This window comes from Bos grunniens, chromosome 10 (genome assembly GCF_055505025.1).
Source record: "Bos grunniens cultivar Pamir isolate PY7600 chromosome 10, Bosgru_T2T1.0, whole genome shotgun sequence".
NCBI lineage: Eukaryota > Metazoa > Chordata > Mammalia > Artiodactyla > Bovidae > Bos > Bos grunniens.
This window is the reverse complement of record NC_141174.1, coordinates 55,437,270-56,558,761: the sequence shown is the minus strand read 5'-3', so window position 1 is coordinate 56,558,761 and position 1,121,492 is coordinate 55,437,270. Positions and strand designations below refer to the sequence as shown.

The 1,121,492-nt window shown below is 43.6% G+C and overlaps 5 protein-coding genes, 8 long non-coding RNA genes, 2 other non-coding genes and 1 pseudogene across 92 annotated transcripts; 7 read left to right on the top strand and 9 right to left on the bottom strand.

The window, feature by feature from the left end:
- Positions 1-1,409: 1,409 nt before the first annotated feature.
- Positions 1,410-49,098, bottom strand: LOC147364571 (uncharacterized). Of its 28 annotated transcripts, none has more exons than XR_015134718.1 (6): positions 48,130-48,929; positions 42,728-42,824; positions 35,113-35,286; positions 26,477-26,548; positions 21,444-21,573; positions 16,360-16,961 (listed from the first exon to the last, which is right to left on the bottom strand). It is a non-coding gene; the product is annotated as an uncharacterized LOC147364571 (long non-coding RNA). The 28 variants fall into 28 exon arrangements; XR_015134713.1 differs by lacking the exon at positions 16,360-16,961 and adding an exon at positions 19,061-19,449; XR_015134692.1 differs by lacking the exons at positions 16,360-16,961; positions 26,477-26,548 and adding exons at positions 19,277-19,497; positions 29,236-29,287.
- LOC147364573 (uncharacterized) lies at positions 14,510-34,608 on the top strand. Its single transcript, XR_015134720.1, has 3 exons — positions 14,510-15,114; positions 27,100-27,281; positions 34,336-34,608. It is a non-coding gene; the product is annotated as an uncharacterized LOC147364573 (long non-coding RNA).
- RPS27L (ribosomal protein S27 like) lies at positions 37,720-41,304 on the top strand. 4 transcript variants are annotated; one of them, XM_086321369.1, is made up of 4 exons: positions 37,842-37,945; positions 38,865-38,969; positions 39,897-40,007; positions 41,104-41,304. In XM_086321369.1, the coding sequence occupies exons 2-4, from the start codon at positions 38,951-38,953 to the stop codon at positions 41,130-41,132; spliced, it is 159 nt and encodes a 52-aa protein (XP_086177495.1). In that variant the 5' UTR covers positions 37,842-37,945; positions 38,865-38,950; the 3' UTR covers positions 41,133-41,304. The 4 variants fall into 4 exon arrangements, with proteins under 4 accessions (XP_086177496.1, XP_086177495.1, XP_086177497.1 ...); XM_086321371.1 differs by having other exon boundaries at positions 38,861-38,969; XM_086321368.1 differs by having other exon boundaries at positions 37,842-38,253; positions 38,861-38,969.
- A 4,902-nt stretch (positions 49,099-54,000) lies between the features above and the next one.
- On the bottom strand, positions 54,001-71,850 carry LACTB (lactamase beta). Of its 2 annotated transcripts, none has more exons than XR_015134688.1 (6): positions 71,427-71,850; positions 70,916-70,982; positions 67,510-67,700; positions 66,880-67,231; positions 65,825-65,986; positions 54,001-54,806 (listed from the first exon to the last, which is right to left on the bottom strand). XR_015134688.1 is itself a non-coding variant. In XM_086321367.1 (6 exons), exons 1-6 carry the CDS (start codon positions 71,787-71,789, stop codon positions 54,275-54,277), a joined length of 1,671 nt encoding a protein of 556 aa, XP_086177493.1. In that variant the 5' UTR covers positions 71,790-71,850; the 3' UTR covers positions 54,001-54,274. The 2 variants fall into 2 exon arrangements, 1 of the variants encoding a protein (XP_086177493.1); XM_086321367.1 differs by having other exon boundaries at positions 65,825-65,990.
- A 60,187-nt stretch (positions 71,851-132,037) lies between these two features.
- Positions 132,038-134,751, top strand: LOC147364569 (uncharacterized). The gene is made up of 2 exons (XR_015134686.1): positions 132,038-132,426; positions 132,803-134,751. It is a non-coding gene; the product is annotated as an uncharacterized LOC147364569 (long non-coding RNA).
- Positions 134,752-149,779: 15,028 nt separating this feature from the next.
- On the bottom strand, positions 149,780-171,635 carry TPM1 (tropomyosin 1). The gene is given in 10 exon segments (XM_086321366.1): positions 149,780-149,926; positions 151,365-151,434; positions 151,722-151,784; positions 152,251-152,326; positions 153,107-153,177; positions 154,343-154,460; positions 156,413-156,546; positions 170,236-170,550; positions 170,553-170,687; positions 171,439-171,635. Coding segments are annotated over 10 exon segments (1,179 nt in total). The 5' UTR covers positions 171,553-171,635; the 3' UTR covers positions 149,780-149,843.
- On the bottom strand, positions 158,402-158,820 carry LOC147364568 (cytochrome b-c1 complex subunit 7 pseudogene; annotated as a pseudogene).
- A 7,072-nt stretch (positions 171,636-178,707) lies between the features above and the next one.
- Positions 178,708-182,294, bottom strand: LOC147364566 (uncharacterized). Its single transcript, XR_015134687.1, has 2 exons — positions 182,078-182,294; positions 178,708-181,149 (listed from the first exon to the last, which is right to left on the bottom strand). It is a non-coding gene; the product is annotated as an uncharacterized LOC147364566 (long non-coding RNA).
- Positions 182,295-197,892: 15,598 nt separating this feature from the next.
- LOC147364565 (uncharacterized) lies at positions 197,893-223,746 on the bottom strand. 4 transcript variants are annotated; one of them, XR_015134682.1, is made up of 5 exons: positions 223,405-223,746; positions 212,272-212,383; positions 209,054-209,208; positions 207,104-207,445; positions 197,893-202,782 (listed from the first exon to the last, which is right to left on the bottom strand). It is a non-coding gene; the product is annotated as an uncharacterized LOC147364565 (long non-coding RNA). The 4 variants fall into 4 exon arrangements; XR_015134683.1 differs by having other exon boundaries at positions 197,893-202,778; XR_015134681.1 differs by lacking the exon at positions 197,893-202,782 and adding an exon at positions 205,883-206,036 and having other exon boundaries at positions 223,405-223,745.
- Positions 223,747-246,460: 22,714 nt separating this feature from the next.
- On the bottom strand, positions 246,461-342,939 carry LOC147364564 (uncharacterized). 5 transcript variants are annotated; one of them, XR_015134680.1, is made up of 3 exons: positions 342,610-342,939; positions 340,294-340,474; positions 246,461-247,318 (listed from the first exon to the last, which is right to left on the bottom strand). It is a non-coding gene; the product is annotated as an uncharacterized LOC147364564 (long non-coding RNA). The 5 variants fall into 5 exon arrangements; XR_015134677.1 differs by lacking the exon at positions 246,461-247,318 and adding an exon at positions 281,916-282,260; XR_015134678.1 differs by lacking the exon at positions 246,461-247,318 and adding an exon at positions 336,052-336,225.
- A 64,856-nt stretch (positions 342,940-407,795) lies between these two features.
- Positions 407,796-904,677, bottom strand: TLN2 (talin 2). 40 transcript variants are annotated; one of them, XM_086321351.1, is made up of 61 exons: positions 904,474-904,650; positions 814,118-814,203; positions 791,922-792,089; positions 691,958-692,022; positions 647,949-648,032; positions 618,699-618,870; positions 616,094-616,191; positions 614,485-614,614; positions 613,449-613,601; positions 611,526-611,668; positions 609,816-609,943; positions 590,817-590,880; positions 589,709-589,813; positions 575,250-575,405; positions 572,126-572,227; positions 571,040-571,116; positions 568,117-568,297; positions 567,102-567,215; positions 564,023-564,131; positions 563,065-563,273; positions 560,911-561,009; positions 556,945-557,112; positions 555,201-555,495; positions 552,177-552,343; positions 548,609-548,737; positions 547,284-547,397; positions 545,140-545,253; positions 542,317-542,451; positions 539,768-539,896; positions 537,531-537,666; positions 523,185-523,393; positions 522,183-522,302; positions 520,979-521,176; positions 519,770-519,909; positions 512,075-512,168; positions 511,063-511,152; positions 506,912-507,034; positions 505,445-505,588; positions 503,574-503,735; positions 497,093-497,233; positions 496,483-496,664; positions 494,894-495,026; positions 492,367-492,468; positions 485,797-485,967; positions 476,013-476,159; positions 471,203-471,304; positions 468,643-468,762; positions 460,632-460,778; positions 454,929-455,095; positions 453,595-453,778; positions 449,834-449,959; positions 449,521-449,637; positions 446,226-446,411; positions 442,358-442,465; positions 430,392-430,497; positions 429,394-429,518; positions 416,243-416,368; positions 413,858-413,920; positions 413,584-413,766; positions 410,487-410,612; positions 407,796-408,677 (listed from the first exon to the last, which is right to left on the bottom strand). In XM_086321351.1, the coding sequence occupies exons 6-61, from the start codon at positions 618,832-618,834 to the stop codon at positions 408,549-408,551; spliced, it is 7,662 nt and encodes a 2,553-aa protein (XP_086177477.1). In that variant the 5' UTR covers positions 618,835-618,870; positions 647,949-648,032; positions 691,958-692,022; positions 791,922-792,089; positions 814,118-814,203; positions 904,474-904,650; the 3' UTR covers positions 407,796-408,548. The 40 variants fall into 40 exon arrangements, with proteins under 40 accessions (XP_086177477.1, XP_086177458.1, XP_086177476.1 ...); XM_086321332.1 differs by lacking the exons at positions 647,949-648,032; positions 791,922-792,089 and adding exons at positions 743,359-743,549; positions 762,705-762,817; XM_086321350.1 differs by lacking the exon at positions 904,474-904,650 and adding an exon at positions 869,500-869,633.
- Positions 541,142-541,214, bottom strand: TRNAG-CCC (transfer RNA glycine (anticodon CCC)). Its single transcript has one exon. It is a non-coding gene; the product is annotated as a tRNA-Gly (tRNA).
- A 135,557-nt stretch (positions 904,678-1,040,234) lies between the features above and the next one.
- On the top strand, positions 1,040,235-1,052,094 carry LOC147364561 (uncharacterized). Its single transcript, XR_015134674.1, has 3 exons — positions 1,040,235-1,046,749; positions 1,050,009-1,050,079; positions 1,051,769-1,052,094. It is a non-coding gene; the product is annotated as an uncharacterized LOC147364561 (long non-coding RNA).
- A 12,028-nt stretch (positions 1,052,095-1,064,122) lies between these two features.
- LOC147364560 (C2 calcium-dependent domain-containing protein 4A) lies at positions 1,064,123-1,066,797 on the top strand. The gene is made up of 2 exons (XM_086321321.1): positions 1,064,123-1,065,388; positions 1,065,580-1,066,797. The coding sequence occupies exons 1-2, from the start codon at positions 1,065,117-1,065,119 to the stop codon at positions 1,066,712-1,066,714; spliced, it is 1,407 nt and encodes a 468-aa protein (XP_086177447.1). The 5' UTR covers positions 1,064,123-1,065,116; the 3' UTR covers positions 1,066,715-1,066,797.
- Positions 1,066,798-1,074,384: 7,587 nt separating this feature from the next.
- LOC147364559 (uncharacterized) lies at positions 1,074,385-1,078,946 on the top strand. The gene is made up of 3 exons (XR_015134673.1): positions 1,074,385-1,074,997; positions 1,075,086-1,075,273; positions 1,076,847-1,078,946. It is a non-coding gene; the product is annotated as an uncharacterized LOC147364559 (long non-coding RNA).
- A 36,719-nt stretch (positions 1,078,947-1,115,665) lies between these two features.
- On the top strand, positions 1,115,666-1,115,797 carry LOC147364558 (small nucleolar RNA SNORA2/SNORA34 family). The gene has a single exon (XR_015135632.1). It is a non-coding gene; the product is annotated as a small nucleolar RNA SNORA2/SNORA34 family (small nucleolar RNA).
- The last annotated feature ends 5,695 nt before the right edge of the window (positions 1,115,798-1,121,492 follow it).

Here is a 1,121,492-nt window from a genome sequence, read left to right as displayed (position 1 = left end):
ATTGTTTCATGGATGTATTGTTAAGGCCTCTTTCGGTAGCTAGGGGCAGAGCCCCAGCCAGTGAAGGGGATTTAACGACTCAGGTAAATCACAAGGGCAAGTGAATAGCTAAGGAGGTCTGGGACCAAAAGCTGTATCCACTAGGGGTGTCTCTGTCTCTCATCTCTTTTATCTTCTAATTTCTAATATGTCAAATATGAACAAAAGCTCTTTAGAGGCCTCAATAATTTTTAAGAGGATAAAAGGATCCTGAGGCCAAAATATTTGAGAACGACTGTCTATGGTTCTTCGCTCTAAAGAAACACCTTTCTGGGAGGTTGAAGGTTATTAAGGGAACTAATGCACTCAGCCTTTAGTAGACTAAGGGGAAAACTTGGACAGTTGGTTGAAGACGACAGCAGGTTTTTCTAAAACACGTCTTGAGTGCCTTGTGACTTCATATTCAATGCCAACGATATTACATTCTTAATCTTGTGAGTTAAGAAAGAGTAGCAAATTCAATTGGCCCTAGTAACTACTTTCACCTTCTATGTGGAAAAAACAATGAAATGTGTCATTGACACACTTATTAATCATACAATAGCCAGAGGCTTGTTGCTAATCTAATGTCTAATTTCTAGAGTCCACTTGATGGGAACAGATCTAAGAAGGTCAAAGTCACAGTTTATATCCCCTAATGAGGACAGATTATGCCCTCTGGCACAGGCTGAGCCTCCCTGCCCCAGTCAGAGCGCTTGGGCAAGTCCTGTGAACTGGGCCTCAGCCAGGGCTGAACAGGACTTCCCAGGTGGCACTAGTGGTAAAGAACCCACCTGCTAACACAGGCGACATAAGAGACACAGGTTTGACCAATGGGTTGCGAAGATGCCCTGGAGGAGGGCATGGCAACCCACTCCAGTATTCTTACCTGGAGAATCCCATGGACAGAGGAGCCTGGCGGGCTATAGTCCATGGGTTCACAAAGGGTTGGACATGACTGAAGCCACAGGACAGCGTAGCACAGCACCGTGCTGAACAAATATGGACAGTTTAGTTCTATACCTTCCTATTCATTCTGGAAAAGAACAGGGAAATCTTTAAGACCACTGGAATCCTCTTTCTTTTATAAAATGTGTACTGATTAAAATAACTTTTAGTTCCACTACCTGCATGCAACTGTTGGCATTCTCTCTGTGTATGAATAAGAACACAATGATGTGGCAAAGAACTTAAATTCATAAGAGAAGCTAGAGTTAGGAATTCTAAAGTCCCTAAGTTTCCTTAGGGGAATTTTGTTAATTTTTTTGTCTTGTTTTCACTTCCTTGGTTTTTCTCTATCAGCAAGTGTGTATAACGTTGGGACTTTCTAGCTGGTAAGTTTATGCACCACTGTTGAACCATGCAAGCATTCTGATATATGACACTACTTCAACAAGTATTCAATTTTTTTCATTTTGTGAATTATGCATTTTCATATTTTGTATAATACCATGTTACTTAGAGATCAGATTTGGATGGTAGCAACTACTACTGAATCAAGGCACTTTGCTTAAAAGACTGGACAAGAAGTGTATTCGTAGAGCTGAAGGTTCCACAGGTGACAGGTTGCTGGCTGCCACTTTTTCTTTAAGTGGCATGTTGCTATGTTCTAAGAAAACCACATCAATACATTTTTTTTTTTGCCAGTTGCCTGGTAATGTAAAATGCTACGTCACTGCAGAACACCAGGCAGACCAGCACTTTCAAATTGATTCTGTACATGTCTACTGAAGCTTTTGATAAGGTTGATATTACATGGCAGCTTGACTTACAGAAATCTAGCTGTCCAAGGAGTTTACCCTCTGTGGTTTTTGTCAGGCCAGCACTCTTTTTCTTCTTGCTTTTGGGAAGCTGCTCCTCCCCCACTGGTGGCTGTGAATCATGGTACTTTACTCCTTCAGCCACAGAGATGGGCATATGGCCAGGCTGGGTTAAACTGAGTTCTTCCTCGTGAATTTTCTAATGAGGTGGGGTGATGATGCTGGAAGGAGGTCTCTCCGATAGGAGGTCTGTGTGAGTTTCAGGCTAGTTGATCAGAGCAATAGTCCATCTTCCTCTGTTCTCTTGTTGCTGCTCTCCTCTGTTTACTTTGTCCTCAGTCTGGCTTTCCTTATGGTAGCAAGCAGGACTGCCACGTTGCACAATTCCAAGAGCCATTCTTCACTTCTTACACTAGTTTATTCATCTTGGGGGTCTTTAACCCTCAAGAATCCATGAACAGGGGCTTCCCTGATGTCCAGTGGTTAGGAATATGCCTGCCAATGCAAGGGACATGGGTTCAGTCCCTGGTCGGGAACATTCCACATGCCACAGGGCAACTAAGCCTAGTGCCACAACTGTGGAGCCCAAGTGTAGCAACTACTGAAGCCCACGCTCCACAAGAGAAGCCACCACAGTCAGAAGCCCCCACACGGCAGCTAGAGAGTAGCCCCCGCTCTCTGCAACTAGAGAAAGCCCACGCAGCAACGAAGACCCAGCACAACCAATAATAATAATAATTAATAAACAAATATTTTTAAAAAGAATCTACAAACACATTCTTGAGGATCTGTGTGTTCTCTAGGCAAATTTCCAAATTAATTCAAGCATCCTTTAACTAGTTTAAAATTGTTCCATGACACCTAAATGCAAGAAGTGTCACCTTTCGTAACTGCTTAAGTGAAATTAAACTTGGCTGAGATCCCTACTTCTCAAGGACTGACAAGACTGGTACCAAATATTACTGGGATTCTTCCTCCTCTTAATTTTATCCTACAAAAATCCAAGTGCTTATATGGTCCTAAAAAATTCGGGACAAAGAAACCTCTGCTCCTCTGCCTGCACTTAGCCTGCTGATGCTTCTATCCAGCCCCCCATGGATTCTGGTCCTCTGCCAGTTGAGCACAGCTGTCCCGGTGGGCTACAAAGATGTCCTTCATGGTGATTATTTTCACTGACTGATGACTCAGCCATCGAATAAGTTCTCTCTCTGTTATCTAACAGTTTGTGAACTTCTTTGTCTTCTCCCTTAAAAGTTGAGCCTTTTGAGGAAAGGGACATTGCTTATTTTTCACTGTGTCCCCAGCATGCCTAGTAGGTACTCAGTTGTTGAATGAATGAATGAACATCTGACTATCATGCCAGCCGTCTACATTTTTGTTGGGGGGGGCCATGCTACGTGGCATATGGGATCTTAGTTCCCTGACCAGAGATAGAAACTGCACCCCCTGAAGTGGAAGCGTGGAGTCTTAATTACTGGACCACCGGGAAAGAAAGTCCCCAGTCTAGGTATTTTTTAAAAACATTTGGGACACCTTCAGTTTATACTAAGCCCTAGGTATTTTTAGCTTCACCAATACCTTTCTGGTTGTCCTCTACCTTGTATTTGTATGTTATTCATTCTGTAAGAATAATATTTATTGTTGTATTTAAAAATAGTTGTGATTATGTATTATTTCTCTAGGTTGTCAAGATCATATTGAATGATAACTCCTCAAAAATATCAATTTCTCTTATCCACTGTGTGTCATCTCAAAACATTCTGTTTATTTAGTGATAATCCAGTGGGATAATTCTATAATTATCTTCATCAGAGAGGGACACACTGTACTCTTTCCACCCACTGATGTTTCCTGAGCAATCACTGGTTGAATCATGTCCACTTAAAGAAATAGTCATTAAGCTCACACTATGAAACCAGCTCAGCAAGGCCTACCTGGAGGAGTCAGAGGTATCTATCATGTGGCCCCTGCCCTTAGTTTGCTTCCCAGGTAATTGAAGGGAGATCCCACAAGTTCAGTGATGAATGGGAGGCAGATATCTGGTTGACACACACTTCATTTATTCTGATGGATCAGGTTGGCTTTAATTCTGATTGTTTAGACATTCAATCTGATTGGTCAAGTGCTCATGCCAAACATTGTTAAGTATTTTACATATCACCACTGAATGTAAAAGTTAAATAAAAATGACATGATAATGCTGAAAAATGACTACATGAAATTTACTCCACTATAAGGTGGATTGGAAGAAATCTATTCTGATACAGCTTATATTGTTTCTTTTCTAATAGAAAAGTTTTCATTAGCCTAGGCATTGCTATGTAGTATTTTTTGTCAAGTAAGGTACATACACAGTAAGTACTCTGCGTTTTGGGTAGAGTTTCTTGTTTAAATGAATGATTCAATAATGCCTTTTGGAACCAACTCTAAACTGGACTTTGATCTAATGGTGAAGTCAAGATGTGCTGAAACTCATAATCAGCATCATAACAGATACTGAGATACATATGGCAGTAAATAATAGAACACTGAATGACTTAAATAATAAAGATATTTACTTGGACTTCCCCCAGCAGTCCAGTGGTTAAGACTCCATACTTCCACTGCTGGAGGCCCAGGTTTAATCCCTGGTAGAGGAAGTTTGGTGTGCTATGTGGTGCAGCCAAAAACAACCCCTAAAAAGCAAAACAAAACCAAAAAATTTACTTAACACATACTAAAATAATCAGATCTACAAGGAGTGACAGGTGAGTAATCCAGTAGATCAGATGACATGCCTGGGACCTGGTTTCTCTCTCTTGGTTTCTTAGCAATGCTTCCTCAACTGCTAAGTCACGTCAGTCATGTCCGACTCTGTGCGACCCCATAGATGGCAGCCCATCAGGCTCCTCCATCCCTGGGATTCTCCAGGCAAGAATACTGGAGTGGGCTGCCATTTCCTTCTCCAATGCATGAAAGTGGAAAGTGAAAGGGAAATCCCTCAGTCGTGTCCGACTCTCAGCGACCCCATGGACTGCAGCCTACCAGGCTCCTCTGTCCATGGGATTTTCCAGGCAAGAGTACTGGAGTGGGGTGCGGTTGCCTTCTCTGCAAAGTAACACTTAATTCAACAGGCCAACCCCATGTTTTTGTAAAATGTTTTCCTGAAACTCCTGGGACTCTTTGATTCAAAGAGAGCAGAAGGTAAAGAATCTTCTTTCTCAGGAATTCAAATAACCTGGAATTCAGCTCCATAGGCCCTGACTACTCTTTTGTGAACTGATCCTAGGGTCCAAGAGAATGGCGTATGCCAACTGGCTTAAGTGATTCAAGCTGAGTATGGGGTCAGACTTACCCTAGATCACAAGGTTCTGTTAGAAATAGAGAAGACAGGAGGCAACAAGGCTGTAGAAACAACCAATGAAAACTAATACTTGTTTCAGTGTCCAATGCATATAGGTATTTATATCATGTTTGGTTATATTGGAATTTCTGGAGGTCAGAGGGCTGAATCCAGGAAAATTCTGACTTGTCATTCTCTTAAACAGATGGATTGATGTTGAACTGGAAAAAAGAGGCAAGAAAGAAACAGTGTTTCCGTGAGGAGGGGATGGGTGCCTAAAGTCAGAATTAACATAGGCATTTAGACACCTGCTACCTATTCTATCCCACTTAAGCAACCAGCTAAGGCTAAGCACTTTGGGAGCCTTGAACTTTCTAAATTCTCTGTCAGACCCTGACAAGCCTGTCCTGAGTTTGTAATGGAGGGAGAATTGGACAAAGCATCAGGTGACTGGGGTTCTCTTCCTAGTTCCGCCACTAACAAGTTCTATGACCTTAAGGACAACGACTCTTCTGTGCCTCAGTTTACTCTTTGTAAAATGAAAAAGGCTGGACTAGAGAATCCCTCTCTGTCCATAAAATCCTTTGACTCATGAACCCAAGCTCCTAACACATGTCCTAAGATCTGCCCTAGGGGTTCTGGTTTACAGACTTTGGTCTCCAAGGCCAACCAAACACCGTAGTGAATTTGAGATTTATCGACAGGCCTAGCAGTCTCTTGGAGGCCAGGCAGAGTGTGGTGTTGGGAAAGGAGCCCAAGACACCTAGTTCCTTATTCTAAAGAGCTCTCAGTCCACCCTATGACTCAGTCATCGGTACTTCTCTCTTTCCAAGGAGCGCAGAGTATCAGTCCTTTCTGTGATGGCAACAAGTTACTGGGTTGCCAACAATTTATTTAGTTGTCAACCTGCAGGATGAAGAGAATGAAATTCTGTTTTGTATTTTGAGCCATATTCAATAAGATTACTGCCTCAAATTCCTACTTAATATTGATAATCATTTCCTGAATAACCTTACACAGACTTTTCCCTGCCACCCTAATTTAACAGCAGCAAGGGCTTATAAGTGGAATTAGTTAGGGAGCTATGAATACTCCCAAACCTATGATAAAACACCCTGTCTCTCTTGAAATTCATTGTTCTTTGTGTTAAGGAAGAACTGAAGAATTAATATGGAATCAAGCAGATCTCTTTGATGGCTCATTTTTAAGATTTACAATTATAAATTATGGTGACAAGCTAATAGAATGCTGAGAAATAAGGCTAGGTAGGTGATTCTTTTGGACCAGGATGAATATTCAGATTAAGAAGAACTGCTAATGAAATCCCAATCACATAGTAATTTCCCCCCTATTACTTTCTGGAACTCAAGTAGCTATATGGCCTAATTAGGCCTGTTTGGGGGATTATCACATTTTATTTCTGCAATGAATGGCATCACTCGGCGTTTAATATTCATTGAGGGTTTTACAGAACAGAGAGGTTTCCATATGTCTCTAGAGCAAAACATTTGTGTTTGCCATCTGCTACTCAAGAGTAGTTCTGTAGAAAAAAGAATGCAAATCACTTGGTTCTTTAATTACTTTGGAGTTAGGCTATACTATAGCTGGGACTGTGGGACAGCCAAGTCATTGCTTCAAGAATACTGTTGTTTACTTAGCCACCAACTCAAAGGACTCTTTTTCAAGCAAATGGCATGAAAAGAAATTGAAGCCTAAAATTATCTTTGTCCTTTTAAGTAGAGTCAAAGACCATTGTGAAGTGATGTGTGAGGCTTTTTAAAGTTGGCATTAAGGAGACACTATCCAGAGCACTGGACACTGAGGTCAGTATAGAAACATCAGTTCTCTTAGTCCTGACACCAAAGGAATATATGACTCAATACTTAAAAAAAAAAAAATTCAAGGATCTTGAACTCAATATCAAAAAAGGTAATTTACTCTTAGTCACCCAGGAGCTAATGACCTTGACTTTGGACTCAGTGCCACTTGCTTCTCCCTCTCCCGTTCTCATTAGCTTCTTGAATTGTGATAATTGTCTGCTCAGTAGTATCTCCACTGGCCTATGGATGTACACCATTAGTTTTGTTTAATCAAGAGTAACTTCAAACAACAGAGTTTAACCAAACTGGAAACCCTGGAGCTTCCAGGTTACTTGTAGATTTCAATGACTGATCCTTTTTCTAATCCTTCTCACAGTAAAATTTCATTCACTGTGGTTTTTAGCATATAGAATGTGAAAAACTGGCAAATGAAAGGGACCTTATTTGGCCACTGACTTGCTATGAGATCCTAAACTCATAGGACCTCTGATTTCTAAGGCTATTTTCTGCTTTAAATTGCTATAAAATCAGTGCGTTTAAGAGATCATTTATTCTAATGTTTCCAAAGTTCATACCTCAGAATACTAAGTGAATCAGCAGATGTTAGTAGGTGAAACTGGAAGAGAGAGTTTCATGGTCAAACTCGTTTGAGAAATGCTATCAAGTGTTTGGAAGGTACAGCCTGTCGGAACCTTTCTAGGCTGATGCGGCCTCTGACTGCACCACTGGGTGTGGCGGGCAGCTTGCCCTGCTGTGCTGCTCCAGGCCACTTTTTGAAGAAGTGTCTTATGGGACCCATGGGCTTCCCTGGTGGCTCAGCAGTAAAGAATCTGCCTGTAATGCAGGAGATATGGGTTTGATTCCTGGGTCAGAAAGGTCCTCTGGAGAAGGAAATGGCTACCCTTTCCAGTATTCTTGCCTGGGCAATCCCACGGACAGAGGAGCCTGGGAGGCTACAGTCCATAGGGTTGCAAAGAGTTGGACACAACTGAGCAACTAAACAACAACTTACGAGATCTGTATGTTTTGCAGAATATAATTTGGGAAACTCTGATGTAATCAAAACCCTTAGTTTTAGTGATGAAAATCAGCATGTTTACAGGAAGCTGTAGAGAAAGGAGGCAGTGTCCATTACCAGAGTGTCCATTACACACTGGACTGAGAACACTGCCCTGCCTCCTGGGTTTCTCCTGACTCCAGGGCAGGGCTCTCTCATGCCTCCTCTGTCACCATCACACCCACAGAGAGGTCAGCCAAGGGTGGGGGTACTGCAATGGCTGTTCCCTCCCTGCTTTGGGCTGTTGCTTTACCCTCAAGTCCTGGGGGGACTGGCAGATACTGTAGTAACTGAAATAAAAATCATCTTAGGTGCAGGAGCAAATTCACCCAGGATTCTGAAAGTGCAAAAAGCTAGATCCTTAAAGGAACATTCTGGATGCTGTTTTTTAGTGGGGGGAAAAAGGCAAATATCAAGTAATTAAGCTAACATTCTCACATTATTTCTTTTCTGTTATTCTATATTTTGAATGAGTTATAGGATGTGTTAGACTGTCACATCACTCCCAGGCTAATTTATTACAGTGACATCTAAAGTTCTGTAAAATGATCTGCACAATAAAATGGTTTTAAATGAATTATTTACACTTCTCTAGGGCATGAATTATATTCACATTTTATCCCTAATGACTAACACAGGGCTTGGCATATATTAGGCACATAATATGATAAATATGTCTGTGTTAATTAGTAAATTATAATCTGATGATTAGGCTTTAATAATGGTAATAATATATTAATGGTACTAATGATGCCCTACTTTTCAAACATTTCCTTGTCCTGGTTAAGGTTGATGAACAGAAGCTAGTTAACACTCCTTATTTGTAACCTATTTTCATAAACAGTTGCATTGTGATGTGATGCTTCTTTTAGGCAGTAATAAATGTGATCTCTTCTGTATTTGACTTTGAGACACATACACACAGACTTAGTTCTGGAATGAGTCAGTAGACATCAAGTTCTGTCTTCCCGTTATTACTGAATTCTGCTTTCGGTTACTTGGCCCATATTAAACATCTCCAGAGAAAATACACATAATAACAAGCCTGAAGAAATGTGTGATCCCAGAGGGCCTTTTGAGTCATCAAAGAAGGATTAAGTCATGTTGGTAAATTATAGTCTGTGTTCTATACAGTTGACCCTTGAACAACATGGGCTTGAACTGTATGGGTTCACTTACATGTGGATTTTTTTTCAATAAGTATCCAAAAATATATGTGTAGAACATCCTGTGCAAGACTTGAAGAGAACAACCTATACTTACATAAACCTGAGGTGAATGATATTTAATTGAGGCCTGCAGGATCTTTAGTAGCAGCAGGTGGGATCTAGGTCCCTGACCAGGGGGTCAAACCCAGATTCCCTGCATTGGTAGCATGGAGTCCTAGCCACTGGACCACCAGGGAAGTCCCCTCTTACTATTTTATAATTTTGCTTTCCAAGAATTACAGGACCGTAGAGTATGCCTCTCTTTCCCTCCCTCTTTCTCTGTCTCCCTCTTGTTACTGGAGAAATTGCACATCAGCCTATCACCACAGGTAAGTGTTTTTTGTTTTGTTTATTTGTTTTGTTTTAATATTGGGACTTCCCTGGTAGATAGGTGGCTAGGACTACACATTGCCAGTGCAGGGGGGCCTGGGTTTGATCCCTGGTCACAAAATTAGATCCCACATGCTGTAGTTAAGAGTCTGCATGCCGCAACTGAAAAAGATCCCACATGCAAAGGGGAAGGACATCAGAAGGAATGCCCCATCTCAGGAAAAGGAAGGCCCAAGCTTAACCCTCTTCTTCTCAGCTCTTGGTAACCAAAAAAGAAATTGATGGGGCCTGAGGGCTCCTCACCTGGTTCCACAGAACACCACCCTGATCTCCTCTGAGAAATCCAGGGTTACTTTAGAAGTAGCAGGAGAGCAAATTGAATTTTTGTTAGATACTGGAGCCAGATTCTCAAAGTTGACAACCTCAATAGGGGATGCAACATCAAAGAGGAAGGATACCAAGAAATATTGTCCTAAAAATGTCCAACATATGGCTCTTTTGACATCCTAAAACTGGGCTATACATACGCAGTTAGTAAAAAACCAACTTTCCTATAAGGAACTTGTTTCTTTGAGATGTAAATGTTCTATCCAGGCTCTCAGGAACTTTTATCTAGACCATTTTTAATTCCTGGGACTGAAAGAGAGAAAAAAAAGGAAGCTTTTTAAACTTAAGAAGAAAACTATGACATCTTTGTGTCTATATGAATGTATATATATGTTCATTATAGATGTGATATGTCTACCTTTAGACAATATTATCAAAGTAATTTGTGGATGAGCTCTATGTGATTGGCTTAAGGAAATTAAGCACTTAGAAAAACTCTCACAGATGTTAAGGGAACTGGCCAGAATGAATTTCAGGTTCACATGATCTAGGAAATAGTTTCTATAATATCAATATCTGGTATTAAAGCCAATTTAAGTTTGGCTTAACTTAAAAACTAAATTAAGTTAAATGAACCTTAGTTTCATTTGAAACTAAAATAAGTTAAATGATGAGAATTCATTGACTACCTAGGTCATTTCAAATAGGATAAATACTGGAACAGTAATTGCTGGCAGGTCTAAGCTTACCTATTTCTGCCTTCTTATCAGAGAGAAACCGAAGATGCTTGGGTTTATTAAACACATACTCTGTACCACATTGGTGAAAGAAATTTTGTTATGAGAAAATGTGTCTCTAGAGATTATGGATTGTGTTCAGAAGTTTTCCAAGTGGGAAATACTAGTATGATAGACAATTTATAATTGCTTGCTTCTTGGTTTTCACTGGAGATTAAGGTTTTTAAGGGTTAATATTATAATATATGTAATTAAAGCTACTAAGATAGTAAAACAGTTCAGTATGCTAGGACAGTAGGATGTGTGTTTTCAGTCAAAGAAGTGTGAGGAATGGAAATGCATTTCGTTAAAAGAAAAAAAAAGGGAGGGGGTTTCCCTGGTGGTCCAGTGGCTAAGATTCTGTGGTCCCAATGCAGAGGGCTCAGGTTTGATTCCTGGTGAGGGAACTACATCCTGCGTGACACAACTAAGAGCCCAAATGCCACAAATAAAAAGAAACCAGATGCAGCAACAAAGGGCCTGTGTGCCACAACTCAGACATGGTACAGCCAAATAAATAAGTAAATATATTTTTTTAAAAGGTAGTTTTGCCCTAAAGCTTTTTCTTTTTTAATGGAAACTAAAATAAAGGACAAAATATGAATACAGAAAATTGTAGGTTTATGGAAAAGGAACACTGAGAAAAGAACTTTGTACATGGTCAAGACTGGCTTAGACTGGATTAAATTTAATTAGGTAAACAGATTCTATAGACTGGTATAGGACTGGAGTATTGTGCCCTCTATTGAAAGAACAAAGTTTTCCTGAAGTTCCGCTTTTGATAACAGATTATGTGAGGTTCTTTGCCTTTCAGTTCAGTTGCTTAGTCGTGTCTGACTCTTTGTGACCCCATGGACCAGCACACTGTGTCCACTGTTTCCCCATCTATTTCCCATGAAGTGATGGGACCAGATGCCATGATCTTCGTTTTCTGAATGTTGAGCTTTAAGCCAACTTTTTCACTCTCCTCTTTCACTTTCATCAGAGGCTTTTTATTTCCTTTTTACTTTCTGCCCTAAGGGTGGTGTCATCTGCATATCTGAGGTTATTGATATTTCTCCCGGCAATCTTGATTCCAGCTTGTGCTTCCTCCAGCCCAGCATTTCTCATGATGTACTCTGCATATAAGTTAAATAAGCAGGGTGACAATATACAGCCTTCATGTACTCTTTTTCCTATTTGGAACCAGTCCATTGTTCCATGTCCAGTTCTAACTGTTGCTTCCTGTTCTGCATACAGGTTTCTCAAGAGGCAGGTCAGGTGGTCTGGTATTCCCATCTCTTTCAGCATTTTCCACAGTTTATTGTGATCCACACAGTCAGAGGCTTTGGCATAGTCAATAAGGCAGAAATTGATGTTTTTCTGGAACTCTCTTGCTTTTTCGATGATCTAGTGGATGTTGGCAATTTGATCTCTGGTTCCTCTGCTTTTTCTAAATCCAGCTTGAACATCTGGAAGTTCATGGTTCACGTATTGCTGAAGCCTGGCTTGGAGAATTTGGAGCATTACTTTACTAGTGTGTGAGATGAGTGCAGTTGTGCAGTAGTTTGAGCATTCTTTGGCATTGCCCTTTCTTTGGGATTGGAATTAAAACTGACCTTTTCCAGTCCTGTGGCCACTGCTGAGTTTTCCAAATTTGCTGGCATATTGAGTGCAGCACTTTCACAGCATCATCTTTCAGGATTTGAAATAGCTCAACTGGAATTCCATCACCTCCACTAGCTTTGTTTGTAGTGATGCTTCCTATGGCCTTTAAGTGGTCTGTATTTGCTTTTGAAGTCTTTAGTCATTTTAGTTAAGTGAATACTGCTTCACAGTGACCTGTGATCCTATTTGACCAAGTATCTTGAAACCTTTTTGATATTTTTATAAAATCACCAAATATCAAATTTTTTTGTCCATGCTGCAGGGCTTTCAGGATCTTAGTTCCCCAACCAGGGGTCAAACCTGTGTCCCCTGAGGTGGAAATGCAGAGCCTTAACCACTGGACTTCCAGGGAAAGTCCTCCAAATATTAAATTCTAACTGAAGTTCTTTTGACCTACGGCTAACTGTGATGTTTCAGAGGAATCCTGAAGCATCTTAAAGAGAGATATTAAATTAAATAGGATAATCTGATATGTTAAATTACATGGGAAGCGCTGTCAAATAAGTGATAAGCCATCTGAGGTTATACTATAGGAATGTGCTCAGTTGCTCAGTCATTTCTGACTCTTTGTGATCCTATGGACTGTGGCCCGCTAGGCTTCTCTGTCCATGGGATGCTCCAGGGAAGAATACTGGAGACGATTGCCATTTCCTCCTCCAGGGGATCTTCTCAACCCAGGGATCGAGCTTGAGTCTCCTGTGTCTCCTGCATTGGCAGGTGGATTCTTTACCATATCATAGGAATAAATATCATAAATATATTATTAACACAGACATTCTAGAAATTATACATTTCTGAACTTTGGATATGTCCTGGTATGATTATGTTATAATTTTAGTTGCTATCTTAAAATGCTGTATGTCAAAACAGTAACCAAGATCCTTTGTCAATTACATTGTAATCAGGTGTGAATCATGTCTTTTTAAGTCCTTTGCCATTTGTAGACAGTTATTGTTATACTTTGATATTTTGCAAAAGTGCTTCATCTTCGAGAAGATTCTTAGGAAGAAATTTTTGAAAAGTATAGGTCTCTGATAAATTTCAGATCATACCATTGAACTAGGTAAGAAATTAAAGAATCCTAATGAAAACCTGTCTAGGTTTAGGTTGACAGGTTTTCATTAGGATTCTTTAATTTCTTACCTAGTTTTAGACAGCATATTAAAAAGCAGAGACATTACTTTGCCAACAAAGGTCCATCTGGTCAAGGCTATGGTTTTTCCAGTAGTTATGTATGGATGTGAGAGTTGGACTATAAAGAAAGCTGAGCACCGAAGAATTAATGCTTTTGAACTGTGGTGTTGGAGAAGACTCTTGAGAATCCCTTGGACTGCAAGGAGATCCAAGCAGTCCATCCTAAAGGAGATCAGTTCTGGGTGTTCATTGGAAGGACTGATGTTGAAGCTGAAACTCCAATACTTTGGCCACCTGATGGGAAGAACTGACTCATTTGAAAAGAGGAAAGATTGTAGGTGGGAGAAGAAGGACAAGGTGGTTGGATGGCATCACAGACTCAATGGACATGAGTTGGAGTAAACTCCAGGAGTTGGTGACGGACATGGAGGCTTGGCATTCTGCAGTCCATGGGATTGCAGAGTCAGACACGACTGAGTGACTGAACTGAACTAAACTGAATGAAAACCTGATGGCTTCATAAAACTATTAACAAAAAGGATCAGTTACTGAGTGAACTGATGAATATGGTTATAATTTTTAGGGTTTTTGTCTAAAATATTACTGGCTTTAATCTGTGTTTTCCAGACATAATGATACACTCCCTCTCAAGCTAATTATGACTAACAGCAATTTGGTAAATTAAACCTTTGGAAGTAAAATGGAAATGTTTATCTTTTCTCTCCACCTGATTCCTCCTCCAAAAATTAGAAATCCTTAAGTTTTCAACAGCTTTATCAGGTAAATAAGGAAGGTCACCTCCTAACGGATGCAGGAAACTCAATGTTTGGAGACCTTGAAAATGGTGGAATTCACTCAAATCTGTAGATGTTGCAGGTGATATCTGTGACAGGCCCACAGAATGGCTTTTCTGGCTTTGAGAAATATTTCAACATTTCAATCTGAGATCCCTTATGAAAAGCTCCAACCCAACCAATTTAAAAGAGGCTAAGTGATCAATCAATCAGACTTATTCTGAAAACAAATTGGTCTTAATTTGGCTACATTTGGTAAAAGTGAGGTTAACTTTAGAGGAAAAGAATGTTTCAGTGGATATTAAAATCTAGTTTTGTTAATTGAAGTCTGTATTTACTGTCTGAGACTCAACTGCCAGATAGCTACTTATTGTTAAGTTACATAATTACAAAGTTTAAATGAACTGTTAAAGGGACACTCTTAAGTTTGTTTCTGAAGCTTACCATGACAATATATTTTTAGATGAAGATCCAATACCCCATGTTCAGGCCCTATCAAAATCGAAAGTTATTGTGTTAGCCATACATTTGCCCTGATGTTCAGGAGGAAAAGAAAATTATCTAGTGAAGTTGCCACAGAGTATAACTACTCATGACAGGTATCTCTGCTTGCTTTAAGTCTAGGGCTAAAAGCACTTATACAATGTTTGTGTTATAATTTGATACAATTGATAAATGTGTAACCTACAAAATGTTTCCCCACTAACATACCTCTGAGCCTCTTCACAGATACCTGATAAATTCTCCCCCAGTGTGGATACCTAGGCAAATATTTCTATATTAACAAAAAGGAGGCCTAGCACCAAGGGACATGATGGACCCAGGACAGGCTGCAACCACCCTGGCATCAAGGGACAAGTATTTTTGTGCGTTAGAAGACTTGCGATCAAGAGGGGAACTGACAAAAATCTTCTCACTGAGGTATGGGGTAAGTCATGCTGGCTTATACATGGTTTAACTTAAACTTTACTGACCAGAGTGGCCTGTTTTGTGGCCTATAGAACATCCATTGTACATCTACTTTGGCCATTAAGGAGAGGACTATTTTTAGAAAATCAAACATTAAAGGAAACTCCCTGGTAGTCGTGTTTAGGACTCAGCACTTTCAACTTTCACTGCACTGGGTCTGGTCAGGGAACTAAGGTCTCACAAAATGCATGGCACGGCCAAAAGAAAGAAAGAGAGAAAGAAAGAAAGAAGTCAAACATAGAGGACATCATCACTCTCATAGAGGCTTTAGCAAAATTTACCCAGCAAGCCTTAACAACAGTAATCAGGCTGTCAGTCTAATCAACTCAGAAGTTTCTATGATGAAAAAATGGCCCTTGATATTTTAAAAGCCTCCCAAGGAGGAACTTATGCTATAATATATACCAAACGCTGTTTTTAATTCCTGATGAGTTTTCTAATGTGATCCACATGTGATCATTTTTCTAAATGATCCACATGAAAAAATCAAACCTCCTCTCTGAAGGTTCCCTTCCCAGTTTAGTGAAAATATTAGAAAAATGGTTTGGTTTGGGGGCTCTTCGCTGAAGTCTCTGCTAATGATGTTGCTATGTTGCTGTTAATTGTCTCTCCCACTGTGCCTCTTCTACACTTGCTAGAATAATGCTACTGAAGCAAGGTTCAGACACTACTTTGGTGGACCCCAAAACAGACCTAGCTCTAGCAACAAGGGAATTTCACTCCTCTAATTCAGGAAACTGAAACATCCATTCTCAGCAGGAAGCAATTACAGAGGTCTTAACTTTAGTCCCATACCCCTCAAGACTGAAGACTGAAATTTCTTAAAGGGGGATTTTGTAAGCAGCTTGGGTAGAAGGTCCCCACAGAAAGAAAACTAGGCATGACTTTTGACAAAGAGAAGCCGCTTTTGGCCTAAGTCATTTTGTAATCTAAGCCTGACCACAGTGCTTGTCCTTGGACAGATCTCAGTAATTAATAATCTTAAGCTGGAATCAAGATTGCCGGGAGAAATATCAATAACCTCAGATACGCAGATGACACAACCCTTATGGCAGAAAGTGAAGAGGAACTAAAAAGCCTCTTGATGAAAGAGAAAGTGGAGAGTGGAAAAACTGGCTTAAAGCTCAACATTCAGAAAACTAAGATCATGGCACCTGGTCCCATCACTTCATGGGAAATAGATGGGGAAACAGTGGAAACAGTGTCAGACTTTATTTTGGGGGGCTCCAAAATCACTGAAGATGGTGACTGCAGCCATGAAATTAAAAGACGTTTACTCCTTGGAAGAAAAGTTATGACCAACCTAGATAGCATATTGAAAAGCAGAGACATTACTTTGCCAACAAAGGTCCGTCTAGTCAAGTCTATGGTTTTTCCAGTCATCAAGTATGGATTTGAGAGTTGGACTGTGAAGAAAGCTGAGTGCTGAAGAATTGATGCTTTTGAACTGTGGTGTTGGAGAAGACTCTTGAGAGTCCCTTGACTGCAAGGAGATCCAACCAGTCTATTCTAAAGGAGATTGGTCCTGGGTGTTCTTTGGAAGGAATAATGCTAAAGCTGAAACTCCAGTACTTTGGCCACCTCATGTGAAGAGTTGACTCATTGGAAAAGACTCTGATGCTGGGAGGGATTGGGGGCAGGAGGAGAAGGGGACGAGAGAGGATGAGATGGCTGGATGGCATCAGTGACTCGATGGCCGTTGAGTCTGAGTGAACTCCGGGAGTTGGTGATGGATAGGGAGGCCTGGCGTGCTGTGATTCATGGGGTCACAAAGAGTTGGACACGACTGAGCGACTGAACTGAAGGGAACAAAAGAATGCAGGAACAAATGAGTGTCATCAGGCAAGGGAAGTAACAATAGCAAAGATAAAAAATCATCTGTAAAGACTCCCAGTTGTATTTCAATGGTAAAGAAGAGCCTGAAGCACTTAAATTACCAGATCAACCTGAATCTAAGGAATGATGATGTTGACCTTTTCTGACCCATGTGACTTCAATCAACTAAAGTTTGAACTCTGTTGACATCTGCCTCAGTTCTGCACTAAATTCTTCTCTGCTCAAGCTCCTTCATAAACATGCATGTACCTTTGGCTTAAAACACCTCTAGTTTTGCTGTTTGGAGAGACACTTCTTTGGGAAAGATCTCCAGCATTGTCATTACTTGCTGCAAGTAATACATACTTCCTCTTTCTGATTTTTGGCTTGGTTGTGTCTTTTGGCTCAACACCCACCATGAGGTAAACCAAGTTTTTGGGTAAAAGTGTGACATCTACAGTGTTTTGTATCATGTAAGATAACATGGATGCAAGTACTTACAGAAGATTCATCTTGTAAACAAATAACTTAAACAGTATCAATAAATATAGTATAGTACTGTAAATGTTTTTTCTTATGATTTTCCTAATAAAAATTTCTGTAGCTTATTTCATTATAAGAATATACTATATACACTACATATAACATACAAAATATATGTTAATAGACTGTTATGTCATTGGTAAGGCTTCCATTCACTAGTAGGCTATTAGCAGTTAAGTTTTGAGAAATGAAAAGTTTTATGCAGATTTTTGACTGTGTGGGGTAGGCACCCTTTCCCCACATTGTTCAAAGATCAACTATATTTTCATTCATCTAATAAAAACATTTTTTAGCACCTACAATATATAAAGCAACTCTCTAAGTACAGTAAGGGGAATAAAGATGAAACTGATACAAATCATCCTTTAAGAACTCAATGGCCTTGCAGGGGAGGTGGAGCACACACATAAATAATTGCAATGCCAGGTAAAATTATGATCTGCCAGTAATGTGCTGCTGTGTTATTTATAGTTCCTTCCAAATTAGTTTACTTTTCTTTCAAAACTGGTAGTCTATAGTTAAGCAGATTGCAGTTTATTAGAACTACCTGTTCCCTAACTATTCTGGATAAATGAAAAGTTACTTTCCTTGTATCAGTGACATCAGATATTATCAGCAGCTATCAACATCATCTGAGAGGCATGCTTGTCATTCAATGACAGAACTGTAGCATTCCAGCAAAGTCTTATTGACAACACCAAGTCACCTTCTTTGGACCTATAATTCACCTGAACTGGAAGGGCAAGGAGGATGAATCAGATAGCATGGGAATTTAAACTGCAGTGGGGAGGCAGAGGGCATGCTTTCAGGAAGTAGGGCAGTTGTGTGGGTAGCAACACAAAAGTAGATGGGTCATGTTGTCAAGTGGCAACCAGAAATGGGGTCAGTACAGGCACACAGACTGTCCCTGGCTCTGCAGAAAGAGTCTGTGTGAACAGATAGAGGATCTTTGGCGGAGAAGTCTATGGGGGCAGGAAGAGAACCTATCTGTCCACACTGCAGATGTGACCACTATCTGATGGTGTGAATTGATTTATTCTGATTTATTCTGTTTTATTCTGATTTGGACTGTATTTTTATCTCCATTTTGAAAGCAAAATAATAATAATAATGAATTTATATAAACACTATCTAAAGATCATTAAGGAAATACATCCTTCATACATTAGGAACAAAACTGTAGGAGAAGGCTTCACTAAAGCCTTTGAATCAAGACATTAGAATTCAGGGACTTCCCTGGTGGTCCAGTGGCTAACACTCCATGCTCCCAATTTAGGGAGCCTGGGTTCGATCCCTGGTCAGGGAACCAGATCCCAGATGCCACAACTAAGATTTCAAATATCAGATTAAAGATCCCACATGCTGCAACTAAGACCCAATGCAACCAAATATATATATATATATATATTTTAAATCTCATTATTTAAAAAACAAAAGAATCCAGAATTCAATGCTGTTGGCACTGACATACATAGCAGCCACAAGTTAGCATCAAAATATACATCTTATACATTTCCTTATTTATATCTTTAGCCTTAAGAATTTTTTAATAATTTTATTTAATCATTTCGTTTTGGCTGACTGGGTCTTTATTGCTTTGCACAGGTTTTCTCTAGTTGCCGTGAGCAGGGGCTCTTCATTGTGGTGCTGCGCAATGCTTCTCAGTGCAGTGGCTTCTCTTGCTGTAGAGCATGGGCTCTAGGCACGTGAGCTTCAGAGCTGCAACACACAGGCTCAGCAGCTGCAGCCAGCAGGCCCGAGAGCACACAGGCTCAGCAGCTGCAGCATATGAGCTCAGTAGTTTCGACTCACAGGCTCAGTACTGTGGTGCACGGACTTAGTTGTGGAATCTTCCTGGACCAGGGATCAAACCTGTGTCCCTTGCACTGGTAGGTTGACTCATCCACTGTGCCACCTGGGAAGTCCTGCCTTCAGAATTTGGTGATAAAAATACTGTTTATATGTGGATATAGTTCCCTTAAAAGTAAATGTTGTACATCATTAATTGAAACAAAATAGAGATATGAGTTAATAAGAAAGCTTGTGATGTAAACCTCTTTTCATCTCAAGCCCCAGGACTGGGGTTATGACTCTGATGCTATGGAAAATGATGTGGACAGAGGGATCTGTTTTGTCCCCAGGGTCCTAGCAACCTTGACTGACCTAAGGACCCCTCCACAAAGAGCACGGCAGCACATTTCCAGGGGACCAGGGAGTCATGCTTCTCTTTTTCTTCCTAGTTCGTCCATTTTGGGGTGGCAATAGCAGGGGTACCCTACTTAGTGTCACCATCTAGAGTTCAGACATCTGGTTATTTTTATGGGAGCTCAGCCTCTCTAGTAAAATATTTAATTACAGAGCTGATTCATTTGGTTTCTGGCCCTTATACCTACTGAAGACCATGCCTATTGCCCAGAGTAAGTAAGTTATTTGTGGAAGGCGGCAGACATAACATTTGAAACAGCTCATGCCTCTGGGTCTTATAACTGAAATGAAATTATTTTATGGTAACCAGATTTGTATAGACTCCAATATTAACTCACACTTCTGGATGACTTATTCTTTGGCCAGATATCATTTGTTCTTAGATCTTGGCAAGAGGCCCCTCCCTGGGGCCCACTCTTTAGAGAGCCCCCTCTTGTTCTCTTCTGGTCACTCCTCTTCACTAGTCAAGGAATCCACAGGCCAAGTGATTTATTCACTCAGAGCCCTGCCCTGCTTTTAGGCCCAGAATTCCCTACCCAAGTCCCTGCTTCTTCAACTGGCATGAACCTCTTTTCCTGATCTATCCTTTCAAGGGTAGATTGTGCTATTGATTGTGGTACCACAGGCCCAAGGTGGTGGTCATGAGGGGGTGCTGATGTGGCAGGAACTTGCACGGATGTGGGGTGGGATCATCACTGAATGTATACGAGGCCCTTTCTGATATGGGCCAGGCCTGTCCGTGGGGAAGGACATCAGGTCAGAACTGTTCTCCTGGAACCAGACCATTCTGATGTGGACCTCTGAGAAGTTCTGCATCAGTCAAACTAATATTACAGGTCATTATAAAGACAAGTCTGTCAAGATAGGGAAAGTTAACCAGCCTATCAAGGCTAACTAGCTTGTTAGCTCCAGCTACAATTTTTACATGGACATATGGTATGTGGGCCTCCGGTTTTCCTCTTCCCCACATCCCACCAATATGGGACTAGGCCTGCTCTTGGAATAGGTTTGCTTCTGAATTCATTTGAAATTTTAATGTAAAGAATCTGGTAAGAGAGGGGTGAAGAGTGGGTAACGAGCAGGCTGCTTTCCACCAAGTCAAATGTCAAAGGCAGCATTGCTACAACTGCCCACATGTCCTGGCCTGCTCTCTGGCCTGACGGGAGAAACTTTATGTGCATATGTGTTTCACATCCACTGAGAGCCAGAAAAATAAGAGTTGGCTGTTTTCAAATAATTCAAGCCACATACTGTGCTCCAATCATAACGGCTATCATTCCGCTGCCAAGCAGCTCTTGCCAGCTGATGTCCTTAAGGTGCTTGGAGTTAAGAACTGGGTACTTTGAAGGCCTCTTCCAGGCCAAAAAAAGAAAAAAAAAAAGAATGAACTCGAAAGGGAAATGGGGCAAGGTTCCTTGGCTGAGCACTAATTCACCTCAGCAAATCCCTAAGCCTTACTATCTGTTTTGTCAGCTGTAAAATGAGCAGACTACTTCAGACCTGGCTCAGAAGGCGCGGAGTGGTAGGTTTAATTAATGGTGATTGTGATGGCCTTTGTCATGTAAAGTTGTATACAAATGAAAAGGAGCATTAGAGCTACTTTATCCAGAGTCTGGAGTTCATCCTGCTTTCTACTGCCACAGTTAAGCCTCTAAGTCCTGTTCACAGACCACTGCCGACTTCAGGGGTGAAGAAAAGTCCAGCTGGGCTCGCCTTACCTGAACAAAAAGCGGGTTTAGTCTTGGCAGTGGAGCACAGAGCAAGCGATCATTGCACAGTTCAGATTTCTGATGGCAGGCGGCACCGAGATCCACTGGATCCAGCTGGCTGCAGATGGTGGACTGGTTTCTGCAATCAAAGGACAAAGAACAGGTGTACTCATTTATTCCTGGGGCTGTTTTGGAAAGATCTTAAGACTGAAAGTTTCATGTTGAGGGGAGAGTTTTTGTTTTTTTGGGTTTTTTTTTTTGCACTTCTCCCTGTTGTCCCAGGTTTGCTGGCTGACAGCTCACGGTAGAGGTGCTTTCTTTAGGGACAGTGTTTGTTTACTGAGAACAGGCAACAAGGATCAAACCTAAGATCCATTCCTGCTTTTAGTCTTATAGCTTATTACAAAGGGTCACAACTCACAGTTCACTTAAAGACACAGGTACATGATTAACCAGAAGTCATAGTGGGCCTGCTGAGAATCACACCTGAGAATAGTTGATTACTTTGGCTAACAAGGGATTTCTATCCCTCACATGATTCAGCTAACAACATTCATATGCAGCAAATCGTAACTTTTATATACTTAGTAGACATGATTGTTCCTTCCCTTCATCTCCTGGAGCTAAGATGTTACTGGGATGGCACCTCATATTCAGTGTTCTATTATAACTATTTGTATATCCTCTTGCTCAATATTAGATGACCTTGAGCTCCTTGAAAACCCTAAGAGGGTCTTAAACATTTTTACATTCCCCTCGACGTCAGTGCCTGTCTTCAGTTCAGTTCAGTCGCTCAGTCGTGTCCGACTCTTTGCAACCCCATGGACTGCAGCATACTAGGCCTCCCTTCCATCACCAACTCCCAGAGTTTACTCAAACTCATGTCCATTGAGTCAGTGATGCCATCCAACCATCTCATCCTGTCATCCCCTTCTCCTCCCACCTATAATCTTTTCTAGCATCAGGGTCTTTGCAAATGAGTCAGTTCTTCCCATCAGGTGGCCAAAGTATTGGAGTTTCAGCTTCAACATCAGTCCTTCCAATGAAGAGTCAGGGCTGATTTCCTTTAGGATGGACTTCTTGGATCTCCTTACAGTCCAAGGGACTCTCAAGAGTCTTCTCCAACACTACAGTTCAAAACCATCAATTCTTCGGCACTCAGCTTTCTTTATAGTCCAACTCTCATGTCCATACATGACTACTGAAAAAACCATAGGTTTGACTAGACAGACTTTGTTGGCAAAGTAATGTCTCTGTTTTTTAATATGCTGTCTAGGTTGGTTATAACTTTTCTTCCAAGGAGTAAGCGTCTTTTAAGTTCATGGCTGCAGTCACCATCTGCAGTGATTTTGGAGCCCAGAAAAATAAAGTCTGACACTGTTTCCACTGTTTCCCCATCTATTTCCCATGAAGTGATGGGACCAGATGCCATGATCTTCGTTTTCTGAATGTTGAGCTTTAAGCCAACTTTTTCACTCTCCTCTTTCTCTTTCATCAAGAGGCTCTTTAGTTCCTCTTCACTTTCTGCCATAAGGGTGGTGTCATCTGCATATCTGAGGTTATTGATATTTCTCCCTGCAATCTTGATTCCAGCTTGTGCTTCATCCAACCCAGTGTTTCTCATGATGTACTCTGATCAAAAGCAAAAGAAACAAACTTGCTTAGATGCATTGAAAATGAAAACTCCTCATGAGATAAAAAAATGATAGGAATGCCTTCTGTTCATTAGGGAACTTCATTTTCAATAAAAAATATTTCTTGCTGGAAGATCTAAACATTTTATATTGGTTAAGTTCTTCAGCTTCAGCCAGACTTAGGCTTCTATCTTGGTTCTTGCAAATTACCATTCGTGGGAACTTGACTAGCATGGTGCCTTAGTTTCTTCATCTGTAAAATGTGGGAAATAATACTATCCATCTCATAAAGATGTTATAAACATTAAATGAGATAATCTATGTAAAATGCTTAGCACAGTGCCTGGCAAAAAATTAGTGCTCAGATAATACCATCATCATCATCATCATCATAATCATTGGAGATTGCTAGGAAGGAGTCTTGGTTGCTTTCTGAGACTAAAAGTATAGCCTTCGGGGACCTCCCTGGATGTTCAGTGGCTAAGACTCCATGCTCCCAAGACTCCATGTTCAATTCCTGGTTGGGAAACTATATCCCACATGCCACAACTAAAAGTTGACATGCCTCAACAAAAAATACCAAAGATTCTGCGTGCCGCAACTAAAATCCTCCCTATGCAGCCAAATAAAGTTTCTTTTAAAGCCTTCAGATTTAATAACCTGCTCCAGAGTTCCCTTAATGCCACCTTATTAATCTGAGGCACAAATTCATTTATGTTAGAACCTCCATGTTTTCTGCTTCTAATCTCTGATTTCAGGTTTTATTCTTTGGATACCTAGAGAAGTATAAATATGACACTTTTCATTCAGATATAATATGAGGGCTGTTTTAAAAGGCACTTTGCAAATTAATTGCCTGTACATATAACTAAGTAATTCTGTTGCCTATAAAAAATATACTGTTAGGCAATGTAGATCCTTGTAAAACAGGCTCAGTTCCACTGTACTTGGTAGGTCTTTAGTTTAAATTGGTTTTTCCCCTTAATGTATAGTTCCTAGATTATTCTACGTGAAAAACAATGTTTTACTTGCAAACCTTCATCATCAGTTTGGTGACGTTCGTGATGAAGGTCTTTTCAGTTAAACTATGTTTAGGTATTGTTCAGCATTTCAGGGAGAAGGCAGAGTTACAGCGAGGCAGCTGGAACAGGGTGGAGGGGGGTCTTAGAGCCACTGGCTGTCTTAACGACAGTTTGGAGGGAGTAGGCACCTTAGGGGGTCTTCGTTCAGTCTGGGTCTCCTGTTTTAAGAGCTTCTGTGCCATCTGCTCCCTCAGGGGTGGGCCCCAGGAGTCACTACCACCCCAAGGGCCCACAGCTGATTGGAGGAGACACTCCCAACCCAAATTGAGACAGCCAGATTCTCTCTGCGGGACATCTGGAATGGGGACACAGGCCTTCTGGTCAGTCACTATTGGCCCCAGATCTAGGACACCATACAATTAGGGGCTGGCATGGTCATTTTCACTATGTGCTCTGGGAGGCAGGAAAAACTGGAATGTAGAGAAAGATGACTAAAACAGCGTCAGGGAGAAAAAAGTAGAGATGAGAAACCAGGTTGCCACTGGACAAAAAGGGGAGGGGGTGAGAGAATAGCTGTGTACATTCCCAGGGGCCTCTCAGGGCTTTGTTCTGACCCCCATGAGGCCCAGCTGCCCTTCCGGCCCTGGCCCATGTCCAGCCCACTCTCCATTTTAGCTCAGGCAAGCTTGAGCTGTATCTGTTATGTGAAACCCAAGGAGCCTTGGCTAAGCAAGTGGGCTGGCACGGAAAGAGAGGCCAAGCCAGGCATTCTGGTTGCACAGGCATGGTCCACATGGGGATGCCCCTGTGGGGGTGGGGTGGTGCCATCACACTGGTCTGCCAAAATCAGACATGCATACAAGTGATTTTTGCTGATGATAAAACTGAATAGAACAGATTCATAGTTATTCCAAAACAATGTTCTCTCTTAGTCACTTCCTGAAATGCTTTCTTGTGTAGTAGGAAGCAGCTGGCATTGTAGATGGCACACCCAGAATTGTGTCTAACCCTGAATATTTTTAAAGGGGTACATGTACCTACAGCTGTCATTGGTCATGCATGTTGCAGGAGACAAAACAAGGCACAGCTGCATAGGCACTGGTCTCTTCTAAGGAGCTGTAAGTCCCCATGGCTGGGCCACTGGACACTCATCTGTAGCTTTGGCCCTTCCCCAGATTCAGGGTCAAACCCTGTCTCTAGCTGAAGGCCTTAAACAGCCCTGTTTTGGTAGTTCAGGATATAATTAGGATATCCTGTAACTTGTCCTGATCAGATGCCCTGGTTCTGGCCTCTCAGCTTTTGCCTTCAACCTGGTATTGAGTCCTTGTTCTAATTCCCTGCTGTAGAGTCTGAGTCCTTGGCTCCCCAGGTTTTAGCTCCTCTTCCATAAACTGACCAGGACCCTGGCCTTTTCAAAATCAGGACTCTTAACTTGTTTACGTCTATTTTCTCCAGGTATCACACCTGAAATGTGGACCAAGCTGGCAGCTCACTAAACTGCCGCTTGTCCTGCCTGACTGAGGCTGCCAGTCTGGGTCTCTCACACTGTTCCTCCCCCATGCCACAGTCCCTACTTTCACCACTGCCAATAATCACATTTGTTCCGTGTATAGGACACCTACATTTTGCTACCTTCTGGATCTTTCTAATTTCAGTTGATTCTAATTGAGTCTCTCTCAAGTATTATGTCACTTGTTACTACTCTCAGGAGCCATGTGGTCCTGCAGGCCTGCCTGCCTGGTAGACTCCTCCACTGATTTCAACTGGGCACCAGTCACAAAGCCTCACACATAGCAGGGGATAGGGAGATGGTGTGGCATGCAAAGACCACAACATGAATATGGGCATCCTGGACAGACCTGAGTTTATATCCTAGCTCCTCCACTTGCCCCAGTTCCTTAATGCCTGTAGGACTCAAAGGTGTTGAAAGAATTATATGAGGTAATATATCTGTTAAAATTTATTAGTTATTTAATAAAATACCACATTTTTTTCTTTTTGGATGCACAGCACAACGTGTGGGATCTTAGTTTCCCGAGCAGGGACTGAATCCATTTCCCCTGCTGTGGAAGCATGGAGTCTGAACCACTGTACCGCCAGGGAAGTCCCTATCAAATTCAGTACTTAATAAAACACACGTCTTTCTTTCTTGAACTTGTATTTCTAACAGTTTATTGAGATTAAATCTACAAATCATTCAACCTACTGATTTAAAGGGTACAATTCAATGGCTTTTAGTATATTCACTGAACTTATATTTCTTAAAATGGAATTAGAGCATAAAGGCTATGAAGATTAATAACAGGTAAAAAGGCTTAGATTTTAATCAGCTATGATTTTTTGTAAATCAAGAGTGTGATGCCATTGTGTTGCCAAAAAATCTTACGTGACATTGAGCTATGCTGATACACATGTCCATTCTTCCTCCTACTTCTCATTCCGACTCTCTGTTTTTTAACTAGAGGAAAGAGAAAAGGAAGCCCCAAATCATCAATATGGATTTTTTTTAGCACTTCTGATGATAATGGAAATATTTATAAAATAAGACTCTGGCATTACCTAATTAGGATATTGTGCTCATCTCTCCCCCACTCTGTGTTAAGGGACTTCATCTTAGTACTTGAAACTGGCCATGGTGGAAACAGCTACAGAAATTAGCAAACATAGCAAATCATCTTCCCCTACTCCTCCAGCTCATCGACCAGTGCCCACTGCTTTAGCAGCCACACTACCCAATGATGACAGAGCTGGCACTGTTAATAACGACAATAGACCCTCTACTAGATTTCTTGACCATGTGTCTCTATAAGAAATATATTTAGATAATGGTAGTTAACTTCCATATAAGGGCAATCTGGAATTTAAGTAATTTATTGTAATTAGTTTCAGATGAGTAGAATATTTAGGGGGAAATATCTGGGGAAGACTGGGCTCATTCTTAACGGCCTTCTAGGCCACATCTCTTTTTAAGGAAAACCCATAATCACCATGGTCTGTATATTTGAACAGCCTATTCTGCACAGCTACTTATGGAGTGGCCATGTAACAGACTAGGAAGACACATGCAAGATGAAGGCCCCCTGAAAGTGGAACGATACAGCACTCTGTTGGCCAGTGCCTGTCCTGCACAAGTGGCTCCTTGTGCCCCCTATCGGATTTTGAAAGAACAATCTCTCAGCCTCGATTCAAAGGTGAGACTCCAGCAAGTATTTTCTGCAGGTGGAACATATTTGTAATCTCCTTCAAAGTAGAACTATTGTAAAAACTTTGCCCTGTACACATTGTCATGAGGGAAATCGCCATCAGTTGAAGATTCCCATAGTCAACTGATTTTTATTTTTTGGCCATGCCATGAGGGTTGTGGAATCTTAGCTCCCTGAACAGGGACCAAACCTGTTCCCCTTCAGTGGAAGCCAAGTCTTAACCACTAGACTACCAGGGAAGTCCTCCAGCTGATTTCTTTATCATCAACAAGCTCTAGGAATTACAGCTGGCATTTATTGAGCATGTGTCGTATACTATGTACTTTAGAAGCACTGTCTCATTTTATCTTCAATTAACCTTATCTAATAGGTATAAATCATCAGGCAGTCTATCAGATCTAGTCCCTGAAAACTATTTCTCACTTCCACTGTATAATCATAAGGGATTTGATTTAGGTCATACCTGAATGGTCTAGTGGATTTCCCTACTTTCTTCAACTTAAGTCTGAATTTGGCAAGAAGGAGTTCATGATCTGAGCCACAGTCAGCTCCCGGTCTTGTTTTTGCTGACTTGTTTTGCTTGTTTTCTCCATCTTTAGCTGCAAAGAATACAATCTGATTTCTGTGTTGACCATCTGGTGATGTCCATGTATAGAGTCTTCTCTGTTATTGGAAGAGGGTGTTTACTATGACCAGTGCGTTCTCTTGGCAAAACTCTATTAGCCTTTGCCCTGCTTCATTCCGTATTCCAAGGCCAAATTTGCCTGTTACTCCAGGTGTTTCTTGACTTCCTACTTTTGCATTCCAGTCCCCTATAATGAAAAGGACATCTTTTTTGGCTGTTAGTTCTAAAAGGTCTTGTAGGTCTTTATAGAACCATTCAACTTCAGCTTCTTCAGTGTTACTGGCTGGGGCATAGACTTGGATTACTGTGATACTGAATGGTTTGCCTTGGAAATGAACAGAGATCATTCTGTTATTTTTGAGATTGCATCCAAGTACTGCATTTCAGACTCTTTTGTTGACCATGATGGCTACTCCATTTCTTCTAAGGGATTCCTGCCCACAGTAGTAGATATAATGGTCATCTGAGTTAAATTCACCCATTCCAGTCCATTTTAGTTTGCTGATTCCTAGAATGTCGACGTTCACTCTTGCCGTCTCCTGTTTGACCACTTCCAATTTGCCTTGATTCATGGACCTAACATTCCAGGTTTCTATGCAAAATTGCTCTTTACAGCATCGGACCTTGCTTCTATCACCAGTCACATCCAAAACTGGGTACTGTTTTTGCTTTGGCTTCATCCTTTCATTTCTTTCGGAGTTATTTCTCCACTGATCTCCAGTAGCATATTGGGCACCTACTGACCTGGGGAGTTACTCTTTCAGTATCCTATCATTTTGCCTTTTCAGACTGTTCATGGGGTTCTCAAAGCAAGAATACTGAAGTGGTTTGCCATTCCCTTCTCCAATGGACCACATTCTGTCTGATGAACTATGGATGGAGGTTTGTGACATTGTACAGGAGACAGGGATCAAGACCATCCCCATGGAAAAGAAATGCAAAAAAGCAAAATGGCTGCCTGGGGAGGCCTTACAAATAGCTGTGAAAAGAAGAGAAGCAAAAAGCAAAGGAGAAAAGGAAAGATATAAGCATCTGAATGCAGAGTTCCAAAGAATAGCAAGAAGAGATAAAGCCTTCCTCAGCGATCAATGCAAAGAAACAGAGGAAAACAACAGAATGGGAAAGACTAGAGATCTCTTCAAGAAAATTAGAGACACCAAGGGAACATTTCATGCAAAGATGAGCTCGATAAAGGACAGAAATGGTATGGACTTAACAGAAGCAGACGATATTAAGAAGAGATGGCAAGAATACACAGAAGAACTGTACAAAAAAGATCCTCACGACCAAGATAATCACGATGGTGTGATCACTCACCTAGAGCCAGACACCATGGAATGTGAAGTCAAGTGGGCCTTAGAAAGCATCACTACCAAAAAAAAAAAAAAAAGAAAGCATCACTACCAACAAAGCTAGTGGAAGCGATGGAATTCCAGTTGAATTATTTCAAATCCTGAAAGATGATGCTGTGGAAGTGTAGCACTCACTATGCCAGCAAATTTGGAAAACTCAGCAGTGGCCACAGGACTGGAAAAGGTCAGTTTTCATTGCTATCTCAAAGAAAGGCAATGCCAAAGAATGCTCAAACTACCACACAATTACACTCATCTCACACACTAGTAAAGTAATGCTCAAAATTCTCGAAGCAAGGCTTCAACAATACGTGAACCGTGAACTTCCAGATGTTCAAGCTGGTTTTAGAAAAGGCAGAGGAACCAGAGATCAAATTGCCAACATGCGCTGGATCATTGAAAAAGCAAGAGAATTCCAGAAAAACATCTATTTCTGTTTTATTGAATATGCCAAAGCCTTTGACTGTGTGGATCACAATAAACTGTGGAAAATTCTGAAAGACATGGGAATACCAGACCACCTGACCTGCCTCTTAAGAAACCTGTATGCAGGTCAGGAAGCAACAGTTAGAACTGGACATGGAACAACAGACTGGTTCCAAATAGGAAAAGGAGTATGTCAAGGCTGTATATTGTCACCCTGCTTATTTAACTTATATGCAGAGGACATCATGAGAAACGCTGGGCTGGAAGAAGCACAGGCTGGAATCAAGATTGCCGGGAGAAATATCAATAACCTCAGATATGCAGACGACACCACCCTTATGGCAGAAAGTGAAGAGGAACTAAAAAGCCTCTTGATGAAAGTGAAAGTGGAGAGTGAAAAAGTTGGCTTAAAGCTCAACATTCAGAAAACGAAGATCATGGCATCTGGTCCCATCACTTCATGGGAAATAGATGGGGAAACAGTGGAAACAGTGTCAGACTTTATTTTTTGGGGCTCCAAAATTACTGCAGATGGTGATTGCAGCCATGAAATTAAAGGATGCTTACTCCTTGGAAGAAAAGTTATGACCAACCTAGATAGCATATTCAAAAGCAGAGATATTACTTTGCCAACGAAGATCCATCTAGTCAAGTCTATGGTTTTTCCAGTGGTCATGTATGGATGTGAGAGTTGGACTGTGAAGAAGGCTGAGTGCCAAAGAATTGATGCTTTTGAACTGTGGTGTTGGAGAAGACTCTTGAGAGTCCCTTGGACTGCAAGGAGATCCAACCAGTCCATTCTAAAGGAGATTGGTCCTGGGTGTTCTTTGGAAGGAATGATGCTAAAGCTGAAACTCCAGTACTTTGGCCACCTGATGTGAAGAGTTGACTCACTGGAAAAGACTCTGATGCTGGGAGGGATTGGGGGCAGGAGGAGAAGGGAACGACAGAGGATGAGATGGCTGGATGGCATCACCGACTCGATGGATGTGAGTCTGAGTGAACTCCGGGAGTTGGTGATGGACAGGGAGGCCTGGCGTGCTGCGATTCATGGGGTTGCAAAGAGTCAAACATGACTGAGCAACTGAACTGAATAGGTATAAATATTTTCATTTTACAGATGAGGAAACAACTTTAAGTGTTTAGGCAGCTATTAGAGTTAAAATGTTTCTGTGCTCCTAGGAAACAGGGTTTACATTGCCTACTGCTTTGTATATAGCAGACATTCCATAAATAATTCAATCAGTTTTTTAATGTGAATAAATAGAGCACCATTCTTCCTAATACTTTGAGCCCTTTGACCTATTAGTATTTCAAGCAGCTTTTATCTAATGGAAAATCAGAATGATTTCCATTTATTTCGCTTCTACACATATTCCAGGGGCAGATCTCACTCTAATATCTCATTAACCCTACATTGACACAAATATTTTCTCAATTTTAGAAACAAGTTAATGAAGGCTTAGCTGGAATTAATATTTGACATTTTTATCACATAAAGTCAAGGCAGAGGAAAGACCAAAGGCATGCTTTAAGAAGAACCTAGTTCTGGGATTTCCCACATGGTCCAGTGGCTAGCACTCTGAGCTCCCAATGCAGGGGGCATAGGTTCAATCCCTGGTCAGGGAACTAGATCCTACATGCAGCAACCAAGAGTTCACATGCTGCAACTAAAGATTCTGCATGTTGCAACTAAGACCAGGTGCAGCCAAATAAATAAAATACTTTTTCAAAAAAGAAGAAGAATCTAGCTCCTACTGTATAGCCACAGGGAGCTATGTTTAATATTCTGTGATAAACCATAATAGAAAAAATATAAAAAATAATGGATATATATGTATAATTGAATCACTATGCCATAGAGTAAAAATTAACAACATAAATCAAGTGTACTTCAATAAAATAAACTTTTTTAAGATGAGCTTGAACTTAAAAGAAATTTTAATAAGAAGAACCTAGTAAAGTTATGACTAGAAAAAAAGGGCTCAAGATAAACTAGGAGGGAAACTGTCCTCAAAGAACGACCACAGGTCAGTTCTGTTGAGTATGTCACTCAGTGGATAGAGTTCTGTGCTTACTAAGCACTATACTAGGCGTCAGGGAGATGACACCAAATACTCATTTTGAGACACCTATGAGCTTTTAGGGAACAGAAGACAAAGACACATAGACATAAGGAAAATGAATTCACAGTATGAGAGTGTAAAAAGAAAAAGCACGCGGGATAGCAGTGGTTATTGAGAAATGGCTAATGTAGGCAATAAGTTCAGAAAAGGGAAAGATTATATTTGTATACATTTATGCTGACCTCAGTACCTTCACAAAACCTCTTTACTATGAGTTGTAGGAAGACAATGAAGTTTGAGAGAGCATCTGGCTTCCAAGGAGCTCCCTTTCTTCCCTGAGAAGATCAAAGACCTAATCATCAAGATAAGATAAGACCCATAAGATAGTGCTGAGACCCATAAGATAAGACCCAAGATAAGATAAGACCCATAAGATAGTGCTGAGACAACTCCTCTTGCTACTGAGCCTGGGTATTATGAATTATTAGCTAATGATGTTTCTCTCTCTGTATTTTTCCCTCTTTCTGCCTTTAAGAGTAGCCTGGAGTCCTTTTGGGGCTTTGCTTTTGACATTTTGAAGCCCTTCAGAGAACTTAAAGCTGCTGCTGCTGCTAAGTCACTTCAGTTGTGTCCGACTCTGTGCGACCCCATAGATGGTAGTGGTTCTCAACCCTGGCTCCTCTTGGAATCACCTGGGGAATTTTTAAGACTGCCACCTGGGTCCCACACCCAATACTCTAATTGAATTGACCTAGGATGCTCCTTTGGTGATTCTAATGTGCAATCAAGTTTGAGTATTTAAAGGGTTCCTAGACATGATAAGCAGAGAAGGCAATGGCACCCACTCCAGTACTCTTGCCTGGAAAATCCTATGGGCAGAGGAGCCTGGTAGGCTGCAGTCCATGGGGTCGCTAAGAGTCGGACATGACTGAGCGACTTCACTTTCACTTTTCACTTTCATGCATTGGAGAAGGAAATGGCAACCCACTCCAGTGTTCTTGCCTGGAGAATCCTGGGGACGGGGGAGCCTGGTGGGTTGCCATCTATGGGGTCGCACAGAGTCGGACACGACTGAAGTGACTTAGCAGTAGCAGTAGACATGATAAGAGAGAGTGAGACTTGCTAGAATGAACAGAAGTATCTTGGAGAAACAGAGGAGGTGGGGAGCTTCCCTGCTCCAATCTAGAGAAATAAGCTTGATTCGCTATCCTGGAGTAGTAGGAATCTGGCTTCCCCACAGCCCTACAGGAAAGGTAGAAAGACTCCCCTCACCCTGGGATACACACACAAATCACCATGGGATCTTGTTAAAAGGTAGATTCTGACTCAGTAGGTCTGAATGGGACCTGAGAGTCTGCATTTCCAAAAAGTTCCTAGGTGACCCCAATGCTGCTGGTCCACAAAGTGGCAGAGATCTGCATGGCCATGACTCTAGGCCATCTCCCTTAAGATTCCCACATCCATCTCAAACATGGAACAGGAGGAGTCACAATCTGTCAGACCTAAAGGGTTCCACAGACAGGGACAGTGGACAGCTGTGCAGTGACCTGTTTAGACTTATGACTGAGAACCAGATGGTCCCCATCTGCAAAGCTTTCTACACTAAAAGGGGAGCATATCCCGGCAGGGGATCCTGGCAGATCACAGATGACTCACTCAAAAGGGGTCTAGAAATCAGAGGGCAAGAGAAGTCAACTGATACAGCCCAAAGTCAGCCTCCTGGGCACAGAGCAGGGTGAGGGATGGAGAGCAGACCCAGATAACAACATATCTGTATGTTACAGATAACCTGGCACAATCCCCAAGAATGAGGTGAAATGTTCTGCCAGGCCAGCTATCTCAGTCTGTGTGACTGCTGTAACAAAATACTGGGACTTCCCTGGTGGCCCAGTGGTTAAGACTCCATGCTTCCACTGCAGGGGGCACAGGTTTGATCCCTAGTCAGGAAACTAAGATCCTACATGACACAGGGTGCCAAAAAAAAGAAAGAAACAAAGAAAAGAATGAGGTGAAATGTTCTGCTAGGCCTGCTATCTTAGTCTGTTTGGGTGGCTATAACAAAATATTAATCCTCTAGACTGGCTAGCTTAAACACATTTATTTCTTCTAGTTCTGGAGGCTGGAAAGTCCAAGATCAAGGCATCAACAGATTTAGTGTCTAGCAAGAGCCTGCTTCTCAGTTTACAGATGGCATTCTTCTCACTGCGTCCTTGCTCGGTAGAAGTGGTGAGGGAGCTCTCTGGGGCGTCTTTTTTAGTGGTACTAATTCTGTAATGGACCAGGGCCCTTTGGGGCCTTCCTGGAACAGACATCTCCCTCCGTATCCTCGGCCTGCTTGCCTCTTGTTTGTAGAAAACCTGTAGTCTCCAGGCCTCCCCTGAGTCACAAAAGCCTGGCTCAAGAATTAACTATTGAAAGGATGTGAATATGTAGTGACAAAAATAGCAGTTGGGCCAGGAGAATTGCTAAGAATTTAAATAGTAAATCAGCCATACAGCAGTCACAGAATTTTTAGTCCCTCCCTGAAGTACCTGGATAACTGTCTGATACACATTTCCTTCATTGTTTTACAGAAACTAAAACCCCCCACAAAATGGAAGAAGTTAACTACCTGCTGACCATGAGGACTTAGCCCCCAAAGCCTGAGGATTGATAATGTTGACCTCTGTTGACAACAGCCTGTTACCTCACCAGCAACCACAATCCTTTGATTCACATACCCTGTCACCCCCCGCCCTCACCTTTAAAAATACTTCCCTGAAACCCATCGGGGAGTTCAGGTCTTTTGAGCAGGAGCCGCCTGTTCTCCTTCCTAGGCTGCACAGTAAACCTTTCTCTGTTCCCAACTCCAGCTTTTCAGTTTGTTTGGCCTCGCTGTGTTGGGCACACGATCTTAGGTTTGACAATTCCAACATGAGGGCTCCATCCTAATGACTTAATCACTTCCCAAAGGCCCCACCCTCCAATACCATCACATTAGGGATTAGGATTCAACATATGAATTTTATGGGGACATAAACATGATGGCTCCGACGATAAAGAATCCGCCTGCAATGCAGGAGAGCCAGGTTTGATCCCTGGGTTGGGAAGATCCCCTGGAGAGGGAAATGGCCCCCTACTTCAGTATTCTTGCCTGGAGAATTCCATGGACAGAGGAACCTGGCAGGCTATTTATTGTCCCTGGGGTAGCAGAGTCGGACACAACTGAGCAACTAATACTCACTTTCACACTATAGTGCTAGCCCTATGGGGGTGCCGCCTCAGTCAGAAATTAAATTGGTAGGAAAATTAAAGAAAATGATGTCAGAGCTTACATCTGAGACTCTTACCCCTTAGAGCTGGGAGCTTACCTGAAGTGTCAAACATCCTCATGAGTGGCAGATGGACTGCAACCCCAACAGCAGAGCTTTAGGGACAGTGCTTATGTCTCTGTTGGAGAACTGATGTGCAGAAAAGAGGTGGGTTTCAGAAGTCACTGCTGCTTTCAAGAATGTGTTGAGAATGAGCCACACGTGCTTTGCAACCTGCCCACAGGTGGACAAAAGAAAGAAAAATAACGCTGTCTTGGTTAAAGTTTGATGACAATATGGATTTCCCTAAGCTTCTCCGAAAAATACTTAGAGGCAGTGGTAACAAAAGTTTACATTAGGGCCCCACCTCACACCCTGAATTTCTTAAAGCTGAGACTAAACTAAACCTCTTATTGTCTTTGTGGGAAAAGAAGAGTATAAGCCTGAGGAACTCCAGCCCAGGTGAAAGTGGGGAACCAATCTGTTTAGAACCGATTTTGGCCAGCTTGAAATTTAGCCTCAGTGGGTTGATTTGGTTTAAGGTGAACACCTGTGGGTTCTCCCAGCCTTTGAAGTTTGGAAAGAAGGAAGGGGCTGGAAGTAGCCTCACACTTCTAAGGTGAAGGGGGCTGGATGCTGAATGGAGGGTTCAGCAGCACCTTCTCAGACCTCACTAGAGAGAACAGCTGGAAAGTTCTCAGGCAGCATGCAGAATTTCAGCTGGCACTTCAGAGTCCTTTGGGAAGCCAGGCAGGAGTTCCTTGAGCAGGATCCTTGAGTAGGCTGCCAAGGCCAAGGGATCCTGCACCTTGCACCTGCCTATATGTCTCTTTATCTGTCATCAGTGCAAGGGCCTGGGGACATGTTAGGAGAAACTGAGCTTTGGACAAGCAGGCAGAGTCCAGATCTCCTTGACCTTGAGTTTTATTTCTCACACTGTTACAGTGTCTCAGAAGTGAAAGGGTTTTGACACTGTACTGGGCATTGGTTAAGAAGCTGAAACAATATAACTAGGCCTGCTCATTAGACATTGTTCTGAGACCCACTACACACCAAGTGCCAAAAGGAATTCCAGGTTAGGGAGTTCCCCAGTGGTCTAGTGGTGAGGATTCCAGGCTTTCACTGCTGTGCTCCATGTTCAACTCCTGACCAGGGGTTAACTGCAATTCTGCAAGCTGTGTGATGCAGCCACACACACCACCCCCCCCCTTGCAAATTCCCAGGTTAATTAAAAACTTATAGATAAATGCTACAACAAAAGAATTAAAACTTAGGCAAATATTTAGCTGATTCTAAGGAAGGCTTAGGGGAGAGTCCTTTTCCAGCTCCTAGAGGTACCTACAATCCTCCACTCACCACCCTCTTACTCCATCTTCAAAGCCAACAACATGGCATCTCCCAGACTCTTCTTTCAGCACCACACCTCTCTCTGTCTTTCTCCTCCACGTTTAAGGGCCCTTGTTATGACACTAGGTCTACCCAGATAACCCAGGATAATTTTCCTAGCTTAAAGCCAGATAATTAGCAAACTTAATTCCACTTGCCATATAAACACAGGTCCTGGGGATTAAGAAGTCTTTGGGGCCATGATTCTTGCATACACAATTGTATTATTCCATACACGAATCTGTCTGAAACTATTTAACATTAATATTTTAAATATTAAGCATTTAAAAACCAGCCCTAATGTCTACCTTAGTCTATGGATGACATAAGATATATATTCACAGGATGAATGCTCTGCGCCTATTGAAAGTCATAATGTAGGAGAATATATAGTAACATGGAGTGACGTTCACTACACAGTAAGTTGTGTGTATGGGGATTCGTCTATAAAAGAACATGCACAAGATGATACCAATTATGTAAAACCAAATCCCAAAACAAACCTATATGCAAGTGAAAAATAAATGGGAGGATATAGGTCAAAATATTAACAATATTTATCTCTGGATGGTGATTTTAAATTTCTTTTGCTTTTCTCCATTTTCCAAAATAGACATTACATATGCATCATGTTTTCGAAGAGAAATAAAAGCTGATCGAGAACGTCTACCTAGGACAATTTTCTGATCAAGTATTTTTTAGCTTTTGACAACACTCGCTCAATCTACAGGATGGTGCTCTTCATCAAAAATATTTCAAGTCTGGCCATCGGTGACACTCACTGTTTTTTCAAGTCCGAGCTGTCCACTCTGGAAAATGTGACCCACGGAGGATAGGAAGGAGCCACACAATGAACTAAGCAGCAAATAGGTGCTTCTTAAAAACCTTTTCAAGGCCAAGCAAACCCAAAGCACAGCCACACCCCGCGAAGAATTTAATAACCAGTAATTTGGAGCCGGATGCACAAGTAAAGGAGCCTCTTTCATAACCTCGCTGGCACGTGTTAATAGTGTTAATTAGTAATACTGTTTTTAATACATAAAAGAACATAGGCATCGCCCGTGTGCCTGCCAGCTGAGTGGCGGAGAGTGTCTTGCCGGCGGGACCGCTGACAGGACCCAGCGTGCCCACCCTGGTCCGCTCCCGAAGCCTGAGGCGGCTTCCCAGACGAGAGTGAGCCGTCTGAGCTCGACCCTAAGCACCACTGGGCCCAGAGCAGAGACCTGAGGCCGGGGGCCCTAGCCCGGGAGCGCGTTAGAATCCTGGGCTTTGCGGTGTCGGATGGGCGCGCGCCTCAGCACCTCCCCTCTCCCGGCACTCGCGGATCCCGGCCGGAGCCAGCCCCTACCACCGAGAGGTGCGCCTAGAGGGACGAGCCCGCCGCTTCGCTCCTCCCAGCCTCCAGTATCCCGGAAGTTGACGCCGCGCGCTTCGTCGCGTGCTGCTCGCTGGGGTTGTCGCCTTAGAGATCTGCACGGGCTGGGCTTGCGAAAGGATCAACATGCCTGTGAGTTGTTTACTTTCGGGCTTCGCGTTTGTGTCGGCCTTCTCTGTCGCCCGAGGGGCCCCGAGGACAGGCTAGATTCATGGCTCCGCTGGGCCCCGGGGCTACCTGCAGAACGCCGCTCGGCGCCTCGGATGGCGCGGCTCTTTCGCGCGTGGCGGACTTGTTGGGACTTGCCCGAGCGGCGCGGCGAGCCGGGCCCTGCCAGGGCGTGGAACTGGAAGCCCGGCGCCGCCCTGGGCTGCGGTCTGGAGTTGCTGGTTGGCAGGGAACTGCTCCCTGCGTACCTTACTCAGCCCTCCTGGGTTTCGGTGGGCATCCGCGAGGCTATGATCGTTTACGTCTTCTTGCTTTCCTTTCTTTTTGTGGTTCTTGCCCCCCTCTGCTTCCTCTCGGAAGCGATTTTCTGCTTGTTTCCTTTTTGAAAACTGTCTTCGAAGTTGCCATACAAATTAACTCTATCAGGGACAGTCAAGCGTCAGCCACTTAAGAGTTCTTGTCAGATCAGATGTTGAACCCAGGGGGCAGAAATCACCTCGCTGTTGACATTCTCCGGGTCTACCTCAGCAATTTCTTGTCTCAGCGGGTCCACCAGGGTCAGGATCATTAGCACCACAGTTTTATTTTCTCTGGCGACTGTTATTAGTTACGAACAACGGAGTTAACCTTACCATCTGTTTCCGGATCGTTGTAAAGCCCCTTAACTGGGACTTAGAGAACTCAAGCATTATAAACAGTGTTGATGAAAGTTAACAGGCTTAGAAAACAAAAACTAAAGTGTTGTCTGTGCTGAGTATGACTGTTATTCCTATTTTTGCATGTATATTTTACATATGTTAAATCTGTCAGAGTTGTGGTATCATTGTAGTACTCATACTGTTGTTTGTTTTTTTTGTTTGTTTGTTTGTTTTAATTCAGTTAGCTAGAGATTTACTGCATCCTTCCTTGGACGAGGAAAAGAAAAAACATAAAAAGAAACGGCTGGTTCAAAGTCCAAATTCTTACTTCATGGATGTAAAATGTCCAGGTGAAATTTCAAACTTTAATTCCTTTCCTAAGGAAAATTTCTCTAAAGGACTACTTACAGAATTTCTGTAAGGACTGCTAATAATCTGTTGTGTACATTTAGATATTAGGACCCTCTGTTGGAGTAGAAGTGGGATTAAAGAATTGGAATGTCCTAGGGTTATTTGCATAATAAACCACTTCAGAAACATTTGGGTAGGGGGTTGTGAAGATGGGATTTCCACAAGGGACATGGCATTGAACTTATTAAGTCTTTAAGATGCTCAGATGGTAAGTTTTCTTTTTCATGGTTCAATGAAAATTTGATTCTTCATTGTAAAGCTGTGGGATCCAGTATGGTGGCCATTAGGCACATGTAGCTAGTGAGCACTTGACATGTGGCTAGTCAGAATGGAAAAATTCTTTTTCATTCTTTTTTTTCTTGAGGTATAACTGACATAAAAGTAGTTTATGATGTCATGATTCCATATTTGTATATACTGGGAAATGATCACAATAAGTCTAATTAATACCCATCACCATACATAGTTACAGTTTTTTTTCTTGTGATAACTTTTCAGATATATTCTCTTAGTAGTAACTTTCAAATATTCAGTATGGTATTATTAACTGTAGTCACTACAGTAATTTGCTGTATCTTTAAAGTGTGAAATACACACCAGATTTTGAAGATATAGGGAAAAAAAGGCTTTGATTACACGTTGCAATGATATAATTTTGGAAATACAGACTTCCATAGATTATATTATTAATTTCATCTTAAAAAAAAAAAAACACTTATTTTTAATGTGGCTACTAGAAAAGTTTGTTACGGATGTGGTTGAACAGCACTGAAGTTCCTAATCTTTTACAAGGTCTCTACTAGAAGTACACTGAACAGGTGCTGTGTTTTCTTCTGCTTTTCACTTCTAACACTGCCCTTTTTTAGGTTGCTACAAGATTACCACGGTCTTCAGCCATGCTCAGACAGTAGTGCTTTGCGTAGGCTGTTCAACAGTGCTGTGCCAGCCAACAGGAGGAAAGGCCAGACTCACAGAAGGTAAATCATTTGGCATTTTCTAACCCAGGGATGAGATTTTATGATTTTAGAGTCTTTTTACAAAAATCAGTTTAAAAGAAATCATAGATTCGTAATTACCAAAATAATTTTTATCTTTCATTGTGTGCTCTTTTTAGTAAAGAGTACCCTTTTAAATTAGATAAGTTTGTACTCTTGACCTTGCAAAGAATTCCATAATCTGTTATTGGTCTTAGTTTAGAACATCTAATTTTGTTGTATTATATTTAGTCAATTTGCTTAACTTGGAATATTAGACATAATCAGAATGCAGTAAACGAATAAATACATGTAAATATTTTGTTTCCTATGTATTTGGTACATATAATTTAAGATAGTTTTTATCAATGCTAGCTAAGCAACAGATAACTATATTTAACATGTTAGAGGTTTGATTTCTATGAGCAACTCATGATTAAGACAGTCTCATTTTTAATTCTTTCACTTTTGTGCAGTGAGAAGAAATAATACATATGTATATAATTTTCCATAGTAGTACTTAGGGATTTACAATTCAATAATGATATTTAAAATTGGCTTGTGATATTTTTGGTAACATGGTAAATTCCATGTTATTCTCACTGGAAGAGTTATAAGTGAATTGGTAACAAATCCAAGATCTAGTTAGTATGACCTGGTGAGATCTAACTTTGAAGTCAGCACAATATTTAAGTGCAGTATTCTGCTTAAAAATGTACTTGCAAGATTGCCAAAACCTGCATATCATGCCATGATCTTAGAATTTGTGTCCACATGCTGACAGATGATTAAAAGGGTGCATATGTACTAGAGTTTTCCTAAAAGATCTGAGATGAACTCTAACGAAAATTATTTTATGGAGAAAAGAATTTAGAATAGTTCTTAAAAATTAAGTTTGCATCTTCTGACAGCTTGCATTAAAGTTTTAACTCATGGTCTTAAATGAATTTCATTATAACATTTGAGAGGACTTAATGATTATTTAATCTAAAATTTCTAAAAGCTAAGTTTTTATGTAAAAAGTACTTTTTATCCTTACAACTCTATACCAGAGATAGAACAGACTTGTGTTTAATATGCTCTTGTGATTCTTTTGCAGGCTGTTCATTTAGAAGGAAGCAACACTAATGATCCACACAACTTCTTGAATTTGTGTTCTATCGCAGAAAGCCTTATCAGTTCAGTAATTCCAGTTAATCTACCAAGATAATGTAATTACATTTAATTTTGTAAGGTATACAGCAACACTCTCCTATTTTGGTGTCAGTTTTTCAATAAAGTTTTGATTATGGGCAAATTACTTCTTTGCTTTTTTTAAAAGTATGTGTGAATATGCTCTACATTTATATATACTGTGTATGTGAGTTTGGTTTAAACATTTTTAAAAGCATATTCTGATTAGTTTGTGTCTCACTTCAGGAATAGAAACTCAATATTTATTTTATGTCATTTTTCAAATTACTCTGAAGGGGTTGTGCTGTGCTGTGCTTAGTTGCTCAGTCTTGTCCAACTCTTTTTCACCCCATGGACTGTAGCCCACCAGGCTCCTCTGTCCATGGCAATTCTCCAGGCAAGAATACTAGAGTGGTTTGCCATGCCCTCCTCCAGGGGATTTTCCCAATCCAGGGATGAAACCCAGGTCTCTGGCATTGCAGGCAGATTCTTTACCATCTGAGCCACCAGGGAAGCTTACAAATGGAAAGTTCATTATTTATTAATTCTAAATGTAGTTTGGTTTTGTAACTATGGAAACGTATAGAAGTACATATTTAATGCAGTAACAATCACAGTGTAATGCCTTGGATTTATGTGCCCATAACATACTGCATAATTTAGTACAGTAACTGTACCTGGCATCTGAGTTATACTTAATAGAAAGCTCTTCAGGGGCAGAAAATTTGAGAGGAGGAATCAAGAGTATTGTGATTTTTCCAGGATGTCCTGGCAGGGAGCAGTAGATGGTACTACGTTCTCTGGTCCAGACAAGTGAGCACTGGTGACTGCAAAACATGTTAAGTGGCTCTGTAATCTCATTGTCATTCTTATGGTTTATAAAGTGACCCTTGGGACTTAGGAAGTAGAGTATATCTCTCCCTTTGTAGCCCTTATATGACTGCCCGTTAGACTGGGAAGATAACTGTTTCTGTTTACCCGTTATCTTTAAGCCAGGCACTTAAGACAGGCATTTTCTACCAAGAGGTGTTCCTATATATACACCCCTAATCCGAGAGACTGATCCATTAACAATACTGATTGTTATATCAGAGGAATGTTGCATGAGAACTGAAGAACTGTGGAAAGTTTGGGGTGTATTGTATGAGAAACAGATAACTCAGGGCTTCTCAAACTTTCTTGGTATATAGCCTTTTTAGTTTCAGTAATTTTTTTCATGGAGTTCCCTGGCCAAAAGAAATAGCTAATGGTTAAATTTATTAAGTAGTTAAATTATAGCAGCTTTAGTACTAAAGTAAAAAAAACTACATGTAAATTAGAACCAAAGTGATACTTTTTGCTTCATTCTTAAATGACCTGCTAATGAAACGAGTGTGCCTTCTGGGTACTGAATATCTGTCAAAATTTGGATCACATTGGACACTGCCATTTTCATTTTTTCCACATTGATTTTTGCATAGTATTAGATTCTTATCACAGCAATGACCCAAAACCCAGCTTCACAAAGATGTATCACCAAAGGAAATGTGCTATCTAAATGTAACAATTACCTGGAACTCGAAGTTTGTGTGGTCTCCAAAAGATGTCAGGTGTCAGTGTTTGCTCCAAGGCACCTCAGCGTGCACAGTTTAGGAACTTTGGCAAAACCTGTGATAAACAGGGAGCAAATTCTTGCAAATTTTCTTGGAAATAGCATCAAAAGAAAGTATGGTACTTTAAAGAACCTAAGAGTTAATTTAAAGAGATATTTGGCTCTGGGAATTGAATGGTATATTAAGTTTTATTCCATTATTAAACAGTATGACTTGATTTGAAAAATGCTCAGAAGAGAACATTCAGACTTTTCCAAACTTAAATAATATGTTTTCCAAACATTATTATTTACTGAGTGTTTTTCTTTAATATTATCATTTATATTGTCCTCATTTTTTTTTGGGCCTTGCCACAGGGCACGTGGAACCTTAGTTTCCCTGACCAGGGATGGAATGCCATGCCACCTGCAGTGGAAGTGCAGAGTCTTAACCACTGTCTTCATTTTTTAATGTAAGGAAAGTCTAACCTATCCATAAATTAGAAAAAAAATTACATAAAAATAACTAAAAATTAAATTCTTGGCTTCTGATCTGATCAGATAACAAATGGTTTCTTATCTGGTTGCCTCTGTAAATCATCTGATACAGTTTAATTTTTCAGATATAATGTATACCATAAAACTCAACACTTTACAATATAAATTTCAGTGGTTTTTATTATATTCACAATGTTGTTCAACCACTGCCAATATCTAATAATTTCAGGCAATTTTCATTATGAGAAAAAGAAACTCCATACTCACTAGCATTCACTCCCCATTGCTTCCTCCTCCCAGATCCTGGCAACCACTAATACATTTTCTATCTCCTTGGATTTGCCTGTCTGGACATTTTATATAAATGGAATTATATAATACATGGCCTATTATGTCAGGCTTTCATTAACGTAAATACATATCATGGCCATTCATGCATGTACTTCATTCCCTTTTTAACTGAATAATAATATGTAGAATATACATTTTGTTTACCCATTAATCAGTAATGGACATTTATGTTTTTTTCACTTTTTGGCTATGAATAATGCTGCTATGAATTTATGTGTACAAATTTTTGTGTAGAGATATTTTAAATTCTCTCAGACGTATATACCTAGAAGTAGAATTGCTAGATCGGATGGTAATTGTTTAGCTTTTTGAGGAATTGCCTGTTTTCCAAAGTGCCTGCACCATTTTATTCCTACTAGCAACAACGCACAAAGGTTCCAGTTTCTCTACATCCTTGTCTGTTTTTGTTTGTTTTTTAATTATAGCCATCTCAGTGTTTGTGAAGAGTTACCTCATTAGGGTTTTAATGTGCATTTCCTTTATGACTAATGATGTTGACTATATTTAAATGTCCTTATTGGCTATTTGTATATCTTCTTTGGAGAAATGTCTATTCAGATCCTTTGTCCATTGTTAACTGGGCTGCCTTTTTATTTTTGAGTTGTAAGAGTTCTTACATATTTTAGATACAAATCCCTTATATATGTGGTTTGCAAATATTTTCTCCCATTCTGTAGCTTGTCTCTTCATCTTTTGTCCTTAGAAACACAAACATTTTTAATTTATATGAAGTCTAATTTATCTAAATTTTTTTGTTCTTGTGCTTTTGGTGCTATATCTAAGAAATTATTCCCTATTCCTAGGTCACAGAGATTCATGCCTGTTTTCTTCTAAGAGATTTATAGTCTTCATTCTTACATTTAGGTTTGATCTGCTTTGAATGAATTCTGCATATGGGAAAGGGAAGCAGGGATCCAACTTCATTCTCTAATTCTTTTTAATGACTGCACAACAGTCCATGGTGTGGAAGTACCATAATTTATTCATCATTATCCTATTGGTGGGCAATTTGTTTCTAGTTTTTTCCCACTATAATCAATGCCATAAATATATTTAAGTATTCCTTAATAATAGAGCTTTTATTTCTGTGGGTTAGATTTACAGGAGTAAGACTGCTGGTTAGAAAGATAAATATATTTTTAATCAAGTGATGCCAGACTTCTTTCTATCAGCGATATATGAGAGTATTTTCCCCCTTCCCCATCTTCCATAAATAAATGGAACCCTTTTTTTTTTTTTTGCCACTTTGGTGATTGTAAGGTTATTTATCATTGTTACTCTAATTTGTGGGCTTCCCTGGTAGCTCAGAGATGGTAGAGAATATGCTTGCAATGCAGGAGAGCTGGGTTCAATCCCTGGGTTGAGAAGATTGCCTGGAGAAGGGAATGGCAACCCACTCCAGTATTCTTGCTTGGAGAATTCCATGGACAAAGGAGCCTGGAAGTCTACAGTCTATGGGTTGCAAAAAGTCAGACACGACTGAGTGACTAACATACTCTATAATTTGGATATCTAGATTACTGATGAGTTTAGAAGTGGAAAGAAGCCAGAATAAGCTACTATCTTCCTAGGGTTCATTTTCTCTCTCTCTCTCTTTTTTTTTTAACAACAATAACAAATTCTTCATATTAGAATTTTGGTTTAAAATAGTAGGAATATAGTTTCCTACTGATGCTATAACAAACTACAACAAACTTGGTGGCTTAAAAAAAAAAAAACACATGAATTTATTATCCTACAGTTTTGGAGATGAGAAGTCCACAGTGGATCTCTTGAACCTAAGATCAAGGTGTATGTTTCTTCTGGAGGCTCTAAAGGGAGAATGTTTCCTGGTCTTTTCCAGTTTCTAGAGGCTACCTGTATTTCTTGGTTCCTGGCCCCAGATTACTCCATCCTTTACTTCTATCATCACATCTCTGACTCTAACCTCCCACCTTCCTCTTATAAAGACCTTTGTGATTACACTGCATTCACTTGGATAATCCAGGATAATCTATTTCAAGATCCTTGATGTAATTACACCTGCAAAATTTCTTTTGCTATGTAAGGTAACATTCACATATTCTGGAGATAAGGATGTGGACATTTTAGGGGGCCATTATTCTACCTGTCATAGAATACAAAGTTGAAGAATTCTATCCAGATTTGAAAATTGAGATTCTGTCTATAGTAATAATAATAAAAACTCCCTGCAAAAAAAAAGTCCAGCACCAGATGACTTCACTGAGGAATTCTACCAAACATAAAAAGAACTTAAACCAATCCTTCTCAAACTCTTCCAAAGGATTTAAGAGGAGGGAACATTCCTAAAATCATTCTGTGAAGCCACTACCATGCTGATACCAAAATCAGAATAAAGACAATACCAAAAAAGAAGAACATAGGTCAATAATGTTGATTAATATAGATACAAAAATTCTCAACAAAATATTAGTAAATCGAATCTAACAACACATAAAAAAGATCATAAACCATGACCAAGTTGGATTCATCCTAGGGTCACAAAGATGGTTCAACATACACAACCAATATGATAAACAACAAACAAACACATCAACAAAGAAAAGACAAAAACTATATCTCAATAGATGCAGAAAAAGCATCTGATAAGATTCAAAATCCACTTATGATTAAAAACTTACTAAAGTAGGTAAAGAGGGAACATATCTCAACATAATAAAAGCTATTTATGATGAACCCACAGCCAACATAATACTCAATGGTGAAACACTGAAAGTCCTCCCACTAAAGTCTGGAATAAGATAAGGATGCCCACTCTTACCACTTCTATTAACATAATATTGGAAGTCCCAGCCATAGCAATCAGACAAAAAAAGAAATAAAATGTATCAAGTTGGAAGAGATATAATATGCAGATGACATAATACTATATATAGAAAACCCTAGAGATGCCACACAAAAACTATTAGAACTGATAAATGAGGCCATCAAAGTATACCAAGATACAAGATTAATATACAGAAGTCTATTGCATTTCTTTACATGAACAGTGAAATATTAGGGAAAGTTTAAAAAAATCACCTTTAAAAATGTAGGAATAATCGTGACCAAGGAGATGAAAGACGTATATGCTGAGAACTATATAACAAATTGATAAATAAAACTGAAAATGATTTAAAGAAATGGAAAGAAACCCTACACTTTTGAATTGGAAGAACTAGTATTGTTAAAATGGCAGACTTAATGCAATCCCTATAAAATAACCAATGACATTTTACACAGAACTAGAAGAAAAAATCCTAAAATTTATATGGAACCATAAAAGACAGAGAATTGCCAAAGCAATCCCTGAGGGAAAAGAACAAAGTTGAAGGTATACTGCTCCCATCCTTTAGATAATACTACAAAACTACAATAATCAAAGCAGCATGGTATTGGGACCAAAATAGACATGCATCAATGTAACAGAATAAGGCACTCCGAAATAAACCCACACCAATGGCCAATTAATCTTTGACAAAAGGGGCAAAAATATATGATGGAGAAACGACAGTTTCTTCAGCAAGTGGTGTTGTGAAAGCTGGACAACTGCATGTGAATCAATGAAGCTGGAACACACAAAAATAAACTCAAAATAGCCTAAAGACTAGGAATTCCCCTGTGGCCCAGTGGTTAAGACTCTCTTTAGAGTCTCTCTCTTGATAAGAGAACAACATAGGAAAAATTCTCGACTTGAATTTTTCTTAGGGAAGCAGGTTGGTTTTGATTATTCTACAGGAACATAATATTGGAGCTGCCACTGCCATCTGCACCCAGAGCTCAGGAGATACCAGTTTTAGCCCTGCTCACTGTTTTGTGGTTGTGTTCTTCAGTCCATGAGTATCTTTCTCATTTTCTCATTTCACATTTTATATATAATGCTATGTATATAAGAGAGGTGGTGTTTAAAAGTATGACTCTACTGTGCCATTTTTGTCTTTAATTTGCATAATAACAGAAGTTGTGAATATTCTTTATTTGAAGCCAGATTTACTATTTAAAATCCCAATATATTTTTATTCAATTTATATGACAATTTTTTTTTTTTACTAAATATTTCACCTGTAAAGTTGGATGCTACCGAATGTCCTTTTATTGGGCCTGTAAATTTTTAGAGTTTTCTTTTTTAACGGGAAGACAAGATAATTTTAGAACAGCCTTTTGAGTTAGATAAGCCTGGATTTGATATGAGTTCTAATGGTTAATGGTTATGTGACTTTGGGCAAAATGACTATAATACTTTCTACTTAATGGGGTTGTTTTGAAGATAAAATGAGTTAATAAAGTTCTTAGCACAATGCCTGACACATAGTGAGCGCTCTGCTAATAGTATTCTTTTAAATAAAAAAGGATCCTGCCGATTCAAAATCAAGAACTTTCAAGTTCTATTTTTTCTTTCAAATTATTTACCCACCTCATTACCACACTTGAGCACAGTTGTGCTAACTACTGCTGCAAATCAAGCCACCCCAAAATTTAGTGGCTTAAAATGATGATGACATTCTTTTTCATGATTCTGTGGGTTGATCTTACCTGGGCTCATCATGTGGCTGCCTTCATCTGGAGGCTCAACCGGACTGGAAGGTCCAAGATGACTTCAGTCACATGTCTGGTGCTGGCTGTCAGCTGAGTATGTAGTAAGCTAGTCTGGTTTTCTTACATGGCAGTCTTGGAGGCGGTGTTCTCAGAGGGTAAAGATGGAAGGTTTGAAGACCTCTTGAAGCCTGAACTCTGGAACTTACGCAACATCATTTCCACAATATTCCACAGGTCAAAGAGAGTCACAAGGCCAGCCCAGGTTCAAGGGAGTGGAGAAACAGACACCACTTTTGGCTGAGAAGAGAGGCAAAATCACATTGCAAAGGAGCATGCAAAATGGAATGGGAGGAATTTGTGGCTATTAAAAATTTTACTACATTTTGGGAGACTTCCAATATTTATCAAGACTATTCATTCTCCAACTCCATGAACATGTACGTCCACAATCAATTTTTAAAGAAATGCTTTATTCATTTCCCCTATTCTGGATGGGCACAAATATAGGTAGGAAATTTAGAGGAAATCCAGGTGGCCAATGAATGCGTGAAAATAGGTTTAACTTCACTAACAATAGGTAAATGCAAGTAAAAATAATCAGATATCATTTTCTATCCATTGCTCAGTCAAAAATTAAAAGTCAGTGGTGGTATACAAACAACAGAATTAGGTTCAGCTACATAAAATTATCTATGTTCAAGCATCTTTTGATTTGGAAAAATAACAATTTCATATGGTTCAACTCAAAGAAAAGGATGTTCCTTACAGCTCTGTACATAATAGTAAAAAAAAAAAAAAAAAAAAAATCAGCTAAAAAATGGAGAGTATAATGTGATTATGTTGTTGTTACTTAGTCGCTAAATTGTGTCCAACTCTGCGACCCTAATGGATTGTAGCCCACCAGGCTCCTCTGTCCATGGGATTTCCCAGGCAAGAATACTAGAGTGGGTTGCCATTTCCTTCTCCAAGGGATCTTCCTGAACCATGGATTAAACCTGTGTCTCTTACATCTCTGGCATTGGCAGGCAGATTCTTTACTGCTGAGCCACCAGAGAAGCCCATATAATGTGATATAGTCATACAATATCATATTTTATAGCAGTAAACTGGATTTATATTTATCAACTTGAGCAGATCACAAAAATCAATGTTAAAAAGGGAATGTAGAACATGTTTTATTTACATTTATACAAATAGCACCATAGTATACATAGTATACACACAGTGTATATGTATATACTTGGCTGTGAAAGCATTAAACAAGGGAGTGGATGAATATACACCAACTCCTGACAGCTGGTCCCTGTAGGGCAAAAGTAGTGGGGCTTTGGGTGATGGTTCTAGGGGTCTTCAGTTTTATCTATTAAGTTTTACTCATTATTATTTTAAAATGAAGAAAATTTGACTAAATATTAGCATTTTAAATTCTGGGTACTGGGATTACATGGGTATTTGCAATGTGAAGCTTTTATGCTTTCTAGTATTTTTTTAAAAATAAAAGATCAAGGGAACTCCCTGGTGGTCCAGTGGTTAGGACTCTGCTCTCACTGCCAAGGGCCCAGGTTCAATCTCTGGTTGGGGAACTGAGATCCAAAAGCCTCATGGCACAGCCAAAGCAAAACAAAATATCAAGTAGCTATTCCAGTATCTCCTAAGAATAGAACTTAGACTATTTGAACCTGAATCAATAGCAAATAACAATATAATTCTTTATGCCTATGATTGTGATAATGTATCTGTAAAACCCTAAAGGTTACAAGTAACTTCTTTCTTAATAAAATACAATAATAAACTCTAACCCATCTAAATGAAGATTTACATTTTTTCTATAAAAACTACAAAGACATATTTCCAGAACCTCAACTATCAAATCTGGAGCAGAATTTTGAAATTTTTTATTCTACCACAGGAAGGTAAAGCAAATCGTTTGTAGCCAATAACCACCTTGACAAGTTGTACATTTCAGAAAAACAAAAACAAAAATGCAAGCAACTTGTGTCAAATTCTCCTGAGTTCTTTTCCCTAAAGGATCAGCCACACCGCAATTACCATTTTGGGAAATGCGGAAATTTATCAAAGCATTTCTAACACTTCTATTTAGCACTTATCAAAGCATTAAGTAAGAAAATAAGTTATTATGGTCAATACGAATTCTTAATGTGGGGTCAGTGAACCCCTGACGTTTGTATATTGATTCACTTTGAGAAAATCCCCAGCTTTCTCATGGCTTCAATAAGAATCCTAAAAAGTGAAAAAAACTAGTCTAAAGCAAGTACCCTGTTCATAGTACACATTAACCAACTTCACAGATCTCTTCACACTTTGTGGTTGTAACCCCTTGGACAGTTCAGTCACATCGCACTTCTCCCCAACACTCAGACAATGCGCTTTTCTCCTCTGCTAGTGTAAATGTCACCTCCTGGTAGGTCCAAGCGTTTTGCTCTATGGTATGTGTTAAGGTTCAAAGCTCACATTGGTATCACATGATCAAACTGAAAACATGATTAAAAAAATTTTGTTTTTGTCTATAGTGCACAGCATGTGTGATCTTAGTTCCCAGACAAGGGATTGAAACCACACCCCCTGCATTGAAAAGTGGATTCTTAACTACTGGACCACCAAGGAAGTCCAAAAACATGATATTTTTATCAGAAATATTTTTTTAATTGCTGTTAATTTTATTTCCCTTTTGTCACAATAATTAATGTTTAAAATTTAAAGAATAACATTAAAGGAAGGCATTTTCTATTTATCAAAGAAGTATGGGTTGAAAAATTTGACAAATATGAATAGAAGACCTAGAAGTCAGAAGCCAGAAAGAAACAAGGAGATAAAATGGATCTGTTGTAGGGAGTTGCTGTCTGTATTCTGACCTCTCAGAAATATCCATCTACTTACCTCTATGGATCAAAGTGGAGTGAAGAAACAGGCTGAGAGCTCAGAACTATAGAACAGGCCTCTTTTATTTGAGAATAAAAAAACTTCCATTGCTTTTTGAATTTCCCCAAATTCAGTGTAGTCTCCAATACTGATCATCTATGACTATTACAACAAAATTTCCCAGTATGTCAACACTATAATAAGCCATCCATGGAGCCAGTCTCCCAAGATGGCTCCCAATGAGCCTTACCTTCTGGTATTTATTCAGCTTTTGTGTAGCTCTCTCCTACACTGAATCAGGGTTGGTCTGTGTGATCGGGAGAAATTGGCATAAGTAGTACTGTTACTGTATGGCCTTCAAGGCTAGATTATAAAAAACACTGTGGCTTTTACCTTCTCTCTTTAATCATTCAATCTGCGGGAAGCCATAGGACAGTCAAGCAGACCTATGGAGAAGTCCACGTAGTGAGACGCTGAGACCTCTTCCCAAAAGCCAGCAAGTGACAGAAGCTTCTTGCTGATAGCCACATGGCTGAACTATCTTGGAATTAGATCCTCTAGCCTCATTCTCAGAGAAGGCAATGGCACCCCACTCTAGTACTCTTGCCTGTAAAATCCCATGGACAGAGGAGCCTGGTAGGCTGCAGTCCATGGGGTCGGTAAGAGTCGGACACGACTGAGCGACTTCCTTTTCTCTTTTCACTTTTATGCATTGGAGAAGGAAATGGCAACTCACTCCAGTGTTCTTGCCTGGAGAATCCCAGGGACAGAGGAGCCTGGTAGGAGGCCATCTATGGGGTCGCACAGAGTCAGACACAACTGAAGCGACTGAGCAGCAGCCTCATTTTAGCCTTCAGGTGACTGAAAGTCCTGCTAACATCTTGTCTGCAGCCACAGGAGAGACCCCGAGCCAGAACTGCTCAGCTAAAATGCTCCCAAACTTATAAAACAGAGAATTTTTGAGATATACTAGTTTGTTATGCAGCAATAGATAATTAATGCACATTATAGTTAAAGAAGCCAGACACAGAAGGCCACATATTATAATTCCACTTATATGAAATACCCGTAATAGGCAAATCCAAAGAGACAGAGACTAGATCGGTGGTTGTCAGGGCCTGGGAGTAGAGAGGAAGGCACAGCAAACGTTAATGGGTTTAAGATTCCTTTTTGGGGTGAAGATATTCTGGAATTGAATGGGCACACAATCTTGTGAATATACTAAAAACACTAAATTGTACACTTTAAAGGTTGACTTTTAAGGTATATGAATTGTGAATTATATCTGAAATACTAATTTTTTACATTGTAGATTTTTTACCTGGAAGCAGAGTGCAGCTATAACAAAAGCCCAAAATGGGGGAGTAAATTTAGAACAGTGAATAGAAGCTGAAAGGATTTTGAAAAGAGTGTCAGTGAATGCCTGAGGAGCCTTGAAGAAACTGTTTAGAAGTATGATGGCCTTTGAGGAGGCTGCAGGTGTGGACTTAAAGGAGAGTAAGAAAATGTTACTGTTAATTGGAAGAAAGAGGACTACTGCTGTGAAGCGGCAGGAAGTTTAGCAACATTATTGCCTGCAAGACCACAGAAAGTAGAAAATGTGCCTAATGAACTAGGTAATCTAGCTGAGATTTCCAGACCCAGTACTGACTCTTGGCTTCTTCTTGTTGCTCACACTACAAAGCTGGAGAGAGACAAGCTAAAGGAAGGGCTACTAAACAAAAAAATGCATCAATAACTGACGGTTTAGAAATTTCCCAGACTCTCCAAATGACAAAAGATGCTAAAATTAAGAAAGGGCTTCAAGGCAAAGATAAAATTTAGGGCACTTCCAGAAAACAAAACAAAAAACAGTCTAAAGATGAAATTGAGGGTATGATATATAAAATCCTTTATGACCGTGGAAAGAAACAAGATGGTATCTTGAGAGCTGTTTTAACAACAGGTCTTAATAAAAGCTGAACAGTGTTTTCTCCAATTGTCTTAGCAGAATCCCAAGTTTGAGAGGGGTCTAGTTTGAAGAGATTTGGGGGCACAGCTTCTGTTTATTAGCATGATCCCCAGTGAGATTTTTAAGGGACTCACAGAGTTTTAAAAAATTACATTAACAGGAAAAGTGTTAAGTTAGACTGAAAGGAGAATATAAAAGAGGCCTTTGGACCCTCAAACTTGTACAAGTAGGAAAGCAGGTTGTAGGACTTCCCTGGTGGTCCAGTAGTTAAGAATCTCTGCTTCCTCTGAGGGAGCATGGGTTGGATCCCTGGTCAGGAGCTAAGATTCCACATGTGACTTGGTGTGGCCAAAAATGAAAGCAGGCTGAGAAAGCCACTTGGATGCAAACACATGTTGCCTTTCATGAAAAGAGTAATTCAGAGGGCAGAGCCAAGAGTTTAGAGAACACAGCCAAGAGCCAAGAACTATTCTTAGGCCTTGAGCACTAATCAAGCAGCTACCAACCTGTGTCTGGCTGGGGAGCAAATAATATCTTTAGTTCACAAACCTTAAAATCTGTGAGTGAATGAGCATTTGCGAAACATTTCCTCTAGGACCAGAAAAGCCTTTAGATAACTACAACATATTGTCTGCACCCTCATTAGAGACTCTGGTGCCAGATCCATCCAGTCAAGCTACTCCTGAATTCTTGAGCTTCAGAAACCATGGGATAATAAATGTATGTTGTTTTAAGCTGCAATAGAGAACTAATACACCATTTCTCACAATCTTGTTTCTGCCGTCATTTTTTTTTCTTTTTAAAACATATTTATTTATTTGGTTGTGGCAGGTCTTGGTTGTGGCATGCAGGATCTTAAGTTGCAGCATGTGGGATCTATTTCCCTGACCAGGGAGTGAACCTGGATCTCCTGCATTGGGAGCAAGGAATCTTAGCCACTGGACCACAAGGGAAGTACCATCTGCTGTCATATTAAAAGAACAATATTTTGAGTCTGCTGTTGAATGAAATTTCCTCTATATTACACATTCAGAAAGTACACTTTTATCAGAATATTTTATTTCAAGAGTTAACACTTTTTTCAAAAAGTAAAAATATAGTTACTTCCCTGAGTATAAAGAACTCATCCTCCAATAAAAGACAATTACAAAAGTAAGCAATTAGAGGTACATAATTCTCTGCATTCAGTTATACTCTATTACAAATTTATTCTTTAAAATTGCATGTATTTTGGGACTTCAATGTTTCAAAACAAAACAAAAACCAACAAACAAAAACAAAACCATAACAGCTTGTTTTGCACCTGTGATGTTAAGGTACGTCTGATCTGTCTTTATCAAATTCCAGAGCAATCTTTAAAGCAGTGCTGTTGAGGCCAACAGACTGCATGTTACATATGATAGAAACAACTATTCCTCTTGGGGGGACCTTGTTATTTAGCGCTTCTGCATCCAGTTCTTCAGGAAGGACCAGCAGGACACTACTGGCACCCACTGCGCCTCCAGTGTGAGAGGCATAATGCCGCTGCTTCCTGCAAGAACCGTATGTCTGCTTCTTTTCCACCACGCCCCAGGCCATTGCATATTTACCCTCTTTATCCCAAGACATCTCTGTGTTAGGGACTGGTGTCCAAATCATCAGCATTGTTTCCGGTTTAAGATATCCAGGTAAAAGATTTTCATTTGCATTCTTAAACAGCCCGACTTGGTAACCATACAGCATCGCATTCCCAAATTTCAGAAGGTCACCCACTGTAGACAGAAATCCACCACCAGCCCATTTATAGGAGTTATCCACGTAAGGTGTGTTGACAAGGCGTTTCTTTTTATTGTAAACATAAAATCTAAAATGAAATAAGAATAGTCATTAAAAATGTGATAGTCTAGTATTGACTTCATACATGAAGATGAATAGAAAAATGTATACATGAGACAGATTGTATTTCATTGTAGTGAATATATTTTCTCAGAAAGTAACCACTAGTTTTCAGTATGATTCAAATAAAATGAAACACAAGCTACTGAGTAAAGTATAGAAAGCTGATTGTTTTTTCTATTGCAAGCCTTGCCCATGCTGAGTGTATGAAACTTCTAATACTGTTAAAAGATGTACTTATTAGTACACATGATATATATTTGCCCTGTGCATATGCAGAAACACCTAATGTTTGGTGTTTTCAGTTCCTGGGTTCAGTGAACCATGTGCTACATGTAAATTTTATAACTAAAAACATATCATTGGGATGTTCAGGAGTAAGGTTAATATTTATAAGAAGACTACATCTCCTGATTAAAAATAACATAGAAATACTATGTATAATGATGGGATGGGGTACTTTCTTGGTGTAGTGGAACAGCTGCTGCTAAGTCACTTCAGTAGTATCCGACTCTGTGCGACCCCATAGACGTCCGGCAGCCCACCAGGCTCCCCCGTCCCTGGGATTCTCCAGGCAAGAATACTGGAGTGGGTTGCCATTTCCTTCTCCAGTGCATGAAAGTGAAAAGTGAAAGTGAAGTCGCTCAGTCGTGTTCGACTCTCAGCGACCCCATGGACTGCAGCCTTCCAGGTTCCTCCATCCATGGGATTTTCCAGGCAAGAGTACTGGAGTCGGGTGCCATTGCCTCAGCAGGAGTTAGCAAATCTCAGCCTGAATCCCAACTCTCACCCTTAATAACTATGTTTATTTTATTTGATTAATAAACATGTATATACTTCTTACTATGTTCCAGGTATTGTTCTAAGAACTATATACATATGAACTAATTTATTCCTGTAACAATGTTAGGAGATAGATACTACTACAATTCCTAAGGCACAGAGAACATATATAACTTGTCCAAAGCCACACAGTTTATAAGTGGCAGAATTGGATTAAAATCTAGGCAATCTGTTGCCTCTCTGCTTCCATCTTAATTTGTAAAATGGGGACAAAAACATCTACTTTGCAGAGTTAGAAATAAATGTATAAAGCACTCTGCATATTTCTAATAGGTACTTAATAAAGGTTTACTCGCTTAAGTATTCAACAATTATTGATGGAACATGTACTACATGCCAGGCACTGTTTGGATGCTGGGATAAAGTGTAAAACAAAAGAGACTGACCTCATGAAGTTTCCATTCTAATATGAGGAGACTGTACCATACATTAGGTACATAAAATGAAATCACAAAATAAATAATAAAGGACACAACTCTTGAGGCTTCTGCCTTTCAAGATTCATAATAAAATGGTACTCTTGGGTTTTCAGTTTGCTGACAGTCTCACCTGTAATGACTCTCATCTTCATCTATCCTTGGCTATTCATAAGCACAGTTAGACCTGAATCTTACCATCACTTTTTTATCTGTTTTAACACTAGGGTCTCAAACTCAGAAATTTCTTCCTATGACTATGACTTCCAATCCTTCCAGCTCTCCAAATGAACCTGCTCTCTGTCCTTAATGGAACCTTCATCCATGCCCGTTGAGTCTTCTCAATTTTCCCAAGTCTTTTAGTTTCTAGTGGTTTCCTCTGATTTTCTCTTCTGCTGTTGCTGCTGGTATTCTAGGCTGAACTATATCATCAGTCGTTTCACCTATTTTGGTTGTGGTCTTTAGTGAGACCACATCTTTTGGTTCCTTACTGTTCTGAACTTACACTATACCAATCCATTAATTCTGAATAAACCTAGGTATCCCGTATATACCAAGAAAGGCTGCAGGAATTCATATAACAAAGCTGACTGCTATAAATTCATACTCTTGCTAAGGGTCTTTGCTGTTGTTCTCAAATCCTTTTATTCTTCTCCTGGGTACTCCCTGATATGTTGTTGCTGTTGTAGTCACTAAGTTGTGTCCGACTCTTTGCAACCCCATGGGCTATAGGCTACCAGGCTCCTCTGTCCATGAAATTTCCCAGGCAAGAATATTGGAGTGGGTTGCCATTTCCTTCTCCAAGGCATCTTCCCAACCCAGGGATGGAACTTATGTCTCTTGCATTGGCAGGCAGATTCTTTACCACTGAGCCAGCAGGGACGCCCCACTCCCTGGTGTACTCTTCACAGTTGTGATTCCTGATCTCACCCTCAGCCCCCTATCCTACTTTAGGCTTAGTCAGCAGATAACTATATTCTTTGTTTTACTGAGAAGATTGAGACCATCCAAAGTGAGCTAGAAACTCCCATCTTCATCTTAAAATGCATTTACATCATCATGCAATCTATACAAAAAATTTCCTATTGTTTTCAAGAGTAATTCTACTACCTGCATCTTCGACCACCTCCTATCACCTCTACAACCTTGTTTCACCAGTTATACTTCCTAGACTGTAGTACCTCCTTGCAGTTTGCCCTGCAAGCAGAAGCCACAGATTGTGCCTCCTCCTTTTCCCAGCCATAAAAAACCCTCCAATGGTTATGAATGTAATGAGAATAAAACCCAAATTTCTCACAATGGTCTATGATACAGTCAATGGCCTTCAGTACAGGCAGGACTAACTCCCCAAGGGAAATTGTGAGAGGCATTTTTTTTTAGCTGTCACAATTATTGGAGGGCTATTACTGAGACTTAAGGGGTAGGGGCCTAAGGGTCCTAAATGTCCTGTAGTGTATAGGAAAGCCCCACACCATGGTGCATTCTCCTATATCTATATCCTGTGAGGTCAACCATCCTACCAGATGTTCATGTAAGCAAAAATAAAATCTGTTTGTAACTAGTTGAGCCTAGAACCTCCTCCATTTTATATGTAAATACAAACTACTTTTGGCACATTTTTACTCTAAGATGAATTCTTGAGTGCAGCCTTAGTGAAAATTGAAGACCACACTGTATTTTGCTTAAAACTTTAGCCAGAGTTTTAAGGACATGGGTTGAAGCACCAAATGCAATAAACCTGTACTGGTCTGCATTTACTTGTCACATTGAAAATAATTTTACATATTAAGTTGCAGTTAACTTTGTTACATCTTCACATGTTGTGGTAAGTAAATTTTATCATATTGAGACATCTATTATATACCATATTTTTCTATTATATAATATTCCTTTTATTTCTTTTTTTTTACATTTTAGTTAAGAGTATTGAATATAGGTTATATGATTTCCTATTTTCATTTCACATAATAAGGGAAGTGTTAAAACATATTGTTAAAGTAAGGAGCAGTGCGTCTAATGGCACTGATCCTCACTGTCCAATATAATTTAGCCCTTGCTTACCTCTGGGACCTCATCAATTACAACCTCTGTCTTCCTTCATAGCTTTCCTTATTATTCATATTTCAATTCAACTGACATGGCCTAAAACCAATATATTTTAAATAGACCTTCCCTTAACAACCTCTTCCTGTATATCCCACTGCTCTGTTCTATTTTCTTCATGTCAATATAGGAGATTCTTCGTTTACACTCCCATAGAATGTAAGTTTCATAAGGGCAGAAATCTTATCTACCTGGTTCATTGGTATTTCCCCCATCTAGAACAGTACTGGACACCCACTGAGTACTGTGAAATATGTTGAACATGTGAAAGCATCATTTGTTGGCCAAGCATGTAATGGAGACTCCTTGCAAGGCATGGACAGAAAAGAAAAACCATACACTGTGGCTGCTCTCAAGGGCAAACAGTCTTGTTGGACAGTTCTTAAATTTTAGAGCACCATATGAATTGCCTGGAGATTTTGTTAAAATGCAGATTCTGCTTCAGCAGGTCTGGGGGGGGCCTCAAATCTTGCACTTCTAACAAGCTCCCAAGTGATGCCAACATTGCTTTGAGTAACAGGTTATGGGATGACTAGAAAGATGGATGTGAGGAATCCTGAGCACTAGTGAGAGCAAGACTTGTTGAAATGGTTCCTCACTCTGCTGGGGAGCAAAAGAGTTCAGTCTGACTGAAGCAGAGAGTGCTTCACAAGGTGATGCCAGAGGAGTAGACATGGGACAGGGTACACGTCATAAAGGCTTTCCTTGCCATGATAGGAATTTTGACGCCTTCACCTTTAGTTCACAAAATGCTCTAGTTTTCTATATGCTAAGGGAAAACACACACACACACACTTTTTTTTTTTTTCTTATCCTCGTTACAGCTTCCAGTTTCCAGTCTTTTCACTCTCATTTCAGTTCAGTCACTCAGTCGTGCCCGATTCTTTGCGACCCCATGAATCGCAGCATGCCAGGCCTCCCTGTCCATCACCAACTCCTGGAGTTTACCATGTCCATCGAGTTGGTGATGCCATCCAGCCATCTCATCCTCTGTTGTCCCCTTCTCCTCCTGCCCCAATCCCTCCCAGCATCAGGGTCTTTTCCAATGAGTCAACTCTTCACATGAGGTGGCCTAAGTATTGGAGTTTCAGCTTCAACATCAGTCCTTCCAATGAGTATTCAGGACTGATCTTTAGGATGGACTGGTTGGATCTCCTTGCAGTCCAAGGGACTCTCAAGAGTCTTCTCCAACACCACAGTTCAAAAGCATCAATTCTTCAGCGCTCAGCTTTCTTTATAGTCCAACTCTCACATCCATACATGACTACTGGAAAAATCATAGCCTTGACTAGATGGACCTTTGTTGGAAAAGTAATGTCTCTGCTTTTGAATATGCTGTCTAGGTTGGTTATGACTTTCCTTCCAAGGAGTAAGCGTCTTTTAATTTCATGGCTGCAATCAACATCTGCAGTAATTTTGGAGCCCAGAAAAATAAAGTCTGACACTGTTTCCCCATCTATTTCCCATGAAGTGATGGGACCGGAGGCCATGATCTTAGTTTTCTGAATGTTGAGCTTTAAAGCCAACTTTTTCACTCTCTGCTTTCACTTTCATCAAGAGGCTTTTTAGTTCCTCTTCACTTTCTGCCATAAGGGTGGTGTCATCTGCATATCTGAGGTTATTGATATTTCTCCTGGTAATCTTGATTCCAGCTTGTGCTTCTTCCAGCCCAGCATTTCTCATGCATAGAAGTTAAATAAACAGGGTGACAATATACAGCCTTGACGTACTCCTTTTCCTATTTGGAACCAGTCTGTTGTTTCCTGTCCAGTTCTAACTGTTGCTTTCTGACCTGCATATAGGTTTCTCAAGAGGCAGGTCAGGTGGTCTGGTATTCCCATCTCTTTCAGAATTTTCCACAGTTTATTGTGATCCACACAGTCAAAGGCTTTGGCATAGTCAATAAAGCAGAAATTGATGTTTTTCTGGAACTCTATTGCTTTTTCGATGATCCAGCAGATCTTGGCAATTTGATCTCTGGCTCCTCTGCCTTTTCAAAACCAGCTTGAATATCTGGAAGTTCATGGTTCATGTATTGCTGAAGCCTGGCTTGGAGAATTTTGAGCATTACTTTCCTAACGTGTGAGATGAGTGCAATTGTGCGGTAGTTTGAGCATTCTTTGGCATTGCCTTTCTTTGGGATTGGAATGAAAACTGACCTTTTCCAGTCCTATGGCCACTGCTGACTTTTCCAAATTTGCTGGCATATTGAGTGCAGCACTTTCACAGCATCATCTTTCAGTATTTGCAATAGCTCAACTGGAATTCCATCACCTCCACTAGCTTTGTTGGTAGTGATGCTTTCCTAAGCCCACTTGACTTCACATTCCAGGATGTCTGGCACTCTCATATATTGCCAAACTACACAAAACAGTCCACACCTGCTGTTTTCATGCACTCACCCTCTCCATTCATTCAGTTCCTTAGAAGGCTTCTGTTCCTTCATCTCTACTAAACAGCTCTCTTGCGTGTTATCAAGGATCTTCTAATTCCCCTCATTCTAGCTTCCCCTGTAGCTCTGTGACCCAACACATCACTGACACTCCCCACAGGCCACTTTGCTCTGTGCTCTCTCTTCTAGCTCTCAGTCCCGTGATTCCCCAGATCCCTCCCATCACCAGGGGTTCCAGGGTCCCAGGTCTTCTTTTCTATAGGAATTAACTACAAAACTGCAGCTGTACCACAATCCCTGTTCCAAATTTACCACCGGTTTTTCTATTAGCATTAATGAGTCTCAAATTTGTTTCTCAATGTTGTTTACCAGATTGAGTAGTGGGCCTCACCCTTTCCTTCAAAATTCATAACACTGAAGGATAGTGGGCACATAATTTGCAAAATGACTCCTCTTTCTTCTGTCATGATTCTTATATGTCTCCCAAAAGTCCAAGTCATAATATTGAGTGAAGCAAGAGTGACCACAGGTATATGCTCTGAAGATTAAAAAAGTCTACAGAGGATCTAAATATGCTCCCCTATGAGCCAATGATTTGATACATCGTCTTCTCATTTTGCAAAATGAACGTGTCCAGAAGTGATCTCGTCTGAACTTTCTCATATTTCTCCTCTCCATTAAGACCTTTCTTGCCTCTCTTGCCCTCAACTCTCTCACATTCAGTAATGACAAATCTCATCATCCAACCTTAGCTTTCTGTCTAATCTTTCTCCCTTCCTTTCATTTCTATAGCCACTCTTGTATTTAAGGTCCTCGTTACTTTTTGCCTGAATGCTGATTACACTTGTATTTCCAGTCAATCAAATTTCAAAAAAATCTCACATGATAGAAAATTAAAAATAGGTTTCTCAATGAAAAATATATTTGTTAGAGTGATCGCCAAGTTTGTAAACTAGGAGAGACCTACAAACCTATTTTGGTTAATAATCAGCTTTGCATTATACAACTTTTAATGAAGTGTTTCAAGCACTTACATCAAGGCTGGAAATTAGGATGACTCCTCTTTTAAAATAAATTCTAAGCTTTAATCTTTTGATTCCTTTTTACAGAGGACAAATTAATGACTTCTCATGAAAATATTCTTGATCAGCTGAATAACTTCACTATTTCAAATTCTTAAAGGATTTCTGCACTAAAAGAATGGAATTATGGACACAAGTTCTTAAATTACTGGAATATCTTTGTAACTGAATAATTGATGGAATGATGCCAGATGACAAAACAGTCACCCTGAAGAATCTCTATAGTTTCTGCACAACATTATAGTACTATAGAAATCTACATCTAGAAGCTTATAAATGCAAAATAATTTTAAATCCTTTTTAAATGCCTTTACAAATAATTATGCATCACTTTGTATTTTATTGCTTTAAGAAGTTAAAAAACCTATAGAATTTAACATGCATATTATACAAACCAATCTCACTCTAACATTTAGCATTAACATGGGCTGAACCTACTACCAGATAGGCTAAAGGCATAAAAGAAAGCTTCACAAGGAACAATGCTTAATCTTAGAAGATACTTGAAAAAATAAAAATAATTAATAATAAAGACAATAAGAGAAGGAAAAGACCATACTTATACTGTCAAACTACAGAAAACATTTTATTTGATTTTGGTCTTATCCAATTATGAAAGAGATCTTTGTTGCAAGTATTACGCCAAACACAGAGAAAATATGAATGGTATCTAATAATAAGCTAATGCATTGACTAAGGATTCCCCCATCAACAGTGTCCTTCAGTGGCAAGAACATTCACTCCATTCCCCTGTGGGTTTTTGCTTAAAGGGTTATTTAGTTTACTTGCTTATACAGAGTACACTTGAAATACAGAATAAATGTATCTATTTGCATATACAGAATCAATGTTCCTATTCTTCAAGAAACCCCAGTTTTATTCAGGACAACAATGCACCCAGCTAAAAACGGATTTCTCTGCATTCCTTACAGCTGAATGTGGCCTGACACTAAAATTCTGGCCAAAGAAAAGTAGGTAGTATTTCGGGGTGGGATTCTGGGAAAATATCTCAAACAGGTGACAGATACTGTGAGACACTATTTTAAAGACACACACACATTCACACAGAGAAGTGATAGAGATGATAAATACTTACTTCTGGGACACAGTAACTCTAAAAAGCCTAGGTCAAGATAATACAAACATATGTATGATTATACCAAGGGGTCAGTAGACTAGATAACAAAGCTGCAAATTTTTGCTCAAAATTTTATTTCTTGTAAAATTGTACCATAAAACAAATAGAAACATATGCAATTACTAAGTTTTACTTTAAGGTTTTTTGTTGTTTTTTTTTAAACATACATCTTTGAGAAGATTTCTTTTACTCCCTGCACTTCCACTCGAACCTGATGCCTCTAAGCCCTTTTGAAATAACTGTTACAAAAATAAGAATCAGAGTTGAGCTTTTAGAGGCCCCAGTAGAAATTCTATCAAGTAAAATAAAAACAAAGAAAATGGACAGAACATTTTCCTCTGTAACAACATTTCCTTCTTCTTTTAGTGTCCTACTTTATTTCTGTAGCCCATTTAATCTACCTAAACAGAATCACTTACTCCTTTAGCACCACTGGGCACAAGCAAAATCTAAAGAAAAACCCAGAGCTGATGGAAACCTTTAATGGTAGAAACAGAAACCCACTGCCTTTTCTCAAAGAATGGGCGATAAGATGAAACTAACTCACTGTCACATGCCATGTTTTGGTATTTGTGCATTACTTACTAAGAAAACAACAAAAAACAGCTGACTTGCAGTCTGCACATTCATGGAGACTTAATTTTCAGTTGAGAAAAGAGGCTCAGTGATTCCCCCTTTTATAGAAGAGCAGGTATTTGTTATCAAATGCCTAGATTTAACTCAAAATAAGGTTATGCATCTATTCCAACACTACTAGAGAATCTTTTCTAGATTCAACTGACAACTTCAGGTGTTATTTTTTCCTATGTTTCCAGTAGAATATAATGTGGACCTAGACATAATAAGCATTGTCTGAAAACTAAGGTCATTTCCATCATTAAACTGTCTACAAATAACAAATGCTGGAGAGGGTATGGAGAAAAGGGAACCCTCCTACACTGTTGGTGGGAATGTAAGTTAGTGTAGCCGCTATGGAGAAGAGTAAGGAGGTTCCTCAAAAGATTAAAAATAGAATTGCCATATGATCCAGTAATACCACTCTTTGGCATATACTTGGACTAAACCGTAATTCAAAAAGATACATGCACCTCTATGTTCACAGAAGCACTGTTTGCAATAGCCAAGACATGGAAACAATCTATATGTCCAGTGACGAATAAATAAAGATGTGGTGTGTATACACACACACACACATACACACACACATGATGTATACTCAGCCACAAAAAAAGAAATAATGTCATTTGTAGCAACATGGATGTAACTAGAGATTATCATACTAAGTAAGTCAGGAAGAGAAAGACAAATACCATATGATATCACTCATATATGGAATCTAAAATACTGCACACATGAACCTACCTACAAATCAGAAACAGACTCACAGACATAGAGAATGGGCCGTGGTTGCCAAAGGGGAGGTGAGGAGGCAGAGGGATGAACTGGGAGCCTGGGGTTAGCTGATGCAAACTGTTACATTTAGAACGGATAAACAACAAGGTCCTACTAATACAGCACAGAGAAATATATCCAACCTCCTGGGATACACCATAATAGAAAATAATATTAAATAAAGAATGTGTATATGTGTATAACTGAGCCTCTTTGCTATACAGCAGAAATTAGCACAACATTGTAAATCAACTACACTTCAATTAAAAAAAAAAAAGAACAAAACAACAACAAAAAAAACCCTACAGGTCACTTAAACTTATAATTCACTGCTTGCTGCTAACCTAATTTCTTTTAGGTTCAAAAAATCTCTTTCAGGCTGATTTGCAATGCATATTTGATCCTTTTAAATAAGCTGATAATTTTAAAATGGTAATTTAACTAAATACAACAGAAAACTGAACAAAGCTAGTATGGGGAGATAAACCTACAAACCTCTATCATTTCATCCAGTCAAGTATCATTAAGTCATTTGTAAAGTGTGTCCTCTAATGGAAACTTAAAAGGTAAAAGTAACAGTTGATTTGTTAAATGTGTTGTTACCTTTCTAACCAACCAAATAATAAGAGTAAAATGGAAAACACTATAACTGTAAAACTCGAATTAGTCTTTAGTCACAAGATTTTCTTTCACTGCCTTTTTTATACATTACTACTAAAAATTATGACAAAATTTTAGCTTGATTATTTCAATAAAATGACTTTCAAAGTTTTACAGGGGAGAAAACTGGTATATACCACTTCAAATTATCATCACCAGTAAAGGAATACAATGAATTCATGTGACTTCTGAGAGACCTGACGATTAAATGTAACGTGCGATCCTAGATTAGATCCTGCACCAGAAAGAAAAATGTTTTTTCTTGTGTTATAAAGGACATTATTGGGGCAACTGATAAAATCTGAATACTGTGTGTAGATTTGATACAGGCATTATGTTGATGTTAATTTCCTGAATGCCCTTAGTTTTAGAAAATACATATTTAAGTATTTATGGGTACCACTTAAGTATAAGGGGTAGCATATTACCAACTGATTTCCAAATGGCTGAGAAAAAAATAACAGAGACAGACAGATAAAGCAAATGTAGTAAAATAACTAACGTGGGGAATCTGGTTGAAGAGTATATGAAAATTCTTTGTACCAGTTTGTGTAACTTTTCTATAAGTGTAAGATAATTTCTAAATTTAAAAAATAATTAAAAATAATAAAAGGTAAATAAAAGATTAACTAAAATATAAGGGATGATGGAAGATCAAATTATAGATAGCCATGATGGGTAAAATTTTAGTTTAATTATTCATGTGCTTAAATTATTATTGCTAACTTTTATCTAAGGAACTTGGACTACTTCATATATATATATATACACACAAATATATATGAAAAATAAAATACATTTTATTTTACTTACATTTTAGGTGGAAAAAGAGACATGAAGAAAAGCTCCCAAAATGTGGCAGGTTGATTATGGAATGGAGACAAGCAAAGCGTGACTTTAAATTGATAACATAGTATGAAGATGCAATATAGCTAGACATACCAGAAGGTAATCATTTACCTTGCTCTATTGTAAATCACTGGCTCATTTTCCTCCTGCACAGTTGTCAGCATATCCAAGTCATGGAATATTTTCTGCATATAGTCCAAATATTTATATCCTGAAGCTCTTTCTACTATGGCTGCCAGTAGGGTATAGCCAAAAGTTGAATACAAAAACTGACTACCTTGAGACATCATTGCAAAGGGGGAAAAAAAAAAAAAGTGCTTCATTATTATTCAAAAACACGCAAAATATTTTTCTACTGAAAACTGGCATATTTTTAAAACTAGAATATTTTACTAACCATTTAGGTGAAGATCATGAATGATATATTAACAAATTTAGTCAACTTTGCAATGGCCCTGCTTATTTCATGTCTCAAACACAAGCATGTTAATAAAATGATCGATATATTTATTAGTTTTTTTGTTTGTTTTTTGTTTTCTTCGCCATGCCCCAGTTGGGATTTGAACCCCTTGCCCCTTGCCATGGAAGGGTGGAGTCCTAACCATTGGATGTCTAGGGAATTTCCACAAACCACTTTTAAAATGAAAATGGAATACAAGGACATAAACCTACAATAAATTTAAAGATAAAGTGGTTTTGGCAGGCATCATACCAAAAAATACACAAAAAATTATTTTTATAGAGCAGCTTTTTGGGAAATAAAATCAAGCTGGGGTATGCTAATTTCTTTAAGAAACGAATGCATAAAACAAATTGAACAATTTAATTAAATACTAACAAAATAAAAAAATTAGCAATGCTTCATCATGCAAACTTTGGTCCAAATTTTATTTGGAGGGCTATTCCAACACCTTATTTTTTCCATGAATATCCTGATACTGAGAATCCATTAAATGTCTAGGTAGCCTCCAGTGAAGTTAAAGCAAACAACTAACGGCCTGAATGCTAGGCTTTGTTAAGAACTATAGACAACAAAGGCAAGCACGTAACAAAACCATACCATCATCAACCACATTGAATGCACTCAGGATGGTATCATTTTGGAGTTTCTGAAAATTAATCATTCAATAATGATGATTTTGTAAAAAGAAGAAATTAACACTCACCAGGTTTGAAGAACAAAGGGTCATTTTTAAATAATCTTAGAGATTCAATTGAATTTTCAAATTTTTCTTTCAAATATAATTCACCTTGTTCAAAATCATTCTTTTTCTTGCAAGGTTTTGAATTTCGGCCTTTGGTTTCATTATCTTGCTCTACCTTAGCTTTCGCAAAGTCATTCTTTTCGTTACTTTTGCCGCCTTTTTCTTTTAACTCTTTTTCTTGGTCAGATTCCATCATCCCTTTCATCATCTTTAAGGCTTTATAAGCTTTCTCTTCTTTCACCTTTTTCATGTCCTTTTCATAATGACGAATTCCACTTAAATGGGAAATCAATAATCTTGTTGTGACAGACACCTAACAGTAAAAACATGAAAATTCAACTACGGTATTAAACTGCATAATAAAAAGTCAGTAGCCTTGGAATAATGTTCCAGCAATATTTTCCATTTTAAACTGCTGCTATCATGTACGCATCTTTAGCCTCAAATTTTAGAAAAATATCCAATCAGTTATTACCAGGAGAAAATAAAACTTTAATCCATTAACAAAATTTAAAAACAAATCAAAGAATCTTATGAAAGCTTTTAAACCACTTAGACGTCATTAGAAAAAGGAACTATGAGCTTCATTACCTTTTCACCTTCATATTCTTTTTCTGGGAATTCAGGAACATAATGTTGTACTGGAATATCAAGATCCAGTTTCCCTGCTTCCCACAGTTTGGCAATAGCAACCATAGTGAGGCTTTTGCTGATACTGGCAATTCTCATAACTGTCTCTGGCTTGCATGGTACACGGTTCTCAACGTCAGCATAACCTAAACCTTTGGGAGAAAAAAGCAAAAAGTCATAATAGGTCTCATGGTCAAAGGAGTCTTCAAAAACTGAAATAATACTATCTTAAAACATTCCATGTGCTTATCAAAAGAAAAAGCTATTCCGCTTGCATAACTAATCAAAACTGAACATATAAGGGATGAGTCTTAGCAATACTGACAACTGTAGGCCTAACAATTTAACCTTATAACAAGACTGAAATTGTACCTTGTGCAAAACAGTAATGTTATGATTCAGTTACTAATGCTTAGCTTATCTAAACAATTTGTTTATTCCATATTTTAAATAAATTACATTCTTTAAGGAAAACATCATTGTTCTTCAGATTATATTTATTCTTGATTTTTTAGTGAGTTTATACAAAATCCCTAAAAATGATTAATAAAACAAATGTGAAAAGATGCCCCAGAAAACCAATCAAGCTAATCATCAATTAAATTCAGCTGCAGGTCAGAAGAAAACTAATGTACTCATGGGGTCACAAAGAGTCAGACACGACTGAACAACAACTAGTTTAAATAAAGCTCCTTCTAACCTCTGAGCCACCAGGGAAGCCCAGAAAATATTTTACGTTTGGTTTCATCTTCTGTAGGATAAAAGTGTGGCAATCTAAGATATATAAAGAACTTAGATCTGAAAAGAATGAAAAGGTATAATTATTTTCACCTGTAAATGTAGATTATGCAGAAAAATACCTGCATAAAAACAAGCCCTCACCTACAGAGCTGACATTTATATAATTTTTATTATAATATCTTTCATAAATGTTGATTGGGCTATGCTTAAACTTGGATAAAGAATCACTTTTTCTTTAAATTCAAAACCTTACTGCTCCTATCAACTTCTAAAAGTACTCCTTCCTTTAAATGATGTCTGAAACAACACTTCCTAAAAGCTGGGTTTCTAAAAACCTGCTGTGATGAGTTGGACCAATTTGTGCACAGTGGAAAAGTAAATCAAATTACAAAATTCTTTGATAAAAGTATCACAGAATGACTAGGAATCTATCTTCCCAAGTCGCTAGCTTTTTTCTGAAAATATAGCTGACACCCCTGTATAGTCAAAAACAAAAACAAATAAAGTAGATTGTAAACTCATTGAAGAAAAAGAATCATGTATATCCCCAGTTCTTAGTACTGTGCATTTTACACAACAGAGGACTCAATAAATCGACTGAATAAAAAAAGAAAACCACTACAGTCTGATGTTTTATTTAATCATAAGGGTTATCTACAAACGTGCAGTTAACAGACTGTTTTATACACAACTTTGAAAGCAATATCACTGATGAACATAGATGCAAAAATCCTTAACAAAATTCTAGCAATCAGAATCCAACAACACATTAAAAAGATCATACACCATGACCAAGTGGGCTTTATCCCAGGGATGCAAGGATTCTTCAATATCCGCAAATCTATCAATGTTATACACCACATTAACAAATTGAAAAACAAAAACCATATGATTATCTCAATAGACGCAGAGAAAGCCTTTGACAAAATTCAACATCCATTTATGATAAAAACTCTCCAGAAAGCAGGAATAGAAGGAACATACCTCAACATAATAAAAGCTATATATGACAAACCCACAGCAAACATTATCCTCAATGTTGAAAAATTGAAAGCATTTCCTCTAAAGTCAGGAACAAGACAAGGGTGCCCACTTTCACCATTACTATTCAACATAGTTTTGGAAGTTTTGCCCACAGCAATCAGAGTAGAAAAAGAAATAAAAGGAATCCAAATTGGAAAAGAAGTAAAACTCTCACTGTTTACAGATGACATGATCCTTTACATAGAAAACCCTAAAGACTCCACCAGAAAATTACTAGGACTAATCAATGATTATAGTAAAGTTGCAGGATATAAAATCAACACACAGAAATCCCTTGCATTCCTATACACTAATAATGAGAAAACTGAAAGAGAAATTAAGGAAACAATTCCATTCACCATTGCAACGGAAAGAATAAAATACTTAGGAATATATCTACCTAAAGAAACTAAAGACCTATATATAGAAAACTATAAAACACTGATGAAAGAAATCAAAGAGGACACTAATAGATGGAGAAATATACCATGTTCATGGATTGGAAGAATCAATATAGTGAAAATGAGTATACTACCCAAAGCAATTTATAGATTCAATGCAATCCCTATCAAGCTACCAACGGTATTCTTCACAGAGCTAGAACAAATAATTTCACAATTTGTATGGAAATACAAAAAAACCTCGAATAGCCAAAGCTATCTTGAGAAAGAAGAATGGAACTGGAGGAATCAACCTGCCTGACTTCAGGCTTTATTACAAAGCCACAGTTATCAAGACAGTACTGGCACAAAGACAGAAATATTGATCAATGGAACAAAATAGAAAGCCCAGAGATAAATCCACACACATATGGACACCTTATCTTTGACAAAGGAAGCAAGAATATACAATGGATTAAAGACAATCTCTTTAACAAGTGGTGCTGGGAAAAGTGGTCAACCACTTGTAAAAGAATGAAACTAGAACACTTTCTAACACCATACACAAAAATAAACTCAAAATGGATTAAAGATCTCAACGTAAGACCAGAAACTATAAAACTCCTAGAGGAGAACATAGGCAAAACACTCTCCGACGTACATCACAGCAGAATCCTCTATGACCCACCTCCCAGAATATTGGAAATAAAAGCAAAAATAAACAAATGGGACCTAATTAAACTTAAAAGCTTCTGCACAACTAAGGAAACTATTAGCAAGGTGAAAAGGCAGCCTTCAGAATGGGAGAAAATAATAGCAAATGAAGCAACTGACAAACAACTAATCTCAAAAATATACAAGCAACTCCTACAGCTCAACTCCAGAAAAATAAATGACCCAATCAAAAAATGGGCCAAAGAACTAAATAGACATTTCTCCAAAGAAGACATACAGATGGCTAACAAACACACACACACACACAAAGAAAGCAATAAATTCAGTCTTTTAAGAAAGTGGGGGTAGAAACAAGCCATCTTTAAGACTCCAATTTATTCATCAGAGTCATATTTTAAACCTTGCTATTCTATTCCAACACAGAATAAAGTCCAATTCTTTATTCTGTTAGACACTTTTCTGTAAAGTATGTATTCCACTTCATGGGCAAGATTTTATTCACCGACTGGCAGAAAACAAGCCAATAAATAAAGCTATTCTGAGCCTACCTTCTGACCAGACTTCTTTTCCATCTACAGAGACTCCAACTACGATGCCCGGTGCGCCCACCTCATCCTAAAAGCCAAGGGGAAAACACAGTTCAAGAGCACAGCTCAAAGACAGGCCGAAATCCGCCGCAGGTCCGCCAGCGCCTTACTCGAGGGCTTCTCTCGGCCCCGCCCCACCACGCCCCCTCAGCCCGGGCCCCGCCCACCTCGGCTCCGGCCGGCCGGGCGCTAACGGTGAGGGGGTGTGCCTGCTGGGCACCCTGAGGGGGAAGGGGCGGTCCCCGAGGCGGACCTTGACCTCCGCCCCGACTGGGGCAACCTCCCAACAGCTTCTGACCACGGCCGGGAGAACGGGAAACGGGAAGTCTTTCTCGCCACCAGCCGGCATCCCGCCGCCCGGGATGGGGTCCGCTCGCCCCGAAGGATAACCACCAAGGGGCCTCATTATTCCAGGGTTACGCCGGGGGTGGGGCGCCGCGTTCCCGGCTGTCTACGCCCCCGATCGCTCCACCTTGATCCTGTGCAGGAGGTCGCGGCTGCTGTCGATGGCTCTGGCGAAGTGCCTGGCGTGCGGCGGCGCCGGGGTCTGCGGAGACCACGGGGCGAGGGTCTGTTCCTGTGCCTGCAGCGGCTCGGCCTGAGGCAGCGCCTCAGGGTCGGGGGCCGCGGCAGGTGGCGCGGGGGATGCGCCCCTCAGCCCGCCGGCCAGCTTAACCCCAAGTGCCAGCCCCAGCCCCAGTCCGAGGCCCCCGACCCACCCGGGGCCGAGTGGCGGCAGCCCGGCGCGCTGATGAGCCGCACGCCGCCCACAGCCCCAGGCGCAGCCCCCGGTGGTCGCGGCTCTGGCCATCACAGCTGACAGAAGCCGGTACATGGTGTCTCTGGTGAGCCGGCGGCTTCAGAGATCCCACAGGCCGGGCTGGCGGCTGAGGCTCAAGGAAGGGATGGGAGGGAGGGGAAGGGAGGGGGGCGGTGACAGCGCTCAGACCCTAGCAGTCAAGGCACGATGGGCAGAGCGCCGATAGCATCGAGTCCTTCCTCTTTTCCTTTTTTAACTTTGTCCTGTGTCTTTCTCGATGTTTCTTCATCTTTCTCCGTCCCCTCCAGTTTCCCCACGTCTGCCTCCTCTTAGATCCGGTGTCGCCTCCTTAGAGAAGCGTTCGTAGGCCCCGTCCCTAGGAGCTCTCTCCACACCTGGAGCCCCAATGCGCACATCTCTTCAGTTCTGTTCAGTCGCTCAGTCACCGCCAGGCCTCCCTGTCCATCACCAACTCCCGGAGTTCACCCAAATTCATGTCCATCTAATCGGTGATCCCATCCAGCCATCTCATCCTCTGTCATCTCCTTCTCCTCCTGCCCCCAATCCCTCCCAGCATCAAAGTCTTTTCCAATGAGTCAACTCTTTGCATGAGGTGGCAAAGTACTGGAGTTTCAGCTTTAGCATCATTCCTTCCAAAGAACACCCAGGACTGATCTCCTTTAGAATGGACTGGTTGGATCTCCTTGCAGTCCAAGGGACTCTCAAGAGTCTTCTCCAACACCACAGTTCAAAAGCATCAATTCTTCGGCACTCAGCTTTCTTCACAGTCCAACTCTCACATCCATACAGGACTACTGGAAAAACCATAGCCTTGACTAGATGGACCTTTGTTGGCAAAGTAATGTCTCTGCTTTTGAATATGCTATCTAGGTTGGTCATAACTTTCAGTAACACTTAACACTTTGTTTTACTCAACTAATCTGATTTCTTACCAGGCCAACTTACTTTAGATCTTCAGCTCCTGCAACAGCACTGGGCACACAGCAGCAGCTCAGTAGGCAGCTCCTTTCCCCAGGACCCTTTTCCTCTCTTGTCATGTCTATTCTTTATGTCTCATTTCAGCTTCTTCCATTTCTCTGAGGCTCTTTAAAATCTCTTACTTCTGAAAGTCTAGCTTCACACCACATCAAGCATATAACAATATTGTTGTATCTAGGCCTCCACTCCAGTACTCTTGCCTGGAAAATCCCATGGATGGAGGAGCCTGGTGGGCTGCAGTCCATGGGGTCGCTAGGAGTTGGACACGACTGAGCGACTTCACTTTCACTCATTGGAGAAGGAAATGGCAACCCACTCCAGTGTTCTTGCCTGGAGAATCCCAGGGACGGGGGAGCCTGGTGGGCTGCTGTCTACAGGGTCACACAGAGTCGGACACGACTGAAGTGACTTAGCAGCAGCAGCAGGCCTAATATTAAAAAATATATATGCTGTTAAAAATTCTGTGAATAAAATTTGCACTTAAAACTTTTAATCCAAAAGTATCATGTAATTTGTAGTTAGCTATGATCTCTGACAGCTGTAGATGATCAGAGGTTCTTGTGAAATAAGAAACCTAACCTCAGGTTACCATAATATGTAAAAGGTGTATAATCCTAACTGAACAGTTAATGAGATGTTAATTTTGAAGATAATTAAGCATTCATTACTTCGGGATATATAATTATCTTTCATATATTACATATTATATATAGTATATTTAAAATATTGTATTTTTAAGATAAAAATATTTAATATTATGTATTAAATCAAATTATTTAAATAATAAATATATTTATATATTTCCCAAGGATTTCTGAACGGTTGTAAACCTTAGCACTGGGGCAGCCTACACAATGTATAAAATGAGCCCGTCTTTCCTTACACGTGGAATTTGTAGAGAGAATTCACAGACTTGACAAGCTATTGTTAAGAGAAAAAGTTGTGAACATCTTGAAAAAGTGAAAGTGTTAGTCGCTCAGACATGTCTGACTCTGTGACCCCATGAACTGCAGCCTGGTAGGCTCCTTTGTCCATGGAATTCTCCAGTTAAGAATACTGGAGTGGGTTGCCATTTCCTTCTCCATGGAGCTTCCTGACCCAGGGATCAAACCTGGGTCTCCTGCATTGCAGGCAGATTCTTCACCATCTGAGCCACCAGGGAAGCCCAAACATCTAGAGCCATTATTTAATTTTAAGGAAAAGGTAATAATGGTAACCACATCTAGTCAGAAGATCCTGGAGCTAAATAATTATACAGTGATGGGCTGTTTATAAAGCCTACAACCCTGAAGAGACCAGGTTATCCTAGGACCCAAAGGTTTTTGCAGTGAAATTCACTGAGGACCCTGGAGCACCACCTGCTGTTAGAGTGGACAGGGTGTACTCTGGCACCATGGTATTGGAGGTTCCTGTTATAGGGGACTCCACTACTCCAAGCACATCTCAGTGAGAGAGAAAAGTATAAAGAATGTAAAAGACAGACAATAGTGGTTACAATAAATTCTCATTTTATCATTCTTTTAAAAACTATACTATATATGTTATGCACTCTTCACCTCTCCTTGAATCAGAAGCACAGAGCCATATAGAGAGCAAAAGCCAAGATCCTCATGGACTTCTACCGTTTTAGAAGTAGGGAGAGGCCACTCAAAGTGTGGCTTCTGTGAAGGTAATGAAGAATAGATGTTCTCCATGGAAATCAAGGGCATGGGGTCCTTAAGAGTCGGACACGACTGAGTGACTTCACTTTCACTTTTTACTTTTATGCATTGGAGAAGGAAATGGCAACCCACTCCAGTGTTCTTCCCTGGAGAATCCCAGGGACAGAGGAGCCTGTTGGGCTGCCGTCTATGGGGTCGCACAGAGTTGGACACAACTGACGTGACTTAGCAGCAGCAGCAGTAGAAGGCAACTTAATCAAGCAGCTGGCAGACATGGTGGCAGGGTTTTTACTATCACTGTGAGCCAGGAGCCTAGAGCTCCAATAGTTCAGCTATCTCTGGATTGGGAGCAGAAAAAACCAAATAGAAGAAAAGTAAACCAGGAGACGGAAAAGGAGTGGGATGACAGGAAAAGGAGAGGACGGCAAAAGAAGAAGGAAAATTTTCCACTAAAAGTAAACCTGCAAACCAAATTTCTGAAACACATAAGGAAAATATTTTTAAGAAAGACTGGCACCAAAATCAGTGATTAAGGAGTGAAATCAGCTCAGGCAAATGAAAGCATTAAAATAATCTACAGGAAAAGAGAAAAAAGGGGAGACCTCTTTGGTGGTCCAGTGGATAAGAATTTGCCTTCCAATGCAGGAGACACAGGTTTGATCCCTAGTCAGGGAACTAAGGAGAAGGCAATGGCAACCCACTCCAGTACTCTTGCTTGGGAAATCCCATGGATGAAGGAGCCTGGTAGGCTGCAGTGCAGGGGGTTGTGAAGAGTCGGACACGACTGAGCGACTTCATTTTCACTTTTCACTTCCATGCACTGGAGAAGGAAATGGCAACCCACTCCAGTGTTCTTGCCTGGAGAATCCCAGGGACAGGAGCCTGGTGGGCTACCGTCTATGGGGTTGCACAGAGTTGGACACGACTGACGTGACTTAGCAGCAGCAGCAGCAGGGAACTAAGATCCCACATGCTGTGGGGCAACTAACCCACTGACCGCAACTACTGAGCCCACACGCCGAAACTAGAGGGAAGCCCAATGCTACAAGGGAAGCTCCTGCATGCTGCAACTAAGACCTGACACAGCCAAGTAAAGATACTTAAATTGAAAGAAAGAAAAGAAGCCATTCACTGGTTAAACATGGATTAATAGAAAACAAAAGTTCTTTTCAAAGAATTCTCAGAGAAATGAATTATAATATTCACAAACAAACAAGGAATTATGAAATAAGAAGTGAAACAAGAACATAAGATGAAAAAGAACTTATCAGAAATCATAAAAATAAAAAATCATGAGAGCTTCAGAAAGAGTATCTCTTCCTGAGCTGGAGGTACACATTTGGTGAGCTGTCTCTATCCGAGGTCAATTTTTGTGTTTCCTCTAGTTTTTATTTTTGCAGGCTAATTGTCTCCAGATGCTATTCTTCCTATCTCAAGGTTTCCAGGCCTCAAACTGGCTCTAAGAAATGGATATAGTACTCAAGAATCTACCAGTAAAGTGAGACCATCAGTTCCCATTCTCTGGACATTCTTACCAGTTGTCTCACAGCATTTGTTCATTATGAATTTGTTGTCAGCAATCAAGTCTTTATATAATCCAGGTAGTCAAACCCAGCTTCTCTTCCATAATCAGGTACTTGCAAGATTGACTTAATATGTATCTTTATTGACCTTTATTTTATTGGTTTTGACTTTGTAGTTCTGGGTATTATTTTTCATCTAAATTATGGCAAAATAAACCTTTTGGCTCTCATGTTATCTGCAAACATGGTATAGGCAAACTTTCTAATTCAAAAATACTGAAAAAGGCTCGACCTTAGAATCCACTAGTACACCAATGGAAACTTCTCTCCAGGGGATCAGAGGTCCACTAGCCAGTACTCTTTTGATGTGGCTGTTCAAACAAATGGGAGCTCATCATTGCTATTCTGTGACCCACTATTGTGTGGTATCCTGAAGATAATGCTTCTGTTTCCTCCTCTTTTTTCCCCTCTTCTGAATGTTTTCATTGTACTCTTGACCTCAGTTTCACTAAAAGCTTTTTGCAAGCCCTATTTTACTCATGCAACACATATTTATGGGTATCTGCTCTTTGCCAAAGTTGATACTGAGATTACAATGGTGATGAGAAGAGACACAGTCTCAGCCCTCCTGAAACTCACAGGCTGGAGGGTAAGGCAGTCATCAGTCATATAAACACAAAAATAAAGGTAAAATCCCAGCTACATTAAGTGCTGTGTAGGAGAAATGCAGTGTGTTGAAAGTTTATAAGGGTGAAATTTCATCTAGTCTGGGAGATGTGGCTTTCCCGATTAAGTGAAATTAGATCTAAAACGTTAAAGTTAAATAGAAATTAACTTGGTTGAATACGGGCAGAAAGAAAGAGGAAGTGTTCCATGCACAGGAATCAGTAAGTGCGAAGGCCCTGTGGTGGGAGAGAGGACGTTTCATGAAAGGAAGTAAAAGACAACCATGGAAACTGGCATGGAGAACTAAGGAAAGTGAGGTGAGGGATGAGGCTGCAGAATGACCACTCAGGATCTTCTCTCTCTCCCCCTGTCACTTTCTTCGAAAAAGGAATACTCTTCTAGAGCAGCTTCTAGTCCTGCTCTAGCACATACTCTAATAAGTAGTATTATGAGATACTATTTATTTTCTTGGTTTAACATTTCATCATTCATATTCTGTGCTTTGGTCATAAGTTTTGTTATTAATCAGCTTCCTGTTCCATCTTCCAGTCCCAAGAATTACTGAGTTACTTCCTCCTTCACACTGATACTTTGTTTTTCACATTTGTTCCTGATACTATCTGGTTTAAAAGTTTTGTTTCAGTGGCTTTTTCTTTTACCCCTTAAATTTTCTATAAGGATACACTTTGTTTTTTTTTAAGTGTTTTAAAAAAAATTATTTATTTATCTATGGCTGTGCTGGGTCTTCGTTGCTGTACGTGGGCCCCCTTCAGTTGCGGCGAGCAGGGCTACTCTCCAGTTGCAGTGTGCAGGCTTCTCATTGCAGTGGTTTCTCTGGTTGCGGAGCATGGGCTCTAAGTGTGTGGGCTCAGTAGTTGTGTCACATGGGCTCAGTAGTTGTGGTGCACAGACTTAGTTGTCCCTCGGTATGTGGGAATCTTCCCAGACCAGGGATCGAACCCGAGTCCCCTGCATTGGCAGGCAGATTGTTTACCAGTAAGCCACCAGGGACGCCCTGAGCATATATCCACTTTGGATGGATATATGCTCCATCTTGGGAGTAGCTATTAGCTATTAATCATGCTTATAATTCATGACCCAGCAACACCATTTTTAGGTTATATATTCTAGAGCAGTGACTTCCCAAGTATGGCCCTATAATTATTAGCATTGCCTGAGAACTTGTTAGAAATGCAAACGCTCAAGTCCCACTCAGATCAGTTTAAAATCCCACCAGCTGATACTGATACAAGCTAAAGTTTGAAAAAAAAACCTACTCTAAAGAAATATCTGCACACATTGTATCAGATAACTTTCACTGTTAGAGCAAGTATTTATTTAGCTCACAGGTCTCCAGGTTGGCAACGGGCACTGGACTCAGCTAGGCAGGTTCTGATTTCCTCTGGCTCAGTCCGGTGCTGAGATAGCTGGGGGCTGGCTGGTGTAGGATGCTCTAGGCTGACACAGCTCAACTCTGTTCATGTGGTCTCTCTTTCACCAACATGCTGGTCTGGGTTTGTGCATTCACCTGGTGCTTGGACAAAGCTCCAAGAGATAGAAAGCAGAAGCATTCAAGACCTCTTGAGGTCTAGGCTTACAATTGGCACACTGACATGCCTTCCACTGGCTGAATTAAGTCCAAGGTCATCCTAGTTTCAAGTGGAGGAGAAAAGGACTTTATCTTTTAGGAAGAGCTGCAAAATCACATTGCAAAGTGTGTGGATACAAGGAAGGTGGAGATTGTGACTTTTTTTTTTTTTTGCCATTTTCTACATGTGTGCATATAGAAACAACATAAGGCTGTTTATTACAGCATTTTTTATGATAACAAAATAATGAAAACAATCTAAGTATCCTTCAGTAAGGAGGTGGGCAAATTGTGGCACATACATACCAAAGCATCCTATGTATTCACTGAAAGGAATGAGCTAGGTCCCTTTCTAGGTCAACAAGAAAAAATAAAAAAACTTTTTTCTTTTTTAATGAAAAAAGGAAACTGAAGAGCAATTTGTAAGACTAATATCATTCATATATTTTTTTTAAACCTATACAATATTACATATTTCTGGTGGGGTACACATGTTTGTGGAAATATTAGCAAGGTATATACATCTAACTTATACCAGTAACTATTCTTGGAGAGTGAAAAAGGAGGCAGTAATTCAAAGTGGTAGTCAGAGAGGATATTAGTTTTATCTGTTAGGTTCTCATGTAAAAAATACATTTATATGTATTCTGTGAAATTAAAAAACTTAAATTTCACTAGAAGCTCATTTCTGGATGAGTCTCTTCTTGACAATGTTCTTTCAGGTCGTTATGAAGATTCTGTTATTCACTCAATCACATTTAGTGAAGCCTGGAAGGCAATGGCACCCCACTCCAGTACTCTTGTCTGGAAAATCCCATGGACGGAGGAGCCTGGAAGGCTGCAGTCCATGGGGTCGCTAAGGATCAGACATGACTGAGCGACTTCACTTTCACTTTTCACTTTCATGCATTGGAGAAGGAAATGGCAACCCACTCCAGTGTTCTTGCCTGGAGAATCCCAGGGACAGGGGAGCCTGGTGGGCTGCCATCTATGGGGTGGCACAGAGTCGGACACGACTGAAGCGACTTAGCAGCAGCAGCTGTGTTCTATGCACTGTACTAGTTGCTAAGAGTGCTCAATCCTTTACCAAGTTCCCATCATTTTAGTCTCTAAGTCCTACAGTTTCTGACCCATATCTTCAAAGTCTCTAGCAAGAAATTCCAGGCTGTTTTTTCTTACTGCATCATGGAGTTCCTTGTTTACCAGAGAAAAGGGCAGTGGTTGGTGGGACTTAACCAATTTGGATCCCAGAATATGCACACCTCCCAGTGGACCTCCTCATGATCCAACAGGTGGATGCAGGGCCCACATACTGTGTCAGCATTGTCATTCATGTTCATCCCATCCCTATACTCTCTCACAAAACCTGTTCTCAGAGAGCTTGCTTCAGAAACTTTTACTGAGCAGAAGACAGAAGTCCATGTGCCTGTGTACTTGTTACAAGTGATGGGATGACAGGTAAATCCTTACCCAAGGTAGGCCAGATCAGATTTTTTGTACCAGAACTGTGTAACTGTGGTACAGAAATTCTGGTCAGTCTTTCTTGAGTAGTTGGGCTGGCAGATTCAGGAGGACCAGATAGCTACCTTTTCCCTCATGCACTGAGAAATAGAGAAAACTTGTCTGCAAAGAGGAGTTTCTTTGTTAGTTAGACAATTGAGAATAGGAGCTGCTTTAATTTGATGGCTTAGCTTCCAGCTTACCATGACTCTCAGTGTTTGGGGGGATGTCTACAGGAATTCCTTTAAAATTTCCAATAATCTCCCCAATTCTTTCTTTGATTTTCCTTTTCCCCCAAAATTAGTCTGATGGGTTTCTGTTAACTTTTAATCAAAGAGTCCTTTACTACAGCACCAACCATCACAAAGCATGTCTCCTACATGAGGTGGCAACCTATTCCTTCATGCCAGGACCTGCAAATCTATCTTTGGAATCAAGATACATACCATTCTTCTGAATGTCTGGAACAACACCCTGTATGGAGAAAGTCTTATACAAGGGAATTGCTTTGACGGTTTAGAATTTCATATTAGCTTCCTCTGTTTTGATATTTTTCTACTTCTAAATAATATATTGGCCAAAGATGAGCCTCAAAAAAAATTAAAAAAAATACATTCAAGTGAACAAAAGTGAAATACAATATATCAAAATTTTTGGAACAGAGATAAAGTTGTGCTGACTGGGAAATTTACAGAACTACTCCCTATAAATCAGGAGCTGCTATACTTAAAGAAAGAGTCAATGTATCAAATCAATAACGTAAGCGCCTACCTAGAAAAAGAAGAGCAAAAGAAGCCCAAATCATCAGAAGAAAGGGAATAATAAAGAATATATATCAATGAGATTGAAAATTAAAAATGAGAGAGAGAAAATAAATTAAAAAAGGCCTGGCTCTTTGAAAACATCAACAAAGTTGACACAATTTACCCAAAGCATAATTTGAATAAAGATCCCTGGAGAAGGGAATGGCTACCCACTCCAGTATTCTTGCCTGGGAAATCCCATGGAAGAGCAGCCTGATGGGCTACAAAGAGTCAGACGCACCTGAATGACTAACGAACTACTGTTAGGATAATAGTTATAGTGTAGTATTTTATAATTTTATAAGGTAGTATTTAACTTATAATTTAAATACTCTCCCAAGCAAAATCTCCAAGCCCAGATAGTTTCACTGGAGAGTTCTACTGAGTGTTTAAATAAGAATTAGCCCTAATTCTATAGAATCCTTTTCAGAAAATAGAAGAGAAGGGAATTCATTTTATATAGTAGTACAACCTTGACCAACCTAGACAGCATATTAAAAAGCAGAGACATTACATTGCCAACAAAGGTCCATCTAGTCAAAGCTCTGGTTTTTCCAGTAGTCCTGTATGGATGTGAGAGTTGGACTATAAAGAAAGCTGAGCACAGAAGAATTTATGTTTCTGAACTGTGGCATTGGAGAAGACTCTTGAGAGTCCCTTGGACTGCAAGGAGATCCAACCAGTCCATCCTAAAGGAAATCAGTCCTGAATATTCACTGGAAGGACTGATGTTGAAGCTGAAACTCCAATACTTCGGCCACCTGATGCGAAGAGCTGACTCATTGGAAAAGACCCTGATGCTGCGGAAGATTGAAGGTGGGAGGAGAAGGGGACGACAAAGGACGAGATGGTTGGATGGCATCACCGACTCAATGGACATGAGTTTGAGTAAGCTCTGGGAGTTGGTGATGGATACAGAAGCTTGGCATGCTGCAGTTCATGGGGTCTCAAAGAGTCAGACACAACTGAGTGAACTGAACAACCTTGATATCAAAACTAGACAAAAGTACTACGGAAATTATAGCACAATATCCCTTAGGAAAATGGATACAAAAACTTCTAAAACATATCAAATAAAATTCAGCAATATGTAAAAGGAAATATACTCCATGACCAAATGAGATTTATTCCAAGGATACAAGGTTATTAAAAAAAACTAAACATGCAACTATCATATGACCTAGTATTTGCAATTTTGAGCATTTAGCTCAGAGAAATAGGACTTATATTCAGACAAAAGCCTGTACATGAATATTTATACCACCTATATTCATAATAGTCCAAATGTCCTTCAAACGGGTGACTAGTTAAAAATATATATACAAACAAAAAAACCTTGGGTACATCCATACCATGGATTACTACTCAGCCAAAAAAGGAACAAACTATTGATACACACAACAATCTGGATGACTCTCCAGAGAATTTTGCAGAGTGATAACAGCAATTCCCTAAGGCACAGGTCTGTATGATTCCATTTATATAACATCCTTGAAATGACGAAAGTAGAGAAATGGAGAACGGATTAGAGTTTGCCAAAGGTTAAGGAGGGGGTAGAAGTGAGAGGGAAGTAGATGTTGCTTTAAAAAGGCAACATGAGAGATCCTTGCAGTGAAGGAGCTTTTCTATTTTTTCAATGCATCAATTGTCAGTAATCTGGTTGTGATTAATGTAGTACAGTTTTGCAAGACTGTTACCAAGCGGAAATTGAGAAAGAAGTACATAAGACCTTTCTGTCTTATTTTTCAGAATTGCATGTGAATCTACAGTTATCTCAAAAGAAAAAAATACAAAATTTTTTCTAAAACAGTAAAAGGTGTGTTAGGAACCAGGATGAATATTTTGAAACTCAATCATATCTATCCCCCATGTGAAATGCTTTAAACCTCCCTTTACCAACAGGAGAAAGTCCAGACTCCTGTGGTTAGGCATGTGGATAACTATGGAGAAAAACTTTTTTTTTCCTTGGGGGGAAAAATTCCACAAGAGTATCACATTTTCTCCCCAGCCAAGATGGTAGCCAGACCTCTGGGTCCTGAAGGTCTGGGCTTTCCTTACACCACCAGGAGGTAGTTAACAACTATAACTGGTCCTTTGAGAGGTCTCAAACCAACGCAGTATAAACAGAGAAGGGTTTGTCTTTACTAGCTATCTAATTTGCTCAGCCAAATCCTTTCCTACTGGGTATCAGGGAACTTTAATGACATCTTTTCTTGGTCCAAAACCTTCTAAGCCTTACCTAGCTATAAAAGTAGTGTGTTTCCTAGGGAATATTCAGTTGCATTAGATACTTTTTCCTCTGCCAAGTCCATTTTAATGCCCTCTCTCCTGGAGTTGGACAGGGTACCTCTTGCACGGAGGCCCTGGCAGGGCGTGAATAGCAGTTGTGCAGTTTGTTGTTTTTTAACCAAGTTGTCTGCTTGCTTTCTTTCATCTCCGGGTTCCTTTCCTTCTAGTCCTTCAGACCCACACCCAGTGTCAGGAGCAGGTGTGGGGAAAGGGAGTAGACTGGAGAATGCTGGTTGGTACAGGTTCCCAGTTGCTGGGCCATGCAGCTGGCAGAGCCTTGGAGAACCGGCTCTAGAGGGTATGGCTGCCTGTGTACCTTGAGCAGGAACCACCGAAGACTGGCTTTGCAAAGCTCAGCAAGGCCAGGAGAAGCTAAGTGGCTCATGGAAATAAAGTTAAATGGCATAATCAAAATTTTAATTAGGGTTAACTCCATAGCCGGCCCACTTCCTTGCCTAGTCTTCCTGGGAATCTGTGCAAAGTAATTCAGGCAAGGGAGTGTGCATTCATATGAAAATTTGCACAGGAAGGTCATAACCTCCTACAGCTTCCAACCCCCGGTCCAGCACTCTGTGTACTGTCTTTTCAGCCTGTTTCTTTATCTCTATCTTCAAATGGAGACAAAATAGCCAGTGACATTACTGTAGGATTTCAAAGCTGGTAGGCACAGTAGATGTTACCTAGTGTGGTTTTTGTGGGATAGGGCATTTGGAAACGCACCTAATTACTTTTGCATAATGTGGTGGTGGGGGTGATTTTTAAAGTCCTCAATCTGTGGGAGAGTTGTACTGACAAAGATTCTCTCTTTGACCAAACTCTAGCCAGCCTCCTCTGAGCCCTCTTCTTTATTTATTTACTATTTTTAAAAGCAGCTGTGTGCCTTTTTTATTTATTTGACTACCCTGGGTCTCAGTTGCAACACGTGGGATCTTTGAATTTTGTTTTGGCATATGGGATCTTTAGTGGATCTTTAGCTGGCTTAAAACTCCACATTCAAAAAATGAAGATCATGGCATCTGGTCCCATCACCTCATGGCAATAAATGGGGAAACAATGAAAATAGTGACAGACTTTATTTTTTTAGGCTCCAAAATCACTGCAGATGGTGACTGCAGTCAAGAAATTAAAAGACACTTGCTCCTTGAAAGAAAAGCTATGACAAACCTAGACTGCCTATTACAAAGCAGAGACATTACTTTGCCAACAAAAGTCCATCTAGTCAAAGCTATAGTTTTTCCAGTAGTTATGTATGGATGTGAGAGTTGGACCATAAAGAAAGCTGAGCGCCGAAGAACTGATGCTTTTGAACTGCAGTGTTGGAGAAGACTCTTGAAGAGTCCCTTGAACTGCAAAGAGATCCAACCAGTCCATCTTAAAGGAAATCAATCCTGAATATTCATTGGAAGGACTGATGCTGAAGCTGAAGCTCCTTTGGCCACCTGATGTGAACTGACTCATTAGAAAAGACCCTGATGCTGGGAAAGATTGAAGGCAGAAGAAGGGGAAGACAGGATGAGACGGTTGAATGGTATTACTGACTTGATGGACATCAGTTTGAGTAAGCTCCGGGAGTTGGTGATGGACAGGGAAGCCTGGAGTGCTGCAGTTCGTGGGCATTCAAAGAGTCAGATATGACTGAGCAACTGAACTATCTTTAGCTGTGGCACATGAACTCTTTCTTAGCTTCGGCATGTGGGATCTGGTTCCAACACCAGGGATTGAACCCAGCCTCCTGCATAGGGAATGTGGAGTCTTAGCTACTGGACCACCAGAGAAATCCCTGAGTCCTTTTCTTGATGCAAGGCCTCAATTTTGACTATGAAGTCTTGAACTAATACTAACAGTTTCCAACAGTTCAAGGGCAACTTAAAGTGTCTGCCTGATAAAAACCCAAGGCTGCCAGAATCATTTACTGTTTGCTTCAGCAACACCCGATGATAGGGCCCCTGTCTCTTTGTGGGAGGGTAGGGGCCTAACTTTCAATTAATAATTAATAAGCTTCAGTCAATAAGCCAGTTAGCAAATCTAGATGGCTTTCAAGTGGACTAACGCCTTTGTCCAGTTTTTCGTAGTTTTTCCTTGCTCACTGCCTCCTTCCTTCTCCTCCATTCCCTCTGCACAAACAGAACTGGTGCTCAGCTTTCCTTCTACTGTCAGTTTCTGAATAAATCTGTTTTCACAAATTTAACTAATGTCCAGCTGTGTTTATCTATGACAGTTCACAAAAAAATTGTTCTGCCCAAAATACCACCCTTGAGAAACAGGAATCTTTTTTCTAAAACAAGGTCTCATAAGTGTTTTCACTTTGTGAAAATTTGTACACTTATGAACTGTGTACTTTTCTGTCTATATCTTATACTTCTTATATTATAGATCAATGGAACAGAATAGAAAGCCCAGAAATAAACCCATGTGCCTATGGTCAATTAATCTACGATGAAGGAGGAAAGAATACACAACAGAGACATAGTGCTGGGTAAACCGGACAGCTAATGTAAAAGAATGAAACTAGAACATTCTCTAACACCATAGAGAAAAATAAACTTAAAATGGATTAAAGACCTAAATGTATAACTGGACACTATAAAACTCTTAGAGGAGGGAAGAAGACTTCCCCAGTGGCTAAGATTCGGTGCTTCCAATGAAAGGGCCCCAGGTTTGATCCTGGTCAGGGAACTAGATTCCACATGCTGCAACTAAGTCTGCATGCTGTAGTGAAGACTGAAGATTCCAGGTGCACCTGGCACAGAGCTGTGGCACGTATATATAATGGAATATTACTCAGCCATAAGGAGGAACGCATCTGACTCAGTTCTGATGAGGTAGATGAACTTAGAGCCTATCATACAGAGTCAGGTAAGTCAGAAAGAGAAAAACAAATATCATATATTAATGTATACATGTAGAATCTAGAAAGATGGTACTGATGAACCGATTTGCAGGGCAGCAATGGAGATGCAGACATACAGAACAGACTTGTGAACATGGGTTACCAGGAGGAAGCAGATGGTGGGACGAATGGAGAGAGCAGCATGGAAACATACACACTGCCATATGTGAAACAGATAGCCAAGGGGAAGCCGCTGTGTGACTCCGGGAACTCAAACCGGGGCTCTGTGACAACCTAGAAGGGTGGGATAGCGTGGGAGGTGAGAGGGAGGTTCAAGAGGGAGGGGACATATGTGTACCTATGGCTGAATCATGTTGCTATATGTCAGAAACCAACACAATATTGTAAAGCAATTATCCTTCAATTAAAAATAAATAAATAAATAAAAAGACCTGGAGTAGCCAAATAAATATTAGAAAAAAAAAAAAAAAAACAACCTCAGAGAAAGAACATGGGCGGAAGACTCTGACATAAATTGCAGCAATATCTTTTTGGATCCATCTCCTATAGTAATGAAAATAAAAACAAAAATAAGCAAATGGAATCTAGTTAAACTTAACAACTTATGCACAGCAAAGGAAACTATACACAAAACAAAAAACACAATCCACAGAATGGGAGAAAATATTTACAAGTGATGTGACCAACAAGGAATGAATCTCCAAAATATACAAATAGCTCATCAAGTTCAGTATCAAAAACAAAGCAAAAAGACATACAGATGGCCAAAAAGCACATGCAAAGATGCTCAATATCTCTAATTATTAGAGAAATACAAACCAAAACTATAATGATGTATTACCTCACACTAGTCAGAATGGCCATCATCAAAAAGTCTACAAGCAATAAATGCTAGAGAGGGGTGTGGGGAAAAAGGAACCCTCCTACACTGTTGGTGGGAATATAAACTGGTACACCCACTATGGAGAACAGGATGGAGGTTCTTTAAAAAACTAAAAATAGAGCTGTCATATGATCCAACAATGCCACTCCACTCCTGGGAATGTATCTGGAGAAAACCATAATTTGAAAAGATACCTGCACCTCAGTGTTCACTGCAGCAATATTTACAATAGCCAAGACATAGAAAGCAACCTAAATGTCCATCAACAGATAAATGAATAAAGAAAATGTATATGTGTACAATAGAATTGTACTCAGACATGACAAAGAATGAAACAATGCCATTTTCAATGACAGGGATGGACCTAGAAATTATACTAAGTAAAGTACAATAAGCCAGAAACAGAAAGTGCCATATCATATCACTTATATGTGGAATTTAAAAAAATGATTGAAATTAACTTCAATTAACTTTTTAAAAAAATGGACTTACTTACAAAACAGAAACAGACTCACAGACTTAAAAATAAACTTATGGTTACCAAAGAGGAAAGGTGGGGAGGGGAGAAATAAATTAGGAGATTGGGATTAACATATACACACTATTATATAAAAATGGATAACCAATAAGGACCTACTGTTTAGCACAGAGAACTCTATATTCTGTAATAACCTATATGGGAAAAGAACTTGAAAAAGGATACTGAGTATATGTATATGTCTAACTGAATCACTTTTCTGTACACCTGAAACTAACACAGCATTGTAAATCAATTATATTCCAATATAAAATAAAAATGTTTAAACGAATAAAGACTGCAGAAATACACCCACATAATTATAGTCAACTGCACTTTGACAAGGAAAAGGCAGCACAATGGAGTAGAAATAGTCTTTTCAATAAATGGTGCTGTAACAACTGAACATTTACATATATATGTACATACTTAGGCCTTACACTCTTTACAAATATTAACTCAAAATTATCTAAATGCAAAACTATAAACCTATAGAAGAAAACATAGGAGAAAACCTAGATGACCTTGGGTATGGCAATGCCTTTTTAGGAACAACACCAATGATATGATTAAATATGAAAGAGTTTATTGATATGCTGGACTTCCTAAAAATTAAAAGCTGTTCGGTGAAAGACAGCATCAAGATAATGAGGAGACCAACCACAGACTGGGAGAAAATACTTGTATAAGAAATATCTGATAAAGGACTACTATTCAAAATATAATAGAATCGAATCTGCCTGCAATGTGGGAGACCTGGGTTCAATCCCTAGGTTGGGAAGATCCCCTGGAGAAGGCAACAGCTGCCCACCCCAGTATTCTGGCCTGGAGAATTCCATGGACTGTATAGTCCATGGGGTTGCAAAGAGTCAGACACAAATGAGCAACTTTCACTTCCACTTTTCATTCAAAATATATATGGGTGTTTGTTTTTTTTTTCAGGTCCACAAAATAAAGAATGAGCTAACAGACTGCTTTAGGCATCTGTTTTAGTCTCACAGCTCTAAACAATTTCCAGTTGTAGATGTTCAAATATCCAGAATCCACGGAGAACAGAACAGACGACATAACTCATCCAGCCTCTGCTGCTCCGAGGGCCTTCTGTAATTCACAGCATTTGATGACATGTGGGCAGTCAGTTTGGCTGTGTTCATGGGCTGCCTTCAATTCACTGCAGTTCATAAAACCTTTCACAGAGAGTCATTACAGGGCCAGACATCTACGCTGGGGACGTACAAGCATGAACAAGTGCCAGGGCCTTCAGGAGCTCTTTGTTAGCAGAGAGGACAGGTGGAGAGTCTCTGCACACAGTCGACAGGCTCTGTCCTGCACAAGGGAGTCTGTGGAGGGGTGAGGGAGTAGATGCAGCCTGTGCGCCTGCGTCTGGCTCTGAAGGAAGGGTGACTCTTTCTAATATGCACAAATGAGCAAGGTGTGCTCCCTGCAGCTCTGGACTGAGGTGCAGCCTTAGAGCTCATTAATATAAAAAGAAAAGTGGGACTTCCCTGGTGGTCCACTGCTTAGGAATCTGCCTTGCAATGCAGGAGATGTGGGTCTGATCCCTGGTCGAGGAACATGCGAGAAGCAGCTAAGCCTGCACACAGCGACTACTAAGCCCCTGTGCTCCGGGGCTCATGTGCTGCTACAACTAGATAATCCATGCACCACAACAAAAGATACCCAACTAAGACCCGACACAGCCAAATAAATACATAAATATTCAAAATATATGTAAAATAAGAAAAGTGCTGTCCTAGAGGCAGATATCAATAGCTGTGAGGCGGGAGGAGGGAGCAGGAGAGTCTTCTGGGGGAAGAAGTTAAAGGGAGTGACAGAGATTGAGGGACATTTCACGAGGGCTTTGGAAGAGGAACAGGAATTTGCTCCTTTAGTGAAAGAACAGCAAACAAGGCAGGGGAAATAGAGTGAGCAAAGATTCAGAGGTTTGACTTTACAAAATCTGTTTCTAGAACAGGGAGCAGTTCAACCTGGCTGATGGAGGTAAGGTCAGAGGGTAGCCACAGCCAGATGGTGCCGGCCTTCTAAGCCACACTGAGCGCACTGGGCTGCTGCCCCCAGGCGAGTGGTTCTCAGATTCTGGTGTGGTCTGAAACACATGGAAAGCCTGTTTACAAGTGTGGTTTCTTTGGCTGGAGCCCCAAGGACGAGTTCTGATTCAGGGGGTTTGGGAAAGGGCTCAAGAATGAACATTTAAAATGATTTTCCTATAGGATCTGGGTATAGTGGTCAGCTGGTAAAGAATCTGCCTGCAATGTAGGAGACCTGGGTTCAATCCCTGGGTTAGGAAGACCCCCTGGAGAAGAGAAAGGCTACCCACTCCAGTATTCTGGCCTGGAGAATTCCATGGACTGCATAGTCCACAGGGTCGCAAAGACTCGGACAGGACTGAGCGGCTTTCACTTTCACATGGTGGTCAGAGAAGAAGCAGCGCTGAGACAGAAGGGTGTTCAGAGGAGTTAGGCAGCACAGGGCCTGCGGGCTCACTGGGGCAGAGCTTGCCAGCTACCAAGTGGAAAGAGGTACAGCTGCGGGAATCCACTTTGCCTGTACGTGCTCTTAGAAGCTATCTCAGAGGCCAACTCTCAATTAATTCCCCCTACCCCCAAATGCAAAGGTCTGGCAACAGCTTAAAATGTGAAGGAAGCAGACACTGGGGACAAAGATTTCAGGACTAGCTGTACCACCTGTGGGTTGGGTCACTCCCAGCTAATAATTACTTCCCTTCTGAGTCTCTGTCTGTACACCAGCAGGACCTCAGGGCCCCTCTCAGCCACATGATATACGACGTTTCAGTCCCTCCTAGAGAGAGGTTCTTTGTATAAGGGGATGTTGAATAAGGCCAGGAAAAAAAAAAGACTCTAACAGTGGAAGCTGGAACAGACTCAGAGTTGTTTTAGGGAAGGAAAGTTCTTTTTTTGCCCAAAACCTTCTCAAGCCGCCCTGAGTGCCTCCCAGCACCCAGCCCAGTGCCTTACACCCTGCAGGCATCTGATACATATCACGTAATGATGCACGGCATCAGGGTGTCAGTGTTGGCTTTCAGGGCTGAGCACATCTGAAATGCCTCCTCTGTACTTTATTCAGGCAATGATCAGCCTACATTTCATATGGTGACCCTACTAGTATCCAGACTTATTAAATTAGGGTTCTCAATTATCTGGGTATTTGAAAATATTCTCAGGTAACGATAACAGTAACCGTGGGAGGCTGTAACCTTTAGGTGATGGAATGGGGGAAAGAAGTAAAGGTTTTAGAGGTGATGAAAAGTTTTTCTTGGGCTTAAAAAACCTTTAATATATGCAGATTTGGGCTTTGAAACTTGCCAAATGGAGGTAGTTTTGTAGGATATTTGAAAGTATAATAGAAAGCCTATGCCAGACAAAGCAGCCTTTGGTTTGCTGGGGAAATGGTATTTCTTCCCAGCACAAATCAAAAGACAAGTATACATTTCCTCCACTGGTATTTTCTGGGACCGTCTCCCAGACAAACCACCACTGCTGGAATCCTTGTCTCAGGTAGCATTTCTGGGGAAACTCCAACTAGACATCAAGTCACAGGGAGGGTGACACTGAGGGCATTGATCTGTAGTTGGGGTGCTAGCAAAAGACAGGGCTATCACTGGGTTTGCAAAGCTGCAGAGAAAGTAGCTGGAGGGACCCACATTAAAAACGCTGAGGACAGCAAAGACTCATGGTAGAGTTGGCACATGTGGGAAGAGAGGGGTAACGTTGAATGGGTGCCTACTCTGGTGCTGACCCTGTGTTTGGTGTTGGACACACATCACCTCTCTCAATCCATACAACCTCAGTATAAATCAGGAAGATGTCATCTCAGGCCTGGAGGAGGGATTTAAACTCGGGCCTCTCTGGTGCCATAGGCTGTGCTTTGTTCCCAGAGCTCACCTAACAGCCCACACAAATGAGTAATTATCCGTGGCCAGCATGGTCTTTACAAAGAAGAGACAGGGGTGCCTTAGGCCAGGTGAGGTAAGGCATCCCAGGGTGGAAGGAAGGACCTTTAGGGAAGTTGAGGTCAGCCATACCGGTTCTCAGCAGATTCAGAAATTTGGTCTATGTTTCTAGCAGGGGTCTGGCCCAGGAGAACTGAAGGAAAACAGTTAAACTCTCCAGAGACTTATGCATGATCGAGGAACTAATCTGTTGGCCAGATACTCATATCACCGTGTATTAGTTTCCTACTCCTGCTGTAACAAATTGCCACAAGCTTAGTGGCTTCAAGCAACACACACTGGGACCTAGAGATTATCAGACTAAGTGAAGTAAGCCAGAAAAAGAAAGAAGACTATAATATGACATAGCTTATATATGGAATCTAAAAAAGAATAAGATACAAATGAACTTACATACAAAACAGAAATAGAGCCACAGACACAGAAAACAAACTTATGGCAACCAAAGGGGAAAAGAGGCTGGGAGGAGGGATAAATTAGAAGGCTGAGATTAACAAATACATACCACACTATTACATACCAAATAGATAACCAAGGGGACTTTCCTGGTGGTTCAGTGGTTAAGAAACCACCATGCAATGCCGGGCACTGAGTTTGATCCCCTGGTTGGGGAACTAAGATCCCACATGCCTCAGAGCAACTAAGCCCACATTCCAAAACTAGAGAGTCCGTGTGTCACAACAAAAGAGCCCACAACTTAATGATGCAACGAAGACCCGAGTGCCACAGTTAAGACCCAATACAGACAAATAAATACTTAAAAAAATTTTTAAAAATAGGTAACCAACAAGGACCTACTGTATAGCATCTGTCAGTCAGTTGAGTTCAGTCGCTCAGTCATGTCCGACTCTTTGCGACCCCATGAATCGCAGTGCGCCAGGCCTCCCTGTCCATCACCATCTCCGCATAGGGAACTATAATCATTATTTTGTAATAACCTATAAGAGGAAAGAATATGAAAAGATGTATATGTAGAGCTAACTCACTTTGTTGTATACCTGAAACTAACAACATTGTAAATCAACTATGTTTCAATACAATAATAACAACAACAAAACCCCCTACAGATGTATTATCTTGCAGTTCTGGAATTAAAAACCTGAAATTTGTTTCACTGGTCTAAAATCAAGGTGTGGGCATGCCTGCGTTTCTTCTGGAAGCTCTAGAAGAGAATATTTCTTTGAGTTCTCCAGCTTCTAGAGACGCCCTTCGTTCATTCTTTGGCCCTTTCATCTATCTTCGAAGCCATCAGCACTGCCATCTCCCCATCTCTCTCTGATCCTGCTCCTGCCTCCCCCTTGGGATTATGTTTGGTTTATCTAGATAATGCAGCACAATGTCCCCACCTCAAAATCCTTACTAATCACATCTGCAAAATCCCTTTTACCACATAAGGTAACACAGAGACAGGTTCCAGGGATTAAGATGTGAATATCTTTGGGGGTCAACCAATGATATTCAATCAATCCACCAATCCTTTGGTCATTACTCAACTAACCGCAGTGGGTCTGTTTTTGTTTCCACTGTAGCAGGAAGGCTCCGTATAGTCTATGATCAGGGACTGCTTGGGGAACCTGAGACTAGAGCCTTGTGGTGTGGATGATCTGCATGGTCAGAGTTATCAGTCAAGCATGAGCCAGCTGAGCAACAATCCTCCATCCAACAAACAGGGAGTGGGAACCTCTGCTACTCAGGCCTTTCTCCTTGTTGATGCCGTGCATTTTCATCACGCAGACCACATGCCACTGGTCAGTTGCTACTCTCTAGTTATAGATCTGGGTGGATCTCAACTCCCCAACATGGCACGTTAACAAATCATTTCTTCTGGTGGTTTGATGGGACCTGACCTGTCTCATCCTCGGTCCCCATTAATTGTGCCTATTAACGTGGTCTGACAGACCATGTTACAAACCGGTCTCCAGAGACTGTGTTTAACCCAGGTCAGCCCAGGACCTCAGTGCTCCCTGCTCTCTCTCTCCCTCTCTCTTATGCATGCTTGCTAAGTTGCTTCATTTGTGTCCTACTCTTTTTGACGCCATGGACTGTAGCTCATCAGGTTCCTCTGTCCATGGGATTCTCCAGGCAAGACTACTGGAGTAGGTTGCCATGCCCTCCTCCAGGGGATCTTACCAACCCAGAGACTGAACCCACGTCTCTTATGTCTCCTGCATTGGCAGGCGGGTTCTTTACCACTAGCACCACCTGACTTTTGATCATATACTCCAGGCAGTCCTCTGTGGTTTTGACAAGCTGTTAGGAATTTTCTCTCTCCTGGATTCTGTGCACAGATAATCTCATCTATTATGTGTTTCAGGTTTAAAAAAAAAAAAAATTTTATTTATTTATTTATTTGGCTACGCCAGGTCTTAGTTGCTGCAACACAGGATCTTCGAACTTCACTGTAGCATATGAACTCTTAGTTGTGGCCTCTGGGATCTAGGTCCTTGACCAGGGACTGAACCTGGGCCCCCTGCATTGGCAGTGTGGAGTCTTAGCCATTGGAAGTCCCTCATTCACTATGTGTCCATTTTTATGAGTAACCTTGTCTCGAAGTTTTGAGAATAATTTACCTTACCTTCAAAAGTACTGACCTTTTAAAACAACAACTCTGACTCATAGCTGTCTGTTTCCCACTCAGTGTCTACCTCTGAAATGCACCCAAAGAATGTTCCATGGGAATCTATTTGCCAGGCACTGGGGTAAGGGCCCAGGGATATGACAGTGAGCAGTTGTGCTCCTGGTCTCACAAAGCCTAGAGACCAATAGGGAGATGAATCTTTATCAACTAATCACACTCATGAATGTGTAATTAAAAATGGAGGTAATTACTCCTTTAAAAAATGGAGGTAATTACTCTTAAGAAAAGAAACATGGTTAGTGAAAATTTAAAGAGACTGGCCCTAAATACGGGGTGTCATGGGAAACTTCCCTATGAAGTGCCATTTGAACTGTGATCATTGGGTGAGTGGAGGAGAAAGGTGGGGGAAGCTGTGAGGTTAATGTGGCTGCAGGCAGAGAGGGCTGGATAGAAAAAGGGTCAAGATGAGGTGGCAGAGGCAGGGAGAGACCAGGGAAGGGTTCTGGGTTTTAGCCTAAGAACAAAAGGTTTTTAGCAAGGGGAGGGTGTTGACACACTCAGATTTGGGTTAGAGCATGGCCAACAGATTTTGTTGGGGAGGGGAGTGCAGAACTGGAGCAGAGAGGGTAGTAAGGAGGCTCTCACAGTAACAGAGGAGACATGAAGGTGACTTGGTCAGCGTGATGGCAATGGAGAACAGAAGTGGCTGGTTCATAGGATTCCCTGGTGGTCCAGTGGCTAAGACTCTGCGCTCCCAATGCAGGGGGTCTGGGTTCAATCCCTGGTCAGGGAACTAGATCCCACAGGCTGCAGTTAAGAGTTCACATGCCAAAACTAAAAAGAAAAGATCCCACATGCCATAACTGAGATCTCATGCAGTCAAATAAATAATAAAATTAAATTAAATTAAAAAAAAGAAGAAATGGCTGGTTCCTTGTGGTAATTTGGAGGCAAAACCCATTCAGTTCAGTTCAGTTCAGTTCAGTCGCTCAGTTGTGTCCGACTCTTTGTGACCCCATGAATTGCAGCACGCCAGGCCTCGCTGTCCATCACCAACTCCCGGAGTTCACCCAGACTCACGTCCATCGAGTCAGTGATGCCATCCAGCCATCTCATCCTCTGTCGTCCCCTTCTCCTCCTGCCCTCAATCCCTCCCAGCATCAGAGTCTTTCCCAGTGAGTCAACTCTTCGCATGAGGTGGCCAAAGTACTGGAGTTTCAGCTTCAGCATCATTCCCTCCAAAGAAATCCCAGGGCTGATCTCCTCAGAATGGATTGGTTGGATCTCCTTGCTGTCCAAGGAACTCTCAAGAGTCTTCTCCAACACCACAGTTCAAAAGCATCAATTCTTCGGTGCTCAGCCTTCTTCACAGTCCAACTCTCACATCCATACATGACCACAGGAAAAACCATAGCCTTGACTAGATGGACTTTTGTTGGCAAAGTAATGTCTCTGCTTTTGAGTATGCTATCTAGGTTGCTCGTAACTTTCCTTGCAAGGAGTAAGCTTCTTTTAATGTCATGGCTGCAGTCACCATCTGCAGTGATTTTGGAGCCCAAAAAACCCATTAGGGCATGTTTAACATGCAGGGCAAAAGAATGAAAGGCTTCAAAGACAAAACAAGTTTAATGGCTAACATAAATTCCTATTAACTGAATGTGTGTTTACATTCAACTGCAATCAAACACTTGAATGAAATGCTCGCTCTTGTGTATATTCTGACAGGCCTAATGAGAACAGACGCATTCAGTGTAAGACAGCTGCCCATCCTTATGAACCTGAGACATGACCATGGTGGTGGCATGACCATGGTGGTGGCTTCTGGAAGAAAATGACATACCCAAGATCAGGTCCTTGCATGGACAATATGGTTGCTGATTTTACCATCAGAATCTCTCTCACAGTCTTCATAGTAGAGGGAAGGGCTGTCTCTAAAACCAAACCACTAGCAGAGTGGGCTGACCTTAGAAGGAGAGGCTTACAATTAATGGGAGAATTCTGGGAATCCAACCCCAAGAATGCTGGCCTCTTTCCCCATTTGTGACTGCCTTTTGAACTTGAGGATTTGGCAGTCATTCAAACCAAATAACTCTGGGGTGCAAAAGCAACAGAGTCCAGAGCAATCTCTGGCTCATTGTTTCAGATTAGATGTCTTTATTGGGCAGGTCTCTGAATCCTTGCCCTTTTCACTTACAACAGATTCTCTGGTCTAATGAGAATCTGCACGGATATATTTTTCTTGATATGCTTTTCTATAACACGGAATTTGGTTGCTTCACTGGGAGAGAAATTCTAAGACTTTAAACTTGAGTCTCTGGTCCTAAGTATCTTGCTGGCATCACCTGGATGTTTCTCATTAAAATCACTTGTTAAAGTGAGTTGGCCCTTATGGAACATCCTGGAAGATTCTGTTCACTCAAGGGTCAGAGATCTGAGACCTCCGAGCTCAGCAAAGGAGCAGTGGGGAGAGAAGTGGGTATCCTGGAATGAACACTGAAGGCCCCCAAATGGGAAGTAGGGTCAGTGAGCTCCAAACTTGGCCATTACATTCAATTATACATTACGAAAGGGGAAGGGATAATGAGAACAAATTTGCACTTAATAATTATTGCATCCAGGACTTCCCTGGTGGTCCAGTGGTTAAGAATCTGCCTGCCAACACATGGGACGTGGGTTCAATTCCTGGTCCAGGATGATTCCATATGCCTCGGGGAACTAAACCGTTGTACCACTACTGAGCCCACACTCTGGAGCCCATGATCCACAACAAAAGAAACCACTGTGATAAGCCCAGCACCGCAACTAGATAAAGTCCACATGCGGGAAGAAAAACCCAGCACAGCCAAAAATAAATTAAAAAACCCAACCAAAACAAACCAAAACTATCGCATCCAGTCCAATGCACATGTAAGGCTCTGAAATCTCACAGTTGAGATCCATGCACATCTGAACCCTGACCTTCATCAAACCGCTACTTCATTATTAATATCTGTGATTCTCAACCTGCACTCTGAATCATGGGGGTGGAGGTATGGGAGTTGGGGGTTTTAGTAAACAAACATATGCCTTTGTTATGCTGTCAATCATTTCCACATGATAGGTGAGTCACCCAACTCACTCCATTTGTACCTTACCTGATCCTATAAGGCAAGCTATGGCCACTGCAGTTCTGTTCTGTTATCTGTCTACCTGTCTAGCACATTTGCCCCTGAAACAAGGCATTCACCTGTGTTTCCTGTTTGAGTCCAGCTCGTATTCCCTATCTTAGCATTTGAACCTTGTGTGGTTTAAGAACATGGATACTCACCTCTCTGACACTCTCCTTTCTGGTCTCTGCTAATTCCTGCCTTCAGGAAAATGACTTGCCTCTGACCTGCTTAGTTAGTGCCTACACCCCCCATTAGGGACTGTGGGCAGCTGCTAAGATCTTCATAAGCAATTTGTGAAGCAGGAGAAATTGGAGAAATTAATGCTCAGATATGGTAAGTGCTCCGTATAAGACCACCCAGCTGTGGACTTTACTGCTTTTTGATTCTATAATACAAAGAATTCATTGTTCTAATTTTAGTTGTTAAAACATAAAAAATTATTACCCACTTACTTAGAGAGTGAGGATTAAATTGATACAGATAAAGAGGAGCTATCCCATGTTGAGGTCAGGAAGGGCAGCGGTGAGGAGATACCCCTCATCCAAGGTAAGGAGTGGCAGTGGTTGCACCTTGCTGGAGCAGCTGTGAAGAGATACCTCACGCCCAAGGTAAGAGAAACCCAAGTAAGATGGATGATAGGTGTTGCAAGAGGGCATCAGAGGGCAGACACACTGAAACCAAACTCACAGAAAACTAGTCAATCCAATCACACTAGGACCACAGCCTTGTCTAACTCAATGAAACTAAGCCATGCCCGTGGGGCAACCCAAGACAGGCGGGTAATGGTGGAGAGGTCTGACAGAATATGGTCCACTGGAGAAGGGAATGGCAAACCACTTCAGTATTCTTGCCTTGAGAACCCCATGAACAGTATGAAAAGCAAAATGATAGGATACTGAAAGAGGAACTCCCCAGGACAGTAGGTGCCCAATATGCTACTGGAGATCAGTGGAGAAATAACTCCAGAAAGAATGAAGGGATGGAGCCAAAGCAAAAAAATACCCAGCTGTGGATGTGACTGGTGACAGCAGCAAGGTCTGATGCTGTAAAGAGCAACATTGCATAGGAACCTGGAATGTCAGGTCCATCAGTTCAGTTCAGTTCAGTCGCTCAGTCGTGTCCGACTCTTTGCGACCCCATGAACTGCAGCACGCCAGGCCTCCCTGTCCATCACCAACTTCCGGAGTTCACCCAGACTCACATCCATCGAGTCAGTGACCATTCCAGCCATCTCATCCTCTATCATCCCCTTATTCTCCTGCTCCCAATCCCTCCCAGCATCAGAGTCTTTCCCAATGAGTCAACTCTTTGCATGAGGTGGCCAAAGTACTGGAGTTTCAGCTTTAGCATCATTCCTTCCAAAGAAATCCCAGGGCTGATCTCCTTCAGAATGGACTGGTTGGATCTCCTTGCAGTCCAAGGGACTCTCAAGAGTCTTCTCCAACACCACAGTTCAAAAGCATCAATTCTTCGGTGCTCAGCCTTCTTCACAGTCCAACTCTCACATCCATACATGACCACAGGAAAAACCATAGCCTTGACTAGATGGACTTTTGTTGGCAAAGTAATGTCTCTGCTTTTGAATATGCTATCTAGGTTGGTCATAACTTTCCTTGCAAGGAGTAAGCGTCTTTTAATTTCATGGCTGCAGGTCCATGAATCAAGGCAAATTGGAAGTGGTCAAACAAGAGATGGCAAGAGTGAATGTCGATATTCTAGGAATCAGCGAACTAAAATGGACTGGAATGGGTGAATTTAACTCAGATGACCATTATATTTACTACTGCAGGCAGGAATCCCTTGGAAGAAATGGAGTAGCCATCATGGTCAACAAAAGAGTCCAAAATGCAGTACTTGGATGCAATCTCAAAAATAACAGAATGATCTCTGTTCATTTCCAAGGCAAACCATTCAATATCACAGTAATCCAAGTCTATGCCCCAATCAGTAACGCTGAAGAAGCTGAAGTTGAATGGTTCTATGAAGACCTACAAGACCTTTTAGAACTAACACCCAAAAAAGATGTCCTTTTCATTATAGGGGACTGGAATGCAAAAGTAGGAAGTCAAGAAACACCTGGAGTAACAGGCAAATTTGGCCTTGGAATACGGAATGAAGCACGGCAAAGACTAATAGAGTTTTGCCAGGAAAATGCACTGGTCATAGAAAACACCCTCTTCCAACAACACAAGAGAAGACTCTACACATGGACATCACCAGATGGTCAACACCGAAATTAGATTGATTATATTCTTTGCAGCCAAAGACGGAGAAGCTCTGTACAGTCAGCAAAAACAAGACCAGGAGCTGATTGTGGCTCAGACCATGAACTCCTTATTACCAAATTCAGACTGAAATTGAAGAAAGTAGGGAAAACCACTAGACCATTCAGGTATGACCTAAATCAAATCCCTTATGATTATACAGTGGAAGTGAGAAATAGATTTAAGGGCCTAGATCTGATAGATAGAGTGCCTGATGAACTATGGAATGAGGTTCGTGACATTGTACAGGAGATAGGGATCAAGACCATCCCCATGGAAAAGAAATGCAGAAAAGCAAAATGGCTGTCTGGGGAGGCCTTACAAATAGCTGTGAAAAGAAAAGAAGCAAAAAGCAAAGGAGAAAAGGAAAGATGTAAGTATCTGAATGCAGAGTTCCAAAGAATAGCAAGAAGAGATAAGAAAGCCTTCCTCAGCGATCAATGCAAAGAAATAGAGGAAAATAACAGAATGGGAAAGACTAGAGATCTCTCCGAGAAAATTAGAGATACCAAAGGAACACTTCATGCAAAGATGGGCTCGATAAAGGACAGAAATGGTATGGACCTAACAGAAGCAGAAGATATTAAGAAGAAGTGGCAAGAATACACAGAAGAACTATACAAAAAAGATCTTCATGACCCAGATAATCACGATGGTGTGATCACTGACCTAGAGCCAGACATCCTGGAATGTGAAGTCAAGTGGGCCTTAGAAAGCATCATTACGAACAAAGCTAGTGGAGGTGACAGAATTCCAGTTGAGCTATTTCAAATCCTGAAAGATGATGCTGTGAAAGTGCTGCACTCAATATGCCAGCAAATTTGGAAAACTCAGCAGTGGCCACAGGACTGGAAAAGGTCAGTTTTCATTCCAATGCCAAAGAAAGGCAATGCCAAAGAATGCTCAAACTACTGCACAATTGCACTCATCTCACACGCTAGTAAAGTCATGCTCAAAATTCTCCAGGCCAGGCTTCAGCAATACATGAACCGTGAACTTCCATATGTTCAAGCTGGTTTTAGAAAAGGCAGAGGAACCAGAGATCAAATTGCCAACATCCGCTGGATCATGGAAAAAGCAAGAGAGTTCCTGAAAAACATCTATTTCTGCTTTATTGACTATGCCAAAGCCTTTGACTGTGTGGATCACAATATACTGTGGAAAATTCTGAAAGAGATGGGAATACCAGGCTACCTGACCTGCCTCTTGAGAAACCTGTATGCAAGTCAGGAAGCAACAGTTAGAACTGGACATGGAACAACAGACTTGTTCCAAATAGGAAAAGGAGTACATCAAGGCTGTATATTGTCACCCTGCTTATTTAACTTATATGCAGAGTACATCATGAGAAACGCTGGGCTGGAAGAAACACAAGCTGGAATCAAGATTGCCGGGAGAAATATCAATAACCTCAGATATGCAGACGACACAACCCTTATGGCAAAAAGTGAAGAGGAACTAAAAAGCCTCTTGATGAAAGTGAAAGAGGAGAGTGAAAAAGTTGGCTTAAAGCTCAACATTCAGAAAATGAAGATCATGGCCTCCGGTCCCATCACTTCATGGGAAATAGATGGGAAACAGTGGAAACAGTGTCAGACTTTATTTTGGGGGCTCCAAAATCACTGCAGATGGTTGACTGCAGCCATGAAATTAAAAGACGCTTACTCCTTGCAAGAAAAGTTATGACCAACCTAGATAGCATAGTGAAAAGCAGAGACATTACTTTGCCGACAAAGGTCCGTCTAGTCAAGGCTATGGTTTTTCCAGTGGTCACGTATGGATGTGAGAGTTGGACTGTGAAGAAAGCCAAGTGCCAAAGAATTGATGCCTTTGAACTGTGGTGTTGGAGAAGACTCTTGAGAGTCCCTTGGACTGCAAGGAGATCCAACCAGTCCATTCTGAAGGAGATCAGCCCTGGCATTTCTTTGGAGGGAATGATGCTAAAGCTGAAACTCCAGTACTTTGGCCACCTCATGCAAAGAGTTGACTCATTGGGAAAGACTCTGATGCTGGGAGGGATTGCGGGCAGGAGGAGAAGGGGACGACAGAGGATGAGATGGTTGGATGGCATCACTGACTCAATGGACGTGTGTCTGAGTGAACTCCGGGAGTTGGTGATGGACAGGGAGGCCTGGCGTGCTGCAATTCATGGGGTCACAAAGAGTCGGACACGACTGAGCGACTGAACTGAACTGAACATAAACAAGGCTTGGGTCACTGGGAGATACTGACTAAATTGTGTGCATATTACTCCCAAGTGTTGCTTTTTGTATCTAGTCAACTCTGGTTGTCATGACAAAATATTGTAGATTGAGTGACTTAAACAATAGATATTTATTTACTCACAGTTTTGGAGGTTGCAAGTCTGAGTTCATGGTGCCAGCAAGGTCAGGTTCAGGTGAGACTTTCTTTTTGGTTAGAGCACACAGCGGACCTCATATGTCTCTTAAAAGGATACTAATCTTATGGTATCAGGGCCCTGGACCCTTATGATCTGAGGTAACCTTAATTATCTCCTAATGGGTTCTACCTCCAAGTATTAGCGATTAGAGCTTCACTTTAGGAATCTGGGACTTCCCTCGTGGCTCAGAAGGTAAAGAATCTGCCTGCAATGCAGGGTTCGATTCCTGGGTTGGGAAGATCCTTTGTAGAAGGGAATGGCTACCCACTCCAGTATTCTTGCCCCGGAAATCCCATGGACAGAGGAGCCTGGCCTGCTACAGTCATGAGGTTGCAAAGAGTCAGACATGACTGAGCAACTAACACACTTTTAGGAATTTAGGGGGACACAAGTTAGTCTTGAGAGTCCCTTGGACAGCAAGGAGACCAAACCAGTCAATCCTAAAGGAAATCAGTCCTGAATATTCATTGGAAAGACTGATGCTGAAGCTCCAATACTTTAGCCACCTGATAGGAAGAGCTGACTCACTGGAAAAGACCCTGATGCTGTGAAAGATTGAAGGCAGGAGGAAAAGGGGAAGACAGAGGATGAGACTGTTGGATGGCATCACAGACTCGATGGACATGAGTTTGAGCAAGCTCCAGGAGTTGATGATGGACAGGGAAGCCTGGCATGATGCAGTCCATGGGGTCGCAAAGAGTCGGACACAGCTGAGCCACTGAAGTAAGCGTATAACATGTGTCTAGAGAAATCACTAAATCTTGAACCAAAGGTCATCTTTGTTTGCGCACTCCTTCCCAACAGCTTTCTCTGCAGTTTCCTTTCCAGAGGCACAGAGGAGGGAGGGGAACCTCACTCCCCTCAGGCTCCAGGGAAGTTTATCCAAACAGACTTTAATTGTTCCAGGGTTTCTCCTGCCCTTGGATTGGTTATTCACACAAAAGCCTCAAGGATTCCCAGGGAAAGTGCCTCAAATTCTAAGACTCAGGCTTCTACCCTGGATTCAACACTGTGTTCACTGGGCCAATCTTCCCATCTTAAGGGAAACACTAAAGTACAGGGCTGCTTTTCATCCCCTGGGGAAGGAAATGACAACCCACTCCAGTATTCTTGCCTGGAAATCCCATGGACAGATTGGGCTAAAGTACACGGAGTCTCAAAGTCAGACATAACTTGAGACTAGACCAGAGAGCCATTTTACACAGGAAGTAAAGAGGATATTGGAAAACAACCCCAAGTGTAGGCCTGAAGAACTCATCTCAGTGACAGCCATGGCCTCCAGCAGCATCCTCCACGGTGAGAGGTCAGAGGGTTAGCTTCCCTCAGGAGAGGTCAGAACGTCTAGTTTTGTCCTAAGAGGCTTCTCTTATTAAGTTGTTAGAAGTTGTTAGAAGCTGGGCTCACTGAGAAAAATCTTAAGAGGCCCTTACTAAAATACTTTCAAGAAGCTTAAAGTGTAGCCATGTCAGCAGGGCTCTCCTGTGAAAGGAGAGTTAGGACATTTTAGATGGTCAGGGACCCGAAGCACTTTCTACAATGAGCTGGGCAGTTTTTCAGAGCTCTGTACCAGCAGAATGGGGTGAAGGGGTGAGAACTCATGATAAGGAAGCCCTGTAGTTCGTCCTCTTCAAGGTGTCCACTTTGGCTTCAGCCAGCAGTGTGCGCTCACTCACTTCAGTCGTGTCTGACTCTTTGCAACCCTATGGACTGTAGCCCACCAGGCTCCTCTGTCCATGGGATGCCATGCCCTCCTCCAGGGGATCTTCTTGGCACAGGGATTGAACCCTAATCTCTGAAGTCTCCTGCACTGGCAGGCGGATTCTTTAACACTAGTGCCACCTGGTCAGCCGGCAGACCAGAGGTTAATTCCCGCCTCTCTTGCTTATCTCTCTGTTACCAAGCTATCTCATTTGAGCTCATTTTCCTCAGCACAACCCTGAGAGGGAGTGTGGGGTCCAGCTGCTGACCCCGCAAAAGCCAATTACATGGCAAGGTTGGTGGAAAGGAAAATTTGCTTTATTTTGGAAAAGTGAGAGATTAAATAATTTAAGATCTATCGCTAGAGAAGGGTAGAACTTTGGAACCAGAGCCAGGCCCAAGAACAAACTTAAAAAGATAGTTCTTGAAAGTGGAGAGAGGAGAATGAAAGAGCAAAATGCTTTCTTAACCTAATTTGGCAAAAACAGTTGCATACTTTTACCTCCCAAGTGAATCTCTGTATTATCCTGTGGAACTGCTGGACGTACTCTTTTATTTATTATTATTTTTTCCACTCAGCTTGAGAGTTCCCTGACCAGGGATTGAACCCAGGCCCCCGGCAGTGAAAGCGTGGAGTTCTAACCACTAGACTGCCAGGGAATTCCCAATTTCTTTTGTTTTTAATAATTAATTAATTAGGCTGGGCTTCCCTGGTATCTCACATGGTAAATAATCTGCCTACAATGCAGGAGACCTGGGTTCAATTCCTGGGTGGGGAAGATTCCCTGGAGAAGGTAATGGCAACCCACTCCAATATTCTTGTCTGGAAAATCCCATAGACTCCTCCCATAGAGGAGTCTGGCTAGCTGTAGTCTGTGGGATCGCAAAGAGTCAGACACGACTGACTGACTAACACATTCAGGTTTTAGCTGTGGCATGACAGATCTTTAGTTGCAGCATGTGAACTCTTAGTTGTGGCATGGGATCTAGTTCCCTGACTAGGGATTGAACCCGGGCCCGCTGATGTGGAAATGTGGAGTCCTAAGCGCTGGGCAGTGGCTGCATGGCGCTGGAATGGCATGCAGCTGAGAGAAGATACCCCATGTCCAAGGTCAGGAGCAAAGGCTGTGAGAAGATACCCCACGTCCAAAGTAAGGAGCAGCCGTGAAGAGATACCCCATGTCCAAGGTAAGAGAAACCCCAATAAGACAGCAGGTGCTGAGAGAGGGCATCAGAGGGCAGACAGACTGAAACCACAATCACAGAAAACTAGCCAATCTGATCACACAGACCACAGCCTTGTCTAACTCAGTGAAACTAAGCCATGCTGTGTAGGGCCACCCAAGACAAACGGGTCATGGTGGAGAGGTCTGACAAAATGTGGTCCACTGGAGAAGGGAATGGCAAACCACTTCAGTATTCTTGCCTTGAGAACCCCATGAACAGTATGAAAAGGCAAAAAGATAGGACACTAAAAGGGGAACTCCCCAGGTTGGTAGGTGCCCAATATGCTACTGGAGATCAGTGGAGAAATAACTCCAGAAAGAATGAAGAGATGGAGCCAAAGCAAAAACAACAGCCAGCTGTGGATGGGACTGGTGATAGAAGCAAGGTCCGATGTGGTAAAGACCAATTCTGCAGAGGAACCTGGAATGTTAGGTTCATGAATCAAGCCAAATTGGAAGTGGTCAAATAGGAGATGGCAATAGTGAACATCAACATTCTAAGATGTTGCAACTAAAATGGACTGGAATGGGTGAATTTAACTCAGATGACCATTATATCTACTACTGCAGGCAGGAATCCCTTAGAAGAAATGGAGTAGCCATCATGGTCAACAAAAGAGTCTGAAATGCAGTACTTGGGTGCAATCTCAAAAACGACAGAATGATCTCTGTTCATTTCCAAGGCAAACCATTCAATATCACAGTAATCCAAGTCTATGCCCCAATCAGTAACGCTGAAGAAGCTGAATTTGAATGGTTCTATGAAGACCTACAAGACCTTTTAGAACTAACACCCAAAAAAGATTTCCTTTTCATTATAGGGGACTGGAATGCAGAAGTAGGAAGTCAAGAAACACCTGGAGTAACAGGCAAATTTGGCCTTGGAATATGGAATGAAGCAGGGCAAAGGCTAATAGAGTTTTGCCAAGAGAAGGCACTGGTCATAGCAAACACCCTCTTCCAACAACACAAGAGAAGACTCTACACGTGGACATCACCAGATGGCCGACATCGAAATCAGATTGATTATATTCTTTGTAGCCAAAGATGGAGAAGCTCTATACAGTCAGCAAAAACAAGACCGGGAACTGACTGTGGCTCAGATCATGAACTCCTTCTTGCCAAATTCAGACTGAAATTGAAGAAAGTAGGAAAAACCACTAGACCATTCAGGTGTGACCTAAATCAAATCCCTTATGACTACACAGTGGAAGTGAGAAATAGATTTAAGGGCCTAGATCTGATAGAGTCCCTGATGAACAACTATGGATGGAGGTTCGTGACATTGTACAGGAGACAGGAATCAAGACCATCCCCCAAAAAAGAAAATGCAAAAAGGCAAAATGGTTGTCTGAGGAGGCCTTACAAATAGCTTAGAGAAGAAGAGAAGCGAAAAGCAAAGGAGGAAAGGAAAGATATACCCATTTGAATGCAGAGTTCCAAAGAATAGCAAGGAGAGATAAGAAAGCCTTCCTCAGAGATCAGTGCAAAGAAATAGAGGAAAACAACAGAATGGGATAGACTAGAAATCTCTTCAAGAAAGTAGAGATACCAAGGGAACATTTCATGCAAAGATGGGCTTGATAAAGGACAGAAATGGTATGGGCCTAACAGAAACAGATGATATTAAGAAGAGGTGGCAAGAATACACAGAAGAACTGTACAAAAAAGATCTTCACAACCAAGATAATCATGAAGGTGTGATCACTCACCTAGAGCCAGACATCCTGGAATGCAAAGTCAAGTGGGCCTTAGGAAGCATCACTACAAACAAAGCTAGTGGAGGTGATGGAATTCCAGTTGAGCCATTTCAAATCCTAAAAGATGATACTGTGAAAGTGCTGCACACAATATGGCAGCAAATTTGGAAAACTCATCAGTGGCCACAGGACTGGAAAAGGTCAGTTTTCATTCCAGTCCCAAAGAGAGGCAATGCCAAAGAATGCTCAGGTTCAGTTCAGTTCAGTCGCTCAGTCGTGTCCGACTCTTTGTGACCCCATGAATCGCAGCACGCCAGGCCTCCCTGTCCACCAATTCCCAGAGTTCACCCAGACTCACGTCCATCAAGTCAGTGATGCCATCCAGCCATCTCATCCTCTGTCGTCCCCTTCTCCTCCTGCCCTCAATCCCTCCCAGCATCAGTCGTTTCCAATGAGTCAACTCCACATGAGGTGGCCAAAGTATTGGAGTTTCAGCTTTAGCATCAGTCCTTACAAAGAACACCCAGGACTGATCTCCTATAAAATGGATTGGTTGGATCTCCTTGCAGTCCAAGGGACTCTCAAGAGTCTTCTCCAATACCACAATTCAAAAGCATCAATTCTTCGGCGCTCAGCCTTCTTCACAGTCCAACTCTCACATCCATACATGACCACAGGAAAAATCATAGCCTTGACTAGACGGACCTTTGTTGGCAAAGTAATGTCTCTGCTTTTCAATATGCTTTCTAGGTTGGTCATAACTTTTCTTGCAAGGAGTAAGCGTCTTTTAATTTCATGGCTACAATCACCATCTGCAGTGATTTTGGAGCCCCAAAAAATAAAGTCTGACACTGTTTCCACTGTTTCCCCATCTATCTCCCATGAAGTGATGGGACCAGGTGCCATGATCTTAGTTTTCTTTTTTTTTTTACCTTAGTTTTCTGAATGTTGAGCTTTAAGCCAACTTTTTCACTCTCCTCTTTCACTTTCATCAAGAGGCTTTTTAGTTCCTCTTCACTTTCTGCCATAAGGGTGGTGTCATCTGCATATCTGAGGTTATTGATATTTCTCCCAGCAATCTTGAATCCAGCTTGTGCTTCTTCCAGCCCAGCGTTTCTCATGATGTACTCTGCATATAAGTTAAATAAGCAGGGTGACGATATACAGCCTTGATGTACTCCTTTTCCTATTTGGAACAAGTCTGTTGTTCAAACTACCGCACAATTGCGCTCATCTCACATGCTAGTAAAGTAATGCTCAAAATTCTCCAAGCCAGGCTTCAGCAATACATGAACCATGAACTTCCAGATGTTCAAGCTGGATTTAGAAAAGGCAGAGGAACCAGAGATCAAATTGCCAACATTCGCTGGATCATCGAAAAAGCAAGAGAGTTCCAGAAAAACAGCTATTTCTGTTTTATTGACTATGCCAAAGCCTTTGACTGTGTGGATCACAATAAACTGTGGAAAATTCTGAAAGAGATGGGAATACCAGACCACCTGACCTGCCTCTTGAGAAACCTATATGCAGGTCAGGCAGCAACAGTTAGAACTGGACATGGAACAACAGACTGGTTCCAAATAGGAAAAGGAGTATGTCAAGGCTGTATGTTGTCACCCTGCTTATTCAACTTATATGCAGAGTACATCACAGGAAATTCTGGGCTGGAGGAAGCACAAGCTGGAATCAAGATTGCTGGGAGAAATATCAATAACCTCAGATATGCAGATGACACCACCCTTATGGCAGAAAGTGAAGAGGAACTAAAAAGCCTCTTGAGGAACGTAAAAGAGGAGAGTGAAAAAGTTGGCTTAAAGCTCAACATTCAGAAAACTAGGATCATGGCATCTGGTCCCATTGCTTCATGGCAAATAGATGGGGAAACAGTGTCAGACTTTATTTTGGGGGGCTCCAAAATCACTGCAGATGGTGACTGCAGACATGGAATTAAAAGACGCTTACTCCTTGGAAGGAAAGTTTTGACTAACCTAGATAGCATATTCAAAAGCAGAGACATTACTTTGCCAACAAAGGTCCGTCTAGTCAAGGATATGGTTTTTCCAGTAGTCATGTGTGGATGTAAGAGTTGGACTATAAAGAAAGCTGAGCGCAGAAGAATTGATGCTTTTGAACTGTGGTGTTGGAGAAGACTCTTGAGAGTCCTTTGGACTGCAAGGAGATCCAACCAGTCCATCCTAAAGGAGATCAGTCCTGGGTATTCACTGGAAGGACTGATGTTGAAGCTGAAACTCCAATACTTTGACCACCTGATGTGAAGAGCTGACTCATTTGAAAAGACCCTGATCCTGGGAAAGATTGAGGGCAGGAGGAGAAGGGGACGACAGAGGATGAGATAGTTGGATGACATCACCAACTCAGTGGACATGAGTTTGGGTAAACTCCGTGAGTTGGTGATGGTCAGGGAGGCCTGGCGTGCTGCAGTCCAGGGGGTCGCAAAGTCGGACATGACTGAGCTACTGAACTGAACTGAACCACTGGATTGCTAGGGAATTCCCTATCTCCATTCTTTGTTCCTCTAGTCCTGACAATTCAAATAGCATTACTTGGTCCCAGTCCTATTCAAACACAGTGCCCACGCAGACACTGAAAATGTGTTAGGGTATTCAGAGGCTGGACATATGACCCAGAATGTGCAACCATTAATCTTATCTCACACAGGCATCAAGTGAAAAGACAGAAGGTGGAAGTCCTCATTCAGGGACCAGAGGGTGGGTCAGCAGGGCCAGAGCTCCATGCGAATGAACCACAGAGCCACTGGGAAACCTGTTGTTTTTACCACCTATTGTATGGGTTACTGAGCAGCTTCTTAAGAGCTGTATTTAAATACCATCTTAAGAGTTATTCTTCTTATTTCTATGTTGCGGGTCTCAGTTGGAAGTGTTTTCTTTTCAGTCTCCTTCATCACTGAGGGTCAAAGATCAAAGTCCAGGTCCACCCTTTGTTCTTCCCAGAGTCTCCACCAGGCTGTCTTCATAACCCTCGTCTCCCTCCCAAAGACGCCTCCTTGCTCTGGGTGCACAGGTCCTAGGTCATCTCCCTTCAGCTGTCCCACGCTCTGCCTTAACCACCTTGCCATCAGGCTCTCCAACAGGGCATTACATGCTTTTCCCAGGTACTCAAAACACTTGTGTCTCACAGGAGAAATCCAGGCAGCAGAGAGTATTAATATCTTCATCTAGTACTCTGTCCACACCAAGAAGGTGAGAGAAATAATTGGTACCCAAACTTCCTTTTAGAAGAGGAGAGTAGCCAGCCCTGCCCCTGGAATGCACATCACAGCCAGGCCTGTAGTGTGTAGTGGAGTGGACAGACCTGAAATCGTTGACAGATATTGGCTGGAAATCACCCATCAAGAATTTCAGTTTTGCTATTAAACCAGCTATACAAATTCCAGATATTCTGAGAAGAAATATTAGATTGGCAACATGAAAATTAATTGGTATCCAACTGCGAGCATCTAGACCCAGTTGGAAGAAATGTTCAGGCAAACAGAATCTGGTGTGATGTTTTTAGCTGCTGAGAGGGAGCCAGGCCTCTTAGCTTTGCTGTTTGTGTCGGTTCCCAGGGGAATGTGAGTGGAAAAAGCCCCCTCCAGTTTTCTCAGTTTTTCATTGCCCGTTTGCTAGATGCCTTGCCTGAAAGAAATGGTGTGAATCTTGTGAACCAGAACCTTGGAAATGACTCTGACAGTCTCAGATGGGAGAGACAGTTTCAACGATGAAAACTTTTTCTCTTAAAAAAAAAAAAGAATCTCATACCCTTTTCAGTATTTCGTATTCTGGTGCAGATACACAATAAAATGCACGTGAAATGACTTGAGGCATAATTTCGATAAATTCAAAATCAGTCGTAAAATAATAAAGGGAAGTGCTTTATTAAGTAAAAAAATAATTGATTGTTAAAAATATTAACATAAGCAGAGGTTGATTTTAGGCATCCGGGGATGTTTACTTGTTCCACATCCTGGCTTGTCCTTTACATATATAACTTTTTTTTTTCTGATAAGAAGGTAGATTTTAGAGGGAAAAAACTTATTTCATTTTAAAAACAGTCGCATGAAGCTCATCTTTGTTTTGCAGGTGAAGACATAGACTCAAAGGAACAAGGTCTTGTCCCGAGGTTGCACGCCTCACAAAAATCTCTGCATCCTCTTACTGGAGCCCTTCTACTTCTGCTAAGGGCATACACTTCCTGCATTTGAAACTGAGCAAAGGTGGAAATTCTCTTACCCAGGCTGTAGAAGGGGTCTGGGGAAGACAGGGTGAAGATCTTGAGACATGGGTGCAGGAAGGCAGAGGACAAGCCCCTGGATGAAGAACGTGTGAACAGCAGGTGGCAGCAGTGCCCTTGGAGTCTGGGTTTGTCCCCGGCAGTTCTTAGAAAGCAAGGTCAATAAGCACCACTTAAGGTGCAGATCCTAATACCTGCCCCGAGACATCTGACCTGCCTCGCACCCCTCATCTGCCTCCAGCTGAGCCAAGGGGACTGTCTTGATGTCTAGTAGAGAAAGGGTGCTGCCCTTTCTCTGCGGTGTCTCCCTGAGGAACTCACAGGGGAGACTGGGAAAGATGACCTGCAAGTCATTTACAGAGGAGAGGCTCTCACTGAGATCATTAATGTCACGTACAATGCTGTGAGCTTCGTTACCCTCTCTGTTCCTTGATCTGCTTTTCTGTACAACGGGCTAACAAAGGCCACCTGCCTTGCAGAATCACTGAGATGACTGAAGGAACTGAGATGATACATACGTAGTCTTAGAACAGCATAGTGAAAGCAACACACACTCCTCGTTAGTACTGTTCTTTGTAGAGAGCTGTATCACTGTAGTGGGCTCTTTCATACGTCAGCATGTCACTCCATCCTTCCTCCATATTTTAAGATGTAGATACCACAGACTGAACAGAGAAGGACTCTGAGGTTAAGCCAGAGGAAGTAACACTAGTATGAACTTTGAAGTCAGATGAGGAAGTCAGATTCCTCTGGGGTGTGAGACCACATGCAAGTTGCTTAATAATGCTTTGGAGCCTCCATTTCCTTGTCTGTAGAATGGTGACAATATTGCCTATCTTGTGTGTTTGTTGTGAGCACTAAATAAAACCACACATATGAAGCCCTCTAGTATAGTTCCTCTTCGGAGAAGGCAATGGCACCCTACTCCAGTACTCTTGCCTGGAAAATGCCATGGACAGAGGAGCCTGGTAGGCTGCAGTCCATAGGATCGCTACGAGTTGGATACGACTGAGCAACTTCACCTTCACTTTTCACTTTCATGCATTGGAGGATGAAATGGCAACCCACTCCAGTATTCTTGCCTGGAGAATCCCAGGGACGGGGAGCCTGGTGGGCTGCCGTTTATGGGGTCGCACAGAGTTGGACACAACTGAAGTGACTTAGCAGCAGCAGCAGCAGTATAGTTCCTCTTATGTTCAGTTAAGTTCAGTAGCTCAGTCGTGTCCGACTCTTTTCGATCCCATGAATTGCAGCGCGCCAGGCCTCCCTGTCCATCACCAACTCCCGGAGTTCACCCAGACACACGTCCATCGAGTCAGTGATGCCATCCAGCCATCTCATCCTCTGTCGTCCCCTTCTCCTCCTGCCCTCAATCCCTCCCAGCATCAGAGTCTTTCCCAATGAGTCAACTCTTTGCATGAGGTGGCCAAAGTACTGGAGTTTCAGTTTTAGCATGATTCCCTCCAAAGAAACCCCAGGGCTGATCTCCTTCAGAATGGACTGGTTGGATCTCCTTGCAGTCTAAGGGACTTTCAAGAGTCTTCTCCAACACCACAGTTCAAAAGCATCAATTCTTCGGTGCTCAGCCTTCTTCACAGTCCAACTCTCATATCCATACATGACCACTGGAAAAACCATATCCTTGACTAGACGGACCTTTGTTGGCAAAGTAATGTCTCTGCTTTTGAATATGCTGTCTAGGTTGGTCATAACTTTCCTTCCAAGGAGTAAGCGTCTTTTAATTTCATGGCTACAAGCACCATCTGCAGTGATTTTGGAGCCCAAAAAAATAAAGTCTGACACTGTTTCCCATCTATTTCCCATGAAGTGATGGGACCGGAGGCCATGATGTTCATTTTCTGAATGTTGAGCTTTAAGCCAACTTTTTCACTCTCCACTTTCACTTTCATCATGAGGCTTTTTAGTTCCTCTTCACTTTCTGCCATAAGGGTGGTGTCATCTGCATATCTGAGGTTATTGATATTTCTCCCGGCAATCTTGATTCCAGCTTGTGCTTCCTCCAGCCCAGCGTTTCTCATGATGTCCTCTGCATATAAGTTAAATAAGCAGGGTGACAATATACAGCCTTGACATACTCCTTTTCCTATTTGGAACCAGTCTGTTGTTCCATGTCCAGTTCTAACTGTTGCTTCCTGACTTGCATACAGGTTTCTCAAGAGGCAGGTCAGGTGGTCTGGTATTCCCATCTCTTTCAGAATTTTCCACAGTTTATTGTGATCCACACAGTCAAAGGCTTTGGCATAGTCAATAAAGCAGAAATAGCTGTTTTTCTGGAACTCTCTTGCTTTTTCCATGATCCAGCGGATGTTGGCAATTTGATCTCTGGTTCCTCTGCCTATTCTAAAACCAGCTTGAACATCAGGAAGTTCACGGTTCATGTATTGCTGAAGCCTGGCTTGGAGAATTTTGAGCATGACTTTACTAGCGTGTGAGATGAGTGCAATTGTGCAGTAGTTTGAGCATTCTTTGGCATTGCCTTTCTTTGGCATTGGAATGAAAACTGACCTTTTCCAGTCCTGTGGCCACTGATAAGTTTTCCAAATTTGCTGGCATATTGAGTGCAGCACTTTCACAGCATCATCTTTCAGGATTTGAAACAGCTCAACTGGAATTCCATCACCACCACTAGCTTTGTTCGTAGTGATGCTTTCTAAGGCCCACTTGACTTCACATTCCAGGATGTCTGGCTCTAGGTCAGTGATCACACCATCGTGATTATCTGGGTCGTGAAGATGTTTTTTGTATAGTTCTTCTGTGTATTCTTGCCACTTCTTCTTAATATCTTCTGCTTCTGTTAGGTCCATACCATTTCTGTCCTTTATCAAGCCCATCTTTGCATGAAATGTTCCCTTGGTATCTTTAATTTTCTCGGAGAGATCTCTAGTCTTTCCCATTCTGTTATTTTCCTCTATTTCTTTGCATTGATTGCTGAGGAAGGCTTTCTTATCTCTTCTTGCTATTCTTTGGAACTCTGCATTCAGATGCTTATATCTTTCCTTTTCTCCTTTGCTTTTTGCTTCTCTTCTTTTCACAGCTATTTGTAAGGCCTCCCCAGACAGCCATTTTGCTTTTTTGCATTTCTTTTCCATGGGGATGGTCTTGATCCCTGTCTCCTGTACAATGTCACGAACTTCAGTCCATAGTTCATCAGGCACTCTATCTATCAGATCTAGGCCCTTAAATCTATTTCTCACTTCCACTGTATAATCATAAGGGATTTGATTTAGGTCATACCTGAATGGTCTAGTGGTTTTCCCTACTTTCTTCAATTTCAGTCTGAATTTGGCAATAAGGAGTTCATGGTCTGAGCCACAGTCAGCTCCTGGTCTTGTTTTTGCTGACTGTATAGAGCTTCTCCATCTTTGGCTGCAAAGAATATAATCAATCTGATTTTGGTGTTGACCATCGTCTTATGTAGTAACACTTAAAATCATTAACAAGGTATCTTAAAACATACAGAAAAGTGTTGAAATAAAATTCACATTTTAAGGCGAGAGAAATTGAAAGATAAACTTTTTCTCTGCCCATTGGCCTCGTGCTTCCCCTCTAGGGTACATTGTGCCTCTGCACTATGTGTTAACCAGATCTTCCCAAGGGCAGAAATACCTGTTCAACCATGAAAATCAATTTTTCTCCTTCTGGTGCCAGTCCTGTAACTGCATAGAAGATAACATTCCCTTCTCAATCCTGTAAGGGGTCACAGTACTTCCCACTCCCCTTGTACGTGCAGGCGTCTTTGGTGAACTTAATGTACAATGTCAACACATCATCCCTTAAAGCAGAACAGACTGGTCAGACAACCTGGGGGGATACTGGGCCCCAGCTAAAGGAAGTTCTCAGTTTAAATACTTACCTATGATCTTATCAATGTTACTTGTATTTTGCCTATTTTACAAGATTATTATTTCTTGTATTATCAAATATGTGATTGAGCCTCAGGTAAAATGAATGATTAGGTGACTTGAAATGATTGGCCAAAGATATAGTTCAATAAGATCAAGGATTGGGCTTCCCTGCGGGTTCAGTAGTAAAGAACCCGCCTGCCAATGCAGGAGACACAAATTTGATCCCTGATCTGGCAAGATCCCACGTGCCACAGAGCAACTATGCCTGTGGGCCACAACTACTGAGCCTGTGCTAGAGCCCAGGAACCACAACTACTGAGTCCAGGTGGTGCAGCTACTAAAGCCTGCACTCCCCGAAGCCTGTCTACAGCAAGAGAAGCCACCTCAGTGAGAAGTCCATGCACCGCAACTGGAGTAGCCCCTGCTCACCACAACTAGAGAAAAGCCCCACACAGCAACAAAACCCCAGCACAGCCATAAATAAAGTTTTATATATCTATATATATAGATATGTGTGTGTATGTATATGTATACACACACATATATAGATCAAAGATTGTAATGGTGTATCTCTAGGTATGGGAAGAAGCAACAAGAGGGAACCATGTACTGAACAATAACAGACAGATGGTGCAGAGGCTTTGGGCTGCTGTTCACAGGGCCTCGTCCAGTAATAGCACAATAATGAAATACTCGCCTGTCCTGGGATGTCTAGCACTGTGAGACAAATTGGTCACTACATGCCTCCCAAACTTCAGTTGAAATTAAGACTGAAAGGGAAGGGATTGCAAAGAATGTTGCCCACCATCTAGTTCTCCAAGAATCAAATCATCAGTTGCTGCAGTTTGGTATATCTGAGAAGGGAATTCAGGGTGAAGATCTGGAATGACGCACTATGTGCTCTGGGAAATCTGGCAGAAGGCCTTCAGATAGTTAGATATTTTAAGGAAAATTTTCTTATAGCCTGGATTCTTACACCTTTGCATACTTAGAAAAGCACTGCAAACATCATCTAAGGTATCTGTTCCTCGTGACTAGCAACAATCTCCTACTGAGATGTGTGCTTGGTTGCATGTACCTCTTTATCAAAAGCACATTACTGACCTCTCCCCTTACCTCTTCAGAGCAGTTCCCCAGAGTATCCACTGTCTCCTGGGCTATGGTTCTCAGGTCGACTCAAACAAAACTTTCTGTTTCTTTCTTTGATGATTGATTAATTTTTTTCCTTGACAAATTTATAAGGAAAACAAGTAAAGTTACTCATGATTACCCTGTTATTATCATAATGTGTTTTTTCCCCATAGTGTTTGTACATAACATGGCTGAGATCACATCACATATGTACAAGTGAGATGACCCTAAAAAAGAGGCAGAGCTGGGCTGACACCCTGGGGCGGCTGGCTCTGGGTCCAGACCTTCCTATGCAGCCATTTCCCTGTACTGCCTCTAAAAAGTTAAGGCTTATATTCATTTTGAGAAGCTGATGAAAAAATATTTAAATGTTTTAAGTTTGGAAATATACACTTACATTCAAAAGCACGTAAAGAAACCAGAAGTAGCCAAAATAATTCTATCATATAGTTAAAAGTTGGAATTTTGCCTGGAAAAGTATTAGTGTTTCATGTGGAAAAAATGTTAATTTCTACTATTTCTGTGTAGCCAACATTTTAATTATTAAAACATCACTCTTGAAGCTCTTAAAATGAGTAAGTTTGGTAAAATGAGTAAATGAGTCAGTTAACAAAGTGATTAAATTGACAAGTCAAGTGAACTGATTATGTCGTAGATTGGGTTTTGGGGGGCACTGATTTTTGGCAAATTGCCCTGCTTTTATTGGAGATGGAGCATTGCTTTATTAGAATTGGAGATACACACACACACACACACACACATACACACACACTTATTGAGTGAATAAATAACATGAATGAATGAATAAACTGAATTTTGCTTTAACAGAAATGATCTTTCCAAAATTTTTTACATGGTGTAATGGCTTTACATGCTGTCAGCATTTTAAGAAACTTGAGAGTTGCCTGAGATAGAAATTCTGGTTCTGGATCACAAGTATTCACCGTGTGCATATTCCTAGTTCAAATACATACTCATGGCTGATTGGCTGCTTAGTGAGAGCCAGTACTTGCTGCGGGTTCTTGGTCCAAGCCCCACACACTGTGAGTGAGCTTGGAGTCAGAAGAGCGAGGTTCCAACCTTGATAGGCTTATGCATTACTAGTCCCAGAACACTGGGTAGTCAGTGCACCCCCGAAATGTTTCCTCACCTGTAAAATGGGCATTGTTCTGACACCTGCCCCACCTTGTTCCCAGCATCACAAGGTGCAGGGAAGTACTAGAGAAGACCAGTTCATTATTGTGAAAATGATTAGACCTCAGGGTCTGAAGTGACCCTGGTGTGGTGGAGGGAGCCCTGGGAAGAGGGCCACTGCTCCGCTTTGCTCGGGTTGCTGCTTTTCTGGTCACTGGTGCCCATGACAGAGAGACACACAGACCCAGTAAACTGCCTTCCTCAGGTCACCTGCCATGAAGAGCAAACAGCATGGCTTTACAGCCAGCGTGTCCTCACAGCTACTTCCAGCCTGACTCTGCGCAGAGCCCCTGGTGCTGGGGTGACAGGGAGGGCCCGGGTTCTCCCACAGTTACCCCTGGGGCCCCTCAAACTGGCCTCTCCCCTCTCTACACTCCCAGCTCTGTACCCAGCCTGCAAGGCTTCTGAGGGGTATCTAATGACCACTTTTGTGAACTCAATGAAGGAAATTTGTAGGTAAAGACACCTGGCTTGAGAGGGTGGGGATAGGGAAAGAACACAGGGCCTGGCATAACATGAGCCCGGGAGAGCATCAAAGACAAAAAATGGGGGAGAAAGAAGTCTGGGAAGCACTGTTTTTTTCCCTCCTCTTTTTCCTCAAGTGTTACAATGAAATCATTAAGGGGCAAAAAGGGGGGAAATGGCATTGAGTGCTGTATTAGAGTGCTGGGGAAGGTGACAGTCCATTCCAGCTACCATCAGGATACCTACCACTGCTAAGTCCAGCCAGTCCAGGCCACCGGCCCCCAGCAACTCCTTGCAAACACACCTGGACCTCCTGACCTGGGCAGGATCCCTGCCACCAACCAAGTAGTAATTTATCACCCGCTCATTCTGGCTCACTTTCTCCTTCATGAGTTACATTAGCCCTAGTGGAGACCTAACATAACAGTTCAGTTCACTTGTAAGGTGCTTATTTCTTCCAGAGAGCTTTATATATGCAATATAAGAGTTTATACATCTGCATAAAGAAGTGGTGGTATATACACACACACACACGCGTGCACATATACACACACGTAGAAAAGAATGACATGTTGCCGTTTGCGGCAACATGGATAGATTTGGAGGATTATGCTAAGGGTGAGACAGTGAAAGACAAGTACTGTGTGCTATCACGTACATGTGGAATCTAAGAACTGTAACAAGCTAATGAACAGGACAGAAAAGCAGCACACTCACAGATACAAGGGAGCCAGAGATCACCAGTGAGGCAGGAGGGGCACTACAGGGACTGGGGAGTGAGAGGTACAAACGACAGGGTGTGAGGCTACAAGGAGACATGTTTTGTACAACACGGTGAATATAACCAACATTTTGTAAATGGAGGGTAATCTTTCAAAATTGTAAACAATATACAAATTTTTTAAATGATTAAAAATGTATAACACATTGTATATAAAAGATAAAAATAGAAGCTTACACATCTGACTAGCTCTTCAGGGTTGAAAGCACTTGTGTGCAGATGGACTGTGAATTTGAAGGTTCTAGTTCACCCAATGTAATTATTATCTGACATCAGATAAGGCCCCCATCTCACTCCTCAGAGATCTGGTTCAACTTAGCCTATACCCCAGTTCCAGGGCCTGTGAACAGGGCTGGTTTCAGACCATAACAGGCCCTGAGCCTTTTAATTACAGAGTCTACATTCCACATTAGACCAAACACATCAGTATATACCCACATTTCACATTAAATATAACATTTTTTGCTGTGAAAAAAAATAAAAGGGTTTTCCTAATTTTGCTTTTGAAATTATTTAGGTACCCGTCATTCACTGACTATATGATTGGCTATGACTTTTGAGCTATTATCATACATACACAGGAAATTCTATACAGTGAGAAAATCAAACCGTAGGTTTCTTTTCAAATGTAAAGAACTTACAAATACTAAACTGAAAAATGAATGAAGTCAACATAATTACATCTTACAGATGTTTCATTAAAATGTATTACTTTCAATTTTATACTTTTATTCTTGTGTTTTAGGTCCATTAACTTGTTTCTCATCTCACATGTTTTCACAAGCTTTTGAAATAGCTGGTCTGCCAGGGGCCCTGTTTTCCCAAGGCCTGCTGGCCAGAAGATCCTGTTACTAAAAGACCTTCTCAAGACTGGCCTGGCCTGCACTTCACTTCTGGCATCTTCTGATTCCTGGTCACAAACTTAGCTCCTTCGTTGTCTCCTACAACATATCCAACCACACTGAATCTTCAACAAAGGGGAGACACAATAAGTTCTGAGGGCTGTGGACAGAGGTCACTTACATACCTCGCAGCTTTCTGCCCTCTGGTCAGCACTACCCTTTCACCCCCTGTCCACCATCCCTCATCCCACATCCTCCAATCTGCCTGTGGCCACCCTGCCCAGGGCAGCTCTCCAGGGTCATACCCTCCCCTTCCCTTGTCGGGCTGCTTCTCTCTGAAAGAGCAGACCTGCCAGGAAGGCTGCACTCCCCAGGCTCATTGAATTTCCTGTCTCCTTTCATAAGCATTTATCTGGTGCATTCATTTCTGGAGAGCCCCTGGGCAGGAGCCCCTGCTGGCCACTGTCTGGATGAGGACTTCTCATCTCTCAGGTCAGAGCTTCTGCTTGCCTTTTCCACCATTAGAAACTAACAAGATCATGGGACTTCCCTGGTGGTCCAGTGGCTTAGACTTCACGCTCCCAGCACAGGGAACCCCGGTTCTATCCTTGCTCGGGGAACTAGACCCCACATGCTGCAACTAAAAAGATTCCATGTGCAGCAATGAAGACTGAAAACCCTGCCTGTTGCAACTAAGACCTAGTGCAGCCAAATAAATAAATTAATTAAAAAAAAAAGAAACTAATTAGATCAGTCCAAGTTCTGGTTTCATTGAAACTTCGTTTCCCCCTCGTGGTCTCCTCTGACCTTTAACGTTCCCCTGAAACAACATACCCCTGTCTTCACAGGATAATGGGAGGAATCAAGTGACAAAGTCCCAACTGAGACCCTGTCTTCCCCACTCCCGGTCCTGGGCTTTTTCAGGGTTTCTTTCCTTTTGACTGTCTTTTATTACTTGGCTTTCTTCATGAAAGAAATGCACTGCACTGTGAATTTCCTTCAGTAAACACAGACGCTTGGCTTGTTTGAGCAAACAGGGCCACAGAGATGGGACGGAGCAGAGGGGGCAGGGTGGGCAACAGGTCCATCTTCTCTGTTAACCACAGGAGGTGCAGTGTCCAGGGCCCACGAGGCTTAGGAGGCCCATGAAAATGTTTAATTTCTTTAAAAAAAAAAAAGTTATTTATTTGGCTGTGCTGAGTCTCAGTTGTTGGGATCATGTTTAGCAGCATGTAGGATCAGGAACAGAACCTGAACCTGAATTGGGAGTGCAGAGTCTTAGCCACTGGATCACCAGGGAGGTCCTTTAATCTCTTTTAAAATCAGAAGGAAAAAAACAAACAATTTTTAGGTTGAAGGAAATGTTTCAGTATATAATAATATTTGTCTTCATACCAATACAGACATAAAATAAAATTTAATCATTTTTTTAAGAAGGAAGGAGCCCACAAAAGCAAGAGTATCCAGGGTCCATGGCAATTGTAATGTGGCCCTAGTGGGCAGGTGTCTGCTCACTGAACTTTACATGTGAAAGTCCATTTAAAGTTGTGCTGCTGGTTGGGGAATGGAAAGTTGGCACCTCCTGAACTATGAATAACCATCACTTATGTCAGGTAAACCAGAGGAACTAATTACAAGGCTGGTTCTGTCTTCTGGGTCAGCATGGACTGGAGCCAGCAGCCCAATCCTCTTGTAAAGCCATGGACCACGCTCTGGGGGCAGGGGCTCAGCTTTCCCCATCTGGGGGGAAGTTCGCCTCCTCTCTTAGACTATCATTCCAGTTACAGCTCAACCCAGGGTTCCCTGAAGCTCAGGCAGGCCATCCATTAGAAGGCCTTGGAACCTTGCCTGGCCCATCCTCAAACCAGCCACTCCCACTGGGCCCCTCCTTTCCTCCCTGAAGCTTATTAGCATTCTCAGCAGAGAAGTGGCAGAAAAGGGTAAAAAACAACTTGAACTTTGCTCCATATACAGTCATATATTTGACTCCAATACAGTCAGCCCCGTATTCCAACCCTAGCTCTAGTACTTGCCAACTTTGTGTGCTTTCTGAGCCTCGATTTTTTCAATTAAAATGGGGATAACATTACCTGTTTATACAGTTATTGCAAGCATTGAATAAGAGAACCTGTGCAAAGTCTGAGGACCCAGTGGTAGCCTAGGGTTGGCAGCATGATAGTAGAGTCTAGGGCATATGTCTTAAAGTTGTGTTTTTGTACTTTCTGCAATATAAATAAATATTGATAGCTGCAGCAAAGATGGTTCTTCCTCTGGCATAGAGTAGTTCCTCTCACTCTTTTTTAATGTCCTAATCCTATCCATTAATAATCTGCCTTCATGGTTCTGTCTGCCACCCACCTCCACTAGCCAAGGGAAGGCAGTGTGGTGTGCTGGGAAGTCATCTGGGTAAGAGCTCAGGGACCCTCAATTATAATGTGAACCCTGCTGCCCCTGAGCTGCAGAATCTTGGGCAATTTGCTCCAACAATTTGGTCTTCAGTTCCATATCTGTAATATTAGGTTTCCCTCTGTGAAATAATAAATACATATATATGTCTATACCTGATTCCTGACAAAGAATTCCTAAAACTCTTGAAAAATAGAGGTCCTAGGGAAATTTTCTAATACTTAAGTCTTTGACTCTAGTTCCTAACATATAGCTTCCAAGACCTTTTAATTTCCTAAGTGATAGGAGTGTCATTTGTTCTAATGAGGTGCCCTGTGGTCAAATTCTCAATAAGGATTTGTCACCAGAAGGACCAAGCCATGATCAGAATCTTAGAACTTTCAGCCCCAACCCCCCATTCTCTGGGGCTGAAAATGGAGTTAATAATTGACCTGGCTTCCCAGGTAGCCCAGTGGTAAAGAATCTGCCTGCCAATGCAGGAGACACAAGAGATGCAGGTTTGATCCCGGGGTAGAGCAGATCACTTGGAGGAGGAAATGACAATCCACTCCAGTATTCTTGCCTGGAAAATCCCATGGACAGAGGAGCCTGGCAGGCTACAGTCCATGAGATGGCAAAGAGCAGGCACGACCGAGCACACACATACCTATATGGTGCTGCTGCTGCTGCTACTAAGTCGCTTCAGTTGTGTCCGACTCTGTGCGACCCCATAGACGGCAGCCCACCAGGCTCCCCCGTCCCTGGGATTCTCCAGGCAAGAACACTGGAGTGGGTTGCCATTGGTGAAGCCTCCATAAAAACCCCAGTAGGACCAGGTTCGGGAAGCTCTGAGATGAGCATTGACATGCTGGGATAGTGGCATGTTGCCACTCCACAGGCACAGAACTCCTGTACTCGGGACTCTTCTGGACCTCACCCTCTGTATCTCTTCATCTGGCTTTAATCATTTAATTAATCATTTTAATCATTTAATCTTTATTGTGTCCTTTACAATAATCCTGAGTTCTGTGAGCCATCCTAGCAAATATTTTAACCCAAAGAGGGGTCAAAGGAAATCTGATGTGTAGCCAGTGGGGGTCAGAAGTACAGGTGACAGCCTGGGACTTGGGACTACCACCTGAAGTGGGAGCAGTCTTGTGGAGCTGAGTCTTTAAAAAAATTATTTTTGCATTTTAATTTTTTTACTAATTAATTTTTGTTACAGAATAGTTGCTTTACAATGTTGTATTAGCGTCTACTGCATAACATAATGAATCTGCTCTATGTATACATAAACCCTCTCCCTTTGGGGGGACTGAGCCCTTAACCTTCGAGATCTGATGCTAACTCCAAGTGGACTGTGTCAGAACTGAACTGAATTGTAGGCCACTTGGCTGGTGCCAAACAGCTTGTTGTAGTGAAGAATCCACACGTGTGGTGTCAGAAGTGTTGTGAGTGTGGTCACTGCTTGGTTTTATGATTCTGGGCAATGGCAAAATTTCTTTACACAAAGAAAAGATTGGGGATTCTTTGTTTAAAGGTGTGTGCATGCTCAGTCATTCAGTTGTGTCCAACCCTTTGCGACTCCATGGACTGTAGCCTGCCAGGCTCCTCTGTCCATGGGATTTCCCAGGCAAGAATACTGCAGTGAGTTGCCATTTTCTTCTCCAGGGGATCTTCCTGACCCAAGGATTGAAACTGCGTCTCCTGCATCTCCAGCATTGCAGGCAGATTCTTCACCCTCTGAACCGTCGGGGAAGCATGACACTACAAAAATGGGAGATGGAAAAATTCACCAGAAAAGGCAGAGTGAAAGCCTTCTATTAACTTCCCTCAGTTCAAACCCTGAAGGTGGAGTTGGGTTTCAAGTTGCTTACCAACAATCCAGAGCCTGGCTAGAAGGCTCCTGTGCTGCTAGTGGCCTGCGAATTCTCATAGGGCACTGAGATGAGAAGGGAAAATGGAGCTTTAAGACTCAACACTGCTGAGAGCAACAAAATCCCCAAGGCAAATCCAGGAACACACAGGATTCCCGAGAGCCTGGGGGAATCACAGGTTTCAGGCTGGGATCAGGCTTCATCAACTTTCCCGACTGGGAGGTAAGGTCACACTTGAAAATCCCATTGCAACCAACTCAGCCCAAGTTCACATTCCTTCAGGCAACCAGCTGCAAAACCGTAAGTTTGTGGAGAGAGTCCGTGTGAGGATGTGGGGCCAGACGACAACCTCATTCCGACAACCTCATTCCGACAACCTCATTCCGACTGCTAACCTGGAGGGGGGGTGGGAGGCAGGGGACAAGGGACACCAATTCTGGAATTCCTATCCTTGCCTGTTCCTGCCCACCCCGCTCTTTGCAGTTACAGAAACAATTTCATTGCAGACAGGTGATTTCTCAGGCATGTTGTTGGCAGTACATGGAATAAATCACTTTCTCCTCCACCCTGAGAAAAATTGTCCCTCTCCTGTAGGAGCATAATTCAAGCAGTCTGCCTCCAGGGAGCTGAGAGGAGTGCAACCAGCGCCGGTGGCCTAAGCTCCAAGAATTATGAGCAGCGAAAAGACACGATGAAGAGGAGGTGCCTCAGCGGTAAGGCAGTGCCTGCCTCAGATCAACCTGACACCGAAACTCAGACACAGGACGTTTTCTTCTCTCTACACCTAAATAACCATTTAAAGTAGAAGTATGCTGCTGCTGCTGCTGCTAAGTCGCTTCAGTCGTGTCCAACTCTTCGTGACCCCATGGACTGCAGCCTACCAGGCTCCTCCATCCATGGGATTTTCCAAGCAAGAGTACTGGAGTGGGGTGCCATTGCCTTCTCCAAAGTAGAAGTATAAAACCCACTTAAACCAGGCTTCCTCAGTGGTTCAGTGGTAAAGAATCTACCTGCCAATGCAGGAGATAAGGGTACCATCCCTAGCCCTGGAAGATCCCACATGTGGTGGACCAACTAAGCCTGTGCGCCACAACTATTGAGCCTGTGCTCTAGAGCTCACGAGCTGCAACTCCTGAGCCCATGTGCTGCAACTGCTGAAGCCTACGCTCCCCAGAGCCCGTGTTCTGCAACAAGAGCAGCCACAACAATGAGAAGCCGCAAGTGTAGAGTAGCCCTTGCTCACCGCAACTAGAGAAAAGTCCACACAGCCAAAAGGACCCAGCACAGCCAAAAACAAATAAATAAAAATTATTATTATTAAAAAATTTTTTTAATTAAAAAAATAAATTTAAACCATGAGTCTATTTATAAGATTTCTACTTACACATAACTTTCTGGTAATCTATGTAGCTTCTAAAATGAGTGTTGGTTCCTCACTAAAATTAGATTATATCTAGTGATACAGATATATTTGTACATTTACATATTTTGTAAAAACAAAATACTGGAACAAGCTGATAGGATTAAGTGTAGGAGTAGAAACAGCCTCCTTTGAGAGCATGGAGTCAACAAACTTCTTCTAAATAGTAAATAGTTTAGACTTTGTGGACCTGTAAGTCTCTGTCACAGCCACTCAGCTCCATCATTGTAGCACAAAACAGTCACAGACGTCGTCGTGTCCCAGTAAGCCTTTACTTAAAACTGCTGACATTTGAATTTTACATAATTTTCATATGTCATGAACTTTTATTCTTCTTTCAAGCTTTTTTCAATCATTTAAAAATTTAAAAGCCATTCTTAGCTCTCAGGCTGTATAAAAACAGGCTGTGATTTGAAGAGTGCCCACAGGAGACAGTTTGCCCGATTCATCAGAATTCCCAAGGCAAAAATATAATGAAGGCAAAGTTTTGTTTTTGGTTGATTTAATCCTTTCCCTTCCCTATGGCGTACTATTTTAAAGTAAGATGGAAAAAAAAAAAAAAAAATAAGACCATGGTGAGGGTGGGGGTGGGGTGCAGTTTAGGAGTTTGGGATTAGCATATACAAACTACCATATATATAAAATAAGCTAAACAACAAGGCCCTACTGCATAGCACAAGGAACTACATTCAATAGCCTATAATAAACCACAATGGATAAGAATATGAAAAAAAATACATATGTATGTCTAATGAATCACTTTGCTGTACAGCAGAACCGAATACAACATTGTCAATAAACTATGCTGGTGCTACCTCAATTAAAAACAAATCCCATTCAGGGAAAACAGAACCACTCAGGGCTGCTGTGGTGGTAAAGGCACCCTGTAACCCTGCCCTTCATGCGTGCACGCGTGCTCGGTTGTGTCCTACTCTTTGCAGCCCCCTGGACTACCCAGCTCACCAGGCTTTTCTGTCCATGGAATTTTCCAGGCAAAAATACTGCAGTGGGTTGCCACTTCCTACTCCAGGGGATCTTCCCGACCCAGGGATCAAAACCACGTCTCTTTTGTCTCTTGCATTGGCAGGTGGGTTCTTTACCACTGTGCCACCTGGAAAGCCCATCCCCACCCTAAACAAAACCAAGCCTTCCTGAGACTTCCTTGATGGTCCAGTGGCTAAGACTCCCATGCTCCCAATGCATGGGGCTTGGGTTCAGTCCCTGGTGGGGAAACTAAAGACACTGCAACTAAGACCCGGCACAGCCAAATAAATAAAAATAAATAAATATTAAAACAAAACAAAAAGCCTGCAAACCTTCCTGCCTCGACAGCTGAAATGCCTTTAACAGAGGATAAGTTCTGGAATTTGACATATTAAATTAATAGCCACAATAAGGATAAAAATAAAGTAAGATAGGTGGGTAAGGAAAAAGGTAAGTCAAAGGAACACATTATCAACACAGGAATTTCAGAAAGAGCAAGGGAAATATTTTGAAGAAGGTCCCTCTTTTGCTACCTTGTAACCAACTACCGACTTTACCTTCAAGGCGAATGAATTTTGCTTCTGGCAAAATCAACAGACTTCTGTCGACTCCCACTATATTCCAGGAACACAGAGAGTGCAAAGATGAGGCAAAACAGCCCCTGCTCTCAGGTAGAAGAGAACTGCTATTAGATAATAAAAGGTCCTTTCCATTGAGTGCCAAGAGTCAATGATTCATTGAACAAAACATTTACTGAGCACAAAAAGGTAAAATGGTTGTCTGAGGAGGCCTTACAAATAGCTGAGAAAAGAAGAGAAGCTAAAGGCAAAGGAGAAAAGGAAAGATATCCATCTGAATGCAGAGTTTCAAAGAAAAGCAAGTAGAGATTAAAAAAAAAAAAAAGTCTTCCTAAGTAATAAGTGCAAAGAAATAGAGGAAAACAATAGAATGGGAAAGACTAGCGATCTCTTCAAGAAAATTAGAGATACCAAGGGAACATTTCATTCAAAGATGAGCACAATATAGGACAGAAACAGTAGGGACCAAACAGAAACAGAAGATATTAAGAGTTGGCAAGAATACACAGAAGAACTATACAAAAAAGATCTTAATGACCCAGATAACCATGATGGTGTGATCACTCACCTAGAGCCAGACATCCTGGCCGCGAAGTCAAGTGGGCCTTAGGAAACATCACTTATGAACAAAGCTAGTGGAGGTGGAATTCCAGCTGAGCTATTTCAAACCCTAAAATATACTGCTGTGAAAGTGCTGCACACTATATGCCAGCAAATTTGGCAAACTCAGCAGTGGCCACAGGACTAGAAAAGGTTAGTTCCAATCCCAAAGAAAGGCAATGCCAAAAATGTTCAAACTACTGCACAATTACACTCATTTCACATGCTAGCAAAGTAATGCTCAAAATCCTCCAAGCTAGGCTTCAACAGAACGTGAACTGAGAAATTCCATATGTTCAAGCTGGATTTAGAAAAGGCAGAGGAATCAGAGATCAAATTGCCAACATCCACTGGATCATAGAAAAAGCAAGAGAATTCCAGAAAAACATCTATTTCTCCTTCATTGACTACGCTAAAGCCCTTGACTGTGTGGATCACAACAAACTGTGGAAAATTCTTAAAGAGATGGGAATACCAGACCACCTTACCTGCCTCCTGAGAAATCTGTATGCAGGTCAAGAAGCAACAGTTAGAACCAGACATGGAACAACAGACTGGTTCCAAATTGGGAAAGGGGTACGTCAAGGCTGTATATTGTCACCCTGCTTATTTAACTTATATGCAGAGTACATCATGAGAAACGCTGGGCTAGATGAACCACAAACTGGAATCAAGATTGCAGGGAGAAATATCAATAATCTCAGATATGCAGATGACACCACCCTTATGGAGAAAGTGAAGAGCAACTAAAGAGCCTCTTGATGGAGGTGAAAGAAGAGAGTGAAAAAGCTGGCTTAAAACTCAATATTAAAAAAAACTAAGATCATGGCATCTGGTCCCATCACTTCATGGCAAATAGATGGGGAAACAATGGAAACAGTGACAGAATTTATTTTTTTGGACTCCAAAATCACTGCAGATGGTGACTTCAGCCAAAAATTAAAAGATGCTTGCTCCTTGAAGAAAAGCTGTGACAAACCTAGACAGAGTATTAAAAAGCAGAGACATTACGTTGCCAACAAAGGTCCATCTAGTCAAACCTATGGCTTTTCCAGTAGTCATATATGGATGTGAGAGTTGGACCATAAAGTTGAGCACCAAAGAATTGATGCTTTTGAAGAGTGGTGTTGAAGAAGACTCTTGAGAGTCCCTTGGACAGCAAGAAGGTCCAATCCATCAATCCTAAAGGTAATCAGTCCTGAATATTCACTGGAAGGACTGATGCTGAAGCTGAAGCTCCGATACTTTGGCCACCTGATGTGAAGAACTGACTCATTAGAAAAGACCCTGATGCAGGGGAAAGACTGAAGGCAGGAAAAGGGTACAACAGAGGATGAGATGGTTGAATGGCATCACTGACTTCATGAGTTTGAACAAGCTCCAGGAATTGGTGATGGATAGGGAAGCCTCCAGTGCTGCAGTCCATGGGGTCACAAAGAGTCAGACACTCTCTTTCAGCAAGCGAACTGAAGAAGAATTACTACATTCCAGGTCCTGGGTTGGGTCTTCCTCCTTTTCATTTGGTTATCTGCTTTTCTTAATGCATAAAAGTGTCAAGCTGGCAGTCCCAGATGGAACATCAAAGAGGGAAACCACAGAGTGACTGGTCTCTGCCCTAGCAGGGCTGGACTAGGGAGAGGTAAGTGAGAACTCCAGGATGCAAAACCAAGGAAGTCTTAATGTGTATGTGCTTGCATGACCTGGAGAGTGGGCACCTCCTTGAATTTTGCACTGTAGCGCCCCACCTGGCTGTACTGGCAGAGCCTGCTATGAGCCTGGGAGGGCTGGAATTGGCATTTTTGGGTTTGGGTTACCTAAGACCCCCCAACTCCCTGGTGAGGAATTACATCTTTCTCACTGTATCCATCCTGCGGAACTCTCCCATGGCCTTGATTCCCCAGAGACTAGGCTGGTGTGGGCGTCACAGGCTCCCTTCCGGACTGTGACTCCTGGGCTGAATGAGCTAGTTTCTGTTTCTTCCCACCATCTACAGTCTCCCTGAGTAATGCTGACATTCCAGTCCAGGTCCATGGACCAGCATCGCCTGGTGCTGGTGAGAAATGTAGACCCTCAGGCCTGTCCCAGACCACAGTCAGAATCTGCATTTTGACAAGGTCCCCCACTCCTTCCACCATGGCATGGCCCTTGCTACAGCCCTTGAGGTTCACAACAGAAGGCCTGGCAAAGCAGCTTTGCTGAAAATGCACCACTTGTTCCACTGCAGAGGCTGGGTTTGATCCCTGGTCAGGGAACTATGATACCACGTGCTGTAGGGTCAAAAAAAGAAAAAAAGAAGTGGGGGCCAGGGGGCCAAGGGGCTCTTAATGTTGTTCAGGGATACTTGCCTCTTACAGATCCAGTCTCAATGTTTTTCTGACATCCTAGTGATAGCAGACCCTGATATCACAGTTAATACTGTGAGGAGACAAAATAATGAGAATAGTTTTACCAAAGACAATGAAACATTGTATAATGTCTGTATTTCACCATTGATTTGAGTGCACCCTTAGAAAACTAAGTGTAACAAAAACCCAGGACATTTTTGGAAACTGTATGCTCTAGCAACTCTTTGTAGAGTTTTATACAAGTACTCTTTTATGAGTTATATAAAATGTTATAAATGTAGGGAAAAAATGCACCACTTGCTGAAACTCAAGGAGGCTCAGGGCTGGCCCTGCCCTTCCCAGTTGGGCCTCCCTCCCTGAGGAGTCCTCAGACACACTCATCTGGTACTTTGTTAATGGTTGACTCTAAAATAAAACAAATAGGTATTAATTTGATAAAATGATGCCAGCACCACCATTTGAACAAGCCTCTTTCCAGAGATGCCCCTCCTTTTTAAAGTGGAGGTGGGTGACTCAAGAGGCTACTTCAAAGTGTAAAGGTACTCCCCTCAGTCTTGAGCTAATATGAGACAGTGGTGGTTCTTTTTTAGAGACAGACCTCTGGTCTTTCTTCCTTTTAGAATGGGCCAGGAGAGTAGAGAAGAGGTGTCAACAACTCTAATACTTACTGATAGCCTACTACACACCAGACCCTGGACATATATTTTTTATTCTTTAATGCTATCATAAAGGACAGGCTTAGACAGAGGATGAAACAAATTCAGAGAGGCCAAAAGAACTTGCCTCAAATCATCCAGTGTCTACCTGGGAAGAACCAGACACTGAACCCAGGTTCTATGTGTTTCTGACTCACAAGAACATATGAAACCTAACACATTACTGCAGCCAGCCTTTGCCCCATGTGAGAGTAGTGGTGGGGGTGATGATGGCTCTGGGTGTGCATGTATGTGAACATGTGTTTGGGGATGGTGGGTTGGGGTGCTCAGGAGAGGCAAAGGCAAGTGAGAAGCTTGCAGGCAGGCCCAACTCCTTGTGGTGGCCGGCCATGGCATCAGTGAGATATGCAGTCAGCTTAAGATTTCACATGTTTGTAAATTAAAATGAGAGGACTAACAAGGACCTACTGTATACCACAGGGAACTATATTCAATACTTTTTAAAATTAAACATTTTGCGGGGGGGGGGGGGCACGTGGCATGTAGCATCTTAGTTCCCCAGTCAGGTATTGAACCAAGGCACCCTGTATTGGAAGTGCAAAGTCTTAACCACTAGACTGCCAGGGAAGTCCTATACTCAGTATCAGTTCAGTTCAGTTTAGTTCAGTCACTCAGTCGTGTCTGACTCTTCGTGACCCCATGAACCACAGCACGCCAGGCCTCCCTGTCCATCACCAACTCCCGGAGTTCACTCAGACTCACGTGCATCGAGTCAGTGATGCCATCCAGCCATCTCATCCTCTGTCGTCCCCTTCTGCTCCTGCCCTCAATCCCTCCCAGCATCAGAGTCTTTTCCAATGAGTCAACTCTTCGCATGAGGTGGCCAAAGTACTGGAGTTTCAGCTTCAGCATCATTCCTTCCAAAGAAATCCCAGGGCTGATCTCCTTCAGAATGGACTGGTTGGATCTCCTTGAAGTCCAAGGGACTCTCAAGAGTCTTCTCCAACACCACAGTTCAGAAGCATCAATTCTTTGGCGCTCAGCCTTCTTCACAGTCCAACCCTCACATCCATACACGACCACAGGAAAAACCATAGCCTTGACTAGACGGACCTCTGTTGGCAAAGTAATGTCTCTGCTTTTCAATATGCTATCTAGGTTGCTCGTAACTTTCCTTGCAAGGAGTAAGCATCTTTTAATTTCATGGCTGCAATCACCATCTGCAGTGATTTTGGAGCCCAGAAAAATAAAGTCTGACACTGTTTCCACTGTTTCCCCATCTATGATGGGACCAGATGCCATGATCTTCGTTTTCTGAATGTTGAGCTTTAAGCCAACTTTTTCACTCTCCACTTTCACTTTCATCAAGAGGCTTTTTTAGTTCCTCTTCACTTTCTACCATAAGGGTGGTGTCATCTGCATATCTGAGGTTATTGATATTTCTCCCAGCAATCTTGATTCCAGCTTGTGTTTCTTCCAGTCCAGGATTTCTCATGATGTACTCTACATACAAGTTAAATAAGCAGAGTGATAATATACAACCTTGACGTACTCCTTTTCCTATTTGGAACCAGTCTGTTGTTCCATGACCAGTTCTAACTGTTGCTTTCTGACTTGCATACTGGTTTCTCAAGAGGCAGGTCAGGTGGTCTGGTATTCCCATCTCTTTAAGAATTTTCCACAGTTTATTGTGATCCACACAGTCAAAGGCTTTGGCATAGTCAATAAAGCAGAAATAGATGTTTTTCTGGAACTCTCTTGCTTTTTCCATGATCCAGTGGATGTTGGCAATTTGATCTCTGGTTCCTCTGCCTTTTCTAAAACCAGCTTGAACATCAGGAAGTTCACGGTTCACATATTGCTGAAGCCTGGCTTGGAGAATTTTGAGCATTACTTTACTAGCGTGTGAGATGAGTGCAATTGTGCAGTAGTTTGAGCATTTTGGGCATTACCTTTCTTTGGGATTGGAATGAAAACTGACCTTTTCCAGTCCTGTGGCCACTGCTGAGTTTTCCAAGTTTGCTGGCATGTTGAGTGCAGCACTTTCACAGCTTCATCTTTCAGGATTTGAAATAGCTCAACTGGAATTCCATCACCTCCACTAGCTTTGTTCATAGTGATGCTTTCTAAGGCCCACTTGACTTCACATTCCAGGATGTCTCAGTGTACTCAGTATAATAACCTATAAAGGAAAAGAATTTGAAACAAAAAACGTATGTCTAACTGAATCACTTTGCTGTACACCTGAAACTATCACAGCATTGTAAATCAACTATACTTCAAGTAAAAATAAAAAATACAAGTGGAAATAAGCATATTTAGATTTTTTTTCAATGGTGATTTCATCAATGCTTTTTTGGGGAAATATTAAAACCTAAATTCTATCATGTTTTCTAATTCTTTTGGATCCCCTGCTTTTGCTGACACACTCAGTACACAACCCTGTAAGACCCACCTTAATGCCAGTTCTGAGGTTGAGGGTACCCGGCCCAGCTATGTGGAAGTGGTGGTGACAGCTTCTACCTGGGAGACCAGCAGTGCAAGGTGTGGTTAGGGAGGCGGGGAGGCTGCAAACTTTAGAATGAGCTACTGCTCCAAGAATTTCTGGAGTGCCTGTTTTCCCCATTCCTGGGCTCTGAGTCAAGAATGTAATTGAAGCCAGGGGACAATAGAGTGTGAAAGGAAAGATGTCCCCCGGTGTCAGATACCCTAGCCAACCAGACCCAGACACACAGAGCAGGTGCTTGGCTTTTGCTCCTGGTGCTGGCTGGGTCCCTGCACCCTGCCCCACACTCTGTGATAAAAGCCACAGCTCCTGCCTCTGTACCTCCAGAACGAGCTCTGACTGAGAAGAGCCTGCTTCCTCCTCCCAACCCCTTGTTTCCAGGCTAGAGATACAGAGGCAGGAGCCATATCTCAACAGAGGAAACCATGAAGCAGGACCTCAGATGCTAAGGACTTCCCAGAGGAGGGAGAGGATTTTGTTATTGTCTGAAGAAAAAGTTACCCTAGATAACCTTCTGGTGTGTGGGAAGAGGATCAATAGCCGGGTGAGCTGGGTTTGCATAGTGTCACTGAGAAGCCCCCATTGTGCCCTGGTGGAGACACAGGACCTGCATGCTGTCTTCTGGATGGCATGGGGGAGGTGGCTCCCACAGGGCTGGTGATGGTTGGCCTTTCCGTCTTGCAGGGTCTACTTAAGCCCTGCCTCCCCCACTGGAGAGGGGCTGTTCTTATTGTTCATCAGTTTTGGATTTTAGGGGTTTTTTGGCCACAATGTGCAGTTTGCAGGATCTTAGTTCCCCAACCAGGGATTGAACTGCCATCGTTAGTAGTGAAAGCGCAGTGTTAACCACTGGACCACTGGGGAATTCCCTGGATTTTAGTTCTGTAGGGCAATGAAACCTTATTTCCTTGTGATTTCAGGGGGAAAATCCAAGTGGGCTATCTGGCTCTGAACCATCCTGATGAACACCAGAGGCAGGCTTGAAAGAGCAAGGGCAGCACCATATGGCAGCCTCCCAGGTGAGTATGGAAGAGACAAGAGGCAGCCTTTTCCTTGAAGCCAGGGAGGGTGGCTGTAATGGCTGATGGCAGACACAAGACTCAGGTGTGTTTAAATAACAACACAAAAAAATGAAGCTATCTCTCTCTGAAAGCTTGCTGTGTCAGACACTGTACTAAAAACTTTACACGTAGCATCTTAATCATGCCCTGGATGCAGGTACTATTATTATCACCCCCATCATGCAGACAGAGACATTAAATAGCTTTCTCAAAGTGATACAACCAGTAAGTGGCAGAGTGACTTCAAAAATCTGGTCTTACTTCAAAGTCTGGCTTTTTGATTTTTGTTTTTGTAGTTGTATGTTTTTATTTTTGTCACACAAAGAAGGAGAGAGGAGGCGAAGGGGCGGAGCCCAGCAACATCCCTGGAACAGACTCTGAGGCATAGGTTCTGAGGCATACATTCATTCGGGTTTGTTCTGAAATGGCAATTTCAGTCCATGTTTCAGGAAACTCTCCAGGCTGTCAATCTCAGGGCAAAAAACTTACAGTAAAAACCTCCCACCTGTTCACCACATGGGGACACAACACAAAATGCAAAACAAACTTGTTTGGAAAATGTCCTTAAACAAGAATGGGCAAAGCCTGGGATTTTGACCTCTATCCTAGACCGCATCCGTCATAGTGCAGTTTAAGTTTCTCCTATTGCTGCTTCATCCATCTATCACCATTCACTACCAGTAGTTAAGGCTCTTACCAAAAACGGAGGTCAGAGTGACCCTGAGCAGTGCCTCGGAGACCACACAACAGTTCAGTTCAGTTACTCAGTCGTATCCGACTCTTTGTGGCCCCATGGACTGCGGCATGCCAGGCTTCCCTGTCTATTACCAACTCCCAGAGCTTACTCGAACTCATGTCCATTGAGTCGGTAATGCCATCCAACCATCTCATCCTCTGTCATCCCCTTCTCCTCCCACCTTCAATCTGTCCTAACATCAAGGTCTTTTCCAGTGAGTCAGTTCTTCGCATCAGGTGGCCAAAGTATTGGAGTTTCAGCTTCAGCATCAGTCCTTCCAATGAATATTCAGGACTGATTTCCTTTAGGATGGACTGGCTGGATCTCCTTACAGTCCAAGGGACTCTTGAGAGTCTTCTCCAACACTACAGTTCAAAAGCATCAATTCTTTGGCGCTCAGCTTTCTTTATAGTCCAACTCTCACATCCATACATGACTACTGGAAAACCCATAACTTTGACTAGACGGACATCTTTGTTGGCAAACACCCATATTCACTTTTATCAACTTCGGGTCTAAACATGGGTTACAGGAAAGAGTGGCCGCCATGAAAGCATCTGTTAAAGTTCAAGTTTGTGAGTTTACGTTGGTGGGAGGAGGTGGGGGAGAAACAGAGATAACATGGAACTGGATTTCTTAAAGCCCTCTATTTCAACCAGCTTGGAGAAACTGTCTTGTTTGTTTGTTTGTTTGTTTTTTAAGAACCCAAAGGCTGGAAATCAAATGGATTGTCCAGTCCACGCTGGAGCAGGAATCACTGCATATTGATAAACAGTTTAACACTATATTTAGGAAATCCTACACTTAAAATAAATAGTTTTTCCCCCCCAAAGTGTATGTTTTCATTTCCTATGAGTCAGAAAATATACAAAGAATTTCCTATCAGTTCTAGTTATAAGAACAAAAAAAATCAGAAAGAATCCAGATGTTTCAAAAACAGGAGAATAACAAACTATGGCATATTAACCATTTCATATAATGATACCGTGAAGACTAGATTAGCAAATAGGCAGGTATGCAAAGTTTTAAATAGAAAGTCCTCTGCATACACACAGGCAAAACACATGGAAAATAATTTTTTAAAGTGATAGTGAGACTTCTAGTGACCTTTTTCTTTATAGACTTTCTATTTTTACAATCTTTTGTGACAAATAAACTGAGAAATGTTTACAGTTATATGGTGCCTTGTACTTTAAATGTACATTTGGCTTATTTACCTTGCAGTCCTATATCCAAATATGGCAAATAGGTTTTCATTTGAATTTCTAAATCGCTACATGAAATTTACATATTCCTTTAAATATGTAACACCTATTTATTGCTGTTATGCAAGCTGGAGTTAATTCTCCCGGTTAGTGTTTTTCATTCAAATTTCATTATTCCATGTTAATCACTAATATTTTATTTTTCTTGGGTCGGAATCCAAACTAGTAAAGTGAAAGGGAGCTGCCATCACCAAGCAATTCCTATGGATACAGCAGTATAGGGACTTCCCTGGTGGCCTAAGGGTTAAGACTGTGCTTCTAATGGATGGGATGAGGATATGATCCCTGGTCAGGAAATAAGATCCCACATGCTGTGCCCAAAAAGTAAAAATTAAAAAACAAAACAAAAAAAAAACACAGTAGTGAAAGCCCATGTACATTACCTTGCTTTCTGTCTTTCATGGAAGGCTGGAAGAAAGATTACCTAGAGACCCCCAGGGCTCCTATCCCATTAAGAAAGTTGAAGTCTGGCAACCCCAGCAGGTCAGGTGACTCTTCTCTAAGGGCCTCAGGAAAAGCACGGAGGAGTCTTCCCACGGACTAAATGAGTTCGTGGTGATGCTCATCCATCTGCTTTCCTGGGAAGCAAAGGCTGGCTCCCTGCAGACCTCCCTCATGGAGTAGAAAGCTGATTTTGTAATCTCGAAGAGCCTATGTTTATTTAGGTATACACTACTCTTTGCTCTGAAGATTAGGAGATGCTCTAAGAGAAAAGCAAAAGTATAGTAAGATCCCAATTTTTTTGTTTTTTGGAAAGTCAATGGCATAAAACAAGAAATGAGGGGAGGGTAAGAGGGGAAAAGTTGTAAATTAAGTTCGACGAAATAAACCTACAATAATGAGCAAAAACTTGGTGGTGAGAGTAAATAGTAAGATCAAAGCAGATCTAAACTAACAGAGCTCTAGTTTCTAAGGTTTGAGAGGTAAGGGTGAGTTGTGCATGACTGTGGCTGGAATACTCAAGAAAATTATACAGCATGCCCAGAAAAGCCTTTCCCATTGGTTTTAGGTGCTTAAAAATCTTCCAGGAAGGGGGAACAATGCCTGTTTTCCATGCACTTCTGTATAATTTACTCTCATTTTGCCAATCATATCCTATTATTATTATTTAACATGTCTGCATTGCCTCCTGTAGATTATAGACTCTTTGCAGCCAAAAATTCTATACTTTTTCCTCCAACCTCCAACATATAGTCCCTAAAATAATAGGAGTGCTTTTTAAGTGGAAATGGAAATTCTTAGTCCTGTAAGCCAAATTACTGATGTATTTTTGGGTAAGTTTCTTTTTGATTTGGACCATTTTAAAAAAGTTTTTAATGAATTTGTTACAACATTGCTTCTGTTTTATGTTTTGGTTTTTTGGCCACGAGGCATGTGGGATCTTGGCTCCCTGACTAGAGATCCAACCCACACACCCTGCACTGGTAGGCAAAGTCTTAACCACTGGACTACCAGGAAAATCCCTACTTACAATTTTAATCTCCATGTACTCTCTAGTCACTACAAGACGATATACAGAGTCCCTGGTGGCTCAGAGGTTAAAGCATCTGCCTGCAATGTGGGAGATGCGGGAGATGCGGGTTCGATCCCTGAGATGGGAAGATCCCCTGGAGAAGGAAATGGCAACCCACTCCAGTATTCTTGCCTGGAGAATCCCATGGAGGGAAGAGCCTAGTAGTCTACAATCCACGGGGTCACAAAGAGTCGGATATGACTGAGCTACTTCACTTCACTTTCTATGTTTGAGAGTGAGCAGAATAAGAGATTATAATGAAAAACTACAGCTGGAGGGGAAAGAGAGAAGACAAACCAGAAACAGGAGAAGGTCCAGATAGGAGTTTTCAAGCAGAGGATCAGGGATGGAAGAGATGTGAACAGTTCTGCCAGGATTTGAGACCAGATACACTTCACTGAGTCACATTTTCTTTACATTGATTACATCTCTATTTCTAGGCAAATTACCCACCACATTCTTTTTAATTTCTTGGGAAGGTGCTAAGGCAGACAGTCCTGGAGTATCCTGGAAAAAGAGAGTACTTTGTGAGAACAGAGCAGGAAGACACATGATGGAAATGGTGGTCATTAAGCTCAAGTAAGCCACTGATGAATCACTTTCCAGCTGGTTCCTAAGATACAGATAAGCCAGCCATCTCCATGAAGCTAGCACTTACTTTAAAAACGAAAATGAAAAACCCTATTGCCTGGGTGCTTGGTCACACTTCTAATATGCCGATTGCTGGACTTTCAGCAACAATGCCAAACCCTTTTGGGATAGCAATGGTGCTCACTTTGGATAATGGTGTCTGTAACCACAGCATGACTCAAGGGCTTAACTGGCAAACTGTTTTACTGTGAAACGTACTTTTCAGAGGAAGTGGGCTTGGGACAGGGTGGGTGGGTGGAGGTCCTAAAGCAGGAGGTGGCCAGCACATCAAAACCTGGTTCATCAGAAGGCCACAGGGCTATAGGATCCCACTGCATCTACTGGAGAATTTAATTTTCCATTTATGAGTTCAAGCAATGAGTTCCACTGGAAAGGCAGCATTTCAAACCCTGAGTTGATAGGAGGTTAGGACTCACTATCATCAACTGTACTCCCCTCTTACCTCCATCCCTATGCAGCATCCATTCAGGGGAGCCCACTCCTTTGTGCTTCTGGCCCAGCCATGTCCAGCTGGCCCCTTGGGAGTAGAACAGTGTTCTGTGTGTTCCTGGGCCACATACAGAAGGGCTTTTCACCTTTCTCGTCACTAGGTTTCCTCTGGAGATGGGGATCTACTGCAGTCTCTTAAGAACGAACGAGGGCTGATCTGTCTTCACTTGTATTTGCTGCAAGGTCAACCATCAGGATCTGATGTTCTGTTCCCTTTCACTCAGCAACACATCCAAATGCAGTTCAAGAAATGGAGTAACAGAAATTTTCAAGAGCCAGTATTTTACTTAAAAATGAGATATGGCTCTTGCTACTCTGAAACATTCTTCACCTTCTATGCACAGGTGATTACGCTGAAATTGTTACCTGAGCATTTGTGTCTGGGTCAATCAACAACCATACTGTGAATGCCTTTTATGTGGAAGTACCACTGCAAAGCCATGAACAGTCTACTGGAGATTGGTGCTCAGGATTTTCATTTCAAAAGGAAAAAGTTATTTCAGTTTCCCCAAGGACCAAACACAAGGGGAAGAAAAGGCTTGGGTCAAGGGCCAGAAGAACTGGAAGCAGAGGCAGGGCGGGGGTGGGGCGTCCACACACATCACCTCATTTAGTTCTCGGTCTTGTGAAGAAGTGCACAGGCAAACCATCTTTAAGGTTGGAGAAATTGCTGCACAAATGGTTAAGATTAACCAGGGGTCACTCAGGAAGTGGTGGAGGACCTGAAGCAGGTCTCTCTGGTTTCCAAGCCCCACCCTGTGCTGCCTAGCCTGGAGGGGAACTGGGGTTGCACACAAGCAGATGGTGACCTTGAGCAAGCCACCGAGCTCTCTAGCGTTGAGGACGATAAGCCTCTTTCCGGCTCCGCATCAGCATTTCAGTTATGGCATTAGCCTTGGCAGGCCCTGATAAGGCCTTGACTCCCCTCTTTGTTCTCCATGGCTTTGGTAACAGACAGAAAGCAAGCTCACAGGCAGCAGGAACCAGTCTTATCTTTTAGGTTGATGCCTATTCCTCAAGAATTTGGCAAAAGTTGCAATCACATTAGTGAGCCCTCAACATATCTTCATTCATCGTTTGACACAAAATTTATGACATCTGTCAGAGGAATGTAGGCCTAAAAACCCTCAATCAAAACGTGTATACAATGGAAGGAATACTTCTTGCATCGCCTGCCATTCCTAGCAATTTCTTTCCAAATCTGTCTCCAATTTTCGAAATGATGGCTCCCTGAACACCTCAGCATTTTGTTTTGATTGGAGAATTCAGAGGATTTTCTTGGTATGTACATCTGAGGGCATTTTCTTTTTTAATCACATTTATGAATAGTGTTGAAAAGGTAAAAAAATGGTTAAGATAGATTCAAGCACTTTTTTGAAGTGAAAAATAATTTTTCTTGGAGAAAAAAAATAATCAGGCCCAAGGTTTTAAACTCTGGAGGATACATAACAACATACACAAAAGTTAGATTTTGTTTCTGCTAATGATATCTCTAAGAGCAGTAAGTACTGTTCTCTTCAATGCCAGCCAGCCTCAAAAGGTTCAGAATGTACCCACAAAGTGGTTTTCTTTTTTCCTTAATAAGACATCATAGAATTCCCATCACAAAATTAAGTATTTTTGGAAGATGCTTATATGCTTACCTTGTAACCTTTCTCTGTGGAGTTCCACATTGTTTTACCCTGAACAAGGCAACATGTCTGGCAGTGCATTCTGAAATCTGGGCCTGCTAAGTCTTGACAATGGAATTCAGAGTACGAACCTTTAATTCTTTGTCTGCACTACATGGTTTTCTAAATGGTGACTTTATCAGCGTCCGGCCTTGGTGTTGGCACTCTGAAGACCTGTCACTGTTCTCCCCTGACCTCACTGAGCAGCACGTTCAGAGACGATCACGCTGGGTGTAAGACATATGCCCCGTGGGGACAGGGCGTTCTTCCTTTTCTATGTATCAGAATCATCAGTTAATAACAATTCTATGAACTAGCATGAGGCCACAGTAATCCACTGATTTCATCTGGTCCCTGGAACCCGGGAGGAAGTTGGGCCCTATACCACCCATGGGGGTCAGGGCAGCTGCAGGCTGACTCAGCCTCTGGCCCCATCCTCCCACAACCGTATCTGCCTCCTCATCTGGTTCTATCTATGTCCAGGAGCTGCTTTTCTTCTGCTGCAAAATGTCTGAAACACGTGGAAGAAGAGCCCAAACAGGGCTTTGGAGTTGCACAGGCCTGAATTTGACATCTGACCACACTACTTGCAAGCTCTGGACCCGAGAGCAGGTTCGCTCAGCCTCCCTGAGCCTGTTCTGTAAGTGAAATGGGGCTGAGGTGAAGCTGAAAGAACAGCTCTAAGGCGCTCACGACGGGTTGTTGCCCAGGGTATCTAAGAGAGTCCTCATCGCCATCGGGCAGTTAGTGTTGTACCAGCATCCACCAGTCCCCTGTGGTGGTCTCTGGGCACAAGGGGCAGCAGCAGGAGTGGTCATTGAGTCCGCTTGAGGTACTGTGATGCATACTCGTCACCCGGCTCACACATTCCAGTCCCATGCTAGTAACCTGTGTGCTAGGTACCCATTCCATAGATGAAGAATCTGATTTAGGGACCTGACAGGCTAGGCAGCTAGGAAACGTGAAGTCAGATCTGGCTCCCCAGGTGAAAACACGCTGGCATAGGAAAGCTTTTGAGTGGAGGCAGGGGTATCTCTGTCTACCTGGGAGTGGGCAGGGGAGTGCCCAGGGCTGGTGAAGATGCGAGAAGGCTGAGACACAGAGAGTTCATATTTGCTTTGAGCAAAAGGACAGCTTTTTATTTAAATACCAAAAACATTTTGTACTGAGGTATAGCTGATTAACAATGTTGTGACAGTTTCAGGTGAACAGTGAATGGACTCAGCCATACATATACATGTATCCATTCTCCCCAAACCCCCTCCCCCCACGCCCATCCAGGCTGGCACATAACATTTGAGCAGAGTTCCATGTGCTATACAATAGTTTTTGTTGGTTATCATTTTAAATATAACAGTGTGTACATGACCTTCCCAAAGTCCTATCTATCCCTTTCCCTGGCAATCACGAGTTCAGTTTTCTGAGAGTCTGTTTTATAAGTAAGTTCATTTGCATCATTTCTTTTTAGATTCCACATATAAGGGATGTCATATGATATTTCTCCTTCTCTGACTGACTTCACTCTGTTTGACACTCTCTAGGTCCGTCCATGTTGCTGCAAATGGCCTTATTTCGTTCTTTTTAATGGCTGAGTAATTTTCCATTGTATATACACACCACATCTTTTTTATCCACTAAAAGGACAACTTTTTAGAGGTGGGAACTGTAACTCAGATGCCAGGCTTCTCTCTGGGTCTCTGCAGAGAATACCTGAGAAGAGTGTGGAAGAACAGCTAGAGATACTGGATCCTTTTCAATGAAAACATCTGTGCATCCAAATGAATGTTTCCGTTTTACTGTGTTTGCTTTATATGAGAATGTCCTCCTTTTCCCCTGTAGTACAAGTTTAGCCAATTAACAGTGTAATCTGTTTTTCTTTGCTTAACGTCTTCAAGACTGGCCAGTGATGTTTTCAGTTTCCAAGTCCAATAAAAGGATGTACTGGCATTCAGAACTCAAGCACGAGTTAGAAAGCAGAAAATCACCAAGATCCTTTACTTCTACTTAAAAAAAAAAAAAGTTAATATTCATTTATTTGGCTGTGCCAAGTCTTAGTTATGGCATGTGAGATCTTAGTTCTCCAACCAGGGATCAAACCCAGGGCCCCTGCATTGGAAGCACAGAGTCTTAGCCACTGAACCACCAGGGGAGTTTTTTTAAATAGAATCACTTCTACTTTTAAATCGAATCACACTGCTGGGGGACAAAACATTTGGTGCATTAACTCGCAATTTTTTGATGTGTATGATCGCCACTGCTAAAGACTTAGTTAAGAGTTGAGGAAAACTCCCCAAACTGGTAGAACCACAGCAAAAGGCCTACATGTATGTATGTGCAGATATAACCCATAACCTGGAGGAAGGCTGGGACTTGGGAAGGGTCCCCTGCTAGTTGTTTTACCTTAGTCGTTCAGTTGTGTCTGACTCTCTGTGAGCCCATGGACTGTAGCCTGCCAGGCTCCTCTGTCAGTGGAATTTCCCAGGCTGCCATTTCCTCCTCCAGGGAATCTTTCTGACCCAGGGATCAAAACCATGTCTCCTGCAGTGGCAGGTAGATTCTTTACTACTGAGCCACTGGGGAAGCCCCTTTGCTGCTTGCTGCAACTTTAACAGACTAAAGGGATCCTGCTTTGAGTGCTTCTGGGAGGATCACACAAGAAACCCACTCCCTGCCAGACACTGAGATATTCGTAAGCTTTAAGAAACATGTGTCAGGGAAGGTAGGTCAGTCACGCGATCTGAAGTTCACAAAGTAAAAACGGACAAACGACAGGACCACCCTGTTTAGAAAACGTCCTACAATGTGCATTTATTCCATATCATTGTACAAGGCTTCCATACAGTTGTAACTCTTAAGACAATGTGTTTTCTTCACCATTGTATGTGGTGCCCACATCTTTCACTTGAACATGCTGGAAATCCACATCGCATGCTATCCCACAAGTTGTAACGAGCTGCAAATACGCCAATTAGAAGAGCACAGTGGCTTACAAAGCTTCAGCTTTAGTGAATTCTGGCAGACAGGATCCACAGTCTCACCTCATTGTAAAACTCACGACAAAATAAATTAGTGTTGGACAGACTTCTAAATCGTACAATATTTAAGGAGAGACCATAGTGGGACCTTTTGTTTAAAGTAGCACCAATCCACACCCGATTGTTTCCAACATTACCCTTCCTGGTCATTGGCAGTTTGAGTGGAAATCTTTCTGCTTCCTCAAGGATTCCTGGACTGACTAAGCATACTGTGTCGCTAAACTCTCTACGGTGTGGCAATGTCAACTTGGGAAATGGCACATTTAAATCATTGTCACCTTGAACACGGGCTTGCCTGTGTGTGTGTCTTCCCCACCCCCGATCTAGCTGGTATCCTGTGGATGTTTTTGTGACAGTGGTGAAAGTAAATAAAAAATGCATTAAGGGGTTTCATGGTAAGCATGGTGTTTAAAAACAAAACAAAACAAAAAGATAAAACAACATGAAAGAATGTGGTCGCAGCTAAGGAGGTTTTCACATGTTGTTTAACTCCAGTAAAGTCTGATCCAGCATCTGGTGCATACTAAGGTTTTCTTCTTTGGCATGAGCCACTTTCTCTGTGGTGGGATTAGAAAATTAAGTCATGAATAGCTGAGCTTTGGACACAGCGGTGGTTTGTACACTTAGGCAGGCAAACATCAATCACAAACACAGGATGAGATGATTAGGACCGGGCATGCTCGTACGACATGACTCATTTCCAGACAGGGACCTACAAAGGGGACGCTGTCCTGGACCTGAAGAAACTGCAGGCACAGCAGGCTCTCACAGAGCGGCCAGGTGAATCTCCACCAGTAATCCCCGGGGAACAAAATGCAGGTGGGGCTGGTGGATGTTCACTGCTCATGCGCTGTGGGAACCGGGAGAGGTGCGCGCAGCACTCAAGTTATAACAGCAGCAGACATTTCTGAGTTACAGGCAGCTAAGGTCCGAGAGTTGTGTTGTAACACAATCTCAGAGAAAACAAAGATGACATAACTAGGCCTTCTGACAACGTTTCAAGGATTTATTTCTGTTGCTCGTTTAAAAAAAAAATAACCAACATGTTTCATGCACACTCCAGTAGGACATTCTCTTATTATTCTCACAGTGTTCTATTTATTATTAGCATGACATTCTCACCAGATTCCAACAACACTGTTAAGACTAAATAAAAGCATACCTTTCAGACAATCGGGGACTTCTGACATGAACTCCTGTTTTCAAAAGCTATTTTGCCCAAGCATAGGTACATTTAATCATATTTCAAACACTATACCAGATACTTAGAAGTGAGAAATATGAATATGTAATAGGAATATATTATTATATATATCATATCCTATATATTATATATATATACATATATATATATATATGCTGATACACATCCCTCTGCTTTGACTTTCTAATTTTAAGCAAGACTCAGTTCTCTGTAGGAAATAGAAAACATGTTTTTGGTTCTCATTATGCATCAGTCCAAACAAGAGGACCTGCTATTGCAAAGACGAGTGCTGAACTGATTATAAACATTGATCCATATACACAGATGTAATTTTACCATAAAAGCAGTTTGGGGATTAAAGAGAACTTAATTATTCCAGATATAAGAGGAAAATTGCAGGCAAGGCCAACCTTTCAACTGATTCATGTTCAATTCTGCAGAATTCTGCAGAAAGCAATCATTTCCAACCCTACTATCTGAAGGTATGACAGTCTTATATTTCCTGACACGGGCTGCATTCCTAGAATTCAGCCCAGGTTCTTCCCCACTTAAGTTTAATCCTCATTCAGGGCCAGCTTTAGTTGGTTAGTTAGGCGGCGGTTTTGCTCAAGTTGCTGGTAGAGTTGATCTGTACAGGTCAGCAAGCAGGTTAGCAGAAGAGAAGAGGCAGAAGGAAGAGAGGTTAGCTGGAGTTGGTGAGAAGGAGTAAACAGAACACAGAGATACCTCAGGTACTGGTCACTTGCTGAGCAGGTTCCCCTCACCCCATGAGAAGCTGTCCTGTGCTCAGGGAAGGCCTGGCTGACAAAGGAAGAGCCAGGACTCCTCTCTTGGCAGGAGGAAAGGGAAACAAGAGGGGGGAAAAGGATCCTCCTCCTTGGCAGGATCCGAGGAGGAGAGAGGGGGCATGTTCCTCATGCATCTCACTAAAACCACCATATGAACTGAGCCAAATGAAGCTTCTGGCAACAGCCTTAGGAACTGGGGCAGGGCTGGAGGTGAGCCTAGTAGGCCATCCATTCCTTGCAGGACTCAGTGACTGAGAGACTTGCCTGCAAAACCTTGACCTACTGTTTCTGCTCATCCCTCCCTAGAACCCTTTCATCTCCACTGCTAGGGCTGGCTTTCCTTTCAGGTGGCCCTGAGAGGGGCCACTCCCACTGTATTAACAGTTTTGGAAATGCAGAACTAATAAGCTCCACGTCTCTGCCCCAGTCACTGTGTTACACAGTATAAACTCTCATCCAGCTTAGACGTAGGGTGTGTTACTCTACACAAACAGCAAAAGAATAAGCACTTACCCCACTCAAAACTGATTTAACTGTTGACTTCCTAGAAGGATGGCATTCTCTGGTGCTAAATGGGCATGTATAAAATCCCAAACGTCCACATGGAGACTGGTGTGAAGTACATTTTGCCCAAGGGCATGTAATCTTCTCATTTGGCAAGGAAGGCAGCTGCTAGTCAGCCTTTTATCTGATGGGGATACCAGGGGATGCCCAAACAAGGACAAGAACCTGGCCCTTATCACGGAAAGCTGGAGGTTACAGAACTGTCTTGCATGCCAGGGACAACCTAAACCACAAACTCTAACTTAACGATCCTGAAGGCTGACAATCCTACACCTGGGGAGAATAAAAATGTTCAGTTTCTAGTTCCCAGGTTTGTTGGGAAATCAATCAGTCCTCATTTTAATGTTCTCTCATGTATGAAGAATCTGCCTGCAATGCACAACTGGGTTTGATCCCTGGGTAAGGAAGATCCCCTGGAGTAGGAAATGGCAACCCACTGCAGTGTTCATGCCTGGAGAATTCCATGGACAGAGGAGCCGGGAAGGCTACAGTCCATGGTCACAAAGAGTCGGACACAACTAGCCGGCTAACACTTTCACTTTCACATATGGTAGGAGATGAGGAATACCTTATATTCATTGTGTTTTTTAGCTTGGAATATCTCTGCCTTGTCTTCTTTGCTGATCCAAATGTTCTGAATATGCAAAACCCCAGTCAAATGTCATCTTCTCCAGGTAGCTCCCAATCAGAATTACTGTCTCTATTCCTCACGGATTCTAAATGTACACCATCTGTTAGGTCAGACCTGCTTCACTCATCTATCTTCCTACAAGATGGCCAGCTCACTGAAAACAAAGAACATTTCCAGTTCATCTCCTGACCACACCCTCCCTCCCTTTCATGATGTCCTGCATGTTTGGGGGCTGCAAAATTTAAACCCCACTAGCACATTCACACTCTCACGTGGGAGACATCATCATGGGCATGTAGATGTCTTAGCTTCTGAACCAACGTACAGTCAAGCTGGGATGAAAGAACTCTGCAGGAACCCTAGAGAACCTAGAGGGTTGATGTGAATGCAGTTTAAATGACAGTATCCTTACGGCCTCATTTGGACCTGCTCTACTCTGGCTACCATAGAACTGGTATGCTTGGGGGGCCTGGGAGGATTATGTTTGAAAATATTTTTCTTTCCTGTTCTACCTCCCCAATATCTGGGATGTCAACTGCCAAGCAATGCTTTTGTGGTTTGGTCCAACCAAGGCTATTGCAGCAGCTGCCTCTAAGTTGGCATGATCCACTGAGCTAGAAGCCTGGGCCCCGACAATTTCTTGATAAAATCAACTAGCTAGTCATCCTCTTGTGTGCCCATACCTTCTTGGGCTGTTTCAGATTTTTTTTTTTTTTAATTTGGCTAAACCCTGTGGCATGTGTGATATTAGTTTCCCGACCAGGGACTGAACCTGGGCTCCCCGCACTGGAAGGCAGAGTCTTAATCACTGGACTGCCAGGGAAGTCCTTGGGCTACTCCAGATTTGCCTTTGCAGTCCATCGGTTTCCCATTTCCCCCTGTAGAATATACCTAGAGAAAGTGTAAGAGCCTATGGAATGGTTCCCAAAAAATTGATGTGCCTCCAGAACTAACTAAACATCTGTTCAGCACAACTTTCAGACTTGTCATTTCTTTCTGTGGCAGAAAGCAGGGTTACTCAGAGAAGGGACCACTTTTATTACTCTGAATTTTAAAAGAACAAAGCAGGAATCAGTCAAAAGCAGGCCCAAGAAGCCTTAGGAAAAGAAAAGAAATTACAGGAGTCCTGACACTCTCAAGGGAGAGAGACTGTCTAGATTATAAATTTTTAAAAGTCTATTATACCACTACTAAATTCACAGCCCTCTTAAAAAGAGTACTTTTACTCTGTTCTGAAGTCTTTGTAGAGTGACTGACATTTTCAGTTTGCTCAAATTTATTTGAACATAGGGATATATAAGTACTTAGGCTCAGAAAAACTATACATAGATAACAATCACCCAAATTTAAAACACAGGAGAAATATAGTCAGATTGTTGAGGATGAGAAGTGTTGGGCATTAAGAGAGAAAACTCCACATCATTTTAAAGTTCTAATTTTGTGATATGTTTAAAAAAAAAATCACTTAAATGCTGTTCTTTAATTTATAAATATAACTGATAAACCATAACTGAACAATTTCTACTATTTTTAGGGGGTAAAAAAAAAAGAACCAACTTTAATAGCTATGCTTTAAAAATATTCACAAATAAAAAAAAGTTATCACAAAGATTATATAAGTATAACCCCTCCTAAGAATATATGATGTGCTTAAGAGCAAAAAAATAAATCTTGACTTGAACATACTCATATATTCCTAAAACCTAAGAGTGTCATTTCATGATCAAAATGAAGGTGGCTGAGGAATGAATATACTTTTCTTTGTGCTGTAAAAGGATGATCAACAATGATCTCAACTTACACTGTTTTTGTATCCATATCCTTTTCATCTTTCCGGATATTCTAGCAGTGTGGGTTGGCAGCCTTTCCTTAGTTAGCTACCCACTCTCAAGCAGGACCATCTAAATACCAACACAGCAGGCTCTGCTGCTGCTAAGTCACTTCAGTAGTGTCCAACTCTGTGCAACCCCATAGACGGCAGCCCACCAGGCTCCCCCGTCCCTGGGATTCTCCAGGCAAGAACACTGGAGTGGGTTGCCATTTCCTTCTCCAATGCATGAAAGTGAAAAGTGAAAGTGAAGTCGCTCAGTCATGTCCAACTCTTTGCAACCCTATGGACTGTAGCCTACCGGGCTTCTCCGTCCATGGGATTTTCCAGGCAAGAGTACTAGAGTAGGTTGCCATTTCCTTCTCCAACACAGCAGGCTCATCACACCCCAAACTCAACATCTGCACACAAAGGCCCTGCTCAAGGCAGACCTTCTGGCTTAAACAAGCAACATCCTCTGTGTGGAAGTTCTCAACCCATTTCATACACCAGTACCATCCCAATCCCTAAAAAACATCCCTGGACCTAACTCTAACCTTTGCAAACCAAAACCCAGAGATGGGCCCAGGCATGTGTATTTTGAAAAAGTTCCACAAGGAACTACCGCTTTAGAGACTGTTGATTTTAATGAATGATGTTCAGAATTGGAAAAAAAAAAAAAAAAGCAAAGCAGCAGCCAAAAATTAACCCTCCTGTGTGTGAAGCAGATTTGTGGTTTTATTCAGCGTTTAAACTAAAATATCAATAAATAAGAAGTAAAAAGAATAGCAAACAGAAACAGCTTACATAGTGTTTATTTTACACTGAAGTGAAGAGCTTCTGTACAACAGGAAGCACAGTGTGTACCTGGCCCTAAGGCAGGATGTGAAAAGAAAGAATCAGGGTCAGCTGGAGAACAGACAAACTGCAGAGCTCAGAGAGGTGGGACATCCAGCTCGATGAAGGGGTCTTGGGAGAAGTGAAGCAAAGAAACTTATCTGCATGAAGAGAAAAGGTGGGAGAAACAGAAAAAAAAAAGTGGTACAACAGAAAAAACAGGGAAGCTAAGTGAACAGATGAGAGCAGCACTCCAAACAGGTGAGAAGCAGACATGCAAAACCTGCTGCCAGTCACAGCTGTGGGAGGATGTAAATCCTTGCCCACCAGGGCCTGGGCCCGAGGCCAGCACAAGCCTCTTCTCCGGGAGGGATCATTGTAAGAAGACCAGTGAACAGAACTCAGATTTTAAGCTAAGCCCACCTTTCAGAGTACATAACCAAACGTGATGCTGCAAGTTTTCCTCATAGAATCACCACATTTTAGCAATCAGAGACAGATGATCTGATCTACCCCCTCATTTATAAATGAGTGGAGAGAGGATGCAAGTTTCTCCAGTTTCCATGGTAACAGTCATGTCTCCGGGGGTAGCATGATGATTCTATAATGTGTAAGGCAGCAGGCACATGCCAACACTCTTCAGACTACCATTTTTCTGCATGGGTAAAGGAATGACAGGTGGGCCTGGAAAGTGAAATTTCCAGCTTATGTGGAATTCAGTGCCATCTTGTGAGATTAAAAGGAAGCCTCTGTGAAACACTCCAAGTTAGAATTTAGTGGGGCAGAACCGGTTCAACGTTCAGGCTTGGTTAGTAATACGAAAGTTAGTTGTGTATGCTCCAGGTTCTCGTGAGATTAAGACTATTTACTCCACCCTTACTGCCCAGAAGTAGTAAAAGCTGGGCCATTAACCCTCAAACTCATATCACACAATCTGTGCTTTATGTCCCATTTCTTTGACACAGGTTGTGCTGTTTGCATATTACTTTTTATATAAACAGAAACTTAAACCCCTCCTAAAGAACACATGATGTGCTTAAGAGCACACAATCTATGCTTTATGTCCCATTTCTTTGACACAGGTTGTGGTGCTTATATGTTAATTCTTTTTATATAAACAGAAAATTAAAGGCTTGGCTACTCAGCAAAAGGTTCATTTTTGTCTAAAATTCTTAAAAGAAAGATGTGATGTTTTACAGCAACATCCTTTATGCTGTTCTGGATCAATTTCCCTCCTCTCAGAGCCTCAGTCATCTGAGGATGTAGAGTTCCTTAAATTTGTATTTTTTTTTTAATAAAAAATGTTCACATTATATTTAACTGAATCACAGGAAACTGGCTTTTGCTATTTCTTGGGCAATTCTTGCACAACTGCACGGCCTACTGATTTTACTTGAGCCTAGTGTACGTTCCTACAAGTACAGTGCCCAAGTCACTTCTATGCCAGTTCACTGCATGGTGGGAACGATCTAGCTGAGACAATGTGGAATGAATGGATTCTGAAAGGAAGACGGTTTGTATAGACAATCTACTTGGCCTGTATACTAGTAGAATGTGAAAAAAACCCAAACAATGACTCTCCTAGATTGTGCAGAGAGAGTGAGCAGAAAGGTGTAAAGGCAGAGATTCTGGAGATACAAGAGGGAGTGGTGGCGAACTGATCATATTAGCATGAGGGCACGGATGTGAGCAGGCAGGGTGGATGAACATTTACATGGAAGTCATGTCGTTGAGAGCGTGGTCCAGCTCCTCGCTGATGGCTTTGTACTTCAGTTTCTGAGCGTACAGCTCGTCTATGACCAGGAAGTGGAAGGCAGAGGTGCAAGGACATGGAGAGTGATCAAGAGATGGAAGGTGAATGAGGGTGGCAGGGACACCATCCCGACACAGCAGCAAGAAAAGGGCAATGCATGAAGGAAGTGATGCCGCAGCAGGTGGCCAATGCAGGAGACGTGCGTTTTGTTTTTGTTTTTTTTTTAATAAAATTGAAACAAAAACAGAAAAAACAAAACCCATTAGAAAATAAAACAAGAAACTCAATATGAAAATCGTAACAAATATGGTAGGTATACCAGTAAACCATGTTAAAACCCTAAACAAAACCACAGAAGGCTATCTCCCGCTTGGGGAGGAGCAATAGGACAGCTTTGCTTTTATAGAGCTATAATTTAACTGCACTGGAGTAGTCAGCCACCTGCAACTATAAACAGTGGAAAAAATAGCCACGGGCATTGTTTTGGAGGAACAATTTGTGACTACAGTCTGTAATCCTTATCTGGCTCCACCTTCAAACCACTGACTTCCTGACCGAGCTAGACCACTGGGAAATGGATTTCTCGGTGCTATCCAGACTACTCCCTGTGGCCTTCCCACTCAAGCTTCCTTCAGTGGTCCAGGAGGCTTGAAAACGGAGGAGAGCCACGCTTCTTACAGTGTCACTGTGCCAAGTTTGCACTTCAGTTTTTCTAACAATGAAGGTGTCATACCTTGCTGCGCTTTGGAGACTGTTTTGCACCATGTGTCACCTTCTCTTTTCCACCAGCTTGGGTATCATCTGAACCAACCCCCAATTCCTTCTCTAGCCCCCTCCACCTTTGGTACATATATTTTACATATTTTTTCCTTTCTTTTTTCACAGCCTTGGAGCTCAACATTTGGAATTTCTGAGAGACAGAGAGGGTGTTATCAAAATAAAACCTCAATATCTTAGCAAAGAAATGCTTACGTATAATGTCCAAGTGCAATAATGCCCTGTTACCCTCCACCCTCCTTTCAGGGCACAGAGCATATGCCAAGATGATTAGTAACTTAGAAAAATAAACCCAAGCCCTTACATTGAATTCATACCTGGGGAAAGATTAAGTTGTGCCTAAAAACCAAATCCTTACCATTCTGACAATAAGAAGGTATCACTAAAGACAGAAAACACACCAGTCATTCTCACCTACAACCGCCTCACTCACAGTGAAAAATAAACCAGCCACACTTCTAAGAGTGTGCAGTAGAGCCACTTGGCATCTGCTGTTACAAAAAGAAGACGGGCCCCGTCTGGTGGCTAGAGGTCATCTGGTGATCAGAGAGCTTAAGAGCCATAGAACTCCACAGAGCAGACCGGAAAAATGTGCAAGAGCAAAGGAGTGTGTCAAGGAGGATGCCATGACTGGAAAGTCACTTTGCCACATCAGTATTCAGCCATAAGGACTAAGTTAGAAACAAGACTTAAGATCTTACCTTCCAAGTCATCAATGCTTTTCTCCAATTTAGTTACTGACCTCTCCGCAAACTCAGCTCGAGTCTCAGCCTGCAATAATTCAATTTATTTCAATCAAAATTGGGAAGTTTTAGGTGGCTGGTAGCTATAAAGATAGGGAAACCAGAAAATGAAAGTCAAGCCTGGCACCCACAAAGTGGTCTGAAACCACCCACCAGTGAATCACCACGGTGAGAGGTGGCTGGCTACCACTGCTGGCTCTCCAAGCCCACCCCGGAATATTCCTGGATCATTGTAACATTAAAATGAAAAATGTCTCGGCTCCATAGAGACAAACTCAATCCAGTTGGCTTTGTTCAAAACACCCCTAATATTACCTCCTTCAGCTTGTCAGAAAGGACCTTGATCTCTTCCTCGTATTTGTCTTCCTTCTGTGAGTACTGTAATCAGAAAGAACGTTCCAGATGTCAGGCCACAGCTCACCCTATACTTGTGTCTTCTAATACAAAGAAAGTGCCAGCCCAGCCAACAGATGTTGAGCATCTCTCAGGAGGTAATGGAGCCTCTGGGATCAGATGGCATGCCACAATGCGGTCTCTGCTTTCCTGCCTATTGTTTTACATGGGATAAGAACAAGATCACTTATCCATTTGGCACTTCGTTTAAATTAATTGTTATGGATGACTCACATACTCAACACAAAATGGATTTTCCATTGAATGAAAAAATAAAAAAGAAAGAATCTGGTATCAATAACCATCAGGAAATCGCCTCAAAATGAGGCCTCTGGCTAAAGTCTCTAATGGACTATTCATCTGACTGGCAGGGCCTTAGAAGGGAAAAAGCGGGTGTCTCTTGAGTAGCTCTTAAATGATGCCTCTCCCCGACATGGTGCTCCTGGCCTACCTTCTCAGCCTGAGCCTCCAGTGATTTCAAGTTGTTCGTCACAGTTTTCAACTCTTCTTCAAGCTCGGCACATTTGCTAATGTTTTCGATCAGAGGTAGAAAGGGTGGGAGACAGGCCAGAGGAAGGAGGAGAGAAAAAGGAGAGGGATGGGAAAAAAATGAAAACCGAGTCCTAGAGAACAAAGGGCTGCCTTAAAGAAGCCAAACCATCAGGGGCTGAGATGTCCAATTTCACTATGGACACTGCCCTGGACCTTCCTTCCAATGCAGAGAGGTGGGGAGACAAAATCCAACAACTTCAAAGTGTGATGATTTGGCTTCTTTTTTGGCTGCACCAAAGAGCATTTATGAAGGAAAAACAAAAGAGTATAAAGGACCCAAAGAAAGCACTTAAAGCAAGATATAAGATAGCAGAGGGTGTAGTGAAGGTGCAGTCGTTATAAAAACGGACCAGTAGGCATTGGAAGCTGAAAGACGCCTGGGTTGCAGTTAAACCTAAACCCATACATGAGCCATCAGTACCTTATCCTCTGCAGCCATTAATGCTTTCAAGGTCTGATCCATTATTCTTAATTGTTCTTCCAGCTGTCGAACTTGGCTGTTAGTGGACACAGGAAATGCACAAGGCCATTCTAAAAATCAGTGTGCAGGTAAGGCATGCAGTGATACACGCATTCATACACAGACACCCCACACAAGTCCTCCATGTTCCAGACTCGTGGCTCATCCATGTCGAATGAGCACATGAGGAGCCCGGAGCTGAAACAGGTAAATGTGCAGCTGCCAGAAGGTCATGCTGTTTAGTCACTGCTCCGCAGCACCCCACACAGGGCCTCCTGGCGCCGGGCCCGCTTACCCTTCTGAAAGCTCAGCCCGCTCCTCTGCACGCTCCAGGTCACTCTCAATGATGACCAGCTTACGGGCCACCTGCAGCAGGACACACATAAAACACAGACACCATGGGGCTTCCAAGCTCTGAGGACGGTGTGTGTGTGTGTGGGAGGAGAGCAGGGGCTAGACTCAGCCCCTGGGAGTTCTTGCCTACAAACAAGATGATCCTCTCTCCCGTGGACTGGAAGGGAAGCAACTCTCTACCAGGAATGCCCATGGAGAGGAGGCCATCTGCTCACAAAGATCCAGAATGGTCAGTTATGAGTAGGCAGGCACATTTGAAGTCTGACCCAACTGAAGCCTGTATAATTACACAGCAGCCAGACCAACTGTGGAAGGAGGGGAAGAGATGAAATTCACCATCTCTGAAATAGCAGGATGATGAGACATGATGCCTTTTATGCTGAAAAGGTGGGAGCTGCAAGGCAAGACTGAAAATAACCCTAAAAGAACTTCATCAATTTAGAGCTCTGTACCTCCACTTCCTTTTGTGGAGGAGGTTAAAAATGCCAACAGAAATAGCAAGAAATGCTAACATGAGAAGTTGGTAAGAGAACTAATGAGGTCGAAGGAAGAAAGGACCAGGAAGAAGGGATCCTATGAAGCATTTCAAAATTAGCGAGCATAGCGTAACCTGGAGAGGATGATGATGATGAAGAGTCAGTGGTGTTTCAGGAGAGCTAAAGGGAAAACTAAAACCTTAAAGAGTCATGTGGGCTCTTAACACAGGAGGGTGCTTTCATGGGGACATGACCAGGAGGTGATTCACCTGGGAATCGTGAGGAGAGAGGACAGACTGAGAGGTGCCTCCATGAATCCAGGAAGCGAATGTGTGGTCTGTGTCTCCACCCTGCCTAAACTGGGACGCACCAGGTGGATCTCACTAGGGATAACTGTTTGCATGGTGACAGCATGAGAGACTCCTTTCACAAAACATAAGAGACCCAACCTTCCCTGCTGTCTGGCCAAAGATCTTTTGTCCTAGTCTTTGAGGGTGGAGGGACAACAAATCCCTGGTCTTTCCCAGTGCGAATGACTCCCTAGCAGGATCAAAATTAAGAACCATCTTCTGGAGACAAAGGAAATCTCCTTCTCAAAAACACTCATTTCTGCTAAGGAAGCAGATGGTTTCATTGCTCCCCCAGTCCCTGCTTCTGGGCCATGGCTGAGACCCATGAGGCCTTGAGCTCTAGGATCTGACCTCTTCATACTTGCGGTCGGCATCCTCAGCGATGTGCTTGGCCTCTTTCAGCTGGATCTCCTGAATCTCCATCTTCTCCTCATCCTTTTGGGCTCGGCTCTCAATGACTTTCATGCCTCTGAAAAGGAAGATCGGCAGGAAAAGCCAAGATTTAGAGGTGCCTTCCATGAACTCCCATTGCACAGCCATGGTTTGTGAGGTTCAGTGTGACTGACCGACTGAAACATAGCTACTTTCATCTTCCAAGCCATAATGTGAGACTTTCCAGAGCCGAAGGCAGGAAAAGACATCCACTTCCCTCTCTCTGTTTATTGTGAAGGAAAGCTTATTCTTTTGGTACGGCTGACACTGTCCAGGCAGCTCATGTTTAATGAAAGGCACCATGGCATGGTCCTTTTTTTTTTGAATCTGGAAGGGGTGGAATCAGAAAAGCCAACATGCTTTACTTGCTGTATAAATAATGGGACTTCTTCCCTTTTCCAGTGGTAAGCCTTAGCCTGGAAATGGATCAAGGTTAGAACAAAAGCAAATTTACCTTTGTGTACTTTTTTCCCACAAAGAAAGTAATTTTTCTTACCCCTTTAGCCACAAATGTAACTATTAGATTGAATCAAATGAAACTGCTAGTATTTGACCATGCTGCTGCTGCTAAGTCGCTTCAGTTGTGTCCAACTCTGTGCAACCCCATAGATGGCAGCCCACCAGGCTCCCCGTCCCTGGGATTCTCCAGGCAAGAACACTGGAGTGGGCTGCCATTTCCTTCTCCAATGCGTGAAAGTGAAAAGTGAAAGGGAAGTCTCTTAGTCGTGTCCGACTCTTTGCAACCCCATGGACTGCAGCCCACCAGGCTCCTCTGTCCCTGGGATTCTCCAGGCAAGAATACTGGAGTGGGTTGCCATTTCCTTCTCCAATGCATGAAAGTGAAAAGTAAAAGTGAAGTCGCTCAGTCTGTCCGACCCTTAGCGATCCCATGGACTACAGCCTTCCAGGCTCCTCCGTCCATGGGATTTTCCAGGCAGGAATACTGGAGTGGGGTGCCATTGCCTTCTCCGAAGAGATGGTGAGTCATCTTTAAAAATTCCAAAACTCTTAGTTAGAAGAGACAACACACAATGGTGAATAATGAACTGAAAAACTTCAGCTAACGAGCTTTTTTAATCCTAAAGTCTGAAATCACCCTTTTCCCATGGTGGCAGGGAGCAGAAATGCACCTCAAAAATGGAGAAAGGGACAAAAGGATTGACTGCATATACCTGCCAGGTCATAGCACAGATACCGACTGCCAGTGTCTGAGACACTACACTGCTTCCTCATCTCTCTAAGGACAGAACTCTCTCCAGTATTATGGAGTCTTTCTTGGAGTGCTTCCAAGCAACAGGAGTACATTAACTTGAACAGCTAAGCATGAGAGAAAATGCCTGCTGGAATAACATGATGGCTGATATGGCCCTGGTCTTCCTTTACTACCACAAGGCTGGATCTTGGGGTCATAAGTCAGGGAGAGCCAGGTCACGGGGTGAGTGGGCTCAGAGGACATGCAGATCTGACTGTATTTACTTGTGCACGCATGACTTACCAGCTTTACTAAGTCCAACACAACTTACTTTTGTGGATTATATTTCTGGTTTATCTGTGCTTTCTCTTTCACTCATTTGTTGGGCTATTTGACAACTGACAGCCCATACTTTATTTACCTCAGCCTAAGCCTTCTTGGTGTATTTTAACATAAAGTTATCTTTTAAACAAAATGCAGAATTGCTCCATGGTCAGCAGGAATGAAAGAACCAAATCACATCCCTAGAACCTCCCGTTTATACATCCATCTCCCTCGCTGGGTGGTGAGCTCTAGGAGGGCAGGAACAGAGTCTTTTTCTTCTTTGCAACCTTGAGATTTAAAACAAAAGTGTTCCACTAGTGTTAAACAAATAAAACCAGTAGTTACCCCTGGATCAAGTGAGGAAATGGCACCAAGGTGCTGTGAAATCCTCAGACACCCAAGATCAGAGAGCCCTCTGGTTCCATCAGGGGGAAAGGTTGTGCTAACAGGTGGGCTGGACGAGGGGGCCTCACCTCTCACTCTCATCTGCTGCCTTCTCGGCCTCCTCCAGCTTCTGCAGAGCTGTTGCCAGACGCTCCTGGGCACGATCCAACTCTTCCTCAACCAGCTGGATGCGTCTGTTCAGAGAAGCTACGTCGGCTTCAGCCTGGGCAGAGAATGAGAGGTGTTTTAGTGTTGGAGAGGATGTGAGGGTAGTGCCTTCAAGAGGGGCTGGACTGAAACGTTGGTTCAACAAGGAAGCCTGGCTTTGTGGTGAGCTACCCTAAAGTGTGCTACAAGCCGTGGTCAACTCTGGAGTTGCTGGATATGTTCATCCATTGATTTATCCAGTGGTTGTCCACATATATCCACATATATCATCCCCGCGAGACAGAGAGACCGTCAGCAACACTTTCTCATTTGGTTCCTTTCTACCACAGATTTCAACAGGCTGGCTTTATCTGACTGTCAGAGGGGAGCTTCATCACAGCCACCTCACACGGTGGGGGATGAGGTGTGGATAGAGGCGACAGGACTGACCCAGGCTCCATCACACAAGATGAGAGGAGCTCGGCGAGAACTCTGACTCAGGAGTCTCAATTCTCCTTTCTTCTGATCACATTCTCAAAGGGGCTTTATTAAATATTTTAGGAACTAAAAGATTTTTAAGTTCAGTGGTTCTAAAATATAAAACCATACAGAGACACAACAAAACCCAGTAAGCCCCCGTGCCCTTCAGCACCTCTTGAGGATAACAGGTCACACTGGAATAGTGCCAAGACAAATTTCCCAAGCGCCTGTGACCTAAGCCTACAGGCATTTCTCACAAGTCAGGGTTGCTACAAGAAGAGTTTCAAGCTCCTTAGATACTGTTTTCACTTGGTATCTATCTCTGAAATATGCTCCTTTTTTTGGGATGTGATGTTTACCTACAGTTACAAGCATTTATTACTATGAGCCTCAGGACACTTGCAAGACTGGCTGAGTCCATTACATACACTTGCATTGGTGGCTGTTTAAATATTATGCACGGAAGTGAAAGATGGAATTTGCTAATCTGGTAGTGTTTCCTCATCTACTTTCAGTTCAGTTCAGTTCAGTTCAGTCGCGTCTGACTCTTTGCGACCCCATGAATCGCAGCACGCCAGGCCTCCCTGTCCATCACCAACTCCCGGAGTTCACTCAGACTCACATCATCTACTTTGAATGTGTGCTTATCCTGCAATGATGGGGTTTTCAGGACATTTGGGAGTTTTCTAAAAATTACGGCCTGCACTTAGGGATGATGCTAGCTCTCTACCTACAGTGCTATCTTCCTTACTCACGTTCCTTCTTATGTGCAAGGAATCATGATTCTCTACATGGAGTATGGGCTCAGTAAATGTCTACCGAATAAAATAAGCAAAAACAACTTAAACAAAAGCAACTTTCTGAGTTCTGGACCCATGGTACACGGGCTTGAAATGTACAAGTAGTGAGAGTCTACGATCACAGCCTTGAACTAAAGGAACATGAGAACACTCTGCTCTCTGCTCATCTAGATTTGTAAAATTTTAAAAGCCAAGTTCTCTCTGGGAAAGAGAGGTGATTAGGGCATCTCCAACCTCGGTGAAGGACTCTATAAAAACATTCAAATACACTTTTATCTCGTCAAAAATTAACTATGTAGTAACAACTGGCTGATGGAGGCAGGGAGTAGGGGGAAATGTGAAACGAATCCAAGGTCAGTTTACAACTGTACCCACCCACAAAGTCAATCATTATAGATGCACAGTGAGAATTGGGCCCCACCAGGTCTCAATGGCCAGTGAACATGGTTTTTTGGGGGCTGGCGGTGGCGGGAGGGATGAGGGTAATATGGATAACACATTTCTTAAGTACGAGAACTTTTAAAAGTTTTTAGCCCTGTATTAAAAAAAAAAAAAAAACTGGAAGAAGGTATACATTAACGGCATATCTTTGGGTCAGGTCAGATTTCTGTATTTTCCAGTTCCAGAAAAATTCTATTCCTTTTTTCACTCCCCTCAACAAGAATTATAATATTTATTTAAAGCAATACATTTACAGCCCAAAGAGTTCTACATTATACACTTCAGGTTTAACCAATTTCATAAAAATACTTGAGAACAGCTGTATCCACAGATTTAGACTACTAAATTATTTCCTTGCCCATTTTTCTCTTTTCTTTCCTGAATAACCTCTTTTAGATATGGTTCAAGGTAGAATTTATCTGCCTCGTATTTTGTCCACTGCTCTTTAGGCAGGATCTGCTGCCTCATGCTCAGGTCCAGCGCTCTCTTAATGCGAAACCCTCTGTCGTTATAAAGGTTCTCAGGAAGCCTTCTTATGGCTTCTTTTACATCGTCATTCTCATACATTGTATCATCTGGCATTAAGCCCAGTTTATTGAACCCAGTAGCCTTGCATACCATTTTCGAATACCCTCCAGCTCCACCTGCTTGATGCCGAAACGGCTAGCCTGTTTGCCATGTTGACCTGAGATAGAAGGAAAATTCTATTCCTTTTATGAACTGGGGTGGGAGGACAAGCAAGCAACTCTGAAAGCTGAAAACTAAAATGAAGAGCAAAACAAACCCACCCCCTAAAATACCACCAAGAAAAAAAATCAGTAGAGTGTCTAGGTCATGTACTCAAAAGTATTTTCTCCCTCTTTCTTAAATATGCTTGTTATAGGTGCTGTGGCCAGAGAAATGTCAACAAGATTTTCAAAACAATTTCTGTAGCCACCACACTAGAAGTTTCCAGCTCTGTTTTCAATCTGGGCCCTGACCTCAAGGACTTTGTACTCACAGAAAGGAGACTGTTTATGCTCTAGGGAAAGGACCTTTCAGGTGACAGGCCACTCTGGGTCCCCAGGCTCCCATGTACCTGGGGCGTTGGAGACAGCACTCCATGTTCATTCCTGCCTCTGCACAAAAGATCTCCCTCCCTGAGAGGAACCCCCATTGATCCAAATCTTTGCTCTTCTGGCCTCCACTCTGCTTTTTCTTTAGCTCTGGATGCAGTTTTATAAATGGAACTTCTTTCCCCCTTAGAGCATTTTGTAGAATCTACATTAGGGGTTGTGTCCTATAGGAATACCAGTCGACAGGCCCCATAGAGGGCACCCAAACAACAGCCAGGAATGGATACCAGTTCCAGGAGCCCCACTGGGTCAGTGCAGAAAACAGACCTGTGAGTGGTCCACAAAAATGGGGTCTCAGATGTTTAGCTCAAAGGGTCCCTAATTCCCACAAATGGCTGTCTGAGTTCACCTGAAGACACATATTAAAAGTACACATTTCCAGGCCCCATCCCTAGAGATTCTGATCCAAGAGGTCAAGAGAGGAAGGTGGGAATCTGCACTATAAAAAAGCACCCACCCACCACCCCACCCAAAGACGCCAGCAAAGCCTACAGGAAGCACTTATGCAGCTCTTTGTTGAGCAAATAGGAAGAGGGAGGGACCTCTGACCCTGAGGGTTGAAGCATGCTTGGGTCACATAGCCATCAGCGGGAGACAGGACAAGTACCCAGTCCCTGCTCCTCCTGTACAGGCTCGCCTGTTTCACTTTTCAAGGCTTCCTGGAGCCTCAGAGAAGCCCTGGAATTGTTGGTTCTCACCTATGGGGTCTTTCCACCTTCTGACATCAGCACGGCAGGTTCTCTACAGTCACCCCCAATTCAAGCCCCTGACTCAAAGAAAGGCCTTCGGGACAAGGCCTAACCAGGACTAGGAGAACTGTACTCATTATCATCTGCTGAGCAAGTCCTCTCAATGCTTTTTGAAAAAAGGCGTGGTATAAAATCAAAAACATCATCAAGTAATACCAAGGGGGAACAGCTCACACAAGGACACAGAGCATTTGTTCTCAACCCAAGAAGCCAACGGCTGCTGCCCTGGGAGGTTTCACAGCAAGATGGGCAAAGGTGCTTGTAGGTTACAGCCTGGATTTGAATGCAGTATCTGGGGAGTAAGTATCCTTACAAAAGGTTCCCCAGGGAAAAACCTGGACTCTTCCAGGCTTCTCAGAAGAGAAGTACAGCCTTACAGTACTGGTCTGATCACAATTAAGTTTGGCTCCCTAGAACTGAAGATACATTCAATTTCATCAATTAAGGGCACTCTTTTCACTTTTTTTTTTTGGATTATGCTGTGTTCAAAAGGCTCACATCTCTCACCTTCACTAGCTTTTATTTCTGGTGTGTATTCTCTGAGTTCTGAGGCTTATTCAGGTATTTTCTAAGGTTGTTTTCATCACAATACCTGGGCAGTCTACTTAAGACTTCACTGGCTGTTGCCTCAGTACAAACCTCACAGCCACAGGACCTTTTGTTATTTAAAAAGCAGATATAAATAACAAGGCGTTTGGGAAGGGTCACGACCCCAGACGCAAATTATTTCCAGGCATGAAAATCCCCCTCAGTGTCCTAGGTTATCTTCTAACAAGGTAACCCATGTGTTGACACTGCTGGCAAAGTCTTTGTTTAGGATGTTAGTTTCTTTTATTTCAAAAATGCTATTGTGTCTCAACATGCTATGAGCTACTCAGAAAAGAGACTGCTATATTAGTAAAGGTTACCAACTGTCTTCCTGGAGAATTGTTGTTAAGCAACCACCAGGTGCCCTGCACTTGTGAGGTGCCTTAGAGCTGTATGTGCCTTGCCCCATCCCCTTCCACAAGGGGTGTGCTCAGCTGTTCACTCATGTCTGATCCTTTGCGACCCCATGGGTTATAGCATGCCAGGCTCCTCTGTCCATGGGATTCTCCAAGCAAGAATACTGGAGTGGGCTGCCATTTCCTGCTCCAGGGGATCTTCTTGACCCAGAGATCAAATCCAAGCCTCTTTTGTCTCCTGTGTTGGCAGGTGCATTCTTCACCACTGAGCCACCTGGGAAGCCCTCTTCCACAGGGCAGGTGTACACCATTCCTGTGCTCTTCTACAAGACGCTACAAAGCTACAAAGCCATCAGAGGCATGCCCACACAATACAGCAAAAATATTTCTCCAAGTCAGATCTGAAAGAAAACTTTTACAGGGCCTAGATTTTCACAAAATCCAGATGTTACAGTCAATATACCTAGAGACAATTTAAAAATAGCAATGACTTTTACTTTAAAAACAAGTAGTCCTGTTAACACTTAAGAAGAAATAATGGTAGGAGAATAGTATTATATTCTAAGAACAAATCCTCTGAATATATTTTCCAAGTCCTCCTGAACTGGAGTGCAGCATGGGATGATCACAGGTCAGGTCTTTTTATTTCATTCAAAGTGTAGTTGTCCAGAGACGGTTTCACCCTTTACTGTGTAAGACCAAGCCACTACTGCCAAGTTAAACTTCTGCCCTTATATGGTAAGGAAAGGGGGAAAAAAAACACGCATGACATTAAGGGGCACTCCCATGGATAAGAGATAAAAACAACCTCTCTATCCGCACCAAAGCCTATAATTCATGAGGCATATTTGTACAATGAGCAAGAAGGGATATGAACAGGGCATTGTAGTGCCTTAGCCTCATCTATATATGAAAGCAGAAAGGCAGAGAGTACACTCCTGTTATTGCCACCCTGGGGGTGCCAATGTGAACACAAAATACACTTTTAGAATCCTGGTCTCAGAAATATTTACCAATTCTAAAGCGGGAAAGGGCTGGGATTTTTGTAAGTTGGTTTTTCCTATGATTTAATAAAGTTACCAATTAAGAACCTACAGGTTGCAACTGTAAGTCCCTTTGTTTGCTGGGTACCATCCAGAAAGGAGAAAGGAGGACTGGCTTCTTCTTGCTCCCTCTTTTCCTTTGATAAGGACAAAAGACAAACAAAACCCCAGTGGGTCACAAGACCTAGAGTCAACCATTACATCGAGCAAAGTAGTTGCATTCCAACATTCTGAACGGCCCACACACCTTGGAAAAAATAAACCAGTAGAAAAAGAGAGATGACTGCTTTTTCCAAGGTAAGTGCTGGTGTAACAGGGCCAATTAACTACAGCCTGTCTGAACCTTTGAGACTCTGAATGTAGAGGTAACTCTCCAAATATTTTTTTGCAGTGGTTCACGACTTTGTCACTAAACTTTTATCTCTGCTACCAAGAAAAACTGTGACTGCTAGCTTAACTCATAGCTATGTCTGACAACTACCAAGAAACCACCTTAAATTAGCTATCTTCAAGTTTCAGTTTTGTAAGTTAGGAACACCTCTCAATCTGAAATTCCCTCTTCTGTGGGCTGACCCAGTCCTTAAGTTGTTTTCATAAAAAGTTCTGTGTCCGTCTGTCCCATCTTCTGGATAGACTATTTTCAAAAATTGCTTTAAAAATTGAAGTTATTTAAACTTTTTAACACAAAGCTTTGAAAAGAATGAAAGCACTACCTTTACCCAACTGGCCCAGGAAGAGTACTGTTATAAAAACTAAGCCCAAAAGAGAAGGTGAGTGTAATAGTCACAACGTGCCCTTCATAAAATTTATCTTCTGTGTCTAACATCAATCACCAGGACAGGAGTCCATAAGAGGCGCTCCTGTACAAGACCACATATACCCTTTCTTAGCAGGGGGAGGGAAGCTCTACCAACTTCCACCACTAACACTGCTTTGACCCATCAAACATTCCTTCCAGCCTGCCTGTGTCCTCTCTCTGTTCAAGTTGAAATAAGAATTACTGATTAGAAGCATTGAAATGGAGTGTTTTAAGATATAGTGAAATGAGCATCCCATTTTTAAAGCCCTTTGATAGCTGGAGAACTGAAAGCAAGGGAATAATGAGCGATGCAGAGTGCAAAGCCATTCTAATACTAACTGACACAAGGCACTAGTGTGCTAAGCGCCATGGCAACTTCTTTACACATACTCTTTTCATCCTCACAACAGGCAGGTACTACCATTACAAACATTGTGCAGTCCGCGAACTGAGGGGCTGACACGTTCAATGATTCGCAGCCAGGGTCAAAAGTTCTTATCCATCATCCTGTTCTGTTGGTTCTAATGGTTCAAGGACAACAGCGAGTCAGAGAAGGAGTTGGAATTCATTCATTGCCTGGCGAAATGCAGAAACAGCCACGGGACCTTTGCTGTCTTGTCCTTTACAGAAAATGATTTCTTGCCTATCGATTTCCTGGTTCCTCTCCATTTTATCTGAAACTGCATCTAGTTAGGCTTTCTTCTTAAGAGGATCCATTTGCTTCTAGGTATTTTATGCAACACAGGTCCCATAGCTTCTACAGCCCACCATAACACCATTACACACACTTCTCATTACATACACTTTTTCTCTAAAGGCTTCTATTAGTACTGCACGCTACAGTCCATGGGGTCGCAAAGAGTTGGACACGACTGAGCGCGCACAGGCCCCGCGCACGCGCGTGCCCACACCCTCCCACCCACCCAACAAGCACGACAGTGTATGAGCGCTTGTCCTAAAATTTCCAAGGTGTTTGAGTATCCTGATATAAAACACACATACTCAAACAGCGAACAAACAGCGAACGCCTAAACTACCTCTGAGATCCTGTTCCTGTTTGCTGGATACGTTTGCCTAGGAAAAACGAAGGAAGCCAGATATTACACTCAAAGTGGGGGAGGGGGAAGCCGGCGGGAGAAAACACCCAATAATCATAGCCATTTAGCCAACTTTTTCAAGACTCGGTAACAAAGGAACATCTATCTGTACAGGAGAACTTGGGAGGAGGGCTGGTTAAGAAAGGGAAAGGCAAAGGGCCGCATACTAAGTCAAAACACGCGCTGTCAGTGTCTCACCCACCCCACAGAAACAGGCTTTCAAGAAACCAAGGCTAGACAGAGATGGGCGAGTTCAGCATCCCCGGGCCTCAAAACCTGGCAATGCCTCAGACGTGATCTGTTAGCGTCCTTCCCAAAAGAACAGATTTCCACAAGGAGGGACCTCTTTTGTCCCCACCTTCCGAGTAAATAATGCCAGGAGGGCAAAGGGCACATCCCTTTGCCTCGGGGGACCCGAGGCGCCGTGTCGAACGCAAACACCCCACACAGAGCCCCTTCTGGGAAAGTGCTGCTTCCAGAACCTTCTCAACACCACTCCTGCTTTCCCCTCGGTTCTTTGACTGTAGACCAGAGAGATGAAAACGGCCGAGGTGAAGGGGCAAGACCCCTCCCCAGACGACACCTGCGGGCCCAGGTGCGCCAGGTGCCCCCCGAGGCAGGGGGAGGGGTAGAGAAGGTGGGCTCCGGGAGGACTTGCGGGGCGCCGGGGCGGGGGCGGGGGGGCGATCGGGGAGAAGGCGCCTCTGGTGGTGGGTGATGGGTGGGTCCCTTACGGTCTCCCTCAGCTTCCTCTCGTAGTCCAGTTCGCGCTGCAGGCTGCCCGCGCGCTCCTCCGCGGCGTCCGCCTGCTCCTGCAGGCTCCGAATCTTCCTCCGCACCGCCTCCAGCGAGCTGCTCCCCGCCATCGCGCCGGGCGGCGGCGGGCCGGCAAGCGGGCGGGCTGCGGTGGGAGAGGCGGGCTGCTGCGCTCCTGCTGCTGCTGCGGCTGCGGCACTCCGACCGACCGCCCGCCCCGCCCAGGCCGCAGCGCGCGACGGCGGCGCCCCCTGCGGCCCAGGCTCAGCCCGGAAGTCTCGGCCTCCCGGGAAGCTCAGGCGAACCGCAAGCGGGTGCGCGAGCGCCGGGGGCGGACCCAGCGGGCGGGGCGGGTCGCGCGCCGCGGACCCCGGGAATTCTCCAGTCGCGGGAGGCACGGCGCATGCTCGCGGCTGCCCGGCTGAAGGGCGCGGCGCGCGCTGCGGGGGCACCAGGTGGGCAGGAGACGGGGCCCCATGGCGCCTAGGATGTTACTTGGACTCCCAGCGCCCCGCCCTGGCGCCGCGGAGAACCCGGAGTAACGGATTTGGCTGCAAGGGGCGACGGTGCCGCCTACTGGCGGCGGGAGCGCTCCGCTCCGGATTGCCAGATCCCTGCCCAAGAGGGAGAGAAGCCGAGCGAGGGTTTTGGGGCTTAAATGTGTCCCCAAAGGGACTGTAAAGAACCCCAGAACACCAGATCCTAACCCAGCAACTCTCCTCCCCTCCAAACTCATGACGTGAAAACCACTAACATACTGCAGAGGTTAAACCTCCTAAATGCTGTCTTGCTGGGTTTTGGTTCTCGCCTGGCTGTGTGACTTGGAAAACAACGTGACTTCATCTGTAAAAGCGCGGTTAATAGTAATACATGCTGCTGCTGCTGCTAAGTCGCTTCAGTCGTGTCTGACTCTGTGCGACCCCATAGACGGCAGCCCACAGGCTCCCCCGTCCCTGGGATTCTCCAGGCAAGAACACTGGAGCGGGTTGTCATTTCCTTCTCCAGTGCATGAAAGTGAAAAGTGAAAGTGAAGTCGCTCGGTCGTGTCCGACTCTTCGCGACCCCATGGACTGCAGCCCACCAGGCTCCTCCGCCTATGGGATTCTCCAGGCAGTAGTACTGGAGTGGGTTGCCATTGCCTTCTCCAAGTAGTACATGAGGATTATGAAATAATAGAAAGCGCGAAGCACAATACAAGGTAAGTAGGGAACTCAATGATAGCTTTAGTTAATAACAGGCATTGTCTTAGAGGAGAAATACGGTATGCTGCTGCTAAGTCACTTCAGTCGTGTCCGACTCTGTGTGACCCCATAGACAGCAGCCCACCAGGCTCCCCTGTCCCTGGGATTCTCCAGGCAAGAACACTGGAGTGGGTTGCCATTTCCTTCTCCAATGCATGAAAGTGAAAAGTGAAAGTGAAGTCGCTCAGTCGTGTCCGACCCTCAGCGACCCCATGGACTGCAGCCTTCCAGGCTCCTCCGTTCATGGGATTTTCCAGGCAAGAGTACTGGAGTGGGATGCCATTGCCTTCTCCGAAATAAGGTATGAAACTCCTTAAATGAACTTACAAGACAGAAACAGACTCACAGACTTAGAGAATCAACTTACGGTTGAGGGGAAGGGATGGTTATGGAGATTGGGATGGACATGTACACTCTGCTATATTTAAAATGGATAACCAACAAGGACCTACTATACAGCACAGGAAGCTCCACTCAATCTTATGTGGCAGCCTGGAGGGGAGGAGAGTTTGGGGGAGAATGGATACATATATATTTGGCTGAGTCCCTTCCCTGTTCACCTGAAACTATCACACAATATTGTCAATCAGCTATATTCCAATATAAAAAAGTTAAAAAACAAAACAAAACACACACAAGCACTGTCTTAAGAGTCAGGCTATGGCCCATAACCATCTGTGGGACCTCAGACCTGCCAGCCTCTCTGGAACTTACTTTCTTTTCCATAAAAACAATTGTCTCAAGGGTCCCTTCTAGTTACAGCCTTCTCTGATTGTAGGAAGGTTGTAATCTGGAATCTGACCAATTCTGGGCTGGACTGAGAAGCCTTTTAAAAGCACACCAAGGTAAAGAATGTGACTGCCAATGCAGGTGGGTTCAACCCCTGGATCAGGAAGATCCTCTGGAGAAGGAAATGGCAACCTCTCCCAATATTTTTGCCTGAGAAATCCCATGGACAGAGGAGCCTGGCAGGCTACAGTCCATGAGGCTGCCAAGAGTCAGACACTTAGTGACTACACAACAACAATAAATACAGACAAGATACTGAACATTTCCTTTACCCCAAGGATCCCTCAAATTGCCTTTTGGAAGTCATGTTCACTTATCCCCTGCCTCATCCCTTATATAAGCCCTGGCACCTACTATTTTTCTTCTCTATAATGTTATAATTGTTTGAATGTTATATAAATGCAACAATACAGTATGTAACCTTCAAGAAGTTAAAAAAAAAAAAAAGCACACCAAGGAAGCCAACAGAACCCTATGAGAGCATCCGGCTGCAGCTGGATGAAAACCAAAGTGGACACAATCTCTGGGAACAAGTCTCGGTCCATACTCCCCTTGGGCTATGTTTTTAAATGTCTTCTAAATCTCATGGCTTTCTTTCCTCACCTTTCTCACAGAAGGCCCTTCAAGTCAGTTCCAATGTGTTTAAGTGTGGGAATAATGAAGAGAAAGAAAACACAGTTGACAACCCCCTCCTCCTCGAAAGCCCTAACAACTGAACTTGCTTTTCTGACTCATTTGCTAAGGACATTATCACAGTCTCTGCTGAGACTCACAAGTCCCAGCATGGGCTCTCACATCCTGTAGGTGGAGCCTCTCGCTTTGTTTCCACAGTTTGTCTAGTCAGGAGGGTGGTCACAACTGCTTCCCTAAGGGTACAGACAGTAGGTCTCCAACTTTGAGGGTGGGAGAGGGAGCATCTGGGAACCTTCAGGAGCCCTGGAAAATGCTGGACACGTGCACATGCTCCAAGCAGCCAACTAGTGACTTAATGTCTTGCTTTTCAAACACCTGGGAAAGTCAGTTTCAGGTGAGTTCACTTTCATGCTGATGTCATTATACAAAAGAGTTTAGGACAGTTGTTCACAGCCTTGGCTGCACATTGGAATCACCTCAATCCCAGCGATTCTAATTGGCCTAGGGTGCAGCTTGGATTTTAAGTTTTTAAACCATCAATGTTTAGTTAAGGTTGAGAATCACTGATTTAGGAAGAAAAGACCTACCTACATATTGGGAATAAAGACTCACATATTGCAGATGTCATAGACATCACAGTTATTAGGGAAGGGGTTTAAAGCCAAAGAAAATGGAGCCCTTGATCCCCTCCAGCCTCACTTAGGTGGAGAGACCATAAGAAATTCAAAACAAAGCCATCAGAGATTTGACCATGTGAATTACAACCTTTCAAGCTAGGACGAGCCCATTTCTGGAATAGGATTTGTAAATCGTTTGGTAGAAAATTAGTAGAAAAATGTTTTTAGCAGTAGAAAAATGTAAAAATATTTTACACTGGTGAGTAATGACAATCCAATGCCCTAGTCCCAAATGTAATATGATTCGACCTCAGGAAGTTGACCTCTCTCCTACCTCCTCCTTCCCTTTGTGACATCTGTCTCTTCCTCCTCAGGTCTTGACTATTTTTACTAGTTAGGAATCACTCTAAATAAAGCATTTCTTCACGAATGTCTTCTACATCCCTACAGGTTGCAAACAACCTAAAAGAGGAAGATAATCAATATACTACCCCCCCAAAAAAGTGTACCATATTAGGGACAGTTTTCCAGTGGGGGGGAGGGAACAGTTTCAGAAACCTCCCCCTCCTCCTGGCTCCGCCCACTCCCCCCCTCCCATTAGCTTTAAATATCCTCTTTGCTACTTCTGCCTCATCTCATTCCAAAGCTCCCTTAAACAAGATTTTTCAATAAAGACATGATAGCACCACATAGTTACACAATAATTATGATTTTTTTTCCCCCTTAAGAATTGTAGTAGCTTTTTTCTCCTCTTGCTTTCAGTCTTACTGGGCTATTTTCAAATTCTCTGCATTCTTTTCCTTATAAGGAATATCTCTCCTTGATCTATCAGCGGCCCTTTTGAAAAAGCTAAATAAACGTCCTGCTGGAGAATCTGGGGGAGACAGGCCTCCTCCATTTAACCATATACGGAGCAGACATCTGATCTACATTATACAAAACTGGTGCAGAGTTATACATGTTTTTTGGCTCTTTTTCTAAAGCCAGGTAGTTTGTGACTTAAATATTTTAGCTAAATCAGTGCTTCCTTGAACCCCCTCTCCAGGGACCTTGCTCTTCACTGAAACTTTTTCTTTTTGTCAGATTCTAAATGTCCTGTGTCTGGATCTCTCATTTACAAAGCACGCTTGGAGATTACATTTCACACCTTTCACATCACAGAAAGCCTTTACTGATTTCAAAACCCAGACCCTCCATCAATGTATACTTTACTCCCATACAAAAAATTCTGCCGTTGCCCTTAGTCGTTCAACTTTCTGGGCATAGCTTTCCCTGGTGCTCATACATTCTTGAAATTGTTGCTCACTTCCCTAGGAATTCTTGCCTAATTGGGCCTCTAGGCTTAATTAGCTTCCAGAATGGTCTGAAAAAGAAGTCATTTCTTTGGAAATCTAATGCCTGTCTTGACTTATGCAGCAGAAGAGGCAAGCTCTTCAGCTAGAAGAGATTTCAGAGGGCAGAAGACAAAATACTGGCAGAGCTTTTGTGGTGTGTGCATCATCCTCGAGACTATGTGGTGGCTGTCAGAGGCTGGCAGGTTGGGGCGGGGCAAGCAGGGGAACCAGGGGCAGCTAGCACACTATACCATATAAAGCACTGAGCTATATATAACTCCCAGCTTACTTTCTGTATCTAGTGCCCTCAGAGTGCAGACCCAAGCAAGTATCATCTTCCCAGGCAGATCTGAAGGGCTGGATTAAGACTTCCCTGGTAAGGAGGCCTCAAGGGTTTCTGAGGCCCACCATCAAGCTTAACCTTCTCAGAATAAGTAGCACACACTATGTCATTCTTTCAATATAGAGGCCAGGTCTTCTGAATCCTGACTAGATTGGTCACTGAAAACCAGGCCTTCCCACCCACCAGAGATAGCAAAAAGAAAGAAAGTGGAGAAAACTAGGCATTCTGCTTGCACAAACCTTGGTGATGACACCTCAGAGGTTTTCTGCCACCACGGGGAAGGGTTCACCTCCAGAGTCCAATTTCAGTTGCTGTGTTCTCCCAGATTCTCACCACCCCCACCCGCCTCCAACCCCAGGGGTGAGGGAAAGAAGGAGAAAAAAGAGAGGAATGGATGAAATAAAAATGAACGTGTGCAGTAGCAGTTGAGGGCAGCATCCAGTGCTCTGGGCCATGGCAGGCTGTGCGCACGTGTCCAGCTAAGAGGAGGTGACCCTCCTCCATGGTTCTCTGGCCTCTGTGGTGACCCCCAGAGCAGGCCCCAAGGGCAGCAGGTGAGGGGGGCAGCGTGTGCGTGCACTTACGTCGGTGGCCTTTTTCTCCGCCAGCTCCAGCTTCTCCTGGGCATCTTTGAGAGCCTCGGAGTATTTGTCCAGTTCATCTTCGGTGGCCTTGAGTTTCTTTTGCAGCGACACCAGCTCATCTTCCAGCTGGGAGTGGCCGTGGGGGACGGGGACGGGACGGGGTGGGGGGTGCGGCAGGCAGCGTGATCCCGCAAGGGAGGGTTGTGGGTGCACAGAGCCAGAAGGACAGGGACAGCGGGAGAGAGAAAGGGAAAGACAGGGAGGGAGAGAGAGAGAGAGAGACAGAGTTAGCCATTCGTGCGCCGCGCCGCGCGCGCCCGGGGTACCTTGGCGGCGGCCTCGTCGGCGGCCAGGAGGCTGTCCTCTGCCTTGTGCAACTCCTCCAGCACCCGGTCCCGCTCGTCCTCCGACACCCGCAGCAGCTTCTCCTTGGCCGCTATGTCCTCCTCGAGCTGGGGGGCGGCGGCGGGCGGGCGCGGGCGGCCGGCACGGACCGGGTGTTAGACACACACACACAACACGGGCACCGGGTTGGCTGGGGCCCTTCAGCTTTGGGGCGCCACCGAGTTGGGGTTCAAGGGTCCTTAGGTAACCTCCTCTTGTCCCGAGGCTACTTCATACCCCCCCACCGCTCCCGGGGACGAGACTCCTACCGAGGTCTCAGTGGGCTCAAGGCCACAACTTAGCATTGCAGAAGAAATGGATGGGCCCGATTCCGCGCCCGCCATACCCTCTCTTCTGTCCCATCTTTGTTTTAACCAAAAAAACTCCGTGACTGTCGTTCCCCACTCCCGGACTTCCCCCCTCCCCCAGTTGAATGTTTTATATTCCCCGGTCAAAAGTCCAGAAGAACTTCTAAAACTTTCTGGACTTGATTCCCTTCAACCCTCCTCCTCTCCCCCACCCCCAGATCCAAAACTGTTTTCTGATCCTCAGAACGAAGTGCCTCTAGCACTTGATGGGACTTGGCGGGCTCCGGCAACCGGAGAAGGGAAATAAGCGTCCCCAGGTAAGAGAAAAAGTTAGAATAAGCCAGTTCTGCTCTTCCCCTCCCGCTTCTCAGGCGCCCTGGAGTGGGGATGGCTCCCGGAGTCCTCGGGGTGAGGGGCCAGGAAGGGGTGCTAGGCCGGGTCCCGGGGCTCCCGGCCCCAGGGCGGGCGGAGCGCGGGCGACCCGCGGGCGCACGGTTGGGGAGGCGCAGACCTGCTTGCTCCTGTCCTCCGCTGCCTTCTTATCGGCCTCCGCCTGCTCCGCTCGATCCAAGGCGTTCTCCTTGTCGAGCTTGAGCATCTGCATCTTCTTCTTGATGGCGTCCATGGTGGCGGCGGCGAGGGGCCCTGGGGCTGCGGCGGGAGCAGGGAGGCGAGCGCGCGGTGAAGCGGCGGAGCCGGAGTGCGAGCGCAGAGCCGCCTGCTGCTCCCAGATATGTACTTTCCCAAGGGGGCGACCGCATTCCTCAAGACAGCCAATACTTTTTTGGAAGAGCTTTTTTCTCCTGCCCCCTTTCCCCCTTCTCCTCCCTCCGCCCCCCGCGCCCTCCCCGCTGCTCCCGCGGGGGCTGCTCGCCCATTCGCTGCCGCCTGCCGGCCTCCCAGTTGACGGTGGATATGACTATATATGGGGACCCGAGCAGCCAGCCGAGGCAGCAGCCGGGCGAGGCCTCCCGTTTTCCAAACCTGAACGCCAGGAAGAGGGCACTTGGGCCTCTCCGGACCGGGGGCCTCGGTGCTATCCTCCGCCCTCTGCGCCCCCTCCTCCCAGGGTTCACGCTCCGGCCCTAGGGTCCCCAGCCGAGCCGTCCTAAGTCACAGGAGGCCTGAGGAGCCAGCCGGGCAGGTAGAGGATGCGCGTCGCTTCCTGGGCCGCCAGACCCAGCGGCTCGCCAAGCATCTGACCTGGGGTCCCCGCAGCCACCGCGACGGCGCCCAGGCCCATGCGCTCCCGGCGCCCGCCCTGCCTACAGGGTGTCAGCCCGGGATGGCTCTCATGTTCTGGAAACTCAACTGGAGCAGAGAAAGGACAAGTTGGGAGGGAGGCCTGGGGTGCTGTATATGTCTGCTGGTGAGGGCCAGAACGTCTGCAAATCTGTCTTATGTGGTTCCCTGTCCCCCAGGGGAGAGACAGTTGTATACCTTAGGGACATAGGACCCGGTTCTGTGTGTGCCTGTGTGTGTGGTACTTCCCCAAAGGGTGGGGTGTGTTTGTTGGTGTGTGGGTGGGAGCTTGTGACTTTAACGGAAAAGGCTATTGAGTTTAGAGTCAGGCAACTTAGTTTTTTGGTCTCTATCACCAGCAGCTCTGTAACCTTGACAAGTGAGTTGGCCTCTGTGCTACATCTTTAAACCTGGGGATGAGGGGTAGATGATCCCTATGGTGCCGCCAGATCTAACTTTTAATCATTTTCCTTGCACTGAGTTTAGGGAGTTGGCCTCTTTCCATGTTAGGCACTCAGGTACTAGGTTACCAGAACACAGGGATAAATGTTATCCCAGCCAAGTCATTGTATCCACAGCTATAACTCTGAGGAGGGAACAGGCCCTGCTCTGTACAGTAAGCTCTGCTCAGAGGCAGGAGGATTTCCTCCTATAACTCTTACTCCTCCCAGTCCCCATGGGGAAAAGCCTGCTCTTTTCAGACTTTCGATGGGAAGGGAAGAAAGGGCTGTTCCCAAACCCTGCTTGAGACTGGCTGAGGCAGAGCTGGTGAGGGTCTTGTTGGGTCTTATTAACAGTCCCTGCAGAATAATTCACAACCTGTCCTACATGGATACTGAATATTCCCTGGACGGTATCTGAGCAGATCAGGCAGATCAAACAACTTGTAAGTCCTTCAGAGAATGATCAAGTTCCTCCCAGGATTTTATCAGGTTTCTTCCACTAACCCAACTTCCCAGGAGGGGGAAAAAAAATACCCTGACCTAATGGTCAGAACACTAGATTTGTGTGCACAGGCACTGCATGGTACAGAAATTCACCAGGACCCTTTAATCACCGCACGTGAACCCAGCCACTGGAACACTGACAGAGTTCAAGGCCTCTGGGTGATATACAGATGTGTGGACCCCAGGGAGCTGACTTCCCAACTTGGAGCTCAGCATAAGGTTTATGAGTAGGGACCCCAGAGTTAGACCCTGGAATCCAAACTTGGCCTGGCTACCTCCTTGCAAGATGGCCTTAACCACGTTATAATCTCTTTAAGCTTCAGTTTTCTCTTCTGTAAGGTAGGTATACAAACTCTTCCCTCTTAGGGTTGTTACAAGGATGAAAATGAGATAAAGAATGAAAAGCATTTTGTCTAGCGCATAGCAAAGTACTCAGTAAATTGTGGCTGCTCGGGTGGCAGAGGGCAAGTCATCTCTTGTCTCTGGGCCTCAGTTTTCTCATTTATAAAATGAGGCAACTGAACTAGAGTAACTCCTGGAGGGACCATGTATTGTGAATTTTCTCTACTGTGCCAAACATAGAGAAGCACGCTAAAGTTCCCTTAAATGAACTAGTGTTATAGACCATCTATTCAAACACACCACTGGTGAGCACCTTTTATATACCAGGTAGGCACTAGGCTCCAGGATCCCCAATTAAGTAAGATACATCCATGTCTTCCAGGTGTTCAGCATGAACAGTGGAGAAAGAAGTAGAAATGACCAGGTCAGAGACAGACAGATAAAACTATTCTGACAGACAGATAAAAACTATTCTGAAAAGTGGTGGTTTTTAAACTGATTTTAGAGGAAGGATAGCAATTAGATAGAGAGGAGGGTATTGTATGAGCCAAGGGTAGAAAAGAGAATATTTGATGGTGGTTGGACAGTAGGTTCACTTGGGGATGAACTGGGACGTGAGACTGGAAAGGTAGATAAGAGGGGTGTATGGCAAAGGGGCTTGAATTTAGGGATTCATACATTCAGGCCTTATTGTTTAAGTTTAAAACATCCATTTTTTCTTCCCCTCCCTGCCTCTCTTACCTGCTTAGAAGTCAAAGACTATGGTGTCCAGTATGCAAATGGAGCTGCACAAAGCCAATTTAAAAAATTCCTTGGTACCATATCAGTAATCCCCAGACTGATGGGTTAACATAACAGGTCCCTGGCCTCAGTCATTTCCATTTCACCACCGGTGAGATTCTGCTCCATGAATAGCCTGGCAATCAACCAGGTTCAGCCCAACTTCATGGTCTGCACCATCCACTACCCTTCAAGGGTTAGGACCAGGCAAAATATCTTCACTTAAACAAGAATTTCTTCTATATTGGTCAGATCTCCTGGTCTTTGGATAACATCAAGGGTGTGGGCTGGGGACTTCCCTGGTGGTCCAGTGGTTAAGACTCCATGCTCCCAATGTAGGAGGGATGGGTTCGATCCCCAGCCAAAAAAAAGAAAAAGAGGGGCAAGCTAGACAGCCACGGGATATACAGTATATTTCTGTTCCCCACCTGAGTGGCTATGACTTAAGGACAGATCCATAGACTAGCCAGGGACTTAGGGTTGTGGCCTGTTAGGCAGAGATGGACTGTGCCTCTGGGCTTCTCTTTGACTGTAGTTTGAACTGAGGAGCATGGAAAATATGAATCCATAGCTGAAGCAGCTGAAACAAAAAGGGGTTATGATCTTGGGCTGGAGATCACTTGTAAGAGGGTGATTAAGGTTGTTTACAGATATTTGGGCTTTCTTCCCAATCAGGTCTTGGTAGGATTGATTGCACATCCCCACCCAATTAAGTGTGCTCATTTGACGTGCTTTGGCCAAAGAAATGTGAACAGAACTAACTTATGGTAGATACTATGAGTTAGTATGACTCACTGTGTTCTCTTTCAAAGTTGTTGCTGTTTTGTAGTCTGAATTTCCAAGTGGCTGTGGTAAGTAGAGTTCCCCTCTCTCCAGAACTAACCCTTGGTGGACATGTAGCACAAGCAAGATATAAACCTCTGCTGTTTCAGGCCATTGAGAACTGGGGGCTGTTTGTTACTGAAGCATTACTAGCTTCTCCTGACTAATATATCATGACAGGCCATGTATCATTTAAGGTATGAGGAAGCAGAGAAGTTGGTTGTAGAGAAAAAGAATGGGATAGACATATCATGGTAAACAGAAACACCATTAGGAAAAAAGACTGGGAAACAATGACCAAATCTCAGTTCTGGGGGTCCTTATAATTATACCCTTTCCTTCCTGAGGTTACATGAGAGAGTCAATGTTCCTTGGAAGTTGAAAAACTGACCAGATCATGGTGATGTGGAACCCCGCACAGGATCCTTGGTCCAGAGGTTCTGTGTGAACACCAAGAGCATCCTTGGAATTTCCAGAAGATTTCTCCAGTGCTTGGTATTCAGTCATCTCTCCATAAATGTTTGTTGAATGACTGTTTTCTTGGCTGTTAACCATACAAGTAGGAGAAACAGTTCCTGGGAAGGAACCACAAGAAAACTAGGCTCAAAAGACTTAATTCCATTCAAAATAGAGATTCTATGTTATGTTGCCTGAAGAATGGGTATGTGTTGTGATAGGGTAGGACAAATGTCCCACAAATATTTACTGAGCCCCTTTTGTGTGCATGGCACTTAACTAGAGTTTATAAGATCAAGGGAGGTGGGTAAGAGATGGATCTTTTCCTCCAGGAGAAGCATCTATGTATGTTACAGGGTAAAACCCTCTTGGTGGGGGGATGGGGTGAGGCGCAGGGGAGGTCACTTATTATGTTTTTCAACTATATTACTGTTGTCCCAAATGCTGTCTGGGCTCTCCCCCCCATAGCTGTGAGGAACATATTGCAGATTTTTAAAATACTTTTTTTGCAGGGGAGGCACTCCCCAAAGGCAGCATGTGGAATCTTAGTTTCCTGGCCAGGGATTGAACCCATGCCCCCTTCAGTGGACATGTGGATTCCAATGGACCACTGGGAAAGTCCCCATATCACAGGTTTTCTAGGAGATCTTTCATTTTAAATACACTGTCCCTTCCCTCTATAAGAGCCCCCATACCTACCAGACTATGTTTCCCAATATTTGATTAGAAAAGTGAGTCAAAAAAAGAAAAAAAAGAAAAGTGAGTCAACATTAGTGTAGCTTACTAATGTGACACCTTTAAAAGGAACACTTACTTGAATATGTACATCAAGGTCTGTTTGTTTACAAAACAAAACAAAAACCTTATTACCTAATAGTCCCACCCTACTTAACAGCAATGCCTCTCTACCTGTGTTATTGTGACTCCCCCAGAGTCCACAGTGCTGACTCACACAATTAAGGGAAAGTGAAGAATCTGTAATTAAGCTGATAGACAATGGCTTCATGCACTGGGTTTTGGAATGCAGCATGTCATGTCCCACGGAACAAGATACGGCATGTTCTTCTCATACACAAGAACATTTTCTTTCTTGAGGGTTTGTGATACTACCCTCAAGAACCCAAGGAAAATATGCTCTGTTTCTAGGGAGGGTTTGGAGCTCTGAGAAAGGTCTTTAGGACATCGCGGACATCTTCCTTAATTGTTTAGTGACACACTGCTGGTCCTGATTCTGTGGCGAGCTCCCTGAATACTCTTGCTATCTGGAGGGTTTGTATGGGCAAAATGGTTCTCCCAGTACAAAAAAAGACCACGAGTTTTCCTGTCTTATATCTTAATTCTCTTTCAATAGCAGCAACGAGGTATAGATTTAATCATGCTGACTCGTGAAATTGAGCTGTCTCAAGAATGTCAATATTGGAACATCCCTGGTGGTCCAGTGGTTAAGAATTTGCTTTCCAATGCAGGGGATGCAGGTTCGATCCCTGGATGGGGAACTAAGATCCCACGTGCCTTGGGGAAACTGAGCCCAGCTAGAGAAGCTCATGTGCTGCAACTGCTGACCTATGCTGAGCAACAAGAGAAGCCTGAGCATGAAAAGCCCTTGTGCTGCAACTTAGAGAAGCCCCTGCACACTGCAGTAAAGACCCAGTCAAAGGAAAAAAAGAAAGAACAAACAGCAATATTCTCTATGGCTGTAAAATTTAGAAGGCACCTAAAAAGCTTATTTTCTCTTTCTCACAACTTCTTATGTCAGCATCAGGATGAGTGCTATTCTCCTCTCTATAGATTAGAAAACCAAAGGCAGTGATGACTCAACATCACCCACCTGGGAGGTAGTTGTGTGGGAATAAGGATGTGAATGCCCCAGTTCCCAGAAATGGCGCTTTTTTCATTAACCATTCCCAACTGTTTTTATATTAATACTTGATTTTGTATTTAAAAGCAACACATTATAAGGTGAAGAGGAGAGGAGAAGGGGCCACCAGAGGTCTTGTCTACATATCATGGTGGTGCTCAGACACTCAGTTATGACCGACTCTCTTGTGACCCCATGGACTGTAGCCCGCCAGGCTCCTCTGTCCATGGGATTTTCCAGGCAAGAATACTGGAGTGGGTTGCCATCTCCAGGGGATCTTCCTGACCCAGGGATCAAACCCACATCTCTTACATCTCCTGTATTGGTAGGCAGATTCTTCACAATTAGTACCACCATATGAACATGGTTAAAAGATAATAGTAACAAGGCTGGGACTGAAGGCTCACCCTGCATGGCCCAGCCCAGGACTGCAGCCTAGGCTTCTAAAGGCACCCTCATTCCCCAGTGATAGGAGAACTTGGTGAGAAAGTATGGTTGGGCCAAGGCAACCAACCTTCTTGCCTACTCTTGTGTTTATGGCCCAAGATGGGACAAAAAGAACATCTTTATGAAGACAGAAGGATAAGTACAATCATTTTGTTCCCAGTAGCTTTAAAGGAGAGTTTGAGGTAACTGTTAGAAACCTACACCTCCTTTTTTAAAACCTTTGGATCAGCAAAAGGTTTAAGCTACCAGTCCATCCAGGCAGTGTGTTTGAGGAAAAATGAAGACAAAATATGTGATCAGGACAGCACTGGGTGCTTCCCCAAGCCAGAGCCTGGGCAGAAATGAAAGCATCTACAGACTTCACCAACTAGAGACCTGAGCCAGCTTCAGGGGCCACATCGAGGCTTTGGCATGGTTTTAATCATTGCTTCCCAGCAATTCCTGCATTCCTTCATATTGGATGCCACCTATTCATTTTTATATTTTTATACTTGGTTCTCGAGTTTCTACTGAGAACATATGTGAAAGTGACCTTTGCAGCCTCCCAAGTGGTGAGCAGAGCTCCACGCTTACTCTGCAGACTGTGAAACCTGATGCAAAAATGCCATGGATGTGGACAACCCTGGTGCCTCCTGCTCGAGCTGAGGTCTGGCTCCCAACCATCTGGGCTCTAGGAGAGCCGCTGCATTAGGTTAGTTCAAAATTGGGGTTTCTAAAATTTTATTTCTGGGCCTATGCCCACTACTGCCAACAGCTTCATCTTCAGTTGAGATGATTTGGTTTGGTGGCCTATGGTTCTGAAAATAGGCAATAGACTTCCTTGTTTTTATAAATACCCTTTCTTGCCTGACTAACAAAATCCTTCTTTCCAAGTGCATTCTACCGGGACCCTGGCTTCTCCTTAAGAGAGACTGTTGTCATGATTTAGTAGAAATCGCTATTTCTCAGTAGAAGTGCTTCTTTCAGTATGTTTTCTCCAGAGGACCATTTCCACCTCAGTAACTTCAGCGGAGGAAGGAGCCAGACCTTTCTCACTGCTTGAGGCGAAGGAAACTCTCTGTTCTTTTTCTGAAGTCCTGGCACTGGAGGACGGAGCTCCGGCTGCCGGCTGAGTTCCAGAAGAAGCTGGGTATTTTTAGTGTGGCCTTCTTTACTTCCCAGCACCTGCCATGATCTGTAACCCAAGGGTCTACTTAAATGCCAGCGAGATGACTGAGGACAAGGCAGCCTGAGCTAATGTCCTAAAATACCACCCAAGGGAGGCTTTTCTTGTGGGAGACATTGCATTACCCGCTCTGTTCCTCTTCTTATTCCTCCCCAAACTGTGGAGCTTCTATGGATCCTGGTTGGTATGTGTGACATCTGCCTTGGGAAGAGGTTGGAGAAAACCACTAGATCCGTGTACCTCGATGCCAGCCAATGTCGTTTTGATGATTTTATTCTTGGCTCCCAACTTCAATCTTTCTCTCTACTGCTCATGCCAGATGGAAGCAACAGGAGAATGTCTGTACACATTTCCCTGAAGCAAAATCCTCTTTTGATATCTATGAAAATATGTGGAGATTAGAGACAAACCCTAGCTAATGTTCTAGATCAGCCTGACAGGGTTGATAACAGGGATACCATTTTTTTTCTCATAGCACATATAACTCACTGGATTCATTATCTCCTAAAGATGAGGCAAACTGGAAATAGAAATAGGTTCTTAAGACGCCTGGTACATATATGGAGGATAGTGTAGCATGGGTCATAAAAGATAATGGGAATGGTTTGGATGTCTCTAATCCTGGAGTTTGATCTCAGCCCATGCTATGCACTGTGTGCCTTTGTGCCACTGTCAGACATACAGTAATGAGTTGGTCAATTCCAGGGCAGCAAGGAAATGGAAACAGCCATTCCTAAAGGAAATGAACCCTGAATATTCATTGGAAGGACTGATGCTTAAGCTCCAATACTTTGGCCACCAGATGCAAAGAGCCAACTCATTGGAAAAGGCCCTGATGGTAGGAAAGATTGAGGGTAGGAGGAGAAGGGGATGGCAGAGGATGAACTGGTTGGATGGCATCACCGACTCAATGGACATGGATCTGAGCAAACTCAGGGAGATAGTGAAGGACAGGGAGTCCTAGAGTGCTGCAGTCCTTGGGGTCTCAGAGAGTCAGACACGACTGAGTGACTGAATAACGATTCTAGGGCTAGCCCAGAGTGGAAGTTCTTCTGTGCCTCTGCTGATTTCTCTGGCTATTCTTAATTCTCCCAAATGCCTGGTCATAAATTTAAGAACTTATTTCAAAAAGAAGTGAACCAGAATTTAAATATTTAAATGAGTTTGCCTCTTTAAAGTGGTCACTTTTCATTTAGTTGAGTGAAAAATGCAAGCAGTGAATCACACATACCATGTACATTTTAGTAAACAATATGTTTGATATATACAGTATATATGTATAATACATATGTATCAGATCAGATCAGATCAGATCAGTCGCTCAGTCGTGTCCGACTCTTTGAGACCCCATGAATCATAGCATGCCAGGCCTCCCTGTCCATCACCAACTCCCGGAGTTCACTGAGACTCAAGTCCATCGGGTCAGTGATGCCATCCAGCCATCTCATCCTCTGTCGTTCCCTTCTCCTCTCGCCCCCAATCCCTCCCAGCATCAGAGTCTTTTCCAATGAGTCAACTCTTCGCGTGCGGTGGCCAAAGTACTGGAGTTTCAGCTTTAGCATCATTCCTTCCAAAGAAATCCCAGGGCTGATCTCCTTCAGAATGGACTGGTTGGATCTCCTTGCAGTCCAAGGGACTCTCAAGAGTCTTCTCCAACACCACACTTCAAAAGCATCAATTCTTCAGCACTCAGCCTTCTTCACAGTCCAACTCTCACATCCATACATGACCACAGGAAAAACCATAGCCTTGACTAGATGGACCTTTGTTGGCAAAGTAATGTCTCTGCTTTTGAATATGCTATCTAGGTTGGTCATAACTTTCCTTCCAAGGAGTAAGCATCTTTTAATTTCATGGCTGCAGTCACCATCTGTAGTGATTTTGGAGCCCAGAAAAATAAAGTCTGACACTTTTCCACTGTTTCCCCATCTGTTTCCCATGAAGTGGTGGGACCGGAGGCCATGATCTTAGTTTTCTGAATGTTGAGCTTTAAGCCAACTTTTTCACTCTCCTCTTTCACTTTCATCTAGAGGCTTTTTAGTTCCTCTTCACTTTCTGCCATAAGGGTGGTGTCATCTACATATCTGAGGTTATTGATATTTCTCCCGGCAATCTTGATTCCAGCTTGTGTTTCTTCTAGTCCAGCGTTTCTCATGACGTACTCTGCATATAAGTTAAATAAACAGGGTGACAATATACAGCCTTGGTGTACTCCTTTTCCTATTTGGAACCAGTCTGTTGTTCCATGTCCAGTTCTAACTGTTGCTTCCTGACCTGCATACACATTTCTCAAGAGGCAGATCAGGTGGTCTGGTATTCCCATCTCTTTCAGAATTTTCCACAGTTTATTGTGATCCACACAGTCAAAGGCTTTGGCATAGTCAATAAAGCAGAAATAGATGTTTTGTATACACACAAATATAAGCAATTTTGGAAATTTGCACATCTATCTGATAATTGAATTCACTTCCTCTGGGGAGGGAGTGTAGGATTGGATATGGTGATCAAAAAGGAGTGCAGCCATATCTTTAAGATTTAATTTGCATAAATGAATATTTTTATGAATTATACAATTAAATTATTAACAATTTCTCATTTTTCTTACTGTTGCTTTAAAATATATTCCTGAATGTATCACAAAAATTTCTAGAAGTCTTATCATAGCCCAAGTCTCTTAGAGGATGGAAAATCCACTTTGGCATGTATACAGGCTAAAGCCATACAGCAATTAAAAATCAGTTAAGGTGCTTCTCTGGTGGTTCAGTGGTAAAGACTCTACCTGCCAATGCAGTAGACACAGGTTTGATCCCTGGTCCGGGAAGAACTTACATGCTGCAGAACAACTAAGCCTGTGTACCACAACTACTGAGTCCGCCTCTAGGGCCGGAATACTGAAACTGCTGAAGCCTGCTGTACCCTAAAGCCCATGCTCCACAGCAGGAGAAGCCACTGCGATGAGAAGTCAGAGTAACTAGAGAGTATCTCTACAGGCTACAACTGCAGAAAAAAGCCCAGGCAGCAACAAAAACCAAGAATAGCCAAAAAACAAATACAAATTTTAGAAAATCAATTTAAAAAAATGGAGAATTACCTGGAGGTCCAGTGGATAGGACTCTGAGCTTTCACTGCTGGGAACATGGTTTTGATCCCTGGTCAGGGAACTAAGATCCTGCAGGCTGTACAGCATGGCCAAAAAAAAAAAAAAACAATTAAAAAATAAAGTGGTCCAGCCCAGCATTCTGGCCTTCCATGAGATCCTTTATTGCTAAGCCACTGTTGTGGCAAACTCAAATCTCAAGCTACTGACTGGAACAATCGTTAGTGCTGTTTTACAAGCCACGTCATAAAATTAGTTTCGTAACTTTACCATCTGTGTTTGGACCGAAAGCCACGTGGCTTCAGCTCAATCACTAACCAAATTTCTGGTTCCTGGCAACTTAAGGCTGTTCCAGAATGCCAACCTACCTTCAAAGGATAAAGATTTGCCTCATGAGGTAAATTCCAAAGAATGTGCTACCAAGTCTAAGGAGCCAGGCTCCTAGTGTGGAGCTCAAAACTATTTCTGGAAAAATTACAAATAAAAGGGTATATGGCAAGATACATTTACTGTATATTTCTTAGATAATGGAATTATGAGACATTTCTGAAATACTTTCTGTACTTTTCAAAGTTTCAAAAATGAACATGTTTTAATTTTATAATAATAATTAAAAATCAATAAATGTTCAGAGACTCCTTTCAGTTCAGTTGGCAACAATGCTTTATATGTAAATATGAGACCTCCCAAAGGAACGATTTTGAAAGGGACAGGGCTTATAACTCTGAATAATCTGTTAGGTTCCTTGCCATATTCTGCATGTTTCTTATTTCACAATCACAGGCTATTTGTGTACTTGTCTTAATGCCTCTCCCAGCAGGAACACTCCTTGAGTACTACTCTCCTTTTTCCCCAGGACCCAGCTTAGGACTTGCACTGAGTCCTAGGTAATAGCAGCAGCAGACTCTCACTAGACTAGGTTGAACAAGGCTAGGACTTGAACCCAATTCTGACAGACACCAGAGTTCACCTTCTTAACCTCTAGACTGTATCACCTCTCCCAATACTTAAGGACAGTGGACCCACAACACACATTTATTGAGTGAACAAATGTTACACGGATATATTAAAAAAAGTACAGTTGCTGGGCTTCCCTGGTGGTCCATGGCTGGGAATCCGCTTGCTAATGCAGGGGACATGGATTCGCTCTCTGGTGTGGGAAAAGTCCACATGCCACGGGGTAGCTAAGCCCGTGTGCCACAACTGCTGAGCCCATGTGCCTTAGAGCCCGTGCTTCACAACAAGAGAGGGCACTGCAATGAGAAGGCCTTGAACTTCAACTAGAGAGTAGCCCCCACTCACCACAACCAGAGAAAAGCCACATGCAGCAGTGGCACCAAAGACCCAGTGAACCAAAATAAATAATAAAAAATAAATGAAATTAAAGAAAAAGTACAGTTACAATAACTTGTACTGATAGGTTATTAACAGCAATAGGAAAGTCAGCTAGTATCGTCCTGGCTAAGAGAAAAAGAGAAGACAAAGATCACTGTTGCCTGTTTTCATCTCTGCTCACTCTCCATCCACTTCACTGTCTAAGCAGCCATCTGGCTGCAAAGGCTGTGTTTCTCCCAGGTGTATGTTCAGTGGGGGAGCCATTACTCACGTCCTTCTGTCGTCTGGGGAGGCCAACTTCCCAGACATCAGTCAGTTCCTCCAGGGCACAAATGCTGGTGCTTGCTCTCCAGGCTCCTCCATTACAGGGAACCCACAGTGGGTTCAACGTGACTCTTTTTTGGTACTTGCTGAGTTAGTGGGCCCGGGAACCCTGGAATTGTCGGAGATAAACAGAAGCCCCAAGTATCACAACCCACTCCCTGAGCACACCTGATCCAGGGCAAAGCCAGGCCACATATGAGCCTTCTTGTTCAACCCAAGAGCTGAATGGGTCCCATCTTAGAAGTCAATGCCAGGAGACAGACTGCCTTGTTTGGGGATAAAAATGCCTTTCTGGTCTTTGGCATCAACCAGGGTAACAATTTGAATAGGGATGATGGCCCTTTAATCTCTCTTAGCCTCAGTTTCTCCTTCTGCAAACTATAGACTATCCACCTCATAATATTTTTAGGAGGATTAAGTGTCATAACAGAACCATAATGTCTGTTGCTCCCCCTAAAACAGTTACACATAGGAAGATGATCAGGGAATCCTATTTACTCCTCAAAACAAACAAGCTTGCTTGTCTTGCTACCAGGTATGTCATTAGTATAAACCGTGGATGAATGAAAGAGGACATGTCTTGTCTTATGTTTCACACATGAGAATCGAGGGTATACACTTCTACTTGCATATTTTTTAGGGAGTTGGAAAGTACTATTTGAAAAACATTAGACTTTGGAATTAACCCAACCTGATTTTGCCATTTATTAGCTCTGTGACATTAGGCAAGTCACTGAACCTCTCTGGCCTCAGTTTCTTCAGCTGAAAAATGAGAGTAAATAATAGTACCCATTTCATCAGGTTGTTGTGATAATCGAGTTAATTGATAAGTGTAAACCAGTGCTCCCCAAACTGCCATTTGAGGGGCATTTCTGACTCTAGCACAGCATCCAGCTACAGTCCTTTCATCTGGCTCTGAGAATCAACTCTGGTTTTATAGACACGTGCTCTGCAGTTTCTCCCCCTGAGGAGGGTGTCCCATCACAGCACAGACCTGGCCCCCAAAACTAATTTCCTGGAGGCAGGGACCACCAACTGTTTATGATGATAATTATTATTGCAGATCATTGAAATTCCTGCCCAGATTTCAGAAGTCACCCACATGCAGGAGAGTTCACAGCAGCACCCTGAGTCCTGCATAATTCATGGTCAGAGTAAAGAACATAAAGCTGGACGTATGGTCCCAACTCTGCTCATGTCACGTGTGTGGGGCAGAGCCAGAGGCAGGGAACTGTGCTAAGTGTCCTTTACATACATGAAGTCATTTAATCCTTGCTGCAAATCCAAGAGAGAAGCCATTACTCCTCATTTTTTTGGATGTGCAAACTGAGGCAGAGAGTGTAAGTGTAACACAATTAAAGACCATTATCATTTGTAAGTGCTTTCCTCCTTATTATCTCACTTCATCCTCAAGAAACCTCATTTTGTAGATGAGCTGCTTATGGCTCAGTTTCCCAATTTTGCACAAGTCATAAGTGGTGGAGGCTGGACACAGACTCAGAACACTCCTATCCCCCAAGGCAAATTCTCAAATAACTGTAATAAGAAGCATATGGAGAAGAATGCCTTTCGATGATCCAGGTGAAATTCTGTGGCATTACAGAGACTGGTGAGCTCATATACAGATGGAAGAAATTGAGGAAGGATTGAAAGAGATTTTTAGACCTAGTGCTCAAGAGTAGGCGGGCAGTGCTGGACAAGCATAACTGGAGGAAGAACACTCCAGGAGGACTCTGCATGAGCCAAAGCCTGGAGAAAAGGAGTATCCAGGGAACAGTGGGAAGTCTTTTGACGGCATCACTGACTCAATGGCTACGAGTCTGAGCAAACTCTGGGAGATGGTGAAGGACAGGGAAGCCTGGCATGCTGCAGTTCACAGGGTTGCAAAGAGCTGGAGTGAACAGTAGCGACTGGACAACAACGAACAACTTTTGATGTACCGGGGAGACTGGTGGGCAGAGTGTGGAATGAGATCGGAAAGCCAGGATGCCTCTCACCTGGGCCATGGTACCTGCCACCTTGGCAAGTTGGGACAGACGGGGTGGTGGGTCGAGAACCCGTAGGTAGAGCTTGTGTCCTCAGAATCCCCTGACTGAACTTCCTTGGCTTCCCTGGGGGCCTATGGTTAGGGACAGGGTGGGGGCAGCAGTTGGGGCGCCACGTTATTTACAAAGTGCTGGGGAGATTCAGCAACTTTCTAAAAGCAGAAACAATAAAACTTTTATAGACTGTTACGGAGTCAGTTGCCCTTTAAGACATAGAAAGATTGTGGGTATGGGTTGGGAAATTTGCAGATCAGGGAGGGTAGGGACCAAGCTAGGGAGGGGTTAGAGCTTAGCATGGTCTCCTCTGGTTCCATGTAGGTTTCCACTTCCAGATGCATAGCTTATGGGAGGACACCAGCTCTTCTCTGAGTCTCAGTTTCCTTATCTACAAAATGGGAGATCAGAATACATATCACTCAGGATTGCTGCAGGAATCCAGTGAGATGTACAAATGTGTCTTGGGATATTACTTTCACTGTTATTGTGTACTATTATTGACCTTTTCTCATGGGTGAATACCTTTTCACCTAGAGAATAAAAGTCTTCAGGAGTCAGGGCCACATCATCTATTTCTTTTTATCAATTTAAATTTATTTTGAGGATAATTGCTTTACAATATTTTGTTGGTTTCTACCTTATATAAACATGAATCCACCATAGGTATACATATGTCCCCTCCCCGATGAAACTCCCTCCCACCTCCCAGCCCTCTAGGTTGTCACAGAGGACTGAGTTTGAGCTCCCTGCATCACGCAGCAAATATCCAATGGCTATCTAATTTTACATATGGTAACATATATATTTCAATGCTATATGTTTTGATGCTTTCAAACTGTGGTGCTGGAGAAGACTCTCGAGAGTCCCTTGGACAGCAAGGAGATCGAACCAGTCAATCCTAAAGAAAATTAACCCTGAATATTCATTGGAAGGACTGATGCTGAAGCTGAAGCTCCAATACTTTGGCCATTGGATGTGAAGAGCCAACTCATTGGAAAAGACCCTGATGCTGGAAAAGACTGAGGGCATGAGGAAAAGGGGATGACAGAGGATGAGATGGTTGGATAGCATGACTGACTCAGTGGACATGAGTTTGCACAAACTCTGGGAGATGGTGAAGGACAGGGAAGCCTGGCATGCTGCAGTCCATGGGGTTACAAAGAATGAGACTCAACTGAAGAATGGTAACAATGTTTCAGTGCTACTCTCTCAATTCTTCACACCCTCTCCTTCCCCCATCCCATGTCCATCTTTGACTGCTGCTACTGCTGCTGCTGCTAAGTCGCTTTAGTCGTGTCCGACTCTGTGCGACCCCATAGACGGCAGCCCCCTGGCTCCCCTGTCCCTGGGATTCTCCAGGCAAGAACACTGGAGTGGGTTGCCATTTCCTTCTCCAATGCATGAAAGTGGAAAATGAAAGTGAAGCCGCTCAGTCATGTCTGACTCTTAGCGACCCCATGGACTGCAGCCCACCAGGCTCCTCCATCCATGGGATTTTCCAGGCAAGAGTACTGGAGTGGGCTGCCATTGCCTTCTCCGACAGTGCCAAACAAACATGCAACAAATTGTTTCAACAAACCAAACAGACAAATGTTTAGTATAGTTTTGGAAGTCTTAGCTTATTCCCTCAAACTGTACTGTGCCCGAGCTGCAAGAAGCAAAGGCAAGTTTCACATCATTCTTCAATACTCACCAACCAAGCTTCATTGAGCCCTTGACCTGTGAGTTCTATTCCGTGGACCTTCTGCTCTAAAGGTGTAGATTATTTTAGAATCAAGAACATGGAAAGGTGATTGCAAATGAACGATCAAGTTATGACAAATGAGAGTCATCTTTGTGATGCTGTGGGCTCCTCAGCAGAAGAGAGAGTTACTTCTCTCTTGAGCCTCACTGGATAGGGCAGCCAGTGGGCTGCCTTTTGTTGAGCCCTGCACATCTTCCCCTGGAGGATGAGAATGGGGTAGAGGGTTGATAACAAACTGCTTCATTGTGTGTGCATGTGTGTGTGATTCCAGGAGCCAGCATCTGGGATGTTTTACAAGATCTGGTTAAGAGGAAGTCTTGGTTGTCCTAGGGGAGAAGGGGTCAGGGGCTTGGGGTTTGGATTGGAGAGATGATGGGAGACCTTCATTCCTGAGGGTGGCAGGACCCAGGGTGGGATGCCTGCTTCGACGCTTAAGGACCTAGGTGCAAACACCGTACTTACACAACTTTGGTTTCTGTCCCATGCCTGAGTGTGGCATGGTGGTCGTGGATATGTTTGTGGAGCAGCTCACCTTTAGAAGGACTCCACAATCTTTGACCAGGGACCTCAACTGTGACCATGAGGAACCACAACTAAAGGACTTGCTTATGGGTCATGAAAGCCCCAAAGAGAAAACAGAGAAACTACCAAAAAATGACCCAAATCGGACTTTACACTGAATTTGGATTGTGAGGAACCAGAGCCCAATTTGATTTAGTTCAGAAACATTTCCAGTAATAACAATTCTTACAGCTCAAGGAAGGCACAATGACGTGTGTTAGTTCAGTTCACACTGGTGAATGTTGTTAGAGAAACTGCTGTAGAAAAACTCCCATAAAGAGTACAAAGGGCAGAGGTTTACATGGAGAACTCAGGACAAATCTACATAGCATCTGGGTGATTTGGGTAGGGGGAGGAATTTAGTTTTGGAAAGAATACCAGGAAAATTTTATAAATTTGAAAAAGTAAGAGATGTTACAAAACCACAAGCAGTCTCTAGAGTGGGAAAAAGGAATTTGGGTGGGAATGTGTCATTTCACATTGTATTATCCTTTTTGTGGTTAGAGGATCAAGCTATAGAAGGCAAAGATATTTTGGGAAATGAGGACTTTATTTTGGTTACTCTGTATTTTGTTTCCATTTGATTATCCCCAGAGCTCTTGGGCTAAGTCCTCTTGCCAGTGAAGTTTCTTGACTTGACTCCTCATTGGAGACTCACAATATGGTGTCATCACTAGAGTTTCATTGTTATCTGTTTCAGAGACATTGTCCATTGTCGACAGGCTACAAGATGGGGAACAAAAACTGTGATAGTATGATTAAGCAGAGACAGCTTCCCTTGAGATTTTGGCATGGAAAGATGTGTAAAAGGCCCCCCTCATGGCAAATCTAGGTAAACTCAGACTCAGGAACTAGAAAACATTGAGGTGAGAATAGTGAACACTCTAACTGTGGGATGGGTGCCCGGCTGAGAAGGTCCAACTGCTGGATGAGCAAGCAGGGAAGGGCATTACTTATGGCAGCAGCTCAAGGATGCTTTGCTAGATTGAGGATGAAGAATCATAGTTGGGGGGAAGATTAAAAAACAAAACAAAACGAGGGGCTGTGGGACGAATTGGGAGACTGGGATTAATGTACGTGCACTGCCACGTGTAAAATAGATAGTTAGTGGGAACCTACATCATAGCATGGGGAGCTCAGCTCAGTGCTCTGTGAGGACCTAGATGGATGGGATGCAGGGAGGGAGGTCCAAGAGGGAGGGAATATATGTATACATACAGCTGATTTACCTCATTGTACAGCAGAAACTAACACAACATTGTAAAGCAACTATACCCCAATTAAAACAAACAAACCAAGGGGACCGTTCAGTTCAGTTCAGTTCAGTCACTCAGTTGTGTCTGACTCTTTGTGACCCCATGAATCACAGCACGCCAGGCCTCCCTGTCCATCACCAACTCCCGGAATTTACTCAAACTCATGTCCATCAGGTCAGTGATGCCATCTAACCATCTCATCCTCTGTCGTCCCCTTCTCCTGCCCCCAATCCCTCCCAGCATCAGGGTCTTTTCCAATGAGTCAACTCTTCGCATGTGGTGGCCAAAGTATTGGAGTTTCAGCTTCAACATCAATCCTTCCAATGAACACCCAGGACTGATCTCCTTTAGGATGGACTGGTTTGACCTCCTTCCAGTCCAAAGTACTCTCAAGAGTCTTCTCCAACACCACAGTTCAAAAGCATCAATTCTTCTGTGCTCAGCTTTCTTCACAGTCCATCTCTCACATCCACACATGACCACTGGAAAAACAATAGCCTTAACTAGGCGGACCTTTGTTGGCAAAGTAATGTCTCTGCTTTTTAATATGCTGTCTAGGTTGGTCATAACTTTCCAAGGAGTAACTGTCTTTTAATTTCATGGCTGCAGTCACCATCTGCAGTGATTTTGGAGCCCAAAAAATCAAAGTCTGTCACTGTTTCCACTGTTTCCCCATCTATTTCCCATGAAGTGATGAGACCAGATGCCATGATCTTCATTTTCTGAATGGTGAGCTTTAAGTCAACTTTTTCACTCTCCTCTTTAACTTTCATCAAGAGGCTTTTTAGTTCCTTTTCACTTTCTGCCGTAAGGGTGGTGTCATCTGCATATCTGAGGTTATTGATATTTCTCCTGGCAATCTTGATTTCAGCTTGTGCTTCTTCCAGCCCAGCATTTCTCATGATGTACTCTGCATATAAGTTAAATAAGCAGGGTGACAATATACAGCCTTGATGTACTCCTTTTCCTATTTGGAACCAGTCTGTTGTTCCATGTCCAGTTCTAACTGTTGCTTCTTGAAGGGGGCCGTAATGGGTGCCAAATCCAAAAGGTAGCTGAGGTGGCAGAGGAGAGAGGTGAGGGTGTGATTGGGAGGAGAGATTGGGCTGAAGAGTCAGGACATTCTGTGAAGGCAGTCATGTGCTAGAGTGCCCTTGACACCTGGTGGCTGGTTCACTCTCCAGAGGAGAGTGTTGATCTTAAACACTCACCCCTGAGTCCCTTGAGAATCTGTGGAAGTCATCTGCATGCTTGTCTGCTTTTCTTAACCATCCTGCTGCCTAGACTCGATTCTCTAGACTGCTTGAATCCATCTATCTAGTTGACCCTCGATCCCAAGTGGCCAGGGAGAAGAAGCACAAAGAAACCACAAGAGTCTACTTGGCCACAGACCAGCAACAATAATGAAAAAGCAGTTCCAATGGAGGCTCAGAAGTTGAAATCAGTAAACATTTTAGCTCATGGTTTGGTTTATGTCTCTCTACTTTGAGGAAAGAGATTTAACACCTTATACCAGCTGGATCCCTCTCCCAACTCACAGATGGATCTAATTTCTGCCCATTCTGCTCTCTACTTCACCAGACAGGGAGCCTCTTTAACTGTCTCTGCTGCACGCTGTACTCTGTTTTGGGCTCCTGGATCAAGCAAGGTCTCAGATGGGGTAATGGCAGGACCTAGAGCTGCAGTCCTGTAGACATGTGCTGAATCAGTCTGCCAGCTGGTCTATAGCTTTGGTTAAGCTGGCTTGAGCTCCAGGTCTGGGCTTCTGACTCATTCACCACTGATTCCCTAAGCTTCTGAGACTGGGTTTCTTTATTTTGTCCCTCATACTTCACGTTACAGCCTTCTCTTAGTCTGGAGTCTTGTCTTTGAGTCCCAGTACCTACCTTCTCTCCAAATTATACCCAATACTTTCCTCCCTCCAATATGGACCTAGCCTGGATCTGTCTGGCTAGCCAGGAGAATATTCACTGGTTATCTCCAAAACTCCTGTAGGCCAGCCCATCCCTCTGGACTTCTAGATCATCTGTGGCTGAGACCATTCTCCACAACCTGACTTGCTTTGGTGGGTCTCTCGTGTCTTGGCCAAACTTGTGTGACCTGTTCCCTGCCCTCTAAGCCACTGTTGTGCTCAGTGGTTTTAAAATCATTAACCCAACAGCCAGCAAACACTTATTTATGAAGCACCATCTACATGGTAAGACCATGATGCCGGGAAAGACTGAAGGCAGGAGGAGGGGGACGACAGAGGATGAGATGGTTGGATGACATCACCAACTCAATGGACATGAGTTTGAGTCAACTCCGGGAGTTGGCAATGGACAGGGAGGCCTGGCTTGCTGCGTGGGGTTGCAAAGAGTTGGAATGACTGAGCGACTTAACTGACTGAACTGATCTACATGGTTGGTGCTATGGGAGCAATGTTGCCCAGCCAAATGACAAATGAGAGGCAGTAAACATCAGTTTGTAGTGATATGAAGCCAAATGTGGCCTTGTTCATTTATCCTTAGGGGACAATTATTTGACCAAGACTGTTGATTATCTGTTGCTATATAACAAATTACCTCAACATCTGGTGGCTTAAAATAAGAAAAAAATAATGTCTCTCATTATTAGTATAAATGGTACATTAGTATAAAAATGTACCAAGGAAACATTTCATGCAAAGATGGGCTCAATAAAGGACAGAAATGGTATGGCCCTAAAAGAAGCAGAAGATATTAAGAAGAGGTGGCAAGAATACACAGAAGAACTATACAAAAAAGATCTTCACGACCCAGATAATCACGATGGTGTGATCACTGACCTAGAGCCAGACATCCTGGAATGTGAAGTCAAGTGGGCCTTAGGAAGTATCACTACGAACAAAACTAGTGGAGGTGATGGAATTCTAGTTGAGCTATTTCAAATTGTAAAAGATGATGCTGTGAAAGTGCTGCACTCAATATGTCAGCAAATTTGGAAAATGCAGCAGTGGCCACAGGACTGGAAAAGGTCAGTTTTCATTCCAATCCCAAAGAAAGGTAATGCCAAAGAATGCTCAAACTACTGCACAATTGCACTCATCTCACATGCTAGTAAAGTAATGCTCAAAATTCTCCAAGCCAGGCTTCAGCAATACGTGAACCCTGAATTTCCAGATGTTCAAGCTGGTTTTAGAAAAGGCAGAGGAACCAGAGATCAAATTCCCAACATTCACTGGATCATCAAAAGAGCAAGAGAGTTCCAGAAAAATGTCTATTTCTCCTTTATTGACTATGCCAAAGCCTTTGACTGTGTGGATCACAATAAACTGTGGAGAATTCTGAAAGAGATGGGAATACCAGACCACCTGAACTGCCTCTTAAGAAAACTATATGCAGGTCAGGAAGCAACAGTTAAAACTAGACATGGAACAACTGACCAGTTCCAAATAGGAAAAAGAGTACATCAAGGCTGTAAATTGTCACCCTGCTTATTTAACTTATATGCAGAGGACACCATGAGAAATGCTAGGCTGGAAGAAGCACAAGCTGGAATCAAGATTGCAGGGAGAAATATCAATAACCTCAGATATGCAGATGACACCACCCTTATGGCAGAAAGTGAAGAGGAACTAAAGAGCCTCTTGATGAAAGTGAAAGAGGACAGTGAAAAAGTTGGCTTAAAGCTCAACATTCAGAAAACGAAGATCATGGCATGTGGTCCCTTCGCTTCATGGCAAATAGATGGGGAAACAGTGGAAACAGTGGCTGACTTTATTTTTTGGGCTCCAAAATCACTGCAGATGGTGACTGCAGCCATGAAATTAAAAGACAGTTACTCCTTGGAAGGAAAGTTATGACCAACCTAGACAGCATATTAAAAATCAGAGACATTACTTTGCCAACAAAGGTCCGTCTAGTCAAGGCTATGGTTTTTCCAATAGTCATGTATGGCTTTGAGAGTTGGACTGTGAAGTAAGTTGAGTGCCGAAGAATTGATGCTTTTGAAGTGTGGTGTTGGAGAAGACTATTGAGAGTCCCTTGGACTGCAAGGAGATCCCAATCAGTCTATCCTAAAGGAAATCAGTCCTGGGTGTTCATTGGAAGGACTGATGTTGAAGCTGAAACTCCAATACTTGGGCCACCTGATGTGAAGAGCTGACTCATTTGAAAAGACCCTGACGTTGGGAAAGATTGAAGGCAAGAGGAGAAGGGGACGACAGAGGATGAGATGGTTAGATGGTATCACTGACTCAATGAACATGAGTTTGGGTCAACTCCGGGAGTTGGTGATGGACAGGGAGGCCTGGCGTGCTGCAGTTCATGGGGTTGCAAAGAGTCAGACATGACTGAACAACTGAACTGAACTGATAAGTCTCTCACAGATTCTGTGGGTCAAGTATTAAGAAGTGGTTTAGTTGGGCAACTATGACTCAGGACTTCTCATGAGATTGTAGTTAAGATGTCAGATGGATTGCAATTATCTAAAGGTTCGTCTGGTGCTGAAGGGTTTACTTCCAATATAATGCATACAACTTGGTGCTGAGTGCTGAGAACACTGTGTTTCTCCCCACAGGCCTCTATGTAGCTTCGTAAGTGTTCCCATGACATGGTGGCTGGCTTTCTCCAGAGCAAGTAATCCAAGAGACCAAGGATGGAGCAGCAATGTCTTTTATGACTTAACCTTGGGAGCTGCAGATGTCACTTCTACCATATTCAATTGGTCACATAGGTCAGATTCAATGTGGTGGGGGCAACATAAGGGCACAGATAATAGAGTTGAGGGTCACTGGGGACCATCTTGGAGACTGACCACCATGCCAAAGAACACTTCAGCTTAGAGGTCAGGAAGAAAATCAGTTTTATCTATTATCAAGATAATATTTATTTAATGCTTTATCTCTAATATTGGAACAGTGCCTAGCACACAGAAGGTACTCAATAAACATTGAAGGAATGCATGATTGAGTGAACTATATATATATGCATATGTTACTTTCACAAAGTACTTTGTAGTTTATAAAGTACTTTTCTAGATCTTTTAGAATCTGATTATCACCTCTGTGCAGTGGATCAGACTAGCATTATTAACCATTTTATAGAAGTATCGATATTAATATGCAGTGTTACTAATACCATTTTATTTCTGGTATGTAAAACATCACCCAAAGTCACACAGTTTGAATCTGATGCTCTTTCTTCCCCTGGTCTAGTCATACCCCAGGATCATGCTGTAATCCCAGTTCACCAGGCTATTTCCATCTCATTGTCTCTAAGGTAGGTTTTTTTGAAGTATAGGTGAAATGACCCTTGGGAATCTGAGCCAACTGCCTTTTATGGTTTACAGGACAGATTCATTGTGAAGCTAGTGACACTTAAGGCTCGTTACTTGTACTGGCCTTTGCAGGGCAATTCTAAACTCTTTGGCAAGTAAGAACCCTTGGTCTGTGACTTCATGTAACAAACGGAAACCATTCCAGAAGATGGTAACCTGCTGTTAGGCAATATTTACAGTCAGTCATGACAATGCAGCTGTAAGCACTTGTGAAAACATCAGTGGGTTCTCAGAATAGATGGTATGGCCAGCTGATTTCCTTAATCTCACAGGAGAAATCTCTCTTCCGTGACACCTGAATTTGCCGACAGTTTCAGTGTTTCCAACAGTTACATTTCTTTTTTTTCAGGTTTGTCTCCTGGGTGGAATATTTTAAACAGATATTGACTTAGGTTTTTTTCCTTAAAGAAACTCATTTTTCTTTAGCTAAATAATTGAGAATATTCAGATAAAAATGAGTTGACTATGGACTTCCCTGATGGTACAGTGGATACGAATGTGCCTGCCAATGCAGGAGTCACATGTTCAATCCCTGGTCTGGGAAGATTCCACATGCCACGGGACAGCAAAGCCCACGTGCTACAACTGGTACGGACAACTGCAGTACTTCACGACTACTGAAGTCTGTGCGCCTAGAGCCTGTGCTCTGCAACAAGACAAGCCCCTATGGCCGTAACTAGAAAAAGCCCACATGTAGTAACAAAGACCCAGTGCAACCAAAAAAAAAAAAGAAACCATTCTGAAATCAACGAAATGCACATAAATTAATCTGATATCAAGAAATGAATTGTAACAAGAGAAATTTCAGTGCCCAAAGCATTAATTCATTAGGAAGAAGTACATTTTTGAAGATAAGTAATAAAAACAGGGCCTCAGACTTTTGATAATTCCATCTCTAGGGAGGGGCTCATCTGGGTGGGTGGCTGTTCCCCCACGAAGAAATATTCCATTCTCCATCCAGGGTCTGCGGGCTGCAGTTCCTAACAACCATAGCCAGACAGGGGACCCCAGTGACCTTGGCCTTCTTCTGTAGGCTCATGACTGCCCAGCTCCTCCTATGACCCACGCGACCCAGCTTCTCTCTAACAAGCCAGTTAGGAGTTCTTAGACATCACCAGATAAAAAAAAAAAACCCAGAAGAAACATTCAGTATTTTGTATAAAGTAAATATTTGCGTCCCCTGGCTACTCTATCCTCCTTCAGTTTCAGAAGAACTTTTGTCTCTGGACTAGTCCAGCTGAAGTTATTTTTCTCACCATCTGTAAGGGGGATTTTCAAATTTTTTCCAACAAGAAAATAACCCTTGGGCCAAAGGAACTGTGAAAATGTTTAGTCTCCAGAAAGGCATGCAGACTCTCAGGGCGGCAGAAGCCCTGCAACTCAATTTTGAAGAGTGCCATTTTGTCATTGATGAAATAGCCTCTTTTGCTTTGCCTTGGCACACTCAGTGTCAAATTTCTGGCCCACAGTTCACAATAACTGTTCTTTAGGATGTCATGGAGAGATGACAGGGTGGGGTGCTGCAGGAATGCACAATTACTTAACTAGGTGGTGTGGAGCAAGAGAAGGGATGCTGGGCTGGGAGTCTGGAGAGCTGGCTCTAGTTCCAGTGTTGTTGTGTGATCACAAGCAAGTCATTTCCTCCCCACGTGCCTTAGTTTCCCCAATTGTAAAAAGTGTGATGAACTGGTCAATCTCCTTTGTAGTCTTAATGATTTATGAGTTACTCTGAGAGGGGGCCTAGAGAGGCCAGGGTCAGGCTGGTCTATACAAATGGTTTATATATGAAATGAGTGATGAAGGAGACCATTCTCTATGTATTCTTGAGGGGACAAGAGCAGTTTTACAGCATATACTGAGTTGACCAAAAAGTTCGTTTAGCTTTTTGCATAAAATCTTACTTTTTGGCCAACCCAATATTTGTACTAGTGAACTGTATCACACTAGTCCAATGGATGTGAGGGATACTTGTTGGGAAGGAGGGGGCGATGGTGATGATCAAAGCCAAGTTGACAAAGACTTGGTTCAGGAGGGCAGTGCTCACACTGACGAGCAAGGCAATCTGCAAGCTGGGTGAATAGTTAGGTTCCAAGGGACAGTCAGAAGGCGAAGGTTAAAGCAAGACCAAGTGAGGAAGTGAACAGCATACACAGTAGCCACTGGAACAGTTTGTAAGAGAGGCCCCTCCTGCCCATTCAGAGAGCCTTTTACGTGCTTCCTGCTGAATCAGGTGCTGATGGTAAGGGCTCCACACTTGGACAACCCACTGTTTTCCAGCTCAAGTTGTGGGGAGAAAAGTGAGTGTGACTGGAGTGGGATGTGAACCCATCCAATGTTTTTATGTGACTGAATATTTATGCAAATAAATATGCAAAATAATCTGTTGAAATGAAATATAAAATATAAATGATAATCAATTCATATCAACTTTGCAAATCAACATTAAGGCAAAATTTTACCTTAAAACTAAAGTGGAGTTGCTACGTAATCTCTTGAAAATGCAATTGAATGTTTAAAAATGTTTTTATGAATATAAAAATAAAACTATGATACCTAAAATAAAATGTGCAGGTGGAAACATAAGTAGATAACATGATTCTAGCTTTCAATATCTGTCTGTGGTCAATACAAAGAACTAGTCTGATGCCTCTGGTATGTTATGGCTGGGCCTGCCAATAAACAAAAGTATTATGATTTGTTTATTATCACAAAATAGCCCCTGTGTAATTGTTGTGAATACAGCCTTGATTTTTAAAACTGAGGTACAATTGACATATTACATTATATAGTTTCACCTTCTATGGTTGTCCTGAGGCTTACTTATGGTGGTATGTATGAAATATTTAGCACAGTGTTCAGTGTTGTGGTTATTCTATTATTTACCTATGCAGAACCGTCTCCTCGTCTTGCCTCAGCGTTGCCATGTAGACACACCAGGCTGTGTACACCAGGGCACTTGCAAGGCTATTGCCAGGAAGTATAACTGTTAGGTCACTTTCTAAACTTAAACAGGACGCAGTGTGTGGAAGGCCCGCAGGTGTCTGAGCTGACTGGGAGAGAGGAAGGATTAAGGAACCCATCAAAGCTAAAAGAGTCCTGGGACACACGAAGCATAGATCTTCAGTTGTCATTCTCCTCCTGGAGGGTGACGCTGTCTGGCAAATATTTCCTGCACTAATGGGGTGGTGGTGACGGCCCTGTCCTGAAGCAGCTCCCGTCAAAGGCTGGGGAGCTGGGGAGGAAGGAGTAACTTGAGACCTTGCTCCAGAAGGCCTGGAATCTCAGGGGAAACAGCCCCAGCCTGCAGACCAGCAGATTGCCAGGCTTGCCTCATCTCTGGGGTGGCCTCCAGGACAGGTCCTGCTTACAGCCTGGAGAAACACATGGGGCTGTAGTGGGCTGGGGTGTTCCTACCTGTCAGCTGACTCTCAATTACCTGCATGGGTCCTGAGAGGCACCCTGCTTTCCACTGCCCCACTGACCACAATATCTGCTATTTTAGGCCTTGGGAGGCAGGGTCTGCAGCCCATGTGTTATGCCGTCAGTGGAGCAGTCACTCGACAAACATTTGTAACCTCTGATTCATCTCTGGGCGTGGGGCCGGGCGTGCAGAGGACAGGAAGAGGGTCAGAAGGCTCTTCATTCCACAGCTTACACTCTGGTTGGGAAATGATATGGCTGTTCTCCAGCTGTTAATGTAATAAATGTAGGTCCTAAGTGTCACATTGCTGTTTTGGAGGGCAAGGGAGAGGCCCGGACAGTTGACTGGGGTGATTGAGGAGGGAGCCTCAGAGTAAGGGGGGCTTGCTTTCCATGTAGGATGACTCTGGACTTGCAGTTGCCCATCTCTCTGCAGGCCTTGCACAGCCAGCTTAGGTGCCACCCTCGCCCAGCTGTCAGGATTTGGGGGAGGAGGGGCTTCAGCCTTTTGCCCAGACTAGTATGAGAGTGTAATTCTTCCAGCAACCTGAGATGAGGTTTGCAGATCACTTCTCATGAATACCCCAGGCTCTGGGGCAGCTTTTAGAAAAGGCAAAACACCATGGAACAACTTGCCCAGCTTAAAGAAGAGAGGGAAGGAAAAAGAGTTCCTGCTGGGGTGGGAGAGAAGCCACCTGTCAACTCCCAACAAAGACTTGGCAGCCAGGTGATGGAGCCACCTTGGTATCAGATCTTCAGCCCCCGTCAAGCCTTTAGGTGACCGCAGCCCCAGCCAACATCTCCCCCACCCCATTTCTCATTTAAAAATTTATTACTGAATGAAGAATACAAAGAGATAAGGTAAAATATGTTTTGACATGAGGAAATGTCCATGATCTGACTACAAAACTGAATATAAAGAGTGATCGTATAGATCAGGGGTTCCCAGCCTCAGCCACGTTAACATTTTGGGCCAGGTAATTCTTTGTAGGGGGCTGTCCTGTGCATTGTAGGATGTTTAACACATCTCTGGCCCCAATACATCAAAGGTCATTAGTATTCCCAATGGTACTTCTCTCCTGACCCAGCAGTGACAACCAACAAGTCTGCAGACAATGTCAGACGTCCCCTGGAGGTCACAGTGACCCTGGATTGAGAACCACTAATATAGGTGTGGGGCTTCCCAGGTGGCACAGTGGTAAAGAATTCACCTGCCCAGCCAACATCTTGACGTCATCAAAGACCCAAACCTGAACCACCAACCTAAGCAACTCCTTAGATTCTCAACCCACAGAAACCATGAGAAATAAGAACTGTTCATTGTTTTAAGGCACCAAGTTTTGGGGTAGTCTGCTACATAGGAAGAGATAATGAATGCAGGAGGGAGATCTCTCTTGGGCTCATGTGTCAGGATTGGTGGGATTCCACTTGACATTTCTATTGTTCATCCTATTGGAAAGTCCTTCATAAGAGAGAGATAAAGAGAGAGAGAGAGAAGAGCCATGGTGCCCCTTTGTCCTCTGCAGAGCTGGGAACAGGGATCAGACAACTCAGGCTGCCTCTTTGGCTCTCAGCTAAGCTAGCCAGCAATGCTTTGACCATTTTACCAGGAGTCAGCAAACTCTCCCTTAGAAGGCCTGATAGTATTTTAGGCCTTGCAGGGCACACACAATATCTCTTGTTGTTTAGTTGCTCAGTAGAGTCTGACTCTTTGTGACCCCATGGACTATAGCCTGCCAGACTCCTCTGTCCATAAGATTTCCCAGGCAAGAATAGTGGAGCGAATTGCCATTTCCTTTTCCAGGGGATCTTCCCAACCCAGGAAACAAAACCTGTGTCTCCCACGTCTCCTGCATTGGTGGGCAGATTCTTAATCACTGAGCCGCCGCGGAAGCCCTGATATCTCTGTAGTTCTGCTCTTGCAGCACATAAACAGCATTAGACAATACACAAATGAGCGAACATGGCTGAGTTCTAATACAGCTTAACTTACAAAAGGAGGGGAGTTATTCATGGGCTGTAGTGTTCTAATCCTAGGTTTTTATAAAGGAAAAACACATTATGGGAAGGTCTGTGGCCAGACAGGCTCAGAGGGCCAGAAGGACACTTCCCATAAAGGGGAGGCTGCTCACGAACTGCCTTACATGGGGCTCCACCATCGTCTTACCCTTGCTTCAGGAGGCCAAGATATTTAGCCTCTCTTGCAAACAAAACTACATGTGAAGTATATGTAAGGGACCTCCAGGTTTACTGACAGTCTGAGCATCTGTTAGGTATGTTACTGAGGAAATGGCCACACCTGCCGGAAAGTCCCTTTCAGCCCCGGGAAGAACTGCGTGTCAGGTACTGCTCCAGTGGTTAGCTTTCACACATATTACCTCCCCTTATCTCCTTATCTCCAGTTATTGTTGTACAGCAAATTAACCCCAGACTCAGTGGCTCACTCACATGGCTGGAAAGATGGTTCCCCTCCACATCACTGTCTCCAGGAGGCTGCTTGAGCATCCTCACAATATGGCAACTGGCTTTCTCCACAGCTACATATCAAGAAGACCAAGGAAGGAGCTGTAATGCTTCTATGACCCAGCTCTGGAAGCCACGTATCGGCATATCCGTTGCATTCTATTGTTAACCTAGGTCAGCCCTGATTCAATGTGAAAGGGACCATACAAAGAGCAAGAATACCAGGAGATAAGGATCACTGGGGCAATCCTGAAGGCTGGGTAGAATGGGTGAGTCCTGAGATTAGTGTCACACTAACAGTGTGTTTGTGTGTGTGCGTGCTCAGTTGTGTCCGACTCTTTGTGACCCTTTTGGACTGTAGCTCACCAGGCTCCTCTGTCCATGGGAATTTTCAGGCAAGAATACTGGATGGGTTGTCCTTTCCTCCTCCAGGGGATCTTTCCAACCTGGGGATTCACCCTGGGTCTCCTGCATTGCAGGCAAATTCTTTACTGCTGAGCCATCGGGAAACTACAAAATCTTAAGTTTGGGGGTTGTGATGAGGAGGAGTAAATGGAACAGACTCTTATCACCTCAAGTCTGTATGGGTGACTTGTTTTTCCAGGCCCTCAATATTGAGGGCAATAAGGCTAGGTACCGACGGCTATGGTTTTTAGCTACATTTGACCAAGTTTTCATCACTGGGATTCTATCCTTGAGGCTCTGCCATTCCTGAGACTCTGCAGTGAATGTTTCTCATTCTGTTCTGGCTTCCCAGCATCTGAATACCTTCCTAGGTGAATTTCCCATTGTGTGAGTCTTGGTAGGGGTGGGTTCTTGCCTGCTTCTTCAGTTTGTCAGTCTTTGATTTACCCTATGTCTCTCCCAAACCCCTTTGATATTTAAGTTAGCTATTCAGTTTCTGGTTTACAACCAGGAATCCTGGCTGGCCCTACAACTCCAGGAGCTGCACTCAGAGGAAGCTCATTTGGTGTCAAGGCCACTGCATCTCTAATGCTGTTATAGTAACAGTTGACAGAGTAGAACACAGACCTCAGAGTCAGACAAATCTAGATGTGAATCCCAACTGTGCCACTTTAATGCAAAAAGTTAACTTTCAACAAGTTATTTAACTTCTCTGAACTTGCATTCCTTCACCCATAAAATTAAGACAGCAACATTTAGCTTGCAAGATTGATCTGAGGGTTAGCATATAGCATTGTGCCTGACACTTGGTAGATGCTTAATAACTGCCCTTATATAGTAAATGATAATGGTTCCCAGGGGGTGCAATGGTAAAGAATCCATCTGCTGATGCAAGAGATGTGGGTTCGATACCAGTATTCTCGCCTGGAAAATCCAATGGACAGAGGAGCCTGGCAGACTACAGTCCATGGGGTCATAAAGAGTCGGACACGACTGACACACACATACTACGACAGCCACCATGCAGACGTGAAGGTAGTAACACAGCAGGCAGCAAGGAAAGCATTTCTCTCACTCTGGCCTCAGGGCACTCCCCAGCCTCCTCGCTGTGTGGACGCATCTAAAACACACCATAGGCCATCGAGACTCATCTCTGGCTTTCATGCTCTATATGGACTCTGCTGGAACAAGTGAAGCTGCTCTTATATAATAATGGCGGCAACGATGGACACGTGCTGTGCTTCCTCCTTATGTAAATCCCTTTCAGGGTTTCTTGAAGATTCAAATTTACTCCTATCTGATGAGAGGTCTTTGGAACTTGAACTTCCCAATCTCTCAATAATAACTGCTCTTTAGATTTCTCAAAGCTGATCCTACCTGTGGAGTTGAATAGACTCTTCCAATAAAGAACTTGCTACAAGTCCTCTAGGAACCAGTCCACAGCATGACTGAAAGATTCCCCCAGTTTCATCAGCGGTGCTTTGCAAATGGAACTCTTTGTGGGCTGCCCTGAGAGCCTAGAGCATCCAAGGTGGGCCTGTTACTTCAGGCCTTGCTGTGGTCCTTGCACTGAGGTCTCAGGTCATTCAGGACTTTGGCCTGGGTCCCCATCCTGATGTAGCCTCGAGGCTACTAGAGACTCACTTGATGGAAAGGCACATTCTGAGATGCTCAGCTCCAGTAGGAACTCTGATTTCTCCAGTGCCTTCTTTGAGTGGGAAAGCTGGTCTGTGGTGTTTCTCCTTGTCGATCCTGGCTGCTGAGTCAGTGCCGGTTGTTCACAGGTGGTTTCAGTCCCACCCCATGTGGGTCTCTCCGAAGTTTGCTTGAGTTGCTACATCGTGGCACTGCCTTGCCCAAGAGAAAGCACACCATCATTTCTGTAACATCCTCTTAGCTACCTATCCTCTTGTGTAGGCAAGGAGGGACCACACTGGGTGAATACCTAGAGGCAAGAGTCACGTGGGCCCTTTTGGAGGCTGGATACCACACATCTCACTCCAAATAAGAGTGCTCACGGGTGGTAGAAAGTGTCCTGTATCTAAAGAAAGAGATGGAGGCTCTTATTGGTCTCCTTATGGTGGGCTGGAGAGGACTGGGGGTTGGCAGTTAGGACCTGGGCATCAGTGTTGGCTCTGCCCTGGCCTCCTGTGTGTCCTTGAATAAGTCACATCCCCTGGTGGATCTCTAGTTTTCTTAACCACGAATAAGAAAGGGTTTTGAGCTTGGGTCAGTGTGGCATAGGGGCCCAATCCCTGCCAGTTAGCCAGTTCCTTCATTTCTGTGGACTTCCATTTCCTCATCTGTAAATGTGAGGATAAGAACACTATCTCCCTCCTAAGATTGATGTGGGGAATAAAAGCTGTGCCATGTACTAATCCCACCACACAGAAGGTGCTCAGTAAATGTCTGCTTACATAATTAGCAGTAGAGATAGCAACATCACCTCTGGCTTTAAGATCTTTGATTCCACAATCTGCTCTGAGCCCTGAGAAAAAGGGGCTTCTGTACCCTCCTCCTCCCCCACTGGTTCAGACTCTTGATTCCCTCTGGGGCTGGCTTTGGACAGTTGCACTCAGGTCTCTGGAGTAGACTGGGGATGTGTGTCTGTTTCCTGTCTCAGCATCTGGTTCCAGGCACTTGCAAACCTGTGACAGCTGAAACCAGGAACTAAGCACCCAGAACAGTCTCACGCTGAGAGTTGGGGCCAGTCCTTGGGACAACTGTGAAATATATGATCACAGGGTGCAGAGATGGTGTGGGCCTCAGACGTCATCTGGTCCCTGATCTGACCACCCTTCCAACCTGTGGAGCTACCCTTCCTCTTCACCAGCTCTGTGTGAACAGCTGTCTGAAGACCCACCATCTACAGCTTGAGGTCCATGGAAGCAGCCCTCAGATGACTGTGGGCTTGAGCCCTGCCTGTCCAGACCCAATCTGTGACCAAGCCATTGTAAAAAGGCTTCAGCTGCAAACCTCACCCCTCTACTAGAGACCATGGGGAAGACATCCATTCTAGCAAACTCATTCTCCTCATGCTCAGCCAGGAACCACAGTCTCTTCAGGTGTCCTTGGGCCCCCAGGCTCCATCCCCACACTGCTCTGTTCATTTGCTTAGTTGGCCTGCCCTGCTTCCCCTATCCATTTATCTCCACCTCTCCCTGACAGTAAGCGCCTCTGTAACTTTGGCCTTTTCATTGGACACTCCTTTCTCTCTGCCTGCCTTCTTCTTGGGGCGGGGGTGGAGTGGGGGGGGTGCTGCTCTTCTCACATACCATTCTCAGGGTCAGAGGATTAGTCTGCAGTCCTCCTGGCTCCCTTAAGCCACACTTACACTCCCTTTCATCTGATAAAAGCCTTGGCTCCTTCACACTCACATCATTCACTCCACTTCCCATCCCTGATGCTTCCTTGGGCTTCTGGTCAACCATTTGCTCACTGACCATCTTGGCTCCTGTAGTTCTTTCCACCTCAGCTTCTTCCTGATTCCTAGGCCCTTCATCCTCCGTGAGGGTAACTTTTCCAAGATCCCAATCTCAACCTCATTGCCATGAACACTTTCTTACCTCAGCTACCCATTCCTTTCCCATAACAAAAAGGGCTGCTGCTGCCAAGTCACTTCAGTCATGTCCAACTGTGTGTGACCCCATAGACGGCAGCCCACCAGGCTCCCCCGTCCCTGGGATTCTCCAGGCAAGAACACTGGAGTGGCTTGCCATTTCCTCCTCCAATGCATGAAAGTGAAAAGTGAAAGTGAAGTCACTCAGTCGTGTCCGACTCTTAGTGACCCCATGGACTGCAGCCCACCAGGCTCCTCCATCCATGGGATTTTCCAGGCAAGAGTACTAGAGTGGGGTGCCATTGCCTTCTCCAACCAAAAGGGCATAACCCCCCAAATTCCAAATTCTAGTATCTCACTCCCTGGTCGTAATTGTTTCTCCTTCCAGCTTACTTTCTTAAGGTCTCCTGCAACAATTCTTTGACCTCATCGTGCACCCAGGCCTACAGGGACCAGTTCTTCCCCACTACCTGTCAGTGGCTTCACTTCCCTTTCTGTCTCAGGTTCCTTCACTGGACTCACTCCCTTGAACACACCTCCAACTCCCTTGCTCCTGTTGGCCTCCTTTGCCCTATACCCTCCTTGCAATAACATTTGGCCTCAGTGCAGGGCTCTTGTGTTTCTAGAGCTTCTGAAAACATATAATTTCCTTTGGACATCTCGGTGGTCACTACGCTGTAGGGCAGGTAGGAGAGCAGGAATTTCTATTCTGTCTTATGTATAAGGTACTAAGGCTGAAAGAGGTGAAGTGCCTCTTCCAGATTCGTCTAAAGCTGAGCCTCAAACCCAAGTTTCCTGGCCCCAAGGCCACCTCACCTCTCAAAGGCAGCTCTTCTAGAGTAGGTTGGGATTTGGATACTTGGTGACGAGTGTGTGAGTGGGGGAAGAGCACCCCAACAGAGGGGAGAATGTTCCCTAGTGATGGTGGGGGCAGGAAAGGTGGAAGTCTAGAGAGAGCAGGCCCATGGTGTTCCTTACAGGCCTCACAGTGGCTGAGAATTCTCTCACAGGCTGTCTTGCAGAGGTGCACCGGCCATGAAATGCAAAACCCGATGCCAATTGGTAAGGCACACTGTCTGAAATAGAATTCCTCCAGCTTCCTGGCCTTCTGCAAATCCCATTTCTTTCCTTGTCAGAGCTACGGGGCTGAGGGCCCTGCCCCGCTCTGCACATCAAAGACACCGCCCATTTTCCCCACACATCTCTCAGAGGCTTTTAACCAGCCTCTGACAATAAAATCGCTTTTAAATAAAAACCAAGACTCAATATTCGGCAGGAAAGGGATTAACAGGACCAGTCAGGGGATGACATCATGCTATTTTTGTTGGCACTTACCCAGCTCAACTGTGAGGAGTCTGGGTGTGGAGGGAGGAGATACATATATACATACATATATTTTTTTTCTTTATTTTTCTTTTCAACTGACTTGGCTGCTCTGAGTCTCGGTCTGGAAAATCTGGGGAGCTAGAGGGAGCTGGCAGGGCTTGGGATGATCCTCTGTCAGGTCAGGGCATCTGCCAGCTGGAGGGAGGTGAGCACACCAGGTCTGCGGGGACAGAGCAGAGACGGGTGGGCTTTCTGATGTGTCATTTTCCTGGGGCCTCAGGCAATGGGCAAGGAAAGGCCCCATTTGGTGATCAGGCCCTCAGCTTAGAGAAAGGTGCCCTCCAAAGTGGGCAAATGTACAACCAGTGGTAGAGACAGATTGATCTAGAGAACTAGGGCCTGGCCTATCACCCACAGCCCTCTGGGTGATGCCAACAGGCCATGCCAGAATGACAGAGACCTGAGGGCCTTGGAGGACACCTGCTCCACTGGTTCCCAAACTTAATTTTTTTTGTTGTTAAGGAACTTCAGCTTTAGGTGGCCCACTGCATGCTGAAGACTGAAAGAAGACAAGCTACAAGGCTTGGAGCCTTCTGGCTGTACTCCCCTGGTTCCTGGGACTCCCTTGGAATCTAACACCAAACATACAAACCCAACATTTCTGATCATTCATTTGTGAACACTTACTTAGTGCTTTCTCCATGCCTGACATTTCTCCAGGTATAAGGGGCACTCTGGTGAGCAAAACCAGGCACAGTCTCCCCAAACCCACCCCATGAGGCTTACCTTTTGGTGTTGATTCATACTCGTTAAATAAATAATGACAGAAATAAATGTTAACTATCTCCACCCCAACATGCATGAAGAAATTCACTTGTTTCTTTTGTGCCAGATTCTTAGTACTCCAGGCTCTGGACCACCTAGCCTTTCCAATTTGGTCCCACACTTCCCTCCCACCTAACCCCCAGCACCATCCAGTCCTCGATGCATTTTTCCAGGCTTAACTTGTGTTTCCTACCTCCGGGCTGCCCCCGCTCCTCTTTTCTCCTTTCTCTCTCACCAGACATCTCCAGTGCGCCTGGAAAACCCCGGACAGCCCCACATGTCTGAAGTCTCTTCCACTGGAAGTGACCTTCCAGCCCTCCTCATCACCACTGCCTGGCCCTGGGAGAAGGGGTGCTGCCAGCATTGGCTGAGGAGCAAGAAACCTGGATGGGATCCCCATCCTGCTGCCAAGATCTCAGATGAGTCACCCAAGCTCACAGAGGAACTCGCCCATGAACTCACCTCAAGTCCAGACGTGTCTGATCATCTCAGGTGTGCCCAGCTCCTCACCGGGGGAAACTCCTTGAAGGCCAGGGTCCATTCTCTCTTTCATCTTCTCCCAGTGCTTTGAGCTCATTTGAAGCCAAACATGACACTTATCCATTGGCTATGCATCTTATTGGGTGCTCCTGGGCCTGCGTCTCTCACTTGCTCATTTGCTGCTCAGAGCTTTCTTCTCCTGGGAAGACTGAAGAAGCTCCTGCTGGGGTCTCATTCAGACCCCCAAACATCTGTTGATCACCTTTTGCTCTCCAGATCCTGTGCTCGGATGGCATCTTCTCTTCCCTTCAAAGAGTATAGGACCTAGGCGAGGAAGCAGGCAAGTAAAACCACTGTGCTGTTGTTGTGGACTACGTGGATCAGGGATTCCAGCCAGCTGTAGGCCCCCTCCCTCCTCCTTTCAGAAGGTGGCATTGTTGAAACTATAGGGGTGATCAGAAGGTTGGGTTATCCCCCTGTCCTCTCAGGCCCTCCCCTAGTATTGGCATGTCTGCTTCCTGGAACCCTGAGTTACTGGGTATTTGAGAGACTATGAGTCCCTCTCCTCTGAGGCCAGCAAGTAGATGAGCACTCTTTTGTGACCCCATTTTATTGGGCTTCCTGAAATAGCCATGTCAGACTGAACAAGGCATAAGTTGAGTTCTCTACTGAAGAAAAGACCCTGATGCTGGGAAAGATTGAAGGCAGGAGGAGAAGGAGACGGCAGAGGATGAGATGGTTGGATGGCATCACTGGCTCAATGAACATGAGTTTGAGTAGGCTCCTGTAGTTGGTGATGGACAGGGAAGTCTGGTGTGCTGCAATCCATGGGGTAGCAAAGAGTCGGACACGACTGAGTGACCGAACTGAACTATTGAAGAAGTTGTGGCCACTTTGGAATTATAAAGTAGAAGAAGAAAAGTCCTGTTTCTTATTTGTAAATTTATTTTACAATGTTGTACAGTACATTACACACCCATACATACACAACTGGAACAAAAGTGTCATAAAATCACACTTGTCTCTTTCCCCTGGCTATTCTTGTACATGCAATGGACTCTGTACGTTCTTTCTTTCTTTTAAAATTTCATTGAAGTGTAGGTGATTTACCATGTGTGTTAATTTCTTCTGTGCAGCAAGGTGACTCAGTTATATATTGTTGTTGTTCAGTCACCAAGTCATGTCTGGCTCTTTGCAACCCCTGGACTGCAGCACGCCAGGCTTCCCTATCCTTCACTATCTCCTGAAGTTGGCTCAGATTCATGTTCATTGAATCGGTGATGCCATCCAACCATTTTATCCTCTGTTGCTCCCTTCTACTCCTGCCCTTAATCTTTCTTTTTAAAATAACATGATTTTTATTCTGTTGTTCAAGTCCCTCCAATTTTTAAACATTTCATTATTTAGCATGTATTACTTGTACTTTTTTTAAAAATAGATTTTAAGGATAAAGAAAAAGAGTGCTTATTTGATTTGGACATTTTATGTTTAATGGATATATTACCATTAACAGGCAGATGAGAGTGAGTGAGCCTCAGGAGAGGTGAAATGATTTCAGGGCCCTTACTATAAATGAAGATATTTGACAATGGAATTCTGAGAAGGTGGAGGGAAATACATGTGTGTGTGTGTGTGTTTTAGAATCCATTGATAAAGGACTTGTCCCAAAGTATGACAATGGGAACAGAATTGGCTTGATCTTCTCAATTCAAAGTCACAAATAAACCATAATGGAAAAGAATATAAAGAAGAATGTATGCATATGCATAATGGAGTCCCTTTGCTGTACAGCTGAAATTAATATTGTAAATCAACTAGGCATCGATAAAAGTAAAAGCTAAAGTCACCATGGTGCTTGTGGGAAGTGTCCTGAAGGACTTCAAGGTCATGATTTGGAACATCCTGTTGGGGGGATGTTTAAATTACACTCACCTGGAGAAGCATCTGACATGTTGGAGACTCTAGTGCCATTCTGTACACAACGATGAAGGCTCATCAGCTTTGAAAGTAAGTTCGGTGACCTTCATCTTCTTGACCACTCAGGTTCTGAGGATTTAGGTCTATTTCTTATTCATTTGGATTTGCTCCTGAGTTTTAAAGGAAAGGCACTTAAAACAAAGTCCAAAGCAGAGGTCCCAATGACCTTCTCTTACACTCAACCTGGTTCGCCGAACCCTGAGCTTCCCCCACACTTTAGCAAGGGTCCAGGTCATCCCATCTCCACCTGGCTCCTTGGGAAACTTCTTCCCCTTGCCACTAGAAGTTTCCAACTCTCTGGCTCATCCTTTCTAGCCCCTCCTGATACTCTGGCCTTGGGACATTCATTATAAAGGATTACCCTTTCAGCTATTTGCTCAGCTTTCTCTATCCTTTCCTCTCCAGGCTCTCTTGTGGCCCCTCAAATCCTGGGGCCCAGCAGGGACCAAGGAGGGAAAAGTTCCATATACTGTAGTCCATGGTCACCAGAGGACATGGATTCTTCTCTTTGGATTTCTTCTTAACATTTCCATCAATGTGAGCTGCATGCATGTGGGTACTGTGATCTAATAGCACCATGAAATCACGAATATACTCTTCTCCCCTAAACAGTAATTAATGTTGGAGAGATAGTACTGTTTAAGCCACAGAAGAGAAATTTAGCTGTTCAGTGGGTGCTTGAGACAGCCCATACCAGCTTGCAAAAGGTGACTGATAAGTTTTCTGGCATTTGCAAGTCAGTAAGCAATGGCACCCCACTCCAGTACTCTTGCTTGGAAAATCCCATGGATGGAGGAGCCTGGTAGGCTGCAGTCCATGGGGTCACTAAGAGTCGGACAAGACTGAGCGACTTCACTTTCACTTTTCACTTTCATGCATTGGAGAAGGAAATGGCAACCCACTCCAGTGTTCTTGCCTGGAGAATCCCAGGGACGGGGAGCCTGGTGGGCTGCCATCTCTGGGGTCTCACAGAGTTGGACACGACTGAAGCAACTTAGCAGCAGCATAATAAACACATTTTATTGAAAACAAAATTTAATAAACACTAAAAATATTTTACTTCCTTATTGTTTTATGACACTTAACATCTGTGTTCTTGCAGTTACTCACATCTACTGCATTTATCTGGTGTTAACTTCATGGCAAATTATGTCCTAATGCATGAGAACAGAAGAACTCTTGTAGTCTGTGGAATCAGAGAGATTTGGGCTCAAATCCTGGCCCATTAATGACCAGAAATGGTTTCTTTTCTTCCACTTTATTTTCCAGTCTCTGAAACAGGTTAGTGAGCAATAGCACCTCCATCACAGGGTTATTGTGAAAATTAACTGATATAATTACAAGCCAGCTGACTCCGAGAGGACAGGTATGCTTCCCTTTACCCACCTCTGCTCCTCCCCGCCCCTGGGATTCTGTAAAGGATGAGGAGGCTGCGCCATCCGCAGGCAGGGCCCTCAACCCTATGTCACAGCTCCTGTCCTCACAGCTCCCTGCTCCCACCTCTTAGCCCTTCAGTCTCCACTAGCAATGCTTCACATCACCCATCCTGGGGTGCTGCATTCTCCACCATACTCTGCCCACACTTCAAAAAAATATTTTTTTGGTTATACACCATAGCATGCAGGACCTTAGTTCCCCTACCAGGGATTGAACCTGTGCCCTCTGTATTGGAAGGCAAAGTTTTAACCACGAGACCACAAGGGAAGTCCTTCTGTCCATAAACAGTCCTGCTTTGTAAACAGCTGCTTTCTTTAACTCTCCTCAAATTAACCTGACATGAGGGTCTAACCTACTTCTTGCGGGGCCTTATGGAGAAACTGAGCACAGCACCTGGCACCTAGTAGGTGCCTCATGAATGGAGCAGAAAACTCTGTTCCTTGTTAAAGGGATACCTGGCATATTAATCCAGCAACACTCCCTGATGTAACGTGCACTTATCTGCATTGACAGAGGAGTCACTGGACCTCCAGGGAAGTTCTGCTACTTATCACATGTTATTACTATTTTTTTTTTTTATGAAGCACCTGTTGCGTGGCAGTCCCTGAGGTCTCTGGGGATTAACCTCTTGCCTATTGGTTTCAGCAGGGGAGGGGCTTGCTGGTGTTTCCTCTCTCATGACACCTACAGGCAAACTCACCAGTCTCAAGATGATGTACCAGTCAGAGCTCTCACCCAGGACTGAGCAGTAAGTCATTATCGGGAAAAGTGGGTTCCACTCACTGTGTGTTCTCTGGGGAGGACACACGCACAGGGGTAGGTGGCCCTGTCAAAATGGGCCTTTTTCTGGCCCAAACCTAGGTGTGAAGCTGTATGCCAAAGGCTCTCTCCCTAAGGGAGAGCCTTGGATGGGGGTGGAAGGCTGGGTTCTAGTGCTGTTTAGCTGCTGCCTTTCTGCGGGTGGACAGTGAATGGTCTTGGTTTCTTTCTCTGTAAACAGATGCTTGGTGGATTAGTTTTCTGAGGCTGCAGCAACAAAGGACCACATACTGAGTGGCTTAAAACAACAGGAATTTATTCTCTCACAGTTTGAGAGGCCAGAAGTCCCAAGTCAAGTTGGCAGCCAAACATCTGAGCTGGTTCCTTATCAGTCAGATTTGCCATGCCTTGTAGGTGTGTGTATTTGAGTATAATATCTTGTTAAAACTAGACTCTTACCCATCAATTTTGGATAGTTAATCAGTTATACTTCTGGACTCCTGCTGACACAGCTAAAGTCAATTGTGAAATACTTAAAGATCTAAATAAAACAAGATAGACTTTCAGTTAATCAGCATGCTGATTAAAAAGAGAAAAGTTGTCAGCAGGGTCATGCTCCCTCTGGAGTTTCTATGGCGCATCCTTCCTTGTTCTTCTGACTCCTGGTGACCCCTGGAGCATGGTACCTCATGGTAGCATGGTAGCTACCTCATGGTAGCATCCCTCCAATCTCTGCATCTGTCTGCACTTAGCCTTCTTGCCTCTGTGTGTCCTCTCTCCTTCTTCTAAGGACACCAGCTATTGGATTTGGGGCCCATCCAGATTCAGTATGATCTCATCTTGAGTTTTAATCACTTACATTGCAAAGACCTCATTTCCAAATAAGGTGATATTCTGAGGTTCATGGTGGGCATGAGTTTTGGGGGGATACTATTTAACCTGCTAGAGTTGTGTTATAGGCTTTTAGTAGTTCTTACCAGTTTCAGCTCTTTGGAAGTTGGTGGGTATGTGGGATTCCCTAGTCAGGCACCTCTCCTTGGTTGGGACGCCCCTGCAAAAGACTGGGCGAAGCAGGATGTCCTCTGAGCTCTGTGGAGAAGAACCAAGAATTATTGGTGGGACGAATTACCAACAAGCAGCATGACTACCACTCAACAGCAGATCACATTCCCCTCTTCTTTTCTCTACTGTCACGACTTGGCCCTTCTACCCTCCTCTCCCTCCCCATTCCCTTCCGCATTCTTCCTACTGGCCCCTATTGGAGTCTGTCTGTGTGCAGGGCACCGAGCTAGGCACATCCATCATTTCTCTTCCTCCCAGTGGTGCAATGAAACTCGTAGCACTACCATCCCCACATAAGTTATAAACCTGAGCATGTGTACAGCTATGAAGTGGCAGACCCAGAATCTGCCCATAAGTCTGACTGATCCAAAGATCTCATGCTCTTGCCACATACCTGGATGCTTAAGCAACAGGGAAATAGGACTCAGCTCTGGCTTTACTTGAATGACACTTGTGTTCAAGGTGACATTATGAAACTGGCAAATTAATTTATAGAACTTCCCTCTGAGTTGTCATCCTCATCTTTTCTTTTCTCCCTGTGCCCCCAACCCCCATGGTGGTGTCTAGGACCCCAGAGTCTGCTCTGGCCCCTTCACTTTCTTAGGTCCCTCCCTCCTACCCAGGTAGCAATGTCTGATGGCAGCATATGGTGCTGCCCACACCTCACCCACAACCCTCCAAAGGTCTCTGCGTTTTCATTAGCATGTGGGCCTATGTGTGTGGAAACCCATTTTCTCTGCTCACTTTTCCTACCTTGTCCCTAATTCCTTCTAAGGGCACGCGGGCTCTGCCTATTTGACCAGGATAGACATTCCTGCTGCGCTTTTAGAGCTTTTACCATAATAGTGTGCGGTCTAAACTTTTATTACACAGTAGTTCTTTCTGGAGGTTTCCCTGGTGGCTCAGTGGTAAAGAATCCACCTGCCAGTGCAGAAGACGGGGGTTCCATCCCTGGGTTGGGAAGATCCTCTGGAGAAGGAAATGGCAACCCATGTTCTGGAAAATCCCATGGACAGAGGGGGAGGAAAGGTAGGCTATGGTCCATGGGGTTGCAGAGAGTTGGACATGTCTGAGCACAGCACAGTTCTTCTTTGAGCTTAAATATAAACTTTTTATAGTTTTTTTTTATAAAATGTAAATACATACTATTGGAGAAGGCAATGGCACCCCACTCCAGTACTCTTGCCTGGAAAATCCCATGGATGGAGGAGCCTGGTAGGCTGCAGTCCATGGGGTTGCTGAGTCGGACACGACTGAGCGACTTCACTTTCACTTTTCACTTTCATGCATTGGAGAAGGAAATGGCAACCCACTCCAGTGTTCTTGCCTGGAGAATCCCAAGGACAGAGGAGCCTAGTGCGCTGCTGTCTATGGGGTCGCACAGAGTTGGACACGACTGAAGTGACTTAGCAGCAGCAGCAGCAACAAATACATACTATAGCCAACTCCTAAACAACAGTACTTATGGAAACAGGGATTTTGTGTGCTTCATAGTTTTTCTAATACTTTAAACAGTTTCTTTTTTTTCAGCCTATTGTCTTCTGTATTCAGTGGTGTGGGGGTCACCGTTTGGTGAGTGATGATGAACTTAGTGGTGCTACCATGTCCTGCTGCCCAACTGAGGCACCCTCCAAGGATGCTGGGTTTTTTCTTGGAGGGTCATATCAGTAAAGATCAAGAGCAAAAGTTTGGGGGTTCATACACTGATGTAACTCTTTTGGAAATCAGTCTGGAGATGTGTATTAAGAGCCTTATAACATTTAAATTTATATTTCTAAAAAATAATTCCTGAGATATAACAATTCTCAAAGAAGGAAAAATCTGATTTCATAACTCCATTTATAATAGCAACCATTTAGACATTGATCTAAGGTTCCAATGATTGGGACAAATCATTTGTGGTGTATCCTTAATCGAACACTATGCAACTATCAAAATGATGCTTATTCTATAAATTAAGTGAAAGAAGCAAGACATACACAATCAGGATAAATACACAGGATAATCATTACTATGTAAAATAAAATTTGCATAAAAGACTTGCAAGAGATGTTGCTGAATGTTAGCAAAGGTGTTTGGAGAGTGGGACTACAGATATTTTCCCCTTGATTTTCTGCCTTTTTTTTTTTTTTTTTTAATAATTTCCAAGTTTTAAAAAGTAAGCTTAAGAAGAGGGGATTAAACCACTGGTAAAATATTTATGTATCTTTTATTTCCACTCTGTGAACAGAGATAGTGCCATTCAGTCCAAACTGAAGTCTCCAAAGAGAAAATGAGGCATAACATGGGATGTAAGTGTGTGAATGTGAATGTGTGTGTGTGAGTGTGGATGTGTGTGAATGTATGTATGAATGTGTGTGTGTGAGGGTGCAGGGGTAAGTCGTATGAATGCCTCCCACTACAGATCAACAGGGAGTCCCCAGGGAAGGGAGACCCCAAACCCAATCCCCAAATGTCCCATTGCAACCTGCACACCATGGCCCTGGCAGTACTTGTAAACACATTGTCCTCTAAGAGCAGTGCCCAGCTGACATCTCAAGTTACTTCCCAGGGCCAGGGGAGAGAGTGGAGAGATTCTCCAGGGGTGGGGTGCCTCCTCCTGGATGTCTTCAGACAGTCCCTTTGGCCATCAAGTTTCTGAAAGGCCAACAAGTACCAGGGGGGCCCCAAGGTAGGCTCTGAGTTAGGCACGTGGGAGCAGAAAACAGGTGTTGAGATGAGAACAGGTGTGAACTAATGAGAATAGAATAACCATAACAACCAAGGAGCTACTCTTTACTGAGTGCCTATAATGCATACAGTAAATGTGATACCAATTTTATCTCTTTTAACCTTCATAACCACCCTAAGGGACAGGATTATAGCCCCTATTTTGTGATGAGAAGACAGATTCAGAGAGGTTAAGTAACCTGCGCAAGGTCACACAGTTGGAACTCATACGCAGGTCTGACTCACTACAATTTTTTCAAAGCTGCTGCCCTGACTCCATGGAAGGGATCTAAAGCTATTCACCCTCTCCCCTGCTTTACAGGTCTGTTGAAGTGTTGGGTAATTGGGGGTGGTAATGAGTCAAGCAGTGGCTTTTGGGGGATATAAACCGCAAGTGCTGCTTTCACTTGCTTAATTAAGTCAAGTTCATCTTAGCCTACTACAGGCTGCCAACATGCTCAGCCTGGAGAGAGCCAGCATCCATGGGAGGTGCTGAGATGCTGATATGTATGTACGTGATCTCTTATGGCCTCAAAGACCAGCTTGCATGTACTTTATTAAGAAGGTAGTCATGTTGATTACCTTAATAAGAACTATGGTTAGGAGCCCCTCTTTCTCCCTGGCTCCCTCTCATGCATCAGGTTTCAGCCTGCAGCGCATAGTTGTGGTTAAATTTTCAACCCCTAAAACAGAATAGAAAAGACGATGACAGCTATAACCACCGGCCTCACACACACACACACACACACACTCTCTCTCTCTCTCTCTCTCTCTCCCCCCTTCATGCCATAACCATTTGCTGAAAATGCTGACTTAATCATGTCAACCTAATTGCTAGGTTGAAATAATGATGATGATGATGATGATAATAATAACAGAATTGCTTTCAAATTGTTTTGAGCAATGTTGCAACATCAAGCTGCCATCCTCATGCCCCAGGAAAGAATTTGCATTTTAGGATTCAGTTCATATCAGGCAAATGACTCCAGGAAGGTAAATGCAGTCTTTAATGAGGTTTTTCTTGCCTAGAGTGAAATCTTACTTCTTTCTGTAAAAGCAGGTAAACGCCAATTTTCTAGGCAGGATTTGGGCCCAAAGTCCAAATTTGCAATTACCAGAGGGTAGATTGTGCAATGAAATCCTGGGCTCTGATTTAAAGTGGCCTCCTTGCATTGTAGCTGTGGTTTCAGTGGGGGCCATGACCTGGTGGGTATGTGGCTCCCTGGCTCTCTCTGACACGGAAATGGTTTGAGCTTCTGTGGCACACCTCTGGAAACCAGAGTTGGGGGGCTTCCTTCCAGTGATGGCAGGTAGGCCACAGTCTGAAATGTTCCAGGTAATTGAAGACATAAGGGTGGAGATGAAAACCCCAGTGGTCCTTCAACAAAAACTTTCTGAGTGCTGACTGTGTGTAGCTCTAGGTAGTGAAGAAGGCTAGGATGTAGCCTCTACTCTGCAGAGTTTATAGCTGTTGTAAAGGAGAAACATGTATACAAATAATTACTTGTGATCAAAAAGTGCTCTAGAAAAGAGATGCTGAAGGAGCCAAAGGTAAGCTGAATCAGTAACATTTGAACTGGTTCTTAATGTATGAAAAGAAGTTAACCAGATGCAGGTCAGGGTGGGGAGGCAGACGTAGGGTATGCAGGGGAAGAAGGCATTTCAGACAGAGGCAACAGAGTAAAATAAAAGCAGGAAGAAATCAAAGGTATGTGAGATTAACATGTATACACAGCTGTATATAAAATAGATAATCAGGAGAGGGTGGGAGGTATGGAGAGAGTGACATGGAAACATACATTCAGTTCAGTTCAGTCGCTCAGTCGTGTCTGACTCTTTGCGACCCCATGAACCGCAGCATGCCAGGCCTCCCTGTCTATCACCAACTGTCAGAGTGCACCCAAACCCATGTCCATTGAGTTGGTAATGCCATCCAACCATCTCATCCTCTGTGGTCCCCTTCTCCTCCTGCCCTCAATCTTTCCCAGCATCAGGGTCTTTTCAAATGAGTCAGCTCTTTACATCAGGTGGCCAAAGTATTGGAGTTTCAGCTTCAACATCAGTCCTTCCAATGAACACCCAGGACTGATCTCCTTTAGGATGGACTGGTTGGATCTCCTTGCAGTCCAAGGGACTTTCAAGAGTCTTCTCCAACACCACAGTTCAAAAGCATCAATTCTTTAGCGCTCAGCTTTCTTTATAGTCCAACTCTCACATCCATACAGGACTACTGGAAAAACCACAGCCTTGACTAGACAGACCTTTGTTGACAAAGTAATGTCTCTGCTTTTTAATATGCCATCTAGGTTGGTCATAACTTTCCTTCCAAGGGGTAAGCATCTTTTAATTTCATGGCTACAATCACCATCTCCAGTGATTTTGGAACCCAAAAATATAAAGTCAGCCATTGTTTTCACTGTTTCTCCATCTATTTGCCATGAAGTGATGGGACCAGATGCCATGATCTTAGTTTTCTGAATGTTGAGCTTTAAGCCAACTTTTTCACTCTCCTCTTTCACTTTCATCAAGAGGCTTTTTAGTTCCTTTTCACTTTATGCCATAAGGGTGGTATCATCTGCATATCTGAGGTTATTGATATTTCTCCCGACAGTCTTGATCCCAGCTTGTGCTTCCTCCAGCCCAGCATTTCTCATGATGTACTCTGCATATAAGTTAAATAAGCAGGGTGACAATATACAGCCTTGACGTACTCCTTTTCCTATTTGGAACCAGTCTGTTGTTCCATGTCCAGTTCTAACTGTTGCTTCCTGACCTGCATTAGGTTTCTCAAGAGGCAGGTCAGGTAGTCTGGTATTCCCATCTCCTTCAGAATTTTCCACAGTTTATTGTGATCCACACAGTCAAAGGCTTTGGCATAGTCAATAAAGCAGAAATAGATGTTTTTCTGAAACTCTCTTGCTTTTTCGATGATCCAGCAGATGTTGGCAATTTGATCTCTGGTTCCTCTGCCTTTTCTAAAACCAGCTTGAACATCTGGAAGTTCACAGTTCACATATTGCTGAAGCCTGGCTTGGAGAATTTTAAGTATTATTTTGCTAGCGTGTGAGATGAGTACAATTGTGTGGTAGTTTGAGCGTTCTTTGGCATTGCCTTTCTTTGGAATTGGAATGAAAACTGACCTTTTTCAATACATTACCATTTGTAAAACAGGTAGCCAATGAGAATTTGCTGTATGACTCAGGGAACTCAACCTGGGGCTTGGAAACAACCTAGAGGGGTTGGATGGGGAGAGAGGTGGGAAGGATATTCAAATGAGATGGGACATGGGTAAACGTATGGCTGATTCAGGTTTATGTTTGGTAGAAACCAACACAATACTGTAAAGCAATTATTGTTCAATCAAAAATAAATAAAAAGAAAAAAATAGATAATCAGCAGGTACCTACTGTACAGCACAGGGAAGTATACTCAGTATTTTGTAATAACCTATAAGGGAAAAGAATCTGAAAAAGAAGGAGATACATACGTATGTATAACTGAATCCCTGTGCTGTACACCTAAAACTAACATGATATGGTAAATCAATTGTAGTTCAATTTTTTAAAAAAAGGTATTTGAGGAATAATCTCATCCAGCCCTACTGTAACTCTATCTGCTCTAACTTTCAAGGCTTCCAACTGCATCAGAGCCCCATTTTCTCGGTATATCCCTGTGCTACGGAGATGTTCATGGGGTGGTAATTGTATTTATGTGGCTCTTTGCTATATAATACCTTTTTGTCATTCGGTTACAAAATATTTAAAAATTTCCATGATTATTGTTTATTTGACTCATTAATCATTTAGAAATCTATTTAGAAATTTTCTTACCACCTGGGTTTTGTGTAGAAATGTTTTGGTTTCTGACATAACTTTATTCCACCGCACAGAGTATGTGGCCCATACACTATCAATTCTTCAGTGCCGTTTGATATTTCTTTCATGGCCTAGGGTACATGATTAATTTTCCAAAAGTTTTATTTAAAAAGCTATTTATTCTTTACTTATGAGATTCAAGGGTCATAAATTTGACCCACAGTTCAAATCTTCTACAGCCTTTCTAATATTTTTGTTTGGACCCTTTCTGAGATAAGTGATTAAAATCCATCACTATGATATGGATTGTCAATATTTCCTTATAATGTCAGTTTTTGCTTTATGTATTTTGAGTCTATGTTGCAAGATGAGTATAGGTTCAGGATAGTTATATTTTTGGGGTGAACTGTTCCCTTTATCAAGACCTTCTTTATTGCCAAGTTTCTGTCTTCAGGTCTATTTTGTTTCAAATTAATACTGCTAAATCAACTTTCTTTTAGTTAATATTTACTTGGTATATTTTTCCTAATCTTTTGCTTTCAACTTTCTTCACATGTATATTTTGTGAATAACTTTAGCTAGATTCCAGTGCCTAAAACTGGTAATTATTTCTTGAACGAGTGAATGAAAAAAAAAGTAAATCCAAGCTGAAAATTTGTCCTTTAGCAGATAAGTTTAATATGTTTGTATTTGTTGTTGTTACTGATATATTTAACTAACCTCTATCGCTTTTTGTTTTCTAGTTACTTGTGTCTTTTTCGCTTTGTTGCCGTCTACTGGATAGATTAAATATCTTTTCCTTTTTTTCTAGCTTCAAAGTGATTCTTTTACTCCTTAACTGAACAATGGCACAATCACTTTTCATCTTTGTGTTACCAAGAAGAAAACAGAGAACAACTATCTATCAACTGTCTTTCGATGGGCACCGTGTTAGACATTTACTATGTACTTTGATCAGCACAGAACTCCTCTAAGCTCAATATGAGTATCCCCATTTTGCAGACAGGAAAATGGAGACTCAGAGAATTAAGTCACTTGTCCAAGGCCCCACAGCCAGAGACCAGCAGATCTGGGACTGAAACCCATTCTGGGTGACCCTGAAGGCTATGCACGTCCCCCTGCAGGCAACACTGCTGGCAAAGACTAACCTCAGACACTGAAGGGCGATTATCAAGGTCTTTCTTAGTCCTCACAGTTGTATTCTGATCAGCAGACCTCGTTATCGGTGTCTCAGTGATAATTCAGAAATGGAAATAAATAAACACAGGCCCGGGTACAAGTTCTCAGCAAGAGAAAGTTAAAAGCTGAGACGTGAGCAGAGCTCTTAAAACCCTCCAAAATGAAATCTTTCAAAAGCTGGATTACTCCTGTCAATATTTTTTTTAAAACAATATCTCAGAGTTGACCACTTCCTCGGTTTGGGAATGTTCTTTCTTTTCCAGGGCTTCCCTGGTGGCTCAGATGGTAAAGAATCTGCCTGCAATGTGGGAGACTTGGGTTCAATACCTGGGTTGGGAAGATCCCCTGGAGAAGGGAATGGCAACTCACTTCAGTATTCTCGCCTGGGGAAACCTATGGACAGAGGAGCCCAGTAGGCTATAGTCCATAGGGTTGCAAAGAGTCAGACATGACTGAGTGTCTAACACTTTCTCTTTTTGTAGTGGATAGCTGTCCACAGCCAGAGCCCCTTAATAAACACACACAAAGAACTGTCCTTCTTCCCACTATCTCTAAACACTGGTCTTTGGGTATTTGTTCTTTCTTCAAGTATTTGATTTCCTCCCTCTAGGAAGAAGGGCCATGAAGTCAGTGTTGTAGGAAAGTTGGGACAGAAGCTTCTGAGGCAGTACTGCATGCAGTAAGCTTTCAATGAGGTCACCCATGGAGGAGGTAGGGGCCATGAATCAGATTACCCACAATCCCCTTGGCTCCCAGCCTTCCCATTGCAGTATACAATGCCCAGTGGAATGATAATCTTGAATGTCCCACTGATTTTGCAGGGGTACAGGTGCATCTTTGTCTGAAGGACTGGCAGTTCCTTTTCAAGATGAGAGTGTGAAAGAATGTGACCAAATTCCTGAAATACCACTGAGGGACAACAGGCATGCCCAGCAACAGCACTGGAGCAGGTGGTTCCCAAGAGTGCAGCCCAGGGCTGGCCACAGGGCCTTACTGGGCTCTGCCTGGGATTTCATCTCCAGTGGAGGCACGTGACAAAGATTGGCTTTTGAGAGGCATTTTTCAAAGTGCAAACCACCTGAATCAGTATTGCCTAGGTGGGGGAAGGAGAGCAAGTGTGCTTTTTAAAATGCTAATTTGGGGCCCCAGCCAAGACTTACTGGGTCAGAATCCTATTGGATTCTGCATCCTGGGGGACCCCAGGAATCTGTACTTTCAATAAATGGTCCAGGTGATTTGGTACTGAGTCTAGATTGTTCTTCAAGGGCTCTCTGCAGGTGTCCGAAGCTTCTGGTGGGGTTGCCAAGCTGGTGGGAGCAGGCTTGTGGGAAGTGGACAGGAGTCCTGAGCCCCACTTTGCTTTCGGTTTGCTGTGTGTCCTTGACCAACTCACTTCATCGCACTGGGCTTCAATTCCTTGCCTGTTAAATAAGAGCCTACAGAGCTTTTAAATTGAGGGACCAGGTGAAAACTAAGAACTCGGGTCTCCATTTTGACATATGAATTTGAAGTGAGAGCAGGACTTCTGTCGTTTACTTGCTGAGTCATGTCCAACTCTTTCTGAACCCATGGACTGTAGCCCACCAGGCTCCTCTGTCCATAGCATTCTCCAGGCAACAATCGCCAGTCCCTTCTCCAGGGGATCTTCCTGACCCAGGGATCAAACTCAAGTCTCCTGCACTGGCAGGCAGATTCCTTACCACTGAGCCACCTGGGAAGACCTGAGAGCAGGACTTCTGAAAGGAGATAATACTTATGGCTAATTTTTATTGTGGGCTCACTGTGTTCCAGGCACTGTTGGACAGATTGATGTATATGAGCTCATTTTCTTTTCCCCACAGCCCAAAGAGGTAGGTATGTTCCTATTCCCATTTTACAGATAAAGAAATTGAGGCAAAGAAACATTAAAGTCATGGAGGAGGCAGAACTGAGTTCCAAACTCAGACAGTGAGACTCCAGAACCCTTGTCCTTAACAACAGAGTTATACCATTCTCAGCCACGACTGTCCTGCTGGCAATCAGAAATACCGGACACAGTTAAGAGGCCTGATCATCAGGCAAATGTGGCAGTTGTCTAAACAGAGGCGACAGGTGCAAAACCAGAGAAGCATGGAAAGAGCATCAATAAACATCTGTGACTAATCAACCAAAGGGGACACAGCCTTACCACTTCTACAGGATTGTAAATGTGACTCAGATGGTGGGAATTTATAGCATCATGACAGGTGAGAGGGGGATCTGAAGGGGGAAGCAAGGCCCATTCTAGAGCCCCCTCTCCCCACCACCACCTGCCCAGAACACTGTGGGGTAATAGCTTCAACTACACCCTTTTCTTCATAGAGGTCCAAGGGCACAGATGGGTCCCAGCTTGTTCCAAAGACACATTCAGGAAGTTACAAAATGAGCATGAAGCCACGCCTCCTTCATCAGAAGAGACTTGGCTGGCAGGTAACACCAGGGCCTGATGTAGCAGCAGGCAGAGACTGAGCCAGAATTTGATCGTTGGTAAAGCAAGTCCCTGAGGAAGGTTTGGCTACAGGGAGTACTGTTTCCTGCTGCTGAGTGAGTGAGGGGCTGCATTTTCCATGAGAGTGAAGGACCTCACCAGGGACAGATGCCATTCCCGGACTTTCTCATCCTTGCAGCTCTCCCTGGGGAGGGAGGGACGCCTTGCATGGAACCCAGGGATCTTTGGGAGTCAGACCCACCTACTTTCCCAACCCCATGCTCAGCCTCTGCATTCCAGCCACATCTATGCCCTTTTACACTTTGGTATCTTTCCTCTGACTAATTAAAAAAAAATTAGAATACTTTTTCTTACTCTGGCAGTCTGAATGCACTTTATCCTTCAAGACCTGTCTCAACTCCTCTGAGAAGCCTTCCAAAACTGCAACACTCCCCCTCCTCGGATTTCCTCTCTCCTCAGAGCTCCCATCACAGCGGTGGCTGACCACTAGCACACACTTGTCCTTTGGCATTGCTAAGAGTTTTTCATGTGTCCTTCCTGTGAACACCAAGCTTCTCCACAGAGAAAGGTCTGTATCACACTCAGAGAGAAGCGCTCGGTCAGAGACACATAATTTTGTCATCCCAATGCCTGGTGAACGCTCAGGAGACTTGGTTCAATCAGTGAACACCTGATTCAAGAAGGGGGTCCGAATTTCTGTAAAAATGGGCCTGTAGTTTATGGGGACCTTTAGACTTTATTCTGGGAATAGGGAAGGACAGACACCTGAAGAGCCTGGCCAGATGCCACGTGTGCAGTTCTCAAAGAAGTGCCAGATGTGGGTGCCTCTAGGCTGCCCATGGCCACTTCCCCTCTTGGGTCCCCAGTCCTCAACTCACCATCTTCCTGTCTGTCTGTGAGCCCAGGTCTCTCCCTTTGTTCCAGTTCTGGAAATTACTCCATCTCTTCTAGGAAGGCTCTCTTGCTGAAATGGGATGGGGGAGACAATGTGAGCTTTCCCAAAGCTTCAAACAGCCTTCCCCTCTCTGACATTTCAGATTAACTGGCAGAGTGAATTTGGGAAAGCCCAGAAGAGGCCAAGTTTTGCCTCTTAGCCCCATTAGAGCAGCTGACACCCTAAACCCTTCATTAGAATCTCCTGGGCCATTCTGGACCTATTGGATTGGAATCCTCAGGGCACTGGCCAGGAACCTCTGTTTTTCTATTTTTCACAAGTACCTTGGGCACTTTTTTTTCTTAAAATAACCATCAGACAAGTTAGAAAAACCTCTGTGTTAGAATTTAGCTGCCAAACAGATAAATAAACTTCTGTGAGCTCATTATGTGAAAGTGGTATGTATTCATCATCTACATAGTGAACATTTGTTGAGCACTTAGGGGCTTGGCACACTTTTAAGCCATTTACATGTATTAACTCATTTGTTCTCTTTAACAACCCTGTGAGGCAGGCACTGTTATTACCTTCACTTAACAGATGAGGAAATTGAGGCACAGAGAAGTGAAGTAACTTACCCAGGGTCCCTCAGCTGGAAAGCAGAGAGCTAGGATTAAAATCTAAGCAGTCTGTGCCCGGAGTTTATACTCTTAACCTATGACACACAGAAGATTAGCATTATTAGAGCAGGGGCATGCTGCTACATGCTGTAGACAGTGAGTAAACATTCATGGAAAAGAGGAATTGGAAGCAGACCTAATGGAATGTTTGATTTATTAGCCTTTTCACTCAGAGACTGCCAGGTCCCCAACATCAATAACTTGTTCACTTTTACAGCATCCGCAGGGAGAAACTCTGGAGCCAGCAGTGCTCTTTTGGTTCTGCAGTTGAAGAAACCAAGCCAAGCTGGAGAGGGTGTGGAGAAAAGGGAACCCTCTTACACTGTTGGTGGGAATGCAAACTAGTACAGCCACTATGGAGAACAGTGTGGAGATTCCTTAAAAAACTGGAAATAGAACTGCCTTATGATCCAGCAATCCCACTGCTGGGCATACACACTGAGGAAACCAGAAGGGAAAGAGACACATGTACCCCAATGTTCATCGCAGCACTGTTTATAATAGCCAGGACATGGAAGCAACCTAGATGTCCATCAGCAGATGAATGGATAAGAAAGCTGTGGTACATATACACAATGGAGTATTACTCAGCCATTAAAAAGAATACATTTGAATCAGTTCTAATGAGGTGGATGAAACTGGAGCCTATTATACAGAGTGAAGTAAGCCAGAAGGAAAAACATAAATACAGTATACTAACGCATATATATGGAATTTAGAAAGATGGTAACGATAACCCTGTATACGAGACAGCAAAAGAGACACTGATGTATAGAACAGTCTTATGGACTCTGTGGGAGAGGGTGGGAAGATTTGGGAGAATGGCATTGAAACATGTGAAATGTCATGTATGAAACGAGATGCCAGTCCAGGTTCAGTGCACGATGCTGGATGCTTGGGGCTGGTGCGCTGGGAAGGCCCAGGGGGATGGTATGGGGAGTGGGGAGGGAGGAGGGTTCAGGATGGGGAGCATGTGTATATCTGAAATTAAAAAAAAGAAAAAAAAATCACTAATTGTAAGTGAAAAATCAAAAAAAAAAAAAAATAAAGAGATTGTCTTTTCTCAAAAAAAAAAAAAAAAAAAAAAGAAACCAAGCCAAGGAGGCCCAATAGGCAGACTTCAGCATGGAAACCAACCTCCATCCAACTGATGAATGGGAGTCTACCATCTAATGCTCTGCAGCCACAGACCCAGCTATGGGTCCCTTTCTTATTACACAATTGACTTAAGGCCACAGGAATTTAGTGCAATAAATTATTCATGAAAATATGTAAATCAGATAACCAATAGGATGTCAGGCTAAAGCTGGCTTCTATTGCCATGACACCTCACTCTCACAGGCTTGGTCAGTGGTTGGACTTCACTGCTCTGGACCTTAGGACAGTATTCCTGCCCACCTCCTCTCATGTCCCCTGGTGAATCCAGATGAATTCTAGAATGTGTTCCAGCTGCTGCTAGCTGGAGGGAATCACATCCGACTTAGGAAAGTATTGAGATTGGGACAGGGTAATCTCAGCTCCACGAAAGCCCACAACTCCATTGTCTGGGCAGAGACTGTGGGCCCTCTCTTCCTTCTCTGGGTTGTGGAGAGAATGCCTGAGTGGAGGTGAGAGACAGAGAGGATGTGGAGGGCGAATGAGCTCCCCAGCAGGGCTGGCTCCCTCTGTTGGGCCATGTACCTGGGGCTACTCCGGTCATAGGCAAGAAGCAGGAGATAAGTCTCTCCTAACTCCCCTGAGATCTCTGGGGCTGGGGTGGGGAGAGGGAAGGTGGTCTCACCAGTGAGAGCTGGCCTACGGCTGTACACCAGGCCCCATCCTATAATTCAATGCAGCAGACAGCTGCCTCTGGGATGTGACTAAACAGAATAAATTGACTAGACTCCTCATGGCACCTCAGCTGTCTCTGTGCCTTATTTGTCACCACTATGACCATTCAGCCCTCCCTGAGGAGGCCCCTTCAAAATGTATCTTTAGATCTGAGAGGGAAGCCCTTGGTGGTGATGAAGCCAGGTGTACACCTCAGCCCCTGTGTTAGGCATCTGGGATGGAGCAGATGTGGGCGCTCAGAAGGGGACCTGGAGAAGAGAGTTGCAGGGATATAGGAAGGAAGCAGGGGAAGAAGAAGTGAAGAAGCAGAGTTAGAACTTCACAGCTGTGTCCCTATACTGCCCCAATCTTTCCAGCAGAACACTGGTTTACAACTTTGGCTGCACATCAGAATGAAGTGGGACATGTACCCAAGACAGCCTCTTCCCATCAAAACCCAGATTCTGACTTCAGTGGTCATCAGTATTCTTTATGGCTCCCTAGGGGGTTCAAATGTAAGCCAGGGTTGGCCCTGCCCTCACCACCACCCTGAGGGTGTTTGTAGGCCTCACAGGCAGGCTGCTGCATCATTTATTCCTAGGCTAAATGTGGGCCCAGCTTCAGTCTGTGGGAAAAAGCAGTTTGTTTTTTAAAAATCCCTCCACATGGGGAGAATTTACATCCCTAAAGTTCTGTGACTCTAGCCTGTGAGCTCTGTGAGGTAGAGACCACTCCTGCCTTGTTTTCTTGGGACCTCAGCATCTCTTACGGATAGCTTTTTAGGGGGTTTCCCTGGTGGTCCAGTCGTTAAGACTCTGACCTCTAATGCAGAGGACTCAGGTTTGATCCCTGGTTGGGGAACTAAGATCCTGCATACTGTGAGGCAACTAAGCCCAAGTGCCACAACTGCTGAGCCCTCACGCTCCAGAGCCCACACTCCACAACTAGAGAAGCCCGGGCAATGCAAGGAAAGATCCCACACGTCACAACAAAAAGATCACGCACGCTGTGTCAATATCTGACACAGCCAAATAAATGTTGGAAAAAAAAAAGAATGGCTGTTTGGTATCAGAGTTTGCTTCAAACCCTGTTTTCCTGAAATCTTTTGAGTTGGGGAAGCTCATTGCTGCAAATGATCCTTAACTTCTTCAACAGAAAAATGGGTTTAGCAACAACGAAGTTTACCTCACTGTGTTGTGAATATTGAGTGGGGTTGGTATAGGAAAGAGCTTGGGAAAGCCTGATTCAAATGCAAATTGTTTCACTGCCCCCTGGCTCTAACAAATGAGCTATTCATCCTTTATAAACCTTTTCAAATATCACTGTTCTGTGAATTCTTCAGAATATTAACCACACACTGTACACAGAATTCTATAAGGCACATATCACTCTATATTCAGCATTGATGTTAGTCAGTGGCTCTTGAGCTCTTCCTCTGCCAGGCTCTGGGCAAAAGGTTCACTGCAATGATGTATTTTTCATTCCAGGCAAGAGAATTCGAGCTCCTGAAGGGCAGAGGCCATACGGTGAATTAATCAATCTTGCACAGTTCCTAGAAGGGTTTTGCTTCTGGGAAATTTTTAGCAACTAAGACTATGTGTTTTTCAGTCTTGAGTAACTCTTGGGGATTTATAGAAAAAGTGGGATTTTGGAGTTGGGAGAAGAGAGAGCAAAGGGAGTTGGGAGAAGAGCGAGCAAAGGGAATGGTGAGTGGGGGCAGATGGCTTTAGGATGCAGGCAAGGGATGGAGAAGCAGGTGACTTCTCCTCCACATAAGGTCTCTTGAACAGTCTGGCTGCTTTGGAAGGAAGACATCATTGGTGGAGGGCCAAGGCGATGAAGCCCCAAGAACTTATGAGAAGATTAAAGAAGAGCCAGTTAAGCATGGTGGAAAAGTTAACAGAAGACAACCCTGAACTGGATCCATCTGAAGGTTCACAGTTTTCTGCACTCTTGAGATCCCAAAGGGACCCAGTGGAATGAGACAATATCTCAGAATCATGAAACTGAAAGGCATCAGCTTTAACTGGAAGAAACAGTAAGTGTCTTATTGTGTAGGGTAACAGCAACAGAGTTTAACTGATTATAAGCCTTTGATGAGAACTTTTGATGAAATAGGCTTTCCAGCAAAACCAGTGTCAACACTGACAAAGACAGTTCCAAAGTGCATTCCTCAGACATGAGCTCTATAAGATGCTAATAGGAATTGTGGGGACCTCCCTGGTGGTCCAGTGTCTAAGGCTCTGTGCTCCCAATGCAGAGGACCCAGGTTCAATTCCTGGTCAGGGAACTAGATCCCACGTGCTGCAACTAAGACTTTGCATGCCACAACTGAAGATACTGCATAACTAAGACCCAGCACAGCCGAATAAATAAATAAAAATAAATAAATAAATATTAAAAAAAAAACGAATTATGTCAAATAGGGACTCCTATGGTCAATCAGTTTGGGAAATACTGGGTTATACATGTTTAAACCCTAGTTTCCCTCTTTTTTCTTTTTTTAATTGCAGCTTGTCTCAGAATCTCTAAAATGGGACTATACCTTGTGAATCTCCAAGAGGCATATGTAATATTTTCCAAATTAGTTCTAGCACAGAACTTCTGGTCTCTTCCCTTTCCTGTAGCACAATTCATAGCAATAGTGTTCCACAGAACAGATTTTGGGACATGCTGCTATAAGCTAAGCTCACTTGTACAAAAGGCAGCTATAAAAAATTCTAGACAGAACATCAATGAATTAAATTAAATTCAAAAATTTCTCCAGGAAAAACTAGTGATATGATTCTAGAGATATAAAGATATTTAATATTAGGAAATTAAAGGTAATTCCTAATATTAAGAGGTAAAATTTTAAAATATGATAATCTCAACAGATAATGAACATATATCTGAGAAGTTTCTATATCCCATCTTTATTTAAAAGACTAAAGACCCAGATTAGAAAAATAGTTTCTTAATGGGATAGAAATAATCCATAGTAAATTAAGAAATATTATTGATTTTCCTGATATTATTAAACATGGTTTTTTAAGCTATACAATGATTCACAAAACAAAATTATACATATGGAGGAGAAGATAAAATTATCATTATTTGCAGATGGTATAGTTGTCTTCCTAGGAAAAAAAGGGAATCAACTGATAAAGCATTAGAATCATTGAGAGAGTAAGAGATGCAGGATAAATTTTCCAAATCAATTCAAATTAGGAGAAGGCAATGGCACCACACTCCAGTACTCTTGCCTGGAAAATCCCACTCCAGTACTCTTGCCTGGAAAATCCCATGGATATAGGAACCTGGTAGGCTCCAGTCCATGGGGTTGCTAAGAGTCGGGCACGACTGAGCAACTTCACTTTGACTTTTCACTTTCATGCATTGGAGAAGGAAATGGCAACCCACTCCAGTGTTCTTGCCTGGAGAATCCCAGGGACAGGGAATCCTGGTGGGCTGCCGTCTATGGTGTCACAAAGAGTCGGACACGACTGAAGCGACTTAACAGCAGAGAAAATAGATGCTTCCAACAAAAACTTTAAAATATTAAAAAAATAAACCTCAAAAAGAATATGTAGGACCCATCTGAAGGAAACCTTTTCACTTTATTGAAAGATATTTAAAAGATCTGACTAAATAGATAGCCATACAATATTTACGGAAAATCTGAATATTGTAAAAATGCCGATTTTACCCAATCAATTTATAAGTGCAATAAACTTGCAGTCCAAGAAACTATGGCTTATTTGTTTATCACAATGAATCTGAAACTTATAAAGAAAAAGGGTTGAGAATAAATTTTTAAATCTATTTAAAAAAACATCTTTTGGCTACACTGCGTGGCATATGGATTCATTTCCTGTCCAAGGATTGAAGTTGCACCCTTTGCATTGGAAGCATGGAGTCTTAATCACTGGACTGCCAGGGAAGTCCTGAGAATAATTTTTTAAAGGTTGAAATAAAAGTGATGATGGAGAATTCAAGCCATCAAGGATTAAAGTCTCTTATAGAATAACGATAATTTAGTGAGTGAAACTTGCTCAGTCATGTCCGACTCTTTGTGACCCCATGGGATAGTCCATGGAACTCTCCAGGACAGAATTCTGGAGTGGGTAGCCTTTTCCTTCTCCAGGAGATCTTCCCAATCCAGGGACTGGACCCAGGTCTCCTGAACTACAGGTGGATTCTTTACCAGCTGAGCTACCAGAGAAGCCCAAGAATACTGGCTGCTGTTAAGTTGCTTCAGTCGTGTCCGACTCTGTGCGACCCCATAGACGGCAGCCCACCAGGATTCCCTGTCCCTGGGATTCTCCAGGCAAGAACACTGGAGTGGCTTGCCATTTCCTTCTCCAATGCATGAAAGTGAAAAGTCAAAATGAAGTCGCTCAGTCGTGTCCGACTCTTAGCGACCCCATGGACTTCAGCCTACCAGGCTCCTATATCCATGGGATTTTCCAGGCAAGAGTACTGGAGTGGGGTGCCATTGCTTTCTCCACAAGAATACTGGAGTGGGTAGCCTATCCCTTCTCCAGTGGATCTTCCTGATCCAGAAATTGAACTGGGGTCTCCTGCATTGAAGGTGGATTCTTTCCCAACTGAGCTATCAGGGAAGAACCTTATAATAATGTAAGCACTGTGGTATTAGGGAAGAATTGGCAGGCACAGTAATGAAACACGATAACCTTGAACCAGACCCTAGAATGTATGTGTATCATACACATGTATGATACATCCATGCATGCATATACACATACATATTAAGACAAAGAACTGGAAGGAAATATATTGAAGAGTTAATGGAGGTTTGTCTGGGTGGTTGGATTATGGGTTTTGACTTTCTTCTTCATATTTTTTATACCTTTCAAATTTTCTGTGATGGACATGTGTTCATGATCTAATCATAAAACAACAAACCTGTGTGTGTGTGTGTGTGTGTGTGTGTGCACGTATGGTTAAAGACTGCACACACCTCAATATGGAAATCCCCTGGGGAAAAGTCCCGTTTTTGTTGCCATTCCAGTCTCTGCCTCTCCGGTGTGAGCTGCTTTGAATGAGGAGGGGGTGGGAAGGAGGGATGGGGTGAGGGGGACCAGGGCCTCTGGAGAGAGGGAAGGGTGCAGAGCAGAGCAGGGGTGGTTGGGATGAAATCTGCGAGTTCACAGTTTTGCCCTAAACTAGGAATTACAAAGTCAAGAAACAACAGAAAGGAGACAGCTGTTTTCCTTGGCAGAGGAGCTTTGCTCTGAGGTTATAACACTGCCCTGAGAGTTGTAATAAATGATGGTGAGTGGAGAAAGTGATCCTGACTTGATCTGCAAAAATTGCACCTTGGGATTTCAATAAGGGTTCCAACTGGCAATATTTAGTAGGGTGTTTGTGGAAAAGTTGTCCTTAAACCTGGGGTGGGGGCTCTGGAGTTGCTGTAAGTACCCATGGGCATCTGGGCTCTCTGACTGAAGAACTGCTCCAAAAGCCATGCATGGGGATGGAGAGATATTATAGAGACCTTTGTTACTATGGCAACTGCTCAGTGGACCACCCTCCATCTGCCTAGGGAGTGGTATGTGGTCCTGATAGTAGGGCTATCAGTATTCTTGTGGAGAAGCAGATGGGTCTGCATTCAAGTCCTGCCTTGGATAAGGGAGGGTGGCTGATCACGTTCCTTAACTTCTGCTGGCTGTGATGTCTCCCTCTGTGGCGCAGAGACAGTCACCCTTATTTCTCCTTACCCCCGCCCCCTACCCCCAACTGGAGCTTTCTGAAACACTAATTAGGAATTCAGATTTGGCTGAGAGGGAAAGGAAGAAGGAAAATGAAAAGCATAGGTAGCATTTGAGCAATAATCCCCTCTGTGACCCCAAACAAACTTTGTCAAAGGCTGTAATTTCTGAAACAGCAGCCCTGGAGGCGGTGGCTGGGCAGTCATTTGAGGGTGGGGGTAGGTAAGAAGGGGACACTCGGGACGCTGCTTCAGGGTCATGGGACGCTGGTCATGGGACTGTCCTTTGGTTAGAGAATCACAGTTTTTACAACTGGAGGAGGGGGCACTCAGTCAAACAGGGAGAGATGAGGAGCTCAATAATTCACACTGAGTTAACATGGATTCTAAAATGAGGTCCCAGCACAGGGTTCTTTGCAGTGTGACTTTGGTCTGGGAAAAGCCAGATAAAGGCGCTATCATCACTATGAGGCTTCCCCTTTCTTTCTCACAGTTGTTCAGGGCTAGTAAATGCCAGAGGAAACATGATTTGAATCTTCCTTGGTTTTAATTTTATTTAATTTTGAAATACAATTTCAGGAAAATGTCTAAGTCAAGATGGCTTTGTAGGACAACCCTTTCAGAATTCTGTTTTCAAATGCTGAGGAAAGAAAGCCTAGATATAAGTTCAGTTTAGTTCAGTCGCTCAGTCGTGTCCAACTCTTTGTAACCCCATGAACCGCAGCACGCCAGGCCTCCCTGTCCATCACCAACTCCCGGAGTCTACCCAAACCCATGTCCATTAAGTCAGTGATGCCATCCAACCATCTCATCCTCTGTCGTCCCCTTCTCCTCCTGCCCTCAATCTTTCCCAGAATCAGGGTCTTTTCAAATGAGTAAGCTCTTCGCATCAGGTGGCCAAAGTATTGGAGTTTCAGCTTCAACATCAGTCCTTCCAATGAACACCCAGGACTGATCTTTAGGATGGACTGGTTGGATCTCCTTGCAGTCCAAGGGACTCTAGATATAAGGGAAACCCCCAAAATTCACAGGAACATTTAACATCCCATTGTTCAGTGAACAGCACAGGACACATATATATGCACTGCTATGTATAAAATAGGTAAACAACAAGGGCCTACTGTATGGCCACAGGGAACTGCATTCCATATTCTTGTAATAACCTTTAAGAATATGAAAAAGAATATGTGAGGCTTCCCTGGTGGCTCAGATGGTAAAGAATCTGCCTACAATGCCGGAGTCCAGGGTTCCATCTCTGGGTCGGGAAGATCCCCTGGAGAAGGGAATGGCAACCCACTCCAGTATTCTTGCCTGGGAAATCCCATGTACAGAGGAGCCTGGTGGGCCATGGGGCCACAAAGAGTCAGACGTGACTGAGTGACCAACACTTTACATATAACTGAATCACTTTGCTGTACACCTAAAAGCAACACAATGTTGTAAATCAACTATGTTTCAATAAGAAAAAAACGCAGAGGACACAAACCTGCGAGGCGGGATAAATGAGCTGGGGCACGGAGCTCTGCGGCTGGGAGCAGGAGGGGGAAAGAGGCCATTCCCGCTCCTTTTGAGAAATGGGGAGTAAAAGTACTCTGCGTCAGGGAGGGACAAAGCCAGGCCCCCTGTGCGTGACCAGGGAGGGCCCCCAGACCTGTGAAAGGAGGCTGAAGGGAAGTAGCACACTGTGCCGGTACTGCCTCCCTGAAGCTGCGGGCCAAGGGAGGCAGAGGAAGCAGGCCTGGCCGGGTAACCAGGACCTGGGCAATGCCAGCACCTTGCCAGAGTCAGCCCCAGAGAAAACCCAGAAACACCAATATTAGACTCGGCTGTGAACTGGGAGCCCTGGGTCAGGGCAGAGGCAACAGGACAGTGAGAGGGAGAGGGGGTGACCAGAGAGGGAGGAAAAATGCACAGTGAAACAGAGCAAACTCCAGCTCCAGAGCCATTTGCAAACCTCAGTTCCAAACTAGGAGGCAAAGGGATGTTAGAAAAGAGGGTCACCAAGCAGGAGAAGTGTTTCAAAAGGGATACAAAGGGAAAGAAACTTGAAAACCCAAGACTTTTGTAAAACAAAAAGCAGGCAGATAGGAGGCAAGAGAAAGATGGGTATAAAGAAAAAACAGCTATAAATTCTATCATTGAAAATATAGTTACTGATAAACTCAATAATCAATGTCAAGTTTAGTTGGGTGTAGATTCACTTTGCTGTACGGCAGAAAATAACACAACACTATAAAGGAACTATACATCAAAAAAATGTTTTTTAAAGAAATTATATGAAAAAAAAAGAAAAGAGAGCACTGAGGACCTCCCCCAGAGGGAAAAGGAATGATTGAGACATATAGGCTTAACTAAGAGACACTAATATATATTGGATAATATTATATCCTAATATTATATTAGGATAATAACAATTGGATAGGAATTTCAGAAGATGAGAACAGAGAAATGGAGAATTATTTGAGGAGATGATGCAGGGAACCCAAAGTCGGTGCTCTCTGATGACCTAGAGGGATGGGTAGGGGAGGGAAGTGGGAGAAGGGTACAGGAGGGAGGGGACATGTGTATATCTATGACCAATTCATGTTGCTGTATGGCAAAAACAATCACAATACTGTAAAGTAATTAAAGGCAGAGGAACCAGAGATCAAATTGCCAACATCCGCTGGATCATTGAAAAAGCAAGAGAGTTCTAGAAAAACATCTATTTCTGCTTTATTGAGTAGGCCAGGGCCTTTGACTCTGTGGTTCACAACTAACTGTAGAAAATTCTGAAAGTGATGGGAATACCAGACCACCTCACCTGCCTCCTGAGAAATCTGTATGCAGGTCAAGAAACAGCAGTTAGAACTAGACATGGAACAACAGACTGGTTTCAAATTGAGAAAGGACTATGTCAATGCTGTATATTGTCACCCTGCTTATTTAACTTATATGCAGAGTATATCATGTGAAATGCCAGGCTGGAGGAAGCACAGCTGGAATCAAGATTGCTGGGAGAAATATCAATAACCTCAGATATGCAGATGACACCACCCTTATGGCAGAAAGTGAAGAGGAACTAAAGAGCCTCTTGATGAAAGTGAAAGAGGAGAGTGAAAAAGCTAGCTTAAGACACAACATTCAAAAAACTAAGATAACGGCATCTGGTCCTATCACTTCATGGCAAACAGATGGGGAAACAATGGAAACAGTGACAGACTTTATTTTCTTGGGCTCCAAAATCACTGCAGATGGTGACTGCAGCCACAAAATTAAAAGATGCTTGCTTCTTAGAAGAAAAGCTATGACCAACCTAGACAGCATATTAAGAAACAGAGACATTACTTTGCCAACAAAGGTCTACCTAGTCAAAGCTATAGTTTTTCCAGTAGTCAGGTATGTATGTGAGAGTTGGACTATAAAGAAAGCTAAACTCTGAAGAATTGATGCTTTTGAACTGTCGTGTTGGAGAAGACTCTTGGACTGCAAGAAAATTCAACCAGTCAATCCTAAAGGAAATCAGTCCTGAATATTCATTGGAAGGACTGATGCTGAAGCTGAAACTCCAGTACTTTGGCCACATGATGCGAAGAACCAACTGATTAGAAAAGACCCTGATGCTAGAAAAGATTGAGGGCAGGAGAAGAAGGGGACAACAGAGGATGAGATAGTTGGATGGCATCACTGACTCGTTCGACATGAGTTTGAGCGAGCTCCGGGAGTTGGTGATGGACAGGGAGGCCTGGCATGCTGCAGTCCACAGTGTTGCAGAGTCAGACACGACTGAGTGACTGAACTGAACTGAAAATAAGATATATTAAAAAAAAAAGGAAAGAAAACAAACACAAAGCAGGACTCCACCAGGTAGGCCTGTGGGGAAGCTCACCTTTTCCTTCAGCGGATGTTGTTACTGGCACTATCTCATACAGTGCTCACAGCCACCTTCTGGGACTGATGTGAGATTTCCTGTTTTCAGATGAGGAAACTGGGAGACTGGCAGGTGGGCAGGCTTCCTTAATATCATACAGTCGCAAGTGGTGGAACTGAACGTCCATGTCAGGCAGAAATCTCCAAGTGGAGACAGGGTGACCACCTTGTCTCAAGGTGCCCAGGATCCTCCTGGTTTTAGCATAGAACATGCATTATGTTCTAGGTGTTATGGAGACATTCAGTCTCGGGCAAACAAACTGGGATAGTCGGTCACCCAAGGTCAAACGCACAGACTTTAGAATTTGACAGACCTCGTTTTGAATTCCACTTCTACACTGCCTGTGTGTTCCTGGGCAAATTATTTAACCCTTCTAAATCTCAATTTATTATCTGTAAAACAGTAAGAACACAGGCAATGTGCGATTAAATGGTGATTCATTTAAACCTCTTAGTTCCGACACTTGGCACCTGGCAGGCAACCAGTAAACGATAGCTGCTGTTAGACAAAAATGTTGCTTGCCATTCCAGTAAACAAGGAAGGTTGTCCACCATCAACCACTGCCACCATCCCCGATGGTGCACCCTGAGGGGAATTCAGGACAAAGAAAAATAAGATCCTGGTCCGAGATTGTTTATGTGTATCAAAGGAATAATTTCAGGGAGTCCAGACTCTTGCATCTTCCCATAAATAGAAAAGCACTAAAATCATTAACCTGAGATATCTGTTTTTGTCATAAGCGATCTTTTGATGCTTGACTATTTTTTTTTTTTTTTCAGCAAAAACTCCTGTACATCTTGACTCCTCCCTTATCTCTTGGAACAGTTCTTCAGCACTATTCAAGAGGCTGATTCCCAGGTTATAGTCCCCTGAATAAAATAAAACTCTCAGCTTTTAGGTTGTGTGTGTGTTTTTTTTTTTAATTGACAATTACTGCACAATTTGTGTGTGTCTCACTATGATGCTCCACCTGTATAGAGTCGATCCAGCTCCCAGAGGCTTTGGATGCCAGGATTAAGGGTACAGATGACATCCCTTAGGCCAGCAGTCCTAAAACCTAACGGTACATTGGAATCAGCTGGGAGCTTTCTTTAAAACCAGGACACAGCCTCAACAATTCCGAATCAGATTAAAAAAAAAAAATTCTGATTCAGCATGTCTTGAGGGAGGGCCTGCTGGCTCACAGTAAGAAATCTCTGAAAACTGTTTATATACCCTGAAACTTTAGAAGACTGTAGTCAGTGTCTTGGCCGGTTTTGCTGTCTATGAATGTTTTGAATTGTGGCAGGACTTAGCTGTGGTCAGATTGGCAAAGTTAACTCAAGGTTAAGTCCTCTGTTAGCCAGGACAGGAGAAAAGCCCATTGTTTTTTGTTTGTTTGCTTGTTTTCTTCCTGAGGCGTGAGCTTGCAGGAGGGTGAAACTAAGAAGCATCTTGTTGATGCCCCCAAAGATCTCTGATGTGCATGATTCCTGCTTCTGTGTCCCCGGGCTGTGCTTCCCAGACCACACTCCTGGCAGTCAATCTAGGCTCCCACCTCTGCTTTTAGAAGGCATTCCTTCCCCACAACCTCATCAGAGTCCATTCCTCCTTAGGCCAGGACTTTCTGCCACCCATTCTTCATCAACACAGGCCCCTCTGGCAAACAGAGTGCGCACCATACAGTCAGTGTTCTCCAACTCTGAATCAAGATGGGGACCTGCTCTGGGGCATGAATCACCTTCAGAGATGGTCTGGTTTAGAGCAGATTTCTGAACTGTTTAGAGATTGCAAAACAGCAAACAATATCCTTTTATCGAAAATATCTGTGAACCTTTTCTCAAAGCAAGTCATCAAACTGAAAAACCAAATAATTCCTATTGCCACCTCTTGCCCTTCAAACTGACATAAACAAAAACAAAACCATTATATCAGACTTCATTGCAATGAAGAGGTAGTGCCTCATCTGGTTTTACTAAGAAGATTCATATAACTTTCAATAATTCCTTCTCTCATGGCACACCTGGGCATTGTTAAGGGAACAAGCATTCTGTTAAATGACAGTTTAGAAATGCTGCATAAGTGAGGAAACTCCAAACTGAGAGGTAGAGGATCTCTGGGTTTGTCACCAATGGATCCAATGACCTTTGGCAAAGACCTCACTTTCTGGGCCCAGGTTCTCCTCCATGAGAGGGGGCAGGGTGTGGTGGGAGGTGACTGGAGTAGGTTTAAGTGGGATTAGTTCAGAGCTGTGTTGTCCAGTGCACTAGCCACTTTAAATGTAAGTTAATTTAAAATTAAATAGAATTAAAAATTCACAATTTCAGTTACACTAGCCACATTTCACGTGTTCAAAAGCCATGAGAGGCTAGTGGCCACCATATTGGACAGCGCAGATAGAACATTTCCATCATTGCAGAAAGTTGTATTCACACCACTGGTCTAGATTAGAAAGTATACAATTCCATTCTACCACTTTTTTCATAGCGTGCCCCTGGCAGACATTCCTAATCAATCACAGTAGTCTTTCCCCTGGATCTTGATATGTCTTCACTATCTTTCTCAGAGATCCCTGAATATGGTGTGAGAGAGATTCTGTGCTTCCAGGGACTAGATCTGAGTTCTTAACCTCTTCCATGCTATAGCCCCTTTGGAAGTCTAATGAAACCTATGGATTCCCCTCTCAGAAGAATGTTTTTAAATGCATAAGACAAAATACCAAAAATTACAAAAGAAAGCAGTTATGTTGATATAGCTTTCAATATAATTGAAAAAAGAATAAATACTTGATATAATAATAGATATGCTTCTTTACTAATGTATCAAATAAGATCCAGTGGCAGGTAAGTTTTACTTATAATGTTATCATTGTACTGTAATTTTGAACCAATGTTGAAAGAAAATGATTATTGTGAGATTTTTGCAATATTTATATTGAGATATAAACAATGAGTACAACTTCTTTGGTGAAAAATTAACAGATGGCAGCACTATTGTGGGGTGTTATCTTTATTCATAATTTAAGAAAATGCTAAATTTCAGTGAGTAATGAAAATAAAGATTGAAACTTTCCATCCAAATTCATGGACTCACTGAATTCTATCCACAAATCCCTTAGAATTTCCATGGACCCTGGTGAGAAGTCTCTGAAGGAGAGGACCTATGATGTCTCTCAGATTTGCCATTTCGTTGCCACATAAAATGCCCTTCTCCAATTTGTTCATGCCTTTATGGAAGGTCAGTGTTCCAAGACTACAGTCCCTGATGGTGATGTCCCTTCTTCAAGAACATTTCGTACAGTTGGGATGACACAGAGTAGGGTGATAGTGAGGTCTGTTAGAAATGGAAAGGAGAGGTGAATGAGGAAAGAAAAAGGGGATCAGGGGAAACTGGAGAGATCCTTCTCACCTCTGTCACTCCCTTGGTGAAGATAGGAAGACAGGGATTAATTGCCACTGAGGACTGCAGCTGACCACATTCCCTCCACAAAGAACACGAAATGAATACCATGCACTCAATGCATGAAGCTAAAAACCAGATGGTTGGCATCTGGAGATGACACCCCATCCTCTTAGTGTCCCCCTCCCCAAAGGCCTCTTACATCTTGACCTTCAGTACATTTTGGACAGTTTTATGTCTTTTTCAAAACAAATGGAATGACCATTAGTGAAAAAGGAGTTTCTACAAACACCAGTGACAGTGAGGGGATAAATATTTGTAGCCTGGGCTCTGAAACCAACATATTCTCATTTCTTACAGTGCCCGGAGCCAGATCTATGCCAGTGAAAATTAATTTACACAAGAATTTCTTTTCAGTTTATAAGAAACATGTGCCTACTACTTTCTTCTGGGAATTCTGACAGATCACAAATTCAGTCAAACTTACAAGAATTAGCTGGCTGCAGCAAAAATCAAACTTGATTTCCCATTAATCAACATTTCATGATCTTGGAGCCAAGCAGGAAATCTATCTACAGTTTCCCCTCTGGCAGAATGAGTTCCCATGGCAGCCAAGAAAAGTCCGTCTCTTTCTCTAACAGGGCCACTCTGGTGTGTTTAGAATGCATTGTTTCATTCCTTCAGCCTTTTGTCATTCATTTACTCATTCACTAACTTGTTTTAAAAATAAGTACTTTGAGTTACTGTGTTTTCAGACCAGGATTAGACATTAGAGGGATGAGAATTACCATTTTTTGGGCACTTTTATGTACCAGGTACAATATGATACCCTTTTCCATCTGTTTCCACATTTAATTCTCACAACTGCCCTATAATGTTGGAATTATTATCTAGTCCTAGATATGAGGAGGAGAAGGCAATGGCACCCCACTCCAGTACTCTTGCCTGGAAAATCCCATGGACGGAGGGGCCTGGTGGACTGCAGTCCATGGGGTCGCTAGGAGTCGGACATGACTGAGCAACTTCACTTTATTTTTTCACTTTCATGCATTGGAGAAGGAAATGGCAACCCACTCCATTGTTCTTGCCTGGAGAATCCCAGGGACAGGGGAGCCTGGTGGGCTGCCGTCTATGGGGTTGCAGAGAGTCGGACACGACTGAAACAACTTAGCAGCAGCAGATATGAGGACCTCGAGGCCCAGAGCAGTGAAATAATTAACGAGTTAATTGACCAGACATTAATAAGTAATTCCCTAGAATGGAAAAACAAAAATGTATATGATCCTGAATCTCCAGGGGTTTGAGTCCAGATGGGGAGACAGTATCGATAGAGCTACAGTTAGAACTATAGGCATGAGAAATAAGAAAATAGAATATAAGATAGGCTGATTACATTTTGAAATAGAAGAGATAAGAAAGATACAGGGGACTTCCTTGGTAGTCCAGTGGTTAAGAATCTGCCTGCCAATGATGGGGGACAAGGGTTTGATCCCTGGTCCAGGAAGATCCCACATGCCATGGAGCAACTAGGCCTGTGAAATGCAACTTCTGCACCTCTTTGCTGCAGCTACTGAAGCTCACAAACCTAGAGCCCATGCTCTGCCACTAGAGAAGCCCAGGCAGTACAACCAGAGAGTAGTCCCTACTCCCCACAATTAGACAAAGGCTGTACAGCAACGAAGACCCAGCACAGCCAGATAAATAAATACTTCAAAATGCTTTAAGATGGAAAGATATGGGGATCATTGTGAACTAGGAAGGTCAGTAAAGGTAGGCTTACATCAAAGGATGGAAAGACTTGGCAATTGGGAAAGGGTTGAAGGATGACATTTCAGGCAGTGGGGTGGTCGTGAGCAAAGGTCCAGAATCAAGAAATCAGATGCAGTTTGGAGATGGAGTAGAGCATGCCTTGAGGGTATAGACCTGTTACAGTGAAGATATTAATTAGCATAGTGCCTTATATGTGTGTCCTGCCTGCTAAGTCATTTCACTTGTGTCCGACTCTTTGCGACCCTATGGACTGTAGCCTGCCAGGCTCCTCATCCATGGGATTCTCCAAGCAAGAATACTGGAGTGGGTTGCCATGCCCTTCTCCAGGGGATCTTCCTGACCCAGGGATCGAACCTGAGTCTTCTGCAGCTCCTGCTCTGCAGGCAGATTCTTTACCACTGAGCCACTGAGTGAGTGAAGTCGCGCAGTCATGTCTGACTCTTTGCAACCCCATGGACTGTAGCAACCTACCATGCTCCTCTGTCCATGGGATTTTCCAGGCAAGAGTACTGGAGTGGGTTGCCATTTCCTTCTCTAGAGGATCTTCCCGACCCAGGGGTTGAACCCAGGTCTTCCACGTTGTAGGCAGACGCTTTACCATCTGAGCCACCAGGGAAGTCCACTGAGCCACTGGGGAAGCCCAAATACTTGATGGGGGAACAATCAGAAGCATAAGAGAATGAAAGAATGTGTGGCTGGGAATACAGCTGGCTGGATGCAGTCAGCCTGAGTTACAGAGGGCTTTGTCAGGAGGAATGGTGTGTCCACTCATGGGAACACATTGAAATCCATTCCCCTGGAATCTAAACCACACAGGACTTTAGAGATAGATTTTGGTCTGGATAGAAGGGGATCATATGCTTATTCCTGATTCTTTATTTGTAAAGCATACATTAGAGTCAAGTATATTAACATCATGAAATCAAAACCCAATCTATAATGAAGAGCTCTGGTAACCAAAAAAAAATTTTTTTTAAAGTATAATCATGTACAAGAAACCCAAACATTCCATGATAGAAGAGTGGTAAAGTCAATGATGGGGCAAGACTGGAGACAGGGAGACTAGTTAAGAGCTGCTGAGAGCTTGACAGTAAGGACTGGAGAAAACAGAATGGATTTCAGAGATATATTGGAGGTAGAATCCCCAGGACATGGTGACTGATGAATTTGAGAGATAGAGAGGGTGGTGTCAGGAATAAGTAAGGACTGCATTTTTGACTTGGGTAACTGAGTGGATAAAGGTGCTATTTACTGATGGGGGACATGGGAGGAGCTGGTGGAAATGATAAATCTGCTTTCTTCCAGCTGAGCTTGAGACCTCACCAAAGATATTCATCACACAGTTGGATATATGGGTCTGAAGCTGAGGAGAGACATCTGAGCTAGAAACAGATTTAAAAAGCACTGGCTATGCCTGGTAAATGAAGGTGTGGAAATGGGTAGGGTTGCCCTGGCAATACGTGTAGAGTGAGAAGTGGTCTAAGAGGCTTGAGGAACCCCAGCGTTTAATAGATGGATACAAGAATAGGAGCCCAGAATGGAGACTGATAAGCAGCTGCCAGAGAAGTAAAAGTAAAACCCAGGAAGGGAGATTTTTGGTTAACAGCATCACGTGGTGCTAAGAGGTCAGAAAAGAAAGGTCAATTGGATTTAGCAAAAAGATGGTCATGGGTAACTGTGGAAGGGACAATTTCCATGGAGTAGTGGGGACTGATCAAGTACTGTGAAGAGCAATCAGGAAGTGAGAAGTTTAGCCAAGCTGTTTAAGAAGCCGGGCTGTGAAGGTGATAAAAGAGATAAGGTTAACAGCTGAAGGGGAACAGAGGATAAGAAAAGGTTTTGTTAAGATGGGACAGACATAAGCAACTTTAAATACTCCAGTGGAGTTAGTAGTAAAGAACCCACTTGCCAATGCAGGAGATGTAAGAGATGTGGATTTGATCCCTGGGTCAGTAAGATCCTCTGGAGGAGGACATGGCAACCCACTCCACTATTCTTGCCTGGAGAATCCCATGAACTGAGGAGCCTGGTGGGCTACAGTCCATAGGGTCGCAAAGAGTTGAACACGACTGAAGCGACTTAGAACACACGCACACAGGAGAAGAAGCAGTGGAAAGGACATGGAAAAGATTTGGAAGGACAAATGCTGAAATGGTAACAGTGATTATCTGTAGATAGTGGCATCAAGAGACTCTGAATGTCCAAAAACAGATGGAGTTTTGGTACTGTCTATCTTGTTCATATAGAATTCTCTAAAACATGTCAATTTACACATAGCTTCACTCAAATATGCAGAGATTTGATGGGAATATCCTGGCCCTGACTGTGTCAGAGAGCAGAGGAAGCATTTGCAATGATGGGAGCCAGCTTCCATCATGGCCCCCAATGATCTACACCTCCTGATATTCAAGCCTTTGTATGAGCCCTCCCCGCACTGAGTCAGGGATGGCTGTGTGACTAATATATATTGTAAAATGACAATTAGGGCCAAGAACAGGTCCTAAAAAGCACTGGCACTTCAGCCCTGGTCTCTTCTACTTGTTCTGGATGAAGCCAGCTGCTGTATCTCAAGGACACTCAGGATATCCCACAGAAAGGCCCACGTGGAGGGAAAAAGGCTGCTGGGCCAACATCAACTCACCAGTCACAGGAGTGAGCCACTTTGGATGAGGGTTCTCTAGCCCCAGTTAACCTCTGGGTGCAGCCCCGAAGTCCAGCTGACACTGGGCTGCAACTTCAGGAAGGACTCTGAACTCGAGCTTCCAGCTGAGCCGTTCCAAAATTCCTGACCCACAGAAACTGTGAGAAATGTGGAATGATTATTGCTGTTTTAAGCTGCTGCATTTTGGGGGTGATTTGTCTTGCAACAATAAATGACTAAAGCAGGCACCTTGCACATTTTATGGGGCCCACGGGAGGTTTCACCTACCAGACAACAGTGTGGAGGCAACGGCATTTCACAACGGATGTACTGATCGTGTTAGATTTGAATAATGGGCCAGATGCTCAGACATTCTTTTGTGTGTGGAGCACCACCTCTCCTATGCTGCTGCACCACAAAAGTGAGCAACATGGGCTGTTTTGCAGATATTTAATGCCTAAGTGTTGTACATGACTCAGATATGACTCAAAGGTGTGTGGAGGCTTTCTGATACCATAATTTCAGGATGTAATTTTGGTGGAAGTGGACTTGAACAGTTTCAAATTGTATAATTAATGGCATTCCATTTCCATGACAACTACTAATTAATCCTGTCTGTTAGTGTGAACTTTTAGCCTGTGGGAGTTTAGGTCCTCCTCACTGACATGGGGGAGCAAATTACATTAGACTTTCATTTTTTAATAAAATGATTGGTGGTGGAAGGAAGGAAGGGGCGGGGTGGGGGTGGGGGTGCTGCTCCTGGGAGCCCACAGACCACGAATTCAGCACCTGAGCTTATCAAACCTCCTGAAGTCAGAGGACGGCTCTCTCCCACCTGTTTCCCCATTGTCGACCCACCACCTGGCACATAATGCTGGCTCGTGAAATATTCGTTGAACAACTAGCAGCTGAATAAACCATAGTTCCATTCCTCCTCCCCCGCTCACCGTACCCTTGGAATTTAACAGACACTCTTTAGAAGGTTTCAACCTGTCCTGCTTCTGCAAAGGGTCACTGAGGGAAAGCATTTCACATGGGAGCTGAAGTATTCTTCTGGAGCCACTATGGCCCTCCCTTTCCCCTCTCCCACCTCCTCATGGCCCAGGAGGGTTTGAAAGTGGGTTCCTCCCATAGAGTCCTCTCCTCTCTGGGAGCACAGCGCCTGGCACACGATGGGTCAGGTGGACATCACCACCTGGTTGAGTAAATGGAACACTGGCTGGAAAGTCAGTCACCAGCAGCCATGGTGGCAGCGTAACCAAGCAGGACCCTACGTAACCTTCCCAGAACAGCCTCCCCACCCAAGTCCTCTGCCTGCCTCTTGTCTGTAGAAAAACCGCAGCCTCCTAGGCTTCCCCAGGTTCCTAAGAGTGCATTTAATTGGAGAAGTTAAAAAATGCAAAAAGAAAGGAAAACAGTCAAGCGAGACAGAAATAAAAATAGTTTAGCCATTAAACAAAGTCAAGGACCTTTAGTTCTTCTTCAAAGACTAGAGATAATATTCTGAGCTGTGTCCTTTGAGCTGTTTTGTAGAGGCTGAAACCCCCTACCTAGTAGAAGAAATCATCTAGAGGCTTACCACAAGCACGTAGACCCCAGACGGGTTGGAACCAGAAGATTGATGATGCTGATGCCTGATTACCTCACCACCAACCAATCAGAAGAATGTCCATGAGCTGATCACACACTCCACAACCCCTCTCTCTCACCCTGTCTTTATAAAGCTTTCCCTGAAAACCTTCAGGGAGCTCCAGCCCTTTAAGCACTAGCCATTCTGGACTCCCTGCTTGGTGCCTGCAATAAACACTGTACTTTCCTTCACCACAAACTGCTCAGTAGGCAGGTGAACCCAAGTTTGGTCTGGTAACAGTAGAAGCTGGAAGGTGTCTGAAAGCCAAGTGAAGAAACTCAAGTGAGATACATTCTTATCCAATAGACCCTCCTGGTTTCATTCTGTGGCCCAGGGGTAGAATGTAGCAGCTGGGAGACACTGCGGCTTTCCAAATTAGCTTGACCAAATCTGCTACCGTCCTTTGAAGGGAGGCAAATCTCCCTCAGGGCAGTTAAAGGATTTGTGCCTGGCCCTGGTCACTGTGGTCATTTCCAGAAGGAAACAAAAATAATTTTCTACCCCCACATCTGGCCAGTGTAGGGCAGGGAAATCACTTGCCAAGCCAGACAAAGACATTCCTGGCTTGCTCTGGGGCATTCTTTGAGCTCATCACCTGGGTCTGATGACAAGAGGAAGAGTTGCTGCTGGGGGACACAGGGAGCCAAGGAGCTTTCACGGGCAACAGGGAGGATCTAGTTCATACCACTGAGGCCACCAGCAGCTCTTTAACTTCCGTGATGATTTGTGGGTCTACCGGAGAGATGGATGGCTGGAGATTGGCAGAACACTTGTCCTGGATTTGGGTAGATTGGGGACACAAGGCAGCCTGTTGCTGCAATATCTGTACAAGAACACTTGTTTCTGAAACGAGATACTTTATTATAACCAGCTCTTCTTGCCTCTCCATTTAGAAATGATGGAGGCAGCTGGTCCTGAGAGAGGACAACATAACACAGGAATTAGAACAACTGTGTGTCCAGACCAGCCCAAAGGCTGTGGGTGAGTCTGGCAAAGCGTGTTTCCGGTGGTCTCAGGTACCCCTCTGTGGAGCATATTTCGACCCCACAGAGGCTCCTGTGTTCACTCCCTCCTTCTGCTCTATCAAAAATCTTCTCCCCATAAAGGCTCTGATATCAGTCATGGACACTGTAGTGAGAATTAAAGCCACACAAGGCTTTTCTCTGAATGTGCCTCTGATAAGTTAGTCTCATCTGTGAGAGGTGGTCTACTTTGGTTTCCCAAAGGCCACAGTGCAAATCAGACTTAATTCAAATAAATTCTGGTCTTGATGCTTTATCTATTTTGTTTTGGCTGTGTTGGGTTGTCGCTGTGGTGTGTGGACTTTCTCTAGTTGCAGCTCCAGGGCTCTAGAGTACACAGACTCAGTAGTTACAGTACCTGGCTTAGTTGCTCCTCTGCATGTGGGAACCTTAGTTTCCTGACCAGGGATCAAACCCATGTCCCCTGCATTCGAAAGCAGAGTCTCAACCACTGGACCGCCATGGAAGTCCCTGGTTTTGACACTTCAGAAAAAAGAAGCTAAATAGTTTTTACTTTTTTTGAGAACTTGCAAAGTATGCAAGCTTTATTTTTTACCTTCTTGTAAATTTGGGAAGTAAGCTGGAAAGTTATTTTTTCTTCATGCTAGCAGAGAAGAAACTGAGGCAGAGAACTTAAATGATGTGCACAAACTCAAGGATGCATTCATGGGCTGGGATCAGCATGAAAGGACTCCTAACTGAGGATAAGGGTCTTTCCAGGGACCATATATGCCTATGTAGCCAAAGACAGCTCCACATACTGGTTCTCTCTTCCATGTGCTAAACGCTTTATGACCAACTACCACTTAATCCACACAACAGTCTTAGGAGGCGGGCAAGAAGGCAAGAAGAGCTGGTTCCCCCTTAAACAGATGTAGGCATGAGTGCTCAGAGAATTTAAGCAATTTCTTACTGCCAGAATTTTTTCACTCCAAGTCTCTAACTCCTAACTGTTTCTTCCACTCTTAGAAGGCCATTTAGAGCCTCCTCCAGCCCCTCTTAATACCTAAGTAGAGGGGGATGGGAATTACACAGGGGGCTGGAATTCTGAGGCCTCCAGCTTTGATGGGGGGAGGATTCCTGGGGACCTTTTCAAGTCTCCAGGGGACGGCAAGTTCCTATGGATGTGAAGATCTGCTGCATGTGCGCTCCGTTGCTCAGCCATGTCCAACTCTTTGTGACCCCACGGACTATAATCCACCAGGCTCCTCTGCTCATGGGATTCTCCAGGCAAGAATAGTAAAGTGGGTGGCCATGTCCTCCTCCAGGAGATCTTCTCGACCCAGGTATGGAAACTGTGTCTCATGTTTCCTGCATTAGCAGGCAGGTTCTTTACCATCTGAGCCGCCAGGGAAGCCCAAAGATCTGAGTTGGATGGGGAAAAAATGCAACTTTAGCTTTTTGAAACCACATACCATTTTAGTGATTTATTATCCTATAAAGGCTAAGAGGGCAAAAACAAAATAGAGGAACAAGTGGCTCCCTATAGAGAAAAGGGACTGGTCCCTGCCGCGTTGCTTGTTTATACAGAACGGGACAGCAGATGGAATTCCTCTCCTAAATGCCTCAGGCGAGGGTCTCGGAGCCTCTGAATTCCAATCCTGTGCTGTCACAAGACAGGGAGTCTTGTAAAATCAAGAAAGGACTTCAGTGTCTTCTGCTTCACAACCCTCTCCCCACCTCCAAAAGCCTGTTGACTAGGAAAGAAAGGTCACAGAACTTCTAGCAAAACTGCCCAGCAATTCACTGAAATAGAGCTTCTCCCAGCCATCTGCTTTCAACCCTATAACACCCAGTATCCATTTGTACGAGGTGCTGTTTATTTATTTCACACATTCAAATATATACATATTGTATACAAATCATCATAACAGCTAATATTTGGTGACACTTACTCTGTCCCCAAGCACTGTTTCAAGAAACTTGCATGTAAGAACTCATCTCATCCTCATACTACCTCTATGAGGTAGGTAATTTACAATGCTCTATAGATTTCCCAGGTGGAGCTAGCAGTAAAGAATCCACCTGCCAATTCAGGAGACACAAGAGACGTGGGTTTGATCCTTGGGTTGGGAAGATCCCCTGGCGAAGGGAATGGCAACCCACTCTAGTATTCTTGCCTGGAAAATCCCATGGACAGAGAAGCCTGGTGGGCTACAATCCATCGGGTTGTAAAGAGTGTGTGCGTGCGCGCGCGCACACACACACACACACACACACACACATTTACAGATTTGGAAAATGAGGCATAGAGAAGTAAAACATCTTAGCCAGAGATAACACAGAGGTTTGAACCCAGGCAACCCAAATGCAATGGATTGCTCTTACCTTTTGTTAGAAACCATATCCAAGAAGACAGGAAAGCCTGCCTAATAGACATGTGAACAGTGCCTGGGGAGCACAGAGCAGGGCGAGTCCATCTGCTTGAGAGAGGCCAGTGGTGAGAAAGTGGTCTTTCATTGAAGAAGTGGTCTGTGAACTGAGACCTTGAAGATAAATGCTTTTCTGCCCATATGATCGATCAGTTCAGTTCAGTTCAGTCGCTCAGTCGTGTCTGACTCTGTGACCCCACGAGCTATAGCAGGCCAGGCCTCCCTGTCCATCACCAACTCCCGGAGCCTACTCAAACTCATGTCCATCGAGTTGGTGATGCCATCCAGCCATCTCATCCTCTGTCGTTCCCTTTTCCTCCTGCCCCCAATCCTTCCCAGAATCAGGGTCTTTTCCAATGAGTCAACTCTTCACATGAGGTGGCCAAAGTATTGGAGTTTCAGCTTCAACATCAGTCCTTCCAAAGAACACCCAGGACTGATCTCCTTTAGAATGGACTGGTTGGATCTCCTTGCAGTCCAAGGGACTCTCAAGAGTCTTCTCCAACACCACAGTTCAAAAGCATCAATTCTTCAGTGCTCAGCTTTCTTCATAGTCCAACTCTCACATCCATACATGACCACTGGAAAAACCATAGCCTTGACTAGACGGACCTTTGTTGACAAAGTAATGTCTCTGCTTTTGAATATGCTGTCTAGGTTGGTCATAACTTTCCTTCCAAGGAGTAAGTGTCTTTTAATTTCCTGGCTGCAATCACCATCTGCAGTGATTTTGGAGCCCCCCAAAATAAAGTCTGACACTGTTTCCACTGTTTCCCCATCTATCTCCCATGAAGTGATGGGACCAGATGCCATGATCTTCGTTTTCTGAATGTTGAGCTTTAAGCCAACTTTTCACTCTCCTCTTTCACTTTCATCAAGAGGCTTTTGAGTTCCTCTTCACCTTCTGCCATAAGGGTGGTGTCATCTGCATATCTGAGGCTATTGATATTTCTCCCGGCAATCTTGATTCCAGCTTGTGTTTCTTCCAGCCCAGCATTTCTCATGATGTACTCTGCATATAAGTTAAATAAGCAGGGTGACAATATACAGCCTTGACGTACTCCTTTTCCTAATTGGAACCAGTCTGTTGTTCTGTGTCCAGTTCTAAACTGTTGCTTCCTGACCTGCATACAGGTTTCTCAAGAGGCAGGTCAGGCGGTCTGGTATTCCCATCTCTTTAAGAATTTTCCACATTTTATAGTGAGCCACACAGTCAAAGACTTTGGAATAGTCTATAAAGCAGAAATAGATGTTTTTATGGAACTCTCTTGTTTTTTTGATGATCCAGCGAATGTCTCATATGATCGATAGCTGCTCCTTAGAGTCTTCATGGGAATGGAGTAACAATGAGCTTATTACTTGCAGTAGTAAGAGCAAGAGCAGCAACACTACTAACAATACTGATGCAATGCTTAATTTACCCAGTCTTTTGGCAGGGGTCCAAGCTTTGGATCCATAAATCTCCTTGATCATTGAAACCTACCTTTTAAGGGTAACTTGTGTGCTGGCTGCAATTTGTTATGTCATTTAGGGCCCTCAACAATTCTGTGAGAAGGCTCTTAGTATTCCCATTGTGCCTATAAGGAAACTGAGGCTCAGAGGTGTTACTTGTTCACATCAGTAGCCTGGTTAGGATGGAGCTGGGGATTTTGTTGCTCTTTATATAGCTACGTTAAAAAGTTATTTATTATTTATTCATTTACTTTATGGCCACGCTGGGTCCTTGCTGCTGTGCATGGGCTTTCTCTAGTTGTGTCAAGTTGAAGGCTCAGACTTCTCATTGTGGTGGCTTTTCTTACTGCAGAGCATGGGCTCTAGGGTGTATGGGCTTCAGTAGTTGCAGCAAATGGGCTCAGTAATCGTGGTACATGGGCTTAGTTGTCCTGTGGCATGTGGAATCTTCCTGTACCAGGGATTGAACCCGTGTCCTCTGCATTGGCAAGAGGATTCTTAACCACAGGGAAGTTCTGGAGCTCAGTTTGAATCTATGTCTACATGACTTTCCCCCTTCCCCTTGGTCCCATTTTAATGAAAATCTTTCTAAAATACGCTTCAATGGCACCTTCCTTAGTAAACATGGAGCAACACAGTCCAGCCTGTTTTTCTTGCTGTGAGGCCAGCCCTCTGAGCACAAGCCATTGTCTGGTGTGTGCTTGAGCACCAGGGCGGGGCCTAGTCACTGCCTTGAGCCATCACTACTTGGCCAGAATTACCCTGTTGCTTTCCACCTCCCCATAGATACTTTGAGGGGATTATTAAGTTTTACAGGGTGACGAAGCTTTATAGCCCTATAAGTAGCTCAGTGTGTTCTGTTCTCAGAGTTGTTGTTTTTTCAGATTTTCACCTTGTGACCTTCTTTGTTCTCTGTCATCACTTCTAGAAGCCAGTTGCCTGGATATCCATTTCTACAACCTCCGCACATTTCCCTACTCTGTCTGGAACTGAGGGTAGAACTGAATCAAGACTGCCCAAGGAAACTAAAGGACTATGTTTAAAATGAAGTAAAATATGATTTGTGCCCATAGTAGAAACAGCCCTTCGGGCTTCCCAGAGACCTTCCTAGTTCGTACCTCAACAACACTGTGTTTTTGGCAGATACAGTGACATTTCCACTGTTTGACAGGTCTGAAAACAGAAACTCAAAGATATTAAATGGTTTGCTTGGATTCACATTAACTCATGAACTGGAATTTGAAACAAGGTCATTTGAATGCTAGTGGAGGTGATGGAATTCCAGCTGAGCTATTTCAAATCCTAAAACATGATGCTGTGAAAGTGCTGCACTCAATATGCCAGCAAATTTGGAAAACTCAGCAGTGGCCACAGGACTGGAAAATGTCAGTTTTCATTCCAATCCCAAAGAAGGGCAATGTCAAAGAATGTTCAAACTACTGGATAATTGCACTCATTTGGCACGCTAGTAAGAGGTTATACTCAAAATCTTTCAAGCCAGGCTTCAACAGTATGTGAACCAAGGATTTCCAGATGTAAAAACTGGATTTAGAAAAGGCAGAGGAACCAGAGATCAAACTGGCAATATCCATTGGAACATAGAAAAAGAGGGAACATAGAAAAAGATAGAGAATTCCAGAAAAAACATCTACTGTCTCATTAACTACACTAAAACATTTGACTGCAGATCACAATGAACTGTGGAAAATTTTTAAAGAGATGGGAATACCAGACCATCTTACCTGCCTCTGGTGAAACCTGTATGTAGGTCAAGAAGCAACAATTAGAACCAGACATGGAACAACAGACTAGTTCCAAACTGGGAAAGGAGTACGTCAAGGCTGTATATTGTCACCCTGCTATTTAACTTATATGCAGAGTACATCATGCAAAATACCAGGCTGGATGAAGCACCAGCTGGAATCAAGATTGCCAGGAGAAATGTCAATAACCTCAGATATGCAGATAACGCCACTCTAATGGCAGAAAGTGAAGAACTAAACAGCCTCTTGATGGAGGTGAAAGAGGAGAGTGAAAAAGCTGGCTTAAAACTCAACATTCAAAAAAATGAATATCATGACATCTGGTCCCATCACTTCATGGCAAATAGATGGGGAAACAATGGAAACAGTAACAGACTCTATTTTCTTGGGCTCCAAAAGCACTGCAGATGATGACTGCAGCCATGAAATTAAAAGACGCTTGTTCCTTGGAAGAAAAGCAATGACAAACCTAGAGAGCGTATTAAGAAACAGAGACATTACTTTGCCAACAAAGGTCTGTAGAGTCAAAGCTATGATTTTTCCAGAAGTCATGTACAGATGTGAAAGCTGGACAATAAAAAAGGCTGAGCGCTGAAGAATTGATGCTTTTGAACTGTGGTGTTGGAGAAGGCTCTTGAGAGTGCCTTGGACTGTAAGGAGATCAAACCAGTCAATCCTAAAGGAAATCAACCTTGAATATTCATTAGAAGGACTGATGCTGAAGCTACAATACTCTGGCCATCTATTGCGAAGAGCCGACTTATTGGAAAAGACCCTGATGCTGGGAAAGATTGAAGGCAGGAGAAGGGGACAACAGAGGATGAGACAGATGGATGGCATCACTGACTCAATGGACATGAGTCTGAGCAAACTCCGGGAGTTGGTGAAGGATAGGGAAGCCTGGTGTGCTGCAGTCCATGGGGTGGCAAGGAGTTGGACACAACTGAGTGACTGAACAACAACATTTCAATGCCTAGCTTCCTTCTGTGCCTACCGGGTCAGCTGGCAGCATATAACAATAGTCAGACATTTCTAGCCACTCACCTTTGATTTCACTGGGACAGCGACTTATCTGGGAAGATAGGGTTAAAAGGGTCCTTGGAATCAGGGTTCATGAACTTAAAGAACTCCCAGATAATTGTCTCAGCTCAAAAGCATCTCTCACATGGACCCTGAAAGCCACTCCACGAGACAATGATGGCCATAGGAAGTGATTTTTTTTTTTGGATTGGGGGGAGAGGAACATGCACTAAGCCACTATATATAGCCCATTAACATTCTAGCCATAATTAATTTTTCATTCATGCATTCATATGCCAGGTATCAAGTATCCTGGATTTTAAGATTCAAATGAAATAACCTTAACCTCAATCCATGTGTGATGGAACCCTCCCTCTCCCGCCTAATTTTTCTGTGGACTCTGGTGGGGAAAGGGGCTTGGGCTTTTCACCATTACCTTGGGCTCTGAGTGTCAGCTTCTACTGAATTAGTTCTGTGGATTTCTCACATCTATCCTCTCTGCCTTCTCAGGTCACGCTAGTGGTAAAGAACCTGCCTGCCAATGCAGGAGACACAAGAGACACGAGTTCGATCCCTGGGTCAGGAAGATCCTCTGGAGAAGTAAATGGATGGCAACCCACTCCAGTATTCTTGCCTGGAGAATCCCATGAACAAAGGAGCCTGGCAGGCTACAGTCCATGGAGTCGCAAAGAGTCAGATACGACTGAAGCGACTTACCTCACACACACACACACACACACACACACACACACACACGCCCCCTCTGCCTTCACTCCAGATGTGCAACACTGCTCCACTTCTTTGATTTCCCATAAACTCATACAAGGTTTCTATCAGTGCAGCATGTGTCACTGAAGATTGAGGATATGGTGAGAGATGGCTCCATCATACCCTATAAATCCCAGAGTCAAATATCAAGTTCTTCTGCTCTTAAAAAGTCCTGTGGCCATTTCTATTTAGTTGGGTTCCTGCCATGTACATAAACTTTCCTCCCTTCCTCTTTTCTCTCCTCTGTCCCCCCAAATTCTAATTCATTACTTACAGTAAGTAATCCTGTTTTCTCTAACCTCTCTCTCATCATATAACATTTTCTCCTTCCATTACACATTCATCCACTTATTTATTCAACAAAGCAATATTCACCGTAAGGCATCACGCCAGGTATAGCTGAAGATGCAAAGATAAATTTGACATGGATCCTGAGCCCAAGGAACTGATAATCTAGTAGAGGAGATAAGATACACACTGGATAATCCAGAACATGAGGTAGAAAGTGCTAAAAAGTTGAAGCATGTGAGGAGAGAGGCTTCACGTGCCGTGGGTGACCAGTGACCAATGACCAGGCTGCAGATGGACTTAGATCCTTCCTGAGAGGGGGAAGAAGAGGTCTACAGCCTGAGGCATGGCATTGTGGGTAAAGAGCAATAGTTGGGGACCAGGGGGAGCTGAGGGTGTGGCTGGAAGGACTTGGGAACCTGAGATGCTGCACCCAAAGAAGGGATCAGGGCACAATATTTCTCCCTCCTATCTCCACCTCCCAATCCTGACTCTCCTTCAGGCTGGGCTAGAGCAGGGTGTAAAGGGGAGTAGGTCCCTCCTCTGGATAGCATGGGTTGGACCACTTAGACTCTTCAATAACAGCAATGGCCAAGGTCATCACTCATACTTCTGTGTGTGTAATTATTAGAGGAAGAACCTGGCACACAGTAGGTGCCCAATGACTATTTGCTAAATGAATGAATGGAGGATGAATAGGACTGAAGATGGCTGTTTGGGTTTGATGTAAGATATAAATTATCCTGGTGAAAAGATAGAAAGGTGTAAGACTTGGGATCAGAGGTTGTGAGATCTGGATTTTAGTTCTGGATTTAGTTCTCTTCTATTTCCTAGCTTGGGCAGGAGTTCACTTAACCCATTCATTCATTCATTCAATGAGCACTGAAAGTATCCACTCAATGTCTAACTCTAGGTAACGAAAACTGAATGCAGAGCTGAAGTGTTATTGTACAGACAGAAATGTACCAAATGTTGAAATAACTGTGTACATTTAGAAAAGAGAATTTTACAAATATTAGGATAGAGAGGCACTCTGAGATCCTTCCCAGACAGTTTCAGGATTAAATAGGATGAGATGACTCTCGCTCAACCTCCCTTTGTCCAGCCTATCTGGGCAGTCTAGTTTAAAACAATATCTTTGGAGTGCATTTAAATTATTTATATCCTGTGATTTGCAAGTAGTGAATGCTGTTTCATTCTGACAAGTATCACTGCACTAAAGAGTAAGATGTAGAACACATGGGGCACATTGAATGAAAAAACATAGACTAGGCTTCCTTTGATCCTGTCCACTAATAGAGCCCAGGTGGGCTTAGGAGGAGCTCACACCTTGAAGGGGGAGGCAGGCTCCAGTCTGACTGCCAAGGAGAAGCATGTGTGCTGTGCATGGACTGAGGAGGCAGAAAAGAGACCCAACTCTGCTTCCGTGTGCTGGGGTGAAACAAGAGCATTCATTCCTTATTCTAGAAACATCCTGGGGCCCAGCTTCCATTTTTACTATATATGTGTATGTGTCTATATAATGTCATAGATTTGCATAGAGGAAAAGACTGAACGGACATATAAAGAATGTTATTAATAGTATCTGTCCCTTGAGTTCTTACTATGTGTCAAGTGCTTTGTAAATATTATTTCAGTTGATCCTATAACGAACCTACGTGGTGCAGTGTTCTCTCTGGTTTAGATGAGGAAAACAAGGATCAAGAGGTAGGCTCACTTGCCTGAGATCCCACCAGAATGGGCAATGGAGCTTCTCTACTGATGCTGGGCCTGTGCTGCCATGAACCACCTCCTCAGTAGTAGTATTAGTGACATGTAATCTCTGGGTCAGGGGATGTTGGGTGGTTTTTTGGTTTGTTTTTAATTTTTTTTGTGATGCCATGAGGCATGTGGGATCTTAATTCCCTGACCAGGAATCAAACCCACACCCCCTGCATTGGAAGTGTGGAGTCTTAACTACTGGACTGCCAGGGAAGTCCCTGTTGGGTGAATTAAATGTTCCTTTTGACTTCCATATTTTTAATTCTTTTCAGTGAGTAAATATTGCCTTTGTCATAAGGAAAAAGCAAAAGTGTAATTGAAACCTCTCTTTTCCCATTCTCTAGAACCATTCTAGGGAGTCATTCAACTTTTCCTGCATCCTTCTTCTCAGCATTCCTGAAGAGCCAGCAGCACCCAGGCCTCTGCCAGGAATCGGGAACCAGAGTTGTCCTCTAGAAAGAGCTCAGAGTTTCATAAGGCCTCTTCTGTCACAGTGTGGGTGTCACCGCTTCAGGTGAAAGAGTCAGGACCCCCAAGGAATTGTGTCAATCAAGGCGGGTCAAGATGGGATGGCGGCCACATTACTTCAGTTAGTAAAAACACATGTGCAAGATTTTAAATGGCCAGATTCTAGTGTTAAACATTACTTCCATTTTCAAAAAGCCCAATGAAAACAGAAAAAAAAAAAAATGTGACCAAGGGGGAAAGAAAATGAGAGCAGAATTACAGAAGACCAGCCCAGAGGAAGGTAAGTGTGAGCATACGTGTAGGAGGAATCAGAACAATTGTAGGCAAACGCAGGTGTAACTACAGTAACAGATTTGAAAAACTAGAAGAAATGGTAGCGTATAAATAGATGCGATGAGATGAAAAACTTGAATAGGTCAACACCGTCAACTTATATGTGAAACCTGAAAAAGTACAGAACCAAAATCTAAGTAATCTAATTTGTGAATAGAGATACCAATATACCCTTACATATTGGGGATAAATCCTTGGGTCAAAATGTATTATTCTTTTGATTTAATGCTAATATTTTATTTAGACTTCTATATTCATCAACAAATTAAAGGAAGAAAATGTGATCAGATCAATGGAGGTTGACAAGGCATTCAGTAAAATTCAGCAGCCTTTCCCAATAGAAATCCTAAGAAAAACAGAAGGAACTATTAATATATTAACTATAGTTAATATAATTAAATATCAAAAGACAACGAATACTACAAATAGTGATTTGTTAAGACACTTCCATTTAAATCAGGAACACTGTCCCCATTATTGTTAAATATTGTTTTGGAAGTTTTAATGGGTACAGAAAGAAAGGAGAGTGAAATAATTTGTAGAAAATTTTGGGGGAAAAAGAGATAAAATTGCCCATTTTGTTGATGGTATAGTTATATCTAGAAAACCTCAGTATTCTAGAGTTAGTAAAAGCAAACAAACAAACCCCAAAGTAACTCCTCCCTAATAAGGAAATTTGGCACTTGGTACCATCACTTCATGGGAAATAGATGGGGAAACAGTGGAAACAGTGTCAGACTTTATTTTTTTGAGCTCCAAAATCACTGCAGATGGTGACTGCAGCCATGAAATTAAAAGATGCTTACTCCTTGGAAGGAAAGTTATGACCAACCTAGATAGCATATTCAAAAGCAGAGACATTACTTTGCCAACAAAGGTCCGTCTAGTCAAGGCTATGGTTTTTCCTGTGGTCATGTATGGATGTGAGAGTTGGACTGTGAAGAAGGCTGAGCACTGAAGAATTGATGCTTTTGAACTGTGGTATTGGAGAAGACTCTTGAGAGTCCCTTGGACTGCAAGGAGATCCAACCAGTCCATTCTGAAGGAGATCAGCCCTGGGATTTCTTTGGAAGGAATGATGCTAAAGCTGAAACTGCAGTACTTTGGCCACCGCATGCGAAGAGTTGACTCATTGGAAAAGACTCTGATGCTGGGAGGGATTGGGGGCAGGAGGAGAAGGGGACGACGGAGGATGAGATGGCTGGATGGCATCACTGACTTGATGGACATGAGTCTGAGTGAACTCTGGGAGTTGATGATGGACAGGGAAGCTTGGTGTGCTGTGATTCATGGGGTTGCAAAGAGTCGGACATGACTGAGCAACTGAACTGAACTGAACTGAGATAAATATGTTAAAGTGTAGGGTTTTTATTTCTAAACTAATAGTAGACTAGCCATAGGAAGAAATGGAAAATAACTCATTCATAACAGCATCATAGTTATAATAAGTTTAGGAATCAATTTGAGAAAACAGGTACAGGAATTATAGGAAGAAAACTTAAAGTCTTAAAGAGCTGAACAAATGGAAGCACATCCATATTCTTGGACAGAAAATATAATAAGAAGGTAGTATAGTTTTAATTGGCATCTCGATGGCTTGCATGTCTTCTGGATAATAAGGCTAGAGGGCTTTACAAGATATTAAAACATACCACAAAGCCTCTGCAATCAGAGTCGGAATAGTCCTGGCACAAAAATAGATGGATAGAACACTGAAACAGAAGAGAAAGCCCCAGAATAGTCACAATGCATGTGACTGTAATATTGGGTTGGCCAAAAAGTTTGTTCAGATTTTCTGCAGGATATTATGAGAAAACCCAAATGAACTTTTTGGCCAACCCAATATGTGACAAAGGTGAGATTTTATTTCAGTTGCAAGTGAATATTTCTTTTTTTTTTTTAAAGAAAATTATTTATTTACATTATTATTTTTTTACGGCTGCACTGGTTTTTCGTTGCTGCCTCAGGCTTCTCTAGCTGACTGCAGCCAGCGGGGGCTATTCTTTGTTGTGGTGCATGGATTTCTCACTGTGGTGACTTCTGTTTTTGCAGAGCACAGGTGCTTGGCACATGGGCTTCAGTAGTTGTGACGATAGGCTCAGTAGCTATAGCGCATGGGCTTAGTTGCTCCATGGCATGTGGCATCTTCCTGGACCAGGGATTGAACCTGTGTCCCCTACATTGGCAGGCGGATTCTTAACCACTGGACCACCAAGGAAGTCCCTGAATATTTCTTTAATAAATGATAATCGCATCATTGGCCATCCATATGAAAGAAAATAAAGTTGGATTCTATTCTTATCTTACACTGTATTTACAAATAAATTCTAGATTAAAAGCTTAAATGTAAAAAATAAAACAAAAATATTGAAATCTAGGAAAATATATGTATAGTCTAGGGAATAGCAATACCTTTTAATCTAAGGCAATAAACCTGAAAGCTATAAATGAAAAAAAATAGCTTAATTACTACATGAAATTACAATATTAAATTTGAAATAAATGTATGATACCATAAACAAGATGAAAAAGCAAATGTTAAAGTTGGGGTGAGGAAACAGATACACAGCTCATATGACAGATAAAGGATGAAAATTTATAATAGAAAATTCTTATTAAATAAAAAGGATGAGTAGCTCAATAGAAAAATTACAGGGCAAATCCAAATTGATTGATAAACAAATGAAAAGATGCTCAGCCTCACTGCCTCATTACCAATGTAGAAAATGCAAAATAAAGTAACAATGAGAAGGACTACCCTGGTGGTCCAGCGGTTAAGAATCCCCATTCCAATGCAGGCGACATGGGTTCGATCCCTGGTGGGGGAACTAAGATCCCACATACCATGGGACTCCTGAGCTCATGCTCTCTAGAGTCTGTGCACCAAAATGAAGACCCCACACAGCAATCCCCCCCACCAGAAAACAGTAACAATCAGATATTGCTGATGACTGGAATTGGGAGATAGTGGGAATTGCTCATATACTGCCAATGCCAATGGAAATGTAAGTTATTAACTTTTTTTGAGAGGAGAGAGAAGCAATATGGCAGGACCTATTACAAGTAAAAACACACAGATCTTCCGACCCAGAAGTCTCACTGCTGGGTGTGCTTTCCACAGGAACAAAAGTATCAGAATGGAAGACTAGGCACGACATAATAATAACTGCAGCCTGCATTGCAGGGTGACACAGTTATGTGAATACAGTCCTTGGAGGTGGGTGTAACACGATGGCATTGAGAGAAACACATGTGTAGTGGCCAAACATGGGAGATCGGGCTACAGTCTCTTGGTGGACAAACAACTGAGTACCCAGGGTCCACACATACCATGGAATATTGGGCAGTCATGAAAGGGAATGAGCTGGATCTATACTAACTGGCTCAGAGGGATTTCCAGGATATATCAGGGAAAAGAAAGGCAAGGTGTGGAGAGATATATACAGCAAAGTCTCAGTTTTTGTGAAATATACTATGCTTCCAACCCCCTCACGTTTGAATGAACATGAAGAAAGATACTTGAGGATACATGTCAAGGAGGGAGGCTGGGGAGGTAAGTTCAACCAAACCAAACCAAATCGAACCAGATGAGATCAGATCAGATGTGATCAGAAGAGAGTAGACCAAACCAGGCCAAATCAAGACAGATCAGATCAGACCAAATCAAACTAAATCCAGCTAAAATCGATCAAACAGAACACATCAAACCAAACCAAACAAAATCCAACTAAACCAAATCAAATGAGTGAAACCAAAGCAAGCCACACCATACCAAACGACACAGACCAGACTAAACTCAACTAAACCCAACCAAGTCAGTCAAGTCCAGAACAGACCAAACTAAACTAAACCTAAACAAAAACACATCGTTGAAATGTCTGTGATTAAGCATCATGTGTGACATCCCTTTCATGTTAAGGTATGTGCATGTCTGTATATGATGATGAATGAAATGATGGTTACTAAATGATCAGTGGTAACAGCTCAGTGTGGCGAGAACTCAGGTGATTTTTATTTTCTTTGTACTTTTTTGTGGTATTCAATTAAAAAAAATTATAGTATAGAATATATGTTATTTACCTAATTAGGAAAAAATTAGAAATCTTTTCCACTGTGGTAAAGGTTTCCTTTGAAAAAAGGAAAAGGGTTGCAGGGAGAAAAGAAACCTCTTGATTCAAGTTAGCAAAAGCTTGCCTCCGGGTCCTTCTGACTTAAGTTAGGAGGGGACTCCATCCCAGAGCTTCTGGAACACAAGCAGGACCGCTGACTGCTAAGCCCCCAAGGAGCCTTGTGCCCACAACAGTGAGTTTCTGGGCTCCAACCACATTGCGGTGCCTCTTCTGCATCAATTTGGCTTCTGCTCTGGGCCTCTTCCCAGGAATTTCGAAGGAGAGAGAGCAGAGCAAGCTGGTGGACGGTCCCTCTCCAGGACAGGAAACCCAGCCCTGCTGCAGAGTTCATGGAAACAAAAAGGGAAGTTCACCATGGCACAGGGCTAAGTCATACTGCTGGATAAGAAGGATCTCTCATTACAAGGCGTCATTACTCAGACTTCTCTCTCTCCAGACCCCAGACTGCTCTGAAACATGTGGCCTTCCACGGAGGCCCACGGGATTGAGAAGAGAGTGGGCTCATGACTCTACTTTCAGTTGTCTACTATCTAAAGCACAGTTCAGACTCTCATCTGGATCCCTGTTGGCTGGGCCTCTGGTGGAGCTTTCTATAATCCCCAGCAGCTCTAACTTGGGTGGGGGACATCCTTTACCCTCCTCCTCTGCACAGTGACTGATGTTGGAAGGGAGAGTCCCAAGGCCACAGCTCAGCACTGCCTGTCTTGTTTCATACACAGCTTGGGTTTCTGTGGGCTCTCTTTGTTCTTGGCTTTGCCATCCTTTTTTTTTGTATGCTCCTGACTCTCCCTGATTATGGGAAAGAGTTCTGTCTCAGGGTTAAAACGTGAAAACATGAGCAAATTGCAAGGACAGACAGATAGACAGACATGAGAACTAAGTTCAGGAAATGCCTTTCCAGTACTTTTTGAAGTAACCCTCTTGGCTTTGGGAGATATTGACAAAGTTCACCATGGTGCCTTGCACTAAATAGTTGCTCAATAAACACGGATTAGCATAAGGTCTGTGTCTTCCTATACTGTGTGTGAGAGGCCATGTGTGGAACCACCCACCTCACTCACATGTCAGCATGGGCTCATTTAGTGGATTAACACACACACCAAGACCACCTGTTACAGAAGATCCCTTTTGACTCCCAGGGATTCCCTAGGCACTGATGGAATGAGACAAGGGAGTGTATATTTTTAAAGTCTGGGACAGTGAGGAAGCCAGGAGGGAGAGGTAGATGCTACAGAGAAAGATGGACAGGAATGGAGTCAAGGAAAGGGGAAGAAGGCCATTCAAGAAAGGTTGGAAGACTGTTGAAGATAGACAACAGTAATGACAATAATAGTAATGGGATAGTGGCCATTGGTGAGGTGCTTCCCAAGGACTTGGGAGCTAAAACACTTCCGACTTGTCCTGCAGGGGATGTTGGTGGGGTTCCTTTTTACTTTACTTCTCAGTCCCCAGGCTCGGGAATGGATCACTGGGCCAGGGCCACATGTCCTCAACCCAGGTTCTCAGCAGCCATGGCAGAAGGGCATGCTCTTCAGCAGGAGATTAGGGTGATGGGAGAGCTGGAGGAAGCCTCTGGGGAGGGCTGGAAAAGCAGGGCAATGAATCAGCTATTGCAAAACCAGACAAGGGGGCTGAGCCTGAATCCCAAGCCCTGGGCCAGGTCCTGTCCCCGCAGCTCCGAGTTGGCCCGGGGAAATGAGCTCACTACTGGCTCCTGTCCAGGTCTGGTCAGCCTAAAATCAGGGCAGGTTCAGGATGCTGCGTGGTTTCCTGCTCTGGGCATTCTTGCCAGCCCCCATTCCCCAAACTGACCCCAGCAAGGCCCACTGGCCTGCAGAGGGTCAGGTTTATCTCCTCCAAGAAATCTTCCAGGCTCCCTAGAGACAAGACTTCCTCAAACTCTGGGTTTCTGTACATCTTGTTTTCTGACCCTGGAGATGGTTGGATGGCATCATCAACACAAAGGACATGAATTGAGCAAACTCCAGGAAATAGTTAAGGATAAGGAAGCCTGGCATGCTGCAGTCCACAGGGTTGCAAAGAGTCAGACATGACTTAGCAACTAAACAACAACAGCAAGCTGTTTCTGGGCAGGGCTTGACACCAGTCCCTTTCCTGGTCTCCACAGCACTTGACAAGCTGTCTGGTACACAGGGGGGTCCTTAGGGAACATCTGAGAACCAGCTTTGAAGTCAGAGAGATTTGGGTGCAAATCCTGCCTCTGCCTCTACTCAGCTGTATGACATGGGCCAGAGGCGTTTTCTGAGCCTCAGTTTCCTCATCTGTAAACTGTTGACAAATATTTTTTAGGACAGTATGAGTATTAAATAATTTGGCAATCAAGGTAGGGAAAACCACTAGACCATTCAGGTGTGACCTAAATCAAATCCCTTAAGATTGTACAGTGGAAGTGACAAATCAATTCAAGGGATTAGATCTGATAGACAGAGTGCCTGAAGAACTACAGATGGAGGTACATGACATTGTACAGGAGGCAGTGATCAAGACTATCCCCAAGAAAAAGAAATGCAAATAGGCAAAATGGTTGTTTGAGGAGGTCTTACAAATAACTATGAAAAAAAGAGAAGCGAAAGGCAAAAGAGAAAAGGAAAGATATCCCCATTTGAATGCAGAGTTCCAAAGAATAGCAAGGAGAGAAAAGAAAGCCTTCCTCAGTGATCAATACAAAGAAATAGAGGAAAACAATAGAATGGGAAAGACTAGAGATCTCTTCAAGAAAATAAGAGATACCAAGGAAACATTTCATGCAAAGATGGGCACAATAAAGGACAGAAATGGTATGGACCTAACAGAAGCAGAAGATATTAAGAAGAGGTGGCAAGAATACACAGAAAAACTATACAGAAAAGATCCCAGATAATCATGATGGTGTGATCACTTACTTACAGCCAGACATCCTGGAATGAGAAGTCAAGTGGGCCTTAGGAAGCATCACTACAAACAAAGCTAATGGAGGTGATGGAATTCTAGTTGAGCTATTTCAAATCCTAAAATATGATGCTGTGAAAGTGCTGCACTCAACATATCAGCAAATTTGGAAAACTTAGCAGTGGCCACAGGACTGGGAAAGGTCAGTTTTCATTCCAATCCCAAAGAAAGGCAAGGCCAAAAATGTTCAAACTACTGCATGATTGCACTCATCTCACACACTACCAAAGTAATGCTCAAAATTCTCCAAGCCAGGACTCAACAGCACATGAACCGTGAACATCCAGATGTTCAAGCTGGATTTAGAAAAAGCAGAGGAACCAGAGATCAAATTGCCAACGTCTACTGGATCATCGAAAAAGCAAGAGAATTCCAGAAAAACATCTACTTCTGCTTTATTGACTATGTCAAAGTCTTTGACTGTGTGGATCACAACACACTAGAAAATTCTGAAAGAGATGGGAATACCAGACCACCTGACCTGCCTCCTGAGAAATCTCTATTTAGGTCAAGAAGCAACAGTTAGAACTGGACATGGAAAAGACTGGTTCCAAATCAGGAAAGGAATAGGTCGAGGCTGTATATTGTCACCCTGCTTATTTAACTTATATGCAGAGTACATCATGAGAAATGCTGGGCTGGATGAAGCACAAGCTGGAATCAAGATTCCTGGGAGAAATATCAATAACCTCAAATATGCAGATAACACCACTCTTATGGTAGATAGTGAAGAAGAACTAAAGAGCCTCTTGATGAAAGTGAAAGAGGAGAGTGAAAAAGTTGGCTTAAAACAGAAAATTAAGATCACGGCACCTGCTCCCATCACTTCATGGCAAATAGATGGGGAAACAGTGGAAACAGTGACCGACTTTATTTTTGGGGGCTCCAAAATCACTGGAGATGGTGACTGCAGCCATAAAACTAAAAGACACTTGCTCCTTGGAGAAAAGTTATGAACAATCTAGACAGCTTATTAAAAAGCAGAGACATTACTTTGCCAAAAAAGGTCCATCTAGTCAAGGGTATGGTTTTTCCAGTAGTCATGTATGGATGTGAGAGTTGGACTAAAAAGAAAGCTGAGCACCGAAGAATTGATGCTTTTGAACTGTGGTGTTGGAGAAGACTCTTGAGAGTCCCTTGGACAGCAAGGAGATCCAACTAGTCCATCCTAAAGGAAATCAGTCCTAAATATTCATTGGAAGGACTGATGCTGAAGCTGAAACTCCAATACTTTGGCCACCAGATGTGAAGAACTGACCGACTGAAAAAGACCCTGATGCTGGGAAAGATTGAAGGCAGGAGGAGAAGGGGACAACAGAGGATGAGATGGTTGGATGGCATCATTGACTCGATGGACCTGAGTTTAAGTAAGCTCCAGGAGTTGGTGATGGACAGGGAGGCCTGGTGTGCTGCAGTCCACGGGGTCACAAAGAGTTGGACATGACTGAGCAGCTGAATTGAACTGAACTGATACACATGGCTCCATTCCAGCAAAGGTCTGATTCATGTAAAAGGTAGCATATGATTATTCTTTCCTCAAAAAGAGTGGGGCATATAGCTACGAGCTCTGAGAACACACTTAACAAATTTTTATTTTATTATTTTCCTTGCTATCGAACAAATTCAGAGAGGAAATTAAAATGCAGAGAAGAAAATAAATGCATTTGCTACTTTTTAGAATGAATTAATTTGTAATTAAAAAAAAAAAAAACCACTCTCACACATCTGTCAAGCACAGCATGAAAGAAAGGAGTGATTTATGGGTTGTTTTCCCAGGAATGGAACCAGCCTCAGTAGAGAGTGACGGGCTCAGCCTGCAACTGGTCAAGAAAACTCCAAAATGTGTGAAGTAATGTCTGCAATTTCTTAGCACAGAATAAGGAATCTAGAAGGGTTGATAGGGGTTTCCCTGGTGGCTCAGTGGTAAAGAATCCCCCTGCCAATTCAGGTGACACTGGTTCTGTCCCTGGCCCAGGAAGATCTCACATGCTTTGGAGCAACTAAACTCATGTGTCACAACTACTGAGCCCATGCAGCGCAACCACTGAAGCCTGCGTGCCCTACGGCCTGTGCTCTGCAATAAGAGAAGCCCCTGCAATGAGAAGCATGAGCACCGCAGCAGAGTAGTCCCCACTGTCCGCAACTGGAGAAAGCCCATGTGCAGCAATGACCACCACCGCAGTCAAAAACAAAGCATATAAGTAAATAAATCTTAGGGAAAAGAAGAAGTGTCAGTGACATCGGTATCCCAACAACCTACTCAGCGGGCATGAGCTGAGACCGTGAACAGTTGCTGGGGTCTTTCTGCTCCGCAGTGGTGACAGCTGACTTGGGGCCCCGAGTCCTGGCTCCAGAGGCAGAAAAGAGAGCAGGAAGGACAGAAATGCCCCCAAGCTCACCCCGGGGGGAGGTTCATTTTTGAAAATGAGAAACAGATTAGGAAAGCTGTAATGCATCCATAGCAAGGTGGTGTCTCTGGGGAGTCCCAGGCCCACAAGTCCACGGTCTGGAGGGGTGCTTGGGATCCCTGACTCAGGAGTTCTCACAGAATGTCCCACAGACCCTCGAGGGTCCCTGAGACTCCTTCACAGGGTTTGAGCGGCCCAGACAATTCTCATGTCCATACCACGGCTGCATGACACTTGCACTGCTGGTGCAAAAGCAGAGGTGGGTGTGAAGGTGGGCACTGGGCGTGAACCAGCCATCATCTTCGCCAGAATGAAAAGGAAAAACAGAAAGAAAATGCCATACAGATGTAGAAATCAATCTTATTGGTTACCAAAGGGAAAGGAGCAGTGATAAATTTGGAGTTTGGGATTAATGAGAAAGGAACAAAGGAAGGAAGAAAATGCCAGTTACAGTTAGAAACATCTTTGATGAAGCAGTAAAACTATTAATTACATCTCAGCTCTTGAGCAGTTTTTTTAATTTTTAATATCCCAAGTGATGAAATGGGATATATGCTGCCGTGTACCCAAGTCCACTGGTCATTGTCTCCAGGACAAACAGTTGTGCCACTATTTGAGTTGCGAGATGAACTAGTCACTTTTTTGGTGGAACATTGCTTTGACTGCCCAGAATGACTGACATACAAACTCCAGTTCTTTACGCTTGTTGTATTCGGCACACAGATTCCTGAAGCTGGATGAAGTGGATTTTCATCACTGGCCAAAAGAGCAATAGGAGCTAAATTTATTCTCTCACTCTAAACAAACAAATGAAAACAGCCAGGCAAAAATATAGAAAACAATGGTCTTCAGATACTAGACAACAGACAGTGTAAGTGAGCAGGACCCTATAATAATGCCTTCCCAGAATAGACCCCCAGCCATGTCCTCTACTTGCCTTGTGTCTGTAGGAAAACTTTAGTCAAAGAATAAATTTAATCAGAGAAGTGAGAAAATGAGGAAAATGAGGAAAACAGTCAAGCAAGACAAAATAATGATACTTTAGCCATTAAACAAAGTCATGAGTTCTTCCTCAAGGACTATAGATAATATCCCGAGATATTTTGCAGAGTGAAACCCTCACCAGATGGAAGAAGTTAACTAGAGGCTGACCACAAGCACGGAGACTCCACACTGGTTGGAATTAGAAGGTTGATGATGTTGACCCCTGATTACCTCAACACCAACCAGTCAGAAGGCTGTCCACAAGCTGATCATGTACCCCACAACCTCCCTCCCCGACCCTGTCTCTATAAACCTTTCTCTGAAAGCCTTTGGGGAGTCTGGGTCTTTTAAGCACTAGCTGCCCTGGACTCCTTGCTTGGGGCCTGTAATAAACACTGCACTCTCCTTCACCACAACAGATTGACTTTACCAAGTCTGGTTTGGTAACAACAGCTTGGGACAGTGATTCCCAGAGAGAAGTGAGTCCCAGCTCACTGTCAGAAGAGCTTCCAGGCCACATAGTGGGGAGGACATGCACAGAGCAGCCATCTCTCCAGATTGAGAAAACAGAGCTGCAGGTTCAGAGGGGCCCAGGTACCTAGGATGTGGAGTGCAAAGCACAGAGAGGAGAGAGAACTCCACAGGTTTGTTATTCAGTCTTTGATTAACAGAGATACCCACAAGGGCCTGGGCAGAAGATCACTGCTCCTATTAAAAGGATTCAAGACAGCAGCAACTTCACATAGATGAGGTTGTGAGGAGCATGGAGGGCCCCCTAAAATGACTCTCTTGGTGTCTTTGTCCTTCACCCCAGCATCTCTAACCTTTCAGGACCCAAATTAACCAACAGGGCTGAGGCTCAGGAGTGAAAGAGGCAAGGGGAGGGGAGAGGGTTTGCTGAGGAGGGAGGCCTGCGTTTTGCACCCCAAAGTGTTCTGGAACTCACTCTGGCCATTCCCACTTAGAAGGGGGTGGGGGTGGATTTACGAGGAAGTTAGTGAGACTGAAGCTGTAGGGTTCCTAACAGACAAGTCCTGGGCATGGCCTCTGTACATGTTTTTGTGAGCCTGCCCATGTTATATTTTTGTCAACTTTATTTTTCTTCAAAGGGGCTCTCAAATTATATAAGCTTTGGGGTTCCCCTGTCTGTGGACTGTGTGGCACACCCTTTATGCAACACAAAATGTCCCATTAACAAACCAGCTCATTTTTATTCATTCATCTATTTAACAAAGGTGCCCAGGACCATCTCTCGAACACAAGGCTGAGCAGGACAGCTGTGGTCTCTGTCTTTATGGAACATTCAGTCTAACATGGAGAAGGCAATGGCAACCCACTCCAGTATGCTTGCCTGGAAAATCCCATGGACGGAGGAGACTGGTAGGCTGAAGTCCATGGGTTCACGAAGAGTCAGACACAACTGAGCGACTTCACTTTATTTTTCACTTTCATGCATTGGAGAAGGAAATGGCAACCCACTCCAGTGTTCTTGCCTGGAGAATCCCAGGGGCGGGGGAGCCTGGTGGGCTGCCATCTATGGGGGTCACACGGAGTCGGACACGACTGAAGCGACTTAGCAGCAGCAGCAGTCTAACATGGGAGAAGGGAGTTAGTAATCAACCATGGTGATGTCACTAAACAGGTGCCGAGTGTAATGAAGGCGTGGAAGGCTGTGAGCAAGGCCCGCAGACTCTTCTGGAGGGTGGAGGTCAGGGGGTCTTCCCTGGAGAAGTACCAGGCCAGGTAATTGTGACTGATGGGAGGGGTGATGGCAGGCAGAACAGGCATCTGTGACAAAGCTAGGAGGGCGAGGAGCCTAGCCAGTGGGAAGAGCTGAGGATGGCTAATATGCGTGCTAGGGCCTGGGTGGGGTGGGGGTGAAGGATGAGGCTGGCGTGCTCAGTGGGGTCAGTCCCACTGGCTGCTGCCAGTTGGTATTAAGGATTTTGACTTCTCAAGTATTTCTTTTCAGAAAGACTCAAAGCTAGGACCAGACTGTGTTGGCAGGGTTTCAGCCCAAATCACAGGCTCTCTTTATGATTCCTTGTAATTCTGCTCACATCAAAGTCAAAATTGCCTGCATCTGGACGGCCACTCTCTCCAGGCCAAATTACAGACCCTGATCGTGAAGTGTCCAATGGCAACTCACCACTTCCTCCCACAGCCCCAGCCCTGCAGGCCCAGCCAGAGCCCAGCCTGAAAGAAGAGCCAGAGTGAACTGGGGCCAGGCCAGGGTATGGACTGACGGACGGCTGCCACAGAGGTCACCTGGGTGACCACACCTCAGAAGAAGCCATCTGGGACTGACCTTGCCAGGGAGTATTGGTACCCAGAGTAAACTGCTTGTAAGCCTCACCCTGCAATTTGCCTGTTGTGTTACCACCCCTCCCCAACACACAGACACAACCAGGTCACAACGGTCCTTAAGCCATTTCCTGGGAGCCCACAAAACCTCCAGTCACCCCTTAAAGAGACAGCCTCTGTCATGCAGTTAGGCTAACATATGGTCCTTTGAGATCAGCTTAGGGAAGGATTGAGGTGGGAAGACGTAGTGGGATCCAGCATTCAGCGAGGACCTGCCTGTTTTCTGTCAGACATTGTACTACTGGGAACTGGCTGCGTTGTGAATTCAATCCTCACCTGCACCTGGTAGACACCTGTGTCCCACAATAAACTCAGGACTCTTGGTTTAAGCTTTGGCTTTCATTCATGAGGTGTTGCGCTCAGAAGGAACACTGGTCCTACATCCAAATATAAAGAAAAACAATTTAAATTGTTTCTGTTTTCTCTTGAAAAACATCTAAATGAAAGTGTTAGTTGCTCAGTAGTGTCCAACTCTTTGCCACCCCACAGACAGTAGCCTGCCAGGCTCCTCTCTCCATAGAATTTTCTAGGCAAGAATACTGGAGTGGGTAGCCATTTCCTTCTCCAGGGGACCTCCAGTCTCCTGCAGGGCAGGCAGGTTCTTTACCATCTGAGCCACCAGGGAAGCGTTGAAAAGCATCTAAAGAGACTGTATATCCAAAAAGCATAACCAAATGTTTAGAACTACGGGCACACACACATCACACATCCCCTCATGAGAACAGAGTGGATGCTCCAAGACCTCTCATCATCCCATCTCAAAACACCCCAACCTCTCAGGGAACATGTCTCTCTTTCCTCTCTTTTGACTTCTCTTTTCTCCTCAGGATGGATGGTTCTTGGCGCCTCCCACCAACAATCAATCTAGCTTTCTCAGTCCACTCAGTGTCCACTCAACTGGACAGGCACAGCCTCCCACCTCTTTCCAAAGGTCTCTGCCCCAGAGCCACACTATTAATTCTCGTGAAGCCTTTGATGTTTGGAAGGAGGGAGGGGTGTGGCTGGTCTTGTAACTCTAGATTTATCTGCTGGCCGGCAGGCCCAGGTACCCCCTGGAGTCTGGCTCCTGTGTCCTGCTGACCTGCAGGCTGAGACAGTGGGAAGGGAGGGGGCAGAGCTGGTCCATCTCGGGAGGGGAGGCAGGTGGTGGCTGGAGCAGCCTTCCCTTCATCAAAGCATGCGGGCTGGCTGCAGTTTACAGGAGACAAAGGCCCCACCTCTGTGAGGCCTCTGCTGAGTGAGCCAAGGGGATCAGTACAGACAGAAACAGACAGAAACATCCATGCCATTGATTCTTTTTCTGCTGAAGATGAGAAGAAACAACCAGAGTTCTCCACAGCTGCCAAAGCGGGAGGGGCAACTGCCTCGGGTGTGCTTCCTGTCCTGCTCTGATTACCCTGTTTCCCCTCGATCTGATAAACCCCTCGGCGTCAGTGGTTTATCAGTGGCTGTGGTTCAGTTTCTTTCTTTCATGCCACTCTGCTTACAAATACTCCTTGATCTCCCTGGCAGACTCACTTGGGGAATTTTTACCAAAATGGCCCCCCAGTTGCCAGACCAATTAAATCCAAACCCCTGGGGTATGACTGGGGCATCCGCATTTTGAAAAAACTCTCCCCAAAGCTGGTCTGATGCATGTACATCAGTGAAGTTAGAACATTCCCTCACACCATCCACAAAAATAAACTCAAAGTGGCTTAGAGACTGAAATATGCAACACGGCACCTTAAAACTTCTAGATGAAAACATAGGTAAAATATTCTCTGACATAAACCATAGCAATCTTTTTTTGGGTCAGTCTCCCAAGGCAAAAGAAATAAAAGCAAAAATAAACAAAGGGGAGCAAATTAAACTTACAAGGCTTTTCATAGCAAATGAAACCAGAAATAAAACAAAAAGACTAACTTTTTGTTTTGTGGAATGGGAGAAAATTTTTGTAAATGATGTGGTTGACAAAGGATTGATTTCCAAAATCTACAAACAGTTCATACATCTCAATATCAAATAACAAACAACCCAATCAAAAAGATGGGCAGAAGACCTCAATAGACATTCCTCCAAAGAAGACATACAGATGGCCCAATAGGCACATGAAAAGATATTCAACATTGCTAATTATTAGAGAAATGCAAATCAAAACTATTGGTTGACCAAAAAGTTCCTTCAAATTTTTCCATAACATCTTACAGAAACCCAAATGAACTTTTTGGCCAACCCAACGCAATGAGATATCACCTCACGCCAGTCAGAATGGCCATCATCAAGTCTATAAATAACAAAAGCTGGAGAGGGTGTGAAGAAAAGAGAACCTACTTACGCTGTTGGTGGGAACGTAAAGTGGTGTAGCCACTATGAAGAACGGTATGGAGGCTTCTCAAAAAACTAAAAAGAGAGTTGCCATATGATCTAGCAATCCCACTTCTGAGCATATATATGGAGAAAACTATAATTTGAAAAGACATATGCACCTCAGTGTTCATAGCAGCAGTACTTACAATAGCCAAGACATGGAAGCACTTAAGTGTCTATCAACAGATGAATGTATAAAGATTATGTGGTATATATATATTTACACGCACACACAGAATATTCAGTTCATTTCAGTCTCTCATTCGTATTCAACTCTTTGCAAGCCCATGAGCTACAGCACGCCAGGCCTCCCTGTCCAACACTAACTCCTGGAGCCCACTCAAACTTATGTCCATTGAGTCACTGATGCCATCCAACCATCTCATCCTCTGTTGTCCCCTTCTCCTCCTGCCTTCAATCTTTCCCAGCATCAGGGTCTTTTCAAATGAGTCAGCTCTTTGCATCAGGTGGCCAAAGTATTGGAGTTTCAGCTTCAGCATCAGTCCTTCCAATGAACACCCAGGACTGATCTGCTTTAGGATGGACTGGTTGGATCTCCTTGTGGTCCAAGGGACTCTCAAGAGTCTTCTCCAACACCACAGTTCAAAAGCATCAATTCTTTAGCGCTCAGCTTTCTTTATAGTCCAACTCTCACATCCATACATGACTACTGGAAAAACCATAGCCTTGACTAGATGGAAATTTTTTGGCAAAGTAATGTCTCTGCTTTTTAATATGCTATCTAGGTTGGTCATAACTTTCCTTCCAAGGAGTAAGCATCTTTTAATTTCATGGCTGCAGTCACCATCTGCAGTGATTTTGGAGCCCCAAAAAATAGTCTCTCACTGTTTTCACTGTTTCCCCATCTATTTCCCATGAAGTGATGGGACCAGATGCCATGATCTTAGTTTTCTGAATGTTGAGCTTTAAGCCAACTTTTTCACACTCCTCTTTCACTTTCATCAAGAGGTTCTTTAGTTCCTCTTCACTTTCTGCCATAAGGGTGGTGTCATCTGCATAACTGAGGTTATTGATATTTCTCCCAGCAATCTTGATTCCAGCTTGTGTTTCATCCAGCCCAGTGTTTCTCATAATGTACTCTGCATATAAGTTAAATAAGCAGGGTGACAATATACAGCCTTGACATACTCCTTTTCCTATTTGGAACCAGTCTGTTGTTCCATGTCCAGTTCTAACTGTTGCTTCCTGACCTGCATACAGGTTTCTCAAGAGGCAGGTGGTCTGGTATTCCCATCTCTTTCAAAATTTTCCAGTTTATTGTGATCCACACAATAAAGGCTTTGGCAGTCAAAGGCTTTGGCATAGTCAATAAAGCAGAAAGAGATGTTTTTCTGGAACTCTCTTGCTTTTTTGATGATCCAGCAGATGTTGGCAGTTTGATCTCTGGTTCCTCTGCCTCTTCTAAAACCAGCTTGAACATCTGGAAGTTCACGGTTCACATATTGCTGAAGCCTGGCTTGGAGAATTTTGAGCATCACTTTACTAGCGTGTGCTGCTGCTGCTGCTGCTGCTAAGTCGCTTCAGTCGTGTCTGACTGTGTGACCCCATGGATGGCAGCCCACCAGGCTCCCCCGTCCATGGGATTCTCCAGGCAAGAACACTGGAGTGGGTTGCCATTTCCTTCTCCAATGCATGAAAGTGAAAAGTGAAAGGGAAGTCGCTCAGTCATGTCTGACTCTAGAGACCCCATGGACTGCAGCCTACCAGGCTCCTCCGTCCATGGGATTTTCCAGGCAAAAGTACTGGAGTGGGGTGCCATATTAGCGTGTGAGATGAATCCAATTGTGCGGTAGTTTGAGTATTCTTTGGCATTACCTTTCTTTGGGATTGGAATGAAAACTGACCTTTTCCAGTCCTGTGGCCACTGCTGAGTTTTCCAAATTTGCTGACATATCGAGTGCAGGACTGTCACAGCATCATCTTTCAGGATTTGAAATAGCTCAACTGGAATTCCATAACCTCCACTAGCTTTTTTCGTAGTGATGCTTTCTAAGGCCCACTTGACTTCACATTCCAGGATGTCTGGCTCTAGGTGAGTGATCACACCATCGTGATTAACTGGGTTGTGAATCTTTTTTGTGTTCTTCTGTGTATTCTTGTCACCTCTTCTTAATATCGTCTGCGTCTGTTAGGTCCATACCATTTCTGTCCTTTATTGAGCCCATCTTTGCATGAAATATTCCCTTCATATCTCTAATTTTCTTGAAGAGATCTCTAATGTTTCCTATTGTTTTTCTCTATTTCTTTCCATTGATCTCTGAGAAAGGCTTTGTTATCTCTCCTTGTTATTCTTTGGAAATCTGCATTCAAATGGGTATATCTTTCCTTTTCTCCTTTGCTTTTAGCTTCTCTTCTTTTCACAGCTATTTGTAAGGCCTCCTTAGACAGCCATTTTGCTTTGTTGCATTTCTTTTTCCTGGGGGATGGTCTTGATCCCTGTGTCCTGTACAATGTCATGAACTTCTGCCCATAGTTCATCAGGCACTGTGTCTATCAGATCTAGTCCCTTAAATCTATTTGTCACTTCTACTGTATAATCATAAAGGATTTGATTTAGGTCATACCTGAATGGTTTAGTGGTTTTCCCCACTTTCTTCAATTTAAGTCTGAATTTGGCAATAAGGAGTTCATGATCTGAGCCACAATCAGCTCCTGGTCTTGTTTTTGCTGACTGTATAGAGCTTCTCCATCTTTGGCTGCAAAGAATATAATCAATCTGATTTCGGTGCTGGCCATCTAGGAATGTCCATGAACAGTATGAAAAGGCAAAAAGATAGGACACTGAAAGATGAACTCCCCAGGTTGGTAGGTGCCCAATATGCTACTGGAAATCAGTGGAGAAATAAGAAAGAATGAAGGGATGGGGCCAAAGCAAAAACAATACCCAGCTGTGGATGTGACTGGTGATAGAAGCAAGGTTCGATGCTGTAAACAGCAATATTGTATAGGAACCTGGAATGTCAGGTCCATGAATCAAGGCAAATTGGAAGTGGTCAAACAAGAGATGGCAAGAGTGAATGTCGACATTCTAGGAATCAGCAAACTGAAATGGACTGGAATGGGTGAATTTAACTCAGATGACCATTTTATCCACTACTGTGGGCAGGAATCCCTTAGAAGAAATGGAGTAGCCATCATGGTCAACAAAAGAGTCCGAAATGCAGTACTTGGATGCAACCTCAAAAACGACAGAATGATCTCTGTTCGTTTCCAAGGCAAACCATTCAATATCACAGTAATCCAAGTCTATGCCCCAACCAGTAATGCTGAAGAAGCTGAGGTTGAACGGTTCTATGAAGACCTACAAGACCTTTTAGAATTAATACCCAAAAAAGATGTCCTTTTCATTATAGGGGACTGGAATACAAAAGTAGGAAGTCAGGAAACACCTGGAATAACAGGGAAATTTGGCCTTGGAGTACGGAATGAAGCAGGGCAAAGGCTAAGAGAGTTTTGCCAATAGAATGCCCTGGTCATAGCAAACACCCACCCTCTTCCAACATGAAATCTTACTCAGTCATAAAAAAGAATAAAATCATGCCGTTTGCAGCAACATGGATGGACATAGACATTAACATGCTAAGTGAAGTAACAGACAAATGTTGTGATATCACTTATATGTGGTCTAAAAAATGATACCGATGAACTTGTTTACAAAACAGAAACAAACTCACAGACACGGAAAACAAAACTACCAAAGGGGAAAGGGACAGTGGAGAGATAAATTAGGAGTTTGGGATTAGCAGATATATGCTGCTGCTGCTGCTAAGTCGCTTCAGTCGTGTCCGACTCTGTGCGACCCCATAGATGGCAGCCCACCAGGCTCCCCTGTCCCTGGGATTCTCCAGGCAAGAACACTGGAGTGGGTTGCCATTTCCTTCTCCAATGCATGAAAGTGAAAAGTGAAAGTGAAGTCGCTGAGTCTTGTCTGACTCTTAGCGACCCCATGGACTGCAGCCTACCAGGCTCCTCCGTCCATGGGATTTTCCAGGCAAGAGTACTGGAGTGGGGTGCCATTGCCTTCTCCACAGATATATGCTACCGTATATAAAATAGATAAACAGCAAGGTCCTACTTATGCACAGGAAGCTATAGTCAATATCCTGTAATAAACTATAACGGGAAAAAATCTGGAAAAGAATGTATATATAGATACCTCTGTCTATCTATCTATGGCTTCCCAGGTGGCGCAGTGGTAAAGAATCTGCCTGCCCATGTAGGAGACACAAGAGATGCGGGTTCGATCCCTGGGTTGGATTGATCCCCTGGAGGAGGGCATGGCAACCCACTTCAATACTCTTGCCTGGAAAATTTCATGGACAGAGGAACATGGCAGGCTATAGTCCAAGGTGTCTAACAAAGAGTTGGACATGGCTGAGCAGACAGGTATATATGTGTATATTATATATAGACCAGAATCACTTTGCTCTACACCAGAAACTAACACAACACTGTAAATCAACTATAAATAAAATAAAAACAAACAATAAAAACAAACAAAACTCCCCCTGGGGTTTCTAAGAGAGAGCCAGGATTGAGATTGTGAGACCCAGAAACAGTCAGAACTGGGAGGCTCCTTAGCGCTCATTAGGAGCCCAGGCCCCTGGGGCACACTCCTGAGCTGGGGACCGAGCTGCTGGATCTGGGGGCAGGGTTGCATCTTGTTCAGCAGAAGGTGCTGGCAGGAGCCGGTGTGGGCAGGAGCTGTAGGGCTTCGTCGCTCAGAGAGCAGCACTGAAGTTCAGGCTAATCGGCAGCTTTTCCTTCCCCACCTCCCCCTCAGCATCCCACTGCCTCCAGAAGGCCTGAGCAGGGAGGAGGGAGAAGGGAGGCCTGAGGGCTGAGACTCGGCTTGGCTACCACGTCTCCAGGTTGCCCGAGGGCCACTTCTGCTTCTCTGAGTTAGTCAGTTCAGTCGCTTGGTCATGTCCAACTCTTTGCTACCTCATGGACTGCAGCATGCCAGGCTTCCCTGTCCATCACCAACTCCCGGAGCTTGCTCAAACTCATGTCCACAGAGTTGGTGGTGCCATCCAACCATCTCTGCTGCTCTGAGCTGGGTTCCAAACCCAAGGGAGTTTGGGCAAGTTATTAACCCTTATTAAATAGCCAGCCATTAATCTCAATTAACTTGATTGTTAATTGAGGAAAAAAAAGCAGCAAAAACAGCACACAAAAAAGTTCAAAAAACAGCTCAAAAATAGGGAGGAAGACTGTCAAAATAAAAATCACTCATGGCAGGCAGACAGGCTGCGGTCTTTGAGAACCAGTGGGAGTCAGGAGGTCCTATCTGTCCACCCTTTTGTGAAGACCTGAGGGGAGCAGGAGTTTGCAATGCTAAACCAGGAGCTGATGGACAGTTATAGGGCATCTGTTATGTAGATGAGCAATTTTCAGAGAATTGGAAAAACAAATAAATTCAAACTAAAAACCATACTGAATAGTCTATAATTTCTCTTTGCTACAAACTACATTTCAGACTTGTGCCCTGTCATTATATCATATAAACATTGATTAGAATCACACAGCAGTGTAAGTAGGAATAACAGGCGCTCAATAAATAGTTATTGACTAAAAATGCTTTCTAAGACCCTGAGATGGGGTATCAGTGGTTTACTTTGATTGTTACTTTATATTAGTGCATGTTTATTGTGGCAAGCTTGAGCGATGGAGAAAAACATAAGAAAGTTGCCTTGAGATCACTGTAGCGAACAGTTTTGTGTATATATTTCTAGTTCTCTTTTTCTATGTACATATACACAGCTTTCAAAGATAAAATCTTTGATGCGAAAGTAAGTGGGGCAGGGGGAGGATATATTAGAAGTCTGGGATTAACCTTTACATACTGCTATTCTTGCCTGAAAAGTCCCATGGACAGGAGAGCTACAGTCCATCGGGTTGCAAAGAGTCAGATGAGACTGAGTGACTGAACAACAAATCCTAGGCAGGAAGGATGAGAGGTCCCTAGTTAAGGAGGCTCTGGGTATGTTATGTACAGTTTCTAATCCCCCCTCTTCCCCAATTCATGGGAAGGACTGGAATGAATCTCTCCACTCTCTGAGCATCTGTCCTTTCATATACAACAAGGGATCTGGACACACTGATGTCTAAGATGCTCTGCAGATAACACCCTGAATGGGGCTAAGAAGAAAACAGAAAGTGGCCTCTAGAGTTGCAATCGTAAGCCTCAGGCAAAGGTGACAGATATATTAATTGAGAGAGGCAGTTGCCACGATAAGAGAACCCACAGGGCAAAACTTAGGGCCTGTGAATAAATTCCATTTTGTGACCTCAAAGCTCTTTTACAGAAGGAAGGGAAAGGAAAAGTGAAGTCACTCTGTCATGTCCAACTCTTTTCAACTCCGTGGACTGTAGCCTAACCTGGCTCCTCCGTCCATGGGATTTTCCAGGCAAGAGTACTGGAGTGCGTTGCCGTTTTCTTCTCCAGGGGATCTTCCTGACCCAGGGATCAAACCCAGGTCTCCCGCATTGCAGCCAGAGGCTTTACCCTCTAAGCCACCAGGGAAGCCAGGGAAAAAAGAAAGGTTGAGATCACAGAGTGGGTACCTTCCAGGAAGTACATACAGGGGTCAAGGGGAATAATGGCTGGAGCAGCAACTCTCCTGGCTTATGGGATCCATAGCCTGGACAGAATGGGCCTGATATCAAAGAAGAGTCAGTGTGAAGTCACATAGCCTCCTGCACTGCACTGTGCCTCCCAGAGCTTGTGTAAAGCTTGGAGGTCAGTCGCACACCCTAGAGCCACAACCACCTGGTCACAATCCAGATGCTGAATGAGCAGGGCTGTTTCTGGACAAATTTGAACTGGTGAGTCTACCTTCATACCCTCCTCAGCCATCCCCCTTCCTTTAGAATTTTCCTTTGGTGCTTCAGATGCTCAGAGTTTCTTAGCAGCCTCCAAAAATGGTGCCTAATCAAGGTTGATGCCCTGTAAACACGGCCTGTGTTCCAGAATTTTCCGAACTTCTAGGTTTCCTCTCTTGTACCATTCAATTTGGGAGCCACTAGTCACATGCAGCTATTTGCATTTCAAATTTCTTTTCTTTTTCTTTTTTTTTGGCTGTGCTGGGTCTTCATTGTGGCACACGGTTTCTTTGCTGTGATGTGTGGGCTCCTTTAGTTGTGGCACTTGGGTTCTTTAGTTGTGGGCAAGCTTAGTTGCCCTGTGGCATGTGGGATCTTAGTTCCCTCACCAAAGATCAAACTCATGTCTTCTGCATTGCAAAGCAGGTTCTCAACCACTGGATCACCAGGAAATTCCTTTCAAAATTCAATTCATTAAAATTAAATAAAAATGTGGTTCCTCAGTCACACTAGCAACAATTTTCAATGCTCAATAGCTACGTGTGGCTAGTAGCCATCATGCTGGAGAGTGCAGATAAAGGACCTTTTCAGTGTCACAGCAAGTTCTAGCTGACAATGTTGCTGACCCCTCATGGCCTGAGCACTCAACTCCAAGGCTTCCAGGCTTCCTTACAAAAATCTGGATGTAGGAAGGGCAAGCAGAAAATGGTTTGGGAGACCTTGTGCCCAGAGTGTTTTAAACCCTTACTTTCAATTCCACTGGTTTGAAAAATTACAAGTATAGTTAATACTAGCAATGATCATTACAATGAACTGAATGTTTGCATCCCTCCAAAATTCCTCTTATGAAGTTCTATTCTCTCTCTCTCATTTTTGCTCGGTTGTGTCTGACTCTTTACAACTCCATGGCCTATGTCCACTGGGCTTCTCTGTCCATGAAATTCGCCAGGCAAGAATACTGGAGTGGGTTGCCATTTCCTTCTCCAGGAGATCTTTCCAACCCAGGGATTGAACCCAAGGATCAAACCCAGGTCTCTTGCATTGCAGGCAGATTTTTTACTGTCTGAGCCACCAGGGAAACCCCTTGGAAATCCTAACCCTCAGTATAAGTAGGACGTGAGACCTTTGGGAAGTGATTAGGTGATGAGGGTGGAGCCCTTATGAATAGGATTAGTGCCCTTATACAAGACCCACAGGACTTCCCTGGTGGTGCAGTGGATGAGAATCCACCTGCCAATGCAGGGGATGTGGGTTTAACCCATGGTCTGGGAAGATTTCTCATGCTGTGGACCAAGGAAGCCCCTGGGCCACAACTATTAAGCCTGCATTCTACAGCCTGTGAGCTGCAACTCCTGAGCCTTTGCCACAACCACTGAAGCCCACACGCCTAGAACCTGTGGGCTTCAATAAGATAAGCCACTGCAGTGAGAAGCCCGTGCTCCACAAGTAGAGAGCAGGCCCCGTTCACCAGAACCAGAGAAAGCCCATGCCAAAAGCATCGAGACCCAGTGCAGCCAAAAGTAAATAAACAAATAAAGAGACCCAGAGAACTCTCTTGCCCTCTTTCTGCCATGTGAGGATACTATAAAAAGAGGGTCCTCACCAAAATCCAACCATGCCTGTACTCTAATCTTATGATTCAGCCTCCAGAACTGTGAGAAATAAACTTCCGTTGTTCCTAAACTACCCAATCTGTGATGCTTTGTTACAGCAGCCCAAGCAGACTAGCAGACATACAGCTGCTCTGAAAGCAATTCTGAGGCCACACTGGGCATTTTATGCAACATAGTGGCGGAAGGCAGGCAACTTAGTTGGTGAGGGGCCAGGAGGGGAGGGGTACAGAATTCCCAGAGCCAACACATTCAGAGAACAGCAGATGGTACCTGAAGGCTAAGAGTGATATCTGGACTTGCCAAAGGAGGAGACATATGGATGAACAAGGAAGGCATTCTGAATACTCCTGCATGCTTCATGTACTGGCCAGATCTGTCACCAAGTGAATAAAGCTCAGGAGTATTTTCAGGCATCATCGTGGCATGTCTCCTAGAGCCTGCCCATTTCCCCTCAAGAGCAAAGGCTGTCGTGGGAGTGTGTGTGTGAGTTAGTTGCTCAGTTTTGTTAGACTCTTTGTGACTCAATGGACTGTAGCCCACCAGGCTTCTCTGTCCATGTAATTCTCCAGGCAAAAATACTGGAGTGGGTTTCCATTTCCTTCTCCAGGGGATCTTCCCGATTCAGGGATCAAATCCGGGTCTCCTGCATTGCAGGCAGATTTTTACTGCTGAACCACTAGGGAAGCCCACTGTAGGAGTGTTCAATAACAGTAACTGTTGTACTTCAGGGAAATGTGTTTATTCAACACAATGTGTATTTAGGCACAGTTACTGTTCTTGGAAGGAAAGTTATGACCAATCTTGATAGCATATTGAAAAGCAGAGATATTACCTTGCCAACAAAGGTCCATCTAGTCAAGGCTATGGTTTTTCCAGTGGTCATGTATGGATGTGAGAGTTGGACTGTGAAGAAAGCTGAGCGCCAAAGAATTGATGTTTTTGAATTGTGGTGTTGGAGAAGACTCTTGAGAGTCCCTTGGACTGCAAGGAGATCCAACCAGTCCATCCTAAAGGAGATCAGTCCTGGGTGTTCATTGGAAGGACTGATGCTGAAGCTGAAATTCCAATATTTTGGTCACCTCATGCGAAGAGCTGACTCATTGGAAAAGACTCTGATGCTGGGAAGGATTGGGGGCAGGAGGAGAAGGGGACAACAGAGGATGAGATGGCTGGATGGCATCACTGACTCGATGGACATGAGTTTGAGTGAACTCCAGGAGTCGGTGATGGACAGGGAGGCCTGGCATGCTGAGATTCATGGGGTCACAAAGAGTCGGACATGACTGAGTGACTGAACTGACTGACTGACTGACTGTTGGAGAAGACTCTGGAGAGTCCCTTGGACAGCAAGATCAGACCAGTCAATCCTAAAGGAAATCAATCCTGAATTTTCATTGGAAGGACTAATGCTGAAGCTGAAGCTCCAATACTTTGGCCACCTGATGCGAAGAGCCAACTCACTGGAAAAGACCCTGATGCTGGGAAAGATAGAAGGCAGCAGGAGAAGGGGACGACAGAGGACGAGATGGTTGGATGGCTTCACAGACTCAATGGACGTGAGTTTGAGCAAGCTCCGGGAGATGGTGAAGGAAAGGGAAGCTTGGTGTGTTGCAGTTCAAAGGGCTGAAAAGAGTTGGACATGACTGATCGACTGAACGACAACAACTGTTCCCTCTGGATGGGTGCCTCATGGGACCCTTAACTAAGTGTAGATTATTCAAACTAATTTTATTTGGTGGCACTTGCTCTCAAGTTTCTTATTTTGATCTTGCTTTGATATGAGTTAAGACTGTTTTGGTTTCCTACTTTCCTGGAACATGCTGGGGAGAACACGTGGTCCAGCAGAGAGAGGGTGAACTTCAGCACCAGGCAGCTTGGCTTGAATCACCACCTTGCCCTGTGAGCTGTGAGATGGTAGGCACGCGATGTCACCTCTCTGCCTCAGAGTGCTGTGGCAGAGACACAGTGAGATAAGTCCACGAAATCACCCACACAACATCTGACCCAGAGGTGCCAGGAATCAACAAATAGTCTCCTCCCTCTTCTCCCACCTCCTGCGGAACTTATGGCTACAGCACTCTGCACTGCAATCTCAAATCAAACTCCTGCTTTATTTTTTCCCTCCTCCTTTGGCTTTGAATGCAGCGGCTGGCCGCTTCTTTACCCACCAGTATTTGGAAAGAGGAGGCATTCATCATTGGCAGCTCTCTTCTCTCTCCTGGTTGTGCAAATTTCTCTGCAAACTACCAATCCTTTATTTTGTGGCTGGGTTCTATAATTCACAAGTTGGTGTGGGTACTTCTTGGAAATGGCAGAGGGATGATCTTCTCTGGGGTTTATCGAAACTGCTGAATTTGAACTCTTTTTGCCAAAGCCCCTTCTGTAGGATGTGAAGCAGATGGTGGGTTGGCAGATGCTGTCCTAGCAGGAGAGAGGCGCCTGCAAAACAAGGACTCTGATGAAAATGTCAGTGAGAGGTGCCCAGGCCTGCAGGAGGGGATACTCAGCACAGACAGATGGCCTGGCTACAACACTGCCCTCTGCCTCCCACCAAGTACGGTTGTGGCTGCTCCATCCAGGATGGAACCCTCATAATCAATCAAGGTGTCAGTCCAGATGGCCTGTGACGAAGGCATGGGGGCCACAGGTGGGCAGGCAGGTAACAGAGCTCTGGCAGCCCCCTCCCGTGCATGGTTAATGCATGAGGTGACATTCAATCACCTCCCCGTGGAGCAGTTGGGAGCAAGAGAGCGGCTAACTACACAGCAAATGACCAGCCTAGACACCACTGGAGTCAGGCTGTAGCTCAACAACCAAGTTCTGTGCTGGTTCCCAGTACATTGTTTCCAAAGCTGGCCAGGGAGGATTTCCTACAGCCTGGATTAAATCAGCTTACTTCTTTCCCTCAAGCTGAAAGAGAGGGCCTGGGGGCTTCTGTCTTGTGACCTGAGTGATGGCATGGTGATGGGGTGTTGCGGGGATCATTTTCAATCCTGGACAACTTTGGAAAAGACTGGCATGTGGGAGGGAAGTCAGCAAGCACAAGGTACTGGCAAGCCCAAAAACATGACTGACAGGGGAACTGTGGCCAAGACTGGGGATCAGGGCCCAGGGAGTGGGGAGAGGCTGCTGCCAGGGCAGGGCATGTCACCAAGAAGTCCCCATGCAAATGAGAGCTGGCGGCCCTGCCTGCCTTTAACTACATGGTGGCCCCACCTGGAGGCTGTTGACCCACCCATCCTGATCCACTAGGGGCCAGCTGACAGCTCCCCTTTGCCCCGAGACCTTGACACCCAACTGGGGGCATGGGAGCGGGTCTGTGTCCTCAGGGCAGGAGTGAGCTCTCAGCCAGATGCGAGAGAGGGGCCCATATTCTCAGTTCTCTTTCTGACTTCTTCTGTGAGGTCAGAGCTAGGAGTGGTTGACAGAGAGTGAGGGGACATTCTTTCTCTGTCAACCACAGGAAACTGTGGGCAAAATTTCAGTGGTGAGGAAATACATCTTCTAAGCGTCGAGTCGCCTGTCATTTAACAAGGCCCGGGTGTGTGGACTGGGTCAAAGTTCTCGTGTCTCAACCAAATTCCTTGTTACCACCTCCCCCTAGGTCTGTTCCACCCCTCAATCCTCCTGGTTAAGCATGACAAAGGGACTCTACTTCTGGTAACTCCAGCCAAACCCTTTAAAGCCATCCTCTTCCCCTCTCAAACCCCACATTCTTTCTCTCATCAAGCCTTGTTTCTCCTCCTTCAGGAAGCCCACCGTCTAAACCACCACCCCTTGTCTCCCAGCTGGTCTCCCTGCCTCCTATGTGACCCCATCCCAAGCCATCCTCCAACCTGCGTCCCCAGTGATCTTCCAGAACATCCCTCCCCTTGTAAGACCCCTGCCTGTGGTTCTCTACACTCCATGGGATAAAGCAAAAGCTCCTTTACCTGTCTTATTATGCCCTTTGTGGTATTACCGCTTCTTACTTTTCACAGGCCTCTCACACCACTCCCCTCCCCCACTGCTGGCCCTTCCACCACCATCCAGGCCTTTATTTATTCATTTTTATTAGTGACTCATTCACCAAATATGTATCAAGTTCTTACTGCCTGCCAGCCTCTGTTCTAGGTACAGTGAATACAGCAATGAACAATACAGCAAGGGCAGCAAATGATCTGCCACCAGAGAGCTTACAGTCTTTAGTGGCAGGGGTGGGGGTGGGGGAGCAGGACAAAAATATGTACTGAGCAAATACGCAGTATGTCAGACGATGATAAGGGCCAAGGGGAAGATGGAGCAGAGGAAGAAATGGTTGGTAGGGATTTCTAGCACTCACCTACATCCAATTGCTCTCTCCTTCTAGCCCATGGCCTAGCAGGGTCACCCTCCCTTGCTGTCCTCTGAAGTTAGATGGGGCTAATAGATATGTGGTTGCCAAGGGGGAGGGAGTTAGGGAAGAGATAGAGTGGAAGGTTGGAATAGCAGATGTAGGCTATTACATATGGAATGGACAATCAACAAGGTCCTACTGTGTAGCACAGAGAACTATAGTCACTACCCTGTGATAAACCATAATGAAAAAGAAAATAAAAAAAGAATGTATGCATACAGATAACTGATCATTTTGCTATATATCAGAAATTAACACAACATTAACTATAAATTAACTATACTCCAATTTTTAGAAAAGGAAAAAAGTCAGATGAAGCTATCCGACTAGTTCTTAGCAATGGGACGTGAGCCTTAGTGAGGCGAGAGTCAGTTTGGGGCTAAAGCGTTTACTGGGGCGAGGTCTTCCAGTGCTCGCTTCCCCAGCCTTCTCTGGCTCTCTCCAAGTGCACATTCCTCAGTAAGTCACTCAGTACTCTTCACAATTTTGACCTTCATTCTTACCTCCTTCAATATCTTCCCCAGCATCTCCCTCCATCCCCCTGGCTCCCCTTTCCTCCAGCCATAACAATCTACTCCTCCCAAGAAGACACCTTGACATCTTGTGCCTCCTTTCTCCACTCCCCTATCTGCCAACATTTCAAGGTTTGCCTCAGATTCTATCTTCTCAAGAAGTCTTCTTGGATTTCCTCATCAGGGTGAACTTTTCCCATCTGTAGGACCCCACCACCATTAGCATTTCTGTTTTAGCATTTCTCAGAGGCTGCGTTTGTTAGTTGCCTGGTTATATGTGTGTGCTCGCTAACCAGTTTTGGGGCTTCTGGGGATTGAAGACTCTGCCATATTCATCTCTGTCTCCAGGGCTGCTGTATAGGGTTGCGCAGGTGGGACTCTGCACAAGAACATCCAGCTTGGAAGTGAGGGGAAGGGTGAAGGGAGAGGGTTGTGGGAGATGATGTAGGCTGAGCATTGCTCACCAAGCTGTGCTGCCTGGCAACAGCCTGCGTCAGCCCAGAGGAAGAGATGACTTTTTACTTCACACAAAGATTCTGTACAGGTGAGAAGGGGCCTAGCCTGTGCCCCTCTTAATACCTGAGCATTTTGCTTTGCAGGTGATAAGGGCTTCAAGAACATTTGCAGGTGAAGCAGCCCAGTTCTTACCATAAATGCTAAATAGTGATTGAAGGCCGTTGATGAACAGAACAGATCATGCCCTCATGTTCTTTTCCATGGCTGCCTCTGTGGGCCACTTGAGTGGTTCACTTTGTTATGAAGACCCTGCATACGCCTGTGAAAGGATTTAGGAAATCTGTCCTGTATCACGACCCTCAGCCTGCAAAGCTGTCAGCCCCTCCCCCTTGGACAGCAGCCTACTTGTCCTTGTTCTCAAGTGGGTCTCAGCCTCGGCCACATCCTTGGGTGGCTGGTGGAAGATTCTACTACCAGAGTCACAGAAGGCCTGGAGCCAGCTGGAAAAATAACTGCATTTCTGACCCCAAAGTGAAAATTGTCCATTTTCGTGTTTCTACCTGGGCCAGCCCTCGGTGGCGTCATCACGTCCACCAACTCTTTGCCAAGCCCAGGGGGAAGGGAAATTGTTAACAGGAAATTCCTTTCAGGGGCGTCCAGAGGCCACCTGGACCTCCACATAGGAAAGTCATTAAAAGGAACAAGGGCTGTGCTTGGGGGCAGGAGAGAATGAGGGAAGGTGGGGGAAGACTATGAGGCAGGTTGGCCTGTCATGGCCTGAGGCCCAGTAGGTTCCCAGGCTGGGAATCACTTGGGGGAGCTGTTCCTGAAAACAGCTGAGACTGGTTGGGGTGGGGTGCGCCTTGACCTTCCAGGCTCTTGCCCTTCTGCCTGTGTCTTCGCTTGCTCTTCACTTTCCAGGCCCTGCATCTCTGCACATCTTGGCTGGTCAGCTTCCTTCTAAAAGTCTTCACTCTTCTGGCTTCTACAGCACGGCACCCCAGTCTCTCTGGATCCCTTCCCTCCCAGGGCTCCTCTGTGCCTCCCCTCTTCCCACCTCTGCCACCCACTCTTGGATGCTGGTGGACGTCTGATCTCATACTGCAAGCCTCCCTGGCTAGCCAACACAATGGAGGGTAGCCTCATAGCTCTTCTCCCCTTTGACGGGGTATGAGTGCACACACATAAGCTACTTTTTTAAAAAATCAAGAGTTTCCTACTATGTGTACTGTGTTCCTGATTTTACCTGATAGCACCATCATCCTCTGGTAGCAGAGGCAGAAGTCTGGAATCAACCTTGACTCCTATTTCTCATGCTTTCCAATTTAATCTTCTAAATCATTCTGAATTGCCCTTCTTGTCTATTTGGACTATGCCCACTCATCACCTCTTACCTAGATGATTATAATAATTTTCTAATTGGTCTTTCCATCTCCAGATTGGTCTCTTTTAGATTAAGCCTTTACATCATTAAAAAATAGGGTTTTTGAAATTGAGATGAAAGTCACATAATGTAGAATTCACCATTTAAACTATTTTAAAGTGTGCAGTTCAGTGGGTTTTTTGGTATATTTATAATACTGTACCATCATCATCACTATCAAATTCCAGAATATTATTATACCAGTGTTTTTGAACTCCAAGCCTTGGCCTATTACTGGGGGGTTATGAAATCAACTTAGTAGTTTGAAACCATTATGTAATTAAAAAAAAATAAAATCACCATAGATCAGGGATCATTGCAAAGGTGAAAAGGTAACTACTGTTTCATGAAAATTTTGTTTCACCTAGATGCTTTATATGTTTCTTGTGTATACAAAAAATTGAAATGAATTTCCAACTGTGAATCATGATTTTAAAAAGGGGAGCAAGAAGACCATTATGAGTCCACAGTGTCTAGCTAGAGAGATTTTAAATTATAAATCTAAGTATGTCACACACATCCCCCCCCCCCCACCCAAATCTAATGCTTGCCAGTGGCTGCCTAGCTAAATCATTCATTAAGAAACATTTGTTAAGAGCCTAATATGTACAAGTCACTGTTCTAGGGGCTGGGATATAGCAGTAAACAGAGTGGACAAAAACACCCGCCCTGATTCAGTTCATATTCCATATGGGGGAACATAGTAAATAAGAAAACTGTACAGTATATTGGGGTTTCCCTGGTGGCTCAGTGGTAAAGAAGCCACCTGTCAATGCTGGAGATGCAAGAGACATGGGTTGGATCCCTGGGTCAGGAAGATCCCATAGAATAGGAAGTGACAACCCACTCCAATATTCTTGGCTGGAAAATTCCATGAGCAGAGGAGCCTGGCGGGCTACAGAGTCCATGGGGTCACAAAAGAGTTGGACACAACCCAGCAACTAAACAACAACACAGTGTTAAAAGGTGGTAAGTGCTCTGAAGGAAAAAAATTCAACGGGGTGCAGGGGTTTGGAGTGTAGATGGGGGAAGGAAGCTGATGCAATTTGGGAAAGGATGTCAGGGCAGGATTCATCAAGAAGTAACATTTAAGCAAGACTTAAAGGAGGTGAAGGGGTGAGCCATGTAGATGCCTGGGAAAAGAGCACTTGCACTGGAGGGAAGAGGCCAGGCAAAGATCCTGGGGCAGAAGCTGCCTGGCTGATCTGAGGGCTAGGGAGGAGGCTGGGAGAATGTGTGGGGGCCACTGGAAGGAGATATGGTCAAAGAGGGAGCTAGAAGCTAGGCCTTGTTGGGCCTGTGGGCCATTGTGAGGGTTTTTACATGGGGGGAGTGGAGCCATTGCAGAGTTTTGAATAGAGGAGTGACATGCTCTGGGCTACATTTTTAAAAGACCATCCAAGGACTTCCCTGGTGGTCCAGTGGCTAAGACTCCACGCTCCCAATGCAGAGGTCCTGGGTTCAATCCCTGGTCAGGGAACTAGATCCCATATGTTGTAACTAAGAGTTCGCATGCCACAACTAAGATTGCATATCCCATGTGCCTCAACTAAGACTGCTGCTGCTGCTGCTACTGCTAAGTCGCTTCAGTCGTGTCCAACTCTGTGCGACCCCATAGACGGCAGCCCACCAGGCCTAGGTACAGCCAAATAAGTAAGTGAATATTAAAAAAAAAAATAAATAGACCATTTATTGGATTAGTTTGAGGTTCACAGTCCTTTATGTTTTGGTCCTGACTACAGATCTAGATTCACTTCTGGCCACTTCTATCAGCAATACCAAAATGCTCTCATTTCCCTCCAGGTACTGTGATGTTTCCCACCCTGGGACTTTGCTGTTCATTTAGCTTGAAAGACCCCTCCCCTGTGGCTGGGCTCATTCTCCTCATATGCTCTCAGCTCAACTGCTCCCTCCTGTCTCAGTCCTCCCTTGGACTGGTTGATGTGCTCCGCTACTCAGCCCCCACCCTTCCCTGAATGTCTAGCAGTTTCCTGGATTGTACTGTGACTCGTGTTACAGTGTTCAGCTTGCTTGCACATCTCTGATTCCTGGGAGTCACAGGACCTTGCCTCTTGCATCTTCTCATCCCATTACCTACAGCAGTGGTGCCCGTAGATCAAGGAAGTAGTACAGGGATGGGTATTGAATCAGCTGTTGCTGCTGAGAACTCAGAGAGGCCTAAACCAATTGCCCAAGCCACGCAGCTTAGTGCTACCTGCTCCTCGCTGATGTCCCTTCCACTACACCTTGAGGTTTCTTTCCTGGGGTTCTCTGAGGTTTTCCTGGGGTAGGAGGAGTTGCAATTCTGCAATGTCCCTGGAGGAATTTAATGGATGGGATGGGACAAGCTGAGTGGTGGGAGGGCTGGGGTAGGGAAGAGACTTAGAGGTGGCAGCCTGCCTAAGGTTATGCCATGCTCACTGGACTTGGGGGGGTCCCCTTGCAGCATCTGGCTCTGGACCATGATCAGTCTACATGATATGCCCCAGGCCTGGCTGTATCTCTTCTGAGCAGCAGATCTCCTTACACCCAAAGTGCTTCATCACATTAGAACCAGATCAGAGGGGACAAGCCGGTGTCCCTGTGGCCCCTGGCATAGACAGAGCTTTGGCATAATTTGGGAGCAAACTCAGGGACTCCCCTGAGACACCAGAGTGTTCTGCCCTGGGCTGCCCGGCCAGTGCTCAGAGATTAGGAAAGAAGGGGTGCAGACTTCCCCTGTGAGCTCCTCTCTCCTGTGGTGAAAAAGACACACATGGAGGGGAGGGATAAGTGAGGAGCTTGGGATTAACAGATACACACTGCTATATATAAAATAGGTAAGCAACAAGCGCCTCCTGTACAGCACAGGCAACTCAGTATTTTGTAATAACCTATAGTTGAAAATAATCTGAAAATAATATATATTTTATTATATATTATATATATACACATTATATATTATTATATATTTTTATATACATATTTTATATAGTGCTCAGCCTCTTGGAGGTGTCCAACTCTGTATGACCCCGTGAACTGTAACCTGCCAAGGCTCCTCTGTCCATAGGATTTTTCAGGCAAGAATACTGGAATTGGCTGCCATTTCCTACTCCAGGGGGTCTTCCCAACCCAGGGATTAAACCCGTATGTCTTGCATCTCCTGCATTAGCAGGTGGACCCTACCCTGTGCCACCTGGGAAGCCCTATATATTTTACATACAAATATATATATTCATTTCAGGTTATTTCTTATATATATATATTTATATATAATTATATATAATGCATATAACTGAATCACTTTGCTATATACCTGGTATCTAACACAGCATTGTAAATCAACTATATACTTCCACTTTTAAAAAAGCCAGGCACACAAGAACAGGGGCACGATTGAAAGTGAAATAAAAGGTCACACACTGTTCCCTTCCCACACGTTTTTTTCCTTCTTTTCTCCCCTGTCTCCCCATAGGCAACCAAGAATCACACTTTCTGGACACACTATGAGCTTCCTCTTCCAAGCATCTCTGCAGCCTAGACTTAGAGTTTTTCCTTCCCAGGTCTATTTCCTTATAAATATTCCAAGGTGAGGCTGCCAGCCGGTGATTTATTTACGAGGGAGTATCATTTCAAGCAGCTGTGGCTACTACACCTCTCACCAAACTTAGCCTCGTTATCTATTTTAGATGAGACCAGGATGATTCACTGTATCTTGAGTTTTCATTCCAGCCAAGCTAAAATGATTTCTGCTTTAAAAGATCTAGAACGTAAAAAATTGACAAGTCGAACGAGTGGCTGGTCTGATGGCGGCCACTACTTCTAGTGCTCGAACCTTCTCACAGGGAAGGCACCCATGTGTGCACACACTGGTGTGCCATCACCCTGGGGCCTCTGTCGTGGTTCTCCACCCCCAAAGGGAACCTTACAAAAGAGACAGAGGAGCGCACACGGCCAGGCCAGTCTTGCTATATGGCTGCTTATCCCAAATCTTTCTAAGCCTCCTTATTCCACCCCTGTAACTTCTGGGGGAATGAGGGCTCTCTTGGGATTTCCCAGAAGATGATGCCTGTGCCCACGTGCAGACCACTTCTGCCTGTGATTCCAGGAGATGCCGGAGAGTGAAGGGCAGCAGATATAAGGCAGCAGGTGCTGGAGGAGGCTCGAGGGGGCAGCAGTCCAAGGGGGTCAGGACGAACGGGTAGGGATAGGGAGGGGTAGTTGCAGTCTGGACCCTGGTTTAGACTTGGTGACAGAGAGGAAATGAGAAGACCTTCAAAGAAGAGATGATTCAAGGTAGAGGAGCAGACACTCAGATGTCGTGCTGTGGAGGAACAATAAAGGGAAGGCAGCGAGCGCTTACTGAACACTGCTATGTCCCAGTCACTGGGGTATGTACCAGAGGGTATAAACAGGTGTGGTCCCTCACCTGAGAGAGCACAGAGTCTAGTGGGGCGGGCAGGTGAGTCCTGGGTGCCATTAACTATAATACAAGTCAGGGGGCATCAGGGAGCAGTAGTGCCATTGTCAAGTCCAGAGGCTGCAGAGGGGCTGTGATGGACGGGCACCCCTGGTTCCAGGGTCCTCACCCCCAGGGCAGAGGGATGGCTTCCCATTAGGGGCTGGGCCCTAGGGGCAAATGCATGATGCCTCAGTTAAGGCTTTCAGTTTTCTGGAGGTCCCTGCCAGCTCCAGCTTCTCACATCAGACACAGGCAGGGTCATATCTTGTTTTCTGGTGTGGTGACTCAGCTGACCAAAATAACTCATGCTAGCAGCAGCTCTTTCTGCACCTTGTGGGCTGGGGACAGGCAAGCTGGGAAGGCCCACACTGCCAACCACGGAGATGAGAGGACTGCTCCATCTGACTCAGCCACAGATACGGAAGGGGAGAAGAGAAGCAGAGACTCAGAGAGAGACGGAGAGATGCAGAGTGGGGCTTCTTCTAGCAGTAAGGTCGGGTGCTCCTCAGCTCTTGGTTCGGCAGCTGGGGAAGTCACAGGGTGATGACTACCAGGGAAAACAGCTTATGAGTCTCAGAACTCAGGATGCTACCCCCCACCCCGAGACACTGCTGGCCACACCTGCAAGGTGGTGTGACTGTCCCCCCTAAAATGGACTCCTCCCAGTCAGTCTGTCTGCTCCCAACTTGCCCAGGCTCTCACACTTCCCTTGCTCTTGGCTCCAGGATGGTCCCGCACATTCTGTCCCCAGGATCCCCTTGTCTTGGCCCTTGGTTGCAGGGTATGAATGTGCACTTCACAGAATCACTTCACAGGTGCCCTTCTCCTAAGGCCGCCTCATTCTGTAAGTTGGGATTTGCCAGTGAAGAGGGTTGCCAATCCATCTTTCTGCTCATCCATATCCAGTTCACACACCAAGGCTCATTCATCCCCACTTCTTCCATCTAGAGTCAGCACAAGAAGCTCACATTTAAAAGTGGGTCTCTTACACTGTTGGTGGGAATGCCAACTAGTACAGCCACTATGGAGAACAGTGTGGAGATTCCTTAAAAAAACTGGAAATAGAACTGTCATCAGATCAGATCAGATCAGATCAGTCCCTCAGTCATGTCTGACTCTTTGCAACCCCATGAATCGCAGCACGCCAGGCCTCCCTGTCCATCACTGGGCATACACACTAAGGAAACCAGAATTGAAAGAGACATGTGTACCCCAACGTTCATCGCAGCACTGTTTATAATAGCCAGGACATGGAAGCAATCTAGATGTCCATCAGCAGATGAATGGATAAGAAAGCTGTGGTACATATACACAATGGAGTATTACTCAGCCATTAAAATGAACACATTTGAATCAGTTCTAATGAGGTGGATGAAACTGGAGCCTATTATACAGAGTGAAGTAAGCCAGAAAGAAAAACACCAATACAGTATACTAACGCATATATATGGAATTTAGAAAGATGGTAACAACAACCCTGTATGTGAGACAGCAAAAGAGACACAGATGTATAGAACAGTCTTTTGGACTCTGTGGGAGAGGGAGGAGGGGGATGATTTGGGAGAATGGCATTAAAACATGCATAATATCATATAAGAAATGAATCGCCAGTCCAGGTTCGATGCAGGATACAGGAAGCTTGGGGCTGGTGCATTGGGATGACCCAGAGGGATGGTATGGGGAGGGAGGTGGGAGGGGGGTTCAGGATGGGGAACACGTGTACACCTGTGGCAGATGCATGTTGATGTATGGAAAAACCAATACAATATTGTAAAGTAAAAAAATAAAATAAAATAAAAGTGGGTCTGGCACCTTGCTGGGGCTTCTCTGATGGTTCAGCAGGTACAGAGTCCACCTGCCAATGCAGGAGACATGGGCTCAATCCCATGGAAACACAGGCTGAGAAGATCCCCTGGAGAAGGGAAATGGCAACCCACTCCAGTATTCTTTCCTGAAAAGTCCCATGGACAGAGGAGCCTGGTGGGCTACAATCCAAAGGGTTGCAAAGAGTCGGACACGACTGATCAACTAGGCATGCATCGCCACGGCACTAGGCTGAGTGCTGACCAACATCCTTTCATCTAGATAATAAGCCCAAGACACAGATACTGTTAAGTAGGGGAGAAAACTGAGTCCAAAGAGCGTCAGTGATTTGCCCAAGGACTGATCCTGAGGCTGAAGCTCCAATACTTTGGCCACCCAATGTGAAGAACCAACTCATTGGAAAAGACCCTGATGTTGGGAGAGATGGAAGACAGAAGGAGAAAGGGGCGGCAGAGGATGAGATGGTTAGATAGCACCACCAACTCAATGGATATGACTTGAGCAAACTCTGGGAAATAGTGAAGGCAGAGAAGCCTGGCATGCTGCAGTCCATGGGGTGGCAAAGAGTCAGACGTGACCGAACGACTGAACAACACAAACACCGGTGGTTAGGGTGCAGCTGGGTCTGGGCCCAGTGCCTTCTGAGGCGTTGCACCCAGGGTCACATCCACATGCCTCTCTCTCAGAATCCGACTGTGGTGCTCAGAGCCCAGATAACTCAGAAATACAGGTGATTTTATATTAATAATAGCAAGTGGAAGTCCTCTTTTCCTTGTGATTAGGACTTGTAGTTGGTTGATTAATCAAGCTGTAAAGTCAAAATAGGACATGCATAATCTTATTTTGATGTGAATCCAGGGCCTTTTCTTTAAAAATAAAAAAGCCCCCTAATGATAATCTTCTTTGTCTTGCACAAGCCACACTCATAATTTCTGTTTTTATAGAGAGAAATTAAGCCATGAAACAATTTAAATGCAGAATCCTAGATTTAACAAGTAGCAGTAGTGTTAGTTGCTCAGTCATTTATGACTCTCTGTGACTCCATGGACTGTAGCCAACCAGGCTCCCCTGTCTGTGGGATTCTCCAGGCAAGAATACTGGAGTGGGTTGCCATTCCCTTCTCCAGAGGACCTTCCTGACTCAGGGATTGAACCCAGGTCTCCTGCATTGCAGGTGGATTCCTTACTGTCTGAGCTACAGGGAAAGCTCCCTCTGATTTTTACTTATCTCATCTTTGAAAGATTTTTTAGTGGTTCACCTTTGCCAAGTTTTTCTTAAGTATTGTGTTTGTCATAAAATAGCAATAGTTATCTTTTGTTCCACTCCTCTCTTTTGGTTTATATTCCTTTTGATTAAATCGAATCATTACAGTGTTAAGTATAAGTATCATAAATAGATTGGGGAAAAAAATAATTGATTCTTGGTAAACATTTGGTGGGAGCCAAATGGTGACTGCCATTGTAGATTTGGGCAAAAGGCATTATATGTCTTCACCTGTTTTCTTCTCTGTAAGCTGAAGTGATTATGTGAAATTGTCTGGGAAGGCTCTCCTGGCCCTGTTAGTTTTGAGCATCTCAGGATCAGGTTTCCTGTTCACTCTCGTCCTTGGGGATCTCAGTCACCCTCAAGGTGACAGCACGCTTCCCTAAGACTGTAGTGACCATTTTGCCCCCACATGTTCTGCATTGAGCAGACCCATGATTCCTGCTGTTCATCCAGCTGCCCTGCAAGTGGGATGACCTGACCTCTCTTGGATGAACAGGTGAGACATTTTAGACGAACTAAATGCAAAAGCATATTGTCAAATGACAATTACTAAGATAGTACCTCTCTGGAGCACAAAGGGCTCTCTTATAAGAACATAATACATGATAAAGGAACTAATGTTTGGTATTAGAAAAGCTAAGTAATGGTTTGGGAAAAAATCATTTAGGCTCACATCTCAAACTATACTCAAAAATAAATAAAGTTTTTCTTAAATGTAAAACAATTTTTTCTACAGAAAAATCAAGACAAAATGTAACAGAATATTATCAAAGCCCTGGAGAGAAATGTCTCTGAAAGTCTAAAAGCCATGGATAAACTCACAAAGGGAAAGAATAATTGGTTTCACTGGTAGCTCAGAAGGTAAAGAACCTACCTGCAATGCAAGAGACCTGGGTTCAATCCCTGGGTCAGGAGGATCCCATGGAGAAGGGAATGGCTACCCACTCCAGTATTCTTGCCTGGAGAATCCCACTGGCTATAGTCCATAGGGTCGCAAAGAGTTGGACATGACTGAGGGACTAAGCACATGTAAAAATAGGTAAAAGCAGTTTGTGAAATAAAGAAAGGGGCGGCAGGAAATATTTCCAGCTAAGATAAAACATGAAGGGTTAACAGATAAGAAAACCAGCAAGACACCTATCAACAAATGTTTCCTTGTAAAAGAAGACATTCAACTGGTATGGTAAAAATTCCAAACTTTCCAGTAGTTACATACATGCATGAAAATTAAAATAAGAACAAATAAACCATTAAATTAAGCAGAACATAAAAACTTAGACTATTAGTGCTGATAAGGCTAGGAGAAAGTTGCCAGGTGGAACTATTAATTCCAACCATTTGGAAATTGATTTCACTTCAACACATTTAAAAATGGCCTTGTTCCCTTTGATTCTGCTTCTAGAAAAGCATCCTAAGAAGATGATGTTAAATATAGATAAGGCTATTTCTAATGAAGCTGTTCATCAGAACATTTTTAAAGGAAACACTATATATGTTACAGAAGAGGGATGAGTTAAACATCATGCATTAATGCCAACCCAATGAATGATTTTGCAGACATTGAAAGAATCAACACTACGGCAAGGTGGAAAATGACATTTACGTTGCAGCTCAGTGACCCTCTCTGAGCTTCAGTTTTCTTATTAACAAAATGTGGGTAGTAATAGTAATTTCCTTGAGAAACTATAATTTGAAAAGATATGTTCAATAGCAGCACTGTTATCAATACAAGAGCCAAGACTGAAATCAATCTAATTGACAGATGAATGGATAAAGATGGGGTACATATATACAATGGAGTATTACCCAGCCATTAAGAAAGAATGAAATAATGCCATATGCAAAAACATGGATGAACCAAGAGATTATCATACTAAGAGAAGTAAGCCAGACAGAAGAAGACAGACATATGATATCACTGACAAGTAGAATATAAAAAAATGATACTAATGAACTTACTTACAAAACAGAAGTAAAGCCACAGACATAGAAAACAAACTTATAGTAACAAAGGGGAAAGTAGGGGGAGGGATAAATTAGGAGTTTGAGGTTAACATATACTACTACTATATATAACATAGACAACCAGCAATGACCTATTGCATAGAACAGGGAACAACATTCTTTATTTTGTAATAACTTGTAGGAGAAAATAATCTAAAAAAGATACATATACACATACATACAAATATATACACACACATATATGAATCACTTTGCTATACTTTTGAAACTAACACAACATTGTAAATCAACTATTCTGAAAAGAATAGTAACTTCCTTAGAATGTGTTATAAGAATTGAATGAAATCATGTGTGCTGTGTGCTTAACCTAGAACCCGGGCTATGGGAAGCATGCAATAAAGGTCAGTTAATGCCATTATTTCCATAATTGTCAAATACAGATAATATAGAATTGGAGTGGAATATAAAAAACATAATAGTTATGTTAGGGTGGTGGGCTTATAGGTGTTTTTTCCCTTCTATTTTCCAAACTTCACATACTATTGATATATTTGGTTTATAATCATAACAGCTTTATTGAAGATCAATTTATATAGCATAAAATCTATCCATTTTATGTATACAGTTCAGTGCTTTTTAATATAGTACAGAATTGTATGACATCACCAAAACCTATCACCCTAAAAAGACTGCTTGTGCAAGTTTGTAGTCCCTTCTTGTTCATACCTCAGCCCCAGGCGACAGCTAATCTGTTTTTTTGCCTCTACAAAGTCACCTCTTTTGGACATTTCATACAGATGGATATAGGCAAAAATGGTCTTTGATGGGCTTCCCCAATGGCTCCCCAGCAATAAAGAATCTTCCTGCAACGCAGGAGACACAGGAGACCCACATTCGGTCCCTAGGCAGGGAAGATCCCCTGGAGGAGCATACGGCAACCCATTCTAGTATTCTTGCCTAGGAAATCCCATGAACAGAAGGCCACAGTCCAAGGGGTCGCAGAGTCTGAAGCGACTGAGCACAGCACAGCACAAGCACATGACCTTTTGGGTCTGGTTTATTTCAGTATATAATTTATGGGAGTTCAAAAGAAGAGTATGCCACTGTCATTGCAAAACAAAAAACAAAACAAAAAGCAGTGGTTGTTCCTTGGCATGGTTGTCCTTTACATTTTCATCCAAACTTCCAATAACAGCCAGGGTCCTGGCAGAAACAGATGCCCACTTGGAGAGGTCAACTCAAGAGAGTTTAATGGAAGCACTGTTTAGAGAGGGGCTGGTTAAGTGAAGGGACCCGATGGTGCATCATCCAAGGCCTCCCATCAGACAGCATCTGGTCCCACCTTGAAGCCTAAAGGACAGAGGGGAAGTGCAGTGGTGCTGGAACCTGCAGAGTAGGGCCAGACGAGCTGGCACAGAGGAAGTTGGTGGACGGTGGGTACCAACATCCCGACCTTGCTCCCTGTCCTCCATCTTCATCTGCTGCCTCCTATTGGCTAAACCCAGCGGGAAGGCAGCAGATTGGGAGCTCCTAGAGGTCAGCCTTCAGGGCAAGAGGAGAACAGAGAAAGGTCATGTATGGGCGTAGAGGGGCCACAGAGACCCCAGAGCACAGTTTTCCATTCATGTCTCCCTCTGTCTCCACACCCTCCAGCACTGTGCACTTAATCCCACTACAGCACTTGGAAACCTTCCCCATGCTGTGAACTTTAACATCCTCTTGCGTGTGTGTGTGTGTGTGTGTGTGTGTATTCGGTTATGTCCAACCCATGGACTATAGCCCACCAGGCTCCTCTGTCCATGGGATTTCCCAGGCAAGAACACTGGAGTGGGTTGCCATTTCCCTCTCCAGGGGATCTTCCTGACCCAGGGATCTCACCTGAGTCTCCCACATCTCCTTCACTGGCAGGCGGATTCTTTATCAGTGGGCCGCCTGGGAAGCCACCACAGGAGGTTTAGTCTCTTAGAAGAGCATTAGTGCATTTTGCTGTAATTCTGTGTTGGCATGACTCTCCATTTCCCTGGAGGGAAGTAGCTGTTTTAGTCATGATGCCTGGACTAGCGCCTGTCACATGGTAGGTGCCCAAAAAATATTTGTCCAAAGGAACAGTGCCCTCTAACTTTTCTGTGTTCCTGCCACTCCGTCCCATTAGCATCATCCCCAGTGTTGTCTTCTAGCTCAGAGGATGGATTTTAGTGTGCTGGTAAATGATGAATAACCTTACATTTTAGAGATGCTCTAAGATAAGGCAACTGCATCATGACCTCTGACTTCGGGATAAGCCCACAACCTAATGAAGGTGGGAAGTAAGAGTATGAATGCTCCTTTTGTACAGATGCAGAGTGACTTCCTCACCATTTTATTTATTGAAAAAATATTTTATTTGTTTACTTAGCTGCACCAGGTCTTAGTCACAGCACATGGTATCCTTGATCCTCACTGTGGCATGTGAACCCTTGGTTGCAGCATGTGGGATCTAGTTCCCTGACCAGGGATTGAATCTGGGCCCTCTGCATTGGGAGTGTGGAGTCCTAGCCACTGGACCACCAAGTCCCTGGGAAGGTTTTTAAATTTAATTAATTTACTTATTTTTGTACTGCACAGCATATGGGATCTTAGCTCTTAAACCAGGGATCGAATCTGTGCCCCCTGCATTCACAGTGCCGAGTCTTAATCACTGTACTGCCGGCCAAGTCCCTTCCTCATTTTAAGCAGCTCCAAGCATTTCACTTTCTCCAGGTCCTCTATCCCAAAGGAAGGGAACCTCTCTAACTTTTTGCTCAGCACTCAGCTTGCCCTCTCTGATTAGGGAGACAGTAATCATCCCTTGGACTGCAAGGAGATCAAAGCAATCAATCCTAAAGGAAATCAGTGCTGAATATTCATTGGAAGGACAGATACTGAAGCTTCAATATTTTGGCCACCTGATGTGAAGAATTGACTCAGTGGAAAAGACTGATGCTGGGAAAGGTTGAAGGCAGGAGGAGAAGGGGAGACAGAGGATGAAATGGTTGGATGGCATCACCGATTCAACGGATGTGAGTTTGAGCAAGCTCCAGGAAGGAGTTGGTGATGGACAGGGAAGCCTGGCAAGGTGCCATCCATGGGGTCGCAAAGAGTCAGACATGACTGAGAGACTGGACTAAACTGAACTGAACCATCCCTAAAGCAGAATCAACAGAGTGAAGCTAAGACAGTGAGTGAAGTGGCATGAACCAGGCATTCACAGATGCCCAATAAGAGCTCAGCCCATTGGAGAAATCTGCTTTTGAGACTATCACCCATTTCTCTCATTTCGTTGGTTCTCAAGCTCCTATAAAAGTCCTCAAAGGAAAGAAAAAGAAAACAATTTTCACATTCAGGTGCCCTCCCAGCTGAAGTAGATGCCTCTGTGTGCAGCCTCAAATCCAGTGGCATTTCCTGACTGGCCACTGCAGTGGGCATTCCATCGGGAGCTTTGTCCTCCAAGTATCATCCCTGGCAGGGAGACTCCAGGCCACAGAACAGACTTAAAAAACTCCGAATCCTGGGCCACAGAGCAAAGTTAGTTATCTGGCAAGAGAAGGAGGAACGGCATTTGGGAGGGTAGCTACTGGATCCCAAGAAAAATACAGAATGAGTACAATGCCATGCAGATGACCATGAAAATGCCCCTTTCAGAAATGGTCCAGAGGGTAGAGTGGTGGAGCAAGAAGATGATCCTTTGAGCAGATCCTTGTCCAAACCCTGCCTTTGACACTCATTGGCTGGGGTAGGGGGTAGGGGCAGCATGAGGGTTCTCAGGACACTATTAAAACAAGATTTTCTGTTGGCTTCTTCCCAGGAAGGCAGCATAGCATAATTGCAAGGGCATGGCTTTGGAATGACACAGACCTGAGTTTGAATGTGAGTTCTGTTATTTACTAGAGCATGCACTGCCATTTTGCATAGGATTTTTAGCTGGGCACATTAGCCACTGAGCTAAAAGCTGCATTTCCCAGCTTACCTCATGGCTGGATATGATCGTATGACCCCAAGTGGGAGTGAATATGCAACTCACTCACCTGCCCTGAAAGTGAAGGAGCATGTACCACCCTTCCCCGTCCTGACTTTCCTATTGTCTGAAAAGTAAACAGGGGGTCAGGGGAGTCTGCTTGGATCATGCAAATCCCTCAGGTGACTGGCAGAAGCAAACCCAATTCATCTCTCTGTGTGTTAGTTGCTCAGTCTTGTCTGACTGTTTGCAACCCATGGACCATAGCCCACCAGGCTCCTCTGTACATGGAATTTTCCAGGCAAGAATACTGGAGTGGATTGCCATGCCCTTCTCCAGGAAATCTTCCCAACCCAGGGGTCGAACCCAGGTGTCCCGCCTTGCAGGCAGATTCGTTACTGTTTGAGCTACCTGGGAAGCCCAATTCATCTCTGGAGCAATGCAACTTCTATTTAGGCCTCAAAGAACTCCATAAAGAACCAAGGCATAAATGTTCACAAGACAGAGACTGAGAAAAAAAATATATGCAAATAACATATCTGAGAAAAGACTTTGTCTTAGTTCATTCAAGCTGCTATAACAAAGTACCACAGACTGGGTGACTGAAAAACAAGTGAGAGGTATTTCTTACAGTTCTGGAGACTGAAGTCCAAGATTTGGATGACAGCATGGTTAGGTGCTAGTGACAGCTACTTTCTTGTATCCTCACAAGGCAGAGGGAGAGTTAAGGAGCTCCCTGGGGTTGTTTAGCCATTTAGTTGTGTCTGATTCTTTGCGACCCCATGGACTGTAGCCTACCTTGCTCCTCTGTCCATGGGATTTCCCAGGAATACTGGAGTGGGTTACCATTTTCTTCTCCAGGGGATCTTCCCGACACAGGGATCAAACCTGCGTCCCCTGCTTGGAAGGTGGATTCTTTATCACTGAGCCACCTGGGAAGCACCTGGGGTCTCCTTACAAGGCCACCGATCCCATACATGAGGACCCCACCCTCATGACCTCCCAAAGGCCCACCTCCTAATACTATCACACTGGGGGTTAAGATTTCAATATATGAATTCTGGGGGGACAGAAACACTCATTTTATAACAGACCTGTGTGCAGAATAAAGAAAGAACTCTTAACAACTCAATAATAAGAAGATAAACATTCAATTAAAATGGGCAAAAGATTTGATTAGACAGTTCACTGAAGAAGATAAGCAAATGGTTAATATGTGATGAGAAGATGCTTAGTATTAATACCATTAGTCATTAGGGAAAAGCAAGTTAAAACTACAATGAAGTACAGTTTGACACCCATTACAATGGCTACAATCAGAAACAGACAACAACAAATATTGACAGGAATGTGGAGAAATCAAAATCCTCAAGTATTAGTATTGGTAGGAACCTGCTTTGGAAAAATGTTTCAGTTTCTTAAAACTTAAACATAAAGTTGCCGTGCTGCTGCTGCTGCTAAGTCGCTTCAGTCACGTCCAACTCTGCGACCCCATAGACAGCAGCCCGCCAGGCTTCGCCGTCCCTCTTAGAGATAATAATCAAGAGGAATGAAAACATATGTCCACATAAAGACTTGCATACTGTTCATAGCATCATTAATCACAAAATGGAAACAAGCAATTAGTGAATGGATAAACCAAATGTGCTGTGTTCATACAGTGAAAGACTAAGTAGAATGCTGAATGAAAGAAGCCAGACACAAAAGGCACATGTTGCATAATTCCATGTATATGGAAAGCCCAGAAAAGGCAAATTTTTAGAGACAGAAAGTAGACTAATGGTTGCCTAGGAGTAAGAGAAGGAATTAACTATGAATGAGTATAAGAGATCTTACTGGGATGATATAAAAGTTCTAAAATTGTATTATGATAATGGTTATATTACATTATACAACTCAATAAAGTCACAAAACTATTGAATTGCACGCTTAAAATGGATAAATTTTATGAGATATAAATTATACTTCAATAAAGTTGAGACATAGAATTGTATACCATTAAATTTTTCTTTTAAGAACAAGAACAAAAAAATTTTCAGATAAGCACAAATCAAGAGAGATTTTAAAAAGACAGTTTTTTAAAAAGACATTTTAAAAAGGAATCTTTAAAGGAGATAATTTAAGAAAAAATAATATGGGAAGGAAGATTGAGGAAGGAGAAATGATGAGCAAATAAACTAGGAAGGGAAGAAAATAAATTAACCTGATCCAAGGCAACTATAGGAGATTGCATAATTACCTTCTCAGAAAAAAGAATTTATAAATAAATTATTAGAATTAATGAGATTTTAACAAAGCTGATGTATTGAAGGTCAATATGCAAAATTCTGTTATACTTCAACACACCACCAACAATGTTTGAACATATAATTGAAATGATAAGATTTATATATAAACAAAATATGCAAAGTATGAAATTAACCAGACATATGCAAGCTCTTTATGGAGAAAATTGCAACACTTTCTTGAAAGTCGTTAAAAAAAATAAGCTGAATTAAGAACTAAATCATGTTCTTGGATAAGAAGATTCATCATTGTAAAGATATTGATTATTCACAACATAGTTTAATGTAGTTCCAAGAAAAGCCCTAACAAAATCATTTGTGAAACTTGAAAAGACTTCTAAAATTCATATTGAAAAAAAAAAACAACCCAAGATTATCTAAGACACTCTTGAAGAACAAAGACTTGGGAATTAATCAGCTTGCTGCTGCTGCTGCTGCTAAGTCACTTCAGTCGTGTCCGACTCTGTGCGATCCCATAGACGGCAGCCCACCAGGCTCCCCGGTCCCTGGGATTCTCCAGGCAAGAACACTGGAGTGGGTTGCCATTTCCTTCTCCAATGCATGAAAGTGAAAAGTGAAAGTGAAGTCGCCTCAGTCGTGTCCGACTCTTAGCGACCCCATGGACTGCAGCCTACCAGGCTCCTCCGTGCATGGGATTTTCCAGGCAAGAGTACTGGAGTGGGGTGCCACTGCCTTCTCCTTAATCAGCTTAATATAAAATAATTAAGATAGTGTGGTGCTAGAGCAGGAATGGATAAGTAGATCACTGGAGTAGAACAGAGAGATCAGAAACAGACATAAACATATACAGAAACCTGAATTATTACAAAACAGTATTGCATATAAGCGGGGAAAGGATGGACTATCAATAAGTGATGCTACAACATTCTTGATAAATGCTCCCTGAGGACTGGAGGGACATTGACTATCTATCTCACACCACACATAAAAGCAATTCCAAGTGGGTTAAGCACTAAACAACGAAATGCAAATCTATACATGGGACCAAATTATGTAAAAACCATATACACACACACACACACACACACATACACACAGAGTATATGTGAAAACTGGTGAAGACAGAATAAGGTCTGTCATCTAGCCAAAGTTTCTGGGTTTTTACATTGTACTATAGGTATACAAGATGTCACATCTATTCATTGGTTTTGCAACTCTCTGTGAGTTTATAATTATTTCAAAATTAAAAGTTAAAAAAAGGAAAAGCTATTAAATGTTTAGAAGACAATATGGAATGTGTCAAAGACCTCAAGGTGGAAAAGACTTTCTTAGCCAAGACAGACGATGTAGAAGCCATAAAGGAAAAGATGAATAAATATGATTACACTAAAGTTAGAAACTTCTTCATAAAATGACATCTTTTATAAAGAAGATAAGAATACAAGAAAATACATGTGCAACATATATAGTCACCAAAGAATTAGCCTCTAGAATATAAACTAACTATGCATCATCAAGAAACAGAAAAACAAGACTTCCCTGGTGGTCCAGTGGTTAAGATTCCACCTGCCAATGTGGGGGACGTGGGTTTAATCCCTGGCCTGAGAGGATTCCACATGCTGCAAGGCAACTAAGCCCACGCACTGCAAATATTGAGATCTGAGCAGCAACTACTGAGCCCATGTGTCTTGGAACCCATGTTCTGCAGTAAGAAAAGCCACTGCAATGAGAAGCCTTTGCACTGCAACTATAGAAAGCCTGCACACGGCAACCAAGACCCAGCGCAGCCAAAATCAAAAACAGATAGATAAATAAAAACAAAGCCAAAAACAACCCAATAGAAAGATGGGCAAAATGTACCATAGACATGTTCAGAGAAAAAATAAAAATAGTCTAGATATATGTGAAAAAAAAATCCCCAATCTACTTAGTAGTCAGGGATGTGTGAAATGGAATCTCAATGAAATACCATTTTATACCCAACAGATGAGCAAAAATTAAAAAATCAGACAGTATTAAGTATAGAAAGGGATGTAGAGAAATAGGAACTCACAAATACTGAGGATGGAATTACCCACTGTGGACATCTGGCAATAGCTACTAAAACTGAACATATACATATCACATGACCCAGTAGTGCTGGTGATAGGCAAACACTGGAAGTAACACAAATGTCCGTCCATAGTTGAACAGATACATTGTAGACTATTTACATGATGGAATACTACACAGCAATTAAAATGAACAGAACATAACTCTACAAAACAAAATGAATGAATCTCACAAGCACAAGTTTGAATGAAAGAAGCCAGACACTAAGGAATATATAGAAGATGATTCCATTCCCAAAACAGGCCAGATTAAAATATGTTTCTTAGTGATACACTCACAGAGGGTAAAACAAAATGAAAGGCAAAAAAAAAAAAAAAAGATTACTTCAAAAGTCAGGAAAGTGGTTATTCTGGGGCATTAGGGGAGTGGGATTTGCTTTTGATCAGTGAGGAGCAGACAAATGGCTTCTGAGGTATTGGCAGATATTCTCAATCTAGATCTGAGTCATGGTCTTTTTGGTATCCATTTGTAATTATTTCTTAATTTGTATATATGGTATAGATGGCGCTAGTGGTAAAAAACCCATTTGCCAATGCAGGAGATGTAAGAGATGCAGGTTTGATCCCTGGGTCTGGAATATCCCCTGGAGGAGGACATGGCAACCCACTCCAATATTCTTGTCCGGAGAATCCCATGGACAGAGGAGCCTGGAGGGGTGGGGCTTATGGTCCACGGGGTCGAAAAGAGTCGGACACAACTGAAGCACTTGGTCGGACACAACTTAGCACACACACGCACACAAACTTTTCTATATGTGTGTCTCCCAATGAAAGAGGAGGGAAAAGCAGAGCATGTTCTACTCTACATTTCTTCTATTACAGCCTTTATCACCAGATTACAGTTGCTCATGGCACCGTTGACCCATTACCATATAAGACACACGAGAGCAGGAATCACGTCCAGTTGTCCTTTTAGCCTTGCTGGGCACTGAGGAAGTGCTCAATGATTGTTCAGGGAATGAACAGTAACCTGCCACTCTTTGAAGCAAAGCCTGAGCTCCGGAAATGGCATCTGATTTTACAGCCTAACTTACCCTTCTGCCCAGGAATGACAGAAAAAGACTCAACCAGCAACTCTCACCTCCACAAGGGCGCTGTGACCACAGTGAACCAGAGAGAGGGGACACATCCAGTTGGCTGCCAGCTCTCAACACATCACAGAATGTTAGACAACTTGTGGAGAGAAATTACATCTCAGCTGGGTGGCTCATGATTTAAGGCCTTCAACATCCTCAGTGGATGGTCTGTGGTGAGAACTGTCAGGAAAATGTGCCTGCCTGGAGCCAGCCCCTGTCTAGTGAGGTCCCTGGAGAAACTTAAGACAATGACAACAGCCCTGGGTTTGTTTACAATGTATGGTTCTCTGCTTATGACCTGACATCAAGCCGCTGAACCCAGCTGCCTGGTAGATGATAGCAGTTTGCCTCCCCAACATGGGTCCCAGCAGACAGAGGAATAAGGAGGAAAGAGGTCAGGGAATCAGACAGTCTTTTGTTCCACGGGAAAACTGTGGTCTAGTGATTCAAGCAGAAAACCTGTATTTCTGCCTTCCTGCTCCCATAGGCTTGGAATGTGATTGCTAGCAAAGCCTGAGTCAAGTTAACCCACAGCGGTTGAGTCACAAAGGTCAGGGATGCTGGGGCTCACATATGGAATGGTCTGGGGGTACACACTTGGTGTTCACACATTCACTCAACAAGCATGCGTTGAGTGCCCACCACGGGCAGCTGTTGTGCGGGCCCCAGGGAGAGTGTCCAGAGAAGAAAGTCAGATCACCTTTCCAGACTAGACTGGTGCAGGTTGCTGTTCAGGAAGGCACAGATATGGTGGAATTGACCAGCAGTCTCAAGATGCTGGTCCTGAAGGAGTTTCCTTGAGGATGGAACTCAGGAGTTTTAGGACCAAGGAAAGGAGGCATCACCTTGCCAGATTTCTCATGGGAAGCCCTGGAACAGGCTGGGGAATGTCAATGCTTACAATACAAATCTGGGTTGACTGAACTATAAAGGGAGACACAGATGTTTGGGGAAAGACTCCCAACTTTTGAAGTTATATCAGGAAGAGTAACTATTCTTTTTAAAGAGCTGTGCCTTGCTATCATGGTTAGAGACAGCATGCTTGGCTAACAAAAGCATGAGCACCGAACCTCCCCATGGCCCCAGTAGCATTTATGGAGCCCAGGCTAAGGCCCAAACAGTCCTTGTGTGGTGGGATACATGCTGAGCCCCTCACCACGATAACACAATGGGCTTATGCTGTAATGGGGCTACATGAAACACTTTGTCCTTTTTCTTAAGAGTTCATCTCAGCACATTTTTTTTTTAATTGGAGCACTCCTGCCAAAATATGGAAAATATTCAGTGATCCTGTAAGAAGCAGGTTTATTAACTTATATAAATATTGATACTGAGAGGTGACAGGCAAGTATGCAGCTGTTTATAAGAATCATATACATTTCTGATCATTTATGTCATTAACCTTCTCAAATCTAAACTTAGAATTCCCACTCCATGAAATGTTTTTTGAACAGTACATAAAAGTGTGTGAAATCTGGATATTCTCAACTGTATATTTAGTTAATCAAAGAATTTTATGCATTCTGAACTCTTATGTGTTTAATTATGGATTTGAAAATTTAAAGAAGCATAAAAATAAACTATGATAGAAACTTTGAGAAACCATGGAAGAAAAATTAATTAAACATCAAAGGCGAGAGCAGACAGACTGCAAGACTGATTTGAAAGTCTACTGGTGTCTCAGTCAGTAAAGAATCTGCCCACAATATAGGAGACCACGGTTCAATCCCCAGGTTGGGAAGATCCCATAGAGAACGAACTAGCATTCTCAGTCGTATCCAGTTCTTTGCAATGCCATGGACTGGGGCTTGCCAGGCTCCTCTGTCCATGGAATTCTCCAGGCAAGAATACTGGAGTGGGTTGCCATTCCCTTCTCCAGGGGAGCTTCCGAACCCAGGAATCGAACTTGGGTCTCCCGCATTGCAGGCAGATTCTTTACCATCTGACCCACCAGGGAAGCCCAATTGTGGTCTAACTTATAATTAATGCCCTGTGTACTTTTTTCTTTTTATGTGAAAATTTAATAAAAGATGTCCTGTCCTGTAAACTCTAATATATACATAAATATATATATATACATATATGTATATATATATTTACAAAAACAGCTCATACAACTCCATATAAAAAAAAAAATCAACAAAAGGGCAGAAGACCTAAATAGACATTTGTCTAAAGAAAATATACAGATGGCCCAACAGGCACATGAAAAGATGCTCAACATTGCTAATTATTAGAGAAATGCAAATCAAAACTACAATGATGTATCACCTCACATCAGTCAGAATGGCCATCATCAAAAAAACCTGTAAATAATAAATGCTAGAGACGATGGAGAAAAGAGAACCTTCCTACACTGTTGGTGGGAATATAAATTGGTGCAGCCACTATAGAGAACAGTATGGAGGTTCCTTAAAAAACTAAGTTACCATAATATCCAGCGATCTGGTTCCTGGGCAATATATATATATAATAAAAGGTGAAAACTTGAATTCAAAAAGATACATGTACCCCAGTGTTCACAGTAGCACTATTTACAATAGCCTAGACAATCAACAAACTAAATGTTTATTGACGGATGGATAAGGAAGATGTGATATAAATATTATGCAGTCATAAAAATTAATGACATTTGCAGTAACATGGATGAACCTAGAAATTGCCATAATAAGTAATTCAGACAAAGAAGGATAAATATCGTATGAATCATTCATAGCAGAATCTTAAAAAATGATACAAATAAACTTATTTACAAAACATAAATAGACTCACTGATATAGGAAACAAACTTATGGTTAGCAAAGCAGAAAGGGGTGGGGGAGGGATGAATTAGGAGTTTGGGATTAAAAGATACATACTACTAAATATAAAACAGATAAACAATGAGCATCTACTGCATAGCACAGAGAATGATATTCGGTACATTGTAATAACATATAATAGAAAAGACTCTAAAAAAATCTTTATATGTGAATATATAAAGATGTGGGCCTTGGCCACAGCAGATTTGGAAGCCATGGAGGGTATAATCAGACCTGGGATTTTATGAGTAATCATGATGACACTGTGATGTCCAGTTCAGTGAAGAATGATACTAAATTCAGGCTAGGCTGGAGAAGACCACAACAGCCTAGGGAGGCAGGATGAGGCTGCAACAAGGGAGGGAGGGACAATGGGGTGAGGAGAGGAGCTGGTCTGAGAAGCATGTTGGTGATAGATGGACAGATCTTGGAGTCACTTGGCTGATGGACAAGGAGAGCTGGACCAGAACATGACTCTGGGGAGGATAAGTCCAGGGCATGGAGGTAACAGGCTGAGGGACAGACCTGAGACAGATTCAATATGGGGGACATTGGAGTCTTTGTAGAAATGTCAAAGGGATCACCCAGGGAAGAAACTTAGAGAGAGCAAGAACACTTAAGGGAGGGCAGAGGAAGAGAAGACAACAACAAAGAGGAGGAGGTGGAGAGAGGTTAGTTGGCTCCGAAAGGTTGTTCTTTCTTATCATCTTACAAAGAAAACAGCTTCTTTTCTTGAGTGCCTCCAGCATCCTAGGCCCTTAGCCTCTATGACCTCTTTTTATCTTGTCTCTGCATTACTGACCTTTCTGTGTCCTTTCCTATGTCACCGTGGTGTGATTGTGGACCTCCAGCCTTTGTGGCGAGGTTAGCTCTATGGCTACTTCCCTTGCACAGGCCAGACCAGCAGTGACCCTTGGCTCAGGCATGGACAGAATGGAAGGACCCCCTGAATGACCTTTTGGACCCTACCCAGTTTCTTTAAACAATTCAGCTCTAAAGAAATAGCCCCCGTCATGGAAATCTATGGTTTCAAGTGAATCAAAATGGGCTTCCTTGGTGGCTCAGACGGTAAAGAATTCTGCAATACAGCAGACCTGGGTTCAGTCCCTGGGTCAGAAAGATCTCCTGGAGGAGGGCATAGCAACCCACTCCAGTATTCTTGCCTGGAGAATCCCATGGACAGAGGAGCCTGGTGGACTACAGTCCATGGGTCACAGAGAGTCAGACACAACTGAGCGACTAAGCACACACCGCCTCAAAATAGTCAGCTTGGGAGTTTGTTTCCCATAACAGCCCTCCCCTGAAATAGTGCTCTGAGGCTCTCTCTTAGTCAAACAAAAATGACACTGTGCTCACACTGTGCCTGTAGAGCGGCCTTAGAACTCAAGACCATGCTTTTTATGGGAACAAAGCCAGATGATGCTCAGGATCTAGTTAATGGAGTACAGTCTTTGCTGGGAGAGCACAATCTCCAGGTGTTAGCCCACGGCTGGGAGCAGTGTTCACTGTAAGAACATGGATAATCATTTACAAGAGCCTGCTCGGTGTCAGGCTCAGTGCCAGGCCCGGTGGGGAGGGGCAGGGGTAGGGGGATGGGATATGGCCTCACTATTGACTGCTTCAAGGAGAGGAAAGACAGAGGCCTGGAGCCTGTAAAGATAAGTACAACCCATCTTAGACAAGTCCTGCTGCTGCTGCTGCTAAGTCGCTTCAGTCGTGTCCGACTCTGTGTGACCCCATAGACGGCAGCCCACCAGGCTCCCCCGTCCCTGGGATTCTCCAGGCAAGAACACTGGAGTGGGTTGCCACTTCCTTCTCCAATGCATGAAAGTGAACAGTGTCGGACTGAAGCTGAGTCGCTTCAGTCGTGTCCGACTCTTCGCGACCCAATGGATTGCAGCCTACCAGTCTCCTCCGTCCATGGAATCTTCCAGGCAAGAATACTGGAGTGGGTTGCCATTGCCTTCCTAGGGAGACAGATACAGAGGCAAATCCATTTCAGAGAAATGAAATAGGTTGGCAACCTTCCCCAACATCCTCAATTTTCACACATTAAAAATAAGATTATCTTGGGGACTTCCCTGATGGTCCAGTGGTTAAGACTCTGTGTTTCCGGCAGATGAATAGATAAGAAAGTTGTGGTACATATACACAATGGAATATTACTCAGCTATTAAAAAGAACACGTTTGAATCAGTACTAATGAGGTGGATGAAACTGGAGTATGTTATACAGAGTGAAGTAAATCAGAAAGAAAAACACTTAGGATACAGTGTATTAACGCATATATATGGAATTTAGAATGATAGTAATGATGACCCTATAAACGAGATAGCAAAAGAGACACAGATATAAATAACACACTTTTGGACTCTGTGGGAGAAGGCAAGGGTGGGATGATTTGAGAGAACAGCATTGAAACATGTATATTATCATATGTGAAATAGAGCAGCAGTCCAAGTTTGATGTATGAAACAGGGCACTCAAAGCCGGTGCATTGGGACAATCCAGAGGGGAGGGAGGTGGGAGGAGGGTTTGGGATGGGGGACACATGTACACCCATGGCTGATTCATGTCAATGTATGGCAAAAACCACCACAATATTGTAAAGTAATTAGCCTCCAATTAAAATAAATAAATAAATTAATAATAATAAAAAAAAGAGAATTTGCCTGCCAAGCAGGAAATGTAGGTTTGATCCCTGGGTTGGGAAGATCCCTTGGAGAAGGTAATGGCAACCCACTCCAGTATTCTTGCCTGGGAGATCCCATGGACAGAGGAGCCTGGTGGGCTACTGTCTATGGAGTTGCAAAATGTCAGACACAACTTAGTGACAAATAATAACAACAACAATATATATAATCTACAAATTTTTTTCAGGATAGTGAAGTGAAGCTACAAAATATATTAAAAAGGAGTTACTGGTTTTGAATGGCTGAAATGTTCTAAACTTTTAAGATGAACTAAATTCTGAGAAAACTTAAGATATGATGTTTATTACACAAATCAACAACAGAAGCTTGAAAACTGCTCTAGTTTTGTAGGTCAGGCTGGCTAGAAGCTGCCAGGTATTTTTATACACATCTAGAACATGGGCATGGTAGGAATAATTCAGATTTATTCCGTTAGTAAATTTGATGGTTATATTTATTTTTTACTTTATTTTAGAATACAGCAGTTAACAATGTTTTGATACTTTGAGATACATAGTCAAGTGACTCAGCCATACATATACATGTATCCATTATTGTTGTCTATAATCATTACACTGCATTAGACCTCTAGGACTTTTTTACCTTTTGGTTGTAATACTCTTAAAAAACATCTGTTCCTGCACCCTTTAGCCCCTGGTAACCACAATGTTATTTTCTGTTTTCATGCATTTGGCAATAGGGGTGCCAACTGATGCTACAGTAGCAATCATATTGCAATATGTGAATATATTAAATCATCAGGTTGTATGTACACTTTAAACTTACACAATGTTATATGTCAAATATATTTCAATAAAAAATAATAAAATTTTACAGCACTGTTTACAATAGCTAGAACATGGAAGCAGCCTAGATGACCATCAACAAATGAATGGATAAAGAAGTTGTGGTACATATACACAATGGAATTACTCAGCCATAAAAAGGAATGTATTTGAGTCAGTTCTAATGAGGTGGATCGACCTAGAGCCTATTATACAGAGTGAAGTGAGTCAGAAAGAGAAAGATAAATACCATATTCTAACGCATATATATGGAATCTAGAAAAATGGTACTGAAGAATTTATTTGCAGGGCAACAGTGGAGAAACAGACATAGAGAATAGACTTATGGACACGGGGAGAGGGGAGGAGAGGGTGAGATATACAGAAAGAGTAACATGGAAACTTATATTACCATACATAAAATAGAGAGCCAATGGGAATTCGCTGTATGGCTCAGGAAACTCAAATGGGGCGGGGGAGAGGGGGGTGTTTCTGTATCAACCTAGAAGGGTAGGACAGGAAGGGAGATGGGAGGGAGTTTCAAAAGGGAGGGGATATATGTATACCTATGCTGATTCATGCTGAGGTTTGACAGAAAACAGCAAAATTCTGTAAAGCAATTATCCTTCAATAAAAAATAAATTAATAAAAAGAAAACAAAAAATAAAAATTTTTAAATGGGGCATGTATAAGCCTACATCAAGTTAAAAAAAAAAAAAGACTCTGTGCTTCTTTTGAAGAAGGCACGGGCTTGATACCTGGTCAGGGAACTAAGATCCCACATGTCAGCGAGGCAAAGAAAAAATTAGAGTATCTTGAGGAAAGTTTTCTTTATACTAATAAAAGGTAAATTAGAAGCTTCATCTCTGCTTAGACTTGAGGGAAAACATATATTAAATATTGTGGTAAAGGATAAGAATCAACGGTTAACATAAAACATCACACTGAGCTAAAGAGTTTGTATTTCTTTCTGTTGTTGTTTAGTCACTAAGTCATGTCCCACTCTTTGCAACCCCAAAGACTATAGCCTGTCAGGCTCCTCTGTCCATTGGGTTTCCCAGGCAAGAATACTAGAGTGTGTTGCCATTTCCTTCTCCAGGGGATCTTCCCCATCCAGGAATCAAACTTGAGTCCTACTTGGCAGGCAGATTCTTTACCACTGAGCCGCCTGGGATAGCTGTATTTCTTTTTATTTGCCATCAATTCTATATGTTTAAGTCTTATTTAAAATGGTATATTTTTATATAATAGAATAAAATCCATTTAAATTGCTTATTCTCTGCTTTTTTGACATCTAAAATGATCTTTTTACAAAAACAGAATTTAGTAGAATCTTTGGATTATTTATCCAGGATTAAGGAGAATCTATCTGTAAGATTTCAAGATTAGATGTACGCACTATTATTCAGGTGGCAGGAGCTTATCCACATGAAAAGAATAAATAAAAAAATTGATGCCTATGAAAACATCAGTATATAAAATTATTATAATCACAACATTGTTTATAATAGCGAGAAATTAAAAACAAGCAAAATGCACAACAGTAGGGAACTGAACGAATTCATTGTGGATAAGTTCTACATTATTGCTGTTAAAAATGATGCTGTAGAGTAAATTTCTGGGGGTTTGGGTGTGAGGTTGGGTATACAGATTTTCCCACGTCCCCCTCTTTCCTTAAGATTCTGGCCAAAAGGAAATCGTTGGACAAAACGGTATCAAGATAATAGCATTATTACTAACAAGGGAAACACCAATAACCAGTACCAGCCTACAGGAGAACAGGACTTGGAGTTGATGCCAAACTAGAGCCTCCTTCTTCCCCTGGATACAGACTTAAGGACTTGTCTGTAGGAATGAGTAGGCCCACCCAATTATCTCTGAGTCCAGTTCCCCTACTGGCATCATGGACTTGGCTTGTCTCACTTGCATGGTTACTGCAGGAAAAAAAAGAGAGAGAGAATAAAAGAGGGAGGCACTGGGCCTTGCCCTGGATGAGTTTACCACACGGAGAAAGGAAGCTAAGGAGAGGTCAAGCGAGTCCACCCTCAGGAGCTGGCCTTTAACGTTTTAACTCTGCCCACTAGCCAAACAGAGCCTGATGCTGGGCCTCACTAGAAGAGCTACTTCTGCCCACTTGAGAAGAGTAACTGAATGTAGAGAGAGAAAACAGAAGAATGAGTTCCTTCCAACTCTCTCCAAGGGAAAGGAGATATGGGTTCCCTCCTCCATTTGTTGTGGTAGAAATACAAAAAGAACAGTGTTCTCCTCCCCCCAGTACATAGAAACATGAAAAGAATACTCTGATATATGGTTATTGTATTATTTATATTCTCATATATAAAATATAACATGTTTTAAATATTTTTTTCTTTACAGACAGATTTTTTTTTACCATTAGCATTCATTACCTTTTAAAAGTAATTCATTTTAAAAATACCAATAAAAACAGTAACATTAGGGTAAGCTGGGTAAAGTATGTATCAGAACTCTGTATTTGCAACATTTTCATAACCCACTCCAGTGTTCTTGCCTTGAGAATCCCAGGGATGGGGGAGCCTGGTGGGCTGCCGTCTATGGGGTTGCACAGAATCAGACATGACTGAAGCAACTTAGCAGCAGCAGCATAACTTTTAAATTATTTCAAAATAAAAATCTTAGGAGATACTAGCCTTGTAAATACTACAGCATGATGGAAAAGTGTTTGATGTCATAAACATCATCCGGTAAATGGGGTTTGCCTATGCCTTCTGTCCTAGCTGAGATAGAGCAGTAGGAACTGAATATACCCACCTACTTGAAATAACTAAAAACTGGATAAATGGTTTTCAAGACATTGGACAACAAGCAATGACGGTCAGGGGTCTTGGAGAGCTGGGAAACAACTAAGGGAAGCCTGCAATTACTCTCAGTAGAATTTACAGGCTATAGCATGGAGAGAGGGGGCCCAGGCGGATCCTTGGTGCTCCCCCCGAGTTGAGGGGATGGAACTGGGAGTTTGGTGAAGCCAAAGTGAGTAGCTTTCACAGGGCCAAGCACCAGAGAGGTGAAAGCTACACAGAGAGAAAATTCCAGAGATCCTCAGAGCAGCCACCTGAGTACTGGAGAGTACATTCGCATGAAGAAGTTGCCCAAAGCCGGAAAGAGAACCACCCTAAAGGATTAAAAGGAACAATCCTCAGAGGCCACACAGAACTGAAAATAGTGCTTGTTCCCACAAGCCAGATGGAAAAACTCATAATTCCAGAGGGCAGTGGTAGAATACACAGGAAGCTTTTGCCTCCGTAGTGGGAATAATTAACCTCAGGTGGAGTCCTCTAGATCCACCTAACAAGTCATAAAAGCAAAACCCAAAAGCATCAAGATGTTTCCAAGTAACTGAACTACGTCTCAGAACAAAGCTCAAGAATATTTATAAGAATTCAAAAATATCCAGTGCCCCCAAGTGCATGGCATCAAATAAAAAATTGTCAGGCATGCAAAGAAGTGGGAAAACAAGAGCCACACTGAGGCAATAAATCAATCAACCCAAACTGACCCATCCTTTAAAAATTGTGAGTCACTGTATTGTATACTTGTAACTTAAATAATACCATCCAGCAACTATACTTCAATAGAAAAATAAAGGGAGGACAAAAACACTTAAAAAAAAAAATGACCCAGAACTGACACAGATGATAAAGTTAGTTTAAAAGGACATTAAAACAGTTATTATAATTCTATTCTATATATTCAAGAAACAAATGAAAAGACTGAACATGTTCGAAGGTAACATGGAAGATATAAAACATATTCAAATCAAACTTCTAGAGATGAAAACCATGTCTGAGATTAGATTAATGGGAGATTGCATGGAATTGCGAACCTGAAGACTAGTGAAAGATTCAGTGCAATAAAAATGATCCAAAACTATCCAATAGAAAGAAAAAAGAGTGGGAAATAAAGGAACAGAGCACCACCGAACCATGAGAGAACTTCAAATATACGTGTAAAAGAAGTCTCTGAGGGAGAATGGGAGAAAGTTGGGAAACAAAAAGTTACTTGAAGAAATAATGGCCAAAAATGTTCCAAATCTGATGAAAACAATAAACTCACATGTCCAAGACTGGGACAAACTCCAAGAAACATGAATAAAGCTACACCAGGGCATTGCACAGTTAAATTGCTCAAAACCAACAATAAAGAAAAACTCTTAAAAGCAACCAGGAAAATAAGACAGATTATGTACAGAGGAACAAAGATACGAAGGTCAGCAGTTATTTTTCTTTGTAAATAATGTGAGAAAAGAGTGGAGCAATATCTTTTAAGGAATGAAGTTTTAAAAAATACAACTTGTCAATCTATAATTCTATATCTAGCAAAAATATTTTCCAAGACCAAATGTGAAATAAAAACCTTTTAAGACATACGAAGCTGAAAGAATCCATCAACAGCAGAACTGCAATATAAGCAATGTTAAAGGAACTTCTCTGGTCTGAAGGAAAATGACACAAGATGGAAACAGGGATCTCAGTAAAGGAATGAATAGCACCAGAGATGTTAACTTCATGGCTAAATAGTAAGATTTTAAAAATTATTTGGTGTGTTAGTCACTCAGTCATGTCCAACTCTTTGCAACCCCATGGACTGTAGCCTGCCAGGCTCCTCCAACCATGGGATTTTCCAGGCAAGAATACTGGACTGGGTTGTCATTTCCTTCTCTAGGACATCTTGCTGACCCAGGGGCTGAACCCCAGTCTCCTGCATTGCAGGCAGATTCTTTACAATCTGAGACAACTTAAATGACTTTTGACTGTTTGGGGCAAAAACAGTAACAATATATGATTACATTCATATGTGGAATCTAAAAAAAATTTAATACAAACAGACAAAACAAAAACTAACTCATAGATACAGAGAACAGACTGGTGGTTCCCAGAAGAGAAGGGGATTGAGGTGGGTGAAACGGGTGAAGAGCGTCAGTTGCATGGTGATGGATGAGAACTAGACCTTTGGTGGTGATCACCTAATAGAACATACAGACATCAAAGTATAACGTTGCACGTCTGAGGCTTACATAATGCCATGTACTAATTGTACCTCAGTAAAAAGTAAAACAAGGTAGTGTGGAGTTTGTAAAATATGTAGAAGTAAAACATGTGACAATGGCAGAAAGGCCAGGAATGAACAAATGGAGCCATTCTGTTATAAAGTTCTCATACATATGAGAAGCCCACTTGAAAGTGGACGTGGTAAGTTAAAGACGTTACCATGTGCTTTCCATTGGGCCTGTTAGGGAAGAACTGATAGGCTTGGAAAGACGCGGGTCAGGAACATCAGGATCAGGGCTGCTGATCCTGGGGATGGACTTGGGACAGGAGCTGGACACCCCCTCCCTGGTCAGACAATGCTGCAAGACCAGGGTAAGTGGGAGGAGGCCAGAGCCAGCCTCGAATAAACCATAATTTCTTAGACTCAGAACTGAACTTGAGTGGCAAGAGGGTTCTTTTCAGTATTTCTTCTCACTGGCTCTGCATTTAGAAGTCATGTGGATTGTTCCAGACTATAACCAAATAAGATTCCATATTCCCAGTGGGTGCTATAGTTCATTTGACATTTTTTGAGGCCAAATACAATAGTGTCACAGGTTAAGACATTGAGATTAGGAGGAGCAAAGATGGCGGAGGAGTAGGACGGGGAGAACACTTTCTCCCCCACAAATTCATCAAAAGAGCATTTAAACGTCGAGTAAATTCCACAAAACAACTTCTGAATGCCGGCAGAGGACATCAGGCATCCAGAAAAGCAATCCAACTCTTCGAAAGGAGGTAGGAAAAAATATAAAAGACAAAAAAAGAGACAAAAGAGGGAGGGACGGAGTTCTATCCCGGGAAGGGAGTCTTAAAAAGAGAGAAGTTTCCAAACACCAGGAAACCTTCTCACTGCCGAATCTGTGCTGAGCTTTGGAAGCACAGAGGGCAACATAACGGGGAGAAAAAATAAATAAACAATTAAAACTCGAAGACTGCGAGTCCTACGGTAACTCCCCCAGCGGAGAAGCAGCGCAGACGCCTGCACGCGCCATTAGCAAGCGGGGGCTGGGCAGGGAGGCGCAGCGCGGGCTGCATCGCTTAGAGTAAGAATCTGGCCTGAATACCCTGAGCACTATCTGAGCGAAATAATTTGGGCTAGCAAACCAGACTGTGGGATATCTACCACGCGAAAAGCCAGCCCCAACCTAAGACACCGCCAGGCCCGCGCACGGAACAAAGAACTGAACAGAGATAGCTGGCTGCAGACCTTCCCCCTCCGGTGACAGGCAGCCAGAGCCGGAAGGAGGCAATCGCAGCCCCAGAGAGACATTATCTATAAAACTATAAGCAGGCTTCTTTGCTAACTAAAACTTCTTGGGGGTCTGGACGGTTAACATCTGCCTGAGAAGGTGTGCTGGTTTTACATCCAGATAACCGAGTGGCGGGGAGGCGATAAGTCGCAGCATTGGCGCTCGCCAAACACCTCATCACTTGAGCTGCTCGGACCTGGAAAGAGCACAAAACTCAGGCCCAACTGAGTCTGCGCCTCTGAGGACTGCCCGAGTGCCTGAACCTGAGCGGCTTGGACCTGGGAGGTACATGCAGCCCAGGGCCAGCCTCGGATTGTTCCCGGCGGAACAACCTAGAGCCCGAGCAGTGTGGGCAGGGAGGCTACATGCGCCGTGAGCGGGGGCAGACCCAGTGTGGCTGAGGCACTGCGAGCACACGCTAGTGTTATTTGTTTGCAGCATCCCTCCCTCCCTCCCCACAGCGCGACTGAACAAAGAGAAGAAATACAGCTCCATCCATCAGAACACCGACACAAGCTTCCCTAACCAGGAAACCTTGACAAGCCACCTGTACAAACCCACACACAGCGAGGAAAAGCCACAATAAAGAGAACTCCACAAACTGCCAGAATACAGAAAGGACACCCCAAACTCAGCAATTTAAACAAGATGAAGAGACAGAGGAATAGCCAGCAGATAAAGGAACAGGATAAATGCCCACCAAACCAAACAAAAGAGGAAGAGATAGGGAATCTACCTGATAAAGAATTCCGAATAATGATAGTGAAATTGATCCAAAATCTTGAAATTAAAATGGAATCACAGATAAATAGCGTGGAGACAAGGATTGAGAAGATGCAAGAAAGGTTTAACAAGGACCTAGAAGAAATAAAAAAGAGTCAATATATAATGAATAATGCAATAAATGAAATTAAAAACACTCTGGAGGCAACAAATAGTAGAATAACAGAGGCAGAAGATAGGATTAGTGAATTAGAAGATAGAATGGTAGAAATAAATGAATCAGAGAGAATAAAAGAAAAACGAATTAAAAGAAATGAGGACAATCTCAGAGACCTCCAGGACAATATTAAACGCTACAACATTCGAATCATAGGGGTTCCAGAAGAAGAAGACAAAAAGAAAGACCATGAGAAAATACTTGAGGAGATAATAGTTGAAAACTTCCCTAAACTGGGGAAGGAAATAATCACCCAAGTCCAAGAAACCCAGAGAATCCCAAACAGGATAAACCCAAGGCGAAACACCCCAAGACACATATTAATCAAATTAACAAAGATCAAACACAAAGAACAAATATTAAAAGCAGCAAGGGAAAAACAACAAATAACACACAAGGGAATTCCCATAAGGATAACAGCTGATCTTTCAATAGAAACTCTTCAAGCCAGGAGGGAATGGCAAGACATGCTTAAAATGATGAAAGAAAATAACCTACAGCCCAGATTATTGTACCCAGCAAGGATTTCATTCAAGTATGAAGGAGAAATCAAAAGCTTCTCAGACAAGCAAAAGCTGAGAGAATTCTGCACCACCAAACCAGCTCTCCAACAAATACTAAAGGATATTCTCTAGACAGGAAACACAAAAATGGTGTATAAATTCGAACCCCAAACAATAAAGTAAATGGCAACAGGATCATACTTATCAGTAATTACCTTAAACGTAAATGGGTTGAATGCCCCAACCAAAAGACAAAGACTGGCTGAATGGATACAAAAACAAGACCCCTACATATGTTGTCTACAGGAGACCCACCTCAAAACAGGGGACACATACAGACTGAAAGTGAAGGGCTGGAAAAAGATTTTCCATGCAAATAGGGACCAAAAAAAAGCAGGAGTAGCAATACTCATATCAGATAAAATAGACTTTAAAACAAAGGCTGTGAAAAGAGACAAAGAAGGTCACTACATAATGATCAAAGGATCAATCCAAGAAGAAGATATAACAATTATAAATATATATGCACCCAACACAGGAGCACCGCAGTATGTAAGACAAATGCTAACAAGTATGAAAGGAGAAATTAACAATAACACAATAATAGTGGGAGACTTTAACACCCCACTCACACCTATGGATAGATCAACTAAACAGAAAACTAACAAGGAAACACAAACTTTAAATGATACAATAGACCAGTTAGACCTAATTGATATCTATAGGACATTTCATCCCAAAACAATGAATTTCACCTTTTTCTCAAGCGCACATGGAACCTTCTCCAGGATAGATCACATCCTGGGCCATAAAGCTAGCCTTGGTAAATTCAAAAAAATAGAAATCATTCCAAGCATCTTTTCTGACCACAATGCAGTAAGATTAGATCTCAATTACAGGAGAAAAACTATTAAAAATTCCAACATATGGAGGCTGAACAACACGCTGCTGAATAACCAACAAATCACAGAAGAAATCAAAAAAGAAATCAAAATTTGCATAGAAACGAATGAAAATGAAAACACAACAACCCAAAACCTGTGGGACACAGTAAAAGCAGTCCTAAGGGGAAAGTTCATAGCAATACAGGCACACCTCAAGAAACAAGAAAAAAGTCAAATAAATAACCTAACTCTACACCTAAAGCAACTAGAAAAGGAAGAAATGAAGAACCCCAGGGTTAGTAGAAGGAAAGAAATCTTAAAAATTAGAGCAGAAATAAATGCAAAAGAAACAAAAGAGACCATAGCAAAAATCAACAAAACCAAAAGCTGGTTCTTTGAAAGGATAAATAAAATTGACAAACCATTAGCCAGACTCATCAAGAAACAAAGGGAGAAAAATCAAATCAATAAAATTAGAAACGAAAATGGAGAGATCACAACAGACAACACAGAAATACAAAGGATCATAAGAGACTATTATCAACAATTATATGCCAATAAAATGGACAACGTGGAAGAAATGGACAAATTCTTAGAAAAGTACAACTTTCCAAAACTGGACCAGGAAGAAATAGAAAATCTTAACAGACCCATCACAAGCACGGAAATTGAAACTGTAATCAAAAATCTTCCAGCAAACAAAAGCCCCGGTCCAGACGGCTTCACAGCTGAATTCTACCAAAAATTTAGAGAAGAGCTAACACCTATCCTGCTCAAACTCTTCCAGAAAATTGCAGAGGAAGGTAAACTTTCAAACTCATTCTATGAGGCCACCATCACCCTAATACCAAAACCTGACAAAGATCCCACAAAAAAAGAAAACTACAGGCCAATATCACTGATGAACATAGATGCAAAAATCCTTAACAAAATTCTAGCAATCAGAATCCAACAACACATTAAAAAGATCATACACCATGATCAAGTGGGCTTTATCCCAGGGATGCAAGGATTCTTCAATATCCGCAAATCAATCAATGTAATACACCACATTAACAAATTGAAAAATAAAAACCATATGATTATCTCAATAGATGCAGAGAAAGCCTTTGACAAAATTCAACATCCATTTATGATAAAAACTCTCCAGAAAGCAGGAATAGAAGGAACATACCTCAACATAATAAAAGCTATATATGACAAACCCACAGCAAACATTATCCTCAATGGTGAAAAATTGAAAGCATTTCCTCTAAAGTCAGGAACAAGACAAGGGTGCCCACTTTCACCATTACTATTCAACATAGTTTTGGAAGTTTTGGCCACAGCAATCAGAGCAGAAAAAGAAATAAAAGGAATCCAAATTGGAAAAGAAGAAGTAAAACTCTCACTATTTGCAGATGACATGATCCTCTACATAGAAAACCCTAAAGACTCCACCAGAAAATTACTAGAAATAATCAATGACTACAGTAAAGTTGCAGGATATAAAATCAACACACAGAAATCCCTTGCATTCCTATACACTAATAATGAGAAAACAGAAAGAGAAATTAAGGAAACAATTCCATTCACCATTGCAACGGAAAGAATAAAATACTTAGGAATATATCTACCTAAAGAAACTAAAGACCTATATATAGAAAACTATAAAACACTGGTGAAAGAAATCAAAGAGGACACTAATAGATGGAGAAATATACCATGTTCATGGATTGGAAGAATCAATATAGTGAAAATGAGTATACTACCCAAAGCAATTTATAGATTCAACGCAATCCCTATCAAGCTACCAACAGTATTCTTCACAGAGCTAGAACAAATAATTTCACAATTTGTATGGAAATACAAAAAACCTCGAATAGCCAAAGCGATCTTGAGAAAGAAGAATGGAACTGGAGGAATCAACCTACCTGACTTCAGGCTCTACTACAAAGCCACAGTTATCAAGACAGTATGGTACTGGCACAAAGACAGAAATATTGATCAATGGAATAAAATAGAAAGCCCAGAGATAAATCCACGCACATATGGACACCTTATCTTCGACAAAGGAGGCAAGAATATACAATGGATTAAAGACAATCTCTTTAACAAGTGGTGCTGGGAAATCTGGTCAACCACTTGTAAAAGAATGAAACTGGACCACTTTCTAACACCATACACAAAAATAAACTCAAAATGGATTAAAGATCTAAACGTAAGACCAGAAACTATAAAACTCCTAGAGGAGAACATAGGCAAAACACTCTCCGACATACATCACAGCAGGATCCTCTATGACCCACCTCCCAGAATATTGGAAATAAAAGCAAAAATAAACAAATGGGACCTAATTAACCTTAAAAGCTTCTGCACATCAAAGGAAACTATTAGCAAGGTGAAAAGACAGCCTTCAGAATGGGAGAAAATAATAGCAAATGAAGCAACCGACAAACAACTAATCTCAAAAATATACAAGCAACTCCTACAGCTCAACTCCAGAAAAATAAACGACCCAATCAAAAAATGGGCCAAAGAACTAAATAGACATTTCTCCAAAAAAGACATACAGATGGCTAACAAACACATGAAAAGATGCTCAACATCACTCATTATCAGAGAAATGCAAATCAAAACCACTATGAGGTACCATTTCACACCAGTCAGAATGGCTGCGATCCAAAAGTCTACAAATAATAAATGCTGGAGAGGGTGTGGAGAAAAGGGAACCCTTTTACACTGTTGGTGGGAATGCAAACTAGTACAGCCACTATGGAGAACAGTGTGGAGATTCCTTAAAAAACTGGAAATAGAACTGCCTTATGATTCAGCAACCCCACTGCTGGGCATACACACTGAGGAAACCAGAAGGGAAAGAGACACGTGTACCCCAATGTTCATCGCAGCACTGTTTATAATAGCCAGGACATGGAAGCAACCTAGATGTCCATCAGCAGATGAATGGATAAGAAAGCTGTGGTACATATACACAATGGAGTATTACTCAGCCATTAAAAAGAATACATTTGAATCAGTTCTAATGAGGTGGATGAAACTGGAGCCTATTATACAGAGTGAAGTAAGCCAGAAGGAAAAACATAAATACAGTATACTAACGCATATATATGGAATTTAGAAAGATGGTAACAATAACCCGGTGTACGAGACAGCAAAAGAGAAACTGATGTATAGAACAGTCTTATGGACTCTGTGGGAGAGGGAGAGGGTGGGAAGATTTGGGAGAATGGCAATGAAACATGTAAAATATCATGTAGGAAACGAGTTGCCAGTCCAGGTTCGATGCATGATGCTGGATGCTTGGGGCTGGTGCACTGGGACGGCCCAGAGGGATGGTATGGGGAGGGAGGAGGGAGGAGGGTTCGGGATGGGGAACACATGTATACCTGTGGCGGATTCATTTTGATATTTGGCAAAACTAATACAATTATGTAAAGTTTAAAAATAAAATAAAATTAGAGAAAAAAATAAAATAAAATAAAATTAAATTAAAAAAAAAATAAAAAAATAAACTAAAAAAAAAAAAAATAGTGGGAGACTTTAACACCCCACTCACACCTATGGATAGATCAACTAAACAGAAAACTAACAAGGAAACACAAACTTTAAATGATACAATAGACCAGTTAGACCTAATTGATATCTATAGGACATTTCATCCCAAAACAATGAATTTCACCTTTTTCTCAAGCGCACATGGAACCTTCTCCAGGATAGATCACATCCTGGGCCATAAAGCTAGCCTTGGTAAATTCAAAAAAATAGAAATCATTCCAAGCATCTTTTCTGACCACAATGCAGTAAGATTAGATCTCAATTACAGGAGAAAAACTATTAAAAATTCCAACATATGGAGGCTGAACAACACACTGCTGAATAACCAACAAATCACAGAAGAAATCAAAAAAGAAATCAAAATTTGCATAGAAACGAATGAAAATGAAAACACAACAACCCAAAACCTGTGGGACACAGTAAAAGCAGTCCTAAGGGGAAAGTTCATAGCAATACAGGCACACCTCAAGAAACAAGAAAAAAGTCAAATAAATAACCTAACTCTACACCTAAAGCAACTAGAAAAGGAAGAAATGAAGAACCCCAGGGTTAGTAGAAGGAAAGAAATCTTAAAAATTAGAGCAGAAATAAATGCAAAAGAAACAAAAGAGACCATAGCAAAAATCAACAAAGCCAAAAGCTGGTTCTTTGAAAGGATAAATAAAATTGATAAACCATTAGCCAGACTCATCAAGAAACAAAGGGAGAAAAATCAAATCAATAAAATTAGAAACGAAAATGGAGAGATCACAACAGACAACACAGAAATACAAAGGATCATAAGAGACTATTATCAACAATTATATGCCAATAAAATGGACAATGAGGAAGAAATGGACAAATTCTTAGAAAAGTACAACTTTCCAAAACTGGACCAGGAAGAAATAGAAAACCTTAACAGACCCATCACAAGCACGGAAATTGAAACTGTAATCAAAAATCTTCCAGCAAACAAAAGCCCCGGTCCAGACGGCTTCACAGCTGAATTCTACCAAAAATTTAGAGAAGAGCTAACACCTATCCTACTCAAACTCTTCCAGAAAATTGCAGAGGAAGGTAAACTTCCAAACTCATTCTATGAGGCCACCATCACCCTAATACCAAAACCTGACAAAGATCCCACAAAAAAAGAAAACTACAGGCCAATATCACTGATGAACATAGATGCAAAAATCCTTAACAAAATTCTAGCAATCAGAATCCAACAACACATTAAAAAGATCATACACCATGACCAAGTGGGCTTTATCCCAGGGATGCAAGGATTCTTCAATATCCGCAAATCAATCAATGTAATACACCACATTAACAAATTGAAAAATAAAAACCATATGATTATCTCAATAGATGCAGAGAAAGCCTTTGACAAAATTCAACATCCATTTATGATAAAAACTCTCCAGAAAGCAGGAATAGAAGGAACATACCTCAACATAATAAAAGCTATATATGACAAACCCACAGCAAACATTATCCTCAATGGTGAAAAATTGAAAGCATTTCCTCTAAAGTCAGGAACAAGACAAGGGTGCCCACTTTCACCATTACTATTCAACATAGTTTTGGAAGTTTTGGCCACAGCAATCAGAGCAGAAAAAGAAATAAAAGGAATCCAAATTGGAAAAGAAGTAAAACTCTCACTGTTTACAGATGACATGATCCTCTACATAGAAAACCCTAAAGACTCCACCAGAAAATTACTAGAACTAATCAATGATTATAGTAAAGTTGCAGGATATAAAATCAACACACAGAAATCCCTTGCATTCCTACACACTAATAATGAGAAAACAGAAAGAGAAATTAAGGAAACAATTCCATTCACCATTGCAACGGAAAGAATAAAATACTTAGGAATATATCTACCTAAAGAAACTAAAGACCTATATATAGAAAACTATAAAACACTGGTGAAAGAAATCAAAGAGGACACTAATAGATGGAGAAATATACCATGTTCATGGATTGGAAGAATCAATATAGTGAAAATGAGTATACTACCCAAAGCAATTTATAGATTCAATGCAATCCCTATCAAGCTACCAACAGTATTCTTCGCAGAGCTAGAACAAATAATTTCACAATTTGTATGGAAATACAAAAGACCTCGAATAGCCAAAGCGATCTTGAGAAAGAAAAATGGAACTGGAGGAATCAACCTACCTGACTTCAGGCTCTACTACAAAGCCACAGTTATCAAGACAGTATGGTACTGGCACAAAGACAGAAATATTGATCAATGGAACAAAATAGAAAGCCCAGAGATAAATCCACGCATATATGGACACCTTATCTTTGACAAAGGAGGCAAGAATATACAACGGATTAAAGACAATCTCTTTAACAAGTGGTGCTGGGAAATCTGGTCAACCACTTGTAAAAGAATGAAACTAGAACACTTTCTAACACCATATACAAAAATAAACTCAAAATGGATTAAAGATCTCAACGTAAGACCAGAAACTATAAAACTCCTAGAGGAGAACATAGGCAAAACACTCTCCGACATACATCACAGCAGGATCCTCTATGACCCACCTCCCAGAATATTGGAAATAAAAGCAAAAATAAACAAATGGGACCTAATTAAACTTAAAAGCTTCTGCACATCAAAGGAAACTATTAGCAAGGTGAAAAGACAGCCTTCAGAATGGGAGAAAATAATAGCAAATGAAGCAACTGACAAACAACTAACCTCAAAAATATACAAGCAATTCCTACAGCTCAACTCCAGAAAAATAAATGACCCAATCAAAAAATGGGCCAAAGATCTAAATAGACATTTCTCCAAAGAAGACATACAGATGGCTAACAAACACATGAAAAGATGCTCAACATCACTCATTATCAGAGAAATGCAAATCAAAACCACTATGAGGTACCATTTCACACCAGTCAGAATGGCTGCAATCCAAAAGTCTACAAATAATAAATGCTGGAGAGGGTGTGGAGAAAAGGGAACCCTCTTACACTGTTGGTGGGAATGCAAACTAGTACAGCCACTATGGAGAACAGTGTGGAGATTCCTTAAAAAACTGGAAATAGAACTGCCTTATGATCCAGCAATCCCACTGCTGGGCATACACACTGAGGAAACCAGAAGGGAAAGAGACACGTGTACCCCAATGTTCATCGCAGCACTGTTTATAATAGCCAGGACATGGAAGCAACCTAGATGTCCATCAGCAGATGAATGGATAAGAAAGCTGTGGTACATATACACAATGGAGTATTACTCAGCCATTAAAAAGAATACATTTGAATCAGTTCTAATGAGGTGGATGAAACTGGAGCCTATTATACAGAGTGAAGTAAGCCAGAAGGAAAAACACCAATACAGTATACTAACGCATATATATGGAATTTAGAAAGATGGTAACGATAACCCTGTATACGAGACAGCAAAAGAGACACTGACGTATAGAACAGTCTTATGGACTCTGTGGGAGAGGGAGAGGGTGGGAAGATTTGGGAGAATGGCATTGAAACATGTAAAATATCATGCATGAAACGAGATGCCAGTCCAGGTTCAATGCACGATACTGGATGCTTGGGGCTGGTGCACTGGGACGACCCAGAGGGATGGTGTGGGGAGGGAGGAGGGAGGGGGGTTCAGGATGGGGAACACATGTATACCCGTGGTGGATTCATTTTGAAGTTTGGCAGAACTAATACAATTATGTAAAGTTTGAGAATAGAATAAAATTAATTAAAAAAAAAAAAAAGACATTGAGATTAAGGAACTGATCTGTGAGATGGAGGAGATGAAAAGAATAAACACAGTGAAAAGAAGGCATGATTCAAAGACAACTCAGGGTCTACAATGAAAAAGCCAGACTTCATGAGATGAATTTTAACCAAGAGCAGGCTCCTAAACATACAGTGAAGTAACACACAGAAGTCAGGTTTCTCCACATAGAATAAAACATCCAGGGACGGCCCCGGTGGTCCAGTGGTTAAGAATCTGCCTTGCAATGCAGGAGATGCAGGTCTGAAATCTGGCTGGGGAACTAAGATCCCACATACCATGGAGCAACTAAGCCCACATGCTGTAACTACTGAGCCTGCCCACCAGAAGTAGAGAGCCTGTGCACAGCAACTACTGAGCCTGGGTGCTTCAAGCAGAGTCCATGTGCCTCAACAAAAGATCCCACAAGATGCCATGAAGATCCCATGTGCCAGAATTAAGACTCAATGCAGCCAAATAAATTAATATTTTTAAAAAATAAAAAAGAGAACAAATCATTTTAAGAAAAAGCAAGAATAAAACATCCAGGTGGGGGAACACATGAAGAAAGTCTTACCTCCATTTCACTGATGAGGAGTGCAAAGCTCGCACAGAAAGATTTGCCCAAGGATATGCTCAAATATCAGAAACAGGTCTTAAGACTCAGGCTTCTTGCCTTGTGATTTAGACTTCTAACTAATTTTAAACTGGTGCATCTTTGAAACATTTTAATGAAGTATAATATGTAGGCAGAAAAGTGAACAAATAAAGGATCAGAAACCGAACACACCAGCATAACTAGCACGCACATCAAGAAACAGCACTCCCAGCCCCAGAAGTCACTGCCCCCGCCCCTTTCCACTCGCTTTCCCTATGAATTGATTACTAGCCTGATATTCAAGCACATAGAATACTTTTGTCTGCTGTTTTACTTTCTAGAAATGGAAAGATAAATATTTTTTTGCTTCTGTTTGCTTTAGCTAAGCATTTTTTAGTGAGGTTCACCCATATTTTTGCATATTCATATGCAAAAATGAATTTCATATTGCATTTCATTGCATTTCATATTCATATGCAAAAATATGGATGAACCTCACTAAACAGTCTATATTCATATAGACTGTTCAGTCTCATTGCTGTACAGTATCCCATTAAGGGCTTCCCTGGTGGTTCGGGTGGTAAGGAATCTGCCTGCAATGCGGGAGACCCAGGTTATATCCCTGGGTTGGAAAGATTCCCTGGAAAAGGAAATGGCAACCCACTCCAGTATTCTTTCCCGGAGAATTTCACGGACAGAGGCGCCTGGCAGGCTACATAGTCCATGGGATCACAAAGAGTCAGACACGACTGAGAAACTAACATACACATCCCACTATGTGATTATGCCACAATTTATTCTTTCTATCAAATACTACAAGCACTTAAGTAGTTCTCAGTACAAAGCTATTACAAAGAATGCAGAAATTAAAGTCCTTTTAGGTGGCTCTGATGACTATATGTACACATTGCTGGTGGATACATATTTAAGACTGGAATTGCTGAGTCTTCAGGTATGTATATGCTAAGCTTTAGTAAACACTATAATTGTCAAATTTAAATTTTGGTTATCATAGTTTGAAAATCACCTAACTATAAAATTCAGAATTTGTTTACATCTGGGCATCAGTCTCATATTACTGAATAACTGTCTTCTCTGCTTATTTGGATCACTGGGGAGCAGCTCATGACTTGAACTTTTCTTTTCCTCCTTGGTGCTGGATACTTGGGGTAGGTATACAGTATCTGTTATATAAATACTTTCTTATCCAAATGTAGAAAGAACTGCATAGGCATGAGTCTGCTCCCAGACAGAATCACTGACTCAGACACACATTCAAAAGACACAAAACACCTCAATAGAAAGAATAACGAAACGAAAATTGGTTTAAAAACTTGGGAGCAGAGCTCATGGTTCATGAATCTTTGCCTCCCTCACAGTATCTAATACTGTCTCAAACAGAATAGGTGCTTAATGTCTATTTGCCAAATGAATGAAATCAAGATAGGGATGGCTGTGAATTGCATTTACCACCTACAGCTCAAAGGCAAGTGCCTTTTGAGATGGGAAAACAAGATGAATATAGAATCAGGTAAAAATTGGAGGAAAACATGCTTTAATCCAACTCACAGAAAATATTTCATACAGGAAAGAAACCTAAGTGTTTTATTAATGTTCTGGCCCCTCCCTCCAGAGACAGAGAAACCCTGGATCTCTTGCCCTGATCCTAAACAATGTAAAACTGAAGAACAGACAAGTTTGAGGTGCTGGACGTTAAACTTTATTCCTCAGTACCTGGAGGCAGTGCAGTGGGAGAAGCAACATTTGAAAAGTTCCAGTAACACCAAAGACAACTGCAGCTCTCTGAGAGACCCTCACCTTGAAGACTCAAGGTGAGCCCTGGGGTGGTGGCTGACAGAGGGTCTGAACACTGGCACAGACTCTGGTTACTAGGAATTAAGGTTCAGCTTCCCCGTTTATGCAGCAACAACGTTCATAAAGACAGGCTTAAGCCCTAAGAAACTGAGACAAGAGGGTAAGCTGTTTCTTGAAAGGGTTTTTTAGAGAAAAGCAGAGCTTTGAAAAGAGATCTGAACTTGACAGTGTCTTGAATCCCTCGACAGACCGTAGGCCCTGGCAGACAGACAGCATGTTACCCAGACGTGCATTTCTGCTGAGGGCAACACAAAGGAAGTGTCTTTTGTGCATTTCAAAGCCAGAGAGAATGAAAAATAGACCTCTGTGAGTTATGCTCATGGCCTGTTTTGACATCTCACAAGAAATCACAGTTCTGCCAAGGAAAAGCCAAGGGTTTTTGGTCAGGACCCAAAGGAGCCTTTCAAACTTCTCATTAGCAAGCCAGAGGACAGTGTGAGCGTTCTCACCCACCCTGTAAACCGTGGTGAATCCCCTTCATTCCAATCAGAAAAACCCACGAATATTTTTTTAAATGGGGAAAGAACTCGAAAAGGAGAATCACAGCTGTCCTACAGCCAGGATGGGAGGAGTGACGCCTTCTCAGGGCCACTGTCGGCAGGTGAGCCCAGCCCAGTCCCACCTGGGCTTGAGAGAGACAGGAAAGGAGATGTGGGATGGGATGGGGAGTGGAGAGAAAGGAAGGGAAGACGAGGGAAAAACTAGGAGCATTAGAGGTGGAGAAGAAAATGAAAGTTTATTGAGCACCTATTTATAAACTAAATAGTTTATTTTTATGTAAACTATTTCATTTGATCCCCAAAGCACCTCTGACAATGAAGGTGTATTATTCCTACTTTTGCAGTCAAGGAAATTAATGCTTGCCTAAAATCACACAGCCAGTCCCCTTCCCCTTGAGCAAGTGGGCTCTAGAGGGCTGTACTATGGCCAAATTGCTCTCCATGCGGTCAAGAGACCCAGGGGCAGGGGATTTCCCAGAGCCTGTGCATCCCTCATCTAGATGCTGCTCCAAGTACCTGCAACCCAGGAATCCCCTATCAGAGGACCCCCAAGCCTTCTTTCAAGGTCCACAGAGGTTTCTTCCCTGAGTCCATAACCCTGAAGGGGTGCTGAGACATTAATGTGTATTCCCAGGCCTCAGGGGGGTACCAAGGGGTTACTGTTGGCAGGGGTGAGCTGGTGTCTGCACCCATCCATGTGAGATTTCTTGTGATGTAGGATAGTCAGGGTTGGGGAAAAAGTGGGGAGAGAAGGATGGGACAGACACGGATTGGGGAAGAGGCTGGAGCCTGGGTCTTCTCACAGTATCAGAGCTGAAGTTCAAGGAGGCTGGGAATTCTGAATCAAAGCTGGACTTCCAGATTCTTACAAAGGTATGTTTATCAAGGTATAGGATAGAACTCACATTTAACCATTTGTTATATATATACATATACATGTAAAACATACATTTGTTATATATATGTTTATGTTTGTTTTATGTATAAATATAAATAAATAAATAAATATATATATAAAACACACATATATATTTAACTCTTCAATATTGAGCCATACAGCATGGCAGTCTTCATTTCTGCTCTTGCATGGCTCCTGCAAGTGTTAGTGGTGGGGCTGCGTACAGCCTATAAGAGATACAGCTGGTGGGAACTGAATCTAGCTCTGTCCAACATCAAGGGTGAATGCTTTCAACCAACTGCCCCGTGACTCCTGACCCCACAGAGAAGTGGGACACAGGAACAGAGCTGCTATGTAATTTATGGACATGTTCTCATTTTACAGAAATTATCCCAGATGATTTCCCATGGCAGGTCCTGAACTGTTATGAACATGCTGCCCTTGGAAAGCCACCTGCTCCTCTGGACTCAGTTCCCTCTGCTAGGAACGAAGGGCCGATGACCTCTAAGGAGTCATTCAACTTGAAGACGCTGGGCATCTGAAGAGTACTAAAACCTGTTTTCTGACTGTACTGGGTCTTAGCAATGACAGTAAATAACACTATAAAGACCATGATGGTGAAGATAACAAAAGGAACAAGTCACCTCGGACAACTGAAGGGCCAGGCTTTGGCCATCAATGTCTGGAAAGGGCAGGGGCAGTAGTAGGGAAAGAGGGTGGAAAGCTGAAGATCTCTTCTGTGATGGGAAACCAGAGGATCTAGGGAGCTTCTGGGGGTTGGGTCACTGGGGTCTGGCCCTGGGATCCCATCATGGCCCCTCCTGCTCCATGTCTTTTGGAGGAGAGGGGGCAGGAGGCTGGGGATAGACCCTGGAGAGCGAAAGAGTGCATTTGGGCCCCTGGGCAGCCAGAGCCAGGCTGAGGGAAAGGAGGGGCCTGGTTCCGGGTAAGGTGGGACCCTGACAAACTCCCCAGAGGACTCCCAGGTATGGGTCTTCTCATCTTGGGTCTGGAGATGTGTTTCTGCCTCTCAAGCTCCATCACCCTGTTCTCTGTGTGAAGAATTCTGCCTCCCTCTCCCTTCAGTTCAATAGGCTATTTCCTATCCATTAGCCTAAAGGGTCAGTGGGTACTGAGATTCTCTGCAAGAGGGGTGGGGTGGGGGGTGGCTATCTCTTTAGAAAGATGCATTGGTCTCTTGCCCCCTACTCTGAGCCTTGGATCATCAACCCTGCTCCCCACAGACCCAGTGCTGAGGCAGCTGGCAGTCCTCCATGGGCCCTGGTCCTCCTCAGGTGTGCTGAGAGAGGGTACAGGTGGGGAACTACAGGATGGGAGGAGCTTTGGATTCTTGAATAAGCAGATCTGGGGTTAATCTCTTGCTTCCTTCCCTAGTGGCTCTATGCTCTTGGGCAAGACTCTGCATTGTTCTGAGACTCAGTTCTTCTCATTCGTAAACTGGGGATGATAGTTTCCTATCTTTGAACCATGAATTTAACACCAAATTATACATGCATGTATTTCAGTACTTCATATTAAGGTCAATGTTGCCTTTAAAAAATAAGCAACATCATGCGTATGGATTTCCTCTTTCCATGCTGTCTCAACCCTCTTCACTTATTCTGTGGGTCTTTCCCAGGGCAATCAGATAAAAGGCATGTGCACTGGAATCTGGAATAAGACCTGGCAGCCTCTAGATTATGCCATTGGTCTCCCAAAGGGTTCTTACATCTCCCCAGACATTTCCCTCCACTGGACTTAAGCATCTAAGCATTATTTATGGAGAAGACCAGACAAATAGACAATGGAGGAGACAGGAAATCAGGACTTGTGTGTTGAGGAGAAACACATCTGGCTCAAGTTCTGGCTTAAAAGAAGGACCCGGCTTCTTTCAAGCAGCAGACAGCCTTCTGTTGCAAACTCTGCCAGGTCAGTCCCTGGATTATCAGAGTAAAACCCAGAGGACATGCAGGCAAAAGCCTTGGCTGTAGAAGACAGAGAAGCAGACGTGGGGAGCATCTACTGCATAGAAGTGGACCTCCAAAATGAGTAAGACATACTGTACAGCCTATGTGCTCAGTGGCCCAGGCCTGGGCAAGGTAGGGGTTTGAGGGGCTGGGTCAGAGCAGAGTAACAGGTGACAGGACAAAGAAGGTGAGCCAGGCTGTAGTTACGGCTGTGTAGGAGGTTGAATGCACAATCCCATTTCCAGTTCCTAGACTGCCAGACCTGGGGATGGTGTGTGCCCAGGCTGGACCAGACAGTAGCCCTCGGATAAGTGCTGAGACTAAAATACGCACAAAGGGATCTAGAAACATAAGTGAGAGGGCCATGGTTTCTGGCTCTGTGTGTGTGTGTGTGTGTGTGTGTGTGTGTGCGCATGTACAGCATGGGGAGATAAACGTCAATACTGATTCCACCAATACCTCCTCTAGACCTTCTTTCTGCACCCTCCTCCTCTTTTTCTTTGGCAAAAATCCCTACTTTTTGACAGTGTATCATAATGACTGGAATGATTCTTGGCTCCATAATTCTTTGACATGCACAAGACTTGGCAGACTCACAGGAAAATGAGGTCATTTAATAGAAACCTTATAATGATTGGAACCTGTGCTCTTTATGGTAGGCAGTGAGGCAAGGGACGAGGGGGAGGGAGAAGTAACCTGGGACAAAATCTTGTCAGTCGGAAATGTTCAAGCTGGGAATTTCTCTTCTTCGGGGAGGTGTGATGGATGGGGGGCTTTTATGTCTGGGAATGGGTTTCATACCATTGAGCAGAAGCCTTTGTGCTGAGAACATGGCTGGGTTGGCCTGCCCATTCCAGCTGCTTTGCACATAAAATCTGAGCAAGCTTATTTTAGAAAGATATTTAACGCCAAATGCCGAGTGCATGGCTCACACATACCTGAAAGTGGTGGGGGCCAGTCCATCACAGGACGGAGAGCAAATCAAAGTTGTCCTGTAACATTAGCCGCCGGGGGCAGGGGGTAAACTGATAGCTGACCGTGCTTACCCCATCCTCCAGAGTCACCAGTTCACATTCTCACAGGATAGCGGATTAACAGCTACAGGTGTTCCTACCTTGCCACATGCCCTGAAGTCTATGAGCCACTTTCTGCTATAAACACTTTTGAGAAGAAGCAGGGGTTCTTAGCACCACAGAACAGCCTGTGCACGTGCAACAAACTGCTCTTTTTTTTAAAAAAAGTATTTTTTGTATGGATCATTTTAAAAGTCTTTATTGAATTTGTTGCAATATTGCTTCTGTTTTTCATGTTTTGGTTTTTCAGCAGGGAGGCATGTGGGATCCTAACTTTCCGACCAGGGATTGAACCTGCATCCCCTGCAAAGAAAGATGAAATCTTAACTACTGGATCACCAGGGAAGTTCCCAATCTACTTCTTGATTAAAAAAAGAAAGAAAGAAATGTCCCTAGGGTCTAATGCTTCTCTAGTGAAGTCTATCTTTCTGGGAGACTGTGGCAGGGTTGGGGGGGTAGTGCTGAAAGGAGTGACGAGGCCAGGGTCTAGTTTTGGATCCTTTTCTTACTATTAAAAGCGCTGAGTTTCTTTGCCAGATCATCTGTCTGCTTTAGCTTTATTATATATATATATATATATATATTTTTTTTTTTTTTTTTTGTCTGTTAACACACATTGATATCTGCCTATCCCTTGAGGTCAAAATAAATCAGATACAACACCCCAAGGTACTGTGAAAGCTAAAAGTGCAATAGGACTATTGTTATTTTGCTGTATAGTCAATGTTGGACTACTCTTTCTTATGAGCCCTAATTCTAATCAACGTGAGACATGTGAAAAGCCTAATCAATTCATCCACTTCATGTATATTAAGAAACTACCATGTGCTAGGAATTCTGAGATTCATGCGCTAGCCACTGAGAATATAAAGATGAATATTACATGATTTCTATTTTCAAATTGATTGAATTTTAAGTCCTCTGTATGCACTTGTGGGCTGTATATTTATGAGTTAATGAACTAACAGACATTTCACTTCCATCTGCCTTGGGACTCCAGGAGATATATAAACACACACACACTTATCCTCACTTCTTTCCAAAACTGCGACCCTCTGGTTTCTGCTCCTCTGCTTGTAGCTGGGGTGTGGCACAGTTAGCTCCACATGCAATCTTGCAGTAAAAGAGGGTCTAGTGCTCTCAACACATGAAGCTTTCAGGGCCTCACACAGTCAGTCCTTGGTGTTTCAGTGGGAGAAAGAGAACTCAGTTGAGTTCACTGAGACCTGGGTTTGAGTTCCAGCTTTGTTTATTAGCAGCTCTGTTACTTGTATTCCCTTTAGCAAGGCTGAGCCCAGCTTCTCAGCCTATAAGGCACCCCAGCTCAGCGTGCTCTCCTAGAAGGACCAGAGGAGCCCCCAGTTCAGATCCCTTCTCTACAGCTTGGACGGCTTCTTAACCATGCTGAGAACTAGTGGCAGTCATTCACTCACCCTGTAAATACTCACTGGGCACCTCCTCCGTGCCAGGCACTGCTCTCACCATGGAAGAAAGCAACAGCCAGGGGCCTGCTCTCCCGGAGCCCATCCTCCAGCTTCTTCATCACAGGGCTCTTCCCAAGGACACCCAGGCCTTGAAATCCCAAACAAGCATCTGGACTCAGCCCCTGTATTCTGATCTGGAATAATTGGTTGGGCTTTTTTTTTTAAACAAATGCTGCATTATTTCCACGCCCCCCCTCACCCCCGAGCCCTTTTTTCTTTTTGACCACACCATGTGGCATGGGGAATCTTAGTTCCTTGACCAGGGATTGAACCTGCTCCCTCTTCATTGGAAGCATGGAATCTTAACCACTGGACCACTAGGGAAGTCTCAGTTGTTGTTGTTGATTAGTTGTTAAGTCGTGTCTGACTCTTATGTGACCCCACAGACTATAGCCCACCAGGCTCCTCTGTCCATGGGATTTCCCAGGCAAGAATACTGGAGTGGGTTGCCATTTCCTTCTCCAGGGGCTCGTCCCAGATCAGGGATCAAACCCATGTCTTCTGCTTGGCCAGCAGATTCTTTACCATTGAGGCACCTGGGAAGCCCATAGGAAGTCTCAATACAGCCTTATTTCAATTGTGGTCTGATAACTGGGAAAACCAAGATCTAAACAATGATTTAGATCTTAATTTGTTCCCATGGTTTGCTTCCCAAGTGCTATGGCTGCTTTCAGGTTGGCCCAAAAACAGTGCCTGTGAGGGTCCTATAAACAGAAGGGTCTCATTCACAGCCATCAGCACACACAAATTATGGAAGTCGTGGCCCACGGGTTCTTTTTGAGTCGTGTGGGAGGGGCCTGGTGCCAAGCTGCAGACCCTGATGCAGGACCCAGGAGGTGCAGCAAAAAGCTGGGGTTTCCTTAAATCTTGCTGGGTTCCAAATTCCCCTGTCTCTGCATCTCAGTGGCCTCGTCTCCCACTGAGACTATCACTGGCCATGGGATCTGTATTAGGACCAAATAAAGCAATGAAAAGCTTCCTTGAATAAGCACACACACATGACATTTAACAATAAGAAAAATAATATCATTTCAGGATGATCTCACTGTCTATACGTTGATATCACGTGGCCCTCTTTGGGTTCACTTTTCCCAAGCCATTAGTTTTCCTTGGTAGAGAAAATGGAACTCACAAAGCTGTGTCTCTGGACAGAATGTAGCCCTGCTTTTGCAAACAGAGTGGAGGCAGTCAAAGAAAACGTGTGGGCCAGCGGAGAGGGCAGATGCGCAGGTTTGCTCCATGTTATAGACAAACCATCAGGCTTCCTCTGCAGGAATGTGTGAGGCCAGTCAGCCCAGAAGTCAGTCTAATCTGGCTGGGATGGAAAGGGATATTTGCATTCACCCAGGCAAGCCTGGAGAACAGGTGACAGGATCTACCATCCATGGTAGGCACAGGACTGACTCTCCTGAGACACACAGGGTCTGACTGCCTATTGGAGCCCTAAGAGCCACAGGATCAGCCTGGGGTGGGCGAGGGTAGGGGCCTCTGACTCCTTCCAGGGTGCCTGGTGTCCTACAGAGAGGCCTGACCCTCCAACATTTAACTTAGAAACGGTTCAGCCAAGGCCTTCTGGGCTGTAGGCTGGGTCAGCTTCCCATGCTGAGTGCAGGCCTGGAGTTTCCTGGCTCACTCACTTTCTGCCTCTTCTGTGACACAGGGTGAGGCTCTGTGATATGAGGGTGCCAGAGGTGGAACCTGCTGAGCATAGCCAGCCCCGAACAGCAGTGAGGATGCTGTGGGTGGGCAGAAATCCAAAAGAAGGGGGCTAACATTTATTGAGTTGTACTATACCAGATGGCTTTGGCTTCCTAGGTAGCTCAGTGATAAAGAATCCACCTGCCAATGCTGGAGACGTGGGTTTGATCCCTGGGTCGGGAAGATCCCCTGGAGAAGGAAATGGCAACCCACTCCAGTATTCTTGCCTGGAGAATCCCATGGACAGAGGAGCCTGGCAGGCTACAGTCCATAGGGTCTCAAAGAGTTGCACGTGATCGAGTGTCTGAGCACACACGCAGTATACGAGGTAACTTATGCTAGGGGCAAAAGAGGGCAAGGGTCATGCCTCCTGAGATTACCTGGGTTCAAATGCTGGCTCTGCTACTCACTTGCTGTGGGGCATTGAGCAAACTGCTTTACCTCTCTGGGCCTGGTTTCCTCACCTGAAAACAGGAGGGGTAGTGGGCACTTCCATCGTGGGCATCAGAAACAGATTCTGGTTCACTTAAACAAAGGGGGACTGAAGGTGTAGGTAACTCACAGAGGAGGGGGACAGCTGCAGACAGGGGGGCTCGGACACATCGAGCCCCACAGTTACTCCGGGGATCCTGGAAGCCAGACACCAGCCCAGGTTGTGTTCTCCGTTGGGGATGAATCAGGCCCTCTCAAGCATCCCAATCCTGATGGAGACTTCCCTCATGGTCCAGTGGTTAGGAATTCGCCTTGCAATGCAGGGGACATGGATTTGATCCCTGGTCAGGGAACTAGGATACCATGGGACATGGGACAGCTAAGCCTGAGCACTGCAGCTACTGGGCCCACATGCTGCAGCAAAGTTCCCAAGTGCTGCAACTAAGACCGGACACAGAGAAATAAATAAATATTTTTTAAAAAGAAAAAGGGCCAATCCTGGGGGACAGAACTCAAATGACCTTTCAGGGTCACCTGGCCAACCTATGGCTAAGAGAGGAGGTGAGACAACCTGGCCAAACCGCCCTGTGCGTGTGAAATAAATCCAAGTGGCTGATACATATTGCTGGGGTCTCCTGTGCCCCCACATCTCTGTCTACGTGCGTTTTCCGCTATCCTTCAGACTTCATTTGCAAAACAGGAATTGAAAGATAAAATTACTAAGGATTTCAGGACAGTGATGGCAAAGCATTAAAACCAAAGGACAGAGAAGGACAGAGATTGCTCTCAGGACAGAGCTGGTTGCAGGACCAGGAGATGGCATGAATGGCTGCTGGAGCCAAAATATCAGAGGAATCCAATGTATGGGCAGTATCACCCACTGATGGCATTGTTGTGAGGAACAAATGAGATCAAACGGTAAAGTGCTTTAAAAAGAATACATTTGAATCAGTTCCAATGACGTGGATGAAACTGGAGCCTATTATCTAGAATGAAGTCAGAAAGAAAAACACCAATACAGTATACTAACGCATACATATGGAATTTAGAAAGATGGTAACGATAACCCTGTATGCGAGACAGCAAAAGAGACACAGATGTATAGAACAGTCTTTTGGATTCTGTGGGAGAAGGCGAGGGTGGGATGATTTGAGAGAATAGCATTGAAACATGTAAATTATCACATGTGAAACAGATCACCAGTCCAGGTTTGATGCATGAGACAGAGTGCTCAGGGCTGGTGCACTGGGATGACCCTGAAGGATGGGATGGGGAGGGAGGTGGGAGGGGTTTCAGGATGGGGAACACATGTACACCCATGGCTGATTCATGTCAATGTATGGCAAAAACCACTACAATATTGTAATTAGCTTCCAATTAAAACAAATAAATTAAAAACAAACACCTCAGACAAACAGTAAAGTGCTTAGCACAGTGAGTCCTAAGCGGTCCCCAAGGTTTAGCTGCCCAATGACTTATCTTAATTCTCAACAACTGTGAAATATTGCCCCCATTTTCCAGATGGGAAACTGTGACTCCCAACTGGTAAAGAGAATTACCCAAGGCTGCCCGAATGCCAAGCAGGATCCTGACCCCAACACTGGCTTCAGAGGCAGCTACTCAAACTGCAAAGCCCTGTGCAAGGCAAAAATCGAGGGACCCTTTATTCAAAAAGCAGGGGGAAAAGATACCATTCGAGGAACTTAAACAAAGCTTTTTCCTTCCTCCAGTGTCTCTCTCTAGAGTATTGGTGTTTTTTTATTTCTACTTAATGTCATTAAATTAAAATTTTTAATTATTACTGTCAATTTTACTGGCCATTAAATTGGGCAATGCCAGTTTTAAATGCACATAAGAGCATTTAACTTGTATGTGGAGTCATCAAGTCATCTGCACGAGTGGTTGGCGAATCCAGAGAAGTAACATGAGTAAGAAAGGATAGAGTTGACTTCCTTAGATGTTCCTGCTTCTTGCAATAGCACTGCCTTCTTTTTGCCTGGAAAGAAAGTTTTGATTTGATTGGAAAGCGTAGCCTCTTGTGGTTTTCAGTGTCATAGGTCTAACACTCTTACCTTGTGCTGATGCTGGGTCTCACTGGATTCCCATGCATCATGGGTCCCCTGGAATTCTGCATTCACGGGGCACCTTGAGAGCCTTGAGCATGTGAGACAGCTCCAACTGGCTGAGACGTATTGCTGGGGTCTCCTGTGCTCACACATCTCTGCTTACGTGCATTTCCCGCTATCCTTCAGGCTTCATTTGCAAAACATAAATTGAAAGATAAAGTTACTAAGGATTTCAGGACAGTGATGACAAAGCATTAAACCAAAGGTGAGGCCCTTCTGAACTGGTCCTGCTTGCCGCTGACCTCAGAGCCTTGGCTTGTGGAACACACGTACCCCTGGCCCCAGGAGTCCACAAGCCTCTTCCTCCTCTGGGTTTACTTTTTGTTCTATGACAGAAACTGAGTTCTGCCATTAGGGCTCCAAGAGCTGAGGAGGAGGAGGAATGTGTGCCCAGGAGCCTCTTTGCACAGAGTATAGGGCCACAGGGACTGTGAGCTCCAGCAAGGGCTGTATTGTTCATACCCAGCACACTGTGGTGAGGGAGAGACACAGGTCTGCAACTGGAACCCTGATTCTCTGAGGGTAATGCTCCAATGGATCTGCCCAGCTTCAGCCAGCATGAAGCTGAGGGGTTGGAAGCATAGTACCCCTCAGGCAACTGTGTCCTGGGCCTCTTGGTTGCAGGTGGCCCCCAGGGTGAGCTCCCCAGGGAACATGAAGCACCCACAAGACTTGCTCTTGGGTCCAGAGCAGAGCGGGTACCCTGCCTGCTGACTTCTCCTCCTCAGGAGTACCCCTCCAGCTCTGAGGGCTGAGCCGCCACCTCTCTTAAGCATCAGACCCATGCTGGCTCTGTCAGCTCCAAGGGGCTCAGCCAGGATGCCTCCCAGGGTCTTGGAGGCCAGTTCTGGAAACTTCTCCCTCCCCTGCCCCCCACCTCTTGGGGATTCCAAGTGGTTAGAGGAGAACCACCCCACACCCACAAAGCTCAGCTACACACACATAGGTGCTTCCTGGGGATTTTATTGGCAATCCAGCCACTGGAGTGACCAGTAGGCCCCCTTGGTGTGGGTGGGAGGCTGAGGCAGTCTGAGCAAAGAGCCATTTCTCCTTTGTTCTTAAAGAAAAGAGAACAAAAAAGACTCAGATTTATCTTCTGTTCCCAAGAAGCCAATAGGGGCTTCCCAGATGGCGTTAATGGTAAAACAACAGCAACAGCAAAGAACCCCTCCTGCCAAGACAGGAGGCATAAGAGATGCAGGCTCAATCCTTGGGTCCTGAAGATCCCCTGGAGGAGGGCATGGCAACCCTCTCCAGTATTCTTGCCTGGAGAATCCCCTGGACAGAGGAGCCTGACAGTCTATGGTCCATGGGGTCGCAAAGAGTCGGACATGACTGAGCAACTAATACACACACAAGAAGCCAATAAGAATATTGACACTGTGACTCGTTTCTTACCTGTTAAACAGGAAATTTTTCAGAGGAGGGAAAGCGAGAAATAAAATGTGGAGACTGAGCTGTAATGGTTGTAAAGCCTCTCGACATCCCGGGCTCGGCCACCCACCACCTCCTCCACAACCTGTGCTAGCCTGCACCAGCCCCTGTGCCTGCATCTGGAAGGGAGACGGGGTGCCCCCAGCCTCTGTGAGGATTACGGCCATACAGGCTGGGACGTGCCCAGGCAGTGCTGCGTGGAGGTGCTGTCCTGTTGCTACTGTCCGATTTTCAGAAACTCTCCCAAAGCAGATTTGCTTCCTTTTAAGCAGACAGTAACCTTTGTCTCCACCAGTTTCAGGATTTTATATTTGAAAGAAAGAGCCACTGTATCAGAGAACAGGAAATAAGATTTGACCCACAAATGTTTCATTTTACCAACTGCCTTGGGGAAACTTTGTGGTCAACACCCTCCCTTAAAAGCTTGCTGTGGGAGCTCTGAAATCGTCTCCCTCATCCCTGGAGAACCTTTGTCTTCTTGGCAGGAGGATGCCTTTCTAGACCCACAGTAAATCGTTGTGGGTCAAGGGGCCCAGTGAGAGAGGGGTTGCAGCCCTGCAGTTAGGGCAGGCTGAGGAGGAACCAGGCAGATCTTAGGACTGGAGCCTCTTCAGAAAACCCTCCCTCTGCCCACACAGAAATACCATCTACCTTGTGAGGAAGGCCATCCTCCCACGCTCCTCTCCTTTGTTCTAAAATGTGCGCTCAGGGCCCAGAGTATCTCCATGGGCTGGGCCTGTCTGACCAAAGCTCCCGGGCAGGTCTGTGCCGCCCAACTGCTGCAGGATGCTGAGCCCTCCAGTGTGGAGCCATCTGCCGTGAACTCACCTCTCTGTCTTGGGTCAGAAAGGAGAAGAAAAATCCACTCTCAGGAGCTCAGGTCGGCGTTTCTTGCTCAGGCCCTGGAAGTGGGAAATGGCGCTCCTGGGCTGGACAGGTGCGGGTTACTGTCTGCTAATGAAGTCTTTAAGCCCTGCACGTGAACCCTGCCCACAGGGGCCCAGCAGCCTACGGGGCACTCTCATTAAAGGGCTGTGGAGGAGCTGGAAGAGATGGCTACATTTTAGGCACAGGAACAGCCACCAAAATTCCCTTTCCTTATAGACGCTGGCCATTCCATATTGGTGAGGTTGGCTCCTTACCCTGAAAACAGAGGCAAGGGGAGGAGCAGCAGGCTATGCCTGCATCCTGGCCCCTGCTGACGCCACCCTCCCCCACTCCCACCCCACACCCTCCTCCCCATGCCCTCCTCCCCACCCCCACTCCAACAGCACAAACATTTCTTTTGCTAGGCTCAAGGATGGGGGGTGGGCATCAGCGAGTTGGCGTCTGAAATGTGTCAAGTATAGAAACCACACCAGAGGGACTGGGTGTCTATTTAACATTCCAACTCTTCCAAGAAGCCCTCCTTGACTTCTCCAGAGCAGGTAGATTATTCCTTCTTGGAAACTCACACAGTATGGACAACCTGTACTATAAATGCACCCTTAGATAGGAACACAGTCTGCCTGGCCCCAAATCTCACCTCTGTCATTGACTAGATAGATGTGTGACTCTGGGTGAGTTACCTTCTCTCTACTTCATTCCATTACTTTCACTTTCACTTCCTCTTACTTTTCTGAGAACACTGAAAATGCCCACTGCATAAAGTCATGGCAAGTACAGTACTTAAGATACACAAAGTGCTTAGAACAAGCTTTAGACAAGAGGCTGCTATTGTAGTCATATCATTTTTTTTTTTTTGTGGTAAAGTATGCATAACACACGGAGAAGGCAATGGCACCCCACTCCAGTACTCTTGCCTCGAAAATTCCACGGATGGAGGAGCCTGGTGGGTTGCAGTCCATAGGGTCGCTAAGAATCGGACACTTACTGAGCGACTTCATTTTCACTTTTCACTTTCATGCATTGGAGAAGGAAATGGCAACCCACTCCAGTGTTCTTGCCTGGAGAATCCCAGGGATGGTGAAGCCTGGTGGGCTGCCGTCTATGGGGTTGAACAGAGTCAGACACGACTGAAGTGACTTAGCAGTAGCAGCATGCATAACACACGGAGAAGGCAATGGCAGCCCACTCCAGTACTCTTGCCTGGAAAATCCCACGGCTGGAGGAGCCTGGTGGGCTGCAGTCCATGGGGTCACGAAGAGTCGGACATATGACTGAAGCGACTTAGCAGCAGCAGCATGCATAACACAGGGCTTCCCTGGTGGTTCAGCAATAAAGAATCTGCCTGCACTGCAGGAGACCAGGGTTCAATCCCTGGGTCAGGAAGATGCCCTGGAGGAGGGCAAGGCAGCCCACTCTGTTACCCCTGCCTAGAAAATCCCATGGACAGAGGAGCCTGGCAGGCTGAGGTCCGTAGGATCACACAGAGTCGGACATGGTTGAAGCAACTAAGCAGCAACAGCTGCAGCATACATAAAAATTATGATTTTAACCATTTTTAAGTGTTTAGTTCAGTGCCATTAAGTGCATTCACATTGTTGTGCAACCACTGCCACTGTCCATCTCTAAACCTTTTCATCATCTCAAATTGAAATTGTTTCATTAAAGAATAACCCAGCACTTCCCCTTCTCCCCAGCCCCTCATAACCTCTTCTACTTTCTGTCTCCAATCATAACTTTTTATATAAATGTCTTATTTTCTTTATTTGACAAGTAGTTATTAAATACTTACTTGGCACCTGGAACCGAAATAGAATTTGGGGACACAGTGGTCAAAAAGATTGATAAGAGTCTATGCCCACATGGAGCTTTTACTCTAGTAGGTTGAGGCTCAGTTCAGTTCAGTTCACTCAGTTGTGTCTGACTCTGAGACCCCAGGGACTGCAGCACACCAGGCTTCCCTGTCTGTCACCAACTCCCAGAGCTTTAAACTCATGTCCATTGAGTCGGTGGTGCCATCCAACTATCTCATCCTCTGTCGTCTCCTTCTCATCCCGCCTTCAATCTTTTCCAGCATCAGAGTCTTTTCAAATGAGTCAGTTCTTCACACCAGGTGGCCAAAGTACTGGAATTTCAGCTTCAGCATCAGTCCTTCCAATGAATATTCAGGACTGATTTTCTTTAGGATGGACTGGTAGCATCTCCTTGCAGTCCAAGGGACTCTCAAGAGTCTTCTCCAATATCACAGTTCAAAAGCAGCAATTCTTCGGTGCTCAGCTTTCTTTATAGTCCAACTCTCACATCCATACATGACTACTGGAAAAACCTTAGCTTTGATTAGACGGACCTTTGTTGGCAAGGTAATGTCTCTACTTTTTAATATGCTGTCTAGGTTGGTCATAGCTTTTCTTCAAAGGAGCAAGCATCTTTTAATTTCAAGGCTGCAATCACTATCTTCATTCTTGAAGAACTATACAAAAAGTTGAGGCTGGAAATGAGCAAATAAATACAAAAGACAATCTCAGATAGAGATGCATGCTACTGTTGAAAAAATAATTTGAACTTGGAAATAGGCAAATGAGAGTACAGTACATCCTTTCAAAGCCACACATGGGTTTTCTTTAACAGTACTGCCCAAAGATCATTCAGTACTCCAGAGGACACACCCATGTTTGATTTAACTATTTACCATTTGATCAGATTGCAGACACTGGGAGTTGCATGTTAACTTGCAGATTTCTTGCCAGTGGAATAGATTATCCCAAAGATTATGGGTTTATTATCCTGTAGGACAGTAGCCAAGTTTGTAGCTAACTAGACTGATGAACTATGGACGGAGGTTCGTGGCATTGTACAAGAGACAGGGATCAAGACCATCCCCATGGAAAAGAAATGCAAAAAAGCAAAATGGCTGTCTGGGGAGGCCTTACAAATAGCTGTGAAAAGAGAAGTGAAAAGCAAAGGAGAAAAGGAAAGATATAAGCATCTGAATGCAGAGTTCCAAAGAATAGCAAGTAGAGATAAGAAAACCTTCCTCAGTGATCAATGCAAAGAAATAGAGGAAAACAACAGAATGGGAAAGACTAGCGATCTCTTCAAGAAAATCAGAGATACCAAGGGAACATTTCATGCAAAGATGGGCTCAATAAAGGACAGAAATGGTATGGACCTAACAGAAGTAGAAGATATTAAGAAGAGGTGGCAAGAATACACAGAAGAACTGTACAAAAAAGATCCTCATGACCAAGATAATCACGATGGTATGATCACTCACATAGAGCCAGATATCCTGGAATGTGAAGTCAAGTGGGCCCTAGAAAGCATCACTACGAACAAAGCTAGTGGAGGTGATGGAATTCCAGTTGAGCTATTTCAAATCCTGAAAGATGATGCTGTGAAAGTGCTGCACTCACTATGCCAGCAAATTTGGAAAACTCATCAGTGGCCACAGGACTGGAAAGGGTCAGTTTTCATTCCAATCCCAAAGAAAGGTAATGCCAAAGAATGCTCAAACTACCGCACAAGTGCACTCATCTTACACGCTAGTAAAGTAATGCTCAAAATTCTCCAAGCCAGGCTTCAGCAATACATGAACCGTGACCTTCCAGATGTTCAAGCTGGTTTTAGAAAAGGCAGAGGAACCAGAGATCAAATTGCCAACATCTGCTGGCTCATTGAGAAAAGCAAGAGAGTTCCAGAAAAACACCTATTTCTGCTTTCTTGACTATGCCAAAGCCTTTGACTGTGTGGATCACAATAAACTGTGGAAAATTCTGAAAGAGATGGGAATACCAGACCACCTGACCTGTCCCTTGAGAAACCTATATGCAGGTCAGGAAGTTGGAACTGGACATGGAACAGACTGGTTCCAAGTAGGAAAAGGAGTACGTCAAGGCTGTATATTGTCACTCTGCTTATTTAACTTATATGCAAAGTACATCATGAGAAACACTAGACTGAAAGAAACACAAGCTGGAATCAAGATTGCCAGGAGAAATATCAATAACCTCAGATATGCAGATGACACCACCCTTATGGCAGAAAGTGAAGAGGAACTCAAAAGCCTCTTGATGAAAGTGAAAGAGGAGAGTGAAAAAGTTGGCTTAAAGTTCAACATTCAGAAAACGAAGATCATGGCATCTGGTCCCATCACTTCATGGGAAATAGATGGGGAAACAGTGGAAACAGTGTCAGACTTTATTTTGGGGGGCTCCAAAATCACTGCAGATGGTGACTGCAGCCATGAAATTAAAAGACGCTTACTGCTTGGAAGGAAAGTTATGACCAACCTAGACAGCATATTGAAAAGCAGAGACATTACTTTGCCAACTAAGGTCCGTCTAGTCAGGGCTATGGTTTTTCCAGTGGTCAAGTATGGATGTGAGAGTTGGACTGTGAAGAAAACTGAGCACCAAAGAATTGATGCTTTTCAACTGTGGTGTTGGAGAAGACTCTTGAGAGTCCCTTGGACTGCAAGGAGATCCAACCAGTCCATTCTGAAGGAGATCAGCCCTTGGATTTCTTTGGAAGGAATGGTGCTAAAGCTGAAACTCCAGTACTTTGGCCACCTCATGCGAAGAGTGGACTCATTGGAAAAGACTCTAATGCTGGGAGGGATTGGGGGCAGGAGGAGAAGGGGACGACAGAGGATGAGATGGCTGGATGGCATCACTGACTCTATGGCGTGAGTCTGAATGAACTCCGGGAGTTGGTGATGGACAGGGAGGCCTGGCGTGCTGCGATTCATGGGGTCGCAAAGAGTCAGACATGACCGAGCGACTGAACTGAACTGAGAAAACTAATAGGATGAGAGAGCTCAGAAATGAACCCATGTTTATATGTGCAATTAATCTATGACAAAGGAGGCAAGAATATACAATGGGGGAAAGACAGTCTCTTCAATAAGTGATGGCTTCTCTTATGACTCAGATGGTAAAAAGTCTGCCTGAAATGCAGGAGATCTGGGTTTGGTCCCTGGGTCGGGAAGATCCCCTGGAGACAGGAATGGCAACCCACTCCAGTACTCTTGCCTGGAGAATTTCATGAAGAAGGAGCTTGGTGGGCTACAGTCCATGGAATTACAAAGAGTTGGACACAACTGAGTGACTAATACAGCCTCAATAAGTGGTGCTGGGAAAACTGGACAGTTGCATATAAAAGAATCAGACTGGTCTACTTTCTCACTCCATATACAAAATTAAATTTTAAATGGATTAAAGACTTAAAAGGTAAGACCTGAAACCACAAAACTTCTAGAAGAAAATATAGGTAGTACATTCTTTGACCTTGGTCTCAGCAATATATATATATATATATATATTTGGTTCTGTCTCCCTAGGCAAGGGAAACAAAAGCGAAAACAAACAAATGAGACTACATCAAGCTAAATAGCTTTTGCATAGCAAAGGAAACTATTAACAAAATGGAAAGACTGCCTATTGAATGAGAGAAGAAATTTGCAAACAATATGTAGGATAAGGGGCTAATATATAAAATATACCAAGAACTTCTACAATTCCATATCAACTCCCCCTCCCCCCCCAAAAAAAAACCCAATTAAAAATTGTAAAGAAGATCTGAAAGGATATATTTTCAAAGAAGGCAGAATGGCCAACAGGCACATGAAAAGATACTCAATAACATCTCAAACTACTCCAAGCCTGGGCCAGCTGTTTCTTCCACCAGACTTTGTCTCATCCCTGGCTGTGAGAGTTTGGGTTCGGGAAGTGGATGCCCTGCAGAAAGGCATGGAGAGAGAGGGGCCAGACCTGGGCTGGCTGGTAGGAACCCAAGAGAGGAACGTCCAGTGAACCCCAAGAAGTTGCCCTAGGGCTCAGCAGTTGGCCGTGGTCACCAGTGTGTTGGATTCAGGGACTTGGTCGCACTCCTGCTGTAGGACCTGTCCAGTCAAATATGAGTGATACTTTCACCTCTAAAGCCCTCCAGAATTCCCTGAACACCACCCCCAAAACTACTCTTCAAATCCCCTTTCTTGCAGCGAAGAGTCCTCATGATAGCGCTACTGAGCAGTGCCCTCTAGGGAACCCTGTGTTCTGGCTGGAACCCCTCTGGGGGAAGGGATGACAGGCTTTTCACAGAGGCCCAGCCCACTCCAGTCCTCGGAGCGCCTGCTGTGCGCTCTTTAAGGTGCCATCAGCTGTTGTTAGGTCTGGGAGCAGCACAAGAGCTCGCCGGTCTTGTTCACCTTTGGGCCTCAGCACATCATATTGCCAGCACATACTGAATATTCCTTAAGTGCTTTTTAAATGAAAAAACAAGATGCAGTGTTTGGACCTTAATGAAATCAATGTGGGGACTGTCTTGTGTTACTTCAGAGCTCTAGCATGAGCAGAAGTTGTGTCTTAAATTAAGCTCAGCCTAACAGGCAGCTGTGTATACTGTTAAGCAGAGTTCTGGAGTCAGACGGCCTGGCTGTGCCACTTATCAACCCTGTGATCTCTGATAAATTACTTAATCCCTCCAGATCTAAATTTCTCTTCTGTTAAAACAGGGCTACCTCATTGTATTGCCATGAGGGTTAAAATAATTAAAAATTGTAAAGTATTTAAGAGTACCTTTGCACTGTGTTAGTATATGTTTAAAAAAAAAAGGGAAAACTTGCTAAAAAATGGAGTACACAATAAACAGTCTAAGTAATATGGTACTGAATTGTCCATAACAGAGGATGTGTTAGCTCTTTAAGATAATCAATCATAACTATTATCTATTAGGCACGTAATGTCCTCCAGCACTAATGCTAAGTACTATGCACTTTTTATCCTATCTGTCATTGTCTGATGCAGGAAACAGAGGCTTTGTGACAAGTTGAGATCCCTTAGCAGGGAGCTGTTGATTCTGAGGTGAGTCATGTTCAGGGAACACCTGGGTGCCCGAGGTCAAGTGGGGCATGGGAAACACGAGGAAAAGGCAGGTGAGTGATCTGTGGGCTGGAGGGAACACTCTAGGATTGGCCAAAGCCCAGGGCTTGGTGATAAGAAACCCTTTGTGTTGGCGCCCAAACGCAGAGGAAAGGCAGTTGGGGGCAGGGATGCGGAGGCAGCTTTGGTAGCAATCAATCAGATAGTCAACCCACCCACCAAGCCAGAAACATGCTGTGTTTGGCAATGGAGGGAAGGGAGGGGCTGACAGGTGCTTCCAAATGCCCCAGGTGCAAGGCAGTGTCTCAGCCGGTCCATGAAGCTCTTCAAAGCAGGTGTCCCTGCAGAGACAGAGCTGGAAAATACTGGAGGAGGGAACAGCAGGTAGATGGGATGAGAGATGGGGGGGAGGGGGGACTTCCTCGGCAAAGTGGGGACAAGCCTTTCACAGCAGGAACAGGACGGAGGACAGGAAGGGAGAGACATACCTAGAGGCAAAGAGGAAGGCTTTGCCGTTACAAAAAAAAAAAAGTGGAGATTCAGTTTTGTCTTTTATAATAAAAAAGGAGCTGAGATCCTCAAGTTAAGGGCATGAAGTCCTGAGTTTGGAGGCTTGAGAAAGGCATAGTTTGTAATAAGCCTGAGTGAGGTATCCTAGCAGAGCAAGAGAAGCAAAGAAATCTTGACCCAGCAGGCAGATCTGGGGAAGGAGGGTGGGAAATCAGGGGTGCTCAGCAAGACAGATATTTATATGTAGGGGAGGCGACTGCTAGCTTAGTCTCTCTGCTACTCAGCCCCCTGGTTCTTGTGTGAGAACTCCAAGTTCTGGGCACTCTGGGAACTGTCCTATTCACCTATAAGTTATTCTTTCTCCTTGTCCAGCCACTCAAGAGCACATGGAGCCCTTTCAGTGGCCCCATAAGACTCCGTGGGCTTACACATCTGGTATACTCTCTACCCACTTCCTTTACCCTGTGCCTTCTCCACACTGACTCTCAGGAAGACATCAGTGACCAAAGAGGGGCGTGGCTGCAGCCTCCAGACTGTGTTCCTGGATAAAGCCTTTCCCAGTTATCTCACCGGCGGCTAAGTGGGCATCTAATGAACACCGTGACTTTGTTTTCCAGGTTGGGAGAGTTGACTGTATCAGGTTCTCCATCAATAGAAGCTGCATCAGGCTGCCAGCAGTTGTCTTGATATTAAGGCAAGAAGTGTCTGGTGCTGTGGTCTGTACCTCTCTCCGTCCATGCAGGACCACTCCCATCATTGTCCTAACTGTGGGGTTCCAGGGGGTGTTGGGGCAGGGATGGCAAACACTTGAAACACACATCTCACCGTGCTTTAATCTGGCGTCTGTGGCAGACACCCATAATCTGTCATGCACTGTTTCTCAACACGGTACTCCAGGCAGCAGCACAAAACGAGTGCAGTGGGAAATTATTCCATTTGTCGGGTGGGTTGCTCCAACACCCTTCCTCCTGTGAAGCGGGATGGCTGAAGGTCAAGTTGTGAAGGCATGAGGTGTGGCTTTGCCCCTCAGCCCCGCTTCCCCTTTACTTCCAGAGCTGGGTTCTCTCCTGAAGGTCAATCTCCTCAGGGTGCTGAGGAGCTAAACAGATTATCAGGGTCATTGGTTGGCCACGATGGGAGGAGCAATGGGTTCCCATCACAGCCACGCCCCCTTCACTGCCTTCCTCTTGCTAAGGCTTTTCTTTTCTGTAAAGGAGACAAATGGCACCCACCTGTGAATCCTTGGCCCTAGGACTGGGCTCAGGATAGAAATGAGTCCCTGTATGTGTAAGATTCTAAATTGAAATGATCTTTATCAACCTAAGAAAATCTTACATTTAATCCCCAGCAACAACACTTCGCATATTTTAACAGGTGCTTTGAGGGCATGGGGCTTCCCTGGTGGCTCAGACACTAAAGAATCTGCCTGCAATGCAGGAGACCTGTGTTTGATCCCTGGGTCAGGAAGATCCCCTGGAGAAGGAAATGGCAACCCACTCCAGTATTCTTGCCTGGAGAATCCCATAGATGGAGGAGCCTGGTGGGTTACAGACCATGGGGTCACAAACAGACACAACTGAGCGACTTTCACTTGGGAGCACAGCTTTTTAGTTTGAAAGGAACAATTTAAAAAGGAATTTTAAAAAATGTACTTATTTATTTATTGGGTCTTTGTTGTGGAATGCAAGATCTTTGGTTTTAGTTGCAGCATGAGGGCTTTAGTTCCCTAACCAGGGATTGAACCCAGGCCTCCTGCACTGGGAGCTCAGTGTCTTAGCCACTGGACCACTGGAGAAGTCCTTTATGGTAGAATCTTTAACTGGCGTAGATATTTGGAGGCCTTGTGGCACCCTCAAATCTACCTCATGCTGCCACAGAACTCACATGTATATGGTGCTTAACCGGTGATAAATAAACAGCTGATAAAGGGTTTGGCACTTTCTCTTATGAGCACTCTGTTGCTATTTTAGTGGCATCAGCATGGCTTTGTAAATTTCCTACCTGGTAGATGCTGCAAATTCCTTACTTCCCCCTCCACCCATTTTTAATCAAGGGCTCATGATGGAAGGTAACTTGCTGGGCAGGGACCATGGTGGACAGAAGTTCTGTCTAGGCTGAAAATGTTTAATCTGGGATCATTCACCCATCTCTGCCCCCAAGGGCAGGGAGAGCATAGCCAAGCCAAGCCAAGGGGAGGGTTATTTTTAATCCCAAAGATGCAGCGTTTGAGAACAAACAGCCTTGGCCCTGGAGTACCTGCCAAATGAATGTGGGCCTGGAGGTGTCAGAACATGGCCACTTCCAAGAGCTCCAGGGCCCCTCCAGAAACTAGAGCTGCGCGGCCGTGCATATTTTTACACTCGCTGACTTGCTGTGGCCTCTGAGGGCCAGCAGGTCCTATGAGGACGGGGTGGGAATCCCATGAGCCATGACCTTTAAATCCAGTCAGGCCCTAACCTGAGATGGTGCCTGGCATCCCCACCCCTCCCCCAATTTCTCATTGCCTGATGCTCCCAACCCCTCCACCTGCTGCCCCGTCCCTATTCCAGCCTCACAGAGCTGAAGGCCACTGGTGAGTATGCTTTCTTTCTTTTATATTTTCCTCTTCTCTTCCTTTATTCTCTGTAATGCAGATAATTCATATTCATTGTAGAAAAAATAGAATATTGAGATGAACAAAAAGAAAAGAAGGGACCTCCCTGGCAGTCCAGTGGTTAAGACTCCAACTTTCCAATGCAGAGGGCATGGGTTCAATTCCTGGTCAGGGAACTAAGTCACAGGCTGTTCAGTGTGGCAAAAAAAAATTTTTTTTTTTTTAAATTTAAAAAAGAAAAGAAAAATCCCTATCACCCCCTGATCCTATCCCACTGTGGGTGAGGACCAGCACTTGGTAATACTTGGTGGATATTTTCCCTGACTTTTTGCTATAAATATTTTTTACACACATTTATTTTTTTCAAAACAGGAACTCCACCCAAGGCCTGGTACTGAGGAAATCATGACGGCTCCTCATTTAGGAGGAATGCTGACCTTCTTTCCCACTGAGGGCCACAGGCTTTATGGCCAGAGCTTTGAGAATGTTACAGGAAAATGCAGCCCAGTGCCTATTTCATACACGCAGTTCTCCTCTCCATCCTCATCTTTCCCAGCAGGAATCATTTTGCCAGTGTCAGGTTTTGTCTGTCCAGTTAAGAAGGCAGGCTCTGGGGACTCCCCTAGTAGTCCAACGGCAAAGACTCCAAGCTCCCAATGCAGGGGAGTCTGCGTTCAATCCCTGGTCAAGGAGCTAGACGCTGCATGCCACAACTAAAAGTTCAAGTGTATGCTCAGTCCTACTCTTGCAACCCCATGGACTGTAGCCCACAAGGCTCCTCTGTCCATGGAATTTTGCAGGCAAGAATACTGGAGTGGGTGTCATTTCCTACTCCAGGGGATCTTCCTGACTCAAGAATAGATCCCACATCTTTTGTGTCTCCTGCATTGGCAGGTACTTCGCTACCTGGGAAGCCCAAGAGTTTGAGAGCTGTAACTAAAGATCTTATGTGCTGTAATTAAGATGCAGCCAAATAAATAAATAAACATTTGAAAAGAAGAAGAAGAAAGCAGGCTCTGGAGTCAGGAAGCTTCAATCTAAACCCTTGCTCTGCTTCTAAATAACTGTAAAGTTGGGCAAGTGGCTTAAATCCTTCGTGTTGAATTTCCTCATTTGTAAAACAGAGATGAAGATAAGATACCTGTTACAGGCCTGGCATGAGAATTCAGTGAACTAATACAGGTAGAGCAGCTGGAAGAGAGGCTGGTACATAGTAAGTGCTCAATAAACATTAGCTCTTGTTCTGCTATAATGAGTATCTTCTTCACTTGTATGGAGCACCTTCTGTTTCTGGCACTAGTCAAGCTTCCTGTATGACTTGGGGCAAATTAATTATCTGATCTCTTTCTTACTTCATTCGATAGGTGTTCAAGGCAGTCGTGGAATGGGGAGTAATTCTGGGTACTTGGATATCAGGAGATGTAACACATTTGCATCATGGGGTCACTTTTAAGTGTTAAAAGCCATGTGGCTTTCGTTGGAATTCTCACCCACATACTACTCCAGTTGTATACTACTTTTGTGTCTGTTTGAAAACTTCCATAATAAAAATTTTATACATATATATGTATATAATATGTCCAGGGCTTCCCTGGTGGCTCAGATGGTAAAGAATCTGCCTGCAGTGTGGGAGACCCAGGTTCAATCCCTGGGTCAGGAAGATCCTCTGGGGAAGGGAATGGCAACCCATTCCAGTACTTCAGTATTCTTGCCTGAAGAATTCCATGGACAGGGGAGAATGATGGGTTACAGTCTATGGGGTTGCAAAGAATTGGACAAGACTGAACCACTAACACACACACACGTGTATATAATATATATATCCTAAAAAATCCACATCACTCTACTTTCACATTTTTTCTTCATTGTTTTAACATACTTCTTTACAATGTTAATCTTTTTTTCATTAATCAAGACAATGCAACCATTAGAAAGGGCTTCCTCTGGGACACAGTGGTGTTGACAGAAGCCATGGCTGGTCTGTAACAGGTTCTGACTCTGGGCTGGTCATACTCAGCTGTACTGATGACGTGCAGAATTCCCAGCTGACAGGTGATGGGGACAAAGAGCAGACACGCTCTGCACCTGGTGCCAGGCTGCCCAACTTCCTTTCTTTGCTTCCCAGTACTGGCTTCCGGCCCTTAGTTTGGGTCACCCTCATCTTATCTTTGTCAATGTCCAGCACTTAGTGTCCACCACTAAAACTCTGAGAACAGAAGAGGCGGAGGTTAGAGACACGCATCGGGATCAATCAGAACTTTCCACCTCAAGGTTAAGCGGCCCTGACGTCTGTCCCCTCCCTCTTCCGGGAAGCAGAACAATCAGCAGATTGCTCACATCTTTCTCCCTGGTTTTGGCACCCCTCCAGACTCTTGACAACACAATGTCATGTCCTCTGTTGAGAGGGCCAAGCTTACCTTGCTTTTTGTGATCATCCAGATGCATTGGCTGTTTTTGTTGCTACGAACGTTATTATTGTGAATAATTACAGCTTCCAATTACTGATTGATTACTGGGCATCAAGTGTTGTTCATCCATGGGTATGGTCTGATTTAATCCACACAACAGCCAATAAGGTAAATACTGTCATCCCATTTTTCAGAGGAAGATGTTGACGCTTACAAAGGCTGAGTGACTCATCGAGGGTCCCAGAGCTAATAAATGGAAATTGAAATCACAGGCTGATTCCAAAGCTCATTTCTTGTTGTTGTTATTTAGTCACTCCGTTGTGTTGGACTCTTTGCAACCCCATGGACTGTAGCTGCCAGGCTCCTCTGTCCACGGGATTCTCTAGGCAAGAATACTGGAGTCAGTTCCTTCCTTCTCCAGGGGATGTTCTGACCCAGGGATCCAACCTGCATCTCTGCGTTGGCAGGCGGATTCTTTACCACTGAGCCACCAGGGAAGCCTTCCAAAACTCACGCTCTTGACGCTATGCTAATTAAGACTCTTTTCCATCCTCAGAAAGAGGAGAGGGATGTAAAAGAATGGCTGGCTTTTACTAGGCCTACAGTTTTGTTGCTGTTTTGTCTATATCATAAACAGAGATTACCATGAAGAAGAACTCCTTGTTTCCTGGGCTATGGCCTTTCATAAAGGGACCCTAGGAGGTGGGTATGTTCATGTGTGTGTACCTCTAAATGTATGAGGGCTGTCCACAGGTAGAGGACTGTCAGGTAAGACTCAGCACACACGGTTCCTGCCTCGGTTCTGACACTCACCAGCCTGTTCTCTTGACCCAACCCATTCCCCCTCTCTGGGAATCAGTTGCTTCATCTGTAAAACAGGGATAACAAAACCTAGGTTACTGTCAGCAAGCACATTCAAGGAGATCCCAAGTGGGATGTGCCCAGCTGAGTGTCTAACTAAAGTAGAGCTTGAAAACAAAGGTATGCCTGAGACAGTGGTCCCACAGCAGGATCTGGAACAGGAGAGAAAGGGGCAGTGGGGGTGTGTGTGTGAGTGGAACGAAAGAGGGTGGAAACCATCCTGTTCTGAGCGCTAAGTCTGCCCTCTCTGCCTCAGGTTCCCTATCATCTTGCCCAGGGTGCTGGCCGGCTCTCCACACACCCTCCATCCTGCTCCCAGCCAAAAAGAAGATCCTGTTCCTTGTCCACAACACAGGTCACAGCCATGTGTTCTGGGCAGCAGGTGGTTGGCGAGATCCTAGTGGGCTTCTGGTCCAAGAAGTTTGGCCACCTGGGCTATGAGCCACCTTCTCTTAGGAAACCTAGAATCAAGTGCATTCCTGACCACCTCTCTCTGCCAAGAACACATGCACACACATACACACACACACACACGGACAGACACAAAGATGCACAGACACACTGGCTCTCTCCCAACCCACAGGGCCAGCGGTACCCCCTCTCCAGCTCTGACTCTGTCGTCTAATAAGGATGAGTGAGAAAGGGTCATGCGATTCCAGAGAGATTCCCAGTGCTCTCCTCCAAAAGCCTTTCAGTTGAATGTTCAGCTCTGGGCTAGCGTCCAGAGCCCAGGGCCCCAAGGCTGAGTCATGGGTTCCTCAAGCCCCAAGTCTCAGTTTTAGCCCAGTCCAGACCTTGGGCCTTTTAAAAAAAACTCACAGGTCATCCCTCTGAGTCAGCAAAGGTTCCCACAGAAACTCCATTTGGTGTGCATTTAATCACAGGGTATTTTTAAAGCCTCATCTGGAGGTAATTTGGAATTTAAATTACCAGGAGAGAGGATATTTTTACCAGAAGAAGGGCTTGAAATAGTTATATCCTGTCAGTTATTGATCAACCATTTCCAAAGGATTAAAAAAAAATAGACCTGTTTTTACCAAATATGTTATAAAAATTCCCTTCAGGATTTGCTCATTATTAGCGTAACTGATATAAATTGTTCCACGACACTTAGGAATGTGTTCCATGACACATTTCATGAATTTTCTAAATCAAATTGAATCATACTTAGACCTCCATCTACTGGGACCGCAGAAAATTCCCAGCCACTTGCCAGGGCCCCTCACTCTCCCTCCACACAGAACTCTGAGGCCTTCAGGATTCCAGAAACATGGAGAAGGGCACCGGGTCTGTGATGGTCACTACTGAGTGGCCTCTTGTCCAAGCTCTAGCAGACCACTTGGAGGCTGCTGCTGCTGCTGCCCACAGCATCCTCTCCAAATCCAAGGCCGTGGCGCACGTGTTAGGTCCCGGGCATCCCTTCCCCTCTTAGTCACTCCCCCAAGGCCCTGCCAAGTCCAGCGTGCCTGGTGGAGGCCCAGCACTCAAGGGTCCTCCCAGCCCTTAATGACTTCTGGGCTCCAGGCCCCCTCCCAACCCTCTCCATCTCTAACAACTAGTGTTAAGACTCCAAACCCTTAGAAAATCGAAGAAAGGCCTCTAACTTTTCCCTGGGGCAAGAGAAACCCAACCCTCCAAAACGCAGAGGCCTCTGGAGAGGAAAAGGGGAAAATAGCTCACATTCTTTTCCAGTGAGCCTGTAGAAGAAAAACAGACATGGTTAATTTCTCAATCACAGTAGTCCCTGACTTAGACAATAATTACTCGATTTACTTCGTATTGCACACTCTTTGGGGAGTAAGTAGAGAAACTTTTGGGACCAAAACAAAAAACAAAAACAAAACCCCTTCCTTAATAAAGGTTATGAAATCTTTTGGCTTCTGTGATTTTCAGGGTCTCTCTAGGATACTCCTGTTTGGACATGACATCAAGCCACACAGATGCCATCTAGTAGCTTGGTGTCCAGTAGCTTGGTCTCATGGTTGTTCTTCTTTGTGGAAGAACTACACTCCATTTGAGGACAGATGAGGTTGAGATGCTTCCTAGGTGGTACTAGCAGTAAAGAACCTACCTGCCAGTGCAGGAGACACAAGAGACATGGGTTCAATCCCTGGGTCAGGAAGATTTCCTGGAGGAGGGCATGGCAACACACTCTAGTATTCTTGCCTGGAGGATCCCTGGACAGAGGAGCCTGATGGGCTACAGTCCATAGGGCTGCACAGAGTCAGATACAACTGAAACGACTTAGCGTGTATGCATGAGGTTGAGATAAGGGATGACACTGAAATTCAAGTAAACATGGGTTAGCTTCAACTCACACCCAATACCACAGAAGGCAGGGGAGCTTATGGTTAAAGAGGAATGGCTGTGGAATCAAATCAATCAGTTTAAGTTCTGGCTCCATAACTTTTTGGCTGTGTGAATTTAGACAAGTTACTTGGCCTCTCTGAGCCTCAATTTTTCCATTTCTAGTATATCAACAACCTTGCAATTAAAAGAGCTTTTCTTTACAGGATTAAGTAAAAATTTCATAAGCAACTTGTGATTTATAATAAGTATTCAGTTCAGTTCAGTCACTCAGTCATGTCTGACTCTTTGTAACCCCATGGACTGCAGCCCGCCAGGCTTCCCTGTTCATCACCAATACCAACTCAAACTCATGTCCATCGAGTCAGTGATGCCATCCAACCATCACATCCTCTGTCATCCCCTTCTCCTCCTGCCTTCAAACTTTCCCAGCATCAGGGTCTTTTCAAATGAGTCAGTTCTTCATTGCATCTGGTGACCAGAGTATTGGAGTTTCAGCTTCAACATCAGTTCTTCCAATGAATATTCAGGACTGATTTCCTTTAGGATGGACTGGTTGGATCTCCTTGCAGTCCAAGGGACTCTCAAGAGTCTTCTCCAACACCACAGTTCAAAAGCAGCAATTCTTCGGCACTCAGCTTTCTTTACAGCCCAACTCTCACAGCCATACATGACCACTGGAAAAACCACAGCCTTGACTAGATGGACCTTTGTTGGCAAAGTAATGTCTCTGCTTTTTAATATGCTGTCTACGTTGTTCATAACTTTTCTTCCAAGGAGCAAGTGTCTTTTAATTTCATGGCTGCAATCACCATCTGCAGTGATTTTGGAGCCCCCAAAAATAAAGCCTGTCACTATTTCCATTGTCTCCCCATTTATTTGCCGTGAAGTGATGGGACCAGATGCCATGATCTTAGTTTTTTGAATGTTGAGTCTTAAGCCAGCTTTTTCACTCTCCTCTTTCACTTTCATCAAGAGGCTCTTTAGTTCTTCTTTAATAAGTATATATTTGATCAACATCCCTCTTCCTGGCATGGAGCTCCTAGGACCCTTGGAATTTCCTGTAACAAGTGTCTTTTGTTGTATGAATGAGGTGACTTTGGGGAAGCACATAGGTCGCCTCAGAATGGGGACTGGTCACCAGAGGAATCAACAGGTGATTAGAGACAACTTTCAGGCCTCTCTGGGGAGGGGAGAGCAGCTGAAGACTGAGTTCAGTCACTAAGGGCCAGTGATTCAATCTATTGTGCCCATGTAATAAGGCTTCTGTAAAACCCGAAAGTGGAAGAGTGGCAAGCTTGGGGGGGCATGGACACTCTGAGCCCCTCCCCACATACCCTAGCCATGCTCCTCTTTCACCTGGTTGTTCCTGAAGCATATTCTCTTATATATACTGGTAACCTGTTCCCAGGTGGCTCAGTGGTAAGGATTCTGCCTGCCAGTGCAGGAGATGCGGGTTCAATCTTTGGGTCAGGAAGATCTCCTGGAGGAGGAAATGGCAACTCACTGCAGCATTCTTGCCTGGATAATCCCATGGACAGAGGAGCCTGGTGGACTACAGTCCATAGGGTTGCAAAGAGTTGAAGAGGTGTTGGAGAAGACTCTTGAGAGTCCCTTGGACTGCAAGGAGATCCAACCAGTCCATCCTGAAGGAAATCAGTCCCGAATATTCATTGGAAGGACTGATACTGAAGCTGAAACTCCAATACTTTGGGTATCTGATGTGAACTGACTCATTTGAAAAGACCCTGATGCTTGCAAAGATGGAAGGTAGAAGGAGAAGGGGACAACACAGGATGAGATGGTTGGATGGCATCACCAATTCAATGGATATGAGTTTGAGTAAACTCAAGGAGTTGGTGATGGACAGGGAAACCTGGCGTGCTGCAGTCCATGGGGTAGCAGAGTCGGACATGACTGAGCAACTGAACTGAATTGAGTGACTAAGCACACACACATAATCTAGTCTAAATGTTTCTCTTGAGTTCTTGAGTTCTGTGAGCTGCTCTAGCAAATTAATTGAACCAAGGATGGGGTCACTGGAATTCGTAGTGTTTAATATGTTGGTCAGAAGCACAGGAGAGAACCTAGGCTTGCAACTGTCACATGTGATGGTGGCGGGTGGGAATAGTCTTGTAGGACTAAGACCTTAACAAGGGGAATCTGATGTTGTCTCCAAGCAGACAGTGTGAGATTTGAGTTGCAGGACACCCAGCTGGTGTTGGAGAATAGCTTGGTGTGGGGGGAAAACCACATTGAAATTGGTGACAGAATCTTACAACTATGACACATGAAGACAGAGATATCTCTGTGCCCAGAGCTTCAGAAATTAAATTTTGTACAGTTTTTCATAGTCCATAATATTTCAGAAAGGGAAATTCTCTGGCCTGGGTTGGTCTTCTCTGCCTTTATTGAATATAAACACATTCTTCAGCCACTGAGTGGACCACAGCCTGAATTCAACAGTGACAGGATGTGTGTCACTCAAGAAGCCAGACTGCCTGATGGAGCTGCCCTCTGAAGGACCTTAACAGCACCCAGGGAGCTCCAGCATCAGTCCTCCTCTCGGAAAGAAGCAAGGACTTAAATAATTAGAGAGTACCATGTTTCCTAAAAGTCTTGTTGATGTATCTATTCCCTAAAATTATCCTTCAGAAAAGAAGGAGTGGTCTTAGACAAGCTCTTAATTACAGGGTGTTCTCATAATAATTATATTTTTGAATAAGAGAACACTATTTGGAGAATGTGCAAAATCCTCAAAGAAACTCTATCGATGTTATTTTTAGGTTGGTAAGGAGATCACTCGACAGATTTTGGAGGAAGCAAAGAAATGAATATAAATGTACTCATTGCTGGGGCAAGATGTTCACAAATGTGAGTGCTGGTGGTGGTGGTTTAGTCACTAGGTCGTGTCCGACTGTTGCAACCCCATGGACTGTGCCCCGCCAGGCTCCTCCGTCCATGGGATTCTCCAGGCAAGAATACTGGAGTGGGCTGCCATTTCCTTCTCCAGGGGATCTTCCCAACCCAGGGATCGAATCCATGTCTCCTGTGTCCCCTGAACTGCAGGCAGATTCTTTTGCCTCTGAGCCACCAGGGAAGCACTGGATATCACTACAAACAACTGTTTAAAGATCACTGATCAAAACGATACTAAAACTAGTTGTTACAGAAATCATACATATACTCCCAAAAGAAACTTAGAAAATTTGTCTTACAAATATGCCAGTGGGTACTTGTGGCTTGGTATACATTTCCAGTAACAACAAGAAACACAGATTCACAAAGTGCTGGATTTCAAACAGTTTTAGGAATTAAAGATGACTGTGGGAGAGGACTCAAGAAGCAGCTCCAGTGAGAGAGACAGTGATGGTAAAGAGAAGTTGGAACAAATCTGTTCCATGAAATGCAAAAGAGGGGAAAAAAACGTAATCTTTCTCTGTGATTTTTAATCATGTGATTTGTAAGTTTGTTGTAAATAATATTAAATATCATTAGCTGTACTTGACTTTTCTGCCAACATTCCTAAAACTTAATACATTCGAGTTGTGTCCCTTTCCCAAAGTTTTTTGTTGTTGTTTGTTTAATCTCTCATTTGGAAAAAAAACAAAAGATGGTCAATATTCAGGGTTGACTTTTGCTTGGGTATATAATTTAAGCTGTAACAGGAAAGAAGGTGATGAAGGTCCCTGACCTTCCTTGCCAAGCAAGCCCAGCTGTACTGGAGGTAACAGACTCCACTTAGACTTGCTTTTATTTGTGCCTCTTTGGCAGGTCCAGGTTTGAATCCCTGGGAACCTGAGCACACTGAGGACATGTCGTTGTTCAGTTGCTAGCTGTGTCCTACTCTGTGGGACCCCATGGCAGCATGGCAGGCTTCTCTGTCCTTCACTATCTCCCAGAGTTTGCTCAAATTCATGTCCATCAAGTCGGTGATGCCATCCAACCACCTCGTCCTCTGTTGTCCCCTTCTCCTCCTGCCTTCAGTCTTTTCCTTTTGCAATGAGTCAGCTCTTGGCATCAGGTGGTCAAAGTATTGGAGCTTCAGCTTCAGTATCAGTCCTTCCAATGAATATTCAGGGTTGATTTCCTTTAGGGAACTTGGAACTACTGCCTTCACTTACCCAAGAGCAGATAATTGCCTGGTTCTTCCCAAGAAGAACTCCTAAATGCTCTGGACTGAAGGTGTCCCCCACTCCCCAAATTCACATATTGAAGTCCTAACCCCCAGTGAGATGGTGTTTGGAGATGAGACTTTGGGAAGGTAATTAGGTCTTAATGAGAAGATGAGGGTGGGGTCACTGTGGTGAGATTAGTGCCCTTATAAGAAGAGGAGGGGACCAGAGCTTCCTCTCTCTGCTGCATGAGGATCCAGGCAGAAGGCAGCCATCTGCAGGCCAGGAACAGGCAGCAAAGAGGTAATGAACTTCTGTCCGGCTTCCCTGTGGAACAGCAGAAGAACTGACTTCCTCTGTTCATGGCTTTCAAAGTCCAAGCCCAACACAGTGGAGAACCATCACTAAAACCATGGGTTGGAAAGGCTCATGATCCCACTGGGAGCGTATGGTTTCCCTCTCCCTACTGGGTGTCCCCCAGGCATCAAGGAAGGCAGGGAGGGAGGGTTACCAAATTCCACCCTCCTTTGCAGCCCAGGAGATAGTCGGGGGATAATTGACTGTCTGAAAAGGACCCTGTCAGGGCCTCCAGGAGCTGACTTCCCACCCCTTCATCCCCTCCCAGCTGCCAACTCTGTCTGAACCGTAGACAAAGCAGCCAGTTGTAACCGAAATGACAGAGTATAGAATATCTGAGGTTGTTTCCAATTAGTTTTTCAAGCAGTCCTACAGAAGGGGTTGGGTTTTTTTAAGTGCTATTTTGCACATTAGGTAATCATCACTTTCGGCCTCTCTGAGCAGAGCATCCAGAGTACCTTCTCTTGGGTCTCCTGGGCAGGAATCCAGAAGTTTCCATTTCATGGAAATCCAGAGCCTTTATCCTTCCTGTCAACATTGCTGATAAAAGTTGTAGATCATTAGATCCTGGGTAACTCAATGTGGCAGCAGCCTTTCATGATGTTTACTTTTTAAAAAAGTTATAAAGTCGAGAAGGTAAGAGCAAACTGTTCCTGGTGAGATGCCTTCCCTGTATCAGCTCTGTCTCCAGTAACGCTGCCCCATGTGGAGGTTTGTGCAGAAGCTTGACAAGGTGCTAAATGACCTCAGTTTATTTCAATGGGAGGAAGGTTGTTTTAGTTGAATTCATAAGCAGATCATAAGAAAATCAGTGAGGCCCAGTGGAAAACGGCCATGATGAGCAGGATTGAACCATGATGATTTAAACCCGTTGGTATTAAGGCAGAAAATGTATCACAAACTCCCCTTCCCTGAGTAGTTCATGAAACTTGGATGCACATAGATGGAAGACCCTAGAGTTATGGCAAACCTTAGGCACACCTTTGGAAAGCTTCAATAAAGAAGCCTCCACCAGAAGCTCATAAAACCCAAGTGGGATGGAGTTTGGGGGTCAGAACAGAGCCTTCAGCTCCGGGACATCTTGGAGCTTCACCTCATGCTGTTCCCTTCTTCGTGGAGGCCATCCTTCCCCTCTTCCCACCTTGGCAACACCTAGCCATTCTCAAGGACCATCTCAGGGACTTTCCTGTGGTCCAGTGGTTAACACTCCACACTGTTAATGCAGGAGGCCCTGGTTTGATCCATGGTCAGGGACTAGACTCCACATGCCATAACTAAGACTTGGTGTAGCCAGATAAAGAAATATTTTTTTTTTTTAAAGGACAAGCTCAAGTCCTGAAAATTAATTTGACATCAGTCTTGGAAAGTCCAAAATTATCACCTAGTTCTATAATCTACCCCCCTTTATACTTTTGAGCAAGAGTTTGAACACCATTGTTGACTGGAGACTCATTACCCCCAGAGATAATTCCTTCTAGCTCCAAATAGCTTCATTTTTATTAATAACAATATATATTATTTGGGCTTCACTCGTGGCTTAGCTGGTAAATATTCCACTTGCAATGCAGGAGACCTGGGTTCGATCCCTGGCTTGGGAAGATCCCTTGGAGAAGGGAAAGGCTATCTACTCCAGTATTCCTTCCTGGAGAATTCCATGGACTTTGGGTCCCAAAGAGTCGGACACAACTGAGCAACTTTCACTTTCATATACTATTTACTGTGTATTAACTTATGCCTGACAACTGTCACGTGATATAATTCTCATAAGAACCTTATGAGGGAAGGTTTTGTTTCTCTTTGGGAACCCAGGATGGACTGCACAGTGCTGAGCACACCTCTGATGGACTGAGTGGCAGTGGAGAGAGTATCAGACCAAGAGTCTGGCATCCTGGATTCTGGTTCCAGCTCTGCCACCTCCAGACCAGTCTGGCCCATTCTCTAGCCTCTGTTTCCCCACATGAAGCAGATGATGTGTTGATGTGTGCCCCCACCTCTCTTTGATGCTGGCCAGCTAAGCGCTGGAGCTCTTTCAGGCCACAAGACTTGAAGTTAAGGCCAGGGAGATGGAATCCATTATTTAGACTGAATCACGTCTGCAGGCACCCACCTGGAGAAGCGGGAACGGTCCCTTAGAGCACACAGCTGGCACAGGGAGCCAGGTAGAACCCATGGGCAAGCGCTAACTTCTGTAGGCACCTTGATCTATTTGTCCTCTACACTCTCCAGGCTGATAAAAAACAGAACTAACCCTTGCATAATTCAGAGTCTTTCAGCCTCTAACCTTTTCAGAATTTTCTCAATATTTAGCAAAATATAATTGCAAGAGATAATAAAGATACTCCACTCATAAGGTTATTATGAGAATAAAATCATGTGACAAATGTCAGGCAAAAGTTAATAAACAGTAAATAGTATATATGATATTATTAATTAATATTATAGTGACTGAGTGACTTCACTTTCACTTTCATGCATTGGAAAAGGAGATGGCAGCCCGCTCCAGTGTTCTTGCCTGGAGAATCCCAGGGACGGGGGAGCCTGGTGGGCTGCCGTCTATGGGGTCACACAGAGTCGGACATGACTGAAGCGACTTAGCAGCAGCAGCAGCATAGTATAGTATTATATTATATTATTAATAAAAATGAAGCTATTTGGAGCTAGAAGGGGTTATCTCCCTTCTTTCCCAAATCTCAATATTTCACACAGTGTCACTGATAATCTCCAGAAATTTCTTTGGAAAATTCCTTGCTGGAGGTGAGGAGGGTGGACTGGGTCCAGCCTCCAGCGTGGTGTTGGGGAGTTTTTCATTCATTCGCTCATGCACTTCACAACCTGTGTGTGGCAGGTGGCAGGGGTGGCTGTTATATCCCAGGCACTGTGCTGAGTGGTGTCTTGATCATCTACAATGATGAATAAGACTGGACATAATTCCTGTCCACAAGGGGTTTATAGTCTCACTGGTGCTAAAAATATTAAGCAAATAATCACACATTATGATTAAAATTTGTGGTGTCATAAAAAAAAAAACCACACACACAGGGGGCTACCAGGGAGACCTATCTTAACCTGAGGGTGAGGTGGGATCAGAGAGGGCTTCCTGGAGGAAGTGGCATTTGCGCTTAGACCTGAAACATTCAGGAAAGAAGCGTGGTGAGGGTTGGGGAGAGGTGGCTCCAAGGAGGGATAACGTGTGATCCGACCCACAACATACTGTGGTGGGTTGGCATGGGACTCATACTCCCAGCTCTAGCTTTCACTGACTGTGAAACTTTGTGTGAATCACCTAACCTTTCTGGGCCTCAGGGGCTTTTCATTTTGTTTGGGTTTTGTTGGTTTGTTTTTTATCCCTTCTGTAAAATGAAGATCTGCTACCTCAAGCAAATGTTGTGATGCTCAGATGAAAGCATTGGCTAAGATACCACCCAGAAAAAGAATTCTACGTGAATAAATATGAGAGATTCTTATTATTGACATTTACCTTTGAAATTCACTGCATCTGTGAAAGTGAAGTTGTCTGTGGGAGAACTTCAATTGACATTCAGAAAAAATGTGAGTGGAACGGGTTTTCCTTATTTGGATTCTCCACTTTAAATGCAATATTCCCAGATAATGTACAGACACATGAAGGGGATGCAGAGGGATTGGGAAACCTGGTCCCAGCTGACCTTGAGAGGGAAAAGCCAGCAGACGAGTGATGGGAGAAAGGGGCTTATTAAACAAACCTCACCGACAGTCACTCACCCTTCTTTTCCAGATGCGCCTCAGAACGTTTGCCAAGAACTCTAATGAGAAACAGACCCTCGCTCCATCCTTCACCTGCAGATTTCTAAGCAGAGATATTGCTGCCACTTCTGCTCAGAGTCCAAGAGTGGTTTGTTTTCAATTCTCCCTTGTAGTAATCGGGACTTTGAGAGCTGGAGAAAACAGTTCAGATTTTTCCTTCTTCTATACTCCAGCCAAAATGCACAGGGTCAAAAAACGAAAGGGAGAAAACCCAGGACATTTGGTGGAGGCCTGGGGCTAATCACCCACCGGAAGCCCTGGTAGTTAATTACCCAAACCCGTATGTTGAGAGGAAGCAGAGGAACCCTAGTTTGCACACAGAAATGTTTACTCAGTCGTGGGACTGTCCAAGTTTATGGTCCCCACCCACCCACCCACCGGCTTCAGTGTGGGTCAATGAATCTATTGTGGAAAAAAGAAAGCCAAGGCAAGACCTTAGCCAGCAAAATGTAGAAGTGGGATTTGTCTCCTTAGCCTGAAACAGAGGTTATAAACAGAGATTTGCCAACTTCTACCATCTTGGATTGGGGGTTTCCTTCCTAACTGCATAACATTCTAAGACAAATGTGTTCTCCTCTTTTGTCTTTTGGGCCAGAAATCCAGGCCTGCCTCTCTTCTCCACCACCTGTCCTCGTTTCTCTGAGGCCTGTTTCAATCTGTCTTGCTTGTTTCCTCTGCTTTCCACAGACTTTGCTTGCCTGCTCGACCTGCAGAGCCAGGATGGAGATTCTTTCTGCAAGGCACTCTCTCCAAGAAGCCAGCACAGACCCTCGCTCTCTCTTTCTGTGTTTACATACAACTGTGGGAAGACCATACTTTTCTATTTCTCATGTCATGCTGTCTCTTAAAAAAATCCTTATTTCTAAAAACTTTTCCTTCCTGGGACTCCCCTGGTGGTCTTCACTCCTTAGTTCTGATGGCTAAGACTCTTTACTCCTAAAGCAGAGTGCCTTCAATCCCTGGTCAGGGAACTAGATCCCACATACTTCAACGAAGATCCAGAGCAGCCAAATACATAAATATTAAAGTAGCGTGGGGGACAAAAACCTTTCCCTTCTTACAGGCAATCAGGATAATGGTTTGCTAAAAAAGAGTTGAGCTATAATCGGCATAAGTGGTGGGAAAACCCAATTCTTGACGTCCTTTTGGATCTGTTCACCCCACAGCACCCAATTCCTCTCCATGAGAGCGCTATGCTCTTTAAACCAAGCTTCACCCACATGAAAGTTTGCCAAGACAAACTCTCTATGCGGGAGGAGCTCCCGTCAAAGCCTCTTGTTGGAATAGTATGCCATGTGCCAAATGAATGCGCAGAGGCTAAAAAACAAGCTGGGAAACCATTTTTATGATAAAGTTACGTGAAAAAGAAAAGCTAGAAGCAAAACTGGAATTTCATGTGTTCAAATGTATGGAACCCAAACATTAAAAATAAAAATGCTTGCTTAAAAATAAGAAAGGTTGAAAGAGAAGATTCCAAGATGCACTATAGCTGTGAGGATAGTTGAGTGGGATGAGAATGTGCTATGGGGCCAGGCTACTTGCCTCCAGGTAACAGCTCTGAGTGAATTCTAGGAGCCTCAGTATTCTCATCTGAAAATGCTCCTCCTCTCTGAGGGTTCTGGTGAGGATTAAATAAAGTGATGTATGTGAGAGTTCTGGGGGCCTCCCAGGCAGTACAGTGATAAAGAAAGTCCCCATGGACTGTAATCCACCAGGCTCCTCTGTTCATGGGATTCTCCAGGCAAGAATACTACAGTGGGTTGCCATTCCTTTCTCTAGGAGATCTTCCTGACCCAGGAATCAAACCTGGGTCTCCTGTATTTCAGGCAGATTCTTTACCATCTGAGCCACTAGGGAAGGCCCAGTGGTAAAGAATCCCCCTGCCAATGCAGGAGCTGCAGGAAACATGGATTCGATTGGGTCAGGAAGATTCCCTGGAGTAGGAAATGGCAATCCACTCCAGTACTCTTGCCTGAGACAGTTGGACACGACTGAGCAACTGAGCACACAGCACGCATATGAGAGTTCGAGCAACACCTCTTCAGCTTTAAGTTGTCTACTATTCTGCACTTTCTAAACTTTCCATGATGTTTGTATCCTCATTGTGGGGAAAAGTAAACTTATAATAACAACAATCTGGTCCAAGTCATTTCAAACAAGGTACATTTCAAACAAGGTAATGTTACCCAGATTGGATATCATATCTAGTGTGGCAAAACTTCTAAAGTGTTTCCGAAAGCTTTAGTAATAACTGGTCTAAAAGTGCAATTATTTTATCCTGCCAATAACGCAACCATAGACTCAATCTGCCATGGTAGAGAGAAGGTTTCATTTCTTTGTAATGATGGCTACTCCAGGGAGCACATTTTAGAATACTGATGCCTCCCACAGAGATGCAAGGAACTTGGCTTTCTGCTTTGAAAGATACCCAGCAGGCTGAATGTCTCTGAGGAATGAGAGTTCCCCTCCCCCAACCCTTTATATCCTCTGAAATGGCAACATTCTTCTCATCAAACATTTTCATTAGCATCCTATTGTAACCCATTAAGTCCTTAACAGCAGCTTTGACGGGTCCCACCTGTTTTCCATCAAGATTTCAACTGTAAGCCAGCACAAACACGTGTGATAAGTTGATGCTAAAATACCATGACACACTCCTTGGATTTACTAGCGTTTAATAAATGAAGGAGAAAGCTTTGCCTTTTATAGCTCTGAGCCTCCCAGGCCCAAAGCAGACATAGCTGTTGCTTCCTGCTAAGCATTCATCACCCACTGCTTCCAGATCCGAGGGCCAGTCACCTCCAGTCCCTATAAGGGCAGGAGGACCCCTCTCTTTAGGAGTAGCAGGTCCAGCGTTCTCAGTCCTGACTGTAGCTCAGTGTCAACCAAGTCATTTTCTAAGAAGCCCCCAGGCCCAGGCCCCAGTCCCAGAGATTCTGATTTAATTGGTCTTTGGTGTGTGTGTGGTGGGGGTGGGGGGTGCGGGGAATGGGAGCTGGGGACTCAGGGAGTCATAGTTTTTAACAACTCCGCAAAGGCCTCTTGTGCATAGACAGGACTGGGATCTGCTGAAAGTGATTTAGATCATAAGCAGTATGAAGTGAAGTGAAGTGAAAGTTGCTCAGTCGTGTCTGACTCTTTGCAACCCCATGGACTATACAGTCCATGGAATTCTCCAGGCCACAATACTGGTTCCTTAGGAGAATATAGTATATTCTACCATCATCTTGGATGATAAAACCTCTCTTCAAAGCAAAGTGCCTATCATATAAAGGTCAATACAACACCGTAGTAGAGATTCTAGTCAACATAATAAAGCAAAAAGAAGAAATAAGACACATAGACTGCAAAAGGAAATATCAGTTCAGTTCAGTTGCTCAGTTGTGTCTGACTCCTTGCGACCCCATGGACCACAGCATGCCAGGCCTCCCTTTCCATCACCAACTCCTGGAGTTTACCCAAACTCATGTCCATTTGAGTAGCTAATGCCATCCAACCATCTCATCCTCTGTTGTCCCCTTCTCCTCCTGCCCTCAATTTTTCCCAGCATCAGGGTCTTTTCAAATGAGTCAGCTCTTTGCATCAGGTGGCCAAAGTATTGGAATTTCAGCTTCAACATCAGTCCTTCCAATGAACCCCCAGGACTGATCTTCTTTAGGATGGACTGGTTGAATCTCCTTGCAGTCCAAGGGGACTCTCAAGAGTCTTCTTCAACACCACAGTTGAAAAGCATCAATTCTTCGGCACTCAGCCTTCTTCACAGTCCAACTCTCACATTCATACATGACCACTGGAAAAACCATAGCCTTGACTAGATAGACCTTTGTTGGCAAAGTAATGTCTCTGCTTTTTAATATGCTGTCTAGGTTTGTCATAACTTTCCTTCCAAGCAGTAAGCGTCTTTTAATTTCCTGGCTGCAATCACCATCTGCAGTGATTTTGGAGCCCAAAAAGATAAAGTCAGCCACTGTTTCCATTACTTCCCCATCTATTTGCCATGAAGTGATGGGACCAGATGCCATGATCTTAGTTTTCTGAATGTTGAGCTTTAAGCCAACTTTTTCACTCTCCTCTTTCACTTTCACCAAGAGGCTCTTTAGTTCTTCTTCGCTTTCTGCCATAAGGGTGGTGTCATCTGCATATCTGAGGTTATTGGTATTTCTCCTGGCAATCTTGATTCCAGCTTGTGCTTCATCCAGCCCAGTGTTTCTCATGATGTACTCTGCATATAAGTTAAATATAAAATTGTCCTGATGTGCAGATGGTGTGTCTACATAGAAAATCCAAGGACTATTAACAAATGCTATTGAAACTAATAAATTTAGCAAGATTGGAGAACCCAAGGTCAATGACAAAAACCAATTATATCTCTAAATCCTAGCAATGAGCAACTGAAATTTTTGGTTTAAAAAGCAATACCAGGGCTTGCCTGGTGGCTCGGTGGTAAAGAATCACCTGCCAATGCAGGAGAAATGGGTTCAATCCCTGGTCCAGGAGAATTCCACATACCACGGAGCAATTAAGCCTGTGCACCACAATTACTAAGCCTGTGCTCTAGAGCCCAGGAACCACAACTACTGAGCCCATGTGCTGCTTCTACTGAAGCCTGCACACCTTAGAGTCCGTGCTCTGCACCAAAGAGAAGCCACCACAATGAGAAACCCAAGCGCTGCAACTAGAGAGTAGCCCCTGCTCGCCACAACTGTGGAGAAGTCTGTGCAGCAAAGAAGACCCAACACAGCCAAGAATAAATAAATAAATTAAAAAAAATTTTTTTAAAGCAATACTATTTACAACATAAAAAAAACATGAAATACTTAGGTTTAAATTTTACAAAATATGTGTAGGACCTATATGTTGAAATCTAAAAGTCACCATTAAAGAAATCAAAGGAATCTAAACAAGTTACATAGATTAGAGGGCTACGTATTAAGATATCAATTATCCCCAGATTGATTGAGTATAGTCCAAATCAATATCTCAGTAGACTTTTTGTAGAAATCAACAAATTGATGCTAAGATTTATACAGAAAAACAAGGGACTTAGAACAGTCAAAACAACTCTGAAAAAAAAAAAAGGAGCTGGAGGGTTTATATTATCTTATTTCAATACGTACTATGGAACTAGAGTAATCAGGACCTAGTGGTATTGGTGAATGAAGAAACGGGCCCAGAAATAGATCCACATATTTATACGGTCAGCTGATTTTTGACAAAGGTACAAACACAATTCAGTGGAAAAAGAACGGGATTTTTCAACAAATTGTGTTGGAACAACTGGATATTCATAGTAAAAAAAAAAAAAAAAAAAAAAAGAACCTTGACCCTTGATCCACATTCCATAACTTGTACAAAAACTAACTCAAAATGCACCATAGACATAAATGCAAAACCTAAAACTACAAAACTCTTAGAAGAAAACATAGGAGAAAAATCTTTCTGACACTGGGTTAGACAAAAATGTCTTAGATATGACACTCAAAGCACCATCTATAAAAGAAATGAATAAATCAGACTTTGTCACAATAAAAAAAAATCTGCTCTGTAAAACCACTAAGAAAATGAAAAAAAACAAGCCACAGACTAGGAAAATATTATTGCAAAATGCATCTGACAATGGGCTTATTATGTTCATAGTGCATAAAGAACTCTCAAAATTGAACAAGAAAACAAACAACCCAACTTAAAAAAATGGACAAAATATTTAAATAGGCAACTTAACAAAGACCATATAGATGGCAAATGAGCATATGTAAATATAACCAGCATTACTACTAGAGAACTTCAAATAAAAACCGCTATATACATTAGAGCAGCTAAAATTTAAAAAAAAAAAAAATTGATAATATCATGTCCTGTTTAGGTGGGGAGCAACTACAATTCTCATATATTGTAATGGTGTAAATGCAAAATGGTATAGCCACTTTGAAAAGCAATCTGTTAGCTTATAAAGTTAATAAGCACTTATCAAATGACCTAGCAATTCTATGTCTAGGTATTTATCCAAGAGAAATAGAAACATTTTCACATGACAGTCTGTATACAAATATTTACAGTGATTTTATTTAAAATTACCAAATGTGGAACTCAAATGTCCATCAATGGGTAAATGAATAAGCAAACTGTAGTATATCCATGCAATGAAATACTACTTAGCAATAAAAAAGGAAAACCAACCACAGATATATCTAATACACAGATAAATCTCAGATGCATTTTACCAAGTGAAAGAAAAGTGAAAGTGTTAGACACTAAGTTGGATCTGAGTCTCTGCGACCCCGTGGACTGTAGCCCACCTGGCTCTGTCCATGGTATTCTCCAGGCAAGGATACTGGAGTGGCTTGCCATTCCCTTCTCCAGGGGATCTTCCTGACCCAGGGATCAAACCCAGGTCTCCCGCATCACAGGCATATTCTTTACCGTCTGAGCCACCAGGGAAGCTAGACGCAAAAGTCAGCAATTTATGTGATTCTATTTATACGACATTCAGCGAAAGGGAGACATTTAGGGACAAAGAATAGATTAATGATTGACAGAGGCTAGAAGTAGAAAGAAAGGATGACTACACACAGTGATATGAGGGAAGTTTGGGGGGTTATTTAATTGCCCAATGTCTTGATTGTGATGGTGGTTATATCAATATATGCATTTGTCAAAACTCATAGAACTGTACAACAAAAAGTGTAAATTTCATTGTATGTAAATTATACCTCAATTTTTAAAATGTTGGGGCATCTCTGAAATAAAGAAATATAGAATCTCATTGATATGTGGATTGGTTTGACTCAAAGGTCAAGCATTGGGTGCAAGTGATTCTTCTGCAAAGTCAATCACAAAATTAAAAGAACTGTATCAAGTTAACTAGACCAGTGATTTTAAATCTGGGTCATTGGAGCCCTGGGGATTTATCTAAAAAAGGTAATGATTAGGAATATGGAGTTATTTCCATATTTCAAAAAAAAGTCCTAAGAAAAGTTATGTTTTATATGAGTAAAATCTCACATTCTTTTGCTTTTGGCTGGAATTTTCTTTTTCTGCTGGTCATATGTAATTCATAGAGAGTTAAAAAGCCCAACCTGTAGCTTGTGGATAAAAGTCCTTCTGAAGACGAGGCTCATGGGGAGAAAATTGTAAAAGGGGTTTTTGGCAGTGAAAAGGTTGTGAATGGCCAGATAAAACCAGACATATGAGGGAGGTGAAGGCATACACTCCTCTGGGAAGGTCTGAAAAAATCCAAACATGGTTTTATTTGCCCGAGATAAATTAGGCTCATCCTGAGAAATGGTGGGGAATAGCCCCCCTCCCACCCCCCACCTCAGATCCTTTCAGGCCTGTAGGAGCTCCAAACCAGGCTGTGTGTAAATCAGAGACTGAACAAACCCTCGAGGTCCGATACCACATGTCAACCCCATCTAGAGCTCCTCTCTCAGTACTAGGACATCCCAAATGAAAAGAAGTGCGTTTCTAGGGACTTCCCCGGTGGCCCAAGGGCTAAGACTCCCACTCCCAACGTTGACGGCCTGGGATCAATCCCTGATCAGGGAACTAAATCCCACGTGCTGCAACTAAGTGTTCACATGCTGCAACTAAAAAGATCCCGCATGTTGCAACTAAGACCTGGCTCAGTCAAATAAATAGATATCTAAAAAAAAAAAAAAGTGCATTTCTAGGGCCCAGCCTGAGCCTCTTTGTTGACAACTAGTTCATTGGTTTTATGATTGTTCATCGTAGCAAGAAAAGTTGGGGTTTTGCATCAAGCAACACTGAAACAAGTGACACTGAGCCCAGGCTGAGGTGGGAAAATGCAAGAGATTATGACAGCAACCTTAGACCCACCTGTACAGCGGCCAGTTAACATGCCCTCCTCTGATCAGCTTGCACACAGCTCAAGGGAGCTTAACGGGATTAGGGATAAATACCTTGTTGTTATTTTTAACATAGCTCAACTCTCTAGTAAATCTCTCATTGTCCCTGCCAGTAACCTCTTGGTAAGCAGAGGCATTCACCCTTAGAGACACAGCAGGCAAGACTAGACAATTATTTGTCTGAGACCTTACCCAGCAGTACCTAAAAAAGAGACTCATAATCTTTGACATCTGTGCCCTTTACGGCATGATAGGAAGTTTAAGTGCTTTGAAGCCAGGTAGAGCCAGATTTGAATACCGATTCTGCCACTTATGAGTCATGGTCAAGTTATCTTGCCTCTTTGAAGCTCAGTTTTCTTTAGAACAAGGAAAATATTACCTACCTCATAAAATTATTTACTTCACATAATGAATGCAGAGTCCCTGAAATGGAATTTATTCCCTAGGAGATGCTCAGTAAAGGTTGGCTACACACACACACACACACGTATGTACTAAAACCTATATTCACATGTAGCGTGCATGTGTGCTAAGTCTCTTCAATCACGTCTGACTCTTTGTGACCCTATGGATGTAGCCCGCCAGGCTCCTCTGTTCATGGGATTCTCCAGGCAAGAATACTGGAGTGGGTTGCCATACCTTCCTCCAGGGCATCTTCCTGACCCAGGAATCAAACTTGCATCTCTTACATCTCCTGCATTGGCAGGTGGGTTCTTTACCACTAATGTCACCCAGGAAGCCCATACACATATAAGTGTATATTTAAATTTTAATTAATAAATAATTAGAAGAAAAATAAGATGCACACTTTTTCACCTTTGAACGTTTCTGAGAGTGGCTTGTGTCTTTTAATTGATGTCAACCAAAATTTGCTAGCAGCAAATAGAGAAGTGACTCATGACATGGTTGTCATCACAGAGCTGTGCAAACTTAGCGGGTCTCTCCAAGTAGATCATGGACGTGAGAGCTGTGAGAAGCTGCTGGGGCTAATTCGTGCCTTGTGGAAGATTATCACTAGACACGACACATCCATTTGTCAAAAGTGCCTGGCTGACTTTCGGATTTCCAGTGATATGCAATTCAGTAATGGAGAAAATGAAACCATGAGTTTAACCAAACAGGAAATACATGCAAAACCTGACATTAACTGTCTTTACTAAGTACACTCAGGAGGTCAAGTCCACGGGTGCAGGCTCTGTAACTCTACATATCTTTGGCAGTATTTGCCTCAAATGGGAAGTATCCCTAGACTTTAAATGCAGAGAAAACTTAGAGTAGATTGTAAATGGTTACATTAAAATAGAAAATGACATGTAATTGTATAGATAAATAAATGTACACCATTATTCATTACAAATTTTAGACGAATTTTAAATTACAATATGATGTGTCATTTCTTTTTTTAATCTACATCAAATTGATGATGCATCTTATAATTGAAGGCATCTTATAATACACTGAACATGCTAATAACTAAGTCTGATAACCTCACATGGTCGTGTTTTCTGTGACATTGGCTGACTGGGCTGATTCAAAGGGAGCGGTGGCAGGCAAAATATATGGCCAACTAACACATCCAATCTCATTAATAATTAGGAAAACACAAATAGAGATTACAATGAGATGCCATTTTATAACCATTTTTGGGGGTAAAATGTGTAAAAGTCTGAAAATATTCAGGTGCTGGAGAGAAAGTGAATTCACAAGATCTTCTAGGCATTCTTGTAATTTAGTATAACTACTTTGAAAGACAGTTTGGTGTTCTCAATAGCCAACTCATTGGGAATGACCTTGATGCTGGGAAAGATTGAAGGCAGGTGGAGAATAGGACAACCGAGGATGAGATGGTTGGATGGCATCGCCGACTCAGCAGACATGAGTGAAAGTTGCTCTGTCATTTCTGACTCTTTGCGACTCCATGGACAGCGGCCTGCAAGGCTCCTTTGTCCATGGAGTTCTCCAGGCAAGAATACTGGAGTGGGTTGCTCTTCCCTTTCCAGAGGATCCTCCCTACCCAGGGATCAAACCTGGGTCACCTGCATCGCAGGCAGGTTCTGTACCATCTGAGCCTCCAGGGAATGGACATGAGTTTGAGGAAATTCTGGGAGATGGCAAAGACAGGGAAGCCTGGGGAGCTGCAGTCCATGGGGTCACAAAGAGTCCAACGTGACTTAGTGCCTGAACAACAACAACAGGAAGTTGAACACACATATACTCTATGGCCCAGCAATTCCATTCCTAGTCCAGGAGTCTTTTTGTTCATGTGGGCCAAGAATCAACATGAGGAAGAGGCTAGTTCAGCCCAGGACTCAGTCACACAAATGCTGCTATCACGACGTCCACTGTGCCTCTCTGTGTGTGCTTCCTATTTTTTTTTTTTTTCTTTTTTGGCATAATAATTTTTTTTCTTTTTTTTTTTTAGTTTTTATTTTATTTTTAAACTTTACATAATTGTATTAGCTTTGCCAAATATCAAAATGAATCCATCACAGGTATACATGTGCTCCCCATCCAGAACCCTCCTCCCTCCTTCCTCCCCATACCATCCCTCTGGGTCGTCCCAGTGCACTAGCCCCAAGCATCCAGTATCGTGCATTGAACCTGGACTGGCATCTCGTTTCATACACGATATTTTACATGTTTCAATGCCATTCTCCCAAATCTTCCCACCCTCTCCCTCTCCCACAGATTCCATAAGACTGTTCCATACATCAGCATCACTTTTGCATGCAAGATATTATAGACATGCTCAAGAGTTGAGGTTTAATAAAATTAATAAGTTTTACTGTTTTATTAAGACATCATCTTAATGAAACTGCCAATTCTTTTCTTGTGGTATGACAATGAAGAATGAAAGGTGGTATAGTGGTTAAGACTCCCTGCTTTTGACGAAGGGAGCCTGGGTTCAATCCCTGGTCAGGGAACTAGAACCTACATCCTACAGTGAAGATTGAAGATCCCATGTGCTGCAACGAAGACCCAGCACAGGCAAATAAAAATTTTTTTTAATGAAGAATACAAAGAGCAACAAGTACAGTGAAATGTTACTGCCTCAATTTATGTTCAGTCACTCAAACTTTAATCAGCCATTGCTTGCCCACCATCAGTGGCATATAAAAATCAGTACAAATGTTAATAGAGAGGAGAAGGTAAATAATGTCTTAGAATTATTCTGAAAATAATCTGACCTTGTAGATTTCCTGAAAGGATATCAGGGTCTCCCAGGGCCAGGCCACACCATGAGATGCTGCTGCGTGGCATTCCATAATATGAAGAGCCTCCAAATTAATTGATGTATTCTAATGCTGGGCTTTCCAGGTGGCACAGTGGTAAAGAATCTGCCTGCCAATGCAAGAGACACAAGAGACATGGGTTCAATCTCTGGGTTGGGAAGAGCCCCTGAAGTGAGAAATGGCAACCGGCTCCAGTATTCTTGCCTGGAAAACCCCATGGACAGAGGAGCCTGGTGGGTTACAGTCCACAGGGTTGCAAAGAGTTGGACACAACTGAGCACACACGCAATACTGGTGGACGTTTGGGTAGTTTCCAGTTTGAGGCTATTGCAAATGGTTTATAGCAAGCTTTTTAAATAAAGTTTTCTCCCTGCTACATAAGATATGTACTCAATTCAGTGTCTAACATACAGTACATTTAATGCATTATGATTATTAAAATTCCCTTACAGAGATGTCCTCATTCTGTTCTGTTTGATTCCCCTATCCCATCCCACACAGGACGTAGTGGAATTTCCACGCCTACAGATAATAAAAGATGTTTTCTCAAAAAGCCATAAAGATAAATGAATTAGTCACACTGGAAAAGGCAGAAACAAAAATTCACCTCTTCCCTCCCCTCACCCTGGTCCCCAAGGGTATTCCTAAACTTTTCCATAGCATGGGGGCAGGGATAAAAGACTTAATGAACGGGCTGCCCATCCCCAACAGGAAGTACCTCTCCAGCCAAGAAAAGGACACCCAAAGAATGGCTGATGCCTGTCCCTTGGGGCCTCTAGGCCTCCTTCCCCTGCCACCGGGAACCAGAGGGTCCTACTCTCAGCCTGCTGGCAGTACGAAGGGGGAGATGGGATCCAAGTCCGTACAATTTGGAACTCAGACCATTGGAGGAAAGATGCAGAGATGGTGTGAAATTACTCTTGGAAACAGTAGCTGTTTGCTGGACATGCCCTAGCCCTGCTGGCTGCCACCCTGCCTCACTTGGTTCCCATCTACTGAAGCCTGGATTCTCTGGATTTCCTGCTGATGTGGGCTCCCTACAGACTTCTGTGCTTGAGTCAGCTCATGAATCTCTGTCACCTGCCCTCAGTGACCCTGGCTCACTCCAGCCCTTCATCGGAAGCCAATTCTAAGGATCCTCTCTCAGAAGGAGGTCAAGGCCAGGCTGCCACCCAGGGAGCCTTCGTAGGGGTCACCGCATGTTGGAGTCTGTTCACTCCAGGTGAACAGTGAATTCACTGTTCACATTCAGCCCTCCCTCCAGGCCTCACCTGGACGCACTGTCAGCCTCCTGATCGGGCAGCAGATCAAGGTGACAGCCCTCAGAGCCTCTTTGCTCCCACGGGCATTAGTCATGACCGCTTCCACTCTCCCAGTACCTTGTCTTCACCTCCCATGAGGGACAAATCACATTCTTCCGCAGCTGTTTGTTTACCCACCTGCCTCTGTGTCCCTCAGGGCTGTGGGCCATCAGGGTGATGATGATGATCCAGGAAGCAGTTTACACTGTAGCTGATGACCCAGCACCAAAATGACCCAGACCGAAGGGCCAAATGTGCTCTTCTTCTCACCTTCCCATGAGCAAGCCAGGGCTGAGGAACTCAGTTCTACAAAGAAGCCGCAATTTAGAAGGAGAAGGTTAGTTTTCAGAGAACATACTTGCGTGCTTTCCTTGGGAGAGAGCTTTGCTTAGATTCTCAGAGACATTTCCTAGCACGGAAGTTGCAAGGCACAGCCTACACCTGGAAGGTTGGAATCCTCACGAGCTCTACCTCCAGCTGGAGAGTCACCACAGCAGCCTCTGGACCCTCTGGACCCAGGAAGCAGCTGCCTGGAGTGAAACAGGCTACTAGAAGTGAAAAGCCCTGAGTGGCCAGATGAGCACACTTCCATAGCACCATTGGCCTCAGAATCCCATACCTGCTGGGGAAAGCCCCCTGGGAGTGATGGTGTTATTGGTTCAAGGGTCCTCAGGCAAACCTCCTTTACCTGCATGTGGATCCTTCTGAATGAAAGGTCAGAGGTGGCAGTGGCTGTATCACCCCTGGGGCCCTACTCCTGAGGCTCTATGACGCCAGGTGACTGCCTGGCCTGTTGCTGCAGCCTGCTCTGGGCCTTGTTTGCCCAGCAAGAGCTGAAGGGACATTCAGTGCAAAGTTCAGGATGGTCCTGGGCTGTCCCCCATGGCTGTAGAATTGAAGGGGACCCCAAAGGTCATCAGTTGCCTGCACCTGGCAAGGCCACCCCAAAGTTCTCCCATCTCTGGTCCAGGCAAAAAGCTGTTTCCCAGAAGTGGCGTTACCTGGGAAAGCATTCCCTGTGGGTCCCCTGAGTTAGCTGTCTTTCTCATTGTGACCAGACCTCGGGGAAGGTAGACAGGGGCTATCATGTCATGGCTGCAAGATAAGACAGGGTCCCTTCTCAAAGGGCATATTATTAAGTAGCCATGATCACAACACAAGGGGTTTTCAAAGGCTAGACTTGTCCCCTAACACTCCAGAGATTCCAGGGGCAGGCGCCTCACTCTCAGAAATCAGGAGGCAGAAGGTGATGGGGCACAGGATATGGGGCTAAGTTGGGGTGGGGGAGCAGCATTCTTTTGGAGAGAGAATTAAGGTGTAACAAGTTCCTTGGCTGATAACTTTTATGTTTCTTTTTTAAAGAAGACTTTTAGTGTGGATCATTTCTAAAGTCTACTGAATTTGTTACAACATTGCTTCTGTGTTTTCATGTTTTGGGCTTTTGGACCAGAGCAATCTTAGCTCCCCAACCAGTGATGGAACCCACGACCCCTGCTTTGGAAGGCAAAGTCTTAACTACTGGATCACCAGGGAAGGAAGTCCTGAAACTTGTATGCTTCTATCATCAAAAAATGATTCTATGAGGACTCATGGCTGATGGGCTACCAGAGATCAGCTACCCCCACCCTCACCATGGGCTCCACTGCCCTGAGCCTCTCCTGCGCCCCACAGCAGACAGAACCCACGGCTGAGAGAGAGAGAGAGAGAGAGAGAGAGAAACCTAGGACTGAGGGCCGCTCTCCCTGGACTCCTCAGACTCTCCCGTTTACCCCACCAACTCTCAGCTTCTTCACCTCTCAAGGAGGGAAATCTGAAACCTCCTAAGGGTTTTGTGAGGCTCCCGAGAGACAGGGCAGGTACACTGAAGTGTGAGGTGCACAGAGCTGCACAATGTGAGCTATTTTTAGTGTTATTGCTGACTGCTGAGTGTGGCCATCCCTGACGGGGAGGTGGCATGCAGAGAATGCCCAGCTGGAAGGGAAGTGGGCCACAGGGGACTTGCTGGGGCCTGTGATTCGGAACAGTGTGCCTGGAAGCCAGGTGTGTGAATAGGGAGTGTGTCTGAGGCTGTGGACACATACCCCACACACAAAAGTGTAGGTAGTACGGGCAACCCCGCTTTCAGGACCAGCTCTTCCTCTAGCTCAGCTTGGAGCTGGGAAGCAGAAACAGGGGGCGGATCAGAGCTTGGGGTTGGAGATGATGAGGGGGCTGAGGTGGACCTGCCTTGAGCGTCTGCTGTGGGAATGCCATTGAGCACATGCCCTCCACTGTTGCTGCCTGGCTGGGTAGAACCAAGCCCCTGTGCCTTTAAAACTGTTTGACATCTTTGAGATTGGAACCAGAGCTCCCCAGCGGAAGGCCAGCGGTAGCTCTGGAATGCTGTTCTAATAGAAAACTCACTCTGGGTGGATTTCAACCAATACTCCCACTGTCAGGCTTCAGAGCGAAATCACCTATTATGGTCCTGAAAAAAGCCCCAGATTTCCTGGGCTGATCTCGCACCCATGTAGGTTTGTGAGAATCAAGCTGTTTTCCTCTCAGGCTGTGCAGACTTTTCTTCCACCCCAGCTCACCGAGCCACCCTGAGGTTCCCATTTGGATGCAGGGCTAAGAGCTCAGGGCTGGGGAGCGAGTGCCAGGGTGGGCTGCCTTGAGCCTCCTCTAGCCTGGCCGCTCCGGGTGAGCCTTGCCCAAGCACTCACTGTAGGCGAATGGCAGAGCCTGGACTGGCAGCCAAGACTCCCCTCTGCTGCTTCCCCCAGCTTCCTCCACTGTCTCCTCCCCCAGACCATATGTGGGTGCACATTTTGTGTGTTCATGGAATCCAGTTGAACTTGGACACTCTGGCCCCTCTTCATGGCCAGTCAGCTTCCTGATGGGAGGGTCCCTTTGTCCCACTGTGGGAGTTCCTCATTACAGCCAGAAGCCTTTCCAGCCACGTCCCTCCTGGGCTGGGCCCTGCCAGTGGTCAAGTCTTCTCTTCAGATGCAGGCCCTGGAGGCAGAGAGAGCAGGGTTGAAACCTGGCTGCTGTTCAGCAGCTGTGTTACCCAGGGCAAGTTATTAGACCTTCCTCATCCTCACTTTCCTTATCTGTAAAATGGGAATAGGGAATATAACCCTTTGAAGGTGTCAGGAGAATTAAATAAGCTAGGCTAAAAATAACAACCTAGCTCAAGAGTTCTCAAAATGTAGGTGGGGTCCTCGGAAAGTTCCCAAGATCCTCTCAGGGATGTGGGGTCGAAACTATTTTTCTGAAAATATTAAGATGTTTTTTGCCCTTTTCACTCTCATTTCCTTGAGGGTACAGTGGGGTTTTCCAAAGAGTACTGACTCTGTCAGGTAATGGAATGTGTGCTGGGTATTCTTTTTTTTTTTTGCAGTCTCTACATGTGGCATGTGGGATCTTAGTTCCTCCACCAGGAATTGAACCCATGCACCCTGCATTAGAAGTGCAGACTTAACCACTGGGTCTCCAGGGAAGTCCCTGTGCTGGGTATTCTTGCTTTTAATTGTTCTGTTTTAATTTATAGAATAGTACATGCCAATAGATATAATACACATCAACAGAAACTCTCTGAGGTCATCGATAATTTTTAAAAGTGTAAAGGGGTCCAGAGGCCAAACACTTTGAGAAATGCAGACCTGGTACAACAATGGGTGCAGAGATTTTCTTGTCTTGGGCTGTCCTCCTCACCCACGTCTCCACTCTTCCGTTCATTTGGTTCCATCTTTTGCACCATCAAGGATGCATTTTACTGTTACTGTTCCAGTCCCAACTTGTACCTTCACATGTGGGAAGATTCTAAGTATTCAGCCTGATGTGTTGGTCATTGTTTCTTTGCTCCTATTGCTTAAAGGGGTTTATGTAAATGCCCATCTGGCTTGCAGCATGACCTCACTGTTGATATTATCCTGTCCAAACTGTAAAAGCAGTTTGGACGGTTTAAGAAGACTAAGCAGTGTCACTGAAGGTGAAAGTCAGGCTCAGACCTGTGGGTTTCCTATGGCTGGACAGTAACAGGGACTCCTGGAAATGTGGACATGGCCTTGATATTCAGCCAAAATCTGCTTTGCTTGGTCTTCAGACTTTGGAAGTTCAAATAGTCCAAAGTCTTCTTCAAGATTCTTCATCATCGCTGAACATTGAGTGTGATCAGTGATTTTGTGACTGTGTATGTGATTGTATCAGTTGGGGTTTTAGTCAAAATAACATAAGCCGTTCTAGGTATTTTCAATAGGAGGAGGTTGTGCAGGGAATTAGAGGCATTCACAACCTTGGGACAGCAGTGAGAGGAGAGGTCAGAAAGGCGGCTTTCAAATCTGGAAGTTCAGAGACCATAAGGAAGTGGTCAGACCATTCTGAGGTTTCAGAATCCTGGAGCACCTCAGTGGGTGATTCTCAAGGAGATGCCCCCAACCACATGCAAAACCCCACAGATGGAGCTGCTTATGTGCCTGTTTGGACTGCTTCTGAGACATCAGCCTCTCCTTATTTTCTGTATCCCCTCCAGATGCCAATCTTGGACAGAGCTAGCCAGGGAGTCTGGGAAGTCTTATTTTCAGGCTTCGTGTCCCTGTGGTTTGGGTGACTGCTTAGAAGTTCAGGGAATCAGCAAACAATATGCCTCATGATGGTTTGTGCTCAGTTATTGAGTTGTGTCTGAATCTTTGTGACCCCATGAGTTGCAGCCAGTTAGGCTCCTCTGTTCATGGAATTCTCCAGGCAAGAATACTGGAGTGGGTTGCCATTTCCTTCTCTCCAGGTGATCTTCTCTACCCAGGAATCGAACCCAAGTCTCCTGCACCAGCAAGCAGATTCTTTACCACTGAGTTATCAGGGAAGCCCTCCTGACAGCATATGTGGCTAATTGGCGAAACAATGTTGGTAGTATGAACAACCATTCAGAAAGATGTACATGTGAGTATTTCCTCTCAAACTCTGAGAAGTATTCTAGATGTATACTTGATTTTTTTCTTCCAAAAAATATTCTGCTTAGAAATTCTTCATGCTTTCTGAGATTCATTAGAAGTAAAGTGTCAGCTTTGCCACCCACCTTAAAATTTCAGGAGGTGCAAATGAAATGTGAAATCATCTAAGCATGCATGATGAATCATTCTTAATCCAGAAATTAAATAAAGTATATAAAGAGTGTTTGCTATGACCAGTGTGTTCTCTTGGCAAAATTCTGTTAGCCTTTGACCTGCTTCATTTTGTACTCCAAGGCCAAATTTGCCTGTTACTCCAGGTGTCTTTTGACTTCCTACTTTTGCATTCCAGTCCCCTATAAAGAAAAGGACATCTTCTTTGGGTGTTAGCTGTAGAAGGTCTTGTAGGTCTTCACAGAACCGTTCAACTTCAACTTCTTCAGGGTTACTGGTCAGGGCATAGGCTTGGATTACTGTGATATTGAATGGTTTGCCTTGGAAATGAACAGAGATCATTCTGTTATTTTTGAGATTGCATCCAAGTACTGCATTTTGGACTCTTTTGTTGACTATGATGGCTACTCCATTTCTTCTAAGGGATTCTTGCCCACAGTAGTAGATATAATGGTCATCTGAGTTAAATTCACCCATTCCAGTCCATTTTAGTTCACTGATTCCTAAACTGTTGATGTTCACTCTTGCCATCTCCGGTTTGATCACTTCCAATTTGCCTTGATTCATGGACCTAACAATCCAGGTTCCTATGCAATATTGCTCTTTACAGCATTGGACTTTACTTCCAAGATGAGTCACATCCACAGTTGGGTATTGTTTTTGCTTTGGCTCTGTCTCTTCACTCTTTCTGGAGTGATTTCTCCACTGATCTCCAGTAGCATACTGGGCACCTACCGACCTGGGGAGTTCATCTTCCAGTGTTGTATCTCTTTGCCTTTTCATACTGTTCATGGGGTTCTCAAGGCAAGAATACTGAAGTGGTTTGCCATTCCCTTCTCCAGTGGGCCACATTTTGTCAGAACTCTCCACCATGACCAGTCCGTCTTGGGTGGCCCTACATGGCATGGCTCATAGTTTCATTGAGTTAGACAAGGCTGTGGTCCGTGTAATCAGTTTTGTTAGTTTTCTGTGACTATGGTTTTCATTCTGTCTGCCATCTGATGGAGAAGGGTGAGAGGCTTATGGAAGCTTCCTGATGGGAGAGACTGACTAACAGGGAAACTGGGTCTTGTTCTGATGGGCGGGGCCATGTTCAGGAAATCTTTAATCCAATTTTCTGTTGATGGATGGGGCTGTGTTTCCTCCCGGTTGTTTGACCTGAGGCCAAACTATGGTGGAAGTAATGAAGATAATTGCAACATCCTTCAAAAGGTCCCATGCAGGCATTGCTACACTCAGAGCCCTTGACCTTGCAGCAGGCCACCACCGATCCACCCCTCTGCCAGAGACTCCTGGACACTCATGGGCAAGTCTGGGTCAGTCTCTTGTGGGGTTACTACTTCTTTCTTCTGGGTCTTGGTGTGCACAAAGTTTTGTTTGTGCCCTCCAAAAGTCTGTCTCCCCAGTCCTGTGTAAGTTCTGGTGGCTCTATGGTGGGGTTAATGGTGACCTCCTCCAAGAGGGCTCTTGCCATGCCCAGGTCTACTGCACCCAGAGCCCCTGCCCCTACAGCAGGCCACTGCTGACCTGTACCTCCGCAGGAGACACTCAAGCACAGTTCTGTCTCAGTCTCTGTGGGATCTCTGGGTCCTGGTGTGCACAAGGTTTGTTTGAGCCCTCCAAGCGTCTCTGGCAGATATTGGGTTAGTTTCCAAATGCTATTTTGCCCCTCCTACCATCTTTCTGGGGCTTCTCCTTTGCCCTTTGACATGGGGTATCTTTTTGGTGGGATCCAACATTCTTCTATTGATGGTTGTTCAGCAGCAAGTTGTAACTTTGGAGTTCTCACAGGAGAACATGAGCACACGTCCTTCTACTCCGCCAAACTCAGGTCTCCTTGCTTCCATATCTTCCTTCCATAGCACAAAATGAATCAGATCAAAGGCTAACAGAGTTTTGCCAAGAGAATGCACTGGTCATAGCAAACACATAGAGAAGATTCTACACATGGACATCACCAGATGGTCAACACCAAAATCAGATTGATTATATCCTTTGCAGCCAAAGATGGAGAAGCTCTGTACAATCAGCAAAAACAAGACTGGGAGCTGACTGTGGCTCAGATCATGAACTCCTTATTGCCAAATTCAGACTGAAATTGAAGAAAGTAGGGAAAACCACTAGATCATTCAGGAATGACCTAAATCAAATAGCTTACAATTATACAGTGGAAGTGACAAATAGATTCAAGGGATTAGATCTGATAGACAGAGGGCCTGAAGAACTATGGACAGACGTTTGTGACATTGTAGAGGAGGCAGTGATCAAGACCATCCCCAAGAAAAGAAATGCAAAAAGGCAAAATGGTTGTGTGAGGAGGCCTTACAAATATCTGAGAAAAGAAGAGAAGCTAAAGGCAAAGGAGAAAAGGAAAAATATACCCATTTGAATGCAGAGTTCCAAAGAATAGCAAGGAGAGATAAGAAAGACTTCCTCAGTGATCAATGAAAAGAAATAGAGGAAAACAAAAGAATGGGAAAGTTGGACACGACTGAAGTGACTTAGCAGCAGCAGAGATCTCTTCAAGAAAATTAGAGATACCAAAGGAACATTTCATGCAAAAATAGACACAATAAAGGACAGAAATGGTATGGACCTAACAGAAGCAGAAGATATTAAGAAGAGGTGGCGAGAATACACAAAAGAACTATACAAAAAGATGTTTATGACCCAGATAAACACGATGGTATCATCACTCACTTACAGCCAGACATCCTGGAATGTGAAGTCAAGTGGGCCTTAGAAAGCATCACTACGAACAAAGCTAGTGGAAGTGATGGAATTCCAGTTGAGCTATTTCAAATCCTGAAAGATGATGCTGTGAAAGTGTTGCACTCAATATGCCAGCTAATTTGGAAAACTCAGCAGTGGCCACAGGACTGGAAAAGGTCAGTTTTCATTCCAATCCCAAAGAAAGGCAATGCCAAAGAATGCTCAAACTACCGTACAATTGCACTCATCTCACACGCTAGTAAAGTGATGCTCAAAATTCTCCAAGCCAGGCTTCAGCAATACATGAGCCATGAACTTCCAGATGTTCAAGCTGGATTTAGAATAGGCAGAGGAACCAGAGATCAAATTGCCAACATACCCTGAATCATTGAGAAAAGCAAGAGAGGTCCAGAAAAACATCTACTTCTGCTTTCTTGACTATGCCAAAGCCTTTGACTGTGTGGATCACAATAAACTGTGGAAAATTCTGAAAGAGATGGGAATACCAGACCACCTGACTTGCCTCCTGAGAAATCTGTATGGAGGTCAGGAAGCAATAGTTAGAACTGGACAAGGAACAACAGACTGGTTCCAAATAGGAAAAGGAGTACGTCAAGGCTGTATACTGTCACCCTGTTTATTTAACTTCTGTGCAGAGTACATCATGTGAAATACCAGGCTGGATGAAGCCCAAGCTGGAATCAAGATTGCCTGGAGAAATATCAATAAACTCAGATATGCAGCTGACACCACCCTTATGGCAGAAAGCAAAGAACTAAAGAGCCTCTTGATAAAAGTGAAAGAGGGTAGTAAAAAAGTTGGCTTAAAACTCAACATCCAGAAAACTAAGATCGTGGCATCTGGTCCCATCACTTCATGGGAAATAGATGGGGAAACAATGGAAACAGTGACAGACTTAATTTTTCTGGGCTCCAAAATCACTGTAGATGGTGACCTCAGCCATGAAATTAAAAGACACTTGCTCCTTGGAAGAAAAGCTATGAACAACCTATACAGCATATTAAAAAGCAGGGACATTATTTTGCTGATAAAGGTCTGTCTAGGCAAAGCTATGGTTTTTCCAGTAGTCAAGTATGGATGTTAGAGTTGGACTATAAAGAAAGCTGAGCACCTGAAGAATTGATGCTTTTGAACTGTGGTGTTGGAGAAGACTCTTGAGAGTCCCTTGGACTTCAAGGAGATCCAACCAGTCCATCCTAGGAAATCAGTCCTGAACATTCATTGGAGGGACTGATGCTGAAGCTGAAACTCCAATACTTTGGCCACCTAATGCAAAGAACTGACTCATTTGAAAAGACCCTGATGCTGGGAAAGATTGAAGGTGGGAAGAGAAGGGGATGGCAGAGGATGAGATGGTTGGATGGCATCACTGACTCTATGGACATGAGTTTGAGTAAGCTCTGGGAATTGGTGATGGACAGGGAAGCCTGGTGTGCTGCAGTCCATGGGGTCACAAAGAGTCAGACATGACTGAGCGACTGAACTGAACTGATATAAAGAATATGAAACAATGAAGTGTTAGAGAAAAACGAGGTTTTCAAAAATATATTTTTATCTCACTCATCACACTTTACAACAGATTTCAAAAAAATGCTTGAAAAGATCATTTGTTACAGTTTTGAATTATAAATGCTAAATTTTTTAATTGTCAAAGCAGTTGCTATAGACTGCTAACCATTTTTACAAATGGAAGCGCAAGGATTAAAAAAATATATATATATTTCCCAAAGTTTCCTATTGCTGCTATAGGAAATTAACCACAAATTTAGTTGCCTAAAATGACATAAATCTATAATCATACCATTCTGGAGGTCAGACTGAAAAGTAGGTTTTGCTGAGCTAACTTCAAAGTGTCGGCAGGGCTACATTCTTACAGAGGCTCTGGGGAGAATCTGATCTTTGCCTTGTCCATCTTCCAGAGGCAGCCCACATTCCTTGGCTCAAGGCCCCTTCCCCATCATCAAAGTCAGTCATCACATCACTTTAACTTCTGCTTTTGTCTTCCCATTTCCTTCTCTAACTCTGACTCCTGTGCCTCCCTCTTATGAGGACTTTGTGATTATACTAGGCTCACCCAGATAATCCAGGATAATCACCCCATCTCAAGATTTTAACCTAATCACACATTAAAAGTCTCTTTTGCCATGTAATGTGATATATTCACAGGTTTTGAGTCTCAGAGTATAAGCATCTTTAGGGGTCAGTGGCTGAGATGGTTTGGATGGCATCACCAACTCAACTGACATGAACTTGGGCAAATTCTGGGAGGTGGTGAGGTTCAGGGAGGCTTGGCATGCTACAGTCCCTGGGGTTGCAAAGAGTCAGACACAACTTGCTGACCAAAGAACAACAACAAATCTTTGAGGGGTCATTTTCCTGCCTACAACAGTTAAGAAAAATAATAAAATCAGAAGCGCCAAAACTTATGGGGGATTGAGCCTTAACTGATGTTAAAAACAAGTTATGTCAAGTTTTAGAAAGCATGTAACATTGATTAATTCAAGGTCTAGTGTAAATGAATTCTCTAGAAAGCCTTTCTAACATTTTTACATTAATCAAGTTTTCAACAAAATGATTGATTAAAAAACCCTCCTTGGGCTAAGTTCTCATCACTTTTAACGATTCTATTATAAAATAAATAATAAAGAGCCAAAAAACAAAAAATAGTTTATTGAAAAATGTTTTCCTACATTATACTGTCCTGTGTCAAAAGGTTAGAGAGATTATGTGTGCCAGCTGAGTGTGACACCTACTTAGCAATAGAAATGTGCAGCATAGTAACCACGCGAGCAATCTGAAAACTGATATTGCTGTGTGTTTTTTTTTCCCCCTTGTAGCATCAGATCAAAGTTTAAGGGTTTGAAATTTTAACTAAAATAACATTTCCCTTAATAAAATTATAAAATAATTAAAATCTAAAAGTAAAATTTCAGCCTTATTCTTGTATTCTCAAAGTTATTCTATAATCATGCTATTTGACTGATGTTGAATATTTATTTTAACACTTGGCCTTTCAGTTTCAACTAAAATGTAGATTTTGTGCGTTCTTGCTCATGTGCTCAGTCATGTCCAATCTTTGTGGTCCCCATGGACTGTAGCCTGTCAGACTCCTCTGCCCATAGAATTTTCCAGGCAAGAATACTGGAGTGGGGCACCATTTCCTTCTCCAGGGGATCTTCCCTGACCCGGGGATTGAACCGAGTCTCTTGTGTCTCCTGCATTGGCAGGTGGATTCTTTACCACTAATGACATCTGGGAAGCCCTCTTGTTAACCCTTGCCCAAGACAATACAGAGTATGAATAGAGAGAAACAGTGTTTTTTAATAAAACATTATACTTCTCTCTTACGTCTATCTGCTCTAGATATAATACACTTTAACTTATTAGAAAATGTCTTTCCTTACCCAGTTTTCGATCATTTGTGACTGGGTGTCTTGACTCTCTCACGCTCAGCTAGGACAGAGGTATTAACATACTTGTAGTTACAACGTCTATTTGTGTGGTTTAAAAAGTTTTCTTTCGTTTTTCACTCAACTGAATTTCATCATTTTCTTTTTTTTGTCTTTGTGATGTTCCAAGCTAATAACCTCCTGGGAGGCATCTAAAAGGATTTCAAACGTGGATAGCAACTTCCCAGTGATCAGCACAGAGTAAGCATCACTGGTTTTCATGCGTCCAGCTGCTTGACCCTGGCCCTGCAGGGCCCACTTACTGTCCAGGCTTAGGGCTGCTGGTCCCATCCCCCGCTTCCCAAGAGTGCTTGGTCAAAGTCTCTCGTGGGGGCAGCCTAGAGGCTCCACAGAGGGACTTTCCACCCTCATTTCCTCTAGAAAACGCTGTCACTTCCACTTGTCTTTTTTTTTTTCCAAGTATTTATTTATTTGACTGCCCAGGTCTTAGTTGGGGCATGTGGGATCTTTCATTGCAATATGTGAGATCTAGTTCCCTGACCAGGGATTGAACCTAGGTTCCCTGCATTGGAAGCACAGAGGCCCAGCTACTGAACAGCCAAGGAAGTCCCATCCTTCACTTACCTTTAACCAGCTAAATAGGGTGCTATACTTGGAGACAGGCATTAAGTGGCACCATCTTTCTGACTTGGTTGGCTGGTGTTCTGGTGCCTTCACGGACTTGTGACCTGGACAGCTGGCCCAGTACTCCATCCAGCTCTGTTAAGAATAAAAACTTTGGTGTCTGATAGGCTTTTTTTTTTTTTTTTTAAACACTGACAGTAGCTTGTGGACAGCCCTTCTTCCCCATGATACCCAGCTGGGGACAACTTCCCCATCTACTTCTTCACAATCTTGACCTTTTCTCAGGAAAGTTGAGGCCTTAGTGGGGACCAAACAGTCCATAGTGAGATACTCCCTTAGGGTTTCAAAAGGCTTTCTGGTCCCATCACCCAGAGCAGAACATGGCACTAATTAAAGATGATTTGGATCCATTTAAAAGATTAAGGGGACCCTGAACTGATTTGCACCCAGTAGGAAAGGCTGTGCAATAGAAGTGGCTCTGGTTGTTCATCTGTGAGCTGGGTCAGAGAGAGGACTCCATCAAGGCGGGGATGAAAGACACTGTTGATCTGTGGATGGGATCCGGAGGTGAGGGGATGGAACTGGGGTTGGAGATGAGTTGCGAGAGGTAAGCCGACTTGCTTCACTTTGTGTGGCAGAACCTAGGTCTATCCACATCACTACAGATGACTCAGTCTCGTTCCTTTTCATGGCTGAGTAGTATTCCATTGTGCTCAGTCTCGTTCCTTTTCATGGCCGAGTAGTATTCCATTGTGCTCAGTCTCGTTCCTTTTCATGGCTGAGTAGTATTCCATTGTGTACACATATCTCATCTTCTTTTTCCATTCGTCTGTCACTGGTGTTCCAGGTTGCTTCCATGTCCTGGCTATTGTAAAGAGTGTTGCAGTGAACACTGGGGTATATGTATCTTTTCTGTATGACAGTTTTCTCAGGGTATATGCTCAGCAGCAGGTCAGGCTGCAAATGTAGAGAATGGACATGTAGACACAGCAGGGGAAGAGGAGAGTGAGGCAGACCGGGAGAGTAGGACTGACATATACATACTACCACGTGTAAAACGGGTAACTAGCGGGAAGCTGTTTTACAGCACGTGGAGCTCAGCTCTGTGCTCCGTGATGACCTAGAGGGGAGTGATGGAGGGGTGGGGGGAGGCTCAAGTGGGAGGAGATATATGTATCCATACAACTGATTCCCTTTGTTGTACAGTAGAAACTAACACCACATTGTAAAGCAATTATACTCCAATAAAAAACAGGGGTAAGCAGAGATCACAAGACTGCTGCTGTAGTCTGCTTGGGCTGCTGAAGAAAGCAGCGCAGACTATGTGGCTTTGAGCAGAAGTATACTGTCTCACAGATCTGGAGGCTAGAATTTCAAGACCAAGGTTCAGTAGAGAGTTGGTCCCTTCTGAGGGCAGGGAGGGAAGCATCTGTTTCAGGTCTTCTTCTTTGGCTTGTAGGTGGCTGTCTTCCCTCTATGTGCCCCTGTGTCCACATTTCCTCTTTTTACAGTAACACCAGTCAAGTTGGATTAGGGACCACCCTCATGACCTCATTGTAACTTGACTCATTCTATAAAGACCCCATTTCCAAATAAGGTCATATTCTGAGGTACTGGGGGTGGGTGTTGAGACTTCAACATATGAATTTGGGGGGACACAATTCCACTCATAACAGGCTCATGATAAAGTGTGACGGTGTCGTGATCTCAATATGAAAGTACTCTGCACAGACATAAACTTGGACACAGCACATGAAGTCAACCAGGTGTTCGTTTCTGGGCAATCACACTTAAGTTGATTTTTGATTATCATGCCTCTTCATAGTTCTACATTTTTAAACTTGAAAATATATTCATGTATAACTGGGTGAATACTCTGACAAATAAACATTAGTGGGGGAGGAGAGAAGAGTAAAAACTGCCAAGTTCCAACTGCCCATGCTCAGATACTGGCTCTGTCACCTTGCGGCTTCATACCCATGGGTCAGATAACTAAGTTCTATGTGCTTTGTGTCCTCATCCAGAAAACGGGAACAGTAAGTAATACATAATAGAATATATGAAGATTGCATAAGTTAATATGCGTACGGTTCTTTCAACAGAAATGACAAAAACATAAGCTGTTATTCATTTATTGCAGTATTTTTGAGCTCTTGCTTGTACTACACGAGGTGCCAAAGACAGCCAAGTATACAGATAGTATCATGATGGTTAATACAAACTAAACCCTTTCTATAGGCCAGATGCCTTTCTAGGCCTTTATGTCATAGAGCATTTAATTCTCACCATAATTCTCTGATACAGTTCCCATTTCTGGTTCTCTCTTCTAAGTGGGGAAACCAAAGCACAAGGAATATTAAGCAGCAGAGCAGGATCTGAACAGACAGCCTGGTTTTTAACCACTTCGTTGCCACTCCCCAAATGCATCCAATAATGGGCTATCGGAGGCCTAAGGTGACTGAAGTCTGTCTCAGGCATCACAATTCATGGCACATAAGCTATTTAGGAAGAAGGGACACTTCACACTTAAATGACAGCACTTCAATACCAGGATCAGGGCACACCTGCCAGCTTGGCTGTACCAAATGCAAGGATGCTTTACCCAGGGATGCAGATCTGGAGCTTGGCGTCTGCTGGCTTCATGTGGATCCTCCTGCCTTGATTTTCCTTTCATTAATACAGAGATATTAGCATAGTTTGTGTCAAGATCCATGTCCACCCTCTTATTTTACTCTCAAAAGAAGTCTGTGACTCGAGAGAACGAAAGCTCAGAGGGGTTTTCACAACCTGCCCAAGATGACACAGAGGAGGGCATAGAGCTGTCACCAGAGTTGGGTCTCCTGACTCCTGGCCCACAGTTGCTCTTTCACTGGGCCCCGCAGCCTCCACAGGAGAGTGTGGGCACAGAGGGCTTCTCCCCTGGACAGAGGAGCGCTCACATGGCCAGGGAGCCTCTCCCCTGCCCCGCCTCCCTGCCTGTCCTGCTCTCAGAGGGCAGGGTCCTCTGCTCCCCAGCAGCGGACACAGTGCCTGGTGTTAATATTCACACATTAATGGGGGGATGGGGCTAGAAGGTACCTGGAGATAGCCTTCGTGTTTGAGTTCTTAAAGCACCAGACCCCTTTTCCAAGTGGAAATACACATGGAAGCCCAACACGAAAGCAGATAAAAGCAGCTCCATCGAAGTAGGTACAGGGTCCTGACTTTCAGCGTCCCCTTCACACATTCCTGCAGAAGAGGCTCCTGGGAACCTTCTGAAAACCCTGGACTCCATGAAAATTTAGTGTGAAAATCACCAATCTAGGGATTTCCCTGGTGGTTCAGTGGCTAACACTCTGCGTTCGCAATGGAGGGGGCCTGGGTTTGATCCCTGGTCAGGGAATCAGATTCCACATGACACAGTTAAAGATCCCATGTGCCCACAACGAAGATTGAAGATCTACAACTAAGACCTGGCACAGCCAAATTAAAAAAAAAAAATTTTTTTTAAAGAAAACTGCCAATCTAGTCCAACTGCACCCCCTTTCCCACCTCATCACTTGGAAGGCTGAGATTTACTGAGGGTAGGTGAGTTACACATGGACCCAAGAGCCAGGATATGAAGACAGGTCCCCTGACTCCATCCACTTCCCAGCACTCGTTTCCTAGATACACAGCCAGTGTTCAGTGTGTTCACACAGAGGACGCAGGCATGGAGGATGGAGTTTCTTTGTTTTCATTTTTCAATGATGAGAAAAACCGTGGGCTTCTTGGTTTGGAAAGACCACTTGCCCTGGAATCAGACGGAACTGGGTCGGAATGCCATTTCTACCCTTTAGCAGATAAAGATATTGTACCTTAGCATCTTTATCTATCAAATGGAGCCAATACAACTCATGCTGCAGAACTGCTGAGTGGTGAACCAGGCAGTGGATGTGATCTGGTCCAGCAACGACTGGCACAAGGGTGCTGAAGAAACATTTACTGCTTCATCTAGGAACTAAAGAGTTGGTATTCACAAAGCACAGACTCCATCTGTAAGAACTGAAGAACTGTCAGTAAAGAAACGGTCAAAATTACAGAAGTAATTAAGAAAACCCAATACGCCAAAATCCAGATTTGCAAACCAAATAAAGGTAAATGATTCTTCTTGCAGAAGGATTCTCCTATTTCTAAAACAAAACAAACAAAACTCTGAAACATGCACAGGAATCCCCTTTAAATTATGAAGTAGTAATTTTACTTATCCAGTCTTCAGGAATGTATTTATTGCATAAAAGCAAATTCATGACAACTTGGACAGCTCCCTCTCAGAACTGCCCAGGGTCTGAATTCCCATAAAGGGAGGAGGAATTTACTTCTTTTAAATAAGAGTTAACCATAAGCCTTTGAGATTAAAAAAAAAAATGCCCCTTGGATATTCTCAGCATAAATGTTTTGATCTCACGGTCACAAAGAAAATGCCATAAAGGGAAGTGTTTCAATAATACCACAGGAGTGTAATTCACAGGAGGAATCTTCTCACTGGAGGTTCATTGCACGTGTCTCTTTATCAAAACCGTTGCTTAGCTCTGTGGCCTTGAGCCAGCTAGGTGACCTCTCTGAGCCTCAGTCTCTGAGTCTATGATTAGGGCTTGGAGAGGGGGGCTAGTCTACATGTCAGACAACAGGCCTGCATTAGGCCTTGCCCTGAAAGGCCAGCTTCCTTCCCTGAGGCGGTCACAGCAGGAGATCTGGCCACCACTACTGTTGCCATTTCTGTGCTCTCTGTAAAACACTTGTTATTGATTTTGACATCAAACAGTCTTCCGAGCTGATGCCCGGAGCTGGACTTTGACCCACAGTGGACTGGGGAAAGGCTTTGCTTTGAAGGACACCAGGCTTAGCTGGATGCGGGTGGGAATGAGGCCAGCAGAGGCACCACGCTGTCTTCATGGACAACAGCTTTCAGCCCACCTGGAGCAGACGTCTGTGTACCGGTGAGTGGGTGGCTCGTGCAGGGCAGAGTTCTCATCCTTGGCTGCAGGTCAGACTCATCAAGGAAGCCTTTAGAAAAATACTGATGCTCAGCACCCACCTCGGACAAACTGAATCTGAGTCTTGGGGTGTTGTCACGTAGCCCTGCCTGATTCCAGGCCATAGTCATGGAACCAAACTCCCCTTTTGTGACCCTCCTTGGCTCAGAGGAGTCCAAACCACTGTCAGTTTAGGCAATAGCAGCGAAGCCTCCTGCCACATTCCTTGGACATGCTGGGACTTTTTCATTTTATTTCAGCCTCATAAACACTGGTGCTTGGCAAGACAGTAGATGAGCAGCCAGTATTTTGCGAAAAAATGTTAACAAGGACATTCAGGCTCAAGGAGATAAGGAAGCTCGCCTAAGCACACATGGCTGCAAAATGAAGACAACAGGATTCGGGGGCAGTTCGCTTGCCTCCGAAGCTAGTAACACCTGGGTTGGCAAACTGTAGCCTGTGGGCCAAATTCAGCTTGCTGTTTACTTTTATACAGTTGGGGAGCCCAAAAGTGGCCTTTACATTTTAAGACAAAAATAAAAACAAAGGCGATGCAACAACAGATGCTATGTGTGGCCTGCCGAGCCTAAATATCCACCATCTGGCCCCACTGTAGAAGTTTGCCAGCCCCTGGTTAAGACAGTGACAGATGCCTGCGTCTGAGCTCACGCTGGGATGGCTGAGGAGATGACCCTCGATGAGGTGTCCCTCCAAAGCTTCACTGTGACAAGCAGCCTTCACAGCGGTTCTGACCCTTACATGACTAAGGTCTTCAAAGGCTCTTGCAATCCTTGTTCTCCTAGCTTGGCATGAAGGTGATGCCCGCTCGTTTGGAGGCACCACAGTTTGCCGGAGCATCCCAGAGAGTTAAGGGCTTCGCAGTGTAGGCTGCTTTTCATCAAAGGCCTCGTTTCACATGCCGGGGCTGAGCCCAGTGGCTGGTCCGCCATAAATCAAAAGCCAGAACAATGACTGACCCCATCTGCTGTTTTATTCACTCCTATTTGATCCTTGCAAAAATTCTGTGAGATGGAAGAGAGGGTATTGTTATCCTAACTTGAAAAATCTTAGATGATGCAACTATGGCTCAGAGGTATAGAGGTGAATAGGCACACAGAGTGGCGGGCCACAATTTGAACCTGGTGGTCTTCTAATGTGAATTATCACGCTCTTCTAGGTTACAACAGCCTTGGCGGGGTGGTGGTCATCAGCCCAAGCATCCAAAACTTGGAGTTAGGAAAAAGAACTGCATGGAGACACACCAGAGGCTCATCGAGTTTTCTAGGGATATATTCCTTTGTTTTGACCTTCTATTTACCAGTTGACTGAAGCACTGGATTACTTCAAATGATGTGAAATCACAGGAGACTGACAGTATTGACAGCTAATTCTTGTCTTACAGAGGCACCATGATTTTGTCTGGAAGAAGAGATTACAACCCAACAGTTATAGTTTCGCTGCCTTATAAAATAATTAATTTAACAGTGATAACCCACATACTCTATTCCAGCAATGATTAATATTTTTCTTTTTGAATGAAACTTGCCATTCTGCTGGTTCCTTCATGAATGAATTCAATAAATCCTTGATGTATGTTCACTCTATATTTGTATAAGATTCATGTTTTTTAGCTTTTAAAATTATATTTTGACACCCTCATCCATGGATACAAATGGAGACCTCCAATATCAGATCTACCAAGATGCAGTGGTCATGCTGGGTGTTCGAAGAGTCTTCTCTCTGGGTGTATTCACCTACTGAGAGGGCAGAAAACCTTTGGAAAGGTTTGTTTTGAAAACAAAGAGGTTCCAAGAAGTCAAGCAATGTTCCCAGGATCATTCAGCTAGAGCCAGAACCCAAATCCCATGACTCCCAGGCCACATTCTGTCCCCTACACAAAGCCCAGGAGCCAGACACTGAATCTGTGTTATAAACGGCTCAGCTTCCTGCCTGTCTTATTCTCCCTATAACTTTCCTTCCCAAGGAAGCGTCTTCCTCCTGCTGCTGCTACTCCTGCTTCTATATTTCAACTTGACTTCCACTGGGGGGCCAGAGGAAAAAGCCAGAGCCTGAGCAAACAATACCAGGTAGACGATGGCACCACGCAATCCCAGATGCAGGAATAGAGGCCGAACCGTCCCGCTCCCTCCCTCTAATTTCCACTCCCCTGGGGTCCTCAGCTCTATGCTTGTGCCTCCAGACAAAATAGTTCAGGATTCCCTTGCCAAGTGATGAACAGAAAAAACAAACCCACGCCATACCACATAACCCTGCATACCAGACATTCCTCGGATGGTTTGCTTTGTAGGTGATTGGCCACAGACGGCACCACCTTACCAGTGGCAGATGTCCGAGAGAGCAGGCATGGAGACTGGGGGTGGAGGAAGTGGAGGACCTGTGCTCCTGGTGCTCGTCCCAGAGTCAAGAAATGGGACTGAGACCTCTGCTCTTCACATGCACATCTATTATTACTTCCATTCCCACTGAGCCAGCCATAAGCTGGAGTCCAGGCATGGCCAACATCACCATTTAGAGGTGAGTCCCAGGTTAAGAGTCATTCAAATACTTACTGAAGACCTGCCATGAGTCTAGCGCCATATTAGGCTCACAGGATTTAACTCTTGAAAGTGGAGGAGATGGGATTTTCTTGGGACACATTCTCAAGATTGCATTTATGTAGGCATGAGGCAAAAAGGAAACTTTACTGAATGCCTACTCTGTGACCAGATGCTTGCTGGCCTTTCCGCACGTGACTGCTGCCTGGGATCAATTACACTGTGTTGGCAACTCAGGCTGGCTTAAATATGGCAGGAATGTATGTGGTTAGGGACTAGGATGTATGAAAGAATTAGACATGTTGATCAACAATGTCACCAAATACCCAGATTCTTTGATTATCTTTGCCATCCTTGGTGAAGGCTCCATCCAGAGGCTGGTTTTACTTGTGGTCAGAAGAGGTTTCTTGATCCAACCCTGATGCAGGGTGGGGAGGCTGATGCCCCAGCAGACACTTCTTCCCAGTTCCTTGGCCAAACCAGGTTTTAGTTCATCTGAGAACCAATCACCATTGGGAGGAATGATGCTGTCATTGTGTTGCAAGAAGGGAGATCCCTTCGGGGGTCTGAGAGTGGGCTCTTGTCTAACACTCAAAAATGAACTGTCCAAAGAGACACATGTGCTGACAAAGTAAGAGACTTTATTGGGAAGGGGTGCCTGGGTGGAGAGCAGCAGGGTAAGAGAACCCAGGAGAACGTCTCTGCCACATGGCCCTTGAGTTTTATGGTAATGGGGTTAGTTTCCGGGTTGTCTCTGGCCGGTTACTATGACTCAGGGTTCTTCCTAGTGGCACGCGCATCGCTCAGCCAAGATGGATTCCAATGAGAAGGCTTCTGGGAGGTTGGCAGGACAAATAGACCGGAGTCTTCTCTCTCCTTTTGACCTTTCCTGTATTCTTCCAGTTGGTGGTAGCTTGGTAGTTATGCATTCCTCACCAGGACTTCCTGATGTGAGGTAAGTCATGCATATGAGATAATTCATTGCCCCTGGCCAGGGTGGGCAGTTCCAGCCCGTGTTTCCCCCAACACTTGGACTAATCAGGCCAGCTGTAGACTTGCCGATCAACTCTCCCAAATTACGGCTGTGGCTCCGCAGGATAAGCAGATGTTGGGAGGTGAAGTACAGTGTTCAGTCCATATCCCCACAGGCTTGGAAGGAAGTAACTGGCTGAAAGTCACGTCTCTCTTAAGTCCAGAGCCCCCCAGGTGTGCTCTTTTCACCTCACCGTGCTGCCTTATGAGGCGAGAAAAAGGAAGGAAGAGGGGTTGGAGAGTCACATTTCAGGTGCCCTTCAGCTGCAAGGGGAAACTCTGGCTTTATTAAAGAAACCTCCAGCTCAGCCTTTCCCTTTTTTCCAGATGGCCTCCACATTCCGCTGGGATTTGGGCCATGAGCACCATTTTACAGCCATCAGCTCACAGCATCTGAGGTGTTTTCAATATTTTATTAACAACCCCCTACTGGCTGGCGCCCATCTTCTGGATTTTTCTGAACAACGGTGTTACCAGGAGGTTTCAGGATATATAGGATCAAGTTGTGCTTCCTTGCAGCTGTCTTAGGAAGGGAATCCCAGGAAAGCAATTTTCTGAGGAATTATTTTAGCAAAAGTGTTGCCCTCTGGCATGGTGGGGCCCCATGAGGGTGTGGGAAGGGAAGGAACAGCTGTAGTGTATGACTGGGTTTTTTTTTTTTTCTCCCTATTCAAGTTCAAATCCAAGCTGGAGTCCAAGACAGCTGATCCCCAGGTCATAAACACTGATTGCAAACTGCATGGTCTAACGATCACCCGGGCAATCAATCTTCATTGAATTTCTCACATATCCACAGCTCAGTTTTAGGTGCTGAAAAAGCTACATGTGACAAGATATGATCCCTGCCTGTGACCTAGATGAGGCTGCTGCACAGACGAAATATTACCTAGTAACGCTAGACAGAGCACCAGCCACGTGTGCTAAGGGGGCAGGGGCACAAAAGAGTAATTCCACTGGAATTTTAGGACAGGGTTTCCCAAGGCACGATCCTTAGAACATCTGTCCCTCAAAATATACTGGAATAAAAATAAAAAGTGCTTCAAGGAGCAAAAACAAAAACAAAAACTGGGGCAAAACCATATGTCAAATGCTCCTTTTGGAGGTAGCCAATATATTGGTTGGTCAAAAAGTTTGTTGGGGTTTTCTGAACGAACTTTTTGGCCAGCCGAATATATGCATTTCTTACAGGCCCCAAGACACCTTATAGAGAATTAAGACATTTGTTTGTCTAAATTTAATACAATGATTCTTACATTGATTTGCCCACAAAATGTCCTCTTGTTTTCCTTAAGGAAAACAGGAATGCTCTATTACTGTCCCATGGAACCACACTGCCCCCTGTGGTCACAACCTGCCAGGACACCTAACAGAGAAGACAATTTGGGTGCTGAGGGCTTTCCTCCCAGGAAGCCAGAACAGCCCCAGTGGCAGGAGGGCTTTGGCAGGAGCCATCTAATCTGCAGACAGGGGGCCCTCTAGGATGCAAACCAAGAATGGGCTCCACGGTGCACAAACATCCCACGCATCAGGTGAGCACATGGTGAGCTGGCAGACATAAAGGGCAAGCGTGAAGATTGTGGCCCTGAGGCAGAGTGCCACCAGCCTGAAAGCTTTGCTGCGTCTCTCCTCTGCTTCTCTGTCTTCTCCTTCCTTTCGGATGAAGCTCTGATTCCACAGAGCACACCTCTGCCCCGACTCCTCTCCCCAGCTCCTGGCCTCTCTGTGGTACTCTCTCTCCACCTGCTCCTTCCTGCCTGCAGGCCTAGGCCCCCAATGTCCTCCCTGCTCCTGGCAGCTAGCCCAGCCCAACTGTTTTCCATCAACTGCGGGTCTCCCCTGCTGGCCTCCCCGCTAGCCCACACTGTTGCTCGTGCCCTGATGCCCCGCACCCTCCCAGCCCTCAGCCCAGCAGAAGGCAACTCGCACTAGTCTCACCTTCCTCGCAGGAGACTGCATTCTTCAGGAAGGTTTGAAGGGTACAACTGCGCCTTTTAGTCTCTTTCCATTTTCATCTTCCCTCATGCCCATGGAGTCTGGTCTGCCTCTTCCTTCGTGCTTCTCCTTGAACGCCCCGACAGTATCGGGGTGCTAGGACCACAGGACCGGGGAGCCTGGCTCACCCTGGGCTGCCACAATTACAACATGGCCTGCCTCTCAGAGAACCCAGTAAGAACTTCTTCAACATTCAGTTCTGGGCTTTACTGACCAGGATTCTCTTTCTAAAAAGTAAGTTCTAGAGTCCCACTCCAGTACTGTTGCCTGGAAAATCCCATGGATGGAGGAGCCTGGTGGGCTGCAATCCATGGGGTCGCTAAGAGTCGGACACGACTGAGCGACCTCACTTTCACTTTTCACTTTCATGCATTGGAGAAGGAAACGGCAACCCACTCCAGTGTTCTTGCCTGGAGAATCCCAGGGACGGGGGAGCCTGGTGGGCTGCCGTCTATGGGGTCGCACAGAATCGGACACGACTGAAGTGACTTAGCAGCAGCGGCAGCAAAGTCTCTGGAGAGAGAGGCCCAAGCGGACAGGAAGCTGTTAATGATGGCCTGTACCCATCCCCCACCTCTATGCCCAACACACACACACACACAAGTTGCCAGACCCACCAGGCACTTCTGCCTCCGGGCACTGAGGGCTTCTTGCTTTGGGATATTCAAGGAGCAAACCTGCCGGAATCCTGCCCTGCTCAGGGTGGAGAGTGTTCAAACAAAAACATATGGTTGAATTGCTCTGAACCACAGGGTTACTCTTGAACGCTGGTGGTTTAGACTCCGTAGAGAATTGTGATCTGAGAGAAAAAGACCCCCAAACAGGATTTTTGAGACACCAGGTAAGAGTAGAGCCAAGCCAGGCTTGTGGTAACCTGTACATTAAAAAAGAAAAGCTCCTTAGCTGGGTGCCCATTCAGTGACCCTCATACAGACGCAGACTCACCACCGACTCCTGTGGTCCCTACTGTCCCCGCGACCCCCCACCCCACCTGCCCCCTTCTTGGACGTCCTAGGCTCTACCACATGACACGTGGTTCCCTCTGCTCCAAGGTCTTTCTCTTTACCTCTGCCTAATTTCCATCTAATCTGCCAGGCTCAGATAGCTTCTCCATCAACTCTTAGCTAAAAATGAGCTTTGGAAACAAACTGGAGTTTCAGCTTCTGCTTGGCCACTGGTGTGTGATCTTAACACCGTGGTTGGGAGATCCCAGTTCTGTTGGCTGTGTGGCCTTAGGCAAATGACCTAACCTCTCTTAGGCAAAAGACCTAACAGTCTTACCTATGTCTGTGTGTGTGCTCAGTCGTGTCTGACTCTTTGTGACCCCATGGACTGTAGCCCGCCAGGCTTCTCTGTCCATGGGATTTTTCAGGCAAGAACACCCTTATCTATACAATAAACATGAAAGACTGCCTATGCTTTGGCCTTCCCAGGTTCCCCAGTGGTACAGAACCCACCTGGCAATGAAGGAGACAGGTTCGATCCCTGGGTTGGGATCCCCTGGGAAAGGAAATGGCAACCCACTCCAGGATTCTTGCCTGGGAAGTAAACAGCAACGTGGGTCATGCTTTACATGTTGTGGTGGGGACTCAGGGTAATAAAGGCCCACGCCTGGGCACAAGTACCTACTGGTATAGTAGTTCAGTAAGTGCCAGGCATCTGGAGACAAAACCCCCTCTCCCCTCTAAGCAAAGCCTGTCCCGACTCCTGGCATTGGTCCTTCCTGCTATGGGATCTCCCTGAGAGGCTTGGTGGCTCGGCTCCCATCCTCTTTCCTTGCTCTGAACATCTCAGGCCCAGCAGCTTGGGACCCACTTACTCCTGAGTTAGTGACCATGGTCAGGTCATCCCCACACTTGGATTGTGAAGACAGAATCTCTCTTCTGATGCCCCCACAGAGCGATTCATCAGCTAACTGTCCCAAGTGCCTTGGCCTGAGCAAGGCCCTCCTTGGGCTCCTGGCCGCCTTTCTCTCCGTGCCGCTCGCCCTTATCCCTGACCACACTGAACCCTTACTTGTCCCCCTAAGCAACCAACTCCTCATGAATCCGGGTCTTTGCATGTGCCCTTCCCATTGCCTGGAACGCTGCCTTCACCTTCTCCCCCAGCTTCTCTGCCCGGGAACGCCGATTCATCAGGAGTCAGGCCAAACGCCCTCTGTGTGAAGGCTGTTCCTATTCAGGGTTTTGCCCTCTTTGTCTCCTGGCCTGGGGTCAAGTTTGTCCTCCCTGGACTGTGACCTTCTCCAGGAATAAGATAGGGGCCCCAGTGTGCTGCACATAGTAGGTGACGGGGCAGTGAGTAATTTTTTATAATCTTTGATTGTAATCAGCCTGATTTAGCTGCAGAGGGTGTGAATTCCCACAGACAGCTTCCAATCTCACGCCTGCCACTGCCCAACTTTGCTGAGTTGTTGTCCCTCTGAAAAACAGCCACAGCACCTTCCCCATTGTTGGTCAGGGCTGAGAGGGTTGCATGTCCAGTGCAGTCCATCCAGGACACCCCACAAACATCGGCACCCCCTCACCCACTCTTGGACGGCACACCTCAGACTTCCCACCTTCCTTTCTCTGATAGTCCCACCCCCATTTTTAAGTCAAAGATAGAAAAACATGACTAATGGGCTTAGTGATTCTAAATCACCATTTTAAGAGGAAAAAGCCTCTTAGTTGTCAGACATAGTGGTGACATTCTCTCCGTCGATATGGTGAATCTTTGACATTATCCTCTCACAGACTAGAAATGACGCGCAGTTTCGCCAAGTCTGGTTCCCCCAAACAAGGACTCTGGCCAAACAACCTGCGTGCCCACTCTCTACAGGAAGGAGGGGTCACAATCTCTGGAGGCTGCCTTTCTGCCTCGGCTGCTGAAGGTAAAATGATCCTTTTGGGGTCAGGCTCCGAGTCAGGTTCACGGAAGAACATCTGCACAGGGCATCCAGCTGTGCAACCTTCGCATCAGGGGATGTGTGTGGTCCCACGGCCTGAACTCCTTGTCTGGGACCCTGCTTCTTTAGGAGGAGGATAATAGCATCTTCCTACTTAGGGTCTATTTCTTACTTGGATTTCCTCCAGAGTCAACAATGCTGTATGGAATTCAGTGGTTCCCTGTGGCTTTGCCTTGGTCTCTCTCTCCCTCACACACACACACACACACACACACACACACACACACACACACACACACTCACTGTCTCCCCTCCTCTAACACAGGTTGGTGACTACAGAGCTAGTGCTCAAAGGGGAGTTTCTCTCACATGATAAAGACACAGTCTCCTCTTCCTCTTTTCCATGTTCCCATTCCCGTGAGACTTTCACACGGGTTCAGTCCTTTACAAGTTTATTTCTGGTGAATAATAAAAAAAAAAAAAATTTATGTGACCAGATCAATAAAGACATCACGACCCAGGGCAGAACTCGGCTATCCCACTTCCTTGCAGCTTTATCAGCTTGGAAAGAAGGTAGCTATGGGAGACCCAGCTGCATGCTTTGTGGAATCAGGAGCTGCTCACACGACTGGGACGCCTATGGGGGTGGGAGGGGGCTCTGAGGAACAAAGCCAAACCTCTTTACAGAGAAGAACTCTCTCTTTGTAGTGTTTGTTTCTTCAGTTCACAGATGCTCTGTCACATGCCTGTTCCTAATGCCCGTGAACATCACACACCGGGCAGATGCTCAGAAGGATGGAGCAGTCATCTCAGGGACATTTAAATATGGCGCCTGGGGACTCTGTAGGGGAAGATGCCTGCTCCACCAGAGGCCATCCTGAGGCCAGCACTTGGAGGAGGCTGTGCTGAGGTGGGACTTGAGTTGCTGATAAGCTCTCAGGACCACTGGGTTTTTTAATTCTACTGCCTCTGAGCCTGAAGTGAATATCCCCCAGTTCCTTGGGATCCCCTCAAAGCTCTGAGAGATAGCCATCACCTTGGTCAGCAGAGGCTGCCTCCTCCAGGATTCTGAGTGCTGAAACATATGGATAGCCTGTGCTGGGAGCACATAGCCCGATCCCTGGGGGCCCAGCCAGTGTCCAGAACCTCAGCGCTGGGGGATACCTGGGGGTTCACACCCATGGAGGAAGCAGGCTTGCTCACCACATCACCCTGCTGCCTGGCTCCCGTGTGAGGTTGTGGCTTTGGGAACACATGGGTGGTAGGGTTCACTCTCCTGGGTGAATTTTGGTTGTAACATTTTGAGAAATATGGAATACACTTTGGTTGTCTGTAAACTCACTAACAACACACCTAGAACGCAAGCAGGGAGAACCCATGAGGAGCCTTAAGGGGCTTTCTGGGATAAAGCACACAGGGCTCATCACTTAACCATGTGAGTGCTCTGCCGGCGGCCTGGGGGGCTCACAACACCGGACTGAAAGGTGCCTACAACCCAAGGTTCCTGCTGGCACTGATCACCTGGCCTGCACCTGACCCGATGCCAGCAACTTAAACAAGAGCTGCTTGTTCAACTGAATTGGCTTGAGCATTCTTACTCAAAGACTTCTTCTGAAAGGCAGAACCAAGCAAAGCCCAAACTCCCCAATCACCTGGCAGTTCTGAACTCCAGTTCAGGTTCCTTTTTTTGACCTTCAGATCAGTTCAAGTTTCCTGTCAGTTCCTCTCATGGGGCACACACCTACATACCTACTCCCCCTTCACACAGAGAGGCATCTTTATGCTCCAGGCTTGGAACCATTTTCCATCTGAAACCACTCTCTTGTTAGATGCTCTGAAATGAAAATTCACACCCGCTCCCCCCAAATTCATATTTCCTTTTGAAGGAAAACCAGAAGCCTCCCTCCCTTGCTGCCATCCGGGCACACCTACAGGAGCACCTATTACATCATGCCCAAAGCACAGCCTTTCCCCCATTTCATGAAATGGGGAGAGACCAAGTCAGTCACGAGGCCACTCACGTATGTGGCAAAGGGTGGACGGGGGAGGGGCAGATGAAAAACCAGCAACACGCCAGGTGGGGAACCAGCTTCCCTAATGCTCACAGCTGCAGAACGTGCCGGATGGAGGACATTCACCCAGGTCCTACAAAATCAACTTTGTTCCGTACCTGTTTTTTGGAGTTTAAAAAGGGCAGGCCTTCCACCTGGCTTTCTGATATCAAACTCAGGACAGGTTTTAAACGACTCTGAGGCAGGGACACAGAACTCACTGGCTGGCTCCTGGGATGCCAGGCTGTGACCCAGGACAGCTGGAAGGGGAGGAGCAATCACATAGCCTGGAAGACAAGGAGGTGATGGTGGGGTGTGGTGGGGCTCCCCAGAGGCCTGCTATGTGAGGCCATTAGCACATCTAGATCCTGAGCCTCTGGATCTGATTCCTAAGAGTCTCAGAAAGCATGGTACGCCCACCTGCAAAGGGATTCTTGGAGACAGCCCCCAGCCCACGGGCTAAGAAATGACAGGGTGCAGCCCAGACAGCAGTGAAGACTTGTGCTGGCCACACTTGAGCAGGGCGAGCCACAGATTTGTTAGTTTCTCCCATTAGATGGCAGGGCCCGGCCAGCTCCCTCTTCTTTAGGGTTGATTCCTTCATCCCTAGCTCTCTACAGACTCTCTCCACTTGCTTCTCATTTATACTGTATTTCTTGTAGCTTCCTACGTGCCTGGGAAAAAATTCTATGTGGAGGACTTACAAGTCTCTTATAAACAGGAGGAGCCATCCAAAGTTTAACTGCATTTTACAACCACGGCATGGGCCAGGGTCTGTTAAAGCAGGACCATTGGGCAAAGTCTACAGGTGATTCTTTTTGAGAACCAAAGCATCATCTTTTCCCTGGGTGGAATATTCAAGCTATCCTGTGAATGAAATATAAGATGTGAGACCACAGGACTGGATAAATGGAGGATGACTGCTGTCAACAGTTACCAGCTTTAAAAAACCACATACCTCCATCACCACTGTCTTCCCTCAATTAAATTTTTTTCAAAGACACCTGCTACCTGGCATTAGTAGCTATCCCACAAGCCATTCATCCTTCACATACTGTCTTGGGATAAGGCTCAAAAAAGTCTTAAAATGCCCTTCCAAGGAGAGGGCTCTGAAAAGAGAAAGGAGGTGGGGGTGGGAAATATAAGATTCTTGAACTGTCGCATCCAGAAGACAAACTCTGAAAATATCGTACGTCATCACTTTTAAGATGGGCTAATTAGCAAAACTATGTTGTTAGAAATTCATTATGGTGTTAGAACGCATCTAGGTTTTAGGACTATCAGGACATAGAGAAAACATCCATCTTGGGTTAGAGAGTGGGTGACAGATTTTTAAACAGAATTCTGAATGCTGACCATTTTGAGAGCAGAAAATCTGATATGGGACCTAGAAGACAGGGTCACCAAGGAATGGCTTTACTGGAGTTGAACCCTCAGTTTGAATGCCTAAGGTGGGGGCTGCTGTATTGACTGCTACCTGGAGGACCTGGGTTTATGTGGATGAATTTGTATGAACTCAAACAGCCTCTGCAGAGTAAGGAGCCCACACATTTTATTACAGCCCCTGCTCACCGAGCCCTGACAGTCCCCCATGCCTCTGTCCTTTGGATTATGGAGGAAAAAGAATCATTCAATTTTCTGGGCCACAGAATACAAGTTGGAGCTAGATTGTACAAGGAGCTTACACACGGAGGCAAAAAAGCGTGCAAACAGGAGCAGGTATTGTTCACCCTCCGGGTGAACCAGTGCTAGTGACAGGCAGGAAGGCCTGAGCTGCCCTCCTGGAGTCCACACTGGTTTATGTTTCTGGCTTTTATGAACTGTGTCCAACTCCAATGTCCACCTTCGCCTGAGAGGGAGAAGAAGATCTTTGAGTATCTATGGCCTTAATGATTTCCCCCGAGCTGTTTTCGTTTTTTCCTATTAAGATTTCACAGCAGGCCCAGCAGCAGGCCTAGGAAAGGACCGACAGAAGCACGAGTGTCCGAGGGCGACGTAATACTGCCTTCGTTTTGGTAACAGTCCGTGAGCCCGCGCCCCTCTCTCCTGAGATGTGTGAGGTGGGGGGAGGCGGCGGAGGAGCTGTGGGGGGCACTCACTGTACCGTGCGACATCACGATCATGCAGCCGGTGCCTGACGGCACAGCGGAGGGAGCCGGAGCGCTCAGGCCCCGGGCTCGCCCCAGGGGGAGGTGGGCGGTGCCTGGGCAGTGCCCGGCCTCCCAGGACCGCTGTCTGTCCAGTTCGCGCGCGGCCGTCCCCTGGGGCGCGCACCCCTGGCTCTGGCCTTATCCTTCGTCCTCCCTCAGCTCAGTGGGTAGGAATTTATACTGCTGTTGGCGGATCTGGGCCAGTTTTTTCCTTGCTTCTTCCAGTTCTCGTTCCTTCTTCAGCATTTCCTCCTGGGCGGCGATGATCTAGAGGGAAAGCAACAAGCTGGAGGGGTGTGAAAGATTCTAGCAAACCGCCCTCCCCTCCATGCCTGCCTCAAGAGCTCCCACAGCCTCTGCTACCACGGGACACAGCACTGCTTCAAGACTGTGTACTCTTAGCTCTGGAGACCCACCTCTGGGCCATGGTTCAGGTTTTAAGACTAGTGATCCAAGACAATAAGCTGATTTCTGGCCCCTGATTTAATAACCGACATAACCTGCATCCCTACAATGCACCCGGCTCTGGTTTAAGCACTTTACATAGAGTGTTCCATCACCTCCATGGTGACATTGTAAAGTGTGGCCTATTGATAATGTCTCATTGTTCCAAAGAGAAACGTGAAGCTCAAGAGATGTGGGTCCACTTTCCCGAAGGGCCTCAGCTAGTGGAGTAGGACCCATCTCAGGTATTCTTGAAGCTAAAACTGGAGCCCTTAACTATTAGACAGCTTTCATATATTTATTTCAAGCCTCTAAGGTGTGATCTGAAGAATATTAGTTCACAGGTTTCAAGGGGAAAGGGTAAGCCTGTGCTCTAGAAAGCCACATAGATTTCTGAAAAGCAAAGGTCTTTTCAGAGCCTTGCTAGACTAACGAGCATTGTGATATCTAAGGAAGGAGAACAGAGTTCAGCCATTCCCAGAACTGCTGGATCACAGAATCTTCTTCATGGAATTTCTCATGGAACTACTGTATTGAGAAAGAGATTCTGGTAAAAATGTATCCTGCTGCTGCTGCTGCTAAGTCACTTCAGTTATGTCTGACTCTGTGTGACCCCATAGGTGGCAGCCCACCAGGCTCCTCTGTCCCTGGGATTCTCCAGGCAAGAACACTGGAGTGGGTTGCCATTTCCTTCTCCAATGCATGCATGCATGCTAAGTCGCTTCAGTCGTGTCTGACTCTGTGCGACCCTATGGATAGCAGCCCACCAGGCTCCTCCATCCATAGGATTCTCTAGGCAAGAATACTGGAGTGGGTTGCCATTTCCTTCTCCAAAAAATGTATCCTATGTATTTCCAAATACAGGAAATGGTTCAGGAGGAGCTAAGGAAGGTGTGGGAATGAGTAAGTTCAGCCACGGAGCCTCAGTGCTCCTGGTGGAAAACCCATCTTGCATGAAGGATTTATATGAACATACCCAAACTGCAAGCCCAGTTTCCTGACCTTTCCACCACACTCCCATGCACAAGAATGCAGGCCCGCATAAGTCAGATTCCCATCCACTCTTGTAAAACTTCTGGGAGAGGGTCATCGTTCATTCTTTCTCTAGGGCCAAAGATCTGGAGTAGCAGCTCCAAATGCAACATTTGAAGATAATATTGCTGTCCTCTAACTCTCTTCTTTCCCTTTTCTATAAGAGAATCCCTGATTTTTAGGTAGGCACACTACTACTCAGAGAAGAATACTGCGTTTCTTTGCATCCTTTGCAGCTAGGTTGGCCATGTGACCGAGTGCTGGCCAATGGCATGTGAATTAACTGAGGCAGACAACTTCAAAGTCATGCCTGCCCTAACTTTTCATCTTCCTGCTGGCTGGAAACCTGAGGCGATTATCAAGCCATCTCAGACCGAGTGGCCAAGGGAACATCTCGGGGATGGTGGAGTGATAAGGCAGATGGAACCTGGATCTCAGACACAAAGAAGCCGCCATACCATCCCTGGACTGCTTATACCCAAGACTGTCTTACCAGGGAGAAATAAACTCCCATCCTGTTTAGGCCACTGTTATTTTGTGTCTCTATTATAACTCAGTGCTCATCTTAGGAGTAAACACTGTCTGGGTTTAATCACAAACCTGAGCAATGCCCCCTACAAACTTTGTTTTCACTACAACATCGTCATCATCAGCTTTGCCAAATGCTGCCTTCTGGGCTGCACGAACAAGGTTGTCTGAGGCTCTTTTCACAGCATTTCCTGCTGCCTGGAGAGGGGACAAGACACACATGATATCATTAAAAACAGTCATTTGGATTCAGCAAGAACAGACATGGAGGCACAGCTCACGAGACTAGGTATCTATTTATCACCCAATTATATACAACACAGTTTCTCTCTAGGTAGTATTCATTTGTCTGTCCGTCCACTCATCCACCCATCCATCCAACTATTTATCCATCCATCCATTGATTCTACCAGCATTGGCACCTACCTAACCTTAGCTCATTCATTAGATTGAGACACACTTCCTGGCTCCCAAGGAACATGCAATTCTAATGGGAACTACAGTTATGTGAACACATGATTATAGCACTATGATACGAAGGTTAACAGAAGCTTGCTCAGGAGCTGTCTTCTGGGTGAGAAATTCACCTCCTCCTGCCCCATCCAGCTGAGGCATACTTGAGGAATTGGCTCAGAGATCACTTTTTCTGTCCGCCTTGGCCTTACCCACACCCTCCCACGCGCCCCTGGAATGCTCTGTGCTGGCTTCTTTGCAGCCGTTACCACACTTGTGGTTGCCTCTCTCGCCCCTGGACAGTGAGTAACTTGAAGGCAGGGGCTGTGACTTGAATCTTTGCATCCCCAGCACTGGGAGCAGTGGGTACCCAGGGCTTGTGCTCACCTAAGGCTTTCTGAGGGAATGAAGGGAACACAACCTACCCCCCGCCCCCCGCCACGGGAGGAACGGAGCCCTGCAGTAACTAGGGCCTTTACAGAAGTGGTTTTAGAGTCACAGCTGGCCTTGGGCTGCAGGCTCAAGGAAGTGGCAGGTGGTAAAGACAGTTACAGAAGGGATGGTCCTTATGCAGCCTGGATCTGCAGCGAGGGTGGACCAGGGGGCTTGCCCTCTGCCACCTGAGGTTTGGAATTTCCTTTTCATTGTGGTTAAGGTTTGGTTAAATCTCCCATAGTCCTTGCCCAGCCCCCTTAGAGTCAAGAACTTGCACTTGAGGGTAAGCCATCAGAGTGATGAAATTTTCTCAAAGTTAACTGGGGACTTCCCTGGTGGTCCAATGGTTAAGACTCCACACTCCCAAAATAGGGGGCCCAGGTTTGATCTCTGGTCAGGCAACTAGATTCCCACATGCTGCAACTAAGACCCAGTATGATCAAATAAATAAATAAATATGAAAATAAAAAGTTAACTGGCTCATCTGGTTGGTGGTTTAAAGTGGCCAAGGGGTTTAAAAAAAGAAAAGTGGCCAAAGGGGACCATGAAGGCTTGCACAAGAAGGGAAGGTCAGAAATTATTAGTGCACTTTTCTATGTAGAAAGTGAAGTTGAGTAACCTAAGATTCTGCAGCTGATAAATTATAGAGCTGGGATTCGAACAGAGGTCTGTGTAGCCCCAGAGAACCTCTGGGTCATTGTAAGGGACTCATACAACATTGCAGCATACAGTTAAGTCAGAAATGATGACATAAGAGTGATGCTCGGCTACACCTGTGTAAATCCTTAGGACTTACAAAAGCACTTTCACATTTCTTGATTCTTGTAAGAGCCAGTGCCAGCATCTCTATCCTCATTTTACGAAAGAGGCAACTGAGGCCTGAAAGGTTTGAAATGATTTGTATAGGACATTGCATTTAATGAATTGTAGAGGCATCAAGGTCTTGAACCTAGGTATCTGTAGAGGTCTTGAACACAGGTATCTCTTAACTCAGGATATTTTCCAAAGAAGTGTCCCCCAAATCCATAAATCACACATTCACAAACATGCAGCTCCCGACTTCCCCCCTGGGTTTATGCCAGGAGAAAAATGAAGGCAGGTGAAGGAGAGAGATTGACACAGGAGGACCAAACGACCGTAACACACTTTACAACTTAGGAAATAACAAAAAAGTCTGGAGTTTCACTGCAATCATTCAAATATTTCTGCCAGTTATGATCTTACATAAACATTTTTAGCAACATAAACGATGTGCATTACAACATTTATAATAGCAAACATCTAGAAAACTGGACACAAATACGTCTAATTTTGTAAAGAGAAATTCTGGAATAATTAGTTGATAGAATGTCATGCAATCATTAAAAATGAGACTCATGAAGAATGAACCAGTTAGCATTGCACAGGGCCATTACGAAGACTTTTCTTCCAGGAAAAAAAAAGTGTAATAAAATGTGAAGTGAAAAAATGCAGACTGTCTCTGCTTAGGATGACAACTAGACAAAAGCATTTTATATAAGATAAAAATAGGATGAGAAAAAACATAACATTGGACACATGAAGATGCTGAGGCTATCTTTTTCATTCCCACATTTCCTTTACTGTGTTTAAAATACTTTTATAATGAAAACAATCAGGAAAACTTAGATCCACTGGGCAGGATTCATGCGTCACCCTCATAAGTATGTTCTTTGAGCTCTGGGAAACCTTAGCAGCATCTCATATAAATTCTTCAGTCCTTTGGCTCCTTTCTTTAGCAAACACTAAATGAGAGCCTTCACTGAAACAGGTACCATCTTAGGGGTGAGATGCAAAGATAAAGATCTGGGACCTGCACCCAAGAAGCTCAGTCTCATCAAAGGCAGACATACAGATAAATCTGGTGGTACAGGGTGACAGGAACCATTAGGTTGGTCTGATCAGAGGCTCTGGCAGGGCAGAAAAAGGACTGACTCCCCAAGGCCTAGGAGTCAAGGAGGGCTTCCCAGAAGAGGTGGCTTTGGAGATGAGTCATGAAGGATGAGCAGGAGTTCACCAAGATTGGTCTGGTGGGAGGAGGGCCCCAAGACATGAGACCAGAAAGTACATGTGGAGAACATCAGTTTGGTGGGGCGGCAGGTATAGGATGCATGCCTCACGTGGCAGGAAATGAGAAACGTGGGACAGAGCTGGCTGATGGAAGGTCCAGTAGGTCATGCCAAGAAAGTTAGACTGCTTACCCTCTGGTGACACTTACCCGCTCCAACAGGAGTATTTTCCCACCAGCATCAGTGACCATTACCTGTAGCCGCCTCATGGCCTCCGAATCCTGATCAGCCTTCACCTTGCAGGCCACAAGCAGCTGAGCCGTGGATGCAGCTACCTGCTTGGCAGATGAGATGAGCTTCTCCTCGCTGGCGTGTCCCTGCACTGAGGCGTTGGCTGCCTCACAGAGACTGCTGGTCGCGGCTGCCACCATCCGGGCCTGGCGACAGTCAACAGAGAAGTGACCCCCAGCCCAAACCTCCCTCAGGGGATCTAAAAAGCCAACGGGGAAGAAGGAGAGAGCGACTCACGGCAGAAATCAGGCCCTGCGACCACTGTCCGTCGTCCGCAGCATTGGCAGGAATGGAACCCACCTAGAGAGGAGCATAGAAGGGGTAAGGAGAGTGGGAAGGTGCAGGGTGACTGCACCCCTCATGCCCTACTCATGACCTGCAACTGGACAGAAAAGCAGCTCATCAGACATGCAGCATCTCCTGGGGACCCCTGCCAATGGCACCTTTTCCCACACAGGACCCTAGCAGCTCCAAGACTGCAGGTCCTGGCCGGTTTCCACCTGGGCCACAGGCGACTGGAAACGCTCTCAATGGCCTCCTTTTAGCCATCAGGTACTACATTTCTGGGAAAATGGCTTAGGAACGATGGATGGGGCTATCTTGATATGTCTGTTTCCTCTGCTGACCCCTCCCCGTGTGACTTCCAGAGTCAGGAATCAGGAGAGATTTCAGCTTCCCTCACCTCTTAAATGAAGAGGCCTCCGTGTTAGAAGTCACACTGTGACTTTCTGGCAGATGATGTTAAAAAAGGAGTACATCTCTGTACAACTGAGCACAGATCCTTGTCTTAAGGAAATACAGACCATTTTGTCAGGGGTGGGTATAGAAGTAAGAAGCTGGAAGTAGGATGATCTCTGTTTCTATTTAGAAATTATGGCAACAAATAAAACGTTTTCTGACCAGATGTAGAAGGAACTATGGGAGCAAATACCTTTACTGGTGGGAGGTGTGTGGAGAGGTAAGAGATGAGTAGCTAAATTTGAATATGAAACTGGGGATCTCTTAGCAATTACAGGCATCACATGAGGGCTTGTTGAAGGTCAGATAACGCCCCAGGGTTCTGCATACAGTTCCCCAATCCAGCTGGACCGCTGCTGTTGTTGTTCAGTTGCCAAGTCATGTCCAACTCTGAGAACCTCTGTTACCAACTTTTTAAATGCTTGAACATATAAGTTCCTTGGAGGACAAAGCCTTGGCCATGCTCAAGTTCAGTTCTCTAGTATCCAACCCTCTGTCCAGCATGCAGACGAGTCTTCATTAAGATGCAGATGAACTGAACTTTCTAGGTAGGATGTTCTTCTCAGTGATCCATATTTGGTCTTTACATATCAACCAGTTAACAAGTCCTAGGTGAGTAAGGACTGCACTCTGCTCCATCAATAGGGGATTAGTGAGAAGGGGAAAGGGACAGATTTATGCTGGCTGGGGAGATGTGCATACATTAAATTGGAACACAATGGTTTGGAAAGAGGAGCCAATGTACGCAGGTTGGATTAAGACATGGCTAAGCTTCCCTGGTGGCTCAGTGGGTAAAGAATATGTGTGCCAATGCAGGAGAAATGGTTCAATCCCTGGGTTGGGAAGATCCCCTGGAGGAGGAAATGGCAACACACTCCAGTATTCTTGCCGAAATATTTCCATAGACAGAGGAGACTGGCGGGCTATAGTCCATGGAGTTGCGAAAGAGTAGGACACGACTTAGCGACTAAACAACAAAAACAAACAACCTTACGAGAGACTTCATGGAGGAAAACGGAAGGCCACTAGCTGAGCCTAGCCATCTCTATTGCAAGTTTTTAGGTCAAGACACAATTGCATCTGTCATCTGTACACTGACAGTAAAGAGCTTTTAATATCAAACAGAAGTGACTGACAGGTATGGTGACCAAATCTCCCCAACCTGTCAGGATTTCTGTGGTGCCTCTATGATTGAAAGTCTTTTCTGCAAGATGTAATTTCGATGGAGTGGTTCCATGCTATATAGGCATAACAGGACACATGGAATATTTTCAATTGAAAGGCCTTCCCACATGCAGGATTAGTCTAATGTACTATTAATCCTCTGGATCACTGAAAAAGAACTAAGCTTTCATGCTAATGCAGATGGAATGGGTGACTGGAGATAAAGCAGGTCGAAGAAATCTCAGCTTTAAAAACAGACCAGTTTTTTGACCAAAGGACTCAGGAAAATGCTAACTGCAGAGCTGGATGGCATTCAGCTCAACAGTCCTAAGAAAATGGAGTCACTGGAACTGAACAAGGTATTACAAAGCCCCTGACTACGGTGCTTATATAGCCATCCACCGGGAACATATGACAGTTTACATCTTTAAATAGACTAATGGACAGCAGGGAGATAAATGAATGTTCAGGCCCTGATGGCTGCCTGGAGTGGGAGCTCTCCTTAACAAGAAGCAGGTGAGAGGCCTGGAAGCCAAATCCTTCATTCTGTATGTTAAGCTGAAGCAGAGTGTGCAGTGCGATGGGCAGAGCAGGGTGACTCAGGGAGGGATGGGGCGACAGGGCTTCCTTGCTCAGAACACACGTGGTACTGCCTTTCCCTCGGTCCTCAGAGGCTCCAGCAGCCTGACGTTCCTCACGTGGCCAGCGAGGTTTACAAACCTTTCCTTGGGCCACCAGCTCCCTCTGGGCTGCCGAGGCCGATTTGACCAGGGCACTCGTGGCAGCAGCAATGGATTTAGCAGCCTCCAAGATCTGTTCTTCAAAATCCAGGGTCTCGTCCGCTTGCTATAACCAAAAGAAAACAGCATCATACACAATTCATATCCCAAAGGACATTTTCTGCCAAATGACTTACTTCTCGGTCACCTGGCTCTTCAACTGTACATGGCTTCTTATGGACAAACCATACCCAGGGTAGAAAGGCTTAAGTTGGCTGGAGGCCTCTCCATCTGCTACCTCCCCCCACCCCCTCTCTAAAAGATAAAAATTACCAGCATTGAGATTCTGTACACATTTAAAATCAGGCCATTTTAAGACGGATTATTTTTCCAGACCAGAGTCTTTAAAAAGACATAAATTCACTGGGAAATAAAATATATACAAATATATACAAATGGTTTCATCAACATCAACAACTCAAATCAAAATAATCAATAATCAAAATTCAAAGACTAAGTGGTAGCACACTCTCTCGCCGTGTAAGGCTTGAAAAATGGGTTGAAAAAAGGAAGATGGCTATTAGCTGTTGAAAAACCTTATTTCTCTTGGGTGAAAACAAAGGTAAAATAGTATCTGCATTTCTGTGGTTGAGCAGAGAGTCACATGCCAACCAGAGATCACATGTGGTAGAAAGGAAGCCAGGCAATGTGACATCAAGGTAGGGCTGGCCCCTTGGAAGCCTGAGGCATGGCTCCACCTGGGGAAGAACACAGGCTCTGACTGCACCGGGGCTCTCAGGTCATCAGGGCTCTGCTCGAAATTCGCCATCACCAGGTTTCCTGCTGCCAAAATGCCTGGGTTGTTGAAGAGAAGCTTTTGGGAAGTTGGGCAAGTGTAAAGACCCTAGTCCCAGGCTCAGTGGGACAGAGCATCACCATAAAGGGTGGCCAGACTAGATAACCTGCAAGGTCCCCTCCAGCAGCATTGCTCTGTGGCCATGAGCCAGTGTGGATATGGATAAGTGCCTCTTTGGTCACAGTACCTTAAAGATGTGGCTGGTACCTTTCAGGCATTAAGAGATGATGGTCAAGTATAGCAATAGTTTTCTTTGTGTGTGTTCGTAAAATAAATGTAACACAAAATTTACTCTTCAAATCAACTTAAAGTATACCATTCAGTGGCACTAAGTACATTACCAATGTACAACAGCAATACTTTTTTAAGAGTGCCTACTATGTGCAGGTATTTACTTCCATGCACATTGACTTGTTTAATTCTCACCAAAAAAGCAAAAAGTCTTGCACTGAAGTTATCTTTATCCTTATATTTACATTGGAATACTCAGGCTGAGGGAGGTGGAGTACTGGCCTGAAGGAGGCCAGTGGAGGCATGAAGACTCTCGACATGATCTAAATCTAAGCTTCTCTGCCTTCATCAGGATAGGCTTTTCCCAGACCAGGCCACCTCTTAGGGCATCAGCTAGGGGCAGACTTCAGGTCAGAGGCTCCAAGTCGGCTCACGGATGGTCCCATGTGAACCACCAAACAGGATGGATACACAGATACAATGCTTTTCCAGTTCCCTATTCTTTATGGGATTTCTCATGATTCAAGATGTGGCCATTCTCATTTCTGTTTTAATAACTCATTATCAGAAAAATATTTCCACGCAAGTCCTGTGGATCTGAAGACGGACGGCAGCACTTGAGAAGTTCTGAGACAGAAGCAGTATATTCTCTATTTCTGACAAAGTCTTGCTCCAGGAGCATTCAGGATAGAAATGGGCTCAGTTCCAAAAGATTAAGTTTGGATTCCTGGGGTGGGGAAGCCTGTGGTAATGGTGGAATATAAAATTTGTTTATTGAAACATAAAACAACCCATCGTAACACACTCTGGCATAAAAGGTACTGGTATATTGAGTTGGCCAACAAGTTCACTTGGGTTTTCTGTAACATCTTTAGGGAAAAACTCAACTGAACTTTTTGGCCAACCCAATACACAAGCCATGAAGAAATGGTACTGGGCTCTGATCGGTGTATTCAGTGACTTTGAATTAAGAACTTTTCTGGAAATTTGTTCTGCAAAAGTTAAGAAAAGTTAAGCTTATAAAAGACATAAGCACTGGGGAAGCCATAGAGTGTCTGAGTCCAAATGGAGCTCCTACTCCTTTTGCAGATGAGGAGATGGAGGCTTGCTGGTGGCTCCTAACATCTCCCAGGCCCTTTTCACAGGCTCTCAGCTATGCTATGGCTTCTAAGATCGAGTCCACTTCACAGGAGGTTTCTGATTTCCCAAATTTTAACATGCACAAAAAATGGAATTTCCTTAAAACTAAGTGCGAACTCTAAGCATGGACAGATCTAAAAGAATATCTCATTAGAATCAACGTAAAAGACCTCTCCCATATCTTTTGCTACCCTTGAAGTATTCTGTTTTGTTTTCATAAGACACATGGATTAACATATGCCATATGCACACTACTATATATAAGACAGATAACCATCAAGGACCAACTGTGTAGCACAAGGAACTCTACTCAATATTCTGTGATAATCTATATGAGAAAAGAATCTGAAAAAGAATTAATATACATGTGTGTGTGTGTGTGTGCATAAAATGAAGTCACTTTGCTATATACCAAAACCAATGCAACACTGTAAATCAACTATACTCCAAATAAATCTAAAAAAACCCCACGTGCTTGAAATATATATTCAACTTGGAAATATTTCTTATACCTACATATTTTTCTTGCCATGGCAAGTGTTGTAATGCCCTTTGATGAATATCTTTTCCTTTCTATAAGATCTCTAGATTTCAAAATAGACATGGCAGGAAGCCTTATCTCTGGGAGACATTTGCTTTGATTAAAAAGTATGAGAGTTTCCAAACAAAAGGCTTAATAAAGCTGACTGTGATGGAGAGCAAACATTTAAATGCTACAGTTGGGCACAGTTCCATGATGATATCTGCTTTCTACCTGCCAGATCTGTATCTTTCTGCAGGCCAGATTTACCATCAAGACTAAATGCCCACTTTATCTCTCCTGCTGAAATTATGCATTAACACTTGATGTTTCCTCACACCATACAACTTCTAGCCTAAGAGAAAATGGGATTTTTCCAAGTCAAGGAGAATTCATGAAAAGCCATGGTACTGCAGTCTGAGTTCCTGTTGGCTTTAGCTCCTCCCACCAACATACAAGATGGACTCTGGGAGAGGGGTGTGAGGGCAGCAAGAAGAAGGACATATGCTTAACCATGTTGCAAAAAAGGAGACAAGTGGAACGGGCGTAGTCTTTGAAGGCTTTCCCTAAATAAAACAATCACAATTCAAATGCTGGACTGTTAATAGAATAAACCCCACTGTAGCTGGGAGATCAAGAACAGTAACTTGGAGATGCAGCTAGGAAACCCTGGGAAATAATTTGCAGACCAGGACACCTGAATATGAGGAAATGCTTTCACTCAATGGGCAGGTAAACGGACAGCCCTTCCTTGCTCAGATCACTGAGGATCTGGTGCAAGATGCAGGTGGTAAAGGCTGCTGCTGCTGCTAAGTCACTTCTGTCCGACTCTGTGCGACCCCATAGACTGCAGCCCACCAGGCTCCCCTGTCCCTGGGATCCTCCAGGCAAGAACACTGGAGTGGGTTGCCATTTCCTTCTCCAATGCATGAAAGTGAAAAGTGAAAGTGAAGTCGCTCAGTCGTGTCCGACTCTTCACGACCCCATGGACTGCAGCCCACTAGGCTCCTCTGTCCATGGGATTTTCCAGGCAAGAGTACTGGAGTGGGGTGCCATCGCCTTCTCCGTGGTATAGGCTACCCTAGGGTAAATGCAGGCCTGGGCTCAAGACACCAGTGAGCTGAATCCTACCAGCCTGTGATCTCCTCCAGGGCATGGATTGTTGTTTTATCCAACTTATGTCTCTGGAGCATAGCATGAGGCAGAGAAACCCATGCAGAAAAGGTTTGTTGAGAGAATGTATCCATTTAAGATGAGTTTCTGAGTACTAGAGTTCAGCCAGAGGACAATTTACATGGTAAGCAAAGGGGAGAGGCATGGAGTAAGTGCCCGCATCAGTAACTTTCCTTTCCTGATCTCTGGGGATAACTGGACATACACATCAAGGCACTGGCTCCTGCCCTGTGGAACACTGTGGGTTGTTAATTGTATGCCCTGCCTGTATGCCTCAACTGGCACTCACAGTCTGACACTGATTCACGCATATACAGATGCAAAACACAGCAGCATGTTACTAAGAGGCCCTCTTAACAAAATAGTGTAACAGATGTTAAGCTAAGAATCTGCCCTTAATGAAGGTGTCAGCTGCAGCCTCTGAGATCTGAATCCACCTTCTCATCCTCTGTACAATACTCTTTCCCTGGTCTCTACTCCAAAAGAGTATTGACCAGGTCACCTGTAGTACTCAGCAACTGTCTTTTCTGGACTGTTGAGTAGACTCTAGCTTTGACTTTTCAGTAGCTTTGAGAAAAATCTAAGTACCCTTTTGCTGACATTTTTCCTGTGAGGTGATCTTCTCCAGAACTCCTTTTTTAAAAAGTTAGAGGTTGGGTGAGATCCCTCTGGGAAAGGCCACACTTTGGGCTGACTCCCTCACTACCTGCTTCCCGTGCACGAGAGAGCATTTGAGACTCTTGTTGTACTGATGGAGAAGAGGAAGGAGAGGGAAAAAGAGGGCGGAAAAGGGAGGCCTTTACTCATTTCTGTCTTTCGACCTTTCAGGAATTCTTGTTCTAGGGACAAATCTGACTCCATATTGGATCTGTTTTTGTTTTTAAACTTTAACGTCTGTATTCTATTGTGTTTGCTATGAGTTAAGAATGTTGTCTAGAACCTGAAATATATAAAGTAGCCCACTCTCAAGGCTCTGGCCTCTAAAGGCATAACACTTTTCCATTCATCTAGAGACAAAAAGTTGCAGAACAGACAATAACATGTGTCATGTTTGAGTTTATAGAAATGTTGTGACCAAACCTACACGGACAGCTGCAAGAACAAAGGATTCCAGAACCAAGAAGTTTGTACCAACCAAGCACACCCTCTTCCCTTTTAGTATTAAGGGAGCCTAAATCCTAACTCAGGGAAGATGGTTCTTTGGGACAGGAGTCACCATCTTCTTTGTCGGCTGGCTTTCTGAATAAAGTTGCTATTCCTTGCCCCCGTGCCTCATCTCTTAATTTACTATCATGTTGTGTGGCAAGCAGTATGAGCTTGGACACAGTAACATTCTGAGAACATAATCTTTGTGGCAGTTCACTCATTTTCCTAACCTACCTTCCAGCCTGCTGCTGCTGTTGCTGCCAAGTCGCTTCAGTCGTGTCCGACTCTGTGCGACCCCATAGACGGCAGCCCACCAGGCTCCTCTGTCCCTGGGATTCTCCAGGCAAGAATACTGGAGTGGGTTGCCATCCAATAGGGCAGTTATATATAAATTATTAATATACACAGAGCATATAGTAAATGCTCAATAACTCCCAATTAACTTCATTTTTCTTTCTATTAATACACATACTTTTTGTGGTTTTCAACAACAGTTTTTCAGAGTGTGAGTTAAACTAGTTTGTTTCTCTGCCTGAACCCTATTCTTCACCCATAATTCTAATACAGGTTCTAGCTGCTATTTCTGAATACAACCTACAATACAAACAAAAAAGACAAATCAAAGATAAATGAAGTGTCAAGCGTCGGCACTGCTTCTAGCTCCTCCTTTGACACCCAACCAGGAAATAGACAACTGGGTTTCAGTCCCTGCTCTGCCCTGTCTGGCCAAGTGATTGGGGAATTTGATGCCCTTCTCCAGATATCAAACAAACATTTCATTTTCTGCTTGTGAAATCTTTTTAAAGAATGCATGGACTAAAATTAGCACAGACTCCATTTTTACTTCCTTCCTCTCTTTTGGCCTCCTTCCTAAAGGATCTTTACTAACGTCCACCAAGCCCATCCTCCTACACAGGTCCCTGGGCATGCACCTGGCAGAGGAAGAACATTTCCGCCTGTGGTCCTCTTTTTTGCCCTTGTCTTTGTGAATTACATCCCTGAAACATCGTGTCCCTTCCCCGATGGACTTGACAGTGAAGGAGCTGAAGACAACCATAGGAGATGGCCTAAGGGTCACTAGCCTCATTTCTGCCTCCCTCCCTGAAAACCTCCTCTGAGGGATCACCTTGCTGAGTGCTGATAAGCATCATAGTCATCTCTCTCACAGCTGGCCACTAAAACCAGACTACAACTCACTGCACTATCTTTCCAGTTAGGAATCACGCTGTGTTTGGTGTTACTGAAGGCCTTGTGCTGCTATTGCTGCTAAGTCGCCTCAGTCGTGTCCAACCCTGTGCAACCCCAGAGACGACAGCCCACTAGGCTCCTCTGTCCCTGGGATTCTCCAGGCAAGAACACTGGAGTGGGTTGCCATTTCCTTCTCCAATGCATGAAAGTGAAAAGTGAAAGTGAAGTCGCTCAGCCATGTCTGACTCTTAGCGACCCCATGGACTGGAACAGGCTCCTTCGTCCATGGTATTTTCCAGGCGAGAGTACTGGAGTGGGGTGCCATTGCCTTCTTCGAAGGCCTTGTAGACACTTAGAGTTAAAAACAAGGTCATAAATCACATCAGAAATTAAAAAAAAAAATTGGGTATAATTTTTTTAAAGTGTGAACATCTGCATATAATTTAAATGTCCTCCAGGAAAAAAACAGAAGGCAAACAACAGGAACTCCATAACGTGAGTGAAGCATTTTCCTGCCAGGTGGAAACCTGAGTGGAACAGGCAGTCCCAGGTTCCTCTCTTTTGGTAGTGAGTCTGGCCACTAGCGGTTTGCTTCTGATTTTGAGTTGAGAGGAGCTGGAGGGGAGACCTTACCTGTACTCAAAGACCTGAACAGTATGTGAGCCAGGTCAGCTTCTCTTCTGGAGGACCCCAGGTGGGTTGTCTTTAGGACTACCACGCTTACTAGTCCTAATAAAAGGGAAACTTCTCAGAACCACGGGTACTGCCAAGAGACCAGAGCTGGTCAGCTGGCCTGGTCTCCCCAGGTTGATCTGGTCCCAGGGGAAACTCCAGGGAAACAGTCAACAGACAAAGCAGGTGCCAGAGAGAAAGCGCTGCCAAATGGTTATGCCAGCCACCTGGGAAGGGACTGGCCTCTGCACCCAGATGTGGAATAACTGCATGTTTCTGCAACATCTGATGGACAAAGTCCAAGCTAGTCGGATTAGTATTCTGGGAGCAGTTTTCCCACAGCAGCCACCACTCTTTCTTTAAATACCACTGGAATAATCTTTTAACTATTTCTGTTCTTTTTTTCCTGTATGTCATTCCAGATTTATGTTACTGATATCTATCCATCCATCTGTCCTTTATCAGAGGAGAAGGCAATGGCAACCCACTCCAGTACTCTTGCCTGGAAAATCCCATGGATGGAGGAGCCTGGTAGGCTGCAGTCCATGGGGTCGCTAAGAGTCAGACACGACTGAACGACTTCACTTTCACTTTTCACTTTCATGCATTGGAGAAGGAAATGGCAACCCACTCCAGTGTTCTTGCCTGGAGAATCCCAGGGACGGGGGAGTCTAGTGGGCTGCTGTTTATGGGGTTGCACAGAGTCGGACACGACTGAAGCAACTTAGCAGCAGCAGCAGCAGCATCCTTTATCAGAATCTACTAATTGCGCTTTCTATTTGATAGAAAAATTCTTAAAGATGTGTCAAACTCTTAAAAAAAATATATAGGCACTCGAGTGTCTATCTAGGTAGCATGGATGAAGAACAGATGACAGGATTTTTCCAAAGATTTAATTAGGTAGAATTGTTACACTGTAAAGCCATGTGACATGAATCCTGTGTGTGTCTGAGGAGGGTCTGAGAGACCCACTGCTCTATTTGGTGGGGAGTCATGTGGGAATACATGCTGACTAGGGACCCCACTCACCTTTACTCTTCCGCCCACCTCACGTCTCCTGGCCTGGAAGCAGCTAGTGGTACAGGAGCTCAATGTCCACTGCTTGGTCATAGAGAAAATGCTGTATCCTTCTCCCTGAACATCTGGCTGCCTTTTCCCATTTGCCCAACTAATCGGCAGAGCCTGCTGGTCAACAGCAAAATGTACCCTAAAAAGATATGTCAATTCTAATGTAGGGGCTTCAAACTTCAGGTCCTTTTAAACTGAGCTTTTCATTATTCAGAACAGCTTGCTGTTGCTTTTCCATGACTGTCATTTTGGCCAAACAACTTTAACTGGGCCTAAAACCCAAAACAACGCCATCTAGCTGCACGAAGGTAGCATTGACTACGGAAGCATCTTGGCTGGCGTACAGCTCTCTTCTCAATGAGGAGGATCCCAGGGACAGGCTCCACTTCCTGACTCTGGAAGCTGGGACCCCAACACTGTACTGACCTCCCCTGTGTCACCACTTGTCTGCTGCTGTGACCTGTCACTAGGCGGTCCCTGCCAGCAGCGTTGGGCTGGCTCTTAGACCCACCAGAAGAGGCTTTTCTAATCCACCTGTACACACTTCTGGCTCACTATCTTCATAGAGTAGTGTTTGTATGTTCAGGAGTGACCTTTACAAGAGCACATCCTCTTTGCTCCAAAAATCGGAGCCATTAGCACAATACTTCCCCTTTCAGAAAGCAGAGTTTTAAGTCTTTTGTTGAAAGAGATCAGAATGAACTCACATATCCTTCACAGGCTCTTCTAGGGGGAGGAGGTCAGAGCTAACCCAGTTAGGCTGTTACGTGCCAGGAAAAAATGTTTCACAATCCCGAACTTCCTGTTGCACCCAATTAGGCTATGGAATCACTTTCTGATTGTCGGCATATTCTAAATATTATCAACCTCTTCTGACAAGTTAACCTGCAACAGGAAACTCAACAGACAGAGTATATTCCACACTGCGTTATCTTTATTAGATATATTTCGTCCCCAAGGTTTATATAAAGCCCAGTGACTCACCATCCATACATTTGGTTTGGCTGATTTGGTTTATACATTTTGTTACTGTGGGTGGAAAGCAACGTTACAGAGAGTTGATTTGTGCTTGAATTTTTTGCTGAAAGCTTGATCGTGAAAATTACTAATTTCTAAATTGAAGATCAGGATAAAACTGAATTAAAATGAAATGTAAATCTAGATGTGTCTGGAGGTTATAATCCTGACCCTGTATCACAAACATGGGTTTTATTCCCCCACATTGAGCACAGCCTTTAAGGATTCATCATTGCACAAAACTAAGCTATACATAATACCTAAGCTCTTATGAAACATCATTAATTATGATTTGTTTCTATAATAAACAAAATAATCTAGCAGTACAGATACAGGTTTTAAATGCTACAAGAAGAAATGGAATATAACGAAAGAGATGTAATGAGTAATCTACCTCTGATTCTAACATATTCTTTCCTGTTGCCTTATAAGCTATATTAGGAACCCCCGGAGATAGGGCAAGACACTGTAGGAATATGTTTGATATATAGTTGGATTAAATAACAACCTAATATATCAAACATATCACACAGAGGCCTGCAGAAAGGCATCCAGGTCTGACTGAGCTGAGAATGGGGCACAGCATTGCAAGCTGCAGCCACGTGGGGGTGGGGTAGGGAGGGCGCCACTGTGGCACCTCTGTTACCTGTCTGTGGAGCACAGGAATGTCTGCAGGTATGGAAACGGCGCCATCAGCGGGATCCTAGGCACACGCACCTGGGCTCACCGACATTCTCATTTTGCCTTTTTACCATCTTCCCAAGCAAACGGTGGATCCAAAGATGCCAATTTGTTACTTGTGTCTGGGTGATTCCCGGTAAAAAGAGATGCTTACATTTTTAAGGGCCCAAGCTGGGAATATACCAGGAATCATCTTTACAAACTCTGGATCATTCTGTTTTTAAAACAGGCAACCTGGGAATGTGGTGGGCAAAGCAACGGAGACGAAAACACTGCCCATCCCCCAAACTCCCTCAAAGCAGTGGAGCTGCTTCCCAGGGACAGAAGCAAAGCACATTCACCCAATCTTGGGTGCCTGGGGTTTTATGTAGTTACCAGGGGCAGAAGTATGGCAGAAATGGCCTACTTACAGAACCCTGAGGATTTGGAATTGACTGACTTCCATTTTGGAAGGGGATGGAAAGAATTGGTTGGTCTCAAAAGACTGATTATGATGTCAGATTGGGATCTTTTTTTTTAAACTGGGGAGAAGTTCCTTCTTGAAGTCAAGAAAGATATTTTATTTCATGCAGGCATTAACCACAGAGGAGATGGCATTCCCAGACAGGCACAGAATCTGGTCTTGGGTGATGGGTTCTTCAGAATGGTTTTATAGATAACACAATCCATGTGGTGGGAACCTTTGTCACTGGCTGGAGTGAGATTTTTAATCATTTTAAAGATTCAGGAAGGGCCAAATACTCCTTCATATGAAGACGGGAGTGACACAGTGTAGGTACCCCCAAGGAAGGGACTCAAATCAACACTTATGTCAACTGTGACCCTGGCTTTCCCTATAAATCCACACTGTAAACAGAAAGGCTGGGTGATCCTGGGGCAGCGGGGGAACGCGCACTGACCCAGTTCAGCAGTCATCACTAACTTTTTAAGTGCTATTATTTTTAAAACATTGTCTTATGAAATTTTAAGACATAGACCCTCCCACCACCCCAGTCCCACCATCATTCTTACACATTCCTCACCTGTCTCCTTCACTCACAAGTGTTTCTTTTAACAGAGTTGTGCTCATACTGAGTACATGACTCCACATCCTGTTTTCTTTTCACTTAATATTATGCCAGGAGCACCTTCTTCATGCTACACAGACTGATCATCCATTATTCTGAACAGCTACATACTCGTCCTTCAAGGAGACACTCAGGGTCACCTCCAAATTCTTGCTGCTTTGAATAGGATGAAAGGAGCAACTCTCTCATGCACACAAGACTTTTATCCTCTCTGGATTTCCTCCTCTGGACAGATTCCCAGAGGTGGGATTAATGGCTCAAAGGGTATGGGTAAACCAAAAACATCCCCCATGGGACTGCACCAGAGTTCCTGATACTAGGTAGGCCAAGAGGACTGGAACAGGCTAAACTGCCACCTGGAGCCCACGCAATGCTGCTTCTAGCTTGGTCGAGGTCACCTGACTCTGGCAAGTAATTTGCCTCTGATTCCGCATCCCTAGAGCAGGGATGCTAATGATGCTGCCTGGTGGACTTGTAAGGACCAGATGAGTCAATCTATGTAAAATACCTAGAAGATTGACTAGCATGTGCTTGGTACTCAATCAGTGTGAGTTTTTTTTTTTTTAAGCTAAGGCCATAAGCTCATGGATCCATGGAATAACTTTTGTTTCAGACATTTCCTAGGAGGTAGAAGATAAAAGTTCCAGAAGTGTATTTTTGGTGACAGTGATATTACTAAGTCTTATGACATGTCAGACACTATTTCTAAATTATCTAATATGTTATATTAATAATCCCATGGGGTAGGAACTCTAATGACCTTGTTTTTCAGATCAAGAATCATGAGATAAATCAAGAGCTGGACAGAGGGGAAGCAGAATTGAGAGCAGACAGAGCTCGGGAAGATCCTGCCGAAGGACAACAGGACTGGGGTTGAGACAGCAGCTCTTAGAGCTTGGGAAGTGCTGGGGTAAATTAACGCCAGGCTGATTCTCCAGGAGAAAGAGCAACTGACACGGCTGCAGCGCTAGCAGACAGAAGCTTTCCCCAGAGGACAGCAAAGTATGTGGCAAATCAGAGAAGGAAAAGGAAAATGAATTAAGTTTAAGCCTCAAAATCGCAGTTAATGGCTGCCTGCTTCTTAGCTGAAAGAAGTTTTCCACTCACGCTGAACGTATTTTATAAAGCAGAAATAAAGTCAAGTCCAGAAGACGGAGCTGCCCTTACCCCTACACTTAGCTCTGAAGTTTGCAGAGAAAAACTTGGTTAAAATCTTGTATCACCTAAGACCATCAGGTTAAGGCCAGTAAAGAGGACCTTGACAAACTCAAAAACTAGAAGCTAAAACTCTGAAGTTTTGAGTTCAGATGAGAAATTCTAAAAAAGGCCTTTACCAAAGTTAGAGTGGCAATTAGGAGACTGGCTCTAAGAATTCCAAGGTTTTAAGAAGGTTTGCAAACTTAATAGATTGACTATATGCCCATGTCTATTTTACACACATCATGAGCCCAAGAACTGCTTTTGAGCACTTTGGTGTATTTTAGTACTCAAACTCCACCCTTTGTTTTTTTTTTAAAGGTACACTTTTAGGCATATCTAAACTGGAGATCCAACTTTTTTTTGAGAAGAGCCAGATTTTACTTCCTAATGTATGAGGGTCCTTGGAAGGGAGGTGAGGTTATCAGCAGGGACTTGCTTGATTAGAAAGATGGCTCCCTTTGGTTCCACCATCCTCCTGGTGAAGACAGCCATGGGGGAAGACGGGATTATGGTTTCTTTACAGGGTTGGGCTTTGTCCCCCAGACAGCACCAGTGCGCTGTCTTTTTACGAATTAATTGTCCTCTCTACTGCACTACCTTAAAGTATCTCTTTCTTTTAAATGACTTTCTCTTAACACATATTTATGATCTTAAGTTCTCAACATTTATCTAGATGACAACCATAGATGGAGAAAACATGCCAGTTAACCACAGTCTCCAGCATGTACTGAAAAAAGTCAGTTACTGGGTCCACTTTTGAGGTTCACATTGCTCTCTATTGATTTTTAAGGAAAGGAGAGACCCAGCATTGCTACTTTTGGTAAAAAGCATTATGGAAACCAGAAAATTACAGGGTGACAGTCTCACATTCAATTACTGGGGCTTTCTATAGAAAACATCCAGTACCTGCTTCATATAATAGTGAAACAAAAATCACGTTTTTTTTCAAGAAACACCTGGATTCTTCCTCTGGCTATCCAAAGGTATTTCTTGGGGTGGTTAACCTGAAAGACCCACTCTTGGGTTTTTTCCATACCCTGTAAAAAGGGGCTAGGCAGGCAGAACAGGTTTGCAGGTTACTAGTTCAAGCACAGGTAGGGACATGAGCTCCCTGCAGCCCACCTGGCTCCACTCACAGCCATCCACTGGAAGACCTGCTGACATCAGATAAGCAGCCACACATGGACACTCACTTTCGGTTTTGCTCTTGGCTTCAGCTGCTCTAACTTCTTAGCAGCAGCCTCAATGGATGCTGCAGCCCCCAGTAATTCTGTTTCTGCAATGACGGTTGGGTCTTCGGGATCCACCCACTCTGTTCCTAAAATCAGTCCAAAAAGGGTCATTCTTTGTAGCTGCGGAACTCAGAGCAGTGACTTAATTGCAAACAGTATCGGGATTTGCATGCAGGCATGCTCCATAAGCCGACCAGCTGCACTCTCCTAAGGGATGTTCTCCCCAAGCTCTCGCAGAGACCAACTGGGTGCAGTGGCCGCCTGTCTGATCCTCGCTTTCCAAACCAGTTGTACAGACAGCCCTACCACAGAAGCAGCCGTCAGTGTGAGCTGCAAAAGTCAAGATCTTACAGACCGAGGCTAGCTTGAGTTTTACTCTGATTTGTAACTTAAAGCTCATGAATGCAAGTCAGCATCCACAGGAGAAATGAGATCATGCTGAGCACAGAGATTTGTCATTCTCTTCTGGGAACTCATCCTCATGAGTTCCCAGAAGAGAACAACCACTCCCCTCAATGCAAACAAAGGGAGATTGGTTAGAAAACCCTTCGTGGGTGAGCTGATTGCTTCCATGTTAACCATGAAGGGGTGTGTAAACAATGTACCCAGATAGCACCATTTCTAAACATGAAGTGTATTATTTAAATAAAAATAAATATTCAAAGAAAAATACAGAAGAAAATGGATGGCAAGACCCTTAAGAGAGAAGTGAACAGTTCTAGATGGATTATGCCATTTATGTTGAAGCACTTAATACATAACTTGTATTATGTATGAGAAAAGACTTGTTTCAGAAGGATATTACTTTTTAAGTCTAACTCTACTCCTATTTGCCTTTAAAAACTTCCTCACTCTATTCCTCTGGCTGTCAAGAAAAGGCCTGTGTTGGCTACACATCTTCTCTGCTCAGCTGGCTGTCCAGACTGCCCCACAGGATGACATGTGAGAATCCGGCCTACCTTTCATGGCCTCTGCTGCCTGGATGAGCTCAGTCACAGCGCCAGCCACGCGCTTGGAGAAAGCAGCCAGCTGGTGCTTAAGTTCTGGTGTTGGTTTCTGAAGAATCTGTGTGAAGAACACATCAGACATGTAAGGAAGATGGCAGCCATTGTGACAGGAAGCCCACTCTTGCTGGTGGATGCAGAGCTGGACCCCCTGGTTTGAAGTTGCAACTCTGTCCCTGAGTGACTTCAGAAACTTAGGGGAAACACCTAAGACTCACTGGCCTTCAGTTTCCTCACGTGAGAAATGAAAAGTTGAGGAGCAGGGGTTTTCCTAAGGTCTTTCTGACATACTTCCCTGAGACCATAAGGGAGATGAAGTTCTTAGTTGTCCTTTTGTTTGTACCTAAAACAAATCTACACACATGAAAATTACCCAAGGTGAAAGAATGCTCTGAGTGAACATGAAAGCCCAAGGCCACAGGTCATTTGGTGCTTGTGACAAAGCAAATATGGGGCCAGAAGACACGTGTGACTCAGGTGGGATCTTGGAGGGAAAAATCCCCAAGAGGAGGGCTGTTCCTAAAAGGACAACTCATTTCCAGGGTTCTGACTGCAAGCTCTCCTGGGAGAAGTCCTACAGACTTTCCTTCTTTTAAACCTAGCTTCAAGCGGCTTTAAACTTGCTTTTTTTTTTTTCTTTTTTTATGGTGTTAAAAAACATCCTAAAAAATAACCCTAATCCAATTTAAAGGACATCCTCAGCTGATTTCTTCCCAAATTAATTCAAGAACAGAACTGTGAAATAGATGAGCACTCCCTACCATCCTCCCCCCATGGATTTACATCTGACTTACACCATCTTCTTCCTCCCTAATCTTGAAATTTCCTTCTTTCAATATTCTTTTCTGCATCTCTTACCCATGCTTTACAGGGGTCATGCTGAGATTTAGAAATGCTCAGACATTCAGGAGGAAAGCACCACTCCTGATGACTATGGACAGTTTTGGAGCCTCTGAGCAGTAGACAAAGCATGGGCTTTGGCTTTGTCAAACCTGTGGTTCAAACCTGGCTTCACCTGCTCCTGGTTTGTGACAATGGGCAGATTACTAACCCCCCTCAGAACCTGTTTTCTTATTTGTAAAACTGTAATAATGTTTACTCCTTAGGAGTGGCATAAACATCAAACGGAATCACACACAAGAAGTATCTTGCACAATGCCTGGAACAAAGTAGGCATTCATGAAACGTTAAATTCCCTTTTTGGTGTCCTATACCCTTTTCACATGGCCAGGAATTGTACTCTTTCTCATGAGTTTGGAAAATATTTCTTTTGAATCCAAAAACTATAAGAGAATTTTAAGAGAAGCTTGGTGAAAAATCTGGGGTTGGGAGAGTTAACAGGGTTACACATTGACCCAGACATACCAGTGCACAGAAGACATTATGCTTGAACTGATCAGTCACAGATTCTGGAACATCACTTCCCAGGCCTCTATCCCTACCCTCCTTCCTCTGGCACTCTTCTAAATGTTATATTTGTTACTGTTCTGAGTTCAGCTGTTCTGTTTTTCTCATTTCCTCACCCTAGGACCTACCTACACATGTCACCATGCAGATATTAACTCAGTACAAACCTGTGAATGACTGAACAAATAAATGAAGTACAATTGTCTTTGTTTATAAATAACATGAACGTCTATGTAAAAATTTTTAAGGCATTTGTTAAAAAAAATAAAGGAAAAAAAGGTAAAATAAGTGAGTTTATTAGCAAGGTCACAAGATATAAGGTCAATCTACAAACACCAATTATATTTCTACATATTACCAGTGAGTAAAAAAAAATTTTCACTGTCAATATGCTACTACATATTAGGAGTGAGAATTAAATTTTTTTAAAAAGCAATACCATTTATAGTAGCATAAAAATTATGAAATACCTGTTAAATTTGATAACAAATGTGCAAGATGTGGATGCTAAAACTATATTGTTGAAAATATTAAAGAAAACCCACATAAATGGATAGATATACTATATTCATTGATTAGAAGATTATTAAGATATCAATTGTTCTCAGATATCTCCATGATCCTAGCCAAAATCCCAACAAGATTTTTTTTTAAAAGATACTGACAAGATGATTCTAAGCTGCATGTAAAATGCAAAGGACCTAGAACAGCTAAACCATTTTGAAAAAGAACAAAGTTACAAGTCTTATAATATCTGATTTTGAGACTCATGATCAAGTTGTAGTAGTGATCAAGACAACATGATATTGTACAGACATACAGATCAACGGAGCAGGAGAGAGTCCAGAACTAGATTCAGTTGGCCATATTGGTTGACTGATTGAGAACAGGATAATTGTGTCAACAAATGATGCTGGAACGACTGGATAGCCATAGGTAAGAAAATGAACCTGACCCTTTCCTCACACTACATGCATACATGAACTAGAAATGGAGTAGAAAGCTGACTGTAAGAATGAAAACTGCAGAACACAGGAAAATAACCGTAGTGATCTTAGCTTCTTAAATAGGGGACAGAACACATAAATTATGCTTTAAAACTTTAAAAAGCAGGAACCTGCAAGTTTGTCTTAGAACCTTAAAAACATTACGCTGCATGAAAGAAGCCAGTTACAAAAGACCACACGCTGTATGATTGTGTTTATATGCAATGACCGAAATACGCAATTCATCAGTTCAGTTCAGTCGCTCAGTCGTGTCCTACTCTTTGCGACCCCATGAATCGCAGCACACCAGGCCTCTCTGTCCATCACCAACTCCCGGAGTTCACTCAGACTCAGGTCCATCTAGTCGGTGATCCCATCCAGCCATCTCATCCTCTGTCGTCCCCTTTTCCTCCTGCCCCCAATCCCTCCCAGCATCAGAGTCTTTTCCAATGAGTCAACTCTGAGGCATAAAAAAGATCAGTGTTGGTCTTGGGCTAGGAGTGGGGCTGAAGGGAATGAGGAGGGCTAAAGAGTATCAGGTCTCTTTTTGGGAAGAAGAAAATGTTCTAAAATTATTATGGCCATAGTTGTACAACTCTTAAATACAGTGAAAATCAAGGAACTGTATGACTTAACTGGAAAAGTTTGTCATATGCCAATTATATCTCAATAAGGTCGTTAACAAGAAGAGAATTAACTAGGCAGCCAAATGAAAGAAGAAAGCGAGGAAGCTGGTAGTAAAGTATGTCACTCCAGAATGTGCCTCTTTGGCACACAGATTGCTTTCAGTTGGTTATTTTGAGAAAAGTCAGACACAGGAGATGCTCTGAAAACAGGGAAGTTACCCTTTGAAAGGGAAATACACATTTATAAAAGAAACCTCCTTCTCTGTACCAGTAAGAGAAGGCTGACTCAAAATCACAAGAGAATGCTGTCAATGAAGACGGCTCTGACTTGGACTTTCCCCAGTAGTGTAATGGATAAGAATCTGCCTGCTAATGCAGGGGACATGGATTCGATCCCTCTTCTGGGAAGATCCCATAGGCCCAGAGCAACTAAAACCATGGGCCACAACTGCTGAGCCTGTGCTCTAGAGCTCACCAGCCATGACTACTGAGCCTGCATTTTCTAGAGAAGCCACCGAAACGAGAAACCCATGCACAACAATAAAGAGTAGCCCCCACTTGCAGCAACTAGACAAAGACCACGCAAAGCAACAAGGACCCAGTACAGTCCAACAAGAAAAAACGCTCCGACTTAAATCTGCTAACAATCTTAACCCTCATTAACCCTGCTTTTCCTGACCACCTGCTCCAACCAGCCTCTTCGCACCATATACACCTTTCCCTTTTTTTTTTTTTTTTTGCCTAAAGGCAGTATATAATCGGGTGGCTTAGGCCAGTTTGTGAATTACTTGTTTTTCCCCTGGGTAGCTTCCATTTATCCATGGGGTACACATGTGAATAAAATTTTGTTTGTTGTTCTCTGGTTAATCTGTCATACTATATGCGATCTCAGGCAAGAACTCAGAGCAGAAGGAAAATTATTTTTCTTCCCCCACACTGGGATATAATCCTAAAAATAACTTGATAACCTTGGTGAACAATCTGCCTGCAATGCAGGAGATCCAGGTTTGATCCCTGGGTCAGGAAGATCCCCTGGAGAAAGAAATGGCAACCCATTCCCATATTTTTGCCTGGAGAATCCCCATGGACAGAGGAGCCTGGCAGACTACAGTCCATGGGGTCGTAAAGTTGGACACGACTGAGTGACTAACATACACTTGCAAACAAACATTCAGTTCTTCCTAAATGTTTAATATTTTAGATATAAGACATATCTTAGTTGCACTTTCATTTTTACTCAAGTTCTATCTGCACTTTTTTGTTTTTGGTCTGCATTGCTGTAATTTTTTTCCTTTTAAATATACATTTGTCTCCCGCTGCCAGACACTGTTGGATGTCCTTGGTGGCTCAGATGATAAAGAATCTGCCTGCAATGCAGTAGACCTGCGTTCAATCCCTCGGTTGGGAAGATCCCCTGGGAAGATCCCCTTTGGCTCCTCGCTCCCCTCTAGTATGCACTGTGCATCTGCATTATACGTTAACAGATCTGCCCAAGAAATAGCTGCTCAACCATAAAGATCAATTTTTCTTCTTCTGATGTCGCCATGTAACTCCTTAGAAGATAAAATTCCTTTCTCAATCCTGTAAGGGGTCACAATGATCCACTATTCACACCATGTTCATGCAGACTTCTTTGGTGAACTTTACGTACAATGTCAACATACCATTTCCCTTAAAGATAGAGATGGATGCAGAGTAGATTGTTTAGACAATCTGAGGAGATACTGGGCCACACCTAATGAAAGTTCTCAGCTTAAATACTTACAACCTTATTAATGCTACCAGCATTAATAATTACTTGTATTCTGCCTATTTTACAAGATTATTGTTTCTTGCATTACCAAATGTGTGACTGAGCTTCAGATAAAACTAATAATGACTAGGTGAATTGAAACGACTGACCAAATACATAGTGCAAGGACATCAATGACTGTAACAGTGTAACTCATGATATCGGAAGAAGAAACAAGAGGGAACTGAATCCTGGACCATAACAGACTAGTAAGACCGGTGGTCCAGAGGCCTCTGGTTACTGTTAACAGGGCCTGGTCCTATAACAGCACATTGAGTGGCCTATCAACAAAATCCTGGCCTGACCTGTGAATGAGCATTTCTAGTGCAGTGGCACAAATTGGTCACAAAATGCCTTCCAATCTCTGGTTGCAATTAAAACTGAAAGGGAAGGGAGTGTAAAATAAAGAATGTTGCCCCCCCATCCAGGCCTGTAAGGATTAAGTCATTCTCCACTAAGTTACCGACCTATAATACATCCTCAAAGAAATTTAGGGCAAGGATGAGGCCTTTTGTGCTCCAGGAAAACCGACTGAACTGGTCCTAAGAGAAATAGATATTTTTTTAATTTTTTTTTTTTTTAATTAATTAAAAAAAAAAAAAAAAAAAAGAGAAATAGATATTTTTAAGAGATTTTAAAAATGAACCTGAATTCTTACATCTTGTACTGTGAAAGCACTTTAACTAAGATGTCTATTTCTAGTGACTAGCAGCAAGCTTCTCCCGAGATGAGTGCTTAATTGTATGTAGTCTCTTTGCTAAAACCACATATATACTGATGCCTGCCTTCTCACTTTTCTCTTCAAAACAGTTCTCAGAGCTCTCTGAGAGACTGTCTCCCAGGATATAATCCTCAGGTTCACTCAAATAAAAGTTTTCATTTCTTTCTTTGATTGACTATTAAGGTATTTCACCGACATGACAAAGAACTCATGCCTAGAAAATATAAAGAACTCTAATCAATAAGACAAAAACCCAATTAAAAAGGGCAAAAGATCTGAACAGAGATCATCTGAGAAGATATACAGAAGGCAAACCGGTACATAAAAGATATTCCATGACGTAAATTAAAACCGCAGTAGACTTCTCTGGTGGTCCAGTGGCTGGGACTATGTGCCCAGTACTGGGGGCCAGGGGTCAATCCCTGGTCAGGGAACTAGATCTCACATGCCGAAACTAAGACCTGGTGCAGCCAAAATATATAAATATTAAACAGAAACCACAATAAGATACCACTTCATACCCACTAGAATGGATAAAATTGAAAAGACTGACCATTCTAAGGGCTCACAAAGACGTGGAGAAATGGGAACTCTCATATATTGCTAGTGGAAATAACCACTTTACAAAAGAATTCAGTAGTTTCCTAAGAAGTTAAAAATATACCCATACTATGATACAAATACTCCACTTTAATATATTTATCCAAGAGAATGAAAACATATAGGCAAAAACACATATATAGGATGCTCTTAGCAGCTTTATTTTTAACAATCAAACCTGGAAACAACCCAAGTATCCATCAACAGGGAAACAGATTAGAGAACACCATGTAACAATAAAAGGGGTGAAATTACTGCTACACATAAGAATGTGGATGGAATTGAATACACTGATGCTGAGTGAAAGAAGCTAGACAAAGAGTATACACTAGAGGATTACTTTTATATAAAAGTCTGGAAAGTGTAAGCAAATCTATAATAACAAAATGCAGATCAGTGGCTGCCTGGCAGTTTTGAAGAGTAATAGATATACTCATTGTTTTGGTTGTGGTGATGTTTTCACAGATGTATTCAAATATCAGCACTCAAACGGTAAACTTCAAATATGTGTTTATTGTATGCTAGCTATGCCTCAATAAAGCTGAAACAAAAGTGAAGGGTGTGGTAGGGAGATTCACTTAAATCATCCAACTGGAGTGGTGAAAGACTTCTGTCGTTAAAAGAACCTTGATGGAAAGAGAAAACCACTTCTGTATACACTCTGGCTCTAAGAAAGGGAATGGCTCTGACAACAAAGCACGCTATTTAGACAAGGCAGAGCAATGGAGGTCTATTTTTATTCTGCAATTAAGTCAACATGATTTCTAATAGCAGGAAACAGAACAGAATTAAAGTGCAGCTAGTGAAAGCGAGGGTAATTTTAACCTTGTCAAAGAGCTCATATTGTGGGTTAGCAGCAATATTGAACTGTGGTCACTGCAGAGGCCAATTGGCTGTCTCTCATCCTGCAGTAGAAGTCCTCCACGACAAACCAGCTAACAACAAATGCAGAAGGCCAAAACTGCTCAAACAGGCATAGCTAAAGCTGCATAAAGTAGCTCCCAGGGCAGCAAGGACAGGGTTCTGCCTAAATTAGATCCCTCTGTTTATAGACTGATAACTGGATTCTCAAACAAACAAACAAATCATTCCCCAAGGAAGGGTTCTCGATTTGGAGTTTCTAAATTCCCAAAGGATGGAGCGGAGTATCTGGGAATCCTCCTAACAGTTTAAGGGACATTTGTGTTTATGTGCTGATGTTTCTCCTATGAGGGTAGGGAGATGGCAGGAAATGGGCTTTTACCTAATTCAGGGAGGCCCAAATCCATGAAAGGTTAAGAAAGCTGAAATCATGATAGTTATTCGTGCCTCAATAGAGAAAAAAAAGGAGAATGGTATTGGTAAAGGATATAAAATTAATTATTGAGAGTTTTTTTTTAAACAAAATAAGAATCTGAAACAAATAAGACAAAATATTAATTAACAAAGTTAATTATAGATGGTAGACACACAAATGTTGACATGGTTTTCTGTGTTTTAAGATTTTTTTTCTAAAGTTAAACTAAAATATACAAATCAGCCAAAACAGGTGAGGAATCCTTGACTCTAAGATATTTGAACCGAACAAGCCAAAGCAGGATACCTTCTCCCACATTTTCGTGTGTCTAAATTTAAGAAAAACAGCCCCTAAAGAAGATAGCTGAACTTCTCTGGACCACTTGAAAGTGATCTCAGTTTATTCCTCTAAATTGCCAGACACTTTATCCAAGTGAGGAGGAGGGGAGGATGGGGAGTATGGTGTGTGTGTGTGAATCTCTAGTTTTCACTGCTTTTTAATTCACCACTCTCAAATAGCTTATCTTAGTATTCTTTCCCTCTACCCTAAAGGTAATTTCCAAATAAATCTAATGTCTTCTCTGAATTTGCAATTTGGCTTTCTTTATCTGACTCTAAGTTCCCTCAGAAGTGAACACTAGTGTCTATGTCTGTGCATTTCCATTTTCTTCATTTCTTCTTGGGTTGGGGCTCCACCAGCTCTGTCCTAAGCAGTCTTATGGCTCATGGTCCTCTCATGTGGAGGGCTTCCCTGGTGGCTCAAGTAGTGAAGAACCTGCCTGCAGTGCAGACGTGGGCTCTATCCCTGGGTTAGGAAGATCCTGTGGAGGAGGAAATTGCAACCCACTCCAGTATTCTTGGCTGGGAAACGGACAGAGGGGCCTGGCGGGCTGTGGTTCATGGGGTCACAAAGAGTCGGACATGACTGAGCAACGAAGCACGCACGCCTCTCATGAGGAACAATCTTCCTCATACTTAGCATCGTATTAGCCCAGATTTCTTTCAAATCTGTTTGGAGAAGGAGTGAGGGCACATGAGGTGAAATGTGAGCTTATTTTCAGCTGCAGACCAAGGAAACTACCACTGTCTGCAGCTTGGAGGTCGGAACGCTGTCACAGAGGTTCCACCGCTTTCAGTCAGGAACTCGTATTTTTCATGTTTATGATAATGAACATTATTATCTGGATGTTTCCTTCCTGTATTTTTATTGGAAAATATCCTTTATGGAATATGTGCAAGTCTCTAAAGAAACAAAAATATATGAGCTAATTTTTTAAAACAAATATTTGATGTGATTTCATTCTTATCTTCTTGGACATTAGAACCATCAGCACTTGTCACCATAAATAGGCAATAACATCCTTCTTGCAAAACATGAGACCAATTCTGTACGCTGTATAAAAGTTTTCATGTCATCTAGCTTTTTTTCCTATTAGTGATTTCAAATTAGCACCAGCATTTTTCACACCGTAAATCTCAAAACAACTATGGGGAAACAGGACATTTATACTTCTGCTTTACTTATGGGTTACAATGATAATAATTGTATAGAAAAATAAAAAGAAATTCAGGTGGCAGGCTTCTAACAGACACATCGACCACCACACAATCAACCAAATTAGGTTTGAAAACATAAGGTTTCAGAGTCCTGTTTCTTTAGCAAATATCAGGAAGAACTCATAACAGAAACACCGGGGAAGCATAGCTAGCTGTAAGGTGCAGTGGTGCTCGTGGGTCCATGAAAAGAAGCGAGTGGTCGCTCCCCTACTGCCAACCTCTGGCTTCACATGAAACCTCCCTGTGGAATGTAACCTTCCTGTTCCAGAAGAACCTGCTGATTATCACTAGGGCTGATGCCTGACAGTCCTTGTGTCTGTGCTAAGGCGCTTTAGTTGTGTCTGACTCTTTGTGACCCTATGGACCGTAGCCTTCCAGGCTCCGCTGTCCATGGGATTCTCCAGGCAGGAATATTGGCATGGATCGCCATGCCCTCCTCCAGGGGATCTTCCCGACTCTGGGACTGAACACGCGTCTCTTACGTTTCCTGCGTTGGCAGGTGGGCTGTTTACCACTAGCGTCGCCTTGGAAGTCCGACACAGCCATTAAGTGGCCATAAAGCTGGGGTCTCTGAGTGTGTGGCCTGGGAACGGCTCCTAGGTCTTCCCTCACGTTCACTGACACCCGGAATCCTGGGCTTCTTCTTGAGCAAAGAGGCCGACCATTCCCCCTGCCCCCACCCCCAGGAGGCCTGTCTTCTGCCACTAACACACGGCGTGCAGGAAGAGGAGCTGAGGAGACAGGAAGCGCCTTGGTGGATGCCGCATCTGGTTCCCAGGTACTGGGAGAGGGGCTACAGGTGGCTTGAGGTCAAGGAGGGGACCCTATGAGGGCTCCCTTTTCCTTCTCTCTTGGGAGAAACTTCTCAAAACAAGTGCAGGTACCTGTCCTTCCTCATGCAGACAGAACTCACCCGGGACTAGGGGGGAAGGAAACTCGACATTGTCACTGTTTGCCTTGAAGTCTGCTGCATCGTTCCATGCAGCTTCATGGATTTGGCAAAGACGCCACTGCAGGTGGGTCCCAATGCAGTAACATTCTCGTTAAATGGTTCACCAAGAGCAAAGGTGTGCAGGGGCCTGGACCTACTAACCCTGAGTCAGTTGTCAGTGCAACACAGATATGGACATAGGAGTGGGAAAAAATATGGATTAACCAAGAAATGGACCTGGAGGAAACAGGTGAAGTGAGGATCCCTCCTGTGAGTAATAGGAAGATGCCAGAATTGTGGTGCTGGAGAAGACTCTTGAGAATCTCTTAGATAGCAAGGAGATCAAATCAGTCAATCCTAAAGGAAATCAACTCTGAATATTCATCAGAAGGACTGATAATGAAGCTGAAGCTCCAATAATATGGCCACCCGATGCAAGGAGCCGACTCACTGGAAAAGACCCCGATGCTGGGAAAGACAGGGCAGAAGTAGAAGGGGCAGCAGAGGAAGAGATGGTTGGATGGCATCACTGACTCAATGGACATGAATTTGAGCAAACTCCAGGAGATAGTAGAGGACAGAGGAGCCTGGCGTGCTGCAATCCATGGGGTCACAAAGAGTAGGACACAGCAACTGAACAACAAGGAAGTATTAAACAACAGAGACAGAAATCAAAGCATAGGAGAGACAAGGAGAAACGGGGGGTCAGGGGAGAGCCCCACTTAGGAAGCAAGGTGGGCACTATTGCTGTAGCCCCGCACCTCCGCTCAGCCAGGACGGGTACCTTCCAGAAGTATTTCAAATAAGTGTGCAGCAGATGTAAGCTCAGCCAGTGCCCTGGCCTCCCCACAGTCTCACTTAATCCTGAATAAGCTGCCTGTCTAACATCTGAGCAAACTCAAGCCCAGAAATGGCAGTTGTGGAGCTAGTTTCTTGGCAGAGCCTGAATTTGAATTCGAGGGTTCTGAACCTTAGCCTAAGACTGTTTCTACTATGCTTTCTAATGTTTGGACATAACAAGATTCCATGTGTCCAGAACAGATCGTCTCATCCAGAAAATGATATCTTTTGGAAGCCTTACTGGCTTCATTCTCTTTACACTGAATTTCCTGCTAAGTGTGCTCATGGGCTGAAAACTTCAGTCCCAACACAGAGAGCTGGTTTGGCTGAGGGAGGCTCGTGCCTGCAAACGCTGACTGACCAAGATGTTCTCACCTGGCTCTCTGGGTCAGGAAGATCTCCTGGAGAAGAAAATGGCAACCCACTCCAGTTTTCTTGCCTGGAAAATCCTATGGACAGAGGAGCCTGGTAGGCTACAGTCCATGGAGTTCCAAAGAGTTGGACATGACTTAACAAAATGACTGAACAATAACAGTTACCTGGGTGAAGAATGTAAGTAATGCTCCCTTAGAAAACCAAAAATGCTTAACATCAGAGGGAAATTTAAGGTGAAGAGAAGGCACTGAAATGCTAGGATGGGGACAGCTGAGAATAGTAAGTAGGACATGGTCCCAGGTCTCCCATTAGTAGCTGGTAACCTCAACCAGGAGGCCAAACATCTTTGAGTCTTGGATCCTTCCTTTGCCCTGTGAGCCGCATGTGGTTGCATGAAAAGAGAAAAATTTCAATACCCAGAGAATCAAAAGTCTTGACAGTCTTTGAGGTACATGTGTTGTATATCTGAAAGTGATGGATCTTTTTTTTTTTTTTTTTTTTTTTAGGTTTGGGAAGAAGCAAAAGTAACGAAGGGAGCGGAGCTACCGTCAAGTCTCTCCTGGGGTGTTGTTTATGACTCCTGAACAAGCTTTCTTCCCGACCTCCCTCAGTTCTTTTGGATTTGAATGGCACCTCTCTCCAGTCTACACCTGTATCTTGTGAGTTGGAGCAGTGAATTGTGAGATGTTTTTTGGCTCAATCTAGTCCGAGCCTTGCAAGTGGAGCTTGCATGAAGCTCTAAGTGGGATTTTCCCAAGGAAAGGATGCTTAGCTCCTCCCTAGCCCCAGCGCTGCCCACACCCCTCCTCACCACCAAGACGTGCTCCAGGAGGTCCAGGTAGCCGAGGGTGCACTCCGTCCCATACCGCAAGGCTCTGGTGCGCACCTCCTCACTGACATCAGGGTGGAAGGAAGCTTGCTGGAGAAAGAAAGGAAGGCCACCTTAAGACAGGAAGAACCAGGAGGCAAGTGGACCAGGCGGCCACGTGGTGCTGTGCGTCCTACCTGTTTCCACTTTAGGTTCTCTGACAAGTTTGTGTCTGGCTTTTTCCAGTGCCCAGGGGCCAGACAAAAGCAAGCGAATCTGGCCTCTTTTTTCTTCCTTTCTCATCATGCCGATGCTCACATCTTTTATTGAAAGGAAGAAATTCCTCACTCTGTGACCAGACCACACTACAGTCATAGCCAGTCTCCTGACCAGGCCCACTGGCTCCTGGGAACCTTCAGAGAGCGAGCTCCCCAGCACCCTTAAGGTGCCATAAATAACTCACATTATACATGTCGAGATAAGCCAACCAGGACATATGGTTAACACAGCATCTGGCCCCCCTTCTTTTTGTACTTGTGACCTGCTGACTTGAGTTACTCAAGAAATATCGTTTCACATGGCATGTCCATTCACAGGGCCACCAGATGAACCACATAACATCCAGTGATGTTTGAATTTTGAATAAACAATGAAAACTTTTAGCCTAAGTATGGGGCACCCTGGTGTGGCTTTTTTATTTTTTTGCTCAGTCTGGCAATCCTACCCATTTAGCCTTTCCTGCTAATAACTTCACTCTGGAAAGAACTTGAAGGGACTTACAAGAATACAAAAAACAGAAAACTGCTAAAAAAAAAAAAAATTCACAAGTCAGGACAAACACAAATCATGCATTAGGATAAGAGGTCAAGGCAGAAGGGGAAGAGTGACCTGTCTCCATGCTTCCTCCAGTCAAATCCTTCTTCCCAGGGATTGGGGGCTATTTGGAGAATACCTGGGATTTCTCCTCACCTGCCCCCCGATTTGAGTGGCCAGCATCTATCATTTATGAGCCTGGTTTTATTCATCTGAGAACTAACAGGCCAGGCCTTTAACTCCTTCCACACTTTCATCAGCCTTGCTCCCCCATGTCTCCAAGTGTGAGGACAGAGCCCAGGTCTGGTTCAACGGGGAAGACAAGGGCTACGATGCTCCTCTGGTAGGTAGTGCACAAGACCCTCATTGAGAGCTGTGTGGGTGCTGATGATCACTGCTGGTCATCACTGCTGGTGCCTCTAACTTGTCAGAACCCTTGGGGAAAGCAACCTAGCAATAACTAGAAAGTCACACCATTTGACCCACTAATTCTACTTCTGGGAGTTTTGCCTAAGGATATTATCCAAAGCATAGAAAAATACCCAAAGATGCCCAAAGATGTTCACTGAAGTTGATGATTAAGGAAAGTGCAGATAATCTAAATAGCTGATGGTAGGGGAAAGAGTATATTCATTAACAATGTATTTCATGCTCATTAAAGAATCAGTTACAATGACTTACAGTAACAAAGAAACAGTCATGTAATGTTAATTGTAATTGGAGGTATGAAGTTGTGTCTGATAAAGACATATGAACATGAAAGCACGCTCAGAAAGAAATACACACTGGAATTAACTGGGGGTGCAGGGAAGTCTGTGTCCCCACTGGAGCAATTAATGTAATCCTCCGTGTCTGGTAAGATGAGTCAATATGGGTTGTACCCCACTTCTGTTTCTGCCCTGGCTGCCCTGCTCAGACCCAAAGGCGGTGTTCAAACACCACCATGTAGCCCTCTGCTTGGCACAGAATTGTTCCTTCTTGGCCCACCAACTGGCATGCCTAGTTTTCTATCTATTTACTGCACACCTTTTCTAGAAAGCTGTCTCATTTCCTTTCTACAAGGGATGGGAGATACCAGAGACCACAGGAAACGTAGGCATCTGTAAGTCCTGTCCTGAGAGGAGTCTCTGGGCTTAGCAGTGACCCTTGTCATCGAGTCTGGTGTTGGCATGTGAGCTCTGGCTGAAAATCAGGATGGCTTGAGCCAGGGAGAGATCATAATGAAGAGTCAGGGCTAGGCCATTGGCACCTGTACTTTAATCCTTAACCTCTTCCCCTGGAGATGGGAGCACAGGGGAGGAAAATCAGAGCTGTCTTCCATTTCACATCTGTAACACGGAGACAGAGGTTCCCGTTCACCATGGTGACCTTAATCTCTGTGACTGGGAGGCCACGAGGAGCAGAAAGAGACGGGACCGGAGCTCAGAGGGTACGATCTCAGTTCTGGTTCTGACTGTATGACCTTGGTCATGCCACATCACCTCTCCAATCAAATAAGGAGAATTCCTAGTTAGAAGAATTCCCTTACCCTACCCATCTAGGATCGATTCTAAAACTATGAGGTGCTCTGCATGTGAACCGTGGTGGTGCTCACTAGCCATATCTGGCTGGCAAATACTGCAGTGATGGAGGTTATAACCCAAACAGAATGATCACTTCTGCCAGGGTAGATCCCATTGAGGGCATCAAAACTGTACTTGGGAGACTTCCCCGGTGGTCCAGTGGTTAAGAATCTGCCTTGCAATGTAGGGGACGTGGGTTTGATCCCGGGTCAGGAAACTAAGATCCCACATGCCAAGATGTCAAGGGGCACTTACACCCTGATGCCACAGCTGTTGAGCCCACGCGCCACAACTAGAGTCTGCATGTCTCGAGGAAAGATCCCTCGTGACTCGACTAAGATCCAACACAACCAAATAAATAAAAGAAATAACATAGTAAAACTATACTTGGGGCCTGAGGAGAGAAACTGCCTGGCCCAGCACACGTGGGACTCGTGACAGCGGCCCCACCCTCTTGTCACCCTCTTCTCCTCCCACCTCCCCTCCCCCGCACCCCGGGGTCCAGGAAATGCAGTGTTGTTCGCCACACCCAGCCCTCCAGCCTGACTGCCTTGCCCTGCCTCTGCCCAGGGACACCAGCCCATCCATCCCTGCTGAGGAACAGGAGAAGCCATCGTCGGACCCTGCACCAGCTCTCCCCACAACTCACTTCACCACAGAGAAGGGCCTGTTCCCAAGGACCCCAAGGTGCAACAGCTGCTTTTCCCCTTCTGTGGTTCATCTCCATCTGCTGACCAGGGTGGTGGGGGTGGGGGGATGAGGGGGGGGGTAGGGGTGAGGTGTCACTGATCCATCATGGGGAGAAGTCAGGGTTCCAGGGACATGGCTATCCCCAGAAGGGTGTTGGACTGGGGTGGGGCTGCTCAGTGGGAGGTGGGGGGCCTCTTATGGCTCCTTGGCTTAACAGATGTAAAGTCAAAGTTATAAAGCTCAGGTTATAAAGCTCAGGTCTCCCCAGCTCTCTCCAGCAGCACCAGCTCAGGGCAGCTGCCCCTGCTGTCCCCCTAAGGGTCAGAAGAGCTTCCCCAAGACGCCTGGTGCTGTTTGGTTCCTCTAACTCACTCCCTCACCTAATCATGGCAATATCCTTCCTGGCGCAAAATGGCTGATCGAGGAAGCAGGTAAGGGCACAGGCTGACGAGGGGTGCAGTTTTCCTTTGGAGGGCCTGGGACAAAACCTCACAGTCCTGCTCCACTACTGCAGCCCCTATAAGAAGGTGTCCCCCACCTATTTAGGAAGAACTGAGAGATGAAGTGGGAGGGCAAGTCAGCAGACCAAGTCCACGCCCTCTTAAATATGAAGCTACCTCCAGAGTGTCACCTCCCATGGCTGACGGGCACACCTGTCATCAGTGTGCACTCTATCACACAGGCCAGGGTACTGAGCTGCTCACTCCTACACATGGCCAGTCCCTCTCCTTCTCCAGACTGACTGCAACAGCTCAGCCACGACAGAGCACCACCCTACCCACCCCAATCAACGCCAAGGCCTTTACCTTGCAGGCAGTCAACATGTCCGACACGGCCTTCCGGCTCAGATTGGCAGTGGCTATCACGTCCTCCTGTCGACAAGAGTTCCCAGCAGCCACAGCTTTGGCCGTTGCCATGGTGATGCCTTTGGTCATCCTGATGGATTCTTCAGGTGATGATGTCTTCTCAGGTACCTCTTTTGACTGGAATACCTGGAAGTGAGAAATGGAAAAGCTGAAAAAAGTCAAAGAGGGAAGAATGGAAATAACATATCCTTCCCCTACTGGCTGCAGCGCAGTGTCTGAAAACCGAGCCAGCTATGGGAGGAAACTGGTCAAATGGCAGGAAATCAGAAATGTAACTGGAGTACAGTAATATCATTCTTGCTTTCAAAATTCCAGCGTGGATAAGCCCCACACACCTGTCTGCAGCATTCCTGGGGGGAGAGTGTGGGGCGGAGAATGATCCACACTGTTAACATGCTTGCCTGCGGACACTGACACTCCATGTGCATTAACTCCACCCCCGGGGTGGTGGGGTGGGGTGGGGTGGACTGTGCAGCTTCCCAGATCTTCTGGCCCATTCCTGCTGATACCTCAGTGGTCCCCAGAAGCTCCGCAGCCCTGATGCTGGTTCCAGAGCAAGACTGACCTGGATGAATCACTCTGGACTCAGCTCTCTCTCTTAAAGACAGTGTGAAGCTGGGGAAGAATAAAGCATTCCATTTCTTCTATTCTCAGCCTGTCTTACAAATATAACTGCCTAATTGTGTGGAGGTGTTCATGTCGAGCCTGCCACCGTGACATTGTGAATTATTTAACAATACTCATACACCTTTAGAGAAGCTGAAATACATTAGCTATGGTAAGTGAGTATCTCACTTTAAAATTCCACCTGCCAGTCAAGCCAACCATTTCTGCTTCCAGCCCATCTGCCACGGTTCTACCATGAGTGATGGATCCCTGAATACGAGGACCCCTGAAACAGGTGGGGCTGCTCTGTCTTCAGTCCTTGTTGTTGTTCAGTCGCTAAGTTGTGTCTTTGCAACCCCATGGGCTGCAGCACACCAGCCTTCCCTGTCCTTCACTATGTCCCAGAGTCTTCAGCCCTAGGCAGCCATGTTTGAGCCACGATTAGAAGGGAGGACCCAGCTGACATCCCTGTCATGTGCCCATCAGCGTCAAACATCACTAACCCCCTAAAAATGAACAACAGCAATCTACTGCCCAGGACCACCCCTTAATGCTGCAGTGTGATGAGCATGGACAGAGCCCTCCATGCTAACATGGGTCTTAGGGCTCATGCTACTTTGGGAACCTCCTATGTTCATGGACATGCATCGTCTAGGTCAATTCTTTTTTTTTTTTTGATCTAGGTCAATTCTAGGCTGACCATCTGTAATATCCCAGGAATTACAAATCTCTTTCATTGCCACTGTTTGGCCCACCCACACCTGTCAGAATGTGCTCTAGACTTTTGATAAGAAACCTCAGCCTAGGGACTTCCCTGGTGATCCAGTGGTTAAGAAACTGAGCTTCCAATGCAGGGGGTGCGGGTTCCATCCCTGGTCAGGGAACTAAGATCCCACATGCCATGTGGTATGGTATGGCCAAAAAATAAAATTAAAAAAAAAGAAAAGAAAAGAAACTCCTAGCCCATGTAGGCAGGTGAGAGCCAGGCAGCAGTCTTAAGGATACTGCCTGCAGTTTTTAGTTTCTTCTTTGTGTGAGAACTAAGCACAATGGCAACCAAGGTTGGAGTCATTAAAAACAGGACACAAGAACCCAAGTCTTCACCACTAAAACCCAACAGAATTGCTCATCTCTGCTGCTTCCCAGATGGCACTAGTGTTAAAGAACTCGCCTGCCAATGCAGGAGACATAAGAGATGTGGGTTTCACCCCAGGGTCATGAAGATCCCCTGGAGAAGGAAATGGAAACCCACTTCAGTATTCTTGCCTGAAGAATTCCATGGACAGAGGAGCCTTGAGGGCTATAGTCTGTAGGGTTGCAAGAGCTGACATGACTGAAGCAACTTAGCACGCACACACTGCTGACCCTCAGGAGCTTGTGGCCTTTGCAGGTGACTCTCTGAAGACTCCTCCTTCCAAAAGAGAAGCTGAATCTGTGAGCAGATCTGCTATTAAAAAGGAACCTCACATGATGGCCCATGTTGCCTCTGCATTTAAATTTTATTTATCTGCGATTCTTTGAAAAATATCCTAAAGCTGTCTGTGTAAGTCATTTGGCCTACTAAGAATAAAGGTACATATAAAATAATGAAAATAAATAGCATTTGTAATAGTAAATTAAAAAAAGAGGAATCTTAGTTTGAAGGTACTCATTTTCAGCATATTTGTTTCAAGGGATTAGGATGAGGCAATCCACAAGGCAATCCACGACCACCATGGAGTCAAAAGAACAGGAGACAACCACAGTAACCCCAGGATACCCTCATTCTAAGACAGTGGAACTGGGCAAGAGTGAACACAGGGTCGGAGTCTCTGAGATCAGACACCTCACGTGGAAGGCAGCCTGAAGTTAAAGGGAAGTGTCCCCAGTAAAAGCGTCTGGGTTTTCCTAACAGTGAACTCAGACTCCCACATCTATCTGTGTGCAGCAGGATGAGCTGCTGTTGGTGGCCATGGGAATCAGGCGAGGACTTCCCTGCTGTCTCAGTGAATAAGAATCCGCCTGCCAATGGAAGGGACACAGGTTTGGTCCCTCGTCCAGGAAGATTCCACATGCCACGGAGCAAGTAAGCCCATGTGCCGTGACTACTGAAGCCTACGTGCTCAGGGCCTGTGAGCTGCAACTGCTGAATTCTGTGCACCCTACAGCCCATGCCTCACAACAAGAGAAACCAGAGCAGTGAGAAGCCTGTGCACCGCAACAAAGAAACAGCCTGTTTCCCACAACTAGAGAAAGCCTGCATGCATCAATGAAGACCCAGTACAACCAAAAATGAATAATAAAATAAGTAAAATTTTAAAAAAAAGCATAAACTCAAGGCGAGTGCAAAGGGCCACAATGAGTTTTCCCTTTGCCGAGGCTCTTCTGCAGTGCTTTCATTTTATGCTGCTATTTTAGTGGAATTAAACATGGTCCCAAGTCATACATTAATTCATTTAATTACATTTGCAAACTGATCCTAGCCAAACTCTGAGGTCAGTATCACATAGGTTCTCCATGGCACAAGGCTACCAGCAGGCAGGTGAGTGGGCCCCCCTAGCTCAGGCACTCCAAGTAAAATCTCAGAGAAGTTGCACTGGGGTCGGCTATTGCACACAGGGCCCTAGGGAGGTGACTGGTGGCTCCTTACCGTGAGCTCCTGCTTCATGTACTCGATGGTGGCCTCTAGTGCCCGTGTGCCCCGAGTGGCCTCGTCCTCCACTGCCTTCACGGTCTTGAGGAGGGAGGTGACATTGGTCACCATCACCTGCATGGGAAGACAGGCCAAGAGAAAACAGTGAGCTGAGGTCCCATCCCTCTTAGTGCAGCTCTAATGTGCCCACACCTCTATGTGAGGAAGGAACTCAGATGCTCACTGCCCCCTTCAAAACCCGAGAGTGTCATCTCTGTCTCTCACTGGAGCACCCCTGGCATACTTGCCCCTGGCTGGGGCTCCACTCTACCTTGGCAGCCCCCTTGAGCTGGTACATGGAGGGGTCATCGGCAGGCTTGCTGGCAGCTCCCTTGGTAGCACCAGTGAGATCTGAGAGGGCCTTGGCCACGTCTTTGATGGCATTGATCAACACTACCTGAAAGAGAGCATGCACCCCCGGTGAGCAGCCGCACCAAGATCACAGCACAAGAGCAGGGCAGGGGGGACCTGGGAGGCGGGGCTCAGTGTCCACAGCTCCCCTGCCCACAGCACAGGACCAAGATCACACAGCACAAGAGCAGGGCTGGGGGGACCTGGGAGGCGGGGCTCAGCGTCCACAGCTCCCCCGCCCGCAGCACAGGACCAAGATCACACAGCACAAGAGCAGGGCAGGGGGGACCTGGGAAGCGGGGCTCAGTGTCCACAGCTCCCCTGCCCGCAGCACAGGACCAAGATCACACAGCACAAGAGCAGGGCAGGGGGGACCTGGGAGGCGGGGCTCAGCGTCCACAGCTCCCCCACCCGCAGCACAGGAGAGTCCCCAGGGCCTGCCCTTGGAGACTCCAGTGTAGGAGTCTGGGTGGAAATCCAGAATCCACGCTTGAAGAAGTTCCCTGAGGGAGGCAGGTACTGAGCCAGAATGCCGAACCCAGGTACAGTCTATCTGGCAAGTTCAGAAACATGTCCTGGCTGACAGCTCTGCTGAAAAGCTGCCTGTTAAAGGATGAAGGCAGCTAGGCAGACACCCCGAGAGGCAAAACCACTCACCTGTACCCAGAACTGGTCACCAAAAGCACTGAGAACAAAATGCACGCCCCCTGGCCTGGCCTGCAGCTCCCATAGCAGCCTGCCTGCATCCCCAAGTGGGATCCTGACCCACTCGCCATGCTACAGGCATGGAGGTCTATCTTTTTCCCCATTGGAAATCCTCCCCGACTCTGACCTCAGGGCCTCTGCTCCATCCCCTTCTCTGCCTGGACCCCAGCTTTTTTATCCTTCAGGTCTCAGGGCAAATGTCACGTCCTCAGAGATCCTACTTGACCACTTGCGCCACAAGCCCATCTCCACCGGAATGCCCTCAGCTCACCCTGCTTTATTTAATGCACTTAGCTGTAGTATAATAGTGATAAAGTAATGTGGAATTAGTTCATTATATACCATCTGCCTTCCTCGACTGGGATGGATGCTCCAGGAGGGCCAGCCTGGACTTCTGTTGTGTCTTGCACTCAGAACAAGGCCTGGCATGTGGTGGGCACTCAGCAAATCCTCAGGCAATGAGTGGATATACAGGTGTGAACCCACATAACACTAGATGGAACTCAGCGCCTTCACTCTTCTAACTGAACAGACAACAGACCACTTCTGGGTGACTTGGAATCTCAAGTACCAGGCGTCCTTAGGAATTCCATGATGCTGGGTATGACATTTAAGTCTTCTGGGTCCAATAGCTACAATAACAACTCCTAATTCTTACAACAGCAGCTTCCCTGCACAGAGGGCAGTGTTCCAGGTGCCGAGCCAAGTACAACGCACACGATCTTATTTAACCCTCATCACTACCTTTTCAAGTGGGAACTACAATAATTGTGTCCATACTTGAAGAGCCTGGGATCAGCTGGGTTGGGATTCAGACTCTGGTCAGTGTGATGCCAAGGACACGGTCTTCACTTCCACACTGTATTGGGCTCCTGTGGCCCTGGCTCCTTATCTGCAAATGGGGTGCCAGCCGCACCCCCCCACCCCCCTACCACACTGCCGGCAGATGAACCAGGTAACAAATGTGAAAACATCTTAGAAACACTAGCGTCCCAGACACTGCAAGCACAGCCAGGCTGTGACTCCCAGCCTCCCACCCTCTCCATCTCGTGGCTTCTCACCCACAGAGTGCACGAACCTCTGCCAGACTCTAAAACCACAGGGCAGGCTGGGTTGTGACGGGGCTCCCGAGGAGGGGCTGCGGTGGGGACCACAGGGGAGAGGCAGAGTGGGCAGTTGTGCTGCTGACACCTGGCACAGGCTGTCCCCTCCCAGGCACTGGACACTGACCAGGAACAAGTGGGTGTACCTTTCAGACAGGGCATTTTGCACTGGTGGTCTCAAAAGAAGATGGGTTCTGGGACATCTGGATCATTTGGGAGTTAAAGACTAAGCAATTCGATACATTTTGGATTTAAATCCAAAGATCTAAATCCTCCCAGCTGATTCATTCCAGGTTGGGCCAGGCTCGGGTTCCAACTGCACTCATGCATTTTCTAGCTTTTCCTTCTTCCATGCGGGTAAGAACAATGCCCAGGCAGAGACTTCTGTGAATGCTTTGAATTCCACAGGGCAGTCAATCTGGGCTCTGATATTATCAAAGAGAAAGCCAGCACAGGAGTAAAAAGCCAACACATGGAATGTTTCCTTCAAGGGGCTCCACTCCACTGGAAGATGTCAGGAAGGGAGGGGTCACAGCCGTGTGGGAAGAGAGCTGGTGGTCTGGTTGTATTCATCAGCACAGTAGCTGTCATCAACTCTGGCACAGGACGGAGGGACCCTTCGTCTCCAGTGATGTCCAAATGGGCCTAACAGGCTTGTTAATTGAGTATAGTTTAAGCAATGGAAACTGAAGTGTTTACCATTTAATGGTGCTGGGGGGTGAAACAACAGAGGGATGTTTAAATTTTGCATTCAGGAATGGGAAGAATCCATCAATGCTGGCCATGGTTGGCTGTTAGTTCAGCAAGAGCTCAACTACTCTGTTGGGCATCCACAATGTGTGGAAGCCATGAGTTTGTTTCAAAGATCAATAAACCATGGTTTCTGTCCTTGAGGAGTTGATGGTCTTGGCTGGGGGCTGAGCACCCCAGCAGGTAACATCAGTGAAGTGGCTGAATCCAAAGCAGAGAGTCACAGAGCCTGGAGACCATCTCTGCCCCCCAGTTCCTCTCTCTCTTCCCCTTCAGAGTCAGATTTCTCAAATGGGGCATCTATACATACTGCCTCCTACCTTCAGCCTCATCTGGCCACTCCTCACTAACAGCCCTGACAGGGTGACCGCTGCCATCCATGGCGCTGGAGCTGGCTCTCACATCTCCTTTCTTGCCTCCTCGGCAGCGTCTCTGGAGGGCTGAAGCACTGCTTCCTCTTAACATCAGGCCCCTGGCTTTCTTCCCACCAGCTGCTGCCACTTCTCAGTCTCCTTGTGCATCTTTTTCCTGAAGATGGTCCAAATGATGGGTTCCTCAGCTTTGCCCTGACCCCGTCTCCTCATTCTCCTCTGTGGCTGTGGTCACTGTTTATTGGAGAACAAGCCCTGCATCCACACCCTCCAACCTGAGCCAGCTCAAGCCTACTCACTTGTTCCAGCTGAGTGTCTCTCTGGAACTTCTAATTCAACACACTGCAATCTGAATCCATCTGCATCTCCACCCAGGCCAGGCCTCCCTCCAGGGAGCCTCGGCTGGGTACCGGGAGCCACTGTCCATTCACTGATGTAGCCTGAAACACACAGTTGTCCTGGCCAGCTCCCTTGCTGTTATCTCCAAACACTCAGCGTGACCAATCATTTACCAAGCCCAGCAGAGACCTCCTTACAGATTCCTCTCAAACCTGTGGGCTTGTATCCATCGCCACGGCTGTGCTACAGTCCATGCCACGATCCTGCCTGGATAACTGCTTCCTACCAGTCCCTAAACCACAGACGCACCCACACACATACTGTCTATTCCCCAAGTTCCTATTCTGCCTTCAGTTTCTTCTAAGACCTGTGCATAGAGTCTGTGGGAACATGAGGCCTGACGACATGCCTACCTGGGTCTCGGGGTCATCAGAGCCCAAGCTGGCAGCCCCCAGCTTGACCACCTCAGCGAGCTGGGTGATGGTGGCTGCAGAGGACTGAGCTGCCTGGGCCAGCTTGTCTGGAGTGGATGCAGCCCCCGACACCAGCAATTTTGTGTCTTCCACCAAGGCCTTGGCTGTCTTCAGAATGTTCTCCCTGAGGGGAGGGAGTGCAGGGGAAGGGGGCAGACAAAGGGTAGACATTGGTCACTGGTAGTCAGGAAGAAAACAAACCCTGTGTGTGTGTGCTCAGTCATGTCTGACACTTTGCGACCCCATGGACTGTAGCCCGCCAGGTTCCTCTGTCCATGGGATTTTTCAGGCAAAAATACTGGAGTGGGTTATTTCCTACTCCAGGGGATCTTCCTGACCCAGGGAATGAACTCACATCTCTTTTGTCTCCTGCATTGGCAGGTGGATTCTTTACAACTAGCACCACCTGGGAAGCTCAGTTAGGAAGAAAAGAAATCCTCCTAAGGGCTTCTATTAAAGAAGAGAAGGGATCCAGTTCTCCTCTTGTAATAGGAGGCTCTCATCTCCATGTAAGAGAATTAGGATAGAGGAGAGGAAAGTCAGCTCAGAATTCCCAGTTAATCGTAAAACTTCAATTATAGATTCAGGGCTATCAGTTTGGTCCCCTTCCCCCGCCCCGTACCTTCCTCCCTGTGGTTCCTAGTGGCCCTGAAAATACTTCATAGCGACAGGGGGCTGTGAGGACACATGGGCAAGGGGACCTGGACATCAGAGCCCAGGGGGCTGAGTTTTGGAAGGGGTGACAGGGCACTGGGAATCACCTCCCCTGCCCAGTCTTGGGGCAGTGGAGAGAGGAAGAAAGGTGCGGGACACGTGGCAAGGACACGGGGGGATATATCCAGCAGCAAACGGAGACCCTAGCACCAGCCTCCGAAGCAGAGTCTGAAGAGCCAGCCTGGGAGAGACAGCAGACTTGGAGCTTCACTCTCCATTTAGGTAGGAGCTAAATGCCTGCCCGGGCCACTCCCAGTCCCACTAGGGTTACTGAAAAAATCGAGGGCATAGCTTTTTAGCTTAGGAATAAAAAAAAAGACGAAAAAGTTGGAACAGACTGGATGTAGGCTGTGAATGGCAGAGCTGGAACACAATTCTGTTTGCAGTTGAGAAAAGGCACTTATTTGGATTACGTGGTCCATTTCCCCCACTTGAACATCCTTGCAAAATAAAAATGCATAACCATATTTCTGGATGTTGGTCAGCATCTCCAAAGTCCATCAGGCCACAATGAACGTCTCCCTGTCCAGGAGCCCCCAGGATGGCTGTCACTCCCATACCTGTGGTCTGCGAATGTCTCGTTGTTCTCTGCATTCAGGGTCCCTGCAGTCGCAAACATGATGGTGGTGTCCAGGTCGGCGATGATCCCGGATACGGCAGTGGCAGCTGTGATACATGCCTGGGTCCCCTTGTTCCCAGCCTGGAGAGCGGACAGCACCAAGGATACCTGAGGGCAGAAAGGGAAAGTCAGTGGGTGTGGAAGATGGAGAAAATACAACCCTGAAGTTTAAAAACTAAAAAAAAAGACCACAAAGAACACAAAAAATAGAAGAGGAGGAAACTCTTCCAAACTCACTTTACGAGGCCAACATTACTCTGACACCAAAACCAGGCAACGATACCACAAAAAAAAGACAATTACAGGCCAATATCCTTGATGAACACAGAGCAAAAATCCTCCACAAAATATCAAGAAACCAAATTCAACAAAACAATAAAAGTATCACACACCATAATCAAGTGGGAATTACTCCAGGGTTGCAAGATTGGTTCAACATCCAGATATCAATGTGATATACCACATTTACAAAACAAAGGGTAAAAATTAAATAAGTCATCTCAATAAATGCAGATAAAGCATTTGACAAAATTCAACAGCCATTTATGAAAAACACTCTCAACAAAGTGCATATAGAGAGAACATATATCTCAATACAATAAAGGCCACATACAACAAGCTGATAGTTAACATTATATTCAAAGGTGAAAAGCTAAATGCTTTTCTTCTAAGATCAGGAACAAGACAAGGATGGCCACCCTCACCAGTTTAAGTCAATACAATAGTAGAAGTCCTAGCCAGAGCAGTAAGACAAGAAAAAAAATAAAAGGCATGCAAATTGGAAAGCAAGAGTAAAACTGTCCCTATTGGCAGATGACATGATATTCTATATAAAAAACCCTGATGATTCCATAAAAAAACACCAAACTTTTAGAACTAATAAATGAATTCAGCAAACTTGCAGGATACAAAATCAATAAACAAAAACCTATTGTGTGTCTATATACTAATAATGAACCAGCAGAAAGAGAAATTAGGAAATCAATCCCATTTATAACTGCATCAAAAAGAATAGAATACTTAGGAATAAATTTAACCAAGGAGGAGAAAGACTTGTGTACTGAAAACTATAAGAAGTCAAAGAAATTGAAAAAGGTACAAATAAATGAAAAGATATTTGTGCTCATGGATTAGAAGAATATTGTTAAAATATCCATACTACCAAAACCAATATACAATTTAACACAATTCTTGCCAAAATTAAAATGGCATTTTTCACAGAAAATGAACAGTCCTAAAATTTGTACGGAACCATAAAAGATCCAAATAGCTAAAGCAATCTTGAGAAAGAACAAAACTGGGGGCACTATGCTTTTAGATTTCAAACTAAATCAGAAAGCAACAGCAATGAAAACAGTATGGTAAAGGCATAAGAACAGATATGTAGATGGAATTAGAAAGCTCAGAAATGAACCCATTCATATCTGATCAATTAATTTATGACAAAGGAGCAAAGAATATACAATGGGGGAAGAACAGTATAGTCATTAAATGGTGTTGAAAAAACTGAACAGCCATATGCAAAAAAATGAAACTGTATCACCATGATTCACCATACACAAAAATTAACTCAAACTGGGTTAAACATAAGACCTGAATATAAGACCTGAAACCATAAAACCCCTAGAAGAAAATATAGCTGGTCACTTCCTTGACAGAGGTCTTGGCAATGGATCTGACACTTAAAGCACAAGCAACAAAGCAAAAATAAACAAGTGGAACTTGTTTACATATTGATATACGTATATATGTACATATATATGAATATATAAAACTAAAAAGCTTCTGCACAGTAAAGGAAACCACCAACAAAATGGAAAGGCAATCTACTGAAATGGAGAAAATATTTGCAAATCATATATTTGATAAACATAAATAGAACTCAAACTTACACAACTCAATAGCCAACCTCACCCCCCCCCAAAAAAAACCCATCATTTTAAAAACTGGCAGACTATCTAAATGGACATTTTTTCTGCAAAAGATACACAGATGGCCAATCAGTTCAGTTCAGTTGCTCAGTCGTGTCCGACTCTTTGCGACCCCATGAATCGCAGCATGCCAGGCCTCCCAACAGGCACATGCAAAGATGCTCCACATGACTATCAGGGAAATGCAAATCCAAACCACAGTGAAATATCTATCACCTCACATTGTCAGAAAGTTTATTCTCAAAACGAAGTAACGAGTGTGGGCAAAGATGTAGAAGAAAGTGAACCCTTATGCAACTTCTGCTGGAAATAAAAACTGGTGCAGGCGTATATGAAAAATTTTATGGAGATTCCTCAAAATATAAACATAGAACACTCATATGACCCAGCAATTTCACTTCTGGCTATGTATTCGAAGAAAAAGAAAACACTAACTCAAAAAGATATATGCACCTTCAAGTTCATTGGAAAACTATTTGTCATAGTCAAGGCATAGAAAAAATCTAAGCATCCATCAAAGGACATTAGATAAAGGGAATGTGGTACATATATGCAAAGGAAAATTATTCAGCCATAAGAATGAAATCTTGCCATTTTCAACAACATGAATGGACATCAAAGACATTATACTAAGAGAAATAAATCAAAGAAGGACAAGTGCCACATTCCTCCCTTTTATGCGGAATCTGAAAACAAAGACAAAAACAAACACCAAAGCCCAAAGATACAGAGAACAGATCGGTGACTGCCAGCGGCGGGGGATGAGGAGGAGGAATGGGTAAAAGAAGAGAAACTTTTTGTTCTCAGTTTAAATAAACTGAATAAAATTGAAAACAAAACAAATTCAATCAAATGCACAGAAAAAGAGATCAGATCTGTGGTTATGGTAAGGGGGTGGGGTAGAGTTTGGTGGTGGTGAGACAAGGAAACTGGTCAAAGGCAGAAACTTCCAGTTCTAAGGTAAATCCTAGGGATGCAGTGCACTAATGACGACTATAGCCAACACTGCTTTGTGATCTTTATAAAAGATGCTGAAGTCCTAAGAGTTCTCATCACAAGGAAAAAAATACATAGACACATACACTTTTTGCATTTGTAATGAAGTATGAATAACATACAGCGTTATCTGTCAACTATATAAATCTCAATAAATCTGGGGGGTGGGAGGAGTAAAAAACAAAACAAAACAGAACAAACAGAAGAGTGAATTTTCTCTCTGGGAGTCAGTGTGGCTTGGGGTTACCAGCAGTTTGGATTCAGCAGCCTGCCCGCCTTGGCACTGCCTTTGCTGGCGACACAACCTTGGGCAGGGTGTTTCACCTCTCTAAGTCTCAGTTTTCTCATCTGGAAAAGCGGGCTATTACTTCTTACCAATCAAGGCCGATGGGAGGAATAAGTGGGGGAAAATGCATGTAAAGTACTTGGCATGTAATAAGGGTTTACTAGATGGTGCTGGAGAAGACTCCTGACAGTCCATTGGACTGTAAGGAGATCAAACCAGTCAATCTTAAGGGAAATCAACCCTGAATACTTGTAGGAAGGACTGATGCTGAAGCTCCAGTATTTTGGTCATTTGACGTGAACAGCCAACTCGTTGGAATGGGAAAGATTGAGGGCAGAAGGAGAAGAGGGAGTGAGAGGATAAGACGGCTGGATGGCATCACCGATGCAATAGACATGAACTTGGGCAACCTTCGGGAGATGGTGAGGGACAGAGAGGCTTGTCCTGTAGTCCATGGGGTCACAAAGGGTCGGACATGACAACAACAGAGGGCAGGTGCTACTTGATGATAAAAACCACAAAAAGGGTTAAGGGTCAGGCTCCTATGAACAGTGTGCCTGTTTCTGTCCCCACCGATCAGACTTTCTGTAGAACAGCCCTCTGCTGACACTTGTCACTCCTTCCTTTGGCTGCCTCTTTACTAGAAATTCTCCAGAGTGGACCCCAAAGGGGCTGGAGCCCAAAGAGGATGCCTTCCTTTAACCTCTCTACTCCACCACTCCCTTGCGTCACCACCTGCCACCAGCATACTCTTATGCTTCTAGAAACATTTCCCCCACAAGGCAAGCTGGATCTGCCCCACCCCTGGGGATGGCTCTTCTGCCACGGTAGAGAGGAGCTGAGCTCCCTTCACAACCACCTCCTATCTTCCAGGCCTCCCTCCATGTTCCTGCCACACCAGCCCCCTCCTTCCTTCTCCAGCCACCTGCTGTCTTCCTCTTATGGGTCTGTCCTCCTGGCTGGGGATGATCACACAGACATACCTAGACAGGTAAGGATGGTGCTGGGTGGAGATGGGAGGGCAGGGAGATGCAGCAGGAATCTACCCGTAAGGCTAGATGCTCTGAACAAACCGACTCCCTGCCTCTGATCCCTCTCCTGGCATCCTGAGTCAGGGGTACTCTGCTTGGAGAAGCAGGAAGATGGAGGGAGGCCAGCTCAGGAAGATCAGCCTGCGTGGCCACGCTCACTGGCACCTTGCAACTTGGACCACCTCCTCCCCTCCTTCATGCTCCTATTCCAAAGTCTCCTACAGGGGAACTTGGCAGGAGTAACTTCAACAGGAAGGGCTTTCAAAGGAGGGAGAATGCCTTCCTCGAGCTGAGAGATTTATTTCCTCGTCCTGGGGAAGCCTGGCTAGTCCTGTGGGCTGCGGGAGACCGATGCCTGACCACGGTGAGAGACCACAGACAGAGGAGCCTCTGTCCCGGCAGCTTCAGGGGGAGGGTCCCCTGTGCACCCCTCAAGTCCCGCTGCCAAGCTTCTCAACAGTGCGGAGCTCTCTGTCCTACAACCCAAGCGAAGGACAGGGAAACACCCGCTAAGCACGGGTGCTGCTGCTGGCACCCCACGCGGCCTGTACAGCAGCGGCCCTGAAAAATAACTCCGAGAAACCAGCCAAGCAAAACCGTCAGCAAACTGCAGGAGGGTCCAGGAGGAACGGACATTCAGAATGGGGTGCTGTGAACCAGGGAAAACCTCCCAGAAGAAGGGGTGTTGAACAGACTTAGGGAACAGTGGTTGAAATCAATCAAACTTTGAATGGTGTGCCTGGCATGGTGCCAAGCTCTTTGACACTCATCACTGTATATAACCTGCATAACCCCTGGGCCAGGCATTCTTCTTCTTCATCCTCCCTTGACTGACAAGGAAATTGAGGTGTGGCGGGGGAAGTAGCTTAGCTGAGCCCTATGCTCTCTGCTATGAGAGTCTGTCTCTACAAACAGCTGCCCATAGAGTCAGGAAATGTCCTGTGGCTCCTGTCCCCCTTCCTCACTGTGTGAACTTGGGAGGCTTAACCCTGCTGACTGCACTGTCTCCTCTGGAAATAAACAGGTTACACAAGAGGAGATGTGATCCTTCTTACCTAGTCTCAGCACTTGGGAGCCTCCCTGAAAAGGGAGGGTGGGGGCAACCATGTCCCCAGGGGCTTTAGGAGAGGTCCTGGAGCTGACTGTGACTTGGACATGGTCTGACCAGTCTATCCATAGGAGAGCCCATCAAAGTGACCACCAGGGCCCTGACCTTGGTGGGACAGTCCCTCCGTTTCTCAGGACGACAGATCACCCCCAGCTGCCCTGGGGAGACCCTGGGTGGGAGCGAAGACATCTGGACCTGACCGGGCTGGCTGGTTTTGGGCTTGGTTGCCTGGTCTGTGCCTGGGCACAGCTGGGTGCCATTGTGCCCGCCTGGCCTGAGGGCTGCTCCTTACCTTCTCTGTGACAGCGCGGGCACACTCTATCAGCTCCCTCTTGGTGTAGCTGTCCGTGGGGCACACCTGGAGGGCCCCCGCCTTCTGCACCAGGAAGATGCAGCCGTGGCCCAGGTCCTGTACGCGAGTGCGAATCTGGAAGCCGATCTGTGGAGGCAAGTCCGGGGTGGGGAGGCGAAGTATGATGGCCCTGCTGTCGAGGTCTTCCCTCCATGGAAAATTTCTTCTATGTCCTAGGGGAGCCTGGCTAGGAAAATTCCACTGCTATTAGGAGCCTGTGTTTGGTGAACTATGGAATTTGGTTGGGTTTGCTTCCCTTTTCAGAGACTGTAAAATGCCCACAGTCCCCAGTAAGCAAGCTTGGTAATATTTGTTACCTTTTCTGCTGCATTGCTTATCTGTATCCTGAGCCACTAAGTAAGAATGTTAATTAGATGAACTCTGTGGGATTATTCATTCAACCCGTGTTTATTGAGCCCTTCCTGTGTGTCAGGGCCTCTTTGAAGCAGGCAAGGCATTTAATTTCATTGATTCCTCACAAAAGCCTGGAGAGGGTAATTAGAAGTTCAGAACATACAGCTTTAGTATAAAGCATATTTTAAAGGGTTCAGATTCTTACAAGTTGCTGTGTTTGCCGACCAGAACACCTTTTTTCCTCAGCTGTACCACGGAGTGAGAGCAGCCGTGCTGGGCCCAGGCTTCCTTTCCAGCAAGCCAGGTTGAGGTTTCCGTAAACAGTTACACTTTGAGAGCTGCTGGCCCAGCAGGCATGCATGCTTTTAATGACCTCTACGTTTGTGTGATCAGAAATGGTAATTTGCTTAAAAAAAGCCAAGTAAGCTCCATTATGGATAAGGTGCAGCTGTCTCTTTGTGGTGTAATAAATTCCACCTCCATTTCCCAACTATGGTTTTTCTAGTAGTCATGTACGGATGGGGAAGCTGGGCCCTAAAGAAGGCTTAGTGCCAAAGAATTGATGCTTTTGAAATGCTGGGCTGGAGAAGACTCTTGAGAGTCCCTTGGACAGCAGGGAGATCAAACCAGTCAATCCTAAAAATCAACCCTGAATATTCACTGGAAAGACTGATGCTGAAGCTGAAACTCCAATACTTTGGCCACCTGAAGCAAAGAGCCAACTCATTGGAAAAGACCCTGATACTGGGAAAGATTGAAGGCAAAGGAGAAGGAAGTGACAGAGGATGAGATGCTTAGATAGCATCACTGAGTCAGTGGACATGAATCTGAACAAACTTTGGGAGACAGAGGAGGACAGAGGAGCCTGGTGTGCTACAGTCCATGGGATCGCAAGAGCTGCACAAAACTTAGCGACTGAACAACAGCAAACTATCTCCCAAAGTTTGCATTCTTCTGGCTCCGTTTCACAACAATTTTCATTTTGGTCTGATCAATACAGCCCAAGTAAGCAAATGAACACAGAACAAAATACCCCTAAGCCAAGTGTTATTTTCAAAAATCCATCATAATTAGAAGCTGAGTGCTTATCCTTCCAGCATCTCTCAAGAAGAGTTACTCAGAGAGTCCAGGTTTTATGACTAAAACTTGGGAACTCACACACCTGGGAATTTGAGCTACCTGGGTGCAGTCTTTCAACATCATCCCGTGTGTCAGAGTTTAAGAAAGGGTGATTCCGGGGAGTGAGGAGGCTGCAGCTGCTCACTCTGTTACAGACAGACATAATGCTTTCAGGGGAAAATGTTATTTCCTTAACCCTCTGAGGCCCAAAGGATGTTTAAATCCATTTGGTAATGCATTCTCCTGCCTAGGAAGTGAGCTTCTGCTCTTTGGGGTGTCTTCTAATCACACATGAGCAGGTGCTACTAAAGCTCTGTAATTAGGCAGGGCTTCTTGCTGACCGTCTCCACATGGAATGAGACACGAGCATCAGGCCAGAATCGTGCAACCAGATAGCTCTGAAAACACATCTGGACTAGTGCAGCATCAAGGTCACCATTGAGAACGAGACAGGCTTGAATTCAGCCCACACAGTGGCAATGCCATTTAAGTGCATCTCTTTGCTGGGCATGTCTGCTGGTTTAAACATAAGGTCAACCTGAAGCATGGGGATGCCCCAGTAAAGACTATTCTCAGTCTAGCTCTAGAGGCTTTTCAGACCCATATGGTGTAACCCTAAGTTCTCAAGAGTCAGAGCAAGGGACTTCCCTGGTAGCCCAGTGGTTAAAAATCTGCCTGCCAATGCAGGGGACACAGGTTCAATCCTTGGTCCAGGGAGATTCCACATGCCAAGGAGAAACTAAACCTGTGTGCCACTACTGAGCCCTAGAGCCCATGCTCTGCAACAAGAGAAGCCAGTGCACCACCACAAGAGAAAGCCTGTGTGTAGCAAAGAAGACCCAGTACAGCCAAAAATAAATAAAATTTAAAATTAAAAAGAGTCGGAGCTCACCCCAAGGTAAGAGCTCTGCTGTCAAGGATGAGCACAGGTCTTTAAGGGGCAAGACACTAACAGGGAAGTCAAGTAAGGGGGGGATGGAGAAAGAAACAATCACAGACTTTCAAAATAAACAAAGACCTCATGAGTTCAGTCTTCCCATTTTACAGATGAGGAGACTGAGGCCCAGAGAAGTGCTGTGATTAGCCAAAGATCATACAGCCAATCCCTCACAAAGCCAAATGACAATCTAAGTCTTTCATCCCAAGCATGGTGCACTGTTCATTAGATCAGTGTTTTTCTAATTTGATTTTTTTTTTTTTTCTACTTAGCAGAACCCTTTCCCACTCCCCAAGAAAATGTTTCATGGAAACTCAACATCTAAAACTTAAGTAACTTGTTATTACTATACTCTTTCTTTGGAGTTAAAATTTATATTCTTGACTCAAAAAGTCAACAGTTGAGGCTAAGTGATCCAAACATGGGATTATAAAGGCCAGTTACTGCCTTGGCCCCCAACTTGTTTCTGTATTTTGCCCTGCTTGCATGGTGTGGAGGATACTCGCCTGTGCATAAAGCAAAAGGGGAGCATTTTCTTACAGATCCCTGGCCACCCCAGACAGAGCAGATGCCGTGCCAACCGGAGGCCAGCATAAAACCACCCATGCCCCAGGGCAAGGCAGGGGGGGCAGCAGTGTATGTTTAAAAAGGGAAACTTGAGTCAAACGTGCAGAACTTCCAGAGCACCAGCTGCTTGAGGGTTCTAGAGAATGTGGTGTGAGGCTACGGTGCCAGAAAAGACCTGGTTTCCAGAAGAGCCTTCTCCAGGCACCTCTCCTGCTCCCTGTACAGAGCTGAGCCTGGGCTTTCTGTTTGCAGAATGACAGGGCACTGGGGCAACCACAGGCCACTGAAATCACTCCCCAGTCACGTGGGGGTGGGAGGGAGGAGGACCCACTCCTGAGCCATTCCAAACCTGATATCTATGGGCTGACAATGATAAATGGTGGGAAGACACCCCCTCACCCCCCGCCACCACAACCCACTCATGTTCTCTTAGCCCCCTCAGAAGGCTGTGCTATAAAAACACCCCAACATCCTGATGTTCAGCCTCCTTCCTGGAGATGACATCACGTTTGTAGCAAGCAATCCTCTAAATACAACTATGGAGCTGGCACAGTGGTCACCAGTTAGGAAGCCCAAGGAAGACCAGCACCAGAAAGCAAAGGGATGAGACCAAATGAATTCAACAACAGAAAAGCTTTGGAGTCCTTAGTCAACCCTGGGCTTCGTCCTGGAGTCTGGGTTTGTGCTAGATCACATGACTATCTTCTATAGCCTGGTGTAGGGCAAAGAGCACAAACTGTGATCCCCACTACACAGTAACTTGTTACCTTATTACACTTGAAACATTCACTTACTGCAAAAAGTTATTTAAAAACAGGGCTTTGGACTTCCCTGGTGGTTCAGTGGTTAAGAATCCATCTGCCAATGTCGAGGACACGGGTTTGATCCCTGCTCCGGGAAGATTCCACATGCTGCCGGGCAACTAAGCCCGTGTACCTAGAGCCCTTGTTCTCAACAAGAGAAGGCACGGAAATGAGAAGGCTGCTCATATGGCACCTATAGAGTGGCCCCGCTCACTGCAATTAGAGAAAGCCTGCGTGCAGCAATGAAGACCCAGTGCAGTCATAAGTCAGTCAAATTTTAAAAGGAGGGTGGGTTCAACACTAACTATTGCAGCTGTGTGGCCCTGGGCATTTCTCAGAGTTCCTTGAGTCTCCTTCGTTTGCTTATCTACAAAATGGGAAGGGCGAATGAGTCTCGCCTTACACAATGCAGTTGAGGGAAGATGGGCCAGAGCCCATCACACCATCTGTGCCATATGGATTGGATAAATGGTTCGCATATTCCTATCTGTCTCCACGGGCACACGGGTTAGTGAAGGACACCAGAATCAACACACTCAATGCTACTGCAATTTCACGGGAGGTTTTGTACTGCTGGAGGAACATCCTAAAAGGGAATGCATTTTGAAAGGCTGTTTCAGATAAGGGCTTTAAAAATGCTAAGCTTCTCAAAGCAACACTAAACTTCTCAGCAAACAGGACTAACCCCTTCCACCTCCCACCTCCCCTCCCGCAAAGTGATCCAACTCACCACCAGTGTTTATTATAAAGGAATGTTGCTCCAAGACATAAAACTTGGAGTTTGAAATTGGCAACTTGGGTCAAGCAATACTTAAACCTCAAGAAAAACCCTCAATTCCCCCATCCTGCCCAAATAAAAGTAAAATGGAGAAGATTGTCTCCTGGTTTTGTGCCTTGCGGGAAATTAGAAGCCTGGCTTTCATGAAGTTCTGGCTCTCATTTCAATTGGAGGGAGTCTAAGAAACACTGATCCATCTTTTACTGCCTCAAACTAAACAAAACGTACAGATTTTTCTCAGGCTTCAAGATCAATTACATCGGAAACCAGGTCAAGTGTAATTTGCCTGGGAGAGCTTGTGGAAGTTGGAAAGGCAGTAATGGATGTTATCTGACAAACTACAGTTTCTCCTGAGACAGAAAACATGGCAGGGAAAACCAGCGTGTAGAGCAGAAGCAGGGCATTGCTTTCCCACCTACAGAAAGTGTGCCTTGGAGTGGAAAGTTTTAGGGACGTCTAGAGTGGACGCCCGTCCCATCTGGGGGAGAGGGCTGTGGTTCTCAGCACGGGCTCTTGACAAATGTTCCTGCCAGCTTTTAAGACACCCAGTGTTATGAGTGGTTACAGCAACGTGCTCTCAGACATGGCACCATCATCACTAAACCTTTCCACAGTATTTACATTTAGAAGCCGGTGGCTCACGGGATTTGTATCTTTTTCCTTCTTTTTTTAAAAAGAGGAAGTGCAGTTGCAGTGTAGTGTTAGTTGCTCAGTTGTGTCTGACTCTTTGCAACCTCTTGGACTGTAGCCTGCCAGGCTCCTCTGTCCGTGGGATTCTCCAGGCAAGAATACTGGATTGCCATTCCCTTCTCCACAGGATCTTCCTCTGGGTCTCCTGCATTGCAGGCAGATTCTTTACCATCTGAGCTATAGGGAAATCCCTTTAAAAAGAGGAAGTGCATCATAAAATGCCAAGCTGCCAGAGGGTTTTAACTTTTCTGGAGAAGGTATTGCAGAGATGTTAGCAAAAGTTTTGAATTTTCCATGGAAAAACTAGCAGATACAAAGCTCCGGCTTGATGTTCAGAGGGCAGAGCCAGGACTTTTCCTGTCATTGTCACATTCTGGAAAAGCCCAAAATGCTGACTCGGCAGAGCAGACTGCAGGCCCTCAGTGAAGGGGGCAGCTTCTTACTTGCCCTGGATATAAATATTTTCACATGCTGTGATGTGGGGCTCTCTTGGGTATACACATAATTCCACAGTCTTGGGGAAAAAAACTACATTGCTTCAGGGATCTCCTAGCCTTCTCAGTTTTCCCCCAAATATCTGTCTGGCAAATGCACACAAAGAATTTTCCTTTAGCAAGCCACCGGTAATTTTATATTCTCTCTGCCCCTCTGCGCTCCAGGTCATACTGCTCGTGTGTCTGGAATGTAAAACACATCTCAAGATGTAACGGTAAACAGGGGAAACCTTAATGGAAACGTCAGCTGCCGCAAAGGCAGGGCCAGGATGTAAAGGAACTTGCTGCTTTGCTTTTAGCAATGAAATTTTTTTCCTGGCCTATTTTGTTTCAGTGGTCTGGGCTGCAATTAGAAAACTGTTTGCTTCATACACAGGGTAGGGTTGCTAGCTCATAAGAACTCAGATGTGGAAAGTGTTCTATAGATCATGAAGTCTTCACTCAGCAATGCTGTTTAGGCTAGCACTGAAACTCTAGGAGTTGGTGATGGACAGGGAGGCCTGGTGTGCTGCAATTCATGGGGTGGCAAAGAGTCGGACACGACTGAGCGACTGAACTGAACTGAACTGAAACTAACCAAAGAAAAATCATGGAAATTCCATCTTTAAAGATTTCTAGAGACAAGAGATCCAAACCAAACCTCCCCCTACAATCATAGTCTCTTTTAGTTTTCAATCCTCTCGAAAAGCCAAACACGTCTTCCTTTTGTCCAACCAAGCTTTCCCTTACTGTAACAGAAGTTCCCTTATGCTTGTTTATGAAATTCAAAATTGCATGTTAATCAAATGAATTATGAGTCCAGTTGCTCTTAATAAAGGTGGGGGGGGGGGTTCTGTTTTTTGTTTTTTAAATGATGGGCCTGTGTAAAGAAATCAAAGGAATCTTATGTGGGTCTCTGATCATTTTTCTTTCCTGGTAGTGACTTGACAGACTCATGGCAAATAGAATTATTCATGCTGCAGTCTAAAAACTCAATCATCCTAAAATCTCAAAACGCAGGCACTGTTAGAAACTAAGGTCATCCCATGCTGGATATATATGTATGCAATACATATATATGTGGTACTCCCATTTACATGCATTGTTACAACATACGTTAGAAAGTGATTTGGTTCTGGGTCTTCACTTCAGTAGTGTCGCTGGGAGTCTTGGTGAAGACATGCTTAGACCTGACTCCCAGGAGAAACAGTAACTTGGGGACACTGTCTGTCATCGAAAGGAGAAGGGAAGACCAGCCACAACCTTCTGCCTTGACAGCCTGGTACATCTCAGAATCCCATGGATGTCGTTCCCTTGTTTTCCCTGGTCCCTGAAATTCACTCCACTGTTCTTTACTGCAAGCTGGTCTGTCTTTCTCTAGGGGGCCTTGCACTGGGTCAGGCCCCTTCCATGTGTTTAACACTGATACAGGTGTAATCAGGGACCCCAGAGTTTCACCCACCCTGTATGCTGGTCAATGGACCATTCGATTTCTCAGAGGTATGAGATATGGGACCTCTCAGAGAGTGGCTTCTGGAGTCAATCTTTTGCCACTTTAAGCCTCCTACAGGTATAGGTGTTCCAAGGTGAGTCTGTGTTGGTCGTTAAGGAAAGTGGCTGAGGGAAGATGGGAGGGAAGGACAAGAAGTCCACAGGGATCCAAGGACAGGGATCTGGACCAGTTCTTCAAAAGTTACCAACAATATTTGGGCAAGACTTTGTTTCACAAAAGCAGGCTGGCTACGCAGGTTTTTCTTAAGGGAGGGGTGGGTACATCCCATACTTGGCTTGTCTAATACTTCTGTGAGCCTTTGGAAAATATACAAATAATCAAGTAGGCTGCTAAGCAAGCACAGGAAGTACGAGGAGAATGGCAATGTGTGCCCTGCTCTTGGCATCAGGTGATGGGCTGGGGGACAGGAGACATGGCAGAAACTGTCAACAGAGTCCTTCTGAAAGCCCACCTCGCCAGGTGGCTCCAGCTCTATGCCCAGCAGCCTTAGGAAGGGCAGTGAGCCTGGAACACAGGCTGGGGCTGCTGGGTGTGAACCTGCGGGGTTGGCAGCAGAGGAGAGGGAACTATGCCTGGCTGTGGCTATCGGGGTGGGGTGTTCTGGAGTGGAGCTGAGCTATGGAGACTGCCGCCCCTCCCACCCCCACCATCGCCCGGCCGGGGGAGCGGGCACTAGTGTGGGTTTGCTTCTAAAAACAGGGACTTAAGGTGGCAGACCTCCTCTGGTTCCGCCGTGGCTGCTGCCAGCTGGCCCTGGAGAGCCAGGTGCCCATAGTCACTGGTCATTTGTGAAGCCAGTCCTCCCAACTCCTCCGGGTTAGTAACCGACTTAGTCATCTGGAAAAAGAAAACAAGCAAGACACAAACACACAAAGACACACAGAGAAAAGCATGAGAACCACGTGTTAATACCACTGGGAGCCAAAGGGTCTCATTCACTTTTAAGCTTGTGGCTTGCGTGTGGGGGCTGGACGCTGGAGAGCCCAGTTCAAGCAAAGCCCATGCTGCAGCCCACACGACAGGCCAGCGGGTCCTGGCTGGGTCAGGCGACATGCTCGGGTTCAGGCTGTGCAGTGTGGAGGCCGGGCCAAGGGGTCCACTCTCTGGGAGGTGAGAGCGGTAGCCTCCACCAGCCCTGCCCTGCGGGGTCACCAGGGGAGCCCCCCCGAGAAACCACAAGGGAGCCCAGCCCTGGGCAGGGCGCACCCCTGGTCATATGCTGCTCCCAGGCTGGTCTGGTCTCTGGGGACCCAGGAGCAGGTGCCATGCCACCGAGAGAGGGCACGAGGACAGGATCATCAGGAAATCATGCCTGCGGTGATGAGTAAGTCTAACGTTTTGGTGGCAGGAACTCACAGAACACAGCTTTGTAATAACACTGCTCTGAAGAATAATGATGTTTCAGTCATAAATTCAATGAGGAGAATACTGTAGCCTAAATGGTCAAGTTCTGCCCTTTTTACTCTGAAGATATTCTATAGTTATCTTCCGCTTCACAGAAAAACTCACCTTAGTGTACTCTATCGAGCTAATGTGCTTGCTTCTGTTTTTTTTTTTTTTTTTTCTCCTCTGACAAAAACGCCTCTTGTCTCACAGGGGCAGTCTTAAGCTGCCACCGACAGGTGTCCACGTCCCTGTTGGATCCAAGCCCTCCTCCCTCCGTCCCTCCTGTTCTCTCACTCTGGGTGACAATACTTCCTCACTCTTTGTGGCATTTGAAGTCCTTGATTTTAAAGGACTTGAAAACAAAAATCTGTTAAATGACTACACAACCATTCAAGCTGGACAGGAACATGGGCCCATCTAAGGCATGTTTACCAGGAAATGTCACAGGCTTTCGGGTAGAGGTGTGGGTGTGCAGGAAATACACACTGCATGCCAAGAGAACAAGGCTGTGCCCAGAGCTGCTCCACGTGACCCTGCCGTGAGGAGCACGATGACCCTGGGGGCCGTCGGTGTAGGGGGCTCTCACCCCCCAGGGCTCTTCACCCCTCAAAGCTCTAGCCAGTCCACCCAGGAGCAGCAATACTGGGCTCCTTAGGCGTGTGGACACCGAGGGTCAAGACAGGCGGGCTGAGAAACTTTCTTCCAGAAACTCCTGAGGCCACTGAAGATATTTTCGCCCCTTCTGTGATGCTCCCTGCTCAGAGGAGTCAGCACTGCTGGGCTGCCGGATTTGAGCCACGATGCCCCTAAGCGCTCCTGAGCAGGGCCAGCTCAGGGCCAACTCCAGCCTTCTCCTCGTCGCTGAGATGGGCACTGTTCCTTCCTCTGCAGTCCAAGTCCTTTTCAACAACATTGAGCCTGGCACAACTGCAGAGTTTCTAAGAACGAACAGCTGCCGCCAGGGGAGCCTCTGTGATCCAAGCTCAACCTCTAGTGGACACAAGACTACATGACAAAACCATCCGGAGAGGCGCCTGGCCTGATGGGGCAGGGACCACGAGGTGGCCCAGTCTGGTCCCTGCAACTCAGGCTTAGGTGGCAGCATCTAAGAGGCCATCTCTTAATTTTATCCTGTGACATGTGAGCCTTCGGAAGTTAAGAACTTTCTTACTAGGTCCTCGTATTAATGCTTTGAGGACAATACTTTTCTTTCCTTATACAACTTTTTAACCTATCAAGATAGTAGTCACTGAATCTCAATGCCATTTACAGCTAAATATCCATATAATACAATTCTGAATACATTACATTTTAGAAACAAAACAAAACAAAAAAGCCACCTCTAAAAGTTGCATGCCTTCTGTTGCCAGGAGAAAAAATTTTTCATATAACCACAGTGTTTCATTTTGCCTGAAAGACTGTCAATATTGTACTATTCATTATAAGCACTGTCCAAACATTAAAATTTGATTCATCAGACAATCTCAGTTTTGTCTCCAAATGCCTTCTCTTGTACTGTAACTTAAGCGTTAAAAACATCTCAAGTTTTCTGTGAGATAAATAGGATTTTGTTCTTTCTCTGTAACTCGCAACTTCCTTCTCATCTCCTCCCTTCTCTTCGCTCCCCTGTCCTCATGCCCAACTCTCAGTCATTTTCATCTGGAGCTTCTTCATGAGAAGAGTGTCCACTGTAGCCTGTGTCCAGTGGCCTGGGGCTTCTAGACCACAGGCAGCCAGAAAGACCACAGACTGGGATGAAGCTGGGGCCTGGGAGGAACTAGGAACACAGAGGGCTGATCTCTCTGCACCACAGACCCCAGACCTGAAGATCCAGTGGTGTGGTGGGTAAAAGGGCAGCCAGCAGCGGTGGAGCAGCCCCTTTTCTTCTTACCATTTCCTGAGCTGTTACCGCGATAGCTTTGGAGTATTTAACCACCGTCGTCTGATAGTCGACAAACGTCCCCTTCGGTTCTGGAGGAGTACCTTCATCCAGCTACAGGGGAGAGGAAAAGAGCCCAAGGGTCATCAGAGGCCTGTTCATTTTTGAACAAAATGAACAAAATGTGAGCTTCATTTTTCAGAATCAGTAACTTGGGAAAAATGGAGAGGCCTGCAGAGTTTTTTGGTCCAGAGTCAACAGAATCCCCCAGCTTCTGTGATAGGGACTTCTGTGACAGAGGGGCACACAAGTTACTCAGGGCACACAGACAAGGAGAGGCTCCCCGTTTGTTGGAGGAGAGTGGCAGGGCTGTCTGGAGGAATGGTGATCCAGTCAAGTCTTACCAGGTAAGGAGTATGCCATACACAAAAGGTGGGGAAGGAGTCTCAAGGAGCAGGATCAGCACTCAAGCATGTGCGGAGGTGTGTGTGAGTCGGACACATGCAGGAAGGTCAGAACGGAGAACAAAGAGCTGGGGGAGGACAAAGACCCTCCATCACAAAGGGCTTTCCTAGGAACGGTGTAGCCCAAAGATGTCTATGCTCTAGAACCCTTGCTTCTGATCTACCTTGGGGAAGAGAAGGAGGTGGAAACATAGGAAGAACTTGTTTATCTGACTCTAGTGCCACAAGAATTGAGAGATCAGTGTGGAGGGGAAGGGATAGAGGGTCTGCCCCTTGAAGGGCTGGAGATTTTACTGGCTCAGAAGACTTGATTTGAGACCTGGTTCCGAGACTTGTGAATGGGCCTCAAGCTGGGTATTTAAACTGGTTCTCTGGTCTTTCACTGGAAATTTCAAAGCTCATCATAAGGTTGTAATAAAGACCAACTGAGATGATACCCCATCTACATGAATGGAGTGGAAAGGATAAGCATGATAATGAAGATGATGATGGTGATAAAGTCCATGATGGTTATGAGGAAGGCAACCCATCCTCACCACCACCATCATCATGACTGTCACCACTGATTGCCAAACAATATTCTAGGTGAGGAGGCAAGGTGAACAGAAATGAATACAGCAAGAGACAGCAGTGAACAGGAGAGAGCTGTGGAGGGGGTGGGAATCAGGCTGGACCTATTTAATAAAGAAGTTTGTAATCATGAAGAAAATGGTGGGATCTGCAGTAGGCAATGATCTATCTGAGATCTCCCTGGCAGCTCTCTGCTAGACAGACTTCAGTCTGGGAACACACTAGGGACCACAGAGCAGTTAGGAAAAGGTTAGATGGAGTCTTCAATGGGAGCTACTTATCGTGAGCAGATCCCTGCTACAATGTGAGTTGAATGAATGTGTCACTGTAGCCTAGTATAATGTGCCTGCATAAACTGGATGTAATCGCTACTAAACCAACAACACAAACTCCAGGATAGACTTTTTTTTTTTATGTTTCTTTATCAGGAGATAGGGGGCCTCACTGGTCAAATGAGGACTGAGGTGTGGACTCACACACTCAGTATAAATTAACTGGGCATCTCGTAAGGGTCAGGCCACGTGCCAGGAACCTCCATATGAGATGTGGTGTAACTGCAAACGTGCCCGGATATTGGAGCTAGACGGCAGCTTAGAACACAGTGTCCACAGGCTGCCATGATGAACCTTTTCCCAGTGTGAAGACAATGAGAGCAGTAAGAACAAAGAAGTGACTATTTTAAAAAATAGGATTTAAAATTCATTTAGTTGAAAGAACTTTCCTTCATTCTGAAATTATAGTCTTTTTTTTTTTTGGTGTTAACATGTCCTTTATTTTATGGAATATTACTGATGTAGATACCAAGGGTTTTGTTTGTTTTGTTTCTTTAATTACCTTCCTTGACCAAAAGGAAAAAAAAAAAATCGCCCAAACACAAAAACAAACAAAGAAAAGTGACTTGATCATAAAATCCCAAAGACTGAGACTAAGCTCATTGAATGGAGGAAAACAAGGTTTAGAAAGCTTCAGTAATTTGCCCAAGGTTACCCAGAAAGCTTATTACTTCATGCTGCTAAGTGCTGCTAAGTCACTTCAGTGTCCGACTCTGTGCGACCCCATAGATGTCAGCCCACCAGGCGCTCCCATTCCTGGGATTCTCCAGGCAAGAACACTGGAGTGGGTTGCCATTTCCTTCTCCAATGCATGAAAGTGAAAAGTGAAAGTGAAGTTGCTCAGTCCTGTCCGACTCTTAGCGACCCCATGGACCGCAGCCTACCAGACTCCTCCATCCATGGGATTTTCCAGGCAAGAGTACTGGAGTGGGGTGCCATTGCCTTCTCCGTGGTAACCTATTAATTCTCAAACCTCTGTGCTTATATACAGAGAGAAAAGTCTCAAAGAGATCCTCCAGAGCAGAGGCTCTAAAAGTGTCAAGAACTGTACCCAAGTTAGAATTAACTTTGTGTACACTTGGGTTTTTTCTGTCACTCACTGCCTTTTGGAACTTCAGACAATGATTCTAATAGTATGTCAGTGTTTTAACCAAATAACCCAAGCTCAGAAAATGACATATTTATATAATATATACTTACATAATGTGTTGCTGCTTAGGTGATCAAAAGACCTGAGATATCACTTAATACAGAGTTCCCAGTGATGAGCAGGCCCGGGTGGGCTTAGCAAAGGAAAGAGACACTGTGTGGTACTTGGGATGTAAGGTCAGGGTAGATAGGAGTTCAGGAGCACCAGTGAAATCCCAGTCATAGTAAGTCCCCTACATATGAAGGAAATCTATTCCAAGAGCGTGTTTGTAAGTCCAGTTTGTTTTAAACTCCAAAAAGTTAGCCTTGGAGTTAACCAACTAACACAATCAACTATATAGCACTGTACACTGTAATAGGTTTATAATACTTTTTACACAAATAATACATACAAACAAAAAATAAACATTTAAAATCTTACAGTACAGTACCTAGAAAAGTACAGTAGTACTTTACAACAGCTGGCATACCAGGGCTGGCATCGAGTGAACAAGCAAGAAGAGTTACTACTGGAGGAGAGAGAGGAGGTAGGAGATGGTAGAGCTGAAGGATCATCAGCAGAAAGAGATGGAGGGCAAGCTGCAATTTCACTCATGCCTGACGTTGATGGCACAGGTTCTGGTTCCTTGCTGGAACCAGATGCATGTTTGCAACTTGAAGGTTCATTCATATATAGGGGACTTACTGTATATACTTTGCAGAACTGAGGGGGAAAAAACCCTCTGCTCATAGCCTCGGGGGCTCTTGTTATTAGCAGTTCCTAATTATTGCCCTCAGGTAACACCAGGCCTATTCCCCAGTACTTCCAAAAGAATCCAGTGTGTCCTAGGCTGAGAGCAGAGCTGTTACACCCCTGAAATCAGACAGTACAAGAGCCACTTTCCTTCTTGAAGAGCTATCACAATATGCAAGGCTCAAAGGCTATCAAAAAAGACTTCCCTCTTCTAGGGATTTATGCGACTCTTCCCTATAATAAGAGTGATGGTGAAAAGCACCTCCTAAGAAGGAAAAGATTATCATTTGACTTTCTAATTTGTACCTTGAGTTGCATTATTTAATATCGTTGGTAGATACAGGGCTTAATTTCAAAGTTTTGTTGTTCCGATTTTCTAAAAATCAAACAAGCCCACTAAGACTTAACTAAGGGCCTTGAGGAAGCGAATTCCATTCATTTTCTGCCAAACTGTGCAAAGCTGAAGCATGAGAAGCCCATGGCAGAAACTACTGGAGTGCTTTGACAAGGAAGCTTGGGGTCTCTGAGGGATCCCAGCACCCCAGCCCAGCTTGGGAGCTTATCAGTCTGATAATGTCTGCATAATGTTTAATGGGAATTATCCTAATGATAGTTTCAGGCTATCATCTCTTTACAGAGATACACACCAACCAATCTTCTCTAAATTAGCAATTAAAGACCACTTATTATCCTGAAAAACCACGTTAGTGTATTCACCATTGACAATGGACATTCCAAAACACAGATGAAGTCTGCAGTTCTTGGCTATGCTATCAGAGAATGGCAATTAGATGCTGATGAAGAGTTGTTCATTCTAATGAGCAGCAAGCTGGCACGACTAGGGAAGGATTCCTTGAGGACAGAGCACGAGATACTGTCGGGTCATCCTTTCCTACTGACCCAACTCAACTGAAGGGTCACTGGAGAAGAATTGATACCTCTGACATCTCTGTCTGCTGTTCTCTGAGGGTTTTACACTTACCATTTCAGTGGTCTCTGCAACGGGTTAGATGCCAGAACCATGGGGAGATTTTTTTAAATACTAGGATCCATGTTAAAAATAAATAAAGTAAAATAGATTAAATTAAATTAAAAAAAATACTAGGATCCACCACCCCACAGAGATTCCAAAGGATTAGGGCTGGGAGAGAGTCGAGGGATGTACATTCTAAAATGCTCCCAGGGATTCCAAAGGAGCCATTTTGAAGACCAGCACTTGGGAATCACTTCATTACTTCATTTTAGAGTTTGCTCCCTACAACAACTCTATGAGGTGTTCAGGGAAGGTAAATAATTACTTCCATCTTATAAGTGAGGGGACCAAGGATGCCTTCTCCATTTTTCCCCTGTGTAAATGTGGAAGGAAGGCTTACAAAAGTAAATGAATGAGTAATAAAGAATAAAGAGTATGCTGGACGTTCATTAAGCAGACCCCTCAAGAAAAGAGGAGGCTTGGCGGTGTCAGCCTGGACTGCCAGCTCCTTAGAGAAAAACCTCTGGGACCAAGTTCAAGGGAGATCTTGGAGGAAATGGAGTTAAGGAGTGCAGGAGGGCGTCTGGGAGCCCAGACCCACCTTGCTCATGGCTTCTGCGATGGCGTCAACCATACCTCCCACCAACCCCACTTCACTGGCAGCTTCATTCAGTGTCACCATGATGTCGTCCACGGCCTCTTTCATGAGCTGGGCGGCCTCCGTGATGGCATCGTGGGTGTGCTGTGCCTGAGAAGGAGGGGTCGGAAGAAGAAGATAATTGTAAGCTGTTTCCATAAGCAGAAGACAATGGTGCTTAATCTCTTTAAGAATTACTTCACTTTTTAAAAAAGATAACGTTAAAAAGCAGAATATAAAACTATATTCTCACTATGTAACACAAAAATGTATTCTCTATTTTTTCCTTTCCTTTTATTATATTTGTATACATTTCTTTGCCAGATAAATAAAAGCCAGAAGGACAAATAGAAAAAAATCTTTTTGGAATCAAAATGGAAAAAACCCCTGCAATTTCAACTAGCATCTTATGACTAATTTTATGTTACTATGTCTAGGGTGGTAGAAAAAGAATGCCACAGATTCCCTAAAATACAAATTGACAGATTTAATAGGAAAAGAAAAATGATATAAATAAAAAATGTGTTCACAACCAACACTGCTGCTGCCGCTGCTAAGTCGCTTCAGTCGTGTCCAACTCTGTGGGACCCCACAGACAGCAGCCCACCAGGCTCCCCCGTCCTGGGATTCTCCAGGCAAGAACACTGGAGTGGGTTGCCATTTCCTTCTCCAATGCGTGAAAGTGAAAAGGGAAAGGGAAGTCGCTCAGTCGTGTCCGACTCTTAGCGACCCCATGGACTGCAGCCCACCAGGCTCCTCCATCCATGGGATTTTCCAGGCAAGAGTACTGGAGTGGGGTGCCATTGCCTTCTCCGACACAACCAACACACTTCTATTCAAAGTTACCCCACACACTAGAATTCCATTTCTATAAACACGACTGGATTATGGAAAAATAAGTACAGACAGGAGAGAGAAACCTGCAAAAGGCTACATGGGCTTTGAAACTGAGTCACACATTATATTTACATGAGGTTGGAGGATGAATGGTGAAAGTTCTCCAGGGACAGACACTCTGCAGGCAAAGCTGGAGTGCTCATGAGTTCCCCTAGACAGTCCTCAGAGAAGCTTTAACAACACGTATGCAGTCCAGAGCAGGCACCGGCGAGTGAGTGCATGAAAGGCTGAAAGAATGGTAGTGCCAGCCTCCTTAGAAAACACCTAAGTGACAGCAAGATGAAGTGGGGAAGAGCTAAGGTCCTGAGGTCAAGAAAAAATTCTGGGGCTGAAATCTGTCTCCACTGCTAACTAGCTAAGTGGTCTGGGGTGAGGCTTCCTAAGCAAAATGGGAATGATTATAACCATGTTATGCAGTGAAAGTCTAATGAGGTGATATGGTTGCAGGCATCTTATCATTTATAATAAGAGCAGTCTAGTAGGGGACTGTGCCCTTACTCGGGAAATCTGACCTAATGCTGGGCAATTGGTGTCAGAATTCTATCGCACCAGGTACTGGATGCCCCCACACAGTGGTCACAGCTGCCCTGATGCTCCTCGGAGGAAGATGAACCCTTGAAAAGGACCAAGAAACTGCATCTTTACTTTAGTAGATGAGAAAGTAAGGAAGCCAATAAGAGATGGTAAGTGATAACTCCTTTGCATGATTAAATAAAAGAGAAGAGTTAGGAAGAGGCTACATGAGCCACACGAACTGGCTCAGCCTGTGGCATTGAAAAGTCACGGGAACCAAGCAGAGTCCTTTCAAATCAACATCTGATGAGATGTGAAATGTATTAATTATGGATGGTTATTCTCAAGGTGGGGCTTCCTATGTGGCTCAGTGGTAAAGAATCCACCTGCCAAGACAGGTTCAAGATGTAGGTTCGATCCCTGGGTCAGGAAGATCCTTTGCAGAAGGAAATGGCAACCCACTCCAGTACTCTTGCCTGGAGAATCCCATGGACAGAGCAGCCTGGTGGGCTACAGTCCATGGGTCACAAAGTTGAACACGACTTAGCGACTGAACCGTAACAACAACATTCTCAAGGCAATGGTGCTAGGACACAAACGTTAACTACTGACATTACTACTAAAATCACTTTAGAAGGTAATAATGTCAAATAACCTTGAGGAACAAAGATTACTTTGTTCCTTTGACTCTTCCCCAGACCAGTGTCCACCTTCTCTATTTCTCAGGCCCTCCATGGGGTTGGGAGGCACCTCCCTCCCAGACAAATTCCCCCATCTCCCTGGCACAGAGTTCTGGCTGCCACCTGGCTGGTTTCCTCACAGCTCCACCCTCTCATGCTCTGCCTGCAGAGACTGGCTCTGTTTGTCTCCTCCCTCCTCCCCTCCATCTAAATCCTAGCCCTTTTTTCAAGGGCCAACCTCAATACCACCTCCTCCCACAAGCCCTCCAGGGATGGTTGTGTGCTCATCAACCTTCCTCTACATTCCTACAGCCCTGAGAGGAAACTCAGGAGTCAAAGAGTCATCAGAAGGCAATGGCCTCAAAGTAAAGAACTGGGGGACAAGTGATGATGCCTGATTTCTGGTCATGGAAAACGATACAGCTTCTGCCTGGCTCTCTCTGAGGATGTGTGCCTTTGAAGTCTTCAGCCTCTATGTGAGAATGTTGGCTATCTTGAGGCTGTATGGCTGGCAGACTGCATGGTGAGACCACAGTAGAAGTAGCAAGGGGTGTTCCAGACCTCCAAAGTCCGGGTGATTTCTGCTCAGGAGCCAGACCCGGGAGTGACTGAGCCTTAGGTCCTTCAAGCCCCAGCGGCCATATGGCTACAGCTGCAAGAGGGACTGGGTGAGGACTGCCTCGTGGGGCCCAGTGGATCTGTACATCTGCCGGAGAGAATACAAAACTGGCAGTCTTTTAAAAGTCACTTCATTTCAGGGTGGCTTGTTTGTGGCAACAGCCGAGTGGGACAGCACCTAAGAAGGGCTCCTAACCCAGCCTTGGCATCAGAGAAGACTTCTCAGATGTGTCTAGGCCCTGGAGGAAGAATTCAGTCTCTCACAGGGTGAGGAGAAGCGGGGAATGGAGGCAGCTTCCAGGCAGAGGGGACAGCCTGTACGGAGGTCGAAGGGTGAGAAGGCATGTGCGCTGTGAAGAGGAGAGGAACGCCGTATGGGAAGGGTCTGGTGCAGTGCCTGGCACACAGCCCCTGCCCCCTTCTGCTGTCTCTCCAGCCAGGCTCTGAGCTCCTTGCAAGCCATTTGCTCTGCTTTCCTCTAGAAGATGGGTTTAAGGTGCTGAAAGAGACTCATATTTATTTTTGGAGGTATTTTTATAAGCATAGCCTTCACAGGCCACTGGTGCAAATCTCTCCTCTGGAGACTCATTCAGAAATAAATGGAGCCATCTTGGGACTTCCCTGATGGTCCAGAGGCTAAGATTTTGCACTCCTCATGCAGGGGGCCTGTGTTTGATCCCTGGTCAGGGACTAGGTCCCACATGCAGCACTAAAGATCCTGCATGCAGCAACTAAAAGACCCCACATGCAGCAATAAGACCCAGCACAGCCAAACAGGTAAACAGAAAAAAGAAAGAAATGGAATCATTTGTTTTTAGGCTTCAAAAGATCATGGGTGGCACACTTGGGGGCAGAGATGTGGTGTGTGTTGGGTGTGGGTCAGACTGGGCTCACTGGGGCTGTGATGACATGCCCCCACTCCTCTAACTGGACCAAGAAAGCCCAACATTCCTAAGGACGTTGGCAAGATGCCAAGGGTTAGCGTGTACTTGTATATGTGAAAGCCAACCTGTGGACCCAATGAGACTTTTGTTCAGTTTTAAAGTCTTGGTTCTTGTATCCTGGGCTGGGTATTTGAGCATTTTATAGACAATGCTTCATCTTAGGTGTCAGACAGAGGCCAGGAATAACAATAAACATCAAACCACAGAAAAGCGGCAATGCAAGGACAGCCGCTAATTTGCAAGGGACATTTCCAGGGGACCCTTCTGTGCTAAGCACTACGCTGAGTGCCATACACCTTCTGAAATCCCTACAGCACTCTGGAAGGTGGGGATTGGATGAGAGCCCTCTGACAGGTGCAATCTGGAATGGGAGCTTAAGCACTTAGAGCTTACAGGCCTGGTGGAGGACAATCGCCACTTACCAGCTGGCCATTTGCTGAGCCTAGGCCACCAGTCAAAAGGGAAATGAACCTATGGCTAGATCAGGTCAGGTTTACCAGCACTCCTGAAAAACCTTAATGGAGGGAATGTGCCATCTACAAGGGGGAAGTTTCAGCCTGTCCCTCTAAACAGGGTGCTTTTAAACAAAGTAAAACAACCAGGTACCATGTGGCAAAAGCAAGAGACCTCAGGATCAGGAGCTATCCAGAAAGTTGGCTGGGCGCCCCCTCACCTAACATCCTGGCATCAGCCTGGCCCCAGCTCTGTCAGCCACTGCGGCCTCCACACCTGACCATGAACTTATTACCAGTTCCCCAATTTTTTCCCGGAGGCTCACTCCTCGCCTCCCATGGCCTAGACTGCATGTGTCTTTCAACTCCAGGTAGCCGGCCACTGGATGAAACCCAGCCCTGGAACCTCACCCACTGCTGAAAACTAAGACATTTGGTTGATCTTTGTCCTCAGTTCCTAGGAACTTTTAACCCCTTAGTATTTCCCAAATGATCACACAAGTGTCTGTTATTTATGGTGGCCACACAGTAGCTTATGCCAACAAGATCTCATGGGGCCATTAGGTAGATTCAGAATGGGGCTGGCTGGGTCTTTAAGCAACACAGTATCACCCTGACTGCCACATCTGGGGAAATGAGGGGGAATGATGGAATGGTTCGTCATATGACTAAACTCAGTCCATCAAGGCTACTTCGTGAAATCCCAATAAAAGCTCTGGACTGGAAGCTGGTGGGTGATGCACAGCAGTAAACGGGAAGGGTGACACATCCTGAGGATGTGGGAGTTGCAAATTTGAGACCCTCCCAGATCTCACGCTCTGGGTTTCTTCTTTTGGCTGGTTATATCCTTTATCATGGACTTCTCAGGCGGTGCTTGTGGTAAAAGAACCCGCCTGCCAATGCAGGAGACTTAAGAGATGTGGGCTCAATTCCCGGGTAGAGAAGCTCCTCCAGAGGAGGGCACAGCAACTCACTCCAGTACTCTTGCCTGGAGAATCCCATGGAGAGAGGAGCCTGGAGGGCTATACAATCCATGGGGTCATAAAGAGTCAGACATGACTGAAGTGATTTAGCATGCACACACACGCATCCTTTATAATAAAAGTGTGATTGTAAGTAGAGCAATTTCCTGAGTTGAGTTGTTTCAGAAAATTAACCAACCTAAGGAGTGGTGAGAACCCCTGAATGTAGCCAGAGCTGGTCAGAGTAAGAGAGGTCTAGGGAGCCTGGAGCTTAGGGCTGGTGTCTGAATCGAGGGCAGTCTAGCAGGGGCCTGTGGTCTTACCCGGGGAATCTGACCTAATGCCAGGTAGTGGGAGAACCATACTGCCCAGGTACCATGCAGTGGCCGTGGCTGCCTTGATCCACCTTAGGGAGACAGGAGCCTTCCAAAAGACCCAAGAAACTCCTTTGGTAGATGAGAAGGTAGTGAGAGATGGGAAACGATAACTCTTTTGAATGATTAAATGAAATAGGAGAACTCCAACAAGAGGCTATGTGAGCCATAGGAAGGTGAAAATTGAAAAGCCACGGGAATCAAGAAGAGTCCTTCAAATACAACATCTGATGAGATGTGACATATGTGATCATGGATGGCTATCCTGCGGGAACTGTGTCAGAACGCAAAGCTCTCTCCCCGAGGGATGTGATGGAGGGGAGCTGGTCATTTTAGGCCAATGGTGGATTTCATGGCACGGAGAAGGTAAAACAAAATGCGCAGATTGCTTCATTTTGATGGAAGCCTGAAAAATGACATCTGTACATAATTCTTCAGAGAGAGAATCTCACATAAATATGATCTCATTGATAAAAAAGGTAAAATATAAGGTGCACGTTTCTGTAAATCTCACTTAGACTGAAGTGACTATGGGTGGCAAAAAATGTCAGCAACTCTGTGCTTTTATAATAAAGCAAGTACACATTTTGAGGGAGAAGAGAGCGACTGGCCAAGTTATCTGGTTTTCCATAAAGGTATAGTAAGGGATCAGAAGCTAATTTGGGGAGTGGCAGAAGTAAATCACAAAACAGTTCTCTGAAACTCCCTGGAAAACATAAAGGACACTTCCCATACCAAGCATCAAAACCTACAAAAATACATCCTTGTTCTTGGCTGTCCCAGAAATGAATCACCCAGAATTCTGTTCTCCTTCATTCCACATATTAAAGTTTTACAGATACTTAAAGGGCCAGCTCAGAGTCTTTGAAGCCTGCTCCAATTACTCCATGCCTCACCCAGGACTGCTTTCTCTAACTCCAATGGCAAACCTCATCTTGATCACACTGCGGAGGCCAAACCCCACATGCAGGCAGCTTGAGCACACCAGCTTCAGACAGGGAAAGACACAGCAGGCTCTCAATTAAGGCAGGCTTAGCCATACAAGGACATCTGGAAAGGGGAGCTGGCAGGCTCAACAATGAGGTTGTTATCTTAGAATCTGGAGGGGCTCCTTGTTTTGTTCCTCACAGAACAACACAGGAGAAAAATCAGACTTCACTCCTCTTTGGAAACAAGTCTGAAGTCGAATTCCAAGGGAGCCTTACTTCTTTATTACAATGTTTCAACTACAAAGCCCAGTAAAGCAGGCGTGGACATCACAGGAGTTTGGAAAATGGAAGAAAAGGCTACTAGGGCAGACCTCACCTTTAGTAGAGAGAAAAAAACAACTAATAACGAGAACTGCCCAGTGATGGACACCAGGGGATATTTGTTGGAATGTTACAGGCAGAAGTTGGAAGGTCCCTTCAAGGAGGATGGGGGCGGGGGAATGAGTGGGGGAGGGTTGGTGGGGGCCAGAGCTCTGGAGGTAGAGAAGGAGTGTAGAAGGGGCTCAGTGGGATGGGGTGAGGTCATACACCAAATGCCTTGTACTCGTGATTCATTAACACCAGGCTCTGGGCCTGCCTCTTTTTAATTTTTTTCTTGCTAGATCAAAGCCACTGAAAACCATTCAACCACATTTTAACCACATTTCCTCTGCAAACAAGGACTGTGACACCTAATACATACATACATGCATATATCACCTAACACACAGCAAGTAACACCTAGTGAATATTTGCCCAAAGAATTAGCAATCCCCTGAATCCAAGGGGATTAAGTCTCTGCATTTGGCCTCTTAGGAAAGAGGCTGCAAGCCCAGGTGCAGTGTCCCGGGCTCCCTGTGACAGGCCTGGAGGAGTCAGCAGACAGCACGGGTGATTGCTGTTGGTGAGAGGATCCACAGCTAGTCCTGAGCTGCTGTCGCTCATCACACGTCTTAGTTCCTCACCTGGTGCTTTAGGCCTTTCACTGGAAATGACCCCACGCTGGTCTCCAGCCACCACCTCCAATCAGAAGATGTCATTATCAAGCTTACAGTGCTGACTACAAATGCTCAACCATGAGTTTCCTTGGCAAAAAAACAGACTTCCACGAGGACCTCAGAACCCACAGTCCCAGCAGATGTGCTAATATTGTAAACATGCAGAAGCATCCTAATTTGAGTTATTCTCTGAGAACAAAACTCCCTCAGGTTAGGAGTAGAGATGCGGCATTTAAACAGCCCTGGAGAAAAGACAACCCAGAACTGAGTCTTGAAGGTGAGTCCTGGCTCTTCCAGTTCAGGGATGGAGCAGAGTGGGTGGGCCTGACTCTGGGACACCTATCACTAACACATCACAGCCAAGAGGGCGTTCTTGTTCTTGCTCTGCCCAGCGCTTCAGCAACTAGACTTATTTCGCCAGAAGACTCAAAACAACTTGAGGGCCGAGGCTGGCTCTCAATATTTTTAGCATCCCCAGAATTAGTCTCTTAAGAGTTGCCAGATGCATGAGTGAAAAACTGAACATAGAGGCTGCAAGTCAAAACATTATCCATGCTGTTTCCAGAATGGTGTTTCTAGACTATTGGTGGGTTGTCATCATCCCACATTGCTCACAATAAAGCCCCAGCTGCTCCATGTGGGGAGGAAGCCGGTCACAATACAACCTGGACTCCCCTCCCATCCCACTGTCCCTACACTCTCCATGCCCTATACACACCAGCATGTACGTGCTCAGTTAGGTCTGACTCTTCGTGACCACATGATCTGTAGCCTGTCAGGCTCTTCTTGTCCATGGGATTCTCCCGGCAACAATACTGGAATGGGTTGCCATTTCCTTCTCCAGGGGATCTTCCAGACCCAGGGACTGAGCCCGAGTCTCTTTGTGTCTCCTGCATTGGCAGGTGAATTCGTTACCACTGTACCACTGGGGAAGCCCAGGCCAAGTGCTAAAAAGATCCCAATCCTTCTATAACTCTAACTATACCTTTGCAGATGCTGTTTCCTCTTCCTACCATGGCTCTAGCTACCCTTATATGCCAGGTAATTTCCTTTTGTTGAGACACATCAGCCCTCCTCCCTGTATCTCTCCTTGACCCTCCCAGCCCTGCTCCAGGCTGAGTCCGCCGTGTTTCCGTAGGGTGCAGGCTCAGCCCTGTCCCCACACGCACCTCATCAGACATCTCCGGCAACTCAGCAGAGACGTCAGCTTCCACATGTGTACAATGCGAACCACCTATGTCACAGAGTTTTTATGAAGATTAAATAGGATGAGGGCATAAGATGTCGTAAATGACATAGAGTCAGCACTCAATAACTATTAGCTCCGAGAACACTATTTGTGATTCTGACTCAGTCTAGAGTTTTCTCTGCTATACCGCTTGACTCATTTGAAGATCTTAGAGATACAACAAAACACACTAAGAAATACATATGGATCCCTGGAGCTTATAGGTCAGCATCCTAGAGAAATCTTTCCAGTAGTGCTCCCTCAAGTCAGTCTGCTTAGAAGAAGACATTCAGATCAGATGACTTAATGGAGGAACCTGTTAGAACAAAATATGAGTGTAGTGGGAAGCCTCCACACCCTCTCCAGGTTCTAGAAACCTGAGGAAACTTAAGGTTCATGCTGGATTTACAAGTAAAACAATCACTCTGACAAAATCATTCCCAAGAGAAAAGAACACGCTGCCACCATCTCTGGCCACTTAAAGTACCCGAGCGACACATCAGGCTGAAGAAATGTTCCACTTGCAAACTGGTGAGGGAGATTTTCATATTAAACTACTGTCCCCAGGCAACAGCGGCATATGCCACAGGTGACCGGGCACCATGTTACTCTTTGAACTTAACTACCAGGAATGGAAATGACACTTACTGGAAAACAACAGAAGTTTGCTTTGTGTAAGCTGCGTGTCAACACCAAGTAGGTGCCTGGCTGGTATGGTTTTTATTCCTGTAATAACCACACAGTATATTTTTCTTTCCCAAGGACTCTTGCCTCTACATACCTGAGCTCTAGAGCCTGTCAGCCTCAACTACTGACCCACACAATGCAGTTACTGAAGCCCATGAGCCTAGAGTCTGTGCTCTGCAACAAGAGAGGCCACCGCAATGAAAAGCCCATGCACGACAACAAAGAGTAGCCCCCGCTCCCCGAAAGTAGAGAAAGCCCATGCGCAGCAAGAAGACCCAACACAGTCATAAAATAATAATAAAATAATTAATTAAAAAAATGCCACCATCCAAAATGTGGAGGTGCCTTCCCTGGAGGGATATGATACAGAGGAACTTCTGATGGCTTCTCAGTGTCCTTGGTGAGTCCCTAGCATCCTGAGTTGTACCTTGGGGTTTCCTCCGCCTTCCTTGGCTGCATACAGCATCTGCAGGGCAGACTCTGCGAGCGTCTTGGTCTGGTCCAGCACCGTCATCTGCTGCTGATGGTCCAGAATCTTGGAGGCGACACCCACTGCAGCTAAGATCAAGGGCTCAAAGTAGCTCGCCAGCTGTGTCACCTTTCAAAAAAAAACACACACATACATGAGTCTCCTTTAGGGGTCCCACTGGTGACGAGGGAGCTTCCTGGGTGGCTCAGTGTGCCAAATCAGGAGATGCAGGGGCTGAGGGTTTGATCCTTGGGTTGGGAAGATCTCCTGGAGGAGGAAATGGCAATCTACTTCAGTATACTTGCTTGGAAAATCCCATGAACAAAAGAGCCTGGTGGGCTGCAGTCCATGGGGTGGCAGAGAGTCAGCCACGACTGAGCACAGCACTACCACCGGCGGGGAGAGTGGGGAGAGACGAGGGCAGAGACGGAAAGAGTTGCAGGGAGAGGGAGATCTGCTGGACTCCACTTTTGTTTTTCTCTACTGTACATCCATTGCTATGAACTACAGTCGCCATGTTCCATTTATTAGATCCTCGGACCTTATTCCTTGTTCAGCTTCAATTTTGAGAGTACTTGTAATGAATGAACTCTTGCTTGGATTTCTATTCCTCTGGGAAGTTCTCTGTCTCTCTCTGATCATAGCAGAAGTGCTAAGAAATCTGTCCTGAGATCCAGAGTTAGGTGTGAGAATTTTACAAATCTTACATAGTTTTAACTTCACGAATAGAAGAGCTTTTGAAAGAACCAAAGGTAAACAACGTACAGACTCAAAAGAAAGGGGGCTAGGAGAGCGGCAGGGGAGCAGATGAGAGAAGCAGCCTGAGAGTAAGGGAAGGGAAGTCGCTCAGTCGTGTCCAACTCTTCGTGACCCCATGGACTGCAGCCTACCGGGCTCCTCCATCCATGGGATTTGCCAGGCCTTAGAGTAAAGGCACCCTCAAAAGGGTTTTAGAAAGTCAGCCCACTGCCCTCCACCCCCAAGTATTTTGACCAAACCATGGATTTGGGGAAAAAAAATGATTTCCCGTCAAAATGTTCTGTTTATGATGAACCCAACCTGGGATAGATCATGGCACCTGGTCCCATCATTTCATGGCAAATAAAAGGGGAAAAAGTAGAAGCAGTGACACATTTTATTTTCCTGGGCTCCAAAAATCACTGCAGATGGTGACTGCAGCCATGAAATTAAAAAGACATTTGCTCCTTGGAAGGAAAGCTATGACAAACCTAGACAGTGTATTAAAAAGCAGAGACATCACTTTGGTGACCAAGGTCCATATAGTCAAAGCTATAGTTTTTCCAGTAGTCATGTATGGATGTGAGAGTTGGACCATAAAGAAAGCTGAACACTAAAGAATTGATGCTTTTGAACTGTGGTGTTGGAGAAGACTCTTGCAAAGAGTCCTTTGCAAGGAAATCAAACCAGTCAATCCTAAAGGAAATCAACCCTGCATATTCATTGGAAGGACTGTTGCTGAGGCTGAAGCTCCCATACTTTGGCCACCTGATGTGAAGAGCTGACTTACTGGAAAAGACCCTGATGCTGGGAAAGACTGAGGGCAGGAGGAGAAGGGGGTAGCAGGGGATGAGATGGTTAGATAGGATCAGCAACTCAATGGATATGAATTTGAGCAAACTTCAGGAGATAGTGGAGGAGAGAGGAGCCTGGAGTGCTGCAATCCAGGGGGGCACAGAGTAGGACATGACTTACTGGTTGAACAACTACGTGGGAGAACAAAAAAAGTCCATCGAGACAGTTAAGCGCTGCTACAGCAGAGCTCTGTCTCTAGTTGGTAACACTATAGATGGCGCACACAGTGGTCCCTTGGTATCTGCAGCGGGTTCCAAGATCCCCGTGAATACCAAAAATCCGAGGATGCTCACATCTCTTATATGAAATGCTGTAGTACAGTCGGCCCTCTGCATCTGTGGTTTCAGCATCCGTGGATACACGGGGCTGAGTGGACATGGTCACCAAAGCTCACCATCTACCTAGCATCTGTAATATCAGATGTTAACATTTTGCTGTACTTGCTTCAAATGCCATCATCTATTCCCACTTGGATAAAATACAAGAGGCGGGTGGTGGTGGTGGGGGCTGTGGCAAGGTGAGGGTCCAAAATATGAATGTTCATTACAGTAATACTGTGAGACTTCCTTGGTGGTCTAGTGGTTAAGACTCTGTCTTCCCAAGGCAGGGGGCCTGGGTTCAATCCCTGAGTGGGGAACTAAGATCCCACATGCTACAACTAAACCTATGTGCTGCAACTAGAGAAGCCCGCACATCGCCAAGAAGAGCCTGTGAGCCACAGTGAAGACCCAGCACAGCCAAAATAAATAAGCAAATAAAGTAAAATTATAAATATATATGTATATAAAGCTAATAGTGAGATAAGACTATCAGTGAAAAACATACACTTTTACTTTTCTATCCCCAATTACAGTTATCTTAGACATAGGTTTCAAAGCACTTGAGCAGGGCTGCTGCTGGCCCTTATGGTGCTTTATATGAATTTTAAAGGGGCTCCCCATCCTCTGAGCAGACTGATTGATGCCAAGGCACGTGACTTGGCTGGGTTTTGGCCCCCAGGCTCCCTGCTTCAGGCAAAGACCTCTGTGTCAGGCCCAGTCTGCATGATCCAGGGCACAGTCCTGCATGTTTGCATTGGATTTCATCTCCACTTCCCCAGGAAGGGCACTGGTCTCACCACCAAGAGCAGTGATGGGTCATCAGGAGTCAGGGCTCAGGATGGGTCCTGTCAGTACTAAAAGAGTAAAAATATTTAACACACTAGAATCCAACATGTTTTCTAGATTAGTTTTACTCAGATAGAAAAGAATCTGCCTGCACTGTAGGAGACCCAATTTCTATCCCTGGGTCGGGAAGATCCCCTGGATCCCTGGAAAAGGGATAGGCTACCCACTCCAGTATTCTTGCCTGGAGAATTTCACAGGCAGAGAAGCCTGGCAGGTTACAGTCCATAAGGTCGCAGAATCGGACATGACTGAGCAACTAACACTTTATTATTTTGAAAGTGCATTTTAGGGATTTCCCTGGTCCAGTGGTTAAGACTCAAAGCAGGGCGCCTGGGTTCAATCCCTGGTCAGGGAACCAGACCCTACATGCTGCAACTAGAGATCCTGCCTGCTGCAACTAAGACCTGGCACAGCCAATAAATATATATGTATTTTAAAAAGTACATTTTTTCAATGCAACTATAAAATGCTGTGCGCTGAGCATAAGTGAACACAGCTAACCATGTGCCTGACTGCCTCAGGGAGGGAGGGTGGTGGGGTGATGGGGAGTAAGCTATAGCTGCAAAGCCTCTAGATTCGAATTCTCCCTACTGACTCTGTTTTAAGACATCTTAGGCAGGTTCCATCCTATTATTAATACTAAATTTTAGTTTTCTCCTTGGTAAAATGTAAGTAAGTTTCTTCAGATTTCTCAGGGATTAATTCAGCATATGTAAAGGCCTTAGCACCGGCCTCCATGTGGTATAGCCTGCACTAGGGGTCCTTATTCCTCACATATTGTGGGGCAAAGGTTTCAAAGGCATGGGATTTTTTTTCTGTATTTAAGAAGTCTGGCAAGGACTCCAACAGCTTCTGTTCTTAGAGACATGATAGAAAAGGAAATCTTCTTACGTGGGTTAGCACAGAAGTTAAAATAAAACAGAATTTTGAGTATTTGGTACATGATGTGAGTCCCTAGGCCTAGGGAAGGTGAGTGGGTTGAATGGTGACCCCTCCCCAAAGGTATGTCCATGTCCAAACCCTGGAGCCTGTAAAGGTGATCTTACAAAGGGATCTTTGCATGAATATTTATGGATCTTAAGATGAGATCACTTTGCCAATAAAGATCTGTATAGTGAAAGCTATAGTTTTTCCAGTAGTCATGTATGGATGTGAGAGTTGGACCACAAAGACGACTGAGCGCCAAAGAACTGATGTTTTCACATTATGGTGCTGGAGAAGACCCTTGAGAGTGCTTGGACTGCAAGGATATCAAACTAGTCAATCCTAAAGGAAATCAACCCTTCATTGGAAGGACTGATGCTGAAGTTCCAATACTTTGGCCACCTGATGCAAAGATCTGACTCATTGAAAAAGATCCTGATGCTGGGAAAGACTGAGGGCAAAAGGAGAAGGAAGTGGCAGAGGATGAGATGATTGGATGGTATCACTGACTCAATGGATGAGTTTGAGCAAACTTTGGGAGACAGTGAAGGACAGGGAAGCCTGGTGTGCTGCAGCTCATGGAGTCACAAAGAGTCAGATACAACTTAGTGACTGCACAACAGCAGCAACAAAGATGAGATCATCCTGGATTTCTTGGGTGGGCTCAAAACCTGATGACAAGTGTCCTTAGAAGAGACAGGAAAAGGGAAGGCAGAAAAGTGGGCAAAAAAGTGATCAGGGAGAGAGACTGGCCAAGATTCAGTCAAGGAAGGCCAAGAACCACCACCAGTAGGAAGCTGCAAAGAACAGATTCTCCCCAGAGCCTGCACAAAACTTGTGGCCCTGCCAACACCTTGATTTTGGGCTTCTGGAGTCCAGGGCTGTGAGAGATTAAATTTCTGTTGTTTTAAGCCCCCCAGCTTGTGGTACTTTGTCTCAGGAGCCGTGGGAAAACAATCCAGGTGGGGTCTGAGAATCTGCCTTTATCCCTCCAAGTGGTACTGAAGCTGCTGAATTGGGGCCCCACATGAGCACCTCCACGAAACACTGGAACGAGGTGAGTATTAACCATCAGCCCATGATCTCTGTGGACCAAGGGCCCCTAGGCTACCTTTGTCTAGAACTCCCTTTCAGAAGATGAGCCTTGTTTAGCCAAAGGGCCAAGAATCAATTGATAACTCAAGTGACACAAGTTAAGTTTTCTTCTCAAGCCACCCACGGACAGAGGAATTAACCTTCCACACAAACAACATACTGGCAGAGATAAAGATATTACCCTGGAAGTTTAGAAATATTTTCTTATGAAATTCCTCCTGGAATCAAAAGCAGCTGTTGGGGACTTTACTGATGACCCAGTGGTTAAGAATCCACCTACCAAGGCAGGGGACACAGGTTCGATTTCTGGTCCTGGAAGATTCCATGTGCCACTGGAGCAGCTAAGCCCACTACTGAGCCTGATGCTCTGGAGCCCATGCTCCGCAAGAGAAGATACTGCAATGAGAAGCCTGTGCACCTAGAGAAAGCCTATGCTCTGCAATGAAGACCCAGCACAGCCAGAAAATAAAATAAATACGTTAAAAAAAAGTAACTGCTGAAACGAAGTTTGGCTTCTGTGTCAAACTTACTCTGCCCACAGTAGTCACATACACTGCACGCCAGCCTCCAGGCCTGTCCTTCTACCCAAGCAAACCATTCCACACCGGTGGACAAGCCCTTTTTTATCATAAAGGGGCTCAGTTGAGAAATGAAACTGGCCACACTTGAAATGGCAGAGAGACATTGACCATTTTAAATCTCAAACGCCTCTCCTTAGAACTGGCAGGAAGCTTAGTAGGCCCTTAGGTAATTTGAAAAAGCAGGAATATTGATTTTTTAAAATCAATACCTGCAGAGACAATTTGGCTACTAGATTTCTTGATCTGCACATTGCTGACGGTGGCACTGATAAATGCTAGGAAACCCTGCATGTTGCTAAAAATCCAATGTCTGTCCTCTCTCTGCTGAGGCCTTGACAAGTCAATGCTCCCTGAAGGATCTGCAAAATGACCCCAAACAGGCAAAGCGTTATGCAGTGCCTGAAACCATGTGGGTCTGAGTGCTCAGTTGAAGGGCTGACAGAGTAGCCACACTGAGGTTTTAGCCATTGAGGGTGAAGTCTGAAAGTCTGCTTTGCTTCCTCATGTCTGAAAATGGACACAATACCAGAAACTGTGGAGGAACACTGTGTCCTAAACACGCTGGGAAGAGGCTGGCCAGCCAGGGCAAAAAAAACGGCAGACACCAGGCCAGGAATGCCAAGTTCAGTCTCTGGCTTGTTCCAGGAAAGATGAAGAGCAAGAAGTAAATGCCTTGTTAGCTGCAAAGTCTGACCATGGCTAAGTTTTAAGACGCTTCAGTCGTGTCCGACTCTTCAGGACTGTATGGATTGTAGTCTGCAAGGCTCCTCTGTCCAAGGGATTTCCCAGGCAAGAATACTGGAGTGGGTTGTCATTTCCTACTCCAGGGGATCGTCCTGACCCAGGGACTGAACGTGAGGCTCCTGTGTTTCCTGCATTGGCAGGCAGGTTCTTTACCACTAGTGCCATCTGGGAAGCCCCAGAAAAATTTCCCTGCAGTTTCTGTCTCAATGCCAAGTCAAAAGAGATCCTCGAGGGGGTCATTTTTGGAGAAGCTGTTGAGGGAGGCTGAGTGGTCTTTTCTCTAATGTAGGCCAGCACTGACCTGGCTCTAACACCGGCCAAGAGCCTTTGAGGAACAAGAGCAACAGAATCAATATCCTCTCTCCCCCCCACCCCCACCTCCTCCTTGCACTCTTGGCAGGGTCCCCGCACCCAGCGTCTGTTACCTTATGTCCCAGCTGAGCTGCTTCTCCCCGAGCCGCTGTGGCAATGGGATCGATAAGGTGCCCGATTTCCTGGACCACTGAAGTCAGCTGCTCCTGTAAGGCCTGATAAGGAGACAGATCTGTCAAGTTTACCCCACAACAGCTCCCCAAGTAGTTGTACTGATTTAAAAAGGCCCATGTGAAAGATAAGGGAGGTCACAAAAAATGGATGTCAAAATGTCTGGGCGTACCCTCCAGCCACTGTTCCACTCTAGCCCTCCCAGGGAACCTCAGTTCCCCTGGGATGGACCCCCCAGTTCTACCAATAAGGGGCATGAGGTGGGCCCTAGGAACACTTTTGCTACTGGTTTCTCACTCAACTGGTGCTAGTGGTATCTTTTTTTTGGGTTACTCAGCATCATTACTGGAAGAGTGGAACTGTGGTGGCTTTCCAGTAAGGGAAAAGAACTGTGTCCAAATGGAAGGAACTGCCTTGGGGTCTGAGGGATATTCAGGTTGCTGAGTCCTCAGTATTAAGAACCCCTTAAGTGGGGAACAGGGAGGAAGGTAACCTAAAAATGAAATTGGCTCTTAAAGCAGGACTATTTCCCAGACACCATCCAATGAAAATGCCCGATGAGGTGCCCACTAGGCTTAGGTCAGGCGCTCTATGCGCTGTACTTGGTGACACGGATACCATTGTTGAAAATGGCACCCTCAAGGCATTTCTTCTCAGGTTTGAGAGACAGTTTAATTTCTCCATCCCAAAGAATTGAACTGCTCTCAAGAGACGGGGGAGGTACCTAGATGATTCTGAAGTATGAAGGGGGTGAGGAATTCAAAGATGGAGAGTGCTAACTGGTAGTGGGAAAGATCAGATCCTTCAGTGGGAATCTTCCACGGAGCTTTCCGAGACAGACAGGATTTCTAGGTCAGAATGCTGGGTGTTTTGGGTCTGCACATGCCAGCATGGAATGGGGTGATTCCTAAAAAGGTGACAATGTCCTGCCTATTCAATAGGACATCTGGGCTACTTTCCCACCCAGCAATGCTGCACATGGGCTGGCGAGCTTTGAGCAGAGTTCACTCAATGAGAGGAGCAACCTAACCCACAAGCTTGGAAACAAAATCCTGGGTAAGAAATAAAAAAAGGAAAGAGAGTGATAGAGGTGGGTGGAGAGAAACCTCCACACTTTCAAGGGTCTTATTTAGCAAATTACTTCTGGTCTTCCCACTCATAACTGCAGTTAAGAATGTGAGACTATCCAGGCAAGGTTGTCTTGTTAAATTAAATATGGCTTGTTAAATTAAATATGGTATAAGCAGGAAGCACATGCAGATAAAAGGGAGGGATTTTCTTCCCAAGGAGAAAGTCAAGACAGAGGATATACTTTGGAAGGGTGGTGAAAGAATGGGAGAGCAAGAAGTGGGAGGGGTGATCATCATCTCAGTTTCTTGCTCAGGGTGCTAGTTACAGGATGTGCTTAGTTGGTGGTGGTCTATGAAGCTGCACACATGTGACAAGCACACTGTTTTGTATGTATATGCTACTTTAATAATAAGTTAACAATAATTCTAACATTCTACATGGAATGAGAATGCACATTATTTCTTTCTTTCCTTGGAAATGGGGAAGACGGATAAAGTTGGAGTGAAATAGTTCTATTAATAAAAATAACCAATTCCAACTCCAGACCCTGCTTAGAGACAGGCCAAAGTTCTTTTTTTTCCCCTATTCTTTGGCCATCCTACACGACATGCGGGATTTTAGTGCCCCAACCAGAGACTGAACCTGTGCCCCCTGCAGTGGAAGCACAGTGTCTTAACCACTGGACCACCAGGGAAGACCCCAAGGTTTATTGCTGATGAGCTCTGGGTCAGGAGGGAAACATCAGTCAATAGACCATCCATATTTATTAAGCACCTTGAGTGTCAGGCACTTGCACACAGGAAAAAAAGGAGTATGAATCAGGGGACTTTGTAATAAGTAATAGAAAAAACTCAAGGGAGCAAAGTAGGAAAGTCTATTCTCAACTTCAAAATAATGGGCAAGAGAGGGCATAGTGGCTCTGAACAGAATACAAGAGGTGTCTCAATACTAGACACTAAGTAACAAGAGCAGAATCTGTGATTTCTGCATGGACAAAACACAGAGCATTGAACGCTGAATTTGCCCATTAGTCTAAAAAGCACATTGCTGAAATATGATAGGAAGCACTCAAAATTTACATGCTTAGGCCTGCTCTACTGAGGTATTCAACTGAATATGGTAACTCCACTTACAGATACACTTTTATTTGACAATAATCATTGCCTCCCAAATTTCAGCCACAGTGCACGTGTTCCTTCACCAAAGCATTGTTCTCTGCTCCACATGTGCCCTACCCCCTCCCAAGAACTTCCCAGGCTGGTTCCAGGGGAAGATGGTCCAATGATGAAACTCTTGCATCAACAACATGTTGGTACTATTCCCCCATTCCCAAAGCCTGGTGCCGGGATTCTTCAGTCCTTCCAGAGGCTTTCAGGCTGACCACACAGCCCCATATACCTCCACGGAGATGTCATCCCTCGTGGCCAAGCTCTGGCTGACGGCCGCCAGCGAGGCCTGCTCGATGTCCCGGATGCACCGGTTGATGCTGTCGATGGAGAAGTCACACTCTCTCTGTCCCGGGGCCTTGTCCCTAGAAGGGACAGGGCAAGTTGAACACAGGGTCCATGAAGTGCAAGTCCTACAACCTGCTCCAGCACTAGCGGGCCAGGAGCCCCTGTCTACTTTCTACCCCACTCCATTGCTTTAGCGAGTAAATCCCTGACTTTTGCTTGGCAATGCTTCTCTGCAGACCCTAGGCATTTCTTCATTTAACACTTGTGCTCAGTCTACTTATTTATGGTGGGAAGGGTAGGGTGCTGTCCTGCATCACAGGCAGGTTGCCAGGCAAATGAAACAGTTTGGTATTGGATTCTCCATTCAGTGGCTTAAACATAGAAACATCATTTAAACAAAATGAAAATCAGTGCATTTCCAGTGTAAATATACTATGCTCTCTACATTGCACACTACTCACAAAGTCCTGGGCTATGGCAGGAGTTAAAATATTTAGTGGATCTTTCTTCGCAAGGCATGAGAAAGTTGACGTGATCCTGAGTTTTAAAAGCAATTGAAAGACAAAATACAACTGAGGAAAGGGATGCAATTCCATACTGTGGGCTATTAACTTTGGTCAACTTCAAAAATGTTTTATCTACGCAGGGAATAACTTTTCAGGCTTCTACTATCACCAAGGAGGGTAGGGATGCCAAGAGTTACTGTAGGACCTAGAATATTCTTTTCATCTTATCAGCAAGGTAAGTTAACCATGAAGTGAAAGTGAAAGTTGCTCAGTCGTGTCCAACTCTTTGAGACCCCATGGACTATACAGTCCATGGAATTCTCCAGGCCAAAATACTGGAGTGGGTAGCCTTTCCCTTCTCCAGGCGATCTTCCCAACCCAGGGTCGAACCCAGGTCTCCCGCATTGCAGGCAGATTCTTTACCAGCTGAGTCACAAGGGACAAATGTACAAAGTACAAAGTGAAGTTGCTCAGTCGTGTCCGACTCTGCGATCCCATGGACTGTAGCCTATCAGGCTCCTCCGTCCGTGGAATTTTCCAGGCAAGAGTACTGGAGTGGGTTGCCATTGCCACAAGGGAAGCCCAAAGTTAAGCACGAATCCTGCTAAATATACAGTGGTGCTCTCTGCCTAAGCTCCTAGGTATAGACAATACGGTACAATGGTTAGAAGGACTGAGGCTAAAGCAAGCAGACCTGGAGATGACCTTGGGAATGTCATCTAAATTTCTTTCTGAATTCTCTCATCAGGAAAAGGGAGATAATAGCAGCATCTATTTACAAGGTTGTTATGATAAACATAACATTAATACAGGTAAAATGCCTTGAATAGTATCGAGCACGTAACAAATACTTAAGTTAGTATTTGTATTGTTGCGACAAGCGCTACCATTGGTCCCAAAGAGGCAAAGAAGAAAAAATGATGACAATAATCAATAACACTGCTGTTAAATAAAAGTCCCGATGGGCTTATCCCCCTCCTGCCCTGTCAGATGCAGGCTGCAAGCAATTTCGGAAGGAGACACTAACCTGATGGACGTGATGAGACTCTTGATAGAGTCAGACACAGTGTGGGAATGTCCGGCTAGCACAGACCAGGTGGGCGGGTCTTTGGGGTTGATGGCCAGTGAGCGGGCAGTGCGGATGAGGTACGATGAGCTTTCCAGCATAGTCTTGGCTGAGACCAGGATAGGTTCCTGTGCCTGGGAGCCCTGGGACCAGACAGCGGAAGTCAAGTGCAGGGCACACAGATTAAGTGAATGAGTTTGACCCAGGAAGGTCATGTTCTTTATCAAGACAGAGGGAAGGGAACCACGGAGTCTAGCTCACATGGAGCCTGGATGGGGAGAACTTGGGGCCGTGTCCAATCTTTAAGTATCATTTTTGAGTTTGACATATACCAAGAATCAGCCCCAAACCTACGCCCAGAGATTATTCTCAACATATAAAACCAAGACATCACCTTTTGAGAGATATACCAACACAGTTTCATTAACTGCATATGTCATCACCGACAAAATAACAGTGCCCTATGTACTGACAGACAGGGGTTTTGGAATTCTTAACTGTTCATTCCATTCAGGGACACACAAAACTAGCCACAGGCTTCAATGTCACTGTTGCTGTGAAGACTCCCTACCTCGGAGCTGATCTGGGCGGGAACGCTGACAAACTCAGGGTTGGAGGCGAATGCCGTCAAGTTCTCCACGGCTGCGATCAAGGGGGCGGTGGCGACGCGACACTTGTTGCGGTTGTCCTCGGAGAAGTCCCCATCCAGGGCCTGATGGGGGCAAACGCAGAGATCACTCCTGGGCCACAGCAATCACCGCCCAGTGAAAAGGTTCAATGGGAATACTCAAAAGGTCTGGTGAGTTCATAAACAATGAATAAGAACTGACGAGCAGGCTCTCCGCCATCAAGCAGACTGACTAAGTGAGCAATGATAAGGAATAAAGCACAACATATGGTTCACAGGCCAGCCGACCTCACAGTCCATCAACTCCCGGCTCACGTGCTTCAAAGGGTGCCCTGTTCTCCACTCCCCAGTCATGCTACCAACCTTGCGGCTGAGTCACTTTCTTCCCTACTTTTGAAACTATGTTTTGGCCCCTCCATTTCCACTCCAATTAATTCTATTCCCTCCCAAACTATAAAAATACAGTTTTTCACACTGTGTGGCACTTTGAACTTCTAAGTTTACCCGGACGTCCCTGAATAACTGACAGAGGGAGGGCTTTTGTATCTGCCCTTCTGAAATGAGCAAAATGGAATGCAATGGAGAAAAAACAGAACTATTTTAAAGTAGAGTTTAAACTAGTTTAAACTTTAAACGAGTTTAAACTATTTTTAAACTATTTAAAAAACTAGAACTATTTCCTAAAATATGGACAAATCTCACAGATTTAATGTTTAGGGAAGGAGGTCAGACACAATACGATACCCACAAATTCCATTTGTGCAAAGTACAAAGGCAGGTGAGACTAATTCTGAGTGTTGGCTGTCAGATCAGTGACACTTTGGAGCCAGTGAGATTAACGGAACACAAAGTGGGCTTCTGGGGGCTGGCCACATTCTGTCTCTTCATCTGGCTGCAGTTACTTAGGTGTGTTCAGCCTAGAAAATTCACTGAACTCTACACATATGGATTTTTTGGTCTATGTATCTTAAGCTTTCAAAGCTTATTTCTTTTTAAAGTTAGCAGCATTAATACCACATCCTTCTTCTCCTTTTGCCTTGGGTGTAAGATGAGATGGTTAGATAGTATCACCAACTCAATGGATATGAATTTGAGCAAACTCTGGGAGATAGTGAAGGACAGAGAAGCCTGGTGACTGCAGTTTATGGGGTTGCAAAGAGTTGGACATGACTTAGTGACTGAACAATAACACCATGACCAGAGCACTGAATGATTCATCACATCACCGATTAATAGCTGGCCTGGAAACCAATCCAGGAAAGCAGCCTGTGATGCATGCCAGGCAAACCCACAAAGGGTTAACACTTGGATCCAAAGTTCCCCGACCCCGGACTCCACATTCTCAAGTCCAAGACTGTTAGAACCAACAGTCTGTGATCCAGTGACAGCACTCCTGCCTCACAGCAAAGGGCTACATTTGAGAAGGCAGTTATGTTTGTAGAATAACATATACTTCCTTGTTAAATGACCAACTAAACTTTTAATGTAACCATTATGAGCAGTATATAAAAGTCAGTTTAGACAATTAGTGAGCAAAAAGCCAGAGGCACCAGAATTACGAAATAAACTGGATCTGAGATGGGAATGTTTCTATTTTTCAACACGGCAAGAGGCGGCAGGCATGGTTAGATTTAAAGGCTATTTGAATAACAACTATATTCCAATCAAGTCTTGGCAACTTGGGACAGTAATTATACATGCACCATGCTACTATTTTTCAGAGGAATCCCCATTAAGCCTCGTTAATTTAGTGTCTTTGCTAATACTGTGCAGAGCTCACCTCTGCTCAGGCCCTTCTCCACCAGACAGGCACTGACTTTGACCCAACCTTGCTCATTCTGCGGTTCTTCCAGGCCCAGTGGAAATCCAACGTGCCTGCTACTTACTCATGTTGATGGCTTCAATTCTGACTGCCACACGTACTCACTGAGTGTTAAGTTAGCACCACCCGTTACTGCCCTGCAGCACCACACTGGTGATGTGGCAGTGAGCAATCTCGCTGCTCTCATGATCTTACACTCTTAGCATCACTGACTGCTTGAGGTCAGGCCCTTCCAGCTCAATGGACAATGCCCATTCTCTGGGCGGTGCCACTTATTCCTCCTGCTCTTGCCCTCTCTGCTCTCCTCCCATCCTCTTCTTTACTTTCGACAACGCCCTCAGTCTATTAGGAAGGCAGATTTCTGATCATGTCACCAACCCTCAGGTGAACTTATGAAAAATGTCAAGATGATTACCCCAGGTAAATTCCAAGGAATGGTTTTTCTAATTGTGCAGTTTCATCAACTGCACCAACAGGATGATGAAAATATTTTTTTTTTTTTGAGCATGGGCCCTAAAATCATAAATCATGTGGCCCACTGCAGGTCAAGGGCGGGACCCTGAATAGCACAGACTGTGGACTAGGATGCCAAGCTCCAATCTGGCACCGTTGTTCATTTTCAAGAGGGAAAAGCACCGAGCGTCAGAAAGGATGGTTTGTTTACATGGAGAGTTATTTCACTTCTGAATGTGGCTTCCCCTCTGGGGATGGCTGAGACACCCCAGTAAACTGAATACTTAGATCTGGCTACAGGTAAATTTTAGGCAGGCATGACAGTTTTCATAGAGACATTCCACATCACATAATGACTAGCACCCCAGCCATAACAACATAAAGGTAAATCCACTGAGCCAAATGCGCAGGCCCCACCAGGAGAAGGGCACTCTCTATTCTGGGCCCGCAGCTCTGAATTTTCTTATTTAGCAAAATCTCACAGAGTTGTGGGAGAAATCATTTCTGCGTGTGCAACAGAATCAAGGCTTCATGGATTTCAAGGATTAGAAGGGATCTTGCTGCTGCTGCTTAGTCGCTTCAGTTGTGCCCGACTCTGTGTGACCCCATGGACTGTAGCCCACCAGGATCCTCTGTCCATGGAATTCTCCAGGCAAGAGTACTGGAGTGGGTTGCCATGCCCTCCCTCCAGGGGATCTTCCCAACCCAGGGATTGAACTTGGGTCTCCTGCATTGCAGGTAGATTCTTCACTGCTCAGCCACCAGGGAAGCCCCAGAAGGGATCTTAAAGATCACTTTAAGATCTTTAAAAAGCTCCAATGTTCCAGGTGACAAAACTAACACCTAGGAAGTGACATGCGAGGCTAAGCTCATGCCTCAAACCAGAATCCAAGACCCCTGGCTCCCTTCCCTCCTACTGACCTTAGAAAAGGCAACAAGAAAAGGCATAAGAAGCCCAAGAGGTTTTTTTTCCTCCCTCCTTTTTATCTCAAGAAACCCACTTTACCAATTCAAACAAAAGGATGATCAAGAAAGCATACTTACAGCCGAGTTTAAACTGGTTAGTGAGAGCTGGACCTGGTATCTTTTGGACGCCCTGGAAGTGCTTCATGGCAAAACCCTGAGCTTCAGCTCTGCTGTGAAACGCAAGGCTGAGCTCCGGCTTCTCAGAGCAACAGAAGCCGTTGTTGCACAACTTCTACTTGGCATCCAAACCTGAGTGACTGCACATTTAAAATAACATTCCATTCCCCACATCTGATTTGAGGCTAGGTAAGAAGCTGATGAAAGGGAGAAGCCGGCACGGGTGCATGTGGGGACGAGCAGGTAGATGGCACCCGTGGTTAGGGGTCCGTGTGCTTCCAACTTGGCCGGCATCGAGAGCAGGGCCTGGTCAGAAGGAGGGTGCACACATTTATTCTTTCTGAGCCATGCTTTGGGATTGCAAAGAATGCCATCAGTAGAGATTTATGATTCCTGGAGGCAGACATTCTAATGGGCGCTGATAACCCGCTGTGATTTAATCTGCTCCCTGCTCTCCAATGCCCCTCCGGGGAGGGGGAGGTTCCCCCCTTTCTTCAGGACTAGAAAGGTGTGGCGCTTAGGCATACCCTTGTGATTTAAAGAGAAAAATAAGGTTGACTAAGAAGTACAGAACTTAGAGCAAAATGCAGCCTTGATGGCAGCCATTTCAAGCATTTAGGGAATTAAATATTTATTTGTTCTGCTATTTGGCAGAATTCTTAACCATTCCTTAACTCAGGAGATCTATTTGATATGTAGTATGGTATCGGAGAAGGCGATGGCACCCCACTCCAGTACTCTTGCCTGGAAAATCCCATGGACGGAGGAGCCATGGATGGTGGGCTGTAGTCCATGGGGTCGCAAAGAGTCTGACACGATTGAGCGACTTCACTTTCACTTTTCACTTTCATGCATTGGAGAAGGAAATGGCAACCCACACCAGTGTTCTTGCCTGGAGAATCCCAGGGACGGGGGAGCCTGGTGGGCTGCTGTCTATGGGGTCGCACAGAGTTGGACATGACTGAAGCGACTTAGCAGCAGCAGCAGCAGCATGCTGCACTGAAAGGAACTTCACCATTTTTCTATTAGTAAATTAAAAACGAAGTTTATTGTCTTCAGCAAAGCCTGCCCCCTGATGGGAATTGAAAAGCCAAGCTCACTTCAGCAAGCTGAGGGGTGAGTGGGTCATTTCTATGTCTCCTGCGCTGCTATGGATCCCTGGAGTACTGGCGGGGGAGGAGGCCTCCATCTACCCCAGTTAAAGCATCCTGCATGCACAGGCCTTGCTTTCAGGCCATCCCAAGAGATCATTGGCTATAGGGAGCTACAAAGAGGGCTTGCCACTGTGAGGAGAATCTGAAAAGGAGATGAGATCTTAAAGGAGACAGGTTAGGACTGAAAACCAAGGAATCGGGCAGGAAAGAAAGGTTTCCCAGAATTTGTAAAGAAGAGTTTCTTACCTTTTCCCCTCCTTGGCCCATCTAAATACAGCCTGTTTTATGACAATCAAAAACCTTGATCGTAAAATGGTCAAGTTTAACTAAAGTTAGTAAATTACATGGCAATGAACTATGATGTCATTACTTTTCAATTCTACTGCTGTCTTCCACCCCTGCATCTCCCCAAACTTGCACACAAGCACTCTAAACACACCCAGGGATTTCTTCCCAGGCTGGTGAGAGGGGTTAGTCTCTCCACGGTATGTACTCTGCAGGCCAAGAGCGAGAGCGGGTTTGGAAAGAGCAGGGGATCTGGGTTTGAATTCCAATCCACTCCTTACTGGCTGAGTCACCCCAGGAAAGTTACATAACCTCCTGTAAAGATGGGGATGATAAGCACAGGGTGGTTGGTTGTGTGGCCTGAATGAGAGATCTATACAAAATATGGAACAGGCCTTGCTCAAATTAAATATTAAAAAATGTAAGCTTTCTTCATTTCTAATACCGTGGATCATGATGGTCATTAAAGTGAGCTGCCACCAGGATCCTGAGGGCACCTGAGCGTGAACTTTATTTATTCATCTTCAATCGATCTTGAGGTGCCTTTTACTTTTTTAAAAGGCTGTTTAAACAGCTGCACAATCTCTCCTTGGCTTCTGCTTGGCCCAGCCTGTTGACTAATTTCTCCAAAAGATTAAATTGGCTTTGTGGACAGAGGAGTCTGGTGGGCTAGAGTTCATAGGGTCACGGAGTCGGACACAACTGAATCGACTTGGCGTGCAGGCACAGTGCAGGAATGAGGTGTGTGGTATCATTTCCTCTGGAGGGAATGGGTGGTAGGGAAGCCCCGCTCCTCCAGGACTTGCCCAGCAACAAAGCAGCTCACCTCACCTCCATGACCGTGAAAACCCTTCAGTAAAGTCAAGCCTTCTGACACCCCTCCCTCCAGCAGGTCTGGTTTGCACAGAACTGGCAGCTTGCCTCTCTGACAGTCTCCTTTGGAGGCTCTTTGCCTGGGGTCAACTGTCTAGACGGCGCTGTCTTCCCACCTGGTCAGCTGCTTGCTCTCTGCTTAGTGTCCCACGTCGGGCAGGCCAGGTTTACAGTCTGATTGCCCAGATACAAACACTACAGCCCAGCTACTGCAAGTGCCTCCTCACAGGGCACCCTGCCCTGCCACTCCCACCCCCGCACCTGTTTATGACCTCGATCACAAAGATGAACTTGTTATCAACATGGGATATTGCATTTTAAGAAGTTGATGCTCCACTGAAAACATTTAAACAACTATAAATGGAAGAGATGTCATAGGCTAGAATAGATTTAAAAAAAAAAGACGAAAGAGATTTTCCCAGCAATTCCCCATTCCCTTCTTCTTCCACCTTATCTCTTAGTCCAGAGATATGTAACCATGGTAGGGCGCCTCAGAACTGTCCCCCTCCCAAACACACAGCTCACCCCTCCCTACACACTATGCAGAAGGTTCGTAGACACCAAGGCTGTTGGTTTTTCCTAATAACTATGTCCATCACCAACGAACTCCTCCTCAGTGACTGAAATCACGAGAACAAACGAGAAGTTGCCCCTCACTAGAAGCAAGTCTAGGAGCCGAGCTTCATTGCCATCTCGCTCTCTCACCTGCAGCAGGTGTTACAAAGATTCCTGAGGTCTTAGCTCAGTGACCTACCTTTATGGTCTTCACCAGGTTGGCGGTGCTGTTGGCGACCTCCTTGGCGGACTGGACAAAGTGCCTCTTGGCCACGGGGTTGCCCGTCTTGGATGAGGCGATTCGGCAGGCGTTGCACAGGGCTGAGGTGTGCTTGGCGACAATCGTGGCAGCAGACAAAACCTACAAAGCAGGGACTGCGTTGGGGGCACCCTGTGCTTCAGTGCAGAGGGGGTCAGTTCAAAAGAAGGCCACCCTGGTCCCCAGCCCTGGATTCCCCCAACTCACACGTCTAGGGCTGCTGTAACTAAAACCCATGTCTCTAGCTCTGCTACCCCCAGAGTCCCACCAAGAAAGGGGAGGGCGAGAATTATTAAGGTAGAAAGAAGAAACAAAGAAAGAGAAAGCTGGCGCTGCTGTGGTGATGGGAGAGGGCTGGGCTCCAGGTGGTCTTAGAGGAGAGGCTGTCAGTATGCTTTGTAACCACTAGCCAGGAGGGATATAGCCCAGGGCCTAGGCTGGGGTTACCCAACAGAAATACAGTGCAAACCACACACCTAATTTTAAAATTTCTAGTAGCCACATTAAAATAAGTACAGAAACAAGGGAAGTTATTTTAAATAACATATTTAAACCTCAGATATCCAAAATATTTCATTTCACCATGTAATCCATTTAAGAAGATTAAACTTTCATAATCCTTTATCATACTAAGTCTTTGAAATCAGTCTGTATTTTATACTCACAGCCTATCATGGTTTGGACCAGTTACATTTCAAGTGCTTAACAGTCACGTGCAGCTGATGTCACCCCCACCCCCAGGCGGGCTGTAGGCACCTTATGAAGGGGTCTGGCTCAAGAATTTTGCAGGCTCCAGCTCAACTGCTTTTCTGAATCTGCCTGATCCACTTTGCCGAGGCTGGTAACACTCTTTGGCCTTAACTGGACAGGTGAGGCATCTCAGGTACACTGATGCTTGTTTGGGGTCCCGGTGGTCCCTGTATTATCTCCTTTACTGGGGTCCTTCTCTTGCCTCAAGGATACTGGTCCCAGGGTCAAGCATGGACGAGCCCCTCATGAGCTGCCTCTGCTGGCCCATATAGGCCACTCTTGTTCCTTATAGTACATACTGCTGGAATTACTGGGCTTACCAGGTGGTGCTAGTGGTAAAGCACCTGCCTGCCAATGCAGGAGACATGAGAGAGGCAGGTTCGATTCCTGGGTCAGGAAGATCCCCTGGAGGAGGGCACAGGTCGCACAGAGTCAGATAAGACTGAAGCGACTTAGCACAGTGGAATTACTGAACCTGATCCATGCCACTTGGGTATCAGAAGTATCATGGAAAGTCGCAAATTCTGTCTAGTTCTCAAATGTCTCTATGGCTCTTTCTGCACTGCAGGTTCTGACCCAGCTTTGGGGCCTGGGTCAGCACCACTATTTCCAGGAAGCGACCCTGACAGCCCCTCAGAGAAACCATTGACAATCCTGGCATGGTCATCATTACCCCAATCACTCCAGCTTCCAAATTTTATCCAATAGTAAGAGTTAAGGGGGTAGGGGATTGGGTCTTACTCATGGTGACCCTCAGTGCTGAGCACAGAACCAGTAATCCATGTATCTCCCCTGAACTGATGAATGGAATTGTGAGCCTCCTGATGAATCTCGCTGTGATTACACCACTGTGACTGCCTTCCAGCACTCCATTTCAAAGCACCTACCTGTATTCACCTTCATCATATTTTGCAATAATCCTCTAAGTCATTATCTGGCTGGCCTTGCAAGCTCTGAAAAAACAGTAATCTTCATTCTTCCAGTCTCCTAGCACCCACCTCCAAGAGCTCAAGGATGCACAGACTTCACATTCCTCACCCCCTTCCCCTGCCCAAGGTTACCTGTGACGGGCTGCTGCCGGGATCCACCAGGTTCTGGCACGCCATCTGGATAGCCTGGTTGGCCCTGGCAAACTGGATGGGATCCACAAGGCCCTGGTGGCCTGCCTGGCTGTTTGGATCAGAGACGCCGACCAGGTAAGCAGCCTGGGAGGGAGGAAGAAGGCCACAGCTCAGGCTCTCTGTGCACCTAGATAAGCCTCTGGGGGATTGTGGTCCCACAGTGTACATGCAGCAGTCATTCTCAGGTACTCCCAGTGCAAGGTGGTCAGAGTCATCTCATCAATAAGCGTTTAGGGGTAGACAAGCCGATGCTCGCTTGGGCCAGGGAAGTGCCAGCAGAAGTCTGCTATGGGCTCTGGGGAACAAAGTCTCCTTATTCTTAAGAGAGCTTTGAGAAGCTCTTCCAGGGGAACATGGTCAAGGATGCATGTAGCCCTGAGTGCTCTGGCAGCCACTTTATGACTCCGAGGAGGCCCAGGCTCAGCATGAAGCTTACTCTTTAGCTGGCAGATGGGAGAGGGAAAAAAACCAAGTGGGTGTAGACTGATGGCATGGAATTGCTGGGTAAGCCAACCCTGGAACCTGCCCTACATGAGGGCTTCTCATCTCATAGTCTAATGTATCCTTGGTGTTTTGGCCAATTTTTTCAAACAGTAAGTAAGAATGAGTAAGATGGTTCAGGGAAACAAAATAAAGGTAATATTTAGTCTCCAAAAGGACAAGAGGGTAGAAGAGAAGGTCTTTTCTTCAAACGCTTTGAGTGTGTTAGCCAAATAACAAGGAAGAGATGAATCTGTGAGGGGGCATTTTAACCTCAGCTCATTTCCCCTGAGATGTGAGGGGCAGAATAGGAGGGAGGCAATTTCACCCCCCAAACTAGAGATGTTTTTCTTTGGTTCAATAACATCTTCCAGGCTTGAGGTAACGTCAGATGATAAATCCTTCAAGGTAAATGCTGACATTTTTGAAAGTTCAGTGATATGAGCCCAGTAATTATTGGAAATGCACAGGACCTTCAAAGACGAGCCAGGAACATGCCTGATCACGTCTCTGAGTGATGGCATCTAATTTTTTTTCCCTCTGATTCTAAAAAAGAGCATGACTAAGATTTTTGCAACTCTAAAGCCTCAGAGGGAATTTGAATTATGTAGTACCCATCTTCCCCCCACCCCAAACAACTTATCTGTAACTATGACCTTAAAAAAAATTTTTTTTAAAAAAGCTGGCCTCTGAACCCTTATGTTGGCTTTATAGTACTCAGTGTCCTCTCCAGTTTGGTCTCTTCCTGGGGGTAACTGGCTGATATTTTGCCTAAATGCTCAGGAAGCAAAAGAGCCACCATGGTTTCCATGGTTTAAGTGGTGGTGGTCGGAGTTGGAGCTGAAGCCCCCCCATGCCTTCCTCGTGGACCAGGCACAGGATGGGCTGGAAGGCCTACATCATGGGGCATGGGGACCAGTCCCTTACCTGGGCTGCAGCCTCCGTCAGCCCACAGAGAGCCTTGGACGCAATCCCCACACACTCCCCAAAGGCAGGGAGGTCCCCGGTTTTGGCATTCTGCGAAATCCCTGCCATCGACTCTCCCAGAACCTGCAAAACACATCACCAGTGATATTGTGACCAGGATTCCTTCAGACCATGAGGTAAAGGGGCTACCCTTCCAACTTGAATACTCAAGGACATTTTATTTATAATATTTGCATTATTTTACTTTATTTGCAGTAAGAAGAGATTCAAGATAATTATATCGCTTGTATCTCATTAAAGAGAAATACATAATGAAAGTATGAAGCTTTCATCTAAAAGTTATCTATATCTCAAGGAGGTACAGTTAATATACACCAATCACTAAAGTAAAATCTATACAGGGCACCCTATGGGCAAATGGTCTAAATTGACCATCACACAAAATCACACATATCTGCTGAGCTGTAGATGAAGACACACCCAGAAAGTAGAAAACACACCCGTCCCTTCATTTATTTATTGACTGCTGCTGCTGCTAAGTCGCTTCAGTCGTGTCCGACTCTGTGCGACCCCATAGACGGCAGCCCACCAGGCTTCCCCATCCCTGGGATTTTCCAGGCAAGAACACAGGAGTGGGTTGCCATTTCCTTCTCCAATGCATGAAAGTGAAAAGTGAAAGTGAAGTCACTCAGTCATGTCTGACTCTAGCGACCCCATGGACTGCAGCCTACTAGGCTCCTCCGTCCATGGGATTTTCTAGGCAAAAGTACTGGAGTGGGGTGCCATTGCCTTCTCTGTATTTATTGACAGTAAAATCTAAATATATTTTTAAGGAGTGTACATATAAAGAGGAAGATAGTCTGAAACTAAGGCTAAAATAATTTTTAAGGCTAAATTCTTAAAGTATTTCCCTTTACTTTGAAAATCATTGGTATATTCTCTTTTCAGAGGTCTTGAAAATAATAGTCAAAAGGGATTTTAGTATTCAGAATACAACCCAGGGAGGTCAAGCACCCTGTACAAGGGGAGACAGAAGGTCACGGGGGCAGAGGCAGGGTGTCTGCCCCATATCTGGGGCTGTGTCTTCTACAGTCTCCTCACGTCCCAGGAAGGCAGGGGTTACTTTCCAGGGTCACAGATGGTAGAACTAAAGGACGTGCAAGGGACGCTTTAGAGAGACTATCAAATTCATGTCTAGAACACAACACAGAGCTCTTTGTCAAGATGCCATCTTGGATGGGCAAAGAGAGAAATTCCCTAAAGTTGCCTAGATACACAAAATAATCCAGTTTACATAAGGACTTGCAAAGCAGTTAGTGGGTATTTTTATGTACGGTATTTTCCTTTCCTTCTCCCTGCATCCCTCTTTAAGAAGAACAGTTTCTTTGGATCTAAGTGTGGGAAACACGTGCATTCTCCGTTTAGACAATCCACAGTACCATAAAGGATGCTGGACAAAGCAAACTCTAGTCTTAGCCTAACTTGAATAAGACTTCCTGACACCACCAATACAGCTGTGTCTCCAAGCAGAAGAGCCCAAGCCATTCTCATTGTAGGCTTGTTGTTGTTCAGTCACTATGACAGGTTGGGCTCTTTTGCAACCCCATGGACTGTAGCCCACCAGGCTCCTCTGTTCAGGGGATTTTCCAGGCAAGAACACTGGAGTGGGTTACCATTTCCTTCTCCAGGGGATCTTCCTAACTCAGAGGTTGAACCCACATCTTCTGCATTGGCAGGCAAGTTCTTTACCACTGAGCTACTAGGGGAGCCCTGCTGTCTCCCCAAAGCTAATGTAAACGTGATGTAAGCTAATGAGCAGGAACACTCCATGTACAAAGCCAAATGGCAACTGCTCAATATCCATTCAGCTGACTTGCATTTCATGTCACCTGGTTCTGAGATGTTCTCAAAAACACTGGTGTATATGCAGAGTACATCATGAGAAATGCTGGACTGGAAGAAACACAAACTGGAATCAAGATTGCCAGGAGAAATATCAATAACCTCAGATATGCAGATGACACCACCCTTATGGCAGAAAGTGAAGAGGACTCAAAAGCCACTTGATGAAAGTGAAAGTGGAGAGTGAAAAAGTTGGCTTAAAGGTCAACATTCAGAAAACGAAGACCATGGCATCCGGTCCCACCACTTCATGGGAAATAGATGGGGAAACAGTGGAAACAGTGTCAGACTTTATTTTCCTGGGCTCCAAAATCACTACAGATGGTGACTGCAGCCATGAAATTAAAAGACGCTTACTACTTGGAAGGAAAGTTATGACCAACCTAGACAGCATATTCAAAAGCAGAGACATTACTTTGCCAACAAAGGTTCGTCTAGTCAAGGCTATGGATTTTCCTGTGGTCATGTATGGATGTGAGAGTTGGACTGTGAAGAAAGCTGAGCGCCAAAGAATTGATGCTTTTGAACTGTGGTGTTGGAGAAGACTCTTGAGAGTCCCTTGGACTGCTAGGAGATCCAATCAGTCCATTCTGAAGGAGAATAGCCCTGGGATTTCTTTGGAAGGAATGATGCTAAAGCTGAAACTCCAATACTTTGGCCACCTCATGTGAAGAGTTGACTCATTGGAAAAGACTCTGATGCTGGGAGGGATTGGGGGCAGGATGAGATGGCTGGATGGCATCACTGACTCCATGGACGTGAGTCTGAGTGAACTCTGGGAGTTGGTGATGGATAGGGAGGCCTGGCATGCTGTGATTCATGGGGTCGCAAAGAGTCGGACACGACTGAGCAACTGATGGGATCTGATCTGATCTGATTACCAAAGGTCAGTGTTTCTCAACCTTTCAAAGTATTATTATTACTGCTCTGCTAAGAAGTCTTTTTAGACTACCCTCCCTCCAATTGCCACCCATATTAAATTAAATACTAAGAAATCAGAATCTGTTGAGCAAGGTTAAGATTTGGAGAAGGGAGGATATAAACCATTGTATTATCTTAGATATTTTCACTGCTTGCACCCCCAAAACCCCCACAAGTTTTCATATCCCTTTTTTGGATCAAATTCCATAATATTTTATTTATTTTTTTAATTAGGTAAAATTCATGGTTAATATTTTTCTTTTTTTATTTTCAAAGTAATTTATTTATTATTATTTTTTTACTTTACAATATTGTATTGGTTTTGCCATACATCAACATGCATCCGCCACGGGTGCACACGTGTTCTCCATCCTGAACCCCCCTCCCACCTCCCTCCCCATACCATCCCTCTGGGTCATCCCGGTGCACCAGCCCCAAGCTTCCTGTATCCTGCATTGAACCTGGACTGGCGATTCGTTTCTTATATGATATTATACATGTTTTAATGCCATTCTCCCAAATCATCCTCCCCCTCCCTCTCCCACAGAGTCCAAAAAACTGTTATATACATCCGTGTCTCTTTGGCTGTCTCACATACAAGGTTGTCGTTACCATCTTTCTAAATTCCATATATATGCGGTAGTATATTATATTGGTGTTTTTCTTTCTGGCTTACTTCACTCTGTATAATAGGCTCCAGTTTCATCCACCTCATTAGAACTGATTCAAATGTATTCTTTTTAATGGTGGAGTAATACTCCATTGTGTATATGTACCACAGCTTTCTTATCCATTCATCTGCTGATGGACATCTAGGTTGCTATTATAAACAGTGCTGTGATGAACATTGGGGTACACGTCTCTTTCAATTTATGCCCCTTGAGAACACATGCCATAAATGGATGGCAACAGGAGTACACAGGAGAGTCTCACATACGGTCACTGATAGGCTTTCCCCAGCATGCCGTCCCAGGTGATGGACATGCATGCTTAGATTCACAATAAGACGTATCCCTGAGAGGGTATAAGCAGTGGTTCTCAGAGTGTGGCTCCTGGACCACAGGGCCAGACCTGGGAACTGGTCAGAAATGCACAATCTTGCCCATTTTGGGATGTACTGAATCAGAAACTTAGGGGTGTGGGTGTGGCCTAGCAATCTGTGTTCAAGACCCCCAGGTGATTGCGATGCATGGCTAGGATTGAGAAACACCTGGGCAAAGGCACCATGAGCCTTTTAAGACATGGGCACCCCCAGGCCTGCGCACACAAAGCACGTCCCGATTCCTTCCCACAGTGGGGAGGGACGCTAACAGCACAGTCAGGCTCACCTTGGAGTTTTCCATCACACTCTCAATGCAGTCAAAGTACGAGAGGTCACTGACGGGTTCATTGGGATTGTCCAACATCCCCTTGACAGTCTACAAAGGAGAACATGACTTAAAAAGCAAGCAAGCCTTAGAACAAGGGAAACAACAAAAAATACCAATCATCAATCTCCCTGGCACATGCAGCATTCTGATCACAATCGCTCATTGGACACATTCCTGGGAGGAATTTCAGCTGCAGCAACCTGGGTCTCAGTCAGGCCCTTCAGAAGGTGCAATTAACTCTCCCCTCCACCCCTAGCCCACCCTCTCTCACATGGTAAGTATTCCTATTTCAGAAAACTAAAGGTACGTAGGGTACGACCAAGCCACACCCACTGAGATAAACAATACAACCTGAATTGGTTAAGACTGCTTTATGGACAAGTGGGCACACGGATTTTATTTTTACTCACATATACTCTATGGGCATAAATAAATTTTCCATGAAAAATAAACCCTAAGTATGAATATAAATTGATTAGCACCCACCCTGTGTTCTGGGCCACCAGGGGCCTCATGGCCACCTTCATAGTAATAAGTGTTACTCTTGGGTTTTCTCTAATGCATCCTCTACATGCTACAAAATCAAATGTACAGGAAGACCATTTTTACTCAAAAAGTACTTTATCCTAGCTTCTCAGCCCTAGAAAAATCACTCTCAAACATTTTAGGTAGAAATTACTCATTCTCAGCCTCCATTCAATACTGGAGGCCTCTTCCTGTTTGAAATAAAGACTCTCTTAAAAAAACAACTCTTAGAGGAAATACGGAGGCAGGGGTGATAACCTCATCAAATCTAATTTTTCTTGAATTCCATCCCACGAGATGGATGGAATTCAAGATTAGAACTTTGGCCCCAAAAGTTTCCTAGGAAAGATAAAAGGCAAGAAGAAAGGAGAAGAACCTGACCCTGGAGGGAAAGGACAGACAGACACATGCTCTTAAATCCTCAGCAGCCTTTCCAGGGACGCACCTCGAGTTCCCGCAGGGCGTTATCACATTCCTTCTGGCCAGGAGCTTGTTGCGTGCACAGCGTGATGAGCTGGTTGATGCTCTCAGTCACAGCTCTGAGACAGAAACGGGAAGAGTGTTTTGGGTTGTGTTTTGTAAAGATCAACAGAAATTTACCCAATGATGTTTTGTGGGTTTGACAGGAATACAATTAATTCACTATAAAGGCTGCAGTCCCCTTTTGTGAGAGCTCTTTCACAAGGCTCTAAACCAAAAATAAACCAGTCAGTGAAGAGAGAATGAGAATCCACACCTTGCTTCTCATTATTTATTCACTGATTTACCCTTAAAAGTACAAATAGGTCTCTTAAGAAAAGTGTGGCTATATACTCAGAAGAAAGAAGTCACAACCAAGTTGCAAATCGCAAAGAGCTCCTGTTAACACTGAAGTCAGTATCCTTCACTAGCAGCCCATCAGGAATAAGATGATCTCAGCCAGGCTATTTTGGACAGCCTTTATGTAGTTTGGACTATTCTGTATATTTTAAAATAGTCACACTGTAAACTGTGCCTTATGATTTTAAAACCTCTTCTTTCCTTTCATTTCTACATGATTGACCAATTCCTAGAAGCTATACCAAAACTATTCTTTAGAAGAGCTATTTTCTTTGTTAACATTAATAGGAACCAGAGATTCTTAGATGATTTTATGTGTGTTTCTGTTCTTCTAAGAACTTAAGACACAGCCCAGATTTTTTTCTTCATTGGCAAGGGTTCTCCCCTTCCTGGGCAGTCACTGTTTAGGTTAAGCCATGGATATATTTTAGAAAGGCATGGTCCATTCTGAGTTAATTCCTTTAATAAGGTGTGAAATATGGATCCAGATTTTAATGGGGGGGGATATATGGAGATCTAATTATTCCATTACTTTTTTGATCCAGATTTTAATGGGGGGAGAATATCAGTTCAGTTCAGTCACTCAGTCGTGTCCGACTCTTTGCGACCCCATGAATCGCAGCACACCAGGCCTCCCTGTCCATCACCAACTCCCGGAGTTCACCCAAACTCATGTCCATCGAGTCAGTGATGCCATCCAGCCATCTCATCCTCTGTCGTCCCCTTCTCCTCCTGCCCCAATCCCTCCCAGGGTCTTTTCCAATGAGTCAACTCTTTGCATGAGGTGGCCAAAGTATTGGAGTTTCAGCTTTAGCATCAGTCCTTCCAAAGAACACCCAGGACTGATCTCCTTTAGAATGGACTGGCTGGGGGTGATATATGGAGGTCTAATTATTCCATTACCTTTAAAAATGTCATCCTTCCTGATTTAAATTGCTTTTGTAACTTTGTGGACAATCAGTTGACCATATTTGTGTGGGTCTACTTCTGGATTCTATTCTATTCCATTGAACTGTGTGTCTAACACTGTTTGGATTACTACACCTTTACACTAGGTCTTAAAACTGAATATAGTATGCTTGTTTTTATAAATGAAAGAGAGAGAGAGAGAGAGAGATGAGATAATTCCCTAAGGAGATGTTACAATAAGGTGCAAAAACAAGACTTAAACCCATGCTTATTTGACTCCAGTGCCAGATCCAAAACCATTTTTCCACAGGGTGATAACTGGTCTGTACCTTTGGCAGGACCCTGAATGCTATTCAGTCGGTAACCACTGCAGCTAACGGGCAACTTAAACAAACAAAATAAAAATAGGATGCACATTGCTGCTGATCAGTAACACTGTCTAATGTAAAAATGCCTCATTTTATTAGTTAAATTGGCTTTGCAGCTTCCCACAGAATATCAAATTAGATGGAAAATGATGTTGCCAATGTACGAAGGCAATCAGCTTAATTATTTGATGAGGAGCTACTGCTTTGAATTTTAAATTTAGCAAGAATGATGGGAAGAAGAAAAACATTCCTCAACTCAAGAAAGAATCCTCAAATAGTTTCTGTTAGATTGATTCATTTAAAAAAAACAAAAAAGATCGATTCATTTATTTGGGGAAAAGTGCTTAACTATGTGTCATGGGGGAAGCACTGTGTCTTCCAGGTGCAAAGCAAAACAAAGACAAGTGACATAGCAGGACAGTCTCTAGTTGGGACCACCTTTGGAGGGTGCAGTTCATGACGTATTCATTGGAAGGGGCCCCCAAAGTCCAACACCGTGTTCTGTGTGGCAGCCCTCGAGACACATTTTAGAGTGGGCAGGCTAGATGTTTCAACATAGCAAAGGGTGCAAAATGACCCTAACTAGGATGACACAATCATTTGGGGAATATTTCCACATATCACACACACTTTCCATTTAGCTTCTTCAATGTTTCCCATTTATCTACATTAAAAAAGTGTGGTCTCTATATAAAGATATTTCCATTAGAAACTAAGTATTCATGGGAATTCCCTGGTGGTTCAGCGGTTAGGATTCAGTACTTTCACTGCTGCGGGCCCAGGTTCCACATTTGGTCAGGGAACTAAGATCCCATAAGCCTCATGGTGCAGCCAAAAAAACCCCCAAAACAAAGACACACTACTATGTATAAAATAGGTAACTAACAAGAACCGACTGTATAGCACAGGGAATCCAAAAAAGAGGGCTCTATGTATACATATGGCTGATTCATTTTATTGTACAGCAGAAACTGACACAGCAGTGTAAAGCAATTATACTCCAATAATAATAATAATAATAATAATAAACCAAGCGTTTACAATTGGTGAATTCAGAGACTGTGTAGCTATTCATTGGCCTATTTCAAATATTTTTTAGAAGTAAAAAATATCTAATAAAAACTTGGGACAAAAAAAAAAATCCAAAAACCCAACAGACTAAGGGTTTGTGGTTGGATAATCCATAACAGTGCCAGCATGGCACTGCTTGTCTGAATGAGTCACTTGGTAATACTGATCCATGACTGAAAAGCATTATTTAGGTATCATTTATCCTCATAACTCATTTTAGAGTGTGAATTGCATAGCTAAATAAAAAATGTACAGAGGCAATTGGTTATGTAGATCTGACAATTGGAAATAGTATTTTTATGGTTCAAACTATAAAACATATTCATAAGAGCAAAGGATTAGAGAAAACCCAAACACGCAACAATAAAGGAATGACGAAGCATACAGTCTACAACATAATTCTGGAGATTATTCCTTGTATCACAGAATATTCATGATATACAACTAAGTTGGATATACAACTAAGTTAATGTTAGAAAAGAATATATAAATATATATAAAGAATATATAAACGTGTAAACCATATGAGCCAATACCAAAATGTTAAGTGATTTTACAATATTATTTTTAAAATTTATTATTACTATTGCTTGCCATTTATCGGCTTGCAGATCTAGTTCCCTGACCAGGGACTAAACCTGGGCCACAGTAGTGAGAGTGCCACGTCCTAAGCACTAGACCACCAGGGAATCCCCAAACAATATTATTTTAAAGCAAAGATTTTAGTAAATTGACTAAAACAATATGAACCAACCAACTCACATCATCATAAAAATATGGCCAAAATTAGTTGCATGCTACCTCTGCTACATGTAAATTCCATTAGGCTTGAATTGTAGTTATTTTTATTTTCCCCACAGTTTTTTTTGTAAAGATCAAAGCTATACAAATTCATTTTTAAAATACAAAAAATTAAATAACCATAATTTCATCATCTAGAGATAGTGTTTTCTTAAAATTCACTCTTTATCTAAGCATATGTAGCTACTCTCTGTCTTTAAACAATTGGAATCTACAACCTTAGATGTTAAAGGCTTTCTAACCTATAGCCAGTTAGTGTTCAGAGATACTAAATTGATTCAGACAGGAGTTTGTGAGCTCTGGAAGGAAACGGTTTATAGACAGGGAATTGGGGCAGAGGTGAGAGAAGAAAATCAATCAATTTGTGCTCATGATGATCTATTAAGCATCCAATAGCGAGCTTGGAGGGAATAAAGCAACTTCAGACAATTCCCATCCTTAAAGGAGGATATGCTTAGGAAAGCAGCAAAGAGCAAACCAAAATTTAACCTTTGGTATTCCCTGGGTCCTACCATCACAGGCATGGGGAGTAAAAAAATAATACAGTTTAAAGCTCTCTAGGAAAGCAAGATGCCAGCAATCCTGTTGGAGAGGCAAGATAATGAACAGATAAGACATGAAGGTGCACCAAAGGAAGCAGTGATGGGGGTGTGACATCAGACAGGACTGGTGGGACACAGGCAGGACTCGCTGGGAGTGAAAGAAAATTAAAGCCTTGACCACAGGTGTGGGCTCTGCCTGTTAGGGAGAGCCATACAGGGACCACAGCAATTGTAAAGTCGGGGCTCAGCAAGATCCCAATTTGGATAATGGGAACAGAACATTGTAGAGGAGACTAAGACAGAAGAAGGCCCAGTGTACACTTTTCTACTTTATAGCATGGAATTGCTATTTGGTGGGTCATCCTTTTTCACCATCTCTGGAGCCAGAAAGATGCCTGCCTGGCAGGAACCTCAAGGCAAAGGGCAGCATGGGGAGAGGCACCTCCTGCAAGGCCCTAGGGAGCCCTGGGAAACCGGAAAGCAGCAGAACACCTGGCTTAGGACGGTCCTGCTGCTGCCGGCAGTGGGCGTCAAGTCTTCAGCTCCCAAGAGTCCTTTTGAGCAGGGAGACTGTAGGCTGAGAAGCAGCTTGGGGGTGCTTGGAGGTAGAACACTCCTTTTTTTTTTTTTTTTTGCCACTGCAAATTGGCTTTTCAGTTCCTTGACTAAGTTTAGGGAGCATCAAACCAGCCCCAAGTCACAGAAAAAGCTGATAAACAATTACAAGAGTCTCTGGCCCACCCAACTGGCCAGAAAAGAGCCGGAGCCAAGCAGTTACACGGGAAGAAGAAGAAGAACAAGCCAGACACTCCACAGAAAATGACTTCCTCCCCACGAGGCATCAAAAACCAAGGGACCAGTTTGTACCAGGGCTCAAATGCAGAATGATGAGCAAAGCAAAAAGCACACATACTCTACTGCTCTCCCAGAAGTAAACCTTTTTTTTTTTTTTCTAAAGCAGGAAGAATCATGGTGACTAGAAAGAACAAAGAAAGGGTTCAAATCTGCTGACATAGGAGCAGGGTGGAGCTGAGTTGGTCCAGGTGTGGGTCCCTACAGTGGCATGGCTGGGGTCTTTGGACATCCACAGGGACAGGGAGGGTACCGCTGTCTTGAGAATAGGGAGGCCAGTGGGACTGCACATGAGGACAATAACCATCAGATTCCTGCTACCCAGCTCCAAAGGTGCTTATACACAGGACTTTTGTGAGGCCCAGAGAGGATGGCGGCCGTATGCCCTGGATGTGCCTGTCCTGACTGGACTGGGGCTGTCCTTTCTTACTCACTGTGTGTGCCCAGCACTGGGCCCATATCAGGCATGCAACAAAAATCGGTTTAATGAACAGATGAAGTAACAAGAGAATGAATGATTGCACCCCATGGACAGAGCTTTACCCCAAAGAGGAGCTGGCCTGACTCACTCAGGCAAGCTCCCACTGGGAAAATACCCCAGGGAGCCGAGCTTGCCAAGAAGCCAAGGAGAATAGGCCAGCAACTTCCTGCAGCAGTTCCAACCCAAGGCTATCAATTCACGTGATGATTTTTGAGTGCTTACTTGGCTGTGGAACCATCAGGCTGGGAATTCTCCCTATCAACTGCTGAAAGCCAGGACAGACAGGGCAACGGAAGCTTTCTCACCTCACCTCCAGGGCCCTTCCTCAATGTAACCACCAGGGGGCGTGCAGACACTCACAGAGCAAGGACACCAGCAATAAGCTCTCAGGTCCCGGAGTCCTTTCTTTAAGGGGCTTTCAAAATGCCCATTTATACTCTCCTTTCCTTCTCACAATTTACGAGAGACGTCAACACGCCTCTGAGTTGGAAACTGTAATTTTGAAAAGGGGCAAAAAATTGAAGATAACGAAAAACAACTGAGTTCAGGTACCTGGAAACATTCGCTGCTTTATACAAAGGCTGTTCTTGAAAAAAAAAGTGATTAAGAGGGTTTTATATCAGAAATAGCTGCTCAATAGAGAGGACATCACCGTTCCTCCTCATCCCCACCCTGAGCTCAGGAGGGCATGCACCTGCTGGAACAATCACAAGCAAAGCACAAGATGGAGGTGGGGAGATGTGAGTATGTATCCCATCACCTAGTGGCTCTCGCTGTTGTTTGAAGGTAAAGTATCTTTGGGCCTCCCAGGGGGCACTAGTGGTAAAGAACCCACCTGCAGATCCCCTGAAGGAGGGCATGGCAAACCACTCCAGTATTCTTGCCTGGAGAATGCCACGGACGGAGGAGCCTGGAGGGCTACAGTCCCCAGGGTTGCAAAGTGTTGGACATGACTAAAGCAACTTAGCACTCAAAGTATGTTGATGAGAATGAATGAAGAAATTCAAAAGTTTTCAAGGGAGTTGCTCTGAAATTATCTAAATCCCCCCATAAAAAATAATACTGCAAACAAAGAGGAGGCCAGAGACAGGTATTAACCAGTGGTACCAAGATACCTTGTCTATTGGGAATGGAACAGAGCTCAAGGGTGATGTGGGCTATACACATTCCTGTTTTGTGAATGGGAAAGTTAAGACGGGTTGAGTGGTCTGACCAAAGTAACCTACTTAGTCAAGCAATGAAGTCTGTATTAGAATTTAGGACTCCTGATTCTGACAACTTAAAAAAAGCCAGGAGAGATAAAGACATTGGAAAACAAGTAAGCAAACAAAACCAAATTTTAAAAATTTTAAGTAGAATTCAAGCCATGCTTTTTAAAAATCACTCATCTGTGTATTTTGAAAATGTTTCCAATTAGGCTACAAATCCTAACGGTCCTGCATTTAATCTTTCACTGCTGCTAGTTTTCCGATAAAGTGATACTAAGTAAGGCTAAGAAAACAGGCCTGCACCACCACAGAATTACAGAACACCCTACCCCCTTGGTTCAGGAATATGAATGTGGGATTACCAATATAAAATCTTCCTTAGCTATCACTGCAGTTTCTCCAGATACCAGCATTCAATCACTAGTCACTGAACTAAATTGCCAGAGTGGACGTGGAGCAGAAATTAACATCATATTACCTACTTCCTTGGGTGAAAACAACAGCAAAGAAGGACATTCACATCATCCCAAGTTCAGATTCATGTTTTAATATATTCCCCCCAATTTACTCTCATCATCACCCCATCCATCCTGACTTTGAGCCCTTCTGCATGTGACAAAGTGACCATGTTTAAATCTAGCTAATTAACATGGGTGCCAGGCTCATAGTAGTAAACACACAAGAAATGTTGAATGGCTAGTTGAGCATCTTTTTTTTTTTTTTTAAACTTTTCAGCATCTTCTGATTTCTTTTTAAAGAACATATGGTACTTTCATAATCTGAATGATATTAGCACTACTTAAAAAAAATCTAAGCCACCATATTTATAAATCAATGGAGGCCTTCAGTCTAAACAAGTCCTCCTGAAAAGGCTTTAAGAGGAGACAGAAGGCATCTTTAGCGGAGAATGCGCATGCAAATGAGTCCATTTAATAAGATACCAGCATCTATGTCACTCTCGCTTCCAACTCTGAGAACAGAAGGTTAGCACCACTTCTTCACTCAGCAAAAGCAGCAGGATGTCAGGCGGACCTCGCAAACACTGATGTTATTTAACCAACATGAAAGCCCATTTTGTTCCACACTTACCTTGCAGCTGCAGCCAGGAGATTTTTCGCATTGGGGGCTCCTGGGTCTACGGAGAGAGATTTGGCAGCTAACAGTAGCTTGCTGGAGGCCATGGAGATATTCTTGAGGTTCCCTATGACTTGGATCTGGTCTTCTTTCGTCTGGAAGGTGAAAAGGAGCTAAAGTAATTAGGGGCTGCCCATTTCTCCTAAGCAGCATTCAGAGCTAGGAGCAGTACCCTGAAATGGAAGGAGGTTATCTGTACAGATGGCATGAAGCCCAATTAGTCTGCAGACGCCTAGCGTGTCGAGACTCTGCCTGGTATCTACTGTTCCCCAAACAGATTCCCAAACCGAGATGCACACAGAGGCACAGAAATCCATTCCCAAGTGGGTCAGCCAAGAACTATGCTGTATCACAAGTGTGGGTATTAATGGGGGGAGAGGGTGGGAGTGAGTAAGAGCGTAAACAGACCAGGCCACAGTCCAGCATCTTGCTCAACAGTGCTGGAGATGTCCAGGGGCTGGTGCATCCCAGCCTGGCACATACCACCATCACTGCCTGGACACTGAGAGCTGACTGCATCCCAAAGGCTTCTGACTCTGCAAATAATACATTGCTCACCTGGCTTCCCATCCGAGAAACAGCCCTTTGTATATAACAGAGTAAGAAGCATGCTGGGTCCCACTTTGAGGGAGTTCGAAGCAAATAAATAGCTCGCAAATAAATAGCTCGCAAATAAATAGCTCAGTGAGCTCACCCCAGACCAGTCATCCTCCCTTGTTCTAAAGTAGGGGTTTAATCTGTTCATCTGAAGGAGGTAATTTTGAATCACTTGATACTCAGGGTTAGACACAACCTTTTCAAATGGACTCACCAAACCTGAAATAACATGAGTTTTTATAGTACCATACTACATTTGAAGTATAGGATGCAGGGCTCTCCTCCTTCTCTCCTCTGCCCTCCTTTCAAACAGTATAAGATGATGAGTTCTGCTGGAGGATCATGGCAGAAGTTATCGGTCATCTTCATCTCACACATAAGCTAATAGCGTCTTTGGGAATATCATTCCTGTAAGCTCACGAAGGTCTCTGAGCAGCAAAGATGATGTAAAGCCGTGGGCTGTTCACAGCTTCCCAGCTCCTATTTGCCACTTAGCCTTGGGGGCTGACAGTCCACCAGAGGCGAGAGGCAAGGGTCAGCTCCACTCGGCAACCCCCTCCCCCTCACCTGCGCCTGGCCTGCCATCTCAATGCCAGCATCGAGGAACTCATCGAAGTCATCACTGAACTTCCCAGAGGCTGCGGCCAGCTCTCCGCTCTGGCCCCGGGTGGCGTGGACCACTTCCCCTGCAGACTGGTTCAGATCGGCGGCTGCTTGGTTCAGTTCACTCTGGGCTTCCTGGAAGGGCTTTGTGCTTGGCGGTAACTGTGGGAAGAGAGGGCACAATTGCAGAAGTTTTACTGAGGGTAGAAGGAATGGTGGACGCGGCAGAGGGAAGACAGACTCTCCAGGATGCATTTCTGAATCGTTTAGGTGAAAAGGCTCTGTGTGGCCTGAGCCCACGTTACGTTTGACCTTCAAATAAATATACCCATTCACTTAAATTTGCTGAACACTTATTCAGTGCTAGACAGAGTGGATCTAAAAATAGTAAGGATGGCTTTCCACAGGGCTTCTGGTCTCCTAAGCTGCACAGCCAAGATTCATACCTGGACAGCCTGACTCTGGGATCTGCTCTCTGAACCCACGCTCTATCTTGGCATTCTCAGATGAAAACTTGCAAAGTTTTAGCTTTCTGGTACTAAAAGGCAGATGCTATTAATCTTTAAATCCTATTTTTCCAAACTAATAGTCACCAATTTTATTCATCAGTTGGTCTCTGCTAACAATATAGCTTTCCCTCAGAAGTGCCACTAGCAGAACTGTAACTGTTGGTAAAAAGTTCTAGAGAGTTAAGCTAGATTATATGAGTCACACCACACCCACTGTCTGCATACCTGGTTATGTGCAGGCACACAGCAGAGAAGAAACAGAGATGAAGAAGGCCAAGTCCCCCCAAAGGGGGCTTACAAAAAAAGAAGGGAACAAGCTCCACCGTGAAATTCCACAGACCACTCACTCTTTCAGTGAGTCCTGATGAGAGGTCAGATGATCCAAATCCTCCCCGTCAACAGCCTGCCCCATTCTTGGCTCACAGGGATAACCCAAGATCGAAGGGCAACGTGGGCTCAAGGAAAAAGTAAATTTTAGATGCTCTACCTGGGAATTCGGCTGATTGGAAAGCAAAACAAGGAAAAGGCAAATAGGCACGAAAACCAACCCCTAAGGGAAGGTGAGCTACTCAAAGGGTCCCTGGAGGGGAGAAGACCCCACCTGCACCTGAGGTGAGCCCAGGGCCCCAGGTACCCCTTCCCGAGCCAAAACCTCTCACCGAGTCCACCAGCAGCTTCTTGCTCGACTCCCCAATGCTCTTCAAGGCCACATCCACATCCTTCTGCCCAGGGAGACAGTTCACACAGTTATTCAAGGAGTGAGAAACGGCTTTGGCCACCTGAATACACAGAGGGAGAAAAGCCCCGTCAGAAAGCAGCTTCCAGGGCAAACAGACTTGCACATGTGTTGCGAATGGGCAGAGCTAAGAAAGACGGAAATGACCCGCCAGCATCTACCTGACACTGTTTACCATTGCATCAGGGCATTTAGGCCTCTCAGTGGCGTGAACATCCTGTGTCTTGGCACCAGCTGTGACACAGTGACAGAGCACGCTCTACCTGCTCTGGAGGCCAGGCCAAGTCCTGACTGTGACTCAGATACAGCCCTCCAATATTCTGTCAGGTTCCAAAACAAAGATGGCCAGTACCAAGAGGAAGAGAAACAGTTCCCTGCTAGGGAGTCCTGCAGAGGGCCTGAGGTGGAAGGAGGCCCCGAGCTCTTTGGATCACTGTTAGGCAGGCCTGTGATGAATTTCTGCTCAGTGACCCTCTGGTGCCATCACCTCCACACCTCACCCAGCTCAAGGGCTGGAGGGGCGCTCTGAGCTCTTCCAGACCAGCTTGGAGTTTGCCCACACGCTGCCTTTAAAGGAGGTTGTGAGGCTCTCCGTCCGTACTCTCTGGGAAGACTCATCTGAAGAGGCACTAGAGAGAGTTTAAAGTGTTGAGTTTCTAAACCAAGTGTATCTACCTCACCTCCCAGGCCAGGAAGAGGGATACATGTAAGTACACTAGGGCCCAAGACAAGCTTGCTGTGTCCAGACCCTTCAAGTTCCAAGCACAGGTCTCAACAAAACCCCTGTACTTTCTGTTGACTGAATTAAGAAGATCTCACGTTATGGGGGCTACCAGGCAAAGCTTCTGAAAGTGCTCATTACTGGGTGACAGCCTGTCAACATGTCACCGCGATGGTGACCTTAGCTGCCAGTTCTGGGCCTCACCTGCGCTAGTCTCTGCTGACTCTCGGCGTCTCCGGGTGCAATCAGGGCCTGTTTGGCCTCCTGGATGAGCATGGCCGAGCCCTCCATCACGTCCCGGGCAGAATCCAACATGGCGCGCGCAGCCGCCGGGTCACTCGTGGATGCAGCCACGCCCCGGGCAGCCTGGGCCAGCGTTTTCAGAGCTTGGGCCGTCTCTCGAGCAGCCACCCCTGGGGATTTAAAAGAAAAAAAGGCCCACCAGACTTTCTATTAGGTTTTATCCAAAAGCCATCCTTTTACTTGGGAGTAAATCTCTAGGTCCTTCTAAAGAGAAGAGAATCCTCAGACAGTGCCTAGCACAGGTAAGCTCCAAATTGCTTTTTATAAAATTTGAATTGATGTGCTTCTCAAAGAAGTAGCCCATGCCACTGGCTCTGGGCTGCTCCAAGAGGGATGTTACAACAAATGCCACACTAAAATCTATTTCTTTCTGCTTCTGTCACCTGCACTGTCCCGTCTGTCCTTAGACCTCAAATGCCAAGTGCACAGGATCCAACTCACAGATAAATCATTCTAATTCACTTTTCTTTCCAGTCATTTCTATCAGGGCATAACCCACATACAACAAAGTGAACAAGTCTCCCAGAACGTACAAATGTGTACACCCACGTACCTGGCATCCAGATGCAGATGGAACATTTCCATCACCTGTACTCCTTCCCAGTTAATAGACTCTCACACCAGAAGTAATCCCTATTCTAGTTTTTATCACCTTAGCCTAGTTTTACCTGCTCTTAAACTCCATGTTTATTGAACCACACAGTAGGTGTTCTTTTGTGTTTAGTTTCTTTCTCTGACCGTAACGCTGTGAGATTTACCCATGCTGTTACACACAGCAGGCCATTTCTTTTCCTTGCTGCGTAATATTCCATTATAGGAACACAGCAACATCTGCTTATCCATTCTTGCTGGACATTTGGGGACTGTTTCCCTTGTGGATTATTGTGAATAAAACTACCAGAAAAATTCTCATAGCAGCATTTAGGTAGACAAATGGAAGTGATTCTAGCAGATTTAAACCTAGGAGCTGAATTCCTGGGCCACAGAGTAAGTGTGTATTTAGCTTTGGTGGACACTACAAAACTTCTTCAGAATGTTTTTGACATTTTACACTCCACCAGCACTATATGAGAGTTCAGTTACTCTGCATCCTGGACCAAACTTGCTAGATTTTTTTTAGCCAACTCTGATGAGTGTTCAGCTGCATCTCACTGAGATTTTTCTTTTTTGGGGGGGGCAGGTGGCACTGCTCGACATGTGGGATCTTAGTTCCCTAACAACAGATCGAATTCATATCTCCTGCAGTCCACAGAATTAAAGTCTTAACTGCTGGACCACCAGGCAAGTTCCTTACTGAGGTTTAATTCTTCTGCCCCCAGTGAGCAGTGATGTTGGACACTTTTCTCAGTGGCTGTTTGGACATCCTCTTTTGTGAAGTGCCTGCTCATCTTTAAATTTACTTCTAAAGATGATGGGATTTGGTGATAAACTGTAAATATAAACCAATTCTTAAAAAACGATAGGACTTCCCTGGTGGCACAGTGGATAAGAATCCGCCTGTCAATGCAGAGGACACAGGTTTGATCCCTGGTCTGGGAAGATTCCACATGCCTCTGAGAAACGGTCTGGAGCCACAACTACTGAAGCCCACACCCTCAGAGTCTGTGCTCTGCAACAAGAGAAGCCACCACAAGGAGTATGCACACTGCCATGAAGAGTAGCCTCCACTCACTGCAACTAGCAAAAGCCCACAAGTAGCAACAGACTCAGCACAACCAAAAATAAATCAATTAAAAAAACTTTAAAAACTATAGCACCACCTCTCATGGAAAGGAGAGGTGCCACCCTACATGACACCTAGTACTTGGCACATCCAAGAAAAGGATGAAGACTGGAAATGCCAAAGCATGTGACAAAAGGCTCCTAGAACCTGCGGAACTGCAGAATATCCAGCCTCAAAGCTTGTCTCATGAAACCATTTCAGATGAGGACCAGCGCTGCAAAGCTTCTTATCTGTGGACACACTTGAGATCTGAGGTTTCTTACATCTCAGATGTGTAAGAAAGGGGTCAGACCCTGCTCAGTGCTCTCTGGGACACAGAACCATGAGGGATTCTTGTCAGAACCCACAACATCCGCATGAAAAATTCAGATCATCTTCTTTTTCACCACAGGCTTCAGGTATAGGCCAAAGGCCTCATCTACAGGCTTCGGCTGGGTGGTCTCCGGGCACCACTGAGTGTGGCCTTTACTGCCGCTGATTCAGCTGAGTGGGCACAGATGCAGCAGGTGGTCCTTGCCTTACTGGGGACGAGGTGACCTAATATAATAAAGAATGTGAAAGGCCCCAGACCCATAAAACAACCTCACAGTGTTGCAGGCTGGCTCATCTGTAAATATTTAGGAAGCCACACAGCTGGGACATAACTCTACAATCTAATCAAGAAAAATCACAAAGCTGCCAATCTACCCTTTATCACCTGGCACTTCTGAGCATAGCGTGTGGAATGAATGCATGTTTTTTTAAAAGTGTTTTTTATGGAAGAGGAGAAAACATTAAGATAAATAAAGCCAAGGTGAAGCAGACAGACACGCCGAGCAGAAGTCTGCATTTTATGCTGAAGTTGCTGGCACAGGTTGGAAGGACATCCTTGCTCAGAAGGGCCCCAGGGTGGTTAAGACCTTGTCCAGCTCTGGGGCTGGCGAGCTGCATGGGCTAAACTCCTGCCACCTTTTCCCTCTGGGCCTTGGTTTCCCACAGGTTGTAGGAGAGGATGAGACCGCATCTTTGACCAAAGAAAATTCGACACAGTGATTTCTTAGACCTCGCCTCTTGACTTCCTACAGGGACTCTTGAATTTATCTGAGTTGTATGATTTTGGAAGAATAAAACACTTATCACATCTAATTAGAAAAGTCATGATCATGCAAAAATCATTCACCAAAAACCTTTTATAGACTCAGACAGTTTTTCTAAAAGGCAGAAACCAGGAGAGTGGAATTCCAAAAGCTGAGGCATATGCACCCTATGTGTTTTCTGCTGAGGACTCACTATGAAATCTCTAGGCACATCAAGAATCCTCTCTGGAAGGATCAGGTTTTGGAGAAAGCAGAAGCCACACCAACAAATGGATGAAAGAGGACCACCAGATGCCAGGAAGCCCAATAGACATCGAAGTCTGTACATGGCTGAATTTATGGCAACGTTCTCAATAGTGATGTTGGTTATCATCAGGGTCATGTGTCCAAGCAATCACCACTCCCCCCCTGCCCCAAATTATTCCTGTAGTCAAGGGTGCAACATACCCCAAACTGCCAGTGGGAAACACTGAAGCAGACAACTATTTCAATAACCACAATCCTTGGAAGACACAGATTACGTTCACAGTATTCCTGCCAGCTACTTCTCAAAATACTGGGTTGGCCAAAAACTTCATTTGGCTTTTTCCATAAGCTGGAAGTGAAAAACCCGTACGAACTTTTTGACAAACCCAATATATTCAGCAACAGAGCTTAAGGAGACACATTAATAATATGAAATACAGGGGAATTCTTTATCAAATCATCAATCCTGATCAGAATTCATGTAGATTGTGGGTAGACAGCATTAGATCACATATCAAACTCACAAGGTAAAAACCATGTATGCATACTCATAGCTGATTCATGCTACTGTAAGCAGAAACTAAAGACATTATAAAGCAACTATACTCCAATTAAAAAATAAACTTAAAAATTCATGTATGAAAGATTTTTTTAACCTGCCCCCAAAGGATCTGGAAAGGGTTCTATGTAACTGTAATCAGACGAGACTAAATGCATTTTGAACACCATGCTGGCCAACCCCCACCCCCAACCCCGCCCCCCTGCCCCAGACACATACATCTGCATTAGAATGCAGTTCAGGGGTAGCTTGTGTATAACTTCTGAATACCCCACACATCACAGATGTGGAGAGGGAACTGACACCCAGAGAGAAGTCGTCCACACTCACGTCCTCTCCCTGCTTCCCATCAACTCTTCGACTTTATTGAAACAGCCGTCAACAGGGAGAGTCAGTGACTTAGTTTTTCCTTAAGCCAAGCGGATGCTTAAGTCCCTCTCTTCAGTGTCTTTCTAGGCAGACACTGAGCTGAGAGACATCCCTTTCTCCTGGTTTCCTTGCTCTAAGGACGCACATTCTCATGTCTTTCAAAGATTTCTATTGCTCAGCCTTCTCCTCAAAGGGTTCGGCAGGGTTATATCTGATAAAATTTTTCTTATTGAACCACTACCCCCACCCCAAGGCAAACTTCTCTACCTCCCTATCATGGTATCAATCAACACCATTTTATTCAAAATTTAAAAATATTTATCTCCAGCTCAGACTTCTCTACAGAGTTCCAGAGGCAAATATCTAGTTGCCTAATGAGCGCCTCTCTGTGGATATCCTGCAGGGACTTCAAATTGAATCCATTTGAGGTTGAACCTGGAATCCTGAAATTCCAGCCTTCAACATGTCTGCCCATGATCCAGTGTTTCTACCACAGTGTGTTCAGCCATGAGGCTAAACTTAGAGCTGTCTATGTTACTTTCCTTACTCCCATTCCTACCAACTTCTAATCCCACTGCCAACAATTGTCAAGTCTCTGTCTTTAATCCATCCCTCATCTCCAAGGCCATTTCTAAATACATTTTTACGTTTGGAAGTTCTCAGATCACGTACAGCTGAAGCCTGGTGTGAAGGACTTTGAGGACAGTCTTGTCAGCATGTGAAGTGAATGCAATTGTATGGTAGTCTGAAAATTCTTTGCATTGCCTTTCTTTGGGATTGGCGTGAACACTGACCTTTCCCAGTCTTGTGGCCGTGGCTGAGTTTTCCAAATTTGCTGATATATTGAGTGCAGCACTTTAACAACATCCACCTAGCTCAGATGGAATTCCATCACCTCCACTAGCTTTGTTCATAGTAATACTTCCTACAGCCCACTTGATTCCAGGATGTCTGGCTCTAGGTGAGTAACCACACCATAATAATTATTGGGTCATTAAGACCTTTTTTTGTATAGTCTTCTGTGTATTCTTGCCACCTCTTCTTAATCTCTTCTGCTTCTGTTAGGTCCTTACTGTTTTCTGTCCTTTATCATGCCCATTTTTGCATGAAATATTCCCTAGGTATCTCCAATTTTCTGGAAGAGATCTCTAGTCTTCCCTAATCTATTGTTTTCCTCTATTTCTTGGCAACGCTCTTATCTCTCCTTGCTATTCTCTGAAACTCTGCATTCTGTTGGGTATACCTTTCCTTTTCTCCTTTGTCTTTCACCTTTCACTTCTCTTCTTTCCTCAGCTATTTGTAAAACTTCCTCAGACAACCACTTTGCCTTCATGTATTCCTTCTTCTTTGGAATTGTTTTGTTCACTGCCTCCTGTACAATGTTACGAACCTCCGTCCATAGTTCTTCAGGCACTCTGTCAGATCTAATTCCTTGAAGCAATTTATCACCTCCTCTTTATAATCATAAGAGATTTGATTTAGGTCAAATCTGAATGGCCTGGTGGTTTTCCCTACCTTCTTGAGAGATTAAAATGCCAGTATTCTTTGGATCATGGAGAAAGCAAGGGAGTTCCAGAAAAACATCTACTTCTCCTTTATTGATTACACTAAAGCCTTTGAGTGTGTGGATCACAACAAACTGTGGAAAATTCTTAGAGAGATAGGAATACCAAACCACCTTACCTGCCTCCTGAGAAATCTGTATGCAGGTTAAGAAGCAACAGTTAGAACCTGACATGGAACAACAGACCGGTTACAAACTGGGAAAGAAGTACATCAAAGCTGTATATTGTCACCCCGCTTATTTAACTTCTATGCAGAGTACATCATGTGAAATGCATGGCTGGATGAAGCACAAGCTGGATTCAAGACTGCTGGAAGAAATACCAAAAACTACCAATATGCAGATGATACCACTCCAATGGCAGAAAGTGAAGAGGAACTAAAGAGCCTCTTGATGAAGGTGAAAGAGGAGATGAAGAAACTGGCTTGAAACTCAACATTCAAAAAACTAAGACCACGGCATCTGGTCTCATCACTTCATGGCCAATAGAAGGGGTAAAAGTGGAAGCAGTGACAGATTTTATTTTCTGAGACTCCAAAATCACTGTGGATGTTGACTGCAGCCATGAAATTGAAAGGCGCTTGCTCCTTGGAAGGAAAGCTATGACAAACCTAGACAGTGTATTAAAAAGCAGAGACATCACCTTGCTGACAAAAGTCCATATAGGCAAAGCTATGGTTTTTCCATTAGTCATGTACGGATGTGAGAGCTGGACCACAAAGAAGGCTGAGCACCAAAGAATTGATGCTTTCAAACAGCGATGCTGGAGAGGACTCTTGTGAGTCCATCAGACTGCAAGGAGATCAAACCAGTCTATCTTGAAGAAAATCAGCTCTGAATATCCAATGGAAAGACTGTTGCTGAAGCTAAAGCTCCAATACTTTGGCCACCAGATGACAAGAGCTGGACTTACTGGAAAAAGACCCTGATGCTGGGAAAGATTGAGGGCAAGAGGAGAAGGCGGTGACAGAGGATGAAATGGTTGGATGGCATTGTCAACTCAATGGATATGAGTTTGAGCGAACTCCAGGACATAGTGAAGGCCAGGGAAGCCTGGAGTGCTGCAGTCCATGGGGCCACAAAATGTTGGACACAACCTAGCAACTGAACAACAACAAAATCTCCACGACAAACCACTAACATTTCTTACATGGATAATTGCAACAGCCTTCTCACTGGTCTCAGTGGCCCCAACTTTGTTTCTAACTTATCTGCACAGGAAAGAAGGGTAATCTGCATTAAAGGGGAATCTAGACTGTGTCCATGGATGCAAACTTTTCAGTATTTTCACATGCTCTGAGATTAAATTTCAATTTATTTATTGTTTTAAAAATGTGTATTTATTTGGCTGTGTCAGGTCTTTGTTGTGGCTCATGGGCTCTCCAGTTGTGGGGCTTCAGCTTCAGAGTTGGTGGGTTCAGAAGTTGCAGTGCACAGGTTTAGTCGCCCTACCACATGTGGGATCTTATTTCCCTGATCAGGGATTGGACCTGTGTCTCCTGCATTGCAAGATGGATTCTTTTTTTTTTTTTAATAATTATTTTATTTTTGGTTGCACTGGGTCTTCATTGCTGTGCACAGGCTTTCTCTAGTTGCACCAGCAGGGGTGTCTCTTGTTGCAGAGCACGCGCTCCAGGTGCACAGGCTGCAGTAACTTCAGCATGCTGGTTCAGTAGTTGTGGTACATGGGTTTAGTTGTTTCACAGCATGTGGCATCTTCCCAGACCAGCTATCAAACCCGTGTCCCCTGCACTGGCAGGCAGATTCTTATCTACAGGACAACCAGGGAAGTCCGAAAGGCAGATTCTTACCAATTGACCACCAGGAAGGTCCCTCAATTTATGTAAATTTGCTTATGAGGCCTTTTGGGGCTTCCCAGAAGGCTCAGTGGTTAAGAAACTGCCTGTCAATGCAGGAGCCACAGGAGATGTGGGTTTGACCCCTGGGTTGAGAAGATCTCCTGGAGGAGGAAATGGCCACCCACTTGAGTATTCTTGCTGGGAAATCCCATCAACAGAGGAGCCTGGTGGGGTACAGTCCACAGTGTTACAAAGAGTCTGACACTACTGATGGATTGAGGATGTATGCATGACGCCTTTCAGGATCTGACCCCAGCCGACCTTCACAGCCTTATCTTCTCACTGCCTACCTCCCTGCCTTTTACTAGGATCCCTCTCAGTTCATTTGATTAGCCTTCTCCTCCTGCTTTTGGGACTTCACATATGCTGTTTCCAAGTCTACCTAGTTGGTACCTGCCAAAATGAAATGGGGCTATTCCTAGTCTGCTCTTCAGACACCAGCTAGACAGTTTGTCATTCTAGATGTTAATCAGTATCAGATGATACAAGTTGTAAAGCAGTCATTCCTTCAGTAAAAATCCATTTCATCATCTACATAAAATTTGGCAAGATTTCAGCAATGTGCAGAAATTCTTGAAACTACATCTCTATTATGCCCTACACTTTTAAAAATTTACATACACTTCTTCTCCGTAGATACTATGTGAGTTGTAATAATCCTTAAGACCCCTATCAAGTGTCAATTCTGCTTTAGTATCTTCCTTTAGCCTCTCATGAAGACAGAATTGCTCATTTTTACTGTTGTAGGTACTATATTACACTATGCTATAATTCTTGTGTTCGTGTTATGCTTTTATTTTCAAAGTAATAAATATACACAGTTTTTTAAAAAACTAAAGAGGCAGAATAACTTATTGCAGATGAATCCTCCCCTCCTGAGAGACAACTAGAAACACTGGGGAAAATATATGAAACATCTGTTTGAAGACAATGGAGAGGTACCAAGGAGCCAAGGTAAAGAAAGCCAAGATCCTGAAGAGAAAGAAAGCACTTAGAAATGAGTACAATGTTACTTTTCCCTCAAGGCATTTTCTAATTCGTAAACTGCTGCCCAGAAGCTGAGAGGCTGAGCAAAACCTTCTGCAATGGCGTGGGGTTGGGATGCTAAACATATAGTTCTGAGTTCAACTGTCAGAATGGCCCTCATAAACACCACAGGTGTTTGGACAGCTGGCACAAAGGGCTACATCATGGAACGTACATTGGAAATAGACTTTACAATATCCAGTCAGTTCAGATCCACTCATATTATGGTGATCTGCTCATTTCTAAACCACCTGCTAAAATAAAAGAATAATCCTCTGTATCGAAGAAAGCACAATCTAGAACCTCAAATTATCTCTACAATGAAAATACCAATGATTAGCATTAAATTTTTAAAATATCAGAAACATCAGGAGATAAGATCAATAATTGAAAACAGAGGGAAAAAACCCCAAAACAGACAATAAGATGCCCATAGTTGATCTTGACATTGGATCCTCAAGGCTGGGACTTTGGAACTTCCCTGATGGTCCATCCAGTGGTTAAGACTGTGCTTTCAATGCAGGGAGCATGGGTGTGATCCCTAGTCAGGGAACTAAAACCTTACATGCTACATGACCAGGCAGAAAAAAAAATTTTTTTTTTTTTAATTTTTACCTGGGTTTTAGGTAAATGTGAAAAGTATGTTGAAGAAGTTAGATGACAAGATAGAGAATTTCTGCAGAGAAGGGGGAAGTATAAGAAAGCTATCAAAAGACTAGTATAAAATATGACATTAAAAATTAAAAACCCAACAGAAGGTTTAAAGATAGAATAGACACAAATAAACAGAGGAATAGTGAGCTGCAGATTAAAAAAAAAGCCCACAGAATAAAGCATGAAGAAAAATCATGCCCAACATAGAAAAAAAGCATAGGAGACACATATAGTGAAAATGTCCAACATAGGGGGTAACTGGAATCTACAAAGAGGAGAGAAAAAATGGGATGGAAGCAATATTAGAAGGTGCAGTGGTTGAGTTTTTTAAAAGTGACCTAAGATAACAAATCTCATCTTCAAGGAGTACTAAAACCCAAGGCAGGATAAGTAGGCAAAACAGCACACAACAAAACTCTGGCACAGTGGTTGAAAATCAAAGACTGAGAAAATTCAAAAATTCAAAAAAAGATTGAGAAAGTTCAAGTAGCAGAGGGAAAACTAAAACCACATTACCTGTAGAAGAGTAAAGTGACAGCTAACTTCACAGCAGAAATAAAGGAAGCCAGAAACCAAAGGAATAACATCTTCAAAAGCTAGAAGAAAACAACTGTCAACCTAAAATTTTATAATACATAAAATTATCCACCCAAAATAAAGGTTACACAAGGCATTTTTAGGCAAACAACAACTGAAAGAATTGGTCACAGCAGACTCGCACTAAAGGAAGTAATGAAGGGAGTTCTTTGGGCAGAAAGGAAACAATCCCAGGTGGAGGCACACTGAGATCAGGGAGGAATGAACAACAGTGGAAAGGTCAATGTGGAGGAGCACTTGATTATTACTATGACGCAACTCTGAATCCGAATTGAGGAGGTTAAATATATGTAGAATTAAAACACTCAACAACAAGGAACGAGTTGGAAGAAAGATAAATAAAGTGTATGTGTCCCAAGATTCTTGCACTGTCCAGGAAGAGGTAAACATACTAACCTATATTATACTTTTAAAAAATTGTTAAAGAATAGGCAATGAGGACTTTCCGGGTGGACCACGTGGTTAAGAATCTACCTGCCAATACAGGGGACATGGGTTTGATCCCTGTTCCAGGAAGATCCCACAAGCCAGGGAGCAACTAAGCCTGTGGGCCACAACTTTGCTCTGCAACCAGAGAAGCCACCACAATAGGAAGTCTGCACACCGCAAAGAAGAGCAGCGCCCGCTCACTGCAATTAAAGAAAGCCCGTGTGCAGCAACAAAGACCCAGCACAGCCACAAAACAAACAAAATAGGCAATGAAAGTACAGAAAACCAATCAAGGGTAATGGATTTTATAAAGCACTTATAAATCCGAAAGAAGGCAAGAAAGGAGAGAAGAAGGGAACCTAGGGTAGGTAGGACATAGAGAAAAGAATAGTAAGATAACAAATTCAAACCTTGATATATCAGTAATTACATTATATGTAAGTAGACCAAATACTCCAACTGAAACGCAAATAGTGTCACAGCAACAAACAACTTCTCCCCCCATAAAAGGACAACTACATGATATAACAGGACACACATTAAATATAAACATAGAGCAAAACTGAAAGTAAAAGGGGAGAAGCTTGATGATGCATACTATAATGAAAACCAAAATATCTATGCAAAAAACTATAAAACAATATTCAGAGAAAGGAAACCTAAATAATGTAGACACATGCCGTATCCGTAGATTGTAAGACTCGGTGATATAAAAATGCCAATTATCTCCAGATTCAGGAAACCCAAATCAAAATCAAACCACCAAGAAAAAAAAAAAAACTAAAAAGGCTTTTATTGGTGGGAAGGCACAAATTGATCGGCTGCATCTAAAACAGAGTGGATATAAAGGGTCAAGGAAGTCAGGACTAACTTGAGGAAGAACAGTAGGGTCAGGGCACTCACGTTCTTGGATACAGTTAGTATAAAACTGCAGTGATTAGGCAAGTGTGGTACTAAGGTAGGAACAGGCAATTACAGCAATGAAAAAGAAGCAAAGTTTAGCAACTGATTCACACACATTGATTCACTTAATTTATAATGAAGTGGCCCTCAAGACCATTGGGGAAAGGAAGTGCATGGATGCCCTAGTGCAAAAACAACTCCACTAGGACCCCGTTTGCCACTCAGTTCCAGGTGGATCACAGTTCTAAATATAGCAAGTCCATTACAAATGAACAGGTTCCATTCCAAGAGCACATTCATTAAGTCCAATTTGTAAGTCCAACAAAAATAGCCTACCCAATAGGCTATTTTATAAAAAATAGTTACCCAACTGACACAATCAGCTATTCAGTACTGTAATAGGTTTATAATACTTTACACACAAAGAATGCATAAAAACACACACACACAAATATTTTGTCTTATAGTACAGTACCTGGAAAAGTACAGTAGTACAGTAAAACAGCTGGCATACAGGGCCTGGCATCAAGTGAGGCAAGAAGAGCTACTGACTGGACAAGGGAGAAGAGAGGGGAGAGGGTAGAGCTGAAGGACTGTCAGCAACAGGAGATGGAGGGCAAGCTGCAGTTTCACTCATGGCTGATGCTGATGGGATGCATATTTGCATCTTTGAAAGTTCACAGCCTGAAGGATCATATACAGGGGACTTACTATACGGAAAGTGAAACAAAGCTTCTAGACTATAACAGCGAAGAATATCTTTATGACTTGGAAAAGTAAAATTGTTAAATGGGACACAAAAAGCACTAACCATAAAGGAGAAGTACAAATTGGACTGTATTAAAGTTTAAGTTTTGTTTATCAAGATACACCTGTAAGACAGCAAAAAGGTAAGCCACAAAATATGTGACAACTAATTCCTGCAGATATATAAGGAAAAGACAGAAAATCAATATTTTTTAAAATGCACAAAAGACATGAAGAGATGCTTCACAAAGAAGGTATCCAAATGGTTGATACACTGAAAATATCCTCAACCACACTGCTTCTCAGGGACACACAAATTAAAAACCGTAATGTGATTCCACTACACACTGAATAGAAAACCTAAAATTGACAGAATAGAGCGGGGCCCAGGATGTAGAACAAGTAGAACTTTCAGGCACTGCAGGAAGGAGTGTAGCTGCGTAGCTGCACAGCTTTGTTTTCTGTTAAAGTTGCAAAGTCGTGTCCAACTCTTTTGCGACTCCATGGACTGCAGGCCACTAGGTTCCTCTGTCCACGGGATTTCCCAGGCAAGAACACACCCTCAGTTCAGTTCAGTTCAGTTCAGTCGCTCAGTCATGTCTGACTCTTTGCGACCCCATGAATTGCAGCACACCAGGCCTCCCTGTCCATCACCAACTCCCGGAGTCCACCCAAACCCATGTCCATTCAGTCAGTGATGTCATCCAACCATCTCATCCTCTGTCATCCCCTTCTCCTCCTGCCCTCAATCTTTCCCAGCATCAGGGTCTTTCAAATGAGTCCACTCTTTACATCAGGTGGCCAAAATATTGGAGTTTCAGCTTCAACATCAGTCCTTCCAATGAATACCCAGAACTGATCTCCTTTAGGATGGACTGGTTGGATCTCCTTGCAGTCCAAGGGACTCTCAAGAGTCTTCTCCAACACCACAGTTCAAAAGCATCAATTCTTCGGCGTTCAGCTTTCTTCACAGTGCAACTCTCACAGCCATACATGACCACTGGAAAAACCATAGCCTTGACTAGAAGGACCTTTGTTGGCAAAGTAAAAAGTCTCTGCTTTTTAATATGCTGTCTAAGCTGGTCATAACTTTCCTTCCAAGGAGTAAGTGTCTTTTAATTTCATGGCTGCAACCACCATCTTCAGCAATCTTGGAGCCCAAAAAATAAAGTCAGCCACTGTTTCCCCATCTATTTGCCATGAAGTGATGGGACCGGATGCCATGATCTTAGTTTTCTGAATGTTGAGATTTAAGCCAACTTTTTCACTCTCCTCTTTCACTTTCATCAACAGGCTCTTTAGTTCTTCTTGGTGTCATCTGCATATCTGAGGTTATTGATATTTCTCCCGGCAATCTTGACTCCAGCTTGTGCTTCGTCCAGTCCAGCATTTCTCATGATGTACTCTGCATATAAGTTAAATAAGCAGGGTGACAATATACAGCCCTGACGTACTCCTTTTCCTATTTGGAACCAGTCTGTTGTTCCCTGTCCAGTTCTAACTGTTGCTTCCTCACCTGCATACAAGTTTTTCAAGAGGCAGGTGAGGTGGTCTGGTATTCCCATCTCTTTCAGAATTTTCCAGTTTATTGTGATCTACACAGTCAAAGGCTTTGGCATAGTCAATAAAGCAGAAATAGATGTTTTTCTGGAACTCTCTTGCTTTTTCCATGATCCAGTGGATGTTGGCAATTTGATCTCTGGTTCCTCTGCCTTTTCTAAAACCAGCTTAAACATCTGGAAGTTCACAGTTCACATATTGCTGAAGCCTGGCTAGGGGAATTTTAAGCATTACTTTACTAGCGTGTGAGATGAGTGCAATTGTGTGGTAGTTTGAGCATTCTTTGACATTGCCTTTCTGGGACTGGAATGAAAACTGACCTTTTCCAGTCCTGTGGCCACTGCTGAGTTTTCCAAATTTGCTGGCATATTGAGTGCAGCACTTTCATAGAGTCATCTTTCAGGATTTGAAATAGCTCAACTGAAATTCCATCACCTCCACTAGCTTTGTTTGTAGTGATGCTTCCTAAGGCCCACTTGACTTCACATTCCAGGATGTCTGGCTCTAGGTGAGTGATCACACCATTGTGATTATCTGGGTCATGAAGATCTTTTTTGTACAGTTCTTCTGTGTATTCTTGCCACCTCTTCTTAATATCTTCTGCTTCTGTTAGATCCCTACCATTTCTGTCCTTTATTGAGCCCATCTTTGCATGAAATGTTCCCTTGGTATCTCTAATTTTCTTGAAGAGATCTCTAGTCTTTCCTATTCTATTGTTTTCCTCATTTCTCCCAGCAATTCCCCTGGGATGCCAAAAAATCACAAATATTGATAGTTTGGGGGAATCATATTTGATTAGTTTTTGTATGCTTAGCATCAAGCCCAGTAACAAGCATGTGGAATGTGCTTGAGAAATGTGTGTTGAACTGCTGAAATAAAAACATCAGGTTCATTGTCAAATCAATGAACTCCTCCCACCAGCCCGTGGTCTGTACCTGGCCTCAGGGCATCATGAAGGCGAGTCTCACCTGTGTAGTGCTCATTGCCTTGAGCAGCACAGGTCAGGAGCTGCGCCATGGAGGAGCCTACTGCTTTAGATGTACTTCCCAGGTCCTGAGCACATTTTTCCAGCTGTAAGAATATGCAACAGGGAGAAGAACTTAGAAGAACCAAATCATCCACAAAAGTCTTAGTCCCCAAATAATGCAAATCAAACTCTGGGCTTCAATTCTTTCCCATCTAATATACCAATGGCCCTACGAAGAAGGAGGGTGACAGAGGGGAAAGAACCCAGGTTTCAGGGTAAACAAATCTGAGTTCACACCCTGCCCTCTGCTCCCCTCCTCTACTTGCTACCTGTGATAGGTTTGGGTAATTCACTGAACCTCTCCAAGTCTCTGTGTCCTGAGATTATAGTATCTAGCTCAAAGGTTTTCAGAGAATTAATGTAGGTACTCAACAAATGGTAGCTATTAGTATTATGCCTTTAAAAGCTAATTCAGAAAGTCTGCAAAAAATCCTTAGTGAGAATTAATTATGCCTTGGCAGGAAGTGGGCAGACATCCAGCTGTTCCACCTTCCTGGCACGTGGGACCATTACCATTGTTCAATTTGATCATAATACTTTTATGGAATTCTAACCAGAAGGAAATGCAATAGAAATAGAGGCTTGGAGTGGTAAATGAGATTATAAAAACGGGCAAAGTGCTTGCTTCCCATGACGAGCACATCATCTTGCTTTGTCAACAGAATAAATAATTCAGAGAATAAAGTCAATAGAGGCCTAGGATACGAGTAATTGTTTGATTACTAGATGAGGACAACATTTTGGAAGAGAACTTTTGGGTGATCAGGAAGTGCATGCCATTTTAACTGCAAAACATGTTTTCTAAGAGGCATTTTCTTCAAGTAAAAAACAGCCTGGTCCATTACAGGCAACCATATAATACAGTACACACAACAATTTCTTAAAAAATTACATGATGTTTCTTGCATTCGAACTAACCAGTTGTTGTAGGTAAAGGCAGAATGGGCTCCTTGGAGCACAGAACTGTGCAATGGGACCCTGGACCACAGTTCAGAGCCGCTGGCCCAGGAGCCAATCCTGACCTCAACATTAGCTGGGGCACTTTAGGTAAGTGACTTAACCTCTCTGAGCCTGAGTTGCCTAGTTTTTACAATGAGGGGTAGCTTGACTTGATTATTTTCTGTGTGCTTCCTATGTACCAGGCATTGTTCAATGATAAATTAGTCTTCTTATATTCTTAACGTTTTTAGTTCATCCAAAGAGTGGCACTAGTTAAAAGCTCTCAGTGTAAAATATCAAGGACATGGGTTAGGGAGTCCTGTAGATCTGGGTTCAAACCATGATTGCGATGCTAATGCCAGGTAGCATGAAGAAGAACAGTGACAAACACACACCTCTGTTTTCTCAGCTGTAAAATGGGATGAACAACACTTGTTAATTAAGTTACTGTCAGGATAAACTAGATGGCTTGTGTGTGTATACACTGCTTAACAGGTGCTTAATAAATGAAGGTATCTCATCAGCAATGTTCAAGAGAGAGGGAAAGGAGAAATCTATATACAAACAAGGACAACTGGTAAAACTGTAGCCAAGAAAACCCTGGCACAGGCATTAGGAGGTATTGTAATAGGATTAAGTTAGATTTCTGGTGCCATCATCCCATGTGCTGTTGTGGGTTTGCTACAGCAAAGTGCTTTGTCACTGCCCATTATACGATGGAAAAAAATTTTTTTGAATATGATTGTTGAAAATAATTTGCATTTATCTTTATAACTTAACTGCCACCCATTTCACAGATAAAATACTTGGAACACGGAGATCAGGACTTGCTCACAACTGGTAGATGATATATCCTGAACCAAGAAAGCCAGAACTTCTATGTGTAAACACAGTTCATTCAGCTGCACTGGGCATTCTTTTCAGAAAAAGGCACAACCACCAGCAGGTATTGTTTATGGAAAAGAGGGGTAAATATTAACAGATGCCTGGTCATCCCAGGCACACCCTAGGGGAGCACACACAGACCCATCACCAGAGACCCCTTGGAGCCATCTCTGCCCTAGTTCTAGAGACATGGGGCCATCCTGGGCTTTGCATTAACAAAGCTTGAAATTTAGGCGCACTGACCCACAACTTCTAAAAATGCCTCAATGTATCCTAATTGAAGGTGAAGTCCCACCCCTGGCTGCCACCGATATCTCCTACCGTCTCCCCAGGGAGTGGCTTCAGCTGACTCTCCACAGCCGCCATCTTGGCGTCCTGCAGTTCACTCTTCAGGGTCTGCACGGTGCTCAGTGCTGAATCGATTTCCATGGGACCACAGGCTTCGTGGGCCTGTCAACAGAGATGGGAATATGTACACGAAGGTCTGCTTGGAAAAGCAACCCCAGTACCTTGCAACACATGAATGCTTTTCGGGATATAATCAATGACTCTCCTAATTTAGCAAGAGCAAGCAAAGGTAACTAGCATTTCCTAAGAGAACAAAATTATGCTCAGTTAAGACTTTAGTCCTAAGTTCCCTAAATAATCAATTGTGTGTGCTTCACAACAGGATATACTTAAAGTCTCCTTGAAGCTGTTTATATCTGCAATACACTGCCTCTCATACTAAGAGCATTCTTATTCACTGTGTCTGGGTTCTAGAAATGGGGCAACCAGCACAGGATGAGTGCACACAGAAACTTGGGAAGCATGTGGCAGCTGAATGAACAAATCAACAAATGAACCCAGGACTCTAGGGACAAGTCTATACCAAAATTCAGTTCAGTTCAGGCACTCAGTTGTGTCCGACTCTTTGCAACATGGACTGCAGCACGCTAGGCTTCCTATCCATCATCAACTCTCCAAATGTGCTCAAACTAGGTCCATTGAGTCGGTGACGTCATCCAACCATCTCATCTTCTGTCATCCCCTTCTCTTCCTGCCTTCAATCTTTCCCAGCATCAGGGTCTTTCCCCATGAGTCAGTTATTCGCATCAGGTGGCCAAAGTATTGGAGTTTCAGCTTCAGCATCAGTCCTTCCAAGGAATATTCAGGACTGATTTTCTTTAGGATTGACTGGTTTGATCTCCTAGCAGTCCAAGGGACTCTCAAGAGTCAATTCTTTTTCAAATCTCTAGATTGTAAACCATTACCTTTTCATACTGAAGGTTATGAAAGATATTTTTCCTTAGTAAAAACTTTAAAGAAAACTACTTTATTCTGTGATCTTTTAGAAACACTAGTCTCCAAATGCTTTCATCACATCCCCCCCAACACACTCATTAATAAATTATACACAAATATATTAAAAACAGGTAAATCTTAGCATCTTTCATTTTTAGATAATAGTAACAGCAGCAGCAGTACACACTATTTGATTGATTTCTGTGGTTAGTATTACTAGGTGAGGACGCTGAGACATAGAGAGGTTAATTAAGTTGCCAGGTTACAAAATTAGTCGATAGCAAGGCCAGAATTTGAATATTTAGATTCAAATTCTTCTTTTTTTTTAAAAAAAATTATTTATTTGGCTGAGCTGGGTCTTAGAACTTTGCTGTGGCCTACGGGATCTTTAGTTGCCACATGTGGGACCAGTTCCCTGACCAGGGATTGAACCCTGGCCCCCTGCGTTGGGAGCACAGAGTCTTAACCACTGGACCACCAGGGAAGTCCCAGAGCCTATACACTTAACCCTCACACTATATACAAAACTAATTGGAAGCTCTCACAGAATCTTCGTGAACCCAGTGAACAGTCTTGCTTGAGTCCCACTGTGGGGCTCACAGCTCCAAAGCAGTTGTTGGAGGGGGGTGTGTCAGGGTCACTGAGGAAATTTGTTAAAATGCAGACGTTTGGGCTCTAGAACCTGAGACGCTGACTTGGGTGCTCAGGGGCAAGGGCCAGGAGCCTCTATTTTAAGTGCTTCCGTGTGATCCCAGTGCAGATGGCCTCGGGACCTCTCTTTGAGAAACAGGGTTCAAAATAACTTTTTTATTAGATATAATCTAAATCTCTAGATTATGTCTTTCCTTAGGTGATATAGTACACTGTTATATTACAAATTCAAATCAGCTTCAAACTTTCTTCCCTTAGTCATGTATGAGGCTGCTTGCTTCTACAAAGGGAATGTTACAGTAAGGAACAATGAATTCATGCCAGAACTTCATGCTAATACCATATCAAACAGAACGGTAGGGAGGGTCTTCGGGAATTAATAAGTTCCAGAGACAGAAACTCCTCAATCCCTAATTCTGTTCTATTAAGAATCCTGGTAAGGTGAATGTTCCCATTTAAGACGTGGAAAACATTCAGGACAAAGATAATACAAATGATCCTCCAAGTTAGACCTACCACCTAAATAATTTGTTACTAAGTTCACAAGATAATGTCTGAATGATGTGATCACTTACTCTGCCCACAATCTACCTGGCATCAAGAAACAGATGACCAGTCTCCTCTAAGATTGTGAGAAATAGATCATTGCTAGTCCCAGCATAAGGGAGGAGGGGGGAGTATGTAACCTAGCATAGTTTAACCAAAGTCATCTGTAACCAGAAGGTGATAACTAAGTTGAGGAGACAGCAGTTAAAAGTGGTAGAAGTCAGTCCACACAAGCATATTTAATGGTTAAGCAAATGAAACAGACAATTTCATCAAGAAACACGCCCAGCAATGTTCTGGCCCCAAGGAACACCCAGGTCACAACAAGCAGTAAGGAATTAAAAGCTCCACTTGCGGCAAGCTAACTGCCATGACGAGGGTGCACTTGCCTTCTGTGAGGCGGTACGCAGCTCTGCCAAGCTGGTGGCGAGGTTCTTGGCACACTGGCTCAGTTGCATGGCCGCAGCCTGGTCGCTGACCGTGGGCACTGCAGCTTTGGCAGAGGATACCATCTTGCTTCCAGGCTGTAGAGAGAAAAACAGAAAGTCAGACAGCTCCTGGGCAGCAAGAGTCAGAGAAGAGAGACCCAGAGAGCAATGCCACCATATCAGTCACAACTTACTTTGGCCTAAAACAATGAACATTAAAACTATCTAGTTTCCCCCTAAATTTGCCACCCCAAATCAGATACTCTAGGGCAGGACACTCTAGGAATGTTTGAAACAAAAAGTATGTGTCTTTGTGGGTAGAGTGGGGAGTAAAATTAAAATTGGGATGGTGGCTTGAAATTCTTATTTAAAAAAGATTTGAAAGAGATTTCTCGTTAAAGATATTGTGTTTCTTGGAATAGCTCTTGAATATGTATCTCAACTATATCTAATAGACTATTCAGAAAAATACAGGGATATAAAATGAAACAAATGACCTCTCACATCTCAGAATCCAGGAAAATTTCAATATGTGTGGGTCCTGTGTGCATGCACATATATTTTCCAAAATAAGATCATACTACTTATTCTGTTTTTCAATCTCCTTGTTCCACATATTCTATTTTTTGATAGCTGTTATAACACTCCAGTGTATACATCTGTTATGACTTTTCAATTCTGTATTGAGTATGTTTTCATATTTTCAAATATAATAAACAATAATGTGATAAACACTTCTGTAGCTAAAATGTTGTACACATTCATTTTTTAAAAAAATAAATTCTACGAAATAAAGTTACCAGAGCAAAGAGTATACATAATTTTAAGGGTTTTGATATGTATGCTACACAATTGCTCTTAGCACAGCTATAACAATTTAAATATCAGGTCATAAATATCAAGAACATAGGAATATTATTAATATTTAAAGAATTCATGAGGATTTATATGAAAAATTAGCATGAATATACAAAAAGCATAAAGACACAAGTTTACATAATAAAAACAAATAACTGAAACATGACCACTGTTAAACACTGTGAAAACCACAGAAAGGCAAAATCAAACAATAAAAGCTTTACCAAGCAAATTGGTAAAAACTTTTTAATGATTGCTTTCCCGTCTTGGAAGACATGTATTAAAAAGTGTGCTCCATACACTCTAGCTGTACACTTAGATTCATTCATCCTTCTGGAAAGGTTCTTCTATCACACAGAAGAAGAAAGTTTAAAATGTAAACTTGAAAAAAGTTTGAAACTTTCAGTCTGTTGATTCCATTTCTATTTATTTCTGACTCTGAACTTATTCTTGTAAAAGTCTGATGCACAGCAAGATTAGAAGAACAAAAGAAACAGGAAAACAAGTGTAGGGACTGGCAGAGTAAGCCCTGGAACACGTCCACACTGTACTATTCTAAGACCCTACAATCCTGCTGACCGTGGGACAGACACGGCTGTGTCCAGGCCCGCTAACCACCTACAGCAGAAGACAAACAACTGGTCTAAGCCATAATTCTCGATGTCCCAAGATAAAAATAAGCTGCTTGCAATCTGAGTTCTAGTAACTTACTCTGAGGAAACAATTTAGGAGGGGCAAAGATTTGAGCACACATTAAGTCTCTTTTATTTTTATCATATCACAGGTTGTTTATGATGGCAACTGACTGTAAACAACCTGTATGCCCAATGACAGAAGAAAAGCTAACCACTGAGTATAGGAGATGAGAGACTATGAATCAAAATCATCAATGTTCTTAATAAATGTTAACTTGAAAAACACAGTTAATACACAGTGAATCCCAAGAGAATGCATACATACATAAATGTGTTTATTTATGAAGTTAAAATGTGAGGAAGCACAAGCTTTTCATGTTCTATACCTGCATGTCAGAGCTAAGGCACTTTAACCAAATAGATGTATCAGTGGGTCCTGTAAGCAGAGATTTGAATAGACAGGGATAAGGAAGAAACATACCAAACCAAATTGACTGTTTACGGGGTCCAAGTTGGCAAAGTGCTGAGAGATGTGAAAACAAGAAGTACAAAGGGGGAGTGTTCCCACAACTTAATAGTCATATTTTTTTGAATTAAAAAAAAAGTGAACCTAGCCTCACTTAACAAAGACCAACAATACTCACTAATTCTACAACTGTCACAAGAAGGCATGACACCTTTGGAGAAGATGTACTCACTGCTTCTTGTTTCCCTGGCTATGAATAGCGCCATGAGATATTCCGGAAACTTGTCATAGTGTTAGTCATTCAGTCGTGTCCGACTCTGTGACTCCATGGACTGTAGCCCACCAGACTCCTCTGTCCGTGGAATTCTCCAGGCAAGAATACTAGAGCGGGTAGTCATTCCTTTCTCCAGGGGACCTTTCTGACCCAGAGATCGAACCAATCAAACCGGGGTCTCCTGCATTGCAGGCAGATTCTTTACCGTCTGCGCCACCAGGAAAACTTAATGAATAATGGCATGACGTATTCCAGAAACTAGCGAACCTAAAGCAATACTGAGTACTAGGCTGTTCTCAAAAAATGGAACTGGTTACATGTCTTCCCTCAGAGAAGAGAAATATAGATAGAAAAATGGCAATTTCCCTATACGTCGGCATCTTGCTTTGCCAAGCTCCATCTCCCTCTCCAGGTCTGCTTACTATGAAAACTTTGCTCTTGCTCTAGAATCTGTGAAGTACTCTCGTAAGGATAAAGGGAACCCCCTGCCCAGTGTGGGGTGGGGTGGGTTCTGGTTCTGGGGAAGAGCGGGGTGAATGCTGCTGCAGTACCTGGAGGAAGTTCTGGCTGGAGATGATGAGAGCCAGCTGGGCGCTCAGGTCTTCTGCTTGAGCTTGGCTCCCTCTGACCCCCTGGACCAGCTGAGGAATGTGATCAGCCACCGCCTGCAGGAAGCAAGAAAGATGAAAACTGAGCACATCCAGGATGGTGAGTTACCAACACACTGTGCAAGGGCAAATGCCCCAAGTGATAATGTTCTGTAGGTGTGCCTTCCCTCCTCGGGGGATGCCTGGTCCAGACCCTGCATTCACTCAGCAGCTGTAGCCAGCAGGGTCCCTGCCAACACTGCGTCCCAACACAGCACCTGTGGGAAGGCTCCTCCTGCACACCCCCTACCCTGTGGTCCTCCAGGTCCCAACACACCCAGCACAAGACGATCCTCTATAACTTGGCCTGAAAACAGTTTCACCAGTAGCAACTCATACCATCCTGACTCATGAGGATTGAAAACCCTAGAATTAAAGAATCTCTCCAATTTATAGGTAAAGTAGAGATTTATTCAGTCCCATGATCAGAAGAAAGTGAGAGAAATACTCAACTAACACTATACTTCAGCATGTCGATTTCTGACTTTGTGGTTATATGTTCTGTCCATCAACTTTCATGTCACCATGGTTCCCCTTCCTCTGTTCTCATTTCTTAAATGGGGAAACCCACTGCCCAGCGTGGGGAAGGGAGTACAGCATCCTGTGGTGAGAGCACTTGAAAGAGACCATCTCCACCGTGCCGAGGAGATGATGGCCTTTCACTCAGAGTTCTCCCACACGTCCTCTGCGCCCATGCCCCGTCTGACTAACCAGGCCCTCAGAGCTCATGGCACAGTGGCCAGCACTCTAAGGAAGGGCCCAAGAGCAGCCCACCCTGGTGACATGTTCTTTTCAGGAGTCCATTTAGGCAAAAATCTAAAAAAAAAAAAAAAAAAAATTCGAGGAGACTGTCCGTGGATCCTCTCCAGCAATCTGGTCCACTTTCCTTTCTGCACAGCATCCTGATAAACAGCAATGCTCTCATCCCCTGACAGGGATACCCACAGGATGAGTATGTTCAGTTTCCTCATAAAATGCAGAGGTGAGGGGTTTCATACTATTTACCTGGACGCAAGAGGCATGTGCTCTCTGAGAAGGGAAATGCCATTTTGCTCTGCCTACTGGCGGCTGATGCCAGGCCCTGATAGGAAACCATCTCTCTCCATAGCAGGCACCTGGCTCTCAGAAAAACCCCCTTGACATGCACAGTTCCAAGGTCAGGGTCCTCCTGTATTGCTGAGGCTTTTCTACCAGAGAAAACTTGCTCCCTAATGAGGGGCTGGGCTCAGAGACCCGGGATTCGGGACTTAAAGGGTCCCGGGTGGTCTCCCTGCAGAAGTAAAGCCATTTCTAAAGTAGAGGCAACAACACCCCTCATGCATGCAGCATTGCAGAGGGGAGTTGAGAAAGGAGAGAGAGGGGTCATAAATCTAACATGTCCCTACACCCAGGTCCCACGGCGGACTGCAAACGCTTGTGGGAGACTTTAGTGAGAAACGGTGCCAAGATGTGGGCGACAGCTATGCAATGAGAGTGTGCATCTGGCACTGCTCAGGGCTCTCCCGGGAGTCAACTGTGGGCCTTCAGGGAAGGCGGCAGAGGCGTGCTGCACCCTCGGCGGCACTGTGGCTTCAGCATGGAATCAGGGCCTGGTCTCCGAAGATCCATCAGGTAACCAGAGTAAGCCCCGAGCACAGCAGCACTGAGACCAGGCAAGACGGATAAATCCAAGACTGAAGGTACATGCCACTGCTCAAAGGGAGGGAGGCACTTGGGAAATTCGATGCTTCATTACTGCTTCAGAGCCCGAAAATGGCCTCATCATCGACTGTCCTTGATTTGTGCTCACAAAAAGGAGGAAAAGAATCCAGACAAAGGAAAGACAACGCTGGTAAAAACATTGTGCTTCCCTTCCAAGTACAGGCCATCCGCTTAATAGACAAAAGCCAGATGTGTGTATGTGTGTGTACACCTGAAACACGGGAGCCAGAACAAACTGGATTAGGGGCCTGGGTGATGGGTCTTAACTGAATTAGCTGGCACCACGTGCTCTAATGCTATCAGGGTGTCCTTCAGCAGACCTGGCTCTCCGGTGGCCAGAGCCTCACCTTGCAGCTCTGCACCAGCTGCTGCTGGGCCGCAGGGTTCTTGTTGGACACGGCTGCGTTCTGGGAGGCGGCGATGGTCTGTGTGGCTGCAGCCGCAGCCTGCTTGGCTGCAACCTGGGAGGGGGGTGGCGGGACAGAGAGAGGAGGTGAGCCAGGGTTCTCGTGTGCAAACACACACACACACACACTGATATACATCCCTCCACTAAAGGGGGGCACCGGACAGCTATAAGAAAGGGAGCGCCAGGCGCAGACTCCACCCTTTCAGCACCACTGAATCCTAACCTAGCTGAGTCCTGATGTCTTCCTTTGGTTTATGTTGCCTGGGACAAATGAAAAAGAGAGGCTGGCTTGAGTGTCCAAGTTCTGGTGTTCATTTTTCTTTCCACAAAAGACAGGGGACAAGTCCCAAGACCATATGGAACTGATAAGCAGCACCAAGCCTAAATGTTTTAGGAAAAAGGCCTCTCTCTCCCATGAGGCATGGGCTGCTTTCTGGGTCACATGCCAGGCACAAACACTGGTGCTCCTGACTTGCCTGGGTTCAGAAAGGCCCAGGCTTTTCTGGGCCTGGCACACTTAATCATGTTGACTCTCCAGTCTCCTTCCATGGACATGGAGGCTGGTTGTTTTCCAGAACCCAGAAAACTACACATGTTGGGATTCCTCACCAGACAGGCAAGTTCTGGCCTCAAATTCCCCCCAAATTGTATTCTGAGAGTCTCCTGTGTACATTTGTGAGATTCATTTTCTAAAGAATTTGTACCTATTACTTTTTTCCCAAGAATAAATGAGCATTCTGAAAAATGACAAAAGTATTTATTAGTCCCTTTCATACCTCTTTATTCCCATCTCCAATCTTCAAAAGTGATTACTTTCTATTGGAAGTCCTAAAAGAACATTACCGCCAACAAAATATTTACATTTTAGCTACATTTTTACATTTTTCCCTGAACATGTATATCCCTTAATGCCAGGGGAAAACAAACAAACAAAAAAACCCCACAAAAATCCTGGTTCCTCCTGAAAGAAAATTTGAATTTTATTCAAGACTGTTAAACTTTGAAAAGATCTTGGCTTTGTGCAAACATGACCTGAAGCAGTTTTTCAAACTGTGTCAATGGATCTAAACCACGGGACGTAAACGAACAGTGGCCCCAAACCAGCTGTTCAAGTTGCTCATGGCATCTAATACATTAAACTGCATCATCCATATTGATTTAGCTTCCTTTGGATGAGCATTGCCTTATGAATTCGACTGTTCTTTCAATGGACTCTCTGCAAATCTAAACTCTAGCAAACCAGGCTCTTTACTCCTTACTGACCTCCAGTCGGTTGACGATTTTTTTCTTAATAGCATTCTGGGCCGCAGCATTGGTTGCTACCCGGAGGCCTTCGGCAGCTTCTCTCAGCCTTTGCTGCTGGTCCTCGTTCTCAGGGTTGGCTGCAGCCCCCTGCCAAGGTGAAAGCAAAGATTTCAGGAGGTCCAGGGGGCAATGTGCCAAAGACACTGAATTTGTGCCTTCAATTTTATTTTTCCTAGGAGTACAAGATATCTCAGAATGCTCCGAGCAGTATCTTTGTGACAAAGATGTTTCCTCTCAATAAAAAAAAAAATCTACCAGGGGATGGGATGTTTCAACAATGCACAGCTAAACAGGAGAAATCCAATGGTAACACTTAAGGTGATAGCCTTCGTCATCCATATCAATTACCTTGTGGTCAGAAACCCACGGTTTAAAAGCTGTTAAGTCCCTCCTGCTCACATCTCTCGGGAAGAGCTATATTTTAATTAGAGTGACAGACACATATCCCTGCTGAAACATTCTCCTGTCCTGCTGTACTGGCGAATGAGAATGGGCTAAGATTACAGTATCCCACAGGGGCCCAGGTTGCAGGGAGGAGGGAGAGGAATGCCATTCAAAGTTCTATGAGGCAATGTTGTTCAAGAAAGACCATATCTAGAAATTACATTTCTAGAGAGCCTGAGTTGGCAAATGTATTCAAGTAGAATTGGTTCCCAATTGTACTAAAGTAACAAGAGAAATTGATGCTGCTATCCTGGCATGGAAAGGGGAGGGTTCCATGCACTGCCGATGGCCATGCTTCCCTCGTGTAAGCCCATGGCTCTTTTATCACGTTACTGGAGAAGTCCAAGTGGATTTTACTTAGATAAGTAGGGTTTTGAAGAACAGAAAGGCTAAAGACAATGTAGGGAGAAGATAATTTTACTGCATGATGAGTGAGTGTACAAGTCTTAGTCACTCAGTCACGTCCGATTCTTTGTGTCCCCATGGACTGTAGCCTGCTAGGCTTCTCTGTCAATGGAATTCTCCAAGCAAGAATGCTGGAGTGGGTAGCCATTCTCTTCTCCAGGGGATCTTCCTGGCCCAGGAACTGAACCGTTGTCTCCCACATTGCAGGCAGATTCTTTACCATCTGAGCCACCAGAGAAGCCCCAAATCAACAAAAACATAAAGCTTATCCAGTCTTCTACCTCTACCAGCAATAAAAGCATCAATCAAGATTCTTCGCACAGGGCCTGGATGTTTTGTGACCAGCACTGGATGTAAATAGATGAACGAGTTTCTTTCCATGAACATTTTCAGGCTATAATAATTGCTTGCAAGGCAGAAAGAAACACACCAATTACTGAAGATCAATTTTTTGAACGTCTCCATTTCCCATATGGCCACCTAGCCAAGTTTACCAATTTGCAAAAATTGACTTCTCTGAACTGCGGTATTTATAAGAAGTCATAGAAATTCACACTGAGTGGAACAGATCTAACACCCATGGCAGAGTTGTACTGGCAATCTTCTTGGATGGAATCTCCCATTCTTTCAAATCTAAAACCACTTTCACTAGTCTTGATTTTGTGTTTCTAGCAACTAAAAAATTCTATCTTTGCACTTTGCACGTGAAAGGACTGTTAGGGCTCCTTTTGCATTCTTCTGCTTTCATGAGAGTCATTTTTTCTGGTCACTGGGCATTTTTTATCAATGCCTCCCATGGCACAGCAGCCTAAACTGCGTGTTCAAGCAGCAGGAAAGCACCATTTCTGTACTTTATACTTTATACTGTCTGGATCCTTCCTTAGCAATGTCTTTTATGATGAACATATATTAGATATGGGGTACTAATTTTGGCCTGCAATCTTAGTTACTGATTATCTATATTTTTTCTTCACATTAAATATATTCTTTGTAAGTCTAACTACCATATATTCTTTATCTTTCAACAAAATTCAGCAATTAAAATATTGCCATGATGACTTTTAACTATAAGATTAAAATAACTTAGAAAAACACTCAACTTGTCCCATTTAATATAAATAATCCAAAATAACAAATACTTTGGTAAGTCGGTATATGCAGTGAATGGGTCTGGGGACCACCACCACACATCTAGAAAAAAATGCGCACACTGGTCGGCTTAGTCCTGGTTATCTGATAATAGGCTTAACTTTTCTCTTAGTTCTAATTTTCTCATCTGTAAAATAAAGGACTAGACTTTTCACTCTGGAAGAGAGCATGGCAACCCACTCCAGTATTCTTGTCTGGAGAATTCCATGGACAGAGGAGCCTGGCAGGCTACAATCCCTAGGGATGCAAAGAGCTGAACACGACTGAAGCAACTCAGCACATATGCAGACTTTTCATTAAAGTTCTTTCCAGCCTAGCAAGTAATTTTTGTGAACATGAGGAGGTTTGCTTGAAATGGCTTTGTTTAAACTTAGAAAGAAGAGAGAAAAAAGGAAAGAAAACCAGTAACAACCTTAAAAAAAAAAAAAAAAAAACTTACTATAATCCAAAGGTCTAATGTGTATTTTTGCTAAAAGGCATGGTTAGAAGCAGAGCTTCTTGGCAGAAAGAGGGATCAGAGCAGAGGAAGGAAGTTCAGACTCTGCCCCTCCTTGGGATTCTCTTCAGTCCCACACAGGATATATCTCCGAGGACTCTCAGCCCCTCAGGTAATATAATGATGAGTTAGACAAGGAGGAAGGTCTACTGGATATCACTGCATGTCACAGACATTGAAAGTGAATGAAATTCACATACTTGGTTGAGATACCCTACTGTTCTGTTAGAAGCCAAGGAGATAGGCTAAGCTGTGGGGGATGTATAATGAACCTGAAAATGCATAGAAATACATACAACATGTTACCTTGGGGATATGAACTTGAAGCTGGTTTCTATTTTCTTATTCATATATATACATGAATTGTATAAGGTATAAAATTATATAAGGCAATTACATATAAAATCATATATAAGGTAATCTGCTGAATTTTGCCTATATATATATATATATATATATTCTTTTTCAGATTCTTTTCCCATATAGGTTATTATAAAATACTGAGTACAGAGTTCCCTGTGCTATACAGTTAGTTCTATCTTATATATAATAGTATGTATATATTAATCCCAAATTCCTAATTTATCTCTCCCCCACATCCCCTTTGGTAATCACAAGTTGGTCACTTATGCAAAATCTTGAAAGAAGTTTAGCTGAGAAGTCAAACGGAGGGTAAAGTGACATTAAGGCTACAGGAAGAAAACAGGTCAAAGTGAATTTACTGTTGAAAATCTCAACTTCAGTCACCATTTTCAATAACGTCAATGGCAATGACTCAATGGAAAGAATACTTGCTAAGCAGGGACTCTGCTATCTATGGCTGAGTCAGCACCATTTTCCTAAAGAGTTTCATTCACGTGTTCCATGATTTCCCTGTGTCCCACTTGAAGAAGGTTAAGCATTACAAAGCCACGTAGATTTTAAACAAATAAAAACACGTACTCTGTTAACCACTCTTTATCTTGAAGGTAACTTTCAGATTCTCACTTTCAATAACGTTCACTTTTCAAGTGAATAAATCCAATGTACTACCTTTGCAGCCTCCACCATGCGAGCTGTGGAGTCAGCCAAGAGTTTAGCTGCTGCCAGGAGCTTCTTGGAATTCTCCATGTCGATTTCAGCTTCCGCGTCTGACCTCATGGCGTTGACGAGGTCTGAGGTGGCCTGGGCCAGGACCCGGGCCTGGCGTACCATTTCACCTAGAGGGTGGGACAGAGGATGCAGTCTGTGCGTCTGCCTCTTAAAGCTCAGGGGAAACCTCAGGGGCCAGTACAGTCTCGTCTCTGTTCCTCTGGCAAAAAGGACAAAGAGAAATGAGCCTCCATGCTCCATTCCTAAGCAATGAAGCCAAGTCAGACCCAGAACCAAAAACATTCCCTATGGCTGCCAGGCCTGTCTACCCCAGAGGCATCCAAGTTCAGTCTCTAACTGTGCGGGATAGAGATGACATAAGTAACCTAAGAGGAACTTTTTATAAAGAGAAGGCAGGGAACAAGATTATGTGGATTTACTATATGCATTTATGCTTAGTAAATACTTATATAAAAAATACTATTTTCCACATGTCAAGAGTCTCTTACACCAAAGCCCCTATGATAAGCTCTTTGAGTAATGTGCACAGAAAAAAGTTATTTTTTAATTTTGAGCCTGCCTAACATCAGATGAGTGGTATCACATAACCCACTCTATTTGTGTCACTTGGCTCTAACTCATAGAAAGCACAGACCCCAGTTTCATGCTCAGATGCTGAGATCTGCTTTGGCCCGGTCTCCCTATCAATTATTTCTTTGCTCACCCTTTCCTTCCCAGCATTGGCTTTGATCTTGTTCTTAGGAACTGTGATTTTATTGAAATCTGTTTCAACTTCCTTTTGGAAGTGGGAGGGCTACCATCATAAACATTAAAAAATAAAACGATTCAAATATGAGCAATATCCTCCTTTGGGTCATTTGTGGAGAATCCTGAGGCACTATCAGCATGAAGGGGGAATGGGAAACTTCATGAAAATCATAATGTGCTCGATTCAAGGTACCCTGGATTAGCTCTTGGGACAAGGAAGGGACATTAGTGAAAAACTGGTGAAATCTGAATAATGTCTGTAGTTTAAAGAACTGTAATGTACCAATGCTCATCTCCCAGTCCTGACCAATGTCCTGTAGGCTGGGGGAGATGTTAAAAACAGAGGAGACAGGGAATAGTAAAGGAAAAGTCTATTACTCCAGCAACTTTTCTATAGATATAAAAAAATCCCACAATATGAAGTTTATTTAAATGAAAGAACCAAAAGAACCCACTTCTTAAATCACTTAAGAAAGATGGAGAAAAGCACAAGGTAGTTTTCTTAAAAAAAAAAAAAAAAAAAACTCGACTGCTCTGTGCTGATGAATAAGTAGGAAAATAGACATCTTTCAAACTACTGGTGGGGTTGCAAACTGTGGAACCTTTCTGGAGAGAAATTTCAGACATATTTAAAATGAAAAATGTACATACTTATTGACCCAGAAATTCAAATGATGGGAACCTGTCCTATCTATACTCCCCAAAGTAAACAGAGATATTTTTACAAGAATCATTACTACATTAACTTTATAAAACAAACAAAAATTTGGAAATTACCATTAGAAAACTGGTTAAGTAAATTATGATGTATTCTTGAATAGAATACTATGCTCCCATTAGAAAGAATACTATAGGTCAACAGGCAGAAACATTCTAATATATTCAGTGAAAAATGCTGCAAAAGAGTATATGTCATAGAACTCCATTAATATGGAAAAAAAGAGGATGTTATACACACATACACCTATATCTAGGTAGGAAGACTGAACATTTCTGAACAGGTAAAACGGAAATTGGTAAGTGGTCATTTCCAGAGATTTAGATGGGATAGTGATGGGCTGGGTCTGCTGCTGCTGCTGCTGCTGCTAAGTTGCTTCAGTCGTGTCTGACTCTGTGCAACCCCATAGACGGCAGCCCACCAGGCTCCCCCGTCCCTGGGATTCTCCAGGCAAGAACACTGGAGTGGGTTGCCATTTCCTTCTCCAATGCATGAAAGTGAAAAGTGAAAGTGAAGTCGCTCAGTCATGTCTGACTCTTCGCGACCCCATGGACTGCAGCCTACCAGGCTCCTCCGTCCATGGGATTTTCCAGGCAAGAGTACTGGAGTGGGCTGCCATTTCCTTCTCCAGGGCTGGGTCTGGGGAGACTTAATTTTTAACTAATAGGCTGAAAAGGTTATATATATATGTGTATGTGTGTGTGTGTGTGTGTGTGTGTGTGTGTATGTATAGTGATGTTTGACATCTTAGGAAAACTTTTCTGGTTGGAAAGAAACTGCCCCTCACAAAGCTAGCAAATAGTCAGAGACAGTAAAAGGTCTAGCCCAGAGTATGGTGGCAAACTAACCAATTCAGAGCTATCCTCTATCTGGCCCCTACAGCTAGGAGGCAATATTTCTCTGCCTTCATCACCCCAGAGCCATGGATGAGGCAACTTGGGATCATACTTATAAGGGAAGAGCCAGCTGAAATTATTTAGACTAGTCAAACCTAGGTTGTTCATCTTGCTCCATCTTGCTTTTTCTATGGAAATCCCAATAAAGGCAGTGTCCTGAGCTCTCTCCTCAATCCTGTCTCTTGCCATCTGGTCAGAACCTGATGCCTCCCTTGTGACCCTGTGTGACAGGCAAAGACGCCCTGACTGGGACCTCTGAGTATAATAAATGTCCAAGCCTCATTCTTGCCTCTTCCTGTGGCGACACCAACTTTACCATAGCCAACATGGACATTCTAGGAACAAAAGGGATATACTGTGTACCTAAATTATATATATACATATAAAACTCTAGATGACATTAAGTCTCTCGGTGTTGCTTAGATGGGCAGATTAGAAGCCTTCTATCTTTCCCAGCTTCAGAAGAAGGCTATGACTGAGAGTGATTAGCATTAGCCCTTTTACCAGGTGTCCAGGAAACCATCATCTGACTTGCTCACAGTCAGTGCCATCAGGGAACCCCACACCGCCTGGCCCACCCACAGCCCCAGCCCAGCCCCTCACCAGCATCGCCCATGGAGCTGAAGATGCTCTCGGTGACACACATGATGGTGTCGGTGGCCTGGTCGTAGCGACCGATGGGCTCGCCTCGGCTGGCGAACTGGCGTACGTGCTGCAGGAGGTCGTGGAGGGCCTGGCTGACCACGCTGGCAGCTGCGCTGACCTGCTTCAGCAGCTCAGTGTCGTCGGTGGCCGCCTGGCAGGCACGGACACAGTTTTCTACTGAGCGATCCACAAGCTTCCCTGCTTCGATCAGCTGCTCCTGGCACACGGGGGAGCTGATGGTGGGGCTCACGACCTGAAGCGAGACGGGAGTGGGTCTTGGGCGCCGCGTCACAACTCTAGTCTCCAGTGCCCACTAGCATTTCTGCCACGTCCTTCCCTGCCCTGGGCCTCAGTTCCTTACTTAGAGGACCAGCAATCAAACTGAACCGTCACTGGAGGTTTCTCATACTCGACCATTTCACTTTGTGATTTTTGGATGCCCACTAACTTTCACCTCCTTTACTGCTCTATTACTGTGGATACTACTGACTACTTCTGTAGAGAGAAATTTCTGATATTTACCATTCACACCTCTTCCTCTTGGGAACCTCTGAACTGAGTCTTCCAAGCTGAGATAAAGACTATGTCAAAGAATTATAATTTTTTTCCAGACATATTTCCTGGAAGTCTGCTTCACGGTTTAGAGAGTAGAGTGGGTTGCTTCAGCATCTGTGAAACTCGGCTGGTGAACAAGGAAAGCAGGAGGAGGGAGACCATCAATGATGCCTCCAATTGATGCTGCAAACCCTCTCCTAGGACTGAAAATGCCGGGGGAACCAGATTACAGATCCGTGCGTGTGTGCTCGGTTGCTCAGTTGTGTCCGACTCTGTGATTCTATGGCCTGGGATCCACCAGGCTCCTCTGTCCATCCATGGCATTTCCCAGGCAAGAAAACTGGAGTGGGTTGCCCTTCCCTTCTCCAGGGGATCTTCCTGACCCGGGGATTGAATCCATGTCTCCTGCACTGGCAGGAGGATTCTTTACTGCTGAGCCATGAGGGAAGCTCTTACATCTGTACAGTATGTTGTATCGTCAGGTGGAGAAACTAACACCTACCATCTTGTGATGCATTATCTCAGCAAAGATACACGTGGTTGAGTGGAAAGGGTATCTGAAGTTAGACCAGCCTGAGTTGCAAGCCTAGTCCAGGCACTTATGATTTCTGTGGCTGTAATCACTCAGTAACATCTAAGGGCCTCAGTCTCCTCTTCAGTAAACCGGGGGTGATGGTGCTTCATGAGGTTCTGTGTTACACAGAGTGTGTGCATCCTAATGACAACCATGAACTACATCATTATCCCTCATTCTGATACTGTGCAGTGCAGAAAGGGCTCCCACTATGTAGGTTATTACTGAACCCATGTATAATGCTATAACGGCATAATCCAAGAGCTCTTTGTGCACAGGGGTAAATAAGACATGCTGAGAAGTCCGAAGGGGAGACACAGCAATTTACATGCAGAAATGGCAATTAGACATGGAAAAGTACCACTGCTTCAGGACTTGAGCAAGGAAAAAATTATTAAAGTGGAATTGGACAGCTTATGCTAAAATACTACCATTTCACCTAAAAGACACCTGAAGCAAGCTCTGAATCTCAGACAATTTTAACAAGCTCTGCCCCTGCTTCCTCTCACAGACTGGAGGCGGATAAGAGCACGTGACACTCTGAAGAAAGGGCTGGGGTGCCCACCAGCTTACCTTGGCGCACGCCACTAGCTGGGAGGTAGAGAGGGCACACTGGGTGGCCGCGGCGATCACCCTGTTCTGCAGGACCGTGTCCTCAGCCACTTGGGCAACATTCTTTGCCTTTAGTACCAACATGGCAGCAGCATTGGCAACAGCTTTAGCCAAACTCATTAAAACGTCCTAAGGAAGGGGAAACAGAAAATAGTTATTTATATTTTCCCAGTCATCCATCAGAGCTGGAAAATAAAGCACTTAAATATTTTATGAAAATTCCATTCGACCTTTTTCCTTCAGTACTTTAGAATAACACTTTTTCCACTTATTTTACTGAAATGTCAAGTTAGTCTGAAAGCTAATTAAGGAAGGAGACTTAATCCTAATACTACAGTCTCCTATACTATAAGTAGCATAGGTTTCAATATAAAATAGGTTAATTTGAAGGAAGGGCTTTTTTTTTTTTTTTTTAGGGCTTTTGTTTTAACCATTGATTCACATTTGTGCATTTAAACAACACTCAGAATCTTGACAACACCTCCTGAGTATGTGGTAGATCCAGCTGAAAATATACACTGAGTGGTAGGAAGGATGAAATTCATGGCCCGCCATGTCATCATGCTCCACTGTGACTTGAAAATTTATCTTTTGGATCTCTACTTTGCACAAGGATCCAAGCTGTTATCAGAAATTCAGCCACATCTTGGCCTCCAGAGGGCAACGTTGAACATGCATGGCTAGGACCTCCAGCTCAATAGCTCATGAATTCTCTGAACATAAGTTATCCTCAGTGTTCTGTAGCCTTCTAGATGGAGATAAATTATTATGAAAAGTGGAAAGGGAGCCTATATAAATAAACCAGTCTCAAGAAGACCTCACCAATGATGCAAAGCACTCTGAGCCTTTAAAGATCAGTTTATGTTGCAGGTCAACATAAAGGCTTCCTGCCTGCAGGCTGGAGAATCCTTTGACTCCCCCATCAGGTCTGTCATCATTCTGTGACCTGAAGAATCACCACTGCTACATTTAATGCACTTCTTGGCTTTTAATATTGAAGGTCATTTATTTTGTTTGGAAATGCCTTCCCAAACATATAGGCCAATTTTATTTTCAACCAGCATGTCAAGGCTTTCTCCCAGAGGAAATGTGGTCAGAAGTCTTTATTAATTCATCAGATAATGAAAAGCACTTTTGATTCTGAATGCAAAAGGCACCCACAGAGTCTTTACAACAAGATATTTTATGAGAAGATATACTGGAAAGAGTGTTCTGCCTGTACAATTTTATACAGAGCAAAGACTATATGTTTATTGTTGCTGCCACTCTTTGCGACCCTATGAACTGTAGCTTGCCAGGCTCCTCTGTCCATGGGATTTCCCAGGCAAGAATACTGGAGTGCGTTGCCATTTCCTTCTCCAAGGGATCTTCTTGACCCAGGGATTGAACCCATGTCTCCCACATGGCAGGAGGGTGCTTTACCACTGAGCCACTTGGAAAGCCCAAGACCATATATGTTATGCAGGCAAATCAGAAACCCATGCATCCACCAAGTAAGGAGATTTTAAAATGGACAATAACAAAGCAGTCAGAAAAGGGCAGTTTGATCCAGTCTTTCTTAGGTTTCTGGTGTTTACTCGATGTCCAAGGAGAAGTCATAGCCTGTGCTGCCAAGAGGTGAAGAGGCCTTTGGGATCCGACTGGCACTCATCTGCCACAGAACTTCTAGAAATTGATCCCAACACAGCCTGCAAAGCTATGGTTCTTGGCCTTCTATCTCAATGCTTAGTGAAAGCAAAATTTGAAAGTCACAAATTATTATCAAGATTTTTAAAAGCAGTCTTCCAAAATGTGTCAAAGTATTCCTTCCCTTGAAAGGAATCCATCTTCTCACCCAGAGACCAAGATTTGGTCATGGTTTTGTTAGACTGATTTAAAAATCCTGATTCTCCTACTAATTTTGTCCACCCCCCCGCTCACAAAAAATACAGTTAGAAAAAGAACATGATCCTGTGGCTATAGTTGCTGACAAGGCCCTTGTCAAACTTTTCAACAAGACCACTATTATGCAGCTCATGTAGAATAAACCTTTGTTAACTCTGGGAACATGCAGTACACTGAAAACTCAAGAAAAAGCTCCAAGATAGGATCTCAAGAACTGGAAAACCAAGAGAGTAAGAAATCCAATGTCAGTAAGCCAGGGGTTACCCACAACTGGAGGAGACTGTAGGATGACCTTACTGCACTGGTGTTTACCTAGAGACCTTACAGAAACAGGAAACATTCAAGCCAGGTCTTTCCTGTTAAGAAAACCACCATGGGACACTATCCTGAACTTGAACCTGCTTCTCTAGCCCATCTGAATAGAAGCAGACATTGGAGGCAGAGTTTATATTTACACGTGATGGAAACAGTTTGTCAAAGAATAAAAGGGGAAAAATCTATTAAAAAAAAAAAAAACCAAGAACCCACATGGATATATGAGATGCTTTAAGAAAGAGCTGTGACTTCCCTCTCAACTATTCCCAGACATTAGAAAATAAGTTGACTGCTTCAGGATAATTAAGCCTAGTAAACCAACGGATGAATCTCATATTTAACCAATTTCTAAGTAGGTACCTACTTACAAAGAACTACTTGCTCTAATACAAAATCCATAGGACAACACATGTGTTTGGGGATCTAATCAAGGGGAAGGAAGGATGAGGACATAATTAGCTTGGCTTTAGCAGGTTGTATTTATGTGGTCTACAGTTAGTTCTGTTTACAGTTATTACTGGCCACGCTAGCACAGAAATGGCTTCCAGGAATACCCCTACCACCCATTCTGTGTCTCAGCCTCCCTGATCACATGAATGTTCATGCACTGAATGTTCAAGCCTTAATGCAGGATCTGAACGAGTCCTGTGTCCCCAGCACCCCAGGAATGTGGAAAGTAGAGGAGAAGGGGCATGTTTAATGTATCCACAACATACATGATCATATCTTAGAGTAACTAATGCATCTCAAGGTGATGAAATCCAGTAGTTCTAGATGAAATAGCAAGCAAAATTGCCCCCCTTGAGGCAACTGGAATGCTAATAGAAAGCTGGATGATTTTATTCTAAATTCTACAGAAATTTCAAACACTGAACCTGCCATAGGATTTAGAAAAGGGTACCTTCCTGAAAACCTGGACTGCAGCAGTTTAATGAGAACGTATTTGTATGTTACTTGTAAAATTAAGACTTAGGAGGAGGAGGAAGAGGAATGAAAGGCATCTGCCCATAAGTATGTGAGAAGAGGAGTTCATCTGGCCTGAAGATCCCCAGCAGGAGGCCTCCCCACCCCATTTGCGGGGGCTGGGAATGGAGGCAGACAAGTTGAGATCTTGTCTGAGCTGGCAGTGCATCCAGCCAGCTGCAGACAGTGGCTACAGCTGGTCCCCAGAGGATATGTCTTTGGTATTGAAAAAAAGGGGGGGTGGGTGACAAAAGGGACTTCTCTGCCACACTTGTGGTTCTGAATATGACACAGACACATTCAAAGCTCTCAACACAATGGAATGCTTGTGCTATGTGGGAGCAGAGTGTATGGGAGTGCGTGTGTTTTCACTATTACATGTGGACTCAAGAATGATGCAATTCAAAACTGCCCCAAATAGATAAAACAAGACTGGCCATGAGTGGATAATTGTAGAGTTGGGTGGTTGATATAAGGATGGTTGTGACATTATTCCTTCCATGTTTGTGTTTAAAGAAAGGGCAGCATGCTGACTAGTGAGAACAGCTAAGCAGATGTTTCAATGTGGTGATGTATGGTGTAAGTGAATTGAGTTTTTCAATTAAAATTTTTTTTCGTTAACACATAAAAGATTACACTCTAAGATAATCCACCTTCACCCTTCTCTTGTCAGTTCAAGGAAGACTCCGTTTTTCATTACCTTCTCCCTGCTTGGGTCTAAGACCATCACTTAGGGTCCAAGATTATGGACTGCAAATATCTTACCTGGAATCGCTCGTCGGTCTCATTCTCTCCGATCTGCCGCAGAAGATCCCCGCTGGCTTGTCCTATGCTTCCAGCGGCGGTCAAAACTGTCTGTCGAGGCTACAAACACAGAGCACATCTTAGTGGGAAAGAGAATGCACTGCCTCCCCAGCAGCATCAGACAGGGCAGCGCAGGAAGAGGAGTCCTACAGGCTGGCTTCCTCCTGCAGCCCAATAAACTCTGGAACTGTCTGCCAGACAGGAGACATACATGTGCTTGTGGAATCTGTGCAAGGAACTACCATTGCTCAAAACCAGCAATGTCTGAATAGATTTGAAACGATCAATTAACAAGCCTCATTCAACTGGCAGGAAATTAGGGTACAGATTTGTATTCCCTTTACATGTGTATTTGTCATGTGTGTGTTAGTTTCTCAGGTTACATCTAATCAAGTAGCCTTGGGTGGGGGAAGGGAGGCTTCCTTCTAAGAGCCTGTTGTTGTTCAGTCGCTCAGTCATGTCCAGCTCTTTGCAACCCCATGGACTGCAGGATGCCAAGCTTCCCTGTCCCTCATCATCTTCCAGAGTTTGCCCAAGTTCATGTCCATTGCATCGGTGATGCCATCCAGCCATCTCATCCTTTGACATCCTCCTCTTCTGCCCTCAATCTTTCCTAGCATAAGGGACTTTTCCAAAGAGTTGGCTGTTCACATCAGATAACCAAAATACTGGAGTTTTTGCTTCAGCATCAGTCCTTCCAATGAGTATTCAGGGTTGATCTCCCTTAAGACTGACTGGTTTGATCTCCTTGCTATCCAGGAGACCTTCAGGAACCTTCTCCAGCATCAGAGTTGGAAGGCATCGATTCTTTGGTGCTCTGCCTTCTTTATAGTCCAGATCTCACAACCACATGGGACTACTAGGAAGACCATAGTCTTAACTATATGGACTTTTGTCAGCAGAGTAAAGCTTCAATTAAGGCGTTCAGTCATGTCTGACTCTTTGTGACCACATGAACCACAGCACGCCAGGCCTCCCTGTCCATCACCAACTCCCGGAGTTCACCCAAACTCATGTGCATTGAGCTGGTGATGCCAATCAACCATCTCATCCTCTGTCGTCCCCTTCTCCTCCTGCCCCCAGTCCCTGCCAGCATCAGGATCTTTTCCAATGAGTCAACTCTTCGCATGACGTGGCTAAAGTATTGGCGTTTCAGCCTTAGCTTCAGTCCTTCCAGTGAACACCCAGGACTGGTCTCCTTTAGGATGGACTGGTTGGATCTCCTTGCAGTCCAAGGGACTTGCAAGAGTCTTCTCCAGTACCACATTTCAAAAGCATCAATTCTTCGGTGCTCAGCTTTCTTCACAGTCCAACTTTCACATCCATACATGACCACTGAAAAAACCATAGCCTTGACTAGACGGACCTTTGTTGGCAAAGTAATGTCTCTGCTTTTCAATGCTATCTAGGTTGGTCATAACTTTTCCCTCCAAGGAGTAAGCATCTTTTAATTTCATGGCTGCAATCACCATCTGCAGTGGTTTTGGAGCCCCCCCAAAATAAAGTCTGACACTGTTTCCACTGTTTCCCCATTTCCCATGAAGTGATGCGACCAGATGCCATGATCTTAGTTTTCTGAATGTTGAGCTTTAAGCCAACTTTTTCACTCTCCTCTTTTACTTTCATCTTCACTTTCTGCCATAGGGTGGTGCCATCTGCATAGCTGAGGTTATTGATATTTCTCCCAGCAATCTTGATTCCAGCTTGTGCTTCTTCCAGTCCAGCGTTTCTCATGATGTACTCTGCATATAAGTTAAATAAGCAGGGTGACAGTATACAGCCTTGATGTACTCCGTGTAATGCTTAGCCAGTATCAAAGGCTGCACCATAGCTTCTGCACACAGTTCAGCAACCCCAAACCTTGCAGTGTGGTAACGTGAGCCACTGGGATGGAAGGAGCAGCTAGGGAAGCAAGAGTCCCATGGGTCTCAAAGGCTGCATCTACCTCATCAGAGCTTGAGTGACTTTGAGGGAGAATGGATCCATGTATATACATGGCTGAGTCCCCTCACTGTCCACTGGAAACTACCACAACATTGTTAATTGTTTATACCCCAACACAAAATAAAAAGTTAAAAAAAAGAACCTTGAGTGACTGCTCACCCCAAAGCTCACCTCTCCAGAAGTTGGCTGCACAGCTTTCAGCAAATCTGACACAGCCCCGGCGAGGGTCCTCGCGGCTCTGAGCAAGTCCTCCCCACTGCCCACCTCGTCATCCATGAGGGCTGCTAGCAGCTTCACGCCCTTGGACATCTCCGTCAGGTTGGAAGAAATGGTGGTGATGGCGCATCCCACGGCAGTGTAGTCGGTGTCCGCAGGATCACCTGGGACAGAGAAGGATTGACACCATCAGAGAAGGGCAGTGAAGGCTGCAGAGAGCCCAGGGTAACACGAGACAGGGGGTGACACTGGCAGCAGACCCCCACCCGCTTGCGACATCCTGCAAGAGTCAGGCATCTCGTCTCCCCATCTCCAAGGCTGCTCTTCATGAGGTCCTTTCACCCTGAGGTCTCACACTTTGAGATTCTGAGTGTGAACACCTTTAAAACTAGCATCTCACAGTCCTTTTCAGAAGGCCTCTCCAAGGTCAGCAGCTTGGAGAGGTCAACTCTGTCCCTGAAACACTGCAAGGCTGCTTGGTGATGCCAAGATCGTCCCTGGCTCTCACTTGACAATGCGAGGCTGAGAGCCATGCAATCCAGAGAAGACCACAGTTAGACAAGATGGAGGAAGGCACCCGTGACGGCTAGTCATACAAAACCATTTTGAGACTGTAAGCTCTCAGAAGGCAGAAACTGGCCTCAATAAACTTTGAAGTATGTCCAGCAGCTTGATGGACAATGAGCTGAGTAAGTGCTTTTCACTGAGGGTGCATGATATAGTCACAAAGGCAAGAGAGGTTCCCCGCATTTCTCCTGGGTCAGGTGGAGAAAATGCTTGAAGCATTGTGAGGGCCTAAAAATAGGCTCTTCTCTCAGAATAGGAAAAATCTGTTGCTTCAATCAAAGACTAAGAACTTCTTTTTTTTTTTTGAACAAAACCACAATACACCACAAATCCCTCAAGGACTCACCGGCTGTGAGGTTAACAACTGACGCGGTTCCAGCTGTGATGGCATCAACTTGAGAGTGGATTTCGTGTTTGGATTCATCCACTTTATTCTGAACCCACACCCTGGACGCCTGCAAAACCAGATAACTGCATGACACAATCGCTGCGCAGGGTTACCCAGGAAACCAGAGAAGCCGTGCCATAAAATGAGACCAGCATTCTGACCACACTCCTCTCACTGGGCCGGCACCTGTGAGGCCCTTACGTCATCTTTAACAATGTCCTTAACAGGTCTCTTGCTCATTCATTCATGCCACATGGAATGAAAATTCTCAATGCTTCTTACTCGGGCTACCTTTTATTTAAGATTTTGGAGACAAAACTCTCTATGGTTTTACATAGGTAAATCCAGTTAAAAAAAATGGAGATAATTAGTATCTTATAATAATACTGCCCAGTGGCACCAACGTGCATGCTCAGTCATGTCTGACTCCTTCTGACCCCATGGGCTATAGCCTTCCAGGCTCCACTGTCCATGGGATTTCACAGGCAAGAAAACTCGAGTGGGTTGCCACTTCCTACTCAATGGGATCCTTCCAACTCAGGGATTGAACTGCATCTCCTGTGTCTACTGCAGTGGCGGGCAGATTTATTACCACCGAGTCACCTGGGAAACCCACTGGCAGTAACTGTTGCTAATTTTCAACTTCATTTTTTTAGAGAATGGAGTGAGAATCAGGGTATTTTAGCTGAGAGTCTTCTCTCAGTGTAGCAACTGTCTTTTATGACATGAATATCATGCTGATGTGCACCTTTACTGGCAGGATTTTGAGGGGTGGTCTTCAGGACTCCTGCTCTGGATCCATAATATGTCATATGACATTGAGCAAACTTCACTCAGTTCCTGTGCCTAAATTTCTTCTACTGTAAAAACTCAGTGGTCTTTTGAAACCTTTCTAGTTCTTATACTTTATGCTCATGTGACTCTTAGCAAATTCTGCTTTTGGCCATTTCTGGTCTTAGCCAATGAGTGCTTATACTGGCAATGGTGATCCCATGGTAATAGATGGTTCTGGTCTCCTTCCCCAAATAGTCCCCAAATATTAATCTTGGTTCAGAGTATGTCTAGCACTAAAATATTTTATATATTAATTCTTCAAAAGTTGGTGAAGCAAGAATATTAAGTCCAGATATTTAAAAACTCCCTCTCCCAACTATGCTGGATATGGGAGGCTGCCATATGTATTTTCAGTCTCAAGTTCCTGAAAGCAAAATACTTAACAACTTCAGAGACTTGAGACAAACAGCTTTGAGGATGCTGCACCCTTCAGGTTTACAGGTACACAAATGAAAAACACATTGAGCAGAGAGAACTTGGAGGCAGCTGTCCTGACTGGATGAGACGAGGCTACAAACTGTGTCTTCGTTCTGCCCCTGTGATGTCCAGGCAGTACTACAGCCATGGTTTCCAACCCTGGCTGCATATGAGAATCACAAAGAGATAAAACACCATGGAAACCCAGGCCCCACCTCCAGCAACACTGATCTGCTTGGTCTGACCTGGGCCCTAGGCTTTGTCCTTTAAGCCTTTCAGGTGATTCTAATGTGCAAAGCGGGACAGAGAATGACAATGGTAGCCGGTGCTTGGCAAACTTCCCTGTGTACACAAAACAGCTGGGAACTAAAACATAGATTCTGATTCAGAAGGGCGGAGGCAGGCCTAAGATTCTGTACCTCTCACAAGATCCTAGGTGCTGTCAAGGCTGCTGGCCTGGGGATCACAATTTAAACAGCAAGGGACTAGATGATTTCATGCAATGGCAGCTATGGGAAGGCAGTTAAACGCCCTGCCTCACTGAAAAGTTCAGTAGTACGAACCCAGCAGTTCACAAAGCATGGTTCCCAGACAAGCAGTAGCACCTGAGAACTTGCTGGAAATGCAAATTCTCCAGCCTCACCCCAGACCAACTGAGTCAGAAAAAATGGGGGAGGGGCCCACTTTTAGCCTCTGGATGACTCTGAGGTTTGCTCGAGTGTGAGAACCACTGGGATTAACAACAAATCCAGCTAATACTCACTGGGCTCACACTGTGTTAGGTGCGGGGCTAAGAACTTTGTGAAGTGAAAGTGAAAGGTGCTCAGTCGACTCTTTGTGACGCCATGGACTATACAGTGAGAACAGTATAGAGAACAGTACAGAGACTATACAGTCCATGGAATTCTCCAGGCCAGAAAACTGGAGTGAGCAGCTGTTCCCTTCTCCAGGGGATCTTTCCAACCCAGGGATCGAATCCAGGTCTCCCACATTGCAGGCAGATTCTTTACCAGCTGAGCCACAAGGGAAGCCCACACACAAGGGAAGAACTTTTTTTCATGATTGTGTTGTCAACCCTCACAACAGCCCTTCTCAGGGATAACAAAGTGGACCTTAGAGAAAGTTGCCCAGAAGACATAGCCACTGAGCCGTAGGCCTGGAATGTGGGCCCCACTTGAGTCTAAGTTCTTAGCCTAAAGGGGTACTGCCAATAGCCCGTAGCATTTTATGATTCTTTCTTCCTGTGCTAAGTGCTAAATTGCTTCAGTCATGTCCAACTCTTTGTGACCCTATGGACTATAGCCCTCCAGGCACCTCAGTCCATGGGAATCTCTAGGCAAGAATACTGGAGTGGGGATCTTCCCAACCCAGGGATCAAATCAGTATCTTTTATGTCTCCTGCATTGCAGGCGGGTTCTTTACCACTAGTACCCTCTTCCTTGGGTGCAGCTTAAAGACAGGGACTCCATCTCTTAAAAAAAATATGGATTGGCACCTCACCCAGCTGGAGACAGAGATTCACCTCACTGAATCTAGCCAGAGCACAGAATCCCATTTTCTGTGAGGGCAGAGACATCAAATAAAAATGCTGAACTTCCCTGGTGGTCTAGTGGCTGACTCCACGCTCCCAAGGCTGGGGGCCTGGGTTCAATCTTGGTCAGGGAAACAGATCCCACAGGCCACAACTAAAGATCCCATGTGCTGCAATTAAGACTGGCACAGCCAAATAAATAAATATTAAAAAAAAGAAAATATTCTTAAAAAAAAAGTGCTGAATGACCCTCACCATATCCTGGCCGAGAGGTGGCAGGGCGTCGAGCTCGCTGAGGTCATCCTGGGCCTGCTGGACAGCATGCATGCTCGTGTTGATGGTCCCCATGAGGGCCTGCTGGGCTGAGGTCTGCAAAGGTAGGTAACACAGGGATCACACCATGCTCCTGGCCTGGCAACAGAGCCTCTACGTAAGCAAGGAAATTGGATCTGGGATCAAGACACAGCGGTCCAGAGTACCTCTCAACAAACTGCCTGAACCACCTCCTATTTCAACTGGGGCTGGAAATAGGTATTGTGACACATGAATAGAATACTAAATAGGGGTGTTTGCAATAGAGTGATTATAATCAGCAGAGTGTAGAGAGTGTAATTAGCTGACAAGAAGGCTCAGAAAGAGTCCCCTGCTGGGAGCTCAGGGGCCCCAACCCTTGAGTATTCAGAACAGAAGTTCCCCTGCACAGGAATCATGTGGGTGTTAGATTTGAATTCTTGGTAAGTAAATAAAGATTTCACCCAAACCTACAATACAGTCAACATGCTTCTTCACTCAAATCACTTCTGGGCTTTCAGGCTCTTCTGCTTTCAAAAAGTTCTTGTCCCAAAGCATGAGATTCCAGAGAGACTCAGGCAGATGAGCACAGTGCAAGAAACCAATGATGTGCTCGGGGGGTGTGTGGAGTGGAACGGACTTGGACTAGTTCTGAGCCTCTCTGAGGGGTACTGGGCTGATGAGCAAGTGGGCAAGCAGGGTCCTAGCCCTCACTCACAAACCACATGGAGAGGCCATTGGCTCTTGTCCAGCCCTTGAGGACACCTGTAGTCCTAGACAGAGCACTGCCAGAGCCACCCATTTAAAAGAAAACACACTGGGAATTGGGCATTTGGGACTGCAGAGCTGAAGAGCCAGGGTGCAGACAGGAAGTAGCAAGTGTGGGGATAACACACACAACCCATCACCAGGCTGGTATCGCTCCCTGGACACCAGGGCAGCCTAGTGATGCACAGGGCAGGGCCCCCGGGAGCCTCACCAGCGGGGGCATGTGACCGCGGTGCATCTGCCCAACCATGACCTGCTGCTGTGGGGAGGGCATGCTGCCAACATTGAAGGTCTCAGGCCCGCTGGAGCCAGAGCGCATTACCGCTGGCAGGGCCACCGAACCATGTTCCACCTTCCCGGTGCGATTGAACTGCTGCTGCAGGATGGTGGACCTGCGGGGAACAGAAGCTTTGGTCACTGCGAGGTGGCCGCTCACATGGAGTGTCAATGCGCCTGATACCACAGGTGTTAGCAGTGTTCATGCTGCATGCTATGACAACCAGTTTAAAAGAGGCAAATATAGACAGGATCATGAATGAGGTAACAGCACTCAAATGCTCAGCAAAACCCTGAGATGAATGAATCCTTTGATATAATCAGTACTGTAATTAATTACTGGCTTTATGCTATTAGCTGTTCAGAAAGACACAGAAAGCAATGACGTTCTAGGCCTAAGTGAATGTTCTGGATACAGTGATGTAGTATTTGGTAAATTCTACCTGAAATAGCATTCATTCAACACAAATCTACTGCATGCCAGGTTCTATTCTAAGCCCTGGGGACAGAGATCAGTAATCCTTAGTTTGAAGGAAGAAATGTGGAAATGAACTTCACATCTCCCTCAGCTTAGCTCTCCTTTCCCAGGTGGAAAGCCACTGACCACAGAGGATGTTTCAACACCTGTGGAGCCTTGATGACTGGCTGACCTTGGTACCTCGTCCAAATGATGTCAACTTAAGTCTGGGAAGACTCCCAGAGCATCTAGTAAAAAAAAATTTCAAGTTTTTACCTCTTTATATTTTCCTGGAATGAGAGGTGAGTGCCAAGGACTTTGAGCACATGAGGGTAAGACTCTGATAACCCAGAGGACAAACCCACAGGGAATGTGGGAGAGTCTGTGTTGCGGGGTGGGGAGGGAGTGGGGCAGGGTTGGTGAGTAGCTGTGTTAAGGCATAGGAGCCTCTGTCCCAGGATTCTGGAACCATCACAGTGTACTTCCTGTTGCCCAGGGCAAAGGTTGTGAGTCAAGTTAGGGTACCAATCGACAGGTATCCATGGAGGGACATTAGCATCTGCAGAGGAACTGGCACTAGAGAGGGTGTATCTAAGGCTCCTCTCAGAGCTCAGCTACATTCCAAGATCTCAGCCAATGTCTAATTCAGGGAGAAGTGAAAGATCTCGTGATGAGGATCTCCCTGGACTGTGATGCCCTCTGCAGTGGGGAGGGGCTGCAGTGGTGCCAGGCAGGGGAGGGTCCCAGCACTCAGAGCACAGACACTTACTGAGCTTCTCCTAGGAGAAGTTCAAGTGCAGTGGAATCCTGTGAAGCGCACAGTTGACCCTATTAGGAAGCACTAGCTTACTAACATTCATCTGATGGTCATTAATAACTCCAAGAAATCAAGTCTTTTGCCAGAGGGTACCAAACAGCACTTGAAATGCAGTACATCAAATTTGGTTCCAAGTTGTATACTGCTGCTGCTACTGCTGCTAAGTCACTTCAGTCGTGTCTGACTCTGTGCGACCCCAGAGACGGCAGCCCACCAGGCTGCCCCGTCCCTGGGATTCTCCAGGCAAGAACACTGGAGTGGGTTGCCATTTCCTTCTCCAATGCATGAAAGTGAAAAGTGAAAGTGAAGTTGCTCAGTCGTGTCTGACTCTTAGCAACCCCATGGACTGCAGCCCACCAGGCTCCTCCATCCATGGGATTTTCCAGGCAAAAGTACTGGAGTGGGGTGCCACTGCCTTCTCCAAAGTTGTATACTAATAGGGGACAAATAGAGAAACACTTTCAAGGGGATTACGATGCAAACTGTGAGAAAGTGGTACACAGCAGCCAAGGTGGAGAAACAGTGACTACGACTGGGCAAGTTCAAGATGCTGCCCTAGGACAGCGCCCTAGAGGAGATGTCGCAGACCTGAATCCGAGTCCTGGCTCGGCCCCAGGTGTACATCTCAACTGACCTCCAGGAGCTTCAGATTCCTCATCCACGGTCTGAGGATGACAAGATCTAGCCTACCTCTGCCACGGGGGATGTTGCTGGGATCAAGTAAGACAGCAAGATGGACACACACAGTATAGACAAGAAAAAATGTCACTACAATGCTCCATGAACATCAGGGAGTGGGCGAACAGGCTTCTCAACAGGTCTTGCCTATTCCTAAATTTTAATAAGTCTCAGTTTCCTCATTCACAAAACGGGGCTAAATTGAGACTGCTCTAAATTTAAAATAATGATAAAAATAGCAAATATGTATTACAATCAAGAGATTGCTTAATGTGCTTTATTTGTTTTATAAGCATTATTAAGAACTCAAGCATCGAAATCAACTTATGAGGTAGTACTATCAATCATTATTCATGAAGGAGACAGAGAAAACTTATAACGCCCCCAGGGCCACACATTGAAAAACAGACCCCAGATTGAAACCTAGTAACTCTGGCTCCAGAGTCCCTGTTTTTACCATTTCCTTTTGCTACCTCATGACATGTGTATCAAGCATGGCAGTAACTAGCGTCTCATAAACAAAAATTCCCCTACTGGGTAGGTCCCTAGCCCAAAAGATACAGAACTGAACTCACTCTCCAGGCTTTGATGATAATGATGCAGTTTATGAGATTTAAATCAGAAATTCAAAGTGGGACATGAAGGCTTACCATGTCTAAAGATGGAATTAAGTACCACATGGTCTTCCGTGTCTCCCTGAAATCCCCAGCCGCCCTCACCCCAACAGGACACCCTCAACAGTGATGACAATGGTCTGGGGACCACACTTTGAGAAGCAAGACTCATCTATCTCATCCATTATCACCTCCTCCACGTGAAGGACTTCAGGCAACCGGCCCAGAGTTGGCCTAGGAAACCTGCCCATGCTGGGAGAAGGCAGTTATCCCTGATCTTAAATACACTTACTTTTTAGGGGAGACAGATTCTTCTAACATAGTTGACTCCTCATCGCCCTCCAGTCCAAATCTATCTTTACTTTGTTTCTGAGGTAAAACAAGACAAACATGAAAGTTAGCAGGTCTTGACGCAAGATCCTTTTAAGGAGGCCTTTTAAAATGAGCCACATAAGCAGGTACATTAAGGTTGATCCCAAATTCCTTGTATGGGATATTTAATAAGTGATAGGTGAATAAAATTAATAGTTATAATGAAAAAGAAATGTAATATTTAATATATATATATAGTGCCTTTTGTATATATTATTGCACAGACAATTTCATATAGTTAAAATTAAGACACTAATACTCTACTGCTGCTGCTGCTGCTAAGTCGCTTCAGTCGTGTCCGACTCTGTGTGACCCCATAGACAGCAGCCCACCAGGCTCCCCCATCCCTGGGATTCTCCAGGCAAGAACACTGGAGTGGGTTGCCATTTCCTTCTCCAATGCAGGAAAGTGAAAAGTGAAAGTGAAGTCACTCAGTCGTGTGTGACTCTTAGCGACCCCATGGACTGCAGCCTACCAGGCTCCTCCATCCATGGGATTTTCCAGGCAAGAGTACTGGAGTGGGGTGCCATTGCCTTCTCCGAATACTCTACTAGAACTTGGCTATTTCAGCGGGTGGTATCTTGAAACCTTAGGAAAGGTTATTTTATGTACCACTATGGCATATAACACCCTCCCCCTCATTAAAACTGGATGAGAGAGAAAGAAAAAAAATGGAAGTAAATCTTTAGGCCCTCAACCCAGTTTCTAGAGAGGAAAACGTAACAACTACCTAGAGAGGAAGATGCTGAGGGGTGAGCTAGGCTCATTCATTAGCTAAATGATACACTTGCTCACTACCTGGCAGTCAATGACACAAATGTGAGCTGCAGCAAAATCAGAAATGGATACGCGGTCAAAGACTGCACACTCAAGCAATCTTAATGCTAAAGATTCCATTAGCGCATCAAGTACTTTACATGAGCTTTTTATTTTCCAGGTAGCTATACCATCTAAACTGAGACTTTTAAATAAAGAAGTGCTGTCTAATCTGCACAGTATGAAATACCTTTTTGAGGATGATGTCAATGTAGCCTGCAATCAGCTGGGATATTTGCTCTCCTTCAGTGGTCTGTACAGAGTAGTAGCTTTCCTGATACTCCCCAAAATCCTAGGGGGGAAAAACTCACGTTAGAAGAAATACAGTCACATCACCAGTTTCAAAGGTGAGGGGGTCCAATCTTGGAACAAGTTCTGGCATAGATTCACTGTTCTTGCTCATCTCCCCTAAATACAACACCCTAAAATGTATTCAACAAACAATGGTAGGGCTCTGAAACCTGGAAAGTTGTATTGACTGGTGACCTCAGTATTCGAGGCACCACAATCTGATGAGTTCTCGAGTTTTATTTTATATCCCACATTTCCAAGGCTGGGTGCTGGAGAGGCCTGAAACTTGGAACCTCCAACAGGAAGGTTATAAAAGTCTGTTCTCTCTGGCCAAGGGACCAGGAGATGGGAAGCCCAACAAAGACCTAATTGGGAGCCTCAAGCAGCTTCACAACTGAGTTGCTGATGGGTGGCTGCAAAGTAGTGAAAGCCTGGCCATCCCAGGCCCTTCTCCACAACCCAGGCAGGCAGGTGGTCTGATCGCTCTGCAGCAGTGGCCACAGTGAAGCCCTGTGTCTCCCTCCCCTCCACTCACCTTCTGTGTTCCTAAGAAAGGTCACCTGTTAATAGTAGGTGGCCATAGGAATTACTTTATTCCCTCATAGACAGCACTAGCAGGCTTTGAGCAGGAACCCAGCAATGTCAGAAGAACAAGGCAGTCCAGAACATTGCCAGGGCTCAGAAAATAAATTTCCATTGCCAACTCAAGTCCACAGAAGTATGCCAGAACATTGGACTATATACCAGACCTAAACAAGGTGACTGTCTACGAAAACAGAGATTTAAAGAAGATCCTGATATAAAATCCATAGCATCTAGGATATAATTAAAAACCACTACGCATGTCAAGAACCAAGATGAACACAATGTAAGAAAAAAAAAAAGATAATCAACTGATGCCAATACTGAAATGAATCAGATGTTGGAATCATCTGGTAAGAATTTTTAAATTTTGAATCATAAAAAATGTTTCAACAATGACAAAATCTCCTGAAACAAATGAAAACAAGAGGCTTAACAAAGAAATTTAAGTCATAAAAAAGAACCAGACTGAAATTTGCAAATAAAAAAATGCCATAATCGAAGTAAAAAACTCATGGGATAGATAAAATAGTACTGTGGAAATGACAAAGAACAGAACCAGTCAGCTCGAAAATAGACTGATAAAATTTAGTCAAGTGAAACAACAGAAAACAGGCAAAACAAAAGAGAGCTTCAGGGATCTGTAGGACAATTTAAAAAAGACCTAATACCCATATCATCAGAAACACAGAAGGAGAGTAGAGCCTCCTACTGTTGGACCAAAATATATACATACATTATATATATATATATATGTATATAAAGAAACAATGACTGAAAACTTATAAAAATTAGTGAATGATATAAGCCTACAAATTTAAGAAACTAAGCAAACCCTACAACAGAATAAGCCTAAGAAATCCACACCAAGAACTTGTGAAAACTGGAGAAAGACAATCTTCAAAACATTCATAGAAAAGCAGCATGTTACCTATAAATGAACACCAACACGATGCCAGAAAGTTTCTATGCTGAAACAGCAGAGGGCAGAGAGAAGTGGAATGACATTTTTCAAGTGCTAAAAGAATTGAGAATCTCAAATTCTGTATCTGGCAAAATTAATCTTCATGAATGAAGGGAAAATAAGAAGATTCTCCATCAGCTAAAGGAAAACTAAAAAATTTGTTGCTAGCAGATTTACCTTTAAAGAATGGCTTAAGAAAAAAACTCTGAATACACAGAAAATGAAGACAAAAGAAAACTGGTAACTTTAGAAAGAGAAAGAGCAATGAGATGGATAAAAACAGAAGTAAATTATATCCTTCACCTCATGCATTTTCTTCAATCTTATTATGAGGATGAAGCAAAAGTAATACCATCTCATGTAGTGGTCAATGTATAATATATAGAAGAAATACTTAAATAATTATACTCAAAAAGCATGGCAGGTAAGTAGACCTAAATGGAAGGAAGATATGTTTTCTGAAGATTCCTCCCAACTGGCAAGAGTCAATGCTCAAATTAGATAACTAACATTCCCACCAAGGCCCCTTCTTGATACCTTTTTTCTGATGCTCTGATGTAAGATCTTTCCTAGATGCAGATGTTTCAAGTGTTCATGAGAGCTGGAGAATGGTACCATTTAGGAGTTCTGAAGAAACTGACAAATTTCAACACTTTCTGATTCTCTTATGGCTCAATACAACTACAAAATAATTGCACTACTGATCTTCATATATCAGTGTGGCTGGCTATAGTGAGGGCCACACGGTATACTCTGCTAAAAGCAGATACTGAGGTTGGGAGGGAGAATTCAGAAGTTTAAAGGTCTGGAACAAACACACATCCTCCCGACATTCAGTGTATTTCACTTCAGGCATTTTGTTGTCATCGTCTCATTTGACTCTGGTAACTCTGAGAAACAGGTATTACTATTCTCATTTCACAACCAAGGACGTTAAAGCTCAGAGAGGAGAAGTAACTTGAGCAAAGGCATAGAACTGGGAAGGAAAGCTGATTTCGAACACTACCCCACAGTCTGTGCTATTCCCACTGTACAGCATGTCTCTTCATAGGCAGGCTGGGAAAACACAGCTTGGCAAGATGTCACAATTCTTAAGAGCTTATTTAGAAACTTCTAAAACTAGAGATGAGAAGCATCCCTATGGCCTCACAGCATCATCAAATTGTTTTTTAGGCTATACTGGGGATGGCATCAGAACCACAGAAGACCAAGAATCATCCTTGACTGGCTCTTTCTAATTAAGGAACTCAGACCGCCTTAGAGGACCGACCAGAGATAAAGAGGTGGCTAAGGAGACCCAGCGCTCAACATCTCCCTCACTTCTAGACCAGTGAGTACCCCCACTCCCTGCCCTAGGGACTCCCACCATCTGTCCCTCTCCAAGGCCAGGGAAGCCCAGTGGGCTTATCTTGTTTCCCCTGCCCCATGGTATCACCCAGAATATGCTAGCCCACTCATTGCTTCAGCCAGTCCCTACCAGTGTGAAGCTCTTGGGTGAGGCTGCCCAGCGCTTGACCGTGGTCAGTGGCCACTCCTGCAACACTTCCTTGGTCTTTTCATCCACACGCATCACTGAGTCTTTGGTGATCCCCAGCAGGCGAGGCACCAGCTTGTTCTTCCCTTTCATCTTTTCCTGAAACAGGAGGTACAAAGAATCAGTGCTCTTCCTCTGAATACATCTGATTTTTCCAAGTCATCAGTGATTTTGTGATTTTTTACCTGCGGTCAACTTACATCACTGTTTCAAAATAGGCGGGGCTGTTGGAAAATCAAGAGTTTTTTAAAGACTAGATAAATGACTCGTAAATTAAAGGGATGGAAGCTAAAACAGAGCTATCAGAAGACTGGAAGGATCCACAGAAATTGGAAAGATCCACAAGTTTTCTCTGCAGAGAGATACTGTCCAGAAGGTCAGGCTGCTCCAAAAACAGAGATTGTGACAGAAAAAACATATCCAGAGAAAAAGAAGTTAAACTGAACTCCCAGTAGCCACCTCAGTGAGTAACACAAAAAGGTTAATATAGAATTTAAATATGGCACTTCAGCTATTTAGAATTAACTAAAATTGCCAGAGTAGTTATCTTCTCATTACTAAGCACAGATTTTTTTTAAAAATATTCCCTGAAATATATTTCCATCTGGAGGCTTGGGTTTTGTTATTTTTAATGTGTATCTATGGACTCAAAATATTTTGATTGGTTTTAATAAGTTTTTAAAGAAATAGTTATCATACCTATTAAAATAATTTTTTAAAATAATAATTCCTACCTCATTTCATGCAAAGATGAGCACAATAAAGGACAGAAATGGTATGGATCTAACAGAAGCAGAAGATATTAAGAAGAGGTGGCAAGAATACACAGAAGAACTGTACAAAAAAGATCATCATGAGCTAGATAAACATGATGGTGTGATCACTCACCTAAAGCCAGATATCCTGGAATGCATAGTCAAGTGGGCCTTAGGAAGCATTACTATGAACAAAGCCAGTGGAGGTGATAGAATTCCAGCTGAGCTATTTCAAATCCTAAAAGATGATGCTGTGAAAGTGTTACACTCAATATGCCAGCAAACCTGGAAAACTCAGCAGTGGTCACAGGATTGGAAAGCTCAGTTTTCATTCCAAACCCAAAGAAAGGCAATGCCAAAGAATGCTCAAACTAAAGCACAATTGCATTCATCTCACACGCTAGCAAAGTAATGCTCAAAATTCTCCAAGCCAGGCTTCAACAGTACCATGAACTTCCAGATGTTCAAGCTGGATTTAGAAAAGGCAGAGGAACCAGAGATCAAATTGCCAACATCTGCTGGATCATCGAAAAAGAGAGTTCCAGAAAAACATCTATTTCTGTTTTACTGACTACGCCAAAGCCTTTGACTGTGTGGATCACAACAAACTGTGGAAAATTCTGAAAGAGATGGGAATACCAGACCACCTGACCTGCCTTCTGAGAAATCACTGAGCAGGTCAAGAATCAGCGGTTAGAACTGGACGTGGAACAACAGACTGGTTCCAAAGAGGAAAAGGAGTACGTCAAGGCTGTATATTGTCACCCTGCTTATTTAACATATATAAAGTACATCATGCGAAATGCTGGGCTGGATGAAGCACAAGCTGGAATCAAGACTGCCAGGAGAAATATCAGTAACCTCAGATACGCAGACGACACCATTATGGCAGAAAGTAAAGAAGAACTAAAGAGCCTCTTGATGAAAGTGAAAGAGAAGAGAAAAAGTTGGCTTAAAACTCAACATTCAGAAAACTAAGATCATGGCATCTGGTCCCATCACTTCATGGCAAATAGATGGGGAAACAATGGAAACAGTGACAGACTTTATTTTGGGGGGCTCCAAAATCACTGCAGATGGTGACCGCAGACATGAAATTAAAAGATGCTTGCTCCTTGGAAGAAAAGCTATGACCAACCTAGATAGCATATTAAAAAGCAGAGACATTACTTTGCCAACAAAGGTTCGTCTACTCAAAGCTATGGTTTTTGCAGTAGTCATGTGTGGATGTGAAAGCTGGACTATAAAGAAAGCTGAGCACCGACGAATTGGTGCTTTTGAACTGTGGTGTTGGAGGAGACTCTTGAGAGTCCCTTGAACAGCAAGGAGATCCAAGCAGTCCATCCCACAGGAAATCAGTCCTGAAAATTCATTGGAAGAACTGATGCTGAAACTGAAACTCCAGTACTTTGGCCACGTGATGCGAAGAACTGACTCAGTGGAAAGGACCCTGATACTGGGAGAGATTGAAGGTGGGAGGAGAAGCGGACAACAGAGGATGAGATGGTTGGATGGCATCACTAATGCAATGGACATGAGTTTGAGTAGGCTCCGGGAGTTGATGAATGACAGGGAAGCCCAGCATGCTGTAGTCCATGGGGTCTCAAAGAGTCGGACACGACTGAGCAACTGAACTGAACTGACCTCATACTCATGATACAGCAAATTCAAGATAGGTTAATAATTTAGAAAGAATATATAGTTGGATATTTTTGTGATTCCAGCGGGGGATGGGGTGGGATGTGGAAATGTATAGCACAAATGCCAAATAAAGGAAAAGATTAAAACCTTTAACTATAAAATAGATGGACTTTGATATATTTTTTTTGAAAAGAGAGAGAAATGAAAGAAAGAGACCTCACCATAAAAAATTAAAAGACAAATGACTGGTGAATAAATATTTACAACTAATAGGATGATAAAAAATTTCATATGCTTTATATGTCACAGGTTATCATAAATCAAACATATGTGGCAAAGAACATGATCAGAAAATGTTTAAAATTATAAAATAACTAGTTAATAAGCCATAAGAAGAAATTAGATAAATTTTCATGTATATATAATAGTTTATCTTTTATAAAATTAATGCTCAATTAAAGAAGGTATGAAAGAGGACCACTATTGATGGTGATTTAAAACAGCAAAACCTTTATGGAAGAAAATTTGTTAACCATTCAAAGCTTTAAAAATGTTCCCACTTTTAGTCCAATTTGCTTTTAGAAACTTATTAAAAAAGAAGTTACAAATGTGTATAAAGATAACAAAGCAAGAAGGCTTAGCTAGAGTTTTTCAGAGCAAAAAAATACAAATAACCCAAAATGTCAACTATAAGAGATTTGATAATTATGATATTCCAAACAGAAGACTACTCTACAATGGTGCATAATCATGCTCAGTCGTGTTCGACTCTTTGTAACCCCATGGACAGTAGCCCTCCAGGATCTTCCCTCCACGAAATTCTCCTGACAAAAAATACTGGAATGGGTTGCAATTTCCTCTGCCAGGGGATCTTCCTGACCTAGGCATTGAACCTGTGTCTCCTGCCTCGGCAGGTGTATTCTTTACCACTGAGCCACCTGGGAATCCCTACTCTACAACTATTACAAATCATAGTACAGAAAAACAACTGGATTCATGATAATAAATTATTCACATTAAAAGAGTTTGTACAGCATGATCCTATGAAATAAAATTTTAAACATTTTTTTTTTTAGAAAACTCACTGCATGAGGAAATGGTAGCAATGATCATCTCACATGATTTGTATTATTGTCCTGTGCTTTTCCTTACTCCAAAAATTTAACTTAAAACACATTTCTAGTGGTCAGGAAAAAACAAACTTTTCAAGATTATTTGCAAAAATCTAGCAATTCCCACAGCACCACTACAAAAGCAATATGCAGACAAATTAGCACAAAGTGTACAAGTATACATGGATGTGTATGCAAGGGCACGTACTTAAACCAGTAGTGTGACCGATGCTTAATAAATATTATCATTAATTTTCAGAGCCTCCCTCAAATGTTGCCATCATCAGCACCATCAACTTCCCCACCTTGAAATGAAGGGGCCAGCAATGATAATAAGTGATAAAGCCAGGATTAGAACACAGGTCTGAGTACAAAAACATCTCTGACTTTAAAAGAGACTGTCTACCAGTTTACTACTTCTGAGGGAAACAATTAGAGAAAATGCAAAAATACCCCTCCCAGTTTCTGTGGGCGGTTCACAAACCATCAGACAGAGAAGGTCACGGCACACCTCCAGCTTCCTCCCAAGAGGAGGAGATAAAGGCAGTAGGAATCTGAGTGGGTGTCTGAGAAGGGGAATATAGCACTGTAAGAACCTCTGAGTCCTTAGGGAAAACTCAGGGACGAGTCAGATCCTTTGTAGAGAGGCTAGTTCCACCAGGGGTGAAATCAGTGCAGGGTGGACCATGCCAGTCAGCATCACTTGGCTTCAGGAGCCACTGGTTTAGTCATACAGGGTTGGCACCAGCCCAGCTGCCGGGCCTAGGAAGGAGATCAGAAATAAAATATGGTTTGCAGCTGTTGCCTTCCTGCTCTCAAATCTGCACCTCCCCAGTGAGGGGCTTTGGGGTGAGGCAACACAGGATCCTGATGGATTGCCCCGACTCCCGAGATCATTCTGGTCTGGGAGAGGAAACCACAGTGAACAAGCAAACAGCTTACAGTGGGCATTCCAGTACAAGTTCATAACTGGGGGTATAAAAGAAACTCAGAAAACACTGTCACTCAGCAACAGGGACCACCATCAAGGGACACAATTATTTTTGAGTCTACCCGCAAAATGCAGAGCAGCTGGGGAAAGTTAAAACAGCAAGGGGCTTGGCTCTGTGCTAGTCATATAAGGGCTCCCCCAAGAGAGGATCTGCCTTAGAACCTTAGTGGCAGACCTACATAATAGGAGAAGGTCCAGAGGCAATAAGGTTCCCCCTTCCTCCCTAAATCTAGAATCTCAGTCCACCCCACACGTCTCCTCTCCAGTTTTCCAACTACAGACACCAGTATCCTTTTATCTCTGGGAGAAGACAGCAGGCTAGGCAGGATCCAGTGAAGACCCAACTCTTTTGTGCACAGACACATGTAGACTCTGGTTGCGATTCTGTGAGCTACCTAGCAACTTCTATCTTGAGGCAATCCTCATCAGGTTGGTTTTGTTCTGAGGTGTCGAGCTTGCGTAACTTAAAGGCAGGAGAAGGTACGTATTCTACCAAGGAGAGGTAGGACCCACTAATAATCCCAGCCTTTCTTCATTCAGGGGCTTCCCAAGTGGTGTGGAGGCAAAGAAGTGGCTTGCACTGCAGGAGCCGTGGGTTTAATCCCTGGGTCAGGAAGACTTCCTGGAGAAGGAAATGACAACCCGCTCCAGTGTTCTTGCCTGGAGAATCCCATGGACAGAGGAGCCTGGCAGGCTACAGTCCAGAGTGTTGCAGAGAGTCAGACGGGACTGAGAATGCACATGATCCTCTTCCAAGCACCTCTTAGCCGTTACTGAGGATTCAGTCCTGGCAGCTGGCTGTGATTAAGTCTGCTTAGCCTTGGGCTCTTCTTGCAGGTGTGTGTACTGGCTGATTCTTACATCACCTGTGCCTTACATCAGGTTCAGACTGGGGTGGAGGGATGCCAGTGGGCTAAGCTGTGGGCATGCTTTAGCTCTAAGCCCGACTCCAACGTGGCCTAAGTCCGTGAGCCTGCTGTGCTCACCAGAGTTCTACAGTGGCTTCCTGCCAAAGTGCTGCCTTGGTGCTTTGCTGTGTCATCAGTATGCTTTTCTTTTTTAATCTTTTAGGCACATGGCAGAGAGGGATGCTCAAAAGCAAAATGGTGTTAAAGACTCTGTTCATTAGCGGTTTCTCTCCCTAAAAACAACTGGCAATTCATTTTGATTTAATTCATGATTCTGAGTTGCTTTGAATGCCTTCTGTGATGCTTTTATAGTTCAGAGAGAAAAGGGTCAGCTCCCCAGGTTTCTCACCTCAAAGCTCTGGTTGTGGTTGCAAGGAAAGTTAAAGGCAAATTTATAAATCGGAAGGTTTACACAAAGATTTCTTGCAAAGAAACAAGATCTTTTGCAAGTCATGGGAAATGCCTTACTGTTCCTTATGGGGTTTTGAAAAACTTATCAAGATAAACTGCAAAAGATTTCAATGAAAGAGGAAGACTGCAGATGCTTACAGCTCCCATCTATTGAAATCATTTGTACAAGCGTCTCCTTTTCTATATTATTTCCTTTAAACCTCATAAAAAGTCAACGTCCTAGGTTAATAAACCGAAGTTTAGAAATGAAAGTAAAGTAACTTATGGAAGGTCAAACTATGTGCAAAGCCAGAATTTGAAACCCAGGTCTTCTTTCAGAGTGTACGTTCTTAGCCACTGAGAACACTGTCACGTAACAGGCTCATGAGAGTTATCCTCCCTACTGGGGCCAGCAAACCATGACAGGTACTAAAGCCAGTTTTCTGCCCCATCACCCCCCGATTTTTTTGGCCTTAGAGCTAAGAGTAAATTTTCTATTTCTACAGAGTTGAAAGAGATTCAAAAGAGCAATAATACTTCATGAAAAGTGAAAACATTATATTTCATAGTCCATAAATAAAACTTTACAAGAACATAACCAAGCTCATTTATTTACATATTGCCTACTGCTTCTGGGCTACAAGCACAGAGAGGAGAAGCACAGCCAGCAAGGTTGAAGACATTGACTATCTGGCCCTTTATTAAAAAAGGTTTCTAGCCCCTGCTCTGTATCATGATTCTAAAAGCCAATTAAAAGTTGGAGGACTCAGGGGCCAGGAATTAGGAGGCTGTAAGAAGGGCTAAGGAGTTGGCTAACCTAAAATTTACTAAATATCCCTATCTTCCAGCTACTATATTTATTTACATACATTATCTCACTTAATCTTCATTAGAGCTCTGTGATGACCTAGAGGGGTGGAATGGAGGGGATTTATGTTAATATTCAGCAAAAACTAACACAACATTTTAAAGTAATTATTCTCCAATTAAAACAACAACAACAATAATAAATGGGGAAAAAAGACCTGTCAGATTCTTCATCTGAACCTGTCAATGCACTACTTAAAATGCAAAAGAATTATAATTCCCATTTTTCACATGAAGAAACTGAGGTTTAAGAAGGTTAAAGATGTCTCTCCAAGTCATGAGTTTCTGCTATTTCTCACAGAGACAATATTATATCAAGAATTCTAGGCCAATCTTCCCAGCTCCAACACCCAAGCACTTTCTATTATAACAAAGAAAATACAGCATGAAGTACAGCTGACCCTTGAGCCACATGGGTCTGAACTAGGTTAGTCTACTTCTTGTCAAAAGTTAATTCTATAGAACTACATGATCCATGTTTGTTGAATCTACAAATGGGGACAGAATATTCACCAATATAGAAGGAAATATGATGGAAGTATCTATAAACATATCAAACTTGTTCTCTCACAATATAATATATGATTGATCTGAAGGCTGTGTGGTATAATTGTGTTCAATATCAATATCTACATTTTATAAATTATAATTTCATTGAGTTTTTTAATTTAGAATTCCGAATAGCCTATTCAAGTAATGAATGAATCACTCACTTTTAACTTACTTCTTAAATTATGCCAATGAACTTCCTTCAAGATTTGATGGTATGTTCAAATTGAGGACCTAGAGAAATATGTTATTTATGCCATTAAAACACATTCTACCCCTTATCCAAACAATTTTATGTGTATGTCTGCCATTCTGTGTGTGATCTCTTTTTACCATATATTCTAAATGGTTGCACATGGGTTATTTCATGTTTTTGACATATGTCATGTAAATTTACTTGTTCACTGAATTTAAAATAAATCTAAAAATTTTAAATGACTCTGTATATTGTTATAACATGTACAAGTATCTGCACACTGAAAATTACAAAATGTTGAAAGAAATCAAAGAGGATCTAATACCATGTTCATAGACTGAAAAACTCAACATAGTAAAGTTATCAATTCTCCCCTAATTGATCTATAATTTCGATGCAATGCCCATCAAAATCCGAGCTAAGTTTTTTTTGTGTGAATACAGACAAGGTTTTTCTAACATGTTCACGGAAAGGAAAAGGATCTAAAGTAGCTAAAACAATTCTGAAAAAGAAGAAAAAAGTGAAAGGAATCATTCAGGTTGAAGTTAGGGCATACTATACAGTTAAAGTGATCAGGACAGTGTGCTATCAGCAGAACGACAGATACGCAAATCAGCAAAACAGATTAGGGCACCCAGAAATAGATCCACAGCAATATATTCAAATTAATTTGACAAGGATACAGAAGCAATACAATGGGGAAAACACCTTTCAACAAACAGTACTGGGGCAACTGGACATCCACAGGTCAAAATGAACCTTGATCTAAAACCTTCACACTTCATACAAAAACTCAAAATGGACCAAGGACATAAATGCAAAACCATAAAGTATTTAGAAGTAAACATGGGAGAAAATCTTTGGAGCCTAGAGTTAGAGCTCTTTTAAAATTTTTTTAATATATTATTTGTTTTTGAGTTTTTCTGCTTTTAAAGTTTTATTTATTTACTTAGTTTGGCTGCAATGGGTCTCCGTTACTTTGTGTGGTCTTTTCTAGGTGCAGCCAGTGGGGGCTGCTCTCTGGTTGCAGTGTGCGGGCTTCCCATTGCAGGGCCTTCTGTTTTTGTGCACAAGCTCTAGGGCACGTGGACCTCAGTAGACGCAGCTTGTGGCTCTAGAGTGTGGGCTCAGTAGATGTGGCACATGGGCTTAGCTGCCTGATGGCATGTTGGATCTTAGTTCCTGGACCAGGGATCGAATCTGTGTCCCCTGCATTGGGAGGCAAATTCTTAACCACTGGATCACCAAGGAGAGTACCAGACAGAAACTCTTAGATGTAACACTTAAAACAAGATTCATAAAAAGGAAAACAATGATAAAACACTTGTCATCTAAATTAAGAATGTGTATTCAAGCCTGGCATGCTGCAGTCCCGGCAGTTGCAAAGAGTTGGACATGACTTAGTGACTGACTAAATATCAACAAAATTCTGTGAGAGATCTTGTCAAGGAGATAAAAACACAGCTACAGACCATGAAAAAATATTTGCAAATCACATTCAATGAAGGACTTGGATCCAGAATATATAAAGAACCCTTAAAACTCAACAGTAAGAAAAAAAAAAAAAAATCTAACTAGAAAACTGGCCAAAAAAAACTGTGAACAGACATTTCACTGAAGGGGATACACAGATGACAAATAAGCACAGGAAAAGATGTTCAAAGTCATTAGCCATTAGGGAAATGCAAAATATAACTGTAATAAGATTTCATAAAACATATCAGAAAGGTAAAATTAAAAAAAATGATAAAACCACATGCTGGAGAGGATGATAAGAAACTGGATCACTCATATTTTGCTGGTAAGAGTGTAAAATGGTATAGTCACTCTGGAAAATAGTCTGGCTGTTTGTTATAATGCTTAATGTGTTCTTACCATATGGCTCAGCAATTGTACTCTTGGGCATTTATCCCAATGAAATGAACACTTCATTCACACCAAAATCTATACACAAATATTTATAGCAGCTTAGTTCATAATAGCCACAAACTAGAAACAACCCAAATGTCCTTCAGAGATGAATGACTAGACAAACTGCTACTTCCATACTACGGGGTACTACTCAGCACTAAAAAGCGATGGGGCTATTGATGTACATTATGACTTGGATAGATCTTGAGGGATTTCTACTAAATGAAAAAAAGAAGTCAAAAATTTATGTATTGTATGATTCCATTTATGTGGTACTCTTGAAATAACAGAATTATTGAGACAGAAAAGAAATTAGAGGTTGCTACTGGGTAAAGAGACCAGGGGAAGGGAGCAGGGTGTGAGGAGAAGCAGGAAGGGGTGGGAGGTGTCTATGGCCATAAAAGGGTAGCACAAGGTATTCTCAATGGATTAGAGTTCAATATCTTGACTACAGTGGTGGTAACACACATCTACACTTGTGAGAAAACTGCACGGAACTAAACACACACACATAAATGAGTACATATAGAACACAAAATCTGATTAAGGTCTATGAACTGTATGTACCAAGGCGGTTGCCTGGTTGTGACATTGTACTCCTGACATGTTACCATTGAGGGAAAATTGATGAAAAGAGAACTCTCAGCATCTTTATAATTTTTAAAATGCTGCTGCTGCTGCTAAGTCGCTTCAGTCATGTCCAACTCTGTGCGACCCCATAGACGGCAGCCCACCAGGCTTCCCCGTCCCTGGGATTCCCCAGGCAAGAACACTGGAGTGGGTTGCCATTTCCTTCTCCAATGTATGAAAGTGAAAAGTGAAAGTGAAGTTGCTCAGTCGTGTCTGAGTCTTAGCGACCCCATGGACTGCAGCCTAAGAGGCTCCTCCGTCCATGGGATTTTTCTAGGCAAAAGTACTGGAGTGGGGTGCCATTGCTATTGAGATATAATTCGCATAGCATACAATTCACCCACTTAAAGTATCTGATTCAGTGGATTTTGGTATCTTTATAGATATGTGCAACTATCACCATGGTCAATTTTAAAATATGTTCATCACCTAAAAAAAATTCCTGTACCATTAGTTATTACTCACCTATGTCCCATGATCCCACCCCACTCTTAAGCAACCATTAATCTACCTTCTGTTTCTATGGATTTGCCTTTTCTGGACATTCTATACCAAAGAAATCTTGTCATAGGATTTTTTTGTTTTTCTTGTGAAGAAATCTTCCTTCACTTCACATACCAGTTCCAAAATTCATCCATGCTCTAGTATGAAGCAGTACGTTTCATTTCATTTTATGACCAATTAATATTTCACTTCATAGATGTATGACTTTTTGTTCATCCATTCATCAGATGATGAATATGTTATTTCTACCTTTTGGCTAAATGCAGCTATATACTTTCATGTACAAATTTTTCTGTGAATATATGCTTTGAATTCTCTTAGGCATATATACCCAGGAGTAGAACTGCTGGGTCATATGGCATCTCTATGTTGAACATTTGAGGAACTGCCAGACTGTTTTCTAAGGTGACTGAACCTTTCCTACCAGCAGTAAATGAGGACTCCAATTTCCCTACATCTTTACCCATACTGGTTACTCTGACTTTTTGATTCTCTGCATTATTTTTCCAAGTTCCTGTGAATCTATGGTTATTTCAAATAGTTAAAAATATGATTCCATATATCTTTGCTAAAAGATAAACAAACATAGCAAATATTAATAATTTTTCTTCATTTCCTAAAGATATGTGTTTAAAAAAATTTTTTTAACATATTACCACACTTCCTAGAATGCACAAAATAATGTTAAAGGGTAACTTGCTCTGATCTCAATTTCTGCAAGTTTCTCTCTAGCACTTCTCTGTTGAGTAGAATACTGGTGATAGGTTTAAAACATTCTATCCTATTGAGGAAGTATATTTGTATTCTAGAATTTTACAGAAATTTTTATAATGAATAGTTGAATTTTATCAAACACCTTAGGAGTTTTATTTAAAATGATCACATGATGCCATCTTTTCTAATTTTCTTTAGATATAGCTGATTTAGAATATTATATAAGTTTAAGGTGTGTAGTATAATGATTTGATATATGTAAATATTGAGAAAAGATTACCACAGAATGTTAAGCCATCCATTACTTCACATAATTACCTCTTTTTAGCTGTTATGAGAGCATTTTAAGTGAGAATATTGAAAGCAACAAAGGAAAAACAACAGATAATACACAAGGAATTCCCGTAAGACTATCTACTGATTTCTCAACCAAAACTCTGCAGGCCAAAAAAGAGTGGCACAATAGACTGAAAGTGATAAAAGAGAAAAACCTACAACCAAGAATACTCTACCCAGCAAGGTTCTCACTAACATTTGATGAATAAATCAAAAGCTTTACAGGCAAGAAAAAGCTAAAAGAATTCAGTACAACCAAACCAGCTTTACGACAAATGCTAAAGGATCTTCTCTAGGTGGAAAAGAAAAGTCCACAACTAAAAAGAAGGAAGTTACAACGAAAAAGCTCACTGGTAAAGGCAAATATACAATAAAAGTAGGAAATCACCCACATACAACTAGTAAGGAGGATAAAAGACAAAAGTAGTAAAACCATCTGTATCCACAATAAGCAGTTAAGGGATACACAAAACAATTAAATGTAAAATACAATATCAAAAACAGTAATCATGAGGACAGAAGAGTACAAACGCAGAGGATCTAAAATGTATTTGTAATTAAGAGATTAGTAACTTAAAACAAGTAGGTATATACATACGCTGCTATACAAAAAGCTCATGGTAAGTACAAGACAAAAATCTGTAATAGATATACACCGACAAAAAAAGAAAAAGGAATCCAAACCCAACACAAAAGATAGTCATCAAATCAGAAGAGAACAAAATAAGAAAGGGGAAAAAACAAATCCAAAACAACTACTGAAATGGCAATAGAAATATGAAAAGTGAAAGTCACTCAGTCATGTCCAACTCTTTGCAACCCCATGGACTATACAGTCCATGGAATTCTCCAGGCCAGAATACTGGAGTGGGTAGCCTTTTCCTTCTCCAGGGGATCTTCCCAATCCAGGGATTGAACCCAGGTCTCCCACATTGCAGGCGGATTCTTTACCAGCTGAGCCACAAGGGAAGCCCAATAGAAATATACATATTGGTAATTAGCTTAAATGAAAACAGACTAAATGCTCTGACCAAGACACCAAACAGCTGAATGGATACAAAAACAGGACCTGTATATTCGCCACCTACAAGAGACTCATTTCAGATCCAGAAAGTGAAAGTGAAGTCGCTCAGTCGTGTCCAACTCTTTGCGAACCCATGGACTGTAGCCTATCAGGCTCCTCCGTCCATGGGATTTTCCAGGCGAGAGTGGGCTTCCCTGGTGGCTCAGATCCAGAGATACATACAAATTGAAAGTGAGGAAATGGAAAAAGGTATTCCTTGCAAATGGAAATCAAAAGAAAGCCAGAGTAGCAACACTTAGACAAAATAGACTTTAAAGTCAAGAATCTTACAAGAGGCAAAGGACACTACATAATGATCAAAGGATCAATCCAAGAAAAAAATATAACAAATTGTAAATATATATGCACCCCAATATAGGAGCACCTCAGTATAAAACACAAATGTTAACAGGCATGAAAAAAGGAGAAATTGACAATGACACAATAACACAGGGGGAGTTTAGCATCACACTTATATCAATGGACAGTTCATTCAGATACAGAAATCAATAAGGAAACACAGCCCTTAAATGACACATTAGACCAGATGGACTTAACTTGATATTTACAGAGCATTCCACCAAAAGCAATAGATTACACATTCTTTTCAAGTACACATGGAACCTTCTCCAGGATAGATCATATGCTGGGCAGGATGTAAAAATGAGGAAGTTACTGGAAGAGTTTCCTCGTCAACTCAAGAACACACTCTCTGCTTGTTCATAAACTGAATTTCAAAGACCCATCTCTGTCCTTCTAGGTTGGAAGGCCAGCAATTTGCAAGAAAAAACAGATCTGAAGGCCACAGAAAATCTGCAAACCCATCTGCTGCTGCTAAGTCAGTTCAGTCGTGTCTGACTCTGTGCGATCCCATAGACGGCAGCCCACCAGGCTCCCCGTCCCTGGGATTCTCCAGGCAAGAACACTGGAGTGGGTTGCCATTTCCTTCTCCAATGCATGAGAGTGAAATCGATCAGTCATGTCCAACTCTTAGCAACCCCCATGGACTGCAATCTACCAGGCTCCTCTGTCCATGGGATTTTTCAGGCAAGAGTACTGGAGTGGGGTGCCATTGCCTTCTCCGAGCAAACCCATCTAACAGGATACAAATTAAGTACCATTAAGTTTGTGGTCAACAAACTTCCTAGTCCAGGGCACTCCTGATAACGTAAGTGAAACATTCTTAGGAGAAAGTGCTAGCAAGTAAAAGTAAAGGCACTCCTTTGGGGACTTCACAGTAGTGACAGAGAGCACAGCCAAGACACAGCTGTTCTGAGAGCCTGAGGGCAGCCAGGCTCACTCACCAGCCTCATAGCTAACTTCATGTCTGTCCCACTGCTCAACTCAGGGCCCTACTGCCAAGATGCTGCATGTGCAAATGCTAGGGGTCTGGGGACTACCCCTAGACTCTTGAGAGTCTCTTGGACTGCAAGGAGATCAAACCAGTCAATCTTAAAGGAGATCAATATTGAATATTCATTGGAAGAACTGATGCTGAAGCTAAAGCTCTAATACTTTGGCTACCTCATGCGAAGAGCCAACTCATTGGAAAAGACCATGCGATCCTGGGAAAGATAGAAAGCAGGAGAAGGGGACTACAGAGGATGAGATGGTTGGAGGGCATTACTGACTCAATGGACATGAATTTGAGCATGCTCTGGGAAATGCTGAAGGACAGGGAAGCCTGGTGTGCTGCAGTCTATGGGGGTGGCAAAGGGACAAGACTGAGCAAGTAAACAACAACAAAAAAGGGACGACTACCAAGCTTATCAGTGAACGCTTTTAACAAAAGAAGTGGTAAAGACAAACGCTCCCCTCCACCACACCCAACTCACCTTCACCAGGAAGAAGGACACACCATATGTCCGAAGGGACCGCGCCAATTTGACATACTTGACTTTGGCTTCTATTTCGCTCATCTCTCCACAGTTCTTGTGCTCCTATAAAAGTGACAGAGGCAGGGACCAGTTACCGCAGCTCTGACCACAGGTGGACTTAGTGAGAGCTACTACTTCACACGCCATCTATTTATTTGTAGATGCACGTCCCTGCTGCCCAAGGGTCAGAGCACACAGAAAGCACTAATGCAAGCCTTCTTAACTAGAATGTGAGCCCAAATTCCCTGTAGATTTTGCATTATAGGGAACAATTCATGCATGTGCAGCGTGACAAGAACAGGGGCCGTAACTGTAACCTAATTTTCAAAGCACTCTAGGTTTCAAAAGGTTCAGGACCAACACTTTAAACAAGGATTAGAAAAATGTTATTGTCCTGGGAGAGCTATCATTCTAATATACAGGCAAAAGACAACAATTTCCAAACAGCACGACATATAAAAGCCTGGACATCTCAGTGTGTGGAAACAATACTGGATTAAAAACTATGCATTATACACATGAAATTTATCTCTTTCAATTTATATTTACATTTCAATGCCAAAGAAGACTTTGATATTTTGGATTCACTAGAGTGAGTGTTTCTTGGCAAAGTTGACGACAAAGCTTTTCTTACTGGTTGCCTAGAATAGATAACTCTCTGAATTTTAGAATAAATCTGGATTTTAAAAACACACCAGTTCCCAGATTCTAAGGTACAAAAACAAATCTCAGGATTAAAAAAAAAAAGCTCCTTGTAGCTTCCTTGGTACACTTTAATGGAAAATCACCTTGTTTCAATGCTTCAAAGATAATGTCTTTGAAATTAAATGTATGCACATTTTTCTCAGAAGGGCTAAGTAACCTTTAGCAAGAAGGTATGGATTAAGATAATAAATCTGCCCAAAGTAGAACTGTCAGCTCCTTTCCTCCTGAGTCACTAATCATTTATTATATAAGTGGAGTACATGCACGGGGTCTGAAGCTTTTATGTACAGCGGCCCCTCTCAGACTAATAAATGAGGACAGGAAGTGAGGAGAATAACAAAGCTCTGACCATTCCCAATACCTGAAATATTCTCTTTTCAGCTCCTCTCTGCTTGATGTATTCTTTGGGCAGGAATTCTTTTAGACTGAGAGAGAGAGAGAGTAAAAAAGGTAAGGCATTTAATCGTACTCTATGATGAGAAGGAAAGAAAAAGAGACTTTTCATAAAACTCACAGTTAAGTTCCTAACTCTCAGTATTTTATGGTATAATTAATAACAGACGGCCACATCCCACAATGCACTTAAGTAGAACAGAAATATAAAAACTAGTCTGATAAAAGGGTCAAACTATTATAACATAGTTCAAGAAGAAAGAATGTCCTGAAATATTGTAAAGTAACAAAGCAAAGCACCCTAGAGCGTACAGTATGCTAGCTTTTGGGGAAAAAGGAGGAGGATATCCATTTTACACTTTTAATATGTATTTTTAAAACATTAGAAGGGTAATTCTAGTACAAGTAAAAATGATTCTTCATGGAAAGAAAGAAAAAACACGGAGAAGGGAACATGGACGGATATTAAACCTTTGACTTTTCCTTATACTGTAGTCTTCACTTTAGAACCAAAAGAAATCACAAAGAGGGTAAAATGCAACACCTAAAACTCTAAAGCAAATGGAAACAAATGAACCGAACAGTGTTTGATAGAGCCTAACTTTGAAAAACAGTCTTTGACTATATCCACCCCAATGAGATATATCTTTAATGTAAAATGCGCCACAGTAGACTTGTTAAATCATTATTTTTAAACTACTATCTACTCTCATCCTAAATATATACACAAATACACATACTGTAAAATTAGTACATTATATTATATAAGTTCAGTTCAGTTCATTTCAGTTCAGTCGCTCAGTCGTGTCTGACTCTTTGTGACGCCATGAATCGCAGCACGCCAGGCCTCCCTGTCCATCACCAACTCCTGGAGTTCACTCAGAATCACGTCCACGAGTCAGTGATGCCATCCGGCCGTCTCATCCTCTGTCGTCCTCTTCTCCTCCTGCCCCCAATCCCTCCCAGCATCAGAGCCTTTTCCAATGAGTCAACTCTTTGCATGAGGTGGCCAAAGTACTGGAGTTTCAGCTTTAGCATCATTCCTTCCAAAGAAATCCCAGGGCTGATCTCCTTCAGAATGGACTGGTTGGATCTCCTTGCAGTCCAAGGGACTCTCAAGAGTCTTCTCCAACACCACAGTTCAAAAGCATCAATTCTTCGGTGCTCAGCCTTCTTCACAGTCCAACTCTCACATCCATACATGACCACAGGAAAAACCATAGCCTTGACTAGACGAACCTTTGTTGGCAAAGTAATGTCTCTGCTTTTGAATATGTTATGTAGGTTGGTCATAACTTTCCTTCCAAGGAGCAAGCGTCTTTTAATTTCATGGCTGCAGTCACCATCTGTAGTGATTTTGGAGCCCCCAAAAATAAAGTCTGACACTGTTTCCACTGTTTCCCCATCTATTTCCCATGAAGTGATGGGACCGGATGCCATGATCTTCGTTTTCTGAATGTTGAGTTTTAAGCCAACTTTTTCACTCTCCTCTTTGACTTTCATCAAGAGGCTTTTTAGTTCCTCTTCACTTTCTGCCATAAGGGTGGTGTCATCTACATATCTGAGGTTATTGATATTTCTCCTGGCAATCTTGACTCCACCTTGTGCTTCTTCCAGTCCAGTGTTTCTCATGATGTCCTTTGCATATAAGTTAAATAAGCAGGGTCACAATATACAGCTTTAACATACTCCTTTTCCTATTTGGAACCAGTCTGTTGTTCCATGTCCAGTTCTAACTGTTGCTTCCTGACCTGCATACAAATTTCTCAAGAGGCAGGTCAGGTGGTCTGGTATTCCCATCTCTTTCAGAATTTTCCACAGTTTATTGTGATCCACACAGTCAAAGGCTTTGGCATAGTCAATAAAGCAGACATAGATGTTTTTCTGGAACTCTCTTGCTTTTTCCATGATCCAGTGGATGTTGGCAATTTGATCTCTGGTTCCTCTGACTTTTCTAAAGCCAACTTGAATATCAGGAAGTTCACAGTTCATGTTTTGCTGAAGCCTGGCTTGGAGAATTTTGAGCATTACTTTACTAGCCTGTGAGATGAGTGCAATTGTGCAGTAGTTTGAGCATTCTTTGGCATTGCCTTTCTTTGGGATTGGTATGAAAACTGACCTTTTCCAGTCCTGTGGCCACTGCTGAGTTTTCCAAATTTTCTGGCATATTGAGTGCAGCACTTTCACAGAGTCATCTTTCAGGATTTGGAATAGCTCAACTGAAATCCCATCACCTCCACTAGCTTTGTTCATAGTGATGCTTTCTAAGGCCCTCTTGACTTCACATTCCAGGATGTCTAGCTCTAGGTCAGTGATCACACCATCGTGATTATCTGCGTCATGAAGATCTTTTTTTGTACAGTTCTTCTGTATATTCTTGCCACCTCTTCTTAATATCTTCTGCTTCTGTTAGGTCCATACCATTTCTGTCCTTTATCGAGCTCATCTTTGCCATGAAATGTTCTGTTGGTATCTCTAATTTTCTTGAACAGATCTCTAGTCTTTCCCATTCTGTTGTTTTCCTCTATTTCTTTGCATTGATCACTGAGGAAGGCTTTCTTATCTCTTCTTGCTATTCTTTGGAACTCTGCATTCAGATGCTTATATCTTTCCTTTTCTCCTTTGCTTTTCGCTTCTCTTATTTTCACAGCTATTTGTAAGGCCTCCCCAGACAGCCATTTTGCTTTTTTGCATTTCTTTTCCATGGGGATGGTCTTGATCCCTGTCTCCTGTACAATGTCATGAACCTCAGTCCATAGTTCATCAGGCACTCTATCAGATCTAAGCCCTTAAAAATATAACTAGAATAAAGTAAATGAGTAATTATGGTAGTTGTTAGAAATCAAGATTTTTTAGCATAAAATAGATAAATAGAGCAAAAGAAGTTAAATGAATCTTGCACTCTTTCATTTGAATGCAAATACTGACCTGAATGTTGATTCACTTTTCTTTTTCTGAAAACCTTTTCTAGTTCTGTCCACTGCAGAGGCTAAGGGCAAGGACAACTGGGTTGAGATGAGCACCCTAGTAGATCAGCCAGACGGTCTTCAATGTCAGTTCCACTAAAAAGAATCCTTGGAGAAATGACTGATTCTAGCTTTGGGACAGATGTATGAAATGTTTCTGGGGCTTCCTGTGCCTAAGGATCAAGTGAGTGACGTGAAAGTTACTCAGTCGTGTCCGACTCTTTGCAAACCTGTGGACTGTACAGTCCACGGGATTCTCCAGGCCAGAATACTGGAGTGGGTAGCCGTTCCCTTCTCCAAGGGATCTTTCCAACCCCAGGGTCTCCTGCATTGCAGTCAAGGAAGTTATCAAAATGACAATGGACTGACATCAAGGGATAACCAATCAGACAGGACTGAGCACACACTCCCACAACACACGAACATGATTTTTAAAACCTCATACAAAAGAAGAGAAAATAGAACAATGAACCCACTGCCCAGACTCAACAATTATAACTCATGACTCATCTACTTGCTTATCCACATTACCTCTAATGGATGATTTTGAGGCAAAGCCCAGACATCGTATAATTATTTTTATGTGAGGGGCAATTTGAGTGTCAGAAAGAATGAAGACCACAATGGGTCAAAACACAGGTGTGTAAAATTCAATAACGATTCTTAGAAATAATCATTGATCACCTTAAGAGGTTACTAGGGCACAAGTTCATACTGAAAATTGATGAAGGAAAAGAAACAAAGCTAATAAATGCAGAAGGAATAATAGAAATCCAAAATGATCATTTTACAACTCTGCATGGAATAGTCAATAGATCTAAACAAGCATGAGTGGCTGCTAAAACCAGTGACAAGTCAATGGGGGACTTTATAATAGATGGATGTCTGAGCCAAACCAAATGATCCATTTGGCATTACTGAAAGTGGGATAACCACACAACACATGCCTTCTGACTGATAAACCAGTAAGTATACAGTTTCACCTAGAAGTATTCTTGGCAATAGAGAAAAAAAAAAAAACAAGTAAATATATAACTGAATATGAATTTCTTTAAGAATCCAGATATAAATATAAGCTTAGCAAAAAACCTCATAATAGTTTAAAAAAAGAGAGAAACATGGTAAGTGATACTACCAGGATACTATGAGCCAAATCCCATCATGGTAAATATTATAAAAATAACCTAGGTTTTTCACAAATAAATGGCTTGCGGGTAGAGGTAAAAAATTTGCCACACAAACAGATTAAGAGAGTTTTAAGAAATGTATTTATGGGGTGTCACTGGTGGCTCAGTGGTGAAGAATCTGCCTGCCAATGCAGAAGACACAAGTTCAGTCCTTGATCTAGGAAGATCCCACACGCTAAGGAACAACTAAGCTTGTACAGCACCACTATTGAGCCTGTGCTCTAGAGCCTTGGAGCCACAGCTACTGAGCCCATGTGCTGTAATTACTGACGCCTGCACACCCTAGACCCCAGCTCTGCAGCAAGAAAAGCCCAGGCATAGCAACCGGAGAGTAGCCCCTCTCACAGCAACTAGAGAAAGCCTGTGCAGCAATGAAGACCCAGCACAACCAAAACTAAAGAATCATTTAAAAGAAGAACTGAAATCTGTTAGTATAGAAAGAAAGAAGAAATGTATTATAAAACCACAGTAACACAGATAGTATAGTACTGACATTAGAATAGAATTGAGAAGCCAGAAATTAACCCTTGCCTTACAGACAACTGATTTTCAACAAGAGTGCTAAGACGCTTCAATGGGAAAACAACAGTCTTTTTAACAAATGGTGCTGTGACAACTAGATATCCACATGCGAAACAATGAAGTTGGACCTCTTATCTCACATGACACATCAAAATTAACTCCAGAACTTCCCTGGTGGTCCAGTGGTTAAGAATCCACCTGCCAGGGCAGGGGACAGAGGTTCAATCCCCGGTCTGGGAAGATTCCTCATGCAGTGTGGCAACTAAGCCCATGCGCCACAACTACGGAAGCCCGTGAGCTCCAGGGCCTGTGCTCCACAAGAGAAGCCATTGCAATAAGAAGTCAGCGCAGCAGCTAGAGAGTAGCCCCTGCTGGCCGTACTAGAGAAAGCCCATGCGCCGCAATAAAGACCCAGGGCAGCCAAAAACATATAAATAAATGAATAATAACTTTAAAAAAAAGATTGCTATAAAAAATGAACTCCAAATGGATCACTGACCTAAATGTAAGGGTTAAAAGTTTAACTCTTAGAAGAAAAAGGAGTAAATTTTTATGACCCTGGGTTAGGCAAAGGCTTTTAAGATACAATACTAAAAGTACACGCAGCAAATGAAAAAAAGTAAACCGGACTAAATAAAAATCTGAAAAACTGAACTGCAAGAGAAATCACTGAAAAAAAGTGAAAGGCAACCCACATCCTGGGAGAAAATAAGTGCAAATTATGTATCTGATAACTACTTGTATGGAATCTCTTGCAACTAATGATTTTTTAAAAAACAATTAAAATGGTCATAGGGTCTGAACAGTCACTTCTCCAAAGAAGATATAGAAATAGCCAAAAAGGGTGTGAAAATATTCTCGACACCAGCAGCCATCAGGGAAACACAAAGAAAATCAATATTCAAACACAATATCACACCAGTGCATACCCAGTAGGACACCCCAATAGAAAAAGACAGGTCATAAGGAGTGTTGGCGGGGGTAAGGAGGAATGGGAACCTTCACACATTGCTGGTGGGGATGTAAAATGGCACAGCTGTTGTGGAAAATGATTTGGTAGTTTCTCAAAACATTAAACAACAATTCCACTCCTAGGCATATATCAAGGAAAAGTAAAAACATATGTCCACATAAACATCTGTACATGAACGTTCATCGTAGCATCATTTGTAAGAGCCAAAAGATGGAAATAACTCAAATTTCCATCAACTGATGAATGGATGAAAAGAATGTAGTTGAGCCGTACAGTGTAACTTTACTTGGCAATAAAAAATGTATTCAGTATGATACATGCCATAACATGGAAGCACTGTGCTAAAGGGAAAGACGTTCATGGCAAAAGACTGCAAATAGTTATGTTTCTGTTTATATGAAATGTCTAGAATAGGCAAATCTATAGAGGCAAATAGGATTAGAGGTTGCAGAGGTTGGGGAATGGAGAGGGGGATCAGGGGAGTGACTGCTAAAGGACACAGGGCTTATTTTAGGAGGGATACAAACATTCTAAAATCAGGTTGTGGTGATTAGGTTGCACAATCTTGTGAATACACTAAAAAGTGCTGAAATGTAAATGGGTCAGTTGGATGGTATGCAAGCTCCATCTCAATAAAGCTCTTCTTCAGAAAAGAAAAACATCAACCACTTTAGGCCTTGTTTGGCTCGTCATACAAACCAAGTATAAAATGACATTTTAAATACTATGTGGGGGAGAATTTAACACAAACTGGGTATTAGATGTCATTAAAGAATTGCTGCTAATTTTGTTTGGCATCAGGATGCATTTGCAGTTAGGCGGGATTTTAATTATTTAAAAATTCTGTAATTGTCAGGAAAACATATTTAAGTATTGACATGTGAAATGGTATGCTGTCTTGGATTTGCTTTCAATCACACTAGCCAGAAAAAGGGGCAAGGGACTTCCCTGGTGGTCCAGTGGTTCGGAATCCACTTTGCAATGCAGGGGACACGGGTTCCAACTCAAGTTAGGGAGCTAGGATCCCACATGCCAAGAGGCGACTAAGCCCCAGCACCACAACTTCTGAGCCCGCACACCATAACTAGAGAGTGTGTGCAACTGAAAGAAGGATCTGAATGACCCAACAAAGATCCTGAATGCCGCAGCTAAGACCCGGTGCAGCCAAATAAATGAATAAACAAAAAAATATCTTAAGAAGGGGTCAAGTTAAGGTTCTGGCTACATTAAGACTTGAATCATGATGCCTCTTCAACCTGTAAACTGCATTTGTAGAAAAAAAATTCTGAATACATTTTCTGGAAGGTTGGGGAACTAGGTTTGAGCACCAGCAGAATACTCAAACCTAATCAAGAGACCCCATGTCAGTCCACAGGAAGGAACCTAGGGAACAACTGGGCGGCCACACCTTAGATGCTGTGACTATTGTTAAGCAGCTCTGGGGACAAAAAGGTCTGATTGAGAGAAGACTGGAAGACATCAATGTCACAGAAGAGGAAGCTGAGTCACAGAGAGGTCAGGAGACTTGGCTGAGGTCACAGCAGCAGAGAGCCTCTGACCTCCAGTTCAAGAGCGGATGCATGTGGACCCAGGGCTGTTCCAAGCTCCCCTTGGAGCACACGAACAATGATAACCAGGAAGCATCATGGTGGGCCACTGCTGTGAGCCTCTGGATGGCAGCTACCACAGTATCAACAAAGGAGACCTGGCAAAGGTTACCTAAAGGGCCCCAAAAAGGGGCCCATGCCAACCCCCTCACAAGAATGACTGTTACTAGAAGAACACCAGATGGTGACTTGTTGGTCATTTATGGTGAGAAAGTTCTGTGTGGCAACAAGCTGCCCTTGACTCAGACTCTGCAAACTAACGCTCCCGTTCTTTTGTAGGAAGAGAAAACAACTTCTAGAAGCTCGCACTGGAGGTGTGACCCCTAATGTTGCAAGAGTCAATTTTGGGGTAGTGTACTGTAAAGTGCGGGCTTCCCTGATGGTTCACATAGTAAAGAATCTGCCTGCAATGCGGGAGACCCGGGTTCAATCCCTGGGCTGGGAAGATCCCCTAGAGAAGGGATAGGCTACCCACTCCAGTATTCTTGCCTGGAGAATTCCATGGACAGAGGAGCCTGGTGGGCTACAGTCCATGGGATCACAAAGAGTCGGACATGACTGAGAGACCAACACTTCACTTACTGTATTTTGAAATCTGAACTGAGGGAGCATGCATGTGTGCGTGCATGTGTGGGGGATGTATTCTTCCCCAGTAAATCAACAGCACGCACAGTGTCAGCAGGAAGCCAGAAAGAGTAGGCAGCCTGCCATCATTGCTGCCTGCCAGCGCGCGGGGGAGCAGTTCCAGCTCAGTTGTTTTTTTTTGATTACCAGACCCAAGTATGGAAGGTTCCTAAGCGTACATGTGAAATCTGTTGGCTTTCTCTGAGAAAATGAGTCAGATGGTCAAATCTGATTGGAAAATTTTCTCCTAATTAAGCAAGCACTGGCCAAGCCAAGTCCTACCTACTGCCTCCTGAAATATTCCCACCTTAAAAGGGCAGCCTGCAAACCCTCTGCCAGCCTCGTATGTATCATCTTTTCTGAGTGCAATAGTAACACTGATTACTAATACAGCAGACTAGTCAGAGTTCCTCTCACACTCTCAGATCCACAGGAGGCTGAAATCTGCAGCCAAAAGACTCTTCTCTCATGAGCTCTACTTTTGCTCTGGCTGAGTCAGTTGTCTTTCTTCTCCCGTTTGTATTGATCTGCGTTTATTCTTCAATCTCACTGCTGGCTGTGTATCACATAATTATGCAATAAACCAAAGTAGCCCCTAACCAGGGGCTAAAATAGTCCCTGGAACAGTACAAAAGAGAGCTTATTGAATGCTTCCTAACAGTAAATATTTACAAAAAGTTATTAGATATAAATAAAACATGTGAACTACTAAACAGAAAAAAAAATTAAAATTTAAAAATAGTCTGTCCTCAGATTGCTTCATGATTGTCTTTATATTCTCTTATGGATGACGTGGTATATCCAACAAAGATAATGAAGAGCCCTATCCAGGTGACCCATACCAGGAAAAAAAGTTGGTCCTGTATCAAAAGACTGGGAAATAAATGCCTAAGTTGAAAGTTAAAATACAGGGTTTCAGAGAGGTAGAAGCATAGATTCTACACTTTAAATGATTTTGGGGGATGATCCAAGAAACAGTAAACCATGTTCATAGGGGGTTTTCCATTACGAACAGCTGCCATTTATTGAAATGCAAATACTGTTTCAGGGGTTTTACATGCATAAATAGATTAAACTCTAACAAAATTCTTGGAAGAAAATATTTCAACATTCCAGTTTTTTTATACATGGAACAGGAGGCTCAGTGATTCTCAGGAAGTTGCCCACAATCATAGCCAACAACTTAAGCCTCATATGTGGGCTCCAGAGACCATGCTCTTAGCCACTTAGCACTCTGGTCTTCCCATGTTACCCTTTGGTCAAAAGACATACCATATGATAGGTATTTGAGAACCTTGGGACAAAGAAACAGTAACACCCAATCAGATAATGGCAACAATGACCATAGTGGTGGCAGTCAATTTTTTAGAGATGCCAAGAGGCAATGAATAAAGGAAGGGGAATTTAATAAACACATCTTGGGGAGAAGGGTCTGGAGTCAAATCCAGACACTCACTTAAAACTCCATTTTCATATATCAAATGTAAGCTGCTTCTATAAGTAATTCCAAAAGAGGCATTCTAAAGATGTTCTCTGGTCTCAAAAAAAGTGCACAAGTATACGGGAGGCAGCATGGTTTGGGAAATGTAAACTGCGTCTCACCTGTCTCAGAACTCTCATCTTGAAATTGCACTACCAGAGGCAACTCCTACCTCTCTTAGCTGGTCTTATCACCTGGGAAGCATTTAATATTCCCACCTAGGAATCATGCTGCTCATATGAAAACAATGGCTGCCCTCTCATTCCTGGGGAAGGAGGGCAACAATATGAACATAAAGCAGTGAGGAGGGCTTCCCTGGTGGCTCAGTGGATAAGAATCCGCCTACCAATGCAGGGGACACAGGTTCAATCCCTAGTCTGGGAAGATCCCACGTGCCTCAGAGCAAACTAAGCCCACAAGCCAAAACTACCCATGAGCCCTAGAGCTCGGGCTCTGCAACAAGAGAAGCTACTTCACCCTGCAACAAAGAGTAGCCCCTGCTATCTAGAGCTAGAGAAAGCCCACATGCAAATGAAGACAAATTGCAGCCAGAGTTTAAAAAATAAAAACAAAAAGCGGGCAGTAACAAGTCTACCAGCACACAGTGGAGCTCTAAAGAGGAGAGGGGACAATGATATAGAGGTGCAGCAGAGACAGTGTCACTCGGGGATACGAGAACACCCAGGTTTCCTGAACCCATGCTGAATCACCAAATGACTAATAATATTTCAAATCTGGTATCACATAAAGTTTCAAAGTGTGGTCTGAGGACCAGCAGCATCGGTACCACCTGAAAACATATAACACGCGCCAAGTTTTTAGGCTTTGCGCCAAACCCACTGAATAAGAGGCTCTGAGGTAAGACCCAACAGTGTGTTTTAACAAGCCCTCTGGATGAGCCAGGGTGGAGGCTTCCCTGGCGGCTCAGAGGTTAAAGCGTCTGCCTGGAACATGGGAGACCCGGGTTCGATCCCCGGGTCAGGAAGATCCCCTGGAGAAGGAAATGGCAACCCACTCCAGTACTCTTGCCTGGAGAATCCCATGGAAGGAGGAGTCTGGTAGGCTACAGTCCATGGGGTCGCAAAGAGTCGGACACGACTGAGCAACTTCACTTTCGCTGGATGAGCCTGCCATAGGCTAAAGGCAGAGGACCCACTGGTCTAGTGGGCCGAAAGCTTAAATGATGGAGTTGGATACACTGGATTTAAATCTTGGGTTTAAATCCAGACTCAAAGATGAAAATGTGACTTAAGAATGGTCAAGTCCTGGTTAATTTGAAGTGATGAAGTAGGTGGAAGAAAACACTGGTTGAGTTGGAAAATAGTTACAGTGGCAAAAAAGTAGAGAGTGAAGATCACATGGGGAATGCACAGGCAAGGCGCTGAGGACCTGTCTCAGTCACACGGCAGTTCTGTGCTCCTGAACCAAACCCAGTGCCCTTCAGTGTAAAGGTGGGAAATCCCACCAAGGCTCACAGATAGCCTAGGGTTAGATACATGCAGAGGTTCCTGGTTTGAAAGTTATGGAGTCTGAAAGTCGTTAGGGAGGGAGACAGCAACCTTAGGAGGCTGAAGCTAGGAGGAAACAGTGAAGGCAACATTGACCAGTCATCACCACCCCAGACTGATGGGAGCACTCCCGGCTGTCAGGAGCATGGGACAAAAAACCCTCTTGCACTGCTGGTGGGAATGGAAACTGATTACAGCCACTGTGTAAGACAGTATGGAGATTCCTATAACAAACTAGGAATAAAACTACCATGTAACTGAACAACAGCACTCCTGGGCATATACCCTGAGAAAACCATAACTGAAAAAGACTCCTGTATCTCAGTGTTCACTGCAGCACTATTTACAACAGCTAAGACATGGAAGCAACCTAAATGTCCATCGACAGATGAATGGATAGAGAAGCTGTGGTGCATTTTTACAATGGAATATTTCTCAGCTACAAAAAGGACCACATTTGAGTCAGTGCTAATGAGGTGGATGGACCTAGAACCTGTTAAACAGAGTGAAGTAAGTCAGAAAGAGAAAAACAAATACTGTATACTAATGCATATATATGGAATCTAGAAAGAAGGTACTGATGAGCCTATCTGCAGGGCAGCAGTGGAGACGCAGACCCAGAGAGCAGGCTTACGGACACCGGGTGGGGAAGGAGAGGGAGGGAAAAGTGGAGAGAGTAGCATGGAAACATGTACACTACCACAGGTAAAATAGACAGCCAGTGGGAATTTGCTGTGTGACTCAGGGAGCTCAAACCGGGCTCTGTGACAACCTAGAGGGATGGGATGGGAGGCAGGTTCAAGAGGGAGGGGCATATCTATATCTATGGTTGGTTTATGCTGATGAATGGCAGGAACCAACACAATATTGGAAAGCACTTATCCTTCAGTTAAATATAAAAATAAATAAACAAATAAATAAATAAAATGGCATTATCTCCAAAAAAATTTTAAAAAGCCAACCAGAGGAACCAGTGCATGGGCAGTGGAGAGGAAGAGCGGGTAAGGCAGAGCTGGGGAGAAACAAAGGTGAAACTCTTGCTTTACTGTGGGTTTGAAAACAGAATCCACAGCCAAGTTATTCTGACAAAAGCACACACAGAAGGCCAACTACAAAGGAGGAATATGTGTTTGAACAGATGCCAAGAGAAAAACTGACTTAAGACTTCGTACTGTGTCAAAGGCTTTGTTTGTTGACAGTAGAATTATCTTGAGTTTGTGGGGGAAAATCTCGAGGTCCTCTCTGAAGCCTTCCTCAGAGACTCATACCCCGGCTGTAGTGTTTTCTCAGTGAAGCACTCCTAAGGAACATGGTAACGGGACGAGGGTGAAACCAAGGAGGACGGCGGTTCCCCTGCCTGCCTGCACCCAACCACTGCACCATTTCTCCCCGAGGCATCCAGGGTCACGGAACCTTTGAGCCTGACCTCCAAGGTCTCTTAATTTTTTCCTTACTACGTGGTATATATCCAGCCTCAGTGATTACAAGCTTTTATCACCTCTCACACAGACTACAGCAACTATCCTTTTTAAAGACATTAACTGTGGAAACACGAAGTATAAAGTATACACCTCAACTTATATACCAATCATCAAGGATAAATACACGTTACCATATTGTCATATTCGCTTTATGATTGCTACTTCTCTGCTTTAAAGAACAAATTACAGATTGCGCTGAAGTCCCACACCATCCTTCTTTCTCACCCTATAGGTAGTCATTTTCCTGAAGGTAATTTCCATGCATGGTTTATTATGTTCCTACCTCTCCTTGTGTCTATAAACAATACATTCTGTTTCTCTTTGTATTTTTAAATTCAACAGATTCATCTTATAAAATATCATTTCCTCTGTGCTCTGGTGTCTTCATACATTAAAATGTGTGCCCATCTGAGAGGCATGAAAAAGCTATATCCTTATTGATTTTGCATTCTACATTGCTTACGAGGCTGAATATCTTTCCCTATCTTTACAAGTAAGTTGAATTTCCTCTTCTCTCAAGTGCCTGTGCATTATCTTGATCTTTTTCCCTAGTGAGGGTGCTCAGTCACTCTGTCATATTTAACTCTTGCGATTCCCTGGACTGTAGCCAATCAGGTTCCTCTGTCCATAGGGTTTCCCAGGCCAGAATATGCCATTTCCTTCTCTAAGGCATCTTCCTGACCCAGAGATCAAACGCACATCTCCGGCCCTGGCAGGATTCTTCACCATCGAGTCATCTGGAAAGCCCCATTTGGAAAACGTCTTTTGCCTACTGTTTTAACTTTCATTAAGGCAAGTTCGTCTGGAGAAGGCAATGGCACCCCACTCCAGTACTCTTGCTGGCAAATCCCATGGACGGAGGAGCCTGGTAGGCTGCAGTCCTCGGGGTTGCTAAGAGTCAGACACTTTCACTTTTCACTTTCACACATTGGAGAAGGAAATGGCAACCCACTCCAGTGTTCTTGCCCAGAGAATCCCAGGGACGGGGGAGCCTGGTGGGCTGACGTCTATGGGGTCGCACAGAGTCGGTCACGACTGAAGCAACTTAGCAGCAGCAAGGCAAGTTCGTCAACCTTCAGAACTCTTACATCACCCTATGTTAATAATAGAGTGTTTAAATTACTATAGCTTTCTAAGAAATTGGGATTAGTTGTGAGTCTTCCATATATTTCACACATACAAACATATCTATACATTTATTTTTCAGTCCTGCAGATGAATACCATGGTTGTCTGGACCTAGGTGATGATAAGCTGCTTTTCTCTTAACAGTTCTGATAAATTTCTTCACAGATTGAGTGAATTATCTATGTAGATAAGCCTATCACTTGCAACTGACAGTTTCATTTTTCTAATCCTGAAGTTGTTTCTTTTTCCTTTCCTTATTTCGTAACTTCTTTGTTACTTATTATCTCCCTCTACACTAGAACAAAAGTTCCATCAGGGAAGGAATGTTTGACTGTTTTACACTGCTGTCCTCAATGTCGGAGAAGGCAACGGCACCCGACTCCAGAACTCTTGCCTGGAAAATCCCATGGGCGGAGGAGCCTGGTAGGCTGCAGTCCATGGGGTCGCTAAGAGTCGGACACGACTGAGCGACTTCACTTTCAGTTTTTCTCTTTCATGCATTGGAGAAGGAAATGGCAACCCAATCCAGTGTCCATGCCTGGAAAATCCCAGGGGCAGGAGAGCCTGGTGGGCTGATGTCTATGGGGTCACACAGAGTCAGACACGACTGAAGTGACTTAGCAGCAGCAGTAGCAGTAGAGCTTACCAGGCAGAAGACATGAATAAATTATTTATTGAACAATGAATTTTGCATTCCTAGAGAAACCAGTTATAACTTGCAGTTACAGATAAACAGAAGTAATGCTGGACTTTACTGATTTTTTATGAATTTTAGGTAGGACCCATATTGAGTTTAAAATTTTATTGGTCTGTATTCAGTTCAATTTTGCTATTTGATCTGCTAGCTTCAAGGTAAGGTGAGGAATTTTTTTTCCTCTTTCTGTTCTCTGAAACAAAGTGAAGCTACTTTTTGTTTTGTTTTTGATTCATTTATTTTATATTATGAGGACTATTTCTTTCAAGATCATAGATCCATCCAGATTTTCTTATTATCCATTTTTGTCTAGATCTTCAATTTTTGGCTTCAAATTTCCATTTCATTTTCTTATGATTTTTAAAATCCTTATCTGAAGTTCTTCCCCTATAATTCATTACTAATGATTATTTTTGCCTCTTTCTTCTTTTGTTTTACTTGACCAAATCTACCAGAGAGTTATACATTTTATTAATTTTTTCAGACAGGCAGCTTCGGGTTCTGTTGATTCTCTCTGAATTTCTATTTCATTCTCTTGACTAAAACATTTTCTTTGTATTATTTTGATCTTGTTCTACTTAACACTTCCTGAGGAAGGTACGTTAAATTAGTCCACTAAATTTGTGTCTCTGAAATTCCCTGTTTCTCTTGCACCCATTTTCCCAACAATAGAGCAGCTGGGGGACACTAAATAATTCTTAAATTCCTGAAAACTCTGAGAATCGTTTAGTCTCTGATTTTCATTTTTCTCAATAAGCACCTTCACTAAGGTGCTTCTGAGTACAGAAATCATTAAGGGGTCTTAAGAAAGGTGAAAAAAAACAAACAAACCCCAAAACTCATAAAAAGGCCCATAGTAACTACCGTATGATCCAGCAATCTCGCTCATTGGTGTATATCCAAGGAAACTGAAGTCAGGGTCTGCACCCCATGTTCACTGCAGTATTATTTGGAATAGCCAAGATAGGGAGACAACGTAAATGTCCCTTGATGGATGAATGGGTAAAGAACATGTGTGGTAGATATATACAATGAAATATTTTCCACCGTAGGAAAAAAGGAAACCCTGCCATTTGTGACAACACAGGTGAACTCGGAGGGCAATATGCTAAGTGACACAGCCAGACAGAGAATGACCGAAACTATATGGTATCACTTACATGCAGAGTTCTTTCTTAAGCCATTCTCACAGAAACAGAAGATAGAAAGGGTGGATGTGAGGGCTGGGGGAGAGAGGTAAACTGCATAATACAGGTCAAAGTGTATGAAATTTACAGTAAGAATTTGGCACACAGCATTACAACTACAGTTAATAACATGGTTCAGTGTACTTCAAAGTTGCTGAGTCGATAAGCATTCTCAACACACACACACAGACACAACACAATGTGAGGTAACGGATGTTAGTTATTTTGATCTTGGTAATCATTCTACATGTATATGGACATCATATCATCAAGTTGCATACTTTAAAATATACATAGTTGTCGATTATTCCTCAATAAAGCTTTTTTTTTTTAAAAAAAGGTCCATAGTATGCTGACTCTGAGCACAAGTGCTACACAAATTTTCAAAAAATTAAAAGAAAATTAATTTTATCGTTAAAAGTTAAAAAGAAAGGAATTAAAGTCATTAAACATCCCTCCATGTACCTTACCCAAAAGCTGTGTGAGTAAAATCTCTGCCTGGCTTTATCTTCAACCAGGCTGTGTGACAAGGCCAATCTTTTATTTTTTTTTAACTGTGAACTGTTCAAAGCCAACAGTATATATGACAGCAAGATGGTGAAAAACAAAGACTAGCAGACATGGTTTGTCACCAGGGTCAGCACAGGGACCCTAACCCTGAAAGGTCTCAGACTATCCAACATACAGTCAGGGAACTGTGACCTCGCTGTTTTGTTTAAAAGGAGATGAATATTCTCAGGCAAGTTTTTACCTGTAATGTATGTGCAATAATATACACAATTAAACATCTACATTAAATAAAAATGCCTCATTACCTAGACTAAACTTGGCCTAATTAAAGAGTAAATCAAATTAATAAGAAAAATAATTTCTATGAGGCACATAAGCTTATTTTAATCTGGAACCCGAGTAAGGATACATATAACATCAGAGTCCTGAGCTTTATACCATAATCTCAGAAACAAGAAAGTTGAACACAATTGCTTAACCTTGGTGACCTCACATTACTAAGAGAAGGCACGTCTTTAATAGAGTGTAGGTGTGCCCATAAGTCCCAGGAGACAGTGTGTGAGCAATACCAGCATGCTGATACTGCACGTAATCCACACACAAGCAGTCGGTGGTGTGATGACACTCACTGGGATGTAATAGGCACAACAGAGCGGAAGCCAAAGAATCCTGCGATCACATTTTAAAGTACTTTCCTAATCTTGCTGCATACTGGGAGACCAGTGAAGGGGGCAACTTTGCCCTCCAAGTAGACATCTGTTTGTAAAAAATGTAAATCCCAATGTGACGAGTCAGAAGCTACCTGCAGAAAAAGTCTATGTAACCACAAACAAGCCACTTCTCCTCTCTGCTGCTTCTTCTGCATCCATAGCATAAAAATATACTGCTTGTTCAATTCACAAGGAGGCCCTGAGGATTATCTATCCAAAAGCTCCAGAGAAAAGGCATAAATAAAATGACCAGGGTAGCATCATTTCAGGTACCCAATGCAAGGCTGAATTTGGATCACCTTCTGATCAGGGCCACACAGGCTCACAGGTATGAAAGCTTAAAAACTAAACGTAAAACTTTTTGGTTCACAAATCTCTTCACTTTCTCCCATGCTTCATCAGTCACTGAAAGAAACAAAATACATTTCCTCCCTCCGGGGCTTAATTAGTTCTTTGTGCTGTCAGTTTCCGTGGCCATAATCCATAGGTTTATGATACCAAATGTATCTGAGGGACCAACTGTGAGGGCAGAATCCAGGAAGGTGAGAGTAACTAAAAGCTCATGTGCTTTCAGTTACTGGAAGGCATCTGGGGTATAAGAACAGAGAAAGGCAAATTTCCAAGTCTCCTGCAGGAAGGAAGTCAGACCAACTGGATACAAGTGGCCCTGAGGAACTTGGCCAAATGACTCATTTGGAGGATGCAGAATAAACTTAATGACAGGACCTGCCTAGAGCTAGTCTCAAACTCAAGGTTGCTATATGGAATACTGTAGGACAAAGCATCACTTTGGAAGGGCTCCCTGGGATTCATCAACCCAAGGGCAGAGGTTTTTTTTTTTTTTAATAACAACTCAGTTTAGACCCAACAGCACACGGCCCAGGCATTCTCTGCCACCCGGAGAGAAGTCTGATTTCCTTTTTACCTCAGGGCACGTGCTGGTCCCAATTACTTTCCACCAAAGCAAAAGTGAGGTCAGGGGCCAAATAAGCAGTTGTTATTGTCTCCTTTCAATAGACTCAGATACAGTATGATGAATGACCTACTTAATGCACCTCACATTGGTGTATCCTATAGAAAAGATGACGCCTGCCCACTCAGGTCAGCATTCCTGTCAGGTCCCCACTTGCAAAGCCTCTGCAAAAGCTGCACTCTACGTGAGAGCATGATTTTGACCAGGTTAAGACTTCCTGTAGTGATATTTTTGGCTCAGCCAAATATTTCATTGGATCTAAGAGGAAGTGGAAGAGAGAAAGAACAAGTGGGGGAAACCAGATAAAGGAAAGAAATATTATCAGAGAAAGAAAGAGACAAAATCCTTGGAGAAGCCCAGGCCAAACCAGAGGGGAAGATGACCTCTGACAAACAGCTGCCTACAAATGGTGAGGCTTGTCTGCTGGACATCTCTAGGAAACCCAGTTCCTAAGGCCCATGTTCAGTGACGAATCTTAGTGATGAATCTGGAGGGTTAGCTTTCTCTTGAACCCGTAAGTACTGAACCAGAAAAATCACCCCCATCATTTCATAAAATCAAACCAAAGACCAGATGGGTGGGAAGTGTAGAGCCAGTATTTAAAAATATATACATCACACTTTTTCAGAGCAGTGACAATTTCACTAAATTATACTAAATGATGTGAAACTCTCTCTTTTATACTCTGTTGCTCTAATACTGAAGTCTTTAAAAGAAATGCAACATGACAAAATGCTGCCCCATATGAAGAATATTCTAAAGAGCAGAGATTTCAGAAGATGGGAAAAGCGAGTATCTCAGTTCCAGAGATAACCTGGATCAGGGGTCCCCAACCTCTGGTACTGGGTCCGTGGCCTGTTAGGAACTGGGCTGCATAGCAGGAGGTGACTGCTGAGTGAGCAAAGCTTCATCTGTATTTATAGCTGCTCCCTATGGCTGCCATTTCCGTCTGAGCTCCGTCTCCTGTCAGATCAGCAATGGCTGATTCCCATATTAAATTCTCATGCATCACAATGTAATATAATAGAAATAAAGTACACAATAAATGTAAAGTGTCTGAAGCATCCTGAAGCCATCCCCTACCACTCTGTTCCTGGGAAAATTATCTGCCATGAAATTGGCCCCACGTGCCAAAAGGCTGGGGACCACTGCCTGAGACAGTAGCTTGGAGGGGTACCGCAGACCCTGTGGTCCAGAGGAAAACACACCCTGCCCAAAAGTGGAAAAAGCCCTCTTCATAGTCATCCCAACACTGAATTTCTAGGCCCCTTGCTTTCTCCACAAATGTCATCATATATTGAATCAAGTAAAAACTAACAGTCTCACAACTGACCAAACCTACAGTGTGTACGTTGCATAACAAGCTCAAAAATAAATAGTGAAAACAACAGAAAAAAGAAAACCAAATGGTCATTTACTCTAAGAATCCAGGCTTGTGTTTATGCTCCACGTGAGGTCCGAATTGAATCTGGGCTTGAAATCCACCAAACTCACATGCTTTCTCGAAGGAGACAGGGTGGGAGCCATTCAGGATATCATCCCGAGCCTGCAACACAAGAGGAAGCAAAAAGCATCAGGAGCTTGGGGGGACCAACACGATTTCTCCAGTTCCATGTTCCTGGCACCCAAGCCTACCCTCTCTGGGGAGATGAGGGGAAGCGTGCCAGCCAAGCCAGAGTGAGGCATTCATTCAGGACGCTGTGAGCGACTGTAGCGTCACAGAATTAATGCAAAGGGAAAACAAGTCCGTGCCCAAATTGCCTATGGATGGAAGGCATCAGCAATGCCCAGTATATTAAAACTAAAGCTTGAGTGCAATCTAGGGAGGTAGAAGTGATTGTGAAAAATAAAGGGGCCAAGGGAAGTCCTTGTATAATGACCAGATTCATAGGGGACAGAAATGCAATAGATTTTTATGACCCTAAGTGATAAAGTTAATAGAAAAATTACCTAGAAGTAAAAATCAACCCAATCCCCACCCCAAGATAAACAGAACAGACAAGCACTCAGTACTGCAGACATCTGGGTGAAATGATAAGCAAATACACAGTCCAGGAATCAGGAAGGCACTGCACTTGAAGTCTTTCTCCTGTTTCCTGACCCCCTCACTTGTGTTGCTATTTATTGTCTTTCCTTTCTCTAGTTAAATGACCCCCAGAACACTTTCAGATGTACACTCTGACCTGTGGCCCTGAGCCTTAAACCAACAAGCATTTTCTTATTGTCTGGATCTCTCTCTCCCTCTGGCCTACCAGCCTCATTTCTCCAAGTCCTTCCTCCATCTGCTAACTTGGGGGCCAGCAAAATTTTCCTGTAAAATGCCGGAGAGTAAACAAATTACATCTTCTGGGCCATGAACTCTGCCGTCAGAATGCGAGTGCGGCCACTGACAATACGTAGACAATTATGTGATAAAGAAGGGGATTTACCAGTGTGCAATATGTAAACAAATGAGATGTGGTTCCAATAAAACTTTAATATTTATAAACACAGGTGACACCGTGGCTGCATTTTGCTGACCCTCCCCCTCCCACATTATTGCTAAGAGCCAATAGGTTGATAAGTAAAAGGAGAGGAAAGGGAAGGAATACAGGGAAGAATGAAAGAAGTAAGAGAGGAAGGAAGATGTTTTCCTTGGGCCAACAGAAGTCTTTGGGACTGTCTAGTCAAAGCCCACATCTTACGTACTGGGTAACTGCAACTCAGATAAATTGAATGATTCATCTGAGTTTAAACAATTGCTTAATGGCAAAAATTTTAAATGTTATTGAGAGAATATCTTTCAGTTAATGAGAAATACTGATTTTCTGACCAATATCCATCCTTGTTTTCTAGATGTGAGCTAAGAAAGCAGTAGTACATGTGAATGGTGAGTATTTCCTGCAAAGCCAGAAGACAGAGAGAGACAGCAGTGGCTACCAGGACCCCCGATGGGAAGCCAACCAAAGCCCCTCTCAGGATGGCCGGCAGCACACAGTGGACGTCAACCTGCACCACAGCTCAACATGATTGAAAAGAGAACGTCACAGACACGGCAAGAACCAGAGCCCAGTTCCTGCCCTCCACCAGCCACAGCCGGAGTTCTGGAAAGCTCACCAACCTCGGGGTCTGAGCGTTCGATACTGTACCTGAACATAGAGCAAGTTCAGCTGCACGGGATCTCTTGAGTCCACATTCTGATCAGAGTAAAAGAACTTCCGTCTAAGCAGCAGTGTTTCATTTTCATCTACTCCTTGTTCTCTGAATGTTCGGCTGTGATCCAGCCAATTTACTGCAACGCAAGATGACATATGAAAGAACTGTGTCTACTTTTCCTCTTAGTTCAAGGGGATTAACCAAAACAGCAGCATGATGCAGACGTGGATTTTTAAAATGCTCATATTCAGTTATAGTTGCTTCTTAGATTAAATCTGAGCTCTTTAACTTGGCAAAGTAATTGGATGCTTACTACATGACATATGAAAAAGCAAATGACAGAGAAGTTCACAGCTCTTCTTAAGTTAGTAAAACCCTACAATGAATTTATAATATGCCCATTCCTTGGGTGGAGGAAGAAACAAGGAAAACAATGCTTTAAGCCGAGACAATCAAGTCTGCATTTTCTTTTAAGTCAAGACTGGCCTTTACTCTGATCAGGAGAAATAATTTATAAACTCTGAGCATAATGAGTTGCTACCCTTGACCTTAGGCAGAAAAGAGGAGGAAACTGGAAGTAATTGGGACCAGGAGAGGACAGGACACTGAGGGGCAGGGGAGGGGAGAACCCTGCACATGGCCCACCAGTAATCTCACTCATTTAGAAAATACTGGCCTGATACCTAGATGCATGGGGATGGATCGTTGCTCTATACTTCCCACAGCTCTCATTCCTACACTCCTCCCCAGGCTTAACACACACACACATACTGAGAGCAAGTATTTATTGACAAGCCTTGACTTTAGCACAGGGAATGTACTGAATGGACCTCCTCTCCCACACTAGCCGGGAGAGCATCATGCACAATATAATCTTCAGGATTTGTCTACCAAGGTCTCACTTGGAAAGAAGCATGCAATTGGAAATCGAATGAGGTAAAAAGAAAAGAAAAAAAAGAGAGAGATTGGAAAAAGGGTCAGAGGAAATGAAAGCCCCACTGAAGACCAACGAACATAAGGACAAGGATGACATCTTCCCAATGCAACAGCAAGAGAAAGAACAGTGAAAGAAAGTAAGAAGTTGGGAAGGTCTGAGTGAAATGTGCATAAAGTATGGTCCTTCTGGGAAGGTGTTGGGGGTGGTGTCAGCCAGTGCACAAAACACAGGCTTTGGGGACATGTAGTGCACACATACTTGTTTTTCTGTATATTAACTCTGTAGCCATAGAAAAGGATTTTCCTGTGGTGGAATTATATTACTATTTTGTAACCCCTAAGGAAATAATGGATGGAGGCAATAGTCATCCAAGGCTGTTAATGTCACAAAAAGGAAACAATCAAATTCAGCTTCCCAATGGACGTACCACATAGGAGTCGCTATTCTTAAACACAGATACACGTATCTGATCAAGCCTCCAGAACTCAGGAATTAAAAGGGACATATGAACATGTTAGATGACACCACAGGCATCTAAGAAAATCCAGAATATAGAAAATTGTATACAAGTAACAATCCAGGGTTCTCCCCTCAATAATTACAAGGCAAAAAAAAAAAAAAAGAGAGAGAGAGAGATGGAGAGAAAGCTTGGGACTAAAAGAGTTAAGCAGCCTTTCATCCAAGCTTATTTGGACCCTAGTTCAAACTGCTAACAAAAAAGCTTTTTTTAGAAGGCAATGGAGAAACTGTAAACATGATGCATGTATTTGACATTAAAAGATTACCTTTTAGGTGTGAAATGCTATTATCACTTTTTTCCCCCGTAAGGGTCTTTTTCTTTTAGTGACACAGACCCAAATGTTCATAGATGAAATAAAACAAAGGAATAAAGACCCCTGTCTAGACCATACAAATTATGGGAGAGGAGAGAGGCGGGCAGCCCATGTGCCCACATCACACTTCCTCCCTGGACACTCACAGTCGTCATCCGTGTGAAGCTTGGCCTTCAGCTTCTCCATCTTCCTCTCATCTCTTAACAGTGTCCTGTCTTTTTTTAGCGTACCCGTCCCTTCTTCTTTCTTTTCTTCAATTGTTTCTTGGATTAAAGAGTATTCTTCATAGTTTGTAATTCCTAAAATTATCAATGAGTTTATCAGTTAGATTAGTGACTGCATTGCCATCAGTCCCTTTCATCCTGGGGCCCGTAATACTCCAAGGAGTCCCTGGGGATGAAGGACAGAAAGAAGCCTTGCCAAGGGGGAAGGTCAGGGTCACTCCAGGGAGCATGCATCAAGTAACTGGCCACAAAGGAGGGTCCTCCACTAGGTAAGTCACATTCCAACGTCATGCTAAAGTCTCCTGAGTAATTTTTGAGTAATAAGAACAAAATAGAAATAGAACAGAGGAAGGTAAGACAATGTCAAACAAGCAGTGTCTGAAGGACCTGGGCTTCATTTTCATTATGAGAAAAATAAGACAGGAAAGGCCACTTTCTTCAAATATTCAAGCGGGTTCATATATTGCAACATCTGTAAGACGTTACCAAAAACCAAACGAACATTTTGGCCAACCCAATAGAAAGGAGACAGACTTGTTCTCTGAGGAGACAAATAGAAGCATGGTGGGGGGGCAATGTCTAATATGATTGTATAGGTTGGCCCCATGAGTCTTCAGGAGGTAATGGGGGTCAGTGATGCTTAGACAGAATCTCCCAGTCATGGATGGGAGCCTGAACCATATGATTTCAAAAACATTATTTTCAATTTGAGAATTCATTTAATTTTGAAAGGGAAATAAAAGCTCTCACTTGTGACTCAGAGAGACACTTAAGTGTTTACAATACCAGTTAGCCGGTTTGCTAATCAGGAAAATGAACACACTCTCTTGGGATTGCGCCAAAGTCAATGAGTTATGATATGTTCAAAATTGCCCAGACACCCAAAGTGGGTGTAAAAAGGAGAAGCATGTTATTAACAACAAAGCCAAATCCAGAAGCTTGGCATGTGAACACTCACCTATCCTGCTGCAGATAGTAACCAGGAGTTCCCCGACTGTCTTGGAGTCGTCCACCATCACCGTTTTCACAGATCCATCAAGCATCCGAATTTTCTGAGGTCTCTGTTTCTTTTTATATTCCAAAATATCCTAGAGCAAAATCATGTAAACATTTCATGTTGCATAGGAAATTAGTTAATAAACCTGGACACTTCTCTTTAATAAAAGAATTTTCCCTAGCTCCCTTTGATTCCCTCCTTCTAATTTTTCACAAGATTTTTGCCACTAATACAGAACCTCCAGTGCTAAACTGCTTACATAAAGATTTCTTTAAAAATCTGATAGTATACATGTATACCTGTGGCGGATTCATTTCGATATTTGGCAAAACTAATACAATTATGTAAAGTTTAAAAAAAAAAAATCTGATAGTAAAATTGCAGCCCCAGAAGTACTACTTATAGCTCACAGTTACTGAAAACTAACCTCTATAAAGTCAAAGTAACATATGTCCTTCTGAAAAGCTGAGAATGATCTGCTGTAATGAGAATTAGCAAAGGAAAATGCCTACTTGTTTTTTGAAAAGATTGTGCTTCTCCAATGGTCTCTTACACAGTAGTAAGAAATTTGTATATATATATATGTTATAAAAGACATAAATAATGCCCCCATAATTCTTCATTTAATGGTATATCACCAAAAAAGTGGTTTTCACGATAATGGCAAAACCAAAAAGGTAATAAGTTTGAGAGTTATGTCTAAATAAGAGATTTCTCTTTTACTACACTTCTTAAAAATAGAACTATGGAAGGAAAATTAACCGGCGCCTCACACTTCACTCTCATTTATGGAATACTGACTAATCTGATACGTCTGTTCTGTACATCAAAACCCAGTATATCTCAGAAGTTAAGTTGAACAGAATATAACACATTTAAAAAAAAATCGAAGTATAGTTGATTCACACATTGTATTCGTTTCAGGTATACAGCAAAGCGATTCAGTTACAAACATACCTTTTTTCAGGGCATCTTCCATTATATGTTATTATATGATACTGAGTATGGTTTCCTGTTACTCATTACTTTTTACTCATTATTTCTTCCCACTTCCACAACACAACCGTTTTTGTTGTTAATATTACTGATAGTGATTAAACACAGCTAATATGAACTTTTTATAAAAGCAAAACACTGGTTATGATTTAACCTCTGACCATCTTTAGGATTGTAGACAGACTGACAGCTTGACAGAATGAACAACGTTTTTGTTCCCTCTGGATCCTTACTTTCTATCACCAGTCACCAGGGGCCGTCCTACATACTTAGAGGAAGATGCTCTACTTCATAACTACCATGGCCCAACAGCAGCATGTCGAAAGAGCTTAAAACCATAGCCTCATGCTGCTTTAATTACTCTGTGAAGTCTCAAGAATTTGGACTGTTGATATTTCCTATCACTAACCTGGACAGACTTTACAAAATACATTACATCAAAACTATTAAACAATGCTCTGAAATCAAAACAGATTTTCCAATCTCTCCTTTTCTTTGAAGCATAATCATGTTGGCTTCTATGGAAGGCCTAGGAAGAAAGTGATGAAAACTCAAAGGAAGATCAACAGCATACCCCATTTCTCAACATGTAGTAATCCAGTGTTCTGCCTGCTTCCAGCCAAATTCCTTTCCTGGGGTCTTCATCCGAGAGAAATAGCCCATAGTCAGACGCTGGAGGGAAAACAGAAGGAAAAAATAAAAGGTAAAGTGATGATGAACCCATCACTGACTTCCAGGCCCTTGAATCTGCTGACTTGGCAGGATGGGAGGTGGGCTCCTTCACCAGAGAAATACTTCATTCTCCAAACATGAGCAGCCACTGGGACTAAAACAGATTGAGAAGAATAAGAGCTGAGCTGCAAAACCAGCACCCACATACGAGGTTCAGATTTCTTAAAACCAGTGGGCAGTAGGTGTGTCTAAGGTTTAGGGAAACACCAGAAACAAAGCAGTCTAAATTTCTTGTTACTGAACTGGGCTTTTGTTTCCTACCATGTGCTTCTGGACTTCCCTGGTGGCTCAGACAGTAAAGCGTCTGCCTACAATGCGGGAGACCCGGTTTCAATCCCTGGGTGGGGAAGATCCCCTGGAGAAGGAAATGGCAGCCCACTCCAGTATTCTTGCCTAGAAAATCCCATGGATGGACGAGCTTGGTAGGCTACAGTCCATGTGGTCGCAAAGAGTCGGACACGACTGAGCGACTTCACTTTCACTTTCTTTCAGGTGCTTTAAAAGTCAGGCCAAGAACTCATGAGAGACCATGGAAATGATCACTTGAGTCCAAGGCCACCCAGGTAAAGAGGGGCTGATGGAGACTTTATACTTGGCATGATCCTTCCATCACCCCCACATGGCGTTACAAAGTAAAAGAGTTCCCATGACGTGAAGTCTCTGCTCCCCATACCATCAAATTAAGAGTAAAGTCGGAGAGTTAAACCCTGTGTTCTTCACAGAAATCCCTTAATCTAACCCAGGAAGTACAAGATGGTGGAGGCAGGAGGAAAGCGGTATCATTTCCTGTCTCAAAAGCAGAGACATTACTTTGCCAACAAAGGTCCGTCTAGCTAAGGCTATGGTTTTTCCTGTGGTCATGTATGGGTGTGAGAGTTGGACTGTGAAGAAAGCTGAGTGCCAAAGAATTGATGCTTTTGAACTGTGGTGTTGAAGAAGACTCTTGAGAGTCCCTTGGACTGCAAGGAGGTCCAACCAGTCCATCCTAAAGGAGATCAGTCCTGGGTGTTCATTGGAAGGACTGATGCTAAAGCTGAAACTCCAATACTTTGGCCACCTCATGCAAAGAGCTGACTCATTGGAAAAGACTCTGATGCTGGGAGGGATTAGAGGCAGGAGGAGAAGGGGACGACAGAGGATGAGATGGCTGGATAGCATCACCGACTCGATGGACGTGAGTTTGAGTGAACTCCGGGAGTTGGTGATGGACAGGGAGGCCTGGCGTGCTGCAATTCATGGGGTCGCAAAGAGTCGGACACGACTGAGCAACTGAACTGAACTGAACCCAGGAAGTACAAGATGGTGGAGGCAGGAGGAAAGCGGTATCATTTCCTGTCTCAAGATTTGTCTCTTCCTAAATGTGATTCAAGGAAACCTCTGAGACCCAGATGAGGGCCAGAGCTCCTGTTGTTTCTTAGAAAAACAACTTCAAGATCTGTAAAGGTTTGTATCTCCACCAGAGCTTTTTAGCAATCCAACTCAAACAAAGTTTAAAAAAGTCTGAGAATAAACAGTAACAGAAAAGTAAAAACATCAGATATGATTGGATAACCAGAACTTGGGAACCTGGGCAATTTTTTTTTTGGGTGGGGGGAGGGTGGGTTAATCTAGAAATAACAGATTGTTTTGAATAATATAGATTATTATAGATTGTGTTTTGAATAATATAGACATTGCTTTTGGACCAAAAGATTCGTGGTTTTGTGAGTAACAGAACTTTTCATGAAGACCCATGCCTAACAATAACTGTCTTTGAATGTTTGATTTTTATGATTCCAATTTTTAAGGAAAGTTTTATTCCATTTTCACACTAAAGGCTTATGAATTCAGGAGTAACCTCAATTTCTTATGCATCAGTCAAACACTAAATAAAGGAAGGAAATGTAGAGAAAAGACAAAGGGAAATGGAAAATAAACTTGTATGACTGACTTGTTTAAACTCAGATTAACTGTGGCCAGTGGTTTAACCAAACATTAAACAAAACATGTATCACAATTTTTTTTTAAGGTTTGAGATAAAGATTAGAAGCCCCTGCAAAGTACTTGAAATATGATGCTTGCCCTGGGTCCTGATGGCAGTTCCAGTCTTCTTCAGGCTGCTGGCAGTAGAAACAGTGAAACAGGGCTCAGGATACACAAAAGCAATAACTGTTTGAGCAACTTCATCTGTACTCTATAGGCCTTTATACCAAAAAGTGATTTGTAAACTGCAGAACACGTTGCTGAAGTATGAAAGGGACATGATGATGATGCTGGTTCACTGGCAGAACTACAATGATGTCATTACAAGTTTTATATACGAGGCAAGTAAGGTCCAGGATAAGAATTTCATTCGAAACATATACACTAGCTGACCTGTGCACATATGCAGAGCCTCTGTTTCCTTAGCTACCAGGGTAAAATATACAAACACACTTCAAGCAGCCAGCAAATAACCAATGACCTACCTTGGCCAGTTTGCGCCTCGGGTACCCTTTCTCGAATGACTCGACACGCATCGTACACAGCCGTTGATGGCTCAAACTGCATGGTCTTGACCACATTGCAGTGGCGGACACAAATCTTTAAAGACAGAGCCACCATTTTCCCAGGAGATTTGAGGACCCTCACTTAGAGTGCCTGGAAAACACAAAGGGGCAAAGCGTGACATTCATGACACCTGGCCAAAAAAAAGTTACACTCTGAATCAGCTTTAAAAATCGAAAAAGAAAAAAATGGCAATTAAAGAGGCTTTGGACAAAACTACAAATTAAACAAATTTAGAATAAGACAGCAGCACACAGTCTTGGAGTTACCACAGCGTGGCAAGGAGAGCCTCCTAGAAGGAGGGAACTGCAGGCGTTCACCAAGGCTCCTTCCTCAGGCTGCTCCCTACTTGGGGTTTTTCCAAGTATTAGTCAGTCGCGTCCAACTCTTTGCAACCCCATGAACTATATAGCCCACCAAGCTCCTCTGTTCATGGGGTTCTCCAGGCAAGAATACTGGAGTGGGTTGCCATGTTCTCCTCCAGGGGATCTTCCCGACCCAGGGATCGAACCTGCGTCTCCTGCATTACAGGCAGATTCTGAACCGTCTGAGGGACTGGGGAAGCTGTTGGGTTTTCCCAAGGGAGAGAGGAGTTTCCCAGGTGAATGTCCTCCACGTGAGAGGCAGAGCACCCACTGCTGTCTGCTGTAGATACCTGTCAGTATCCTCAATCATAGGGCTCCCTCCCCAGCAGTTCCTGGGCACAGAGAAGGAGCACCTCTACCCTCTGGTGGTGCTTCTCACAGCCAAACTGCACCACGTCTGTACCAGAAGACTTGGCTTGTAGGCCCAGACCCATCCCCAGGAGACAGCAACTGGCCACTCTGCTTCCATTTCCCCACAACAAGAGAGCTATGCTGTTTGCCCTGCATAATTCATAGAAGAACTGAATCCTGAGCGGACATCAATGCCAGGCCAATGCACAGCCATCACTAATGAGGCCAGAGTGAGATATTTTAAACACTCCGTGTGCCAGGCAGCTTCACACTCTTCAGGGGTCTCAATGTAGAGAAAAAGATGATTTAGTTGTTCTTTCATTCTGACAAAAGCCTGGGATATTTTACTTCTTACCCAGTTCAATGGCTTTAAAAATAGATAGGTGCTTAGGCTAGGTTTGAATTATTTCACAAAAGCCTTCTTTGCCATTTTATATCCAACCATTAAATACACTTTCCAAGTTGATGGCTTCTAGGTTATTCGAATTACCTGTTCTATTCCTTGGCCAAACTTACCCCCGACACCCAGCCCAGTCCAGTCTCTATCAGTGCAGGCCTTGGGTGCAAAAGGGAGGCACTTCTCTGCACCTGAGGAGCCAACACGGACTTACCCAGCTCACTGTCATTCTGGCAACCAAAATAAGGGGCTTCACAGCGAATAAGCTATTAGAATCCTAGAATGGCATGAATAACAAACCTTCAGGAGTGGCAAGCTCACACTCCTTTCTTATCTTTCATTAGATAGTCTACAGGAAGTAAGCACCACAGCTCCCTCTGAGAATGCAAACCCTAAGAAGCAACAAGGTGGCCACAGGCAGAGAGGAAAACAGGCTGACCAGGCCCAGGCCTGGGGTGGCAGCCTCGATCTGCTTCCCAGCAAGCCTCAGTGACCACTAGCTTCCTAATATCAAGCAACTCTGGTCACTTGGCTATGGAGAACACTTTTCAACAGAAGCTCTGGTATCCATGGGCAGGATGTACACACACTCTCAGGCAGCAGCCATTTGGTCTGTCCAACTGTAAAGTCATTCTGACCTCTGCTTACCTTCTACATGAATTCTGTCCATGAAAACATGAAAATATTTCTTACTTGAGAAATATCAAGATATACTTCTTAACAAACAACAGTATTTGCTGACAATCTGCCTAAATGGAATTAATTGACTCTAGTCTGGTCATTGGCTAGACTGAATTATTCAGAATATCTGATGGCTTTCCATCTACAATACTGTGGTCTTACAAAGCCATATATGCAGGCATCCCTTTGGAGATGTTGCAGATTTGGTTCTAGACCACCACGATAAAGTGGGATACTGAAATGGAGTGAATCACATGGATTTTTCTGGTTTCCTCGTGCATATAAAACTCGTTTATGCAATAATGTGGTCTATTAAGTGTACAATAGCATTATGTCTGGAAAGAAAATACATATACTCTATCAGAAAATATTTTATTGCTGAAAAATGCTAGCCATTCTCTGAGCTGTGAGCAAGTTGTGATTGTTTTGCTGGTGGAAGGTCATGTTGATGAACGCTGACTGATGAGGGCAGTAGGGTTGAAGATCAGTCTGGCTGTGGCCGCTGCTTGAAACGACAGTGAATTTTGCTGTACTGACTGACCCTTCCTTTCACAAAGGATTTCTCTATAGCACTTCTAATTTCCTTCGAGAACTTTTCCTCTGCATTTACAACTTGACTGCTTGGCACAAAAGGCCTAGCTTTTGGTCTGTTTTGGCCTTTATCACTAATGCAATCACTCCTGGCTTTGGACTTAAAGTGAGAGACGCGAGACTCTTCCATTTATTTGACCACTTAGAGGCCACAGTAGGGTTATTTACTGGCCTAATTTCAATATCGCTGTGTTTCGGGGAATAGAAGAGGCCAGAGGAGAGGGAGAGAGCTGGCTGGTCAGTAGAGTAGTCAGAACACACTTATCAATTAAGTTCCCTGTCTCATGTATGGGTGCAGTTCAAACAAACAATTATAATAGTCACATCACAAATATAATGATGAAAAAGTTTGAAATACTGTTAGGATTACCAAAATGGAAAACAGAGATATGAAGTGAGCAAATACTGTTGGAAACATGGTGACATTGATAGACTTGTTTGACTCAGTGTTGCCACAAACCTTTGATTTATTAAAAAAAAACACACACAAAAAACACACAGTATTTGTAAAGCACAGTAAAACAAGGTGCTATGAAATGCAGTATGCCTATAAGGTTCAACTCAACTCTTTTTATAGGCATATTTAATGAATCAACTCTCTAATTTGAGGAAATCAAAATGTATGGTATCACTTATACATGGAATTTAAAAAATAATACAAATGAATGTATATGCAAAACAGAATCAGACTCATGGATAAAGAAAACATGTGATTACCAAAGGGGAAAAGAAAAGGAGAGGGACAAATTAAGGGTGTGAGACTAACAAATACAAACTACTATGTATAAAATAGATAAGCAAGAAAGATCTACTGTATAGCACAGGGAATTCCAGCCATTATCCCACAACCCATAATGGAGCATCATCCATAAAAATACTGGATCACTATGCTGTACAGCTGAAACTAACATCATATTGTACCTCAACTATACTTCAACAAAAACAACTCTAGAGATAAATTGACAAATCTGCTGTGATGCAGACCACTCCATGGGTTAGTTTTTCCCCTGCGGCTGGTGACAACTATGGGGATTCCTGAACCTGTGAGATCCATGTGCATGAAAATGAAAGTGGCTCAGTTGTGTCTGACTCTTTGTGACCCCATGGACTGTAGACTGCTAGGCTCCTCTGTCTAAGACATTCCGCAGGTAAGAACACCGGAGTAGGTAGCCACTCCCTTCTCCAGGATATCCTCCCAACCCAGGGATTGAAACTGGGTCTCCCACATTGCAGGCACATTCTTCACTGTCTGAGCCACCAGGAAAGCCCCATGAGATGGCTGGTGGTAACTGTCAGTGGGAAAGACTGTGAAACTCAATGATTTCATGGATGCTGTTTATGAATACACCAAAGAGAGTGGGATGGTTAATATTTTTCATTCCCTGAGAACAGGAAGCAGTACAATATAAGTGTCCCTGCATGAAGCATCTGTTCCCAGCCTAATCATTGGATTTTTCTGAAGAGTAAATGAACGGTTTCTGCAGCCAAGCAGAGAAAGACTCAATCATAAAAGACAGAGCCATGACACGGGGTGAGAGCAGAATTGAGCAGCAGAACAGACCACACGGAAGCTCAGCAGGAGGAAGAACTAGGGCAGCAAGAAGAAAGGGGCAAATGAAGGTCTGGGGGCTGCTCTAGGACAGATGATGCAGAATCAACGAGTAACGTGGGAGAGAAGCCCAGAACACTGGGAAGCAGAAGGCAAGAAGAGAAGAAGAAAAAATTGACGGTGAAGGAACATCTCTATCCAAAACAACTGGGAAAATGAAGAAGCCATTGCCTGAGGAGGAGAAAGGTGCTGGAAGGCACAGGTTTGGGGTGAAAAGTTACTAATGAGTTTCTTTGGGATGTATTCAGTGAGACGTAGAGCAGAGTCCAATACAAAACTGGAGGTATGGGACTTCTCTGGTGGTCCAGTGGCTAAGACTCCACACTCTCCACGGAGGGTGCCCAGGTTCCATCCCAGGTCAGGGAACTAGATCCCCCCTGCCACAGCCAAGAGTTCAAATGCCACAACTAAAGATCCCACATGCTGCAACGAAGATGGAAGATCCCGCGTGCTGCAACTAAGCGCTGGCACAGGCAGGTAGCTAGACAGAGAGATACACACACACATATACATATAAAATATTTTTTTAAAAAACTGGAGGTATAAGTCATCATAGTCAAATCCTTGGGGTTAGAAAGATCATCTAGGGAGTGAGCAAGAGTGGAAACAGACCTGAGGTCTGGACCACAAGAAGGCCTAGTGGTGGGGGAGGGAGGAGTATGGAGAGGGAGTGCAGGCAGAGGAAGCTGTGTCACACAGGAGGGAGCGATCACCTGGGTTAAATGCTAGTCACAGTTCAGGAAGAGGGGCACTGAGCTAGGACAGCTGAATTGGACAGCTTGGAGGTGTCTAGCAGCGGAGGTAAGAGGAGGTAAGAGGAGCGGGAAAGGCCAGAGCAGCAGCTTTACGAGACAGACGAGGAGAAGGGCTGGCACACAGAGTATGGAGACCTGCTGGAAGGCGTGGAGGGACAGGCAGTGGCTCTCATTCATGCGTTAAAGGCTCTTTATCCAGAAGCAATTCATCACATGCTTGCTGCACACTTTACAGAGTATCTATATAGCCCTGGCTGCCCCCTTATTACAGCCCAAGGGGCAGCCCCAGGATAGCTAAGTGCCCTTCCTGGAGACAAGTGCCTCACCACACACTGCAGCGTGCATGTGTGTGAGAGGAGAAGGTAGGAGTAGGTAAGCCATGGTTCAAGCAAAGGGTGCTGGACGGGAGCAGGCGAACCAGGGTCAATCCCAGCCTGTCGACACCTTGAATCTTCTCTCTCGGCTTTCCAGAGAGCAGGAAGTGACCAACTCCCACGAAAGGAGCCAGCAGACAGGTGATGCTCAGCTAACTCCTTCCCATCTCCTTGTCCTGATATCTCATGAGGGAGGCCACTCTCCTTAGTTTAGGACAGATGTTCAACAGAATAAGGGACACCAGATTCATTACTTGATCCGTGTTCAACTTTTCTACCCTCTAAAAACAATCACTGCAAAAACCATCAGTTTCACTACATGGGGACACATTACACAAAAATACAAAAAATCCGATTAGTCACCCTGAAAGAGCTGTGCACAGTGGTTGAAAACTACAAGGCTCCAATTTCTTCTACTAGTCTTGGCTCTCTCTCTTCTTATGACTCAGTGTTCCCAACCATGAAAGCATGAAACAAGACAGACAATTTCCTACATGGGAATATTTTTTTTAAATGTAAATTATGTACATAAAATGCTTTACAAATGACAAAATTCTGTATAAGGCATATTTACTACTAACACGCAAGAGGATCCCACACACAGAAAACCCTCAGTGAAGTTTTGAAACCAAAGTGCATAGAGATTTAATCACCATTCCGCCAGGAGCACAGCAGTGAGAAGTTCCTAGCCCTACTCTCAATATCACAGATGTGCAGAATGGACATTCATTGGAATAAAGTGTCCTGACTTACAACAAAAAGAAAGTAGGCTTAAAGTATAAAGCAGCCTAGAGATGTCAGCAAAAGATGGGTATGTATTCAACACCCCTGAGAAGTCTCTATAGATCCACTCAGGCCCAAAGAAAATTAGGCAGCTCTGATGACACGTGATAAAACCTGACTTTGCCTCTCCACTGTGATGTTTTCAGGTCAGTGCAGCACTGACTGACAACAACTGACCCTCCTGTCCACTTTTCTGTATTCTTAGCCCTCCTGCTAATTCCTAGCCCTCCAGGACAGGAGCCTGGGAGACATGACCAGGCTGCTTCTTCTCATTTGGCTTCACAAAGACAGAGAACTGAACACGTGTGCTATTTCTTTCAGTCCTGTTAGAGTCTGATGAACCTCTATTCTACGTTCCTATCCTTGTTCTTCTTCTGCCCCAGGTGGAATGTCTGCTATAAAATTGGACCTTACGTTCCTGTTCTTTTTTTTTTTTTTTTTCTAAAATACAGGTATAGGAATTCCTGGCAGTTCAGTGGTTAGGAGGACTTGGTGCTTTCAATGCCTGGGCCCTGGTAGGGGAACTAAGATCTTGCAAGCTTCGTGGTGAAGCCAAAAAAAAAAAAAGACAGGGTATAAAGGCATAAAACATTCATTACTCTCCTTTGCAAAATCTCTTCTCATTCTGACCATTTTGGCCCTGCGTGTGTGAAGGTTGCCTGGACCAAGACAGAAACCCTTCTGCGCCATCCACTGTGGAAGATGAGCCAATGGAACCAGTGGTGAAGCGCAGACATTCTCTCCTTTTAAAGTAAACACTTTTCAGTCCCAGAGAGCTGTAAACAGCCCAGTGTGATGGCAGCGGCGCTGGCTTGAGGCTAGCTCCAAGCTCCAGTACACCCTGGGACAAACAAGCCTGACTCAGCCAGACCTCATCCTCTCTGAAAGCACACCCACCATTGGTCAAGATGAGCAATCACCCCTTGGATCTCTGTCCTGGTAAGTGAAGGCCATGAAGTGCTCCCACTGCCCCCGACCCCTGCCTTACCAACTCCCACCCTGAGCTGGTCATTTAAGTGCCACCTGCCTCAGTCTTCTCTCTGAAATAGGAGACAATAATAAATGTACCTCTAAGATGGCTAGAGAACTAAAGAAATTCATACATGTCCAAGGCACACAGAAAGTACTGGGTCAAGGTTTGTTGTTATTATTTATTAGTCATGGTAGTTGGGAAAACACTGGAAGCAGCATACTGTGTTCAGTCACGGCCTAAGCTGCAAACTTCACTTTATTGTTTAGTTTGCATCTATCATACACTAGATATTATGATGTTGGTGCAAAAGTAATCACGGTTTTACATTGGTGACCTTTGCTGTTTGATATTGAAATATATTCATAAATGTGGTTATACATCATTTTAATGTGTATTTCTCACTTTATGCTTTTTTGCTAATGACTTATTAGCTGCTGTGTATTTTATATTTATCTTAGATTAGGAAAAAGATGTTAGATAGAAAGTAAATTCGAGCAGTTCTCTTATTTGAGTTCAAAATAGGATTTAGAGCAGCGGAGACAACTTACAACATTAACAACACAATTGGCCCAGAAACTGCTAATGAACATACAGCGCAGTGGTGGTGGTTCAAGAAGTTTTGCAAAGGAGAGGAGAGCCTTGGAGGTGAAGAGTGCAGTGGCCAGCCATTGGAAGTTGATAATGACCAACTGAGAGCCATCATTGAAGATGATCCTCTTACAACTACATGGGAAGCTGTTGAAGAACTCAACGTCGACCATTCTACAGGTCATTCAGCATTTGAAGCAAATGAGAAAGATGAAGAAGCTTGATAAGTGGGTGCCTCATGAGCCGACTGCAAATCAAAAAAATCGTCCTTTTGAAGTGTCGTCTTCTCTTATTCTACACAATAACAATGCACCATTTCTCTATTGGATTGTGATGTGCAAAGAAAAGTGGACTTTATGCAACAAGCAGTGATGACGAGCTCAGTGGCTGGACCAAGAGGAAACTCCAAAGCACTTGCCAAAGCCAAATTTGCAACAACAAACAAAAAAGGTCATGGTCACTGTTTGGTCATCTACTGCCAATCTGATCCACCACAGCTTTCTGAATCCCGGTGAAACTCTCACATCTGAGAAGCATGCTCAGCAAACTGATGAGATGCACCAAAAGCTGCAACACCTGCAGCGAGCGCTGGTGAAGAGAAAGGGCCCAATTCTCCTCCACAACAAGGCCCAACTGCACATCACACGACCAAGGCTTCAAAAGTTGAAAGGATTGGGCTACAAAGTTTTGCCTCATCTGCCATATTCACCTGACTTCTTGCCCACTGACTACCACTTCTTCAAGCATCTTGACAACTTTTTGCAGGGAAAATGCTTTCACCACCAGAAGGAGGCAGAAAATGCTTTCCAAGAGTTCAATGAATCCTGAAAAATGAATTTTTATGCTATAGGAATAAACAAACTTATTTCTCATTGGCAAAAATTTGTTGACTGTAATGGTTCCTATTTTGATTAATAAAGATGTATCTGAGCCTAGTTATAATGATTTAAAAGTCACGATCTGAAACCACAACTACATTTGCACCAACCTAATAATACTTTCGGAGAAGGCAATGGCACCCCACTCCAGTACTCTTGCCTGGAAAATCCCATGGATGGAGGAGCCTGGTGGGCTGCAGTCCATGGGGTTGCTAAGACTCGGACACGACTGAGCGACTTCACTTTCACTTTCATGCGTTGGAGAAGGAAATGGCAACCCACTCCAGTGTTTTTGCCTGGAAAATCCCAGGGATGGCAGACACGACTGAAGCGACTTAGCAGCAGCAGCAGCAATAACACTTTTACAGGCATTAGGGAAGCAAAGACAGACATTCCTGCCTAGTTAGAACTTACTGTCTAGTAAACTTGTTCATCTTTATTCAAATCATATAACATGATTTTTTGAAATGCAGAACTATCCTGGGATGAGCTGTGATGCTGAACATTTTTGTGCATCAGATAACTGCTAGTACCTGGACTGTTGCTCTTAGATGTTGGTTGAATTCCCTCATACCAAGAGCCCAAAGGGAAAAGAATCTCACCCTCTGGAGCAGGGTTGGCACCACAGTAGGCCCATGTCCTAGGGCTCATCAATGTTCTCTGCCCAGAGTGACCTATATGAGGCGCCACTGGCTCTGCACTCTGCTAGACAATAGAGGAGTGGCACTCAGCTGGCAGGACCACAAGGCCAGGCCACCACGCCTCAGTGGAGTCCTGGATATGAAAAAGAGTAAGAGCTAACCACCAATCACAGCCTCTTCCTCCAGCACTGACTCCATTCTGACCCATTGGAGGACTGCTGTACCCAATTATGATTGCTGCACCTCACCCGCTCTGTGGTTCTGCTCCTCTCTCAGCAGGCAAAATACAATTCTGTTTAGTAACAGCATGCATCACATAATTAGCATAACATGTGGGCCTATACAAAAGCTACCATTCATCTGTATTTATATCCCCTATGAATGATTCTGCTCTCAAAGAAATGCCCTGGGAAGAGCTTCCCCTTCTCTCCACCCCTTACCTCCTCCTCCTGCAAGGGAGGAAGGAGGAAAGCTCATCTGACAAGTAAGAACCCATCTGGGTAGTCATAGCTACCCAGAGGTGCCTCCAAAGCAAAAGCCAGGGTCTTATACTTCACCTGTTCTCCTGGGCTGTTAGGTACCTTAGGGCTCTCCTTGAACATTCAGACCCCATATAGTGAGCCTGCCAGGCATACACAAGTGTCTATATCATTATGGCCACCTATGCCTCTCAAGGTCATAGCACAGTACCCACAAGTATCTTTGATAAATGTTTGTGGAATTAATAGGTACACCATGGAAAGACAGATGTTTTTTCTAAATTAGTCATTAGGAATTATTCACACTCACAGCATGACTCAAGGATGAACAGAGGGCAAACATCCCAGCAGACCCAAATATTCCTACTCATCCACAAATGTTTACACTGACCACAGAAACTTAACCTCCATGGCTCACAAGATGAAGTTCTCCATTTTAGAAAATGAGAAACAAAGAAAGAACCAAATCCACATCAGTTGGGAACAATTGGAAGATCCCTGGGGATCCCTTCTCAGGTACCTGTCAGAAAGGAAGGCTCAATACCTGTTTATTTAATGCACGGTTGGAGATACAAGTCAGCATTTTTAATTTCACCAAGAGAACCAAAGAATGCCTACAATGGGAAATTCAGAAGGATGAGAAAAATTCTTTGAGATTATTTTCCATGTTTAGATGAAGAAACTATAATCTTGAAACCAACAGATCTTCTCAAGGTCACATTGGTAGCAAAGCACAAAGCAGAGCTTCCCACGTTACCACAATGAACAGAGCTGGTTATGTACGCGGTATGGTCAGAGTCCTCCGAGGATCCCTCCAATTACCCTCCAATTCCCAGATGGCTCCTGGCACCTGAAACTCCATCATTAAGTACATGGTTGGTCATAATGATTTGTGTCCAGTTAAACTCTGCTGTAAAAGCAGACACCTACATTTATCACTGTATTAAAAAGCTACATTTCAGAACCTCTCAAGTAAATGAGATGAGAGCTGTTCATTATTAAAGATGATTCCTAATTACCAGGAAATTCTGAGGAGGGAGGGATAGGTTAGTGCAAATCAATCCAGAACCTGACACTGTTGAAAAAGGTCAATGAGCAGAAAAGCACAGGAAGACCCGCTAAAAGGAAGGAAAACAAACACCTACATGTTCACAGAGTTGTAATTTGCTTAGAGGCCATTTTAAATACATACAACATTTTGAACTATATGAGTAATCAGGCTCAAACTGCTTAGCTCAAAGGTCTGGGCCCCTCATTCACCCATTTGCACCCCTACTCACATTGTAAGAACTCTTCATTTTAACAGAACAAATGTATTTTCAATCCCTGCACAACTCAATTATTTTCGCCTTGTGGCATACATCTGTCTAAACATGCACCACCATGCTTCTCCATTCTTCCTGGTTATTCACCAGCATCAAGCTTTGCTTTTAGGGACTTCCTTGGTGGTCTGGTGCTTAAGAATTGGCCTTGCAATTCAGGGGACATGGGTTCGATCCCTGGTCGGGGAAATAAGATGCCACATGCAGAGGGGCAACTAAGCCCGTACAAGGCACTATGCACCACAACTAGAGAGTCCGTGTGCCACAGCTGCTACTGAAGCCTGCACACCACCACTAGAGAATCCGCGCACTGCAGCGAAAGACCTCGCACGCCACCGCTAGAGAATCTGCGCACTGCAGCGAAAGACCTCGCACGCCACCGCTAGAGAATCCGCGCACTGCAGCGAAAGATCGCGCACACCACTACTAGAGAATCGGCGCACTGCAGCGAAAGATCGCGCGTGATACAACCAAGACCTGACGCAGCCAAAGAAATGAATCTTTTTTAAAAATAAAAAGCTTTGTTTTTAGAAACTAGTCTTTCCAGAAACTAGAAACTATAGTCTTTCCAGTTGGCAGAAACCCTCTCTTCTCCTAGGCTCTCAGAATTCTCATCAGTAGCCCTCTTGGGGCAGGGGGGTTGGGGGGGGCATGGGGGGGAATTGGGGGGTAGGTGGGGTGCGGAGTCCGCATTGGAACAACCATGAGACGCTACGCTTGTGTCCATTAGGCATGGAGCAGTCAATGGCACTTTCACAGGTGTCTTTTCACATGATGTGCTCAATAGGTTACAAAGGAAAACGAGTTTGGTTTTGCTTTGCATTTCACAGATGGAGACAGAGGGTCTGGGAGGGTAGTGAATTCCTGGCCTGTGTGTGGCATATACTGCTGTCTCCCATCAGACTACTAAGAAGGCAGTGCTGGTTTTCCACTAATCCCTCTAGTCCACCTATGCTCACCAAGACAGTTGAATAAATCATCTATGAATCTCAGTCCCTTTGCACGTTACCTATCAGTCTTTTCTCTGACAAGTAAGGAAGAAAGCTCGACATTTAAACAAAATATTTCTCTGTATTTATTTGGCTGCACAGGCTCTCAGTTGCAGCACACAGGAGCTTTAGTTGCAGCATGAGAACTTGTTAGTTGTGGCATGTGGAATCTAGTTCCCCGACCAGGGATCAAACCCAGGCCCCCTGCATTGAGAGCTCAGAGTCTTAGCCACCAGACCACCAGGGAAGTCCCTAGAAGGCTCCACATTTAACTCTGATTTTGAATTCTTTTATATCCTAACTCATACAAATGATTTGAAGCTGTTTACAGAAATAGGACAGAGAAATGAAAGGTCAGGTCTAAGGAAAAAAAATAGAAGAAAAACAAAAGTGAAGGTCAAGACCAGGAGAACTATGAATTCTTTACTATTCATTTGGCTAACTGGGAATAAACACATCCTATTAGTTCTTCTGACCTAGTGACAAGCCTGTAAAAGCCTAAGAAAGGGATTCTTGAGGCTACTGCTGATGTTGACAAACACAAGCTTTGTCACTAAAGGAACACACCCCTGGCGTGGGTACAGATAGAATACCTTTCACTTGGGAGGAAAAAAGGAGAGGGCTTTGTTCTACAATGATATGGAAAAAATATATATTCAGTGTGTTTCTGACTGAACCTGGAAGAATGCATGAAAGGAACTGCACACAAGTTCCCCCTCAGGTCATCTTTCTCAAGCTTGTGCCGAATTTAATGCTAAAATAGCATACACCTGACTGAAGGTAGCTGCCAAGTGTGCACTTCACGTGTGAAGTGACAACACAGGCCATCATGCTTGGTTTCACTTAAGAAACTGAGGAAAATCTCCCAACTCCTAGCTCCATTTTCTTTCACTGACAGGGTTTTCACCGATGACCTCAGACCAATGAATTCCTGGCCACAAACCCCTAGCATCATCCATCATTCAAAAAGGTAATAGTGCGTGGTTTTGGCAAGGATGGATTCTGAAGAAAAAGGAGTATTAAAAACATATTATTTCTATTTCTTTATGTTAATCCATTAACCATAAATCAGCAGTGCATTTGTGTTAGAGCCCAGACTTAAAAATCTGGCACTTACGTGGAGAATGGAAACAAACCAAGGGATGTGACTAAAATTTACATTTCTGGAGAGTCAAAGTCCATCAGCATATTATCAGAGTACCAATCTCAGCATTTACTCATGAGACTAGATTTTCCAAAGGATCTCCATTTTCTATGGTTATTCATTCCAAGATCACCCTTGTTTTATAACTAAAAATTGCAATGTTTCAGTTACACTTAATATAGCCTGTGGTATCCCAAATCTCAGCCTTAGACGTCATTCAGCTCAGCTCTCTACAAAATACATAAATCTTTGCTCTAACTTTCCCATTCTTCTGAATTCCTTACCTTCATTTATTTTTTAAATTTCTTAAATCAAAGAGAATAGCAAGGAACATAGAAGCAATTATGTGTCTGGCACTTGTTCCAAGCCCTTTTCATAATCACTGAATCTTTGCCGTGACCCCAAGCTAAGGAATTTAGGCTTCACCCAGGGAAGACAACCAGGACACAGTGGTTCCGTGGCTTGACAGAGGCCACTGCTGAGGGCACTGCCTCCAACTGTGTGCTTTTAAAACGGAGAGAAACAGGGAAAAATAAATGCAGTGCTTGTGTTAGAAGAGTAGTACAATGCATGAGCTGTGTATTTTGTTTTTTACCAACAACTGGCTTTTTACTGGTTGTAGTATTACATGTCATACACTGAACTAAGCACTTGACTTAGTCAGTGAGAGACAGTCCTTATTTACCTTGGAAAATCAGGCTTAAGAGGCTATGTCTCCTAAGCAACAGGCTCACAGAGGTGCGAGGGGAGGTTGAATCTAGACTTTCTGTCGGCCCTGCCTTACCCAAAGAGGAGCACTGCTAACATTTTGACACACCTCCTTTCTTTGTTTATGCATAACTTTATGTAGGTTGGAATTCTGCATTCCAACGCTCCCCCCATTTTAATTACACAGTCATCATTTTCCACAGTATTGCAAAGCTTTTAGGAACACTGTTTAAATGGGTGTGTAACACTGCAATGCAAGGCATCCTGGTTTACTTTGCTCTATCTTCATGTTTTGTGTACATCAGCTACCTGTTTTTGCTATTATGAATAAGGCTGTGAAAAGATTTTTCTATTTAGAAACTCTTGTTCTTTATTTCAGACTTTCTTAGGCTAGGTTTTTCTTTAAAAGAATCACCAATGTTTTTAAAATGCAACCCAGAAGATGTTAAGGTAAGAAGGAAAAATGAAATCTGAATGTACAGATATTGGTGGTTTGATTTATGGATTAGCTAAGTGAATATGCATTAACAACAGGAAAAGCCAGAAATCAATTTAGATTTTTATGATGCAGTCCATCGCACAGAATGATTCGGCTAGCGAGGGCTCAGGGTGCAAAGGACTCTATCCAAAGACAAAGTAGACAAAAGGCATGAATGGGGGGAAAACAGCTGGCATGGGCAACAAACTAGTTTTACAGAAAAGAGGCGGAGGAAAGATGGATGCTTAACACACATTTAAAAATATATTGTGAACAGTGGAAATAACAGACAAAAGAAATAATTAGACTTTACTAAATGAAATAGCATGGATGTGCGTGGTCAATATCAACGTTCTGCTTTCTGTAAGCCCAAGTTTCTAAAACCATCCGGTAGACAGAATCAGAATTACAAGAAAGATATTAACAAAACCGAAGCACTATGATGGAGCACCATTTTCCTATACTTAATAAAATAAAGCCAAATCAAAAGTCTTGCCAATTACATCAGTGAGTGATGGATAAGATTTACATTTACATTACATTTCCAAATGACAAAACTAAATCTAATTTTAAGCCTGTGTACATAAATATTACTTCATTAAGAGCATGAAAAAGAAAGGAACACGTCCCCGGGGTTATGACATGAAATGATGAACTCTTGACAGCATGGGTAAGCATACCATAGTATTTTAAATTATGATTGTAAGATAGTGTTATAGTTCTCTATAACCTAGACTATTTGGAAAACAATTCTGAGAACATATACAGAACTTAAGCTAAAGGGGGATACACAACAGAAGAAAATAGAGAGACCAGTCAAGAGAGAGGGAAACCAAGGCTAAGGATCTCTGAAGAAATGGCAGGACTGAAGTGTGTTCTGGCTTTGAAAGTGAGAGTGCTTCATCAACAGGAATTATGATACAAATCCTGTCATCTATCAGTATTGGCTTATAAACCTGATACTCATCGTGTCCTCCAACTCAATACCTAACATATGTTTATGGGTTAAATTGTGTCCCCACCTCTCCCCATTCTTAAAACTCACGTATTAAAGTTCCAATCCTAAGAATCTCAGAATATGACTTTATTTGGAGATGGGGTATTTATAAATATAATTCAGGTTAAAATGAGGTTGCTAGAGCAGGCTCTAATCCAAATTAACAGGTATGCTTATAAAAAGGGAAAATTTGAACACAGAGACATGGATAGAGGGAAACTAATGTGAATAGACACAGGGAGACAGGCATCTACAAGCCATGGAGAGAGGCCTGGAAAAGATCCTTCCTCTCTAGCCCTCAGAAGGACACCTTGATCTTGGACTTCCAGTTTCCGGAATGGTGAAGCAGTCAATTTCTGCTGTTTAAGCCACCTAGTTGTGGCTTCTTTGTTACGGCAGATTCAGCAAACTCATACACTTAGACAGAATTATGGTTCAATTCAGATTTCAACTAGTAGCATTTTCCTAAATACAGGAAATTAGTACAGTTTTGACACAAACTGACTAACGTGTAGTAAATACATGTTTTCTTTATGAACATGTAAAGGTAGGCATAGGCTTTCCGGGTGGCTCAGTGGTAAAGAACTCACCTACCAATGCAGGAGATGCAGGTTTGATCCCTGGGTCGGGAAGATTCTCTAGAGAAGGAAATGGAAACCCACCCCGGTATTCTTGCTTAGAAAATCCCATGGACAGAGGAGTCCATGGGGCTGCAAAAGAAGTCAGACACAACTTAGTAACTAAACAAGAACAACAAAGGAAGGCACGGATGCAGCTACTGCCCTATGCAGCGGCACATGGACATGGATACGTTCCGTGTAAAGTCACAAGACTAGCAAGTGATGGCAGGGGATGGGGGTCACAAGAGGGGTAGGGGCTCTAACCTGGACATACCTACCTCCAAGGCCTTGCCATAATACCACCCAACACATCTAGATTGTAATGTGGAAAGGACAGTATGATTGAAGACAAGTAGAACTTGGAATTCTTAGACAAAAATATGGGAGAAACTATGTGTCTTATCGGAGTGATAAAATCGTATTTTTTGAGTGTGACTTCTTTTTCTCCTTTAGTTATACACTTTTTTATGAATTTAAATAAATTCAACTACAACAAAACAACACTTTCAATTACTCTAATCTTGATGAAAGGGAATGGCTCTCTTCCTTCTAAGATCATCCCATCCATTGTACAAAGAGACAGGAAGCTCCCCAGGCCTTTTTATGTCAGGCAATGACAAGCGGACCAGAAGTACCCACTGGATGAAGACAGGACTCTGGGAAGAGTCCGCTGAGAATCGTATTAGGCTGAGGGTGAGATGTGAACTTAGCCTTAAGCAAAGAACAGGATCTGAGTAGATAAGGGAGAGGATTTGAGTAGATGAGAGAGAAAAATAGCCCTCCAGATGGTGTTAGGAGAAGCTACCCTTTAACCCCAGAGGAAATTCAACTCTTCGTTCAAGATTCAGCTTGTCTCCCCCTCCTACTCCTCTCTCAGACTGTACTCACCTCCCAGGATTTAGTGACCACCATGCCTCCAGGGCCCAGCACAGAGCCTGGGAGATGAGTAGATATTTCATAAAGACTGAACACTGAATGACTGTTTCTGAGCCTACTTTTCACACACTATGATGAGCTCCTGGAGGGCCCATAATTACTCGTTATCCACAGCACTGGGCAGACTTTCAGAACTATTTGATAAATAGTCGGCGGCAATTCCTCCATATGATTTCCTTTTTATCACAGAGGAACAAACATCAGAAAGAATTTATAGTTCTGTTAAAAATTAGGCCAGTTCCTTCAGATTTAAAATAACCCTCTTTCAGCCAAATTCAAGCATATCCCCTCCACTGTCTTGACTAATATTGAGACAAACCATGTCATGGAGAAAACAAATTTGGTCTTGGAGTTAGAACACATGGGTTTTGATGGCAGTACCACCATTTAGGGCCTGTGTGTTTCCAGAGTTAAAATGCACACCGAGTCTCAGTTCACACAAAACTCACTTAAAATAAAAAAGATCTTGTTGTTGGAAAAGTCTAACCACAGTATTAGCTGCTACTATTATTACTATTAATACCTAATATGCTATTTGGATTAAAAAAAATGTGGAATTCTAAAAGTTATTCCACCTCCAAAAGAGATGCAAAGACAGATAATTTATAGTTATTTGGCTGGTGGACAGGGTAGGAAGGGTAATGGCTCCTCGATAAGAATTAACTTACTACACCCTGTCTGAGTGATTCTTTCTCCCCCTTACCTAAAAGGTAGTCTGTGGGATAATTTTATGACTCAGATAGGTTTCAGATGCAGAAAATTTTTAGACAAGGCAGGGTGGCATCATGGATACTCTAGTCCTTAAATCTTACAGAGAACTAATTTAAAAAGAGAGACAACCAAGTTTCAGCCCTGGATCTGCTCCTCACTATGGCAGGAAGCCAACTACTGCAACTGAATGGTGTACAAAATGCTCGATCCTTAAAGAAGCATTCATCCACTTATTCACCCACATAGACTCACTGAGTGCCATTTACTAGACCAGATGCTCCTCCATGGACAAAGAGAGTCCCAACAAGCAATACAGGGTGATGAGTCTCGAATAAGAACTGATGTCACTCTGATCAAGAAAGTCCTCTCAGTGTTTAAGTGACTGTAGGATGGAGTAAGGGCTCTAAGTGGTTGTGAGTCCTTGAGGCTCCTGAAGAGCTCTAAGATTAGTCTGAGTCCTTGGCAGGCGAAATTTAACTGGGGGTGCTTCAGTTAGAATGGGAATGGTCTACAGTACAGGCAGGCAAGAACTGACCACCCGGACAGCACTGCCCCACAGAGTGGCACAAGTCCTCAGCAGGACACTGTGTCCTTTTTGAATGATGTGGGCTTTCCTGGTAGCTCAGAGGTAAAGAATCCGCCTGTTAATGCAGGAGGCCTGAGTTGGATCTCAATTGGGAAGATCCCCTGAATAAGGAAATGGCAACCCACTTCAGTATTCTTGCCTAGAGAATACCCATGGACAGAGGAACGTGGTGGACTACACTCCATGGGGTTGCAAAGAGGTGGATACAACTGAGCAACTAACACACACAGGAGTGATGGAGTAATGTTATCTATAAATATTTATATTTTCCTGAGAAGATGCCTTTTTCTTTTGACATTTAGACTGACACAGAGATAGCCACAAAGAGACAGGAAGCTCCCCAGGCCTTTTTATGTCAGGCAATTCCATTAAATAGTCCATCCCTCAACTGAGTTATTTTCACAAAATTCTGCCCTTTTTGGCCTTATGATTAAAGGCCTAAAAATAGCTGCTGGGGTTATCTCAAAAGCTGTGAGGAGGGGAGAAAACAACTTCTCATCAGTACTTATGTGACTACTGTGTTTTACTGGTGGCCTGATGGCATCATCCATTGTTATTCTCATGGGCTTACATCACCATGGCTCCCAATGAAGCTGCAACTGACAGGTTTTATCATTACCAACATTTCATATATAAAAATATGACTATTAAAATACTACTATCAAACTCTCACGCTTAAAAAGAATGATAGATGGTTATTTGTGTTACAGAAGGTATCCTGACACACAAGTGAATTCACTGAGCAAGGCTTCTTGAAAATTCAATTGTTTATCATCAAGTCCTCAAGGGACTACAGCCTTTAACTCTGGGTCCCTCATCAAAGACAGTCTTAAGGGCCCCAGACATAAGAGTCCTGCTCCAGTCTGCTCTATTATTTCAGTGGATCTCAACTTTCTCCGGATTGGTTCTGATTTTAAAATTCCATGGCTCCATGTATCAAAAAGATTTTATGTACTCTCTAAACTACATACATTTATAATAATCAACCCTCCACTTTCTGGTCACCAAAGACTTAACCCTGATCAAAAAGCATAACCATCTTCTCCACACTGGGGTGCAGGAACTCAAACCAAGTAAAAGAGCTAGGCTTTCCCTGTGCTCACCTGCCTGCCTTCAGGATTTTCAAAATGCAGAAAGCATGCTCAAGGGCCTTCCAAGCAAAGAGGCATGGCTTTGCTTCAAGCTCCTTCTAAGGCTTCTACCTTCCTCAAGAAAGGTAGGTGAGCACCTACTGGGATTGGGCTCGGGGCTGCTCTGAGGGTCTCCACACTTTATGGTGGCTGCTGGACCAGGCACAACAGAATGACAATCCAGGAAGGACTGAAGCCAGGGCTGGGAGAAAGGACACATTAGGGAAGCCAGAGGGACCAGAACCAGAAAAGGATGGGAAGCTGATGGGAAGAAAGCTGGGGGACACATGGGAAATTGTCAGTCAAACTCATCTATTTTGCTTTTGGGGAGCATAATTATAATCCAAGCTTCCCCTGATTGTTACTATCTCAAGTGAGAAGGGGTTGGCTAAATATTTCAATGCCCCAGAAAAAAAAAATTATAATGAAAAATCCTTTCGAGTTTTCCCATGTACACCCTTGAAAGGCATGTATAAAGTTGACTGAGAAAAACTCTCTTCATTCTCTGCCCCCTGCCCTAGTGGTGGCTATCTCTGTGAGCCAGTCTAAATGTCAAAAGAAAAAGGCATCTTCTCAGGAAAATATAAATATTTATAGATAACATTACTCCATCACTCCTGAAATGTTAAACAGAGCAATTTCTTCATTCTTCTCTTTATTGATTTAGGTATGCAGTACATAATAATCAGAAAGCAAGAAAAAAAAAAAGTAACAGAATGCAAGTCACTAGGTCATGCATCAAATAAATGGAGACCAAAAATAATATTCATTAAATCTCTCTGTGATATATCCCCAGAGAGGTACCAGAAACAAGAAATCAATGTCAAAAAAACCCAGCCTCGGGCCATTGGAGATTGGCTGCTCAAGTACCTCCTTCTGTGATAAGACTGTCCAAGTCTGTGGAATTCCTGCTCCAATATACATGCTCTCAAGGGGTAATTTTCACCAGCTGACTGAAGGGCCAGTGAGAAAGAGTGGAAATGCAGGGGGGATATCAAGTCTTCATTCAGCTCTAAAAATATTTTGGGAAAGTGAAGAGGAACTAAAAAGCCTGTTGGTGAATGAAAGTGAAAGAGGAGAGTGAAAAGGCTGGCTTAAAACTCATTCAGAAAATGAAGATCATGGCATCAGGTCATATCACTTCACAGCAAATAGATGGGGAAACAATGGGAACAGTGAGAGACTTTATTTTCTTAGACTCCCAAATCACTGCAGATGGTGACCGCAGTCATGATATTAAAACACACTTGCTCCTTGGAAGAAAAGCTATGACAAACCTAGACAGTATATTAAAGAGCAGAGACACTACTTTGCTGACAAAGGTCCATATAGTCAAAGCTATGGTTTTTCCAGCAGTCCTGTACAGATGTGAGAGTTGGACCATAAAGAAAGCTGAGTGTTGAAGAATTGATGCTTTTGAGGTGTGGTGTTGGAGAAGACTCTTGAGAGTCCCTTGGACTGCAAGGAGATCAAGCGAGTCCATCCTAAAGGAAATCAGTCCTAAATATTCCTTGGAAGGACTGATGCTGAAGCTGAACCTCCAATACTTTGGCCACCTGATGCGAAGAACTGACTCATTGGAAAAGACCCTGATGCTGGGAAGGATTGAAAGCAGGAGGAGAAGGGGATGACAGAGGATAAGATGGTTGGATGGCATCACTGACGCAATGGACATGAGTTTGAGCAAGCTCCAGGAGATGGTGAGGAGAAGGCAGTGGCAACCCACTCCAGTACTCTTGCCTGGAAAATCCCATGGATGGAGGAGCCTGGTAGGCTGCAGTCCATGGGGTCGCTAGGAGTCGGACACGACTGAGCGACTTCACTTTTACTTTTCACTTTCATGCATTGGAGAAGGAAATGGCAACCCACTCCGGTATTCTTGCCTGGAGAATCCCAGGGATGGGGGAGCCTGGTGGGCTGCTGTCTATGGGGTCACACAGAGTTGGACACAACTGAAGTGACTTAGCAGCAGGAGATGGTGAAGGACAGGGAAGCCTGGCGTGCTGCAGTCTATGGGGTCGCAAAGAGTCAGACACAACTGAATAAACTGACCTGAACTGAACCTCAGTTTTCTTGACCTCTATTAGACCTCATGTCTTCTAAAGTCTCAGGTCTGTTTTCTGGGTCCCTCTTATGAAACCCCAAGTTGGGTTCTACCAGCATGACAGTCATCTTCATAAGTGATAGTCAACTTGGAATAAGCAAGGATTATGGTGACTGCAGCCATGAGATTAAAAGACACTTACTCCTTGGAAGTAAAGTTATGACCAATCTAGATAGCATATTCAAAAGCAGAGACATTACTTTGCCAACAAAGGTCCGTCTAGTCAAGGCTATGGTTCTTCCTGTGGTCATGTATGGATGTGAGAGTTGGACTGTGAAGAAAGCTGAGCGCCAAAGAATTGATGCCTTTGAACTGTGGTGTTGGAGAAGACTCTTGAGAGTCCCTTGGACTGCAAGGAGATCCAACCAGTCCATTCTGAAGGAGATCAGCCCTGGGATTTCTTTGGAGGGAATGATGCTGAAGCTGAAACTCCAGTACTTTGGCCACCTCATGTGAAGAGTTGACTCATTGGAAAAGACTCTGATGCTGGGAGGGATTGGGGGCAGGAGGAATAGGGGACGACAGAGGATGAGATGGCTGGATGGCATCACTGACTCGATGGCTGTGAGTCTGAGTGAACTCCGGGAGTTGGTGATGGACAGGGAGGCCTGGTGTACTGCGATTCATGGGGTCGCAAAGAGTCAGACACAACTGGGAGACTGAACTGAACTGATGATTAATAAGTGTGATATCTGCACAGCTTTTCCAACTCAAGAAAGATGCCCCACTGTATTGTCAATTAACTCTATCAGCTAGCTCTATCAGCTTGACTGAAAATTTTTTCTTCAAAAATCAATTAGTGTAATCTATCACATCAACAGGTTTTTAAAAAAATATCACGCAATCATGTTAATAGATGCAGAGACAGCATTTGACAAAATTCAACACTCATTAATGATAGAAACTCTCACTAAACAAAAAATAGAAAAGAATTTTCTCAACTTCACAAAGATTATCTATGAAAAATCTAAAGCTAACATTATACTTAAAAAGGTGAGAAACTTAAAGCTTTTTCACTAAGATCAGGTAAAAAGCAAGGATATTCCCTCTAACCACTTTAACATCACTCAGGGAGTCCTTGCTAATACAATAAGCAAGAGAAAGAAATAAAAGGTATACAGACTGGGAGAAAAGAAATTAAAGAGGATGACATGATTCTCTATGTAGAAAATCCAAAAAAGTTGACAAAAAAAATGAAAACCCTTGAAGTAATAATTGATTATAATGCACATTTGGAACATTCAAGTTAATATGTAAAACTGAATTTCTTTCCTATACAGAAACAATGATCAAAAGGAATTTAAAATTAAAAATTCCATTTACATCAGTTCCTCCCAAAATAAAATAGTTAGGTATTAATATAAGTCTAACAAAACACGTATAAAATCTCTATGTGGAAAACTACAAAATCTAGATAAAGAAAATTAAAGAAGCAAATAAATGAAGGGATATCCCATGTTCACAGAGAGGAACACACGATACTGTCAAGATGCCGGTTCTTCCAACTTGATCCATACATTCAATCAACCCATGTCAATATCCCAATGAGATATTTTATGGGTATCAATGAAGTGATTTTAAAATTTATATGGATTTCCATGGTAGTCCCATGGCTAAGATTCTGCACTCCCAATGCAGTGGGCCTGGGTCCCATTCCTGGTCAAGGGACAAGATCCCACGTGCTGCAAATAAGTTCACATGCTATGACGAAAAGATCCTCAGGCTGCAACTAAGACCCAGTGCAGCCAAATAAATAAATATAAAAAAAAAAAGCGAATGATTTGAATAATTTTTTTAAGTTTATATGGAGTGATAAAACTCCCCGAATAACCAACATGACATAGAAGGAAATAACAGTTGGACGGCTGAGGATACTCATTTTAAGACTTATTTACTATTGTACTCCCATTCCACAGTACCATTATCCACAGTAGCCAAGGTAAGGAAATAACCTAAGTACCTGTTGACAGATAGGTAGATAAAGGTAGTATGATATATATATACACACATGTATGCATATACTGTGGAATAGTTCAGCCTTAAAAGAGGAAGGAAATCTTGTCATTTGTGACAATATGAATGAAACTGGCAGACATTATGCTAATAAGCTGGACAGAGAAAGATGAATACTACATGGTATCACCTATATACGGAATCCTAAAAAAAAAAAAAAAAAAAAGAAGCCAAACTTGTAGAAACAGAAAGATGCTCAACATTGCTCATTATTAGAGAAGTGCAAATCAAATTACAATGAATGTAAACTGCCACAGCCACGATGGAGAACAATATGGAGATTCCTTTAAAAACTAGGAATAAATCTACCATATAACCCAGCAATTCCACTACTGGGAATATTCCCCGAGAAAACTACAATTCTAAAAGACACAAGTACCCCAGTGCTCACTGCAGCAATATTTACAATAGCCAGGACATGGAAACAACCTCTATGTCCAGTGACAGATAAATGGATAAAGAAGTTGTGGTATGTTTATAATGGAATATTACTCGGCCATAAAAAAGGAATGGATTTGAGTCAGTTCTAGTGGGGTGGATAAACCTAGAGCCTGTTCATATAGAGTAAGAAAGAGAAAAACAAATATTGTATATTCATGCAAATACATAGAATCTATGGTACTGAAGAACCCATCTGCAGGGAAGGAATGGAGACACAGATGTAGAGAAAAGACCTGTGGACACAGTGAGGGAAGGAAGAGTGGGAGGAACTGAGAAAGTAGCACTGACATATAAACACTATCAAGTGTAAAACAGATCGCTGCGGGGAAGTTGCTATACAGCACAGGGAGCCCAGCCTGGCACTCTGACAACCAGAGGGGTGGGATGAGGGAGGGGAGGGAGCATCAAGAGAGAGGGGAGATATATATATAAAATTATGACTGACGTGTTATTGTGCAGCAGAAACCAACACAACACTGTAAAGCAATTTTTCTCCAATTAAAAAAAAAACAAACCTTGTAGAAACAGTAAACAGGTAGTTGCTAGGGGACCGAGGGGTAGGGAAAATATGGACAGGTTAGTAAAATGGTACAAACTTTTAGATATGAGTAAGGCCTGAGAATGTAGTGTAAAACATTGTGACTATAGTTGATACTGCACTATAAAACTAAAGATTGCTGAGAGAGAACTAGATGTTCTTAGCCCCTGCCCCCCCAAAAGGGTAAATATGTGAGATAATGGATATCTTCATAACTCAATGATGAGATCCTTTCACAGTGTCTATAGAGTAGCAAATCATCACGTTGGCAGTTTCATTTGTCAATTATACCTCAGTAAAGCTGGGGAAAGACAGACTTACTACAAAGCTACAGCAATCAAGACAGAGCGGTATTGGCAGAAGAATAAACCAATGGACCAATGGAACAAAAGAGAAACTTCAGAAATAGATCCCCACAGATTCAATCAGTTGATCTTTGACAAAGAAGCAAAGACAATACAATGGAACAAATAAAGTCTCTTAACGAATTGTCCTGGAACAACTAGACAATCACACACAAAAAATAAATCTAGACAAGCTTACATCCTATACAAAAATTAACTCAAAATGGATCAGGAATATAAATTTAAAAAAAAGTATAAAATTCCTAAGAAAATAACACAGGAGAAAACTTGGAATACCTGGGATATGACCATGCTTTTTAAAACATAACACCAAGCACATCATGCCTGAAAAGAATCTATTGATAAGCTGCAACTGGTAAAAATTTAAAACTTCTGCCCTGTGAAAAACAGTATCAAGAGAAAATATTTGCAGAAGGCATGTCTGATAAAGGACTATTATCCAAAACATAAAAACAACTTTTAAAGTCAACAATAAGAAAACAAACCACTTGGTTAGAAAGTGGGCCAAAGACCTTTAGAGACATCTTGCCAAAGACATGCAGGTGGCAAGTGAGCATATGAGAAGATGGTGCACGTGATGTGTCATCAGGGAGATGTAAAGCAAAATGAGATACCTACCTATATGCCTATTGCTGCTGCTGCTGCTAAGTCGCTTCAGTCATGTCCGACTCTGTGCGATCCCATAGACGGCAGCCCGCCAGGCTCTCCCGTCCCTGGGATTCTCCAGGCAAGAACACTGGAGTGGGTTGCCATTTCCTTCTCCAATGCATGAAAGTGAAAAGTGAAAATGAAGTCACTCAGTCGTGTCCTACTCTTCTCGACCCCAGGGACTGCAGCCTACCAGGCTCCTCTGTCCATGGGATTTTCTAGGCAAGAGTACTGGAGTGGGGTGTCATTGCCTTCTCTGATATGCCTATTAGGGTAGCCAAAATCTGGAACACTGACAATACCAAACGCTGTTGGTGAGCATATGGGGCAACAATAACTCTCATCCATTGCTACTGGGAATGCAAAATAAAACAGCCACTTTGGGAGAGAATGTGATGATCTCTTACCATACAATCCAGTAACTGTACTCCTTGGTATTTATCCAAAGGAGATGAAAATTTATGTCCATATAAAAACCTGCACATGGATGTTTATAGAAGCTTTATTCATAACTGTCAAAACTTGGAAGCAATCAAGCTATCTTTCAATGTGGTTTAGTTGCTAAGTTGTGTCCAGCTCTTGCGACCCCATGGACTGTAGTCTGCCAGGCTTCTCCATCCATGGGATTCTTCAGGCAAGAATACTGGAGTGGGTTGCCATTTCCTGCTCCAGGGGATGTTCTCAAATGAGGAATCAAACCCAGGTCACCTGCATTGCATGCAGATTCTTTACCGACTGAGCTATGAGGGAAGCCCGTCCTTCAATAGGTGAATGAATTAATAAACTGGTACCTCTAGACAAAGGAGTAGTGTGTGTGCGTGCTCAGCTGTGTCCAATTCTTTGTGATGCCATGGACTGAAGCACACTAGGCTCCTCTGTCCATGGGATTCTCTAGTCAACAATACTGGAGAGGGTATTACTCAGTGGTAAAAAAAAAAAAAAAAAATATGAGCTATCAAGCCAGGAAAGGACATGGGGAAACCTTAAATGCATATTACAGAATGAAAGAAACCTATCTGAAAAGGCTATGTAATGTGTACTTTCAACTATGTGACATTCTGGAAAATGCAGAACTATGGAAACAATAAAAAGATCAGTGATTTGGGGGTTAGGGGTGGAGTTAAGTAGAGCTCAGAGGATTTTTAGGGCAGTGAAAGCAACTGTGCATCATATTATAAGGATGAATAGGTGTCCCTATATGCATTTGTCCAAACCCATTGAATGTATCACATCAAGAGTGAATCTTTAGGTAAACTATGAACTTTGATAATAGATTTGGGGTCAATATAGATTCATCCTTGGTTTAAAACCTTTTTTTCTTTTTTTACTCTGTTGAGTGATGTTGATAATTGGGGAGGTTTTGCATATGTGGAAGCAGGGGATATATGGGGACTTTCTATACTTTCTTCTCAATTTTATATTGTAAATCTAAAAATTCTCTTAAAATAATGAAATCTTATAAAAAATTGTTTTCCTCTTAGATAAAATTCTCAAAATTCTCTTTTCTTGGGTCTATACCTAGAACTGTATATACCTAGGTATATATCTAAACATAATTCTTTGTTTAATTTTTTGAGAAACTGCCTGCTATTCTGAATCAGCCACACCATTTACATTCCTCACCAGACATGAATGAGGATTCTACATGTTCTCCCCAACACTTACTGTCTTTTTGATCATAGCCATTCTAACAGGTAAAGTGCTATCTTACTGTGGTTTTGATTTGCATCTCCCGGATGACTAATGATGCTGAGAACATTTTCATGTGATTATTGACCATCTGTTTATCTTCTTTGGAGAAAGAGTTATTCTAAACCTTTTGCTGTTGTTCAGTTGCTCAGTCACGTATGACTCTTTTCGATCCCATGGACTGCAGCACGCCAGGCTTCTTAGTCCTTCACCATCTCCTGGAGCTTGCTCAAACTCATGTCCAAGGAATCAGTGATGCCATCCAACCATCTCATCCTCTGTCGTCCCCTTCTCCTCCTGCCTCCAGTCGTTGCCAGCATCAGTCTTTTCTAATGAGTCAGCTCTTCAGATCAAGTGGCCAAAGTACTGGAGCTTCAGCTTTAGCATCAGTCCTTCCAATGAATATTCAGGACTGATTTCCTTTAGGATTGACTGGTTTGATCTCCTTGCAGTCTAAAGGACTCTCAAGAGTCTTCTCCAACACCACAGCTCAAAAGCATCAATCCTTTGGGGCACAGCCTTCCTTACGATAAACCTTTACTCCATTTTAAAAACTGGATTATTTGCCTTTTTATTGTTGGACTATCTGACTTCTTTATACATACGAAAGTGAAAGTTGCTCAGTCATGTCCGACTCTTTGCGACCCCATGGACTATACAGTCCATGGAATTCTCTAGACCAAAATACTAGAGTGGGTAGCCTTTCTCTTCTCCAGGGGATCTTCCCAACCCAGAGAGCAAACCCAGGTCTCCCGCACTGCAGGCGGATTCTTTACCAGCTGAGCCACAGGGGAAGCCCCTTTATATATATACATATATATATAATTTTTTAGATATATGTATTTTTTATTGAAGCACAGTTGATTTACAATGTTGTGCCAATCTCTGCTGTAGAAAGTGACTCCGTTACACATATACAGACAGTCCTTTTTATATTTTTTCCATTTTGATTTAGGACATATTGAATATCCCTGTGCTATACAGCAGAACCTTACTGTTTAACCATCCTATATACAACAGTTTATAGCTGCTAACCCCAAACTCCCAGTCCCTTCCTCCTGTTACTGCCCCCCGTTTTAGCAAGCACAAGTCTGGTCTCTCTGTCTGAGAATTTGTTTCTGTTTTGTAGATAGGTTCACCTGTGCCATATTTTAGATGCCCCATGTAAGTGATCTCATAGGGTATCTGTCGTTCTCTTTCTAACTTCCCTTCACTTAGTATGATCATCTCTGCTTGCCTGCTGGTGCTGCAAACGGTATTATTTCACTCCTTTTGATGGCTGAGTAGTATTCCATCATATATCCGTACCACATCGTCTTTGTTCATTCACGTGTCGATGGACATTTAGGTTGTTTCTGTATCTCGACTATTATGAACAGTGCTGCTATGAACATAAGGATGCATGTATCTTTTTGACTTATAGTTTTATCTGGGTATATGCCCAGGAGTGTGATTGCTGGATCATATGGTAAGTTTATTTTTAGTTTTCTGAAGAACTTCCACACTGTCTTCCACAGTTGATGTACCAACTTACATTCCCAACAGCATAGGAGGGTCCCTTATGCTCCACACCCTCTCCTTATAGACTTTTTAATGATGGCCATTCTGACCAGTGTGAGGTAGTACCTTACAGTTTTCATTTAGATTTCTCTAATAATTAGTGATGCTGGGCATCTTTTCATGTGCCTACTGGCCATATGTAGTTCAGTTTATTACTTGTTTTTCTTTTGTTGCTTGTGCTAATGGTATAATAGTTAAGAAGCTGTTTCCTGATTCAAGGTCATAAAGCATTACACCAATGCTTTCTTCTAAGAGTTTTATAGTTTTACGTCTTACATTTGGACCTTTGATCTACTTTGAGCTAATTTTTTATATATAGTATGAGGCAGGAGTCCAATTTCACTTCTTCCCTATCAGCTTTTAAAACTAAGAAATAGCTTTCTTCTAACTTTCACTGAATAGTGGACGTAGGGAGAAAGAATAGCTATTTCCAAGTCCAAAATTAATTTATGAATAAGAAGAGAAGACAGCAACTGAATTTTTCCTGAAGAGTCTGAAATCACCTTCAGTAATTGTAGAAATCCAGTATTTCAAGCATTGAGGTGAAGCTCAGTGCTCTGTGATTTTCCAATGACCAGCCAAGTAAAAAGAAGACTTCACTTTTAAGGGATACCATGTGAAACCAACAAAATAAATAAAATTAATGGATAACAGTAATATACCCTGCACATTGCTAGCCCCTAAGGTATAGTATACATATAAATATATGTAACTCACAGTCACTTACCCTAATGGCTAAGCTTGTGAAATAACGCTGGTTTTCCAGGAAGTAGTTCAATTTCAATGAGTGAAGTAGTTCAATTATGTAAGCCTTTGGAGGAAAAAAAGGGGTCAAATTCCTTTTAGGAGATATATCCTATTTGCTCACATCAACAGGGCTGGTGAAATATTCAAACAGGGGCACAAGGATTTTGTAAAAACAAGATTTTATAATCTTGTTGATAACCATTCCAACAACTCTTTAACTTTTTTATTGAGTATTAGACAGTGGACAACCATTTCATCAAATAAACAAAAAAAAAAAGGAAAGAAAATTTCCTGATTTTGAAGACACAGATAGAAGAGATTCTCTAAATAGAGAATGATGGGAAGAAGGTATTAAAATGGCCTCTGCATCTTCAATTACCTTTAGAATAAATGTTCATGTATTCAAAAGAGATTTTTTCAAGGCTTAAATGGATTAGAACTTGGTTTAACTGAGTCTTTAAATTTTTTAAATAGCTTAATATTTGCCTTTTATTGGGTCTCACAAACACAAAGAAAGTGGAAAAAAAGGAAAATGTATTCAAAACCATGTTTAGAAATATGTAGGAAGATGAGTAGAAAATACATAAGATCAATATACCCATCATTCTCAAGGGAACAAATGTTTCATAAGAGCTTCTCTGAGCCAGGCACTTGCAATCAAAAGAAAACTGTCTCCCTCTGATAGCTCATGGCTTAGCCTCACAGGGACCTACCTGAGAACGTCAAGAAAACTTCAGAAAGTGCCTCATTAGAGAGAAAGCCATCCATAAAACTAACAGATACCCATGGAGAAAGACAGGCCAGAAATAAGAAATTTTAAAAACAAAAATAACAGGTTATCACTGAGATACCTTCTGATGCTCGGCTCAGAGTTCCTCTCTGAATCACCACAGAAAAGAAGAATCACCTTAGAAGCTGGACAGTCTTGGAAAGTGTCATGTAAGAGTGACATTGAAGTTACATCTCACACAGAGATGGGCTCACCATTTATGATAATCCATTATGCAGCAGACATATAATGATTATCTGACCTATGCCATCCAGGGACCACATAAAATTGGTGACACCAAGGAAGTGATGGAGCCTAGATGATACCTACCTAAGTTTTGGTCTACCAGCATAAGGACTGATACAAAAAATGGAAAATTGATAGTTTCACCACCAAATAGGTAAGTCACCAGGAGAAGGCAATGGCACCCCACTCCAGTACTCTTGCCTGGAAAATCCCATGGATGGAGGAGCCTGGTGGGCCGCAGTCCATGGGGTCACTAAGAGTCAGACTAGACTCAGCGACTTCACTTTCACTTTTCACTTTCACGCATTGGAGAAGGAAATGGCAACCCACTCCAGTGTTCTTGCCTGGAGATTCCCAGGGACGGGGGAGCCTGGCGGGCTGCCGTCTATGGGGTCGCACAGAGTCGGACGTGACTGAAGCGATTTAGCAGCAGCAGCAGCAGCAGGTTAGCAGGATAGGAAATTATTGGAGTAGAGCAAAATGTAGCTGAATATGATTACCACATGACTGACTGCTGCAAGGCCACCCAGAACTCCCTGCTCTGATCCTATAAGCTACAAGCAACTTTTTGCTTTAGTGAGTAGATGGGTCCTCCTAGCAGCTTCCAAATTAAAAGTCCTCTCAAGATGTCTCCTTGAAATAGGAGACCTCCTCCATCACTTAACATCTACTTAGCTCTGATGAATAAGGCTTTATGAAAAGAAGGCTCAATTTTCCATTTACTGTCAGACTGTCTTTCCCCATACTTGGTATACAGAAACATCCAAACTTTCTTCTAATTCTAGATCTTAATTATGAGGATTAATTATCAAGACTTAATATCCAGACCTTCCTTTGAAAAATGTCTCTGTTTTAAGACAAGGTTAGAGAAAGCAATATGGTCTCCACTATAACTCAGACATACTTAACAATAAATCCATTTAATTCAACAAATGTTTCTTAAAGATTCTACTGTATACAATGTTTTAAGTGATAATATTATTTCAACTTTTGCTCCTGTTGCAATGGCACTGTCTAATTGGGATTTTGCCTGTACAAGGCCCTCCAGGAAAACCATGAAGTAGAACCTGAAGTTGTTCCTTTAAAACGCCAAGGAAGCCTTGGTGGGTGTAAGAACAGTTTCAAAACTACGATCATTTAATCTTATGCCAGAATTATACAGTGAGTTATTAGTAAAGAAGAATGAAAATTATAGCCCTCAGCTTCTTACCAAGACTAAATAACTGCAGCATGAGGTTTAAATAGAGCAATGACTAACAATTAACATCACTGTTAATCTTCAGTTTCTCAATGCAAAGAATCTTAGGTCGCTAGTACAATGATGAAGTTCTGATTCTGTATCGGAACTATAGAAAAGGAGAACATCCACTTTCCATATTGACAGTCCATGTGTGATTTCATCCTGTTCATAATTTTCCCTATTGGAAACTCAAGTCATAGTTCAACCAGAATCTTAATGAATGAAGAAATTCCAGTGCTTCAAAACTCCACATGACAAGGCAGAGCAAACAACACAACCCCTACCTGGAAAGAACTGAGAAGACAAAACCAGCAAGCTGAAAATAAGAATCATTCATTCTGGAAGTTTTTACAAGATGGTTTCTTAAAGAACCCAACGCTGGAGAAATTAGAAAAGGCAAAGAAAATTCATGTACTGCACAATGATACTGTAATGATGTTATAACCAATTTTTTAAACGCAAATAAGTAGAGGTAATTCTGGTACAGCTAAGAGACAAAACCCTTAGCATGCATTCAGTATGGCTCTATTTTTAAAATAATGCCTCTGACACACAGCAGTTCAATTTCTGTGTTAGCCTCTAAAAAGCACAAATCAATGTTTCACAATATGATTCTCTGCATGACGAACCTCTTCACTTATCTCAAGGATAATTGCAGCTATTAAATATTATTCTATGAATACAAGTTAATAGCAGAAATGAAGACTTAGCTTCCCTAATCCCCTCTTTGGCTTGTTCCCAAAATTCACCAACTCCCTCCATCAGGAGGGACAAAGAGACAGCAAGACAGAATGGGAAATATCTATTAAGGCTCCTCATGATGAAAGCGACTGAGGTATCTGGGATATGATTCTATATCATTCTGCCTTTGGCAAGGTAGAGAATTTAATATCAAATCTTTCTGCACATCCAAGAGAATGGATCAGCCCCTTAAGAATTCTCTTTTGCCAAGAAACAAAATGGTCTACCTACTAGCACTGCATTAGCCTTTGGTGATGATGAAATTTTAAAAAGCATGTGTAATAAAGGCGTGGCTGGAATAAGCAGGCATAAAGCAAGTCGTTCCTTGCTTCTTTAACCACCAGCACTTACCTTAGTCCTTCCTTTCAACCCTCAAAATAATAAACACACAGTTCTATTTTAGTAGGGAAGGGTTTAAAATACTTATGTTAATATAACTGAACATCTGCCAAGAGGAAAAACACTAATATCTGTCCTCATCCCACACTCAAGCTTTTTTCCCCTCTATGTCCACCATTCAGTACCAAACATGACTCGTGACATCTTTAGTTTCATCTATATGTCAACTTCACACTAGTAACCACAGACACCTGGTCCAACTTAAAGCTCTGCTTTGTAACTTCCCATATAGCATAGCAATATACAGGCCTCAAAGAGCTGAGTGTCCTTGGACAAGGCATTTATCAATTTGATTCCCACTTTCCTCTTATGTAATAAGTGGTGATCGTAAGAGTGGACTGCCAGCATCTAATGCCATACGTCTGGGTGCACATCATTCCTGTTGGCTCACCCCTATCAGGGAGAAAGCTAATCTCAGTCTTGGATCCTTGAGTTCATTTATCTCAAAAGACTCAGGATTTGAAATTAGGAAAGAAAATTTTAAAAGCCAGTAGTGAGCACATTTGTTTTTTTCCTACACCTCAGTCAATAGTGCTTTGACCTGGGCTTTTGACTGCAGATTTCTTAGGGCAAGAGACCTATTTAGGATGATGTCAGTAAGCTATTTATGTTATTACTCCAGCAAAGGAGAACAATAAACCCCTATTTCGGAGAAGGAAATGGCAACCCACTCCAGTGTTCTTGCCTGGAGAATCCCAGGGACGGGGGAGCCTGGTGGGCTGCCATCTATGGGTTCGCACAGAGTTGGACATGACTGAAGCGACTTAGCAGCAGCAGCAAACCCCTATTTTTGATGTTTTTGTTTGTTCAAATGGATGACAATCAACAAAAATAATCGTTCATATTTTCATAAGCTACAGAACACAATTCTAGCAGATACAAGGTAGAACTATCACTCTGAAAATCTGAATGTCAGTAATTTTGAAAGCTTCAAATGCATGATCAGCTCCTATTAAAATGTCTTATGTGTATTTACAAGTGCTAACGTCTCACACGTACCCTTCTGTGCTATCACCCAAATGCTCAAAAAATCATTAGGAGGAATGGTTTGAGGTTGAGAGCTGTAGGAAGACACATGCTGTCCAACTCGCCTTGTGGCACATGGGAGAATGTGGACTCTGCTCACCTTTCAGAAAAGAATGAGAATGGATTTTATGGGGAATGCAGACCTATCCTCCCTATAGCCTCCACATCCCCTGACTCCCTGTGCTGCACAATCACACAGGAGCAGCCCATAATCGTCCAGCATCCATGCCCATCTGCTCATTCATCTCTGCTTTCTCCAGCAAAATAACATCACCAGAGTGCAGTCCACAAGCCAGGCTGGTGACACGGAAGCCCAGATTGCCTGGATCTGAAAGAAGAATCTTATGGTATAAAAAGACAACTGGCTCCATTTAAGATTCCTCCTTGCCCATCAGCTTCAGCCCATGCTCCCCTTAATCCCCTGAACATATGCTGTGGCAGTTCCTGTCCTCTCCCTGCCCTTGCCAGGGCACAGGAGCCTAGCTGTTCCCAGCAGTTGGTGACTTCCTCTTGGCTCACCACCGCGTACTAACAGAACGGATGCTAAAGACCAGTTCATGGCAAAAGGCATTTTCTCAGACTCTTAGACTTAACCACTGCCTACATCCACTTCCCTTTCACCCAATTATGATCTCTGACAGTGAAATATCCCCAACTCACACTGCAGCCTCCAAAGCCCAACCATACCCAATGTAGGGGGCTCCACTACAACCCTACGCTGTGAAAGGTTTTAGTTGTGATCAGCACGGTTCCAACTAGGAAGAGTTCTCCTAATGGGTTCGCTTAGGCAGGCGCAACCAGAAAAGTAGGTCAGAGGCCTGAGTTACAGTCTGAAGGCTTATATGCATGTTGGCTAGCAAAGCCAAGCCCCAGAGTTCTGGATGGTTTGCAGGATGCAAGCAATGCTATCTGCAGTTGGATCCTCCTGCTACTGCCCCCAATACTCCCACATCAGCCTTGACCAGAACAATGACAAGACACACTCCTACATCTTCCAGTTATCCCCAAAGCCCAACAACACTTCCCTTAGGTGGCAGGAAAAACAAGTCATCTAGATGTTATTGGTACAAACAATTTTCTGGTCACCATGCTCCAGCTGTCCCAGGCAACAACTTCTAATTAAGACAGGCCTGATCTTGCTTAGTTGCGATGCTTTTTTCCTATTTGGTCAACAGATGTCACATTAATGTGGTGTTTTTAGCTTTCATACTTAGGTTTTAAAAAAAAATAAAAGTAAGCTGTCTTCTCGCCTTTACTCCATCATGTACTTATGCTTATTATGTAACTGTACATACACAGACATGCACACACACAACCACACACTTTTGACATAACACACAGGATTGTTAAGGGATTAAGTCAGTACTCTAAGCTCTTGAAGACAATCTGACAAAGCAGCAGAAGAAAACTGTCAAAGCTTATCCATTTCTTTGGTTTTTCCCTCATTACTGTGATAGTTGTTTTTTTTTTTCCCCCTCTTTCTGCCCTCCAAAGAGAAAATCTTACACCTTTCGACAGCCCAATTTCTGAGCCTAAGCTACAAAATAGCACTCTCCCATGCCCTGTGTCATTTGAGACCTTCCCACTTCTAGGTTCTCCAGGATCAAAACACTCCACACCCTTTCTTGGGGCTACAGACAAGAAGATTTGCTCAGAAGGGCAGAGGTGGCTTACTCTATCTGGTGAGTAGCAAAGAATTTCCTGAGTGTCACAGTAACTTTTAAATCCATCAGAAACTATCTAACACTAAGTTTTTCAAACTTGAGAACAAACATGGAAAAGTGACCATTTGCAAAGAGCAAGCATTGGAGGTTCAACAGTGTAAATCTTCCTGGATCTAAGGAATGTTAAACCAGCCATTGAAAACCAGCAGCAATGTATTACTTCTGAGTAGAAAACAAAATTCCCTCATAGCTTTACTGTGAAACCATTTGGAGTAGGACCCTTAACGTATATTCTTGGGCCCTGCAGATATATCAAATCCCTCACTCTCCTCTGTATTTAGGGGAACAGTGGAAATTCTGGACCTCAGCCATCATACAGTTGACAGCAAAGGAAAAATAATAATACCGCAAGCCAAAAAACCAATTAAGGGTAGCTCTAACAAGAGTAGTGAACTTGATGGGTCCCTGTTCAATGAAATGGCCAATCAACAGTTCTTATGAATGCAAACACGTCCCCACATACTTTACTCTTTTCAGCCTTATCTCCAGCCCCAAATGAAATACATGAACTTACAAAAAAAAAAAAAAAACAAATCAAAGGTCTTATGTCAAATGAAAAACTGCCTAATGATAACAGTCAACTCACTAAGAAGTAAAGTCTTAGAAGACAACTTACACTTTGAATTCCTGTCCACATTCATATTAGCAGTAGCCATAGAGCTGACTACCTATACTGCACAGTGACCTCAGCTTGTGCTGGCATGGATTAGCTATGATTTAAATTTAAGGTAAGATACATTTACATTCTATAAATGTATTTCATGCATGAACTACAGAATGAGCTTATGACTGCTATCTTATCAACACAGTCAGCAAAAACTCATTCACAAATTCATACTTGGTTTTGGTAAACAGAACCATCACTAGATCTCTGGATGAACTATACAAGAGGTGCTCACTTTTCCTTTGGCTTAAAGCTCTGAGATTTTCGAGGAAAATAGAACAAATGATTTTCCACATAGGTTCAAACCATTAGCCCCCTTCATGCTTAGTTGTGGAAAAACACATGGAAAGTAATTCTAAAATGCTAGACTATTTACCTAAACTCACCTGGTTTGGGACCCCCTTTCCCAAACAGCTCTGCTCCCACTGGTATGGTCATGTTTAATTCCTTTCTACTGTAGCACAGGTTTATTAGCAGAGGGCTTGCTAAAATCTCCACTGTCCATTCAAACAGTCACTCCGTATGGATATTAAGTAAAGAAAATCCACTTAGTGATGTGCCATTTGGAGGGGAGGTCATATTGATCATCCTGATTAGCACTGTCAGCTAGGGTAAGGAAGACTGGCTGGCGCTAAGGGCCAGCTGCGCAGGGCACACAGACCAAGACAATGAGCAACATCGATGGCCTCTGAGCCATCGGTCTAGGCAGTGATGGATGTCATGTGAACAGCTTATGGGGTTATTAAGGGTAGAGAACTGGCCCGAGAGAAACCCAAAGTCCATCTCCTTTCATTAAGATAAAGTTGGATTTTCCATGACACAGTGCAGGGCTAAGGTTTTGTCCCTTTTATCACTGACACACACAAAAAATCAATTCATATATTAAATAAAAACTCATGAGCATGTGTGTAAAACAAATTACAAAACGCTACTTGTCTGTTTTCTTTTAAATGAAGAACAGAATATATAAAATTCCTTAGTAGACACAATTATAGATTATTCAATTCTATGTTATTTAATCTGCATTGTTTAATGCAGATTAACTGCATTTAATTGCATGGTCCAAGGGAAGAACAAGAAACTGGGGCTTTCTCTGCATCCTTTTGTGCATGGAAGGGGTACATGCTTAATAAGTATGGGTACAATATATCACTCTGCAGTCTTCACCTTACACCTTAGACTGAATGGAGCCTATTGCATCCTTCTAGACCAGAAAGAGTCCTTCCTAAGTTGCAATTAAATAGTTGAAATCAGAAATCATCAGTAAAAAAATGTCCCTGTATTTACACATACATATACATACTCACTTATACTTTTCCCATTTCTTTTCTGCTGTGCTCCCAAAAGAAGTCTCTACTATTAATAATTACTTAACTGTATAACCTGGAGTGAATCATTTTAACTTTGTGGTCCTCAATTTCCAAATTAAGACTAAAAATCATTTTCACATTAAGAAACGTCTACAAACCACAGGAACACCCTAAAGACTAAATTGAGTAAGTAATGCCCAGTAGAGTTCATATTAGAAAGACATTATTATCCTTCCCTTTGCTCTCCACCCCTTCTAGCACTTAGCCCTGTCAGTTCCAGAAAAGCTTGGCTCACGTGGAGCACCTCCCGGGAAGGATGACAGCAAATGCTTTCTTCTGGAGAGCAGCCAGGTTTTCGTGAATGTGCATACATGACATCTAAAGCTAGCAGAGTGATTTTCCAATCCAAATTGGCTTCATGTCCTGAGCTTGTCTGAGTTGGGAGGCTCTCTTAGTAGGATCACTAGAAATTCTGTGTGGGGAAATCTCTGGAGTTCGCCCTTCCTTTTGAGCATCTGATAATGAAAATAAGAGAGACTTTTCCATTGGGCCAATTCTTAATGGTCAGGGAGCCCTTCAGAGCAAATGAGAGGGCTCCTGTTGCAAGAAATCAAGCCAAAGAACATCACGTGGAAGCGCAAGGCTGCAGGCTCTTGGGGATGTTTCTCAGACACTTTGCCACTTCCATCACCACTCCAGGGGAACATATCACTGCTGCACAATCGAGTTCCGCAGCCTGAGGACTTGACTCACCTTGATTTATGCTTCCAGAACACACTTGGGAATATGGGCCTAGGGGTACCACACACAGGGAGGCTGAATCAATGTCCTCAAGATGCTGCATTTTTATCTCTATTGATCAAGAGTCACAACTCCCTTCAAAGACACTGCTTTCAGTAACTGCATATCGACTTCCCTTTCTCCTGATGATAACATGTGGGGCAGCAGATTGTGCTCCCAATGCTGTGCTTCCCAGTGGACATTCAAGAGGATCCCGTCACAGAGGGCAATCTTGCATCCTTTGTAGCGTTTCCATCTTGTTTGTTGACACCCCAACCCCAGTCCTTGAGCACTGAAGGTGTGAACAAATACATCCTTAAAAGACACAATCGATTTCTTATTCCTTAAGTCCCAGCTTGCTACACAAGCAGGTTTAAGGAATTTGAAAAATCACCGTGGTGGAATAGCAAAGGCAACAGCCATCTAGCCCCACAGACCACTTCCTACAAATTAAGATTTAAAAAGTCCACGGGAGCTCCTTCAAGTGGCACAGGATTCCAGTAAGTCGCCTTTTACAACACATTGACCAAATTAAAATGGAAGGCTTACCAGATACAGCAGCTTCCTGCACATGGAAAATTTCACTGCACTGAGTATAAACACTGAGTATAATCACAATTGAAAACCTTGCTCACCTCACAGCACCTCAAGCTGAAGGTCAGTAAGAGGATGGCCTTCAAACTATGCCATTTTGTAGCGGCTGTTACATTAATTCCCTAGAGCTGCCATGTGCATGCATGTGGGCTCAGTCACTTCAGTGTCTGACTCTTCACAATTACCATACAATGGGTGTCTTCAAACAACCGGACTTTATTTTCTTATAGCTACAGAAGCCAGAGGTCTGGAATCAAGAGTCTCTGGCGGGTCACCCTCTTCAGGATGACTCTAGGGAGTGTTATTTGCACAGTGGTGTCCCACTCTTTGCAACCCTATGGACTATACATACAGCCTGCCAAGCTCCTCTATCCATGGATTTTTCCAGGGAAGAATATTGGAGTGGGTAGCCATTCCCTTCTCCAGGGGATCTTTCCAACCCAGGAATCAAGCCTGGATCTCCTGCATTGCAGGCAGATTCTTTACCATCTGAGTCACCAGGAAAGCCCAAGCTGACTCTAGGGAGAATCACTCCTTATTTCTTGGAGCTTTCCGAAGGTTCCATCTCCACATAAGTCACCCTTCTCTGTGTATCTCTCTGTGTCCTCTCCTCTTTATATAAGGATGCCAGTCATCAGATTAACCCAGTACAATCACACCTCTATCTTTAAGCAATTGTATCTACACTGAATATTTCAAACTGGGTCCCATACTGGGGTTTCAGGTAGACATGAATTTGGAGGGGATATTATTCAACCCACTACAGTTATTAATGAAAAGTCCAGTTGGACTCCTATGGCAAGGATTAGCTTGATATAAAAATAATACTTTCTGGGACTTCCCTGGTGGTCCAATGGTTAAGAATCTGGTTTATAATGCAGGGGACAAGGGTTTGATCCCTGGTCAATGAACTAAGATCCCACATGCCGTGGAGCAACCAAGCTCACACCACAACTAGAGAGTCTGAGCACCACAGCAGAAGCCCCTGCATGGCACAACTAAGACCCGATGCAGCCAAATAAAGAAATACATTAATAAAGACGCGTTCTGCAGAAATAGGAAAACAAAGACTATATTTAAAGCCATTAGAGCTGGATAATAGGGTATGTGAGTGACTCATCGAAGGAGATAAACTGAAGTTAAGCTAAGAAAAGCCACAACTATGAGTAAGCCCGCACCAAGAGCTTCCATACTTCTCTCTCACTCTTCTTTAAGGGGATAGAGAGCTGTGTCGTCAGAGCCAAACGTGGAAATTATATGACATTTTTCAGGGGGAAGAAAAACACTGCAGCTCTGCTTTCTTCTCCGCCTCCAACCCAAGGAAGACTGTGGACAATACACACCACACTCTCACCTAGACTCATTGCTACCCTCATCTAAGAATCAAACATCTCAGCATCCAAGCAACATAACTTAATCCAAACTTGGAAAAAGAAAGCACAGCACAGTATAGGCCAGTTAGAAATGCTTCCTTTGCTTCTCCAAGTTGCTCTGCAAAAATTAAAAAGCACAGTTGTTCAATCCTCTAAACTAGCTTCTATGCTGTGAGTCTAACTTGTAGGATTAATAGAAACTTTAGAATAGAAGTCATTTTAACAATGCATATTTTCTAACTGAAACTTTATTCTCTACATATAAAGCTGGAAAAGGTGTTCAACATCTTCAGCATTACATTTCACTCTGAAAACTAACACATCAGGAGAAACAATCTAGGAAGCTTCAGGAAACTCCTTCACCATTGCAAGCTCTCCAGTTTTCAGGAATAACCACCTTCATTGTACCATAAAAGTGGTTTCCAAGAGGAAGACTGTTGAATGACTAATTCTCCAAGCTTGCTGCTCTCCCTGGTTCCTCCTGCGGGTGAACAGAGACTTGGGCTGCCTTCAACATGCAGTCCTGGCGAGCCAGTACCCTGGCTACAGTGGGAGAGTCTATGTCTCTGAGCCCCTCTTTAGAGCACACGGGAGTATTTTAATACACAACCAGTTCGGAACAGTCACTCCCAGTCCTCTAGCTGGGAGTTCCTACAGGGTCTTCCGTCAACACTAGGGTCCATGGTCTCAGTAATCACCTCACAGTAACAGGCTCCAATGTCTGAGAGCCTCCCTTTGTGCCCTGGGAGTAGCAGGGAAGACTGGAAAGAGGGATGAGAAGAATGGAATAAAAACTTTCCCAAGACTTCCCTGGTGGTCTAGTGATTAAGACTTCATGCTTACACTGCAGAGGATGGGGGTTCGACCCCTGGCTGGGGAACTAAGATCCCACATGCTGCGTGCCAAAAAAAAAAAAAAAAAAATAGTATGCAGGAATGTGATAATCAATGTACATGTCTGAATATATCTGAAAAAAAAAATGTCAGTGAGCAGGAAATTAAAAAAAAAAAAAGGAAAACTTTTCAAATCTTGTACCAAGAAATCATTGATGAAGACGGACATAGACCTATCAGAGTATCTAAACAAAAGGTGGAATAAAGGAATAGGAGAAAACGTTCAAATTCCAGTTCAAATTCAATGAAACTCTGTAGAACTGTTTGCCCAGGTCTTGGGTGACTATGGCCCTCTCTGCTGTTACTGAAGGAGGAAATGTGTATCTTAAACAGCAACGGAGAGATGAACCAGCATGGATCATCAACCTCCTTTACGATTCTCCTTTCTTTTAAGAAAGGACTTTTCATCCGGCTGATGACAAAGCCTGCTTCCTAGTCCATACTTTAAATGCGACAGCATCTGTTTTCACTCGGTAGTAAAAGGTATGCATTTCTTCCTTTACATCTTCAGCACTACAATCTTTCTCCCTCCTCTATGCCCCTGATTTAGATGTTGCTAAAACCGCAATGAACAGAAACCTCAAAGGAGCACCACTCAGAGTGACAGGCACTTCAAACAGTTCAGCAGTCAGAGGTGTGAGGAGGCTTCGAGGGCCATGGCCGTGCCAGGCGGCCTCCGGGACTCAGGTGTGACAGCCCACGCCAGGCTGCTCACAGAGGCGTGACAAAGGCAGAGCAGCGAGTGTGTCTCCTGCTTCTGTTTCGGTTGTGTTTCTTCTCTCTGCAACTCTGCTAATAGCTCTTTATAAATGTGCAATCGATGGTAAGTGGATACCTCAGCATATTAGATCAGGGAGGTGAAGCGTCGGTGTCACTCAGCTCAGGGAGAGAGAGCAGACTGTGAAGCCAACACCAGGAAGTGATCGCCGAGAGGCCTTCAAAGGATGGCCCTCAAGGGAGAGCACATCAAGGATGGCCATCGCATCACTGCCAACAGCGTCAGGCGGAGCCCTGCACTCAGCCTAACTCAGACGCAGCAAGTGGGCTTGGCCGGGCTAACTTCTGCCTCCTGCCCGGACACGTTGCAGCCGCTGCACTGTTTCCTTTACATTCATAAAGCTGACAGGATGGAAGTAAGGCGCTGACCTCACTCCAGAGAATGCCTGTGCACTGTGATGTATAAACTCACAGTCCAAACAATCTGAGCCCATGAAGCCTTACAGTTAAATCCAAACTCCAGTCAGGACATTTTATGAGCATGTGGCATACCACAGCCTTGTCCCCTTAGGTTAAAAAACCTTCCTGAGGGGACTTTTCTGTGGCTAAGACTTTGCCTTCCAATGCAGGAGAGTGTGGGTTTGATCCCTGGTTGGGTAGCTAAAAAAAACCAAAACATAAAACAGAAGCAATCTTGTAACAAATTCAATAAAGACTTGAAAAATGGTCTACATAAAACAACAACAAAAACTTTAAAACCTTCCTGAAGATGCACACTGGGGTGACACCTTCTCACCTGCCAGACCCAGTCCAGATGGCACAGGCCATATAGGCCCCAGAGAGGAACATGTCACTTCTGCACTGCTCTTCTGAAAAAGTCATTATTTATTAAGTGCTTTCTAAGAAAATGAGTCCCATCACTTCATGGGAAATAGATGGGGAAACAGTGGAAACAGTGTCAGACTTTATTTTTTTGGGCTCCATAATCACTGCAGATGGTGACTGCAGCCATGAAATTAAAAGACGCTTACTCCTTGGAAAGAAAGTTATGACCAACCTAGATAGCATATTCAAAAGCAGAGACATTACTTTGCCAACAAAGGTCCGTCTAGTCAAGGCTATGGTTTTTCCTGTGGTCATGTATGGATGTGAGAGCTGGACTGTGAAGAAGGCTGAGCGCCGAAGAATTGATGCTTTTGAAGTGTGGTGTTGGAGAAGACTCTTGAGAGTCTCTTGGACTGCAAGGAGATCCAACCAGTCCATTCTGAAGGAGATCAGCCCTGGGGTTTCTTTGGAGGGAATGATGCTGAAGCTGAAACTCCAGTACTTTGGCCACCTCATGTGAAGTGTGACTCATTGGAAAAGACTCTGATGCTGGGAGGGATTGGGGGCAGGAGGAGAAGGGGACGACAGAGGATGAGATGGCTGGATGGCATCACTGACTCGATGGATGTGAGTCTGAGTGAACTCTGGGAGTTGGTGATGGACAGGGAGGCCTGGCATGCTGCGATTCATGGGGTCGCAAAGAGTCGGACATGACTGAGCGACTGAACTGAACTGAAGAAAATGAGACAACTCAGAAACTAGATGAAAAGGCAATAGCAAAAGCACCTTAATTACTGAAGTGTACCAGTGGCTACCCCCTCCAGGATTCTTGCCTGGAGAATTCCACGGACAGAGGAGCCTGGCAGGCTACCGGCCATGGGGTTGCAAAGAGCTGGACACGACTAGAGTATAATCATGTTAAGAATTCAAGAAACAAATGTTCTGGGGAGATAGCAAAAGCCTCAGACTCACACAAGATTCCCTGTGAAATTCCCTGTGGCGCTAGTGGTTAAGAACCCACCCGCCAATGCAGGAGATGATAATAAGAGACGTGAGTTTGATCCCTGGGTCAGGAAGATCCCCTGGAGGAGGAAATGCAACCCACTCCAGCATTCTTGCCTGGAGAATCCCATAGACGGACGAGCCTGCAGGGCTACGGTCCCTAGGGCCGCAGAGTCAGACATGACTGAAGCGACTTAGTAGTAGCAGCACACAAGATTCCCTATGAAATTCCCTATATAAGATGAAGACTGGGGAGAAACTTGTAATACCCCTTAAGAGCTTTGACTGCATCTATCTAGAAACAGTTATTTTGAGAAAAAGCATAATGAAAGCAGTAAAAAATGTTGCAAAAAAATGAAAACTTACTCACCAGATTCTAAAATGACAATAAAGTTGAAATAACTACATCCTCACAGTGGTAGAAGACTCACAGATAAATTAGACACGATATAATGTTCATATGTGATAAAAAGTGTCACCAAAATTCCATGAGCAAACAGTACTTAAAAAGTGGTGCTATGAAAATTGTTTAATTTGAAAAAAAAAAAAAAGATCATACTTCATACTGTAGGCCATAAAATTTACATCAATTAAAAGTTAGATTTTTTTAAAAAAGAAAACATAAAACAGAAAGATCTATGCAATTTATCTCAGTCAGAATGGCAAGGTCTTTCTAAGTAAAAACAACACAAGAGAAGAAATCACAAAGGGATTTCACAATATAAATAGTAAAAACATTATAAAATAAACCCAGAAGATAAGTAATCAACTTTGAAAATATGCTTACAGAATATTACTACCTATCTGAGAGATACTAGTGAGGGCTGGCAAAAAATAACTAAGAAAATAAAACAAATACCCTAATGCAAAATGGTTAAAGAACAGTAACAAATTAAAAAAAAATGGGAAGGAAATAAAATGGGGGGAAAGTTCATCCTCAATAACATGTTTAAAGTACAAACCCAAATAAGACATTCTCTAACTATCATGTTAGGAGGTATCTGAACACTCATCAAGTTGGCAGGAAATACAGTGAAATACACACTTCTCTCTATAGGAGGTACAATTAAGGGGCACAGACAGTATGGCCATAGTATTTAAAGATTATAAATATGGCGGTCACATTCTTTAGACTGCTAACTTCCTTTGTAGATATTTAAAGGAGATAAATAAAGATAGGCAGTTTTTAGGTTTGAGAACATTTTTCACTCCTTTCATAACCATGATAAAAACTATTACAAATTACACATTCATACTGCACAAAGACTAAAAGAAAATCTTCCTAAATTTATTTTAAATTATGTAATAATAAATTTTATTATCTTCAAATTCTGGTTTGTAAATGATTATAGTTGGCCATGTTTTGATTTCCTACAATGTGCATATACAGTAGACATTCTCATAATCAACTTAACTCTTGACTCAAAGCTACTCTTTGGTGGGTGTGCTATATCTACTATGGAGTAGTATGCCGACCAGAGTCTGTCTGTTCTGAAACCTGTTCAAGTCAGTCGTATTTATTATGTATTTGTATATTTAAATATCTGGGCTTTCCTGGTGGCTCAGTTGTAAAGAATCCATCTGCCAGTGCAGGAGATGCAGGTTCGATCTCTGGGTCTGGAAGATCCACTGGAGAAGGAAAGGGCAACCCACTCTAATCTCCTTGCCTGGGAAATCCATGGACAGAGGAGCCTAACAGGCTACAGTCAAAGGAGTCACAAAATAGGTGGACACAACTTAGTGACTAAACAACACCACCTGATCTCTTCACACATGGATGGACATTTGGTTCATTTTCAGTTTGGGAGTTGACAGTACTGGGTGCATGTGTCTACTGCCCGGCCTGTGACATCTGTGTACAAGTCTTTGTAAGAACATAGCCTACGTATTTCTCTTGGGTGAATCCAAAGGAGTAGAATGTCTAGGACATATGATAGGTGCTATGTTTGTTCAAAAAGTGATGCTGGGGAAATTTTTATTTGATTTTAAAAAGCTAGATCATAATTGATACTATACATGACAATAACATTTATAGGAATTGATAGAGATTTTAAAAAACTAGAGCATAAGACATGGGAAGCTGAAGAAACTGCCAAATGTTTTCCAAAGAGTTGTACCATTTCACATTCCTACCCTTAATGTGTATGAGTCCCACCTGCTCCATGTCAGCTGTATGTATGTTTTGTAGGACACGGGACCCCTTGTTTATGAAATACACACTATACACAGCTGAGTCTACTTTTAAGGCATTAGAGTATTAGGTGACCATTCTAATTAATTATGAGTGGGAATTTTTAATTTCTACCCTCTCCCTATAATACAGATGATAATGAAAAAAAAAGTACATTGATAACAATATACATCTATTGAGTGTTTACCATATGCTTGATTCTATGCATTCCATCTTGTAAATACTCTATGACCAGACAAAGCTAAGTGTGTGTGCGTGCTAAGTCACTTCAGTCGTGTTCGAATCTTTGAGACCCCTATGGACTATAGCCCACCAGGCTCCTCTGTCCATGGGATGCTCCAGGCAAGAATACTAACATGGGTTGCCATGCCCTCCTCTCCAGGATCTTCCTGACCCAGTGACTGAACCTGTGTGTCTTACATCTCCTGCACTGGCAAGCGGGTTCTTTACTACTACTGCCACCTGTTGCTGCTAAGTCACTTCAGTCGTGTCCGACTCTGTGCAACCCCAGAGATGGCAGCCCACCAGGCTTCCCCGTCCCTGGGATTCTCCAGGCAAGAGCACTGGAGTAGGTTGCCATTTCCTTCTCCAATGCATGAAAGTGAAAAGTGAAAGTGAAGTCGCTCAGTCGTGTCCGACTCTAGCGACCCCATGGACTGCAGCCCACCAGGCTCCTCCATCCACGGGATTTTCCAGGCAAAAAGTAGAGTGGGGTGCCACTGCCACCTAGAAAGCCCTAATAAGCCAAGGACTAAAGTTAAACCATTAAACCCATCTTATAAGTGATTTAAGTATGGGGAAAAGACAACAAATAAATTATACATGATCACAGAGCTAATGAATGGCAGAGTCAGAATCTGAACTCAGAAATCTGAGCACTGAGCTTTAGCTCTTAACTACTATCTGTATCCCGGAATCCCTAGCTATCATCTACACATTCCTGAACGTTGGCTATTCATCTTTTTTAGTACTTATTTATTTAGCTGTGCTGGGTCTTAGTTGTGGCATGCAAGATCTTTAGTTGTGGCATGTGGGATCTAGCTCCCTGACTAGGGATCGAACCCAGGCCCCCTGCATTGCAAGTATGGTGTCTTAGCCACTGGACCACCAGGAAAGCCCCTCAGTTTTTTATTTTACAAAGCTATGAATGAGTCCTAATATTTCTTTTCAGTTCTACCTCAGAAACAACTGATTTCAAGTCTTTCAGGAACAGATTGAGAAAGAAGCCCTGGAATATTATTTGGAGCAGAACAAATGCTCAATTCTTACAATACCAACATTTCTACATAATATAAAATCAGCACAGCAATGACAGAGTGGATATTGATTAATTCAGTCCGGCACCTCACTGAGTAAATGCAAACGTTGGTCCTAAGCTGTGAGAAAGTATTATTTCAAGGAACATGGCTTACTTTGTAACAGTGCTTTTCTGGTGCAAAGAAGAAAAAAAGAAAATAAATAAATAAATAAATAAATAAAACCTCCTGAGCAGACAGACTCATTAGCCACTGTGTGTCAGACTGCTGTCCTGTTACTGAAAGGCCTGACCATAAAGACCCAGGGCTGGAAGATAACCAGGTCAGCAATGTGTTGTATTTTAAGAACTTCCTGGCATTTGTAGCCATTATTCTAATGGGTGAAAACAGAGGGTAATTGTACAGCCACTTCTTTGTCTAAGGAGAGCCTAGGAGTCCAGCAGGGATTGAGGACAGTAGCTGCATTAAAGAGAAAGCAAGGAAAACGGCCCTTTCTAGCAGCGGCAGACTGTGATATCGACCATGTGATAGAGAATTTTGATTCATCATCAAAAGGAAAAGAAAGGTTAGAAAAAATAATCAGCATCTCCCCAGTACTGACACAACAAAAGGAAACAGTTCTACTACAGAGATTAACTCCGGGTAAAAGGGTCTTCAAGAGAAGGAGGATTGTTCGATGACAAATTGGATTTTTAATACCTACTGAGTGCACAGCATGCTGCTGGGGTTGGGGGATAGGACGTTAGGCAGTAGTTAGACACAAACAAGAAGTAGGAAACAGGGACTTTCCTGGTGGTACAGTGGATAAGAATCTGCCTGCCAACGTAAGGGACATGGGTTTGATCCCTGGTCTGGGAAGATTCCACATGTCACGGAGTAACTGGTCCCTGAACCATGATTACTGAGCCCATGAGCTGCAACTACTTAAGCCTGTGGCCTAGAGCCTGTGCTCTGCAACAAGAGAAGTCACGAAATGAGACACCATGCCCCACAACAAAGAGCAGCTCACCACAACTAGAGAAAGCCTGTGCACAGCAACAAAGACCCAGCACAACTGAAAATAAATAAATATTTGTTTAAAAAAGAAGGCAGAAACAGAAGGGGGGTCTCTATGCCAGGCTGCAGTTTATCATGCACTTGGGGAAAGTGCCTATGCCCCGGAAACAACCATGACGCACTCCGGGCCGGTCACTAGCTATTCACCACCAGCACCTTTGCTCACACTAAGTGCAGCCACACGTCAAGTCCTCCCAAAATGCTGCCTCCTTTACTCCTACGCAGAATCACATGAGGCAGGCATTGCTCACCTCCATTTTATAGATCATTAAACGGATTGGGGAGAGTTTCGCTACTTGCATCTACCCATGTAGCTGGTAAGTGGTAGGGTCAGGAATCAGTGCAGCTCTGTTTGACTCCAAAGCTGATGTTTAGTTACTAGGTTATAAAAACTCTCCAGAGCCTTCAGAAACTCTTGAAAGAATGATCCCTCTGGTTAGTGAAGGCCTGGAAGGCTTCCTGTAGGAAGGAAAGTCATGGCAGAGAGACTGAAGAAAAGGGGGCAAGAACATTACAGTGGGCAGCCAGTTGGTAGCATGTGGTCAAATACAAACATTCACCACTCACTTCATATATGCCAAGCTCTGGTGACAGTGATGAGAAACTCAGACCTCATCCATGCTCTCCAGGGACTCAATGTTTATCAAGAGAGGCACACACCTCCACGAGGGTGAGTCTACCAGGCAGGGACATACTCCTGAGGGTCTGGCACACTTGGCAAGCCCCACCATTTACACCCGATCTAAAAAACAACAGTGAGTGCTCTGTTTACCAGATAGCATGGCACTGCCACAAATCAATAGCATAAAGTCAGTTTTCATTTCCTGGGACTCAACAGCTTTGAAACTTTAATCTGTCCTTAAACTGGATGATACTTGCGTTATTTCAAATTATGAGAAAACAAGGAGGCTTTATAAATATTTTAATATCAGCCTATTGTTTTTTAGAGAATAGTTGATTTAGAATGTTGTGTCAGTTTCATTTGTACAGCAAAGAGATTCAGCTATAGATATATATACTTTCATTCTTTTTCAGATTCTTTTCTCATATAGGTTATCCCAGGATTCTGAGTAGAGTTCCATGTGATATACAGTAGGTCCTTGTTGGTTATGTATCTTATATATAATAGTGTATCTGTGTGTTCATCCCAAGGTTCTGATTTATTCCTTCCCCAGCCCCACCATATTCCCCCTTGGTAACCATAAGTTTGTTTTCGATATCTATAAGCCTATTTCTGTTTTGTAAATAAGTGCATTTCTTTTATTTTTTAAAAAAAGTTAGCTTCCACGTATGAATGAAATATGATATTTATCTTTCTCTGACTTATTTCGCTTAGTATGATAATCTCCAGGGTCCATCCATGTTGTTGCAAATGACATTATTTCATTCAATATCAGCCTATCCTAAAGTGACATAATACATTATACATGTGATCGTAAGATGCAATCATACCACTCACCCTTTCCTTTCTGAAAAATTCGGCCTTAAACTCATTAGGTGTGAAAGAACAAAACACGTGCCAGTAATGGGTATGGGAGGGGTACCATGGTGCTCAGAATAAAGGGAAACTAGAAGGAACCCCATGGTGTTACACTGGAATTTAAAGCACAAGTGTCAGTTTTCAAGATAGACAGGCAGGTTTTCAAGACAGACAAGCAGACAGATATACTGTTCTGTATGTCTGTAATACACACACACACAAAGCCGTAGTACTGGCAAAGCGAATATACGTACACACACACACACACACACACACACTCTTCACCATTTACTGATTCCATATTTCTGAATCCATTTACTCAGGAAAGTTTACTTGTAACCCTAAACTTGATACCTGCAGCAGTTTCCTGGTTATTCTTGGACACATGTAGAGAAGGAAAAACTGAGTGACATGATATACATTTTCCCAGCTGAGATTCAAGAAGGCAGTGCCCCGCCGTCTTGTTTCAGCTCTCACACTGTGAACATGTCCTTATTGTGGTCTATTTAGTGCCATGTTCTTTGCATTTTCTGTGGTTTGCTTGGTATTTACACTGCTTAAAACGGCCCCAAGCGTAGTGATGACCTGTCTTGTGTTCCTAAGTACATGGATGCTGCAATGTGCCTCATGGGGAAAACTGCTGTTGGCCAAGAGTTCAGTGTAAATGAATCAACAATATCTATTAAATACATTGTCTTTAAACAGAAACACACATAATACATGGTTACATACGGATTACTTAACAAAGATGTTGTGACCTGAGGCTGGCAAGAACCCAACCCTGTATTTCCCCAAGGAGCAATGGTTCAGTATTTGCTAATTCTATGTTCACTCTGGCTTTATAAATCACAATACTGTAAATATCAAGAACCACTGAGGAAGCCTGGGATGGATGATACCCCAGTAGCAAAGAGCACTCTCAATGCCCAGATATTGGCTTCAAATCACCTTTTTTCTAATAAAAGCTACCAAAGCTCCTTGGAGAAATGGCTGGAAAAGGGGAAATATAAGATGAACCCGGCATTTCTTTTTCTATTAGAAAGTAAAGAATTGCTCAAAGAACGATGATGCATCAAAAGGCCACAGGAACAAATTTGAATGGGCTCCCACTGGTCACATCAAGAACAATGTGAACAGAAAAATAATAGTTACAGATTATGTCTTGCTGAATAAAATATGAAACATTAGTCCCTACCAAAATAAATAAATGAATAAACAAAATGAAAATTTGATAAGAAGTGGAATAGTTACACAGTTTCCAAGTATCTCCCAACAAAGTCGTTATTCATCGACTTTGAATAGAACAGAGAAAAACAAAACAACAATCAAAACCTTTACAGGAGTAAAATCTAGCCAACACAACCTCAATCATGTGATGACACAAACATCATCAGTAATGGGACAAAACTAGATTGTGTACCACATGTATGTGTGCTCAGTCGTGTCCAAACCTTTGCGACCCCATGAACTGTAGCCCACCAGGCTCCTCTGTCCATAGCATTTCCCAGGCAAGAATACTGGAGTGGGTTGCCATTCCCTTCTCCAGGATCTTCCCAACACAGGAATCGAACTTGAGTCTCCTACATCTCCTGCACTGGCAGGCAGGTTCTTTACCACTGAGCCACCTGGGAAGTCCAGTGACAGGACACAAAACGAACAGCATCATTCTTGTGATATTCTTGACCAAAGATGCACAACTTCAATTTATCCATGAGATAAGACCGTAACATTGAAAGATAAGCTACAAACTAATAGTCTTTTCAGCTGCAATAGTGTCACAGTCATCAAAGTCCAGAAGAGGCTCATGGACCATTGAAACTAAGGAAGACAAAGGACACATAAAAGACACGTGACAAGTAGTCACAATGAATGATTCTGCGTTTGGTTCTCTTGCTATGAAGAACATGAAAGGGACATTTGTGGTGCAACTTGAAGGGCATCTGAGGATTAGATGGCAGTAATTGTGATGACTGCACTGTGGTTAGTTCAAGGATGGCCTTTTCTAGGAAACACCTGCTCAAATAAAAGTAACCGGGGATGACTCTGCATTAGGTAGGCAACTTAAAATCAGATGGTTCAGGGAATCATTCTTTGTGCTGTACTTTCAAGTATTTCTTTAAGTTTGTGATTGTTTCTAAAAAATTACAAAGTTTTTTTTTTTTTTTTGCAGTAAGCTCGGAAAGGAAGCTAGTCCAGATGAGCATTCCTTTCTACTAAGTTTTCCTCCACCTCTAAAGCAAAGAAACACCCGCCCCCACCGCCCCGCTACTGCATGCTCACAAGCCCTCAGGGCTCCCACACTGCCTCTGTCCTCCCCCAACAGGCACAGTCCCTGCAAGGGTTCTCAGGGTACACTGAAAGACCTCTAATTGCTCATCTTCTGGTTTCTGCCCAGTACTCCACCGGAACCCATTCTGGCCACTTTTCACATCTCTTCCCTGCTGATAACATAGGCCTTCCCTGTCCAGTCTGCCCCCCTGCCCAGCGCTGGACACCAGTGGGTGCTCTAGTGGACCTCCCATCTCTGACCTCCTCCCTCTCCGTCTCCTCTGGAGGCTCTCTACCTTGCCTAAACCTCATGATCCTTGAGTCTCCTCTTCCTCCTCCTCCTCTTCCACACCTTTGCCTGGTGGATCTTATCTGCTCTTAGGACTTGAAATCACCAGATCTGTAGAGAGAGGCCAGGCCTCCCTGTGTTCTCCTGATCCATGATGTCATCACATTTCCCCAAGATCTTTCACCATATCAAATTGATGCTATCAACAAAATCACCAACATTTATGCTACCCCCCGCCCCTGGGTTTCTGATCTCACTGGCAGCAATTCAGTTCAGTTCTCAGTCATGTCCGACTCTGTGGCCCCATGAATGGCAACATGCCAGGCCTCCTCATCTATCACCAACTCCCGGAGCTTGCTCAAACTCACATCCATCGAGTCGGTCATGCCATCCAATCATCTCATCCTCTGTCATCTTCTTCTCCTCCTGCTTTCAATCTTTCCCAGCATCAGGGTCTTTTCCAATGAGTCAGTTCTTCACTTCAGGTGGTCAAAGGGTTGGAGGTTCAGCTTCAGCATCAGTCCTTCCAATGAATATTCAGGACTGATTTCATTTAGGATTGACTGGTTTGATTTCTTTGCAGTGCAAGAGACTTTCAAGAGTCTTCTCTAACACCACAGTTCAAAAGTATCAATTCTTTGGCACTCAGCTTTCTTTATCATCCAGCTCTCACATCCATACCCAACTACTGGAAAAACCATAGCTTTGACTAGACAGACCTTTGTTGGCAAATTAATGTCTCTGTTTTTTAAATGCTGTCTAGGTTGGTCATAGCTTTTCTTCCAAGGAACAAGCGTCTTTTAATTTCATGGCTGCAGACACAATCTTCAGTGATTTTGGAGCCCAAAAATATAAAGTCTGTCACTGTTTCCACTGTTCCCCCATCTATTTGCCATAAAGTGATGGGGCTGGATGCCATGATTTTAGTTTTCTGAATGTTGAGTTTTAAGCCAGCTTTTTCACTCTTCTCTTTCACTTTCATCAAGAAGCTCTTTGGTTCCTCTAAGCTTTCTGCCTTAAGGGTGGTGTCATCTGCAAAGCTGAGGTTATTGATATTTCTCCCAGCAATCTTGATTCCAACTTGTGCCTCATCCAGCCTGGCATTTTGCATGATGTACTCTGCATATACATTAAATACAGGGTGACATATACAGCCTTGACATATTCTTTCCCCAATTTGGAACCAGTCTGTTGTTTCATGTCCAGTTCTAACTGTTGCTTCTTGACCTGCATTCAGATTTCTCAAGAGGCAAGTCAGGTCATCTGGTATTCTCATCTCCTTAAGAATTTTCCACAGCTTGTTGTGATCCACACAGTCAACGGCTTTGGCATAGTCAATAAAGCAGAAGTAGATGTTTTTCTGGAACTCTCTTATTTTTCTATGATCCAACGGATGTTGGCAATTTGATCTCTGGTTCCTCTGCCTTTTCTAAATCCAGCTTGAACACCTGGAAGTTCTCGGTTCGCATACTTTTGAAGCCTGGCTTGGCTAGCATGTGAGATGAGTGCAATTGTGCCGTAGTTTGAGCATTCTTTGGCATTGCCTTTCTTTGGGATTGGAATGAAAACTGACCTTTTCCAGTCCTGTGGCCACTGCTGAGTTTTCCAGATTTGCTGGCATATTGAGTGCAGCACTTTCACAGCATCATCTTTTGCTACTTGAAATAGATCAGCTGGAATATTAGATCCATGAGTCAAGGTAAATTGGAAGTGGTCAAACAGGAGATGGCAAGAGTGAACATTGACATTTTAGGAATCAGTGAACTAAAATGGACTGGAATGGGTGAATTTAATTCTGATGCTAAGTCACTTCAGTTGTGTCCAACTCTGTGCGACCCCATAGATGGCAGCCCACCAGGCTCCCCCGTCCCTGGGATTCTCCAGGCAAGAACACTGGAGTGGGTTGCCATTTCCTTCTCCAATGCATGAAAGTGAAAAGTGAAAGGGAAGTTGCTCAGTCATGTCCGACTCTTAGCGACCCCATGGACTGCAGCCTACCAGGCTCCTCTGCCCATGGGATTTTCCAGGCAAGAGTACTGCAGTGGGGTGCCATTGCCTTCTCCAGAATTTAATTCAGATGACCATAATATCTACTATTGTGGGCAAGAATCCCTCAGAAGAAACGGAGTAGCCCTCATAGTCAACAAGAGAGTCTGAAATACAGTACTTGGGTGCAATCTCAAAAATGACAGAATGATCTCTGTTCATTTCCAAGGCAAACCATTCAATATCACAGTCATCCAAGTCTATGCCCCAACCAGTAATGCTGAAGAAGCTGAAGTTGAATAGTTTTACGATGACCTACAAGACCTTCTAGAACTAATACCAAAAAAAAAAGATGTCCTTTTCATCAGAGGGGACTGGAATGCAAAAGTAGTAAGTCAAGAGATACCTGGAGTAACAAGCAAGTTAGGCCTTAAAGCACAAAATGTAGCAGGGCAAAGGCTAACAGACTGTAGCCAAGAGAATGCACTGGTCATAGCAAACACCCTCTTCCTACAACAGATGAGACAGCTCTACATAGACATCACCAGATGGTCAACACCGAAATCAGGCTGATTATATGCTTTGCAGCCAAAGATGGAGGAGCTCTATACAGTCATCAAAAACAAGACCAGGAGCTGACTGTGGCTCAGACCATGAACTCCTTATTGCCAAATTCAGACTGAAATTGAAGAAAGTAGGGAAAACCACTGGACCATTCAGGTATGACCTAATCAAATCCCTTATGATTATACAGTGGAAGTGACAAAGAGATTCAAGGGATTAGATCTGATAGATAGAGTGCCTGAAGAACAATGGATGGAGGTTCATGACACTGTACAGGGGACAGGGATCAAGATCATCCCTAAGAAAAATGAATGCACAAAGGCAAAATGGCTGTCTGGAGAGGCCTCAAAAATAGCTGAGAAAAGAAGAGAAGTTAAAGGCAAAGGAGAAAAGGAAAGATATACTCATCTGAACGCAGAGTTTCAAAGAATAGCAAGGAGAGAGAAGAAAGCCTTCCTCAGTGACCAATGCAAAGAAACAGAGGAAAACAACAGAATGGGAAAGACTAGAGATCTCTTCAAGAAAATCAGAGATACCAAGGGAACATTTCATGCAAAGATGGGCACAATAAAGGACAGAAATGGTATGGACCTAACAGAAGCAGAAGATATTAAGAAGAGGTGGGAAGAATACACAGAAGAGCAATACAAAAAAGATCTTCATGACCCAGATAACCACAATGGTGTGATCACTCACCTAGAGCCAGAAATCCTAGAGTGTGAAGTCAAGTGGGCCTTAGGAAGCATCACTGTGAACAAAGCTAGCGGAGGTGATGGAATTCCAGCTGAGCTTTTTCAAGTCCTAAAAGAGGATGCTGTGAAAGTGCTGCACTCAATATGCCAGTGGCACCAGCAACCACCCAGCTGTCAAAGTCGGAAGTGAAAGAGTCATCCTTGACAGGCACCTGTCTTCTGCTGTCACATCCACTCACCTGACGACTGAAAACTTCAGCTCCTAAGTGTCTCTCAACACTGTCATCTTCTCCAGCTCTAGAATACAATCGTCTTCTGCCCAAATTAGTCCAAAATCATCCCAACTGGGCTTCTCACTTCTGTTCTTACTGCCCCTAAACACATACTCCACGTCCTAAAGATCCCACTCATCTTAAATCCTTTAATCCCTGTTTTTAAGAAACATCCAAACTCCTTACTAGACATTAAAGATATCTTTGTCATCTCTATCTTTAATCCTCTGCACCAATTATATTACATTTTCCATCCTCAGCCTGCCAACAGTCCTGCTGCCAGCATCCAGCAGAATGCCGAGTACTCTACAGACAGTCAATGAGTGCTTACTGAATGAACCAATGTATCAGTTAGATGAGGGGACAATAGACCAACCTATTATCTGACAGACTCAAATCTTCAGATGTACAGAAGTGTTAAGCATGTGACTAAAACCCCTGGCAAACGCTTCAAAATGTCAGAGAGGGTCTGCACAAAGTAATTAGCAGTTCAAGGTCAAGGTCCTTGAGGTTAGATATTAAAGTGGAAGAAGGGAAACACAGTTGCTTACAATCAAGTACAAAGTGGTTCCCTCTATCACATGCCACAATAGGACTTGATGCCACTTTATTTAAGGTGTGGGGCACACTGCCCATGGTGTACTAATAGTAAACTCAAATATAGTGGGGCAGTGGGCTTGCCCAGGGACAGACAGACAGACCCAGATACCCACACACACACACACACACACACACACACACACACACACACACCAAGGGCTGGGGAAAGTCAGGTCTGCTGCACATAGGGGTCAAATAAACTCTAAGAAAGAAAGAACAAATGACAACCAAAAACCAAATGAGGAACATTTATGGAAACTCACATGACACACAATGGTATGGAATGATCTTTCATTTATTATTTCTTATATTTACCCTAAAACTCCACTAAAATTTGGCCATTCTGGAGGCGTCACTAAAAATAGAGGCTATTAATAATAAGGTCCCAGCTAGGGTCACTCACTTTAATTTAGGTACCGCTGGGAGTCAAAGGAAACATGAAGTCAAGAAAAAGAAAACAAATGCAGTGGAATTAAGGCAAGTTTAGCTAAAAACCATAACTGAAATGGAATCAGTAATCTAATTAAGGGGTGGGGAGTGCCACCAACCTTTCCAGCCTCAGAAAGAGCACTTGATGTCTAGATGACAAATAAAAAGCTATCATGACTTCTAGTGACCCCAGGATGGCTCTGATGCCTACTAACCATTCACAGAGATCTTTCCCTGAGAGGAAAGACAGTCTATGAAGAGTCCAAGAACACTTGAAGGGCAGGAGAAAGCCCAAAAGCACAAAAAGGAAGCAACGTTTGTGGGACCCAGGACCACAGGTGAGAAAATCAGGAGATGAGAAGACCGAGGACCCTTCAGGCCCTGCTGGTACTGGTGATGTCACCACACCAACAGCTGCAGCCCACCACAGGGTGCTGGCTGTGGGCCAGCTGAACAGTATCTTACAACAAATGTTGTGGGGAGGATACTATTAATTCCATTCTTCATAGCAGAAAGGTCAATTCCACCCAATATGTAAATCAGGCAAATGGTGAAATGAAGACTTGACCCGAAATCTGCCCAACTTCCAAATACTGACCTTCTTTTTGAAGTACCATGTCTAGTTACTCCCGTATACATGACTATTCTTATCCAGAAGAAGAAAGGGAGTGTCAGGTTAAAACACTCACAGAAGAATCTGGTAGTGAGGAAGCTAGCCAGCCAAAGCATGGTGTAAAATCATCCTGCTTCACTGACCTTATGTTCAGGTTAGAACAACCAATGCTAAAGTAATGGATGACCAAGACAATACTTTAATTTACCATCCTTCATGGGGAAAATGAAATACTGTCCTCTAGGCCTGGATTCCACCATCACTGAACTTCTCCCTGTTGAATGATAGCTGTTCCTTTTCTAATATTACTCAAAATATTAATGAAGTGAAGTGAAGTCCCTCAGTCATGTCCAACTCTATGCGACCCCATGGACTGTAGTCTAAAGCCTCCTCTGTCCATGGAATTTTCCAGGTAAGTGTACTGGAGTGGATTGCCATTTCCTTCTCCAGGGGATCTTCCCAACCCAGGGATCGAACCCAGGTCTCCTGCATTGCAGGCAGACACTTTACCATCTGAGCCACCAGGGATAATTTCAAGCTAAAAAAAATCTTTGTGACATGGCAGATATTGCCTAAGTTTTATCAGTCACCAGCAATATGACTTACACTACTACTAAAACTAACAACTAGGAACTCTGGTGCAACACTAGTAACGCTAGTTACTGTGATCACTATGCAAGTCTATCCAAACAGACCACATGTAGCCAAGGAAGGGAAAATCAGATATTCTGTCCTTTTACACCTAGCAGTGGTGGCATATGTATCTGAAGAGGCATTTCCTGCAGTTTGGAACTGTGGCAAATACAGCAATTGGCTCACTTGTACAGAGAGGCTGCAAAGCTAACGTGATGCCCAGGCTCTTTTGCCACTGTGGGGCCCAACGGCCCATAGACTCTGCCAATGAGACAGCTGCACAGGTGACTTCCCTTTGGAACTAAGGCATGGTGAAAAGAGACAGAATGTGTATGCATCCTGAGAAGACTCTTTTAAAACTTCTTATTTAAAAAAAAAATAAAAGCTTTTTATTTTATATTGGGCTTGTTGTTCAGTTGCTCAGTAGTGTCTGACTCTGTGATCCCATGGGACTGCAGCACACCAGGCTTCCCCATCCTTCACCATCTCCCAGAGTTTTCTCAAACTCATGTCCATTGAGCCAGTGATGCTATCCAACCATCTCGTCCTCTGTCATCCCCTTCTCCTCCTGCCTTCAATCTTTCCCAGCAACAGGGTCTTTTCAAATCAGTCAGTTCTTTGCATCAGGTGGTCAAAATATTGGAGCTTCAGCATCAGTCCTTCCAATGAATATTCAGGGTTGACTTCCTTTAGGATTGACTGGTTTGATCTCCTTGCAGTCCAAGGGACTCTCAAGAGTCTTCTCCAACACCACAGTTCAAAAGCATCAATTCTTCAGTGCTCAGCCTTTTTTATGGTCCAACTCTCATATAAAGTACTGGGGTATAACCGATTAACAATGTTATGACAGTTTCAGGTGGACAGCCAAGGGACTCAGCCATCCATGTATATGGATCCATTCTCCCCCAAACTCCCCTCCCATTCACGCTGCCACATAACACTGAGCAGAATTCCCTGTGCTATACTGTAGGTCCTTGCTGGTTACCCATTTTAAATATAGCAGTGTGTTCAGGTCTCTCCCAAACTTCCTAACTGTTCCTTCTCCCGCACCTTCCCCGGCAATCACAAGTTCGTTCTCTCTCTAAGTCCATGAATCTCTTCAGAGCCATTTCTTTTCACAGGAGGCACAGAGCAGGAGCCAGCCATTCACTTGAGTATCTACCGTTCACCCAGTACTTACTGGGTTCCTCATTAAAGACCTTCCCACAGCAGCAGCCAGGGCAGCTTTCCAGATTCTGGCAGGAGATGAGGATCCTTAAGGTGGGGTGGGGTGTATGCTGGGGGCTTAGCCTAGAACTCACTCCTCCAAACCTTCCAAGGATCCTGGAAGCATTCGCCTCCAGGCTTAAACCTACTTCAGCTCTAACTCCCTGGAGGAGATCCTGTGTCTAATACAGGAAATGTGAGCAATAAGAAGAAGCTCATCACTTCTACTACTTTATTAAATTTGCAAAATATTAGGTATAAAATACTTAACCACAAAGGATAAAGAAACAAACTCAATCTATTTTCATTATATTTTGGTACAATATCATTTGGGCCAGGGTAATGCTTATACACCATCGTATCACACCATTTTATAAACCTGAACCTACACTGTAATTCACCTCATTCATAAACATGAGATAACTTGACCTACTTTCTAATATATTCAGCTCCTTCTTGTCTGCATTAATCTACAGTGACATTTTAAAAGTTGCTCTAATAATTTCCATTATATGAAAATGCATTTTTCATTTACATCATCTTTGATTTTCCTCCCACAAACAAAATACTGTGTTTTTTCAATGGTTAGCCTACAAATGTCATGGGAAACAAGATGTACAGGACAGCTGATACAAAACGTTCCACAATGAATTGGGCTCAGTTTTTTGGTGGGGTATGAGGGTGGCTGGAGGAGGAAGAGGCAAAGAATGAGGCAATTTTGCCCAAGTCCACATAATATGGGATGGTGGGTTTGGCTCTCTTGTTGTATAACCTGTGGCAAATTAGAGAGCACAGCTTTAAACAGTAAATGTGGGCAATGGCACCCCACTCCAGTACTCTTGCCTGGAAAATACCATGGATGGAGGAGCCTGGAAGGCTGCAGTCCATGGGGTCGCTGAGGGTCGGACACGACTGAGCGACTTCACTTTCACTTTTCACTTTTATGCATTGGAGAAGGAAATGGCAACCCACTCCAGTGTTCTTGCCTGGAGAATCCCAGGGATGGGGGAGCCTGGTGGGCTGCCGTCTCTGGGGTCACACAGAGTCGGACATGACTGAAGCGACTTAGCAGCAGCATGATTTCATATCAAATAATGTAATGCTTTCCAAATAACATAATGCATCCACTCATCCCAGTAATTCTCCAATCTCAGGTTATAAAGAAGAAATCCACTTCTACTCTTGTAGCTACTTACCAACTACATCCACACTTGACCATCAATAGCCTCTCAGGCTTGGGTTTCTTCCCTCTGACGAAGCCCTCTTTAAGCCCATTATCAACAATCCTTTTCAATAGGTCCTGCTGTGTTGAAGAACTTCCTCTGGCTCCCCAACAATGAGAGCAAAGGTTTGCAAACTGCGGCCCACAAACAAAGAATGGTTTTTACATTTTTGAATGGTTGAAAAAAATTAAAAGAAGAATTATACTTTGTGACATGTGAAAGCTGTGAAACAAATTTCAGTGTCCATAAATCTATTTTCATTGAAACACTCATTTATTTATGAATTGTCTATGGCTGATTTTGATTCCAGCAGCAGAGTTGACTAGTTACAAGAGAGATGGTAACTTAAAATATTTACAGCCTAGTCCTTTATGGTAAATGATTGCCAACTCCTAGCTTGGGGTGTAGCATCCATAGCTCTTGGCCTGGCAGTGCAGGTCATGGAAACTTGGATCTAACCAACCTTCCTAAGCCTTATTTTCGTTTATTTGAAGACATAACATCTACTTCACTGAAATGCTCTTCTCCATTTGTCCCCAACTTAACTCCTTTTCCTTCCTTGCCTTTTCCAAAGCTCCACTTAATTCCAACAGCTTTTAAGTTTTTTCCTAAAATTTATTATTATTGCTCTTATTTTATTTATTTAGCCACTTGGCTATAAGATCTTATTAATAGTTCCTCGACCAGAGACTAAACCTGGGACAGGGAAAAGAAAGCACCAAGTCCCGTTAGGATTTCCCTGTACCACTAGGGAATTCCCCCCACACCCCAATAGCTTTTAGATATCCTTCTCTTTCTCCATAAAAAGTGAGATCATACAGATTTATATTCCATGAGGTTAAAAAAGAAAAGTCATTTTTAAAGTGCCCAAAGGTATTCTCCATAGCACTATTTACAGTAGTAAAAGATGAAAAATATCCTAATGTACACCAGTTGGGCAGGGTGAACAAGGTCAAGGCAATTCACACAATGGAGGATGGGACAGCTGTGCCAAGGGGTGGACTTCATCACTATGACCACTACATTACACCACTATGACCACAACAGAACAAGAGCCAGGAGAGAGTAAATGAGAAAAAGCAAGGTGGAGGGAAGTGTGCACAGCATACTACTATTTGCCTAAGAAGGGGGTGAGATATAAATATTAATATGAAAACATACAACCATTTGCTGAGATTTGTTTTTTCAAAGGTGCAAGGAGAAGTCCTATCTTTTTCAATCACTACATAAGGGGAGGGAGGATGGAAATGCACGTGCGTTCAGTTGCTCAGTCATGTCCAACTCTGTGCAACCCTACAGACTGTAGTCCGTCAGTCTTCTCTGACCAAACGATTCTCCAGGCAAGAATACTGAAGTGGGTTGCCATGCCCTTCTCCAGGGGATTGTCCCAGCCCAGGACTGAACCCTTATCTCTTATGTCTTCTGTATTGGCTAGAGGGTTCTTTATCACTATCACATCTGGGAAACCCAGGATGGAAAAGGGTGTTTGCATGAGCAAACACCTCTGAACATATACACCTTATTTTATGGATGAGACATGGAAACCTTGACCATGTTGTGCAAAATTATTTAAACTGAAACTGAAAAAAAGAATTTCCTAAAAGCAAAAAAAAAGAAAGAAAGGAAGAAAGCAATGAACCTAACTATATATCCAGTTGGTGGTATGATGACAGAGAAGAACTATTCCAAATGTCTTTAAAATACTCTATTGTGCACATAGCATGGTATAAAGCAGATGAAAACATATAACACCATTAGTGAAACAGAAATCTGGGTGAGTGAAAAAATACAAAGTTGATAAAGCTAGGTAAAAACCCTGTATATCTGAATTGCACTCAGAAGTATTAGTATTAATTAATAATGAGTTTTATCTCTGTGTATGTACACATACACACAGACACACATTCATCAGTACCTACTCCCTAGTTCAGTTCACTGAGAGGATCCAGGAATAACACTAAGTCCAGTAGTAATAAATATTCCTAGTTTCTACATTGTACCTTCTAAATACTCAAAAGAACTAGGGTTTTTTAGAGAAGCAGTGGATCCAAATATGGGGTACAAAATGGATAAGAAAAACCAATAACATTTTGTCATACAAGAAAGGACACAAAAACACAAATTATGCCAAAATGACTTGGTCAGTACTTTCCACTGGTTAAATATGGGACAACTTGAGTATCAATAAGAATATTAAATTGAAAGACATCAGTAACATTTATACTGAAAAAAAGAAAAAGAAAAAAAACAGCCAAAAACAAAAAACAAAACACCCTCAATGTTAACTTTTAGATAACCCTACAAAAGAGAACTCATTGCTTTTTCAACAGAGTCAAAGCATCAAGCATTTATCCTGACATTTCTCTGTGAATCTCAGGGTAAACAAACAGTTGTGATTAAATGTCTTACTTCCTTCCTTTCTATTTTTTTGGCCACACCACACTGCTTGCAGGATCTTAGTTCCCTGATCAGGAATTGAACCTGGGCCCCAGCAGTGAAAGCACTGAGTTCCAACCAGTGGACCACCAGGGAACTCCCTGAATTTCTTTATATATGTATTCTCATTTATAAACAAGGAAGGAATGACAGAATTGGCATATCACTATTTTGCAATCACTAATGAATTAAAAGACATAGGTAATAGGCATCAATGATCAACAGTATCACAAAATAAGACCACCGTTTACTATGTATTTCTTAATGAAAATACACAGCCTGCCTATGATATAGTCTTGCCAAATAAAACAAAAGTCTGTATATGAAGCTGACCAAAACTCGAGATTCAGTGAACAAATTACAGCAAACACAAGGAACAGAGGAACATGTTAAATGGCACTATGGGGAATCAATGATGAAAATCCAGATTGTGAAAATTTCTACAGCACAGTTTCTCAACCTCAGCACTGCTGACGTTTTGGGCCACATAATCCTTTGTTGTGAGGGGCTGTCTGTGTACTGTGGGTTGTTTAGCAGGACCCTTCGCCTCTACCCACTAGATGTCAGCAGCACCTCCGAGCAGTGACAATAAGAACTGTCTCTAGGCAGTGCCAAATGAAGAGAGAGGAGATCATCCCAGGTGGAGAATCTCTGCTGTCAAGGATAAACAGCCAGTTTCTCCAATAAATCACAAGGGTGGGAAAAGATGGAAGGGTAACCTGTAGATCAAATGGAGATTAGAAACATGTCAATCGACTACAATGTATTTTTTAAAAACTATTTATTTATTTACTTATTTGGCTGCACCAGGCCTTAGTTGCGGCATGTGGGGCCTAGTTCCTTGACCAAGGGATCGAACCTGGACCCCCTGCATTGGTAGTGAGGAGTTTTAGCTACTGGACCATTAGGGAAGCCCCCAATTGCAATGTATAAACCTTATTTGGATCCTGATTCAAAGAAATTAAAAAAAAAACAGTCGAAGAAATTTGAACATTAATTTGATATTTAATGATATTAAGGAAGCATTGGTAATTTCTATGTTTTTGGTGTGATAAGGTTTCGTAGATATGTTTTTAAGTCTTATCCATTAGGGACATGTAATAAAATACTGACAGAGGAAAAAATTAAATAGCAAAGCAGTGCCTCCAAGTAACTGGTGGGAGATAGGAAGGTATACGTGATGTAAGACCAGCTAAGAATTAACCATCATTGAACTTGAGTGATGGGCATGTAGCTCACCATACAATTCTCTTAACTTCTGGATATGTTTGAAAGTCTCCATAAGGGCTTCTGTGGTGGTGCAGAGGTTAAGAAAGTCTCCATAATACAGAGGTATGAATAAATCAATCTGGCAGGTAATTTCAGTCCCAGTCCTCACAGAGCACATAAGCTCCAGAATGACCAGCAGAGGGATGTAAGAATCTGTAGTTCCCCAGGTCTGTCCAGTTTCTAAATGCCTCCTGGGGTCCTACTGGGATGCTGAAAGTAATCATATTGTTTACGACACAGCCCTTAGACACAGGAGCCAACTGCTTAGCTGCAAGTTCTTTCAGTGCTGGGAGAAAACTTGTGTCGGGCTGAGTGGGCGCTAGAATTCTGGCATCTAAGGTGGCATCTGCCTAAGGGATATTCTAGGGCAAATTTGTCTATAAAGGATTTTTGCCTAAGTCTTGGATACAGACGTTCGCCTCCAAGTAAGGTATCAAATTTTCCTCATCCTGGAAGGAACCCAAGCTCTGTGAGCTGCCCAGCCCACCTCAAATCATCATCCTAGGTAAGAGAAAATAAACTTCTATCTTGTTTAACCTATCAGGATTTATAGTCTGTTCCACTATGCACAGCAAAACTTATACCAATTAAGCCAGAAATAAATTCTTCTTTCTCTTGGAAGACTGTTCTAGCCTACAAGAAATAGCCACTTCTTTCTCTGAACTGACTCTCTTCCTGCACATTTGTCACTGATGCCTCTGCACTCTTCCTGGAATTTCTTTCTTCCTGGAAACTTGCAGACCAAACACGACGATGTCATTGCGTGCTCCAGGGCCAATTCTTATTTCTGTCCTTCCTAGCTCAGAGCATTGACTGTGCCTCCTCTGAATCTGAGTTTCTGTGAACAGTGGCCACCAGAGAGGACAAGGGCCTTGCTGCACACAGCTTATCCCCCAGGCCTGTGTTAAACTCTCCAGTGGGACAGAAAAAGGAACCAAGAATCCTGTGTGACCCAGATGCCTAAGCCAAATGCTCTCCTGCAGCAGAGATAGAGTCATTCTTCACTCCTTAGAGGTAAATAAATGGACAACTATAAAATGTTCAGGGATTCGAACATTCCTGGGGAATGTTCAGGATCAGGTAATAAAAGACTAATAAAAAAGACTTCTTAAATGTCACTTATTTCCCTCTCTTGCTCAGGGGTTGGGTTCTATCCCAGTCTTCTAGAAGCTATGTTTATAGGCATGGGATAAAACCTTAACCAAGATTTAAATTATCCTAGGAGACTTTTCCACCAAATCACTTTTGCTCAAGTATCACTTGAATATAAAACTGAAGATCAATGATCTTTGTAAAAGGGAACCAAAATTGTCTCACGTGTATTACAACTCTGTTCATTTAGCACACTTTCCTACCCTGACAACCCATCAATTGATAGATAAATAACAAATTGCCAAGTCAGAATTTATCTTTGCAAGATGATGGCAAGGTCACCTTGGACTAATCATTATCTAATTGAAATGTGAGAATTCACCTCTGATCACCACTTCAACAAAGGAAATACTGACCCCTCTCTATTCATTCAGTCTCAATTTCACTAAACTCAGATAGTTCCTCTATAAACAAACAAGCGTGCATGCATGCTAAGTCGTTCAGTCGTGTCCAACTCTTTGTGACCCTAAGGACTGTAGCCCACCAGGCTCCTCTGTCCATGGGATTTTCCAGGCAAGAACACTGAAGAGGGTTGCCATGCCCAGGCATTGTCTAAAGACATCTCTTTCATGCTTATTTCAGGAACATGCACAAAATAGGTCAAGATGTTTGGAGAATAAGCACTATTTGCACTGAGGACCCCATGTTAATGCCACCACCTTGACCTAGCAGAGGAGACAAAGAGGAACTCCATCTGTGGCCTCTGACACCTCAATGGGCTATGACACAGAAAGCAGATGACAGGCTCCATGGTAGACAGTGGAGAGACTGCTGGTTCCACTATTAAAGCTCCACCTGGGTCTACTTAGTAAGGCAAGCATCCCAGAGAAGGGAGAAGGACAACACTGTGTGGACCCAACAGCCATCCATCTGGTCACTGTCATAACAGTAACTCAGTAAACACAGTTAAGCCAGACGATTTACTCCGACCAGTTCATTCATGAGAGAAAGTAAAGTGTGTTCAAAGTACAACTTGATTGTCTCTCCAATCTTTCTAAAATAACTACCAAAACACACCTTATATTAAGATAATCAGAGAATTCCCCTGGTGGTCCAGTGGCTAAATGCACCTAACTCACACACAGATACTTGAAGGTCTAAGAAAACCCTTAGATCAATAACCACCATTGATAAAGCACCTTTCCAGTTTGCCAGCACGACAAAGAGTATAAAGCCCTCTTTATTACTTTGAATTCACAAAAGGGACATTAAGCAGGTAAGTACTTTCCAATTTCCAGTCATTCTGTATAAGGAGTCCCTGATCACACACTGCAGCCACAAGGTTGAAGATGGGAATTAAAACAGAGCTGATTCTACTACAGCAGCAGGAATTTTTCGGGGGAAAGATAAGAGGTTTGTTGAAGAAAGCATGCAAGAGACAGAAGTTTTTTCTAATCTATAAAATTACAGCTGCCACCATGCCCCCAGCCTGTGCCAGAATCTAAGAAGCACTTCCCGGTGGAGACCTTGGATAGCTGTCATTGAGATTCTCAACTTCACGGTATACAAAACGTCAAGGGTAACATCTGTTTCATGGGGCTGGTGTGAAGATTTCCATAGACACCAGGCCTCTAGTACCGAGGTGTCTAACACATCAGGTCCTCATTAGATGGTGGTTAAGGTCAAAGATCAATTGGGCTTCACTGGTGACTCAGTGGTGAAGAATTTGCCTGCCTAGACAGGAGATGTGGGTTCAATCTCTGGTTCAGGAAGATCCCCTGGAGATGAAATGGCAACCCACTCCAGTTTTCTTGCCTGGAAAATCTCACGGACAGAGAAGCCTGGCGAGCTACAGTCCGTGGTCTCGCAAAAGAGTCAGACATGACTTAGTGTTTAAACAACAACAATGTCAAAGACCAGGCTACTGTCCCTTTATAGACACCAGAGTCTGAAGCTACTTTTCCAACAGCAGAAAACAACAACAACAACTTCTCCTGCCATCAGCGCTAGCTCACAGGCAGGTAGCACACCCAGAAATCAGTTCTTGCTAAAGCCTGTGCCAGTGAGACCTCCAAAAACAAAGTGGGTTCCCAGGAGGGATGAGAAGGCAGAGTCTAGAAAAAGACTCAAGACCGCTGGGGCTGTGTGCAAGGGAGGATCCACTCACATGTGCTCCATCGCAGGGCCTAGGCGTGAGGACATCAGGCTCAGAAAGGAAGAGATATAAACACTCCGTAATCTGACTGCCATGGGAGCAGCAGCTACCTAGTGATGATAGAGTCAAAGGTTGCTTCTTGGTTTTAACATTTGGAGTCAAGTCATGGGTAACTCATGGAAACCTTTGCAGGGATGAAAGAATATAATTATTACCAACTCCGAGAATATAAAAGTCAAAGGTACAGCTGCCCAAAATGGAAAGGCTGAGTGGAGGAAGGATGGTAGACAAGAAACAGTGACTTGAGGACCCAGAAACAGTGCCTCTAAGACTGGAAGGGGCTGCACGTGTCATCCAAGGGCACAGAGGGAGGATTCAAAGCATGAATCAGCCATAGAAGGAAGAGAGGTGGGGAGGTCAGAAAGAGCTAAACAGCCATCACAAGATGCCAAAAACCTGCCTTTTAAAACTGATAAAGGGAGAAATGGTGCTGCAAGCATAATATTTATATATGTGGAAATCACCGAACAAGCAGGAAAAATGATCCGTGTGGGTGGGGGTGGCGGGGACAGCGGAGAGTGGTTACTTCTAAGAAGTAAAGCTGGTAAGTGAAGGAAGAGAGAGGGTGAGATACTTGTTCCTTTCCATGAGAAGCTTTTCTGTAGCATTTTCTGTTTTTATCCATTTGCATACATTACTTTGACTTTTTTTTTTTTTTTTTTTTAATGAAAGATCTTCTATAAGACCATTGTTTAGACCACAGCAGGAGGATTCTTCTCAACTTCTACCAGGCCTGACCTTGGTGTGTTGAGAAGACTGCAGCTGGCTTTACGCTGTGTTTACTTTATTTTAATCTTAACGAAGTCATGTTTAAACTCTACAAGTGCAGTAGGCATTTTACAGTTCTGGAAAGCTGTCCAATTCTGGTTTGTTGTAAACAGAATAGAAAGGCTTTGATGGTCATTTTAGATTGTCAGAAAATGGGGCTTCACAGCTAAGAAAACAAGAGAGTCATTTTCAAGATATATGTTCAATAGGCACAAGTATTCAGAGCCTTGGAGTCCATGAAATACAATCAATTCTTAGACAGCAAAGGCTCAAATCTTGAGTTCTCCAGGAAGGCTTTTAAACTTTGAAAGAAATTAACTGAGGAGCATAATTAGCCAAAAAGCTTAAGAAACAGCATATTCTACAACACCCATGGATTAAGTTTAATTACGAAAACGATCTGGAAATGGCTATTTTGTTGTTGTTGCACAACATTTAGCAAATACAGACAGCAGAGGAAGGACCCCATCACAAGTCTGGAAATCCTGATCAAGGAGATAATGCTAATTAGGACTCTCAGCTACTCGGGGAGCCCACAGCGGGTGGTAAGGGGCAATGCCTACAGTCGACAAGCAGAGTCACCTCAGGAAAAACCAGCTAATGGAGATGGCAGGAAGACAGAAGTGCATAACAGATTACATTTTTAATGAAGAAAAGCAAGCACAGGAACAACTTATCTTTTCTGACATAGCTGATTAAGTGACTGATACAGAGTAACAAATAGCTGTGTAGATCCTGCCTTGAATTTTACAGATTCAATCCTCTCCTAAACAGCACTGGGAACTAAAAATTCCCCAAGAGCCAAAAACAATGTTTTTCATTTAAAATCAGTTTTAAAATATTTTTTCTTCCTAGCCTGCAGGGAACATGGAGATAAGTTCAGATTATTGCATCTATTCTCAAATCTGGAATATACCATGAGTCATTAAGTTGAACACTAAACAAATCATTTATCACATGCTCTCGTCCATCTACTCTCCATCAATCTCTCTCATCTCTCTCACTTGCTTGCAATGCTTTAAAGCATCCCGTTTATTCTTGTGAAGCATGGTTGTCTCACATTTAATAGCTTATCGCTACAACATCTCACCCAGCATGGCCTTGCCTTCTGAGAGGCTCACAACGTGACTGATTGATAACATTGCTCATTCTTTAAATTTTATTCAGAGTAGGACTGGCCCAGATCCCTACAATTCTACTTCCTCTCATTTATGTCAAAATAAAAGTGCCTCTAGCATTTATTCATGACTTCAGACACTTCCAGAAACGTCAACATTTCAGATCATCTCTCTTATTCCTATACATTTAAGAGAAGTGTTTCTGTTATTGTCATCATTGTTTGATACAGCTTTTCCCTTTAAAGAAAGCGGGGGGCGGTGGGCAGTAAAGTAAATATCCCTGGGGTGGAAGCAACCCAACTGAAGCATACAAATCAGGCAGTAAACCAAGTGTCAGGCTGACAGAAGGGGAAACAGCCAGATAAGTCTGTCAGATTTCATTTAAGTTTCCCAGAAACTGGGAATATTAAAACACAAGAAAGCCAGACATCACTGGGGGGAAGAGTTTAAAAGGACTGAATCACCATGTTGCAATCAACAAAGACCATAGTTAACAACACAGCATCCTGAAGCAATCAGGGTTGGGCATGCGGCATCGTGAACCATGTGTTAACTACTACTCCTCCCTCACACTATCTCACTGTCCTCATACTCAGTCCATTACTGCCTGTGTCCTCCATCCACCCCACCCCTCCAACACATCCCCACATCTCCAAGGAGAAGTAAGCAAGAACCGTACTCTTCCGTTCTCTACAGACCCAGGGCATAAGAACACATCTGGCACACTGGTTTTGGATCTGAAATTGATGGGAAAGCCATATATCTGATGCTGGGAAAGACTGAAGACAGAAGGGGAAGGGGGTGACGGAGGATGAGATGGCTGGAAGGCATCACCGACTCAATGGACAGGACTTTGAGCAAGCTCCGGGAGATGGTGAAGGACAGGGAAGCCTGGCACGCTACAGTCCATGGGGTCGCAGAGAGTTGGACACAACTGAGCGACCAAACAACAATGGTATATCTGATGTGTTTCCTGTCCACTGTGCCCAGCCCTTCACTGAGACTGGCCACCTAGTGCTGTCTGCACATCCTCAAAAGACAACATCCGTGTCAAGACACCCAGAAGATCTCAGGGCAGGATGGCTCCTTTACTTTTTCCTGTCCTGTATATGTCTGGTCCCACTGCCCTCAGCTCCTAACTCTTGACCATGTCCTTGACCCCTTCCCAGCCTTGCATTCCTCGCACTTGGCATTTGCAATTGTGTCCAGAGTTAGATATTCAGCCCTTCTCACCCCTAGCTCTCAGCATCCCTACAGTGCAGGCAGACACTTATCCATCAAACATCACGTGTCCAGAGGCTGCCCACAGTGGTGTGAAGTGAGGATTCTGCACACTTTTATCAGACAACTCAACACACTGTCACGTCTTCATTTTTCCACTGACTGCAAGGTGGCTCACAGATAAATTTAATGTTCACATGGACGAGCCATTTTCACTTAGGTTCCCCAGCAGAACAATCCCTTGTCTTTTCACCTCTGACTTCTTGTCAGAGAAGTCAACCATGCCAGCTGTCACAGTACTTTCTGAAAATAGCCAATGTATATAACTAGAGTATATTTCTTTCCCACTTTAAAGGAATGATACAGTTTTAGAGGTAGAAGAGCTCTTATGAATCACGCACCCAGTATTTCCCAGAAATCAGTCCCCACCGGCACTAGTTGATGCGTAATGGTCAGTGGTCACCAGAGAAACAAGAAAGAGGAAGGAAATAAAGAGCGTTTTCACAATGCTAAACACAATCAAAAGGCAAATTCACGACACACCTACTTTTTCAGTATTAAAATATTTTTCTTTCATGAAATGATATTAGCAGATGCTAGTTATTTTTGAAAAATATTTATGAAAAATTGTAAATACAAAATAAAGAGATTAGCATATAAATAGAGAACACTCATGCACTATCCAGCTTAAACAATTACCAACTTCCTTTAAGTATAGCCTGAAAAATCTAGTAAAAATAGATCTTCATTTTCTGTTTTCCTCTTTCACAAAATATAAAAGTGTGGGAATTATGAGGCTGGGCCAGCCTCTACATTTTACAGATAAGGATTTGGAGACTAGCAGAGATTAACCCGTCTAGAGTTGCACAGCTGGTCGAGAACTAATATATCTGTTATGCCATGATACGGTTTTGGAGCAGAAACCAATCCTTTTTAACCTGTTAGACTTTAACTGAGTCACAGCCAAGACTTGAAGAAGACCGCCTTTTGTCTCTGCCCAGGGCACTTCATACACACTACTTGGGAGCAGAGAGAAGGCAATGGCACCCCACTCCAGTACTCTTGGCTGGAAAATCCCATGGATGGGGGAGCCTGGTAGGCTGCAGTCCATGGGGTCACGAAGAGTCGGACACGACTGAGCAACTTCACTTTCTCTTTTCACTTTCATGCATTGGAGAAGGAAACAGCAACCCACTCCAGTGTTCTTGCCTGAAGAATCCCAGGTACGGCAGAACCTGGTGGGCTGCCATTTATGGGGTTGCATAGAGTTGGACACGACTGAAGCGACTTAGCAGCAGCAGCAGGCACAACAAATACAACTAAATGAGGAAAACCAATAATCTGTAACCAATGTATACTTCATCTCACACTGTAGCAATTGTGTCCCATCGCTGGAGGGCTCCAGGAACCACTAAACTGTTTCAGCACAAAGATTACTGAAAATAGGTCCATCATTACTAAAAAAAAGGGTATCTTTTTAGATATCATGCTGCTACTGCTGCTAAGTCGCTTCAGTCGTGTCCAACTCTGTTCGACCCCATAGACGGCAGCCCACCAGGCTCCCCCGTCCCTGGGATTCTCCAGGCAAGAATACTGGAGTGGGTTGCCATTTCCTTCTCCAATGCATGAAAGTGAAAAGTGAAAGTGAAGTCGCTCAGTCGTGTCTGACTCTTCGCAACCCCATGGACTGTAGCCTACCAGGCTCCTCCATCCATGGGATTTCCCAGGCAAGAGTACTGGAGTGGGGTGCCATTGCCTTCTCCTTAGATATAAATATGCGTGAGTTAATATACAATATTTGACTTTTTCTTTCTTCACTCTGTATAATAGGCCCTAGGTTCTTCCACCTTGTTAGGACTGACACAAATACATTCTTTTTTATAGCTGAGTAATATTCCATTGTATGTGAGTGAGTGAAGTCGCTCAGTCGTGACCAACTCTTTGCGACCCCATGGACTATAGCCCACTGGGCTCCTCCATCCATGGAATTTTCCAGGCAAGAGTACTAGAGTGGGTTGCCATTTCCTTCTCCAGGGGATCTTCCTGACCCAGGGATTAAACCCGGGTCTTCTGCATTGCAGGCAAACACTCTTACCGTCTGAGCCACCAGGGAAGTACCAATGTATAATGTAACACAATCTCTGTATCCGTGGAGACAGACCTAGAGAACAGAATTGTGGACACGGTAAGGGAAGGAGAGTGTGGGACTAATTGAGAGAATAGCATGGAAACATATACACTCTGTATGCAAAAGAGATGGCAGGCGGAAATTTGCTGTGTGACACAGGAAGCTCAACCCAGTGCTCTGGGATAACCTAGAGGGATGGAGTGGGGAGAGAGACGGAAGGGGAGTTCGGGAGGGAGGGGACACATGTATACCTCTGGCTGATTCATGCTGATGTATGGCAGAAACCAACACAATATTGTAAAGCATCCTCCAATTAAGAAACAAAAAAGGCTGCTGAAAGTTCCACATTAACTTCTCATCCAGTACTTCCCTCCCTAACTCCAAAATTATAAGGTAAATTTTGAGTGAGAGAATGACAGTCCACACAATAAGGTAAAAAACCAGCTACTAACCCCTTTTTCCAAGCCCTACCCTGCCCCCATCAAACTAGCAGACGGAAAAAAATCACACAGCAGTGGAGGTAATAAGACCAGGCAGCTACACTCCTATCTCACAGAACTGTGGTAAAAAAAAAATCAAACAAGACAGCATGAAGCGACAATGTTTTAATGCTCTGTAAAATTTTATCAGTGCAGGAAGGTGACCCAGTGAAAATAAAATAGTTTTTTTTAACAGACTCACCTAAATTCTCAGTTTATGTGAAATCGATTTCCCTGAAGCATCTGAGAATCCTTCAGCAGCAATACCTAAAACAGTTATGAAAACCATCAGAATCAACTAATGTTATAGACATCAGTTTTCCAAAAAAAAAAAACTCAATCTATACATTTGGTCATTTCCCCCACACTAAGTGCAAAAGGAAATAACTCAGGAAACAATGAATTTCCGCTGCAACACATGGGCTGGGAATTTTCTTGACCAACAGGGAATCGAGGTCCCAAGGCACTTATTTCAGAGACCAACATTACGTTCCAGTTGGCAAAGAAGCAAAACACATTATTTTCTTCCCTGTGATGGGAATGTTTAATGGCTTTAGATTTAAACAAAGATCAAATATATACATTATCCTTCCTGCCCCCACCTATATTTAAAACAAAAATCACAGGCACTGCACTGATTGTTTTTAAAATCAGCATCCATGAGCTCTTGTCTTATTCACTTTTTCCTCCTGTCTGGGAAGCAGTCCCGTCTTGCTTCCACTGTTTCCATCTTACTCCCAGTTCTCTGAGGCACTTGATATCCGAGCATTTAGCACCTTATCCATGCAAACCCAATTTGAAAGAGAGAAGAACCATAATAGATCACAGATTATGGCCAACAAAATGGGCCAGCATTAAACAATGACTGCTGTTAATAGTTAAACAATGGCCTGAGTGAGAACACATATATGAAATAATCAGACAATAAACATGCAGCCACAGAAACAGGTTTCATATGAAATAGACCAAGTGCATGTAATCTAGTCTGGGTAAGTATGTGAGACTAGTTAATAAAAGATGTTGGCTGGCTGTATGGGAGGAGAGAAAAATCTAGCGCGCTCTTTCTCTCTCTCTATTTAAAGAGAATAAATTCAAAATAGAATCAAATGAGTACTAGAAAAACATACAGATGAATAGTTTTATAATATTAAGATAGAAAGGCCCTTTTTAAACATGACATCAAAATGTAAAACTGAAGGACTGAGACATTTGGCTCGCAACATTTTTTTTTTTTAAATCTCAAATATAGGAAAGGCAAAAACAAGTAAAAAATAAAGACAACAAACAAACAAACTTAGATACTTTGGGTAAAATAAGAAACTAAGTAAAATATTCATACAAGAGCTAAAGGACGGACTTCCCTGGCCGTCTAGTGGTTAACATTTCACCTTCCAATACACGGGGTGTGGGTTCAATCCCTAGTCAGGGAGCTAAGATCCCCTATGCCTCAAGGCTAAAAAACCAAAACATAAAAACAGAAGCAGTATTGTAACAAATTCAATAAAGTCTTTAAAAATGATCTGTATCCAAAAAAAATCTTTTAAAAAAGTCAATAAAGAAATTAATACCCCAGCTCAAAATGGATGAAGCAAATCAATAAACTTCCCGTGAGAAGAAATAGAACAGTGAACGATAACAAATGCATGAAGAGATACTCAATTATACTAACAACAGGAAAACACAACTTAAGAAAACCGAGCTCCTTTTATCTGTCAGATTGGTGATGATGTCCAAGACTGACAGGAGCTGTTGTTATGGCCACAGCTCACAATGTAGCCACTTTGGCAATTATATCAGCATGTAAAATGGCATACCTTTTGATCTAGCAATCTTTCTCTAAGAATCTACTCAAAATATGTTATTGTGAAAGCAGAAAGATGGATACACATAACATGTTTATAATCACTGAAGGCAGAGGGAGTAAGTATCCTCAAGGTTTACAAATAGGAGATGTCAAGTAAACATGTATTTATTGATGATAGTTATTGGTATGAAAAGAGCCGTGATACACTTCTGAGTGAATAAAACAGGCAAGACTTCCCTGGTGGCACAGTTGATAAGCATCCGCCTGCCAATGCAGGGAACACGTGTTCGATCCCTGGTCTGGGGAAGATCCCACACGCTGAGGAACAACTGAGCCTGTGTGCTACAACCACTGAAGCCTGTGTGCCTAGAGCCCATGCTCCACAAGGAGAAAAGCCACCGCGATGAGACCTGCTGCACGGCATTGAAGAGCAGCCCTTGCTCGCCGCAAATAGAGAAAGCCCGTGCACAGCAACAAAGACCCAGTGCAGCCATAAATAAATAAATAAAACTTAAAAAATAAAATAAAACAGGTAAATGACCATGCAAAGTATGATTACATTTCTGCGTGTGCATGCCAGTGTTTCTAGATGTCCTTATACATGCTAGAAGGACGTTTATTAAAACAGTAATGATTGCCTAACTGAATTTTAAAGCACTCCTGCTTTTCTTATAACTGTTTGAATTTCATATAATGAGCATGACTTTTTTTTTCCCCAAAGAACACAGCGGAGCTGTTTTTTAATGTCACGCTTGAGTGTAAAGTAATACACTGCATAGATTGCTACTTTCCCTCCGTCACCTCTCTCTCCTCCTTGTAACGTTTGTGTCACACATGTGCTTGCTGTGAACACTGATGAGAGAGGTCCCTTCCTTCTCTCTGTTCCTGTTCATTCCTGAGGGCCACTTCATCCTTGCCTTAAGTTCCTAAGATACACCTCTATCCTTATTATAAATCTTTTTTTTTTTTTTTTAACTTAAGCTAGCTTGAGTTTGTTATCTGTGACCACAGGAACCCCATGTAATACAGTGCTGCTTTTGATTTTCCACCTTCTCAATCATCCATTCCATTTGAAAACAGAACAGTAAATCTTGTAATCACATGAATGAAGATTTGTTGTACACAATGCCATGTATTGTTTATGACCTACAGCCAAAGGGACTGAAGCAGGTAGCTCAAAGTTAGTATAACAAAGGCACAAATACTATTCAATACTTCAAGAGATAGAGGAGCTCTTTCCTGACTAACATGAGAACCCATGAAAAGACTATTTGAAAAAGAATAAAAACAAAGGGGACATATTTGTCCAGATGGGCTATTTCTACGGTTAAAATAGTCTCCATTATCATGTTTTAACCACTTTGCAGATTTATTTTTATTGGGTTATATTTACATATGAAAAGCTTTTTTTCTTTCTATTTAGACTATAAAATACAGAAATGTATTCCCATAATGGGCCCATTATGTTCAATTTATCTCCAGCAGACAAATTTACTCTTCTCATTGCCCTATCTTTAAAGGTTCAGAAGTTCCATATAATACAAGAATCCTCCTAAGACTGTAATTACAAACCTGGCTAAAAAGCAACAAATATACAAATCCCTTCAGAGGTGTATTGGATGTCAAATACAAATTTAATTAATCCCCCTCAATCTCCCAAAGGGTCCTATCCCCAAAAAAATTTCTCTAGAAAGTAGAAAAAGGACTATCCAATTTCAAAGACAAGCCATCAAAGGTTTAACTTAAACATCTGTGCCTCCAGGGCATCACTCAGACAAACCCGCAGGCCACCCAGTGCCCACTGCTGGCCTCTGTTCTGACCGCACGCCCCCCACAACCCAGGGCAGGGGCACCTTTCTAAGTAGATAGATGGCGGAGCCAGGTAAGTCCATATTTGAGGCTGAGATGCATTAGGATTTGAGACAGAACATGGCATTTAGGGGAAGAGCAATAGCACAGTGATTTACAGTGACTGACCCTGATTCTGTCATTTAGTAGACCTATTAAAAAGCAGAGACATCACTTTGCCAACAAATGTCCGTATAGTCAAACCTGTGGTTTTTCCAATAGTCATATATGGATGTGAGAGTTGGACCATAAGGAAGGCTGAGCGCCGAAGAATTGATGCTTTCGAACTGTGGTGCTAGAGAAGACTCTTGAGAGTCCCTTGGACAGGAAGGAGATTAAACCAGTCAATCCTAAAGGAAATCAACCATGAATATTCATTGGAAGGACTGATACTGAAGCTGAAACTCAATACTTTGGCCACCTGATGCAAAGAGCCAACTCATTGGAAAAGACCCTGATGCTGGGAAAGACTGAAGGTAGGAGGAGAAGAGGCCAAAAGAGGATGGATGGTTGGATGGCATCACTGACTAAATGAACATGCATCTGTGAACATGGGCAAACCCCGGGAAGTAATGAAGGACAGAGAAGCCTAGCATGATGCAGTTCCATGGGGTCGCAGAGTCGGACATGACTGAGCGGCCAAATGACAACAATTAGTCATTTGGCTCTGGTGTACCTCAGTTTCTTCCCCTGTAATAATAATGCCCAGGAAAAGGGCTGTTGTGAGGATTAAAGGTAATAATACATCTAAAACAATGAGGTAAGTTCAAGAATCAAACATGACCTTGCTTGACCTCCAGCTCAGTGGTCAGTGAGATGGCCACTGCCCACAGGCAGAAACTCATTGCCTGATCAGAGCAAGGTCCCTAGAGAACCCTAGGACAGAATATGTCTCTACATAGGACACTTACCTATTCAAAATGTTTATTTTAAATATGAATAAGACCCTTCCAATTAAATAGGAATTTATTCTAAAGGTATCAGGAGCCTGTTATTTGAAGGAATGCTGCCTTTAAGTAGCCTTCTCTGGATCATATGATAAACCTCTTGGCAGCTCCCATGTTCTACCTTTTCTGGAGTATTTTGAGAAGTGTTTATAGACGTGATGAAAAGGCAGAAAAGCTGCTGGCTAAAACGCTTGTCACCAACAGAAGTACCTAACTGTTTTGTTTTGTTTTTTGCACATCTTGGACCACTTCCTACTTCCTTGTGGAAACTTAGATATAATTCTCCAAGTCCCATGTCACTCATTACCAGAGAAAAGAGAGGAATACTTAGATACTTCAGATGCAGAAATAAAATGAAAACGGATGGGTGAAGTTCCTAACACAGTGCATGGAGCCCAGTAAGCATCTAGTAAAAGGTACATCTTTAAATGATCCATCTGAACAGCAGTAAAGAAGCAAAACGCATATTAAGTAATCTGGGACTACGCAAGGCACTTTTTCACCAGGAGAGTCTTACGGACTCTTTGTTTTCCACATCTCACTTGGCAAAGTCCCCACAGGAATGCAAGGCCAAGTTGAAGGGGGTTTTAAGCCATGAAGAGCCTGCACAATGATTATGGCTGACCCAAAGGAGCCAAGAACATATCTGTCCTAATATTCCAATCAAAGATGGAAAATGGCAACATGACACTCAAACTTTACCCTCGTACCACCTACACGAGCATAAAAATAATAAGATAGGCCTGTGTGGGCAACATCTCAAGTGTTTTTGGTGCCCAAAGTTGCAAAAGGGCTTTAATAAGGCAAGACCAAGCAAAGGGGCAGGACAGCCACTGGATTTTAGCCAACCACGAGCAGAATATACTACTCTTAGCTTGAAGTTACGACTAACATTTGACACATTTATTACTAATTGCTCAAAAACAAAATCCAAGAAGAAAGAGACCAAGTGTGATGTTTCAGTAGCCATAAAATAAAGACAGGAAGAGCCAAAGAGAGAAAAGAGGACAAACTGTGAAGAAAAAATTCTTCCAACTTCCCAACTTCCTCCAATTCTACCCCTTGCCAAGGATTATTATTTTTTTTTTTCTCCTCTGAAACCTTGAGAACATTTTCTTTGAAAGCGCAGTTCAATAATTAGAGTCCAGCTCTACTGTGTCAGAAGGTACCTGACTCCGAGGGAAATGACAATTCTCTTTTCATGGCTTTCCTTGGCTGACTTTCCAGCTAGAGACTGGGTCCGGGGGTCAAAGGAAACTCAGTGAAGCCAAGCTCCAAGTAGCAATGCTCATGGCCCTCAGAAGTAAGGAATGATAGATGACCTTGACCTCTGCAAGCAGAAAGAAAGGCTCCACAAATCCCTCTGGATGCCTCTTCCAGCAAACCAGGAAGTAAGAGGTGTTATGCGTGAAAAAAGATTCTCAATATACATGTGTGAAATGTTGGTTTAAATCAAGGAGTTCCTTTAATGCAGAACATTTTGGACAGTTGAGTGTGCTAATGTGGATATAAATAAGAGGCCCCAACCTTATCTATATACAGATTCCTTTACCTTTTGTGGTCTATGTCTTGGTACACGTGCCCAGGTCGACAGTTTGGAAAATAATGTTATAATTAGTTCTTTTATGCAAATGACTATTGAAGGCTCACTCTGCCCTACTACACACGCAATGACATGACCAGGCACCATGCCCCTAAAGATCAGGTCACAGTGCAAACAATATTAATGCAAAGTGCTGTGAAACTTCTGTTTACTAGGAGGGTTAGAGAAGTGCTCTAATTACACTGCTTTACCTCCTTCAGTCTTTAGATGCTTTTCACAGCTGGACAGCTTGGGAATTGCCCTGAATTCCCTGTTGCATTATAATACATTGTTCTCCATCTCTCGTTTATATATAAGTAAAACTAAAATAGTAACATGAGGTAGAATGTAAGCTTTCACAAGAACAGGGACTCCTCTTGGTACAGAGCTATTCCTCCAGCCCTAGAATAGCTTGTACAAGGATGTTCCACAAATATTTGACTATTATGAATAAGTGTTAGTGACTCAGTAGTGTCAGACTCTTTGCAATCCCATGGACTGTAGCCTGCCAGGCTCCACCGTCCATGAAATTCTCCAAGCAAGAATACTGGAGTGGGTGGCCATTTCCTTATCTGCTATATGAATAAAGTACAGAATAAATAAACTTATATAAGTGTATCAACTCATTTTATGAGCTGGCCAAAATATATGCTCTACAGCTTTAAATTGATTTTTAAATGCTTACTGTAAAACAATTTCCTATTTTTTTTCCCAAAAGTAGTTTGTTTTGCCTGTTTCATTCCTACTAATATCTCTCATCCTTTGTAATTCCCTCCCACAAAACCACCCCTCTAAAATAAAGGATATTTTTCCTTTGACTTTTGGATTAGAAAGAACTTCAATATTCTGAACTTAATGTATAAAATAACCCTTGCAACACATTCAAAAGAATACATTTTAAAAGTTTTTGCTAAACTAAATTCACTGTAACAAAATAGGATAATGCATCAAAATTTTTTTAACAAGTATGCATTTTTTTTCTTTAAGGGGATGAGGAGGAAAGAGTAGGAAAAAATTGTTTTGGTTCTTCCTTGATCATTCAAAAAATTGACGAGACCTTTCCCTCGCCCATTCCTGACAAAACTATTAACGCCAGCGTGTTTCTATTTGGCAATTTTCAACTTTTGGTTTGGCTACAGTCCCTTTTTTTCTTTTTTTACTTTTTAAAAATTAATGTTATTAGAATATCATTGCTTTACAATGTTGCATTAGTTTCTACTGTACAGCAAGGTGAATCAACTATATATGCCTATATGTATCCCCTCTTTTTTGAACTTCCTTCTCATTTAGGTCACCACAAAGCACTAAATAGAGTTCCCGGTGCTATATGCAGGAGGTTCTCAATAATGATCTGCTTCATACATAGTATCAATGGTATATCTACATATATGCATATCCTAATCTAATTCACTCCACCCTCCCATTTCCACCTCGTTGTCCATACACTTGTTCTCTACAAGTGTCTCTATTTCTGCTTTGCAAATAAGATTATCTACGCCATTTTTTCTAGATTCCACATATATGCATTAACATATGATACCTATTTTTCTCTTTCTGACTCATTTCACTCTGTATGACAGTCTCTAGGTCCATTCATGTCTCTGCAAATGGTACAATTTCATTCCTTTTATGGCTGAGCAATATTCCATTGTATATATGTACCACATCTTTGTCCATTCCTTTGCTGATGGACATTTAGGTTGCTTCCATGTCCTGGCTATTGTAAATAGTGCTACAGTGAACACTGGAGTGCATGTATCTTTTGGAATTCTGGTTTTCTATGGGTATATGCCCAAGAGTGGGATTGCTGGATTATAGTCCCGTCTCTTGCAGCAGCCCTGCCCTGTGCCACCAGCATGCCAGCCCTTCTCCAGCCCAGAGTAAACCATCTAAGAAAGTCATTTGAGCTATCCTCAGCTTCCCAACTGCACGAATCTCCGGGGCCCCTTTCTGCACCCCCCGCCTCATCTGGCCTGGCAGTCAGTGCCTCAGCACCAGTGTGCCCACACTCCACCTGGAACCCTGCACTCTGTACTGCTTCCCTGCAGTGCCCTCCCAACCTCCATGCCTCAAATGGCCTCTGCACACCCCTGCTCACCCAGCACCCCATTGAGTTCCACCTACTTCAGGGAGACTTGATGGACCACATCTTTGTTTCTACATTTACCATGATAAGTCACTTCAGTTGTGTTCCGACTCTGTGCGACCCCATAGACGACAGCCCACCAGGCTCCCCCGTCCCTGGGACTGTCCAGGCAAGAACACTGGAGTGGGTTGCCATTTCCTTCTCCAAGGCATGAAAGTGAAAAGTGAAAGTGAAGTCGCTCAGTCGTGTCTGACCCTCAGCGACCCCATGGACTGCAGCCTTCCAGGCTCCTCCATCCAAGGGATTTTCCAGGCAAGAGTACTGGAGTGGGGTGCCATTGCCTTCTCCGATATTTATCATATCACGTTCAAATAATCTATTTAAGTGTCTGTAGTCCACACAAGACAGTGAGCTGCCAGAGGACAGGAGCTATGACTCCCCCTGGAGCTCCCGCCTCAGCTCACAGCACTGTTCCTTACACCCATTATGTGCTCAGTAGGTATCTGAAGAATGAATGAACATGTGTAGTATGATTAATAACCTCGAGACACCGGGGATGAGAGTGGCAAACTTTAAGAGACTGGAGTACTACAGCAGCAGGGTCAGGGTGGGCTCAGGCGCGCCTGTGTGCGTATGTGTATACGCACACTCACACTGAAGAGAAGGGCTGCCTCATTCCATGACCCTCCTTCCTGCTTCTTCAAGGTCAAGGTTCCTGTTAACAAACCCCGACTCCTGCCGCCCCACTTTCCTTTTTCAGTCCCAGGGGTTTTGGTTGATGACTCACTCTCCTGCCACAAACCTAAGTGTCTTTGAGTAAGCGTCTCTCCTGTTTGGCCTCCTATCAATAAGGGAACTACACCTTTTCATAACTATACCTTTTTCCCCATCTCAAAGCAAAGAAAGGCTTTGAGATTTAACGATTAGAGGATGGTATAAGATGTCCCCCTCTAAGCTATTCCCTATCCTAACTCCTAAAGAACGTCTGTTGGCTCACTCCAGCTTGGACCCTGTGGGAGAGCAGAGTCACACAGGGACCCACAGTGCAACCTAATGAGAGACTCATTTTCTAGGCAGGTTGATAAGAAGTCTGGGGGTCCCCAAGGAGAGAGGGGTCTGGAATTTTCAAAGAGGAAGAAAGGACAAACTTTTTTTCCCCTCTACATTCCTTAGGATTATATAATAATAATGTATCCTGCTTGAGGACAGTCTCTGGAAAAAACCTTCTGGCTAATCCTGTTATCTTAAAATGTAAATTATGGGAGTAGGTCTAGTGAGGTCTTTACAACCTCCAGACGTTCTTTTGATTCACTGTAATAACTAATTAGAGAGTATATAATTCCATTGCTAACACTAGCAAGGGGGTACTCTTTCTGCCCCCTTCTGATGCCTATGTCAGAAGCTTTCTCTATCTCCTTTATACTTTAATAAAACTTTATTACCCAAAAGCTCTGAGTGATCAAGCCTCGTCTCTGGCCCCGGATTGAATTCTTCTCCTCAGGAGGCCAAGAATCCCGGAGTCTTTGCATGGTTCAGCAACTACCTTTCACTGATGCACATGGAGAGGCAAGTGTTAGTCATCAACCAGCGGCTGCTGCTGCTGCTAAGTCACTTTAGTCGTGCCCGACTCTGTGCGACCCCATAGACGGCAGCCCACCAGGCTCCCCCGTCCCTGGGATTGTCCAGGCAAGAACACTGGAGTGGGTTGCCATTTCCTTCTCCAATGCAGGAAAGTGAAAAGTGAAAGTGAAGTTGCTCAGTCATGTCTAACTCTTAGTGACCCCATGGACTGCAGCTCACCAGGCTCCTCCATCCATGAGATTTTCCAGGCAAGAGTACTGGAGTGGGGTGCCATTGCCTTCTCCATCATCACTTACTACCCCTAGCCTAAACCAGCAGAGCATTTCTTTTAGGAAGGCAAGGTGAGAGACGATACCAATGTGAACAAAAAGGTTCACCTGTACAGTGGAATACTGTTCAACACTAAAAAGAAGTGAGCTCTCAAATCATGAAAGGACACTGAGGAATATTAAATGTGTATCATAAGTGAAAAGCCAATCTAAAAAGGCTATATACTGCATGATTCCAACCAAATGGCATTCAACAACAGAAAAGACAACACTATGGAGACAGTAAAAAGCTCAGCGGTCCCCAGAGGCTGTGGGCTCAGAAGGGATGAATGGGCAGAGTACAGAGGACTTTTAGGGCAGTGAAACCATTCTATGTTAAGCTATTGTGGTGGATACAATTCAATATACATTTGTCAAAGCTGACAGAACATACAACACCAAGAGTGGACCCTAATGCCAAGAATGAACCTTGGGTGGTTATGATTTGTCACTGGAGGTTCATCAATTGTAACAAATACCCTCTGGGAAGGAATGTTGATAATGGGGTGGGAGGGGGAGCTATGTATGTGTGTGGAGAGTGGGCGTGTAGGAACTGTGCTCACTTTTTGGCCAATTTTGCTATGAACCAAAAAGTACTCAAAAAATAAAATCTATGACAGTAAAAATAAAATAAGCAAGAAGAAAAGGGTGAGGTGTGATGTCATGGATGCCCCTCCCCTTCCCCAGCACTGAGGCCAGGGAAACTCCTATGGCAGAGCCTGGGGAGAGGCTCAGAGTGAGACAAAGTGCGCTTGGCCTGCAGAAACAGTGGTGGAGGACCTGGGCTCCCCTGGCCAACTGGATAGCACTTGCACACAGAGCAGTGAGGCTGAACTTGCCCCACGTGGAGATCCAACCTGCTAGAAGTGACCCTGAGAAAGTCTCCTCCCCCACAGTTATTCTCACTGCCACCTCAATCTTTAACTTGTGGGCTACTCCTCCGTACTAGCTCCTCAAGAACTTCTTCTGTACTGAAATCATTCAACTGAAGAACACACAGAGAGAATACTACTTTGTCAAGTGGTAAACTATGTAAATTTCCATGCCAATGAAAAACCCATCAACAACGATGGAATATCCCAGGGCTAGGCAAACAGGTGGCCTTCCCATAGAGGAGAAGTATTAAACTCCTATGAATTCGTTTAAACACTTATTCTTCCAGCCCTTAAAACCTGGCTGCCCAGGTGTTGTGAGCACCATAAAAGCAACAGGAAGAATCAAGGTGCATTGTGGAAATTCATTAGCTTCTGGGCAACTTAAATAGGCATTACAGACAAGAACACGGGGCCTTTTGGGAGGATGGCTTGGCTAATCAAGAACAAGTTAGCTACTCAGGTATACATAATGTGAAATCAGGGACACTTTTTTTTAAAAATAAATAAGAACTTGTCATCACTTGACTGATCAGTAGCTATTGTATCCCTCATCATTCATCACTCAAACGTAATTTTGCTGCCCTCATATCTCTTACTATGTGCAATCTGGTCTTCATGAATGACCACCTGATACATTTTCCAAAAGGCTGAATCCTTCTGATCTTTGTTCCACTGGACAATGGTTCTCCTATACATAATCATTTTGGTACATTTCATTCAAAACCAAAATACTCCACAAGAAACAGTCTTTTGCCACTGAAATTTCCTCTTCTTGTTACCACATTTCGAATGTCAATCCTCCTGAGCCATATGTGTCCTCCTCCTTTCCCTGACCTGTCATTCCAAGCTCCTTCTTTTCCCAGGAGCCTTCCTTCCATGTGGTTTCCCCTACTCTTGCTGTTCTCTATGTTTTCACAGGTCTTGGTAGATTCTCTGCATAATTTGGCCATTCATTATATCATACTGTATTCCTTTCAATTCTGGTTCCACAAGATTCTATGATTCCAATAGATAAGGTGTCCAACTATTCCAACAGGTAAGGTGCCCAAGTGCCCAACACAAAGTCTGGTGCCCAGTCACCCACAGCCAGGGGCATCCTGGTTCCCTTACACCCATGTTAAGTGCAGAGAGCAGTGTGGGTCCTCCGAGCCTCACTCCACTCCTCTACAAAAGGCAGGAGGAGGACCTCCTTCACAAGCCAACCTAAGGGCCACATAAGCATAAGGCCTGGGGTAAAAAATACCTGTAACCAACACTGACTTTTTTCTCTGAAAGTGTTATCTCTGGGCTCTGGAACTGGAATAAAATGTCTGTAAGAGCAACATCAAGACTCACATCTTTCCTGTATTTCTTCAAGACATCTTCACATAAAGGAATGTTCAATAGATGCTTTTCAAGCTAATGGCAGTTACTGTTGGATAATGGATTTCAGAGCATTTTTTTTTTTTTTTACAACTTCATGTACCATTTAAATACCTAAAGCTTTCTATTAACAATTTCAAATAGCTAATAAAGAGAATAATGAATCCCTAAGTAATCATCACTAGTCATGTATAGATGTAATAAGAGTCAGACCATACGTAAAAAAGGCTGAGCGCCAGCTAAAGAACTGACGCTTTTGACCTGTGGTGCTGGAGAAGACTTGAGAGTCTCTTCAACAGAAAGCGGACCAAACTCTCAATCCTGAAGGAAATCAATGCTGAATATTCATTGGAAGGACTAATGCTGAAGCTCCAATACTTTGGTCACCTGATGCCAAGAGCCAACTCAATGGAAAAGACCTTGATGCTGTGAAAGATTGAGGCAAGAAGAGAAGGGAGCGACAGAGGATGAGATGGTTGGATGGCATCCCTGACTCAACAGACATAAGTCTGAGCAAACACCAGGAGGTACTGAAGGACAGGGAAGTTCATGGAGTTGCAAAGAGTCAGACACGAATTAGCAACTGAATAACAACAAAAGTACTTTTTTCACTCAGCTCCAACAATTATCAACTCATAGTCACTTTCATTTTGTCCAGACTCCCTCTTATTTCCTTGTGTAAATCTCCCTCACTGGAGATTATTTTGAAGCAATACCAGCTATTATCCCACTTCAATATAACTATTTTCTAAAACTACAATTTTTAAATCTGAAAAATGCACAAAAAGCCACTTTCACTTAGAAAAAAGAAAAATTCTATGCTTATCCATTAACATTATTGCCATCTCGTCTTCTCTGTCCCTGCTGCATACTGCAAGACACAGATGACTCAAGACAGACCCAGCAGGCCTGAGTTCTGATTCCCAGCAGCACAGGAGCTATCTGGGCGACTGTGGGCAGGACAGTCACACGGCCCCTCCCTGTAGGCCTCTGCTACCAAGGAGGAAATCAGAACAGGAGGGCTCTGATGCTCACAGTTCCCCTGCTTGGGCACAGCTAGAACTTTCCCTTTTCTATGTTTCTTTGTCATTCCCAGCACCAACTTCACTACCCAGAGTAACCTAGTCTCTACCTACTCTTTGCCAAAAACAGAATTAGCAAGTATACAGTATTTAAATGGCAAAGTCTCTTCTAGGAACAAGTTTCCTACATAATAACCTTGCATTAAAAAAAAAAATCATTCCATATATATATATATATATTAATTAAATCTCTCAAATAAAAAACAGAAACAATAAAGCAGTGTCCTGCTTGACTCTTTCCTCTGGTCTCTGCCCTTATGGAATAAGCAAAAGCAATTCTTGAGTTCCCTCCCTGCCCCTAGGTGAGACTAAGCAGCTAGTCCACAGAAATGACCTGCTAAAAATCACTGATACAAATAGCCAGATGCCTTTTGGGAGGAGGGGTGACTCCCCAGATCCCCCTACTATCCCCTCTAAGGTAACTATGAATTCCCTTGAAATTCTTCTGGACCAAATCCTAATTCAAATATAAAACTACTCACATAATTGTGCAAATTATCTCCCTCACTGTGGACTTCGGTTCTCAATCTACACTACCCAGTAACGTGACTACTAGTCATTCATGGCTAATGAGCCCTTGACTGGCGGCTAATCCAAATCAAGACGTGCAATGTGTATAAAGTCTACCAATTTTGAAGACTTAGTAAAATAGAATATAAAATAGCTGGTTAATACATTCTGTACTGGGACTTCCCTGGTGGTTCAGTGGCTAAGACTCCGTGTTCCCAGTGGAAGGGGCCCAACTTAAATCCCTGGTCAGGGAACTAGATCTTGCATGCCACAAATAAGAGCCTACATGTCATAACTAAGACCCACCACAGCCAAATAAATAAATAAATATTCAAGAATAATGTGGGTTACTTATGGATAGCATTAAAAAAAATCTATAGCAAAGATGCTTTTAAAAATAAACAAGTAAATTCCATATTACATTTTGAAATGTTAACACTTCATATGTACTTGATGAAATAAAACATTAAAATTAATTTCAGCTTTTTCAATGTGGCTACTGGAGAATTTACAATTACATGCATTGTACAATATTTCTAGTACAGTGCTTCTCTAGATTCTAATTCCTTTTCACAACAGCAAAAATAGGTTTCATGTTAACCCACCATAACTGGTGTTATTTGAATACAAGCCTAAAGCTAGAATTAATTTACTTGGACTTCTCCTTCAAATTATTTTGTATACTTCCCCTAATGGTTCTTCTTGCCAATTCCCATTAACATTTAAATATTTAATTTAAGTGTTCCAGTAAGACAATCACAGCTACCTTGAGCATAAAATACCACGTAATCACCAGATAGACCCCATCAGACTTCAAGTCAAAACATTTAAAGGCTGTGCTATTTAAAAAGCAATTCCCAATCCTTATTTTTTATCTCGCAATCAGAATATAACATTTCTTCTGGCTGTTATGACCTTGAGTATTAGAATTTCACTGTATGCAGCTGAGAAAATACTCAAACCCACATTTCTACTATAAGACAAAGGAGAGCTAGGTACACTCCATAAATGTGAAGGAGGAAAGCCACTTATCTGCCTTCTACTGGTTTTCAACGGATGAAATAATGAACATCTGATTAAACATAGGGTTGAACAGTGATTTTTTTTTTAAAGTCAAACATTCTACCTGACCTCTGAAGGTCAGTAGACTTTACAGCTCTTCCTAGCTGTGTTTCTTTGTTATCAGCAGAAATCAGAATAAGTTGGAGCAATTTCAAAAAAGTTTAACAAAAAAACTGGACTCCATGGAAATTGATGAACAAAGTAAAACCTCCACTGTCTAGCCCAGCACTCTCCACAGGGTGGTCTGCCCACAACTAGCTTGTGACTGGTCTGCAATAACGCAAGTACAGAAATCGAGAGTAAACATTTGGAAAGTTTTATAGTAATCTGACAAAGTATTTATGTTGGTTGAATGTAATAAAAATAAAAGTGCTTATAGTTTATGTCTGTTTTAAATATTTCATCTTTATTGTATTTTTTTATTGACACACAAAAGTCGGTCAGCCCAAAACAAATTATAAATTAAATTATGATGGTTCCTTTCAGAAACACTAATCTAAACCAACCCACCAGAATCCTTCATTTTCTAATCATCTCATTCTTCATGTGTAGGACTTGGGAGGCATAAGGTAATGAAGGGGAAAGGGAGCAGAAACTACATTTTTGGGAAGGAAAAACCACCACTTACAAGAGGGTGAGTAAGGCAGAACTATGTCCAAGACACAGCTAGGATTAGGGTCTATAACACTGTTAGGGGAAGCACATTGACTGAAACCGCCCACTCTGGCCAGGCACCATAGTAACCATTTGCATGAGTTGTCTTAGGACTGGAGGTCCTGGTAAGGGACACGGAACTAATAGCCACCACCAACTGGAAGAGTTCAGGAAAGATCAAAAGGAGACACCACATGTCAACCACCTCCCAGAATCCTCCTCTCTGGCGTCCATCTTGGCTGAACAAAGCATGCACCACCAGGAAGGACTCTGAGTCAGAATGATTGGCTAAGGACAACCTGGAAACTAATCCCATCACCATAAAACCGGAGACTGTGAGCCACATGGCAAAGTTGTTCTCCTGGGTTCCCTTATCCTACTGCTTTCCACCCGGGTGCCCTTTCCCAATAAAATCTCATGCTTTATCAGCACATGTGTCTCCTCGGACAATTCATTTCTGAGTGTTAGACAAGAGCCCAGTTTCAGGCCCCAGAAGGGATCCTTCTTCCTGCAACAACTCTGTAATATTTTTACCTCTACAATACAGTGCCATTTTTCTTCAATTATAGCTTTTTCTTCTTCTTTCTTTTTTTTTTTTTTTTTTTGGCTATACCATGCAGCTTACAGAATCTTAGTTTCCCAACCAGGAATCAAACCCAGTCAATGAAAGTGCAGAGTCCAGCTCTTTGCGATCCCATGGACTGCAGTATGCCAGGACTCCCTCACCATCTCCTGGAGGTTGCCCAAGTCCATGTCCATTGAATCAGTGATGCCATTCAACCTTCTCATCCTCTGTCACCCTCTTCTCCTTCTACCTTCAATCTTTCCCAGCATCAGCGTCTTTTGCAGTGAGTCGGCTCTACGCATCAGGTGGTCAAAGTATTGGAGCTTCAGCTTCAGCATCAGTCCTTCAGTAAGTGTTCAGGGTTGATTTCCTTTCAGATTGACTGGTTTAATCTCCTTGTTGTCCAAGGAACTCTAAAGAGTCTTCTCCAGCACCACAATTCAAAAGCATCAATTATTCGGTGCTCAGCCTTCTATTTTCCCAATTATTCTCCAATCCTATCACAATGTTGAGGTTCTTTTTTCCTGTTCTTCGATCTTAGTTTTAAAACAACAGTCACTTTACTAAGGTACTGATAAGCCCTAATTTCTACCTATCCTGCAACATCTCTGGGATTATTTCTCTTTTACTTGAATACCTACTGCAAAAATATTTTCAATGCTGGCTTTCAGTGGTACGATTTTGAGGGCATATACCTGAACTTATTTTTATTTTGCCCTTGTATTGTTTTTCACTTTAACATTTAAATGATATTGTGCTAGATAGGAAAATTGTAAGTTAAAAGTTCTTTTAGCATTTAAAAATTTATTTTCAACTGTGTTTTTGCAAACAGAAAAGTCTGATGGCAAGCTTCTTTCTTTGTAAAAGATCTGCTATTTCTATCTGGAAGCGTTTAGAGTAGTATCATTGCTTTTGTTAGTCTAAATGTTGTTTTGTTAGTCTATATGCATTTGTAGTATTTTTTCTTGTCTCTCACTCTGAGCCGTTTCAGTTCACAGCCTGTTATTTAAATTTTTGAGACTCAGCAAAGAGTCACATTTTATAGCTTATAAATTATACCTTTATACATTTTAAAGCTTAGTTTGCACTTTAAAAATATTTATATATTTTAAAAATAAAATAAAATGCCATGGATTAAAAATCACTTTGTGATATGATATGCAAGTGATGGGTCCTGATTGACTATTAAATTATAAACAAACTAAAGTTCATATGTGGAATGATTACAACTCAACTGAACAAAAATGTCAAGTGTTCATTAAACATGCACGGAAATCAAGTAATGGTGTTTTCAAAAAGCCTTCTAGGTTGAAGTTAAAAGCCAAAAATTTTTAGGTGAGTAAGGAGCTCATTAGTAAGCATCAACCACATGCAAAAGGTTCTGAGGGACAGAAAACTGAAGAGGCAGCCTCTAAAGAATTCACAAGTAAGACAAGACAGATGGTACCCAAAATATCAAGGAGCAGAGAGTTAAGCAGCTTAAGCATCAAATGACTCGCACTGACTGTCACTTCAATTACAATCAGTCTCAGACTCCATTTCTAAGCACTGGGTCATCCCACAGAGAGGCTACTAAGAAGGCTGAGTCCTCCCCATGTCTGTGACCCAAGGTCAAGGGCTGAGCAAGGAGTCAGCATCCACACACCCGCCCCATGGCCAGTAGTCACCAGCTGTTCATGCCCAGCCAATTACTTCCCCTCTAAACCTCAGTATCCTCATCTGCAAAAAGGGTTAATAACGGATATCCCTCAGGATTATGGGGATATGGGGTTCTGATGCTAAAAAACTCAGGGATTTGAATTTGTAGACGGAAGGAAAGAAGCCACAGCCCAGAGGAGGAGGGGGACTCCTGGAGAAAGGGAATTATGGGGGAGGGGGCAAAGGAAGCTGCTTCTGCCCCAGAGCTCTTTCTTCACACTGGACACTGGCCGGGAAAGGAGGGAAGTGGGCCAGGGGGCACCTCAGGGAGCTCCGTGCTCTATGTGGGATAGGAGGGGTGTTCTCTATGAAAAGTGAGTGCCATTTCACCTTGCTGGGGAACACATGTATACCTGTGGTGGATTCATTTTGATATATGGCAAAACCAATACAATATTGTAAAGTTAAAAAATTAAATTAAAAAAAAAAAAGTGAATGCCAAGGAGGAGCTGGAGTAAGGGGACTCAAGCAAGGTGAGGTCTGCATGCTTCCCGGAGGAACCTGAGTGCATGGACCAGGGGCTCCTAAAAGGACACCCCTGTGGGAAGAAGCTGAGAAGTGGCTGTGGATTTCAGTGTGTGCAGGCGCCAGCCTCAAGCGGAGTCCCCAGAGGGAGCCTGCATTCTCCAAGCCCCAGGGCAAGGGCATGGGGATCCAAGCTCAGGTCCCCAGTCAAGGAGGAAGTGTGAGCAGGGGATTCTAATCGAGTGGGAGGAAAGGAGGAGTTTCCAAAGGGAGGTTTCAGTGAGGTCAAAGAACGGAGATTCATGGTGTCACCAGGGTGCAAAGAAACTCTCAAGAGAGCTGCTATATTATCTGGTAAACCAACACCTGCCTTGGGATGTGGTTATGGAAACTGGAAGGAAAGGCCTTGACAGACAGCCAGTCATGGGTCAGCTGGGTTGTTAAAGGGCACACCTGCAGTGGGGGCTGGAGCTGCCAACCATGCAGGAGCCTGGGAAGGTGGGAAGGCCCATGTGTGGGGGATCAGCTCCCGGGGGATGCCTGGCATTGAGCCCCAGGGACTGCACATGGTAGGGAAGGAGCCACTGGGCAAGGAGGGGCATGGTAGCAAGAGATGATGGACTTGCAGGAAGCGCAACTGGGTGGTGGTAGCAGGGAGTCGACCCCTCCTCCAGACCCCTAGGAATGTCCTGCCAGGGCAACAGTGACTAAGGAAAGGCAGGGGCTATGAAAGAACCTGGAATCAAAGTGTCAGCAAGCAGCATTCCAGGCTCAGTTTTGTCACTCACAGAAACTGCTCGGTCACTAGGTACTCCACTCTCAGGGACTTCCAGATCTCTGGCTGTACCACACATTCTGGCATAGAAACGTTTGGCAGAGGACTTCCATGGTAGTCCTGTAGTTGAGAATCCGCCTGCTAATGCAGGGGACAGAGGTTCGATCCCTGGTCTGGGAAGATCCTGCATGCCACGGAGCAACTAAGCCCATCTGCCACAACTACTGAGCCCGTACTCTAGAGCCTGTGCTCTGCAACAAGAGAAGCTACTGCACTAAGCCCGCACACCACAACTAGAGAGTGGCTGCTGCTCGCTGCAACTTTTGCTTGAAAGCCCAAGCAAAGCCACAAAGACCCAGTGCAGCCCAATAAATAAATAAAAATTAAAAAAAAAAAAAATGGCAGTGAGTAGATTGAAAGGCTTCATTTAAGTGTAGGGGAGGAGACGGGAGGCTTACAGGCCCACCCAAGAGCACATGTGTGCTGAGGAGAAGCTACAGAGCAATTTAAGGTACCTGCCAGCTGAGTATCTTCCTTGAGAAAATGACTGTGCCCCATGTCAAGCCAGAGAACCTGAAAGGAAGAACTCACAGACTTTGAAGACAAGCAGGTACCTACTATGTTTCTGCCAGGCCAGGCACTAGGCCTAACACCTTCATGTATCCATACACTGGAAACAAAGAGAATGAAAGATGGTTTCCAATCTGTTCTGCCCTTGAATATCATGATTAGATGAAGAAGAGCCCTGCTGCTGCTGCTAAGTCACTTCAGTCGTGTCTGACTCTTAGCAGACCCCATGGAGACTGCTCCAGTCTCCTCTATCCATGGGATTTTCCAGGCAAGAGTACTGGAGTGGGTTGCCATTGCCTTCTCCAGAAGAAGAGCCCAGAGCAGAGCAAAAGGGACCGAGGAAACATATCAACCAAAGGCAACAGATATTTAGTACAAAGGCACTTTTAGGTTTAACATTGATTCATTTATTTTTAGAGAAGATAATTATGTTTAGAAAAAAAAAAGCTTCAATCTTTTAGAGTTACATACTGAAATATATATAGATGAAATGCAATGTGGAGTATTTAAACTAATCAAGTGAGTGGAGAAGGAGATCTTGATGAAACAAAACAGATTGGAATTAATAATCACTGAAGGGGGGGATGGGTACAGTGGAGCTCCTACTGTGCTTTCTGCTTCTGTAGATGTTTCCAATTCCGATTAAAAAACAAAAACAAATAAATGAGAGGCACTACATGAAGGTACAGTACGTTGTTTGTAACCTAACTGTGTTCCTTTGATAACAATACTGCAACACACTCAAAATTCTGAAAGTATGTTTAAATGATAGAAATGCCTCTGGCTTTAGAGGCAGATCAACAGTTTCATAAGGATGCAGTCTTTTCTGTAAGTTTTCTAAGGAAGCACTACTAGCCAGCTGTACGTACAGGCAGTCACGCTTGAGAAGATCCAGGAAATACATCTGCCCAAACAATGTGTCACCTTGACATCCAAGTTCGGCACCTTCCCCTCCGATGACACGAAGTAAGTTTGACTGATACACAGGCGTTGATAGGCAATAGACTCCTGTCATGCTTTGCTGCCCAGGTGAGGAATCAAGCAATGGAAAGATGCCAAATGTCAGGCATCCTCGATGTGACTGGCATCCCCGTCTTAAAGCCACCAGAGGAATGGCAACAAGTCAGGGAATAAGCCTGCTCTAAAAGCTAACAGTCAATAACGTCGATTTGATCAACGACCTACTGGCCTCACTTGTGTGAGACCCACATCATGACCAGATTGAGCACGACTAGGCTGAAAGGACTCGCAAGAAACAGGGGTCAAGGCTGAGGAATTGAACCACCACTCCTCCGTACCCAGCGCACACATACCTTTATCCTTTCCATCATCAAATTCAGGGCCCTATCCAGGGGCTGGACCTGCGTCCCTTGTGTCTTCTGCATTGGCAAGCAGATTCTTAACCACTAGCGTCACCTGGAAAGCCTCCTTTTGTGCTATCACTTTGCAAAGGATCGGCTTAAGCTGGTGTTTCTCTGCCTCGGGTGATTTTGTCCCCCTTCCCCAGGTAATGGGACACTTGGCATTGTTTGGATTGGACACTTTTAGCTGCCACAACTAACTAGGGAGAGGTGCTACCAGCGTTTGATGGGTGGAGGCCAAGGACACCACTGCTCAACATGCTCCCCTGTATAGGACTACTCCACACGACAAAGAATTATCTGGCCTAAATATCAATGGGCTCAAGTTAAGAAGACCAGGCTTAAACAAGGAAAATGAAAAGTGAAAGGAAGATTCAGACTTGTTCAGAGAGGAGGGAGGGCAGGAGAATGCGACTGCCTTCTGCAAGTTCTGTATCTACATATTTCTACCACTGTTCTTCAACCAGATGCGGTATTTGATGCCATGCCCTCTGCTGTAGCTCTTCTTCTTTTGTCCACTAACACGAGAGGGACCAGACACTCGAGAGACTACAACTGCCAAGACCAATATTTGCTCTTTTCCAACGGCCATGTTTACTCAAGATTACTCTGCCCTTGGTGAACTGGAAAGCAATTGGCTGCTGACACACTTGGAATAGAGCCGAGGAATAGTCTGACATCCTTGCTCATGGGTGGTGAAGAGATAATATGGTTAACAGATGAGCCGTCTCTAAAAACCACCTCAGCTTTGGGATGCAACCCCTTTGAAACCATTGGGAAATAAGTTCCTATCAACAGGGCAACCCTGATAACATTCTCAACAGCACAGGAGACCTTCGAGAAGCAGAAAAAGAATGGCAGTGAAATTAGGAAAACTACACAGAGAGGGAAGGGAGAGGGACTACAATTATCAAATAATTTAACGGCACTTTGACCTGAAGGAGACAGAAAGGAGAACTCACACCTAATTACCGCTCCATCAACTGCAGTTTTATAGCCAGCTGAAACGATATATGTATCTTGATTGTAAACCCAGAAATACAACCCACACTGACCTCCATGGTGACTAGTCAAAGATTCTCTCCTTGTTTGATTTTTATTATTTACATTTGCATAAGTGACCTGTTTATATAATAGATACTTCTGGTAACTGAAATTCAGCTGCACCTGAAGGGCACAATCGCAGATTTTCTCTCACGGGCCACAGAGCTTCATTTTTCACAGCCATTCATGCCCCTTTAGCACAAAAATTAAACTGTGGTAACTGCCCTGGTGGTCCAGTGGTTAAGAATCCACCTCCCAATGCAAGGGACGCAGGTTCAATCCCTGGTTGGGGAAAATCCCACGTGCTGCAGGGCAACGAAGCCCAAGCACCACAACTAGAGACAAGCCCGCACACCTCGATGAGCGCTTGCACACCGCAACTATGGCCCGACACAGTCATAAATAAATACATACATAAATAAATATTAAAAAAATTAAACTGTGGCTACAATCACTACCAACCAAGTTCACCTGCTAACATGAGATGCCAAGAGATTTTGGACTAAAGACTATACCAATGCCACACATGAATTCCAACTGCTATCCAATTCAAGAACGTCTGGGCAGAAGGTATGCCCGAGATGGCAATTCTGACATCCTGGCAACAGCGAGCACCCATGCCTGCTGATGGGTTCTTTCTCAATCTCCCATGCCTGGACTAACGTGGGCTCTGATGGATTCTTTCTCAATCTCCCCACTTCTGGGAAGGAGCTCAGGCACTAGAACCAGAAAGTCAGACCAGAGGTCCCTGCCCCAAGAGTGCATAACCTTAGGGTACAGAGCAGACCCTTGGTCGTTTCAAGAGAACTCACACCCAACCTCTGCATGAAAGGGTTGAATACTGACCTCTCAAAAGATAAGTCCATGACTTAATTGTGGGAACCTGTGAATGTGGCCTGATTTGGAAAAAGATTACAGATACACATTCGGATAGATACTGACAATACTGAGTTGAGATGACCCTTGGACTACACAGGGAAGTCCTAAATCCAATAAGAAGTGTCCTTATAGGAGCCAGAACGGAAGACACAGAAGACAGATGTCTATGTGTGGAGTGCGGTAGCCACAAGGCAAGGAATGCCCAGGGCCACAAGAAATGAGAAGAGGTCAGGAATGATTCTCCCCCAGAGCCTTCCAAGGAGCATGGCTCGGCCAACACCTTGATTTTTACTTCGGGCCTCCAAAACTATTAAAGAATACATTTCTGATGTAGTGAATGAAAGGTGGCAAAATATGCCGCTTTGGTATAATGATTATTTTCAGCTGTAGGCAAGGGAGAAACAGCAAATGCAGGGAGATGCTTTCTGTGATCTGCCCTTATTTGCCTCAAGATAAACCTCCAAAAGCAACTGGACTGTAAATCCCTACCCCTGGAGTTTCAGCACCCAGGAGAGGAAATACACCCTCCCTGCTTCTTTCCCTATTAAGTACATGTATTAAACAGATCCCCAGCCCCCTTCCCTATTAAGATGATGTTGTTTAGTCACTAAGTTGTGTCCGATTCTCTGCTACCCCATGGATTATAGCACGCCAGGCTCCTCCATTCTTCACTATCTCCCAGCGTTTGCTCAAATTCATGACCATTGAGTCAGTGATCCCATTCATGGATCACAGCCTTGTTGTGGCAAAGAGGCTTGTGTAACTCAATGAAGCTATGAGTCATGCCATGCAGGGCCACCCAAGATGGACAGGCCCTAGTGAAGAGTTCTGACAAAATGTGGTTCACTGGAGGAGAAAATGGCAACCCACTCCAGTATTCTTCCCTAGAGAACTCCATAAAGTGGTATTTAAGCCAGAATTCTACCTCTACCTCTTAGAGTTACTTATTATACCCCACGTGTATCTCCCATTACACATGAGGCATACATGTCAATAAACTTCTGTTTTTCTCCTGTCAATCTTTTATTATAGGAGGTCTCAGCTGAGAACTCAGAAGGGCAGAGAAAAAAATATATTTCCTTCATACATAAGCCACTCAACTTGCAGTAATTGGTTAACATGGTCCTGGGAAGCTACTCCATGGCCCAGCACTGGGCCTGGCCAGCCTTAGCATCTCAGAGTGGCCAGGTCAGGGTACACCTGGGCATATTCCAGAAGCTTCTGCCTGAAACTTGTGAAAAGTTCAGGTAGGCAGGGCTGAGGATATGCCTTCAGCCCTGAAAGCCCAGGCCAAGGATGTTTTCCAAAGGATGAGCTCTGCAGAAAGTCAAGAAAGTGATTCCATCTGTCATGGGCAGAGCACCACTGACAAGAAACAACCCCCCCCAAAGGGACTTGGGCGGGGGGCGGGGGGTGGGGGTGTAAAAAACACCCACCACCTTGAGGGTCCTCAGATGAAGGGTTGTTCATCATCAACCACCTTTCCTGACACTTCCTGAGAACTTCCCACTGGCCATACCACCCAGGTTACTACTTATTTTGAGTTTTGATTGCATCATTTTCTGCCTTTTCTTTAAATTGGTACCTCTTGCATATGTTGCTGCTGTTTAGTTGCTAAGTTGTATCTGACTCTTTGCGACCCTATGGACTGTAACTCAACAGGCCCTCTGTCTATGGGATTTCCCAGGCAAGAATACTACAGTGGGTTGCCATTTCCTTTTCCAAGCGATCTTCCCAACCCAGGGATCAAACTCGAGTCTCTTGCATTGCAGGCAGATTCTTTACCCCTGAGCCACTTAAGAAGCCTGAAAATTTTCATTTAGTGTTGCATCTGAAAAGACATTGGCCCTATTGGTACACCTCCTGAGAACACTGAAGCTGAGGGGATTTGAGCAGTTTGCCCCCATACTGTGGGTTAGCTGAGGGAGAAGCCAGAACTGTGAGTTGCAGCAGACTCCAGAGCGCATGTCTTCAGCCTTGGGCCACTCTGATCTGCCTCCCTTGCATCCAAGAGGCTGGTACTAAGCCCACCCCACCCCATTCCAGCGTGCTCCCTGCCAGGGCCCCCTGCCTAAGCCCCACTATGGCAAGGTCCCGTTCTTCCCAGCCTGAACCTCAGCCATGGCCCAGGCCCCTTCCCTTGACCCCAGTACCTAATGGTGTTCAACAATAATAGGTACATAAAAACGCTCATGCCAGGTATCAGGGGTTCAGAGAAAATCCAGACAAGAATAGGGAAGTGTAAACAAACGGTTCTGTCGTAAGAACCATAGGGGACCAGAGAAGAGGGAATTCCCGAGGTCCTAACTCAATGTGTCATCTTCACCTACAAAATGACATTGGCTCTGGCTAAAGTTAATGATCCCCATAAAGGCAGGCACCTCACACTCAAGCAAGGTCCCGTCACTCTGTAGGCAATGCCACTGCCCTCCGGGAGCCCACATGGCCTAACTGCTCTGACTCCAGCCTCTCTGTGCTCAAATCCACCCTCTGCCAAAGTTCCAGGAATCTCAAGGACATACAAAGCTTCACTACCTTTTCAGTCAGTGCTTTCTTTTGACCAAGCATTCTGACAGTGCACTTCAGACACCTTTGAAATACCTGGTCCCTTGAGCCAGCAATCACAGTGATGGCAATCTATCATCATGGAATAATCTTACATGCAGAAATGCTTTCATATATGAAGACATATATGAAATAAACCTTCCTTCTTCACCCTAACAAGAATTTGAAAACAACCCTATGTTCCAAAAGAAGGGGCTAAGTTATTAACAGGGTTTGATTCTCTTGATTGGATATTAATTACCTAGCTAGGAAAAAAAACGTTGTTTATGAGATTTTGAGAAAATGCTTACTGTCTAATAAATAGAAAAACCAGAAAGCTAAATGTACTTATGGCATGACCACAACCAACCCACCCCATGGAAGAGAAATCTGAGAGGCAGTCAGTCAAAATACAAGTGTTTCCTGAGTGGTGGGGCTCTACGTGTTTCTCTTTTACTTTTTAATTTTACCACACATTTTCTATAATGACAATGTTAAGAGCAGAGGAAAAATGAACTTCCTAGGTAAGACAAAAGATAAGGCTCCCAGAGCTCCCCACTGCTGCCGCAGCTGTTCAGAAGGGCACAGAGGACCCTCCACAAGTGAGTGCTACCTTCGGCCCTCAGCTTCTATAGCCCCTTCCACCCCGACCCTGTGCACCCCACCTTCCTGGCACATCTCGTTACTTAATATTCCTAGAAGCACCCTTACACCCTCCACCTCAGAGCTCCACACCCTGGTGTGTCCTTTTTTTTTTTTTCCCCCCAGGGAAACTGAAAATACAAGGTTTATTAGTCACAGGTCCTGAAAGATAAAGGGGCATGCCTAAGATGAGAGAGAGGAAGTACAGATGTGGGTTCTGTCTTTAAAGGAGTGGAGGGGAAAGGTGACTAGTACTTGAAGAGTTCACTCTATATTGGTGAATTTAACACATAGGAGGAACTAGTGTGCAGGAAGAGAAAAATGGGGTCACTCAAGCAGTCAGTTACCTAGGTTACCCAGGACTCTCTAAAAGGGGACCTTAGCGGAAGGAGCAGCCTAGTTTTTGTCTGATTGTTTAGCTGGTAACTGTTATGCAACCAGTAATAGATTCATCTGAGATGCTGAGATGGATGTCTCTGAAACAGATGCCTCAGCAATTGAAACCTAATGTCAGCCACTTACACTGTAACTTTTTAAATGCAAAGACATTCCCCCAGTTTCTTAAGGAGAAACTAACTCCCCCAACAAAAGAAGGGCCTTTTTCTGTCTATTAAGATGCTTAGAGATCTGGTCAAAGTGTTCTCCCTCTTACAATAATCCTTTTTTTTTTTTTTTGGTGTGGTCTTCCTGTCTCCCACTGGGATGCAGGTTCCAAGAGGGCACATGTTTATTACTCTGCATAAAGAAGGCTGAGCACAGAATTGATGCTTTCAAATCATGGTACTGGAGAAGACTCTTGAGAGTCCCTTGGACTGCAAGGAGCTCAAACCAGTTAATCCTAAAAGAAATCAACCGTGAATATTCACTGGAAGAACTGATGCTAAAGCTGAGGCTCCAAATACTTCGGCACTTGATGCAAAGAATCGACTCATTGGAAAAGACTGTGATGCTGAGAAGGATGGAAGGCAAAAGGAGAAGGGAGCTACAGAGGATGAGATGGTTGGATGACATCACCAACTCAATGGACATGAATGTGAGCAAGCTCTGAGAGATGGTGAAGAACAGGGGAGCCTGGCATGCTACAGCCCACGGCGTTATAAGGAGTCGGACACAATTTAGTAACTGAACAACAAAAACTAGCATAGCAAGGGTAATCAAAAGAGGTCCAAGTTCATTCGAGATTAATATACAGCTATGTAAGGAATTTAAAGGTGCAACTGTTGCCAGAAAGTGCCCCTCCAGCAATCCAGAAGCACTTCATTAATAAGTGGTATGTTAATTGTTGCTCACATACCCCTGGGCACAGATTCCCCTGAAATTCTCTACTGAGCAATAAGGTCTTAAATTTGGGGCCGATCATATTTCAAAAAGCTCTTTCAGGCATGTCATCTGTCAGCCTAAAGCAATTTATTGTGAAGATACTTTAATGCTTTCAAATTTTCCTTAGAATTCTAAGTTAGGTGACTTCTTGCTATTCCAAACTAATGAAAATTTTTACTGCACCAAAAGAATATTATGAACACTTCTCAAAATGATATTTATGAACTTTCTTCACCATGGCAAGTCAAGGGGAAGTTTGTGCCCTGAGTGTTAGCAGGGACCTCACCCAGCATGCATACCGGCAGTGTTTTAACACTTATTAGCAGCCTGTCTGGGGTTGCTGCTGAAGCTCTAGTAAGCAGACACACACCAATTAGCAGGTCAGACATGCACCTCTGCTGTATAAGGCTAACTGCACAGGTGACGAGGGGATATTTATAAGCAATTCTGAGCACATATGTGTCAGTGGGAAAAATGCAGCATCTTATATAGTTTGAGAAATTAACATGCTCAGGAAGAACAACATCCAAGTGTGATTTGTAAGAAAATCTATAAGGCATATAATCCAGGATGGGGCCAACCTAGGCAAAACCTGAAGTGGTCACAGAAGTTTCTCATCTAGGTCTGAAATCTTCAGAGATTAAAGTGGGTGGGTGGGAGTAGTTTGCCATCATGGGAAATAGCCAATCCAATCATCTTTGCTTTTACTGTGAGACCAGACTCTCAACCCCACAATAAAGCCAGAAAGCTGGGCTGCCTGATTCCTACTAGAATGTGACTTCCACTGAGTCTACAGGACTTTCCCCTAGTGGGGAAAAGCCCACCAAGCAAACCTCTTAAGACGCAGGTCTCCGTCACCATCATGCTTCCTACAAGTCAAGTGGCTACAGTTCTGAGGCCCTCAGACTCCCTTCCTCACTGGTGAAATAGGACAGGACCTGTTTACAGCTTCAACCCCTGACAGTATTAGGGTGTGTGCAATCATTTAAAAAATTCTAACACCATCACTGAAGATGTGTATATTGTTTTTTGTTTTTTTTTTAATGTTCCCTACGAACTAATTTATTGGCTCAAGAAGTAGGAATTGCCTGCATGGCACTTGGTTAGGTGATAGGAACCTAGGAGAGGTCATGCCAGGCCTCTGCTATAGAGCTGTCCTCCCAATCCGGGGGAGGAAAGACCCAAACACAAAGGACTAGGACATAATGAGGTACACAGCGGCAGGGCTGTGGGGTTCATCCAGAGTGTTCTGGGGGTAGACTGGTAGGGGAACCAGAAGGAACCTCTTCATAAGGAGCTTCCCATGGGAGCTAGGTGGAGCTGGCTCTGGAAAACGACCAGGGCCACGGCAATTGGGTATCATGTGCAAGAGGGGGCAGAAAGCCATGATGTTTCAGAAGGGACATTTCAGGAAGGCCAGCCCAGGGGCAGACAGAGGGAGGAGCGGTCAGAGAGCTGGGCACCACCATCTCCGTGACTGCATTTCACCCTCACTATTCTGCAGTGACCATCACAAACCACAAGTTAAAAATGAGGACTGCTCCAAAGGATACACACACCTCAATGTTCATGGTAGCACTACTCATGATAGCCAAGATACAGAAGCAACCTAAATGTTCATCAACAGAAGAATGGATAAAGATGGGGTACATATAGGATACACGCACCTCAATGTTCATACCAGCACTATTCACAATAGCCAAGACACGGAAGCAACCTAAATGTCCATCGACAGAAGAATGAATAAAGATGTGGCACATACATACAATGGAGGATCAGTCAGCCATTAAAAAAGAAAGAAATGATGCCATTTGCAGCGACATGGATGGACTTAGAGGGAGTCTCAGGTAGCTCAGCAGTACAGAATCCACCTGTCAGGGCAGGAGATGCAGGTTTGATACCTGGGTCAGGAAGATCCCCTGGAGGAGGAAATGGCAACCCACTCCAGGGTTCTTGCCTGGAAAATCTCATGGACAGAGAAGCTTGGTGGGCTACAGTCTGTGGGGTCACAAAGAATCAGACACAACTGAGCAACTGACCACTCCCACAGGGATGGACCCAGAGACTGTCATCCTGAGAACTAAGACAGAGAAAGAGAAATATCATATAATATTTCTTATATCCAGAATCTAAAAAGACATGATATAAATGAACTTACAAAACAGAAAGAGACTCACAGACTAAGAGAAAGAACTTACGGTTGCCAGGTACGGGAAGGATGAGAAGAAGGGATAGTTAGGGAGTTTGGGATCGATGTGTACACACTGCTATATTTAAGCTGGATTACCAACAAGGACCTACTGTGTAACACAAGGAACCCTGCTCATTGTTATGTGCCAGCCTGGATAGGAGTTTGGGGGGAATGGATCCATGTATATGGATGGCTAAGTCCATCTGTTGTCCACCTGAAACCATCATAACATTATTAATCAGCTATACCCCAATACAAAAAAAGTTAAAAAAAAAAAAGTCCTGCAACCCAGACATTGGGACTCAGGCAACTGTCTTAGCAACCTCTTGCTGCATAGTTACCACACTCCTGGTACATGTAAGTTACAAGAGATAAGACAGATGGGTAAAAACAAACCAAAGTGGTTTCAATAAAAACACTATTTTAAGATCAGAAGTTGTCAAGGGTATCACAGAAACATATTTATGTAATATGGGGCTTAAATTGGCTCTAGAGAAAAATAAAATTAGAACATATCATTAGGAGACCAAATGCATCCAAACCACTAGGATGCAGCAGGAATCACCAAACTGAAGATTCATAAAACACTGTCCTCAGCATCTAACAGAGGGGTGGGGACTGGGGGGTCAGCACAAGAAGGAGGAGTAGGGGGAGGCTTCTCAAGGGAGAGGATGTTTAAATCTGCAGATTGAGAAGAGAGGAGAAGAAAGGGGGAAGGGGTGGTGGGATACTGCAAACAGGAAGTTCCTGAGAGGGGATAGGAACCTGGCCCAATAGGAAAACCACAAGCCAGAGGGTTGGGAATATTCTAGAACATGAGGCAGCTGATCTGCAGACTGAGGACAGCAGCAGGCCACTGGACCTGAGCACAGAGAATGGCACCCTTTTGCAAGAAAAGAGACTTTTTTATATAAACATTTTCCTCCACCCCATACAAAGTGTTTGGCTCACTGGTGCTTGGAGATGGAGGCAGTTGTCCCTGGAATATCAGAAGCCTGTGTGCACTTTCTGCAGGAGAGGGTGGGGCATTCAGCCACAGGACTCCCTGGAGGACTGTGACGTAAGGTAAACTCACCTGGAAAATGGTCCCCTGGCAGAGACCCTAAGGAGGGCCTCTGAATGACTCCGCACAATGCTCTCTCTGGCTCCTCTGGTGAACGCATTAGCTGTTCAGGAGAGGGCTTAAGGAAACACAGACACACCCGCTCAGGAGGGGCCCGGTGGGGCGGGTCACATTCCTTTGAAAACAGGGCCCTGCTGTAATTTGTGCAATCAGACCAGAGATTGGACGGCCCAGCTTGGCTTCCCATTTACTACAATATCTCGCTCCTGCTCAGGAAACCCCACCCGGGCTTTTGTTTGGAATTTTTGTTCCTTGATTAGGTGTAAGCCCTGTTATTCCCGCCACTCCAAAGTAGCACAGGGGTCTGATGGAGCCGCAATGCACAGCACAGGCAGAAACCCACTTCTGTGAATCAGGCAAGCGCATTCTTTTCTTCTCAGTCGTTTTAGAATGATGATTTCTTTTTCATTCACTACTCAAGAGAGGAAGGTGGAAAAAAAAAAAAGAGAGGAAGGTGGGAGAAGCAGGGACATTTTGTGCAACTGGAAAGGCAAATCAGTTTTATTCTCGATTTAGAACCATGCGAGCCCAAGGGACACTCCCGGGCTGTACGCAGAGCCTCTCATTGCCTCCTGACCTGGAGGCCTGGTACATCTCTGCATTCAGCTAGTGAGAGGGGATGAAGGAGACCAAGCCCTATCTGTGCATCACATCTTTGCAAAGTCTGCAAAGTCTTCCTCCTGGCAGGAATGGCAGAGCTGCACTGTAATGCTATCTGTCAGCCTTCCTTATGCAGTTCAGCTGGGATCCAACCCCTAGGGCAGGCTGAAGAGCAGGGCAGGGTCAAGGGCCAGTAGGAAGATAGATTCCAGAATGATTGACATTTCTTACAAGGAAAGACAGAATTTATAGGTAAATTTCATTTCAAAGCAGCAAATATTAGAATTGGCAAAAAGAATAAATCATTTCATTAGTTAGTAAGTACTCAAGCAACGTAGGAAGGCCTATCCTGTGGTCTGTCCAACCTCAAGTACCATAGGCCTACCTAACCTCCTGCCCTTCCAACAAAGCCTTCTGGGGCAGGGGTGGAGGTCTGAACCTAAGGCAGCTAATCCATCATCAGGTCAGGGACGTAACATTTAGGTGATCTGGCTCTAACAAGCCAATTTTGGCCTAGACTATCCCCCAGTCATTCTGATGGAACCCTAGCAGGGAGGTTGGAAGGTTAGAAGTCAGAAAAGCCAGGACTGGACCTTGCAAGTTCAAGTGCATGAAAAGAGGATCAAGGACACCTCAAGCTAGGCTCAGAGATGAGGGAGCCCAGAAGAGCACCTTGAGTGTCTCAGCCCAACTCCCCTGAGCCCTGGACATCCTATTCTTCCCATCCTGTGAAGTCCAAGATGACACATGGAAACCTTCCCCGCTGACCAAACTGATGTGAACGGGTTTCTCCCACAACCAAAGGCCCTTGCCTGAAATATTTGCCCAATGTGTGTACAGTGCTATTTCAGAGCTAAGACAAAATCTCTTACTGGAAAAACTGCAGAATGTGGCAGCATAGCTGCAAGAAAATGCTAGTGAGATAATACACAAAGTCTGGCTCAGAAATGGGCAGCACAGCTCACTCTGGGTCAGATTTGCCAGAGAGCACTCCTTAGGAGAGAAAGGACTCCACCTTGCCCAGGAAGAACAGGAAGGGTATATCTGAACATGGAGGACAAAGTTGATAATCCCTCTGTGAACAGGACTTCATTCTAATTCCTTTGGGCTGCAGCCACATCCGCTGGCCTCAGTCGCTTAGACTGTAGCCCACACAAAAGGGGGAGAGGTTCTGCTGGCGAGCTCTCCTGCCCTGATTTTTGGTGATCCTAGTGAAATATAGCAATCCCCCGGGGTAGGCTACTTAGTGCTCTCTGGTTAACAACTGGCCTACAGGCTGAAAAGCAAGAGGCAGGTCAGGCTGCTGGGGAATCCTGCCTCTAAACTCCTCCCAACCTGGCTTCTGGTTCACATCATGAGCAGAAGGGCAAGGGGATGTTCATTCATAGCAGTCCAAGTGGAATCAGGAACTACATCCTGAACTTGTCAGAGGTATTCAGGGATGAGGATGAGAGTGGAGATAGAAAACAAACAAAGATGCCATAGCACATCCTTAAGCAGCTTATCATTTATCAGGAAATATGACTTGTACACAGCTGACCCAATCACAAGCATGCACACACTAACTGCTCACACTAAGCGCACACACCAGATCAGATCAGATCAGTCGCTCAGTCGTGTCCGACTCTTTGCGACCCTATGAATCACAGCACGCCAGGCCTCCCTGTCCATCACCAACTCCCAGAGTTCACTGAGACTCACGTCCATCAAGTCAGTGATGCCATCCAGCCATCTCATCCTCTGTCGTCCCCTTCTCCTCTTACCCCCAATCCCTCTCAGCATCAGAGTCTTTTCCAATGAGTCAACTCTTCACATGAGGTGGCCAAAGTACTGGAGTTTCAGCTTTAGCATCATTCCTTCCAAAGAAATCCCAGGGCTGATCTCCTTCAGAATGGACTGGTTGGATCTCCTTGCAGTCCAAGGGATTCTCAAGAGTCTTCTCCAACACCACAGTTCAAAAGCATCAATTCTTCGGCGCTCAGCCTTCTTCACAGTGCAACTCTCACATCCATACATGACCACAGGAAAACCATAGCCTTGACTAGACGAACCTTTGTTGGCAAAGTAATGTCTCTGCTTTTGAATATGCTATCTAGGTTGGTCATAACTTTCCTTCCAAGGAGTAAGTGTCTTTTAATTTCATGGCTGCAGTCACCATCTGTAGTGATTTTGGAGCCCAGAAAAATAAAGTCTGACACTGTTTCCACTGTTTCCCCATCTATATGCCATGAAGTGATGGGACCGGATGCCATGATCTTCATTTTCTGAATGTTGAGCTTTAAGCCAACTTTTTCACTCTCCACTTTCACTTTCATCAAGAGGCTTTTGAGTTCCTCTTCGCTTTCTGCCATAAGGGTGGTGTCATCTGCATATCTGAGGTTATTGATATTTCTCCCGGCAATCTTGATTCCAGCTTGTGCTTCTTCCAGTCCAGCATTTCTCATGATGTACTCTGCATATAAGTTAAATAAACAGGGTGACAATATACAGCCTTGACGTACTCCTTTTCCTATTTGGAACCAGTCTGTTGTTCCATGTCCAGTTCTAACTGTTGCTTCCTGACTTGCATACAAATTTCTCAAGAGGCAGATTAGGTGGTCTGGTATTCCCATCTCTTTCAGAATTTTCCACAGTTTATTGTGATCCACACAGTCAAAGGCTTTGGCATAGTCAAGAAAGCAGAAATAGATATTTTTCTGGAACTCTCTTGCTTTTTCCATGATCCAGCGGATGTTGGCAATTTGATCTCTGGTTCCTCTGCCTTTTCTAAAACCAGCTTGAACATCAGGAAGTTCACGGTTCACATATTGCTGAAGCCTGGCTTGGAGAATTTTGAGCATGACTTTACTAGCGTGTGAGATGAGTGCAATTGTGCGGTAGTTTGAGCATTCTTTGGCATTGCCCTTCTTTGGGATTGGAATGAAAACTGACCTTTTCCAGTCCTGTGGCCACTGATGAGTTTTCCAAATTTGCTGGCATATTGAGTGCAGCACTTTCACAGCATCATCTTTCAGGATTTGGAATAGCTCAACTGGAATTCTGTCACCTCCACTAGCTTTGTTTGTAGTGATGCTTTCTAAGGCCCACTTGACTTCACATTCCAGGATGTCTGGCTCTAGGTCAGTGATCACACCATCGTGATTATCTGGGTCGTGAAGATCTTTTTTGTACAGTTCTTCTGTGTATTCTTGCCATCTCTTCTTAATATCTTCTGCTTCTGTAAAGCGCACACACCAACTCCTCATAAAATAGATGAGGAAATCACTTCTAAATCCTGAATTCAAGGGAATTTTCATTAAGAAGTACAACTGAGTTGCAATATAAAATATTGTAGTTACATAGGCAAGATCAGTATTACCGTCAAAACATGATTTAAATGAGTAAAATGAATGACAATGATGGCTTTCAAGTTTTGTGTTTTTTTTTTTTTAAAGCAGCCAAGTGTTTTCTTTAAATGTAACTTTACTCAGAAGCCAATAAGCAAAGTAGATTCATAAAAGCAGAGCTTCTGTGGTTGAATGGGGGCACAAGACCTGGAGCTCATTTTCTGTAGGCTGCTCATGGGCCACCATAGCTGGAAAACACTTCCTGTAACATATTGGGGCTGATGTCTTTCAGGCACACGTGGTAATTGTAAACTCACCTAGTGGAAGTGTACCCAGGCAGCTGAATATACTTGCAAAAAAAAGGTGATTGTGTACAAGGTAAGGACTGAGATTTTTTATTTTAACTGAGCCTGTGGTTTTAATTTTAACTCTGCCAGTCTACCTCTGACAACCCAGAAACTTACCCCTCATCTCAGGGAAGGGCCAGAGTCCTAAGCTAACACACTAGACACCTTGTATGTCACTATCTGCCTCTTACACATCTTCTTCTTAAGTCTAAACTCACTCTGCTCCTGCGCAACCTCCAAAGTCCCTCTGAATCTAACCTTCAGTAAGGATTTTCTGAATTTCAACCCTTCCAGTTTATTCTTGGGGCACACTGATAATGTGGCTCTGAAACCGTTTACCTTAGTCTGAGACTTGACTTCACGTGTTGGGACGCAAACCCAGCCAAAACCCTGCCTGGGACTCGAACCCCAGTCTCTGGGACTCAAACCTAGCCAAAACCCACAGTCTTCCAGCTCAAGTCACACGCCTGGTTTTAGAACCTAGTGAAACTCAGGTTCTTGACATCTCGTGGCAGAAAGAATTCAGTGAAAGACTAAGTGATAGGTAAGAAGTGGATTTATTTAGAGAGAAACACACTCCACAGACAAGAGTGTGGTCCTTCACAGAGGGAGAGTACAGCCTCGAAATGTGGTGTGGTTAGTTTTTATGGGCTGGGTAATTTCATAGGCTAAAGTGTGGGAGGATTATTTCAACTATTTGGGGAAACGGGTGGAAAGATTTCCAGGAATTGGGCCATCACCCACTTTTTGGTCTTTGATGGTCAGCCTTGGAGCTGTCATGGCACCTCTGGTTGTGTTGTTTAGCTTGCTGCTGTGCTACGATGATCATATATTAAGGATCAAGGTCTAGTCGAAGGTAACTCGTCGGCCACCTTGGACCCACTTGAGTCTAATCAGTTTAAGTTGTGTCCTTGGACTATGTCATGGCTTCCCTGGTGGCTCAGATGGTAAAGCGTCTGCCTGCAATGCGGGAGACCTAGGTTTGATTCCTGGGTCGGGAAGATCCCCTGGAGAAGGAAATGGCAATCCACTCCAGCACTCTTCCCTGGAAAATCTCATGGACGGAGGAGCCTGATAGGCTACAGTCAGTGGGGTCGCAAAGAGTCAGACACAACTAAGCGACTTCACTTCTTCACTTGGGCTATGTCATTCCTTCAAAGGTTGTGCCCAGTCCCCTTCCCTCCTGCTTCAGCTCCATCTGCTTAAGGAGAATATGACTATTATATCCCAAGATTTCACCCAACCTGTGTCTATGCCCCCTCTGGCTAGACCCCCTCTACTGAACCTATGCTCTCCAAAAAATCTAATCATCAGGCTCATGTAAGTCAGCCTGGCCCAAAGCATGTTCCTAGGATTGCTGCAGAGGTCCTGAGGACCAGAAAGTCCTCAGAGGCTTCAGCAGCCTCCTATATGCTGTGAATTCCTTACAGGAGAATCAAGAAGGAGCACCTCAATGCATAAGAAACATTTCATGTGTACGGCATATCCCACATCACTGCCCTGTCCTTTGGGAAACATCAATGACTTAAACATTTCCTCCAATTATAGTCAATTTGATATTTTCTTATAAATACTTTCCTCTAAAGATAACTAAATCAGAAATACGTGGAAATGAGCCAACAAATGGTAAATTACAAGTAATGTCCCATTAAAATGACAAAGATGACAAGGATGCATGCTATTTCTACTCAATATTTTACTTCACCCTCTAACTAATGCAGAGAAATGAATTAAGATAAAAATACTAGGAAGGAAGCAGGATATCTTCATATTTTTTGCTAATGAAATGCCTGTCTGCCTAGAATATGGTCAATTATAGATGGCCAGATACAGTAACCATTTAGAAAATGCCATTTTAAAAAATTCCAATCATTATCAAGAAGGGGAGAAAGGGAGGGAAGGAAACGGGGGGGAAAAACCTAGAAATAAACTTACCTATAAATATAACACATCAATCTTATCTTAAATTTTATTGAAGGACAGTAAAAGAAGATACAATAATGGAGATAACTACCGTTTCCCAGATGAAATAACTCAATATTGTTAAGACAGCAATTATCTCTCTCCCAGTTTAAAAAAATCAGTGTGACCCAACCAACACAGCAACAGGATATTCTATAGAACTTAAAGCTGATTCTAAAGTTTAATTGGAATAGAAAAATCTTCAGAATGACTATGTTTTTAAAAAAGAAGGGAAAACTATCCTGACAAAACTAAACATGCTGTAAAGCTACAGTAACTAAAATGGTGTGATATCATCACACAAATAATGAACAGGATACGGGACACAAGAAACAAATGCATAGATATCAAGGTGACAACAAACCTACCATTTAAAGGAAAAACAACAAACTATTTGACACACTATATTAGGAAAGTAAATAGTCATGTAACAAAAATGAAGTCACAAGCCTACCACTGTCAGACACAAAAACAAATTCCAGGCAGGTAAGAGGCACAGATGTAAAAAATTATAGAGCCAGAAAAAAAAAGTGAAGGCACTCATTTATGTATTTACAAAGCCCATGAAACAAAGAAAAACTTACAGATGTGGCAACACTACAGTTAAACCTTCTACATTGTATAAACAAAGCCAAAGACATGCAAAAAAGAGACGTTATCTGCAATCGATATTTTGAGGAAGGCAACACGATTAGCTTGATCTATTACTTTTTACTCTCAAACTTCTTATCATGGTTAAGTATTTAACATTTGAGAACTCAAATATTGTTAATAATACATATTTAAATTTTTTTAACCAAAAAAGTTAATATGAAGGAACACTTCAAGTAAACCCTTTCATAAATATTCACAAATTAAAAATTAGTACAGTAGAAAAAAACTTGTTTGCTATTTGTCAGGAATAAAAATAAGATGACTGTGGGCAATTATCTAAAATATTTTCCTTTAAACATTGTCCTTAGTGCCTCTCCCATAGATATTCTGGAAGAGAAACTATGCACTCAAGCGGGTGTGCCTCTTGGTTTTTATGATTATCTGAATGCCTGCACGAGTAAACAAACAACCATCCCATAAGTAAACTAAGAATCTCCTAGGAGAGACCCTGTAACTCCCAACCTGTGGGAGGGATGTTCTCTTTTCTTTTCAAAAGGGATAGATTTTATAAAACTAAAGAGTTCTGTGAATTTTTCATAACAAATGCATTGTAAAAAATAAAAATTGTTTTAATCCGTATCTCTGCCAAATCCTTAAGTTTTCTCCACGTCTACAAAGAGACCTACTAGAGTCTTGTTCAAGTGCTGAATTTGGAATCAAAGTGCAAAGTTATTGTGTAAAAGACAGTCCCTTATTGCAAAATAGAATCTTATGCCCTGCAAAACAAAACCTTGTAGGCCCTTTTCGCTGTGAGGTGAGGAAATTCACACTCAGCCAGTGGCATGACCTTATATTTTCCATTCTTTTCAGAAACCAGCCCTTCTTGGTAAAGTCATACTTTTTATTTTACCATTTTCCAATAGTCAACTGGTAACGTTGTCTATGTGCTCACTCAGTTGTGTCAGACTCTTTGCAACCCCATGGACTATAGCTCACTAGGCTCCTCTGTCCATGAGATTTTTCAGGCAAGAATACTGGAGTGGGTTGCCATTTCCTCCTCCAGGGATCTTCCCAAACCAGAGATCGAACCCACATCTCCTGCGTTACAGGCAGATTCTTAACCACTGAGCCATGGGGGAAGCCCCACAGGGTACAATTTTCCTGTCCTAGAAACAGCATATATCATTTATTTCAAAGGTCTTTCCATCAATCAATGCTACTAATGTGTTAAGTCTTTCTTTCCCAGGAGCATTTTTGTTATCTCACTTTAAATCATCCTAGGTGAAAATTACAGTTTTCTGATAGAAATAAGGCTTAAAATTCTATCAAATGTTCATATCTAGTATCAACAGCTGGTACAAAGAGGTCTCACTTCCTCACCCTAGATCAGGGAGTTCTTATCTACAGGATTCCCAGTCACTCCAAGTAGTCTCTGTGGCCATGAAACTCATAAGTGAGCATCAGATGTCTTTTTTCCTCTAGTCATGGTGAGGGGAGGGGTTACAGAATCACTCTGACATAAAAGTGTTTCTCACATTGTAATCATTCCACGAACATCTGCGTACTAATTAATATTATGCATTTTGCCTGATCCTGGGCAATGTTTACCCACTGGCATCCACTGATTACTTTTCTATCAGGGAATTCAATTCTCTGAAATCCTCCATCAAGCCTAGTGATTAAAAAAAAAATCATAAAATTCCAAGACTGAATCTATGTTGTGTTCTGTAGCTTAGGCTACTGGCAAAAAAATAAATACAAATTAGATTAAAAGACATTTATCACAAGCTCATTGCTTAGCACAAAAATTAAACTATCACTATTAAATAGAAACATTATTTATGCAATTTTTCCTGACAACTTAAGTATTTTCTAAATAACGGGAAGCATTTTTTACACCTAAATTATATGAAGTAATAAGGCATAACACAAAATAGGCAAATATTCAGTTTCATCTGTATTAAATTATGGGTATAAAATGCATTTAATTTCATGTGTGTTTATTAAAAGCCTTGAAATGACACATACCAAATTCTTAACACTCTTTAGGAAATGGTGGGGGAAAGTGAGACGAAGAGAGATTTTTACAGTTTATTTTCTAAGTGTCTGTATCACTTGAATTCTCTAACACGTTCAATTTTTTTCATTTTAAAAATAGGAAAAATGCAGAATAATGCTGGCACAGATGCACTGGAAATGGCACTGTGGTGAATTGCTATGGCACAGGAAACTGATACAACATTTTCACCACATATGTAATGGTTTTCAATGTTTGTGTCCATTGACTCTGCAATTATTTGTTTTACCATTACCATGGCTATCTTAATTTTTATAAAGAAAATCAAAGTAGGTGAACATATATATCTCAGTAGATCTTTAAAATACAGGCTTTTGAAATGTAAGCTAGCCAAGTATCAGTAGAGTTGATCCTTGCTATTTGCAGTGGTTATGTTCTACCGTCACCACAAACACTGAACCAGTCAATAGTAACTAGTGCTTCAAAGGGGAAATCCAGGCTTAGGCAGGTTCCTGTGAGCCTCCAGTCACAGCAGTTTCATCAGCTCATCAATACATAACCCTGTGTTATGCATGTCTCCAGACAGATAGATGGATAGATATGACTGACATTGAACTCATGGCCAACAGCACCATCATTCATGCCTCAACGACGCTTATATAAAATACCCCCATTTTCTCCATAAGGCATGTTACAGCCTTCCTGTGCTTAAACACTACTCAGCACTGTACTTAGGGGCTGTTTGAAAGGGCAAAATCACCAATAAGGAGCACAAAAATCTGAAAAATGTGGCACTAAATAGACCCTGAAAGGGATACTTGTTTACAGACTGAGAGTTGAAACAAGGCACAGCATCACCTTATTTGACCTCAGCTGGGAACAGATGCATCAGGTGACTCAGATTTTTTTTGCCTCTCTGCACATGTGTGTATCCAAGACTAACTGTAAAGGAGCCAGGAGTATCGATTTTAGGTTTACAAATGAACTTTAGCAAGTAGACAAATTTGCAAATATGTAATCTTACATAATAATCAATTGTACGCCTTTCCCTTTATTAGATAGAACAACATTCTCAAAAGATTAACAGCAGAGTCAAGAGAGATCCGTGAAAAACTTTCTCGTCTCTGCTCGGTGGTTCTCAACCAGGTGTGATTTTGCTCCCAGGGGACATTTGGCACTGTCTGGAGACGAATGTTGGTTGTCATGATTGGGTCTAGTGGGTAGGGACCAAGGATGCTACAAAACACTAGGAATGTACAAGACAGCCTCCGAACAACAGGATTATCTGGCCCAAATTATCAATAGTGCCAAGAATAAGAAATCCTGTGCTAAGTGACCTTTATCTTTACACCTATCAAGATACACATTAATGCCTAAACAATAAACAATTAAATGTCAAGGACAAAGCAGTTCTCCTACTTTATTGACGCCCCTTTACTTTCAAGCTTAATTATGTGCAACTGAAGGGGCGTCCCTCGTGGGTCAATGGTAAAGAATTCACCTGCCAACTCAGGAGACACAGGTTCCATCTCTGGTTCGGGAAGATCCCACATGCTGCAGAGCAACTAAGCCCACACGTCACAAATACAGTGCCTACACTCTACAGCCTGGGAGCTGCGACTACTGGGCCAACGTGCTGAAACCACTGAAGCCTGTGCACCCTGGAGCTCATGTTCTGCCACAAGAGAAGCCACAGCAATGAGAAGTCAGCATATGGCAACTAGAGTAGACCCCGCTCAGCACAAGAGAAAAACCCACACCTTAATGAAGACCCAGTGCAGTCAAAAATAAATAATAAACAAATGCAACTGAAAACACAAAACAGTTATAAGCTATATTGAGAAGTACTACTTTTCCCATCATTTCCACTTGAACAGGGAAACTCCAACAATAACACAAAACATTGCACCAGCCTGAAATTTTTTTTCTGCTTCAACACTAGGAAAGTAAAAATTATTGCTGCGTAGGTAATAAGAAAGTATAATCTGTAGTATACTGCTCATGAGATAGAGAAGTACACTTACTCCTAGCAGCTTTCGGATTAAGTTACAAGCCTTTGAGAAGGTTCTTATAGTTACCCTGTCTGAGGAACAAAATGCAACAGTCTTATGGCTTAATGATTCTATGAAAAAAGGTCCAGTTAAGTGGCCCCCAAATATCCTTACTGCACACTGAACCCATATGTCTTTAATATTATACATTTATTCAGTCTTGAATCAATCATATTTTTAAATAGTGAATCAAGCAATTTGTAGAGTGGCCTCCAAGGTCACTCAAGAGCATTTCAAAACCCCTGAGCTAACTTAACAAGGATAAATAATTCCCAACTGGGAGGCACACTAGTAGACTAAGAATTGTACTTGGAGTTTGGAACCTGAATTCTTGGCTGTGTGAGTTTAGAGCCAAGTGATTAATTTAAGAGTCTTTTATTCTGGAAAGATGTTTCAGCACAACTGTGTAAAAATAAGGCCAAGATACTGTTTCCTGTCCTAAGTATGCTCTGCTGGAGATTATACGCTCTGCTGCCAAATGCTTTCAACTTCCTACTGAGTCCTGCTGACGACTCAGACCTAGAAACCCTCTATCCAAGCTAGTGCACTAGGACGACCCAGACGGATGGTATGGGGAGGGAAGAGGGAGGAGGGTTCAGGATGGGGAACACATGTATACCTGTGGCGGATTCATTTTGATATTTGGCAAAACTAATACAATTTGTAAAGTTTAAAAATAAAATAAAAAAAAAAAAAAAAAAAGAATAAGGCTGATTTAGAAAAAAAAAAAAAGAAACCCTCTATCCTTCTGCAGCTTCGCTGGCCACCCTCTCAGGCTCCCGCTCTTCTTCTCTTCCAGCCTACATTTGCAGCCCCACACCCACATACCACACTCCAGGCCAGGACTCTTCAGACCACCAGGATCAAAACCACCCAAGGAGTCAGAGATTAAAATGTGATTCTCAGCCCACATTCCTGACCTGCTAATTGAATCTTGGATGGAAGAGTCGAGAATCTGTATGTCCACTCCACATCCCACTTATTTAAGAACGATGTAGCCCAGCCACAGAATAACACCTGTGGCTTCCTGAAAATGTATCATTTTATCTTTGATTTATTGATCACAATTTCTATCGCCTGACTCTATCCCCTAAGCCCACTTTCAGCATGCTAGTGGAGCTAGGAAATGTCATCTGTTGTTAATACATACATTTGAGACAAATACCTCTTCTCTAAACTTTAATATGCTACTTATGATATCCACCACATAAAGTCAGAATTGTGCATTTATTGGCTGCCACAACCAGACCGAGAGCACAAGGGTAGAGATTATGTGCCATACCTAGCCTCATCCCCATTCACAAGCACAGTCCATGGCACACAGCAGTTCTCATTCGTTGAACAGATGGATGGATGGGTGGATGGCCTGCCTCTCAATGGCACTATTGAACTTCAGTAATTTTACATAATGTGTGATTAATGTTAATGTGAACAATCCAAAGACTCAATTGAGTACCCCACCCCTCAGAAGAATTTTGAGTGAGTGGATCTTTGAGTGTGAATTTTGAGTGAGAGCCTCACAGCAAAAAGGAGAGGTACTTCTCCAGAGCCATTCAAATTTGGCACTTTGTAGGGTCTTCATAAGTTGGCTAGTTGACTGAGCAAGTGTACTCCTAGCAAGGAGCAAAAGCAGACAATGAAGACGAGAAGGAAACTGGTCACCAAAGAACTTTTCTGGGCATGAGAAGACTATAGTTAAGGCCAAGGTTAAACATTCTTATCATCAAAGATGAAGACAAATCTGTAATTAGCCCAAATGGATCAGCCCACAGGATAAAGTCTACACTCATTCAAGGTCAATTATCCTGGGATTCAAAGCTGTCCATAATTTACAGGTGGAATGGACTTTTTTTTTTTTTTTCATTGTTAACCCATTGACCAAACCTCCTATTCACTTCCACCTTTCTAGATTTTCCTTTGGGAAATCACTATATAGCAGCCTCAGGATTTAGGTGCTGCTGCTGCTGCTAAGTTGCTTCAGTTGTGTCCAACTCTGTGCAACCCGAGAGACGGCAGCCCACCAGGCTCCCCCGTCCCTGGGATTCTCCAGGCAAGAACAGTGGAGTGGGTTGCCATTTCCTTCTCCAATGTATGAAAGTGAAAAGTGAAAGTGAAGTCGCTCAGTCGTGTCCAACTCCTAGTAACCCCATGGACTGCAGCCTACCAGCCTCCTCTGTCCATGGGATTTGCCAGGCAAGAGTACTGGAGTGGGTTGCCATTGCCTTCTCTAGATTTAGGTGCTAGTGGTCCTAAAAAATGAGTCCCAGAGGTTGACCCTTACTAGTATAAGCCAATCAGCCCCATCTTATCCCCATTCTGACTAATTGTGAGATGAACAGAAACTCAGGCCTAAGTACAAGGCATTCCCCTGGCTGCCTCGATGGTTAAGACTGGTCCAGTCAGAAAAGGCTCAGGTCTTTTATTTGATGGTATGGATGTGACCAAAGAACTATGTAGCCATGCTGCTGGCAGCCATCTTGTGAACATGAGGAAATCTAAGGAAATCTTGAGGACCAGCTCTGCAACCTGAAAAGTGGGCCTTTTCCCCCATAATCAAACCAAGGAGTTATCCAGTTTAAGCTAACTCGGGTTTTTCTGTTATCCAAAGCATCGTGATGCATGCCCATTCCTACTTTTCAAGTTGCTCTTTCCCTTTTCTCTTAGCACAAACATAGATCTACTATTTCAAGAGTCTGTACATTGTCCACTAACATAACTCATTCATTCCCACCTCCACACTCAGCATGTCATTTATGCCTAAAATGTTCTTCCCTCATTCTCTTTTATTCAAATTCGGTCTGTCTTCTAGACCCAGGCTGGCATCCTTATCTCTCTAAAGGCAGATATCCAGAACCATAGTTTTCTTATCTCCTCTGAACTCCTGACCTTGAGAACACCATCTTTATTAGTTGTCATCCATATCTCAACCTTACACTTTTTAAGAAATGTTTTTATTTTTAATTGGAGGATAGTTGTTTTACAATATTGTGTTGGTCTCTGCCATATATCAACATGCATCAGCCATAGGTATAGATGTGTCCCCTCCCTCTTGAACCTCTGGTGCTCTGTGACAACCTCGAGGGGTAGGATGGGGTGCGAGGTGGGAGGAAGATCCAACTTTACACTTTTAATGATCCTTTTAACATTTTATCCATTTTTAAAACAGAGTCACAAACTAGAATTCAAGTACTCTATATTTTTCAACCCTTTCTGAACAGCCTCTTGCACAATGTCTTATGGTTCGCAGAAAACCAATACATTTCTCCAGGCAAATTCAAAATGTGATTTAAACCTCTAAGTGACTGCCAGACATACCCTCTTACTTCACAAAGCAACACAGAAGATAGCAAGGAATTTTGGCATTACACAGTTGGCCAGGGTCCCATCACATTTCACAACCAGACTGGCAGTAACAGCTGGATGAAGATGAGAAATTCATCAGGCTGCCTCCCCGTGTGCAGATCACTGAAGGCCTTCCAGTGAAGATGCAGACTGACACTGCAAGTTCTAAAAAGTCCAGTCCCAGACCTTTCAAACACCTGTATAAAAATCATCCTAGGGGCAACACCAGACTAGAAAACAGGAAAGCACAGTCCAAGGCGTTCACAGAACAACAGCTCTGGTCACCTGTAAGCCTTTCATATCCTCTTTCAGGCTTGAAGTCTTAGGTTCCTTTATAGCACCCAAGGGTGCATCTGTAAGATTTAAATGAGAGTCATGCAGTAAACAGAGACTGAGATTTATCCCCCTTCACAGCGACAGTTAGACAATGAGTAAGGTGAACAATGGTATCAGGATCCAGGATTATTTCCACTGAAGACGACAGAAAATGAGAAAAGGGGAAGTATGTGTGTGCATTGTGTGTTCACACACAAGCAGCAAAGATGCTGATTCAGCCAAAGGATCAAAACAGCCCTGGCCACTCAAAGTCAACCCTTTGGTGTGTGGCGTGACAGGTCTCCTGCACAAAGATTTTGATGCTCCAGTTAGGGTCTATATACTATCACCTGACCGTGTTTTTCAACAGGTTATAGAAATGGAAGGGCTGCCTGACAAACTTTATACCACCGCTATAAATGATCTATAGCAACGGCTTTCTTATATGTATATACCTATAATGACTGAGAGCCTAGTGCCAGTTAATCCTCCCCTCCTAGAGACTAGTGGTTTCTTTGGTTTCTTGGCTCAATGGCCAGAGTCATCCATTCAGTACTGCTGCTTCACTCTTTTCCCTCCCTGTTCAACAGTGCCTTCTCTGCCTATGTCCTAAATGGGTTCTGAAGAGGTTCACAGATTGCATTTCATTGACCAGCCCCTGCAGACAATGTGACAGATCAAAGGCTTGTCAGCTGACACATTCCATGTCTTCTCACAGTCTCTGCATATCACAAGAATTACCGTGAGGAATTCAGTTCTACTAGTGGCTCAAGTTTGCAAATGCTCTCAAAATTGCCCTTTACTATTAGCCACGTGGCTAGAGATGGCTCTCAAAGCACTTTCTTTTTTTTTTTAATTTTTATTTTGTATTGGGGTATAACCAATTAACAATGTTGTGAGAGTTTCAGTTGAACACTGAAGGGACTCACTCAGCCATACATATAAATGTATCCAGTCTCCCCCAAACTCTCCTCCCATCCAGGCTGCTACATAACATTGAGCAGAGTTCCATGTGCTACACCACAGGTCCTTGTTGGTTATCCATTTTAAACACAGTAGCAGCACTTTTTGTTCTAAAGAGATCTGCCTGGGCTTTGTGGTCAGTGACCAACCTGGTTTTGCTTTTCTATCCAGATTGTCCATGGTGCCAAGATGGTGTCATGTGCTATCGCTGGCCCAGACTCTCCCTGGATCTGTACGCTAAGAAGGACCCTCTCTCCTATTCCCTAGACCGGACAGAAAGAACAAACCTTACAACTAAGTGAGGTTAGAAAACCTGTCTCCTAAGAAGCCAGTCTGGAAGACCAGTCTTACTGCTTCTTTCAAAAAATATCTCCCTAGCTCACAACTTTGGGCCAAGAAATGAAATAACCAGAATAGGGCAAAAGCAGAGGAGCAAATCCAAATAGCTGCTGTTTCACCAGGGGAAGAAACCAACCAACCACCGCCATAAAAATCTCTGCCCACACTTACATCCCTTCTCTGAATCCCACAGAGGCAGATTAGCCATGTCCCAGCGCAACGGTCTGCCTCTGTGTTAAAGGGGAAGTCCCTGTCCAGAATCTACTTCAATGAAGCCACGTGGTTTGCAGCAACTGCTTTTCTTTATAACCAAGAGGTCAGGAAAAGTGCCCCCTCAGAGATGCGGGAGACTGAAGTCCATGCCTGCTTCCTTCCCCACGCTGTGTGCCAAGCAGACCAGCCACATCTCCTATCAGAGGACCTGCTCTTGCCGTAAGAAGCACAAATGGCTGTTCCCCTCTCAAGCTTCCAGTCTTTCAGAATGTTCCAGCCCCACCTAATGTCCTGCATGCCTGGCACTACTGCTTCACAGAACCAACAGAATATGGAAACAACATCCCTTAGACCTGGGATGCACAGAGATAGCCAAGCCTGTCCCTGGTAGTCTTTCCAAACCATGTTCCAAGAACTGACAGGATCATTCTGGGACACAAATACCCGCAGCTTCAAGCTGCTATTCTGGGTATCCATTCAATATTTATTGAGTGCCCAGCTGGAACAAGGTACTGTCAATACAGCCCAGCCAGGTTAGGCTTGCAAAGGGCTCACCAGCACACCCTGAGTGGCATGAATTTCAGGGCTCTGTCCAGGAAAAGGGAACTATTGTCCTTTATTGATTTAGTTGAGCATAAAAGGATATGCAAATTTGCAGATTTGCAGGCTATGATATATCTGGAACACCACCAGAAAACTTGGAAACTAACACACACACACACACACAGTAGAATAAGACATATGTTGCAGCTACAAGGTTAAAGAGAGGCTTCCTCACTAGTAAGGTTTCTTATCCTATCAACCTGCCTTTTCCCCACTGTTTAACTTTTCTCCTATAAAGGAAAATGTGGACTTCCCCCAAATACCTTAATCATTATTGCAACAAGTAATCTATGAAAGGAAGAGCAAAGAAATGTATTGTTTTCCATCCCCCATTTTCCCATACACATCAGTCAATAAAAGAAAAAAAAAAAAAACAAAAAAACACCAAAACACGTAATACACATAGTGAACTGCTCCCTGAGGTCACCCCCAAATCTCCACCAACTTAGGCTATTAATGCAATGACTATGCTGTCCCCACTGATACGGGAACAAGGAAAACTATAATAAAGCTAACTTATCCTGATTATGTTTCTTTATTTCTACTACAACTCAGCATAGAAATAGCACACAGTCACTTCTTTTGGTATCTCGGCTCAAACTTGCTTTTAAAAGGTCTTTCTCCAGAGAAGAGTAGATGATCACAGGGCAGAGGGAGAGAGGGTGTAGGATGGTTTGGTGGCAGGTAAGTTAGGAACAGTTGCTCCAGAAAATGAAAAACGTTCCAAAGCAGATCAGAGCCTAGCATCTTTGCAAGATTATGAAATTCACGTCTGTTCTTTTCAGGCAACTATGACCCTTCCTGTCCAGAGTGTGCAGGTTTTTCCCCAGGTGTCTGGAGACAAGCTTTTCTAGAAATACATGATAAACCTCACGTCTTCCATTCTAGTTATCATTAGGTATCATCTTCTGGAATGACCCATGAAAAGATGGCTGAGAATACAGATGCCCCACAGGAGGCATGGACTATACGTCCTGAGAGTCTGGAAGAAGGGGTGCCCTGAACTCGAGGAGGTTGAGGGTACTGTGGAAGAGAGATAGAACTAGGCTTGGACCACTCAATGCATACCTGTTACAGGCAAGAAACTTCCACAATATTTTTGAAGGTCTGGAGAAATAAGAAACATTATTTTTTCAACTTTCAGGTATATAATACAGTATTGACTATAATCACCTTACAGTACATTAGATCCCCCCTATTTATATATTTTGTAATTGGAATTTTGTACCCTTTGATGGATATCTTCCCATTTCTCCCACCTATCAGCCCCTGGCAACCACCATTCTATTGTTTCTGTGAGTTTTGCTATTTTAGACTCCATGAAGTGATATTACACACTATTTCTCTGACACATTTCACTTAGCATAATACCCTCAAGGTCCACGCCTCCACGGTTGTCACAAATGGCAGGACTTCTCTCCTTTTCATGGCTGAACAACATTCTATTGTGTATATGTACACCACATCTTCTTTATTCATTAAGGAACATTTTGAAGGAATCTGAAATCTAGATTATTGAAGAACAGATAGATTCATGGAGAGATTAACCCTAAGAACACATATAATTATAATAAAGAAAACTATAGATAACTTCATATGGAGCTTGGAAAGAGAAGGATGGCCTACTATATAGCACAGGGAACTCTGCTCAATATTATATAACAACCTAACTGGGAAAAGAATTTGAAAAAGAATAGATCCAGGTTTATGTATACCTGAATCACTTTGTTGTACAACTGAAACTAACACAACATTGTTGATCAAATATACTCCAATATAAAATTAAAAGTTAAAAGAAAAAAACGAGACTTGATGTGACCTCTCAGATACCTCTTAGACTATGGGGACCAGACGGCCATCAGATTCCTTGAGGGCCAAATGGATTGCGAAGTTCTCACTGGTCTTTACAGCAGCTACAGGCTCTAAATGTCACTCCCCTAAGGCTCCATCCTGGGTTCTTATTCCCTCTAGTCCTCCTGTAGCTGCCCTATGGCTCCCTATAGTAGAACTGAATATGGCTTAAAGTATGTATTTATGTGATTATTTTCATTAACTATTTGCTAAGGGCCAGGCATGTGTCAGAACTCCATCTAACATCTGTCTTACCATTTAGTCGGTGCTTATCTTTTCCAATAAGCCCATAAGGGCAGAGGCCATATGTACACTGCATGCTGTTTTAACTGTAGTCCCTGATATAGAACCTGGCATCACAGGTGCTCAATAAATACAGGGTGAATTAATCTAGACCAACCCCCTTACTTAAGAGTTGAGCGTACTGAGTTTCTGAACAATTAGACATGTAACCCAAGTCAGACTCCTGGAGAGTGACACGCAAAGGACTATGGGCTGAGACTTTCTGAGAAACAACACCAATAGTGAGGGTTGTCAGCCCTCAGCTAATAACCATCCTAGGGAAAGCAGCTTCAAAGGAGGTTATCATTTGGATGACAAGGTTCTGGGACTGGACAGAGTACTATGTTCAAACCCCAGCACTCAGACTTCGCTAGTGGTCCAGGGTTAATCCACCTGCCAATGCAGGGGACACGGTTTCAGTATCTGTTCCGGGAAGATTTCACATGCCCCAGGGCAACTAAGCCCGTGTACCACAACTACTGAGCCATCCACCTAGAGATCATGGTCTCAACAGGAGAAGCCACCGCAGTGAGAAGCCCGCATACACAACGAGAGAGTAGCCCCCACTCTCTGCAACTAGAGAAAGCCCACGGGCAACAACGAAGACCCAGAGCAGCCAAAAAAAGAAAGAAAACAGCCCTGTCTCTGTAGGGAACACCAATGAATGGCCTCCCAACACTCATTTCCTTCTAACAAACAGCCTCTGCTTGTATTTATGCTTCTCAAGAAGTTGACATCACTCCTCAGCTGCAGGACATGTGTTCTAAAGTCAGTACAAGCAATGGAATCCTTTTCCCTGGCCACAGTCATCCATTTAGGGCAAACACATGACCTCAACCAGTCCAACCCTTGTGAATTTCAAGACTTCTGCTTGCAGTGCTGGTTCAAAGTTGCTGGCTCTTCCTTGGTTGATGGAATGCTCTAGAGCTCTGAGGCTATTGTTGCTTCCATGAGCTGAAGACAGAATGAAGGTGAGGCCTCCCATACAGAGAAGAGCAGAGCTGAAAGAGTCCTATAGGGACTTCCCTGGTGGTCTAGTGGCTAAGACTCTGCATTGCTAACGCAGGGAGCTTGGGTTCAATCCCTGGTCAGGAACTAGAGCCCACATGCTACAATCAAGACTGAAGATCCCACACACCACAATTAAGACCTGGCACAGTCAAATAAATAATTAATTAAAAAAAAAAGAGTCCTGTAGACATGAAACTAGATCCCTAATGCCAACATGAATCTCTAGCATATCCCATCACTTTATTTCTTAGTCCCCAAACCACTAAATACCCTTCACCATTTCAATCAATCTGTGGTAGATTTTCTTTTGCTTACAACCCAAAGAATCCTAGTACATATTAGGTGTGTGACACTGGAAAAGCAAAAGTGGAGGTAATGTTTACTTCGAAAAGGATATCTTACAAATCAATGGGAGGCAAGAAAGGACTTACTGCCGGGACAACATCTGGCACTTAACAAGTCCTAAATACTCTCTACTTCTTATGAAGGGATTCACCAGAGTTCCGCTAAATAAGTCTTTTCACCCACCATATTAAACAGATTGTTTACAAATAATCTACAACTTAGCAAAGCATCTAAAGTGGCCACAAGACACAAAAAGGTTGAAAGTCACTGACAATCAAGGCTCAATACAAAATGGAAACAAATATCCTTGAAGTTATAATAAACATCTATACAGTGATGTCTACAGGCTCAGGGAGTGATAGCCTTCTACTGTACATACACGTGTGTGAACAAAAATATGATGCCAGGAAAATCTAATGTTTGCAAAGCATTTCAAGAAGCCATCCTCTGTATAAAAGGGGACATTATCAATTGTGCTGTCTTCAGCACATTCTCTTCCGATTTCAAGCCCCTGTCAAACCTCCCCACACTCCCTACACTCCAACACACACACACAATAGGTACCTGGGCCAATGTGGTTCCAATCAAGCAGGCTGATCCCTGTGACTGGAGGGTGGGGGGTGTCAGCAGAGGTGGTTTTTCAGGTGTCACGTAGGCTTGTCCTTGCAAGTAGCATTCAGGGTCAAAACCAGAAAAGCTGGATTGTCCAAAATCCACAGGGCAAATTCCAGGTCACAAACAGAAGACAGCAAAAACTAACAGACGGGGGAAGGAAAGGTGAAATTTGGCCAAGACAGTAGGCAATAATAGCAATAGTCAATTGTCACCAAGCACAGCGCTGGGTGAGATGTTCAGTGTTAGATCTCTTTTCAGTATCACAAAAAACCTGTGAAGCTCTTGTTCTCCCTATCTTTAAGATTATTACTGAATCCTATTTTCAGGGCAGAAAAGGAGACGCAGACGTAAGCAGCAGAATTTTGGTCACAGTTGGGGAGGGAGAGGGTAGGATGACTTGAGAAAGTAGTATTGAAACATATACATTACCATATGTAAAATAGATATCCAGTGGGAATTTGGTGTATGATGCAGGGAACCCAAAGCCAGAGCTCTGTGACAACTTAGAGGGGTAGGATGGGGAGGGGGGTGGGAGGGAGGTTTGAGAGAGAGGGATATGTGTACATACATGTGGCTGTTTCATGTTGAACTATCACAGAAACCATCACAATATTGGCAAGTAATTACCCTCTAGTTAAAAAAAAAAAAAAACCACCAAAACCCACAAAAAAGTTCAATGAACCTCATTACCACATCACAGCTACAAAAATCTACTCAGTGAGAACCTTGCTTGATCTGTACCCACATGACGCACTGCTCAGCGCTGCCCCACACCAGGAGGGCCAGGAAACCACCAATAAGTCATGTCAGCAAGCCCGGGTGAAAATTTGAAACTCCTAACTTTGACAGCACAAACCATGGCCTGTTTCGTCAAGCCTGCAAATCTCCATTCACTGGGCAGGTACAGGGTCCGGTTCTGTACTGTAGTGAACTGTGATCACCGCGAACATCGACAACAGAGCTGAGCTACCGCATGTCAAAGACCAGGGAAAGACCTCCAATCTTTATCTTCCCCCAGAAACTCCATTAGGGACAGGGGTCCTGGTACTGCCTCAACTCCTGGGTGATTTTCCCCACAAGTAGATTAATTTTGTCTTTCCAACTAGATCATGTACTGTGACCTGGGCATCTACTGCTAAACCGCGCTTCAGGATCAAATCCAAACTGATGCCCCCAGCTAGAAAGGCTTGCCACCTCCGGCACTTTTTCTCATCTCTCACATATGTCACCACCCCTAATACCCCGGAAACACTGAACATCTTGGCATTCCGAAGTACAACTCCCAGCCTTCTGCAAGGATTTTCTCACCTTTTGGCTGAAATGTTGTCCCTCCCCAAAATCATCAGCGATGGCTGAACATTCCTTTCCTCACTTCCAGAAAGCTTTCTGGGATAACCTTTTTGTTGTTCAGTCACTGAGTTGTATCTGACTCTTTGCGACCCCATGGACTGCAGCACACCAGGCTCCTCTGTCCTCCACTATCTCCTGGAGTTTGCTCAAATTCATGTCTATTGAGTGATGCTATTTAAGCATCTCATCCTCTGCTGCCTCATTCTCCTTTTGCCCTCAATCTTTCCTAGCATCAGAGTCTTTTCCAATGAGTATTCCTATAAAGCCACACCCATCTCTCACTCTCTGCACACCTACCCACATCATTTTATAGTGACTCCCAATTTTATTAAGTGCTTTTTGAGGGCTGGGAGATTTAGCTATTTTTTGGTTTTATTTTTTATGTTTAATGGAAATCTAAGAAATAATGATGACTTTGTCTGGACTGAGTTTGATGAAGAATATTTACATGTACCTGCCCAATGACTAGCTAGAGGTCTAGAGATCTAGTGAAAGTGAAGTCGCTCAGTCGTGTCCGACTCTTTGCGATCCCATGGATTGCAGTCTACCAGGCTTCTCTGTCCATGGGATTTTCCAGGCAAGAATACTGGAGTGGGGTGCCATTTCCTTCTTCAGGAGATCATCTTGACCCAGGGATTGAACCCAGGTCTCCTGCATTGTAGTTATGTCAAAACATACTTCTGTTCCTTTTTTAGTCTTCAGTGCCTAAAAGAGGAACACAGTAGGTCTTCAAATAATGTTTATTGAATAAAACAAGCCAAGGAAAGAATGAGATGATGGCCAGATGGATAGCAGGGAACACACCTCAAACATTTATTTGTCAACAGCACTTCATGGCCAGATCTAGATACAGCTGATGGACCAAGGTAATGAGCCTTTTGGGTTAACACCCAACAGACACTGTGCCTGCTTCCCTTCAGCCCCTTGGGTACCCGCTAATCCTAGTACTCAGTTATTCAATAGACAAGCTTGTGCTCACCCTGCTGACAGGTTTTACTATGATGCTGACTTCCATCAAAACTCCCTCAGGCCCTTGTCTGAAACTGACTGCAAACTCCTCATCTCTTGAGCATCCCGCTCCCACGGAAGGCACACTATTATCTGGATCACTTTAGCTGCACTTTCTGGACCTGGGCCCTCAGCAGCAAATTTCTTAGGAATGACACCATTACTACAACCAAAACTACTCAAAGCACAGTGGGTTGTCTTACCTACCAATCATACCCACCATCCAAGCTTGGCACATACAACAGGACAACTCTCTCTGTGCTCAACATCGTACACAGATAAAAACAAAAACGCTAGAATCTAAAATACAACACAAAACAAGACATGAATTGGGATTTCCCTAGTGGTCCAGGGGTTAAGAATCTGCCTTGCAATGCAGGGGACACAGGTTCGCTCTCTGGTGGGAGAACTAAGATGCCACATGCTGAGGAGCAACCAAGCCCACGCAACCACAGCTACTGAGCCCAGGCACTCTGGAGTCTGCAAGCCACAGCTAGAGAGTCCCCGCACCACCGCAGAAGACCCCACATCATGCGACAAAGACTACGTGTGCCACAACGAAGGCCCATGCAGCCAAATAAATCAACAATTTTTAAAAGTAAAAATCCTTAAAAAAAAAGAAAATAAAATGTGACAGAAATGAACATATATCTACGAAACAGAAACAGACTCAGATGTAGAGCACAGACCGTGGTTGCCAAGGAGGAGGGTGTAAGGGAGGGATGAAGTAGGACTTTGAGGTTAGCAGATGTAAAATATTATATATAGAATGGATAAACAACACGATCCGTTGCATAGCACAGGGAACTATATTCAATATCTCGTAATAAGCCATAACTGAAAAGAATATGAAAAAGAACATATATATAGTAAATCAGCTCTACTTCAATGAATTTTTTAATGCTCCTGAGATAGTGCATCTCCTATCAGAACTGCCTTGGAATCTGTCTTCTTATCTGAGGTTGGGGGAGGGGGGTACCATCAGGGAAAGGAAATCATCCCTACCTTTCCATGCAGGTAAGCTACGGTTTCTGCCTGAAGGTGAGCCTTAAAATTTAGATTCTACAGGTAGCTTCTCTTTGCAAATCACAACTGAATCACCCTAAACCAGCCTCCACCAGAAATAAGGCACTGGGTATAGTACTTTAAGGTCTATTGTCATTTTACGTTCCTCTAAAGAATAAAGATGTTTTATTATGGTAATCAGCAGGTTATAAAGCATTCGACTTCTCTCTAAAGTAAATCAGATATATCTCTCCCCAAGATTTTTTTTAAACCATTCCATTTGTTCTTAGAACTTACAACAATTTTTCAGAGCGACAGTACCAGGCTTATTGATTCACAAATGGCCTACGCGTGTCAAGTCGGTATATTGCTCTTCAAGTAGAAAGGAGTTGGAGGGGAGAGTTAAACCTTCTGATTCACAGGCAGAACTCACCTCCATTTGCCTCTTAGGTCATGTACATTGAACCCTGTGGACATAGAAATCTAAGACGCCAAATCTAAAACCAAGGAGGAAAAAATGAATACATAAAACCAAGGAGGCAACCTAAAAAGCTCTCCAAGACCAAACACTGGGGACAGAATTTGCTTCTATAAGTACGTGTCCCTGCAATGACCTTTCCATTTCATGATTTGGAGGGAATTTATTTATCTGGCATAGCTGAGTTGCAAGCTCACACTGAGGTCTGAGACCTTGGACAAGTTAGGCTACATCTAAAGCAGAGTATGGCAGAGTACTGATGATGAGAAAACTCTGCAGTGATCCTGTAAGAATTAGAGCTACTGGGGCAGAAGTACTCACAAGAAAGTGTTAGTTGCTCAGTTGTGTCAGACTCTTTGCGACTCTATGGACTGTAGCCCACCAGGATCCTCTGTCCATGGGATTCTCCAGGCAAGAATACTGGAGTGTGTTGTCATCCCCTTCTCCAGGGGATCTTCCCCACCCAGGGATCAAATCCAGGTATCCTGCACTGCAGGCAGACTCTTTATGGTATGAGCCACCAGGCAAGCCCATCCCATCAATGGCCATTATAATGTGATTCCTTAAACTCCTGATAAAGTAACAGAGGTAAAAATAAAGAAAGACGGGCGTTCTTCAAGGCCTTGAAGGACAACTGTTGTGACAAGAGGTAGCATTTAGGTCATTTGCAGTGATGTGGATGAACCTAGAGTCTGTCATACAGAGTGAAGTAAGTCGGAAAGAGAAAAGCAAATACCATATATTAAACATATATATGGAATCTAGAAAAATGGTACAGATGAAATATTTGCAGGGCAGGAATAGAGACACAGACACAGAAAACAGCCACATGGACATGGTTATGGGGAAAGGAGGGATGGGTAGGAAGAACTGCACTGACATTTATATACTACCATGTGGAAAACAGATAGCTGGTGGGAAGCTGCTGTATAACACAGAGAGCTCAGCTCAGTGCTCTGTGATGATCCAGAGGGGTGAGATGGGGTTGGGTGAGAGGGAAGCTTAAGGGGGAGGGGATATATGGATACATATAGCCGATTCACTTTGTTGTACAGTAGACACTAACACGACAGAGCGACTTCACTTTCACTTTTCACTTTCATGCATTGGAGAAGGAAATGGCAACTCACTCCAGTGTTCTTGCCTGGACAATCCCAGGGACAGGGGAGCCTGGTGGGCTGCCGTCTATGGGGTCACACAGAGTCAGACATGACTGAAGCGACGCAGCAGCAGCAGCAGACACTAACACAACATTCTAAAGCAACTATACTCCAATTTAAAAAAAAAAATTTAGGTCTTTCTGAATTCCATAAAAGGAAGAACGTATCCTGATTAAATGTATGAACTGGACTCTTAAGATCAGTCTCTGCAGTAAAAAAGCTGAGCAATAAATCAGGGTTGAACTTGATAGAAGTACCTCTTTAAACCTTCTCATCCATCATCTAGCCTCTTAAATGAATCTAACCAATGGGTAAACCATCCGGGGCGGTGGTCTAAGAATAAGAACCAGTTGACGGACTGAGCAAGAAAACCCCCTCTGCCCACGAGGCTCAGCTTCCTCAGATGTAAAGAGTTGATTCTAAGCATCCCATAAGATCATCTTCTTTAAAGAATTTTAGAAACTTCATATGAAGCATGGCATTGGTCCACCTCCCAGGAGCTTAGCACCCCTGGAGAGCTGGTTCAGCTTCTGAACTAAATAAACCCTGCTGGAAGATGAGCCCCTAGCCCCTGAATACCAAGGAGCTATTAGTCCCAGAGAAGCAGACTTTCGCTGAATACTACTTATTTAGAAAACTCCTTTCATGAACAACAACTACAGTATCTATTCTTGGAAACAGGTTAGTTGGGAAAGCATTCCACTGGCTTTACACAGCCCTAGCAGGCAGCATCCATCCATCACTTCCCTCACTCCCACAGAGAAAGCGCAGGTGAGCCTGGGACATCGCTCAGCCAGCCTCCCGAATGCAGCTGCGTGATTACGATCGGTACAATTCCAGCACTGCACACAGTCCCCACGGAGGGAAGACAAAACCAACGTGCTGTACCAGCTATTTCACCACCAACAGGTGAAAAGAGCAAGTGGACAAATAATCGGTAAGCTCTAAGAAGTCATTTTCCTTGAATCCTTTTCAAAATTGCACCCAAATCGGTGCCACAGAAGGAAAAATGAAATGTCAGAAGCATGTGTCTTTGCTAAGAACCCTGACCTTTCACCTGCAGATACATTATAGAAGAATCAGAAGTGGCCCTCAGGCCTGGCTGCCCATTAGTGACACCTAGGCAGTTTCAAAAAGGCCAGTGCCTGGGGCTCCCTTAGACATTCTGTCAAGCTGGTCTAGGGTGTGACCTAGGTGCTGCTCTCCAACACTGCAACACACTGATTAAGAGGGTCTCCAAACTGAACCCACAACAACAGAAGAGAAGAGAAGGCGGCCATGTGTTTCAGTTTGTCATATTAAGGAGGAAAAATCAAAGTGCATTTATGAAAATCAAATGCCAGCAGTCAATCGTAAAGGAAATCAGTCCTGAATATTCATTGGAAGGACTGATGCTGAAGCTGAAGATCCAATACTTTGGCCACCTGATGCGAACAGCTGACTCATTTGAAAAGACCCTGATGCTGGGAAAGATTGAGGGCAGGAAGAAAAGGGGACGACAGAGGATGAGATGGCTAGATGGCATCACTGACTTAATGGACATGAGTTTGAGCAAGCTCCGGGAGTTGGTGATGGACAGGGAAGCCTGGTGTACTACAGTCCACAGGGTCACAGAGCCAAACACGAATGAGTGACTGAACTGAGGAGTCTTGAATGCAGTGGTGACTTCATGATTCTATATTTTTAAAAACTCACATGTACGCACAAAGAGTTACTGTATGGAAATTAAAGAGAAAAAAAATCAAATTATGGACTTATTTAACCTAGTTAATTTTTAATCTTAGCTGAATAGTAAGAACCACCCAAATCCTGTTGCCCAGGCTACACCCCACATCAATCACTTAAATCTCCAAGTATCAATAATTCTAAAAACTCCACGGGTGGTCCAATGGGCAGCCATATCTCCTCATTCCCCAGAGGAAGAACAGAGGCAAAGGTGATCTCAACATAGGTCCATAGAAATGTGGCTCCAAACCAGTGATCACACCTACATGTACAGTCCGTGATCCAGGGAAGTTCACTAACATCTACTCAAGTGTCCAAAATTTCTTTTCTATCAACTTTCATTAGGTTTCAAGACACTGGCATGATCCATAAGCCAAGTAAGAGCAGGGCTGGATAGTCACGAGTAGAGTACTCAATTGCCTCAAAATGTGCCGACAAGGGACTTCCCTGGTGGCTCAATGCGATCTGTCTGCCAATGCAGGAGACACGGGTTCAATCCCGGAACCTGAAAGACCCCACATTTCACAGAGCAACTAAGCCCATGCACCACAATTACTGAGCCTATGCCCTAGTGCCCTGGAGCCACAGCTACTGAAGCCCGTGCACCCTAGAGCCCATGCTTCGCAACAAGACAAGCCACCACAGTGAGAAGCCCATATGTCAAAATGAAGGGCAGCCTCTGCCCATCACAACTAAAAAGAGCCCACATAGCAACAAACACCCAGCACAGCCAAAAATAAATACAGCTTTTAAAAATTAAAAAACTATTGTGTAAACCAGGATGGGCATCACCTAGGACTGGTTAGAAATGCAGAATCTCAGGCCCTATCCCAAACCTGTGGATTCAGAAAATGTCTTAACAGGATTCTCGGTGGTCCAGATGCATATTAAAGTTTAACAAGCATGAGTGCTGACCAATTCTCATGTTCATTCAGCAGAGTTACTGAGCACCTGGCCTACATACTATATCTAGCAGTGAATAGAGCAGAAAAACCTCTGTCCTCTAGAAGCTTCTATGGAGCAAAGGATGGAACTAAGGCCCAGGGCTGTGGGTCACAGAGAGAGTTAGCAGTAGAGACAGGTTTAAAACTTCTGTCTACTAAGAATACAGGCAACTTTCTCTAAAAATCACAAATATAATTCCCAGAAGAGAGGTTGCCAAATAAGAAACCAGAAGACAGTCTCTATATATCAAGTTAGAAAACTTTGGCATCAGAAATCCAGTTCCCATAAACCTCTACTCCCTGAGTAAACCAGCACCGCCAGATTACACCAGCCAACACGCCATGTTTACACAGGTAAGTTTTTCTCATAGGTGTCTGAACAGGATGAACAAGAGACACGCATTAAAAGGAAAAGCATCTTGACCACAAGCTAATACTCAAAGTCTTTCTTTAGATACTCTTAAAAATCTAGTCAACTGATAAGCCTCCCAATTCTTTCAAAATGTATTGTTCTGACACATTTAGATGAAAATCCAACTACTGGTGCTCTTCGCTTCTTCCTTGTCTCATAAACAAACGTCTGGTTGGAAGACTGCTAACATTTGTCCTGCTAGGTGCTTACGTAGACTATCCCTCTCGATCACACTGTCTCTACCATGCAAAGAAGAAAACCAAGGCTGGGCAAGGTAACTCGAGTAAACAAAGACACACAGGTAGCACAGCTGAAATGACAGAGCCACGCTTTAAATCTAGATCTAACTCCTAATCCCTTCCAGGCAAAGTGAGGTCCCTGGACCTCCCACCTAGAAGATTATTGCAAATGTAAACTCCCTGGTCCCAGCCTGGACCTGCTAAATCAGAATATGTATTTTAATCCTTGGTGATTGACGCCCACACTGACATCTGGGAAGCATTGAACACATAATCCCAAAGGCAAGTTAACTGGCAAACATCTTCGGTTCACTCCAGAAGTGGAGAGCAGTCACTTACCTGAGACTTGAAGCCACTTGTCACATCACAAACTCATAGTAATTCACATGGCTTGGTGCAGGGGGTCTTAATAGCTCCCTACAGGTTGCTGGACAGAAAGACCAAGTTTTCCCTCCAGGCAGAATGCCAGGGATGCTTACAATGTCTTAAAGCTTATAATGGTCTATAAGTTTGATATTAACAGGCCTGGGTTCAAACACCCACAAAGAAATAAATACTGCCCTAATTCAAGAAATAATACTGCCCAAATACTACTGGGCTTCCCAGGCAGTGCTGTGGTAAATAATCTACCTGCCAATGCAGGAGATGAAAGAGACTCAGGTTCGATCCTTGGGTCAGGAAGATCAAATGGCAACCTGATCCAATATTCTTGCTTGGAAAATTCCATGGACAGAGGAGCCTGGCAGGCTATACAGTTCATGGGGTGGCAAAGAGTCAGAGGACACGACTGAGTAACTGAGTACACTCACAAGCCCTCCTGGCATTAACCTCAGCAGTATGGTTCCTTGTTAAATAACTAATGAGGTGAGAAAGAAAAACACTATTATTCTCAGAATACACCTTACTGTGTATCTCTGTGTCTAAATATATACACACACACATATATATATATCTTAGTGTATATTTCTGTCACTGTCTCATTTTATACATATATATATTTATATATATATGGCTGCAGGAATGAAATTAAAAGACACTTACTCCTTGGAAGAAAAGCTATTAGCAACCTAGACAGCATATTAAAAAGCAGAGACATTACTTTGCCAGCAAAGGTCCATCTAGTCAAAGCTATGGTTTTTCCAGTAGTCATGTATGGATGTGAAAGTGACTTCTTGGAAAAGACCCTGATGCTGGGAAAGACTGAAGGCAGGAGGAGAAGGGGACAACAGAGGATGAGATGATTGGATGGCATCACTGACTCAATGGATATGAGTTTGAGCAAGCTCCGAGAGTTGGTGATGGACAGGGAAGCCTGGCGTGCTGCAATCCATGGGGTTGCAGAGTCAGACACGACTGAGCGACTGAACTGATATTTAAAATGATCCTTGGAGTCTAGAGACTTGAGTAAGAGCTCTTACAACTAAATGTAGGCTTGATCCAAATTCGCCATGAGGAGATGGGGAGGGAAGGAGGATGACGCCTAGGAACACATCCCCACCAGCTTTCCCTGACTCACCCATTTCCAGGTTTTAGTTAGTTTTGAATTTCTCGAATTGTGGATCACAGGCCGACTGCTTCAGAAATTATTTAAGCAATAAAAATGCACATTCCTGGGCTTAAGACTCCACATGTTTAACAATCCCCCCCACCAAAGATTTCTGCAAACATAAAAATTTTAGGACACTTGCTCATCTGACCTAAGTATCATTTCAGTGGCTCTGTCATGTCTGACTCTTTGCAACTGATATGAGAATTATCAGACTCATTAATCCCACAAGCCACGAGCAGTTAAGCCCACAACTACTGAGCCTGAGTGCCCCAGGGCCCATGCTCCACAAGAGAAGCCACTGCAATAAGAAGCCCATGCACCGCAGGTACAGTGCAGCCCCCACTCGCCACAAACAGAGAAAGCCTGCGCCCAGCAACAAAGACCCAGCACAGACAAAAACAAATAAATATTTTTTAAATAAATAAAATAAAATACATAACATCTTGAGTGCCTCTGAACTTGCAGCTAATGATTCAGGGATGAAAAACAAACCCATAATAGTACTAGGGGAAAAATACTCTATGAGTATTTCATAATAAATCCAAAAACACACTATCAAAGGAGTCCAACAATAAGTGATAAACTGGGATAAATTGTTTGCAGGTAAAACAAACAACCTCCTTAATATATTCAGAGTTCCAACAAATGGATAGGAAGTAGATCAACAACCTAACAGAAAAGAAGGCACAAACTACAAACAACTGTCAGAAGGAATTAAGACAGTTCTTCAACAAACCTATAAAAGGTACTCAACCCCACTTACAAGAGAAATGCAAATTACATCTGCGGTAAATCACTTGTTCATCTTTCAGGAAAGACAAAGATCAAAAAGATCCAGGAGTGGGAAACAGAACCCCATACATCTTTCCCCAAAGAAAGAAGTGTAGCAATAGCTATCAATTTTTTAAATTGATATTCATTTGACCCAACAATTCTTTTAGAGATTTCTTATAAATTCATGTATATTAGAAATCTTCATGAAGCTTTATTAAGAATAACAGAATCTTAGAAACCAAAAAAGAAAAAGTCAATTGTAGATGAATAGGCAAATAGGTTATGGTACATCCACATTACATAGAATACTAAGGAGTCATTGAAAAAAGGAACCAGAAACAGGCAGTTCTATATGTATTAACACCTATGTGCAAAGACCTACAAAATGTAAAGCAAAATACTAGAGAGTAACGTGGTAAAGCTATCACTTTTGCTGTAGAATATATATAGTTATACTTGTGCCTTGTGCTTAGTCACTCAGTCATGTCCGACTCTTTGCAACTCCATGGACTATGGCCCGCCCTCTGTCTACAGTATATTTCAGACAAGGACACTGGGATGGGTTGCCATTTCCTCCTGCAGGGGATCTTCCTGACCCACGGATGGAACCCACGTCTCCTGAGTCTCCTGTACTGGAAGGCAGATTGTTCACCTGCTGAGCCATCTGGGAAGCCCCATAGTTATATATACACAAACACATGCATGCTTGTCTACATACAGATTATCTCTGGATGGACACATAAAATATGAGAGAAGGTTCCTTCTGGGTAAGGAATCTTGTGTCCAAGAGACAGAGGGAGGAAGGATAATTATTTTCCCCATGTATCTGCCCTCCATGCATGTACTGGCTAGTCAAAAAAATTTTAAGAAAAATAAGAGAACAACCGAAAGAGGTGGGGAAGGCAAAGACTGGGGTAGAATAGAGGAGATGCGACCGAGTATAAAATGAGAGTTCTCCCCACTTCTTTCCTCAACAGTAATGGACAGTATGTGCTAAAAGCTCTAAAAATGTTTCCTAAACCCATGTACTTCCACTTCTGATAATTCATCCTGAAACACTGAAAAACACTTTCTGTACAAAGATATATAGGAACTGACCAGGTCAACTTTTATATATTCACTTAAATTATGTATCAATTTAAACTATATTTACATAATTTGAAACAGCATTATAACCTTAGCATTGTCAACATTAATTGAAAAATGAAAATATAAAATTGAATAAGATATAAGCTACTTAAAACATTTCCTCATTTTATTGAAAAAATATATATACATATGTTCATCTATAAATAAAAGAAAACATTATAAAGAAATGCACTAAAAGGTTAACAGCAGTTATCTTCAGGGTAAATAATATATGCACATGATTTCATTTTAATATATTTTCCACACGTGTTATTTTTATAAACCTAGAAAAATTAAAAACATAAAGATGCACAGAGAAAGATACCAAGAGGAAATCTATCAAAATGCTAACAGTTGCTGCGAGTTTTAGAATCTTAAGCTTATTCTAAACGCGGCTGGGTTCGGTTAGAATCTTAAGCTTATTCTAAACGCGGCTGGGTTCGGTTAGAATCTTAAGCTTATTCTAAACGCGGCTGGGTTCGGTTAGAGTATTAAGCTTATTCTAAACGCGGCTGGGTTCGGTTAGAGTATTAAGCTTATTCTAAACGCGGCTGGGTTCGGTTAGAGTATTAAGCTTATTCTAAACGCGGCTGGGTTCGGTTAGAGTATTAAGCTTATTCTAAACGCGGCTGGGTTCGGTTAGAGTATTAAGCTTATTCTAAACGCGGCTGGGTTCGGTTAGAGTATTAAGCTTATTCTAAACGCGGCTGGGTTCGGTTAGAGTATTAAGCTTATTCTAAACGCGGCTGGGTTCGGTTAGAGTATTAAGCTTATTCTAAACGCGGCTGGGTTCGGTTAGAGTATTAAGCTTATTCTAAACGCGGCTGGGTTCGGTTAGAGTATTAAGCTTATTCTAAACGCGGCTGGGTTCGGTTAGAGTATTAAGCTTATTCTAAACGCGGCTGGGTTCGGTTAGAGTATTAAGCTTATTCTAAACGCGGCTGGGTTCGGTTAGAGTATTAAGCTTATTCTAAACGCGGCTGGGTTCGGTTAGAGTATTAAGCTTATTCTAAACGCGGCTGGGTTCGGTTAGAGTATTAAGCTTATTCTAAACGCGGCTGGGTTCGGTTAGAGTATTAAGCTTATTCTAAACGCGGCTGGGTTCGGTTAGAGTATTAAGCTTATTCTAAACGCGGCTGGGTTCGGTTAGAGTATTAAGCTTATTCTAAACGCGGCTGGGTTCGGTTAGAGTATTAAGCTTATTCTAAACGCGGCTGGGTTCGGTTAGAGTATTAAGCTTATTCTAAACGCGGCTGGGTTCGGTTAGAGTATTAAGCTTATTCTAAACGCGGCTGGGTTCGGTTAGAGTATTAAGCTTATTCTAAACGCGGCTGGGTTCGGTTAGAGTATTAAGCTTATTCTAAACGCGGCTGGGTTCGGTTAGAGTATTAAGCTTATTCTAAACGCGGCTGGGTTCGGTTAGAGTATTAAGCTTATTCTAAACGCGGCTGGGTTCGGTTAGAGTATTAAGCTTATTCTAAATGCGGCTGGGTTCGGTTGCTGGGTTCGGTTAGAATCTTAAGCTTATTCTTCTACTATTATAACACTTCCAGTAATGATCATTTTGTATTTTATCATCAAAAAACCACACTTTTGCCTTTGAGAAAAAGAAGCTGGCATCAGTTCTGGATTAGAACCCCCAGATAAAAGCTGGCCCAGGAACTGCGAGTTAAGCCTTGCTGTGTTCAGGGCGAGGTCTCCGGGTGCTCCCAGTCAAAATACCATCTGCAGAGAGAATCTTCCATGTTACTTCCACAGTGGGGCAGGAAGACATTTCCTACAAAGTTCCCAAGGCACATCTTCATCTTTGGGCTTGACTGACCCCTAGTTCCTCAAGAGTGTAAGGTAACAAGCCAGGTGGGTTTGTCCACAAAGCAGGGTTTTTGTTTGTTTGTTTTTCCTAAACATGCACAAAAGGTCAACTGTTTCTTGAGGGAGAGCACTGGAATTTTTATCCCCAGCCCAGTTGTACAAGACAAAGGTACCAGCTCACCCAGGCAGGATTCTATAAGGGGAGTCAAACTAATACCAGTGTGAAGAAGACCAAAGTGTGTTCATAGTCATAGTCAGTTAAAATGGTCTCTGGGGAGAACTAAACAGAACTTCCGATTCTAGCACCAGATGCCTGACACCTTTGCAGTTCCAGCAGCTCCAGCATGTACTCCTCACCTACAATCCAACCCACCATTCAGGGCCCATCCAAGCAGCAAAGGGAGACTCATGGCTCAGCGTGTCTTTGGTACCAAGTGTGCATGCGTATCCTACCTGTATACATACGCAAGCGTGTATACACTCAGTCACTAATCCATCCGACTCTCTGCAACCCCACAGACTGTAGCCCACTAGGCTCCTCTGTCCATGGGATTTCCCAAACAAGAACACTGAAGTGAGCTGCCATTTCCTCCTACAGGAAGGAGGACCCCAACCCACGGATCGAATCTGAGTCTACTGCATTGGCAGGCGGATTCCTTATTACTGTGCCACCTGGGAAGCCCCTTGTATAATGCAGATACACATACACACATACACTCTAACAGACTCCATAGATAGATTGTATATAGGGGCTCACATACCACAATGCCCACCCATACACCTAAGTCTTACATCTGCTTTATAGCCTAACTTTTCAGTGAATCACAACTTATCTGTACCCACACAGTCTTATCTATATACACAGTCTGAGAATAGGACCCAGACTCTGTAACCCTTGCATATCCTTTCACACAGAAACAGAGAACATTTCCAAAGTTACCAACAGAAATACAGACCACTAGGGACAGGGTCTGGGAGAAATCTACTTGGGCCAGTGTCCTAAGCTGATAGAAACAACATGAGATTTTACAGTTTTACTTCTATTTGGAGGCAGAACACTTTTAAGATCGCCAAGGGATTCTGCCCAGCAGGGGATAATGCCTCTTAACCCACTGAAGGAAGGGCCCTTGGGACCACTCAGACTGGCTAGACCACCCCAGAGACGAGGCCTGCACTGGAGCCGGGAGTGGCTGTCACTGGGTCTCAGAGGGGACTCTGACAAGCTGCAGAAGCAAAATCCCAGGGAGGCACGTGTGCAAACTAGTATCAGATCACACAAGAATGGCAGCTCTACATATGCATGTCTAAGGGAAAGGCACCCATGTCTCCACTGTCATCAGAAGATAGCATTCCTTAACTATTTTGTCTATCAGGTTTAAGTTTATCATAATATAAGAAAAGATAATAAATGTACCAGCAATCCCCATGACCAACCACACCACTGCCAACTCTCACACACCCCTCATGCCCTAGGACCACCATTAATGCAAGACTAAAGCCTTTAGTTGTGGATCCAACACCACATTGCAAAGAGTTCTAACAAACAGATGATCAGAATTGCTCAGCAGGGCCTCCCTGGTGGTCTAGTGATTAAGAATCCAGCAGCCAAGGTAGGGGACACAGGTTTGATCCCTGGTCTGGGAAAATTCCACATGCTGCGGAGCAACTAAGCCCATGTGCCACAACTACTGAGCCTACGTGCCACAACTTCTGAAACCCACGCATCCAGAGCCTGTGTTCCGCAACAGGAGAAGCCACTGCAATGAGAAACCCACGTGGCTCAGCTAAAGAGTAGCCCCCCCGCCCCGCTTGCCACAACTAGAAAGGCCCACGCAGAGCAACAAAGATCCAGCTCAGCCAATAAATGGAAAAAAGAACTGCTCAGCAGGCTGGTGTGGACCAGCCTGGGGGAGCTGACGGAAGGCTTCAACTAGAGGCAGGGGTGTGGTGAGGAGCAGGGCAATGAGCACCGCATCACTAGCCTCAGCCCCGCTGATGACCAACTTCTCTGGAACCTGGTCTCCTCCTCATCCCTTCACCTACTCTAAGGGTCCTTTTCTAGACAAAACAGCCTCACGTCTAAGTCAGTGTCCCATTTCCTGCAAGGATTTGGCGCTCTGTCCCTGAACATGTAATATGAAGCAACAAAGCAGAAGTCATCAAAATTGGCAAGAAATGGGTGATGCCATTAAATTTTCACCCACTTCTGAAACTTGAGGACAAGATCAAATAACCTGTACATTACCACAGAAAAAAACTGGACTATCCTTGAGTACAATCCTGCCAATGACCTGAGAAGACGAGCCTGGGGGAGAGCGGGTAGGGAGGTGCCAGGGGACCTAGGGAATGACCCCATTTCAGAAGCAAACGCGGGGATGTATTCAATAAATTCCAGTAGCACCAAGTCACATGAATTTGGATGCACAAATTAACCCCAGGCTGGTTTTAAATCATCTCTAAGAGACTGTTACACATTTCAGGGAGATCTGAGAATGTTGTGCACATGATCATCGCTTTGTGCAAGAAGATGCCTGCCTCACTGAAGGACAGGTGGCTGCCTTTAGCAACTTTGTAAGTAGATTAAACACACCAAAGAAGCAGTGCAGAGTTCTGGATACCAGGATGAGACCTGCAGCCAGATGGAACAGCACAGGAGATGCGTAACCTTAACCAAGTGCTGCACATTCCCTAAGCCTCAGATTCCTTACATGGAAGACTGGAACAGCAGCAGCATCCTCATAAAGATGTCACAACATGAATTAACACACAGACACCATGCTGGTAACCATGGCAACACGACAACATTATTCTTGTCCTATCTAGCTAACTTTACGGCTTGAGGTCAATCATTTGAACTCTGTGGTCCTCTTTTCTCCCCCTCAAGTAAAAAATGAAGGGAGGAAGATTCTTTCCAACTTAAAATCCTTTGATTCTAAGCTCCTGTCTGCTCATCTGCTGAGGAGATGCATCATGGAGAGCATCTAGACCCTACCAGTTTCTGAATTATCTGTAAGAATGACTGAAGAAGAGTCAACATGCAATGGATTATGAATGCAACCCAAGTGACTGCAAATTCTAAAGCTAAAAGTCTCAGTCAGTGAAGTTGTAGGTAACTATTATCCCAACAGGTATCATTTACTGCCACTTACTACTTGATGGACATGGGTTTGGGTGGACTTCAGGAGTTGGTGATGGACAGGGAGGCCTGGCATGCTGCGGTTCATGGGGTCGCAAAGAGTCGGACACGACTGAGCAACTGAACTGACTATATGCCAAACACAGAGCTGTCTAAAATATACAATTTCCTCTATTCTTTCAGAGTGGAGAAGCAATAGGCTTTTTTTAATTGAAGTATAGTTGATTCACAATGCCATGTTAGTTTCAAGTGTATAGCACAGTAATTCAGGTGTGTGTGTGTGTATAATATTATATTGGTTTTCAGATTCTTTCCCTTCAATTCACTTTTATTCCCAGTGATACTGCTCTCCCGGGCTCTCAAGCTCAAGACCTTCTCTCTAAGCCACATTGCTACAAGTACCACTCAGCTCCAACAGGAACCAAAACAGCTTCCTACACACACACACACACACACACACACACACACACACACACCCCCCCACACACACACACACACACACACACCCCCCCCCCCCCGGGAATGAGAATTTCTACATTAAGAGAAAAATTTGCAGTATAAAATCCTCCATTTACAAAGCTCCTATTCACAGCTTTTTGAAAGCCAGTGATTTTAATTTACGTAGCAACATGACATTTTAATTTCCCAGCCTTGAAAAGGCCAAGTTATCAGGGCACAGGAATGCTGGAACAGCCTGGAATTCCCATAAACAAGGAGTCCCAGGTGGTTTTAAGGGCTCTCCCTTAAAAGAATAGAAGGGCAGGGATTTATATTTTAAAAATGCCTCATTGGGAAACGCAGAGGAGTGTCTGTGTCAAAAAAAAAAAAACCCTCCATCCTGGGCCCTTCAAAAGGACAGAGGACCAGCATCCGATCTCTGTAAAACTGGGCTGCTCCACAACAGGCTGGCATCTCCACTGCCCTGCTGCCAGGTTAGCCCCCCAAAGCTGAGCTCTTCCTACCTGTGTCTGGATGCTCAACACGGGAAGGGAACTGAAGGGCATCTCACATCCACAGAGCACTTGCCTTTGTGGCTCTACATTTGCACTTGATTTTGATTCTGAGTAGCCTAAACAATGGGCTTCCCAGGTGGCGCTAGTGGTAAAGACCCCACCCGCCAATCCAGGAGACACTGAGAGACAGGGGTTCAGTCTCTGGGTCGGGAAGACCCCTGGGTCCTCCCTGGGTTGGGAGGAGGGCATGGCGACCCACTCCAGTATTCTTGCCTGGACAATCCCAGGGATGGTGGAGCCTGGCAGGCTACACCCCATGGGGTTGTAACGAGTCGGACACGACTGAAGCAACTTAGCAAGCACACACAGCCTAGCCTACATGATACTGACTTTAAAATTTATCGAAGACTACCCCTTGTCACTTTTCATAAATGTTCCACGTGTGCTTGAAAGTAAGTATGCTCCAGATATGGGAGCTGTGTTTTATACATGTCCACTGCCTTAAGCGTCTATATTCTTCACTGTTTTCATTGTTTGCCTGCATTTGATATATGAAATACTAGGAAATGGGTAAAATTTCCTAAAAATTGGGAGAATTTGGTTAAATTCTCCCCCTGTGCCAATGGACTTGTCAACTTTTCCCTTTGATATCTGGCCAATTTTACTCTCTTTACATATGTACACATAAACATGAAAAGCCATAAATAAGGGCAAACAAGTTTAGAATTATTATATATTCCAGATTTACAGTGTTGCAGATTTATATTAGTAGTTTGAAGCCAGCTTCAGCATCTGAACAGAACTGGGTACGACTCCCAACTCCATAACCTGCTCTAAGCCTCCACTTTCTCATCCATGAAAAGAAAACACAACCTCAAACCTCATAAGGTGCTTGAGAGGATTAAGTAAGAAAGAGTATATATTGAGTTGGGCAAAAAGTTTGCTTGAGTTTTTCCATAAGATGTTAAGGAAACTTCTGGCCAACCCAATACACTTAGCATAGGTGCCCCATTCTGAGGATGCTAGCTACTAACAAAACAGTCTATGACTACTTGCCTGATATCATGCTGCTATGCCATAGTATAGAAATGGAAGCCTTTGACCTCTTATTCATCAGAAAGCAGGATAGGGTGTCAGAGGCGGCAGATGTATTAAGTGTTTATTCCAGGGCTTCAGGGTTGGGGAAGTACAGGAGAACACTACCCCGTTCATATCTCACTGAGAATGTCAAGTCACATGGCAGCTGAACATGCCACCTGCCCCATCTGAACTGCAAGTGCCTGGTTTAGCTTAGTTCTCGTTGGGATTTATTTCGCCTTGTTGCTAGCTTGAGGGTTCTGTTGAAACAGCTGTACAATCGTGTACTTTATAAAATTCTAGTTCTGAGAAACACTTGGTAAATTCAAAGCAGGCAAGAATTAGTATCTAAGCTGTTGATTGCTTGTGAGTATTTATCCCAGCCCTGGGATCCTTGGAATTGCGTGTACGTGTATACTTGCAGTAGGGGGTGGAGGCTGTAAGGGGCCAGTATGTGAGAAAACAATTTCAGGGCAGACCATTCATTTCATTAGCAGCTTCCAAACCCTCAACAATATTCTCCCACCCCAGCAGGGTGAGCAAACCTCTGCCAGAGTCAAAGTTAACTGCACATCCGGGGGAGAAGATGCAGCTTTCTTCTCTGGCTTTTGAACTCTGAAATTGACACTTGGGACTCGTTCTGTCCTGAAATTGTCAGCTGTAGGAAAAAAAAACAAGAAAAGCATGATAAGCCAGCCAGTAAATATGCCAAATGGAAGAACCATCTTAGAAAGCCTCAGCGGTTTTAGCAAGTCACAGATTTGCTTTAAAATAAAAAAAATAATTATAATAAAGCAAAATCACCACCAGTGCTGGAAAACAACTCCTTATGAAAGGTTTTTGCCTCCAGGTCCATTAAAAATGGGGAACTACAGAGAGCCCACAGGGCGTGCAGGAAGGCATTCAGTCCTGCTGCTGGGGCTGGCACAGACCAGCCCACACACAAGCTGGGCAGCACCCTGACAATCTGAGCAAACTGCATTCACAAGAACTTGATAAGCGGACAACACAGCCTAAAACAGCCTTACTCAGAAACCAAACCCTCAAAAGGTAGAAACCAACAAAGTGCACAGGGTGTCAAACCCAGGAACAACAAAAATTTAACAGGATTTACTAACAGAGTCTCCTTTATTTCTTGACATGTTCCCTTTAAAAGAGAGGAAGATAATGCAGCTACTTGGACGTGCTGCTTTCTTTTCTTTGAGAGTTGCACCACTATTTGTCAAACGGGTGTCACCAATGTCAACCACTCAATTCACACGCCCACAAGTGGTCCTGCTAATCCGATCCCAGGGCTCTCACATTCCACATCAGCCATTCTTTGCTCGCCTCAAAACCACTGCACAGACGTGAGAAACTCAGCCAGAGGGAAGGGATATAAGAGGGGGACATGATCTTCTGTGCAACAAAAAACTACATATGATCACCTTTCCCTTCAAGCTTTAGGCGTGCTCTTTAAGCACCTCTGACCCAGAATTCCAAGGATCAGACACACTTTCCCGTCAATCTTTTAATACATGAGAGACAATAGTTCAAGGGAAAAGATAAGTGAGGTTTTCACTGGGGTATCCTCTCCCTCCTTCCATGCGAGCCACCAGGCAAGAGCTTCTAACTCAACCCTTTGCCTTGGCAAGGACTAAGTAGGGCGGAGAAGGCAATGGCACCCCATTCCAGTACTCTTGCCTAGAAAATCCCATGGTCAGAGGAGCCTGGTAGGCTGCAGTCCATGGGGTAGCGAAGAGTCGGACACGACTCAGTGACTTCACTTTCACTTTTCACTTTCATGCATTGGAGAAGGAAATGGCAACCCACTCCAGTGTTCTTGCCTGGAGAATCCCAGGGACGGGGGACCCTGGTGGGCTGCCGTCTATGGGGTCGCACAGAGTCGGACACGACTGAAGCGACTTAGCAGCAGCAGCACAGGGACTTCCCTGATGGCCCAGTGGTTAAGACTGCACTTCCAATGCAAGGGGCGTGGGTTTGATCCGTGGTTGGGGAACTAAGATCCCACATGCCTAGCAGTGTAGTCAAAAGTAATAATAATAATAATAAAAAAAAAAAATAAACTAAAAGTCTTATTTTAAAAAAATTGAAAACGATATATACTAAAGTTAAAAGGTCTCTAGCAAAACAACCTAGGGCAAGTGAGCAGACAGCCATTACAGGGATGACTTTACACTTCATTCTGTCTCCCTCAGATTTTCAAAAAATCTTGCTGATTTTATTTTCCAGCTAACAAAGGTATAATGCTGGTAAAACAAATTCAAACCTCATTCCATCCCTGTTCCCCACCCTCCATCAAAATAATGTGAGTGTAGTTTGACAAACTTTATTCCACGTGTTTTTTCCATGCCAACGATGGCTACATTAACTGAACACTTGCTGCATTCCAGTTACAATTCAAACTCTCCACTGTGTACCATTTGGCTTTCATCTTCATAATTTCTCTATGAGGTGAGTATTTCTAACCCACTTTATGGACAAGAAGATCGACTCAGAATGGCAGGTTATTTGCCCAAGATCACATCCCCCAATCCTGCTAATGAGGTCAACTTCTAAAATCGCTACATACACACACTCTTTTTACCTGCATGCTGAACCTCTTAAATACACAATTTGTTGCTCCTTTTCCCACTTAACAACATACATGGTCATCTTTTCATGTACCTCTTTGGTCCCTACACTGTAGCTCCAACTTCTGTTTTAAAGAAAGAAGGCTTTGATTTATTGTTCTACTGCCAAAGGGACAGGGAAAGGGGGGGGAGGCAGGTAAGAAATAAAAGCTACTACTCACGATTCCATATTTTCCGTGCATTTAAGATGGAAACTGTGGAGGTTATCTGTTTAGCCACTTCAGGAAGCTTGTGAGCCTGTGTATGCGAATATATTTTTGCACGAGTAAACACTGCTTGGTTCTTGTATTTTCCACATCAAAGTCAAATTTCAGCATGTAGACAGGCACGTGCCATTTCTCTCCAGAATAAATACACATTCGGGAGGGACACAAACCTCTACAGTGACAAAGATTTCAGATCCCCAAAGAAAGATGGCATTTTATTTCTCAGTTCCTGGCTCGTTCCCCACCCCCCTTTTTTATAAGACACTAAAGACTCTTTTAAAGAGAAACTACAGGGATATTTTCTTAGAAATACAATTTCAATTTCACGAGCACATAACATACTCCCTTCTAGAGACTATGCTTTGTTGAGAATTGTGCAGCCAGTTTTATAGTCTTCAACCAAACGGAACTTGACTGCCACAAATTATACTCCTTCTACACCACTGACGAGACACACTTCCCTTTTTTTCATCCCTTTTGCCTCCTGGCCTGATTCTAGGGGCTGGCATATCCTGCATCAGCTTTTGGAAATAGGAGAATACTGGAGTCATCAGTTCCCAATTCTCCATTTTGCAAACAGACAGAATTTCCAAGGTTAAGCATATTTAATATGGTATTATCATCTCCTGCTAATGATTCCTACTGAAAAGGTACAGGAAGCAAATACCCTCAGTGTCTCATTTATGAGCCACTAGGGATGCAGTTTTAAGTAAGGATGTAAGCAGTAACAGAAAAAAAAAAAAAAATGAGCCTTGCCCACACCAAGAATTCCTTGACTTGGTTCCTATCAATACTTGGGAGATATTTACCAACTAAGTGAGAAATACTTTACCCTCACCCAGGGATGCTGGGTTAGCACATCCCCAACTGTTTGGGTGATGTTTATCTTTCATACAAAAAAGCACAGTCAGGAGAGAAGCGTTTTATCTGGCTTAAAATCCCCAGCTCTGTGGTCAATACTGTGGGCTCTGGAAGCTTCAGACCAAGTTCACCCAGTTCTACCACTTATAGCTCTATGACCTTGGCCAAGACACATAACCATTTTGTATAATATGGGGACAATAGTAACTACCTCAGAATTGTTGAAATAAGTTAATACTTCTTTTTTAAATTTTTATTTATTTTTCATTGGAGGATAATTGCTTCACAATGTTGTGTTAGTTTCTGCCATTCATCAATATGAATCAGCCACAGGTATACATATGTCCCCTCTCTCTTTGACCTCCCTCCCACTGCCCAGCCCTGTAGGTTGTCACAGAGCCCTGGGTTGAGCTCCCTGTGTCACACAGCAAATTCCCACTGGCTGTCTATTTTACATATGGTAATTGGCTGTCTATTTTACATATGGTAATATATATGCTACAGTGCTGCTCTCTCCATTCATCCCACCCTCCTTCCCCTGTTGTGTTCACAAGTCTGTCTGTTCTCTGTGTTTGCGTCTCTATTGCTGCCTTGCAAATAGGTTCATCAGTACCATTTTTTTAAACTCCATATATATGTGTTAATTTATGATATTTGTGTTTCTCTTTCTGACTTACTTCACTCTGTATAACAGGCTCTAGATTCATCCACTTCACTGAAAGCAAAAGTCGCTCAGTCGTGTCCAACTCTTTGTGACCCCATGGACTATACAGTCCATGGAATTCTCCAGGCCACAATACTGGAGTGAGTAGCCTTTCTCTTCTCTAAGGGATCTTCCCAACTCAGGGATCGAACCCAGGTCTCCCACATTGCAGGCAGATTCTTTACTAGCTGAGCCACACTGGAACTGACTCAAATCCATTCCTTTTTATGGCTGAGTAATATTCCATTATATATGTACTACAGCTTATCCATTCATTTGTAAGTTAATACTTCTAACCACACTTAGATCTCTGTGTGGGACATGTAAGTGCTCAATAAATCTTTAATATTATTATCTATTCTTTCAACATTATATTTCCATCCTATACTCAAAATGCCACACTAATAGTAGCTCTGTACTGAGTACCATACTTTTCCATGCATTATCCCACTCTAAGGTTAAGCTTATTTAATAAGCCATCATCATCAATTCTGGAGAAGGAAATGGCAACCCACTCCAGTGTTCTTGCCTGGAGAATCCCATGGACAGAGAAGCCTGGTGGGCTACAGTCCATGGGGTCGCAAAGAGTCAGACACAACTGAGCAACTGTCACTTCACATCAATTTATATTGTCCTCAAAACTAATGCCAGCTGAGGCAGATAGTAACTCAATTTTCTATTGAAGCATCTGAGATTCAGATATGTTTAAACTCTTACCTAACATCCTACATTAGTGACCTGAAATCTGAACTTGAGTTTGTCTTCAGAAGCTACACTCTGCCTACCTCCCCAAGCCCTGGGCTCCTTTCTGCCCCAGGCACAAGTCAGCACAAAGGAGTGTTACGAGTCAACGTCTACCGAGTCCTCACCAAGTGCTGGGCCCAGAGTTAGTGCTTTATACACACTCCCACTCCAGACAGTAACCTTGTGGATGGGTAAAACCACCACTCCCAGTTTTCAGATGAGAAAATTGAGGTTTAAACAGTTGAAGTACTATGTGCAGGGGTAAAAAATTTACTAGGAAAGCTAGAACATGGGCTGTAGAGTCTCACATAATTATTTTATTAACAAAAACAAAGAGGAAAGGAGGAAATGTTCCAACAGGCCCAATAAACCTCTGTACCAGCAAATCAGTATGTTTTGAGGAAGAGTTAACACATTTGTTTCAAGATGGGCAATGTGGTAAGACACACAGCTCCTAATTCTCTTAGAACAACATGAACAGCATATGTGACTATTTTTTTATTAATTAGATGTAAGCAGAGTTCTCAAACAGCCTGTATGGCAGAGTAATTTGTGCTAAAAAAAAACAAACAACAACAACAAATACTGGAGCAATGAACAACTAATCAGATTCATTACACAGCGATAACCACCTCCTTTTTCTCCAGGGCCCTTAGGAGAAAGTGGGCTGCTGCTGCTGCTAAGTCGCTTCAGTCGTGTCCGACTCTGTGCGACCCCAGAGACGGCAACCCACCAGGCTACCCCATCCCTGGGATTCTCCAAGCAAGAACACTGGAGTGGCTTGCCATTTCCTTCTCCAATGCATGAAAGTGAAGGTACTCAGTCGTGTCCAACTACTAGCGACCCCATGGACTACAGCCCACCAGGCTCCTCCATGGGATTTTCCAGGCAAGAGTACTGGAGTGGGGTGCCATGGGCTTCATAATCGAAACCCCTAACAAATTGAAAAAAAAAACAAAAAAAAACAGGCACAACTGTGCTTGGGGTATCTTTGCTTCTGTAACAATGTAACTCAGTCATTTTTCCAAAGAAAACATGAAACCTCACATTTTATCCCAAGGAGAACAAATACCTTAAACTTCTCTGTGATTGTTAACAGCAGTTTGGGGTATGAAGAAAAGGAAGAGGACAAACAAAGAGGAGTGAGCCCACAGAGCAGTAAAGCAGGACAGACAGACAAGGAGAGGAAAGGTGGACACTGGAGGTGCTACAGAGGAGGAGGAGGGGTCAGAATTCCAAAGATTCCAAGTTAGTAACACAGCCTTGCACTGTCTTTGGGGAAGGAGACACCCCCACCCCTCACTGAAATCTCCTTAGCTCACTCGCCCATATTCATTGATCTTCAACATTCAATAAAACGGTGCCCGGGAGGGAACTGCTCACGTGGGGAAGGACAGGGAGTGGGTTCCACCATCTTCCCATCTCCAGCATCACAGCTAGAGCAGTACCATCACCTGATGGTCCAAAGCAGCAGTCCCTGAACTTTTTGGCACCATGGACCAGAGGACAATTTTTCCATGGACCGGGGGGTGGCGGGAGGGTAGTTTGGGGATGATTCAAGTGCATTACATCTATTATTATATCAGTTCCACATCAAATCATCAGGCATTAGATCCTGGAGGTTGGGGACCCCTGGTCCAAAGGAAACCCACATTTGCCTCCTCTCTGTTCAATCTGTGCCTTGGCAAGAAGTCTCAGGCCCAAGTTTGCCAAAATAGTATTCTGCCTCTTTATCATACAATTGCTCACTTCACCTCTTACCTGAAATTGCCAGCAAACTGTTCAAACATACCTTTCCACTATCCCAATGATGTGAGGCACAGATACTAAGACAGATTTCATAGCATAAAGCAAATAAGTAGTGATGAGATTGATCACCTGCCTACCAAAGATTCCAACCGGCTTAACGCCAGGCAGGCAGAGACTGACAGTACCAAAGGCAGAAGGACACGGGGCCTTCAATCATGGGGAAATGAAACAGAGGGCAGAGGGGGAACTCTCCAGGTCGGAGCAGCTGTCTAAAAGCAAGCATGCTTCCCAAGTTGAAATCAAAGGACTTGAGTTAATTACAGGTCACTGACAACTCCACACAGTGAGCGGATTCCCTCAGCTGACAGAGAAATTTTGTCTTACTTGTAGTCAAAAGAAATCTCAAGTGAAATTTAAAATTCTTCAAGCGGAGGAGCACAACTAACTAGATGTCAGCATAATGTGATTAGGACCAAAATAAACCTACAACCCACATAAAAACACTAAGCATTTAAAGCGAGGCGGGCACAATGCTGTGTGTCACTTGCCAAGAAGAGAGAACAGAAAATCACATATTATTCTGGCCCTTGTTTTTTTTTTTTTTTTTTAAAAAGCTTTCGTTGCCCAAAACCAATAATAAATTCTGAGTACATCAAGTCCTCTTTCAATACTGCCTTAGCCTCAGCCAATAAATATTACTAGTTTAAGAGAAGCTGCAACCTGAACCGCAGAAAAAGACATGAGTTCTATTTGGACATGCCACTTTCTCTACACCCACATCTCTATCTAAAAGGAGCTGGTTGGATTGGCTCACCCTTCAGGTGTGGGTGTGTCCTCCAGCGTCTTGAGTTTGGGGATTTGTTGTGATTTCAGTTTTGTCACAGCCATGTCCTGTTGGAGTTGCCCATCTTGTTGGATGAGGACTCTACTGGCACGGGACTCAGTCGGGCACCGTACAAAAGTGATATGTCACTAGCACGGCTGGTATGGGTGTGATAAACACACACAAAGGGAAGGCAAAGAGTGCCTACCAAAGGGACGCCAAGTATGTTCTGCTGGATTTATTTATACTTTAGGATCTCACCACTGCCAAAAGAATTCACAGGAGTCTGATATGAAAACACAAACAATCATGTATACAGGGCAAGTGAAGTGAAGATAAAATAAACCAGAACCCACAGGGAGTTCTCTCCTCCACCACGATCACTGAGTCACTGGTAAGCAAGTCCACACAAATCAGGCCAAAGATAACTTCTACGTAAGTAACAATCCTGCAAACCTTCGAAGCATCCTTTTCTTAGGTGAGAATGCTCATCAGAAAGTTTCCTAAACTCCACAAATAATAGGACCCTGCACAAGTTATATCTCAAAGAAAAGGGGAAAGAAGGCTTAAAGTCCGTGTACAGGTGCACCAGACACAAGGCCATGGTCACTGGCTCCTGGGCACAGGCGAAGTCTGCAAACAATCCATTAATAGGAAAATGGATACATTGTAGTATATACACACAAGGATTTAATACACAGGAATAAAAAGGAACAAACCTGTGAAGCAAACCATCACACACACAATGGTGAGGAAACAGGAGCAACAGCTAACTGACACAATAAATTTCCTTTTTTCGGGGGTCAGAATCGTATTAGGAGAGAGTGACCAGCCACCTACCACACAGATTTAAATAGGAGATCACAAAAATCCGAGAAGTAAACACAGCATTCAAATGGGCCTTAGAGCTCCTCTAACTCAGCTCCATCATTTGGGGAAACAGAGGTGGAGTTCAAAGGCACACAAGTCCTTACATTCCAGGTCTAAACCGTTGTATCAGACCTGCTCCACTCCTAAAAGGTTTGCAAGGTACATTTCTGCTCTCCTTGTGGATATGAGGTACATAACAAGACACATCTTCCTTTAGTAAAAGTTTTCACTTCCCCAAGTTGTTAATCCCACACCCCAAGATGATTAAACTCTTCTCATTAGCTATGCCCATTATTTAGTGACAATACCTGTTAAGACTCACTTAAGGGCAGCTGAAAGATTAAACTGAGCTTACAACTCTCCAAGTCTTTAACCCTTCAATTATCATCATAACCTGCCACAAAATTAACTTCCATGTTTTGAAATAATACACCAAACTGACATACAATTTCTGTTTTCTTCCCTCTGTCAAATGTCTGTGCCCACGAACTGTGAAATTTTCTTCAAAGGTTCTTGAAGGTCAGCTTATGTTTACATGCTAATGACTATTCTGAATTAATTACAACTCTTCATTAAACAACCTCATCTGCCTAATACAAGCTAGGAAAGACCTCTGAAAGAAAAAAAGCCACATTAAAACTCTGTTCCAAAAATATCATACACAGTTCTAAAGGAAGACCACTGGGGTGTTCTCTTGAAGGGATCACATTTGACCTTTTTAACAGAATTATATTTTACTGACTCGTTGGAGGAAGTTTTAGGGTTATTTTTTTCAACATACTACCAACATAATGAAAGCAAGCAAACCTCATTCATAGTCTGTTCAAAACTTTTGCTCTCAAGTAATAAAAAGAGGACCTCTGGGAAATTAATTACCAAAAAGAATTGAGAAAGAATTGAAGATGTGTTCATATTAAGCTGGTAGCCTTCAAGGGATTTGTGGCAGGAGGGGAAGGGGCAAGTCATAGTGTGTGCTGTGCACATAATTTAAGCAAGAAAGTAGAAAGACAGGCCCTCCAAATTACAGCAAAGATAACACTGAGGTTTCTGCCTGCTCCCTAACAGGGAACTGTCATTCTCTCTTGCTTCAATAAGGGGGGCTGGGGGAGAAGAGATTAACATGTAAGAGATCTGGAACATTCTCTGTCTCTAGTAAAGACAGAATTCAGGGCTTCCCTCATGATCCAGTGGTTAAGAATTCACCTTGCAATGCAAGAGACATGGTTCAATCTCTGATCCAGGAAGGCTCCATATGTTGCAGGGCAACTAAGCCTGTGTGCCACAACTACTGAGCCTGTGCTCCAGAGTTGCAGCTACTGAACCCACGTGCAGCAGCTACTGAAGCCCACACTCTCTAGAATGTGTGCTCCACACGAGAAGCCACCATAATGAGAAGCCCCCACGCACCACAACTGGAGAAAGCCCAAGCACAGCAACGAAGACCCAACGTAGCCAAAAATAAACGTACAAAAAAAATATTTTTAAAAAGACAGAAATTGGTGTGATAAAGCCTGACTCACAGCTCCCACACATCAGGCTACAAATTTTTATGCCAATTTGATCTGTAGCTGCAAAATGTCCTGCAGGCCCTGAGGGGGCCTGTAATTCAGTCAGTATTTACCAGGCACCAAATTCATGCACAGCTGCTTCAAGACCCTGTTTGGACTGAGGACTGGGCAAGGAATTTGAATTGACCACATGCTTCTCATGTACAGGACACTCTTCAAGGCCCCTTACCTGGCTGTCCCATCTCAGCGTCCATTCTCACAGTCATCCTACAGAGAAGAGTGATGGGCCATTTCCAGGGGCAGCTGGAGGTTAAATGACTTGCCCAAGGGCACATAGCTCAGGGACAGAAGCAGGAGGGGAACCCAGGTCTACACGGCTGTCACATGTACTCCCTCCACTGCCCACACAGACCCCAGGCTACAGGACAGCCGCCCCCCTCCCCTGCAAAGATGAAGGAAACTCAACATTTGCAATAGAGCAAGGAACTTAAGACACAGTAAAAGGACATGAACCTTGAGGTGAGATGACATGTCACAGGGGCTTGGGGAGGAAGACCCCACCTCACAGGCAGGTAGTAAGTGGACCAGAAAAAGTGCAAAGGAGGAATCACTGCTGCTGGGCTTTAGGGAATGAGGTGGACACCATGCCTAGTGACAGGTGGACAAGTACAGCAAGCAAAAGAAAAACATGGCTAAAGTACACAGGCCTGCAGGGTAGATACTTTACACAGGAGGTGGTGTGGGGAGATGAGGCACTGACAGGAGGAAGACAAAGGCCACCCTTGTGAGGAGGGCTCAGATGACCAACTGGGTTTATATGTCATCCACTGGAGAAAGTGGAGTCAGAGGGCATATTAGCCCATTCGGGGTGCTATAGCAAGGACGTATGTATATGGATGGCTGAGTCCCTTTGTTGTTCACCTGAAACTATCACAATATTGTTAACTGGCTATATTCCAATATAAAATGAAAAGTTAAAAAAAAAAAACACTGCAGACTGAGTCGCATAAATAAGGTATTTGTTTTTCACATTTTGGAGACTGGAGGATCAAGGCGTGAGCAGATTCAGCATCTAATGAGGTTCAGAGATGGCCATCTTCTTGCTTGTGTCCTCACATAGTGGGAGGGCAAGGGAGCCGAGAGGGATCTCTTTTAGTTGGTGTTAGAGGTAAAGAATCCAACTGCCAGTGCAGGAGACATAGGAGTTATGGGTTCAATCCCTGGGTTGGGAAGATCCTCTAGAGAAGGGAATGGCAACCCGTGCCAGTATTCTTGCCTGGAAAATTCCATGGACAGAGGAGCCTGGGCTATAGTCCACAGGATCGCAGAAAGTCAGACATTAGTGAGAATGCAGCACCTACAATCTCATTCATGAGGATTCTACCGTCATGACCTAATCACCTTCCAAAGTCCCACCTCCCAACACTGTCACATTAGGGGTTAGGATTTCATCGTATCAATCTTGGGAGAACACAAACATTCAATCCATAACAGAGGGTCTTGAAATGGAGGCTGGAAGAGAATGATTTGGGAAAGATTGAGTATTCACTTTTGCAGGCTAGATGAATGGGGGAAAGATACTGTTACAAACTCAAGCAGGAAAGAACAGTATCCTAGGTTTGTAAATGTCCAGAGTACCCTTTCCCAAACATCCTTACCCAAACCAGCAGTGCAGTACAGAAGATTTTTGAAGGATGGTTTCTCCTTCCAAGAAACAAAGATACTATGGATAAATAATACATAAACAAATAGCTCCCAATTTTTTATTCACCTTAATGTAAGGAGAACCCAAGAATTATCAAGAATTGGTTCAATGTCTATTCAGTTAATAAAATCACCGAATTTAAAAAGTCTATTAAGAGAAAATATAAAATCTGAAAGGGAGAATTTTGCCTTTGAACAATTATCATCTATATTTCTGAAGTACATCAATAAACATCTTGATAGAGAAGACAGAGTGTTGGTTTAGTTATGAAAGATGTATATAGCAATCTATGTTTCTGTGACACTTCTGGGTCTTTTTAGAAAGAGTTACTGTGATATTTAGGTTTATCAATGTTATCAAGAATAAAGAAAAGCTTAGAAGTAGAAAACAAAAAAGGTTTTCTGACCCAGAGACATTTCTGAATTAATAGGCCCAGAAATGAGCCACTCAAAGAGAAGAGATAGAGAAAACTCAGCCAGAGGGCCCTAGAAATGATGCTCTTTCCATGAAATGGAGGCATGTCACCATTAAAAGATGAAAATTTTACTTTGCTATGACAGACCCAAACCATGCAGAGACATCAAGGGGCTGGAAGACTATGTGACATGGCAAACTGTGAAAAATTCATCCAGCTGTATTAATGTCAGATTCACCAGCCTTTAGTTCTAACTCGTGAGCAGAGCCTGGGCATCAGTGAAGGGTATTCCTGTGACCACTGACCAGGACTAGACACTGAAACCAGGGCACCAGGAGGAGGCCTTTAACTCACAGCCTTTTACAGAGAAGGGTAAAACCAATCGGGTTGCTACTGGCTCCTCGGTAAGACATCCAAAAAAGACCATATGAAGGCAAATTAAAGATCTATTTTTATTTGAACTAAAGACAAGAAATCTAGAAAAACGGGGCTGTTCATTCAACCCTGGCTCAAAAGAACAGCTGGAATACATCCTGAGTTAGAAGTTTTAGTCTCTAGAAATTCCACAATGGTCAATTAATGAAACTTGAATTGAATATTAAGAATTAGGAGTGAGGACTTCCCTGGTGGTCCAGTGGTGAAGAATCTGCCTGCCAATGCAGGGGACACGAGTTTGATACCTGGTCCAGGAAGATCCCACGTGCCGCAGAGCAACAAAGCCCACGCACCACAACTACAGAGCCCATGCGCACGGGAACCCGCGCTCCACAAGAGAGCCACCCCAAGGACAGGCCCACGCACTACAGCTAGGGAGCTTCTAGCTGGGTTGCCCCAACTTGCTACAACCAGAGAAAACCCTTGCACAGCCATAAACAAACAAGTAAATGAAAGAATTAGGGGTGAAATTTTTGAGTATTCATCTCTAGAAACTCAAGGAGCATGGCTACATCCTCCCACAAGGCATCCTTCTTTTGGGGGTAAAAAGGCCTCTACTTCCCACGTGTACCCCCAGAGGTGCACTGCAGGCAGGGGAGCTACAGGACAAATGTGCCATCTCTTACAGGCCAGTCAATCCTCCTCTAGGATTTGGGAAGAAAAATACCATTTCTATGTTAAAAGAGATAAGATGTGCTATGAGATGGAATACAAAATTGAAGTATTCATAAGAAAAAAAAAAGGGGGGGGGACCATTTAAATAAATTTTCACAAGCCTCTAGTGGGCAGTTTGAAGCCAGGCCCAACCTTTCAGGGGGTGGGTGCTGAATTTTTCATGTAGAAGCAGAGAGTACTTCCTATAATCTCATCAGCCTTTCTTTAACTTAGAAAGATGCCTGAACACGAAAAACAGGCTGAGTGACCCCTCAGATGCCTGTATGTTTTACTATTTTGATATGTCACAGGTGCCAAGTTCTCCTAGTTGCTGCCTAATCATCCTTAGTGAATCACCCCTCAGAAACAGCTGGAAGCAGCACAACCAGGAGGATCCACGGCTTGTGGTCACTCCTAAGCGAGGACAAAAGACGGACTTGCTTCAGGCCTAGCACTCAGCAATCAGGAGTCAGCCCACTGGCATTGCAGGCACTTGTTATCAAAGTGCTTGGGAATAGGTGGCGCTAGTGGTAAAGAACTTACCTTCCAATGCAGGTTCCAGCCCTGGGTCGGGAAGACACCCTGGAGGAGGGCATGGCAACCCACTCCAGTATTCCTATCTGGAGAATCCCAAGGACAGAGGAACTGGAAGGCTAGAGTCCATTGGGTCACAAAGAGTTACACACAACTGAAGCAACTGAGCACAAAGACCTATGGCCAAGGCCAAGGGACAACCTGTACGTCTTAACTTTTACACTCCATTCCAAATGCGACTTACCTTTTCGGAACTTGGGAAGGGCAAGTGGTATGACTTTATAGCATGCATTTGGATTCTCTAGAGGCTGTCCTTTCACATCCATAACCACACACTTTGTCATTAATTCTCAGAGTTGTTTCAAGGGCCTGGAGGCACCCAGTGGGGAGAGGCAGGGCGATGCTTGGTGCTCCGGCCCATCACAGTCTACCCTCAGCTGCAAATCACCAACCGCACTACTACCCTCAGGTGGGCAAAACATCACCATGGGCAGATCAGCAGGTGAAAAGAAACAGAGGCTCCAAACGGGGCCTGGGGCTACAATAACCAAAACTTACAAATTAAATGATGTGCTAATTCCCAGGCCCAGCTCAAAGAAGTAGTCTTATTATGTGTCAGACAAGATCCGTGTATTTTGCATGTATCATCACCACACACCTATGTCAATAATATCTCATTACCTGAATTATCCCAACGCCTCTGTCCATGGAATTCTCCAGGCAAGAATACTGGAGTGGGTAGCTGTTCCCTTCTCCAGAGGATCTTCCCAACCCAGGGCTTGAACCCGGGTCTTCTGCATTGCAGGCAGATTCTTTACCATCTGAACCACCAGGGAAGCCCAATCTCAACTCTAGCCTAAGATAAGAGCCAACATAGTCCCCATTTTACAGCTTAAGAAAAGAACTTCAGCAAGATGAAATGTTTGCCCAAAGCCACTAAGCAACATCCATGTCTGACTGCCCCTGAAGCCAGTGCCCCTACCCTCTGGGTCACTACCTCACAGGGCCAACGCTTCTGCACCCACAGCCCTGAGTCCTTGAGAAGACAGCATGTTCTGGTGGATCCCCAGTGCTGACTGATGGGCTGACAAGACATGTCATGATCTGGGACACTGAATGTGGGCCATTTGGGGCCCTGGAACCACAACTTCCCAGCTCATTTTGGAAAGTGCTTAACAAAACCACCAGGGACAACATCAAAAAGAATGGGAAAATACAGTCTGTTGGTAGGATTCCAACCTGAAAACTTCTCCTATGTGTTAAGAACATTCTGCTTCATGTGGCTTATAAAAATAAGAGCTTTAAATACAGAATTAATTTCAAACTAACATCCCTATCCAAACCCCAGCCTTAATGTTTCCTCTTCTTATTGGGAAACAACAGGATGTGGACACTGAATCAAAGCCATTGGATTCTCTCTTGCTCTCAAGGGAGCCCAAGTATAAGAAAGTGGCTGAGTAAAGGGAGTTCCAGGCAGGGAGGTGGAAGGTGGGCAGGGGTCAAGGCAGGCTGGTTGGTGGTCCTGCTGGGAAGGGAGGCATGTGAAAGGCCAAGAATTGACAAGCCCCCCCCTAAACCCCTTTCCTCCCTGGCTCTGTGGGATGAGTGAGATGCTAGCAGGGTGGGGCTCAGAGAGCCAGATGGAGCCAGTCCTAGAGTTTATGCGTTCCAGGCAAAACATGCCAAGGATCCAAGTGCGGATGGACACTCCACACCCGGCTGCTGAGTCAGAAGTGGAATCCCAATGCCAAAACATTCTTTGAAATCTAGATCCTATCAGAAAATCCCTTGGAATTTTGCTCAGACAGGTTTGAAGTGTCAACTGGTATATCTGTATTTTATTATGATTATCACAAGCTAGAAATTCATAAGATAACAGAAATAGAAGGTCATCAATGGAATAACATGTACCAAACGCTATTATCCATAACTGGCTAAAACAAACAGGCTTTACTATTGAACTGAGGCTTTAACACACAAGAGTCATTCTTCCAAAAAGGTAAACCCTTACTGGAAAAAAAAAAAAAAGTCTATTTATATTAAATAGCTACTCTAAGATCCTGACCCACTCAAAACCACCCCTGTCAGCATGACCAGTATATGCAGACATGATGCACAGGATGATGGCTAAAATCACAGACCCTAGAACCAGACCCCTTGGTTCAAATGCTGGCTCTGTCACTAAGTATCAGTTCAATTCAGTTGCTCAGTCGTGTCCGATCCTTTGCGACCCCATGAACCGCAGCACACCAGGCTTCCCTGTCCCTACCAACTCCTGGAGCTTGCTCAAACTCATGCCCATCAAGTCGGTGATGCAATTCAACCATCTTATCCTCTGTCATCCCCTTCTCCTCCTGCCTTCAATCTTTCCCAGCATCAGGGTCTCTTCCAGTGAGTCAATACCTCACTTCAGGTGGCCAAAGTACTAGAGCTTCAGCTTCAGCATTACTCCTTCCAAAGAATATTTAGGACTGATTTCCACTAAGTATGACAGGATCCTAAGCAAGTTACTTAACTAATCTGTAGCTTAGTTTCTTTATCTGTAAAATGAAGATAAGAACAGGACTTTCACCCTAGGGTTGTTAAAAAGGCTAAATAAATACTGGTATTAGAACCTGGTTTATGGTAAATCCATCCATAAGTGTTTACTTGTCATAGTTATTCAGTTCAGTCGCTCAGTCCTGTGTGACTCTTTGCGACCCTGTGAATCGAAGCACGCCAGGCCTCCCTGTTCATCACCAACTCCCAGAGTTTACCCAAACTCATGTCCATTGAGTCAGTGATGCCATTCAGCCATCTCATCCTCTGTCGTCCCCTTCTCCTCCTGCCCCCAATCCCTCCCAGCATCAGGGTCTTTTCCTATGAATCAACTCTTCGCATGAGGTGGCCAAAGTATTGGAGTTTCAGCTTTAGCATCAGTCCTTCCAATGAACACCCAGGACTGATTTCCTTTAGGATGGACTGCTTGGATCTCCTTGCAGTCCAAGGGACTCTCAAGAGTCTTCTCCAACACCACAGTTCAAAAGTATCAATTCTTCAGTGCTCAGCTTTCTTCACAGTCCAACTCTCACATCCATACATAACCACTGGAAAAACCATAGCCTTGACTAGATGGACCTTTGTTGGCAAAGTCATGTCTCTGCTTTTGAATATGCTATCTAGGTTGGTCATAATTTTCCTTCCAAGGAGTAAGCGTCTTTTAATTTCATGGCTGCAGTCACCATCTGCAGCGATTTTGGAGCCCCCCAAAATAGTCTGACACTGTTTCCACTGTTTCCCCATCTATATGCCATGAAGTGATGGGACCGGATGCCATGATCGTAGTTTTCTGAATGTTGAGCTTTAAGCCAACTTTTTCACTCTCCTCTTTCACTTTCATTATTATTAGAGAAATGCAAATCAAAATTACAATGAGGTATAAAACTCATACTGGCCAGACTGGCCATCAAAAGGTCTACAAACAATAAATGTTGTAGACAGTGTGAAGAAAATAGAACTCTCCTACACTGTTGTGTGTGTGCTAAGTCACTTCAGTCATGTCCAACACTGCGACCCTATGGACTGTGGCCCTCCATGCTTGTCTGTCCATGGAATTCTCTAGGCAAGAATACTGGAGTGGGTTGCCATGCCCTCCTCCAGGGAATCTTCCCAACCCAGGGATAGAACCCTTGTCTTATGTCTCCTGCATTGGCAAGTGGATTCTTTACCACTAGCACCATCTGGATAGCCCCCTACAATGTTGGTGGGAATGCAAATTGGTACAGCCACTATGGAGAACAGTATGGAGGTTCCTTAAAAAAGTAAAATTAGAAATATTGTATGATTCAGTAATCTCACTCCTGGGCATATATCTGGAAGACCAAAACTCTAATTCTTTTATTCAAAAAAAGATACATTCATCTCAATATTCATAGCAGCATTATTTACCATAACCAAACATAGAAGCAACCGAATGTGCATCAACAGAGGAATGACTATAGAAGATACGGTGTGTATACACAATGGAATATTGTGCAGTCATAAAAAAGAATGAAACGGTGCCATTACAGCAACATGGATGAACCTAGAAACTACCATACATACAGAGAAAGACAAATATTATATGGTATCACTTAAATGATGCCAATGAATTTATAAAACAGACTCACAGACATAGAAAACAAACTTATGGTTACCAAAGAGGTAAACAGGGGAGTGGATAAATTAGCAGTTTCGGATTAACAGATATCCACTACTACATATAAAATAAACAACAAGGAACCACTGTATAGCACAGGGAACTATATTCAATATGCTGTAATAACCCATAATGGAAAATAACCTGAGAAAGAATAATATATATGTGTGTGTATAACTCAATCACTTCGCTGTACACTTGAAATACAACAGTAATACAACAGTGTGAATCAGCTATACTTCAGGAAAGAAAAAAAGTGTCACTCTCACCATCACATGTATGTGAAGCAGCACTAAAGTAAATGGTGGTTAGAAGTAATAGATAGGACTTCTCAGGTGGTACAGAGGGTAAGAATCTGCCTGCCAATGCAGGGGACACAGCTTCGATCCCTGGTCTGGGAAGATTCCACACGCCTCAGAGCAGCTAGGCTCGTACACCAAAACTACTGAGCCCGCCTGCTGCAACTACTGAAGCCTGAGAGCCTAGAGCCTGCGCTCTGCAGCTGGAGAAGCCACTGCAATGAGAAGTCCTTGCACTGCAATCAAGAGTACCCGCCACTCCCCAGAACTAGGAAAAGCCCAAACGCAGCAATGAAGTCAGCACCCAGCACAGCCAAAAACAAATAATTTTTAAAAGAATAGTCTATTCACAGAAGGAAGGGAAAATAATGGCTATATACAGATCTTTAATAGGCTAAAATTACCACAGAAAATAATCTATTGTAAAAAGGAAAACATAAGCCTTGACATTTTAAACTAAAAAAGTTTATGCTCAAAGCTTGAACCCTTATATTCAAGGGAAATTTAAGAAAGTGAACTAAGTTATAAAATTTTTACTTTTTATCACTTGTTCAAAGTTAAAATGTATTAAAAAATAACTTATTTCCCTACTTCATAAGTTAAGTGTTAAGTTAAGAAGCTAGTTCAACTAGCTCAGTTGTGTCTGAAACTTTGCAACTCCATGGACTGTAGCCTGCCAGGCTCCTCTGTCCACAGAATTCTCCAGGTAAGAATATTGGAGTGAATTGCCATTCCCTTCTCAAGGGGATCTACCCAACTCAGGGATCAAATCTGGGTCTCCTACATTGCAGGCAGATTCTTTACCATCTGAGCCACCAGGGAAGACCTACTTCTCTAAATTTCTTTTCAATGCAATACCAATTTGGCCACTTTTATTTCAAATTGCCCACATCTTAAAAATTTTTTTTCTTCAATGCTTAAAAATTTACTACAGTGGTTAAAAATTCATCTAGAAGAAAACACTACATTTTAAAATTTACCACCATAATTAAATGGTACTTTTATTCTTCTCTATCAAATGTACCAATTAAGGCTTACTCAGAGAGCCACTGTGAAGAATTTACATGGAATCTTACTTATTCTCTAATGAGAAGTACAAAAAAAGAGAAAGAAAAGAAAAAAAAAAAGAAATCCAAAATTTACAACCGAAAGAAAGAGAAAGCAAGGCTTGAAATTTCACTAAGAATAGCAAGTAAACATTCTGCATGTCAAAAATCAAGTTCTATAAAGATTATTTCATATAAAATTATGAATCTGGTTTTCAGGTACAAATGATATGGGATTCAGCTCTTTATTTCAGAGAAACACCTCATCTATCTTCCTTACAAGACAAAAGGGCAAAACAGTCCCAAAAAAACAGCTTGTTAAAGACATCTGTGCTTCTCCTGCCGGGTGCTGCCTACATCCTTGGGAAGACAACTCAATTGCTTACTAGGCATGCCACATTTTATTATGCCTCAATTCCACACTTCCTCTGATCCACCGTGTTAGCATTTAATTACCACCCAATTAATTCATAGCAGTAACTCAAGCTCATGGGCATTTCTGCTTTAGTCACAGCAATCAAACCAACCACCCAAAGCCCACCCTGCACTTCCCACCCACCTGTGCTCTGTCTCCCAGCCATTTCTCTGGGCTATGACTGCAAAAGTCTACAGAACATCAAATCTTCTCCAGCCTTAGCCACAGCTGCCCAGAGGAGAACCTGTCTTGGGTTTCCAGTGCAAATATCCCTACTGGATGGGGACTTGGTATTAGGAGGAGGACAACTCAAGCATCCAATGGGGTTTCAACTAAATGAGTGGTTACCAAACTAGAGGAGTGGTATCCCTCAGCAGAAAATCCCCACTCCTCCCTAAGCTATGCTGATTGATAACTTTCCCTTCAATGTCCTCCCCCTTGAGAAAACAACCTCAAGCCATCATTTAATTAAAACCAGCCATTTTAAAACCTAAAAAGTAGAACGGATATCATCTTTCAATAAAAGGTGATGCTTTGAATACATTTATCTTAATAGAAAGTATCTTTATATTTTTTCTCCTGTTGACTTTTTTTTAATCATTTATTTAATTTGGCTGCACTGGGTCTCAGTTGCTGCATGTGGAATCTAGCTCCCTGTCCAGGGATTGAACCCAGGCCCCCTGCATTGGGAGTGCAAAGTCTTAGCCACTGGACCACCAGGGAAGTCCCTCCTGTTGACTTTTAGAATGATTCATGGATCAGTTCTTTGGGATACACCAGCTTAAATGGTTTTAAGGTCCCTGCTGCTGCTGCTGCTGCTAAGTCGCTTCAGTCGTGTCCGACTCTGTGCGACCCCATAGACAGCAGCCCACCAGGCTCCCCCGTCCCTGGGATTCTCCAGGCAAGAACACTGGAGTGGGTTGCCATTTCCTTCTCCAATGCATGAAAGTGAAAAGTGAAAGTGAAGTCGCTCAGTCATGTCCGACTCTTAGCGACCCCATGGACTGCAGCCCACCAGGCTCTCTTGTCCCTGGGATTCCCCAGGCAAGAGTACTGGAGTCAGGTGCCATTGCCTTCTCCATCAAGGTCCCTACTGACCCTTAAGTTACTTAAGCACAGCCCAGCAGGTGTTTTTAAATTAAAGAAAAATTAAGATGTTTGATTATTTGTCAACAATAAATTAAAAAAAACAGGATTATTGGGTCATATGGTAGTTCTATTCCTAGTTTTTTAAGGAATCTCCATATGTGGCAACCTAGAGGGGTGGGATGGGGTGGGAGATGGGAAGGAGGTTCAAGAGGGTAGAGATATATGTATACCTGTGGCTGATTCATATCGTTGTATGGCAGAAACCAGCACAACATTGTAAAGCAATTATCCTCCAATAAAAAATTAAAAAAAATAATCTGTGGATCATTTCACATATGCTCATCAACAAACAGATATACAAGCCCAAAACAAGAACAACAGGGAGCACTGTAGGATTAAAATGAAGCTTTCTGCTTTCCTGGTATAATTCCTAGGAAGATTAATATCCTGTCTAAATGCCATTCTACTCATACGTGATTCCAAAAAGATGTTTTTCTGGCTCTACAACAGAAGCAAAATCAGCTGTTTTAACTTGGGGCCCCAGAGTGTAACTCTCCAGTTGCACAGCTATTTATAACTACAGAGAAATGCTTGCTTCTGCCACATCAAAGTATGCAAGACCCCAGGGAAAGGTCACAACACATTGTTACTTGTTTCAAACGCACTGCCAGTTTAAGATTCCCTCAACCTTTGGGTGCACTTTCCTATTAAGAAAGCTCCAGAAACAAACTAAAGGGTTTCCTGGCAGGAGGGCTCTCACCTTACCTACATTCAGCAGATTTCCTAAGAATTCAAAAAGCTCGCCTGAAGAGCTGGATTCCACTTGGCTGTTTGTAGGATGATCTGAGTGATGCTCCCATGCAGATATGAACTTGCTCAATAAATATTTGCAGAACATTCCCTGCTTAGAAGCACCCCAGAGACTCTCCTCAGTCTTCTCCTCCCACCACACCCAAAAAAGGTCCACTTTTCCGGACGGTAGCCTGGGCTCTTCCACAAAGTGCCACGATCCGATGTGCTGTAACAAATGCCACGCTCTCAGACCGAGCAAGGCACACAAATGATTTCAGAGAACAGAGAGGTCGCTTCCTCTTAGAGAGATGGTGGTTGGCTGGATTTGAGCTGAACGCTTCAGGAAATTAACAAGGGAGAACGTATGTCAGGAAGCCTTTAACCGGGAACTAGAATGCCAGCTCCACTAGGGCCCGATCTTAGGGGTCTTGCTCAAAACGGTGTTCCCCACATCTTAGAACAATGCCAAAAAGTAAAGCTCTCTAAATATTTAAGAAAAATAAAGGAAAGAACGGTTCTAGGTCTATCACTGACTTAGCTATCATGTCATTCGCTTCACAGCATTCAACGACCTTGGATTAACCTAAGAACCAAGTCCAGGATGCCTAAAGGGGCAAATTTCTCCCCTCCACACTGAAGGGGAGAGGCAGACAAGACTCCACACTGTACATCAGAGACTGGCAAATGGGGTGCATGGAGAACTTCTTTCACCCTTCCTCACATCAGTCATGAATTCTTTAATTTCTACTGATGTCACAAAGCAGTCCTGAACCCAGCATGCAGAAGGGACCGAGTTGAAATTTCATTTAACATCTAATACTCGTGCCTACAAGAAGACAGAGCCAACACTGTGGTTGGGAGAAGTCCAGGAAATGCACCAGCCTGGGGCCACCAGAGAAATCACAGCGCTGAGTGAGGGGTCACCCACCAGCTGTGCTCCCCACCCCCAGACCCCAATTAGAGGGCAGGTGGGCCCCAGTGGGCAGAACCCCAGGACAGAACTGCCGGAAGAACACTAGCTAAAAAGGAGGAGTCCTTGCTTACTAACGTGACGGCACAGGACTGTTTACATGTCAGCATTTCCTAGTACATTTTAAAATAGGCTTCTTTAAATGAATGTAAACCAGGTTTGAAACCACTTTTCCTGAGCTCTCTGCATAAGCTAAAGTGAGATTCAGTTGTAAAATAAGAGGAAGAGGACAGTAAGAGAACCAAAATCTACTTTCTGAAGGTACCACCAAGAACATGGCTTTGGGGTTTTGTTTTTTGCTTATGTTATCACCCAATAGCAGTGTTAAGAATGCTCCAGAATGAAAAGAGAAAAAACAACTTCCTCCTCTGCTACCCCCTCAGCATTCAGCACACTGTTCCTCCCTCATGATTGCTGCTGCTGCTGCTGCTAAGTCGCTTCAGTCGTGTCCGACTCTGTGTGACCCCATAGACGGCAGCCCATCAGGCTCCCCCGTCCCTGGGATTCTCCAGGCAAGAACACTGGAGTGGGTTGCCATTTCCTTCTCCAATGCATGAAAGTGAAAAGTGAAAGTGAAGTTGCTCAGTCGTGTCCGACTCTTAGCGACCCCACAGACGGCAGCCCACCAGGCTCCTCCGTCCATGGGATTTTCCAGGCAAGAGTACTGGAGTGGGGTGCTGTTGCCTTCTCCGCCCTCATGATTACATGATTACAATAAAATGTAGTCAGTCCTTTGATTACAAAAGAATCAACTATTAGGGTCTACCTAAATGAGCTATCAGAAATATCTGTTTATGATCTACCTCAAGTTCGTTGTTTTTTTTTTTTTTTAAATTACAGTATAGCCTAAGAATCAAGGTTCCCTTTTTTCCATCTAGATACACAACAGTTCTAGCATGACTTGTTGAAAAGCCAGCCCATTCTCCATTGAATTAGTTTGTCTCTCTGGTGGAAGTCTATGGACCACTGATCTGTGGTCTGTTTCTAGATTCTCTGGGCTTCCCTGGTGGCTCAGATGGTAAAGAATCTGCCTGCAATGCAGGGTTCAATCCCTGGGTTGAGAAGATTGCCTGGAGAAGGGAATGACAGCCCACTCTAGTATTCTTGCCTGGAGAATTCCCTGGACAGAGGAGTCTGGCAGGCTACAGTCCAGGGGTTCGCAAAGAGTCAGACACTACTGAGTGACTAACAACAGTTTCTAGACTCTCTAGCCTGCCCCAGGGATCAAGTCTGTCTGCTTACAGGATGCTGCACTGTCTTGTATCTATGCCATTTCATAGTAAGTCTTTAAATTACATAGTGTAAGCCCTCCAACTATGTTCCCCCTCAATTATTTTGGCTACTCTAAGTCCTTTGCATTTCCATGTAAATTTTATAGTTTGTTGATGTTCTTAAGATTTTTTTAAATACCTTTCTGGGATTTTGATTGAGACTGTATTGAACCTTTAGGTTAACTTGGGGAGGGGAATCTCTTAATGTTAAGTCTGCTGCTGCTGCTAAGTCGTGTCCAACTCTGTGCGACCCCAGAGACGGCAGCCCACGAGGCTCCCCCATCTCTGGGATTCTCCAGGTGAGAACACTGGAGTGGGTTGCCATTTCCTTCTCCAATGCATGAAAGTGAAAAGTGAAAGTGAAGTCGCTCAGTCGTGTCTGACTCTTAGCGACCCCATGGACTGCAGCCTACCAGGCTCCTCCGTCCATGGGATTTTCCAGGCAAGAGTTCTGGAGTAGGTTGCCATAGTCTTCCAAACCTTAAACATGGTATCCATCTCCATTTTCTTGAGGGTCTATCAGAATTAAGCAAAAACATAAAATCTAGGGCATCTACCTTGTGTGTGTCAGGAAAGAAAGAACAGTTGGAAAACAATCTCTGCAAATTTACAACTTTACAGTTTCTACACGAGCTCTCCATGTGATGAGTTATATTGATGGATAAATAAAGGCTCAGGAATGCAATTATCAAAAAAAAAAAAAAAACAGCCAGATGCAGAACCAAAATACAGGTACTCTTTCTCCCTCAATTCAGGTTCTTCAGTCTTAGATACTGCACAGCTTGCTGAAAACTAGGAATCAAAGGGAGGTTTGTCAGGAGAGAGGATAACTGAGGAAGCAGTGTAAGCCGCACTACAGGACAGACACCTGCTCCTAAAGGAGCTCAGTGGGGCTTCCTTCCTCTTCCTTGTCCTCAGCCAAGCTCACAGGACAGAGGAGGAAGAGGAGGAACCACCACAAGAAATTCAGAGCCAGAAAAAACCCTTCTAGAAAGGCCCCAGCTGGAAAAGAGCCAGGAGAGGAAACGGGCAGGCATACTAGAGGAGCTCCACAGAGCACAGCCGCGGGCGCATGCATGGTCACCAGGATGCCTGGGAATTTCTAAGAAGGGAAAAGCTGAGGAGGAGGGCGGGCACTCTAATTTCCTTTTCACTCTACAGAAAAAAAAAAAAAAAAAAATCAGTTGCCTAAGGAGCTTTAGAAGGTGGTGACAGTGAGTAAATCTACTGCGCGCTTAAGAATTCTCTCAATGTACAAAAGCACATTTGGGTTAAGTAGACAAGTCCATGCTAAAAGGTGAAGTGGAGGATTCAAGCTCAGTGTACGATAAACACAAATCACATCAAGATATGCAGTTAAGGGCTTCCTTGGTGCTTCAGTGGTTAAGAATCCACCTGTCAATGCAGGAGACACAAGTTCGATCCCTGATCTGGGAATATCCCACATGCAGCAGAGCAACCAAGCTTGTGTGCCACAACTATTGAGCCTGCGCTCTAGAGCCCATGTGCGGCAACTGCTGAAGCCTTGTGCCCTAGAGCCTGTGTCCCACCACATGTGAAGCCACTGCAATGAGAAGCCTGCGCACCACAACTACAGAGTAGCCCCGGCTCACCGTAAGTAGAGGAAAAAACCCGAGCAGCAACGAAGATCCAGCACAGCCAAATAAATAAATTAAAAAAAAAAAAAAAAAAGACAGCTAGTTAAGTCCTTACTGGTCCCCAGTGCCTGAGGATGGTGAGTTCAGACCTCAGAATCACAGACACAGAATTTAGGGTCAATTCTGTGCAGAGTCAGGCCATTTGTTTTACTGAGTGGGTGCTTTTTATTCTCTAAATGTTTTACATTATCAGAGATTATCTACAGTAAACACATTACTTCTGAAATTAAAAAATAAATAAGATGTCTTAAATGGCTATGGAGGGAGTGTATCTACTCTGCTGCAGCTCCAAAACCAGCCACATAAATCCAGGCAACATGGATGAGCATGGCCAGGTCACGAGGTATGAAGCACTTGGCCTTGGAAGAATGAGCAGCTAATAGAGTGGTATTTGACAACACAGCAAAAACAGCTGTAAAGTAAAAGCCTTTCAGGCTTTACCATGTTACTTTCCTCCAACCCATCTCTAGGTTTTATGATATCTAAAATGAAAGGATTAGCCTCAAAGTTGTTACCAGGAATGCAAGAATAAGAAAGGGAGACAGAGGTGACATGAAAGTAAAGTCTAAGACCATTTATCACCCAGCTTTTATATTTCACACTGCCCTGCAATTTTACAAGTGGCAGTTCTCACAGCCTGCCTATGTGTTCATGTTTCCAAATTCCATCTCCAAACGTGGATGCAGAGCCATTGATTACGCCCCTCTGTCTCATCCTCCAGCTAAGCCAGAAGCCAAGCAACAGAAGACACAACAAGAGTTTTTGTGGATCAATAGAGTTGTGATAGGGGCTTCCCAGATGGCGCTAGTGGGAAAGAACCTACCTGCCAGTGCAGGAGATGTGAGACGTGGGTTTGATCCCTGAGTCGGGAAGATCCCCGGGAGGAGCGCATGGCCGCCGACTCCAGTACTCTTGCCTGGAGAATCCCACGGACAGAGGAGCCTGGCGGGGCTCCAGTCCACGGGTCACAAAGCGTAGGACACAACTGAAAGAACGTAGCGCGCGTGCTTGCAGAGCTGTGATAACAAACTGTTGAGTCCAGAGTGCAGTGAATTCCTTTCCGAAATTCATCATTTCAGGAGAGCCCAGCCATCACCGGCCCAGTGCTCCTTCCTGGCAACAAATCTGACAGCCTGAGCCTGGAATGACTCGTCCAAGGTCAGGCACCAGTGGGCAGCACAGGCTTGCCACCCTGGCTGACCCCCTTACCGACTGCTTTTCCCGTTATGTCACAAAGACAACCTTCCTCAGAAACATCAAAGCCTAAAAATCTCAATTTATATCCCCTGAAGGGGAAGCTGGCAATCCAAGCATTTGTTTTTGGCAACTCTGTGTTCTATAATGGCACTTAAGAAAAGCTGTCAAAGTTAGAAAATTCAAGCTACAAGGTCTTTTCCAAGAAAAACAGGGCTTGTTTTAAAAAAAAAAGAAAAAGAAAAAGAAGAAGGAAGTAAACAGCCTTGTAAAGGAAAATAGATCCCAAATTCTGTAAAGCTTCATGCAGCTGAGGAAAGCTGTGGTGATTATCTCCCATTCAATGCAGTACACTGTCCCATTCTTTTATTTAATATTTATTTACTCACTTATTTATTTACATGTGTCGGGTCTTAGTTGCAGCATAGTAGCATGTGGGATCTTAGTTCCCGGATCGGGGATCAAACCCGTGTCCCCTGCATTGCAAGGCAGATTCTTAACCAGGGGATCACCAGGGGAAGAAGACTGTTCCATTCTCGAAGGTGGAGCCGTCTCTCACTGGGCCCATCAGAAGCCTAGGACTAAGAGGGCAAGGCAGACCGCAAAGCCATGCCATATGCCAAGCTGTCTGCATCCCACACACCCTACTCTGTCCTAACCATGCTTCAGTGCTTTTCAGCCAGTGTCGTAGTACCTGACCCTCTATGGACATGATATCCATTTATTAGTTATCTACCTTGGAAATCAACCTCTCCAAAATCAGCTGTCAGAGTCATGAGATCCTTCCAATTACATCTTTAAAAACTAACTACGGAGCAATCAGAGTCTTCATTAGATACAGCATAAAATCATTTACCACCCTAAAATCCTGCTAGTAAAACTAGGTGCAATCAAAGAAAAGACAACCACTTCTACAGGTCAACCCACATCAATGGGGATGAATCCTGCTCACTGTGCCTCTTCCTTCCCAAGGATAATGTACAGTCACTTCTGTGACTTAGATATTCTGCACCACCGCAGATGGCTTTACAATGCAGAGAGTGGCTGAATCATGAAAAGCTCTAATCAAGAATTAAGGTTTAATAAAGTAGATACAGTGTATGTATATACATACATATACATACAGTGGAATATTACTCAGCCATAAAATATTGTATATGAACAATGCGGCTTCCCAGGTGGCACAGTGCTGAAGAATCTACCTGCCAATGAAGGAGAGTTAAGAGACTTGAGTTCGATCCCTGAGTTGGGAAGATCCCCTGGAGTAGAAAATGGCAACCTGCTCCTGTATTCTTGCTTGGAAAATTCCATGGACAGAGGAGCCTGGCAAGCTACAGTCCATGGAGTTGCAAAGACATAACTGAGCAAGCACTCATGCAAGCATATGGACACACATATATGGGAAAAATCGGTAATAGACTATCTTATTTACAAAGCAGAAATAGAGACACAGATGTAGAGAACAAACATACAGATACCCAGGGTAAAAGGGAGGATGGGGTGAATGGGGAGATTGAGACTGACATATATACACCATTGAGTCTATGTATAAAATAGATAACTAATGAGAACCTACCTTACAGCACAGGGAACTCTACTTAGTGCTCTGTGGAGACCTAAATGGAGAATTCACTTTGCTACACAGTAGAAACTAATAACATTATAAGTAACTATACTCCAATAAAAATTAATTTAAAAATTAAAAAAAAAAAAGAATAAAGGTTTTCCCAGGGCAGTCCAAGTACAAGCTTCATTTTGAGAAGAATCCATCAAAATCTCAGGGTGTTGTATGGTAGAAACCAATATGACATTGTAAAGCAATTATCCTACAATTTAAAAAAATTTTAATTAGAAAAGGCAAATGTACAGAGTACGAGAAATGGGTGAAGAAGACCAAAAAATACACACTTTCAGTTATAAAATAAGTTAAGTTCTAGGGATATAATGTACAGCATTGTGACTACAGTTAATAATACTATATTGCATATTTGAAAGTTGCTAAAAGGTAGATCTTAAAAGTTCTCATCACAAGAAAGAAAAAAAAAATCTAACTATATAAAGTGATGGATGTTAACTAAACTTACTGTGATGATTATCTCACAGTGTATACAAATACTGAAATCATTATGTTGCATACCTGAAACTAACATGTTGTATATCAATTATACCTCAAAGGAAAAAAAAAATGGAAAAAAAAAACCCACCTCAGGTTGGTATCCAAGCAACCCCACGGAAGGGTGACCCCCTTCAGCACAAGCCTAGCAAGGACGGAACTGACGGAAGTTCTCAATGGCCAGTCATGAATGTCCACCCCAGCCTTCCCCATGGCCTCCGCCAAAGGCTTGTTTGATAAATGCAAGCCGAGAGACACATGTGACCGGCTCAGGAGGAAGGGGAACAAAGGGGACTTTGTATAGTCCTGAGTATGCCATCCGATGGCCCAACCCACGTCCTTCAGCCAAATGGAAGCCAGGAGTACAGACAAATCTTTTCTTAAACAATGCATGGAGGGAAGCTTACCTGGCCCAGTCTCTCTCAGCCTTTTGAAAAAAGTCTGCTCACTGGGATGGTCTCTACCATGCCCATGGCACACTGAACCTTTATTTAAGCAGAATATATCTACACTTCCAAATGTACACAAAATGCCTTTCTCAGTGGCACTATTAGTGAGGAACAGAAGTGCTTTGCCAAGAATGCAAGCCCCCTCAGGTTCCCAAATTCTCAAGATCAGGTTCAGAAAAGATGGCTTGTGAGAACTGTCTTGAAACAATGATATCTTTCTTCTGCATCTTTAACTGCTCAAGAAGACTATGCATGTTAAATAGCAGGACAAAGTTACTCAATTGAAGCAAAAATTCCTTTCCCAGTAGTGCTCCCTCAAGAAGGAATGTTACATTATGTTCAACTCCAAGTAAGAACTGGTAGAGCTTTGGATGGCCACAGCAGAAATTCCAGGTCTTTCTCAGCCATTTCTAAGGATGTTTTGTTAAACATAATCTTTCTCCCCTTACCTTGTTTTAGGTTTGCCTTCTGTGAGCCTGGCTGTGTTTTGGCACCATGAATACAAAGGCAAGTCAGGGACTTCCCCTGTGGTCCAGTGGTTAAGACTCTGCACTCCCAGTGCAGGCGGTCTAGGTTCAATCCCTGGTCAGGGAACTAGATCCCACGTGCTACAGACCCTGCATTTCACAACAAAGATCTAATGTGGTCAAATAAATTTGAAACAGCAACAACAAAAAGGCAAGTCAGACTGCCCTTGCCCAACTGAATCCCCATTTAATCCACAACAAAGGTGCCCTCTTGTTTTATGACACAGAGGCCAGCCACAATGCACCTCCCTGTATAATGAGCAAACGAGAGACAATGAATATTTGGTTCCCCAGTGAGGTCTATGGCACCGTCTTGGCCAGGAAGTCCTACTACACACACTTTAAACATGAAAAAAAAAAAAAAAAAAAAAACAACCCACCAATGGTTACCACCCATTGGGACATTCATTCTTCTAACTTTCACCAAAATTGCAATTTTGAAACAATGTGAGGAAAGAATGTTGAAGGAATGACAAATTTTAGCAAACTAAACTTTTCAACCACCTTTCTCTCAATTTCAAAATATGTTTGCTTAAAAGAAGCCTGGTTTCAAGTCATATCCAGGCCATTTCTCTATTCAAGTTTTTAAGTAAAAATAATGTCTGAGAGCAGAAAGATTAGACTGCAAATACAAATGCAGGCCCAGGGGGGAAAAACTGTCAAGTTATTCCTAGAATCTTCCATGAAGTTAGCATGGCATGTCTGTAATTCTGTCTTAATAGGTACTAGAGCAAAGATCCAATCTTCTTTCACTGGTCATATCATCATCAATGACTTAAGACTCCACTATATTCCATCAATACATTTCTTTTGTTTAACAGTAACCTTTAAACAGCTCTCAGAGCCTATTAACTCCTTGAATGGTTTTGCCAAATTTCTCTTAACAATTTTTCATCTCTTCCACCAACTTCTCCCTACTCTTCCTAAAAGGTAATGCTCAGTAATGAATATTTATCCATAAAAAGAACTGAACTTTAGGGGGAAAAAATCTCCTAGAAAGGATAAGTTCTGTGGAAAAGATTTCACCAGGTGTTGGGGGTCATTTGACATCAGGATGCACCTTGTACTCCTGTGAAGTATACTCAGACAGAGGTCAGGCTTGTGGCCATCTCGGCTCTCCAGGATACAGCCACCAACCCAGAAGCATATTTAAAAAAGAAAAAAAATCTCTTCAGGGAGATGAAGGCATTGTCCAATAGCTTATCACACTTTGTTTCTTTTTAAAAAATATTTTCTTGGCTGCGCTGGATCTTAGTTGCAGCACACGGGATCTTCGATCTTCACTGTGGCATGAGATCTTTAGTTACGGCCTGAGAACTCTTAGTTGCAGCATGAGGGATCTAGTTCCCCCATTAGGGATCAAACCCAGATCCTCTGCCTTACTGCATTAGAAGTACAGAGTCTGAGCCACTGGGCTACCAGCGAAGTACCCCCAACACTTGAAAGCAAGTCTCTCTTACCTGAACTCAAAATTGTTGACCACTGTGTATGTTTAACTCCAACAAACTTGCCAAGCGGCCCTTCTGCCAGAGAGTAAGTAGCCACTAGTCAAGAAAGGACAGGCACAGTGACCGTGGGGGGACTGACCGCTAACCTGGAGGGAGCTTGAAAGACTCAAAAGACTCAGCACTAAAACTGCACCAAAAAAAGGTGTGAGGACCTACTTTGTGGGATTCTACAGTTCTCCTCAAATCACTCACTCGTGCACCACAGGAGTTATGAAATGACAACAATTCTGAATTATCAGGAAACATGTTGTTGTAGCACATGCTTGAAACAAAAAAGCAGAAGAACTATTTAGACAGATTTCCAAAGGGTTTTAACTGAATTAAGTTCAAGAGCTTTCAAGGGTAAGAACCTATTCTCTGAATGAAAAGTTCACACAATGTGAAATACACCTCATCCCACAATGAAGCTGGATAAAAGAAGGGTAGAGACAGCGTTCTGTTTTCACATTCAATAGTTAACCCTTCATAGCAACTTCACTACACTGTATGATTGCTTCGTATCATCCCAGCTCCTTGCAAAGCCAAAGGCCTTCCTGTCACCTCACCCATGCAGGGTTTGTGCACAAGCTTGTAAGAAATTTCAAGTAGTTACCGAAGGTATAAAAAATAAATAGCCTATCAGCCTTTTAATGACCTCAAAGACAGAGTCTTTTTAACATAATCTCATAGGCCAGTGGATGATGCTAGGGGCTGCTCCACTGTGCCAAAAAAATGCAAACACAACCATAAACCTACATGAGAGATATTAAGAAAAGCAAGTTCAGGTTAGATAGAAGAGCCAAAGCATTTACTTTAAAATCTAATTCTGACTTACATTTATAAGAGGTATACAATTCTAGACTGAATTTCTCAATTAAGACACAAAGCTGGGGATGTTCTTAGTTTTCATACAGCAAATTAAAAGCCATCAGGACTTGGGCATCAGTAAAGAAGGACCAGGTGATGTAGAATACAGAGAAGAACCCACAGCCCATTACCAAAAGAAGAAATTATATGGATACTGGAATGCAGTTCTTTTTTCTTTTTATTTTCAACATTAATATGCCTTCTCAACTTAGCTTATGGTTATATTAAGCTGACTATGGGGTCTCTGGCATAAAACCATTCTCAGGAAGAAAAAAAAAATCATCCTGTGATAAGGTTTTTGAGTGACCTGTGGCTACTTGAGTTCTGGGTGGCTGCAACTTAAGGACAGAACTTCGTGAAATCATTTCAAAGTCATCAACCCAAAGATAAGGCTAGACCTAGACACAAGCTTCTTCCCATCTAAGGATGCAGGAGCCATTGATTCATAGGAGGGCACTTCCAGAAGGAGCTGAGAAAAATACTAATAGGCTGTGAGTGACTCACAGTCATTCTAAACAGCCCTCCTAACAACCCAATTAAAGATCCAGCCATTTAGCCTAATTTTTTTCACCTCCATAGGTTTAATCTTCTTAGAATCAAGTACTACGATCTCCAATAGAAAACAAAGTAACCCTCACTTGTGATGCCCAGATATGTTGGGGAGGAAGTAAGAGAAAAAAACACAAGTGCAGAGATACCATCCACAGACAGAAGAAATACCAGAACTCCTCTGTGCTCAATAAACACTCATTCATTTATTCCCCCAAAGAACTTTTACTGAATCCCAGGTATGCCCTCGACACAGGGGATGCGGCTAGGAATAAAACCAGTACCTCATTTTTGAAAACCAAAATTTCAACACACTGAGGAAGTGCGGGAACAGTCCAACACTAGAGAAAAAATCATAGCCCAGAGGAGGAGCAAATCACCTCCATGTGAGAGAAGGAGACAGAGTCAGAGGTTGCTTCACATCATGGGGAACACAGGCAGAAATAATGAAAATAGAGCACAGAGAATCCTCCTTATTTGGCTACAGAACATTGTTCATTTTACAAGTATAATTAAATGAAACATTAATGAGTATGTGTGTACTCAACAATAACAGGCAAAACAACTAGACATTAGTCACAATCCATAGAGGTGATTCACATAATTAAAAAAAATTAGACCTATGCAAATCACAGCCCCATCCTTAGGAGGAAAGGCATTAGTAGACTAAATACACAAATGTATAGAATCAATATTCCATTGCCAGGGAACAATCAAGCAGCGATCACACACAACCACATGGGAGCAGAGCTTCTCAAACCTTAATGTGCACACACACAAGCTGGAAGCTGGGGTGGAGCCTGACAGTCTGCATTTCTAATAAGCTCCCAGGTGATGCAGACAGGGCTGGGCCCGTGGCCCACTCTGAGTGATGCTCAGTTCTGACTGAGCATCCTAGACATCTACATAGGGGGCTCATAAACGAGACAAATTCCAGTCCTCATCTGAAACCTAATGAGCAAGAATCTTAGGAGATGAGGTTCCCTGTCATTTCTCTCTAAACTATAAGGTGGTTCTCAAGTGCAGCCAGACTTGGGAAATCAGTCACATAGACTTTTTGTATACCGCACCCCAAGAAACAGGTCAGTTCTTTTCTGTACATAGAAAATGCCAGCAGCTGTAGAAGACATCCATGGAGATAATGAGTCAGAAAGAGGAAGCCCAGCTAACCTGACCAGGCTGATCAACTTGACCATCGTGATGCCTAGAATCACAGCCTCCACAGGCTGACACCTGTCGTAGAATCTATCTTGACCCTTTTCATCCACTATAACTATAACCAAACTATAACCAAAGCTAGTGCTTAGATCATTATCTCTTTAGCTTCATAAAACACACCAAAGAGGAAAAGGACTTTTTCTTTGTTTTTGCCTAAAAATTATAGATAAGGGGTCATCCATGATGAAAGACTGGAAAGAAACCAAAAGACAAACATGCAATTAACCAGCCCAATGCCTCCAGGCTCCAGTCTTGAAAGGGCTCTTCAGCCACACACACCCTCACTACAAAGTGCAATTCTTTTAATAAAAGGGACTGAGTGGAATGTAGTCTTTCAAGGCTTTCATGCACAAAATCGCTTCTAGAAAAAAGGAAAAGTAATCGTTTACCGTCTCCAGTGGAATGGGTGATAGACCCGGGTCCATCTGAAACACCAGCATTTCATGTTTCTCTATGTCCACTTTACATCTAAGGAGACATTTCTGTTCTATGTATTCAGCCTCTTGCTCCCAATTTCTATCCATCTCATTAAAAGTTGTAAGCTATAATCCCCTTCTCACCCCTGCTTACCCTGGCAGAGGGCAGGAAAATTGGAAAATCTTCAACTAGGATGAAGATGTTCATAGCAGTACTAGTCACAGTAGCTGAGACATACAAGCAACCTAAAAGTCCATCACCATATAACTGGATAAAGAAGATATGGTACATACGAACAATGGAATATACCTCAGCTGTGAAAAAGAATGCCATCTGAAATAATGCCATCTGCAGCAACATGGATTATTATGCAGCAACTACAGATTATTATGCCAAGTGAAGTAAGTCATAACAGAGAAAGATAAAAACCATATGAGATCACTTCAACGTGGAATCTAAAATACGACACAAATGAACTTAAGTACAAAACAGAACGAGATTCACAAACAGAGAACAGGCTTCTGGCTGCTCAGTGGGGGAGGAATGGATTGGAAGCTTCAGACTGGCAGATGCAAACACTTTCTATGGGATGAATGAACAACAAGGTTGTGCTGTATAGCATAGAGAACTACACTGACTATCCTGTGCTAAATCGTAATGGAAAGGAACCTGAAAAATAATCTATATATGCATTTTTTAAAGATGTGGTGTATATACACAATGGAATACTACTCAGTCATAAAAAGAAATTTCTCCATATGCAACAACATGGACGGACTTGTAGGGTATTATGCTAATGAAATAAGTCAGGCAGAAAAAGTATTTATAATATCACTTATATGTGGAATCTAAAAACCATAACAAACTAGAGAATAAAAAAACCCTAGTAGATTCACAGACATAGAGACAAACTAGTAGTTACCAGTAGGGGGTGTGGGGGGTACAAGACAGAGGTAGGGAGAAAAAAAGATTATTATGGGATTATATGAACTCATGTATGTGAAACTTTTGAAAACTGTAAAGCACTATAGAATTTAAAGAACTCTTCATCCAATTTTTTTTTTTAAGTGTTGTCAGTTCAGTCTCTCAGTCATGTCTGACTCTTTGCGACCCTCTGGACTGCAGCACACCAGGCCTCCCTGTCCATCACCAACTCCTGGAGTTTACTCAAACTCATGTCCATTGAGTTGGTGATGCCATCCAACCATCTCATCCTCTGCGATCCCCTTCTCCTCCCGCCTTCAATCTTTCCCAGCATCAGGGTCTTTCAAATGAGTCAGTTCTTCGCGTCAGGTAGCCAAAGTATTGGAGTTTCAGCTTCAACATCAGTCCTTTCAATGAATATTCAGGACTGATTTCATTTAGGATGGACTGGTTGGATCTCCTTGCTGTCCAAGGGACTCTCAAGAGTCTTCTCCAACACCACAGTTCAAAAGCATCAATTCTTTAGCCCTCAGCTTTCTTTATAGTCCAACTCTCACATCCATACATGACTACTGGGAAAACCATAGCTTTGATTAGATGGACCTTTGTTGGCAAAGTAATGTCTCTGCTTTTTAATATGCTATCTCAGTGGGGTTCCCTGGTGACTCAGACGGTAAAGCGTCTGTCTGCAGTGCGGGAGACCCAGGTTGGATCCCTGGGTCGGGAAGACCCCCTGGAGAAGGAAGTGGCAACCCACTCCAGTACTCTTGCCTGGAAAATCCCATGGACGGAGGAGCCTAGTAGGCTACAGCCCATGGGGTCGAAAAGAGTTGGACATGACTGAGCGACTTCACTTTCACTAGGTATTGTAGTCAGGGTCAATAAGCAAGGCCATGTCCTCCTCCTCTCTATTTAATGCTCTGGGGAGAAAGATCCAAAGCTCCCTCAACTATACATGGATCACATCACTCAAATGAGAAAAAGGGGGATGGGGGAGCAGCAGCTTGCAATTCCTACCACGTGCCACACACAGCATGTTCATCTTTCTATCTTGAGTCCTAGGAAGGTAACTGTATAAAGAAATGAATGACTGGATAAATAACTGGAAATAACAGGATGAACAACATCCTGTCCTCCAGGACTTCCATTTTCTAGCTGGAAGACCAGACAGCACAGTGTAACTGCAAGTGCAGTGAAGGAGGTTCAGGCTCAGTGGCAGCTAGGAGGCGATGAGGCCTGCGTCAGGACTCAGGTCTTCCCATTCCATGTCACTTGCTCTGCTTTAGCCCATGTTGCGTTCTTGGAAACAGATGTCAAAAGCCTTAGAGGAACAGAGAGGGAGGAGGGCTCAGCTGGGAGTGGAGTGGCTGGGGAAGGCGGCAGGATGGGGTGGCATGTGACGCAGGCTCAGGCGAGGAACCAAACTGCCTGGCTGTCAGGGGCCCATCACTTGCACAGCTGTCTTGCAGCAAATCTGCTGGGAATCGACTACCATTTACTAGTTCAATAAGCATGGAGGGGGGATGGGGAGTGGAGGTGAGATGGGGGAGGAGACAGGGCAATGTCTTTTCAAATGTATGTATTTTTTCCTCTTTTAAAAAAAAAAATTTTTTTTTATCCTTATCTGCTAGGACTAGGAAGGAAAGGACAAAAGCCTAGGATAGGAAAGAAATCAAGATGTTTTTCCCCTCCAACCAAAAAAATACACCATGGGGACAGTCAGAGGTTCCTGACAATTTATCCCATCTGTGGAAGCATGACTCTCAAAATGGAGAATCACCCAGAAAATCTCCTATGGGGCCTGAACCTCTGCCATGTAATGATTTTTCCTTCTTAAGGGAATAAAGGTTAACAGAGTGCAACCTTTTTTCTAAATAAGGTCGCACAGTCCTTTTCGCAATCAGATACCTGCTCTGAGAATTAACACATCCAAATCCCCTGCTTGAATGGACATCTCCCTAATCTACTTCTGGAGAGGCGCATGCTTTTGTTTAAAACCCCCAAGACCCTGCCAGCTGAGGTCCAGCCATAAGCAGAGACTGTAATTTAATTTTGCCAAGAGCTCAGGACCTCAGTCCTAGGGAGAATCAGCCCTTAGTAAAGGCTCCAGGGCTGAGGCACACCCCCCTCCCCGGCCATGCCCACCCCAACTATGAGGGAACACACAGACCCAGGGGGTCTCAGGGCCCTTGGGATAATTGAAGATGCTAACTACAAACACTGAGGATCAAAATGCATGTGACACCTATTGGCCGGTCTGCTGTCCCTTGGCCTCCTACCATTTGTCTTCCTGGAAATAAAGGAATCCCAGTATTACCCTGACAGAGGGCAGCTGCACACCTAATTCAGGCAGATCTAAATGCCACCTTCCTCACCAGGATCCTCCCTTCTAGCAGACAAGCAGGCTCAGTGCTGTTTACTTAGACGTTTGATTTAGCCACTCTGTGATGGGCCTTATAATGTGGGAGAGTAAAGGGGTGATGCTGGGTAGATATGGGAGAACTTTTGGTAAGGCAAGCTTAGAACAGATTCACTCCAGACAATAATATGCTCAAATTCAACCTATACTTGTAAAAAAAAAAAAAAGCCAAGGGTAGATGGGAAGACAGTTACTTATTGTACAAGTATTATGAGCCAGACATGGGGATGGAGGCTTTACCTGCATTATCTTGCTTAGTCCCCTTCTCACAGCAACGCTACCAGGTGGATGGGTTCCCAGCATTTCACAGGTGAGGAAACTGCAATTCAGGAGCTCTCTAACTGGCCTGCACTCATGCAGCCATTAGATGGTGAGGTAACATTTGAACCCAGATCTGGGTGACCCGTGTCGGGCAGTATGGCTCTGCCCTCTGACACAATCGAAGATTCTCAGATGAAAGTTTACTGTTGAGTTACCAGTGCTGCAGCTGGCCAACAGCAGTTCAGAGATCAGACTTCCCAGATCATGGTTTACACCCATGAACTGGACCCTCCAGCTACAAACTACACACATCCTAACCCAGCGTCCCAAAGGAGGCAGAAGGGAACACAAGGCAAATGCAGACTTCTGATCCTTCTTCTACCCCAACAGGAAGGCACAAACAATCCGAGTGCTCCAATGTCACACAATGAGAAGGTGGCCAGAGCATCATCCTCGGCTAGCGCACCCTTTCCAAAGCACCACCTCAAATCACCAGAGGCTTCAAAAGTGGCCATGTTCTCTGTGATTACACAAATTCCACCAGAGGGGCACTTACCCTGGTAGTCCAGGGGTTAAGAATCTGCCTGCCAGTGTCGGGGATACGGGTTCTGTCCCTGGTCCAGGAACCAACATCCCACATGGGGTTCCTGAGGCAGATGGTCAAATGAGATACGAGAGAGGGGAACAACCCAAGGACTCTTATCAGTCTGGAGGGTTTTGAAGTCAGCACAGCATCCTGAGTCACAGAGGGGAAAAGATAAAACTGTGATACTTATCTACTCCTTTTTAAGTGGGAAAGTATATAAGATACTTCAGACATTTGCAAAAAAACACAGTAGTCTCACCTGTAATTGAAGGAAAGCTCAATCACTTAGCTAAAACTTGCTAATCCTGAATTCCTCCTTCCTGGAAGATGTTCAAAGTAAATGAACCACCACTACATTCTCAGAGGGTTTTTTGTTCTTTTTTTTTAAGATCTTTCTGATGTGGGCCATTTTAAAAGTATTAAATTTGTTACAACGTTGCTTCCGTTTTATGTTTGAGTTTTTTGGCTGTGAGGCATGTGGGATCTTAGCTTCCCAGCCAGAGATCAAACTCACATCCCCTGAACTGGAAGATGAAGTGGTAACCACTGGACCACCAGGGAAGTCCCTTCAGCGTATTACTTTTCATCTATCCTAGCTCTTCTCAAAACCTTATTCTTCACATTTTCTGGACATCTTTGTTTGCATCCATCAGCCTCACCTTCCCTTCCCACACCTTCCCCAACACCTACTCCCCATCACAACCACCACCAGATCACATTTATCCAGCATTTCTACATTAGATACAGAGGATCCTATAAAAAGAAAGTCATGCTTACTTGGCCAAAGCCCCTTCCTCATACAAAAATACCATAGGCAGAAAATCAAATGATGCTCTATCAGTGTCTTTAAAACTTAAGAACATATTAACAACTCAGAGAAGCTTTTGCTGATACCAAGATACAAGATACAAAGATACAAAACAAGGGATTAAATTATTAACATTCTTCTAGGAGAGATGGACAAATGGCAGCCCACTCCAGTATTCTTGCCTAGAAAATCCTGTGGACAAGGAAACCTGGTGGGCTGCTGTCCACAGGATTGCACAGAGTCGGACACGACAGAAGTGACTTAGCATGCATGCATGCATTGGAGAAGGAAATGGCAACCCACTCCAGTATTCTTGCCTGGAGAATTCCAGGGACAGAGGAGCCTGGTGGGCTGCCGTCTATGGGGTCGCACAGAGTCGGACACAACTGAAGTGACTTAGCAGCAGCAGCAGGAAAGATGGACTGTCTCCAAATCTAGTTGCCCTAAGGCTGTCCATAATTTTTACTCAAATTCAGGCATAAGCACAGCCTGAATATATGGCCTGGGAATATATGGCCAGGCATATTTATTTTTCCAAGCATCTGTCTCTGGGATGTAGTGAAGGTCTGCCATCACAATTCTTCTGATGACATGGACAAATGTGCTCTAAGTCATGCAGTGATAACCCCACAAATAAGTTAAGGCACTACAACTGCCTGGAACAAATCAAAACACTATTTAAGAAAAAAATGAATTCATAAATCAGTTTAATCTTTATAACAGTTCCTTTTTGAAAAGGGCAACATCCTTGAGGTCAGGGGTTGTGTCATATTCCTTTAAATGTTCCCCCTCTCCAATATTTAGCAGGATACTGGGTAGAATAGTCAAGACGTACTGTTACTCATGAGTATTTTTGAAACCTCTATGCAGGTCAGGAAGCAACAGTTAGAACCGGACATGGAACAACACACTGGTTCCAAATAAGAAAAGGAGTACGTCAAGGCTGTATATTGTCACCCTGCTTATTTAACTTATATGCAGAGCACATCATGAGAAGCACTGGGCTGGAGGAAGCACAAGCTGGAATCAAGATTGCTGGGAGAAATATCAATAACCTCAGATATGCAGATGACACCACCCTTACGGCAGAAAGTGACGAGGAACTAAAGAGCCTCTTGATGAAAGTGAAAGAGGAGAGTGAAAAAGTTGGCTTAAAGCTCAACATTCAGAAAACTAAAATCATGGCATCTGGTCCCATCACTTCATGGGAAACAGATGGGGAAACAGTGGAAACAGTGTCAGACTATTTTTTTGGCTCCAAAATCACTGCAGATGGTGAGTACAGCCATGAAATTAAAAGACGCTTACTCCTTGGAAGGAAGGTTATGACCAACCTAGACGGCATGTTAAAAAGCAGAGACATTACTTTGTCAACAAAGGTCCATCTAGTCAAGGCTATGGTTTTTCCAGTAGTCACGTACGGATATGAGAGTTGGACTATAAAGAAAGCTGAGCGCAGAAGAATTGATGCTTGTGAACTGTGGTGTTGGGGAAGACTCTTGAGAGTCCCTTGGACTGCAAGGAGATCCAACCAGTCCATCCTAAAGGAGATCAGTCCTGGGAGTTCATTGGAAGGATTGATGTTGAAGCTGAAACTCCAATATTTTGGCCACCTGATGTGAAGAGTTGACTCATTTGAAAAGACCCTGATGTTAGGAAAGATTGAAGGCAGGAGGAGAAGGGGACAACAGAGGATGAGATGGCTGGATGGCATCACTGACTCGATGGACATGAGTCTGAGTGAACTCTGGGAGTTGGTGATGGACAGGGAGGCCTGGTGTGCTGTGGTTCATGGGGTCGCAAAGAGTTGGACGCGACTGAATTGACTGACTGACTATATTTCACTTTTAAAAGTACTTTCCCCCCTGTTTTTTTATCTTATTTTGTATCTTATTTTACTGACCCTAGACTGCATGTTGCTATGTTGTTTGCTTCTTAATAAAAAGTGGGATCAACAGCTCTAGGGGTCAGCAAGGTCAAATATTCAACAGGAAACAGCGCATAAAGTGGAAGAAGTTTGAAGCAGAATAAGCGTTAATCAAAGTAATATTGCCAAGGACTTCCCCGATGGTCCAGTGGTTAAGAATCCTTCTTCCAATGCAGGGGAGACAGGTTTGATCCCTGGTCGGGCAACTAAGATCCCATGTGCTACAACTAAGACCCAATGCAACCAAGTAAGTTTTTTTTTAAAAAAAAGGTAATGCTGGCCACAAACTGAAATGCCCAGAGCTCTAAACAGCACATCTTTCCCACGTGGCAGTCTCCTGAGTCTTGAGTTACATCTACAAGGAATCCCATGATTGCTTAATGAGCTGGGAGCAACCATCCTAGGTCTTAAGAATCCCACAATCAGTCCAAGAGCTTACACACCTGATATTCAACACCATGCAAGCTAACCAGACCCAAGCAGCTCAATGTCAGAATCCATGTCAGAAGAGATCATGAAAAGAAGAATGCAGCGGCGGCAGCCTGGATCATCATCTTTTGCATTTGTCAAACACATGTAAACAAGAGATTTCTCCACATCCTCATCGATCCTTTCCACTCCTACATAATTTGGAGACAGGCAGGACAGTCAGATGGAGTCAAAGGGAACTCAGGGTTCACAAGGCTTTTGTAGTTCTGTCTCCAGGATTTACTCTTGCCACAGGGCAGAGAGGATGCTCTGTTCCTGCCTCAGGCAAGTTTTTCCTATAAGTGGGTTCTGAGGACATCAGCCTTTTCACCTGCATTCAGGAGCAAACCCCGCAGAGAACAAGAGTGCCCACTTCAGGCAAGTCCCAAGTACAAAGAGCACCTGCAAACCAGACTTCCCTTTAAAGGAGGGTGTGGTCCTCTTTACATGCTCACCTCCTCTGGGAAACACAGATTAAATAATACAAGCTCAATATTAACCAAAGGGTCGCGGCTAAGATTAGTGTAGGACAGAAAGACATCTTGTGCTTTCTGACGTGATATACTGAGAAAGGTTCAAAACATCATTTATGTAGCATTCCTGACAGAAACACATCCAATCATGAGGAATCTCCTAGTGAGGAATTATCATACAAATCCAAATTGCAAGGAAGTAACTGACATTTTTTTAAGAGTGCAAGTCAATGCCATCAAACACAAACACACACACACACACACGCACAGAGGCAGAGGGACTGTTTCCAATTAAAAGGATGACAGAGATGTGACAACTGAATAAAATCAGCACGATCCTGGACTGAATCCTAGGTCAGGGGAAGAGTGGCCATAAAGGATGTTATTGTCTTAAGTAGCAAAATTGGGGCATGAACTGTATATTCAACAATAGGACATCAATGTTATACGTCCTCATTATAAAGCAACTATATTTCAATGAAAATTAATTTGAAAACAATTTTTTTAAAGAAAAAGATATGCAGATTGGGGAAAATGTTATGTATGTTCTGTTTTACTAACTAAACTATAGTTACAAAGAGGAAATGTCTTTGTTCTTAGGAAAGACATGCAGAAGCTATTTAGAGGTCAAGTGGCTGACATGTGTAACTTCAAATGGTTCAAAAAAGATAATAGGCATCAATATGGAACAATAAAGCAAATGAGGCAAAACAGTCATAATTGATGAATGAAGGTTAGACTATACAGGAGTTCTTTTGTACTCTGGCAACTTTTCTGTAAGTTTATTTTAAAATAAAGCTTTTTAAAACAACATAAATTCAAATTCCACTTGCAAAGTATTTCTACAGTAACACTGGTTGAATAAGGCAAGGCCCCCATCCCATAGGAAAAGCACCTGTCACCATCCACCCAGCCCCAGACCCAGGTGATGTGCCCCTCTTCCACCTCGAAGTCAATATCTGGCCAAGCTCAACCATTGCGATTCATCTCCCAGGAATTTGAAACTGAGCCAGGAAGAGGTGAGAACACTGAGCAGAAGAGAAGGCAACTTCAGGTACGAGGGCTCCGCATAAAGAGTGGGCAGAGGAGTGGGTCTGGTTTTGATGAGGAGGACGTGGTGACACAGGACAGGACTGTCTCAGAGCACGAATGAGCACATTGGTGGTTATGTCTCAGGCACACAGCAATCCCTCAATACAGGCTGGCTGCAATCAGCAATTACTGGGCAGAAATGTCTCAGAGCACGAAAGAGCACATTGGTGGGTATGTCTCCGGCACACAGCAATCGTTCAATAAAGGCTGGCTACAATCAGCAATTGCACTGAACAACTCCACAACTCCACCCCACCCCCGCTTCATTTTAGCTACCTCAACTGTGTCTGTTTCTTGGCAACAGACCATCAATACAACAAGATTAAGAGTCCCCATGAACTCCTGCCCACAAAGGTAGACTGGGGAGTGCAGCCACCCACCCCTCTCCTGCTCCCAAGCTGCCGCCCTGTTTCCACCAAAGAAGGGACGGCTCCTTCTATTCTCATACCCACAGCCTCTTATCCAGGGACAAACTGGCTGCAGCAAAGGGTGCAGCCTGTAACAGAGACCACTCAACCTCTACCAGGCACGACACACTGTGGCAAACAGCCAGAAGGAAAAGACCTGGGCCTTGACCAGGCAGGAAACCTGGATCCTTGTACTACGAACCGCAGTGAAAACCTGGTAAGTTACCTCTCTCATCTGACCTGCAGGGAGACAGAATAATGGTACCCAAAGTTGTCCACGTCCTCATCTCTGTAACCAGTGTGCATGCTACCTTACATGGCAAAATGCACTTTGCAGATGGGATTAATTTAAGGACCTTGAGGTAGGGAGATTTTCCTGGATTATCCAAGTGGGTCCAGTGGAGTCAAAAAGATCCATAAAAGCACAGAACCGTTCCCAGCTGTGGTCAGCGGAAGATCAAAATGTAGCAGGATTTGAAGATGGAGAGAAACAAGCCAAGGAAAGCAGGTGGCCTCTAGAACCTGAAAAAGGCAAAGAGATGGAATTCTCCTCTAGAGCAGGGGTCCCCAAACTCCAGGATCTAATGCCTGATGATCTGAGGTGGAGCTGATGTGATAATAATAATAGGAATGAAGTACACAACAAGTGTAATGCGCTTGAATCATCCCAAAACTATCCCTACCCCCTGCGTGGTCCATGGAAAAACTCTTTCACAAAACCAGTCCCTGGGGTCAAAAAGGCTGGGGACTGCTGATCTAGAGCCCCCGGAGGAACAGAGCACTTGATTCTAGCCTCCTGAGACTCGTATCAGGCTTCTCAGCTGCAGAATTGTAAGATCAAATAGATTTATGGTGTTTTAAGTCACTCAGTTTGTGGCCATGTGTGACAGCAGCACTAGAAAACTAACAGGGACTTTATTCCCTCCTCTGGAAATGAGAGGGTTTTCATCCTTTCTGAGAAGTGGGGTCAGTAGAACTCCTGGGGCACCCCTGGAGAAACCTTGGCCCTTGACCATAAGTTCTCTGAAGGTAAGTAATTCACAAAACCAACAACCTCCATGTCAGATGGAATTTATTTAGTATCATCCGCCCTTGTTTTGTGGGCTTCCCAGGTGGCTCAGTGGTAAAGAATCTGCCTAGCAATACAGGAGACTCAGAAGGCATGACTTTGATCCCTGGGTCTGGAAGGTTCCCTGGAGGAGGAAATGGCAACCCACTCCAGTATTCTCACTTGGGAAATCCATGAACAGAGGAGCCCCTGGCAGGCTATATATAGTCCAGAGGGTGGCAAAGAGACAGACACAAGTGAGCATGAGCATGCATGCCCTTGTTTTGTATTTTGCCACTAGAACTCATTCTTTTTTTAGTAATAAAAATAAAATGTCTCCCAAGTTACTAACTAATTGGCAAACCCCAGGGGCCCAGAACACCAGCATCCACATTGTATCCGCTTGATCAGTAAACATTCCCCCAACAACCACGCCCACCCCAGAGGACTTTAGCGCTGTCTCAGATCCAGTAGTGAAATCACCATGGCCGCCTTCCAGATTTCTGAGTCATCTTCACCACTGCAGGTCCAAGCAGCAGCAGCTGGATTTTGACCTCAAGGCACCAAAGCCCAAACCCAGCCCTGGAAATTCAGCTGCTGCACAAGGCCCCCCAACCCCCACCTCCCTTCTCTAACATCTTCCCTATGCAACTGCCCTGCTGTCTCCTGGGAGCCATGCAGCTGGCTGAAGGAGATGCTGCCAAGTGTAATCCATGGGTGTAGTGATGCGCTCCAGCTACATCACGGGAGCTACTTAAACTGATTGCCTCTGTTCTCAGGAGGGTGTTTGAGGGTATTTCTTATCACGGAAATATTTACAATGAATGAAACATCTGGGGAAGACAGCTACTGTCCTAACTCTGATGCAGCCTCACTAGAAAGGCCTATGACAAACCTCGTGGCTGTAGTGAAGACGGTAGTTTTTTTGAGCAGAGCCTATTTGTAGCTTCCACTTCTTTATTCTCCCAAGAGCTGGAGAGTGTGTGTGCCCCCTGCAAGTGCAGTTCCAAGTACAAGAGGTCAAAGTCCATCAGAACAGACCTGGGAACAAGGAGCTGTTGTTCCTTCTGACAATCTTTGCTGCATCTATTCAAAACTGGGGCCACCAGGGGGGTTTCCCAGGGGGTCTATTCAAGTATAGAGATTATCACCTCTAAAGCAGAGAGCACCTAGATACCAGGGACTTGTACTGGCAATGGTTCTGGCCCAAAAGGGAGTCTGTTCTAAGCACCGTGGTGCAGGAGTTGGCCAGACAGGGTGCCGGCTGCTCTACAAAAGGAAGAAGCCTGTTTTAGGGTGGGCAGGCCAACAAAGCTCAGCCACGGGGAGTCTGATCACCTTTTTATCATCCTGTCATCGCCCACTCCAGTTAAACCAAGATCTGCCACAGATGCCTGCCAAATGACAACGCAGGACCATGGCTCTGCCTTGGAGGAAAGTGCTCCTGAAATGTCACACAGTCATTCTGGGTGCCCGGGAGACCCCGGCCACAGACAGCCCAGCACGGCCACAATAATCTGCCCAAGAGTCTCCCTCTGAGCAGGGGCAGAGGTGGGGAACTGGAGAAGGGGGTGAGCCCACAAATGCCTGGGCAGAAGGCAGCCGCCTCCAACCTGACCCACATCTTCCCTCTCCCGTGTGCTGCAACACACGCTCCGGAGCATCCATCAACAGCACCACTGTGTACAAACAGAACGAGAAAGATGCAGAGAAAAGGAGCCTGCGGGGAGGAATCGGCAAGTCCGGAGGTGAGGCCTCAGAGGCTGAAACATAGAACCAGAAAAGACATCCTGGCAACCTTGCTACTCAGAGACTTTGTTTGAAGCCCTAGAAACTCCTAAACCTGGCATGGCAATAATTCTTTTTCAAGTCCTCTATATATGAAGCTTTCAAAATGACAAATTTTCAGGACTAACAACATTCTGTGCTAGTGACAGCTCTTAGGTCACTGGGCACCTAAGAGTATCTGATCTTCTTAAAGGTGAATTTTTAAAGGTGCATAGCTTCTGACCTCAAGAGTCTACAGAAATGCCACATGGTCTACAAATAAATATTTTAAAAATGCTCACTACAGTTTAACAAAATGTAGGGAGAGGGAGGGTAGGAAGCCCAGCCAGCAATGAGAGAATGAAAGCTCATAAACTTACATTTTCATGTAAAAAATAAAACACAACAATTAACAACAACAACAAAATAATAATAATATGTGGTCTTTTAATATAGGGTCGATTTTTTTAGCATGGAAAGTGTGTCCATAATAGTTTTTAAAATATACTACACAGATTATTATACCATATTAATTTAAAAGGAGAAAACATGTTTTCTCATGTTTTTTAAATAATATCAGGAGTATAAAGAGTCCTACTACCACTTTGAAAATACCTTCCCTTCTCACAAAGAGCAAAGGGTGTCAACAGTATCCTTTATTGTTCTTAAAGCAGGTAAGGGCTCTGTCTGCAAGGAGGGAACAGTTGTAAAAAAAAAAAAAAAAAAAACTGCCAAATCCCCAGTCATTCCTTTAATTAGACATCTTGCTTTTTTAGGCTTTTCTTTTTTTAATAAAGAGAAACATGCCCCTGAGGGTCCCAAATGAGAGAAAGCATTGGGATTGGAAGTCACCATAGACCCACAACTGCAGACAAGGTCATACAACAGATCAGAACATCCCAGTTGGCTGGATAGGGGTGCCTCTGGGTAGTCAGCCACAGGCTGCGGGCGAAATCCTTCCGTGCCCCAAACCCCACGTGCCCTGGGAGCAATGCTGGCTCTAGGGTTGGCATGTTGAAATGAGGGAGATTGAGAGAATCCTGCAGAGGCAGAGGCGGGAAGAACCGCAAATCACAAAGTATCCGAATGTTGTTTATTGCTTCATTTGAAGGTCTGTGTCTATCCTTCGGCATCCTAAAACGTATTACATTGTGAATTTTTAAGTATATCTGATACAAAAAGGGGAGACAGTCCCAAATTTGGCAACCCTATAGCATGAAACAGAGGTCCAAGGGGCTGGACAGCTTGACTGGGCTTACCAGAAGGGAAGAATGTCATTAAAGGGGGAGCCATTCTCTTTCTTTCTACAAAATTTTTACTCCTCTTCTTCAATTACATGTTGTAAATTATCTTTGTAACTTTGTAAAGTACATTACATTTTAAAGAAATATAAGCAAAACCTGTTACAGGAAGAGTATACTTACTTTTTTTTTTTTTTTTTAAAGACCCTCATCCAGCCTCTCCCCTATTACTGAACATAATTGAAGAACCCAGAGAGGAGAACTTAAGTCCACAAAAGGCAAGGAAACACTTACTGCTGTGTTTACCTGTTAAGGCTTGCAATTACCAGAGATTCCTCTGACTACTGTTACCAGCAGCCTGTTTGCTCAGGGGTTCATCAGCAGTGCTTATTAAGCCATTGCTCTTCTGATACACTGGCTTTAGACAAGCCAATGGAAGAGAGAAAATACATTGTTGGGTTCATTTAACAAATGTTTATTGAGCCTAAGGCTGAGTGCTGGGCCCTGGGATACAGGATAGATAAAGCATAATCCCCCTGTCCTCAGGGGCTCTTTTCTACAGACCAAGAAATTGGCTTTAGACATGAGCAAAGAGCTCGACCAGAGGGAATACAGCCAGACAGCAGGGGAAAGGGGCACTTCAGCTAGTCTCCGAAGAGCGAATGGCCAGGATGAATACACAGTGCTCTAAGAACATCATAGCTAAAACCACTCTCTCGTCTCACCTCCTTCCTTTCACTGTTGAGGAAACAAGTCCAGAAAATAGAAGCCACTAGACATTGGTGCCAGTATGAGAATGTAAAGTGCAGGTAAACGCTCTCGGGCCCAAGGTTACCCACTACAGAGCAAGCAGGTAAATCCAGCTCCCACTCGCTTTGAATCCTTAACTCTGGATGCAAAAGCCTAAAGAAGTGAGGAGGAGCTGCTTCCAAGATCCAATTTTACATTTTCATGGGTGGGCGGGCCCACCTTGCCACTCCGGTGGGGAGGTACAGGCATGAACTTGGTAACACAGACTTTGCAACACAAGCCTAACAGTACAGTTCCTCCATTGCCTAAAACATGAGAATAGGAGTGCACACCTTGCCTCGAAAACCGAGTTATAGGGATTCAACCTAATTCTGCATTTGGTGAGTGATTCAGTGGTTCAGAACGTAAAGCATCTGCCTATAATGCGGGAGACCTGGGTTTGATCCCTGGGTCGGGAAGATCCTCTGGAGAAGGAAATGGCAACCCACTCCAGTACTCTTGCCGGGAAAATCTCATGGACGGAGGAGCATGGTAGGCTACAGTCCACGGGGTCGCAAAGAGTTGAACACGACTGAGTGACTTCATCTTCAGTTTCACTTTTCAGCTTATACACAAACTCAGCATATATATGAAGCCAAAATCACGGAAACCTCATTCAAAACTTAAAACTCATAAACTCTAGAATTGTGTACCTGATACAGAATAGACAAAATAACCCTGAGCAGAATGAGGTTATTTGGAAATGGTCAGATACAAGAATCCCACACAGTGATCAGAAAATGGTCTTCAGAAACAATGCAATCAGGACTTCCCTGGTGCTCTAGTGGTTAACAATTGGCCTGGCAATGCAGCGGATGCAGGTTCAAGCACTGGTCAGGGAACTAAGATCCCACACGCCTCAGAGGAAGAGTCCACCCAGCCAAAAATAAATTAATTAAAATGTTTTTAAAAATGCCTTCAACCTGACTTCTCACCTTCTGCCTCCAGCAGGAGCCATCAAGGATTAAGTTGTAGCCCTGAATCTTAGGGCTAAAGGCAGTTACGCAAGCCCCCTAGAGACCTGTCACTGGGGAGGCTGGCGGGAGCCAGCAGGGGTGGGATGAAAAGCCAGCCTCCCCAGTGCACTTTTCTCTTCCCAGTTCATTTCTGCGAAGCAATGACCAAGTTCCTTCTATAACTTAAGAGGCCAAAGTGCTACAGAAGCAATATTTTAAAGCTGATACACAGGGCAGGGTCATACCCTCTACGGGTAAAATGAGGGTGAGATGGAAGAAAAACAGCACAAATAATCAGCAATTCAGTCTTGCCACCAGTAGTAAAGTTCTCTTTCTAGTTGTGATGCCGGTGATGAAAGAAAGAAGAGAGAAAACCCTGCCCAAGGTCCAGCAGACCAGGCCGGACCCTCGTCTTACTTGCTACGTGATCCCAGGCAACTGCCTTCACCCCCGACCTCAATCTTGTCCTCTATGAAATGGTCACTACCTGCCTCGTGAGTCGTCAGGAGGCCTAAGGCACAAGGTCATGTGCCAAGTGCTTTGCCTTAAACCTCATATGTTGTAAGTATTCCATAAACGGTCACTGGAACTATTAACTACCCAAGAGGCAAATCAGTCTGGCTCTTTGTAAAAACTACACGACTTTTGAGAGGCCTGACTGCAGCTGTACAGCAGTGCTGAGCCGGCAACAGCAACACTCGGGAGAACAGCCCAGGGCCAGTTCACCAGCTGGATTCAAGACGCCCTCTTTGGCAGCTGCGTCCTGAGCCTCCCCAACAGCCCCTTGAACCCTCTCTCTGCCTGCTTTTTCTGTGGTCGGTTCTCTGCTTCCAATATAGTCTCTCTTCTCAACAACCCACTTAAGTGCGTTAGCCTAGCTGAGGCAGCCTGCTCTGAAAAACAAGAAACAGCCCCAGTGTTTTCAGAAATGCTGACTTCAAAACAGGCACACTCATCCTACGAGGCAGAGACCTCATAGGATTCCACCTCAAGAATCTGAAAAGCGCAGAACTTAAAGGGAGGATTTCCCTGACAACACCATAACACAGTATAAGGAGATACGAGCTCAGACTCTGGTGAGGGTAACTTAACAGGCTCCCATACTCCCTGGTCAGGCTCATATCTCAAACCACTCAGCCTCACATCGTTCAAGAGAAGAACCCACCAGAGAAACTCCCGCAGGGTCTCTGAGGGTTTTGCAGGCACACACCCTATGCAGTTCACCGAGAGTCACACTCAAGGACAAGTCTCATGGGCATCAGGATCCCCTTAGACCTTTCTTCTCCGAGTGTGAGATACAAATCAGCAGCTTCAGCATCACCTGGACCTTGTGAGAAACACAGGCTCACAAGCCCCGCCCAGACCTACCCCATCGGGGTCCCCCTTTTAACTAGATGCCAGGTGACAGTGCTTGAGAGTATTTAGAACAAAGTATAGCCAGAATGGACTGTGATTGTTGACTCAGGTTTTCACTCAGTCTTTTCCTTTCTTTGTGGAAGAAAGGCAACTTTAGCCACTGGCACATAGTAGATAATCAATATTCGTTGAATGGATGAACAGATGAATGGGTAGTCTACCAAGTGACTCAAGAAACTTACCCTGTATTAAGTGCAAAGAAAGATGCAAGCATGGGCCTCAGAGACATTTGGGGGCCGGGAGAAGGCATCTAAAGACGAGGTTGTCAGTGGAGGCCTCTCTAACAGGAGCTCACATCAGGGGCGGCATGAAGCTACGCTGTGATGGATGAGCAGGCACATGCTGAGAAGAGGATGTCAGCCCTACAGGTCAGCACCTACACTTGCAACATAAAGGGTCTCTGGCTGTAGGCCAGTAAGGATAGATAAGACTCATAAGTTTCTTGGTCCAATGGTTAAGAACCCGCCTTGCAATGTAAGGAACATGTGTTCAATCCCTGGTTGAGGAACTTAGATCCCACATGCCGCGGAACAACTAAGCCTGCGAGCTGCACCTAAATCCATGTGCTCCAGAGTCCTTGAGCCACAACTAGAAAGTCCGTGAGGCACAATGGAAGATCCCACATGACTTGATGAAGATCCTGTGTGCCACAACTAAGATCCAACATAGATAAATAAATTTTTTTTTAATTTTTAAAAGAACCCTGGAACTAAGAAACTAAAGGGAAAAGAAAAAAATTATTTTAAAAAGACCCATAAGTTGGGCTCTGATGGTAGAAAAGAGCAGCTCTCAGGAGGCACATTCAGCAGGTCCCCGACTGTAAGACAGTTGGGGTCAGGAAGGCCGTGTCTGGAGTCACAGTTGCCATCTCCATGGCTCCTGGAGGAGGGTGTGCCAGAGGAGGGCTGAAGAGGGAAGCAGTCCATCAGCTAGACTCTGTTTCCTGGCCACAGCCCCTCCAGCCCAGAATCCCAAGCAGAGACATGGAGATTACTCACTGTTTTCTCCAAGTCGATCCAGGAACTTGCAGCCGAGCATCCAAGGGTCCAGGAGCTCAGTCCAGATGTTACCCTGCAACAGCACACTGGCCAAAAGGAGACAAACAACAGGAGTCAGTGCAGGTGGCCACGTTAGTGAGTAAGCAACACTGTCTCAGCATGGAATGACACTGACGGGGTTCAGATGATAAACAGCAGAAAAGCAAAGTGCCCCCTCGGAGCCAGTGGTCTCAGAGCGCTGTGCAGTGATACGGCAAACTCCTCTGCCCTCAGCGCCAGCAGAAGCACCGGCCCACCAGCAGCAGCTCCAGAGCAGTCTCTCTGCAAATCCCCCGATATGGAGTCTAGAGATAGGGCTGCAAAGGGCCCTTGGAGAGAATCAGGCCCAGCCCCTCTCTTTACAGACAAGAAAAGCCAACACTTAGAAAAGACAACAGGCCTTGTCTAAAATCAGCAGAGTATAAAGGCTAAGCCAGGAAGGGAATCGAGGAAGCAAGTCTATAAAAAAGCTTAAGTTTACCTGTAAATTACCTTCCTTCAAGAAACCTGGGTTCTAAATAAATGTTTTTCTTATCTGTTCTGGCTCTTAACAGACAGACAGAGCAGCCTGCAGTTCCAGATCTTAATTGTTTCCCGAGTTCTCTCTCCTTTATCCCCAAAGACTTTGAAGAGCCAAACTAAAACTCCTGGTTTTCTTCAAAAACAAAAGAAAACAAGGGAGAAAAAGAAAAACCCCAGGACTGTTCATATTTGAGTACAAGACGAAAAACCTAAAAACCTTGGAGAAAAACTTGAAGACCTAAAAATTCTGAATTTATGAGATATAAACAGCACAGAACAAACACAAAAGCTTCTCTTCCATACATCAGGTTTATAGACCCGAGAGACTAGAACATTCCAGGGACATGCCTGGAGACCATAAGAAGTGGTACACTTCAAAGACGAGGGGGCTGTCTTGTTAAAATAAAATGGATGATCAAAATGCCAAGTCTTTAAAAAAATGACACTTCTGATTATGTTTTTTTTTTTAATGAATTGTCGTCTAATTATATATTTAAAACATAATTATGTAAACCGTTACCTCTTCCCCTGGGGTTCTAGTTCCAACTGACCTTGACAAATCAATGTAACCTTGGGCATATCACACCTAACCATGCACGTCTTCCATCAACTCATCCATGAAAAGGCAGTGATGGGATAAGACTCAACTCTTCAGCTGGAGACTTCTGAAAATCCCCTACATTGCTAAAACACGCTGAAAGTACCTCCCATTAAGTCAGCTTATACAAAGCATAGTTACTCGCCTACTTTGAAAAAATGAATGTCAGTCATTATAAATTTAAATTGCCATCTCTTAAGAAATAACTACAAAGTTGGTGTAACAGTAGTCATGTTCTGTTTCCAGGGAGTTTACTTCAACAGTGACAAATCTGCCCCCACCTACACTAAATGGGGTATCTGGGTCTGTTTCCCCAAAGGTCCGTTATTATTTATAAGGATGAAAGTTAGGGTTTCTTTTGCATGAAGTGGAATTTAGGCAGTGAGGTCATTTGTTTTGAAACTACAGCAACCATTCCAGTTTTTTCCCCCCATTTTAGCATTTCAGTTACTCTGGGTCAAGAGTAAAAGATTAAGATTTCAGAGAAAATCCAAAGCCTGGTAGGCCACCCACAGAATGGTCAAAGATTCTGCCCTGGACAGTCCAGGGCACAACTAACCAAGGGGTTCCCTTTCCCAAGTTAGGCAAGTTCACTGACAAAAAGTCAGTGCAGACTTGCACACACACAGACTCATACATATTTCAAAGAATGTTCAACAGTCCCAGGATTCATTTTTTAAAAATAAACAAAAAAACAGAACCTACCATACTGACCACATGGTTCCTGATCCTTACAGGGCAGGAGGGTCCATAAACTCCTCTGGAAATATGATGAACCCTCTCGCCCAGAAGAAGGACATGATAGATTCAGTTTCAAATTTTCACAGAAATTTCTCTGTACCTCTGGCTAAGGACCCTGGCTTAATTAAAACAAGGAATCCCTTTTCATCTTTCTCTCTGAAATTTGTACAAGCTCTTGGTAAAGAGGGTCATGAGTGACAGTCCCATTTACAAAGTGATACACAAGGGCAGGGACCGGTGAGAAAACTGGCTTCGTGCAGCTCTTAGGATGGAGAGTATGACTCTGCAGCCAGCAATGCTAACAACTGTTCTTGAGGCCCTGGCTGTGCCTGGGAGCCTTTGCCAAACAGTTTCAACAGGGACCTTCCCAAATCTGGTTTTGCACTTGGCACTCAGTTCTTCAAAACAACAAAGAATAGCACAGAAACATATATAATACCATATGTAAAAGAGCCAGTGGAATTTGCTGTGTGACTCATAGAAGTCAAACCGGGGCTCTGTGACAATCTAGAAGGGTGGGAGAGGGTGATGGGTGCGAGGCAGCTTCAAGAGGGAGGGGACATATGTATACTGATGGCTGATTCATTTCAATGTATGGCAGAAACCAACACAATATTGTAAAGCAATTATCTTTCAACCAAAAATAAATAAATTAAAATGGCTGCAACAACACAACAACAAAAATCAACAAACATCTGCATGACTTAGGAATGCATACTAAGGTACCAAGGATCAGTTAAAATGAAAAACCAAGATGCTTATCATAACTCTGAGGTGATAGGGGGCGATTTTTTTTTTGTTGAGATATTTGTAATGTTGATTTCTTAGCCTGGCTGTTGGCTTCCCAGATGTTCAGATTATTCCTATACGTTGCATATATTATTCTCCATGTATGTCACAGAGTAAAGCAATCTTCCTTACAGAGAGATTCAGGCCAGGGACAAGGCTCTCCAGGACTTGTCATCTCAGCCCCAGCTCAAGACACAGCAGTAAAACTGCACTGAGCCCAGCAATGGTCTGAGGGTGGGGCCCACCAGGGAACAGTGACCAGCTCTGGCCCCTGGGACACCATCTATAAATAAGTCTTTTTTTTTTTAAACAAGTCCACGCCCTGGGACAGTCCGCTGTTCTGGGCTGAGGCCACGCTGACCTCCGACGCTGCCCATCACTCTGGGAAATGCTGGTGTTGAGTTTCTGTGAACTCACTGGTCTTCCTCTGCCATGCTTGGCAGGCCTATATCCTGGGGCACATTCTGTTACTGTGAACAATCTCAGCAAGTCTTCCTGAACCGCTGAGAAAGGAACAAAGCCCACACTCATATGTGGAGCTGGCAAGACTGCTTAGCCATCTCCTTCCTCAGCTGGATACAGAGGCTGGAGGGGCCTTACGTGTTCTCCTTCAGCTGCCTCATTACTCCACCCTCCTGGTGAGAATTCTGCTCATTCATTGAGCGGTCAAGACATCTACTGGCCAGAAAAAGAGGTAGACAGTGTAAGGAGTTGTGACCAATATGTTTAGATTCCTATCCCTTTTGTCGGAGAAGGAAATGGCAACCCACCCCGATAGTCTTACCTGGAGAAATTTCATGGACAGAGGAGCCTGGCGGACTACAGTCCATGGGAATCGCAGAGTCGGACACAACTGAGCGACTAACACTTACTTACACTTACTTATCCCTTTTGCACACTTACCAATACTATCTTGATCAAATAAGGAAAGTATGCTCCTTGCCTAATAGTTTGAGCAAGAGCATGCCATTCCAAAAAGACCCATCTTAGGGTAATCTTACTAGCAGATGAGGGGCTTCCCAGGTGGCACTCGTGGTCAAGAACCCACAAGCTAATGCAGGAGACATAAAAGACATGGGTTCAATCCCTGGCCAGGAAGATCCCCTGGAGAAGGGCATGACAACCCACTCCAGTACTCTTGTCTGGAAAATCCCATGTATGGAGGAGCCTGGTGAGCTGCAGTCCATGGGGTTGCTAAGAGTCGGACACGACTGAGTGACTTCACTTTCACTTTTCACTTTCATGTATTGGAGAAGGAAATGGCAACCCACTCCAGGGTTCTTGCCTGGAGAATCCCAGGGACGGGGGAGCCTGGTGGGCTGCCATCTATGGGGTCGCACAGAGTCGGACACGACTGAAGTAACGCAGCAGCAGCAGCAGAGTCAGACACAACTGAAGCAACTTAGCATGCACACACGCACTAGCAGACAAAGCTCTGATTTTTCAGTTACAACAGCCAAATATTGACACTATGACATCACATAACATTTTAACCTGGTTTGGAATAACCTACACCCATACCCTGTGGCTTTTTCATACTGTTCATGGGGTTCTCAAGGCAAGAATACTGAAATGGTAAATGCAGCCATGAAATTAAAAGATGCCTGCTCCTTAGAAGAAAAGCTATGACAAACCTAGACAGTATATTAAAAAGCAAAGACATTACTTTGTTGATGAAGGGCCATATAGTCAAAAGCTGTGGTTTTTCCAATAGTCATGTACAGATGTAAAAGTTGGACCATAAAGAAAACTAAGTCCTAAAGAATTGATGCTTTCAAACTGTGGTATTGGAGAAGACTCTTGAGAGTCCCTTGGACAGCCAAGAGATCAAACCAGTCAATCCTAAAGGAAATCAACCCTGAATATTCATTGGAAGGATTGAAGCTGAAGCTCCAATATTTTGGCCACCTGATGTGAAGAGCTGACTCACTGGAAAAGACCCTGATGCTGGGAAAGATTGAGGACAGAAGGAGAAGAGGATGACAGAGGATGAGATAGATGGATGGCATCACCGACTCAATGAACGTAAGCTTCAGTAAACTCCAGGAGACAGCGAAGAACAGAAAAGCCTGGCATGCTGCAGTCCATGGGGTTGTGACGAGTCAGACACGACTGAACAAGAACATACCCTGTGGAAGACAGACACACAGTAGACCGTGTTCCATAAAGGAAATAGTGCAGCTCTTCATCTCTATGTCTCTTCTACTCTTCTCCTAGCTCAATTCTGCAGTTCAAAAAAGCAAAGCAAGGGAGTTCCCTGATGGTTCAGTGGCGAAGACTCCATACTCTCAGTGCAGGGAGCCCAGGTTTGATGCCTGGTCAGGGAACTAGATCCCATGTGCCACAGCTGAGACTTTTACACATCAATGAGGCCAAAAAAATATTATTTAAAAAATGAAAAAATTTTATTTTAAAAATAAACAACGCAAAAGCCAAAATACAAAACCCACTCTCTAATATGTCACCTTCAAAAGTAGAACATCCCTCTGACTTCTGACCTTTCTCCTGAGTTCAAGACTGGCATAGCTTGCTGTGTGCCTGTGTGTGTGTGTGTGTGTGTATGTAAGCACTGGACAACACGCATGCATGCAAGCCCAACATTCTTGATGGACTCAAAACAATAGCTTACAGGGAAACTCTCGCTCAGAGCTCAGGAAAAGTAAAGGCCAGCCAATTCCAGAAAAACAAAGGGTTTTAGCAACTAACACGAGAACAAAATGATCTCATGCCCCTTTCCCACTGCGCCTGCGCCTAAGTGGGATCCTTCTCAAACTTGAAGTGCTCACTCAGAGGCAGTCACTGTTTCCACCCTAGGGAAACCCATGGGGAGGACGGCCAAGCCAGGAAGCAGATTCCAGAGGTAGCTTTTTGATGTTTAACCCAGAAGACCCACAGACGGGGACTCCTCAGCCAAGGAGGGGCCGGAACGCTCAGTGAGGCAGGAGACCTCATCCTCAGGGCATGAGTCACTACGTCCAATAGCCAGTTCCTTTACATCAAGGGCCTGGCCCAGGAATGAAGGTGGACCCTCCAATAACAGGCCTGAATCTCTGGGGCCCTAGACTGTGCTTAAACTTCCTTTCTTTCTCTCTTTTTTAATTTATTTTTGGCTGCACTGGGTCTTGTTGCCGCACATCTACTCTCTAGTTGTGGCGCTCAGGCTTCTCACTGAGACGGCTTCTCCTGTGGCAGAGCGTGGGCTCTAGGCACACAGGCTTCAGTAGTTGCAGCACATAGGCTTAGCCACCCCGAGGCATGTGGGATCTTCCAGAACTAGGGATCGAACCCACGTCCTCTGAATTGGCAGGCAGACTATTAACCACTGGACCACGAGGAAAGTCCCTGTGCTGACTCTTTCAATCCTCGAGATTCTCTTACGTCTCAGCGAACACAGACAGGAAAAGACCACACTCACAGGGCTCCTGGTGCCTTCCCCCCATTATCACATAGAGCGGCACACAGGCTAAAGGGACAGGTAAAAGCAGGGAGCGTGCTCCAGATTTCCTACACAGTGCAGACCCCACCCCCCGCCCTCCACTCCACAAACACACCAGAGGAGTTGTAGTTCTGGCTTCCTTGGAGAGAGGAACCATCAAGACGTAAATGCTCTTAAATCAATTTTTAATTCATCCCAAAAGCCCCTACATGCATTTTTAAAACAGCAAAAAATAATTCTAAGGCATTATTAATTTATTCTGTAAGCAAATACTTAATACATATGGATTAAGGATCCCTTGAATGACTTCCACAACACAATGAAATAGCCTGTGTTCCACCTCACAGTGGTGCTGGGGCAGGGATTGGGGGAGTAAAATATAGCCCCCAAAACACCCCAAAACACTGGCCATACCTAGAGGCTATTCTGTTTGCAAGAAACTCTAAATAAGTCACGTGTGAAGGTACGAATTATTTTTGAAATCAGCCAAACCTGCATTGCCTCCCGCAGCTGGGTGATCTTCTCCAGCGCACAACCCCCAACCACCGTCCCATGCACAGCTCTCCTGCAATTCCCTTTGCAGGGACCCCACCACTGTGCTTTTGATAGGGTACCAAATCATCTCTTCTCTGGTGTCTCACCTGGAGATCCCTGAGGGCAGCCTTAGTACCCTACACTGGGCACCCAGGAGATCAATAGTAAGGAACAGGTGGAAAGAGGGAGAGAGGTGATAACTTACAGAGGCCACTGCAGGTAACTAAGAGGAACGATAATAAAATTTGGGGAGGAGGACAGGTATAAGTGTACCTTTCCCTGCCCCCAGACCAGCATAGCTCAGCCAGTGCTCAATCAAGTTTGAAAACCCAGGACTGTGATAAAGATACAAAGAAACAGTCTTCCCAGAGGCCCAGCCCACATTGAGCAGCCAGCTTCCCCATCCATCAGCCTGACAGCAGCAGAGACAGAAGTAGACTGGAAGGCGCTGGGTGTCCTCTGCTCAGAGCTGCGTTTTCCACCTCCTTTCTCCTTTCTCTCCTGCACTTGACGTTCACTGATTCCAGCTGCAGTTCAAATCTCTTACCCGGGGAAAAGGCCCTGCACACCCTGACCCCCTCTTGAGCTCCCCTGGCTCAGCCACTGCACAGAGATGCCCCTCCCCTCCCACCCCCACAGCCGCAACCTAGCCCTGGGAGTGTGTCTGGTATCTGGGATTCTCCCCAGCCCACCACACCCTGCCTTCTCCTCGCCCCCTTTGAGGTTTGTCCCCAAGCCATGCCTTCCAGGAAAGCCCAACACCCTCATCTGATATCAATCTACCTCCCCTCAAAACCCAGATCAAATGCCCTCAAGCCTCCAAAATTACCCCTCTGAGCCTCCCAATCAAAATTAGCCTTTCCTTCTCCATATATGCCATGCCAGAGGCTTTTGTCCCCCTGTGAGACACCCAATATCCAGAGGGTTAGTTTCTGTGTGCCCTTTCACACTCCTCCCTAGACTGAGTTCCTGGAGGGCAAGAATGCTATGTAGGGAACAAAGATAAAGGTGGATCAAACAGTGAAGCCTCTTGACATAACAGTCCAGACTCGGATACCTACGAGATGCCTATGCCTTGGTGTTAAAGATTCTTATGGGTTTCAGGGTGACAATTCTAGAATCAAATCAAGCACACAAATAGCCTAAACAAGGGTTTATGGGTTTGAGGTTTTTTTGGTTTGTTTGTTTGGGTACACTCTAGTAACTCAACCACTCAACCATATTAGTCCATAAGTTCAGGCTCTATCTCCCCAGGAAATAGACTTCTTCAGTGTTCCTTGGGGACCAAAAAATACTGCAACTTCAAAATGCAGAGGCACACTCCTCTTTAGAAAAGACACAGTGTCTCGATAAGTAACATTATTAAAGAAGCTGAATTTATAAACTCACGCTCATGGCATAGATTTCTTTTTGAGACAGATCAACCCACACACTTTTTCTTCTGATTCATTGAATGTGTTATGCGGGTCTAGAATCCAGACATTTCCTTAAGTCAGAAAATCCATTTGCTTGTGAAAAGACAGAAATGGCAACGTCGTTATGCTGGTCTCCAATGAGAAGCCGGCTTACATGCTCCAAATAAAGTAAGGAGGCAATATTTGACCCCAGTCAAGAAGCCTCTGGGATCTATTTTCCCCTCAACACAAATGTTTCTCATTTGGTCCAAGCTCCGTTTCAATTACACGCCAAGAAAAGACAAAGAAAAGCCCACTACCACCCACTCCTGCTTTCATGAAAACATTATAAATTATCTTTATTACGTCATATAGTAAAGTGGCCTCACATAAGGCAACGCTGACAAATGGTTGCAGCAGCCGCTTTCCTGCCTTGTTCATAGGTGTCCCCCTGCTTGTCCGCCAGGCAGTGGCCTTTCCTCTCCAGAAAACAGCCTGGGGACGTGCTGATGCCTTTGATGTTTGTTTCTAAAGGACTGTCATGAACATCAACAGAATAAAACAACTTCTGTGTAACATTAAATAATGTTTATTTCAGCAACAAAACTTGAATGAATACAGTGTCTTAACAGTCTATCTTTCTTCAGCTAAGTCAATCCCAGCTGCAAGCTGGGAGGTCAGTAGTTTTAACTTCCACCTAGAGCCCACAGGCTGGGCTTCCCAGGTGGCACAGTAGTAAAGAATCCACCTGCCAATGCAGGAGACATGGGTGATGCAGGTTCAATCCCTGGGCCGGAAAGATCCCCTGGAGGAGGAAATGGCAACCTGCTCTGTATTCTTGCCTGGAGAATTCCATGGACAGAGGAGCCTGGTGGGCTACAGTCTATGGGGTCGCAAAGAATCGGACACCACTGAGCGACTGAGCACAACAACAGAGCCCATAGGCCAACTCCCTTGTCACCATTCAGGTAGAAGAATTTCAAAGAAATTGAAATCACCAAGCTATCTCCTCTGGCACTGTCCTTCAATTAAGTAAACTCTTAAGTGTTAAGCTCTGAGGGTCCTACAGGCTCACACTCCAGAATGGAAGCCAAAGCTTTCCCATTTAAACCAAAAAGAAAGGAAGGAAAGCGTGAAGCATCTGAATTCTAAAGACTAGACAACCTTTATCATCAGTGTCTCTTCTTCCCAAGGTCCTGGATGGTGATTGGTATGAACTTACACAAGATTCTATACTCAAGGTCTACCTTCTTCATTCCAACCAGAAATTTTAGATGCAGTAGGAAACTTGGAAATTCCTGGGCCCATGGCTTATCAAATTCTCCTGCCAGAATTTCACTAGACAGAAGAGGGTGGGCCACCAGGATTGGGAAGCCATTCATAGCAAGCATGAGATGTTCTTCATTTCATTCAAGTTCTATATCCTAGCTTCAATTCTTATCAGGCAGATTTTCCACTTACTCAATATGTACATGTGGCCAGTGCCTCTCGTGGCTTGTTCCACCTCTCCCTTGAGATGTTCTTTCTGTCGCTTCCTTAATAAACTTGTTTAAAAATATATATATTTATGTACATGCTAAAGTACCTCATCTTCCAAATTCCCTGGGTGAAATTAAGGCTCCAATAGTAACCTTAGGAGAATTCTGTGATTTCATACACCCAGGCTACGTTCACCACCCTGCACTTCATCGTGGTCCAGGAGGCAGGAATCTTGGCTCCGTTCTTCCCGCAGACGAGGAACCTGAATGTGTGATGACTTTACGAAGCGAGTTGGAGGCAGCCCCAAGTACAGAACCCAGGTCTCCGGCCTCTGAGTCAGGGGCTTTTCACCCATGTGCATCCAACAGTTCATGGCCACCCAGAGTCAATCCTTAACTCATAAGGTCCTGGTCCGCTTTAAAATCTGTCCCTACCTCTGCTCTATATTCAGGCAGGTTTAAGTTAATCAGTGTTTTCTTCTGAGCTTACCTCAAGGTTCACAAAATAGGAACTTGAATTTTCATGGGTTTCAGATTGCTAAAAATCCCCTTGGCCTTTGGAAATGTTTTGACTTCTCGCCCACTCACAGTGCACGGTGTCCCCATTGACACACAGTGCCTAAAATTAAACGTACAAGCTGCTTCGTGAAGGGCAAGTCAGCATTCAAAATCTAAAAAGAAAACCAAATCAAATCTACAAGGGAAAAGTGTCATCCCAAACACAATGCAATTCAGTTCAGAACCATGCTGACCACTTTCCTATAAATGGCCTTGGAGCCAGTGTTATCTACTGTTAGAGATGGTTCAGATGGTAAAGAATCTGCCTGCAATGAGGAAGACCCAGGTTCAATCTCTGGGTCAGGAAGATCCCCCGGAGAAAGGAATGGCTACCCATTCCAGTACACTTGCCTGGAGAATTCCACGGACACAGAAGCCTGGCGGGTAACAGTTCATGGGGTCACAGAATTGGACATAACCAAGGGACTAACACTTTGACTTCACATTTAAAAGCAAAAGGGGAAAGGGGCCATGCCAATATAAAAGTTATATCTCTCAATTTCGAGGGGCATCATATACATCTAAAGCAGTGGTTCTCCATAGGGAGCACTTTTAACCCCTCAAGGGACAGCTAGGGATACTTGGAAACATTTTTGTCTGTCACAATTTAAGTGGGAGAGGGAGATGCTACTACTCTCTAGAGGCCAGGGTTGGGGCTAAACATCCTATAATGCACAGGACATCCCCCACAAAAAGAACCGTCCAGCCCCAAATGTGAATGGTACTGAGGTTTAGTACACGTACCTAAAACACAGGAAGAATACTAGGGTGAAGTCAGGAGTCCTGTTTCTTCCCCCGTGGGCTCTTGGTCTGGGCAAAGCACCTGAATTTCTGGGTCTCTGGTTCACTGTCACTCAAAGACGTTGGCCTGTCTCAGAGACTTTGCAACCTCAGCACTGAATTCAAACATTACCTCTGCAAGCCTTCCAGCATGGCAGCTCTCCAAGCCTTGTGGCTACTGTTTCTTACCCTAACACCCTTCACCAGGGGCATTTCCCACCAGTCCTCTCTCAGGTCCATCACATTTCCCTTGGGAGGAGGAGCAGTGCTGAAAGCGACCTGTTTCTTAGTATCACCAAGCGCCACACACATCCTCGGTGATCTCTGAGGTCACAGAAATAAAAGCAGAGGGTTCCTGGATACAACCCTCTTCCAACTCTAAAACCATTCTACGCGGTCAACAAACCAAGGACAGACATGTAAGCTTCATTTTACATTCTATATTCTGCTTTGAAAAAATGCCTAAGCAAAAAAAAGAAAAAAGTTTTATAATAGAAGAAAACAGCATGGCTACAATGGTATTCAATGATGTAAAAGGTTTTTTTGCATTTTCATAATATTTGGCAGCCATCAACCAGCCTACCACCCCAACTTAAGGAGCAGACTCGGTATGAAGTCACAGTTTTGTGGACAGTCAACATGAGACCATCTTCCCATTCTCAAGACCTTCTCTACTGGCTCCAGCTGTAGACACCACTTCCATGAGACCAGCTTAGCTGAGAGGCTGAGCCCCTCCGTACACAATCCAATGGTATCTAAAACCACAGAACCCAGGAATTGTTTTACAAGTAGAATTCTCATTTTTAGGAAAACAAATATAACCTGTCTGACTAGGGGGAGAACATCAACATGTTAAACTGCCTGCATAAGTCCACATTGCTCTCTCTCTCAATGAAGGCAAAAGAGCAAACCATTTGTCCAGTCATGCTGCTTAGGAATCCCCTTGTCTCCACTGCGCTCAAAGCCAATGATTCTCCAGATCCCAAGCTGGGACACAGTACCTGGATTCACAGGAAAAGCAGAAGCCAACCAGAAGAGAAAAGAGGGAAGTGTAATTTCTAAGACTAAAATGCAATAGCACACACCCCTGCTGCAAGACGAAGGGTTTTCACACATTTCATTTGCCTCAAAAAACAAATAAACCAATACTCCCCACAAGTTTCCAATACATCCATTATCCATAAAGCAAATGGGAAGAAGAAATTCAAAAATCATTTAAGAGGAAGAACAAAAACTAGTGAAAACTCTACAGATGGCAACAGAGAGTTAATGTCTTGAGGCAAGGCTTCCTCTTGGCAAGTACAAATCCGAAATCATAATAAAGATGCTGAAGGATTTAGTCATGAGCCCTCCCCTCTGCCATCAGAAGGAATGGCAAAAATGCAGAGTGAGTGCTGGGAGCCAGAACATTTCATTTCTTTCTAACTGTGCAAAGAATTTGCATTTAAAACGAGCATTGCATCAGTGCTTCTAAGAATGCTTGATATTGCGCTGCTAAGAAGAAGAAAAGTGGTCCTCCACAACATCAAATTTCTAATTATTTAATTGCAACACAAGTATCTGGGTTCCCTGGTGGACTCAAGAACACTTGTAGCTAATTACATCTTCCTAGTCAGGTGAAACTTCAAACACAGTCAAATACAGACAACTCTAAAAATACACTCAAAATCACATTACTAAACAGTAACAAGGATAAAAAGTACCTTCCTGGTGACTAAACACCCCATGAGTCAAACTTTACTTTCTATATAATTTCACATTTACAAGGAAAGTAGTATCAAAGAGATAAAGATTTGTATGAACTAAAAACCATTAGGAAAGCAAAAGGCATTTTTTCTTGAGCAGCTGTTTGTTGAACATCTACCGTGAGAAGGATGGGGTGCTGAAGCAGGATCAAGGTAGCAGGACTCAGTGGCAGGAAAACCCAAGAGAGACGCCCCTCCCACCCAAGCCAGGAAGGGGAGTGCTTATATACACAGGACCTATAAATTAATAACCCTGAATCTCAGCATCTACATTCAAAACACAAAACTAAAATTTGATTTTTTTTTAAAAGGAAGAAGGATGAAAGAGAGGGATCCAGGGAGAAACACCAGAGAGTGCCTCATTTCCTTCACCAACAGAAGTGGCATCAGGGCTTCCCTGGTGGCTCAGATGGTAAAGAATCTGCTTGCAATGCAGGAGACCTAGGTTCGATCCCTGGGTTGGGAAGATCCCCTGGAGAAGGGAATGGTAACCTACTCCCAGTATTCTTGCCTGGAGAATCCCATGGACAGAGGAGCCTGGAGGGCTGCAGTCCATGGCGTCACAAAGAGTCAGACACAGTGGAGTGACTAACACTTTCATTTCACTCCCTTCAGAAGCAGGATCAGAAAATGGGGATGTCAGTCAATGGCTTTGTCCTAAGTAATTTGTTAAAAGTGGGAGGGGTTTTGTCTTCTTCACTCAACAACATCGCAGAGTAGAAAGAAATACTAGAAAAATATTAATACAAGTTTTAAAAAAAAGGGTTACCAGAGCCGTGGGGCTGGAAAGAAGGCAAGAGCACCCTGTTTTGCAGGGGAATAAATGCTCCAATGAGACACGAGGCTCTTGTGATCATAGCCACCAGCTGAACTGAACAACACAAAGGGAATTCTTGGGAATCTGAAGCTGTTTTCCCATCTCCTTCCACATCTTCCTCATGTGGGTGGCTGCTCTGCGGTCAGGATAGCTTTTCACCAGCGCTAGATGACTTCCTAACAAGGGCATTTTAATTAAAGATGAGACATGAGGCAATGCAAGCGAAAAGAGCCCTCAGCTAGGGATGGTGTCCAGCCTGAAGCCTCCATGCAGCTCCCGTTCCGACCAGGGCCTGGCACCAAGCTGGCTTCATACGTGCTGGTTCTGAATCTGGACAGGCGGCCTGGACCCGCTGGCAAGAGCCACACCCGCAGCTCAGGGCCATTTCCTGTGCTGGCTCTCCCGTTATTTCAGCCTACTTCGCTACCCCACCCTTCTCCCCCAAACCGAGTGTCCCCCCCAGCTAAGCAGACTTCCCCAGCATCCCCAAGGGGTGACACCTCTGTCATCCGTGCCTGGCAAATTCCCAGGCTGGGGATCTGGACCATGAGGGTCCAGGGAGATGAGTCACTGGCTCAACACCAAGAACCCAGCAGGTAGTGCTGGTTTCCAAAACAGATGGCCCTAACGACTCATGGAGCAACCAGCCAACTCCATGGTGCTTCCCTTAACTGGACCGCCCACAGGGCTTTCAGACTGAGGCCAAGGGCCAGCTGTGGACAGCTGATGCATGCCACCCCACTCTCTTCTGAGGGTTTCTATGAAACAACAACAACAAAAACCCAGCCCTCCTCCTCCTCCTAACTCCTACACAGATTGTCCCAGGCCATTACCTCATCAGCTTGGATAGGGTCTAGCCAACACTTGGACTTTCCTGTGCTGACCCGGCCATTCTTGAGCCAGCAGCAATCTCCCTCAGAGCTCTCGTGTGTGTTCTTCCCTCTGCCTGCAGTATTCTGGCCCAGGTGCCTCACCTGGATGGCAAACTTTCATCCTTCAAGTCTTAGCTTAAATGTCATCTCTCAAGAGACTCATCCAAAATACCTACCCCCTACTCCTCGGCTCCCCCCTCACTAGGCTTTGCTCCTCTTGCTCCCAGCTGTCGGCCCAGGACTGGAGCGGAGCTTGGCCCATGGTGGATTCCCAGGCATGATTTACTCCACGAATGAATGCCCCGGGAAAAGTAAATCAAAACCACATCTGAATTCTCGCTCCTCAGAATAAATCCATCCGTGTCAAAATGCACGTACAAGAATATGCACATCAGCTTGTTTATAAGAGCCCAAATCTGGAAACTACCAAAATGTCCGTGAACAGAAGAGACCCTATGAATAAAAGGAATAAATACTAGACAACATCGGGAATGACAGTCTACAATTCACAGGGCAGCATGGAAGCATCTCACAACCGTCATGCTGAACAAAAGCAACGAATAACAAGGACACACCGGCAGGTTCCATTTATAGAAAGTTCAAAGTCAAATCAGGAGAGCGATTCCAAGGAGGACGCAAAGTCGCTGTTGGGGGCACCTGGGATTCTGGCTACACTCTTTCCTGATCTGGACACAGGTTATACAAGCGTGCTCAGTTTGAGAATTCATCAAGTTGTAAATTTATGATTTGGGTACTTCAATTCTATTTCAACAACGCTTCAAAACAACATCTGAAATAAACATGGGTTTCTTTTCTCTTTTTAAAAAAATATTTATTTATTTGTCTGCACCAAGACAGATCTTTGATCTTTGTTGTAGCATGCGAGATCTTTAGTTGGGGGCATGCAGGATTCAATTTCCTGACCAGGGATCGAACGAAGACCCCCTGCTTTGGGAGCACAGGGTACCAGGGAAGTCTCTGGAATTTTTCTCTTAAAAGAGCCAACTACAGACACTATTCTGCCACAAGGCCCGACATCCTACACCCAGGCTTCCTTGGATGGTGTTTTATGGGTGTGCAACACTAGCCTCCCTCTACATACATCTAGCATGTTGTCCAGCTGCCATGTGACTGCATTTAAGGCTTCCAGGGCTCAAATCCACCAGGACAATGCTATCTGCTACAATATTCTTCTTCCTCATAGTCCCAGAAATGCAAGACTGGGTCCTAACATTACTGACTTTAGATGGAAACAGGTGACAAGAATCACTGCCTACATAGGCTGAATGCTTGTATCCCACTTGTCCCTGCCCCCAAAATTCATATGTTGAAATCCTACCCCCCAGTGTGATGGTATTTAGAAGATGGTTAGGTCATGAAGATGGAGCCCTTGTGAGTGGGGTTAGCACCCTTATAAAAGAGACTCTAGAGAGCTCCCCAGCTCCTTCTACCATACAAGGACTCAGTGAGAAGATAGCCATCTGCTTATGAACAAGGAAGTAGCTCTCAGATACCAAATCCATCAGCACCTTGGTCATTGTAGACTTTCCAGTCTCCAGAACAGTGATACAAATTCCTTTTGTTTATAAGTTGCCCTGTCTGTGGTACTGTTAGAGCAGCCCGAATGGCCTAAGATGCATTCCCCTACAATCACAGCACATGGGCAGACACGTGAGGCCACAACTCAGCTCAAAACCCAGTGACCTGGACTTCCCTGGTGGTCCAGTGGTTAGGAATCCACCTGCCAATGCAGGAGACACAGGTTCCATCCCTGGCCACGGGCATTCCACATGTCACCGGGCAACCAGGCCCTCACACCGCAACTATGAGCCCATGAGAGCTTGTGCTCCACAGCTAGAGAACAGCCCCTACTCGCCCCAACCAGAGAAAGCCTGTGAGCAGCAGTGAAGACCCAACGCAGCCAAAATTAGTTTTTAAAAAACCAATGACCTGAGGCCCTGGGTCACACAATGAGAACAAGAAGCATGGGTTACCTTCTATCTTTCTAGTAATTTCTTCTTCTTAAAGTTGTTCGTGAGAACCAATCATTCAAGGGAAACTCCTCTTAGGCAGGAAAAAAAAAACCAATGAGTGACAAAGCAGTGGCCTCTTGGCTCAGTCCAAATCTTAGGAGCAGAGACAGCTAAATGGCCCCAGGCCAACTATGATCTGGAGGACACACGGCCAGCAGAGAATCAGAGGGAGGAAAAGAGAGGACTGCGCCTGCCCAGGACATCTACTGAGACACAGCCAGTGACAGACAGGTCTGTGCGTTCAAGGGCCCAAACCTCAAATACCAGTCAGATCATGATCCTACTGCCAACCTGCAAAACAGAGGTCCACACTCGACTTGCCCGGCATGCGTGTGCACTTTCACTCACACACATTCCACACACTTGCACACACACTCTCACCTCCAACTCAAATAAACTTCCCTCTGTTGAAATTAATCTCACCAAATACTCCGGCTTGAGGAATAGTGCAAAGGTATACAGTTACTAGGGTTTCCCTGGTGGCTCTGACAATAAAGAATCTGCCTGCAATGCGGAAAACGAGGGTTCAATCCCTGGGTTGGGAAGATCCCTGGAGAAGGGAATAGCTACCCACTCCAGTATTCTTGCCTGGGAAATCCCATGGACAGAGGAGTCTGGCAGGCTACAGTCCCTGGGTTCACAAGGATTTCACCTTCCACTTTGTGGAAGACACAACTTAGCAACTAACATTTCCTCTTTCACACCCTGCTTTATAAAATATGTCCCCTTCCTGAATGAAGTACATTCCTGTTTTGTCATCCTATCTATCTATGCTTCTGCCCTGGAAAGGTAGAAAGAGCAGATCAATTGATCTCTGTTGCAATTCCTTTTTTTTAAACCAGACCCACTGGTTTCCAAAGGTAACCTGTGCCGTGTGAATGAGCAGACTCCTGGGATGGAGGTCCCACTACCATGGCCCCCACTCAGGTCCACTTGTCACGGGGAAGTGAAATGGGAGAGGAGGACAGGAAGAAACTGCCTGGCTGAACTCGTCTGGGCAAACAACAGGACCCCTCGAACCGGCACGAAACTCTCAGTTCTTAAGTCTGTGGAACCCCTCCCCCACCTAGCGGTCTGGGAGCCGCTCCAGGAACGGTACAGACAGCCAGGACCAGCCAGACACGGCCCTTTCCTGACAATGAATCCATGTGCCGTTTCTCATTAGGCCCAGCTCAGGAGGAGAAATGAGAATCACACAGGGACCCAGGGCCCCAAGGTGACAGCAACTGCAAACTTGCCAGTTCTAATTCCCATCTCAAGGAACGCGCGGCGGTGCAGGGGGCAAACCCTGCCTCAGCTTGGGCTTGGAGAGCAAGTGGAAGGAGGCACAAGAGCAAGCTTTGTCCCCCATCGCTGGCCCCAGGGGAGCGTTCGCCCATCGGCGATGCCAGCAGAGCCACAACAGAGCTGGTCCGGGAGCCGCTGCGAATAAAGACCCCATTGTTGCCGCCTGTGAGGTTTTCAAAGCCCACGACACAGAAGCCAAGGCCTGACAACTGTCGGGGAGGAGCAGCAGGTTGGACTTGTCTCGTCACCATCATCTGAGGAAACCTTTTACCCATTTTCTTGGCCAACCTGCCTCCCCACGACTGCTCTTTACACCAGGACAGGGAGCTCGAGACATGACAGGCCACAGGAAAGGACAGAACAGCAGGGACTCCGTCCTGGGCGTGCAAAGCGGAAGGTAACAAATGAGAGACTGGCTAAAGGTGAGCAGAGAAGGGGACCAAATGTGACTTGGCCACCCTCCCTGTAACCCACCCAGGGTTCCTGCACCTGGCATCTGGCCCTCACTAAGGCACAGGCAAGCATGTGCCTTTGCAAGTTCCCACACACCTTCCTTTTGTCCAGTCCCTCAGCTTGTCACGGCCTTGTCAGCCAAAGACGGCGAAGGCGCCAACACAAACCAGCCAGCTTCCTGCCTCTCCAGATCCCACAGCCCTCAGTCCCGGCGGGATCCCTCCCTGGGCAGGACCACTTTCCCAGGGAGGCAGGCCATTTGAAAAGCCTCTTCTGCCAGTAAGGCTGGACCACCAAGTAAGATGGGGCCCAGCTCCCCTGCACAGTCATCCACCCCTGCCTGAAATAATTCACAGCTCAAATATTCAGAGTTGCTCAGTTGTGTCCGATTCTTTGCGACCCCATGGACTATAGCCCACCAGGCTCCTCTGTCCATGGAATTCTCCGGACAAGAATACTGGAGTGAGTTGCCATTCCCTTCTCCAGGGGATCTTCCCGACCCAGGAACTGAACCCACACTGTAGGTGATTCTTTGCCATCTGAGCCATCAGGGAAGCCCAAATGTCCCCTGGAAACCCAAGGAGATCCCCCTTTACAAAGAGCAGACAGCACATGGGCAAGCTACAAGGCATGTCAAACACTCACAAATTTTAAGACTTATTTCGAAAGCATGATGTCCTACTATCAAACCCTCTCCTCCCCAGACCCCCATCCCACAGTCTAATCCTAGGGATTCAAAGAGCCCTGCACACCCTCTTTCCTTCCAGAAGGCAGCAAGAGCAGACAGAGCAAGGGAGAACCTCAGCGGTGAGATACGTTCCAGACAATACCCCGGGACAATGCCAAACCCCAAGAACAGAAATGGCCATACGTGTCTGTACGGAGATCAGAGCCTCTGAAAGCACCCTGACTATGTGATAAGCCCTCGTACCCACCCCAACCACTAAGAATCTAAAATTAGCCAGAAAAAGCGAGCACTCAGCCCCACTTCTCCTACACAGCACCTGATAAGTGTCACTACCTCCTCTGGCAATGGCTTGTCTCGGGGAGTGCTATAAATACCACCGAGGCCTACCCGATGTGAATTATGAATACCAAGAATAGTTTCAGGGTTTCCAGGCACTGGCTATGTGACAGAGGTGTCAAATTCAAAGTCGCCTGTGCAAGACGCAGATGCAGGGAACACGCAAACCCCTTCCACCCCGCCCTGCCTTCTAAACCTTGGGGAGGATTCCTCCAGCACTGCCACCTCCTGCACGGCTGAAACCGCTGCCAGCACCACCGCCCTAGAAATCCAGTGAGATGCTCTTCGCTTCTTATCAAATTGCTAGGAAGTTTGAGATGCAGGGACTTAAGTGGTTTGAAGTTATAGATAAAGACAAGTAGGATTTTAGCTTTCTTAGGTACTTAAATCTCAGCGCTTTTAAGGGATACGTGTGTGTACTCAGTCACTCAGTCGTGTCTGACTCTTTGCAACCCTATGGACTGTAGCTCGCCAGGCTCCTCTGTCCATGAGATTCTTGGAGGCAAGAATACTGGAGTGGATTGCCGTTTCCTATTCCGGGGGATCTTCCCAACCCAGGGATCAAACCCACATCTCCTGCATTGCAGGAGGATTCTTTACCACTGAGCCATCAGGGAAGCCCTTTAAAGGGGTGAGGCCCTTGCAAACAGAGGCTGGCGGGGAAGCAGGTATTGACTGGATGACCCCAAGCGATTTCTGTCTCCCTTGCACCTTGCATCCAGAGGGTGTTTAATTGATGTCTGTGGAATGATCTTCAATTGGGGGGCTTTCAGGGGTTCAAAACTGCAGAATCCTAACCCCTAGGGTCTTGGCTGGTGGCACTGGCACAGATAAGGGAACTTGCTGAAGAGCAGAAAGTCAGCTAGGACACTGGATTGGGTGAGAGATAAAGCCCTCGGCACAGGGAGTAGGGAATGATTTGGGAAGACAGAAGGCCAGGGATGCCGATATGCATAGACATAAGAAACAGGACTGACGGGAAGACAAGAAGGTGGGTCCACGCAGTATCGTGTTCCAGAGGCGAAAGGGAGAGAGAGTGTTAAGAGAAAAGGATGATAAACAGCAAGATGTTAAGGGAGGCCAAGGATCCAGCTGTGACAGTTGGCCCCCAAAGGGGGTGGGGAGGATCTTCCAGAACAGTGTTCTGCTCAGCGGTAGCTATGGAAGTTGAAGAGCAAGGGCAAGAGGTATAGGCTACACCTCTTTTCTAAAGTTTGTCAACTGATATCTAACGACACTGTACTAGTAGTGAGAAGAAAAATAATCACTCCCCATCAATTTACAGCCCTAGGCTTTTAACACCCTTTCTCCCCAGTGTGCCTTCCCGCCTTTGCGTCTTTGTTCTTCCTTCTCTCCCAACCAGAACAATCTGCTTTTCAATGTCGTACAGAATCTCCAAGCTCAGTTGAGGCTGCACCTCTGGGAACCCTTCTAAGTTTCCCAGGTCCCCATCACTTCCTGTCCCTGTTGGGTACCACCCTCCTGACCCACAAATGGCTGCGACTGTGTGTCCTCTCTCATCACAAACTCCTGTAGACAGCGCCAAGGTCTCACTGTTTCCGTGTTTCTCTCAGGAGGTACCATAATCCTTTGTCCATGAGACAGCCTCAAAAAACAGCAATTAATAAGACTGTTTCTTTAAAACCAGTTGTTTTCTCCCTCCTTTGCCCAGATTCTTTGCGCTTAGTAACAGTCGTAACTGCCCACACACCATCCCTATGTCAAATATTTCCCCAGCGTGTGTGATTCTGTCAGCCCCTTGGGAAGAACAGAACATGGCAGTGAATCTAAAGGACTGGAGTTGGGGGTGGAGGGAGAGAAGACAAGATACTAGAGTTTCTCTCTTCTCTTCCCCAAGTACCGCCTCCCCCCAACTCCCACTCCATCCCACATAGTCAGAGGAAGCCAGGGCCTTGGGAAGAATCCTCTGGAGGCATCACTTCCAACCTTTATCCCAAGGAATTCAGGACTTATTAAGCTAGCCTAGGTCATTTTCTTCTCTGAAGGGCTGAAATAATGGAAATCAGACTTCTAGAGTCTGAGCTAAATACCTGGAGCTGGGATTTCCCAGATGGTCCAATGGTTAGGACTCTGCACTTCCACGTCAAGGGGCATGGGTTCAATCCCTGGTTGGGGGACTAAGATACCACACGCCTTGCCACACAGTCAGAAAAACAGAAAACCTGGACCTACATGCTTGGAACAAAACCCCTTTCCTGCCCCGAGCCCTGCCCTCCCAGGGTCAAGATGAGGTCTGACAGAACTGAGCCAGGAGGAGCCAGTGGGCCAGATGCAGCAAGTCTAACAACCAGACCTAAAAATGACCCGACACTCCATGAAGGTAACCCCACATGGTAATTCCCACTAAGGCTCCTGGACAGAGAAGCAACAGCTGGGCAGGAGATAGACAGACCTCCAGCAGCCACCAACCTCAGCCAACCACACTCCTCCAGTGAGCCTGGAAGCTGCAAGGATGGAACATGAGAATGTCAAGGCCTGGCCTCTCTCATATGTGGGGGCAGCAGCTGAAGCCCTCTCTCCCTTGGGGTCCCAGAGGCCCCCCTTCTCTCTCCCATTTCTGCCTGCCTCTGCCACCAACACTTGCTTGAGGACTGCTCTGCAAACTGACATCAGTGGAAAGGAAACATCCAGTCTATAGTCACAGTTGAGTCATTAATTATGGCATTAACTTTCCTGGGGAAGAAAAAGGCCAAACGAGCCACCAATTGCTAGGGCTTCAAAACACCAAAATGAAGTGCGTATGCCCTTACGGTGAACAAAGGATACTGCATACATATGTCCTGGAAGTTTCAGGAGGCATCCTCAGCGGGCAGACCCCTCAGCTCTCCCACAGGCTGCTGGGGGCCTGCGATCGCATTTGTGGGTGGGCCTGGCCCTGTAGAGAATAGCATCAAACACTGATTTTCTCCATCTACTCACCTACGCTCAGGAAGGGCTCACACTGTTTGCAAGGCCTGAAAACTATTATTTTCTGTCCTCCAAAACACAGCCCCAGGAAGCTAAATCCGAGAGGGAAGGGATAAGTGCAAACAGCCACATGGACAACACAGAGAAAGGAGAATTCAGTGCCAGGTTGACTTAGAGCAAATAGTATCGGTGGCATTTTTGTCGAACTCTTAAACAGAAGACGGACTCCAAGTGTCATCAAAGAGAAGCAACCTGAGGACAGTTGACTGTTAAACAGGAAGGGACAAGAGGGAAACTTGGAGTCAAGTTTCCATTTTTCACACTATATAAAACCACCTCTCCACAGCTGGCTCCATCCATCAACAAGAGAAACCCCAGCTGGGGCAGGCCTGCAACAGGCCCTGGAGAATCCCTCAAATACCCTCTCCAGGATCCCTGCAAACTGCCAGGTATCATAACACCTGCACGGGAATAATGAATAACTGGAGATCAATAATGAATAACTGGAGATCAGACCTCCTACTTTTGACACCTGTCATGCACAGGTCGTATTTTGATCACCAGTGGGTACTTTCTGCCGCTTTATCTATAGACACAATAGACAAGAGCCTACGCGATTACTATAAAAATCCGACTTTTAGGAAACAAGTTTTTAAAATTGTTTAATATCCACCAAGAGTAAGTGGATGATGCCAAGTCACCTCTCCCCTACCATCAAATCTGCCCATCTCCTGAGATCTTTTTTACCCAATTATCTGACCTACTACCCAAGAACCACTTTGTGCTTACCATAGGGTTGCCCAGACTTGGCAAACAAAAATACAAGCTATTTGGTTAAATGTGAATTTCAGAGAAACCATAAATAATTCCCAAACACAAGTATGTCCCATGCAATATTCATGACACGCTTCTCATAAAATTATTCACTGCTTCTCTGAGACTTAAATTCAACGGGGCGGCCTGTATTATATCTGGCAAGTCTAGTTTGACATTCTAGAGAAAACACTGAAGCCTGACAACAGCTGGAAGCAAACTTTGGGATCCCCCAGCTGTCGCCTCATTCCACACAGAGGATTAGCTGAAGCGGTGCACTGGCCTTGCCGCTCTGGGCACAAGGACAGGAGAGGGAGGCGGGAAAAGTCTCTACCACACAGAAGTCAAGCCCACTCTCCACTACTTACAAGGCTTACTGAAAATATCAATACAGAAAAAATGTGAACTTAAACACACAAGCCAGACACAAAGCAAGCGTTTTATGCTTCTACTTATATGAGGTACAGAGATTCCTAGAGACAGGAAGTAGAATGGTGGTTGCCAGGGGCGGAGGGGAAGGAAGATAATGACAAATTACTGTTTAATGGGTACAGAGTTTCAGTTTGATGAGAAAGTTCTGGAGATGGATGGTGGTAGTGGTTGGGTGACTTATGTGTACTTACTGCTCCTGAACCGTACATTTAAACGGCTAAAGAACTAAATTTTATGTTATGTATATTTTACAACTTTTTTCTTTTAAATTAGCCAATTTTCTCCTCTTTTTCACATTAGCTAGTAGCCTTTCCCTCCCTTAAGCCTAATTTATCTCTAACTTCATGGAGTAGGTATCGCTGCTAAGATTCTCACAATGTATGAGGAAATCACATCAGCAAGACAGGGATGAAAATCAAGATTGGCGGGGCGGAGGGGGAAGGGGGTGAGTCCCTATACCCAGCTGGCCCCATCGATCAGGGCCTCCCAAGGCCCCGCAGAGGCACCCCACCCCCCACTGCACCCGCCCTGCTCCTGTGTTCTCAGGCCCCGTCATCATCCTCCACCCAGCCTTCAATAGGCTCTAGAAACCTCTCAGGAACTGAACTCAAGAGAGTCAAGAAAGGTCAAGGAGGCCACTGGGCCTGTGGAAGCAGAGCCCTAAGCCCCACACCATCTCTGTAGTCGGCATACTTCTCTTCTCTGAAACAGTAACCAGGTCTTAGGGCTCTGAACTTGCCTTCAGGAAAGTGAAAAAGCCAAACAACAGCTGAAAGACAATTGAAGGGAGAAAAACCAAGTTTGATTCCTCTGGGACCAAGAAAGGGTTCTTTCCCATCCGCTCACATAGTGATGTCACACACACATCCTTTCTACCACCCAACTCCGAAGGCTCCAGGCCAGAGGTCACTTCAAACACGTTCTGGTGTAAAGTTACAGGTCACTTGCCTTGCAAGGGCCAAACAAAACAAGATTTGGGGACTTCAGAAATGGCTCTGACATATACAGTTAAAAAAATAAAACCCAGGCAGAGTCAAGGGCTAGAAAATATTTTCAAAGGCCACAAACCTGTGCAAGGGTCCACACGTTGTCTGGAGACAGCAGGGAGGCTCCCTCACTCAGTGCTGGTAAGTCCCTGGGTCGATCCTCAGGGCTGTGTAGACTCTCCCTCCCAGGAACCCATATTCTTTTTTTTTTGCAGGGGGGTGGGTTTGGGGTGGGGCGGCGCACCGTAAGTCCTTTAGGAATCCGGATTATTCTCAGCTCTTACTTGCCCAATCTGACCCTGACCTGGCCAGACAGCTAAGCAGCCACAATGACCCCTCATTCCCCACACCAGACTCAGCAGGGCAGACAGAGGGACAAGGGGGTGGGTCTTTAGCAGGGGTTCTCTTACCTCTCTGAGCCACAGAATCACAATGGAGATTCCCATGCCACCCCCACCCCATCCCCAGATTCCTCTCTCCATCTAGTGCAGAGTCCAAGGATCACCAGGTTTGGCAAGTACCCCAAGCAATTCCAAAGGAAGGGGACCCTCAGACCACACACAAAACAGAGGCCAGATTTAAGCTTTAAAAAAATAAATGTTAGAGCAATTCAATGATACATAAGAATGCTCACAATATAATGTTTGGTGGGGAAAAGCTGAATAGCCAACTTCATATCCTGGGGTCCAAGTTGAATATTTATATACACACTGAACTTGTTTCCAAGTTAACTAGTGGAGGTGATGGAATTCCAGCTGAGCTATTTCAAATCCTAAATGATGATGCTGTTAAAGTGCTGCACTCAATATGCCAGCAAATTTGGAAAACTCAGCAGCGGCCACAGGACTGGAAAAGGTCAGTTTTCATTCCAATCCCAAAGAGAGGCAATGCCAAAGAATGCTCAGCTACACAATTACACTACCACACAATTACACTCATCTCACACACTAGCAAAGTAATGCTCAAAATTATCCAAGTGAGGCTTCAACAGTATGTGAATCGTGAACTTCCAGATGTTCAAGCTGGATTTAGAAAAGACAGAGGAACCAGAGATCAAACTGCCAACATCCGACAGATCACAGAAAAAGCAAGAAGGTTCCAGAAAAACATCTACTTCCGTTTCATTGACTACGCTAAAGCCTCTGACTGTGTGGATCAAAGCAAACTGTGGAAAATTCTTCAAGAGATGGGAATATCAGACCACTTTACCTGCCTCCTGAGAAATCTGTACACAGGTCAAGAAGCAACAGTTAGATCCAGACATGGAACAACAGACTGGTTCCAAATTGGGAAAGGAGTATGTCAAGACTGTATATGTCATGCTGCTTATTTCACTTATATGCAGAGTATATCATGTGAAATGCCAGGCTGGATGAAGCACAAACTGGAATCAAGATTGCAGGGAGAAATATCAATAACCTCAGATACGCAGATGACACCACCCTTAAGGCAGAAAGCAAAGAGGAACTAAAAAGCCTCTTGACAAAGGTGAAAGAGGAGAGCTGGCTTAAGGCTCAACATTCAAAAAATGAAGATCATGGCATCCAGTCCCATCACTTCATGGCAAATATATGGGGAAACAATGAAGAAGTGACAGACTTTATTTTCTTGGGCTCCAAAATCACTGTAGATGATGACTGCAGCCATGAAATTAAAAGACACTTGCTCCTTAGAAGAAAAGTTAGACAAACCCAGACAGCATATTAAAAAGCAGAGACATTACTGACAAAGCTCTGTATAGTCAAAGTTATGGTTTTTCCAGTAGACATGTATGGATATGAGAGCTGGAGCATAAAGAAGGCTGAGCACCAAAGAACTGATGCTTTTGAACTGTGGTATTGAAGAAGACACTTGAGAGTCCCTTGGACTGCTAAGAGTCACACCAGTCAATCCTAAAGGAAATCAATCCTGAATATTCTTTGGAAGGAATGATGCTGAAGCTCCAATACTTTGGCCACCTGATGTGAAGAACTGACTCGTTAGAAAAGACCCTGATGCTGGGAACAATTGAAGGCAGGAAGAGAAGGGGACAATAGATGATGAGATGGTTGGATGGCATCAGCAACTCAATGGACATGAGTTTGAGCAAGCTCTGGGAGGTGGTGAAGGACAGGGAAGCCTGGCATGCTGCAGTTCATGGGGTTGCAGAGAGTGGGACATGACTGAGCAACTGAACATACAGCCGCTGAATATACATACAGCCAATATGTATCAATCAGTACATATTGAACTTGCTTCCAAGTTAACTAAGGAATAAGACTTCCTTCTATAAACATTTTTGCTTCCCTGGTGGCTCAGAGGTTAAAGCGTCTGCCTCCAATGCGGGAGACCCAGGTTCAATCCCTGTGTGGGGAAGATCCCCCGGAGAAGGAAATGGTAACCCACTCCAGTATTCTTGCCTGGAGAATCCCATGGATGGAGAAGCCTGGTAGGCTACAGTCCATGGGGTTGCAAAGAGTCAGACATGACTGAGTGACTTCACTTTCTTTGACTTTCTATAAACATGGTGATTTTCAGACACCATCAGCTTCTGAATCTGCCTGCTCATTCATCCATGCTCTGATGCCAGCTTCTGGTACCCTCACCATCTGAAAACAGGATCTGCTATTGAAGGGAAGAGAGTGATTAGTGGGGAGAAGAGGGTTCCAGACCAGGATCTTTTCTGATTCAGAGGACTGAAGGGTGAGGACTCCCAAGACACGCTGAGAGATCAGCAGGGAAACTGGCTGGCCAGAGCAGAGATTTTGCAGGAGATGGAAGAAAACAACATTAGAAAAGTGAGTTGGGGTCCAGCTATATATGCAACCGGGGCCACTTGAGCAGCACTGGAGCCACAACACACAGTGAACTGTGTGCCAGAACTTGACGACAAGGAATGCAAATTGTTTTACAACCAGGACAGGGAAGAAACAGCAAGAAGGAAGGGGCATGGGGTAGGGGACAGTGGAGAGTAAATCAGAAAATACAGACCGACAATCATCCAACTACCCACCTTTGACCATGAATATTAAGTCTGGAAGCCCAGCCACCTTCCAACTTTCTCTTGTCTTTACTATGCATAGCTGTGGCAGAGGTTCTGTTTGCTTTTGAGGAGAACTTGGCACTCCAGGGCCAGTGGCTCGAAACACTGGAGTTGTCCTGATAGCAGCAACTGTGATTTCTCAACCCCCTTCCTTGTGCCAGCTCACCTGCCTTTCAAGCATCCACCTCAGCCCCAGGCTCCAGTAGCAGAGAGAGGAGTGAAAGGGAAAATGCCAGCATCAGGACCAACTCTGGCATGGAGCATCCTTCAGAAACAAAGGATTCCCGTTATGCACAAGACTTTCACAGACCCCCTTCGTGACAAACTACAATACCAGGCACCACCACTTATCACCCACCAGCCATGTGGGCCTCCTCCTTTAAGAGCTGGTCTATCTCTAAGGCTTCTCTTGGGAAATTAAGCCACTTTACTTCAGGCTTTGAAAACTAATGCTTAGTGACAAGTTATTTTTCCTACTGTCAAAGAATAATACCCAGAATTCAGTATTCTATATTAAAATCAGTTCTTTTTGCTATACATCAAAAGCCCATTCCCTCCTACAAATGGCAAAGCTGAGATACCATACCAAGGGATGTAAAAAGCAGCAGCCAGTTGCCCTGCAAAATCACGCCAATAATACCCTCTCTCGCCCTGAAGAAAGAAGCCCCCAACACAAATAAAGGAGAAGAAACTGGAAGAGAATGCACCATCTTAGTCATCTGTTAGTGGGATAAGCTGCATTTTGACATTTTAAACTAGGTCAGAACTTGGGCTCTGATCTTGGGCTTTCTTTTATTTATTATTTTTATTTTTTGGCTGTGCTGGTCTTTGTTGTTGCACAGGCCTTCTCTAGTTGTGGCGAGCAAGGGCTAGCTAGTCTCTACTTGCGGTGAACGGGCTTCTCATTACAGTGGCTTCTCTTGTAGAGAAGGGCCCTAGAGTACAGGCTTCAGTAGTTGTGGTACATGGATTTAGGGACCTCGTGGCATGTGGGATCTTCTGGGATTAGGGATCAAACCCATGTCTCCTGCATTGGCAGGCAGATTCTTTACCAGGGAGCCACCAGGGAAGTCCCTGGTATTGGGCTTTTAAAGTACTTTCTTACTTTATATTTGGAGTAACAGATTGGTGAGTGTAGAGACTCCTTCCTAAATTATGATGCCTAATAACCAAAGCGTATTTCTAATTTTTTTGGATCTCAATTACAAAGCCTGCTGTGCTTAAAAAAAAATTAAAAAATTCTTTGATTAAAACTATTAGCTGCACCATAAGATTAAAACATAAATGTCTTCTCCTCCAATGGATTTCAAGTGTTTCAGCCTTTAATCAGAAGTGGTCAACCTCTTACCTCTTTGTAACAAAGAATTTCTCATGGGTTTTAGACAAGCATCACATGACCGTGAGGGCACTAGAGGGAAGAGCAGACACACAACAGAATCAACTAGATGCGGAGGAGAGGCTCCTTCCAGCCTGCCCACTTCAAGTCTCATTCTTCCCTCCCTGGATGGCTCTAATATGATCATGCGTTCTTATAACTACATTTGCAAATGACTGACTCAATTCAATAACTGCTACCTAATTATATCTAGACTTGGGATGTACTTGTTTGAGGGAAGCTATATGGAATTAGGGCCTTAACAACCGGGAACTCTGTTGTTCTTCACTGCTGTGAGCCTGTAGTCTACAGCACTGGTGTCTCCCCAGGCCTCCCCAGGGCAATTCTGGACCCAAAGGCTCCAATGGAATCTAATGTAAGGTGGAGATATAGGCTCAGTGGGGCCAACCAGAGACAGGCTTCCAAGTTCAGCTCCTAAATCCACGGCCTTGGGGGTGAGCTGAAAGTACAGATGCCTCGGCCCCTCTGGAGGACGCTCCACCAGCACCCTGGGGAGGGGCAGCCGCAGGTGACAGTGCAGCCTTAGCAGTTCAGCCCTGGCTCACTGCAGATAAGCAGTAGCAGTTCTAGGTAAGGGCCATCGGCCCCTCACGATAGCACATTAGCCAAGTACGAAGCTAGAAACCAGCTTATTGCTGATCAATATAGCTGGTACAAAACCAGAAAAACACTGGAGTGAGGAGTGGTAGGAAGTCAGGTCCCCTAATACTCTCAGGGGATTTGGAACTTGAGAGGGGTTAATTTTATCAAAGGAGCACTTCCAAAGATGACTGAGCCTTTGAAGAAAGAGTCGGGGTCCTGTGCCATTCCAGTCACTTGTCTTGCCAACTCAGTCACAGGCTTTTTCCATGTACTTCCCTGGCCATCCTGCTTGAAGCCACCTGTCCCCACTTTAAACTCCTAATGTACATCACTTATACAACTTCCCAAATTGCACCCCACTCCACTAGTGAATAGTCCATGACCTTAAAAGAGAACAAAGGGTTTCTTGGACAATAAAGTCTGATAAACCAAAGATTATGCAGATGTGTATTCATTATGGAGACTATGATTCTGAGGTTTTAATAAATTGTTGAATTTTATTTGAGGAAAAAGCAAGAGAGTTCCAGAAAAACATCTATTTCTGCTTTACTGACTACGCCAAAGCCTTTGACTGTGTGGATCACAATAAACTGTGGAAAATTCTGAAAGAGATGGAAATACCAGACCACCTGATCTACCTCTTGAGAAATTTGCATGCAGGTCAGGAAGCAACAGTTAGAACTGGACATGGAACAACAGATTGGTTCCAAATAGGAAAAGGAGTACGTCAAGGCTGTATGTTGTCACCCTGCTTATTTAACTTCTATGCAGAGGACATCATGAGAAACGCTGGACTGGAAGAAGCACAAGCTGGAATCAAGATTGCTGGGAGAAATATCAATAACCTCAGATATGCAGATGACACCACCCTTATGGCAGAAAGTGAAGAGGAACTCAAAAGTCTCTTGATGAAAGTGAAAGTGGAGAGTGAAAAAGTTGGCCTAAAGCCCAACATTCAGAAAACGAAGATCATGGCATCCGGTCCCATCACTTCATGGGAAATAGATGGGGAAACAGTGGAAACAGTGTCAGACTTTATTTTTGGGGGCTCCAAAATCACTGCAGATGGTGACTGCAGCCATGAAATTAAAAGACGCTTACTCCTTGGAAGGAAAGTTATGACCAACCTAGATAGCATATTCAAAAGCAGAGACATTACTTTTCCAACAAAGGTCCGTCTAGTCAAGGCTATGGTTTTTCCTGTGGTCATGTATGGATGTGAGAGTTGGACTGTGAAGAAGGCTGAGCACTGAAGAATTGATGCTTTTGAACTGTGGTGTTGGAGAAGACTCTTGAGAGTCCCTTGGACTGCAAGGAGATCCAACCAGTCCATTCTGAAGGAGATCAGCCCTGGGATTTCTTTGGAAGGAATGATGCTAAAGCTGAAACTCCAGTACTTTGGCCACCTCATGTGAAGAGTTGACTCATTGGAAAAGACTCTGATGCTGGGAGGGATTGGGGGCAGGAGGAGAAGGGGATGACAGAGGATGAGATGGCTGGATGGCATCACTGACTCGATGGACGTGAGTCTGGGTGAACTCCGGGAGTTGGTGATGGACAGGGAGGCCTGGCGTGCTGCGATTCATGGGGTCGCAAAGAGTCGGATACGACTGAGGGACTGAACTGATCTGAACTGAAATGCAGTTGACCTAGGAACATGTTTTCAAGGAAAACCTATTACTTACTTGCAGAAATGAAGATCTACAGAAGATGTGGGGAAATGCTGAGCCATCCCATTCACTCAACAACTCATTATGTCACATCTTATGTTATTTAAGTGACTTGAATATTTATTCAATTTTTCATTATTTAGTTCTGTATGCATTTGGGTATTATCTTAAGTAGAACATTCATTTAAGCTAAGATCACATCTTACATGCCTTTGAGTTTCCAGAAGCCCCAAGTCTACCTGCTATAGAGATACACTCAAATTCTTTTAAGTGTTAGCTCTGACATTATAAAACATGTGTGTTAGAATATATGATTTTTAAAACCTCAGTTCATCAAGTTTCTATATACATATGGGCTTCCCTGGTGGCTCAGTCAGTAAAGACTCCACCTGCAATGCAAGAGACCCAGGCTGGATCCCTAGGTTGGGAAGATAACCTCAAGGAGGAAATAGCAGCCCACTTCAGTATTCTTATCTGGGAAATCTCATGGACAGAGGAGCCTAGAGGGCTACATTCCATGGGGTCACAAGCATCGGATGTGACTACACCACCACACACACACATACATATAAAAGGGGCTTCCCAGGTGGCTCAGTGGTAAAGAATCTGCTTGCTGATGCAAGAGATGCTGGCTCAATCCCTGGGTCAGGAAGATCCCCTGGAGGAGGAAATGGCAACCCACTCCAGTATTCTTATCTGGGAAATCTCACAGACAGAGGAGCCTGGCAGGCTACAGTCCATGCGGTCACAGAGTTGGACACGACTGAGCACACCTGCACGCGTACACATATGTATGTATGTATACCAAAGCCCAGGGATGTAAATGGGTTGTCCAGTATCATAAAAAGTTAATCAAAGAACCATGAGAAGATCCGAGGCCTTCCAACTCCTTAGTCTTCCTTCTGTAATTTAAGGAAGGCTTATCCTTTCAGGTTCCAGTTGGTTTTCCAGTAGGTGAAAGAATGAATTTCAGTGATTTGAATACTCTAGGGAGCATGACACACTCTTACCAAGTAAAGAACAAAAATGAAAAAAGATTCAAGTAATAACAGAGGTTCAGGGGACTTCCCTGGTGGTCTAGTGGCTAAGAATATGCCTTTCACTGCAGCAAGTGTGGTTTTGATCCCTGGTCAAGGAACTAAGATCTCACATGCCACAAGGTACAGCCAAAACATTAAAAAAAAAAAAAAAAGGAAAAGTATATGCGTCTTGTGCACACACGTGCGTGTGCGAATCTATTTCTTCCTAAAGGTGTCCAGTGATAAAACCATGATACCTCTTATTCCTCCACTAGTCTCAAAATGACATGGATTCAATCCTAGCAGATCTATATCAGAACCACTTGGGAAGAAAGCGGGGGAGGGGTGTCATCTGCTAATACAGAAAAAAGACCTCCAAAAGTGCAGGTCTCAGCATTTTCACAAAGCCCACAGGTGACACCAGCCCACAGACACAGATGTGAACTACAGGTCTGGAGGCCTGGAGCCAACTGTCTCATTTGCAAGGGACTGCCCAACGGACATTTCAAGATTTCACTCTACTCCTAAAGGTCAATTTCCTCCAACAAAGACTCTCCGACCCACTCTTCCCCAAGCCTGCCATTCTCTTTCCTGTTCCAGAATCCCTCAGTGCTTGACTTGTACAGCTGACAGTGAGAATTCTCCTGTAACTCCAGGGCTATGAGACACAGTAACCGTGACTGTTAAAGCACACATCGTGGGACCTCCCTGGTGGTCCAGTGGTTAAGAATCCGCCTTCCAAGGCAGGCAGACTTGGGTTCGACCCTTGGCTGGGGAACTAAGATCTCACATGCCACAGAGCAACTAGCCTGCACCCCGTAACCAGAGAGAGCCTATGCAGCCAAAATATAAGTAAATAAATGCAATTTCCCCCACATTTAAAAACAAAATAAAGCATACACTGTGCTTCTTTGTATTAAGACTTTTTAGTTCCTCACAGGGGCCCAGACGTTCTCAGCCCATGCACAGACACTGCAGATGTCAGGCAATGCTGCACAAGCATTGCGCTCTGCTTCTCCCCTTTCCAAGCCACTCCATAATGCATATTAGAAACCACACCAGGGAAAACGATCTTATTACAAAGTGATCTTATCACTTTGCTCCCTACTTTCCAGTAGGTCATCCAAAAGGATGGTGTCTCAACCAGTAATCAGTAGCAAACCACCTCAACACAGCTCACAATTGATTGTGAGTCGCAGAAGTGTCAGGACACTGGGGTTAAGAACTGTTGACAGAACTAGTCACTAATATCCTTATGCTGGTGTTGGAAATGAAGACACAGAAAAGAAGACTAAGCAATGATGGTTCTCTAGAAAGTAGAAATGTCCATTTGTTCAAAATCTACTTTATTGCATTTAAGGGGATAAATTACTGACTATGGGAATAGTCCTCACAAAGCTGGTAAATCACAAAAGCTCCAAGACAATGGCCTTATAAAAATCTGAAGACTACTAACTAGGGAATCCCCTGGCAGTCCAGTGGTTAGGACTTGTTTCACTGCTGGGGTCCAAGTTCCATCCCTGGTCAGGGAGCTAAGATCCTATAAGCCAGGCAGCATGGCCCCCCTAAAAAAATGAACAAATAAAATTTTAAAATAAAAATAAAGACTACTGTTACTGTACTTCCTTTGTGGAACTTATCCCTTACCTTATAGACAAGAACCCCAACATCAAAACTTCCCTGGTGGTCCGTGGAAGACTCTGCTTCCAATGCAGGGGGTGCAGGTTCAGTCTCTGGTTGGGGAACCACGATCCCATATGCCGTGTGGCATGGTCAAAAAATAAAATTAAATTATAATAATAAATAAAAAGGACAGCATCCACAGGGCCAAGACCATCTGAAGGCTCAGTCCGCATGTGGTTTGTCACCTCTGTGGACAGCACAAAGGTAACCAACGACCTCATGTTGGTAAAGACAAAGTCCATTTCTCAGAACCCCTCATCCTACCCTCTCATCAGCACCTAGAAGTCCTACCCTCACTCACCTCAACACCGCCCATCCCCTCGGTTTTCCTCCTCCTCCTCTGGCCGTACCTCCCTAGTCTCCTCTGCAGGTTTACCCTGCTCTGCTACACCGTGAACTGGGAAGGTTGCTCCCAGGCTCGTATCAGTAGGTACTCAAAGGTTTGCTGACTGAATGGTGAACTCTGTTTACACTGATGGATAAACTGCTGGAAACCAGATTCCCATGCTACAGGCACCCTACAGAACGATCCCCAGCCTCTCCAACCAGCAAGGCAACCGGAAAAACCAGGGTTTGCATTCATACCCTACTCTCTCCTCCTCCCAGTGCTCCTTGATTTTTTCATTTCAGGCTTAGGAACTTGCTTTTTTCCCATTTCTTTTTGTTGGGGATGGTTTTGATTCCTGTCTCCTGTACAACATCACGAACCTCCGTCCATAGTTCATCAGGCACTCTGTCTATCAGATCTAATCCCTTAAATCTCTCACTTCCACTGTATAGTCATAAGGGATTTGATTTATGTCTTGAGAGTCCCTTGGACTGCAAGGAGATCCAACCAGTCCATCCTAAAGGAGATCAGTCCTGGGTGTTCATTGGAAGGACTGATGTTGAAGCTGAAACTCCAACATTTTGGCCACCTGATGCGAAGAGCTGACTCACTGGAAAAGACCCTGATGCTGGGAAAGATTGAGAGCAGGAGGAGAAGGGGACAATAGAGGATGAGATGGTTGGATGGCATCACCCACTCAGTGGACATGGGTTTGGGTGGACTCTGGGAGTTGGTGATGGACAGGGAGGCCTGGCGTGCTGCAGTTCATGGGGTCACAAAGAGTCGGACTCAACTGAGCAACTGAACTGAACTTAGGAACTTAAGAGGATTTTGATTAGGTCTCTTTTGAGGTAGCTGGAAATAAAAATTGTTCAACAGGAAAATAACTGCTCCATAACAGGTTTATTAAAGAGCTCCTTCCTAACTCAATGTATTTTCCTTTTGCCCAAGCTTTAACATTTTAAACAAAGAATGCAGACCTTTTATCAGTAAAGGTCACTGTCCAACAGAAATTGCTGATGGCGGTAAAACAAATAGTAGTTTTATATTAAAAAACAGTGAGGGCAACAGGAAGGGCATGTATGAAAAACAAACACTGTAGTCAGAAGAAATACTAGACAGCATCTATAAGTCTGATCTTTTAAAGAATAAAGATAACATATTAGGGGCCTGCTAGGTAGCGCTAGTGGTCAAGAATCCACTTGCCAACGCAGAAGACACAAGAGACCCAGGTTCCATCCCTGGGTCAAAACATCCCCTAGAGGAGAAGTGTCAACCACTCCAATATTCTTGCCTGAAAAGTCCATGGACAGAGGAGCCTGGCGGGCTACAGTCCATGGGGTTGCAAAGAGCTGGACACAACTAAGGGCACACACATATAACACCTGAGCTGTGACAGGCTGAGCGATGCCCTTCCCCCAGAAGATGGTCTCCTAATCCCCAGAACCTGTGCAAACGCTACCTCACACGGCAGAAGAGTACGTGCAGATGTGATTATGAACCTTGAGATGGGGACAACATCCTGAATCATCCAGCTGGGCCCAGTGTAATCACAAGGTCCTTAAAAGAAGTGTCTAGGTCAAAAGAAAGGAGAAGTGACACTGGAAGCAGAGGTCAAAGAGCAACCTAGGAAGATGCTATGCTGCCGGCTCAGAAGATGAGGCCACAGGCCAAGGAATGCCAGCTGCCTTTAGAAGCTGGAAGAGTCAAGGAAAGAGAATCTCTCCAAGAACCTTCAGAAGGAGCATAGCCCTGTTGACGCATTGTTTCTAAGACTTCTGACCTCCAGAACTATGAAGATAATTTTGTGTTGCTTTAAACTAGTAAGTTTAAGGTAATCTGTTATACTAGCAAAATGTTTTTATTTCCATGGCTGAGTAAATCACCTGAAATACTTAAGCTCATTTCTAATGAGATAAAAACAGAAATTTTCCTCTGGCAAGTAGGAAGTATGAATACCATTTTTCAAAAGAACAGGAGTACTTTAATGAGTCCACCTCGCCAGCCTTTCATGTGAACGTTCATATGGGCTTCCCTGGTGGCTCAGTGGTAAAGAATCCACGTGCCAATGCAGGAGATGTGGGTTCAGTCCCTGGGTAGGGAAGATCTCCTGGAGGAGGAAATGGTCACCTGCTGCAGTATTCTTGCCTGGGAAATTCCACGGACAGAGGAGCCTGGTGGGCTACAGTCCATGGAGTCACAAAGAGTCAGATATGACTGAGATACTGTGCACAAAGTCATTTATGCCCTTAGTGTGAACAAGCATCAACTCCTGATAACTGCCCCAGGGAGCAGATAGAATAAAGCGAGAAGTCAAGTTCCAACTGAAGGCAGGTTTACAGATCTCCACGGTGTAAATACTCTCACCAAAGCCAAGTAAAGCCACCAATGTAATGTCACCGAATATCAACTTGAGAAGAGATGCAGTCAGCTCACATGAGCAGCTATGAGACAGCTGGGCAGTTCATGCCCTAATTTTCTGATTCACAGTACTTAATATGTGTTTCCGGAGAAGGCAATGGCACCCCACTCCAGTACTATTGCCTGGAGAATCCCATGGGCGGAGGAGCCTGGTAGGCTGCAGTCCATGGGGTCGATAAGAGTCGGGCACGACTGAGCGACTTCACTTTCACCTTTCACTTTCCTGCATTGGAAAAGGAAATGGCAACCCACTCCAGTGTTCTTGCCTGGAGAATCCCAGGGACGGGGGAGCCTGGTGGGCTACCGTCTATGGGGTCACACAGAGTCAGACATGACTGAAGTGACTTAGCAGCAGCAGCAATATGTGTTTCACTTTGATGGAGGTACTATGAGATTCTTTAGCAAACAAAGTACTCTTTTAATTAAATAAAAGTTTGGGAAACAGCACTATACCTTCCCTCGGATATTCATACATTAAAGGCTCTGACAAGTTCTGCAGGCTTTTTTGTGTTTTATTTTTTAAGCTCAGTTATCATAGTTCAACTCTGTGTTTTGTACTTGTATTCACGGATGGGGCCACCTGAAGCTTACTCAAGTTAGAAAGCTCTTTTTAGGAGAGAGGATACAAGATTAGGTGCAGACCCTTGGTAGGGACCCTCTATTTGAGGGATCCTGGAGCTCCAACCTTATAGCTTCATGGCAAATTTCATCCGTGCATGTGTTGAAATCTCCCTGCACTTACCAACACCTGACATTGCACTAGTTCAAAGATGCACACACGTTAAGAAACGCTGTCCCAGAGCATGAATATGAAACAGGCCAGAAACAGAAAGTGCTTGCTTAACAAGGTATCTATTCTACACCAATGTGACTATATCTGGACCCTAACTTTGTTTCCAAGGGCCAGCTTCCAAAAGATAGAAATAGCCTTGTTTTATAGGCTGCTTCCTTCAGGAAAGTATTCCCTGTAATAGTCACTGATTCATGCTTTCAACATTTCCTGAGCACCACACGGGAGGATACAAAAAAAGGCTGAAATAGCCTCAAGGAGCTAAACTCTGAAAGAACAGCAGATGTGCACCCACACCACAAGCTGCTTGTCATGACAGCTCCATTTGAGATGGGAGGTATCAATCTCAAGTAGAGGCATGGTGGTCAATAATTCTGCTATGATGATCTAGGAGTCCATAGCCAAGGGCAAGATAGGGACAGAATGGGGATAGGAGGAGAGAGTAATGAGGTTGCTATGGAAACCCTCCCCAGAGCAGTGAAGGACAGCCAGCACTGCCCTCCCTCGTCCTTGGGCACAAGCACCACTCTACCACCCTTCAGGCTATGGGTCTATTTCCAGAAAAAAAAAAAAAAAAGCTCCGTTATTAGGTTACATTTACAGACCTACTGAGAGAACAATGCTCTTGCTAAGTTCCCAGATGCACCTCACCCAAGGAAAAGGATCTACCTTTAGGCCTAACCTACCTAAAAGATACAGGCTTCCTGGTGGCTCTGCTGCTGCTACTGCTGTTATGTCACTTCAATCGTGTTCAACTCTGTGCAACCCCATAGACAGCAGCCCACCAGGCTCCGTCGTCCCTGGGATTCTCCAGGCAAGAATACTGAAGTGGGTTGCCATTGCCTTCTCCCCTGGTGGCTCAGTGGTAAAGAACCTGCCTGTCATTGCAGGAGATGCAGGTTTGATCCCTGGGTTGGAAAGATCCCTCAGAGAAGGAAATGGAAACCCACTCCAGTATTCTTGCCTGGGAAATCCCATGGGCAGAGGAGCCTGAAAGGCTACACAATCCATGGGGTCACAAAACAGTCAGACACGACTTAGGGACTCAACAACAATAAACAACACCCAAAAGATATATAAGAATCAAGAATGACTTGGTCTCTATCTCAAGTTCAGGAATAAGGAGTTTGAACAGGCAAAGGTGCACCATACATCTAGTATTTTAATTTGGCAGTGATTAGATGATAAAGTCTGGAGAAGGCAATGGCACCCCACTCTAGTACTCTTGCCTGGAGAATCTCATGGACAGAGGAGCCTGGTGGGCTGCAGTTCATGGGGTCGTGAAGAGTCGGATACGACTGAGCGACTTCATTTTCACTTTTCACTTTCATGCATTGGAGAAGGAAATGGCAACCCACTCCAGTGTTCTCGCCTGGAGATTCCCAGGGACGGGAGAGCCTGGTGGGCTGCCGTCTACAGAGTCGCACAGAGTCGGACATGACTGAAGCGATTTAGCAGCAGCAGCAGCTAAAGTCTAGGTTATATGTAACCTCTGGAAAGTGGAAAGAATCAAGTTCATGAGAGGTCTAAACTGTTGTCCTTGTTGAAGGACAACAAGGCGCATGAAGCTGGGGAGGTGGTGAGAAGGAACCCAGGACAGAGAGTTCAGTGTCTCACACACAGTGGGTTCTTTACAAACATGTGTTGATTACATATGAACATGTCTGAACCTAGTGAATGAAGAGACCATCCCAGCTGTTCAGCTCACGTCTCAAGTCTAGTCACAGGACTCAGAGCCATGCCTTGCATGCTGTCAGCACTCCTGTCCAAGTACAGGAGTTCCTGTCCCTAGAATAACCTTGATCCTGGTTAACCCGGAGACCACAGCAAGGGAGACCAAATACTTTCTTGTCCCCTCGCTAAGGGCTCCTGACTTCAGCCCAAAGCAACTTTTAAAATGCCAAGTTCACTGGAATCGAGGCCAAAATCTCAGTGTTCCCATATGACAACTCATTCCCAAAGGGGAAAAGACCAACACTGACCAGAGGCTTTTACAATCAGAGTCACTGACTCTGGCCATTCACCAGAAATAAATATTTATTCCCACTGGAGGCCTTCCAGAGGCTGGTGGCATGCTGACCCATCACATAAAGACTGATCAGGACAGGGCAAATGGCCCATGCCTCAGGACTAGCTGTGTCCAGGATGAAACACAGGTTTCATCACACCTGCCAACTCCCAGGGACTGGCAGTGGCTCCCTCTCCTAGGATCAGTAGGAAACTGTCATGATTTTCTAACAATATCTGCCACAGGCACAAAGTGATAGCACATGGGCTATTTACTGCCCCTGGTCCTGGTTTACTTACATTGTATGAATTTTATACATGCATATGCTAAATATATACACATATGTAACAATATAACCCATTTGTAAGTCCCCCTGATTAGCTTTAAAAAAAAAAATAAAAGTTTTATTACAAACAATTACATCTAAATTGCAACCATACTGAAGGGAAAGAGTAGGAAGCATGACTCCAATCAGAGCCCAACATGTGGTAACACAGCTCTTGCTGGGAGGATCCAACTATACAGGCTTGTCAGCCACAGGCCTTTCCCTCCCCAAGCAGGAAGCTCCCGGGTGCAGAGAGAGGAGTCGCTGGGGAGGCACTTCCTCCCATCCTTGGGATCACCAAGTGCCTGCCTTGGCTTGGGCCTTTCACAGCAAATTCAGCAGGGCGAGGAGGGCTGACCCTTGCAGACCCACCATTCACTGCTCAAGGCTCTGTTTGGGGGACTTCCTTGGTGGTCCAGAGATCAAGAATCCACCTTGCAATGCAGCAGATGCAGGTTCAATCCCTGGTTGGGGATCTAAGATCCCACACACCATGGAGCAACTAAGCCCATGCACCGCAACTAGAGAGTCCGTATGCTGCAATGATGCAACAAAGGTCCCATGTGCTGCCATTATGATGCGATGTAGCCAAGTAAATCAATAAAAATACATTTTTTAAAAAAGGCACTGTTTGGGGGTTTTTACACGGTCTCAGGAGCCTCATAATCATCCTTAATCCCAAACTTTGAGCTAAATACAGTGAATGCTGGCTCCCCCTCACTTCCAACTTCCCTCTTTCTCTAGCTACATTGGATACCAGGACAGATCAGCTATGTATCCAGCCATGCGAGATGAAACATAAACACTGCAAGGGCTGAGAAGTAAGGAGATCAGCAACTCCATGATGCTGAAAAGGGTGGCATATGTTTAGAGCAACACTCTAGCACACAAAGCTATGTTTCCACCTAAAGAGGAGAGAGGAATCAAATGGAATTTGTACAGGAAAGTGTAAAAGTGTCAGTCATTCAGTCATGTCTGAGTCTTTGTGACCCCATGAACTGTAGCCTGCCAGGCTTCTCTGTCCATTGAATTTTCCAGGCAAGAATACTGGAGTGGGTTGCCATTCCCTTCTCCATGGGATCTTCCCAACCCAGGGATTGAACCAGTGTTTCTTGCATCTCCTGCATTGCAGGCAGATTCTTTACCATCTCAGCCACCAAGGAAGCCCAACTTTCCTCTCCTTGTATAGGAAAGGACCTTCCTTTACAGGCAAGTTTGTCTTTCACTTGCAAGGATATATCTATTTCCACAAGGTAAAATGAAATAGTCTGTTTAAATATTCTGGCAAGTGCAAAAAACTAAAAAAAAAAAAAAGCAAGGAGGTGGTCTGGCTGCTCCTCAGTGTCCCCTCTGTTTTCCATGAATAATCACTACCGGATTAGGTCATGTTGACTATTTCTAGAGCAGCAAACAACGGCTCAGCGCCAGACATCTTGGAAGTAAGTTTGACTCTCTGACTAAGGCTGGCTTGTGATGCTTCTCTGAATACTTTCTGGCCCTGAGGTCATCCCACTACATCCTCTTTAATGCCTGCCTTCCCTTCGAGCTGTCAGGACCGGGGCAGCTCCCACCAGAGGAGGGGGTGGGAAAGAGGATGGACTACTGATGTCTGGTGCTCCTCCTGAACCCTCAAGCCTGCAAATCAATTCACTGCACCGACAGTTGTAGCATAAATGATTCATAGCTGTGTTAATCAATACATTTCTGCAGACACTGCTATTAACTCTTGGTCATTTCAAGGGGAAAATACATTTCAGAAGCTGTTGTGCCAACCTGGTGGACACAAAATCCTGGAGCTTTGTGAAAGTATCTAGTCACACAGCGGGGGGAAAAAAGGTAACCTGACCTACAATAGAGATGTTAGTATTCTTAGGCAGAGGCTGGGATTAAAAGCTCATGCCAGTAAGGAGATGGCTCTACACATGCCCAAAGCAAGAGCTACGACTGTGACCCTTGCCCAAATTTACCTTTGCCAACAGAAACTGAGCAGCAGGGCAAAAGAGTACCTGTCTTTATAATTAACATTTCAGGTCACAAATGGCAAAAGAAACAGCACCATGATAGTAACATCCACGCCCAGTACCATGACAGACATTACTAATCCATCACCACACTCTGGGCCACAGAAGCCAATTTGGCCTCATGACTTCTCTCACCTAAATCCTCTCAGCAGCCTCTCTAATGGCTAGGATATGAAACTGAAGATGAAACCCATTCACATATCTGCTTAACTCCTAACACTGCTGTCAATGATGTACTAATCAGGAAATACTCCTGGACTGTGGGCAAGCTGCACACTAGCATGGGAGCTGCTCTTTAAGAGGGCTTGATGGTATTTTATCTAAAGTAGCTTATGATCAATAAGAGATAAAACAGAACCATGCAAAACAAAAAGCCAATGTGATAGAAGTCCATTGAACAAATAAATGTGTCGGCAATTCTGAGGAAATATTAGAGGATGCACATGAAAGAGAAATCACAGAATCAAAGAATTGTGGAGCAAATAACCCAATCTGTAACACAGTCCACGAGACCCTCCCCTCGCAACCAGGCCCCTTGAGCCTTCTCTCAGAGACTTGCTCCAGCCACTGTGGCCTTCTCTGGTTTCTCTAATACAGTAAGCCCTCCTGCTCCAGGGCCTTGCCCCGCAGCTTCCTCAACTTAGAAGACCCCATGGCACCACTCCACTGACACCCTGCCATCCACTCCCTTGAGTCTGAACACCCTCCACTCAGACTACCAGCTTCCATTCAGACATATGCTCTGAAGGAAGCCCTCCTGAGCATCTTCATGACCACACCACCCCAGAGCAGCATAAGACTCCTGGTCCTTCATCAGCCCTCATCCCAGTTTCAGTGACTCTTGGAGTGAAGCCCACATCCTGGCTAAATTTTCAACTAGTTCTGTAAGGACAGGGCAGATGCCTGCTGTGTTCGCCACTGCATCCCCAAAATACAGAGCAGTACCTGGAACCTACAGGGAACACTGAATCAATGAATCGATAGATCAGTGTGCAAGTAGACAATAAGGCAGAGAATTTAATTAGAGCTGAAGGTCAAACAGGGGTTTAGAAGATGATGTGTGATGCAGAGGGTGATGGAAGTCAGGAGAAAGATGTCTACCTATGACATAAGTTTTGAAACAATTAGGCACAAGAAAGACCCAGAGAGAGTAGAAAAGGCAGACAAAAACAGTATCATGAAGGATGATACAAACCCAAGTCATGAAATAAGTTTAACCACAAAAATTAAGTTTTCTGCAGGGAAAAAGCTAACAAAATCCAATGGGGGAAGTATGTGTATCAAGTAACAGAAGAATCACTTCCCGACTATGTAAAAAGCAACTAGAAATCAATAGGTGATCCAACAATATAACAGACAGATGAGCAAAGAACAAAGAGACAGTTAACAGAAAAATACAAATGATTTAAGCACAGAAAAATATGTTCAAGCTCACACATAGTAACTGACATAAGATACCATTTTTTTCCCAGCAGATCAGAAAACACCAAGAAATTTGGTAACACACTGTTCATAGGGTGCAGGGAAACAGGAAAACCATGCGTTATTGGTTAGACAATTAATACCTTTTGGAGGACAGTTTGGCAAATATCAAATTAAAGATGAATGCCCTCTCTGACTCAACCATTTACTTCTAGGAAGTCATCCCACAAATGTGTTCACACTTGTGTGCAAATGTGTGTGTGTTTGCATCAATAGCATTGCGTAGGACAAAGGAAGACTGGAAACAAGCTAAATGTCAATTAATAGGAAGCCAGTTAGAAGAGCCAATGGAACACTGTACTGCTGTTCCAGAATGAGGCGCATCTATATAGTCTGATGTATTGGGCTGGCCAAAAAGTAAGATGTTACAGAAAAATCCAAATGGACTTTTTAGCCAACCCAATAAAATGATTTACAATGGTAAGTTTGTTGTTGTTTTTTAAGAAAGGTATATAGAAGTATATAGAGTACTCCATTCACATAGGGGATAGGAAAAGGCAATGAAAGAAAGGAAGAAGGACTACTAAATATTCACACACACACACACACAGATTATTTCCAGACCATACACAACACTGCTAATAGCGGTCATCTTTGGGAAGAGACCTTAGCTTCTAAGGTACAGGGGTTGGAGGGAAACTTTTCATCATATACCCCTTTTTACAGTCTGAAATTTTTAACCACACGATTTTTAATCATTTACCTTTGTAAAAATTAACATTAAAAACAGGGAAGGAAGACAGATGACTCCAAAATACAAATTACTGAGAAAGGAAGAGAAACTAGACAGGAGACCTGAGTCATCAAGATTCAAATATCCAGGCTGGAACCCAGAGGGGCATGCTGAGATAATGTCCCTCATACCAGAAGAGGGGCCCTTGGGTATAGAGGCTGTGATGAGCAAGGACCCTGGATGACAACCTTGACCCAGAAGCAGAGCCCGCTTTGCAAGTAGACCCCAAGCAAGCAAGCACAGGCATAAAACATAAAATTCAAATGCCTGAGATCTGCCAACACCAAGCCTTTTAAAAACTGAGGTCAGTTACACTGATGATAGTCACTTGGTATGGGGAAACTGTCCTCTGGGCTTAGTAGGCCCTGACAGTTTTTAGAACTTTGGAGAATCAGTCCTCCTGAGCCACAGGAAAAGGTCGGTCCAGAGGGCGACCACAGCTCTGGAGTTGATTTAACAAGAGAACAACAGGTTACAAAGTAGAGAGCCTCAGGCTTCTGTGTCAAGTTGTCCCCTGGGTTCCTGAGGCCGACAGCTACAGATGACAGTCACTGAATGAACTGCCCAGCCAGAGCCGAAGGAGGGCTGCAGTCTTCCTCTCAGGAAAACAGCACCATTTATCCTTAAAGTTTCAACTCCCTGGGTGTTTGGGTGGAAGACCCTAAGGTGGAGACCCTGAGTTCTTCACCCTAGGAGGACACATTTCTCACCACTTCTGCCCTGCTATTTGAGGCCTGTTTCCACTGCCTCTTTCAGCACAATTCTCTAAAATAGAAACCCGGTGACCTAGGCTGTGGTCTATTTCAGAAATCATGTTAAACACATCTGGACGGGAAAATGCCTGCCTGGCAGGGGCTTCTCCTTGGCACTTAATAAGCTAGAGCACAGACACATCTCTGTCTCCTGCCAATCGTGAGTGATCTTTGGAGTCAGTGAGTTTCACAGGCACAAATATTTCGTAAATATGCATTTTAGTGAATAAACCAAAAGAACTTAAATTATTCATAGCCAAGTAGTAGTTTTAAATCTAAGTATTCAGATTAGCCAGTTGACTTCTAGGAAGTTGCCAGCGACCTAGTCAGAGCTCAATACGACACCTTCTTGCAGCTTCTTGGCCTCTAAGCACCTAAGCCTCAAAAGGCCTAAAGGTAATAAAAATAAAAACACCTAACTGGGACTTCCTTGGTGGTCCAGGGGCTTAGACTCCACACTCCCAAACAGAGGGCCCAGGTTCAATCCTCGGTCAGGGAACTAGATCTTGTGTGCCACAACTAAAGACCAGGCACAGACAAATATTTTTAAAAACACACACACCTAACACACATTAGCACAACTCTGCAAGCTTTTCAAAGTGCTCTCACACATTCTCATATGTACACGGTACACGTGATACATATGGTACCCTGTATGCTTCCAGCCCAAAGTAAGTGTGGCCGAAGCATGCTGCATGGTACATAGTAGCCTCCTCAATAAATAGCAGAAAAGAACGATTTATCTTCGAAAGGAGAAGTTTTCCAGAAACGTGAGACAAGAAAGTAAAGCAACATCTCAGGCCCAATTTCGTACAGACGGATTACAAAAGTTATAGCACTCCACAGCTCAGAAACATTACTTTAGGGACTTTTAGAAACTTCTAACTGCTTCTGATTTTTCCTCATAGTCACTCTAAACTCATTTTCTCTTCAAGTGGAGGATTATTTTTCCTTTGATGTTTATGTACTTCTTTTCCAGCAATTTTCTCTTATGAAAAATCTAATAAAGGCATAGTGTTAAAAACTTTTTTTAATTAACCACACATATACACAGCCCAGCCACTATGATACCAGGATGAGGCCTGCTATGATTCTGAATCACAGGTGAATTTGGTATCCATATGTACTAAGTTGCTCAGTCATGTCCGACTCTGCAACCCCATGGACTATAGCCTGCCAAGCTCCTCTGTCCATGCGATTCTCCAGACAAGAACACTGGAGTGGGTTGCCATGCTCTCCTCCAGGGGATCTTCCCAACCCAGGGATCAAACCCACGTCTCTTAGGTCTCCTGCATTAGCAGATGGGTTCTCTACCACTAGCATCACCATAACTGGAGCTAAAAGAGCAATCTGTCCCTTCCTGGAGACGCTCCCTGACTGTCCCTCTGATCCACGGCAAGGGATGTGCTTGCGGCCACGGTCAGGGCCTGAGGCCTGGACGGGTCTACCCTCTGTGCATTCCTATCCCAAACATTTTGTTCAGCAGAAATGAAATCCAAGAAAACAGTAACACCAAAACCATTGACAAGGACCAAAGAACTGGCTACCCATCAGTTTCAAGTCTCCTATTCTAGAACTTTCTCATTCCTTCTATCTCTACCCAAATTTCCCCCAAAGCCTTGGTCACAGCCTGAGGGGACTTGTGGCAATGAATATGCAGCTTTCCCCCTTGGACAAGGGAAAGTTCTTAGTACCTAAGAACCAAATGATGCATGCTTTCTTTCTCCCCTTCGCACATTCGTCCAAATGGAGAGGCTGAAGAAAGCCGCACAAATTCCTATTTGCTGAGTTCTTAGGATCCCTTCAGCCTCTAAACTTGAACCAAACTCAAACAAGCCACTTGTCGATGTTTGGTTTCAAGATTCCAGAGTCTGAGACAACATGTGGTCCTTCTGGGCACAAACCCTGAGAAATCAAACAAGCAGTACAGTCACAGTTGTAGTTACTCAACCCTGGAGGGGGTTGTTCTGGTGTCCTGAGGATTCGGCACATGTCTCAATGGCCTAATTATGTCATTACCTAATTTCATGTTTAATATATCAGTGTGTGGTCAAATTATAGCCACAAATATGTAGGGGTGAATGCTGGGGCTTAACTAGGCATTTACGCCTGGGGCTGTGCTGGGTTCATGGCAGATTTAAAACCTTGATACTATTAAACTAGGTCTCTTTTTAATGTTCATTTTAGACATATACATAAATGAACACACTTCCCTTGTCCAAGGGGGAAAGCTGCACATTTATTGCCACAAGTCCCCTCAGACTGTGACCAAGGCTCAGGGAGAAATTTGGGTACCTACAGCCCTCTGCCTGGGCCCTTCAGAAAGATGCTGACCTGTTCAAGAAGAGGTTTTCCTTCAAACCTCACTCTGTAGACCTGGGGCGCTACAGGCAACATCGTTGCTCAACAAGAATCCAGGGCGAGGTATCCAGTCTCTCAGTTCCTCTCTTGTGCTTGATCAGCCATGTTACAACCATCATCTTGGGAAGAACTGAAAGGCTTCTTTTCCAGGAAGCCTTCCAGATGTTCATACAACACCGATCTGTCTGCTGGCTAAAACTGAGGCATGCTCAATTGTGTCCGACTCTTTTGCGACCTCACGGACTGTAGTAGCCTGCCAGGCTCCTCTGTTCATGAGATTGTCCCAGCAAGAATACTGGAGTGAAAAAAAAAAAAAAAAGAATACTGGAGTGGTTTGCCATTTCCTCCTCCAGGGGATCTTCCCAACCAGGGATCGAACCTGTGTCTCCCGAATGTCCTATATTGCAGAGAGATGTTTTTACCACTTAGCCACCAACGAAGCCCCTAAAACTGATGATCATTCAATAACTGTCCTGAGCAACTTAACCTGAATTATTCATGTTCCTTCATTACCTTGAAATTGCTGCCTCCGTCTAACAATCTTGCTGCTTCATTCTAAGTACTGAGCTATGTTTTATACTATGTTCATAATCCATTTGGGTTTAAATACAAGGCAGGGCACCAGTATACACACAATGAATACTTATTAGCTGTGTTGACTGCGTCTCCAACAGTGGGACGGATTTTCTCCAGCACTCATCTGAACTCCTGCAGAAGCAAGCCACTGTGCCCAAACTCTGAGTGCAAATTAACTCACGAGTGCTAAACTTCCCAACACAAACTGCTTGCCCCCAGTAACCCAGATTAAGTGCTATTTAGAAAACAAGGGTCTAGGGGAAAAAACAGCTGCAGCCCTAATTGGGGTCAACATTCTATAGGCAGGGAGAGCTTGGACAGGAAATGGCAGCTGTAGAGTTGGTTTTGCTAGCTTTTCTATGGCTTAAATTGAACCATAGATGACCCAATAAAACAGGTACACTGTTTTCAAGCTCACAGTAATTTGCTCTCCACTTAAGAAACAAAGCAGTTGTTTAACTTTCCACACAATGGTATGTTCCCCAAAGTCAGTTAAAACTGTAATGGAACTGTCTCCCTTCAAAACACTAATAGTATCAATCACTGCTTCTGTTAGAAATCTAATAAAAGTGTTCAGAATATGTAAATACTTGGGACTAACAGACACCTAATTTTTTTAAAAAACCTGTATACATTTAGAACAGAAATAATACATGTTGGGGAGGATGTAGAGAAAAGGAACCCTGGTACACTGTTGATGAGAATTGATGTAGCCACCATGGAGAACAGTATGGTTTCTTAAAAAACTAAAAATAGAATCTAGCAATTTCAATCCTGGGTATATATCTGCAAAAAAAAAAAAAAACCAATGCAAAGATATATACACCTCAGTGTTCATAGGAGCATTATTTATAAGATATGCCAAGATATGGAGGAAACCTAAGTGTCCATAAACAGATGAACGGATAAAGAAAGTGTGGTATGTGTATACAATGGAATATTATCTCAGACGTAAAAAAGAATGAAGTTTTGCTATTTGCAGCAACATGAATGAACTTGGAGGGCATTATGGTAAGTGAAGTAAGTCAAAGGAAGACAAATACTGTATGACATCACTTCTGTGGAATCTAAAAAATACAACAATAATGAATATAACAAGACAGAAACAAACTCCCAGATACAGAGAATAAAATAGGAATTACCAATGGAGAGAAGGAAGGGGGAAGAGGCAGTATAGGGGGATTTTATTAGATATAAAATAAGGTACAAAAATATATTATACAACATGGGGAACATAGCAAATATTTTACATAGTAACTATAAGTAGGTTATAAACTTTAAAAATTGTTAATAACTATATTGCACACCTGTAATTTATATATATCAAACTATTCTTCAATTTTTAAAAACCTGTACACTTTTAAAATATTCCAAAAAACTCAAAAACCAGAGTAAATTAGCTTTTTTAGAGTATCACTAAATTAGAATTATTATAAAGTGAAAACGTTTTTGCAGTCAGGACCAGGATTTCAGGAAATTTCTGTATTTATATGAATTATGTAGGAATCCTAACCAGTGATCTTAGATCACTTCTAAGATGAAACAATAAAATCCTTTCTGGGAAAGTATCAGAATTTCCGTCCTGCATCATCCTTGCCAAGGAAGCTGAACAGAGGCACAAATACTCCAGCACTTACTTATGTCTGTTCCTGTATCGTTTCTGGTGTTTCTGACATCAGCGTGCCCAAGGTTTTAGGAATTCACAATTAAAGTAAAAATGACTAGGTCATCCTGCACACCTTAACCAGGAGTCAGCCAGAACACTGTCCAGCTTCTACTGTGAAAACCAAGCTAAACTGCTGGTGCTCCTCCAGAAGACTTCCAATGTGCGTCCTTTCTCTGGCTTCTCTGAAAGTCACTGATACTTACATACACCAACAAGAGTGAAATTCCCCCTGAATTATGAACCTGGCAGCCAAAACTTACAGGATAATAAACCGTGAACAATCAAGACACGTCTAGAGTGAGTAGAAGCAGGGAACCATTCTTAACAAAGCCATGTCTGCCAGAACCACAGTGAAGACTGAGCCACACGCAATTATAACACATGTGCTTCTTATAAACTGTAAGACGTTTTTAGATTTTTAAAGCAACTGAAGGGAAGGGTTTGGGCATTTTCAAACCGATCAATCAGTTCACTCTGCTGGCTTCCCAGCATAGCCACGTCATACCACCCCGGGCAACACCATCACACGCATATAACCCTGCTCACAATTTGCTGCTACCAGGCATCTTCTCCACTACTTTCCTAAAATAGTACCATCACTAGCACCACACCCCCAGAGGGGATGGGGTGTTGACTGAGGACTCACCCCGACCCTCAAGACAGAGCAGCAAGGGCAGAGAGCCTGGAGACCTGTCAGGGTAAGTGACATGTTCTAGGGCCTGTCTTCACACAGAAGTCTCCCCTGGGAGACTTTGAAAAACAGGGTCCCACATTCCATGCAGAAAGGCTCTGATTCCCTGGGTCCAGGGGGGTTTAAGTCTGCATTTTCAAAGCTCCCCTAGGTGATTCTAGAAGGTCAGACAGGATCAGGAATCCATGAATATTAAATCCCTATTACTAATAACTTGAAAGAAAGTGAAAGTCCCACAGTTGTGTCCAACTCTTTGCAGTACCATGGACTGTAGCTTGCCCTGCTCCCCTGTCCATGGAATTCTCCAGGCAAGAACACCAGAGTAGGTTGCCATTTCTTTGTCCAAAGGATCTTCCCAACCTGGGGATCGAATCTGGGTCTCCTGCATTGCAGGCAGATACTTTACCAACTGAGCCACTAGGGAAGCCCAAAAATATGATTATTACTCCAGGCAAGAATACTGGAGTGGGTTGCGATGTCCTCCTCCAGTGGATCTTCCCAACCCAGAGATCGAACCCATGTCTCCCACATTGCAGGTAGATTCTCTACCATCTGAGCCAAACCTGACCTATAGGACATTGTGACATTCTTGGAATTCCCACACCTGCAGTTTAACACAGGACATACAACACTCGGCAGGTCATCAATACACAAACGCCTCTTCCAGAAGGACCACACGCCATCCTTATGGAGAAAGGAACACAATGCTTTGTAAAAGCTTTTTCTCTTCTGAGAAGCACATTCAGTAGTGGGAAAGAATCTAAAGAGACTCTGCTGTGAATATGGAAAACCAAACTGAAGCAGCCCACTCTGGACACAGCAGGCAGGAGACGGAAATGGCCCTTGAAATGGTCAGCAGTCAAGGCAAATCCGCTTCTCGTGCTTTCTTTCTTGAACTAAGTTTACAACCCTGCTCCTACTGTTGTTCTTAAGATAAATCCTAGAGACACAAACATTCGGTCTACATTAAACACAGGCCACAGAAACCAAATGAGGAAGGAAACGTCTGTGCGTCCACAAAGGCAAACAAACAAACAGTGTTTCAGGCTGTAAACCTTTACGGTTCCAGGAAACCAAGCTGCAGGTTAGCTGTCACTAGAGTTAAAGCCACCACCACCAGATACAACTGCCTCTCCCTCCAGCCCCCTCCCCTCACTCCTCCACCTAACCCCTGAAATCCTCTGCAAACATGCCAGTCTACCAACGACATGCCAATCTACCAACGAAAGTAACATCCCCAATTATTAAACATTAGGTGGAGAAGGAAATGGCAACCCACTCCAGTATTCTTGCCTGGAAAAGTCCATGGACAGAGGAGCCTGGCAGGCTGCAGTCCATGGGGTTACATGACTGAGCATGTGTGCATGAGGGTGGAGGGTCACGGGTTGGTAGCAATAACCTGGTAGAACTAAAAAAAAAAAAAAAAAAAAAAACAACATTAGGGACGTCTCTGGTGGCCCAGGGGCTAAGACTCTGAGCTCCCGATGCAGGGGGCCCAGGTTCGATCCCTGGTTGGGAAACTAGATCCCATATGCTGCAACTAAGACCCAGCACAGTTACAAAACAAACAAACAAACAAGTTCACGGGAGGGCAGCTAATTAAAATAAACAAGTAAACAAATAAACATTATTTTTCTTCCAACAAATCAATGAATCTCCCACCTTTCCTTGGGAGCAGGCTATGAAAAGGGGTCTGAGGAAACAAGAAACCAGCAGAATGGGATTAGGGGGAGATGGGGAGGGAAAGAGGAAGGTGGAGGGTGCACATCCAAGAAAATGAGGGCTGAGCTTGACGTCTCAGCCACTTGCTGGCCCCATGAATCCTCCCCTTCTGAGAGCGGAGCTCATAAAACAGTGAGGAGCAACACATATGTCGGTCATCCCACAAAGACTTAATGATGCCTTCCAAGTACCTGGCACCAGGCCCATCCCTGGGAACAATCCTCAAGGAGCTTTGAGGAAATTCTAACGGTGATCGAAGGGTAGGCACCCTTCGGAGAGTGCCCGAAGATGGAGAGTCAGGGAGACTGCTACCAGGAAGTAGACTGCTACCCTGGCTAGGACTGCTACCTATCCAGGCTGAGATCCTGTGTACCTGTCAGTTGGTCAGTCAAGAGGGCAGGGAGAGATAACTTCCAGGATATGGGCATGGAGGCAGGGCCAGACTCTCCAGGGATCTGGAGCCCAAGGGGCTTGTCCAGAGGCAAATGATCTGACCCGACCTGCAGGTCAGAGAGACTCCTCTCCAACTGTGGCCTAAAGGAGGAGGCAGAGGGAGGCAGCAGGATCTTCGATGTACAAGAAGGCTGTGCCCGAGGTGGGCACCAAGGGCAGGTTTCTGCTGGGAAAGACCACCACCACCGCCACCCCCACCCAAAGGTTTGGTGCAGACTTTTAACCTGGCCACCTTATCAAAAAAAGGGAGAGAAAGAACATAAGAAAAAAGGAGACAAGACTTGTTTCATGAGTGTAGCAAGAAGGCAGTTCTTAGATAAAGCAGCATAGGCAGCAGCAGGGGGAACCCAAGCTCCCCAGCAACACCATGCCCTGAATCCCACTCCAGGATGGAGCTGTGAGAGGGACACCTGCAGACAGACCCTCACCCATCACACCAGGCCTCCAAGCCGTCACACCTCTCCTGGAGGCCTAAGATCCACCCCGTTGACACTGTCCCTCATCTCAGACCTAGCAAAGTGACCAGGGCTGGGTCTGTTCACTGATCGACCCTTGGTGCCCAAAGTGGAAAAGGGGCTCAACATTGGTTAAGTCAATGGTTCTCAATGGGGTTATTTTACCTGCCATGGACATCTGACAATGCTGAGATATTTTGATTGTCACAGTGAGGGCAGAGGGTGATGCCAGCATCTACTGAGCTGGGGCCACGGATGCTGCTAAACATCCTCCAGTGCACAGGACAGCCTCTCTCCCCCTCAATAGAACTGATCAGCCCAAAGTGTCAACTGTGACAAAGCTGAGAAAGCCTGGGTTAAATGAAACCAATGTAAGACTGGGAGCAGCAGGCTCAGGGTAGACAGCACCTCTGAGACACCTGGGGGACTAGGCCTTGGCACCCACAGCACTGATGCTGCTAAAGGTGGGGGTTGGGGGGAGTACCCACCCACCTCCAACCTGGCAATGGTCAAACTCTGCCAATCTCCCATCCCTACTTTTCCCCCGCTGCTGCCTCTTCCTGCCACCTTCAAGCCCCACTTGGCGGTGGGGATGCGGGGGGAGGAGGAGGACTCACCCAAACCACTCAGGAAGTAGATGGTATCTCATAAGAGAGGCTACAACAAGGCCAAAGTAGAAGAAGCCTGGCCAAAGAGGATGAAAGCAAGAGAACCTCACACAGATCATTTTTAAGGGCTCAGACATAAATCTGGGCAGCCCCTCCCCCAAGAGTTCCTGGGAGACCCATCTTTCCCGGCCCTTGCTTCTCAGACCCATAACTCCTCACATCTGTGGACACCAGCATGCTCACGTGCACAGCCCTCAAGACCCACGTGCGCCGAACCCTCCCCTTCCCTGCCTGATATGTCCGTAGAAATGCCCAGAAGCACCCCAGCCAGAAGCCAGGCATCCTGCTCCTCACCTGCACTCACTCACTCACTCACTCCTTTAGCTCTGCCCCGTGAAGACCCCCAGAACCAGCCCCTCCTCTCCCCTCTCTAGCCCTTTTGCCACCACAAAACCCAGATTTTTGATATTTCTCACCCAAGTGGTGGCAATACCTCCAGGGCTAAGCTTTTCAAACTTTGCAGTAATCTAGGAATATAGAGGTGGTGTCTGGAAGGCTTGCTTAAAATGCTGATTTAGTAGCTACGGATGGAGCAGAGGAATTTCCCAAGTACACGGATGCAGTGCTCCCAAACCACATGTGGCCCAGCAGGCTTTGGAAGCACCCCACCTCCACCCCCAGAGAGCTGGCACTGTGCTCAGCTCTGTGGCCCTGGCACCACAAGGCAGGGCCTCCCAGAAAAATGCCTCCTGAGGGAATTAACACATATTACACACATATACCACACACACACACACACATTAACACATGTACACACATATACCACACACACGAAAAATGTCTCCAGAGGGAATTAACAGACATATACACACGCACAGCAAACTGACTGAAAACCACAGCCTCCTGAGGGAATTCACACACACACACACACACACACACACACACACACACACACCCCCAAACTGATTGCAAACCACAGCAGACAGATAGGACTCAAGCACCAGCTTCTTTCTAGCATCCCCATCCAGCGATGCCAATGATCTAAGAGTGAGTTCAGACAAATGTCCAGCTTTGAGCCCCAGTCCCCATCATCCTAGAAGAACTCACCAGGAAGTCCAGACTGAGGTGTATCTGGATCTGAAAGGCTCTTGTCCACATCCCCTCTTCTCCTCCCATCCCAATCCCTGCCCATAGTGGGTGCCCCCCAACTCTCCCAGACCCAGCCCACCTCCCTCCCAGTCAGAGTCCAGGCAACAGGGTACCAACCCAGGTCCAGGCCAGGCCAGAGGCCCCAGAAGGGCAGCAACGGCTTTGCTGCTCTGCATCTCCTGAGGGTACAGGGCCTAGAAAGTGTTTGCTAAAATGGTAAAATCAAATGAGGGGAGAAGACAGTGAACCGTTGCAAGCTGCACCTTTCCTTTCACTTGTGGTACAGCACTTGACAGCCCCACAGAAAGGCCTGGAAGGAGCAAGCTAGTGACAGCAGGAGTCGCTTCTTGGACACATCACCGGCCTCTTCAGGCCTTTGCCAGGCAAGGTTTCAGGACCCATGCTTCCACACAAACGCCTCTGGCCAGGTCATGTTCTGGACTTCCCATGCACTGGAGAAAGGCAACTCCCACCACCAACTCGCCCCACCCTCACCCGGTAAAGACACAGTTTTAACTGGTCTGGAGGCCTGAGAGGGAAATTTAAGACAGAAACAAAAAGCTGGTGGTTTCAAGGCCTCCCAGCAGTTCTGACACAGGTCTGGGTTGAAAACTGTCTATGAACAATCATTATATTTGGGCCAATGAAGAGTTCTCCCCAAAAACAGGGATGGGAAGGTAACAGCAGCAACTATCACTAAAAGCAATGTGACAAAAGTTACCCACCGGGACTTCCTTGGTGGTTCACAGATTAAGACTCTAAGCTTGCAATCCAAAGGGCATGGGTTTCATCCCTGGTGAGGGAACTAAGATCCCACATGCTGGGTGGCATGCCAAAAAAAAATTTTTTTTTTAATAAAAGAAAAAAGCTACCTACCAAGTGGATCCTGTAGAACCAAGGCAGACAATCCTGATGTACCAGCACTTTCATGAGGCTTAATTCAACCCAGGAAGGACACAGCCATGCACAAGTTTACACAACAAAGCACAAATGTGTCGTCCTATCTCCGGGAGGAGACAAACACCAAAGCAGGAACATTTACTCCCTAAACCACTGTACTGATGGATTGAGGCAACTGTATACCAGCCTCTTCCAGTCTTCTTAGGAACCATCCCTTGTGAAGTCCAACCCTCTCCTATAAAAGTCCACCCAGCCTCTGGAATGCAAAGAAGCGTCTGTTACAAGACTACTGAAGTCAATGCTACTTTACCTCCACTACAAGGTGAGACCAAGGAGCCCTGTGAGAGAAGGCAGCTGACCAGGCTGCTCAGTGGACGCACATCCCAAAAAGAGAGCTCAGAGCACACGTGGAGACCATGCCGGATTTGCATCAGCCCCATGGGCAATTAACCCAGATGCACACTAAAATCACCTGGGGGGGACTTCCCTGGTGGTTCTGTGGTTAAGACTTTGTGAGTCTACTACAGAGGGCAAGGATTCAATTCCCGGTTGAGGAACTAAGACCCCTCCATGTCATGTGGCACAGCCAAAAATAAAAAAAAATTAAAAATAAAATCACCTGGGGGCTCTTGTAAGACAAGGATGCTTGGGCTGCAGCAGTGGTGTTACAGATGACACTGGTTGGGGCAGGGCGGAGCGTGGGTGGAGTGTAATAGTTCTCAGGTGAGTGTAATAAGCAATCAAAATGGAGAGGCACCAGCCAGTCCCCAGGAGGAAGCCAGCTATGCAGCTGGAGAAGACCTGGTAGCTGGTACGAGAACAGCTCTCCTGCCATCTGCTGCACAGACTCCACTTCTCTAACCCCTGCAGACCTCACCCAAAAAAGACAGGACCAAGGATGTCCCTGGTGGTACAGCGGATAAGAATCCGCCTGCCAATGCAGGGGGCACGGGTTCGATCCCTGGTTTGGGATGATGCCACATGCTGTGGAGTAGGTAAGCCCATGCACAAGAACTACTGAGTCTACGCTCTAGAGCCCAGGAACCACAACTACCGAGCCTGTGCTCCAGCGCCCAGGAGCCGCAACTACTGAAGCCCTGAGCTTGTACACCACAATGAAGAGTAACCCCTGCTCACCACCACCAGAGAAAGCCTGCGCAAGGCAGTGAAGATCCAATGCAGCCAAAAAAAACCAGAACCAAGCCTGTCTGAGGCCTCACCACTCAGCTTCCCATCCTTCCTATGACGACGCACAATTCCAGCCACCTCCCAGAGAAGCTCGATCCACACAGCCTTCAACAGGGTGTGGGGCACAGCAAACACAATGTTTGTTCCTGTCCACTGTTCTGTCACTACCATCTTCAGGCTTAAGAGAAATAACCAGTGAGCACTTCCTCTGCCAGGCCTTGCGCTAAGTGCCTTATGCATTGGATCATTTAATCCCATCACAACTCATTGAAGCCAGTAACCGTTATTATTTCCATTTTACAGATGAGGAAAGTGAGGTGTGGCCAGTTAAGAACTGAAGCAGCGAGCTGTGCCACTAGAACCACGATTCAAATCCAGATGGTAGGGCTCTAAGTCTTTGCTTCCAGCCATTCTGCTACTCAGACAACATCGAGTTAGAATTACCATCAAGGTCAACTATGGCAGAGAGCAGATGTTACCCAGTGAAAGCAGAGTCCATTAAAGCCCTGAATTTGGTATCTTAAGAATTTCATCAGCAGAGATGGGGGATATCTGATTCTTACTGACAGTTCACATGGATAGGTTTTAGGGACCATCCATTTGTTCTTACATATTTGCAGGGTACCTATCTATTATAGGTAAGATATAGAGATGGGGTGTTGGTAACATGGAGACACACAAGCCACTCCCTCCTGATGACTTTCTAAGCTAATGTGATTCTGGGCTACATCAGGACAACCTCCTCCTCATAGGAAAAGCCAGCCCCATGTTGCTCTGCACTGGGCTGCATAGCTATTTGAGTGATTGGGTGGTTATTTCATGTTGGTTTTAAAGACCAGGTGCCCACACTCCACTCTAGACTCTCTAAACCAGTCTCTGGAAGAAGGTCCAGGATATGCCAGCTTACAAGGTTCTCCAGCTGGGCTGAGAACCAGTGACCAAAGAATGGAAACAAGAAGGTCAACAATCCAGAAACCTCACATGTGAAGAGTTGTTGAAGATGGGTTGAATAAAAGGGACATTTAGCCTGGATAAAAGATGGAATGAAGGGTGGAAATGGGACATGGGGACTTCCCCATGGAAGGCATTTCTACATTGCTGCTGGGGTGCCAGGGGATAAGATCAGGACCAATGGGGAGACAACAGGGAGAGGAGGACAACTCCTAAGAAAAGAAATTTGGGGCCCCTTCAATTTGGAGATCTCCAAGCCTCCTCCCAACTCTGGTTATTGTGCTCTGAAAAGCTGCAGTGTAAATGACCTGCTACCCAGATAATCAAAAGATAATTACAGTAATATAATAAAAACTGCCATTTAAAATTAATAGCAACTAACTGCTTTTGAAGTTCTAGACAAGAAACTTTGATCTCCTTGCAGTCCAAAGGACTCTCAAGAGTCTTCTCCAACACCATAGTTCAAAAGCATCAATTCTTCGGTGCTCAGCCTTCCAACTCTCACATCCATACATGACTACTGGAAAAAAAAAAACACAGCTTTAACTTACAGACCTTTGTCAGCAAAGTGACGTCTCTGCTTTTTAACACACTGTCTAGGTTTGTCAAGGAGAAGGCAATGGCACCCCACTCCAGTACTCTTGCCTTGGAAAATCCCATGGACGCAGGAGCCTGGTAGGCTGCAGTCCATGGGGTCGCTAAGAGTCGGACTTCACTTTCCGACTGAGCGACTTCACTTTCATGCATTGGAGAAGGCAATGGCAACCCACTCCAGGGTTCTTGCCTGGAGTATCCCAGGGACGGGGGAGCCTGGTGGGCTGCCGTCTATGGGGTTGCACAGAGTCGGACACGACTGAAGCGACTTAGCAGCAGCAGCAGCTAGGTTTGTCATAGCTTTCCTTCCAAGGACCAAGTGTCTTTTAATTTCGTGGCTGCAGTCACAATCTGCAGTGATTTTGGAGCCTAAGAAAATAGAGTTTGCTACTGTTTCCACTTTTCCCCCGTCTATTTGCCATGAAATGATGGGATCAGATGCCATGATCTTAGTTTTTTGAATGTTGAGTTTTAATTGGTCCACTCACTGGAGAAGGGAATGGCAAAACTTCAGTATTCTTGCCTCAAGAATCCCACTCATAGGGGTGCTCAAAGGATGCCTTCTGAATGACTGAATAACACACTGATTTCATTTTTAAGTCAGGATTGGTTAACCATTATCATCCAAAGTGGTATGAAATTCTATTGAACATTTTATTCAACTCAAACTTCATTGCTTTTTAAATGAGACCATTTAAAATTGTTTACATGCAATACAACGAGCTGGCAGAGTCCTTGCTGGCCCACAACTGGACCATGAATGCACCAAATTCTGGACCATGTGGCTTTCAAGCATGTCTGCTGTACAGTGTGACACTGTTTTGAATTTCCCAACTTTTTAACAGTTGATTGCTGTTACTGTTCTTTGACTGGGGACCTAACATAAAATCCAAAGGGGACTTCCCCGGTGGTCCAGTGGCTAAGGCTCTGTGCTCCTAACGCAGGGGACCCAGGTTCAATCCAGATCCCACATGCTGCACTAAGAGTTCACATGCCACAAAGAAGAGCGAAGATCCTGCACGTTGCAACTAAGACCATGTGCAGCCAAATAAATACGTCAATTTAAATTTTAAAAATAATTTAAAAGAAATATATCGGAAGGAAGCCAAGTTGGATCAACAAGGAACCTCAAAGAGCCCTAGGGGAGAGCCATCTTTCAGGAAGTAGACCTGATGGAGAAAAGGAGTCCCTGGAGCTGTCAGGAACCAAAGAGTTCAGGCTTCCGCATGGAACACAGCAGCCTTTATGAAACGAATGCTCTCCCCATCTTGCCCCCAGGAGGACACACTATTGAGATGCGGCAATGGTTTAGAATTTTTAAGTGGCCAGCACTCACTGCTCCTTACATATGCAGGTCACTGAGGAAGACCCCAGAAAGCATAACTCTACAGCAACTTCTGGATCCAGCAGCTTCTTTGTGGCCTTCCAATTCGCTTCTGTGATAGACCAGGGTCTAAGCCTACAGAAATATGAGTCATACATTTTTTCTTACAGAAATATAATTTGAGTCATATATGTGATTTTAAATTTTCCAGTAGCCACATTTAAAAAAGTAAAAAGAAACACGTGAACATGCTTTTAGTAATGTATTTTATTTAATCTGATATACCCAAAATATTATCATTTCAACATTTAATCAATATAAAAAATCATTAATAAGATATTTTACAGTCTTTCTTTTATGCCAAGTCTTTGAAATCTGGTGTGTACTTTACATGTACTGCACACTTCTTAATCTGGATACAAAATCTTCATTGGAAATAAACGTGTGATCTATATTGTGAATTCATAACACTTACAGCTGAAAAGGCTGATTCACACACCCAAGTTATTCCAAACACACTTACAAGTTTTCCTATCACCAAATTGAGAAACTGATTTTAAATTCACATTTAAATGGATTACGTAAATTCAGAAATTCTCTTTCTCTACCCCACTAGCCACATTTCAAGCATTCGAGAGCCATATGTGGCCAATAGCTACCATAATCAGACAGGACTGAGGGGTCTTCTTTCCAAAGCACTCCATGTTGAAAGCTTTCTTTTCTTAGTCATCAGAAGGAAGGGCTGCTCATAGGGTAAAAGCATGAGGGATTTGTCGTTGTTGTGAATATTTGAAAAGTTTTTTTGATTCTAGATCAGTATATGCAGTTAATGGCCTCTCTTAAGGATGACAGGTTCAACCAGGAGAGAGACCACGAGGAAGAGAGTGGAAGCAGATTTCCAGAGCACCTACTGTGAGCCAAGCACTGTGCTGAGTGGAACAGCCACTTCCTACTTGGTCCCCACCATCCCCTGGGTGACTCATCATTAAGTAGATTTAACAGATAAACAATCTGAGATCAGCCGCAGTGAGGGAATTGCCCAAGGCCCCACAACTCTTCAGAAGGACCCTTCCTTTCTCCCCATGCCACATCAAAATCCAAGGATTAGGGGCGGGGACATGCTGTGTCCTCTTTTTTTTTTTTTTTTTTTTTAACTCTTTTGGCCATGCAGCATATGGGATCTTATTTCCCCGACCAGGGATCAAAGCCATGCCCCCTACACTGAAAGTGCATAGTCTTTACCACAGGACCGCCAGGGAAGTCCCTGTGTCTTCTCTACATTTAGTACCAGGTAGAATTCAAGACAAGCCAGAATGCAGGTAACCAGAGCTGACAAACCACACACTGGTCTGAAAATGAATGTGGAGGGGAAGGAAGGGGGAGCAAGAGGATAAAAGGGAGGGAAAGATCTGAAAATGCTACTTTTTACATTTTTGTCCCACTAAATACAAAATCCTTCAGTGGTGCCCCCTCACTGCCCACTGGCACTGTTGTGGCCAAGAATTGGGTGCTCGTTTCCCACCGCCAGGCTCGGAGCCCTCAGAAGCTTTACTTAGCTCTAGCTTCACAAGTCTCCATCTAGACTGGATTCGGTTCTTGCAGAACCGAGGTGCCAACTGTGAGGTTCCCACAGTAGGGCTGAATCAGGCAGGGAAAAGAATTTTCTGACTTGGTAAATGAAGGATAAGCAATTCATTGAAGCATCATCTGATAGGAAATTTCTGTACATAAGCACTGCCAGTCAACTCAAAGTTTCTTGGCAAAACCTCAGAAAGACCAAGGTAAAGCAGTTTCAGCTTCCTCAGGACTTCCCTGGTGGTGCAGTGGTAAAGATTCTGCCTGCCAATGCAGGAGACACAAGAGAGGCGGGTTCACTCTCTGGGTCAGGAAGATCCCCTGGAGGAGGAAATGGCAATCCACTCCAGTATTCTTGCCTGGAGAGTCCCATGGACAGAGGAACCTGGTGGGCTACGGTGTCCATGGGATCACAAACAGCTGGACACATAACTGAGCACACAGGTGACCCTGACGTGAGGCTTCCTCAGGCATTAGAGGAAGGAAGCATAAAATGCCGGGGCTAAAAGGCACATAAAATCTCACTACATCCTTTAGAGAAGAGCCAGAGAGTAAGCGGGTGAGGTTTCTGATTGGAGGGGGAAAAAAGACAAATGTATTGAAGGCAACAAATTGGGGAAGGACGGTGACAAATTAAGTGATTTTTATCACCTTATAATGGCAGGGTGAGTCAGATAATGAGCAAAGATTGAAACCCGAGCAGAATCCTATGGGGCCTTTCCAGGTATAGAAGTCCCTCCTTGTGCCCCATTTCCTGTCTGTGAAAAAAAAAGGTTTAGTCTCCTAGGCTTCCCAGAGTTTCAAAGAGCACTCAGACTCAAGCAGTTAATGATTAGAACAGTAGAGTCACAGGATTCCTAGTTCCTCCCAAAGGGATATAGATAACAATCTGATGCATATCTTTGATTGTTCCACAGAAACTAAGACCGCAACACAGGTGGAGGATGGTGAGGACATGCTGACCACAAGCCTATAAACCCTGGACCAGGTGGAAGCAGAAGGCTGATGACTGAGATTCCTGAAACATCACCCCTGCCCTCACCCCTATTGTTGCCTTTTAAAACTCTTACCTGAAAGCCACTGGGAAGTTCAGGTCTTCTGGGTACAAGCTGCCCGTTCTCCTCGCCTGGTGCCCTGCAATGAACACGGTACTATACCACAACACGGTGTCACTAAATTGACCTTGCTGTGGTTTCAGGCAAATTCTGTCTGCTGTACAGAATTATCCTTCAGGACCTTACTGCTTGGGGGAGAAGAAGGTGGCTCTGCCCAGGGGTACCCCAAGGCCTGATGCCGTCTACGAGGCACTCCCAACTGGAGCTCCAAAAGCTGGTTTGTAACTCGATCTGCATATATGTATGATCTGGTAAGATTTCTTAGCCAGGCTGCCACGGCTGTCCGACCAGGCTTAAGAAGAGAAAAAATGGCAGCTTGGGGAAATGAAATGGAAACAGAGCCTCCAAATCATGAGACCAAAGAGCTTTAGTCCTACCTCTTTTTTCACATGAGAATCCTAAGATACTCCTAAAAGGTAGTTGTCCAAGGTCAATGTCTATATCTGTAGGTAGGAACCCCAATGAACTGAGGAAGATCCCTGATTCCAGGATACATAAGCCACCCTCACCAGGGAAATGGGGCAGGGCTGCTCACGTAAGGTCAAATACTAAATAAGCCTCTCTCACAACTGCCTGAGAATCACCTCTTTAAACTGTAATCATCGAGGAAAATAAAGCTCAGTTTCCTGGGAGGAATAGGACTTAACTTTAGTTGTCACCAGCCTCCAAAGTGCAAGCCCTACCTCCAGTGGTAAAGACTTGACAAACGGAACAATTCTATCTTGAACGCTTGAATACAATGCATCGTACCCACCTAGCTACAGAAAAGACTGAGAATTCTTTCCACCTTTGTAATCTCTAGCTTTGCAGTCCTCGCAACAGGCTGCCTGTGATATGTATCACATTCTGGTTTAATGTTTATTCAATAACAAAATGGTTTTCTTTCTCTTCTCTTTGTGGGGAGGTGTTCTGGGCTGGGAGGAGATTTTGTCTTTAATTGTATTTCCCTAACACTCCTCATAGAAATGCCCCAACCTGCACCCAGATCCGACCTCCTAGAAGTTATTTAAGTTATTTTTTATTTTAGTTATCTTACACTAAAATGGGGTACTATTATGACTTTATGATGTGGTTGGCCATATGGGCAGGGGACAGTCATCTCCATAACCCACTCAGAGATCCTAAAAGAAAAAGCAGATTGTAGCTTGGGGACAGTCTTTTCCATTAGCCCCTCATACCCCAAGGTCCAGAGAAACAATCCCAGCAGATGCCAGAGCCCCTGAGCTGTGGCTGACTCCTCCCTTAAACCGTGCCCTCTGCCAGGAAAGACGGACAGCTGCCCCTTCCTCTGGGTAAACCCCCTACCATGGCAGGAATTCTGTCTTACTCCACTCTTGCTGTTGCCCGGCACAGAGAAGGTATGAATGAATGGAAACCTTTAACTCTCCTCTTTTCCCTCAAGTCAATACTATCTCCACACTCAGTTTGATTCAGTTGGAAACATTTGTTCCACAAGGAAATGTTTCTCAAACAGAGAGCTCTGTTTGAACTGATGGAATGAAAACATCCTTTCAAGAGACGAATGCTCATCAAACATTTCTGCTATTGCACAGCCAGCAGAAACACAGGTGAAAAACATTCCCCTCTTAACCCTGCTGCTTGTTATGATGTTTCCACAATGGAAATCTGTCTCTCTGCAAGGTCCTCAGCCAGTTTTGGCACCTCTCCTGTTCTTTCCTCCCTGCGACCTGTCCATCTCTGTCTACCCGACAGGAACACTGTCAAAGACATCCTTGAGAGGAAATGTCCTGAAATTGATTCATCGGAGAAGGCAATGGCACCCTACTCCAGTACTCTTGCCTGGAAAACCCAAGGATGGAGGAGTCTGGTAGGCTGCAATCCATGGGGTCACTAAGAGTCAGACACGACTGAGCGACTTCACTTTCACTTTTCACTTTCATGCATTGGAGAAGGAAATGGCAACCCACTCCAGTGTTCTTGCCTGGAGAATCCCAGGGACGGGGGAGCCTGGTGGGCTGCTGTCTCTGGGGTCGCACAGAGTTGGACACGACTGAAGCGACTTAGCAGCAGCAGCAGTCACCATCAGAGCATGCTTTTTGCAAAGACCGGTCTGAGGTGAGCTGGACGGACCTATCCATCCAGACTGTGGGCTACTGTTAAATATTACTGAGCACTAATGGAAATCTAGCTCTATGAACCCCCCATTAACTTGGCCTGGGTTACCAGAACAAGAACCCAACCCAATGGGAAGGCTTCGGGAAATGATCCACCAGACTGAACATCCGAACAGTTCCTACTGCTTGAGAACTATACGGCAGGGACTTCCCTAGTGGTCCAGTGACGAAGACTCCACATTCCCAATGCAGGCGACGCGCGCTGCATCTTTGGTCAGGGAACTGAGATCCCCATGCCGTGCATCACGGCCAAAAGAAAACGAAATAAGCTGACTGTCTATATTTAAAAAGGAAGAACTACACAGCAGCGGTTCTCAAACCTTGCTGTGCAGTCCAACACTCTGCAGAACTTGTTCCAACACAGGCTCCTGGACCCCTGCCCCAGAGTTATGAATCAGTAGGGGAGGGAAGGGCCTGAGGGCTCTGCCTCTCTATCAGTTCCCAGGTGATAACTGTGCTGCTGGTCCCAGAAGTACACTTGGAACAGCTGAACACAGCACGTCAGTCACCGGTTGAATGACCAAGCTAGAACCTGGCTTCTTACCAGACTGGCCAAGGTGCACACAGAAGCCTAGTGGTTCTCAAACCCAGTCCCCGCAAAACACTGGTATTCTACCACTGAAACCAAAGCATGGGATTTCCCCTCAGCTTTCAAAACAAACTAAACCTCTGGCACTAACAAATTACTTGCTTCTGTCATAATCTAAAAGGATCTAATTTCTCGACACATTATATACTTTTGTTAATACTTCATTGATATATATATATAAATAGATAACCAACAAGGACCTACTGTACAGCACAGGGATACACTCAGTATTTTGTAATAACCTACAAGGGAAAAGAATCTGAAAAAGAATAGACATATATGTGTATATAGAGATATATGTATATAAATGTGGTGGGGCTTCCTGGGTGGCTCAGTAGTAAAGAATCTGCCTGCCAATGCAGGAGACATGGGTTTGATCCTTGGGTCAGGAAGATCCCCTGGAGAAGGAAATGGCAACCTACTCTAGTATTCTTGCCTGGACAGAGGAGCCTGGAGACTAGTCGACAGGATCACAAAGAGTCAGGCATGACTGAGTGAACAACAACAATGTATATGTGTGTATGTGTGTGTGTGTGTGTGTGGTATGTATGTATGGTGTTGACTAAACAACAATTTATATGTGTGTGTGTGTATATATATGTGTGTGTGTGTGTGTGAATCACTTTGCTGTACATTTGAAACTAACACAACATGGTAAGTCAACTATACCTCAGTGGAAAAAAATTACTTCATTGAGTTCAACCAATATGACACATGACTGATAAGAAGTTGTAATGGCCGGGCTGACACAGCCAGCACCACAAGGAAAGACAGCAAAATTCAGTGCACTTGGCCTCTAGCTCAGGTCCAGCTTCGCTAAAGCGTTTGTCTCCTCTGACTGTGTCATCAGGATGTTTTAACTACTTAACACACCCCCAAGACTGCTGGACAAAAGAAAGGTTTGGTTGTCCTCAAAATTCAATCTAGTGAACAAAATGAAACAGGCACACACATTACACTTTTTTAAACCAAGGCAAAGTGTAATCTATTTGCTAAGCCATCACAGGCTTCAGATTTTCCACACGAGCAATGAAGCATCACAGAAATGGCCATATCCTCCCCATGCCTGGTCAGCAGGGCCCTTTAGGATTCCCCTCCTCAAGCCAAAGGGGTTTCCCAGGTGGCTCAGTGGCGAAGAACCTGCCTGCCAATTCAGGAGATGCCGGAGACTCAGGTTCGATTCCTGGGTCAGGAAGATCCCCTAGAGAAGGAAATGGCAACACACTCCTGTATTCTTGCCTGGAAAATTTCACGGACAGAGGATCCTGGCGGGCTGCAGTCCACAGGGTCACAAAGAGTCAGACATGACTGAGCACGCACACATGCACTCAAGCTAAAAGAACCACCAAAAAATTTCAGTCTTCCCACAATTTAATTTTAAAAATGTAATATGCGTCTGTCCTTGGCAAGAGCATCTAAACCCATACTGCAACTACGAACATAAACATTCTGCCCACGTCCAGCGCAGAGCCTATCCCTGTCCTGTGTGCCACAGGACACTCAATTTGATGCCTCAAGCCAAGAAAAACAGCCTAGTGTCACACCCCCAACCACTGGACACTTACCAGCTTGGGATTTTTCCTTCCTGACCTTTTATCCCTTGAATGCATAAGGTGGACTAGCAAATGAAACCAGCAGATTTAAATATTCTATTTCATTAAAAAAAAAAAAACAACACTATGTTAGCTTTAAAGGGGGGGCTGGGCCAGAACATCTGGATCCAATCACTATAAAATTTCACATTCTTAGCATCTTCCCTCCCATAGAGAAGGCCGCAGAGCACAGGGACAGAGCACAGATGGAATCCCTGGACCCTGACCCAAGCTTTGCCACTAACCCAACACATAACCTTGGATAGAGTCCATGACCTCCCTAGGGCTCAGTTTCCTAAAGAGTCTCCGTGGCCACACCACCAGTGGTAACTGGTAATAGAATTCAAATGCTGATGAATTTGTAATGACCTTCATTTTTCTGCTTAATTTTATCTGCAAAGATTTCAATTCTCCTGGGAAGAGACAGAGCCATTGTTCCTTTCTCTCTGGGGCCATCACTTCCATTGCCCCTCCTCCCCATCCTCCCCTCTCCCTGGCGGTCTCAGCACTTCCCCAATTTAACTTCTCCAAGAGGGGGCTGCGATGAGAAAGAGGGCCCCTGGGAGAGCTTCCCAAATTGGCACTGAGCTCTCTTCAACTAATGTCTAGCACAGCAGGCCTTTGGTTCATCAAATAAGCTTCTAATTGTCGTTTTGGAAATGTGTGTGGACGTTTATTTCAAGCCATTTGGCAAGAGCCTCACAGGGTATGTTCTCTGACATTGTGCTTGGAGAAGAAGGATTAAAAAGTCTGGAGGAGCATTAGAAAAATTGCACCCCATCTGACCCTGACCTTGGATGGAGATAAAACAACTTTTTCAGGGATCCACCACCAGGACGATACAAACTTCTGCAGGTCTCCAAGAACTCAAAGGTGCTGACTTTGACATTTGGACCTAAGTTTCTTCCCAGGAACAGTGAGAAGGGGTCTTGACAGGGTTAATGATGCCAGAATCTCAGCTTCTCTATACACCGGGGCCAAATCAAATCTTGAAGACAGTTTTGGGTGAAATAGAAAAGGATAGTTTTATCACTTTGCCAGGCAAAGGCGGACACAGTGGACTCCTGCCTCAAAAAAAAACTTTGTGTCCCCATTTGGAGACAATAGAGAGGAGTTTTATAGTAATGGTTCAAAGAGGGTGTGATCAGATTGTGGACATTCTTCTGATGGGCTGATGGTGAGGTAAGTAGGAGTCAGCATCACCAACCTTGAGGTTCCAACTGATCTAGGGTCTACATGCTTGTGGACAGTACACCATCATTAATCTTAACTTCTCCCACTTGGAGGGGGTTTCAGTATCTGCAAAACAATTCATAGATACTGTTGTGTGTATCCTTTGATAGGGAACCAGGGCCTTGACCCAAGATTGCACTATTGTTTCTCTTGACTGTTTGTTTCTCCCTTGTCTTACATCCCCTCCCTTCCCTAATTATCAACTACTTGAATCTACCCATTGGAACTCTGGGAAGGTCATGGAGGCTGAATGAAGGCTATTTCCTATAAGCAAAGAAATGGAAGACACAGAAAGGCTTTGTGCCCAGGAGCCCCACAGGGCCGACTCTGTATCATGAATGGACGCCAAGGGCTACGGCACACTTGAGTGTTCCCAGCAGTCCTCTCCTGTCCCCAGGTGGCATTCTTGCCAGGTGCAACACTAACAGGCTGAGGGCCCTGACATCAGGCTAGAGACACACCCTCAGAGTCTGTAAGTACTGGAGCTTCAGCTTGTGTGTTCAGTTCAGTTCAATTCAGTCACTCAGTCATGTCCGACTCTTTGCAACCCCATGAACCGCAGCATGCCAGGCCTCCCTGTCCATCACCAACTCCCAGAGCCCACCCAAACCCATGTCCATTGAGTCGGTGATGCCCTCCAACCATCTCATCCTCTGTCACACAGCTTGTGTGAGGAGCACTCAACTTGGAATCAGAAACCTGAGTTCAAATCCCTGGCCTAACATATCTTCTGATTCCTCAGAAGAGATAATCAGACCTGTTACCACCACCTCTCTGGTGTAAAATGTTGACAGGTGTCCCTGCCCTCTAGGCAAACCCTGCCCCAAATTGATTCTGGATATACATTCAAGTTGGGATCTTATTAAAATGCTGATTCTGAGTCAGCAGGTCTGGATGGAACTCAAGAGTTTCAACGAGTTCCCTGCTGATGCTGATGTTGCTGATCCTCGGAGCAAATTCAGGTGGCAAGGACAAAGGGATTTATGACCTCATCCAGGGTTTCTCAAATATCCCCTGTAAGAATCACACGGGGTAACTGTTACATACACAGATTCTAGGGCCCAAATCCAGACCAGGGCAGGCCTGATGAGCTGTCAGCTTAGCAAGTATTCAAGTGAGTCTTATTATCAGAGAAGTTTGGGAACTCTAGTCTAGATCATCTGCATCTCTCATTTTACTTTATTTTTGGCTGTGCTGTGTCTTCATCGCTATGTGAGGGCTTTCTCTAGTTACAGCCGGGGGTGGGGGGGGGCCTCCTCTCCAGTTGCAGTGCTTGGGCTTCTCACTGCGGTGGCTTCTCCTGTTGTGGTTTGCAGGCTCTGGGGCGCACGGGCTCGGTAGTTGTGGCTCACAGGCTTAGTTGCTCTGCGGCATGTCGAATCTTACTAGAGTGTGGATTGAACCGATGCCCACTGCATAGCAGGTGGATTCTTAACCACTAGACTACCAGGGAAGTCCTGCATCTCTCATTTAAAACTCCCAGGCAGCCAGGGGCAGTCCTTACTTCCTTTACATTGTTCTCTTCAGTGAGAAAAGAACTTAAAAATCTAGTAACCTAGCTCCTGCTTCCGGGGGTTAGGGTGAGAGCACATTTAGAGATGTGCTCCCCCCAAACTTTTCCAAGTCTTGGCACACCTGGAAAATTATCCTCTTTGTCCAGCCTGAGCTCTGCAGGCCCTGAGAGCCAGAGGAAGGAAGAGGGCATCACTATCTCAGTGAGCTTATGATCATAACCCAGCTCCCTGGCTAGAAAGAGCTGCTCCCACCTCAATCTCATTAGTCAATGAGCAAAACCAACTAAGACAGCCCTCCAATATATTCCTCCATCGTTCTTCAGATGATCCAAAACACAAGAGAAAAAAGCAAACATTCCAAACTCCCATTCTGAGGTTGTCCACAAGAGCCAGTGCAGCACAGTGGTGAGAAATACAAACATATTTACTCACCCTAACAAATTACAGATAATTACCATGTGCCCAGAAGCATGCATAGTATGCTTTACATTTATAATCTCATTGAATCTTTGCAACAAATCCTTGATTCGTCTCTTTTATTGAGGTCACTGACGCTTACAGAGGTTAGATGACTCCCACAAGGTCACACTCTGAATAGTGGTCACCATATTACAGGTTCCTACATGTAACCTTTGTGACACTCAACCCTGCCAATTACAAATTGGCCCTTGCTGAGGGCATTTGCCATCTGCCTCTATGGAGATCAAACCCTGTGCCTTGCAGCTGTTGAAGTTCGACATGCCCTGAACGGAATTCAGGGTGGAGAGTGAAGCACTCTGTGCTCCAGGGAAACTGGTGGAACAGGTCTTTAGATAGATGTTTTCAGAAACTGACTTCATGAGCCCAATCTTTGCACCTCCTCATATCTAGAAAAGCACTGAAAACCTTCATGATAATATCAGCTGTTTGTGACTAGCAGAAAAGTAAAATATGTGCTTGACTCATTGAACTTCCCCTTCACCAAAATCACATATATCAGTCTTCCCCCACGACCTCTTCGGAGCAGTTCCTCAGAACTATCTGAAGTGCTGTCTACTGGGCTGCAGTCCTCATTTTGACCCAAATAAAACTTAACTTGAAACTCTCATGTAGTGCATCTTTTTTTAGTCGACAATCCTCTTCTGATTTGTTTTAATGCCTCCTGCCCACACATACCCTCCCAAACTGTGCTTTCCATGAAAGCAGGGCTCCGGTCTGGGCCATATCCACCATGCATGCACCTTAGAGACACTCAGAAAACGACCTGCCAAACTGATGAATGATTTCAAAGCCAGGGCTCCTCCATGATAACAGAATGCCTCCACTCTACAAGGCTACAGGTACACCTAGGTTTAAAACACCCCCAGCTGATAACACATGAATTTACAAGACCTAAGTTGAAAAAAAGATGGTGAAGGGCAGTGGTCTGGGAGTCAGAGGCATGAAGGAAGGATTCTTCTCCCATTTCAGCCATGCTGACCTCACATCTGGACGAGCCACTTGGCCTCACGGAACTGAACCTCGCTTTCTCCATCAACATGATGGTTTTATTCATCCCCCAAACCTTTGTGAACTTCCACCATGCACTAAATGTGGCACTGAGATGAAAATGATCCAGATGGGTGGGAGGCGACTTCCCAGGTGGCTCAGTGGTAAAGAATCCTCCTGCCAGTGCAGGAGACATGGATTGAATCCCTGGTCTGGGAAGATCCAACATGCTACAGAGCAACTACTGAAGACCACTTGACTAGAGACCGTGCTCCACAACAGAAGCCATCACAGTGAGAAGCCCACACACCACTAGAGAGTAACCCGCACTCACAGCAGCTAGAGAAAAGCCTGCGCAGCAGTGAAGACCCGGCACAGCCCACACACAAAAAAGAATGGGTGGAAGGCAAATCCCACCCCTCAGTCCTGTGCCGTCCCCACTCCTCCCACCCCACTAAGGACCAGCGAAGGTAAAGCACACAGAACACTTTTCAAACAGGTATGGAACAAAGACGAACCCAGGGGAGTCATGTGCGTCACAAACGACATCTTGAATTCAAAAATTAATTCACAAAAAGAATGGTTAAAGTGACAAGTTCCCCTGGCACATTTTTTGGAGACAGATTCATTTAAGTATTATTATGTACAGTAAATTTCACCCTTTTTAAGTGTAGAGATCAATCGATTTTGACAAACACATGCAGTTTCTGCAGCAATGTTAAAAACAGATTATTCACCTCTAACTTTCCAAGAATATGTTACATGAAGTAAAGAGGGCACATATGGCTTGATGACACAAAACTAACTCTAGCTTCTCTTTCTAAAAGTAATGGTCCCCATTCTGCCAGAAAGAAGAACCTAGAAGTGAAAATCTTGTCTTTGGGGGAAAAAAAATCAATTTGTAGATGCATCTACAAAGCAAGGAATGGAAACTACCAAGATATACTGGTCAATGCAGTTGAATTTCCTTTACTAATGGGAGAGTCCCTCCCCTTGACAACACCCCTGCTCATATGAAAGCATTTACCTTTTTTTAAAATATGCAAATGGAGCCCAAGAACACAAACCTATTTCTACCATAGGTCATCTTTAGCCACTTGTGCAGTTTAAAACCACAAAGCCTCCTTGAATTCATTCCAAAAATCTCTAATAAGTTTCACATGACTATCAATGCTCCAAAGGAATTTACCTGGACAAGGAGCATAACTTTCATTTTAAGACGTATCTTAAAATGAATTGCATGAGCTTATGTACAAAAGGGAGGGAGGTGATTATTCAACTAGAACTCTCAAAATCTGTTAAAATTACATCCCAGCTGCAGAACAAGGTCCTGGTAACTTCAGACTACAAAAAGAATTACAAGTCGGAAAATGGCAACAAATGCCACTGTAAACAATCTAACAGTGTTTTGTTATTTTTATGTATTTATTGTCAGCTATACTGGGTCTTCGTTGCTACACGTGGGCTTTCTCTAGTTGTGGTGAGCAGGGACTTCTCTCTGGTTGCAGTGCATGGCCTCCTCGTTGCGGTGGCTTCTCTTGTCGCACGTTCACAGACTGTAGAGCACCAGCTCAGCAGTTGTGGCACACAGGCTTAGTTGCTCCATGGAATGTGGGATCCTCCCAGACCAGGGGTCAAACCCACGTCTCCTGCATTGGCAGGTGGATTCTTAACCACTGGACCACCAGCAAAGTCTCTAACAGTGTTTCTAACCTTCCTATTTGGCTGGACTCTGGTAAAAACCACAGGGTTTTCCAAACCCTGGCTGAGTGGCACTGAAACCTCAGTATCCCTAACAATCTTCTGATTATGAAAACTCCCTATTCTTGGGTCCCACACAGATCTACCAAATTAGAATACCTGGGGCCTGGGCAACTACAGTATTTAACCTTCATCCTTTAACCTTATTCCTGGGTAATTCTGATCATACTTGACCTAAGGACCACATTCTAAGAAATACACTGAGAGAGCATGTGTTTTGTTATACAGTCATCAAAATAAAGTCAAGTTGGTGAAATAACTTGAACACTGATCCTGAGTATAAGTTATATAATCTACAGGCTAACGGCCAAGGCTTAGGAATGTTTTTGTGATTCAGAGAGAATGTCATTGTAATATTAACAGATGAACTACACAGGGATAATCTTTCATTAATACTGGGTTGCCAGTTCTGTGGTCCCCAGACTTGTATCTCAGAATTTTTGAATACCACGTTAGAAAAAAAATCTCTAGGGCTGGAGCCTAGAAATCCAGGTTTGAAAATTTTCTCTAGGTGTTTCTTCTGTACTGGGCACGCGCCACCACACTTTATTTCCTGTGAATCCATTTTATAACGATGAATACTTAACAGTCACAAAATTTTTCTTGTCCTCTTGCCAGCTCTATTTCTGCCTTGATAATGCATGCAATGCTTATGTGCTACCACAAGGCAACAGTTTAACTCTCACCCGCTCCCCACTGCGCCGCAAGGTGCGTCTGTACAGCACGGAAAGTTCAAGACAGATTTGTTGTCCATTAGGTAAGAGAGTGTGCACAGCCTGGCAGCCAGAGGCCCTCCTCATCAGTATGGTGGCAGGGGCATGATCTACGAAGGTGCTTCTAGGCTCAAAGCACCCCAATTCCAGTGAGCGCCTTCTCAGGATGTCTCCAAGGGCCCCCCAAAGCCGCCAACAGAAAAACACAAACTTAACAGTGTTGGTGGGTTCCCTCCCCGCCAAAAGCACCTCCACGGCACAGTGCACTCGTTCTCAAATATTGCAGTGCAACAAAAAACCTCCAGGGGAAACAATAAAAATACTTGGCCGTGTGTGGCTGCACAATATGGCGTGTGCGATCTTAGTTTACCGACCAGGGATCAAACCCGTACCTTCTGCAGTAGAAGCATGGAGTGTTAACCACTGGACCTCCAGGGAAGGGCCCAGAAACAATAAAAATACTGCTTCCTTACTTGCAACCTCAGCTTCTGGTTCAGTAGCATTCCACAAAGTCTCCTAAATCTTAGTATTTTCAACGAGTCTCCCAGGAGATTCTTATGCATACCAAGACTTGAGAAATCACCACTGTTACAGGAGACATCTAAGATACAGAGGAGAAAATCTGAACTTAAAACAAATGTACCCAGTGTTTAGTGTGTAAACCTTGGAACGTATCAATTTCCTCAAAGTAGAAATAATTCCTGCCTGCCATGGCCGTTCTGATGGCAGAAAATACAGACAAGACCTTAGGAAAATATAAAGTCCCAGGTGTAGGTCAATGAAACTGTTAGGTGCAGAATGACAGGCAAGGGTCCCTTAGCCTAAAGAGGTAACTTCAGTAACAACCATTCCATGTCAGAGGCAGACTCTGAGAAACAAGTCTGTCTAACAATGTGTTATGCCTTAAATTGCATCCCATCAAAAAATAAATGCTAGAGATTTCCATGGAGTATCCCCTGACAGTTCTTTCCCTGTCAAAGAGAAAGGCTGACCTAGAACCACTTGGGCTCCCTTTAAAAAAAAAAAAGGGGGTCCAGTAGTTAAGACTGTGTACTTCCAATGCAGGGGGCAGAGGTTCAATCCTTGGTCTGGGAACTAGATCCCACATGTTGCACAGTGCAGTCAAAAGAAAAGAAAATGTTGGAGTCCTAACCCCCAGAACCTCAGAATGTGACCTTATTTGGAAATAGGGTCTTTACAGAGGTAATTAAGTTAAAATGAAACTGTTAACAGTGGGTCCTAGGCTCCCCTGGTGGCTCAGATAGTAAAGAATCCGCCTGCAATGCAGGAGACCAGGTTTAATCCCTGAGTTGGGAAGATCCCCTGGAGAAGGGAATGGCAACCCACTCCAGTATTCTTGCCTGGAGAATCCCATAGACAGAGGAGCCTGGCGGGCTACAGTCCATGGGGTGACAAAGAGTCGAACAGGACTGAGCGACTAACACTTTCACTTTCACTCCCTTATCTGTTGTGACTCATGTCCTTATATTGATACAAAGAGGAAATCTGGACACAAAAACAGAGATGCCTAGGGAGAAGATGGCCATTAACAAACCAAGGAGAGAAGCCTGAAATAGATGCTTCCTCGAAGCAACAGTTAGAACTGGACATGGAACAACAGACTGGTTCCAAATAGGAAAAGGAGTACGTCAAGGCTGTATATTGTCACCCTGCTTTTGATGTATGCAAAATACATCATGAGAAACGCTAGGCTGGATGAAGCACGTGCTGGCATCAAGATTGCCGGGAGAAATATCAATAACCTCAGATATGCAGATGAAACCACCCTTATGGTGAAAATCGAAGAAGAACAAAAGAGCCTCTTGATGAAAGTGAAAGTGGAGAGTGAAAAAGTTGGCTTAAAGCTCAACATTCAGAAAACTAAGATCATGGCATCCAGTCCCATCACTTTATGGCAAATAGATGGGGAACAGTGGATACAGTGGCAGACTTTATTTTGGGGGGTTCCGAAATCACTGCAAATAGTGATGGCAACCGTGAAATTAAAAGACGCTTACTTCTTGGAAGGAAAGTTATAGACCAACCTAGACAGCATGTTAAAAAGCAGAGACACTACTTTGCCACAGGGCTTGTAGATTCCACAGGGCTTGTTCTCATATCTTCATCAGGTATATTCATAAAATTATATATACTCTACTTGTCAGTCAGGACCATCAGACACCCAGCTCTTGGGGGACAAGGCATCACAGTCTGGGACCTGTAGCAACTGTCACAAACTCACAGCTCCAACACTTCTGGAAGTTCACCAGCCTGAGAGCAAGCAAGTGATTTTTCATTCTGACAAAATAGTGCAAACCCACCTTACACAGCCAATCAGACTCCCTTTTTTCTTCCATCAGCACCTATGGGCAGCTTTTCACTTCCAGTGGTCTGAGAGCTGGTAAGTTACCTTCAACATGCAGGCACCCAGAGACCCTAAACAAGAGGACCCATAAAAGCCCTCGGGACATGATCCTCTCAAACCGAACACAGCTTTCATTCTTGACTAAGTGGCAAAACACATTGGGAAATGCTCCCAAAGAAAATATACAGTCCTGCTAATATGCATTACACCCAGAACCCCACAAGATCACAGTCAGTAAGCAGAGGGAGTGTGGGAGAGAGAAGAGCGGATTGGCCTGGTTGAAATGATTACGCAGCCTCAGGAAGAAGCCATGTCTGTCTAGAGTGCAAGGCTGGCAAGCATCACCCCTGCTGGGCAGCTGTCCCCAAGGCCCTGGCTGATTTTACCCCCTTCATACCCTTTCTGGGCAATGTCTCCTAGAAGGCTCCCTTTGTTGTTCGGTGGCTCAGTCATGTCCAGCTCTTTGCAACCCCAAGGACTGCAGCACACCAGGCCTCCCTGTCCTTCACCATCTCCTGGAGTTTGTTCAAATTCATGTCCATTGAGTCGATAATGCCATCCAACCGTCTCATCCTCTGTCACCCCCTTCTTCTCCTGCCCTCAATTGTTCCCAGTATCAAGGTCTTTTCTAATGAGTTGGCTCTTGGCATCAGGTGGCCAAAGTAATGAAGCTTCAGTTTCAGCATCAGTCCTTCCAGTGAATATTCGGGATTGATTTCCTTTAGGATTGACTGGTTTGATCTCCTTGCTGTCCAAGGGACTCTCAAGAGTCTTCTCCAGCACCACAGTTTGAAATCATCAATTCTTTGGCACTCAGCCTTCTTTATGGTCCAACTCTCACATCCATACATGACTCCTGGAAATAGTGTCCAGGTCCTGCTCGCCAAGATCCCAAATCGAGGGGAGTCTGGGAACTAGCACAATCAGCCTGTTTAAGGAGTTTTCTTGGTGACTTTTTTTAATATTTATTTATGTATTTGGCTGTGCTGGGTCTTAGTTGCAGCCCTCGGCATCTCCAATCTCCACTGTACCATGCGAGGTCTTTCAGTTGCAGTGTGTGGGATCTAGTTCCCTGACCAGGGATCAAACCCAGGTCCCCTGCACTGGGAGCACAGAGTCTTAGCCACTGGACCACCACGGAAGTCCCCACTGGTGATTATGATACATGCCTAGAGCCTAGAATCATAGTCATGAATTAAAGTGTGGGTTACCCGGGCATCCCAGAAAATGGAGGCCGTGGTGGTCAGGAGGGTGGGAATTCAGAGCCAGTTGTCCCAAGGGACCCCATCAGTCACATTCTCTGGGACTCAGTTCTGTCCCTGTCAAAGAGAAAGGCTGACCTAGAACCACTCAGGCACCCTTTTAAAAATAAATAAATAAATATAAAACACTGATAATAAAAATAAAGATATCCCACAAGACATCACTCTTTCTTCCTGGAAGTACTAGACTCAAGGGCTGTGTGGTGCGTATCAGGCTGCCCGTGGCTGACATCTTACCCACAGGAAGAGCTCCTTCACCCCATGGGGAGGGCCCAGGAGTGACAGATGCTAAGCCCAATGCAGAGCCCTTCAAGGAGAAAATTAAGCCTCTTAAAGTGCCCTTGATGTAATCTCTCAAACCCAGGAATAAGCCACACTCTTCTTGGAAGATTTACCATGCATGACCTCAGGCTACACTCAGGAAATATCTCCACTTACATCAAACTAGGTCCTGGACACGGATGCCAAGCAATTAAATGGGCAGTTGTGAAGCATGCAAATAGCGAGAGAAGACAGGGCCTTGATTTAAACACACAAAGTCTGGAGGCTGAGAGAGTAGTGCAGAGGGAAGCATAGAACACTTCACCCATCTGCAGGAATTCACTCTGCGAGGGCCTCAAACACTGTGCGAGTAAAAAAGAGCCATCTCTCCGTGTGGTCGAGTGGACTCTGGGGACGAGTGATGAACCAAGACAATTCACCAGAACACTGAGGTCAATGATAAACACTTAAGACAAGTGAACTTACGTCTTCAACCCAGCGGCAAGTTAGCAAGCAGACCACTTAAGAGCCCCTCTTCAGAGATAAAAGCGAGAGGCAGCCATTTGTCTCGGTCTAGCTGTCCTCAGCAGGTGCTTTCCCCCACTCGACAAGTATTTAATAAGGACAGGCTTCATTCATTCAGTGCTTGGACTCCCTAAATCTCAGCACATGACCTAAGAAATACTGTCCCCCAGAGACGCTGCTTTTCTACCTCAACACTACTCTCTTCCTTAACTCCAATCTGGAAAACAATAATTTTTCCTCACACAAGGCTAACTCTATAATCAACAAGTTTTCCTCATCAATTACTCACATTTTTCTTGTTGAATGAACCTATCTATGAAACAGAGACAGACTCACAAAGAACAGACTTGTAGCTGCCAAGTGGGAGATGAGGGGAGGGGGAGCGGGGGGAATGGACCGAAAGTCTGAGATTAGCAGATACAAACTAGTACAAAGAATGGGTAAACAAGGTCCTACCACACAGCACAGGGAACCACAGTCAATATCCTAGGATAAACCATAATGGAAAAGGATATGGGAAAAAACGGCGCGTGTGTGTATAGATATATATATAAAACTGAATCACTTAGATGTATAGCAGAAATTAACACAACACTGTAAGTCAATTACATTTCAATAAAAAAATTTTGTTGTTGATGATCTCCCATGTGCCAGATGTTGTTTGACTCTTGTGGACAGGGTGCCATGGATGGTTTCTCTCACGAGCTTACATTCTAGTGCCATGAGACAGGCATGCAATGAATCATGTATGTAATACAGGCAGACCTCATGTTACTGCACTTGGCTTTACTGAGCTTTGCAGATGCCACTATTTTTACAAACTGAATGTCTGTGGCAACCTTGTGTTGAGCAAGTCTATCAGGACCATCTTTCCAAAAAACATTTGCTCATTTCCTGTCTCTGTACCACATTTTGGTAATTCTCACAATATTTCAAACCTTTTCGATATAATTATATTTGTTAAGGTGATGTGTGATTATAGATCTTTGATGTAACAATTATAATTGTTTGGCAGGTACCATGAACTGCACCCAAATAAGATGACGAACTTAATAAATGTGTTCTGGCTGCTACGCCAACCAGCAGCTCCCCGTCTCTCTCCTTCTCCTCCAGCTTCTCTATTTTCTGAGACACAATACTGAAATTAGGCCAATTAATAAGCCTACAAAAGCCTCTAAGTGTTCAAGTGAAAGGAAGAGTCACACATCTCTCACTTTAAATCAGAAGCTTGAAATGATTAAGCTGAGTGAGGAAGGCGTGTCAAAAGCCCAGACAGGCCAAAAGCGAGGTCTCTTGAGCCAAACAGCCAAGCTGTGAATGAATGCAAAGGAAAAGTTCTTAAGGGAAATTGAAAGTAATACTTCAGCGGATAGACAAATGATATGAAAGGGAAACAGCTTTATTGCTGACATGGAGAAAGTTTTATCAGTCTGGATAGAAGATCAAGCCAGCCACAACATTCCTTTCAGCCAAAGCCTAATTCAAAGCAAGGCCCTAACTCTCCTCCATTCCAGGAACGCTGAGAGAGGTGAGGAAGCTGTAGGAGAAAAGCCTGACACCAGCAGAAATAGGTTAGCGAGGTTCAAGGAAAAAAGCTGTCTCCATAACATAAAAGTGCAAAGTGAGGCAGCAAGTACTGACGCCAAAACCTGCAACAAGATATCCAGAAGATCTAGCTAAAATCATTAATGAAGGCGGCTACACTAAACAACAGATTTTTCAATATAGATAAAACAGTCATACTAGACGATGTCATCTAAGACTTTCATAGCTAGAGAGGAGAAGTCAATGCCTGGCTCTGCGAAGGACAGGTTGACTCTCTTTTTAGGGGCTAATGCAGAGGATGACTTGGAGTTGAAGCCAATATTCAGTTACCATTCTCAAAGTCCTAAAGCCCTTAAGAAAAAGACTCAAGCTATTCTGCCTGTGCTCTGTAAATGTATCAACAAAGCCTGAATTACAGCACACCCAGTTTACAACACAGCTTACTCAATATTTTAAGCCCACTGTTGAGACCTACTGCCCACACACACACAAAAAAAATTTCTTTTCAAATATTACTGTTCATTGACAATGCACCTGGTCATCCAAGAGCTCTGATGGAGATGTACAATGAGATGAATGTTTTTCATGTTTACATCCATTCTGTAGCCCATGGATCAAGGAGTCACTTCAACTATTAAGTTTTATTCTTTTAAGAATTGCATTTTATAAGGCTGCAGATGCCATAGACAGTGATTCCTCTGATAAATCTGGGCAAAACAAACTGAAAACCTTTTGGAAAGGATTCACCAGTCTAAATACCATTAAGAACATTCATGATTCATGGTAAGACGTCAAAATAACAACATTAACAGGAATCTGGAGAAGCTGATTCCAACTCTCATGGATGACTTTGAGGGTTCAAGGTTTCAGTGGAGGAAGTAACTGCAGATGTGGTGGAAACAGCAAGAGAATTAGAATCTGAAGTGGAGCCTGAAGATGTGACTGAATTGCTTTGATTTCATGAGAAAACTTGAATGAATGAGGAACTGCTTCTTATGCATGAGCAAAGAAAGTAGTTTCCTGAGATGGCATCTGCTCCTCATAAATGCTGTAAAGGTTACTGAAATGACACCAAAGGATTCAGAATATGACATACCCTCAGTTGAAAAAGCAGCAGCATGGTTTAAGAGAACTGACTCCAGTTCTAAAAGAAGCTCTACTGTGGGTAAAATGCTATCAAACAGCACTGCCTGCTACAGAGATCATTCATGAAAGGAAGAGTCAAGCCATGTGGCAAACTTCATTGTTGTCTTATTTTAAGATGTGGTCACAACCACTGAACCTTCAGCCATCACCTCAAAAATAGGTTAGCAGCCATCAACATCAAGGCAAGACCCTCCACCAGCCAAAAAAAAAAAATATGACTTTCTGAAGACTCAGAGGACGGTTATCCCTTTTTTGCAATAAAGTCATTTTTAATTAAGATATGTACATTGGTGTATTTTAGATGCAATGCTACTGCACACTTAATAGACTATGAAAGTGAAAATGTCAGTAGCTCAGTCATGTCTGCCTCTTTGCAACCCCATGGACTGCAGCCAAGCTCCTCTATCATAGAATTCTCCAGGAAAGAATACTGGAGTGGCTTGCCATTTCCTTCTCCATGGGATCTTCCCAACCCAGGGATCAACTCAGGTCTGCCACACTGCAGGCAGATTCTTTACCATCTGAGCCACCAGGGAAGCCTATTTACTATAATATACTATATACTACATATAGCCTATATACTATAATAGACTATAGTATAGTATAAATATACTCTAGGAAACCAGAAACTTTGTATGACTCACTTTGATATTCACTTTATTGCAGTGGTCTGGGACGGAAGCTACACCATCTCCTAGGTATGCCTGTTATCAGGGGATGACACGTGATATGAAAACAAGGAAGAGGCTGAGAGCAGGGACAAGGGGGAGCTAGGAAGACCTCTATGGAGGCGATACTGGAACAGACACCCAAGTCAAGTGAAGTGTGAGAGAACAGCCCCCACCTTCAGAAGCCAGGAGGAGGAGATCAAGCAGCAGAGCAGGAGTTGGAACAGCCTGAGTGTAGGAGGAAAACCAGGTGAGGACCGTGGCGCAGAAGCCAAGTGAAGACAGCCAAAGAGAGAGCTGGCTACCTGCTGCCGAGGCCACAGGCAATGACAACTAAGCGCTGGCCACCAGGCATCACTGGCGCCTGGAGAAGTGTACTTTCTGTGAAGGGATGGGACAGAAGCCAAATTGGTGGGTTCAGGACAGAATGAGAGAGGGACATGGAACAGAATGTATGACAATTCTTTTGGAAGATACTGACTCCAAGGGAGAATAGAGGAATTGGGAGAACCGTCAACTGGGATATCGGGTTAAGAGTGTTGTGTTGGTGGTACTTTTCCCCTCAAGATGAGAGAGACTACAGTATGTTTCTCATGGAGATGATCCATCAGAGGGAGAAAGCTGATGGTGCAGAAGGGAAAGAAGATTCATGCACGAGTGAGAGCCTTGCATGCCAACAGGGAACAGGCTCCAGGGCTGTGCAGCTACAGTGCAGGTAGGCTAGCAGATTTAGCATGAGGAAATGATGAAACTACTTCCCAACTGCTTCCTTTTTCTCAGTGAAATAAGCCAAGTCATCAGCTGCCAGTGAGGTGGGGACAGAAATACAGTGGGCTCTGCAGTGCCAAGAGTCCATCTGGAGGTTTATGGTCATAAATAAAAAGTGAGACGATGCAGGATGGCTGGTTTTCTCCAGCCAGGTTCATCAGCCTGAGGCAGGAGCAGGGTGGACAGAGGATGGGGTTTTCCTAGGAAAGTAAGATGAAGGGAGAAATAGTCAAAGAAGTTGTGGGATGTAGGCAAGCACCCTGGGGTGGGGGTTGAGGGTGGGGCATAGGGGGAAGAGATAATAAGGGTGACAGAGGATGAAGAAGTGCAAGGGTCACCAGGTCAGAGCCCCTTGGAGGGTGCAGGCTGGGTGTACTTGGGTAATAACAGGAATAAGGCGAAAGAGAAAAGGCGAGGGTCAGATGGGAATGCTTGTCAAGATTTTGATGGAGGTACAGTTATTGGTAATGATAAGGTCTACACTTGCGATTCCAAGTTTAGTGGGTAATAAAATCAATTTAGCCGGTCATGACCAGCAATTTTTTTTTAATGAGACAAAATAAAAATATGTGACTACATTACAGCTAGTAAGGGTGAACACTGTTTGTGAAACTTGGTTCCGTTGTATGTATATTTGCATTGGGTCATCACATAAGATGTATTTCTCCTATAAATCGGGGTTTGAAAAAAAAAACTCCCCCAGGACACCAGGGCAAGGTTTCTCTATCGTGACACTGCTTATGTTTTAGACCACGTAATTCTCTACGTATGGGGGCGGGTACTGGGGGAGTGCATTATACAGTGTTTGCCAACATCCCAGGCCTCCACTCACTGAATACCTGACGCACTTCCATGTCCCCTCAAGGTGTAACAAAAATGTCTCTGCATGCCTGTGTGCTCAGTTGCTCAGTTGTGTCCGACTCTTTGAGACCCTATGGACTGTAGCCCGCCAAGCTTCTTTGTCCGTGGGATTTTCCCGGCAAAGAATACTGTAATGGGTTGCCATTTCCTCCTCCAGGGAATCTTCCTGACCCAAGGATTGAACCCAAGTCTCCTGCGTCTCCCGCATTGGCAGGCAGATTTTTCATCACTGAGCTACCCGGGAAGCCCTAAAATGTCTCTGCTGCTCCTGCTGCTGCTAAGTCGCTTCAGTCGTGTCCGACTCTGTGTGACCCCATAGATGGCAGCCCACCAGTTCCCCAGTCCCTGGGATTCTCCAGGCAAGAATACTGGAGTGGGTTGCCATTTCCTTCTCCAATGCATGACAGTGAAAAGTGAAAGTGAAGTCGCTCAGTCGTGTCCAACTCTTCCCGACCCCACGGACTGCAGCCTACCGGCTCCTCCACCCATGGGATTTTCCAGGCAAGAACACTGGAGTGAGTTGCCATTTCCTTCTCCAAAATGTCTCTAGACATTGCCAAATAGCCTCTGGGTGGCAAAACTGTTGAGAAACAGCAGTCTAAGAATAACTGTGGGAGGGATGGCTGAAGTAGACAGAAGAAAGGATAACTAAAAGAGAGTTGGTCAAAGGACTGAGTTGGGTGGACAATCTACATAGATGCCCAAGTTACCAAAAATGTTGATCAGAGAAGGGACTGTGGTCCAGATGAACATCATCTTCAAAGAATAAGGCAAAGTGACCCTGAGAACTGTAGATGCATGTTCTCTACCCCAGCTACATATTAGAGTTACCTGGAGAACTTACCCACCAATGTCCAGTCCCCATCCAGACCAACTAAATCAATATCCCCAAGTGATCCCAACACGTGGCCAGGGTGGAGAACCCTACAGAAGGGGTCCACCCTCCAGGGGAGTATGATGAAAAACAAAAAAACAGGAACCAGAGACTAATAGGCTTCTCTGCTTTCCCATGAGAATCCACTACAGAATATTTAAAATAAACCTGAACTTTGACTTTCACTGTAGATTAACCACACATCCATGTATGAAACATCATTATATCCCCAAACACCTACATCGGATACAGACAACAGTTCAGTAAAGTAACTCAAATAATTCTTTTTCTCAGCTAGGTGAAACTGATAAAACTGAGTTAATTTGCCTCGACTGGCATTGTAACTTCCATCCATGAAAAGGTAGAGCACTGGCTGGACAAGAACACAACAGCTGCAAAACACAAGAAACTGTTCCCCTACACCAGTGGTTTGCAAAGTATGGTCCAGGACTAGGAAGATCAGTGTCATCTGCGAACTTGTTAAAAATGCAAATTATCAGGCCCTACCCAAGACTTCCCTGGTGGCTCAGACGGTAAAGCATCTGCCTGCAATGCAGGGGACCTGGGTTCAATCCCTGGGTTGGGAAGATTCTCTGGAGAAGGAAATCGCAACCCACTCTAGTACTCTTGCTTGGAAAATTCCATGGATAGAGGAGCCTGGTAGGCTACAGTCCATGGGGTCGCAAAGAGTCGGACACAACTGAGCGACTTCACTCACTTTACTCACTCACCCAAGACTTGCAGAATCTAAAACTGTGGCTCAACAAAGTGGGTTTTAACAAGTCCTCCAGGTGATTCTGATGGTGAAGAATCACCATCTCCTGCCTGCAATGCAGGAGACCTGGGTTCAATACCTGGTTTGGAAAGATCTCCTGGAGAAGGGAATGGCTACCCACTCCAGTATCCTTGCCTAGATATATCCTTCCCACAGATGGGGAAGCCTGGTGGGCTATAGTCCATGGGGTCTTAAAGAGTCACTGTGCAGGGGATTCTGAGGCATTCACACCTGGAAACCACTGAATCTAAAGCACGGTTTTCAAATTTGCAGCACAGCCCTGGCTTCCAAGTGGTTGAGATTCTGAGTGTCCCACCAGCATTCAGAGTCATGTGATATGTACTTTTTAAAATGTGAATGGAGGTGTCACTGCTTTTGAAAGTTTCATTTTTTTGGTAGTGACTGCCAAGAACTCAAATACTATTAAGTTTCAAAAAACACATCTAGAGGCAGGATTGAAAATGGTACACAGGTAGAGCAATCAGCTAAGCTAAAGATAGTGTGGATGGAGACCGGGATTCAAATGCCAGCAGAATCATTTAGCAGCGACGCAGCAGCAGCAGCAGCAGCTCTGGGCTTCCCTGATGGCTCAGATGGTAAAGAATCGGCCTGCAATGCAGGAGATCCGGGTTCGATCCCTGGATCGGGAAGATGCCCTGGAGAAGAGAATGGCTACTCACTCCAGCATTCTTGTCTGGAGAATTCCACGGACAGAGGAGCCTGGCAGGCTACAATCCATGGAGTGCAAAGAGTCTGACATGACTAAGCAACTAACACACTCATGTCTCTCTCTCTCTCTCAGGCTCAGGAAAACCAAGTTTGAGGACATGCTGCCTGTCTCCTGGAAGACTCTCCAGTTGGCCAGAAGACCTCCCCTCTACCTTCAGAATGGGATCAAAGAAAGTCAAGGAAAAGGGTTTCACAAACTCTTATCATCACTGTCCTGGGAGACAAAGGTAAATAGCTCTTCTGGAAGCCAAGGCTTATACTGAAGGATTTCACTTAAAGTTGGGAAATCTCAGAATTTTAGAAGATAATTGAAAGTTTCCAAAGAGACAAGAGATTGCTGCAGAATGGATCAGGAAAAAAAAAAAACAGAATATTGCCCAGTTTTTGTTTCTAAAATGGTTCCAGACAAATTTCCTATTCATTAACCAAATAATTCTTTAAAATGTTTTCATATGAAAAAAGCCTGAATGTTTAGGCAAGTAAACCATTCAAGGTGTATAGGGAGCAAGTTAATCACCCCTCTGCCCCACAGCTAATTTTAAACAATATTCGGTTTTAATGTGTCCTTCCATATCTTTCTTCAAGGTCATACACATAGGGCTTCTTTTTTAAATCAGAAATAGTATCATACCACATATGATATTTGCCAACTTTTTTATTTACATATATCATAGACATCCTTCACAAAATAATCTCTCTATATATGGATGAGAGGGTCCATATATATGACCCTATATATTCATCCTACTGACGGAAACTCATAATGCTTCTAGCTTATTTACTGTAGTAATCTGGCAACAAACATCCTCACACACAGATCCCTACATGCTGTTTCTACTTCTGCAAGAAAGGATTCCAAATATGCGACTGCATACACAAATATACACATTTCAAATTTTCACTGAAACTGTCTGCTTTCCCACAAGGGTGTACCCATTTATACTCCCACCAAGAGTCTGAGGGTTGCCTCCAACCCACCTAACAGAGGATGTTACCAACCTTTAAAACACGCACTAATTGGATGAACAGAAAACTAACCGTTCTTGGCTTTTTAATTTGCATTTCCCTGACCATGATGTGTTATGAGAATCTTTTCACGTTTATGACCATTTGTATACCCCTTATCTCGAGAATTGCCTGTTCACATCCTTTGCATATCTTTGATCATGCTGTCCTTTAAGTACTATTTAATCTCATACTATTGCCCTCCTCCACCTCCCAATCTACAAGATGCATAAAGTATAAAAGATCATGTTCTAGGAACTGGGTGTGTGGGGTGAGGCCAGGAGATGTCTAAGTACACAATAAACCCTCAAAAACAATCAGAATAGCAGTGAATAGCAGACTTAGAAAATTTTGTTTGAGTGCAGCTAAAAGAGTAAAGGGAAATACAAATATTCACTTCCTATTCTACATATTCAGAACAACATCACTTTGGATGAAATTTAATTGTTGGTTAACGGAGAAATGAAACATTGTCCTAGCACTGACTCTAACAACCCACTGTGAAAGAGCAGCAAAAAAGCCGTCTTGATTCACAGCTCTGGGTGGTACCTAAACAAAGGCTCTCAAAACCAAGGGACACCTGCCACTAAGCCACAGGCTTGGTCAACAGACAGGTGAAGTCCACCTTAAACATTTTGTTCTTTTCTTGTTTTATCTCCACTGCCATCCAAGGTTTTTTTGCCTTTGAAAATTTCCTGCTTATTGAGGAAGGGAATTGAGGACAGCCTACAGGGGAGTTTGATAGAGTTCAGATTTCTTAACTCTTTTAACTTTAGGCAAAACATCTGGTTATACCCAGCATTTATCCCCATTATTTGTAATAGTTCTGTTTGGCTTATATTTTAACTAGTCTCCTTATTAAATATAAGAGTAATAGGATTAAAAAGTTCTGGGGGAAAGTACTGTAATTAAAAAGGCACCAGTTGGGTATATGTTAAGCTGTAATTCTGGTCCTGCTTATTAAGTTTTCCTTCTTGTCTTTAATTTTTTTTTTAACCCATAAAAATAACTTTGAATTACTTAACTCTTTTTTAGTACTTCCTGTATTGGCTAATTCACCACCTCAAACCTCCAAGAAAACATTATGACTCAAAAGTTCTGAAGTAGTAATGTCAGATATCACAAATTTTAGACACTGTCCCAAGAGTCTGGGCATGCCACACACACACCACAACACACACACCACACAGTAACTTGACAGGCAGTTCTCCAAAATGAATAAACATTTCTAACCTCTTGAAGTTATAAAATCTTAATAGGAAAAAATTGCAGGAACTTTGATCAAGCCAAGAAGTTATAATAAGAATCAGGCTGCTAAGTCACTTCAGTCATGTCTGACTCTGTGCGACCCCATAGACGGCAGCCCACCAGGCTCCCCTGTCCCCGGGATTCTCCAGGCAAGAACACTGGAGTGGGTTGCCATTTCCTTCTCCAACGCATGAAAGTGAAAAGTGAAAGTGAAGTCACTCAGTCGTGCCCGACTCTTAGCGACCCCATGGACTGCAGCCTACCAGGCTCCTCTGTCCATGGCATTTTCCAGGCAAGAGTACTGGAGTGGGGTGCCATCGCCTTCTCTGAAGAATCAGGCAAGAGGCAACAAAGCACAATCTGTAACACTTTGTTAAGAGAGGCATAAAAAATATATATATTGAATGAAGATACAAGGGTTTATAATAAAACTTTTAATTTTTAATTTTAGCTTTATTGAGAATACTTTAGATTTTTATTATGTAATGTTTAGCACATGCACAAAAAATATGTGACATACATATAGTTATTAAGCACAATACTAAGATGAATAAATACATCTTTAGACTTTTTTTTTCTGAGCAGTTGGTAAAAATTTAAATTGTTCACCACCTATAACCATCCTTAACTGCTCTTGGAAACAAATGATCTGCTGGTAACAGGGGGAGGAGGAATGGGGGAATCAGTATAATTTGAGCTATAGAAGAAACTAGACTAAAGCAAATAACACACACACACCTCTTTCTAAAACCTGACTTTGCTTAAAAATACTTTAGGGAATACTGTTTGAAAATCCCCAAACAAGTAGATTTAACAGTAGATGAATTCAAAACCCATATAAATAAACCTATGCCTATAAAGAATATCCCCAATAACTCAATGAACAGGGCCAAGTTTTAAAAGTGCACTTTCCCTTTGGAGGTAAAAGCACATCAATGCCAAAAACAGAACCTCTAATAATTCTTCAGTACTCCTTGATGACCTGAGTGGGTACAAAGACAGAGAGAATCCAAGGACTTCCCCAATCTGAGGAGCCCTGTGTTTTCTGATTCAAGGCACCATTTCTAAGACTGGCAAGTTTACAAAAGGGATGGAGGCTTTCAGCAACTAATTTGATTCTCTCCTAAATTAATTATGCTAATTCTAGAAAAATGTATCTTAGGCTCAGGTTGTTCTCCACAGTTCTAGGGCTCAGTGAAAACAAAATTAGCATTTTTGCAGGTATCCCTCCTCTCTCAAGGTCATGTGTCTTGTCACATCCACGGCCTCTCCCGGGTTTTTGCATAGGTACCCCAGATCAGCCAAGGAAGATAAAATGTTGGAAATTCAATGCCTGACATTCTCACTGGATAGTATTTATTGAAGGGACAGACCTAAGAGCAGCCTAAATCCTGACATCACAGGGCACATCTCTGAGATGAAAGCCTCCCCCCTCCCCCACATGCTCTCAGTGATCCCTTAAAGCCTTTCCAATGATGAAGCCCCAAAGTGCTGACATGACCTCAATACTATGGCATCATTTCTCTAGCCAAGGAAAAAGGCTGGCACGTTCCTGCCAGCGAACTGTAGGTCAGCCAACTCGCCCTTCCCCTGCCCCTTCACAAAGCAGAGATCACAATCTATCTCAAAAGTAAAGATTTCCCCACCGCCCCCCTCCCGAGAAGTCGCCAACTCCAAGCTCTGAAGAAAGGAGAATAGCGCTCAACCTGACGAATGTCACCACTCAGCACCCCGGGTTCTATCAGAAGCCAAAGTTCAGTGGTATTTAGAGCACCGAGCTGCTTGTAATTTATTATATCTGGGGGTCCAGTTCTCCAGAACACCCACCCCGCCCCGCTACTCTCGCGTCTTTAAATGCGTCTCGGACAACACCAACACTTCCGCTCATTCCCCTCTCTCATCGTCTAGAAATAGCCAGAGGTTAGTTTTAACCACAAGACAGGCATTCTGAATCAATCTCCTTTTCCCAAGTCACCTGGGTTCTTCACGGGCAGCAAAAATCCAAGTTTCCCCACGCATCCCGTGAAACCCCAACTTCTGGAATGTCCCCCTGACCTCGCCTCCACCAGCTGGCACCGCGGGGAGAGCCGAGCACGCAGCCGCGGGCGCTGCTGCTGTCGCGGCCGCAGCCAGAGTCGAGAGGAGGCTCGGGCAGGTCTTCCGCCACGGGGTCACCGCAAACCACGGACGATAACCGGGGCTCCTCCTTTACGCTGGGAGTGAGCTCCCGCGCTCTGACGGGCACCCAGGAGGGTCCTGGCGCCAGCAAGACGGTCCACACCGGCGCCCGACCGGGAAAAGCGGTCAAGCGCACGGCTCCAGCGGAGCTCTCCGGCGGCCGCGGCCGCAGGAGAGGGGCGTGTTCCTTGCGCCTCGGAGCCCGACCGCCGCGTCTCAGCGGGACCGTGGACCGAGGCAGGCAGAGCGCGCAGTCTCTGACGGCGGCTCTCGGCCCTCAACCCCGGCGAGCCGGCCTGGCGACGCGCTGCAGCCCGCGCGCCCTTGCGGGGACAGGCGCGGTGCGCGCCCTGTGGAGCCGCCTCCGTGCCGGCCTGGGCGCACAAACTTTCCCGGGGAAAACCGCTCCAGCCTCTCCTGCCGGGGCGCCGCGCTCTTCCCCCGGCCCACCAGCTGTTCGCCCACTCCCCTCGGTAGCCAAGACCCACTGAAAATATGGCGCCCTCGAACGTCGCTCCTCGGTCCCCTTGGGGAATCCCGAAATGCCGGTGTCCGGGACCCCTGGCTCCCGACGGGGGCGAAATTTCAGCTCCTGGGACCAAGGAAGGAGAGGGCGCCCCTGGTCCAGCGCGAGGACAGCGGCGGCACTGAATCCCAATCCTCCCCTCGCTCTTGGTCCCCCAGCTTCCAGCAGTTTGCTAGTGGCGAGATTGCCAAGTAACACAATCGTGAAATCGGCAGGTCTGAGAGTCCGGGACTGGGAAAGGAGCTCAGCACCGGCCGGCTGTCTTTGCCCGGAGCCCGGCCGGAGACTTGTTTGCAAAGTGGCGCTGGAGTCGGGGCGACCAGTGCTGGAACGAAGCCGCTCTGCCCGCGCCAACTCTCCCGGCGCGGGGGCCCGGCCGGGGCCGAGGGGACACTCCAGACAGGCGGGGCCGCTTTTCAAAGCCCAGTTACCGGAAACCCAGGGGGAGCCCCGCAGGGGACCAGCTGCCCACAGCTAGGAATCCGCTCTCGGGAGCCGGCTGTGAGGCTGTTTGCAAACCGCCGCGCTCGGGTCCAGCGCAGTGAAACATACATGTGCAATAGACAGGTGCATTAATTTCATTTTATTTTTATTTTCCTGCAAAAAGCTCCCTAGAACATCAAATCTGGGAGCTTTGCGAGGTTTTTTCTGCATTGGCATCACTCACGAGATGCAAAAGGAAGGGGAAAACCACCCACATTTTCCTTCTGTAAAGGGGAGGGAAAAGACACGAGAAATTCATGCAACGTGCATGCAGCTGGAGGAAGAGGAAAACCCGAGTGAGCCGTGCGCCTTACCGGGGGATGCATTTACTGTCTCACTGCAGAGCGCCTGCCTCGGAGTGCAGCCGGCGTCCCCCAGCGCGCCCAGCTACCGCTCCGCTCCCGCAGCCGCCCCAGCCGCTGCCGCCGCCGCTGGCTCCAGGCGCGGAACAAGAGCCGAGGGCGAGCGCGAGCGCACGGCCCGGGAGCGCCGGGAGGGCAGGAAGCGCGTCATCACTCGGGGACGGCGCGGCCCCGCGCGGCTAGGGTTCGGCCGCCGCGCAGCGCGGCACCGAGGTTGGGCAGGCATGGGCTCCACCGGGCATCTCTTAGGTCTCTAGCCAGCCGTCCGGTGCTGGGAGATTTCGGGGGCAAAAGGGGGCGCCGGCCGAACTGTCGCAGAGCTCGAGTCTGCTGTGTAAAAAGGAAGGGAATGCACCGTCTTGGGGAATGGGGCCCCTGGGTCCGCAGAGCGCTTCCCCAAACCGCTGGCCCGCCGCGGAGGGGAAGTGAGGTGAGGTTCCAACACAAGGAACCTGGTGGGCTCTGGGGTCCTTTAGCGATGCTGTCGGTGGGAACCCCAAGCAGGATTGTCCCTCTCTCTAAGTGTCGCACGCGCCGACACCAAAACCCACCAGGTCAGAGATCATTTAGGGATTTAGAGAACGGCTTTTAGGGATGAGGGGGTGTAATCTATTAAATTCAGCAGAAGAAAATTTTCTCCTGCCTACTGTGCCCTTAAAGTCAATGATGTATCTTTGCAATTACACAGCCATTAGGAAATGTTGTAGGATGACCTGAAACAATGAGAAGTTTTGGAGGTCAGGAGACATCGCAAAACACTATGTACTATATGATGTCATTTTTGAAATTATGTGGAGAGGTAGAAAAGACTGGAAGCAGAAACCAAGATGTTAACTGGGGCTCGGTAATTGGAGTTGTGGGTGATTTTTCTTTGTCTGCTTAGTTCTAGTTTGTGATTTTTCTATAAGGGACACATGAAAGTGAAGTCGCTCAGTCGTGTACAACTCTTTGCGACCCGATTGTAGCCTTCCAGGATCCTCGGTCCATGGGATTTTCCAGGCAAGAGTACTGGAGTGGGTTGCCATTTCCTTCTCCAAGGGACATACATAACTTTTGTAATTACAAATAAAATGTTTTTAATAAGAAAAGACCTTGCATTTTTCTCCATCCCAATATAAAATAATCAGGATTAACTCCTTTTCCCAAAAAACAGGTAGCAAATCTCTTTAATTACTCCTAACTGAAACTACCACAACTTTTTAGTGTTTCTCAGAGCATGAAACTTCTGCCCTTATGAATTGGAGACTATGTAAATTGATCTGTCTCGATGAACTCTGTTGAGACATTGGATAAGGCTGGATACTCTATAAGAAAAAAAAAGCATGTTCTTGTCAGGGCTGATGGAGTTGACTTTACTATGACCACAGATGTTAATAACAGAGAACAGCTTTGTAACTTATTTCAGAAAATAAACTTTATAAAGCAAAAAGCACAGTTAGAGAACCAATGAACTGGCTACCTGAGAAAGTTCAAAATGGTTCTGTTCACCACACTCTTTTAAACATTCCCCAGTCTAACAATCACTGGTGGTGGCAAGAAGCCACCTCAGGGGATGGTTAGAAGAGTAAATGTTTATTGATTTTTGTAAGAGATTGGTAATAAGGTCATTAAATTAATGCCACCTAAATTGTCCCTTGGTTTACTGACCGTATTTTTATAGCTCAAATGACAGGTTTGTGTAAGAGGCTCTTCAAGACAAAGAGAAGAATTGACTACAACTAAAGCCATTTTCCCCTTCTGCTTAGTTGTTAGTTCATGGGTCCCAGTGACTTCTTGTCAAACATCTCAAAATTAGATTTTTTCCCCAACTTGGATTTAAAGATTTTCCATAATTTAATTCACCATTCTCAAAATATCCCATGTTCTCCCTCTGCCTGCCAGTGAGAAGCTGTTGAATTTTAGAAAGTAATAGCAAAGTTATTTCTTGTGCCTCTGTACCTAAAAGGGCCGGACACTTAGTAGGTACACAATAAATACTTGTTCCATGAAAATGGCATATTTGTTCACTGTCTACTTGACTAGTTCCTGAGATATTTGAAGAGTCATCTCTCCTGCTAGACTATCAGTGCAATCCTGGGATACCAACATCTTGTAGAGTTATATATAGCATTGGTTTAGTCCAGTAATTTCACTCATTTCAAAATAGCAGCTAAGCCTGAGACATTCAGAGGAGTGAGGTGCAGGTGTCTAAATATCTATGCATTATGTGTTCAATTAGCCTATTTTGTGGTTCTCAGATCAATCAGACCCTTTCCCCCAGTGAGAACATCAGTCCTAGAATTCTTTGCTTTAGTCTGGGCTTCTAACCAACTGACTTTGAACACTTCACCTATCTTTATGATGTCTCAGTTTCTCTAACCTCTCTTAATAACCTCAAAGCCATTTATTGTTTCTTTAGAAAAACCAACTCTAACCATTCTAATGGCTAATAGTTTATTTTTCAACAGTTTTCCAAATAAAAGTAAAATAGATTTTACCAGTAACCTACAGTAACTGCTTTGAAATTGAGACACCTTCTGTAGACCTTCAGTGCAGTTCAGTTCAGTCGCTCAGTCGTTTCCAACTCTGCGACCCCATGAACCGCAGCACCCCAGGCCTCCCTGTCCATCACCAACTCCTGGAGTTTACCCAAACTCATGTCCATTGAATCTGTGATGCCATCTAACCATCTCATCCTCTATCCCCTTCTCCTCCTGCCTTCAATCTTTCCCAACATCAGGGTCTTTTCAAATGAGTCAGCTGTTCGTATCAGGTGGCCAAAATACTGGAGTTTCAGCTTCAACATCAGTCCTTTCAATGAACACCCAGGACTGATCTCCTTTAGGATGCACTGGTTGGATCCCCTTGCAGTCCAAGGGACTCTCAAGAGTCTTCTCCAACACCACAGTTCAAAAGCATCAATTCTTCAGTACTCAGCTTTCTTTATAGTCCAACTCTCACATCCATACATGACTACTGGAAAAACCATAGCCTTGACTGGATGGACCTTTGTTGACAAAGTAATGCCTCTCATTTTAATATGCTGTCTAGGTTGGTCATAACTTTCCTTCCAAGGAGTAAGCGTCTTTTAATTTCATGGCTGCAATCACCATCTGAAGTTATTTTGGAGCCCCCAAAAATAAAGTCAGCCACTGTTTCCACTGTTTCCCCATCCATTTGCCATGAAGTGATGGGACTGGATGCCATGATCTTAGTTTTCTGAATGTTGAGCTTTAAGTCAACTTTTTCATTCTCCTCTTTCACTTTCATCAAGAGGCTCTTTAGTTCCTCTTCACTTTCTGCCATAAGGGTGGTGTCATCTGCATATCTGAGGTTATTGATATTTCTCCTGGCAATCTTGATTCCAGCTTGTGCTTCATCCAGCCCAGTGTTTCTCATGATGTACTCTGCTGCTGCTGCTAAATCACGTCAGTCGTGTCCCAATTCTGTGCAACCCCATAGACAGCAGCCCACCAGGCTCCCCGGTCCCTGGGGTTCTCCAGGCAAGAACACTGGAGTGGGTTGCCATTTCCTTCTCCAATGCATGAAAGTGAAAAGTGAAAGTGAAATAGCTCAGTCGTGTCCGACTCTTAGCGACCCCATGGACTGCAGCCTACCAGGCTCCTCCGTCCATGGGATTTTCCAGGCAAGAGTACTGGAGTGGGGTGCCATTGCCCTCTCCAGATGTACTCTGCATATAAGTTAAATAGGCAGGGTGACAATATACCGCCTTGACATACTCCTTTTCCTATTTGGAACCAGTCTGTGGTTCCATGTCCTTAAAAGACAGTTACTTCTAAACTATTTCTATAAAGTCAGCTATTATTAGTCCCTCTCTTTACTAGTTACAGTGATCATAATTCATTGTAGACCAGCAGAAAACCTGATCTAACAAGTTCACATTCTTGAACTCTGTCTCCATCCAGCAGAGGAAAACATGGTAGCAGTTTATCTTAGAGTCTAGAGCTTGTGATAAAACTCATTCCATTAAGCAATTTACCAAGTCTTCATATGGTCCCATGGAGAAGGAAATGGCAACCCACTCCAGTATTCTTCCCTGGAGAATCCTATGGACAGAGAAGCCTGGTGGGCTACAGTCCATGGGGTCGCAAGAGTCAGAAACAACTTAACGACTAAACCACCACCACCACTACATTGTCCCAATTCCTGCCAAGCAGATCATTAGAAACTGAAAAAAATGCACATTTTGTGTGACTAAAATGTACGATATTGGGGGAACTAAATCAAAGAGATAGCTTCTGAGTCGATTACAAATATATCTGGAACTAAAATTTATTTTTTTCACTAGCTAGACAGCATATTAAAAAGCAGAGACGTTACTTTGCCAACAAAGGTCCATATAGTCAAACCTATGGTTTTCCAGTAGTCATGTATGGATGTGAGAGTTGGACCATAAAGAAAGCTGAACGCCGAAGAATTGATGCTTTTGAACTATGATGTTGGTGAAGACTCTTGAGAATCCTTTGGACAGCAAGGAGATCAAACCAGTCTATCATAAAGGAAATCAACCCTGAATATTCATTGGAAGGACTGTTGCCAAAGCTGAAGCTCCAATTCTTTGGCCACCTGAAAAAAACTTTCAAAGAAAGAACTGACTCATTGGAAAAGACCCTGATGCTGGCAAAGTTGAAAGCAGGAGGAGAAGGGGACGACAGAGGATGAGATGGTTGGATGACATCACCAACTCGATGGACATGAATTTGAGCAAGCTCCGGGAGTTGGTGATGGACAGGGAAACCTGGTGTGCTGCAGTCCATGGAGTCACAGAGAGTCGGACACAACTGACTGACTGAACTGAACTGAGAGCTATAAACACCAAACCATACTTGCTTGGTGCTACAGAAATTCTAAGAAATTGATCTATTCACCCATTTCCCTATTAGCCATAACCTCTTAACTTCCTATTTGCACATATGCCTAAGAAAACCCTATTGTGTCCATGTTGAAAAACAAAAAGAAATTCCACCAAACATTTTGTTCTACTTTTGTTAATACTTTTGTTCATATCTTGTGGTATATTTTCTGGCATTTCCTCAATACAGTACACCAACAGTTCATGATATTTTCAAAATTGCCTTACCCATTCCAAGAAACAGGGTGGACAGGGGAACCATGTTTTCTGAAAATGTCCTGTTACTCAGAACCAGAGATGGAAATGGGATGCTTGAGCTTCTATTTATTCTCATTTGACACTTTTAGGTTTATAGAAATCTCTCCATCTGCTCTATAATTTTAAGATCTAGGAGAGATTACTACCTAATAATTATAGACAGAATATTATCTGAGTTTCAGTACAGCATATAATTGATAAGTTACTTTCATTTTATTTGAAGGGCAGATTTTTGACATTACGCAGAATTAATATATTTTAGCTTTGTAGCTATCTCCATGGATAGAGCCTCACCTTATTCCTGACATTCAATGTGGAGTGGAGGATGCAGATTTAAATGTTTTTTTTAAGAAAAGGAAATCATTCACATGGATTCAGGAAACAATTGTTATTATTGTACCCAACACAGGAGATGCTTGAGATTTATTTTGTTTTCCTATGATATATAAAACACACCAGTGAAGGTTCTTTAAGTATCTCTGAAGAACATGCTATCTGGAAGAATTCCAGTAATTATGATGTTAAACTGGATTTATCTTTAATCCAAATCACATGGTTAATATCAGCATTCAGTTCAGTTGAGTTCAGTTCAGTCGCTCAGTCGTGTCCCACTCTTTGTGACCCCATGAATCGCAGCACGCCAGGCCTCCCTGTCCATTACCAACTCCTGGAGTTCACTCAAACTCACGTCCATCGAGTCGGTGATGCCATCCAGCCATCTCATCCTCTGTCATCCCCTTCTCCTCCTGCCCCCAATCCCTCCCAGCATCAGAGCCTTTTCCAGTGAGTCAACTCTTCACATGAGGTGGCCAAAGTACTGGAGTTTCAGCTTTAGCATCATTCCTTCCAAAGAACACCCAGGGCTAATCTCCTTTAGAATGGACTGGTTGGATCTCCTTGCAGTCCAAGAGACTCTCAAGAGTCTTCTCCAACACCACACTTCAAAAGCATCAATTCTTCGGTGCTCAGCTTTCTTCACAGTCCAACTCTCACATCCATACATGACTACTGGAAAAACCATAGCCTTGACTAGATGGACCTTTGTTGGCAAAGTAATGTCTCTGCTTTTGAATATGCTGTCTAGGTCGGTCATAACTTTGCTTCCAAGGAGTAAGCGTCTTTTAATTTCATGGCTGCAGTCACCATCTGCAGTGATTTTGGAGCCCAGAAAAATAAAGTCTGACACTGTTTCCACTGTTTCCCCATCTATTTCCTATGAAGTGATGGGACCAGATGCCATGATCTTCGTTTTCTGAGTGTTGAGCTTTAAGCCAACTTTTTCACTTTCCTCTTTCACTTTCATCAAGAGGCTTTTGAGTTCCTCTTCACTTTCTGCCATAAGGGTGGTGTCATCGGCATATCTGAGGTTATTGATATTTCTTCCAGCAATCTTAATTCCAGCTTGTGTGTCAGGAAGCAACAGTTAGAACTGGACATGGAACAACAGACTGGTTCCAAATAGGAAAAGGAATATCAGCATTATGTGAGACAAAATGTGTCCCTTTTGGTTGCTTGATAACTGAGTTGAGAAGACTTGTTTGGGGTTATTATACTGTGGCTAAAAACATTTTAAAATATTTTTAGTGTGGATTATCAAAACTCCTTTACTATTAAATGTCTAACTTTTAAGTCTTTCTTGTCATTAGGGATTTTTTTTAAATGCTATATGTATAAACATATTTTCATGAAATGTTCTCTAATACCAAGGTATTGTAGAAAGACTTTTAAACTAAAAAAAAAAAATTTTTTTTTTAATCTGTGATCATAGTTAATTGAATAAGAACGGCTGGTACTTCTCTGGTGGTCCAGTGGTTAGGACTCTGACTGCCAATGCAGGGGGCACAAGTTTGATCCCTGGTCTAGGAAGATCCTACATGCTGCTGAGCAACTGAGCCCAACTGCCACAACTACTGAAGCCCGAGCACGCCTAGAACCCACGTTCTGCAACAAGAGAAGCCACTGCAATGAGAATCCCACCCACTGCAACTAGAGAGTATCCCCTACTCACCACATCTGGAGAAAGTCCAAGTGCAGCAACGAAGACCCAGTGCAGCCAAAAATAAATAAATTTTTAAAAAAGAATGGCTTCTTTGGCTCTAGAGATGTATTTACTTATAGGTGCCAAAAATTTTGTTTAGGCATCAAACCAACTTTAATTTTAAAACAATGTATTTATGTTCATGTAGGGAATATTATTCTAAATCAACCTCAAATGGAATAGACTGGTTCTAAACAAATAAGATGATTAAATTATGGCGAAGTCATTAATTGTTTTTTATTACATAATTGAAAGTGATGAACTGAAATAGAGTAAATGTAGGTAGAAATTAGATATTTTTCATGTTTCTTCAGAGAGGTAAGTGATGGCTTTGGGTCTACATCAAAGACAAAATAAATATATCCAACACAATTGTTACTTGCCTATTTCTTTAAATAGATTTAGCAAATATTTGTTGGATTAATGCCAAGACTCATGATGAGCAAAACACTCTCCCTCCCAGCTGCGCAGAATCCAACTGAACAAAATACAGTCCTTGCCTTTCTGGGGGGCTTCCCTGGTGGCTCAGGGAAAGGCTACCCACTGCAGTATACTTGGGCTTCCCTTGTGGCTCAGCTGGTAAAGAATCCACCTGCAATGTGGGAGACCTGGGTTCGATCCCTGGGTTGGGAAGATCTGGAGAAACAAAAGGCTACCCACTCCAGTATTCTGGCCTGGAGAATTCCATGGACTGTAGAGTCCACAGGGTCGCAAAGAGTCAGACATGGCTGAGTGACTTTCACTTTCATTCAGAGTGACTTTCACTTTCATTCAGAGTGACAAACTCTTAATGTTTCAGTTCAATTCAGTTCAGTCGATCAGTCGTGTCCCACTCTTTGCGACCCCATGAATCGAAGCACGCCAGGCCTCCCTGTCCATCACCAACTCCCGGAGTTCACTGAGACTCACGTCCATCAAGTCAGTGATGCCATCCAGCCATCTCATCCTCTGTCGTCCCCTTCTCCTCCTGCCCCCAATCCCTCCCAGCATCAGAGTCTTTTCCAATGAATCAACTCTTCACATGAGGTGGCCAAAGTACTGGAGTTTCAGCTTTAGCATCATTCCTTCCAAAGAACACCCAGGGCTGATCTCCTTCAGAATGGACTGGTTGGATCTCCTTGCAGTCCAAGAGACTCTCAAGAGTCTTCTCCAACACCACACTTCAAAAGCATCAATTCCTCGGTGCTCAGCTTTCTTCACAGTCCAACTTTCATATCCATACATGACCACAGGAAAAACCATAGCCTTGACTAGATGGACCTTTGTTGGCAAAGTAATGTCTCTGCTTTTCAATATGCTATCTAGGTTGGTCATAACTTTCCTTCCAAGGAGTAAGCATCTTTTAAATTCATGGCTGCAATCACCCTCTCAGTGATTTTGGAGCCCCCCAAAATAATGTCTGACACTGTTTCCACTGTTTCCCCATCTATTTCCCATGAAGTGATGGGACCGGATGCCATGATCTTCGTTTTCTGAATGTTGAGCTTTAAGCCAACTTTTTCATTCTCCTCTTTCACTTTCATCAAGAGGCTTTTGAGTTCCTCTTCACTTTCTGCCATAAGGGTGGTGTCATCTGCATATCTGAGGTTATTGATATTTCTCCTGGCAATCTTGATTCCAGCTTGTGCTTCTTCCAGCCCAGCGTTTCTCATGATGTACTCTGCATGTAAATTAAATAAGCTTTTAGAATGCACCAAAAATAATGGTTTTCCTTACCAATCCTAGGCACAAAGGCTTAGCTGTAGTCCTTGTAGCCCAATGTTCTGTTGTCCAGAGCAGCTCAAAACAGACACCTTCGGATATCAGCTTGGCATCATTATGTGTTCATTTAAATCTTAGCGATCAACTACAATGCAGGAGTTCAAATGAACTGGCCCATATGTCATTTGTCTCACCGTTTTGAATATACTTTTACTTCCTGCCAACCAGATCCATCTCCTGAAGCTTCCTCAGGTTAAGAAGATTTAATTGTTCTCATTTTGCCTCAAAGGTGATTCCATTGAGTTTTATCAAACTTTCAGCATTATATAAACTCAGAATTTTCAGCATTAGAACCACCTTTGCAAAGACTGTAAAGCTGGCATTATACACAAATATGTGCAGGGTTAGGTTAGTGAGTCAGAAGGGAGCTAAAAAGAGAAGGAAACATCCATTCTGATGATTTGTAATGCATCAGCTCTTAACATTATTCTTTAAGTATTTTCCCAGTGCAATATGAATAATACTAAAATTTAAAAAAAAAAACTCAAGCATCAACTCAATTAGCTTAATTTTTTCTACCCAAAGGTAAAATAGAAACAAAGGGATAACATTTCATCTTCCTTCATATCAGAATATATGCAAAAACATCATTTTGGTCTCCTGTGAAATTAAAAGATTTTAATTTTTTTAATGTATTAATATGTGGGTCAGAACCACAAGGCCACCATGGAAATATAGGGCTCTTTACAATAATCAGTGGGATGAAATAGTACTTTAATATCATTTACCTCTCTAATTCCTCTCCATGCCATTCTAACTTTTATTAATAATCCTTATTGTTACAGTGAGTGAGTGAAAGTTGCTCAGTCATGTCCGATTCTTTGCAACCCCATGGACTATAGAGTTCATGGAATTCTCCAGGCCAGATTACTGGAGTGGATAGCCTTTCCCTTCTACAGGAGATCTTCCCAACCCAAGGATCAAACCCAGGTCTCCCACATTGCAGGGGGATTCTTTACCAGCTGAGCCACAAGGGAAAGTAGTTGAGTACAAAGTTTCCAACACAGAAACTTCCTGCATTCACTGGGCTTCAATCATTCTAACATAACTCTTTCTTCATTATCCATATGACTTGGCACAGCTAAATAGAATTCTTAATTAACCATAAAGACAGTCAAAATTAAATAACAGTTATTCAGAGGTTCCTTCTTTTATGCCTAAAATTAAAAATAAAGCATTAGTGAAATTATGTTAAACACTATCAATTTGATGATGACAAGTGTCTGACTCATCTTTTTATCTCCTGAGACCCAGTGCCCATAGGAGCAGGCACTGAATATATGTTTATTAAATAAATTTCTCTACCATTATTTAGATAAATTAACTCCTTCAGCTGAATGTGGCCGACAGATACCCAATTTACAACCAATAAATGACTAGGGCACTGAGAGGAATAAAACTAAACTAATGAGGGCCGAATCTATAAAAACTAATTTCTGTCCTTTTGCAACATCTGCATATGCTGTGCTGTGTGCTGTGCTCAGCCATGTCCAATTCTTTGCAACACCATGTACTGTAGCCCTCCAGGCTCCCCTGTCCAAGGAATTTTCCAGGCAAGAATACTGGAGTGGCTTACCATTTCCTCCTCCAGAGGATCTTCCTGACCCAGGCATCAGACCCGGGTCTCTTGTGTCTCCTGCATTAGCAAGCAGATTCTTTACCACTGCGTCACCTAGGATCTTCTCTTTTAAAAATTATTCGAGGAACTCCCCTGGTGGTCGAGTGGCTAAAATTACTTCGAGCTCCCAATGCAGGGGACCTGAGTTTGATGCCTGTCGGGGAACTAGATCCCACATGCCAAAACTAAAGATCCTACATGCCACAACTAGGACCCAGCACAGCCAAATAAATAAGTTAATTAATTAATATTTTTTATCATTTGAATAGCCTTCCTTCCATCCTTGTCTCCCAGTCACCTAGTTCCTCTATTCAGAGGCAATCTTTTTACTAGTTACTAAGGTATCCTTTCAGGATATACAAATATAAACATATTTTCCCTTTTCCCCATGAATTGTAGTATACTATTCTGTGACTTTCTTGCTTTGTTATTATTTGTAGGTAGAATTTTTTTAAACATGGTATTACGAAAATCTTAAAACATCTACCAAAAGTAGAAAGCATTATGTAATGAACCCCATGTACTACCACACCTAATTTCAACCATCTCAAGGTATTACCACTTGCTTTGTCTATTTTTTTACTTGTATTGTATATTTTATAGCAAATCTCATACATTGTGTCATTTCATCTCTATTCCCTAAGTACCTTCTACTGTCTAAATTCTATGAACATTTTCTTGTATAACTACAATGCCATTATCCCACATAATAAAATTAATTCCTTGGTATCATTTAGTGCCCAGCCTATACTCAGGCTTCCCCAATTTTCTTTGTTGTTTTTAAATATTTATTTAATTAACAGGAGCTAGTGTATAGCACATGGGACACTGCTCAATGTTATGTGGCAGCCTAGATGGGAGGGGAGTTTGGGGGATAATGGATACATGTATGTGTATGGCTGAGTCCCTCATTGTTCACCTGAAACTGTCATTAAAAAAAAAAAATTGTTGACCTGCTATACTCCAACAAAATTACAAGTTTAAAATCAATCAATAAACAATGTTTTATCTACTTTCCCCTGCCGGGTCTTGCCGCACTCGTGATCTTTGCTGTGACATGCAGGGTCTCTTAGTTGCGGTGTGTGGGATCTAGTTCGCTGACCAGGGATCAAAATGCAACCCTGCATCGGGAGCGAGGAGTCTTACCCACTGGACCACCAGGGAAATCCCACCCTAATTGATAAAATGACAAACACTAGATTTACTCTCTGTGTTTGTTATGCCTCCTTTCATCTTGACATCTGAAGTAACCCATCCTTATTTTTCTGGTGGTACTGACTTGAAGACAACTGTTTACCATCCTGTAGAATGTTTCACACTCTGGATCTACCTGTTCTCCTGTGTGCTGTTGCTTACTTTGTCCTCTATCTCCCTATTCCTTGTAAACTGGAAGTTGTTTCTCTCAACTTAATTAGGTTCTGGTTGAAATTTGGGGCAAGCAGATTTCATAGCTGGTATGAAATCGAGACTCAGGTTCATTCCCTGGGTTGGGAAGATCCCCTGGATGAGGAAATGGCAATCTACCCTAGTATTCTTGCCTGGGAAATCCCAAGGACAGAGGTATCTGGCGAGCTACAGTCCATAGGTTTGCCAAGAGTCAGACATGACTGAGTGACTAGACACACACACTGCATGTCTCACACCACACCACACAAGGCAACACATAATGGTAAGTTGTCCAAATTTCAGTGAAACTGAGATTGACCAGTGGGTTCAGAAGGTGCCATCCTGGTGTTTTCGTAAATTTCCCACAAGCCTTTTATCAAGGTGTTTCATCATTGATGATTTTTGCCTATATCAGTGATTCATTAAGGGCTATAAAATGGGAGTATTCTAGCAGTACTGTGTGGTGACAAGCACCTTCTTTACCTGAACGGATTCACAAGATCTTAGAATTCATTGTGAACTGGAAAATTTACAACCAAGTTCATGGAAATACATGATCCCAAGAATTAGCACTAAGAAGTTTCCAAATCTGTCTCAATTCCATTCAAGTGAAAATTAAAAACTTGTAGCTTCAAAATCTTTGTTTTTAAGGCTTAAAAAGTCTAGATCCATTTGGGAGGAACAGATCTTATCACTTGGGTGGGGGGGGGAGTTCTGCAGTTATATAACATTATAAATATAATCTACCGGGAATGTCTCCCATATGCACTAGGCAGCCCAACATATCTATAGAAAGAATATTCTCACTCAATATGAAATTAATTATAGAATTATTCCCTGTATAGAATGCTAGAAAGATGAAAACAATCCTCTCCGGAGAGGAAATCTCCAGGGAGATGAATATTTCCAGAATTGCAGATAAGGGCCAGCAAAGAGCTAATGTGTGGCTTCGAGGCCAGAGAAAGGGAGGATGTTCAAGCATTGGGCATCTCTCTAAAACGAGGGGCTGTCTCTTGTCCAAACTTAGACTCAGTAGGCTTCTTACTCAAATGCCTACGCCCTGCTCCAACAGATTCAGATTTGCTAAGTTTCTTCCTTTAAAAGCATCCCAGGAGAAAATGATGCAGTGGTCCAGTGCCTTAGCGGCCTTTTCATATTGCAACTGTTAGATCAACATGATACGTGTCCTAAAATGAAGTGAAAGTGTTAGTAGCTCAGTCATGTCTGACTCTTTGCGAACCCTTGGACTGTAGCCCACCAAATTCCCCTGTCCCTGGAGTTTTCCAGGCAAGAAAACTGAAGTGGGTTGCCATTCCCTTCTCCAGGTAGTCTTTCTGAACCAGGGATCGTACCCAGGTCCCCTACATTGCAGGCGGATTCTGTACCATCTGAGCCACTGGGGAAGCCCGGTATGTGTTCTACCCTATTTTAAAGTTGAAAGTGTAAAGATCTCTTTAAAAAGAAAAGAGGAAAAAAAAAAAAGGAAAGAAAACAAGGCAGTGGGTCCAGAGATCACATTCAGAGAAAAAACCCGCAGTAACTACTGAGGGTTCTGAATCTCACACCTGTACACACATTTGCCATTGTCTAGTACACCTGGGAGGGACTGGGGGCAGGAGGAGAAGGGGACGACACAGGATGAGGTGGCCGGATGGCATCACCGACTCAGTGGACATGGGTTTGGGTGGACTCCAGGAGTTGGTGATGGACAGGGAAGCCTGGTGTGCTGCGGTTCATGGGGTTGCAAACAGTCAGACACGACTGAGCGACAAGACTGAACTGAACTGAGTAGACTGGCTTCACTGTAACACTATTTGTCTCTGAAGTGTTTCCTCAAGAACTATATCCATTACACTACACTGGGAAGATACATGCATTCTCCATACTCTTTGTGCAAGTTCAGCAGAGCCCCTTTATCAGTGCTCAATAGTATGCCCTGCAATTGTGGCTGTGCCAAACAGGACTCTGCTTGCCATTGAGTTGAGTGTGACAATGATTACTTTTACTCTGCATGCCCTCCCACCCCTTCTGCCGTTATTTCTGTGCTGGAGAAGTTTTGACCTCCGATGGCTGATAAAAATGTGTCAGTCATAGTGCAAGATCCATCATGGATGAGCAACGTGGGAGTGAGACCTTAAGCTGTCGACAGGCTCCAGGGCCTCCTAGGAAGCAGCCACAGAGGGTAAAGAGCAGTGGGCAATTACAGGTTGGTGAAGGGAGATTTTCTGGAGGGAGAAAGATAGTAAGGTATATCGCAGCAGGGTGGATGGGCCAACAAGAAACCAGGAGGGGAGGCCTGAGACTTCAGAGGAGGTTGGAAGAGAAGTGAGGAGTACCTACCAGTGCAAAAGTTTGGAGACATCCATCTCCAAAGAGACTAGTGATGACCTCGTTCATCACTGAGTTCGTGAGGCAACCTCATCCTAGTCTCTCCCCCGCCAAATCCCCACAACACAGCTTAGTTCTGTGTTGGGCTTTGGGCTGGATAATGAACCATTTAAGAATGGAGAAACACCAAAGTGTAAGAGATGTGTGGAGTGTGTCCATGCTCTCTGCAGAGACACTGAAGGGGCTAGGGTAACCAAAAAAAGCCACAGTGGAGGGCTGGAGAGAAACACTGCACAGGATAGAATATTTTTGTTTCAAGAGTGTGTTAAGGAACTCAGGTTCTAGGGAAGTGAGCTAAGAGTAGAAGAACCACTAGAATGACTCAGTCGCAAAGAACTAGGAGAGTGTCCCAGTTCAGAAGAGTCAAGGGATAGAGATGTTGAAAAAGAAATACAGAGACCTGGAGTTAGGAAGAAGCTAAGCTCCAGTCTACTTGAGTAGGTCTGAGTAGGACATGATATGGAATGGATGGGATGCTTGAGTTCCCTTGACATATGTATGCTTCAGAAAGCAAAGCACAACAAAATAGATGTTTTAATACATCAAAACCCTTCATTATTAAGAACATTATTAATGAGTCACTCAAGTAGATGTACCTGAAGTATCTAGTGCTATACTAGGCACATGGAAATCTCCTAGTAACTGTTTTTTAGTGAATAAACAAATAATAGGGCTTCACTGATTCAATGGATATGAGCTTGAGCAAACTCTGGGAGATAGTGAAGGACAGGGAAGCCTGGCACGCTGCAGTCCATGGGGTCTCAAAGAGCTGGACACGACTTAGCGACTAAACAGCAAACCAATGGGTGGGACTCAAGCCAAATGATGCTTCACATCAAACAAAGTAAATGGCCTCTTTGTAGCACAGACAACTCTAGCGCCATCCCACCATCCACGTCCCTGCTCTGGTTTTCCTTGTAGCACTATACTTGACTCACATTCACATCTCTGTCTTGTCTACCAGATCAAGCTGCCTGATGACTTGGTTCCTGAAAGGCCATATCTTACTCATCTCCAAGCCCTCAGTTCTTACAAGGTCACTGAGGATAGAGTAAGTGCTGGCAAATACCTGTTGAATGAGTGACTTCAGGAATGAACAGGTAGTTACTTATCAAAAGACTCAGATCTTTAATACTGACTTGGTCCTATGTCACCTAAGCTGCCCTTTCTGTTACCCCCTCAATGCATCTTACATATCTGTAAAAGTACCTTACATGGATGGGAAAAAAAAAATGAACTGGAAAGTTCTAGAAGAAAAGGAGACCCTTAGAAAGCCATGCTGTCATTTGGAAGACAGTGAGCACTACTACAGACTACAGTTATGGTTTACCAAATAACCTCAACAGCGGCTAGATAGCACCAGTGTGGTCTGGTCTTGACTCTGGTTTTCTACTTTTATGTTCTTTGGTGTTTTTTGGGAAATGATTCAAAAACTATTTCTCATTTCCACAAAATGAGCATAGCCGGGGCGGATCATTTCTTCAGGAGAGATGGCGGCCTCCCACATGACCACAAACAGTCTGGCAAGTGATAAAATGTGAAATTACTTGTAAGCTGAGGGCAGTCATTTCTAGTCCCATTTCTTGACTGACAGTTGTTTAGATTAAAACCAAAGATATTCGTTTGACTTTAATTCTTCTGGTGAGGACCTCTTTTGAGGGTTCTGCTTTCTGCCTTACCTAGATCTAGTCACAATTATATAAGATCAGTCCTGTCTCAAGTAATCACTTCTAAAGGCAGGGAGTGGGAGGTTTACTGAGGAGGAGAATGAGAACGGAAATGGGAATCAGGAAACCTAGGTGGCTCCTTGGCAGATATGTAAGCTTGGACATGTCCCCCATTTTTCACATCAGAGTATTCTCACTTGGAAATGGAGCTGATTGGGTCCAAAAATCCATAATTCCACTTCCAGCTTTCTGTCATTTCTCCACACATCTGTAAAACAGACAATCAGTGCCATTCACTTACCACTTAATAATCTATTGCCTTGTACTGTGGTTAATGTACATGGTCCCACAATAAGAGTGTAAGCTCCTTAATGGCTGAGACGCATCTTTTATTTTGTGGTGGTTGCCCTGGTACATCCACTGAGGAATCTCTTCCCTCTGTTGCTGGAAGTGTTGTTGGCCAATAGCTCCTATCTGAGTCCCTCTCCACCCTTCCTGGTACAAGGGAAGTGTGTGTGAGTGGCGTGTAGGGTAAAGATAGCCAGTATCCAACAACTAGATGGTTGATGTGGGAGGACTAAGAATAGTGGCCAAGGGGGGACAACTCTGAAGAGCTGCCCCAGAGCAGAGCATCCCTGGAGATCCCTGAGGTCTTTCTGTGACCAGCCTCTTCCTCCATTTATCCCGCTCTCTTCACTCCCTCACAGGTGTGGTTAATAAGAGCGTTTCTTAGTTGACCTCCTGCACACACATCTGAATCTCAGAGCCTGCTTTCTAGGGGCTGTAATTATGTGCCTGGCTACCTTCCCGTCTCCTCCCATGTACCCACCATGTCCCCTGTGTAAGGTGGGCTGAAATGAGCTGGAGTCCACAGGGCCACGTAGGTAGGAGAGAAGCCCTGTTCCTTGTCTCCACAAGTGCTGAAACTCACTGTGTTTCTCCCAGGCTCCAAATCTCCACCAGCGAAGCCAAGAACAGACGAAATGCTCTCCATGGGTAAGGCACCCAGGAATGATTTGTTCCTGCTCATCTCTTTTCTTGTGTACGTCTAATTCCTGGCAACAGCTAGAGTGGAGTGACTGAGTCCTATGTAACACAACTAAGACTAACAGAATATTTAAAAATTGGCCGGTCTCCTTGTGTTTCTAAAGCCAGAAGGAAAAAAACCCTGGTTTTCAAGCTGCTTCCTCTCCCAAATGAAAACCAGGAGGAAACTGATCACACAGGGATGGTCTGGCATCCATCAGCATAGATGGTGTCAAGGTGTTTAGCAAAGCTTGCTGCTCCCTTCCATAATAAAGGGAAAAATTGCTTTAGGCAACTCCTCTCCCCTCCACATATTCTAATACATTTACTTGATTGCTCTTATGAGCAAGTTGTGTCATTTTTAACCAGGTTAATTATAGAACCTACACACACAGCCACACACACACATCTTAATCTGTAGAACCAACTGACTGTGCTTTATCATCTTGTGTTCACATAAACCTTTCAAAAGGATACTTGCTTTTAATACGCAATGTCATTTCCTTTCTGCTGTATGCTTTTCTTGGATAGCCAGGAGTATCTGTGCCTCATTTTTCCCCTGCTTTTTTGGTTTGAATCTCAGACATTTGATATGATTTATAGAAGCACAGTCCTTTGAAATGATAAGACAACGAACTGCAGATTTGGGGCATATTTAAATAATTCAAACATTGTCAGAGACATTGTGATTCCAAGAGGAAAGGAGAACAGTCGACACCAGAAAATTTCCTGCTGGAATTCTGCCAAAGAATAGCTGGCCGTCCTGGGGAGGTCCGTCATTATGGGACTTTGCTGTTTGTAAATTTAATAAACGGCTCACATCTGCTTATAATATTATGGAAGCCTCTGCTAGCAGTGCTTCTTCCATAAAGCACATGGTTTGTTTTACAAATCGATCGATGCTTTCTGTTTGTGGGATTTGTCAGGGTGGACAGTGGAAACGCAACACCTGTATTTATACAAAAGAGCCCAGGCGGCTGCATCTGCATCCCACTTGTGTCTGAATCGCAGTGTGACCCTGCTGGAACCATCTAGTCCTTCCTCAGCACGTATAACCTAGGCCTGGGGAGGGACTCGAGGGCAATTCATCCAGAGTTAGTGACAGAGTTAGGGTTCAGGGGTTCAAAGGGTGTCAGAACCCTCCCTCCCTCCCTCTATATCCTTCATTCCTTCTTTCTTTTTTTTAATGTTTATTTTTATTTATTTGTTTATTTGGCTGCGCAGGGTCTTAGTTGTGGCACACGGAATCTTTCACTTGCAGCATGAGGGACCTTTAGCTGTGACATGCCCACTCTCAGTTGTGCCACGTGGGAATCTAGTTTCCTGACCAGGGATCAAACCCAGACCCCCTACATTGGGACTGCAGAGTCTCAGCCTCTGGGCCCCCAGGGAAATCTCTTCTTTCTTGCTTCTTTTTGAGTGACCGCAGCATACTTCTCGTCCCCATTTGGGGCACACGCACAGCATCCTTGATCTGAGCGTGGTCCCCCTCCTATCTGATCCATGCACTGCGGCCTCCCTTCCAATCAGGCCACCCCTCTGATGTGTTTCACATGCCTCGTTTTCATTTTTATGAATCTTAAAAGTGTCTGTTTCTCCTCCCCCCAGACACTGGCTTTGAGGTCCTCCCACGGTGCTCCGTGTATGTTACGTGTATGTAGTACCTGTGAGAACGCCGAGCGCCGCAGCCTCCTCCGGGCACTCGGCTTCTCCGGCTGTAGCACCCTGCCACCCTGCCATTCCGTCCCACTGTGGTTCTGCAACCCCATGTCTGGGCTCCTTTGCACTCCTTCAAGCAAAAGACATATCCCCTCCCCCCTTTTATAAAACTTATAAGGCACAACAAATCCAATGAATATAAGCGATTTAGCAGTGGCTTCAGTAACCTTTCACCTCTAGATAAATTACTGGTACGATTTAATACAATACAGACGGAAAGTGTTCAAAAACTGTTTTATGCAATCAAAATGGGCAGAATGTTCTGAAAATGTTTTCCCAGCACTAACTTCCGTTCTCAGGAGACAAATATCTTCATTGTTAAAAAGAAAGAAAAGAACTTTGGCAGGAGTACAGCGGGGAACTGGACCATTTCTCTGAAAGACATTTCTGCAATATGTATTAAAGGCTTTGATCCACTAATTGCATCTCTAGGAATTTATCACAAGGTAATAATAAGGAGTGGGTGCAAAGATTCATCAAAGAATGTTAGCAGAATTATTATTTATAATTGTGAAAAAACTGGAATCCATCTCAATGTTCCACAATAGAGGATAATTTATTCTACTAATTAATACATTCTACTAATGAGTTCATTCAACACATGTTTATTGAGTTCCTGCTGTGTGGCAGGCAGGGTGCTAAAGGTTGGGCATATAGGATGATCAGAATAAACAGGGTCCCAGGGGCTTCCCTGGGCTTCTCCAACGGCTCAGGGGTAAAGAATTCACCTGCAATGCGGGAGACACAGGAAATGCGGCTTCAGTCCCTAGGTAGGGAAGATTCCCCCAGAGGAGGAAATGGCAACCCACTTCAGTATTCTTGCCTGGAAAAACTCCCATGGACAGAGGAGCCTGGCAGGCTAGAGTCCATGGGCTCGAAAAGAGTCGGACACAACTGAGCTTAAAACTGAGCTTAAGCACTAGTATGACCAGGGACTTCCCTGGTCGTTCAGTGGATAAGACACTGAGCTCCTAATGCAGGTGCCCAGCTTCAATCTCTGGCCAGGGAACTAAGATGCCATATATCTCAACTAAGCTTGTGCATGGCCCACACACCTCAAGTAGATAAGCCCACATGCCACAAGAAAGAGCCTGCCTGCCCCAGCAAAAATCCAGCACAGCCAAAAAAATTAAAAATAAGGTCCCATTCTAGAAAACAGAGAGCCATTCAACCTGATGCACTGAAAACATTCATGATAGAATAAATGATAAGAGCAGGCTAAAGAAAAAACATTATTATTACAATGTGCAATGTTTTATTTTTAGATTTATTATTGCAGAATGTTATTTTTTAAAAGCAAAGGTATAAGTTAAATACAAAATAACAGATGTGCACTCAAGGCAGCACCTGGTCAGCAGAGCAGCCAGACACACCCTTGGAGGCAGTGATGACCCCCAGAGGCTCTTGTCCCTGGGGCAGGTTAGCACTTATGAGTTAAATTACCATTATGAGTTATTTAACCCTTGGTCTGCTGAGCTGGGGGCTGGGAGGTCTGAGTTCCACTTGAACATCGTGAGAGCAAAGACAGGCTTCCATCTGTTCATGACTCTGTTTCTTACCTGTAAAATGAAGATGCTGGACTTGGGGGTCCCCTCTAGTCCCCTTCAATCTGAAGTTTTTCCTTTCCTCCTGATTGTATTCCACATACTATCATTTTCTTATTTTCCCCCCTGTTTTGTGACATTTGTGTTTTTTCAACTCTGAGTGACTGAACTGGGTCACTGCTCCGTAAATCCAGTTGTCAGCCTGTCACCTGTGGAAATGACTGGAAATACACGATTGCCTGTGCTGAGAGCAGCATAGCTGGGCTGTACCCGTATGTCCTTAGGGTTTTCTTCTCCGAACTGCATGTGTCACTAATAAAAGGCAAAACTGCTTCTGTGGTCACATACCAAAGAATCGAGATTTTTATTTCATATCTCATATACTCTTCTTATTAAAAATGTTTACTTATAAAGTTAATTTTCTTCTAAAACTAGATTTTTTTTCTTCTCATTTTAGAATTTGCAAGTCAAGTGTTGCTTCACAGTAAGAACATAGTATTCCATCAAAACCTAGGGAAACATTTATCATCTTTCTTTATAATATAGTTATTCTGAAATACCCTCTCTGATGGCCACTGTACAATGATTATATTTTGAACTGTGAAAAATCGAACATAGTTGCGTTTTAGGAGATGGAGAGTATTAGGAGGGTTTGGAGCAATTGACAGATCTGCTGGAAATGTCTGAAGGGCACTTGTCAGGATGACATTTCACACTCTGCCTTGCTGTCCACCCTTTGCCTAGTCTTTCTAGACATGCTTCCATTCATAATTTTAACAAATACAGTATCTGATGACATATATTATGTATAGTAACTCAATTGTTCTTAAACTTTGACAGTCAAAGCAACATATTATGCTCATTAAAAACATAGATTCCTAGGGACTTCCCTGGTAGTCTAGTGGCCAATACCTCTCACTCCCAATGTAGGGGGTATGAGTTCCATCCCTGGTCAGGGAACTAGACCCACAACTAAAGATCCCAAGTGCCACAACTAAGACCCAGGCAGCCAAAATAAATATTAAAAACATAGGTTACTGGACTCAATCTTAGACCTACTAAATCCTAAATCAGAATCTCTGAGGCTAAGGCCTTGAGATCTGAATTTGCCTCCCCACTCCATGTGACTCTCAAGTACACTAAAATTTGAGAACCCCTGAACATTATCATTTTATAATTAAAATTAGCCACTCTTGAGTATTTTATCTTCTCACTTATAATCCCATGTTTCCTTTTGTCTAATATGTCATAATTCCTGAGGCTTACCCTTGAAACAGTCTCCACAACTAATCTTTTCTTTGGAAAACTTGGCCATTAACTTCCTCTTTGTGTTTGTGGCTGTGACTAGTTTTATCCAGGAAGATCCCAGGACAGGATCTCATTTCTATCCGTTGTTACTATTTGGAATTGATTTTAAAGACACTAAGGTCCTTATGAAGACACAGCTGACTTTGTTCTGTTGTAGGTTCTGGGATTAGAATGTCTTTTTTATGTCAAAAAGAAAGAAAATAATTCTTCTCTTCGTTCCCACTCAAGTGCTCCTCCAGTATATTCCAGAAGTTTTAACCCCAAGTGGGATGTAACTCTAGCCAACACCAGCCTGCTTAGATTTTATCTATGGAAAGAAAGTAGAAGAGAGGAAAGACAGCAACAAGACCTCAAACCAAAGAACAAATTTTAAAATTGCTCTTTCAAAACACAAATAATTAAGAAAAAAATACAAAAAAAAATACCCCTTAAAAAAGATTTCATATTTCTATCTCCCTTCCCCAGCCCTTCACCACAACCCCCTTCTCTTTAAAAGAAAAAATAAAAACCCCTTAATGAAAACAAAATAATTAATGTAAAGTATTCCAGTCTTCCCCCTCTCATTCCAATGTCCCAACTCCCTACTCTGGGAATGAGTTCAGCAGTTAGAACTTAGTGATTAATTTTCTGACCAAATTTATGTCGTTTATTAGTCACATATTCAGGTGACTTTCTGTATTAGTTACCTACAGTTACGTAACAAGTCATCCCAGGTTTGGTGGATTAAACTATAAATATTTATTATCTCACAGTCCCTGCAGGTCAGGAATCCAGGAGCAGCTGACCAGTGTGGTCTGGCTCAAGGCACCTCACGAGGTGGCAGCCAAGATGTCAGCCAGAGCCGCGGGGCAGACACTGGGCTTGACTGCGGCTGAGGGTCTGCTTCCAGAGTGGTTCATTCACGGGCCTAGCGAGTCGGTGCTGGTTGTTGGCAGAGGCCTCAGTTCCTTCCCACACTGATATCTCCAAAAGACTGTGGGAGGGTCCAACGGCTGCTGGTTTCCCCCAGAGGGCACAACAGAAGCATTTCCAGAGAGGCGTGAAGGTAACATTAGGGACACAGAGATGCTTCGGAAGCTTTTCTCAAGTTCTGGTTCTCTATTTTTTGTTCTGAGGTTGGTTAGTGTTCTTCTTTTTCCCCTAACACTATACTAACAGTCATACTAGAATGCTGTGGGGGACATTTCTTTAAAAAGGAAAGTTCAGGAGACTTCCATGGTGGTCCGGTGGTTAAGACGTTGCACTCCCAATGCACGGGGCAGCAGCTGGACCCCTGGTCAGGAAACTAAACTTCTGCATGCTGCACAGTGTGGCCTAAAAACATGAAAAGGAAAGTTGCCTCTTTTTTTTTTTTTTTTAAGTTGCCTCTTTTTTGCCCCTGTGGCAGAAGGCTGCTGGCAAGGGTGAATTTTTTTAGTTCTCCAGAGAAATACATTCACATGTAAAAATGCAAGTATATCAAGAATACTAGACTAGGTTGTGTTTCCCTGGTAGCTCACATGATAAAGAATCTGCCTACAACACAGACCTGGGTTCGATTCCTGGGTTGGCAAGAATTGGTAACTTCAATGTTCTTGTCTGGAAAATATCATGGACAGAAAGCCTGGTGGGCTGTAGTCTGTGGGGTTGCAAAGAGTTGGATATGACTGAATGACTAACACGTTCAGAGTGAGTGGCCATTCTCTTCTCCAGAGCATCTTCCCGACCAGGAATTGAACCTGGGTCTCCTGCTTTGCAGGCAGATTCTTTACTGTCTGAGCCACCAGGGAAGCCCCCACCCAGTATACCTGGGTTTGGCTAAATCATCTTCTAGGCTGAATATTTTGTTGTTCAAAATTGAGTAGTTGTGAGACCAATTATCTGAAGTCTTTTTGGAATTGGAAATCTAGGAGGCAGGGGTTATCATATTGGAAACATATTTTGAAATAGATCAGAACTGTATCTATAAGCTTTCTTTGACTCTGGGCATCGAGGCTTTTAATAAACTGTTTAGTTGAGAAATGACATAGGAGGAAACAAAATCCTGGACCAGAGCTCTACAGACCAGGTTCTAATCTCATGTGGCCCCTGACACTCTGTATGTCATCCTGGGCCTCGCTTCTCCCATAGGAATACATGGTTGATAATGGTTTTTTCCTTCTACATTGAATAACAGTAATAATATCAAAGTATCCCATTATTCCTGAATAGCTTAGCCAAAGATTAACAGTGGAGCTATTTAAACCTCTGGAGATAGATGGGGAGAAAGAAGCAGTGAAAGGAAAGTAAGAGAGGATTATAAGGATGCTTTAGTCACCAGCTGTGAATGAGCAGCTAACTCTGGGAGGTGAGACTATGGAAAGAGCTAAAGAAGCTCACTTTCCTCATATCAGCATGGTGATGACTACACACCATGAGGGGACAATCAAAAGGAATCATGTACAGAGCAGATGACACAACCCTTATGGCAGAAAGTGAAGAGGAACTAAAGAGCCTTTTGATGAAGGTGAAAGAGGACAGTGAAAAAGCTGTCTTAAAACTAAACATTCAGAAAATGAAGGTCATGGGATCCGGTCCCATCACTTCATGGCAAATAGATGGGGAAACAGTGGAAACAGTGAGAGACTTCATTTTTGGGGCTCCAAAATCACTGCAGATGGTGACTGCAGCCATGGAATTAAAAGACACTTGCTCCTTGGAAGAAAAGCTATGACAAAGCTAGACAGCATATTTAAAAGCAGAGACATTACTTTACTGACAAAGGCCTACCTAGACAAAGCTGTGTTTTTCCAGTAGTCATGTATAGGTGTAAGAGTTGGGCCATAACGAAAGCTGAGCACTGAAGAATTGATACTTTTGAAGTATGGTATTGGAGAAGACTCTTGAGAGTCCCTTGGACAGCAAGGAGATCAAACCAGTCCATCCTAAAGGAAATCAGTCCTGAATATTCATTGGAAGGGCTGATGTTGAAGCTGAAACTCCAATACTTTGGCCACCTGATGTGAAGAACTGACTCATTAGCAGAGACCCTGATGCTGGGAAAGATTGAAGGCAGGAGGAGAAGGTGATGACAGAGGATGAGATGGTTGGATGGCATCGTTGACCCAATGGACATGAATTTGAGCAAGCTCCGGGAGCTGGTGCTGGACAGGGAGGTCTGGTTGTGCTGAACCCCATGGGGTCGCAACGAGTCAGACATGAATGAGTGACTGAACTGAACTGACCTGACAAAGCAATTGTAGCTCCCTTTGGGAGCCTTCACTCTTCACCCATGTCCATGGTTAATGTGAGGTTTATCACATACTTTTATTAAAAGTTGATCAGTTGGTCAATAAAGTATCCACTGTAGTTTAGTTTCTTTCCGTAGGCGAATTTAATAAATTTGTACTAAAGTCCAATCTTTCACATGCAGTTTTTCTTAGTTCAGTCTGATTTCTGACATATAAAAACTATCTTTCATTTGCTAGGTCCCCATCTGAGATCTTTGTGGTACACTTCATCTTCTATTTATCTATGCATCTTTAAAATCACTGAGCAGTTAGGGACCCATTTTGATAAAAAGTATTGAAACTTTTTAAACTATTTATTTACTTATTTGGCTGCACTGCGTCTTAGTTGCAGCACACAGAATCTTTAGTTGCGGCATGCAGGATCCAGTTTCCTAACCAGGAATCAAACCCGCACCCCTGCATTGGGATCTCTGAGTCTTAATCACCGGACCCCCAGTGAAGTCTCAGTACTAAGGTTTTAATACTTCATCCCTTTGTGTATGTCTTTTTATGTGTTTTTTTTTTATACATAGTCCTTTTATGTGTGTTTATGCATACATAAAGCAATGCATGATGGGAAAAAAGAAGCCCAACTCTGCCCTTGTGGAAAGTGTTAGTTGCTCAGTCGTGTCTGACTCTTTGGGTCCCCATGGACTGTAGTTCACCCCACTCCTCTGTCCATGGAATTCTCCAGGCAAGAATACTGGAGTGGGTATATTAGCTTCCTCACCAGGGATCAAACCTGGACTTCCTGCTCTGGAAGCCTAAATTTTAATCACTGGACCCTCAGGGAAGTCCCCCTAATAATTTTTTAATTCTTTTAACAAATAATCCTCTAGAATGGACAATGAGCAGGCTTATGCTGTGTAGTGGAAGAAAATAGTAGAAAAGATGGTTCCCATTCTTGCTTTTACGGAGTTTACAGCCTACAGAGGAATATAGATTTATAGCAGGTACTTTAGAAGGAGGGGTGCCGAGTGCTGAGAAATCATGTGAGAATTTTTTTTAACAATTTCTTTCTTTCTTAAATTTTATTTTATAAATTTTATTTATTTATTTTTGGCTATGCTGGATCTTTGTCACTGCTCAAGGGCTTTCTCTGGTTGCGGCAAGTGGCGGCTACTCTCTAGTTTCAGTTCGCGGGCTTCTCATCAAGGTGGCTTCCCTCTTGCAGGGCACAGGCTCTAAGGCGCATGGGCTCAGTAGTTGTGGCTCACTGGCTTAGTTGCCCAGCGGCTTGTGGAATCTGGGAAGATTCCAGGGATCTTGATTGATTCCAGGGATCAAACTTGTGTCCGTTGCATTGGCAGGCAGATTCTCAACCATTGGACCACCAAGAAGATCCTGTGAGAAAGTTTTTTATGCTTGTATCATATTAATCTCAAATCTGCAACTTTAGCTTTCATGATCTGTAAACCCAGGAAACGGAGGTGCTGGGCAATCTCAGGCAGGACTGAAGTAGATGACAGATCTGTTACTGGGCTGGAAGTAATGGATGAGGTCCCCTGTGACCCAACCCAGGAATGGGAGAAGGGCCACACCTCACCCTCCTAATAGATACTGCAAGATTTTTTTCTCTCGTGAGTGTTAATGGGGTTAGTTTTGTGCCCTCAAGACTATAAGCTAGAGTCATCCCTCAATTTATCTTTTGTGTTTAAAATAACATCAGCTTATTCAAGTAAAAGAGACACCCATAAAATCCACTGATTTGAAGTGTACCATTCAAGGATTTTTAGTAAATTTCCTCCGTTGGGCAATCATCACCACAATCTAGTTCAAGAACATTTTCTGTCGCCCCTGAAAGAAACATCCTGCCCTTTCGCAGTCATTCCCTGTTCACGTACCCAGCCTCAGGCAACCACTAATCTATTTTACATCTTGATAGATTTGCCTATTGAGGACATTTCATACAAATGGAATTAAACAGTATGTGGTCGTTTGCGTCTGGCTTCTTTCACCTGGCATGACGCTTTCTCGGTGCATCCGTGTTGTAGCTGCTCTCTGCACCCTTACTGCTGAAGAATTGTGCATCACTTGGATGTTGCATATGTGATCCCCTCACCAGCTGATGGATGTTTGAATTGTTTCCATCTTGGAGCTATTATCCTTGATTTCGCTTAGCCCCTCCGTGAACAGGTCAGATTGCTGGCAGAATTATCCTTGTTTTTGCCCCAAATGCAGAGTCACAGTGCCATTAAAGCCTTCAAGCAGCATCCTCAAGAGAATGGATATTTAATTCTTGTTTTTTTCTTAAGTCCTCTTTCTCTGCGTGGTCTCTGTCTTTTGTCTCTTCGCTCTGTCACTTCTCCTTCTTACTCCTGCCTCACTGTCTCTCTCTCTCTCTTAGCTGGCCACGACACAGACAGCATGGTTCATTGGCAAGAGCCTTAAGGGGCAAGCCAGAACATCTGGATTTCAGCCTGCTGTTAGCTAGACCCTCTCTGGGCCCTAGTGACTTCATTTGAAGGAGAGTACTAGATCTAGTGACCTATTGATCACTAGACTGGAACAATATTATTTTACTCATTTTTAAAATTAATCAATTTATTTATATATATTTGGCTGTGCTGGGACTTTGTTGCTGTGCAAGGGCTTTCTCTAGTTGCAGTGAGCGGAAGCTACTCACTAGTTGCGGTGAGTGGCCTTCTTATTGTGGGGGCTTCTCTTGTTGTGGAGTACAGTCTCACACTTCAGTAGTGGTGGCGCACAGGCTCGGTAGTTGTGGCGCATCAGCTTAGTTGCTCCTCGGTGTGCACAATCTTCCTGGACCAGGGATCAAAACTGTGTCCCTTGCATTGGCAGGTGGATTCTTAACCATTGGACCAGCAGTGAAAGTGTTAGTCGCTCAGTTGTGTCCAACTCTTTGTGACCCCATGGACTGTATAACCCACCAGTCTTCCCTGTCCATGGAATTCTCCAAGCAAGAATACTGGTGTGGGTTGCCATTCCCTTCTCCAGGGCATCTTCCCCACCCAGGAATCTAACATGAGTCTCCTGCATTGCAGGCAAATTCTTTACCATCTGAGCCACCAGAGAAACCCACTGGACCACCACCACCAGGGAAGCCCCTATTTACTCTTTTAGTAGAATCATTTTCTTAAAATAAAATCTTAGTAGACTCTCACTGCATAAAAGAATAAGCTGCCACAAAGTTTGTGGTGGAGGGTGAAGTTTAGGATCCTGTTGACTCTGTCTGGGGGTGTTCTATCTACCTCAGAGCTCCAGGGTACCCAGCTTGAAATGCCCTGGGCTAGTTTCATTCTAAGCATCTATCTGTGTTTTTAAAATCTCAGATTATCCTAGCCCTTCTCCAACATATTCAAATGGAAGGAACCAGGATAGTGATCATAGCAGTAAACATAAGAATCAGAAAAATAGACCAAACTCTAACATTTTTTAAGTGTGTAAACTTGGGCAAATTATTAAACTTGAATCTTAGCTTCCTCATCTGTAAGTTGCAACTGGTAATAGATATGGTGATGTCACATCATATGCACATTTAATATACCGGTTGTGCGTAACATAATGTGCATAATGTAAAGTACAGGCTATAACTGGCACGAAGAGAAGTTTACTTATTATGCAGGTCCTGGTTCTATTTATCCTTAGCTCCATTTCTCACCTTTTATCTGCTCTGTGTCTTGGGCAATCAGACTGATCCCTACAAGCTGCATCTGACTCCATTGTCTGCTGGCTGGCAGCTATGTTCCACTAAAGAGAGGAGCTGGTTGGAGACCAGAGGGAAGGAAGGAGAGGCCAGGGTATTTCTCCCTCACCTCATCTTGGATGGCGTCTCCTTTATGGCTCCACTTCCTTCAAAGCTGGCCCACCTTGTTCTGGTTTAACTCCAGTGATCCCAGCCCACAGGTCCTGGTTACACTTTTTTCTGTTTTCCTCCATCCAAGTGGTGGTAGAGGCTTCCAGAAATTGGGAGACGTTTGATACCTTCACTGTCTTTTGTTTGACTTCTCAACTCTCATCTTCTGAGCGCTTCTATCACCTATATACCAATTTCCTATATTCCAGCCCATCTATTTGAATATCCAGAGTGGTTTTTCTTCTCTTGGTGAGACTCTGACTTTTGCAACTAAACACTTGGCAAAAGAGAGAGAGATAATAAGAATCTAAACAGGTTGGGTGGGACTTCTCTGATGGCCCAGGGCTAAGACTCCGTGCTCCCAGTGCAGCAGGCCCAGGTTCTATCCCTGGTCAGGGAACTAGATCCCACATGCCACAACTAAAGATCCCATATGCAGCAACTAAGACACAGCATAGCCAAATAAATAGATAAACAAATAAATGTTAAAAGTAAATAAATGGGTTGCTCACCTCCACTAGCCATTCATATCAATGACCTAGTGCCTTGAGTGAGAGTGAGTCAGAGACATGAGCCCCTCAGTCAGGCTCCTGTCCTTATTGCCTACTCCCCACCATTGGGCTTAAAGTTGTGGAGGGTTTTAATATATCCAGGCCTCTAAAGGCAAGCTAACTTATTTACATAGACACCAAACCATGTGTTCAGCACTTTGTGATCAGGAGACGTTAAGTAGATGTGATTTGTCCTTTGCTGATGACTATAGATCGCCACCCTCCCTGCCCCCACTGCCACACAAGATAAATGCTGCTGAGCATCACAGGACAATATGAGGATCAGATAAAATCGTGTGCGTGAAAGCAACTTATAAACTGTAAAATTTAAAACAAATATAGGGTATTATTATTACTTATATTCCAAGGCTAGTTCTTCCAAGAACAGTGCAACTTAATACTGCCTTTTTATGGGACTTAACAAGTCCTTTATAACTCCGAAGTTACTTAGGAAATTGTTCCAGGGTCCTTCATTGTTTTAAACAACTGTTCCACAGGGGAGATGAGGAGAAGGCATTTAAGTTCACAGTTTTGACACAAAAAATCCCCAAAGTAATGTTCTTTCCTATTCTATAAAATGCATTGAAATTTACAGAATCATTCAAAGGCCACGTTGCTCTTTGTCTTGGAGATGAAATTGGTTTTGGGGAAAGTATGACATTTTCTTCTCTTTACCTAGCTAAGCGCTCAATGCCAAATTAATGTTTCTTAGTATTTCTTTACACTTTCCTTCTCCAGTTACCTCGAAACTAAAATTAGAAAAGGAAAAGAAACTTAAATTCCATTTTCTTTTTTTCCAAGTCAGAAAGGCGACTTTTGATAAACCACAGGATTTTCACATTACTGTACTAAATGACCTATGCTACTAATGTGAACTGCTGCTGCTGCTGCTGCTAAGTTGCTTCAGTCGTGTCTGACTCTGTGTGACCCCATAGACGGCAGCCCATGAGGCTCCCCCGTCCCTGGGACTCTCCAGGCAAGAACACTGGAGTGGGTTGCCATTTCCTTCTCCAATGCATGAAAGTGAAAAGTGAAAGTGAAGTCACTGAGTCTTGTCTGAGTCTTAGCGACCCCACGGACAGCAGCCCACCAGATTCCTCCGTCCATGGGATTTTCCAGGCAAGAATACTGGAGTGGGGTGCCATTGCCTTCTCCGAATGTGAACTAGGCCCCTATAAATTTTTTCCTCTGAAAATATGGATCTTATGGGCACTCGTTTTGAACAAGAAAACATTTTTCTTAAGTTTTCATTCAAATCTTTAAATGCTTTAATGGCTTGTATTTTAGGACCAAAAACAACCTTCTGTTTGATTATAAGAGGTAATGAAGCTAATGAAACATTCATCCAAGTTGGACTATCAGTTACTAATCTCAATTTCACAAAATAATAATGATGATTACAATAAGCCCCAGGAGATTGCTGTCTTGGCTTTTTAAAATTAGAATTGAGAAGGAGTTACTACCCAAACATCATAAAATTTGTTCCCTGGATGCTGCATGTGAAAAATTTGTCTCTGGTGACACATACCCGGCTTGGACCCATAGGATGACGAAATACCCTTCTTATTGCCTGATCTTTGTTTCGACTGCAAATTCAGCAATAGATCTGAATTTTTGTATTCAGCTTTTAGATTACTCCAAGTGTCTCCAAAAATGTAATAAAGAGCTCCAAATCAATTTTTTTATTGGTTCAAAATACAGTTTTTCTATTGAGACAAGCACTGATGGATATTGCTGGATTTTTACCAGCATGTGTATGGGGGTGGTGGGAGTGGGGAGGGGGTTGGAGAAGGATGAGGAGGGACAAGCTGGGTCTGTCCTGCATTACCCAGGGCTGAAGTCTTACAATACATGCCATGTAATCAGGCTAAGAACAAATAATCCCCATGAATAAATTTACAGTAAATTGACCTACATTTCACATTAGATAAAGCACACTTAAGTCATTAAATGAATTTCTCCCTCTGGTTCATTAGTTCTCAGCGTGCTCTGATCCTTTATCCATTTGTCATATAGCTCATGAAAGCTGAATAAGAAAAAGAAACTAAATTATCGTGTCCATCCCTTTACCGGGTCAGGACATGTTCCCCACAGAGGAATTATGACAATATCGGAGATTGACTGGCTCTCCTCTTGATCTTGGCTAAAAGACCAAGAAGTTACCTTCGACGTATGGGCCTTATGGCACTCTGCCAAGCACTGTGCCCATTAGCAATGATGTGCCCATGCTCGCCCTTACCCAGAAGTTATCTAGTGCTAAGAGCTTAGATTCAGCATTTTGAGAGCCCTCGAGAATGGATCTAGTGACAGTTCTGAGCATCATAGTTGACGATTAAAGAGGTTGGCCTTTTAAAAAAATTCTCACTTGAAGCTCAAACACTCTCTCTTTCCTCTCTGAAGGTACTCATTGAGTAAAGGTGGGATGGAGGGAAACAATGTAGGGTTGCCTTGGGTAATATTTGCCACACCAAGTGGACCTACTTTTTTAAATTGAAGTATAGTTGATTTACAACGTTGCATTAGTTTCAAGTGTACCTCAGGGTGATTTGGTTATACTTGTATATGTATATATCTGTATTCTTTCTTTTGACTCTTTTCCATTATAGGTTATTACAAGATATTGCATGTAGTTCCCTGTGCTGTACAGTAAATCCTTACTGTTTTTCTACTTTATGTATGCGAGTGTGCTTCTGTTAATCCCACGCTCCCTATTTTATAACCCCTTCCTCCCCTTTAGTGGGCTTCCCTGGTGGCTCAGATGGCAAAGAATCTGCCTGCAAAATGGGAGACCTGGCTTCCATCCCTGGGTTGGGAAGATCCCCTGGAGAAGAGAACAGCTACCCACTCCAGCATTCTTGCCTGGAGAATTCCATGGACAGAAGTGCCTGGTGAGCTACAGTCCATGGCGTTGCAGAGAGTTGGACACAACTGAGCAACTTTCACTTCACTTTTTTCCCTTCAGTAACCATAAGTCTGTGAGTCTGTTTCAGTTCTGTAAATAAGTTCATCTGTACTATTTTTTTAGATTCCACATATATATGATATAGTAATTGTTTGTCTCTGTCTGACTTACCTAATTTAGTAGGAAAATCTCTAGGTCCATCCATGTCGCTACAAATGGCATTGTTTCATTTTTTATATGAATGTTTTATATATATATATATATATAAAACATCTTTTTAATCTATTCGTCTGTTGATAGACATTTAGGTTGCTTCCATTTCTTATCTAGTGTAAACAGTGCTGCTATGAACATTAGGATGCATGTTATCTTCTCGAATTAGAGCTTTTGTCCTTTCTGGGTATATGCCCAGGAGTGGGATTGCTGGATCATATGGTAACTCTATTTTTAGTCTTTTAAGAAGCCTCCGTACTGTTTTCCATAGTAACTGTACCCATTTACCATCAACAGTGTAGGAAGGTTCCAAGTGGACCTATTTTTAAATAGCATTATCCTTTTTGGTGAGGGACTTGTGGCATTTCATGAAGCTTCTGGTCTGGCTTTGGAAAGTCTGAGAGACAAAGAGATGCTAACATTAGCAGCTGAGGGCAGTATTTTAATAAATAAGGTCATATATACAGTAATGCTGTAGGGTAGAGACAGATCTGCAAAGAGGAAAAAAGGAAACCAACACAAACAAGACTAATTATCTGTCATCAGTGGCTGCCTTCAGAGTTCATGGGGTCTTGGTTGTCACTAGTTAGATATACGAACAATGGAAGGAAGGAGGTACACTGGGAAGACTAAACCTATGATATTTGTCCATAATATTGGCTGGTGCTGTAAGAGGTACATAGGAAAAGTGGAGTATGTTCAGAAGTGAGTAATACAAGAGAGGCCAGGACTTCCTGGTCCAGTGGTTCAGACTGCACTTCCACTGCAGGGGGTACAGGTCCGATCCCTGGTCAGGAAACTCACATCTTGCTTGCTGTGCAGTTTGGCGAAAAAAAAAAAAAAAAAAAACACCACCAAGAGATGCCATATAAAAATTTATTATATTAAAATAACATACGCTAAGACAAGTCCAGAGCTAAGGACTAGAGATACAGAGATGAATGATACCCTCCCTGCCCTGAAGGAGATAACAGCTTAGTAGCTATGATCTGAAGATTGCTAGCTAGGTAAAATGAAGACCCTGGTGCTCAAATTCTTCAAAAATCATCATCTAGCAGAGGGATTAGTCCTGTTCTGTGTGTTACTAAGAGTAGAATTAAATCCAATGGGCAGAAGTTCATTTCAGCTCAATACAACAATATCAGGTTGACATTTTTAACTTTTAGAGGTATCTAAAAGTATAACGGACAGCTTGGAGAAACTGTGAAGTCTGCATTCTTAGGAGGCCTGATGATGTGCTGGCAGGAATATGGGGGTAATAAAGGCACTCACTCACTATTTATGAATCAGTACACCAGGTATGCTACTATGTGAGCAAAACCCAGGATCCTTTTCTCAAGGAATTTGTACCTAGTGGGAAAAGACAAATATGAATCAAATGATCACAAAAATACATGTAGAAATGCAACGGGGGAAAATATTTGGATGGAAAGACACATGGCATTACAAGAATAGGTAAGAGTGCTTGACTTTGTGGCAAGGTCAGGGAAGACCATGTAGAGCTCTCAACTGAGTTGAGATCCAAAGGGTGAGCGGGGGTAGAGAAGATCATTTTGGGAAGAAGGACAAAAAGCACAAGGTCCTATGGTGGGAAGAAACCGCTGATGATGGCATTTCTCGATGACCTTTAAGGTCCTTTCCTTTTAGGAATTTTAATTATTTATTGAATGAGAATAAATAAACGAAACAAAATTCAAAAGTAGGGAAGGTGATCAAGTGAAAATAGATCTCTCTTTCCGCTCTTGACTTGCTGAAGACAGTAACTGTCACAGGTCTATCTGATCCTTCTGGAGGTATTAGACACATCAGCCAATATTCCCTCCACAGAGTTGTGGCTCCCTATACACCATTCAGCATCATGCTTTATTCTCCAAATGGTAGATCTTGAGGCTTGAGAGAGTGTCCTTTAAAGCTACTTGGAAGTTTTTTTTCTCTTTTTAATAGCCATTTTTATAGCAGTCCATTAAAGAAGGGACCATAGTTTATTTAATTTCTTCTTTACTGAACCCATTTGAGAAAATGGCAAGCAATGTAGCAATGAATATCCTTGTATGCATTGGGTTGACCAAAAAGTTCGTTCAGGTTTTCTGTACCATTGTATGAAAAACTCAAATGAACTTTTTGGCCAACCCAATACATAATTTTGCACATTTAAAAATATAACTGTAATGCAAATTTTTGTTTTATTCCTTAAAAAAATTTTTTTCTTAAATTGATGTGGACCATTTTTAAAGTCTTTATTGAATTTGTTACAATATTACTTCTGGTTTATGTTTTTGGTTTTTCAGCTGCAAGGCAGTGGGGTCTTAATTCTCTGATGAGGGTCTGAACCCACATCCCCTGCATTGGAAGGGGAAGTCTTAACCAGTGGGCCACCAGGGAAGTCCCTGTTTTATTCCTTAAAAAAATCTTTCATTTCTCTTCTATTGGCTAAAATGATACCTGCTTATAGGGAGGTATTTAAACATTGCAGAAATACATCAGGCAGAATGTGAAAGTACCCAAGAATTTTACCCTCCAAAAATAACCACGATGACTATTAGTTTACCTAGATGATTTCTAATCTAGCGTAACTAAAAAAGAACAGACATGGTGCAAAGATCAGAGAGTAAATGCCAGAATATCTCTATGTTTGGGGCTCCTGTGGGAGAGAAGTTGCCAGAAAGGACTGATGGTTTCCTCTATTATATTAAGGGTTTTTAATCTGTCTGGGCTCCATAGATGGCTTTGGAATGCAGATTAATTTATTAACACAGCTGTATTTTCCAAAGAAGGGGTTTATAGCTTTCATCAGATTCTCAACGGAATCCCTTGAAAGTCACGTCTGACTCTTTGTGACCCCATGGACTGTAGCCCAGGCAAGAATACTGGAGTGGGTTGTCATTTCCTCCTCTAGGAGATCTTCCCCACCCAGGGAATGAACCCAATCTCCTGCATCTTTTGCATTGGCAGGCAGATTCTTTGCAACTAGCGCCCCCTGCCACCAAAAGAGAGAGGCCATTCTTGTTTAAGAACCATGCTAATCTTGGCAGAGGTCTCTTCCAAGAGTTCCCAAATTCTTATGGAATCTGAACAAATTATTTAGCCTCCTCTATAAAATAGGGATAATAATTGTAATTCTTAGGGTGGTTGTGAGGATGAATTAATATTTATAAACATTTAGAAACGTTTCTGTCCAATAACAAGACTTACATACATGTCCATAAATTAACTCTAGTTCCTATATCCCCTGCCTTCCCAACCCCAGTAAGAAAACCAAGGTCTGTAAGTAAAGAACAGCAGACTCTTGACAAGCAGCCCAGACCTCCTGAATAATTTCTACTACAGAATCCTCCCCAGGGCAGCATGCTAACCCTATCCAGGGATCAAAATGTATCTAGGTCAGTTGAGGAGGTGGCTAAGGCAAGAGGACGTTGAAGCACTGCAGTAAAACTTGGTGTTAATTTTGCAGCTAGTAGGATAGTCTTTCAGAGAAGGCAATGGCACCCCACTCCAGCACTCTTGCCTGGAAAATCCCATGGACAGAGGAGCCTGGTGGGCCGAAGTCCATGGGGTCGCTAAGAGTCGGACAAGACTCAGTGACTTCACTTTCACTTTTCACTTTCATGTATTGGAGAAGGAAATGGCAACCCACTCCAGTGTTCTTGCCTGGAGAATCCCAGGGACAGCGGAGCCTGGTGGGCTGCCGTCTATGGGGTCGCACAGAGTCGGACACGACTGAAGCGACTTAGCAGCAGCAGTAGCAGCAAGATAGTCTTTTGGGAGAAGGGCATGGCAACCCACTCCAGTTTTCTTGCCTGGAGAATCCCCATGGTCAGAGGAGCCTGGTGGACTGCAGTCCATGGGGTGAGAGAGAGTTGGACACGACTGAGCGACTAAGCACAGCATAGCACAGGATAGTCTTTTAATATAAAAAATGCAAATTAAATTATATGGGATAAATAAATACATACATTCACACATACATACATACATATGCCTTATTTCTATAAGAAATTATTTAATTCTCAATAGAGGAAATTTTTTCTCTAACAGCAAGAGAAGAAAGTACCTCTAAATCAAAATAACTAAAACCTCTCAATTAGGATATGGATCCAGCGGGAATTATGACTGCTCACTCTTTTCTCAACCATTACCCTCTTCACAAAAACGTAGAATACATCCACACCCACACACCCTGTCCACGTCCAGCATCCTCTACTTTACCCAGTTGCAGGGCACATCCCACACCTGTTTGGTGGGCTTGGGATGCTGCTCTTATGTGGATCTGGGCTCTGTGGACAGGCCTAAGAACAAGCAGTTAAAAAACAGTCCCACTTGCCTGTTTCCTTAGGCCTGTGCCACTTCACTGGCAGCTCTGTTCTCTAGGCCGGAAGCTGGAGCCCAGAGCCTGGTCCACATGAACCTAGCAACAGCAGACCCTGAATTGTTCATTTGAAACTCCCTGAAGAAAGCTTCTTATCAGCTGAACTTGCTGTCTTTAAGGTTTTGATCTTGGCAAAGTTGAGTCATTCTAAGTGCTTCTGTGTGTGGTTTGGAGAAACATTCAGACAGGGCTGCAGGGCCAGCTCCTCACCGAATCATCCAGGATGAGCTCCTGTAGGGACCCACCGGAGGCCAGTCCCTGAGGAACATTCCCAAGAGTCATGATAACAAGATGTGCTTGTTTATTTTATTTTTGGCTGTGGAACTAGTTTTCAAAGCACAGTCACACTCAGGCAGGTTGGGGCAGGTATGACTGACCCTTCCTTACAGCTGAGAGAAGAGAGGACTAGGGGTGGGAACTCAGGGTTCATGGTACTATTAAGTTGCAAAGGTAAGACAGGAATGCAGTTCTCCCAATGCCAGGCCCTGTGATCTTCACATTCTTTCGGTCTCAGACCACCCTGTAGAGCCAACCAGGTTTGTCTTGGAAACTCTCTGCCCTTTTGGTGATCCAGTGCGCTGCAGTAGCCTGCAAACTCATTGTCAAGCTGAGACCTGCCTCCCATCAGTGAAAGGCACACGTTCTGAATTGCGCTTTTCTCCATCACCTCATCCGATCCCTCACTGTCTTTCTGCACAGATCATAGGTCAAAGGGGAAAGTAGTGGAATTAAATGCATTTGTGCATAGATGTGAATTAATAAATAATTAATGAGAGATCAGGGCTTCCCTGGTGGCTTAACGATAAAGAATCTGCCTGCAATGCAGGAGCCACAGGAGACATGGGTTTTATCTCTGGGTCCAGAAAATCCCCTGGAGTAGGAAATGGCAACCCACCTAGTATTCTTTTTTGGGAAATTCCATGGACAGAGGAGCCTGGCAGGAGACAGTCCATGGGGTCTCAAAGAGTCGGACATGACTGAGCAACAACATGCATGTCACATTAAATACTTTGGAATCCCCAAACATAGGCTTCTGGGAAAGTACAGGTTCAAGAGCTATTGCTGGGCACAAAAAATACATCATAAGGTATCTGCTTGCCTCTTTTTCTAAAATATTTATTCATATTTATTTGGCTGTGCTGGGTCTTAGTTGTGGCATGCAAACTCTTAGTTGCAACATGTAGGATCTAGTTCCTTTGACCAGGGATTGAACACATGCCCCTAGCACTGAGCGCTCAGAATTTTAGCCACTGGACCACCTGGGAAGACCCTGGTTACCTCTTTCTAAAAAATATTTGTATTTATTTATGTGGCTGTGCTGGGTCTTAGTTTCAGCATTCAGGACCTTTAGTTGTGGCATGAGAATGCTTGGTTGCAGCATGTGAGATCTAGCTCCCCTGGCTCCCTGTACTGGGGCACAGAGTCTTAGCCACTGGACCACCAGGGAAGTTCCGAGAGTGTTTTATACAAAGGTCAAAAGCAAAGTCAGCATCCCTTTTGGGAGTCTCCTGAACGAGCACCACAGTTTAAACCTCTGCAGCTGACTTCTGTTTGCACCAAGATTCTAGGGTCTCCACCATTGCATGTAACCTAGAGGGCTGCTTCTCAAACTTTGGAGTGCTCCAGGATGGCCCCAGAGTGTTTGTTCAACACTCACCTTTTGGAGCTGCTCCCCACACCTGCTAAATTACAATCTCTGATGAGAAGGTAGGCTCTAGGTGGGAGTCCTGGGCTATAATCCTGCTTTAGGAGAGTTACTTAATTGATTTGTGCCTCAGTTTTATTGTCTATAAATTGGGGCTGACAGCATCTCCCTGAGGGATTACTGAAAGGAATGAACAAGGTTGTTCAGTTGCTCAGTCATGTCAGACTCTTTGTGACCCCACCTGGAGGAGCAGGGGCTCCCAGGGTCCTGCCTGCTATGGCTGCTGCCAAGTCGCTTCAGTTGTGGCCGACTCTGTGCGACCCCATAGACGGCAGCCCAACTGGCTCTCCCATCCCTGGGATTCTCCAGGCAGGAACACTGGAGTGGGTTGCCATTTCCTTTTCCAATGCATGAAAGTGAAAAGTGAAAGTGAAGTCGCTCAGTCGTGTCTGACTCTTATCGACCCCATGGATTGCAGCCTATCAGGCTCCTCCGTCCATGGGATTTGCCAGGCAAGAATATTGGAGTGGGGTGCCATTGCCTTCTCCGCCTGCTATGGCTAGGGGGTTTCATTTCTTCAACAGAGTCTTTTGTTATTGTGGCTGAGCAGGGCTGGAAGCAGGAGGTGATGAAATATTGCTTTATGTGTCTCTCTAACTTTTCAAAACTATGTCCTTCCACCAACGGGTGATGTCATTATCCCTGTTTTTCTGTTGAGAGAAATAAGGTTCAGGGAAGCCCTGTCACTTGCTTAAGTCCACGCAGCTTCCAGATGGGAGGGTGAGGATCTGAAGCCAGTGTCTGACCCCAGAGTCTACCCTTCACCTCCAGCGTCCTCTGGGAAGGCTCCTGTGTCCTCTTGTAGCATCTGCCCCTTGAGCCATGCTGCAGGAGGTCCCCTGCTTTTCCTCTCCAATCCTTCTTTCCAGTCTTCCTATTCAGGTTCTACAGACTTGTCTGAGTGACACAACACTATCATTTGGTATAGACTCCAAGTGAGGCTGAACTCTTGCTGGCTGTGTTATCTTGGCCAAGTTAGTTAGCCTCTCTGGGCCTTCGTTTCCTCATCTATAAAAGAAGACTCAGAAGGCAGTGTAATCATGGTGTTATTGTGAGGACTGTGTCCTAGGCTCAGCTCAGAGCCAGCACTAGTCATTTATATGTGACGTCTTTATAGTCATTTGTATTGATTACACTTTCATCTTTTAGGGAAAAAGTTGGTATCCACAGTTTGTGTACCAAATCTGGCCCATCACACATTTTTGTATGAACAGTGAGATGAGAAGTTTTTACATTTTTAAATGGCTGAAAAAAATTTAAAGAATACTATTTCATGACACATGAAAATTATATACAACTCAAATTTCAGTGTCCAAAATAAAGTCTTATTGAAATACACCATGTTCATTCATTTGTATATAATCTGTGGTTACTTTCCCTCTATAAGTTCAGAGTTGAGTAGCTGTAACAGAGACTGAACTGCATGTCTGGCAAAGCCAGAAATATTTCCTATCTGATCTGTTATAGAAAATGTTTGCCAATCCCTGATATAGGGAATAAACAACTTATTCTAAAGTCTTCTGTGTAGACCTGTCCTGGGCTATAAGTAGGGAGGAACCCTCTTAAAAAAAAACAGGTTTTGAACCCCTGGTGGTAAAGAAGGAGAAGTAAGGGACTTCCCTGGTAGTCCAGTGGTTAGGAATCCACCTGCCAATGCAGAGGACATGGGTTTGATCCCTTATCAGGGAACTAAAATCCCAAAAGTCATGGAGCAACTAGGACTGTGCGCCCGACTACTGAACCCAAGCTCTAGAGCCTGTGCTCTGCAACAAGAGAACCCTGAGCACCGCAACTAGAGAGTAGCCCCCCTCACTGCAACTAGAGATAACCCACATGCAGCAATGAAGGCTCAGCTCAACGGAAATTAATTTACTAATTAAAATTTAAAAAGAAGGAGCAATGAGACTCCTGTGTAACTGCTGACCATGTTGGAAGGAGCAGTTATGTGGTGTCACCACAATGTAGGTCTTGGACACCATGAGGCAGCCCACAAAGAGTGTTGGCAGAAAAGGTATAAAGTTGTTAGCTAGGATTCAAAGAGACCCACCCACCATCTTCTCCCAGCAGACACACCTGGCTTCCAGAACTTCTCAGCCTGCATTTCATCTAGCGGGGTCATGAGATCGAGCCCTGGATGAGGACTTATAAGCACAAAAGCTGTACCAGCTTCCAGAACACTTCCTTAAAAATAGTTAGCATGGTCACTCCTTCTTGGCCCTTTCTTTTGCTTTGTTGCCTGGGGAATGACCGAAGATCTAGCATCCATGTCGGACCATGAAAATAAGAACCATTTCCTTGGAATGATGGAATAGTGATCTGGAAGCAGGCTAGAGCTCAAGGACTTTGAGGAAAAGGGACATTGCTCCTGGCCTGAATTCCTTACCTCCAGACTTTTACAGGAGGAAAAAAAAAACAAACAAAACTTTGCTGTTATTTTGAATTTCTTTTTAAAAAGTCTTTAAATTTTTTATTGGCATATAGCTGATTAACAATGTTGTGATGGTTTCAGGTAAACAGCAAAGGGACTCAGCCATACATATTGGAATTCTTACACTGAGTCAAACTTAATCCTAACTGATACAGTTTGCAAGGTGTCTTCTGGTGATAACTTCCTCTTTTCTGCCAGTGGTTCTTGACCTTCATTTTAATTGACTTTCCCTGTGTCAGAGTGTGGGGAGCTGTGGAGGGGGAGACAGCCATCCCCTGTGATTGAAGAGGTGGAACAGGAGGGTGGTGGAGCTAAGTAAGGGTCCTTCCTTTTAGCTGATTTCTGTGCTTGCCTTCCTCAGCCTGCAAAAAATGATGGCTGTTCCGTCCCTCATCTGAGCACCGAGCTGGGCACAGGCAAAGAGGTTTTAATTTATTTTTTTTTATTTCTTAAACTAGCCATCTGCAGGCTCAAAATTTATCCTCTGATAGTTCCCCAAGTACTGAGGGCAAGCATTGCCTTATCCAGTGGACTGGTCACTTCCATCCGTACTTGAGTATATGTGCTGCTGAAGCGAGTGTACTTCCAGCCTGCTTTAAAACTTGCATTGCCCAATGTTTCACATTACCTGTAAAGCCAAGAGTAACATCTTTAGTCCAGCCATAAACTGCTTCAAAATATGGCTGAAGCCAACTTCTTCATATCAGCCCCTGCCTTTCGGAAAATGAGAAGTGCAGCTGCTGAGACGTTTTACTTGAATAAAACGCAGCTTTCCAGTGGCATCCTGTTCCTCAGGATGTTGTGTAGATTGGCCACTAGAGAGACCCTTCTCAGAGTCGAAGACTAGTGTGTGTGTGTGTCTGTGTGTGTGTCTGTGGTGGGTGGGCTTCCTCACCTAAGAGCAGGTGGTAGAAGACACTGATCTGGACTGGCGCCCTGAATATTTGCTCAGGCAGATTGGATCAGGGAGCCAGGAGGAAGTGGGGGAGGGAGCCCTGGAAAATCTGGTCCAGACCTGCCTTGTGGTCCTAACACTCTCTACAAATCCAGGCACTGAACAGACTAGGATATTCTTTATTTTTTCTCCATACCCTGCAATATGTAGGATCTTAGTTCCCTGACCAGGATGGAACCCATACCTCCTGCAGTGGAAACTCGAAGTCCTAACCACTGGACCACCAGGGGAGTCCCTAGGATACATTTTTTTGAATTAGGACTCAAATCCTTTACTTTCCTAATTCAGGAACTCAGGAAACTCAGGAATCGAATGGATTTAGAGATCACAATACCCCTTTCTATCTCAATGCACTTTCCAAGCTCAGGAATCAGATAGAATGATGAGGGGTAAGGTAAAATATTCCCCTACTTGATACCCAATGGGTCATTATTTCATAAAAATATAATTATTAAGCTTATAGAACAAAATTTATTTCTGGAGTCAGGTTTATTAAAAGATTGCAACTTTTAAGCTGGTTACATATTTTTTTCTCTAGAACCAGAGTGATGACAAGATGGTTTATAACTGTCACTGTTTTCCTGGCCATGGGTTGGCTGCTATAGCCTCAGGTTAAATTTCCTCAAAAGATGTCCAAGATCCTCCACAATATTAGCCGTGTTTTCCTAACCAGCTAAACCACCTCACTGTCTACCCATATATGTTTGCTCATTTCTTGCCTTGGCTATCAGCTCTCTGTGCTAGGAACTTACTCTCCCTCTCCTTTGCCTTCCGAATATAATCCCTTTTTTTAGAAAGAAATACTGCTCTTCTGAACTGTAATCCTCAGAATGGATACCACCAGTTCAAACACTGTAGAATTTACCTGTTTGCTTTCCTAAGGTGCATGCACGTAAGCCTCCTTCCGTAACAAAACCATAAGCTACTTAAAGATGAAGACTGGGCCAATGCTGTCTTTTCTTTCCTTTCCGTTTTCACTTCTATATCCAGGGTCAGGCTAGTACCAGAATTTCAATAAGTATGTCTGGGTCCCTGCTAAATGTGCCACTTGTTCAAAGACAGACATTCAACTCAGAAGTGCACCAGGACCAAGTGGGAACCAGAGATAATAAAACCCCATAAAATGCAATTTCCTGTTTTCTGTGATTCCAGAGTCAAAGATTTCTACCGTATCTCCTAGGAAATATAGAACGAATCAAAATTGAAAAATGGAAGGAAGCTGAACTGAAAAGCTGCTAAGGAAACAAAAACAAGCAACGAGTTTTCCTGGCCACAGATTTCTCCCCCTCCCCCAACCCAGGTGACCAGTTGCAAGGTAAGGACATCCTTTGCCAAGTTCAGAGTACTGGATGAGTTCAGAGCCTGCTGCACCTTGTGTAGGTATGGCCACTCATTCCATTCTGTCTTTTGAAACCTCTGTAGGTGAGAGGCTGACTAAAGGTGCTCTTCTAGCAGCCAAGGACTTCTCAGATGGCGCTAGTGGTAGAGAACCTGCCTGCCAATGCAGGAGACGACACAAAAGACTCAGGTTAGATCCCTGGGTCAGGAAGATCCCCCGGAGGAGGAATTGGCAACCCACTCCAGTATTCTTGCCTGGGAAATCCATGGACAGAGGAGCCTGACAGGTTACAATCCATGGAGTCACAAAAGAGTTAGACACAACTGAGCAACTGAGCACATACACATGCCTAGCTGCCAAGGCAAAGGGCCAAAGACCGGATGACGGTCCTGTGTCTAGAGGAGGGCTCTGAACTTTGACTTGGCAAAGTGGGCAGTGTCCATACTACATTACCCAGACTATCTTGCTAGCTGCTCTTGGTGGGAGTCTGCCACTGGGGACTCCAAAGCAGGAGAAGAAACCAGCTTACACTGTCTCTTGCTCTTGGCAGCATCAGAGGGTGGTGAGCAGGGTGGTGAACAGTGAGTGGCAAGGAATCTAGGTGGCCAGCAGCGGTGAGGGCACTAGCATCTTGATGTCTGGGGCATCTCTTCTCCCTCTTTTCTCCTCCCCTTCACTATCTTTGCAACCAGCTCTTTGCATGAAATATGCAGAGCAGATACTGATTTCCCAACTGAACCTTGCTCATACAGATGCCAGATTAAATAGTCCATAACCCAGATGCTGTGGATATAACAAAAGGCCCAGGGGGAGACCCAAACAGGGCAGAAAAGTGAGGAAATGCAGAATGGAAGGCATTTGGGACCAGGAGGTCAGCCACCTGAAAGGAAGTTTCCTCTGCTGTTCGCAGGTCAATGAGTGAGCACTAAATGGTCAGCTGGGTATTAGATCAGACCAAGCACAAAGTCAGAGACTATCCTGAGAAGAGGTCAAAAGGAGGAGGGAAGTGTGGAGAGGACACAGAAGTTGTGTGTGGAAGAGAAGGGCCACTAAGAGGCAACGGGGTGGTCATATTCCCAAAGACACTGCCATTTCACTGCATGGCTTGGAACTGGCCTTAACGCATAGAGTGATGAGACAGTTAGATTTCAGGCTATGGCTTAGGGTCACCCATTGGAGTTAAGGCAGATTTGATAATACACTGTACTTTGAAAATATCTTAAAGTGGATTTGATGAACTTTAAGAAACTCAGGACTTCCCTGGTGGTCCAGTGGTTGAGAATCTGCCTGTCAATGCAGGTGACAGGGGCCAGGTCCAGGAGGATCCCACATGCCTCAGGGCAACTAAGCTCATACGTCACAATTATTAAATTCATGCTCTAGAGCTTGTGCTCTGAACCAAGAGAAGCCACCGCAGTGAGAAGCCTGAGCACCACAAGGAACAGTAGCCCCTGGTCGCTGCAACTAGAGAAAACCTGCGTGCAGCAACGAAAATCCAGGGCGGCCAAAAAATACACACGTACATAAATTCAGACCTTGCTTGGGCTGTAAATTTGGTGTTACCCCAATAGAAGTTCTTGCTTTCTCAGTGTCCCTCAGTCCCTAGGTTGAACTTGGTTCTATCAAATAACATGCTGTAAAGCTGATGGGATATCACCAAGAACAGGTCACAATAGGCTGTTACTTGTCTTGTTAGTGCTCTCTTTCATTGGCTCTTCTCACTTGCCGGCTTTGATAACACCCTTGTGAGTTGTCCTGTAGAGAGGCCCATGTGTCAGGAAACTGAATGTGCCCACTGGCCAACAGCCCACAGGGAACTGAATCTTGCCAACGGTCTCATGAAGAGATGCCTTCCCAGTTGAGTCTTGAAAAGTCTTCAGATCCAGCTGACACCTTGAATGAAAGACCACACCCAGATTCCTGCACATAGAAACCAGGTGCTAATAAATGTTGTTTTAAACCTCTGAGTTATGGGGTAATTTGTTACACAGCCTAGAGAGCTGATATAGATACTCCACCTTGAGTTTAGCCAAGATGAGGTTTTCTTACCCACCCCCTCCTCTATTTGCAAATCCAAAGCATGAGCCCCATTCAGCAGTGCATGGACAGGGATAAATGACCAATGACTCCCTTGAAGACCGACCCAAAGGAGAGGCAGGATTCTTTGAAAGGAAAAGAAGCATAGGAGATAAATAAACTAAGAGGGAGCAGTGGGGGTGTGGGGAAGGTGAAATTGGGGGAGACCTTACAGAAGGAAGTAGTCCTGACAGCTGAGAGCTAGGCCCACACCTTAAACAGGGGCTGGGTTACAAGTGAACTTTCATCAGGGCTGACTCTCAGCCACATACTTCTCTGTATGTACAGTCTGGAAGGGTATATGCCAGTCTCTTGACAGTGGAGACCTCCAGCAGATGGGATTAGAGAGGACCTTTTCTTCCAACTTTGTAGATTTCCATCTTGGATAATGATTTTTAAAAATTTTATACTATTTTTATAAACATAAAAATTATATTAGTGAGTACTATAGAACCTTCTTGAAAATTTGATTTGGATTGCATTAATTTGATAATGACATCATCTCTAGAATAATTTTCTTGTCCTGTACATTGTGTACAGTGTTACTTTTACACTTTTCAGTAACATTTGGTTACACAACACGTGTGTGTGTGTGTGTGTGCGCGCGCGCTGTGTATGTTAAGAACAGAATAACTAAAATGCATCAGCTGCCTTCCCTGTGTTGCCCGCTGTTTATTCATAGGCCTCACTTTAGTACTGCTGCTGCTGCTGCTAAGTTGCTTCAGTCGTGTCCGACTCTGTGCAACCCCATAGACGGCTCCCCCGTCCCTGGGATTCTCCAGGCAAGAACACTGGAGTGGGTTGCCATTTCCTTCTCCAATGCATGAAGGTGAAAAGTGAAGGTGAAGTCGCTCAGTCATGTCCGACTCCTAGCGACCACATGGACTGCAGCCTACCAGGCTCCTCCATCCATGGGATTTTCCAGGCAAGAGTACTGGTGTGGGGTGCCATTGGACTAGGAAATAGGTATTTACAGATGAGGAAACAGGCTCCTGACTTGCTCGGAACTGGGCTCCCAGTCTGAATCAAGATGAAACAGAAGCATCGTCTTTTCTCCAGGTTCCCTATAGTCTAAAGCAGTGGTCCCCAACCTTTTTGGCACCAGGCACTGGTTTTCCAGAAGACAGTTTTTCCACGGATGGGGGGTGGGGGGTGGTGAGCTATCAGGTGATAATTCGAGAAGTGGGGAAAGATGGGGAGTAGCAGATGAAGATGAAGCTGTGCTTGCTCACTTGCTCACCTCCTACTATGCGGCCTGGTTCCTAACAGGTTGCAGACCAGTACCAGGCCACAGCCCAGGGGTTGGGGACCCCTGCTCTAAAGAACATAAACTGGGTGTAGACGAGATAAGCTGTGTGATATCCATTCCATAGTTCGTGAACCTCTTTCTCCTTTGGCCAACCAATCACAACCTACAATATACTATAGAAGCATACATTAGTATGGAGTTGTGAACTGTTGGGGTTTAAAAATATTAAAACTTAACTTCACTCTAATGATTGTACTAGCCTACATGAGACACTTTTATTTCAAGAATCCAGGATTTTCATCAACATTAACGGTCAGCATCCTCAAGCACTTTCAGAATGTACCATATATTTTTCCATTTCACACATCAGTAGCCACTTTTCTTTAAAGTTATGTGTTTTTAATGGGTATAAACATATTTTTTTCATATTTCAGAAGAGGCTTTCTTGAAGAAAACTAGGGTCAGATGAGACTCTTTTCTCTTGGAGGCTCTAGGCCATCTGCTGAGAAGCTCTTAGTGGCACAGGGCAGAGCAGGTGCTCTGAAGTCAGAGGAACTTGGTTTGAACCCCGATTCTGCCATTTCTTTTTTTCCCCATATTTATTTACTTATTTGGCTGTGCCAGGTCTTAGTTATAGCACACCAGACCTTTGATCTTTGTTGCAGGATCTGTAGTTGCAGCACGTGGGATGTAGTTCCCTGAACAGGGATTGAACCCAGGTCCCCTGCATTTGGAGTGTGGAGTCTTAACCACCGGACCATCTGGGAAGTCCCTCTGCCATTTCTTACTGTGTGTCCTTGAGTAACTTACTTTACTCCTTTATCAGTTAGGAAAACAGAAACCTGTTGTTTTACCAGAGAGAATTTTATACAGGAAATTGATTAAATCAGTGCTACAGGGACTACAGAAGCAAAAGGTAACCCAGCAAGAACACAATAAAATCACAGAAAGCAGCGGTTTTGTCCCCTCTAGGGCTGCGGGGAATGGGGGGAACATGAAAGAAAAGCTGGGGTTCTCAGAATCTAGAAGCTGTCAGGAGCGACATTGTGGAGTGGGAGCCCAGATCTTTGAAGGCAAGGGCCATCACTGAGAAGGTGTTGACAGGTGCAGGAAGCTGAGGGAAGTGGCAATCCCTCCTTCCCTCTCCTTGCACCCCTTGTTGGCAGAACCTGACAAAGCAAAGAAGAAGAGAGGCTGCAGAATCCCAGCTCAGTGGTGCTAGTGGTAAAGAAACCTCCTGCCAATGCAAGAGACATAAGAGACATGGGTTTAATCCCTGGGTCTGGAAGATCCCCTGGAGAAAGAAATGGTAACCCACTCCAGTATTCTTGCCTGGAGAATCCCTTGGACAGAGGAGACTTGTGGGCTACAGTTCAAGGCATCTCAAAGAGTTGGAAATGACTGAGCATCTAAGCACACATACACAGCTCCTAGAGTCACAGCACAGTGTACGGGGTAGCTGTGTTGCCCACATCTGAAGCCTCAGCTTCTTCAAAGAGAATTAGAAATGATAAGAGTACTTACCAAAAGCTTGCATTGTAACCGAGCAGAGCCTTGTGCGGTTCCTGGGCAAAAAGCCTTCTGGGTCCCCAATTTCTTGTTTGTAGGAAATAGATTTCATTCTGCCTCCAGGATCTTCCTTGAGTTCCAAAGGGCAGGTTGAAGAAGCTGCTGATGAGGGAAGGGAGGGGGTTCAGGGAGAAGGAAGGAACTATCAGGAAACAATAGTGCAGCCTTACGGTAGGGCCCCGGTTCACCCATCAAGGGACACACATAACAATACCTTTGAGCTGTTTTGCAGATACTGAAACCCCCACCTGTGGGCATGCTGCCCACAAGGAGGTAGACCCCAGACCAGTTAGAATCAGAAGATAATGATGCTGACTCCCAATTACCTCACCACCAACCAATCAGAAGAATGTCCATGAGCTGATCATGCCCTCCTCTATGAACCACTGTTATAAAACTCTTCACTATTGCCTCCAGGTTGAGACACAGTTTTGAGGACATTATCCTGCTATGGCCCCCCTTTTGCCTGGCAAAGTAATAAAGCTATCATCTTCTAGTTTGTCCAAAACTTTGTCTGTGAGAATAAGTTTGGCACCCATGTACGGAGGCCAAATTTCGGCTACATTATAAGCATGAAATGAGATCACGACATTGAAGTGATCAACCCAGTGCCTGGCAAATAGCAGTGATTCATTTTTGGTGACTTACTGTTTTATTGGAAAAGACTTTGATGCTGGGAAAGATTGAGGGCAGGAGGAGAAGGGGATGACAGAGGATGAGATGGTTGGACGGTATCACCTACTCAATGAACATGAGTTTGAACAAACTCCGGGAGATGGTGAAGGACAGGGAAGCCTGGCGTGATACAGTCCATGGAGTCAAAAAGGGTTGGACGTGACTGAGATACTGGACAACAACTGTTAATAAACCACATTCAGTTTAAGACATACGCCATGGAAATCAGTGTCAGAGTGTTAGGTAGTTAGAATAGGAACAAGGAGTCAAAAATGGCGGTAGCTAAAAGACAAAGAAGGAAGAAGCCTGCGGAAATAGAACAAAGGAAGACCCCAGGACCGGAGTGAGAACCGCAGGTGAAACATGCAGCCCTCCTGGCTAGCCCAGTTTACAGAGGGCAGGCTCAGGGAGAGGGAGCCAAGGCGGATTGAGGCTCTTCTTTCGGGTTGGCCCGCCCTCACGCCTCAAGGATGTATTTTTCCTTTGCTCGCCAAATAAAACTGAGCTGTTATCGAGCTGTAACACTGGTCTGCTGTTTCAAATTTTCACTGTGACGAGACAGAACCGAGGGACTTACCCACTACCCCAACAAAAGAATAAAAAACATTTATTTCACTTTTTAAATTATTTTTTTAGTTTATTTTAATTTGAGGCTAATTACTTTACAATATTGTAGTGGTTTTTGCCATACATTGACATGAATCAGCCATGGGTGTACATGTGTCCCCCATCCTGAACCCCCGTCCCACCTCCCTCCTCATCCCATCCCTCAGGGTTGTCCCAGTGCACCAGCTTTGAGAGCCCTGTTTCATGCATCGAACTTGGACTGGTGATCTATTTCACATATGGTAATATACATGAAACATTTTTTTTTTAATTTTATTTTATTTTTAAACTTTACATAATTGTATTAGTTTTGCCAAACATCAAAATGAATCCATCACAGGTATACATGTGCTCCCCGTCCTGAACCCTCCTCCCTCCTCCCTCCCCATACCATCCCTCCAGGTCGTCCCAGTGCACCAGCCCCAAGCATCCAGTATCGTGCATTGAACCTGGACTGGCATCTCGTTTCACACATGATATTTTACATGTTTCAATGCCATTCTCCCAAATCTTCCCACCCTCTCCCTCTCCCACAGAGTCCATAAGACTGTTCCATACATCAGCGTCACTTTTGCTGTCTCGTACACAGGGTTATTGTTATCATCTTTCTAAATTCCATATATATGCGATATTTTTTATGTGCAAATTGTTTATTCACATGTGAGGGTGTCAACTGGTAGAGGAGAGGAGGACACAGGAAGGGAAAGGGGGGTGAAGAGAAGGGAAAAAAGTACCTAAGCCTTGGGAACAGTGACTTAAAAAAAAAAAAAAATTTATTTGGCTGCTCCAGGCCTTAGTTGCAGCACACAGGATCTTCAACCTTCATTGTGGCCTGCAAAACCTTTTGTCGTAGCATGCAAACTCTTAGTTGAGGCGTGTGATATGTACTTCCCAGACCAAGAACTGAATCCTGGCCCCACTGCATTGGGAGTGTGGAGCCTCAGCCACTGGACCGCCAGGGAAGTCCCAGTAGTGACTCTGGCTTGCAAATGTTGGTTATACTGGTTACACAGCAGCAAGCAGGAACATTCTTTGAGTAGGCCGACTAGGCATATCAGTTTATGGATTTTCTAAATATCCTGAGAGCTTGGCTGTGAGTGCATTGGGCAGACTAGTGTGTGAGCATCCTTCTGCCAGCACCATCCCCTTTGTGTGTGAGCATCCTTCTGCCAGCCCATCACCTTCGTTAGGTAAGGGCTGCACTAGTTCCCTCCTTGGGAGGTCTCACCTGGGTTGGTACTTCAATCTGGGTCTCACCAAGTGATTCTAAGCCTTGGCTGACCTTGTAATTGCCTGGAGCTTTGAGGAACTGAAGCCTAGCTCCATCTCTACCAATTGTGATGTAATTAATATGGGGTGCTGGGTAGTAGGATTTCTAAAACTTCCCAAGGTGATTCTGAGGTGCATCCAGGTTTGAGAACCACTGCTGTAAACAAACAAAGCAATCTGAACTGGTGTTGTCTGAATTAACAAATCAATTCAATTTTTAAAAATAGGCCTGCTTAGGGACTTCCCTGGTGGTCCAGTGGCTAAGATTCTGAGGTCCCAATGCAGGGGGTTCGGTTTCAATCCTTGGTTAGGCAACTAGATCCCACGTGAGGCAAATAGGAGTTCACATGTCTCAACTAAAGTTCCTGCATGCCACAACAAAGATGGGAAATCCTGATCCCTGAGGGCTGCAGCTAAGACCCAGCACGAGCTGAATAAATTGATTAACCAATTAATTAAAAAATAAAGAAAATAAAAAGTTCAGCTTAAAGAGGAAATAATTGACAATAGACCAATTTTTTTAGCTTAAGAAAAAGAAAGGAAAGGAAAAAACATGAAATGTTTTACTAAAACAAAGTAAGAAATAGGTAAACACTAATAGCCCTTTCCCAGATCTATTAAATTAGAACCTTGGAGATCTGGTGGGAATCTAGAGGCTTTTTTTTTTCCTTGTTCATATTTTTTTCCCATATGGCTTATCACAGGGTATTGAATATAGTTCCCTGTGCCATACAGTAGGAGGGAATCTCAAGTTTTAAAAGTAGTCCAAGTGATTCTGATGATCCACCAGCTTGGGAAACTCTGCAGGTAAAGTACAATTCATTAACTTTTCAAAAATTCCTCTTGATATTAACATCTTCTTGGCTTAACTTGCCTTCATGTTGGATCCAGACTTAATTAGAATATGTCCTCCAAGTATATCCTGCATTTTTGCAACAGATCATTCCTGGATTCTCTCAAAATCCCTTTGACTTAAAAACCCTTGCAAATTTTCACAGTTGTAGGCTGTACACACTTTACTAAAGGACAGTCTTCAGTGGTGGCCTTTGCCCACCTTATTTCTTCCTAATAGCAAATGCCGAAGGTTAGGTACAGTGTGACCTGAGTAATGAACAGTGCAGTCCTGGAAAATGAGCCTGTTTGGGGCAGTCAGGAAGGCAGGGCTCAGGATGGGGAGGAGATAGCCCCAGCCCTTAGATTCTGAGTTGAAGAGGCCAGCATCTCAGCGGTGCCTTCATTCAGTAGTGGGAAAGGGATGAAAAACACTTTTCCCCAAACTGATCAAATAACCCACACCACGGCCAATTACAGGGCCAGGGGAGGCTGCAGATTCATTAGATGGCCCTGGGGCCCATGTAGGGCCCATTATCACCTCTAGGTGTGTGACTATGTTGGGTGTAGAACAGAGCTTCCCTGTAGTGGGGTTGCTCACCAGAGTCCTGATGACTCACAGAGTAGGCTCAGTTGGTCATTTTGAAGGCCAAGGTATACAAAAACACCTAGCTAAGTATAGTACAATTTGCGATGAAATGTGATTGGCGTGTGTTATCAGAACATTTCAACACCCACCTTGGTCAGAATAGAGTGGTTTTCTTCTCTATAGATCAGTGTTGTGGAAATGCAAAGAAGGGGGGAAAATTAGAAAACAGTGTATGCTGTAAGATTCAGTTTATGTAGAAAAGTAATTTTATGACTAGAAAAAAGCTGGAGCGATAGATTAAATAATAATATGTTAATAGTTTTCTTTAAGTGTGGGACTTAGCAGTAATTTAAAATCTCCTGTTAATCTATATTTTCTTAAGTGTGAAAGTGAAAATGTTAGTCGCTCAGTCTTATCTGACTCTTTGCAACCCCGTGGACTATAGCCTGCCAGTCTCCTCTGTCCATGGAATTCTCAAGGCAAGAATACTGGAATGGGTAGCCATTGTCTTCTCCAGGGGATCTTCACAATCCAGGGACAGAACTCGTGTCTCCTGCATTACAGGCAGACTCCTTATCGTCTGAGCCACCAGGGAAGCCTATTTTTTTTCCTAAGATCAGATCAGATCAGTCACTCAGTCGTGTCCGACTCTTTGCGACCTCATGAATCGCAGCATGCCAGGCCTCCCTGTCCATCACCAACTCCTGGAGTTCACTCAGACTCACATCCATCGAGTTGGTGATGCCATTCAGCCATCTCATCCTCTGTCGTCCCCTTCTCCTCTTGCCCCCAATCGCTCCCAGCATCAGAGTCTTTTCCAATGAGTCAACTCTTCACATGAGGTGGCCAAAGTACTGGAGTTTCAGCTTTAGCATCAGTCCTTCCAAAGAAATCCCAGGGCTGATCTCCTTCAGAATGGACTGGTTGGATCTCCTTGCAGTCCAAGGGACTCTCAAGAGTCTTCTCCAACACCACACTTCAAAAGCATCAATTCTTCGGCGCTCAGCCTTCTTCACAGTCCAACTGTCACTTCCATACATGACCACTGGAAAAACCATAGCCTTGACTAGATGAACCTTTGCTGGCAAAGTAATGTCTCTGCTTTTGAATATGCTATCTAGGTTGGTCATAACTTTCCTTCCAAGGAGTAAGCGTCTTTTAATTTCATGGCTGCAGTCACCACCTGCAGTGATTTTGGAGCCCAGAAAAATAAAGTCTGACATGTTTCCACTGTTTCCCCATCTATATGCCATGAAGTGATGGGACCGGATGCCATGATCTTCATTTTCTGAATGTTGAGCTTTAAGCCAACTTTTTCACTCTCCACTTTCACTTTCATCAAGAGGCTTTTTAGTTCCGCTTCACTTTCTGCCATAAGGGTGGTGTCATCTGCATATCTGAGGTTATTGATATTTCTCCCGGCAGTCTTGATTCCAGCTTGTGTTTCTTCCAGTCCAGCATTTCTCATGATGTATTCTGCATAGAAGTTAAATAAGCAGGGTGACAATATACAGCCTTGACGTACTCCTTTTCCTATTTGGAACCAGTCTGTTGTTCCATGTCCAGTTCTAACTGTTGCTTCCTGACCTGCATACAAATTTCTCAAGAGGTAGGTCAGGTGGTCTGGTATTCCCATCTCTTTCAGAATTTTCCACAGTTTATTGTGATCCACACAGTCAAAGGCTTTGGCATAGTCAAGAAAGCAGAAATAGATGTTTTTCTGGAATTCTCTTGCTTTTTCCATGATCCAGCAGATGTTGGCAATTTGATCTCTGGTTCCTCTGCCTTTTCTAAAACCAGCTTGAACATCAGGAAGTTCACGGTTCACATATTGCTGAAGCCTGGCTTGGAGAATTTTGAGCATGACTCTACTAGCGTGTGAGATGAGTGCAATTGTGCGGTAGTTTGAGCATTCTTTGGCATTGCCTTTCTTTGGGATTGGAATGAAAACTGACCTTTTTCCAGTCCTTTGGCCACTGCTGAGTTTTCCAAATTTGCTGGCATATTGAGTGCAGCACTTTCACAGCATCATCTTTCAGGATTTGGAATAGCTCAACTGGAATTCTATCACTTCCACTAGCTTTGTTCGTAGTGATGCTTTCTAAGGCCCACTTGACTTCACATTCCAGGATGTCTGGCTCTAGGTCAGTGATCACACCATCGCGATTATCTGGGTCATGAAGATCTTTTTTGTACAGTTCTTCTGTGTATTCTTGCCATCTCTTCTTAATATCTTCTGCTTCTGTTAGGTCCATACCATTTCTGTCCTTTATCGAGCCCATCTTTGCATGAAATGTTCCTTTGGTATCTCTGATTTTCTTGAAGAGATCTCTAGTCTTTCCCATTCTGTTGTTTTCCTCTATTTCTTTGCATTGATCGCTAAAGAAGGCTTTCTTATCTCTTCTTGCTATTTTTTGGAACTCTGCATTCAGATGTTTATATCTTTCCTTTTCTCCTTTGCTTTTCGCTTCTCTTCTTTTCACAGCTATTTGTAAGGCCTTCCCAGACAGCCATTTTGCTTTTTTGCATTTCTTTTCCATGGGGATGGTCTTGATACCTGTCTCTTGTACAATGTCACGAACCTCTTTCCATAGCTCATCAAGCACTCTATCTATCAGATCTAGGCCCTTAAATCTATTTCTCACTTCCATTGTATAATCATAAGGGATTTGATTTAGGTCATACCTGAATGGTCTAGTGGTTTTCCCTACTTTCTTCAATTTAAGTCTGAATTTGGCAAACAGATCCTAGAGAACTCCTTTAATCTTTCTGCCATATTGAGAACATGTTGAGAAGATAGCCATCTATGGACTAGGAAATCATCCCCACCAGATGCTGACTCTGTAGGCATCTTGATCTTGGACGTCCCAGGCCCTATGAGAAACAAATGTTTGTTGTTTATAACCTACCAGATTATGGTATTTTTAAATGGTGCATGGACTAAGACAATCCTACTTCTTAAATTTTAATTTGATAGCTTAAATGGTGCATGGACTAAGACAATCCTACTTCTTAAATTTTAATTTGATAGCTAAATTAAAATTTAAGAAGTAGGATTGTCTTAGTCCATGCACCATTTAAAAATACCATAATCTGGGTAGGTTATAAACAACAAACATTTGTTTCTCATAGGGCCTGGGACGTCCAAGATCAAGATGCCTACAGAGTCCGCATCTGGTGGGGATGATTTCCTAGTCCATAGATGGCTATCTTCTCAACATATTCTCAATATGGCAGAAAGATTAAAGGAGTTCTCTAGGATCTGTTTTATAAGGGCACTAGTCCCATTCAGCAGATGAATTCTGTGCAACACAAACATTCAGTCTATAGCAATGGCTTTATAGACAGGAAAGGAAAAGCTGTGGAGAAGCAGAGTCTCATGTGGGCTGGGGAGAAAGATGTTGGCAAGCCCAGTTTCCAAGTCATTGTGCAGACATAGGATAAAATTGCATAATGTATCAATATCTATTTGTTGGTTGACTTGTTTAAATCAGAAGGAAGAAATCAGTGGAGGAAATGTCTGAGGTGCACGTAAGGAAATCACATTTAAGTAAGTAAGGAGACCATATTTGAGTCATCATGTTTCCCTGCAAAGCATCTCATAAAGGCTCTGCATATAGTTTTACATGAAACATGTCTTTCATGTGTTTATCTGTTGAAGAAGAGAGAAATTTTAAGTGGTAGCCCTTCAAAGAGAAGGCCAATTTAATGCAGTATAAATTAAACATTTGTGTCCTGGCAAGGGCTTTTTTTTTTTTCTGGAAGAAAAGAAAAAAAATCAGAGCAAACCTCATCCACTTGTGACACTCCCCAAACAGATTTTGATCTTCATTCCTCCAAAAAAAAATTTTTTTTCCACAGTTTAGTTCTCTCTCCATTACACTTTGAGGGCCTTTGATCTCCTCAAATCCAGCCTTTAGGAATAGCCAACTAATTAATCTTCTCCCAGAAGCAGATGCTTTGGAAAAAATGGTAATTAGGAGGTGAGTGAAAAAAGCTTTCATCTCAAATATTTACTAATGAGTAAGAATGTTCATCTTACCTCTGCCCCAGAAGACTACAGAGTTCTGTCCACCCCAAGTCTGGTTGCACAAAGGTCTTTTTGATTTTTTTCTTTTTCATTTAAATTTCTCATCACAGCATCATGTTTTGGTAAGCGGTGGATTTTTGAAGTGGTCTTTGTTTTGGGTTATGGTTTGCAATTCTAATTGTTATAATCAAGCCCGTCAACTCCATGCTGCCAGACGAGAATGATCACATTCTACCATAACAAATTGGGTAGCACCTGCTAACCACTTGGGGAGCCCCAGGAAGAGGTCCCTCACCCCTCTAAGGCCCAAAGATGGGGTAGAAGTGAGGTGGAATTACACAGGGGTAGAGGGAGGTGGGTAGAAAATGAGTAAACCATTCTACATGGGAGGATTTCTTCTCCCAGCATTCTGAACAGGTAAAAATATTAATTATTTTTTAATAGATAATACATGCATGAGGCACAAAATCAAAAAGGTACAAAGAGGGTGGCAAAGGATCAGATGCTTAAATAGCATCACCGACTAAATGCACTTGAATTTGAGCAAACTCTGAGGCATAGTGGAGGACAGAGGAGTCTGACATGGTGCAATTCATGGGGCCGCAAAGAGTCAGACATGACTTAGTGACTGAACAACAGCAACAAAAGGATATACAATGATGCGAAATGTGTTTCACGCAGGCGCATAGCTTATGGCTATGCGTGTAGTTCACTGCACAACTCCCGGGAAACCTAATTCATAGTTTAAAATTTTTATGTACTTATTTTTCAGGATAAACTCTGTTTTCTTATTATATAAACAATCTATCTTGATGGAAAATACTGAAAAGTCCAAATTACGTAAAAATAAACTGTCTTTCCAGCCAACTAGCAGTAACATCTGCCTGCGTTTGGATGTGGTTTCTTTCAGCTTTTTAAAAACACATACATTTGCTAAGTGCATTGAATAACACACTTGCATTAACTAATTGCAATTCTACTCCCATCTGCTAGTCACTTCAGCATCCTCTCAAAGTCTAACCATAGCCAGGGCCCAGAAGGCTTCGTTTCATATAAATAAAATAATGTTTAGGTTGTGGATGCCTGGCCTAGTCCAACATTTAAATTGTCCAGTCCTGATACCTGAGCCCCAACTCCAAGCCTGGGATTGGCCAGGAAGTGGAGGTAGGGCTTCTGGTAGGGTCAAAAAAACTTTTGGCAATTTTAAGCAACTTCTGGACAAAACCTTCGCTTTTCTTGGCCCTTTTGGGGTTTTTAAAAGGGAGTGGTTACCAAATGCCACAGGTCCATGAAAAGGTTTTCAACTATTCATATCGTGAAAACAAAAGGACAATGCAACGTTTTTCAGAATTAAATGTATTCAATATAAAAGGATTGTCTTTCATAATGTCTGACTTTTTTTATGTTAAAATAGGCTTTTCTTTTAGAGATGGTGAATGTTTAAAACCGATTTTCTTAACAGTAGCAAAAAGTTGACTATCTGGTATCAATGCCTTAAATTATTTTTAAAGTTGTAATGACCTGTGAAATCTTTGAGCTCCATAAGAACCTCTTACTGGATGAAACCATTCCATAGTAGGCTATGTTACGTATTCACTTCCCTTGCACACCCAAGGCACTCAGTGCACGTTTGTCATTGCTCACAAAGCGAGTGGGGATGAGACTGGGGTGGGGAAGGGGGAGTTAACTGGGTTGAGGCTCCCTGAAACACTAGATCTGAGAAAATTATTCACATTTGCTGCAATGACATTATTGCCTACCTTAAAGAGGACCTTTAAAGTCTTCATATCTCTGAATTGCTCCTGAGGACATTGCAAGTATCAGTATTCTCATTTTATGGAAGAGGAAATGAGAACTCTCAGAGACTAAATTGCCCAAAACCACACAGCTGCAGAGTTTAGACTGGAACCCAGGCTAGTTGGACCCCAGAGACGTGACATCTCCCCTATATAGCATCCAGATCACAGACAACCAGTTCAGGACCCCTGAAATTTGAAATTTTCTTTATCTACCTCCCTCTTCCCCCAAAAGAAGAAAAATATTAAGGGGGAGGAAAAGGGGAGGTGTCATCTTAATTCTCAGTAGCACTTTGGTTGATAACTCTGAGCCGCTTCCACCTGAGTAATAATGGCTCCATTTCAAGATCAAATTGAAGAAAAATCATAAAGAGCTAATCCAATTTTATGCAAACATAGCAGATGAATGATCTGTATTCACCCTCAGGTTTCCTTTTTGCATTTTTTCCCCCTCTCTAAATTTACTGGCTTGTACCCAGCCAGCCTCAATTTGATTTAATGGAATCCCTTAAGGCTGAGTCATGAATGTTTATTCACACTTATATGTGCAAAGCACACAGTTAGATTCAAGCTTCTTGAACTTGAAGGTGCAAACGAATCACTTATGCATCTGGTAAACACGAAGCATCTGATTTAGTGGGTCTGCGGTGGGATCTAAGAGTCTGCATTTCTAACACGATCCTAGTAGATGCTGAAGTTGCTGGTCCTTGGAAGACCCACTGAGCAGTGACATTTTAGGTAATAATTTTCCTAACTAGGTAATTTCTGAGCTGTTTTCCACAATAAAACCTTCTTTCAGGAAAAATAGAGATGTGGATGGGCCTGGAGTCTGTCATACAAAATGAAATAAATCACAAAGAGAAAAACAAATATTGTATATTAAAACACATATGCGGAATCTAAAATGGTAAGGATGAACCTGTTTGCAGGGCAGGAATAGAGACACAGATGTAGAGAACGAACATGTGGACACAGGGCCGGTAGGGAAGGGTGGGATGAACTGGGAAAGTAGCACCGACATATATACAGGTACAATAGATAGCTAGTGGAAACCTGCTTTAGAGCACAGGAAGGTCAGCTCTGTGCTTTGTGGTGACCTAGAGAGGTGGTGTGGGGCTTCCCTGTTGGCTCAGACAGTAAAGAATCCTCCCGACAATGCAAGAGACCCTGGTTCGATCCCTGGAGAAAGGAATGGCTACCCACTCCAGTTTTTTGCCTGGGAAAGCCCTTGGACAGAGGAGCCTGGGGGGCTACAGTCCATGGGATTGCAAAGAGTTGGACACGACTGAGCAACTAACACGCACACACAGGGGTGGTAGGGGGGGTGGGAGTGAGAGGGAGGCCCAAGAGGAAGGGTACATATGTGTACATACCCCTGATTCATTCCACTGTACAGCAGAAACTAACACAACCTTGTAAAACAATTATACTCCCTGATTTCCTTCTGTGTGGATCAGAATAAACTGTGGAAAATTCTGAAAGAGATGGGAATACCAGACCACCTGACCTGTCTCTTGAGAAACCTATATGCAGGTCAGGAAGCAACAGTTAGAACTGGACATGGAACAACAGACTGGTTCCAAATAGGAAAAGGAGTACTTCAAGGCTGTATATTGTCACTCTGCTTATTTAACTTATATGCAGAGTACACCATGAGAAACGCTGGGCTGGAGGAAGCACAAGTTTGAATCAAGATTACTGGGAGAAATATCAGTAATCTCAGATATGCAGATGACACCACCCTTATGGCAGAAAGTGAAGAACTAAAGAGCCTCTTGATGAAAGTCAAAGAGGAGAGTGAAAAAGTTGGCTTAAAGCTCAACATTCAGAAAATGAAGATCATGGCATCTGGTCCATGGGAAATAGATGGGGAAACAGTGGAAACAGTGGCTGACTTTATTTCTGGGGGCTCCAAAATCACTGCAGATGGTGACTGCAGCCATGAAATTAAAAGACGCTTACTCCTTGGAAGGAAAGTTATGACCAACCTAGACAGCATATTAAAAAGCAGAGACATTACTTTGTCAACAATGGCCCATCTAGTCAAGGCTATGGTTTTTCCAGTGATCATATATGGATGTGAGAGTTGGACTATAAAGAAAGCTGAGCACTGATGCTTTTGAACTGTGGTGTTGGAGAAGACTCTTGAGAGTTCCTTGAACTGTAAGGAGATCCAACCAGTCCATCCTAAAGAAGATCAGTCCTGGGTGTTCATGGGAAGGACTGATGTTGAAGCTGAAACTCCAATACTTTGGCCACCTGATGCGAAGATCTGACTCATTTGAAAAGACCCTGATACTGGGAAAGATTGAGGGCAGGAGGAGAAGGGGATGACGGAAGATGAGATGGTTGGATGGCATCACCGATTCAATGGACATGGGTTTGGGTGAACTTGGGAGTTGGTGATGGACAGGGAGGCCTGGTGTGCTGCAGTTCATGGGGTCGAAAAAGAGCTGGACACAACTGAGCAACTGAACTGATTTCCTTCTTTACGATTATAGAGTTATAGGCTTCTGTGATAGCTCAGTTGGTAAAGAATCTGCCTGCAATGCAGGAGACCCCAGTTCAATTTCCAGGTTGGGAAGATTCCCTGGAGAAGAGGAAGGCTAACCACTCCAGTATTCTGGCCTAGAGAATTCCATGGACTGTATAGTCCATAGGGTTGCAAAGAGTCAGACACGACTGAGCGACTTTCCCTCACTCATTCATGTCCATGGGATTCTTCAGGCAAGAATACTGGAATGGGTTGTCATGCCCTTCTCCAGGGGATCTTCCTGACCCAGGAATCCAACAAGCATCTCCTGTGTCTCCTGCTTTGCAGGCAGATTCTTCACCCTCTGAGCCTTCAGGAAAGCCCATTTGCTTATAGCTGATTTGTGTTGTTGTACCGCAGAAACCAACACAACTTTGTAAAGCAATTATCCTCCAGTTAAAAAAAAAAAATGAAATCATGCAGGAGCATGGCTGACCACCTGCCCCTACATTTTGGCCTCCTGAACTTTTAGGACACAAGGAATCAGACTGGAGCTTCCACTCATTATGAATTAGCACATTCCCAGAACATGAGCGATGGTATTCTGGTGGGTTCTATGTTTAGCATCACATGTCAGGATATCTGGCAACTACTTTTTAGAATTTAAAAAAGAAAGTGCTTCAGAAAGAAAATTGCCTACTGACAGAAGCAACTTTCAAATAATTTTTAGCTTTCAGAGTATTTTCTTCCCTTTAGCAATTATATAATTAAGTGCCTGTTGCTTAAGGTTTTCCTTCCTTCTCTTTGTCGCTCCCTGCTTTCCTTCCTTCCTCCCCTTCTCCTTCCTTCCTTTTTTCCTTTCTCCTTCTTTTCCATCTGTCTATCCATCCATCTGTCTTTCTTTAGGTAACTGGGGATTGTCTACAAATATAGATGTGCTGGGAAGCAAAACTTAACTTATGTGACACGCATGGAGCTATAGTTTTTAGGAAAGTAGAGTTTAACAAAACATACTTAAAATTTTTTCTCAAAGTGTTTCCCACAGAACACAGATCTCATAGGATGTGCTGGTAAAACCAACCAAATGAAGAGGTTCTGTGCTCTTAACTGGGAAAATTTCCTAAATGTTACATGTGGAATATATCTCTTGTAGATTTATGATGCCCGTTAGTATATTAAAATCTCCGGGAAGTACTTTTGTAATACATTTATATTTTTTTTAAACTTAAAATATGGTCTGTGGATTAGGTCAGCTGAGTGTTGGAACTGTTTTCATACTGGTTACTGATAAGTATTGAAATGAACAGAGTAAGCATTTAGAAACTTTAGAGAAATTTGGCAGAAAAATGTTTGTTGACTGTAATAAATTTCATTTATTTGGTGACAAGTTTTATTATATTTGACAAAAAATGGCCTGAGAAAAACAGAATAAAAGAAACACTGGTCATTCATTACAGAGAGTTAGAGAAGCTTTGGTTTAAACCAATTTTTCCAGACCTATTTGACCAAAGAAACTCTGTTATCGGCCACCCTGTTAGCAGCCTGAGGAATTAGTTTTGTACGCGGCATCTTGGGAAATGCTATGCAAAAATTTTAACTGTACATAATTTAATATTCAATAACTTCAAAAGTACTTCAGGATTTTGAGGACCTCAAATTCATAATTTAGACAAAGTTTTTTGCCCTGCTGCATATAGCTGGCTGGTAGTTTTAACGACTAAACATGTGTACCATACAGATGACCAGGCTGTAGGATTTGCTCTGTGAAGAGCTTATAGCTCACATTAAGGATTAGAGACAGTTCTGACAAGGCTGTCAGCAAGGGGTGAAATTTGCAAAAGGTGAAAAAATTTTAAAAAAGGAGCGACATGAAACGAAGTACTTAGTGCCAATTAAAATTTCATGCTTTGTCAAATCAACTGCTCATATTTTAAAGAAATTTAAGACTGCCATATAAGTTATAAAAATTTTATTTCATTTTATCATTCCTTCAAATCTGAGTTGAAAGGATTTCTCTGTTTAAAATGTCCTATTTCCCCCAAATTACCTTAGCTCAATGCTAATTTAATCTCTTCATTATTCATTCAAATTTGCAAAGTTAAAGGAAACCATGATAATGAAAGGAGAAAAAAAAGGCTTTACTTAAGTATATATACATACCTATGTGCTTGCATACTAAGTCTCTTCAGTTATGTCCGATTCTTTGCGACCCTATGGGCTGCAGCCTGCAAGTCTCCTCTGTCCATGGGGTTCTCCAGGCAAGAGTACTGGAATTGATTGCCGTGCTCTCCTCCAGGGATCAAACTCCAGGGATCTTGACCCAGGGATCAAACCTGCGACTCTTGTTTCCTGCATTGAAAGGTGGATTCTTTACCATTAGCACCACCTAGGAAGCCCCATACATACGTGTGAGTATATACTAATAAATAATACATATATATTGTATGTATGTATATATATAATAATTATACAATACGCTGTATTACATATGTACACATATATTATGTATGTTAAGATTGGCAGTTCTCTGGAACACACTTTGGGAAACTCTTATAAAACCCATTCAGAAAGCAAAAGTGAAAGACGCTCAGTCCTGTCTGACTCCTTGAGACCCCAGGACTATGCAGTCCATGGAATTCTCTAGGCCAGAATACTGGAGGGGGTAGCCTTTCTCTTCTCCAGGGGATCTTCCTAAACCAGGGATTGAACCCAGGTCTCTCACATTGCAGGCAGATTCTTTACCAGCTGAGCCACAAGGGAAGCCCAAGAATACTAGGGTGGGTAGCCTATCCCTTCTCCAGAGGATCTTTCTGACCTAGGAATTGAACTGGGGTCTCCTGCATTACAGGCGTATTCTTTACAAACTGAGCTATCAGGGAAGCCCAAAACCCATTCAGAACTGAAACTTTATTCACAAGAGAAATACATTTAAAACCCAATATCACTATATATTTTATATATATATATATAGTGACTATATATATAGAAATGAAGATTTTTCACAATTGTACAAATTGTATAAAATATGTTATGTACTATATCCCTGGGTTGGGAAGATCGCCTGGAGAAGGGGATGGAATCCCACTCCATTATTCTTCCCTGGAGCATTCCATGGACAGAGGAGCCTGGCGGGCTACTGTCCATGTGGTCGCAAAGAGTTGGACACAACTGAGTGACTAACACACACACACTCACACATATGTTATATTAGTACATAATATATTTTAATATCCAATAAAAACTACCCTTGAAAGTATATTTAAAATCCACTGACAAGGCTTCCTTCTGCCAAAATTTGTACAATTGATCACAGACTAATGAAATAGACAAATAGACAAAAGTAGCTAATTGTGGCAGGTGAACGGGAGTGACAAATCTATATTTCATAAACTATATAGTAATAGATACGGAGTTTTAAGATGTATTTCACTACTGAATGAAGTTTCATTTCTAAATGTGTTGAATAAAGTTTCCCAAAGTGTGTTGCAGAGAACAGTTGGTCTTTACATAAACAAGGGATTCTATGTTCATGAGTCTCATTACACCATTTCTCTCCAAGTTCACAACGTATATTAGCGTCTTAGCTCTTGGGGCTATTATAACAAAATACCACAAACTGAATAGCTTGCAAACAACAGTTGTAGAGGCTGAAATTCCAATGTTGGGGAGAAAGAAAATTTCCTCTACCCTCCTAGATTCTTCTGACTTATCTAAGGATTAACCTGACATGAGACAATTAACAGGAGAAAATAGAATTTAATGTCATATGTACGGGAACCCTACATACATGAGAGATTCAGAGATAGAAAGGTAAAATGAGGTGTATGTGCCACGTTGAGCTAAGGAATAGGATAGGGGCTTGGGGCTTCCAAGAACAGGAGGATCCATTCACAGGATGATAAGAAGAGATATTTGGTATTACACGTTTGCCCTGCCATATTGATGGGGCCACTTGGATAAAAATTTATCTGTGGAAATAATTCTTTTTTGGGGATAATCTCCAATTGAAGTTCTTCTAGATTGTTAAGGGAGAGACCATAGTTTCTCTTCAACCGCAGGGTCTTGATTGCCTTTAGCTCAAAATAATCCTCATGCAAAAATGACTTATTTTGGGAAGACTTGTTCTGAACCTCTACATCAATATCCCAGTGCTAGCATGGTCAGGTTCTGGCTAAGACCTCCGGCCAGATTGCAGACTCCAAACTTCTGGATGTGTCCTCACTGGGTAGAAGGAGCTAGAGAACTGTGTGGTGCTTCTTTCATAACAACAATAGCCTCTTTTGAGAAGGCTGCACCTTCAGGACCCAATCATCTCACAATGGCCCCACCTCCTAACACTGTCTCATTGGGCATTAGGATTCCAACAGTGAATCTGGGGATGAAGCAGGTTCCAGTAGGAATTAGCATATAAATGACTCTGAGGCACGCTGCAGTAAAGATACTGCTTAATTTTGTTTAAATAAAACTTTGCAAAATTTAATTGACCATGAGATTTAAACATATTTTATCCATAGTTAACTACCATATTTTAGAACTTATTGTGGCCCAGGCAGCTTGCAAGAATTATTTTCTTTAATCTATTGCTTCAAACACACACACACACACCATTTCTTTTTTTTTTAATTGAGATACAATGGATATATCATTGTGTAAGTTAAAATTTTATAGCATGATGATTTGATACACATATATTGCAAGATGATTACAGTACATTTAGTTAACCTCCATTACCTCATATAATTACCTTTTCCCTCTTTTTGTGGTGAGAACATTTAAGATTTACTCTCTTAGCAATTTTCAAATGCGTAATACAGTATTGTTAACTATGGTCACCATGCTGTACATCAGATTCCCCAGAACCTATTCATCTTATAAGTGGAAGTTTACACCCTTTAATCAACACCTTGCCATTTCTCCACATTTCAGTCCCTGGCAACCACCATTCTAGTCTCTTGGTTATTTTATTTTATTAAAAAAATATTATTTATCTGACTGTGCAGGGTCTTCGTTGTGGGGTTCAGGATCTTCAGTCTTCCCTGTGGCATGCAGGATCTTTAGTTGCGGCATGCAAACTCTGAGTAGCAGCATGTGGGATCTTGTTTCCTGGCCAGGGAGGGATTGAACCTGGCCCCCCTGCACTGGGAGAACGAAGTCTTAGCCATTGGACCACCAGTCCAAGTTTGGTTATTTTAGATCACATACATGAGTAAGATCACACAGTATTTGTCTTTCTCTGTCTGACTTATTTTACGTAACATAACGACTCCAAGGCCTATGTATGCTGTTGTGAACGGCAGGATTTCCTTCTATCTCACGACTGAATAATATTTCATTGCTTGTACACGTGTCACATTTTATGTATTCATTCATCTGTCGATAGACACTTGTTTCCATGCCTTGTGAATACTGCTGGAATGAACATGGGAGTATAGATCTTTCTTTGAGATAGTAATTTCATTTCCTTTGGATTCATGTCCAGAAGTGAATTGCTGGACTACACGGTAGGTCTATCATTCATTTTCTGAGGAACCTCCATACCGTTTTCCATAGTGGCTGCACCAATTTACATCCCCACCAACAGAGCATGAGGGTTCCCTCTTCTCCACACACTCCTCAGCATTTGTTATCTTTTGATAACAGCCATCCTAACAGTTGTGGGTGATATCTCATTGTGGTTTTGATTTGCATTTCCCTGATGACTGAACTGAACTGATGACTAGTGACGTTAAACATATATTTACATATCTATTAGCCATTTGGAAGTCTTCTTTGGGAAAATATCTATTCAGGTCTTCTGCTCATTTTTAAATTAGATTATTATTATTTTTTCTATTGAGTTCTATGAGTTCCTTGAATATCAAATAGATGGTTTGCAAAGATTTTCTCCTACTCCACTGGTTGCTTTTCATTTTGTTGATTGTTTTTTTTTTTTTTTCACTATGCAGAAGCTTTTTTTTTTTTTAAAGCTCAACATTCAGAAAACAAAGATTATGGCATCTGGTCCCATCACTTCATGGCAAATAGATGGAGAAAAAGTGGAAACAGTGGCAGACTTTATTTTCTAGGGCTCCAAAATCACTTCAGATGATGACTGCAGCCATGAAATCAAAAAGCGCTTACTCCTTGGAAGAAAAGTTATGACCAACCTAGATAACATATTCAAAAGCAGAGACATTACTTTGCCAACAAAGGTCCATCTAGTCAAGGCTATGGTTTTTCCAGTGGTCATGTATGGATGTGAGAGTTGGACTCTAAAGAAAACTGAGCACCGAAGAACTGATGCTTTTGAAGTGTGGTGTTGGAGAAGACTCTTGAGAGTCCCTTGGATAGCAAGGAGATACAAGCAGTCCATGCTAAAGGAAATCAGTCCTGGGTGTTCATTGGAAAGACTGATGTTGAAGCTGAAGCTCCAATACTTTGGCCACCTGATGTGAAGAGCTGACTCATTTGAAAAGACCCTGATGCTGGGAAAGATTGAAGGTAGGAAGAGAAGGGGATGACAGAGGATGAGATGGTTGGATGGCATCACCGACAGGATAGACACGGGTTTGGGTGAATTCTGGGAGTTGGTGATGGACAGGGAGGCCTGGTGTACTGCAGTCCATGGGGTCGCAAAGAGTCAGACATGACTGAGTGACTGAACTGAACTGAACTGAGAAGCTTTTTAATTTATAGTTCCACTTCTTTATTTTTATATTTGTTGTTTGTGTTTTTGTTGTCATATATTAAAGAATCATTGCCAAGACCCATGTCAAGGAGATTTCCCCTATGTTTTTTGCAAAGGATTTTACAGTTTCAGGTCTTACAGTTAAGTCTTTAATCCATTTCAACTTAAGTTTTTGAATTAATAGCTTATTTTTGGCTGTGCTGGGTCTTTTGTTGCTGTGCTCAGGCTTTCTCTCGTTGTGCTGAGCGGGGGCGACTCTTCGTTGTGGCGCGCAGGCTTCTCACTGCGGTGGCCTCTCTTGTTGCAGAACACGGGCTCTGGGCCCATGGGCTTCGGTAGTTGTGGCAGGTGGGCTTAGTTGCTCCATGGCATGTGGAATCTTCCCAGACCAGGGACTGAACCCGTGTTCCCTGCATTGGCAGGTGGATTCTTATCCACTGTACCAACAGGGAAGTCCTCAACTTAATTTCTGTGAGTGGTGTAAAGCAGGGGTCCAATTCCATTCTTTTGCAGATGATTATCCAGTTTTTCCAACACCATTTGTTGTAGAGATTTTCCTCTCCCTATTGAGTAGTCTTGGCTTCCGAGTCAAACATTAGTTGATTGTCCATGCTTACTCACACACAATTTCATCATTATCCCTAAACAGTCAGTGTTGATTCTTTGGATCGAAGGAAATGTTAAGTGAGAAGATAAACATTTCATCACATATTATGCTTATCTCTTTATATATTTTACTCTGTAATGTATTTGACTTCTTGGTATTTTAATTATAAACATTTCCTTGTGCGATAAAAATTACATAAATAACAAGTACATGGTTTCCCTTAGTTAATGCTGGCAACTCAAAATGATTAACAGCGTCTCCCCCAGAAACTGTTTTTCTTCACAAAATGTCCTGAGATTAAACCATGGAAAGGAATTCTTTGGTGCTCTCCATATTTGTATTTAAATGCTCATATTAATGTGATAAATAAAAATAACCAAAATCCTCAAGGAAATAAAAGCATAGCACAACATCTTTGTGCTTCAAGCTGCAGGGTAACAGTTGAAGCAGTACAATATGTGTGCCACATGGGCTCCTGTGTATCCAGCAAAGCTAGGCCAGGTTCCAATCTGACCTCAGGAATCCTGTAATATTTCTAATGTAAGGTATAGAAACACTACCACATCAGGGGAAAGTCTGTTTTCTTTTTTCCTCCTTTTTTTTATGTTGAAGTTAAATCAGCTACTGAAAAAAGGATTTTAAAAACACATTCCTGTAGGAACAAGCTTCAGCACATTCTGAAGCTCCAGAAATGTAAACACAACTTGGAATTTGAATCCGGATGATTCCTGACAGGATCTGTGATTTGGACTTGACTAAAAGTTCTCAGTCTGATTTTCCAGGCCTGCTCCTCTCCCCTCCTGCTTCCCCGACTCTGCTCAGGCCTTTGAAATCCGCACCAGCTAACAGCCGCTGGAGGTAGGCAGAAGGGCCTGGCAGGGATGGGTGGCCCCACCTGTGTCTCAGTGGTGCCAGCCCCAACAACTGTTCACCGGGCTGGTAGAAGGGCAGAAGGACGGAAAGACAAATCCAAGGGCCAGAAGTCAAAGGAATCACGGTGACAGAGGGGTAGTTAGAGTCAGGGGAGAGGAATTTGGGTGGGGAAAGGCCTGTTCAGTGGCTTTAGTGTGAGGGGTTTGGCTTCTCTGAGGGATTTGTTGGAATCACACAGCACCAGTGAATTGGGAGGCCTCTCACGGAAGTGCAAATTAACAATAATTCCCTTTAAAAAACATAGCCACCTAGGTGGTATTCTTAAATCCTCTGATCCTGTAAACCCAAAAGTTTGAAACGTGATAACTGCTACTGATTCCATCAGAGGTAAACAGACCACATACACTTTTCAGACTCAGAGGTGAGCTCCACTGGGGGTCTCCCTCAGGAGGGCAGAACATCCCAGGAAGCCCTGGTTTTGAAACTGCACCACCTCTGATTGGGACTTGAACCCAGCCTAAACCCATCGTGGGAGTTGAACCCATGGTCTTCTAACTGAGGTCACACCTGGTCTTGGGACTTAATGAGACTCAGATTCTTTTTTTCAACCTTTAATTGGAGGATAATTGCTTTAAAATGTCATGTTGGTTTCTGCCATACAACAGTGTGAATCAGTCAAAGGTTTACATATGTTCCCTCCCTCTTCAACCTCTCTCCCATCCCCTACCCCATCCCACTCCTCTAGACTGTCACAGGGCACAGGGTTGGAAGCTCAGATTCTTGATATCTCATTGAAGAAAGAATTCAATGAGAGACAAAGTGATAGGTAACAAGTGGATTTATTTAGAGAGAAACACACTCCACAGACAGAGTATGGGCCATCTCAGAAGGCAAGAGGAACACCAGAGTATGGGGTTGTCAGTGTTATAGTGTCGGGTGATTTTATAGGCTAATGAGTGGGAGAATTTGGGGGAAAGAATGAGGATTTCCAGGAATTGGGCCACCACCCACTTTTTGACCTTTCTGGTGGGCCTTGGAACTGTCCTGGCCCCTGTGAAAGTGAAAGTGTTCGTTGCTCAGTCGGGTCTGACTCTTTGAGACCCCATGGACTGCTATAGCCCACGAGGCTTCTCTGCCCATGGAATTCTCAGACAAGAATACTGGAGTGGGTTGCCATTCCTTTCTCCAGGGGATCTTCCCGACCCAAGGATTGAACATGGGTCTCCTGCATTGCAGGCAGTTTCTTTACTGACTGAGCTACCAACGAAGCCCAATGTTACAATGAGTGTATATTGAGGCTCAAGGTCTAGTGGAAGGCAACTTGTCTACCGTAATCTTGGACCTATTTGGTTCTAATCAGTTTGTGTCGTGTCCTCAAGCTATGTCATTCTTTTGTGCACTGTCCCCTTCCCTCCTATTTCAGTTTCAGACAGCTATGATGAAGGCCTCCTCGAGGTAGAAGCCAGACAATCAGGCGCAGCATCACAACTAAGTCTGAGCACACTCAGGCTTTTTAGGGTCCCCAGCCCAATCGCCTAGAATACTCCTTATCACGTCTTCTTTTTAGGTAAGGCCTGAAGGGCAGGGCAAGGCACCTCTGGTAAAAATGCAGCCTCAGCCTCGGGGGTTATGACTTCAGATACCCATGATTCACAGGAGACACTTCTTTGGAGGACTGCCCTGGGCTACATTCAGCCACTTGTGCAGAGAGCCTGAAAGACCTGGAAATTTCTGCCTGTGGGGCTTTTAGCCAATGACACTGGAGCTGGATTCATTGCCTCAAATCAGGACAGACTCTGAGGTGCAATGTACTCTCTGGAGCTCCACTGCAATATCAGATTGAAGCTACCTTCTGTAGGATTTTCTATGAGCTCGCAGCTCCTTCATAGGGAAGGAGCTATACTTTCCCCTTTATCCTTCTAGGTTCTTGGCTGAGACTCCCCTATAATAAAAGACAGGTTAACAAGAGAAAAACAATTTAAATTACATATGCACAGATACACCTATGGGAGTTCCACAGAGATATGAGACTCAAAGAAGTGAACAGACCAAGAAACTTTTATACCTTCTAGACAAAGAAGCAATACATTTGTGAAGAATTGACAAGTGGTTTGGGCTAAGGATAGTAACCTGGTGAAGAGGTAACAAGCTTTGTTTAGATAGCCTTCGTGGCCCTAAATTCCCTGTCTCTGGTGAATGTCTCCTTTCCTCCCAGCACGGGGAAGGCACCTTTCAAAGGGAGATTTATCTCCTGCTCTCAGGGAAGAATGGTGAGATCAGAGAGACCTTCCTGTTTCTGTTTCTCAAATTCCTTTATCTTAAAGAATAAAATATTGTCAATGTGTTAAAGTGACATATTTCAGGGTAATAAAACAGGAGGGAAGGGGGCAGGCCATAACTTTTGAAAGAATGATCAAGGACACAGCATAAACTGTTTAGAACCAAATGGGTCCTAGACGGTGGGCAAGTAGACTTCTACTAGACCTTAAGTAAGTGTTAGCTGTTCAGTCATGTCTGACTCTTCGTGACCCCATAGACTGTAGCCTGCCAGGCTTCTGTCCATGGGATTCTCCAGGCAAGAATACTGGAGTGGGTTGCATTCTTTTCTCCACAGGATCTTCCCAACCCAGGGATCGAACCTGTGTCTCCTGCATTGCCGATGATAGCTTACCGTGAACGGTGTCAGATTCGTGATTTCCGAAGAAGATTTGGCTTTGGGACCAGGGACCAGGCTTGATCACTCAAGAGCTTTTGTGTAGCAGAGTTTTATTAAAGTATGAAAAGGGACAGGGAAAGCTTCAGACATAAGACATCAGAAAGGGGACAGAGAGTACCCCCCTCGCTAGTCTTAGCAAGGCCTTATTTACTTTTACCAGACCCACTCCTACAACATACATCTTAAATTAACAAGATTAGAACTAACAATAGAAAGGTCTTACCAGACCCACTCCCACAGTATACAAGTTTTAAGATAACAAGATTAGTCAGAAGGTTCTTGATAAGGAGAAACATATCCGGAGCAAGAGACATTGTTATATTGACTAAGACAAAGCAATGTAGAAAAAAATGTTTGTCCTTTTCTCCTCCTTGAGATCCTCAGACTCCTCTCTACTCCTTGGGAGCCCCAGACCCCATTCTCCTCCTCGGGGACCCCGGACTTCTCATCAACCTAACTAGGAATTGACTCTCTCACAGGTAGATTCTTTACTGACCTTAAGCCTCAGTATATGCTCGCTGTAACACATCAGCAACCTAAATGACACATTCACAGGCAGCACAACAGTTCCAAGGCAGACCAGTCAGTTCAGTCGCTCATTTGTGTCTGACTCTTTGCAACCCCATGAACCGCAGCACGCCAGGCCTCCCTGTCCATCACCAACTCCCAGAGTTTACCCAAACTCATGTCCATTCAGTTGGTAATGCCATCCAGCCATCTCATCCTCTGTCGTCCCCTTCTCCTCCTGCCCCCAATCCCTCTCAGCATCAGAATCTTTTCCAATGAGTTAACTCTTCGCATGAAGTGGCCAAAGTTAGCTTCAGCATGAGTCCTTCCAATGAACACCCAGGACTGATCTCCTTCAGGATGGACTGGTTGGATCTCCTTGCAGTCCAAGGGACTCTCAAGAGTCTTCTCCAACACTACAGTTCAAAAGCATCAATTCTTCGGCACTCAGCTTTCTTCACAGTCCAACTCTCATATCCATCCATGACCACTGGAAAAACCATAGCCTTGACTAGATGGACCTTTGTTGGCAAAGTAATATCTCTGCTTTCCAATACGCTATCTAGGTTGGTCATAACTTTTTTCCCAAGGAGTAAGAATTTTAATTTCATGGCTGCAATCACCATCTGCAGTGATTTTGGAGCCCCAAAAAATAAAGTCTGACACGTTTCCACTGTTTCCCATCTATTTCCCATGAAGTGATGGGACCAGATGCCATGATCTTCGTTTTCTGAATGTTGAGCTTTAAGCCAACTTTTTCACTCTCCACTTTCACTTTCATCAAGAGGCTTTTTAGTTCCTCTTCACTTTCTGCCATAAGGGTGGTGTCACCTGCATATCTGAGGTTATTGATATTTCTCCTGGCAATCTTGATTCCAGCTTGTGTTTCTTCCAGCCCAGCGTTTCTCATGATGTACTCTGCATATAAGTTAAATAAGCAGGGTGACAATATACAGCCTTGGCATACTCCTTTTCCTATTTGGAACCAGTCTGTTTCATGTCTAGTTCTAACTGTTGCTTCCTGACCTGCATACAGGTTTCTCAAGAGGCAGGTCAGGTGGTCTGGTATTCCCATCTCTTTCAGAATTTTCCACAGTTTATTGTGATCCACACAGTGAAAGGCTTTGGCATAGTCAATAAAGCAGAAATGGATGTTTTTCTGGAACTCTTTTGCTTTTTTGAAGATCCAGCTGATGTTGGCAATTTGATCTCTGGTTCCTCTGCCTTTTCTAAAACCAGCTTGAACATCTGGAAGTTCATGGTTCATGTATTGCTGAAGCTTGGCTTGGAGAATTTTGAGCATGACTTTACTAGCGTGTGAGATGGGTGCATTTGTGCGGTAGTTTGAGAATTCTTTGGCATTGCCTTTCTTTGGGATTGGAATGAAAACTGACCTTTTCCAGTCCTGTGGCCACTGCTGAGTTTTCCAAATTTGCTGGCATATTGAGTTCAGCACTTTCACAGCATCATCTTTCAGGATTTGAAATAGCTCAACTGGAATTCCATCACTTCCACTAGCTTTGTTTGTAGTGATGCTTTCTTTTTTTTTTTTAATTAATTTTTTTTTAAACTTGCAATGCTAGTGATAGGACCAAAGGCCAATATCTACATCAAACAGGAGAAATGTAATGGAAACTAAACAATTTTACGTAATAACGTTGCCTTGCTCCTATACAGTCAAATGGACATTCAAAAGGACATGATTTTTCTGAATGTTTCTTTCAGAAAGTTAGAATTGGATGCCTGCAAACAATAAAACTAATAATATATTAATACATAATGTTAATAATACACAGTTGGTCATTCTTTTTCCTATTCTACCACAGCTAACTGACTGGAAGTCAGTTTTAGTAACTACTACTAACATAAGACCCTCGTCAATAAGTGAAGATATATAGGAAAATCCATAATATATCTAAAAAACATCAAAGATAAAATGATGATAAAAAAAAATACAGTGACATCTTAGTTGATATAAGAAACAGGATGATTATGAAAGCAAAGCCCATGATCACATACAGGCCATGGAAGCCTGTGACTGTCATGAGTGTTGACTTCTCCTTCATCTGAGGTTGTAAAAAGTGCTTTGTAAAATCCTGAGGTTTGCAGCAGTTGTAACCTTCTGAAGAGACTGTAATAAAAAGGGTTTCTAGAATATCCTGATGATTTCCATCTACCACGCTGTGGTGAGCTCAAGCAATACATACTCCAGAGGACAGAAAGCAGACATGTTGGGAAGTGGGGATGACTCCTACTGCACTTAGGGAGAAAGGGCATGTTGCTAGTCAGCCTAGTACAAGTGCAGAAGCAACACCTTAGTGATTAAACCTTTAAAGACTCTATAAAAATGACAATGACTGGTAGGAATAAACCTTCAGAAGTGCCTTCTCAGACCTCCTGTCATAAGCACAAGCATAATAAAAACACTGAGTTTTCATGGTCTCACACAAAATTAGACTCACTTATGACAATGGCCAGAGAGGCTCCTATAAGACATTGGGGCTGGGATTTACTGTAGGATGCACATCAGTTTCAGTTCAGTTCAATTCAGTCGCTCAGTCGTGTCCGACTCTTTGCTGAATCTCAGCACGCCAGGCCTCCCTGTCCATCACCAACTCCCAGAGTTCACTCAGACTCATGTCCATCGAGTCAGTGATGCCATCCAGCCATCTCATCCTCTGTCATCCCCTTCTCCTCCTGCCCCCAATGCCTCCCAGCATCAGAGTCTTTTCCAAGGAGTCAACTCTTCGCATGAGGTGGCCAAAGTACTGGAGTTTCAGCTTCAGCATCATTCCCTCCAAAGAAATTCCAGGACTGATCTCCTTCAGAATGGACTGGGTTGGATCTCCTTGCAGTCCAAGGGACTCTCAAGAGTCTTCTCCAACACCACAGTTCAAAAGCATCAATTCTTTGGCGCTCAGCCTTCTTCACAGTCCAACTCTCACATCCATCCATGACCACAGGAAAAACCATAACCTTGACTAAATGGACCTTTGTTGGCAAAGTAATGTCTCTGCTTTTCAATATGCTATCTAGGTTGGTCATAACTTTCCTTCCAAGGAGTAAGCGTCTTTTAATTTCATTAGAAACCGAATCTAATACTTTCCATGTTTACTAGCACAAGAACAGTGAAAGATCCTTGTAGAAGAAAGTCAGACAGACATGCTTCTGTTTTATCATAGAAGCTGCTTAACTGGTCCTGCTCACAGACAGATTGCTAATTCCAAATTTATAGACAGTTATGCAGATATTCTTTACCAACTGAGCCACCAGGGAAGCCCTAATAGCTCAGTTGGTAAAGAATCCGCCTGCAATACAGGAGACCCCGGCCTGATTCCCTGATCAGGAAGACACCCTGGAGAAGGGATAGGCTACTCACTCCAGAATTCTGGTCTAGAGAATCCCATGGACTGTATAGTCCATGGGGTCACAAAGAGTCAGGCACGATGGAGCCACTTTCATTTTCACATGCGGATATCATTAAAAAAAAAAGAATGTGGTAACAGATCTAGTATCTTTGTCAAGCTAACGAATGAGTAATATAAATATGAATAATTAACTTCGTTCTTCATAGTTATTACCATCCAGTATTTGCTTTGAAAGGAGTTGAACTACTCATTGTTAAAGAGAAATGATCCTTTCCTCTCTGAAACATTTGTGAATCTTTCAGTTGGGTGTGGTGAATAACATACTTAAGGATCTAATACATAAAAATGCAATAGGCAAAGCACATGGATTTTCCGCTCCCTTTCTCAAAGGATAGAATATTTTGTATTTGCCCTGATTTTATGTCTTGACTTCATGTACAATTGTATATTGATATTTTTAGTTGAAATACAATAGGACTAAAAATATTGATATAATATTAATAAATCATGTTGGTATGTGTGGTTGTCACATAGGATTCATAAGAGATTTACATTCACAGTTGTCAAAGTAAAGGATTAATGCTATTTAGCTTCTTCGTGAATCTATACCATGAATGAAGAGCTTTTCTCAACATATTTCACTGAGGGAACTACAAGGATGACAGGCATAATACTATGCTTCAACTCATGGATTTCTAAGCATTGCTCACAATAGAGATCTGATTTTCAACATTAGGGTTCTTTCAGTGTCCTTGAACAGCATTTGTTTTTCTGTTCAGTTCAGTTCAGTTCAGTCGCTCAGTCATGTCCGACTCTTTGCGACTCCATGAACTACAGCATGCCAGGCCTCCCTGTCCAGCACCAACTCCCAGAGTTTACCCAAACTCATGTCCATTGAGTCGGTGATGCCATCTAACCATCTCATCCTCTGTCATCCCCTTCTCCTCCTGCCTTCAATCTTTCACAACATTAGGGTCTTTTCAAATGAGTCAGCTCTTCGCATCAGGTGGCCAAAATATTGGAGTTTCAGCTTCAACATCAGTCCTTCCAATGAATACCCAGAACTGATTTCCTTTAGGATGGACTGGTTGGATTTCCTTGCAGTCGAAGGGGCTCTCAAGAGTCTTCTCCAACACCACAGTTCAAAAGCATCCATTCTTCTGCACTCAGCTTTCTTTATAGTCCACCTATATATTCCAGACGAAGTTCAAGGGAAGCTGTGATGCTCACTGACCTTGAAGGAGTCCACACGGAATGAAGAAGTACTGTGGGAAGTCTATTAGTAACCACCGTGTCTTGGGTCCTCTGGATGACCAGGCTCCTCAGTCCATTGAATTCTCCAGGCAAGAACACTGAAGTGGGCTGTCACTTCCTTCTCCAGGAGATCTTCCTGACCCAGGGACCGAACCTGGGTCTCCCACACTGCAGGCAGACTCTTCACCAACTGTGGTCCACACCCCTCTGCTCCGCTCACTGGATGCCGATCAATGGGGACCCAGGAGCCCACGAAATGGGCGTTCCGAGCTGCAATGGTGACCTGTGACAGCACAACTGGGACCCCCGCCCCCCGATGCCCATAGTGATGCTTTCTAAGGCCCACTTGACTTCACATTCCAGGATGTCTGGCTCTAGGTGAATGACCACGCCATCGTGATTATCTGGGTCATGCAGATCTTTTTTGTACAGTTCTTCTGTGTATTCTTGCCACCTTTTCTTAATATCTTCTGCTTCTGTTAGGTTCATACCATTTCTGTCCTTTATCAAACCCATCTTTGCATGAAATGTTCCCTTGGTATCTCTAATTTTCTTGAAAATATCTCTAGTCTTTCCTATTCTGTTGTTTTTCTCTATATCTTTGCATTGATCACTGAGGAAGGCTTTCTTATCTCTCCTTGCTATTCTTTGGGACTCTGCATTCAGATGCTTATATCTTTCCTTTTCTCCTTTGCTTTTCACTTCTCTTCTTTTCACAGCTATTAGTAAGGCCTCCTCAGACAGCCATTTTGCTTTTTTGCATTTCTTTTCCATGGGGATGGTCTTGATCCCTGTCCCCTGTACAATGTCATGAACCTCCATCCATAGTTCATCAGGCACTCTGTCTATCAGATCTAGTTCCTTAAATCTATTTCTCACTTCCACTGTATAATCATAAGGGATTTGATTTAGGTCATACCTGAATGGTCTAGTGGTTTTCCCTACTTTCTTCAATTTAAGTCTGAATTTGGCAATAAGGAGTTCATGATCTGAGCCACAGTCAGCTCCTGGTCTTGTTTTTGTTAACTGTATAGAGCTTCTCCATCTTTGGCTGCAAAGAATATAATCAATCTGATTTCGATATTGACCATCTAGTGATGTCCATGTGTAGAGTCTTCTCTTGCGTTGTTGGAAGAGGGTGTTTGCTATGACCAGGGCATTCTCTTGGCAAAACTCTATTAGCCTTTGCCCTGCCTCATTCTGTACTCCAAGGCCAAATTTGCCTGTTACTCCAGGTGTTTCTTGACTTCCTACTTTTGCATTCCAGTCCCCTATAATGAAAAAGAGATATTTTGGGGGTGTTAGTTCTAAAAGGTCTTGTAGGTCTTCATAGAACCGTTCAACTTCAGCTTCTTCAGTGTTTCTGGTTGGGGCATAGGCTTGGATTACTGTCATATTGAATGGTTTGCCTTGGAAATGAACAGAGATCATTCTGTCGTTTTTGAGATTGCATCCAAGTACTGCATTTAGGACTCTTTTGTTGACCATGAAGGCTACTCCATTTCTTCTAAGGGATTCCTGCCCACAGTAGTAGATATAATGGTCATCTGAGTTAAATTCACCCATTCCAGTCCATTTTAGTTCGCTGATTCCTAGAATGTTGATGTTCACTCTTGCCATCTCCTGTTTGACCACTTCCAATTTGCCCTGATTCATGGACCTAACATTCCAGGTTCCCATGCAGTATTACTCTTTACAGCATCGGACCTTGCTTCTATCACCAGTCACATCCACAACTGGGTATTTTTTTGCTTTGGCTCCATCCCTTCATTCTTTCTGGAGTTATTTCTCCACTGATCTCCAGTAGCATATTGGGCACCTACCGACCTGGGGAGTTCCTCTTTCAGTATCCTATCATTTTGCCTTTTCATGCTGTTCATGGGGTTCTCAAGGCAAGAATACTGAAGTGGTTTGCCATTCCCTTCTCCAGTGGACCACATTCTGTCAGACCTCTCCACCATGACCTGTCTGTCTTGGGTGGCCCCACACAGCATGGCTTAGTTTCATTGAGTTAGACAAGGCTGTGGTCTGTGTGATCAGATTGGCTAGTTTTCTGTGATTATGGTTTCAGTGTGTCTGCCCTCTGATGCCCTCTCGCAACACCTACCATCTTACTTGGGTTTCTGTTACCTTGGACTTGGGGTATCTCTTCATGGCTGCTCCAGCAAAGCGCAGCCGCTGCTCCTTAACTTGGACGAGTCACCCCTCCTGACCTTGAATGTGGAGTAGCTCCTCTCGGCCCTTCTGTGCCCACGCATCTGCTAAGGCAGACCAGAAATGTCCAAAAGTGGGTAGTGGCCCAATTCCTGGAAATCCCCATCCCTTCCCCAAAATAGCTAGAATACTCCTTCCACTCATTAACCTATGAAATTACCTAGCCATATAAAAACTGATAACTTCATACCCTGGGGCAACTCTCACCTTCTGAGATGGCCCAAACTCTGTGAAGTGTGAAAATGGCTCAGTGGTGTCCGAGTTTTTGCGACCCCATGGACCCTTTATGACCGAAGGACCTGCTAGGCTCTTTTGTGGATAGAATTCTCCAGGCAAGAATACTGGAGTGGGTAGCCATTCCCTTCTCCAGGAGATCTTCCCAACCCAAGGATCAAACCTAGGTCTCCTGCATTGCAAGCGTATTCTTTACCATCTGAGCCACCAGGGAAGCCTGATAGGTAAGAAGTGGACTTATGCAGAGAGAAACACTTTGTTTCTGAATTATTTCTGTGATGAGACATTAAGAACCTGGGCTCCATTAAGTCCTGGGACCAGGTGTGTGATCTCAGTTAAAAGACCATGGGTTCAAGTTACATGATTTCAGCAGCATGTCTTGAAACCCACCACACCTTTCACTCTTCTGCTTCCCCATCTCTTCACCAGTTTCTTCTGGAAGCACTTTGTTCATAAATCATTTGTTCCCAAATTCTCCTCTTGACATCTGCTTTTGAAGAAACCAACTTAAAATGGGCAGTTCTTAAAATCCAGGTGTCCCTGAGAAGAATAGCACCTTTGAGACACAAACGGGCCAGTTCATTATTTGACAAGTGCAGTCCCATTAAAAAACTGAAAATAAAAGTCACTCAGTCATGTCTGACTCTTTGTGACCCCATGGACTGTAGCTTACCAGGCTTCTCTGTCCTTGGAATTCTCCAGGAAAGAATACTGGAGTGGATAGCCATTCCTCTCTCCAGGGGATCTTCTCAACCTAGGGATCAAACACAGGTCTTGATTTAAATAAAAAGTGCTTGCTCCTTGGAAGAAAAGCTATGAAAAACCTAGAGAGTGTATTAAAAAGCAGTGATATAACTTTGCTGACAAAAGTTTGTATAATCAAAAGTATAGTTTTTTCCAGTGTACGAATGTACGAATGTGAAAGTTGGACCATAAAGAAGGCTGAATGTGGAAGAATTGATGCTTTTGAATTGTGGTGCTGGAGAAGACTCTTGAGAGTCCTTTGGAGAGCAGGGAGATCAAACCAGTCAGTCCTAGAGGAAATCAGCCCTGAATATTCATTGGAAGAACTGAAACTGAAGCTCCAACAATTTGGCCATCTGTTGTGAAGAGCCAACTCATTGGAAAAAACCCTGATGCTGAGGAAGATTGAAAAAAAAAGGAGAAGGGCGTGACAGAGGATGAGATGGTTGGATAGCTTCACCAGCTCAGTGGACATGAATTTGAGCAAACTCGGGGAGACAGTGGAGGACAGATGAGCCTGGTGTGTGCGTGCTGCAGTCCATGGGATCACAAAGAGTCAGGCTTGACTTAGTGACCAAACAAGGTTGGCCAGTCAGGATTCTAGGCTGTGATTTCAAAGCAAAAGAACTGCTCACTTATCTGGCTACTTTTTAACCATTCCTCTGGTTCTCTGTATAATGAGAATGCAAACTAAGAGAAGTTCAAGGCTGTACTGTTTGTACTAATTTAAAAATTTTAGCAATGTTTTACACTATCTTAAAATCATAACCTATAGAAATAATGCAAAAAAAAAAACCCAAGTTTCAAATGATCTTTTCCTCTAGGCACCTAAAACCCAGGTGTTTGGGTTTTAACTCTACGATCTTGCTCCATTATGTATTTTTAAAAGTTACATGTAAACAGGCACCGTTTACTGAATATAAAGGGAAATCATTTGATTTGAGCAGGACAGGAAATATGAACAATTTATATGCCTTGAGGCACAAATGAGAAAGAATGGTAGAAGTTGTAAAGTCTGAATGAATGGAATCTATTCATGTTCTGTTAAATAGCCTGGGACCAAAGCAGAAAGTATGTGATATTAACTTAAGTAAGTACCTAGGGCTGAAAATACAGGGTTTTGTTTTGAAAATGTGAGGAGATCTAGACCAAGTTAATTTTAAAGTCCTAGATGGATATGATTATTAATACTTACACTTTGTTGCTTAAAGTGAGATCAGGAAAAGGTAAGAGTATTAATAGGACATGAGATTTTTTTAGAAAACGAATTTTAAAAATTGTTTTTGTGGACTTCCCTGGTGGCACAGTGGATAAGAATCTCCCTGCCAATGTAGGAGACACGGTTTGATCCCTGGTCTGGGAAGATAACACGTGCTATGGAACAACAAAGCCCGTGCACCACAACTGCTGAGCTCGCACTCTATGGTCTGCTTGCTGCAACTACTGAAGCCTGCAGGCTCTAGGGCCCATGAGCCACAACTATTGAGCCTGTGTGCCGAAACTCCTGAAGCCTGTGCGCCTAGAGCCTGTTGAGTTGAGTTCAGTTCAGTCACTCAGTCGTGTCTGACTCTTTGTGACTCCATGGACCGCAGCATGCCAGGCCTACCTGTCCATCACCAACTCCCGGAGTTCACCCAAACTCGTGTCCATTGAGTCGGTGATGCCATCCAACCATCTCATCCTCTGTCGTCCCCTTCTCCTCCTGCCCTCAATCCTTCCCAACATCAGGGTCTTTTCAAATAGGTCAGTTCTTCGCATCAGGTGGCCAAAGTATAGGAGCTTCAGCTTCAGCATCAGTCCTTCCAATGAATATTTAGGACTGATCTCCTTTAGGATGGACTGGTTGGATCTCTTTGCAGTCCAAGGGACTTTCAAGAGTCTTCTACAACACCACAGTTCAAAAGCATCAATTCTTCAGCGCTCAGCTTTCTTTATCGTCCAACTCTCACATCCACACGTGACTGCTGGAAAAACCATAGCCTTGACTAGATGGACCTTTATTGGCAAAGTAATGTCTCTGCTTTTTAATATGACTTCTAGGTCGGTCATAACTTTCCTTCCAAGGAGTAAGCATCTTTTAATTTCATGGCTGCAGTGACCATCTGCAGAGCCTGTACTCCACAACAAGAGAAGCTGCCGCAAAGAGAAGTCCACATGTTAGGGGAAGCACACTGATTGAAACCGCCCATCCTGGCCAGGCACCATAGTAACTATTTGCATGAGTTGTTTTATGACAGGAGATCCTGATAAGGAATATGGAACTAATAAGCCACCACGAACCGGAAGAGTTCAGAAAAGGTCGGAAGGAGACACCGCGTGTCCGTCCACTTCCCAGAATCCCTTTCACTAGTATCCATCTTGGCTGAGCTGCGTGCGCCACCAGGGAAGACTCTGAATCAGAATGATTGGCCAAAGACCACCCGGAAACTAATCCCATCACCATAAAACGCGAGACTTCGAGCCATGCGGCAGAGCAGTTCTCCTGGGTTCCCTTACCCTATTGCTCTCCACTCGGGTGCCCTTTCCCAATAAAATCTCTTGTTTTGTCAGCATATGTCTCTTCTCGGACAATTCATTTCTGAGTGTTAGACAAGAGCCCAGTTTTGGGCCCTGGAAGGGGTCCCCCTTCCTGCAACACACGCACCACAGCTAAGAGTAGCCCTGGCTTGCTGCAGCTACAGAAAGCCTGAGCACATCAACAAACACTCAGCACAGTCAAAAATAAATAAATAATTGTTTTTGTGAAGTATATTACACCAGAGAATATATTACGCATGAATAGTCTGAAGAATATAAATGGCATGTACCTGTGTACTCTGCACTCAGCATTAGAAATAGATTATATCAACACTTCTGAGGACTCTGAATCCTCTGTCTCTCACCTGGCACTCTTTCCTCTCCTTTAAGGCATAAAAGTCAAACTATTAGTTGCTCAGTTGTGTCTGACTCTTTGCGACCCCATGGACTGTAGCCCACCAGGCTGTTTATGGAATTCTCCAGGCAAGAATACTGGAATGGGTTGCCATTCCCTTCTCCAGGGGATCTTCCCAACCCAGGTATCCAACCTGGGTCTCCTGCATTGTAGGCAATTTTTTTTTTTTTTAACCATCTGAGCCACCAGCTAATCCCTTAAGGCATGACTGCTGCTGCTGGTGCTAAGTCACTTCAGTAGTGTCCGACTCTGTGCGACCCCACAGACGGAAGTCCACCAGGCTCCACCGTCCCTAGGATTCTCCAGGCAAGAACACTGGAGTGGGTTGCCATTTCCTTCTCCAATGCATGAAAGTGAAAAGTGAAAGGGAAGTCGCTCAGTTGTGTCTGACTCTTAGCGAGCCCATGGACTGCAGCCCACCAGGCTCCTCCTCCATGGGACTTTCCAGGCAAGAGTACTGGAGTGGGGTGCCATTGCCTTCTCCGTAAGGCATGACAGCTATCCTAAAATCTGTATCTATCATTCTTTTGCTTTTCTTTATAGCTTTACATATATGTTTGGAGACTTTAACAATATTTTGTTAAGCTTTGTTTGTTGTAGATCTTTATATAACTAGAATCACATTGTATTTTCCTGTTAACAGCTTTTTCTTTCTTTCAATATTGCTTTTGAGATGTGTTAACTGTAGTCCATTCATTTTCATTGTACTATTTTATTCCACTATACTTATACCATCATTCTCAACCCATTCAACTCTTGGTGGGATCTGATGTTGTAAAACAACAAATCTGGCTTTATGAATGTTTTTCCGGTGCACAATTTAAAAATTCTCTAGGGAATACTTTGGGCTTCCCCTGGTAGCTCAGCTGGTAAAGAATCTGCCTGCAATGCAGGAGACTCCAGTTCAATTCCTGGGTTGGGAAGTTCTGTTGGAGAAGGGATAGGCTACCCACTCCAGTATTCTTGGGCTTCCCTGGTGGCTCGGATGGTAAAGAATCCATCTGCAATAAGGGAGACCTGAGTTCGATCCTTGGGTTAGGAAGATCCCCTGCAGGAGAGCATGGCAACCCGCTCCACTATTCTTGCCTGGAGAATCCCCATGGACAGAGGAGCCTGGTGGGCCACAGTCTATGGGGTTACAAAGAGTCATGTATGACTGAAGAAACTAGCACACAAGGAAAACCTAGGGGTGGAAATACTGGGTCCTAGGTATGTGCATCTTTAACTTTTAGACAATGCGTGGGTTCTAATCAGGTGAGGCCTGACAGTGTTTTGCTTCAGGTGAGTAACACTACCTCTTACCTCCTGCTCTGGATGCTCAATTTGGAAATATGGAAGGACTTAGCACCTTCTGGGGCAAGCCTCTGACTGATGGTGGATGAAGCCTGTGGCTTCCCTCTCTTTCTTTACCGCCAGGAGTCAGAGATGCAGTTCCACCAGTTCCTCAAAGGAGGACCCAGAGCACCTCTGGCAGCAACACAAAATGCCTCCTTAATCTCTCCAGCTTCACTCCCTCTTTCGATTTTGCCCCAGGGAACACCCTCTCCAATACAATGCTTTGTTTTATTTGGCTGTACTTCCTGGGAAGTCCAAGCTGCTGCTGCTAAGTCACTTCAGAAGTGTCCAACTCTGTGCGACCCCATAGACCGCAACCCACCAGGCTCCCTCATTCCTGGGATTCTCCAGGCAAGAACACTGGAGTGGGTTGCCATTTCCTTCTCCAATGCATGAAAGTGAAAAGTGAAAGTGAAGTCACTCAGTCATGTCCGACTCCTAGCGAGCCCATGGACTGCAGCCCACCAGGCTCCTATGTCCATGGGATTTTCCAGGCAAGAGTACTGGAGTGGGTTGCCATTGCCTTCTCTGGAAGTCCAAGCTAAGCTATGCTTATTGTATTATAAACTTTCACAGCTATATATTTTCTTCTGATTTCCCCCACTAGTTGTATCTCAACACATTTTGATGTGCACATCTTTTGTTGGGGGAATGGGGAAGTTCTTAGACTTCTCCAATTTTCACTAATTTTTTGTCATTGATTATGAATTATTTATGTGTCTTTATATTTTAAAATGTATAGATTTTAAAGTTATTTGATTTTTTAAAATTTGTATTGGAGTAAAATGGTATGGACCTAACAGAAGCAGAAGATATTAAGAAGAGACGGCAAGAATACACAGAAGAACTGTACAAAAAAGATCTTCACGACCCAGATAGTCATGATGGTGTGATCACTGACCTAGAGCCAGACATCCTGGAATGTGAAGAAAAGTGGGCCTTAGAAAGCATCACTACGAACAAAGCTAGTGGAGGTGACAGAATTCCAGTTGAGTTATTCCAAATCCTGAAAGATGATGCTGTGAAAGTGCTGCACTCAATATGCCAGCAAATTTGGAAAACTCAGCAGTGGCCACAGGACTGGAAAAGGTCAGTTTTCATTCCAATCCCAAAGAAAGGCAATGCCAAAGAATGCTCAAACTACCGCACAATTGCACTCATCTCACACGCTAGTAAAGTAATGCTCGAAATTCTCCAAGCCAGGCTTCAGCAATATGTGAACCGTGAACTTCCAGATGTTCAAGCTGGTTTTAGAAAAGGCAGAGGAACCAGAGATCAAATTGCCAACATCCACTGGATCATGGAAAAAGCAAGAGAGTTCCAGAAATAACATCTATTTCTGCTTTCTTGACTATGCCAAATCCTTTGACTGTGTGGATCACAACAAACTGTGGAAAATTCTGAAAGAGATGGGAATACCAGACCACCTGACCTGCCTCTTGAGAAACCTGTATGCAGGTCAGGAAGCAACAGTTAGAACAGGACATGGAACATAGACTGGTTCCAAATAGGAAAAGGAGTACATCAAGGCTACATATTGTCACCCTGCTTATTTAACTTCTATGCAGAGTATATCATGAGAAACGCTGGGCTGGAAGAAACACAAGCTGGAATCAAGATTGCCGGGAGAAATATCAATAACTTCAGATATGCAGATGACACCATCCTTATGGCAGAAAGTGAAGAGGAACTAAAAAACCTCTTGATGAAAGTGTAAGTGGAGAGTGAAAAAGTTGGCTTAAAGCTCAACATTCAGAAAACTAAGATCATGGCATCTGGTCCCATCACTTCATAGGAAATAGATGGGGAAACAGTGGAAACAGTGTCAGACTTTATTTTTCTGGGCTCCAAAATCATTGCAGATGGTGACTGCAGCCATGAAATTAAAAGACGCTTACTCCTTGGAAGGAAAGTTATGACCAACCTAGATAGCATATTCAGAAGCAGAGACATTACTTTGCCAACAAAGGTTCATCTAGTCAAGGCTATGGTATTTCCAGTGGTCATGTATGGATATGAGAGTTGGACTGTGAAGAAGGCTGAGCGCCGAAGAATTGATGCTTTTAAGTGTTGTGTTGGAGAAGACTCTTGAGAGTCCCTTGGACTGCAAGGAGATCCAACTAGTCCATTCTGAAGGGATGAGCCCTGGGATTTCTTTGGAAGGACTGATGCTAAAGCTGAAACTCCAGTACTTTGGCCACTTCATGTGAAGAGTTGACTCATTGGAAAAGACTCTGATGCTGGGAGGGATTGGGGGCAGGAGGAGAAGGGGATGACAGAGGATGAGATGGCTGGATGGCATCATTGACTCGACGGACGTGAGTCTGAGTGAAGTCCGGGAGTTGGTGATGGACAGGGAGGCCTGGCGTGCTGCGATTCATGGGGTCGCAAAGAGTCGGACACGACTGAGCGACTGATCTGATCTGATCTGATCAGATAGTTGATTTACAATGTTGTGTTAGTTTCAGGTGTACAGAAAAATGAATCAGTTACATATATATATCCACATATAATATCTATTTATCTATACCTATATATATCTCCACTTTTTTTAAGATTGTTTTCCCATATAGGTCATTACAGAATATTGAGAAAAGTTCCCTGTGCTGTATAGTAGGTCCTTTTTAATTATCTATTTTATCTATAGTAGTGTATATATGTCAATCCCAATCTCCCAATTTTATTTACCACCACCCCCCACCATTTCCCCTTCATAAAAAGTTATCTTTTATAAATTAATTTCTATCTCAATTGCATTGTGATTAGTGGATAGGTCATGTTAGGCACTGATTCTTTGAAATTAATTATGAAGATTTGCTTTATGGCTTACTATATGGTCATTTGTTATTTAACATAGCCATTTCTTAGTTTTTTTGTAACAGTGTTCTTCTCCAAATCTTCTGTATACTTGCCAATTACTGTTTTGTGTGTTTAACCTGACAATTACTGAGAGAAGATTACTAACATCTCTCATTATGATGGCAAGTCTGTCAATTTCTCCTAGGCATTAAGTTTTTATGTATGTATTTTTGCTTTGTATAGTCAGCAAAAGAGGTTAGTCAGGCTTAAAAAATGTAGTTGAGGTCAACAAAATGATTGCTTCAGCATCTCATATTCTCCTAGTCTGTTTTAAATGGAAAGAAATGGGTAAAACTCAACTGAGCCAGTTCTTCTTAAAGTAATGAGTGAACAGGTAAGGAAAACCTAATTTGTCTGTAATGACTTGTTCTGTTTGACTATATATGGATTCTCCACACAACTGAATTAGGCCAATTAAATGCCCAAGTAAATGACATTTAAATGTTTAAAATTTAAAAATATTTAACTGTTTTCTCTTCCTATCTTTTCATTTTGAAAAATTTCGAGCATGTGTGCATGCTCAGTTGCTTCAGTTTTGTCTTACTCTGCAACCCCATGGACTGTAGCTCACCAGGCTCCTCTGTCCATGGAATTCTCCAGGCAAGAATAGTGGAGTGGGTTGCCATTTCCTTCTCCAGGGGATCTTTCCAACCCAGGGATGAGACCCACGTCTCCTGCATCTCCTGCATTACAGGCAGATTCTTTACCCCTGAGCCACCTGGAAGCCCTGAAAAATTTCACACCTATATAAATTTGAAAGAATAGTATAATGAAAGCACATACAACATTTAAACTCTTTTTCCAAATTCACCAATGTTAATGTTTTGCCAGATCTGCCTCCCCCTCACCTTATATAAATATTGTTAGTTGAACCATTTAAAAGTAAATCGCAGATGTTGTAACACTTCACCCTTATATGTTTTAGCCTGTGTCTCCTAAGAACAATGGCATTTTCCTAAAGAACCATGAGACCATCATGTCATTGAAAAATTTAATATTGACTCAATAGAATTATTTAGTATACATGATGGTGGTGGTGGTGGTGGTTTAGTCACTAAGTCATGATTGACTCTTGAGGCCCCATGGACTGTAGTCTGCTAGGCTTCTCTGTCCATGGAATTCTCCAGGCAAGAATACTGCAGTTGCCATTTCCTTCCCCAGGGGATCTTCCCGACCAGAGATTGAATCTGAGTGTCTTGCATTGCAGGCAGATTCTTTATCATTGAGCCACCAGGGAAGCCCTTATTGTGTGTGTCTATTTTTGATATTTTTTGATTGATATTTGATATTTTTCTTATTCTTTTGCTTTGTAGGTTATTACAGAATATTGAGTTCCCTGTGCTATACAGTAGGTCCTTGTTGGTTACCTATTTTACATATAGCAATGTGTATATGTTAATCTCAAACTCCTAGTTTATCTCTGTATCCCTCAAATCAATTTTTAAATACTGCTTGATACATTAATACTATTCTGAGAGATTCACCATCAATCAGGACATATTAGAGGGCCAGAGAACAAATTTGTTTTAACTTTAACTCAGCATTTCCTAAACTTAGTTGCCAATGGAACCCTACCCTTCGTTTTTTGAAACGCAATAAGTACCACTTATTCCAAAATTTCCTTGATAATGAGGCCTGTTTTCCAGTTTTTTCCTGTCTCCTCCCTCCAGGGTCATCCTCATTGAACGCTGTTTCAGCGAGACTGCAGCCTCAAACACAGTTTTCTAACTCAACCACAAGGTGGCTCTGCTTGTCTTACAAAAGAAGGCTGCAGGCACCTTCCAACATCTGGGCAGGGCCTGACACAGCCAGGGTTTGAGGCTGTGCTACACAGGGTAGTCTGTTCTAGAGAAAACTGGGGTCTTTGTTACCTGTGTACATGGGTTAAGTTAGAACTATAGTTCCCTGATCCAGATGGGTGAAGCTTTCAGAAGGATTTTGTAAGAACTGAGATTTTCTGGTTGTCCCTTCCAAGTTTCTGTTTTGAGGGTACATTTCTGTAGAGTTCATGAACAGGACACTTTTCTCCCAGGTCAGTGATGAACGAAGCACCTGAAATCTGGAAAGAGGCTTCTCCAGCAAGCCACTGATTCCAACTAAGCATATTTTTGTTTCCTTTTAGGTCTTTAAGAACAAAGAAATCTTGAAGCAGGGAGATGTTGGTACTGAGCTCTATTGCATCCTAACCTCCGGCTTAACCCTAGGGGTTGATGAATTAATTTTAATTAGCAGCAGCAGGAGCAATTCAGCGGTTGAGCCTATCCTGACTGAGTTGTTTCTGAAGAACTCCTTTTTGCAGATATATGCATTTTTAATGAATGGGAACAATTACTGTCCTTTAGGTCAGAAAAGTGATGTTTCTCACTGTGTTGAAAGAGCTTATAATATAAGCTGTGCTGTGGGTAGGCAAGAAGGGTTAATGATTTCCAAGGGTGTCAGTATCCTTGTGGTCACCAATTCTAAGGTCTGTGTTCATAGATGTTAACTTCAGATATCTTTAGGAAAAATCTCTTTATATCAGCTGGTTCTCAGTCACCCACTCTGTTCTTTTTTAAGTTCTCTCTCACTCCAGGTTTCATTCATTCATTCACTCCCTCATTCAAAAGATTTAGTATCTATTCTTTGTAAAGCACATAGTAAAACGCTGTAGGAGGTTAGAAGATGAATTCTCTTGACATGGAGGTTGGGGAGGTGTGAAATAGACAAATAAATAAAAAGTAGCAAGTTAGTCTGTCTAGCTTACTTTCAACCCTCACCTGCACCCTGTGTTCAAAGATACCTGATGTCTCCAATCTGATGAGTCTATGACCAAATTTGTCCTGTCTCTTTTTCACCTTAGTTTTCAACTTTCTCACATCTGCTCAATCAGTTGCCACTTGTCCATTCATTTTCTAACATGTGAAACATTACTGCCATCTTTCCTCTGCTGTCATTTCCACTCAGCCTTCTGACTAATGCCCTTTTAATTTTGATCTGGTTGTGTTTCTGCTGGAACTTCTGGGAATTTCCAGAGCCCACCCCACATCCACATTAGTAGTTGTCGCCTCTGAAACCACTGGAGTCACAACATGAGTACTGAGATCAGTTCAGTTCACAGCAGCCTAGGAAACTTTATTGGCTGCATGGTTAGCTGTATTGCTGCTGCTGCTAAGCTTCTTCAGTTGTGTCTGACTCTGTGCGACCCCATAGATGGCAGCCCACCAGGCTCCCCGTCCCTGGGATTCTCCAGGCCAGAACACTGGAGTTGGTTGCCATTTCCTTCTCCAGTGCATGAAAGTGAAAAGTGAAAGTGAAGTCGCTCAGTCATGTCTGACTCCTAGCCACCCCATGGACTGCAGCCTACCAGGCTCCTCTGTCCATGGGATTTTCCAGGCAAGAGTACTGGAGTGGGGTGCCATTGCCTTCTTCGAGCTGTATTGCTAGCCTGTTCAAATGAGTACTCTTAGTCACAGGCTTAATGTGGCTGAAAGCCCATGTGCCATATTGAATACTTCTCATCCTAGGTAAGTTCTCCTTCCATCATCATCATAATCCAGATACAATGATAAGCAAGGGGACATTATGGAGAGGGAAGTAGGGATGCGACCTTAATCCCTAATACAGATGTATGTGTTCTTTCAGGTCTCATTTGATGATATTTTCTTCCTGTGGATATATATGACTTATCACATATACCTTCCTATGAGCAGTAGAAATGCCTGTGAGTGTACTTGGTAGCTCCTGATATTGTGACTTCCAGGATGATTGCTTCAACATGTAGGTATCTTCCCAAGAGACTTGTATCAATAAGATAAATACTGGAATTACAAAGCCTTCACTAGATAGAGTAAAAGGAACAGCCCAGCTCTAACTCCTGGACTATGCTTTTAATCACAAAGGAAGTCGAATGACTATTTCAATTGTAAGATTTAAAGAAGAAAGTGAATTATCATTGGATGCTTTATATACACATCACGTTAGGATGCTGCGTAACGGAGACTCAGGGAAGGTAGAACACAGAGTAAGGCAGGTTTTATTCTGATTCTCCATCTCCTTAAATAGAGAGCTTCGTTTGTATCTTTTTCCTCAACCTAAGTTTCCTCCCCATGTCTGTTATCTAGTCATGTGATCTTGGTGAGTCATGTAATCCGGGGTGATATTAAAAATGTTTCTGCTGATGTGAGGCAGGCTCTGCTCTTCAGAAGACAGTCCCCAGGTTTCCTGCTGTGCTAAGCATTAATCCTTCCTTGGTGGATTGTGATGAGGTCCAGGACGCCCTGGGGGAGGGTCTGGGACATCTGGAGCAAGAGAAGCACTTAGGAGTCTTGGGGCAATAGCTATGTACTACTTGGCTTAGAATTAGTTCAGCATTAAATGAACTGATGTGACCGCACTAGTACGCATGATCTTTTTGAGGGAATGTTCCTCATCTGTGAAATGGGTATAAGATCCACTCTGCCTTCCTGCGCTATGTATATAAATATTCTCTGGGCATGGTAGAGCCCTGAATAACTGAAAGATGAGATCAGAGTTCTTGTTTTATGGGTAAATGTGCCTCTGGTGGGGGAGGTGAGGCACTTTCCCAGTGGGTGAGGGTTCAAAAGGGCTGAGGTTGTGAGAGGGACTGACTCTACTCTGAGAGTACCCAGAATTTCAACAAAACTAAGAGCTGATTGTGGACAGTGGGGTAGGCCTGCCAGAAGAGAACTTTCAGCAGCTATTGGAGCCAGACTACAGGCTACGTACGAGGAGGACTGGAGCTCAGGGAAGACGAAGAGGTGAGGAAGAACCACCCCCGCTGCAGGAACTGTTTCCCAGGACTGCTCTTCACTGACCCCTGAAGTGTGATTTTGGGGTGAGTGGACAAGAGATGGAGAGAAAAGGAAAACCTTGTTTCAACTGTGACCCCATCAGGGGTTTTCTGCCAAAGAGAATATAATTAAAAGTGTATGGCTAGGGACTTCCCTGGTGGTCCTGTGGTTAAGATCCCCATGCAGAGGGCCTGGGTTTCCATCCTTGGTCAGGGAACTAGACTGCACATGCGGTAACCAAGACCTGGTGCTGCCAGATTAATTTTAAACAAGTGTATGGCTCATAAAAGGTACTCCGTGTATGTTGATAATTAATTGCCTATGCAATGTATACTGAAACAATATTGTGTAGAAGATACTTAAAGTGTGCTTATTATTTATCTGAAATATCAGAAGTATCTAAGTTACATGTCTCTTTAATTAGATTTCCCTGATGATTCCGTTCTCCTTGATGGATCTTTGTTTTGCAGAATTTGCTTATTAAATTCCTTACAGTAGCAATCTAAATTCCACTGCACTGTAACACATCTACAGTGATCACATCTAACTAAGTGCACTACTTTGTCTATTACACATTCATTAATGAGCAAACACATTCAACAGTAACATTACGAGCCAGTTTACTGAGCATGTACTGGCATATAAACAACTTTGAGAACTGTTCTTCAAATTTTATTTGTTGAAACACATAATACCATCCTTTGTGGCCAAAGCTGCTTTTCCATTTTCTGGATTGCATTGCTTCTCTTGACCAATGACTTTTAAAAATGTCCACTGACCTAAAAAGAGCACTGTCAAAAAAATTTATTCCCGTCTTCAACCCCACATATGACTCTTTCACTTGCTCCCATGTCAGGAGAATATTTAGTAACTCCATATAAAAGACAGAATTCTGTGGGAGATGAAACTATTTCAAAAGATAGTTATGGTAAGGGTAAGTGCCATAATAATTATCCACTTCAGGTAGGAATTTCTTTACCTGTTCATAAATAAGGTTCCTTTTAAGAATATCCTTGACATTCAAAGGATTTTTTTTTTTTTTGCCAATACTTTCCTTATTGCTTTCAAAAAATTCCCGTAAGTAATGGCGTTCTATTAAAGCTGTTTGTTCTTTCAGCATACATAATCCTATTGCTAAAGAGATATTGAAAATTATGAACAAGACATAAGTAGGTTTCACTCAATGGATTATTGGGATCTTTTCTTTAACATTTGACTATTATTTCAGCACTTCAAATAAACTGATATTTTCACACCTGCAGGTTTTTTTAAAAAAATTTTTTATTTTTAATATGGACCATTTTTGAAGTTTTTGTTGACTTTGTTGCAATATTGCTTGTTTTATGTTTTGGTTTTTGGACACCGAGGCGATATGGGATTTTAGCTCTCTGAGCAGGGATCAAACCTGCACCCCCTGAATTGGAAGGCGAAGTCTTAACCACTGGGCCACCAGGGAAATTTCCTCACACTTATATCTATTAAAGAGAGGCAACAGGATTTAAATAACAGAATGGAAGAATACTGAGTAACACCTGTGTTAGGGGTGCTGGGCCACCTCCACACTCAGCGTTTAGATGTGTTCCTGACTTGTTACAGAGCCATGGCAAGGATACACAGCCAGGTCGGAAGGGGGGAAGACTCCAGTGGAGTCTGGAAGAGTCACTGCCCTGGCTTCCCAATGCTCTCTTCCTCTCACAGGGGTCACACTGAATATACTCTTCCCCTGGCAACATGTGTGTAATGTTCCTGCCCAGGGAAGGCCATTAGTGTCTTAGTGCCCAAAGTTGCCTCTTTTTAAATAATTTAGAATAACTCTAGATTTACAGAAGAATTGTAAAGATAGTAGAGTCTCCACTTACCCATTTCCTCTATTATTATTTTGGCCACACTGCACAGCATGCAGGATTTTAGTGCCCAGACCAGGGATGGGATCCATGCCCCTGGGAGTGGAAGCACAGAGTCCCAATCACTGGACCACCTGGCAAGTTCCAATTTTCCTCTGTTATTAGCATCGCATTCATATGGTATGTGTCTGTGTGTGCTCAGTCATGTCCGACTCTTTGTGACCCCATGGACAGCAGCCCACCAGGCTCCGCTCTCCATGGGATTTCCCAGGCAAGAATACTGAAGCGGGTTGCTTTTCCAGGGGATCTTCCTGACCCAGGATTGAACCCAAGTCTCCTGTGTCTCTTGCTTTGGCAGGCAGATTCTTTACCACTTCATCACTTATTGGACTTTTTGGTCACAACTGGCAAATCAACACTGATACTTTATTGTTATCTATTTGGGCTTCCCTGGTGCCTCAGATGGTAAAGAATCTGCCTGTAGTGTGGGAGACCTGGGTTTGATCCCTGGGTTGGGAAAAATCCCCTGAAGAAAGAACTGGCAATCCACTCCAGTATTCTCGCCTGGAGAATCCCCATGGACAGAGGAGCTTGGCGGGCTATAGTCTGTGGGGTGGAAAAGTCTGACTGAGTGAGTAACACACACGTAGTTTATTCAGCTCCCTTTTCACCCAAGTCCTTTTTCATTCCAGGATCCCGTCCAGGACACCGCATTACAGTTAGTCATCACGTCTCCTCAGGGCCTTCTTGATTGTGACAGTTTCTCAGACTTTCCTTGTGAACTGATCCCAAGTCACTGCTAATTATCAGTGATTATTTTCTTGATTTGGGATTTTCGTTAAAGAATAGTTTCTCTCTTTCTTAAATATAAAAAAAAAAAACAAAAAACGTTTTTACCTCTCAGTCCCTTCTGTTGGTCTTCCCTCAGCTAAATCTGCAGGAGGGATCATAAGGAATTGTCCAGATCTTTATTTGGGAGGGATGTGTATGATTTTTAGCCAGTGTTGCCATTTAAGTGATGTAAGTACCAGTAGCTGTGGCAGGAAAAAAAAGCTAAAACAGCTCTAATTGCTGAATTCTTGCAATTTATTGAAAAAAGCTGAATATAAGACATTGAAGGCATTCTGACATGATCAACATAGGATTCAGGGCAAAATTATGCAGGATATATTCTGCCTATACTCTCTGGTAACCCTATATTGGGGTCACTATCCTGGGACTCTCATAGGGCACATGGCTTGCTCTAACCCTGAGGATAGAGGCAGCCTGGGAACCAGATAATCCCACCCTACCCCAGGGCCTCCACCAAAAGGAGCCTTCCTCCCTTGTTTTGAATTTTCTGACCCTGGTTCAAACCTTGCTGGCACCTATGGGCTTTTAATATTTTGTGCCCCTGGCTGTTATACAATATTTCACCTCAAAAATATAGCCTCCCCCTCACCAAAGGGTGCACCTCTCCAGTGAGAGGACCTGGCTAGGTAAGTGGAGGTGACCTACCGCCTCTGGAGCTTGGAGGAGGCCCAACCCAGCACTGCAGAGAAAGAGGGGGCAAAAATGTCTCTCTATTTTTGGGGAGACAGAACCAGCTCCTGGGCCAGCCTGAGGCTTCCTGGTCCCACTCGAAGCCCCACTGGAAGCCCGGATCCCCACTGGTGCAGGGGTTGGGGGGGAACCCCTCATCCCTCCCACTCACCCTCTGATCCTGGTCAACTGGCTTGATTTCTCTGAGCCCAGTGTGGATGACAACAGTCCCTGCCTTTCAGAGTCCTTGTGAGGCTCAACTGTCACTCATTCGGCTATCCGGGAGCTTTAAATCCCACCCTGTGCAACCCCTGGGCAGTTCTGATGTAACTGGTGTGGGCGCCACAGGGACCACAGTGGTTTGAAAATGCAGATGATTCTCACAGCAGCCTGACCTGCCGCTCTGAGGGGACAGCTCTTCCTCTGGGGATGCTGGCCAGGCTGCTGCTTTGATGAGTGAGGGTGCCACTCCCCCATGTTCTTGAAAATATGACCCCAGGGACGCCTGAGCTCCACCGTGGAGGGAAAGCACTTAGAAAAGGCTGACAAGGGTCCTGCAGATGCGCCCTGGGCTTTCCCTGTTGGCCCTGCCCGCAGCTGGATGCCTCTGAGCACCAGCCCAGCCCCAACACAGGCGGGGACCCACAAACCTGCCTTGGTGACCCCTCTGCTGGGCAGCCATCCCCATGGGGACCCAGCCTCCCCTGCCAGATGCAGGCCCTGGGCCTGGAGGGTGGGGTTTGGGGTGGGGGTAGGGCACCCTACTCTGCCACCTGTCACTGCAGAGAAGGGCTGCGGTCATTGGAGAATGAAGGAGAAGAAAGCTGGAGGCCCTGGGGTCGGGGAGATGTCTGGGGACCTGGTAGGCAGAGCGACATCTGCTTTCCTCATCCTGAGGAGAGAGGATCCACAGAAAGTTCCAGAGCCCAGAGGAAGAAAGTCTGGGGAGAGCCAGGCATCCTGGGGTGGGGGTGGTGGAGTGGAGAGCAGGGTTTCCCAGGGATGCCTGCACCCCCGAGCCCGGCCCTGAACAGAGGCCGGAGAGCAGGTTGTCTCCGGGGGCCACATAGCGCTGGCTTGGGAGCTTCACCCAGAGTCCAGTTTCCCCAGTGGAAGCCAGAGCCCTCAGCCTGCCAGGACCCCAGTGTTCAATGGGTCAATGAACAGCCGGCAGGCATGGGGGCTAGAGTCCCCGCGAGAAACTTCAGCCATGGGAAGAAGAGGCCAGAAACCCAGTTGTGGGGTTTACTCAAAAGACAGGGTCCCAGGTTCCTAGCCAGAGGGAGGGAAGGAGAGAGAGGGAGGGAAGTATGGGGAGGGGGAGCGTGGTGCAGGGGCTTCAAACCCTTATGAAGGATGCTTGCCAGTGATGAGTTCTCAAGGGATGTTTTACTTTCACCTGAGAAGAGGCAAATTAGGATAGGCACTTCTCTTTGCAGTGTGTTGGGAAGTGGTAAATGCTTCTACCTAGCATCTATTCGGAGAAGGCAATGGCACCCCACCCCAGTACTCCTGCCTGGAAAATCCCATGGATGGAGGAGCCTGGTAGGCTGCAGTTTATGGGGTTGCGAAGAGTTGGACACGACTGAGCAACTTCATTTTCACTTTTCACTTTCATGCATTGGAGAAGGAAATGACAACCCACTCCAGTGTTCTTGCTGGGAGAATCCCAGGGATGGCGGAGCCCGGTGGGGTGCTGTCTATGGGGTCGTGCAGAGTTGGACACGACTGAAGCAACTTAGCAGGAGCAGCAGCAGTTCTTCTGGGGTGCCAGTATTATGGGGGGTAGAGTTTAGGTCCTCCACCTTGAGCCCCCTGGGTTTCTCCCTTAATCATCTTACCTCCATGAGGCTATGGAAACTGAAGTTCAAGTTCATTTTCAAGACTGGGAGGTCTACCGCTGATTGGCTGCCTTTGTTCTTGTTGTTCAGTTGCTAAGTCGTGTCTGACTCTGGCTGGCTTTATGAAGTCCTTACGATAAAAGCTGATTGCAATGCATAGCTTACCTTTCTAGATTCTTGGGGTTTTGGCCTCAATATTTCTTACTTTGCTGCCCAGCTCATCTGTGTGTTTAAGAAATTAAAAAAATTTTAATCAGAATTTGTTTTCAGAAGCATGCTTGTTCAGGACACTTAGTCCACCTTACCACCAGAGAGGGAAGTGTTCTCAGTTTTTTAATCTAGAAATTGAGGTAGTTGGACTGGAGAAGAGGGTCCTAACATTTTTTGGGACAGACTTAAAAATCTGATGAAAGTTAGGGCCTGAGGACTCTCTTTCCAGGAAAATGTATGTGCATACATACAAAATGCATGCATGCTCGTTCCCGTGAAGCTGTTCACAGACTCAAGGTTAAGAACTCACAAACAAGCTGCTCTCTGAAATCCCAGCCAGAATTAACATGGGCTTGCTGTGTTCTCTGTTCTGGGGAGAGAGTTTCCGTGTCTCCTCTTAATAGATCTGAAGAACAGAGACTTTCTTTTGTGAACCAGGGCTTCCAAGAACTTCAGGACCTGTCAGAACAGGGCAACAGACTCACCAGCTAAGACTCACCTGGTGTTGAAGCAGACCCCCTCTTATTCAGTCATTCATTCAAAAAACATTCACTAACCTAGTTCCAGTTATCTATTGCTGTAACAAACTACCCCAAAACTTAATGACTGAAAGTGAAAGAAACTGAAATGGCAACCTACTCCAGTATTCTCACTTGAAGAATCCCATGGACAGAGGAGATTGGGTGGCTATAGTCCATGGGGTTGCAAAGAGTGGGACACGACTGAGTGACTAGCACTTTCACTTCCACTCATGGTTCTGTTGGTGACTGGGCTCAGCTGTGTGTTTCACTTAGGACTTTTTGTGTGGTTGCAGTCACACAGTGGCTGGGGCTGGAGTCATCTTGAAGACTTAGTGTCATGTCTAACAGTTGATATTGCCAGCTAGAACCTCAGCTGGAGTTGTCAGCTGGAACCCCTGTATGTGGCCCACGTTTCCTCCTAGCAGGATGAGTTTCCCAAGAGAGAGAAAGCTGGGCAGAAGTTCTCTTACCTCTCAAGACCTATCCTTGGAAGGTATTTGACACTCCCTGATAGTAGAAAAATTAAAGGATATGCAGGCATGTTTTAAAACCACTACGTAACCCCTCCACATCAAGCACTGGACAAAGCAATTGGGATGAAGAGTGGTGAGTCATACAAATCCTGCCCTTATGTTGCTTGGTCTAGTGGCAGAGATAAACCCTAGTAAACAGTATTACCAGTATGTACACAATTATAAACTTTGATGGTACTATGGAGATGAGTACAGGGAGAATGAAAAATTGTATTACATGTTTGTATGACCTGGACCAGAAACCCAAGGGAGAATTTCCTTAAGAGGAGACATTAAATTCCTAGCAAGTCTTTTTAAGTCTCAAAATCAGTCTTGAATCTGTCCACTCCCCTCCATTTCCACTGTTGCCAGAGCCACCAGCATCTCTCACCCAGATGGGTTCATCAGCTTTCTAACCACCTCCAACTTCTACCCCTACCTGCCACCCAGCCCCCACCCAGTTCCTTCTCATAGCAGCTAGAGTGAGTTAAAATGTTAGATGAGGTTGCATGTTCGTATGGCTTTATTTATAGTTGACAGACAAATGGCACCTTTTAAGTGCACTGTTTGATGAGTTTTGACATATGTACCCATGAAGCCATCACTACAATAAAGTTAATGAACATATCACTCTAAAAGTTTCTTCATGACCCTTTGCAATCCAAACCGCCCTCTCTCACTTCCCACCCCCTAAGTCACCACTAATCTGCTTTCTGTCACTGAAGACTAGCTTGCATTTTCTAGAATTTGATGTAAATGAGATTATATAACATACTATCTTTGGTATGGTTTAATGATTTCATTCTGTTACCAATAGTTACTTTTTATTGCCAAGTAGTATTCTTTCATAAGGGCTTCCCAGCTGGCGCTAATGGTAAAGAACCTCCTCTGCCAATACAGGAGATGTAAGAGATGTGGGTTTGATCCCTGGGTTGAAAAGATCCCCTAGAGGAGGGCATGGAAACCCATTCCAGTATTCTTGTCTGGAGAATCCCATAGACAGAGCAGGCTATGGTTTATAGGGTCGCACAGAATAGGACATGACTGAAGCAACTTAGCATGCATACCTGCAATCTTTTATATGGATGTAATGCAATTTGTTTTTTCATTTACTTTTTGCTGGACATTTCAATCACTTCCAGATTTTAGCTATTAAAGATAAAGCTATGGGAAGTCTTTGTGTGGATATATGCTCTCATTTCTCTTGGGTAAATAGCTGAGAATGGAATAGCTGGATCATGGACTTGGTATATGTTTAACTTTGAAAGAAATTATCTAAATATTTTTCCAAAATAATTTTACTATTTTCTATCTCCTCTCCTGAAGTGCCCGAGCTTTTCTGTTGTTCCACATCCTCTCCAACACTAAGTATGAGCAATCTTTTTTATTTTAGCCTTTCTAATTGGTGTATAGTGATATCTCACTACGGTTTTGATTTGCATTTCCTGGTGACTAAAGATGCTGTGTTTTTATCATGTGTTTATTGTCAGACTGGCGTGCTGCGATTCATGGGGTCGCAGAGAGTCGGACACGACTGAGTGACTGATCTGATCTGATCTGATTGTCAGACTCACACACACACAAGCCAAAGCCAAGGCCTGCGTGGTTCAACTTGTAAGGATACAATGAGCCACTTTCAGTTTCTACAGTTACTTATGTAGGTAGTGAGTAGAAGAGTAAGCTAAAGGCGCCAGCTCCCATGGTTCTTGCCTGACACAATAGAAAGAATGAGACTGAGACAAAAAGGGCCAGATGACTGTGTCATGAAATAGGGGAAACCCCATCACTGAGGAGCCAGTTCTAAACTCAGCTAAGAGGTTTTATTTTCAGCCAACTCTTCTGATGAGGTGGGGCCTCCCAGGAAAGATTGCCTCGAGCTTCTCACAAGCCTCCGGTCCTCTCCTGTTCTCCTGAGACATTATGCCAAGACTCAGACAGGCTGTGATTCAAGCCTTTGCCTGTAGGGTTGCCGCAGCTTGCCAGGGTGAACCTGTTTCCCTAGATTTATTTACTATTCACGTTATTTTGGAAATTTTTAAACTTAAAAATTTTTATTTTTATTGAAGTATGGTTGATTTACTCATGTTCTCTTCTTTGATGAAGTGTCTGTTTAAAGTTTTTGCCCACTTTAAAAATTGGGTTGTCTGTCTTATTGAGTTATAAAAGTCCTTTATATAATCTATATATAAATCCTCTCTTGGATTTTATGCTTTGCAAATAATTTCTCCCAGTCAGTGGCTTATCTTTACATTCTTATTAAAGTTTAAAATTTTGATTAAGTCTAGTTTACAAAAATTTTCTTGGGGTTCTTGGTGACAACATATCTAAGAAATCTTTGTCTAGCCAAAGTCACAAAGAATATCTCCTCTATTTTCTTGTAGAATCAGTAAGTTTTATAGTTACAGGTCTTATATATAGGTTTATGATACATATTGAGTTAATTTTTGTGTATAATGTGAGAAATAAGAGTGGAGGCATTCCCCCCTCCCCACAGATACCCAGCCAGTTGTGCCAGTACTGTTATTGACAGTTTCCAGCTGGGCTCCAGCAAGGGTCCTCCTGGCTGGTGAGCTATGGAGACTGAGTTGGGTTCAGAAGCAAAGGAAAGCATTCTTTGATTAAAGAATGGAGAGGTGAGAGCTCAAGCTCTAGAGTCCAGACTCTCCTGGAGAGGCAGAGCACCTGGCTGCTTTTTAGGGGTCTTGGCAGTGGGGGAGGGAGCAGGTGCCAAGTTCTCTGCTGCTTTGCACTCTCCAGATCTCAGTGCCAGGCACAGTGTCTCTGCACACGGCCCACTGCGGCGCCATCTTGAACTGAGGTGTCATGTCCAGCACTTCTGCACACGCTCCTGGAGCTGAGGTGTCAGTTCGGCCATTTTGGAAGGAACTCTGTCGGGTCTGAAGTGCTGGGCACTGCAGTTGTGTGCTGGGATAGCTCATCTGATGTGTTAGGTACAAGGCTTCTGCACACAGCACTTACAGGCAAGTAAAACTAAATTAAGCAAAAAAGAAGTTAGACCTCATAGCCTAGATTCCATTTTATTCCCCTGTCCCTCCCCAACCCCTACCGCAGTGGGCTTTGCCGGTGACAGCACCACTCCTTGAAAAGATTATCCTTTTCCTGTTAATTACCCTGGGAACGTTGTTGGAAACCCATAGCCATATATATATGGAACTACTTCTGTGCTCTCTTATATTCCATTGAGCTGTATATTTATCTTTATGCTGATGCCACACTGTCTTTTAAAAAATCTTTATTTATTCATTGGACTGCTTGGGGGCTTGGTTGCAGCCCTCAGGAGTTCTTATTTGCAGCAGGTGAACTCTTAGTTGTGGCATCTGGGATCTAGTTCCCTGACCAGGGACTGAACCTCAGCCCCCTGCACTGGGACCTCAGACTCTTAGCCACTGAACCACCAAAGAAGTCCTAGTACCACACTGTCTTGATCACTGTAGCTTTATACTAAATCTTGAAATCAGGCAGGGTAAGCTCTCTAATTTTATTGTTCATTTAAAAAATGGTCATCTTAGAGCCGCACGCCGTGCTCCACCGGGACCCGCACGCGGGGCCCGTGTGGGTGCGGGGTGAGTGTCTGGGCGCCCGGAGCGGGGGTGGGGGAGTGGAGGTGGGTGCAGAGGCCGGGGGAGGGAGGGTAAAGAGAAAAGCTAAAAAAAAAAAAAGAAAAAAAAAAAAAAAATGGTCATCTTAGATTCTCTGCTGCTAATGTTATGCTTCCTTCAAAAAAATTTTTGGTAGCTTTTTTCCTTTTTCTAAGTTCTGAATATATTAAATTGTTCCCTACAGTTTGTTAAAATTACTCTGTGAAGTCATCTGGGCGCAGGTCATTTTGGAAGAGTAGGGATTACTATCTGACAGTTTCCTGGAAAATCATCTGTTTCGCCTACATTTGCAAGTATACATTTGCCTGAGTAAAATAATCACTTTTGACTCTATTATCTTCTTTTAGGGAGGGCTTAATTTTTTTGTGTTTCTGATTTTGGGTGTCTATACCTTTCTTTTCATTGTTTAGGTTATATAATTTATTTTTCAAAGAGTTAACCTACTCTTTAAATTTAATCATCCAAAGAACTAGCTCTTTAGTTCTATCCTTTTCCTGCTTTATTTATTGTGATGCTTTCCACTTTAATCTTTATTAATAAGCTCTTCCTGTTTTCCAGATTTTTGAACTGGATGTATAATTTATAATTATTTTTTACTTAATGGAAGAATTTACATCTATGAATTTTATTCATGGAAATGCTTCTGCTGAAAGCCATAGATTGTGATAGTTGATGTTTTCATCATTATTATGTTCTGGATGGTCTACAACTTTAGAATTCATTTCTTATGCACAAGAGCAAAAGGAGTTCAAATTTTTCCAGGTGATAGAATTTTAATCTCTTAATTTTTAGTTTCATTTATTCAGAGAATATTGTCTACACAATTTTCAATACAATATTTCTACTTTGGGGACTTTATTGAGTTTTTCTTTGTGGTATGATAAATGGTCAGTTTTGCAAATATTTCAAGGGGTTTTGAAAAGGTCTGTCTTCTTTTTCAATGAATAGAGTATAATATACATCAGTGAAAATCTACCCATCTTTAAGTTTAAAAGCTGAGAAGATATTTTTTGTGTTTCGTGGTTATATACTAGATTTTTGCTTCATGGATATTTAGGAATCATGAAGGTTTTATCTATTTTTCCTTTTATCTATTTTTCCTTACCTGTTTCCCCTTTCATTTCTCTTCTATTTATCATATGTGTAATAAGTAAATTCATTTTATTTTTAAAATTGGATGTTTCACTGAAAATAGTGAATGTTCTATGTTAAGTCAAAAGTCATATGTTGAGTGGAGTAATTTAGAGTTCTTCCTTTATAAAGAGAAAGCTTATCTATTTTAAATTTACATGATTTCCTATTCCTTTTTAAGAGTAATGGACTTACACATGTACAAAAAAAGTGGCCTATTTAGGCAGATGTGATTGTAATGACCATACTAGGGTAACAACCTAACAATCCATCAATATATTTATAGAATGACATGCAGCTCTCAAGAAATATGGAAAAAGACCTACATATACAGACATGCAATTCTCTCAAACAGTAAGTGAAAAATGGAGTGTATGTACATGCAGGCACATATTGTAAAGACAAGAGACAAGACAAGAAAGATGGTCAAAAGGTTGTTGTTGATTGTTACTCATAAGGACAGGTAGGAGGTACATGGGACATTTTGCTTTTTACTCTAAATTTATTCTAATTCCTTGATGTTTCATGAGACCGTACAAATATTGTTTTGTTATTTTTTTTTTAGTGTCTAGGCCCTCAAAAGTAGAGGATAAAGGTGTTCTGTACCTCTAGTCTATGTGTAGCATGTATGACAATACTGTGGATGAGATGTTTTCCTTTTTCCACTTGTCAAGAGGCCTTGCAATTTCTTTTCTCACACTCCCTTTCAGAACGGTTGTGGCAAACACGCCACTCCTTTTCAACTGTCCTTGGTATTCAAAAGTTATCCACCTTGATATCCTACCTAAGTGCGGGTAATGGGCAATGTTAAGATGCATCCTTACATTTTCTCCAAATAGAATTTATCTGCCATTGTCCTTTTCCCCTAAAGTTTATTTCTTGCTAAGTGAAAATGGGTAGTAATGTATACTTAATGCTAACTTGAAACTCGTTACAAATGGTAATAATCCATGGATATTTTTTGCAAAGGTAAATCATGGAACAAGCTAGGTAACATATTATTACTCTTGGAAGATATATCTGACTCTGATGCCCATGACTGAACATTTCTCAGAAGATTCTGCTTCCCTTTCCCTCCACCTGGGAATTGGGTGCCAGCATTCCAGGCGGAAGATGAAGTACAAGGGCAGGAGCTCTACTTTCTCCCACCCAGGCCCTGCTCCTGCTGTATCCAGTCCCCTCAGACTTACCGAGCACTGAAGTGTTTGCAGGAAGGTGTCGGTGCTCCCCAGCCAGCGATCTATGGTACAGGTCTGAAGACACATGCGCCAGAATGTCTTCTGTCTCAGGCACTGATTCCCTGGAGATGTGTGAGATGAATCGGGGCAGCACAAACCTGCTCTGCTGAGAAGTAGCCCTGACAGTTCCATCCTGGCCCTTGGAATGGGGGGCAGTCCAATGTCTAGTTTATCAGTTTCTCCTAGCTGTCCGCCTACTTCCTTTGGCTGGAAACTATCCAGGCAGCAGACTCACTGTCAGATCATTATCAGGGATGAAATCCTGGAATCTAGAAACCCTGGGCACAAAGCCCCCTTTTCCCCTAATTCTTTTAAAATTTACCATAGGAACCTGGATCTGCTTTCATCCTGCTTCCTAAGAGAATTATATTATTTTAGAGTTGTTGAGGGACTTGCGGAAACCATGCATTCAATCCCTCATTTTACAGATACAGTCACTGAAGTTCAGGGAGGGGAAGGGTCTTGCTCAGGATCAGGCAGCTGACAATAAAACATCACAGACTGAGTCTCTGCCTTGCCCTTCAGCTTGCAGGCCATCAGATACTCTTATGCCAGTGAGCACATCACAGAATTTCCCTCACAGTTTCAATTTCAAATAGTCTGTATCTCACAATAAGACAATACTGTTTTATTTGATAGAAACTTAGGCTCACTACATGTACTTCTGTGGTTAAAATCAAAGGTTTAACTCTCAAATTCCAAATCTGAAACCCTTTAGATATTGGAATCTCTTTGAGAGCCTGATGAAATTTATGAAACCTTTTCACCAGAAAATCCTACTCACATATACAAATATACTTTTGCATGCAATGTCAAGAGGCCTACAGACAACTTAAAGTGCACCAACGTCTACAAAGTATAGGTTCAGAACACTGATTTACAAGTAGAAATTTCAATATTGGTCAAGAGGATGGAAGCACCATAATAGACAAAGGTGTGCAAATATGAGGTGGCAGCACTCAAATCATAAGTACTACAATGACAAGGAATATTATATGTTCACACCTTAGAAAGATCCTTTTAACCTCTCACTACTGTGTGGTTTGAAATAGCTCAACTGGAATTCCATCACCTCCACTAGCTTTGTTCATAGTGATGCTTTCTAAGGCCCACTTGACTTCACGTTCTAGGATATCTGGCTCTAGGTGAGTGATCACACCATCGTGATTATCTTGGTTGTGAAGATCTTTTTTGTACAGTTCTTCTGTGTATTCCTGCCACCTCTTCTTAATATCTACTGCTTCTGTTAGGTCCATACCATTTCTGTCCTTTATCGAGCCCATCTTTGCATGAAATGTTCCTTTGGTATCTCTAATTTTCTTGAAGAGATCTCAGCAGTGGCCACAGGCCACAGGAAAAGGTCAGTTTTCAGTCCAATCCCAAAGAAAGGCAATGCCAAAGAATGCTCAAACTACTGCACAATTGCACTCATCTCACACGCTAGTAAAGTCATGCTCAAAATTCTCCAAGCCAGGCTTCAGCAATATGTGAACTGTGAACTTCCTGATGTTCAAGCTGGTTTTAGAAAAGGCAGAGGAACCAGAGATCAAATTGCCAACATCCGCTGGATCATGGAAAAAGCAAGAGAGTTCCAGAAAAACATCTATTTCTGCTTTATTGACTATGCCAAAGCCTTTGACTGTGTGGATCACAATAAACTGTGGAAAATTCTGAAAGAGATGGGAATACCAGACCACCTGACCTGCCTCTTGAGAAACCTGTATGCAGGTCAGGAAGCAATAGTTAGAACTGGACATGGAACAACAGACTGGTTCCAAATAGGAAAAGGAGTATGCTAAGGCTGTATATTGTCACCCTGCTTATTTAACTTATATGCAGAGTACATCATGAGAAATGCTGGGCTGGAAGAAGCACAAGCTGGAATCAAGATTTCTGGGAGAAATATCAATAACTTCAGATATGCAGGTGACACCACCCTTATGGCAGAAAGTGAAGAAGAACTAAAAAGCTTCTTGATGAAAGTGAAAGTGGAGAGTGAAAAAGTTGGCTTAAAGCTCAACATTCAGAAAATGAAGATCATGGCATCCGGTCCCACCACTTCATGGGAAATAGATGGGGAAACAGTGAAAACAGTGTCTGACTTTATTTTTCTGGGCTCCAAAATCACTGCAGGTGGTGACTGCAGCCATGAAATTAAAAGACGCTTACTCCTTGGATGGAAAGTTATGACCAACATAGATAGCATATTGAAAAGCAGAGACATTACTTTGCCAACAAAGGCTTGTCTAGTCAAGGCTATGGTTTTTCCAGTGGTCATGTATGGATGTGAGATTTGGACTGTGAAGAAAGCTGAGTGCCGAAGAATTGATGCTTTTGAAGTGTGGTGTTGGAGAAGACTCTTGAGAGTCCCTTGGAGTGCAAGGAGATCCAACCAGTCCATTCTGAAGGAGATCAGCCCTGGGATTTCTTTGGAAGGAATGATGCTAAAGCTGAAACTCCAGTACTTTGGCCACCTCATGCGAAGAGTTGACTCATTGGAAAAGACTCTGATGCTGGGAGGGATTGGGGGCAGGAGGAGAAGGGGACGACAGAGGATGGATGGCATCACTGACTCGATGGATGTGAGTCTGAGTGAACTCCAGGAGTTGGTGATGGACAGGGAGGCCTGGCGTGCTGCGATTCATGGGGTCGCAAAGAGTTGGACACGACTGAGTGACTGAACTGAACTGAACTTAACTGTGTGGTTAGTTAATATCAGTAAACCAATTTTGTCCATGAGGAAACAGAGGATCAAAAATTTCAGGGACCATTCCACTTTGCTGAAAAATGGCAGAGTCAGAATTAAAACAGATCTTCTCTCTAGCACTGTCTCAGCTACACTACTTGCAGATTTGTCTCAGGATCATTCTTGAACAACTAAAGGCAAGAGTTCTTTTTTTTAAAGACGTGGATCTTTTTAGGGTTTTGCAAAAATATCCTTAGACAGCAATATGAGTTAGAGGCTGACTAACCTCTTACAAAACCAAAGGAGTATAAGCCTGTAGCTACCCTCTGAGCTTTTTCTAAGATCCCGGAGAAGTTCCCAGAATAGACTGGTTGTGACTCGGGATGAGCTCTTATAACCACCAGGGCAGATTCCACAGAGGTGGTTGACATGAAGCCTTCCTACAGCTGTATTTCTCCAAGAGCTAGCCTAAGCAATGATACCTAACATGCAGCCATGAGAACATGATTGCTTTGGTTCTGAGACCTGTCACTGTTCTAAGAGAAAAAAATATAGATTTTTTCCATCCTAGTCTATCCTATTTTCCCACAGGACAAATGAGGGATGAGTTTACAAGCAGAGAGAAGACAGAGCCTCTGCCAAAATCTTAGAGAAGGGAAGCAATAAAGGGCACACAAACAAATTTTACTTATTTCATATGTGAAAAGAATTCTAAAGCAGGATAGTGGGGTGACATTAGAAGTCCCTGTATATGAAGTCAGGTTTCAAAAGAAATAGCAGTGATCCTTGCTGCAGTGCTTCTCACCCACCCCAGGCAAGCGGGAAAAGTTTAAAACCCTTACAAATGTGGGTCTTACTGCTGACAATCCCTGGACTTCATCACTTATAAAGCAACTCAAAGAGACACAGTGGGGAGCTACATGTCTTTTTCACCCTAATATGAGTTATTCTGGCCTTGTGCCAAGGGACAGCCGAACGATTTATCAAGAAGAAGTGAGCATCCCAAGATACCATAGAGCACTTGTTAGGGGAGTGAAAAACACAGAAGCCAGAACTCTACAGGAGGTGGAAGATCAAAAAAGCAACTTTCTGTATTTCATGAAGAGATCCAGGACAGTCCCTCAATAAAGATTCTATAGAAATCTAGAGATTCCCCTCCCTGCAGAGGGTGGCAGTTTCCTAAGGCAGAGAGGATGAGAACCCCGAGCCTACCCATAGTCAGAAATTTCAGAAGTGGTGCCAGTCACTTGTGTCCTCAGATAGGGGCAAAGCATAGGTTCCTGTGTATTTCAGGCCAGATTCCTGGTGACTGCACTCTCCCTTCAGTGACAGCTTGGAAAGTGGGGAAAGAAAAGGGGTGTGGGATTTTGAGCGTATTTTTCACGTTCGGCATCTGGTCTCTTCTCTAAGGATGAATGAAAGTTGGTTTTGATAGGGGGAGTGGGAGACAGAACATGAAGGTTCTGGGTACCTGAAGGAAGGCTAGAAAGAAAGATAGAGCATCAGAATGGGAGATGGGAAGCTTGAGAACAAGCACCAAAGTCCTCTGTGGGTCTAGGGCAGGCTGAAGGAAAGCTTCATAAAGTCCTCAAGATGCCCTCTACAGAATACATGGTAAAGCTTTAAGCTTGCAGGACAAGATCTTATGTTTATAAATCAGATTATTTCAGAAATGATCACCATTAACCTCTCCCAAGAAGGGACAAAGTGTAGATCAAACCTACACAGTCAGTCGTAGAGGAAATCAGTCCTGAATATTCATTGGAGGGACTAATGATGAAGCTAAAACTCCAACTCTTTGACCACCTGATGCAAAGAACTGACTCATTGGAAAAGACCCCGATGCTGGGAAAGATTGAAGGCAGGAGAAGAAGAAGACGACAGAGGATAAGATGGTTGGATGGCATCACCAACTTGATGGACATGAGTTTGAGCAAGCTCCAGGAGTTAGTGATGGACAGGGAAGCCTGGTGTGCTGCAGTCCATGGGGTTGCAAAGAGTCCGACACAACTGAGTGACTGAACTTCGTTGCTTTAAATTTAGTAGATCCCCGAGGGCCTTGAGCTATGTTCCTGATCTGCCCTTGTTTCTCCCTTGGGAAGTAGCTCAACAAAATCACGTGTAGTTGGGGAGGGAGCTGAGATCATTACCTTAGTGAATTCCCTGCCCTCTTAGAAAAAATGACAACTTGGAGTTAGCCTTGTTGCACAGGGGGAAGAAAGAGAATAAGTACCTGGGAGGTGGCAGCCAAGAAAGCAAAAAAAAAAAAAAGCACAAGCAGTAGCTGGGAGAGCAAGAAGCAAGTGGTTATGGTTCATAACAAAGTCTAGAGCAAGTTGTGGGACAACTGGGTTTCAGACACTCCTGAAATACAGGCTATAGAGGCTGCCATGTCTCAAAGCCGGGCAGGGTGAGGACACAGAACATTCTTTTTTGTAAGCCAGAGCTTACTGAAGGGGCATCGTCTACCTTTGCCCTAGACAGGGGAAACAGACGTGTGTAAGCCTGTTGTGAATCTTTCTAATGGCTCAGAGAGGCATAGAGAGGCATATGTGAAACCAAGGTGATTTCTGAGGAGCTAGAGCTGGGTTAATGGCAGGGGTGCCAAATCCCAATCTGAAGCAATGGGGAAGATCCAGGAAAATGTTTTTACTGATGCAAGCAAGAGGAGAAAAGATGAAACTGTATACTGAATTTTAAAGCCAAATGATTCCTTTTGAAAGTTTTTGCTGTATTCTTACAGTTAGTCCTTTCTAATTTTAAAAACTTTTGTTTATTTTTGGCTGAGCTGAGTCTTTGTTGCTGCACCTGTGGGGCTTCCTCTAGTTGAGGTAAGTGGGGGCTGCTCCTTAACCGAGGTGCGTGGGCTTCTCACGGCCGTGGCTTCTCTTGTTCCAGAGCATGGGCTTATTCTCCCAGAGGCATGTGGGATCTTTCCAGATCAGGGATCAAACTTGTGTTCCTTGCTTTGGCAGGTAGATTCTTAACCACTGGACCACCAGGGAAGTCCAGTTCTGTTTTTTTGGTGCCAAATTTTTTTTTTTTTAATAAAAATGACCAGGGAATACAGAGTGACTTGGTTTTATGAATTTTTGTTAAAATGTTCTTATGAGGCTATATTAAAAGTGCCAAGCCTATATTATTTTTGTTTGTTTTGTTGTTGTGTAATTTTGCTTGCTCATGTCTGAGACATACTGGGAAAATTCACAGCATCCTCAGCTGACTTTTAACATCACATCAAAAAAAGCCTGGGGTGGCAGGAAACGTTCTCCCATATCAGCAGACACCTGCCCTTCCCTTTGTTTTTCCGCTCCTATGGTAAATGGGTCTTCTGGGCACAGGATTATTTTGGAAACACCTGCCAGTCCTTCAGACCTCTGGGGTGCTGCCCAAATACACACTCTCACTTCTTTCCCTTCCTTGTTGCAATAAGCTGTACCTGCTTTCCAAATTATTCCCCCAAACCTTCCCATATGTAGAGACAGATGCTATTTAATATTTTTTTCTCTTTTCACAGGGATGTTGGATGATGTGGAGATAGAGATAAGAAGAAACAGGAACCAAGGAGAGAAGGAGCAGTTCCATGATGTACACCCCCTCCCTGTACTTGCTCCAAGGATTTGAAGGGCCAGAGCAGGCAGTGATCCACTCCCAGCTGTGCTGCAGCTCAGGCCAGACGAAGAGTACTAAGGTGCCTTCAAATACCACCGGCAGGAGCAGGTAATATCAAGAGACTGATAAGGGAGGAGTTACTGGTCTGACTGCCTAATTATACAGTTTTGTTTCTCAAAACTGCCTCCTTTAGGCAACCCCTAACCCCTGACCATTGCTGCCACCTATACTCCAAACCAATTTATAACACAAAACTTGACTCTCTCAGAAGACTGGCTCATGTGAACACCCACCTCACGTAGTCCAAGGAAGTCTCACAATAGTATCTATCCCACCCCCCAAGATTCTTCTCACATTGGGTGAAATCAAGTATAACTGTCCACCCCACCACAAGTTCCACCCTAATTGAATATTTCTAAGAATGAACCAACAAGAACAAAAGTTTTTGACCAAGGGTCTATATACAGCCTTAGGAGTTTAAGGACCTGCAAACAGGGCCCCAAATATATATATATACAGATTTTCTCCTTTAGAGTACTTTCTATTACTTTGGGTGAAAACTGATTTTTTTTTTTTTGCATTCACCAGATGTTTAAAAAATTTTCTTTCCTATTCCTCATTCAGGAAAGACCAGACAGTAGAATGGCCAAAAAGAGAAGGGGCCAGAGGAGAGGCAGAGTTTCGTGGACCACCCAGCAGAAGAGGACATAACCAGGGATGGGAAAGGAGGTAGCATTGTTCCCTCTTCTGGTCTGTTTGTAAATAGGGAGTGAAAGCAAGAGATATCCATCAACCATCCCCTACTCCAGGTTTTTATTCAACAGCCCTAAATGTCACCCCGATCCCTCTAAAGGATATGGCAGCACCTTTAGAGACTTGACCTTGCAGCTAACACCTACATCACTTGACATCCTAAGTATTATAATATATAATACTTATATTACCTGAAAGATATACTTGGGCCTCATCTGATGTCCTTCTGCCACCTCTGAGACACACATGCAAAGAAGGCCATTGTGGGAAAGCCTCCACCCTCTACCATATACTTATTCTCACTTTAGGCCAAGTCATCTATCAACAGAGAGACGGGAAGGGAATCCAGCTATAATCTTGGTTTAAAAAAAGAAGAATAGAAGAAAAAGCTGTTATTTTTTAGCCATTGTGAAGGTTATATGACTGCTTCCCAAAGGGCAACTGAGGGTTGGTTTGAATAAAGGAGGAAAGGACAGAACATGAAGGTTTTGGTTACCCAAGAGGAGGGCTCAGATTCACTGCAAGGGAGGTGGCAAGGCTGGAAGACAAATACCCCGACCTCGTTGAAGTCTACAGAAGATCCTGGCGACATTCCTAATCCCTGGAGAATTCTCCCCTGGGAAACATGTTACTAGCAAAAATGGAGAACCATGGATGTCTCTGACCACAAGTGCTAATCGCTAATTATTTGCCTTCGTATCCAAAGAGCTTAAAGGAGGTTTTGACACGATGGTGCTGAGGACATCAAGACACTGGGCATGAGGAGGAAGGCTATCAAGAAGATGGAAGAGGGAGATGAGAGGACGAGTGAAGGAGAGCAAGAAAACAACCTTATCTTCTTTCTCAGAGAAATCTGGGGCAAGCCCTGGTGAAAGATTCTAACTATGCTCTAGGGCTACAGTGTGATGTATCCTAGAGCAGGCATGGTGAGAATGCACAGCCCATCTGTATTTCAGAGGTTTCAAAAATATGTTTCTTCTCTGTCTGCCTGGATGAGGGGAAATGCGTAGATCCCTGAAGTCCAGACAACATTCGTGTTGGCTATTGCACTCTCCCTTGGGCTGTAGGTTGACCATCAAGACGAACTATGGGTCCTTTTCCCCTTGGTGTGATGCACCTGGTCCTTGCTGAAGGACACATGATTTTTGGTTTTGCTAAAGGAGGAGGAGACAAAACACGAAGGTGTTTGTTGACTAAGAGGAAGCCTTGACAAATACTTCAACTTTGAAAAGGGACGTGGGAGAAGTCGGAAAGGACCACACTTCACAGAAGCTCAAAAGAAAAGGACCCCTCTGTTATTTATGGCCCAAAGATACTAACAGCAAGAGAGAGGGGTGTGTCTGAAACCAGACAGAATGACAACTCTTCCACAAGCCAGAGATTGAGGAGTGACGTAAGCCACCTCTGTCCTAAGGCAGGGAAGGCACATCTTTGCAGACTGAGACCTCCATCTTTGTCCCCATCCCCTCCCTGCAGCACCTTGGAGAGGAAGCAGTGGGGAAGGTTTGATTTCACTTATGGTGAGTGATGTGACCTGTGATGACTCACAAGGATGACTGTGAGCTTGTGTGGGCAGGAGGATATCAAGGAAGTGGGTACTGCAGAGGAGCCTGCCATGGAAAATACTGACAGTATTGAAAGGGCAGAGGAGGAGCTGGAATATAGCACCCAAGCTCCATAGACACCAGGGCACATCTCAGAAAAAGCTCCAAAGGTAGGCCTACGGTGCTACCCACCAATCAACTGAGTTCCAAGACAGGGGATGCAGGTCCATGGTTTGGTGTTGAAATGTCTTTCATCAAATTACAGTGATGGTAGACACGTGTGTACTTATATGTGTTGCTTAATCCCACCCTTAGTAGATGCTGATTCAGGGAAACTAGAGGAAGTCTCATAATTTCTCCCACAATATATATAACTGAGGATGTGGCAGCCGTGGGCCCAGTAGTCCTAAAGTACCCAATTAACACTTCCAGTGGTGCCAGAATCTTTAAAGGTCTGACTCTTTAGCCACTAGCCACATAACTGGCTCCCCGTCCCAGTATAGTCTGTGGACCCAAATTTAGGGTCATTGAAATCAGTTTCTGCCCAGTATGCATGAGGAATGCCTTAACCCCACCAAGCCTTGCATTCAACCACAGTCCAGCTGCAAGAACATTGGCATTATTCCTGCCTTTGGCAGGGTATCACATAATTCACCAGCAGGCAATTTAAGAGCAAGGAGCTGGTCTCACTCATCTGATTTCCCCTTGTTTCTAAGCCTAGTGCACAGAATAGTCAGCTCTCAATATGTATTTATTAAGGAATAAAGGAAAAAGGGAGACGAGGGCAGACAGAGAAAATATGCTTCTGGGAGAAAGGATACAACTATGTACTCTTGCTGTCCTCTCTTGAAAGACTCTAACCCCATGCCTTTTTTCTCTCCTTCTTCTTGCCTATATCCTTCTTCCAGTGACCAATTATTTCTTTACTTTTAATGTCACCTAATCTCTTCCTGTTTTTGCCTTGTTTTTACCCATATTTACTTTCTCACCATTTCTGCTTTTCTCTTACTCAGGTTTTTGCATATCTCATCTGCCTATTTTTTTCTGTTTGATCTCTTATTCTATCATCTGATGACATTTTATTTTATTAAATAGGAATGTTGCAGCTTCAGGAGAGTAAAGGGGTGAAAGAGTAGTTATAAAGCAAAAGTGTCATCTGGGAATTTTCCATATTGGTAGGACCCATTCATCCTTCTTCCCCTAGCCTGTCCCAAGGAATCAGAAAGGACCATTCAAGGCTGTCCCACCCCCATCACCCTCTGGGCTCTATCTGGTCGCCCTTCCGGTCTACCAGTTACCATCAACAAGGGAACTAACCCTTTGAGGCACTGCCTAGCTTTCTGTCCTCTACTGCACTATCTCAAAGAAACAAGCCCCAGGTCCTATTTCTGAGCCTATATTCTACAATGAAGACCTATTTCTTCAAAAGCCAAAAGAAATCCTTGTTTTCTCCACAGTCTGCTTTCCCAGAAGCTGACATCTGAGAACCCCACATGCCTGTCTAGCCTCGGTACTGAAGTTTCTAGGAACTTTGTTAGATATGCACAGAGACTGATTAGCCCTTAATTAAGGGATGAATCCCAGCTTCAGCTTTCAAATACCCTAAGATCAGCTCCACTAATTGAAAAGAACCTTCACAGAGTAGGGGCTTTGAACCTTAGCATTACCAGGGAGTGACTCCCCACAGTAGGTTCTCTCTATTTGAAGAATAAAATAATTTCCTTAAAGGCATTACAATGTAAAAAATTTAATTTATTTATGGCTGTGCTGCCTCTTTATTGCTACATGTGGGCTTTGTATAGCTGTGGTAAGAGAGGGCTCCTCTTGCTGTGGAGCATGGGCTCTGGGGTGCAGGGGTTTCAGCAGTTGTGGCACACAGGCTTAGTTGCCCCTCCGTGGTAGGTGGGATCTTCCTGGACCAGAAATCAAACCCATATCCCCTGCATTGGCAGGTGGATTCTTAACCACCGGACCAACAGGGAAGTCTGCCATTACAATTGAAAGTTCATTTTTTTAAAGCATTATAATACATGCAAAAATGTAAGGAAAAAACGTTTGCTTCCTTTACAGAATGAGGTAGGGGCAGGCAGAGATCGGGGCTACTACCCTTGCATGGTGGAAAAAGCATGGCTATGTGTGGAGACTCAGATGGCAAGTTTGCAGATTGCAGTCAGTGAGTACCTGTGAAAGTTGGTGCATCTGATTTCTAATGACGTGGAGGGGAGCACACAAGGGCATCTTTCCCTTTTTCAGAATCCTCGCGTGTGTGCCTGGGAAGAGGATCTAATTACGCAGACACAAAATAAACTGTCTAGAGTCACCACCTGTCTGATAAAATTGCCCTCAACCAGTGACTCCTGCTGTTCAGATACCAGCCCCTTTATGAGAATTAGTAGTCTTTGATACAGTCCAAATTCTTTCAACTCTAAGAAATTTGAATGGCTTTGATGCCAGGGATATTTCTTGAAATGATGCTTGTGGGTTTAAATCTTGCATTGTTATTATTTAGATTGTTGAACATTAAGTCCAAGATTTTCGTTCCCCTTTCAGCAGGGCCTAGGATTTGGTGTGCCCACAGTACACTGTAGATGTGGGTAGGAGTTGCATAACTGTTTCATCCATTTCAATTCTCTGACCCTTGTGATTTAGCTCTTGTTCTTAAAATTGTTCTTCGCAGTTGTTCTTAAAATTACAGTGGCATGTGCATTTCTGTCCTCTTCGTATTTGCTTCTGTCTTGAAGAAACACCTTTGTTCTTCAATCATCTTCCCCTTTGGCTCGGTACCTCCAAATTGGGAAAATGGTATGTGTAGCCACATTGGAGTTGTTTTCTAAGCAGGAGTTCCTCTCGAGTCAGCTTAGTCTAAAACTTTTCCTGACCTTTTCTTACATCCTACTTTTTCAGGGCCTGTCCAGTTCTGGTTCTAAACAGGGTATGAATATGCCTTAATGGTGGACTGCTAGAGACACCAGCAAAATTTCTGTCCTTCCCCAAAATAAGGCTTTTAAATTCAAAGGCCTATGAGTGAGAAACTGAAATTCCATCATTATTCTGATTTCCCAAGTTTAAGCAATTGCCTTTTAGCTCAAAGCAAATAAAAGGGTCCAAAAGGCAGAGGAGAGCAAGTTCTGAGGCTAGAGATGGAAAGAAGGGACTAAAGAACAACAGGATATGAAGAAGGAATGCAAAAAGGATGAGAGCATCACTGGCCTTCCAGTGATGACCACTCCAGACAAGGAGTGGTCCTTGTCTCTGCTCCACTCCTCTCTGTTCAAGCTGTTACTGTGAAGAGCTGCTTCCGGCAAACAACCCATTGAGGGCAGAGGGCCTGGTCAGCTACGTCTGAACTTTGTTCAGCCACGTCTGGACTTTGTTCAGCCCTTCTGTGTTTATTCTCTCTATACCTTTCCCCCTCATCTGTCTCTCTCAGCTTTTTGTGGTGTCGTCCCTTTCCTTGCCCTCTCATACTCTTCCCTTCATTGCTTATATTTGCTCCCTATTCTGTTTTCCTAGCTTGTCCTCAGTCTTTCCCTTGGTCTCCCAAATCATGCCATGACCCACACCTACAAGAACAAAGGACAGCAAGAGGAAGGAAATCATTTCTTTCTAATTTATGGACCGACCCTTTGAGCCAAACTGATGCTCTAGTTGATGCCCCATCCTTGTTTCCTTTAGAGTTCACACCCAGTACCCTCCAAATTCCATCATCATGGAAGCTCTACTGTTTTCCGAAAGTGTAATCTTAGTCTCCCCCCTCCAAAGAAAAATGTTCAGTTTCATTGTAGAAGGCCACCGCAAGAACTAGTTATTTAAAGGCTGATTTCTTCATACACATCTTTTTCTTGCCTCTTAGACTGATGTCATCTCCCCAAGTTCTTGTTCCAGTGACTTTCTCCCCAGACCCAGTTCAGCAGACTAGAATTTCTGCCAGCTCCTCCACCCAACCCCAAGGCAAACGATCACGTGATGTGAAACATTCCAAGGACAACTCTGAAGGCCATGTCAGATGTTGGCCCTAAAAATGGAAAATCCTCATGGCCACTGTATTGCATGTATAGAAATAACAAATTACAGTGTTGTACACCTGGAACTGGCAGTGCTGTAGGTCAACTACCCTTCAATAGAAAATCAAATATAAATTAGAGAAAATTTTAGCAGTATGCCATAAGGCTGATGTTTTATATAGCTATTATTAATATAATTTATTAAAGAAAGAATATTTTTTAAAAACCGTTAAGTTATTTTAAAAAATAGACAACCTCAAAGTTTTATGCTGCCTCATACCAGGTGAACCCAAATGTCAAAATTCCTTACCCCATTAAAAAGCAAAGTTAGTTGCTCCACTGGACAGGGAATCCTTTGAGACCAAAACTCATCCATTGTTTCATTCATAATGCTCCAGTGAGCCTAGCGCATGGTAAATGCTCCATAATTGACTAAAATGATTTCTCTAAATATACCAGAAAAAATCAGGGTTCACTCTCTATAGTGTATCATCTAGATTTGGTGACAAATAGAGGGGAAAGCATGTGGTGCTGTGTGACACAAAGTATAGAATGAGTAGGATTTGATAGGATTTGATTGGAACATGAGAGGAGAGAAGGAAAACAGGAAAATTCAAGACAGGAGATGCCCCAGGTTGTGATAGACTGTAAGCTGGGCACAGATGCACATTTTTGATGATCTCAATTGCATCCGGGAATGGAGAAATCTGTGACCTGCAGATCCCTAAAGGAACCAGAAGTAGGTTTTCCTCAACAATTGTAATCAAGAAAGCTACTTATTAGGGAGAAAAAATTGTCTCAATATTGAGTTAAACAAACCATCTGCTCTCCTTGTGGTTCATATTCAACATCTATTAAATTCAACTGTACATTTTCTCCAAATTGAGTATCTTTTATGTCATTCTTTTTCCCCATAATAAAGTTTGAGTTTGGAGTTTAATTTACAGCCACCATGTGCTTGTCCTATTAATGGGCTTTATAGACTCCTGCAGCTCAAACCCACTCTCACTCTAAGGTCAGGTCTCAGGCCACAGCTTATGTGGGAAGTGTGGGCCCATCTACAGTTCAAGTTCTCAGCTACCGAGGTTTTTGATTTTCCAGTTTGCTATTTGCTAGGGGGGAATCCTCTCGACAGTAGCGGCTCTTTACAAAGTCAATTATCTTTACCATCTTTTGGACCAAATATAAGTAAAGTAACAGACATTTCTAGGTGGTAACACTCCCTAAGGTCTGACGGAAGGTCAGGGGTTGGAGTTTACTTGGCTTCTTGACAAGCTTCCTGGCAGGGGCCATCAAATATCCTAGTGATATTGTCAAGTTTTCCATTTAGCATATGGGGGCTTCTTGTCAGGAGTTCTGGGAATGCTGGCTCATTCAGCAAGGACAGGCTCAGCCCCTCTAACAGTTCACTCCTTCATTCATAAAGCTATGTATTGGAGCACCCACAACATGCCTGTCTCTCACTGCGCTTAGCAGTGGGCGTTTAAGAGGACAAAGTGTAGGAGCTAATGGTCATCACTGATAGATGTCCCCAGGGCTCTCTTCTGCTTGTGGCAGCTTCCAGAAGCTCTTCCTTCTTCAGTTCACAATGTCTACAGTTTCTATAGAAAATTTTTAAGTTTCTATATTGCCTGACTGCTTCCTGCCCTGTGTTCCTGTATTTTTTAAAATGTGCTACACTCAGTATGTCTTCAAATTTGGAAAACCTGGCAGTGGCCACAGGACTGGAAAAGGTCAGTCTTCATCCCAATTCCCAAGAAGGGCAGTACTAAAGAATGTTCAAACTACCAGACAATTGCACTCATTTCCCATGTTAGTAGAGTTATGCTCAAAATCCTTCAAGTTAGGCTTCAGCAGTACTTGAATTGAGAATTTCCAGATCTACAAGCTGGGGTTAGAAAAGGCAGAAGAACCAGAGATCAAATTGCCAACATTTGCTGGATCATAGAGAAAGCAAGGGAATTCCAGAAAAACATCTACTTCTGTTTCATTGACTGTGCTAAAGCCTTTGACTGTGTGAACCATAACAAACTGTGGAAAACTCTTAGAGATGGGAATACCAGACCATCTTACCTGTCTTCTGAGAAACCTGTATGCAGGCCAAGAAGCAACAACAGACTAGTTCAAAATTGAGAAAGGAGGACAACAAGGCTGTACATTGTCACCCTGTTTATTTGACTTCTATGCCGAACACATCTTGCTAAATGCCGGGCTGCATGAGTTACAAGCTGGAATCAAGATTGCTGGGAGAAGTATCAACAATTTCAGATATATGGATGATACCACTCTAATAGCAGAAGGTGAAGAGGAAATTAAGAGCTTCTTGATGAGGTGAAAGAGGAGAGTGAAAAAGCCAGCTTAAAACTCAATATTAAAAAAACCTAAGATCATGGCATCCACCTCCATAACTTCATGGCAAATAGAAGGGGAAAAGGTGGAAGCAGTGACAAATTTCTGCTTTTGGGGACTCTAAAGTCACCATGGATGGTGGCTGCAGCCATGAAATTAGAAGACAATTGCTTCTTTAAGTAAAGCTATAACAAACCTAGACAGTGTATTAAAAAGCAAAGATAATACTGTGCTGACAAAAGTTCGTATGGTCAAGGCTATGATCTTTCCGGTAATCAGGTATGGATGGATGTGAGAGTTGAACCATAGAATGCTTTTAAACTGTGGTTCTGGAGAAGACTCTTGAGAGTTCCTTGGACAGCAAGGAGATCAAACCAGTCAGTCCTAAAGGAAATCAACCTTGAATACTCATTGGAAGGACTGATTCTGAAGCTGAAGCTCCTAAATTTTGGCCAACTGACTTATTGGAAAATATCCTGATGCTGGGAAAGATTGAAGGAAGAATGAGAAGAGGGAAACAGAGGATAAGATGGTTGGATGGCATCACTGATTCAATGGACATGAACTTGGGCAACCTCTGAGAGATGGTGAGGGACAGGGAGGCCTGGTGTGCTGCAGTCCATGGGATTGCAAAGAGTCGGACATGACTTGGCAACCGAACAACAACAGTAAAATGTACTTAATATAAAAGTTACTGTTAGTGACATTTAGTATATTCATAACTATCACCAGCATTTAGTTCTGGACAATTTTCACTACCCCAAAAAGAAACTCTATTCTCTTTATAAACAGTTACTCCCCATCCTCTGCTTCTTCCCCTCCCACGACCACCCAGCAGCCATGAATCTGCTTTCTGTCTCCATGGGTTTGCATATATAGATATTCCTTAAAAACTGAATCATGCAACATAATAACCTATGTATGTGTCTGTCTTCTTTCATTTAGTATAAAGCTTTCAAGGTCCATCCATTTTATAGCATTTGTCAGTGATTCACTCCTTTTAATGTCAGAATAGTATTCTGTGGTATGGAATATACCACATTTTATCCATTCATCAGTTGATGGACCTTTGGGTTGGTTTTACTTTTTTGGCTATTATAAATAGTGCTGTTCATCCATGTTGCTGTACATGGCATTATTTCATTCTTTTTTATGGCTGAGTAACATTCTAGGATACCGATAAATCACATCTTCTTTATCCATTCCTCTGTCTGTGGACATTTAGGTTGCTTCCATGTCTTGGGTTGTTTTTACTTTGGGGCTATTAAAAGTAGTGCTGCAAGTTTTTGTTTGACACCTGTTTTCAATTTTTCTGATATAAGCCTCGAGTGAGATTGATGAATTATATGGTAATTCTAATTTATTAAGAGGTTTTCAAACTGTTTTCCATAGTGGTTGCACCATTTTACAGTCCCACAAACAGTCTATGAAGGTTCCAATCTTTCCACATCCTCACCAGCACTTGTTTTCTGTTTTTAATTATAGCCATCCTAAGGGAATGTGAAGTGGTACCCTCTTGTGGTTTTTATTGCATTTCCCTAATGGCAAATTATGTTGAGCATCTTCTCATGTACTTTTTGGCAATTTGTTTATTTCCTTTGTAGAAATGACCATGCAAGTCCTTTGCCCATTTTAAACTGTGTTTTGTCTTTTTGTTGTTATGAGTTCTTTATATATTTTGGATAATAGACCCTTATCAGATACATGAGTTTAAAATATTTTCTCCTATTCTGTAGAGTGTCTTTTCACTCTCTTGATGGTGTCCTTTGATGCACAAATGTTTTAATTTTTTTTTACTGAAGTATAATTGATTTACAGTGCAGTGTTGGTTTTGATGTACAGCACAGTGATTCAGTTACACACACACACACACACACATTTTTCCTTTATAGATTATTACAAAACATTGAGTATAGTTTCTTGTGCTACAGTAGGCATTTATTGATTATCTATTTTGAGTGTAGTAGTATTTATTTATATGTTAGTCCCGACCTCCTAATTGATCCCTCCTCTCCTTTTCCCTTTGGTAAACATAATTTTGTTTTCTATGTCTGTGAGTCTCTGTTTTGTAAATAAGTTCATTTGTATCTTTTAAAAAAATAGATTCCACATATAAGCAAAAATCATATGATATTTGTCCTTCTCTGGCTTTGTTGTTGTTCAGTTGCTCAGTTGTGTCTGACTCTTTGTGACCCCATGGACTGCAGCACACCAGGCTTTCCTGTCCTTCACCACCTCCTGGAGCTTGCTCAAACTCATGTCCATTGAGGTGGTGATGCCATCCAACCATCTCGTTTTCTTTCGTCCCCTTCTGCTCCTGCCTTCAATCTGGCTGGCTTACTTCACTTAATATGATAATCTCTAGGTCCATCCATGTTGCTGCACATGGCATTATTTCATTCTTTTTTATGGCTGAATAATATTCCACTATATACAGGTAAGGAGAAGGCAGTGGCAACCCACTCCAGTACTCAGGCCTGGAAAATCCCATGGACGGAGGAGCCTGGTAGGCTGCAGTTCATGGGGTCGCTAGGAGTCGGACACGACTGAGCGACTACACTTTCACTTTTCACTTTCATGCATTGGAGAAGGAAATGACAACCCACTCCAGTATTCTTGCCTGGAGAATCCCAGGGATGGGGGAGCCTGGTGGGCTGCTGTCTGTGGGGTCACACAGAGTCGAACACAACTGAAGCGACTTAGCAGCAGCAGTAGCAGCATATACAGATAAATCACATCTTTATCCATTCCTCTGTCAATGGACATTTACGTTGCTTCCATATCTTGACTGTTGTGAATAGTGCTGCTATGAACATTGCAATACATATATCTTTTCAAATTAGAGTTTTCATCTTTTTTTGATATATAGCTAGGAGTAGAATTGCTGGATCATATGGTAGTTCTGTTTTTAGTTCTCCAAGGAAGCTCCTTACTGTTTTCCACAGTGGTTGCACCAATTTACATTCCCACTAACAGTAGAGGAGAGTATATTTTCCTCTGCATCCCCTCCACATTCCAGCCTTTATTATTTGTAAACTTTTTGATGATGGCCATTTTGACTGAATGAGGTTAATACCTCACTATAGTTTTTATTTGTGTTGGTCTATTGGAAGGAAAAGTTATGACCAACCTAGACAGCATATTGAAAAGCAGAGATATTACTTTGCCCACAAAGGTCTGTCTAGTCAAGGCTATGGTTTTTCCAGTGGTCATGTATGGATGTGAGAGTTGGACTATGAAGAAAGCTGAGCACCAAAGAATTGATGCTTTTGAACTGTGGTGTTGAAGAAGACTCTTGAGAGTCTCTTGGACTGCAAGGAGATCCAACCAGTCCATCCTAAAGGAGATCAGTCCTGGGTGTTCATTGGAGGGACTGATGCTGAAGCTGAAACTCCAATATTTTGGCCACCTCATGCGAAGAGTTGACTCATTGGAAAAGACCCTGATGCTGGGAGGGATTGGGGGCAGGAGAAGGGGATGACAGAGGATGAGATGGCTGGATGGCATCGCCGACTCGATGGACATGAGTTTGAGTGAACTCCGGGAGTTGGTGATGGACAGGGAGGCCTGGTGTGCTGTGATTCATGGGGTTGCAAAGAGTCTGACATGGCTGAGTGACTGAACTGAACTGAACTGAATAATTAGATATGTTGAGGTTTGTTTTTTTTTTCATGTATTTTTTGGCCATTTGTATGTCTTATTTAGAGATATATCTTTTTTGTTTGGTTGGCTTTTTTGTTTTTAGAAATTATTGCTTTATTTGAGAAACTTACTTCCAAATTACTTTTATGTGTTTTAAAAAGTCATAAGGAGCAGTCAAGAAAAAAAACATATATAGTTTCCATAGGAATAAGGACAAAAAAATGGGGTTGATGACTGCCAAATGATATTTCCTAAAGGAAAAAAGTGTAATATTTAACTTCTTTTTTTTTTTTGAGGTGGGGTAAGTGAACTACATACATCATAAATAAAATTTTCTTACTTTACAAGGAGGAAGGACTGTGATCCTGTTTTTGATGCATATTAAGTACAAAAATCCACTGTTCTGATCAAGATGAGAGAAGAAACATCATTCTTCAGCACTTCAGTTCTCGCGCGATGAAATCCAAAGGTCTGTTGAATCCCCCTTTTCCATTCATGTACTGCCTATACTTTCTCTTCTGAGACACGTTTATGGCACAGGCATTTACAGAGCCATCCACCTTTTTCCCTTTTGTGGAGTCAAAGGAGGCAAATCCCATTAACTTCATCATTTCTAGTTCTTCCTCTGTTCTGTTGCTTACTCAGTTATCTCACGTTCTTTGCTCTTTGTTTTCTTTGTCCTCCTCATCTCTTCTTTCTTTCAGTCGAGAAGGGGAGAGAGATGTGGATCTGTGTCATCTTGGGGACCTGGAACGCCTTCTGTGCGGGGAGCGAGAGTGGCTTCCTCTCCGATCTCCCTTCCTGGACTGGGACCTTTCTTGGTGCCTGTGTTCTCTTTCCTGGGACGTGGACCTGACCGCCTACGCTCCCTGTGACCCATTTGGAATACTCCTCCAGGACCGAGAAATATCTATTTAGATCTTCTACCTAAGATTGACTTGGTTGCTTTTTTGATATTGAACCACATGAGCTGTTTGTACAGTTTGTAAATTACTCACTTTTTAGTCACATCACTTGCAAATATTTTCTTCCAGTTTGTAGGCTGTCTTTTGATTTGTTTATGGTTTTCCTTTGTTGTGCAAAAGCTTTTTCTTTTCTTTTTTAAAAAAATATTTAACTGGCCTGTGCTGAATCTTCGTTGCAGCATGCAGAATCTTATTTATTATTTTTGGCTGTGCTGGGTCTTCTTCATTACAGTGCATGGACTCTTTGTTGTTGCACACAGACTTTCTCTAGTTGCAGCAAAAAAAAAGGCTGCTCTCTAGTTGCAGTGTGAAGGCTGCTAATTGTAGTGGCTTCCCTTGTTGAAGAGCACGGGCTCCAGAGCACATGGGCTTCAGTAGTTGTGGTGCTTGGGTGCAATAGTCCAGGTGTGTGGGCTTATCTGCCCAGTGGCATGTGGGATCTTAGTTTCCAGACCAGGGATTAAATCAGTGTCCCCTGCATTGGCAGGCAGATTCTTAACCCCTGGACCACGTATGTGGGATAGTCCCAAGTATGTGGGATCTTTTAGTGGCAGCATGCAGAATCTTTAGTTGCAGCATGTGAACTCTTAGTTGAGGCATGCAAACTCTTAGTTGCGATATGTGGGATTCTAGTTCCCTGACCAGGGATTGAACCCGGGTCCTCTGCATCGGCAGCTGGGAGTCTTTATTTAGCCACTGAACTACCAGTGAAATCTCTGCTGTGCAAAATATCTTAAGTTTAATTAGGTCCCATTTTCATTTTTATTTCCATTACTCTCGGAGAAGGCAATGGCACCCCACTCCAGTACTTTTGCCTAGAAAATCCCATGGACGGAGGAGCCTGGTAGGCTGCAGTCCATGGAGTCGCTAGAGTCCGACACGACTGAGCGACTTCACTTTCACGTTTCACTTTCACGCACTGGAGAAGGAAATGGCAACCCACTCCAGTGTTCTTGCCTGGAGAATCCCAGGGACGGGGGAGCCTGGTGGGCTGCTGTCTATGGGGTCGAGCAGAGTCGGACACGACTGAAGTGACTTAGCAGCAGCAGCAGCAGCAGCAGACCAATCCAAAACTATATTGTTGTGATTTATGTAAGAGTGTTCTGCCCATGTTTTCCTCTGGGAGTTTTATATTAACTGGTCTCACATTTGGGTTTTTAATCTCTCTGAGTTTATTTGTGTGTGTGGTGTTAGAGACTTCTCATTTCACTCCTTTACATGCAGCTGTCCAGTTTTCCCAGTACCACTTACTTTTTTGCTTCTTGTTTTTTGGCTGTGTGGCACTGTTTGTAGGATCAGGGATGGAATCTGGGCCCACAGCAGTGAAAGCATGCAGTCCTCACCACTAGACTACCAGGGAATTCCCCCAGCGCCACTTATTGAAGAGACTGTCTTTTCTCCATTGTATATTCTTGCCTCCCTTGTCATAGATTAATTGGCCATAGTTGCATGAGTTTATTTCTGGGCTTTCTATTCTGTTCCATTGGTCTATTTTTTTTTTTTTTCCATGCCAGTATTATACTGTTTTGATCACGTAGCTTTATTGTATGATCTGAAGTTGGGGAGCCTGATTCTTGCAGCTCCATTTTTCTTTCTCTAGATTGCTTTAGCTTTTTGGGGTCTTTTGTGCTTCCATACAAATTAAAAAATTTTTTGTTTAGTTCTGTGAAAAATGCCACTGGTAATTTGATATGGATTGCACTGAATCTGTAGATTACCTTGGGTAGTATAGTTGTTTTTACAATGTTGATTCTTCCAGTCTAAGAATATGGTGTATCTTTCTGTTTGTGTCATCTTCAATTTCTTTTATCATTGTCTTGTAGTTTTCTGAGTACAGGTCTTTTGCCTCCTTAGGTAGGTTTATTCTTATGTATTTTATTCTTTTTTTAATGCAGTGGTCAATAGGATTGTTTCCTTAGTATCTCTTTCTAATTTTTTGTTGTTAGTGTATATAAATGCAGATTTCTATGTACTAATTTTGTATCCTGCAACTGTACCAAATTCATTGGTGAGCTTTAGTAGGATTTTAGTATTTTCTATGTATAGTTTTCTGAGCTTTCCCAAGTGGTTTAGCAGTAAAGAATCCACCTGCCAATACAGGAGACACAGGTTTGATTCCTGGGTTGGGAAGATCCCCTGCAGAAGGAAATGGCAACCCACTCCAGTATTCTTGCTTGGATAATTTTGTGGACAAAGCAGCATGGCAGGCTACAATCTATGGGGTTGCAAAAGAGTCGAACATGACTTAGTGACTAAACAACACATATAGTGTTCAATTATCTGTCATCTGCAAATAGGGATAGTTTTACTTTTCCAATTTGGATTCCTCTCACTTTTTCTTCTCTAATTGGTGTGACTAGGGTTTCCAAAACTATGTTGAATAAAAGTGGCAAGCAAGCATGGGGATCCCTGTCTTGTTCCTGGATCCTTTCACCACTGAGTATGACGTTAGCTCTGGTTTTGTCATTTATGGCTTTTATTTTGTTGAGGTAGGTTCCCTCTATACCTACTTTCTGGAGAGTTTTTTTTTTTTTTTAATCATAAATGGATGTTGAATTTTATTAAAAGCTTTTCCTGAATCTATGAAGATGATTATATGGGTTTTATTTTTCAATTTGCTATTAAAAAATATTTATTTGGCTGTGCCAGGTCTTAGTTGCTATGCATGGAATCTTCAGTCTTCATTGCAGCATGTGAACTCTTAGTTGTAGCATGCAAACTCTTTGCTGTGGCATCAGTTTGATATTTTTATTTTATTTTTTAAATTTTATCAAAGTATAGTTGGTTTCCAACGTTGCAGTAATTTCTGTTGTATATCAGTGACTCAGTAATATATACACATATATTATTCCTTTTCATGTATTTTTTCTTTATAGTTTGTCACAGGCTATTGAATATAGTTCCTTGTACTATACACAGTAGGACCTTATCATTCTCATCTTCAGTTTGTTAATGAGGTGTATCACACTGTTTTGTAGATAATGAAAAATCCTTGTGTTGTTGTAATAAATCCCACTTGATCATGGTGTATAACCCTTTTAATGCATTGTTAGATTTGATTTGCAAGTATTTTTTTGCTTGTGGCTATGTTCATCATTGATATTGGCTTGTACTTTTCCTTTCTGTGTGTGGTATATCTTTGGTTTTGGGCTTCCCTGGTGGTTCAGTGGTAAAGAATCCACCTGCCAATATAGGAGACTCTGTTCGATCCCTGGGTCTGGAAGACCCCTGGAAAAGGAAATGGCAACTCACTTCTGTATTCTTGCTGGGGAAATTCCATGGACAGAGAAGCCTGGCAGGTTACAATCCACGGGGACACAAAGAGTCTCGGACACAGCTTAGTGACTAAACAGCAAAAACAACAAATCTTTGGTTTTGGTACCAGGCTGATGGTGGCCTCATATAATGAATTCTGAGGTGTGTGTCCTTTATTTTCAAGTTTTTTGGAATAGTTTCAGAAGAATAGGTATTAACTCTTCTCTAAATGTTTGGTAAAATTCACTTGTAAAGCCATCTGGTTCTGGACTTTTGTTTGTTGGGAGTTATTAAATCACAGATTCAATTTCAGTACTTATAATTTGTCTGATCATATTTTCTATTCTTTCCCAGTTCAGTCTTGGGAGATTTTACCTTTCCAAAAATTTATACATTTCTTCTAGATTGTCCATTTCATTGGCATATAGTTGCTTGTAAAGATTCTATGGTCTTTTGTTTTTAGTTGCTGTTTTTTTAAAAAAATTTGAATCATATCTTTTTTTGGGGCCACACCCCATATCATGCAGAACTTTTTCAATCAGGGATCAAACCCACACCCCCTGTAGTGGCAATGCAGTCTTAACCACTGGATCACCAGGGAAGTCCTCTCCTATGGTCCTTTGTATTTCTGTGGTGCTGGCTGCAACTTCTTTTTCATTTCTGATTTGATTGATTTGGACCCTTTCCCTTTGCTTCTTTATGAGTCTGTGATTCTGCCCAAAAGCTTATAAATTTTGTTTATCTTTCAAAGAACCAGTTTTAGTTTCATTGATCTTCACAAAAGTTTTAATTCTGATGAAATCCAATTTATTTTTTGAAAATTATTTGTGCTTTTGATATTATATCTAAGAAACCATGGCTAAATCTAATGTCACAAAGATTTACCCCTATATTTTGTTATGAGTTTTATGGTTTTAGCTCTTATATTTAGTTCATTTTGAATTAATTTTTGCATAAAGTGTGAGGTAAGATCCAGCATCATTCTTTTGCACATGGCTATCCAGTTGTTCCTACACCATTTGTTAACAGGACTATTCTTTCTTCATTGAATAGTCTTAGCATCCTTGTCAAAAATCAATTAACATTCAATTTATATTTCTGGAATCTTAATTCTACTTTATTGATCTATATATCAATCTTATTCTAGTATCACATTGTCTTGATTATTATAGCTTTGTAGTAAATTTTGAAACAAGGAAGTAAATGTGAGTCCTCCAACTTTTTTTTTGTTTTTTTGTTTTCTGGTCCCCTTTCCATTCTGTATGAATTTTAGAATGATTTTTTTCAATTTTTGCAAATAGATCTTTGGTTTTGTTTTTTTTAAAAATAATGATTGCACGGATTCTGTGGATTGCTTTTAGTATTATCACTATCTTAACAGTTTCAAGTCTTTCAATTCATGAAAATGAGATGTCTTTTCATTTTAGATAACCTCTTTAATTTCTTTCAGGAATGTTTTGTAGTTTTCCTTGTATTATACACATCTTGGTTAAATTTGCTCCTAAGTATTCTATTCTTCCTCATACTACTGCAAACAGAATTTTAAAAATTAATTTCCTGTATGGACTGTTTATTGCCAGTTTATAGAAATACAGCTGATTTTTGACCTTGTATAAAGTTGATGAATTTAGATGAATTTTAGCTCTAACATTTTTTTAATAGATTCTTTATAGACTATTCTATATATAGGATTATGTTATCTGTGAATAGAGAGAGTTTTACTTATTTTTCAATTGGTTGCCTTTTTTTTTTTTCCCCTTACATGGTTGTTCTGGCTAGGACTTCCAGTACAATATTGAATAGCAGGGGTAAAAGTGAGCATCCTTATCTTGTTCTTGATCTTTAAGGCAAAGATTTCAGTCTTCTATGCATATGAGTATGATATCACTGAGCTCTCTCCAAGAGCTCACAGGCAGAGCTGCTCCTTAGGCTTTCCTGCTGGTGGGGGCTGATACCATCTCCTCCTGCCTTTAACTCCCATGGGGTCCCTAGTCTGTATAGCCTTGGTTCCCTTCCAAGCTCAACAGTTCAGGGAAAATCTTTTAGCTCCACGGCTGGGGACCAGCTCCTTACAGAGTCTCTGGTAGCAGTTCTGTTCCACGCTCTTTCAAAAAGTTTATAAAGACCTCCTTGGAATGGCACTAGGAGACTGAATAAATCTATCATTGCCACACCAGCTATAGTTCTCAGGCCCTCTCTGGCACTTCGTGCACTGGGGGCAATGGTCAGGCTCTTCAAAGAGAAAAAACCTGTAAAGGCCATTGGCCCACCGCTCAGTCCTACCCCAATCTTTGTTGGTCTTGTAGCCACACTTTCCACCACATTTTCATGTGTTACAGGGAATAGATCCCATGAACCACAACAAAAGAGGCATACAGTCTCTAATGAAACACACCAGGAATGGAATTAAGCCTCTCCCATCTTCAAGAGCTTCCTCAGTCAGAACCTTCTTTCCACAATAGTGAGATTCCAGCCAGCTTCACATCCCTCTTCAAAGAACTGACCCCCAATAAAATCCCTAGATGTCCAGCTTCCATCAGACATTTTTACAACCCTACATTGAGCAATCAGATGCCCTTCAAAAGAGATATAAGCAAGAGCAGGTTTTGAGATTTGAAAAGTAGAGAGAGGACCAGGTGGTACTAGGCAACTGAGAGGAAGACGGGGCTTGGATGGGTGTGAAAAGACTGCAAATAGACTTCCCTTCTGAATAGCTGGCCCTCAGGCCAACCCTGAAAACAAGATCCAAACAAGATCCAAATAAGTACTAGAAGTGATGTGTAAAACAGACACAGTCTAAGAGAGGCAAGACTAGAGCCCAGCTGGCATGGCAGGCTTTCAGGGGAGTGATGGGTCATCTCTCCGTTCTAAATATCCTCCTAAACCCAAAATACCCCTTCTTGCTCCTTGTTTTTCTCCTCACTGCATCCCTCCAATAGACCAGAAGAGCCTGGATGGGACTTTAAGGGTGCCAGCACTATCACTGGGTAGAGGAGTAATGGCAGCCAGCGTTGATAGATGGTAACATCTAACTACACAGAGCATTCTGCTTGTATTGAACTCATTTTACCTGCCCTACATCACGCTGAGGTTGGTACTAATTATTATTTCATTCTTACTTTACAGTTGAGGAAACACAGAGATTTCAAGTAACTGGCCCAATGTCACACAGTTGGTATAACAGCAGGACTTGAACTCTGACAGTCTAGCTATAGCCTCTGACCTCTAGTGCCTGCGTCTTTCCATGGTGACTGGGAATTTCTCTGGCAAGATTTCTTTTCTATCAGTGTTTTCTTCCTTTCACTTTCCCTTCCATTTTATTCTTTTAGCTGAAGAACACCACTTTTGGTTGCCGCAGTCCTCCTGGGACAACATTTTCTCTAACTTTTCCCAGTCAACCCCTTCTAACCTGGACTTTGCTCTGCTACCTGCTCCCCAACCTCGAGGACTTGCAAACGTCTTTCTCCTTTTCCCTTTGAGCTGAGAGAACTGAAGAGGAGGTCTGATTTGGCAAGGGAGACTCCTTGCAAGGTCAGAGAGATACTGCGTGGTCAGCAGGATCTGAGCTCCAGTGTCTAAATTTCCTCCATGTTCTTGGGGGAACCTGCTCTCTTCCACCCTCCCTCCTGCTTTTTGATCACTCTGTCTCCTCCGCTATTACTCTCCTGGCCTGTGGCTCCTCCCACCCCCAATACCCATTTCCATTTTTTCATTGCTTTATCTGTTTTTCTCTGCATGTTCCCCTTCTCCTGATACATGTTCATCTCTGGAATATTTTTCCTCAGCTTACTTTTTCTGCATATATCTCACTGAAGTTATGTCTGTGTCTGTTTTGTGTGTGTGTGTGTGTGTGTGTCTGTCTGTTTTTTAATGCTGATTTTTTTTTTTTTTTTTGTCGGGTGAGCCCAGAGGGGAGCAAGAGCTCAGTAAGATTTATTTATTTATTTATTTATTTTTAAAGATACTCCTATTCTCTTTTAACGTGGTTTAAAGGCCTTTGCCACTTGTGCCCTCCAAAGTGATGCTGTAGCCATAAGCACCTTGGCTCTTTGCTCTACCCTTTGGAGGTACCATTCCCTTTGCTAGAAAGAATTTGCCACCCTGAACCCACTATTCAGCCAACTCCCACTCATTTTTCTAGGCTCAAACACTGCTTCCTCCAGGAGGCAATCAGTGACCACCCAGGTGTCTAAGATGGGCTTCCAGCCTGTCTTTCTGCTGTTAAAGCAACAGTCATGTGTACTGCATTTGCCTTTTATCTTATATGTCTCCCCATTAGACTTAGCTCCTTGGAGGCAAAGATTTACTTCCAGACTTACTTCCTTTTAACGGAATAAAAAAAGGTCTCCAGTTCTTGGGCCTCCCTAGTGGCTCAGCTGGTAAAGAATCCACCTCCAATGCGGGAGACCTAGGTTCGATCCCTGGGTCGGGAAGATCCCCTGGGGAAGGGAACAGCTACCCACCCCAGTATTCTGGCCTGGAGAATTCCATGGATTGTCTAGTCCACGGGGTTGCAAAGAGTTGGACATGACTGAGCGACTTTTACTTCACTTCAGAAAAAAGGCTGCTTCTGGCATGCTTCCCTACCAACTAGTCTCTTACCACATCATTCTCTGAAACAGTGGCTCATTTCTGCTGATCTGGGGATTCTACAAGCCCAAATACTACCTGAGTCCTCCTCCAAGTCTTAAGAGGCTTTGGTTCCTTGGGGGTGTTTCTTCTGGCTTCTCAAGTCAATCTCTTGTTTTTGTTAATTAATCATGGAAGAAAGGTTAGGTGGAGGTTTTGTGGAGTCCTTCTTGTAACCACATTGGTGGCTCCACTTCTAGGTAGGAAACTTAGGTGAAACCACATATAAGCCTTCCCCACTGCTCTGTAACAATAGTGTGCTTTTCTCTAAGGGAGGCACCATATCTTAGTTTTTTCCTTATTCTCCCAACGCCCTGAAAAAACATTTGTGGAAATGTTTCATTGACATATATACAATATACATGTGTATGTGCGTGTGTGTATATACCTACGTACAGATTATCTAGATATAGATCTTCTACATAGATGTTTCTTTCATAAAATATATATGTTTATATGTACATATCTATATATAACTGAGAAATTGTGAATTTGGGCCATAAACTGGATTTTGAGAGGACCCAGTCAGTTCCAACACCTTTAAATCTGAGCCGTGAAATTTATGTATTCTCTTAAAGGAAAATGTCTTCTCCAGTAGCTTTCAGCCAAAGGAAAACTACATCATTGCTAGCATTCTGCCTGTAGTGTCTGTTTCTTGAATGTTCAAACACTGGTTAGTCAATTCACATTTCTCTGCATGTTCCCCAATCCTAGAGAGGGAAATCTGAGCCACGGCAGATTTTAAGTTTCCTGTTGCTGGTTTCACCCTCAATCAGGGCACCCAGCAGGGTGCGCTCTGCCCTGGTCTCCCTCCTGGTGGTGGCAGCTTCCTTAGCTGATCTGCTCAGAGTCACCCTCTCCACAGCAGTGCCCTGGCTGAGTCCTTTCACAGACCTTTCTGTGCCCCAAGCCCAGGCATTCAGGAGCTCTCTTGAGACCCTTATGCCACATCTCATGATATCCTCAGTTGTCTTCTTTTATGTGATTTTCTTAGCTATTGTAGACATTTACTCTCCCACGTGATCTAAGATCATCTTATCTGATTTTGGAACAATAAACAAAAGAATTCTTGAGCTATTTAAAAAATCTTCCATCATAGCAAATATTTAAAGAAATCAAGTTCTCATTGCATGGCTAGTAGTTTTTGCTTGATACACTTAGTAGCTGTATCCCTAGGCGTAAATAAGTTTGTGACATAATTTATTCAACCTAGCTTCTTAGTGATAGTATTTATGCTTTCTTGTTTATATATTTTCATTTGACCATTCTTTAAATTCTTCAGGCCTTTTGAAAGCATTTTAAGTGTATTTCTTGTTCAACAGCATATAACGGGTTTTTTTTTTTTTTAACTCAGTTGCATACTGTCTTTTAATAGGGAAATTCAGCCCATTTACATTTCATAATAACTATATTGTTAATCTCCCTTTTATTCCTTTCATTCTACTTTATGTTCACCATTTACCAAGGGTATCCCCTTCTCCACTCTTTTTTTTTTCCCTTTCCTTAGTTTTCACTTTCTCCTGGCTAATTTAGAAACTCTACTGTGTTTATCCATTTTGTCATTTCCTCCCACTTTCTGACACACATGATCAAATGCATGTTTCTTTTCTGGGAAATAAAAAGATACAAATTTTCCTCCACTCCCTCCATAAATTCTATATATGTTGTCACAGAGAGAGGACTTTGCCCAGCCATATTTGGCTGAGGAGGGGTAGGGCAGGTAAGCAAAGTGGGCTCAGACCTGAGAATGGGACTCCAGGAGCCCCCATCCAACACTGTCTCTATGGACAGACTAGATCTGACAGCTCCCAGTTACCAACACCCCAAAAGCCCTACTCTTAAAGCTGGAGATGCCTCTCTCAAGAGTTGATGCACCTGTCCTCAGACCCCTTTGGGGACTGATGTGGGAGGAGGAGATAAAGAGGCTGCACCAGTAAGTGCACTGAAGGGAAGCTATGGGGCCCCTCTGTCTGCAGAGCGGATATGGAAAGCTCCCCACACCAAAGCCAGCTGGGGCGCTGGGCAGCCGGAGTGCTGGGGGCTTCGGTGCTCATAGGGAGGAGGGTAAGGCGTGATGGGGAAGAGTGCTCCTGGGGATCACGGCTCGGGGAGGGGCATATAAGATAAACAAAGAGGCCCTGCTGGGGAGGCGGGACTGCAGGAAGACTGAGTTCTATGACAGGGGCTTTCCTGCTATGGAGGATGTAATTTTAACTGGGGAGGAGAGGACAGTATCCTGGGTCTTGTGACTGAAGTGTTTCTTTTCAGGGAACATAGAAGTTCTGGGGTAGTCAGTCAGCCTCAGATTGGGAGTGGGCAGGCCCCTCTACCCTTTGCCCTTGGCTGTGCACTGCATATTTAAGAGGTTGGTTCAGAGCCTGCGTGAGACTCTTCATTCCCCATGGGGAAGATGGACTCTCCAGCTCTGGTCAGATTACTCCAAAAACCCAGGATCCTAGACCCCAGAACACCCTAAAGGACAGTGAGGGTCGGGGGTACGCTTTCTCAGGGTCTGCAAAGGGTTCTGTGAAAAGGAACGCATTTCAGCTCCACTATCTAATACTGGGTTCTCATAGAGTGTTGGGCATACAGATGAGAATAAGGTGCACACTAAAGGAGGCTATGGCTCCTTTGGTGGTGGGGAAGCAGGAAAGAGGCTACTAATTCTCATCTAAGCATGGACTACCTGACAGGCACTGTGAAGTACAAAAATCCTGACAACAAGCATTGTCAACACTCATTCAGATGAAAAACCAGAGTCTCTGACTGGATGGCCTGCCCAAGGTAGCACACCTCATCCGTGTGGAAAGCTCAGATGAAAGCTGATCCTGTCCAATTTCAAAGCCCAAGTCCTAACCTCTAGACGCTCTCAAGTTGTTTTGAATACTCCGGTAGCCATAATTCGGAATCTGGCCTTACACTTACCAGTGAATGGGGAAGCTACCCAAGGACTGAATAAATAAGATACAGGAGATCCCTTGGTGACAGGGCAGTCTGCTCCCAATTCACAAGTATGCAGTGTGGGTTGTCCTCTGGTCCTTCTCTTAGGGGAAGGTATAATTAATTACTCAGGTCCCTCGGCCCCAAACCATGGTCAGAATCCCCACTAACCCTTTCCATACCAGTTCCTTGTCCCCTAAGCTGCCCTTGCTTCCTCTTTCTGTTAGAACCATACTGTGTGGGAAAGGCCTGTGAGTATTAGAGGAAGTTCCCCACAAGAGCAAACAGGTATCTCTTGATCAGGTTGTCAAAGGGCTTGGTTCCCTGTTCCCACAGTCTCTTCATATCTCTTAAAAAGCCTTTTAAAATATATTTGCATTGTAGAAAACACAGATAAAAGGAAAATGGAAAGCATTCATCTCATCACTACTAAATAACCACTGTTCCCATTATAGCAAATCTCTCTCCATCTGTCCTGGGAAAGAATAGGTCTGTGAAGCAAAGCTTAATTGTTGCCTTTGTGGAGGTTAGAGGTTATAAAGCCTATAGTTCTTGTAAGAAGTTTTGTTGGCTGTTTAACCCATTGTTCAAAAGACTCCACCATACTAACTTTATAATTTAGATAATATAGGTGATGTTTATTAAACCTGTTATCAACAGGTAATGCTCAATTAAAAATGTTTTTCAAAATGGTATTCATTAAATACCTGAGTTTAATAAGCCAAGCACAAAAGACATACAGGTAGTGCTTGCCATGGGCAGAAGCCCTTTGGATCTGAAGGGTAGCCAGGTAAAGAACATGTGAGTAACTGAGACCCAGGAGAGGGTGATGAAAGAACATAGAAAATGCCAAAAAGACCCAGGAGAGGCCAGGAACACAGGAGTGACAGGAGCACAGATGCCTCAGATGCTTCAGAACAAGGGATTGTATGACCACCTTTGCTCAGCCAGAGCCCTCTTACCTGCAGATGAGAGCCAGAGGGCCAGTTGGGCAAAGGGGGCAGGGATGAGGCTTAAATGCCCGCCTAAGCATCCAGTGGAGCAGGACAAAGGAGAAATGGCTTCATTTCTGGGGAGGATTAGGAGGTGAGAAAGGGGCACCTGCCCTGCCCCCATGATCCAGAATAGTCAAAGACTGTTCAACCCATCAGGTTAAAAAATTGAGACCAGAAGGGCTGAAGAGGGCAAGGAGAAGGCATACAGGTCTGCCCGCACCCCCCCCCCCCCCCCGGCCATGTGCAGTGTAGAGCTGCTAATCTGGCATCCAGAGGGCCCACATGGGGTCTCGTTGCTGTCGGGGGAGATGGGCAGACAGCCACCACAAGCGGGACAGAACCCCAGCCTGCGACCAGCCGAGAGCGTCCATGTGACACCCCCAACGTCTCAGCGGGTGGTGTAGGGCTGGCGCACAGAACTCCAAGGTCACAGGAATGAAAGGAGGCGGGGCTGCCCAGGAGAGAGACCACCGACAGCTCACCTGGACATCAGCCCGGTCATTGGTCAGATCCCGGCAGGGAAGCTCTGAGAACCCTGCGCACCAGCCCAGTCACCCGGGAGACTCCGGGGCGGGGCGGGGGAGAGGGCTGGGAAGGGCACGAGGGGCCGGGCTGTCGTTGAAAGGCGTTGGCCGTTGGCGGAGCCCCTCCGCAGTCTTCTTTCTGTTAAGTTCACTGCTGGAGTCAAGGTTGGCCACACGCCCTCAAGGCTGCAGCAGGCTTGCCAGTCGAGAGGCTGTGGAGGTTGGAGACTCGAAAAACTAAACTGTTGCCCAGGCCTTGAACTGTAGCAGAGCCATATATTCTTGTGGTGACCGTGGCCTTAGGAAAAGAAATCTTCCTCTAGGATGATTAGGTTGGAGCTGCGCAAGCTTTATTAATATAATGCAACCGGCCTATGGGGTGACCTTGGAGGAACCGCGGGAACATTTCAAACCTTGTCCTGGGCAGGGGGTTATATGGTGGATGTCAAATTGGGTAGTTACACCCATAAATACAGAGTTTGAGCTGATGACTTCTCTTTAGCTCAAGGTTGAGGATTTTTAGCCAAGTTTTCTGATTCCAAGAGGGGAGCAGACATGCCTCCTGCTATGAGTGACTGATGGGATCATTGCCATCAGTTTAGTGACACCTCCACATAGTTAGGGTTTCATGGACTCGGCCTCTGCATCCAGATTCCTGTCCCCATGAGACAAGCCTAGGGGTTCCTGTCGTCATTCAGGCCATCTCTATTTTCCTTCCGTTCCTTTCTTTTCCCTATCAAAGCCCTCTCCTTCTTCATCTCTTAGGATACAATAGTTTAACCTCTCTTCCCCTTCTTACTAGATATGAGGAATTCCCCAAATGACTTTTAAGTCACTTTGATGTCATTGGGGAAGTCACTTGGTTATGGTTAGGGTTACAATTAGGGTTAACAGTTAAGCATGCTGTTAAGGTTCAGGGGATGAGACAAAAGAATATTGCCCTTCAGTGGGTTCCCTCCCTAGTGGGAGGAAGAGTCTGGTGTCTTAAGTAAGGCAGACATTCTGGCTTATAGGTTAAGTGGGGTATGTGAGCTGCATTAAAGCTCTGAAGTTTGTCTGTTGATGAGGCAAAATTTGTGGTGGTCCTGCACTGGAGCCCTGAAATGATATTGGACTGGATCTGGATCTAGGCTTACCAAGAGTTGCTGGGCATTATGGGATTGGGGATGGGTGTTTTTCCCAGAAACCAGAACTGGGGAAATAAAATAGATAATACCTGGGGTAGTGAGAAAGGCTGCCTTTAAGGTTCTGTGGTGGGGCCGCTCTTAGAACTTGTTTTAAAATAGGTTAAGCCGGTATCAGAACTGTTCACATCCATGGTAATAGTCATTAGAAAAGACTTAACTGCAGTCTTCAGGGACCCAAAGGAAAAGAGGATGGCACATCACTGCTGATAGTTGTTCCTGACCTAAGAGACACATGTGGGCTTAGAGGAAGACCAATTCTTCCTTCCGGAATTATTACCCTGTCTCTGTAACTGGGCCTGGAAGATAGAAACAATATCGCAGAGAGAACAAAATGGCAGTCAAATGCAATTTTAAGGGTTGTTAAGAGTTTGGGATCCAATCCTGAGATTGAATGCCATTTAGCACTTAAGGTCTGGGAAGTGGGTGTCAGAGTAGCAGGAGTCTGGTGGAGAAGGGGACATATGATATTCATTGTCAGGCAGTTTGTCACTATAAATGGCATCTCCATGGTCTGCTTACATCTTCTGCCTAACAGGAAGGACCCTGGATGTATGATGTCAGCTATGCATCCACGTTCTAAACTGGGGAAATCTTTTTTGGTAATTTGCTGCTTTGGTCTTTTAGCTCTCCCCTCCGTGTTTATATCAGCAAAGTGCCTAAAGTTAGCCTGTGCTGTTGTTCCCCCACTGAAAACATGCCCTCTATGCTAAAGTGGGAAAGAGTGTTGGATTCTGGTGGGAATCTAGGGTTGAATTTGTAAGGATTGTAAGTCTTGTCCCTTCCTCCAGTTGTGAGATCATCTGATGAGGCCAGACACTTTTGGAACCCAGATTAGAACTGGGAAGAGGGAGTTTGCAGAGGCAGCAGCCCTGAAGGAGGTTGCATTATGATCAGAAAATGGGGAGGTACATGAGATGCGTAGCAGTGGTGCTGAGCAAGGGCTTGGCTGCAGCCTTAGGATGCTAGCTGGGGCCTTTGCTGTCACTCAGAACAGGGCCTCGAGCTGCCTCTTTGGAGCAGTGTGCAGAAAAAGCACCAGGTATCCTTGTGTTGAATGAGGAGACATACCCTTGAAAGCATCAGTTCCCAGGTTGATGGTAACTAGAAGAGTTTTTAGGGTTACTTTGAAGAAGCCAGAGGATAGGCTAGAAAATACCTGAATGGAAATGTCTTATTCTTTGTGATAAGACAAAGGCAGGGGAAAGAATGATTTCTATTTATTGAACCCTTGGGCCTTGCTTTTGTGGGCCTCTTCTTTTTGGCTATTGCTTCATTTTTCATCATTTTGAGGTATTCCTCTTTTTAGAATTTTTTTTTCTTCTCGCTTGCTTTAGGTCTGTCAATCCTTACCATAAAGGAAAAATAAATGAGGCCATGAATAATGAAAAAACTAGAGTAAGGAGAGGAGAAACCAGGAAAATTGTAGAGAATAAAAACATTAGGGAGTTTAGGTTACAACAGCAGAGAGAGGAGAAAAACTTTGGGGGGGGGGAATTAGGAGGAAAAATTGATTCAGGTTAGAGATGATGTGAAAGGAAAGATAGAGGAATATTGAGGAAAGGGCGAAGGCTAAGAAGAGCGAGGCTGCTAGGGCAGAAGCATAAGAAACCCACACGCAAAACAGGAAGAACTAAACCTCCTTCCCTCTGTCTCTACTTTGCTGCTTTTCTCCCTGCTTTCCTTCCTACGCTGAGTGTTGACTACATGCCAAGTCCTGTACAGGCACTGAGGATAAAAGATGAGCAAGAGTCCTTCCCTGCCCCATAAGAGCTTATATGTAGTGGGGAGATAATGTCTAGGCTGTCTGTAGGATTGTGGGGTGAGAAGTGGGTTTCCAGGAACTCCCTTTTCCATGTATAGGTAAAGAGAGGACTAAGAAAATGAAGACTTCTGCCCCTGGAATGGATCCCGAAGTTTTCTCTTTTAATTGTTATTGGCCCGAGGGTGGAAGACCAGCTGATATGTATGGTCTAAGGATTCAGACTCTACTCACTACTTCTCTTTGCGTTGTATTTTGGGGAAATGTTATAGGCACCCGGCAGGGGTCTGAAGTGAGTCAGGGATAGGATGTTTCTTGTGTCTGGATGCCACACCCACCAGGCACCGAGAGAGGGGTCAATGATCACATCTTTCAATGAGGTTGCAGGTCATTCAGCAGCAACGCACCTTGGGCTCTTGCTTGGCTGTCATGCTATGTGCAAAAGAGAGTAAAAGAAGTTGTGAGAAAATTGGGAAGTACAAAGAAGGATGAAGAAGCATCTTTATCCCCAAATAACAACAACAACAACAAAATAATAATAATCTGAAGAAGAACAACTTGGTATCCAATTTATGGGTTCCTAAAGTCCAGGAAGCCCCCAAACCAGAGAACACATACCCCTCCCCCCGCCCCAGCACACACTTTTGTAGAAGAGACCGCCAGTATTTAAGGGTTGTGAAGAGTCTTTGCTGAGACTGAGGAGGGAGGTGGTGGGACAGAGCAGAAAGAGCCAAGGTTTTCAACGCTTGATGGGAGAGCCTTTCGCGGGGAGGTACTTTTGTGAAGGTATTTAAGATCTTCCATATCCTTGCAGGTGGAAGAGTATACAGAAAGTTTCCAGAACAATAGCCTTCTGAGAGACTAAAGGTTTACTATGCATCTAGGTTTTTAGTTTTATAAAGCAGACATTGAAAACTAACTGAGTTTTGGGCAACAGGGTTGGGTTTTGAGTGGATCTGGGAACTCTTTCCTACATGCTCTGTTTGGAAGGTATTCCCTTCTGTTGATTGAGAGAGGGCCTCAAGGTCCCTGGCCAGAGTCCAAAAGAGCCTGGAACTAATGTACTGAATAGATGGACACTAACCTATAGACACAAGGTCGGATGAAGGACATTGGCTGTCCTGCTGTCATTTTACCAAGTATTTTGAGTGTTTTGTGTACCAAAGTCCTGTAATGATGGGTGGCATGTTAGGTTGGACAGATGTCTTCACTACAACAAGAGCAGCACCACCATATTTGCTCCATCACCATGGGCCTTTGAAAACTTTCAAAAAATTGCCACAGTCCTTGGACAGTATTTAGTTTTCATGGACCCACGCCAGCAACAATGGCATAAAGTCACAAGAGATTCCCCATCTTCATTTCTTTGAGCAGATACCCAAAGGAAGAGTTCTGGGAGTGTGACCAGAGACTTGACAGAGGTTCTGAAATCTCTGACTTATGAATTGATTAGGGGTTCTCACCTTGCTTTGCCCTACTGGAGGTGTTTCTCTGGCCGTTTAGCAAGTTTCCTGACATCTTAGTCTTCCTATGACTCTTCCAAGTCTTTTTTCTAGCTGTCATAGCTCCCTTTTGGTATGCATTATGCCTTTCCTAAGATGTTACTGGCTGTTCTCACAACTAAGCTGTTCTTTGGGAAAGGCCAGATATTTCCTAACTACGGAAAAAAACAAAAAACAAACTTGTGTACCTCACCACTTCTGGCATCTGGTTTTGTTTTCCTTTAAATAGTGTTTAGTGTCTGGACTCCAAAGCCTGTAATTCTAATGACATTTTTCTGGTAACCCGGCCTGGGAGTAATGCTTGCAGAGTATGGTGACCCAAGGACTAAAGACCAGATAAAACCAAGGAGGGTCTTGGAATGTAGTAACGGAGAAACCAGACCCTTATTGTCCTTCCCTCCCCGCTATTGTAACTATTAATGGATTTCAGGTCCTCCTGAGCAGTACAACCTCTCTCTCCTCCTACCCGCCACAGGGAGAAGGTATTTGCCTTACTCCCTTACTCTTCCCCCACCCAATATACGTGCCTCATCCAATCAGCAAATGACCCGCAAGACCCCTGTCCCACTCCTTGTACCCTGGGTATAAAAGTGGACTAAGGATCCCTGTTCAATGCCCGTTCTCCCTCGAGCTGCCCGCTGTTCTAACAGCGTCTCCCATTCTAATAAATTATTTCCCTCTCATTCTGTCTCATGTCTGGAAATTCTTTTCCAACCTGTGCCTGGACCATGACACAGAGTGCCACTATAAACAGCACGATAGGGCGCCAATCTGCGGTCTTACAGTCCTCTCCTACTTGTTGTTCAATCTTAAAAATAACTGCTTGTTGAAATGGGTTGCCAATGAGTTTTCCCTGGGTAGAACCTTCATTCCAAAATGGAAAATATTATATGTGAAACTGTTTTGAACAGGGAACAAAAAGCCTATGTTCTGGTCCAGGCTGCAGACTTATTAGCTGTGTGAATTTTGGCACATCTTCAGATTGCTTTGGGTTTTGGTTTCCTCATGGGGAAAATTGGGATATTATACCTACCTCACAGGGTTGTTGTGAGGATTAAATGTGCTCTATAATATGTCATACCATATAAATATTTGCAACTTTTTGTTAGGATATGAGTTCTTTAAGAATATTCCCTTGCTACATAGCAGATATGCTGACATTTCTGCTATCAGATTAAGGATTTTCACTGTCATGTATTGTATAGTTGTCTTTGGAACAAAAGTTTATGTTTTCAGGTAAATATTTCTGGGTGGAAAGGATTCATAGCTTTCATGTTTCCTAAAGAAGGGATTCATTGCCCTAAAAATGTTAAAATTCAGCAGTTCGGAATTGGAAAGTTGGATTCAGTAACAGAAATTTATTGCTTCCAGAAGGTCCCTTTTAACACATCTGTAGTAGTTGCAATGTTTTTTAGATAGTCAAATTCTTAATGTGGCCTGATGACTATACAGAATATTTGAAATCAGGGCTGAAAATCTTGGACATATTGTATATTGTCATGGTAGCAATTAGATTATCCAATTGCCTACAGTGTGAGGGTAGGTGTAAAACAAATTAACTTATTTAGCCCCATGAAAGTCACCTTACCTCATAGAATCTGTTACCTTATTTGTGAAGTGTAAGAGATTGGACCTTAAAGATTTTCAAGGTTGAATTCTAGGTTGAATTCTCTAGGAAAGTGAGACCAAAGTTTGACTTTGATGGAACCCTACTGAGGACAAAATGAAACAGGCTCTGTGGAAGAGGAAAGAGAGGGAGTCTCTGAGTGAGCATCCCGGAAGCCAACCCTCCATAAAAGTGGAAACGTGGGCCTGCTGAGGTGAAGAGCCAGAGTACTCCGGGCAGTAGAAGAGCTGGGGTCTACTTAAGATAAAAGACTCTGATGCACCAGAGGCTTAGCCTTCACCTTTCTCCATGGGACTAACTTGCCAGAACAAGCTGTTCCTCAACAAGAGAACACATCATCTCCCAGAACTTTCAAAACTTCTTCCAGTTCTCACAGGAGCAAATGCCTGGAGTCTTCCCACTTTCCACGTCAGGAGGTTTACCTACTTTCAGAACATGCTGCTCTACAGACATCTGAAGCTACAAGTAAGTCAAGGAATGACAAGGCTGTTTGGAGTGGTGAAGAGAACCCCAAGACTGTACTTTTTTAGGGTGCCTTGGAATTCCCACTCCCACATGAGGAATTTTAAGCATAAAACCTTTATATTCTTAAATTTCTTTTCCAATATATGATTATTAACTAAAGTCTATAGTTTACATTCACTATAGGGTTCAGTATTTGTGGGTTGTTTTTTTCTTTAACTGGCTTGAGGCTATTTGTGCATGTTGGATGACTGTCTCATCATGTAGTAAGTGTATATTTAGCAGCCAAAGAAACTACCAAATTGTTCTCTGAATTGATGGTACCACTTTACATTCCTACTAACAGCGTGTGAGTATTCTATCCTCACCAACACTTGACATTATCCTTTTAATTTTATCCTTCGGATGGATTTTGAGATATCTCATTGTGGTTTAAATGTTCAGTTCTCTAATGACTAGTGAGGCTGAACATCTTTCATTGTTTTATTTGCCATTCATATTTTCTTTGAGGGCTTGTCTTGTGGCTCAGCTGGTAAAGCATCCAAAATCCATGCTCTTAACCACTACCTTGTTTAACCTGCCTCAGAGGCCCCACTGCTCTGCAATCACCGGGCTTGAAAAGCTAGGCTTTTATTTCTGAGCCTTAGCTCTTCACACACATACTTCATAGTTCATTGTGAGAATTAAATCTATGCGTGTAGATCTGTGCATGGTGCCTCACTAGTAAACATGAGCAATGTGAGTTATCAACAACATCGCCATCACTACTATTACTAAGGGCCAAATGCCTACAGATCCATGTTTCCAGGTTTGCCTGCCCCTCACACTCTCCCTCACCTGTTGCCCTGCGCTAAGGTAGGTCTCTGACACTCACAGTTACTCCCAGGCTGTCTCCACCTTAGTTTCCAGGCTACTATGTAGCTCAGCGGCTTCCCTTTTGGCTCAGCTGGTAAAGAATCTGCCTGCAATGAGGGAGACCTGCGTTTGATCCCTGGGTTGGGAAGATCCCCTGGAGAAGGGAAAGGCTACCCACCCCAGTGTTCTGGACTGGAGAATTCCATCGATTATATATAGTCCATGGTCTTGCAAAGAGTCAGATATGACTGAACAACTTTCACTTTCTATTTTCTTTGAAGTGTCTGTTCAAATCTGTTGTCCTCCTCTCCACTTATTACTGAATTTCAAGAATTTCAGATATAAGCCCTTTTACAGATATATCTGATGTTTTCTCTCAGTATGTTTCTTGTCTTTTCATTTAGCAGTGTCTTCTAAAGAGCAGAAATTTACAATTTTGATTAAGTCTAGTTGATCAGTTTGTTATATATATATATATATACACACACATATATATATGTGTATATATATACATTGTATTTTAGGAGTAGTATCTAAAAAAACTGTAGCCTAACTAAAGATCACAAAGGTTTTATTTTGCTTTCATCTAGAAGTTTTATAATTTTAGATTTTACATTTTGAGTTAATTTTTGTATATGGTAAAAAACGTTGTATATAGTCCTTCAAAAATACAACTCAAAGTTCACTTTTTATTGGCATATGGGGATCCAGTTGTTTCAACACCACTTACTGAGAAGATCATTTCTCTCTCTACTGCTTTGCAACTTTGTTAAAGATCACTTGTTAATATATGTGTGCTTCTGTTTCTGAACTTTCTATTGTATTTCATTGATTTGTTCATCTTTGTGCCAATATCATATTGTTTTGATTACTACTACAGTAGCTTTACAGTAAGTCTTAAAATCAGATAGTACTATTAGTCTTCTGACTTCTTCAAAGTTGTTTTGAATCTCCTAGGTCTTTTGCATTTCCATGTGAGTTTTAGAATGAGCTCATCATCAGTTTCTCAAAAAATGCTTTCTGGAATTTTTATTAGGGTTACTTTGAATCTATAGCTCAATTTTAGGAGAATTGCCGTCTTAGACTGAGTCTTCTGAACTATGAGCTATGGAATAGCTCTCTATGGGTCTCCTGTAATTCAAGCAGATTCTTCACCGTTTGAGCCACCAGGGAAACTTACTTGTTAGATCTTCTTTAATTTCTTTCCACAATGTTTTACAGTTTCAATTATAGATCTTGTACATCTTTTGTTAGATTTATCCTAAGCAGTTCATATTTTTCAATGCTTTTGTAAATGGTATTGTTTTCTCAATTGTTTGTTGCTGGTTTTGACAAATATAATTGATTTTTGCATATTGATCTTACACCTTGCAAATTCACTAGGCTAACTTACTAGTTCTATTAGGTTTTTTATTTTTAAGACTTCATCCGATTTTCCTGTCATCTGTGGATAAAGGCAGCTTTATTTCTTTTCCATTCTGCATGTCTTTCCTTTTTCTTGCATTATTGTGCTGGTTAGAAACTCCAGTACACTGCTGAATAGAAATGGTGAGAGGGAACATGTTTTTATTTTTCCTGAACTTAGGAATGCGTTCTATTTTATACCGACAAGTATAGTCTTACTAAAATTATGATGATAGCTATAGATTTTCTTAGATGTCCTTTATAAGATTAAGGAGGTTCTCTTCCATTATTGATTTGCTGAGAATTTTAAGAATGGATGTTGGATTTTGTCAAATGGCTTATCATCCTCTGAGATGATTATGTATTGTTGTTGTGGTTATTTTGAAAAAATAAATTAGCTCTATTGACTAGAAAAATTTAGGAGCAAAAGGTTACTTTTTTAATAGGGATACCCTTATTTTATGATTCTCTAGCAATCAGCAAACTTTTTTTGTAGTTAATATTTCAGATAATATTTTAGGCTTTGTAAGCCACATACAGTGTCTGTCGCTTATTCTTTGTTTTTGTTTTTTTAAACTATTCTTAGCTTATATTCTAAAATTTTAGTCTGGCCACCTGAACTAAAAATAATCTTAACATTATTACATGATTGGCTATATAGTTGTAAAAAGAAGCAACTTCAGTAGCAACAAAAAGGTATATGATTACCAAACCAAAATTTTCTATTGGCCCTTTGCCAAAAAAAAACCTTTGCAAATCTCCTATTCTAGAATATTGTTACAGAATACTTTTCAAGGAGTAATACATTTTCACATATTGTATATGGCCTAGATAAAATTAAGCCAAGAGTGGTAGCTTCTCCCCATCTGTAATCCTAATCCTTAAACTGGGAATTCTTTTTTAAGTGTGATTATTAAATATGTGGCATGAAGAAGCAGCTGATAAAGTCAATTTCATTGTTAGTCTGGAAATTAATTGATGGCAACTATGCTTGACTTCTCAGACATTGGAATACCTGGCTTCTAAGTTTAGAAACAGCACTGGCTGAGACTTGCTTCTTTGGAAACAAACCAGGTATAGTCTTGATTGGCTGGGTGTTAAATACTCACTTTAAGTGCGTTTAAAACTGACACTTGCATAGCAGTAATTGTATTCCGGGTATTGTGTTATGGGTTTTTTCCTCTGAGCATGTCTCCTTGTCTACAAAATGGGGATGATAATGATGTTAATAACAGCTTTCTTGTAGAGTTGCTGGGGGGCGGTTTACGTTACTTAGCTAAGATGCTTATACAGGTGGAAACAGAATCTGGCTCTTAACTCTATATTGTGCTATTTCCCTAGTGCATTAAGTTCTCCTTTCTCTGCTTCCTCCGTTTACCATTTGATCTTCTCCATGTCCTCTAGGTTGTCACAAAGACTGAAAAGTTCCATTAACACTAAATAAAGTGAACTACAAGATTTATGGTAGTTTTTAAGCAGTGTTCAATTTTAACTTGCAGTACAAAACAATGTTTTATTAATCTTCATTTTGGTCTGGACTTAATATCTGTTCAAGAATTCAAAACCTTATGAATGAGGAGGGTTAGAATATTTTATAAAGGGAGAAAGAGAGAGACAATAAGAATGAAATTAAAGAAACTAAGAACTAGAAAAGCTTGCACCTGTTTCTTACCTGAATATAGAATTGAAATTTGGAGGTAGTCAAAGTACTTTCTCCCTTATTTGGCTTCATTTGGATCAATTTAACCAATTTGTGTGTTTTTGAAGGAACCTCTATGGGCTAACCATCAACTGCATGTCAATTATGACAGTACTTTCAAAGGTCAACAAACAAAATAACCCAAATCAAAATGACATGTCATTCATTATAAACTACATTGATTCATTCCTCATACCATGTACATCCTCAGGGTTACTGGTTTTCTTCCTAGGGAATGGGCCAGGATGCACCTGTCTGATGGGGCATTCCACACAGATCTACACTACTGATTCACTCTTGTGACTAGTTTCCATCCACTTCCCTGGGCTAGGCCTGATTCAGTTCTCCCACAGGCTCATGGTCCTTGGTTTTCCCCTTTCAGCATAAGTCCATTGCTCTATTACCAAGCCCCTAGTCGTATGGCTTCACATATACAGCAGTTAAGTAGTGTGGGTCTCTTTCTGCCTGGCAGGGGCCCACCATTTGACCTATAAGGGAATCAGGGAAAGCTACATTATTTTCAAGCTACAACATTTTCACTTTTTCTTGAGCTTTCAGTGAACTCATGTACTTTCCCATCTGCCTAAAGCCTTTTTATTTTACCCAGATCTGTCCTTTCCCAAGTTCCTGGGCTCTGAAGTGGCAACTGTTACACTGACTATATTTAAAACTCCATCCTAATATCATCAACTATTACTCACATTCATTGTCTAAAGTAGCTTCATGTCCACCTCCCTAGAGAAGTACCTACTTCTTAAGGGACAAGTGTTCTATTGTGGAACACTATCATTTTGGTAAATCTAGAAAATACCAGCAAGCAATGAGATAAAGATTGGATCTGCAACCATCCGGAGTCAACTTGCTGGCCACATTTTAGTGGATATCCCCACAGTGTTTGCCCTATATACATTTTTTCTTTCAGAAATGGGATCATTTAGTACAATTCTGTCTACCACACTGATTTTTTTTAATGATCTTTCATATAATTGTGCTTTAATTTAATTAATAAATTAACAAACTTGTTAACAAATTAACAAAATTAACAAATCTGCTGTTGCCCACAGGCCCCATTCCAGGAGGATTTTCATGTGGAAGGTGAATGGACACCAACCAGAGACTAGAGACATTGAGAACAGGGACCCCCCTGTGTTGCTCCGTCTCCTGAGTGAGAGGGCAAGTGTGCTTTTAAGTGTGGGATATTTGAATTCTTTTGTGTGAGGTTTCTTTGAAACTGTGCATTTCCATTCACGAAACAAATGGTGCCATAGAATGCCTGGCACTAAGGTATATAAACGATTTACTGAAACCTTCTTGACATTTGTGCTATCTCACAACATATGTACTTCAAGGCGATACTAGAGCATTGTAATAAAGTGGACTTTTGATGACATATGATCTGACAAAGCGTTTATTTGTGTGAAATATCTTTCAAAGATGACACAAATTAAGTAATATGTAGTACTATATATGTTTTAGATAAGGATTTCTTCATACTACTTATATACAAAAATGTCATACAACTTGAAGCCCTCACTTGCAAAGGGCAGCAATAAGTGTTATGTATTAGCCACCGGAGGGCTCTTCACTATTTAGACTGTACCAAGGCCAAAGTCTTAACTCTGAGAAAATATTCAAGGGAATGTGGGGAGCTTTTGCTTTTTAGTCCATTGGTTCACTCTGAAGATGCCTGAACTCCGCTGACCCTGGGCTGGTCTGGCTGCAGTGAACTTAGCACTGCTACTCTCAAAAGCTATGTCCACGGTATACAGCTTCCCATGGGGCCATTATGTTTTCTCCCTTCCAAGATGCCTCTGTCTCAGGGATGCTGAATGTGAGTAGAGTGATAATATTATTATATTAGCTACCATCCAAACTGGAAAGCCCAGCTACCTCAGTGGATCCAGAATCCATCTGTTCTTCAAGTTGGGCAGTTCGTCCTGAGAGCCTTGTTGGGTCTCTGTCATCTAGTCAAACAAAGTGGTGACGAAAGGGGTTATTCAAGCTGGTTTATCGGCACTTGGCTTGAACATGCACACGGTATCACTCCAACTGTGAACCAGAAAATATGACTCAAGACAAATGTCAGACTGTACTTAAGTATAGAGAGACTTTTAATTTTTAACAAGGCACTCCAGTCATCTCTCTTAAAAAAGACCCCCTTCACAGCACACAGAACTTTAAAAGAAGGCACAGGGACATGGCAGATTATGCTAACAGTATTTGAATAAAATGTATTTAAGGGAAATGCTAATTGCAGAGAATGTCTGGCATTTTAAGAGAAAAAATTGCTCTTAAGTCGAACCAAGTTTTGTCCTTTATATTATGGAGAATGAAAAGTATTTTATAGCCCTTTAAATTTCCTTAAGCAGCAACTGTTCTTTAGCAAATCTGGGAAAGCTTCATGGATGAGGCAAGACCCTGGCCAAATTGAGAAATTTTCATGTTTCCCTTGGGAAACATTTGAATAGTCTTATTGAAAAGCAGAGGTGTAGAGGTGATCTCTCTTTGCTATGCTGTGCACAATTGATTTGGTTCCTATGATGATGCCTGTCTGTGTCCCAGCACTGAAGTTATGCCATCTTCTCAATTGATGAGAATGGATACTGCTGACAGTAATAATAGCAACAGGAATAATGTCTCACTTTTGTTTGCCGTGTGGCTGAACCTGGCTATTATCATGAATCTCTAAAGTCTCAGGTCAAATACTACTATTTACTGTAATATTTTCTGTTTTCTCCATACAAAATTGATGCTCTTTGGGTTTTCCAAAATGCTTGTTTTTTGTGTGTTCCATTACATGTGAAAAGTTTTCTCGTAAAAGTTGCAGAAAATGTACATAATTCCATAGCTCCAGAGGGAGTAGTTTGAGAAGCATGGTGCTAAATAATAACCGACCACAGCTCTCACTGAGTGCCTGCCTAGTAAGGCATCAGATGGTGCTCTGTGAGGAGGAATTTCTGCAACCTGGAATAAAGGGAGATTTGGGGAGCACCACTCAGGCAGCAATCACTTTATTAGTTGTATCTTATTATAACAAAAAGTTGTTGGGGCCTCCCTGGAGGTTCAGTGATTAAGACTCCATGCTTCCAATACAGGGGACACAGATTCGATCCTTTGTCGGGCAACCTAAGACCTTGCATGTCACATCACAAAAATAAAAAAGAAACCATTTCTTCTGACTGGGCCTTTGGAATTAGTTCCAAGCTCAAGTTACACGTTACACTCTTTTGTTTATTGCAGGTAGAAAAATACCTCCTAGATAGCTGAAAAGATGAAATGATAATTGAGATATATTTAGTGTTCTAGGAACTAAATATGTTCCATGTAAACATAGCTTGGAGTAACCACTGATTGCATCTTAATTTTGGACACTGATTAGCATTCAAAACCAAGAATAAATTAATCAAAGACAAAACTGCACATGTCATTAAGAGTAAACCATTCTTCCTTAAAGGCACTTTTCCCAAGTTACTGATCTTCTTCCTTGGGGAGAAGTCAGAATCCTTCCATCACATGCTCAGTTCAACTCAAGTCAACCCCTGGCATGTAGGTGCAATGGGGAGTTCCTGTGCAGCGTCCCATGACAGGCATGGGGGCTTTTCCCACAGGAAGATGTTAATGTCTGTCTGCAACGGCATGTTTCCTTAACTTTCTCTGAGCTGATAGACTTCAGGGACATAGACTGACATGCACACAGTTAGGTGTTGTGTTGAACGGCCTTGCAGCACACAGAGCTCATTTGATGTGCTCTTTTGTCAGCCCAATGAGCCGCTGCTTCCGCCACCACTCTTTGGTGGTGGCCCTAGGAAAGCCCCAAGTGAAACTGCAATGTTAGGGCGTATCTCGTGAGACAATTACTTTTTCAAATTGTTTATGCTTTGGAGAAGTATTTCAGAGAACTCATGCTTCCTGACGAATTTCTAGACTAGAAAGAAACAGGAGAAATTATTTTTAATATTGTATATTATTTAACCCAATATATCCAAAATATTATCATCTCAAGATGTATTAAAATTATTAATGGGATATTTTACATTTTTAATACTAAATCTTTGAAATATTGTACTTTACAGTTAAAGCACGCTCCAGTTTAAACCAGCCACATTTCAAGTGCCCAAAAGTCACATGTGGCCGATGGTCACTGTTTTGAACAGCACAGGTCTAAACCTTCTTCTCTTACTTAGACCTCTCCTTTCCTAAATTTCCTGGGATCTGAAGTGGCCAGTATAATATACAAATTCCATTTAAAGTCCTGTTCCTAATTTCTTCCCCTGGTGATTAAACAAATCACTGCTTGATTAACATAGTCATAAGGCCTGCTCTTCATCTACTCTTCAGAGGAGAAACAGTTTTTTGTCCTATTACAGAAGTAACATGCTTATTGGGTTGATCAGAAAATACATTTAAGCAAGAGGAGAAAAATTTGAGTACTCCATAATTCCACTGTCCAGAGATAACTACACACCCTGTTTTAGTGGCCATTCTGAAAGATTTCATATGTATATCTTTACCCAGAAATGAGATTGTATGGTGCACATTGTTATAATTATTGTCATCTATAACTTCAGTTTAAGTGATCTCTAACATAATGGATATTATTGTGTTGTTTAGTTGCTAAGTTGTGTCTGACTTTTTTGTGACCCCATGGACAGTAGCCACCGCTGGGGTCCTCTGTCCATGGGATTTCCCAGGTAAGAATCCTGGAGTGTGTTGCCGTTCCTGTCTTCAGGGAATCTTCTCAACCCAGAGATCGAACCCGTTTCTCTTTTTGGTAGGCAGATTCCTCACTACTGAAGCCATGGATGTTATATCTCAGTTTATTTAACCAGTCAGCCCAGAGGTTATCAGAAATGAGGACTTGGTCTAGACAAGAAATGAATATTATCTGGATATACCTTAAGTAGTCTTACCACTCAGGAAGGACATGAGTGCATTTGTGATTAAATGAGGGATGGGTGAATTGTGTTAAGTGGAGGAATCTTTAGGATTAGATATTTCTGCAAATGGAGTGAAGGATGCCAGCATGTGCAGAGTGGCCATGGTGTGTGTGTTTTGAATGTGTCAACTCTCCGGTAGTCACTCCAGAGTGAGAATAGTCACATGAGGCTATGGTGTGTTGCTCAGACTACCACTCCCACTTCAGCTTCTAGGCACTCATTCTCCTAGCTGCTAACAAAACACAGATAAATTCTTCTCCAGGAAGGAATTGCCTTAGTTGAGGGACTCAACCGTGATCAAGGTCATGCCCACTTCCCTGGGAGACCTCTTGGCCAATGACTGATTGATGAGGGCAAGAGGGATAATAATTGCCTGCCTCCTTACCCCACACTGAGATAACTCCTCAGGCCTCTCCCAGTTCCAGAGCTCTTTGTGGAAGCTGCAGAGGCCTCTGTGGGGACTGCCTTGCCACTTTCGTGCCTTGGCCCAATCCTGCTCTCTTCACGCCCCCCCCCCCACAGGTGTATCTCTCAAGAGCATCTTCCAATAACGCAGTTAACGTGCACATCTCTAGTTTACTGTTTCTCAGGGAACCTAGTCTGTGACAGACACTTAAAATTTTATTGATCTGACAAAGAGTTTGTGTATATTTTATAGAAACAACTCAACTATTCTAATTGTAATAGTTACAGATTTCTCCACAATTCAGGTGTTACTAGAAATGTCACATTTCCCTTCTAAGTGAGATCTGGCTTGGATTTCTTGCTTGAGAAGGCAACTAAAAATGTTCTGTATCTCTCCTTCTCTATGGCTCTTTCCAGGCTTCCCTGTTGGCTCAGACAGTAAAGAATCCACCCTTCAATGTGGGAGACCTAGGTTTAATCGCTGGGTTGGGAAGATCCCCTGGAAGAAGGCATGGTAGCCCATTCCAATATTCTTGCCTGGAGAATCTCATGAATAGAGGAGCCTGGCGGCTACAGTCCATGCGGTCACAATGAGTCGGACACCCCTGAAGCTACTTAGCATGCATGCATGGCTCTTTCCTTACCATTTGGGCTGTACCAAGATCCCAGGTCTCTGGTCTGACAAAAAGTTGACAGGGGGGTGGGGACCCCCTGCCCAGGCCTTAGCAGTCTTCCCTTGAGGGACCCCTTGCCCTGTGCTGGCCTGGGCCCTTCCATGCTCTACTCTGTACTCATGTGGCTCCACAGCTCCCCACGTTGAGGAAAAATGCTCTACAACCTAGTTCCTTCCTAGAAATTCCAGGCTTTATTCAGTCATTTCCTTATTCATGATGAGCAGATTTTATTCTTTAAACAGCAACAGTTGGTTGTCAGCCAGTTGGAAGCAGCCTCAGGAAAGTGGCCGAGCCTTAAGTGAGTTGGCTAACTTTCACGTTTCCCCTGAAGAGGCAACAATTATAAATATCTCTACCCAAGAAGCAGAGGTGTGGAAGTGGCCTCCGGTTCCTGTGCTGGGAATAACGGGGTGGTTCAATTTTTATGGGGATTCCTACATTTTTTCCTCTTTTAGAAATTCCCCAGACGTCACTGATGACAGATGGATCAGACATGGTGTGATTCAGTCATTGTTGTGGGTTGAATTGTTTCTCCCCAAAATATCTGTGGAAGACCTAACTCCAGTACCTCAGAACTGGGGTTCTTGTGACCAAGTTTAGAAAAATAGCATCTTTACAGATGTAATTGGTTAAGATGAAGTCCTATGGGAGTAGAGTAGACCCTTAATCCAATAAGACATGTGTCTTTTTAAGAAGAGGTGAAACACAGAAGCACAGACACAGGAGGGAGAATGCCATGCATAGAGGCAGGCAGAGACTAAGTTGCAGCTGTAAGCCAAGGAGCTCCCAGAGCTTCCAGCAAGTAACCAGAAGCCAGGAAGAGGCGAGGAAGGATACTTCCTACAGGTTTCAGAGGAAGCACAGCTCCGCTGACATCTTCATTTTAGACTTCTAGCCTCCAGAGTCAGAAGACAATTTCTGTTTTCTATTTCTCAAAAGACATCATAAAAATATGAAAAGCAAGTCACAGGGGAGACAGGTACAGTACTTAAAAGTGACTGAGAAGTAGTGTTCAATGTGTGTATGTATGTACAAGAGAAAGAAATGACACAATAATGTATTTTTTTTTAATTTAAAAGAATTTTATAGAAGAAAGCTGCATGATTAATTACACACAAAATTGCTACACCTCAATTATCAATGACAGGAATGCAAATTAACATGATAATTTACTATTTTAAAATCACTATATTAGTATCTAGGGCTGCCATAACAAGGAACTACAGACCACAGGTCTTAAATACTGGAAACTTATTTCTGCACAGATCTGGAGTTAGGAGTCCAAATCCAGATGTTGGCAGTGTTGACTTCTAAGGGACTCTCTCCTTGGCTTGCAAGTGACCATCATCTTCATATTGTCTTCCCTCTGTGCGTGTCTGTTCTAATCTAATCTCTTCTTCTTTTTTTTTTTTTTTTTCTATTCTCTTTTTATAAGGATACCAGTCACATCAGATTATGGCCCCCTCTAATGACCTCATTTTGGAGAAGGAAATGGCAACCCACTCCAGTATTCTTGCCTAGAGAATCCCAGGGATGGGGGAGCCTGGTGGGCTGCCATCTATGGGGTCGCACAGGGTTGGACACGACTGAAGTGACTTAGCAGCAGCAATGACCTCATTTAACCTTAAATACCTCTTTAAACCGGCCATTTTGGATGATAAAGAAGGCTAAGCGCCAAAGAACTGATGCTTTCAAATTGTGGTGTAGGAGAAGACTCTTGAGAGTCCCTTGGACAACAAGGATGTCAAACCAATCAATTTTAAAGGAAATCAACCCTGAATATTCATTGGAAGGACTGTTGCTGAAGCTAAACCTGCAATCCTTTGGCCACCTGAGCCAACTCATTGGAAAAGACCCTGATGCTGGGCAAGATTGAAGGCAAAAGGAGAAGAGGGCAGCAGAGGATGAGATGGTTAGATAGCATCGCCAACTCAATGGACATGAATTTGAGCGAACTCCGGGAGATAGTGAAGGACAGTGGAGCCTGGCGTGCTGCAGTCTATGGGTTTGCAAAGAATTGGACACGATTGAGATACTGAACAACAACAGCTTTAAAAGATCTTGTCCCTAAATATAGTCACATTCTGAGCCACTACAGGTTAGGATGTCACATTGTGAATTTTGGGAGGGCACAATTCAGCCCACAACACTCACCAGATTAGCAATATTTTAAAATCTGAGGCGTCCCTGGTGGCTCAGTGGTAAACAACCCACTTGTCAGTGGAGGGACGCGGGTTCAGTCCCATATATTGAGGATCGCATATGCCGTGGAGCAACTAAGCCCCTGCACCACAACTATCAAGCCTGCGCTCTAGGTCTTAGGAACCACCACTTCTACTGAAGCGGGAGTGCCCTAGAGCCGGTGAGCCACAGCAGAACAAGCCACTGTAACGAGAAGCCTGTGCGCCATGGCTAGACAGTAGGCCCTGCTCACCACAACCAGAGAAAAGCCCACACAGCAACAAAGACCCAGCACAGCCAAAAATAAATAAAATTATTAAAAAACATCTGATCATACTACATGTAGTTGAGGATGGGAGCAATAGCAAATCTTATATACTGCTGTGAGGAAAGTGATTTCACATTAAAACTGAAGGCGCAAATACACTAGAGATGTACTCTAGAAAATCTTTGCACAGGTGACTGAGAAGACCTGTATACCTGAGCTCATACAAGCTGTGGAAAAACTGGAAACAATCCGAGCATCCATCAGCAAGAGAATGAAGCATGTTTACACAATGGAATGCTGTACATCAGTAAGAATGAATGCACTAGAGCTCTACATGGGCACGTACATGAATCTTACAATGTAGAATGAAAAAAAAGCAAATTGTGAAGAATGTTTAGAATTATCATTTTTATAAAAAATGGAAAAAATTTTTAGGGAGAAATATGTATATGTGTTATTATTTAGTCTCTAAGTCTTCTGACTCTTCTTGACCCCATGGTCTATAGTGCATCAGGCCCTTCTGTCCATGGGATTCTCCAGGCAAGAATACTAGAGCAGGTTGCTATTTCCTTCTCCAGGGTATCCTCCCAGCCCAGGGACTGAACTCAGGTCTCCTGCATTGGTAGGCAGACTCTTTACCACTGAGCCAACAGAGAAGCCTACATGTGTATATGCAATAAAACTAATATTTAAAGAGGAGGGGAGGGACTTCTGTGGCAGCCCAGTGGCTAAGATGCCTCGCTCAATGCAGGGGGCCCAGGTTCAATCCCTGGTCGGGGAACTAGATCTCACATGCTGCAATGCAGATCGAAGATCTTCCTGCACGCCTGCAACTAACACCTGGCACAGCCAAATAAACAAACAAAATAAAGGGGTGGGGGAGAGAGAGGGAGAGAAATGAGAGAACAACAACCCCAAATTCAAGATAATACTTAAATCTGGGGAAGAAACAAGAATGTGGTTAAGAAGTGTTACCTTGGGAGCTTCAACTGTTTTCAAAATAGTTTTTTTTTTTTTAAGCTGGTTGGTGGGTAAAGAGGTGTTCACTATATTATGCTTTGGTCTTTACATACATGAAAAGCATTTTTTTCTAAAACCTAGAAAAGAAAAATTGAAGAAAATGTGAATGGAATCTAGAAACCCCAGACAAAGAACAAAAATAAGTCTTCAACAGGAATGTTACTTCTGGTCAGCATTAAAGTAGTGATAGGAAAGAGAATGAAATACTTAAAAATTTGGTTGCTATTTGCAGAGAAAAGACAGATAAATCAGTGACTGACTACCTAGGATCAAGCGTTTCACTGGGGATCAAGACTAAAGAGTTTATTTTCTAGACAGCCCATAAGGAAGTATAAGCTGCTATGCATTAATTAACTGTGTTCACCAATTTTAGTAAGTCATATCAAGTACTTGATTTAATATGAAAGTATCATAATCACTATCATAATGTAAATGTACATACATGGTTAAAATTTTAAAAGACTATTTGACTTACAGAGATGGAAATAACATTAATGACACTGTACATAACTTGGATTAAGCAGTAATTAAGACAAGCGCCACCGGAAAAAACACACAACTACCCCAGGAAAGAATATACTAACTTAGAGTGGAAATGAAAAGTTAATACTACAATGAGGATCCATTGTATAGCACAGGGAACTATATTCAATATCTTGTAATAACTTTTAATGGAAAATAATTGAAAAAGAATATATATATATATCTGATTACTTTTCTGTACACCTGAAACTAACACAACATTATAAAACAATACTTCAATTGAGAAAAAATAAAGTTATCCCCAGCCTTCTCACGGGGGCTTCTTTCACACCTTGTTCTTCCCATTTTGGGGTCATAGGTAGTGTCAATTAGTGACTTCACTCAGGGTTCTTAGCTAATTGCATGTCTTTTCCATTTTCACCATGTCAGGCGTTAGCTGACAATAGATTCTCTGGGTCTTTATTATGTGGATCACCGCAAATCCTATTTTGGAACCAAGGTATGGTATAAATACAGAGAATCAGTACACTTCCCAAGAAGACAAGGATTCTGTCTGCAAGTGGTATAACTAGTGATTTCCTACTTAGGACAATTGCATGTTTTAATCTTTTAGGTGCTGGTATCATCAATAAGCGGAGAAGGCAATGGCACCCCACTCCAGTACTCTTGCCTGGAAAATCCCATGGATGGAGGAGCCTGGAAGGCTGCAGTCCATGGGGTCGCTGAGGGTCGGACACGACTGAGCGACTTTCCTTTCACTTTTCACTTTCATGCATTGGAGAAGGAAATGGCAACCCACTCCAGTGTTCTTGCCTGGAGAATCCCAGGGACGGCTGCTGCCTATGGGGTCGCACAGAGTCGGACACGACTGAAATGACTTAGCAATCATCAATAAGGTGTGTAGTTTCAATGCAAGGCCTTGGGATAAGGCTTTCTTTTCCTTTTGTCTACCTACCTAGAGAGGAGATGGGTTCAGGAAAAGCAGCTTTGAGGGTGGCACTATACTGAAGTGGTTAAAGCACACAGGGAATGAGCTGAAGTGATCTGAATTTGAGTCCCAGCGCCACTCTTACCAGATGGCAGATTTTGGACAATTGTTTACTCTCTACAAGCTGCAGTTTCTAAATCCCTACCTTCTTTAGAGGGTTGTTTAGGGATTAAATAAGACCCCAGTATGTAGTGAGTATCCAGTAAACATTAATATCATTAATGGTATAGTTTCTTTAACAATTTCAGAGCCTGAATAAAAGATGATGGTGAACCTTTTGTATTTATTTGTTGTTGCTGTTCAGTCACTCAGTTGTGTCTGACTTTTTGTGACCCCAAGGACTGCAGCACACCAGGCTCCCCTGTCCACTATTTCCTGGAGCTTGCTCAAATTCATGTCCATTGAGTTGGTGATGCCATCCAACCATCTCATCCTCTGTCGTCCCTTTCTCCTCCTGCCTTCAATCGTTCCAGCATCAGGGCCTTTTCTAAACGAGTCAGTTCTTCACATGAGGTGGCCAAAGTATTGGAACTTCAGCTTCAGCATCAGTCCTTCCAATGAATATTCAGGATTGATTTCCTTTAGGATTGACTGGATAGATCTCCTTGCAGTCCCAGGGACTTTCAAGAGTCTTCTCTAACACCACAGTTTGAAGGCATCAGTTCTTTGGTGCTTAGTCTTTTTTTTGGTCCAGCTCTCACATCCATACATGACCACTGGAAAAACGATAGCTTTGACTATACGGACCTCTGCAGGCAAAGTAATGTCTCTTCTTTTAATATACTGCTTAGGTTGGTCATAGTTTTTCTTCCAAGAAGTAAGCATCTTTTAGTTTTCTGCAGTGATTTTGGAGCCCAGGAAAATAAAGTTTGTCACTGTTTCCATTGTTTCCCCATCTATTTGCCATGAAGCGATGGGACTGGATGCCATGATCTTTGCATTCTGAATGTTGAGTTTTAAGTCAGCTTTTTCACTCTCCTCTTTCATCTTCATCAAGAAGCTCTTTAATTCCTCTTTGCTTTCTGCCATAAGACACAAAATAATGAAATAATGGTGTTATCAGAGTTTCCGCTGGGGGGAGGAGGTTTTCACTTTCTACTATTGTGATTTAAGAATCAGGAAGGATACCAGGCCTCTAACTCTGGACTCAGCCTATAGCTATTGGTTTAGATGAATGAATAACTGAAGTGTATCCCAGTGTAAGTAATTTAATTGTCCTGTATCTTAGTTCTCTTCTGTAGAATATTAATCTATGGAAAACTAATTGTTTTAGAAAACCCTCTGTATAGAGATTGTGTTTATAGGTGTGCTTATGTTTTTCCATGAACATGGCTATACTGGTAGCATAATTTCTCAAATCTCATGTCCTGCTTTTAGTGGATTTACTCGATGACAGAAGTTCTGTGCGTTCATGTCACAAAGACCTTCAGGAGAGGAAAAGCCATTTTCACTGAGGTCTCATTGGAAGTGAGCTGGCTCCTGGGCATATCATGCAAGTGTGCTATGCTTAGAGAAGGCCATTCACCCAAGAATTTGCAGACTGGCCTGAAGAATCAGTAGGAAATGATCCAGTCAGAGACCTCTGGGAATTCTTCTGCTTGCAAGTTTGACTTCAGCAGGTATGGTTACTACTCCCTGGCTGCATATTGATTCACACTTGCCCTCTCAAAAAACAGAACAACAGTGATCACTTTTAAAAGAAAATATTAACTATTCACTTATGGAAAACATTCACTTTCCTTACCTTTAAAAATTTGGAAATAATGGTACTTAATCCAAAGCAAAGATAATGGAAAATACTTAGGAGACCAAGTTGCTTTAAGAATGAACGTTCTGGATGTTAAGTGCAATACAAAACATGCACACAATCTCTGACACATAGTGAACTCAGTGAATGAAACTGAACTGAGTGGATGAATGGAAGGAGAAAGGAAAGAGAAGGAAGAAATTAGCAAAACGCTAGAATTTACAATACCTGAGCTGTGATTCATAATTTGACTGATAGCCTCAGTTTCTTTTATCGTAAACAGAAGCAATGTCCACTGCATTGGTTTGTTGTGAGAAAGAAATTGAACAAAGCAGAGAGAGATGTGGTTAAAAGCACATGACAGTCATAAGACCGGATCAGGCTAAATACAACACAATATAATTCATCAAATATTGACTGAGCACTTTTTATTTCCCCGGCATTGTATGTCCAGGCACTGAAAGTGGAGGAGATGAATAAGACAGCCAGGCTTGTCCCTTAGAGAGGTCTGCTTTGGGATGGAGGCTGACCCAGGTTCTAGACAGTAGCCCTTTTCTTTATTTTACATATACTGATAGTAGGTCCCGCAGATTCCTCTCTGGTCATCTTACCACAGTCCTTGCCCTCAAGAAATTCCTAGTTTAGTAGGGAAGACAAACTTGTCAACCAAAAATTGCACAGCAGCCTGCTGAATGCAGCAGTGGTGGTGCCTAGAATGCACAAGAAGGGAATAAGGAGACATGGAGAACTGTAGTGAAGGAGGCGAGTAAAGGATTCTGAACAGGTGGATGTCTGGCTGAAGTAAAACAAAAGGAGTTCTTTATAGAGGGAAAAAAAAAAAAAGGCAGAGAAGGGCATTTCAGATTACAGGAAGTGTCACGTGCAAAAGCAAACCGACAGGAAATTGCTAGTTCCAGCTTCTGCCATTAATTAGTTCTGTTGAACCCTTTACAGGATTTCATCAAGTCCCACTGGACTTCCAGTTTTCTCATCTTAGAAAATGAAGGTTGGGAGGGAGGTATAGGTCGAGAGGCAACGTGGATTTTTTTGTTAGGTGCTTGAGTAGAGAGAAAAGGGCAGCTTTGAATTATCATGTCATGTTTAGGGCATGAGCCAAAACCCCATTATTTGTGACAATCAAGATGATAGGCAGGGACTTTCCTAGTGATCCAGTGGCTAAGATTGCATTCCCAGTGCTTGCGACCCGAGGTTCCAACCCTGATCAGGGAACTAGATCCCACATGCCGAAACCAAGACAAACAAATAAATATTTAAGTTGATAGAGCCGGTAGACATTCAGAGATTTTTGCATACTTTAATTCACCCACTCCACCAACATATATGGCATTGACTGAGGCAGTCAATGATACTCTTTAAGAAGGCCAAGGTTTAGCAGAGGGAGACAGACGCATAAATAAGTACACGAGTACCATGGGAACTATACTGGTCTACAGACTGCAGGTTCATGGGGGCAGTAAAACAGAAGCTACTAGTGTGTGTTGTTCACATGTGGGGTTGGGGGTGAGGAGAGGGGGACAGGATTTAGCTCCCAGCTAAAAAGAACTTCTTGCTTCCTTATCCTTCACCTTTTCCGAGAAGCCGCCGGCATTTTCAGCCGCCAATTCTTCCTGGCAGGCCGACCCAGGCGTTCTCCCTCTACCGGCAAACTTTCGCAGGCCCATGTGAGCGGTTCCCTGCATGCAGAGCGGATGCAGGCCCCAGGGCTGAGCAGAAGGGGGCTGGCCTTCGCCACAGCTTCGCTCCCACGGGAGCCCCAGCAGCTCTGGCGAGAAGGGGCCGCCGGAAGGGCGAGCCGGCCGGCGCCTCCAAGGGTTGGATTCCTGGCCAGCTGGGCGGGACTCAGGCTGCAATATAAGGGGGAGCGCCCCTGTCCCGGCTACAGTGCTGAAACTGGAGCGTCAGCAGGCACTAGAAGGCAACTTGAAACTTACGAACCAGAGGGATTGAAAAAGAGGCAAAGGTCTGATTTCTACATCTTTGTTTAATTAGTACCAATGAATGGAAGGCGGGTGGCTTTGTGGGCGCGAGCGAGCTCGCCGGGACTGGCAGGGGATCGTTGGCGCGCTGATACCCCGAGGGCTCTGGATGGGTGTTCAGCCACTCTCGAGAGGCCCGAGGAGCCCAAACTCATTCGCTTCTCTCCTCCCGCAGGAGCGCTTCTTCCCGCCACTCCCAGCCCCAGCCTCTGAGGATGCGGCTCCTCGGGAAACTGCGCGCCTCGGCGGCGAGCAGCGCGCCTCTGGAGCCTGCCTTCTCCAATGTGCTCACCCCGAACCGCATCCCCGAGTTCTTCATCCCGCCGCGGCTGCCCACCCCCTATGCCCCCGAGTCCTCCCCACCGGCCGCCGCGCTGCCCCGGAGGTGCGCTGCTGAGCCAGACCTTTGGCTTCGAGGAGCCGACGACGGCGCCGGGCGTACGGACTGGGACCCGCGCTCGCAGGCCGCACTCTCGCTGCCGCACCTGCCCCGGGCGCTCACTGCCTACGGCTTCTGCGCGCTGCTTGAGAGCCCGCACACCCGCCGCAAGGAGTCACTCTTCCTCGGGAGCCCGAGCTCCGCCGCGCTCCCGCCCGCGCCCCGTCCCCGGGCCCACACCTACGGGGGTGGCGGCGGAGACGCCCCCCTCGCTCCCGGGGCGAGATCCCCCATTGCGACCCCCGCAGCCCGCGGTGGCCCCAGCCCGTCCCTAGACACGCTCGCCCCGCCGCCCCGCTGCCGCCGCCTCCTACGCGCCCCAGAAGGGCTGCTGCGCCGAGCGTTGCGGGCCGGGAGGAGCCAAGGCCTGGCCCGCGCCCGCTCCGTCTCCAGCGGGGACGGGGAAGATGAGGACGAGGACGAAAGCCGTGCCAGCCCCGGGTCCCCAACGCAGGCCCCAGTCACATCCCTTTCGCCGCATCGCGACCCGCGTCCCGAGCGCCTGGAAGCCGAGGGCACCGTAACTCTGGGCCGCGCCGGGGGCGCCCTGCGTCTGGCCGCCGAATACAATCGGGCCAGCGGGCGCCTCCGTGTCCGGTTGCTCCGTGCTGAGGGCCCGGCCGGAGGGGCCGCCGAGCCCCGCGCCCCAGTCGGCTGCCGGATCAGCTTCGTCCTGAAGCCGCGGGGCGCCGTAGTCCGGCGCAGCCGCAGGGCCGTCTTGGAGCAGGACTTGTGCTTGGACGGGCTCTCGGAGGACGAGGTGCGCCGCCTGGCCGTGCGCGTCAAGGCCGAGAACCGGGGCCGCGGGCTGCAGCGGGGCCGCCTGCTGGGCCAGGGCGAACTGCTGCTGGGCCCCCTCCTGCTCCTCTGAGGGCGCGCTCTGCCGCGGGGCCTCTCGGACACTGATAGCCACTGATATTGTACAAAATAAATGTTATTTATTTATTTTTCTAATCATGTTCTTGCTTTGTTGCCGTTTTAATTCAATGTCCGGATTTGCCATCGTTTATTGGTAGGGAAGGATAAAATTATGACTCCCTCCTCTATTCAAAACACTCAATCCTTTTTTCCAGGCCTTTTTTTTTTTTTTTTTTTTTAACATAAGAGATTGGCTTGTGGCTGGACGAAAGGAAAAACAACGACACTTCATCTGCGTTGTTTTGTCATTCCTAATTTATTAATATAGCAATACCAAACGACTTACGGGTTTTTTAAAAAATGGTATTCCTTCAGCATCATGCCCAAGGCCAGGATGGACATAGGCAGCTTTCCATGTTTGGTGTGGTGCGGGTTCATGTTCTCATTCGTGCACACACACCTCAGGGTGGGAACCTTCTGTCACATGAATACCTTGGTGAGAAAAGAATTCCTTTTCCATGAAGAAAGAACAGGATCTTTTTGAAAGTGGAGTCGTTAATAATGGCTGAGGAAAAAGCAAAGAGAGGAAGCAAAGGAACTTCCAGTGGATGGTATGTGGGCAGTAGATACTCCTGGCCTCCCCTTCTGCCTTCTCCAGAAGGAGCCCTGGGAAATACAAGCTATTTCAGAAGGGAATTCATTCTTGTCTCTGTAAACAAGGTGATATTTTGCTTTGTGGCTTTATTTCTGCCTAACTATATGTAAGGTGCTCTGTCATTTCAGTCCTGTCTGACTCTTTGAGACCCCATGGACTGTTGCCCACCAGGTTCCTCTGTCCATAGAATTTTCCAGGAAAGAATACTGGAATGGGTTGCCATTTCCTACTCTAGGGGATCTTGCCAGCCCAGGGATCAAGTGTCTCTTGCAAACAGATTCTTTACTGTTGAGCCACTGGGAAAGCCCTGTACATAGTAATTAATCCTATTGGATTTCCCAGACAAGTTGAAATGTAAACTGCTAGTTTTTTGAAAACAAGGTTCTAAGAGAGGGTTTCTTAATCCAATTTATTTTCATTTGTTTATTCAACAAATAGACCTGAGTCCACTGGAAACTGATTATACCCAAGAAGGTATGCCCTTGACTATAGGTATCTATGGTGTGATGGAGAGCAAGAGGAGGTTAGAGAGTGGTCTAGATTTCAGTCTTTTATCTGGTGCTTGTCACTTGTCTGTACTATGACAAATCAGTTCACCTCCTGGAAATCAGTGAAAGGAGGAGTTACCTACCTCACCAGGTTGTGTGACGATATGCCTTAACATCCAAATAACCCTTAAATACACCTGAAATATGCTAGCATCCCTGAAAAGACTTGAACTGTACTAGTGAACAGGTGCTCAATGATGTTCCATAAAATGAACTCCTTCATTTATTCTCCTTTCTTTCTAATTGTTTCTCCTCCATCCTGGAGTGGAAGCTAGCAGAATGAATGGCCACCTGAGACTGAGGATTTAGGGCAGCCCAGGTGGGGTTATAGAACTGTTCAGCATCCCCGTGGTGAATTTCCCCAGAAACAGTAGTTTGCACTCATGCTTCATCAAAATGCACTTCAACATTGTTATTAGCAAAATGAAGTTCTAGGTACCAATTTGGTTAGAATAAATAGATAAAAATCCTGGATTTTAAGCATAATTTCAAAGTTGACAAATTAGCCGTTAGAAATCAGCTAATCAAATGACTTCTGAAACTGATAATGTACCGCAGAAGTGACAGGTCCAAAGCCAGTGACTAGCTGGGCTCAGACAAGAGCCAAGGTGTCCTGACTTCTGCAGAGGACTGACCTACCCTTTGTTTTTTCCTTCAACAATTAGATGTTGAGTTCTTACTCTGAATAAGAATGGTACCAAGGTCAGGGGACAAAGCTATAAACAAGATAAAGTTCCTGTTCCCCCAAGAGTTAATTTTTGTAAGGGTACCAAACGAAAGCCAAATTTTGTTGTTATAGTTGCGGTGACTATCATAAAGACAATAAATTATGGAGGGTGATAGAGATCCTGTGGGTTGGGGAGGTGGCAAGTGGGATGTTCTCTGGGACAGAGTGGTCAGAAAAGTCTCCATAAGATCTGAGGAAGGAATCATCCACAAGAGAAATCTGACCTATCCAAATAACCGCTTAATATGGACATATGACTCATCAATACCTCCAAATCAGAATTCTCGATTTTCTCCTCCCAAATCTCTTCCTCCCCTGGTTTTCCTTATTTCACTAAATGGCACGATCCTTCTTTCTTTTACTCAGACCAGAAACCTGGAATCAGCTTTAACTTCTCTCTCACACACCCTCCACTTTTCTTAGATGTAAATGTCACCTCCTTAGAGCATCCTCCATTGGCCATCGTATTTTTAAAAAGCATCATTGTCGCTGGCACTGCTTTATTCTTTTCCATAGCACTTAGCACTACTTTACATTATATTATAGACTTATTAATTTTTGTTTATTTTCTTTTCAACTAGAATGCATGCTTTATAAAGACAGATTTGTTTATTTATTCAGTGCTCTATTTCCAGTGCCTAGAAAAGAGTCTGACATATAGTAGATATTCAACAAGTATTGATTGAGTGTTGAATGAATAGAGGAAGAGATTAAATAAATAGAGGAGAGTGCTTACTCCTTGAAAGGAAACTTATGACCAACCTGGATAGCATATTTAAAAGCAGAGACATTACTTTGCCAACAAAGGTCCATCTAGTCAAGGCTATGGTTTTTCCAGTAGTCATGTATGGATGTGAGAATTGGACGGTGAAAAAAGCTGAGTGCCAAAAAATTGATGCTTTTGAACTGTGGTGTTGGAGAAGACTCTTGAGAGTCCCTTGGACTGCAAGGAGATCCAACCAGTCCATCCTAAAGATCAGTCCTGGGTGTTCATTGGAGGGACTGATGTTGAAGCTGAAACTCCAATACTTTGGCTACCTCATGGGAAGAGTTGACTCACTGGAAAAGACTCTGATGCTGGGAGGGATTGGGGGCAGGAAGAGAAGGGGACGACAGAGGATGAGATGGCTGGATGGCATCACTGACTCGATGCACATGGGTTTGGGTGGACTCCTGGAGTTGGTGATGGACAGGGAGGCCTGGTGCGCTGTGATTCATGGGGTCTCAAAGAGTCGGACGCGACTGAGCAACTGAACTGAACTGAACTGAGAGGACCTAGGACCAAGTACTGAGACAGTCCAACATTTGGAAATGTAGAGGAGGAAATGTCAGTGTAGGGGACAGAGAAGCAGCAGCCAATGAGGTAGGGGAGAGGCCAGGGTAGCACAGAGTCCTGGAAGGCAAGATAGGAATGTATTCCAATAAGAAGAGGGTATTCAACTCATTTACATCCTGCTGGAAAGTCTAGATAAATGAAAACAGAGAAATGCCTATTGACATTGGGAAGATGAAGATCAGTGGCGAACTTGACAGGAGCAAGTCTAGTAAAATAGTGACATTTGGAACCAAACTAGAATGGATTAAAACATGAGTGGAAGGAGAGAGTGCACAGACAAAGTTTTGGATGAGGAAAGGAGAGAAAAAGAGCTGTAGCAGGAAGAGAATACAGAGTCAAAGGATAATCATTGCTTAAAAAAACTTTTTAAAAGATTTTTTTCATGTGGACCATTTTTAAAGTCTTTATTGAATTTGTTACAATATTGCTTCTGTCTTATATGTTTTGGTTTTTTGGCCTGAAGGCATGTGGGATCTTAGCTCCCTGACCAGGAGTTGAACCTGCATCCCCTGCATTGGAAGATGAAGTCTTAACCACTGGACCACCAGGGAAGTCCCACATTTTGTTTTAATCTGAAAGAATCCAGCACATGTTTGGAATTCCCAGGATGGAGGGAGGTATTGATAATGAAGAGAAAGAAAACCGGCAATAATTATGGAAGTACAGTCTTATAAAAGCAAGAGAGGGTCCAGAACACCAGTGGGTAGAAACAGGGTAAAGAACACACATTCCTGGTGCAGCTCTTGTTCCACAGCTCCATTCTGCCATCCATGCATCATTCCATCCTGGGGCAGCTCACAGTTGTAGTCTGAGGATGCTGGGACTACCCTCTGATTTCTCATCAGAGACCAGGCTAGCGAGAAGGCCTTGTTTCTACAAACATTTCCATAAGACTAAGAATGAATTTCCCTGGAAAACCCCAGTGAACTTCTCCACGTGTTTTATTGGCACAAATTGAATCCATCGCTGAGTATGAGGTCAGTGTCTACTGAGGCCCATGCTTCTTCCTATTAGGAAATAAGACGGGAAATGATGTGGAGTATTAAAATAAGCCAAAAGCCTGATGCTGGAAAGACTTCGCTTCAAATCTTGGCTCTGCTGCCAACTAATTGTTTGATCTTGGGGCACATGTTTAACTTCTTTGAATTGAGGTTTTTGTCTTTTCTAAAATACTGAGTGTGAAGACATGTGTGTGTGCTCAGTTGCTCAGTCGTGTCCAGCTCTTTTGTGACCCCATGGACTGTAGCCTGCCAGGCTCCTCTGTCCATGGCATTTTCCAGGCAAGAATACTGGAGTGGGTTACCATTTCCTCCTCTAGGGGATCTTCCTGACCCAGGGATCGAACCCTCGTCCCCTGGATCTACTGTGTGAAGGTGGCCAGGGTTAAAATAGAGAATTCCATTTCATCCCAGGAAGTTTTGCATTAACAGAGGGAGGGGCCCTTCTGTTTTTGAATATATTGTGAACACCCTTCTTCAGCGCTTACTGACGAGTATAATTTTGCTGAATGGTTTCATGTTCACCTGTGGTTCTAGTCTTAAGTCTGTACAAAGGGCAGGCTGCTGGGAACCTGTCTGGGTGGCTGCACTAAGTGACATAAACACAGAGAATTGAATCTTTCCATTCCACTGGTTGTGCCCTTCAGACTCCATCTGCCGTGTTCCCAAGAGAGGAACAACAGCTCCGCTGGTGTGTCCTAAAATCCAGCCATTACCACGAGGAGGTTTCATCGTTTGCGAACAGCAAGTGCTTGATAAATATCCCCGGTGATCAGACACTGTTTGTCCTGATATAGAAAATCCAAACTTTATTTTACTTGGTAAAAAGAATAGGATTTATTTTGCAGATTGCTAACACTTTTTAAAAAAGAAGCAGTGTCTCCTGTCTTCACCTGTCAGGCTGCTGCTACTGCTGCTAAGTCACTTCAGTCATGTCCGACTCTGTGCGACCCATAGATGGCAGCCCACCAGGCTCCCCTGTCCCTGGGATTCTCCAGGCAAGAACACTGGAGTGGGTTGCCATTTCCTCCTCCAATGCATGAAAGTGAAAAGTGAAAGTGAAGTCGCTCAGTCGTGTCGGACTTTTCTTGACCCCGTGGATGGCAGCCCACCAGGCTCCTCCATCCATGGGATTTTCCAGGCAAGAGTACTGGAGTGGGGTGCCATCGCCTTCTCCAGTCTGTCAGGCAACAGTGCCTCGTTTGTCAGAACTGCCCTCACAATGCTCAGGATCCTTCTCTCTTCCTCCTCCTGGTCACTGTGGCAGGAGCCACCCTCTTTCCTCTGCTTAGGCTGCTCTGCATTGCCTCTTCACCATCATCAAGCTTTTAATTTTTATTTTGAAATACTTTCAGATTTACAGAACAGTTGCAAAAACGGCACTAAAAATTCCCATATACCTTTCACCCACCCAAATTCTCCATGTGATAACATTTTCCACATTTTTATCATGACCATTGTTTATTTACAATCTACTCTTGGTACCCATCTGTCTTTCTTTTCCTGAAAGATTTCCGAATAAGTTGTGTACATGTGCCATTTTGCCCCTCAAAGCCATTGTAAGGGCATAATATGCTGAAAGCAAGAAGGCCCTGCTCACCCCTCTGTGTACAGACAAAGCCATTGTAAGGGCATAATATGCTGAAAGCAAGAGGGCCCTGCTCACCCCTCTGTGTACAGAACACCTGCTCTACTTTTTTTTTTTTTTTGGCCATGTCCCACAGCGTGTGGGATCATAGTTCCCAAACCAAGGATTGAACCCCCACCCCCTGCGTTGGAAGTCTGAGTCTTAACCACTGGACCATCAGGGAAGTTCACCTCCGATCTTTCCTGAGAACCTCTGACGTCTGGACCAACGACGGGCACCAGTGACAGTGCCAATAGTTCTGTTGGTAAAACTTGATTTCCTGCTTTTAAGATGAAAACATAAATATCTATATTGATATCTTTTTCTCTGAAATGGATTATCTTTCCCCTAGGGTGCATAGAATCCATAGAATCCAATCCTCTAGATTTTTAATTGTCAAGGAGATCAAGTACTCATTAGGAAGATGAATCTACTTATTCCCTGAAAGAAATTGCTTCGATCCTTAACAGAGAAATCGAAGAAGTCTAATACAAACAGAGGAATTCATAGAGAATGAGCAGAGAGTGTAAATGTTAGCCTTTTTGAGGCTAGTAAATTGCCAGCATTCATTGAATCATAGAAAAAAGCAAGAGAATTCCAGGAAAACATCTACTTTTGCTTCATTGACTATACTAAAGCCTTTGACTGTGTGGATTACAACAAACTGTGGAAAATTCTTAAAGAGATGGGAATATCAGACCACCTTACCTGCCTCCTGTGAAACCTGTATGCAGGTCAAGGTGCAATAGTTAGAATTAGACATGGAGCAACAGACTGGTTCCAAATTGGGAAAGGAGTAAGTCAAAGCTCTGTATTGTCATCTTGCTTATTTAACTTATATGCAGAGTACATCATGAGAAATGCTGGGCTGGATGAAGCACAAGCTGGAATCAAGATTGCTGGGAGAAATATCAATAACCTCAGATATGCAGATGACACCACTGTTATGGCAGAGAGCAAAGAGGAACTAAAGAGCCTCTTTATCACAGTGAAAAAGGAGAGTGAAAAAACCGGCTTAAAACTCAACATTCAGAAAACGAAGATCATGGCATCTTGTCCTATCACTTCATGGCAAATAGATGGGGAAGCAATGGAAACAGTGAGAAACTTCATTTTTTGGGGGCTCCAAATCACTGCTGATGGTGACTGCAGTCACGAAACTAAAAGATACCTGCTCCTTGGAAGAAAAGCTTTGACAAATCTAAACAGAGTGTTAAAAAGCAGAGACATTATTTTGCCAATAAAGGTCCATCTAGTCAACGCTATGGTTTTTCCAGTAGTCATGTATGGATGTGAGAGTTGGACCATAAAGAAGGCTGAGCACCAAAGAATTGATGCTTTTGAGCTGCAGTGTTGGAGAAGACTCTTGAGAATCTCTGGGACTGCAAGGAGATCAAACCAGTCAATTCTAAAGGAAATCAATCCTGAATATTCACTGGAAGGACTGATGCTGAAGCTGAAGCTTCAACACTTTGGCCACCTGATGTGAAGAGCTGACTCACTGGAAAAGACCCTCATGCTGGGAAAGACTGAAAGCAGGAGAAGGGATGACAGAGGATGAGATGGTTGGATGGCATCACTGACTCAATGGACATGTTTGAGTAAGTTCTGGGAGATGGTGAAGGACAGGGAAGCCTGGTGTGCTGAAGTCCATGGGGTCACAAAGAGTTGGACACGACTGAGTGACTGAACAACAACAAAGCATAGTAAATATATGAGGCCTTGTACTGGGTTGGCCAAAAAGTTCATTCCTATTTTTCTAAACATTGTATCAAAAAAAAAAAAAAATGAACTTTTTGGCCAACCCAGTACTTGTGACTTGTCTGACAAGTGATTTCTGACCACTCTCTTCTAATGAGCACTCTGTCCTGTAAAATTTGGATCAGTAGTGGGTATTTACTGATAAGTAATTACTCCTTGTGGCGGCAGTATCTTGATTTTCTTAAGTGGCATCTCTCTACCAGTTCTCTCAGTTGATACGTTTCAGGTGATTCTGCATCATTTCAGGGGTAGGCTGACTCTGGCCTGGCCAATGAGAGTATTTCTTACTCTTGGCCTCAATGATTGGTTTGAGGATGGAACTGTGATCCAGTGAGGCTCACGTTTGGTTCAGTGAGATTCAAACCCAGGAGTTGTGTTGAGAAGTGAAAGTCACTCAGTTGTGTCTGACTCTTTGCAACCCCATGGACTATACAGTCCATGGAATTCTCCAGGCCAGAATACTGGAGCTGGTAGCCTTTCCCTTCTCGAGGAAAGAGAGAGAAACAGACAGACAATTTGTGTTGAGAAAGAGACAATTTGCTACTGAGTTTGAACCTGATGAGACGCAGGCCTGGAGCTCCTGCTTGCTTTCTTGCCAGTGCATTGAATGCAAGGATAAAGGCAACGTGAAGGGGAGCAGAATGGTAAGTGGAAAGTTAGCATCCCAGCGACATCACTTGCCTTCTGAATCTAGCTGTGGCTGTAGCTGTGTTACCCTTCATCTCTCTTCAGTTAAACTGGGTTTGAATTGGACTTTCTGTCACGACATCAAAAAAGAACTTTGACTGGATATGCCAGAACTTGAGCTCACCTTATTTCTCATCTCCTCCCCATTATGGACCCTACTTGTCTCCTTGATTTCTAACTCAGGAAGTCAGTGATGGAGTGAGGTGCAGAATCGAGCAAGACTTGACAATGGGGTAAGTATGTATATTTAATGTGTTGATTGGTCACTCAAAAAGAAAAAAAAAAAACAAAAACATCTAGAAGCTTAAAGATTTGTTTGTGGGCCAGGTCAAAATATGCCCATGTCAAGATGACCGTGTCAAAATATCAAATACTTTCCAGGTAAGGCTGTACCTGGCAGCAGTTCGCTTGAATGGCATGCATCACATCTTGTAGGAAACAGGTCTCTGAAAAGATAATCTTAGAAATTTGAAGCTTGCAAAGGGACAACAATTTGAGAGGTGCTGTTTGTGTTGTGAAAACATTTTATATGAATAATAACAAGAATTTCCTGCCTATCACTTTCTAGTCTGTAAAATGTTTTCACTGAATTTATTGCTCTTGATCCAAACAGCAACCCTTTAAGTCAGATGTAGATACTTTTACTGTTATAGCCAGTTGCCCTATTTTACAGATTAAGAATTGTAATAAATTACTCCTGCAAGCCCAGTAAGTGAGGGAACCAGGAATCAGTCCCAGATTTTCTGATTATATCAACATGTCCCAGTGGAATTGTCAGCTCTTTGAATCAAGGTCCATTTCTCACACATCTTTACATGTCCCTGCCAATGCCCACCACCCACCACCCCTCCCCTGCCCATCCCAGCCCAGCTGTATTCCATGAGGTAAGCCTGCAGTGAATGCAGATGAAATGGTTCTGTGCTGGGCATTTGGGGACCAAATCAAAAAAGGACAGGATAGAGAAATGTCCCTTGGAGCTTCAGGCAGTTGAGCAGTTGTGAGAGGTCCCTTAGACCAAACCAGAGTTTTATCACCACTAACCTTCCTTCCCTATTCTTCCTCTCACTTCCACAACCCATATTCTAGGATGTTCTGGGTGTCAGTCACAAATTTTGAAAACTCTGTAAAATTTATTATAGGAGGTCCTTGTTTCTGATAATCTCAGCTTAAAAAAAATTAAAGTAAAAACAAAAATCAAAATTGCGCCCCCCACCCCAAAACCTGGACTTGATGTGGTTAGTTAATGATAAAGAGGAAAAAAGAAACAGAAGTAAAGTTCCTATTTTAACTTTGGTTTTGATTTACAGAATACATTAATATCACTGGATTATATGCCTACATAATTTAAGCAGTTCACCTAGAAGCTTGGCTACAGTGTAGTTTAGACTATAAAATAATGGCTCAGAGATATTAGTCATGGGATAGAAACTTTCAGTTATAAGGTGAATAAATTCTGGAATCCTGTACACCATCTGTACAGCATGGTGACTGAAGTTAATAGTAATGTATTACACACTAGAACTTTGCTAAGAGAGTAGATCTCAAGTTTTTCAACACAAATATACACAAAGTAACTGTGGGAGGTGATGGGTGTGTTAATGAGATTGTGATAATCACTGCACAGTGCATACATGTATCAAAACATTACCTTAAACACCTTAGATATATACAGTTTTTAACTGTCAAAAATGCATTAATTAAAATATTTTAAAAACTAATGGCTGAAAGAGACAGATTTGTCTCTAAAGGGACACTTGCTTGACTTAATTTTATATCCATGCTTGATTATGCTATTTTTCTCCCAAGGTCAAATTGGAGTCATTCTGGATTCACTCCATGGTCACTGTAGAATCCCACAGTGAGTATTTCTGGGCTCCCTCAATGCTGCAGTGAAGAACGCTCCCCACTGCTCCACAGAGGCAGTAAGTCGGGAGAAAAGTCAGTCTTTGCAGAGATAGACAAAACTCAGCAAGTAATACATATCATGAATATTACTGCTATTAGGAGTGTGCGATTGTGGTCATGCTTTTCTTTATTCATAATCTTTTTTTTCAAAGCTGAGTTTATAATTTAAAAAACAATTAAAACACCCCACTTGATTTTACAGAGATCTGTCTTAGAACCTGAAAGAATGATCCTTGAGCGCAGTGCTTAATCTTGCTAAGCCTCAGCTCTATGTACATTCATGGTGATGGTTTAGCCACTAAGTCAGTCCATGTGACGCCATGGATTGTAGCCAGGCAGGCTCCTCTGTCCATGGGATTCTTCAGGCAAGAATACTGGGGTGGGCTGCCATTTCCTTCTCCAAGAGATCTTCCTGACCCAGGAATTGAACCCTGGTCTCCTGCATTGCAGGCAGATTCTTTACCAAATGAGCTACATGAGTCAGTGAGTTAGTGAAAGTTGCTCAGTCGTGTCTGACTGTGACCCCATGGACTATACGGTTCATGGAATTCTCCAGGCCAGAATACTGGAGTGGGTAGCCTTTCCCTTCTCCAGGAGATCTTCCCAACCCAGAGATCAAACTCAGGTCTCCCACATTGCAGGCAGATTCTTTACCAGCTGAGCCACAAGGGAAGCCCACTGAGCTACATAGTAGCTTGGAAACTAAGGTGGAGACAGCCTGGGAGTAACTGTGAGTGTCAGAGACCTACCTTATCACAGGGCAACAGGTGAGGGAGAGTGAGAGGGGCAGGCAAACCTGGAAACATGGATCTGTGGGCATTTGGCACTTAGTAATAGTAGTGATGGCGATGTTGTTGATAACTCACATTGCTCGTGTTTACTAGTGAGGCACCATGCATAGATCTACATGCATAGATTTAATTCTCACAACGAACTGTGAAATATGTGTGTGAAGAGACAACTAAGGCTCAGAAATAAAAGCCTAGATTTTCAAGCCTGGTGACTGCAGAGCAGTGGGGCCTCTGAGCCAGGATAAACAAGGTAGTGGTTAAGAGCATAGATTTTGGATTTTAACCATCTCTCTTCTACTTATGAGCCATGTGACCTTCAGAGATTTACTTTTTTCCCTGTGTTTCCTTAGTGTGAAATCAAGGTGTAACACCACCTACCCTGGAGAGTTCTTGGGAGGATTAAATCAATAAATATGTTAATTACTAGCCTATTTCAGGTACCTGTCAGGTTGTTTCCTTTAGACCAGGACTGAAATGAAAGGATGTTTGCAGACGCAGAGTCACAGTGGGACCTCCTTCTTTAAAAAAATTATTTGTTTATGTATTTGGCTGCACCAGATCTTGGTTGTGGCACACAGGAGCTTCGGCCTTCGTCGCCCCTTGCAGAATCTTTCAGTCACAGCATGTGAACTTTTCGTTGCAGCATGTGGGATCTAGTTCCCTGACCATGGATCGAACTCAGGTCCCCTTCATTGGGAGTGAGGAATCTTAGCCACTGGACCACCAGGGAACTCATGTCCACCTTCTTAGCTGGAAGTCTAGAAGCTCAGCTCTCCCGGCTGACTTTGCACAGGGTGGACTTGTGTTTCGGCCCCCAGCCTCGTCCCGCTGTATCCCTCCATCCTCTGACTCTGGTACCTCCGGGCCCACTCAGCCTACTCCCAGCCTGCGGTGGAGATGCTGAGGCTGACTCTGCATATCCTGCCAAGTCCCTGGCTCTGGAGTGATCACTAGGGACCATAGGTGTTGATCACATGTGTGTGTGTGTGCCCACCTTTGGGAGAACAGAGTGTGAGAAGGGAACTTTTGTGTGCTCCCCACGCTGTCTGCATCAGGACCTCAGAGACTGGGTGGGGCTGGAAAGCAATGCTGGGAGAAGGGATGTTGTTGCTGGAGAAAACCCCTGAGTTAGGTGCGGGGCAGAGGTTCATCTATGGAGGGGTGTGATGAAAAAGTACATTTACCTCTTTGGGTGTCCTGGGCTGGGCCCCTCCTCAAAGCAAAACGGAAAAAAAATCAACAATGAGGGATTTGTGCGTGAAAATGAGCTGGTCTCTCACCAGAATCTCAGCAAGGAGGGCTTGGACTCTGTCCCACATGGCAAAAGGCAATGCTTTTGCCTCTGGAAGTGAGGTTGTTTTGAGTAGGAGGAGAAGGGCAGTGCTGGGCAATCTCTTGACTCCCAGAGAAGAACCAACCTTGGTCACAGAGGATCAGGCTTCTAAGTAGGAAGCCTGTTCCAAGATCTTTTCAAGCTGCTTGGGGCTGAAAGCCTTCTGTGGTGGGTACCTTTTGGGATGGGGCTGCTAACTTACTGGTGAGCCTGGCAGGAAGGCCAACAGTGGTTGGTGAATGTAGCCCCTACCCAGAGCTGCCTGGGGGCAAAGAAGGACAAGGGAGCGAGGAAGACAAGGGTGTTAGGATGGGAGTGGATGCTGCCAGCACTCAGGGATGTGATAAGGGGGGGACTGATGGGAGGATACAGCCGTCCTGGAGCTGTGTCTTCCTGCAACTGCCAAGCAATGTGCGACTGGAGGAAGGGTGAGAACAGGAAGAAAAGGAAATTGTGATGGGGTGGGGTGATCAGGACCCTATTGAGAGGGACAATTCTTGATCCTTCTTTTGGAGGTTTTATTTGGGCAAAAGGTCACAATTTTTTAAAGTATTATTATTTACCATCTCATTCTGAGTGCAAGGCACTGTTCTAAGTGCTTGAAATTTATTCAGATATTTCATGCTCAAGGCCAGGGGTTCCCAACCTCTGGGATCTAATGCCTGATGATCTGAGGTGGAGCTGATGTAACAATGATAGAAATAAAGTGCAAAATAAATGTAATGCTCTTGAATCATCCCCAAACCACTGCCTCTTCCCCCGCCCCCAGTGCCCATGGAGAAAAACTGTCTTCCATAAGACTGGTCCCTGTGCCAAAAAGGTTGGGGACCGCTGCTTGTGGCATTATTGTTCCTACTTTGCAAACGAGCAGAATGAGCGACAGTGGAATCTAGTATCTTGCCCAAGGTCACACGACTAGGAAGGGGTAGAGCTTGGATTTGAACCCAGGCAGGCTGGCAGGAGAGGTCCAGTTCTTAACCCTAGTTCATCTCTTTGGAAGACTCTAGATGTGGGCCACGGCACACACTAGAAGGCAATGGCACCCCACTCCAGTACTCTTGCCTGGAAAATCCCATGGATGGAGGAGCCTAGAAGGCTGCAGTCCATGGGGTCGCTGAGGGTTGGACATGACTGAGTGACTTCACTTTCACTTTTCACTTTGATGCCTTGGAGAAGAAATGGAAGCCCACTCCAGTGTTCTTGCCTGGAGAATCCCAGGGACGGGGGAGCCTGGTGGGCTGCTGTCTATGGGGTCACACAGAGTCAGACACGACTGAAGTGACTTAGCAGCAGTAGAGACGTGGGCTAAGGAGCCTGTTGCACATAGAGACATTGGGTTGGCAAAGCAGGGAGAATTTGAAAACAAACTTCATCCATCTCCCAACCTTTTTACAGGCACTAACCTTAAAAAGGGCTTCTCTGGTGGCTTGGTGGTAAAAAAAAAAATCCACCTGCTAATCCCAGGAGACCTGGGCAAATTAAACCCCAAACTGTTTAATCGGTTCTGTTCTTTGTGTTTCCATTCACTGTAATGTGGTCATGGTTACAATATCATTTTTGTTCCCAGGAACAGAATTCCTGAAAGGGAAAGGATCAGGTGAGAAAAAGAGGAAAGTATGAGAGCAGAGAGGTTTCCTGATACCCTGAGCTCACTCCAAAGTGCGTTAGTCTGGACTGAGTTTTCCTTGCTGATGGGCCACAATGGTTCGCCCTCTTCTAAAGAGGAGAGCATGATTATGGAACCGTAGAGAAGGCTTGGGCTTCACTGGTAGCTCAGACGGTAAAGAATCTACCTGTAATACAGAAGACCTGGGTTTGATCCCTGGGTCAGAAAGATCCCTGGAGAAGGGAATGGCAACCCACTCCAGTATTTTTGTCTGGGAAATCCCATGGACAGAGGAGCCTGGTGGCTACAGTCCATGGTGTTGCAGAGAGTCAGACATGACTGAGTGACTAAGCACAGACACAACCTTAAAAAGTAAATCCTGTGGGAATAAGGCTTAGAGAGAATGTCCTAATGTACTTTACCCTGAGATATTAATGCTATAACTATTCTGGAAAGCAAACATATGTTTACCTTCCAGAAAGTTTTTCTGAAAATGGATATCTTAAGGACACTTTAAAAAATAAAAAGTAGATACATTCTTTGAAAGGGGACAAATAAAAATAATTAGTAAAATAACTAATGCACAGAAAAAGCTAAAAATCTTAAAGAGATTTGAGTAGAACATTGGATGTGGATTTGGTTCCAGGTACATCATGTGACAAGAAACCCCAAACAGTTTAATCAGTTCTGTTCTTTGTGTTTCCATTCACTGTAATGTGGTCATGGTTACAATGTCATTTTTGTTCCCAGGAATAGAAATCCAGAAAGGGAAAGGACCAGGTGAGGAAAAGAGGAGAGGGTGAGAGCAGAGAGATTTCCTGATGTCCTGAGCTCACCCCTAAGTGCGTTAGTCTGGACTGACGAGTCCCCATTGGTTCATCCTCTTCTAAAGAGGAGAGCGTGATTATGGAAACTTAGAGAAGGCTTGGGCTTGCTTCACTGGTAACTCGGATGGTAAAGGATCGCCTGCAATGCAGGAGACCCTGCTTTGAGCCCTGGGTCGGGAAGACCCCTGGAGAAGGGAATGGCAACCCACTCCAGTATTCTTGCCTGGAGAATTCCATGGATGGAGGAGCCTGGTAGGCTACAGTCCATGGTGTCACAAAGAGTCAGACACAACTGAGCAACTTTCACTTCATTTCAGACAAGGTTTATGAAGCATTTCCTCTGGGCTGCCTTCAAGGAACTTGTAATCTTGTGGAAGAGAAGGCATGTCTACAAGACAAGACAAAGTGAAAGAGTCCAATGGGGGCAGAAGCCGAGACGCTGAAGGGCTGATTAGCTACAAGGCCCCCTCCCGGGCAGGGCTGATCTGTGCTCTTCCTTCTGCTTTCTCCCTCGTGGTTCCTGAGTGGGAACACAGCACCCAGGGCTGATTCTGATGGAGATTAACTCAGTTCCCAGGGTACTTTCCTAGAACACACTCTGGAAGGCACCATGAAGTGGGGGACACAGGTGGAGAGTTTGATTTTCACGGAGCCTCACCCGGAGCGTGGGGAGGCATGGACTGGTGGAACAGCCTGGGATAACTTACCTGTGCCTGGGAGGCTGGGTCCAGGGCCAAGACAGAGGATGCAGGGACAGAGGGTGCCATCTTGTTGGAAGGCTGGCTTCCTGGGGGCTGGAGAGGGCTTGCTCAGTTTTGGGGTGTGAGGAACAAAGGAGGTCGCAGTGAGGATTTGGGTTGGGGGTAAGGACTATGGCAGTATCTATGTCCACACACTATGCCTACACACACCAGGCTTCCCTGGTGTCTCAGTCGGTAAAGAATCGCCTGCAATGTGGGAGACCTGGGTTCGATCCCCGGGTTGGGAAGCTCCCCTGGAGGAGGGCATGGCAACTCACTCCAGTATTCTTGCCTGGAGAACTCTCACAGACAGAGGAACCTGGAGGGCTACAGTCCATTCAGTTTCAGTGAGTCAGACACAACTGAGCGACTAAGCACAGAACAGCTCATGCCCACACAACAGTTGCCCTGGGTCAGCTTCCTTACCTCCTCCCCCACCTCCTCAAGCTCTGTTCCCAGAAGCTTATATGCGACCTGAACATTTGCAAAATGGATTCTATTTTTACGCCTTCCTGTATTATACTTCCTAAGATGTTTTACCATTTCTGTTTGGTCCTCAATTGTCAGTTTCTACAAACTTCAGATTTAACAAATGTTCTGTTTCCTCCTCTCCTCTTCAAGCCAAACTTCTCCCTAACTCTTCCAGCTCACGTGTGCACACTCTTAAATATAAAGGAATGGTTTTGTTTAAAGGAGCACTCCAAGATTTCCTACTTAGAATTTGCTTTTCTTTCTATGCATTCTCCTACTATTTGTGCAGAGGCAGAGCGATGTCAGACCATTTGAGTTCCATTAAGGCTCAGCCACCTAATACTTAAGTGACCTCAGGTAATTTACTAAACTTGTATCAGCCTCAAGTTTATTACTGAGAATAACAACGTCCATCTAATTTAGGATTGTACTAAGAATTAGACATAATACATGCAAAGACCTGGCACATAACAAGCACTTGGTAATGGATATTTATATTGTTGTAAAAGAGATCATTTCAGTGCTTTTAATACTTTGATAAATAATCCACAGCAGGCACAATCCTGGGAATCTGTAACTCTGACACCGTGAGAATTGCTCAGAAGCTTTTAGGTGTGTCCTGTTTCAGGGAAAGTTTAATATTTCATGGGTTGTTTGGAGGTAAGGATTAAAATAAGCTGTTTTCACAGTGAAATGTGTGTACGTGGTTGCTGAGTTGCTTCAGTTGTGTCCCATTCTTTTCGACCCTTTAGACTATAGTTCTCCAGGCTCCTCTGTCCATGGGATTTCCCAGGCAAGAATCCTGGAGTGGGTTGCCATGCCTTCTGCCAGGGGATCCTCCCGACCTAGGGATCGAACCCTCATCTCTATGTCTTCTGCATTGGCAGGTAGGTTCTTTACCACTAACGCGACAGGAGAAGCCTGTTTATTGTCTACCTTGACACATTAGACTCTAACTTCCATGAGATCAGGATTTTCATCTTGTCTTGATTATACTGTATCCCCAGTACCTAGAATAGTACTTGCCACATAGTAGGCACTCTATCAATATTATCTGATAAATGCATGTCAGATAATTTCCAATAAACTGTTTAGGAAAACAAGAAGACATGTTTATGTTTTGTGTGTGTGTGTGTGTGTGTGTATTTATATTTTTTCTTTTTAGATCTCTGACAACATTGGTCATCACTTTATTCTTTTATAGTTTTATTTATTTATTTATGGCTGTGCTGGGTCTTTGTTGCTGCAGAGGCTTTTCTCTCATTTCGGCGAGCAGGGCTATTCTCTAGTTTCGGCAGGGAGTCTTCTTGTTGCGGTGCCTTGTCTTGTTGCAGAAGCATGGGCTTCAGGAGTTGTGGCCCTTGGGCTCAGTAGCTGCAGCTCCCGGGCTGTAAAACACAGGCTCCATAGTTGTGATGCATGGGCTTAGTTGCTCCTCTGCATGTGGGATCCTCCCGGACCAGGGATTGAACTCATATTTCCTACATTGGCAGGCAGACTCTCCACCACTGAGCCACCAGGGAAGCCCTGGTCATCACTTTTTAAATGCTACTAGATGAATGCCTTGTCGTGGGGCCTGCCTGGGAGGACAGCAGTGGCTGAGGGAGTAATGCCAAACCTGTGGAGTTGGGGTAAGCTCACGTGGTGTGATAAGGCCCCAGAAAGCACATAGAATTCCCCAGGGCACCCCAAGAGGAGCTCAGCAGTGACTGAGAGCCAGTTGGTCCACCCAGAAAGGCCTGGTGTCAGAACCAAGAAGTAGAGTGTGTGGGCCCAGAGAGCAGAGGCCATGATGAGACGTGAGCATCTGTACTGTGACCAGTTCATAGGAATGAAGACCAGCTGAGCACCGTGAAACCACCACTCAGCACAGCCAGGCACCTCTGACAACGGTTCTCTGTACATATGCCTCCCTGTTGAAAGGAGGAATGAAAGGTAGGGAAAGGTGGGAAATCTTGAACTGATGGAGTTTAAACTCTGAATTCACCATGTTTAAATGTGAGAATTATGGAGTTACTGTAAAGCCAACACACACATACACGCACGATGCAGAAATCCCTCCAGACAAAATGCTTTCATGATATCTAAAGTCAAGTGTTTAAAATTATGTAATTTCAAAAAACAACATGGGTAACAAAACCTCAGAACATGGGCTCTCTAAAATCCTTGCAAATTGGTTTGGCCTGGCAGGTGTCAGGGTCAAAGTTAACCTGATAACTAAATTGTTTAATGGAAATGCGGCTGCTTGTGGGAATTATAACTTGTTTGAACTTTGGTCTAAGTTGGCAGTTTCTAAAGAGACAGGTGGCTGAGGTGAACACTAGGATTGGGTTACACAAGCCAGAGTCTGGCTTCACTCTTGCTCTTTTTTAAATTGAAGTATAGTTGATTTACAATATTGTGTTAGTTTCAGCAAAGTGATTCAGCTATTACTTTGTGATATATATATATATATTCAGATTATTTCCCATTATAGATTATTTCAAAATACTGAATATATTTTCCTGTGCTAATTCCCTATGCTATACAGTAAAACTTTGTTGCTTGTTAATTTTATGTATAGTGGTTTGTATCTGTTTAAACCCATGCTCTTAATTTATCCCTCCCCTCTCCCTCTCCCCTTTGTTTATTTTCATGTCTGTGAGTCTGTTTCTGTTTTGTATACAGATTCATTTGAACTATATTTTAAATTCCACATATAAGTGATATCATATATTTGTCTTTCTCTGACTTAATTTAGTATGATAATCTCTGGGTTCATTCATGTGGCTGCAAATGGCATTATTTCATTACTTTTTAATGGTTGAGCAATATTCCACTGTATATATGTATCACATCTTCTTTATCCATTCATCTGTCAATAGACATTAGGCTGCTTTGATGTCTTGGCTATTGTAAACAGCACTGCAATGAATGTTGCGGAGCATGCATCCTTTTGAAACATGGTTTTCTCTGCACATATACCTAGGAATGGGATTGCTGTATCCTTTGGCAGTTATATTTTAGTTTTCTAAGGAACCTCCACGGAGAAGGCAATGGCACCCCACTCCAGTACTTTTGCCTGGAAAATCCCATGGATGGAGGAGCCTGGTAGGCTGTAGTCCATGGGGTCGCTAGAGTCGGACACAACTGAGTGACTTCACTTTCACTTTTCACTTTCATGCATTGGAGAAGGAAATGGCAACCCACTCCAGTGTTCTTGCTTGGAGAATCCCAGGGACGGGGAAGCCTGGTGGGCTGCCGTCTATGGGGTCGCACAGAGTTGGACACGACTGACGCGACTTAGCAGCAGCAGCAGCAGCAAGGAACCTCCGAGCTATTCTCCGTAGTGACTGCACCAGGTTAAATTCCCACCAACAGTGTAGGAGGGTTCCTTTCTCTCCACCCCTTCTCCAGCATTTATTACTTGTAGATTTTGATGACTGGCTTTACTTTCAATGGGATGTTATGACTTTGAGGGCAGTGTTCTGCAGCTGCCACAGTTGTTCTCATGCTCACATGGGTAGCATGAGACCCTGGGTCTTGATAGCTACTGTATCTTAGCCTTTTGTCACTCGCGCTTTTCCAGAAAAGCCCCACAAGATTCGTTGTTTAGCTGTAGACAGAACATACGGACTGGGAATCTGGGTTGGGGTGAGAGAGTCATTTCCTAGGCAGGTTGATAGGAAATCTAGGGGTCCCCAAGAAGAGAGGGGTCTGGAATTCTCAAGGAGAAAGAAAGGACAAACTTTTCACAGTCTTTGTAGACCAGGACCTGGGGACTGGAGTCGATGAAAATGAGAGGGTAACAGGCAGGAAGGCCAGGGGTCTCCAAATGGAGGAAATAGCCTGCAAGTGTCAGACATTTTTATCTCTCTTAAGCGACAGGAGGAAACAAACTAGCAATATTTTTTCCTTCTCTATACAAATTTAAAGGGAGGTTTCTCTTAAAATACTGTGTTGCCATAATGACACCTGGTTTCGCCTGAAGTTAGCTATGCTTGAGCCTAGAGATAACCAATGCCTTTTTCTTACGGAAATATTTGTCTTAAGCTATGCTAATGTACTATGCCTTTACCCTAAACTCTGTCTCCAAGTCAGTTCCGCCTCTTGGCCCAGAACCTACTTGACAAACCAGTATGTTAAACTCAGATATTGTTCCCCTAATCTATGTAAATGAAACTATTTGTATGGTGAACCTTCTTCAAGATTCAAGTTAATCATTTTATGGCCCAGGATAAACCATTTGGTGCCAAGATTATCCCAAAATGCATCTTATGGGTGAGGGGCCTGGTGCCATTCTGAATTTTAAGACATTCCTTTTTTTCATTAACAGACTGCTAGTGACTATATAACATCCAGCTGAAGACTAGCAGGGGGTTACTCTTTCTGCCCCCTTCTGATGCCTATGTCAGAAGCTTTCTCTATCTCCTTTATACTTTAATAAAACTTTATTACACAAAACTCTGAGTGATCAAGCCTCGTCTCTGGCCCCGGATTGAATTCTTCTCCAGGGGCCAAGAATCCCAGTGTATTCACGTGATTCAACAACAACCTTTCAGGGGGACACTTGGGAAGTCATGAGGACAAGTGGATGGCATGAATAAAAGGCTGGGAATGGAGGAAACTTCCAGGCCTTCAAGTAGAATGGGACACACACAAGAAATGAGAACTGAGTGAGAACTGAGTGAGGTGTTCCAAAAGGGGACTGGTTGACACCAACAGTTATCAAATCTGGGGCTAAATTAGTTGCTAAGAAGACTTGACGCTAAACTCCACAATGTGTCTGACTAAACTTTTTTGCATTGGATCACGGTAGGGCCCAGGAACTGGGAACAAGAATGGCCCTGTTGGTGCAGATTCTCCAGCTTTGGCCAGGAAACAAGCTGGGTCCAAGAGTCTGTCCCAGCATCTGCTGCCTTGAATCACAGTATAACAGTGATAAGAGTCCCACAGGCCTGTGTCCTGTCACCCCAACTAGACCAGAAGGCAGGGACCGCACTGCACACTTCTTTGCATTAAGCACATCATTCACCTTCTTGTTGATATTCAGTGAATGTATGCTCTGGATTGATGGGTCTTTGTTCCTTCAAGTTACAAAAAAAAGACTGAAATATCATCTCCTGGGTAGTCTGGCTATGTTCAAAGAAGTTGTTTTCCTGGTTTCCTGCATGGAAAATGATGAATAATCATGGAGCTGGAAGCAGGGTCTAGGAGGCCTCTCTGGGGTAGGGGAAATTTATGAGGCGGGGTGGCTCGTGGTCAAGTCAGGGCACGAGGGACACTCTGGAGATGCTCTCACTTCTCCCTGCCACAGACTCCCATGGGCTGCATTCCTCTGCAAGACGGAGCTAAAGGCACTGCTGGGCTCCAGGCTCCGCCCCGTGTCTCAAGTCTCCAGCAGTTACAGTCTTGACACATATGCTTTTCATTTTAGGTTTTGCTCACTAAATACTTCCATGTCCTCTGTCTCCCAGAATCCTCATGTTCAAGGACTCTCCCCTTCCTTGGAACTTTGGAATCCCACCAGTCTGAGTGCGTAAAGCAAGGCCCAGTGTCCTTGATTCCTTATGATTGTCCCCTTAAGGCAGCTCTAGACTTGGGCTTGGTGTGAGTCAGAGATGATGGGAGAGAAGGAAAGATTCTCTCTTCAGGCCCAGGAAGACCAGATAATTTGGTGCTGGCCTCTGCTCTGAAGCTTCTTGAAGGGACCAGAGCCAGGAATTCCAGAGCAGGGTTGGGGAGGTCAAAAGAAGCTGATGAGGACTGAAGTGCTAGAGGCAGAAGGAATCAGGGATTGTATGTTGGTCTTAGGGAGAGCCTGAGGTCAGACCAAAATTAGGATGAGGGTTGGAAAGGAGGGTGGAAATGGTCAGGTAGAGTGGCTTGATTCAAAGGCAAAAGGTCCAAAGAGACACCAAAGCTCTGACAAGATCATGGTTGACTTTTGAAATAGCTCTGTCCTTGGAAGGTAGAAACAAACTATATGAAAGTCCCAGTGGAGAATATAAAGGAATTGTTCAGATTTATACCTGCATCAATTCTTTTAATGTTTGTAGCTACCATGTTATTGCCATGATAATGCCCATTTATGCCCAGTGTAGTAATATGAAAAGAGTCCTAGTCAGGTTTCTGGGGTCTGGTCTCTTCAATAGAAAGACACTTATCTCTCTGAGCCTCAGTCTTCTTATCTGTAAAATGGGACAATAATATTGCTCTCAATGTGCTGACAGAATTGGAGGTAATTAAAGTGATTTCCTAAGAAGCCCAAAGGCCAATACCATTATAAAAGAAAGAGTTTTAATTGTTTACTGTCCCAGCTATGGAAAGATGTGAATTTGGAGAGGTTATGTGTTGAGGGTGTAGACAAAATACTAGCATTTTAAATTTATTTCACATGTTATTTGTTTTTTCTCTTGGGCCTCTGAGATGAATAGGAGCCTCTGAGACCAAATTTTAAAAGGTAAAGACAGACATCAGTGAAATTTTGGTATCCTGTAAGCAGAGCCCAGTCTCCTGATAAGATATTTACATTTCCACTAGATATTAATGGACATGTGTTTTAACAGAAAAAAAAAAAAAAAAAAAAGAAGGCTTTTTCAGGTCTTGATAACAGTCTACTTGAACCATATTTCTTAGCCAGCCATATTTTTGCTTGCCCAGAGAAACAAGGTCTCTATTGCTGTTGGTTAGTATTGATTTTTTGCTATGTTGATAATCCTGTTACAATTTCACCTCTTTTTAGTATTTTGTAAACAGTATCTTAATGGTGTATTTCAAGCAAAAAGATTTCAAGAATTCTGATGACACTGCTGTGCAGCCAGTGTTTACTTGTGGACCTGTATCAAAATGAGGATTTATGATGGAATATGGGGTTCAAGGGCTTAATTATAAATTGTCAAAATGCTAGAGACAATGAAAGAAATAGTCCATTGGGTTTCCCTCGTGGCTTGGTGGTGAAGAATCCGCCTGCCAATGCAGGAGGATTCAATCCTTGATTCAGGAAGATCTCACATGCCTCAGAGCAACTAAGCCCATGCACCGCGATTATTGAGCCTGTGCCCTAGAGCCTGGGCATCACAACAAGAGAAACCACTGCACCGAGAAGCCTGCACGCTACAGCTAGAGAGCAACCCCGTTTGCCACAACTAGAAAAAAGCCCGAGCAATGAGGACCCAGCACAGCCAAAATGAAGTGTTCTTTTTAAAAGAATTTTTTTGTTCTTAAAGAGCTGGCTTAACCCAAATGAGAAACAATTCTAATGCGACACTAGGGGAAGATCTGATAAAAACACAAGGAATGATAGTAAAAATTTGAAGATTTAAGAGAGTAAGAGTGGAAATAATGCCCAAGAGAAAAGGTTACAAAATGGGATCAGAAGTCTCAAGGTCCTCAGTTGTAAATAATATGCCTTTGTCTGTACTGTTGTATCAAAAGTAACTTATTGAAATTATTTTAATTTGAATACTGTGCAAACATTTCAGAACGTTAGGAAACAAAGAGGATATATCAACCACAATTCTACCACCTTATCACACACAGCTAGAATATTTTCATATTTCCTTCCCTATTTGCTAACTTTTCAAAATTACAGTTGTACACTTCCTACAGTGTTGTGCATTTCCACATTTTACAGTCTTCATAGTTATGGTTTTCATAGGCATGTTTTGCTTCCTTCACTGATTTCTTTTCCTTGTCTTACAAATATATTCAGATTTCTTTTAATTGAAATTTAGTTGATTTACAGTGTTGTGTTAGTTTCTATGTATACAGCAAAGTGATTTAGTTATACAAATATATATATTCTTTTCATATTGTTTTCCATTATGGTTTATTACAGGATATTAAATATAGTTCCCTGTGCTAGCCTCAGATTTCTTCATCATAAAAAAGTATTCCTCATCTCTTTATTTTAAATAGAAAAATTCAATATATATATTGCCAAGTGGAAATAAGTCAAGCTCAGGAAAAAAATGTGTATGGAATGCTCCTTGCTCCTTAGATGGAAGACATCCACTTTGATTATAGCCAGTATAGAATTTTGAGACTCTTCTAGATAGGAAGGGTTATAATTCTACCAACAGTAAAGGTTTTGTGCTCTGTTAAGCAATTCTTGGGCAGCTTTCCCTTTCCCCTACAATCCTTATCTTTCTCATTTGCTTCTTAATTTAGTATTATTTCCATATTCTATCTGGGGAGCCAAACCTATAAAGTCACTGCCTCAACTTTATGATTCAACCTCTGTTAGGTACCCATTGTTAAAAGATAAACTGAAGCATATTAAAAACTTTAAGAGTTTATTTGAACAAAGATCAATTTCAATTGGGCGGTGCCAGAGTGCAAATGGTTAGGAGCCCTCTGTGGACAGGAACTTAGGGAGAGAATTTTATAGAGGAAAGGCGGAAGCAAGGTAAGGAAATTATTGATGGGCTCTAACTGCAAGCCTCGGTGGCTGTTTGTGATTGGTTGTCCTTATGTTTCGATTTTGTAATCTTGAGACATTCACAGGCATAAAGTGTGGTTTGCTTAAATGGGCTGCCATGGCATTAGAGCCACCTCAGTCTGATGATCTCCCTGTTTAATTGGTTTAACACCGTTTACAGGACCCCAGGAAGGTTTGATATAAACCCCTTAGACCTGAGGCAGGACTTAGCCTTAATACTGTGTATTTACAAACTAATTTGCTTCCAGACTGCAGTCATTGCTCTGCCGTAGAGTCCTTTTAAGCCTCAGAATTAATCCCTACAAACACCTAGGGCATGAGAATATTTTGCACTTTAATATTGTATCCCATTAGTATATATACCTGGGGGCTTCCCAGGTGGCGCTAGTGGTAAAGAACCCGCCTGCCAATGCAGGAGATTTAAGAGACATGGGTCCGATCCCCGGGTCGGGAAGATCCCCTGGAGGAGGGCGTGGCAACACACTCCAGTATTCTTGCCTGGGGAATCCCATGGACAGAGGAGCCTGGCAGGCTACAGTCCATGGGGTCGCAAAGAGTCGGACACGACTGAAACGACTAAGCATGCGCGCAGCACATACACACAGGTCAATATTTCTTGGAAAGTAGATATGAGCCAAGTATTTTAATGAGATCCCCCACTACTTAGATTAATTATCATCAGTACTTGATAAAATCAACCAGGTGATTGCTTCACTTTTCTGAATTATTTTCCCAATTTCAGAACCTACTCTTTTAGAACATCCAAAGCCCTCACTTTCTCCCAATTTCCTCTCTTTTTAGCAATGCATATTTCAGCACTTAGAACACTGCCCAGTACATAATCGGGATTTAACAAATTTATCAAGTGACTGCATGTAAAGTATGAATTCTTATAAAGCACTTACTGAGATGCTATGCAGTGTTTCACATCAGACCTTCTTTAAATCCTATAATCTTGCAGAGTAGGTATTATTATCCCCATATACAAAGGAAAAAAGAAAGATTCAGAGAATAAAGTGGCTTTTTTTTTTTTTAAGTTCACTTGTCCACTCGTGGTAGGTTGGATAATGGTCCCCCAGAGATATCCACATCCCAGTTCCCAGAACCTATGGATACATTGGGTTTCCTTGGTGGCTCATACAGTATATTTGGGAGAGCTGGGTTTGATCCCTGAGTTGGGAAGATCCCCTGGAGGAGGGCAACCAATCCACTCCAATATTCTTGCCTGGAGAATCCCCATGGACAGAGGACAGAGAAGCCTGGCAGGCTACAGTCCATGGGGTTGCAAAGAGTCGGACACGACTGAGCGACTAAGCAAACATGAAGACATTGCCTTACATGGTAAAGGAGACTTTGCTGAAGTATTATGCGGAGGATATTGAAATGGGAAGATTACCCTGGATTATTAGGAGAGGAGTGGTCAATGAATCACAAGGGTCCTTAAAGAGGGAGGCAGGAGAGTCAGCTAGATGGAAGGCAACATAATGATGGAAGCTGAGGGAGAACTAGAACCCATGACATGATTTGAGACTCTGAGCCAAGGAATGTGGGCAGCCTCTAGAAGTTGTGAAGGGTAAGCAACAGATCCTCCCCTGGAACCTGCAGAAGGAACACAGGCTTGATTTTGGCTTGTAAAACCCACTTTGGACTTCTAATGTTCAGAACGGTAAGATTATACATTTGTGATATTTTAATACACTGTGTTTGCAGTCATGTGTTACAGCACTTGTGGGAAGCTAGTACACTGCTCTAACTGGTCTTCAAGGGGGCAGGACTCATAACAGCAATATTACAGAGACCTCATCTTTTCTCACCCCACTCCTGCTGTGGGGCTGGTTCTTTGGCCTGAGATGAAATCTCATGCTGGTACCATAACTTCTATGTAATAAAAGTCCCCAGTCACCTTAGCCCTTTAAATCATCTCCAGTAATAATTAAAATGTCAATTACAATGTAATTTTTATTTTTAGCTGTTCTGGGTCTTTGTTGCTGCTTGGGCTTTTCTCTAGCTGTGGAGAGTGGGGGCTACTCTCTATTGGGGTGCAGTTTCTCACTGCGGTGGCTTCTCTTGTGTAGAACAGGCTCTAGGACTTGTGGGCTTCAGTACTTGCAGCACATGGGCTCGGGACTTGTGGTTCCTGGACTCTAGAGCACAGGCTCAGTACTTGTGGTGCATGGGCTTAGTTGCTCCACAGCATGTAGGATCTTCCCAGACCAGGGGTCAAACCTGTGTCTCCTGCATTAGCAGGTGGATTCTTTACCACCGAGCCTCTAGGGAAGCCCTGTGTAATTTCATTTTTAAAACACAAACCCTAAACTTTAAACATGAATCTTCTCTGTCTCCCCAGCCAGGACCTCTGATGGAACAAACCTGCCTTGGACACTGGGTCTCCTGACATCACTGCTTCTTTGCACATCAGACTTGCTTTACATTCAGATGACTCCAAAAGTTGCAGTGGTGAGAGGAAGGAAAGGAAAAGACAGGAAGGGTCTTATTTGACCAGCCCTGGTCTGATTTCAGTTTTGTCTGACCTGGCAAGTGTCTAAGGATGAGTTTCTCTTTGGTGGTTTTCTTGGAGATGAAGAAAGAAAGATGGATTTCTTTCTTCCAGGCTGAAAATCCTTTCCCTTCCATTCCCTTGTTGGTGGTAGATGTGTATCGTCTGGCTGGTCATTTAGTAACTCCTCCCTCTACCCCTCTGATGCTCAGTACAACTTTGGCCCTTATTCTTCCAAGGCAGACCCCTGGGGTGGGACCCCAAGGTCTCCAGGCAAGGTCTTTCTGCTAGGGCTCCTATCTGGATCTGGGCAGACACCAACACATCCTTGGACCTCCAGGAGTGCACTGACACCATAACAGCAGCCCCTTCTCCTGGCCCAGGCTGCTTCCGCCGCCTCTCCTCTTGAACTGTTTCACTGACGAATGCAGTCCTCTGAGCAAACAGCATGGCTCTCCCGCCCCCTCCTTTCTGTCCACATCACACACACATCTTCCTCTTTGGCATGAGGGCTGGGACTCACAGTGCCCTGGCAGTTCTCTAAAGAGATACTCCAATCTCCAGGTTCTCTCCAGCTCTCTGACTGGACTCACAGCGCCCTGGCAGTTCTCCAAAGAGATGCTCCAATCTTCAAGTTCTCTCCAGCTCTCCGACTGTTACCTTTTGGGGTTTGCAAGTGGTAACAAGAGTTCCAGCTACCTGGAAATTTGAAAGCAAAATTGATACTTTGCCATGCTGCTATTTTAAGTAATGTGTACATCATTTTTTCACAACCAAAGAAAACAAAAAAGTCAACTTAGGTTGCAATGGGAGATTAAAATAAATTGATCACTATGTCTAGTTCTGCTTCCCCGAATAAAGGAAGCCTTGACCTTGTCCAATAATAGGTTTCTAGCCACTGTAACTGCTTCCTCAGGGGTAGAGTTGTCATCTGATTCTTACCTGACTTGAACAAAAACTTTACCCTGCTGACATCTGACCGCAAGTTGTGACTTTTGAGGTTATGACAATCACATGCTGCTTTTCTACCACAACAGCTAATTGAAACTAGGTGGCTTTTTCTAATATTGAGTGTTTTCCCTCTTTAAATATCTCTATGGATTTTCTTTTAATTTTTGCCAACCTGTCCTTCTGAAGACAGATTCCCTTGAATCCTTTTTAAAGTAAACTTCTTTTCTTTCCTGGGCTTCCCCGGTAGCTCAGCTGGTAAAGAATCTGCCTCCAATGCAGGAGACTCCAGTTTGATTTCTGGGTCAGGAAGATCCCCTAGAGAAGGGAATAGCTGCCCAGTCCAGTGTTATGGCCTGGAGAATTCCATGGACAGAGGAACCTGGCAGGCTACAGTCCATGGGATCGCAAAGATTCGGACATGAAACTTCTTTTCTTTCCTAAATGCTTTTGTCTCTGAATCTTCTTTTCTCAAATCCACATGGGCTGTCCATGCAGCCTACACGGTGGGCATCTATCATCTTGGACATTGTCTCGTGTTAGCCAGAATTGAGAATGACATCACGCCACGGTCACATCTCGGCCCACGAGTCGGGTACGAGACTGGGAGTCATAACTGGGCATCATGGAGTAAAAGTGCCCGAGCTTCTTTACTCACTCTAATTGTGTTTAGACTTCCATCTCTCCTGGAGCTGGACAAAGGAAGGCGTTGTCATCAATGCCTCCACTTTCTTTAGGTGACCTAAGAGCTTCAATGCACGCACACCTTTGCTCTTAGAGCTGTGTGCTGGAGGGAGCAGGGTGCCTTCAGGATGATGTACAGTAAGAGGAGGCCAGAAGGAACCCTCCCCTGATGGCAGGGTCACCCACTGGTGACTTAGTTAATGTGGGTACCATGTTCTTTTCCAGGCCAAGGCTGTCACACCACTGCCCTCTAACCATTTCCCATCAGCACTGCCATCTTTCAGGTTGGGCTTCCCCGTGCTCTCCAACATGTCTCCTGTTGAACTTCCTGTCTCAGCACTGGCTGCGTCCCCTGAGACCCACCACTCGGCACCCAGTCCTGATGCCCCTGGTGCTGCTGGCTGTGTCTCTGCCCACCTCCATCAGACTGGTTTTACCTTCACCTGCCTCCAACAGACTGGCCTGACCTAAGGGTCTGTGAGCCGGCTAGTCACTAACAGCATTAACATTAGCACAATAGCCTGAGCAAGGTGACCAAAGTGACACCTTACCTGTCCTCATGCTTCTCATTCTCATTACCTTTTTTTTTGAATGTGCTTTTAGGATCAGTTGTGTGCTAAGGCCTGTGGAGACCTGAGTACTCACAGCCTGGTGAGGGGAGCAGACTTGCAAACAGATGACTGCCATCAGTGTGATAAAACACTGTCAAGTTCGTTTGTAAAAATTGATGGTGATCTTAGCGTGGTCTCCTACCCAGATGAAGGCACTCTGCTCAGTTCAATGTGAGGTTCTTAAAGTGGAACAGGTGCCATGATGGCTATGACTGTGTATGTGTGTGTGTGTGTGTGCGTGTGTGCTTCTTAAAGCATTCCTTCCTCTCTGTGATGCCAAGGATAGGGTCACACGCACAGGATTTAGGCAGAATCATAAGCCTAGGTTCCATCTCTACCAGGTGGCCTGGGGAAAGCCATTTAAATACTCTGAGTTTCAGTTTCCTCATCCTTGAAACCAAAATTGAAAATTGCCTCACAGGGTTGTTGTGAGGATCAAGAGTTAATGTATACGACAAACGGAACACACAGGACTTGCAGTGACTCCAGCCAAGTTTGGGGGTGTTTGTTTAGAGTAGGCTGCAGGCTGGCTGCCCGTGCTGGCCTTGTAAATGCCTTGGGCTCTTGGAGAGCTGGGAAGAACCCCGCTGTGCCTGCCATGGCGTCTCCTCCCACACCCTGGGTCCTGTACACACATGGGCAGAACCTACCTGCTTTGCTGCTCAAGTTGCCAGGAATATTGGCTGCTGCTGGGAAACTGAAATGAAGAAGGGGCAGTGTGCCAGGGAAAATAGGAAGTTGGCACATTTGAACAATAATGGGGATTTTTTTTTTTTTGGTTGGGAGATAAGGGTGTTTTTGTTAGTTTAAGAGAGGCAGGGGGCTCATAGCAGTTATCTGAACAGAATTTGTTTGTGATGGTTCCAAGCTGCAGAGCTGGCAGGTGCTGGCACTAGGTGAAACTGAAGTGTTTTGAACCCAGAGGAAAATCCGAAGGTTCCTGATTATTGCTATAGTGCTAAAGTCTGCAGAATGGACCAACACTCAGGCCAACCTAGAGACTCGACGGAGGTAACAGAGATGCTGCCGAGACCCTGGGACTGGGTGTTGGGCTTGTGATAAGATAAAACCAGTAGCTAGGGGGAGCCCAGAAAGTGTCAGAGCTGAGGCCTCTTCTCTCCCTGGTCTGCAGTGAACAGGCTGAAATACCTAATCAGGGGACCAGGGAAGAATTTCTCATGGCCCCAAGGGTGAATTCCTAGACATGGGCTCTGTAACCCTGTGCTGCCTAGTTCTGCAGTCCAAGGTCAAAGCCCTCTGTGAGCTGATGCAGTCTAGCCCTCTCTCAACCTCACATCAACCCTCTTGGCTACATACCCTTCACTCTTTAAAATCCCCTGATCTTGCAGATGCCCTTCTGTATCCCTGTAACTTTGCTGCTGCTTGACATCCCCTCTGCCCCAGCCCGAACCCGTCGCCTTTCTTATTTGTGACCCGGGGATGGGGTGGGGGCTGCAACATCTTCTCAGTACTCTCAGGTGGAACTGATACTCCCTCTTGGGTTTCCTGGGGCTTTTCCTGGGTACAAACCTGCTTAATAAGCTTTGCTGCAACCCCATATAGGCATCTGTCTCCCCCAGTGAGGCAGATGGCAGAGCCTGTGTCCCCTTGGTTTTCCTTATACCTTCAATAAATTAAATCTCTGATGTGCTGATGTGCTCAGTTGCTCAGTCATGGCCAACTCTTTGCAACCCCATGAACTGCAGCAACCAGGCCTCGCTATCACCAACTCCCTGAGTTCACTCAAACTCATGCCCATTGAGTTGGTGATGCCATCCAGCCATCTCATCCTCTGTCGTCCCCTTCTTCTCATGCCCCCAATCCCTCCCAGCATCAGAGTCTTTGCCAATGAGTCAACTCTGCGTATGAAGTGGCCAAAGTATTGGAGTTTCAGCTTCAGTATCAGTGAACACCCAGGGCTGATCTCCTTTAGAATGTACTGGTTGGATCTCCTTGCAATCCAAGGGACTCTCAAGAGTCTTCTCTAACACCACAGTTCAAAAGCATCAATTCTTCGGTGTTCAGCTTTCTTCACAGTCCAACTCTCATATCCATACATGACCACTGGAAAAACCATAGCCTTGACTAGATGGACCTTTGTTGGCAAAGTAATGTCTCTGCTTTTCAGTATGCTATCTAGCTTGGTCAAAACTTTCCTTCCAAGGAGTAAGAGTCTTTTAATTTCATGGCTGCAATCACCATCTGCAATGATTTTGGAGCCCCAGAAAATAAAGTCTGACACTGTTTCCACTGTTTCCCCATATATTTCCCATGAAGTGATGGGACCAGATGCCATAATCTTCGTTTTCTGAATGTTGAGTGTTAAGCCAACTTTTTCACTCTCCTCTTTAACTTTCATCAAGAGGCTTTTTAGTTCCTCTTCACTTTCTGCCTTCAGGGTGGTGTCATCTGCATATCTGAGGTTATTAATATTTCTCCCGGCAATCTTGATTCCAGCTTGTGCTTCTTCCAGCCCAGCGTTTCTCATGATGTACTCTGCATAGAAGTTAAATAAGCAGGGTGACAATATACAGCCTTGACGTACTCCTTTTCCTATTTGGAACCAGTCTGTTGTTCCATGTCCAGTTCTAACTGTTGCTTCCTGACCTGCATATAGGTTTCTTAAGAGGCAGGTCAGGTGGTCTGGTATTCCCATCTCTTTCAGAATTTTCCACAGTTTATTGTGATCCACACAGTCAAAGGCTTTGACATAGTCAATAAAGCAGAAATAGATGTTATTTCTGGAACTCTCTTGCTTTTTCAATGATCCAGCAGATTTTAGCAATTTGATCTCTGGTTCCTCTGCCTTTTCTAAAACGAGCTTGAACATCAGGAAGTTCATGGTTCACATATTGCTGAAGCCTGGCTTGGAGAATTTTGAGCATTACTTTACTAGCGTGTGAGATGAGTGCAATTGTGCAGTAGTTTGAGCATTCTTTGGCATTGCCTTTCTTTGGGATTGGAATGAAAACTGACCTTTTCCAGTCCTGTGGCCACTGCTGAGTTTTCCAAATTTGCTGGCATATTGAGTGCAGCACTTTCACAGCGTCATCATTCAGGATTTGAAATAGCTCAACTGGAATTCCATCACCTCCACTAGCTCTGTTCGTAGTGATGCTTTCTAAGCCCCACTTAACTTCACATTCCAGGATGTCTGGCTCTAGGTGATTGATCACACCACGGTGATTATCTTGGTCGTGAAGCTCTGTTTTGTACAGTTCTTCTGTGTATTCTTGCCACCTCTTCTTAATATCTTCTGCTTGTGTTAGGTCCATAGCATTTCTGTCCTTTATTCAGCCCATCTTTGCATGAAATATTCCCTTGGTATCTCTAATGTTCTTAAAGAGATCTCTAGTGTTTTCCATTCTGTTGTTTTCCTCTATTTCTTTGCATTGATCACTGAGAAAGGCTTTCTTATCTCTCCTTGCTATTCTTTGGAATGCCGCATTCAAATGAGAATATCTTTCCTTTTCTCCTTTGCTTTTCACTTCTCTTCTTTTCACAGCTATTTGTAAGGCCTCCTCAGTCAGCCGTTTTGCTTTTTTGCATTTCTTTTCCATGGGGATGGTCTTGATCCCTGTCTCCTATACAGTGTCATGAACCTCTGTCCACAGTTCATCAGGCACTCTGTCTATCAGATCTAGTCCCTTAAATCTATTTCTCACTTCCACTGTATAATCATAAGGGACTTGATTTAGGTCATACTTGAATGGTCTAGTGGTTTTCTCTTTCTTCAATTTAAGTCTGAATTTGGCAATAAGGAGTTCATGATCTGAGCCACAGTCAGCTCCCGGTCTTGTTTTTGCTGACTGTATAGAGCTTCTTCATCTTTGGCTGCAAAGAATATAATCATCAGTCTGATTTTGGTGTTGACTATCTGGTGATGTTCATGTGTAGAGTCATCTCTTGTGTTTTTGGAAGAGGGTGTTTGCTATGACCAGTGCGTTCTCTTGGCAAAACTGTATTAGCCTTTGCCTTGCTTCATTCTGTATTCCAAGGCCAAATTTGCCTGTTACTCCAGGTGTTTCTTGACTTCCTACTTTGGCATTCCAGTTCCCTATAATGAAAAGGATATCTTTTTTGGGTGTTAGTTCTAAAAGGTCTTGTAGGTGTTCATAGAACCATTCATCTTCAGCTTCTTCAGCGTTACTGGTTGGGGTATAGACTTGGATTACTGTGATATTGAATGGTTTGCCTTGGAGATGAATAGAGATCATTCTGTCGTTTTTGAGATTGCATCCAAGTACTGCATTTAGGACTCTTTTGCTGACCATGATGGCTACTCCGTTCTTCTAAGGGATTCTTGCCCACAGTAGTAAATATAATGGTCATCTGAGTTAAATTCACCCATTCCAGTCCATTTTAGTTTGCTGATTCCTAGAATGTTGACGTTCACTCTTGCCATCTCTTGTTTGACCACTTCCAATTTGCCTTGATTCATGGACCTAACATTCCAGGTTCCTATGCAATACTGCTCTTTACAGCATCAGACCTTGCTTCTATCACCAGTCACATCCACAACTGGGTATTGTTTTTGCTTTGGCTCCATCCCTTCATTCTTTCTGGAGTTATTTCTCCACTGATCTTCAGTAGCATATTGGGCACCTACCTACCTGAGGAGTTTCTCTTTCAGTATCCTATCATTTTGCCTTTTCATACTGTTCATGGGGTTCTCAAGGCAAGAATACTGAAGTGGCTTGCCATTCCCTTCTCCAGTGGACCACATTCTGTCAGAATGTGACAGTCCTTTAGTAAGGAGGACTTACTAAATATAAAAATGAAATGAAAAATTATAGCATATGAAACCGTATGATACTGACATTGGCCAAGAACTAGAGATCAAAGAACCTAAAAACAAACCAAAACAGCCCTGCATAGTTGAAAACTAGGTTTTTGAGGAAGGTAATATTTTAAATGTTTGAGAGAAGGATGGGTAACATTTATTAACTTTTATCAAGATAACTAGCTATCCTTTTATACAGAAAATTTCTTCCTGATTTTGTGTGTGTGTGTGTGTGCATATGAACTTGGGCAAACTTTGGGAGATAGTGAGGGACAGGAAGGTCTGGGTGCTGTAGTCTATGGGGTTGCAAAGAGTTGGACACAACTTAATGACTGAACAACAACAACATATGGAACGATAGAGTCAGAGGCAATTTGGGGCTTTTCCTTTTGGTCCAGAGACTTACTGGTTTAAGATATGAGACTCCTCTTAGAGGGTCACTAGAATAAATTAGAAGGGTCTTAGGTGGCTTACAGTATGAACAGTTTTTTGATGATGATACGTGATGTAAGAGTGAACACATAACTATGATTGATTGACTGGAATGGAGTAGAGAATGAGCTTGCTGGGCATGTTTGGTAGTAATCACAGTTACACCCTGATAAGCTCTTGACAAAACCAGTGCTTACCTTGGCAATGACCAGCTCTCTACCTGTGCTAAGTGCTCAGGGGAGCACTGCCCATCCCAGGAACTCCAGACGCAAGTGCTCTGTGTCCCCTGGAAGGAAGGAGCTACTCCTTACCTTTATTTTATGTTTAAATTTATTTACGTATTTGGCTGTGCCAGACCTTAGTTGAAGCACATGGAATCTTCCACCTTCTTGGTGGCATGCGGGATCTTTTTTAGTTGTGGCAAGTGAACTCTTTGTTGCAGCACGTAGGATCTAGTTCTTGTGCCAGGGATCAAACTATGACCTCTTGCTTTGGAAGAACAGAGTCTTAGCCACAGGGCCACCAGGGAAGTCCCTACCCCGTAGCTTTAGGGGGCCCACCATTGGTCTGGCTGGGAACATAGCTGGATGGGTATATCTGTACAGGTGCCTTCTCACTTCCGTACTCCTACTGCTAGCTCTCTGGGTCAGGGGCAGTAGAAGGCAACAATAAAATACATTTGAGTTTTATTGAAACTCTTGCTGTAAGTGTGTGCTGTCTATACTAGGTCCAACCCACAGAAACAAAAGCTAGACACAGTGTAGTGAAACTGCAAAAGTTAGAGGATACAGAGAAAACCTTGAAAGGAGTAGATGGAAGGAGAGAAAGGAAAGAAGCTGATGATAACAGGAGAAAGGCTTTGGAAAAGAGATTTTTTGGCTTGTTTTCTTGGTGTTTGTTTCTAAAACTAAGAGTGATTTGAGGCTATTTATGCTAAGGGGAAGAAACTCTTTTTTAAAAGGCTTAAGATAGAGGAGTTCTGATAAAATGTGGTCCACTGGAGAAGGGAATAGCAAACCACTTCAGTATTCTTGCCTTGAGAACCCCATGAACAGTATGAAAAAGCAAAAAAATAGGACACTGAAAGATGAACTCCCCAGGTTGGTAGGTGCCCAATATGCTACAGGAGATCAGTGGAGAAATAAATCCAGAAAGTGTGAAGAGACAGAGCCAAAACAAAAACAATACCCAGTTGTGGATGTGACTGGTGATAGAAGCAAGGTCCAATGCTGTAAAGAGCAATATTGCATAGGAACCTGGAATGTTAGGTCCATGAATCAAGGCAAATTGGAAGTAGTCAAACAGGAGATGGCAAGAGTGAACGTCGACATTCTAGGAATCAGTGAACTAAAATGGACTGGAATGGGTGAATTTAACTCAGATGACCATTATATCCACTACTGTGGGCAAGGATCCCTTAAAAGAAATGGAGTGGCCATCATAGTCAACAAGAGTCGGAAATGCAGTACTTGGATGCAGTCTCAAAAGGAACAGAATGAACTCTGTTCATTTCCAAGGCAAACCATTCAATATCACAGTAATCCAAGTTTATGCCCCAACCAGTAATGCTGAAGAAGCTGAAGTTGAATGGTTCTATGAAGACCTACAAGACCTTTTAGAACTAACACCCAAAAAAGAGGTCTTTTTCATTATAGGGGACTGGAATGCCAAAGTAGGAAGTCAAGAAACACCTGGAGTAACAGGCAAATTTGGCCTTGGAATACAGAATGAAGCAAGGCAAAGGCTAATACAGTTTTGCCAAGAGAACGCACTGGTCATAGCAAACACCCTCTTCCAACAACACAAGAGATGACACTACACATGGACATCACCAGATGGTCAACACTGAAATCAGATTGATGATTATATTCTTTGCAGCCAAAGATGAAGAAGCTCTATACAGTCAGCAAAAACAAGACTGGGAGCTGACTGTGGCTCAGATCATGAACTCCTTATTGCCAAATTCAGACTTAAATTGAAGAAAGTAGGGAAATTCAGGTATGACCTAAATCAAGTCCTTTACAATTATATAGTGGAAGTGAGAAATAGATTTAAGGGCCTAGATCTGATAGATAGAGTGCCTGATGAACTATGGATGGAGGTTCATGACATTGTAAAGGAGACAGGGATCAAGACCATCCCCATGGAAAAGAAATGCAAAAAAGCAAAACGGCTGACTGAGGAGGCCTTACAAATAGCTGTGAAAAGAAGAGAAGCAAAAAGCAAAGGAGAAAAGGAAAGATATACCCATTTGAATGCAGAGTCCCAAAGAATAGCAAGGAGAGATAAGAAAGCCTTCCTCAGTGATCAATGCAAAGAAATAGAGGAAAACAGTAGAATGGGAAAGACCGGAGATCTCTTCAAGAACAGTAGAGATACCAAAGGAACATTTCATGCAAAGATGGGCTCAATAAAAGGACAGAAATGGTATGGGCCTAACAAAGCAGAAGATATTAAGAAAAGGTGGCAAGAATAAACAGAACTATACAAAAAAGATCTTCACGACCGAGATAATCACAATGGTGTGATCACTCACCTAGAGCCAGACATCCTGAAATGTGAAGTCAAGGAAACATCACTACGAAAAAAGCTGGTGGAGGTGATGGAATTCCAGTTGAGCTGTTTCAAATCTTAAAAGAGGATGCTGTGAAAGTGCTGCACTCAATATGCCAGCAAATTTGGAAAACTCAGCAGTGGCCACAGGACTGAAAAAAGTCAGTTTTCATTCCAGTCCCAAAGAAAGGCAATGCCAAAGAATGATCAAACTGCTCTACAATTGCACACATCTCACATGCTAGCAAAGTAATGCTCAAAATTCTCCAAGCCAGGCTTCAGCAATATGTTAACTGTGAACTTCCAGATGTTTAAGCTGGTTTTAGAAAAAGCAGAGGAACCAGAGATCAAATTGCCAACACAACTGGATCATTGAAAAAGCAAGAGAGTTCCAGAAAGACATCTATTTCTGCTTTATTAACTATGCCAAAGCCTTTGACTTTGTGGATTACACCAAACTGTGGAAAATTCTGAAAGATGAAAATAGCATCTAGGTTGCTTCCATGTCCTGGCTATTATAAACAGTGCTGCGATGAACATTGCAACCTAGATGCCCATCAGCAGATGAATGGATAAGAAAGCTGTGGTACATATACACAATGGAGTGTTACTCAGCCATTAAAAAGAATACATTTGAATCAGTTCTAATGAGATGGATGAAACTGAAACCTATTATACAGAGTGAAGTAAGCCAGAAAGAAAAACACTAATACAGTATACTAACGCATATATATGGAATTTAGAAAGATGGAAACAATAACCCTGTGTACGAGACAGCAAAAGAGACACCGATGTATAGATCAATCTTATGGACTCTGTGGGAGAGGGAGAGGGTGGGGAGTTTTGGGAAAATAGCATTGAAACATGTATAATATCATGTATGAAATGAGTCGCCAGTCCAGGTTCAATGCACAGTACTGGATGCTTGGGGCTGGTGCACTGGGACAACCCAGAGGGAGGGGAGGGGAGGGAGGAGGGAGGAGGGTCCAGGATGGGGAACACGGGTATACCTGTGGCGGATTCATTTCGATATTTGGCAAAACTAATACAATATTGTAAAGTTTAAAAATAAAATAAAATTAAAAAAAAGAAAATAGCAGACCACCTGACCTGCCTCTTGAGAAATCTGTATGCAGGTCAAGAAGTAACAGTTAGAATTGGACATGGAACAACAGACTGGTTCCAAATTGGGAAAGGAGTACATCAAGGGAGTATACTGTCACTGTGCTTATTTAACTTAAGTGCAGAGTACATCATGAGAAATGCTGGACTGGATGAAGCACAAGCTGGAATCAAGATTGCCGGGAAAAATATCAATAACTTCAGATATGCAGATGACACCCCCTAGAACTAAAGAGCCTCTTGATGAGAGTGAAAGAGGAGAGTGAAAAAGTTGGCTTAAAGTTCAACATTCAAAAAACTAAGATCATGGCATCTGGTCCCATCACTTCATGGCAAATAGATGGAGAAACAGTGGAAACAGTGGCTGACTTTATTTTTGGGGGCTCCAAAATCACTGCAGATGGTGACTACAGCCATGAAATTAAAAGACGCTTACTCCCTGGAAAGAAAGTTATGACCAAACTAGACAGCATATTAAAAAGCAGAGACATTACTTTACCAACAAAGGTCTGTCTAGTCAAGGCTATGAATTTTCCAGTGGTCATGTATGGATGTGAGAGTTGGACTATAAGAAAGCTGAGCACTACAGAATCGATGCTTTTGAACTGTGGTATTGGAGAAGACTCTTGAGAGTCCCTTGGGCTGCCAAGAGATTCAACCAGTCCATCCTAAAGGAGATCAGTCCTGAGTGTTCATTGGAAGGACTGATGTTGAAGCTGAAACTCCAATACTGTGGCCACCTGATGCAAAGAGCTGACTCATTCGAAAAGACCCTGATGCTGAGAAAGATTGAAAGCAGCAGGAGAAGGGGATGACAGAGGATGAGATGGTTGTATGGCATCACCGACTCAATGGAGATGAATTTGAGTAGACTCCAGGAGTTGGTGATGGACAGGGAAGCCTGGCATGTTGTGGTCCATGGGGTCATGAAGAGTTGGACACAACTGAGTAACTGAACTGAACTGAACTGAAGACAGGGGAGAAGATTGTCTCCAGAATATGATCAATGGTTACAGCTTCAATGACCACGTAAGCTATCATTCCCATCCCCTCCTTTAAAATTCTTATTCTCAACTACCTCCCTGACTTTAGCCTTATCTGTAATATCTTAATTTCTTAAATGAAAAAATCCATTAGAGTCATTAATGAATAATTGGAAATTAATTTAAAACCCCCAGTTCAGGAGGGAGGCAAGTTCTTTTAAAGAATGAGATCCAGTATATTAAGTTAACCTTAAAAATACATTCCAATATACTTGTTTCACATGCATGCTTCATGGACCATAGCCCACCAGGCTTCTCTGTCCATGGAATTTCCCAGGCAAGAATACTGGAGTGGTTGGCATTTCCTATTCCAAAGGATCTTCCTGACCCAGGGATCAAACCCATGTCTCCTGTATCTCCTGCACTGGCAGGCAGATTCTTTATTACTGTGCCACCTGGAAAGCCCCTAATTTAGGTGCAGACAAATACTGTTTGATTCCACTTGTAAGACTTCCACCTTATAAGGTGGAAGGTCAAATTCATAGAGTCAGAAAGTACATTGGTAGGTGCTGAGTCCAGAGGGTGGGAGTGGGGTGGGGAGGGGAATGGGGAGTTAGTGTTTAAGGGGACAGAGTTTCAGATTAGGAAGGTGAAAAATCCAGGAGATGGATAATGGTGTACAACAGTGTGAATGTACTTAGTGCCACCAAACTGTACAGTTAAAGATGGCTAAAATAGAATGTTTTATATTATGGAAATTTTACCACTATAAAAAACTATTGGAAAAAAAAGGGTGAGGTCCAGAGCATAGGTGACACAAAGTTTAAACTTGGATAGAGAGGAGTGAATGTAGTAATAATGAATAAAGACAGGAGAAAATGTGCAAAATACAACAAAAGATAGTATTTTTCTCTAGGAAGTGGTACACACATCCTTTCACACACTGGGTTCCAGTGGGAATGCCTTTTTCTAAACTTGGCAGGTTGGGGGAGGGTGCTCCTCAGGTTTCAAATAAAGGAAATGTGACCAGGCCCCTCATCCCATCTATTGGTCCATTGAATTTGAGGGAACTGTTCCTTTATACCCATCCTGGTAACTCATTGTGCTAAATTGTATGAATCCTCTTTTGAGCTGAGCCAAGAGAAGCTGCTGACAGGTAAGGCTTGCCTCGATGGATTGATTGACAGGGTCGTAATATATGGGTGGGTCTACTTGGTCCAAAGGACTAAGAATAAAGTGAGCAAATTAGAGAGGAGATCAGCTGCTGAGCATCAGGAAGTGTGGAACAGAGAAAGGCTGAGGATAGTGTGTCAAGGAAGCTGCTGAAAGAATTGCCAATGAGCATCAAGGCCCCATGGGTCAGGAAGATCCCTGGAGAAGGAAATGGCAACGTACTCTAGTATTCTTGCTAGGAGAATCCCATGAACAGAGGAGCTGGGTGGGCTAGAGTCCATGGGGTTGCAAAGAGTCAGACATGACTGAGTGTGCTTGACTGAGTGTCTGAGCACACACATCAAGGCCCCAAGTGAAGTTCTTAACCTTCTGTCCAGGTAGAAAAGTGAGATAAGGAGTGATTTCCTGTTTCATTTTACCTAAAATATCACAACTTCTTTTACTCACTAGTTCTTCTGCAAAATGATTGTTTGAGTTTGAAAGTTGCTCAGTCATGTCTGACTCTTTGAAACCCCACGGACTGTAGCCCACCAGGCTCCTCTGTCCATGAAATTCTCCAAGCCAGAATACTGGATTGGGTAGCCATTCCCTTCTCCAGGGGATCTTCCCAACCCCGGGATCGAACCCAGATTCTTTACCATCTGAGCCACTGGTGAAGCCCTGCAAATGATATGGGTCTGAATTTTTCCAAGGACTTATGCATTTCTAACAGCTTGCCTGTAGTATCAGTGATTCAGGAGCAGTCAATATTTGTACAGCCTTGTGTTACTTGAGGTTGCAAATGATTACCTGTCAGTAGAATACAAGCAGTTTCCTAATCTCTGAACAGGCTTATTGTATTTTTCCCTATCGCAGACTTTTAATCTTTTGTTGAGAAAAAAGCTAAAGTAGAAAGGCCACCTCAACATAGTGATTAAGAACACAATTTCTGGAGAGGGGCCCTCAGTGGGTGAATCCTGATTTCAGTATTATGGCCCTGTGATCTTGCAAGCTGCTCAATTTCTTCGGGTCTGTTTCCTCATTCTACATAATGTGAATAGTAGTAGCATGGGCCCCCTAGCATTGTCATAGGAATAAAATGACATAATGTAAGCAAAGTGCCTTGAGTAGTACCAGGATCCAGTAAACACTGAATGCATCGTGGTTGTATACAGCACATGTAAGAGGAATGTTAAAAGATCCTGGGTGGTCTGTGAATGACTAAAAAATAAATCAGAAGTTTAGAGTCTGAAAGAGATGGTTGAGATAATTTCTGTGAGGATGGTAAATACCTAGCCTATTTTCCACCATGGCAGATAATCACTAATCAATTCTGAAATTCTTTCCCACGGAACTCAGGAGTCTGAGTCCTCCAACAAGGTATCTTACATGATCACTACCAACTGATTGGTGTGGATCCTTGAAATGAAACCCATCTGCCACCCTTAGTTAACGAAGTGACCTTTCTAGTGTGTCCCAGGTGATTAGTGTCAGAGTCTGGACAAAAACAAGAGTCTCTTGTTGCATTGTTGACTGTATCCATCACTGTATGCTCTATAGCCTTATAGAATACAAAATCTTAAAAGGATCTAAAAAATAAATGCTCTTGGAAGGAAAAGGGTAGCTGGAAGTAAATTTGGGGGCTGAAGAAAATGAGAAATGGGAAGTTATTATTGTCTACACTTGAACTCTTTTCAATCTTGGCCGTTGGTCGTGGTTTGGATGATGGAAAAATTTAAGATGACTGCAGAAATCATGCATTCCACACCATTCCAAAAAACTTTGTTTACTAATTCAACAAACATTATATTTGGTAGAAATGAGATTGTATGGAGGAAGAGATTCCTCTCTACCCTGGGGCAGAGAGAAAGAGAAAGAATTCCTACAAGAAAGACATGGACAAAATTGGGTGCATCAATAATTTCATTTCAGTAAAGACACGTTCAGGGTACCATGGGGAACAAGTGGTCAATTCTACACAGGGGAATGGAAATCAGGAAGACTGCTTGACCTGAATCTTCAAGGAAAAATTAAGCTCTGTCGACTAAAGAGAATAGTCAAGCTAAAAGTTGAGAGTTTGTGTTTTAATTATTGACAGTTTTTAGGACTTCAAGCCCAGGAGACAGCATCTCAAGTGACCATGAGAGAATTTTTCCGAGGAGGTGGTGGTGGTGGGAGGTGGGAGCAGTCAGGTTATACACAAGTTTGCAACAAGGGGCAGGTAGTCTGAACATCAAAAGATTATTGTTAATTAAGGAAAACCAGTTATCTTAGACTTAAGGAATTTAGCACTTTTCTATGTATGGGAAGAGTTTGGGCTTGCTGAAATCATTCCTTTCTATGCATCTCAGCTATCTGGGGCCAGTATCCTGGGGCTCAGTGCTTGTGGTAGGGAGTGGAGGCAACTTGATGGTTGCCAGAGAGTGGGCATTGTTCTTCCTATGCACTCTCGGGGCTCAGAAATTCATATTTGGAGGGTCGGAATCGTTGATAGCTGTGATATCTTTGTTTATTGATATGGCAGAAAATACTCTATTTCTCACCTCAACAACCCAGAGATTCTGAAAAATGTTAGTAACCATACTGGCAGGCTAGAAGTTGCATTTTGGGGTGATGAGATTTATGTGGACTTAAATTTACTCTGTTATAAATTACTCCTAATAGTCATATGGGCTTCCCAGGTGGCACTAGTGGTAAAGAACCCGCCTGCAAATGCAGGAGACACAAGAGACATAGAGTGGATCCTTGGGTTGGGAAGATTCTCCTGGAGGAGGTCTTGGCAACTCACTCCAGTATCCTTGCCTGGAGAATCCCCATGGACAGAGGAGCTGTCCATGCAGTCCATGGTGTCACAAAGAGTCAGGCAGGACTAAAGCACCTTAGCATGAATAGTTACATGGTTTTGTTAAGGGGAGGCCACAGTGAATGTTGCTGCCTGCCATAAAACTAATGTCACAAAGCAATGTTTGCCATGACCACATCTCAGGAACAGATTGCTTTGCATATTTACCTGAGGGCCAAATACACTTCCTAGTCTACTGGCCTCTCCTCGTATGTCTGAAAGGCGAATGTCAAGGAGTTCACTGACACTGTGGGAACCCTGCAGGTTCAAACCTATGTGAACTCTAGGCTTAAACCTGCAAGACCAAATTGATGCTTTACCCTGTTTGACGTCATGGTCTTAAAATCAAATTTGTTTACCCTCAATCTTCCATTGTTAAACACACTCTGGTTATTGTTCTGCTGTTTCCTTAAGAGAAAAAGATAAAGAGGCTCTAAAATTTTAGGCTATAAAAAAACTCAGGGTGGCTGCAAACCTGCCATCCAGATGCCCTTGGGCAATTGGTGGACAATGAAACCTAGGGTCAAGTAGGTCACTCAACCTGTTAAGGGTAAAATTGGTAGACTGACTTCTAAAAGTGTTTTTCCACTTTCTTTGCCAGGGATAAGAGGAAATGCATTCAAAGAGGTCAATAAAATCAAGTTTGCCTGGAGCTTTGCGGCTAATGAAAGGCTCTGTTCCAATGTGGACCATGGCAAAATATCATTGACCCAAATCCTCTGTTGAATGAACACCACTGAGAGATGCTGACCCAGTTTCTTTCCGTATGGCCTTTATTTTCTCTTTTTATGTTTGGATTTGAGTTACTATGGATGCCAAGAGACAAAGGTTTTTTTGGGTCAAAGACTTGGTGTGATTGTGAAATCACTCCTCTAGGAGCCACTGAAATGAAATTTGAGGCTGAGCCTGAGATGCCCTTGGATTATATCAAATGTAGATTAGACTCTTACAGAGGAAATTTGGCTAAAACAAATGTCAGCCTTTTTTACCCAGTGGTGTTAATAGCTCTTAATGCTTCAGGCCACCATGGAGTCAGGAGCAAGATTGGAATTAGGAGAAATGGCACGCTGCAGGGAACAGTATGAGGGAGGGGGCAGAAGTGAATGGAGGTGCGTGGGCACTGTGGGCAGGATAACAGTCTAGAGCCCCTTCAAAGATTGTTTGACGTTATGTTGGAGGAGTGCTCTGTCTGGAAGGAAGAGAAATGAGGTTAAGTCTATCACCACCAAGAGCCTCTCCTCTCTGGTCTGGGCTACTCAGTTCTGGATCCAAATTTGTAGACTCCTAACAGAAGACAAGATGGTTGGATAGCATTACCAACTCAATGGACATGAGTGAGCAAACTCCAAGAGATGGTGAAGGACAGGGAAGCCTGGTGTGCTGCAGTCCATGGGGTCTCAGAGTCAGACACGACTTGGTGACTGAACACTAACTCAGCAAAGCCAAAAAAAAACCAAAACAAAACTCTGAAGGCAGCTGAGGTATTTACTGCTCTTTGTTATCAGAGCACATCTCTTGGGGATCTAAATGCTGCATTAGTATATAATAGCATACAGTACCATGTTGCAGTAACTGTGATGTTCTCTGAATTTCTGCATTTCTGGTGGGTCTTCTGTGCCTTGTATAGAGGACTGCCCTAGGGGAATGACTGGCCAGTGATTCCTGCTGGAGAAAACCAGTAGTACTGTTAGGCGAAGCACACTGATTGAAACCGCCCACCCTGGCCAGGCACCATGGTAACCATTTGCGTGAGTTGTTTTATGACAGGAGATCCTGATAAGGAATACAGAACTAATAAGCCACCACCTAGCGGAAGAGTTCAGGAAAGGTCTAAAGGAGACACCGCGTGTCTGTCCACTTCCCAGAATCCCTCTCGCTAGCATTCATCTTGGCTGAGCGATGCGTGCGCCACCAGTAAAGAATGAATTAGAATGATTGGCCAAAGACCACCCGGAAACTAATCCCATCACCACAAAACCCTAGACTGCGAGCCACGTGGCAGAGCAGTTCTCCTGGCTTCCCTTACCCTACTGCTCTCCACCCCGGTGCCCTTTCCCAATAAAATCTCTTGCTTTGTCAGCACGTGTCTCCTCGGACAATTCATTTCCGAGTGTTGGACAAGAGCCCAGTTTTGGGCCCTGGAAGGGGTCCACCTTCCTGCAACAGTACCGGGAAGAAAACCCAGGATGCCTGCTCTGAGCCCACACGCTGGGATAGCCACCAGAGAGGGTGTTCTTTGAGGGGTTCTTTGTCCAGCTGAGCATGGGTGGGCAGGACTATAAGCTAAGTCCTGAGAATAGAAGAGCAGCCCGGAGGCTGAAGCAGCCAACTCTGGTTACAGGGCTGGGCTCACCAAACAATGGTCCTATTGTGCTAAATCTTAAAACATGATAAAAATATAATTTTGAAAGAAATGTTGAGTCTCAGTATTCAGAGCCTCTCATACTAGTGGCAAATTTTCTGTGTTCAATTTTGGCCTCTGACCTCATGCCACTTTTCCATTGTCATGAATCTCCTCTGTTTCCTTAAGACATTTTCATACAGCATCTTATTTCTTATTGTTCAGGTACAGTTCTAGGCACTGGAGGTGGGGCTAGCTCTATTCTCTTGGATACTATGTTTTACTGGATGAACAGACAGAAACAAAGACATAAGTATATAGTACATAATAGATGCTATATGAGATGGTTGGACGGCATCACCAACCCGATGAACCTGAGTTTGAGCAAGCTCTGGGGGTTGCTGATGGACAGAGAAGCCTGGTGTGCTGCAGTCCATGGGGTTGCAAAGAGTCAGACACGACTGAGTGACTGAACTGTACTGAACTGATATACTATATTATACCATATCATATCATTCCATACCATATCACATCATGCATACATATATTTTTTGATGTGAACCATTTTTTAAGTCTTTATTGAATTTTTTACAATATTCCGTCTGTTTTATGTTTGCTGTTTTGGCCATGAGGCATGTGGGATCTTGGATCCCTGATCAGGGATCGAACCTATACCCCCTGCATTGGAAGGTGAAGTCTTAACCACTGGACCACCAAGCAAGTCCCTCATACATACATTTTTTAAAAGTGATGCTGAGTCTCCTCCCTAAGGGAGGAGAGAAGGTGGGGTCAGAGAGGTGTCTCTTACACATTACATCTTCTCTGGCTTAGAGCACGAATTCCCTGCTATGGATGAAAACCTGGACTGGGGAATAAGTTTTCCTTTCAGTAGGAGTCGCACAGGAGGCAGGAAATGTGGGTGAGTTCCTTGAGCGATACTTCTTGCTCTAAGCAAGGGGGGCTGCTGTGTTCCTAATCCCTGAGACTGGCCTGACGGATGCTGGATAATCCATCTGTTGAGCGTGGCTGGCTGGCAGAGAACCATGCTAGCAGTCAGGGCCAGCTCAGTCTCTTCCTATCCCACTCTGACAGCTTATTTATCTTATTCACCTGGGTAACAGTTGTAGCAAAGTGGAGTGTGGGGTCTCTGCCATTAGAGATGACATTATGCTGGACAGCAGAGCCATCCTGTTGTTTAGTGAAAAGACAATGACCCTGGCCTTGCGCTCAGCCAGAGGGACTTCATCTCTGGTGACCTGGCTGGTGATGACCGGGGCATCTGGGGACTCTGATTTAGCAGGGGGCCGGAAAGAGAAGGTGAGGGGTCAAGCAAGTCTAGGTGGTGTTGGCACACAGGAAAGGGCATGGAGAGTGACAGCCAGCAGGTGTGCAGTTACGTTCTGGGACGAGAAAAATGTTTTAGGATGAGAGAGGGGTGACAGTTCCACAACTTTCAGGATATACTAAAAACCACTGAATTGTGCCCTTTTATAGGGTGAATTTTATGGCTTATGAACTTTATCTTTTTTTACACTTATTTTTAAAAATTTTATTGTAGTATGGTTGATTTATTATCGTGCATTCGTCTCAGGTGTACAGCAAAGTGATTCAGTTATGCATATAATGTGAAGTAGTAATTATCACAAATAACTTCAAATTCAGCAGAAAGGGGGGAGGAGACTTGATTTCCTGACCTCACCTCTTAATATTCTTCCCATCTCACCACAGCCACCTCTTAATTATGTTATTATGTTACCTTATTTTTCATCAAAGGAAAACATCATAAATTCAAAACCATCTGACTGGTTCTGCTTCAGGGTGCCCAGGGACTTGTGGTTCCACTTTTGTTTATAAGCGATGTCATTTAATCCCAGCTCAGGCAAAAACAAAAGCAGTGCGCTAACAGGAAGTCACTGCCAACACCTGTACACAAGAGCACAAACACGAATTACCATAAGAACAGCACGTTTCTGAATCATTGGTGTGATGAGTAAGTGAGAAGAAGCCAAACAGGGTCGCAGTATTGCTGAAGGCCTGAGCTGAGTTATGGCTCCCAAACTGTTGAATTGTAGAGAGGCCTAGGCAAGGGGGGCTGCTGTGTTCCTAATCCCTGAGACTGGCCTGACAGATGCTGAGGAATCCATCTCTTGAGCATGGCTGGCTGGCAGAGAACCGTGCCAGCAGTCAGGGCCAGCTCAGTCTGGCCCTGCAATTAAAATCAGGGGGGGAGGGTCTGCAATTAAAATCAGTAACCCCATATCCTAAACACAAAATGACAGCACCACCTTGATAGGAGAGAGAAAGGAAGCACATTGTGCAGAAGGTGGAAGCTTTGAGGGGAGAAAGTAGTCTTCCCCTGGCTTCCTATAACCACAGTAACACCTTGAATCCAGTGGAGGTGGGAAGCCTTACAACCATCGTCCCTTGACTTACTGGGAAGATCAGCAAAAACTGCTCCTGCTTATGCCACTTCCACCTATAAGATCTAAGGATGTCACATGGCCTTCCTGAGCCTCAATTCCTTCATCTGTATAGTGGGGATAGTAATAGTTCATCCCTGGTAAGGTTGATAGAAGGGTTAAATGGGATACTGCCTGTGTACCCTGCCTGTATACAACTAAGATATTAAAAATATGGTAGCTTTTCTTGGCCAAGAGGTAGTCAGGAAGGTGCTGTGGTCTGATTTAACAGACAGAGGAACTGCAGCCAGAAAGAGTGATTCATGGCCTTCCAGAGACAGAACTGAATAAACTCCTGTTTTATGGCCTAGCCTAACACACTGTCAATGTTATCGTAAAGATAATATATAAAAGAGGTAAGAGAGGCAAAACAGAACATGGAGCCTCCCAGAGTCACTTCCCAGAGAACTCATGTTGCAAACTGTCTCCTGCCTTCTCTTTGTGTGTGTGTGTGTGTGTGTGTGTATGACTGCATCGATTCTTAGTCGCAGCATGCGGGAGCTTGGTGTGGCATATGTGGGATCTTGGTTGCTGCTTGTGGGATCTTTAGTTGTGGCATGTGAACTCTTAGTTTTGGCATGGGGGATCTAGTTCTCTGACTGTGGATTGAACCCAGCCCCCTGGCACTGGGAATGTGGAGTTCTAGCGTCTGGACCACCAGGGAAGTCCCCTGCCTTGTCTTTTGAAATCACATGTCAGATTATGACACAAGTCATGTAAATTCCCCTTTCCTTTCAGGAGAAATTCTGGGCTTGCTGCTGGGACATTTCAGGCCCTTTTGTCAAGGGCCCAATTCAGCTGGCCAGACTTCCCTCCTGCTTCTTCCCTCAGTCAGTTCTTGGAGTTTCCGGGCCATGTGGGTCACCCTACATGTCTTAGCACAAGTCAGAGCCTCTGTTCAGAACACTCTTTCATCTCCAACTCAACCTTGAAGGTCTGTTTCCATTGCTGCTGCCCCAAGAAGCTTCTTCACTCACTGGGCTTCACTTCACTGTGGTTTCATGGGTGACTCGTCATGCACAAGGACTCTGTGTCTGAAATCCCGTGGATGGGATGGGATGGGATGGGATGAAATGAGATGGGATGAGATGAGAGAATCTTACAGTTAAATATCTTAAAGCCGTGGGTCCTGAATCAAGGCTAGCAGTTTGCTGAAGCTGTTGGTTTCAAGCAGGAATATAGAGAAATCTCTTTCTTTGGTCTGTTGGCCTTTCAGAACTTAGGAAATGTAATAGTCAATTCATTAGAAACATCTCAGTCGTTGGTGATACATACAAGCTAACACTTACTTATAGTTGATTAATACTGGAATTCCAAAATTGAGAGCTCTCTGATTTAACTTGCTCATTAGAATGATAATACTGTTAGGTCTAATTACTGCTGCTGCTGCTAAGTCGTTTCAGTCGTATCCGACTCTGTGCGACCCCATAGACGGCAGCCCACTAGGCTCCTCTGTCCCTGGGATTATCCAGGCAAGAATACTGGAGTGGGTTGCCATTTCCTTCTCCAAAAAATCTAATTACTACCCCCCCGAAATTGCTGTGGGATGATTCTGAACTGTGAGCTCTCTCTGAGTATTATCCTTTTGTATGGTCAGAGTCCTGACTTGTATATTTTAGACTTCATTCAAATTAGAAACTTATATTTACTATTGGGCTGTAAAACATTTTGAGTTCTATATTGGATTGTGAAAGTGCATCCTTATTGCACTTTTGAGACAATCGAGACACTAATTGAGAAATTGGGACACTATTCTCTCTATTGACACAATTGTCTCAATTGGGACACTAATTGAGAAAGTTACTTACTTTCACAGTAAATGCACTTTTTAAATATTATGATCTTCATTATATGAAAGGCATAAATCTTGCCAGATTTCATTTCCCTGGAAAGATATACAAATATTTGGATAGTAAAATGTATCTTTTTAATACAAAGAAAGGAAATTTTTCTTGCTCTTTAGAAAGGAAAACTATTTTTTTTCTATTCTGTTTATTAAATATTTAACCAATTTAAATAAATAACTTAAGGTCTTAAGTGAAACATAGAATTGGAGACACTGAGGTCACAGATCCACCAAAAACCCTTATTTTAATTTTTATACTTAACTAACTAAAATAACAGGAACTATACCATTACTAAACCATTGGTAATATTTTTATACATATTAAGTAATAATTCCTTAGAAATGTTTCAGAATCTGCTTCCCTTGCAGTTTAAGCGAGAAGCTTGTGTGAACATTTATATGCATGCCTAAAGGTATTTTGTTTTCCTTGTCTGATTTTATGACTTGAAACTGGTGGTTCTTGTCATCAGCTCCCACCTTGTCCCCAAAGAAACTCACTTAAATGCATGCCTTAACTCTCCTTCTTCTGAGAAATGGGGGATGTGATTAAAATACCAGGGTTTACTTTCTTTGTCTTGTTTCAGTTTTTAAAATTTTACTTATTTATTATTTTTGGTTGCACTGCGTCTTTGTCACTGCCTCCTGGTTTTCACTAGTGGCTAGCGGGGCCTCCTCTCTGCTTGTGGTGTACAGGCTTCTCATCGTGGTGGCTTCTCTTCTTGCAAAGCATGGGCTCTAGGGTGTGCGGGCTTCAGTGGTTGTGGCATACTGGCTTAGTTGCCCCATGGCACGTGGAATCCTCCCAGAGCAGGGATTGCACCCGTGTCCTCTGCAATGGCTGGCAGATTCTTAACCACTGACCACCAGAGACACCTTGTCGTTTTTAATCTCTCCCCAGGATGCATTGTAAATACCTTTACTCCTGACCTGCTATATGGACTATAATTTTTTTTTCTCTCCCTCCCTTTCCCCCAACCTCAATTATATCCAAAGAAGTGACATCTGATCATCTGGGTGCTGAGGAGGTGTGTAAAGAAACAAATAATGCATGCAAATACCAAAACTTGGCAAAAGAAGAATGTGTCAATAGGGTGTAATTAATTATCTTATTTGGGGAACAAGATATAGATTTCCTAACAAAAGTTCATCCAGTGGGTGAATGAGTGAATAAATTTGTAAAGATAGAAACAGGATGAATAAAGGGCAGGGTGAACTTGGGCTTGAAGAACAAGAATAATGACTGCTTTTATTTGGTTCAGGGCAGGAAGAACTACAAAGGCATGAGCCTGTTTGGGGTAGATGATATCATGTTTACAAGTGACAAAGAGAAAACGCACCTGTTTTTTAACTTTGCCATTCTATCAAGGTTAATGATCAACACAATGCAAAACATGGGGAACAGGAAATGGAAGCCCAAGGTAGGGGAAGAAATGGGGGGAAAAAAAAACACCTGTTTTGAATAAGTTCATATCCTGATTCAGTCAAATTGCAGGTAAATGGACTAGAATGCCTGTCAGTCATCTCTGAGGAATTATGAAAAACAGGAAATATGGAAAGGCTCAAGGTAAGAAAACACTGCTCTAGACCCAGCCAACCCAGGCCAGAGCCCCCATCCCCAGGCCTCTGGCTTTAGCCTTCCAGCCTCAGCTCCCTAGTAAGTGCCTTCTGTGTCCCCCTTCACACCCCAGGCCCCAAGGACCCAGACCTGGGGTGGGAGCTGCCTCCCTCCTGGTGAAAGTCTTGCCACTGCCCAGCTCTCAGGCATGCTGGCCAGGTATGGCTGGGCTCCTGCAGGCCTCTGCCCACTATGGGCCCAGCATCCCCCAAGGCCTGTGGGCCCCCAGGTGCTGCCTGCCTCCCCCAGGGAGCTTCTCAGCCCCATGTTGGCCTGGGACGCTGCCTGGGCAGTCCATGCTGGCCAAGGCCAGCCAGCGGTGCCACCTGCTCCTGTTCCATTGGCCCCAGGCTCTGGCAGCTCCCCACTGACCCCCTGCCTCCACCCTCTGATTGAGCTCTGCATGTTCCACTAACCCATGTAGGTGGCGGGTGGAGGAGCCCGGCTTTGGCTGCCTTGGAGGGCAGAAAACTAAGCTGACCATGGTGGGCCTGCCATGCTTGCCCCAATAAAAGCAATTCCAACCTCAAAAAAAAAAAAGAAAAGAAAGAAAGAAAGAAAACACTGCTCTAATTGTCAAAAAAGGAAAGGAGGTAGAATCAGGACCTAACCTGGCTGCCCAGTGGTTAGGACTTCATCTTTTAATGCAGGGGGTTTGGATTAGATTCTGGGTCAGGGAGCTAAGATCCTACATACCTTTTGGCCAAAAAACCAAAACATAAAACAAAAGCAATATTGTAGTAAATAAAGACTTAAAAAAAAAAAAAGGAAAGAAGGTAGAATCTAGAAGCTCCCTAGGGAATTAAGTGAATGTTTTGTGAATTCTTAGTCAAGCAAGTAGAAATTTACCAAGAGCCAGCAGTGGCTCGCTGTAAATCATACCCAGCGATCTTTTATTTCCCCTTCCAATGGGACTATTGGTCGATCAGATCGGGGGTATGTATGTAGCAGGTATGGTATATCTGGACTGTAAAGAGCCACTAAATTTATAAAATGAAGAAATGCTGATTGAGTTAGGAGAGAGATTAATCTGTGACTTTTTAAAAGACGGAATCTAAAACATTATTGATTGAAGAATGGGTGACAGAATGGAAGAAAGCTTCTAAATACATTCTGAAAAGCTTTGGTCTTTAACAGTCATGTTCAGTGTTCATATCAGCGACTCAGATTCACACTACACATCTTAATCGAATTTGAGATTTATAGAAAGACAAATGATAGTGAATTTGGTGGTAGAATTAGGGCCCAAAATAATTTCAGCAAGGTGGAACAGCTGCCTGATGTCATCAAGGTGGAATGTCATGGATGGAAATGTACAGTCTTGCAATGACTGATGAGTATAGGAGAAGATCTGGGACACCCCTGGTTAAGGCTCCATGCTCCCAAGGCAGGGGGCCTGGGTTCAATGCCTGGTCAGGGAACCAGCTCCCACATGCCACTACTAAGACCTGGCACAGCTAAAAAAAAAAAAAAAAAAAAGACTGCTTTTGCTTAAAAAAAAAAAAATGAAATACAGGAGAAGACCTATGGGAAAATGAAGTCGTTTTCATAAATCTGGATAAGAAGATCAGGACTAGAAATGCATGAAAACATTGGTGTGGTCTTTCTGATGATGAGGGCTGTCTGGCAGTGAAAAGAGGTGGTACTCTCCCTATCACTGGAGCTATGAGAGCAACCAGGCTGAAGAACCCGCTATAGACAGTGATTTCCTGGACTGAATAAGGGTTGCTGCGTTCAGTGACCTCTAGGGGGCGCCAGGGCCAGGCCCTGTAGACAGGGGTCCTCTCCCAGGTTGGCTAAGCAGGCACCAGCCACAGGGAGGAAGGCAGCAGAGGGGGCTGGAAGGGCAGACTTCCCGGGTTCCAGGCCCTCTCCTCGCTGCATGTTCTGTCCTCCAGCCCACTGTGGGATTGCCCCTTAGTGCCCATGAATTTCAGGGCAGGTGTTTCTGACAGTTTTGGTCACTGTGTATTTCTTGTCCCTGAAGCTGTCTTCTTTAACCATTAGGACACCGGTGGAGTTGGGACCAGAGCAAAAGTGAGCGGGAGCAGGAGGTCATGAGACAGTTGGGGCCACCATATGGGCAGAGTGCATGGGATGCACAGGTGGTCTGTTGGCCTAAGGGACCAATATGGGGCAGCCATCGGCAGAGGGGATGGCTGACCACGAGCTGACAGAGCCTGATCTGTGTTAACGTGTGAGGGTGACAGTAATGGAAAGAATGAGACAGGAGGGAATTGCGAGGTAATTACTCCTTGACAGCCAGATAAGGAAAATGAGATAATCCGCAGCAGTGGGGACAGTGATGAGTGCTTATGAGCTTTAAAGGCAGAAAGCCTCAGGGTTGAATCTTGGCTCTGCCCCTAGTCAACTGTGTGTCATTTAACCCCTTGAGCCTCTCTTTCCTCTCTAGTCTGAAGGGCACAGTATACCAGCTCTCGTGTTGTCAGAAAGAATAATGGAGTCTCAGGCCTGATTGAAAGCATGTGCCTAGCATGGAGGGAGTCTTTTGGTCTTGTTTTGTTTTCTGGCCTTGTCCTACAGCATGTGGGATCTTAGTTCCCCAACCAGGGATCAAACCCGTGCCCCCTGCAAAGGAAGCGTGGAGTCTTAACCACTGGGCCACCAGGGAAATCCACAGAGGGAATCTGGAAAGGAAGTTCATCTGGGCTCTTCTCCTTTCCCTGGCTTCTATGTTCTCCTTTTTTCTTTTTCATTTATTTTCTCAACTGTGGTAGACTGGCCAAAGCCAGTGCGCTATTTCTAAGCAGGGTTGGGGCAAACACTCCCATAAGAAACCTGACAAGGACGGTGGGTGGGTCCAGGGTTGACAGCTCCATGGCTGGCGGATCAAGGCCACTAGTTGTCCTTCCAGGGCCATTAATTTAATAGAATATCTCCTTGTGCAAGAGATGAAATATCATCTCCAGAAAAATGGTGGTTGTACCAAACAAGCCCCCTACCCCTCTAGAAAGCTGCCTGGAGCTCCAGGGGTGTTAGTGCAAATGAGATTGGTCTGTGTTTCCTATTCACATGGGCTTCCCAGGTGGCACAGTGGTAAAGAATCTGCTTGCCAATACATGAGACACAAGTTTGATCCCTGGAGTAGGAAAGGTCCCCTGCAGTAGGAAGTGGCAACCCACTCTGGTATTCTTGCCTGGAGAATCCCATGGACAGAGGAGCCTGGTGGGCTACAGTCCATGGAGTCACAAAGATTTGCGTGTGACTGAGTGAGCACACACATATGCACATGGCAAGTCATGCTTAGACACTAACCATCTTCCTTGTGGCAGCAACCATTTAGGCCAAATTTCTTGCCCTTCCATGTCCTCTCTCTTCTCAGACTATCCCCATATTCCTTGCCCAGTGGACAGCAGTGCAACTACTCTGCTTTCCTCTACTCATGAACATTCTCTGTTCATATTGAGTTGGCCACAAGGTTTGTTACATAAGATGTTATGGAAAACCCAAACAAACCTTTAGGCCAAC

Excerpts from the sequence above, each read along its gene's own strand:
- RPS27L (XM_086321368.1), top strand. The coding sequence starts at position 38,077 with ATGGCGCGGCTCTTTCGCGCGTGGCGGACTTGTTGGGACTTGCCCGAG. Across the intron at positions 38,970-39,896 it reads CATGGATGTAAAATGTCCAG|GTTGCTACAAGATTACCACG; the intron begins GTGAAATTTCAA and ends GCCCTTTTTTAG. Across the intron at positions 40,008-41,103 it reads AAAGGCCAGACTCACAGAAG|GCTGTTCATTTAGAAGGAAG; the intron begins GTAAATCATTTG and ends ATTCTTTTGCAG.
- LACTB (XM_086321367.1), bottom strand. The coding sequence starts at position 71,789 with ATGTACCGGCTTCTGTCAGCTGTGATGGCCAGAGCCGCGACCACCGGG. Across the intron at positions 65,991-66,879 it reads CCCTTTGTTCTTCAAACCTG|GTAGTCAGTTTTTGTATTCA; the intron begins GTGAGTGTTAAT and ends TGATGTCTCAAG. Across the intron at positions 54,807-65,824 it reads GTGATTTACAATAGAGCAAG|ATTTTATGTTTACAATAAAA; the intron begins GTAAATGATTAC and ends ATTTCATTTTAG.
- TLN2 (XM_086321322.1), bottom strand. The coding sequence starts at position 618,834 with ATGGTGGCTCTGTCTTTAAAGATTTGTGTCCGCCACTGCAATGTGGTC. Across the intron at positions 446,412-449,520 it reads ACATGAAGCAGGAGCTCACG|GTATTCCAGTCAAAAGAGGT; the intron begins GTAAGGAGCCAC and ends TCTCACTTCCAG. Across the intron at positions 410,613-413,583 it reads AGGCCATGAGGCGGCTACAG|GCAGCAGGAAATGCTGTGAA; the intron begins GTAATGGTCACT and ends TCCCCTCTCCAG.
- LOC147364560 (XM_086321321.1), top strand. The coding sequence starts at position 1,065,117 with ATGCAGGCCCCAGGGCTGAGCAGAAGGGGGCTGGCCTTCGCCACAGCT. Across the intron at positions 1,065,389-1,065,579 it reads GGATTGAAAAAGAGGCAAAG|GAGCGCTTCTTCCCGCCACT; the intron begins GTCTGATTTCTA and ends CTCCTCCCGCAG.